Raw genomic sequence first — 1,057,744 nt, 5'->3', positions numbered from 1 at the left:
ATGAACATCTGAAGCCCATTAGGTGTTCTAAGACAAGACAGAGGAACAAAGCCAAAGAGTGACTTTTTATGAGGTCATAGAACTCCTAGATGGCTTGCAATATCCTTTCAACGTAAGACAGGGGGTAATCTATTCTTTATAATACGAAATTGAACCATTGCCCTTTTCCCCAAAACGTCTGCATTCTAGGCCTCCTGTTCCTTAATGTAAATGAGTATAGCTGCAAATACGTAGAATACATGTAGTGAGAAATTAAACACAAAAATATGCAAGTGATTTGTTTAAAAAGTGTAGTACATGCATTTTATGTAGGTCATTCCAAAGAACAGCTTTAGTTCATAATGTGCATAAAGTGTGGTCATGGTCAGAGAGACTTCTGCTTTCCTGTAAAGACCTACAGCTAAGCAGAAATTAGAGAAGCTGCCAAACATGGATCATTTCTGCTACTGACTGATAATTTCAGGGAACCAAAGAATGTGGGAATAGTTCGTTCTGGCATTCGGGGTTTAAATTGCAGCTGTACATCCCCTCCTTGAGATGTTCTTCATATAATCTGCTGGGTTCTTATTATTTGATAATGAACAATGAGGCAGTGCAGTTTGTAAATATAATCCGCTCTCCACCCCAACCTCCTTTCACCTCTCTCCTCCCTTTTCATTCCTCTGTCGTCACCTCCTGTCTCTCACTCCTCCTTACCTGTTTGCTTCGCCTCGCTTGATCTCGCCTTAGGCCTCTTAAACCTTCTCTTCACCTTCTCTTCCCCTTTCCCCTGTAACCAGTGGCAGAGGTGTTTTAAGGCATGGTAAAAGTGGGCAATTGCCCAGGGCCGCTGTCTTCTATATATCTCTCCATATCAACTCTATTTCAGTGTCAACCTCTTTCCAACTCTCTGCTTACCTCTTCCCAGTGCTTAATTTGTAAATAAAAACGTGCTGGTGCCCAAAGTCCTCCTCGGTAACTGGCACCTGCTGCAATTAAATGTGCAAGTATGGAATACTGAGGCAGCGTAATTCTGAAGCCATCTCCGGCCTTTTCAATACATTTAAAGCCAGTCCATGCCCCTTCAGCTCACTCTTGCAGCTTTCTGCTTTCTACCTTTGTGACGCTTTTTCGTGTTTCTTTTCCTCCGTCTTTCCCATATGTGTCTTTTGCTCGAAGCAAATGTTTGAGGCAGAAGAATAAACGCCGGCCCTCAAAAATAAGTGCCGGTGCTCAGCACCGGAAACAACAAGCACAAATTAAGCACTGCCTCTTCCTCAGACTCCGTCTCTCTTTACACAGTGTCATATAAATATTTTGAGGCATGAAACACCAAAAAAAACGTGTTTTTGTATGATCACGTTTCTGAAAATGTAACGCCTAAGTCAATATTGTTTGGCAACGCTTGAATTAGCACAAAATCAATAATACAATACGAACCTATTTTGAAAAGATGGCCCCAAAATATGTCCCTTAAACTCTTAAAACAACTTTGTCCAATAACTTGCTTAAACTCTTAAAACAACATTGTCCAATAACTTGCTTAACCTCCATGTTCTGTCTTTGCCCTTCTTCACTTACCCAAACCTCCCTTAAATGTAAATGGTTTCTGCACCCCTTTGCTTTTCTTCCTCTCACTTTGATACCTTTCACCTCCTTCCTCCTCTTCTTTCCCAGACACCCTTATTTCTGAGCCATGTGACTTCCTCTTCCCTATCCTCGTTTTCCTCACCCCTGTTTCTATCACTTTTTTCTTTCCATCTTTCCCCATTTCCTTTCCTTTGCATCCCTTCCGACGCCCTTCTCTGCTCTTCCCTCACATTCACACCCAAACAGGCTCTGTGTTTAAATCATTCAGAGCACGTGCCCTACAACCCGACCTCTACCAGGGTGCCGCCCCACCGCAAGGCCCTGGTGCAACGGCATGGGCTGCCAGTGACAGGTGCTCCCCTGGTCAGACACTGCAATCGGTAGGTTGCTAGTCACCATTCCATCAATACACACATATTGCAGTAACATGATTACTAACTTCTCAGAGAGATCGTTGACCAACACGGACCGAACCATGGGGCCACAATCCTCAATCATCAGGGTAAGAGTAAAAAAAACTCACCATTATGCACCCGTCAACGTTTTTTTTTTCCTGAATCACTTTGTTGCAAAACATATTATTTAGTATAAGAAAATGTTTTTGTTTTAAATATAGTAAATTTTTATTAAGGATGCTCTGACAGAACTGGGAATTAAAGAGAAAATTTGGATTAACGATGCTCTGACAGAACTGGGAATTGAAGAGAGATGCTATATGCAAATATATTTTGTAAACCACTTCATCAGCTCTGATGGCATTGCCCCACGAATGCCCATTAAGCGGTCCGACAAGAGAACAGTGAGAGAGCAGAACTGAACTTCGGATCGGGTTGCTACGCCAAAGGGTTAAAATACATTTTCACTCATGCGTTCTGTGGTGCAGGTTGTGGGTTGTGGTAAATTTAATACAAACAAGCTATTTATGAATGTTTGGCAATGCTGCTGGGACTGTTAGCGGCACTTTTAGGTGTAAGAGATCAAGGGCCATATTTATACTTTTTGACGCAAAACTGCGCTAACGCAGTTTTGCGTCAAAAAAATTAGCGCCGGCTAACGCCATTCTGAAGCGCCATGCGGGCGCCGTATTTAATCAATGACGTTAGCCGGCGTTAGCCGCCGGTGCTGCCTGGTGTGCGTGGAAAAAAACGACGTACACCAGGCAGCGCCGGCGTAGGGGGATATGGGGCTTGGGCGTCAAAAAATGGGGCAAGTCAGGTTGAGGCAAATTTTTCACCTCAACCCGATTTGCGCCATTTTTTCTCACTCCCAACCCCCATAGAAATTACTCCTGTCTTAGCAAAGACAGGAGTCATGCCCCCTTGCCCAATGGCCATGCCCAGGGGACTTATGTCCCCTGGGCATGGTCATTGGGCATAGTGGCATGTAGGGGGGCACCAATCAGGCCCCCCTATGCCACAAAAAAAAAAAAAAAAAACACTTACCTGAACTTACCTTAATATCCCTGGGATGGGTCCCTCCAGCCTTGGGTGTCCTCCTGGGGTGGGCAAGGGTGACAGGGGTTGTCCCTGGGGGCATGGGAGGGCACCTCTGGGCTCCTTCAGAGCCCACAGGTCCCTTAACGCCTGCCTTTTGCAGGCGCTAAAAAACGGCACGAAAGCGGCCGTACGTCATTTTTTTTGACCCGCCCACTCCCGGGCGTGAATTTTGCCCGGGAGTGTAAATACGGCGCACATGCCTCGGAGTCAATTTTTTAGACGTGAACGCCTACCTTGCATCTCATTAACGCAAAGTAGGTGTCCACGCAAAAAAATGACGCAAACTCCATGGACTTTGGCGCTAGACGCGTCTAACGCCAAAGTATAAATATGGAGTTAGTTTTGCGTCGGAATTGCGTAAAAAAAAACGATGCAATTACGGCGCAAACGGAGTATAAATATGCCCCCAAAGCTTTTATCCTTCTCACAACTTGCATTCACGCCAGCACACCGATTTCAGACTCCCGTTTTTTTAAAGCAAAATGCCTTAATTTTAGCTAAAATTGCATCTACTTCAGAGCAACTCAGTGGTGAAAATACATTTGCCCATTTTGTTTAAATCTCCCTCGTTTCATTGTCCAAATGTTGATATGTATGATTTTGTCACTCGATCAGAAGTGCATAAACAGGAAGCACTTCCTTTGAAAGGTCAGAAAGTCAAATATGTCCCTAAAGGCATGGGCAACTTTAGCAACACAAAAGGATGATGGACGGAGTGCTGACAATGCAAACACTCACCCCCAGTCACAGATCTGGATTTAATCCATTGTTCTTTTGCTCACCATGCCACCCCAGTTTGGACCCAGCCATATGCAAATCAGTCTTGACCCTGTTCCTCATGGGAACAGTCCAGCCCGAACTGCCAGGCCAGGTCCTCCCTGGACCGGAAACAAGCATCCTGGTACCGGTTTCGGGGTTTCACCCCTCATCAGCCAGGCTAGCTTGATTCCAGTGGCACAGTGAGCAAGGGACCCACATCTGGGTATACCCTTCCCACTTAGGGCAACTTTAGCAACACAAAAGGATGATGGACGGAGTGCTGACAATTCAAACACTCACCCCCAGTCACAGATCTGGGTTTAATCCATCGTTCTTTTGCTCACCATGCCACCCCAGTTTGGACCCAGCCATATGCAAATCAGTCTTGACCCTGTTCCTCATGGGAACAGTCCAGCCCGAACTGCCAGGCCAGGTCCTCCCTGGACCGGAAACAAGCATCCTGGTACCGGTTTCGGGGTTTCACCCCTCATCAGCCAGGCTAGCTTGATTCCAGTGGCACAGTGAGGAAGGGACCCACGTCTGGGTATACCCTTCCCACTTAGGGCAACTTTAGCAACACAAAAGGATGATGGACGGAGTGCTGACAATGCAAACACTCACCCCCAGTCACAGATCTGGGTTTAATCCATCGTTCTTTTGCTCACCATGCCACCCCAGTTTGGACCCAGCCATATGCAAATCAGTCTTGACCCTGTTCCTCATGGGAACAGTCCAGCCCGAACTGCCAGGCCAGGTCCTCCCTGGACCGGAAACAAGCATCCTGGTACCGGTTTCGGGGTTTCACCCCTCATCAGCCAGGCTAGCTTGATTCCAGTGGCACAGTGAGGAAGGGACCCACGTCTGGGTATACCCTTCCCACTTAGGGCAACTTTAGCAACACAAAAGGATGATGGACGGAGTGCTGACAATGCAAACACTCACCCCCAGTCACAGATCTGGGTTTAATCCATCGTTCTTTTGCTCACCATGCCACCCCAGTTTGGACCCAGAACTAGCTTCCATCTCAAAGACTTTAGCATCCGAGAGTTGTGAGAGATTTTTTTTCAATGTGACTGAGCTTCTCCGTTTTAATTTGTTTTTCACTCACAAAGCTATGAACCTGATGCAGTTCACAGAGTGGCCACCGTATAACCAGTGCTTGACATGACATATGTCACGTAAGTCTTCAACAACTCTCACTCTCTCTGTGCACTATTCAGAATTGGCAGACATTTCCAGCCTGTTTCTGATGCTGTCTACTGCATCCTCTACAATCCAATGGGAAGGGAGACCTTAAATAGACCTTAAAACTGCTCTTGGCAAGCCGAAACATTATGAGTATGCTACTTTTACCTTACACATAAGTTGAGTTGGGGGTTAGAATGGTATTGTGCTTTCCTGACGCTACCTTCTAACTAGAAAACGTTCTGCTAAGTTGAACTTTGGTTAGTCTCCTTCTGCTTGTGGAATGGGGGAGTTACCAGTTGTAGCCTTCTCTTCGTGAGTATACTGTACTGATAAATTCACTATAAAGACTGCTGCACTGGTTGTACATTGATTTTTATGAGCCTGATGTACCATTCACAATGCAAACAAGAGATGCGCACTAACTAGTTTGTAAATGAGAATGCTATTTGCAATGAGATCCATGTTCTAATTCAATTTGCGTCCTCCCAGTGAACGGCTGTTGAAAGCGCATCCAGTCCTTATAAATTACTTATGCTTGGACACGCCGGAGGTCGGTGAACCTTTTGACCGGGTTGAGCTTTCCTCATCCAAAGAATTTTCAGATCTCTCAAATCAATAATCAATAATCATTTATAACCAATAACCAATACTCGATTAGTAATCAATCAACAAATTAGTTAAACTGAAAATCAGTAATTAGACACACCATGACCTTTCAGTCATGAATAACCACACCTGTTTATTAAAAGTTAATGAGTTTATTTCCCTATATTAACAAAGCTAACACAATATAAGTAAGTCTCAAAATCAAATGATACACATATATGAACATTACTAGCTGTCCATAACGACGGAAGAAACGTAATCTACGCAAAACTTGGATTATAATGCATTCGGCTATAGCAATGCAAATCACTAACAAAAGTAACTGAATTTGACTAATTGCATACATTGGTCAGCATAACAGGATTTCAATTCAGCATGATGCATCAAGTGAATACCTCAACTAACCTCTGATTAGCATTGGCATGTGGGGCTTCATGCAAAAGAATTTAATCAACATAAATTTAGAAAACTTCTAGCTTCGGCTCTGTCAAAATTAAGCAGTTGGTACCTAAGAAGGAAAATACAACGAATAATACATTTATCCTTTCATAATTACCAAATACAATCAGCATTCAAGGTAAGTCTTCGTCCTTCAGGTACCGGTTCGATCAGCATGGGGCAGATTTCAAAGGGGCAAAGTTTAAGGCAAGTTTTCCTTGCAGCAGCAAGGAAAATGGGGGAACAAAAGTGATTGAATAGGCAAGACGGGGTAAAGTTAAAGTTAAAGTCTCTAGGGTGAGAATTCTTTAAAGCCTCTCTCTCAGGAATAGAGAAAAAGCATCAAAGGGTCATCAAAATGGATTCTCGAATCTGGCTTCAAAATGGCATCAAGAAAAATGGCTGGCTACTCCCCGTCCGGTGGGATTAAGTAAGAAAAGTTCCAAATTCTTTAGGTTCTTCCATTGGAGGGTTCATGGGGTGATTTCTTCTTGACCAATGAATAGTGTCTTTTCTCTTAATACTCATCTACGCATCAGGTGTCCTTGGAGTTTTGAAACACAAGTAGCAACAAAGTTGACAATTCATTCTGCATCAGTGTCTTTATTGTCTGCACCTGCAGAAACTGACCTTTCTTCAAAGGGGATGAAAGTTGCCTAGCACGCAACCTTAAGATAAGGGTATTAGTCATTCTACTGGAAAAATACAGCTTTTAAAGGTTTAAAACACGTCTTTTTTAATACAAGTGAAAACTACGCAGTTAAAATTGAGACCAGGCGACTAGGCCAAAGCCTCTGCTAAATTTAAGCTAAGCATATAACAGTTTAACAAGAAAATCATAAAATATAGCTTCATTTATGATAGATTAATACATTTGTCGGGTTTCATGATTGATTAAGCTTGTTTATGCTAATGGTGAACTACTTCGTGGCACATTTTCTACATACATTATTTTTCTTTGCTAAAATCACATTGTCTTATACGATTTTATTACATGATATATGAATGTTTGTTAGTCTCTTCTTTTCTTGCTTCATTACTGTGAATGAAGGGATGGAGACCTCCATCCCTTTATTTGCTTTCTGAAAAGTCAAACTTATTTTTATAGAAACAGGTCTGTCCATTCCACGGCCCCTGCCTCTCCAGGGAACAAGGGCTGGTTTTAACAATATTGTTTCCCTCTTCAGAACACATCGGCTGGTGCAGACCGTACTCCTCTTGACTACTGCCTGACCTCCCACTCCCCGCCAGCCCCCTTCCTCCCTACATGATTCCAAAAGGGAGAATTGGTTTACCACATAAGATAGGGGTCGGTAATAGATCAATGGCTTTTGCCTGCAGAAGTGGCCACAACTGGGTGATACATCCCTTTCCGAATAGCAGATAGGAAGGGGATGCCCTTTTCATGCGCCTCCTATTTGTGTTTCAGAAATGGTCACAAAAGACCGTTTACAAGTTGGAAATACTTTTCGGAATTTTGATTAGGGTTTGCACATTAAGGGAAGCCGTTTTGCAGGGTTTTTGATCATAACAACTCTTCGAACATTTGGCCTTTTGTTCTGAAGGTGGACTTCGTTTCTTATTCCATCAGCTCTCAGCGGTGCATTGGATGCCCCTTCTTTGGTCTTGTAATGCTACAGAAATTGGACTGAAATTGAAACTAAATGGAAATGCTAAAACTTATATTTTTCAATCCTTGGAACTCAGAACTGGGAGGCAAATTCATTGTTTCTATATGTTCCGAATCTATTTTGCAGGTGCGATCTAATGTTAGGTGGTGATCGATTAATTTGATTAATTTTGTGGAGCCTTCATGGAAAGTACACTAACGGGTATTATCTGATGTGCAACATGATTTTTATGTAGCAAAACTTTTCACATTTACCTGGCCTTTGAACGCTGACCAATACCTGGGTTTTCCATTTATGGTGAACATTGAGGGGGTTGTCAAGTCAGGAAGCTTTTTCTTACAACAGTTGGGTGCTTGGTTTCCCTAAACATCTTTAATGCTCTCAAATCTGCTTCTGTTACTCATTGACACCACATGTTTTTGCAAAAAGCCATACAGGTGGCCAAGGATTTGCTTCTTTGGATACTAAGGGGCATATTTACAAGAAAGTGGCACATTAGTCCTGATGCGCCACTTTTCTTGCGTCACTCTGTGCCCCCCTTATGATACCATGTGTGCGTCATATATACAATACGGCGCACCATGGTACATGTTAGGACAATAGTATCAAAAATGTTGATGCTTTGTGGCACTTTGCAGGATTAGGGCCAAAAATGATGGCACTAATCCTGTCAAGGGAGTCCCATTGAAAAAAATGGAAGCATCACTTTAAAGCCTGCGTGAGGCAGGCGTTAAAAAGGATGCTATAAATGGCACGGTGAAAGCTTGTAAATTTCACTGCTGGATTTTTACGGGCCTCCCTGCGTGGGAACGCCCCCCTTGCATACATTTTACCTGGCGTATGAAAAATGTGGCACATGGGGTTACAAAGTGGCACAATGCATGCATTGCACCACTTTATATATATGGCGCTGTGAAATGGCCTCCTTAACGCCACATTAGCATAAAAAAATGATGTTAGTGTGGCACAAAGAGGTACAAGTGGCTTGTAAATATGCCCCTAAAACTGGAACAACCTTCCTAGTAATCTGAAAGCTAGGAAAGATTGTTTACAGCTCAAAACTCAGGTTTTCTTGAATAGTGTATAAAGCCATATTGGTCGTCCCTCCTGAGCCAATCAGTTCTTTGGTGTCAGGGTGCCTGGTTACCAGACAGCAGAGTGCTTTGCACAATAAATAAATAAATAAATGAATAAAATCAGAACCACCCTTGCTGTAGTGTCAGAATGTCGCCTGTAGTAGTTCCAGAGTCCCCCCTAGGACAGTCAAGACATCCCTGGTTCTTCTTTCACTGTCTCGTCCGTACTGGTGCCATGGCCTCTCGAGAATTTGTTGGTTTTATCCTGGCCCTAAGAGCACCTGCTTAAAAGCTGAGCTCCTCTGAACATAAGATACAGCATCATAAAAGTACATAAGGAGATTGGTTACATAAGTTTGACGCTGTTTTTAAATTGAAAAAAGTATGACAAGCTGTGAGGTAAATGACTGCAAGTACCAGAATACACCTTGGCCTCAATGGCAACAACACCTGAATTCTATAAAAGCTGAGACACTCTTGCCTGGATTCAACCACACAATCTCTTCAAACACCCAATGTTCCAAGGTATCAGTTACTCGTGTACCATTGCTGGAATCTCCCATGAGACAGTGTGAGAGTCTACTTTATTAGATTGTGCGGTTGCCTTTGTGTAGCGGTTTCAGGACTAATTGTGCTTGTGTATATTTTATGCTTTCAATTGGAAAACAGACATTGACAAAGGCAATAGAGCTGGCTTACAGTTTCAATCCTAACTAAAACATTAAAAAAATTGCTACAGTAAAATAATACACTGAACAAAAAAGGATTATTTCCTTTGTATACAATTTAAGGTGTGATGACTCAGAGATTTAACAGTTTATCGGGCATTGCAATATAAGCATGCAAGCACTGCATAAAAGTCAGAATTGTATGCCAAATAGCCAATAGCATGAGGTGAGTGACAAATACTCTTCTAGTCTGAGTCCAAGCCCTCTATATATATTGCTATGCAGTGCTTGAATTGGGAAAAATTTACTCTGGGAACCCATAAATTAGCGGTCAACGTTTGGCAGAGGAAAGGTTGTGGAATCACAATGGGGGGGGGGGGAGGGGAGAAGGCTTGTCTATTTATGCATTTTGTTTTTTAATTGCTCCATAGAAATGGGCAACAGGGACAAATGTGACAGTAAATCTGTTGTAGCTAACTTAAATCGTCACAGAGAGGCTACATTGTAAAATATATTGCATGGTTTAGACACCTGTTGCAGAGATCTTTGTGTGCCTAGCAATTATGAGTTGATTATAATAGCAGTAAGCTAACTTTGGTGGCTAATGCAGTTCTGTAGGGTTCTGTGTTTTGTTCAGTCGTGATCTTGACTCATAAAGTGGCATACTGGTTTATTGTGTCTACTGCAAAGCACAATGTGTAACATGCAGATCACAGATTTGTATTATATGTAGATAGGTACAGGAGCAGCCCCTCCACAAGAGCGAGGTAAATCGCCCCGCTAAGAAAAATGCCCCCAGGAGAGAAAAATAAAATGGTAACAAACTTGGTTTATTACCATTTCATTTTTCAGTGCTCCGTCCTAAACCGAGTGTCAGGATGGGGCGGAGCAATTGCTAAAGTGCACATGTCCGTTTGGCTGGTCATCTTGCGACGGCCAGACTGACATGAACACTTCAAACTTCTCTAACCCAGCTATCTTATGACAGCTGGGTTAGAGAAGGCAGAGGCCTCCGAGCCCGCTCCTACCAATCCTGACACTGCTTTTGTGCTGATTACCAGCATGAAAGCAGCGCCAGGATGGGCAAGTGCAGTTTCCTGGGTACCGTCGTGCGTTGGACCCAGGAGAGAAGGACAGATGTTGAGAGGAAGACGTCCGTCCTGAGGTAAGTGAATTTTTTTCTTTTATTATTATTGTACCCCCCCCAACCCCCATTGTAAATAAGAGCCAGCCGCTGCTGGATAGGTAGGTGGTCTACTGCTTTTGACACTGAGATAATTTTGTTAATTCCAGTTTATATATTGCAATCCTTCTCATATAGCTCTGTTTTCTGTTTACCTGCATCAAGGAGCTGTCTGTCAACTGTAGATGAGGGGTTTTGAGATCCTTATCTTTTTTTCTCAATCTGTTATTATTATAAGATAGGAAAGAAGTGACTCTTGTGGGAACTAATAAAGTCTTCTTAGTACAAACAATACCAATCATTTTGTTTTCTATCCAGATTCTGTGTTTCTCCCGACCATTAATTTTAACATATAGGGGGTCATTACGACCTCGGCGGTCTTTTTTCTAGACCGCTGAGGGAGTGATGACTCAGGCAAAATTGGTTTGCCGCTCGGCCTATTATGACCGTTGGCAGCTCTCCGTCCCTTTACGGACGGAGAGCCGCCAACAGCCATACTGGCGGGAGGCGGGGACGTGGAGGTTGCTCCACCTCCACCGCCACGCCAACAGAACACCGTCCAGCGAATCACATCCTGTGATTCGCCGTGGCGGTGTTCTGTTGGCGGTGTGGTGTCGGCGGAGCTGCCCCCATGGCTCCCGTCCCCTCCCAGAGGATCGACGGAACAGGTAAGTCGATCGTCCGTTAGGGGAGGGGGTGGGGGGGTGTTGGGGGTTGTGTGCGTGCATGGGGGTGTGCGTGTGTGTATGTAGAGGGGGTGTGTGAGTGCGTGTATGCTTGCGGGGTGTTGTGTGTATGGGAATGAGTGCGTGTATGTCTGTGGGTATGTCTGTATGGATGTGTGCGTGTATGTTTGAATGTGGGTGTGAGTGTCTGACTGTGTGTGTGGATGTTGGCATGTATGTCGGGTGTGTGCGTGTGTGTGTTGGTGGTGCCTGCATGCGTGTCGGATGTGTGTGAGTTATATGCTGTTGGGGGTCGGGGTGGGGAGGGGTGCCCTGCCACCTTTGGGGGGTGGCAGGGGTGGTGGGGGGTGTAGGGGAGGGAGTCAAGGTGGGGGGTGGGGGAAACCCCTATCAGTGCCAGGGAAGGAATTCCCTTGCACTGATAGAGCTTACCGCCATGGATTTCATGGCGGTTCAAACCGCTGGAAATCCACGGCGGTAAGCCGGGTCCAAATACCGCCGGCGGTATAGTGACGGCCGCCGGGCTGGAGACCCAGGTCTCCAGCCCGGCGGTCGTCTCCGCACTGGCGGGCGGAACGGAGAACCGGCGGATGACCATGGCGGTAACCGCCATGGTCATAATTCCCCAAGGTAAGACCGCCAGCCTGTTGGCGGTCTTACCGTCGGTTCTCCGCCATCCGCCAGGGTCGTAATGACCCCCATAATGTTTACAAGCATGGACGATATATGATTCCTACATCTTATAACCCTCATTGTCTTAATGTAACATTTCCTGTACATTTATTTACACAGTTGTATGATTATTGTGTCTGTGTGTGATGTAATGTGCTCTGATACCCTATGGGATGAGTAGCACTATTAACAAATTAAATAAAGTGAAAATTAGAAGGTGCCATTAAAATCATTATTTCAGCTTTTACTCATACTTTTAGGTGCACCTACCATTTTTACAGTGCATGCACATCTTTTACATAGGGGTGTGTTTGAAGAAAGTAAAAAACTGCCTCCAAGCCATAGTTTCACTAAAGTACTTTTGAAGCTATGTGCTTTATTTTGTTCCACTGTATTAGTCTATAGGTGTTAGGCTCGAGATGGATCACATCCAGAATTATAGTTTCACAAATGAAAGGCTGATGGACATTTAAATCAGACCTTTGTCTTGGGCCCAGCTAGCAGGAAAAAAGGAAAAAGCCCCCCTGTCGCCTGCATGTTGCAGAACGAACAGAAAGAAGGCAACTTGCGGGTGCTGCTGAACTGTGTTCTGGTGTTGAAAAATGACACCAAAATAAATTCAGGATATTTCCCAAGATGTCCCGGATGTGGCCCAGAAATGGCTGCCGGAACTGGCATTTGGTAGGGTCCCTCTACTTTCCAGTACTGTCACTAGGTATATTTTAAAGAATTGGTAGCAGTAGGTTTATAGTGATCTGAACTGTTGAGCCAGCCTAAAAATTATCTCAATTGAAGTGTGAGTGACATGTATGATGCTGGAGCAAAGCTTCTGATGATTGACCGGTGTCCAATCTCCTAGAAAGAGGAAGATGGGCGAGTATGTAATGATTCTGATGAGGTTGCTGATGATATGTTGCTGTTGAAGCCAATGAACAGGGAGGCAGTTGTGCAGGAAGTTCTATTTAACTGGACTATGGCAATTACTAGAAACCATTTTTTTATTAAATAATAGGCAAAAACTGGGTTCCCTTTGTCCTATTGAAATAAAGGCAAGCGGTATGCATAGATTGATAGGTATGAGTTAGCACCTGGAACAACTCTTTAGAGCAGCTCCATCAGGTGGCACCAAGGTGCCTTTTGAAGAAGGAATGGGCCCCTGCACAGTGTTATACAGTAGAGGTCTAGTGGGGAAGGACTGAGTCATGACATATTTTCAGGGTACCCCGCGGGATAAATTTACACATAACTGAAGTAAATGGAAATGATTTATTTACTCAAAGGTTATTCTGAAAATGTAGAATGGACTCTCCCCCTCAGGGTTTACATTAGATACCCCTGCCTGGAAAATCTGACCACATTGGTCCTTTTCTGGTTTACTCGGACGTGATGCAAAAAGAACAGATGATGGACGGAATGCGGAACAAATCAAACATTCAGGCTTGAGGCCTTTCTGTAATTAAACATATGAGCTAACGAATGGTGAAAATTCTTCCCGGGGTGCACCGAGAGGATTTTGTCCCCAAAACATAAAATAATGTGCACAGAACTTCAGGGCCCACAAAATCAAATGCTTTCCTTATTGGTGACCAATTGGCTGCATCAATAAAGTTCGTTTGGATTTACACTGCTATAATATTTAGGGACGTGGGCGTTGTACAAAACTCTCAAATGAATGTAAAAAAAAAAAAAAAAAAAAACACTATTTTAGAATTTTAGCCCAGAGAAACACTGTATAACAGAGTTTAGATTTCTGACATGCCCTTGAACCAAATGACTGCTTAAGAGAGAGACTGGTGGGAAAAGCAAGTGGGCCGAATGCGGGCGAGGGGTTTGCCACACAAGGTAATACGTTAGTTTCGTGATAAGTATTGCAAAAATTGTAATCTCGATCTCTGCTCAGGCTCCTGTTTGCAGAGGAACTGGAATTATCCCCTGCCTCTGAATAAAAGACAACTTGGAGTCTAATAAAGCAGTGCACTCATTATGGGATAGGAGGTGGATAATCCATGCTCTCCAGCCCCTAGGCATTTCCTGGTGCCTTGCTGAGTGTCTGCACCTGCTTGTTTTCTCAGGAAGCATCCCCCAAGGGACTGTGAGTGGGAATGGTTTGCATGACTTACTGTGTTGGGTGTTTTGTTACCTGGGCACACGTTGTTTATCTTTGGTTGTGGTTACAGGTTCAGCCTTCGTCATTAATGTTGCAATGTGTTGGGTGAAGTAACGCAAAATGCGCCCCACTCCACCAAAGGCCACTGTACCTTAATGGCCTTTGGCTGAATGCCCCACCCCCTTAAAGGATTTGGGCCCCATAAAGGATTAGGTGGCCCCCTGCATCGCAGGGACATGCATTACGCCCCTGAACGTGTTTATATTTGGGAATTGGTTTGATATGTGCTTCTATGCAAGGGTCATGCTTCCTCTATAGTAGCAACAGCGTCACAGCCCACAGCTGATTTTGGTTTATAGTCCCGCGGTCCCTAAGGCACAGACTAATAGATCCTTTAGGCATGAACCTCAATTCACCAAAAGGTCAGGGTAGCGGAAGTGACCACACACCATTCGACCTTTACGTTCACTCACGCAGACGTGCTTACACATACATAAACGATCGCACATACAAAGACTCTCTCACATAAATGCACTCTCATGTGTACACAACATACATTAAAAAACATTAGTTACCTCAGCTGTCTGGAAGGCTCACATTCCACCTAATTGGGCGCCATTTTTTTTATAATAATAGTGGTGAATATTATTATTCACTGTTACTGTAATAAAAACATTGAATAAACAAGGACATTTGAGCCCCAAACGATGTTCATAAGTGCCTGCTGCCCCTTTGTTCCTGGCACCGGTTTTGCCATCTCTGAGGCCAGGGGTCGCAAGGGGCAAGCCAGGGGTCGCAGCTGCGACCTCTGGTTACCCCTAAATGACGCCCATGCCTTTAGGGACATATTTGACTTTCTGACCTTTCAAAGGAAGTGCTTCCTGTTTATGCACTTCTGATGGAGTGACAAAATCATACATATCAACATTTGGACAATGAAACGAGGGAGATTTAAACAAAATGGGCAAATGTATTTTCACCACTGAGTTGCTCTGAAGTAGATGCAATTTTAGCAAAAAATAAAGGCATTTTGTTTCCGGTCCAGGGAGGACCTGGCCTGGCAGTTCGGGCTGGACTGTTCCCAAGTACAACCAAGACTGTACTTGCAAATGGCTGTTCTGGTTTCAAAAGTGCATGCAAATGTATTTGGAGTTTTCAATTATGCTTAGTATGCATGGTTGGTTTACAAATCTTATTATGGCACTTTGGTTTTTCCACATAGACTGTGAACCTGATTAACAAACTGCATTTTGCTGTTTGTAAAGTAGTACTGCAATAATATTTCTCACATACTACAAAATCCAATTCACAAACCTATGGCCAGAGACCTTTGCCTCTCCTATATCTTATATGCAGACATCTCTGACACCGTGAGGCTTTTTGAAAAAGCCCTTAGAATTCACTTTAAAAAACACAGCAAAAGTGCAGTTATTGTGATGAATTAAAACCTAAAAAACACTGAAATTCACAAGTTATGGTTAAGATCACAATCCATAATTCGCACAATAGCCATGAAAACCATAATTTGCAAACCCAATGCAATACATAGAAGGACTTGTTGAAAGCTTAAAATAGAATTAATTCTCATTATAAAAATACTTATTTCCATAATTTGGTTATTAAACAGTTTGATCAAGCTCACAAAACTATCCAGTGTGCATAAGATGTTTATTTTCATGTTCATACACACACTAATGTAAGACTGACAAAACAAAGAGCATTACAAAAAAACTGAGCAGGATGTCTTGTCGGAATCTAGGGCAAAGTGTACCCCTAAAGGCTAAAATAAAACCAAAAAGATAAAGGAGAAGTGATAAGTCAAAGGATAAGTCAGAGTATGCCTGCCTAATGAAGACCCAAGTCAGTTGTTCATGCCAAGGAAATGTTGACATTTCAAGGGAGGGCAGCAATGGGGTCTCCCCTCGAATAGTATCCGTGTATTCTGTTCCTCGAATATTCCAATAATAGTGTGGGAAAAGTAAAGGATCATACCCATATCTTATGTCATACGCATAGTGGAATTCATGATTGTATAGGAGAATAATGGCAAACACAAAACAAGGGCAAGGAGTGGACAGTGCCCCTGGTAGCTTGCAATAAAGAGAGCAGTGTCTGAAAGATTTTAACATGAGTTTAGTGGCTCCAATAAAGTCATCCTACCTCCTTGGTTGAGGTTTTTTTGGTGCTGGCTATCCAGAATGAGGATACATGACTACCCAAGTCTAAGGAAAGCTAGAGACTAGGATAAGTGGTTACTAACTCAGAGGGGCAAACTCGATGATGACTGGGAGGCTGAACATTGATTCTGGCTCAGTGAAACTGAAGGGAGACACAGTAAGTACAGTGCTTGCCCGAGGCCACAGAGGCTGCTCACAATCTGGCTAGCTGGGAAGTCATCCTGGTGCATGCTCGGCCACCACATTAACACCATGGAAAAGTGGAGAACAAATACACTTAGTGCTGGTGCAGAGTGGATGTGTGCCTACCAGGCAAAGCCACCACACAAACTACTTCGTTTTTTCTTGGTCGTTCTTTGGGACACCCTGCTTCTGAACTCTTCTGAGGGGTAGAGAGAGCTTCAAAGCACTGTGCCAGCAACTCTAAATTTCTTTGGTTGGCTAGGGGCAAACACACAGAAATTACTAGCAGCAAGCAAAGCCCGTAGAGCAGTGCCCACGAGCTATCAGGCTTGTTAGTAGTTAGGAAAGTTTGGGCAGTGCACAGCAGGGTACACCCAGGCCTAAATCCAAAAGAATTAGGTGTTTGCCAATCTTGGAGGAAGTTCTAGATCATATGCTCAAGTTCAGGCACTTGGGCAAAACACACATTGTCATTCAGAGTATCCTACTTCAATGGGGGTTGCCAATTAGGGTAGGGCACACTTTTCATCCTCAGAGAATATTCTGAGATGGTCCTTTACCTGGAAAGCAATGTAATGTTCACTGCATGTGTGCAGATGATCAGGTTCGCGTTGCCAGGTGAGAGTTTGGTGGGAAAATGCATGTTTTCTCCCCGGAAAAACAGAAACACAAAAAACAGCAGAGGAAGAAGTTAGGGAAGGTTATCCTTTCTGGGCAGCATCTATCCCCCATCTTGCACTCCTCAATGTTACAAAAGAAAATGTTTGTAAATGGCTATGGGTGACACACATACCAGATCAATAATAATCATGAAATTTTGCTTATAGTGTTCCCTTTAAACACAAAGGCGCCATCTTGTCCAATTACGTTTTTTTAATTGATTTTCATAAGAAAGAAAAACAAACAACTCATTGCAGTCGTGGTAACCAAATACCACTTGTAGGAAGCTGGCTGTTTGCACGATATATCTCATTTTGATATATCATATAAAGAGTCCAGAGGTTCTCTTACCAGTGGACATGGGCTTTCTCTGGTAATCCTAAGGTGCTCTTTTAGGGGGTGTGGTCGAATAGTCTGAGGCTTATCAGAGAGGAGTGTGAGACATCTGTAAATACACACACAGACAATAAATGAGACACACGACTCAAGAAGAAGAACCACACCAATTTACGAAAATAAAAGTATCTTTATATATGCTTAGGCACCAGAATCAATATGATCAGGTAAGTACTTTTTGTAAGAAAAATACTTTCAGTTTTCAAAAGTCGATTCTTCATTTTTCAGAAGCATCAATGTTATCCTAGGGACAGAAAAACAAGTACTGCATTCAGGTATCCTACAGGGACTTACAGGACCAATCTCCTGGACTTAAGGAGAGTATTGGGAAAGGGCCAAGGCCACACCAATAAGTCCCATTGGGCTGCACTGGTGCGGCTGGAAGCAGAGGTGTAGTACTGCGTCGGTTGCCCACTGTTAGTCAATTGGGAATCGGTCCAGTTGAGAAGAGGCTGCAGGTTTGAACTGGGAGTCCAGTTGAGTAGAACCAACAAGTGGGTTCCAATCTTGAGATGCTCAGGGATGTGGGGACACCTTAGGTCCTTTTCTCCACAGGCCAGGGCCGACAGGGGCAGAAGTGTCTTGGGGCATTGGGTTTTCTCCACCGCAAGCACTGGTGGTTGAGGATTCCTGCGGGCAGATGCTGCAGGCGGCATCAGGGAGTCCACAGTGGGCAAGTCCAAGCTGGGCTCTGTCTCTGGAGAGCTGGGGGCCACGTTGGCACACTTCAGCTCGGGCTAGGTGGCACAGCTGCTTGCATGCTTGCTTTCGGGTGTCATGTGTTTGCAGTCCGGAGTCCTCTCAGGTCTCTTGGGGTACCTGCAAGATGCAGGGAAGCAGCTCAGCTGATCTATGGTAGTTCCTGGGACTTTGTTGAAAGTAGACAGTCTTCCCATGCTATAGGAGGCACAACAGCTTGCAGAGCGAGTCAAATTTGGGGAAAGTCATTAGGAACAAGCCAGGTGCTTCTTCTTGAGTGTCCTTCTTCTTCGTAGGTCAGCAGGATTATGATTTCCTGGTGCCAGGGGCTCCCCTAAATACTGAAGTTAGGGGCGTTTAAGGGCGCGTAAGGTAGTAGCCAATGGGCTACTTACCCTGGGGTCACTACACCTCCATTATGACATATGACCACGTCCTGTGGGAACAGGGCAAAACCCTGTCCCAGAGTTCCTAAATCTGCCAACACCAAGATGGCAGATTTCTAAATGTTGTTTCCACATTAGGCAGTGCACCTTAGGGATGGGACTGACCTGAGGTGTGGACACATCTCTATGAATACTAAATTTCCTGTCTGTCCAGGTGCAAAATGGGCCCTAGGGCAAGGGTTAGGCATGTCTCCTTTGATTGAAGCCAGATCTTCATACCAAGGGGGGTGGGCTTCTTTGAAGTCCCCTTCCTTGGAATGCAGATTCGTAGGTCATCCTGTTGGGTGGTTTGTGTAAACACAACTCCCAGACCAGGCTTTGGGTCTGACCGACCAAGAGCATAGGTTCAAACCCTTGGGGGTCAGAAGCATGTCTAGTGGTGGCAGGCTGGCTACACCCATTGAGTCCACACACTGGATGTTGGTAGATTTTCTGGGGGGCACCTTTAAGGTGTCCTCTTGGTGCATGTATTAATAAATCCATCATTGGCATGAGTGAGAGTTTATTACTATGAGATGTTTGATACCAAACATTCCTGTTTCGGTGAAGCCATCATGTAGCTGGGGAACCTGTAGTGTTCAGCACATGTACTTAAAATGGCGTCGCTGTTCATTCACTATGTCTAAGAATCGATAAAGACATAGAAGAGGCATAGCTGCTCGTGCATATGTACTCAAACGTGATATAATGCACCCTGCCTCAAGGCTGTAAGGCCCACTGTAGGGGTGGCTTACATATATTGCATGCAGCATTTGGGGACATGGCATACAGGCTGTCTGCCACGTTGTGTTTTCACTGTTATTTGCACCAAGACATGCAGCCTGTAATGACACTCTGCATCTGCTAGGTGAGGGGTCCCTGAGGATTGCACAATACATGCTGCAGCCCTTGGGGACCCTCTTTGGTGCCCATGCCCTAGGTACCAAGGGTACCATTTACTAGGGACTTACAGGGGGGGCAAAGGTATTGCACAGTTTTAGGGAAAGAGTTCTGGCACTTGGGTCCTAGTTAGCAGGAACCCAGCGCACTTTCAGTCAAAATTGCATCAAATACCAGGCAAAAAGTGGGGTTGACAATGTCAAAAAGGGGCACTTTCCTACAGTAAGGCACTAATGAACACTGTCTATCCACGCATATACTAGATTAGCCAAGGGCCTTTAGAGTTACCGATGCCACAATCTATACCGAGGTAGCAAAACACCAGTGAAATGATTTACAACCCATCCCTCATCCGGTCTCTCTTGTCCCCTATTCTTAGGAGTTGAAAGTTGCGGTGCAGGGGTGCTGCAACACCACCAAAATAAACATGCTGAAGGTGCGCTCAAAGACAGCCGGCAAAATGTCAGACTATGGGGGTCATTATGAACATGGCGGTAAACATCGTCATCCGCAGTGGCGACGTTGAACAGAATACCACCATTGGCGGTGAACAGAAACCCGCCATATAAAGATGCCAAAAACAGAAACCTCCAAAAATTCTGCTACCTCCAGCCACCGCCAGGGCCCTTGATGATGGAAAGGCTGGACATCCCACCCTGCCACCGCCGAACACACAAATCCCTTGCCCTCCAAATAAAGATGCAAAAATCACTGCAGCGGTTAGTGAATGCTGAGCAACCATTGGCTGTACAGTCCGCAACGGCCAGCAATGGGACCCAACAGCAAGAATTGCACACATTGGCAAGTTTGAAACCCACACACCTGACACACATCCACAACACAATAAAACAAGCACATACACACCCCACAATCCTTTGCATCGCCAATAGAAGAAGCCAGACTGACAACACTACAAGCAGACGCTGAATGCAACAACACACAACCCACACACCCAACCAAACAACAGCACCCTCACCAATATCCACACAACACAACACACCACCCACAACACACACCATGGCACCCCCTAAGCATCCACGCTTCACAGAAAGGGAGTTAAGAACAATGGTGGACGAGATACTCAAGGTCGAGCCTCAAATATTCGGTGCACAGGTCCAGCACATTGCCAGGAAGATGGAGTTATGGCAGACAATAGTGAACAAGGTGAACGCAGTGGGAAACCATCCACGCACAAGGGACGACATCCGCAAGAGATGGAATGACCTGCGTGGGAAGGTGAGGTCCATGGCATCCAGGCACAACACTGCGGTTCAGAAGACTGGGGGAGGACCCCCACCAACACCCCAGACAACACCGACTACAAAGAAAAGGTACTGGCCATCCTGCACCCTGAGGGTCTCACTGGACTTACTGGAGGAATGGACTCTGGTAAGTCATCTACAATTATCCCATATCCACCACACCTGTAATGCACGAACCACCTTACCTTTACAACTACCACCAGAACCACACCCTACCCTGGCCACAACCATGACATCCAGTCACCTTGCATGCCCACAAACCCACCAACAGGCCCACATCCCTCCCTCTGTGCACAGCCACCCACCTCTGCAAAGTATCATAATGGCACTACAACACCCACAATACACCTCCACATCCCTTGCTAAATGCAATGGCAACCTCACAAAAGGACCCTGCATGGCCCAACAGTGGAAAACCTGCACAAAATAGGTCTGCCCTGTGCACCCCATCCAATTTTGTAAATGTAACATACATGTCCATTCCCCCCCACATGCACCACCACCCATGCCCCTTTGATGGAAATGCCAAGGAGTGCCAGCGCCCCACATGGAGACAGAGGCACCACTCAGGACTGGAGTGGGAACGCTGGACAGTGAGGAATACCCTGGCCCATCACACAGTCCTGGACTGTCACAATCCAGCATGTAGCCAGTATGGACACCCACCATCAGCCCACTGCCATCACTGTAAAGAGCACCAATGCATCCCTGACTCCTATTAAAACACATTTACACCAATTTCCATGTCCCCTGTCATCATGTTGAATCAAACCGAAGTGTGAATGCATTTGCCAGTTATATTCAATAATCAGTCCTTTATTGCAGGAATTGCACCCCAAGCACAATATGGTGTGGAGCAAACAGAAATGTCTAACAAGTTGTTTACCATGTCACATGGCACTTGAAATTCATGTAACATTGTAAATGGCTACAGACCCCACACCCCCATAGAGAATAAGTCAGACTGACAGTATGCAGTACAGACAACATCATCAGCGAACAGTACCAAATAGTCACTGGAAGTATAGTGGGATCAGTTGGTCCCTGGAGTGTACATCTTCCCCCTCTTCATCATCACCATCACTCTCATCCCCTCTCAGAGGAAGCAGGTCTGGATATACAGCACCCTCCTCATCCAAGAGAGGGATAGATTTCCTCACAGCCACGTTGTGCTGCATGTAGCAGGCCCCCAATATTCTACACACCTTCTCAGGGCCATAGCACAGGTAACCCCCAAAGAGATGGAGGCAACAGAATCTAGCCTTCAGGAGACCTATAGTGTGCTCAATCACCCTCCTAGTACGTCCATGGGCCTCATTGTAATTCCTCTCAGCATCTGTTCTAAGATTCCTCACTGGTGTCAGGAGCCAGTGCATGTTTGGATCACCTGCAAAAGTGTGAAAAACATGACTGTAACCAACTACCCTCAATTTCAGACAGGCTGGCTGTCAGCTATGTAACGTGTCAGACACACTCACCTATGATCCATCCTCTGTCCCCTTGTAGTTGTTCCATCATGTGTGGCACACTGCTGCTCCTCAGAACAAATGAATCATGGACTGATCCAGGGAACATGGCATTCACATTTGAGATGTACTGGTCTGCCGCACACACCACTTGAATGTTCATGGAGTGGAAGTTCTTCCAGTTTCTGTACACCTGTTTACTTACTCTTGGGGGGATCAGAGCTATGTGGGTGCCATCAATGGCACCTATCACATGGCAAAGGCATAAAAGTCTGACTTGATGGCAGGTAGTTCAACACTTTGGGGAAACCTCACATATGGCTGCAGGTGTTGTACAAATGCATCCAGGAATTTTGACAGGATAAGGCAAACATAGGTTGTGAAAACCCTGCACCCATGCCCACTGTCACCTGAAATTAGCCCGTGGCCAGGAAACGGAGTACAGAGAGCACTTGCACTTCAGTAGGGATGGCATGCTGATTCCGATTAGCCGGTCTCAGTACTGCAACCAGTAATGCACAAAGTTCATGAATAGTAGCACTAGTGAGTCTGTAATTGATAATGATGTGACGTTCCACTATGGTCTCCAAATCAACAAATGGTCTGTAAACGGATGGGGCTCTCCCTCGCCACATGGGCCTGTACCTAGGAGGAGTGGAGAACACATGTGAGGGACACAAATTCATTAGCTCAACATGTTGTGTGTTCAACACTGCTGTCAAATATTTAGGTGATACATCAGCATTGTAGGATGTTAAACTGGAGTGACATGTCCTTAACTGATAAATCTGGACTGTTGTGGTGAGTAAATAGTCTTTTCGGCATGCGTTTGAGGGCTGGGGTTCATAGGGCCTGCATGGGGCCCATGACCAAATAATAACTGTGTAGTAGTTTGCAAAATGTCAGCCCCCTCATCCAGATATGTAGCAGTGGAACTGACCTCATACCGCTAGCGGTTGTCGTAATGGCGTAAGGCGGTGTTCACCGCCGTGCACCCATTCATTGGTTAACATGGGTGTCAATGGGGAATATGGGCCTCTCATGATCGCCACTGGCGGTGACGGTGCACACAGCCGCAGAGCGTATGCCATTTTGTCACCCCAGGTTCACTTGACTCCTGGATTCTGTGCATGCAAGTACTCCACTGAGTGTGCTGCTGTGTCCTGACTCTGCTCCTTGAAATGGCACGAGTCACAGGGGAAAGGGCCCCGGCCTTTAACACGGAGGAACTGGAGAAGCTGGTGGACGGGGTCCTAGCCCTGTATGCCAAGTTATATGGTTGACCAGAGGTGCAGGTGAGTAGGCGGATGGGGGGCATGGATGTGTGTGATGGTGGTGGATGGCTGTATGCATGTGGGCACGGTTTTTAACTGCACAGCCGTTGAGTGCATGACATTCAGCACGAGTGAGGTGCTGGAATGCTGTCTTAAGCATTTGTCACATAGGGGACATATGGCCAGCGGTATCAAAGGTGCATTTTATGACCTCAGTGTTTATTTTCTGTATGTCCCTACAGGTCAGAGCCCATCAGAAGAGGGGACTCTGGCAGGCCATTGCCAGGGAGGTTCGGACCCTGGGGGTCTACAACCGGCGGAGCACCCACTGCAGGAAGCGGAGGGAGGACCTGCGGCGCTGGGCGAGGAAGACCTGTGAGGCCCAGCTGGGGAAGTCTTCCCAACGAGGAAGGGGTGCCCATCGGACACTGGCCCCCCTAATGCACCGCATTCTGGTTTTGGCATATCCAGTCTTGGATGGGCGCTCGAAGGCTGCACAGCAGACACAAGGGGATGAGTACAAGACCATATAATGCCTCCTTGATGGATGTCTGAGGGTGCTGTAATATGTATGCTGTGTAGAGGCAGGGACTCTGACTGATGTCATTTAGCATTATGGACCTCATGGGAAGTTAGATGATAAGGGGCAGGTCTGCAGTTCTTCAGGTCCTTCTGTAATGTGGGAGATAGTTGTATACTAGGGTTGTGGCCAGAAGTCAGGGGCATGGCATGAGTACATCTGTAGGTGCTGCATGTTGGTGTATTAGCTGGGTGAGAGTATGGGTGAACCAGATATGTACATCCATTCAGATGCTAATATTCTCTCTCCTGTTTTGTCTCCCCACCCCTGTATTCTTGTGTTATCTGTGTAAATCAGCATCATCTGGCGAGGGAGCAGTGGCACCAGCGAGTGGGGATGCAACTGCCCACGGTTCCAAGGAGGCTGAGTCTACCAACGCCACGGGGACCAGTGGGTTGGAGGGTGAGGGGAGTACCATGGGGGAGGCAACTACCACTGGAGGTAGTGACTCTGATACCTCCTCCGATGGGAGCTCCCTGGTGGTGGCGGACCCTAGTGGGCCCACCCAATCTTTGCCATCTTCCTCCACCCCATACCATGACCGCCCTCCCAGTTGCTCCCCACCCAGTTGCCCGTGCCCGCTCACCCAGAAGGGTAGGCGTCTCCTTCACCCCAGGCACCTCATCCCCTGCCCAAGTCAGCCCTGCTGCCCTCACTGAGGAGGCTATTGACATCCTGAGGACCATCTCTGTAGGGCAAAAAACCATTATGAATGCCATCCCAGGGCTAGCATCCCAGATGCAGCAGTGCAAGGCATACCTGGAAGGCATTCACGATGCCATGTCTGGCCCACAGAGATCTTTTCAGGCTCTGGCCTTCTCTTTGATGGCAGCCAGTGTTCCTGGTCTTTTTGTTCCCTCTCCAACCACCTCTACCCCTTCCAGCACCCCACTCCCTTCACCCATCCCAAGCACACGTTCAGACAGCCATGCACACACCTCAACACACAAGAAGCACACAATGAAACACAAGCATCACTCTTCCCACCACAGGCATACACACAGCCATCATACAAAGACAGGCACAACAACATCCACTTCCCCCACTGTGTCCACCTCTTCCGCCTCCCTGTCTGTCACCTCTACATGCACACTCACAAGCACTGCACCCTCATCCCCTGTTGCTGACCCCATTCTTGCAGTCACCACAACATCAGACATCCAGTCATGGACCCCAGACACCACACCTGCACTCACCACAATGACTTTGAGTAACACTTGCAGGACACTCACCAAACTTGCAGACACCCAGACAACATCCATTTACACTGGCAGCCTGTCTTGTCCCCCTGTGCCCACCCCACCTCCTCCCATTACACTCAGACATTTCCAAACACCCAACCAACAAACATCCACCACACCTCAGCATACTGTACAGGCACCTGCATCCACGTCACGTACACCTACACCTGTTACAACCACTCCCTCTACCTTCACTCCCACACTTTCCTCCATGTCCACCTGATTGCCCCTAAGAAACCTTTCCTATCCCGTGTAGACCTTTTTGAACCTACTGGCCCACCCCATCTCGTCCCTGAACGTGCACACCTGTCCACTCCTTCCACGTCCAGGTCCGCCCCTGTCCGCCCTTCCCATTCCCGTGCCCCTTCCACTGTGAGCAAGAGGCCCAGTGCTGGCCGTAGACCATCTGCCACATCCTGGTCCAAGCCCGCTCCCCAACCTTCCAAAGCAAAACCAAAGCCCCCGCCACCTCCAAAACGGAAGCCCAAGTCCCCCCCTTGCAAACGTAAGTACCCACCCCGCCCCCGCGACCCCCTGTTTCCTGAGGTGCCTGGCTGCCCCATTGATGTCCCTTTATGGTGGAGTACCATGTGCACATGTGGGAGTCAAGTTCGGGACATTTGGGCCCATCAGCCTTTTTGATATGGCCTGGCCAATGGCCTAATTTGGACATTCTGTTGCTTCTGGAGCTTTAATAATGTTTGTGTGCCCAGTGTTGGTGTTGGCACACTCTAGGCCTGTGGTTCCTCGTTTTATTGGGGGGGCTGTTGTGCACATGTGGGTACTTTGGGCAGGTTGTCTTCGGCTTGTGTCGGGTAACTACCTCTTGCTCAGGTGTGTTTGGCTTGTGATGTTGTGAGGGGTTGTGGGTGCGTTGCGGGGTGGGTTGAGTGGGTGGGTATGTAACTGTGCCCTTTCTTCCCTTGTTTAGTATGTTGAGATACTTACCGTCAGTGTCTTCGTCAGCGGTCGCGGAGGTGGATGGCAAGGAGCAGCACTGGCATGATTTCCAACTCTCTCTCCATGTCTGCTTCGACGTGTTGTGTGGGCCTCCGGTGAGTGTTTCCTTTTATTTGGTTCATTTCCGTCTGGCTTTGAGTGGCAGTGGTTCCCGCCCCGGAACTGACGGCGGTCTTGTGCTTCATTATTTGTTGGGCAGGTTGAGCCTTTCCATCGGCCTGTGGGCGGCCTCTTCCATCGTTGCCGACACTCCTCTGCTGGCGGTGAGTGGTTTGCAGGCTGCCTGTTTTTCATGGCCTTCATTATTTGCCACCATGTTCATAATGAGGGCCTATGTCTTCTAACAAATTGCTGCTTATACTTTTAATGTGTAGATTGGTGTTTACGTTTCTTTCTCTAACTGCAAAGTTAGCGCATTTTGTAAAGCGAACTATGTGACAATCTTGCTGGGACAAAGGATGTGTGAAGGAAAGACTTTAGTATCAGGGACTTAGCGCACACCCATGCAGCATCTTTGGGGCAAGTGAGCCCCAACACTTCAGGGGCTGCCAAACCCTTCACAGGGGCACCATTACACCCAAGGCCAATGAATATTTGTGAAATATGGGAGACTTAGGGACCCATCTTCATATTCTGCAGGGGGATCCCATCATTTAACATTACACTGTGAGTAGGATGTTGTCAGGAATAAGACTCTGCGCGGTCCAGGTCCTGCCCGAAACTCCGCTGCGCGTATTTGCGGCTCTTCATGCGCACCCCTTGTCATCCCTTCCTGTTCTAAAAGTGGTCATCAGCATCAACTGCCCTGTGGTAAAGCTCATGTAGCTGCAGGGTCAGGACATTGGTGGTTAAGATGCACTTATCAGTGCTATTCTATGAAGGGACTACAATTCCCAGGTTTTTAGAGACAGCGGCCATCTTGGGGTGTGGCAGGCCTATAAAGCCCAGCCACACCCAAGCACATTGCTCACTATTTTGAAGACTTCCATGCAGTCAGACCTCGTGGGGGTTCCTCTGAAGAAGAGCAGATTTCCTCCATGGCAGATTGACAGCAAGTATCCTTGTTTCCATGGTGAATTCAGATACGAGTAGGTCGTACTTGTAGCGGTAAAGTCTTGATGAGCCCAATCTTGAAGGAAGTGGTTACTTCCAAAAGACAGCGCCCCTTAGCACAAAGAGCAAAGCGTTTCAAGTTTTAAGAGTAAAGCGGCCTTGGCACAATGATCAAAGCGCTTCGGATCACAGGAGTAAAGCGCCCCTTAGCACAACAAGCAAAGCGCTTCAGGCCACACGTGTAAAGCGCCCTTGGCACGATAATCAAAGTGTTTCAGTCCACATGAGTAAAGCGCCCTTGGTACGACAATCAAAGCGTTTCAGTTCACATGAGTAAAGCGCCCTTGGCACGATAATCAAAGCGTTTCAGTCTACATGAGTAAAGCGCCCTTGGCACGACAAGCAAAGCGCTTCAGGCCACACGTGTAAAGCGCCCTTGGCACGATAATCAAAGCGTTTCAGTCCACATGAGTAAAGCACCCTTGGTACGACAATCAAAGCGTTTCAGTTCACATGAGTAAAGCGCCCTTGGCACGATAATCAAAGCGTTTCAGTCCACATGAGTAAAGCGCCCTTGGCACGACAATCAAAGCGTTTCAGTCCACATGAGTAAAGCGCCCTTGGCTCGACAATCAAAGTGTTTCAGGCCACATGAGTAAAGCAGTCTTGGCACAAGGATCAAAACGCTTTAGTCCACATGAGTAAAAGCACCCCCTTAGCACAACGAGCAAAGCGCTTCAAGGTACAAGAGTAAAGCGCCCTTGGTACGACAATCAAAGCGTTTCAGGCTACATGAGCAAAGCAATCAGGGCATGAGTATCAAAACACTTCAGGCCACATGAGTAAAGCACCCCTTGGCATAACGAGCGTAGCGCTTCAGACAAAACAAGTAAAAGCGCTCTCTGGCATTATGAAAAAGGCACTTCATGTATGATGATCAAAGCGCTTCATGAACAACAAGCAAGGCGCTTATGCCCAATGAACAAAAAGCTTCAAGTTCAATGAGTAAACTTTCAGGCCTAGGTAGTAAATGTGAAAACGTTTTAGAGATAAGCAAATTATAGTTTCATTGCTTTTTGGGAAACATAATATGTGAGATATATATTTAAGTCTTTGAGAATTTCTAGGCTTAGATCAAACGCTTATCTTATGAATGCATAATTGTTACATGATTGATATTTAGAATATGACCATACTCCAAAGCTCTTGCCATCTCTAGGTTTAGAGGTTGGTTGTTCTTGTTCCATGATTCAAAGAAGGGGCTACGCCCAATTCGCAAAGGGTCTCTGATATCACGGAGACGCCTTTATTCAAGAGTCTATTGGTGAGTTATACTGTTATGAATGAATGTATGCATATTTGTTCTAACCGTTTCTTTTCAGATCTCTCTCCCTGCAGTTCCCTACCCTAATTCCCTTTCCCCCGCTTGGCTTCATCATAACTCTGTGCTATAATAGTCTTCTGAGTTGGTGACGCCGGGAGGTGCAGATCCCGAGGAAAGGGCACTGTGACAGATGTGAAGTCGTTTTATAACCCACATCATTTCAAAACCCGCAAGTTAATAGCACAAATATTTCAAAACCTATTAACAGTTAGGAAAGAACAAATTAAGCACTTTTTTGCAGTTCTTAAGTGTTGTAGAAACAAATAATTTAATAGGATCAGAGCAAACCATGACACTTTACTTGGTAATGTGCAAAGGATAAATGTTTGCTGAAACTCAATTTCCACATATATCTTGTACACAAAATTGTTTTATCAGTAAAACTTCATAGTGGTGCAAATTTTGCTGCCATTTAAATCGAAAAGTATTTTCTATAAATGACAATGCACTACCACACAATTCCGTATTAATACATTTATGACAGTATGCTTCAAAATGCAGCACTGGCTACATATCACACTCATCACTTTTCTGCTGAATCGAAGTGGCTCATTTGCTATACTTGTTGTTTGTGTGAGGCTTAGATTTTTCACAATCTGTATGACTTCAGTGATGTAACATTGAGTGCAGCACTCCACTTTTAAAATAGTTCCAGCATTACTGCCCCTACCAAGAACACGTAATGCCACTGTAAGCTCTCCATGGGCCCTTTACTTTATTGTATTTCTTTCTGAACCTCTGTCCTTCTAGCTAGTTTTTTCAGCCTAATGTAAGTTAGTGTTAAAGTTATGCTCATGGGGGGGGCATGGCTGGCAAGATAGCCGCTCGGACGCACTAGGAGAGTGCTTGTGGCCCCGTCTTCAGGATCCTACATCATCCTGCCATCTGAGGCCCGCAGACCCTGCAAAATAGCCATGGGGATACAGTGGCTGGGGGTAAGGTGTGAGAGTCAGTGATTGTAAAGGGTTCGGGCCGCATTGCCGAACTCCGAGAGACTACCTGATCCCAACATGGTCAGCCATTAATCCAGTGCTGGAGGAGTTAAGTGGTGCCGCCCTGCAGTCTTGAGGGGGGTGCCCCGGTGGTGGCGATCTGGCCAGTGTCGGTCGGCGCATGTGGGGAACGGACCCCCCGTCTCCTCCTTGCACGGGGTGCAGACTGAGCTGGCGATAGGGCTCAGGGCCTAGAAGTCCCCTGAAACAGGTGCGACGCCAGACGTGGTGTGCCCCTGCGGTGTGGACCAGCCACCGGAGATGAAGATTTGGTGCACGGCAGTGGTGCGCTGACGGGGCCTGTGTGAGGCGCCGGCCCCAGACTATCGGACTCTGAGAGACTGCCTGATTCTAACATGGAGGCCGCCGTGTCAGCCGGCCGTTAACTTGAGCTGGAGGAGGCGAGTGGTGCTGCCCTGCAGTCTTATTAAGGGGGGCACCCCGGTGGTGGCAATTTGGCCTACGTCAATTGGCGCATGTGGGAAACGGGTTCCCCCGCCTCGTCTCTACACAGGGGTCAGGCAGAACTCCTGCAGTGCGGACCAGTCGCCAGAGACGAGGATTTGGCGCAAGGCGATAGTGCGCTGGCGAGGCCTGTGGAAGGCACGGCCCAAGACTGCCAGATAGTGCTGAGCCCTCCTCCACGATGCTACTGCGACCGGTAAGAGAGTGAAGTTGTGAGCTGGCCCTGTCGCACACACTGTGACCATCAGTGCCCTAGGTGAGTGGTGGAGGCAGATATAACGCGTAGTGTACATCATGGGCAAAGACAAAGCGGGGAAAGGAGCACTGCAAACTCGGATGGACCAATATACAGCACAGACTATGGGTGGGAGTCTACAACAAGAACCCCCTGGTCCTCTGAACAAAGGGAGTGAGCCCACTGGAACACAAATCCTATCCCCCATTGAGGCCTCGGGACAGGCAGTAAGGTCGCAAATTGCTGCCATGGCGATCGACGTGAACTTGCTGAGAGTGGATTTGAGAGTGGTAGCTGAATGCTCAGTGGCGACTGAGCAACAAGTGACCTCCATGCAAGCTGACATTGATACCCTAAAGACCGCTCTGGAGGTTAAAGCGTGCAGACTGGAAGTGAGAGCTGAGGATGCAGAGGGAAGAGTGCGTAGGTGCAACCTCTGTGTGGTGGGTACGAACCCGGAGGCCTTCTTGGAGGACTGGATAACATCTCCCTGTCAGCCGTGTTTGTGGTGGAACGTGCGCACAGGGTGCTGTCCCCTCAGCCGCCACCGGGTGCCCCAGGGACCGGGACATAATCCTCCAAGAGGTGTGCAAACATGGAGACCCTTCCTACGAGAACCACATAATCTCCTTTTTTCCTCATTATACTCGCGAGGTGCAGCTACAAAGACAGCCCTTCATAGGTGTTAAGCGAAAATTGAAAGAACTCGGGTATACCCATATGTTACTATTCCCAGCTAAACTGAAGGTCCTCCATGCAGGCCGCTCTTACTTTTTTCAGTCACCTGAGGCGGTGTCGGATTGGCTGGAGCTCGATGATGGGGGCAGAACCCCGAGGTCCTAGAGCGGAGGAGTCAGCGAGAAGCCCACCAAAATGGGTAACCTAAAATCCACTATGTGCTGGACCAGTAGGCGACGCCATGCTACCCGAAGCACCAGAGTGATAGTACGCCCAGATGGCACCTTGAGTGTGGACAGGAGACGTCAGGAGCGGGAGGAGGCAAGACTGTTGGTGCCATTCGTCATTGCGGAGGCACCCCCTCGGTCCGGTTCTCCCTGCGGGGATAGTGGACTGATGCAATGACTCAGACAGCACCAAAACCTGAAGGGTTGTTGTGAATATGTACCAGAACTGGATGAGTGGAGCTGTGACTATTGCCGGACTTGAGATGCTGTTCCCGCTTTCTGCTCTCCTTCCCCTCTCTCCTCCTTTTTCCCCGCTACCCCCCTTCCCTCGCCTCCTCCTTTCTGTTAAGCTCCTTTTTATTGCGGGGTGATGGAGACTCGGATGTCTACAGGACACAAGGCGGGCCAATGTGGTGTACATTTGCTGCCTTCCCCCTTTTCTCCCCCTCTCAGCTTTGACCAAGGCTAACATTGTTTCCCCCCCCCCCTTTTTAAAGGGGAGAGTCACCGTTGTGGCTTATACTAATCATTTGCACGGAGTAACACTGTGATTTGGGTACTGTGTGTGCGAGGTCTGGGTAGTCAGGTGAGAGGTGTGGGAGTATAGCACCGACTCTGTCCAGGCCAGTTCTTCGCTATGGTACAGGTTGGTGCTGCCTCTACCTTTTGGACTCTAGGGTGGATAGCGGGGCGCACACACGGAGTGGGAAGACACTAGCTGTGGGTGGTGTTTACCCGGGGTGGGATGGGGTTGTTGTTTATGGATTCTAATTCTAGTTGTTGTTGGAGTTTTGTATCATGCACTGTATTTCCTGAGACGGAGGGAAGGTTCTTGCCTCTATTGTTGAAAATGCGACTGACTGGGGGGCTGGATCGCTGGGGCAGCGGGCAGGTGGGTGTGTTGGAGGGGTTGGGGTGATTTGGGGTGGTGATTGCAACTTGGCATAGAGCATGGCAGGTACATTGACCAGAATGGTCACATGGAATGTGAGGGGGCTGAACTCCTTTGCAAAACGTTAGAGTGCATACATATCTTAGGAGACTTGGGGTCCATATTGCTCTCCTACAGGAGACACACATGCTAGATAATGAAGCACAAAAACTACAGTAGAAGTGGCGGGCCAATAATACTCAGCGACATACTCATCCTACGCCAGGGGTGTGTCCGTTTGTGTGGCCCCTTCAACACCTTTTCAACTAAAGAGCTTTACGGCAGATGTGCAGGGCCGCTATGTTTTTCTACATGGAGAGTTGGATGGCCGTGAGCTCTGCATTCTAAATATATACGCCCCCAACACAGACGATGCAGAGTTCTTCCAAAGGCTCCAGTGTGAATTAGTACCCTATATGGGAATGCCTATCATTTGGGCGGGCAACTTTAATTGTGTTTTGGATGGGGCCTTGGATAGAAGTCTGCAAAGGATGGGCATTAATCCTCATATGACTGCCATGCTCCGCAGGATCATGGATAATCTACATTTAGTAGATATATGGAGGGAGATGCACCCCACTTCTACAACATTTTCTTGTTACACTCCCACACATGGGGCATATAGCCGTTTAGACAGATTTCTACTTGCGAGCGATGGGACCCTGGATGTTCGTCGGGCTATCTACCAGGTCAGATTTCTGTCAGATCATGCCCCTCTTCTGTTAGAATGTGGTACCCCCACGCCTAGACCGGCGATCCCCCTCTGGCACATGAGGCCAGAGCTATTGGGTGACCATGAGTATAGGTGTGATATTCAGGAGGCACTGAATGGTTATTTTGGCAAGAACTGGACCACAGCCCAGAGCCGCGGCATGGAATGGGAGCCCCTTAAAGTTGTTATACGAGGCGAAAGCCTTACTAAAACATACGGTATTCGGAAGAAGCTAGATCAGGAACTGGTGCAGCAGGAGGATGCCCTAAATACCCTGCAGCGTCAAATTGATAATGGTGATGCATCGGAGGCTGAGAGTCGAGTGGTGCGTGGTCGCATAGGTGCTCTGTGGAGTAGACTAGATAATTATGTCCGTAAAGACTTCAGACAGCGATTGTATGGTGAAGGGGATCGTTCAGGGCGCATGCTCGCTTGGCTGCTCCGACGTGAACGCCCCACCCCCATAATCTTATCTCTCTGGGGTCCAACCGGAGATAAGATTTTAGGTCAAACACGTGTGAATACCCATTTATGCGAGCAACTCAAAGCCATATACACTTCTCCGCAGTGTGACAAGAGTTCTTAAATACGAGAATACCTGGACATCCTCAGGTTACCCAGGCTTACGGATGCTCAGATGGAAGAGCTAGAGGGTGAGATGTCCCTGGAGGAACTCCTGGAGGCCTTGGGAGGCATGGCCTCTGGGAAGGCGCCGGCCCGATAGCCTTCCGGTCGAGTTTTATTGCGCATATTCCGCGACACTACTTCCCAGACTACTGCAAACACTTCATGAGTCACACAGGGAGGGCCTTTTGCCACAGCAGATGAAGGAGGCGTTGATTGTTATGCTACCTAAGGCAGGGAGGGACTCTGCGGACCCGGGCTCCTATAGGCCTCTTTCTATTTTAAATGTTAATGTGAAACTCCTCGCAAAGGTCCTCGCAATGCGATTAGGACGTGTGGTGACCTCCTTAGTGGGAAAGGATCAATGGGGATTTATACCTTGGAGAGGGACTCACATGAACTTGCGGAGACTATCACATGTCATGCACGAGACGCGTAAACTCACTGACCACAAAGCGCTGGTTGCCTTGGATATAGAGAAGGCATTTGACACCCTGTCCTGGGAATACTTATGGGCAGTTCTGTAAAGGATGGGCTTGGGACCTTACTTTTTGTCATGGGTACGTCTACTCTACCCGTCACCGCGGGCCCGGGTTCGCACTGGGGCACTTGTGTCCGAGGCGTTTGATATTGAGCGGGGCACACAACAAGGTTGCCCCCTATCCCGGATACTGTTCACTCTGGCCATGGAATCCCTAGCTATACGGCTGCGAACACGCCTGCGTAATTGGGGCAAATGGGTTGGGGCAACAACACACACTATATCACTATATGCTGATGATGCCCTGGTGTATGTTACTGATCCGGGGAGCTCTGTCCCACTCTTATTAACGCTGATGGACGATTTTGGTAGGGTATCGGGACTCCCAATAAATCAACAGAAGACGGTATTGTTTCCTATGGCGGGTCTGTCGGCGGTTGCGGAGTCGGAGCTGCCGCTGATGGATCTGGAGTCAGAGATGGAGTTGTTTCAGTATCTAGGCATGCGGGTGACGCACTCCCCTCAACTACAATATGCCTTAAATATGGGTAGAGTGATAGATAGCCTCCGAGCCGCTGTCCAATTTTGGACCTCCCTCCCAATGTCAGTTATGGGCAGGGTTGCACTCTGCAAGATGATTTTCCTCCCGAGATGCCTGTACATGCTACAGAACTTGTTCTGTGAAATACCACCTCCTATTTTTCGGCAGCTCGATAAACCACTTCTGTCCCTGGTCTAGGCGGGTAAGCGGTCCAGAGTCCGCATGGATGTGCTAAAGCTGGACCTGGTTGATGGAGGGCTGGGCCTGCCAGATTTGTACCTATACTATGCGGTGGGCTGGCTGCAATATGCTGCCATGTGGTGTGACGATGGCCCGAATTGGGAGAAAGAACTGTTAGAAGGCACTGTTGTTTGTCTTGTTTACCGTGCTTGTTGATGAGTGGCTCCAGGTTCCCCCTGGGGTCCCCTTCCTAGTAGCGCAGGTGTTGTGGGTCTGGGAACAGGCTGTGTGAGGGTGTTACGTAAAGCGCCATATGTGTGCTTGCTTCTGCTTTGGTGGCTGTGCCCCTTCGCCAGTGCTGCAGAAACACTGGACTTTGGAAAGTGGCGAGACAGCGGCTGTAATACTGCTGGTGATCTATATCAAAACAATACGTTTATTACCAGGGAGGAAGCGGAGCCCCTTTTTGGAATTGACCAGGGTAAATTTCTGCAATACGCAAGCCTATCGCAGACAGCGCGTGAGGTTTGGACCTCTTTTCCCACAGAACCGGTTGAATCCCACTTTACAGCGACTCTCGTTGACCCTGGTTGTGACCGTGGTCTCATCTCCCAGCTCTACAAGGCTCTAAAACAAGATAGGCAGATAAGCATAACTGGGGCTAGAGATAGTTGGGATGCTGATCTGGATCACCCGCTCACGGATGGTGAATGGACTAAAACCTGTTCCCTGATGCGGGATGCAACTAGCAATGCGAGATTTAAACTGACACACTTTTATTACATGCACTGGGCTTACCTGATACCGCACCGCCTCCATAGAATATTCCCAACACGCCCAGACAGGTGTGCTCGCTGTGGCAGTGCCTCGGCTGCTTTTGATCACATAACGTGGGTATGTAGCATGATTCAAACCTTTTGGCTTCAAATAGAGCGGACACTGATGGAAGTGTCAACTGTTAACGTAGAGGTAAGCATGAAACACTGCCTACTGGGCTTAATCCCCTACCCCAAAAAAGGACACAAAATGACTTACAGATTTGCACAGTTGGGGCTCTTCTTAGCCAAGTGACGCATTGCGATACACAGGGTGAACCCGACCTCCCCACTGCATGATACATGGTTGGCTGATCTTGCTGAGTGGGCGACTGCGGAGGAATGTGGGCTTCGAAAAGTGCATATGGATGACCACACTGAGAGGGATCTGGAGAGTTGGAGAGGTATGATCGATGGCCTATTGGGAGACTCTGTGGGGATTGCGGAGGACTCCTTGGAAGGTGCTTCCACTTGCTGAGCCTAGATGATGCCAACCGGGCGGGCAACGCATGAGTGGATTGTGTCTGAATGGTTGGAGATAATTGGAATATGAGAATCGTCCTTGTCCCCCCCCCCCCCCTCCTTTCCCCACTCCCCCTCCACCCCCTGCCGGTTGATTTGTCACTGAGGAGTGGATGCCCATCCTTTCTCCTGCTTACATGGTGGGCCCTGTCTGGGACTTGCGAGAGTGTTTGTGGGCCTGGATGGTTCCTCACGGTGTGCTCCTTTGGCTGAGCTGGGCTGGCTCATGTCTGTAGCTTCCCTCCAGACTCAGATTTAATACACTGGCTCAGTGACAGTAGTGCACACTGGTTTGCTCTGAAATGTCTTCCACGTTATATCACTTATGGTGAATGATGTACATTTCTCTGATGCCCATGTATTGCATGTCAGGTGACAATTGTTTTTGCAGTCACATTGGTTAGTTTTGATCTTCCCTCACATATGTGGGTAGCACTTTATGTATCGCTGGAGACTCTGCTGAGGACATGATGCAGACATCATGATTGTCAATTTGGAATGTAATGCTGTGCTGCTGCAGTATAATCCATGAACGGTGCAGTTCACGTGTTGTTATTATATAGTATTCAGCCATCCACAGCCATAAAAGACACAATCAAATACAATCTCGGCTTGAATATAAAATTACATAGTAAAACTCATAAAATTAATTAAAGGCAAAATACTTTTCAAGCTGATTGATGCGGTGGCTCCTCAAACAAACAAGACCGCCTTCCATACTTTTCCTGGCTCGATCTACAGCTTTAAGGAATGAGGACCCCCTAAAACAGAAGTCTGGTGTACTTTATAATTGCAAACAGAACAGGGGCTCCCTACAACTTCGCAAACCCAGTGGTTTTAAAAGAGGTTTAAGGAATAAGCTGCAGGGACAGCTAAAATCAGTGCAAAAGAACATATAGTGCAAGAGCGACTGAACGGAAGCCCCATCACAGGTGCCAGGCGATGTGAATCCCCCAAAGGTGCCAATTTGAGACCCTAGACAAAGTAGCCGCCAAACTTAGCCACTTCTGAAACGAAAGAGAAGAGACCTCTCCAATATATGTGACTTCTAGCAAGAGGTAAAAAGCAGGATCCGTGGTGACAAAATACGTATCGTAAACCTGTACACTGTTTTTCACCAGCTCGGTTTGCAACCTTCTTTCCTCACAAAAAAACAATTAAGATTCTTTAGCCTAAGCTTGCCCTCCTTCTTAATGCACAGAGGGGAAGTGTATAAAAAGTACAACACCAACGCCTTAAACATTTTGGCGATATAACTCAGCCAATAGTTGTCCAGTCTGAGGCAGTCCTGAAGGATGTCACTGCAAAATTGTGCTCTCTGATTCACCCATATGCTAATCCACAGTAATAGTGGGGCCAGTTGATCTCTGTCCTCAGCATACCGCTGTTTAAGGTCTGCCTGGATGATGTAACTAGAGGTGGTTGGGGGAAGCTGCAAAAGCATCCAACAGATATGATTTTCTTCACGCTGGAGAGCGGAACTATTATTCCAGACCTGTACACTGCAGCAGAAACACATTGGCCCAGATTTGCAAGAATCTGGCGCATCAGTACTGATGAGCCAGATTTCTTGTGCCCCCACCTAACGACACCATGGGTGCGCTGAAATTTACAATACAGTGCACCATGGCTCTCTTAAGCATCAAAAAAAATTACGTTATTGTGGTGTTTTGCTGCACTAACGTCATAACTTTTTGACGCTAGTGCTGCAAAGTGCAACGAGGCCCATTGATTTCAATGAGTGCGTCCTTTTAATGCCTGCTTTGAGCATGTGTTAAAAATTATGCCAAAAAATGGTGCAATGAAATCTTGTAGATTTCATTGTGCCATTTTTGCGGGCCTCCTAATACTGGAACACCCCTCTTGCATACATTATGCCTGGCGCAGGCATAATGTGCCGAAGGGGTTGCAAAGTGGCGCAATGCATGCATTGCGCTGCTTTTTAGATATGGTGCTGTGATTTTTGCCTCGTTGACTCACATTAGCATTTAAAAAATTACGCTAATGTGGTGCAAGGAGGCGCTGGGGCCTTGTAAATCTGTCCCATTGTGTATTATACACTTTTAGCAGATGGGTAACTGTCCGTTTTCCTCTAGCTCTTGAGAGATTAAAAATAGCACTGGCTGCCCTAATAAGCATTTGGCTTGAACTGATCAACTTCGACTGCCAGGAGCCCAAGAGATTGAAAACCATGCCCAGGTAGCTGAAATCTTTTGTGCTGTGCAATGACTGACCCTGTATGGTCAGTCTACTGATGTCCAAGCTTCCTAGACCGCAAGCCATTACCTGAGATTTATCATAATTTGTAAACAGGTCAAGGTTACTCCTAAATTGTGCAAAGCGGTTCACAAGTGCCCGTAAAGCATTGGGAGTCAGGGCTCGTAAGACCGTGTCATCCGCATATAGCAATGCGGGCACCTGAGTGCCGGCTATTCTTGGGGTATCAACTGGAAAAGCAATTAGGTAAGGACAGAGCTCATTAATTTATGAAATGAAAAGCAGGGGCGCAAAATACAACCTTGGCGTACCCCACGTTTCAACCCGAATACCGGGGACATTTCCCAATTAGGGCTCAAGCATACCATTGCTCCCAAATCGGTATACAGATTATACAAGGAATTCACCAGCCATCCCTCTACACCCATGTCTAATAACCTCAGCCACAACTTGACCATTTTGACTGAGTCAAAGGCTGTAGACAGGTCCATAAAGGCCAGGTACAGAGGACAGTGCCTTGCATGGGTATACTTATTGACAATCAGGCTCAAGTTGAGGCACTGCTCAACTGTGCCAGTCCTCTGTGGAACCCAAATTGATAGGGTGAGAAAATTTTGCAGTCCTGTGCCCAATCCACAAGTTGGTTATAAGTCACCCTGCCAATAATCTTAGCAGTGCTGTCTATTAACGATCTCGGCCTATAATACTTAGGGGACATACAGTCACCCTTATTAAAATAGGGACGATAATTAAAAGCTTTCGAGAGTGAGGTATCTCAAGATTTAAAGAATTATTCAAGACGTTTGTGATCAAAGGGCCCCCAAAATGCTACATTAGTTTTTATTAAATCAATAGGAACCCCATCGGGTCCTGGGATTTGCCACCTGCAGACTGTGAGATTGACAAACTCACTTCCATCAGAGACATTATTACAGGAGATGCATTACATAACTTTCCTCCCACAATTGAGACTGCCTCAACATTTCCTTTCAGATGGTAAATGTCTGAAAAATGTGCCACCCAATCAGTACCTAATATGGTATATTGCAGAAGAGAACCAACGGGGGTATATCTTAACCTAATTCTATTTACAGTGTCCCATTTTTTTTTACTATTGGTGTCCACCCCAGCTAGTTCTAACTTTTCCCAGTCCAACTTGTGTAGGGCCTCCTTCCTTGTTCTAAGGGCTGACATATAGACCTGACTGGCAAAACGTACCGCTGCCCAATTCCTCAGAGAGATGACCAATGCCCGTCTTAACTGCCGATTAGCCACTAGGCCGTGTTAGTCAAACCAACGTGGGCAGGATGTTACCTGGGAATGCTGAAAATAAGGTGTTCCCAATTAGATGATAGGGACCACCCTGAACAGAAGTAGCTTCTGCTTTGCCTGTTCTGGGATGAACATGATGAAAGTACTAAAACTGTACTATTATCAGTACCATCTAGCTCATTTTTTGCTTTTCCAAAAAACCTTGTTTTGCCTAAGGAGCCTCATCTTCTTTTAGTCCACTGGAGGTAAGTGCCCTACATCAATTTGATTGCTCCTTCAGCAGTCTGCTGGACCATGGAGTACCACAAGTCTTGAAACACCCCTTGTGGAGGATTGCTACAGCCATCTATGTAGGCGGATGTGAAAACTGAGGGTTAGTAGCAGCTGACTGATATGCAGGGGCATTTTATATGCTACCCTGTGAGAGGCATTGACTGACATTCCACTTTTTTACCTTAGTGCCTTCTGTGTAGCTGTAATCTGTGTAATCTGCATGGAGGCAAGGCATATGAATATGGTCTTCCTCAAGGCCACTATAATTGTATTGAAAGTTGGAAATTCCGTACATTAGGGATAAGGCTAATAAAACTTTCTGATCTGCAGATTTGAAACTTCTGAGGGTGCAGTGCCTGTATACACCTATGGCACTGGCCACACCTTCTTTCTTGGAATTTCTTGGGGATATTCTGGACCCAAGAAATAGCACTTTGACCTGGTATTGGTTATGCCAGAGTTTTATATACACACACACATATATATATATATATATATTTTCTTTTTCACTGAAAAACAAAGGTTACAGGGCGTTATAGTTAGGAAATAGTTAGCCGCACCCCTGTGTTTCCCCCTGCTCCGGTGCTAAATTAAGCTGTCTGTGCCAACGCAGGCATACTTGCACCATAGTGCAAGGGTATCTGCGTTGAGGGGATAGATTATGTACAGGAAGGGACACCTTCCTGCACATAAACAACCATCCATGGCATTTTGTTCTTTCTATGTGTGCTGCAGAATACAGCACACATGGAAAAAGCAAAAACGAGACAGAATATAAGCATTCCTCCTCATTTTGCCATGCTAATGCCACTCCTGGGGTCAGAAGCAATGGGTGTTGCGGAGGAGCGCCCACTGCAAAACACCCATTGCATGTCCCTCTGACACAGAAAACTGTGTCAGAGGGGCCCATATTTACAAGAAAGCGTAACGCTGCACAAAGTGGCATTACACCTCCTTGTAAATATGGAGCAGGGGTTAGCATCACCAAAGCGTCATGAAAAGTGACGCTCCAGGGGCGCTAGGGGCGCTTAACTCTCCCCTTCAGTGTTTTGCACACTTATGTCATTGGGCTATACATGGGCTACAGTTGGTTCATAAATGTGCTACATTTGGGCTTTTTTTCCTCTGATGGCCAACTTGGGGGATTTATTTGTTATGAAGCTTCCTAATGTCTGCAGTATCCTCAGTAGAAAATGCTTTCAGTTTTCCATTTCATTTCCATCAAGATGGCATTCAGATGTGCCACATTTTTGGCATAAATTCAGAATGTTTTCACTCCAGTTGCTCTTTAGAGCACTGTAAGCTGTTGATCAACAGGGAGTTAACTGGCAGTCTGGTGCTGGTGTTGAAAGTGTATGTTTCAGTCTGCATGTCAGAATGTTTTAACCTCTTTAGTACGGGCGTTGGCCAGTACATCTCTACATAGATATGTATATCTATATATATAGATATGCATAGCTATATATATATATATATATATATATATAGCTTCCAACACTCCTTAAAATAACAGGAGACCCAGGACACCTCCAAAGTGCAATTTAATTTATTTCAGCACGAACATCCAACGCGTTTCGGCAGCAGCCTTACTCATGGAGTGAGGCTGCTGCCGAAACGCGTTGGATGTTCGTGCTGAAATAAATTAAATTGCACTTTGGAGGTGTCCTGGGTCTCCTGTTATTTTAAGGAGTGTTGGAAGCTTTATTAGGGCTTCTCAGAGCCCATCCAGGACCGCTGTGTAGAGTTCCTGCATTCCAAGATTTTCTTGTGAGATATATATATATATATATCACTTTTGTCAATGTGTATGTGGTTTCCCTGGGGGCTGCGATCGCCCCCCAGTGAAACCACACCCACATATAAAAGTGATCTCTTTATATATATATATATAAAAACCCACATTTCCTCTGAATATCTCGAAAGTCCTCGGACACCAATATGTGATCAAAAATATCTTTACGTGAACAAGGCTACGGCTGAAACGCGTTGTGAAGAGGCATTAGTTTAGTAAAGATATTTTTGATCACAAATTGGTGTCCGAGGACTTTCGAGATATTAGGAGGAAGTGGGGGTTTATATATGTGGTTTGCTGGAACCACATTCCAGCGGATTTAGTTGTGATATATATATATATTCGCCACCAGTTCTCTTGCAGCTTGCATCTCAAAGCAATGCACATACTTCAACTGACGCGTTTCAACTGTAGCTTTTAGGCAGCAATAAAAAAGTCCAAGTAACTCCTGTGATTATGTTTCTGCTAGAAAAGGATCTGACTTGTGTCTAGTGGCAGTTTTGATGCCATAAAGTAGCCTACTGCAAAGATCAAAACTGTATTAAATGTTAAAAGATGAGTGGATTAATAAAACCAGCCATTACCTGTGCTACTATACAAATGAAATGTATGTGTGAGGGGGGCTATGGAGAGATGAAGGGCACTTTTGCTGGGTGGCAGTGAGGGAATCTGAGGAGGAGGTCATGGGAGTGGCAGCACCAATAATGATTGTTGGACTGGGCGCTAGAGGCGCTAATGACTGTGACGTTTAGTATGTGACAAGGTGAAGTAGTAGTGTGTTTTTTTTTTTTTTAGTGTCTTGAGAGAACGTGCTGATTGAGGGAAGAAGCGAAGGTAAGGTGACCTTTACTTTTGCACGCATCACACACACGCCCACCAGCAATTTTGTGACTGTCTACCTAAGCTAGTGTTTTAGAGCGACAGTTTAGCCGGTAGCAGAGATGGTGTCTCATTGGATGACTGCTGCTCAAGCCCTAACTCGTGTTATAGAGGACAGCTATGACGTAGGATCAGAGACTGAGACAGCAGATACTGAGACAGCATCTGAGGAATAGGACAATTGCACAGACTCTGGGAGTGATTTTTCAGTCGGAGAGGTCCCATCCGACAACTCCTCCTCCACTGATTCTGAGAGAGGTGATGAGGACAGTCCTGCTGTCCCTTCGCAAGCACAGTCCGTGCAGCGGGGCAACAGTGGGGTAGCCCAACCCAGAGAGCAGGTGAATGTGGTGGCAAGCACAGAGAGAGTGCTCTCTTGGGAGCTCCCCAATTTAGTTCAGCCTCAAATTCCACCACCCAAATCGTATTGTGGAGAGATCAAAACTATCTATCACAAAGAAACCTGGTTTTGTAAGGCAGGCACCTGCGTTTTTGGTCCTGGGCTCAGCGGCCAAATAGGGAAACCTACCAAACCCAGACATTTCTGGGAACTAGACAGCTGGGGGAATCCACAGACAAGTGGCTTGTGTGGATTCCCTAAAGTTTTCTTTCCCAGAATACCCAGCAAAGGTAAAATGTTGAGTAAAAACCCTATTTTGTGGGGACCCCGGAATTCAGAGATGTACAAATAACCACTGTTTCTTAACACCTTATCTTGTGCCCATTTTGGAAATACAAAGGTTTCTTTGATACCTATTTTTCACACTTCTTATTTCAGTATACCCAGTATACTATGAAAACCCATTGCAAGGTGCAGCTCATTTATTGGCTCTGGGTACCTAGGGTTCTTGATGAACCTACAAGCCCTATATATCCCCGCAACCAGAAGAGTCCAGCAGACGTAACAGTATATTACTGCCATAGATGGAAAAACACGAAAAGAAAACATGGCTCTTTTATTTACCTCAATTTCAATATATTTTTATTTTAGCTGTTACTTTCTGTAGGAAAACCTTGAAGGATCTACACAAATGCCCCCTTGCCGAATTCAGAATTTTGTCTACTTTTCAGGAATGTTTAGCTGTCTGGGAGCCAGCATTGGTTTCCACCCATTTCTGTCACTAACTGGAAGAAGGCTGAAAGCTCAAAAAATAGTAAAAATGTGGTTTGTCCCAGTAAAATGCCAAATTCTGTTGAAAAATGTGGTTTTCTGATTCAAGTATGCCTGCTTGTGAAAGCTGGAAAGATGTTGATTTTAGCACTGCAAACCCTTTGTTGATGCCATTTTCAGGGGGAAAAAAACATGCTTTCTTCTGCAGCCCTTTTTTCTGAAAGAAAAGCGGAATTTTTGCTGTATTTTGGCTTATTTCTTGATCTCCTCCAGGGGAACCCACAAACTCTGGGTACCTTTAAAATCCCTAGGATATTGGAAAAGACACAAATTTGGCGTGCATAGCTTATGTGGCCAAAAAGTTATGAAGGCCTAGCCACAAACTACTCCAAATAGCAAAAAAAGGGCTCATCACTTAGCATCTAAGGGGTTAATGAAACAGAAGAGAAACATATTTGAGAACTCACTTAAAACATGTCCTAATTTTTCTTTCTACAGCACTTACCATAATTTCCATGACAAAATGGACACCATCATTTTGTTTCTTTCTAAATTAAGGGGCAGATTGAAGAGCCCCTAGTGCCCCCTTGCGCCACACTAGCGTCATTTGTTTTTTACGCTAATGTGGCCCAATGAGGCTAAAATCGCTGTGCTAAATGTACAGAGTGGTGCAATGCATGCATTGCACCACTTTGTAGCCCTTTGCACTACTTTATGACTGCGCCAGGTATAATGTATGCAAAGGTGTGTTTCCACTGTTAGGATGGGGTGACAAAATGGTGCAAAGAAATCTAAGCAATTTCTTTGCATCATTTATTTCTGCACTTTTAATACCTGCTCAGATCGGGGGTTAAAGGGAGGCTCCCATTGGTTGCAATGGGCCTCTGGGTGCTTTGCAGGATTGGCTTCAGAATTCTTGACACTAATCCTGCAAAGCACTGAACTAGCGTTCCCTAAATACCACCATAGTGCACCGTATTTTAAATTCGGCGCACATATGGTAGCGTCAGGGGGTCGCTAAGGGGTGCAAGAAAAGTGGTGCTGCATTGGGTGGAGCACAACTTTTCATAAATCTGCCCCTAAATGTTTCAAGTTTTACCAGTTTGATTCAATCAAGATGGCTTCAGGTGTGCCACACTTATGTCGTAAGTAAGATTGTTAGCACTCTAACTGTTCTTCAGAACACTCTGGAAGGCTGCAGTAGAACACAAGGGAATCAACTGACAGGATGCTCCTGTTAGAAGTGCATGTTGTATTGAGGTCAGACTTCATCCTCATGTGGCTTGAGAAAGACAGTGTGAATTTACAGAAAATATGCTCTTTTTAGCTTCTGGAGCACCTTCCGTCCCCTCTATGGAAAAAACTGTTTTCTCTCAAACATGATCCATGACATCCCAGCAGAAGGCTTTTTCACAGGGTAAAATCACCTTAGAACACACTTTGCTTTGTGGGGACTTCAAGCCCCAGACATCTGTGCTGCCAGGAGGTGGGTGCTCTGCTAAAACACGCCAACAGATGCAAAGATTTGCAACCTTTTCACCACAGAGTGGGACACACTTTGTGGGGACTTCAAGCCGCTGGCAGCTGTGCTGCCAGGAGGCGGGGCTCTGATGAAATGCACCATTGGGCACATACATTTTGCCAACTCTTCACTGCAGTGCTGGACGCGCTTTGTGGGGACCTCACGCCCTAGGCACCTGTGCTGCCAGGAGGCGAGGGCTCTGCTGAAAGGCGCCATTGAGAGCATAAATTTGCAAACTCTTCCTGCAGCGCAGAACGTGCTCTGTGGAGACTTCAATTCCCAGACATCTGTGCTGCTAGGAGGCGAAGGTTCTGCTGAAATGAGCCATCAGGCGCATAAATTTGGCCAACTCTTAACTGCATTTTGTGGAGACTTCAACCCCCATACATCTGTGCTGCCAGGAGGCGGGGGCTCTGCTGAAATGCGGCATCGGGCGCATGAATTTGCCAGATCTTCACCGTAGTGCAGGACATGCCAAGACAGTGCCCAGGCCATCCTGTGCCCATCATCACCAGGAAGAGGCAGGGCAAGGCGATCCCTCATGGCCCTGTGATACAAGGAGCACAGGCACATAGTGGTCTAAGTGGCAAGAACTTTTATTACCCCCCCAAAGCCTGTGAAGTCTAAGACACTGCTGGCCTCTTGCTTTGCTCCTGATAACCTATTGCCAGTGACATTGGGTTTATTAGTCATCCCCACTTATCCTGCTTGGCCCTGAAGTTACTGGGAAAAGGGCAGTGTTTTAGTTTTTAACAGCTGTTGTTGACCTAGAGTGACCCCACGCCTAGCTCTTTTTGTCGAATAAGCCTCTTCTGACCACCTTATTTTGCAATATTTGTCCTGATATACTATTGCTGCATTTGTGAGTTGTGATTTATGCACTATATAGTAACTTAAAAGCCAATTTTACCTTTGGGGCATGTTAACACTGAAATTTTACTAATGTATATTCATGTATTCTGAATATTAAATCTGCATATAAAATGAGTTAACATAGAAAAATTATACACAAGTTTGAAAATGTGCCTACTCGAGTGACCACTAATTATCACGTAGTGTACTTATTAACAGTTTATTAATGCAAAATGTTGAGCTCATGTTTGTATTAATGTAGCAGTATGTCATATTAAAGTTTATTTATGATGTATTTGCGTTGTTAATAATATGCCTTAGTTTAGCGAGGTCTTGGGCCTAGTTGAACGGCCTCATGGCAAGTTGCATTACTTAGACGAATCATAAAATGGATACTTAGAGAATTAAATTTTAATTTTCCATTGCGCTGACCAAATGTTAGTAGCAAGAACCCTTTCCCATGAGAACCCCTTGCTAGAATATGTGGTACTAGCTAAGGATACTTTGTATAACTTAATGTGTGTAAAGGCAATGTTCCCAGAAGATAACAATTAATGCACTGACTAGAGTATAAGCTGATACAAATTTGTTATCTGACGAGCCCAACAACGGGAACAGGAGAGGAGGCTCTAATCATTGACATGTGAACAACGGTTTAGTAAATTCTTAGATTTGAAGTTCTACTTTCATTGGACTCAACATAAACATACGATTCTTTGACCAATAGTAACATGAGAAGTAGTTTTATGGAATCTTACTTAGCCTAACTGCACAGAGAGGAGAGAGGCCATTCACCCCATTCTTTCATAACCGTCCTGAGAGGATATAGTCATTACTCTTCCCAATTTGCAAGAAGAGACATTTCCTATTCTGAACTTTAATGCTGAATTCTGATGCTTTGTTGACCGAACAGATGTTCAATTGACAAAGACAGTTGCAGCTTGCTGAACCATACTGAGGCAAGGTATAAGACGATGTTACTGATTGCAATGTCTATTTCCTTTTGTCCTTAGGTACCAACTGCTAATTTTGATAAGAGCCATAGTTAGATGTTTTCTAAATTTGTGTTGACTAAATTGTTTTGCATGAAGCCCAAATATGCTATTCTAATCCGAAGGTTAGTTAGGATACTCACTGATTGATGCCTGCTAAATATTAACAACCGATGATGTCTTTTCTTTGCTGAAGTCTAAATGTATGCCATTTCTATTGTGCAGTTATTCTTGCTACTGATTTGTACTGCAACTATAGAATGTGTAGTGATCCAGGCTTTGATTAAATTGAGATTCTTTCTGTATGCTTATCCTTTGATTTTGAGTCTACGTTACATGATATTAGCATTGTTAATATAGGTAAATAAACATTCTAACTTTTACATAAAGGTGTGGTTATTCATGGCCAAGGGGTCATGGTATGTGTAACTTATTGACTCCCAAGATTATTGATGTTATTGATTGGTATTGTTATTGATTGTTATTGATACTGAGTCTTATGGTGGGAACTACTCTAAGCGCAGTTAAAAGGTCCATTGAACCTCTACAGCGTCCCCTTCTAACTTATGATAAATAACCAAATAAGGTCAGATGCGCCAACAGGCCCCAGTCTTGCTAAGCAAATCCCTTCAACCAGGGCTTGTCAGGAGGCCTAGTCATGGGTAAGGGGAAGGCAGCAGAGGCTCTGGTGAGGAAGAAAATTAAAAGTAGTAAGTTGTCAACAACCTTGGCCTCAGACAAGTCATGTTTGATTTCTAACCTCGAAGATATAGACACTTCAGTTGAATAGGTGGAATCACTTTTGGGGGCACCAGGACGGACTACCATCTAAAACCTGTGATAAAGATGTCCCAGTTTTTACTAGGAACAAGAATGCCACACCCTCGGTCATTGGCCCAAGTAAGAAGGCTGTAGTGCCACCTGCTATAGAATCACAAGCAGGCACTCCTCCCAGCATTTTTCCATCCAAGGTTTCCAATGGCACATCCATTAGAATCACAAGACCGTCAACCATACTACCTGTGTGCCTGAATAGGTTCACTGCCCTTGCTACTCAAACCCCCTTGCACAACGAGGAAGCCTTTCAGGGAGTGTGCCCACTGGTTCTAAGCATTGGATGCTTACTTGAATCTGCAGTAATGAGTCACCCATAGTCCCCCCCCTGGGGTGCCTTGTCACTACCACCAACGACAATGACATGTATGGGGTATATTTTTGTGGATGCTGCTGGAACCCCCTCCCTACTGAAGCAGCTTCAAGAAGAGCTTGTTTCCCTTAGGGCAGAAGTGACTTCTTTAACAGCCGAGGTGGTGCTTTTAAAGTCACTAATGCATTCACCTACACATATACCTGATGCACGTGAAGTGCCCTCTACCTATTCTGCCCTTATAGCAGAATAAAACAGGCATAAAGACAATAGTATGAGGGCTCTTCAGTCAAGGCGGGCTACTCCACACCCACTAAGTAAGTGCCCCAATAGGCCCTAAGACCAACCCCAGACACTGCTCCTTTTACAACTAATATATTCTTTGCAGAGTTAAGGAGCAAACCTCACATTAATAATATTCCACTTAATACCCATTCCTCAGGCAAGAAGGGAATCACACAGGAAAACACTTCTGAGACAGGTTTTATGGTAGGAGTGCCCAAATTGCCTCACCTCTCCCTAACTAATAAGTGCATACATTATGTCAGGGCTGCCTGTCACTGTTACTCAACTATACACTCTGACATTTTGCACGCAAGGCGCCTTTACAATACTCCAGCATCATCAGGGCATTTTGACCAGGTTCAGCTAACACTTAAGTCAAAGACCCTTGTAGGGGGGCGAGTTGGCTTAGAGCTGTGCAAACCTCCAGCCCATCCTCCAGCACTACCAACAAATTTAAGCTAAATCCACCCCAGGAGGGCCTCTCTCAGCTAAATTCTTACCCCACCATCAGTTCAGACACCTCTCTGGTGGAATGAATGGGTAGCGGGCTGTATCCTGCCCCTGCTGTGGTTGTTGATCACTTATCCCCTAGGAAGGTAGCAACTTCAGTTTTCATGTCTAAGGGGTCTGCAGTGTAATCATTGATGTGGGGATTGTGGTTTCCATGCCCCATTCTGCAGCCATCCATGACAAAGATCCAGCATTAAACAACTTGCTGTCTTGGAATGTGGCTTGGATTAGATCTAAGTTGAAAGACCGGGAGTGGGGAATATTCATTGATCAATTTGACACTTGCCTCTTGCAGAAAACTTGGAGTAATGATCCTGTCCACAGGCATGGTTGTGTCACCTTCTTTAAGCCTGCCTTATATAGTGGAAGGGTGGCCCAGCTGGGGTTATTTCAATTTGGGTCCGCATTTCTCTGAACGTGAAGCTTTGCTCTCTTGATATTGTGTCTGAGGACATATTAGGTATCATAGCCATAGAGTAAGATTCCCGCCCATATTATATCTATAATATTTATAATCATGGGACTAAAGGGGTTGGTGATCCCAGACCATACAACAACTAGCTAGTCTTAGGGATTCATATGTGTCGCACAAAGGGCTTATCAATGCAGGGGACTTTATCACCACATATTTTTTAAGCTGAGGACGAAACCTGGGTAATTCCAACAGTCGATGTGGCTCGGGTAAGAGCGATGGACAGTTGTACCTAATCATCTTCTATATTTCACTACCAGGTTTGGGCTGAGAGCATGTACAGGTCGTACCTCGTCAGATCGGGAGATATCTCACACCTTCAAATGCCCAGGTGCCTTTAATAGGATTGACTACACCTTTCAGACCCTTTCAGACCCTTATGGCCCTACCCTAGCCAACAGTCTTGATGATATAAAGGTGGAGAACACTGTTATAGCCTCTCCAGTGGGCTCTTTGACTATAGCAATGAGCAAAACGGCAATCAAGTCCATAGCTCCAGGTAAGGCTGCAGGGCCGGAAGGTGTCTCAGGAAATCTGTTTCTATCTGACATTGAGTGTTGGGCCAAATATATAAAAATGTTAACTGCTCTTATACTAGCTGAAATGTAAATCCCGCAAAGCTGGAAGGCGACAGAAATTGTCCTCATATATAAGAAGGTTTGAAGGGACTCCCAGCCAGTTATAGATCAATCAGTCTTATTATTGTAACCCAAAAGGTCTTTAGTTGGCAGATTTTATTCCAGCTCGAGCAGTGGATTGAGGATTATGGTGCTCTTTCCTGTCGTGGAATATCGCGCTCATAACTGACCAACCCCACCGCTGTGCTCAGGTGCTAAACCCCTTTCATGTAGGAGCCCTGGAAAGACCTGGCAAAAAGTTCCCTTTTCTTGTCCCCATTAAAGTTAAGGTTTGAAAGAGGCACACCTTGAGATTGGGCTTTGAAATCCAATCAGTCCCCTAGTTACCCACACACACTGGCTCTTGAGCGTCAGTAACATACACTTGTTTGGACTTATGAAGGTCACTCTAAAGTATGCGTAATTTACGACTGATCGTTAAATACTGGTCATACACTTTCTGTAACACAAAAGGGTGCCTATGAATTCAGGGTGCAGGTAAGAGGTTACTTAAAAGAATACTGTCCTCCAAGTCCCCAGGAGCAGCATTCAGTCCCTCAGTCATCACCACCATCTCCACTGCCACAAGATTCCTTTCACCACTGCCAATGACATCACATCCCAAGCTGAACAGGGAAAGAAAGACTGGTCCAGATGTTCAAAGGTTTTCTATAGTTTCAAACCCTCTGATCTGAAAGTGTGCGAGTTTTTAATGTGATAATCGCATTTTAGGAGTCAATAAACTTTTGCTGACTTCCAAAAAAAGATTGCAACCCCATACTCATGCAGTATTTGGAAGAGGTGTGTTGTAGGCATCCCTCATAAAGACGGAACTAGTATGACATGTATCAATGTTGTCTGGCCAAAATCCAGTCACAAATCATTGAAAAAATACCCACTTCCGAACTGTATTGGTAAGCTGTTCACAAAATGAAGGGGTCACCTTGAGCCCCTCCCTTTATGAATGTTTAAAAACATTTGCTGGGGAGTAGGCAAAGACCTAGGAAACCACTGATAACTCTCAAACATTGAAAAACCTTACTTTATACAAGGGTGACCACAGACTTAGTGGTCTGCTCATCCTAGTAGGCCACCACTCCTGTGATGGACACCAACCACAGTGAGTTGCAATTTGTGGCCACTTGCAACTGACACTGAATTCGAATTTTACAAACCAAGCAATTAGTTCATAGGTCGATATGTGATTTTATTTTACTGATCACAAGAATACTAGTGGCAAATGGCAACCAGATTTTGCAACCAGTAATTTGTACAACTGACCAATATGTGCCCATTACAACACTTTGCAATGACAGCTGGTAGAGACAAAATGATGGAAAGAGCACACATTGTTGCTTCTTTGATTAAGTCTAAGTATACCCCCAGAGGAGAAGGCTGAATTGAAGCTGCATGGATGAAGGGGAGCTGGAATGTCCCATGGGGAGAGGAGATGTGATCTAAGAATGAACTGAGCCAAAGCTCAGCTGAAAGGCTTAATTTGAAGGAGAGATTTAAGGAGAGAGCCATGAGGATCCAGTGTCATCGGGAGTAGGGATGTAGGGGATGCTGCAGCACCACTTTATATCCATGATGGAGTTCCGATGGCGAATTAGCAATAAGGACTGTTTTGCTTATGCGTTGTTTAGCATTTATTCTGCATTCAAGTACAAACTATCGCATGGCAGACACCTTTCATTGACAAAGTGCTGGTACTTCTATTAAAATGGAGAGCTGTGTTTACCATACCCTATTCTGACTGCAGTTTTAGGTTGTTTTGGAACTTCACTAGTGGCTGTTGCTGGAGTACACATGAAAGAAGAAGGCCACAATGTTCCAGAATTTTCTAACACACGTACAAATAAAGGTTTGTGTGTAGTTTACAAAGTAAAGTACACATATCTCTAATATATCACTGTACCAGGCAATGAACAATGAAGGCACTTAATTCAGATGATGTTGATGGACAGCACCCCCTATTCAGGAAATTGTTCCAGAGCACTTAATTCAGATGATGTTGATGGACAGCACCCCCTATTCAGGAAATTGTTCCAGCTCCACAGTGAGGACCTGCTACATGAGTGATCTGAACCAATTTTGAAGTCAATCACATTAGCTGCATCACAACAAGGTACAGAGTAGGCCACAGGTGCTAAAGTATTCCTCATGCTAATTAGCCCTTTACAGACCTGTGGTCTTCATTTACTACACTGCCCTTAGAGGTCTGTAGCATCCAGTTGGGCCAGTGATCCAATGGCAGTCAAGAAATGCGACTCTGAAATGTTGCTGCAACGTGAGTGAGGTAACTGCATCTCCATTCGTTAAGCCCAAGAGGTACTCAACAGTTTATTCTTTTGTGCTCAATAAACTTAAGTCTATCTTTTTGTTGGCATGGTTGAACTGAACTTAAAATCTTTCGAGACATTCATCTCTAACTTATGTTTTTTGACTTCTAGTAATTACAGGTTTCAGTGCACTTAAACTTCAAATGTCAGTTCCAAGACATTGGCTCCCATAGTTCTTGATAATTCTGAGGTGGCATCCTTTTCTGTGTACCGGATTGCTGGCTCCCCAAATGAACATTTGGACAGCTGGAATCTCAACTGGTCACTGAACTGTTCCTTGAATCCTCCCCATTATGCCACCAGAGGCAGAGGACCCCGATATTCCAGCCACAGCAGTGACATTAGACTTGCTCCAGTTTCACCAACCAACCTGAAACCCTCCATTGACTGATTTTAGGATTCTCACACACATTTGTATTGTGGATTTGGAATGGGTGTCCACTTACTGAGAACTACTTCCTTGAACCTCATATTATGGAAAAATTAGGCTAAAGATCATATGGATTATCAGAGCAGAAAGGAATTCAAATATTTATATAGTCCAAATAGCGACCTCACCACAGAAAAGAGGTATGCCAAAGGATGCAGAGGTTAGCAGGATAAAGGTGTTGCAAACAGTAAGCTCTTCAGCATGCTGCAGAACTACTGAAGAAGCCGAGATGTGTGCAGGTTCATTGGAAAAAAGCTCCATGGTGCAGGCATAATGTGGTGCAAGGGGTTACAAAATGACAAAATGACACAATGCATGCCTTGCGCCACTTTGTAACTATGGCACGGCAAATTTGGCCTTGTTGGGAAACTGGGGATGAAATAAAAAGGGCCCTTTACCAGGGAAGACAAACAATATGACCAATGTACAGCTATAAGCCGTTAATAAAAGCGATCCAATTCAAATTCTGCCGGTAGGCCGACTTGCTCTCTTCGCATACTGCGGTTGTTTCAATATCTTTAAGTTTTAGGAAGACGTAATGCAGTACACCAAGGAAAATTGGATTGCCACAATGTAGGCAAACAGATTGGCTCATCGCAGTCCAAGTTTCTATCATGATTAACGTTCACTCAGTTGCTATAGTCTCAGCTTAGACTACCAGTACGGATGGAAGAAGCAACTGTGGCTTTAGTGACATGGACATTAACAGTGAAGCAGCCACAGAATAATCTGCCAGAAGGTGATACATTTTAATCTTTTTAGGAAAGTAACAAACAAGAAACAAGCAAAATGAATGTCTGAATGAATCTCAGCCACTGGCGATTGATTAGGGCACATTCTACTCCATTGTCTTCACCCCTGTTCCACTTTAGTAATATGGAAATCATTCTTTGTCCTCCTCCAATAGGAAATGTCCTCCTCAAACTGCCAGGCCAATCTCCCTCTAGGGGTCTCCATATAAATTCCCCAGTAATGGGCATATGGATGCCAGAAGGCCTGAATCTATCATTCCGGCTGATATCCCTGCTCCTGTATTTGGGGTTTTACAAGGTATTTCCCCCACATTGGGACTAAAATGCGTACCAAGGAAGACAGGTCCAATTCTTCTTGATTTACAGCTTCCTGGGGAAACAGCAGGCCTGAGGATGAAGCTCAACTGCCTAAAGCTGAACTCAGACAAGACGGAAGTCCTCATCCTCGGAAACTCCCTGTCCGCCTGGGACGACTCTTGGTGGCCCACGGCCCTGGGCACCGCACCGACCCCTTCAGACCACGCACGCAACCTCGGATTCATCCTAGACCCCCTTCTCACCATGACCAAGCAAGTCAACGTCGTCTCGTCCTTTTGCTTCCACACACTTTGCATGCTCCGAAAGATCTTTCGCTGGATCCCAGCCGACACCAGAAAAACTGTGACCCACGCCCTCGTCACAAGTCGCCTGGACTACGGAAACACCCTATACGCAGGAACCACCGCAAAACTTCAGAAACGTCTTCAGCGCATACAAAACGCCTCTGCACGCCTCATCCTCGACGTACCCCGCTACAGCCACATCTCCGCCCATCTGAAACACCTGCGCTGGCTACCCGTCAACAAAAGGATCACCTTCAGGCTCCTCACCCACGCACACAAAGCCCTCCACAACAAAGGCCCCGAATACCTCAACAGCCGCCTCGCCTTCTACACGCCCACCCGTCAACTTCGTTCTACCAGCCTTGCTCTCGCCGCCGTCCCTCGCATCCGCCAAACCAACGCTGGAGGGAAATCCTTCTCCTACCTGGCAGCCAAGACGTGGAATTCCCTCCCTGCCCACCTCAGGACTACCCAGGACCACCTCGCCTTCAGGAAGCGCCTCAAGACCTGGCTCTTCCAGCAGCAGTGACCCCCACCCCCACAGCGCCTTGAGACCCTCATGGGTGAGTAGCGCGCTCTACAAATACCATGAATGATTGATTGATTGATAGTTAGTTTGCAGCCTTTTTGTAGACTTCTGTGCAAGGGGCATCAGAAGGGCGAATTGCTTTTAGTTTACACTGGTGGAGCATTTTATAAAATTATCTTAATGCAATGAAAGTGGGAGTCAGACAGCAGATCAGCTGACAAGTTAGGATCCAATGTCTCAAGCCAGGAATTATTGGATCCGGAGTTTCTGGAACTGATCATTCATGGCTCAGAGACACTGGGAAACATAGAATGGCGTGGAGCAGTATCACCTCCATGGATACCACTCTGAATCACTTGCTATGTGATCCTGGATGGGAGCACAAGCAGCTCCAGAACTGTGTGAACAACTTGTATGTCCAGCCATGGGCCCTGTTTGCTGAGTACTCCTGATGATGCATTAATAGCTCGAATATGGTCTGGGGTTGCATGTGTTCCATCTGCAGGAGGTCTAGCCTGGCAGTTCAGCCTGCAACAGCCCCTACTGAAGTGGAACCATGGCTGATTATGAATGCTTTCTGTTTAGAGGGCCATTCGTTTAATCACTTCAATCACTAAAGGACTGTGTCAAAATGTTGCACCAACCTTGATGTGAACGCCTATATTTCCCTAAATTGTACTGCTGAGCAATTCAGCCCATTGGTCGCAGTGTGCTTGTTTTCTGTACTGTCCCACAGCACAAAAGAACTAAGAAAGGAATGGGCACCTGTGAGCCAAGGTGGGCGGGTTGGATCAGTCTTGCTTTTACTGTTCCTCACAGGCCCATGATTTCACTTAAAATCTTATTACATTCATTCAACTGGAAATGAGTGTGATCAATAATAAAAGTGTGTGCAATAATCTCAAAGCCATCCAGCGTGCCTCTCAATTCACCCTCATTTTGAGGAGGTCAACTTCTTTGGACTCACATTCGTCCTCCAAACAAGCAAAATGCCTCCGTTGGACTTGAATGGCATCACCTGCCCTGAAAGCACACCTCATGCTCAATTAAAAGTGACATTCCCATCATTTAAAAATATGTCGGCACCACTGATGTCAAGGGGTGTGGCCTCGATCTCACCTTCCATCTGGAGATTCAAAAGTTTGAGAGGTTTGAGGAACATTTATCAGAGACGCCATTCACAATACCGAGTTTGTTAGTAGCTCGACATAGTCAAGGAGGGCACAACCGTGGCATTTGCTGTTTTTTTTCCGCATTGTTAGGTCCTTGTTCCTGCGCTCTCGCACGCGTCAGTCAATTCATGTTAAGTTTCTCCCAGCCTCTTCAGACATCTGTTGAAAGCACCTCTCACGTACGATGTTCGCTGCCAATCAGATTGTAGTTGGTGTTCCCGCAAATGACTAGAGCTTCGGGCCCCTTCCGCCGGGACATTCCTAGGTTCGACCGGCTCAGCAACTCACGAGGAAGGAGGACCATAGCAAAATCAGAGAGACTTCTGTGAATTTTAAAAGAATATCTTTCTTCCAAATCTGTGTTGCGTGTCAGTTTCCTTTTGCTCATTTTTACTCTCAGAATAGTTGTGTGGCAAATTCATTGGACGCCAGCGTGCCATTCGCAGGTCAAATTATACATACGAATGGAACAAATAATAATATGATGACATGCCCCTTTTATGGAATTCATATTAAGGCAAAGTAATAATGTATCAACTATCAGATGTAAATGAAACATAATTTTACAAAGTTTCTGAGTACTTGACCGAAAACTGCACTATCTCCATTTTCTAGCCAGTAGATACACATTTCCATAAAAGAACATTATTTATGCTGGAGCTGCTCAGTGTGGCATCAAGTTCAAATCCCAACCTCAGCCCAACATCCTGTGATTCTAAGGAAATCACTTAGGGCAAAATGTACTCAGATATTGCAGTCACAGACCTTTTGATTCACAAAATAACGTGCTTTCCGAATACCAAATCCCCTTTTTTATTAGGGTCGAGCCTGTGAGTGCATGCATTAGCGCATGGGTCTCGCATGCGAGACACTGTTGTGTCCAGTAAAGGAATTGGAGCCCGCCTGTTGCTCACCATTTGTTGGTTTACGTGGCATTCTTCTTTACAGCCTTGTAATTCGTCAAGGCACACTTGGCATAATTTCTGTTCCTCTGTGTGGATCAACCACTAATTGGTTTCAACTTAATTAGTGCCTGTCTGCTGCTCCCCATGTGATCGAGGAACTAATTTGTTCCTTGTAACTTCTAGTGCCCTGCAAAAAGAAGGCTTGTGACTGGCAAAAACGTGCCCAGCAGGCCAAACAAAATTGCAAAGTTCTATTTTTTAAAACTTACTTTCTTTTATTTTGTCAAGTCGTCTTTTCTTAGTCTCCACTCATGTTTTCTTTTGTTTTTTCTCGTGGGTGCTGTCGTCAAAAGATGACAATTATCTTGTTTGAAATATGCGAGACCTCTTGCATTGCAAATGCCTGATTACTAAACCAGTGCTTAATTTGAGCCAGTAGTTGCAGGTGGGGTCCACTTCTTTGGGGACCAGCACTTATTTGGCTCATCAGACTTTCACTCAGAGCAAGATAGAGTAAAACACAAAAGGGGTGAGAGTGTGCAGGAAGCAATCCGTAGTCTCTTAGTAAAGTTGTCAAAGATTTTTTCCCCATTGGTCGTATGGACATGACATGAACATGCCATAAACTATTGAAAGGGAATCAACATCACTAATACATTTCAGACTTGTGAAGCTTTGAGTCCACCGGAGGTAGGTGCCCTACTTCAATTTGATTGCTCCTTCAGCAGTCTGCTGGACCATGGAGCACCCCAAGTATTGAAACACCCCTTGGGGAGGATTGCTACAGCCATATATGTTGGCTGATGTGAAAACTGAGTATTAGTAGCAGCCATCTGATATGCAGGGGCATTTTATATGCTACCCTGCAAGAGGCATTGATTGACATTCTAAGTAACATCTTTTCAGTTCTTCATAACTGGGGCTCTTCACTTTTTTACCTCAGTGCCTTCTGTGTAGCTGTAATCTGTGCCATCTGCATGGAGGCCAGGCATATGAATATGGTCTTCCTCAAGTGCACTATAATTGTGTTGGAAGTTAGAAATTCCCTACATTAGGGATGAGGCTAATAAAACTTTCCCATCTGTAGATTTGAAACTTCTGAGGGTGCAGTTATTGTACATGCCCATGGCACTGCCCACACCTTCTTTCTTGTAATTTCTTGGGAATGTTCTTCACCCAAGAAATAGCTCTTTGACCTGGTAATGGTTATGCCAAAGCTAAGGGCCACAATATCTCTGTGTATATATATATATATATATATATATATATTTGTTTTGTTTTGTTTTTTTCCACTGGATAAAACAAAGGTTCCAGGGACAGTATAGTTAGGAAATAGTTAGGCACATCCCTGCGTTTCCCCCTGATCCTGCACTGAATTCAGCTGCCTGTTGCAACGCAGGCAATCTTGCACCATAGTGCAAGGGTGTCTGCATTGAGGGGATATATTGTTTATGTGCGGGAAGGGACACCGTCCTACACATAAACAACCATCCATAGCATTTTGCTCTTTCTATGTGTGCTGCAGAATACAGCACACATGGGAAAAGCAAAAAACAAGGAGGAATAAAAGCATTCCTCCTCGTTTTGCCATGCTAATGCCACCCCTGGGATCAGTGCAATGGGCGTTGCAGTGAAGCGGCCACTTCAACACCCATTGCATGCCCCTCTGAAACAGAAAACTGTGTCGGAGGGGCCCATATTTAGAAGGAGGCGTAACGCTACACAAAGTGGCATTACATCTCCTTGTAAATATGGAGCAGTGGTTAGCGTCACTGAAGCATCATGAAAAGTGACGCTCTGGTGGTGCTAGGGCGCTTAAATCTGCCCTTCAGTGTTTTGCACGCTTATGTCATTGGGCTATACATTGGCTACATTTGGTTGATATATGTGCTAAATTTGGGCTGTTTTTCCTCTGGTGGCCATCTTTGGGGATTTATTTGTTGTTAAGCTTCCTAATGTCTCTATTTATTGCAGTATCCTCAATAGAAAATGCTTTTAGTTTTCCATTTAATTTCCATCAAAATGGCTTTCAGATGTGCCACATTTTTGGCATAAATTCGGAATGTTTTAACTCTAGTTGCTCATTAGAACACTGTAAGCTGTTGATCAACAGGGAGTTAACTGGCAGTCTGGTACTGGTGTGAAAGTGCATGTTTCAGCCTGCAGGTCAGAATGTTTTAAAGAAATAGAAGAGAAACATATTTGAGAACTCACTTAAATCATGCCCTACTTTTTCTTTCTATAGCACTAATCATAATTTCCATGATAAAATGAACCCCATCATTTTGTTCCTTTCTAAATTAAGGGGCAGATTTAAGAGCCTCTAGTGCCTCCTTGCGACACACTAGCGCCATTTTCTTTTACACTAATATGGCCCAACGCCGCGCCAAGTTTACAGAGTGGCACAATGCAGGCATAATATATGCAAAGAGGGCGTTCCCCCGTTCAGGAGCCGAAAACTAAGCGATTTCTTTGCGTAATGTATTTCCGCACTTTTAATGCCTGCTCGATCAGGCATTAAAAAATGGGCCTCGGTGCTTTGCAGGGTTAGCTTCAGAATTTTTTATGCTAATCCTGTAAAATGCTGAACTATAGTAAAAAATTCTAACACTAGTTCCATAACTACCACCATGGTGCACCATATATTAAATACTGCGCACACATGGTAGTGTTAGGGAGGCGCTAAGGGGTGCAAGAAGAGTGGCACTGCATTGGGTGGAGTGCAACTTTTCATAAATCTGCCCCTAAATGTTTTAAGTTTTACCAGTTTGAATCAATCAAGATGGCTTCAGGTGTGCCACACTTACATAATAAGTAAGACTGTTAGCACTCTCTCTGTTCTTTAGAACATTCTGGGAGGATGTAGCGGAACACAAGGGAATCAACTGACAGGATGCTCCTGTTAGAAGTACATGTTTTACTGAGAAGGTCAGACTTCATTCTTATATGGATGAGAAAGACAGTGTGAATTTACAAAAAAAATGCTCTCATTTTAGCTTATGGAGCATCTTCCATCCCCTCTATAGATAAAAACGTTTTCTCTCAAACATGATCCATGACATCCCAGCAGAAGGCTTTTTCACAGGCCAAAATCACCTTAGAACACACTGTGCTTTTTGGGGACTTTAAGCCCCAGACATCTGTGCTGTGAGGAAGCGGGGGCTCTGCTAAAATGCGCCATCAGACGCAAAAATGTGTGAACTTTTCACCACAGAGTGGGGCACACTTTGTGGGGACTTCAAGCCGCTGACATCTGTGCTGCCAGGAGGCAGGGGCTCTGCTGAAATGCGTCATTGGGCACATACATTTTGCCAACTCTCCACCGCAGCACTGGACGCGCTCTGTGGGGACTTCAAGGCCTAGACACCTGTGCTGCCAGGAGGCAAAGGCTCTGCTGAAATTCGCCATCAGGCGCATACATTTGGCCAACTCTTCACCGCAGCATGAGGCGCACTTTATGGAGACTTCATACCCCAGACATCTGTGCTGCCAGGAGGCAGGGGCTCTGCTCAAATGCGGCATCGGGTGCATAAATTTGTCAGATCTTCAGCGTAGTGCAGGACGTGCCATGGCTGAGCCTGGGCCATCCTGTGCCCATCAGCACCAGGAATAGGCAGGGCAGAGCGACCCTTCTTGGCCCTGAGAGACAGGGAGCACAGGCACATAGTACATAGTACTGCTGAGCCATTCAGCCCATTGGTCGCAGTGTGCTTGTTTGCTGTACTGTCCCATATCACAAAAGAACTAAGAAATGAATGGGTACCTGTGAGCCAAGGTGGGCGGGTTGGATCAGTCTTGCTTTTACTGCTCCTCACTGGCCCATGATTTCACTTAAAATCTTTTTGCATTCATTCAACTGAAAATGAGTGTGATCAATAATACAAATTTGTGCAACAATCTCAAAGCCAGCCAGCATACCTCTCAATTCACCCTCATTTTGAGGAGGTCAACTTCCTTGGACTCACATTCGTCCTCCTAACAAGCAAAATGCCTCCATTGTATTTGAATAGCATCATCTGCCCAGAAGGCACTCCTCATCTTCAATTAAAATTGACATTCCCACCCTCATTTAAAAAGAGATTAGCACCACTGATGTCAAGAGGTGCGGCCTCGATCTCACCCTCCCTCTGGAGATTCAAAAGTTTGAGAGGTTTGAGGAACATTTATCAGAGACGCCATTCACAATACCGAGTTAGCTAGTTGCTCGACATAGACAAGGAGGGCACAACCCTGGCATTTGCTGTTTTTTTCTTCATTGTTAGGTCCTTGTTCCTGCACTCTTGCACGCCTCAGTCAATTCATGTTACATTTCTAATCTCTCAGACTCTGCAGTTATCTGTAAAAAGCACTTCTCATGTACGAAGTTAGCCGCCAATCAGATTATAGTTTGAGAATCTTCCCGCAATGTAGGGCTCCGTGGAGAGCTGGACGCAGTCTTTCCACGGGAGCATTCGGGCCGGAAGTAGATGGCCGGGACTGGGATAGGCTGATGGGGTTTCAAGGGAGGGTCTCGGGGGAGGGCATATAGGGAGGCAGGGCAGCTGGGTGTGGGTCCCTTATGAGGAGCGGGGGAAGGATCAGGAAGCTGGTGCGGCTGGTGGGGTAGGCAGCGTGACGGCAACACAGGGCGCACACAGCCCAGTGTGGCGCAGGGAGTCAATGCCAGCATCAGAGATTGGCAGAAAGGTGGCAAAGCCAATGGGGCACAACACGGCCCCAGGACGTTGGTTAGAAGCCATAGAGGGGTCTTCGGCAGCCTTTTGTACACCACGGGAACACATGAAGCACACACCAGGATTACGCCATGGGGGACTTGGGTTGGATGAAGGACACAACGTGGTTGATGCAGCAGGAGCTGATGAAGGATGGGGTGTGCACGAGGAGGATGTGTTTGAGTTGGATTATGAGGAGGACATTGGTGAATTGGAAGAAGAGGAGATTCATGACTAAGAGGCAAGCGGGGTACAAGGGAAGGGGAAGGGGCACAGGAGCGCCGCAACACCCTCTTCTATTACTGTTTTGCAGGCTTCAACATCTAGCACGCAAGGGCATGAGGTCTCCCGCAAAGAAGGCAGCAGGTGCAAGTCACTGTTGGATTCTGGTACTCCTAGACGCGGTGTCCAAGGTAAGGGGGACTGGTGGGTCCCATGAGGGGATCAGAGGGGCAGGGCCGGCATGGCTCAATGCAAGTCTATTGATCGATACCCACTACGCCTAGTACAGGTGCGAAATTTGTAGGCAGTAAAGACCAGGTGGCTGAAACATTACTGCAGCCACAGGGCTGGGGCAGGATGGCAGCAGCATGCGGGGGTAAGGAAGATGATGCCAAGGTTGGGGCTGGACACAAGAAAAGACTCCCATACATGGGACTCGCTATGCCTTTGGGGTTGCATATAGCAGGTAAGACTAAAGCAAGGATATGGAAACACAAGTATGTTGACATGTTGAAACTTCTTCACGGATATTCAGGCGAAGGAAGGTTCTAAGGAAGAGGAGTGGGAGCTGGCTCGTAGGCTTGGGGCCCCATAACTATAGACAATTTGACCTCTGCATTTTTGATTTACGCTAGTATCTACTTTGAAAAATACCCAGACAAGGACATTGCCATGTTTAAATACATGGACATCATTCCTAATGCCCATATTTATTTTGGGGGTTTTGCGTGGCTGAGCTATGATGAAGAGTTCAGGGCCAGAGTGAGCATTAATCCTGAAAAGCCATGGGAGATGTGGATTTGGAGTTTTGGATGCAATGGAAGGCCTCTTCACATTCAGCGGCATCCACCCACACAGCTAGTGGTCTCCCGTGGTTTACAAGCCGTTTCAGCAGCGTCCCACTGAGGAAGGGGCGGGTATGGCACAGAGGGCCCCAGTGCCTAGCTCAGGAGCATGTTGAAACTTCAACAAGGGGTTTTGCTCCCGGCACCCATGTAAATTTAAACATGAGTGTTCCAAATGTGGAGGCAGACACCCAGTCATGCAATGTTTTTCACTTGGTAGTCCGGCTGAGTAGTGTAGATCTACCAGGGGCAGAGGGGGGCAAGGCAGTCCTGGGCCTAAGGGCGCCTACTCCAATTAAGTTGGAGAGGTTACTGCCCTTGTTGCGCATGTACCCAGATACGGACATGGCGCTTAAATTGGAATGGGGTTTCAGAGAAGGTTTCCGGCTGGGATACCAAGGGCCACAGTTGAGAAGATGGGTGGACAATTTGCGGTCAGCTACGGCCATGCCAGAAGTAGTGGCATCTAAACTGAGTAAGGAATGGCAGAGGGAAGAATTGCGGGCCCCTTTTAGGAGTGGCCCCTGGATGATTTGATGATTTCACCTTTGGGTGTGGTACCAAAAAAGAGCAAAGGGGTTTTCACTGATACATCATTTGTGAAGGCCTGAAAGGGCATCGGTGAATGATTTTATCACACCTGAGGATACCCAAGTGGTGTACTCCTCACTAGATGATGTTATTCAGCTCACAAGGGGGTGTAAAAAGGGAGCTGAGCTGGCCAAGTGTGACATCAAAGCAGCTTTTCGGTTGCTCCCCATTCACCCTTAGACTTCTCTCTGCTGGGGATGCAGTTGGGTGGGGCCATTTACATGGACAGAGTGCTGCTCATCGGGTGCGCGATTTCCTGTGCTTTGTTTGAGGCATTCAGTACCTTTTTACAGTGGGTTTTTATTCAGGTGAGAGGACATCGGATGGTGTTGTACTATTTGGACGATTTCCTTTTTGTGGGGACGCCACATTCTGACTTGTGTGGTAGGGCATTGCAGTGTTTTGAGCAATTGGCGCTGGATTTTGGAGTGCCCTTGGCTCCTGGGAAGACAGAGGGCCCTAGCTGTGTTTTGATCTTTTTGGGCATTGAACTAGACACAATGGCATTCATGGTGCATCTGCCTGCTGTGAAGGTTGAGGAGATTCTCCTGTTTTTGTAGCAGATCAGGACGAAACAGATGATTGAACTGCATGTGGCCCAACAACTCCTGGGTTTCCTTAACTTTGCATGTAGAGTGGTCCAAGGTGGTAGGACTTTCTGCAGGCGCATGGGGCTGGCGATGTTTGGCGCATTCCTCTCTTAACACAGGATTCGGCTGACCATGGGTTTGTGAGAATACATCAGTGTATGGGACCTGTTGTTGACACAGTTCAGTGGGGAATCCATATCCTTTTGGGAGGAAGACACTGTCTGGCAGGTACAAATTATTTGGGATGCGGCTGGTGCATCTGGTTTTGGTTTTCTCTGGGATGGGCGGTGGTGTGCAGAGGCATGACCTGCACAATGGTTGAGTCAAGGTAGGAGCATTGCCTTTTTGGAATTCTTTCCTCTGCTGGTGGCTTTGTCAGTGTGGGGTGACAAACTGGCCAACAGGACAGTGATGTCCCATGTGGATAATCTGAAAGTGGTTGAATCAGTGAACAGACAGAGGACCAGGGATCTCAGGGTACTGCGGTTGCTGAGGAGGTTTATGTTGAGTTGCTTGACTTTATATATCATATTTAAGGCTGCGCATATTCCAGGGGTCAACAATTCCATTGCAGATTCCCTTTCTCGTTTGCAGTGGCAGCGTTTCGGCCAATTGGCACCCGACGCAGAGGAGCACCTGACAGCGGTCCCAGCAGACATTTGGGAGTGGGGGGCGTGATGGTCATGAGACTGGTGGAGATGTCGCTAGCTGAATCAACCCTCAGAAGTTATTGTCTTGCATGGTTGGAATTTCAGGATTTTTAAGTTTTTGGAGGGCAGTTCTGGAGACAGGAACAAGGAATGCTTGAGGCTCGGGTGCTGCGTTTTGTTATATTTTTGATTCAGAAGGGTTTATCGCCAGCCACAACTGGGGGCAAGTTGGCAGGAGTTTCTTTTTATGGGAAGTTGTTTTTTGGCTGGGACCCGGTGAAGGATGACATTTTGGGTAAAATGCTGAAAGGTTGGGGGAGAATGCGAGCAGGGTCAGGAGCAGTGCGTGAAACTATTACATTTGAGTTGCTTTTGAACATTTTGCATGTCCTGCCTGTTTGTTGTGTGAATGCCCATGAGGTGGCTCTTTTATGTTTGTGTATTATATGGATGCTTTTTGGGGCATTTCGTGTGTCTGAATTACTGAGTGTGGGGAAACCTTGTGGCGTAGGTGTGGGGGATGTGCAAAGGCAGGGTGAGTGCTTGGGGATCTGGTTGAGGCGATCAAAGACGGATCAACTGGGAAAGGGGAAGTGAATATGGTTGGACAAGGGGGGGGTGTTGGAGGCATGCCCAGTGCGGGAATGGGACAATTTCAAGGTGCACAGGGTGGGTCGGCAGGAGAGTGCGTTTTGTCACGAGAATGGTAGGAAGCTTACATCTTTCGAGTTGTTGTCCGTTTTGAGAATGGTTTTGAGAAGCCTGGGAAGGCAGACTGGTAACTTTGGTACTCACTCCTTCAGGATTGGCGCAGTGACTGAAGCGGGCAGGGCGGGGTGGGGTTAGGATCAAAACAGGAATATTGGGCGGTGGCAGTCCAAATGTTGCGAGAGATATGTAGGGGCCTGATTTGATGCTTTTAGGGACGTGATAGGTGTGTCATGTTTGGGGCTGGGGTTTGTTTTTCTGGTGTGGGGTTTATGAGATGGGGGTGGGGAGATATTGTTGCACTCTAATATTTGTTTCTCCTTTCAGGTTGTGTGCGTGGCCCGGAGAAAGATAAGGTGGTAATGTGGTTGGTTGGACACTCTTTCATTCATTGGGCAGCTAAATGTGCAGAGAAGCAGGTTTATGGACAATCTCTGGGACTTCCGAGCAGCAGGCATGAGGTGTTGTGGTGGGAAAATAGCGGAATGAGGTGGGGCAATTTGCTTCCTTTTATCACATTGATTATGCAGACATGACAATGTCCTGATGTATTGGTGTTACACCTTGGGGAAAATGATCTGGTCGGTCTCTCTGGGCTCAACCTACTACAACATCTGTCACTGCTGCAGCACAACATGAATGGGACTTGTTTAGTGTTGACTGCATTTGTGCCCAGGAGGAAAAGAAGAGGAGCATTGAAACATAGGGCTAGTGAAAAGATTGGAGGAAGCTCAATAGGGCTAGGTGGGTTTTCTTCTGAGCACATTACATTAAAGTGATGATGCACGATGGGATAAAAGAAGATGAGCAGATGGTTTTCAGGGATGATGGTGTGCATCTCTCAGAGATGAGAAATGCCCTTTACATGTTGGAGTTGCGTTTCTTGCTGACCAATCTGTGAGGGGAGAAATTTTGGCGGAGTGAGCCTCTTTGATGGGCATGATGTGTTGCAGTGGGTTCGCTGGTGGGGCAGCAAAACGCCAAACTGTACTGGGTGGCAGGATGTGTGGGAGGGTGGAAAGTCAGACACAGGCCTGTCCACCCTTCCAGGGGGGAAAAAGAAGCAGGTGAAGGGTGACAGATTGGGGGAAGCCTGATTCAGACAGGGAACGAAAGGAAAATGGGGATGTGTGGAAGAATGGAAGTGGAGGCTGAGTAAACGAAGGACAAGTGGGGGGGATGAAGTGAGAATGGAAGATGGGGGAGTTCCAAAGGTTAAAGATGAAATGTTGTTCATTTAAAGTTCCAGTTATGTTAATGTATTAATACAATGAGCAAGCCTGTCCTAATAAATGGCCTTTTACACTAGTCAGCGGGTGTCGGAGTCTATGTCCCAATGTGTGGCCCGTGGAGAGCTGGACACAGTCCAGTCTTTCCAATGGAGCATTCGGGCTGGAAGTAGACGGCCGGGACTGGGATAGGCTGGGGGGAGTTTCAAGGGGGGTTCCAGTGGGAAGACATATAGGGAGGGGCCAGAGAAGGGATCCCCCTCTTCTGTGCCAGCTTGTCGCGCTGCACTGAGGTTGGCCACCCACCCGCCCTACATGAAGGAAAGGGGAGGTGCGCTGGGGTAGGGGGTGTACCTGTGAGGGTTCCAGTAGAGGGGGGATTTAATGCCAGTGTGAGGGCAGGTTGCTTGGGGCAGGCAGTAAGTGGGGGAGGGTAGAGAGTCAGATGCAGGCCTGTCCACCCTTCCAGGGGGTGAAAAGAAGCAGGTGAAGGATGACAGATTGGGGGATGCCCGATTCAGACAGGGGACGTAAGGAAAAGGGGGATGTGTGGGTGAATGGAAGTGGAGGCTGGGTGAATGAAGGATAAGTGGGGGAATGAAGTGAGAATGGAAGTCAGGGGAGTTCCAAAGGTTAAAAATGAAAAGTTGTTCATTTAAAGTTCCAGTTAAGTTAATGTATTATTACAATGAGCAAGCCTGTCCTAATAAATTTTCCTTTTACACTAGTCAACTAGTAATCACTAGGGCTTGGACAGAGGCCCCTTGCCGCCTGGACATTCCCAGATTCGACCGGCTCAGCAACTTATGAGGAAGAAAGAAGAACATAGCAAAAGCAGAGAGACTTCTGTGCATTTTAAAAGAATATCTTTCCTTCAAATCTGTGTGGCTTGTCAGTTTCCTTTCACTCATTTTTCGCCAGCATGCTATTCGCAAGTTAAATTCTACATACGGATGGAATTTCTTTTTAATATGATGACATTCCCTTTCTATGGAATTCACATTAAGGCAAAGTAATAATATATCAACTATCACTTGTGAATGTAACATAATTTTACAAAGTTTCTGAGTCCTTGACCGAAAACTGCACGAAGCTCCATTTTCTAACCAATAGATAAATATGTCCATAAAAGAACATTATTTATTCTGGAACTGCTCACTGTGGCACTGGGGAATCAAGATGAAATCCCAACATCAGCCCGACATACTGTGATTCTGAGGAAATCACTTAGGGCAAAATATGCTCAGAGATATTGACGTCACAGACCATTTGATTCACAAAATCACTGCTTTGGGAATACCAAATCCCCCTTTGTATTTACTAAAACAGTGAATAATTTGAGCCAGTAGTTGCAGGTGGGGCCCACCGACATACTGATTTAGCTCATCGTACTTTCACTCAGAGCAAGACAGAGAAAAACACAAAAGAGGTGAGAACACGCAGGGAAGCAAACCGTGGTCTCTTAGTAAAGTTGTCAAAGATTTTTCCCCATTGGTGTGGACATGACATGAACTATTGAAAGGGAATCAACATCGCTAATACATTTCAGACTTGTGAAGCTAATGTGACTCGACAATAAGGACCAGGAATTGCCAAATTAAGTCTGATATAAGCCTACGTCCATTAGCGTTATTGGTTTCAATGACTTCTCTTGAATCAGAACATTGAGTAGAAATTAGCAGCAAACAGAGTCTTCTCTGTACATTTCTACCTGTGCAAATGGCAAAACAAAGTTCATGCAACTTATAATGGAATTATTTACAAAATCTCAGTGGGTCTTTCCTAGTCCTGCTCCATTTTATTCTAAATGACAACCTTACATTCCTTTTTCATCCTTGGGCCTAAGGAACCTTATTAATTCTTTTTAAGAAAGTCTATTTAATAGTCTCTGATTAAACCACAAGTCAGGGTTCAGTTTTTTTCCCTACATTCATCTGAGGACACACAGCACATCTGTAACACAATTCTTCGGCCACCAGTCTAAATCGGGGGTTGAACCAATGTTTTCTAAGCAACCTGACCATTGCAGCCCTCCCAACATGTCTATGTCCATGAAATGTCTAGCCATTGGGGACAGAAAGCTATCTTCCATCCACAGAAACCCATGTCATCATCTCTTTCTACACAACCTGCTCTGATCCAACCATATTCTTCTGCCTCTGGCACTTCTTCCTGCAATCTCTTCACTTCCTCCCAAGTATCAGTTGCTGACAGCAAAAGGCTGTAGTTGGACTCACCTTCAGATTCAATTACTTATCCACCATTGAATGTTCGGGCTGATGAGCACAATAGTGTGCAACCTCATCAGCATATCACTTGCTAAATGTCACATAGTCATCTCCACTTGGTGCGTGAAAGTTCTTACAACTGCAATTTCTGCAGGCAGTTGTAATGCTTCAAGCAGTCTCATGACATGTTCCTCATCATGAATCGGAGATCCAGATGACATCATGAATCCTCTTTGTGGCCATAACTGTCATAGGTCACAAAGAACACCAAAGCCATACTCACTGTCTGTAAATATAGTCACTTTCAGCTGATCAGAGACACAGCAACTGTGCCGACTGTTTAAGCAGCACTCAGGGTTCCATCATTGTCTTTTAGGCAAGTCCCATTCACAAACAGTATATAATCAGACTCAACTAGTGGCTCATGTCTTATATCTGGTCTGGACGTGGTGCATAGGTCAGTGGCAACAAGACAATCATGCTCAACCTACCAGTCATCATTTTCATTCTCACGCAGTGACAAGAGAGTGACAGGATTCATAGAAGCACATCTTTTCAAGGTGACATTATTTTCTGCAAGAATGATTTGTTCATATTTGGTCAGACGGCTGTTTGTCAAGTTCTGAGTGTGAGTACCCATCAAGAGGATTTCAACTGAATGAGGCACAAGAACAGTTAGGGGATGTCCCATCATAATACTCTCACATCCTTCTGTGCTGACACCTAATGCTGCTACCGCTTTAAGGCATTTGGGCAGTCCTGTGGCTACAGGACCAAGAGTAGCAGAAAGGCCATTTCCATGCACCTGTGTAATACTAAGAGAGTGCAGCCCTCCCTCTCACTGCAGAAAAGAGTAAAAGCTTTATTGTCATCAGTTCACTGACAAAATATCAAAAACCTAAACATGATACAAAAATATTGTGTCAAAAATATTGTGCACAAAAATATAATTTTCCTATACTTATAATTGAACCTACAAAAATATCGGAAAAAAAATATCTTTTTCACTAATATTGAAAAAAATAGACAAAAGAATATTGTTTTTTAAAATATATATAGTCAAATATAGTAAACATTAAAAAAATTAACATGTAACAGTAATATAATGTAAATTACATTTATTTAAACAATATAAAAAATATATATAAATATATATCTTTTTTTAAAAATACACACATATATGTGTAAAAGTGTACATTATGGGCCTCATTATGAGACTTGCGGATGGCGGTCAGACCGTCCGACCGCCACATTACAACCTTGGTGGTCGGGCAGCCAGGGAATCGCCAGCTCCTCCAGGATCGGAGATCCCAGCGGTCTGGCTGTGGCAGCAGTCCTAATCCGCCAGGGCAGCGCTGCAAGTAGCGTTGCCCTGGGGATTATGACCCTCTTCTCCGCTAGCAGTACCGCCATCAAACTTCTGGTGGAGAACGGGTGCAGGGGGCCCCAGGGGGACCCCGCACTTGGCATGGGCAGTGCAGGGGCCCCCTAGCCAGCACCATCGCAATGTTCACTGACTGCAGTGCTGGTGCACCCTGCGTTCTACTGCATTGCCACTGGCTTGATTACGAGTCATAGACAATGCTGTGGGCTGTGTACCGCTAGGCCAGCAGGCGGAAACTCAGGTTTCTGCCCGCTGCCCTAGAGGGAAACTCTTATGAGGATGGCAGGGAGGTAGCCACTATGGTAGTGACCTCCCAGTCGGAATTTGGAGGATGGTGTAAACCGTTCGCCAAACTCATAAACAGCTCCATAACGTAAAACTATCATTAAAATATTAATTTTAATTTATGTAATAATTTAATATATTTTTTAATTTAATAATATAGCAAGTGTATATACATATATATATATATGTAAATATATATATATATATATATACAGACACACACATATATATACACAAAAAATTAAAAACTGTAACAAATAATTTACCAATTTATTTACACACAAAAAGTAAAAAATTTAAAATAAATGTAACAAAAACTATATTATATATTGCAAACATTACTAATTTAAAAAAATGAAATACACAGAAACATAATAATAATACAATTTTAAACAATATAAAAAAACTATAAATTTATTTGAATAATGCATATAATACTCCCACTTCACTCTGGGTAACAGTAAGGAACACATTGGCCTCAGGAGGGGTAAAATATATTATTCCCACTCCAGTAGGTGCAACACTAGGGAAAGCACTGGACTCAGGAGGGGTAAAATGTTCTATTCCTACTCCAGTCAGTACAACAGTAGGGAAAGCATTGGACTTAGGAGGGATACATTTTAATATTCCCAATCCAATTGTACAATAGCAGCGAAAACACTGGACTAAGGAGACATAGAATTTACTATTCCCACTCCAGTCGGTGCAACAACAGGGAAAGTGTTGGACGCAGAAGGGGTAAAATTTACTACTCCCACTCCAGTCTGTGCAACAGCAGGGAAAGCATTGGACTCAGGCAGGGTAAAATTTACTATTACCACTCCAGTCAATGCAATGGTAGGGAAAGCATTGGACTCAGGAGGGGTAAAATTTACTAAACCTACTCCAGTCAGTGCAAAGGTAGGGAAAGCATAATACTCAGAAGGGGTAACATTTACTATTCCCACTCCAGTCGATGCAACAGTAGGGGAAGAGGTGGACTCAGGAGGGGTTAAATGTACGATTACCACTCCAGTCAATGCAACATTAAGGATATAAAATATAAATTACAAAATGATAGTAATTAAACAATTTACATAATTTACAGTAAATTGATTGCTAATGTGTCAATTAATAATCAATCAACTAGTACTTAATTAACTTCCCGCCGTATAATCCTAAAAACCCAACAACCAGCACCTACAATATAAAATATAACTTAAGAAAATATCATTTACACAATTTACATACTTAATATTCGAATAAACAATTAATATTAATGTAAAAAAAATATATGAATTCATCATACTTAATTAACTTCCCACCCTATACCCCTACACATCTCACAACCCACTACAAAACTATAAATTACTATTTTACAATGAAACTAAAAATAGATATAACTTAAAATTACAAACTATACTTAAAAGCATTAACAACAATTTCAAAAACAATATAAAAAATACAATTAAAATATAATTTAAACACATAAAGTAACTTAAAAAACAATATTTCTTACATTAAAACATCAATATTTCTGTCAACAATATTTTTTCTGTAACTCGATATTTTTGAATCAATATTCTGTCCCAGCACCATTGTAATCAGGCATTCCCAGTGTGGGGGCACAGCAGATACTTTGTCTCAGCTCTAGGTAGGCAATCAAGCCATCGTTATCTTGTGGCATTAGATCAGACACATGCTTGTATGTTTGCCTCTATAAAGGCTTGGCCACTATCAAAAAGTTGGGAATCCACTGACAACAATAGCCCATCACTCGCAAGAACATCCTGACTTCTGTCTAGGTGATCGGTGGATTCATCTTAAGAATCACCAAAATACTTACTTATGACAACTTCCTTGCTTCTTTTTCAATGTGGTGTCCGAGGTCCAGAACTTCTCTCTGACAATACTGCAGCTTTGGACACTTTGGGGGTCTTTAGGAGTTTGGAGGATGGAAACATGCGTCTGCCAAATCCTGACGAGGAGACCACCACGGTGCGGGCAGTCTCCACACCGGCCCCATTACAACTTTCCCACTAGGCTGAACGGCAGAAATCAAGGTTTCCACCAGTCAGCCTAGTGGGAAAAGTGGGGTAGCATTGCTCCCATCTCATAATTGAGCCGGCAGCAATACTGCTGCACACAGGGTGCATCCTCACCCTTGAAATGCACACTGTCTGCACAGCAGACAGTGTGCATTTCAAGGGTGCTGGGCTGGGGGACACCTGTATTGCCCATGTCATTGGTATGGGCAGTGCAAAGGCCCCCATATAGTGCCCTGAACTTGTTCTCCGCCAGTCTTTTTATGGTGGTCTGAACGCCATGAAAAGGCTGGCGGAGAACAAGGTTATAATCAGCACAGCGGTGCTGACTTCGGCTCCACCACGGCATATTACAACCACGACCGCCGACATCCCTTCAGAACCAATGATCCTGGTGGAGACAGTGGTCTTTTGGCAGTCCGACAGTCAAACTCTTAATTTGACAGTTGGACCATCAAAGCTGCGGTGGTCTGGACTGCCATCACAAGTCTGGAGGTCTAGTGACTTCCAGGCTCATAATTAGGCGATTTATGTCTATTCTCAGCCAAGTGGTTTAACAATGCAATGGTGACTTGTTTACAGGCTTCCTGGGTATCCAATGCCACTAATAGGTCAATGATATACTGGACCAAGACAGAGTTACAGGGCATTACCAGGGACTCAGATTATTTTTTAAGAATCTGAATAGAAATTGGGGGCTTTTCTGTATACCCCTGTGGGACTCGGCACCATGCCAAAACACGGTTTTGGAACTGGAAGGCGAAAACGTACTGAATGTCCTCGTGCAAACAAATAGAGAAAAACGCTGGCACAAATCGATGGCAGTGAACCACTCAGTTTCACATGAAATATGAAACAAAATCAAGGCTGGATTCAGACCCATGAGACTACAGGGAACAATGTGTTATTAATCTTTCTCAGGTCCTACACTATTCAGTACTTACTGCTAGGCTTCTGTGGGCATGTCCTTTCCTCAGAAGTTCCAGACTTCAGGCTTTACTGTATCTTTAAGATCTGGCAACAATTCCTCAGTTGTCACCATAGGATATAATCCATCATTTGACCCACGGCTCATCAATGTAAAGTCAACATCTTCCTCATAAGTCTGAAACTCCACACCTTACTGCATGCAATAGATGGTGCAATTTAACTTGCACATTATGGGGGTCATTCTGACCCTGGCGGCCGGTGACCGCCAGGGTCACCGACCACGGGAGCACCGCCAACAGGCTGGCGGTGCTCCCGAGGGCATTCTGACCGCGGCGGTTCAGCCGCGGCCAGAAAGGGTAAACCGGCGGTCTCCCGCCGGTTTACCACTGCCCTTGTGAATCCTCCATGGCTGCGGAGCGCGCTCCGCAGCCATGGGGATTCTGACACCCCCTACCGCCATCCTGTTCCTGGCGGGTCTCCCGCCAGGAACAGGATGGCGGTAGGGGGTGCCGTGGGGCCCCTGGGGGCCCCTGCAGTGCCCATGCCCTTGGCATGGGCACTGCAGGGGCCCCCGTAAGAGGGCCCCGCAAAGTATTTCAGTGTCTGCTGAGCAGACACTGAAATACGCGATGGGTGCAACTGCACCCGTCGCACCCCTGCAACTACGCCGGCTCAATTCTGAGCCGGCGTCCTCGTTGCAGGGGCATTTCCTCTGGGCCGGCGGGCGCTCTTTTGGAGAGCGCCCGCCGGCCCAGAGGAAATGTCTGAATGGCCGCCGCGGTCTTTTGACCGCGGTGCGGTCATTCATCGGCGGTACCTTGGCGGACGGCCCGCCGTCCGCCAAGGTCAAAATGACCCCCTATGTCTTATCCTACTAGATTTACAGGACTTGAATCACACATTCCACAAACTGACAATTCTAATCAAAGGACTCTTTTTTGACAGGCTCTTCTTTTGTTATGGGGTTTGTCATTTGCTTTTTTGCAATTCCTGCAGCTTTGATTCTTTTTCCAGAGAAGGGTAGGTTTAGAACTTCCGCCATTCTAAAAGTGGAATGGGTAGCACAAGAATTGATAAAAAAAACTATAGGGGTAGCCATTCACTTTAACTTCCACAAATGGACCTCTATGGTCTATATCTAAGACTGCTCAAATGGGTTTTGATTTTTAAGGAGTTCTGACTAAAATTCAGGGCATGATTATGATTGAATCTAAGACCATTTACTTTTTACAGAGGCATCGGGGCTTGTGGAACGTGCATTGCTGGATCTTGTGGCACATTACAACTTTGCATTCTCAGTCTCGGTCCATTATGTTGCTGTATGGGATTATTAATCTGGGGTTGTGTGAACCCTGAATTTTGAACCTGGTATTCTGTTAGGATTAAGACAACATTCCTGCTTCCAGTGCCCCAAATTGTTCTAATACTAGCATGGATTCGATCTTTTCAACGTTACCACATCAATCTCAGTACTCAGGTTAATTGGAACACCACAACCTCTGCTTTGTTGTGGGTAACCATTTCTATCTTGCATCACAGGAGCTCTCTGCTGATATACACCTTGCATAGCACCAATGTTCCCTACTTATGGTGGATTCTGACTTCCTGTCTGTGCTGCCTTCATCTCTGCGAACATGAGTTTCTCCTTCAATCACTTCTGTTTCATTTCCAACTCATCACAACAATATTTTTCCCACCTCAAGATCTCATCAACCGACTTGTTCTACCAACAAATCGAATGCTGCTGTATCATCAAACTAATCTCGGGTCTCAATCCTGTCACAAACTGAGACACAGAATTTCCTATATACCTGGCTTCAAGACTCTCCATTCCACTGTGCTGTTTAAACACTTGTAGCAATCTCTCATAATAATCATGTACAGACTCTTTAATTCTTCAGCACAGCTATGTACTGCCTTTCAGACTCTTTCCTGTTAACTCTCCCTTTCCTTAACATGATCTGTAAGTTTTCAAGCATTAAGTGCTTCAAACTGCGTTGTTCCAGGAGGTGGTTTTATGTCATACAATTCCCTTCTCAGATTTTCAATAATTCTCAAATTTAATGTGCCATAGCAGGAAAACATCAAAACACATTCTTTCTCAATTATCTTATGCCACTGACTCAGCCAAATGGGCATGTGGAACCCCACATTTATGGCCATATAATGGCCTCCTGTGCCCTTCTGGTGGCACCTCTTCTCCCTCGGGAACAGATATCTTCACATCACCCCTAATCAGATCTCGTATAGCCTTGAAGAACTTCGTTGTTTATTAATAATATCAATAGTCACCAATAGAATTCCATTTCAAAACAGGAAATACTTTCTTTACTCACAATGCCTGTTTGATGTTAACACCCAGAGCACTACTCTATTTTGTAGCCAACAAATAACACCGCAGCAACTCTCAAATCTTAGCGTGGCACACTGTGACACTTTTCACTCTGCGCAATGGTTCACAAGGGTTTCAATAAAAAACAAACGCTAAGCGAACTCAACAAAAATCATGGGCCTCATTATGAGTTTGGCGGTCCCGTGGCCACCATGTTGGTAGTGGTTGTCCAACCGCCAACGGTCTGGCGGAGTGGATCGCCATATTACGAGTTTGGCTGTCGTAGAAACAGAAGACCGCCAGCAGTCTACCAGCACTGCCAGCAAGCACAGACTACCACGTTCACCTGGAAGTACAAACAGGCCAGTGGAGCTTGCCTTTCCGCCAGAGTCACTATGAGGTTGCACACTGCCAATGTGAGCAAGGTGGTCCAACCACCAGAGAGAAGCTGGTGGAAACGGACAGTATAAAGGAAGAAACTCACCTGCAGACAGCTTCACATGTTTGGAGCTAACAAGAAGCCCTTCACAAACATCATGCTGCTCATGCTCACCAAAAGACAACAAAATCAAAGTTGCTGTGGACAACACCAACCGTACGTACACACACCTACTTGTATCATTAAGCTTAAAAACAGCTTGTACCACTGACAAACACATCATGGGGGGAAGACACGGGCAGTAGGTACATGTCTCAAACCATACACATTCATTGACATACAGCATCATGGACACATATACACTCACAATACGCACACTTTGCCAACACACTCACACTGCACTGCAACAATACACAAATACCCATGGCCACACATCTAAGGCACAAGGACACTGAAGGCTACACACCATTGTAACACACAGCAACAACAACACACCTAAGCAGCAAATATGCAAATACAAATCAAACAGTCACAGATACACATGGCCACACAGCTAGGGCACAGGGACACTGAAGGCTACCCAACATTGTCACACACAGAAACAACAACAGACCTAAACAGCACATATGCAAATACAAATCACACATTTACATACAACACTGTCCAGGGACTGTCCAACCAAACAAGATACATATCTATTAAAGGAGCACTGAATACATTCAACACCATCATGAAACAACCCTGCAATCGACACACACATCATGCCACAATGGAAGCACAATGGCATACACAATAGACAGAGTAACAAATAGACGAAATAGACAAAGTGCACCATGCCAACAATACCTGCACATTTGGGATGTGAGCATCAGGAGCATACAGGAAACGAGGCTGCACTGGGACAAATGTCAGGCTCAACATGACCCTCAAACAACATGCACACAGGAAATGTCCCTTCATTGATCTCAGGGACAAGCACTACTGAAACAAATTGTTGTGCACAGCTCCACAATGCGTAAGAGCAAGTCAACAAAGCACATACAACTCCTACACCATTGGCCATACCTCTACACGAACTAGCTGTAAGGGACCAACACCTAAATGGACATATGCACACCCAAATGCAAACCAGCAACATGCAACACAACTGAACACACTCCATGTCTACAATAAGAAAACTCAAGCATACACAATTCACATGCATACTATAGCCTTATGAGGGAGGCAAGTCTAACATCATACATGCCCACATTGGACAACACCAAAAGAAATACTTATCATAGCAAACAGTACACAATGCCATGAAACCAACATTGCATACACACACACCTAACACACAACAAATACCCTTCCCTTGGGGGACAACAGCACTGCACACAAACTCACATACTGCAGACAACGGCATATGGAGCAGCAAGCATGCACAAACACACACAACTGGAGGCACACAACCAAAGTCACTCAGGAACAACATCAAGCTAGGAATGAAATTGCAGGACAAAGGTATACCCAACAAAATCAATTCTTTGGGTTTAATGCCAACCACAATAATGGCAATATCAACATCCAAAGGCAATTGGCCAGTCCAATAAATTTCCAAACCATGGCATAGAGTTGTGCCCAAACTTGACTCCTAACTGCCATGTACCTCCACAGTAAGGGGCATCAAAGGAGCTGGCAGGCACCTCAGGGATCATCCGGGGGTGGGGGTTATCAGATTTGGGAGGGGGGTTTGGGTTTTGGCTTGGGGGGCTGCTTTTGGGAGGGGTGGATTTCTTGGAGGGGTATGGTTGTTTGCAGGGGAGGCCTTCTAGGTGGAAGAGATGGCCTTGGTAGTGGTTGAGGACCTTTTGGGTGTGGTACGGGGAGGAGAACAGGGATAAGGTCTAGTCCACAAAGGAAAAGTTTTTTGGACCCTTCGATGCTCATTGGAAGGGAGACAGGATTTGGAGGTTGAGGGAGTGGTTGTCTGACGTGTAGTTGTGGCTGTTTTGGGTGCGTGTGTTAGAAATGGAGTCTTTGGTGGCCAGTCAGGTTACCCCCTGTCCAAGCAAGGACCCTCACTCTAGTCATAGTCAGGGTAAAGGAGGATCACCCTTACTTAAGCCCCGCTTACCCCCTTGGTAGTTTGGCACGAGCAGGCAGGCTTAACTTCAAAAGCAATGTGTAAAGTATTTTTACCAACACACCCAGTAATACAGTGAACCACCACAAAATGACACTACACAGGATTAGAAAAATAGGTAATATTTATCTAAACAAAACAAGCCCAAAACAACAAAAATATGACATATACAAGTCAATATATGAATTTAAAAAGATTAAGGGCCAGGTGTAGGTAGGAAAAAAATTGCGAGTCGGAAATTGCGATTCAATGCGAATCGCAATTTCCGACTCACAAAATGGGATCCAAGAAAAAAAAGCGACATCAATTTGCGACTCGCAAATGATGTTGCACAGCATTTTGAGAGTTTGCTTCTAGCGAGGTCGTTTTTTGCGACCTCGCTAAAAGCGAGCTCGCAATTTGCGAGTCGGGTGTCGCAAATTGCGACTGGCACGCAAATTGCCTGCAAGTGCAGCATAACAGTTGGGAACTACACTTCCTGGCTCTTGCTGATGACATCAGAACCAGGAAGTCATCAAATACACCTGGGAGGAGGAAGGACCACACCCTTTCCAAACTGCAGTGCAACACCCAGGAGAGAGGACCTGCTGCTACTATGGAGGACACAGGCAGTGCAGGGAGAAAAAGAAAAGTTTTCTGATAAAGAACTGGAGGTGCTCACTGAGGAATGCTGCCAGCACCATGACAAACTGTTTGGCAAGGCAGCCCTGAGTGTCCCAGACACAGAGAAAAAGAAGATCTGGCTGCAAATCCAGGACAGGATTAATGCCATAGGGGTGAGCCACTGCACCCTGGAGGAAATAAAAAAAAGGTGGTATTACCTGCGCTCCAGCACAAAGGAGAGGGTGGCAGAGCGGCTCAAAGAAATGAGGGGCACAGGGGGAGGCCCATCCACGATCCCACCACCCACAGCCATGGAAGAAATGGTGGAGCAGACCCTGGAGCCTGAAGCCGTTTCTGGAATGGGAGAATTGGACAGTTCTGCGCCAAGGACATCCAAAAGTGAGTACCATGAAATATGCATTCACACCTACAAATGCAGTATCCACACTCTCCCAGTACACAGCAGCAGGCACAACCAGACTAGCTCCATTCTAGCCTAGCAACCACTAGAATGGTGCATTATGGGCAATGTAGTACAGTAGTCAGCATATAGGCAAATGTTTATTATGAGGCATACAACAGATGTGAGAGACTGACAGTGTATTCCCTATGTCCCACAGGTCTCCCACATGACACCCCCAGCAGCGACAACATCCAGGGAGGAGACAACAGGCCAGAGGCAGTGCAGGAGGCTGCAGCAGAACATCCTGGGCCCAGCAGGACACCACCAAAGTCCCCTCTGGAACAAGAGCAGGAAATGGGGGAATCTCACACGACCCCTGGCCCCAGCCCCACAGTCAGTTGTCCAGAGCCAGCAGCACGAACGAGGCACAGACGCCGAATTCTTGCGATGCCCCAGGAGGAGATAGGGGAGGCAGCAATGTCAGCAGTAGAGGCATCCCTCCTTAACGGTCAGCGCCTGCAAACAAGACAATTGCGATCAATATCAAGTGCTTTGCACAGACTGGAGAACAACATGACCCACGGCCTGGCTGATGTGAACTCGCAGTTCAATAGACTTAATGATAATGTGGGCAATCTCACCCAGGCAATCCGCCAACTAGTGACGGAACTGGTGGCAGATAGACGCAGTGCAAGGCGCAGGGAGCGCCACCTAGTCACAAGCTTTGACTGCATGGCAGCGTCCTTTGGGCATCTTGCTACGAACACTACTGGCCTGTCTAGACGGACCGTGAGTCTATAGGTAGAACTTGGCCACTTTGCTGGGGATGTGGCACAGGGACTAGGCCGCATCAGCCACGCAAGGGAACTTGTTGGAAGCCATACAGGTGGCAAGGGGCACAGGTGAGACCCCTCAGGACAGTGAGGAGGGGTCCACAATTAGCAGTGTGTCTGCAAGTGACTCGCGTGTGCTGAGGAGTGCAAGTGCACCGCAGGGGTCAGCAGACCCACCTGGGATAAGCCATGCAGGGCGCACAAGGAGGAGGGTGTAGGCCATAAGACAGCATGACTCATGAGGCACATGATGTCAATGTGTCCTCAGAACGTTTGGACACGTACAACCCCTTACAGACAGCAGTTTTCTTTCAACATTTAGTTCACAAATAAAAAGGGTTTGTTTCTTCCACTACACAGCTGGGCTCTGTTTGTGTGACATCAGTGAGTGTGGTGACAGTTGCCACGTACCTGCCAAAGTGCTGGGTTGCAATGTGGTCCCGTCTCTGTCTGCCTTGATTTGCAATGCTTCTATCCCCAGGCTGGCGATGTGGTAGCTCTTGTTCCTCATCCTCCAAATCTGTGTCTTCAGGGGTGAGATGTAGCCCACGTCTGGTGGCAATGTTGTGTAGGATTGCGCATGCGCCAACGATCTTGAATGCTGTTACTGGGGCATACTGGAGCGCACCTCCACTTTTGTGGAGGCATCTGAATCTTGCCTTTAACATTCCAAAGTTCCTCTTGATGACAGTTCTGGTCCGCCGATGTGCACTGTTATATCGCCTCTCATTCCCATTGCCAGGTGCACCGTCACATGTTTGGCAAAAATAAGAAATGTTAGCAGGGCAGGGATGGTTTCCACAGTGACCTGTATGTAAGGCTTCAGGGTGTATTCAGCAATACCTAATAGATATCCGTCTGGAACTCCCCACGTTCTAGGTGTTGGTGTATCCCACTGTGTCTGAATATGTATGAGTCATGTGTACTCCCTGGAAATTTGGCTACAATGTCAGTGATGACATTATGGGCTTCGCACACCACCTGGATGTTTAGTGAGTGGGTACATTTCCTATTGCGGAACACATATTCCGTAGAAGTCCAACTTGGTGCTATTAATTTCTGCCTCATTCCTGGGTAGGTATATGTATCTGGACATGTGTGTGAGTATGGCATCTAGGAAACATGTGAAGAATCGTGAGAGTGCACTTTGGGATACCCCACCTGCGAAAGCAATAACCCCCTGATAGCTACCCGAGGCCAAGAGGTGCAGTGAGCATAGCACTTGCACATGTGTGGGGATGGCGCTGACGCGCATTGTCTGTCATTGAAGCTGCGGATTTAATAGTTCAATTAATTCTAATATTGCTGCACTGCTCAGTCTATATTTGTCATAAATCTCCTCCTCAGTTTGTTGAAAAAGTATCTGCCTGGTTCGGTATATTCTCTCGTGTCTCTGGGTCCTCCTCCTCCTCTTCTGGGCGGTGTGGACTCTCCTCCTCCATGCTATCACATACAGTTCAGCCATTTTGAGTAGCCCTGATGTCTTCTGGGTCTCCTGTTATACTTTGGTTCTGGTTACCACCTGCTCTGACTTAGTGGTAATTTGGGTGTGCAAAATGGGCTTTTTGTGACTAGTCGCAATTTGCGAGTGGCTTTTTCATATGGTTTGCGACTCGCAAATTGTGGCTTCCTCTTTGCGGGTCGCACAATGGGGTCGCTATTTTTGCGAGTTGGTAATGGCTCGCATCGCAATTTGCACTTCGGAAATGGGATTTTTGCATCCCATTTCGGATTTTGCGAAGTCGCAAATTGCGAATCGGGCCATTTGCGACTCGCAAAACTTTGCTACATCTGGCCCCAAGAGTCTTAAATCCTTAGAAAACAGTGAGAACTCTGTTATTGCACAAAAGTACCTGTGTAGCATCAAAATAATGCCACACGGGCAAGTGTGCATTGGAAAAGGGCAGTGATGCTTTGATTTCTCACTCGCAAGCGAGACCGTGCGTCGTTCCTTCTCCAGTCAGGTCGGCGTGCGACGTTTCTTCTCTCCTGCAAGAGAGTGATGCGTAGATCACTGATGGGCACCTCGGGTCCAGGCAGGCTTTGCATTGATTTTCCGCTCCCAGTGATGTTGCATTGAAATCCGGTCGCACGGTGTCAAGAAACCGCGCTGCGTGAGGGCTTGCGTCATTAACAGCAGCTGCTGCAGGTGTTGCGCTTCATTTCTCCAGCTGCATTACGTCAATCTCACAGCTGCGATGCAGGCAGAGCGTAGATTTTAGCTGCGAGGCCGGCGGCGCGTTGTTTAGCAGCAGCGGGCAAGTGGTGTGTCAAAAAGTTTCCCCGCATGGCAGTCTTTGCGTGGATTTCTGTCCTTTTCCACCAGCTGCACCTTCCAAGGGCCAAGAGACAGGTTAGGGCACCACTTGGCAGTCAGGATTCTCAGCAGAAAGCCCAAGTGCTGGCAGAGAGAAGCCCAACTGTCAAACTGACTCAGACAGGGAATCCACAAACAGGCAGAGTCACAGAATGGTTTAAGCAAGAAAATGCCTACTTTCTAAAAGTGGCATTTTCAAACACACAATCTAAAAACAAACTTCTTCAAAAGATGTACTTTTAAATTGTGGGATCAGAGACCCTAAACTCCACATTTCTATCTGCTCCCGAAGGGAATCTGCACTTTAATCACATTTAAAGGCAGCCCCCATGTTAACCTATGAGATAGATATGCCTTGCAACAATGAAACCTGAATTTGGCAGTATTTCACTGTCAGGACATGTAAACACACATAAGTACATGCCCCACCTTTAACATAACTAGCACCCTGCCCATGGGGCTACCTATGGCCTACCTTAGGGGTGCCTTACACATATAAAAAGGGATGGTTTAGTGTACCCACTTGCCAAGACGAATTGGCAGGTTAAACTGCACACAAAGACACTGCAGTGGCAGGTCTGAGCCGTAGTTACTTGGGCTACTAATGCGGGTGGCACAACAAGTGCTGCAGGCCCACTAGTAGTCTTTGATTTACAGGCCCTGGGCACTTCTAGTGTACTTTACTAGGGACTTACTAGTAAATCAAATATGCCAATCTTGGATAAGCCACTGTACACATATAATTTATACAGGGAACACTTACACTTTAGCACTGATCGGCAGTGGTAAAGTGTCCAGAGCAAACAAAACAGCAAAAACAGAGTCCAGCACACAGAAACAAGTGGGGAAGTAGAGGCAAAAAGTTGGGGGAGACCACGCCAAGGATAATATGTCACGACCTGAAGGCTTCTTACCACTGTAATCTGCCAGTCTCTGGGCACCACCAGGATTCTTGCTTGTTCTGGATTAACCAAGGTAGGGCAGTCCTTTCCAGTAGCCACGGTGCTGCTGATAATAGAACACCAAGTAGGCCGTAACCTCCAGAAGGAGATCCAGAAGAAAAAAAAAAAAACTTGGGTAAAATCTCAGATCGAGGAACTCCTGAAAAAGATATAAAGAAAAAAGAAACAAAAATGAGCCAAAAAAGTCTGGAACAAAACCTGCAGACAGAGAAAAGCAGGTGAAGTCCAAAATCACAGGATACAGGAGCGAGCAGCACAACCGGAACGGAAGTGTTTGCAACACAAGGAACAGAAGACCAACTGTGCTTATATACTGACAAACAGGAAGCAGCATGCAGGAAGTAATGTAGACACCATCTTGGATTGGGAAAAGCCACCTTAAAGTAAATGGACGTAGTATAAAAGGTTAGGGAGCAAGGCATGCAGGCTAGGAAACACAGACTCCTGGGGAAGAGAAAATATGGCCAAGAAGGAACAAAAAAGAAAAAGAGAAAAAAAGAAGAAAAGAAGTAAAACAGTAAGAAACAGGTAAGTAAAACTAAGGGGGTAAAAAGTGGGCGCAGTGTGAAACAGAGCCCAAAGGAAAAGTTTCAGGTTGTGCTGGCCCAAAAAACAGGTCACGAACCAAAAAGTGGCCGCAGCAGGAACGGCCACCCGAAATGTAGACCACTGATCCAACTGCAGTCCACAAGTGGGACGCCGCCGTTCTTCGCTGCATCACATGCTAATACTAAGAGCGTGGTTATGGGAGGTATACTTGTGTGTGGTGGATGTATGTAGGGTGGGTGAGTGAGGGAGTTTGTGTTTTGGGTTCGGGGAGTGGCCAATTGTGTGGGGAGCAACGGGGAGAGTGGTGACAGAATGTGGGATGGCAGACAAGGATGGTACTAGGGGGGTCCCCCATGGGTCTGCCACCACTAGGGAGTAGCCACTGGAGGAGGAATCTGATGATGACAAAGAATTTGTGGTCTTCCCTGTGGAACTCCCCTCGCCCATCCAGGCCTCTGGGTACCTCTATGTCGGTGGTATCTTGACCCGAGATCCCACGGCCAGATGCTTCCCCACTTGGCTGTGCCCCATCTCCTTCACTTGTTGGTGCTGATGCTGCAAAAATAGAGAGAAATGTACCTGATAGCACTTCAATCACAACTCTGAGTGACAAAGAATACCATCAGCTCAAGTAGGCCCCAACAAAAACTTGCACCTAAGTGGCACATACATGTGCCCTAACATATGCATGCCATCTGGATTTCCCAAAGTTACCAACAAGAAAATCAGGATGTCAGACTACTACAATTCCATGGATGAAGTCTGGCAAACCCCACAACCATATTGCAACTAGGTGGCCTCTCCATCCTCAATGCTGTGCCACATGCAGCAGTCTCCAATTAACTTGTAGCCAACAAAAGTATCCTATTGTAAAGTACACACCCATGTTTCACACACAAGTTTGTGCACATGTCCATTTTGAACTTTCATGATGTATCAACAATTTGGTATGAGGCCAATGACACCCAGCTAATTGTGATACAAAAGAGCAATATCCTAGAGTACTTGAAATGGAAATATCCATGTCATAATTGACACATGTCAACAATGTACAGTTCTACAAGTGACACCTGTCACAATAGAGACAAGGAGGTACTATCAGTGTCACACAGAGAGCTTTACATGTGTCAATGAAAGGAACACAATTGGCGTCAGGTTCAATATGTCTTGGAGTGATGTCTCAAGGATACACACAACAAAGACTCAATAAGCCCCAGGTGACCCCCATTAGTCACCACTAATGTCTGATACCCATAACAATGACAACATCTGAGTGTGTCAGTAGTACACATCTGTTCCTTGAATGTTGTAGAGACACAGATCTCACAATCACAAATAGAAGGATTCCAACCTGTTGTCCAATGAGAAGCAACATCACTACCCACATCTTGAACATGCCAAACATGGTAGATGTCTGTGGATAAATGCATTACCCAACCGCATGTGATGTCAATATCAATACGAGGCACTCCATGATGCTTAACAACAGCCGGGGAACAATCCCCATTCAATACACATGTGCAGTAAACTCTTCAACATGATGCCACATCAAGGGCATAGATACACACAGATTGGTCCCACAATCTTGGACCACCTGTAATCCTTCACTGCTACAGCAGTTCTACATGCCAAATGACACATGAAGGTATCTGTCAGATAATACACAATGCCAACACACTCCTGTCTGTGACACAACATGGAATGTACCACAAATGTAAATGTACCATTCCATTAACTGTTTTCCAAACACATATATGTGAGGCAATAGAGATATCATACCTTCAACATGGCTAGGACATGCTTGAAATTACATGTAATGAAAGTTTCCTAAAGGGAAAAGTACAAATGCTGGCATGTAGGCACAATGAATGTGTACTGAGGATAACTTGCTTTTGAGTGTCAAGATAGCTACATGCACATATGGCCAGACACATGGCAGAGGACAGTGATCCATAATACAATTACCTATTGTCTGTGACATTCAGGGAAAGTGATTATTGGCTCACAAATAACACCCGCTACAGCAACAAACAGTACATGAATGAGGAGTAGACACAGCCATTTTTGGACCCTGCTGAGTAAGTGGTTTGTGAATTTTCCCAAGGTTTGTACTAGGTCCCAGGTCCTGAAGGCAAGGTACACCTGTTAGATACACATGATATGTCATCACAACAATCTCCCAAGTACTGTGTGACACATGGCTCATCCCTAATTGTCAGGGGGAGCTGTTAGTACCCCCACACAATCACCTGGCAATGGGACAAGCAGGAATTCTCTGTGTACTCACCCATTTGTGGCTGCCCACAAATGCCCATCCAGCTCCGGGTAGGTCACTGCCACAATGCGGGCCATTAGGGGGGTCATGGTCCGACAGGCACCGCACCCATGTTGGGAGGACAGCTGGGCCTCTGCAATCTTCCAGGCCCAATGTCTCAGGTCCTTCTACCTCTTTCTGCTGTAGGGCTCCGCTGGCTATGGACCACCAGGGTCCGCACCTTCTTTGCGATGGCTCTCCAAATCCCTTTCTTACAATGGACGTTTACCTGCATGGATGCACAATCACAAGACAGGGAATTATGTCCCTAGATCACATACAAAATGGCTGAGTCACATATGTGTTAGTACACATTGCAATGAACAATCTGTCTAGCCCAAAATGCCTTAGTGGGGCACATACCAGTCACCGAGTCCATGGGCAAGACTACAAATATTTCCCAGTCTGCAGACCAATCCACCAGCCTGCTCAGGCCCTCTACTAACTAGGTTGGTCAACTGACATTTTGTGGGATATGCCCTGGCATTCTGACAGAGATTTCAAAAACTATGGGACACCACATAACTCTGTGGCTTCCGATGCAACAGCGACTGCATCTCCATGGCCTTTACTACAAATGTTGGCACATGTGGTCATGATCTAGCCTGTGAGGAGGGAATATATGTTGAAGTACAGGGAAAAAGTGGACATGAGGCATCTACCTGCTCCTTTGGTGCACCATAGAGCTGTCCATGCAGAGGTAGGACCTCCTCCATCAGCTTCTCCAGCTCCTCTGGGGAGAAATCAGGGGCTCTATCACCTGTTGGACATAGCACGATTGTTCCCAGAGGTGATACACAGCAGCTCAGGTCATGGACATCTTGCTGGCAGCAGTGTCAGGGGTCAAGTGAGGGATTTTTCAGAACATGGGGCCACGTCTGCACGTACCCGACTGTCACCACCGGCTGTCGCAGCTATTGGCCCAAGACCGCCACTGGCAACAAGGTTACCCATTGGCTGGGTCCGCCACGGTTGCAACCATCTACCGCCATGATGACTGCCACCGGCGGACATGGGTGGTTTCTAGTGTCCAGTGGAGTAGGTCAGGCACCGGCCATTTTAAAAGCATTTTATATTGTATTTGGCTAATAAATGTGTCACAACTCCAAAAAATAGTCTAAACAAAGGATAAGTGCCAGTCTTGTCCTGTCATGTATCTCTGTCTACTTTGACAGTATTCTTATACATTGCCAGGCACATATTTCAAGTTTAATTTGTCCACAGACCCCCCCTAGTGATTTTCAATGAGGGAACTTATATTACATTCTGAGTAGCATGTTTCATGGAATAAAATTGATGCTGTCCTGATAGATGATGTATACACACTGTGCTAAAGCAATGGGGAAACGTTACTTCTGCGAAATTAACAGTCCTATCATGTACTGAGCATTGTGGCATCAAATCATAGCATGCCTTCTCACAGTATATCAACAACATGCATTATGTATGTTGTAAGAAATAAATTGGATGAAGGCTAGACTCATTTCTTGTCCTACATAGGTACCCAGGGAGGTGAAAGAACAGACATCCTCCTGTCTACTGTCCACTGCCAGACCTTCAGGCCATGATAGACAGACACATCATCCTTAACAGGCAAACAATTGTGGATATCTGCCATCAGTTGGAGCCAGATTTACTGCCTGCCATTTCTCATCCAAATAGCATACCACCCATTGCATAGGTTAGGTCAGTGTTGCACTTCCTGGCGACAGGGTCCTTCCAAATTACAGTGGCGCTATCTGCTGGGATGTCCCAGCCTATGCTAAGTCCTGTATTGAAGGATGTACTTGCAGCAATGTGGAAACTCCTGGAGAGCTATATCTGGTTTCCTCAATGTGAGGATTACGCACATGTGAAGGCTGACTTCTAAGGTTTGGCACACATACCACATGTGGTGAGAGCCATTGATGGTACCCATGTTGCCTTGGTTCCACCACATGCCAATGAACAAGTCTATTGGAACAGGTAGAATTTCTATTCCATCAATGTCCAAGTTGTTTGTTTGGCAGACCTCTACATTTCACAGGCCTGTGACCATTATCTGGGTTCAGTCATGATGCCTTCATCATGCGGAACAGTGGAATTCCATAGCTGATGTCACAACTGTACCCAGAGAGGGCCTGGCTGATTGGTAAGTCACATATGTCATGGGTGTTTGTATCAAAATGTGTGCTGCAGAAGAAACGATGAGAGGGACTAATTGTTGCATATATGTCCCATTCCATTACAGGGAACTCTACATACCCAAACCGTCCATGGTTGTTGACACAGATGAGGAACCCAACTATGCCAGGGGAAGTCCGCTTCGACGATGCCCATGGAAGAACACGTTGTGTCATGGAGTGGGCTTTTGGGCTCCTGAAAGCCAGATTTAGGAGCATATACAAGACAGGTGGAGCTCTCCTGTACCCGCCCAAAAAAGTATGAATGATCATTGTGGCCTGCTGCATGCTCCACAACATTGCCCTGAGGAGGAACATCCCATATATATCAGATGAGGGGGAGCTGGAAGTGCCACAGGGTGAGAATCCTGAAAAGCCAAGTGAGGATGGCAGTGATGAGGAGGAAAGTGAAAACGTGCAGGCAGATCTCATCAATCAAAACTTTATTTGAGCGTAAGTGTGTGGTAATATGTGATTCTGGGGACTATATGGCAAAATGTAGTAGACATGATGTGTTGAGTAGGGCATGTTTTTTTTTTTACAAAGGACAGGGGATCTCATACTATGCAGTGTACAGCCAATGTATGATTGCAAATTCCGACTGAAAAAAAGCTAAGACCATCATTATCTTCTATGTTTGTGTCAGTCTCATGGAAATGTGAATGGATCTACTGAAGTCTAATATGAGGTTATGGTCATATGCATTTTTCCTGCCTAAACTCCTTGCATTGTGTTTCATTCGGGTCTATTCATCGTGCCATCCTCATGTGGGCATTTCAGAGTTGTGACTTTGGGATGTAACTGTTGCTGTCCTGACATCTGAAGTGGACATGGATTGATCCAGGTAAGGTTGGTCACATGTTTATGGTGTATACGTCCTTTGCCAAAAGCAGACAAAACAGTGGGTGGGTGGAATACTGAAGTGAACAATACACTTGTTTGATGTGGTGTGTTGATCCAATTGTCTCATGTATGTGATCATATGGCCTTGATACATGTTGTCATCCAGTGCAATCCTTGCATTCTCCATTCATATTATGTTGACAATGATCCTGTATGACCAGTGTGTAGCTGATGAAGTGTTTCCTCATTGCAGGCCACAGTGCCTGTGCCACAACACTCACATAGGGTTGTATCATGCCACCAGATGCTTATTCATTGTAATAGGATGGGCCTATGATTAGGGACTGTTGTACTGCCATCTGTCTGTGTCATGGCATATATCAAGTTGGTATGTGATAAGGTTCAAGCTGGTGGCAACATTCACTAATCTGTTATCCTATTCTAAGGGACAAGATTTGACATAGCCCTTTCTTCTGTGATCTGGGAGACTGCACCTTGAGATATCTAGGCTGACTCAACATAGTTCTGCCATTTGTGGCTACAACAGTCCAAGCATTTTGGCAGCCTATGTGTTGTACAGTGCAATAAAACGTTTGGGGGCATATCTGACGAGAAAGCGGCGAACAACCCTATGTTCGTTGTGGAAGACGCCAATGAGGACAATATCGGAGTCTTGGTGCGCCTCATCACAGAAAAGAAAGGTGAGTGGCGGGCAGGGCCATCAAGGGTGCAGAGCGACACCTCAACCGAGTGACTTCGTGGTCTATCACCCGAGCTCACAACTACATTACACAAGAAGATGCCATATTGAGACAAAAAGCTTCCGTCATAGGGTGATCCTACACAGGTGACATCAGTGAGGTGGCCTAGTTGAATTAGAGCTCCTGGAGGCGACCATGTCCTGCTTCTGGCCACTTGCCCCCTTTTCTCTGCACCTCGATTCTTAATGCATGGAGCGGCGGGAGACAGGCTTGTTGTCTGCCGGTGCCTTTACTGCAGAATGCACTGAGCACATCTCAGCGAGAGCACTTACGGATAATTTGCTCTTTGTCACAGAAGTGCTGCTGGTTTCCCGTGCATGACATTTAGGGATGGATTGTCACAGTAGTCCTCTCCAACAGTTTCATGCCTGCTGGAGTGGTAACCATGGCGGTTTCTGAAAAGCAGGTGGTGCAGTGATCCAGCACTTACTGCCACTTCGATGCCACTCATTTTGATGTGGAAAGGCCCAGTGATAGCGAACACCCTGGATTCTCGTAGGATGGACCACACTTGAGGTCACGCATTTATAGAGCTTTAACATATACATTTTAGTTTTAAGCTAGTTGGATAGTTTCTCAGAAACAAACTCTTATGTGGCTCATATGCTGGCACATCATCATATATTATCCTCACCAATGTTCCCTGTAAGGTGCGCGCGCGGGCGCCCACGCACCCCCCCTTCCCCCACCGCGCAGACCTGTTTGCCAAGCGTGCAAATTTCTGCCTGCCACACGCGAGAGAGTGAAACTGTATGGCAGCGCTACATTTAAAAAACGAAACAGCGCAAAAACGCAGTCACTCTCTTCGCGGCAGATCAGGAAAACAAAACGGCAGTGCAGGACCAGAGGAGAAATCCCTGCACGAGGAGATCTCCAAATGAAAGCAGGTACGTGTAAACACATATGCCGTATTAGTTTGGATTTGAGAGATATTATGACAGATAAAGGGAAAACGTTAAAAGATGACCAGAGGTTATGAAGTAAAACTGTACTCTATAAAGATGGTTGTATTAGCGTGTAGACTTACACAAGCAAGAAGTCATTTAGCACTAGATAAATAAAATTACATTTTTAGGTTTATTGAAATGTTGGCACTTGTGTTATGTATATGCCTTGCCAATGTTCTGGAATGGAATGTAGAATACAGAACATTCAAACTATTGTTGTTCAAGTTAGGAGAGCAGTTGGCAGCTGGTGAGAGGCCAGTGGAGCTGCTCTGGGGACGCGCAGAATAAACTTACCTTACGGTCATCATTCTGGTGTGTTAGAATTTGTGCATGGTACACACCACATTTTGGTGATGAGTGGACGACTCCCCAGCCTTGAATCCACGTTGTGAAAGCGACAATAATTTTCGTGGACGGTCGCTTTTGTTCACAAGCATGATTACTGATACGCCTAAATGAAGACAAAGGAGGATTCGGCAGTGTTGGACTATTAGAGAAGCCCTGCAAAGCGCTGCTGGTCTGGCTCCAAGCCGGTGACTTCAGCTGCTCCATGTTAATACAGCAATAGCTCACAGGGGAAAGGTGCACAAATGGAGGACACAGTGGATGCCCAGACATCCTGATGAAAGGCAGCTGCACCATGACCAGAGAAAGTGCATTGCGAGTACTGCCATTTACTCTGGGTCAAATATGCACTTTGCAGGTAGTTAGCTGAAGTGCTGAATTCACATTTTTGTAAATGAACTGCAAAGCATGGCCCTTTGTGAGGAGCCTGCTATAATCACACACAGGACCGGCTTTTGGCGGTGCGAGCGGTGCAACATCACCGGGACCTGACCTCTGGGGAGCACTGTGTTTAGCAAAAACTTCCAAAACTTGCGATTTAAAAGCACCTGCTGAAAATTTTCTTGTGCGTTTAGCCTTCAAGAAACAATTAAAATGTCAACATGCCTATTGTGATTAATGTTCTTGCTAGAGAGAGATGGGAGTTTTGCCTAGTGGCTGCTTTGACTCAACATAAAGTAGCATAGAGGGTTAATATGCCTGCTGCAAAAAACAGAACTATGGGGCATATTTGAAAAAATTGGTGCTGCACACAGTGCAGTGCCACTTTGCTTGCCCCCTTTAGCGCCCCCTCTAACGCCACCATGAGTGCGTCATATTCAAAATACGGTGCACCATGGCGGTAGTTAGTGGACTAGTGTCAGGATTTTATATGCTAGTCCAGTGCTTTGCAGGATTAGGATAAAAAATGTTGACGCTAATCCTGCAAAGCACACGGAGGCCCATTGTAACCAATGGAAGCCTCCTTTTAATGCCTGATCTTGGTAGTTATGCGCTGCGCTCGCGTGAAGGGTCAATTTCTTGGCGCACGTATCCTTGCCTGCAGCGCACAGAGACCTTACACTGCCGCACACAGTGGAAAAAAATTAGAGGGAACATTGATCCTCACGTACTCTCCTGATTACATGCATGAGGAAGACACATCGAGGCTCGCACAAATGCATTCTGCAGCACACATAGAAAGAGGAAAATGCCTCTAAGGGTTGTTTTTATGCAGGAAGGTTCTCCTTCCTGCTCAAAAACTATTTTGACTCCAACACAAGGATAATTGCAACATGACGCAAGGGTGGCTGCATTGTCTCTAGGCAGCCAAAAGGGCGCCATCACAAGGAAATGACAGGAACGCATCGTATGATGCTAAATACGGCATATTCCTGTCCTTTACCGCAGCGCAGCAAGGTGACGCACTGCGTGAAAGATTGCTAAATATGCCCCTTACCTTTAATATTTTTGTGATCTCTGAGACTTATTTCTCCCTTATTACCATAATTGCATGCTGCATGTTTTACGCACAGCTTAAACAGCTACAAAGCCAAAGTCACACTGGCTAAACCTATTTTTCTTTATATATTTTTGGTGCTACTGTTTTTATTTTTCAAAAGCAAATGCGCCCAGTTCAGTGATTAATACAGTAATATAGTCTACAGAAAGGAAAGTAGAAGATCTGAAGGAGTTATGGACGAGAGAGGAGATTAATCCACATAAAATATATATATATATAATTTTCTTGTGAAAAAAAGCTTTCCATTGCTGCTTGAGAACAAGGGTCAATCATCTCACCTTTGCTTTTCAACATCTACATGATATCTTTACCAGAACTGATCAATGATTTCCATCTCACATGCTACAACTATGCAGATGACACACAAATACTACTTAAATTAGAAGACCCCAAAAACATTGAAAACTCACAAATCTTCAGTTGCCTCAGAGCTGTTGATCAGTGGATGACCTGGAGCCATCTCAAAATAAATACCTCCAAAACAGAAATACTCATATGTGGTGACTGGAAAAATTATGACCCTCTGTGCGTCTGGCCTGACGATCTCGGACCACCTCCTTAATTATCCAAGGAAGTTAAAAACCTAGGAATCACCATGGATTCCAAGCTAACTATGAATGCCCAAGTAGACAAATTAGCACGCACAAGCTTCATCACCTTAAAGACTTTACGACGCATCTTCCCCCACCTCGGATTTCCACACAAGGTGCAAGCTACTATCTCGCTTGTACTATCCAAACTGGATTATGCCAATAGCCTCTACCATGGATCATCTCTATCTGTTATGAAAAAACTACAACGTATCCAGAATTCCACAGCCAGGCTACTACTACATATAAAGCCGCAAGCCCACATCTCCCCTGCCTTGAGAGCACTACACTGGTTACCCGTTGCCAGAAGATGCACTTTCAAGCTGCTTTGTATCACCCACAAAGCTATACATGGAACAGGACCGCTTTTTATCAGAAAGAAAATTACCAAATACATCCAACAAAGAACCCTCCGCTCAAGACTGGCACCCCGCCTTAGAACACCACCATACAAGAAAAAGACTGTAGGTGGTACATCCTTCTCCGTCCAAGCAGCCAAACTATGGAATTCATTACACCCAACTATAAGAGCCACAGATAACTTTCTTGTCTTCAGAAAACTACTCAAGAGTTGGCTCTTTCCTTCATAACCTCCTTTTTCAAACAACTATGAACTGCATATGCCAATGTGGATACATATTTTTTTCAGATTATATGTATATTTCTATTTATTTATAGTTTCTTTGGAAAATATGTATTGCTACTGTCATAACAATAAAATACACACACACTCTTTAAACCTGCCTGACTAAGTATTTTCTACCCATGATTCTAATTATGTATTGTATGTGCATATGTGTGTGTATTCATGTGTGTGTGTGTATATATATATATATATATATATATGTGTATGTATGTGTATATGTTGTTTCTGTGCTTGGCATGTTCGTGGATCATTGCATGGCTCCTGGTTTTGGGTTGTTATACTAGATATCTATGAATTCCTGCTCTCCTCTTATCACACTTATCTACTCATCACTCTTATGTCATGTCCTTCTACCACTTTCATCTCCTAAATATCTCTGCCTAAGCTCTTCCCTCCACCTCCACATCTAACTCACCAAACCTCACTCTACCTCTGTGACCTCCCACACAACCCTACTAAATTCTCCTGCATTAATCTCACCCTGCTACTATGCTCTCCCTAACCATTCCACATACTCTTCCCCCTCCGCCCCCTTTTATTCATCCCTAACCTTTGGGTTGAGTAAATGAAGGATATACTCCCAATTAACACTTCTAGATTTCTTTCCTCCTCCACCCCTCCATTACTCCAGTCAATCTAACTAACAAACTCTCATATCCGTGGCTCAAATTAACTCATAATAATACTAAAACTGTACTCATTATTAAACGATACTAATCCATCACTAATTCTTGTTGGGTTCCGGAGTAGCGTGCTACTCATCGAAAAGCGCTTCGACACCTCGTCAGGGGTAGTAAGCGCTATATAAATACGATTACAATACAATACAATTTATACTCTGTTTGCACTGAATTAGTGTCTTTTTTTTAAACTGTAATTCGGTGCAAATCTAGACCCCTCTAGCGCCAAATTTATGGAGTTAAAGTAATTTTTTAAAAGTGTAGACCTACCTTGCCTTAATGAGATGCAAGGTAGGCATTCCCGTGCAAAAAATGACTCTATGGCCTTAACCCCAAATTTAGGGGCATATTTATACTCTGCAGCAAATTTATACTCTGTTTGCACCGAATTAGCTTCATTTTTGTGACACTAGTTCGGTGAAAATCTAACTCCATATTTATACTTTCGTGCTAGACCCGTCTAGCACCAAGGCCCTTATTTATACTTTTTTTGCTCTGCATTAACTTCATTTTTTTACGCAAAAGTGGCGCAAACGTGCAAAATATTGGCCATTATTTATTCTTTTTGCTGCAAAACTGCACTAACTCAGTTTTGCACCAAAAAGTTTAGCACCGGCTAGCACCATTTCTGTGCACCAGCCGGGCACCATATTTATGGAATGATGCAAGCCGGTGCAAAGGATGGGCTAGAGTAAAAAAAAAATGACTTTAGTGGGGTGGGGATGGCAGTATAGAAGAAGAGGGTTTTGCACCAAAAAATAACTTTAGGCAGGTTAGAGTAAAAAAAAATGACTCTAATCAGATTAGCGTCATTTTATGGTGCTAAACCTACCATGCAACATGACTTCTGCCTTAGAAAAGTCAGGAGTCATGCCCACCACCCCAATGGCCAGCACAGAGGACAGGGGTCCCCTGGGCATGGCCATTGCACCCTGTGCCATGTGTCGGGCCCATTTCAGGACCCCCTATGGCACTTTCAAACATAAAATGCAATCTTACCTTTACTTACCTGGGAAGGGGTCCCCGGTCCTCCGCAGTCCCTCTGGTGTGGGTGGGGGTGCCACTGAGGCCTGGGGAGGGTACCTGTGGGCTTATTCCACGGTGTTCCACCATGGAAATAGGCCCACAGGTCCACTAACGCCTGCCCTGAGCCAGGCTTTAAAAAATGGGGCAAAGCAAGCTTTGCCCCATTTTTTGACCCCTCCTCCCTCTGTTGCACCATTTTTGCATGGGAGTATAAATATGGCGTTAAAGCCATAGAGTCATTTTTTGCACGGGAACGCCTACCTTGCATGTCATTGAGGCAAGGTAGGTTTCCACCTCCAAAAAATTACTTTAACTCCGTAAATTTGGCGCTAGACAGGTCTAGCATCAAAGTATAAATATGGAGTTAGTTTTGCACTGAATTAGACTAAAAATATAATGAGGCTAATTCAGTGCAAACAGAGTATAAATATGCCTAACGTCATTTATTTAAACTAGACTACCCTTTGCACCGGCTTGCACCACTCCATAAATATGGTGCCCAGCTGGTGCTAAAAAATGGTGCAAGCCGGTGCAAAACTTTTTGGTGCAAAACTGCGTTAGTGCAGTTTTGCACCAAAAAGTATAAATAAGGCCCTTGGTGTGACTAATCACTTGTGTCATTGTGTTAGTAGTAATCCTCTGCATGCCACTACCTGTGACATATCTCTCCTTCCATTACCATCTTATGTATTAATCATTTGCATAACATGGATTTAACATTCAAATTCTCCAAATAATGAAAACTTACTAGTAGGCATAGTTTTAGTGTTAGGTGTGTTTGTTTACATGTGCACAGGAAATAAAGGTCAAACTCAAAAAAAGATATAGACAGTGAAGGAATCAGTCATGGTGGATGTAATCATTATAGAAGATGCCACAAGGTCTGAAGTCCAAAGTCCAGTGTCCTACTAGCATGGAAAATGGAAAGTGTTTTGAGAACAGTCAGCAGAGTGAATCAGTGGTACACAAAAGAGTTTCGTCAGGAAGGGCTCATTTCCTAGCAGTGGTTTGTGCCTTGCCATCCTCACCTTCTGGATACTTGGGTGGACGTCCCCGCTTGTGGGGGGTTCTTCAGCTACAGAGGCAGGGGTGTCTGAGGCAGGACCTCCCTTCCAGTGGCAGCCACAGATGTAGAAAGGGCTTGAATAGACTGGCCAACGAAAGGGGTCTGGTGTTGTTGACAATCCCTGCTCAGGGTGGTGTTGATGACGTTCAACACCCCTGTTAGTGAAGTCCCTCTGTAGCTCCTTGATCTCCCTGAGTTCGGCAAGTACCTGGCCCATCACACTTTTGGATTGTTGGTATGCTCCCAAGACTTGGGTGAAGGTGTCCTGGCCAGAACCATTCCCAGCAGCCACATGCCACTGGCCCACACCCTCCCTCCCACACACCATACCTCCATGTGCCTGCACCCTTGGTGCAGCTTGCTCCCTACTACTGGTTCCAGGACCATTATTGTCAGAGGTGTCTTGCTGTGATACAGGATCCTTGACTGGGGGCACAAGATGTTTGTCACTGTCCTTGGGACACAGGTTTGGGGGCAACTGGTTGCCTGAGATGTTCGCTCAACCAGGCTGGGAGGAGGCGATGTAATCACTGGAGGCTGACAGGTGTCGTCTGACCAGGTTGCCCGAATGGGCCAGAACTGTCCTCAAAGTCTGCTCATCCAGGAGTGTTGCTCTCACTGAGGGCTTCATCCATGGGGGTAGTGGCAGTCTCTTGAGTGGTCTCTGTGTTCCAAGAGGCAGGTAGACCTGTTGATGTGAGAGACAGAATATTTCAGGTTGTATTGTCACATCTACCTCCAATAGTTAACCATGACATTTGACTAAGGCCATGTACACACTGGATTTGCCAATTTCCGTTATGTGGCAGGCATGCATGCTATCAACTGTGTCGACCTGACATTTGGGTAGCATGCCAATTCCATTTCAGTCAAGTAGCTTCAGGATGTCTGAGTTTATCAACACTTGTTCATAGACTTGACTTGGTCATAGACTTATATCTTGCTAGCAGTGCAGTAAAAACAGTGGCTGGGCAAGATGTGGTTTAGGTCAGCCTAAGACCTAATTGACTGTCATGCAGGCAGATCCAGAACATTGTTGTATATATGATAATAGTCATCATGTGGTCAGTACTTTGGAAATATGTCAGCTGCCAATACTATTTAGATGAAGCATTTTCGGGCCTTTGATCTGTAACTAATGTTTTTTGGCACACAGTTTGAGCTGTCCTTCCTGTCCACAATTTTTTCATCTTGGCATAGCTGCTCAGGATGGATCTAGGTGGTTAGCCACATCACAGAATGTACCATGATCTGTATCTTGTTCCCTCCCAGGTGGGTAAACTTCATCTGTGAGTTCACAGACAGATGCCTTTGTGGTATGCACACAGGACTGGTTCTTGGAGTTACAGGGACTGGCCCTCCTTAGATATACAGTCATGTTACTTCAAGGTATATACAAATTGTACATGGATCATCCTCTCAGGTGAGTACAGTTCCATTGCAAGTTCACGAACAGGGATACTTGAACAGATGAACAGTGGACTGATGTTTTGCATTGCGTATACATTGCCTCCTGGCCTTGGCATTGCTGTCAGTGCCTCTCATACACACAGACTATACAAATGCCATCCTCTCAGGTGATGACAGTTAATGGTTGAGTAGAGGGAGAGGGGGCATAGTGGCAGACGTCAAACTGAGTGGCTGAGTAGAGTGAGAGTAGCAGTGTCTCCTTTAGTATTGCTGTCAGTGCCTGTAGTACACATACTATACAGATGCCATCCTCTCAGGTGAGTACAGTTTAATGGTTGAGTAGAGAGAGAAAGGTCATAGTGGCAGAAGACATGTTGTAGCTGAGTAGAGTGAGAGTAGCAGTGCCTCCTGGCCTTGGCATTGCTGTCAGTGTCTGTCATACCCAAAGACTATACAGCTGCAATCCTCTCGGGTGAGTGAAGCTTAATGGTTGAGTAGAGGGAGAAGGGTCATAGTGGCAGAGGACAGTGTTGTGGCTGAGTAGAGTGAGGACAGCAGTGCCTCCTGGCCTTAGCATTGCTTTTAGTGCCTGTCATACACACAGACTATACAGATGCCATCCTCTCAGGTGAGTACAGTTTAATGGTTGAGTAGTGGGAGAAGGGTCATATTGGCAGAGGACATTGTTGTGGCTGAGTAGACTGAGGGCAGCAGTGCCTCCTGGCCTTAGCATTCCGGTCAGTGCCTGTCCTACACACCGACTATACAAATGCCATCCTCTCAGGTGAGTACACTCCAATGTGGAGTTTGTACTAAATGTTAATTTTGAGTAGGCTAAACTGTTCTGGATTTAGTAATGTTGGAACAGTGCCTGCTGGGAATTATAGTGCTGTCAATCCCTCTATACAGAGATGTAGTTCCCCCAGGTGAGTCTAGTTCACATGTTGGAGGCCAGATGAACAGGTGGACACTGCACTGTTGAATGGGGTGACAGTGAAGGTGGAAAAAGGTGAGCAGTAAGCATGCATGCCAATACTTATATGCCAATACATTATGGTGCCAATTTTATTGTTATGACTTACCCAACTCCACTCCCCCAGGTATTCCTGTCAAGCCCTCAGGATGCAGGATGGCCAAGACCTTCTCCTCCCATGATGTGAGCTGTAAGGGAGCGGGGGGCACCGCCAGTCTTCTGCAGCTGCAGCTGGTGCCTGGATGCCATGGAATGGACCTTCCCCGGAGGTCGTTCCATCTCTTTCTGATGTCGTCCTTTGTGCGCGGAGTGGGGCCTTCAGAATTCACTCTGTCGACTAACATTAGCCACAGTTCCATTTTCCTTGGGATAGTAGTGTGCTGCACTTGGGCTCAAAGTGGATGTGGCTCGACTCTAATGATTTCATCCACCATAACTCATCTTCAGTGAAACAGGGATTTTTCTCAGGTAACATGGTGGTGAAATTAAATAATCAATAATAAAGATTGTTGCTGGGAAATGAGAAGGTGACTGATAGTAAATGGAGGTGGAGGTGTTCAAATGGGTGTGATGTGGGTGTTTTGAGGGTGTGGGATGTTTGCTCAGTGAGAAATGGAGAGGTGCCAATTAAATGGGATTTTTCCTTTTTGGGGGGCTCTGGATGGTGTATTTTGTGTGGGAGTGGCAAAGGATTGTGGTGTGTGAAGGGATTTGTAGGTGTGTTGAGTGTGTGAATGTGTGCATGCTGTGTTGTTTTTAAAATCATCCACTGTGGTGTTGTGTATTACTGTGGTGGCCGCGAACGGCCGCGGTTCAGACCACCATTGGAGGACCCCCAAGGCATGACTGCCACTGTAATTTTGAACTTATAATAGGTTCGGGTGGGTTGATGGGCTGTCAGTGCTGGTGGTCGGGCTGCATATTTCCCGCCCTCCAACGTACTGGTGGTGTTGTTTTTGTAGCTGGGTTTTGGTGGTCCTGGCTATGTAACTCATAATACCGCAGTCTGTATGACCCCCCTCTCAACACAAGTATATTTGTCCCTATCTTAATTGTGGAGCTGATGGTATCTCATGACTAACAACACCAAACTTAGAAGACAATCACAACACAGTATATTCTACACTGACTACTTAATACTTATCCCAGGATCTTAGACCACGTCCAGCCTGATAACCACTTCAACTTCTTACTATTAAACTTATTCACATAACAACCAAAACAGCACTGCATCTTCTCATACAATCTTACCAAAATACAGCAAGCTAGACATAGGCAATTGCAATGCGCCATCCTATTAACACTCACTCCTCACCTGTTACAATTCCTTTCCAAACTACTGGAACACCGTTGATTCTCCAAGTGGAGACATGGACTTTAGAGCGTGGGTAAGTCTGAGCACTTACAGAGAAACAGTAACTCCCTTTGCTTCAGTAACTAAACCATTTGACATGCTACCATCTTGAGAGCATACAATGAAGTAAACCACAGTCTTAGTAAAGTCAGCAACGATGTTTCCCTATTGACCATGTCGACTTTTATAAGTTGACATGTACCATTGAAAGGGAGTCAACATCAATAATACATTTCAGACCTGTGAAGCCAATGTGACTCACTATGAAGACCAGAAATTGCAAAATGAAGTTCTCAAGGCTTTTTATCAGGTATTGATCAGTCGGGTATATAGACATACCAGGAATATGTTCAAAAGATACAACAGTACAGCTGGCAAGCTGAAATATCTCAATAAGTTCATCCACAGCAAAACAAGATACAGAACCATCACAGCCACTGCAATACAGAAGCTGAGAATAAGAAATAGATGTTCCAAAAATAAATTTTGGTTAAACGTAGGATAGTTATAAAAACATCTAATCATGGCTCTAAATAGGGAATTGGGATGGTTTATAAAGTGGTATCAGGAAATTCAGGGAAGTGTCTGTATAGCAAATACTTCAGTAGAACTTTTCAGCATAAAGCTCAACACTTGCCAGAATAAAGGAAAATAGAGAGAGATGGGCCCCTCAAAGTCTAAAGTAATATGTCCTTTCTACTAACTGTATGAACACAAATTAAAGCAACAGAAGCTTTAGCAATATTCGTACCCTTTCCCACACCACCCAGTCAATTAGTTACTTGTGAAGTGCATTTGCAACATCACCTGTGTTTCCCATCCCACCACAGCTTAGGCAGTTACTGCAACCTTGGACACCTCTCGCTCCTGGTACACGATGATTAGAAGACTTCATCTGCTTATTAGGTCTCAACTCTTGTTGCCAATTTTCCCTCTCTTAAGCCTCACTATCAGTTGTCTAATACATACAATACTTCTTTCTCAAGCTAATGAGAATCAAGAGAATGCTCCTGCAAAGAAAGAACATGCTGACAAACCAAAGTACATTTCAAGATGACACCTGTAGTCAGGCTACCTTTAGCTAAACATTTAATATACATTTCAAATATGTGGTTATATATGCACAAGTAACCTAAGGAATAAATGCAAAATGTTTATGAAAGAATACATATTTACATATAAGAATATAACTTGAAGTCTGAGTGTAAAACATGTATACTGAGTATATTTAAATATATGTATTTCAACTAAACAGTGCACATGTTCAACTCTTTTAACTTCTATAGTGATTACATTTCACAAATATTTACAAATCTCACACATGTTAATATGATTAAGTCATACAGTAAATATAATGACAAATATAAATGCAAAATTGTGCAATGGAGATGTGCAAAGGATGAATCAAAATGTTGCTACTCGAGGAGGAAAGAAAGAGGAAGAGAAAAACAAAAAGAAAGTGGCAAAGGGAGAAAGCAGGGATGAAAAAGAACATGCAAGAGTGAGATAAAGGGTTGGATAGTGGCTGGTGATAGATTAAAGAGGAATCAGGTACAATCAAGAAGAAGCAGCCAAGGTATTCCACACCTAATATATTTGTAGCTCTGGCCATGGACTTCTGGGCAAAACATTGTGCCCTGGCACTTAGTAAACTGGGCCTAGAAATGGTTAACAAGTCAAAATTTGTAATGGGGGTGTTTTAAGCTTTCCTTCTAAATTGCAAATTGGAATCATTGGCTTGCAACTGTGATTCTAGCTCCAAACCATTGAACAGTTAAAGAAACCCAAATTGGTAGGGTAACTGATTTGGAAAAGAGAAGGGGTCCAGTTTGGATCAAGTGGAGTTCTTCACGTTGCAAATATTAATATGAACAGTAGCTTTTAAGACCCCTTTCAGGGAAAACTTTATGTTCATTTATGAAGGGGAACTCCCATCCAACCCCAAATGTCATCTTAACATGCCACAGCGGAAAAAAACGCTGACAATTATATAGTAGAAATGGCTTGATCCTTCTCTGGAGACAGACTATGAATCTTAGGGGGTGATTCTAACCCTGACGGGCGGCGGAGGCCGCCCGCCAGAGTTCCCCCCTCCAGAACACCGCTCCGCGGTCATTAGACCGCTGCAGTGATTCTGGCTTTTGCACTGGGCTGGCGGGCGGCCGCCAAAAGGCCGCCCGCCAGCCCAGTGCAAAAGAGCCTTCCCACGAGGACGCCGGCTCAGAATTGAGCCGGCGGAGTGGGAAGGTGCGACGGGTGCAGTGGCACCCGTCGTGTATTTCAGTGTCTGCAAAGCAGACACTGAAATACAAAGTGGGGCCCTCTTAAGAAAAAAAAGCCCCACGACAACCCATACCGCCATCCTGTTCCTGGCGGGAGAACCGCCAGGAACAGGATGGCGGTATGGGCTGTCAGAATCCCCATGGCGGCGCAGCGAGCTGCGCCGCCATGGAGGATTCTAAAGGGCAGCGGAAAACCGGCGGGAGACCGCCGGTTTTCCGCATCTGACCGCGGCCAAACCGCCGCGGTCAGAATGACCTGCGGGGCACCGCCAGCCTGTTGGCGGTGCTCCCGCCAACCCTGTCAGAATGACCCCCTTAGTCTTGGTTCACCAGAGTAAATGTAGACCATCCAAAACTTTCAGGAGGCTATTACTAGACAGTGTTGGAGTAATGGAAACATGCCAGTCATGAAATCCCACCTCCCCATGTTTCCCTTAAAATAAGCTTACCTTGTTCTGTTTCTATGCTGTGAAATTTACAGTTTTGGCCAAATTCCACCCAGGGCTTTTCCTCTCTGATCATGTATTCTTGAAATCTCTATTTGCTTTGATGTATTTGGTTATGTATGAACTCTGTTTTAACTCTCAATAACGCAAAAGAATGACGTTACTTATGCCACTGTTTTATTTATCTGATATAACAAACACCTTAGGCAGATGTCTTTGAGCTAAGAGATACATTATTCTGTAAAGAAAGAAGTCAAGGACAAGCTGTACTGGGGTACATATACAAAGTTGTCACTCAGCTTTCATTGGGATTAAGACTGATTCTATCAAGCCCCTTTTGCGCATATGGTGTAGAACAATAAGTGGGTTTCCAAGTACAAGACTTACTCAAATCCATAGAAAATACTGCAAAAATAAGAATTTCTATGGGAGTCTATGGATGTGAGAGCATGATTGGGACCTTAAGCATTGTTGGAGGTTCAAGGGGATTGTTTAGGAAGGAAGAGGTAAGATCCGCAGGATGGAGAGTTTTTTAAAATTTAAATGAAATTTTCAGGGTGAGGGCATGAGTTGAATAAAGGAGTATGTGGAGTAAGGGAGGGGATTCTGGAAGAGAGAGGAAAATTTGAGTTATTTGATGGTGAAAAGGTAGTTGATTGTGGGACAAATTGGCAATGTGAATGACATAAAGTTAACAACCCTCAGCACTTACAAAAGGAAAGATAGGGATTTCTATCACAGATATACGACCCTCTTCCCTGCAGGTGAGTATAGGCTTGCTTGTGCAAGAGTGACATGCCTTTCAGGCCTTCAGGTGGTAGCGATTTTGGTGGGACATTAGAATGATGAGTGGAGCGTTGGAAGAAATCTCTACATGGGTAGTTCATTGGATGATTGATTATGCCTGATAGAATCTAATTGATTGAATGTGTGCAAGGGAGTTGCTGCATGCTTGATGATTGATTGCATGGAGCGTGTGACTGAAATGAGCTGGCAAAAAGTAGTGTACTGTGGTGCAGGGCAACAGGGTAGGAGCAGCAGTGTAAGAAATTCCACCAGGACATCCCTTGGATATGGAAGGCCTCCCCTGGGCAGCAATATAATATACTTATAGACTGAGCAGTTAGGGGAGGAGTACTAGGCTGACTCAAACCAAAGTCTGGACGATGTCCCTGAGTTTTCCTAGGCCTTTATTATGTACAGTGCACAAGGGGCACTATGGCATTTGCACCCATTTTGTGCACCCTCGGGGCACTGTAGTGTTACAGAAGGGGTAGCAGATGCTTGTGTAGCCACTTCTGTAATATTAATAACACTGGCACACTTGTAGCATCGGCACTATTTAAGTGGGCTTTCCCTTGTTTGCATGGGGCCGTGGCCCTATACAAAAAGAGGGAATAACTCTGCTTCTGCACCCTCGCCATATTACAGATGCAGGTGCAGAATGCAACAGTCTCTTAGGAGGCGCGTTGACAATGTGACAGAAAAGGTGGTGCACTGTCGGCATGTCTACTGTGAGCGGCCAACTGAGGGGGTAAAAGGGTGCCCCATTGACCAACCCCAGACATCCCCCTGCAGGCAGGTACTGTCACTTACTGTGTTACTTGGTATTTGTTACATGGATGGAGTTCCTCTAGATTTGGAGGTCAGGACAGAACTACAGGGGTAGCTGGAGAATATGGATGCATGGAATTGTTATTCCATTTTTTTCAGAATCAGAATCCACTCAGGTTAAGGAACTTGGGGTGGGTATCTCTCAAGTGATGACAAGTGGCCCTTTGAGAAACTGAATATTCATATCAAGTGATTGGCAGGGGCATTGACCATGAATTGCTTTGCTAAATACAGAGTTCAATTCCATATCCTATTCAGAATGGACAATGTCTCCCAGTTTTTTGGGCAAAACCTATGGGGATGATGTGCAGTACAAACAATATGACAAAGTATAGATTGCAATATCACCTGACCATATTCAGGGCCATATTTATATTTTCAGATAACGCAGCAAGACACTTTGCTGAGCTGTGCTGTGTGAAAGGACAGGAATGCACCATATCTGTGATTCAGCATTGGGCAGTAAGAGGCTAATATTTAACACCATTAGGTAGACGCTGGTGCTTTATACAAACCTTGTTCCCCAGAGAGAGATAGGGAGGAGTTCCTCACCTTGCACATGTTTACATTAACAATAGATATTCAGACACCTTCCAGGGAAAACTCTGTGTTTCTTAGTCATAAATCACTAATCAATAAATAAATGCATTAGTCACAAAGAAAAAATGCTTAAAGTTTTCACAAAGCAAATCAAATCATGCTCAGCTTTTCATGAAGTATAGTTCCCCAGTTATGTGAAGCTAGAGGAAATCAGGAAATTGGGGAGAAGTCAGGCAGAAGGTGTCAGCAAGGACTGTAGTTTGATGAATAGGTTCAGGTCAGTCTTCTCTGGACATGATTAAGTAGAAGATAAATCATTAGAAAGGTTACCTTCAGACCTCCTGTTTTTGCTGGCTTCATTTTTGCTGGCAATAGGACTCTCCACACTTTACCACTGCTAACCAGTGCTAAAGTGCCTGTTCTCTTGCCTTAACACTTGTTAGATTGGTCTATTCCCAAATGGCATATTTAATGTACTTGTAAGTTCCTAGTAAAGTGGCACTACCCAGGGCCAGTAAATTAAATGTTTCTAGCGGGCCTGCAGCACTGATTGTGCCACCCACTTGAGTAAAACGCTAAATATGTCTCAGGCTTGCCATTGCAGGTGTGTGCGAGCACTTTTAAACTGCTATTTCAACTGACAAAGTAACCCATTTTTCCAGGCCCAAACCTTCCTTTTTATACTTAGAAGTCACCCCTTGGGTAGGCTATGGACAGCCCAGAGGTTAGGGTGCAATGTATTTAAAAAATAGGACATGTACGTTTAAGTTATACATGTCTTGATAATCAAAAACTCTCAAATTCATTTTTCACTACTGCAAGGCCTATCTCTTCCATACGATAACATTGGAGTTACTTTATTACATTTTATAAGTGTATTCTCCAAATGGGAACTGGTCACCAGCACATGTTTGGTGTCTCTGGAATTATCATTTAAAATCCTAACTTAAGGTGAGGTCAGATTTTAAATTACAATTTTGAAAATGTCAATTTTAGGAAGTTCAACTGCGAACAAAGGAGACATTCAAACAAAAATGATACAAAGTATTTAAAATGATTGGGATGTCCAATAAGTGGCATCAAAAATCTAATTATATTATTCATGTGGCAATTGTTTAGATGAAATTAAACCAACAAATCTTAACAATAGTAATACACAACAGGCACACATAGTGAGTCAATTAAAAATAACATGTATTAACAAACTGAAAATCAGGGGTTCAATACAAATAATATCCAAACATACATTGAGAATACATTATCCTGATTTACCTAAACAGTTTCATGATTACATCTGTCAATGTATGGGAAACTCACTCTCAAGCAGATCATTGTAAATGTCCATCTTTCTTCAAGACAAAATTCCACGTTGATGGTAAAAATTGAAAATGAAACAGAGAGATAAGCTTGTCATTGACAGTAATAAAGGAGTGTGTGTGGAGTGAAATAAATATATTATTGTAAATTAACAACAAACAGGGGGTCAAAAGGAAAAGCTCTGCCCTTCTCACTGTATCCTCCAGGAAGTTGGAAGGGCAGAGAATCACTCTATTTTGGCCAAAAAGATAAAACGTATTACCTATTGGAGAAGTGCTTTTAACAATTAATTTGCAAGAGACTCACCAGCACTCAGCCATTTAAATCCACATTGAATCCTTTAATTGTGAAGTTATCAGTTCTGGTGGTGTCATTCTTGTATCTCCGCATAAATCTTAATGGTCCTGAGGATGGTCTTGGGGATCGATACCACTTGAGACTGAAACATCTAGCAGAACTGACGCATCTCCGCTTTTGCATTGATTGGACTCGTTGAAAAAACTCACATTGCTGCTGCAACCTGCAACATCTTCAGAGCCGTCATTGCATGACACATCTTCGGTGCAGGCCGTCACATTTCTCATCGACGGCAGCCCCAAATACGATGCCGGACTCTGCATCACAGCTTCACAGCTCTTTGCAACCAACACTTCGCTCTGGCTGCATGTCTCACCATCGATGCTGGACTTTGCATTGAAAGTCCCGTCAAAGGATCCTTGATGATGACACATGCCCTCACATCACAGCCTCACTGCATTTCGAAACCAATACATCGCTTTGGCCGTGCGATGCATCTTCGAAGGCGATCCTCGCAACGCTCTGCAAACAAGGATTTAAGTTACTCTGTCCAGGGGCCCTAACTGTGTCCCCGTAGCCGACCCCTGCTCCATCATGGTTTTCCTGAACGTGTGACTTTGTCCCAGACCACCACAACCAAATTTCCCTAGTTGCGCTTTGCATTTTTGGCCCCAAAACCTTTAAAATTGCATAGGTCTGATTCTACTGATTGGATTTTTTTTCGTTATGGTCTTGATTTATTTATTAAAGAAAGTTATATTTTCTAACTTGGTGTGGGATCCTTTTTATGTGGTATTTTCACTTTATTACTGTTTGAAGAATTACACTAATACTTTATGCATTTGCTCAAAGTTTAGCCTGACAGCTCTGCGCCAAGCCACTAAGGGGTTGAGCACAGGTTAATTTGGGGTTTGCTTGTGCCTTACACTGACAAGGATTGTGGCTGATGCTTGACCAGGACAATAAATGACCCAAATTCTTACACCCCATTTCGAAATGGTTGGACAACTAAGACATGTCTGCAAACAATTTTATGATTAGGTGAAAATATTGTTTTTTTAAATTTGCTGTGAGAGGGTTTCAGATATGAAAATCTCAGCCAGGTGTTGGTGAACAAAATCAAAGGGAAGAACGGCTTCATATTGCGTCTTTCTCAACAAGCCCTTGTTGAGTGTAGTATGTAACCTGAAGGACTATGAGGTTCAGTCCAGGGGTCTGCAGGGCCAGCATTGGGTACATTTCTGATTTCCATAAGATAACCTATCATTTTCATCATTAATGTTAGTCAGATGCATCCATGGATTATGAAACAAGCTGTTATGAAGTCGAGGAACTTTGGAGCACCCTCAACCAGAGGTGAAATTGTCTTTTGAGCCTTCTTGAGAATGGCGAGGCTTGTGGACATTGCTGAGCCACTGAATGGTCTCTGCATTCAATTTCAAGGGTTTTGTCACAGCCGATAGACCAGATGGCTTGGTCAGCACTTTATAAGCTCCAAACAGCTGTACTACTTGCTAATGTGTTATCAAGTAATAATGATTTTCTATATTAGCCTAAACAAATGTTGCAATTCTATTAAAAAGACCAAAGGTGTATCCCACCTGTTCTCGTAACAGATGAGTGCAATGCATTTATGACAGTTGATGTGTCGGTCAATTGTTTTGAGAAGGTCAGTAATGCATTTCAATATCATTCTCCAAGAGTCAGTAACCAACCTGGCCGTACAAGATGATTATATTATATGATTGTAGTTTTCTTAGGAACAGGTAGGAAGTCATTCTGAAGGCTGGCTGGAGAAGGTGTTGCATTCCCTTATAGATGGGTATTAGTATGGAAAAAGAGGTTGAGTGCTGTACTTCCGAGACTGATTAAATGTCAGTTTCAAAACAGAGGGGGAAAAGTATGCAAATAACTGTAAAGGGCTGTACAGACATTGGTTAGTTCTTGCAAGACTCATGTTTATCCCTGGTTTTTGTGTGAAGTAGCTTTGGTTGGAATTTCTTGCTGATAAGGAATTATCACTACAGTAAGGGGCAGATTTAAGAACCCCTTGTGCCATACTATTGCCACATTAGCATAATTTTTTACACTAATGTTGCACTATTATGGCAAAAACACAGCACCAGATTTACAAAGTGGCTCAATGCATGTATTGCGCCAGTTTGTAACCCCTTGAGCCACATTATGCATGCGCCATTAGGGTGCAGAAAAATGGTGCAAAGAAATCTAAAAGATGGCTTTGAGTCATTTTTTTGGTATTTTTAACGCCTGATCACAGCAGTAGTATTCTGGAAGTTGACAACTGTAACCTTCTGATTTAACAGAGACCAAAGAGTATCAAGGTCGGATGTGCAAGGTCTCTGAATATTTTAACTTCTAATTAAAATAATTGGGGGTTCAGTTGAGAAGCTTTGACTGTGATGTCATCCTCTTGGGGAACTGTGATTTAAAGAAGGCTTAGTTAGTGAGAGAACACATCCTTTTCCACCCTTAGAGCTGAATGGACCCTTCAGAGGTACAGACCTCACACTTTGATTTTATGTGGCTTCATGTCACATGCACCTCTCTAAACAAAATATTCTACAGAATTTCTCTTTGCTGATCTTTTTCAAATGTTTTAAATAGAGTTAGAATAGTTTAGGGTTTAGTTTAAATGGTAAGGCAGGACAACGTGTTCTGGTGACCAAGAACCACATGCTTTTTCTAATTTTCTGTATTGTAGCAATCAAAGTCTTGGTCCGATATATGCTAACTAACTTTAATATTGTACGACTCTTTAATTCTCTGTAGACAGGTCTCGGTGACCGCGTCTTCCCTACCTCGAAACCGCCATCATTCCGCCAGTTCCCTCGATACGGCGTTGCGTTCCCCTAGCAACGAGGGGACGCTACGTCGCGGCAGCAGCGTCAACGTCCTGGGCACGGAAGTTGAAAAGAAGACGGACTACGCTTCTACGAGGTTGAATGCCACGGAGAAGACGCCGACCGGGAGAGTGACCGAACCTGAGATAGCGAACCCGAACACAGAGGAGCCCTTCAACGGAGCGTGCGACCAGACGTCGATTGCAGCAGCCGGAGAGACACAGAAGACGCGAGATCCCCGCCACGACCCCGGAGGGTCATGGCTTTGGAAGGTACGGTCCCTCCTGGGGACAAGAGGGTCATGGGGAAACGCGGGCACTGGGGAAGGGAAACAGGGAGGCGGGAGAAAGGGAAGAGAGGGCCACTGAAGCACAGAAAAGGGAGAAAGGGAAGACCTAAGAATTATACAGGCACCAGAACCCACCCTTTCACTGTGACACATCCTCACCAACCCACCCTGCTTGCTCCCTTCCCCCTTTAAGATCACAATAACAGTACCCCGATCCCACAGAAGGACTTACCCGTCTCTTTCTTTCCTCCATGCTCCCGGAATCCGTCTGAGAGGTCCGCACTTCCCACCGTCATGACAGACTGGAGGAGGAACCTAAGAAGAAAGAAGAAAAAGGATTAGAACAGGAAGAATCAAGTGTAAACAAAAAAAATAGAAATACCGAACAAAGAAAATTCTCTGTGAACACGAAATAGAGAATAAAATACGATAAGATCCGTGTACCACCTTCTCCGACTCAGTTTCTATATGCGCTCGTATACACCAGCCTACCACATTCTCCTTTGGTGATTTTATATATCTAGACTATGGTTTTGAGAAATAATAAAGCCCTGTGAATCTCTGATTTGACTATGAATATTATTCTGTGACATTTGGGTTGCACAGAAATTGTTTAAATAATTTAATAACTGTTACTCTCTACCCCTCGGAACTGACAAGAAACAATCTGTTGGACCCCAGAATTAGAAATAGTGCCCCAGGTTGGATCACAAACTTTAAAATTGAAAGGTTTTTTGAAGCAGGGCATCTGCCAAAAAAACTATGGGTCTGATTTAAGAGATTAATTGAATTTAGACTATTGTGGAAAATTGAAAAATGAAATGTTTCAAAGTTGTGCAGGATATGTTTAGAGGAGATGCTTATATCCCCAGAAGGGTAATTATATGCTGACAAATGTAGAGCTTCATGCGTGTGTTTGGCTTGGTCAATGGTAGAAGATCACAGAAAAAGATGGTCCATTGAGATTCCCACAATATGACACATTTAATTTACAAATTATTGAAAATTTGAGGAGGGTGTTATATGAAAAGAAGCCACCTCCTAGACCGACACAATGTGAAGCACTTAATGCTTGGAAATGTGGCACTCATGCAAAAGAAAGAGAGAAATACCAAGGCAAGGTAGGGAAGGCTGTGCATAGCTATGCAGATTCTAGATGGGATGATGAGCAGAAAAGGTGGCGAACAGACAGGATAGAGGGAGTCACGCTGTACCCGGCTCTGACCATTGATATGACTGAGGGAGAAGGGAAAAGGAAAACAACACGAAACTTGAAAGAAAAAAAAACAAGGGAGCCTGATGACATGAGTATGGAGAGTGATGGGGACTCTGGAGATACTCTTCTGGACGTGTTACTTTCTGAATTTTCACCCCATATAATGAAAATAGAGATGGAAGTGGAAATCAGAATGTTAGTGGTAGTGGCCCAGTTGTTATTATGACTGCCCCAAACAAAATGACCCCTACTCCAGTAAGAGTTTCTTCCACCAGTGTTCCCTGTGAGTTTCGGAGTGAAGGAGAATGTGCCCCCAATGATCCCACATTGAGTACTGGGGATGCTCCTACAGTTCCAGTTACTATTGGTCCAGTAGTTCCTAAGTACAAGACAGACGGTCCTGGGAGAAATACGTACAATCTGACAGTACTTGATAATGTTGAAATACAGAGCGGAGTTCCAAATGTTTTGAGTGCCAGGGACTTTGTTCCTTTAATTCCAACTCATGCTAGTACTCCATGTGGGGCAGGTTGAGATACGGGGGTGACCCTGTCAGGATGTTCTTCATTTGGTTCTTATCAAAGTTGCCCACTCATACTATTCCTGTATGGGAACCACCTCTGATTCTGATCAGGAAAATTATTCCATCCCAAATATTCCAGTGGTTACACAATCTATTACCACAAAGGAGATAGATGAATGAATACAATTCTTTAATGCAAGTATCCCATCTAAGGAGAGTGTAAATACAGTTGTGAGTGAGAGAACGCTTCCATTGACCCCGAGGTAGAGGGCTTTAGATGTAATTAAATGACTGAATTGGATGCAATGATTGTTGAGAATCTTGGTTTGGAAAGGCTAGACACATATCAAGAAGATGAGCTCGCTTTCTTGTGTAGGAACATTAGTAAACGAGCAAGTAAAGTGCATGATAAGTTGGCAGAATTGGCACAAAGATATGAGGTAGACCTAAGCAAAACAAAAAACTTGCAGAGAAGCTATTGAGTAAGCTTTAGTGACAAAGATTTCTGAAATGAGAACACCAGGATTAAAAAATCAGATTAAGAAACTGATTCAAAACATTAGGAAATGGAATTAATTGAATTAATGGGAGACCAAAGGGGCGAAAAAGAAGGAGGTGAACAAACCTTCAGGTTAACCACCTCTGGTTGGAGCAGAGGGAAGTGTTGAAGCTTTCCCTTTAAGAGAAGTGCCTGGTAAAGGTTATGATCATGTGCCATAGAGCAGGAATGATGTTGCATCATTTACCAATGAGTTCCCTAGATTGTGTGAAAAGCCATTTGAATGGTGTGGGCAGGTTGAAAGGTGTTGTGGGTTGATTTGAACACAATGTTTGATGTTGTCATTCCGAGTGATTTTGGGATGAAATGAAAGATAGCTGTTCACTGGTCTGAAAAAGAACCACCTGAAATATAGGGCCAGATGTAGCAAGGCTTTTGCGCCTCGCAAACAGTGAAAATCACTGTTTGCGAGGTGCAAAAGCCACATCGCGATGCCCATTCCCATTTTGCCAGTCGGTAACCTGGTTACCGACTCGCAAAATGGGAATGCGAGTCGCAAATAGGAAGGGGTGTTCCCCTTCCTATTTGCGAGTCGCATCGCAATGCAGAATTGCTTTGTGACCGCAAACGCGGTCGCAAAGCAATTCGCAGTTACCACCAGTGTCACACTGGTGGTAACCCATACGCAAAAGGGAAGGGGTCCCCATGGGACCCCTTCCCCTTTGTGAATGGCCCTGACAACATTTTTTCAGAGCAGGCAGTGGTCCTATGGACCACTGCCTGCTCTGAAAAAATGAAACTGACACGTTTCATTTTTTCGTTTGTAATGCATCTCGTTTTCCTTTAAGGAAAACTGGCTGCATTACAACAAAAAAAACTGCTTTATTTAAAAGCAGTCCCAGACATGGTGGTCTGCTGTCTCCAGCAGGCCACCATCCCTGTGAGTGCTGCGACTCGCAAGGGGGTCGCAAATTGTGACCCACCTCATTAATATTAATGAGGTGCGCATTTGCGACCCCCTTGCGACTTGCAGATGGTGTCAGGGACACCATCCTTCATCCGGCTTTGCGACTCGCAAATTGTGAGTCGCTCAGACTCGCAATTTGCGAGTCGCAAAGCCGGAATTTCCTACATCTGGTCCTATAGTAACTAAGGGTCCGTCACTGTTGGTTATAAGGAAACATCAGGTTCCTGAAAGGGAAAGTGCCTCCTCAGGATGTTGATTGGGTCAAAATTGACAGGACGACTCAAGAACCAAAGGGGTCAATACATGCCTATTATGAGAGATTTTGGCAGGTATTCAAACAGTATCTTGGGTTGGAAGCTTAGAAGTCAAAAGATATGGGACATTTTGTGTTGAGGTTTGTGACGGGTTTAAGGCCAGAGATTAGTTTGATGATTCAACAGCATTTCATTTGTTGGCAGAATAAGTCTATTGCTGAGATTCTGCTTTTTACCAAGTACTGTCATGATGAAATAGAGACAAAATAGTAAAAGTTTAAATTACAACTGATGCTTGACCAAATGAAGGCAGCTCAGAAAACTAGCCAGATGCCCCTAGCTGTAAGTAATGCAGGTGCAATACAAGGATTGTACCAACAGCCACAAAATCCAATGCAAGGCAGAGGTCCCAGTATAGGAATATATGTAAATAGTCTGACGAAATCAACTTTTTGTCATTTCTGTAATAAACTGGGACACTGGAAGCGGGAATGTCCTTTAAATCCGACTGATCAAGTTCAAAATGCAGGGTTTGTACCCTCACAGAATAATCATTTTAACCAGATGCAAGGTGTCCAAAGGCCCAGGAGTCAAAATTTCAATGTGTCCTAAGCCCCAACAATGCAAGTCCCTCAACCTCCGATGCCACAGGAAAATGTTACTGGCATTTGCCAAAATCCAAATCAAAGTCTGAGAATGAATGCAAATGGAACGCTGAATGGAAATTCGTTCAAACAATATCTTTTGTTTGATACAGGTGAAGGAAGTGGCTCTGTTGAGTCAGCTTGACAGTGACTGAGAGGGGAGGAAGACTGCATGCTTGGCGCAGCCACAGAAGTAGACCGGAGTGGACCATTCATAGAAAGTGAAGTGGATAGCCAACCTGTGTCATTTTTGGTTGACACTAGTGGTACCCATTCTCCTCTGAAAACAATAAAAGTCCCAAACCTACCCCTCTCAGGAAAAACAGTCCAGGTTGTTGGCATGGAGAGTAATCAAATGAAAGTACATGAAACTGCCCCAATTTTAGTGAAAATAAGATTGTTTGAAGACAAGCACAAGTTCATATTCTGTGACCGAAGTCCAGTAAATCTCTTGGGAAGGGATTTATTGGCAAAATTAAATTGTGCCATCTATTGTACCCCAGCAGGAATACATGTTCAAACTCAAGATGAGGATGATGCCTTTAAGTTGATGAAAAGTGAAGCATACTGCAAGGTACTGACTCTGTTAACAGTTTATAATTTACCCCTGGATTTGAGGAAAACTGTAAAGCACGAAGTGTGGAATTTTCCAGGAAAGGATATCGGGCTGATAAAATGTGTAGAACCTGTCTGAGTCAATGTAAAGCTGAATGCTGAGTTTCCAAAAACCCTGCAGTATAATTTGACTTATGAAACAATTGCTGGGATAAACCCTGTGATCAAGTCAATGATCCAGCAGGGAATTTTGAATAAATAATGGGAAGTCCTTGTAACTCTTTCTTCATGGGTCTTCAGAAACCAAATGGAAAATACAAGATTGTACAAGATCTGAGAAAAATAAACAATATTGTTGTTTCCTGTTGCCCTGTGTTACCAAATCCAGCTGTAATATTGTTGCAGATTGCATGTAAGGCTGAGTGGTTCACAGTTATTGACCTATGTCAGGCCTTCTTTTTGAAACCGTTGCACAAGGACAGTCAGTTCCTTTTGCGTTCTGGCTCAGGAACAGGGCTTTAACATGGTGTTGTGTCCCACAAGGGTACACTGAGCCATCCATCGATCTTTGATCTGATTCTAAAGAAAAATCTGGAATCTCTGACTTGCAACTCAGTTTTGATTCAGTACATCGACTTTATGCTGACATCAAATACTCCAGAAGCATGCAAACAAGATACTATTGCATTGTTGAACCTCCTGACTGAGAATGGACATAAAGGCCCTCATTACAACCCTGGCAGTCGGTGATAAAGCTGCGGTAATACTGCCAACAGGCCAGCGGTAAAAGAAATGGAATCACGACCATGGCGGAAACCGCCAACACAGGCAACCACTTTAACACTCCGACCGCCACGGTGGTAGAAACAAAGACCCCGGCGGTAACCGCCAACACACAGGCGGAAGACAATGTACCGCCCACACTATTACAAGACACCAATCCGCCAGCTTTTCAGGGGTGGTACCAACGCCATCAAAAGCACGGCGGAAACAGTACACAGAAGGGAAACCACTCACCTCTTGACACTCAACGAGGAACCAGGAAGCCGTGGAGCCCGAGTTACAGGTCCTGCCCATGTTGGTTTACCTCCTCATCTACCAGGAACATCAAAGATGTCGGCGACCACGACGGTTAGTACTGCACCTAGCACACAGGGGAGGAAAAAGAGAGTGACACACACACGCAACACCCCCACCCATCACCCACAACAACATACACACACACATCCAATAACATCATAGATACACCCGTCACCCCCTGGAAGAACGCAAGGACCAAATGAAATGAGTTTAACGAGTGTAATAATCGAACATTCAGAGAGCCCAAGATAACTTTAAATCATCAGTTTATACAAATATTTACAGCAAGTACACAAGTCTGTATACTGTCCCATTAAATGTCCATGGACCAGTGGTCCCGAAAAGCATGGGTGAGGGGGCTCTATGCCCACTGATTGGTCCCGGGGTGTGCAAAGCCACAGTCTCTCAAGTACGTGGTTTGCCCACTGCTTGGTCCTGGGGAGTACACATCCACAGCCTCTCAAGTGGGTGGTTTGCCCACTGCTTGGTCCTGGGGAGTGCACAGCCACAGTCTCTCTAGTGGATGCTGTTCTCCACTGGTTCTGGAGGGGGCCTGGTGCCCAGATTGCTCCATCCTGCCAAGGACTGGGGTAGTGGATGCTGTTCTCCACTGGTTCTGGAGGGGGCATGGTGCCCAGAGTGCTTCATCCTGCCAAGGACTGGGGTAGTTGGTGCTGTTCTCCACCGGTTCTGGAGGGGGCATGGTGCCCAGTGATGCAGCACCAGCGGTGTTGCAGTTCCCATTCCCTCACATGGGAGTCTGAGCCACGAGATTTACCGGTAACAAGTAGCATGATAGTCCATTGAGGCAGAGCCACACTCCTTCTTGCGACGCCTAAGGCTGCAAACTGCTGGTTGTGCCAGTGCTGGTGGTGGTGCCTCATGTAGTGTGTGCAGGGTCCAGGACTTCTCCTGCAGCCTCGGACGCCTGCCCACTGGGGATGCTGCTGATGTCCACTTTAGTGGCACTGGCTGGGCACGTAGCGGGGCAGGTGGTGGTGGCTGCAGCGGTGTCTGTGCCGGAGATGCTGCAGGTGGTGCAGGTGTCTGCACTTGTGGAGGGAGACACCAGGCTGTCTCCTGCAGCCTCGGAAGGCTGTCCACTGGGGATGATGCTGGTGGCTGTAGTAGAGGCAGCACACTGCAGGTGGTGGTGCAGATGGCGGTGCAGGTGGCAGTGCAGGTGGCAGTGCAGGTAGTGGGCGTTGTTGCGGTGCCCACCGCCGTACAGGTTGCTGGGCTGTCCTGCAAAAGGGATGACACCAGTCCCTCACCTGGAGGCTCTGTGCCCTGAGCTGACTTCCCTTTGCTTCTGTGTCCCTTCCCCACCTTGGAAGTCACTGCTGGTACATTGGCACTGTCCTCTTTGGTTCTGGAAGAGGCCTTGCTGGGTGGTTGGTGCGGCTTTTCTCTTCGGAATGCTGGCCCCTTCTTTCCCTTAGCAGGTGGCGGAATAGGGTGGTCCTTGGCCGCACTAGGTGGCACACTGGCAGCCCTGATGGGTGCCCCCTTCGATGTTCCCGGACTTGCAGGACCACACTGGACAAGGATTTGGTGGCTGAGGTGCTGGGCTGGGATCTAGACATCCTGGCCCTAGGGGAAGGACGGGGAGGAGGTGTAGGGAAGAGGTCAATGCTAGCCAGGAAATGTTTTTTAGACACACTGGGACAGGAAGATGGAGGGGGTGTGGGAGTGGAGGAAGAGGTAGTGGTTGTAGGAGGTGTACGTCTGCTGAGTTTGGGTGAAGGTGTATGGGCTGGAGGCTGTTGTGAGGTGGATGGCTGTTGAGGGGGTGTGTGCAGGCGCTTGTGTACTTTGGGAAGAGGGCTCACAGACACACAGGGAGAGGACACAGGGGACATGTGCATGGTAGTGGGGGTGGTGATTGCATGTGAGCAGTGTGTGGTGATGGGCGTGGTGGTGATGGAGGTAGTGGCTGAGGATGTAGTGCATGCAGGTGTGAGTGGAGACGAGACTGGGAGGGAGGTGGATGACGTGGAAGAGGGGGACACAGTGGAGGCAGTGAATGTTGGTGTGTCTGCATGGGTATGGTGCTTGTGTGAGTGCCTGTGGGATGTGTGGTGCTCATGTTTGCCTGAGCCACTTTTGTGTGTTGATGTGTGTGCATGTTGGTCTGATGGTGTTCTTGGGATAGGCTGAGGTAGAGGGGATTGGGTCCGGGTAGTGGAGGTTGGAGGGGGGAGGCTGGACACAGGGACAATGGCTGCCATCAGTGCTGAGGTCAGAGCCTGAAATGCTCGCTGTTGGGCCGCCATGCCAGAATGAATGCCCTCCAGGTATGCATTTGTTTGCTGCAAATGCCTCTCTACACCCTGGATGGCATTCAGAATGGTTGACTGCCCAACAGTGAGGGATCACAGGAGGTCCATAGCCTCCTCACTGAGGGCAGCAGGGCTGACTGGGGCAGGGCCTGAGGTGCCTGGGGCTAAGGAGATGCCCACACTCCTGGGTGAGAGGGCATGGGAAACATGCTGAGGAGCTGGTGGTAGGGCGGTGCTGGTAGGGGGGTGGCGGTGTACCTGTTGTTGAGTGGGGGCATAGATGTGCCCGCCACCGCAAGGGAGCTCCCATCAGAGGAGGTGTCGCTGTCGCTGGTGTCCACTCCTGTCCCCGTCGTACAGCTCCCCTCGCCCTTCTTCCCACTGGTGCCTTCAGACTCCGTACATTCACCCTCCTGGGCCATGTGGGTTGCAGCTCCCTCCTGCTCCGGTGCCACTGCTCCTCCACCAGTTGATGCTAATGCACACACGGACAGGGTGACAAAACAAAAAGGGGGGAAAAGACAGAGGACACACATGGTCAATGCCAGCAATACCACTACCGTTGGCAGACACAACACACAGAGAGCAGCCCTATGCACTCAGCCATGCACTAACAGTTCTTAGGAAAATCACCTGCCCATGGGGGACTATGCCTAACCCCATTTGCTGCACACCTGGAACCCACAGTAGCCTGACTAGTTGTAGATGGCCACTACTGGGGTTGGAGTGCTACAGAACCTGCCTAACAAGGGACCTACCTCAGCAAGTTTGCCCTGGCCAAGGGAAACCCACAGCCCACATCCCCCACCCAGACACCTTGTACAGCGTGCAGTCAGCTGAATGAGACTGTACTCACCCCCTTGTGGCTGCTGTGATGCCCTCAAGCACCCATTCAACTCCGGATATGCCACTGCCAGGATCCGGAACATCAGGGGGGTCATGGTGTGAAGGGCACCCCTTCCACATTGGGAGGCCATCCACCACCTGGGCCTCCGCCGCCTTCTTGCTCCAGTGCCGCAGGTCCTCCCATCTCTTGCGGCACTGATTACTCCGTCTATGATAGACCCCCAGGGTCCGCACTTCCTTGGCGATGGCATGCCAAATACCCTTCTTCTGGTGGGCGCTGACCTACAGGAAAGGTAAAGTAAGAATGGAACTTACTCCCCCGTCCGGTTCTTCTTACTCATTGGCCACAACTTCCCATCCATGTCATGAAACACATACACCAACCATCCTCACATGGAGCCCACAGCCCCCCAGATGTATCTTCCATCCAGACCACTCCATACATTCATGTCCCATCTATCATGCTCACAGTGTACTCACCTGTTTGTCTGGAGGACCATAGAGTAGGGTGTACTGGGGGAGGACCCCATCCACCAGTTTGTCCATCTCTTCCGCGGTGAAGGCAGGGGCCCTTTCCCCAGACACTGTAGCCATTGTCGCTTCTAGACTCAGGTCACTGCAGCACTTGCAGTGTAGGTCCTCTCCTGTTGAAGGTCAGGTATCAAGTGAGTGAACAGATAGAAAATGGCGGTCACATCCGCGGCGGTGCATACTGTCACCGCCTGCGTACATTGTCTTTGGCTCCTGGAACCCATAGGGCCCAATGATAACCAATGCTGAATTGCACGGCAGTCTTCGACCACCTACTGTGACGCTGCACAATACCAGCGCAGTTACCTCATTCCCCCTTGTCCCTCCTTACAGGTCAGGCAGCCGCCATTTCAGGTAGGCACATGGCAGGGCACCTAACTGTGTCACAGCACATTTGAGCAGGAATACGGACAGACAGTGCCACACAACGATTAAATCACAATAGTGCAAAACACCCTTGTGCAACATATGTGGCATATGACCATCTGCTCACCATTTTCCTCCATAGGGCACATCCGCTGGGGCAGTTGATGAGTTGGCGTCATCCTCCGGTGTACAGACCCCTGGTGGACCTTTCGACAATGAAAGACAGACACATCATTATCACCTACAGACCTGATCGTGCCACAATCCATGAACTGTGTGCCCAGTTGGAGCCTGACCTGATGTCAGCTATCCACCATCCCACAGGAATCCCCCCCTCTAGTGCAGGTCCTGTCAGTACTCCATTTCCTGGCCAGTGGTTCCTTTCAAACAACAGAGTCCATGGCATCAGGGATATCACAGCAATGTTCTCTAACGTGTTGAACAGAGTGTTGTCTGCCCTGCTGAAACACATGCGCAGCTATATCGTTTTCCCCCAGGTAGAGGATTTGTCCACAGTGAAAGGTGACTTCTATGCCCTAGGACATATCCCCAACATCATTGCTGCCATTGATGGTACACCTGTGGCATTTGTCCCACCCTACAGGAATGAACAGGTGTACAAAAATCGTAAAAGCTACCATTCGATGAATGTGCAGATGGTGTGTTTGACAGACCAGTACATCTCTCATGTGAATGGCAAGTATCCTGGATCTGTGCATGACGCTTACATTTTGAGGAATAGCAGCATTCCTTCTGTGATGGGCCAACTCCAGAGGCACTGTGTGTGGCAAATAGGTGAGCCCAAGGTCCCCACACAGTTTGAATAGGTGTCTGGGTATAGGAGAGTCTCTAAGGGTTGGTGTATGTCTAACACATACCCCTCGATATTTGCAGGTGACTCTGGTTACCCCAACCTTGTCATGGCTACTGACCCCAGTGAGAAATCCCAGGACAAGAGCAGAGGAACGCTACAATGAGGCACATGGACGACCTAGGCGGATTATAGAGTGGACTTTCAGCCTCCTGAAGGCCAGATTCTGGTGCCGCCCTCTGACAGGTGGCTCCCTATACAACTCACCGAAGAAGATGTGCCAGATAATCGTGGCATGCTGTATGTTGCACAACCTGGCTTTAAGACGCCAGGTGCCTTTTCTGCAGGAGGATGGGCCTGATGTTGGTTTTGTGGCAGCTGTGGAGCCTGCTGACAGTGAAGAAGAGGAAGCAGAAGAAGAAAATATTGACAACCGAAACAACATCATCATGCAATACTTCAAGTGAGACACAGGTAAGAGACTGGCACTGCTCCTCTCATATCAGACTACTGTAGGACATTGTATAAGTCTACCTTTTTACCTCTGTGTATTGACCCTGACAGTTCACTTTGCCTTTACTTTTCACAGATCTGGGTACCACATTCTGCCTTCTGCTATGTTCACTGCTGTCCAACAACTGTCATACTTTAGTATGTGCAAATGAACATTAACATTGATATTTGTCAGAGAGGTTGTAATAACACATTTGTGAAAGTGCAGACTGACTCCAGATTGTTTTGTGATTCAAGGGTGTTTATTTCAGTGCTAATAAGTGGAGGGGGGTGTGCAATGGGCTGGGGTAATGGTGGAGGAATATCCATGATAAAGTCCAGTCTCTTTGTATCACAGGTGCATTGTCTAAGGGGGGCATAGGAAGTGGAGCAATGGCAGTTCAAGGTGGTCAGAGTGACAAAGTGGGACAGAAGGGTGACAATCAGGAGAGTCTTATTTCCTGGTGGGGGTCTTGGCAATGTTCTGTGTCTTGTACCTTGATACTGTTTGCGGGGTGGTTCTCCTTCTGCAGGGGGTGGGGTGCTGGTGGCCTGTTGGTCCTGAGGCGGGACCTCCTGTCCACTAGCGCTGGCGGACGATGAGGGCTGTTCATCGTTCAGGCTAGTGTCAGGGGCCCGTTGGTGTGCCACTGTCTCCCTCATGGTGTTGGCCATGTCTGCCAGAACCCCTGCAATGGTGACTAGGGTGGTGTTAATGGACATCAAGTCTTCCCTGATCCCCAGGTACTGTTCCTCCTGCAGCCGCTGGGTCTCCTGAAACTTGGCCAGCACCGTGCCCATGGTCTCCTGGGAATGGTGGTATGCTCCCATGATGCTGGAGAGTGGGTTCCCTGGACCTGTCTTCCCCCTGTCTCCCAGCAGTCCTCCCAGCTTCCCTGTTGTCCTGTGCCTCTGTCCCCTGAACCGTGTGCCCACTGCCACTGACCCCAGGTCCCTGATTGTCCTGTGTTTGTGGGTTTGCCTGGGGTCCCTGTAGTGGTGGACACACTGCTGATTGACGTGTCCTGGGGACAGTGGCATGGGCCAGCTGGGTGGGTGCTGTGGTGGTGGTGTTTACTGAGGGGGGAGGTTCAGTGGTGGTTTGTGACTGTGGCAGGGGAACCGACTGTCCAGAGGTCCCTGATGGGCCGGGCTGGTCATCTTTATCCAGGCGTGCAGAGCTGCTATCGTCACTGTGGGCCTCTTCTCTGGGGGGACTGGATATGGCTGGCACCTCCTGTCCGGTGACGTTGGGTAGGGGTCCTGTTGGGGTGTAAATGCATATTTATTGTATCTGTGTGTGCCATCTTGTGCAATGGGTGAGTTTCCCTCTACTCCTGTGCTTGCATTATTGCCTTGGCCCTTGTGTGAGTGGTGATTGTGTGCCCTGGCTGAGTCTCTCTACTGGACATGCTTTGGTGATGGGTGTCCATGCAGGTCTGTAATGGGTGTCCATGCATTGTTATCACATGCAGGGCTTGGTATTGGGATGTGTGGGTTGTGATAGTGGGATATCTGTGAGGTGTTGGGGTGATGGTTGTGAGGGTAGGGGTAGGTGCTTGTGATGGCATGCAGGTAGGGTGGGGGATATAGTAGTAAAGATTTGACTTACCAGAGTCCAGTCCTCCTGCTACTCCTGCGAGGCCCTCAGAATGCATGATCGCCAAGACTTGCTCATCCCTTTTGTTAGTTGTGGGGGAGGTGGTGGGGGCCCACCGCCACTCCTCTGTACGGCTATCTGGTGTCTGGATACCAGGAAATGCACCTTCCCTGTAGGTCGTTCCACCTTTTCCTGATGTCATCCCGTGTTCTTGGGTGCTGTCCCACTGAGTTGACCCTGTTGACAATTCTCCGCCATAGCTACATCTTCCTTGCAATGGACGTCTGCTGTACCTGTGATCCAAATAGCTGTGGCTCTACCCGGATGATTCCCTCCACCATGACCCCTTGCTCCTCCTCAGAAAACCTGGGGTGTCTTTGAGGTGCCATGATGTGGTGTGGGTGATGTGTGAGGTGATGTTTGTTGTGATGTGTGCTGTGATGTGTTGGGGTGTGTTCTTTGAGGTGTGTGGATGTTGTATGAGTGATGGTGTTGTGTGCCTCTGGATGCTGGTGTTATCTTTGCTATTCTCTCTCTCTCTGTTTCTTTCAAAGGTTTCATTCCAAGGGGTTGTTGGTAATGTGGGTGGGTGTTTTATATTGGATTGGGTGTGTGGGTGTGGTGTGTGTATGTGTGTCAGGTGTGGGTATTTTTAATTGTCCAATGTGGTTCTGTTTTGTAAATGTGTGTGTATTTTGAGCGCAGCGGTGTGTACCGCCAATGGTTTACAATTGAAAGACCGCTGCATTGATTCGTGGGTCCTGATAGTGTGGGCGTATTCCTGTTGGCATGATGGTGTGGGGTTTGCTATCACCAGTTTATCACTGACCTTTGGTGTGGCGGACTTGTGTGGGTGTCTGTATTGTGGCAGATTTCTAGATGTGGGTCATAATATCTGTAGCAGATTTCTGCTGCAGCCACCATATGTTGCCGGCCGTCAGCACGGCGGTAAGCGGGATTTACCGCCAGGGTTGTAATGCGGGCCAAAGTGTCCCCTGGGAAATTGCAGTATTGTCAAAAACAAGTCCAATGTCTTGGGCATCACATTGAAAAGGGAGTGAGAAAGGTGTAGCAAGAAAGGATTTCAGCCATAGTGAAAATGGATCCACCAACTACACAGAAGGAGTCAGGAAGTTCTTGGGAATAGTGGGCTACTGTGGACAGTGAATACCTAACTTTTCCCTTGTGGCAAAGCCTTTACAGAGGCTGATACACAAGGATGTGCCTAATAACGTACCATGGGTCATTGAGTGCCTTGTTGCATTCTTTGAGTTGAGAGAATGTCTCTGTCGTGTTTCTGCCCTGAAAATGCCTAACTATAATAAAGCGTTTGCACTTTTCAGCAGTGAGAGGGAGGTCTGTGGTCTCTCAGTGCTGACACAAATGCATGGAAATGCAAAGAGAGCTGTGGCAGACTTTTCTGCTATGTTGGATCCTGACGCTTCTGCTTTGCCTGGTTGCCTTCAAGGTGTAGCTGCAGTTAGTTCAGCAATTGAGAGGTGTGAAACTATTGTTATGAGTCACACATTAATTGTGTATGTGCCTCATTCAGTCAAGCTTTTATTGACAAGGACACACACTCAATATCTTACCAGCAGTAGACTCACAAAGTACAAGCAGGTGATCTCGGCCGCAGAGAATATCGCAGTCAGTGTGGGATTCTGAATCCTACTACTCTGTTGCCAACATTGGGTCAAGGATCAGTTGAAGTTGGTGAGGGAGACCACGATTGCCTTGATGTCACTGAACTATGTACCAAACCCAGACCAGACATACAGGACGAACCATTGCCTGAATCGGATTGTGTTCTTTATATTGATGGTTCATCTTTGAGAGACGGCGGAGGAAGCCTGAGAGAGGCTTATGCTGTATGTACTCTGTCTGGAGTTGTTGAAGCTTCTTGGCTTCAAGGAATATTTTCTGCCCAAGTAGCTAAATTGATTGCTCTTACAAGAGCATGTTGTGGCTCTGATCAATTGAAAGTGACAATCTTTACCAATAGTCAGTACTGTTTTGGTGTTGTTCATAACTTCGGGCAACTGTGGTCTCGGCGAGGATTTAGGACATCTTCTGGATCTTCAATCCAGAACAGAGAACAAGTGAAGAATCTCCTTTACGTGCTCTAATAACTGAGCAGGTTGCAGTGGTCAAGCGTTCTGCACACCGCTCTGGAGATGACCATGTGACCTTGAGCAATAGGAATGCCGACGAGATTGAAAAGTACTGTGCACACAATGTCTGTACATTAAATGGGGAATTCAAGAATGAAGGAATGAATTAGACTGACTTTAACCTTTCGTTGACAACAGCTGACACTTGAAATGAGGTGAAAAGGTTACAAGATGAGGTGTCTGAAGAGGAACACCAAGGTTGGGTTAGAGCAGTTTGTGTCAATAGAGATGATGACATTTGGATTTCAATGGATGGGAAACCAGTGCTGTCAAACAGCTTGTTACCCCTTACGACTCGACAGTTTAATGGCCCTGCTCACATTGGTAGGGATGCTATGGTAAGGTTGTTCAGACAAACTTGGTTCAATCCTAAATTCAGAGTGATGGCTGAAGTGTTGGGTCACAGGTGTGTTGTGTGTCAATAGAACAATGTTGGGAAGAGGATTGCAGTTACATTGAACCACATAGGGAGATCAGAAGGACCTTTCAGTAGCATACAGATGGATTTAATTGAGATTGTTGACACTAGTTTGTTACTTTGCAGGATTAATATGAAAAATGTTGACACTAAGCCTGCAACACACATTGAGGCCGATTGAAAACAATGGTGTGCCTCCATTTAATGTCTGCTCTGAGCAGGCCTTAAAGTGCTGAAAAAAACGGAGCAAAGAAATCTTTTAACAGGGGAATGCCTCCTTTGCGTACCTTATGCCTGGCACAGACATAATGTAGCGCAAAGGGTTACAAAGTAATGCAATGCATGCATTATGCCTCTTTGTAATTTTGGGGTGGTGAATTTGGCCTTGTTGGGCCACATTTGCGTAAAAACAATATGCTAACGTGGCTCAAGGAGGCTCCAGGGGCTCTTAAATCAGCCCCTATGTACGATGGGTTGATTGTCACTTGTTTCTCTGCGCTGCTCTGCTACATGAAGATTAGCTGTTTCTCTGTGCTTCTCTGATACATGATGCTATGGTCTACTATGATGTTTTTACAAATGGACAAAAATGAATGCCCTTCTTAGACAACGATAAAACTCCCTTTGTGTCAGGGCCATTGATTTCTGTCCTACAAACTATGAAAAAGTTGTAAAAAGCATGAATAATTTCAAGCTGGCAAAAAAGTACGGCCCCAACTCAACATTCAGCTGCGCCTTACCAGCATATGTACTGAAGTCTGTCAGGTAAGCAATAATCTCCATCAGGCACGCATTCAACTTTGACTTGCAAGGATGGATTTCAGTATCATTTTTAGCTCTGAATGTTCCGCCAATCTTTGACAAAACCCTGGTCTATGCTCCCCTGGCGGAGGAACACCAACCAAGGTCTAGATAGCCCTGTTAGTTTAAAACACAATTGAAAGAAAAACAGTTTTCAAAGTGAGGAAATTTAGAAATGTAAACAGTACTAAGATCCACTTTTACAAATTAAATGTTGAAAACTGCAGACACTGGAATAAATTTACAGACCAATTTTGGATTGGTTTCATCGTGGGCACCACATCCATATTTTTGATTTGGAAGACAGAATGTCAGTTCAATCACCATAACTGAGTTTGGCACTATTCATTTTAATCTTCCTCGAATGGGAGTTTTGTAATTTTAACTAATCTAATACATAAGTTTGCCACAAATTTATAATAGCATTTTGTACATATTTAGATTGTGTTACATTTACTTGGGTATCCCATTGAAAATTCTAGAGGTGAGTAGTATTTCAACAGTATGAAGGTGAATATTATTTAATTGTTATCTTTTCTCCATAGAGAGTCACAGTGCAATTTCAAGTTGTTTATTTAACTAGGTAATTGATGTTTTAAATATGAGTGTATAACATGTAACCCTTAGTTAGCATTTAACCCACATTCATACTCAGTACTCTGTTACTTACTTACAATATCCTTATATAACAGAGGATATGGGCACGTAATGTAATGCCCTGTGATGTCATGGAAGTCACATGCAGTACAGTGTCACTTCCTAAGATGTTTAATTAGCCACTTATCAGGGTAACCTAGAATCAAATGTACCCAGCTAGATAAATGTAATACCCAGGAGACCTGATAAAATCCTCTTCCCCCACTGAAAGGGGTTACAGTAAGTAAATCCATGTGTAGAGTAAATATAGCAGGCCCAGAGAAAACAATATGATACATCAAAATGAGCTATATTGTGCAAAGAGTCCGGGAGTCCCCCTACTAGTTGAGAGGGGCTTGCTCTAGCAATCCCAAGGTGCTCCTTTAGTGGGTAGTATGGTTGAACAGCCTCAGGCTTCTCAGAGAGGAGTGTTATATTTCTGCAAATACACACAGCCAATAAATGAGACACATGACTCAAGAAGGAGATCCAGACCAATTTACAAAAATTAACAAGTATCTTTATATATGTTTGGCACCAGAATCAATATGATCAGGTGAGTACATTTGCAAGAAACGTCTTTACAGTTTTGAAAAGTCGAAAATGCAATTTTTGAAAAGCTGCAATGTTACTCTATGGAGAGAAAAACAAGTACTGCATTCAGGTATAGTACATCGACTTATGAGACCAAACTAATGGACTTGAGGTAAGTATCGGACAAGGGTCAGGACCACAACAACATGTCACACCGGGCGGCATTGGGGCAGCCGGGCACAGAGGTGGAGAATGGCATTGGGTGGCCAATGTTAGTCAATGGGGATCAGTCCGGTTGATTGGAGGCTGCAGGTCTGGACAAGTAGAGTCCATTCGAGAAGAACCAACAGGTGGCTTCAAGCCTTAAGATGCTTGGGGACTGAGGGACACCTTCAGTCCTCTTTTACATGGGTTAGGGGCGACAGATGCAGAGGTGTTCTGAGGCATCAGTTTTCTCCACCGGGAGCACTCGCGGTTGAGGATGTCTGTGGGCAGAGGCTGTAAGTGGCGTCGGTGAGTCCCAGGGTCACAACTAGACCCACACTTCGGGGGCTAACACTTTAAACTGTTCTGGGCAGAGTCTTCTTCAGAACTAGACTGAAAAAGACTTGGGGTACTCCTTTTATTGTTGTGGTGCACTGCAGGGTAAGGGCGGCCCTTTTCTGGGCAATATTTGGTCAATGATGCACCGAGGCCCACTAACAATGGTTGAGTTATACATTCTTTAAAGTGGTTGAGTTTTCCTGAAGGAATTTTAACATAATGGATGGAAGATGTTGTATTTTATACAAACTGAGCCAGCAGACCGAGTAGGATTTGATACATGCGGTTCTAGTGTGGGGAACAATCAATGACCCATTCTTCAATATACTGAGCAAGTTTCATTGATCTCAACCTTCAAAAATAACGTTAATAAGGTATTTAGGCATCCTCTTGAAAAAAATATTTTGGAAAATTAATAGCAAATAATGCAGCATACAAATATTCCTTTAAGTATTGTTTTATTCAAAGTGCATTTGGCAGCAGGGAATACCTTTGCCTTGTTTGCCGGATATAATGTTAGTACAGGAGAAAACTCTATTACTATCAGGAGGAAGTATTCTTCATGCCCATGCTCTGTATCACATAGACTGCTGAAGCTGTGCTCTATGGTGCTACATGAAAACCCTCAAACTCAGATCCAATATTGATGGTTTTTATTTGCTTGGTCACAACCACAGTCTGAACTGCAACACACATTTTAAAATATTTTGGTACTAGTGACACAAGAATCAGAAACTGGCCAGGTGTAAATATCCAAGGTTCCCTCAGAGCACACAATGACCTTTCTCAGAGGCAACCAGAAGTAGAAGCTGCTACAATTGGCTTGTCATTTGATACCCCTGGTACTGCCATTGCTACTACAGATTTCAGTCTCATGAAGGTATTGGCAGCATAGGAAAGTAAACATAGCTCTAAAAGTCCAGGTTTCTTTCTTTCCTTACACTTTGTTGTCTCCAGCTAGCATTTAGGTATTACATAGGAGGTTCTTGAATGGTTAAAGGTGGGTCATTCTATCACTCGTATGATGAAATCGGTGGTCATATTGTGTGTGATGTCACTTCTGATCCCATTGGCAGGCAGAACACAGTGAGTCAACCATTGTCCTTTATCTCAGTATCCCTGCCCATTAGATGTGGTGTTCCTCAAGATTCAGGACCTCATTACAAGTCTGGAGGTCTGAGGACCACCTGACTCGTGGTGAGGGTCAGATCACTGCTGATCTGACTGCCACATTAAAACCCTGTCTGGCGGACCCACCAGGGAACAGCCATCACCACCAGGAACATGGATCCAGATGGGTAAACGGCAGTCTGAGTGGTGCTCAGCCACGGCGGCACTGAACTCAGTGTTGTCATGCTGATTACAACTCAGCTTTCTGCCAGCCTTTCCTTGGCGTTCACCCCACCATGGAACAGCTGGCGGAAAGCCAGTGTCGGGGGTACCCCTGCCCAGCACCATCAGAATGAGCGCTGTCTGCTTTGCAGACCGTGCTCATTCTGAGTGTGCTGTAGTGCTATGGTGTTGACCGAGACCAATACTGTAGCATTGTTCCCACCAGGCTGACCAGCAGGAATGTCGTAATACAATGTTCCCACCGGTCATCCTGGTGGGAACATTATAATACAACTGGGGGGAACGCAGCTGGCATGACAGTGGCGTCCTCCCAGCAGCATTGGCAGTCCCGTGGTGGGACCGCCACTGTCGCAATGAGCCCCTCAGTGTGTTGCTCCATTTCTTTAATGTATGTATCAGGTCTTTATGACTTATTAGTCACAAAGGGCTTCATTTAACTTCCTACGTTGATAACAATTGAATTTAATCTTTGAGTAAATGGCCCAAGGAAAAATGCAGCAACATTGTATCAGAATGGAGGTTTTTCTTTTGTGTTTTTAATGTATATTTTTCTCTCCACAAATGGCAGATATTTTGAGAGCCCCACCATACAAAAGAACAGTGTTAAATTCTGTTTGGAACTCAGATTTGAGTCAACTTCAGAAACACACAAATCCTGCCAGATGAAAACATAGGATGTCTATTTGTAGACTAGATGCTACACACTTAAGGTGTTAAAAACAGTCGTGGGGCAAAGGCAGAAGATCTCAGAGAGAGGTATAAGAGAGGAGCAGGAGCCCTCTGGTGGTAACTGATGGTAAGTGCTGTGCAGTCAGTACAAGCTGTGGAACTAGATACCAGAAGACGTAAAAGACTGGGAAGTCACTCAAGTCCCCGATTTGTAAGGTAACCAGGGGACCGATACTTCAGCAGCAAGCAACCACTAAGGGCCACTCCATCATAACGAAGTCCATAAAGACTAAGCAATGTCTCATGTACAGTTAGAGAAGCACCAGAACCAACAGCAACAGGAAGACAATAAAATCAAGATGATGGAAATTTGGTGTCAGCAAACAGGGTGTCATAGGGACCCCACAGAAGTTGGTACACAGCCTGTACTAATGCTGCCCTAGGATGTCCAAACAGGCACTGAGGAATAAGCTGCTGCAGGTGGAATAGGAAGGGATGCTGCCATAAATGCTGGAAATGCATAGTTCTACAATACAGCTGAGATTGAACTCATGAGGCAGGTATATGTTGAGGCATCACCTTTACATCGGATGGTGCCACTACCTGATTCTGACGCAAAATATGCCTCTAGCAGGATTCCTGCAACAAGATGGTGAGTTAGTCTAGCATAAAAGCCTCCAACCTTTTCTCCAGTGAGAGCTACTTCTGATCAGTGATGAAGCGTTCTGAGCTACACCCTTGTATGGTTTAGATAAGGTACATAAAGGACTTACTACTTAACCTCTGCTATTTTAGAGAGTTCAGTCCTGATGCAATTGGCCCAGAGCACCAATGCCATAAGAGCTGTCTCTGGAACATTTTGTCCCTTTGTTCTTACTTATGAACCACAACTGAGTGGTGAGTGTTTCAATGGGGTTTGTGCCCTCTCACATGCAATGAATTGGATGACACTTCTCGGACATGGCTCTGATGATATACATTAGGACCCAAAGACCCCACTCATCTAGCTAATTGAGCTGTCGCCCAATGGTTGCTTATCAGAAACACACCAAGCCTTAATAACTCAAGATTAAGAATTACTTGGAGCAGGAACAGTATAGGTTTTATAACCATGAGTTTTAAGGGCCCTAGGGTAAAATGCTCAAGTACTCCCCTGTACACTCACAGCTAAAGCACAATTCTTTTAAACATATACATTACATTTTCAACTAGCTCCATATTCTGAAGGACTGATGTTCATGATAGAAGCGATAAAGGAGGTAAGAGGTAAAGGAAAGGTAAAGGTAAAGGTAAAGGAAAAGGAAAAGGAAAAGGAAAGGTAAGGAAAAGTCAAGGAAAGGTAAGAGGACAGAAAGAAGTGTAGAAAGGAATGAAATAAATTAAAAAGAAATGAAAGAAGAATGCAGGATCAGAGCAAAGATGAGAAGGGAAGGAAAGAAGTGATGAATTAAAGCAAAAGAAGAAAGAAAGAAGCAATGTGAAAGTGTTGGAATTGGCTTTAGGACTCTGGACTTTAGGACTCTGGGTACTTTACCACTGGTAACCAGTGCTAAAGTGCATATGCTCTCTGTCTAAATTGTATTGGTGACTGGTTTCTTCAGGGTTGACCTGTTTGATTTACTAGTAAGTCCCAAGTAAAGTGCACCAGAGGCTCCCAGGGCCTGTACTTCAAATGCTACTAGAGGGACTGCATCAGTGATTGTGCTACCCACATGAGTAGCCATGTAAACATGTCTCAGACCTGCCACTGCAGTGTTTGTATGTGCAGTTTTCAACTGCCAGTTCGACCTGGCAAGTGCACGCACTTGCCAGTCCCAAACCTTTCCCTTTTACTACATGTAATTCACCCCTAAAGTAGGCACCAGGTAGCCCCATGGGCATGGTGCTGTGTATTTAAATGGTAGGACATGTACTGGTGTGTTTTACTTGTCCTGTTAGTGAAATACTGCCAAATTCAGTTTTCACTATTGCAAGGCCTATCTCTCCCATTGGTTAACATGGAGATTGCCTTTAAACATCTTGTAAGTGGAGTTTCCCACCGGGAGCAGACAGAGAAATGGAGTTTGGGGTCTCTGAGCTCACAATATAAAAATACATATTTTGGTAAAGTTGGTTTTTAGATTGTCTGTTTGAAAATACCACTTTTAGAAAGTGGGCATTTTCTCGCTTAACCATTCTTTGCCTCTTCTTGGATGCTGAATACATGCCTGGGTCAGACTGACAGTTGGACTGTGTGTGAATTGACTCTAAACAGTTACACAGAGGGAGCTGAGGTGTGGCCTGCATATCCTGATGAGTCTTCATGGGCTAGAGTGGGAGAGTGGAGCTGACACCTGCACTTGAACGGGCTGGGCCTGTCCTCTCACAATACAGTCTCCAACCCCCTGGTGTGTGTGTGTGTGGGGCAGGGGAGGAAGATGCAGGGTCTTGTGCACTACAAAGACTTTCCTTTGAAATGTGCCTACTTCAAAGGCAGAAATGAGCATGAGTATTGGACTGCTGACCCCACAACTTTAGATTATTTCTGGATCAAGAGGAACCTCTTCCAAGGAGAAGGGCTTGATACTTGAGAATGACCAGCCACTCCGCCTGTTGGTTTGTTGTGCTGACCTACTGCTGCTTCTGCCTGCCTGAAGAGGGAAAGGACTGGACTTTGCTTTCTGATGACCTACTTGTAAAGTTTCTCCATGGGCTTGGACTGAGCTTTACCCCTGTTCTGAAGTCCCAGGAACATCAAAGACTTCATCTGCCAGTGCCTGGGCTCTTCTGCTGAGAGTCCTGGCTTGCTAAGTGGTACCAAATCCAGTTCCTGGGCTCTTAGAGGTGGAAGCTGGTGACCTTTGGGGGAAAGTCCACACACTGCTGTGTATGCATTAGAAAAATTGATGCAGTGTCAGCCTCAAGGCTGAAAATTCAACATAGCGCCTGCCTCGCAGCTGGAGAATCAATGCAGCCCCTGTTCTCAATACGAACCCTTCTCACAGGGTGATGGAATTTTCCTCGTATCGACCCTGGCCGTCAAAATCTTCAACATCACCGGACGGACCTGAAGCCGCTTGTCCAGAACTCAACACATCCTTTCCCTGCGAGGAAAGAATCAAAGCATCGCTTACCGGGCGGAGAAAGAATTGATGCACGGACTCACTTGCGAATAATTAATCAATCTGTCGCTTGCTTTTCTGATGCAAGCTCACCCACGCAAATTGATTTTTCATGCATACCAGGTACTTTGTGCTAAAGCAATGCATCTATTGTTTTCTATGGATTAAGACTCTTTTTACTTTAAAAATTCATATCTTTACTTGTGTATGTTGGATTTTTGTTGTTTTGGTCTTGTTTGATTTGGATAAATACAGGCTATTTGTCTAAACTGGTGTGGAGTTCTTTTGTGGTGTTTTCACTGTGTTACAGTATGTGTTTGTACATATACTTTACACATTGCCTATGAGATAAGCCTGACTGCTTGTGCCAAGCTACCGATGGGGTGCACAGTGGTTATCTGAGCTGTGTATCTCCCTTTCCCTGACAAGAGTGAGGTCCCTACTCGGACAGGGTGTAAACTGACTGCCATCTAGAAACCCCATTTCTAACAGAAAGTGAGAATGAAACAAAGGAAGTAAAAAAGGAAGAGAAAAAGAGAAGTATTGAAGGTGAGAAGAAAGAATGAACCATAGAAACAAGCAAGGAGAGGAAGAAAAAGAAAGGAGACCAAGAAGGAGCAAGAAAGAAAGAAAGGAAATGAAAGAGAAAGAAAACAGACAGAAAGAAAAAAGAAAGAGAGAGAGAGAAAGGGATGGAAAGGATGGAAGAGATAAAGAGAAAAAGGAAGAAAGAGTTAAAAACGAGACAAAAAGAGTATAGAAAAACATACCAAAAGGTGTGCTGAGAAGCACTTATTTGTTGTGGGGCTTCTTACCAGGAAGAAACTAGACATTGTTAATTTAACGAGAGGGTGTGCTGCATGCTGCTCACACACTGTCTAATTTGGAAGCCTCACATAACTGGGTGCAGGTTTTTAGGCACATCGTTAGAGGGAGATCAGATGCATACTCCTGAACTCCTCTGACAAGCAGCCCACTCAAAAACAGCCTGCAAGGTACTGTTAACATGAGATTAACCTGTTGGAGCACCCTGGCTTAGAGGTAGCAAAAGCTAGGTCCCTTCTTTCTTTGCCCGCCTGAAGATAAGAAATTGTCAAAACAAAACTGGAACTCTGCAAGTTTAAAGGACAGAGGAGCAGCAAGGACAATCACCACTGCTATGAGTAGTCTTTCCTGCACAGCTGCTGCAGCCAGAAAACTCCTGTTCCTGACATCACTCAGCCATGCATAATGACATATAATCTATATCACCCAAATTTAATGATAAGTTTGCCTTATGTAAAATTAACTCTCGGAGTCTGGTGTATTTAACCTCAGTTCCAAAGTTAGGCAGAAATGCTTGTGAGGACGCTGAATCTCTAACCAACAAAGTCATCCATTGAATTAGGGTTAAGCGTCAGTGTACATCAGTGGTGCGATCTGACATTGACTTAGTCAAGAGGTGCAATAATGGATTAACTAGTTTTGATTATATAATGGTGTCTTTAAACAAATCATCGCTGATAGATGACCAAATTAATTTGAGCTTCGCATGACTCATCTAGGTGGTCTCTCTGCCTCTGCAATTCAGCTGAAACCTTCGTCCCAACCACCGTGACCAGATACCCCTACCCAACAATGTTCCCTGAAAAAGGCTGCTTGCCAACTTGTGAGTCTGAATCATGTAACCTGGAGTCTAATTTAAACTCAGTTGATTGACTTGTGAGCAAAGAGCTGGGGGTGCCACTACTTCTGCTACTTTTGCAACTACTTTCTCTACTTCTGACATTTTGGAAGAGGTCCATGCCCAGAGCCTGAGCTGAGAGAGGACATTTTCTACCTACATGTCATTAGTCATCCTGAGGTTGGGGCTGCTCGTTGAGTAAATGAGGTTGGTACTGATGTACCAGAGGGATCGACAATGATCTCTTGGAATTTGGTAGGGAATCACTCAAAATTCTCTGATCCTCATTGGTTTGCATTTATTGGTGAATGTGATACCAGTAGTTTTCCAGAGACGTGGGCTGTGAGTAAAGTGTTTGTTACTGGCTATTCCACCTATGGTGTTGAAGCTATTGCCCCAAAGAAAGCAAGGAAAGTGATTGGGGGTTCAGCCATCTTTGTAAAAAAATACCATTGCCTGTACCCATAAGCAGTTAAATATTGATTCCCGTGACTTGATTGGGATCCAGCTCAACTTTCCCACAGGACTAACTCTGACTGTTCTTAATGTTTATGCCAGGTCTGTCTCCTTGGGTACTGACTCTCCTGTATTGGCTTTGTCAGCTGACCTGATTGGCATTTAGCAGCAGCAGACCACAATTGTGATAACAGGGGACTTTAACGTTTCTTTTGAGCGATCTCCTCTAATTAGCACTCTGACAGAGGAGGAATAGGAGTTTTGGTGCTTCCCCAGCCTCTCAGGTAAATCCCAGCATTATTTCTCCAATGCCGCTCTTCAGCTTGCTTTTCTAGTGGTTGGGAGGAGCTTAAGGGCATGCAACGGTCAGACTCATTCTGACCCAGACAGACAGCCTTCTTGTAAGAGGGGTTCTAGCAGAAGTTGTACTGCCTATATTTCGGTACATGTTAGAATATGGTCACTGCTCAAAGACATAGAAATTGTTCCTCGGTCAGATAGTGACCATAACCCCCTGCTTTTATATTTGGGAGGTGATTCTCTCAAAAGAGGTTTGCCTATACATCGAACAACAACGCAAGAGCCTCTTTTAACAAATAATCTGAGAAGAGTCTCCTGGCCTTGGGTTATAGGTGACTGTGAGTTATACTCAAAGATCTATGATCTATTTGTGTACTTCCTTTCCAATTTTGAAAAATGTTCCCCATCTTTTGAGTCAGTTGTAGCTGACCATAGGGAATTTTATGAGGCATCGCAGGATGTATTTTCCAAGGAAACAGCCCAAAAGAAACCTGCTGTGGGGAGGGGTCACAAATGGTATACTGCTCAGTGTCAAGTGGCAAAAAGTGAGTTGAGGGGGACTATCAGGGAATGCGGTTGTCTAGATGTACCAGCAGTGCAGCTTAGGTACAAGACTGCACTCATCAAAGCCAAAACTGAATGGGGTGATAGGAACTGGCAGGATTTGCAGGTAGCTGCTAGGTGCAATGACACCCATCCTTTCTGGCATATTGTTGCACATGGGAGTCTAGATAGTGCTACTACTCCTTGTTATTACACCAAGCCAGAAAATGGGTTGGTTACTGTTTATGCTATATGCTAGAAGTGAAATTGCCACCACCCTGCTCAGGGACCAGAGGCCAAGAGCTATGACACCTGACACACTTTCTAATGACAACAACATTGAATTACCTTTTAGCTTAGATTATACTTATACGGCAAGCAACAGATTAAAAGCAGCAAAGGCTCATGTTCCGGCCAGATACCTGGTGATTTATATAAGCCAGAGCCTACAATTTGGGCCCCGTATATTAATCTTCTGTCTAACACAATTGCTGCTGTGTGTGACATTCCTAAGACTTGCAGTACTGGAGAAAGACATTACCACTGCAATTCCTCTAAGTTTCGTTAAAACAGGTGCGTTCATAAATTATCCACAGGACAACACTATGGGGGTTATTACAACTTTGGAGGAGGTGTTAATCCATCCCAAAAGTGACAGATATACCACCAGCCGTATTACGAATACTTTATATCCTATGGAACTCGTAATACGGCTGGTGGTATATCCGTCAGATTTGGAACGGATTAACACCTCCTCCAAAGTTGTAATATCCCCCTATGGATTCTATTAAAATAAAATGTTGGTGGAAAATGTAAATTTACAACAAAATTCACCCTACTTATGCTTGCCAGGATTTCACAATTAGATTCCTGGCAGTTGTCAGCCCTTTTACAGGTGCCGAGATCTCCTCCACGAGTGTGGGGATCACAGCAGCTGTAAATCCCACTCAGTGGTGGGTCTTTATAGTTTGTACATCAATATGATTGTATTTCTTTATTGTTTGGTGAGCTTATGTCACCATGTTCTAAACTTGTCACCAGGTTCTATTGAACTTCTAGTGGGCAGTTGGGTTCCAGTTTCAAATGTCTGGTTGCTGAGCTGTCTGCTGAATGCTTCATGGTTGTGGGTTCATCTACTTCATGAAATAAAAGATATAAACCTATTCTTCTTCCTTGGCTGCCTACTTTGGATCTCACCCTTTTATTTCTACAATTTTAGTGCATTTTTGGGCATTTCCGAGTGTGGTTATCTCTTGTTTGTGAGGATTCACAAACTTCTCACATTTCCCTGTACAGCCTGGAAAGGGTCACAGTTTTACCCCTGCCAAAGGCTAACATTTAACCTTTTCAATTGTGGGAAGAGAAGTGGATAATCCCCAAATTTAGTGGTGAATGGTGGTGGTAAGGAAATAGGGTTGCCCATGGACCAAATAAATTTCCCATTAAGAAAGATCAAATGCATTTTGCACAGGAGTACCATTCCCCCTGTACAGAGTTCTCTGCCATTGAAATCTCTGTATATCTCTGTATAGAGAAAACAGGATCTAAATTTGGAAATAAGATTTTCCAAGGACTTCATGCAAATCTGCTCCAGGTGCACCCCATGTGGGTTTTGTGCTGGATTTGTGTATTTCAGAAACTAATATCTCTACATGACGTAGATGTAAGCCTCTGAGTGTAGATTTACTTCTACCTTTGTGAACCTGACAAACATGGAACAGGTTCATACTCAGACAGGACAAAACTGTACTGTGTGCTACCTAATTACACTTGGTCACTGTCATTCAGGAAACTCAAAGTTTTCAAAAGTCATCAAAACGCATAGACTTCAACACTTTAAAACTATATTGCAAGCATACTAAAATACATCAGTTGAAGTACTGTTTAATAAAAAAAACACCATTGCTATATTGTTAATGAATTCTGACTGCCTACCATTACTCCACAACCCAATTGTGCATTATTCTTTTCTAGGGCTATGATTTTTGTTTGCTTAAATGGAAGCGCCTTAACTGATGAGTTTTGGTACCTTAGAGACTTTGGGGGTCATTCTGACCTCGGCAGTAAAAGGCGCTTACCGCCGGTCAGAAGACCGCCATAACACCGCTGCGGCCGCGGTAAACCGCCACGGTCATTCTGACCCACAACTGCCAAACCGCCAAAAACCCGACATCCACAAAAGTCCACCACACCAAAGGTCAGCGCAAAAATGGCGATTACCAAACCTCCACCGTCACGCCAACAGAAATACGCCCATACCATTCCGACCCACAAATCCACGCGGCGCTCTTTCAAACGCGGTATTCCATTGGCGGTACACACCGCCGCGGTCAAAATACACACACACATAGAAAACTCAGCCACATTGGTCAGTTTGAAATACACACTCCTGATACACATACTAACACCACTCCCACACACCCAACACAATATAAAACACACACCCACATCACCCACAAGCCCCTACGACCCGAAATTATTAACGAAGGCTAGAGAGAGAGCACAGAATAGACAATCCCACAACACAGAGGCACACAACACCATCACCCACACAGAATCCACGCACCAAACACCACACACCACCACACGCACCACACTCATCACCACAAACGCCACCCCACACCTCAACCACACCACCCCATGGCACCCCAAAGACACTCCAGGTTCAGTGACGCCGAACTCAGGGTCATGGTGGAGGAAATAGTCTGTGTAGAGCCCCAGCTCTTCGGGGCACAGGTGCAGCACACCACAATTGCGGGGAAGATGGAGCTATGGCAAAGGATAGTGGACAGGGTTAACGCGGTGGTACAGCATCCACGCAATCGGGAGGACATCAGGAAGAGATGGAACGACCTACGGGGGAAGGTGCATTCCATGGTATCAAGGCACAACATTGCGGTGCAGAAGACTGGCGGCGGACCTCCACCTACTCCCCCCGAATTTACCGCATGGGAGGAGGTAGTCTTGCACATCCTGCATCCTGAGGGCCTCGCAGGAGTAGGCGGAGGAATGGACTCTGGTAAGTCAAATCTTCACTACTGCTTCCCACCCCCACCCCCATCACACCAACACCTAGCAAAAGGCTCACCATCACAACCCACCCATCCCAACACCAAGCCCTGCATGCGACCACAAAGCATGGACACCCATCACCAAAGCATGCTTGTGCCAAGCTACCGATGGGGTGCACAGTGGTTATCTGAGCTGTGTATCTCCCTTTCCCTGACAAGAGTGAGGTCCCTACTCGGACAGGGTGTAAACTGACTGCCATCTAGAAACCCCATTTCTAACAGAAAGTGAGAATGAAACAAAGGAAGTAAAAAAGGAAGAGAAAAAGAGAAGTATTGAAGGTGAGAAGAAAGAATGAACCATAGAAACAAGCAAGGAGAGGAAGAAAAAGAAAGGAGACCAAGAAGGAGCAAGAAAGAAAGAAAGGAAATGAAAGAGAAAGAAAACAGACAGAAAGAAAAAAGAAAGAGAGAGAGAGAAAGGGATGGAAAGGATGGAAGAGATAAAGAGAAAAAGGAAGAAAGAGTTAAAAACGAGACAAAAAGAGTATAGAAAAACATACCAAAAGGTGTGCTGAGAAGCACTTATTTGTTGTGGGGCTTCTTACCAGGAAGAAACTAGACATTGTTAATTTAACGAGAGGGTGTGCTGCATGCTGCTCACACACTGTCTAATTTGGAAGCCTCACATAACTGGGTGCAGGTTTTTAGGCACATCGTTAGAGGGAGATCAGATGCATACTCCTGAACTCCTCTGACAAGCAGCCCACTCAAAAACAGCCTGCAAGGTACTGTTAACATGAGATTAACCTGTTGGAGCACCCTGGCTTAGAGGTAGCAAAAGCTAGGTCCCTTCTTTCTTTGCCCGCCTGAAGATAAGAAATTGTCAAAACAAAACTGGAACTCTGCAAGTTTAAAGGACAGAGGAGCAGCAAGGACAATCACCACTGCTATGAGTAGTCTTTCCTGCACAGCTGCTGCAGCCAGAAAACTCCTGTTCCTGACATCACTCAGCCATGCATAATGACATATAATCTATATCACCCAAATTTAATGATAAGTTTGCCTTATGTAAAATTAACTCTCGGAGTCTGGTGTATTTAACCTCAGTTCCAAAGTTAGGCAGAAATGCTTGTGAGGACGCTGAATCTCTAACCAACAAAGTCATCCATTGAATTAGGGTTAAGCGTCAGTGTACATCAGTGGTGCGATCTGACATTGACTTAGTCAAGAGGTGCAATAATGGATTAACTAGTTTTGATTATATAATGGTGTCTTTAAACAAATCATCGCTGATAGATGACCAAATTAATTTGAGCTTCGCATGACTCATCTAGGTGGTCTCTCTGCCTCTGCAATTCAGCTGAAACCTTCGTCCCCACCACCGTGACCAGATACCCCTACCCAACAATGTTCCCTGAAAAAGGCTGCTTGCCAACTTGTGAGTCTGAATCATGTAACCTGGAGTCTAATTTAAACTCAGTTGATTGACTTGTGAGCAAAGAGCTGGGGGTGCCACTACTTCTGCTACTTTTGCAACTACTTTCTCTACTTCTGACATTTTGGAAGAGGTCCATGCCCAGAGCCTGAGCTGAGAGAGGACATTTTCTACCTACATGTCATTAGTCATCCTGAGGTTGGGGCTGCTCGTTGAGTAAATGAGGTTGGTACTGATGTACCAGAGGGATCGACAATGATCTCTTGGAATTTGGTAGGGAATCACTCAAAATTCTCTGATCCTCATTGGTTTGCATTTATTGGTGAATGTGATACCAGTAGTTTTCCAGAGACGTGGGCTGTGAGTAAAGTGTTTGTTACTGGCTATTCCACCTATGGTGTTGAAGCTATTGCCCCAAAGAAAGCAAGGAAAGTGATTGGGGGTTCAGCCATCTTTGTAAAAAAATACCATTGCCTGTACCCATAAGCAGTTAAATATTGATTCCCGTGACTTGAATGGGATCCAGCTCAACTTTCCCACAGGACTAACTCTGACTGTTCTTAATGTTTATGCCAGGTCTGTCTCCTTGGGTACTGACTCTCCTGTATTGGCTTTGTCAGCTGACCTGATTGGCATTTAGCAGCAGCAGACCACAATTGTGATAACAGGGGACTTTAACGTTTCTTTTGAGCGATCTCCTCTAATTAGCACTCTGACAGAGGAGGAATAGGAGTTTTGGTGCTTCCCCAGCCTCTCAGGTAAATCCCAGCATTATTTCTCCAATGCCGCTCTTCAGCTTGCTTTTCTAGTGGTTGGGAGGAGCTTAAGGGCATGCAACGGTCAGACTCATTCTGACCCAGACAGACAGCCTTCTTGTAAGAGGGGTTCTAGCAGAAGTTGTACTGCCTATATTTCGGTACATGTTAGAATATGGTCACTGCTCAAAGACATAGAAATTGTTCCTCGGTCAGATAGTGACCATAACCCCCTGCTTTTATATTTGGGAGGTGATTCTCTCAAAAGAGGTTTGCCTATACATCGAACAACAACGCAAGAGCCTCTTTTAACAAATAATCTTAGAAGAGTCTCCTGGCCTCGGGTTATAGGTGACTGTGAGTTATACTCAAAGATCTATGATCTATTTGTGTACTTCCTTTGCAATTTTGAAAAATGTTCCCCATCTTTTGAGTCAGTTGTAGCTGACCATAGGGAATTTTATGAGGCATCGCAGGATGTATTTTCCAAGGAAACAGCCCAAAAGAAACCTGCTGTGGGGAGGGGTCACAAATGGTATACTGCTCAGTGTCAAGTGGCAAAAAGTGAGTTGAGGGGGGCTATCAGGGAATGCGGTTGTCTAGATGTACCAGCAGTGCAGCTTAGGTACAAGACTGCACTCATCAAAGCCAAAACTGAATGGGGTGATAGGAACTGGCAGGATTTGCAGGTAGCTGCTAGGTGCAATGACACCCATCCTTTCTGGCATATTGTTGCACATGGGAGTCTAGATAGTGCTACTACTCCTTGTTATTACACCCAGCCAGAAAAATGGGTTGGTTACTGTTTATGCTATATGCTAGAAGTGAAATTGCCACCACCCTGCTCAGGGACCAGAGGCCAAGAGCTATGACACCTGGCACACTTTCTAATGACAACAACATTGAATTACCTTTTAGCTTAGATGATACTTATACGGCAAGCAACAGATTAAAAGCAGCAAAGGCTCATGTTCCGGCCAGATACCTGGTGATTTATATAAGCCAGAGCCTACAATTTGGGCCCCGTATATTAATCTTCTGTCTAACACAATTGCTGCTGTGTGTGACATTCCTAAGACTTGCAGTACTGGAGAAAGACATTACCACTGCAATTCCTCTAAGTTTCGTTAAAACAGGTGCGTTCATAAATTATCCACAGGACAACACTATGGGGGTTATTACAACTTTGGAGGAGGTGTTAATCCATCCCAAAAGTGACAGATATACCACCAGCCGTATTACGAATACTTTATATCCTATGGAACTCGTAATACGGCTGGTGGTATATCCGTCAGATTTGGAACGGATTAACACCTCCTCCAAAGTTGTAATATCCCCCTATGGATTCTATTAAAATAAAATGTTGGTGGAAAATGTAAATTTACAACAAAATTCACCCTACTTATGCTTGCCAGGATTTCACAATTAGATTCCTGGCAGTTGTCAGCCCTTTTACAGGTGCCGAGATCTCCTCCACGAGTGTGGGGATCACAGCAGCTGTAAATCCCACTCAGTGGTGGGTCTTTATAGTTTGTACATCAATATGATTGTATTTCTTTATTGTTTGGTGAGCTTATGTCACCATGTTCTAAACTTGTCACCAGGTTCTATTGAACTTCTAGTGGGCAGTTGGGTTCCAGTTTCAAATGTCTGGTTGCTGAGCTGTCTGCTGAATGCTTCATGGTTGTGGGTTCATCTACTTCATGAAATAAAAGATATAAACCTATTCTTCTTCCTTGGCTGCCTACTTTGGATCTCACCCTTTTATTTCTACAATTTTAGTGCATTTTTGGGCATTTCCGAGTGTGGTTATCTCTTGTTTGTGAGGATTCACAAACTTCTCACATTTCCCTGTACAGCCTGGAAAGGGTCACAGTTTTACCCCTGCCAAAGGCTAACATTTAACCTTTTCAATTGTGGGAAGAGAAGTGGATAATCCCCAAATTTAGTGGTGAATGGTGGTGGTAAGGAAATAGGGTTGCCCATGGACCAAATACATTTCCCATTAAGAAAGATCAAATGCATTTTGCACAGGAGTACCATTCCCCCTGTACAGAGTTCTCTGCCATTGAAATCTCTGTATATCTCTGTATAGAGAAAACAGGATCTAAATTTGGAAATAAGATTTTCCAAGGACTTCATGCAAATCTGCTCCAGGTGCACCCCATGTGGGTTTTGTGCTGGATTTGTGTATTTCAGAAACTAATATCTCTACATGACGTAGATGTAAGCCTCTGAGTGTAGATTTACTTCTACCTTTGTGAACCTGACAAACATGGAACAGGTTCATACTCAGACAGGACAAAACTGTACTGTGTGCTACCTAATTACACTTGGTCACTGTCATTATGGAAACTCAAAGTTTTCAAAAGTCATCAAAACGCATAGACTTCAACACTTTAAAACTATATTGCAAGCATACTAAAATACATCAGTTGAAGTACTGTTTAATAAAAAAAACACCATTGCTATATTGTTAATGAATTCTGACTGCCTACCATTACTCCACAACCCAATTGTGCATTATTCTTTTCTAGGGCTATGATTTTTGTTTGCTTAAATGGAAGCGCCTTAACTGATGAGTTTTGGTACCTTAGAGACTTTGGGGGTCATTCTGACCTCGGCGGTAAAAGGCGCTTACCGCCGGTCAGAAGACCGCCATAACACCGCTGCGGCCGCGGTAAACCGCCACGGTCATTCTGACCCACAATTGCCAAACCGCCAAAAACCCGACATCCACAAAAGTCCACCACACCAAAGGTCAGCGCAAAAATGGCGATTACCAAACCTCCACCGTCACGCCAACAGAAATACGCCCATACCATTCCGACCCACAAATCCACGCGGCGCTCTTTCAAACGCGGTATTCCATTGGCGGTACACACCGCCGCGGTCAAAATACACACACACATAGAAAACTCAGCCACATTGGTCAGTTTGAAATACACACTCCTGATACACATACTAACACCACTCCCACACACCCAACACAATATAAAACACACACCCACATCACCCACAAGCCCCTACGACCCGAAATTATTAACGAAGGCTAGAGAGAGAGCACAGAATAGACAATCCCACAACACAGAGGCACACAACACCATCACCCACACAGAATCCACGCACCAAACACCACACACCACCACACGCACCACACTCATCACCACAAACGCCACCCCACACCTCAACCACACCACCCCATGGCACCCCAAAGACACCCCAGGTTCAGTGACGCCGAACTCAGGGTCATGGTGGAGGAAATAGTCTGTGTAGAGCCCCAGCTCTTCGGGGCACAGGTGCAGCACACCACAATTGCCGGGAAGATGGAGCTATGGCAAAGGATAGTGGACAGGGTTAACGCGGTGGTACAGCATCCACGCAATCGGGAGGACATCAGGAAGAGATGGAACGACCTACGGGGGAAGGTGCGTTCCATGGTATCAAGGCACAACATTGCGGTGCAGAAGACTGGCGGCGGACCCCCACCTACTCCCCCCGAATTTACCGCATGGGAGGAGGTAGTCTTGCACATCCTGCATCCTGAGGGCCTCGCAGGAGTAGGCGGAGGAATGGACTCTGGTAAGTCAAATCTTCACTACTGCTTCCCACCCCCACCCCCATCACACCAACACCTAGCAAAAGGATCACCATCACAACCCACCCATCCCAACACCAAGCCCTGCATGCGACCACAAAGCATGGACACCCATCACCAAAGCATGCTTGTGCCAAGCTACCGATGGGGTGCACAGTGGTTATCTGAGCTGTGTATCTCCCTTTCCCTGACAAGAGTGAGGTCCCTACTCGGACAGGGTGTAAACTGACTGCCATCTAGAAACCCCATTTCTAACAGAAAGTGAGAATGAAACAAAGAAAGTAAAAAAGGAAGAGAAAAAGAGAAGTATTGAAGGTGAGAAGAAAGAATGAACCATAGAAACAAGCAAGGAGAGGAAGAAAAAGAAAGGAGACCAAGAAGGAGCAAGAAAGAAAGAAAGGAAATGAAAGAGAAAGAAAACAGACAGAAAGAAAAAAGAAAGAGAGAGAGAGAAAGGGATGGAAAGGATGGAAGAGATAAAGAGAAAAAGGAAGAAAGAGTTAAAAACGAGACAAAAAGAGTATAGAAAAACATACCAAAAGGTGTGCTGAGAAGCACTTATTTGTTGTGGGGCTTCTTACCAGGAAGAAACTAGACATTGTTAATTTAACGAGAGGGTGTGCTGCATGCTGCTCACACACTGTCTAATTTGGAAGCCTCACATAACTGGGTGCAGGTTTTTAGGCACATCGTTAGAGGGAGATCAGATGCATACTCCTGAACTCCTCTGACAAGCAGCCCACTCAAAAACAGCCTGCAAGGTACTGTTAACATGAGATTAACCTGTTGGAGCACCCTGGCTTAGAGGTAGCAAAAGCTAGGTCCCTTCTTTCTTTGCCCGCCTGAAGATAAGAAATTGTCAAAACAAAACTGGAACTCTGCAAGTTTAAAGGACAGAGGAGCAGCAAGGACAATCACCACTGCTATGAGTAGTCTTTCCTGCACAGCTGCTGCAGCCAGAAAACTCCTGTTCCTGACATCACTCAGCCATGCATAATGACATATAATCTATATCACCCAAATTTAATGATAAGTTTGCCTTATGTAAAATTAACTCTCGGAGTCTGGTGTATTTAACCTCAGTTCCAAAGTTAGGCAGAAATGCTTGTGAGGACGCTGAATCTCTAACCAACAAAGTCATCCATTGAATTAGGGTTAAGCGTCAGTGTACATCAGTGGTGCGATCTGACATTGACTTAGTCAAGAGGTGCAATAATGGATTAACTAGTTTTGATTATATAATGGTGTCTTTAAACAAATCATCGCTGATAGATGACCAAATTAATTTGAGCTTCGCATGACTCATCTAGGTGGTCTCTCTGCCTCTGCAATTCAGCTGAAACCTTCGTCCCCACCACCGTGACCAGATACCCCTACCCAACAATGTTCCCTGAAAAAGGCTGCTTGCCAACTTGTGAGTCTGAATCATGTAACCTGGAGTCTAATTTAAACTCAGTTGATTGACTTGTGAGCAAAGAGCTGGGGGTGCCACTACTTCTGCTACTTTTGCAACTACTTTCTCTACTTCTGACATTTTGGAAGAGGTCCATGCCCAGAGCCTGAGCTGAGAGAGGACATTTTCTACCTACATGTCATTAGTCATCCTGAGGTTGGGGCTGCTCGTTGAGTAAATGAGGTTGGTACTGATGTACCAGAGGGATCGACAATGATCTCTTGGAATTTGGTAGGGAATCACTCAAAATTCTCTGATCCTCATTGGTTTGCATTTATTGGTGAATGTGATACCAGTAGTTTTCCAGAGACGTGGGCTGTGAGTAAAGTGTTTGTTACTGGCTATTCCACCTATGGTGTTGAAGCTATTGCCCCAAAGAAAGCAAGGAAAGTGATTGGGGGTTCAGCCATCTTTGTAAAAAAATACCATTGCCTGTACCCATAAGCAGTTAAATATTGATTCCCGTGACTTGATTGGGATCCAGCTCAACTTTCCCACAGGACTAACTCTGACTGTTCTTAATGTTTATGCCAGGTCTGTCTCCTTGGGTACTGACTCTCCTGTATTGGCTTTGTCAGCTGACCTGATTGGCATTTAGCAGCAGCAGACCACAATTGTGATAACAGGGGACTTTAACGTTTCTTTTGAGCGATCTCCTCTAATTAGCACCCTGACAGAGGAGGAATAGGAGTTTTGGTGCTTCCCCAGCCTCTCAGGTAAATCCCAGCATTATTTCTCCAATGCCGCTCTTCAGCTTGCTTTTCTAGTGGTTGGGAGGAGCTTAAGGGCATGCAACGGTCAGACTCATTCTGACCCAGACAGACAGCCTTCTTGTAAGAGGGGTTCTAGCAGAAGTTGTACTGCCTATATTTCGGTACATGTTAGATTATGGTCACTGCTCAAAGACATAGAAATTGTTCCTCGGTCAGATAGTGACCATAACCCCCTGCTTTTATATTTGGGAGGTGATTCTCTCAAAAGAGGTTTGCCTATACATCGAACAACAACGCAAGAGCCTCTTTTAACAAATAATCTTAGAAGAGTCTCCTGGCCTCGGGTTATAGGTGACTGTGAGTTATACTCAAAGATCTATGATCTATTTGTGTACTTCCTTTCCAATTTTGAAAAATGTTCCCCATCTTTTGAGTCAGTTGTAGCTGACCATAGGGAATTTTATGAGGCATCGCAGGATGTATTTTCCAAGGAAACAGCCCAAAAGAAACCTGCTGTGGGGAGGGGTCACAAATGGTATACTGCTCAGTGTCAAGTGGCAAAAAGTGAGTTGAGGGGGGCTATCAGGGAATGCGGTTGTCTAGATGTACCAGCAGTGCAGCTTAGGTACAAGACTGCACTCATCAAAGCCAAAACTGAATGGGGTGATAGGAACTGGCAGGATTTGCAGGTAGCTGCTAGGTGCAATGACACCCATCCTTTCTGGCATATTGTTGCACATGGGAGTCTAGATAGTGCTACTACTCCTTGTTATTACACCCAGCCAGAAAAATGGGTTGGTTACTGTTTATGCTATATGCTAGAAGTGAAATTGCCACCACCCTGCTCAGGGACCAGAGGCCAAGAGCTATGACACCTGACACACTTTCTAATGACAACAACATTGAATTACCTTTTAGCTTAGATGATACTTATACGGCAAGCAACAGATTAAAAGCAGCAAAGGCTCATGTTCCGGCCAGATACCTGGTGATTTATATAAGCCAGAGCCTACAATTTGGGCCCGTATATTAATCTTCTGTCTAACACAATTGCTGCTGTGTGTGACATTCCTAAGACTTGCAGTACTGGAGAAAGACATTACCACTGCAATTCCTCTAAGTTTCGTTAAAACAGGTGCGTTCATAAATTATCCACAGGACAACACTATGGGGGTTATTACAACTTTGGAGAAGGTGTTAATCCATCCCAAAAGTGACAGATATACCACCAGCCGTATTACGAATACTTTATATCCTATGGAACTCGTAATACGGCTGGTGGTATATCCGTCAGATTTGGAACGGATTAACACCTCCTCCAAAGTTGTAATAACCCCCTATGGATTCTATTAAAATAAAATGTTGGTGGAAAATGTAAATTTACAACAAAATTCACCCTACTTATGCTTGCCAGGATTTCACAATTAGATTCCTGGCAGTTGTCAGCCCTTTTACAGGTGCCGAGATCTCCTCCACGAGTGTGGGGATCACAGCAGCTGTAAATCCCACTCAGTGGTGGGTCTTTATAGTTTGTACATCAATATGATTGTATTTCTTTATTGTTTGGTGAGTTTATGTCACCATGTTCTAAACTTGTCAACAGGTTCTATTGAACTTCTAGTGGGCAGTTGGGTTCCAGTTTCAAATGTCTGGTTGCTGAGCTGTCTGCTGAATGCTTCATGGTTGTGGGTTCATCTACTTCATGAAATAAAAGATATAAACCTATTCTTCTTCCTTGGCTGCCTACTTTGGATCTCACCCTTTTATTTCTACAATTTTAGTGCATTTTTGGGCATTTCCGAGTGTGGTTATCTCTTGTTTGTGAGGATTCACAAACTTCTCACATTTCCCTGTACAGCCTGGAAAGGGTCACAGTTTTACCCCTGCCAAAAGCTAACATTTAACCTTTTCAATTGTGGGAAGAGAAGTGGATAATCCCCAAATTTAGTGGTGAATGGTGGTGGTAAGGAAATAGGGTTGCCCATGGACCAAATAAATTTCCCATTAAGAAAGATCAAATGCATTTTGCACAGGAGTACCATTCCCCCTGTACAGAGTTCTCTGCCATTGAAATCTCTGTATATCTCTGTATAGAGAAAACAGGATCTAAATTTGGAAATAAGATTTTCCAAGGACTTCATGCAAATCTGCTCCAGGTGCACCCCATGTGGGTTTTGTGCTGGATTTGTGTATTTCAGAAACTAATATCTCTACATGACGTAGATGTAAGCCTCTGAGTGCAGATTTACTTCTACCTTTGTGAACCTGACAAACATGGAACAGGTTCATACTCAGACAGGACAAAACTGTACTGTGTGCTACCTAATTACACTTGGTCACTGTCATTCAGGAAACTCAAAGTTTTCAAAAGTCATCAAAACGTATAGACTTCAACACTTTAAAACTATATTGCAAGCATACTAAAATACATCAGTTGAAGTACTGTTTAATAAAAAAAACACCATTGCTATATTGTTAATGAATTCTGACTGCCTACCATTACTCCACAACCCAATTGTGCATTATTCTTTTCTAGGGCTATGATTTTTGTTTGCTTAAATGGAAGCGCCTTAACTGATGAGTTTTGGTACCTTAGAGACTTTGGGGGTCATTCTGACCTCGGCGGTAAAAGGCGCTTACCGCCGGTCAGAAGACCGCCATAACACCGCTGCGGCCGCGGTAAACCGCCACGGTCATTCTGACCCACATCTGCCAAACCGCCAAAAACCCGACATCCACAAAAGTCCACCACACCAAAGGTCAGCGCAAAAATGGCGATTACCAAACCTCCACCGTCACGCCAACAGAAATACGCCCATACCATTCCAACCCACAAATCCACGCGGCGCTCTTTCAAACGCTGTATTCCATTGGCGGTACACACCGCCGCGGTCAAAATACACACACACATAGAAAACTCAGCCACATTGGTCAGTTTGAAATACACACTCCTGATACACATACTAACACCACTCCCACACACCCAACACAATATAAAACACACACCCACATCACCCACAAGCCCCTACGACCCGAAATTATTAACGAATGCTAGAGAGAGAGCACAGAATAGACAATCCCACAACACAGAGGCACACAACACCATCACCCACACAGAATCCACGCACCAAACACCACACACCACCACACGCACCACACTCATCACCACAAACGCCACCCCACACCTCAACCACACCACCCCATGGCACCCCAAAGACACCCCAGGTTCAGTGACGCCGAACTCAGGGTCATGGTGGAGGAAATAATCCGTGTAGAGCCCCAGCTCTTCGGGGCACAGGTGCAGCACACCACAATTGCCGGGAAGATGGAGCTATGGCAAAGGATAGTGGACAGGGTTAACGCGGTGGTACAGCATCCACGCAATCGGGAGGACATCAGGAAGAGATGGAACGACCTACGGGGGAAGGTGCATTCCATGGTATCAAGGCACAACATTGCGGTGCAGAAGACTGGCGGCGGACCCCCACCTACTCCCCCCGAATTTACCGCATGGGAGGAGGTAGTCTTGCACATCCTGCATCCTGAGGGCCTCGCAGGAGTAGGCGGAGGAATGGACTCTGGTAAGTCAAATCTTCACTACTGCTTCCCACCCCCACCCCCATCACACCAACACCTAGCAAAAGGCTCACCATCACAACCCACCCATCCCAACACCAAGCCCTGCATGCGACCACAAAGCATGGACACCCATCACCAAAGCATGCCCACTGCACACACACATCACCCCCACAAGCCACCCTCACAAAAGCCCCCACAAGGAGATGCCTGCACTTGGGTACATGGACACCCACCCATCACACGAAATGCCACACACAGAAGCAATAACCATACCTTTATACCCCTGCAGGACCCGAACGCCACCACACCGCCACGGAGGGTCCAGAGATGTCCATCCCACCCCCAGAAGAGGCCCCCAGTGATGACAGCAGCTCTGTCTCCCTGGAGCCAGATGACCAGCCCGGCCCATCGGGGACCTCTGGACAGTCGGTTCCCCACAGACAGCCACAGGCTACACCAGACCCAACCCCCTCTGGGAACACCAGCACAGCTCCCACCCAGCGGGCCCATGCCTCTGTCTCCAGGACACGTAAATCAGCGGTGTGTCCACCACTACAGGGCACCCAGGTTGACCCACCACCCCAACAACAACAGGGACCTGGGGGCAGTGGTAGTGGGCACACCGTCCAGGGGACAGAGGCCCAGGAACACAGGGGAACTGGGAGGGTTGCTGTGCGACAGGTGGGGGACAGGCCCGGGGAACCGACTCTCCAAGAGGCCCTCTCCTCCATCATGGGAGCATACCACCGCTCCCAGGAGACGATGGCGACGGTACTGGCCCGGTTCCAGGAGATCCAGGAACTGCAGGAGGAACGGTACATGGGGTTCAGGGAGGAACTGAGGAACATCGGTTCCGCAATGGGGACCATCGTCGTGGCCCTTACCCAGATCGTCACCACATTGCGGGACCATGTGGCACCCCAAAGGGCCCCTGTCACTAGCCCAGGCCAGGAACAGCCTACCACCTCCGCCGGCGCTAGTGGACAGGAGGCCCCCACACAACGACAGGCCACCAGAACCCCACCTCCTGCAGAAGAAGAACCACCCCGCAAGCGGAACCTGAGATCTCACAAGAAGACAGAGTAGGATTGCAAGACCTCCGCCAGCCTAAGATACCCCCTGATGTCATCCCACTGTCCCACATTGTCACCCTGTCCAACCTTGAACTGCCCCTGCTCCATCCTTCCCCAGGCATATGGACAATGCACCTGTGCGACTGAGAACTGGACTCTGCCATGGACATTACTCCACCCCCACCCATCACCGTTTCCCAATCATGTACCTATATGTAGCACTTAAAATAAATCACTTATTGCACTTAAAATAACAGGAGTCTGCTTGTATTCTTAACAAATGTATTACACATAACGGTGCAATAATGTCCAGTTACTTTGTGATGACAACATACCAATTTCAATAAGCTTTAGTCCATGGGCAAACAAAGCTGAAGTCAGGCAGTGGGTCATACAGCTCTGAAAAGGGAAAGTCACAAATCAGTTAACAGGAACTGGGGGGAAACACAGACAGTGGAGACGCATGCGGCCTTAAGTAAATGTAAAATGGCGTGGCTGATTCTTACCTGTGTGCTACTGAAAATATTGTTGTATGACTGTATCCCTGTTGTCCGTGTCGTCCCCGTCGTCTTCCTCCTCTTCACTCTCCACAGGCTCCACAGCTGCTACAACACCACCATCTGGACCATCCTCCTGCAGAAAAGGCACCTGGCGTCGCAAAGCAAGATTGTGAAGCATACAGCAGGCCACGATGATCTGGCACACCTTCTTTGGTGAGTACATTAGGGATCCCCCTGTCATATGCAGGCACCTAAACCTGGCCTTCAGGACACCGAAGGTCCTTTCTATGATCCTCCTAGTTCGCCCATGGGCCTCATTGTACCATTCCTCTGCCCTGGTCCGGGGATTCCTCACTGGGGTCAGTAGCCACGACAGGTTGGGGTAACCAGAGTCACCAATTAGCCACACATGGTGTCTCTGTAGCTGTTCCATCACATAAGGGATGCTGCTATTTCGCATGACATACGCGTCATGCACTGACCCAGGGAACTTGGCATTTACATGGGAGATGTACTGGTCAGCCAAACAGACCACCTGGACATTCATCGAATGATAACTTTTTCTGTTTCTGTACACCTGCTCACTTTCTTTGGGGGGAACCAAAGACACATGGGTCCCATCAATGGCACCAATGATGTTGGGGATATGTCCAAGGGCATAGAAATCACCCTTCACTGTAGCCAATTCGCCCACCTCAGGGAATTTCATCAGGGCAGACAACACTCTGGACAAAACCTTAGAAAACATAGGCTGAGACATCCCAGATGATATGGCCACTGTTGTCTGAAAAGACCCACTTGCCAAAAAATGGAGTACTGACAGAACCTGCACCAGAGGGGGAATCCCTGTGGGTTGGCGGATGGGGGACATCAGGTCTGGCTCCAGCTGGGCACATAGTTCATGTATAGTTGCTCTGTCAAGCCTGTATGTAAGTATGATATGTCGTTCTTCCATTGTCGACAGGTCCACCAGCGGTCGGTACACGGGAGGATTCATCCTTCTCCTCGCAAGTCCCAGCGGGCGGTGCCTAGGAAGGACAACATGGAGCACAGAGTCAAGCAACCCACAGGTTCGTTCACACAGCTTGCACAGTACACGAATCGCTATGCATTGAAAGGCTTGTATGAGTGGCAATGCAAGGCCTAGGCCTGTGTGACGCAGTAGAAATCATGACATGTGGGCCCTTGAAATGGCGGCTGCCTGACCTGTGAAGTGTGACAGTGGGATGTGAGGTCACTGCGCTGGCATGGCACACCGTGGCGGTAGGCGGTCAAAGACCGCGGCGCAAAGCAGCATTGGTTAACATTGAACCCTATGGGTCTCAGGAGCCAATGACGATGTGCGCCGGCGGTCGCGGTACGCACCGCCACGGTACGCACCGCCGCGGGCGTGACCGCAATTTTCTATCTGATTAATCACTCGAGACCTGATCATCCACAGGAGAGGACCTATACTGCAAGTGCTGCTGTGACCTCGGTCTGGGAGATACAATGGCTGCTGCGACTGGGGAAAGGGCCCCTGCCTTCACTTCCGAAGAATTGGAGAGACTTGTTGATGGGGTCCTCCCCCAGTATGCGCTACTCTACGGTCCTCCAGACCAACAGGTTAGTACACAGGGTGCACGTTGAACGGGCTATGCCTGTGTTGAGTGGGGTGTATGTAAGATGGTGGGGAGGGGAGCGAATGAGGAGTGCAACGCACGAAAGATGAGAGCATGTGCCACATGGCAAGGTTGGGGAGGGGGGGGGCCACTCACATTGACCAGGCAGAAAACTGATGCGATTTCCTTTACCACCCTGTACATGTCACATAGGTCAGCGCCCATCAGAAGATCGACATTTGGCGTGCCATCGCCAAGGACGTCCGGGCCCTAGGGTTCCACAACAGACGGGGCACCCACTGCCGAAAGAGGTGGGAGGACATCCGCCGCGGGACCAGAAAGACCGCCGAGTCTCTGCTGGGGATGGCCTCCCAACGTAGGAGGTGTGCCAGCCGCCAATTGACCCCCCTGATGTCCCGGATCCTGGCGGTGGCCTACCCCGATTTGGATGGGCGCGTGAGGACATCACAGCAGACACAAGGGGGTGAGTATCAGCACATTCTGCTATCTTTGCGCGCAGTGAAGGTGTCTGGGTGGGGGAGGAGGGCTGTGGCTATCTCCAGGCCAGGGCGCATTCTGTAGGCTAGGCCCCTCCGTTAGACACGGCCCTGTGCCCCCGCCCCCCAACTCTGTAGGGTGCCAAGTACAGCTATCCATGGTCCGGCCTCACCCATGTGTGCATTTGTCGTCCATAGACCTGTAGGCCTAGTCACAATAACTGAGTAGTGTACCCCGATTGCGCGGCCTAGTTCAGGGGGCTTCTGTGTCTGTCCTCTCCGACAATGGTGTTGCCAATGCATGCACTCAACCTGTCTTCATTTCTCCCCCCCCCCATTTTCTTTGTCTTCCTGTTCATGTGTGCATTAGCATCATCAGGCGGAGGAGAAGTGGCATCGGCGCACGAGGGAGCTGCATCTCACATGGCCCCGGAGGGCAATACAACAGACTCCGAGTACACCAGTGAGACGGAGGGCGAGTGGAGCTCCACAACGGGGACCCGTGGAGACGTCAGCGACACCGACACGTCCTCGGAAGGGAGCTCCCTAGCGGTGGCGGCAACATCCGTGCCCACCGCCACAACAGGTACAGCCGCCACCCAGCGCACCAGCCCCACCCTCCCAGCAGCAGATCCTCAGCCTTCGCTCCGTGCCCGCTCGCCCAGGAAGGCGGGCATCTCCTTCGCCCCAGGCACCTCAGGCCCTGCCCCAGTTACCCCTGCTGCCCTCAGTGAGGAGGTCATTGACCTCCTCAGGACACTCATTGTTGGGCAGTCTACCCTTTTGAATGCCATCCAGGGTGTAGAAAGGGAGGTGCATCGGAGCAATGCATACCTGGAGGGCATTCATTCGGGTCAGGCTGCCCATCAGCGATCGTTCAACGCTCTGGCCTCAGCACTGACGGCAGCCATTGTCCCTGTCTCCAGCCTCCCTCTTCTGACTCCCTCCACCCAGTCCCAGTCTCCTGTTCCTCTGCTTATCCCATCCACACCATCAGACCAGCCTGCACACACCTCTACACCCAAGGGCAGCTCATCCACACATAAGCACCACAGATCCCACAAGCATTCACCCAAGCAACATCCAGATGCAGACATGCCAACAGTCACTACCACCTCTGTGTCCCCCACCTCCTCATCTCCCTCCTCCCTCCTTGTGACGTCTCCACTCACACCTGCATGCACACCACCATCAGCCAGTACTTCCATCACCAGCACACCCTCCATTACAGTCCGCACAAGTGCAGTCACCACCCCCACTGCCATTTACATGTCCCCTGTGTCCTCTCCCAGTGTGTCTGTCTCCCCCTCTTCCAAACCACACAAACGCAGGCAGCCACCCACCCAACAGCAATCCACCTCACGACAGCCTCCGTCACAAGCACCTGCACCCAAAGACAGCACACTTGACTCTCCTACAACCACATCCTCTTCCTCCACTCCCATACCCACTACACCTACCCATCCCTGTCCTTCCCAAGTCGTTTTCCTTTCCAACCTTGAGCTCGTTCCAATCACTGACCCACCCCCTCCATCTGGTAAGAGTAAAAAAAGCACCTCAGCCACCACCAGCCCTGCATCTACTGTGACCATAGTGCAGGGCTATTGGAGTCCACCAGCTCCTAGGGCAGGAACATCGGCCAGCAGCAAGGGGACAGCCAACCCACCCCCTGGGAAGAGGACAAAAAAAAAAAAGGCCTGGTGCGACAAGACTGAGACGGCTGCCACCAAGGACAGTAGCCTTGCCCCGTCACCTGCCACATCATCCAAGGGAGGCAAGGGCCACAGAGCTTCAGCGAAGGAGGGCAAGGGCAGCAGGGCGGAGAAGTCAGGCAGCAGGCGAGCTGCCCAGGAGGGCCCCACCAGCCCCAAACCGGTTGTGACGGATGACACCCACGGGTCCAGGACTCCATCACAGGAGGGCCCCGCGACCGCAAGGTCGGATGGCGAATGAGCGGGAAGTCTTGCCCAGGTCTGGCTCCCTAGACACACAGGACAAGCACCGCCGAACAGGGCCCCGCCGGGAAGAGCACCGCTGAACAGGGGCCCGCCGGGACAAGAACCGCTGAACAGGGGCCCGCCGGGAGGAGCACCGCTGAACAGGGGCCCGCCGGGACAAGAATCGCTGAACAGGATCCCGCCGGGACAAGAACCGCTGAACAGGGCCCCGCCGGGAGGAACACCGCTGAACAGAGGCCTGCCGGGACAAGAACTGCTGAACAGGGGCCCGCCGGGAGGAGCACCGCTGAACAGGGGCCCGTCGGGACAAGAACCGCTGAACAGGGGCCCGCCGGGACAAGAACCGCTGAACAGGGGCCCGCCGGGACAAGAACCGCTGAACAGGGCCCCGCCGGGAGGAGCACCGCTGAACAGGGGCCCGCCGGGACAAGAACCGCTGAACAGGGGCCCGCCGGGACAAGAATCGCTGAACAGGGGCCCGCCGGGAGGAGCACCGCTGAACAGGGGCCCGCCGGGACAAGAATCGCTGAACAGGGGCCCGCCGGGACAAGAACCGCTCCGCTGGGCCCTTCATCTCAAGCACCGCTCCGCTGGGGCCTTCATCTCAAGCACCGCTCCGCTGGGCCCCGCCGTCTCTGCACCGCTCCGCTGGGCCCTTCATCTCAAGCACCGCTCCGCTGGGCCCCGCCGTCTCTGCACGCTCCGCTGGGCCCTTCATCTCAAGCACCGCTCCGCTGGGCCCCGCCATCTCTGCACCGCTCCGCTGGGCCCTTCCTGTCAAGCACCGCTCCGCTGGGCCCCGCCGTCTCTGCACCGCTCCGCTGGGCCCTTCCTGTCAAGCACCGCTCAGCTGGGCCCTTCATCTCAAGCACCGCTCCGCTGGGGCCTTCATCTCAAGCACCGCTCCCCTGGGCCCCGCCGTCTCTGCACCGCTCCGCTGGGCCCTTCCTGTCAAGCACCGCTCCGCTGGGCCCCGCCGTCTCTGCACCGCACCGCTGGGCCCTTCATCTCAAGCACCGCTCCGCTGGGCCCCGCCGTCTCTGCACCGCTCCGTTGGGCCCTTCCTGTCAAGCACCGCTCCGCTGGGCCCCGCCGTCTCTGCACCGCTCCGCTGGGCCCTTCCTGTCAATCACCGCTCCGCTGGGCCCTTCATCTCAAGCACCGCTCCGCTGGGGCCTTCATCTCAAGCACCGCTCCACTGGGGCCTTCATCTCAAGCACCGCTGGCCCATTGACAGTGCCGGTTCTGTGTCGAGCAGGGCTTCAGGAAGCACTCTGGGCACCATGCCTCCTCCATTAACAGTGGAGTCGATAATCCATCTGATGGACTGTGGCTTGGCACTTCCCAGGATGGAACAGTGGGCAAGCCACCCACTGTAGAGACTTGAGTGACTGTGGCTTTGCACTCCCCAGGATGGAACAGTGGGCAAGCCACCCACTGTAGAGACTTGTGAGACTGTGGCTTTGCACTCCCCAGGATGGGACAGTGGGCAAGCCACCCACTGTAGGGACTTGAGAGACTGTGGCTTTGCACTCCCCAGGATGGGACAGTGGGCAACCCACCCACTGTAGAGACTTGTGAGACTGTGGCTTTGCACTCCCCAGGATGGGACAGTGGGCATGGAGGCCCCTCGTGGAACTGGCGTCAAGGACTCATGTGGCTGAGGTGCCCCCCCTTCCCTTCCCCCTGAGGTGCCTGTAGTTTTATCATCTGATGCCCCAGCAGTGTTCTCTCCAATGGTATCTGGTCTCCTGTGTGGGCTTTGCCCATGTGTTTGTGCACATTGGCCCACGGACTATGGAACTTTGAGGGAATGTGCAGGACTTATTGCCTATGTATATATTGTTGACTATGTTCATTCCTTATTTTTGTATCTTTTATATAGCATATTTCCCATACCTTTAATGGAGCTATTTATACATATATTTTATAGATCATTTTAATTGTGTCTTTGCATTATTCCGGTGCGTTTGGGGGGTGTCACTCTGACTTGTTGCTCGGCATTGGGGTGTAGGTATTTGTGGTGGGGGGGTGGGTGTATGGCGCATGTGTGTGCCCATAAGCTTTCCTCCTCCCCCCTCGCCTGTGTCGTAGGTGCAGTACTCACCGTTGTCGTCTGCGCCGGCGTTCGTACTCCTGGTAGATGAGCAGGTAGACAATAGCTGGTAGGATGTGTAATTCGGGCTCCATGCTGTCCTCCTTCCTCGTGGAGTGTGTAGAGGTGAGCGTTTTCCCGTTCGTAGTCTGTTTCCGCCGTGTTTTTATCGGCGGGGCTCCCGCCCCGGAAAAGGTGGCGGATTGGTGAGTTGTGATAGGGTGGGCGGTACATTGTCTGCCGCCTGCCTGTTGGCGGTGACCGCCACGCTGTTTGTCTGTCCCGCCGTGGCGGTCGGAGTGTTAAAGTAGCAGGCTGTGTTGGCGGTTCCCGCCAGGGTCAGAATTCCTTTTTTTGGACCGCCTGCCTGTTGGCGGGTTGGCCGCCGCTTTATCACCGCCCGCCAGGGTCAGAATGACCCCCTTTATGTGTTTTAGTAAACGTCCATTGGAGACTTACTTTTAATGAAACCTTTCTTTTCATTTAACAACTCTATAGTTTTTAGCACATAAAGCACTTGTTTAGCAGATTAGTCTGTTTTATAGGAGTATAAATAGCAAGATTACTGACATCAGCTCAGTTATGGACTTTCATCCTTCTGATAAAATGGATGAGAAAATCCTGCTGGAATTCAAAACCGCTGCATTTTCACATAGATTTCTGCACGGGTGTCAGTACCAGCACATATGCTCACCTACATAAAACTGAATATCACATGCATGAAATAGAATGATTGATAGACTACTTTTTTACCATATGTAAGATTGAAATCTTTCTTTTGTTCAGTTATTTTTTAAATAGTGTTGCACCTTATAATTGCTTTTACAGGTCAACAAAATAAAACCAATATTCAAATGTATGTTCAAGTGCCTCAAGGAACATCTTTCTGTCAGATCCCGCCTCTATTTTAATTGTGTTTGAGTCTTGCTTTTTGTGGGATTGTTGCTGGGTACTGTAGAAAAGTACCATCTTGCCTGGCATGATACCCCCGTTTTTACTTGTGTGTTAGTTTGTTTTTGCCTGTCTCACTGGGATCCTGCTAGCCAGGACCCCAGTGCTCATAGTTTGTGGCCTGAATATGTTCCCTGTGTGGTGCCTAACTGTGTCACTGAGGCTCTGCTAACCAGAACCTCAGTGCTTATGCTCTCTCTGTCTTTAAAATTGTCACTTCAGGCTAGTGACCATTTTTACCAATTTTGATTGGCATACTGGAACACCCTTATAATTCCCTAGGATATGGTACCTAGGTACCCAGGGTTTTGGGGATCCAGGAGATCCCTATGGGCTGCAGCATTTCTTTTGCCACCCACTGGGAGCTCAGACTAATATTACACAGGACTGCCACTGCAGCCTCTGTGAAATAATGTTCACGTTATTTCACAGCCATTTTGTACTGCACTTAAGTAACTCATAAGTTCACCTATATGTCTAACCCTCTCTTGATGAATGTTAGGTGCAAAGTTACAAAGTGTGAGGGCGCCCTGGCACTAGCCAAGGTGCCCCCACATAGTTCAGGGCAATTTCCCCGGACTTTGTGAGTGCGGGGACACCATTACACGTGTGCCCTACATATAGGTCAATACCTATATGTAGCTTCACAATGGTAACTCAGAATATGGCCATGTAAAATGTCTAAGATCATGGAATTGTCCCCCCCATGCCAAATCTGGTATTGGGGTGCCAATCCCATGCATCCCCTGGGCTCCAGCATGGACCCCGGGTACTGCCAAACCAGCTCTCTGGGGTTTTCACTGCATCTACCGCTGCTGCCAACCCACAGACAGGCTTCTTCCCTCCTGTGGTCAGGGCAGCCCAGTTCCACGAAGACAGAACAAAGTATTTCCTCTGAGAGAGGGTGTTACACCCTCTCCCTTTGGAAATAGGTGCTAAGGGCCTGAGAGGAGTAGCCTCTCCTGGCCTCTGGGAATGCTTTGAAGGGCACAGATGGTGCCCTCCTTGCATAAACCAGTCTACACCAGTTCAGGGATCCCCCAGCCCCTGCTCTGGAGTGAAACTAGACAAAGGAAAGGGGAGTGACCACTCTCCTGTCCATCGCCACCCCAGGGGTGGTGCCCAGAGCTCCTCCAGTGTGTCCCAGAACTCTGCCATCTTGAATGCAGAGGTGTGAAGGCACAATGGAGGCCTCTGAGTAGCCAGTGCCAGCAGGTGACGTCAGAGACCCCTCCTGATAGGTGTTTACCTGACTAGGTGGCCAATCCTCCTCTGAGGGCTATTTAGGGTCTCTCCTGTGGGTTTCTCGTCAGATAACGAATGCTAGAGCTCACCAGAGTTCCTCTGCATCTCCCTCCTCAAATTCTTCCAAGGCTCAAACACTGACTGCTCCAGGATGCCTGCAAAACCACAACAAAGTAACAAGAAGACTACCAGCAACATTGTAGCGCCTAAACCTCCCGGCTTTCTCTACTGTTTCCTGGTGGTGCATGCTCTGAGGGCTATCTGCCTTCACCCTGCACTGGAAGCCAAGAAGAAATCTCCTGTGGGTCGACGGATTCTTCCCCCTGCTAACGCAGGCACCAAACTTCTGCATCACCGGTCCTCTGGAACCCCTCTCCTCTTGACAAGCGTGGTCCCTGGAACACAGGCGCTGGATCCAAGTGACCCCGACAGTCCAGTGGTCCATCTGTCCAAATTTGGTGGAGGTAAGTCCTTGCCCTCCCACGCCAGACAGTAATCCTGTGCACTGCGTGAACTGCAGCTGCTAGGGCTTCTCTGCACTTTTGCTAGGAATCCTTCATGAACAGCACATCCCAGGTCCCAGGCACTCTGTCCTGCATTGCTCAACTCGCTGAGGTGACCAACAGCTTTGTGGGACCCTCCTTTGTAGATGGCTGCTGTGCCAGTTTTCTTGAACCCTTGTTCAAGTGCTTCTGCGGTGCTGCCTGCTCCTGCATAGGCTCTCTGTGTTGCTGAGTGACCCCTCTGTCTCCAAGGGGTGACCTCCTGGTCCTTCCTGGGCCCGGGCAGCACCCATTTTCTTCAACCGTGATCTTTGCAGCTAGCAAGGCTTGTTTGCAGTTTTCTGTGAGAAAATAACTCCACATCCTCCAGCACACCGTGGGACATCTTCTGTGCAAAGGAGAACTTCCTGGCATCTTCGGTTGTTGCAGAATCTTCAGCTTCTTCCACCCAGAAGCAGCCTTTTTGCACCTTCATCCGGAGTTTAGTGGGCTCCTGCCCCCCTGGACACTTTCGTGACTCTTGGACTTGGTCCCCTTCCTTTACAGGTCCTCAGGTCCAGGAATCCATCTTCAGTGCTTTGCAGTCAGTTGTGGTCTTTGCAGAATATCCTATCACAACTTTAGGGTGTTTCTGGGGAAGTAGGGTAACTTTACTCCTACTTTTCAAGGTCTTGGAGTGGGGTATCTTGGACACCCTTAGTGTTTTCTTACACTCCCAGCGACCCTCTACACACTACACTAGGCCTGGGGTCCCTAAGTGGTTTGCATTCCAATTTCTTAGTATATGGTTTGTGTTGCCACTAGGCCTGTTGCATCCTATTGTATTCTACAGTGTTGGCACTACTTTTCTAACTGTTTACTTACCTGATTTTGGTTTGTGTGTATATTTTGTGTATTTTACTTACCTCCTAAGGGAGTATATCCTCTGAGAAATTTTTGGCACATTATCACTAACATAAAGTACCTTTCTTTTTAGTAACTCTGAGTATTGTGATTCTTATGATATAGTGCTATATGATATAAGTGGTATAGTAGGAGCTCTGCATGTCTCCTAGTTCAGCCTAAGCTGCTCCGCTACAGCTACCTCTATCAGCCTAAGCTGTTAGAACACCACTAATCTACTAATAAGGGATAACTGTACCTGGCACAAGGTGTAAGTACCATCAGGGACCCACTATAAGCCAGGCCAGCCTCCTACAGGTACCCCTAATGTTTATTTGTAAATGAGGAAGGGTGTGATCACAGCAGATTCATCTCTGCTGTGATTTCACACCTGTCCCCCACTCGGTTTAAACACTGCACTTCACTGCTCATTAACTCTGAGCTAAAAATATTTGGTTTACAGAATTGAGCAGAGGTGTTCTCAGAATGTAAAACAAACAGAGGCTTTGAAAGTTTGTAAATGTCCTTACAAGGACGAAAGCAATTGTTTTGGAGGTGACAGGCTTAGAGGCCCTCTGCTCCAGCACAGTCAGCCCAGCCCACTCCCCTTATAGGGAGACTAAAGCCCTTTCAGCCCAATGGGTGCTCTGCGCCTGGTGAGTCCACAGTGGGCAAGTCCAAGATGGGCTTTGTCTCTGGAGGGTTGGAGGACCACATTGGCACGATTGGCCCACTTCAACTCTGGCTAGGTGGCACGGGTGCAGTGGTGCCTTCTGATGTCGGGTTTTCTGTTGCCCGGACTCCTCACAGTTGTTTTGAGATGCTTGCAAGATGCAGGGGAGCAGCTCCACTGCTCCACAGGAGTTCCTGGGTCATTGTTGAAGGCAGTCAGACCTCCCAGGCTTTTGGAGGCACAGCAGCTTGCAGGATGAGTTGACTTGGGTGTAAATCCACAGGAACAGCAGACAGGCCGACAGGACTGGGGAGAAGTCAGGTGCTTCTTCCTCTGGCTTTGCTTTTGTGGTTCTTCGGTGTCCTTCTTCTTTGTAGGTCAGCAGGAAACTGCTGTCCTGGTGCCAGGGGTTCCCCTAAATACTGAATTTAGGGGTGTTTTGGGGAGTGCAGGGTAGAAGCCAATGGGCTACTTATAAAATGAGTCTCTGCATCCCCCTATATGACCACTTCCTGTGGGAAGTGGGTATAACCCTGTCCCAGAGTTCCTAAATTTGCCAACACCAAGATGGCAGATTTCTAAAAGTTGTGTCCACTTCAGGCAGCTCACCTTAGGGGTGGGACTGACCTGAGGGATGGACACACCTCCCTGAATACTATGGCCCAAATGTAAGAGAAGTGTCACTGCATCATATGCAGTGCCACATTTCTTGCGCCCATCAGCTCCCCTCTAATGCCACCATGAGTTCACCATATTAAATATAAGGTGCACCATGGCTCAGGATTGGGACAATAGTGTCATAATTTTTTATGCTATTTAGTACATTGCAGGATTAGCACCAACAATGTTGTCTCTAATCCTGCAATGTACATAGGGGTCCATTAAGAATAATGTTGTGCACCTTTTAATGCCTGCTCTGTGCAGATGTTAAAAATAGCATTTAAAAATGGTACAGTGGAATCTCACAGATTCCATTGCACCATTTTCGCGGTTCCCCTAACGGGGGAAAATCCCCCTTACATACATTATGCCTGGCGCATGCATAATGTGGTGCAAGGGGTTACAAAGTGGCACAATGCATGCATTGCACCACTTTGTAAATCTGGTGCAGCGCATTAGGCGTCCTTGAGCCACATTAGTGACATTAAAGATTAAGCTAATGTGGCATAAAGGAAGCTCTAACCATTTTTAAACCTGAGCCTAAATCTCCCACCTGAACTGGTGCCAAATGGGCCCTGGGGCAGGGGGGTTTGCATCTCTCCTGTTAGTGAAGCCAGATCTGCATACCAAGGGCAGTGAGCTCCTTTGACGCCCCCTGCCTCGGAATGCAGGTTCACAGGTCATCCTGTTGGGTGTGTAACACATCTCCCAGAGAAGGCCTTATTTGTGACTGCACGAGAACAAAGGCTCTCACCCTTGTGGGGGTCAGACTCATGTCTGGTGGTGGCAGGCTGGCTAAAACTGGTCAGTCCAAACACAGGTAGATGGAAGGTTTTCAGGGGGCACCTCTAAAGTGCCTTCTAGGTGCACGTATCAATAAACTCATCACTGGTTTTCTATATTTGTTTTTTATTTTGAGTCTGGATTGATAACAGAAAAAGAGAGAAACTAGCCATTTCACAAAAGGAATAATAATAGTAACAATTACCAAAAAACATAAACTTGTTAAATAGTGTCAGCAGAGAAATGCCATAGAGGGGTGATATGGAATGAAATTAATCAACCAGCAAAGAGAAGAGGGAAAAGGGTGAAAGAACAATTAAAATTAAAATATAGCTAAGTTAAACAGAAAGCAGCTTATTCAGTCCCACCCGCCCCCATAACGGGATCCTGACTAGCTTGGATCTGAAGCTGCGAATCCCAGCTAAACTCTGCCCAAATTTGCTTCAGTCTTTTAATAGACCGTACACCCCTAGCTTTGGCCAGTGCTAATTAGACTCATATATCCCCTGGAGAGTGGCCCACCACTCAGCATTTCTTGGGAGCAAAGGGGACACCCGTACCCTAGCGATATAGAGCCTGTCAGTGACAATAGCAATAGCCAACAGCCATTGAAGTCCTACATCAAATTCGGGTCTATATCCCAAATAGATTTTCTTGGGCGTAAACTGTACGTCCAGTCCTAAACAGAACATTTAAAGTTGAGTAACCCCCGCATAAAAAAATCCCACAAGGCAGGACACGAAAGAAACATATGCAGGATGTCGGCTGCATAGCAGCCACACGTAGGGCATTTAGGGCCTAATTAGGAGTTTGGCAGAGGGAATAACGCCGTCACAAACGTGACGGATATCGTGTCCACCGTTTTACAAGTTCAATAGGATATAATGGAACTTGTAACACAACAGACGGGATATCTGTCACGTTTGAGACTGAGTTATCCCCTCCACCAAACTCCTAATCAGGTCCTCAGTCTTATCTGAACTTGGATTCCCACTCCATTTTGAGATTTTCTTAGGCGTATAGTGCAACATACAAATTGTTTTAAATTGTTGCAGTTTTAGCTTAATAGAGTGCACTGAGCCATCAACTGTTTCCAGAGAAGAGTGGATTTCAGAGGGCAAAACCTCCAACGAAAGCATTCAACTCCAATTGAGAGCAAGCTGCAAACTATTATTCACCCTATGCTCACACAACACTTGATCAATTGAACTAATCAATAAGCTCCTAGGTGCTCTATGTAGAGAAGAAGGAATATCCAACCTTACCAAATCGATTGAATACCTGCACTCTAACATAAAAACGACCCGATCTGCAAATATTTAACGATACAATGATGGGGAAGAGAGAAGGAGGCCTGGAGCCCAGCAAACAATTGGAACCAATCAAGATCATATAGCTGCCCAACCGTCTCAACCCCATACATCATTCAGGCTTTACTCATTGAATCATGGAATACAGACGGGAAAGCGGGATTGAGCCAGAGTGGTGTGTCCGCGTGAACTGATAACAGGGACAATTTTGCACACATATCACACCATATATGTTAGAAATGGGGTCTTTGGTTGACAGTCAGGTTACCCTTTGTCCAAGGAATGACCCTCACTCAAGTCAGGGTAAGTCACACACAGCACAAATTATCCTGTGCCCACCCTCTGGAAGCTTGGCACTGAGCAGTCAGGCTTAACTTAGAAGGCAATGTGTAAAGTATTTGTGCAATAAATCATGCAATAACACAGTATAACACCACACAAATACACCACACAGTGTTTAGAAAAATATATAATATTTATCTGATAAGATGCAGGTCAAAACTATAAAAATGCAATAAGTATATGTTGAGATATCACTATAAAAGTGATATAAAGTGTCTTTAGTCTGTAAAAAGCCATAAAAATCTCTTGCAAGCACAAAGTACTTGGTTTGCGTTTGAAATCTCTGCAAGGGACCGCAGAGGAGGCGATGTGTGGAAAACTAGGAGGTGTGCGTCAGTTTCACCCCTTCGCACACAGACTTCTGTCGTTATTTTTCACGCAAGGGAAGACTTTGCATCGATTTCCAGGCACGCAGACTCGGTTCCTCTTCGGGTTGCAGGGTTTTCGGACGCCCTGGGACGATGCGTGGAATCCTGGGCTTGCAGAGCAGAGTCACAGGCGCTGTGTCGATCCAGTGGACATTGCATGGAAATTTCTCCTGCACGGCAGGTGCTGCGTCGATTCCGCTCTGGATGTCGGGCTGCGCCGTTCCGGGGAGGGTGTGTGGCGATCCAGTGGGCCGTGCGTCGAAGTTCTGGTTGCTACGCTGGTGCTGCATCGATCTTCTCCTTGCGAAGTCGGGCTGAGTCGTTCCGGTTTGGCGTGCAGTGAATTTTTCACCACGATGCAGGCTGCGCATCGTTTTTAGCAGGCTGTGCGTCGAATATTCACCGCACAAGGACTCCAGTTGCAGAAGTGAAGTCTTTTGGGTCCTGAGACTTCAGGGAACAGGAGGCAAGCTCTATCTAAGCCCTTGGAGTGCATTTCTCAGCACAGCCAGAGGGCAGCAAGGCAACAGGGCAACAGCATGGCAGCAGTCCCTCTCAGAAAAGCAGTCCAGGTGAGTCCTTTGGGCAGCCAGGCAGTTCCTCTTGGCAGGTCTGCCTCAGGGATTCTTCACCAGCAGGTTTCTTGTCCAGAAGTGTCTGTGAGGTAGAGTGTCTACCCCAAGAAGTGTCTAAAGTCAGTGGTTTTGGGTGCTCTTCTTATACCTATTTTGGCCTTTGAAGTAGGCTTACTTCAAAGGAAAGTCTCACTTGTTTGTGAAATCCTGCCTTGTCCAAGCAAGGCCTCAGACACACACCAGGGGGTTGGAAACTGCATTGTAGGAGGGCAGGCACAGCCCTTTCAGGTGTGAGCGACCACTCATCCCTTCCCTACTAGCACAGATGGCTCAGCATGATATGCAGGCTACACCCCAGCCCCCTTTGTGTCACTGTCTGGAGAGAGGTGCAAACAGCTCAACTGTCAAACTAACCCAGACAGGGAATCCAGAAACAGGCAGAGTCACAGAATGGTTTAAGCAAGAAAAGGCTCACTTTCTAACAGTGGCATTTTCAAACAGACAATCTCGAAACCAACTTTACTAAAATATGTATTTTTAAATTGTGAGTTCAGAGATTCCAAACTCCACATGTCTATCTGCTCCCAAAGGGAATCTATGTTTTAATCATGTTTAAAGTCAGCCCCCAGTTAACCTATGAGAGAGATAGGTCTTGCAACAGTGAAAAACGAATTTGGCAGTATTTTACTGTCAGGACATATAAAACGCATTAGTATATGGCCTACATTAACCATACACTGCACCCTGCCCATAGGGCTACCTAGGGCCTACCTTAGTGATGTCTTATATGTAGGAAAAGGGAAGGGTTAGGCCTTGCAAGTGGGTACACTTGCCAAGTCGAATTTACAGTTTAAAACTGCACACACAGACACTGCAGTGACAGGTCTGAGACATGATTACAGGGCTACTTATGTGGGTGGCACAACCAGTGCTGCAGGCCCACTAGTAGCATTTGATTTACAGGCCCTAGGCACCTCTAGTGCACTTTACTAGGGACTTACTAGTAAATCAAATATGCCAATCATGGATAAACCAATCAACAGTACAATTTACACAGAGAGCATATGCACTTTAGCACTGGTTAGCAGTGGTAAAGTGCCCAGAGTCCTAACGCCAACAAAAGCAGGTCAGGAAAAATAGGAGGAATTAGGCAAAAAGCTTGGGGATGACCCTGCAAAAAGGGCCAGGTCCAACAATATTGTACAGATGTCACAATACATTTAAACCTAACAGCTTTGAAGAAGTTGGGGTCCAGAATTATATACTGAAACAGCCTAAAATCAGAGCCTAAAACAAACTGATAGCAAAAAGCTAAAGGATCTGGGTCACCTTGTGTTAGCAGATTGCGCAAGTGACTAGCAAATGCAGCCCAGCAATACAACTTAAAACTGAGTAACCCACCCTGCCCATAATGAAATTTTAGTGAGCAAATAGCCTGTTGGGCACACCTATAGCCCCAAATAAAGCTGCCTATAGCACTTTCTAGCCATTTGAAAAAGAGTTTGAAACCCTGAAAGGGACTGCCTGAAACAGATACAATAATTTAGGCAGCACATTCATTTTGATAATGTTGCAGAGGCCGATGATGCTAATTGGGAGCTTGTTCCAAAGTCATAGCTTATGTATGACTGAAGCTAGCAAAGGTTCATAGTTCAGTTGGATAATTTTACCAACCTGGGGACTCTACCAGACACCAAGATCTGTAGCCATCGATGGGACCCCAGCCAGTGGGACATCCGGCTCATAATTAAGAAGCACTTGAGTTTCGGCTATATGCGCATGCAGCCAGAAAAGCATCTGGCTCATAATTAAGAAGCACTTGAGTTTTGGCTATATGAGGCGTACAGCTAGAAGAGCACCAGAATCTCTCTGCCTCATCTACTATATTATCTAATTCAACTGCAGGATTGGTAGAAAAGATAGCAACATCATCTGCATATGCAGTGACTTTAAGTTCGAGGTAACCAAACCACATAGGTTGTCTGCCGACATTCTGCAAGAGAGATCTCAGATATGCATCAATATAGAAAACAAATAAAAGGGGAGAAAGCAGACATCCTTGCCTGGTGCCCTGAAAGATCTGAAATGGGGCAGAAGCTACCCCGGCATATACCAGCTTAGCACATCGGCTCCTGTACAGTGACTTCACCCACTTACAAAACTAGTCCTTAATACAAAAAGAGCGCATTGAAGCCAACAGAGAGCCCCATACAACACAATCAAATGCCTTCTCGGCATCTAAAAGTATCATACCTATTCTTTTCCCAAGTTTAACTGTATCATCAAACGCCATGATAGCTGTGTTAGCGTGACATGTAGTATCCTAGCCCGGTATGAAGCCATGCTGCTGCTGTGAGACTAAATCTAATAAGAGAGGAGCAAGTCACATAGCAAGTATTTTGGCATACACTTTAGCATCAGCATTAATGAGGGATCTAGGGTGATAAGAGCCTCGATCGTCTGCTGGTTTGCACTTCTTAAGAAAGATAATATTAGTCATATTCCAAGTACTGAATACTTCGCCTCTCTTATCAACATGCGGAATTACATTAAGAAGTAAGGGATAATAATAGCCTTACATGTTTTGTAGAATTCGAGACGGATCGCATCCTCGCCTGCTGCCTTGCCTGATGGTAAAGCAGAGAGCACTGGCTCAGCTTCCCCAATACAAACATCATCCTCAAGCGAATCAGAGTTAGAATACTGGAGAAATGGCAATCATAACCCCTGAACATAGTCCTGCAACCCAGATGAATTAAACCCTTGAGGATGGCTACATAGCTCCTGATAGAAAATAGAAAATCGTTGAGCTATTGCCTGAAAATGGGTGTGGTGGAGGGGTGGGAAAAGGAAGATGGCAGGCTGATTCCTCACCCCTGAGGGATTCCTCCCCTCTTTCCCATGCTGCCTGACCTGTCACATTACGCCGCACCGCTCTGCCGTTCTGCTGCCTTCTTCTCATCTCTGCATGCCAGGCATGCTCCAGGCCATTAGGGTGCTGGTGCAGCGGCTTTTGGAATTGCTGCTCTTCAAATGGCATGCAGGTTCACCGCCCGGTCCGACGCCCATCTATGCTGCAGCTCCACAGGTGGTGGCTCCCGATGCTTCTCAGGGAGATCCGGCCGCCTGCTTACCTCCGCATTCAAGCCAAGCCGGGAGGGATGGGGCTACAATGCTCGGCTGCCTCCCGAGGAGAGTGCGTGACCTGCTTTCCAACCATGGGTCGCGGGTGTTACCATCGCTGGTACTAGCGGAACAAATGATCCTATTAGCCCCCCTCTGACTCACTAAGCGGGCGTACCTAAATGGCAGATCTTCCGATATTACTATTACTCAGATCTGTAGCTGTGACAGACCTCCTTCAAGGACACAGTGAGGAGCAATCCATTTCTGAGGAAGTTTCACTGGCTAGCATTCTGCTGGCAGCTGTTGCCAGTGAGGATGCTAACCTTTCAACGAAGGCAACAACGGTACAAGAAGGTAACAATATTACAGAACTTTCTGTGACTTCATCACTTTCATTATCTGAGGGATCTGTATGTTTGCAACAATGTACTATGCCCGGGTCAGCTGATACTGTTACTGTGACTGAGATGGAAGATATTCCCCTGATATTAACCTGCCCTGGGCAGGAAATAGCTGCTGACTACTTTGGCACGAAGAGCTTGGTTGGTGCAATTTGTCATCCTGAGGGGGGGGTTGGGAAGCTCTGGGGCTGGTGCAGAAGGGGTAATGCTTCCCTCCCTTTCATCTCCATTGCCCTTTTTGCACTCAGCACTGTCACTGTCTCTGTTTCCACAGGCGTGGGGCTCCACCTCGTTCCCCATTGCCACCCCTCCTGTCATACTGATGTCTCTATTTCTGCCTCTGCCCAAACACTGACAACAGTAGCAATAAGGTCGCTGCTCACAGCTTTGCTGATCAAGCCTCTGACAATGCTAAAATAAACCAACCAACTTGGCTTAACATGAAAATACACACTCAGGACTTCTGGGAGAATACAAAGAAAGGCGAAAAAGGACAAAAACAGGAAAAAGCAAAAGTAAAGAGATCAGCAAACTTACGCATCCGGATAAGAAGCTTGGCGACTGCCTTCTACTTGTGTGGATGACCATTTGGTGATTGGGGACGATAGTGAGCTTCAGACTGGTCTAGGGCCTACCGTCTCTCCTTGTTCTGAGTGCTGCCTGGCTGAGGCTATATCTCTTTCAGGGAGCCTCCCAAATTCTCCTTCTGCTACTTCTGTAGATCACTCGACCTCAGCTGCAGCTACTGAGACCTCTTACACAGACCTTCCATGGGAAGCCTCTCTTTTGGCAACATTTAAGCTGCTACAAGAACAACGAGCAGAAGCATAGCAGCACTACGCGTAAGCCAGAGCTGATAATGCCCTGATTTGGTAGTCATTAGCTGAGGTACACAAAAAGTAGCCACTCTCACTATAGATATGAAGGAGCTTCAGCAGCTGGTTGCGGAAGCCAAAGATGTGGGAACAGCCACTGTGAAAACCATTGGGAACCATGATCAACAGCTGATCCGTGTCCACTCTAAAATTGAGGATCAGAAAAACCACCAATGGAGAAATAATCTACGCGTGTTTAGTATACTGGAACGAAAAGAGGGCGATGATCCACTGCAGTTTATGGTGCAACTCTTTGGGAAAGCATTTCCTGACCTCAGTGACTCGGACATGGACTCACAGATTCTGCAGGCACACCGCCTCCCAATAACTCAAAATAGCTCTCCTCCCTCTGACAGGTCTAAAGTGACGCAACCACAGCCAATTCTAATTTACATTGGTAACTTTTTACTGTGACAAGCTATCTTTTTGAAGGCCCGTCCAGCTACTCCAGTTACAGTTGACTCAATGTCTATTTTAGTCTGCTCTGATCTTTCGAAAGCCACGATAGAAAGGCGCTGGAATCTCCACCAGATGATTGACTGCTAAAAGCTGTTGGGGAGCAAGTATTTCTACAAAAACCAGCCCGGTCAAAAATTCTCAAAGATGGACGGACACATATTTGTTTTACAGAGCAAGAGGTTCTGCATAGTCTTTGTGCTTTACAAGGGACTGTGTCATATTAATTGACTGAGATTGCAGGTTTTATATTGGTACTGAATTGCCATGGATTGGCTTGGACTTTCTGCTTTTGGGATCTTCTTTTTGTTGTTGAATGAGTTTTCTCATGTCACTTTTTATGTGCTGGTATATCAACTCATACTCTTCCTTTTCTTCATGTGCTTCCTATGCTGTATTCAGGGGTGGTAGTGGTGTGTGAGGTGGGTCAGGTTGGGTCCCGGGAGGGTCCGGGGTTGAGAGTCTCTTTGGGCTGTTTCCCGTCCCTAACAGCTTTGAGGGTGGGAAGGATTCCTTTCATCAGGTATGGTGCGGTGGGGTTTGCTGTGTGACACACTGGGACACTGCAGGAAAACTTGGTAAGGGAGGGGAGGGTCAAATAAGTCAGGATGATCCACTGTTGTTTGATTTGATATTCTTTGTTGCATTGACGGCCATGCTGGATGGATTGGGTATGGGTATGAGACAGCTTAGGTTCAGGTGATGGGAAGTGTTTTTTGTAATGGCTACGCTGAAATGCATGTGTTGGAATGTATCCGGTCTCAACCAGTCTTCTAAACGACAATTGGTCCAGGAGGAAGTCAGATCTATAAACCACATTTATTATCTCTTACCAAGACTCATCTTGGCTATAAGCACTGTCATCTGTTAAAGCAATTAGGTTATGATACTATTATTTGCACCTCCCAGCCTGTTTCCATTTGTGGGGTAGCCATTCTGTCTGCAAAAAATGTTGCCCTCAAAATTTTGAAAACGGCTGCAGACCCTAGGGGTGGGTGGGTGATAGTGCAGGTTCTGATGTTTGGTCGCAAATATGTGCTCTGTACTGTCTATGGGCCTAACGTCGATGAGCCTGATACTCTTGATATGCTCTGTCTGGAGTTATTGGATTGGTCTGGGGAACTACTTATAATCGGTGATTTCAATTGTGTTATGGACTATAGGATTGACTCTACCAATCACCTTGCATTTTCCCGTATGGGGAAAATGAAGGCATTGATCCATGAATTGGCTCGTCATCATGGATTGAGTGATGTACGGGGAACACTCTACCCACTTGATCCTGGCTTCACCTTTTATTCACAACTGCACAAGCATTATTCAAGAATAGATCTGTTTCTTTACCAATAGGTATTTGATTCAATGTGCAGGGATAAAAATTTGTCCCAAGATCACTTCTGATCATAATCCCATCATCATTTCCTTCAATCTCTCTGCTGAAAGGGTGGATCGGCGATAGTTTTCATTTCCTCACTACTTACTATGCAATCCTGAATATTGTAAGTTCATGTCCAGTTTACACATGGAATTTCTCCAAACTAATATCTTTTCGGCCTCACCATTTATTGTGCGGGATGCTATAAACACATGTATCAGGGGGACCACTTTACAGTTTATACTTAGTAAACTTAGGAGCGAACAGGACTGTGCCAGGCATCTTAGTAGGTCTATCACCCAGCTGGAGATTAGGCATGCTCAGGCGAAAGCTATTAACGCGCCTGATGTACAGTTTTTGTATTCAGATTTGATTATGAAGAGCTCTCTTCCTGGACAGACGTTAAGGGAAAAGGTGGGTGTCAGCTATCTTAAAAATCGAGCCATCCAGTTTGAAAATGGGGAGGGGGTAGGACAGGTTTTGGTGCATCAAATCTCAGTCAAGAAAGCTAGAGGTATAATTCAATCTTTCAGAGGTACTGACGGTGTTGTTTCAATAAAGTTGTATGTTAAAGTTGTTCTCGCTGGCAAATTACTTCCAATCTCTGAGGATTAGTGGCTCTAAAGTAAACTGAGGCATTACGTTTAGATGACTTTTACATTATTTATTCTGTTGCCGCAAAAACTTTCCAGAATAATCATTGCAGAACTTGAGAGCAGGGTGGTGACTTAGCATAAGCATGGCAGGTTACCTGCAGCACTTTTAAGGCTGTTTTATACTACTACAGTGCAAAATAATTCATGTAAATTAGTTCACTACATTGATCTGACTGCTTTTTTCTACAGCGAAAAAGTGTCACTTAAAGTGTCACATATCAAAAATTAAAATGTCTCACATAAGCACACAAGAATCATGGAAATGGCAGCTGTGTCTTTACTGGAAAAACAATCAGCAGAACCTAACTTCTTATCTAATTTTAGGCTGATTTTCTTGCTCCCTTCCCTCACAAAACTATTTGTAAAGTTAGTAAATGAGCAAATAATGATTATTTAGGAAAATGTAAGATTTAACATTCAGCACAATCAGGGTTTAGGCCGAGATATTCTACCAAATCTGCCCTCCCTGAGGTTTCAGAATCAGTAATAATTACACTGAACAGTGGCCAGAATGCTGTCCTCCTTCTTGACCCAACTGCAGCGTTGAACACGGTGTGACCCTCTGTGATACTTCAGTTCCTCACTATTATTGGCAGTGTGATCAGATGGAGTTTCAGTGCTTCTTTGCAAATAGAAAACAGGTGGTTAATTTACTTCAGGAGAAAGGTTTTAGAAGTGTGGCGTCCTGCGAGGCTCATCCCTTGGCACTACACTACTTAACATTTACATTTCACCATTGATTTCTCTGATTTAATCTTTTGGTATCCCCACCACTTCTTATGCGGATGACACTCAATTGATCCTGCCTCTGGACACGAATTCTATCGGTTTCGAACAAATCTTTACGAAGGGTTTCACTCAAATCATCTGTTGGATGGAATGCAATTATCTGAAGTGTAATTCGGATAAAACTGAAAATCTTTTGTTTGGGAAGAACAATATGGTTTTTGCTCTCGATTGGTCCCCCAACTATCTTGTGAATCCTCTCTTCACACCCCAAGTGATAATGGCCAGAAATGTAGCCCTTAAACGTGAATGTCACCTGTCCTTTCGACCACTAATTTCAGCAGTGTCTGGAATGTGCTTTTATTTGATCAGATGCTTCAAAAAGGTTTTTTAATTTCTTCCTCTGGCAGCTAAAACAACTGTGACCCTTGCTCCTACCACTTCAAGGCTGGGTTACTGCAGTAGATTTCTTTAGGCATTTCAAAGAATTTACTCCAAAAGTTACAAGTGGTACAAAATGTGGTTGTAAAATTGGTGCTTAAGCTTTCTCGTAAGTGCTCCCCATTTGAGGGTCTCAGGTCTCTTCACCACTCCCACACACCCAACACAATATAAAACACACACCCACATCACCCACAAGCCCCTACGACCCGAAATTATTAACGAATGCTAGAGAGAGAGCACAGAATAGACAATCCCACAACACAGAGGCACACAACACCATCACCCACACAGAATCCACGCACCAAACACCACACACCACCACACGCACCACACTCATCACCACAAACGCCACCCCACACCTCAACCACACCACCCCATGGCACCCCAAAGACACCCCAGGTTCAGTGACGCCGAACTCAGGGTCATGGTGGAGGAAATAATCCGTGTAGAGCCCCAGCTCTTCGGGGCACAGGTGCAGCACACCACAATTGCCGGGAAGATGGAGCTATGGCAAAGGATAGTGGACAGGGTTAACGCGGTGGTACAGCATCCACGCAATCGGGAGGACATCAGGAAGAGATGGAACGACCTACGGGGGAAGGTGCATTCCATGGTATCAAGGCACAACATTGCGGTGCAGAAGACTGGCGGCGGACCCCCACCTACTCCCCCCGAATTTACCGCATGGGAGGAGGTAGTCTTGCACATCCTGCATCCTGAGGGCCTCGCAGGAGTAGGCGGAGGAATGGACTCTGGTAAGTCAAATCTTCACTACTGCTTCCCACCCCCACCCCCATCACACCAACACCTAGCAAAAGGCTCACCATCACAACCCACCCATCCCAACACCAAGCCCTGCATGCGACCACAAAGCATGGACACCCATCACCAAAGCATGCCCACTGCACACACACATCACCCCCACAAGCCACCCTCACAAAAGCCCCCACAAGGAGATGCCTGCACTTGGGTACATGGACACCCACCCATCACACGAAATGCCACACACAGAAGCAATAACCATACCTTTATACCCCTGCAGGACCCGAACGCCACCACACCGCCACGGAGGGTCCAGAGATGTCCATCCCACCCCCAGAAGAGGCCCCCAGCGATGACAGCAGCTCTGTCTCCCTGGAGCCAGATGACCAGCCCGGCCCATCGGGGACCTCTGGACAGTCGGTTCCCCACAGACAGCCACAGGCTACACCAGACCCAACCCCCCTCTGGGAACACCAGCACAGCTCCCACCCAGCGGGCCCATGCCTCTGTCTCCAGGACACGTAAATCAGCGGTGTGTCCACCACTACAGGGCACCCAGGTTGACCCACCACCCCAACAACAACAGGGACCTGGGGGCAGTGGTAGTGGGCACACCGTCCAGGGGACAGAGGCCCAGGAACACAGGGGAACTGGGAGGGTTGCTGTGCGACAGGTGGGGGACAGGCCCGGGGAACCGACTCTCCAAGAGGCCCTCTCCTCCATCATGGGAGCATACCACCGCTCCCAGGAGACGATGGCGACGGTACTGGCCCGGTTCCAGGAGATCCAGGAACTGCAGGAGGAACGGTACATGGGGTTCAGGGAGGAACTGAGGAACATCGGTTCCGCAATGGGGACCATCGTCGTGGCCCTTACCCAGATCGTCACCACATTGCGGGACCATGTGGCACCCCAAAGGGCCCCTGTCACTAGCCCAGGCCAGGAACAGCCTACCACCTCCGCCGGCGCTAGTGGACAGGAGGCCCCCACACAACGACAGGCCACCAGAACCCCACCTCCTGCAGAAGAAGAACCACCCCGCAAGCGGAACCTGAGATCTCACAAGAAGACAGAGTAGGATTGCAAGACCTCCGCCAGCCTAAGATACCCCCTGATGTCATCCCACTGTCCCACATTGTCACCCTGTCCAACCTTGAACTGCCCCTGCTCCATCCTTCCCCAGGCATATGGACAATGCACCTGTGCGACTGAGAACTGGACTCTGCCATGGACATTACTCCACCCCCACCCATCACCGTTTCCCAATCATGTACCTATATGTAGCACTTAAAATAAATCACTTATTGCACTTAAAATAACAGGAGTCTGCTTGTATTCTTAACAAATGTATTACACATAACGGTGCAATAATGTCCAGTTACTTTGTGATGACAACATACCAATTTCAATAAGCTTTAGTCCATGGGCAAACAAAGCTGAAGTCAGGCAGTGGGTCATACAGCTCTGAAAAGGGAAAGTCACAAATCAGTTAACAGGAACTGGGGGGAAACACAGACAGTGGAGACGCATGCGGCCTTAAGTAAATGTAAAATGGCGTGGCTGATTCTTACCTGTGTGCTACTGAAAATATTGTTGTATGACTGTATCCCTGTTGTCCGTGTCGTCCCCGTCGTCTTCCTCCTCTTCACTCTCCACAGGCTCCACAGCTGCTACAACACCACCATCTGGACCATCCTCCTGCAGAAAAGGCACCTGGCGTCGCAAAGCAAGATTGTGAAGCATACAGCAGGCCACGATGATCTGGCACACCTTCTTTGGTGAGTACATTAGGGATCCCCCTGTCATATGCAGGCACCTAAACCTGGCCTTCAGGACACCGAAGGTCCTTTCTATGATCCTCCTAGTTCGCCCATGGGCCTCATTGTACCATTCCTCTGCCCTGGTCCGGGGATTCCTCACTGGGGTCAGTAGCCACGACAGGTTGGGGTAACCAGAGTCACCAATTAGCCACACATGGTGTCTCTGTAGCTGTTCCATCACATAAGGGATGCTGCTATTTCGCATGACATACGCGTCATGCACTGACCCAGGGAACTTGGCATTTACATGGGAGATGTACTGGTCAGCCAAACAGACCACCTGGACATTCATCGAATGATAACTTTTTCTGTTTCTGTACACCTGCTCACTTTCTTTGGGGGGAACCAAAGACACATGGGTCCCATCAATGGCACCAATGATGTTGGGGATATGTCCAAGGGCATAGAAATCACCCTTCACTGTAGCCAATTCGCCCACCTCAGGGAATTTCATCAGGGCAGACAACACTCTGGACAAAACCTTAGAAAACATAGGCTGAGACATCCCAGATGATATGGCCACTGTTGTCTGAAAAGACCCACTTGCCAAAAAATGGAGTACTGACAGAACCTGCACCAGAGGGGGAATCCCTGTGGGTTGGCGGATGGGGGACATCAGGTCTGGCTCCAGCTGGGCACATAGTTCATGTATAGTTGCTCTGTCAAGCCTGTATGTAAGTATGATATGTCGTTCTTCCATTGTCGACAGGTCCACCAGCGGTCGGTACACGGGAGGATTCATCCTTCTCCTCGCAAGTCCCAGCGGGCGGTGCCTAGGAAGGACAACATGGAGCACAGAGTCAAGCAACCCACAGGTTCGTTCACACAGCTTGCACAGTACACGAATCGCTATGCATTGAAAGGCTTGTATGAGTGGCAATGCAAGGCCTAGGCCTGTGTGACGCAGTAGAAATCATGACATGTGGGCCCTTGAAATGGCGGCTGCCTGACCTGTGAAGTGTGACAGTGGGATGTGAGGTCACTGCGCTGGCATGGCACACCGTGGCGGTAGGCGGTCAAAGACCGCGGCGCAAAGCAGCATTGGTTAACATTGAACCCTATGGGTCTCAGGAGCCAATGACGATGTGCGCCGGCGGTCGCGGTACGCACCGCCACGGTACGCACCGCCGCGGGCGTGACCGCAATTTTCTATCTGATTAATCACTCGAGACCTGATCATCCACAGGAGAGGACCTATACTGCAAGTGCTGCTGTGACCTCGGTCTGGGAGATACAATGGCTGCTGCGACTGGGGAAAGGGCCCCTGCCTTCACTTCCGAAGAATTGGAGAGACTTGTTGATGGGGTCCTCCCCCAGTATGCGCTACTCTACGGTCCTCCAGACCAACAGGTTAGTACACAGGGTGCACGTTGAACGGGCTATGCCTGTGTTGAGTGGGGTGTATGTAAGATGGTGGGGAGGGGAGCGAATGAGGAGTGCAACGCACGAAAGATGAGAGCATGTGCCACATGGCAAGGTTGGGGAGGGGGGGGGCCACTCACGTTGACCAGGCAGAAAACTGATGCGATTTCCTTTACCACCCTGTACATGTCACATAGGTCAGCGCCCATCAGAAGATCGACATTTGGCGTGCCATCGCCAAGGACGTCCGGGCCCTAGGGTTCCACAACAGACGGGGCACCCACTGCCGAAAGAGGTGGGAGGACATCCGCCGCGGGACCAGAAAGACCGCCGAGTCTCTGCTGGGGATGGCCTCCCAACGTAGGAGGTGTGCCAGCCGCCAATTGACCCCCCTGATGTCCCGGATCCTGGCGGTGGCCTACCCCGATTTGGATGGGCGCGTGAGGACATCACAGCAGACACAAGGGGGTGAGTATCAGCACATTCTGCTATCTTTGCGCGCAGTGAAGGTGTCTGGGTGGGGGAGGAGGGCTGTGGCTATCTCCAGGCCAGGGCGCATTCTGTAGGCTAGGCCCCTCCGTTAGACACGGCCCTGTGCCCCCGCCCCCCAACTCTGTAGGGTGCCAAGTACAGCTATCCATGGTCCGGCCTCACCCATGTGTGCATTTGTCGTCCATAGACCTGTAGGCCTAGTCACAATAACTGAGTAGTGTACCCCGATTGCGCGGCCTAGTTCAGGGGGCTTCTGTGTCTGTCCTCTCCGACAATGGTGTTGCCAATGCATGCACTCAACCTGTCTTCATTTCTCCCCCCCCCCATTTTCTTTGTCTTCCTGTTCATGTGTGCATTAGCATCATCAGGCGGAGGAGAAGTGGCATCGGCGCACGAGGGAGCTGCATCTCACATGGCCCCGGAGGGCAATACAACAGACTCCGAGTACACCAGTGAGACGGAGGGCGAGTGGAGCTCCACAACGGGGACCCGTGGAGACGTCAGCGACACCGACACGTCCTCGGAAGGGAGCTCCCTAGCGGTGGCGGCAACATCCGTGCCCACCGCCACAACAGGTACAGCCGCCACCCAGCGCACCAGCCCCACCCTCCCAGCAGCAGATCCTCAGCCTTCGCTCCGTGCCCGCTCGCCCAGGAAGGCGGGCATCTCCTTCGCCCCAGGCACCTCAGGCCCTGCCCCAGTTACCCCTGCTGCCCTCAGTGAGGAGGTCATTGACCTCCTCAGGACACTCATTGTTGGGCAGTCTACCCTTTTGAATGCCATCCAGGGTGTAGAAAGGGAGGTGCATCGGAGCAATGCATACCTGGAGGGCATTCATTCGGGTCAGGCTGCCCATCAGCGATCGTTCAACGCTCTGGCCTCAGCACTGACGGCAGCCATTGTCCCTGTCTCCAGCCTCCCTCTTCTGACTCCCTCCACCCAGTCCCAGTCTCCTGTTCCTCTGCTTATCCCATCCACACCATCAGACCAGCCTGCACACACCTCTACACCCAAGGGCAGCTCATCCACACATAAGCACCACAGATCCCACAAGCATTCACCCAAGCAACATCCAGATGCAGACATGCCAACAGTCACTACCACCTCTGTGTCCCCCACCTCCTCATCTCCCTCCTCCCTCCTTGTGACGTCTCCACTCACACCTGCATGCACACCACCATCAGCCAGTACTTCCATCACCAGCACACCCTCCATTACAGTCCGCACACGTGCAGTCACCACCCCCACTGCCATTTACATGTCCCCTGTGTCCTCTCCCAGTGTGTCTGTCTCCCCCTCTTCCAAACCACACAAACGCAGGCAGCCACCCACCCAACAGCAATCCACCTCACGACAGCCTCCGTCACAAGCACCTGCACCCAAAGACAGCACACTTGACTCTCCTACAACCACATCCTCTTCCTCCACTCCCATACCCACTACACCTACCCATCCCTGTCCTTCCCAAGTCGTTTTCCTTTCCAACCTTGAGCTCGTTCCAATCACTGACCCACCCCCTCCATCTGGTAAGAGTAAAAAAAGCACCTCAGCCACCACCAGCCCTGCATCTACTGTGACCATAGTGCAGGGCTATTGGAGTCCACCAGCTCCTAGGGCAGGAACATCGGCCAGCAGCAAGGGGACAGCCAACCCACCCCCTGGGAAGAGGACAAAAAAAAAAAAGGCCTGGTGCGACAAGACTGAGACGGCTGCCACCAAGGACAGTAGCCTTGCCCCGTCACCTGCCACATCATCCAAGGGAGGCAAGGGCCACAGAGCTTCAGCGAAGGAGGGCAAGGGCAGCAGGGCGGAGAAGTCAGGCAGCAGGCGAGCTGCCCAGGAGGGCCCCACCAGCCCCAAACCGGTTGTGACGGATGACACCCACGGGTCCAGGACTCCATCACAGGAGGGCCCCGCGACCGCAAGGTCGGATGGCGAATGAGCGGGAAGTCTTGCCCAGGTCTGGCTCCCTAGACACACAGGACAAGCACCGCCGAACAGGGCCCCGCCGGGAAGAGCACCGCTGAACAGGGGCCCGCCGGGACAAGAACCGCTGAACAGGGGCCCGCCGGGAGGAGCACCGCTGAACAGGGGCCCGCCGGGACAAGAATCGCTGAACAGGATCCCGCCGGGACAAGAACCGCTGAACAGGGCCCCGCCGGGAGGAACACCGCTGAACAGAGGCCTGCCGGGACAAGAACTGCTGAACAGGGGCCCGCCGGGAGGAGCACCGCTGAACAGGGGCCCGTCGGGACAAGAACCGCTGAACAGGGGCCCGCCGGGACAAGAACCGCTGAACAGGGGCCCGCCGGGACAAGAACCGCTGAACAGGGCCCCGCCGGGAGGAGCACCGCTGAACAGGGGCCCGCCGGGACAAGAACCGCTGAACAGGGGCCCGCCGGGACAAGAATCGCTGAACAGGGGCCCGCCGGGAGGAGCACCGCTGAACAGGGGCCCGCCGGGACAAGAATCGCTGAACAGGGGCCCGCCGGGACAAGAACCGCTCCGCTGGGCCCTTCATCTCAAGCACCGCTCCGCTGGGGCCTTCATCTCAAGCACCGCTCCGCTGGGCCCCGCCGTCTCTGCACCGCTCCGCTGGGCCCTTCATCTCAAGCACCGCTCCGCTGGGCCCCGCCGTCTCTGCACGCTCCGCTGGGCCCTTCATCTCAAGCACCGCTCCGCTGGGCCCCGCCATCTCTGCACCGCTCCGCTGGGCCCTTCCTGTCAAGCACCGCTCCGCTGGGCCCCGCCGTCTCTGCACCGCTCCGCTGGGCCCTTCCTGTCAAGCACCGCTCAGCTGGGCCCTTCATCTCAAGCACCGCTCCGCTGGGGCCTTCATCTCAAGCACCGCTCCCCTGGGCCCCGCCGTCTCTGCACCGCTCCGCTGGGCCCTTCCTGTCAAGCACCGCTCCGCTGGGCCCCGCCGTCTCTGCACCGCACCGCTGGGCCCTTCATCTCAAGCACCGCTCCGCTGGGCCCCGCCGTCTCTGCACCGCTCCGTTGGGCCCTTCCTGTCAAGCACCGCTCCGCTGGGCCCCGCCGTCTCTGCACCGCTCCGCTGGGCCCTTCCTGTCAATCACCGCTCCGCTGGGCCCTTCATCTCAAGCACCGCTCCGCTGGGGCCTTCATCTCAAGCACCGCTCCACTGGGGCCTTCATCTCAAGCACCGCTGGCCCATTGACAGTGCCGGTTCTGTGTCGAGCAGGGCTTCAGGAAGCACTCTGGGCACCATGCCTCCTCCATTAACAGTGGAGTCGATAATCCATCTGATGGACTGTGGCTTGGCACTTCCCAGGATGGAACAGTGGGCAAGCCACCCACTGTAGAGACTTGAGTGACTGTGGCTTTGCACTCCCCAGGATGGAACAGTGGGCAAGCCACCCACTGTAGAGACTTGTGAGACTGTGGCTTTGCACTCCCCAGGATGGGACAGTGGGCAAGCCACCCACTGTAGGGACTTGAGAGACTGTGGCTTTGCACTCCCCAGGATGGGACAGTGGGCAACCCACCCACTGTAGAGACTTGTGAGACTGTGGCTTTGCACTCCCCAGGATGGGACAGTGGGCATGGAGGCCCCTCGTGGAACTGGCGTCAAGGACTCATGTGGCTGAGGTGCCCCCCCTTCCCTTCCCCCTGAGGTGCCTGTAGTTTTATCATCTGATGCCCCAGCAGTGTTCTCTCCAATGGTATCTGGTCTCCTGTGTGGGCTTTGCCCATGTGTTTGTGCACATTGGCCCACGGACTATGGAACTTTGAGGGAATGTGCAGGACTTATTGCCTATGTATATATTGTTGACTATGTTCATTCCTTATTTTTGTATCTTTTATATAGCATATTTCCCATACCTTTAATGGAGCTATTTATACATATATTTTATAGATCATTTTAATTGTGTCTTTGCATTATTCCGGTGCGTTTGGGGGGTGTCACTCTGACTTGTTGCTCGGCATTGGGGTGTAGGTATTTGTGGTGGGGGGGTGGGTGTATGGCGCATGTGTGTGCCCATAAGCTTTCCTCCTCCCCCCTCGCCTGTGTCGTAGGTGCAGTACTCACCGTTGTCGTCTGCGCCGGCGTTCGTACTCCTGGTAGATGAGCAGGTAGACAATAGCTGGTAGGATGTGTAATTCGGGCTCCATGCTGTCCTCCTTCCTCGTGGAGTGTGTAGAGGTGAGCGTTTTCCCGTTCGTAGTCTGTTTCCGCCGTGTTTTTATCGGCGGGGCTCCCGCCCCGGAAAAGGTGGCGGATTGGTGAGTTGTGATAGGGTGGGCGGTACATTGTCTGCCGCCTGCCTGTTGGCGGTGACCGCCACGCTGTTTGTCTGTCCCGCCGTGGCGGTCGGAGTGTTAAAGTAGCAGGCTGTGTTGGCGGTTCCCGCCAGGGTCAGAATTCCTTTTTTTGGACCGCCTGCCTGTTGGCGGGTTGGCCGCCGCTTTATCACCGCCCGCCAGGGTCAGAATGACCCCCTTTATGTGTTTTAGTAAACGTCCATTGGAGACTTACTTTTAATGAAACCTTTCTTTTCATTTAACAACTCTATAGTTTTTAGCACATAAAGCACTTGTTTAGCAGATTAGTCTGTTTTATAGGAGTATAAATAGCAAGATTACTGACATCAGCTCAGTTATGGACTTTCATCCTTCTGATAAAATGGATGAGAAAATCCTGCTGGAATTCAAAACCGCTGCATTTTCACATAGATTTCTGCACGGGTGTCAGTACCAGCACATATGCTCACCTACATAAAACTGAATATCACATGCATGAAATAGAATGATTGATAGACTACTTTTTTACCATATGTAAGATTGAAATCTTTCTTTTGTTCAGTTATTTTTTAAATAGTGTTGCACCTTATAATTGCTTTTACAGGTCAACAAAATAAAACCAATATTCAAATGTATGTTCAAGTGCCTCAAGGAACATCTTTCTGTCAGATCCCGCCTCTATTTTAATTGTGTTTGAGTCTTGCTTTTTGTGGGATTGTTGCTGGGTACTGTAGAAAAGTACCATCTTGCCTGGCATGATACCCCCGTTTTTACTTGTGTGTTAGTTTGTTTTTGCCTGTCTCACTGGGATCCTGCTAGCCAGGACCCCAGTGCTCATAGTTTGTGGCCTGAATATGTTCCCTGTGTGGTGCCTAACTGTGTCACTGAGGCTCTGCTAACCAGAACCTCAGTGCTTATGCTCTCTCTGTCTTTAAAATTGTCACTTCAGGCTAGTGACCATTTTTACCAATTTTGATTGGCATACTGGAACACCCTTATAATTCCCTAGGATATGGTACCTAGGTACCCAGGGTTTTGGGGATCCAGGAGATCCCTATGGGCTGCAGCATTTCTTTTGCCACCCATTGGGAGCTCAGACTAATATTACACAGGACTGCCACTGCAGCCTCTGTGAAATAATGTTCACGTTATTTCACAGCCATTTTGTACTGCACTTAAGTAACTCATAAGTTCACCTATATGTCTAACCCTCTCTTGATGAATGTTAGGTGCAAAGTTACAAAGTGTGAGGGCGCCCTGGCACTAGCCAAGGTGCCCCCACATAGTTCAGGGCAATTTCCCCGGACTTTGTGAGTGCGGGGACACCATTACACGTGTGCCCTACATATAGGTCAATACCTATATGTAGCTTCACAATGGTAACTCAGAATATGGCCATGTAAAATGTCTAAGATCATGGAATTGTCCCCCCCATGCCAAATCTGGTATTGGGGTGCCAATCCCATGCATCCCCTGGGCTCCAGCATGGACCCCGGGTACTGCCAAACCAGCTCTCTGGGGTTTTCACTGCATCTACCGCTGCTGCCAACCCACAGACAGGCTTCTTCCCTCCTGTGGTCAGGGCAGCCCAGTTCCACGAAGACAGAACAAAGTATTTCCTCTGAGAGAGGGTGTTACACCCTCTCCCTTTGGAAATAGGTGCTAAGGGCCTGAGAGGAGTAGCCTCTCCTGGCCTCTGGGAATGCTTTGAAGGGCACAGATGGTGCCCTCCTTGCATAAACCAGTCTACACCAGTTCAGGGATCCCCCAGCCCCTGCTCTGGAGTGAAACTAGACAAAGGAAAGGGGAGTGACCACTCTCCTGTCCATCGCCACCCCAGGGGTGGTGCCCAGAGCTCCTCCAGTGTGTCCCAGAACTCTGCCATCTTGAATGCAGAGGTGTGAAGGCACAATGGAGGCCTCTGAGTAGCCAGTGCCAGCAGGTGACGTCAGAGACCCCTCCTGATAGGTGTTTACCTGACTAGGTGGCCAATCCTCCTCTGAGGGCTATTTAGGGTCTCTCCTGTGGGTTTCTCGTCAGATAACGAATGCTAGAGCTCACCAGAGTTCCTCTGCATCTCCCTCCTCAAATTCTTCCAAGGCTCAAACACTGACTGCTCCAGGATGCCTGCAAAACCACAACAAAGTAACAAGAAGACTACCAGCAACATTGTAGCGCCTAAACCTCCCGGCTTTCTCTACTGTTTCCTGGTGGTGCATGCTCTGAGGGCTATCTGCCTTCACCCTGCACTGGAAGCCAAGAAGAAATCTCCTGTGGGTCGACGGATTCTTCCCCCTGCTAACGCAGGCACCAAACTTCTGCATCACCGGTCCTCTGGAACCCCTCTCCTCTTGACAAGCGTGGTCCCTGGAACACAGGCGCTGGATCCAAGTGACCCCGACAGTCCAGTGGTCCATCTGTCCAAATTTGGTGGAGGTAAGTCCTTGCCCTCCCACGCCAGACAGTAATCCTGTGCACTGCGTGAACTGCAGCTGCTAGGGCTTCTCTGCACTTTTGCTAGGAATCCTTCATGAACAGCACATCCCAGGTCCCAGGCACTCTGTCCTGCATTGCTCAACTCGCTGAGGTGACCAACAGCTTTGTGGGACCCTCCTTTGTAGATGGCTGCTGTGCCAGTTTTCTTGAACCCTTGTTCAAGTGCTTCTGCGGTGCTGCCTGCTCCTGCATAGGCTCTCTGTGTTGCTGAGTGACCCCTCTGTCTCCAAGGGGTGACCTCCTGGTCCTTCCTGGGCCCGGGCAGCACCCATTTTCTTCAACCGTGATCTTTGCAGCTAGCAAGGCTTGTTTGCAGTTTTCTGTGAGAAAATAACTCCACATCCTCCAGCACACCGTGGGACATCTTCTGTGCAAAGGAGAACTTCCTGGCATCTTCGGTTGTTGCAGAATCTTCAGCTTCTTCCACCCAGAAGCAGCCTTTTTGCACCTTCATCCGGAGTTTAGTGGGCTCCTGCCCCCCTGGACACTTTCGTGACTCTTGGACTTGGTCCCCTTCCTTTACAGGTCCTCAGGTCCAGGAATCCATTTTCAGTGCTTTGCAGTCAGTTGTGGTCTTTGCAGAATATCCTATCACAACTTTAGGGTGTTTCTGGGGAAGTAGGGTAACTTTACTCCTACTTTTCAAGGTCTTGGAGTGGGGTATCTTGGACACCCTTAGTGTTTTCTTACACTCCCAGCGACCCTCTACACACTACACTAGGCCTGGGGTCCCTAAGTGGTTTGCATTCCAATTTCTTAGTATATGGTTTGTGTTGCCACTAGGCCTGTTGCATCCTATTGTATTCTACAGTGTTGGCACTACTTTTCTAACTGTTTACTTACCTGATTTTGGTTTGTGTGTATATTTTGTGTATTTTACTTACCTCCTAAGGGAGTATATCCTCTGAGAAATTTTTGGCACATTATCACTAACATAAAGTACCTTTCTTTTTAGTAACTCTGAGTATTGTGATTCTTATGATATAGTGCTATATGATATAAGTGGTATAGTAGGAGCTCTGCATGTCTCCTAGTTCAGCCTAAGCTGCTCCGCTACAGCTACCTCTATCAGCCTAAGCTGTTAGAACACCACTAATCTACTAATAAGGGATAACTGTACCTGGCACAAGGTGTAAGTACCATCAGGGACCCACTATAAGCCAGGCCAGCCTCCTACAGGTACCCCTAATGTTTATTTGTAAATGAGGAAGGGTGTGATCACAGCAGATTCATCTCTGCTGTGATTTCACACCTGTCCCCCACTCGGTTTAAACACTGCACTTCACTGCTCATTAACTCTGAGCTAAAAATATTTGGTTTACAGAATTGAGCAGAGGTGTTCTCAGAATGTAAAACAAACAGAGGCTTTGAAAGTTTGTAAATGTCCTTACAAGGACGAAAGCAATTGTTTTGGAGGTGACAGGCTTAGAGGCCCTCTGCTCCAGCACAGTCAGCCCAGCCCACTCCCCTTATAGGGAGACTAAAGCCCTTTCAGCCCAATGGGTGCTCTGCGCCTGGTGAGTCCACAGTGGGCAAGTCCAAGATGGGCTTTGTCTCTGGAGGGTTGGAGGACCACATTGGCACGATTGGCCCACTTCAACTCTGGCTAGGTGGCACGGGTGCAGTGGTGCCTTCTGATGTCGGGTTTTCTGTTGCCCGGACTCCTCACAGTTGTTTTGAGATGCTTGCAAGATGCAGGGGAGCAGCTCCACTGCTCCACAGGAGTTCCTGGGTCATTGTTGAAGGCAGTCAGACCTCCCAGGCTTTTGGAGGCACAGCAGCTTGCAGGATGAGTTGACTTGGGTGTAAATCCACAGGAACAGCAGACAGGCCGACAGGACTGGGGAGAAGTCAGGTGCTTCTTCCTCTGGCTTTGCTTTTGTGGTTCTTCGGTGTCCTTCTTCTTTGTAGGTCAGCAGGAAACTGCTGTCCTGGTGCCAGGGGTTCCCCTAAATACTGAATTTAGGGGTGTTTTGGGGAGTGCAGGGTAGAAGCCAATGGGCTACTTATAAAATGAGTCTCTGCATCCCCCTATATGACCACTTCCTGTGGGAAGTGGGTATAACCCTGTCCCAGAGTTCCTAAATTTGCCAACACCAAGATGGCAGATTTCTAAAAGTTGTGTCCACTTCAGGCAGCTCACCTTAGGGGTGGGACTGACCTGAGGGATGGACACACCTCCCTGAATACTATGGCCCAAATGTAAGAGAAGTGTCACTGCATCATATGCAGTGCCACATTTCTTGCGCCCATCAGCTCCCCTCTAATGCCACCATGAGTTCACCATATTAAATATAAGGTGCACCATGGCTCAGGATTGGGACAATAGTGTCATAATTTTTTATGCTATTTAGTACATTGCAGGATTAGCACCAACAATGTTGTCTCTAATCCTGCAATGTACATAGGGGTCCATTAAGAATAATGTTGTGCACCTTTTAATGCCTGCTCTGTGCAGATGTTAAAAATAGCATTTAAAAATGGTACAGTGGAATCTCACAGATTCCATTGCACCATTTTCGCGGTTCCCCTAACGGGGGAAAATCCCCCTTACATACATTATGCCTGGCGCATGCATAATGTGGTGCAAGGGGTTACAAAGTGGCACAATGCATGCATTGCACCACTTTGTAAATCTGGTGCAGCGCATTAGGCGTCCTTGAGCCACATTAGTGACATTAAAGATTAAGCTAATGTGGCATAAAGGAAGCTCTAACCATTTTTAAACCTGAGCCTAAATCTCCCACCTGAACTGGTGCCAAATGGGCCCTGGGGCAGGGGGGTTTGCATCTCTCCTGTTAGTGAAGCCAGATCTGCATACCAAGGGCAGTGAGCTCCTTTGACGCCCCCTGCCTCGGAATGCAGGTTCACAGGTCATCCTGTTGGGTGTGTAACACATCTCCCAGAGAAGGCCTTATTTGTGACTGCACGAGAACAAAGGCTCTCACCCTTGTGGGGGTCAGACTCATGTCTGGTGGTGGCAGGCTGGCTAAAACTGGTCAGTCCAAACACAGGTAGATGGAAGGTTTTCAGGGGGCACCTCTAAAGTGCCTTCTAGGTGCACGTATCAATAAACTCATCACTGGTTTTCTATATTTGTTTTTTATTTTGAGTCTGGATTGATAACAGAAAAAGAGAGAAACTAGCCATTTCACAAAAGGAATAATAATAGTAACAATTACCAAAAAACATAAACTTGTTAAATAGTGTCAGCAGAGAAATGCCATAGAGGGGTGATATGGAATGAAATTAATCAACCAGCAAAGAGAAGAGGGAAAAGGGTGAAAGAACAATTAAAATTAAAATATAGCTAAGTTAAACAGAAAGCAGCTTATTCAGTCCCACCCGCCCCCATAACGGGATCCTGACTAGCTTGGATCTGAAGCTGCGAATCCCAGCTAAACTCTGCCCAAATTTGCTTCAGTCTTTTAATAGACCGTACACCCCTAGCTTTGGCCAGTGCTAATTAGACTCATATATCCCCTGGAGAGTGGCCCACCACTCAGCATTTCTTGGGAGCAAAGGGGACACCCGTACCCTAGCGATATAGAGCCTGTCAGTGACAATAGCAATAGCCAACAGCCATTGAAGTCCTACATCAAATTCGGGTCTATATCCCAAATAGATTTTCTTGGGCGTAAACTGTACGTCCAGTCCTAAACAGAACATTTAAAGTTGAGTAACCCCCGCATAAAAAAATCCCACAAGGCAGGACACGAAAGAAACATATGCAGGATGTCGGCTGCATAGCAGCCACACGTAGGGCATTTAGGGCCTAATTAGGAGTTTGGCAGAGGGAATAACGCCGTCACAAACGTGACGGATATCGTGTCCACCGTTTTACAAGTTCAATAGGATATAATGGAACTTGTAACACAACAGACGGGATATCTGTCACGTTTGAGACTGAGTTATCCCCTCCACCAAACTCCTAATCAGGTCCTCAGTCTTATCTGAACTTGGATTCCCACTCCATTTTGAGATTTTCTTAGGCGTATAGTGCAACATACAAATTGTTTTAAATTGTTGCAGTTTTAGCTTAATAGAGTGCACTGAGCCATCAACTGTTTCCAGAGAAGAGTGGATTTCAGAGGGCAAAACCTCCAACGAAAGCATTCAACTCCAATTGAGAGCAAGCTGCAAACTATTATTCACCCTATGCTCACACAACACTTGATCAATTGAACTAATCAATAAGCTCCTAGGTGCTCTATGTAGAGAAGAAGGAATATCCAACCTTACCAAATCGATTGAATACCTGCACTCTAACATAAAAACGACCCGATCTGCAAATATTTAACGATACAATGATGGGGAAGAGAGAAGGAGGCCTGGAGCCCAGCAAACAATTGGAACCAATCAAGATCATATAGCTGCCCAACCGTCTCAACCCCATACATCATTCAGGCTTTACTCATTGAATCATGGAATACAGACGGGAAAGCGGGATTGAGCCAGAGTGGTGTGTCCGCGTGAACTGATAACAGGGACAATTTTGCACACATATCACACCATATATGTTAGAAATGGGGTCTTTGGTTGACAGTCAGGTTACCCTTTGTCCAAGGAATGACCCTCACTCAAGTCAGGGTAAGTCACACACAGCACAAATTATCCTGTGCCCACCCTCTGGAAGCTTGGCACTGAGCAGTCAGGCTTAACTTAGAAGGCAATGTGTAAAGTATTTGTGCAATAAATCATGCAATAACACAGTATAACACCACACAAATACACCACACAGTGTTTAGAAAAATATATAATATTTATCTGATAAGATGCAGGTCAAAACTATAAAAATGCAATAAGTATATGTTGAGATATCACTATAAAAGTGATATAAAGTGTCTTTAGTCTGTAAAAAGCCATAAAAATCTCTTGCAAGCACAAAGTACTTGGTTTGCGTTTGAAATCTCTGCAAGGGACCGCAGAGGAGGCGATGTGTGGAAAACTAGGAGGTGTGCGTCAGTTTCACCCCTTCGCACACAGACTTCTGTCGTTATTTTTCACGCAAGGGAAGACTTTGCATCGATTTCCAGGCACGCAGACTCGGTTCCTCTTCGGGTTGCAGGGTTTTCGGACGCCCTGGGACGATGCGTGGAATCCTGGGCTTGCAGAGCAGAGTCACAGGCGCTGTGTCGATCCAGTGGACATTGCATGGAAATTTCTCCTGCACGGCAGGTGCTGCGTCGATTCCGCTCTGGATGTCGGGCTGCGCCGTTCCGGGGAGGGTGTGTGGCGATCCAGTGGGCCGTGCGTCGAAGTTCTGGTTGCTACGCTGGTGCTGCATCGATCTTCTCCTTGCGAAGTCGGGCTGAGTCGTTCCGGTTTGGCGTGCAGTGAATTTTTCACCACGATGCAGGCTGCGCATCGTTTTTAGCAGGCTGTGCGTCGAATATTCACCGCACAAGGACTCCAGTTGCAGAAGTGAAGTCTTTTGGGTCCTGAGACTTCAGGGAACAGGAGGCAAGCTCTATCTAAGCCCTTGGAGTGCATTTCTCAGCACAGCCAGAGGGCAGCAAGGCAACAGGGCAACAGCATGGCAGCAGTCCCTCTCAGAAAAGCAGTCCAGGTGAGTCCTTTGGGCAGCCAGGCAGTTCCTCTTGGCAGGTCTGCCTCAGGGATTCTTCACCAGCAGGTTTCTTGTCCAGAAGTGTCTGTGAGGTAGAGTGTCTACCCCAAGAAGTGTCTAAAGTCAGTGGTTTTGGGTGCTCTTCTTATACCTATTTTGGCCTTTGAAGTAGGCTTACTTCAAAGGAAAGTCTCACTTGTTTGTGAAATCCTGCCTTGTCCAAGCAAGGCCTCAGACACACACCAGGGGGTTGGAAACTGCATTGTAGGAGGGCAGGCACAGCCCTTTCAGGTGTGAGCGACCACTCATCCCTTCCCTACTAGCACAGATGGCTCAGCATGATATGCAGGCTACACCCCAGCCCCCTTTGTGTCACTGTCTGGAGAGAGGTGCAAACAGCTCAACTGTCAAACTAACCCAGACAGGGAATCCAGAAACAGGCAGAGTCACAGAATGGTTTAAGCAAGAAAAGGCTCACTTTCTAACAGTGGCATTTTCAAACAGACAATCTCGAAACCAACTTTACTAAAATATGTATTTTTAAATTGTGAGTTCAGAGATTCCAAACTCCACATGTCTATCTGCTCCCAAAGGGAATCTATGTTTTAATCATGTTTAAAGTCAGCCCCCAGTTAACCTATGAGAGAGATAGGTCTTGCAACAGTGAAAAACGAATTTGGCAGTATTTTACTGTCAGGACATATAAAACGCATTAGTATATGGCCTACATTAACCATACACTGCACCCTGCCCATAGGGCTACCTAGGGCCTACCTTAGTGATGTCTTATATGTAGGAAAAGGGAAGGGTTAGGCCTTGCAAGTGGGTACACTTGCCAAGTCGAATTTACAGTTTAAAACTGCACACACAGACACTGCAGTGACAGGTCTGAGACATGATTACAGGGCTACTTATGTGGGTGGCACAACCAGTGCTGCAGGCCCACTAGTAGCATTTGATTTACAGGCCCTAGGCACCTCTAGTGCACTTTACTAGGGACTTACTAGTAAATCAAATATGCCAATCATGGATAAACCAATCAACAGTACAATTTACACAGAGAGCATATGCACTTTAGCACTGGTTAGCAGTGGTAAAGTGCCCAGAGTCCTAACGCCAACAAAAGCAGGTCAGGAAAAATAGGAGGAATTAGGCAAAAAGCTTGGGGATGACCCTGCAAAAAGGGCCAGGTCCAACAATATTGTACAGATGTCACAATACATTTAAACCTAACAGCTTTGAAGAAGTTGGGGTCCAGAATTATATACTGAAACAGCCTAAAATCAGAGCCTAAAACAAACTGATAGCAAAAAGCTAAAGGATCTGGGTCACCTTGTGTTAGCAGATTGCGCAAGTGACTAGCAAATGCAGCCCAGCAATACAACTTAAAACTGAGTAACCCACCCTGCCCATAATGAAATTTTAGTGAGCAAATAGCCTGTTGGGCACACCTATAGCCCCAAATAAAGCTGCCTATAGCACTTTCTAGCCATTTGAAAAAGAGTTTGAAACCCTGAAAGGGACTGCCTGAAACAGATACAATAATTTAGGCAGCACATTCATTTTGATAATGTTGCAGAGGCCGATGATGCTAATTGGGAGCTTGTTCCAAAGTCATAGCTTATGTATGACTGAAGCTAGCAAAGGTTCATAGTTCAGTTGGATAATTTTACCAACCTGGGGACTCTACCAGACACCAAGATCTGTAGCCATCGATGGGACCCCAGCCAGTGGGACATCCGGCTCATAATTAAGAAGCACTTGAGTTTCGGCTATATGCGCATGCAGCCAGAAAAGCATCTGGCTCATAATTAAGAAGCACTTGAGTTTTGGCTATATGAGGCGTACAGCTAGAAGAGCACCAGAATCTCTCTGCCTCATCTACTATATTATCTAATTCAACTGCAGGATTGGTAGAAAAGATAGCAACATCATCTGCATATGCAGTGACTTTAAGTTCGAGGTAACCAAACCACATAGGTTGTCTGCCGACATTCTGCAAGAGAGATCTCAGATATGCATCAATATAGAAAACAAATAAAAGGGGAGAAAGCAGACATCCTTGCCTGGTGCCCTGAAAGATCTGAAATGGGGCAGAAGCTACCCCGGCATATACCAGCTTAGCACATCGGCTCCTGTACAGTGACTTCACCCACTTACAAAACTAGTCCTTAATACAAAAAGAGCGCATTGAAGCCAACAGAGAGCCCCATACAACACAATCAAATGCCTTCTCGGCATCTAAAAGTATCATACCTATTCTTTTCCCAAGTTTAACTGTATCATCAAACGCCATGATAGCTGTGTTAGCGTGACATGTAGTATCCTAGCCCGGTATGAAGCCATGCTGCTGCTGTGAGACTAAATCTAATAAGAGAGGAGCAAGTCACATAGCAAGTATTTTGGCATACACTTTAGCATCAGCATTAATGAGGGATCTAGGGTGATAAGAGCCTCGATCGTCTGCTGGTTTGCACTTCTTAAGAAAGATAATATTAGTCATATTCCAAGTACTGAATACTTCGCCTCTCTTATCAACATGCGGAATTACATTAAGAAGTAAGGGATAATAATAGCCTTACATGTTTTGTAGAATTCGAGACGGATCGCATCCTCGCCTGCTGCCTTGCCTGATGGTAAAGCAGAGAGCACTGGCTCAGCTTCCCCAATACAAACATCATCCTCAAGCGAATCAGAGTTAGAATACTGGAGAAATGGCAATCATAACCCCTGAACATAGTCCTGCAACCCAGATGAATTAAACCCTTGAGGATGGCTACATAGCTCCTGATAGAAAATAGAAAATCGTTGAGCTATTGCCTGAAAATGGGTGTGGTGGAGGGGTGGGAAAAGGAAGATGGCAGGCTGATTCCTCACCCCTGAGGGATTCCTCCCCTCTTTCCCATGCTGCCTGACCTGTCACATTACGCCGCACCGCTCTGCCGTTCTGCTGCCTTCTTCTCATCTCTGCATGCCAGGCATGCTCCAGGCCATTAGGGTGCTGGTGCAGCGGCTTTTGGAATTGCTGCTCTTCAAATGGCATGCAGGTTCACCGCCCGGTCCGACGCCCATCTATGCTGCAGCTCCACAGGTGGTGGCTCCCGATGCTTCTCAGGGAGATCCGGCCGCCTGCTTACCTCCGCATTCAAGCCAAGCCGGGAGGGATGGGGCTACAATGCTCGGCTGCCTCCCGAGGAGAGTGCGTGACCTGCTTTCCAACCATGGGTCGCGGGTGTTACCATCGCTGGTACTAGCGGAACAAATGATCCTATTAGCCCCCCTCTGACTCACTAAGCGGGCGTACCTAAATGGCAGATCTTCCGATATTACTATTACTCAGATCTGTAGCTGTGACAGACCTCCTTCAAGGACACAGTGAGGAGCAATCCATTTCTGAGGAAGTTTCACTGGCTAGCATTCTGCTGGCAGCTGTTGCCAGTGAGGATGCTAACCTTTCAACGAAGGCAACAACGGTACAAGAAGGTAACAATATTACAGAACTTTCTGTGACTTCATCACTTTCATTATCTGAGGGATCTGTATGTTTGCAACAATGTACTATGCCCGGGTCAGCTGATACTGTTACTGTGACTGAGATGGAAGATATTCCCCTGATATTAACCTGCCCTGGGCAGGAAATAGCTGCTGACTACTTTGGCACGAAGAGCTTGGTTGGTGCAATTTGTCATCCTGAGGGGGGGGTTGGGAAGCTCTGGGGCTGGTGCAGAAGGGGTAATGCTTCCCTCCCTTTCATCTCCATTGCCCTTTTTGCACTCAGCACTGTCACTGTCTCTGTTTCCACAGGCGTGGGGCTCCACCTCGTTCCCCATTGCCACCCCTCCTGTCATACTGATGTCTCTATTTCTGCCTCTGCCCAAACACTGACAACAGTAGCAATAAGGTCGCTGCTCACAGCTTTGCTGATCAAGCCTCTGACAATGCTAAAATAAACCAACCAACTTGGCTTAACATGAAAATACACACTCAGGACTTCTGGGAGAATACAAAGAAAGGCGAAAAAGGACAAAAACAGGAAAAAGCAAAAGTAAAGAGATCAGCAAACTTACGCATCCGGATAAGAAGCTTGGCGACTGCCTTCTACTTGTGTGGATGACCATTTGGTGATTGGGGACGATAGTGAGCTTCAGACTGGTCTAGGGCCTACCGTCTCTCCTTGTTCTGAGTGCTGCCTGGCTGAGGCTATATCTCTTTCAGGGAGCCTCCCAAATTCTCCTTCTGCTACTTCTGTAGATCACTCGACCTCAGCTGCAGCTACTGAGACCTCTTACACAGACCTTCCATGGGAAGCCTCTCTTTTGGCAACATTTAAGCTGCTACAAGAACAACGAGCAGAAGCATAGCAGCACTACGCGTAAGCCAGAGCTGATAATGCCCTGATTTGGTAGTCATTAGCTGAGGTACACAAAAAGTAGCCACTCTCACTATAGATATGAAGGAGCTTCAGCAGCTGGTTGCGGAAGCCAAAGATGTGGGAACAGCCACTGTGAAAACCATTGGGAACCATGATCAACAGCTGATCCGTGTCCACTCTAAAATTGAGGATCAGAAAAACCACCAATGGAGAAATAATCTACGCGTGTTTAGTATACTGGAACGAAAAGAGGGCGATGATCCACTGCAGTTTATGGTGCAACTCTTTGGGAAAGCATTTCCTGACCTCAGTGACTCGGACATGGACTCACAGATTCTGCAGGCACACCGCCTCCCAATAACTCAAAATAGCTCTCCTCCCTCTGACAGGTCTAAAGTGACGCAACCACAGCCAATTCTAATTTACATTGGTAACTTTTTACTGTGACAAGCTATCTTTTTGAAGGCCCGTCCAGCTACTCCAGTTACAGTTGACTCAATGTCTATTTTAGTCTGCTCTGATCTTTCGAAAGCCACGATAGAAAGGCGCTGGAATCTCCACCAGATGATTGACTGCTAAAAGCTGTTGGGGAGCAAGTATTTCTACAAAAACCAGCCCGGTCAAAAATTCTCAAAGATGGACGGACACATATTTGTTTTACAGAGCAAGAGGTTCTGCATAGTCTTTGTGCTTTACAAGGGACTGTGTCATATTAATTGACTGAGATTGCAGGTTTTATATTGGTACTGAATTGCCATGGATTGGCTTGGACTTTCTGCTTTTGGGATCTTCTTTTTGTTGTTGAATGAGTTTTCTCATGTCACTTTTTATGTGCTGGTATATCAACTCATACTCTTCCTTTTCTTCATGTGCTTCCTATGCTGTATTCAGGGGTGGTAGTGGTGTGTGAGGTGGGTCAGGTTGGGTCCCGGGAGGGTCCGGGGTTGAGAGTCTCTTTGGGCTGTTTCCCGTCCCTAACAGCTTTGAGGGTGGGAAGGATTCCTTTCATCAGGTATGGTGCGGTGGGGTTTGCTGTGTGACACACTGGGACACTGCAGGAAAACTTGGTAAGGGAGGGGAGGGTCAAATAAGTCAGGATGATCCACTGTTGCTTGATTTGATATTCTTTGTTGCATTGACGGCCATGCTGGATGGATTGGGTATGGGTATGAGACAGCTTAGGTTCAGGTGATGGGAAGTGTTTTTTGTAATGGCTACGCTGAAATGCATGTGTTGGAATGTATCCGGTCTCAACCAGTCTTCTAAACGACAATTGGTCCAGGAGGAAGTCAGATCTATAAACCACATTTATTATCTCTTACCAAGACTCATCTTGGCTATAAGCACTGTCATCTGTTAAAGCAATTAGGTTATGATACTATTATTTGCACCTCCCAGCCTGTTTCCATTTGTGGGGTAGCCATTCTGTCTGCAAAAAATGTTGCCCTCAAAATTTTGAAAACGGCTGCAGACCCTAGGGGTGGGTGGGTGATAGTGCAGGTTCTGATGTTTGGTCGCAAATATGTGCTCTGTACTGTCTATGGGCCTAACGTCGATGAGCCTGATACTCTTGATATGCTCTGTCTGGAGTTATTGGATTGGTCTGGGGAACTACTTATAATCGGTGATTTCAATTGTGTTATGGACTATAGGATTGACTCTACCAATCACCTTGCATTTTCCCGTATGGGGAAAATGAAGGCATTGATCCATGAATTGGCTCGTCATCATGGATTGAGTGATGTACGGGGAACACTCTACCCACTTGATCCTGGCTTCACCTTTTATTCACAACTGCACAAGCATTATTCAAGAATAGATCTGTTTCTTTACCAATAGGTATTTGATTCAATGTGCAGGGATAAAAATTTGTCCCAAGATCACTTCTGATCATAATCCCATCATCATTTCCTTCAATCTCTCTGCTGAAAGGGTGGATCGGCGATAGTTTTCATTTCCTCACTACTTACTATGCAATCCTGAATATTGTAAGTTCATGTCCAGTTTACACATGGAATTTCTCCAAACTAATATCTTTTCGGCCTCACCATTTATTGTGCGGGATGCTATAAACACATGTATCAGGGGGACCACTTTACAGTTTATACTTAGTAAACTTAGGAGCGAACAGGACTGTGCCAGGCATCTTAGTAGGTCTATCACCCAGCTGGAGATTAGGCATGCTCAGGCGAAAGCTATTAACGCGCCTGATGTACAGTTTTTGTATTCAGATTTGATTATGAAGAGCTCTCTTCCTGGACAGACGTTAAGGGAAAAGGTGGGTGTCAGCTATCTTAAAAATCGAGCCATCCAGTTTGAAAATGGGGAGGGGGTAGGACAGGTTTTGGTGCATCAAATCTCAGTCAAGAAAGCTAGAGGTATAATTCAATCTTTCAGAGGTACTGACGGTGTTGTTTCAATAAAGTTGTATGTTAAAGTTGTTCTCGCTGGCAAATTACTTCCAATCTCTGAGGATTAGTGGCTCTAAAGTAAACTGAGGCATTACGTTTAGATGACTTTTACATTATTTATTCTGTTGCCGCAAAAACTTTCCAGAATAATCATTGCAGAACTTGAGAGCAGGGTGGTGACTTAGCATAAGCATGGCAGGTTACCTGCAGCACTTTTAAGGCTGTTTTATACTACTACAGTGCAAAATAATTCATGTAAATTAGTTCACTACATTGATCTGACTGCTTTTTTCTACAGCGAAAAAGTGTCACTTAAAGTGTCACATATCAAAAATTAAAATGTCTCACATAAGCACACAAGAATCATGGAAATGGCAGCTGTGTCTTTACTGGAAAAACAATCAGCAGAACCTAACTTCTTATCTAATTTTAGGCTGATTTTCTTGCTCCCTTCCCTCACAAAACTATTTGTAAAGTTAGTAAATGAGCAAATAATGATTATTTAGGAAAATGTAAGATTTAACATTCAGCACAATCAGGGTTTAGGCCGAGATATTCTACCAAATCTGCCCTCCCTGAGGTTTCAGAATCAGTAATAATTACACTGAACAGTGGCCAGAATGCTGTCCTCCTTCTTGACCCAACTGCAGCGTTGAACACGGTGTGACCCTCTGTGATACTTCAGTTCCTCACTATTATTGGCAGTGTGATCAGATGGAGTTTCAGTGCTTCTTTGCAAATAGAAAACAGGTGGTTAATTTACTTCAGGAGAAAGGTTTTAGAAGTGTGGCGTCCTGCGAGGCTCATCCCTTGGCACTACACTACTTAACATTTACATTTCACCATTGATTTCTCTGATTTAATCTTTTGGTATCCCCACCACTTCTTATGCGGATGACACTCAATTGATCCTGCCTCTGGACACGAATTCTATCGGTTTCGAACAAATCTTTACGAAGGGTTTCACTCAAATCATCTGTTGGATGGAATGCAATTATCTGAAGTGTAATTCGGATAAAACTGAAAATCTTTTGTTTGGGAAGAACAATATGGTTTTTGCTCTCGATTGGTCCCCCAACTATCTTGTGAATCCTCTCTTCACACCCCAAGTGATAATGGCCAGAAATGTAGCCCTTAAACGTGAATGTCACCTGTCCTTTCGACCACTAATTTCAGCAGTGTCTGGAATGTGCTTTTATTTGATCAGATGCTTCAAAAAGGTTTTTTAATTTCTTCCTCTGGCAGCTAAAACAACTGTGACCCTTGCTCCTACCACTTCAAGGCTGGGTTACTGCAGTAGATTTCTTTAGGCATTTCAAAGAATTTACTCCAAAAGTTACAAGTGGTACAAAATGTGGTTGTAAAATTGGTGCTTAAGCTTTCTCGTAAGTGCTCCCCATTTGAGGGTCTCAGGTCTCTTCACTGGATACCTGTTCACAAACTGATTCTATTCAAATGCCTGATTATTGTTTTCAGAGCCTTTTACTCAACAGGGCAGAAATTTCGCTCTGAACTCTTAATGCATTATAGCCCTCAGAGGACCCTTACATTGACTAATACTAATCACTTCCAAAATCCTAATTTTAAGATAAAAACGAGAGGAAGAAAATTCTTCACCAGGTTAGGATCCAAAGTTCAAAATTACCTCCCTTGCTCCTTGAGATTAGTGGAAAAAGAAGCAGTTTTTAGCAGGGGTGGGAGCCGCAGATCTCAAGGTAGGGTGGGAACAGGAGAGGCAGGGGATGGAGACGGAGGGGTGAAAATAAATTAAAAAGAAAACTTACCTTACTGCCTTCTCCATCTCCTACCGCCTCGCGCTCCTCTTCCTTCCATGTGGTGCCCCAGCATTCACTGGGACACCAGCACAGGCTCCCCAGCAATCCTGGCGGTGCTTACATGCTAAACATAGCATGCAAGCAGCGTCAGTATTGGTCTGAGTGGCAGTCACTGCCACTGAGACACAAGCCTGGAATCTGTGCTGTTTCTCCACACAGCTGGGTTGGAGAAACCTAAGTGTGCATGAGTGTTTGGCAGGCCTCAGGCGGACGGCCAAACACACATGTGCACTTAGTGCACTCTCCTTTCCTCCCCCCCTCAAACCTCCTCATGGCCCAGCCCCGCCCCTCCCCTGTACTGTTGCCTGAGCCGGCAAATGAAAAATGAAATGATAGAAAACTATTTTTTCATTTTTCATCCCCTGGCTCTTGTCCATAGCAAAGGAGCCACCCCTGATTTTTAGGAAGCTCTTAAAACCTAGTTATCAGTCGCATGAGAGGAGATGTGTGGAAGGCTCATTTAATTTTTCGGCCTCCTCATTTTTTCTTATAATTCCTTGGTAGCAGTACTCTTGGGCGAGTGGTTATGTGTCAGGGATAGTGCCAGGATGCTCTGAGTAGTAGTGCACTCTGCAAGAAATTCATCAAAGGCGAATTTATTCATGGGCATGTTTGTGTGAGGTTGTATGTGTGAGCAAATCAATGAAGTATGGGGTTATGTGAATGACTGGCTACAGACAATCAAAGGAAGAAGTATGGACAATTGAAAGGGATCGGGCCAGAAGAATGGGTGAATACATTGACGATTCAGCAGCAGTGATAGAAAAGCCTCATACATACTATCAATTTGACCGTGGCGATCCATACATTAAGTCATCATTGTAACAATTAAATCATGCATGCACCTACTCACCCATTCATCCATCCCTACATCATCTAGCTTTGCAACCTTATATTTACTCACCCATTCATGTATGCACTTGGTCATCAATGCACTCTCTCTTTAATCCATGAAGTCTTTGACTCATTTCTGCAGTCGTGCACTCATCATTCTGAACAACCACACACACAAAATCACTAAGGGGCATATTTATACTCTGTTTGCGCCGGAATTGCGTCGGTTTTTTTGACGCAATTCCGACGCAAAACTAACTCCATATTTATACTTTGGCGTTAGACGCGTCTAGCGCCAAAGTCCATGGAGTTTGCGTAATTTTTTTGCGTGGACACCTACTTTGCGTTAATGATATGCAAGGTAGGCGTTCCCGTCTAAAAAATTGACTCCGAGGCATGTGCGCCGTATTTACACTCCCGGGCAAAACTCACGCCCGGGAGTGGACGGGTAAAAAAAAATGACGTCCAGCCGCTTTTGCGTCGTTTTTTAGCGCCTGGTCAGGGCAGGCGTTAAGGTACCTGTGGGCTCGGAAGGAGCCCAGAGGTGCCCTCACATGCCCCCAGGGACCCCCCTGTCACCCTTGCCCACCCCAGGAGGACGCCTAAGGATGGAGGGACCCATCCCAGGGAACATAAGGTAAGTTCAGGTAAGTAATAATTTTTTTTTTTTTTGTGGCATAGGGGGGCCTGATTTGTGCCCCCCTACATGCCACTATGCCCAATGACCATGCCCAGGGGACAGAAGTCCCCTGGACATGGCCATTGGGCAAGGGGGCATGACTCCTGTCTTTGCTAAGACAGGAGTCATTTCAATGGGGGTTGGGAGTCTAAAAAAATGGCGCAAATCGGGTTGAGGCGAAAAATTTGCCTCAGCCTGACTTGCCCCATTTTTTGGCGCCCAAGCTCCATATTCCCCTACGCCGGCGCTGCCTGGTGTACGTCATTTTTTTTCACGCACACCAGGCAGCGCCGGCGGCTAACGCCGGCTAACGTCATTGAATAAATACGGCGCCCGCATGGCGCTTCAGAATGGCGTTAGCCGGCGCTAATTTTTTTGATGCAAAACTGCGTTAGCGCAGTTTTGCGTCAAAAAGTATAAATATGGCCCTAAGTGAGGACGCCCTTTCAGTTAAAAAAAAAAGAAGCCAGAATTGTTGGCTTTGGCAGTGGCTGTAAAGTGTATGGAAAGCAGTTCAGCTCTCAAATGTCTATTTTATCTGGAGCACAGAAAATCCTTGGACTCTTTCTGGCCCAGTGAGAGCAGACCGACGTCTAGCAGACCAACGACAGAAACCAGAGTCGGGGCCTCATTACACTAACTACTGCGTTAGCAGTCTTTATTTTAGGACTCTGAGACTTAGGCCTATATTAATACTTTTTTGCGCCGCATTTGCATCATTTTTTGACGCAAAAGCGGTGCAAACTTACAAAATACAATTGTATTTTGTAAGTTTGCGCCACTTTGCGTCATTTTTTGATGCAAATGTGGCGCTAAAAAAGTATAAATATGGGCCTTATTGTTTACAATACAAATACTTAGAGCAGGCTTGAGGTAGGCCCCTGCTGATCATTGGCCTGCTTTTTTGTTTCTAATTGGTGCCTGCACACAGAGCAGTTCCTTTCAGTTCCAGGGGCTACTATGGCAACACGTGCTTTGAGACAATTTTTTTATTTTTTTATTTTAATCAATCAGTCGTTGTTTTTATATTTTCAATGGCCGGGCAGCTCCACCCACTATACAGTTGTTTAAAGTAAATGACAGCACAAATAGACGTATCGCATTTATCAACACTTTTTTTTATTATGTGCTAGAGAGACGTTATAGAGTGAAAATATTATTTGGTGTGGCATATCAAAAACCTTTGCCTTGTTCTGAGCCTAAATGCTATTTTACTCTTTATAATATTTTGCAAGGCTCTATACATTTAGAACATGTTCTAAGTGTTTTGTGGTAGTAAAAGGCGATGTTTTATTTTACTTTGCACGGTTTTTCTTCGTGCATACAAAATGCATACGTAAATGCTGCGCGTAGTGGAACGTGCCACCTGGAACCACCTGTATCAGTTCTTGTAAATCGTCTCAAGGAAGACCAATTGAAATAATGAAAAGCAGAATCCCATGCAAGTGCTGTGCTTGTGGGCTGGCCCGATGTACAGGAATACTTTTGTAAAAAACAAAGTTAGTGTATGTGCCAACTTGGAGGATAACTGGCCACCGATCTACTTTCTCAGTTAAAATAAAAAGAAAAAAAACTACTAAAGAAATCAGCAGTGGCTCCTTTAACTTGGACTTGAATTACTATATGATGTTATACTTGATGTTGACGTCAAACGTCTGTTTCTGGACAAACATCTGTTAATACACATATTGCACGACTCTGCAGATGTATCCATTGTCTACAAGTCTCTCTATCCCATTAGCTGCTGCATGTATTATCACAGAAACCCATAAAGCAACGGATTAATATTGAAGTGGGTCCCAGGGCTAATCTGGAAGCACACATTTAGGACATTACATCTACGTCATGTCCAAGACGGAGCAGTTATGTGGAACTCCTTTTTTCCTTCAATACTCAAGGTGGACCCACTCGCCCGATGGACATTATTGAGCATGCTATTTGTTAATCAATTATTTGAGGCAACGTCATAACTGCCAAATTTTTCATTTGAGTAGGTGTGACATTTTCATGTTTACTGTGTGGCATTGCAATGCAATATGCGTGACACTTTGAATGACACTTAGGGTCTCATTTACGACAAACACACACATCGATCACTATGCAGCAGTTTTCTTACAGCTGCCCTGCACCCCCTATAGACACCATGGTAGCGCTTATTTACAATACAGCGAACCCCACCATGCGTTTGCACAGCTGCGTCAGAATTTCAGATGCAGTTGTGGCGCTTTGCTGGACTAGCGTAAATTTTTTTGACACTAGTCGAGCAAAACGCAGGAAGGCCTGTCCAAAACAGCCTAGTGTCACTTTAAAGCATGCCCCTGAGTAGTCAGTAAAAAATTATGCTAGAATGACGCAGTGAAATCTTGTAAGTTTCACTGCGCCATTTCTCTGAGCCTCCTAGCAGGGGAACGTTTCCCCTGCATACATTAAATCTGGTGCAGGTATAATGTGGTGCAAGGGTTTACAAACTGGTGCAACGGTACCATCGCATCAGTTTGTTAATATGGCAAGGGGTGAGGGACTATTCTGCGCTACCATAGCGTAAAAAAAAATTTGCTGACGCGGCGCAAGGCTTATAAATGAGCCCCTTCATTGTGAGCAGAACAAATCTGTTATGTCCGTGTAATGAAAAACCCTCTTTGTGCAAGTAATTTGGTATTTTTATGCAAAAGAGGCGATCCAAGACTACAATCTCAGAACAAATAAATATTGAAGGGAAGACTGGGCTGTGCATTTCTCAACCATCTACTCCAGGGGTAAATAAGAGGGTGGTGCTCTTTTTAGGGAAACCTTCAAGGGTAACCCCGAAAACCTGATGCTAAATTTACCAATTTACAGTGAGGTGATTTCTGCCCTAAGCCTGTTCAGGAGAAACAAGGCCTCTGGCCTAGATGGGGTCCCAGTTGATATGTGTTTTAGACAACCAAGGACTGTGGGCCCCAATCTTAGCAAACGTTTTGCACTCTCTGGATGAAGTTGTCCCCCTTATGTTGTGGTGCAGTGCTCACATCACACTCATTTTCAAAAAAGGCAACAGATCAGACCCCTGCTGTTACTGCCCGATCTCACTCATCGACACCACATGCAAATTAATGGGCAGAATTCTTTTGGCAAGATTAGAGCAGTGGCTGGCGGACAAAGGCTACTTCTCAGACGTTCAGTACGGGTTCAGACATGGGTTGGGAACGGTTGATCAATGTCTCAATCTTCACATTTTAACATCAAAGCATGCTTCTGGTGATAAGGGGAGTACCAGTTTGGGCTTTATAGATCTCTCAACAGCCTTTGATTGGGTAGACAGAGTCAAGCTGTGGTAGATTATGCTTGACATGGGCTTTGATCCGACCCTAGTTCACTTCTTAGCTCAAATGCATAATGGTGTAGCTGCGAGGGTAAGACATGGAACAACTGGTGAGCTTACTGATGCGTTTGACATTAACCGAAGGGTCAGGTCCTGTTTTTATTTTGTCTTCACATTAATGATATTAATCAGAAATTAGAAAAACGACTTCTTGCAGTGGAGCCTGACATGCCCAAAGTTGGTTCTACGAAACTTCCTGCATTGTTATATACAGATGATTGTGTATTAATTTCTAGAACAGGCCTGGGTCTCCAAAAACTGTTAGACAGGTTTTTTTTTTTTTTTATGATTGGCTTAGGTCTTAAATTTCCAAGTCACATGCAACGCTCATTGGCAAAAACGCTCACACATCAGTCTTTTGGACAGGGTGAGATTATCTAAGGTCAGTATCTTCACGTTTCTAGGTATCCCGTCTGACTGTAATAACTCCTAGTCTCATTTGATTAAGAGTAGAAGGCTCAAAGTGGAGCAAGCTATTGTAACCCTTTTCAGGTTTGTCCAGCGATTGGGTAGAAAATCACTGGGTGTTTTGCTGAACATCTATTGAGTAAAATGTGGGCCACTGGCTACCTTTGGTGCGGGAGTCTGGGGATTTTGTGATGCCAAAAACGTGCAAGTTGCTGAAAATAATTTTTTAAGGAAGCTTCTTTTACTCCCAAAACAGCTTCCCTGGTACAATTTGCCTCTCTGAATTGGGTCTGGTCCACCTTACGGATCATGTTAAACTTGCGCCTTTGATGTTATGGAGCGCAATTTGAGTCAAAGAGGAAATACAGCTCCATAAATCTTTACTTAATGATGCCATGTCCTCTGATTTGTCTTCTAAATTAAAATGGCTGAGCTAGGTGAAGGAACAGTTTTGCCTTTTAGGGAGAGAAAACTGCTCAAGGATTACTTTTTTACATTGAAAGAACAGTCCAGGTCCTCAAAGCCAACAGGAACACAAAAAGTGGTGAGCTATCTTCCCCTGGTTATGACGCATCAGATGGAGCATTAGCGTTTGTTTACTCTAACCTATGCCAAGTGGTTTTATTTAATCAGGTTTAGACTGGGAATTGTGCATCTTTTGGTAGCCGATCCTAGTCACGCTTTTCGTGACTGAGCAGTAGACCCGTGACCTTGTGATTCAACTTCTGCTCTGTCCCTGTTATATTTTATGTTTTCTGCAAACTTTACGCTGCCCCTAGGAAATGTTTTCTATTGTCTTTGCTTAGGCTTTTACATATTCGTCAATGTAGACCTGCCCCTGTCTTCCTACAGATACTGCAATCCGAGTTTACTTGCCTCATGGTTTATAAGTATATCTCACCTGCAGTTCATCTTAGGAGAATAGCTGGGAAATAGGGTGGTTTTGAAATTCTGTCATGCCTCTGAATCTGTTTTTGGCTTTTTGGGACTATAGAATGGATTTTTATATGTTACCCCAGCATGAGCTTCTTTACTGTGTGTATTGGTAATATTTTTGTACTTTTTATATATTGATTGTTTCTTATCCTTCATATGCATGATTGCACTATGTATTGTAAGCTTGTATGATTTATATACTAAAATCGAATAGAGCTCATTGATGATGATGATGAAGATTGAAGGCTGTGTCATATATTGCTCAGCGAGCTCTGTCAATGCATAATCAAAAGCAATTTTTTTGCTTAATCTCAGACAGACAAAAGGCCGAGTAGACCTGCTGGGATTCAAACTGGTAACATCCAGATTTCATCAATGGATATTATGCCACCAAGTTTTTCAAACATAATATCTCTACAAATCTAATTGAGGGAGTCGGCATTACAGCAGACCTCCTTGAAACAGGCTTCCATATATTGAGACTAGTCACCTATACAAAAAAACATAACAGAAACATGGAAGTCATTTAGGGGTCACCAGACGGTCATAGCTACGACCATTGGCTTGCCCCTTGGAACACCTGCCACTGCCTTTGCGACCCCAGGCATAGGAGGTAGTAAAATCAATGCCAAGAACACAGTGGCAGCTCGTCCATAGTGGATTTGGGTGGGGGTTCCACTCTCTTTGTTTTCTTGTAATTTTGTTATTACAAATAGTGAACAATATTATGGGGGTCATTCTGACCCTGGCGGTCGGTGAAAAAGCGGCGGCCAACCCGCAAACAGGCCGGCAGTCAAAAAAATGGAATTCTAACCCTGGCGGGAACCGCCAACACAGGCCGCCACTTTAACACTCTGACCGCCACGGCGGGACCGACAAACAGCGCAGCGGTCACCGCCAACAGGCAGGCGGCAGACAATGTACTGCCCACCCTATCACAACTCACCAATCCGCCAACTTTTCCGGGGCGGGAGCCCCGCCGATAAAAACACGGCGGAAACAGACTACGAACGGGAAAACGCTCACCTCTACACACTCCACGAGGAAGGAGGACAGCATGGAGCCCGAATTACACATCCTACCAGCTATTGTCTACCTGCTCATCTACCAGGATTACGAACGCCGGCGCAGACGACAACGGTGAGTACTGCACCTACGACACAGGCGAGGGGGGAGGAGGAAAGCTTACGGGCACACACATGCGCCATACACCCACCCCCCCACCACAAATACCTACACCCCAATGCCGAGCAACAAGTCAGAGTGACACCACACAAACCCACCGGAATAATGCAAAGACACAATTTAAATGATCTATAAAATATATGTATAAATAGCTCCATTGAAGGAATGGCAAATATGCCATATAAAAGATACAAAAATAAGGAATGAACATAGGCAACAATATATCCTTGGTCAAAAAGTCCAGCACATTCCGTCAAAGTTCCATAGTCCGTGGGCCAATGTGCACAAACACATGGGCAAAGCCCACACAGGAGACCAGATACCATTGGAGAGAACACTGCAGGGGCATTAGATGATAAAACTACAGGCACCTCAGGGGGAAGGGAAGGGGGGGCACCTCAGCCACATGTGTCCACGACGCCAGATCCACGAGGGGCCTCCATGCCCACTGTCCCATCCTGGGGAGTGCAAAGCCACAGTCTCACAAGTCCCTACAGTGGGAGGCTTGCCCACTGTCCCATCCTGGGGAGTGCAAAGCCACAGTCTCACAAGTCCCTACAGTGGGAGGCTGGCCCACTGGACCATCCTGGGGAGTGCAAAGCCACAGTCTCACAAGTCCCTACAGTGGGAGGCTTGCCCACTGGACCATCCTGGGGAGTGCAAAGCCACAGTCTCTCAAGTGTCTACAGTGGGAGGCTTGCCCACTGGACCATCCTGGGGAGTGCAAAGCCACAGTCTCTCAAGTGTCTACAGTGGGAGGCTTGCCCACTGGACCATCCTTGGGAGTGCAAAGCCACAGTCTCTCAAGTGTCTACAGTGGGAGGCTTGCCCACTGGACCATCCTGGGGAGTGCAAAGCCACAGTCCATCAGATGGATTACCGACTCCACTGTTATTGGAGGAGGCGTGGTGCCCAGAGTGCTTCCTGAAGCCCTGCTCGACACAGAACCGGCACTGTCAATGGGCCAGCGGTGCTTGAGATGAAGGGCCCAGCGGAGCGGTGCTTGAGATGAAGGGCCCAGCGAGCGGTGCTTGAGACGGCGGGGCCCAGCGGAGCGGTGCTTGAGATGAAGGGCCCAGCGGAGCGGTGCTTGAGACGGGGGGCCCAGCGGTGCGGTGCTTGAGATGAAGGGCCCAGCGGAGCGGTGCTTGACAGGAAGGGCCCAGCGGAGCGGTGCTTGAGATGAAGGGCCCAGCGGAGCGGTGCTTGAGATGAAGGGCCCAGCGGAGCGGTGCTTGAGACGGCGGGGCCCTGTGGAGCGGTGCTTGAGATGAAGGGCCCAGCGGAGTGGTGCTTGAGACGGCGGGGCCCAGCGGTGCGGTGCTTGAGATGAAGGGCCCAGCGGAGCGGTGCTTGACAGGAAGGGCCCAGCGGAGCGGTGCTTGAGATGAAGGGCCCAGCGGAGCGGTGCTTGACAGGAAGGGCCCAGCGGAGCGGTGCTTGAGATGAAGGGCCCAGCGGAGCGGTGCTTGAGACGGCGGAGCCCAGCGGAGCGGTGCTTGAGATGAAGGGCCCAGCGGAGCGGTGCTTGAGATGAAGGGCCCAGCGGAGCGGTGCTTGAGACGGCGGGGCCCAGCGGAGCGGTGCTTGAGATGAAGGGCCCAGCGGAGCGGTGCTTGAGACGGCGGGGCCCAGCGGTGCGGTGCTTGAGATGAAGGGCCCAGCGGAGCAGTGCTTGACAGGAAGGGCCCAGCGGAGCGGTGCTTGAGATGAAGGGCCCAGCGGAGCGGTGCTTGAGATGAAGGGCCCAGCGGAGCGGTGCTTGAGATGAAGGGCCCAGCGGAGCGGTGCTTGAGACGGCGGGGCCCAGCGGAGCGGTGCTTGAGACGGCGGGGCCCAGCGGTGCGGTGCTTGAGATGAAGGGCCCAGCGGAGCAGTGCTTGAGACGGTGGGGCCCAGCGGTGGGGTGCTTGAGATGAAGGGCCCAGCGGAGCGGTGCTTGACAGGAAGGGCCCAGCGGAGCGGTGCTTGAGATGAAGGGCCCAGCGGAGTGGTGCTTGAGACGGCGGGGCCCAGCGGAGCGGTCCTTGAGATGAAGGGCCCAGCGGAGCGGTGCTTGACAGGAAGGGCCCAGCGGAGCGGTGCTTTAGATGAAGGGCCCAGCGGAGCGGTGCTTGAGACGGCGGGGCCCAGCAGAGCGGTGCTTGACAGGAAGGGCCCAGCGGTGCGGTGCTTGAGAGGAAGGGCCCAGCGGTGCGGTTCTTGTCCCGCCGGGGCCCTGTTCAGCGGTTCTTGTCCCGGCGGGGCCCTGTTCAGCGGTGCTCCTCCCGGCGGCGCCCTGTTCAGCGGTGCTCCTCCCGGCGGGGCCAGTTCAGCGGTTCTTGTCCCGGCGGGGCCCTGTTCAGCGGTGCTCCTCCCGGCGGGGCCCTGTTCAGCGGTGCTCCTCCCGGCGGGGCCCGTTCAGCGGTTCTTGTCCCGGCGGGGCCCTGTTCAGTGGTGCTCCTCCCGGCAGGGCCCGTACAGCGGTTCTTGTCCCGGCGGGCCCTGTTCAGCAGTGCTCCTCCCGGCGGGGCCCTGTTCAGCGGTGCTCCTCCCGGATAGGCCCGTTCAGCGGTTCTTGTCCCGGCGGGGCCCTGTTCAGCGGTGCTCCTCCCGGCGGGGCCCTGTTCAGCGGTGCTCCTCCCGGCGGGGCCCTGTTCAGCGGTGCTTGTCCTGTGTGTCTAGGGAGACAGACCTGGGCAAGACTTCCCTCTCATTCACCATCCGAACTTGCGGTCGCGGCGCCCTCCTGTGATGGAGTCCTGGGCCCGTGGGTGTCGTCCGTCACACCCGGAATGGGGCTGGTGGGGCCCTCCTGGGCAGCTCGCCTGCTGCCTGACTTCTCCGCCCTGCTGCCCTTGCCCTCCTTCGCTGGAGCTCTGTGGCCCTTGCCTCCCTTGGATGATGTGGCAGGTGACGGGGCAATGCTACTGTCCTTGGTGGCAGCCGTCTCAGGCTTGTCGCGCCGGGCCTTCTTCTTTTTTGTCCTCTTCCCGGGGGGGGGCTGGCTGTCCCCTTGCTGCTGGACGATGTTCCTGCCCTAGGATCTGGTGGACTCCAATAGCCCTGCACTATGGTCACAGTAGATGCAGGGCTGGTGGTGTCTGAGGTGCTTTTTTTACTCTTACCAGATGGAGGGGGTGGGTCAGGGATTGGAATGAGCTCAAGGTTGGAAAGGAAAACGACTTGGGAAGGACAGGGACGGGTAGCTGTAGTGGGTATGGGAGTGGAGGAAGAGGATGTGGTTGTAGGAGAGTCAAGTGTGCTGTCTTTGGGTGCAGGTGCTTGTGGCGGAGGCTGTCGTGAGGTGGATGGCTGTTGGGTGGGTGGCTGCCTGCGTTTGTGTGCTTTGGAAGAGGGGGTGACAGACACACTGGGAGAGGACACAGGGGACGTGTAAATGGCAGTGGGGGTGGTGACTGCACGTGTGCGGACTGTAATGGAGGGTGTGCTGGTGATGGAAGTACTGGCTGATGGTGGTGTGCATGCAGGTGTGAGTGGAGACGTCACAGGGAGGGAGGAGGGAGATGAGGAGGTGGGGACACAGAGGTGGTAGTGACTGTTGGCATGTCTGCATCTGGATGTTGCTTGGGTGAATGCTTGTGGGATCTGTGGTGCTTATGTCTGGATGAGCTGCCCTTGGGTGTAGAGGTGTGTGCAGGCTGGTCTGATGGTGTGGATGGGATGGGCAGAGGAACAGGAGACTGGGACTGGGTGGAGGGAGTAAGAAGAGGGAGGCTGGAGACAGGGACAATGGCTGCCGTCAGTGCTGAGGCCAGAGCGTTGAACGATCGCTGATGGGCAGCCTCACCCGAATGAATGCCCTCCAGGTATGCATTGCTCCGATGCACCTCCCTTTCTACACCCTGGATGGCATTCAAAAGGGTAGACTGCCCAACAATGAGTGTCCTGAGGAGGTCAATGACCTCCTCACTGAGGGCAGCAGGGGTAACTGGGGCAGGGCCTGAGGTGCCTGGGGCGAAGGAGATGCCCGCCTTCCTGGGCGAGCGGGCACGGAGCGAAGGCTGAGGGGCTGCTGGGAGGGCGGGGCTGGTGCGCTGGGTGGCGGCTGTACCTGTTGTGGCGGTGGGCACGGATGTTGCCGCCACCGCTAGGGAGCTCCCTTCCGAGGACGTGTCGGTGTCGCTGACGTATCCACGGGTCCCCGTTGTGGAGCTCCACTCGCCCTCCGTCTCACTGGTGTACTCGGAGTCTGTTGTATGGCCCTCCGGGGACATGTGAGATGCAGCTCCCTCGTGCGCCGATGCCACTTCTCCTCCGCCTGATGATGCTAATGCACACATGAACAGGAAGACAAAGAAAATGGGGGGGGGGGAGAAATGAAGACAGGTTGAGTGCATGCTTTGGCAACACAGTTGGCGGAGAGGACAGACACAGAAGCCCCCTGAACTAGGCCCCGCAATGGGGGTACACTACTCAGTTATTGTGACTAGGCTTACGGGTCTATGGACGACAAATGCACACATGGGTGGCGCCGGACCATGGCTAGCTGTACTTGCCACCCTACAGAGGTGGGGGCGGGGGCACAGGGCCGTGTCTAACGGAGGGGCCTAGCCTACAGAATGCGCCCTGGCCTGGAGATAGCCACAGCCCTCCTCCCCCACCCAGACACCTTCACTGCGCGCAAAGATAGCAGAATGTGCTGATACTCACCCCCTTGTGTCTGCTGTGATGTCCTCACGCGCCCATCCAAATCGGGGTAGGCCACCGCCAGGATCCGGGACATCAGGGGGGTCAATTGCCGGCTGGCACCCCTCCTACGTTGGGAGGCCATCCCCAGCAGAGACTCGGCGGTCTTTCTGGTCCCGCGGCGGATGTCCTCCCACCTCTTTCGGCAGTGGGTGCCCCGTCTGTTGTGGACCTCCAGGGCCCGGACGTCCTTGGCGATGGCACGCCAAATGTCGATCTTCTGATGGGCGTTGACCTATGTGACATGTACAGGGTGGTAAAGGAAATCGCATCAGTTTTCTGCCTGGTCAATGTGAGTGGCCCCCCCCTCCCCAACCTTGCCATGTGGCACATGCTCTCATCTTTCGTGCGTTGCACTCCTCATTCTCTCCCCTCCCCACCATCTTACATACACCCCACTCAACACAGGCATAGCCCATTCAACGTGCACCCTGTGTACTAACCTGTTGGTCTGGAGGACCGTAGAGTAGCGCATACTGGGGGAGGACCCCATCAACAAGTTTCTCCAATTCTTCGGCAGTGAAGGCAGGGGCCCTTTCCCCAGTCGCAGCAGCCATTGTATCTCCCAGACCGAGGTCACAGCAGCACTTGCAGTATAGGTCCTCTCCTGTGGATGATCAGGTCTCGAGTGATTAATCAGATAGAAAATGGCGGCCACCCCCGCGGCGGTGCGTACCGCGGCGGTGCGTACCGCGACCGCCGGCGCACATCGTCATTGGCTCCTGAGAACCATAGGGTTCAATGTTAACCAATGCTGTTTTGCGCCGCGGTCTTCGATCGCCTACCGCCACGGTGTGCCACGCCAGCGCAGTGACCTCACATCCCACTGTCACACTTCACAGGTCAGGCAGCCGCCATTTCAAGGGCCCACATGGCATGATTTCTACTGCGTCACACAGGCCTAGGCCTTGCATTGCCACTCATACAAGCCGTTCCATGCATAGCGATTCGTGTACTGTGCAAGCTGTGTGAACTAACCTGTGGGTTGCTTGACTCTGTGCTCCATGTTGTCCTTCCTATGCACCGTCCGCTGGGACTTGCGAGGAGAAGGATGAATCCTCCCGTGTACCGACCGCTGGTGGACCTGTCGACAATGGAAGAACGACATATCATACTTACATACCGGCTTGACAGAGCAACTATACATGAACTATGTGCCCAGCTGGAGCCAGACCTGATGTCCCCCATCCGCCAACCCACAGGGATTCCCCCTCTGGTGCAGGTTCTGTCAGTACTCCATTTTTTGGCAAGTGGGTCTTTCCAGACAACAGTGGCCATATCATCTGGGATGTCTCAGCCTATGTTTTCTAAGGTTTTGTCCAGAGTGTTGTCTGCCCTGATGAAATACATGCGGAGCTACATTATTTTCCCTGAGGTGGGCGAATTGGCTACAGTGAAGGGTGATTTCTATGCCCTTGGACATATCCCCAACATCATTGGTGCCATTGATGGGACCCATGTGGCTTTGGTTCCCCCCAAAGAAAGTGAGCAGGTGTACCGAAACAGAAAAAGTTATCATTCGATGAATGTCCAGGTGGTCTGTTTGGCTGACCAGTACATCTCCCATGTAAATGCCAAGTTCCCTGGGTCAGTGCATGACGCGTATGTCATGCGAAATAGCAGCATCCCTTATGTGATGGAACAGCTACAGAGACACCGTGTGTGGCTAATTGGTGACTCTGGTTACCCCAACCTGTCGTGGCTACTGACCCCAGTGAGGAATCCCCGGACCAGGGCAGAGGAACGGTACAATGAGGCCCATGGGCGATCTAGGAGGATCATAGAAAGGACCTTCGGGGTCCTGAAGGCCAGGTTTAGGTGCCTGCATATGACAGGGGGATCCCTCATGTACTCACCAAAGAAGGTGTGCCAGATCAATGTGGCCTGCTGTATGCTTCACAATCTTGCATTGCGACGCCAGGTGCCTTTTCTGCAGGAGGATGGTCCAGATGGTGGTGTTGTTGCAGCTGTGGAGCCTGTGGAGAGTGAAGAGGAGGAAGACGACGGGGACGACACGGACAACAGGGATACAGTCATACAACAATACTTTCAGTAGCACACAGGTAAGAAACAGCCACCCCAATTTACATTTACTTGAGGCCTCATGCGTATCCACTGTCTATGTTTCCCCCCAGTTCCTGTTAACTGATTTGTGACTTTCCCTTCCCTTTTCAGAGCTGTATGACCCACTGCCTGACTTCAGCTTTGTTTGCCCATGGACTAAAGCTTATTGAAATGGGTATGTTGTCATCATAAAGTAACTGGACATTATTGAACCGTTATGTGTAATACATTTGTTAAGAATACAAGCAGACTCCTGTTTATTTAAGTGGAATAAGTGATTTATTTTAAGTGCTAGATATAGGTAAATGATTGGGAAGCGGGGATGGGTGGGGGTGGAGTAATGTCCATGGCAGAGTCCAGTTCTCAGTCGCACAGGTGCATTGTCCATATGCCTGTGGAAGGATGGAGCAGGGGCAGTTCAAGGTTGGACAGGGTGACAATGTGGGACAGTGGGATGACATCAGGGGGTATCTTAGGCTGGCGGGGTCTTGCAATCCTACTCTGTCTTCTTGTGAGATCTCAGGTTCCGCTTGCGGGGTGGTTCTTCTTCTGCAGGAGGTGGGGTTCTGGTGGCCTGTCGTTGTGTGGGGGCCTCCTGTCCACTAGCGCCGGCGGAAGTGGTAGGCTGTTCCTGGCCTGGGCTAGTGACAGGGGCCCTTTGGGGTGCCACATGGTCCCGCAATGTGGTGACGATCTGGGTAAGGGCCAGGACGATGGTCCCCATTGCGGAACCGATGTTCCTCAGTTCCTCCCTGAACCCCATGTACCGTTCCTCCTGCAGTTCCTGGATCTCCTGGAACCGGGCCAGTACCGTCGCCATCGTCTCCTGGGAGCGGTGGTATGCTCCCATGATGGAGGAGAGGGCCTCTTGGAGAGTCGGTTCCCCGGGCCTGTCCCACCCCTGTCGCACAGCAACCCTCCCAGTTCCCCTGTGTTCCTGGGCCTCTGTCCCCTGGACGGTGTGCCCACTACCACTGCCCCCAGGTCCCTGTTGTTGTTGGGGTGGTGGGTCAACCTGGGTGCCCTGTAGTGGTGGACACACCGCTGATTTACGTGCCCTGGAGACAGAGGCATGGGCCCGCTGGGTGGGAGCTGTGCTGGTGTTCCCAGAGGGGGTTGGGTCTGGTGTAGCCTGTGGCTGTCTGTGGGGAACCGACTGTCCAGAGGTCCCCGATGGGCCGGGCTGGTCGTCTAGCTCCAGGGAGACAGAGCTGCTGTCATCGCTGGGGGCCTCTTCTGGGGGTGGGATGGACATCTCTGGACCCTCCGTGGCGGTTTGGTGGCGTTCGGGTCCTGCAGGGGTATAAAGGTATGGTTATTGCTTCTGTGTGTGGCATTTCGTGTGATGGGTGGGTGTCCGTGTACCCATGTGCAGGCATTTCCTTGTGGGGGCTTTTGTGAGGGTGGCTTGTGGGGGTGATGTGTGTGCAGTGGGCATGCTTTGGTGATGGGTGTCCATGCTTTGGGGTCGCATGCAGGGCTTGGTGTTGGGATGGGTGGGTTGTGATGGTGAGCCTTTTGCTAGGGGTTGGTGTGATGGGGGAGGGGGTGAGGGTGGGGGTATGATTTGGCATGCAGGTGGGGTGGGGGTGGGAAGCAGTAGTGAAGATTTGCCTTACCAGAGTCCATTCCTCCGCCTACTCCTGCGAGGCCCTCAGGATGCAGGATGTGCAAGACTTCCTCCTCCCACGCGGTAAATTCTGGGGGAGTAGGTGGGGGTCCGCCGCCAGTCTTCTGCACCGCAATGTTGTGCCTTGATACCATGGAACGCACCTTCCCCCGTAGGTCGTTCCATCTCTTCCTGATGTCCTCCCGATTGCGTGGATGCTGTCCCACCGCATTAACCCTGTCCACTATCCTTTGCCATAGCTCCATCTTCCTGGCAATTGTGGTGTGCTGCACCTGTGCCCCGAAGAGCTGGGGCTCTACACGGACTATTTCCTCCACCATGACCCTGAGTTCGGCGTCACTGAACCTGGGGTGTCTTTGGGGTGCCATGGGGTGGTGTGGTTGAGGTGTGGGGTGGCGTTTGTGGTGATGAGTGTGGTGCGTGTGGTGGTGTGTGGTGTTTGGTGCGTGGATTCTGTGTGGGTGATGGTGTTGTGTGCCTCTGTGTTGTGGGATTCTCTATTCTGTGCTCTGTCTCTAGCCTTCGTCAATGATTTCGGGTCGTAGGGGCTTGTGGGTGATGTGGGTGTGTGTTTTATATTGTGTTGGGTGTGTGGGATTGGTGTTAGTATGTGTATCAGGTGTGTGTATTTCGAACTGACCAATGTGGCTGAGTTTTCTATGGGTGTGTGTATTTTGACCGCGGCGGTGTGTACCGCCAATGGAATACCGCGTTTGAAAGACCGCCGCATGGATTTGTGGGTCGGAATGGTATGGGCGTATTTCTGTTGGCTTGACGGTGGAGGTTTGGTCAGCGACATTTTTTTGCTGACCTTTGGTGTGGCGGATTTTTGAGGATGTTGTGTTTTTGGCGGTTTGCCAGTTGCAGGTCAGAATGACCGTGGCGGTTTACCGCGGCGGTGTTATGGCGGCCTTCTGACCGGCGGTAAGCGACTTTTACCGCCGAGGTCAGAATGACCCCCTAAATGTCTTTCCTCTCCTGAGCGTGAATAATATTATTCGCATTAGGGTAATAAACTTGGAATATAATTAGCTAGAGTGTATATAACCCACCATGGCAACTGAAATCAGTAAAAATAGCTTTTAAATGTATGTTGCCTGTGTGCTTGAGGATGAGAGTGAGTGTGTTTAAGCGCGAATGTTAATTGTGTGTGTTAGTCAAAGAGGAAAAGGTCAAATGGCAGGTAATGTCATTTCTGCAGCCCCTGGCTTTGTGGTGAATTGACGTCCATGAACACAAGATAGGTAACAGACTTGCTCTCCGTGCAACAAGCTTTGAAATCTGCTCAGCTTGTCCTAAAGGTCAGCAGTCGTGGCTGGCAACTACCAAGAGTGGTGGGGCGGGTAAATTGGTCGTGGGTGGGGCGGGTAAATTGGTCGTGGGTGGATGTATGTGCTGTACATATAGGGCGCCTACGTTATAAAATAAAATGAAAAATTACTTACCTTGCTTGCTGCCCAACACGTTCGCCTCGCCTCAATCTGGTGTTGTTCTTCTCTCATCCAGGCTCCAGTGGGGGCCCCAGCCAACTCCTTTAACCAGTCTTGGCACTGCTCTCATGCTGTTAAACAGCATGAGGGAAGAACCAAGATTGGAGGGAGCAGCCTCTCTCAGTGCTCCCGAGGGCACTGCAGGCCTATGCTTACACTCAACCCATTTTAGTTAGTGAGGTGAATCTCCTCTGCTATAATGGAGGAGATGCCCCTGGCTTCTCAGGCAAGGCTTGAGGTGGCAGAACCTATATCAGACTGGGACAAAATATAGGCCTGGGCACTGTTAGACCTGGCAGCTTTATGGCGTGTCTTCCCTGTCTTTTTGCCTTCTGATCTCCTGGTTTTATAGTGTACTGGAGTCTGTTTTTGCTGGTTTATTGTATCTGTGTACTTTACCACTGGCTTCTCAGGCAAGGCTTGAGGTGGCAGAACCTGGATCAGACTGGGACAAAATATAGGCCTGGGCACTGTTAGACCTGGCAGCTTTATGGCGTGTCTTCCCTGTCTTTTTGCCTTCTGATCTCCTGGTTTTATAGTGTACTGGACTCTGTTTTTGCTGGTTTATTGTATCTGTGTACTTTACCACTGCCGATCAGTGCTAAAGTGCAAATGCTCCCTGTGTAAATTGTACTGTTGATTGGTTTATCCATGATTGGCATATTTGATTTACTTTTAAGTTCCTATTAAAGTGCATTAGAGGTGCCCAAGGCCTATAAATCAAATGCGACTAGTGGGCCTGCAGCACTGATTGTGCCACCCACGAGTATCCCTGTAAACATGGCTCAGACCTGCCACTGCAGTGTCTGGGTGTGCAGTTTTAAACTGCCAATTCAACTTGACAAGTGTACCCACTTGCCAGGCCTAAACCTTCCCTTTTTCTACATGTAAGACACTCCCAAGGTAGGCCCGAGGTAGTCCCATGGGCAGGGTGCAGTGTATGTTAAAGGTGGAACATGTACTGTTGTGTGTTACATGTCCTAACAGTGAAATACTGCTAAATTCAGTCTTCACTGTTGCAAGGCCTATCTCTCCCATAGGTTAACGTGGGGGCTAGCCTTAAATAACTTTAACATGCAGATTCCCTTTGAGAGAAGATAGAAATATGGAGTTTGGAGTCTCTGAACTCACAATTTTAAAAATATATATTTTAGTGAAGTTGGTTTTTAGATTGTTAGTTGGAAATGCCACTTTTAGAAAGTAGGCATTTTCTTGCTTAAACCACCCTGTGACTCTGCCTGTTTGTGAATTCCCTGCCTGGGTCAGTTTGACAGTTGGACTCTTTCCACCTCTCCTCTAGACAGTGACACAAAGGGAGCTGGGGAGTAGCCTGCATATCCTGATGAGCCATCTGAGCTACAGTGGAGGGAGAAGTGGTCACTTACACCTGAAAGGACTGTGCCTCCCCTCACACAGTGCAGTCTCCAGCCTCCTGGTGTGTGTGTGTCTGGGGCCTGGCCTGGACAAGGAAGGATCTTGCATACAACTGAGGCTTTCCTTTGAAGTTTGCCAACTTCAAAGGCAGAAAGGGGTGTAGGTATTGGACCCAAAACCCCAGACTTTTAGAATCTTTCTGGAATCAAGAGGAACCTCTGCCAAGGAGAATCGCTAAAGAGCTGCATGATGACTACTGCCCCTTTCATGTGTTGCTTTGCTAGGTTAGCCTGTAGATTCTGCTTTTGGCTTAAAAGAGAGAAAAGGGTGAATTTTGCTTTGTACCCTGCTTGAGAGAGTTCTCCAAGGGATTAGAGTAGAGCTTGCCTCCTGTTGGAAATCTCAAGGATATCAAAGACTTCAATTTCATCTGCCTACAGCACTGCAAACTCTGTGTTTTGTGCTGTTCAAGAAGAAAACCACTGCAACACCGTCAACAAGGCCGCTGGCCTCCACCGTAACCTGCTAATGCTGCACAGAGTTGCACTACCCCACTTCGCACCACGACCCTGGTCTCACCGATGCCGTCGCCTGATGCTGCCACCGAGCTGCTGCTCGCACCTCGGACTGTGGGCCCCGCACTCTGGCATCACCTTGCTCATACCTCAGTCTGGGCATCCCCAACACAACTGCTCCTGCTGACACCGACGCGGCTGGCTGCACCATGGCCTGTCGGCACTGCTTGTGAGGCACACAAAGCACCGTCCCGATCCGCGCCACAGCCCTGGTCCACCAACTCCAGCACCGTCGACTCTAGTGTCATCACCAGGCATCCCTGCCTGCACCGTGACCCGTAGACGCAGCACAGAGCCCATCCCGTGCCACACCGCCGACTTGGGCCTACCGACAACAGCGCTTCTGCAACCGTGACAGCGTTGCCTGCACCGTGATCTGGTGACACCGCACGTCGCACCGCCCTGCTTCATACTGCAGCACTAGCTTTACTGGAGCCGCTGGATGCTGTCACCAAGTTGCTGCCTGCACCGTGACCTGTGGGCACCAAACTTCGCATCGTCCCACTTCGCACTGCAGCCCTGACACTATCCACGCCAGCGCTCCCGACTTCATCAGCCCGGAGTTCAACTTGCAACGCTTGTGACCTTAAGGGCCCGACGACCCCCGCACTGACTCTGGAACTGACACCGCAAAGCCAGCAAAGCCAGCAAAGCCGCTCTCCAGACCTCATTGCGAGGATCACGACGCCCTGCAATTCCAAGGTACTGTTTGCGGGTCTTCCCAACACCTTAGCTGGCCCGCGACGTGGTGGCCAGCCTGAACTGTTGTTTTTTTATCACAATGCTGTGATAGCCCCAAGTGAAGCTATTGACTTCAAGGAACTGTATTCTTAAGGTAATTCTTACAAAGTTCATATCTTTATTACTGTATGTTGGATTTTTCTTGTTTTGGTCTTGTTTAATATAGATAAATATTGGCGATTTTTCTAAAACTGGTGTGGTGTCCTTTTGTAGTGTTTTCACTGTGTTACTTTGTGTTATGTGCAAATGCTTTTCACATTGCTTGTGAGATAAGCCTGACTGCTCATGCTGAGCTACCAAAGGGACTGAGCAGGGGTTATCGGATTGGGTATCTCCCTTATCCTGACTAGAGTGAAGGTCCCTACTTGGACAGGGTGCAAACTGACTGCCAACTAGAGACCCCCATTTGCAACAGGCACCAATATAGAAGTGGCCTCTATCAGCGAAGCCTATAGCTAAAAATTGGTAGTATAAGGAAAACAAGCTATAAGAACCGGTCAAACCTGTCCATAAAACGGGCCCACTATTTTTACAAAACTGGCCCACACACTAACCTGTCAAACCAGTCCATTGTGCACTGCTTGATTGCCTCATAGGCTAGTCCGACTCTGGGCAAGCCATAAATCAGCGCAGCCAAATTAAGGTGTTAGGCTAATAGATAATACACTGCCTTCTTATTTGTGGTGCCATATGTTGGGGCCACGTGCTGCATGTTTCTCCCTGTTCTAGTCTTGGCAGCACAGCAGACTGCATTTAGCATTTGAAATTGGCCTGCTCTGTGAGTTTGGCACTTGTGCGCTGCTCACATGAAGAGGGTGTACCTAGCTGCATGGTGCCAGAAGTTGTAATCAGGACAATCCTGATCTCTCCTTGGCAATGGGCATGATCAGAGAGCTGTAGAAGAGGAAGATAATCAGTAAACAGAGAGGAGCAGAGTAAGTTTCCATGCTCAGCTCAACGTACCGATGTCAAACAATCTGAACTGGCAAAGTGATTTAAATTACTTCTGAAGCTCTCATTGTGTGACAAACCAAACCTTGCAAATTATGCAATCGGCGTACATATTAGCAAAATGTGAATATTTGCATACTACATTTAGCCCAATAAGTAGGACATCCTAGAACACAAGCAATGACCGATTGGCATTTCCAGTGCTTTATTGCTTTGGCATACCCATGACAAAAACATTACAAGAAGATGATCAATACAGACACAGGTGTGTGGACACATGGGTGGACATCATGGATGCTTTTTCTGTCAAGGAATAAAAAACAGTAATTATAAAATGGTATCAGGCTTAAGCTTAAATATGCTGACACTATTGGATACTCTACAATGAATTTTGTTATAATTTGATGAATAAAACATCCCAAGATGGCCACCATGCGTCCCAAAACAGTCAGAAATGAAAGGAGCCATCTTTGAAATACTCTTGTCAAAGTATAAAAAAATAATTGCAAGATGGCAGTTGCGGTCAGCTTACAATTATTCTTTGTTGTACACTATTTTTCATTCATCATTCAAAGATGATCAAGGGCTATTTCGAATCTGTAAATAAAAAAATTAAAAAAGCATACACCAGATGCCTTGCACGCCAACACAAACAAGTGGTCTAATAGCAGTTTGCAGCTGCCTTGACCTGCCAAAAACAAATTGTGAGGAATGCATCAAAAATAGATCTGAGAACTGTGATAGAGAAGAGAGCCATCCAACTGTGAGCGAGGGACTGACCCAAAGCTTGCTCCGTGTATTGTATTATAATTAATAGGTCATCAACAACAAGGAGGCCTAAAAATGAAATTCATGTTCTTGTGGATCACCACACGGTAACGAGCATTAAAGTATGTGAACGTCATATACCAATGGAAGACTCCTACAAATGAGATGGGATAGGGACATTCATTGCTAACACACAGAGGACCTGCCTGCTGAGTCATGCTGTGGGACTCACAAGCTCAATGAAATACAACAGGCACTGCACTTCACCAGTCATACTCAATCACTCCCTCGGTGATGCATGCTTTTCACAGAGGTGTTGCTTTTGACCCTTGACAATTAGAACATGTAATGTCACTCAGTGATACTCCAAGAAATGTTTTGAAAACTTTGTACTTTATTTAGAATTTGAAAGATGGGATACTCCATCACATACATGGCGGATGTCCGTCCACCATACTAGAAATGTTTTCAAGCCTCTGTCACTTGGAATACGCCAGACAGAATATTTGCCACATTTTGACAGAGTAGCAAAACCTGAAATTAAGCTCTTTATTATTAATTAGAAAGTCCCCTCCAGTGCTCTGCCTGAGTACTGACATGTTATACTTGTTCCCATTCTGCTGAGAAAGAAAAAAGTCCTGGCTCCCAAAATGAGAGCCGGTTGCCACCATTTCAATGACAAGCACAAATAAAGAATTACCGCTGTCATGTACAGTGATATGCAATATAGAAGTTCTGTTTCTAACAAAGTTGACTCATTTTGGTACGCTTTTGAGTTTGGTAAACTGAGTTCCTGTAAATTGCGGAAAACGTACTCCTGCTGTTTACTTCACTCAGAAAAACAACGCAGAATTTTAAAAAACTCATTATATGAACAAGTTTGCAAATGTGGATTTTCTTCAAAAATCCTCAGACACGCTTTACGTAAACTGCTTTTGTGTTCTCAACACCACGCTTCCAACTGAGGAAGTCAAATTGAGCAAGGGTGGCGGACGTCTTCGGAACGCCACCCTAACAACCAGCCTGTCCCATCTGTGTCATCATAAATGCATGTGCAATTGCTTCTATTTTTGACACGCTAAACAACATTCCATGCTCACTCCGCGTCGTTCAAACCCCATGCATTTCACCTAGTAAGTCCTAAGTAGGACTAACTACCAACCATGCCATTTCAACTACATATGGCGTCCAAGGAACCAGTACATATCGGAGTCCTTGATGAACTCAACAGGTGTAGAAATCCTATATAAACAACGAGGTTTGACAACCAAACATTTTAGGTATCAAAGTTGGTAAGAAAAAAGATGTATAAATGCCTACAGAATGCAATACAAACCAACTGCTTTAGACTTCCACATCTGTCAGGAACTGATAAACAACGCTGAAAACATTGGGAGGCGGTTGCAGCAGCAAAAGAACAAAGTAAGCCTCAGGCGAATGAAAACCTACCTTTGGCATCGGCCACAGCGTTGGCACCCGAATTACTCCTCTTGCAACATTCATGGGGAGTGCCCCTGGTTTCGGACCATCAATTCTCGAAACTAAGAACATTTAGTTTCCAGAGTCATGGTGTGTGTTTTTTGTATTTAAAAAATAAAAATACAGACTTGATACGTTGAAAACTATTTCAAACGTAAAATCGGCTTCCCGCTAAAAAACGCAACAAAACTTGTCTTTGTAAATAGTTAAGCTACTTCACATTTACCAGTTCACGTGGGATCAGAAATGTTGCCCCTCCTTGCAAGAGGCAAGAGTTGGGTCGATCCAGCTGTGCGCCCTAGATGCTTCACATGCCATCAACTATTTGAATATATTTTTAATACTTCAAAGACAGATACATTTAAACAAGTAATGAAGGTATTGAAAACGTCATGTAAACAAAACAGATGAAAACAAATGACTATAGTCCTTACCTCCGTGTGCCTATCGGCAATTGGTTGGATATTCATATGTGTTATGAAGTTCACCAATGTGTAAGTCTACGTTCAGGCCGACTCGTAGCTCTCTGCCTGTACGTTCACACTTTCTTGGTGGGTCAGCTCATGAATAGTCTTGGCGGTTTCATCGTGCTTCCCCATTAAAGTGAAAGTCTAAGGGGAAAGCACTTGGCAGATCACTAAACTTGTAGTAGTGCCTGCTGTACTCAGATGCAATGTATCCAAGTGGACCATATGGTCATTTTGTTCCAGCTCACCTGTTTGAAAAATATATCATTCTGAAATTCTGGGGAATCGTTTCGGCTTGCTTGATGCTGTAAGCTGGGGTACTGGGGTTTCTGTTGTTCTGGTCTGGGAAATATTTTTTTTTCTTTATTTTGACAGTTGCGGATTCAATTATGATGCAGCTAGGTGTGTTGGATCAACATCTACATGGCTCAGCTCGCTAACATCGCCCGAGCTCACAACCTCAACATCATCTCATACGCCGACACCCAACTGATCCTCTCCCTCACCAAGGACTCTGCCAAAACCAACCTCCACGAAGGAATGAAGACAATCGCCAAATGGATGAAAACCAGCTGCCTCAAACTCAATTCCAACAAAACTGAGGTCCTCATAGCTCCACCCACTACACATGGGATGACTCCTGGTGGTCTGCCACACTCGGATCTGCTCCGACTCCCACCGACCACTCACGCAACCTAGGATTCATCCTGGACTCCTCACTATCTATGACCCAGCAAGTCAACGCCATCTCCTCCTCCTGCTTCAACACCCTCTGCATGCTCCAAAAGATCTACAAATGGGTCCCCACAGAAACCAGAAGAACAGTCACCCAAGCCCTCGTAAGCAGCAAACTGGACTACGGCAATGCCCTCTACGAAGGAACCATGGCCAAACTCCAGAAAAGGCTACAACTCGTCCAGAACGCCTCATCCTGGACATCCCCGCCACTGTCACATCACAGCCTGAGAGACCTACACTGGCTCCCTGTCAACAACAGAATCACCTTCAAACTCCTCACAAACGCTCACAAAGCACTGCACAACACCGGACCAGAATACCTCAACAGACGTCTCTCCTTCTACACCCCAACCCAACAGCTCTGCTCCGCCAACCTTGCCCTCGCAACCATCCCACGCATCAGCAGAGCTACAACCGGCGGCAGATCATTCTAGCACCTCGCTGCCAAGACATGCAACAGTCTTCTCACCCACCTGCGTCAGACCAAGGAGTTCCTTACCTTCAGGAGACTTCTCAAGTCTTGGCTGTTCAAGCACTAGCAGCACCCCCCCTCCCCCCTCAGCACCTTGAGACCCTCACAGGAGAGTAGTGCGCTTTACAAATTCCTTAATTGATTGATTGATTGGATCGCCTGTCAGTCAATATGCCTTGTTTTATACTTTCTCATTGTTGGTGTTCTTAATTATTCTTTCTCGACACCAACAAGCAGATCGAGAACTCCATTCCACGGGTACCAAGACGCATTCTGACTGGAACATTGAACGTCATATTGGACAACATAAACGTTATCTATCTGTACCTGGCTAAACTAGCATTGGCAAAGCCAATAGGTGTCACCTATGCAAGAGTTATCGGCTTTGCCAATGTTTTAGCCATGTTGTACACCAGTGTAGCTGCTGCTCAGCATGGCTAAAGGTTAGTGGGGTAAAGGAGAGTGGTGTGGAGTGTCACCAATTGGAGTAGAGTGGAGTGTTATGAAGTGGTGTGAAGCGGCATGGAGTGGTATAAAGTAGAATTAAGTAGTGTGGAGTGAAGTGGAGTGGAGTGTCATGGAGTGGCTCGGAATGCTGTGGAGTGGAGGGACATAGGGGGTTATTACAACTTTGGAGGAGGTGTTAATCCGTCCCAAAAGTGACGGTAAAGTGACGGATATACCACCAGCCGTATTACGAGTCCATTATATCCTATGGAACTCGTAATACGGCTGGTGGTATATCCGTCACTTTACAGTCACTTTTGGGACGGATTAACACCTCCTCCAAAGTTGTAATAACCCCCATAGTGTGTCATGAAGCGGTGTAGAGCAAAGTGGAGTATAGTGTTGTAGAATAGAGTGGTTTAGAGTATAGTAGATTGTCATAGAGTGGAGTGGCATAGAGAGAAGTAGTGTAGAAGAGTGAAATGGTGTAGAGTGGAGTAGAGTGTCATAGAGTTGGGTTGCACAGAGTGGAGTGGCATAGAGTGGAGTTGCATACAGTGGAGTGGAGTCAAGTGGAATAGAGGGGAGTAGTGTGTCAATGAATAGAGTGGAGTAAAGTGGTATGGAGTGGCATAGGAGGAGTTGCGTAGAGCACTGTAGAGTGAAATAGCATTGCAGAGTGGAGTAGAGTGTTATAGAGTGGAGTGACATAAAGTGAATGAGTTTAATGGAGGTGAGCATCATAGAGTGGAGTATCTTAGAGTGTAGTGTTGTAGAGTTGGGAAGAGTGGCCTAGAGTGCAGTGGCATAAAGTACAGTTGTGCAGTTTGGTGTAGAGAGCATTGGTTTTGAGCAAATTGGTGTAGAGTGCACTGGCATAGAGTACAGTGATGTAGACTAGAGTGATGTAGAGTGCAGCGGCACATAGTGGTCCAGTGTAGGCTGCAGTGCTGTGGAGCACAGTGGTGTAGAGTAGATTGTTTCAGAGTAGAGTGAAGTGGCACAGAGTGGAGTATTGAGGATAGAATGGAGTGGTGCAGGGTATTGTGCAGAGGTGTACAGTAGAGTGCTGTAGAGTGCGGTCGAGTGTAGTGGCATGGAGTGCAGAACAGATTAGAGTGGCGTGGAGTGAAGCTGAGAGTAGTGGTGTAGAGTGCATTGACATAGAATGCACTAGACTGGTGTAAGGTTAAGTGGTGGAGTGTAGAGTTCAGTGGTGTGGAGTGCTGTGGTGTAGAGTGCATTGTATAGAATGCAGTAGTGTAGAGTGCAGTGGTATAAAGTAGTCTGGTGCAGAGAGCAGTGGCACAGAGTACAATGGTGCAGAGCAAAATAAAGTGGAGTGACATAGAGTGCAAAGGTGCAGAGTGACGTAGCATACAGTGGTGTAGACTGCAGTGGTGCAGAGTTGAATGGCACTGCATTTAGCGGCAGAGAGCAGCCCTGCAGAGTAGATTATCATAGAGTGCAGTGGCATGGAATGTAGTGGCCAGAGTAGAGTGGTGAAGAGAACAGTGGTGTAGAGTACAGTGGTACACAATAGAATAGATTGGCTTTGAGTGCAGTGTCATAGAGCACAATGGTGTAGAGTGATGTAGCATGCAGTGGCTTTGAATACAGTGGCACAGAGTAGAGTTACACAAAGTAGAATGGTGCAAAGGAGAGTGGTGCAGAGAGCAGTGGTGTATATTACAGTAATGCAGAGTAGAATAGACTGGCATAGCGTGCAGTGGCATAGTGTGCAGTGGCATAGGGTGCAGTGGTGTAGAATGTTCTTAAGTATAGTGGCAAAGAGTGCAGTGGTGCAGAATAGTTGGCTTTGAGTACAGTGGTGTAGAGTGCATTGGTTTTGAGTAAAGTGTTATTTAGTGCAGTGGCTTAGAGTAATGTGGCATAGAATGTAATGGTATAGAGTAGAGTGGTGCAGAGTAGAGTAGAGTGGTGCAGCGTAGAGTGTAGTGATGTAGAGTTCAGTGGCAGACTGTTGTAGACTGAAGTGGTGTATAGTAGATTGGTGCAGTGTGCAGTGGCAGATAGTGGTGCAGAGTAGAGTGGTGTACAGAGCAGTAGCATAGGGTACAGTGGTGCAGAGTAGAATAGAGTGGTATAGAGTGCAGTAACGTACAGTACAATGGTGTAGAGTGTAGTAGCGTAAAGTGTTACAAAGTAAAGTAAAGCAGCATAGAGTGCAGTGGTGCAAAATAGATCAGCATTGATTGCAGTCACACAGAGTGCATTGGTTTTGAGTAAAGTGGAGTAGAGTGCCTAGGCATAGAGTACAGTGAGGCAGAGTAGAAGATGGTGGTGTAGAGTGGAGTGGTGCAGAATGGAGTGGCACTGAGTGCAGTCAATCAGAATGCAGTGGTGCGGAATGCAGTGGGGTAGAATAGATTGTTTCAGAGTAAAATGGAGTGGTGCACAGTAGAGCACAGTGGTGTAGAGTAGAGCGGCATATAGTGCTGAGTAGATGAGAGTGGCGTAGAGTGGATTGGTATAGAGTGCGCTGGTGTAGAACGCAGTGGTACAGAGTAGAATGCATTGGCGTAGAGTGCAGTGGCATAGAGTGCAGTGAAGAAAAGTTGAGTGGCATAGAGTGCAGTGGCGAAGAGAGCAGTGGTACACAGTAGAATAGTGTGAGGTAAGGTGCATTGGCATAGAGTAGAGTGGCATAGCGAGACATAGAGTGAAGAAGTGTAGAGTGGAATAGTGCAGAGGAGACTGCAGTAATGCCATGTGGAGTGGCATGGGGTGGGGTGGCATAGTGTAGAGTGGTGCTGAGTAGAGTGGAGTGGCTTAGAGTGGAATATGCATGGGTGGTAGCACACTGCCATTACGGACAGCACACCTTAAATTGCCTTTACATTTGCACAGACATACAGTTTTACTCATAAAAGTATACTGTGCACAAACAATAATGTGTGGAAATGTCCTCACCTACTATACTGATTTGATTTTATTATATTAAAATATTTGTTTCCACTACTCTTTAGAATTACTAAAAATGTGATTTATTTGTGCTTTTGTAATTTAGATGTATGCTGAAATATGTGCATAGTACATTTACAGAATTTTCAATTTTGTTGCATGCTAGAAAACAACATTGTACAACCTTCTTCAAGCACTCCTCCAGTAGTTAGCATGATTGTCACATAAATCCTCAAACTTTGAAGTAAGAGAAAGAAAAGTAAACACCAAGCTCCCTGGAAGACAGAGTCAGACATTTGACCTCTGCCTTTGAATGCACTGCTGTGACAAGATCAGAACATGATGTAAAGGCCTGTTTACATAACTCCAGTACTGGTAAAATAATACAGTAAATAGAGTTTGGGGAATGGAAGGTGTGAACTCAAACTGGCAGCCTAAAACAAACAAAGCCACAAACAGAAAGCAAGCAAATGTGAGTTACAAACCACAAAACAAATGGTAAGCAAAGGATGGAATACATTGCCAGGGAAGCTTTCTGAATGTTCCTAAGATGTTGTTGGCAAACCAGACATCTGCGCTGAGACTTCAACCTAAAAATGGACTGTCTTCCTATTGCAGGCCACTAAATGCAGTTACAAACACCCAAAATGCCCTCCACTGATGTCTTTGTAGACCAGAATTCAATTAGAGTTTTTATGCTTTGCTTTTAAATGCGAGAGGGGATTGCTCTCTTGTATCTGCAAAATAAAATCCAACCTCAACCATGCAGAACCCTGGCCTTAATTGACCGAAGATCATTCAAGTGCTCAATGACTGGAACCCGCAGGCAAGGAGGACTAGGGTGTGTTGGTGGAATGCTCAGTTAACTACCTTTGATGACCTGAGAGAACACATGTTTTAACTCCCAGCTCCTTTAAGACAATGTCATCAATGGCCAGGGCCTCGGGCCAAGTTAGTAGTTTTATCATGCTATACAAATGCCCTTACTTAACCTGTCTTGTCCAGGCAAGCCATCAGGCCACCTTAAGTTGGATAGCAATTAGCCAGAGTCTTAGCACCCATTAGTTCAATTGAAATAATGTAAGACTAAAACTCCCAGAATATACAAATCAGGAGGTCAGGAAATAGTAATGCTGCATGGCTGGCATAGCCAATCCTGGCAACCCATGAATGGATTGGGAGAGAACTGGTTAGGCTGTACATGTCCTGAAACACGGCACATGGTGCATGCCACACGTATATGTACTTTCATATCCCACTCCTTTTGCCATCTGCGATGCAGCTTCCATCTCCTCTTTCAGTGATGCGGTCTGCTCGCGTGGAGGCATTCAAGGTTTTCTGTAGACGTTGTCAGGGCTGGACTGTGGAACCAAAAGCCAGGTGGGAAAAATGCTCAAATCTCTTTCCACCCACACTCTGCCTCTCTCCGTCTCTCCAATCTCTCTTCCCTGATTTAATTCTCTCTTCCTTCCTCCCCACCCTCCTCTATCACTCTCTCTCTCTTGAAGCCTTCCTGTGACTGCTACAATTCCCCATGGGGAACTAAGGAAAGTGACACAGGCACCAGGATGGTCCCTGGGCTTTTTACTCCGGTCTCCAAGGACCTCAGCCCACCGGGGAAATGCCTCATGGATTAAAAGACTTGTCCAGTCCTGGATGCGGAAAACACATTAGTACAGGAAGTATGGTGCGTCAAGTGGTCCAGCACCCCTACCCTTGGAGTTGCGGCAAGAAGGATAATGGATAATAAAAGACCTTCTGTTCAGCATTCACTTTTTTAGGGTGAGCACGCAAAGCGCTCTGTCCCTGGTGTAATCTCTCTACGGGCTTTTACCACACCAATGTCCTGCCCATCAGTTTAGTTGGTTCGTGGGCTTGTCTTTTAAATTCACTTGATTTCATTAGTCAAAAGCATGCACATGTCATGCCTTTTCCTGTGTTTAGCCCTCCTTGAGCGCACCGGCAAACTAGTGAAAACATACGAGGCTCAATGTTTTCCATATGGTTTCTGGACTACTTTTTCTTTTTATTTCGTAGCAGCGTGATCTCTCTGGGCAGTTATCGAGCGCTTTGCATGACATGGACCCTGATACATGGATAATTGCACTTTTGCCAGTTACACGGATAATTGCACTTTTGTCAATACGTTTTTCACTGCGAGCTAACTTATGTTTCCTTTTGTGTGTCTGCACGCTCATGGCGGCCATCGGCTCACTTAAGTGAAACTGTTTTACTTTTCAGTTTATGTGAAAAGTAAAAAGTCCAGTTAGGGGTTTAAAACACTAAGGGGGTCATTACGACCTCGGCGGTCTTTTCAAAAGACCGCCGAGGCCGCAGGAGACAGAATACCGCCATTGCCGGCGGTATTTCTGTCTCCCTATTATGACATTTCTGCTGGGCCAGCGGACGGTAACAGTGTTACGTCCGCTGGCCCAGCGGAAATGTCACATCAACATTGCAGCCGGCTCATAATAGAGCCGGCGGCAATGCTGATGTGCAGCGGGTGCAGTAGCACCCGTCACGCATTTCACTGCCCGAAATTCGGGCAGTGAAATGCGCGACGGGGCTATGCCTGGGGGCCCCTGCACTGCCCATGCCAAGTGCATGGGCAGTGCAGGGGCCCCCAGGGGCACCCCAAGTCCCCTTACCGCCGGCCTTTCCATGGCGGTGTGTACCGCCATGGACAGGCCGGCGGTCGGGGACTCATAATCCCCAGGGCAGCGGTGCTGGCACCGCTGCCCTGGGGATTATTACCGCCAGGCGGAATCCTGGCGGGAAAGTGGAGGGGCCGGCGGTATGGCCGTGGCAATTCCGCCACAGTCATAATTGCTGGCGGAACACTGCCAGCCTGTTGGCGGTTTTACCGCCAACATACCGCCGGCCGCCAGGGTCATAATGACCCCCTAATAGCTCTAACTCGAGCAAACGTGAGACCCATTGCATTGCAAATGCTTGTTTTATCTTGCATTCAATCATAATTAAATGGGACGCAGAGGGGAAAAATACAACCCATTTTTAATATGTAGATCTGTCTTTAGATTTGTCTGTTTTCAAAGTAATGGCATTTTAAAGTATAGCTATACTCCTCCTCTTTGTAGCAAAGCATGAAATTAGGAAGCCTGTGGGAAAAAATAAGAAATATTCCTTTCTACCTACATGTGATGCACAAACGGATAAAACCAGGACATATTATTAAACATCGGTACATAGCAGACCCCCGATTAATTGTATTGAAGACCAGCGATGTGAAAAGTTCAATGTAAATTCTAGTTTAGGCTACAGCATGTTCTGGTGTCTTGGATTAGACTGCTGTGTGGTTTGTCACTCAATGTAAAAGCTCGGGATGTTTACCTAGGCTACTAGTCTTTTCCTAGGTGTGATGTATTTTGGAATGTGAGCCACAGATCCATAGACCTACTATACCAGTAAATACACATTAGGTGCTCGATGAGAGCGGAGTAAGCGACTAACTGTGCTTTTCTAATACACTTCATCCTCTCTACAGATACAAAATAAAACATACTTTATTCTCATTAGCTTATTCAATATTACCAAGTTTTCAAAACTCCATCGATTTTAGTGAGATGTAGGATTGACCAGCAACCCCACTTTGAAAACTGTTCAAGCGCCTATGGGGGAACGCGCCGGAGATGAATCCTTTGGCAGCTCTCACAACAAGAGGCTGAACAAAGTAGAGCCTGGACGAGCAGCCTTAGAAACCAAGGGCCTGTTCACCTCGCATACGCCAGCTGGGAGCCCATAAAAGGTCCTTCCTATCTTTCAGGCCCATGCTGCCGGAAGACAAAGGATCCCCTCTACGCGGGTACGGTCATTTGAACCCATGGTTGCAAGTTTGGTCCACCGGCATTCGCTTTCGGGGACCAGGATTTATTTTTAAACATTAGATTTTTATCGAGAAGAACAGCGGGAAAGGCTGCAGAGGGGGAGAATGAGAAAGGAAACAAAGAAAAGCAGAGAAAAAGGGAGAAGGAATGGATGAAAAGAACCTTAAAGAGGTTTAACAAATGGGCGAGGAGTTTATGGTGATGGAAAAAAGAGGCATGGCATGTAATAGAGCCTTGGTATTCACAAGCTGACTTCTGAGAAAAATGTTCGTATGTGGGACGTCAGCTAAATTGATATTGAGAAAGCTCAGAGTCTGTCAGTGGGAGCAACCGCCGAGGGCCCGCATTCGGATCACCTCAATGGCTCCCAGACACAGCCCCAGTGTTCAATAAATCCCACCTCAAGTTTTCTCTCTCCCTGGTCTTGAGCTCCAGAGTCCGAGAGGAGGCTCCTAGCCCTCACAATGCTAGGTCACAGATGCGTGGCACGGGCTCTTTCCTGACAGCTAAAGCGACCCGAAGGTATTGGAACGCTTTACATGAGCACCAGTTACGTTATGGAAGGGAAGTTTCGTTTTTGGGTAGGCGTATTGAGATTTAGTGATTGGTGCAGAACCGCTGTGTCGGACCGATGCTGAGATTTGAACCTTACGCCACATCCTCTTGCACCTTAAACTCAGTATTCCAAAATAGGAGTCATGTGATATCTTCACATAAAAAAGCCTCTGCTGGTTATTCTAAAATAACTATTCTAAAATAACTGTCCATGGTCATTGTTACACATCCTTTTCGCAAACTATTCACAAAGCGTTCTGAACCACGGAAAGTGGGTCTATGTTGTATTTTCTATTCCAATACTGCCACCCAGTGGTAATTTCGCCTCAAGGCAGACCTGCGAATGAGAAGTCAATTAAAATATGGAATGAAAAATGTATATTGCTACACCCAAATGTCATATGAAGTTACTCTTGACAATAAAGCTGAAAGAACAGAGGATCATGGAAGGTAGAAAAAGAAAGAATATTAACTTTCTTCAAGGTACCATATAACTTTGGTTATTTCCCTAGAGCTCTCTTCCTGTATGTAATATTGCAATTGTAATGCAGCACCAGGGTGTTAGGACCTTTGTGGAAAAAGGGATTCCTGAAAGGAAAAGGAGTACAGGAGCCAGAAATGGAGGAGTTTAGGGGTAAATGAGAAAAGGGAGTGAATAAGGATACAAGGAAAGACTCGCCTGGCATGCAGCAACAGACACAAGGCAGCAGTCCTTGCTGACACCCTAGAGACAGCCTTCTAGCCCAACCAGGCCAGCAAACTGACAACAGAAGTAGAGCAAGAAGTCACCAATCATCATCGGGAGCACCCACCAGAAACAGAAGCTTCAATCGTAGAGTAATGCACAAGTGATAAAATACAACGCTTGATAAAGAAACTGAAAAACTGTAAGGCTCCAGGAAAAGACAGAATAACCAACCAAGCCATCAAGCTGCTCCTAAATACAGCAGCGGATCGTCTTGCTGAAATCTTCAATGCCAGCACCAGTATTTCCCTAAAGCTTGGAAAGAAGCAAGAGTCATAATTTTCTCTAAGGCTGGGAAGCCACTAAGAGATCCTACAAGCTACCACCCTAGAAGACTGTTATCTGGCCTATCAAAGCTCTTCGAAAAGGTGATAGTTGCACGTCCCAGCAACTCTACATCAACCAAAAACCTTTTTACCAAAGAACAGTTTGGATTCCAAAAAGAACACTTTACAAGTCATTCATTTCTCAGAGTTGTGGACATTATTAGTCATGGATTCAACATCAACAAATCAACTGGAGTTGTCTTCCTGGCCGAAGCCAAAGCTTTCGACCAAGCATGGCACAGAGGACTGATCTACAAGCTTATTAAGCTGAAGTTTACAAGCTACCTGATCATTCTGCTGACTAGCTACCTGGAAGGATGCACCTTTCATGTGGTGTGGAATGTTCAACTGTACGCCCTTTTCTTGCTGGAGTACCTCAAGGATTAACACTTAGACCATTTCTCTTTCGTATATTTACAAATTATACTCCCAAGGATTTAAAGAAAACCGATCTAGCTCTCTACACTGATGATGTTGCAGTCATCTCCCAATCTTTCAGTGAAAAGGATGCAGTTAAGAATCTTGAAGATTTGCTCAGCAAAATTTCTAGATGGTACAGCGACTGGCAGATACATCTAATCACAAAGCAAAGCCACAGCAACATTGCTCACCAGAAAGCAGATCAAGAATCATCCACAGATTTGCCTCAATGGAGAGGAGAGAAAGTGGGAAAACTGCAGCTCATACCTAGGGGTGACACATGACTCCAAACTTAGCTGGAGAAAACACTTTGAGAAAACATGCCAGAAAGCATCAATTAAACTGGCTTAATTGTACCAGCTTCTGATATCTAAGTTGATGCCTATGCGGAGCAAGGTATGCACAATAAATGCAACAATTCAACCAACTATGACATACGCTTCACCAGTGTGGAGCGGTTGCAAGTCAGAGTACTGGAAGCCTATGCAACCACTGCAGAACAAGGCCTTACGGATAGCAGCAGATGCTCCTTGCTTCGCAAGAAAAGCGGACCTCCACCGAGATTTAGGCATTGAGATGTTGGATGACCATCTCCGCAAACTTAATGAGAAATTCTACAAAGTATTGGGTCAAAAGGAAAACCCACTGATCAAGAAACTTGCGGACATTTCTGCAAACTCTTTTGACCGCAATCCATGGCCCATCACAGCGCTGACCATGTGAACCAACTTCATCTGTTACAAAGTGTCACAGATCAATAAGTAAACAAAAAAGTGATTAGAAAATTTAAAATGAATATGAAGTAATGAGGCTACCACCTCAGTATCCAAAACACACCGCTTTCAGATGAAATATGACAGCCAAAGAAGACAATGATTTGCAAGGAAGGTTGGAGGAGCAGGAGTTCCTGTAACTGCCAATTAATGAAAGAAGATCCTGAATTAAAGTGCAATGTTTTCCATTCTTTATTGCACGCACAACACTACACCGTATGACAACTATTTTTCTGAATTGGACTCTTTTACCAGGATACCATAACTGCTGCAGTTGAACACTCCATAAATCAAAAAAATAACTTGTCATATATGACAACTAACAGTATTACAGTATTAATGTGCTTTTCAATGTCACAAGATGTAGCATATTTGTTTGTTTTGAAGTACAGCAAAGAGCAAATTTTACCATAACTGAACTCATTGTTTTGATTGCTTGTACGCTTTCTGTGCAGATGTACTCACTGCCTACCTGACCTGAGCGATTATTCAGGCCTTTCAGAAAGGGGGCAGAAGGGTCAATATTCCCTAGGGACCTGTGCATGTTCAGGGCCCCATGCCGGTGCTGCAACATTTATGTATACACTTGAAAGCAAATCTGCCCTGTTAATGGCAAGGCTGCTAAAACGTATGTGTCTTGTTTTCTATTTCCCCGCAGGACTTTTTTTGTAAACGTTGAAAGAGGCATTCATCCCATGAAGGGATCAACTTCAATGTTTTTTGACCGAGGCCCCTCAAAAACGTTTTACAGGTATGCCTTTCCTATATGACCTTTGAAGCTTAGATGTGGGTGTAGCATTCTACAAGACAATGGCTGCTACTTAAAAATGTTCCTTGCTGTCCTTGTTTTAGTGTAATGCGGGATCAAATCCATTGTGGGTAATTGATTTATGGTTTTGAGATAACACAAACTAATTTGACTTTAAAACAAACAACGCAGGTCTATTCTGTACAGCCATTTCTGGACTGTGCAAAGTACTTTAAACTGAACACGTGTATTCACCCCAAGCAAGTTAATCAGTCCAGGATAGGTAATCATTTGTGCCCTTTTTAGGAGCAGGTCCGGATTGAAAACCCAAAGCATCCTTGTCAAATTTTATTAGACCAGCCCCCCTATGGTGCATAGCAGTGAGGCTGACCACTGCAATGATGTATGGGGTGTTCTCCCATAAGAAAAGTTTGGAAAAAAATGAAAAAATGATGCATTCCATAACACATTTTTATTATATATTCAACTGTATTCGTTTTTAAAGTATAGTAAATGATGACCTAAGAGTGCACCAGGATATATTAATCTTTCCTAGGGCTCTTCACACACTCGCACACTGTTTTTTTGCCCAGGAGCACAGAACTGCAGGCTCCTTTCGTGCCTGTGGCAGAAGCCGCACTCCGCCTGTCATTGTGTCACCCGGCGCATATAGTGAGGCCAGTTCCCCCACTGCGCGGGATGCATTGGTTTTTGGCCCAGGAGCACAGGACTACAAGCTCTATTCTTCTCCGGGGCAGGAGCTACATGCCACCTTCCATCGCGTCACCTGGCACATGTAGGGGCATATTTATGACGCTCCAGTGGCGCTATGCCCTGCGCCGTATTTACAAGGTGGCGTTAAGCCAGTTTTTGTGGCTTAACGCCTCCTTGTACATATGGCCTCTTTACAAGTAGCACTTTACGTGAAAGGGGCATGCAATGGGTGTTGCTGTGGACGTGCAACACCCATTGCATTTTGATGCTGTCCCAGATTTACGTGTTTTTTCGTAAACCTAAGGCAGCGCCAAAATCTAACTCCACCCAAGGGATGGCGTTAGCAAGGCGCAACGAGGAATACTTTTATTCCTCCTCATTTTTTGCTTTTTCTATGCGTGCTGCATTGTGAAGCACGCATAGAAAGAGCAAAATGCCAGAAATTATTGTTTAAGTGCTGAATGGTGTTCCTTCCTACACATAAACAATCATTTCAAAATTACACTTTGGCACTTCTGTGTGTGCTGCATTGTGTAACACACACAGAAGTGCCAAATCACCATTAGTGATTGTTTATGTGCAGGAAGGGAGACCTTCCCGTACATAAACAATCAAACCCCTCAACGCAGACATCCTTGCATGATGGTGCAAGGATGCCTGCCTTGGCAGCTAAATTTAAAGCCAGTGCAGGGGTGCGTCATAGTCTAATACATATGGCGCATCCCTGCATTTCTAAAGTGACGCAGTGCTGCGCTGCCAATTTTGGCGCAGCACTGCACTGCGCCACTTTTCAGTAAATCTGGCCCATAGTGAGGCCAGTTTCCCACTATGCAGGACGTGCTGGTTTTTGGCCCAGGACTATCAGCTTTATTCTTCCCTCTGGCAGGAGCTGCAAGCCGCCGGTCATCATGCCACCAGGCACATACAGTGAGGCCAGTTTCCCGACTGTGTGGGGCACGCTGGTTTTTGGCCCAGGAGAACAGGACTACAGGTTCTACTCTACACTGTGGCAGGAGCCGCACACCACCTGTTATCGCACCACCCAACACATACTTGTGAGACCCTACGGCCACCAGAGTGTCATTTTTCATGACGCACCTGTGGCGCTATGCCCTGCGCCTTACTTACAGGGTGGCGTTAAGCCACTTTTTGTGGCTTAACGCCACCTTGTAAATACAGCCCTTCACATGCAACACTTTGCGAGGAAGGGGCATGCAATGGGTGTTGCTGTGGGCTGTACAGCAGCCCTTAGTACAGAGGTTCCTGCAGCCAGTCGTATGAATCAGGGCGAACTACAGATTCAAGGTAAATTCTGGGCTGTTTATCTGCACCTTTGATGTGCTGTGGACCTTGTTGGCTGTGCCTTGGTGTGCGCACGGACCCAGTTTACCTTTTGAGACTTAGAGCTGCTGTTTCTTATGAGTTGGTGTTTTCAACAATGTATAAGTATCTCTTTTACAGCGGGGGATGTGTACCTTTTGTAGGAGTTTTAGGGGTCCTTGTGCTCTGAAGGTGGATGTGGGTTGGCCCTGGATTCTTGGCCTCTGGGGTGTAGAGGTCTCCCATTTGACTTATTTACAGACATTGGCCTGTGCATTGAGGCTCCCTTATAGGGGTTTGAGAAATCATGGGCAAAAGGAAATCGCCCTGCACTGCAGGAGCTCTGCCTGTTCGGGTGCACAGGATTGTCCGTCAGTTATTTCGTACCTAACCTCAGCCAGCGGTGGAGGTGTTCAATGATGAGATTCTGTGCACCAAGAAGGCACTTGGCTTGACTAATGATATTCCCATACCCCGATATCTGTTTCTGTTTCCGGGTCCAGGGGACATGAGGGGGAGAAGGAGACTACCTATGAGGCGCCCTCGGCTATGGTAAGTAAAAAGGCGGTCACCGTAATTGATATCCACCATAATTCTAGTTTATTCCCGACTGCCCTTGAAGAAGAAAAAGGACTTGGGTGATATTGGATTCTGTGACGGGGGAGGGGAGGGAAGACAAGGGCGCGTGATCCAGTTTGCCATTGGAGGACAGTCGTCCTGACACACACACAGTGGATTTATCGACTGTCAGATGTTATACTTGCGAATCTGGATTTGTTGCTAGCTAAATTTGCAGGGAAAATAAAAGCTTTAACTAAGAAAATGTCCCTGACTGAATCGAAATTAGCAAAGGTTATCTTGAGGGCTCGGTCAGTCTGTGGCTAGGAGGGGTGTGGAGTTGGGTGGAGGGGCAGTTAGGCAACAAACTCACCCCGGGGACTTTTATTCCTTTCCCTTTCAACAAGGAGTGTTGGCATTAACACAGGCTCAGCCTCACCCCAGCTCTCAGGGATCTTTGGTCCAAGGAGGCATATGTGGTAACAAAAAGCATAGACACAGCAGCGATAACCAATGGAGTGGTGCTGTTGCGTTTAGTAGGGCACCGTTACTCAAACGTAGACCACATTTACCTCCTGAGCCAACCCCGTTGGTTGGTATACTTACCGGGGTGCCCCCCTTAAAACACGGCGTGATGGAATCTGTGACAAGTTTAAAAAACAAAGGGAGTCAGTGGTGGAATAAACAGCGCTGTTTTGGGGGCCATCTAAATAAGCACATTATAATGGTGAGAAGATGTGATTGGGTGTGTCCGAGGCTAAAGGAAGGGGAGGGGGATTGTATTATCATTAATTTTGATCATCCCCCTGGGCAAAGCAGTTTCTTTCCCAAGTGTTGCAAATCCGAACCTCACAGACTGATATTAAGGTTTGCCTGCTAGTTTTTTCTATCCACCCAGGGTACCGAGGGGTCAATCAAAGAATATGGGTCCCCCCTGTTCAACATGGAGCTTGCAGGAGTGAAGGAGAGCCCCTAATCTTTCAGATTAGATTTAACCCACTTCGTTTACTGAATTGTAATACTGACTATTAAGCCTCGCTCAGCCTGTTTTACCCCAGAAGTGATCAGTGGAGTTGGGGGGTGGTACTGTTTTTCATCAATTTGTAACCATCTAAAGCAGAGGTCTCCAAACTTTTTAATGCCGCGCCCCCCCAGTTGAAAAATACAAATCTTTGGACCCCCCTCAGAATTTTTCACAATTATTTTATAAACATGGCAATGTTGAAATATGTCTAAACCTATTTAAACATTGCAATTAAGTACTGTTACCTTTTTAAAACTGCAATAACATGCTTCTGCTTAAAACAAACGCCTGTTATCTGTATAATATTTATTTTGGCCAGAGTCTGCCCCCCCCCCCCCCTGGGATCACTTCAGGCCCCCCAGTTTGAAGACCTCTGCTCTAAAGGGAGGGAAGGAGCATCAGATTAAGATTTTGAGCTGGAAAGTGGCAGGTCTAGCAAATAAGAATACAGATGATAGATGGTGGGGTATTCTAAAACACTACCATATTGTGGGTTTGCAAGAGACATGTTTTCTGTATCATGACTGGTTCCTTTTTGTCTGCCATTCCGTCAGCAAGGGGGAGAGCTAGGGGTGGTTTAATCACCTTAGTTGAATTCGATTTTGCATGCAAATCGTCTCAGGAGGAGACAGGCTCACAGTTTTTATTGGCCGTGCACAACTCTTCTAGGTATTCATTTTTATAATTGCTTTTACCAGGCCATGCAGAATGAGCATTTGAGAGCACTTGATTGGTTTGTAGCGCATTTTTCGGGAAAGCAAAATGTACTCCTAGGGGTACTGATCCTACAGGACCTTAATATTCACCTGTGTTGAGAGACATGTGCAAATAGTGAGGGACTGGTCCCAGCGGGGAGCTCTCATTTTGAACATTGTACTGGATAACATCTTGGCGGATTGTGATATTGGTCTTGTAAATTACCACAACAATGGTATCTGCTCTGATCCCACAGTCCCTACTTTTATTGGTCGTGGCTGTAATTCCACTGTGGATAACATTTTACTCTGCTGATTTAGTGCAGTTTGTTATTCAGTATGGGGCCAAGTGGTCCCAGTTTAGTGATCACAGTCCCCTGAGTCTGACGATGGATGGGGGAACATGGTTAAATGTGCCTAAAGTCAAGGGGAGGGTTGTTTGGGGAATAGTTTCAGTGAATCAGGGACGGAGAGTGAAGTGGGCTAAAGTGATCCCCCATAATCTGCTGACACATTTAGACACCAGTTGCAGTCAGGACATTGTCCTATGTTTGGGTACATCCACCTCGCCCGAGAGCATTCTGTGTGCTTTCTGAAAAATTTGTGAGTGTATTCAGGGGTTTCTCACTGTTGGGAGGGGGTAAATCGAGGGTTTCGCCTTCGGTTTCTAGATGGTTTGATGAGTCATGTTACCAAGCCCATCCTGCCATGTTAACTGCTTTGAAAAAAAATCAAAGGGATTCCAAAGAGGTGGCGTTGTGTAGGAAACTGTATAAAGTCGCAGTGCACACAAGGAAAAAGCAAATTCAGCAGCATGCAATTACTTCAGGTTGATGTGTTAAAAGATAGTGCCCAATTTTGGCATATAGTGAATTTCTCGTTCTTTAATGGGACTGCCAATACCACCACAGCCTGCGACATTTCTCCAGATACTTGGCTGGAGCACTTCAAGGGGGTTTATGAGGGCCATTTATTCAATACGCCCGGTTCGAATGTGGGGTTTCAGGAGGGTAGACCTATCCCAGATTTTCAGGTTGAGGAGGTAAGTGCAGCAATAGCTAGCATGACTTCCAACAAAGCCACAGGACCGGATCCCAAGATTTGGCTGAAGTTTGTGGTGAACGTGTTGAATGCTGCGGTTAAGGCTGGTTTTCCACACTGCTGGTCGAGGTCCATAATTGTGCCCATATTTAAGAAAGGGGTGAGAGGTGATCCACACTGCTATCGGGCCATTTATTTAATTGATGCGACAGTCAAGATTTTAGGCAGGGTCACTTTAACAAGGCTGACTGCTTCGCTGGGTCAGCATAATAACCTGAGCAACCTTCAAGATGCCTTCAGAATGGGTAGAAGTACTCTGGATCAGTGTTTACATTTACAACTGAACTATGACAAACGACCTTCATGGATTTATCTTTGGCCTTTGATACAGATAACAGGAGTATATTGTGGACAATTTTACTTAACATGGGCCTTGATAAAGAGTTAGTGCATTTTTTTACACAATTTGCACTATGGCATGGAGGCTGTAGTACATAATGATTATGTGTTAGGCAGGGTTGTAGTTTGCTTCCAGTTTTATTTACTCTCTATATTAACAACATGGGAGAGTCTTTACTAGCTGCCTGCTTGGATGTCCCCCAAGCTGGTCCCATTTATAACCTAGCGCTTTTGTATGCCGACAACGCGTCCTGTTGTCTAGGACTGCAGTCGGACTACACAGGCTGCTGAATGCTTTTGTTAGTTTTATGGATAGGCTGGACCTATGCACCAATGTTAACAAATCACACGATATGAGGGTGGGAAGGGTTGGCAAGGGCCAGCGAGCTTTTAGTGTGGCTAGGGCACAGATTTCCTCTGTCAGGACCTTTCCATACTTGGGGGTGCTCTTTGATGATAAAGTACCTGGGGACCCCTCTTGAGAGTCAGAAGATTGGTCTTGGGTAGATCTGGGGCGTCTGTGTTTAATTATGATAGCAGATAGAGGGAAAAACGATTAAGGCCCTTATTCAATCTATCATTCCAAATGCATTTCGGTGGCTTGTATGGTTGTGATATCTAGGGATATAAAAAGGCACCGGAACTTCAAATCATGGAGAATACTTATTTGAGATGCCTTTCGGCAGTTCCTAATTCCAAATCTTCTTTTCTGATCCATAAGGAATTTGGAGAGGGCTATATCTCCAATCTACTGGCTTTCTTTCCTCTGTTGAGATGGATCTCAATTTGGCTTAACCCAGAACTGAAACTTACTAGGGCTATCTTGAGGGACTGTATGGTGCTGGATAAGGCCAATTCTATTCTATGATTGAATTATATCAGAGGTTCTTGCATGGATCAGAGCCACCCTGATTTATACGACCATCCTGAAAACATCAGGAAGGGGGGTACACTCTCGGTTAAAAAAGTACTAGAATGCAAGTACTAAAGAAGCGGGTGAATTAGTCAAAGCCTCAGTTCAGGCCCATTACATTATTTCTGCGTGAAATGAACCCTACCTTATCTTTGTCACCAATCCCCATCACCACTTTTTGTTGACCAGTTTCAGGTTGAACTGACTACACTAGTTCTTAGCAGACTTGATTGGGTAGTATTAGGTTGACAATTTAGCCCATTTTAGTTGTGATAACTTTTCGGTTCAGGACACTTTACATTTTGTGTTTTTTGTGATATGTTTTTAGAGCCATGTAGGCTATATATTTTCCTGCTTTTGAAAAATATGTACCTCATGCAGGTGAGACCAGCGCATATTTTCTTGCAGATGTTATCTGATGAGTGTTTGTTTTAATTTTGCTAAGTTTTTAATGAGTGAGGTTAGGACCAGGAAAAGTAGAGGGTGATTGAAATATGTACTTTCATATGTTTGCCTTCTTTACATTTTGGGAGTCATTGAGAGTTTGGGGATGGAAAAGGTCATCCGGCAAACTCCCACAGCTGGGTTACCGCCGGTGTGGTCCCCTTTTCGCAGGCCCCATTACGAGTTTCCTGCTGGGTCAGCGGGCAGAAACAGAGTTCCCACCACCTGGCCCAGTGGTAAACAGCCGACAACATTGATGCTGGCTCATAATTGATCCGGCGGCAATGTCGCGTGCGTCAGGTGCACCAGCACCTGTCGCGCTTTTCACTGTCTGCAAATCAGACAGTGAAAAGCGCAATGGGGCTGACCATAGAGGCCCCTGCACTGCCCATGCCAAGTGCACGGGCATGCAGGGGCCCCCATGGGACACCCTGCACACCATCTCCGCCGGCCTTTACATGGAGGGCAACCACCATGTAAACGTTGGCGGAGAGGGTGATCGAATCCCTGGGCAGCGCTGCTTCCAGCTCTGCCGTGGCGGATTGGGACCACCAGCAACGCCACGCCATCGGGCAGCCGCAAAGTGGTGGTTTTGGCAGTCTGACGGTGGCGCAACCGCCACAGTCGTAATGTTCCTGCCACATTGGCGACTGTCCAACAGCCACCGCTGCCCTAGCGGTCTGAAGTCGGCCAGGGTTGTAATTAGGGCCTTTGTGTTTAATTCTGTATTTTGAAAAGTATTTGAATTTGTTATTTGAGGCTGCGTACCATTTTTATTGTGATTCAGGTATATCCTAAGTTTTAATGTATATTTGCGCATTTATGGTTGTAATGCAACTGAATAAAGTTTCTTGATGATGATTCCCTCACCATCACCCTCTAACGGTGCATCTCACTTCTCCATAGCCCCTCTCTCATGTGTATTTAATTTGTTTTATAGCGCCTCTCTTACCAGCTTAGGGTGCTGGAGCACTTTATCACACACACATACAGAGACAATCAATCATACATGTGCAAATCAGTGTATAGAAAATGTTACATAAGACAAAGAGGGCTACAAGGTGCACGATTCACATGTCGTCCATACTGGTAGGCATTTTTAAAGAGTTTTTGATCTGGGGAAGCATGAATTCAGGATTCAGAAAGTAAGTTAAGGCTGACATACTAATAACAATGTATTTCTACCCAAACAAATCCTTTTTAATAAAATTAGGATATTCAAAGACTGGGAAAAAATATATAACTTTCTAACCTGTACCATGCAGTTTTCGTGCAGCTCTTTGATAGCAGTTCATAGTTCGCTGTGCTAGTTTATGATTGTAACTTATGACCTGCACAGTAACAAACGGATCGCTGTGACAAAAGCAGTTTCCCACTGAGCATTGCACATAAAATACTGCACTGTGATCTGCATAGTGCACGTTCCTTGCAGTAGGAATATTAACCTTCTGCACTACCTTAGAAGATTGAAAACTTCCACTGGACAAAACTTTGATTTCTCTCCAGCTGGTAAATTAATCACCAGAGTCATCTTGGAACTTTCATTGTTGCATGAAAGCTGTTGAATATATAAGGAACTTTGTAGTATTTGTATAACTGCTGCACTGCTACAAAACCAGTCCCCAGAAACAAAAACTGACCCCCACCCTTCCAGACTCCCGGGAAACGCTCAATGCCTGGAACGGCCATTCCGACCTTATTTATGGCCCTTTCTAATGGTTGGTGTTAATATTGTTTCCAATTTGTCCTTTCTGACTTCCTCCTAGCAACCTATTGTTTTTCTTCTTGAAGAATATGTCTACCACCAAGCATGAAATGTCCTTGCTCAATCAGAACTCCCTGCCATATCCTGTCACTTTCTGAGAAGTGAGTCTCCAGCTTCAAGCATTCAGCAGGGTCCTAGGTTCTATCAAACAATTGCTTATGCTGCAGACCATTATTTTACTGAGGAAATATGGAAGAGACAGTTTCAGAAGAGTGATAAGCTGTGGAAAGTATGGAAATGTATCATGTTAGAGTGACTCAAGGAAAGTTCTCTGTCACAAGATCTGCAATAATTCATGAATATATTTTGGGAGGGTGATGTTCAGTTGGTTCCTCTACTTGCAGTACAGGATACATTGATATCGTTTATTATTAGTGACATTTTTCGAGACCTGTAACCATATACCAAAATAGGTGTGTCTAGGGAGCATGCATTCATCCTGGGGGCCTTGCATCGCTATGGACAGGTAGATGTTTATTGTGTGAGAGCATGGCTTGGCTTTGCCATCATGAGTTCCAGAAGTGACATGAAAATTTAATAAACAACATATATAATGTGTGTTCTAATGTATTACTGTAAATTGGTGCATCGAAAAGTCATATTTCCGAAGTGCACTTCGAAGTAGAAAAGTTATATACATGTTTCTGTAATGACATTTATCGACTGGAAGTTAACACATATGCATTTGTATTCAATGTATTTGGGCTATGGTATCGTGGTTGAATCTTACATCATTACAGTTATCCAAGATTTATTTTACTTATAAAGAGAATTACATGTATGTATACAAATGTGCATTGCATTTTGTGTCAAATTTATTTTGAGAAGGCCTGGTATGTTTTTCTATGTTTAACCTGCAACGTGTAGTTTTGATTGTGTTGCATTCTCTTTATTTGTAGATGCGTCTGCACAAGTCTACAGTTAATGAAAGGCCTGTTGTGAGTTTTGTGATAAAGGTGAATGGTAAGGTATCTTGGCAAACACCTCCAAGCGCCTGGACACAGGAGTTACCCACGGTCGACCTGATGTTTGGTTCATGAGATGACAGTGTAATGAGAGTTGCAAATTTCAAACTATGTATGGAAGATGGAAAACAACTGGTGATGAGGACTTGGACTATCCAAAGTTCTGCAAGGTCTAAAGTGGTGTTTAGTTAGTTAGGTGAGACAGACCCTTTTTACCATTTGACTACGGCGGATCCCTTGAGACTTAAAGGGCTGTAAATCTCTCTACTTCACTTTGGCTGAAGTAGCTTTAAGGTACACACATCTCTCTCTTGTAGAACTTCTACTGAAGTTTTTGTTATATTGACATTTTGATTATATTTCTAATCCCTACAGGTCCAGAGACATCTTTAGGTTTTCCCTTAGCTTAATTAAAATAGGTAGAATGAATTTGCTTTGAAATGGTTAGGCAGGAAGATTGCAATTTGGATTCTGATCACCAAGTGTTATTTCTTATCTTTTGTATTGTATTGCTGCAACTGAAATATTGGTATGCCTTATGCTGATACAATTTAATCTGATTACATTCTTTAATTCACCTTTAGTGATTCTGTCCTTCTACAGTATGTTTCTGAGACACATTTACATAAGTCGGAGGGAGAACCACTGTGAGGAGTGAGTAGTTTGGTTGGTGGTGCAGGCCTGCTATTGGCTGAAGATGTTAAAAGGAGTTGAGCTGCAATTGGTTGCTACTGCTGAATAAAGGAGTGTGGGTACAGAACTATTTCCTGATTGAGCGAAATTTGATTGTGATTATTGATGTTTGATTGTGAAAAATGAAATGTTTCAAGGTAATGCAAAATGTCTTTAGAAAATATGTGCATATACCTTGTAGAGAAGGAGAAGCGGCACCTCCTGAAGATATCCCAGGTCATTATGTGGCGATACATATAGGTCTCCTTGGATGTGTTTGGCTTAGTCAATGGCACAAGATCACAGAAAGGAAGGTGTATTGAGCTTTTCATGGGATGGCACATTCAATTAAAAAAATTATTGAAAATCTGAAGAAGGTGCTGTATGAGAGGAAACCACCTCTTAGACCAACACACTTAGATTCCCAGATCAGTGTTTGGGAATCTGCTGCTCATTCCAGAGAGAAAGAGAAATATCAGAGTAGACCCCAAAGAGTTGTGCGCACCAATGCGGATGCTAGGTCGGATGCTGAACAGAAGAGATGGAGCACTGATATGAAAGAGGGAGTTAGATTGGATTCAACTTTGATGAGCGAAGCACTTGAGGGAGAAAAGGAAAAGAAAAAAGATTCAAAAAAACAAAAGCAACCAGATGATATGAGTGAAGGCACTTACAGTGACTCTGGAGACAGTTTTGTGGATGTGTTATTGTTTGAACGTCCACCCCAATATAATGAGGTTCAGGAGGAGAATAGAAAGGTTTAATTTGCCAGTACCCGAGCAAATAGGACTCCTAGTCCTGTGTGGGTCACTCTGGCTAACGTAGCTTATGAGACAAAAGGAGAAGGTTCAGGAATTTATGACCCAGTTGATTCTATCTCAAATACTGTTTCTTACTATCCCAGTTATTATAGGTCCTGTGGTTCCTATATGTAAACCTGAATGCCTCGAGGGAAGACAGGTTATAATTGGGCTGTCCTAAGTGCAGTTGGTGGACCAAGTAGAGTTGTGGCAAGTCCTGATACTAGAGAATGTGTCCCTTTGGCACCAACACATACAAGTACTTCATTTATAGTGAGTGCAGACTCAACTTTTAATCTCCCAGGGTGTACATCTTTAGGTACTTCCCAAAAAACGCTGACTACTGGAACACACATATGGGAACCACCTTTAAATCTTAGTAGCGGTGTAGAGGGGGATGGGAATGTGTTTTAAAATTCTCATAATAACACAGACTATGAGTGCCGAAGAAATAGATGAGTGGGTGAAGGCGTTCAATGCTGACACCCCTTCAACGTAAATTGTGAATATGGAGTTGAGTCAGGGAACAATTCAGTCACCGCCATTTGGTAGATGTTGCAAAATTAAAAATAGATTTAGATGGGATGAGATGGGATGATCAGTGAAAATCTTGAATTGGCTTATTTAGATCTTTATCAGGAGAATGAACTTGTGTTTATGTATAAGAACATTACTAAACTTGCAGGACACGTTCATGACAAGCGAGCAGAGTTAGCCTATAGGTATGAAGTAGATTTGAACAAGACCAAAGCCTTACAGAGGAGGTATTGGGTGTAGTTTAGTGAAAAGAACATAATTAACAGAAGAATTTCAGGGATGAAATCACAAATTAAAGAATTGAATAAAAATATTCAGATATGGAATAAATTGAACAAGTGGGTAGCTTGATAGCGAGAATGAAAGATTCAAAGAAACCCATCTTTAGTGAGAGAGGAGGGCACAACAAACTTCCCGATTAGAGAAGTGCCTGGTGGAGGGGGTTGTGTACATGTGCCCAGTAATAGAAGTTATCTTGCATGATTTATTAATGACAAGTTGGGGCATTGGAAGGGGAATGTTGTCTTAATCCAGCTAATCAGCCTCATAATTCATGGTTTGTGCCATCTCAGAATAAAAACCCCACACAAATTAAAATTCAAAATGTAGGAAGACAGAGAGGGCACAATTTCAATATACCCCAAGCTCCAGTGATGCAGGTTCCAACACCCCCCATGCCATAGCAGAATGCTAATTGTCTAGGCTAAATTTGAATCAGGTTCCCAATATGAACACAAATGAATTTAAGGACAATAATCCTTTCCAACAGTTTCCCATGTTCAAGCCACTTGAGAACTGTTATAAATGGGGCCTTTGGTTGACAGTCAGGTTACCCCCTGTTCAAGCAAGGACCCTCACTCTAGTCAGGGTAAAAGAGAATCATCCTCAGCTAACCCCTGCTTACCCCCTTGGTAGCCTGGCACAAGCAGTAGGCTTAACTTCAGAGCGCTAGGTATAAAGTATTTGTACCAGCACACACAGTAAATTAATGAAAAAACTACAAAATGACACAACACCACTTTAGAAAAAAATAGGAAATATTTATCTAAATAAGACAAGACCAAAACGATAAAAATCCACAATACACAAGTCAAGTTATCAATAAAAATGCAAAAAGAATCTTTAAGTAGTTTCAAACACACACTAACACTGATAGCGTGAAAAAGTACCTTGGGTGCGTCAAAAATAACCCCGTACAGGCGAGTGTGCGTCAAAAAGGGCTTGTGAAGCGTTGATTCCACTCACAAGTGGGACCTGGTGTCGTTTCTCCTTTCGCCAGGTCGGGTGCGTAGTTTCTATTCTCCACAGGAGAGCGATGCGTCGATCCAGTCAGCACTCTGGGGTCCTGGCAGGCCTTGCGGTTTTTTTCCACGCCCAGCAGTACTTGAGTCGGAAATCCAGCCACACGATGATCCGAAAACCCCGCAGTGCGGGTTATGATCTCCCAGCCTCCATCAGCGATGCTCTGCGTCGTTTCTCCCGCTCCGTGTGTCAATTCTTCAATTGCTTTTCCTTCGAGCGTCGATTCTCAGCTGCAGAGCCGGTGGCGCGTTGTTTCATAATCTGCAGATGGGAGTCGCGCTGATCTTTTCCCCACACGGCGCTCTGTGCGTGGATTTCCTTGTCTTTAGGCTGCCAACTTCTCCTTTCAGGGTCCCAGGAACTGGATGGGCAACACAGGGCAGAGTAGGAGTCTCTCCAGAGACTCCAGGTGCTGGCAGAGAGAAGTCTTTGCTCTCCCTGAGACTTCAAACAACAGGAGGCAAGCTCTAAATCAAGCCCTTGCAGAGTTCTTCTCAAGATGGAAGGCACACAAAGTCCAGTCTTTGCCCTCTTACTCTGGCAGAATCAGCAACTGCAGGATAGCTCCACAAAGCACAGTCACAGCCAGGGCAGCTCTTCTTCCTCAGCTCTTCAGCTTTTCTCCAGGCAGAGGTTCCTCTTGTTTCCAGAAGGGTTTCTAAAGTCTGTGGTTTTGGGTGCCCTTCTTATACCCAATTTCACCTTTGAAGTAGGCCTGCTTCAAAGTAAAGTCTCTTTTGAATGTGAAATCCTGCCTTGCCCAGGCCAGGCCCCAGACACTCACCGGGGGTAGGAGACTGCATTGTGTGAGGACAGGCACAGCCCTTTCAGGTGTGAGTGACTACTCCTCCCCTCCCTCCTAGCACAGATGGCTCATCAGGAAATGCAGACTACACCCCAGCTCCCTTTGTGTCACTGTCTAGTGTGAGGTGCAACCAGCCCAACTGTCAAACTGACCCAGACAGGGAATCCACAAACAGCCAGATTCACAGTAATGGTATAAGCAAGAAAATGCCCACTTTCTAAAAGTGGCATTTTCAAACACAACCTTAAAATCAACTTTACTAAAAGATGTATTTTTAAATTGTGAGCTCAGCGACCCCAAACTCCACATGTCCATCCGCTCCCAAAGGGAATCTACACTTTAATCACATTTAAAGGTATCCCCCATGTTAACCTATGAGAGGGACAGGCCTTGCAACAGTAAAAAACAAATTTAGCAATATTTCACTGTCAGGACATATAAAACACATTACCATATATCCTACCTTAACCATACACTGCACCCTGCCCTTGGGGCTACCTAGGGACTACCTTAGGGGTGTCTGACATGTAAGAAAAGGGAAGATTTAGGCCTAGCAATTGGGTACACTTTCCAAGTCGAATTTACAGTTAAAACTGCACACACAGACACTGCAATGGCAGGTCTGAGACATGATTACAGAGCTACTTATGTGGGTGGCACAACCAGTGCTGCAGGCCCACTGGTAGCATTTGATTTACAGGCCCTGGCACCTCTAGTGCACTGTACTTTGGACTTACTAATAAATCTAATATGCCAATCATGGATAAGCCAATTACATACACATTTTGTAAAGGAGCACTTGTACTTTAGCACTGGTTAGCAGTGGTAAAGTGCCCAGAGTAACAAAAACAGCAAAGTCAGAGTCCAGCACACATCAACAACCTGGGGAACAGAGGCAAAAAGTTAAGAGAGACCACGCCAAAGGATGAAAAGTCTGAGTTCTGGAGTGGCACCAGGTGCAGCAGCCTTTGGTACCAAAACCTCTGGGCTGGCCCAAGGACTGCTGGAGTCCTCAACAACTCCTAGGGCAAGCATTTTGGATACCTCATCCTTAATGCATGCCCTAACCCTGTCAGTCACTCTGTAAACCTTCTGTTTAATGGGTGTACTGTCCCCAGTGTCCACATCATGTGTGCACAAGTGTGTGACTCCTGGGATCAGGGAAAACAGTTAGGAAAACTGTCTCAACACATGACGACAGTCACCTTGCTGCTCCTCAGTCAGGGAGGGGGAGAGGATCACTCCCTCCACTGACCCATCTTTTTCTCCTGCAGACAGGAGGTCAGGAAGAGGCTCACTCTCCTCCTCTACCCCATCATCTGTCGCAAGGAGCATGGACAGTTCAGTCCGCTCAAAGTGAGGTTTGAGGCGGTTGACATGCAGGACCCTTAAAGGGTTCCTTGGAGACCGCAAGTCCACCAGGTAGGTGACTTCACTCTTGCGCTCCACCACCTCAAATGGCCCAGTCCACTTATCTTGGAGCGCCCGAGGCTCCACTGGTGCCATCACATACACTTTTTATCCAACTTGAAACTCAACCAGAGTGTCATTCTGGTCATACCAGCATTTCATGTCCTCCTGGCTGGCTTCCGGGTTCTCCTGAGCGATAGTCCTGAAGTGGGCAGTCTGGTTTCTCAGAGGCAGCATGTAACTTAATATATCCTGGGGGGTTACTAGGGGCTTTCTCCAAAGCTTCCTTAACCAGACTCAAAGGTCCCCTCACAGGATGGCCATAAATCAGCTCAAAGGGACTAAACCCAAGTCCCTTTTGAGGCACCTCCCTCTAGGCAAACAAAAGGCATGGCAAGAGGACGTCCAACTTCCGCCTCAAGGGCTCAGACAGGCCCATGATCATGCCTTTTAAGGTGTGGTTGAATCGCTCAACCAGACCATTACTTTGGGTGTGGTAAAGGGTGGTGAACTTGTAGGTTACCCCACACTCCTTCCGCAGAGACTTCATATACGTGGATACAAAGTTGGTACCCCTATCAGATACCACTTCCTTGAGGAATTCCATGTGGGTAAAAAAAAACATCAAAGCACGACCCAGCACAGGGGAAGTGAATGATCTCAACAGAATGGCTTCTGGCTACAGGGTGGTATGGTCCACCAAGAACAAGATAAACCTGTTGCCCATGGCTGTCTTGGGATCCAGAGGCCCCACAATGTCAATGCCTACCCTCTCAAAGGAAGTACTGACAACAGGCAAAGGCTGGAGGGGAGCATTACATTTCCTCCCACTCTTGCCACTTGCCTGACAAGTCTGACAAGACCTGCAATGTGCATCTGAGTGCCTGCGCATTAGGGGCCAGTAAAAGTGGGTGACAAGCCTCTCAAAGGTCTTGTCCTGCCCCAAATGTCCAGCTACAGGCACATCATGAGCCAAACCCAGTAGGAAGGCCCTGAAGCACTGGGGTACCACCAGCACACGGGCTGACCCAGGCTCAGTAACCTTAGGCTCGCTATACAGGAGGTCATCCTCCCAATAGATCATGTGTGATCCTGGCTCCTTGCCAGCCGCCTGGTCTGCAGCCTGCTGCCGCAAACCTTCCAAAGTAGGGCATGACTTCTGTGCTGCACAGAATGTTTCCCAGGTGGGCCATCCTTCCTGCTGCCACTGCGACAGCTCAGGGACCTCCTCCAGTTCAGCCACCTGTTCCCCTGTAGGCTCCAGGGTGTCACCCTCAGGCTCTGCCTCCTCCCGGACCTTGGGAACTTCAGGGGCTGGTTTTCCACGCCCCGTGCCCTTCCTCTTTTTGGCAGTCCCCTGGGCCACTGTTTCAGGCTCCAGGGACTCTTGATTACCTTGACGGGCTGCCATTGACCGGGTGGATATGCATACCCACCCAGGCAGACCCAACATCTCCAAGTGAGACCTGTGTTCCACCTCCTTCCAAGGGGAACCCTCCAGGTCATTGCCTAGCAAACAATCAACAGGCATGGTTGGACACACAGCTACCTTCAAGGAACCTGAGACGCCCCCCCCCATTCAAAGGGAACCCGCGCCACTCTGCACAGGCGCTCTGAGTTGTCCACTGCAACTACTTGGTGAAGTACCGGGGATCAACCTGCTCTTCAGACACCAGCTGACTCCTAACTGTAGTTACACTGGCTCCTGTGTCTCTCAGAGCCTCCACCCTCTGTCCATTGATGGTCACCCACTGCCTGTACTTCTTAGTGTTTTCGGGCACTAGGGTTCTCTGGACCATCTCACTGTCACCTATTGAGACAAGGGTAATCTCAGCTGGTTCCCACCCACCTGAAACCACTTTTCCTGAAAGCGTTACACTGGCCAAACCCTGGGACGGCGCACCAGTGGCTGCCGGTGTACTATTTGGGCATTTGGGGTCCCCCCTAACATGACCCACCAGGTCACATGCATAGCACTTACGTGGGGGACCACCTGCCACTGGCCACATGCATAACACTTAAGTGGGGGACCACCTGCCACTGGCTTCCTTTTGGAAAACCATGGCTTCTTCTCACTGGGGGGTTGGGAATCCTTACCCTGGGAATCAGTTTGGGGCCCTTTAGAGAACTCCCTCTGTTTACCCTTTCTTCTGAGAGGGACCCTGCCCACCCTTGGCGTGGTCTTCCCCATACCTCCTCTGGACCCTGGTGCTCTAACAGCGGTCCACTTCCTACGCAAGATTCCTGGGGTCAGTCAGCTTGCTGTCAATCAGGTGCTGGCGCAGCTCTGGAAAACATAAACTGTACAATTGCTCCAAAGCAATAAGATCATAAAGCCCCTCATACATAGTTACCTTACTGCCCTTCACCCAACCATCCAGTGACCTGCAATAAGAATCAACACATTCCAACCATGTTTGGGATTCCTTCTTCTTGTAGGACCTAAACTTATCCTTGTACTGCTCAGGGGTAAGACCATACCTTGTAAGCAAGGCATCCTTCATGCTAGAGTTGGTGAGATTCTAAGCATTCCCTAAAGCGGTCAGAGTATCCCTCCCCTCTACCTCAAAGTGCTCCCACAGACCTACCCCCCAATGAGCGTCAGGGACCAGATTCATATGGAGAGCAGACTCATACCCCTTGAACAACATGTATATGTCGTCCTCCCTTTTAGAATCCTTCACAATATCATAAAGGAATGTGCACCCTCCTTTCAGGCTGCACTGTGATGTGGCTGCCACCATCCCTACTAGACTGGCTCCTCTAATCCAGCTCTCTCAAGCTACGCTCATGAGCCAACAAAATCTTCTTCTCTTCTAGGGCCATCCTCATTTTCTCCAACTCCCTCTGGTGCTCCCTCTCTGCCTGTCTGTCCTGCAATTCTTCTGGGGTCAGACCCTTAGATGAGACACTGCTACCTGCCCTGGAAACCCTCTCTCTGGACATAACAGGCCCACCCACAATACCATTGTATATGGATTACACTTCCTCCTCCTCATCTTCCTCATCCTCTGTGTGCCCTCCAGTGCTCTTGGCCATCACCCAGGCCCTCAGCGCCTTTTGCAGCTCCTCCTTCTTGGATGAGCTCTTAATGGGACAGTCAAAGCATTTACAGAACTCTTTTAACTGAGCCTTGGTATAGTTATCCAATTTCTCCAGGTCAAAAGTAGCTCCAACTGCTGCATCTTCAGATTGGGACATGATGAAAAGTCAACAAAAGTGCAAAGTTCCAAAAAGCAGAAAAGTTCCCAAATGAAGTTCAGAAGTCAATCAAAGATTACCACAAAAATGGATGTAGGAAAAAATCCAAGCAAAAGAGAAAAATCAAAGATCAACAAACAAGTAGTATGTGGTCACGTAGTGGTCTGCATTCAAAACAGTAGTGTACACTTAATTACTGTATGTCAAGTACAAATACAAGTCCAAATCCCAACCGCTGATCACCAATGTTAGAAATGGGGTCTTTGGTTGACAGTCAGGTTACCCCCTGTTCAAGCAAGGGCCCTCACTCTAGTCATGGTAACAGAGAATCACCCTCAGCTAACCCCTGCTTACCCCATTGGTAGTTTGGCAGAGCCGTAGGCTTAATTTCAGAGTGCTAGGTGTAAAGTATTTGTACCAACACACACAGTAAATTAATGAAAACACTACAAAATGACACAACACAAGTTTAGAAAAAAATAGGAAATATTTATCTAAACAAAACAAGACCAAAATGACAAAAATCCACAATACACTTGTCAAGTTATCCTTAAAAATGCAAAAAGAATCTTTAAGTAGTTTCAAACACACACTAACGCTGTTAGCGTGAAAAAGTACCTTGGGTGTGTCAAAAATAACCCTGCACGGGCGAGTGCGCGTCAAAAAGGGCTTGCGAAGCGTTGATTTCACTCATGAGTGGGGCCTTGCGTCGTTTCTCTTTTCGCCAGGTCAGGGTGCATCGTTTCTTCTCTCCGCAGGAGAGTGATGTGTCGATCTGGTCAGCACTCTCAAGTCCGGGCAGGCCTTGCGTTGTTTTTCCACGCCCAGCGGTACATAAGTCGGAAATTCAGCCACACGATGATCTGAAAACCCCTGCAGTGTGGGTTGTGATCTCCCAGCCTCTGTCAGCGATGCTGCGTGTTGTTTTTCCCGCTCCGTGCGTTGATTCTTCGGTCACGTTTCCTGCGAGCATCGATTCTCAGCTGCGGGCCGGCGGCGCATAGTTTCTTCAACCGCAGATCGGAGTTGCGTCGATCTTTTCCCCGCACAGCACTCTGTGTGTGGATTTCCTTGTCTTTAGGTAGCCAACTTCTCCTTTCAGGGTCCCAGGAACTGGATGGGCACCACAGGGCAGAATAGGAGTCTCTCCAGAGACTCCAGGTGCTGGCAGAGAGAAGTCTTTGCTCTCCCTGAGACTTCAAACAACAGGAGGCGAGCTCTAAATCAAGCCCTTGGAGAGTTCTTCTCAAGATGGAAGGCACACAAAGTCCAGTCTTTGCCCTCTTGCTCTGGCAGAAGCAGCAACTGCAGGATAGCTCCACAAAGCACAGTCACAGCCAGGGCAGCTCTTCTTCCTCAGCTCTTCAGCTTTTCTCCAGGCAGAGGTTCTTCTTGTTTCCAGAAGGGTTTCTAAAGTCTGTGGTTTTGGGTGCCCTTCTTATAACCAATTTCTCCTTTGAAGTAGGCCTACTTCAAAGTAAAGTCTCTTTTGAGTGTGAAATCCTGCCTTGCCCAGGCGAGGCCCCAGACACTCACCAGGGGGTAGGAGACTGCATTGTGTGAGGGCAGGCACAGTCCTTTCAGGTGTGAGTGACCACTACTCCCCTCCCTCCCAGCACAGATGGCACATCAAGAAATGCAGACTACACCCCAGCTCCCTTTGTGTCACTGTCTAGTGTGAGGTGCAACCAGCCCAACTGTCAAACTGACCCAGACAGGAAATCCACAAACAGGCAGAGTCACAGAAATGGAATAAGGGAGAAGATGCCCACTTTCTAAAAGTGCATTTTCAAACGCACAATCTTAACATCAACTTTACTAAAAGATGTATTTTTAAACTGTTAGCTCAGAGACCCCAAACTCCACATGTCCATCCGCTCCCAAAGGGAATCTACACTTTAATAAGATTTAAAGGTAGCCCCCATGTTAATCTATGAGAGGGACAGGCCTTGCAACAATGAAAAACAAATTTAGCAATATTTCACTGTCAGGACATATAAAACACATTACTATGGGGGTCATTCCAACCCTGGCGGTCGGTGTTAAAGTGGCGGTCAAACCGCCAACAGGCTGGCGGTAAAAAAAATGCAATTCCGACCCTGGCGGAAACCGCCAACAGAGACCGCCACTTTAACACACCGCCCGCCACGGCGGGACAAACAAACAGCGCGGCGGTCGCCGCCAACAGACAGGCGGGAGACAATGTACCGCCCACCCTATCACAACCCACCAATCCGCCACCTTTTCCGGGGCGGTAGCCCCGCCGATAAAAACACGGCGGAAACAGCCATTTCAAACGGAGAACGCTCACCTCCATACACCCCACGAGGAATCTGGACAGCATGGAACCCGAACTACACATCCTACCAGCCATTGTCTTCCTGCTCCTCTACCAGGAGCACGAACGCCGGCGCAGAAGACAACGGTGAGTACTGCACCTACGACACAGGGGAGGGGGAGGCAAAAAATTACGGGGACACACATATGCGACACACCCACCCTCACCCTCAACCACTACAACACACACATCAATGCATAGCAACACATCACAGTTATGTTATGTTATGTTATGTTAAGCGTGCTTATATAGTGCCTAACTGCCCGAAGGCCTCGTAGCGCTTCTAATGCCATAGCAAAGCTGAACTATTTATGTTCGTCAAAGAATTTAGATTTTAAATAACCAGGTCTTCAGGTCCTTCCTAAAGGAAGTTTCTTGAGAATTAGATCTTATACTGAAAGGCAGGTTATTCCACAGCACAGCACCTTGATATGCCAATGATCTTCCTCCCCATCTTGCTTTCTTCACCGACGGTACTATGATCAGGTTAGCTGATGAGGATCTGAGTGGCCTAGCTGGAATATAGACCTGTGCCAATGTTTTAAGCATTTCTGGACCCTTGTTGAAAATGGCCCTGTGAATATGGCATAGGGCCTTGAACTGAATCCTCTCTTCAACCGGGAGCCAGTCTAAAGATACGATTCCTGCTTGTATAGAGTGTTGCTTGGGGATGTTTAAGAGTAGGCGTGCTGCCGCATTCTGTACTCTTTGTAGTCTTTGGATAACAAATTTAGGTGCTCCTCTAAACAAGGCGTTGCCATAGTCAATTCGAGAACCTATCAACGCCTGAATGACCAATCTTCTAGCCAGAAACGGTAGTAGCGTTAGCACCTTCCACAGTTACACCCCCAAACCCCCCGGAAGAATGCAAAGGCAAAAGGAAATGAGTATAAATATAGAATTATATTGTAAGACTGAGTATAAAATATATCACACATCTATAACTTTATATACATAAATTGTCCAGTCCGATATGTCTATCAGCCATTGTTCGTGGGCCACTGGGCCAAAACACATGGGCAAAGCCCACACAGGATACCTGCTTCCAACGGAGAGAACACTGCAGGGGCATCAGATAGGAAAACTACAGGCACCTCAGGGGGAAGGGAAGGGGGGGCACCTCAGCCAGATGAGTCCACAACGCCAGATCCACGAGGGGCCTCCATGGCCACTGTGCCATCCTGGGGAGTGCAAAGCCACAGTCTCACAAGTCTCTACAGTGGGTGGGTTGCCCACTGTGCCATCCTGGGGAGTGCAAAGCCACAGTCTCTCAAGTCTCTACAGTGGGTGGGTTGCCCACTGTGCCATCCTGGGGAGTGCAAAGCCACAGTCTCTCAAGTGGATAACAGTCTCCACTGGTACTGGAGGGGGACTAGTGCCCAGAGTGCTTCGTGCAGCCCTGCCCGACACAGATGCGGGCCTGCCCCTTCCGCCAATGGGCCAGCGGTGCTTGAGATGAAGGGCCCAGCGGAGCGGTGCTTGAGACGGCGGTGCCCAGTTCAGCGGTGCTTGAGATGAAGGGCCCAGTTCAGCGGTGCTTGAGACGGCGGTGCCCTGTTCAGCGGTGCTTGAGACGGCGGTGCCCTGTTCAGTGGTGCTTGAGACGGCGGTGCCCAGTTCAGCGGTGCTTGAGACGGCGTTGCCCAGTTCAGCGGTGCTTGAGATGAAGGGCCCTGTTCAGCGGTGCTTGAGACGGCTGTGCCCTGTTCAGCGGTGCTTGAGATGAAGGGCCCAGTTCAGCGGTGCTTGAGACGGCGGTGCCCTGTTCAGCGGTGCTTGAGATGAAGGGCCCTGTTCAGCGGTGCTTGAGACGGCGGTGCCCTGTTCAGCGGTGCTTGAGATGAAGGGCCCTGTTCAGCGGTGCTTGAGACGGCGGTGCCCTGTTCAGCGGTGCTTGAGATGAAGGGCCCAGTTCAGCGGTGCTTGAGACAGCGGTGCCCTGTTCAGCGGTGCTTGAGATGAAGGGCCCTGTTCAGCGGTGCTTGAGACGGCGGTGCCCAGTTCAGCGGTGCTTGAGATGAAGGGCCCAGTTCAGCGGTTCCTGAGACGCGGTGCCCAGCGGAGCGGTGCTTGAGATGAAGGGCCCAGCAGAGCGGTGCTTGAGATGAAGGGCCCAGCGGAGCGGTGCTTGAGATGAAGGGCCCTATTCAGAGGTGCTTGAGACGGCGGTGCCCTGTTCAGCGGTGCTTGAGATGAAGGGCCCAGTTCAGCGGTGCTTGAAACGGCGGTGCCCTGTTCAGCGGTGCTTGAGATGAAGGGCCCTGTTCAGCGGTGCTTGAGACGGCGGTGCCCTGTTCAGCGGTGCTTGAGATGAAGGGCCCAGTTCAGTGGTGCTTGAGTCAGCGGTGCCCTGTTCAGCGGTGCTTGAGATGAAGGGCCCTGTTCAGCGGTGCTTGAGACGGCGGTGCCCAGTTCAGCGGTGCTTGAGATGAAGGGCCCAGTTCAGCGGTTCCTGAGACGGCGGTGCCCAGCGGAGCGGTGCTTGAGATGAAGGGCCCAGCGGAGCGGTGCTTGAGATGAAGGGCCCTGTTCAGCGGTGCTTGAGACGGCGGTGCCCTGTTCAGCGGTGCTTGAGATGAAGGGCCCTGTTCAGCGGTGCTTGAGACGGCGGTGCCCTGTTCAGCGGTGCTTGAGATGAAGGGCCCTGTTCAACGGTGCTTGAGACGGCGGTGCCCTGTTCAGCGGTGCTTGAGATGAAGGGCCCTGTTCAGCGGTGCTTGAGACGGCGGTGCCCAGCGGAGTGGTGCTTGAGATGAGTGTCCTGGTCAGCGGATCCGGCCCAGGCATGGATGTCACTCGCCACCTGACATGTGGCTGGCGGGGCCTTCCTGCCCATCTGTCTGGTGGCTTGCGGGGCCCTCCTGGGCTGCAGTTCTCGGCCTGTGGGTGTCCTCCTGCCCACCTGGGATGTGGGGGCCCTCCTGGGCTGCAGTACCGGGCCTGTGTGTGTCCTCCTGCACACCTGGGATGGGGCTGGTGGGGCCCACATGGCCAGCTGGTCTGCTGCCGGACTTGGGCATGCTGCCCTTCCCACCCTTCCCTGCACGCTTGTGGCCCTTTCCCACCTTTGGCGGTGTGCCAGGTGCCACCCGACTTCCTGCCGGAGCCAATGTAGGGATTTTTGTCCCTGGGATCTTTGGTCGCTCGCGCTGGACACTGGCAATCTTAGGATGCTTTTCCGGTGGTGGGCTGGCCATGCCTTGGCTCCTAGCTGAACTGGATGCCCTTGAGGGTGGGGGACTCCACAGTCCATGGACAACAGTCTTCACAGGTCCCGGTTTTGTGGTGGCTGAGGTGCTGATTGGAGTCTTATGAGATGGACGGGGTGGGGGAGTTGTTGGAAAGAGGTTAAGGTTGGCAAGGAAAAGCAATTTGGAAAGAGAGGGATGGGTAGGTGTAGTGGGTATGGGAGTGGAGGAAGAGGATGTGGTTGTAGGAGTGTGAAGTCTGGTGCATCTTTCATCCACCCCACTCAACACAGGCATTGCCCACTAAGCATGGTCCCAGTATACTTACCTGTTGGTCTGGAGGACCGTAGAGTAGCGCATACTGGGGGAGGACCCCATCCACAAGTTTCTCCAACTCCTCCGCAGTGAAGGCAGGGGCCCTTTCCCCAGTCGCATGAGCCATTGTCTCTTCCAGACCGAGGTCACAGCAGCACTTGCAGTGTAGGTCCTCTCCTGTCGAAGATCAGGTATCGAGTGATTAAGCAGATAGAAAATGGCGGTCACGCCCGCGGCGGTGCGTACCGCGGCGGTGCGTACCGCGACCGCCGGCACACATCGTCATTGGCTCCTGAAACCCATAGGGTTCAATGTTAACCAATGCGGCTTTGCGCCGCGGTCTTTGACCGCCTACCGCCGCGGTGTGCCACGCCAGTGCATTGACCTCACATCCCACTGTCGCACTTCACAGGTCAGGCAGCCGCCATTTCAAGGGCCCACATGGCCTAATTACCAACTGCGTCACACATACCTAGGCCATGCACCAACACTCATACAAGCCATTCAATGCATTGGGAATCGTGTTATGTGCAAGCTGTGGTTACGTACCTGTGGGTTGCTTGACTCTGTGCTCGCTGTTGTCCTTCATAGGCACCATCCGCTGGGACATGCGAGGAGATGGAGGAATCTTCCTGTGTACAGACCGCTGGTGGACCTGTCGACAATGGAGCAACGACATGTCATACTGACATACAGGCTTGACCGAGCCACTATACAGGAACTGTGTGCCCAGCTGGAGCCAGACCTGATGTCACCCATCCGCCAACCCACAGGGATCCCCCCTCTAGTGCAGGTGCTGTCAGTACTCCATTTCTTAGCAAGTGTGTTGTTTCAAACAACAGTGGCCATATCATCAGGGATGTCCCAGCCTATGTTTTCCAAGGTGTTGTCCAGAGTGTTGTCTGCCCTGCTGAAACACATGCGGAGCTACATCGTTTTCTCTGAGGTGGGGGATTTGCCTACAGCCCTTGGACATATCCCCAACATCATAGGTGCCATTGATGGGACACATGTTGCTTTGGTCCCCCCCAGCAGGAGTGAACAGGTGTACAGGAACCGGAAGAGTTATCATTCCATGAATGTACAGATGGTGTGTTTGGCTGACCAGTACATCTCCCATGTTAATGCCAAGTTCCCTGGGTCAGTGCATGACGCTTACATCCTGCAGAATAGCAGCATCCCGTATGTGATGGGTCAACTCCAGAGGCACTGGGTGTGGCTATTAGGGGACTCTGGTTACCCCAACCTGTCCTGGCTACTGACCCCAGTGAGGAATCCCAGGACAAGGGCAGAGGAACTGTACAATGAGGCCCATGGGCGGACTAGGAGGGTGATCGAGCGAACCTTTGGCCTCCTGAAGGCCAGGTTCAGGTGCCTCCATATGACAGGTGGATCCCTAATGTACTCACCAAAGAAGGTGTGCCAGATCATCGTGGCCTGCTGTATGCTTCACAACCTGGCTTTGCGCCGCCAGGTGCCTTTTCTGCAGGAGGATGGTCCAGATGGTGGTGTTGTAGCAGCTGTGGAGCCTGTGGAGAGTGAAGAGGAGGAAGCCGAAGAGGACGACATAGAGAACAGGAACACAGTAATACAGCAGTATTTTCAGTGACACACAGGTAAGAGTAGACACCGGCATATTACATTTACTTAATGACTCCTACCTCTCTACTGTCTGATTTTTTCCCCCAGTGTATGGTAACTGTGTTGTGACTTTCCCTTCCGTTTTCAGAGATGTGGGCCCCACTGCGTGACATCTGCTTTGTTTCCCCATGGACTACAGCTGTGTGACAGCGGTTTGTTAGCATCACAAAGTGAATGAACATTTTGGCACGGTCATGTCTAATACATTTGTTCTAAATCACAGCCAGACTCCAGATTGTTTTGTGCAATAAGTGTTTTTCTTCAAGTGCTCTAAATTGGATGGGTGGTTGCAAATCGGTGAGGGGTGATGGTGGAGGATTGTCCATGGCAGAGTCCAGACTATAAGTTTCACAGGTGCATTGTCCAAATGCCTGTGGGAAGTGGAGCATGGGCAGTTTAAGGTTGGACAGGGTAACAATGTGGGACAGTGGGATGACAATCAGGGCGGTATCCTTTGCTGGCGGGGGTCTTGACATCTTACTCTGTCTTCTTCCTGGATCTCAGGGCCCGCTTGCGGGGTGGTTCTCCTTCTGCAGGGGGTGGGGTTCTGGTGGCCTGTTGGTCTTGTGTCGGGGCCTCCTGTCCACTAGCGCCGGCGGAGGTGGTAGGCAGTTCTTGGTGCATGCTAGTGTCAGGGGCCTTTGAGGTGCCACAGTGTCCCGCAATGTCGTGACTACCTCATTCAGGGCCACTACTATGGTACCCATGGCGGAACTGATGTTTCTTAGTTCCTCCCTGAACCCCATATACTGTTGCTCCTGCAGAAGCTGGATCTCCTGAAACCTGGCCAGGACCGTCGCCATCGTCTCCTGGGAGCGGTGGTATGCTCCCATGATGGAGGAGAGGGCCTCGTGGAGAGTGGGTTCCCTGGGCCTGTCCCCCCCCTGTCGCACAGCAGCCCTCCCAGTTCCCCTGTTTCCCTGGGCCTCTGTCCCCTGGACCGTGTGCCCACTACCACTGCCCCCAGGTCCCTGTTGTTGTTGGGGTGGTGGGTTAGCCTGGGTTCCCTGTAGTGGTGGACACACCGCTGATTTACGTGTCCTGGGGACAGAGGTATGGGCCCGCTGGGTGGGTGCTGTGCTGGTGTTCCCAGAGGGGGGAAGGTCTACTGTGGCCTGTGGCTGTGTGAGGGGAACCGACTATCCCGAGGTCCCCGATGGACCGGGCTGGTCATCTAGATCCAGGGAGACAGAGCTGCTGTCCTCACTGTGGGCCTCTTCTGGGGGTGGAGTGGACATTTGTGGATCCTCCTGCGCTGTGACGTGGCGTTCGATTCCTGCAGGGGTATAAAAGTATGGTTATTGCTTCTGTGTGTGTCATAGCGTGCAATGGGTGGGTGCCCGTGTACCCCAGTGCTGGCATTCCTTTGTGGGGGCTGTTGTGACGGTGGTTGGGGGGGGGGGTTGTATGTGTATGTGCAGTGGGCATGCTTAGGTGACGGGTGTCCATGCTTTGTGGACGCATGCAGGGCTAGGTGTTGGGATGGGTGGGTTGTGATGGTGAGACAGTTGCAAGGAGTAGGATGTGATGGGGTGAGGGTGGGGGTATGAGCTGGCATGCAGGTGGGGTGGGGGGAAAAAGTAGTTAAGATTTGCCTTACCAGAGTCCATTCATCCGCCTACTCCTGCGAGGCCCTCAGGATGCAGGATGTTCAAGACTTGCTCCTCCCATGTTGTAAATTCTGGGGGAGGAGGTGGGGGTCCACCGCCAGTCTTCTGCACCGCGATGTTGTGCCTGGATACCATGGAACGCACCTTCCCCCGTAGGTCGTTCCACCTCTTCCTGATGTCGTCCCGATTTCTTGGGTGCTGTCCCACAGCGTTGACCCTGTCCACTATTCTGCTCCATAGCTCCATCTTCCTGGCAATGGTGGTGTGCTGCACCTGTGCCCCGAACAGCTGTGGCTCTACTCGTACAATTTCCTCCACCATGACCCTGAGTTCATCATCAGAGAACCTGGGGTGTCTTTGCGGTGCCATGGGGTGGTGTGGGTGATGTGTAGGGTGGATTGTGTGGTGCTAAGTGTGGTGATGTGTATTGTTGTGTTGTGTGAAGTGCGTGCAAATATTGCTGGGTGACAGTGAATTGGGCGTCTGGGTGCTCGGATGTCTTTTCTCGGTGCGTGTTCACGAATCTCTAGGAGTGGAGGTTTGTGGGTGATGTGGGTGTGTATTTTATATTTAATTGGGTGTGTGGGAGTGGTGTGTGTATGTGTCTCAGGTGTGTGTATTTTGAATTGTGCAATGTGGTTGTATTTTGTAAGTGTGTGTGTATTTTGAGCGCGGCGGTGTGTACCGCCAATGGAATACCGCGGTTGAAAGCCCGCCACGTGGATTCGTGTGTCGTGATAGTGTGGGCGTATTTCTGTTGGCGTGACGGTGGAGGTTTGGTCATCGCCAGTTTCTCTCTGCCCTTTGGTGTGGCAGACTTTTGTGGATGTCTTTATTTTGGCGGTTTGCCTGTTGTGGGTCAGAATGACCGCGCCGGTTTACCGCGGCCGCGGCGGTGTTATGGCGGTCTTCTGAACGGCGGTAAGCGCCTTTTACCGCCGAGGTTGGAATGACCACCTATATGTCCTACCTTAACCATACACTGCACCCTGCCCTTGGGGCTACCTGGGGCCTACCTTAGGGGTGTCTGACATGTAGGAAAAGGGAAGGTTTAGGCCTGGCAAGTGGGTACACTTTCCAAGTCGAATTTGCAGTTAAAACTGCACACACAGACACTGCAATGGCAGGTCTGAGACGTGATTACAGAGCTACTTATGTGGGTTGCACAACCAGTGCTGCAGGCCCACTAGTAGCATTTTATTTACAGGCCCTGGCACCTCTAGTGCACTGTACTAAGGATTTACTAATAAATCAAATATGCCAATCATGGATAAGCCAATTACATACACATTTTGTAAAGGAACACTTGCGCTTTATCACTGGTTAGCAGTGGTAAAGTGCCCAGAGTAACAAAAACAGTAGAATCAGAGTCCAGCACACATCAACAACCTGGGAAACAGAGGCAAAAAGTTAAGGGAGACCACACCAAGGATGAAAAGTCTAACAAGAACTGGCCAGACTTATTGCTCTTACTAGGACATGCTGTGTTTCTAACTAGCTGAAAGTGTCCATTTTTACTGATAGAGCTTTGGTATCGTTCATGACTTAGGACGATGGTGGTCCCAGAGAGGGTTTATGACGTCTTCTGGATCTCCAGTCCTGAATGGCGAGCAAGTGAGGAACCTCCCGAAGTATTACTGTTACCTGAACAGGTTGCAGTGGTCAAGTGCCCCACACATCGTACTGGGTCTGATCATGTGATATTAGGAAGCAACTATGCAGACGAAGTTGCAAATAATGTTTGTACTTTTTATGGAGAGCATAGCAAAGAGGTAATGGATGAGAACAATTACAACCTTTCATTGACTATAGCAGATACTTAGGAAAATGTAAAGAGGCTTCAGGAAGAAGTGTCAGAGGAACAAAAGCACAGTTGGAACAGAGCAGGTAATGTCAAAAGAGAAGATTAGTATTTCCGAATAGCTTGTTACCCCCAATGGCCAGGCATTTCCACTGTCCAGCCCATCTTGGTACCAATGCCATAGTAAGGTTCATTAGTCAAACGTGGTTTCATCCCAAAATCAGATTGAAAGCTGACGCACTGTGTCACAGATGTGATGTGTATCAACAGTACAATGTTGTAAAGAGAACTCCAGTAACACTGGGCCCAACTGGGAGGTCAGGATGACCCTTCAGAATTTAGTTGGACTTCATCAAGATGCCTGGTTGCAACGGGCTGAGTTATGTCCGGGTGATTGTGTGCATCTTCTCGCGTTGGGTGAAGCTTACCCAACCAGAAGAAATAATAGTTTCACTGCAGCAAAACTGCTGTTGAGAGAGTTTGTACCAAGGTTTGGCTTCCCGACTTCTCTGGAATCAGATGGTGGGACTCATTTTAATAATGAGGTGCTGAGATTGTTGTGAGCAGCACTGCAAGTGGAACAGAGATTACAGTACAGCTATTGAACTGAGGCTTTGGGTATTGTTGGGCAAGTGAATGGAACACTGAAATCCAGACCGGCAAAGGTGTGTGCTTCGACATCTATGAAATGGCTTGATGTGTTGCCTCTTGTGTTGATGAGTCTTTGCAGTCTACTTGATCAGAAGACTGAACTATCTCCCCACAAGATCATCATGTGGATGGCAATGAGACTGAGAGCAATTCCTGCAAATGCACTTGTGAACATTACAGACGATATGATCCTTGACTACTGTAAAGGGCTAGCTGACATGGTTTGTTCTATTTCTCATCAGGTTGGAGCAGCCAGAGCCCCTCTGCATTAGAAGCAATACTATGACCTCAACCCCAGTGACTGGGTCTTGGAGAAGAAACACATTAGAAAGACATGTTTGGAGCCTCGTTGCGGCAGGCCATATCAAGCCATTTGGTCACACCAACTGCTGTGAAGTGTGGAAGTCCCCCCAACAGGATTCATGCCTCCCATACTGAAAGAGTGGAATGTGCCAGTGATGCGACAGTGCCTGTTCCAGAAGTGCCAGTAGTAACACAGAGACAACAGGAGCAAGTTAGTGAAGCTGTTGGGAGCCAAACAAAGCCTGAAACAGCATGTGATTGGTCTGATGGGGGTCTTGAGTAAGCCACAGTTGAAACTGAAGCAATTGCATCCCGTCCTGTGATAGTGAACGAGTCAAACTCAGATTAAGACCATGACGAAGGACCTAGTGCTGAAAGAAATCGAGTGGAAGAATGAGACCGATGGCCCCAAAGGCAAGAAAGAGACAAATTGAATTTGCTGAAAGAACATGTGCTACATACAATTCCCGAGAATACTTAACCCCTTCACTTCCAGGCCTTTTCCCCCTCCTGTGCCGAGCCTTTTTTTGGCTATTTGGAGCAGTTCGCGCTTAGGCCCTCATAACTTTTTGTTCACGTAAGCTACCCACGCCAAATTTGCGTCCTTTTTTTCCAACATCCTAGGGATTCTAGAGGTACCCAGACTTTGTGGGTTCCCCAGAAGGAGGCCAAGAAATTAGCCAAAAAACAGTGAAAATTTCCTTTTTTTTAAAAAAATTGGAAAAATGGGCTGCAGAAGAAGGCTTGTGGTTTTTTCCCTGAAAAGGGCATCAACAAAGGGTTTGCGGTGATAAAATCACCAACTTCCCAGCTTTCAGGAACAGGCAGACTTGAATCAGAAAACCCAATTTTTCAACCCAATTTTGGCATTTTACTGGGACATACCCCATTTTTACGATTTTTTGTGCTTTTAGCCTCCTTCCAGTCAGTGACAGAAATGGGCATGAAACCAATGCTGGATCCCATAAACCGCAACATTTCTGAAAAGTAGACAAAATTCTGAATTCAGCAAGGGGTAATTTGTGTAGATCCTACAAGGGTTTCCTACAGAAAATAACAACTGAAAAAGAAAAATATTGAAATTGAGGTGAAAAAAACATCAATTTTTCTCTAAGTTTTACTCTGTAACTTTTTCCTGCAATGTCAGATTTTCGAAAGCAATATACCGTTACGTCTGCTGGACTCTTCTGGTTGCGGGGATATATAGGGATTGTAGGTTCATCAAGAACTCTAGGTACCCAGAGCCAATAAATGACCTGCACCCTGCAGTGGGTTTTCATTCTATGCCGGGTATACAGCAATTCATTTGCTGAAATATAAAGAGTAAAAAATAGCTATCAAGAAAACCTTTGTATTTCCAAAATGGGCACAAGATAAGGTGTTGAGAAGCAGTGGTTATTTGCACATCTCTGAATTCCGGGGTGCCCATACTAGCATGTGAATTACAGGGCATTTCTCAAATAGACGTCTTTTTTACACACTGTCTTACATTTGGAACGGAAAAATGTAGAGAAAGACAAGGGGCAATAACACTTGTTTTGCTATTCTATATTCCCCCAAGTCTCCCGATAAAAATGATACCTCACTTGTGTGGGTAGGCCTAGCGTCCGCGACAGGAAACGCCCCAAAGCGCAACGTGGACACATCACAGAAAACAGACCTGTTTTTAGCAAAGTGCCTACCTGTAGATTTTGGCCTCTAGCTCAGCCGCCACCTAGGGAAACCTACCAAACCTGTGCATTTCTGAAAACTAGAGACCTAGGGGAATCCAGGAGGGGGTGATTTGTGTGGCTCGGACCAGGTTCTGTTACCCAGAATCCTTTGCAAACCTCAAAATTTGGCTAAAAAAACACATGTTCCTCACATTTCTGTGGCAGAAAGTTCTGGAATCTGAGAGGAGCCACAAATTTCCTTCCACCCAGCGTTCCCCCACGTCTCCCGATAAAAATGATACCTCACTTGTGTGGGTAGGCCTAGCGCCCGCGACAGGAAACGCCCCAAAACGCAACGTGGACACATCACAGAAAACAGACCTGTTTTTAGCAAAGTGCCTACCTGTAGATTTTGGCCTCTAGCTCAGCCGCCACCTAGGGAAACCTACCTATCCTGTGCATTTCTGAAAACTAGAGACCTAGGGGAATCCAAGATGGGGTGATTTGTGTGGCTCGGACCAGGTTCTGTTACCCAGAATCCTTTGCAAACCTCAAAATTTGGCTAAAAAAACCCATGTTCCTCACATTTCTGTGGCAGAAAGTTCTGGAATCTGAGAGGAGCCACAAATTTCCTTCCACCCAGCGTTCCCCCACGTCTCCCGATAAAAATGATACCTCACTTGTGTGGGTAGGCCTAGCGCCCCCCACAGGAAACGCCCCAAAGCGCAACGTGGACACATCACAGAAAACAGACCTGTTTTTAGCAAAGTGCATACCTGTAGATTTTGGCCTCTAGCTCAGCCGCCACCTAGGGAAACCTACCAAACCTGTGCATTTCTGAAAACTAGAGACCTAGGGGAATCCAAGATGGGGTGATTTGTGTGGCTCGGACCAGGTTCTGTTACCCAGAATCCTTTGCAAACCTCAAAATTTGGCTAAAAAAACACATGTTCCTCACATTTCTGTGGCAGAAAGTTCTGGAATCTGAGAGGAGCCACAAATTTCCTTCCACCCAGCGTTCCCCCACGTCTCCCAATAAAAATGATACCTCACTTGTGTGGGTAGGCCTAGCGCCCGCGACAGGAAACGCCCCAAAGCGCAACGTGGACACATCACAGAAAACAGACCTGTTTTTAGCAAAGTGCCTACCTGTAGATTTTGGCCTCTAGCTCAGCCGCCACCTAGGGAAACCTACCAAACCTGTGCATTTCTGAAAACTAGAGACCTAGGGGAATCCAAGGAGGGGTGACTGGCGGGGCTCGGACCAGGTTCTGTTACCCAGAATCCTTTGTAAAGCTAAAAAATTGGCTAAAAAAAACACATGTTCCTCACATTTCAGTGGCAGAAAGTGCTGGAATCTGGGAGGAACCACAGATTTCCTTGCACCCAGCGTTCCCCCAAGTCTCCCGATAAAAATGATACCTCACTTGCGTGGGTAGGCCTAGCGCCCGCGACAGGAAACGCCCCAAAGCGCAACGTGGACACCACCAAAATTTTGGAAGAAAACAGAGGTGTTTTTTGCGAAGTGACTACCTGTAGATTTTGGCCTCTAGCTCAGCCGGCACCTAGGGAAACCTACCAAACCTGTACATTTCTGAAAACTAGAGACCTAGGGGAATCCAAGGAGGGGTGACTGGCGGGGCTCGGACCAGGTTCTGTTACCCAGAATCCTTTGCAAAGCTCAAAAATTGGCTAAAAAAAACACATGTTCCTCACATTTCTGTGGCAGAAAGTTCTGGAATCTGGGAGGAGCCACAAATTTCCTTGCACCCAGCGTTCCCCCAAGTCTCCCGATAAAAATGATACCTCACTTGCGTGGGTAGGCTTAGCGCCCGCGACAGGAAACGCCCCAAAGCGCAACGTGGACACCACCAAAATTTTGGAAGAAAACAGAGGTGTTTTTTGCGAAGTGACTACCTGTAGATTTTGGCCTCTAGCTCAGCCGGCACCTAGGGAAACCTACCAAACCTGTACATTTCTGGAAACTAGAGACCTAGGGGAATCCAAGGAGGGGTGACTGGCGGGGCTCGGACCAGGTTTTGTTACCCAGAATCCTTTGCAAAGCTCAAAAATTGGCTAAAAAAAACACATGTTCCTCACATTTCTGTGGCAGAAAGTTCTGGATCTGGGAGGAGCCACAAATTTCCTTGCACCCAGCGTTCCCCCAAGTCTCCGGATAAAAATGATACCTCACTTGCGTGGGTAGGCCTAGCGCCCGCGACAGGAAACGCCCCAAAGCGCAACGTGGACACCACCAAAATTTTGGAAGAAAACAGAGGTGTTTTTTGCGAAGTGACTACCTGTAGATTTTGGCCTCTAGCTCAGCCGGCACCTAGGGAAACCTACCAAACCTGTACATTTCTGAAAACTAGAGACCTAGGGGAATCCAAGGAGGGGTGACTGGCGGGGCTCGGACCAGGTTCTGTTACCCAGAATCCTTTGCAAAGCTCAAAAATTGGCTAAAAAAAACACATGTTCCTCACATTTCTGTGGCAGAAAGTTCTGGAATCTGGGAGGAGCCACAAATTTCCTTCCACCCAGCGTTCCCCCAAGTCTCCCGATAAAAATGATACCTCACTTGCGTGGGTAGGCCTAGCGCCCGCGACAGGAAACGCCCCAAAGCGTAACGTGGACACCACCAAAATTTTGGAAGAAAACAGAGGTGTTTTTTGCGAAGTGACTACCTGTAGATTTTGGCCTCTAGCTCAGCCGGCACCTAGGGAAACCTACCAAACCTGTACATTTCTGAAAACTAGAGACCTAGGGGAATCCAAGGAGGGGTGACTGGCGGGGCTCGGACCAGGTTCTGTTACCCAGAATCCTTTGCAAAGCTCAAAAATTGGCTAAAAAAAACACATGTTCCTCACATTTCTGTGGCAGAAAGTTCTGGAATCTGGGAGGAGCCACAAATTTCCTTCCACCCAGCGTTCCCCCAAGTCTCCCGATAAAAATGATACCTCACTTGCGTGGGTAGGCCTAGCGCCCGCGTCAGGAAACACCCCAAAGCGCAACGTGGACACCACCAAAATTTTGGAAGAAAACAGAGGTGTTTTTTGCGAAGTGACTACCTGTAGATTTTGGCCTCTAGCTCAGCCGGCACCTAGGGAAACCTACCAAACCTGTACATTTCTGAAAACTAGAGACCTAGGGGAATCCAAGGAGGGGTGACTGGCGGGGCTCGGACCAGGTTCTGTTACCCAGAATCCTTTGCAAAGCTCAAAATCTGGCTAAAAAAAAACACGTTCCTCACATTTCTGTGGCAGAAAGTTCTGGAATCTGGGAGGAGCCACAAATTTCCTTCCACCCAGCGTTCCCCCAAGTCTCCCGATAAAAATGATACCTCACTTGAGTGGGTAGGCCTAGCGCCCGCGACAGGAAACGCCCCAAAGCGCAACGTAGACACCACCAAAATTTTGGAAGAAAACAGAGGTGTTTTTTGCGAAGTGACTACCTGTAGATTTTGGCCTCTAGCTCAGCCGGCACCTAGGGAAACCTACCAAACCTGTACATTTCTGAAAACTAGAGACCTAGGGGAATCCAAGGAGGGGTGACTGGCGGGGCTCGGACCAGGTTCTGTTACCCAGAATCCTTTGCAAAGCTCAAAAAGTGGCTAAAAAAAACACATGTTCCTCACATTTCTGTGGCAGAAAGTACTGGAATCTGGGAGGAGCCACAAATTTCCTTCCACCCAGCGTTCCCCCAAGTCTCCCGATAAAAATGATACCTCACTTGCGTGGTAGGCCTAGCGCCCGCGACAGGAAACGCGCCAAAGCACAACGTGGACACCACCAAAATTTTGGAAGAAAACAGAGGTGTTTTTTGCGAAGTGACTACCTGTAGATTTTGGCCTCTAGCTCAGCCGGCACCTAGGGAAACCTACCAAACCTGTACATTTCTGAAAACTAGAGACCTAGGGGAATCCAAGGAGGGGTGACTGGCGGGGCTCGGACCAGGTTCTGTTACCCAGAATCCTTTGCAAAGCTCAAAATTTGGCTAAAAAAACACATGTTCCTCACATTTCTGTGGCAGAAAGTTCTGGAATCTGAGAGGAGCCACAAATTTCCTTCCACCCAGCGTTCCCCCACGTCTCCCGATAAAAATGATACCTCACTTGTGTGGGTAGGCCTAGCGCCCGCGACAGGAAACGCCCCAAAGCGCAACGTGGACACATCACAGAAAATAGACCTGTTTTTAGCAAAGTGCCTACCTGTAGATTTTGGCCTCTAGCTCAGCCGCCACCTAGGGAAACCTACCAAACCTGTGCATTTCTGAAAACTAGAGACCTAGGGGAATCCAAGATGGGGTGATTTGTGTGGCTCGGACCAGGTTTTGTTACCCAGAATCCTTTGCAAACCTCAAAATTTGGCTAAAAAAACACATGTTCCTCACATTTCTGTGGCAGAAAGTTCTGGAATCTGAGAGGAGCCACAAATTTCCTTCTACCCAGCGTTCCCCCACGTCTCCCGATAAAAATGATACCTCACTTGTGTGGGTAGGCCTAGCGCCCGCGACAGGAAACGCCCCAAAGCGCAGCGTGGACACATCACATTTTTTCATTGAAAACAGTGCCTACCTGTAGTTTTTGGCCTGTAGCTCAGCCAGCACCTGGGGAAACCTACCAAACCTGTGCATTTCTGAAAACTAGAGACCTAGGGGAATCCAAGATGGGGTGACTTGAGGGGCTCTGACCAGGTTCTGTTACCCAGAATCCTTTCCAAACCTCAAATTTTGGCTAAAAAAACGCATTTTTCACACATTTCGGTGACAGAAAGTTCTGGAATCTGAGTGGAGCCACAAATTTCCTTCCACCCAGCGTTCCTCCAAGTCTCCCGATAAAAATGATACCTCACTTGTGTGGGTGGGCCAGGTGCCTCCAACAGAATAAGGCCCAAAACTTGTAGAGATACAGGGGATAGCACTGCGAGTTTATAAGGACATATTCTTTTATACATCTTTAGACTGACTCTGCTTTGGGGACCCACATACGTGAGGTGTCATTTTATTTGGGAGACTGAGGGGAACACTGGGGAGTAGGAATTTTGTGCTGGAGTGGTGATCGTACGAAGAAAAGTCAGGAAAATATGCTTTTTTTAAGCACATTTTGAGGTTTACAGAGGAGTCTGGGTAAGAAAATGTTGGGGGATCCACGCAAGCCACACCTCCCTGGACTCCTTGGGGTGTCTAGTTTTAAAAAATGTCTGGGTTTGGTAGGTTTCCCTAGATGAAGGCCGCACACAGGACCAAAAACATAGGTGCCCTCTCCCCCCCCAAACACAGGTAGTTTTGTAATATATCATTTTGATGTGCCCACATACGTCCGTGATGTGCCAAACACTAAAATTTTGAAAAGAAACACACTTAGGTTATGTGAAAAAGACCCCTCACCCACCAACCAAGTTGGTGGCATGCTTCATCATCGGGGTCCCACCTGAGGCACCTAGCGTGTCAGAGGTGTGCTGCGACGCCTGATTACAGCGGAGCAGGTTTGGTCATTTTTACCACACATACTGGTTGGATTTGGCACGAGGGTGAGTGATGGTTCAGTGGATCAAATTTTACTAACAAGAGCTTTCACAAAAATGAAAAGCACTGTTAGTAAATGAAAGGCAAAAAACTGAACCAATGACTCACAGCTCGTGAGCTGTAAAGCCGCGACAAGGCACCAACCGCTTTACAGTCCATTCACACAACTTTCATACATGACACACACAAGGCCATTCACACCGCCAGCCACGGGCCCAGCACATTACAACACTCACATCGACAGACAGCGCCACTCAAGGGCCCATCACTTACATACGCCCACATGCCTGATACAACAATCACACCAGCTGATGGGAGTGTGTGGACTGGTGTTTGGCTGGCAGTGTGTTGCAGTAGCCAACATCAAGTCAATATGTACAGTCTCAGCCAAGCCCCACTCCACACACAATGGCATCATATATTTATTTATTTTTAAACAGAGGAACCCCTAACTAAGTAGAAAGAATTACAAAACAACAAACACAAAAGCTCTAACTAAGAACATGATAGAAATGCTAACCATGAAACTAAACACATGAAAATACAAAACAGACATGAGTTTACACTCATGGTTGTTCCCAGAAATTCTTCTGGGTGTGGTAATTCTTAAAACAAGCACCGACACACAGCCCAGGCTTTGAAGGACAATCTGGGCAGTACATTCGAGACTCCCTCCGGATACCTCTTCGAAAACACACTCTACATTTCTTAGCTGGAAAGTCTTTTTTGGGTGTGGGAGGAATGTGCTCAGCAAAGTGGCGATCTTTCAATCTAGCCACATCCTCCACCACTGCTTCTCTAGGAACTCTGGCCTGTTCCACCACAATAAGGCTCTCTATCACTGACTCCTGAAATTTCACAAATGTCATCTTTGAGTCTGGAGACCTATCCCTAAACACAATAAAAGCATTGAAGGTTGCTAAGTGGAAGAGGTGAAGTGCTAACTTCTTATACCAAACATAAGACTTACGAATAGCAGTATAAGGTTCCAACCTCTGGTCAACTCTATCTACACCTCCCATGTGCTTATTATAATCTAAAATGCACACAGGTTTGCGCACTTCAGCAACCTGGCCCCAAACAGTCACAGGGGAAGTACTCTCATCATGGATGGTACTTAGCATGTAGACATCCCTCTTGTCTGAAAATTTCAAAGCTAGCAGCTCCTCGTTCCGCAAGGCACAGCACTGTCCCCTCTCAAGTTTTTTACAGACAAGCTCCCTTGGATAGCCTTTCCGGTTAGAACGGATTGTGCCACAAGCAACTGTGTCCACTCTAAACAATTCCTTGAACAACTGCACACCAGTGTAGAAGTTATCTACATACAAATGGTGACCTTTGTTGAACAGTCGTCTACCAAGATCCCACACAATTTTCTCAGTAACTCCAAAAGTGGGAGGACAACCAGGGGGGTCAATATTGGAATCCCTACCAGTGTACACACGGAAACTATACACATATCCTGTCCTACTTTCAGACAGCATATACAATTTAATTCCATATCGTGCCCTTTTGCTAGGAATGTACTGCCTAAAAACCAAACGACCCTTGAAGAGGACCAAAGACTCGTCCACACTTAACTCTTTGCCTGGAACATAGACCTCCGAAAACCGATCTACAAAATGATCAAGGACAGGCCTAATCTTAAAAAGACAGTCAGAATCTGGGTGATCTCGTGGCAAGGCTAATGCATTGTCAACAAAATGCAGCATCCTAAGAAGAAGCAAATACCGATTACGACTCATGGTAGCTGGAAATATAGCTGTTGCCATCAAGAGACTAGTAGACCAATAAGAAGCCAGTGACGGCTTCCTTATCAACCCCATCAAAAAAGTCAAACCCAAAAACTTTTTTATCTCCTCCAAATTTGTGGGAATCCACTGGGCAGCTCTAGAGTGTGGCCTAAGTCTAGCAGTGTTGTCCCTCAAATGCTGCTCCGCATACAAATTAGTCTGCTCAACAATCTCTTCCAAAAACACATCATCCATGAATAACTCAAAGAAATTGATAGGCATAAAGTTCTCTGTATTGGCGTTACACCCCGGGAGACCAGTAAAGGCAGGCAACTCTGGCTGCTCCATGTTTGGGGCAACCCAGACATCAGGTCTTCTAACGGGAAACCTTTCAGCCCCAGGTTGCTGCACTATTGGCACATCAATGTCCTCCTCTAAAACAGAACCTTCATCTGCACTGAGTGTGGCTTCATCATCAGAAGATTCCCCTCCAACAGAAACATCACTGCCAGAATCTCTGACTTCCTCCTCTGCCTCAGATGCAGAGTCCGTCTCATAGTCATGATCAGACTGTGACTCAAAAAGCATACCAACCACCTGCTGAGCGGTCATCCTGCGGCTAGCCATGATCTCTCCTGCTAAAATTAACTGGACAAATTCACCACCAACAACCAGCACTGTGTAAGACAAGTAACAAAGTGTAGCTTTGTTAGTAAGAGTTACAAACTCAAAAACTACACCGCTCACTTGCCTGAAAAAGCTTGATTCACCAGCAACTACACAGCAATCACCAATGATATCCCACTAAAAAGAAAGAAAGAAAGGCAAATTAGAAATAAGACAAAACAAATATCATTGTGCACAAACCTAAAGACAATTTCACACACAATCCTGCATTTAGTACACCCCCTACAAACATGTCATTCATGCATGGCAACAATACTCCTTTGGAGTAAATTGTTTTTACTTACCTAAAACATGCAACTGTGCAAACTGCAGGTCAACCACCGCCAAAACCGCAAGGAGCCACAGCAAATAAAGCAAAAGCTTTGAACTAGAACAAAAAGGAGGAAAACATTTTTTATCACAAATGCAAAGACTTCTTCAGTTGACAAACACCCCACCATCAAACATTTTAGAAATTGGTGCCTAAGTGGATTCTGCCATAGGGGCAGATGGGCCTACTAAAAAAATAGGCCTGTCTGCCCCAAGGAAGCCAAAAAATACCTTTAGTACTGTGTCCCCATGGAGAGCGACCCTTGCCAAAGGGGACAGCCCTCAAACAAAAAAAAACAAAAAAAACACACACAACACTATCCCTGGTGCCTAAGTGGCTTCTGCCCCCTTGGGGGCAGGTGGACCTAAGAAAGTAGGCCCATCTGCCCCCAGGGGGTGTAGAAATGGCCAACAGGTCAATGCCCCCCTTGGGGGGGCGCCCCGTGACCAAGGGGACGGCCCCCCACAAAAATAAACAAATTTTAAAAAATCCCTGGCGTTCTAGTGGTTTCTGCCCCCCTTGGGGGCAGATCAGCCTAAAAATAATAGGCTGATCTGTCTCCAAGGGGTGCAGAAATGGCCTGGGTACATGTGCCCCCAAAGTGGGGGGCGACCATTGCCCAAGCCCCCCCCATCCACTAACACACACACACACACACTATCCCTGGTGTCTACGTGGCTTCTGCCCCCCTTGGGGGCAGGTGGGTCTAGAAAAATAGGCCCATCTGCCCCCAGGGGGGGCAGAAATGGCCAACAGGTCAATGCCCCCCTTGGGGGGGCGCCCCGTGCCCAAGGGGACGCCCCCCCACAAAAATAAACACATTAAAAAAAATCCCTGGCGTTCTAGTGGTTTCTGCCCCCCTTGGGGGCAGATCAGCCTAAAAATAATAGGCTGATCTGTCTCCAAGGGGTGCAGAAATGGCCTGGGTACATGTGCCCCCAAAGTGGGGGGCGACCCTTGCCCAAGCCCCCCCCCATCCACTAACACACACACACACACACACACTATCCCTGGTGTCTACGTGGCTTCTGCCCCCCTTGGGGGCAGGTGGGTCTAGAAAAATAGGCCCATCTACCCCCGGGGGGGCAGAAATGGCCAACAGGTCAATGCCCCCCTTGGGGGGGCGCCCCGTGCCCAAGGGGACGCCCCCCCACAAAAATAAACACATAAAAAAAAATCCCTGGCGTTCTAGTGGTTTCTGCCCCCCTTGGGGGCAGATCAGCCTAAAAATAATAGGCTGATCTGTCTCCAAGGGGTGCAGAAATGGCCTGGGTACATGTGCCCCCAAAGTGGGGGGCGACCCTTGCCCAAGCCCCCCCCCATCCACTAACACACACACACACACACACTATCCCTGGTGTCTATGTGGCTTCTGCCCCCCTTGGGGGCAGGTGGGTCTAGAAAAATAGGCCCATCTGCCCCCAGGGGGGGCAGAAATGGCCAACAGGTCAATGCCCCCCTTGGGGGGCGCCCCGTGCCCAAGGGGACGCCCCCCCACAAAAATAAACACATAAAACAACATCCCTGGCGTTCTAGTGGTTTCTGCCCCCCTTGGGGGCAGATCAGCCTAAAAATAATAGGCTGATCTGCCCTCAAGGGGGGCAGAAATGGCCCTAAAAGACATGCCCCCCAAAGGGGAGCGACCCTTGCCCAAGGGGGCGCCCCCCCATCCACTACACACACAATCCCTGGTGCCTAAGTGGCTTCTGCCCCCCTTGGGGGCAGATGGACCTAAAAAAAATAGGCCAATTTGCCCCCAAGGGGGGCAGAAAAGGCCAACAGTTCTCTGCCCCCTTGGGGGGGGGCGCCCCTTGCCCAAGGGGGCACCCCCCCACATAAATGCACAGAAAATATAAATCCCTGGTGATCCAGTGGTTTCTGCCCCCCTTGGGGGCAGATCCGCCTAAAAAGTAGGCCAATCTGCCCCCAAGGGGGGCAGAAATGGCCGTAACTAATTGCCCCCACAAGGGGAGCGACCCTTGCCCAAGGGGCCGCTCCCCGCAAACAAGAAACAGTGAAGAAAAACAAAAAAAACAAATCCCTGGTGTCTAGTGGGCATTCCTGCTGCCCGATCGCAATGCGATCGGGCAGCAGGAATGCTCAAAGAGACACCGGGGGAAAGGAAAAGCCTTTCCTTTCCCCCGGTGCCTCTTTAGCCCAAACCCCACACCCAACGGGAAGAGGAACTCACCTCTTCTCCGTTCGCCGCACAGGAAGCAAATGGCTTCCTGTGCGGCGAAATCCCCATAATGAAGTCAGCGCGCGATCGCGCGCTGACGTCATTATGGGGGGGTGGGGGGGTCGGGGGTGGAAGGGGAAGGGCTTCCCCTTCCATCCCTGACTTTGGGGGGGTGGGGGGAAGCACACAGAGGGAGCGAGAGCGCTCCCTCTGGGCTGTGTGCCGAGGACGTAGTGGTTACGTCCTCGGCACAGCAGAACTGTGCCGCAGGACGTAACCACTACGTCTGCGGCACAGAAGGGGTTAAAGACTCTGATCTAAATGAAAGTGAGAATGAGGGGGTGGCACTGAGGAGATAAAAGAGAAAGAGAGTATCCTGCCATTGGTACTCTTCGGCTGAATGGAGAACATCCTTGAACTGATCTTTGTGTGTGACTTCTATTTTGAGGTTCCTGCGTTGTTGGATAGACTGTGACATTTCATTCTCGATGTGATAATCAGTGACTTTGAATTGTGCATATTTTAGAGACTTTGCATAAACTTTGGAGAAGAATACCTGTGCCTGAGTACAAAAAGAGAAGAGGGTTGACCTTAGAAGAACATGGAGTATGGCTAGGGGAGTCTCACAAAGATTTTGTAAAAATATTGGTTATTTATTGTGTGGACTTTGTTTTGTCACATTACACACGTGGAACTGACTGAGAATACTCTGTTGCTGCTGCATTCCACCCTAAAGAACCGATTTTAGAGAAATTGTGGAAGCAAATCAGATAAGTAGACGTAAGTGCATAATAAATGCAGTGTTGCTTATTTCTATCATAGTATCCTTAGTGTTGTTAGTAGGAGCATTTTCCCCTACACACCCTGTTGAGACAGAGTTAACCCTAGAGTTACGTCCTAGAGATAGCAACCTTTACAGGCTAGATTTAAAGTATTTACACAGAGATTATTCTAGAGGAGATTATTCTGCAAATGTATATTTTAGACTGCTTTATGAGTACATTGACACTATGGACACAAGGGATTTCTACATGTGTATGCAATCACCGCCCTCTGTTTTAGAGGGATTTACTTACCATCATATTCCTTTGACTAAGGGAGTTTCTAGAAGTATTCTGTTGAGCATATTTTATAACAATGGAAATTTTCAATATAATTTTTTGAACTATGATTTAGTCCTTCCAGAAAATCCTTTGTTTAATTATTTTAACAAGAGTCCTTATTTTAAGGATGCAGAAATTGCAGGGAACTATTTTTCATCATTAAAGCCTTTAGACAGCGCATATGCACACAGACATAAATTGACCTGTTCAATGATAGATGTAGAAGGGATTTAGAATCCAAATCTAAAACAGATGAAGATCTGAAAGTGTGACACATATGGAATAGAGAAGAGATTGAACATCAAGTGAGAAGAAATATGCCACCTTCAACTTGAGATTGACAATGCAAAGGGAAGTTGTGTATACACATTGACCAGAGTTATTGTGAGCATGTTTTTAATGTCAGAGGAAAGAGTGAGTTCTTTCTACATGGAAAAGATCCTGTGATTCCTGGAGTGTATTTTATTTGTGTACAGTATGCTTATTTCAAGTTGCCCAAGGGATAGCATGGTACATGCTACCTTTGTATAGTGTTCCTGAAGATTTATCACGTGGAGCAGTTTGAGAATCCTGTGTGGGATACGAAACCTAGAACCTGGAGATGCTTTAGTGCTGCAGAGGTAGTGGGAGATAAATTTGGCACATTGATCCTATCTGTAGGTGTGATTTTGAATCACCTGAAGATTAGAAATGTGTCTACCATAGGAGATAAGTTAGCTACTAGCACAGCAAATTCATTCTTGGTTGTAAACACAGAGATGGTAGCAATAAGACCTATGGTTTTGCAGAATAGTCTTGCATTAGATCTTTTACTCGCAAAAGATGGCAGAGTCTGTTGAATGCTGAAAGTTTAGCAATGCTGCACTTACATCCCAGACGAAAGTAAGGACTTGGAGAAGTATATTCAAATCATTTCTGGGTTGACGAAGGATTTGATGGAACTAGAAGTGAGAGGTTTTCCGAAAAGCTACTGGAGATGGATTTGCTATTGTGTGCACCTGGTCTGGAAACGTAGGCTTTGGAGTTGTAGGTTTTATATTGAAGCCGTTGTTTGTTATTGCCATAGGTGCAATAGTTCTGGTGGTGAGATTCAAAATGTGTTAGAGAATGAAGGTTGAAAAGGCAAAGAAGAGCAAGAGAACAGACGCTGATCTGGGAGATAGTCAGTGTAAATATTAGGATGATATGAAGCACCTGGAGGAATTTAGACAAAAGTTATGAAAACAATAAGGTGTTAGTCTCATTCTAGGAAGGAGTACATTTGTGAAGATTTAATATGTCATCAGAGGGGGGTTGAGAGAGCATCACTTGGCTTTGCCATTATGGGCCTGATTCTAACTTCGGCGGGCGGCGGAGGCCGCCCGCCGAAGTTCCCCCACCAAAATACCGCTCCGCGGTCTAAAGACCGCTGAGGGTATTTTGGGATTTGCCCTGGGCTGGCGGGCGGCCGCCAAAAGGCCGCCCGCCAGCCCAGGGCAAATCAACCTTCCCACGAGGACGCCGGCTCAGAATTGAGCCGGCGTAGTGGGAAGGTGCGACGGGTGCAGTGGCACCCGTCGCGTATTTCAGTGTCTGCATAGCAGACACTGAAATACTTTGTGGGGCCCTCTTACGGGGGCCCCTGCAGTGCCCATGCCATGGGCATGGGCACTGCAGGGGCCCCCAGGGGCCCCGCGTCACCCCCTACCGCCATCCTGTTCCTGGCGGGAGACCCGCCAGGAACAGGATGGCGGTAGGGGGTGTCAGAATCCCCATGGCTGCGGAGCGCACTCCGCAGCCATGGAGGATTCTGTAGGGCAGCGGAAAACCGGCGGGAGACCGCCGGTTTTCCTTGTCTGACCGCGGCCGAACCGCCGTGGTCAGAATGCCCTGCGGGGCACCGCCGGTCTGTCGGCGGTGCTCCCGCCGACCCTGGCCCCGGCGGTCTGAGACCGCCGGGGTCAGAATGACCCCCTATGTGTTCAAGGGGTGACATGAAAATGTAATCAACAACATATATAATGTATGTTCTAATGTATTACTGTTAATGTGGTGCATCGAAAAGTCATATTTCCGAGGTGCACTTATAAGTAGAAAAGTATAAAATGTATATGCATGTTTCTATAATGGCATTTATTCACTGGAAATTAACACGTTATTCAGCATTTATTGTACTTACGAAGAGAATTACATGTATAGCCATAGATTCTAATTTGATTTGAATTCAATGTTAAATTGACTTGAGTAGGCCTGGAATGTTTTTCTATGTTTAACCTTCAATGTGGGGTTTTGCTCTTGTTGCATTTTCTTTATTTGTAGGTGTGTCTGCACAAGTCTACAGTTAATGAAAGACCTGTTGTGAATTTTGAGATAAAGGGGTTTTGGAGGGTATGTTGTCAAAGATGAGAAGGGCTAACTAGAGGATGTGAAGAAGAACTCCCCTCCAAGATCCTGGACACAGGAGGTACCCAAAGTCATCCTGATGTTCAATTCATGAGATGAAAGCCTAAAGGGAGTTGCAAATTCCAAACTGTGTATGGAAGATGGAAAACTACTGGTGATGATGACATGAACTCTCAAAAGTTCTGCAAGTTTTAAAGTGGTGTTTAGGTAGGTGAAACAGACCCTTTTTACCCTTTGGCAAGAGCGGATCCCTTGAGATTTAGAGGTGTACAAATCTCTCTACTTCGCGTTAGCTGAAGTGGCTTTATGCTACACACATCTCTCTTACAGAACATCTACTGGAGCTTCTGTTATGCTGACACTTTTGACTATATTTCTATTCCCTACAGTTCCAGAGAAATCTTTATGTTTTCCCTTAGCTTAATTAGAATAGGTAGAATTAAATAGCTTTCAAACGGTTAGGCAGGAAGATGCAAATTGGGATTCTGAACATCGTGTTATTTCTTATCTTTTGTATAGCTGCAACTGAAATATTGGTATGCCTTATGCTGCTTTGATGTAATCTGATTAAGGCTTTAATTTACTTTTGGTGATTCTGTACTTATATAGCTTGTTTCTGAGACTCATTTACATAAGTCTGTTTGTAATACAATTTTTTAACTAGACTTCCGCCTCCAAGATTCAATGTGCGACCAAATGTGTTTAACGGTTTATTGATTGAAAATGTTGATTTGTACCTCACAGTTCTCCTAAAAAAATCCATTGGAACTAGAGAAACTATAAAATGGGTAAATGTGTTCACAACTGTTACTCATGAGTGGCTCTGGTGAGCATCAATGGAAGGCCTTGTTGAAGGCAAGTTTATGGGTGAATTGAAATTTGGTGAAATAGATCAATACCAAAATTACAGAGTGTAGGTTACTTCGTCCTAAAAAGAACAGAATTATGGATACATATTTAAGATACAAATATGTCTTTCATCAAGTGTGATAAGTGGGAAATTGTGCGCTAAAATCAGCCAAACTCAATTGATGAGGTATCCATAACTTGCAGGGAAAAGCAAATGTAGTTCTCACATTTGGCTGGAGAAACCAGTTTTGTGCCTATTAATAATTTTGACCTCTCCATCTACTGGGTCAGTGCTTCAAACAGAACACACACAATAATGTGGAGATGAGCAAGCAGACTGACCCAGGCTTACATTTTGGCATTCAATAGTGAACAGCACTGTTGTCAACTAGTTCCTTTCAAGGTTGTGGCCTAGACTTTCTTTTTCCTGTGCTCGGTAGAATATCCTATGGAAATCCATTTACAGTGGTCTGGAAAGCCTTTGACATGAAATGAACTGCCTGAATGGTTTAATGTAGAGTAAGGGCCTGATTACGACCTTGGTGGATGGGCTACTCTGTCACAAAAGTGACAGATATCGTGCCCACCATTTTACAAGTTCCAAAGGACATAATGGAAATTGTAATACGGCAGACGGGACATCCGTCACTTTTGTGACTGAGTGTCCCATCTGCCAAGGTTGTAATCAGGCTCTAAGTTTGAAGGGCATGGCACAGGTCATTGCTAACGTTTGTCCTCAGCTATATTGGAATTTAACTTGCAAACGGTAGTGCTACAATTAGTCTCCCAGTACAGAAACTATATCACTATCAGTGGCATTGTGGTTCCACTTTTATAAACAATTCTTCACTCTCTGTCACTTCATCATTAGCTTGGATATTCAAGACAGAAGAAAGGATCCCTGCCTCCTGCGTGTGGGCAGTCAGATGCTTGCCAGAATATATTAGAAGGGCTGTTCCAGCCTTTTATCTGGATATCTGCTCCGAGGTCTCAAATACAGATTCAGGGAAACCAGTTTACTGACTTGTGTCCATATGAGTTGGCGACCTTCACCAATTATGGAGTCTACATGCTGGCTAGCTTTCATGAAGAAGAATGGGATCAGGTGAGCTGACACGGTTGTGAAAATAGATGGAGCTGGTAATCAGAGATAAATGCACCTACGGGACTGGATTTGGTATCATCTCTAAAGAAGAGCATGTTAATCAAATTTTAGTGAAAGTGTTTTTACCCTTTTTGGATCTTTGATCCTGCAACATCTTCCACAACGAGACCAATTCAAAATGTCATGCATCACGCGGCAGTCACAAGAAGTCCCACCGCCTTGTTTGAGGATTCCACTCCAAAAGCACTTCAAAATGGCTCATTTGAATCCACACTTATTTCAATAGATATTACATCATAGTTTGATTTGCAAGGATCAATTCTTTACCCCTGGATTCATTGACACCTTCAAGCAGGGCATTTGATTTGATTAAGCTTGGGCACTGGCATCATGCATCTAGGGCCCACGAGGCATCTGGCTTAATTTTATTTCCACTTTAATTCTTCCATTCAGGGACTTAGATTTTTCTGAAGGTTTTCCGTTTTCCTCATTTATTAAGACTGAACTATGTTTGTCCTCTTTTGCCTTATGTTATTCTATCATAACATTCAAACCCTATAACCAGTCTCTTTTATTTCTATTTCTTTTCTTAATAGTTTATATCATTTTACTTTTACATATTTTCTTAGACTTGATGTAGATATCTGAATTCTATATTTCTGTAATTTTAACATTTGCTTCTTGTGCGCATATGTGCAAGATGTCACAAAAAGTCCTTGAATGCTCTGCAGTTTTCCTTGTTGGCCCCCACCCTGTTGACTCTGTATGTTAGGGCCCTGACTTTCTAGCTCAAGGGGATATGTGTCCCCATCCATCAGTAAGAGGATGATGCACACCCATGCATCAAAACTGCATAATGGAAAAGTAAAAAAAAGGGGTCCCTAGATTGATGAGGAGAGAAAACTAGGGAATCAAATCAATCATAATACAAGTACACTTCTCTCCTACAAATTTCTATATGCAGACATCAAACATAAATCTAACTCCTTTTGAAAATAAATATATTTATTATTATACATCCCAAAAAGGTTTTTTCTGTGAAGCATTAAACCAAACTGTAATAGTAGATGTTGGTCTCTCATTTATTTGTCATCAGTGTCTTTATAATGCTTTTATAGTGACAGAACGTCATCAAATAATTCACCGCTATGATGTAGTGTGTGTGTCCTAATATGCCCAAATTCTCAAACAAAAACATCAATATCACACTTAAATGAATGAGAGACCAACACCTTGGTTCAATTGTAATGTGCCCTAATGCCTCCTTGTGCAGCGCCACTTTTCTTGCTTATATTAGTGCCTCCCTAACACCACCATCTATGCAGCATATTTAATATACGGCACACCAATGCGGTAACCAAGGAACTTGGCGCTAGTTTGGCGCTTTACAGGATTAATCCTGCAAAGTACCCAGAGGCCCAATGAAACTAATGAGAGCCTCCTTTTAACGCCTGCTCTGAGCAGGTGTTGAAAGTGCCGAAAAAAATGACGCAAAGAAATCTCTTAGATTTCTTTGTGCCTTTTTTTCAGCCCCCCTAATGGGGGAACACTCCCTCTGCATACATTATGCATGGCGCATGCATAATGGATGCAGAATGCAGCACACATAGGAAGAGGAAAAAATGGGGAGAAAAAATATATTTATCCCTGTTGCGTCACTCTTATGTCACCCCTAGGGTGGCATAGGCTTTTGATGCATTCCCAGGTTTTCAAAACCTTGTAAATCTGGGAATGCGTCAAAATCCATGGATGTTGCATGGGAAAACCCACGCAACTCCCAAGGAAATGCCTCTCTGACTCAAAGTAAGGCAACACAACGACTTGCGCTGTGTTGCCTTACTCTGAATGTACAAGGCCATGGAGAGCCACGCAGAGTGGCTTTGCGTGGCCTTGTATACATGGGTCAGCAGCCTGCGCTGCTGGTGCATCACAAAAAGTGAAGCACCAGCAGCGCAGGCCACTTGTAAATATGGGTCACAGAGGTCAAATGTCAGGCTATATCTTCTGCTGTTTATGTTGTTTAACTTGGTGAATGCTGTCTACCAACTCCTCTCACTTTGCAGTCAGGGAAAGAAAAGTAAATTGAATTCTGTGACAAACTTGTTGGGGTACATGAAATGCAAAAAGAAGGACTGTAGGATGTCGTTTTTCATAGCTCACAACAAAATGTAAATGAACTGTGCACATTCAGCAGTTAGAAAATGAAAAATGAAGCCCATTCTTTTAAATTCTATTCTGCGATGTAAACGAAGATTTTTAAAACATCAGAACAAATCAAGAAACTTTACTTGGTAATCGAGAAATAATAAATATTCACTGAAACTTGATTTCCAAACATGATCAATTGTGTACAATATAGTTTTATCAGTAAAACAGTATGTCTGTTCAGATTTAGTGACCATTTCAATGGAAAATGTGCTGTCTGTAAATGACAACCACACAATGCTTTAATTACATCAAACGATTGTACGTCTCATGTCCATTGAAGCTAGGTGAGTCTCAAAAGTTTATTGTACTAAAAGATGGGCCATAGTTCTAACAAGTTTGAGAAGCGCGGATTAAACATTAAAATAAAACATTAGAAATAAAGGTAATAGTCGAAAATAAACACATAGATTAGATTTACTATTCCAAGTCCAATCTAAGCAAAACCAGAGAAAGTGTTTGATTTTGGACGGGTTTCATTTGCTATTCTGTATGTCAATCTAAGCAAAAGCAGGGAAAGTGTTGGATTATGGAGGGGTTAGATTTACTATTTCCGCTCAAGTGTAAGCAACATTGTGGAAATTGTTGGTCTTTTAAAGGGTTACATTTACTATTCTTACTCCAACATAAGCAAAAGCAGGGCAAGTGTTGGACTTTGGAGAGGTTAGATGAACTTTTTCCTCTCCAATCTAAGCAACAGTACATAAACTATTGGACTTTGGAGGGGTCACATTTACTCTTCTGACTCCCACAAAAGCAAGAAAGTGTTGGATTTTGAAGGGAATAGATTTAGTATTCCCATGCCTATCTTCAGGAGGGGAATTATTATACTTTGGAGGGTCACATTTGCTATTCTGACTCCAGCATAAGCAAAAGCAAAAAAGCGTTGGATTTTGGAGTAGAAAGATTTACTATTCCCACCCCTAGCAATCGTAGTGGTAGTGCTGGACTTTGGAGCAGTTACGTTTACTATTTACTCTCTAATCTATTTAACAGTAGGGGACGTTTTGGACTTTTCTTTGGCTTAAATGTACTAATTCCTGTACAAAATAATCAAAAGCAAGGAAGCAAAATAAATATCATATTACAAAATTGATTTAAAAACATAAAAAGCATTACAAATATTTCATATAAATTCACTTACCTTGCTACAACCCAAAACACCCAACCATTGAACAAAAAAGTAAAAAATATTTGTTAAACGTTAATATTGTTATTATTATATTTATTAAATAAAAAAATAAAATCTAAGCAAATAAATACAAAACTCATTTTAAAAATATTATTATTAAATACACTGATCAACTAATTAGCAATGTATATATAAAAATAATTAAAACAACAATTAATGAAATAATTTACATCATTATCAATTATCAATCAATATTTTAATAAATGTAAAAAATAGTTATGAATAAAGAACAATAATTCAAATGTTCAGTAACTCTCCCATTAATCCATACAGGCCCAACAACACAATTCTAATTAAAAACGACTCATTAAAGTTTAGAACATTTAAACTGACTTTAAGAATTGCAAACTATACTAAAATAATTAAAATAACAATTCATAAGTAATTGGCATCATCAATTACTATTGTTTAAAGTAAAATAGATAATTAATTAAAAATTAAAAATAATAATTTACTTCACTCAAGGACTTCATTTCCCAGGATTCAATTGTTTAGAAGAAGGGGAGGAGAAGAAGGGCCCCTTATGCTCCCAGCTCTACCTAGCACAGCCATCACTCCCGCTGCATGAGAAAACCTGTGACCAGTGATCACTCAGGCTCTTCAAGTCCATGGACACGGTGTCCGTATAAGGAGTAGAGGAGGAGGCAGGCTCCATAGCTCCCTCATCACTCATTCCTGTTGCATTGGACAACCTGAGATCAGTGATTACTGAGGGACTTCAAATCCCAGGACACAGTTGTTAGGAGGAGGTAGGGAGGAGGCAGTCGGTCTTCAACACTTTCAGACCTACACTGCGCCACCATCACTTTCCCACCTTCCCTCCTGCTAAGCAATACGTGCATGGGCCATGCCTGTGTAAAGCCCATGCCCATCTGCACCCATCAGCGGCAGGAAGAGGCCGAGCCAGGACACCTCTTTTTCATCTTTGATTTTGGATCTTTGGATGGAGGAGTGAAAAACAGCAGGTATGGTCAGTACCTCTTCGAAGGGAGCCAAGGAATCTAAGATTGATTGTTTTCTTGAGCAAGCTTTTGATTTCATATTTAAAGAAACGGAGCTTTCAGGAAAATGTCTCTCATTTCATAGTAGTGAATCCACAGGTCTTTCTTCCATAACTGCTTGAGGTACCCCTTGTATCTATAATAGTATTCTCCCTGTTTTAGGTATATCACAGTGTTCTGCTGACATAGGGCCAGATGTATCAAAATCATGCTTTGCATTCCCTAAATAGCACATTTTAAGAAATCGCTATTAGGGAATGCAAAATGCTGTGTAACAAAATAGAGATTACCTAATAGTGATTCCTACAGATTCACAATTTCTATTAGGGGATCGCTATTAGGGATTGCGACGCCATTTGTTCCTATGGTCCTGGAGGCTCATAGGTGCGAATGGTTTTGCATTTCCTAATTTGTGATTTCCTATTAGGAATTCGCGAATTAGGAAATGCAAAATCAAGGACGCCAAGGGCCTAAGTCCCCCTTTGATGCACTTCCCAAAATAAATTGTGCACGTGTAAAGCGCACACATGCCCTTAGGGCATGTGTGCACTACATGACACTTTAAAAAATGCATTTTTTGAAAATTGCACATGGTTGCCATGAACTTAGAGTTGATGGTAATAGCATTTTCTAAATGCCCAGTTTGCATTTAAGAAATGCTTGTTACATGTGCATAGGGAATCACAACTAGGAATTCCCTACTTGCGATTTCCTATTTGGGAAACCGCAAATTGCAATACCATATTTAGAGTCGCAATTTTAGGGAATGGCAAAAAGTTGTGATTCCCAAAAATGGGACTGCAATGCCTTTCATACATTGTGAAAGGCTATTTTGCATTTCCAGTGGTGAAATGTACTGATTAACACCATTTACGAATGCAAAAGCTTTTGATACATCTGACCCATAGTTTTGACTCCGTCAATCAAAATTGCGGTGTAGTCAAGAAAAGAGACCATTGTCCTCGCAAATATCTAGATAAAAGTGTGTGTACAAGCAAGGAATGTTCCCCTCCCGAGCACACCATTGTTGAGCTGATGTATATTAGGCTTTGTTTAATATTAAACGCTTTTTAGAACCCCTTGTTGACAAGGTTGAGCAGATTGAATCGAGCCTTAATTTGCCAAAATGTTATGTAATAGGTCTGTGCAACCAACCCCTTCTACTTGACATCTGTCTGTGCCATCACAATTCCCCACACATTCATCTTTGTCTCTCTGCAGTGCGATGAGCACTTTGGTTTCAGACAGTATCAATTTAAGACACATTGGTACAAATTATTTTCCACCTAGTGATCATGCATTCTACAGGAATCAGTTATGAGGCCATTGTTTGATCATGGTGTCCCAATCTGGTGCTCTAAGAATTTGCTGCTCACGATCAATTTGTCTCCAGGTGCATGTCCTTATACTTTGATTTTACCTAATATCACAAGTATTCAACTGTAGTCTAATGAAGATGACACCTAGCTGAAGAACAAAGTGACTCATTGGCTTTCTAGACATTTAGGCCAATATTTATACTTTTTTAGCGCCGCATTTGCGTCATTTTGTTATGCAAAAGCAGCGCAAACTTCCAAAATTAAATTGTATTTTGTAAGTTTGAGCAGCTTTTGCGTTAAAAAGCAGCACAAATGCGGCACTAAAAAAGTATAAATATGGGCCTTAGTCCCATATTTAAGAAAATTTAGCACCGCCTTTGCGCCATTTTTCCTGACGCAAAAGCGGCGCTAACCTAGCACCAAATTTATACTTTGTCGCTAGACCTGTCTAGCAACAAAATTTCACTGTTAGTGTCATTGTTTGGGAGTGCCACCCCACCTTGCGTTGTTTTGGGACAATGATATGTAAGGTAGACATTCCCTCCCAAAAATCACTTTGCACCAGATTGTCCATGGCGTACTCATTATCTGCTTCACATACCATTGGTAAGCTTCCCATTCCTCCAGAGAGCAGGAAGAAAACACAACAGTTGCAAAGAATATTGGAACATAGGTTGTGATTTAAAAGGGTCTAGTGCTTCCATGCCGCACATCAGCGTCACATAACTCATGCTCATGTGGCTCTCTAAGGCCTAGATCCACGCACCAGAAATACTAAGTGGGTAATGTATGCATTGCACCAATTCTGACCCCTTACACCACATCATGCAAGATGTATGCAAGGGAGGCGTACATGCGGGGTGTTTCAAAATGGTGTACTTGAAACTAAGGAACTAAACTGTGTCACATCTCAGGCTGTTAGCTGCAATGTCAGCACTGAGCAGATGTGACAAGGTGGAACACCATTGGTATCAATGGACTAATATGTACTGGTCAAGATAAGGGCCAAAAGTTTGGTCGTAACCCTGCGCAGTATATCAATGGTGTTTACATACCGTGAGTGCTATTGGCCCCAACCCTGCCGCATGGTGTGATGTCTCTCAAATAGAGCACACATATGTTTGCTGTGGAGTGCGGTCAGGTCCGCAACACAAGGGGAGAAGCAATGGGTGCTGCTCCACTCTCCCCACATATGCCCCATAGCCAGGAATGATTATTAAAATGGGAGAATGCACCATCACATGAATGTGTGGGTGGAATGTAGGCATAGTCAGTAGCACTTCCAATATACATTCTCAGACACGTGTCACACAATTGTGTTGTCTTGTCATATGCCTGCAGCTAATCTGGAAATACATGTGAAGACTGCTGTACTGATGTATGGCCTAGGTAGAAAAGGGTAAGCAATTACCAATAATGGTTGGTTTGTGTCTGCAAGGTAACCCAGTAAAGTCTGTATGACACAACCACACATGACATATGAAAACATACCTCTCAATGACACTCACATGTCTGACCAAGAGAAAGTGACATACTGGGGCCAAAACCATTACATGTCTAAGTCTGCCACAGCCAATCCTGTTTGGGATGTGCATTTAAGTCTAGCAATGTCCAAAGATGTCACAGACCCATCCAAAATTGTATGGGTGAAGAAGGAGACAGAAATGTTGCATGTGGCATTTCATATAATCATAGCTGAGATGACTCATGGTGTATTGGACTTTTTTGCTTATGCAGGGTCATCCCCAATCTTTTTGCCTCCTGCCTCCTATTTGTTCTTAACCTGTTGCTGTTGGCTTTTGAACTCTGAGCACTTTACCACTGCTAACCAGTGCTAAAGTGCATATGCTTTCTGTGTAAATTGTATGGTTGATTGGTTTATCCATGATTGGCATATTTGATTTACTAGTAAGTCCCTAGTAAGGTGCACTAGAGGTCCCAGGGCCTGTAAATCAAATGCTACTAATGGACCTGCAGCACTGGTTTAGCCACCCACATAAGTAGCTTTGTAATCATGTCTCAGACCTGCTATTGCAGTGTCTGTTTGTGCAGTTTTAACTGTAAATTCGACTTGGCAAGTGTACACACTTGCCAGGCCTAAACCTTACCTTTTCTTACATGTCAGACACCCCTAAGGTAGGCATTAGGAAGCCCCAAGGGCAGGGTGCAGTTTATGGTTAAGGTAGGACATATAGTTATGTGTTTTATATGTCCAGACAGTGAAATATTGCTAAATTCGTTTTTCACTGTTGCAAGGCCTGTCCCTCTCATAGGTTAACACAGGGGCTAAATTTAAGTCTGATTAAAGTGTAGATTCCCTTTGGGAGCAGATGGATATATGGAGTTTGGGGTCTCTGAGCTCACAATTTAAAAATACATGTTTTAGTAAAGTTGATTTTAAGATTGTGTGTTTGAAAATACCACTTTTAGAAAGTGGGCATTTTCTTGCTTATACCATTTCTGTGACTCTGCCTGTTTGTGGATTCCCTGTCTGGGTCAGTTTGACAGTTGGGCTGGTTGCACCTCACACTAGGCAGTGACACAAAGGGAGCTGGAGTGTAGTCTGCATTTCCTGATGAGCCATCTGTGCTAGGAGGGAGGGGAGGAGTGGTCACTTACTCCTGAAATGGCTGTGCCTGTCCTCACACAATGCAGTCTCCAACCCCCTGGTGAGTGTCTGGGGCCTGGCCTGGGCAAGGCAGGATTTCACATTCAAAAGAGACTTTACTTTGAAGTAAGCCTACTTCAAAGGAGAAATTGGTTATAAGAAGGGCACCCAAAACAACAGACTTTAGAAACACTTCTGGAAACAAGAGGAACCTCTCCCTGGAGAAGAGCTGAGGCAGAAGAGCTGCCCTGCCTGGGACTGTTCTTTGTGGAGCTATCCTGCAGTTGCTGCTTCTGCCAGAGTAAGAGGGCAAAGACTGGACTTTGTGTGCCTTCCATCTTGAGAAGAAATCTCCAAGGGCTTGATTTAGAGCTTGCCTCCTGTTGTTTGAAGTCTCAGGGACAGCAAAGACTTCTCACTGCTAGCACCTGGAGTCTCTGGAGAGACTCCTGCTCTGCCCTGTGGTGCCCATCCAGTTCCTCGGACCGTGAAAGGAGAAGTTGGCAGCCTAAAGACAAGGAAATCCACGTACAGACCGCCGTGTGGGGAAAAGATTGACGTGACTCCAATCTGCAGCTGAAGAAACCTCGCGCCGCCAGCTCTGCATCTGAGAATCGATGCTCACAGGAAACGCGACTGAAGAATCAATGCACGGAGCAGGAGAAACGACCTGCAGCAACGCTGACGAGGCTGGGAGATCACCACCCACGCTGCGGGGTTTTCGGATCATCGTGCGGCTGGATTTTTGACTCAAGTACTGCTGGGCGTGGAAAAACAACACAAGGCCTGCCCAGACCCAAAAGTGCTGACCGGATCAACGCATCGCTCTCCTGCGGAGGGAAGAAACTATGCACCCCGCCCCGACGAAAGGAGAAACGACTCATGTCCCGCTCGTGAATAGACTCAATGCATTGCAATCCCTTTTTGACTCGCACTCCCCCGTGCACGGTTATTTCTGATGCACTCAAGGTACTTTTTCACGCTAACAGCGTTAGTGTGTGTTTGAAACTACTTAAAGACTCTTTTTGCATTTTTTATTAATAAATTGACTTGTGCGTTGTGGATTTTTGTTGTTTTGGTCTTGTTTTGTTTAGATAAATATTTCCTATTTTTCTAAACTGGTCTTGTGTCATTTTGTAGTGTTTTATTAAGTTACTGTGTGTGTTGGTACAAATAATTAACACCTAGCACTCTAAAATTAAGCCTACTGCCCTGCCAAGCCTACAAGGGGGTAAGCAGGGGTTAGCTGAGGGTGATTCTCTTTTACCCTGATTAGAGTGAGGGTCCTTGCTTGAACAGGGGGTAACCTGACTGTCAACCAAAGACCCCATTTCTAACATGGTGAAAGTGACATAGGTTCTGGAATGCAAATGTGAGTGCATGCCCATGTACTCCAAAGGATGGGGAAGAACAGCTGAGAGACTCCCTAAGACACTTGGAGATACAACATAGTGAGGTCACTCTGACGCTCCACAAGTACTGTGGCTGGTGTACTGTCATGTGTGTGTGGAAGTTCTGCAATCTAGCAAAGCCTGGGAATGGGAGGGATGCCCTCACTTAGCCAGTAGATGTGTTAATCTACAAAGTACAAAAGTCTCACGTAGCATCCTGTCTATGTCTGATGGGACAAAGTTGCAGTAGAAGATGTGTACAAAGGAGAAGCAGCCTAAAGAAAGCCAGCAATGTAGGACCAAATCCATTCCAAACAAGATATGCCATTAATGGTGGAGAAGGAACACACATAGACCAATACTGACTATACAACACAACAAAGTTACCATGTGATCACCAGACATATATTAGAAGAGGATGTCTAGGCCAGTACATAACCCATTCATGTTGGCAACAACTATGTACTTGTCCATTGCTTACTATTGTGACAGAAGGCAATGACAGATGGCATTATCTGTCCCCTGGGTCGGAAAACATAGGCAAGTTATACAAGATATAAATGCTCTAACCAAGCATCATATGGAAAATGCAAACAATGTATAACCATTTGTGTCAAACCATGCCAAATGATGAGACGTCCTACACGAAAAAGCAGCCAATCCCCTGTACATGATAGGGAAAGCCTGACATCAAGTACCCCAAAGGAAACAAAACATGCTAGGCCATGGGATCACATTTGTGCAGGTGTCTGTCTGCAGGGGACTGCGCAATGCACTGCTGAAGAGCAATCATGATTAAGGCTTCAGTTTTTCCATTTTTACTGATTTTTACAGATAAATGCAGACAGAAAACAATGTGCTTCCTATCGGTATTTATCTGTAAAAGTGGAAAAATACTGAAAATTGTGCTTCTAATCAATGACTTTCCATGCTGTCTGTTGTGAATTCCAAGACAGCAGATGAGGAGATAGGCAGCATTGGGAGTTAAAAAACAGGTTAAGGTATATTTAAATATAGGCATATGATAAAATATATTTGTAGTAAATTGCTAATATTTACCTGTGGATGTAGTGTTTTGCTATATTTGGCTGCTGAATTTGTTAAAACACGACAGGCACCAAAGTATAGGGGCATGTCTATCAGTTAAATAAATGTGGAAATGTACCATTTTTGGTTCCACTTATATGAAAACCAGAAAATAAATATGGATAAATACTAATAAGATGGTCAAAAAATATATATGGATAAATACAGATGGAAATCGTAAAAAATTAAATGCCATAAAACCGGGAGCCTTAATCATGATGAAGGTAGATCCCCGCTCTATGCCCCCTAAATTCCCTGCTGAGGCTACAGTGGCTCTTGACACTGCTTGTGCACAGTGGACTGAGCTGAGTGGAGCACAGTCAGCCTGTGTCAGTACATGCAACCATGGGTCTCTGTGGGCACACAAAGTGCCACAGGAGCAATGATGACTATGGTGCCATAATTGTTTGACAGCAACCCTACAATACAGTTGAATGCCATTGTATGCAACAGTCAAAACAAACATATTTTGGTTGATTGCATGTACCAAGTTTGTGCGTTTCATACATATGTCTGAATTCTCAGCACACATGTACCACTTCAATGGCTGAGGCTTGGTATCGTGTATTGGAGTACGTACAAAAGTAAAATTTTCACTAATGAAAGTATATTTGTATCACATGATCTTACATAGACTTATATAACCTTCAGATATGTTTCCACATAGGGAAACATAGGTGGCACAGATATGAATATACAGCCATGAAACAATGGCCAACATATGTCCATGCTGGAAGATAGATTTGGGAGGTGTCATATCCCATCAACACACTGCTTTGGCATTCCTTACACATATTACTAGAAACATATCTTTCAACACACACGTCACATACCGACCTTCATTGGTACATGTCAGTACACCTTCCCCTGCATCATATATGCATGGGGAACCATATGTTACACGTGTAGCATAGCATCATGAACCCATACAACACACCACAGTGTGGACACACATACAGTCACATTGCCATGGGCTACGTTAAATCAACCCAGCCGTAGTCCACATCTTTTGTGTATGATTTGTCAAGGTATCACATGCATGAACAATTATTGGACGTAGCCCATCATATCTAAAGCGGTGTTGTCAAACGTAGATGTGGAAATCAGTCATGACAATGTGGTAGACCCATAAATATGTGTTACATCACATATGTACACTTCCACTACCCATGTGGTAACATGTATGTGGAAAAAGTCTACCAACACAAGCACATACTCAAACAGTATCAGTCATTGCATGCTTCACACACACACACACACACACACACAAACATACAGTAACACATTCTGATGTTACCGTTACATATATGAATGCATATGCACACACACTAAGCCATACCATACTGACTACATAGATGAATAGCTCCTGTATCAAGGAATGTGAATCTGGATGCACTGTCAGCCTTTCCAACAAAATCCACACATTTCTGTTATGCATCAAAACTTTTGACGCAAACGGCAATTCTCCATACATTGCAAATCAATAAAATAATGGCTGGTCTCTGTACGTCAATTGCAAGTCAACAGGCCTTGTCAGCCTTCATGGGAAAAAAAACACGCATGGCCATCATGCGCAAAAAAACGACGTATATCAGAAACGTTGCGCACCCACCCAGAAAGTGATGAAACAGAACTTCCTTACTGCTAACATTGTACAGTGATTTCACTTTTACTTTACAGTCTTTTAGTCTGTGATTGTGAGAGGTTGTGTAGAGCTGGTGCTGGTTGAGGACTGGGGTTCACTTCTGAGTTTTGTGCTGTGTCCTGTTGCTGTCCTGTAAATTTTGTCATTTTTTAAAGTTTTGTGTAGTGTTTTTGTCCTGTGATAGTATTTGTTTTGTCGGGTTTTTGTCTTGTGATAGCATAGACTGTTGGGGTATTTGGGTTAGGTGTGGTAGTGTTTAATAATTTTTGGGGGTAATATATTTTCAGTGGAGGGAAACTGCAATATGTCGGGGTAGAGGAGAGCCCAACTCATGAGTGGAGATAAACTGGGAGGGTTCATCTTGTTGGTCAAGCACTACATCCCCATGATGTTGAATATGGGTGGCCGGGTCATCCAGGGCTACCCAACCGAGGCACGGAACCTGCTGTGGGGCAATTTGTGTGGACAGACCACCAACTCAAACACCAGTGGGCAGACCGGATTGCGTGAGAGGGGGATCTCCTGGATCACCTGGTGATTTGGAGTGGTGGACCAGTTGGTAAGTACCCCTTTTCCATTGCAACATCCTCATTTGCATGTGCATTATAGGAGGACATAAGGTTGACTGCAGCATGTTTCGTCAAGGGTCAGTACAAGAAGTTTAGTGTCTACACCAAACGGCATTTAAGAGAGCTTAGCAATGCAACGGTTTCAGGAAAATTGCACATTCCTCTTTTGTGTACATTGTGTATCACACATACCATAAAGTGTCAAATATCAGACACACATGTGCAATGGTGCAAGGGTACATGTTTCCCATGCACAAAATTACATGTCCATTATTGTCATTACAACTGTGTAAATGGGAAAGCAATGTTTAAGTGATGGGAAACATGATGCAGGATTACTGTCAGTCATGGGTGCATGTGTGCCGAGAGTCCTGTATGTGCAGAGTGACATGACAATTACACAAATGTGAGAAGGAATGATTGCCTCATGATGCAACATCTTAGTCTAATTTGTTGAAGGTAATGTTGCCAATGGAGGCAACTACTACCTAACCATATGTCAATTTCTAACAAGTGCAAGCATTGTGGCAGTGTGAAAGGCTGGTGCCACGTGACAGCAGAACCAGGCCTGAGGAATGCAAGCTGTGTATTCCTGCCGTAGGTGGCACCAAAAAATATAGCCTTAACATAAACTTGGTTACACTGTTCCTTTATTGGAGTCAATTTATATTTCTGACTAAGGTTGGTTGATTACCTGAGTGTTCCCTTGAGATCAAATGGCCAATTTCGACTTTGCACGTATAGCATATTCATGTATGGTGTTAAACATACCAAGTGCAACCATACTGACAGGGTTCCCAGCATCAGTGTCCTGACATCCGCCATGGTGTGTCATATGTTACATATAGGACGCACATGATGGAGGTATGTGTTAGTGCTATGGGATTGAAAACAGGCAAGCATCTGAGTGGTTGCCTGCTTCTTCACATAGATCAACTACAAGAGTCAAAGCTTTAGCCAATGGACAGTTTCATGTCCCCTTATTGTTAAAAATATGTATCTGAAACATGTACATATGTTTGCCACCTAAATCTGTGCATGTTCTTGTGTGATAACTATGAGCCACATATGTGAGAAACAGGTGCAGCGCAGTGCTGTGCCAACATCAGCAGCACTCGGTGCTGCATTGGATTTTAAACACAGGCCTGGCCCATATTTTCTAGAGTATGGGGCAGGCCTGCGTCTGCACCTGCACCGGCACATAACTCAGCGGCCAGCACCATAAAGACCCCAATGCAGCCACCTTGTGCGCAACATGTGTCATTCCAGGGTTTTGTGTGAGAGGTTATGATGTGTGCAATGCAATGTTAAAGTGGCATGTGTGAACAATAAGATAACATCATCTGAGTTTGGGTATTGACATTATGTCTGATGCAATGTTGAGGATGTAGATTAAGTTGATTGCTGCACAAGTGCCATCTTGTGCTCCTATGGAGTTGTGGGTATTAGGAAAAGGAAAGCATGCCCTCATACACAGTGATGTCAGTCAAGATATGTGTCAGAGGTGCTGTTTATCTGATTAGCATGCCTGTTGCCAACGTATTTGTCACAGCACATGTTACAGCACTGTGTGCCACACAATGCTTTCATTCACTCAGGACATGGTACAAATTATGTACGTGTTGAGGTCTGTAGGGGGCTTATGAAGGAGACTCTTGCACCACCAGTGCCTCACTATTCTTCTGAAATGAAGAGAGGTAGAGGCCTTGCAAGAAGCTTTTTTGTGCTGGGCAACAGTCAGTTGAGTGCACATTGAAATTTCAGCTCTGCTCCAGATGGATGTCGGACATGTCTACTGATTGGAGCAAACAAGATTGTGCAGATTAACCTAAATGATCGACCCATCATGATAATTGTGAGTGAGCTTGTTCACATCACGTGTGTATAGAATGTGGATAGTGAGTGTTTATCTGGTACTTAGGAGATGTAAAACCTGCATGTGCACAGGTAGCTCAATAATACGGAAAACTGTTGTTGCACCCAGTGCTGAGCCACTCTTCCTGTGCCGCTTAGGGCACCCTTACCACCACCATGTGTGAGCCGAATTAGACATTTTGCATCCCATGCCACATGGTAGAGGGTAATAGGGACAAAATATGTAGACAATACAGATGTACTGTTCAGGCTTAGGGCAAACGATACTGGCACTAACCCTGAATTGTACATAGGGGCCCATTGTAAGCAATGGTGTGCCACCTTGTAACACCTGCTCAGAGCAGGTGTCAACCAAAGGAAACATAAATGATGTATTGGAATGTGTTAGAATTCCCAGTGCCATTTTTCCTGCCCCCCTACCAGTTGAGCCCCACCTTGCATCCATGATGCCTGGCCAAGGCATAATGTAGAGAAAGGGGTATCAAAGTGGTGGAATGCATGTATTGCACCACTTTGTGACTATGGCACAGGGATTTGGGACTTGTTGGGCCACTTTATCCTCACAAGTATGATGATGTAAATGTGGCACAAGGAGGCATTAGTCCAACCTACCTCTGGGCCCTAATGGTCAACAATGGATAGCCGTTAACCCTGTGACATGAAAATAATACCATAGATATCTGGTAGGAAGTTTAGTCTTGATTTGGTAATTGACACTGTTGTGGAATGTCTGGTGGACAGCATGCGTCATTTATTTACATGTGCAAGTTTATTTTCCAATGCAGTACAATGTCCGGTTCCCCCATGAGAGTCCTGAGCCATTTGATTTACATTCAGCATCCAAGGGTGAGGGACATGTCATGAGACATGGGCAGGAGAAGTGTGCATTAGTGAGGAGGTGTCCAAATTGACAATGGGTAGGAATTGAGACTGTGACAGTTCATAGCAGATAAGTAAACAGTGGTTGAGTGAAGAGGGCACATTGCCAGCTGTCACTAAACTGACATGATCTTCAGCACAGAACTAAGGAGAATACTATCCATGTGGCACAGACTAGTGCTAACTGGTGGTTTTATGTGTGAATGTTGTTCCTTCCACATCTTTATCCTCTGATGTGTGTGGTGCCTCCTGTGCCCAGGGTGGCACTGCTGTTAAAGTTGAGGGGGGCACACACACATCAGGGGATGGAGATGTGGAATCAAAGGGCCCGACAGATGCCATTTGTGGGAATACATAAGGCATCACTGCAGCAAGGAGGAACTGCTGATTTCTCAACACTGCAGCTACATCACAATGGTAGGCAGCCATGTTTTCCCTGAGGGAGGACACTTCCCACTGTATGGACTCTAGGGCATTTTGTATCACCCCCAACTTGTTATCTATCATGCTGCTGCCACTTTGGGAGGGCAATTGTTGAAGCCTTTGCCTCCTGACATCAGCTAGGTAGGCCAGGGACTGCTGGAGTCCACGTAGCAGAGAGAGGGTGCCTCTGATGGCAGCTGTGTTGTCCTTATGTGGACTGAGGCACCTCTACACTCCCTTTAGGCTGCCTTCTATGGTCTCTATCCCCACCTGCACCTGCTTGGCCGGCTCCTGCTGGACTCCTACCACTGTCCTCTGAAATGTGATGTCTGGGTCCTCAGAGTCCAGGGCTGTGGAAGGACTGGTTGGTGCTGTGTGTTGGTAGTTGGGTGGTTCATGTGTAGACCCTGTAACGCTGTGTGTCCTCCCTGTGACTGGATGCAGTGTCTGGAAGGAACCTACGACATCCTGGAAAGTCTCATCATATATGGTTATCAGCTGGTCATCCATGTGATCTGTAAAATCCAGGACAGGCAGGTCGGCAGGAGGTAAGGCATCATCCTCTGCAATGGGATAGTGAAATTTCAATCTTTGACTGTAGTAGCTGTTGACATGGCTCATCAGTTACTTGCTACTGATGGCTCAGTGACATGTTACAGACCCCAGTTTGTAGTTGTTTATTATGTGTTGCATTGTGCACACACACATGGGGCAACCTTTTAAGGTATTTTGTGCATTGATCCCACACCACCATATTCTTTGCAGGCCCCTTGTCCTAGCCTCTGACACCATGGTAGCATGTCACTTCCATCCCTGTTCACCATGGTGGACATTCTCACATTAGTGTAATGAGTGTTGTCACTATATTGGTGCTTTACTGCATTGGCACCATGAATGATGGCACCAGTGCAGCAAAGCAGAGGGAGGTCCATTGCTTACAATGCTTGTGGAAGTCTGTCATCTGCTTTTATCAGCCCCCAGATATGAGTTAACTAGATGGCACAATGCAACCTTTATGAATTGTCAGCCCCATTAGTTTGTCCCTCCCTACATTAGGGACATTTCCTTGCATACAGCATATCTGCCACAGGCACATGTTGATGTAAAGATGTACAAGGTGGATCAATGCATGTATTTTGAGAGCTTGTTAATGTGGCATGAGGTTAATGGGCAGCTTGGAGCCACATTGTCAACTATTTGTATGATGGTACTAAAGTATTTGGAGCTAGTGACAGTGTGCCCATAGTGCAAAATTGATACCTGTTCTTATGCATGAAGGTGTCCCTACGCACACTGCCAACTATTCCCACAACACAGGCAACCTTGTTACATGGTGAAATTTAAGCTATTTGTACAGCAGCACAAATGATGATGATTTTCTCTGTCTCTTATTCCAGGGAAATGGGTTGCCAGTAAGTAAGATGTTTAGATTGATGCGTTTATTACAACTTTGAGAGCCATGAAAGATTCTTCTGAAGTTTATAATCTTATATCTGGTCCTGATTACGTGCCCTGAGCACCCAGAGTACCTTAAGTATGATAAACTGGAATATTGCAAGTATCAATTCAAGATCAACTTGGTTGATTGAACATTGTTTACCAAATTCTAGGTCTTAGACCTGGCATCCTTGGCCTGGTTACCCTTGTCTTTTTGCCTCTGCTTCCTGTATTCTTGACTGTGTGCTGGAATTGTTTTTGCTGGTTTTTTGGTACTCTGGACACTTTTCCCGCTGCTGACAAGTGCTAAAGTGCAAGTGCTTCCTATGTAAATTGTGATTATGATTGGTTATCCCTAATTGGCATCTTTGATTTACTAGTAAGTCCCTAGTAATGTGCACTAGAGGTGTCCAGGGCCTGTAAATCAAATGCTATTAGTGGACCTGCAGCACTGATTGTGCCACTTACATGAGTAGTCCTGTAAACATGGCTCAAACCTGCCACTGCAGTGTCTGTGTGTGCAGTTTTGTACTGCCAATTCAACCTGGCAAGTGTACGCACTTGCCATCCCAAAACCTTCTATTTTACTACACGTACGTCATCCCTAAAGTAGGACTTAGGTAGCCCCATGGGCAGGGTGCAGTGTATTTAAAAGGTAGGACATGGTGTGGACTGGTGTGTTTTACATGTCCTGATAGTGAAATACTGCAAGATTTGTTTTTCACTATTTGCAAGATCTATCTCTCCCATAGGTTAACATGGGGACTGCCTTTAAAAATCTTGTAAGTGCTGATAGAGATATGGAGTTTAGGGTCTATGGACTCACAATTTAAAAATACATCTTTTGGTAGAGTTGGTTTTTAGATTGTCTGTTTGAAAATGGCACTTTTTGAATGTGGGCATTTTCTTACAGAACCGTTCAGTGCCTCTGCCTGCCTGTGGAATCCACGTCTGGGTCAGACTGACAGTTGGGCTGTTTATGAATTCCCTCTAGATAGAGACACAAAGAGAGCTGAGGAGTGTCATGCATATCCGGATGAATCTCCTGGGCTAGAGTGGGGAGAAAGGAGCTGACACTTACATGTGAAAGGGTTATGCCTGTCCTTACACAATGCTGTCTCCAACACCCTGGTGTGTTTCTGGGGCCCGGCGTGGGCAAGGCAGAATCTTGTGAACAACAGAGACTTTCCTTTGAAGTTTGCCTACTTCAAAGGCAGACTTTTAGAATACGTGTGGATCAAAAGAAACCTCTGCCAAGGAGAAGAGCTGGAGGAAGAATACTCCCCATTTGCTGTGTGTGCTTTGCTGGGTTGGCCTGCAGTTGCTGCTTTTGCCATAGAGAGGTCAAAGACCAAACTTTGCTGTGTGTCCTGCTTGTGAAGATTCTCCAAGGGCTTAGACTGAGCTTGACCCCTGTTCTGAAGTCTAGGGCCATCAAAGACTTTATCTGCCAGTATCTGGAATCTCTTGCTGAGACCCCTACCCTGTCAAGTGGTGCCACACCCAGTCCCTGGGCCCTTGAAAGGAGAAGCTGGTGAATCCAAGGTGAAAATCCACGCACTGGAGCCGAGCAGGAGAAAAATCAATGCAGCACCTGCGCTGCGGCTGAAAAATCGATGCATCACCAGCTCAGTGCGGATTCATTGCTGCCGTGCATCCGGGTTTTCCACGCATCCTCCCTGGGCATTAAAACCTGCAACATCACCATGCAGACCTGAGTCTACTTGTTCAGAAATCGAGCCATCTCTTCCCTTCGAGGAAAGAATCAACACATTGCATGGCTTCACTTGCGAGTAAGGAATAAACGCATTGTTTGCTTTTTCGATGCACGCTCGCCCATACGGCTTGGTTTTTGATGCATAACAGGTAGTTTGTGCTAAAACAACGCATCCATTGATTTCTATGGATTAAGACTCATTTTACTTTAAAAAATCATATCTTTGCTTGTGTGTGTTGGATTTTTGTCATTTTGGTCTTGTTTCATTTAGATAAATATTGGCTATTTTTCTAAATTGGTTTGGAGATCTTTTGTGTTGTTTTCACTGTATTACTGTGTGTGTTGGTACAAATACTTTACACATTGCCTTTGAGATGAGCCTGACTGCTTGTGCCAAGCTAGCAAGAGGGCGAGCAGGGGTTATCTTTGTTGTTTAGTTCCCTACCTGGACTAGAGTGAGGGTTCCTCATTGGACAGAGTGCCAAGTGACTGCCAACCAGAGACCCCATTTCTAACATTGGTGATCAGTGGTGACGATAGGACTTGGATTTGCAGTTGAGATACAGTGATTGGTGTACAACTGTTTTATTGCAGACCATTACACAACCACACACTCTTTTTTTCTCTTGCATTTCTTTTGCCTTTCTTTTTGTCTTTTTTTATATCTCTCTGCCTTTTGAGACTTTGCACCTTTATTGAACCTTGTCCACAAATAAGTCTCAGTCTTGGGAGCCACCAGCAGTTGTCGCAAAAGTGGTGTTTGAGCTAGAGATATTGGAGGCTTACACAGTGGCCCAGCTCAAGCAACTTTTTAAGGAGTTCCAGTGCCAAATCAAAAGCTCTACCAAGACGAATGAGCTGCAAAAGGTGCTGGGGTCTGGTTGGCAGCAAAAAAGGCTGAGGGTCACACAGCACAGGAGAATATGGCTGAGGAGGTGCAGAGCATGTATGGTGATTTTGGTGGATAACCTGGACCTGCTTCCAGGGTAGGCAGCAGTATTTCTTCTAAAGGTCTGACCCCAGAGAAGCTGAGGGACAGACAGTCAGAATCATTTGGAGCTTGAGAAGCTTAAGGTGGGATTAGCTAGACTAGACAGAGAAGCAGAAGCAAAGAAAATGCCAATGGCCATGGAGGAGAGAAAAATGTTGTTGGCTCATGAACTGAGTTTAAAGGTACTGGATCTGAAGGGCAGGTCCATCACATTGATGGCAGCAGTACCCCAGTGCAGATACTTCCCCTGCCTGCCCCATTTTGGAAATAGAAATTAGCGCTAAATGTTGTATTATGCTTCTCACACAATTATGCATAATTATGAGAACCTTTTCGATAATTCTGAGGATTTACGGTAGAGAGAATTACACCAGTAACGCCCACCCTTAATTAATTGCTTTCCTTTTTTTGTCAATGTTCCTTTATTCTGGAAGCAGGTTAAGATAAACTTCTTGTTAAAAAACCCTGGAGATGATCCTGCTAACAACTCCATAGTTTTGCTCTGTTTCTCTTTTTACCAATTTCTGTTCAGCTGACTGAATGGCCATTAATTATTGGATTTCTTTCTATCTGAAACATCATGAATTGTTAGATTACGCCAAAACTGGCTTCTTTCCTGACCAGGGAAACAACTCTGTTTTTATCACAGCATTGGGAAATCTGATAAAGAGTCTAGAAACCAAAGGGCAGGATGTGTTGAACCTCTGAATCTTTTGGATCTCTCAAAGGCCTTTGATGAGGTCTCCCAACTCTGCTAGTCTTCTAGACTCAAAGAAAGAGATCTTTCTTTTGGGCTTCAAATGTATTCCTATGCCAATGATGCCCAGTTGATTTTAATTTTTGAATCTCCTATAGTTCTGATATGTTTTATAGCTGTCTTATTTTTATTGCACAAAGTGCTTACCTTCGGTGTCTTTTGATGTCATTGGTTGCATGACTGGTGGTCTCAGCCCATGAGATGTTTACTTGTACCAGTGAAAATGACCGGATATCTCTGCATCATCTTTGATGTAGGGTATTTTCTCTAGTTTTCTTGGACATATAGCCTTCCACAAAATGCTACTATTCGTATGTCTGGGCACCAGAAAGAACGGTAATTAAGCTGTAATCTCGGCCCAGATAGCCTGTAATAATGCTGTGTTTTAGGGTCTGCCCAAATATTTTCTGCAAAAGCTATAGTCAGGGCCACTGGAATTATGCGATTGTGAGACTGTGGCATTTTTCACATAATTATGGAGCTGCTGCATCGGCCATGTAATCCATTATCTGCTCTAAAATCTGCAGATTTAACAAAATTAATGTCTGTAACTCAAATGGATCAAATGTTACTAAAAAGCACAATGACACTTGTTGCCGCCCAGTGGAAGACCATTCACAAAGGATGACTGGTCATATTTCTGTTGCTTATTTAAATATTTGGGTGTTAAACTGGTACTAATGAGGTGTAACATATAAGCAGTCAGTATTAACAAGGGTAAAAATGACAAAATAATGAAGTAATACTATGACGAAATGTGCCTCATAATTTGCCTTTTCCTGCTACATAGTTTAGTCAACCCTGCTGAATAATTTGGTGCTTCCCCTATAATTCCAGTTGCCCTGGCTAAAGTATATTGAGAATGCAGCAGTTAGGCTCATTCTTATTTTCTCTTGATTGCAACATATTTCCAGTTACCTTCTCCAGCTTTAATGGCTTGCTGTCTCGAGAACTGTATTCCAGAGATTTGGTAACTGCCATTTTGTAGTGCATTTTCTGGATTTTCATTTTTACATCATCATTTCACTCTTATGACCCTGCAAAGATACTTAAATCCTCTAATGCCACTCTTCAAAAGATACCATGAATAAGGAAGGCAAACTTTGGAGGTAAATCCTTCCCCGGTATCACAGCAGAGAATTTTAAATACTCATCCTCATCCTCCTACTTTGTGAATCGGTGTTATCACGTACTTATCAATGTCTAGAGTAGAATTGTTTGCCTAGATTGCCTTGTAGAATATTTTTTAGTGCAGGGATACCTCCAGAGGTTGCTGAGTATAAGTTACAGGCATCCCTGTATTATTTCAACCTAGCAATATTACAGGTGAAAAGGCAGTTGTTCCCCACTTACCAGGGCACTAGGTCCCCTGAAAGCACTTAAATGTTGGACTCTCAAGCCTTTTTGACTGTACATGGAGTTTGGTTCGGCAGACCTGGACTACTGGACTAGATCGAATAAAGTAGTGTGAAAGGTGAAACTGGATAAAGCGCAACATAAATAATTAATTTACTATAGAGGTTAACTGCCAGATTTTATATATATATATATATTTATATATATATATACATACACACTTTCTTCCTGAGATATGGAAGGACAGCACTCCACAGGCACAGTGAGTTACAAGATTTATTTACACAAATCTTGTAACTCACTGTGCCTGTGGAGTGCCGTCCTTCCGTATCTCAGGAAGAAAGTGTATAAATATATATATATATATATAATCTGGCAGTTAACCTCTATAGAAAATTAATTATTTATGTTGCGCTTTATCCAGTTTCACCTTTCACACTACTTTATGCGATCTAGTCCAGTAGTCCAGGTCTGCCCAACCAAACTCCATGTACAGTCAAGAAGGCTTGAGAGGCCAACATTTAAGTGATTTCAGGGGACCTAGTGCCCTGGTAAGTGGGGAACAACTGCCTTTTCACCTGTAATATTTCTAGGTTGAAATAATACATGTGTGTAAATAAATCTTGTAACTCACTGTGCCTGTGGAGTGTGAAGATTTAGACGGGGTGGCGTGCGTCAGTTGACTGGCACCTCTGACGGTCAGGCGCAGGAACGGCACGCTGATACGGAGTGTACACATATATATATATATATATATATATATAGTTAGACCTGACAGCTTTAGGGTGGTCATCCCCCAACTTTTAGCCTACCTCCCTCCACTTTCCTGACACTGTTTTTGCTGGTTTTAGGACTCTGCGCACTTTACCACTGCTAATCAATGCTAAAGTGCATATGCTCTCTCCCCCTTAAACATGGTAACATTGGTTCATTCCCAGTTGGTATATTTGATTTATTTGTAGTTCCTTCATAACATGAACTACATGTGCCCAGGGCCTGTAAATTGAATGCTACTAGTGGTCTGCAGCACTGGTTGTGCCAACCACATAAGTAGCCCCTTAACCATGCCTTAGGTCTGCCATTGCAAGGTCTGTGTGTGCAGTTTCACTGCCACTTCAACTTGGCATTTAAAAGTAATTGTCAAGCCTTAAAATCCCCTTTTTCTACACATAAGTCACCCCTAAGGTAGGCCCTAGGTAATCCACAGGGCAGGGTGCTATGTAGGTAAAAGGCAGGACAGGTACATGTGTGTTTTATCTGTCCTGGAAGTGGAACACTTCTAAATTCATTTCCCACTACTGTGAGGCCTGCTCCTTTCATAGGACAGCATTAGGACTACCCTCATGTACTCTCTGAGTGGTAGATTCTAATCAGAAAGGGGTAACCAGGTCATATTTAGTATGGCCAGAATGGTAATAGAACATCCTATTTATTGGTGAGGTTGGATTTTATATTACTATTTTAGAAATGCCACTGTTAGAAAGTGAGCATTTCTCTGCACTTAAAATCCATCTATGCCTTACAGCCTGTCTCCGGTCCAGGTCTGAGCTGGGCTGGTTGAGCTCCCTTGAGCATTTCACCCAGACAACCACAAACACAGGATACTCATTCACACCTGCACTCATCTGCATACTGAATGGGTCTTCCTGGGCTGGAAGGGTGGAGGGACTGACACTTAGATTTCAAAGGCTAGTGGCTGCCCTCACGCAACGGACTGCCAAATACCCTACTGGGACCCTGGCACACAGACCTGTACTTTGAAAGGTATTTTTGGGTATATAAACTTATATATACCCCAAAAAATCAGACATTTCTGGACCTGAACCTGCAACCTGTCAAGAAGAATTGCTTGGCTGCCCAATTGACTCATCTGGACTGCTTTGCTGGGAAGGACTGTTGCCCTGCTGCCCTCTGATTTTGCTGAGAAATGCTCTCCAAGGGCTTGGATTGAGCTTGCCTCTGATTTTCTGAAGTCTTAGGGCCAAAAAGACTTCACTTCTTTAAAGAACTCCTTGTGTGCTGCAAATCGACGCACACTTGCAAGAAATGACACACAGCCTGCCTTGTGATGAGAAAATCGCCGCAACAGCCGAACCGGAACGACGAAGACGGACTTCCCAAGTGAAGATTTGACGCAGTACCTGCCTTGCAACAGGAAATTCGATGCACAGCCCTACTGGATCGACGCACAGCGGAACCGGAATGACACAGCCTTACTGCCCAAATGAAGAATCAACACAGTGCCTGCCATGCGACAGAAAATGTGATGCATCACCATACTGGATCGATGCAACGTCGTAGCACATGCCCAGGATTTCCACGCATCGTCCCTGGGTGTCAAAAAGATCCCTGCATTGCAGTGAGGGACCGAGCCTGCACGCTGGAAATCGACGCAAATCCCCTTGCAGGGTGGAAAGAAACGGCACAGCATCTGTGCCGCGCAAGATAATCTGACACACACACCCTATTTTTCCATGCATCTCCTCCTCTAGGGTCTCCGTGAGTGTTATTTTTGACACAAACCAGGAACTTTGTAAAACCAAGAGACAACTATTGATTTCTAAGATTTAAGACTCTTTTTAATTTTGCAAAAGTGATATCTCAACTTGTGCTTATTGAATCTATTTAATTTTTACCTTAATTTAACCAGATAAATATCTTATATTTTCCTAAACCAGTGTGGTGTATTTTTTGTGGTGTTTCACTGTGTTACTGTATGGTTTATTGCACAAATACTTTACACATTGCCTTCTAATTTAAGCCTGACTGCTCAGTGCCAAGCTACCAGAGGGTGGGCACAGGATAATTTGGATTGTGTGTGACTTACCCTGACTAGAATTGTGGTCCCTACTTGGACAAAGGTGAATATGTCTGCCAACTAGAGGTACCATTTGTAACATATATATAGAGAGAGAGAGAGAGGTAGAGAGAGAGAGAGAGAGAGAGAGAGAGATGCACAATAACACAATTAAGTATTATTGTGACACTCATACACAAAGCTACATTTAACATAAACTGCCCGTTATCCTTGAACAATCGCACATGCAATGCTGCAGTGATGCTTGTAAAACATGGGAGATGGCAATACTGCAAATCCTGAAAATCCTAAAAGAATTTTTGTGATCCTTAATTAATCATGAATATTGGAAAACATATAGCATCCACAGAATATAAAGGGTGAAAGCTGAAACAACAGAAAACAGATTTGTAGCACTGTAAAAACAAGTGTTTCAGGTTAGGGACTGGAAAATATGTTTGTCTATTGGCTTATGATTAGGGTTTGATGGACTCTAAAAAAAAAAAAAATGGATATCTCTTTAGAACGATTATAGGTAGGGTGACCAGATTTTGAAAAGCAAAAACTAGGACAGGGCAGACATAAAAATAAAACTAAAGCCTTCAGTCTCACGTTTATATATGGCTTGCTTCGTCTTCTGCGTAGCCCTGTAACCCTCCTCCCTATTCTGTCTCTCTGCCATAAAAAGGCAGTGAACCTTCTCCTGTGCAGTCTGGAGAAAACCAATAAATTACTTCAATTATTTATGACTTCAGAGGTACCTGTGAAAGGAGAGTATACCTTTCACTTCTGCTTCACAGGATGACCTGACCTTTGTCCCAAAAACCGAGACATGTATTTAAAATTAACAAAAGCATCAGGACTCAGGGACAGTCCTCTGAAAACCAGGACTGTCCGGGGAAATCTGGGACGTCAGGTCACCCTACTATAGATCACAGACTCTATTTCCAGTTGGAGTAGGGTGACCATCTTTTCGTAAATTTCATGGACCAACTGTTATTTCTGTGTCAAGTCAGTTGTCTGTGATAATTCTTTTGACAGACTCCTTTTGTTTGTGATGCCCCCCCCTGCGAGAAGCCTCAAGACTTTTAGAGCCCTCTTTGTTGGGGGCCAGGTTGCACTTCTTTAACTGAAGACACTTTAGCAGCCCATCCCGGTTGTCGCACAGAGTGTGGACTGGCCCATTGTCATTCTGTCTGTAGCCGCTTCTCACATACAGAATGACAGTTGGTCATGCTGCAATTAGAGCTTGTGGTGCCTCTGGTTCTGCATCGGCCTAGGGCCTGGCATTCTGCTTTCATCCAGGGGCCAGTGCCACTGAAACAGGAGCCATGCTTTGGGGTTCCAGCTGCACTCTTTACCGGTATCTCTTGGAGAGATATCTGAACTTCGACTAATCCCAGTTTTGACCCATCATAAGGTAGAGTAGAGGGATAAAGTGCCTCTTCCACAGCACAAAGTGTAACAGGCAGATAAAATAATTGTTTTATGTAGATATTTCAGGGGGTTTCTTTGTTTAATAAGAAATATTTATTAGTAAGAATAACCCCAACCAGTATATTATGTTTAAACCTTGAGTTTGTATTTCTCCAGACCAAACACTCTTAACTTATAGTCAGGGCAACTGGAGTTATGCACTTTTGCGGCCGCTGCTTTTTTTGCATAATTATGGAGTTGCAACATTTGCCATAGAATCCATTCATCATTTCTTGCATAATCTGCAGATTGTACCAAAAAAGAAAATCGTAATCATATGGATCAAAAGGTACTAAAAAAGTGTTGAGATGTGTGTGTGCACAGAGGAAGGCCCATCACAAAGGTTAATTGGTCATCTTTCAGTTGCTTATTTCTGTATTTAGTTGTTTAGGTGGTACAAATGAGGTGAAATATTTGCCCAGGAAGTATTACCATGTATTAAAACGCAAAAATAATGAAGTAATACGATTGAAAAATGTGCAGCATTATGCCGCATACGTCAACCCTGCTGTACAGTTCCAGTGGTCCTACATATAATGCCTACTAGTATGAATGGCATGTAACTCCAACACCATGTAGCCCTGACTGTCGTAAGTAACATTTCCCTTACATCAACTTACCCACTTATATGAGTCATTATTTCTGAAGAATATGTGTAATGTAAAGTGCTCTTGACACCCTACATTGGGATGAGCAGCACTAAAAAAAGTAATTAAATACACATGGGAGAGGGTCTATGGAGAGATGAAGGGCACTGTTGAATGGTGGTACAGAGGGAACCCTTGGATGAGGAGGCCTTTGGGGGGCTCCACCAACAAAGATTGTCACACAGGGTGCAACCAGCAGTAATGCTGGCCCTGCCATGGACGTTGCTATCATTCCTGCAGCCTGTGCAGTGCCCCAGGCCCTAAGACAAAAGCATTCAGGGTCTGATTGTGGGATGGACTGGTAGGAAGGCATAATCTATGAACGGAGGGATTTCATTTTATTGGGATCCCTGGTGCTTTACAGTTTTTATTTCAACATTTCTAGTTAATTGAGAATGAAAGGAACAATTAGAAATGTCTAACATATCATGATGGTGTGCACTAATCCCAAAATCTTCTAGTGCCATCCTTTAACCTGCCAGACAAGTGCCTCATGCTGGAGCCTTAGATGGATTTTTCCTTCATTATTTGAAAAATAGCATTTTCTTAACAAATACTGATTTTCTGTCTAAATGTATATGCCAGTGGTTCTCAACCTGTGGTCCGGGGACCCCTGGGGGTCTGCAGAGCCACTTTAGGTGGTCCGCGGCTGCTAAGAAAATTGAATAATATGAACAGAGTAGGTCCCCAGCTTTCAGTAATGACTCAGTGAGGGGTCCCTGGATTCCAATAATGATTCAGTGGGGGTCCCCGGGTTCCAGTAATGGTAATGTGGGGGTCCACAGAAGTTAAAAGGTTGGGAACCACTGGCATATGCTTTTTCTATGGCGTGCCCCTATTCAAAAGGCAGCAGGGTGCTGTACAAGGTCCAAGACAAAATGTATGTCTGGACACCTGTGCCAAATCACTGAGGAGCAAATGTACTAATGTTTCATACAACACAGCACAGCAAGATTCAGTTGTTGTTCTGCATGAAATGGAAAGAGCAGAACAGCACCATTTTATTTAACAAAGCCACACCAATTAGGATGGGTGCCAATGTGTTCTAGAAAAGCTTCTTTAAGCTAGGCATATTTTCCTCATTCTTCAGACAACTCATTTTGATAACTGGAAATAATCTTACCATATAGTGCTGCTAAGAAACACCGATTGGTCAGGATGACGGTGGTATAGCAAGAGGGATGACAAGAGGGCACATCTGGTTTTACTTTCTTTTATAGCTGCTAGGTGTCTCCATGTCACACTGGTGACAATCTGTCAATCTTTGCTTAAACTAACAGAGCATTGCAGGGGTGCAATGCAGGAACATGCAGTTCCTGGGGCATGGTGGGGGGCACCACTCTTCAGAGGAATTCTATTCAGCCCAAGGTATATGAATATCTATGACATATGGGAGGCTTAGTCTCCCTCCCCACATTCTGTGGGGGGACTGTTATTTTCTGTTATGCTACTAAAGGATTGCATTCTGGACATATGAGTTAATGTAGTTTTACTTTTGGGTATAACTAGAGGTGTCACACATGACATGCAGGTGCTTAGCAATGATAATCATTAATTCCTTCATATGCTAATTTGCGATACTCTGCTCATGGTAACAATTGTAGGTCTTGATGAGCTGGCCCTGCCAGAGTCCAAAGTGTGACCTAAGATTTGCACAGACACTTCTGCGATAGACACTGACAACATTCAGGGTTTTTGTAGTTGCTTAATAATGTATTTAATCTGTTCTGGGTAATCTGTATTATCTATTGCTTTCTAGTATATCTGACTCTATGTAGTAGTTTTTGAGTAGTTTGCTTCAGACCTTCAAATGGGAAGATGACCAGTCATGCTCTTGGTCACTCTCAGTGACTCCACTGAATTGAAAATGAACCTTGGAAAGCTTCTAACTGCAGGCACACATCTATAAGAGGCCGATGACAGAAACTATCAGATCTCACAGCCCCTTTAGACAGGACAATCAGCCTGAGGTCCTGCAGCACTGCTGCACTTAAGGATGAGCAGAAGATATTCTCATGCAATGATGTGACATTTCAGTCAATCCCTTCAAAGTGAGTAAAGGTGAACTTAGAGACTATGTAGATGCTTTAAGTAAAAAGTGTTTGCATGAAGTTTGTGGACATGTAAATGGCCAGGATGTTCAGTGGTCTGCAGTATGAATGACCCACAGCTGAGCATTAGCCGAAGGGGCTGAAGGTGAAGAGAAGATTCAGGAACCTACAGAATTTGAGGTTAAGCAGGGTAAACAGAACTCTTTTGGAACTAAGGGTCATCAGGAGCCTCTGGGAGCTAAGATTGAGGCCACAGTTATGAGGCCTGAGCTTAAGCTGGAGCTTTTAGGACCTATAGTGTATAATATTGCCTAGAAAGTTTAGAGTGAGTCTTTGGGTCAACAGGAGCTTTAGAAACCTAGTGGTGAGTGGGAACCTCTGGGCCTTTGTGAGTGTAGAGCACCGGAAGAGCTGGGATTAAACAGAAGCACCAGGGAAGCTCATGGTGGCATGGTCTTCACTGAACTGAGGGTAAGCAAGAGCCTGTAGGTAAGACTGAGTAGGAGACAGAGGGCCTAATGGTTCACAGAGATATTAAAGGAACTAATGTTGAGCAGGATTGCAATGACACATAAAATTGAACAGAAGCCTCTAGGATCCTTTGTGTGAGAAGGCTCCTCATGGATATCTCTCCTAGCAGGAGTCTCAGAGGACCAGAGAGGGGTAATTTGTCTTGGTGCCCTGAAGATGAGTGGGTAGTTTTAGGAACTATTTATGAGCAAGAACTTCACTGTCATAGCTCCTTCAAAGCAAACAGAATTCTGACATTAGGGTGAACATGACCCTGTGGGGACCTGTCGGTGTGTGGACAGTGGAGATCCCCATGAATAAACAGGAGCTTCAGGATACATAGGAACAGAGAGAAGACACGCGGATTTGAGAGTGAAGAAGGGTTAAGTGAGATTAATGGTCTTGCAAATGAGTGTCAATAGGCCAGCAGGTGAAATACAGTGGAAAATGGAGCATTCAGTCCTAGCCAATGTTAGTGGCCTACAGGTTATAAAAGGCTTTATTTACCACAAATCTCTCCCAGATGAATCACCTGTTACAAACCAAGAAATGCTACAGGAAAGCTTCCAATCCACAAATGTGAGCTTCTTTTTAGGGTACCTATAAAAGTATCACATGTGATTGGGGAAATGGAGGAGAGAATAGAGGTAATGAGATGGAAGCACTGCACACAGGAGTGAGCAACACTGGGAGCCACGGTAGAGGCACACAAGGAGGGAAAAACGGAACACAAGGGAATGGGAGAGAGAAGAACATTGAACGGAGAGGGGGGAGCAAATACGCTAGAAGCACCCAAAAGTGACAGCATCACAAGCAGGGGCGGAGAGGTACAAGAGGTTGAGAACGGCAATGAGCGCGAGGAGGGTGGGTGGGAAGTAAACAAGAGAGAAACACAGCACAGTGGTAGGCATTTGGGGTGAGCACACAGAGGTGAGAAGGAGGGAGTTGAAAATGGTGGGCTGTAACCCCCTGTAAGTACCTGAACTGTCTGGTAAGCTTGACTTACAAATGCAATTCACACAGTACAAGACAGGTTCCCCAGCAGCTATTAGACTTGCTGATTAATTCGTTGCACACATTTACATTTTTTCAGGTAACAGACACCCTGGAAAGAAGGCCTCTTTCTTCTGTAACTGTCTGTCCTTCCTTCCACTTCACAGCACAGGAGACCATCTCTTTCCTTTTCAGCCTGACGCAACTTAAGGTCAGGGTTAACCGTTGAGACGTGGTTGTTTTTTAACCCAATTGTGGGATTTGTTCTGGTAAACTTAAGAAAGCTTGGGATGATGTTCCGAGGAGATTTTGTCCACTTTGACCTCTGTGCTGGACCCTCAAGCAGAGTTCTGCATGGATATCAGTAATGTGTACTATCCCTCTCAGCTTCCCTAGCAAAGCATAATATTGGGAGTTAAATGTCTGGCATGCAGGTTACAATCACATCATCTCTCTGTTCACCCCCTATTTAACCTCGTTCTCTCTTTTTCCCTCCTCTTCTGTATCTGCTTCCTCCTCTCCCCTACCTTGTCATTGTCTCTGCCTCTCTCTCTTTCTACCCACAAGCTTTCTCTCTGTTCCTTCTACCTTGCCTTTTATATGCTCCTCTACTTTTTTCTCTTTTCAATCTTCTCTCTGTCGCCCTCAGCATATTTACGTATCTCTTTTCCACTCCTTTCTCTGGCCCATCTTATTTTTGTCTCTCTATCACCATCTATTCTTTCTCTCTCTCAACTGTCTGACCCTTGCTTGCTTTTCCCTTCTCTCACTGTTCACTCTCACTGTACAAACATTCTGTCTCTCCATCCCCGCATATACCCTTCTGTCCTCCTTTCTCACCATCATTTGTCTCTGTTTCACACTCTCTAGTAGTGCAACAGCCTGTGAACTCCAAGTCTACGTTCAGTAAAACAGCACTGCTTTTACACACAGTCATTCATGGTCAGCTGTCAAATTCTGCTTGGAGTGTATATGTTTGCTAGTTTTATCATTGTTAAATATGTCCAGCTATACACGAATGGTCGCTCAATACTCCAATGTCTAATACAACTAAAGAACATAAACCTATTTTGACTTGTACTTCTGTATCGACTTTATAATCGTGCATCCTCCTCAGATTTGTCTGTAAAAATGACCCTTTGTCCTGAATTTTGATCCTTTCTCCTGAATTTTGTATTGTCACTCTCCAGAATTTGCCTTCTTGCCCGGTGGTCACCCTAAGTAGGAGCATCCCTCTCTCTCAAAGCGGAAAGCAGCTGGCAGAAAGGAGTTTGGCCCTAATAGAAAATTGTGGTGTGGGAAGACAGGCACAAGAGCATATGCATTAACCATGCAGTGCCATAAGGCACAACAGCATTTGGGAAACATCTGTGGCATGTAGACCACTTAGGCAGGAGACTGATGCTTGTTGACTCACTCTGGGTGAAGGTTAGTAGTTAAACATGAGGAAGGAAGAGCTGCATAAAGGTTGAACAAAGCATTTGTTGTCACAGAGAGAAATAGTCCTCATCAGTCTAAGTCACCACTAATCTTTTCTACTCTGTAAACAGAGGTTTTTTGATCGACGCTCTTCCAGTCTTGCTCTTTGTCCTGAGTACTGTAAAATGTAGCCCCCCACACCACTGGGTTTTCTTCATTAATGTGCTGCGCCCCATCGGTGCATTGTGGAAACTTATATAGGGTGTTAATTACGACGTTTACCTTCCTTCTCATTTGATTGATTCATTTGGCTTTTCCTCAGAACCGAGTCAAATCTGTTTTAGGTGCCCCAGTCTTTTCCAGCTAAGGGAGACTAATTTAAGCTCCGATTATCCCATGGTTCAGACAGCCAATCACTGAACTTTTTTTGCAAAAACAATTAAACTCTTTGCTTATATGAATTTGCACTGTTCATAATAATACGTGTTTAAAAACTTCAATGACAGAGCTACTAACATTTTGTCGAATAACTCTTTCACTCTATTCCAACTCAAAATTGTTATCACAATGGGAGTCCCTTTGTTCACATTGCATAAAAAATCCAGGCTTCTAATACATACAATGAAAGGCTCTGAAAAAAACACTCAGTACAAATACTTTTCGTTCACAGCCCCAATAGAACATTTTCTATTGAAATAACTGAAATAACCTTGCACAAATTCTTGGCAGTCATACTAATTCTCGTTGTTACAAGACACGAAGATTCAAGTTATAAAGGCATTTTCTTAAATATAGATATTCTACATTTCCGTATTCAATCGTGAGAAGGAAAACAGGCCAGATTGTCTCAGACTGAGCACCCCAGGAATGATGTATGTGTGTATGGATCACCAAAATGCATGCCAATATGTCTAGTTCATGGTATCAATAAATGAAAGTATAATTTAGGTCTACAAGATTTAATGAAAACAAAGAGATTTGTGTCACTTGGGAATCTAGGGCCATATTTATACTTTTTGACGCAAAACTGCGCCGGCGCAGTTTTGCGTCAAAAATGTTACCGCCGGCTAACGCCATTTTTGTGCGCTGTGCGGGCGTCAAATTTATACTTTGACGCACGGCGGCGCAAACCACAGATGGGAGTAATTATTTTTAACGCACACCGCAGCGTCAAGTCGGAAAGCAAACGACGTTAACGCAGCGGAAATGACTATGGGTCGATTTACGACCCCGCAAACCGGATATGCGCCGTTTTTTGACACAATAGCGTCAAAAAAAAACACGAACACTGCCATTTCACCAGAGGAGAGCCAAAATGGATCCCAGATGCCACTACAGACCCCAGGAAGATGACAACAGACCAGGAACCAGCCAGGAGGACCCACACAAGAACCAGGACACTTATAAGAAGAAAAGAAAGTGTTACTTCAGTGCAGAGGAGCAGGAAATTCTGGTTAAAGAGGTGACGGAACACCAGCACCAACTGTTTGTCACCTTAAAGTTGCCAATCAGTAGGAGAGAGGCTATATGGCAACAAATTGTTGACAAGATTAACAGTGTGCCAGAAGTACGCAGAACAGTCATCGAGTGCAAGAAATGCTGGCATGACTGCAAGCGCAGGACCAAGGAAAAGATGGCCAGGAACAGGAAGGCAGCACTGCAGACTGGAGGTGGGAGTCCAGCACACCAGGAGGCCCTGGACCACATGGAGGAGATGGTCGCAGCCGTCATCCCTGAGGAGATCGTCACAGGGATTCAAGGACAGGACAGCGCAGACTTCCAGGAGACATCGCACATGCAGGGTAAGTTGCATGGGGAATTATAATGCAATAATGTCAACTGTGAGGAGGGGGGGATGTCGACCACAAAATGCATGGAAGTCATCATATCCATGGAGTGGCATGGGTAAAGGGGCACGGCATGGGGGCATGGCCTGCACAAACAGAAGCTGGGGCACACCATTACACTACACCAACAACAGTCCCATGGGGGCATGCTGTCATGCCAACGATGGAGCAAAGGGAAAGCCATGCCAGGAGGGAAGGCCACAACGTCAAACTGACATCCTGGCACACGTCAGCCACCATACCCCCTACATTAACTAGGGCCCTCTTAACAACCTCTAGCCATACCGACAACTGGAATGTAACTGCGACAACAGTTGCCACTACCACCTCCGCTCTGTGTGCAGCTCAAGTAGCCAATGGCAGTAACCTCCCCATGGATCATACACACCTAAATTAGGGGGTGAGGATGACAACTTTAACAATCCCCAGAAACAAGACAAAAGCTCCAGTACTGTCAAATGTCAATGCCCATAGTTGTCACAAACATCAGCCAATGTAAACATCAATAGGAGCTACACAGCACTAAGGACACACCCATGCTGCATATGTCAGGGTCCATCCTGTGCCTGGGTAACAATGCAACATCCCAAATGTGATACTGCTCAGACAACAGCATTGAGGGGAGGACACATGTAACTGGTCACTGAAATACACCTGCACAGTCAGAGGAGGAAATAGGACACTGATACGATTATCAGGGCAATCCAATGTAACACACATTCCCCAACATCAGCAGTACACATTACCAATGCCAACATCCATATCGTGTCATAACATTGCTATGCATAGGATATGCCACATGTCAAATACATTTAAGTGGATGTGAAAGATCAGAGATTGGGGCAGGTCCAGATTGTTAAGTGGGCTGCCAGGGCCATCAGAACACCCACAGCCAGTGAAAGGTCTCACCATGAGAATGGATGTAGACAGAGGCTTGAGTAGGACAAGAAGGTGGCAATTCTCTATTTGGCCTAAACCAACACCTAGAGGCGATGATGCTGATAAGTCTAATAACTCAATAACATACATGTGACATGCAGATGGGCCATAGGCCTGGAAGAAAGCCCATCTGAAGGACTGGAGCAATGAACACGACACAAGATCACAAAGTGAATTCATCACAAGGCAGGCATGTCACATCAAAATTGCCACAACACAGACACACTAATTGTACCCTGTTTCATTGCAGAGGAAGATGGATCTCCTGCGGATATTCCTGTCCCAGATTACCCTGATGACATGGATGAGGAGCCGATAAACATTCCCCAGGAGACTATCCAAAACGTCCTTGAAACCCTCCAGACCCCACCTTCAGTCACAAGGATGAGCACAGAACAAGCAGCCATCACAGAGGATCTACCCACCACCCCAAATGTAAGACCTGCCAGCTCCAATACAGCTGAGGACTCAGCCGATACTGGCATCAGCTTTGAGAGAACTGTAGTTGGAGTACAGTGGGAGCTGGCCAAGGAGGTGCGGGTGGGGATGCAAACTATGGCAGCCAGCCTAGAGGGGGTGCGTTCGTGCATGACGTCATCTGCAGATCAGGCAGCAGCTATGCAAGCCCTAACATCTATCTTGCAAGAACTGCAGAAAAACCAGAAGGAAATCAGCACAGCTGTAATACAGTTGACCCAACACCTACAACAGCAATCCTGTCAACGTGTGCATGAATACAACATTGAACCCCTCAGGGCCGACCTGGCTGCCTACCATGGTGATGTGGCTGCTATTCTCAAGAACCAGCAGATACTCCTTGCTGCAGCACTGCCCTTAAGACCTTCACAGGGAGCAGCGACCGGGAGGTCTGACTCCACGTCTTCTAACACTGAGGTGTGTGTTGCCCCTTCACAACCAACAACAACAAGGACAGAGGAGGCAACACACACATCAGAAGAAGAAGACATGGAACAGATCACATTCACAAGGAAAATGACCCGGAAGCACTAGTCCCTGCCACATGGCCAACTATTACCAAGGTCCTGCGCTTTGTAACTTGCCAGTCTTGCAACAACTGTACTCAAGCACTGTTCTGCAAACCACTGCCCAGTGATTGTCTCTCTCCTACTCATTGGCAAATCCTGTCCCTCTGCACTGTCTGAAACATCAACCCCAGCATGTCAAAAGCATTTCCGGAACCCCTTGTGTAGGATCACAATGTAAGATGTCACTATAATGGACTCACAATAATGGACAATATACAGATAGCACTTTTCAATAAATAGCACTCACACAACAAATCTGTCTCTGGGTAATGTGACATATCAACTGTGCAGTAGATAACTGAAATGTGCCTACTGTCAAATTACGTAGCTTGTCAATACAACTGTCCTGATATTATGTAGTCAGATAAATCAGCACAGTGCCCATGATTGCATCATACTCTGCCCTTCCTGAGGGTAAGATCTGATGAAGTGAGAAACCGTACACCATCATGCTGTGTTGGACAGAATAATGCTTCCTCAAGGGATATCTAAGTCATCAAATAGTGGCCGCAAAATGTTGTCAACATGCAGTAATAACACATATAACAGTGCACACTAATCTAAGCAAACACTACAAAAACTGCATAAATGAAGGTGTCTGAGCTTACATACAAATAGGTAATCATGCTGAACTGTGTCACAAATGACATATGAGAGTCATGAAGACAAGAATACAAGAGTGCCAATGATAACTCATCTTATAAGGGTGTCCTTGATCATCACACTGCAGTCAGACCTAACACTGTTCCCCCAATACCAAGTCTGGAAGCACTGTTTGTGACTTTGAAAACACACTTATCAACAGAAAAACATTGTCATCCATATTAAACGTGATTGGTGGTTGCAACGAAGGGTGGACACTTTGCAAGGAAGCTCTGGGCTAGCTGCCAATCGTACAGCTCAGTTGGGATTTGTTTGTAGCATAGGACACAAATGTAATAGTACAAAATGTATGTACACTGAATCCAAACCCAGGATCAAGTACCATTTAACACATACTGTTAAGGGTTAACCAAATATTTATTAAATGCTAATCCCAGAAGAGGAAACTGAGGGAAAAATCTTACCTACCCTAATCTACCCTGACTACTCATTACCCACAACTGTCCCTAACTAACCTAAGCTACACTTACTTATCACATGTAACGCAACGTTCTAAACATCTACCCTCCACCCCCCTTATGAGACGGGACACATGGAGGACAACACATACTAACCTAAACACATACTATTCTATATATTTTTTTTTTTTTTTTAAACACACAAGAACCCCAACATAGCCCCCCACCCATCCACCCACACACTTAATAAGTAAAAATAGAAAGAATCAGGACCCCCCCACCCCCCACCCACTAACACTAACTAAACTAACAGCCTATACTAACCTAACACTAAGCCCCCTAAGCCCACTAACTATAGGAACAAGGAAAGAGGAGGGAGGGGAGGGAATCATTTCCATATCAAATACAGTCTAGAGGTTGGCCCTGCAGAGGGTCCTCTTGATAGACTTAACACGCTGGTTAATGTGGCGCACATCCCTGCTCAGATGGCTTAACTTGCGCAGCACACGGTCCATCTTCCGTTCCATGTTGTGGAAGGCTGCAGGGTCAACAGATGGAGCTGTGGCAGTCTGGGTACCGGTGGAGGAGGTCTGTGTGTGTGTGGTGCCAGGCCCAGTGGGCTGTCCTGCACCTGTAGCAATGCTGGGGCCTGGAAGTTCAGCAGATGTAGGCACAACAGTCCCAGCTGTGGGTGGGGCCACCTGGCTTGAAGTGGTGGTTGTGCTGGTGGTGGCTGTGGTGGGCAAAGTAGGCCCACCCTGTGGGAAGGCTCTCCATGCCCCAGAGGCCCATTCATGGCGATATCGCCGGGCCATCCTCCTGAACCCCGACTCCACCAGCAGGATGTGCTGGTATCTCATGGCCCGGCGCTGGAATTCACGGACCTGGTCTGGAGTCAGTTTGCAGCTGTGAAGACAAATGCAAATATTCTACATTAGTAACTGCATTGTGTGAAATGGCACAAGAAGTTAATCAGACAATACATCTACAGTACTTGTAACAGCTCATATCACAATACAGATCATAGAATGTCCCTGAGGAAGTACATGGCAGGCCAGCCTACAAAGGTCACATCACACATAGCACATCCATAACCTACAAGATGGGTAACAACTGGATTTGACTTGCCATCTGAGTTCTGCCAGTTATCAGCTAAGAATCATGCTGCATATCCTCCGCCAAGACCTGGGCTACAAATGTCAGTGTACGGAATGCAAAACTAAAGCCACATGGTCTGCAAGTTGTAACTGGACTTGCCAGTATAGTACCAAGTGCCACACCTGAGTGTGTATACTAGGTTCCAACCAAACAGTCACTTATTCACATGTATGTGTAACATACTGGTAGCATCAGTACTAGGTACCCCATTCACAAACTCATGCCCGTGTTTGAGGGTGGGGGGGGTGGATAAACAACTATCAATTTCCAACAACATGTACACCGAGGAGTGTATAGAAAACTCCACACGTGTTTGGCTCTATACACACACCACAGGTAAGGTCTATCAACAATTAGGAGTCAGCAAACCCTAGAGCAATCATAGGGCCACACATGTCAGGAAATGCAGAACTTGGTACACAACATATACTTCCAGTAAAGCCTGACTTACATCAGACATAGAGTAGCAAGAACACCCATGATCATGATTTGCATGAACACCTAGGCCATTTCACTCAAGTTCCACATACTTGTAGCACTACATGTGGAAGTACATGCTGCTAGGAGGTTCTACCTACAGTTTCATAATTATGTTGGTAAATAGGGAAGCAGAAGTCTATTGGAAAGCAATTTGCTGTACCAATCTTGGAGAATGTGGGTCTGACAGGCTGACTAAATCGGAGCTGACTTCCAGTGCGACTCTTGTTGATACAAGTGTCATCCACATAACTAACCCCAGTACTCACAGTGGGGCCTACAGGAATGGCCTACAATCCCTACATAATACCATTGGATACGCATTGGCCAACTCAAAACATGTGAGAAACTGAAATCCCACTCATGGAACAAGAGAAATGATTGCCCAACGCATCACACCTTGTTATGCGTTCAACACACACGAGTCCATAAACAGCAAACACAACACATAACAGACACATCAACACTTACTGGAGTGGTCGGGGTCCTCAAATGTCGCCACCGCTCCCACAGTGTAGGGTGCCGGTCCACCTGTAAGGCATGGAAGGAAGAAATGTGCTCAAAATCTGTGCACAGAGCAACAATTTCATAAACATATACAATGTGTAGGCTGAATAAGGAAATGGCAGCCATTCAGACATGATGATACTGCATCTGATATATCACAGCCAACTTGTACATAGCATGGGTCTCCTGTGACAGTTACACACATATCTGCACACATACATTGGCCCTAACTCTCAAGTGGTTGCAAACATGCCCCATAATTGGTGACCTGAAAAAAAATATGGAGTGTAATCGTCTCATAATGTGCATCCAAGAGAGACATCCAAAGCCTGGTTACTTGAGGACTGCATTACCAGTCAAACATGCCTTGTGGCCATGACACATTTATTACACATAGGTACAATGTACAGAGGGAGGGGCAGGGACTTTTGTAAGCCCTCCTGTTGTTACATTTGATTCAATTGATGTGGCCCAGCTAGGGTGATTTGCACCAACCATGGAGATGTGAAGCCATGTGCATACCTTTGGCCTGCCATCCATATTTCGAATGTGGCACAACTAACTCCAACAAACATTCTAAGATGTTAGCTGAAGGCACCTTACACCTTTTCACGATGTTTTCAAATCCAGATCTGACATGTATCCAAAAAGATCAAGGAATACAATAATCCCAAACATTCATAGTACTTCCGTGAACGCTTTCCTTCCACACTCACCAGACTCACATGAGACATATGTCTGAGCCACTTTGCTATTATCAATTGATGTGAAGGGCGCACTCATTTTCTGCATCATGTAGTGATTCTAAAGTCAGTCTAGCTATTGCGTCAACAAAGTTAGCCAATATGTTGGTACATCTTTACTTCTCTGTCAATAGTACCCTATATAGACATGATTGGCTCCTATTTTGTTTGGTTGTCTGACACAAAGGCCGCACCAATTTACTTTATGGAAAAGTATCCTGTAAGTTTGCTGAGCACGTGCTACCTGACAGCTAGCAATTGTGATCCTTACCATAGTGCATCAATTATCCCTGTATGTTTCCCCAGCATTGCACACAGTCAGCAAGTTAGCTGGCAGACATAGTACAAATCCTCTTATGTCACTACAGAGCATTTAATAGTGCACATTTACATGATTAGTACTCACCAACAGTGCCACCATCAGGTAGTCCAAGAGATCCTGCTCCCTGGTGATGAGGTCAGCCCACCGGTGCTTCAGCTGGTGGTCACTCCTCTGGCTGGCATACACACGCTGCAGGTGATGCAGCACCTTTCCCCACCGGATTCTGCGCGCCTCTGTTGGATACCCCTGTATCACCCTGCCCCCTGCCTCGATCATGAGTGGCAAGAAATGGCACACAAGCCATATGAACCCCCCCAACTCCTCTTCACCCATCCTGCCAAGACGTGGCCTACCAGACATAGTGGAAATGTGAAAGGGAATAGGGGTAAAAGAAATAGAAAGGGGAAAAAGGGGAAAGTAGGGGTACAAATACAGATGAAAAGTAAACTTAACCACTAAAAGAGCCCAACTATCCCCAAACTAACACTACCCACAACAGACTCCCACAAACAACAAAAACAATAGGTAAATGGACAAATGTACACAAAACACACTAGTACAGTATACACCAACAATATTTATGTCACAAATTGACAATACAGATAGCACACAGGACAAAAAAGCACAAAATCTCAGGACACCACTCTCTACACAGCCACACAGTCTAGAAGAACCATAGACTGCAAAGTGAAAGTGAAAGTACACCCACTGTACATGATCTGTAAACAGGATATCCTATTACATTACTTCTTGTATGAAATGTCCGCCCTTTTTCACGTTATGTGTCATTTTTTGTCCACCAAAACTGTATTTGCGTCATTTTTTTTGACGCACAGGAGTGAAAATTACCCCACATCCAAATAATAGTACATGGCCTGTACAAATATCTGGATGCGGGCTAATTTTCACTCCTATGCGTCAAAAAAAATGACGCAAATACAGTATTGGTGGGCAAAAAATGACACATAATGCTAGGAACGTCAACATTTCAGTGCATTAACTGGTTTTGGGCAATTTTTCTGTTTTTTTGTTATGTTACATTTGGGACACATCAGAGATAGGCTGATTGAACACACTATGGTGTTGATGGTGTATGTTCACATGTGTGACATCATACTGCAGCGGACCATGATCCGCTACTCCCTTCACAGTATTTTTACGGTTGGCTGACGCAATAGATGGTCATAAGTGTGGCCTACATATATGTGTTGCACAAATTGGGCATGTTTGGCATAAGGAGAGGATAGCAATGTGACGCACGTATGTACAATACCTAGATGCCTTTGGCTCAAAGTGTGTGCTTTGGCAACTAATGTATTTGTTGACCAAGTGTGTGTGTATCACATGAAGCATTATTGCACATATGCTTGTATGAATGTGACGTCCATGTGTCCAATCCTTAGATGCAAGTCATTGTGGAAATGAGAGAGGGCATGTGTTAGTCATACATGTAGCAACATCCGTAATGTGGACTTCCAAGATTTAGGGTAACGTAGACACCACATGTGACAAAGCATGCACCAGATAGATGGCAGACGCATGTTCATGTCAATGGTCCACATTTTCAACATCCTATGTCCTAGAGTTTTGGTAACAGCTTCCTAGGCACTAGTTGGTGAATCCCACAGTGAGTCATACACATGCATTGAGGAAGTGGGTACCATGTTGTTTGCACAGACAGACAAGGGTGAATCTCAAATGTATGATGACACCACAGTTGAGGCCATAGAAGTGAGCCCCAACTATCAAGTGGCTGTGGTGGACCAGCATACAAGACAGCACCTGTCCACATGTTTCCAGTGATCAATTGCACATAGGTGTCTTGTTCATGTGTGTGGTCCAATTATGATCCTGTATATAGTTTGGGGTGTAATTTGTCACAGTTCGGTCCAGGACTCATCATGAGTCAGTGGCAGCTATTCCTGTATCTACTGAGTATCCTTGGTTGATCAATGTGAGTAAAGTGGATGAGGACTTGTGAACCTACATGGGGATGGTCCCACCCTGTCACTAAAGACGTGTAATGAGACAGTCAACAGGGCAACCTGGGTGTGCTGAGTGAGATAATGTCTCAGGTGTCATGTTCCGGCAGCTGTCAATACAACATTTGTACACAGGTTAGCCTCTGCAATTCCCACTGCATCTGGGAACATCATAGCCTCTGTGCTGATTATTCTCGCAGCTATTAACCACACACGGCCCATCAATATGTTGTGAGCACTGTGATTCTGTGTGTCAACTGTCATGGTCCGGACATGTGTGTATTTTTCATGGACATTATCAGAGGTTGCTGGTTCTGCTGAAGGCCCAGTACCCAATCCCTGCCCTGGGACACTGTCACACTTTGTCATTCATGCATAAATGAGACCCAGACAAGGGATGGGCCATGAATTTTGCTTTTACCAGAGGATTTTACTCAAATGGTACAGTTAAAAGGCAGATGATGCTATACAATGTATTTGGGTATGCATTGAAGAAGCCCATGCCCAATATCCCCTGATGAATGACAGGTTTGCTAACGCAAGTGTGGTACATATGTAGACACAGGGATACTTGAGTGTGACGCACAGACAGATGCCAGTAAGGCTGACCAAATGCAGGGTGATTCATGCATAATGAGACCCAGACAAGGGATGGGCCATGAATTTTGCTTTTACCAGAGGATTTTACTCAAATGGTACAGTTAAAAGGCAGATGATGCTATACAATGTATTTGGGTATGCATTGAAGAAGCCCATGCCCAATACCCCCTGATTAAAGAGAGGTTTGCTAACGCAAGTGTGGTACATATGTAGACACAGGGATACTTGAGTGTGACGCACAGACAGATGCCAGTCAGGCTGACAGAATGCAGGGTGATTCAGGATCCAGCAATTTGTCAAGTTACATAATCAGTGGTCTGACTCAGACTGTTTGGAGGACGAACTAGACAGTTGACATGTCAAACTGCGTATGTCCTGTGTTTTTGAAGGTGACAAATGAACCCAAGGGCTGTGTTCCACAGCTTAATTAGTATCAATGCTTAACGGTGTATTTGACAAAATGGCAACTTCTATGCTGTTCCAGGCATCAGCAGGGGCAGTGCTTTTTTAAATGGGTGGTGTGCATGGAGGCGATCACAGGTGTGGGCTGCATCTGTTTCTCACCAGTCCTGTAGGTGAGATTTGCATTCTAAGGGCCAACAGACATTTTCACACGGGAAGCAATCTACAGGTGCTAACAGGGCTTTGAAACTAGAAGACAGTGTATAAATTAACCTGACGTCCATGCAGTCAGATGTTCTATGACAATGGCATACCATAGGAAAGGGTGTAGCACACTCGATTGCTATTGTTAGTCTGTGTGTGTAGAGGAGGGAATATCAGGGTACACATCTTAGTATTCCAGGGACCTCTTCAGACAGGTGGGTTGTGACCAGGTGCATGGGTGTGTCAGGAGTTAGGAAATGGGCTGGCATGTACATGGAATGTCATGTGTGCAATGCTGCTCATATGTGTGGCACTTGCGCTGTTTATGTTCTGCTTCTATGGAACTCTGGTCACAGATAGTCCTTGCAAATATTGGATGCAGTTGGACTTACTGCTGTCAAGGGTCTGGTCAGACATTCCTGTTACTAATGCAAAAGCACATCGACTGCCTCATGTATGAGGCTTGTTTTCCCCTTATTGAGTGATGGTGTCTTAGTTGTGTGCCATATGCTGCATTGGACCTTGATTTCAACATGTATGTGTGAAATAGGTGTGGTCCTCTGCTATTGGCCTTCAAAGGAGAAATGTACATGATAGATGTCATTTACAGTGTGTGAGTATGTGACCATTGTATGTTACGCATCACATTAGCTCTGGGCTTTTCAGTGTCCTAATCAGTATCTCAGCAATGCTCCATGAGGCAACACTCTTATTCTGATAAGTAGAGATGAAGGTGTGCAAAAATGAATAGCCAGACCATGATATGGTGATTATTATAGGTGTTTATTTAAATTAGTTAACTAAAGTGTTGAAGGTGATTATATTTAAAAGAAATTGTTGACGATATGTTGCCGTCTGCGTATACCAGCGGCCGTGTTCTGTAGTTCCCCCTCATGTTGCAGGCCAGCATCCTCCTCTTCTTCCTCTTCAGGCATGTGTGGCTCTGGTTCCGGGAGGGGAATGTTCCTTTTGATGCAAATGTTGTGCAATATTGCACATGTTAGGATGATCTTTCAGACCATCTCCGGGGAATATAGGAGGCTACCACCAGTGATGTCGAGGCACTGGAACCTTGACTTGAGGATGCCGAAGGTCCTCTCGACTATGCTGCGTGTCCTCCTATGTGCGTCGTTGTAGGCACGCTCTGCAGCAGTACTTGGGTTGCCAATAGGTGTCATAATCCATGGCTGGATGCCATACCCCTGATCAGCTGCAAGAGAAAATGAATGGGATCATGTTGATGTAGCTGGCCCTATTGAAATGACCTTCCATGGCAGTAGTTGTCTTGTGTTGTCTGTGACTCTTTTGTGTTATAATGTAGCATCCTAAGCTTGTAGGATGTACCATCTGCATTGTGTTGTTTCCTTGGCTGAACGAGTGTTTGGCTGCTGACTGGTTGTCAGCAGTATGTTTTGGGATTTGCAGTACAGTGTGCCCTACTTAGCATTGTGACTTGTGATACAGGTGTCCCTGTGTCTTCACTGGGGGTGAGATGATAGTTCCATACACAGGTTAAAATTGACAGTGTTGTTAACACGTTCTAATCAATGTACCCTGGACATCCCATACCTTTAGACTTATGCAATGGATTCATGTAAACGTCATTGGGACACTTACATTTTGCAAGGTGACATTTAGGCAACCCACTCCACACGTTGTGATCTTTGACATCTTAACATTAGGCTGTACAGTAATTTCAGATGTGTGGCAGGTTCACTGCAGACCTAAGAAACATGGCTAGCGATGTCACGACCTCAGTGTGTTCCTGTTCACATGTTGCTGTTGTGGTGTATGTGTTGTGTGCTTAAGGAAAGATGGGGGATTCGGAGGATTGATGGTCCAGTGTATGCCCTCCTGTGAATACTAATGTATAATGAAATACACTGTTCCAAAAAGAAAGACAGGGTAAACACTATGGAGTCCTAATTATTAGGAGCAAGAGTCCTCACACACCCTATTGGGTGTCATGCTTCATCATCGGACGTGCTCCTCGTCAGACCGGCACTGCAATGTCTGACGGGCACCCCCCGTAGGGGGGCTCTTTGCCGGAGATCTTTTCTCGATGATGCCACAAACCTCAAGAGTGAGTGAGGGGAAAAAGAGGAGAGAACAACAGAAAAACTAAAATTAGCTGAAGACCCTAACTGAATACTAAGTTTATTTGTTTGTGTTGGGTGATGGCCAAGATTAAAAATGTAACAAGGGAGTGAAATAGAGATAATGCTCAACCACTCTGTATCAACTTGTTAAGGAAGAGAGGAGGCCAGGGACTACCAGACCTACCTCAAAATGAGCCCATCTGGGACCTTGGGATTGTCGGTTCCCCTCACACTGGCACAGGCCACTACAGAGCTTCCCCCCTCTGGAAACAACAGCACAGCACCCACCCAGTGGGCCCATACCTCTGTCCCCAGGACACATCAAGCAGCAGTGTGTCCACCACTACAGGGAACCCAGGCTAACCCACCACCCCAGCAACACCAGGGACCTGGGGCAATGGTAGTGGGCACACGGCTCAGGGGACAGAGGCCAAGGAACACAGGGGAACTGGGAGGGCTGCTGTGCGACAGGGGGAGGACAGGCCCAGGGAACCCACTCTCCACAAGGCCCTCTCCAACATCATGTGACCCTACCACCATTCCAAGGAGACGATGGCAACGGTACTGGTCAAGTTTCAGTAGCCCCAGCGGCTGCAGGAGGAACAGTATTTGGGGTTCAGGGAGGAACTCAAATCCATCAACACTACCCTGGGCACCACTGTAGGGGTGCTGAAGGAACTAATCAACACCAGGAGGGACACTGTGGCACAACAAGGGGCCCCTGACACTAGCCTGGATGATAAACTGCCCACCACCTCCGCCGGCGCTAGTGGACAGGAGGCACCGCCACAGGACCACAACACCAGCACCCCACCCCCTGCAGATGGAGAACCACCTCGCAAGCGGTCCCTGAGATCCGGAACAAAGACAGAGAACAATGCCAAGACCCCCGCCAAGAAATTAGACCACCCTGAATGTCATCCTTCTGTCCCACTTTGTCACCCTGTCCATACTCAAACTACCCTAGCTCCACTTCCTATGCCCCTTTGGACAATGCACCTGTGAGACTAATAGACTGGACTCTGCCATGGACATTCCTCCACCATTACCCCTGACCAATTTACAACCCCCTCCACTATTTTGCACTTAAATAAACACCCTTAAATCACAAAACAATCTGGAGTCCGTCTGTGCTTTCGAAAATGTGTATTTGCAATAACTGTGGAAAAATGCTATATCTAATGTATTGTCAACATACCTATGTCACACAGCTCTAGTCCATGCGGAAACAAAGCAGATGTCACACAGTGGGACCCACATCTGTGAAATTGAAAGGGAAATTGACAAATCAGGGTCCATACACTGGGTGAAAGTGACAGACAGATGAGAGGTAGAAGAATTAAATCAGATGTAGCAGGCAGTGTTGTCTTCTTACCTGTGTCTCACTGGAAGTATTGATGAATCACTGTGTTCTTGTTGTCTATGTCCTCTTCTTCTGCTTCCTCGTCTTCACTGTCCACAGGATCCACAGCTGCCACAACACCTCCATCTGGACCATCCTCCTGCAGAAAAGGCACCTGTCCTCGCAAAGCCAAGTTGTGAAGCAGGCCACGATGATCTGGCACACCTTCTTTGGTGAGTAGAATAGGGAACCACCTATCATATGGAGGCACCTGAACCTGGCCTTCAGGAGGCCGAAGGTCCTCTCTATAATCCTCCTAGTTCGCCCATGGGCCTCATTGTAGCATTCCTCTGCCCTTGTCCTGGGATTCCTCACTGGGGTCAGTAGCCATGACAGGTTGCGGTAGCCAGAGTCACCTGCAAATGTCGAGGGACAACTGTTAGACACACACTAACTCTTAGGGTCATCCCCAGACCCAGACACCTAGTCACACTGTATTGGGTCCATGTCCTCACCTAATAACCACACACGGTGCCTCTGGAGTTGCCCCATCACAAAAGGGATGCTGCTATTCTGCAGAATGTAAGCGTCATGCACTGAGCCAGGAAACTTGACGTTCACATGGGAGATGCACTGGTCTGCCAAACACACCATCTGCACATTCATAAAATGGTAACTCTTCCGGTTTCTGTACACCTGTTCACTCCTGCGGGGGGACCAATGCCACATGTGTCCCATCAATGGCACCTATGATGTTGGGGATATGTCCCAGGGAATAGAAGTCACCTTTCACTGTAGGCAAATCCTCCACCTGAGGGAACACGATTTAGCTGTGCATGTGTTTCAGCAGGGCAGACAACACTCTGGACAACACGTTTGAGAACATAGGCTGGGACATCCCTGATGCTATGAACACTGTTGTTTGAAAAGACCCACTAGCCAGGAAATGAAGTACTAACTGGACCTGCACTAGAGGGGGGATTCCTGTGGGATGGTGGATAGCTGACATCAGGTCTGGCTCCAACTGGGCACACAGTTCCAGGATTGTGGTACGATCAAGTCTGTATGTGACAATTACATGTCGCTCCTCCATTGTCAACAGGTCCATCAGCGGTCTGTACACCGGAGGATGCCGCCATCTCCTCACCTGCCCCAGCGGACGTGCTCTATGGAGGAGAACAGCGAGCAGAGAGTCAACCAACACTGAGGTACGTAAACACAACTTTATTCCATAATTTTTTTAATCGATATATGCCTGTATTAGTGTTTATGGAAGGCATAGATATGTGTGACGCAGTCAAAATTAATGCCATGTGGCCCCCTGAAATGGGGGCTGCCTGACCTGTAAGGTGGGACAAGGGGATATGATGTAACTGCGCTGGCGTTGTACACCGTCGCGGTAGGCGGTCGAAGACCGCTGCGCAATCCTACATTGGTTAACATTGGACCCCATGGGTTCCAGGAGCCAATGACGATGTACGCCGGCGGTGACGGTACGCACCACCGCGGACGTGACCGCCATTTTCTGTCTGTTCACTCACTTGATACCTGATCTTCGACAGGAGAGGACCTACACTGCAAGTGCTGCTGTGACCTCAGTCTGGAAGAGACAATGGCTCATGTGTCTGGGGAAAGGGCCCCTGCCTTCAGCACGGAGGAGTTGGAGAAACTAGTGGATGGGGTCCTCCCCCAGTACACGCTACTCTACGGTCCTCCAGCGAAACAGGTAAGTACACTGTGAGCATGCCGAATGGGCAATGCCTGCTGTTTGGAGTGGTGTGGATGAAAGATAGGGGGGGGGGAATGAGGCGTGCATGAAACGACGGTGAGTGCATGTGCGTCATGGCAAGGGTAGTGATGCGGGCCAATGACTGTGACGGTGCGGACGGTTATATCTTCTCCTTTTCCCCTGTACTATTCCTTTAGGTCAGCGCCCACCAGAAGAAGGATATTTGGCGTGCCAAGGAAGTCCGAACCCTGGGGGTCCACCACAGACGGAGCACCCACTGCCGGAAAAGATGGGAGGACATTCGCCGCTGGAGCAAGAAGACGGCGGAGGCCCAGCTGGGGATGGCCTCCCAAAGTGAGAGGGGTGCCCGTCGCACCATGACCCCGCTGATGTTCCGGATCCTGGCAGTGGTATATCCGGAGTTGGATGGGCGCTTGAGGGTATCACAGCAGCCACAAGGGGGTGAGTACACTCTCATTCCGCTGATTCAGCGCGCAGTGGAGGTGTCTGGGTGGGGGAGGTGGGCTGTGGGTTCCCCTAGGCCAGGGCAAGTTTAGTAGGCAAGGTCCCTTCTTAAGGCAGACTATGTGGCACCCCACCTGTGTTCAGAGGCAACTACACCTAGTCAGGCTCCTGTGACTTCCATGTGTGGAGCAATCGGGCATAGGCCTTGTACCCCATGTCCCTGTGATTAATTAGGGTACTCAAAGTGCATGGCGTAGTGCAGGGGGCTTTTGTGTCTGTAGTGTCTGCCAAACGGTAGTGGTATTGCATGCACTGAACATGTCTTTCTTCTGTCTTCCCCCCCTTTTTGTGGTCTCCCTGTTCTTGTGTGCATTACCATCATCAGGCGGAGGAGCAGTGGCATCGGAGCATGAGGGAGCTGCATCCCACATGGCCCTGGAGGGCGACACAATGGAGTCAGAAGCCACCAGTGTGACGGAGGGTGAGGGGACCTCCACGGCGGGGACAGGAGCTGAAACCAGCGACACGGTCTCCTCCTCTGGTGGGAGCTCCCTTGCGATGGCGGACCCCTCTGTGCCTCCCACATCTACAGGTACAGCCGCCACCCCCCCTACCAGCACCGCCCTCCCAACAGCCCCTCAGCATGTGCCCCGTGGCCGCTCACCCAGGAGGGTGGGCATCTCCTTCGCCCCAGGTACCTCAGCCCCTGCCCCTGTCAGCCCTGCTGCCCTCAGTGAGGAGGCTATTGACCTTCTCAGGTCTCTCACTGTTGGCTAGTCTACCGTTTTGACTGCCATCCAGGGTGTAGAGAGGCAGTTGCAACAGACCAATGCATACCTGGAGGGCATTCATTATGGTCAGGCAGCCCAACAGCGAGCTTTTCAGACTCTGGCCTCAGCACTGATGGCAGCCATTGTCCCTGTGTCCAGCCTCCCCCCTCCAACTTCCCCCACCCAGACACAAACCCCTGTACCTCAGCCTATCCCAAGCACACCATCAGACCAGCATGCACACACCTCAACACACAAGGGAAGCTCAGGCAAACATAAGCACCACACATCCCACAGGCACTCACGCAAGCATCATACACATGCAGACATAGCAACATCCACTGCCTCCACTGTGTCCCCCTCCTCCTCGTCTCCCTCCTCCCTCCCAGTCTCGTCTCCACTCACACCTGCATGCACTACATCTTCATCCACTCCGTCCATCACCAGCACACCCACCACCACACCCGCTCACTTGCACTCACCACCCCCACTACCATTCACACATCCCCTGTGTCCTCTCCCAGTGTGTCTGTGAGCCCACCTCCCAAGGTACACAAACGCAGCCACACACCTACCCAACAGCCATCCACCTCACGACAGCCTCCAACCCATGCACCTTCACCCAAAGTCAGCAAACGTACACTTCCTACAACCACTACCTCTTCCCCCACTCCCAAACCCCCTCCATCTACCCGTCCCAGTGTGTCCAAAATACTTTTCCTTCTCCAACCTTGACCTCTTCCCCTCACCTCCCCCACCCCTTCAGTCCCCTAGGGCCTACCTTTCCGGGTTCCAACCCAGCACCTCAGCCACAACATCTGCGGGAACAGTGGTGCCAGTAGTATCCGGCTTCTGGAGTGCGCCAGGCAGCAGGGCAGCCAGTGTGCCAAGGAGCCAGACCACGGACAGTCCCCCACCTCAAAAGCACAAAAAGTTGGCCAGTGCACCACTGAACAGGACACCGCCGCCACCAGCACCGCTACCAAGGACACCACCGCCACAAGCACCGCTGCCAAGGACACCGCCGCCACAAGCACCGCTGACCAGGACACCGCCGCCACCAGCACCGCTGAACAGGACACCACCGCCGCCACCAGCACCACTGAACGGGACACCGCCGCCACAAGCCACGCTGAACAGTACACCACCGCCACCAGCACCACTGAACAGGGCACCGCCGCCACAAGCACCGCAGGCTAATGAGCGCCAAAAGCTCTGACGCTACTGAGGCCGCCACTAGCAGGATGAAGCACTCTGGGCACAAAGCCCCCTCCAGAACCAGTGGGGTATCACATCCACTACCTCAGTCCCTGGCAGGATGAAGCACTCTGGGAACAAAGCCCCCTCCAGAACCAGTGGAGAATCGCATCCACTACCTCAGTCCTTGGCAGGATGAAGCATTCTGTGCACCAAGCCCCCTCCAGAACCAGTGGAGAAAGGCATCCACTACCTCAGTCCTTGGCAGGATGAAGCACTCTGGGCACAAAGCCCCCTCCAGAACCAGTGGAGTATCACTTCCACTACCTCAGTCCTTGGCAGGATGAAGCACTCTGGGCACAAAGCCCCCTCCAGAGCCAGTGGAGAAAGGCATCCACTTGTGAGACTGTGGCTTTGCACTCCCCAGGATGCAGCAGTGGGCAAACCACCCACTTGAGAGACGAGAGACTGTGGCTTTGCACTCCCCAGGATGCAGCAGTGGGCAAACCACCCACTGTAAAGACTTGTGAGACTGTGGCTTTGCACTCCCCGGGATGCAGCAGTGGGCAAACCACCCACTTGAGAGACTTGAGAGACTGGCTTTGCACTCCCCAGGATGCAGCAATGGGCAAACCATCCACTGTACAGACTTGTGAGACTGTGGCTTTGCACTCCCCAGGAAGCAGCAGTGGGCAAACCACGCACTTGAGAGACTTGTGAGACTGTGGCTTTGCACTCCCCAGGATGCAGCAGTGGGCAAACCATACACTTGAGAGACTTGAGAGACTGTGGCTTTGCACTCCCCAGGATGCAGCAGTGGGCAAGCCCCCCACTGTAAGGACTTGTGAGACTGTGGCTTTGCACTCCCCAGGATACATCAATGGGCATGGAGCCCCCTCGTGGATCTGGCGTCCTGCACTCATCCGGCTGAGGTGCCCCCATTCCCTTCCCCCTGAGGTGCCTGTTGTATTTCAATCTGATGCCCGTGCAGTGTTCTCTCCGTTTTGATCAGTTATTGAGTGTGGGCCTCGCCAATGCATTTTGGGCCCAGTGGTCCACGGACTTTAATTGTGGAATACCTTGGACTTGTATTCTTGGTGTATATATTTGTTTATAGTGTAAATAAATATATATATTTGTGATTACTGTATTTTAATAAATTACAAACGTTCAACTCATTTCCTTTTGTCCTTGCATTCTTCCAGGGGGGGTTGGGGGTTGGAAATGTAATGTATCAACATGTACTTGTGTGTGTGTTGTAGTGGGTGAGGGTGGGGGTGGGAGTGTTGCGTGTTGCGTGTGTGTGTCACTCTTTTTTCCCTCCCCTGTGTCGTAGGTGCAGTACTCACCATGGTCTTCGCCGCCGTCTTTGATGTTCCTGGTAGAGGAGCAGGAAGACAAAGGCAGGGAGTATCTGGAGCTCGGGTCCATGGCGTCCTGGTTCCTCGTGGGGTGTGTAGAGGTGAGCGTTTTCCCTTCCAAGTCCTGTTTCCGCCATGTTTTTGTTCACGGTGAATCCGCCCCAGAAAAGGTGGCAGATTGGACTGTTGTAATACAGTGGGCGGAACCTTGTCTTCCGCCTGTCTGTTGGCGGTGACCGCCGCGGTGTTTGTTTCTACCGCCGTGGCGGTCGGAGTGTTAAAGTGGCTGTCTATGTTGGCGTTTTCCACCACGGTCGTAATTCAATTTTTTTTACCGCCGGCCTGTTGGCGGTTTTACCACCGCTTTAACAACGACCGCCAGGGTTGTAATGACCACCTATGTCTCTAAAGTAGCACGCCATTTCACAGCACTGGTATCTGTTGTTAGTACCAATAGGGGAGATACCTGGATTGGCATGCCCTTGGGAAGACTGTCTGACACCAGCCACCAACAAAGTTTATTTCTTATATCTTGAGATACCAGTACCATCCTTCCCAGATTGTGAAAAGCTGTCTAATGTTTCTGAAGGTACCATAGTAAAGGTTTGAGATGCAGCCTCATTCTGGTTGCACCGGAACATTCTGAACAGCAACATTCACAAATACACACTGAACAGATAAATAAACCGTGAAACCCTAGCCAAATGCACAGCTAATCAGAAAACACGGAAACTGTTGTGCCGCTGAGACCTCTTATAGTTAAATGGCACCAGAACACTGGACAGTGCATGCGATACTGTGCGTCCCTCCTGCAACGAACTACAGTACTGATGTGCAGTACTTTAGATGACACCTGCGACATAATCACTCCCAGGCAGCCACCTGATTTGTTGTTCTCGTTGGCGCCACATTAATGAACTACTATCCTGCCAATAATTGCTTGTATGTTGTTAATTATAGCAAAGTATCCCGGGGAAGTACATTAATGGCTTAGCGTACGTACTTCCGACAAGCTGGAGCTGTTATAAAACTGTTTTGGACGATTGGGCAAAAGTGGGTAATTTGTAAAACGCATATTAGTACATGGATGTCATATCTCTAAAACTCAAGTCGTCACAAATGGGCTTGGCCTTTCGAACATATGCACACTGCGTGCATGTAAATGTCCCACGTGAGCATACTTAATATTCTGCTGCTGAGGCCTGGCTGGTAACTGATGATGGGGAGCACAGATAAGCACTGGAGGGCGCTCTGAGTCAGCCACCTAGGTAGGGGGTCAGCAAGATTTGGTGAAGGGGTTCGGGGGGGGGCGTGAGCCTCAGATTTTCAGGTCTCAGTGGCACAACAGTTTCCTTGTTTGCTGATTAGCTGTGCATTTGACCAGGGTTTCACGGTTCATTTATCTGATCAGTGTGTATTTGTGAATGTTGCTGCTCAGAATGTTCCAGTGTTGATGCCACCTGTGATGTCATCACTGGAATGTTGGAGCTAATGCTGAGGCAAAGGAGTGGGACGTTTTGTACTGGAGGGATGTGCTGAGTAATGTAAGTTTTATCAATATGTACATTTGCATTTCATCTAGTCATAGAAACAAATGAGAGTCTTTACCTCTGGAAATGGAAATAAATCTACGGCATTTTTTGATCAGAAATAACGAGGAACATGCTGTGAACCCACCATGGTTATCCGGTATTGTATGATTCAGAAACTGGGAGACTGACTCTCCGTGTTTTCATAAGGCAGCCCAAAATTAATTTCTCTGTTTATTTCAGATCATGAGCCTCCAGTGGTCAGAGGGAAGGATCAGAGCGCTGTAAACAGCCACTGAATGGCACGAAGCCATCTTCTCTGGAGCGTATTCCAGTGGGACAGCTTCACGGTTACCAATCAGATACCACCCCAACTGAGGTGCCCGCAACCCAGCAACAGCTCTTTCTCTCCCCTCCTAACTGTAATTCGGTATTAGATGCGGAACCCTTTTTAGATGCCGGAAAGACTTTTCAAGCTCGTAAAGAGGGGTTTGTAGATAGCAAAGCTCTCTTTTGCAGTGTTAGTTTATTAAATCACAGGTTTGCAACCATAAATGTGTTGCTTATTGAGCTCCAAAAAGTAAAGTACCCACTGAAAGGTTACGAGGTTCAGACTGTCTTACTGGAAATGGGCCAATTTCTCACTGATAAACTCCATTACCATTGGCCTAACTCCTCCTCCTCCCAGTCATTACCTTGGGGTTGAAGGGAGCTCCAGAGCTCTGCTGCTTTAAGGATTCCATTTGGAGGTGCCGGGTTGTTTGGATCTGAGTTGGAGGACGAGCAGCATAAAATATTTAAAGAGAGGAAGCAATTTCTCCTCCTTTAAGAAGCGGTCAAAACTCATACTTCTTAAAACACAAGGCTTCTTTCCTTTCCCCACAATTACCAGCTGAAGCAGAGGCAAGACCCCCTGAATAAAGGTCAATTCTCCTGACCTCCAGGAGTCAGTAAAACAGATGGTTGGAGGCCGGTGGAAGGATCCATAACGTTGTGGAGTATCTCAGACAAGTTATGCCACGACTGGTGACGTTTCACATTAACGCCACTTCTGGTGCCCTGCACTGAAAACCACTGGCTCAAATTAAGCACTGCTCTGAACACACATCTCCGCAAATCACTGGAGCCAAGGAAGAGGGGCATTACGCTTTGAAGGACCTTTGTGCAGACGGTTCTTTTCGCCCCTCTGAAGATTGGCGCACAGTGCCTGGGCTCAGCCAACCCATGCCAATAGCCGGCCCTGGTTGCTGTGTTGTGATCCGGACCAGGTCCCACTGGCGTTAGTGTGAAACGTCACAACTCGTGCCATGACTGTGCCAGTCTGTTATGATACAAGGACTCGTGGGGGTATGGCTGGGGACAGGCGGAGGTCAGAGAGGAGAATAATCAAGAGTGCATCACTGGATAGAAAAAAGTGTTTCTGCCCTGACAAGATCCCGCCTCCCCAGATGAATTTATCAGCGAATGAGATATGGCTCAGGTGGGTGTAGGCAAGCCAGCTCTGTTAAAAGTAGTGCTTTAAATGGACAGGTAGTCAGTCACGGGTAATGAGTACCAGCATTCGCTCAGTTACCCAATACATATTTTACATTAAATGCTTTAAATATTAATGTATTTTCCTAATCAGTAAAAAATATATATGTTGTCGCAAACGACACAAATAGTGCATCACCAAAATGCCAGGACTCTCCCAGCTAATCAGCAATCAGTCAAACTCAAAACCAGACGTTGATGCATTTTCTCTAGGTACAGAGTCAAGAATAAGCGCTAGTGTGAGGGATTCAGAATAAATCAATACACCACACACAATAAACGAACTAATGTGTAATTTCCTCAGGTTTAGTCAGGGGGAGAAGCAGAGGAGTCCAGCTATTTCCAACCCATGAAAATTGGAGATGCAGGCCTGTAAGAAACTGAGGGAAAATCCTTGTCGTTTTGCTGCCCTCCAGTGGACCCCTTTGATATTGTCGCTAGTGTGACAGTGAAGTTTGCTTGCTAAATTACTGAGCTAATTTGTATGTTTTCTGTCTTGCTTCTGTCTCGTCCGAGACACTTTTCTCCGTCTGTGGATCTTGAGTCTTTGAAGTACTTGTCATGCACTCATTCTTTTGAGGTGTGCAAATGGTGTAGTATGAACATTAACGTGAAAAGAGCGACCAATTGTTTGAGGTAAAAGGCTTAGTGAATTATGGCGAAGTATTACGAGAGAAATTGTTACAATGTGGAGTGTTAGCTTCAACAAAAGCTCGAATGTATAGTGTAATGTGGGACCCTAGGCCCTCATGCTTGTAAGGAAGGTGACGCAGACACGGTGGTAGGGTGGTATTGAACTGGCCTCAGGCACGTGCGCCCGGCCCCTTTTATTGGCAGGGTCACCTGACTGGTGACGCCTGTGTTGGGTGGGTGTAGGCTACACAAGCAAGACCAGCCCTCAGCAGAGTGGCTGGCAGAAACACTAGAATGAGTCCAGCTGGACTCTACATCCCTCCCAAACTTTATTGAGGAACCAAACAAAAGTCCAACCTGTAAAAGAAACAATAACAAAGCACCACAATCAGTCTCTCGGCCTCGAAAAGGCAGACTGCAGAATTGCAGTGGACATGTTGCAGCTGGGAGCATCCGGACACCTCCGCACGAGTCCATAATTTAACCAGGTACAGCTGGGCACGAACACTGTGTGGATGAAGTCCAGATACTTCAGTTGCTTGTCCATGACCTCACAGTTCACTGGATATAGTCGATCCGGTCCTGCCTGGGCTCATGTGGTCAAAGTCTATTTACAGTTTCTGATGCGGGTGCATCTGGAGCCGTGGGGAGTCCACTGTACACAGTTCTGGACGGCATTCTGATTCTGGAGATTGTCTACCTCCTAAGACTGCAGATGACGTGACAGCCTGGGGCGCCTGGGAGTCCAGCGGCAGAGAAGCAGCAGTCTTCCCTCTCGTGCCAGATCTCCATCAAGCAGGAGTCTCCTCGAGGCCCTTTCACGGGCTTCCACTGGACTGTGTGGACTGTGCTTGCCTATCTCAGGCCCAGCAAAGACGTCTCAGAGGAACAGCCTACAGGACCACATCCTAGTCTCGCATGGAGCCACAAGGGTTGTTGATGCAGGGTCCGCTTGCTCGAGCCATCCGGATTCAGGTGCTCTGGCCACGGTGCAAAGTCTTCAGGTGACCAGTCTCTCAATATGAGACCTCCGTGCTTCCGGATGCCTGACGTGGAGCTGTCTCAGATGCATTCTCTCTCAGCGAGATTCCGCTCTCACAGGAATTCATTGGAGGCCCTTGTCCCTGGATTGCGACGGGACTGCGTGGGCTGTGCGGGCCAACGTCGGCCACGCCAAAGGAGTCTCTCTGAACTCCCAACAGGGCCACGTCCTAGTCTTGTGCGAGCCCAAGGGTGGATGGTCCAAATGATCTGATCTGCTCTCACCGGCAGGCGTCTGGTTCACGGAGCTCATGGCAAATGTTCAGATGATAAGTTTCTACGTTGCCAGACTTGCCTTGTCAGCATCGGTTCTTGTTGCTGACTGTCTCCACTCAGGTGGTGCTGTGCTCCTCCTTCGATGATTGGGCGATGCACCTCATCATGATGATGATGTTTCTTCATCCTTTTGCAGATCAAACAGGTGGCGGCGGCTTCGTCAGCGGAAGGACCACTTGATGGACGTAGTGGCCAAGGCGGGTCTTGTGTGGCCTGTGCAGTCGGCGTCAGGGATGCCATCACAGCCAAGCAGCCGGTGACAGGTGACAGGTCGGTCGTACTGGGAAGCGTGGGGGACCACCCGCATCGCTGTCTTCAGTGACGTCTGCTCACCCCGGTGACTGTCTTGTACTGATGGGTGCCTCCTCATCTGCTCGCACGAGTCCTCAGTTGTGTCACTCTACTTCCTTCCACTTTCACACCTGCGATGGAGTTGATCTGTGGTGTGACCGGTCTGTCACACTCCTCTCCTCATTTCTTGTTGGCGTCGTGCCACTCTCTCTTCTCCTTGGTGTGGCGTCGTGCCACAGGTCACATGTTGCGGCACATGGTCCTTGCGCTGCACCTCTGCTGGTACATCTTCCTCTTTGTCCTAGACGTGGCGTTGTGCCACGGGTCGCATGCTGCTTCACACGGACCTCTCACTGCACCTTCGCTGGTGCATCTTCCTCTTCGTCCTCAATGTGGCGTTGTGCCACAGGTCGCATGCTGCGTCACATGGACCTATCACTGCACCTCCTCTGGTGCATCTTGCTCGGTCGCAGCCTCTCACAGGCTGAGTCCTGCGGGTAAGACATGATCTGCTCTTCAGGCAGACCTCTCCCGGTCTGGTCCGTTCCCGGATCCTCTTGTTGGACCTCTCTCTGGCAGGAGGGTCCCCGCTCTCTTCCTCCCTCTCTTCACTCGAGGGTGCCACTCTTGCTCCTCGAGGCTGCGCTGTTACGGCGCTCACTCCTGCCATCTGCTCTGGCAGGGTCGGTCAGTTCAGATGACCTGCTCACTGATGGGCCAACAGTGGCCATCTTCCGTCGCTGCGCGGCCAGCTGACATGGCCTCTTGTCCTGTGCGTTACGTCACGCTCTCGGGTACTCTCTCCATCTTCACAGACTTTTACCTATGTCGTCACATTCTCTGGCGCAGCTCTCTGTGCACGCTGCGCACGTGTCAGTCTCTTTTTTTTTTTTTTTTTTTTTTGGGGCGTCCTGTGGCAACGCCTGGCATGTCCCTTTCTTGTCCTGCGGTGATGTCCATCACTGCTGGGGCATGTGGCGTTCTTTCGGCGGGGGCGGCGGACGGCCACCAGGGGCTGCGCAGACCATGCGCGCTCTCTTCGTACCTCACGTGGCACTTGCGTCCGTTTCCCACCGTTGCAGCTTGGCTGGGACAGCTGCAGTCTTCTCCTTCTCTTTTGCAGCGTCGCTTCCTTCTTCTTCGCCGTTTCCGTCTTCTGCGCCGTTTCTGTCCACGGGTGCACTCTTGGTTTGGAGCAGTCACTTTCTGAAGGTGCTGCTGTAAACTTTCCTTCATCCAAACTTCTTTTACCTTTAAAACAGAAATAGGGTGCAATACCAACTCTGGCCACTGGATGCCAGTAGTGCACTTTGTTTTCTAGCTTGAAAGACAGTCTTTCCTGTTACCGGCCTCGTTTGTTTGAACAGATGCCGGCCGGTGAGGAGGGCATGCTGCTGGGAGGACTCCGTCATGCTGGTGGGGGCTGCAGGTAAGTGCAATTTTATTTATTTTCTTTCTCATCTGTCCCTTTTCTCTTTTCATGTTCTTTTTTACTTCTGTCCAGTTTTTTTTTTTTTTTTTTTTTAAACTGCACAGCCTCGTTTGAAGAGGCATGCAGACGGCAGGACTTCAGTGAGGTGGGTGGGGGCTCCGGGCACTGCTTTTTTTCTATCTAGGTGCGTGTGAGCACCTCACTTCTTTAGTTATTTGTTGGAGGTGGGGGCGCGGCCCTGGGCATCTGGTGCGTGCCTGCACCATGTTATTTCACTTATTTCGGTGCGTGTCTGCACCTCTTGCTTTAGTTGCTGCCAGGACGAGGAGGGCAGCCCCTGGGCATTTTCATTTCTATTTTCTGGTGCCTGATAGCACCGTCGCGGGTCACTTGCTGCGGCCGCAGCAGTTCTCCGGGCTGCGGCCGTTTTCCGGCATTTTTTGTGGTGGGGCGGCCCTGGGCATCTTTAGTTCGGTGCGCGAGTGCACCATTATTTATAGATAAATGAAAAGGGGTGACCGCCCAGCACAATTGGGCACTTCTTCTTACGGCGCATGGCGCGCGACAGTGCCACTTCAAAATGACAAAAGGGGAAACGGCCCCCGGTCATTGTCTTCATTCTTGGTACTCGATCGCACCATATTTGTTTTTGTTTTTCTGCGCGCGCGGCCGCAGCAGCATGGGACAGCTGCGTCCCGTGTTTGTTTTCTTGGGAGTGGGGGGGGCGACCGGCTCCAGGCATGGTTCGGCACCCTCTTCTTTTTTTTTCACCTCTTTTTCCACGGTGCACAACAGCGCCATTTCCCCCCACATACCGCGCAGACCCAGCAGCTTTCTCTCACGCTGCGGGCCGCGCTGCCTCCGACTCTTGGGGGGGCGGGCGGCCTCAGGGCATTTTGTTTTTATGGGCTGGGGAAAACAGCTCAGCGCGCTTCGTAGCGCTTTATTTTCGGCCCCGCAGCCGTTTTTGCAGTGCTGCGGGACGCGCTGATCAGCAGCACTCACCCCCTTCTTTTACTCCAGTGGGACTGGGGCTGCGACGGCCTCACTTCTCTGCTTTTGAGTCCATGTCTGCGACCACATGGGGTTTCCGATCCCACTCGTCGCCAATGTAATGTGGGGCCCTAGGCCCTCATGCTTGTAAGGAAGGTGACGCAGACACGGTGGTAGGGTGGTATTGAACTGGCCTCAGGCACGTGCGCCCGGCCCCTTTTATTGGCAGGGTCACCTGACTGGTGACGCCTGTGTTGGGTGGGTGTAGGCTACACAAGCAAGACCAGCCCTCAGCAGAGTGGCTGGCAGAAACACTAGAATGAGTCCAGCTGGACTCTACATATAGGAACATAGAGGAGATGATGAGTGTGTCTAAATGCCAGTAAGTGAAGAATGTCTGGTGGGAACGTTGTGTCTTCCTCTGTATCAGATTAATTAAGGAACAAACAAACAAAGGTTCTGTCTGTTTATTAGCTGTATATTAGCCACTGATCTGCAAGAGACAAAAATGAGTAGCTCTCGAGTTTACATTTTTTAGGTAATCTGACTTTCTCTTCTACCGTCTATAGAAATACCACCCTATGTCAAACGGGGATGGTCAAAAATAGCTGTTCCACAGTATATATAGCAAAGCACTAATCAGAGCATCACAACACAGGCGCAAGAGAAGGACGCAGTGGTTGCTTAAGTGGGTCCCAAGCATCTTATGTTTGGACAAAAGAAACCCACTTAGTGATAGGTGGTGGTGAGGGGCTGAACTTTCCTCACACCTGTCTGTATTTGCAATTACTGTCCAAAGACGCGTTACTAGTGTTCTTATGCCCTACAATGCTTCCCCTCAGCTATAGAGAGATGGCCACTATGTGTGAATGCATGTGACATCATTGTATAGAATTCAGTAAAAATGTGTCTCGCGTCAACCATTGTCTTTATTGAGTTGTGAGTGCACATGTATTAAAAGACAAAATATATCAAATGTTTTCAATGTTTAAGGATAGGAAAGATAGAGTCGACATGTTTCACTGCCGTTGACACACACAGATGCGGTTTCGTCAGGACCAGGTTAAAAGAGCACTCTGGGAAGTGGATGCCCAAAGCAGTGACTGTGCGCTTATTTGCATTTCCACCACCTTTTAGGTTGGTCTATGCATACCCGCTTGAGATATATCAAATGAAGCATAAACTCCAGACAATATACTCTCATGCTGGTTTAGTGGAAGAAACAATGGAAGCGACGCATTTTATGGCTTCATCGAAAACTTGTGATTTTTTAGTTTACAAAACGGTATTAAATATAAAATACAAAAGAAAACGTATTAACAATGATAAGGATACGATTTAGATCATTCCATAACAGTCTGCAAATAAACTATAACGTCATTATCAACAGAAAACAGTTTCATAGATAACGTAAATTATTAAATTCTTCAAATGTTTTTAAGATATATAACAAATAGGTCTCATATTCGAGAAATGATATACAAACGAGGGAAAAGGAGACAAATGTGAATAACATGGCAACTGTTTTAAATAGATGTTTAAAAATGTAATAACTGTGCAATCAAAATTCTGCTAGAGATTTTTCTAAAGAATTACAGCGAACATTATTAGGGAAGGCAGTTTTCTAGAGCAGAGACAAGGACCCCATGGCCTATTAGAATCAAAGGTCATCTCCAAATAAGGAAAGCTGAAGGTCCTATCAATGCATTTACCTTTGACTCTGTAGCAGCGGGACATTCGATTTTTCAGACCACATACCATGGTAAAAGTTTTGGTGAAGCTAGTTTCTAAGTTTAAATGTTCCATAAAAAAGCACAAAGGAGCCAAGTAACTTCTTTAGGTCGTTAAAACAGCATCAGGTACAGGCCTGTTTTTGCCAACTGGCCTGACCCTTCTGCAACAGGGCTGCTTCAAGACCACTGACGTAATAAAAACAAAATTGGTGCTAAATCACAGCCAACCCAGGCGCTAGCCCGAGAGAACTCGTGCATTGCCCTTTCCCCCGAAGCTACTGAAGCTGAACGTTCCTAGTGTAAAGCTCGCAGGAAGTTCTATGAACCTTCCTCTATGCCCATTTCAAGCAGGATCTCTCACAGTTTAGACCTTTAACGCTGTCAAATGCTTAAGAGAGATCCATAAAGCCAAGTAAAGGAAACTACATTTAGTAACCATATATTTGCATACAACGACACTTAAGTTAAGTAACGCTCGTATGTCCAGAGCCTCTCCTAAAACCATACTGAGCCCTTTTAGAAGACCGGTACAATGCCTGCAGTGCGCAGGGTTGGGGAAGACTGACTTATATGCAGCGTTTATAGCAGTTGTCAGTAATGGGGCCCAAAGTCCTATATTATAAGATGCCATATTTCTTGGGCTCCTATTTCGAGACACCACCTCATGCAGCTCCAAATAGTGGTCTAGTGGGAATAATGGCACAATATCGCTGCAAATATGAGTATCGGTTGTAGGGAGGGGATAGATCGTTTTAAAATGAACTACCCGTTCATCAGGGACCAATGTTCTGGACCAAATCTCAGACAGGGACCTTAGAAAGCTTATTAGTATCGATCGCCGTCCAGAAAGCTTAAGGATCTTTACTCTTACAAGAGACAACCAACTTTTTCCATGCCCACCTTTGGAATTCAGTTTTCCTTTTCTTCAGGGCCTTTTTATATTAACCTCTGCAGAATGATACCCGATCCCTATTTCTGGGTGCTCGCTTTACAGCAGAACAAATATTATTATTATTGGTAGATCTGCATCATGTGTCAAACCATCCTGGGGGTTCCTGACTAACATTCCAAGAGGAATCATCAGTAACTTCCATACGTTAATCCCCAGGCTTACATAGGCTCCAACGTTTTCTGACATAGGGACCCAAAAGAACAATATTATCTTTCATAATTCTGCACAGGATTTCCCAAGATTCACATTCTTCCACACTAATTGTGGCACCTATTATACAATACCTCTTTAATAATGTTATGATTTTGGAGAACACATTTCTGAAGATTTCAGTTAATTGTAGCTTTGAGAGTGTCAGGTTGTCAACCCCAGGAAGATGGTGTCTTAGTGAGGTCCGAGACCGGCCCGACTGTTACCCTGTGAAAATCCTCCCCATCCAGCTGTCATCACCCACTCAGGACTGCCGCGCATGGGTCCACAGCCCCGACCTGCCGAATGCGCAGTTTATAAGAGGAGTGCTGCCATAAACCGAGGCCGAACAACAGAGACGGCAGACCCAAGTGGCGAGGCCTACGAGGCACTGCGGGCCACAGCCTGGGACTTGCACGCCAGACGCCACAGGCAGGTGCAGCCACAGGACCGCGGGGCGGAGCCCTCGCAGTCGCTGTAACCTGTACATCCTTCTGGAGGACTGCTCGCCACCCACTGTCACGAGCACGAGGCGCCTGCTACAGCCTGGTCCCCACAGGACCTACCGCTGCTGCACTGCACTACGTGATGGAGACGCATAAGCAAGTGTGCACCAGTGATGGTCGGGCTTGGCTGCAATCGGGGACAGCCCGTGTGCACCCACCCAGCTGGTGAGAGCCCTCTATGCTGGCGGTGAACCGCTACCGCATCGGAGCGGCAGAGGTGCGGTCCGCCCTATGAATGTTCCCACAGAAAGGTGCTGGGCGCTGCTTCGATGGGACAGTGCAGTGAGGCAGATATGTAACCTCAGCGGCCCCTGAGGGTGGATCGTCGGCAGCGGGAGGGGGCGGACTAGTTCCTGGCTGTGCATGTGAGGCCCTGGTCGTTGAGTTCAACACTATGAAGGGACACTGCCTACATTGCCCTTGGAGCCTGTGACGGACATTGGGGTGAGACCCTAATTTATGCTGCCCTCGGCCCCCAGTCCCACTGAACTGCTGTTGCTGGCTGCCTGCTCCCCCGCATGATTTCCATAATTATTGCATTTGTGGAGACCTACGGAAACCAGAATTTGGAAGGCGGTGGACATAGCTCACCTGGAACGTGGCAGCAGCGTCTGAACATCTTGCTCCTTGCCCCAGCCTGAGACAATTGTGTGGTGGTTGTGTGCTGTTTGACGGACTGCCAGTGGGTGAGGGTGGACCCCTCTACGTTTCTGGCTGCACTCACTTGATGAGGTCATACGGGGTGGACTGCACTTCTGTCATAAGGCGCATAGCACCTCATTTTATCTGCTGGGGCAGCCTGGGTGGACCTGACTGCATGACTGGTGGTCCTCCGCCTTGCTGACTGATGCGTGAGGAACAGCGGAGGAGAAATGGGAACGCTATTGACCCCTTCTATGTTTGCTGATTACTTCTGGAGGCCCATTATCTGCACTCCGTCAAAGACTCACTGATGTGTACCTGTCCTCCCCTTTAAGGTCTATTGCACTGAAAGCACTATTGTGCACACTGCCTTGTAATATGCTGTTGCAGGGCGGGTGAGGAGGGATATGAACCCCACTGCGTCCGCTGGACTGCCTCTCTTGACTGTGCCTCATGGGAACCCTGCCTTTCGTCCTACCTGCCCAGGCCGTAAGTCCTACCACATGCTGCTATGATGTTGAAGCCCAAGTCTAGTAAAGCCACACTCCAAGAACTGATTGTGCCATTAGCAACTAATGTTCCAACAGATCAAATGACAGAAGGCCTCAGCCATTTGGAAACTACCCTGCATATGCACTCCGTCCAGTTTGAAAAAGTGCTACCGGCCATCCTAGACACTAAGATGTCACTAGAGTCTCTCATTGATGAAATATATTAGGATGTCAACCTGCTCCACACTGACCACCGTAAGCTGAAGGACTGAGTGGATGAGAAAGTACTCTCTAACTACCTTACGGCCCACGGTGAAGGAACTGCAGTCACAGATTAAACCAAAGGTACCGCCCTAACCGCAGAGTCGAGGATGTCGTGGTAAGATCTTGTCACAACATTCACCTGCTGGGGTTCCCGGAGAGTGTGGAGAACCCATGCATGGAACTCTTTGTGGAACAGTGGCTGACTGACACAGTGTTGGTGGGCAAGAATCCTAAATTCTTTTCAGTACAGAGGGTACACAGGATCCCAGGCAGATTACCTATACCTGGTGTACCTCCTCGACCTATCATTGCCCAGCTATTTAAGTTCTGTGATTGTGATCTGGTGTTGCTAGAGTTTCAAATAAAGGGTCCCTGGCAGTATGACGGGTCCTCCATCATTGCGTACCCTGACTTTAAGGTAAAAGTGCAAAGGCTTTGAGGCTCTTATGTCAATGCCAAATAAAAACTCCAGGAAAAGAACTATAAATATGCATGGTTGTTTCCTGCAAAACTATGACTAGAGGACGGCGAAACAACTCATATTTTATATACCCCAGAGGATGTCTGGGCTGGGCTCCATGCTAAGGGCTTGGCTCATGCCTCTCCAGGGGAAGCAAGTGATGGAGAGCGGTGATACCTCATCCCCACTGCCGTAGAATCACCAAAAACAAGCCCTCACAAGACCAAATATCGGTTGGCCAAGCCAGAGTGGAGTTGGAGGCCTCGCAACTTAGTTCAAACTTCTTCGCTCCACTACAAGATAACCTCCCCTCGGAGTCCGGCTCTGACTCCTGGCGGCTTTGGGTCCTCATTGACCACATCCGGTCTGGGCCCTGTGATCACCCCTAGATCTGCAGACAATTTGTGATACTTTGATGCTTAAGGTGGGTGCCTTGACACCAGTGACCTAAATACAGCGCTGCAACAACTTGCTGCTGAGGTAAGCTACTGAACTTTGGGTTGGCTGTATGGTCACTTCTTTGTACCGGGCCTATGACATGGTTCTGCTTGATCACCGCCCTCCATGCTACATAGAGACTACAACGAGAATACGTTTTGCCAATTGCAATGTAACTTTTGTCATCTGTTTGCTGTTTGGGGCATGTAGCCGGGGACTTATCAGTTACTTGATCAGGGGGAGTTACTAATTGTTTTATTGTTTCTGTTCTTTTGCATTTGTTGTTAAGAAACCTCTCCACACAGTTGAACACTCTTGCAGCAACCACGCACCGAGGGACACACCATGGTGGGTGGTGGTGAGTAGAGGGGCCCAGGGGGCACCCATCGCATTTAGACACAGGCAGCTGGTCCGCACATACACACGACAACATACATGATGGCTACCCATGTTCATAGAAGGTCCCCGGTGATCATGTGGAATGTGCGCAGCATGACTACTGCTGTTAAATGGTACAGCATATATGCTCATCCTAAACGCTACCACATACATATTGCCTTCCTACAGGAAACGCACCTTAATGCCACAGAACTTCAAAAGGTGAGCACAAAATGGCAAGGTCAAGTGTATGGTACAACCTCGTCAGCATATGCTTGGTGTGTCCATATATGGATAGCCCCTGGGATCCCCTAAGTAGCGGTTGGGCACACAATTGACACTGGGAGAAGGTATGTAATCATGGAGGGACACCTAGATGGAACTCCATTGTCCCTGGTGGGGCTCAATGCACCAAACTCTAACCAATCTGCATTTTGTTACATCCTCACCCCGGCCCTCTTCATGGATCCTCAGATAACTAGCCTATAAGGGAGGGTGGATTTCAATTGCGTGCCTGACGTGGATAAGGATCTCTCCTTGCCACCTTTGCACAATGCTACTTGTAAGACATAGCTACACTTACAGGCTTGGTTGCAGCACAGGAGACTACACAATTCATGGGGTATGGGCTACCCAACATCTCTGGAGTATTTGTTTCGCTCCCCCATCCATGACGTCCAAACATGCATGGACTTAGGGCCAATGTACGATGTGATTTTGCAGTTGCAAAAGGTGAATTTTGCCTTTTGCAACCGCAAAATTGCCTTTTCCAAAGTATCATGTCTATGTTGTGAGCCGGCATGCAAATACCAACTTGCAAAATAGGGATTGTGACTCACAATTAGGAGGTGACGCCCCCTTCCTAATTGCGAGTCACAATCCCTATTTTGCAAGTCAGTATTTGCACAATGCTACTTGTAAGACAACACTTCACTTACAGGCTTGGTTGCAGCACAGGAGACTACCCGATTCATGGCGTATGGGCTACCCGATATCTCTGGAGTATTTGTTTCACTCCCTCGTCCATGACGTCCAAACATGCATGTACTTAGGACCGATGTACGACGTGATTTTGCAGGCGCAAAAGGTGAATTTTGCCTTTTGCAACCGCAAACTGGCCTTTTCCAATGTACCATGTATATTTTGTCAGCCTGCATGCAAATGCCGACTTGCAAAATAGGGATTGTGACTCGCAATTAGGAAGGGGGCGTCCCCTCCTAATTGTGAGTCGCAGTGGCATGTATGATTGTTTTGTGACAGCAATTGCGGTCGCAAACCTATCACAGTTACCACCAAATTCAATTTGGTGGTATCCTATTCGCAAATGGGAAGTGGTCCCTATGGGTCCCCTTCCCCTTTGTGAATGGAAGCTAAACTAATTTTTCACAGAAGGTAGTGGTCCAACGGACCACTGCCTGTTTTAAAAAAATGAAAAGAAAACTTTTAATTTTTATGTTTGAAATGCACCCTGCCTTCCTTTAAGGAAAATGGGCAGCATTTAAAAAACAAAAATTGCTTTATTTAAAAAGCAGTCACCATCCTGGTGGTCTGCTGTCCCCAGCAGGCCACCATACCTATGAGTGCGGTCATTCCCAATGGGGTCGCAAATTGCGACCTAGCTCATGAATATTTGAGGTAGGTCATTTGCAACCCCTTTGGGAATGGCAACAGTGTGGTTGTCACTTTTGTTGGTTTGGTTTGGTTTTGTGTCTCGCAATTTGTGACTTGCAAATGAATCAAAAATTGAGAGTCAGAAAACATATGGTTGTACATCTGGCCCTTAATTCTATGTACAAAGGTGCTAGGGACACAAGTTTTTAGATCTGAATACCTGGCCCACACTCTTGCTGATCATTGCCTGTTATGGGTGTCACTCCAGTGGGGCAGACCATGCCTCAACATTCCTATGTGGAGACTATAGCCAGCACTCTGCTTCATCCTGAATTCTATGGAAACTTATTGGCATACTTTACACATTACTTTGAACATAATAATTGCACCACCCTGACCAGGGCAACTGAATGGGACGCTCATAAGGTGGTGGTAAGGGGTTATGCATGGAAGCAACATGGGGCGTTCGTCATGTACTTCATGATGAATTGATGTTCCTGGAAAGGGACTTGCCTCAATTAGAGAAGAAGGTACCCATTCATTAGGCAGAGACTGACCAGCTCAGACAAGCGTGAAACCGGCATAGAGAGGCAGCAACACATTTGACAAACACAACTACAAACACAGAATGACCATGTTACATGCTGAAGGGGATCGTTTGGGTAGATTTCTGGAGTGGCTGACCCATGAAGACCAAAAGCAGACCTCAAAAGACACTATCTGCAGTGTTCATGGCACTATCATCAACATGCAAGCTGGCATGAATGCTGAATCCCGGGAATATTACTGTGCGCTATACACAACCGCTGACAGACCCTCATGAGGCAACATGGCTGAATTTGTATGTGGACTGTCACTGACAAGTCTGTCTCCCATGCAGAGAGCTGAGCTCGATGAGCCAGTCTAGCTAGAGGAGATGAAACTAGCTATAGCACAAATTGGCAGGAACAAAACACCAGGCATTTATGGACTGCCTATTGAGTATTATGCTACTTACTATGTGCGGCTCTCCCAACCATTACTGGAGGTTTTTATGGAGGCACGCACAGCTGGGTGATTACTGGACTAAATGTGGGAGGCACTATTGTGGTCCTTCCTAAACCTGGACGTGACCCCTTGGATGTTCATTCTTACTGCCACTATCTCGCCTTAACCTGGACTGCAAACTGTTGGGTAAAGTCCTTGCCAACAGACTGATTCCTATAATCAGTACCCTGATCCATCCTGATCAATCGAGTTTTTTTTCCTGGATGTAGCACCTTTCTGAGTATCAGGCATCCACTGAGGCTGCTATATGGAACACCCCCAGAGGCCTGTGACAGGGTGGCAGTGTCTCTCAATATTGAGAAGGCCTTCAACACCCTTAGTTTGGCCTTCTTGTTATCCACACTGGAACACACAGGCTTTGGGTCCAGATTCCTGGGACAGATGTGCACACTGTTCTCCGGTCCAACCACCAGAGTTCAAACAGGTTGCTTGGTGTCCAATAGCTTCTCAATTCAACGGGGCACCCACGAGGGATGCCCACTCTCGCCCCTGCTCTTTGTCATAATAATGAAGCCACTGGGCAGTCACCTGCGCCTTCGGGAGCAGGACTGGGGAATCTCGGAGTTGGATGTGTACCAAGTTGTATCTTTATATACAGATGATGCCCTGGTCTTTCTGCAGGAGGTCAAGACGTTGCTTCCAGCCCTGATTGCAACTGCTGGAGGACTTCGGTCTGCTGTCCGGGCTCCAGGTCAATTGGACTAAGTCTTGATTGTTTCCACTAGCTCCTGTGCCTGAACCTTGTAAAGACACTGATCCGGCACATTGGCCCTCATTCTGACCCTGGCGGTCGGCGGAGAGACGGCGGTCGGACCGCGAACAGACCGGCGGTATTAAAAATGGCATTCTGACCGCGGCGGTCCCCACCGCGACCGACCGCCACTTCTCCACTCCGACCGCCACGGCGGTCATGACCGCCGGGCTGGAGTTTGCGCACTCCAGCCCGGCGGTCGTCCCAAGACCGCCAAGGGTATTATGACCCTGCCTACCGCCGCGGTTTCTTGCGGGCGGGAACCGCCGTGCGAACCATGGCGGTAAGCACTATCGGGGCCAGGGAATTCCTTCCCTGGCACTGATAGGGGTCTCCCCCACCCCCCACTACCCACCCAAGTCCTCCCCCCACACCCTCCACCCCCCTGCCACCCCCCACCCCCACCCCGACATGCACATACATGCACCCCGACATGCACACACCCCCAACATGCACATATACACACCCCCTACACACACATACACAACGGGGACACATACCCGCACACATACATGCAGACACGCGCACCTGCCGAACAGCACACATTACCCATAGACACAGCAGCACCCCCCGCCCGCATACACGCACTCACACACCCCCTCTACACACTCACACGCACACCCCCATGCACGCCCACATCACACAACACCCCCCCACCCCCTCCCCTCACGGACGATCAACTTACCTTGTGCGTTGGTCCTCCGGGAGGCGACGGGAGCCATGGGGAGGTGACCGCCAACAGAAGACCGCCAACAGAAGACCGCCACACAGAAATGTGGGTCGTAATACTGTGGGCGGTGTTCTGCTGGCGTGGCGGTGGAGGTTGACCAGTCTCCACATTCCCGCCGACCGCCAGTGTGGCTGCTGGCAGTTTCCCGGCGGAACGCTCCCAGCGGTCAGAATGCGCACAGCGGCATACCGCCGCGGTCGGCGGTCTTCACCGCGGCGGTAACTCGGCGGTCTTGCGAAAAGACCGCCAAGGTCAGAATGAGGGCCATTGTCTCTAGTGGAGTTATGACACCTTCAAATATATGAGCGTCCATGTATATCATTCCAAAGCAGCCCCTCAAAGACGCCAATGTGAACAGAGCACTGTGCTCGATCATTTCCATTCTGGCAGTCCCTGCCTCTTTCTCCATTGGGGCAAGTAGCGGTTGCTAAGATGTTGATTTTACCCAGACTGCTGTATTATTTTGCTGTGCTCCTGTTAGTGCACCCCCAAGACTTTCTTTCATGAGCTCAATGGTCTCCTCTTGGACCTAATTTGGGGGACGGGCCACTACCAGATCGCATTGTCTATTGCACGGCGGCCCCTGTTGGAGGAGGGATTGGGTGCTCCAAACTTTGCAGTATTATGCAGTAGCCCAACATTAGTGGGTGATGCACTGGATGGATGACACTCCCAACCCTGAGCAGACAGTGGTCCAGAGTGTCCTGGATGACACTGGTATCTACACCTGGCTCGCTGGTGCAGAATGTCACCTTGCATATGTGCTGCGCCAGATGGCAGAGCGCCACAATGTTCTGTGGGGGGACTCCTTTACCCCCATATTCGCCTTCCATTCCCCTGCGGGGACATGACCTGTTACCCTGGCAGGATGCGAGGATCACTCAGGTGGGAAACCTGTTCCATAACGGAGCTCTCATGGCCTTCCAGGTCATTCGAGATGAATTCGGGATGGGAGCAGAGCACTTCTTGACTTAGCATGCCATTCAACACCTTATCCGGAACACATAGAGAGTTGGTGACGCAGAGCCCACACTATCACACACCCTGCACATCCTTCACACAGACGGGGAACCACACATCATGCCAACTGTATGCTATACTCCACCTTGTTTGCCGCTGTGACGAGTGATGCAGCAGCGGCCAAGGTTAGGAGAAACACTGCCCTGCCTCAACCGCTAACACCAAAATCATGGATGCAAGCATTGCAAAACATCAAAAAGGTATCCAGGAACCCTCACTTTCCATATACACAATTTAAATACACATACCACACTTATTTTTCTCCACACTGTATCAAACGCGGACTTATATCTGGTGTGCCTCCGTTCCAGGACTCCTGGCACTAGATTTTATCACATGGTATGGGAATGCCCCCTGCTGCAGGTGGTATGAATAGAAATTACAACCACCATAGCAGAGTTAGCAGGACACACACTAACGGCCACACCTGTGTCCAGACTGAGCTAAAGGGGCCAAACAACTTAATCTCCTCATAAACCTGGCATTTGTTCTTTTTAAGTGCCAGATCGCCATGACCTGGCAGGTGGCCGCTGTGCCAGATACTCATCTGTGGTTCCGAACTCTCCTGTTACGATCCTGAGCCAAAGCTAGCACACTGCACATGCTGCGTGCTAGGGCTCTGTTCAGGACGGGCGAGGGGGACTGGGACACTCACATCCTTAATATGGAGCCTAAAGATGACACTGCTTCACCAGCTGCTCTTCTCCTTGTACCTCACCATTGACCCATATCTCATTACACGCACCCATGTCGACCATTGCAATCCGTCTGCTTGGACATTGGGATCGGGCGGGGAGTGGCCCGGGCAACTGATCACCTACTCTGGTGCTTCTCTCAACCCAGCTATTTCACTTCTCCCTATATTCCAGCTCTAGGTGAGTCAACACTATCCTGTTGCGCGCCAGACTACAGATTAAGGGAAAGGTACCATTCACCACACTGGTCAAGTGCTTTCCTCTCACACCAGTAGATACTGAACTGAATCAGCCACGGAACTACCCGTTCAACCTCACTGGTGGAACTGCATTACTGTACTATTAATTGACAATACTGTGCACGATTTTTCCAAAACATTGCAGAGGTTTAAAGTGTTTGTAATGTTCTTCTAAAATAAGACAAAACAAATAAACATATGTTTAAAAAAGAGTTGTCAACTTCAATTAGGTCAAAGGTCACCTCCAAGCATAATTGAAAAGATCAATGGTTGCCTGCATATTGCTATTTAGGTTCTTTAGGCAACTGCTTTTGTCACACAATGTTTCTTTTAATGTCTTTGAATACTTACTTGCAATGTTTATGTATAGTTTGTCTAGTCGGTGGAGAAATCTCGATAGCTACATGACTGACAAATATTACATAACACATGACGGGGCATATTTATACTCCGTTTGCGCCGAAATTGCATAGTTTTTTTTGACGCAATTTCGACGCAAAACTAACTCCATATTTATACTTTGGCGTTAGACGCGTCTAGCGCCAAAGTCCATGGAGTTAGCGTCATTTTTTAGCGTGGACACCTACTTTGCGTTAATTATATGCAAGGTAGGCGTTCCCGTCTAAAAAATCGACTCCGAGGCATGTGCGTGGGATTTATACTCCCGGGCAAAAATCACGCCCGGGAGTGGGCGGGTCTAAAAAACCCGCATTAGCGCCGGATTTTAACGCCTAGGTCAGGGCAGGCGTTAAGGGACCTGTGGGCTCAGAATGAGCCCAGAGGTGCCCTCCCCTGCCCCCAGGGACACCCCCTGCCACCCTTGCCCACCCCAGGAGGACACCCAAGGATGGAGGGACCCACCCCAGGGACATTAAGGTAAGTTCAGGTAAGTGTTTTTAAAAAAAAAAAATTTGGGCATAGGGGGGCCTGATTTGTGCCCCCCTACATGCCACTATGCCCAATGACCATGCCCAGGGGACAGAAGTCCCCGGGGCATGGCCATTGGGCAAGGGGGCATGACTTCTGTCTTTGCTAAGACAGGAGTAATTTCAATGGGGGTTGGGAGTGAAAAAAAATGGCGCAAATCGGGTTGAGACGATTTTTTTGCCTCAGCCTGACTTGCACCATTTGTGGACGCCCATACGCCATTTTCCCCCTACGCCGGCGCTGCCTGGTGTACGTCGTTTTTTTAACGCACACCAGACAGCACCGGCGGCTAACGCCGGCTAACGTCATTCAATAAATACGGCACCCGCATGGCGCTTCAGAATGGCGTTAGCCGGCGCTAATTTTTTTGACGCAAAACTGCGTTGGCGCAGTTTTGCGTCAAAAAGTATAAATATGGGCCGACATGTCTTCCATTTATAACGCATTTTTTTTTGGGAATTGAGACTGCACAGGTGTATGTTGCGTCATAGTGATTTTGGATACTTTACAGCCTTGGTTCCCTTCTAGGCGATCACTATAGACAACTGTTTTATCACCAACACTCTGGTGCTTCATTTTAATTAAATAGGAGTTTCGAGCATAGTATTTTGTTTATTTTTAGCAAGCTAATGGGTTCGTTCCGGGTTACGCTGCACTTACCAGTCACGCAGATCACTTTAGAAGGCGCTCAGCACACCTGATCAGTTTGATGAAGGATGCTTCAGCGAGGCCATACAATCACGCTAAAATCAGTTGTAGTAGGTAAATGAAGTACTGTGTAGTCATTTTGGCATCTGACTTTTAGCAAGTTACAGAAGCAGTTTTTTTCATATTTATTTTATTGATTTCAAAATACAAGTAAATACACAACTATATAAGTCAAATACCTCCCTCCCACCCCAAGTAGCAGCAAACTGTAGCTCTGGTAATACATAATTACATTACATCCATTTTCTCGGCACAATACACAGGCATTATGAAACCCTTCATTCCTGTTTCCTGTTCAACACAGCAATTGACCGTCAGGTTTTGTGTTCTTGTCCCTGCATTTTCCTCTAATTCTCCTGTAAGTGCACCTCCACCATATCCCCATTCAGCTAGACCTCCTTGGTTCATCCCGTTGTATATTAGTTTAAGACGAACCCCACACTCGGCCCATGTCCATTTAGCAAATTCCCACATCTAGTGGTTTTTGGTGGGTACCTTGTTTGTCATCCAGTTCAGAGCGACACATTTCTTGTCCACCACCAGTCCCAGCTTTATTACTTTCACCATGCATTTGGCACACTTGGGTGGCAGTACCAACCCCATTAAGCATTGCATTCTGTCAGATGCCTCAGTTTGTCAACCACCTCCTTCCAAACGTTGCTCTTCCCTGGGCATGTCCACCATATATGTAAGTGTTAACACGTCCTTCTATGTCAATTTATACACATTAGGACTCGTTTTAGGCCGATGAATCTTTTGACCCAGTGGTGAAACACCGTAAGACGAGGTAACTGATCAATATGTCAAGCAATATATCAATAATATCATCAACATATATCACCACAATATATTTCAGTTTAGACATTGGTTAAAACTGTCGGCGCAACCATGACCTTTTAGTCATGAATAACCACACCTTTATTGAATTTTTGTGAATTTTATTCCCTATTGATTACAATCTAATAGCAAATGTATTAATCTCAAAACCAAAAAGCAAAAGAGCATAGTCGCGATATGGCAACTGTGATAAGATTTTGACAATGCAAAGATGACAAACATTAATCCACTAATATATGATATGTACACAAATCAAGTAAGTAGAACAGCACACACGTCTCAGTTCAGCATAGCACAATGTCAGTCACGTTCATTGCGTCAGTCAGAGTAAACCCTTGCCTATCCACTAATTAGCATTGGCATGTTGGACTTCATGCAAAATAATTTAGAACATCGATTTGGAAAACATCTAACTAAGGTCTCTAGTCAAAAATACAGCAGTTGGTACCTAGAAAGGAAAAGCAAATACTGTAGACAAATTACAAGAGCAACTGTCATAATTACCCTCCTCGGAATGAGTCAGCATACAGGATCAGACTTCGTCTTCAGGGCATCAGTTGGATCGTCGTCAGTCTATCTAGTCTAAGGGCAGGGGGCACTTCCCTCCTAAGGAGGAAAAGTGTAATGGGGCAAACTAAAGGGTGAGGATGGTTTTATTAAGTCTCAAGTCACCAGACAGAGTGACAGAGTTTCTGGATGCAATCAATATCATTCCCTACCTAGATCTCTCGAGTCTCCTGTGTCATGAGTTTTTATCGCTTTTTCATGATACCTTCCCCCAAAATTTTATTGGACAGTTGCTTCACCCCACTATCTTTAACCTATCAAATTATACATTAAGTAATGCATTTGTCACCCTATGATAATTTATAACACTTTGATTGGTCTTCATAATTGAAGTTTTTCGTAGGTGGCACATCCGGGGTTACTTCATTTTCTGGCACGTTCTTCGGTTGAAAAGTTCTCTTTTCCGGGGTTGAATGTCCTTGAAAGTTTCCATATTTGTTGCAAAGCGTATAAAACTTATACTAAAGCAGCTAGCATGCGGATGGGAAGAAACCTAAGTTTGATACATAAAACAAAGGAGAGAACACATGCTGGGTCATGGCCTTTTGCAAGTCAGTACACTGGAGAAACAGAAAAAATATGCTTTAATATGAGAGCTACACAGCTAATTCTTCGACTTACGCTAACTTAAGACTTATGAATTCTAATAAATGCAATCTTCGTACGTGTTAACATATTCAATTAATCACAATACAAGTAATCATTTCTTATAGTTGATATTAGTATATGCATATGATAATTCTCCACGTTTAAAATACGTTTCAATGAATAATATTATTAATGCCGCATTGTTAAGTATAAGCATTTCACATCTAAAATAGGTAATGTTTAGATTACGCTCTCTCATAAGTATGTTCCCTGTGCTGTCTTGCATCTAGGGCACTGCTCCGGTTTGGTAGGGTCAAGCCTGTGCAACTACTGTGGTGTAGCATAGTCCCTGTGTGCGCATCTGTGGTGTATCAACCTCAGGCGAGCATTTCTTGTTACTTTCCAGCAGTTGCCCCTCACAGTCAGCTACTCTCTCTCCCCAACTCTGTCCGCAGGTCAGCCTCCCATTGGGTCCTTAACCTTTTCAATCGAGTATCCATGCTAGGAAGAAGCAATCTATACTGTAAAGTTGTGTAATAAGTTTACTACTGTTCCCTAGGTCCTGGAGTGTTCGGTTTATTATGTGTGTCTCCGGCTCTTGAGGGAACCCTTCCGAAGCTTTGCGGATAGCAGCTGCCATAGCAGCATAGGCCAGAAAGCCACCGCCCTCTACTCCCCACTGAGTACAGAAGCTGTAGAGCTGTTCAGCCGGCCAGCGCCATGTAGCTCACTCACAGCTAATGGGATTCTCCCTCCTGTTCTGCCAGCGGCAGTGCCAGCAGCTGCCTTGGAAGGGCTAGACGTTTCAACATATCACCCACTGGGTCAGTGTCATCCTCCCGGAACCAGGGCACTACATGTTGAGTGTGGGAAACCCAATGATAGGCTTGGAAATCTGGAGCCCGCATCCCCCCTCGTTCCCAGGGTAATCTCAAGACGCCTAAACTTATCCTCACGCGTCCATTTTGCCTTTCTCATATTACAGTTATGCCTGGTGAAGGTTTTTTTCGCGAAATGCATTGGGTTTTTGGCACAATAGTTATTTCACAATGAACTCTGCAATAAGACTTGAGAAGCATCCTGCGTGAATTTTCAATTCTAGAATCAAAATGTCTTCAATGTTAATGTTATATGAGGAGAGCTTGTGGGCTAAAAGTTGCGCACCTTGGGACTGGTTCACAATTTGGTCACTGGCTTTGATTGAACACTGCAGAATCACCACCTGAGTTACTAGGATTGCAATGAACGACATCCTCAACCAAAGTTGTGCCAGGGTATAATAGCGGTATGGGGCAAGCCTAAAGGTAAAACAGGGCCTTCGCATGAAAGAGAATGTAGTCTTCCTGGAATTCAGTTTCTTTTGGCATTACCCCTACAGTCCATTTAAGAAATCCCTTATTGTATGCCTTACATAAGTAGAACGACACCCACGCAATTTGTACTTACCTATTTTCCAGCGTGCTGGGCCCAGCCCAGCCTTGTCCGGCGATGGACAGGGGCCGAAGGGCTCGCTAGCGGGCCCCACTTTGCGTCGTGGCAAACCTCTTGCACAGTGGGACTCAGGAACGCACTAAATCACACTGCAAATAGGACCCTACCTCCTCCACCATTTTCTTCCACAGGGATTATGGGCTCTGTAGTCTCCAAACCTCACAGAATTACTTTCTCCTCCAGCGTTAAAGGACTGGGGAACAAGCTAAATCCCGCTGCAGATAGGGCACGCCTCCTTCGCCTCATGGCACAGGAATAATAGACTTTGTAGAAAGCACCACAGAGTCCCTTTCTCCTCCTTTCAGTCAGTTTTCCCTAAAATATCAAGCTGTTTACCTTTTCAGTTCCTGCACTGTCTAGCTAAAACTGTTTCTTTTCTGTAATTGCTATTGTAGAGCCCACAATTGCCTTTCTTTTTCATGTCTTTATTTTAGTGCCATTGGACTGTGCCATTGGACTGTCAGCGCATATCTGTCATCACAATGAACTGCTGCAGCTCATTGAAAGTTCTTGTGAGCATGAATGTCTGCATGCTTAGGAACACCTTGCCAGATATTCACTAGCAGCTCCAGCAGATCGTTTTGCGTATGTTCAAGACAAAAAGGGCAACCGAGTGCCAATCCTTCAACTGGTTACTATTTGGAATTGTTGACAGGTGACATCTTGGCCCTTGTGTCAGGGTTTAGAGCCTTTATTAGGTTTATTGGGCATGCCTTTGCTGCAGGCTGATGATACTATGTAATTATTCATTGCTGCTTTAATAGCTACCGTGCCTCCAGCCAATGAGTTCTCCCTTGGTTATTTATGATAGGTCCCTTTACTTTATTCTTTACCAGTTGGGTGCCAACAGTTTTTGAATGCCACTATCTGACACTGCTTGGGTGGCAGTGGATTGCTTTATGGCCCCTTTACACTTCATCAAGATAATCTCGGATGAAGGCTTATGGGTGCCATTTTTACGTAACTTAAAGATGTCTTTAGCACTTGTCAACTGGTCTGTTCAGTTCAGCTGAATTGTCATGGCCGTAGGATAGCATTTGGGAAGGTGTTTTGGGAGGGGAGATGGCCACCATTGAGTTTTAAGGTGTAAAAGTTACAGTAACCATAACTCAGTGACTGCGCTGGATAAGGTGTCTCCTTGATCATTCTTCAGAGGTATTTCCAATATGTGGGCCTGGATCTGAGGTGGACTCTTTGAACAGCTTACTCATGTCTGATAGCTCAGTGGACTAACACATCCACTCCAGGGATATGGGATTTGCGTCATTAGTTTGACCTTACGACCAGAGGTTTGAGTTCAGCAGCAGGTCCACTCAGTCTGTCTTTTATCCAAGGTAGATAAACTGATCATCATTAATTTCCAAAACAATAAACATCCGTTTTTTAGCACCAAGATACCGTTCAAGATAAAAATGTGTTTTACAGATACACATCCTGTTATGTCTTCACGGCCATTTGCTTCTTACATTCTGGAACTTAAGATCCACTTTTAGTGTTAGAAATCTTAAAAAATAGGTTCTAGCTATCAGCAGACTGTAGGATGGGGTAGGACTGCCAGGAGGTGAGGACCATGGCAGACCACTTATAAGTCACAGTGCTTGAGAGGAGTAACAAATGGGTATCAAGGGGGCTTGAAATGGTGCCTGAATATCGCGCGCCACAAATTGCATACTGCAATATGAGACTATATTTAAATTTAAAAAAAGGGAACGTCCTTGGGCATTACTAGTTCTGTGTTAATGCAGCTTCATCCTCCTGTCAAGAGGAAGAACATGCTCAAAACCGGCACAAAAACAATCCTGCCTGGGAGGTACCAATGAGGGCGCAGGGGGCCAGGCGGAGGCCACATGCACTCCTTCAATGCTCTCTCTCCTCTCCTTTTCCGGAAGCCGTGAGCCACAAATTGTGGCTGTCGGCTGCTAAGCTGCTCTCATGGAGATGCACTGGAGCTCCTGACTGGCAGTTCTTAGAGCTCTTGTATGGACATTCCAGGAGATAGTTGGTGGATGCCTCTTCGGCCACAGATGACGTTCCTCTCTGCTTTAGTCAAGGAAATAAAGTATTAGGGGTGTGCCATGATTTTGTGGACTGTAGCTCGGTGGAGCTTGGACTCAAATGGTGTCTTCTCTGAGTTTTGCCACTCATGGCTGTTTCTGCTGCTCTGTGAAATTGCAGATTCTCTCAGGTCACCAAGTTCTGTGAGTCCGATATTTTTTTGTTCAACTTTTTCACGTTGCAAGTCTCGGACTCTGGGCTGACAGCTTTTGAGCAACAAAATAATGATTCTGATGTTGGGGGTGACCCAGTATATGACTTATCAACCCACTCAAACTAGCTATTACTGGATCAGAACTGTGAAATTGGCCTTGAGGACTATCCATTCTTGACCAAGATGGCAAAAACAGACTTGACAAACCAGAGGTACAAGTGGATAGCCAGGCAGCGAGGGGCAACCTGGGAGAAACTAATTCAATTAATCCAGCTATAATTGCCACATTAGACAACATGGCCACTTGTGTAGACCTAAGAACTGAACCTGTACAGGGCCCAGTTAAACCTTTGGATGGTTTGGGCTCTCCCTTAGAAAGATCTGGTACATCACTGACAATGTTAAGACATGGAGATGCCTCACACCTAGGAGGATCTGATCAAGTCATAGAACAAGGCCACCTAGGTGGGCAATCTAGATCATTAATGCATTTGTTGGAGCCTACTTTGACCAAGTGTAGGGATTTGAACCAGGGTAGTCACAGGAAGTTGAGGCAATACACCAGAAATTGGTCAAAATTGAAGGATCTGCAGCTCAGATGGTAATCAGACTCCAGGAGGATGAACAACGAATATCTGATTTGGAGGATAAGTTTGTCTGAATAAAGACACGCTGGGTATGCAGCAGATTGTTGGCTTTCTATTGGGTAAAGTGGAGGATTTGGAAAACCATGCCAGGCACTTTAATTTATAATTTGTGAGCATTCCAAATGGCAGCGAAAATTAAGGGATATTAAAAAGTCAGGCTCAGTTCACTGAAGCCTTGGTTAAGTCACATATCCTGTCAGAAGTTTTGGGTGATTTCTCAATCATGAGGGCACATAGGATTCCTGAACAGCGTGCTCCTAATTTAAAATACCCAAAAATTACTCTGGTAAATTACAGTGACTTCAGAATTAAGGAGCAGACCCTCTCGAAAGTGATCACGAGAAAGTAATTTCCAATTGCAGAGAATCAGCAGCTTTGTATTTTTTCTGATATGTCAATTTCAACAGAAAGACATCAAAAGGAATTTCAAGGCTTTGTAGGACTCTTTAAATCAGCAGGCAGGCTTCCTTAGCCCAATAGTCAAAGCTTAAAGTACTTGTTAAGGGGACGTTTTATCTCCTGTCATCTGTAAGAGAGGATCAGGTGTTGCTATCAAAAATCCTAAAAACTGGGCGGAAGGGATGTGTGTGAGGGATGTAGACTTATAGTACGCCATTTGATTCAGTTGGTGAAGATCTTGTTTTTTTGGGTTAATATGAGTGTTGCTGTTCATCTGGGGTTGGAGTATGGACCTTTGTTTTCTACCGCTTCTTATGTTGTGATGGCTACTTCCACATTGGGTTGGGGAGTGAGAGGGAGGGCTGGTACCCCATTTGGCAGAGAGAGGAGTGACTCTAGATGCAATGCCATGGCTCAAGGTAAAGAATGGGTTTTTGTAGGGGGTAAGGTGGGCAATTGCCCCCCCCCCCAATAGGGGTTTGAGTGGGAGGGGGGCACTTGGAGCTGGAGGAAGGGTTCACAGGGGTTCAGCAGAAGCATATAATTAGCAGTGTAGTATGTTAGCTAGTACACAAGGCACCCAAAGTAAAGGTAGTAAGCAAGTAGCAGTAGTGGCCTTTTCTATTTCTAGCCCTCGAGGTGGTAAGGGGGTTGGGTTCAACAGCCACTTTAAAGTTACAAAACCTGCTATAAATGATCTGTAAGAATGATGCACGTAATTAAAATGATCACATACTATGCCAATGGTCTACTGAATGGGTGCAAATATGGCTTACTGGTGAATTGGCTGAGAGCTGAGGGGATTTTTTTTTCAGGAGATGGATTATAAATATAATAATCCTAAAATTTTGATTTGTGGAAGATTTATTCAGACTTTTTAATCATTATCAATGGATGTGGTAAGGGGGTGGCAATTAATCACCATCTAATCTCAATTGACATATTCTAGATCTCAAGAGAGATCATCAGGGTAGATGTATATGGCTTAGGGTCTCTGTAGAGGGGTCCAGTTTGAATTTTATCAATTATTATGGTCCAATGGAGGAGTGGATAGAGGCCCTTAAACAACTTTATGGCTCTCTATAGACTCTAAAGGACCTTTAATTTTTTGGGAGGACTTTACCATTATACAAATGTTAAAACTAGACACTTGGAACAGAACACAAAGACAGCTTTAGCCCAAAACTGCAGATTTATTCACAAGCCATAGCAGAACTATGTTTTAGTGGATTCCCAGAGTTTAGAACATCCTGCTTTTTTTTTACTGTTTATTGTTTTCTGTACCACAAATAAATTTTCTTTGTTTCGCAATCGATTAGCAAAGGCTCAACACCTATTTGGGTGGATCCCTTTTCGGATCACTCCATTGTCTTGGTGGAAGTTAAATTAGATGTTCAGCTCAAGAATAGGTGCAGGTGGCAACTTGACAAAATATTATTAGCTAATCAGACCAGGTTAGAATAAACTACAGGCTTTATTAAAGACTTTGTCAATTACATTGGAAACCAGCCCCAATTCTGTAGTTTAGGAGGCTTTTAAAGTTGTGGTTAGGGGGCAGGTGATTGCCTATAAGTCTAAATTAAATAAAGCAAGCTCCTTAAGAATAGCAGAGTGGAAGATGGCTCTGGTAATGGCTAAAGCAGCCATTGGGGCTTCAGATCTTAAGTCAAATGATCAAATTAGAAGGGAAAAAAAGGATGAGTTGTTAAGTCATACTGATTTTGTAAAGTGGACCCATCACCTGACAGGTTATCAAGGTACTTGGGCAGGTGTGTAGGTGTTTGGTCCCCAAGGTGCTTATACGAAGAGCCAGGTCTCCAGCTTCTTGTGCACTCCGGAAGAGAGGAGGAGGCTCTAATGTGTTGAGGGAGGGTGTTCCATGTCTTGGGGGCAACGTAGGAGAATGTGCAACCTCCAGGTTTGCTTTTGTGGATGCGGGAATGTATGCAAGTGAGAGTGAGGTAGGCAGTAGGTGTTTGATGGGCAGGCAAAAGTGAATCTGGCTGTTCAGGTATTCTGGTCCTGTGTTGTGTAGGGCTTTTCATGTATGCATGAGAAGTTTGAATTTGCTGTGCTACTTAGCTGCAGCAGCACAAAATCTTAGGGATTTCTTTCTGATTGAAGAACTTTGTGAATAAAGACAGCTTTAGCAAAAAACATTTGAGGGCAGGCAACACATCGGTAAACTTCTTGCTTGGTCCTCCAAGATTAAGAAGAACAATAATGTAATTTGCAAGATTTTTAACCCAGTTTCTATAGCTCACACATCTAAAAGCGAACTTTTTACCCAAGTTACTAAAGCTCAGACATCTAAAAGCAGTAAAATTGCTGACATTTTCTTATATCATTATAAAGATATTTATGAGAACTGTTTCTCCAGCTAAGCTTGAGCGACGTTTTAGTTCATTTGATCTAACTAGTTTGACAGAGATTCAAAAAACTGTCTGGTGGCAAAAATAGAGGTAGAGACGTCTCTAAAAGATATGTCTAATGCAAAAGCATCGGAGAATGATGGCATCCTGATCGAGATGTATAAAGAATTTGCTGCTGATCTACTTCCATTTTTAAATGACTTGTTTAACCAAATTATGACAGGAATTGACACCCCCCACTGTTTTTAGGAATTAGGTGTAGTGATTTTTTTTTTAAGAAAGACAAGCAAATCTCTAATGTCATATCTTATCGACCAATAAACCAGTTAAATGTTGATTATAAATGGTTGATGAAGGTTTTGGCTGCACATATAACACCAATTGTGCAAATATTATCTATAAAGATCAGAATGGCTTTTTATCATCAAGAATGATGGCTGGCAACACAAATGATTTAATTCAGGCATTTATTTTTTTTCTAATTATGAACTGTTAGCAGCTATATTGATGATCGATGCCGAGAAGGTTTTTGATTTAGTTAACTGGGAGGAAAGCAAATATTCAAGGAGTGCTGGACAAAGTTCAAGAATTCACCTTGGTGGGTTATAAGATTAATAATTCAAAAACAAAGCCTTTGTTATTTAATGCAGAGACAGGAACTGTGTCCCAATGTCTTCAACAACACTTAATTCACCAGTATCCAATTAATTATCCTGGGATTGCTATAGCATCCAACTTTGCGGATTTGTTTCATCTTAATTACATACAACTATTTAAAGAAAATAAGAGTTGTTGAATACATGGACCTTGATTCAATTAACCATCATTGGATGTATCTCCTTAACTAAAATGTAAATTTTACGATTGTTCATATTTCCGTTTGCCAGTGTCCCAATAAAAATCAACTGCTGTTGTTTTAAAGAGGTGGATTCGCTTTTCAGAAAATGTATATGGAATAACAAACATCTTATGAGTCCAACTTCCAGTTTTACAATTAGGTAAGGATCAGGGAGGACTGGACCTACCCCATCTACAGGTTTAGTATCAGGCATCTCTTTTAGACTCTCTCGTAAGAACCATGCATGAAACAGAATCTTCTGATAATTGTTTGGCTGATTCAAATCTTAAAAGAATCCAAAATTAGTTTGCTGACTTTTTTTTTTTAATTGCTAAGCTTCCAAAAAAGAATATATATAAAGTTTTACATTCAAAGGAGTCTCATATTAAATAATTCTTCAGGGTATGGAGTGTTCCCCCTGCATGCTTTTTTGTCCCTGAAGAATTTAAAATATATGGGCCTGTCCATATACAAGCCTTGTTCGGCAATGGGGAACACCAAGAATTTTGCTTAATAGGTGATTTTATTATTAGCCAAAGGAGGAGAACCTGTGTGGAAATTGCATTACAGTCAGGGAAATAAATTCTGCCACTTCCTTTCAGCTGTCTCCAGGAATCCAGTTTTTGGCAGCTAATTATACAGAAATGACTAATGGGACGTATACAGTGAGGATGCTATTGGTTAAGAACAAACTGGTTTGGGTTGGAAATTGGTATAGGGTTTTGCGTCAGATTCGTCTTCAGCATTGATTCCTGAATTTTAGATGAAATTTATACGTATGCCAACTAGGCGAAAGGCTGATTATCTCGGATCGGGGATATAATCCCATAAGGCGGCTATTTTAAAAGAATGCTGGCACAATGGCTGGCTTATTACCACCCTAAAGCCCTCCACAGGATGTCTACAGCAATTTGAGAGCAGTTTTCTAGATGTCAAATAAATAAATGTTCCTGGGGGGGCTGGCTTCATATGCTCAGCACTTTATGATTCTGGGTTGAAATGTTTCAAGACTTAAGTAAAGTTATTGGAATCTCAGTTCCAAGACAAGAGGCAACATTAGTATTGTTTGAGTATTCATGTAATTTAAATATATCATGCAAATATGTCCAATATTTTATTTGTATTGCCATTGCTGTTGCCCGGTCTTTGATATTACAGCATTGGAAATCAAAAAATGTACCTACTCCGGAACATGGGTGTTTGAAGGTGACTCAAATGAGATCATTTGAATATTCACATGCGTGTCTAAATTAGAGTCTTAAAATAAGTATTGCAATTTGGAGGGCTTTCGAATGTTCCTAGCACAAAGCACTTTGTTAACTAGTTTACCCAGGTATCTCAATTTTGGGATTCTTCTGTTTTTTTAAAAATAGAATCTTTATTGAGATGCAAGGATATGTTATTATGTTTACTATGCAACAGCACTTTAACCAAGGGCTAATTAGATATTAGTAGCTTCTTCTAGATTTCAGGGCATTTGAAAGCTTATTAGCCTCAATGTATCTAATTTATATGAGGCCGGCTTAAGTTGAGCGTGATATACTGTATGTATGCATCATTTTCTAACAAATTGCACTTTATAACTGAGAAAAATATAATTTGCAATCATTGGTTCTAATGTAAAAATGTTTGAGTTGTGAAACAGCATTTTAATTATCATTATGGATATTGTTCTCATGGTTAATGTGATTTGAATTGAGATGTTTTTTATTAACGGTTATTTAATGGAAGGGTGTTGATCTTTCGACTACAAGCTGTAAAAACATTCTTGATTAAATGTGTTTACTGAGATGTTTATATGTGAATATCTTGCACTGCTCAATAATTTTATTTAAATGCAATCCTGCCCATAACTTCGGCACCTTTGCATCATGGTGCAAGAGTGCGTGAGTGTGGGCTAGGCAGCCTAAAGTGTGCCAGCGCTGTGAGAGAGCTGAAGAGCGCTGCCTCATCTTAGTGGATATGGAGCTTTTCAGTGCTCCCTGAATGCGTAGGCCAATTTCTGGGTTCATATGCAAAGTATTTCAATTTTGCCTAAAGACTTTGCCAGAATATAGCGATTGGACAGAATAGTACCGACTGATTGATGAATTTCCTTTAAAATGCCTGCAACTTAAATCGAAACTATTCGGAGATCATCTATCTTTTTTTCACAATGAACGAATATCTCCATGTTATTAATAGAGCGCCTGTTCATTTCCCGTGTGCGTTTGTTATTTCTGTAGCATGAACCTAGCGAAAAGGCTGCAAAACTCAAAGGACCTTACAGTCAGCGAGGAGAGGAATCTGATAAGTTGATTGTTAAAGTGGGTGTGACCGGTGTGAAAGGGGATCAGTCAGCCATCGGGGAAGTGACAGAACATTTGAAAGACAATGTATGGACCAACTTTCTAACTGAGAGAGTTTGCTCCTGGTGCCAGGTGGTCTTCACAGGGTCCATGACTGGGGTGGCAAATGGTCCTCTGTGTGTTTGCCACTTTACGAAATCCTATATTGTTTCTTGAATAATGCGAATATTGCATGGGTCTGCTAGGAGAAAGAAATATTTGAGATAGTGTTGCCGCTTGAGATCATTAAACTATGACACATATTTAGCAATATTTCATGTAACAGAGCAGCCATTTTGCTGCGCTGCATTAAATGGGAGAGGGCAGGAATGCACTGTATTTAACACTATACGGACCATTCCTGCTCTCTGCCTGAGCTGGCGCACAAACTGCTGCCTAGCATCAACACAGGCCCCCTTGCACCATGGTGCACGGATCCGTGCCCTGCAGGCAGGATTGTTTTTGTGCAGGAAGGGGTACCTTCCTGCACAAAAGCAAACGTCAGAGGCATTTTCCACTTTTTAAGTATGCTGCAGAATGTGGCAACTTCGAAAGAGGAAACAACAAGGAGAAATAAATATATTTCTCCTTGTTGCGCCTCTGGGTGGGAGACGTACAATTCTGAAGCATTCCCACATCTACCAATGTTGGTAAATTGGGAAGTGTGTCAGAATCCATGGGTGGATGCATGGGCACCAGGCGCAGTCCGTCCTTTAGAGCTGAGTGGCCAGCCCCCCTCCCCCACCTTTTGCCCCTCAAGAAGAGTGTCTGTCAGGCTGAGCAAAGGTCAGCCTGATAGACACTCTTCATTGTCAGGCCAGGCAGCCAGGAGCTAGACATGCGCAATGCACAGACTCCTGGCTGCCTGAGCTGAACTTTGCTGGGCTGAAGAAGTCACAGCCTTGTGAGCGTCACTTCTTCAGCCTAGCAAAGATGCCTCGAGGCCCTCCCCCTCATGACGAGGGGGAACATCACTGATTGCTTAGGACCTGGATTCTTCAGTTTTAAGCCCTGAAGTGCCCAGGGCGAAATGTCAGTCATTGACAACTCATCACAGAATGGGGTGGGGTCAGCAGTCTCACTGACGCCATCCCACTATGTGACGAGTTGGGACTGCTGCCTTCCCTCATTGGCTGATCTTAGGTTAACCAGTGAGGGTAGGCAACAGTCCCAACCATCCTGGGTCCTTTGAGGCAGAGTTGAAGGTGAGTGTGGGCGTGATTTTCTTTTTTAAATCAATGTTAAGTGCATGCCTGCATGTTTTAATACTTGATAATGAGTGTTGTGTGTGCATGCATGTGTGAATGAATGAGTTTGTGTGCATCTGTGCCTGAGTGTCCCGCCCGCCCCCTCCCTCCTAAAATTACCAGCCGCCACTCGTGGGCACACCCACGTCCCACCCATGGCACGCCTTCATGCAGCAGAGTACCGTCAGGCAGCTTGATATTTTTTGTCTCAAGAAGACTATTTGATACTTTGTCACTAACACCTATCGTGTTTGGCAAACTGAAGTTTACTGCACCTGCAAAAGTGATGAAGATTTTCCAGCCAAAGTGATTCCTAATACAGAGGCCTAACTCCAGAAGTACTTAGGAACCATTCAAACATGCTGTGTTCCCACTAACTAGACTTCATAGGCCCAGATTTACAAAACTGCCAGGCAACACTGCACAGCAGCCACAAAGGCTGCACTGCATTGCATAACAGGGAGGGAGCAGGAGACTGCCGTATCTACAAAGATATGGCACTCCCCTCCCCCTCTCCCTAGTGCCGGCACTCATTTCAGCTGCCGTGCGCCAGGCACACACCTTTGCACCATAGTGCAAGGGTGTGTGCATGAGTAGCATATGTTTTGTACTGGAATGGTATCCTTCCAGTGCAAAATACTATGCTTAGACATACTTTAAAACATTTCTTACCTTGTATGTGTGCTGCACAGTGCAGCAAAGAACAGAGAAATCAAAATATTTCTCATTTTAACAACTGGTTTCAAATGGTGTTAACTTTTGGTGCAAAACCCTGTCTACTATTGTTCGTAGATATGGTTTTGCATCAGAAGGCATGGGTGGTTGCATGGGAACGCCCAGGTAACGCCCCCTCGGCAAAAAGTAAAGCAAAGCAGTGATTTGCCCTGCTTTGCGTTGCATTTAGGGAATTTGCAGCGCAGAACAAATTTTGCACTGGAAAGTAAATGAGGAAACAAAAACACTTTTGTGACAATAACCAGGCGCAAAATGTTTGTAAATCCCCCCCATAGTGTTTCAGTGAGCAATTCCTCCATAAACAACACTTCCAGATCAAGTATGATATGTATTAGTTCTAATGCCTTTATCTAATCTGTGCCACTAGGTGGCTGCATTGCTTATTAATGCAATCAGTCATTTCTGTTTTTGCCTCACTAACATAGTTCAATTGGTTGCCAATGTATACGTATCTGTATTCACAGTTCACTTGTACTATGTAAGTTATGTTTTTCGTATAATAAGCATTTGAAATACGAAAGTGGGTTTTTTAACAGGGGCAAGTGTATGTAAGCAATGCTGACTGAAACCAGAAATCATGTGTTTTCATCTTCTAAGACCAGTGCTCCAAAAGACATCGGATCATCGAAAATTCCACCACGAACACCTGAAGAAGTTCGTGATGAAATGAAGACTTCACAGCGAGGGCTAAATGGATTTTAAAATAAAAAATGCAACCATGGAAGTTCCCTGCATAAAGTTTGCTTTAAAAACATCTACCTGGTGTTTATTTATTACCATTTTCGATGTACAGCAAAAGCCAGGAGTCCAGCTTCCAGGTAAAGCAAACAAACGTGACAGAGAAATCAGTTTCTCCAGGTAGCAACTTAAACCTTCACAATAGTAAATAATACAAATCTTATTGGATCAATCTGTTTATAAGAGGTAAGCGCATGGACAGAGAGACATATGGTGCAAGTAAAATGCTAAGAGTAGTATACAAGTATTGCTGCAATCGGTTTAAAGACGGGGAGAGCACAAATAGGAGGTAAACTGGGGGTGTAGAAAACGAGTAGGAGAGGCATCTGGACATACTGAAACAGTGGAGAGGTGATTGTGAGATACTGATAGGCAGATGGGCGCTATTGTTTTGTAGGAAGTTGGAGCGTTAATAGGCAGTGGCGGCCGGCAGCATTAGGAGGGAGGGGGGCGGGTGGTGCACACACACACACTCATTCCTTCACACACAGACACGCACGCACGCAAGCACATCCATTAACATCACTCATACCATTCAAACATGAACGCACGCACCAAACATTCATTTTAAAACATCACACACACTCATTCTTTCACACACGCACGCACATGCATTAACAACATTCATACCATTCAAACATGCACGCACGCACCAAACATTCAATTTGAAACAGCACACACATACACACACACACTTACCTTCGGCCTCCAGGTCCCAGGAGGGTTGGGACTGCTGCCTTCCCTCATTGGCTTTCAGCCAATGAGGGAAGGCAGCAGGGCACACACACACACTCATTCCTTCACACACAGACACACACGCACGCAAGCACATCCTTTAACAACACTCATACCATTCAAACATGCACACACGCACCAAACATTCATTTTAAAACATCACACACACTCATTCTTTCACACACACATGCACGCACATCCATTAACAACACACTTACACACACACACACCCACTTACCTTCGGCCTCCAGGTCCCAGGAGGGTTGGGACTGCTGCCTTCCCTCATTGGCTGACATTAGGGCAGCCAATGAGGGAAGGCAGCAGTCCCTGCCTTGTCACAGAGTGGGATGGGGTCAGTGAGACTACTGACCCCACCCCACTCTGTGACAAAGTGTCACTGATTGACACTCGCCCTGAGCACTTCAGGGCTTAAACTGAAGCGCCCAGGGAGAGTGTCAATTGGTGACGCCTTCCTTGTCACCCAGGGGAGGGCCTCGAGGCACCTTTGCTGGGCCGAGGAGGTCACGCCCATAGGAGCTGTGATCTCCTCAGCCCAGCAAAGTTCAGCTCAAGCAGCCAGAAGTCTGCGCAAATCGCGCATGTCTGCTCCTGGCTGCCTGACCTGAACATGAAGAGTGTCTGTCAGGCTGACCTTTGTTCAGCCTGACAGACACTCTTCATGGGGGGCAAAAGGTGGGGAGGCGTGGCCCCTCCGCCCTAAAGGACGGGCCGCCACTGTTAATAGGATCATTTGGTTGAGGTATCATGGGCGTGACAACACTAGAAAGGATGCAGGAGGGCCAGTGTGAGTGATTCGCTTTCTGAAGTAGCATTAATGGATAAATATTGTTTGGAGAGTAGCAATTGTTTTACAGTTTTTGAAGGATGTGTAAGTCATTCAAGGACTGTTTTCTGTGGGTACGTTATTCCAGAGTTTCCGTCCTGCCACATTCAGGGATTTGCTTCAGAATGTGACCTGTACCTAAGTAAGGCAGATTGGTCACTGTCTAAAACGATTAGCAGGGAGGGCTAGCTGTATACCCAAAGAGAGTAATAAATGTATATAATGATAAACTTCTGGTGCCTTTTCAGATAGATGTAGTGTGTATAATACTCTGACTGATGTTAGTGTTTTTTTTTTTTTTTGATCTACTTAAAGTTGTGTTATCGCATGTGTGCCATTACTCTTTATTACATTGTTAAGATATCCCTTCGGGATATCGTGAAGGTAACATTTGGAGGGTGGTTACCTGAGTCTCTGTGCACCGTGTCAATTGAGTTATGTTAAGTTATAATTGTTAGAAGTAGGAGCGCCAATCACTCACCACTTCACCCTCTTCTTTGGATTATATTAGTTGGAAGTGAGTGGGCTGCACCATACTCCTAAGGGGATACCAATTTAATTATATTCGACAAAATGGAAGATAGATTGAAGGTAGCAGAGGAACTTTTCAAGAGCTTAGACAGTGGATGTTCAGTGAAACAAGCAACTACTGGTGGGAACCGTAAAAGTAAGGAAGGCCTAAAGGATACATTTATCAGGTTGGAGAGGATGAAGAAAAATGAAATGTCTAGGTGGTGGGATGCAACCACACTAAGACAATATAGAAAATTGGATAGAATTCCCAGGGGATTGAGGTCACACATTTTCCCCACTTATGAAGACTTAGATGCGGATTTGTTGGTAAGATGGGAAGAAGAACTCAGATCTAACTCAATGAAGTTGATGGATATCTTAATAGAAAATTATGAGAGAAAAGTAGTTAAATTACAAGCAGATATAGAAAAATTAGAAAAAGAAATTAGTGAGTTAAACTTAAAGGAGGCGACAGATAAAAATTATGTTATCTTAAATGATGTGATAATGAGATACCAAGAGGACATTAAGCAAAGAAAAGCCAGGAAATTGAAGAGGGACGAACTAGATTATCTTAATGGTAGAGTGTTTACGTTTTCACGTAAATATGACCACTTGGTAAAGAGTGCAGCTTCCACAGCGGAACCTAATAATTTGATAGACTCAGCATCTACCTCTAGAAGTAGTTTAGTGACAGACAGTAGTGATATTGAGACTAGAGATGTACATTTGGGACCTGACTCGCAAGCAGTAGGTTTTTTACAAGAATTGAAAAGAATAAAGCAAGGCAATTGGGAGATAAATCAGAAAAGGAATTGGGTAGGAGGACACGGAGAGGAAAAAGAGGTAACCAAGGGCGACACCTATGTGGGCATGAAAACAAGGTCACGGGACAAAAAGACATAGACATAAATGTTGAATCAGAGAATAATGTGGTCAATTTGTCAGATAAGCAACTTTCCTTGGAGATGTTATCACTTTTGAATAAAGGACTTGGTTTTTGTCCAGCGGTCAAGGGCAATGTATGTCAATCTAAAATTGATTTATTCAAATTTATAAGGAAATTGAAACTTAAGAGATATTTTGAATCACGTGCAATTGATATAGAAAAGTCTCCAATTGGAATAGGAGCATTGAGCAAATTGTCGATTCAGGATGTTTATGACACTGTAACATTAATGACAATCACAGACTATGAGGGAGATCCAATAACCACGTCTTCAATCTTACAAGATCTAAGTATCTCTCCGGACAAACATATTGCGAGTGGTTTAAAACGAAGATCAACTTGGGTACCCAAATCAACTATGGACAGTAATATAGAAACATTTTTTAGATTAGTTTGGAATGATTTGGATAAAGAAGAAACGAAGAAGGTACAATGGAGAAGATCAAATTTGAGACAAGAGGAATACAAGGCACTAAAGACTTTGAAATCAGATGTGGACTTAACTATTAAAAAAGCGGACAAGGGAGGGAACATAGTGGTAATGAACCGTACAGATTATGAGTTGGAAATGAGCACACAATTAAATGATATTGCATGTTATGAGAAACTTTCGTATAATCCAATGTCAGCTTTGACAGGGAAAATCAATAGAATGTTAAGGAACTGGAGAGATAAAGATTTACTGAATGAAGAAGAATTTCTGTATCTACAAGTATTTCGTCCCAAATACCCATGTCTGTACACATTACCGAAAATTCATAAACAATCCAAATTTCCACCGGGGAGACCGATAGTTTCGGGCATAGGAGGGCCTACTGAGAGGCTGTCAGAATTTGTCGATGTTTTTTTACAACCGTTTGTTAATAATTTACCTTCACACATAAATGACACGAAACATGTACTGAGTCTATTGTCAGATATCCAATGGGAACCAGGGATGTTTTTGGTTACGTTAGATGTGACAGCTCTCTACACTAGTATTCAACATAATTGGGGCTTGAAAGCATTAGAATACATTCTAAACAAGAGATCGGCGAGCCTATTAGAACATACACACATGTTGCTGGATATGATTGATCTTATACTCAATAACAACTATTTTTTGGTCAAACAAAGTTGGTTTAGACAAAAACAGGGTGTAGCGATGGGCTCGAAATTCTCACCATCGTATGCTAATTTGTTTATGGGATGGTTCGAGGAAAATTGGGTTTGGGGCTCAAGAGCGGCGAATTGGCACTCATATATCCCCTATTGGGGGCGATATATTGATGATTGTCTTATGATATGGACAGGGGATGCAGTAACGTTGGAAACCTTTTGTGATTACCTTAATGAAAATGATGTGAATATAAAATTTACATATAAGTATAGTGAGTTCAAAATAGAATTTTTAGATGTAGAATTGTTTGTGGAGAACAATAGGATAGAAAGTAGACTTTTTCGGAAAAGCACTTCCTGCAACACTATATTGCATGCGTCAAGCTCACACCCACCACACCAAATAGAGGCTATACCGCTGGGTGAGATGATCAGAGCGAGAAGGATTTGTAGTAGGGATTGTGATTTTTATGATACCATTGTTGATATGGAGCATAGATTTAAAGTGAGAGGTTACTCGGATAACAACATAATTAAATCTCGAAATAAGGCTCTTAAAACCTCCCGTTCACAGACACTGTCACTAACAACTCAAAAGAATGAGGAGGTCAAGAGGAATAGTGCTCGGAGATTGAGGATTGTTTTAGATTACACGGAAGTTTCTCAGAAACTTTTGAAAATAATGAAAAAACATTGGCCAATACTGACTCAAGATGAGGTGCTCAAGAAATATATAGGTATGAGACCAGAGGTGTCGTTTAGAAGGGGAAACACCCTCCACAGTATTTTAAGTCCAAGTTACATACCAGAGGAAACTAAGGCAAATTGGCTTAGTGCACATAATCGTGGTTTTTTTTAATGCGGTTCACGTGCAATGTGTAAATGGGCATGGCATTCTAAGAAGGAGTTTCTTGATAGAAGAGGAAGTAAAGTATATATAAAATCACATATAGATTGCAACACAAAATTCGTAATTTATATGCTTGTTTGCAAATGTGAGAAGATATATGTGGGTAGCACGATACGCCCACTTAAGACGAGAATTTCGGAACACTGGAGGGCAATAAAACAACTAGATGAACGTTACCCGATAGCCTTGCATATGATGATATGCAAAGCACAAGGGGCACACAAAGACTTTAAGTTTTTTGGTTTTGAACATTGTGAAAAGAACCCACGGGGAGGTAATAGAGAATTAGCCTTGAGAAGAAGAGAATCGCTGTGGATCATGAAGTTAGGAGCGGTTGAACAAGGATTAAATACAGATCATGAGATTGAATATTTTCTTGGGGAGAAGTAACAAATAAAGTCCCGGTAAACAAATCTATACTGAACTAATTAGGATTAAGGATATATAAAATATTATGTTTTGAAATAATTGTGGTATACTCAACATATTTAGTGTTAATTGGAGGATTAATTTAAGTGAAGATTGACACAAAACAGTTTATGTGGTTTCATATCTCCTCACAAGTTGAAATTTTATTATTATTTTTATTTTCATTTATTTTTATTTTTATTTTTATTATATTTTATAAGGCAACCATTTGTAAAAGTAAGTAAATAATTTCAATTATATACAGTAGAATGAGTGACAGGCAACTGTAAGTATATAGATATAGAGCGTATATAGAATGGAATTGGCTCCTAGTATGATGTAATGACTAGATTAATGTGGTTGCTTTTCTTCTTGGACTCATTTGTAGTTAATGCAGTCCGTTTTTGATATCTAGTATCCTTTTATTGCCAATTAGAAAAGAGAGATCGCAAGATGTAAGTGCATCATTTATATCTACAGCAAAGCCGGTTAGGTTCGCGTTAGTCCGTTTTCTATTTTGCTGTAGCGTCCGAGGTATTTAAAATGGACGCACGTTAGTAACTCGGTTTAACTAATCGAAAGATCGCAAGATGTAAGTGCATCATTTATGTTTATAGCAAAGCCGATTAGGTTCGCGATAGTCCGTTTTCTATTTTGCTGTAGCGTCCGAGGCATTTAAAATGGACGCACGATAGCAACTCGGTTTAACTAATTGGAAGCGTACTCGCCGATATTTGGATAATGCAAAAGGTAAATTGAGACTCTGAATTTTTAGGATAGTATTTAATTGGTGCTAATTTTCAAAATAGGTGCATTCGCTAATAATAAGTGGAGAGAGGTTCTAGAATTAATTTAAATTCACAATGCGAACTGGTAAGCTTACTTGGAGATTATATGAACATCATAAACACGTTATAAATTGTTGAACAATTGAAATATTTTACTTTTATCGTATTTACACAGTACTATACTCTACTTCGAGAATCAAGAGGCACTCTGGATCATTAAAAGAAATTTGAGTATAATCGAGCTAATAAGGTAAAATCTAAATAAACTGGGGGGCACACCTCTTTTTGTGGGGGTTATAATGCAGCATAATTGGGTCCTTCTGAGTAAATGAAGAGCACGACACTTATTTATATTCATAATTATTTTTGATTCTATCATAAATTAATTTTATTTATTTGTAACTTATATTATTTATTTTTTGGCACTAAATAGGATCTTAATGTGTATTATAGTGAGGCTGCACTTGTTTTATGTATCACTACACGGTTCAGAGCATGATAGGGCGAAACATTTATGAAATGATGTGTTCACTTTAGATAGAAATTGAAACATCACCTATTTTTGGTGGAGATTTGCATGGTTCTCACCAACTCACATGATTGTTTTAATAAATTTTTTTTTAATTTAAAAAAATTTTTTTTTTGAAGTCCATAATTAGGGTATGCATGAATAGGAGAATCAGTAATTGATTTGTGTGGTATGGTAATATTGTTTTAGGAAACATTGGATGGATCTGTATCTCACAAGGAAGTCCTGAGGAAATCCTAGGGGTACTCCCCCGGATGAAACACGTGTTGACGACGGACCAACAAATAGGGAGCTTTCTTTGGTTTAGGCAGTTATGTTAATTAGATTAATTATGTGATTGTGTATATAAACAATGAAGTTGACATTGAAATGCGACGACGGACCAACAAATAGGGAGCTTTCTTTGGTTTAGGCAGTTATATTAATTAGATTAATTATGTGATTGTGTATATAAACAATGAAGTTGACATTGAAATGCATATATAGATTTCTTTTTTTCTTGTATCAATTTGTGTACTAATGACTACATATAGGCTTTGTAATTGATTGCCATTTATGGCTGTATACAGTGTATATGATTTTGGGTATTTCAGAATCTTATATGAGAGTAATAAATTTATATAATGATAAACTTCTGGTGCCTTTTCAGATAGATGTAGTGTGTATAATACTCTGACTGATGTTAGTGTTTTTTTTTTTTTGATCTACTTAAAGTTGTGTTATCGCATGTGTGCCATTACTCTTTATTACATTGTTAAGATATCCCTTCGGGATATCGTGATGGTAACATTTGGAGGGTGGTTACCTGAGTCTCTGTGCACCGTGTCAATTGAGTTATGTTAAGTTATAATTGTTAGAAGTAGGAGCGCCAATCACTCACCACTTCACCCTCTTCTTTGGATTGTATACCCAAAGAGCATCTATACTGCCACAGTGGGAGGATCGAGGATGTCCCTCAACTCAAGCAAAATGACCACTCACTGCAATTATATTATTGTTTTATTTTAGATTGGACATTTTGGCCCTCATTACAACATTGGCAGTAAGTGCTGCTTACCGCTATGCTGATTGCCGCCAACATACCGCGACCGCGGCGGTATACCGCTACCCGTATTATGACCCACACATAGAAATCCACCACTATACAGACACACACACAAGTCCACCAGCCCAAACGTCAGTGATAAACTGGCGGTGCCAAAACCCACACCTTTACGCCAACAGAAATATGCCAACTGCATCATGACCCACAAATCACTGCAGCAGTCATTCAACCGCAGTAAACCATTGGCGGTACACACCACTGCGCTCAAAATACACACACACATACAAAATTACACCACATTGGACAATTCAAACTACACACACCTGACATACATAGACACACCACACCAACACCAATATAAAACACACACTCACATAACCCACAACCCTTTACGACCCAAAGATTTTGGCAAGTGAGAGAGAGACAAGCCAGGAGCACCCACTGAATCTGAGCCACAAAACACCTTCACCCATACACCATCCACGCACCTCACAGCACACAACCCAACACATCACCCCACACACCCTCACACATACCACTCACACTGCACCCATGGCACCACAAAGACACCCAAGGTTCTCCGAGGAGGAGCTAAGGGTCATGGTGGAGGAAATCATCCAGGTAGAGCCACAGCTATTCGGATCACAGGTGCAGCAGACATCCATAGCAAGGAAGATGGAGCTACGGCGGAGAGTCGTGGGCAGGGTCAACACCGTGGGACAGCACCCAAGAACAAGGGATGACATCAGGAAGAGGTGGAACAACCTACGGGGGAAGGTGCGTTCCGTGGTTCCAAGACACCAGATAGCTGTACAGAGGACTGGCGGTGGACCCCCACCTCCTCCCTCACAACTAACAACATAGGAGGAGCAAGTCTTTGCGATCATGCATCCCTAGGGCCTGGCAAGAGTAGCAGGAGGACTGGACTCTGGTGAGTCAAATCCTTACTACTTTATCCCCCACCCTACCTGCATGCCATCACCAACAACAACCCCTACCCTCACCCCCATCACCTCACATATACCCCACCATCACAACCCACCCATCCCAATACCAAGCCCTGCATGCAACACCAATACATGGACCCCCATCACAGACCTGCATGGACACCCATCACCACAGCATGCACACTAGTGACAATCACTTAGCCAAACCAATCACAACTCATACAAGCCAAAGCTACCTTGCTAATAACAACCATAGAGGGACACATACCCATGCACAAGATGGCACACGCAGAAACAATAACACTGCATTTACATCCCCACAGGACCCCCACTCAACATCATCGGAGAGGAGGTGCCAGCCACATCCAGTCCCCCCCGGGAAGAGGCCCACAGTGATGACAGCAGCTCTGCACGCCTGGATCACGATGTCAACCTGGTCCATCAGGGACCTCTGGACAGTCGGGTACCCAGGCACAGTCCCAACCCACCACAGAGCCTTCCCCCTCAGGAAACACCACAACAGCACCAACCCAGCGGGCCCATACCACTCTCCCGGGACACGTCAATCAGCAGTGTGTCCACCACTACAGGGACCCCAGGCAACCCCACAAAAACAGGCCAATCAGGGACCTGGGGTCAGTGGCGATGGGCACACGGTTCAGGGGACAGAGGCACAGGACAACAGGGAAGCTGGGAGGACTGCTGTGCGACAGGGGGAGGACAGGCCCAGGGAACCGACTCTCCACGAGGCACTCTCCAACATCCTGGGAGCATACCACCATTACCAGGAGACCATGGGCCAGATTCTGCCCAAGTTGCAGGAGATCCAGCGGCTGCAGGAGGGACAGTACCTGGGGATGAGGGAATGAGGGAAAACCTAAGGGGCATCCACACCACCCTGGTCAGCACCTCGTCACCATTGCAGGGATGCTGGCAGACATGGCCAACACCATGAGGGAGGCAGTGGCACACCAACGGGCCCCTGACATTAGCCACATCGAAGAACAGCCATCCACCTCCGCCTACACTATGGGACTGGAGGCCCCGCCACAGGAACAACAGGCCACCAGCACCCCACACCCTGCAGAAGGAGAACCACCCCACAAACAGTCCCTGCCATCCAGGCAGAAGCCAGAGAACATTGCCAAGACCCCTGCCAGGAAATAAGACTCTCCTGATTGTCACCCTTGTGTCCCACTCTGTCACCCTGTCCACCTTGAACTACCATTGCTCCACTTCCTATGCCCCCTTGGACAATGCACCCGTGATACAAATAGACTGGACTCTACCCTGGACTTTCCTCCACCATCACCCCAGCCCATTGCAATACCCCCTCCACTTATTAGCACCTAAATAAACACCCTTGGAACAAATTCAAATATGGAGTCAATTGTTTGACATATGTATTAGTTTCACAACCTGAAAACATTGCAATTCAAATGTACTGTAATATTTACATAGGTATGACCTGTAGTGGGCAGCAGTAAACACACCAGGAGCCAGAGTGGGGCACACAGATCTGAAAATAGAGATGCCAAAGGGTACAGTGAGTGGCCATAGAAATACGGAAATCAGGCTGCCATGTTCAATGTCAAACACAAAACTGCAATGGAAAGTGATGTTACAGTGTCTTACCTGTGTGTCACTGGAAGTACTGTTGAATTAGTGTAGTTCTGTTGTCCACATCTTCTTTCTATGCCTTCTCTTCATCACTGTCCAAAGGCTCCATCGCTGCCACATGACCATACCCAGTCTCATCCTCCTGCAGAAAAGGCACCTGGCGTCTCAAGGCCAGGTTGTGCAACATGCAACAATGATCTGGCACACCTTTTTGGGTGAGTAGTATAGAGATCCACCTGTCAGATGGAGGGACAGGAATCTGGCCTTCAGGAGGCCAAAGGTTCGCTCAATAATCCTCCATGTTCGCGCCCATGTGCCTCATTGTAACGTTCCTCTGCCCTTGTTCTGGCATTGCTTACTGGGGTCAGCAGCCATGAGAGGTTGGGGTAACCAGAGTCACCTGCAAATATCGAGGGATACCTGTTAGCCAGACACTCACCCTTAGGGACAAACCGACACCCATATACCTACATCAATTAGGTGGGGACCACGGACTCACCTATTAGCCACGCCTGGTGCCTCTGGAGTTGAGACATCACTTATAGGATGCTGCTATCCCTCAATATAAAGGCATCATGCACAGACCCAGGATACTTTCAATTGACATGGGAGATGTACCGGTCCGCCAAACACCATCTGCACATTCAGAGAGTGAAAGGTTTTTCTATTTCTGACTACTTGTTCATTTCTCCGGGGGGGGGGACAAATGCAATATGTGTACCATCAATGGCACCAATGATGTTGGGGATGTGTCCCAGTGCATAGAAGTCAGCCTTCACTGTGGCCAAATCCTCCACCTGGGGGAATACGATGTAGCTGCGCATGTGTTTCATCAGGGCGGACACCACTCTGGTCAGCACATTTGAGAACATAGGCTGTGACATCCCTGATGCCATGGCCACTGTCACTTGGAAGGAACCACTTGCCAGGAAATGGAGCACTGACAGGACCTGCACTAGAGGGGGGATACCTGTGGGGTGGCGGATAGCAGATATCAGGTCTGGCTCGAATTGGGCACACCATTCTTGGATTGTGGCCCTATCAAGTCTATAGGTCAGAATAATGTGCCTGTCCTCCATTGTCGCCAGGTCCACCAGGGGTCTGTACACAGGGGGTTGTCTCCATCTCCTACTCATCCTCAGTGGTTGAACTCTAGGGTGAAAAACAGTGTGCAGAAGGTCATATTCACACATATTTCAACATTACTATGACATTTTTGCTTTACAGAAACAGTATGTGAACTTATAAGTCAGTTGGTGTGTCAATGTCTGCTGTGACACAGTTAGGTGCCATGGCCTGTGCCCACCTGAAATGGTGGCTGCCTGACCTGTGAGGAGAGCCAGTGGAAATGAGGTAATTCCGCTTGCGTTGTGCACCGTTGCGGTAGGCGGTCGGCGACCGCCACGCAACACCGCATTGGTTATCATTGGGGCCCATGGGTTCCAGGAGCCAATGGCGATGTACGCCGATGGTGACGGTATGCACCGCCGTGGACGTGACCGCCATTTTCTACCTGTTCACTCACTTGTTACCTGACCTTCAACAGGAGAGGACCTTCACTGCAAGTGCTGCTGTGACCTGTGTATGGAAGCGACAATGGCTCGAGTGCCTGGGGAAAGGGCCCCTGCCTTCAATTCGTAGGAGTTGGAGAGACTGGTGGATGGGGTCCTACCCCAGTACCCTTTACTCTATGGTCCTCCTGACAAACAGGTGAGTACACTGTGACCATGATGCGTGGGGCATTAATGTATGGATTGCTGTGTGTGTAGGACTCGTGTAGGGGGGGGTCTGAGGGGTCCTGGGCAGAGTGCTGAATGGCTGGTGGTCAATGTATGTGCGTAAAGGGATGGGGGATATGGTGGGCCATGAGTATAACAGTCCGGACTGTATGACTTATACCTTTTCTGCTGTATTTTTTTCTGCATGTCAGTGCACATCAGAAAAGGGGTATTTGGCATGCCGTCGCCAAGGAGGTGCGGACCCTGGCGGTCTTTGAAAGGCCGAGCACCCACTGCCGCAAACGGTGGGAGGACCTGCGCCGCTGGGCAAGGAAGATGGCGGAGGCCTAGCTGGGGCCGGCCTCCCAACGAGGAAGGGGTGCCCGTTGTACCCTGACCCCCCTGATGTTCCGCATCCTGGCGTGGCCTATCCGGAGTTTGATGGTCACTTGAAGGCATCACAGCAGCCACAAGGGGGTGAGTTCAGATTCAGAATCATGACTTTGAGAGCGTTGAGGTATTACCTGGGTGGGAGATGTGGGCTGTGGGTCCCCCTTGGCCAGGGCGAACATGGCAGGGTATATTCAATGATGGCCAAGCTCAGATGCACTCCAACCCCAATAATGTTAGTGGGCATCTACTACTGGGCAGGGTCCTCTGGGTGTCAGGTGTGCAGCAAATGGTGTTAGGCATTGTACCCCATGGGCTGGTGACTAGCATTGTAACTGGTAGTCCATGGCCTAGTCCATAGGGCTGTTCCCTGTGAGTTGTGTACGCCAACGGTAGTGTTGTTGCTGGCATTGACCAAGTGTATCCTCTATCTCTCGCCCCCCCTTTTTGTTTTGTCACCGTGTCCTTGTGTGCATTAGCATCATCTGGCAGAGAAGCAGAGGCACAGGCGACGGAGGGAGCTGCAACCCGCATGGGCCTGGAGGCCGAATCCACCTACGGTGAGGGCACCAGTGGGACAGAGGGCGAGGGGAGCACCACGATGGAGACACAAGGGTACAGTACCGATAGCAACACCTCCTCCAATGGCAGCTCCCTGGCGGTGGCGGACACCTCTGTGCCCACCCCAACTACAGGTACAGCCGCCACTGCCCGTAACAGCACTGCCCTCCCAGCAGCCCCTCAGCGTGTTTCCTGTGCCCACTCACCCAGGAGGGTGGGCATCTTCTTTGCCCCAGGCACCTCAGGCCCTGCCAGAGTCAGCCCTGCTGCCCTCAGTGAGATGGCTATTGACCTCCTGAGATTCTTCTCTGTTGAGCAGTCAACCATACTGAATGCCACCCAGGGTGCAGCAAGGCATTTGCAACAAACAAATACATACCTGTAGGGCATTCACTCTTGCGTGGCAGCCCAACAGAGAGCATTCCAGGCTTTGGCCAACTCACTGATGACAGCCATTGTCCCTGTCTCCAGCCTCCCCCCTCCAACTTCCTCTACCCAGTCCTAATCCCCTCAACCCCAGCCTATCCCAAGAACATCTTTAGACCAGTAATCACCCAAATCAACACACAGAATTGGCTCAGGCAAACACAAGCACCACACTTCATCTCACAGGCACTCACACAAGCACCATCCACATGCAGACACACCAACATCCACTGCCTCCACTGTGTCCCCCTCCTCCTCCTCGTCCACCTCCCTCCCAGTAGCGTCTCCACTCACACCTGCATGCACTACATCCTCATCCACTACCTCCATCACTAGCACGCCTATCACTACACGTCCCTCACTGGCAGTCACCACCCCCACATCCATGCACACGTCCACTGTGTCCTCTACCACTGTGTCTGTGACCCCTCCTCCCGAAGTACACAAACACAAGCACTCAGACACCCAACAGCCATCTACCTCACAACAGCGTCCAGCCCGTGCACCTGCACCCAAACACAGCAGACTGACACCTACTACAACCACTCTCTCTTCCTCCACACCCAAACCTTTGCCCTCTTCCCACCCCAGTGTCCCTAAGAAGCTTTTCCTCACCAACATTGACCTATTCCCTACCCCTCTCCCCCGTCCTTCACCTCGGGCCAGGGTGGCCAGAACCCAGCCCTGCCCCTCAGCCACCCAGTCCACAGCCAACGGGGTTTCTGCAGCAACTGCAGGTGTGAGAGGCTCCAAGGAGGCACACGTCAGCACAGCCAGTGTGCCAGCACCACCTGCCAAGGCCAAGAAGGGTCCGCCACCTAGCAAGGGCAAGAAGGGGACACCAGCCAGCAAGGGGAAGGAGGCACCACCAGCCAGCAAGGGCAAGAAAAAGACACCAGCTGGTAGAAGCACGGAGGCACCACCATCTGCCAAGGGCAGGAAGGGGCACACAATACCAGCCATAGCAATTCAGCCGTCCGAGGCTGCAGGTGAAGGCCTAGAGGCTACCACTGCCAGCACTGCTACCTGCACCGCGGCCAGCACCGCCACCTGCACAACAGCCAGCACCGCCACATGCACCGCCACCAGCAGCACCACTGCCAGCAGCAGCAGGCCCAGTGGGCAGCCCTCTGAGGTGCAGGTGAAGGCCTGGAGGCTACCACCACCACTGGCAGCACCGCCACCTTCACCGCAACTGACATCCACTGAGCAGCCGTCACCGCCGGCGAGAAGTACGTAGTGGTGACTACATGGGCTGCAGTGCATCCTGGCCCCTGCAACACCTGTCGGTGTGACACACAGGTGTGAGACTGTGATCTTGCCCCATCCAGGATGAAGCACACTGGGCACAAGGCCCCCTTCAGAACCAGTGGAAGAAGGCATCCACTCAGCCCCTCCTTGCCAGGATAAAGCACACTGGGCACAAAGCCCCCTCCAGAACCAGTGGAAGAAGGCATCCACTCAGCCCCTCCTTGCGAGGATGAAGCACACTGGGCACAAAGCCCCCTCCAGAACCAGTGGAAGAAGGCATCCACTCACCCCCTCCTTGCCAGGATGAAGCACACTGGGCACAAAGCCCCATCCAGAACCAGTGGAAGAAGGCATCCACTCAACCCCTCCTTGCCAGGATGAAGCACACTGGGCACAAGCCCCCTCCAGAACCAAGTGGAAGAAGGCATCCACTTGAGAGACTGTGGCCTTGCACTCCCCAGGACCAAGCAGTGGGCAAACCACCCACTAGAGAGACTGTGGCTTTGCACTCCCCAGAACCAAGCAGTGGGCAACCCACCACTAGAGAGACTGTGGCTTTGCACTCCCCAGGACCAAGGAGTGGGCATGGAGGCCTACCAGGCTGTGGCGTTGTAACATCTTCCAGCTGATGTGCCCCCCCATTCCCTCTCCCCCTGAGGTGCCTGTGTGTTTTCCACCTGATGCCCCTGCAGTGTTCTCTCCATATTGGCGCAGGAGTCAAGTGTGGCCTTGGCCTATGTGTTATGCCCCAGTGGGCCACGGACATTTTGGAGTGGGCATTGTCCCTCCTTTTGTATATATTGTACATACTTTTTATTGTTTAAGGACGTATATATCTAAAACTGTACTATTGCACTCATTTTTCTCCATTCCTTTTGTCCTTGCGTTATTCCTGAGGGTTATGGGGTGAATATGTAATGTTGTTGCATTTGTTTGTGTGTATGGTGTTGGGGGTGGGGGTGTTGCATGTTGCATGGGTGTGTCACTCTCTTTTTCCTCCCCGCTCCCTTGTGTGCTAGGTGCAGTACTCACGTGGTCGTCTTCGCCGGCATTCGTGTTCCTGGTGTATGAGAAGATACACCAACATTGGAAAAAAGTGCAGCTCGGGCTCCATGGTTTCGTGGTTCTTCCTTGAGTGTCAAGAGGTGAGTCGTTACCCTTAAGTGTTCTGTTTCCACCCTGCTTTTGATGGCGTTGGTACCGCACCGGAAAAGATGGCAGATAGGCGTGTTGTAATGCTGTTGGCGGTACATTGTCTTCCGCCTGGCTGTTGCTACCGCCATGGCAGTCGGTGTGTTAAAGTGGCTGTTTGTGTTGGCAGTTTCCGCCGTGGTCATGATTCAATTTTTTTACCCCCAGCCTGTTGGCGGTGTTACTGCCGCTTTATCACCAACCGCCAGGGTTGTAATTAGGGCATCTGGCCCGTAATATAACTGGATGTTAGGCTTTCTTGTGTGAGCATTCTGAAGACTTTACTGTATGGAGGAGAAAGTGCTATGAATGCTTTCTTTAGGGCACTGTAACAGGAAGATGGATTGACAGACTCTGGAAAGATGTTTTATCTCAAGTATAATTGTTTTATTGGGGAACAGGTTTGCTAATAAAGAGTCTCTGATGAAGTTTATTTTTTGCAGGATGTTTTTTTCTTCTTTTTCCTTCTCCCCCAGTTCTTTGTTTTCCACCTAGTCCCTTGGTTCCTGTGCGTGTAATGGTTATCAGTTGACCCCCCACCCCCGGATTCTTCTGACATACACTTGGGGATAAAAGAGAGAGATTAGGCAAGTGTTCTGTCTTCTCACGACCTGCCCCCCACACCACTTTGTGCTGTATGTCTATAAGGGTGACTCTTCTACTTTCTGGTGTTTATGGGTTTTGTTTTTTGTTTTTTTAATGTACTCGTGCAGTCTTGTACCCACAATTTTTTTATCTCCTTTGTATAGGTATGTGATCCATTCAGTCAGTGCTTTAAATGGAAATATAGAAGTGCAGGTACTCTCTATTCAGAGTACCTGCCCATCTAAAGCACTGCATTCAGTGGAAAAAAAAATCATTTGCTTTTAGTGCCCGGTGCAACTCTATACTAAAAGTGCCACAGAGCTAGAACACCCATTTATAGCTCCAACAATACCTCCCGTACGGCTATCCACCCCTGTAACACTCCCCAGCCATAGTAGTGCACTTCCCTTGGGCCACTGCTCTGCGAAGGAGCCGTGGCATCCCTATCCAAACCACCTCTCCCCTGAGTCGTGGCCTCACTCTCCGCTCTCTTAGCTGCTGTCGTCTCCATGTGGCTGTCTTTGTGACCATCGTCTTCAATGCCGTCCTTGGTACAGTGTCTCTGGTCCTCCGTCCCTTCGCCTTCTTACAGCCACTTCTTCTTGTTCTGTCCTCGTTCTTCCAGCTTCCCATTCTCGCCACTGTGCAGCCTCTCTCTCATTCTCCATCTTCCTCAGTCCAGGCCTATACCGCTGATGGTCACGCCTCCTCCTATTTTCATTTGATTGGCTCCATGCTCTCATTCTGTAGTGGCTCCGGGTCCTGATCTGCCCGTGAAGGAAGTTGCTGAGTGGTGGTTTCCTCACAGGCACATTCTAGGTCGAGGCAGCAGCAGTAGCCCTGATGTTCATGGAATAAGTTATGTTTGGGGATGTTCCATTACCAGAGGAGCTCCTCCTTGCGTGGTTGAATGATTCCCCTATGAAGTATGGAGAATGGCATGACCCTGATGTAAGGGGCTAGGTAATAAAAAGCTTGCGGCTTCGCTCCAAAAGCATGTTCCAATGCACTCTATCTCCTGTCCTCTGTGACGTTTTGATAAGGGGGGGGAGAGTAATCCGGGCCTAGTGCAGGCCATAACAAATTGGTGACGAGGGAGGGCCTCCCTGTCCACACCCGATGATGGCTGGATGTGTCTATGCAGCACAGCGGTGCGAGTGAACACCGCGCCTTGCCGACCTTGCGTGCTGTGTGCCTGACCATGGCACACATAACTGCAGCCCTGCCCACCGCTGCTCATCGCACGCCTCTGGAGTCGGAGAGTGTCTATAATTAGACAAGAACATCGTGAATGCTGCCAGCCGCTCAGCTTTATCATAACAGGCGCATGCCTGTCACAAGCCCATCCAGAACCAAGAAAGGCTTACCCAACGGAGGAACAAAGCCAGGCTCCCCTGCTCCAGTACCCAAGTGGCATAAAGGGATGCACATGGCACACTCCTCAGGTACAAAGCAAAAAGGAGTGGGGAGGGACTGACAATAAGGCTCAATCCCGAGGGGTCTCAGTCACCCCAAGCACTACACACCAGCAACAAAGAATGGTCCAACAAATACTGGTAAAAGGCACGAGAAAGAGGCTGATCTTGCATGCCCACGTGAAAGGTGGACATGACCTGAGTCCACCACACATACAAAGACTTTTTTATATGATCTGCATTATTCTCTTCTTCTTCTATATTGTATTACACTGACATAATCCCAAGCTTTCAGTGGCGCATCATGTCACCCATACCTGTTTAGGAACCCTTCATAATTGATGGTCCACCATTGGCCCAGACGGCCAGATGGAAGGAGTGGGTTGAGAGACTGGAAACATATTTTGCAGCCGTCACCGTAGACATGATCAACACCATCCCATGCTATTCCATCCAGGAGAGGCAGGGATCCACAAAATCAGCAAATCATTGACCGTAGAAGGGCCACCATTCACGTACCAAACACTAAAAAGGGCTCTAACAGCCCACTTCAAGCCATTAGCCAACCCTGACGATGAAAGGTTCCTCCTCCACCAGGTGCAACAACTTCCTGAAGAATCTGTTGACACCTTCTATGCGAGACTCAGAGAGTTGGCGAGTACATTGCCAGACGCCGAGGATGAATAGGAGCACAATTCATTCAGGGCTGCTATTCAGTGAAGCTAATGGAGAACATACTGCAAGTTCCGAGGATGCTGATGGTGGACATGCTCACAATGGGGAGGTCAAAGGAGCTTTCGAAGGTGCGTGCTGCACACATGGAGGCGGCGTTGCAGAGACCAGTGAAAACGGAACCAATAAATGCAGTCACAGCAGCAACTCCAGACTGAAAAAAGCCACGACCGAAACTGACCATAGAAAATCGAGCGTGCTACATGTGCAGAGGGCCATACCCCCACCAAGGCCAGTGCCCTGCTCAAGGGAAACGGTGCACAAACTGCAATAAGCCCAACCACTTTGCCAAGGTCTGTCGATCAGCTCCCTCAGAGAAGCTTAACAGAACCAAGACAGCTCAGGCTGCGCATATTCATGCAGCAGATGAAGGGGATGGAGACATGGATGATGACTTAGGTGGAGCCATCCATGTGATGTATGCTGTGCAGCCGGGAGGCTGTTTCAGAAAACGCATCCCTAAATGCAACATACACATAGAAGATAGACATGTAGTGGCTCCATAGACACAGGAGCGTTAATCAACATTATGGCTATACCCGTTCTGAAGGCAACACAGATTCACCCTGTGCTTCATCCTTCCACCACCAAAGTCTTTGTCTTTGGGTCATCCATCCTGCTTCCGCTGGCTGGAGTTTTCAGGACTGAGATGACGCATGAGACTCAGACAATTGGCACAAAAGTCTATGGGGGTTATTACAACATTGGCGGTAAAAGCCGCATACCGGCGTGCAGAAGACCGCCAACACACCGCCACGACCGCGGAATTCCACAACGGTCATTATGACCCAAAGGCCGGAATCCGCCAAAATCTAGACACCCACACAAGTCCGCCACACCAAAGGTCAGTGATAAACTGGCGATAACAAAACCTCCACCGTCACGCCAACAGGAATACGCCCACACTATCACAACCCACGAATAGACGTGGCGGTCTTTCAACCGCGGTATTCCATTGGTGGTACACACTGCCACCCTCAAAATACACATACATATACAAAACACTACCACATTGGACAATTCAAAATACACACACCTGAGACACATACACACACCACTCCCACACACCCAATACAATATAAAACACACACCCACATCACCCACAAACCCCTATGACCACAATTGTGACTGAAGGCCACAGAGAGACACCACCATCTACAATCCACAGGCACTCAACACCATCACTCACACAACATCCACGCACCTCACATAACACACCACTAAATATCACCCCACACATCACAAAACACACCACCCCACACATCACCCACACCACCCCATGGCACGGCAAAGACACCCCAGGTTCTCTGAGGACGAGCTCAGGGTCATGGTGGAGTAAATCATCCGGGTAGAGCCACAGCTATTCGGATCACAGGTGCAGCACACCTCCATAGCTAGGAAGATGGAGCTATGTCGAAGAATAGTGGACAGGGTCAACGCAGTGGGGCAGCACCCAAGAAATAGAGATGACATCAGGAAGAGGTGGAACGACCTACGGGGGAAGGTGCATTCCGTGATCTCAAGACACCACATTGCAGTACAGTTTACTGGCGGCGGACCCCCACCTCCTCCTCCACAACTAACAACATGAGAGGAGCAGGTCTTGGCTATTCTGCATCCTGAGGGCATCGCAGGAGTAGCTGGAGGAATGGACTCTGGTAAGTCAAATCTTTACTATTACATCCCCCACCCAACCTGCATGCCATCAAATACCCCCACCCTCGTCCTCACCCCCAACACTCCTACTCCTCACACATGTCCCAATATCACAAACCATCCATCCCAACACCAAGCCCTGCATGCAACACCAAAGCATGGACACCCATCACCAATGCATGGCCACTGCACATACCCATACACCCCCCTAAACCATCATCACACAAGGTCCTACACAGGAATGCAAGCACTGGGGTACACGGTCACCCACCCATTTCACACCATGGCACATACAGATGCAATAATCATGCCTTTACACTGTGCAGGACCCCTACTCAACGTCACCGGACAGGAGGGTCCAGATATGTCCACTCCACCCACAGAAGAGGCCCACAGTGATGACAGCAGCTCTGTCCAACTAGATCTAGATGACCAGCCCGGCCCATCTGGGAACTCGGGACAGTCGGTTCCACTCACACTGGCACAGGCCACTACAGAGCTTGCCCCCTCTGGAAACACCAGCACAGCACCCACCCAGCGGGCCCATACCTCTGTCCCCAGGACACGTCAATCAGCAGTGTGTCTACCACTACAGGGAACCCAGGCTAAACCCCCACCCCAACAACACCAGGGACCTGGGGTAGTGGTAGTGGGCACACGGTTCAGGGGACAGAGGCACAGGAACACAGGGGAACTGGGAGGGCTACTGTGCGACAGGGGGAGGACAGGCCCAGGGAACCCACTCTCCACGAGGCCCTCTCCAACATCATTGGAGCCTACCACCATTCCCAGGAGACGATGGCAACGGTACTGGCCACATTTCAGGAGACCCAGTGGCTGCAGGAGGAATAGTATTTGGGCTTCAGGGAGGAACTCAGATCCATCAATTCCACCCTGGGCACCATTGTAGGGGTGCTGAAGGAACTCCTCAACACCAGGATGGACACTGTGGCACAACAAGGGGCCCCTGACACTAGCCTGGATGATGAACTGCCCACCACCTCTACTGGTGCTAGTGGACAGGAGGTACCGCCACAGGACCACCACACCAGCACCCCACCCCCTGCAGAGGGAGAACCACCCCGCAAATGGTCCCTGAGATCCAGGACAAAGACAGAGAACGATGCCAAGACCCCCATCAAGAAATTAGACCACCCTGATTGTCATCTTTTTGTCCCACCTTGTCACCCTGTCCATACTTAAACTGCCCCAGCTCCACTTCCTATGCCCCTTTGGACAATGCACCTGTGAGACTAATAGACTGGACTCTGCCATGGACATTCCTCCACCATCACCCCTCACCATTTTACAACTGCCTCCAATATTGAGCACTTAAAGAAACACCCTTAAAGCACAAAACAATCAGGAGTCTGTCTGTGATTTCGAAATAGTGTATTAGCAATTACAGTGGCAAAATGCTCTTTGAAATTTAATGTCAACATACCTACGTCACACAGCTCTCGTCCATGAGGAAACAAAGCAGATGTCACACTGTGGGATCCACATCTGTGAAATCGTAAGGGAAAGTGACAACTCAGTGACCATACACTGGGTGAAAATGACAGACAGATGAGAGGTAGTGGATTAAAATCAGATGTAGCAGGCAGTGATGCCTTCTTACCTGTGTCTCACTGGAAGTATTGCAGGATCATCATGTTCCTGTTGTAGATGTCCTCTTCTTCTGCTTCCTCGTCTTCACTGTCCACAGGGTCCCCAGCTGCCACAACACCTCCATCTGGACTATCCTCCTGCAGAAAAGGCACCTGCCGTCACAAAGCCAAGTTGTGAAGCATACAGCAGGCCCCGATGATCTGGCACACCTTCTTTGGTGAGTAGAATAGGTAACCACCTGTCATATGGAGGCACCTGAACCTGGCCTTCAGGAGGCCGAAGGTCCGCTCTATAATCCTCCTAGTTCGCCCATGGGCCTCATTGTAGCATTCCTCTGCCCTTGTCCTAGTATTCCTCACTGGGGTCAGTAGCCATGACAGGTTGGGGTAACCAGAGTCACCTGCAAATGGTGAGGGACAACTGTTAGACACACACTGACTCATAGGGACATCCACAGACCCAGACAACTATTCCCACTGATTTGGGTCCAGGTGCTCACCTAGTAGCCACACCCGGTGCCTCTGGAGTTGCCCCATCACATAAGAGATGCTGTTATTCCGCAGGATGTAAGCGTCATGCCACTGGCATTAACATGGGAAATGTACTGGTCTGCCAAACACACCATCTGCACATACATCAAATGGTAACTCTTCTGGTTTCTGTACACCTGTTCACTCCTGCGGGGGTTACCAAGGCCACATGTGTCCCATCAATGGCACCTATGATGTTGGGGATATGTCCCAGGGCATAGAAGTCACCTTTCACTGTAGGCAAATCCTCCACCTGAGGGAAAACGATGTAGCTCCGCGTGTGTTTCAGCAGGGCAGACAACACTCTTGACAACACGTTGGAAAACATAGGCTGGGACATCCCTGATGCTATGGCCACTGTTGTTTGAAATGACCCACTTGCTAGGAAATAGTACTGACAGCACCTGCACTTGAGGGGGGATTCCTGTTGGATGGCGGATAGCTGACATCAGTTCTGGCTCCAACTGGGCACACAGTTCCTGGATTGTGGCACGATCAAGCCTGTAGGTGATGATCACAGGTCTTTCCTCCATTGTCGATAGGTCCACCAGCGATGTGTACACCAGAGGATGCCGCCATCTCCTCACATGCCCCAGCGGACGGTGCCTATGGAGGAGAACAGCGAGCAGAGAGTCAACCAACGAGAGGTACGTAAACACAGCTTACTCTGAAAATATTCATAAATCGAAATTTGCCTGTATGAGTGGTTAGGCAAGGCCTAGGTATGTGTGATGCAGTCAAAAATAATGCCATGTGGGCCCCTGAAATGGCGGCTGCCTGACCAGTAAAGTGGGACAGGGGCATATGAGGTAACTGCGCTGGGGTTGTACACCGTCGCGGTAGGCGGTCGAAGAACGCGGCGCAATTCTGCATTGGTTAACATTGGGCCCTACGGGTCCCATGAGCCAATGACGATGTATGCCGGCGGTGACGGTACGCACCGCCGCGGACGTGACCGCCATTTTCTATCTGTTCAATCACTCGGTACCTGATCTTCGACAGGAGAGGACCTACACTGCAAGTGCTGCTGTGACCTCAGTCTGGAAGAGACAATGGCTCGTGTGTCTGGGGAAAGGGCCCCTGCCTTCAGCATGGAGGAGTTGGAGAACTCGTGGATGGGGTCCTCCCCCAGTACACGCTACTCTACGGTCCTCCAGACAAACAGGTAAGTACACTGTGAGCATGCTGTATGGGCAATGCCTGTGTGGAGTGCGGTGGATGAAAGATAGGGGGGTGAGAATGAGGCGTGCATGAAACGACGGAGCATGTGCGTCATGGCAAGGGTAGGGATGCGGGCCAATGACTGTGGCGGTGCAGTTGGTAATTACTTCTCTTTTCCCCTGTACAATTCCTTTAGGTCAGCTCCCACCAGAAGAAGGACATCTGGCGTGCCATCGCCAAGGAAGTCCGGACCCTGGGGGTCTACCACAGACGGAGCACCCACTGCCGGAAAAGATGGGAGGACATTCGTCGCTGGAGCAAGAAGACGGCGGAGGCCCAGCTGGGGATGGCCTCCCAATGTGGGAGGGGTGCCCGTCGCACCATGAACCCCCTGATGTTCAGGTTCCTGGCGGTGGCATATCTGGACTTGGATGGGCGCTTGAGGGCATCACAGCAGGCACAAGGGGGTGAGTACACTCTCATTCTGCTGATTCAGCGCGCATTTTAGGTGTCTGGGTGGGGAAGGTGGGCTGTGGGTTCCCCTGGGCCAGGGCGAGTTTGCTAGTTAAGTTCCCTTCTTCAGGCAGGCTCTGTGGCACCCCACCCCACCTGTGTACAGTGCCAACTACACCTAGTCAGGCTCCTGTGACATCCGTGCGTGCAGAAATCGGCCATAGACTTGTAAGCCATGTGTCAGGGATTGAATAGTGGAGCACAAGTGCGCGGCATAGTGTAGGGGGCTTCTGTGTCTTTCGTGTCCGCCAACGGTAGCGGTATTGCATGCACTGAACATGTTTTTCTTCTGTCTCCCCCCCCTTTTTGTGGTCTCCCTGTACTTGTGTGCATTAGCATCATCAGGAAGAGGAGCAGTGGCACCGGAGCAGGAGGGAGCTGCATCCCTCATGGCCCTGGAGGGTGACACTACGGACTCCGAATTCACCAGTGGGACGGAGGGCGAGGGGAGGTCCACGGCGGGGACAGGAGCTAACACCAGCGAGACGGACTCCTCCTCTGATGGGAGCTCCCTTGCGGTGGCGGCCCCATCTGTGCCCCCGCATCTACAGGTACAGCTGCCACTCCCCCTACCAGCACCGCCCTCCCAGCAGCCCCTCAGCCTTTGCCCCGTGCCCGCTCACCCAGGAGGGTGGGCATTACCTTCTCCTGGCACCTCAGGCCCTGCCCCTGTCATCCCTGCTGCCCTAAGTGAGGAGGCCATTGACCTCCTCAGGTCCCTCACTGTTGGGCAGTCTACCATTTTGAATGCCATCCAGGGTGTAGAGAGGCAGTTGCAACAAACCAATGCATTCCTGGAGGGCATTCACTCTGGTCAGGCAGCCCTCAAGCGAGCTTTTCAGACTCTGGCCTTAGCACTGATACCAGCCATTGTCCCTGTCTCTAGCCTCGCCCCTCCAACTTCCTCCACCCAGACCCACACCCCTGTACCTCAGCCTATCCCAAGCACACCATCAGACCAGCATGCACACACCTCAACACACAAGGGAAGCTCTGGCAAACATAAGCACCACACATCCCACAGGCACTCACTCAAGCATCACACACATGCAGACACACCAACATCCACTGCCTCCACTGTGTCCCCCCTCCTCGTCTCCCTCCTCCCTCCCTGTCTCGTCCCCACTCACACCTGCATGCACTACATCCTCAGCCACTACGTCCATCACCAGCACACCCACCACCACACCCCGCTCACGTGCACTCACCACCCCCACTACCATTCACACATCCCCTGTGTCCTCTCCCAGTGTGTCTGTGAGGCCACATCCCAAGGTACACAAACGCAGCCACACACCCACCCAACAGCCATCCACCTCACGACAGACTCCAACCCATGCACCTTCACCCAAAGTCACCAAACGTAAACCGCCTACAACCACTACCTCTTCCTCCACTCCCAAACCCCCTCCAGCTACCCGTCCCAGTGTTCCTAAGAAACTTTTCCTGGCCAGCCTTGACCTCTTTCCATCACCTCCCCACCCCGTCAGTCTCCTAGGGCCCGACTCTCCAGGTCCCAACCTAGCACCTCAGCCACAACATCGGCTGGACCAGTGGTGCCAGTAGTCACCAGATTATGGAGTGCAGTGCAGCAGGCAGCGGGGCACGCAGTGTGGCAAGGAGCCAGAGCACGGACAGTCCCCCACCTGTCAAGCATAAAAAGTTGGACGGTGCCCGGCGGGAGAGGGGAAAGAAACCAGCCACCAAAGTCGATCCCAGGGGTACAGTTGAGAGTGTGGAGACAGCTATGACACCATCCAAGGGGGGAAAGGGGCACAGTAAAACCGGCAAGTCTGGGAAGATCAGTACGGTGGACAAGACCGCCACCAGCCCCGCTGCCCAGGAAGCGACCGCCAGCAGCAGCCCCGCTGCCACAGACAGGACCGCCAGCAGCAGCCCGCTGCCCAGGAAGCGACCGCCAGCAGCAGCCCCACTGCCACACACAGGACCACCAGCAGCCACACTGCCCAGGAAGCGACCGCCAGCAGCAGCCCCGCTGCCCAGGAAGCAACCGCCAGCAGCAGCCCTGCTGCCCAGGAAGTGACCGCCAGCAGCAGCCCTGCTGCCACAGACAGGACCGCCAGCAGCTGAACCGCTGCCCAGGACACCACCGCCAGTAGCCCCGCAGGGCAGAACAAGACCGCCAGCAGGTGAACCGCTGTCCAGGACACCACCACCACAAGCACCGCTGCCAAGGACACCGCCACAAGCACCGCTGCCCAGGACACTGCCGCCAGCAGCCCCGCAGGCCAGTCAGCGCAAATGATTCCGACGCTACCGAGCCACGGGCAGGATGAAGCACTACGGGCACAAGGCCCCCTCCAGAACCAGTGGAGAAAGGCATCCACTACATCTGTCCTTGGCAGGATGAAGCACTCTGGGCACAAGGCCCCCTCCAGAACCAGTGGAGAGATACATCCACTACCTCATTCCTTCACAGGATGAAGCACTCTGGGCACAAGCCCCCCTCCAGAACCAGTGGAGACATACATCCACTACCTCAGTCCTTGGCAGGATGAAGCACTCTGGGCACAAAGCCCCCTCCAGAACCAGTGGAGAAAGGCATCCACTACCTCAGTCCTTGGCAGGATGAAGCACTCTGAGCACAAGCCCCCCTCCAGAACCAGTGGAGAGATACATCCACTACCTCAGTCCTTGGCAGGATGAAGCACTCTGGGCACAAGGCCCCCTCCAGAACCAGTGGAGACATACATCCACTACCTCAGTCCTTGGCAGGATGAAGCAATCTGGGCACAAGACCCCCTCCAGAACCAGTGGAGAAAGGCATCCACTACCTCGGTGCTTGGCAGGATGACACACTCTAGGCACAAGGCCCCTTCCAGAACCAGTGGAGAAAGGCATCCACTACCTCAGTCCTTGGCAGGATGAAGCACTCTGGGCACAAGGCCCCCTCCAGAACCAGTGGAGAAAGGCATCCACTACCTCAGTCCTTGGCAAGATGAAGCACTCTGGACACAAGGCCCCCTCCAGAACCAGTGGTGACTGTTATCCACTTGAGAGACTGTGGCTTTGCACTCCCTAGGATTGAACAGTGGGCAAACCACCCACTGTAGAGACTTGAGAGACTGTGGCTTTGCACTCCCCAGGATTGAACAGTGGGCAAACCACCCACTGTAGAGACTTGAGAGACTGTGGCTTTGCACTCCCCAGGATTGAACAGTGGGCAAACCACCCACTGTAGAGACTTGTGAGACTGTGGCTTTGCACTCCCCAGGATACATCAATGGGCATGGAGCCCCCTCGTGGATCTGGCATTGTGCACTCAACTGGCTGAGGTGCCCCCCCTTCTCTTCCCCCTGAGGTGCCTGTTTTATTTCTATCTGATGCCCCTGCAGTGTTCTCTCCGTTTTGATCGGGTATTGAGTGTGGGCCTCGCCCATGCCTTTTAGGCCCAGTGATCCACGGACTATGACGGTGGAATCCCTTGGACTTGTGTTCTTGGTGTATATAATTGTATATCGTATAAATGTATATATTTGTATATATTTTTGATTCATGTCTTTGAATATATCACAATTATTCGACTCATTTCCTTTTGTCCTTGCATTCTTCAAGGGGGGGTTGGGAGGGGTGTAACTGTGATGTATCAACATGTACTTGTGTGTGTGTTGTAGTGGGTGAGGGTGGGGGTGTGGGTTTTGCGTGTTGCGTGTGTGTGTCACTGTTATTTCCCTCCCCTGTGTCGTAGGTGCAGTACTCACTGTTGTCTTTGCCGCCTGCGTTCATGCCCCTGGTAGAGGAGCAAGAAGATAAAGGCTGGCAGAATTTGGAGCTCCTGTTCCATGGCGTCCTGGTTCCTCATGGGGTGTGTAGAGGTGAGCGTTTTCCCTTCGAAGTCCTGTTTCCGCCGTGTTTTTGTTCACGGTGAATCCGCCCCGGAAAAGGTGGCGGATTGGTGGGTTGTAATACTGTGGGCGGTACATTGTCCTCTTCCTGTCTGTTGGCAGTTACCGCCGTGGTGTTTGTTTGTACCGCCGTGGCGGTCGTAGTGTTCAAGTGGCTGTCAATGTTGGCGGTTTCCGCCACGGTCGTAATTCCATTTTTTTTACCGCCGGCCTGTTGACGGTTTTACTGCCGCTTTAACACCGACCGCCAGGGTTGTAATGACCACCTATGTCACTAAAACTGGTTCTGGCATGTTGCTGAATTGCAGGATAGCGGAGAAGCTAGGCCTAGTGTCATTTGCATTTAGTGTACATCGACAGAGCATTGAGGGACTGGTAGCGGAACACTCCCAGCTGTTCCAAGGAATCAGATGCTTAAAAGAGAGGCTGATGCACCTCCACATTGACAAGTCCATCCAACCTGTAGCTCTGAAACACCAACGAGTTGCCTTTCATCTGCGTCCCAAGGTTGAAGAAGAACTGAGAAAAGTTGAGGTGGCTGATATCATTGAGCGGGTGTAGGGACCCACGCCCTGGGTCTCACCGATTGTCATCACCAGGAAGCCCAAACAGCCCAGCGAGTTGAGAATCTGCATCGATATGAGGTTGCTCAACATAGCCATCCATCTTGAACACCACCTAACTCCGACAATAGACGACATTGTGGCAGAGATAAGCGGGAACCGCTGGTTTAAAAAAATTGACATGTGGGCAGTGCTATCACCAACTGCTGCTCACGCCAGAGTCAAGAGCCATTACCATATATTCTATGCAAGAGGGACTCCAGAGGTACAAATTCCTCAGCTTTGGGATCTCCAGTCCCACGGAGGTCTCCCAGGACACCATAAGTGGGGTATAAGTAGGGCTGGAGGGAGTAAACATTGGTGATGATATCCAGGTGCATGCCCCCACGGTGGAGTAACAACTTCGAGCCACGTTTAAACGTCTGCAAAATCATGGGCTGACGCTACATCAGGAAGAGTGTGCACTTTTACAGACCCACATTGCTTTCTTCAGGTATCACTTCTTGGACAGAAGGGTAATGCCAGATCCAGAGAAGGTCCAAGACATTCAAATGGCGCTCACTCCTACCTCTGTTACTGGAGTACGCAGCTTCCTGGGCATGGTCACGTATTGTTGGAGGTACATTCAGAACTTGGCATCTCTAACTGCCCCTCTCTGAGCTGACGAAGGCTGACACCCCTGGGAATGGAGATCCATCCAAGAAGATGCATTTCATGCAACCAAGCATGTGCTGTCAGCCCACGCCACGTTGGTGAATTTTGATACATCCAAAAAATCAGACTTGTCCGTAGATGCAAGTCTGGCAGGCCTGGGCACCTTTCTGCCTCAACGGAGTGGCCAAGGGGATTGGGCACCAGTGGCCTATGCTAGCCGTGCCCTGACTGAGACGGAACAGCATTACTCCCACATTGAAAAGGAGGCCATAGCTGTTCATTGGGGCTGCCGCCATTTTCACCTGCACCTGTACAGGCAACCTTTCACTGTAGTGACGGATCACAAATCTCTTATTCCCCTTTTCAATAGGTCAGCCTCCACTTCTCTTCCTGAAATAGAGAAGTGGATTCTCAAATTGCAGGAGCACCAGTTTACTGTGGTGTGTCGACCAGTGGCCCAAAAATCCAGCAGACTATCTGTTGAGGCATACCAGGGCAGCCACAGCTCAGCAAGAATCTGAATCGGAGCATGTGGAGGACTATGTGCGCTTGGTGGTTGAGTGGTCCTGACCACTGCCGGTGTCCATGAAAGAGTTCAACGTTGCCACCCAAGATAATGAATGCATACAACTGGCCATAGCGGGCGTCACCTCAGAAAGGTGGCACGTTATGGTGCGAACTGAGGAGGCCCGAGACATGCTAACTGTGTTCCATCATGTCCGCCAGGAACTGTCGGTGTCTTCAGAAAGGTTTTTACTCCATTGGCTGGGACTTGTGGTCTCAGGTCATTACAATCTCGCATAGTTGATTTGGCTCACTCGGCACATCAAGGGGTGGTCAAAACCAAAGCAAGGCTTCGATGCATGGCGTGGTTTCCGGGTTTGGATAACCATGTGGAAAGAGTGGTACAACACTGTCCTCTCTGTCAGTCTGTTGGCCCTAGTGAACCCCTAGCTCCCATACTCACAGAATCAATCCCGTCGACACCCTGGAACTGAGCCAGCGCAGACCTGGGTGCCCTACCAGATGGGCGACACATGTAGGTGGTCATTGATGACTTCTCTAAGTATTCGGAGGTTGAGATTCTGGATATGACCACGGCGGAGCAAATCATTCATCGTTTTGAAAAGATAATGGCCACTCACAGCATCATCCAAGAACTCAGAACGGACAATGGACTGCCGTTCCCCATTCAGGACTTTGCGGAATATCTGACTCTTAAGGGCATTAGTCATCAGAAAATCACGCCATGCTGGGCCCAAGCTAATGGTGAAGCGGAGTGCTTCATGCGAACCCTAAATAAATTCCTGAGAATGCGGTGGCCAAGTAGCACAACATAGACTGTGCCTTGTATTCTTTCCTGAGGGAGTATCTGGTCGTGAACAGAATGGTGGGGGACAGGCAAGTGAAAGGTTGCACCTGCATGGCCCTGCTAATGATCACATGTCCAGGAAAAGGCGAGCCTGCGTCTCGCCCCTCCAAGTGGGTGACCAGGTGTTGGTTCGGAACTGATGTCCAGGGGGGGAATTCAAACTTCCACTCAAGATGGTGCCTTAGACTGATGTGAAAACAAACTGCACCATGATGACTGCGACGGGGGAGGCGAGTCTGTGACCCAGAATATATCTTTCTTTAAGCGCAACCATTCCAAGGGTGCGAGCATGGAGACTTGTACTGAGAAACAGCACAGTGACTCTGAAGGCGCTGACAACTCAGATAATCTTCCCCACCCCACTGGACTCAGGAAACTGGCACCCAGGGGCTATCCGCTGGATGGGAATCAACCCCTTACTGGGGGCTCATCAGTGATTACAGAGCAAGACCATCTAGGAGAACCACCTGGGGGGAGAGATCCTGCAGAGACTGTGTTGAGTGTCCCTATGAAGGATGGTTTTGGTAGATATAATCTATGGCCCTGGCCCTCACAGTCCAATAGGCTGAAGGATTTTGTATTGCTGTAATTGAGTACTTGGCGAACTGTGATGTGTGTTAATGGAGGTGGCCATTTTACGCTCATTTACTTTTATCTATAGCTTGGCCTGTAGTATTATGTGTTTTTTTCTCTCCTATTGATTTTCTGTTCATTTCTGTTTATGGGTAGGGGAAGAATGTTCTGTTTGGGGATTGTTCTATTACCAGGGGAGTTCCTCCTTGGGAGGTTGATTCCCCTGTGAAGTAATGGAGATTGGAATGTCCCTGCCCTGAGGGGCTAGGTAATAAAAAGCCTGCAGCTTCGTGCCTAAGGCAAGTTCCAGTGCACTCCCTCTCCTGTCTTCTGTGCCGTTTTGAAAGGGGGTTGGGGGAGAGCCATCCAGGCCTTGTGCAGGCCATAATAGAAGGTTGAGTTGGATTTGACTGAATGCAAAGACTCATATTTATAATTTTTTCATGCAGCGCAGCACACCAAGCCACCTTGCATCTTGAGACCCTATGGGTGATTAGCTGCACTTTACAAATCCATGATTTATTGATTGATTGATTGATTGAACTTGCTGCCCTGTGTGAAAGGGCAGGATTGTACTGTATCTAACATTATGTGGCACATTCCTGTCTTTTCCTAGCGGTGGCGCACTTTTGGCTGCCTGGTGCTAACGCAGGCACCCTTGCGTCAAGGTGCAAGAGTGCCTGTGTTGTAGGCAGGATTGATTTTGTGCAAGAATGGACACCTTCCTCCACAAAATAAACTTCAGAGGCATTTCCCTTTTTCTATGTGTGCTGCACAATGCAGTACTTGTAGCAAGAGGAAAAAAAAACAAAGAAAAATAAAGATATTTCTCCTTGTTATGCCTCACCTGTAGAGACATAGCATTTCCACGCATTCTCAGGTCTACCACGAATCGTAAATCTCAGAATGCACGAAAATCCATAGGTGGATGCATGGAACGCCTTCCTGGGTCAGAGTAATGCAAAGCAGTGATTTGCGCTGCCTTGCATTACCCCAGATTTATCAAGCCATGCAGGGCCACGCAGGGATATTTTTCATACTCAACCCCTGAATAGTTTTTGGTTTAAAAACCTAAACTGGAACCCTATTTTACTACTGATAAAATGGGTCCTAGGCTCCTGAGTTATTGTCCCTGTAGGACAGAGCTCACTTTAATACCAGGGCAGTAGTGTAGATGAGAAACAGACCACATATTGATAAGATTACAGGTTAAACTAAGTTAAATTGATAGGTTATCCCCAGAAACAGGCAGCAAGTAGATTGTATGGACGATAGTGAAAATGTAGGAGACTGTTTGCTCCCCTACAATGTCTTTTATGCATAGTACTACACAATAAAGACAGTTACACACGTCAAAGTTTAGTTGCACCAAGAATCAATGATTATAGGAAAGTCAAACTGAATACTTTCTGTAGTTCTGACCTGTGGACAGTCCAAGATTGCTAACTAGCCTATCACCACCTATGTTCTAAACTTTAAATATGGTGTATAATTATTCCTATCAACAGCGAATCTAAAAGTAAGCTATGTGTCCAATTGGTAAAGCCTCTCCTTTTTAAATACATGCTGTGGAGAAAAGGAATATAGGGAGCTCTGTGGTCTTTCCTACATGGGACTCAACTTTCGGAAGAAAGGACCTATGGGTCCTAAATAACACCTTGTAAGGGGACAAATAGGACATGGAAGTTGCACTGGCACGGTCTGCAGCCTGCTGATACAGCACATGGAAGGGATGGCAATGGGTAACATTTTTCAAGCTCATTGTACAACTATGGACAGGCTCGAAGGGTGCACATATTGAAAAGATGAAGATCACTTTAAGGTCCCACTACAGCATTACAAAGGGAGTATGGGGAGCATTTGTCATTATGGATGACATGAATAGTGAGGGCTAAACAGGCAAACAAAAGAAGGCTGGAAGGGTCAACAAGTAAGAATGCCAACAGCCAAGCTTTGCTCTGCAAAACACAGTACAAACAGAAGACAATTAAACAGTTTTACCTGTAAAGGATCAACCTGCTTCTCCTCGTACAGGGGACCCATTTAGCTGAAAGTCCTGAATAAAAAGGTATCATCGCTAACAGTTTTGTATAGAATCTTTAGCAGATTCTCACTTTATGAATACTCTATCCAGGCTTCTGATTAACTTTTTAAGTTAATCAGAACTGGTAAACTTTATTCTCAACAATGAATCTCTAGCTCCAACAGATGGTGACACGAGGCTCCAGCTGCAAATCTGCTTCTGGATGTGATGTTCTTGGGGGTATATCAGCACCAAATGGCATGAAGAAGCCAGTTCCTCAGACTATTTTTCTGCTTCTCAGGGGGGGTGTGAAGAGGGCACCAGAGTCACTACAGCGGCAAATACAGTACAGCACGTATCTGAATCTTTATAATCACTACACTATCACACTAGAGAGAAAGGGTAGTGCAGAATCTCAGGGAACATTATATATCTACTAGAAATAGTACCGAAGGATAAGTAACTTTTTCTTCTGATGGATACACTGTTGTGTAGCCATTTTAGTTATAGCTCCATGCACGTTATTTTAACACACTAGGTCACTGTGCACTTTAACCTAGATATATTTCATTCAGCTTTGCTTTATTATTATTACAATAACCATTTACAGTCTTGTTTTATTTTCATCTATCTAACTGTTTTTGCCTAAGCCAGCAATCTGTTCTCAAACAAGACATTCTTGATCACTCTGTGCTTCATTCAAGGCTGCAGCTCGGTCCATTGCCGGTGAACATGGTAGAAGTTTAGTCTCCAACATTCGAAGAAAATGCAAATCCTTACGTAGGGACATTTTCTCAGAACATCAGCTGTGTTATTATATAAACACTTCCTTGTCCCTTACACGTTAGAGGGAGATTCCAGCTAGGGAACCACAACTGTATGCTGATTGCTGAATGTTTCACTACAGATGCTAACGCAGACCACAGGCCTTTGCTCAGGTATGGGGGTTGATGTCTTCCCAGGGGAACCTCAAAGGCAGAATTAGAGCTAAACATGCTTTGCTCAATTGCCACCTAGTTAGGAAATAGTCCATTGATCATAGTGACAATATGATAGCGTTGTTTTTATGCTTCACTCTTCTCGTCACAATTTTAATACTGTCATGTTGTGTCGTCCTGGTTTTTGCAGCTCACGCTTTGCTATCTAAGATGCAGTTGTTTTATTAAACTCATAACTGAAAAATATACTGCCTCTGTTTGTCATTTATAAATGAGAATGAATTGTAAATGAGAGAACCGGATGCGACCTGAGTGACCACGACTTCCCTGAGAAGCCTAGTATTTCATGCACTTGGCTGCCCAGTCATCACTATCCTTTGGTAGAGATGAGGCACTGCTAGTTAGCCGGAGCAAAATCCGGATTAGGGCAACAGGTGTCACCCGCAGTGGGTTGGACTCAGTCTCCCACACCACAGGCGATTCTGCCACTCAAAATCCAGTAGTCTCATTAGAATAATGAGAGCCTACGCGACAACATCGTCTGACAGATTCCTCACCTTATGAATGTGTTTCCAAGCATTACCTCTCTCGGAGATGTGACTGTATAGTGCCAATTAACCCAGGAAATCAAGCAACACAGCTTTGGCAAAGTATCCATCACTGACAGCTTGAGACATGAGGCAATAGTGCTTTGAAAAGGTATGCAAGGGCAACCATGTGGCTGTCCAGCAAATGTCAGCAACTGAGAAGCTTCAGGAAACTGCTTTGAGTGAAGCTAGGCCCTCATGGGAATGAGCATAAATGCCTTTGGGAGGTTCTTCCTTAGACAGGGCAGAGCGGTTTTGATACAAAAGATGACCCAACACAAAATGGTGTATATAGTCACTGCCTTGCCCTTCTTTGATTCAGCAAAGCCCACAAGATTGGATCGTCCAATGTATGTTGGTGAGTATGGTCAATGTAGTATAATACTGTACTTCAGGAGTCCAGTCTATGCAGCTGTTCCTCCTCTTGCTTTGATGCAGAGAAGAAAAAAGAGTGATAGAATAGAGCCCATGAAAGGCCGAAAACATTCTGTGTAAAAAGGGTGGGCAGGTACTAGAAACCAAATGATCTGGATAGTAAACCATGAAAAATGGGCAAACTAAAAGGGCCTGAGTTTCTCCAATCCTACAAGCAGAAATAATCACAACCAACAGAGCTTTCCTAAGAAAAAACTGAACAAGGACTAGGACGAACATAGCAGCAGGGTTGCAGGACTCAGCAGGGTGAAAATAGACTCTTTCCACATACACTGTATTTTATTGTATTTTTCTCTCTCCTTTAACTACATTACATCACAACACATATATATTACATAGTTGCTTACCGTGTCTGGATGGTGCAGGGTGTTGTGGTGGCTCTGTGGACTTCTCACCAGGTCCATATTGGGGCCGGGTAAATATTTCTCTTAGGTGCGGTAGGGCCATTGCAGCCAAGGTTCTCCTCCAGAGAAGCATGGGCAGTGACAGCACTGGCCCGATTTGGAAGTACTGCAGCTTGGGGCACGAGGAAGACTCAAAGAAGCACCAGGTGGAAGTTGCATATCCAGGACTTTCTTTCAAGACGGCGAGATGGAAAACAAAACTAATGAGGGTTTGATATGAGTAGAGCACTGCAAGGGGGAGCAATTCAGTCATTTTCAGAACATGTACACTCCAGAGGTAGTTAAACCTGCAGTGAGTGCATTATCTTCCCAGAGCAAGTATACACTTAGATCAACCATTCCAAAAGGCATACTTGAAATTGAGTTTTAGAAGGGAAGGCACTATGGCAGGGAATGTAACCACCATTAAAAAGAGGTTCGGAATTATCTAAAAAAGAACTCCATGAACAGGCACTCTTCATTGTGATAGGATCAAAAGTCTTCACATCACTGAACTCCTTTTCAGGAAAGGAAAGAGATAGCTATTGTATCTCAGTAGAAGATAGCGATGTAACTAAGCAGGTATCAGCAGCAAAGCAAAAGTATAGAAGGTACTGGGTGGGGGCGGTGCAAGTGATCACTAATACCCTTGTCCTACGTGTCCCTACTGTAAACAGATTTGAGCTATTACAAACTTTGAATGAACTGGGGATCCATATTGTTCCAAAGCTAAGACAGAGAGACAACTGGGCCAGGAGAGAAGGGGCTTCAAAAGCGACCCTTCACTTCAATCAAATATGACCTTCCTAGACACTATACTGCTGGATTTAGGCGTGAAAATAGTGACAAGATTTGAAATTTCAAGTGTAGCCAAAAGGAAATACAACCATCTGTAATGAAAATAGATGTTTCTGACCACTGACTTTGTGTTGCACCACTTTGCATATTAGTCGTTCAGTGTTCACCAGTTGCAGATTACATTTTGCATTCAGTTTAGTTGCCTGTTGGCTTTATGGTGGCGTTAGACATTGCAGTTGAGCTGTGTTTTTCCACATGGTAAACTAAGCTTGTTTTTTTGTATTTCTTTCTCACTGAACACGAACAGTTCATGATAAGAAAGTACATATTTTTTGTTTTCTTCAGTGCAGGGATCAATTCGGCCTTGGGAGGAGAGCCTTGAAATGCTGGCCAGTTTTCAACGTTTTTCTTCCAACTCTGACCTACAGTAGCCAGCATGTTTGAATATTTCCATCTGAGAGGGGGGTCTTCTAGAAGCCTCTTTCTATGGTTGTTTAAGCTATAAAAAGGTGGCCCTGCTCAGTAGCGAGGGAATTTCCAAGATCTCAGTCAGGATTGGACGTCAAATACCTGACACTTGTCCCGTGAGGGTGGATATCTCTTTCTCGCAGTTGAATGAGGTCATCTTCTTGCTGGCATGAGAAAGATGAAGAGCTTGGCAGGCCCTACGGTGATGAATTTTTACTTTATTCTTTGCTTTACAATTATGTTATAATATAATCACATATATTTGCTGTGTACATTGCAGTTGAGAATAATTTTGATCTATATTCCTTTCATTACTGTGACTATTTTTAAATGTGTGCTTTCGACCTACTAATCTCTTTTTGTTTAGCAACCTTGTGGTGAAGTAATAATAAATGTCTTCTTTGAACTAAGAAGTGCATTCCAGAGATTTTTGTCAGCCCAGTCATTAGTGAAAGCAAAACACAATCCTGACATGCTTTGAAATGCAAATTAGATGGTCTGTCAGAAAGCACTATGATCTTGGAAGAAAACATATAGAAAGTGAATACAGATTTACAGAACAATAAGTGAGCTATAGCAACATTAATACTGCAAAACTGGGTGGTAACAAGAGATATTGAATGATTGGAAAATCATTCCTGGTGTAATAATTTGAGATTTTTTAATATACCAGAAAGAGTTGAAGGTAATGACTTGATGGGTTTTATAATAGAAATATTGCAAGAAGGCATTATGAGAGGCATGACCAAATATAATTTAGAGGCTGAAAGTCAGAGAATTCATAGAGACCCCTACACGCATAATCTTAATCTGAAGTCCTGCAGGAAAACTTTGGTTCATTTTCACACTTACAGCCTTAAGTAAAATATATTAGGGAGTGCAGTGAAATAAAAATGAATAACACATGATAATTTAATTTATCAAATCAGATCAGATACTGGTAATATGACTGGTCAGCAGCACAAGGGAAGCACGGTAGATACATTTAAAACATTGGGGGCTAAGGTGTAGTGAGACCCCTTTGACTTAGGTTGGTTCTCCATTTTTAGCTTTGTTTTATATTTTGAACTTTGCATGTTTTAGCTGACATTGCTTTTTATCAGTAACATTTTGCACACTTTGCATGATATTATTCTAAGAAAACATTGTACGAGTTGCTTGCTCTAGTCAGCCTTTCTCAACATTTAATCAGTACATTCTGTTCAACGCTAGGAACACAGTACAAGATATCCTAGTGCTTGTGTTGCCCATTCAATGACAACTTCTAACATCTAGACATATGATTACATCAGAGCTGTGCATCTAACAGTGTGGCTTTCAGTATATAAATGATGCACTGACCCAGAAAGGGCAGAGGGGTACTCCAGCTGATACTGTCCTTGGACGAACTGCAGCTCTGCTGGCACTGATCTTCCAGATTGCAGGAAGGATTGCACTCCACACTACAGACCGAATCCCAAATTCAGTTGTTCAGGTATGGGGGCTAAGGTTATCCTCTTAGATCAGACGAAGACAGAAGATACACACACTATACTCTCAGTTTATGCTTAGTGTTGGGTAGGAAAATGTAGACATCATCTACCATGGTTGGACTATTCATTTCACCATGTTCGTGATGCTTGTTATTTTGCTATGTTTCATCTGCCTAATTATTGCCGCTCGTTCTCTCTATGAAAGACTATGATTCTTTCAATAAATGTATTGAAAACATCTTGTATTGCTCTTGTGTTTCACCTAGGCATGCATGAGTAATACAATTAAAGGGTAAGATCTGTTTCCATGACTTCCTTGGGGGCAAAAGCATCATGTTTAGGTTGCCAGAATCACCTTTCACCCCAGTAAGGCTAGGGGTTCAAGAAAGACACTGTGAGCTAGCCAGGGACTGGGCTGACAGTTCCTCATGGTTTGGATGGACTCAGTCCCTGCATTCTGAAGTTCTGTCACCCTAATACACAGTCCTATTATCTTAGTAGGAACCGTATAACAGAGGTCCAATAAAAATTCCCAGCTATGTTGAAAATCATATGGAAAAATAAAATGTTTAATTTTAAGGAACGAGAGGAGGTAGATGATTAAATTAGAGAAATGAATTAAAGAGTGTATTATATATAGAAAGTAGAGAGGGAATGGGTAAAGCATGTATTATAAAAGTCACTTTAGAGTTAAGCTATCCAGCAAAGAGATCCCAAAGGGCAAAGTAACGTTGTTGGGAGATTAGGAAGGGGTTCCTTGTGGGGGTTGCAGCAGGTGGGGAGCATAGAAGGCGGACAAAAAGAAAAAAGGTGGCCCTGGGTGTATATTATGGATAACTCAGTAGACATAGGCATCAGACGAAGTCAGAGAATGGGGAAGAAAGTAATTGAGATAGCATGGATTACACTCTAAGAAGCAAGGTTTAGTTTAGTGAAGCATACAACTTAATATACTTTAAGAAATCCACCGAGAAAGATTGGGAGGTAGAAGATTATTTAAAGTCTGTACCTGGGTACTATATATTGCATTAGCATAATGGATTATAAAACTGATAATTTAGTGAGATGGATTTTGGCAATAATTATGCTTAGGGGAAATACATTCACATATCCAAGAATTTATGGTCCAAATTGTAAAGATCCTACATTTCTAATCTGCCTGGAGCCACATCTAGTTAACGCTCCACCATAAATAGCAGGAGGAAATTTTAATGTGACCTTGGATAAAGAATTAGACAGATATTCCAAAAAATAAGTATTTCTCTAATCAGAAAGTGTATTGTAAGCTTAAAGACATGATGCAAAAGGCAGGTCTTTGTGTTATAGGGTAAAAAAAGGTTAAGAGTAAGATAGGATACACTGTCTGTAGTAAAACGTATAGAGATCAATCCACGCTAGATTTTTTTCTCCTTGAGTGCTCCCTGATAAAGAGCACCAAAATAGTGACACATGTCCCCATACATCTTTCTGGCCATAGCAGAGTCATTCAAGACTAAGAAGAAGATGTACTAAACTGTCACCCAAAGCAGCGCACCAGCCACAAATGCTGTGCTGCGTTGCGTAACAGGAAGGGAGTAGGAACTATATCTACATAGATATAGCTCGCTCCTTCCCTCTGACTAGTGCCGGTGCAGATTTCAGCTGCTGTGCACCACGCACACCTTAGTGCCATAGTGCAAGGGAGTGTGTGTGAGTCTAGCATCATTTTTGTAATTGAAGGACACCCTTCCAGTACAGAATAATATGCCTGGACAACTAGTAAGACTTTTCTTACTTTGTATGTGTGTTACACAGAGCAGCGCATATGCGAAGTAAGAAAAGAAAGGAGAAGTGAAAACACTTCTCCTTTTAATGCCTGGTTACAAAAGGTGTTATTTTGTGAGGCAAAACCCTGCCTCACATTTTTATTACGTAGGGTTTTGAGTCAAAAAGGGAGGGTGGTGGCATGGGAACGTCCATGTAAAAAACATTGATGCATTAAGCAAGTGGCCAGAACTCAAATAAGAACAAGAAAGGCTACAGTCTGAGCTCAAAATAAGCCAGCAACAGAATGTGCAAGATCGATGGAGAGCCAATAAATTACAACACTTTGTATATGGGGAGAAGCATGGAACATTGTTAGCATGGAAATCTATCTGATGAGACCAAGAACTTTATAGAGTCCCTGATAGTGTGTGATTTGGAAAGGGAAATTAGTGCCCCAGAAGATATGGAAAGAGAGATGTTTAAGAGTTTTAGTAGACTATCTACGGAAGAAAGGTCTGTAGATATAAATAAGATTAAAGCATGGTTGTCTGACAGGGAACTGCCTAGATTTACCCCTGCCCAAAATGCAGTATTAGACAATTACATTGTAGAAGAAAAGATAGCAGGCCAAATAAGAAATCTAAAGAATGGAAAGGCAGAAGGTCCAGATGGGATTCATAAGGATCTATAGAAGAAGTGGGCCAATGGGCTGATACCAGTATAGAAAACAATTTTCACTTTGATATTGTTCAAGGGTAATGAAGCCCCCCTCCACTTCCTGGCAAGAAGCAACCATTACGCTGATAATGAAGCCTAATAAAGACCCTAGGAAACCAGAATCTTAGAGGCCAATTTCACTTTTAAATTATAATTATAAACGGTTTTCTGGCATTGTAGCTAAAAGACTGGCTGACATTGTTCCCTCAAAAATGCACCTCGACCTAAAAGGTTTTCTGCCAGAGAATATACTGATCTGACTCATTTAGTAATTGGCACAACAGATATTGCTGTGTGTGACCAATGGTGAACCACTGGCTATAGTTACCCTGGATGCAGTGAAAGCTTTGATAAGGTAAATTATTCATATCTGGAGGAAGCTTTGAAAGACTTTGTATTCAACCAAAATAGAGTTAATACTAATATAGCGCTTGTGCAACAAATAATAACATCGTTCTGTTTCAGGCTTTGGAGTTTACCATGAATGCTGCTATATATGCTGATGATATAATACGCTACATGGTGGATCCAGTTCAGTCAGTACTAGAACTGGAAAAGTAGCAGAAGAATTTGGGGTAATCTCTGGCTACCAAATCAATGAAGAGATAACCAGGGTTATGATTTGGGCTAATAGAGAGCCCGTGCAGAATATCATGTTTTAATTACACAAAATGTAAAGGAATTGGTTGATAAAGTGGTAGAGAATGTGTTAAGAAGGTAGGAAAGCTTGCCTTTCAAAGTATTCAGAAGGGTAAAGGTTAACCTAATTAAAATGACAGTTCTCCCAAAATTATCTTTCTTATTGAAAGCCACCCATCACTCATTCTCGAAAGATATTATATTGAAAAAACATAGGGAAACATTTTTAGTTTTATTTGTTCATCTAAATGTGTTAGAATGTCAAGGACAAAGCTTAGAAAAAGACTATTAAAAGGATGCTTGGCACTCCCTGGTTTCCACGTTTATTGTTATGTTTTTCAGCTCAAGAACTTTCTAATGCTAATGACGCAGCCAGATGATACTCTTAGAGGCCGTATTCTTGCAGTATTGCTGAGCGCTTATGGTCAGGAAAAATGTCTGTACAAGTTTGGGGCACTAGCATGTTTTAAGAAAGATTGTCTTAGAGTTTCAAAAGCTGCCTTATTTGTATGGTTCCATTTCAGGAAACCACCAAGGATACATTATTATACTCAGCTAGCACCGATCTGGGATTCACCGGAGACCCCAGTCTCATTAAAGGACAAACTTAGCTTTCCATTAAGGACAGCATGGATTAATCTCTGGAAAGTTTTGAGAGATGGGTCAGACCTTGTTACCTGGGAAACAATGCAAGATTTAAAATCAGGGACACTATCAAGGTTCAGTATATCCAGCTATATGCATGGTGGTCCTCAACAAATGGTTGGAAGACAACAAGGGTTTTGATGAGAAAATTCAGGATGGGTTAACAATCAAGAATGAAGTTTCCATTGGGTACTGCGTGTTGGTTAAATTGGAGGAGCAGATGATGAGGGAGTCATGGACAATCTAGTATAGAAGCTTGCCAATGATGGAGCTTGAAGACCTTTGGCAAGTATGTCTAAGCATGCTTTACTCTAGAGGAAAACCTGCTGCCTTAAAGAGGAACTACTTTTTTCACCCTGCACAGGATTTACTGAATGCCTGAATCGTTGGCAAACTTTTCTCAAGAAGATATTCTCTGTAGGAGATGCCCCAAATTGGGAGAGAATTGTGAACATATGTTTTCACGTTGTCCGGCTCTGAAACATTATTTGAGTGAATTAAGCAATCTTTATTCATTTCTGGTTGGGACCCCCAAATTAAAGTCTCTTTTTGATGCCCTGCAACAGAAACACATAGTATTATACATAATACTACTAGCCAGAAGGGAGATCTGTAACAGATGGGTTCTACCAAATCCCACTTTGGCATCTGATTGATTAATCTCATTAAAATACATTAGCAACTTAGATATAGAATGTAATCCAAGTAGGCTGAGTAAAGTTGTCAACATTTGATAGAATAGAAAGATGGAACAACAGTCTAATGATTACACCACTAAATTGCTGGTTTAAAGAGCTCGGTTGAGCTATGGTAGCAAGAGAAATACATCAGCTACTCTAAGAAAGTAATTACGCTGTGCTGAGTCTGACAGTGATATGAGGACTTTTTATTTTTAACTGTAATTAGAGTTAGAAATTTTACCCCTCAGGAGGCTGTAAAGGTAATTTCACCAGTGAAGATCTTGAGCCACTGGCTGGAATATTTGTAACTTGGAGAGACTGCCTTGATGTTGCAACCTCTACCTCCTTAGACACTACAGTCACTGTAGTCAGGCCCATATCTGCCTTCTGCAGTGTTACATTAGGACAAGAGGACAGGGACAGTACCTGGACGACCTGGGTTAGACACATGAGAATCATCATTCAAATATCTGCAATTCTCTGGGTACTAGGGATGCCTTTGTAAGGGTTTTTATCTAGCACTGTTTCAATAAAAGCGAGCCATTATGTGCCAATGGTAAAGTCAAGGTTGTAGAGGAGAGTCAATGTCTGCTGAAGATGTTCTGTGCCTTCGTCAGAACTCTGACTTTGACAGCTAGTCTCCAACTACAAAAATACATGGGTTTCTGAGTTCCACACCGAAGTCACCGGCACATTTGTAAAGATGTGACGGGCCACTGTCAGTCTTACTAACAGAACCACAAACTGAACATGTGAGGAGTCAACCATGAACCAAAAGTAGCACCTGTGGGCAGGAAGAATTGGAAGACAAATGGAGGCCAAAGGACACCCACCAATATCCCAAATTCAAGGCTAACAGTATCTAGGTAAGGGACAACTGACTGAACTCCCCTTACTGATGAACAGGTTCAAAGGCAAAGATCTGAGAGGCCTCCATGCTTCTTGGGGACAAGGATGTGAAAGAAATGTACTGTGTCCATCTCTTCTGAGGCACCACTTCTGTTGCTCCTTTCTTATAGTAAAGCAAGAATATCTGCTTTCAAGATCCAGGCATGAGTCAGGCTTTGAAAAAGGAAGTGTATGTTCTAGCAGGGAGCATGTGAAGGGAAAGGAGTCACTCTGGCCACTGAATTGGATGACCCAGCGGTCCACTATGTTCACATAATTAATTACAAAATACGGGACCTCCTCCAAATGGAAGATGACGGCATGGGAGTGGGGGCTCAGATGGGTTTAAAGAATCAGAGTCCATGGAGGGCATGGGTGACTGCATCTGTTGCTGGTGACGTCTTCCAAATCCTCCTGTGCCTCGAAAGTAGCAACGCATTTCCTGGAATATTTGAACAGGAGGTTCCCAGCACTGCAAAGACCTACAACAGACATGGAACTTCCAATGTTGTTGGTGAAATTGCTGTATAGGTGAGGCCAAGTCATGGGCTCTGATCTTACAATTGCTCTTCTTGAAGCCTTCCACGGAGGAATCCCCTTTTGCTCCAAACAGTTGTTTTCTGTCAACAAATATATCCATAATTGTAGCCTCACAGCCCCCGCATCCCTGACAATTCAGTGGAAAACATCCAAGTGGTAGTCATAGAACGTGCTATAGAACAGACCAAGATCGTACAAAGTCACAGCCACATTTCAGTATCTGCTTAGATGCATCTAGTGCATCCGTTTATAGGAATGAGAATTACGTAATCTGCTCTGGTAGGCTTATGGCACAGTTTTGAAATTTCCCATAAAGCATGCTCATATTAGCCCAACAGGCAGGTGGCCTTAGCTGTGTTAAAACTCAAGCTGCCAGAGGCCAAAAGATTTTGAACCAAAGCATCAAGTTACTTGGACTTTGACTCTGAAAGTGAAACAGGAAATGCATGAGGGCTCTGCTTTGAAGACATCTGAACCACCGGACTCTCTGGTGATGGGTGGGAAGACAAAAAGTGAAGGTCACCTGGAGCCTGCCCATGGAAGCTGGCAATCTTCTTATAGAGGCTGGGCCTGATAAGGGTTTCTCCCAGGCAGCCTTTATAGGTTATATGATGATCATGTTAATGGGATATAAGGGCTCTGCAGAAACTACAGATAGTTGCAAGATTTCCGTCACAATGCTAAACTTTAGTTCCCCAGAAATAATCCAAGGCCTCACCTGCCTTCTGAACAACTGTTGTGAAAAACTAAACAGCCCCTGAGAAATCGCCAGAGAAGCAAGAGGTCCCCGACCACTGACTTTTTGTAAAACCTTATAACGGCCAATGTCAGTATAATAAGGAGGCAAAAGGTGACAGATTCTGGGTCATCATCCTAATGCCACCATAATCCTTACCCCCTTAGCCGAGGCATCTGAATCTGAACTAAAACTTTTCTCTAAAAGTGTGAAACTCCTGGCCCTGAACAGAAGTTTACAAAGTGATTTATCTTTGAAGTTTGCTTCGTATTTTCCCCTTGCTACATAAATGATAATATCTCCTATCAACTCTATTGCTAGTTCGGGGCCCACGCTCTGGACAGCTTACCAATGACTTAAGGGACAGCCCCGATGGTGGCCCCTAACAAACGGAGGACAGAGTCTTGGTCAGTTTCAGCTTCCCTTGAGATGCAGGGCCAAAGCAAATGAAGACACAGTATTGAGGGATGGGAACCACAGCATTCACCAAACCCACTGGAACAAACTTGGAGTAGCCAAGAGAGTTGAGGGATTGTGCTGAAAAGAACATGTATAGCTGACCGGAAGGCATTGACCGGAGGACTGAAAAACTCCAGACTCCGCCTCTTCGGTGGAGCGGGGTTGTCCTGAAGTCAAAATTGAATCTGGTGAATGGTATTGTGACCCTGAATGGTTCCTGGAGTGGGATCTAATCTTCAAGGAAGAAGCTTATTAGTCATTCTTAGAGCGCTTTTTCTCTGACGCTGTTGGGGGGTTTCACTGCAAGCTTTACTCAAAAGAACTTGTCATCCAGCTCCCTGATTCCCTTCAGGTGCCTGGAGGCACAAGAGTGGCAGACCATGGCATACCATGGCATCATGTGCCGACCCTGGACCCCACATGCAGTTCTTGTAGGGATCTGAAAGGGACAGCATTTGGCCGCACCAACCACAAGGCTTGAAGCTCTTTGAGAAGACATTGGACTTTGTACCTGTCAAAAACTGAGCACCGAACTGCGTTGCTGAGACGTGAAAAAACAGGAACTTGCATTAGAGCACTTTTTGGCATTCACTAGAACCCAGTGATCTTAAAATCAAAATTGAAGTATCAGCTAGAGCCATGTGGCAGGTCATTGCGGAGAAAAAACTTTTTGGGGACCGGTCTTTAGCATGAACATAGTATTCATTAAGCGAGGAACCTCTTCTAGATCTGGATGCCTGCTTGAGAGCAAATTAAAAGGGTTGGAAAATGTTTCATATAGAATGGGCAGCAGAGGATTGATGCTGCTGATGCTGTCCTCGCCTTTTGGCATTTCTTCTTCACTAGCACCATAAAGAGTCACTGGGGTCCAGGCTTGCATGAAGCTTTGTCCACCTTGGATTGTCTGAGCAAATGTTTTACACATGTTCTCAGGCACATAGGCAAAAACTTCATATGGCATGCCAGAGGGTATGGCTGTATTATTGCGAAAAACAAACTTCTTTCACTGTGTGAAATGCCAAACTGACTGAAGTAAAAAAAGACTTTCCCGTGCTTTGCATAACATGTTTTTAATTTCGCATCTGGTGGAGTGAAAGGAAAACCGCTAGGGCTGACCTTTCAGGTGCAGGTTTGCACCACAAGCCTCTCCGGAGCAGAATGCTTTGCCAGGAACATAGGGTCTAAAGCCGCTGGCTTATGGCTCATAAAAAAGGAGTGATTCACTTCTGCAGCAGAAATGGATTTTGAAAAAGCTGTATGATTGGGTCAACCGATGCCCCTTTAAAAGGTAACAGAGGCTTCAAAGTAGAAAGGCAATGTTGCAAAATCTCCATCAGGAGATTAACCTTAGTCTCTTGTGGGAGCGGCAGCTCCAAAACGTCTGCTGTCCTCCCGACCACGATTGCAAATGATACGCTTTTCCCATTATGGACCCCAAAGTGAATCCAGGATGAATTCAAGGTAGGTGTTTAAGCCACTGGCATTTTGTAAGTCACTGTACAAACCGGCATCCCTGCCAGCAACTCTCCCTATTGTTATTTGTCACTCCAAAGGAGGCCAATGGTCACTGGCAGTGCAAGTAGTGATGTCAACCATTCTTAACATGCAAACATAAAACAAGTAAGATGCTTAAAATACTTTTCAGCAGCTCTCTTGTGTGGCAGGGCACAATGCACTGGTACTGTGCAGGAAACACCAGAAAACTGACTTGCACACCCAGTCCCCTAACAGCAATACATTCCAAGTGACAGCCCCTCTCTTAACATGTATCCCCATAAACTTCATAAAGGTTCAAGTTGCAGCATGCAAAGGCACACACTGCCAAACGCTTGCAGCAATTTCCATGTGACACCATGCACACCGTGCCTAAGGACTCAGGAACTGGATACTCTGGAACTGGTTAATCTCCAACATTTCTATGATCATTCATAGTATAACACACTGATGTGGTTCAAATCAACTACTTTCCATTCCAAAACACATCTTTACACAAATATAAGGGCCCATGCTTGGCGCAGTCGGCAATCAGGTGAGTCTCACCTCTATTCCAACTCTAATACATCGGTTCATGTAGAGACATGTCTATTAACTTCTTCAGGGTGAATTCCTCCATATGCGAAATCCTTTTGAATTGAGCAGTTTCCCTTTTCGGGATGCTAAACTCTGGCCCGCTTCTTTGGAAAGCTACCCTACATCTGCTGGCATTTAGGTTTTTGAGTCTTTTTGACATAAGTATTTCCACTCTTTTGCATTGAATTCTGTCCTTTTTAGGTTTTCCTAATCGTGGACCCACAGTTAATAATAACTCTGCTTCAGGGTCGCAGTAGAGAAATGATATATTTCATGACCTTTAAGCACCTTTCAACATATTCCAAAATCTGAAACATTAGGGTTTTATGAAACTTGGAACGTTTGGACGTGTTACTCTATTCACTTCTCAGCTAGCAACACATTCAGTACAAAGCTTATGTATGGTCCATTCCATACTGACATCTAAACTAATGCCTCTGACTCTTGGTTTTCCTAGAATACTCACCACAATTTGGTTGTCACTCTCACCATGAGACCACACCAAGCCAATATTCCTTAGCTCAACACCTTTTTGACGTTTCAAGGCCAGAGAAATACATAGATCAAAAGTGTCTGCCAGGAGTCTCTCTATAGCAGTTTCTATTCAAATCAGTGGGCACACGTTGTATGTTAAATCTAGGGTGCCCCCTACACAAATCAACTCTGTACAGGAATTGCAAAAACAATGGTACCTTTCTTCTGACAAATTCTGGCATGTACCAGGTTCTGGAGCTGATGGCTGGATAACAGGGCTAACCACAACTGAGCGATTGCAGCACTGCCATGGAGCAAGCTGGGGTAGCTTAGTACTCACTAACACGTTTCTGTTAGTGATGTAAGTGCAGTTCTCTCATTTGGCAGCCGATCAAAAAGTTTGAAAATGATCACTATGAGGTAGTGTCTGCTTTAGACAGTGATGAAGATATATGCGGTCACATTTGCTGTTGTAGTACAAAAGATGTACTGCAGAAACATGCTTTCTCAACGTTTGTTATTTTACTCTATCCAGGCCTACGGCAGTTCTTCCTCTGAAACTTCTGCACATCCCTTTGCCTTGTGTATTACACTTTTCTGAACAGGCTGTCTGTTTTTTTTAATTTTAGTGGGGCTGCAAATGAGCACCACTGAGCAAACATACCCCAAATATTGAGTGTTTTGTAATGGTTCCTAGCAAAGTCGACTGAGTGAGGAAGCAGGAAAATAGAAAGGATAAGACAACACGTTTTTTAAAAAGCTTTTTATTTGGGTTTTCGAAAAAACATGCAGCATTGGGTATGAGAAGTTGTCTACGCAGTGACACAGCGGACAACATACTTCGAGCAAAATATAAGCATCCAACAATGTTGAGAAACTAGTATATACTGCCATGGGTCTATGTATCGGGCATAGTGAATTGAGGGAAGGTATTTATGCTGAGTCAGAGTGAATAACTGCAGGAAGAATTATATAACTGGGGTGGGGGGGGGTCAGGGGGCAGTGATAGTGGCAAGGTATTGGCTACGAGTGAATCTCTTCTGTGGAAGGGACGTAGAGCATGGGGTGGTACAATATAGCAGACAATGACATAGCTCAGGATTGAGCGCTGATTATGGGAATGCGCGGTGGGGGTGTGATAGTGGTGGGGGGAGAAAGGAAGGCCGCAGGTGCAAATAGTATGCAGAGGGTGATGACTATAGCATGAGCTGTGGGGATTGCAGGGAGCAACAGGGCAAGTGTGGACTATCTCATGGGGGCATGTTGTCACTACAGCTCCATTGAGACCACCACCTTCCCTGACTCCTGGAAACACACAGAGATAAATCGCCTACTGAAGAAGCTGTCCCCAGACCTAACGGATCTGAAAAACTATAGGCCGATCTCACTGCTCCCTTTTCCAGCCAACATAATTGAGAAGCAATCAACGCACAGCTCACCAACTTCATTGGAACCAACCACATCTTCGACCCCTCCCAGTCCAGATTCAGGAGCAACCACAGAAAAGAACGGCACTCCTAGCAGTTACAGATGACATCCGCTCTCTACTGGACCGTGGCGAGACAGCAACCCTCATCTTCCTCGACCTCTCTGCCGCCTTCAACACCATCTCCCACACCACCTTGTTCACCAGACTACATAACGTCAGCATCTGCAGCAAAGACCTGGAGTGGATCCGATCCTTTCTCAACGGCCGATCCCAGAGAGTCACACTCCCACCCGCCACCTCAATGAAACCAGATGGGGAGTGCCCCAGGGATCCTCCCCAAGCCCCACACTCTACAACCTCTATATGACCCCACGTGCCAAAATTGTCAGACACCACGGGTTCAACATCATCTCATACTCCCACGACACAGCTCATTCTCTCCCTCAACAACAAACCATCAACAGCCACAGAGAACTTTCACAACGGAATGAAGGCAGTCGCCGACTGGATGAGAGACAGCTGCCTCAAGCTCAACTCGGACAAGATGGAGATCCTCATCTGGGCCCCACAACCAATGTATGGGTTGACCCCTGGTAGCCTAGTGCCGTCGGAACTGCCCCCTCTCCTACTGACCATGCACGCAACCTAGGCATGAACCTCGACTCGTCACTTTCTATGACCCGCCAAGTTAACACCATCTCATCTGCATGCTTCCACACTCTCCGCCTACTCCAGAAGATCTTCAAGTGGATACAAATCGACGCAAAAAGGACAGTCACCCATGCACTCGTCAGCAGTAAACTCGACTACAGCAATGCTATCTATGCCAGAATTAACAAGAAACTCCAAACTATACTTCAGTGAATACAGAATGCCGCGGCCAGACTGATTCTGGACAACCCCCGTGACAGCCAGAACCCTGCCCACCTGAGAGACCTACACTGGTTCCCTGTCAACAAACGAATCATTTTCAAACTCCTGACACACGCATACAAGGCTCTTCACAACATCGACCTGCCTACCCCCAACCACCGCCTCTCCTTCAACACACCATCCTGGCTACTCCGCTCTACTTAACTGGCCCTCATATCCATCCCCAGGATACAAGTAAACGCTTCATATGAGGTATTGATGTTTGCTATACAAGGAGGCAGATAAGGCTGTTTTCTTTACACAGATGGGCATGATTGCACTAGTTATATCTTCAGTCACACTTGATAGTGAATGGGCCTATTAATTTTACTTTTTTAAAATTTTCATTCTAATTTGAATTAATGCATGGGATAAATTGCATGGTTTGAAAAGTAACTATTAAAGTCAACCTATTGGTTAAAGGTGGCAGACATCACCGAATGGGGAGAGCTTTCATATAGTTTTAAATTCTATTCCATTTTCTTATGGTGAAAGGAGTTGAAAGTTCGATATAATCAGTGAAAGTAATCCACGCTGTTTATATTCATTAGGCACTTACCTCTCCGGTAGTCCTGAAGAGGCCTATAGGAAAAAGGGCCGAAATGCATCGACTTGTTATTATGAGAGGTTGCCAACAAAATTGATATAACCTTTAAGGATTATGGATAACATCTCTTTCAACACAATGATAGAAATTAAAAAAACATTAGAGATGTGACTAATCAGGCAACCATTTCTGGAATGTGGATTAATGTGTTGATTAGTATATAACCACATTGTTTTGAATTAGGGAGAGCTGTGAAGCACCTTGTATATGTTTATATGTGTCTATTGGGGTATGTGTATGCCTGTACATTTGTGTAACGTTTGGCCAGACCTTCTTGTTGATAAATAATTTTATACAATTAATTTGAGAAATTAAAAAGTAATACCAATGATTGTCCTTCACATTTCTGGGACAAAGCGTGGAGGTGAGTGCATTTGCAAGAACCCCTTGCTCCAGCCATCGTCGATTCTTCTCACCTCAGCCTCCTTTCCCTCTCGAGTTCAATGCTTCCACGAGGAATGCCCCACACCAAGAGAAACACTTGCTTTTGTGCTAATGTTTATCTCCTGGTGCCTGGAGCAGCCTGCATGCTCCCAAAATTACTTTGGGTGCTAGGAAAAAGAATGCTGCGTGCAACCTGCAGGGAACACAGGCTGTGAGTAACTAGGCCAAGCACTACTCTTTCAGCACTTGACTCAGTGAATAGCATGGGTCAGGAAGTCCAAAGCTGTTCAGGGAGAAGCAGGTGCAAGGGGAACAGCATTAACGTGGCCATTACCACACAATACATTTACCATGCATCACTTATCAGGCAAAGGTTCTACCATGAATGACTTTACACAGACATTTGTACAATTCACATATAATGGTGTTTTTTGGGGTGATAAGGGTCATTTTTGGGTTGGTAAGGGAATTTGGGTGGAAAAGGTGTTTTTATGGTTTAGAGTGGGTTGGGGTATTGGGTGGCAAAGGTATTATAAGGTCTAGGGTGGGTAAGGGCATTTGGGTGGTATAGGTATTTGTACGATATAGGGATTAGGAAGAGTATTTGAGTGGCAAATGTAATTTTAGGGTTTGGGAGAAGGCACATTTAGATGGAAAGGGTATTTTTATGGTGGGTAAGGTTATTTGGGAGGCAAGGGTATTTTTTTAGGATTTAGAGTGGGTAAGGGTATTTGGGTGGCAAGGATAATTCTAGGGGTTAGGGTGAGTAATGATATTTGGGTGGCAAGGGTATTTTTAGGGGTTACAGGTGGTTGAGTCTTGGGGTTGATAAGATAACACACACACACACAGACATGTATATGTGTTTATTTAATATAAGGTTTATAATTACCTGCAAAATATTTCCATTTTCGTTGTAAAGGCATGTGTGGTAAAAATGTGTGTGGTAAATGCATATAGTTGCATGGTAATAGCATGCATGGTTCTATCATACAGCCAGGTGCAAGGTATGTGTAGGTTCAAAACTCAAAATACCTACAGCGTCACCAATAATATGATCGTCTAGCCCAGTACTTACTTTTGGCAAGAAAACAGTTATTTATAAAAACGATCTACAGCACATTAAATGATCCCCACACATCAAGCCTCTCAAGGCTAGTGCCTCAGCTTTGGTATGAGGAGTGCCCCCTGCAAGTCCCCCAAACCTACCCATCCATGCTAGCAAACATGTCCGACAGATCTTTGTAAGGTACCTCACAGGGGCTGCCAGCACCATCGTTCCGCATACAAGTCTGGCTTTGGCCTTGACACCTCCAGCTCTTCTGGTGCTAATTTGCCCAGCTTGCGCAAGTGGGGCCTGAGCCCCTACTTCAGCCTTACCTGACCGTGGCCTTTAGAAGTGTTCGAAACCAAGGCATGTCTTATCGCGATCTGGCGATGCGCACCTTACACCGTGTCCTGCAGCGATTGGCGGGGCAGTGCACTGAGGCAGTCAATATGGTTTTCGGGTGCAGTGGCTCCTTCTTCCTTGTGGTTCCTTCTGGTAATGTGGTGGAGCAATGAGAAGGCCGCAGAGTTGCTCCTGACCTTGATCCTCAGACCCTCTGCTAGTTGCGGTGACTCCTCCTGGCATATGTTGGTCAAAAGCACAGGTGACTGCATTAACAAGGCTGATTGTATGGGGTGATGGCCCCAACAGTCTCACTGGCCGCCCGCCAGGTAGGTAGGGGGGCGCACTCACAACACCAGTCCCAACCGGACTGGATGCCTCACATTCTGCTCATTAGGATCAACTCACCAGGATCCAACTGGGCCTCACTTCCTCATGGCCTTCTCCTCCTCACAGGGCGCATTGGTCTTAACAGGCAGAAAACTAGTGCTCCAGGCATAGGACAAATGTTCAAGGCTTCCTGGGTGATCGCCCCCTACCCGGCTGGAAGAGCCACAGACCTTGGTCCACAGTCCTGGCTGCAGCAGCTTTCTCCTGATGAATAGTGCTGTTGAACAAAGTGTGGAATTCATGCTCCCAACTTTATTGTCCAAATCCAGACACAAATTTGATTTACTGCCTAGTCCTTTGAAATTTTGTTTTTGGCTGCCAGCAACTTTCAAGTGCCCTCTTCTCTGTCCTTCTGTCAAAGAGTCAGTCTGCCACAGCAGGAGTGGCTTCATTTCTGATGGATCCACAACATAGGCCAAGGGAGTGACCAGAGATCATGCATAGCAGTCATCCTCCACTCAAATGCACCTCACATAGGTTCAAAGGCCTAAGTATTCCCTTCTATCAGCATTCCTTTATCCACAGTGCCAGCCTAATCAGTCCTATCATCTCCATGACAAGGAGTCTAGACTTCACCGACCAGTAACTCTTCTTGGAATCAAAGAGACCTGTCATGTGCAGAGAAGATGCTCTGCTCCCCTTCGTCCAGTGTGTGTTTTCCCACCCCACCCCAAATGTCAGAAATCCACATTTCCTGTCAGAGGTTGCAGTCTTCAGCTCCAACTACATTTATAGGCCCTGGGTTTTCAAAAAAGGAACCCACAGGCCTCCATGTTAAATATTATGCACAGGCACACATGCTTCCCAGCACGCACACACAAGTATCACATGCAGTCCCCCACTACACACAATCAATGCAGACCAAGGGTTAAGTACACAGCAGTGGAACTTTGCAGGAGGGGGACAGTAGGCGCCACTCCTGTGACACAAATAAAAGGCCTACAAAGAATAATATTTCTTATAAAACACAAAATGGATATTCTGCCAACATTGTGCTCATGTCACATAACTCCAAGTAATGGCACTAGCATTGTCCCACAATAAGGGAAGAACCCATCTCTGTCTTACATGACTGCATTACCATGAGACAGGGCTAGGTTATGATTCACATGCGTGATCCATGTTCGCCCATGACCTAAAATGAGTACAGGGGATCCAGCTATCCATGCACCTAGGGCACCCATGGCAGGAGCCACTCACATCACCATGCAGGAGACCTTTCTGTCCCAACAGCCATTGTCCCACAAAAGCTGGCAAGATGGCCTGTCATCCTCAACTTACAGTTCAAAGACATGGCACAATGGGAAATGACCATGAAGCAAGCATTCATATAAATTCACTGGCTCTTTGCCACTGGGGGTACAGTCAATAGGTGGCTAGCCTGAAGTGTTTTCCCTTTAACTCCTCGCAGCCAATGACGTAACGGTTCTGTCCTCGGCTGCGGCGCTGAGGCACCATGGACGTAACCGTTACGTCCTTGGACCGGCTCATGGGTGGGAGCACCAGCGCTCCCCCCATGAGCCTCGCCTCGGCGCCCCCAGGGCAGAGATGGAAGGAGAATTGCTTCCCCTTCCACCCGACCCCCTGTGGAATCTGATGATCGCACGCTGACCTTATCTGAGGCCTACCCCTCCGTGCTGGATCAGAAGAGAAATGCAAAAGCATTTCTCCTCTGATCACGTTGAGGGGGCGAGAGAGGCATGAAAGGAGAGGAAAGACCTTTCCTCTCCTTTCATGTCTCTCTCAGCATTTCTGCTGCCCGATCGCGATCGGGCAGCATAAATGCCCACTAGACACCAGGGAGTTTTTTTTTTAAATGTTTACTCGGGGGGCAATTTATTTATATGCCATTTCTGCCCTTATGGGGCGGCAGAAACCGCTAGACACCAAGGATACATATTTTTGGTTCTTTTATTTTTTTATATAGGGAGCGATCCCTTAGGCAAGGGTCGCTCCCCTGGGGGCCAAATTAATTTTAGGCCATTTCTGCCTCCCTAGGTGGCAGATCAGCCTATTTTTATTAGGCCAATCTGCCCCCAAGAGGGGCAGAAACCACTAGACACCAGGGATTTTTTTTTAATTTATATTTATACATAAGGGGAGCGGCCCCCTGGGCAAGGGCTACTCCCCATGGGGGCAATTTATTTTCAGGCCATTTCTGCCCCCCCTGGGGACAGATCAACCTATTATAATTAGGCAGAGACCCCCTGACACCAGAGATCTTTTTTTTTTGGTCTTTATGTTTTTTTAGGTCTTTATTTTTTTTATATGTGGGGAGCGATACCTTAGGCAAGGGTCGCTTCCCTGGGGTAAAATTAACTCTAGACCATTTCTGCCCTTGGGGGCAGATCTGACTATTTTTCTTAGGCCAATCTGCCCCTGGGGGGCAGAAACCCCTAGACACCAGGGCTTTTTTTTTTTGCTTTTTTATGTGGGGAGTGACCCCTTTGGCAAGGGTCGCTCCCCTTGGGGGCAAATTGTCTTTAGGCCACTTCTGCCCACCTTGAGGGCAGATTGGCCTATTTTTACTATCCTATTTCTGGGGGCAGAAACCAATCGATACCAGGGATTCTTATTTTTTTAGGTCATTTTCACGCAATGGGAGAGACCCCTTAGGCAAGGGTTTTTCCCTGGGGGGCAAATTTATTTGAGGTCTTTTCTTCTTTTCTGCCCCCCTTGGGGGCAGATCTGCCTGTTTTTATTAGGCCGATCTGCCCCCAGGGGGCAGAAACCACTTAGGCACCAGGGATTGGTGTGTGTGTGTATGTGTCTGTTTTGTTTGGGGGGGGCAGCCCCTTGGGCAAGGGCCGCTCCCCATGGGGGCACATTACTGCTGGCCATATCTTCCCCTTGGGGTCGTATTGGCCTATTTTGGAAGGCCCGCAGAAAGTCCACCAGAGACCAGGGAAGATTTTTTTTTCAAAAATAAGAGGATGAGGGTATGGACATACACCCACCCCAAAGAAATGGGGCCAAAGTTGTTCTGCCCCCCAGTGGTCAGATGGGGCAATTACCTCCAATCCACACCCGGTGGGGGAGGCAGAAAGTCTACTAGATGCCAGGGAATAAAAAAAAATTAAAAAAAGTGTGGTGGTGGCTACCAACCAGTATGGGCATGGTTATGACCCCACCCGAACTGAAGGGGGTAACAGGCTTTCAGCTCTCCCCCCGCATACCAAAACATCTTATCCCACGGCAAGCAAGAGGACATTTGATTATTTTGGGTTTTGGTTTTACATTTGGGCCATGAGAGCTTGGCTAACTCTCAAAATCGTCCCACTTGGAATGGTGAGGGCTGCACTTTTTGGACTTTGGGACGCTGCCATGTAGAAAAATCAATCCATAAGACCTAGACACATCTGAAAACTAAACATCTGGGTGAGTCCAGGGTGGTGTGCTTCACATGCACCCCGCACCATTTTCTTACCCACAATGCCCTGCAAACCTCTAACTTTGCTGGAAATCACACATTTTTTCCAGATATTTATGATGAAACCTTCCAAAATCTGCAGGAATCCACAAAATTCCTACCACCCAGCATTGTCTCATCTATACCGATAAAAATCCTGCCCCACTTGTCAGCCTAGAAATGTTTTTTTTTTCTAAACTTGCCCTTTTGGACCTGCTTTGGTTCCGCTTCAATTTCAACATGTTTTTGGCTCTTCCTTGTCATAGGCACTTGGCCCACCTACACAAGTGAGGTATAATTTTTATAGGGAAACTAAGGGGAATGTTGGGTGGTAGGAAATTTGTCCCGGTGCAGTAATCCCACACAGAAATGTGGGAAAATTAGATTTTGTTTTTAGCTAAATTTGAGGTTTGCTGAGGATTCTGGTTAAAAAAAACACTGGGGGATCCACGCAAGTCACACTTCCCTGGACTCTCTCAGGGGTCCAGTTTTCAGAAATGTCTGTGTTTGGTAGGTTTCCGTGTATGGCTGCTGAGCCCAGGACCAAAAACTTAGGTGCCCTGTGCAAAAACAGGTAGTTTTGTATTTGATCATTTTGTTGTGTCCAGATAATGTTTTAGGGCATTTCTTTTCGCGCGCACTAGGCCTACCCACACAAGTGAGGTACCATTTGTATCGGGAGACTTGAGGGAATGCTGGTTGGAAGGAGATTTGTGGCCCCTCTCAGATTTCAGAACTTTCTGTCACCGAAATGTGAGGAAAAAGTGTTTTTTTGGCCACATTCTGAGGTTTGCAAAGGATTCTGGGTAAAGGAACCTGGTGCGAGCCCCAGAAGTCACCCCATCCTGGATTCCCCTAGGTGTCTAGTTATAAAAAATGCACAGGTTTAGAAAGTTTCCCTAGGTGCCAGCTGAGGTAGAGGCCAAAATCCACAGCTTGGCACTTTGCAAAAAACGTCTGTTTTCTTTGGGAAAATGTGATGTGTCCATGTTGTGTTTTGGGGCATTTCCTGTCGCGAGCACTAGGCCTACCCACACATGTGAGGTTCCATTTTATCGGGAGACTTGGGGGAATGTTGGGTGGAACGAAATTTGTGGCTCCTCTCAGATTCCAGAGCTTTCTGTCACCGAAATGTTAGGAAAAAGTGTTTTTTTGGTCAAATTTTGAGGTTTGCAAAGAATTCTGGGTAACAGAACCTTGTAAGAGCCCCACAAGTCACACCATCCTGGATTCCCCTAGGCGTCTAGTTTTCAAAAACGCACAGGATTGGTAGGTTTCCCTAGATGCCGGCTGAGCGAGAGGCCAAAATCCACAGCTAGGCACTTTCCAAAAAACATGTCAGTTTTCAATATAAAAATGTGATGTGTCCATGTTTCGTTTCCTGTCGCGGGCGTTAGGCCTAACCCCGCAAGTGAGGTACCATTTTTATCAGGATGCTTAGGGGAACACAGAATAGCAGAACAACTGTTCTTGCCCCTCTTCTTTCTCTACATTTTTCCTTCCAAATGTAAGACAGTGTGTAAATAAGACAAGTATTTGAGAAATGCCCTGTAATTCACGCTACTATGAGGATCCCAGAATTCAGAGATGTGTAAATAACCACTGCTTCTCAACACCTTATCTTGTGCCAATTTTGGAAATACAAATGTTCTTGATATCTATTTTTTACTCTTTATATTTCACCAAATGAATTGCTATATACCCGGTATAGAATGAAAACCCATTGCAAGGTGCAGCTCATTTACTGGGTCTGGGTACCTAGGGCTCTTGATAAACCTACAAGCCCTATATATCCCCGCAACCAGAAGAGTCCAGCAGACGTAATGGTATATTGCTTTCACAAATCTGACATCGCAGAGTAAAACCTGGAGCAAAATGTCTGTTTTTTCAGCTCAATTTCATTATTTTATCATTTCAGCTGTTATTTTCTGTAGGAAAACCTTGTAGGAACTACGCAAATGGCACCTTGCTGAATTCAGAATTCTGTCTACTTTTCAGTAATATTTAGCTTTCCGGGATCCAGCATTGGTTTCACACCCATTTCTGTCACTAACTGGAAGGAGGCTAAAAGCACAAAAACAGTAGAAATGGGGTATGTCCCAGTAAAATGCCAAAATTGTGTTGAAAAATGTGGTTTTCTGATTCAAGTCTGCCTATCCTGAAAGCTGGGAAGATGGTGATTTTACACTGCAAACCCTTTGTTGATGCCATTTTCAGGGAAAAACCACAATCTTTCTTCTGCAACCCTTTTTTCCAATTTTTTTAAAAACAACATTTTAGATGTATTTTGGCTAATTTCTTGGTCTCCTCCAGGGGAACCCACAAACTCTGGGTACCTCTAGAATCCCTAGGATGTTGGAAAAAAAAGGATGCAAATCTGGCGTAGGTAGTTGATGTGGACACAAAATTCTGAAGGTCTAAGCACGGACTGCCCCAAATAGCCAAAAAAAGGCCAGGCACAGGAGAGGGAAAAGGCCTGGCAGCATAGGGGTTAAATTGGGTCTTCAGGTATTAAACCCAGTCAGCTTCACTTACATTTGCATTATGGGCTGCTCTTGAGCCTTTTTCAAAAAAAAAATTAGCTTCCAGAAGTTTTTCGAGTTGTGTGATTTTGAGGTTTGTAGCAGTTGTGCCCACAGCACTTCCTGGTTAGTGTTTTTTTTAACACCATATCTCCCGTTTTAATAATTTTCTCTCCTTGCGCAGACTTTTTAGTAACTTCTCATCCTCGGGGGTTTGACACACTTGCCTCAGGAGCCTTGCAAAAGTAACTTCTTAGGCGGACAGCATGTGGCATTACTATTTTAATATGGTGCCCCAGGTGAGCTCCCTTATTCACTCCGGGGAGGAGTGTTTATTTAATAGATCCTTTACAAATGGTCCCCATGCAGAAGACAAGCTCATACTTCCTGCTGCCATGCTTTCCAGGATGGCCACTGCCTCCTCTGCCAGATCTTTGCCAAAGCTGGAGCTCCACTTCAGCTTTTCGGTGTGAATCGCTCCCTGTAGCGCTGTTACGGTCTCCTGGTTGCACACTGTTGATTGTATCAAAATTGTCTACGGCTGGTGATCACTCTCCTCACAGAGCGACACTCTATATTCACACACTTGATTGAATAATGCAAAGTTCACTAGCGTATAGTCCAGGAAAGAGACCGATTTGCCCAATGCGCTTGTCCAAACTGGTGGTAATTCTCCTGGCTCTGACCTTTTAGAGCAAACAGGCCAATTAGCTCACACGCCTTTATTAATTTCTCTTTTATCCTATCATTCAGATTGTACTGTGGCATGCTTTGAGCTGGTAGGTGTCCAACTGTGACTGCATGATCCTCGGATGGCTGGTGAAATGCATTGAGATTGAAATCTCCTGACATTAGCTAGTAAGGTGGATAACCTGTGTTTTTTAGAAAGAGGAAGAACAAGATAATCTGCTATTGCGTCCTTCCTCTTGGGGTTAATATACATATTTATAATAACCAGCAATTCCTGTGTAAGCTTGGCCCAACCATCCGGGCAAATTGCCAAGACACATGATTCGCTTGAGTGAACTTCTGAGAATACAGCCCACAGGTTGGTATTAATGTAAATTACCAGACCCCCTTTTGCCCTTCCAAATGAGGTTCTTTTCATTGCAGGATTACTGAATTCTTTAAAGCCAATAAGTGGAATGCTGTCCTGGTACCAGATCTCCTGAATCTTTATTATATCAAATGTATCCAAGTAATGGACAACAGCAGGATCTTCAATTTTTGCTTGTAAGTCACATATATTCCAGGAGCAGATGGCTAGGCCATCCTGAACATCAGCAGTCAACTAGACTGCCAATCAGTCTTTACAGGAGTTGGCCTGGAATAGAGCTTCAGGGAGCCAGCTCCAGTTGTCTTGGGGCTCGCACTTTGTTACGATTTTTTTACTGCTCAGATTGCCGCACTCCTCTTGCTATTGGAACTGTGACACTGGATTGACCAGGTGCACTTTTTTGGTAGCCCCCGCTTGCCCCTCTTAGGATGGATGTAATCAGAATAGTATCTGCCCTCCCTGGGCGTTATAGTCCCTTGATTGTAGGTTGTAATCACTCATTCTTGCTTGACCCCTGGGTGTTTCATTGAATTCCATGGTGCTACTACCAGGTCTAGCGTGGTCCCTTGCCACTGCTGTACTATGGCTTTCTATTCCTATTTGCCCACCAGGCACTCCTCTGCCTGCCTCTATGGACACTTTCAAAGGTGACTGTGGCAGAGATTTTGAGGGGGCTAGTTCCTTTAAAGACTAAGTTTGAGTTACTTCTTCCTTAAGGGGTTTTGCTTAACTGCTCTTCTCGTGACTACCATTATCTACCCGTGCCAGATCATCCAAATTTACTGAGTCCCCATCATTGTTAGAGGGGCCAGCCTCTACCCCGCCTGACTGAATCCTGACCAATGATAAAGGCCCAGTGCCAAGCGAATTAACTTTGGGTGCACTGTTCAGTTAGCCTGGGATTATGTTCTGGCGTATTCTCTGCCTTGGCCTTCTTAAGTTGCAGATGTGTGTACTACTGCTTTTATAGTTACTAAGCATCCGTGGTGGGCTTCCCTTCCTTGAACGCTTCCACTCCCTTTTGGTCATATGCAGTGGGGAGAGGTTTTCATTTGGGCTCCTCTTGGGTGGCATATCTGCGCTGTACTTGCGAATCTCTAGTCTATTTTTGCCTACACTGCCTCTGAGGGGCCTGGCCTTCTGGTCTGTTCCTCTAGGTTGCTTGGTTTGCTGCTGTCTGCACTTTTATCTATTGTTAAGGTTTGTAAGGTCTTTACCTTGGTATCCTCTCTAATGGGACAGATTCTGACTTCCTCTAGGATTCCTTCAAAGAACACCACTAACTGGGTCAGCCCATCAACTACTTCCTGGCATGAGCATACTACAAAGTCATTAAGTTGAGTTGTTTGTGCTCTTGTTATCAGGGAATTTAATTGTTTAAGTTTGCTGTCAATTGCAGAAATAAAGACAGCAATCGTGTTAAGTAAATCCACCTGAATATCCATTTTGGTGGAGTGGTGTTTGAGGGCCAGTACTGTGCCTTGTGTTGAATTCAAAATTGCTGGGATGCCGGTTTTAGCGGTATCATGGTGCACGTGGCAGTTGTGCAGCAATGATGCAACAATGGTACAGGGAGTGCGCGTGATGATATAGTGAGCTAGCAAGACCACAGGGTGGCTGCCCGCTCTTGGTCTGTACGTCTCCCAACTGAGCCCCTCCTCGGCATGCGACTGGTTAAAGGGTATTACATCTTCAATTACACACTTTATGGTGCATGCGTGGCCAGCAGAGTACAGCATGGAGGCATCTAACCTTGCAAAAGCTCTGGTCGCTCCTAGTCTGCACATCTCCCAACTCATTCCCTCCTCGGCACTGGGGGAGGGGGCGGGGGGAGCACTTTACTGGAGCCCAATGCACAGTTCTTCACTACTTTCCCTCCTCTGCTGGCCTGGGAGGATTTGTGCCACAGTCGCTGCTGTCAAATCCTGCAGGCCTTGAGTCCCCACCACAATAGGGGTGCAGCTCGAGCCTGGCCTAGCCCAACTCGCTCCCAGGCAAACAGTCTGGCGGTAGCGGCAAGGTAACCAAGGGAAAGACCTCTAAATCCCCAGCACACTGCCTGAACTCCTACTCACTAGTCCTCAATCTCCTCCATCTCCTGCCTTCGGGACCAGTGCCACCCCCTTGCAGGAGAGTTGTTCTTCATGTGTTAATAGCACCTATCTGCTATAGGAAATGTGTACACTTCATATATCAGAGAGCAAATGGCCTAAATTGTGTGGTGGATATGTTAAACTATTGATAGCATGATTCTACATTGGAATGGCAAAACTTTTTATGTTCTAAGCAATGTAGATGAACAATCAACTTGTTCTTGGTATTACGTCTTCCTTCTTGTATCCCTTTTCCAGACCTCTGAAGAGTGTTCTATGCTGTCCAAGGTAAACATGGAGTCTAGGGTTAAAACTGAAATGTCACAAAACTCCTACTTAAAAAAACTTGACAGATTTTTTATTTTTATGAAGGTACAAAACTGATTTTTGTCTATGCCTTGTCTCGAACTCTGGCATGTTTTTGTTAACAGACTGAAGCAGCAAAAGTGGTTTCACTTTCAACAATTCTTTCAACAGTCTTTTTTGCTTCTATTTCACTTTTTGCTTCGTCAGGCTAAGAAGGGGACTAACGCAATATAAAATTGACAAATAAGTAGGTACAAAGCATTCCTTTACAAGTGCAGATGAGTAGTTCCTATTGCAAGGTACTAGGTGCTATTATAAAATAGCGTTCATGATTTCAAACCGCTCTAGGTAATAATTTAAGAGATTTTCAGTACATGGAACATAACAGAGTATGATTCGGCATCAGTTTTTTAAATAACTAACTATTCAATTTCATCTCTATATCTAGGGAAGAAAGATTTGTTAACAGGAAAGGCATATTCCTAGACAAGTTTGATTAAAAAATAATCAGTACACACCAATAGCTTCAATGACATTATAAGGAAATAGAACCGTACTTCTCAGCTAATTATAACGTGGCCCCAGAAATAGATGAGATTGACAGCATCTATGGAAATTGGTCAGCTGTGACAGCTAAGAGTTTTTATTAACGCTATTCTGCTCAATACCATTATTCTTGTTTGAAATCTAATCCTCGACACACAAGAGTTAGGACCATATTTATGAAAGGGCTGAATTGCTGTTGCTCCATACAATGGGGTGCAAAAGTGGTGCAACCCTTAAAATGCGATTCAACAAGCCATGTAAGGCTACTTTGCATGGCGCTGAGTCGCTTGATAAATCTGGAGCAACGCTACACAGTGCAAATCACTAAGTTACCGGGGGGTGTTCCATGGATAATGAGTGGATGTTCCCACGCAACACCCATGGATTGTGAAGCATTCCCAAATTTACCATAAGTGGTAGACCTAGAAATATGCCAAAATTGCTACACCTCCACAGGTGAGGGGTAATGAGGAGAAATACTTTAATTTCTCATTGTTTTTTCCTCTTTCTATGCATGCTGCATTTTGCCTTAGGGGATTGTTTTTGTGCCCCTTCCTTCACAAAGACAATCCTGCTTACAATGCAGGCACTCTTGCACCATGGTGCAAGAGTGCCTGTGTTGGCGCTAGGCAGCACATTGTATGCCAGCGCTGGGAAAAGGCAGGAATGGGCTGTATTATATTGAATAAATCACATTCCTGCCCTTTCCCTATCAAGCAGCGCAGTAAGGTGACTTGCTGCACTTCGTGATTATTTCATAAACAAGGTCCTCAGTATTTTTCACTGAGACTTGGCTTCAGAATAGCTTCAGACAAGATCGAACTGTGGCTTCCTGATAACTATAAAACTGTACATAATGCTTTTATTAAAAAATCAGGTTGGAATTGCCAATGTTTCCATAAGTAACATAATAATTTCAGTTCTAGACTGGCCTTTGATACATAATGGTAAATTTATGTTAGTGAATGTTGGTATGTATATTACTTATTCAATTACTTGTGGGGTTTAGATATGCCTCCTGGACACAATTCAGCGTTTGCCTCCTTATTATACCCTTATAGCCTGCCGTAGCAGGCTATACTGGCCATTAAAGGCCTGTTCCAGTGTTATAGGCCAGAGAAGAAGGAGAGGACCTTTAATAAGGGAGCAAGACTTTAATGCCAGTGTAGCCCAGCTATTGAGGGCTATAATGCTATTAGAACATTCTGCCACTAGAGGGAGGAATGTTCTAATAAATAAACAAAGGCCACACGGAGCCCGAGGGGATTGAAATTCCCTCAGGCTCGGCGAGGCCTTTGTTCACAGCAACAGCTGTGAACAAAAACATTGGAATGTTGGCGCTCTCGGCTTCTACCGGCCACTTAAATTTTACTGCTTCACGTCAAAGCTAGGATCTCAGAACTCTTCTCTTAAAAGTTCTCAATAACCACAAAAATGTATTCTGTTATAAAGCCTTCTCAGTCTGTAGAGAAAAACTTTGTAACCAATTCACACAGACAATCAAGGAAAAATTAATTTACTCAAAGGAAGCTTCTCAACCTTTGCCAATTCAGTAAAATTGTTTGACTTTTTCGTGCTGTTTTTTTTCTTGAGATGGTTGTCTTCTGCACCACTTTACTTTTCCTAGCCCCACAGAAACTGTAATCTCTAGTTCAGTCCACATACAAGTTAAGTGCCCATTTCGGAGCCAGATGATGGAGCTGTTCTTCCTCCTAAGTGGGGTTAGGTGGTGCCTAAAAACACAGCAAAACCCTGGATTGTCCTATGAGGAAGGGTGTGACTACTCTGGGCAAGAATGCCACTTTTGTTCGGAGGAATTATTTGTCTGGTGTGACAGGAGAATCTCACAAAGCGGCAGCCAAATCGGAGGACAAATGTTCATGGCTAGACCTTCTGGGCACTATACCTTCCTTGTGTCCACTCCAGAGTCACTAGGATGACTTGGGCCTGGTCTTTCCTTGTCTTTCTCAGTACTATTGGCATGAGAAGCAGCGACAAAAGGGCATACAGGTGTCCAGATCCCCAATACAGGCAGAAGGTGCCTCCAATTGAGGTCTACTGTTAAAAGTTTTTTATTTTTTATTTTGGGGGTGAGAATCCTTCTCAAACAGAAACCCCAATTCCTTTCAGGGTGAACAATCAAATTAATTAAATTAGCCTGTGCTTAACCACCCTCTGGTAGTTTGGCAGAAAAGCAGTCAGGCTTAACAGAGTCAATGTGTAAAGTATTTTTGCAGCACTTAAACAGTAATGAAATGAAAACACAATACAATAAAAATCCAACACAATTTACAAAAATAGAGGAAGTAAAATTTCATAAATTATTTGACAGCACAGCGACAAACATCTTATCAGTATAACTGGAGTTGTGAATTTTTAAAGCTTTTAGTAAAAATTACACCATGCAGGATCAAAGCGTCAACCGCGGACATCTAGACGTGCGAAACAAGGGCAAGATTTTTAATTATGGCTGTCCGCGATGAAGTGCAGTTCCAATACACAAAGTGAATTGGGCCCACTCTCGCCTTTCCTTCAGATTTAGAAGGAATTTGGAAGAAAAATGTGTGAGAAGGTAAAGTTTAGCAGGGCAAGGCAGCCACTGGTCTCTGAGGAGGAGGCATTGTCGTCAGGGACCCTGCTGGACAAAGCCACTAGGAAGATGTCCATGTTCAGACTGTGTCACTTTTTGGGAAGACAAAAATCTACAGCGGCAAAAAGCTGCAGGCTTCACGAGGTTCGATACCCCATCTGAGGAGCTGCAAGAAATGATTTGCGGATACGGAGAAGAACGTAACAGGAGCAACTGTGAAATCAGGCTAACCAGAGATGTACCTTGGGCAAATAGGTAAGCAGGTAAGCCCTGGTCTTGTCGGTTGTAAACACTTTTTGGCAGGAAAATACTACGTTTTGGCTTTTGGCTGTTTGGGTGCTTTCAGCATAATTTCTGTTGTGGATTCACTTTTTAGCACCTAGCTTGGGCACCTGTATTTTAGCCTTTGGCCCATTGCCTGTGCCATGAAGGCATGCACATATTTTATTTGTTTTTATTCATTTTATTATATTTTATCAGAGCTAGCCCGAGAGAACTTCCAAGCAGACCAATAGGCAAGACCCTGGCTCCTCTCTCAGGTATGCGGCCAGGGCTCCTTCCGTAAGACTGGAATGGGCAGAAAAGGCTAACACTGCTATGCTCTCATGTTAGAGAATAGTGTAGGTAGGAATTCTTAAGACATATTTATTCCCGGATGTTGGGACTGATAATCTGTTTTTTCTCTAAAGGTCACATTCATCACTAAGATATGTTTCATCGTTCTAATAATCACGGCTCATGGTTTTTTTGTTGTAGAAGGCAGTCATTTTATTAAATACATTGAAACTTATCCTGCTTCTCTGTCTGCCTTTGCCTGCGTGCAGCATTGTGTAACTGAGAGCATAACTTCACTGAAAGGTTAGAATGTCATGCATTTAGGATGCTTCAAATCACCTTTATTTTCCAGGCTTTGACGAGGTGCTGCTGGCTAGCTGGAACAGTAAGCTGACAGCTTCCAACCAGTGCGGCACTGACTCAGTCACCCACACGTGGTGGTGCTGCCACCCGAACCCAAGCAGTCTTACCCCCAAGGTACGAGTCCTGCAACACTTCCAAAGATCGAGAAATGTGTGGGCATCACTTCAAGGGTAGGACTCCCTTCAGGCAGGGTTTACAGTGTTGGAGCTGTTTGTCACTGTAGCTCAGAACAGGCGGCCAGCCAAATAGCCCTTGATATCACTCTGGTAGTCCTGAGTTCAAGCAAAAAGGCAGTCCTCCAGCAGCACTGCAGTCCTCTGAGGGTTCAAGGCAAGCTTCAAGCAGAAGGGCAGTCCTCTGAAATGTAAGTCCAGGTGTGAACAGAAGTGTGTGTCTGAGGGTCCTATTTTAATACCTGGTGCCAGCTTTGAAATGGAAGACACTTCTGGAGCTACCACCCCAGGTATGGTTTTGGAATGTCCTTCCTCTTTACCCAAGTTCCAAGGGGTCTGGGGTGACAAAAGGCTAGTGTGATGTTCTTTGTCAGCAGGCTGAGGCAGCTCCTTTGAAATTTACCTATGGCAGGAAACAGCACCGCTCCTCCCACCTAGCAGGATGGCCCATACTGCCAACATCTAGTCCCCCTTTAAGGCCAACTGCCATCCTTATCACAGTCATGTGACCCTGCAGATGGGCTGCATGCACCAAATTATTAGGACAAGAGAATGCCAATTTTCTCAAGGAGGCATTTTCAGAATAGTGCTTAAAATCCGACTTCACTGTTAAAGAGCATTTGAAATTACAACTCTTTGGAAACCAAACATATTTCACCCTGTTCCCAAACAAAAGTTATCACTTATTAAATGTGATGAGTTAACCCAATGTTATCCTATTGGAGAAGTAGGCTTCATAGTAGCGAAAAACGAATTTTGTTTTTCACTGCCAGGCCATGTAAAACTTAAAGGTACATGTCCAACTTATAATGCAATACAGTGCGCCCTGCCCCTTAGCCATTTAAAGCGGGACCCATATGTGTTAAAAGGGAGATTTATGCCTGGCAAAGGGTGTATTTTGTCAGGTCGAAATGGCATTTTCACAATGCACACAGGCGCCAACGGCAGCCCTCAGGCATGCTTTAAAGGGCTACATAGGTGGATGTCATAGAAAGTGCTGCAGGAACATAAGTAGCATTTAATTTACTAGGGACTTATAAATAAATTAAATTAGGCAATCAGTGCAGGCTAATTGTACCATGTTCTAAGGAGTGAGCACAAGCACTTGTTACTAGTGGTAAAGCGCATAGTCCTAAAACCAACAAAAACGAATTTCAGCAAAAACAGGATGGGAGTAGGCAAAAGGTTTGGGAGAAGACCACGCGAAGGCTGATGGGTCCAACAACTGCCCTGAGAACTCCAGGGTGTTAAAGTTGGACACTATGTTCTCTGTAGTGGTGAGTAGATCGAGCCAGGGTATTACCCATTGTTGGAAGATGCCCTTTGTGTGCCATGTGAATCACTTGCAACTCCAGTGGACTGATGTAGAGGCGAGCCTCCACCAGAAACCAGAACCCTCTGATCTTTGCTGTTCACAGATGAAAACCCCAGCCCAGCAAAAAATACATCCATCACAATCGTCAGTTCAGGGTGGGGTAAGGAGGGGTCTACCGCTAGTCCCACTACAGTTGAGCAGCCACAACTGCAGATCTCTTGCAGCCTCCTTCTAAACATGTATGGGCTCGGAAAAGTCTCCTTGTTGCTGAGCCCACTAAGAATTCAGATCCCACTGCAAAGCCTGCATGTGTCACCTAGTTTAGTCCACAAGCAGGGTGCAGGAGGCCAAGAGGGCCAAAAGCTTCCCAGCCACTCACTGAGACCCACCTCGGCAGTAGAAATATCTGGCTCATAGCCCGAATGTCCTGCAAATATTGAGGTGGAGGGATGGGAAAGAAAAGCACACATTTCCAGGATAGCTCCAGTGAAGAGGAGCTGTGAAAATGTTAGGTGTGACTTGGTCACGTTGATGGAGAAGCCTAACAATATCAACACGTTGGTCGTCATCTGGAGGTGGCTTTCAACTGTTTGAGGCAAGTCCACTTTCAGTAGCCACTCGATGTATGGGCAGACTGATATTATCTACCTGTGGAGATAAGCTGCAACCACAATGTTACTTTGAAGCGTGGATACTGGGGTTTGACCACCTAGTTTTGTAATTTACAACTGGGACCTGTAGGATAGCCAGGCATTTTGTTTTGCTCAGCAGGTAAATGCACAGCATGGTAGCTGAAGGACCAAAGAATACTCAGGTATGGTGAGTGAAATCCTGGGAACTGGACTTTCTTTGGAAGTGTTATGTAACTATTGTGTCCCTAGCCGGAAGTGTCTGTATTGATATATGAAAGCATGCAGTTCTACCTCAGAGATAATCATGAATCTACCAACATAAATGGGTTTGCCCAATCTGCACTGGCCCCAGTGAACGTTCTGGGCTACCCGAGCAAATAATGCTGGTGCTATCGATTTTTAGTGAATACATAATAAACTAACATTTCTGGCACCAAATATTCCCGTACTTCAGTAGTTAGATGGGAGTAAACACCTTTTCTGCAAGGTCGCCCTTGACTTTTCACCATTTTGCAGACCTTATTTATTTATTAATTGTTACAAGTCTAACAACTATGTGCCCTGTGACATTGCTGTTCAGTAACATGAAGTGTAAAATGGTATTGATAAAACTTGTTTCACCCAATTGGTCTATTTACCTTTCCAGTAAGGCCATGATGGGTAGCACTGACATTACACTAGTGGCATGGAAGTTAAATATCATAAGTGGGCTACAGTATGTATTTACACCACCTCTGTGTAAGACAAAATATATGGCTGCTAAAACCACTGTGCTATTTCTAGGCACTGCAGTAATCCATGGCACAAAAATACCTTTGTTCTGTAGGAAAACCTGTTTTATATATTGAGGTCACCCCTAAAATGTGCCTTGTAAGTCAGCAGGGTGCCAATTATTCAAAAATAAATGGCAACCGCATACTTGAAAAAAGGTGCACTCAGAGTGACTTAAGGCCTAATGCAAAGATTACTTACCGGTAATGCCATTACTCTAGAGTCCAGACTTCCCTGTTCCGATCATTATGAAATGAAACATGAATGCCTCATTTTGTAATGAGAGGAACAGGGAAAAGGAGGACGAGGTAATGGCAGTTTCCACTGTGCTGGGTCAGTTCCATGTTTCATAAACTACCCTCTTTGTGGTTGAAATATTTGTTTTACGTGTTAGCTTGCAAAACTGCTAGATAAATCATTGAACGCTATTTTCCACTTATTTCTAAAAATCTAATATAAAGGTGAAATCTGATTTTTTACAAAAGGTTACTTTGTAAAACTTTACTTTGGGCTGCTGCGCCAGAGTTTGCTTACAAACAGCTCTAAATGTATACAAGTGGAGTATGCGTTCCTAAACTAATCAGAAAAGGAAACCGAACAGGCAATAGGTCACGATGGGTCTGAACAAACAGATCAGAGGGATGTGACTGCTCAGAAACAAGAGACCACACACACTCCCAGATAGGTGTCAAGCTTCATCACTGGGTAGCTCCCTGTTGGGTTGGTGCTGCAATGCCAATCGGCCCCTTGAGGGGCTCTTTACCAGAGGTCTTTTAAAAAACGATGCCATGATGAAGTGTGAGTGGCGGTGCTGTGTGTGTAGATTGGTGTAAGTGTGGTATAAAAATAACTAAAAGACCCTGAAAGTTTTAATACATGGGACCTCAATATAAATAAAAACAAAGGGTGGCTGTGTTGGAAACACAGATCCGGTACAGTTCACAGGAAATGTGCCATGTAAAGTCCCTGCATCTGGGCACTTTGTCAGGACCATGTAACCTCATGTACCGATCTCATAAAGTCACCATCAGGGTGTAGTGTGTAAACCTTTACGATAACTAAAATCCGACCCAATTTGAATAAGTAAATGACGACTTATGTGAGAGACTGTGCTAGCTCTGGCGTGAAAGGTATTCAGCACGCCAGGAAAGCTGCGACCTATATCCTTCTCTCCTATCCTGGAGAGTCTGGCTCTACCACTCATGGCATTTCCAAAGGTCAATATGCATTCCTAGTTGGAGTTAACAACCTTGCTCTTGGTCTCTTGTCCCAGGAAGGCAGGAGTGTCGTCAACAACTGGCCAAAAAAATAGGAATTAGCTATCTGCGAACTGAAAAGATTAGAAAGCATAACAAAAGACAGTTTTAAAACTTCCACGTTTGACTAGTTGATTTCAAATGGGGTATGCTGGATTTTCTCCCATTCAAAACCAAAGAGACCCCCATGTTCCCTTTGGCGGAACCTGCAGCAGGAGGGAGACCCAGTACTGAAGACGACAGAGGGGTGCGGGTGGAGCTCATCTATATGGGAGATTGGTTAGGGACCTGCTTGGATCACTACCGGAGAGAAAAAGGCTTCAGCAATCTTGAAGTGAGGACTTCAGGTCATTTTTACAGTAAAGAAAAGAGGAAGTGAAGTGCTGCAAAAGAAGGTGTGTAGAGGATGAGAAAGTAAACAGGATTGGGTGGTGAAAATTCTCCAGTCACTAGCCAGTGCCTCCCTACCTCCTCGACATGGCAAAACTACAGCTGAAGATGGGCCTGCAAGAAGAGGAACCGGTGACTCGTGACGGCACCCAAGAACTGAACTGCTCTGCTAATGTCAAGTTGTTAGGCTCCTGTTTCCCTACTACAGTGACAAATAAAGCAGGTCTATTACATCAAGACTATCCAGTTGACAAGATGACTGGATCCTACAAGAGCCCTACCTGGAGAGGCATAGAGTGGGCAAGAGTGACCAAAAGGCACTTCTCCAGTAAGTCTCTAGACGCTTTTTGGCAATAGAGTTTAAACGTTCATTTTTATCTCTGGTTCATCTTCTACAATTGTCACTTTCTGCTAATTTTTTCATTATTTTTCTAAATGAGTCAGGGCTTTTGTGTGCAGTTTTCTTTACTTAAAATTGTTGGTACGGTTTGAACCTTCCACATGCACATCTCTAGGGATTGGTCACTGCCTATGCCACAGCTACCAGAATATAAGCAGAAGTTCTCTAAGAACTATTTTTGGCCCAACCACACTACGTTAATTATGTAGGTATGGGCTACACGCCCCTAAATGAATAACCCTATATCCGACACTTGCCATTCATGATTGCTAAGTGGACACAGATAAATAAGAGCTATTTCGGGTGAAAAGCACACCCCATGTTTACCATCTGAAAGTTCTTAGAAAGTTAATGGGAAGAGTTTATCTCCAACGATCTCTTACTGTTGCTTTTAGTCTTTTTGTATCATATTAGCCCAATGGCTTAAGGGGTTAGTGTCCTTCAGTTTGTTTACCCATTTTCTCTTAGTAATTTTCATAGAAGCATTTTTGTGGATGTAAATTATTACATATGTGATTATTTGTACTGAATTGATTTGGGCATTTCGTTCTTCATTCTCAATTTTGACTTTTGTGTTGCTGCCTTCTTAGGCCATCCGAATGTCTCACATAAGACTTTGAGTAAGTGCTCAACCTAAGCACATGTTAATAGAAGGTACGACAAGGGCATATTTTTAATACATATTTGGTATGCATCTGCAAAGCTCCACTAACCGGAAACGTTAATCTTGAAGTTAGCCATATGCATCTGCTTTCGCTCTCCTCTTCAGCCTGTCAAGTAAATTCCAACAGTGAGACACAAGAAAAGGGAACAGAAATATTTTGAACTTTATAACAAAGCAATCGACCACACATGGCTAGTTTTTATTCTGTTTTTTTTATTCCTTACATTGTGTTGATTTTGGAGGAGAGAAACGTCTAAGCACAGAGTCTGGAGCAAAGGAGTAGGAGAGAAGGGAAAGGTGGGCTGCAGAAGAGGCAACAGCAACAAAAAAAACAGATCAACATGGCAAGGAGGCCAATAATTACGATACACTGAGGACAAAAAGAATACACAAATTCATAATAGAAAACGAACATAGGTGCGGCTGTAAGTGGAGTCATAGTCGATATAGTTGGACACGGGTGTCTCACTGGCGGCCAGGCCGGCAGCGCACGTAGTTTCCTGTGAGTCTCTGCTGAATACAGCCGCCAAGGTTTTGGCAAAGTTCTGTTGGTTTTTCTTCCAGGCACAGTTGCGCATCAGGACAGGGGCTTGACGAGGTAGAGCTTCTCGCCTTGCTCACTTGTGAAAATGGGTGCTTTTTTGTAATGTTCCACTAGCTCCTCCATGGTGCTGAACTTGCGCTGCCCGATGCAGTAGGTGCTGTCCTTCATCTGAACTTTAAAATGCTTGTTCTTGCCTTGGGCTTTCAGCGAGATGGAGAAGTCATGAGGCTTAAATGGGGAAAGAAAAAACACAGGTTGAGTATTCATGCTCGAAATAAATGTGGTTATTGCTTTTCATGCAGCAGCGTTCTTTTCCAGTAGCAAACGAGGGTCAGAAATGGATACAAAAATTGCAATTTATGCAAGACTGTTCTGTTTTTGTTTGCTGGCCTTTATTGCAGTTTGTTTTTAAATGATACGTGTTTCGTTTTTTACTTTTTCAGGAAACTGTGCCGAAGGCAGGAGACAACCAACCCAGCTGCTCCCTACCCAACACTTAAATCACGCCCTAAATTAGGACAAAACAACCTGATATTATTTCACAGAAGAGAAATCTTTTTCCAAGGGGCTAACTGTACGAGGCATACTAAAAAAAATCACTCTCTCGGTGATGGGACAGCATGGACGATCCAAATGTATTTGAGATAGATTGCTCAAAATGTCTGGGTTAAATATGAATCCTTTACTGCTAATGGGGCTCAGTCGCCTGTTATCTGCCCTTGTTTTTTTGATTCCACAGGAAGCTGTCATGGACTGTCGACGCTAGGATGGGGCACAAGTTTGTATAAAACGTAGACTTGGACTTTTTTCTGAAGCTAATTATGGTAGTCCCAAATTTTTTAGGGCTGGAACAGGTCTTGCCGTAAAAAAAGAAAGTTTACTTGGTGACAAACTGCTAAACGTTTCCGTTTCCGGTGCCTCTTTTTGTGTTACCCCATACAATGGGATTATCTGGAAATGTGTGCCTTTTTTATTGCATCAAATATTACCTATGGCTTTTGGGCGTGTCAATCTCACGCAACAAGTCTATTATTATATTAAATCCTTACGATGTGGTTTAAGGATGCCAAGCATACCCGGGATTCCCACTTCCGCTGACAGAAGACAGTGCGTACATAAATTGTAAGAATCTGGGAAAACACTGACTGCAGTAAAGGGAGGAAACTGCAACTAAAGTACCTTGGCCACAAAATACAGCAGTTAAAAGAGACAAACGTTTTCACTATCTGAAGTGGACCAGTGGTCGATTAAATCGTGATGAAGGCCCCAATGAGAACCAGAGAGTCGAACTGCACGGACCATACTGAAAAGGGAAAGGCAATAGACATACCCAAGGAGACTGTGAAAACACCTACACCACACATCCTTCCCAACCTTACAGTAAGTGTACTGAAAGATTATTTCCCCCTCATAATTAGACAAACCAAATATCCCCCTTAACACCATGTGGACTGTTTTCAAACATACTACAAGAGATAGAAAGTTATGAGATGTAGCAGTTGTCTACATAGCACATAACACAATTACTGGCACAAATATTGTGCTAATGGCACTTACATGTTTGTATGTGTGTGTGTGTGTGTGTGTGTATACACACACACACACATATATATACATATATATATATATATATGTATATATAAATACACATACACACACACACACACTAATGGATTGTGACATATAAATATGAGCACGTATATCAAAAATATGAATTGTTCTATGTTGTTCACACAAAAAGTCTGCATGAAGAATTTTTAAATAAAAAAAAAGTCCCCAAGCTCTTAAAGCTCAGATTAACTATCACTCAAATTTTGAGTTGGCCAATTAAATTTAAGTGAATTTAATCTCCAATTTCCTAAGCATCTAGAATCCCCCAAGTCCCCTTCAAATGTGGGACTATTATTCCCTTCCATAATGATCTGGGAAGAATTGGCAACTGTTTGGATGGGAATGTCCCCTGCATGGTAAATAGGCCTATATCCCTGCCCTGAGTACACAACTCTATGTGGTACTGGTATCCCGGCTTTTTGCTTGCCCTGGCATTGCAGTAATCTACAGTGTGCCCACAGGCCCAGGCACGTCTCTGCTACTCCCAGAAACTGTTCTGTGATCTGGAGAGATGCACCAAGAGTGACATCAGTAGGCACCAGACTTACCTTTCAGTGCCCAAAGTGTTAGCAGCATACCTTGTTTTGTGAATCAGTAGAATGCCTATTCCATTTTCTTTGTGTCATAAGAGACAAGCCTCCTTGCTCCTCTCATGCAAAGTTCTGCTGTTAAGTCAAACCCAGCATCATCCAGATGTTCCATGTGTGCTGAGTGCGAGTATGTCTAGTGAGTGTGTAGCACATGCATGGCAGCGAGGCCCTGCTTTGTAAGAGTCTGAGTATTAGGAGCAGTGGGATCCATTTTGATGCCTCTGAATTAGCATGATGCAAGATGGTGAATGGCCATAGCTTGCCCAGACTGTGGGAGTATAGTGCATGCATTTATGTGGCCAGAGAGTGAAGATCTAGACACCAAGGATGGAGATAGGGCTACCTATAGAAAAAAATCGAGGACCTTGTTAGCAAAGGGCTGCTGATTAGTCGTTCCAGAGCACTGCTTGGGGTATGTGAGGAAGTTTCTAGGCAGGGCCTGCTCTTCTGAAAGTGTCTGATTATTGCTTCATGAAGGCTGCTTATAACCAGGTGCAGAAATCTCATACTCCATCATTCTCTTCATTTGGATACGTCTGCTTGAAGCCAGCCTCAATGCTACCTGCAGTGAGAGCCATCACCTTGCATAAAGGCAATGAGGAACAACCAGATTATGACATGAAAGGAGAACCTCAAACTGGTCCTGAAACTTTGGACAATGGATCAACTTCCCCTGTCAGGAAAATGTGTGTATAAGTGGGATCCAAACCACCACATTTAGTTCCAGACCTATGTTCTTCATGAACAAGAAATGGATTGCTCGGCAGAGTACCTGAAGGACTGTGTGTGACCGTCTGCATAACAGTCCACCAGCAGTAAGGGTACATCACCTGAGATCTACACCTTCCTGCCAAGGGAACTGAAAAGTCTGCCTAGTGCTTAGAAGCCATCCTGCCAAGGGAGGGAAAAGTAAATGTCCCTGCAGGACAGCATATCCAGGAGAAGTCCAGCATGTCAGGGTAAGGAACAACCAGATAAGCCTGACTGCTTAAGAGAGTGAAGCTTCGACACGTGCTGTGGAGGAGCTGAAAATGTCACTTACCCAGTGTACATCTGTTCGTGGCATTAGTCGCTGCAGATTCACATGTTTGGCACAGTCCGCTGCCTGGTGTTGGGCTCGGAGTATTACAAGTTGTTTTTCTTCGAAGAAGTCTTTTTGGTCACGGGACCGAAGGACTCCTCCCTCCTCGGCTCCATTGCGCATGGGCGTCGACTCCATCTTAGATTGTTTTCCCCGCAGAGGGTGAGGATGGAGTTGTTTGGTATAAATAGTGCCCATGCAATGGAGTGAATATGTATGTACGTTAAGAGTTTCTAATAATTATTTACAAATGTTCAGATGTTTAAGATTTATGATCTACTTCTAAACGGCTACAGGCTTCCCGGGGAGGTGGGAGGGTACATGTGAATCTGCAGCGACTAATGCCACGAACAGATGTACACTGGGTAAGTGACATTTTCAGTTCGATGGCATATGTTGCTGCAGATACACATGTTTGGCATAGACTATAAAGCAGTTACCTCCCCTAAAAGCGGTGGTTTAGCCTGTAGGAGTTGAAGTAGTTTGGAATAATGTTCTTAGTACAGCTTGGCCCACTGTAGCTTGTTGTGCATTTAGTACGTCTACACAGTAGTGTTTAGTAAACGTATGAGGCGTAGACCAGGTTGCAGCCTTACATATTTCGCTCATAGGAATGTTTCCTAGAAAGGCCATTGTAGCACCTTTCTTTCTGGTTGAGTGTGCCTTTGGTGTAATAGGCAATTCTCTTTTGGCTTTAAGATAGCATGTTTGAATGCATCTGACTATCCATCTAGCAATGCCTTGTTTAGAGATTGGATTTCCTATGTGTGGTTTTTGAAAAGCTATGAACAGTTGTTTTGTTTTCCTGATTAGCTTTGTTCTGTCAATGTAATACATTAGTGCTCTTTTGATGTCTAATGTATGTAGTGCCCTTTCAGCCACAGAATTTGGTTGTGGGAAGAACACTGGCAATTCTACTGTTTGATTTAAATGGAATGGTGAGATTACTTTTGGCAGAAATTTTGGATTTGTTCTTAGAACTATTTTATTGTTGTGTATTTGAATAAATGGTTCTTGTATGGTAAATGCCTGTATTTCACTTACTCTTCTGAGGGATGTGATTGCAATGAGAAATGCGACCTTCCAGGTTAGATATTGCATTTCACAGGAATGCATGGGTTCGAAAGGTGGACCCATGAGTCTTGTTAAGACGATGTTAATATTCCATGAAGGAACTGTTGGTGTTCTTGGTGGTATAATTCTTTTTAGCCCTTCCATGAATGCTTTAATAACTGGTATTCTAAATAGAGACGATGAATGAGTAGTTTGTAGGTAAGCAGATATTGCTGCGAGGTTTATTTTTATAGATGAAAAAGCGAGATTTGCTTTTTGCAAATGTAGTAAGTATCCTACTATGTCTTTAGTAGAGGCATGTAATGGTTGTATTTGATTGGCATGGCAGTAGTAAACAAATCTTTTCCACTTAGATGCATAGCAGTGTCTAGTGGAAGGTTTTCTAGCTTGTTTTATGACCTCCATGCATTCTTGTGTGAGGTCTAAGTGTCCGAATTCTAGGATTTCAGGAGCCAAATTGCCAGATTCAATGATGCTGGGTTTGGATGCCTGATCTGTTGTTTGTGTTGTGTTAACAGATCTGGCCTGTTGGGTAGTTTGACATGCGGTACTAGTGAAAGGTCTAGTAGAGTTGTATACCAAGGTTGTCTTGCCCATGTGGGTGCTATCAGTATGAGTTTGAGTTGGTTTTGACTCAACTTGTTTACTAGATATGGAAGGAGAGGGAGAGGGGGAAAAGCGTACGCAAATATCCCTGACCAACTCATCCATAGAGCATTGCCTTGTGATTCGCGGTGTGGGTACCTGGATGCGAAGTTTTGGCATTTTGAGTTTTCTTTTGTTGCGAACAAATCTATCTGGGGTGTTCCCCAAATTTGAAAGTACTTGTTCAGAACTTGGGGGTGAATTTCCCATTCGTGGACTTGTTGGTGGTCTCGCGAAAGGTTGTCTGCTAGTTGGTTTTGTATTCCTGGAATAAATTGTGCTATTAGGCGAATGTTGTTGTGAATCGCCCACTGCCAAATTTTTTGTGTTAGGAGGCACAATTGTGTTGAGTGTGTTCCTCCTTGTTTGTTTAAATAATACATTGTTGTCATGTTGTCTGTTTTGACAAGAATGTATTTGTGTGTTATTATGGGTTGGAAGGCTTTTAACGCTAGAAATACTGCTAACAGTTCTAGGTAATTGATATGAAATTTTGTTTCGTGTATATCCCATTGTCCTTGAATGCTGTGGTGATTGAGGTGTGCTCCCCACCCTGTCATGGAAGCATCTGTTGTTATAACGTATTGAGGCACTGGGTCCTGAAATGTCCGCCCTTTGTTTAAATTTTTGCTGTTCCACCATAGAAGCGAGAGGTATGTTTGGCGGTCTACCAACACCAGATTTTGAAGTTGACCTTGTGCCTGTGACCATTGTGATGCTAGACACTGTTGTAAGGGTCGCATGTGTAGTCTTGCGTTTGGGACAATGGCTATGCATGATGACATCATGCCTAGAAGTTTTAGCACATGTTTTGCTTGTATCTTTTGGTTTGGAAACATAGCACTTATTACCTTGTGGAATGCCTGCACTCTTTGTGGACTTGGAGTGGCAATTCCTTTTGATGTGTTGATGGTTGCTCCTAGATATTGTTGTGTTTGACAAGGTTCTAGGTGTGATTTTGTATAGTTGATGGAAAACCCCAGTTTGTGAAGGGTTTGTATGACAAATGTGGTGTCGTTTGCGCATTTTTTTACTGTGTTGGTCTTGATTAGCCAATCGTCTAGGTAAGGGAACACATGTATCTGTTGTCTCCTGATGTGTGCTGCTACTACTGCTAGACATTTTGTGAACACTCTTGGAGCAGTTGTTATTCCGAATGGCAACACCTTGAATTGGTAATGTATTCCTTTGAATACGAACCGTAGGTACTTTCTGTGAGAAGGGTGTATTGGTATATGAAAGTACGCATCCTTTAGGTCTAATGTGGTCATGTAATCTTGCTGTTTGAGCAGTGGAATGATGTCTTGTAGTGTGACCATGTGAAAATGGTCCGATATGATGTAGGTATTTAGTGTCCTGAGATCTAATATTGGTCTTAATGTTTTGTCTTTTTTTGGAATTAGAAAGTACAGGGAGTAAACTCCTGTGTTTTTTTGTTGTACTGGTACTAACTCTATTGCATCCTTTTGCAGTAGTGCTTGAACTTCTAGTCCTAAAAGTTCTAAATGTTGTGGTGACATTTTGCGTGTTTTGGGGGGGATGTTTGGTGGGAAGTTGTGGAATTGTATGCAATAGCCATGTTGGATTATTGCTAATACCCAATTGTCTGTTGTAATCTGTTGCCAAGATTGGTAGAATTGGCTTAGTCTTCCCCCCACTGGTGTTGAGTGAAGGGGTTGCGTGACTTGAAAGTCACTGTTTAGGTGGAGGTGTTTTTGGAGTCTGGAATCTTCCCCTACTCCTTGGGAATTGACCCCCCCGATATCCCCTGAAACCTCCCCTTTGGAAGGAACCCTGATATGGTGTGGTTCTTGTTTGTTGGCTGGTGGTGTCTGTGGGTTGGCCACAAAACCCCCCTCTAAATGGAGTTTTTCTGAAAGAGCCTCTGCTCTGCGGGGAGTAGAGTGCGCCCATGGCCTTGGCCGTGTTTGTGTCCTTTTTAAGTTTTTCAATGGCTGTATCCACTTCAGAGCCAAAAAGTTGTTTCTCGTTGAAGGGCATATTAAGGACAGCCTGCTGGATTTCAGGTTTGAAGCCTGAAGTGCGTAGCCAAGCGTGTCTCCTTATGGTGACAGCAGTGTTGACTGTTCTTGCTGCAGTATCGGCTGCGTCTAGTGAAGAGCGGATTTGATTGTTTGAGATCGTTTGTCCCTCTTCCACTATTTGCTGCGCCCTTTTTTGGTATTCCTGGGGAAGATGGTCTACGAGAAGTTGCATCTCGTCCCAGTGTGTGTGGTCATATCTGGCCAGCAGCGCTTGTGAATTTGCGATGCGCCACTGGTTGGCTGCCTGTGATGCTACTCTTTTCCCTGCCGCATCAAATTTTCGGCTTTCTTTGTCCGGAGCTGGGGCGTCGCCAGATGTATGTGAATTTGCTCTCTTGCGAGCTGCCCCTACTACCACGGAGTCAGGTGGTAACTGCGAAGTAATAAACACTGGGTCTGTGGGTGGTGGTTTGTATTTCTTATCCACCCTTGGGGTGATGGCTCTTGATTTTACGGGCTCTTCAAAAATTTGTTTTGCGTGCCGTAACATCCCTGGTAGCATTGGGAGACATTGATATTGGCTGTGTGTAGCCGAGAGGGTGTTAAATAAAAAATCATCCTCTATAGGATCGGAATGCAGTTGGACATTGTGGAATTCTGCTGCCCTAGCCACCAGTTGCGAGTATGAGGTACTGTCCTCTGGCGGTGACGGCTTTGTGGGGTATGACTCGGGATCATTGTCCGGCACTGGGGTGTCATACAGGTCCCAAGCGTCTTGATCCTGATCGTCATGACTTATGGTAGTTTGCGCTGGTGAGTGCATTTGTGGCGGTGTTTGTGCCGGCGATGCCTGTGGTGGAGAGGGCGGAGGCGTGACTTTTTTAACCACTTTGGCTTGTGGTTGTGCGTCATCCTTTGGAAGTCCCATCCTTCTTTTCCTCATGATTGGGGGAAGGGTTGATATCTTCCCTGTGTCGTGCTGGATGTACAGTCTCTTTTGTGTGTAGTCCGATTCTACACTTTGGAGCTCTTGTCCAAATCTGTGCATTTGGCCACTTATTCCTTGTTCCTCTGAGTAGGATGAAGGTGTGGTATTTTTCGGCGCCGAGAGAGAATCTTTTTTCGGTTTCGGCACCGACAGAATTTTTGTTCCTTTCGGCATGGATTCTCGGTGCCGATGTTTTTCGGTGCCGGTATCTTGTTTTTGTCTCTCGGAGCCGCTTTCTCGGCTCCTAGGTTGCTCCATGGCGGTCCCTCGACCGGAGTCGGGTGTCTTCGCTATGGGCGTGCCCTTTTTTGGCGCCTTCGACGGGTCGCCTGTTTTATGGGTCGAGCCATGGCCTGTTGGCAGTGGCGTCCCCTGGGCTTTCGGTTTGTCGATGGATTTACTTTTCGACGTCTTACTCACAGTTTGTTGCTGTTCGACGTCGGAGTCTCCGGATTCTGATTCCGGAACCGAGAATGTTTCCTCTTCCTCGTCGAAACGTTGTTTTGTCGACGTGGACGCCATTTGTTGACGCCTGGCTCTTCGGTCCCGGAGTGTTTTTCTGGACCGGAAGGCTCGACAGGCTTCACAGGTATCCTCCTTGTGCTCGGGGGACAAGCACAAGTTACAGACCAAGTGCTGATCTGTATAAGGATACTTACTGTGACATTTTGGGCAGAAACGAAACGGGGTCCGTTCCATCGGCTTCGATGTCGCACGCGGTCGGGCCGACCAGGCCCCGATGGGGGATCGAAACTACCCCAAAGTCTTCCGATGATCGGTGTCGATGTACCTAACTATCCCGATACCGAACGGAACAATACTGACGCTTTCTTCCGAGATTCTGACTAACTTTCCGAACCGAAACACGGAGCGAAAAGGAATACGTCCGAACCCGACAGCGGAAAAAAACAATCTAAGATGGAGTCGACGCCCATGCGCAATGGAGCCGAGGAGGGAGGAGTCCTTCGGTCCCGTGACCAAAAAGACTTCTTCGAAGAAAAACAACTTGTAATACTCCGAGCCCAACACCAGGCAGCGGACTGTGCCAAACATGTGTATCTGCAGCAACATATGCCATCGAACCTATAGTTACTAGCACCATTGTGTTATTTGGCAGCTGTTGCAAGTTCAAGAACTGGTGGTCCCAATGCCAGAAAAAAAGTAGCAATGTTGTTGCTGAAGCGGGATCTCAATCAGCCTGGAATGCCGCAACTGCGGAAGACACTTTACTGGTGAGGAATCAGCAGGGAGGCCCCAACAGACGTGCCTGGGTACCATCTGAACACTGCCTTGAGGGCCCTAACTCCTAAAGACATTGTGGTACTGTGCGGTACTTGAAATGCAGACTCAGTCCAGCAACTACTGATCCTAAAGGAGGTTGCCAGCGAAGCTCCCATTATAAGAAGCTGTCACTGCTATGGGCAGGGACATGAGCTGTGCCCGCCATGCCACTAAATCGCAAAGCAAACATCAGGCATATGAAGTGGGGCCCATTTAGTAAACTAAATAAGGTAAAAATCCCAAGCTTTTTTAATTTTACCAATCTAGTTCCTATGTTTTTAGTGCAGACCTCTAGTTGCTGAAAGAGTGTTCTATTCCACTTTTTAGTGTTTAAGGTTTCTTATATTTATGTCCTTACTTACCCATTTTCTGTAATGTTTTTGACCAGGAATGTCAGGCACTGTAAAGGAACGATTCAAGTATTCTGCAGTTGGTTGGAGATTCGAGGACAGATGAACAAGTTACTTACCTTCAATAACACATTTTCTGGTGGATACTCTAGCTACCTGTGGATTCCTCACATTATGAATTCTCCCAGTGCGCCAGCATTCAACAGAAAATCTTCTTCCCAGCTCTCCGCGTCAACGAGGACATCACAATTGCACGGCTCCCATGCGACTCCATCTGACATCACGTGACAATAAGAGGTTCTCGCCGGTGTGCTGACGTCAGTTTGACCCATTTTTTACGTGCCTTTGAGGCGAACAAGTGAAAAACAACCTCAAAAAAGCTCAAATGAATACACACATAAAACCATATTGATGTAACACAATTACAACAATCATTTATATATAAAATTATCAAAACATATATACACTTGTAACACAGAAGTCTTGGTATGACCAGACAGGCAACAGGGAGGCGGTGGTACTGTGAGGAATCCACAGGTAGCTAGTGTATCCGCCAGAAAAAGTGTTACCAAAGGTAAGTAACTTGTTCTTCTGATGGACACAACTACCTGTGGATTCCTCACCTTATGAATAGAGTCCCAAAGCAGTACGGCTATCGGAGGTGGGTGCCTGACCGGTTAAACCAAGAAATCATGCAACATAGAACGTGCAAAATGGCCATCCCTCCTAACTTCTGAGTCCAAGCAATAATGCTTCGCGAAAGTGTGGAGGGACGCCCAAGTTGCTGCCTTGCAAATATCCACCACCGGAACCCCTCTAGCCAGGGCCGAAGTGGCAGACTTAGCCCTGGTCAAATGGGCTCTAATACCCTCAGGAGGAACCTTCTTTGCCAACGAGTAACAGATCTTAATGCAAAGAATGACCCACCTAGATATAGTTCTTTTATGGACCGCTCTGCCCTTCCTCTTTCCTACATACCCAACGAAGAGCTGATCCTCCAACCGAAAGTCCTTTGTTCTCTCAGTATAAAAACTGAGAGCCCTTCTGGGGTCCAAACGATGGAGTCTCTATTCCTCCTTTGAAGGAAGAGGAGGAGGGTAGAAAGATGGAAGGGTAATGGACTGCCCCATATGGAAAGGAGTGATAACTTCAGGGAGAAAAGCCACCCTGGTTTTCAGCACCACTTTGTCAGCAAAGAATGAAGTAAAAGGAGGTTTAACACTAAGGGCCTGTAGCTCCCCCACACGCCTAGCAGACGCAATAGCTATCAGGAAAACTGTCTTAAGAACTAAAAATCTTAACAGACAAGAATGCATGGGTTCAAACGGCGAAACCATTAAAAAAGTCAATACCAGATTTAAATCCCACTGAGGCATAAAAAACGGAGTGGGAGGAAATTTATTTGTCAACCTTATAACAATAGGCAATTTAAACAAGGAGGGTTGATCCGGAAGGCAAAGAAAGGCTGACAGTACCGACAAATAGCCTTTCACAGTCGCAACTGCACAACCCTTCTGTGCTAAAATTAAAGTAAACAACAGAACATCAGAAAAATGGGCTCTCAAGGGAGCAATTTGTTTCTCTCCACACCAAGCCACGAATTTTGCCCACCTGGCGGCATAAACAGTCTTAGTGGAGTGTCGCCTGGCCGATAAAATAATATCCACTACCTCTGGGGGGAGAGAGAAAGAACTCAGATTGCCCGTTCAATTTCCAGGCATGAAGGTGCAGGCACTGGAGGAGGGGGTGTAGAACCTGACCCTGCGACTGCGAGAGGAGATCTGCCCTGCCAGGGAGACGGAGCGGAGGGCACAGGGATAGTTGGAGAAGGTCTGTGTACCACACCCTTCTCGGCCAATCCGGAGCTATTAAAATGACTTGAGCCTGATCTTGGCGAATCTTCCTCGGAACCTGAGGAATCAAGGGAATGGGGGGAAACGCGTAAAGCAACTGGTCGCACCAAGACATCTGAAACGCGTCCCCCAAAGCTCCTTGCACCAGATACTGGAGGCTGCAGAACGATGGGCAGTGCGCGTTCTCCCAAGTGGCAAACAGATCTATCCTTGGAGAACCCCACATCCGAAAGATGTGACGGACCAGATCCGGACGGAGACGCCACTTGTGATCGACTGAGAAATGCCAACTGAGGCTGTCCCCACGTACGTTGAGCACTCAGGCCAGATGATTCGCTTCCAAGCAAACCTGATGGTCCTGAACCCAGGACCAGAGCCGCAGAGCCTCTCTGCAGAGAAGGTACGACCCCGCTCCTCCCTGCTTGTTTATATGCCACATCGCGGTAGTGTTGTCCGTCATGACTTGAACTGACTGACCGCAAAGGGAAGGGAGGAAGGCCTTGAGAGCCAGACATCACCCGCAATTCTAATAGACTGATATGAAAAGTCTGTTCCACTGGAGACCAAAGACCTTTGATCTCCAGGTCCCCCAGATGAGCTCCCCACCCTAGAGTGGAAGCATCCGTTATGCCTGTGGCCACCGGAGGAGGCAGTGAAAATAACCTTCCTTGGGAGAGGTTCCGTCCGCAGGCCACCATCGTAGATCCGCTGCAGCGTCTCTGGAGATCGATATCGACTCCTCGTGATCCCCTTAGTGTTGAAACCACTGCTTGCGGAGGCACAATTAGAGAGCCCTCATGTGCCAACGTGCATGAGTTACCAACAGAATGCAAGAACCGAGCAGGCGCAGGACCTTGAGGACTGGAACAACCGCTCTATTTTGAGAGCTTGGAATCAACGCCTGAATGTCCTGAATCTGCTGAGGCCGAGGATAGGCCCGATTCAATGTTGTATCCAGTACTGCCCCTATGAACAGGAGGCGCTGAGAGGGCTCCAGGTGAGACTTGGGCAAGTTTATCGAAAAGCCCAGACTGAACTGCAACGGCATAGTCATCTGCAAGTGATGCAGCACGAGCTCTGGAGACTTGGGTTTGATCAGCCAATCGTCCAGGTAAGGGAATACCGATATTCCCTTCCTTCTGAGACTTGCTGCAACCACCGCCATCCCCTTCATGAAGACTTGAGGTGCTGAAGTAAGACCAAAGGGAAGGACCGCAAACTGGTAGTGTTGCGACCCCCCTACAAACCGGAGATACTTCCTATGCGACTTCAGAATAGGGATATGAAAGTAAGCATCCTGCAAATCGACATACACCATCCAATCCTCTTTGTTCAACGCCAGAAGTACCTGTGCTAGAGTCAGCATCTTGAATTTCTCCTGTTTGAGGAACCAATTTAAAATCCTCAGATTAAGGATTGGTCTCAATCGACAATCCTTCTTGGGAATCAGGAAATATTGTGAATAACAACCCTGACCTCTTTCCTGCTCTGGAACCAACTCCATTGCACCTTTTGATAACAGGATTTGAACCGCCTGCTGCAACAACAGGAAATGGTCTTCTGAACAAAACTACGGATGGAGAGGGATGGGAGTGGGGAACTCCTGAAAAGGAAGAGCATATCCTTTCCTCGCAATATTTAGAACCCAGGAGACTGATGTGGTTAACTCCCACTCGCGGAGAAAAAGACGTAACCTTCGCCCTACAGGAGAAGTATGGCTCAAAATGGGCAGAAAACTAGGGCTACTTCCCTTGTTGTTGTCCCCCAGAGGAAGAGGATGATGCAGGGTGCTGCTGGGTGGCCCCTCTTGTCCTAACCCTCTCCCGCCCTCTAAAGGATCTATATGGGAGGCTGGCAGGCTGTTGGACTGTGGACTCCCATGGTAAACGGCTCCACGCCCAAACCCCATGAAGCTCTGAAAGAGCCTGAAAGGGGTAGTAGTGGAAGCATGCAGACCCAAAGACTTCACTGTGGCCCTACTGTCCTTAAAGTGCTTTAAGGCAGAGTCAGCTTTAGCTCTGAACAGCTTCTCTTCATTAAAAGGCAGGTCTAATAGAGTGGTCTGTACATCCAAAGAAAAGCCAGAGGGCCTCAACCAAGCATGCCTCCTGGTAGCGATAGAGGTACCCATTGCCCTGGCCACTGAGTCTGTAGAATCCAGACTAGATAATCTGCTTAACCGCAGCCTGAGCGTCTGACAGGAGTTCACTGAATTGTCCTTGCATCTCCTGCGGCAAGTCTGGAACCATAGCTTTAGCCGTGTCCATCAGGGCGTGCACATATCTACCTAACACACGGGTAGCGTTTGCTGATTTCATGGCCATACTACAAGAAGAAAAGGTCTTCTTCGCCGACTGCTCCATTCTCTTGGACTCCCTGTCCGGAGGAATCACAGGGAAGGAGCCTGGTGCAGGACGTGTGGAACATGAGGCCTGAACTACCAGACTCTCTGGGGTGGGATACTTTGACAAAAATCCCGGATCTCCAGGAGCCACCCTATACTGTCTTGCCACAGATCTGTTCACAGCTGGAGACGACACAGGCTTCCTCAATACCTCTAAAATAGGCTCAGTAAGAGCATCATTAAATGGGAGCAATGGTTCTGCTGAAGCCGAAGAAGGATGCAGGACCTCGGTTAACATATTTGTTTTCACCTCAGCAGCAGGCATATAAAGATGAAAAAATGTGCCGCCTTCCTGACCACAGAATGGAAAAAGGCCGCTTCCTCTGTAAACTACCCTGGAGAAGAAAGGTCCCACTCCGGGGAAGTGTCTAGCCCACTGGCTGAGTCTAGGCCTTGGTATTCCCACAGGGGCTCCGCAATCTCTCCTTCCAGTAGCTGTCTTTGGTACTCCTGCTCCTCTAAAGGCCTTGGTGCTTTTCTGCATGACCTCAGCCTGGCCTCCAACCTTGGCGTCGACGTAGAGTTAGCTGACGTTGATGACACCAGCTTCAAGACTGAAAGACACGGACCAGGAGAAGAAGAAGACACACTACGGTCCAATCCGGATCCATCCGGTGCCGGAGCTGATCCCATCGGCACTGTGGACACCTGAGGCTCAGTCATCTGCACCGCAGGTCTATAAAGGCGATGTCATCGGCGCTGTAGGCCTTTGAGGCGAAGTCATCAGCACCGAACCGGCACCCTCAAAACATATTAGTAGATTGCTATAATTTGTCCAAGATCCAGGAAATGTTAGCAAACTTGGGCCAGGCTAATTATGATTCTATTGCTGTTTTACACTCTGCTTACCATCTTTGAGTGGTAATTCTCAGGTGTTAACTAAGTTTGTGACTCCATTTGGGATGTACAAATATTTGCAAATGCCTTTTGGGCTGGCTTCTGTCACTAGTGTTTTCCAAAAGTTGATGGACTATTTAGTCTCTGGTTTAGAAAATGTTCAAGCACCCCATGACGATATTTAGATTTTTTATGAAGAAAAAAAACACAGGAGCATTTTCTGGTGCTTCAGCAAGTGTTACACATTCTTGGGAACAATGGTATGATGGTGAGACCTGAAAAGTGCAAACTCTTTGTTGATCAAATGGATTATCTTCGGCATTCCATTTCACCTAAAGGTATTATGCCAAAATCTGACTATCTGGAGGCTAATACTCTCAAAAGGCCTTCTCCTATTGAAGACGATGCTGTTCATTCATTTTTAGGATGTACAGAGAATTATACTCTGTTTCTTTTGGGATATGCTTTGTTAGTTCAACCACTCAGAGATATATTAAAATAGAAGCAAAATGTGTTTAGAGAACACAGGTTGAGCACATTTTTCACGAAGTAAAAGAAAATGCTTTTGAAAGAATATAATCATAAACCCTATGTGAATGGTGTGAAATGTGTGATTACTGTATTTGCCAGTCTGAGGTTTAGGTGCTGTTTTTAGTCAGTGGATTCATGGTGTGGAATGAACAGTAGCTCTTCTCTCTTGAAAGAGAAGTTCTGAGTTCAACTACAGTGCCATTGAGAGGGAGGTGTAGGCCTGTGTATGGGCTGTTCAAACATTTAACGCACATTTTTGGAGGTGAAGTTTTGATGTTTACTTTGACCATTAACCATTAGTCTCTTTATTAGCTGGTAATGGTTAGTGTAAACTGTTTGCACAACTTATTTTGCAAATTGCAAGAATAAGATATGTCCGTAAAGTACATGCAAGGTGGGAAGAACATCAGGACTGCCTGCCTTTAATGGATTCATTTTGGAATACAAGTACAGTGATGTTGTTGAACATGTGGTGGCACCTATTAATTGTCTGAAAAAGTGTGCTGGTATTATTAGTGACTGTCGATCATGGAGGGTTTGCCTACACAACCCCTCGGTTCCTGGGCTTAAATACTCAAAGGAAATACAAAGGAAATGGAGGTGATCCTTTCAATTTCCTTATCAACAATGACACCATAAACTGCCACTGGTATCAGTTTGTTTTTTAATCACATTAATTATTGGCACAATTATGACATATGGAGCCTGTAATGTTATACTTAATTCCATAAAATTACAGAAAACAATTATACAAAACAAACAAATCATGATACATTGATTTCCTTGTGATTGTATTTTTCCGTAAAGGTAAGGTAGTTGTCCCAGAACTTCCGATATGCAATCCACCAGTAGGTAATCCTTGTCCAACGGGGTGGCGAAGCTTGCCAATTCTCCTACCTTAGCCCTAGTCTACCTCTTAGAAATGTTGTTGGACTCTTCAAGAAACAATCTTGACGCATTTAGGCCTATAGAAAGTCCACGCCTGCTCAGGACCATGAATGTTAAGGAACTAAAATCTCAGTGTACGTCCTACTTATGCGCTGGGGCACGTGTAAGCCTTATTACAGATCCTAAGTTTGCCCATCATCAGACCAAACATTCAAGACTCAATGACTTAAATGACTTTCCTGGTCCTGATAAACAATAGATGGCTTCAGAAAAACCTATCATTTCGCTACCTCTTCCTGATGGTCCTTGTGAAAAACCGTTTTTTTTTTTTTTTTTTTTGCCCTTTAAACTACTATCTGAGTAACATGAAGTATTTAATTGTACTTGTTGATTATTTATCAAAATGGGTGTACTTTCGCTTTATTCATCTACCTACAACTTTTTTGGAAAGCATATTCTTTATTCAGAGGTCTCCAAAGTGTATAGTGACAGATAATGGTATGCATTTCATTTCTCAATATGGGCAAATTTTGTGGCAACATTATATTAATAACCTTCAAGTAGCTTTGTACAGTCCAGCTTCAAATGGTATATTAGATCGCTAAAACGGTTTTAGGAGCACATACAAACAGCTTTGTCTTCTGGCTTGGATGTGGAGAGATTTTTGAGGGAAAAGTTTTAGCGGTACCTTAAATCTCCAGATTCTGTAACTAAGCCATATTCTTTTAAGTTAAGGGGAAGGGAACCTAAGAGTAAGTTATTACCTGAATGGTTAAAAAACTTGCAAAGGAGAGGCAATGTTTCCTGTCAGGAGAACCCTGAAAGAGACATGCATCTTCAAACAGGGGAAAAGTAAATTGTAAACTGATTGGAGGAGAGGAATAAATATTGTTGATTTTGGTGTTTGAGATTGAATTCTGATTAGGAGACCTTTTAAATAACTTGAGGGGAACTCTCGGTACACAGGACCTTCAAAGATATTGAAGGTCACAAAGGTTTCTATATTATTGGAAGGAAAGTGATGGTGGAATAAAAAATAGCCTTATTCCCATCTCTGTTGACCATGCAAGGTCATACATGATCACAAACTTAATTTTGATCCAGGATGTTTCTCCAGTGACGATTCCATGTTATCCACAGATACCAGGGTTTGTGTTCAGTTTTTCTGCTAAGAAAACTACTGGTGATTAGGCCTGTCAGGATATCTCTAAAGCAGATGGTTTATCCACTACCCGATCAGATGCACAGGATAATTGGCCTTAAATTAATTATGAAACATCGGTTGCTTCAAGAAAATCTTGTTCCGTTTTCAATTCGGATGAGGATATTTAAAGTGCAGGAAAAAGAAAGATAGAAGGTGTTAGAAAATGTTTGTACCTTCAAATTTGCTGCTTATATGAACTCATAAATCTATGCCTGTTTTATTTATATCTGCGGTTTAGTTCTTTCAGTGCCATAAATGTCTTCTCCTAATTTTTTGTTATTTGTATGTAAAGGGATGTCTGTTGTATTCTACTTTTTGGTGTGTTTAGGTTTACCTTACGTTATTTCCTTATATACTAATTTTCTGTAATGGTCCTGACCTGGAATGTTGGGCACTGTTCTACAATGAGTCAAGTATTCTGCATTAAGCAGTTACTTGGAGATTCGAGGATCGACCTGTTTTTCTGGCTGTGGGCTTGTTGTGACGTTTTCATCATTAAAATTCAAATCCAAAGAAAAACAGTGTTTCCTGCTTATTTTGTATTTCACCTACTACAAAGGGTCTCCTATACTGCGTCCCAAGAGAAAGGACAGACTAAATACGAAATTAGCCTTCACTCCACGGTGCCTGATGTCCGAAGAAGAGTAAATGTATACAATTGGTTAATGAGTATATGTAGAGGCGTCTTAGGATACAGTATAGGCTTACCTGATAGCCATTTGAAGCTTCAAGATGAAAGAGTTACTCTGTTACCAATTCTGGAATGGCAAGCTGCACTAGCTACAACCTGATTGCCTATTACTTTGGAAAGCACTGCAGTCAATTAAACACAACCTTTTTGGACATTTTGCAGCAGTCTCTCTTATATTGTCCTCAGCTTATCTACTTGTGTGTGTAATACATTTCAACCAAGGTGCAGCTCAACGATGTGCACTCCTAAAACATATGTCATCTGCTGGAGGGGGCTGCCAAATACTCTGAAATCATTTATCTGGAAGCAGACCCAGGAGTACAGCCAGTCACATTTCTGGGCCATGACGAACAGCGAAGCTTTGAAAGCACTGCCATCACAACACCAGTGGGATCCGCCCGTCACACTACACTTTTAAACTGGCAATGAATAAACAAGCAAGGCTCATCTCTCGGATGCAAAGAACGGTTTCCCAAACGCAGACACTCATGGTTATGGATTAATACCTATAAAGCCTTAACGCGACAGAGTTATTTTCTCGAATGTATGAATGGCTTTTATAAGACCTAATTCTTGGCATTACGATTCTGCCTGTTCCCAACAAAGGATGTTACACCACTGTGGGCCCTAGTACCAGCCTCTGTGTGGGTTATGTCAAGGGCCACAGCAGGTGGGAAGCTCCTATGCAAGTTGTTCAATGCAAATGGAGTCAGAACATGCCGCCAAGCCCTGCTATTCTGTTTGCAGGGTCAAAATCCTCAAGTAACGGCATGTTTAGTAAAATGTATCATCCTTGCAGGACAGCAATTTAAAGCAGTGGCATAACTATATGGAGTGAGAGTACTTTGAAGTCCTCAATCCTTATTCACTGCACCTCTCCGCCCCCATATTATAAAGGGTGACATATCAAACGGCTTTATGGAATCGTTCTCATCTATCCTACCTTTCCACGCGCAGGCACTTTGTACTACCAAGGGGTTTACACCAAATTGTTTTAAGGAACCTCACTAACCTGCACGCCTAAGGCTGCCACTAATTCTACTCCGCAGTTAATTCTACTACAAGGGCATCATTAGATTTAGCACAGGCTCACACCTCAGACTCAGGACACTGCTCCGTAGCTTCTGCTATGCTCTCATAGGTTCTGCCATGTGCTAAAAGGCTGCCACTTACATACTTAAATATGCCGCATTCCTGCTCTTTCTCAGCGACGCAGTGCAGCAAGGAGGCTTATTGCGCTGCACTGCTCCACTTTCCCATAAATAAGAGTCTAGGTACTTAACCCACAGAGCTACTCTATCTGACAAATGAGACAGACAATGATGACCCACGTATACAAATACGGATGGCCGGTAGGAAGTCTCCTTGTACATGATTAACACCACCAGTAAAGGCTCTTACAGTACAATGGAAAACATACTCTATGGTCCAGGTTGTGTATTGTTGTCTACAGTGTGAACTACATCCATCCAAGTATCTGATCGCTGTAAAACATAGTGGTGTGTATGAGATATTCAGACAGATGGAGCATGATCAGCATGAAAAAAAGGATAAATATTCTTCCAGATGGGCGACTGGCTGGCATCCACAGTTGATAGCTGGCCTTTTACGTATGAATGGACTTGGACATGGAATCCTGGACTGACAAACAGGAGGTAAATTAAACTGACGTGGATAGATTTTATGAAAATCTAGAATCCTATTAGCATAATTCCACTTCTTCAGTGAGATGGCTAGTAAGCTCTGCCCGGGAACCAATTAACAAGACTTCACACAACACACAGTGAGAACCGCTTCAGAGAGCCACAGGAAAGTGTTTCCTTTTCTTAAAAGGAAAGACAGCATTCTAGGGGTTTGGCTTAACGCCTTAAAATCGTCTACCTTCTTATAGGTCTTTTCAGACTAGCCATGCAGTCTAGCGTCTGGCTCCCGTGGAATCAAGCTACCACCCACCCTTGAAAAAACTGTAAATCCAATATTTTTAGACTTTCCCTTAGAAAAAAGGAGAGGGCCTTGGGCAAAATCAGCATGGAGGCTCTATGGGTGGAAGAAGGAATGCAATTTGCAGCAATAACAACATTTCAATCTAATGTTATTAGCAGACTAAGTGAATTCCACATATGTCCCATGACATCTGCAACTCATTTGTACCACCATGTTGACTGCAACTCATATTTGTGGATGGTCTTCAAATGGGAAAACAACTGATCAAACAATTACATTTGATCCCCTGCTTGCATTAAGAAAAAAAAAAAACCACTGAAAAAAAACTTGAGAAAATTTGTAGTTGAAAACCTATATAACTGTCCGGCCAGCACCATAATGCACTCACAAACACACACAATTGGCAAGAACCTTATACTTCTGGTAATTTAGCATGGTGTGGGTGCCAATCCCCTAACTGGTCAGTTTTAGGAGGCCACACCTTGGATGACCTCACCCATCACGAATTTTAACATACATCTTTTCTGTGAGATATTATATGTAAAAGCATACATATATTTTAAAGAGGTACTATATAGTGCTTTGTTGACATCGTTCAGCCTACTTAAAAAAAATAAGACTGGGCATATTTAGCTATTTACATTTTACAATCTTAAACATTTCAGCCATTTCATTAACTGGTAACATTGCCAATTTTCTCGTGTGTGTTTCACAATAAGACACAGTCTCAATAGACCCTGCATAGTTCCCAATGCGTTCAATATCTAGGCCTCTCATCACTCTCATACCCCTCCTATTGATTGTCGCATATAAAGTGCACCTGCAAAGTTTCATTTAAGTTCCAAAAAACACTCACTTGTACCCCAAAAACTCAGACAGCGTGGATGGCACCACAATTCTTCAAAGTCCACGTTTCTGCCCGCAGAATATTCTACTGAGAACCTCATTTTGTAACAGGCGATGGTGATTGATCACCATTTTAATGTCCTACCTCAAACAAGTTCCTATCAGTTACATTGGCCCTTAGTGGTCCATAGTACAATCAGCACCAATTCCCCTTTACAATGCGCTCCACATCTCGTTATCTTGCATCCTTCTGGTTTCACCAGTTTACCAGTCTACTGAGTGCTTGGTCTAGGTCATAATTACTCACCCCTTGACAAAACAATATCTCCAGAAGACAACTTAGACCTTGAGGGAAATAAGCACATACTGCAGCGTTAGTTATTTCAGTCAGTTCCACACAGATCCCCATGATGCCCCCAATAAGGGCAAAAAGGAACTCCAAAAGTGGTGATTTTGATGACCTCTTTTGTGCAGTAGGAATACCAAAGGCCATCCTTGCTGGTCCTCTAATTTATTAACAAATGAAATTAAAGGTATGATACCAAACAATGGAAATATATGTATGTACTTCCATAGGAACTGCCAAAGTTAATTAAACTGTTTCCTAGCCCTAATGGGAATTCCACGGGCATAACCTATAGTTTATTCTCGAATCCCCATTCCCAAGGGTAGACAGCTCATACTCCACTGCAGCTCCTGTGTGCGTTCCTCAGGACAAATTATGTTATGTGTTGATGGTACAACAACAGCCATTTTGGATTTTGGTAGCACTGTTGCAGCTCCTAGGTTGACACGGAGATGTTTTGTGATAGGGGACCTTTCTCGAGATCTGCTAATGACCTCTATTAAGAAACAATGTAATCTGAACGATCATCTTATCAATGAATGGGAAAGAAAACCATTGATTTCCAAATTACTCCTCAATTACTGAGGTTTACCTCCGGTGACGGACCACTTGCAGTATCTGTAGCTTTACCATAGAGATAAAAGAGTTCAAGCACAATAATATATGTGTTAACTAGAGTCATATCTGCATATTTAATTCCGAAAATTGAGTTTACAGTAACTGATCCACATATGGCCTAATGTACATCGAGTAGACCTTGAAAACAGTTTGCAGCAGACTCCTATGATGGATCCCCAATCCACCACGACCTTATTTACTGTAATTCGTCATGATGAACGAGTTACTTACCTTCGGTAACGACTTTTCTGGTGGATACATTAGCTACCTGTGGATTCCTCACCTAATGAATACTCCCATGGCGCCAGCATTCGACGGAAATCTTCTTACTAGTCTCTGCACGTCGATGAGGACGTCACTCTAGCCCACGCGACGCCGTGTGACGTCATACAGGCAATAAGAGGTCCTTGACGACGTGCCGACGTCAGTACCAATCATTTTTTACGTGCATGAGAACAACCAGGCAATGCAATGAAAGAGCAAGGCAACATCCCATAACATTGTAAAAATACACAACATTGCATGAATAACTGTAAATCTTTTATATATATATAACTCTCTCTTTTTAAAATATATATACACATCAAGTATATACACAAAGATATATACATATATAAATATATTATATACAACATCTATTGCACCCTCGAAGACCAAGAGGAGCGTACTCAAGGATTACTTGGTAAGACCAGAAAGGCAACGGGGAGGCGGGTGGGACCGTGAGGAATCCACAGGTAGCTAATGTATTCACCAGAAAAGTCGTTACCGAAGGTAAGTAACTCGTTCTTCTGATGGATACAACTACCTGTGGATTCCTCACCTAATGAATAGAGTCCCAAAGCAGTACCACGCCCGGCGGTGGGTGCCTAAATGGTCAAACCAAGAAAACCTGCAGCACTGACCGTGCAAAATGGCCGTCCCTTCTAACCTCAGAATCCAAACAGTAATGTTTTGCAAAAGTGTGAAGGGACGACCAAGTTGCGGCCTTGCAGATGTCGACCACAGGAACACCTCTGGCCAAGGCCGAAGTGGCCGACTTAGCTCTGGTGGAATGAGCTCTAATGCCCTCAGGAGGATCCTTCTTTGCCAAAGAGTAACAGATTTTAATGCAAAGAACAACCCACCTGGATAGTGTTCTCTTGTGGACTGCCTTTCCTCTCCTCTTGCCCACGTATCCAATAAACAGCTGATCCTTCAGCCTGAAATCCTTTGTTCTATCAATAAAGAAGCTCAATGCCCTCTTTGGGTCCAGACGGTGCAGTCTTTCTTCCTCTTTGGAAGGATGAGGCGGAGGATAGAACGTGGACTAAGTAATTGCCTGAGCCAAATGGAAAGGTGAAACAACCTTCGGGAGGAAAGCAGCCTTGGTCCTCAACACCACCTTATCCCCATAAAAAGTTGTATAAGGGTCTTTACTGATAAGGCCTGCAACTCACTCACTCTCCTTGCTGATGTTATAGCTATCAGGAAGACTGTTTTTAAAACCAAATACCTTAAGGGGCAAGAATGCATAGGTTCAAAAGGGGACCCCATAAGGAAAGTCAGGACCAAGGACAAATCCCATTGCGGCATAACGAATGGCTTTGGAGAATATTTATTTAGAAGACCTTTCAAGAATCTGATAACAATAGGGGATTTAAATAAAGATGGTTGGTCTGGAAGACATATGAAGGCTGACAAGGCCGATAAATAACCCTTAATGGTAGCCACTGCACAACCTTTCTGCGCTAGAGACAGAGCAAAAGACAAAACGTCCGATAGATGAGCATGCAAAGGATCAATCTGCCTCTCTCCACACCACGCAACAAATTTAGACCATCTATTAGCGTAGATAGATTTAGTGGAGTGTCGCCTGGCCGCTAATATAACATCCACTACCTCAGGCGGGAGAGAGAAGGAACTCCGGTTGCCCCGTTCAATCTCCAGGCATGTAGGTGCAGACTCTGGAGGTTGGGGTGTAAAACCTGCCCCTGCGACTGCGAGAGGAGGTCTGCCCTGAAAGGGAGACGGAGCGGAGGGCACATTGAGAGTTGGAGAAGGTCGGAGTACCATACCCTCCTTGGCCAATCCGGAGCTATTAGGATGACTAGAGCCCGGTCCTGGCGAATCTTCCTCAATACTCGAGGAATCAAGGGTATGGGAGGAAACGCGTAAAGCAACTGGCCGCACCAGGTTATTTGAAACGCGTCCCCCAACGCTCCCTGCATCGGATACTGGAGGCTGCAGAATAACGGACAATGCGCGTTCTCTCGAGTAGCAAACAGATCTACCCGAGGAAACCCCCACCTCTGGAAGATTAAACGGACTTGATCTGGATGGAGACGCCACTCGTGGTCTGCCGAGAATTGGCGACTGAGACTGTCCGCACGCACGTTCAAGACTCCGGCCAGATGGTTTGCTATCAAGCAAATCTGATGGTCCTTTGCCCAGGACCACAGTCGAAGAGCTTCTCTGCAGAGAAGGTACGACCCCACTCCTCCCTGCTTGTTTATGTACCACATCGTGGTAGTATTGTCCGTTAGGACCTGTACCGACTGACCACGAACGGAAGGGAGGAAGGCCTTGAGAGCCAGACGTACAGCCCGTAACTCTAACAGATTGATGTGAAACATCTGTTCCTCTGGAGACCAAAGGCCTTTGATCTCCAGATCCCCCAGATGAGCTCCCCACCCTAGAGTGGAAGCATCCGTTATGACTGTGGCCACTGGTGGCGACTGCTGGAACGGCTTTCCTTGTGAAAGATTGTTGCTTGCAATCCACCACTTCAAATCCACAGCAGCATCTCTGGAGATCTTGACAGTACTCTCTAGATCCCCTTTGTGTTGAGACCACTGCCTTCGGAGGCACCACTGAAGAGCCCTCATGTGCCAGCGAGCATGCGTGACCAACAGAATGCAGGAGGCAAACAGACCGAGCAGACGAAGGACCTTGAGGACTGGAACTACCGCTCCATTTCGAAACATTGGAACCAAATCCTGAATATCTTGAATCCGCTGAGGCGGAGGAAAGGCCCGACCCAATGTTGTATCCAGTACTGCCCCTATGAACAGGAGGCGCTGAGAGGGCTCTAGGTGAGATTTGGGCTCGTTCACCGAAAAACCCAGGTCGAACAACAACTGGGTTGTTGACTGCAGATGATGCGACACAAGCTCCGGGGACTTGGCTTTGATCAACCAGTCGTCCAAGTAAGGGAATACTGCTATCCCCTTCCTTCTGAGTTCTGCCGCAACCACCGACATCACCTTCGTGAAGACTCGAGGTGCTGAAGTAAGACCAAACGGAAGGACCGCAAACTGAAAGTGCTGCGATCCCACCACAAACCGGAGATACTTCCTGTGTGACTTGAGTATCGGGATATGAAAGTAAGCATCCTGCAAGTCGACAGACACCATCCAGTCTTCCTTGTTCAACGCCAAAAGCACCTGTGCTAGGGTCAGCATCTTGAACTTTTCCTGCTTGAGGAACCAATTCAAGATCCTCAGGTCCAGGATTGGTCTCAAACGACCATCCTTCTTGGGAATCAGGAAATACCTTGAGTAACATCCTCGACCCCTTTCCTGCTCTGGGACCAACTCCACCGCGCCCTTTGAAAGGAGGGCTTGTACCTCCTGTTCTAGCAACAGGAGGTGCTCTTCTGAACAATAAGAAGGGCGGGGCGGGATGAGGGGCGGGAACTCCCGAAAGGGAAGGGTGTAGCCTTTTCCCACAATACTGAGAACCCAAGTGTCCGTTGTAACAGTCTTCCATTTGGTGAGAAACTGCTGTAATCTTCCCCCTACAGGAGAGGAGTGAGTGAGAAATGGTGGAAGCCTAAGGCTGCTTTCCCTGCTGCACCCCTCCAGAGGACGAGGAAGAGGCAGAGTGCTGCTGAGAGGCTCCTCTGGTGAGGACCCTACCTCTCCCTCTAAAAGATCTATAGGGATGGGAAGAGGCAGGTTGCTGATATCTTCCCCGAAAGGAAGAGGAGGAAGAGCCACGCCCAAATCCACGAAACCTCCTGAAAAATCTGGAAGAGGCCGTGGAAGAAGGAGCTAGGAGCCCTAACGACTTAGCCGTAGCCCTGCTCTCCTTAAAACGTTCCAAGGCCGAATCAGCCTTGGCTCCAAACAGTTTGTCCCCATCAAACGGGAGATCCAACAATGTGGACTGTACATCCGCAGAAAAGCCCGAGTTACGGAGCCAGGCCTGCCTCCTTGCCACCACAGTTTTGCCCATTGCTCTGGCTACCGAGTCGGTCGTATCCAGTCCAGTCTGGATAATCTGGGTCGCAGCAGCCTGGGCATTTGAAACAACATCCAAAAGACCCTGGGGAAGCTCTGTAAATGATGAGGAAATGTCATCCATCAGAGCATGAATTTACCTCCCCAGGATACAAGTTGCGTTGGTGGCCTTCAACGCCAGACTGCAGGACGAAAAAATCTTCTTGGACTGCGCCTCTAGTTTCTTTGAATCTCTGTCCCCAGGCACCGTCGGGAAAGAACCAGGCGCTGACTTGGATGAACAGGAGGCCTGCACCACCAAGCTCTCCGGCGTAGGGTGCCTAGACAGAAAACCAGGGTCAGTCGGAGCCGCCCGATACCTCCTGGCCACGGCTCTGTGAACTGCTGGGGAAAATGCCGGCCTCTTCCACACCTCTAACACCGGATCCAGCAGAGCGTCATTAAATGGCAAAAGAGGCTCCGCCGCAGCTGAGGCCGGATGTAGCACCTCTGTTAGAAGGTTTTGTTTAGCCTCCACCACCGGCAAAGGCAGGTCCAAAAAACTAGCTGCCCTCTGTACCACTGCGTGAAAGGAAGCAGCCTCCTCAGTATATTCTCCCGGGGATGAAAGATCCCACTCAGGGTAAGTGTCCAGACCACGCAGCCCATCACCCGAGTCCTCTAGCTCTCCTTCCTCCAGGGCTCGTTGGTACTCCTGCTCCTCTAATACACGGAGAGCACGTCTCCTCGAATGAAGCCGTTGTTCAATACGCGGAGTCGACAATGCCTCCGCCGAAGTCGAAGATCGGCGCCGATCTTCAGAAGCCACCGACGCCGCGTCCGGCGCCACAGGTAACTTCGGCGCCGACGAAAGAGCAGTCGAAGCAGATGGACCCACCGGAGTCACAGGCCGAAATCCCGACGTCGACGGGATGGAAATCCCCAGGGCCAATCCCTCTGAAGCCACCGGAGCGGCCACCGGCGCCGACACCGGCGCCGAGCCCACGTTCCCAAAAGGGAGAAAGGGCATAAAGGGTGCCGGCCGAAGAGGCGCAGGATCACCCAATAAAAAGGCCAAAGGCCCAGCCGGAGCACCCCCTGGAGCCATCTGTTGGAAGATGGCATACATCGCATTCAAGAATGCGGAACTATCGGCTCCAGGGGTGGGAAAAGCCGGATACTGGGGTGCCTGTCTCGGAGGCGACCCCGACGCCGGCCTCGACGTCTGCAACGCCGGAGAAAACACCTGAGGCTCCAATACCTCAATCACCGACACCTGTCCAGGTGAAGTCGGAGACGCCGGAGAGGGCAACGGCGTCGAAGGATGCGGCGTAACCGTGGGACTGATCTCCCATGTCCTTCGGCGCCGATCCGAAGACCTGGAACGAGTCTCCTTTGAATGACGCCGAGATTCTCTACGGCGCCGGGAGTCTCGATGACGCCGATGTCTTGGTGAAGAAGACTTCTTGTGATGCTTCTCCTTCGATTTCGCCATAAACAGCTTCGCCTCACGTTCCTTGAGGGCCTTTGGATTCATGTGCTGGCATGAATCACAAGTCGAGACGTCGTGGTCGGAGCTCAAACACCAAAGGCAATCGGAATGAGGATCCGTCACTGACATCTTGCCTCCACACTCACGACAAGGCTTGAATCCAGACTTTCTCTGCGACATTATTACCACAGCGAAAGACTACGCAGCAAAAATACACTGTAACCACAAAAGTAACAGTTGCTCCCTCGAAGATAACCGTTTCGAATGCACGGAAAAAAGGGAACTGACGTCGGCACGTCGTCGAGGACCTCTTATTGCCTGTATGACGTCAGACGGCGTCGCGTGGGCTAGAGTGACGTCCTCGTCGACGTGCAGAGACTAGTAAGAAGATTTCCGTCGAATGCTGGCGCCATGGGAGTATTCATTAGGTGAGGAAGGTTGTATCCATCAGAAAAAAAAGATTTTAAATAGCAGAGTATAGAAGTCGTCCATTCATCAGAGAGAGGAGGAGATATCTGGACTCTGACTAAAAGAAAACTGAAGTGGGAGGGACATTGCAGTTCCATCTCCATGTGCCTCAATTCGACTGAATACTGGAACTTGGTACCAAAAGTATAACATATCCAGTGTCTCCGTAATAATTTCTGCATATAACTAGATTACGCTCTGTTTAGATGTGTAGATGATACTTTGCGATCTCCGAATATTCTATAAATTTTCTGAAGAGAAGACTGTAGCATTTGTTTTTGTAAGTAAGAGTATTAAATAGGATTTAATTCATTTCACATACTTCCCTTCCAAGTACCCAGGGCCAAATTCTCCCCCTCCCCCTATTTTTCTTCCTCCTTCCCATCTCACCTGCTAAGCCCCGATGACTCTTTGGGCCCAGAAGCCATTTTAAGCTACCGCCTTTGTGAGCATGTCTCACATTTTTCCAGCACACTGGTCGGCCTCTTCAATTTGTGACCCATATAGGCTTCATTATTGTATTTTTCCGATCTAATGGTGGTAGCTTTTTGCTGACACTGTATATCATCCACTTTTGTTTAAATAGATTTTTCGGTACTGGCCAGCTCTATGTTTTCAACTTTTCAACCTCAGCAACTTATCCTGCCTTAGCACAAAATTACTTGGTTGTCCAAATAACAAATTTGCTTGGTTATAATGCATGGATGTTGTCCTCTCCTAGTGTCTGCAGGAGCATATCATGTTTGTGAGTACCCTGATGTGTTTTCACAAGTGATTCCATGACCCTTTACCACAACCTTAAGTGAAATTGTTATTTTTTTTTTTTACAGCAAATTAAATACAACAACCATTTTCAGAGTAAGTGATTCACTCCCGAATACTACCACTTCCGTCACGAATGAGTGGCACCAAATCTCATATTTATTTGCTTTTACTGTAGATCTGATTATTTTAGAGCTAAACTGCTTGTCCTGATAATGACACAATAAATCAGAGTCGAAACATAATCGACACAATCACACATGAATCAGACATGGATAAATTGGCAAATCCCATTTTGTGGATTTCTACTTAGATGACCAACGTATGTTAAATCAATGGCCATATGTTTTTATTTTTTATTACACATTTCTGTGTGCTTCTACTCTGTTTCTGGTTCACTAATGAGCACTTTTTCACTTTTGACCATAAATATGTATTAATGATTTTTGCCAAATAAAATTGTTGTACTGCTGTTTTAATAGCAGTTGTATTGTTTTGATTGTCACTAGTAATTTAATGAAAACCAAACCTTATAAAACCAAACCTTATATAAATTTATCCTAGTTAAGCCCTCTATTGTCTTACTATATAATGTAATAGTAATAGAAAAATATAACTGATTTACATATTGAATTTGTTAATCCAAGGGGACTACTGTTTTCTATTGCAGTGTTACCCAGATTCCATTTGGGATATATGCAGACTACGTTATTTTTAACCCATTTTTAGGGACATGCTGCCGAATGGCCTTCACTAAAAAGAGCATACACTGACATACTCCGACAACATTCCCATTATACAATAATCATCTCCAATCCTTGCTCCAAATAGTGGGAGCGATAAACGTCTTTTCAGATTGCTACTTTTGGCTTCATATTTCACATCCTAAAAGTGTAAAAAGTACATTTTATCAGTTGTATACTGAGCAACAATGACAAGCTGCTTTAAATATACTTGTAAAGTTTAGCAGATTTTGCTTAATCACTACAACCACTTTGTGGCCGCTCCTTTCCTGCTCAAAGCTAAGTAAAACAAGCATTTGCAATGCAACAGGTCTCGCATTTGCTCGAGTTAGATCTATTAGAGCTGTAAACTCCTAATCTGACTTTTCTTGGCACACAAATTGAAAGAACAAAATGGAGCGCTATCGTGCTAAGTAGGACATAAAAAGATAAATTAGTCTGGAAACCATGCTGAAAACAATAAGCCTTGTATGTTTTCATTAGTTGGCTGGTGCGCTCGAGAAGGGCTAAACACAAGAAAAGGGATGACGTATGCATGCCTTTCACTAATGAAATCAAGCGGATTTTAAAAGGCAAGCCCATGAACCAACGACAGTGACAGGCGTGACATGGGCGTGGTTAAAAGACCTAAGAGAGATCACAACAGGGACGGAGAGCTTGTGCACTCAACCCTAAAAACTTTAAGGATGGATTTGTCAGAGGTAATACCTAATGTGCCTGCTGGCCTGGGTATACTTTGCCCCCATTTTATTTTTTCAACTACTAAGGAATTAACACTTCTATTCTTGCAACAGGTATTACTTACACTGTATGGATCATTAACAAGAGTAAAGTCTTTAAAGCTATAATTTTAGCGCATAGTGCGAGGATATTGAAAGTATTTATCTTTATGATGATAAAAGTTATTCTTTTTCACCACAGCAATGGAATAAGAGATAGTGGTTTGGGCTTGAGGTAGTGGAGGTTAATGACTGCCATGGGGTGCATGTATCTCAGTGAGGGAGAATATGAACCAGTGCAAGTGTATTACGGCATCTAGCCATCAAAAGCCACCTTCAAAAAAATGTCAGCATACCTAAAAGCAAAGCCACTGGAATCATACAACTCTTAAATGCATTTATTTAACATGCATAGTTTTAGAATCATTACAGGGATAAAAAACATAAAACATCACAGCACTCAATGTTAACTCCTTTGTTCAAAGGTCGTGAATATAAACACGCTTCTGAAATTGATGTATTAAAGCTCATTGCTTGTCTCTCCAAAACATGGTAAAATGAAGGTGACCCAGAGAGTTCACACTTAAAACACATTTAAAGTGCATTTAATACGTGTGCAATCATGTAAAGTAGTAAAAGTTTAATTAAAAAATACATGTCACTAGTGTTGTTTACAAGTGTGTTAAAGTCCTAAAAACTTAGGCTGGTAGACCACTACTTAACTCTTAACAAGACACTGAGGCCCTCATTCCAACCCTGGCGGTCTCTGACCGCCAGGGCGGAGGGCAGCGGAAGCACCGCCAACAGGCTGGCGGTGCTTCCTGGGCTATTCTGACCGCGGCGGTAAAGCCACGGTCAGAAAAGGGGAACCGGCGGTTTCCCGTCGGTTTTCCCCTGGCCCAGGGAATCCTCCATGGCGGCGCTGCTTGCAGCGCCGCCATGGGGATTTCGACCCCCTTCCCGCCAGCCTGTTTCTGGCGGTTTTCACCGCCAGAACCAGGATGGCGGGAACGGGTGTCGTGGGGCCCCTGGGGGCCCCTGCACTGCCCATGCCACTGGCATGGGCAGTGCAGGGGCCCACTAACAGGGCCCCACAAAGATTTTCACTGTCTGCTTTGCAGACAGTGAAAATCGCGACGGGTGCCACTGCACCCGTCGCACCCCTGCAACTCCGCCGGCTCCATTCGGAGCCGGCTTCCTCATTGCAGGGGCTTTCCCGCTGGGCCGGCGGGCGGCCTTTTGGCGGTCGCCCGCCGGCCCAGCGGGAAAGCCAGAATGGCCGCCGCGGTCGCCTGACCGCGGAGCAGCCATTCAGCGGTAACGGCGGTCGGTCAGAATGACCGCCTGAGTGTTCAGCCTCACACAAAAAGGTCCCTTTGTTACGAAGCTCTATAAAACAATGATCGAACTACATACGGTCGCAGTAGAGGCGGGTGTTTTTTGGCTCGCATACAGTCTGCTAGGCGCTGCTGCTTGCCCGTTTCTGCTAGGATAAAACGTTAATGCTGTTCAATGTTCTTAAAAAAGATGTACACTCTCAATTTTCTTTTCAAACATCATCAGGAACTTGAGTAGACTAACACTGAGGAATCATACAGTCTGTGAATGTGTGCCTACAGGTGCAAACTCCCAGATTGTTAAATGGCTTCCTTGGATGATGCCTACGTTGAACTAGAAGTTCAGCACGTATTATGTGGATTCATTTTTTTTCTTTTTTTACCACACAATCTGCACAAGGCGCCGTCTGCTGGTTGAATCCACAGGGGTACACTTTCTAGTATTGGTAGAGCACCAAAGAGGTACCACATGAATTTGCTTTTTAAATACTGTGACTAGCACCTACTACTCGCAGAGGTGAATCTTAATTTTGAAGAATTCCAAACATCCTGCATCTATTCCTAAGGGCTAATGATTTAAATCATAAAATGTATATTAGTTAGGCACTTGAATATTATGTGCATAACATACAATGCTCTTCTGTAGATATGTTTCTAATGGGAAAAATGCTTAAAGGGTCTCTATAGTAGGAATACAGAAAAATCTTAAATCAAGCTCCAGAAGACCATTTTGGAAACAAAGCTGGTATGCTCAGTGTAAAAGAAACATGACACTAATGACATGAGATGCATGTATTAAAACATTGTTTCCTGTTGAGTGCTACACTGTTTGGTTTTACATATCTATTTTGCTCTGGGATTCAGAAAAGACAAGGTTAATACAAAGGCTTTCTTGTGCATCTGTATAATTTATGTTAAGAAACCTCCGTACTTCACCCAGCACTAAGTTCCCTTTTGTATCAAAACTTTGTGAATGTGATAAAGTTTCAAAATAGCTGAAAGATATGAGGTATATGAGTTACCAAGGGAAATACATCTGAAAAGCAGGTTATGTAATCACTGCCAATCAATCTAGGCCTGCTTTGCTGCACCATGCTGTGACCCTGCATTAAAAAAAACTAAAAGATACACAAGGGCAGATATGAACAACATCCTCCCCAGGAAATTCTTGGGTCACATGATCACTATTCTGCTCACCGTTTTACGATGACAGCCAATCCTTCATTTGGAAAGGCATTGGGACAGGTTGGTGTATTAATGCTGCCCACAGAATATGTATAGTCTGAATATAAATGCGAAAATATGTCAGTTTTTGCAATAGTCAATGGAGGAAGTTGGAATGTGTCAGAGTAGAGTCTGTGTGAATGTATGTACAAGATTTAATGAGAAAGCAAGTGAGAATTGGGTGATAATGGTTACAACATTAAATTGTACAGAGACTGCATCATCAACATACGTTTTCACTGACAGCTCACATGTGAAGGCGCTTGTATGTTGCCATGCAACAACTTTTTCCTTGTCACACTAAGGGGCAACACACAGCTACGAACATACCGAGTGACAAGGTGGCGGAATGTGGCATACTGTGCATGTGTGATGGACCTACGCTCCAAATTTGTCCCATTATACATTTTAACTTTGTGCTTTTAGGAGAGATTATGTATGAACTGGTGATTTGTTAGAGATGGGAGGGCTAAAACAGCCGGACTCGGCCATCAAGGAGAGCAATGTATGTGTCAACATCACAAAACTAACCATAGGCCTTGCAACACACTTGCAATGAGATTGATTCCACTTACATTGTATTGTAATAGTATTTATATAGCGCTTACTACCCCTGACAAGGCGTCAAAGCGCTTTTCGGTGAGTAGCACGCTACTCCAGAACCCAAAAGGAATTAGTGGTGGTTTAGTATAGGGAAATATGAGTACAGTATTAGTATTGGTCTGAGTTAATTTGAGCAGAGGATATGTGTGCTTGTTAGCTGGATTGACTAGAGTAATGGAGGGAAGAATCCAGAAGTGTTAATTGGGAGTTCATAGTAATAGGTTGAGGCTTGGGATGAGTAAAGGAGAAATGGAGGAGAGAAGAGTCTGTGGAAAGGGTTAGGGAGATCACAGTATCAGGAGGGGTCTGTCTTTATTTAGAGCCATCTGCTGTCAATCACACTGCAAGTGTGTGTGCCGCCCCTGTCATGAAACAGGTTGGAAGCAGGAAGAGCACAAAGCATGAAAGACACAGCCAGAAAGGGACACATCACAAAAAGGTCAAGTGTAAAAATAAAAACGTCTTGACTGGTGTTGTATGTACATTTGTGCATGAGTAAGTGTGTAGGGTAGAAGTGTGCTGTTCCCAATACTGCTACTATCAGGTTGGCCACAATATAGTAGTGGTAATTATTAACATATTATACACATCCATAGCATGACAATGAGCATTCTGTCTGTTTATCAATCCAAATCAGTTTCGGTGGCTTGTTATGGAGGAAGCATATGGGGGCATGGTGGACACGGACCCAGTTCAGAGGGCTGGAAATTCCTTTTTCAGGAGTCTGCTAGCAGTACTGTGTGAGTGTTCTACTGTTTGTGTCATGAGGAGCTCAGTAAGCCATTTATTGAGGATAAGATAAGGCTTGCTTCGTTATTGCTATGACAACAATCTGGGCTGGGGAATTTGTCCCATTGAACCGTCAGGTTATTAGTGATTGCTTGGCCATGACAGAGGCCTTAGATATCCCTTGGCTTGCGGATGTTAAATCGATGATCGAGAGGACTGGGCTGGCAGAGTTATTTTCTTGTCCAAGTACGTGTACTTCCTTCTTTAAACATGGGTTGAAGTTCCTGGAGGCAATGAGGTTTGCCAGAGCGGCGGCCAACCAGCACAAATCTTCTGCCCGCCTGTATAAGCAAATAACCCATCAGGAGGAGTTCAATCATATTTGTCTGATATTCAGAATACGCAGCATCGCTTTATCCTCAATCAATTTCAATTAACTTATATTTCTTTATTGGTGGGGTGTCCACCTAAGTGCAATTCCCATGCTGGCCTAGCTCCCTGTCCATGTGACGGTAACTCTGTGCAGTCAACTATTCATATCATGTCTTTTGTCCCTTCTATCGTTCACCTAGGAAACAGTTGTTGTGTCCACTGCTTAAATCTTTGAATTTTCCGGAAAGCAAGCAAGCGCTACTATCTCTTCAACAGCTGCAATCTCCTTTGCGGTGTTACAGTGTTGCAAATTTTATTTGGCAGGTGGTGAAGGTTAGAAGAAGTGCCCGCAGTTGAATGTTGCCGCTTCTGGTTCCTTGGTATTTGTCTTATGACATAATAGCCTCTACATGAAGCCTCGTGGCTTAGTTTTTATCTTTTGACTATGTGTATGCCACAGATGGATTTCTGCTTTTTAAAAGTTAGATCTGATGCACGTACATACATTTTTTTTATTCCTTATATTTTAACAATGTTTTTACTGATATTTATACTTATGTGTAATTGTGCTTTTATGCTTCAGAAACACAGCAATTAAAGTATGATGACTGACTGACAATGAACATTCATGGTTTAATGTTGGTCCTTGCCTAATGGGGGCAGTTCCTGGAATTCTGCAGGCATCCACTGCATTATGGTGCCTTTCCTTAGTATAATCCGGGCAGATGCTGAAAAATTGTAATTATTGAAAGTGTGTGGGCAACCGTTGCATGATGGTATAATGTTGACAATAGCATAATTATGTTAATTCCTAGTCTTCAGGCAGCATCACTGCATAATGGTGTTATGTACTGGTATAACGTGGGTGCCATGATCATTCCTGCCCCTGTGGTCACGCTAGACCCGGCAAAATGGTAGCAATTGTTGAATCATAATTGGCAATCCTGGGATTGTGAAAAGATACATGTTTTTACCTAAAATGATGTCAACGAGGTGCAAGTCAATAATATATTTCAGTCCGATAAAAATGATGATTTGATACCAAACACCGTTTTTACTGAAAATGGAAAGCTGGTATTTTTCAGACAAATACTTTTTTTCCCCCATGAAAATGATAAAACTTTGGTTATGGGGGACAGAATTCAGTTTTCCTGGAAAAAAAGCTTGCATTTTCTATAGAAACTTCTTTCATACTGTGACATAGCCACATGCATTCTATAGCAATGTATGAGAATCATCAATCTCAAATGAAGTCTTTATCTATAGCCTGTAAGAATAGTGCAAACCATCTGCTGTCTAAATGTAAGGATTCTGCATTGCTGCCACCAGATGACGCTCATGAGGGCTCTATGGGGTCCTGCATACATTTCTAGTTTACAACAAACCACTCCCTGAAAACTGGAGCAAGGTTTGAAGTGTTTCAATCTTGTGAGAATTCCCACACTCCCATAATGATGTATTCTGATTCATGTAGTCCCTTCCTTCTTCAAACCATGCCAAGATAACATGCTGGGGTGGAATCATATTTGTTAGCACGGTTCCTGGTCCCTGCGGATTCACGGACTCAAAAATCTGCTTTGCTGACTTTCCTGTGGCTCGGCTCCAATTTGCCCTCTATTCCCCATCTCTTGCCTTCTGGCTTCTCTAGCCTTCCAATCTCCAAGTCCTGGTGCTGCCTTTCCCCTGGAGGTGGAAAAGATTCCTAGAACCTGGCTAACTGCTTTCACCTAGCTCTCTTCCTGCACCTGCTCTCTTCACCAGAGCTGCCAGCTACCTCTCCTCAGTAAGCTTAGAGATCTTGCAAGTGTCTTGCTAGTGATAGACTGCACCAACCTAATTTAACTTGCTACTCTGCTTTAAGGTCTGGTCCTAGTTTATGTGTGATTCTGAACTTTTATTATTCCTTGATTCCCTGGTACATGCCTTCATGCTATATCTCCCCTGGCCCTGTTCCTTTTTTGATGCTGCAGCTACCTTTTCTCTGTATTCTAGAGTCCCTTGCACTGTGTACGTTGAGCCTTATTCTTCTGTGTACTGCAGATTCTTTACCATGTATTCCAAAGTTCACTGTAGTTACTTGCACATTACCAAACCTCCCTCCCTCTGATTTACCTTTCCTCGTTTACTGCGCCTCTTGTTTTCCCAAACAGTGAGGTTGGTCTGGCTGTTCTTTCTGTATTTATCATGCTTTCCCCATTCTAAGCTTGTTACAATCCAGTCCTGCCTTTCCACCACACTGTTTCTAAAATCTGTTTCTCTTGTTTCATTCCCACTGTACTGGTGTGTCTGAATTCTAATCGTAACTACTACCAGAGCGGACTGTGACTTCTGAGACCTAGTGCCTTGTGCACAGAAATTCACTTACTGCTCGTCTTACATAAGAAATGCTGGATGTCTTCAAAGCTTGTCAGAATAACTTCTCTTTGGCTTACTTTGATCTCTTTTCTGTTACAGACAGATCGTTTCCCACGGAACATCAAAACTACCATTTATGGTATTTAGTCTACAGTTGCTCTACCTTCTACTTTTCTTTAAGTATTGCTTTTTTCCTTTGTCCCAATACAATATACTTGTTGCTTTCCTAGTTTTAACTCTGCTGACATGACACAATATTTAGATCTCAGTGTGCTTCAACCTGCTCCTGTTCTCCTTCCAGAAGTTATGTACACCTTACCATATGCTAAACCACTTCTGTAGACTTCCCTTTGTTACTGCAGAGAGCAATCTTTTCCAGTTAGTACTTCAAGTACCAGACTCAGCAAGGATCTGGACACCAAACTTGTAAGATCTGTTTAACTGAGCAACTGATGGAGGGGTGTGAAATGTAATGAAGTATCTACTTGTCGGGGGAGTGGCCTGGCCGTCCTGCAAGATGGCCACCACTCCGTGAGACTCTGCAGGGCAGGGGTATAAATCCATATATAATCCTGACGGATCGGTTGCCAGAGGCACTCTTTAACATGCGCCCCCTGTGTGCTGAATTGCTAAGGAGGAGAGGGCTGGTAAAATGGAGCTGGCTCAGTGGTGGATGATGCGTGATGACCCGCTCAAGCTGCTAACGGTGAGGCCTTTGCCTAGTGAGCAGCCAAAGGGCATGGCGATTGGACGGGACCCCGAGGGGGGCCAGCGACAGCAGAGGACAGCGTGGGGGTACTGTCTCCGCCCCCCGGATGACGGGAACTGGAGAGCCAGAGCCGCGGAGCCCCTGAGCCATCTGTGTGGATCGGGCAGTGAGCGCCTGTGGTGTCAGACCGGTGGCAGGGATTGGGCCGCAGACCTGCAGGTGGGTGCGCCGGTGCCTTGGGTCGGGCGGGTGGTGGCGCGTGCTTCCTGGCTCCGTGCCACCTGGCGCGGGCTGCAGTCGGCGGAGGCCCTGCTGATTACATCGGGCGGCGTGCCCGCTTTCTTGGAGGCGCCATGGTGCTGTTGAGGAGCACCGAGCTATGTGCCCCGGCCCTCGGGGCATAGTGCCTTACACGTGGCTATTGGGGGGAGGGGGGTTTTAAACAGAAGGCGAGTGAGCACACACCCCCTGCTGCAGGTGGGGGCCTTCGGGCTGACCGCATGAGCAGAAGAAGATTGGGTGGGACCCCGGGCCCTGATGAGTGAGCAGGGGGCCGTGATGTCAGTATTTACCTGAGGGATGAAAAGAGGAGCGGGTGGCTCGCCCGGGGACTGGTTGGGGAACCTCCAGTGCTGGGGCCGAGTGCCCCCCTGCCCACATAGCAGAGTAGCGCTTGGGAGTGACTGGAGCTGGATTGGGTGCCTACATCGTCGGCCTGTGTCTGTGCGACTCCCCCCTCCCTCACCCCACCTCCAAGGTGAGATCCAACTACGATGGGGAAGGCTGACCATAAACAACCTAAGCTCTCATTTGAGTGCAAAAAAAAAGTGCAGCCAAGCAGGCAAATCAATGGACGATCTGCCTCAAGAGGAAGACTGAGTCGACCACAGTTAAGGCTGTGTTTTAAGACCTTAAGCAAAGTCTGGCGTCATAGATGCTAAGCTAGATCTCCTGACAGAGCAAATGGATCGCTTAAAAGAAAGGGTGGATGATCACGATACCCATCTTGAGCAGGTGGAACTGTGCACTTCAGACTCTGAGGACGGAGTGCGGGGAAGGCAAGCGGCTACTTCAAATAGAGCGGGTGCTGGAAGTAATTCGGAATAAAAACGAAGACCTTGAAGCCCGCTCTAAATGAAACAGCCACATTTTTTAGGTCTCCCAGAGTCGACAGCCATGGGGCGCATGGAGCACTACGTGGAGGCTATGCTGTCTGCGCTTTTTCCTAGCTAGCTCTCCCCGGTGTTGGTGGTGGAGCGGGTGCATAGGCTGCGGCCTGGGACGCCGGTGCGCCCTGTTATTGCGCGCTTGCTAAACTACAGAGACACAGTACTTCGCCTGGCTCGTGAGCGCCGACCCATAGTCATTAATAACAATGAGCTTAGCATCTTCCCTGACTACACCCCTGGTGAACAGGCGGCCCCGCAGGGCGTTCCTCCCGGTTAAGCACACGCTGAGCCATACGAACACTAAATACTCCCTCATCTACCCAGCTAAGTTATGTGTGCAGCATAAGGGCAAACTACATTTTTACAGACCCGAAACAGGCAGCAAAATTTGCGAAAACCATTCCCAAAAAAAGTGGTCCCGGGCTGCCCACAGGATAATGGAGAGGGTGGGGACACCCTTAGTGATAATGACTGAGAACAGCCATGTCTGTGTGTGTGGGGGGGAATCTGCCGGGACTCACGCGCAAACTGCGCTTCGGTGATGACCGGCCCGTTGGACTCCTGACGATGCGGAGGCTCCTGCCCACCCATCCATACCGGGTGGAAGGTCTGATGGCCATGCCAGCGCCACACTGGATGAGTCCAAATAACTTGTTTGTTGCTATGCGGCGGGATATGATTTTGGGTGCAGGTGGGTTGGGAGGTCCGGCTCAATTGGGGGGCCAGAGTGGGCGGGGGCGGCAGATTTTTTGTTAGTTATCATGATGGATGCTTTCCCTCTGTCTCTTCTTATCTGTACCTACTTGTCCTCGCAGCTGATTTGATTTGCGGCTGGGTGGGGGTGTTTGCGATATCTGCCAGGATGGCTTCCAGGGAGGGGACGCTTGTGAGATGCTAGACCTGGAATGTCCGGGGGTTGAACGACGGTCGCAAGATGAGATTGGTGTCAGCTTATATGCAGCACTATGCGATAAGACATCTGCATGCTTCAAGAAATCCACCTGACTAATGCCACGAAATATAGGTTGAGGGCTGAATGGATTGAAGAAAGCCATCTGGCAGGGTACTCGAGTTATGCGTTGGGGGGAGGCCATCCTGCTTAGAAAGGCACTGCCGTGGCGTACTGAGAAAGTGCTTACCAACCCACATGGCCGCTATGTTATGCTGCAGGGTACACTACAAGATAGGCTGTTTCGACTGGTGTCAGTGTATGGTCCCAATGTGGATGACCCGGAGTTCTTGGCAGAGGTGTGGTGCCTGGTGTGCTCTTTGGGCTTGGGGTCTCTACTACGGGGAGGAGACTTCAACGCAGTGCTGGATACTGTGGCGGATGGTGAGAGCCGGACGTGGCCTCAACATGTGGCAGCTGCCTTACCCCTGATTATGGCAGAGGGTGATGTGGCAGATCTATGGAGGGTGAAACATGGCGCTGAAAGAGAGGGCACATGCCTCAATACAGTACATAACAGCTGGTCAAGCATTAATAGATTGCTCTGAACCAGAGATGTGGAGCTCTGGACGGAGTATATTGAACACATGCCCGCACTCTGTCGGACCATTCTGTGGTTCTTTTGGAGCTCAGGATTCCTGGGGGCTTGCGTCGCAGCTTCTTGTGGTGACTGCCTCAGATCACACTTAGAGATCAAGCCTTTAGGGAGGAGGTGCTTACCACTATCGTGGGATACTTCACTGTTAATAAGGGATCTGTAGCATTGGCGGGCACCTTGTGGGAGGCATTTAAGTTGGTGATCCATGGGTGTGTGTCTGGCTAAGCAGCACGGTGCGCTTAGAGCAATCCGTCGTGAATTGGCAGACTGTGTGGCCCAGCTGGCCATGCCGGAGAAACTAATATGTGTTGATACGTCTAATGCCCTCTTGGCTGAGGTAAGAGAGAAACTATCACATTACGAGGAAGTGGCAATCTGTGAGACCTGTTTTCTAGATAAGGAAGCTAAGGTGAGGCGGTTCGGAGAGGGCGAGAGGGCCGGAAGGAAGTTGGCGGCAATGCTACAATGGCAGTGGGCCGGGAATTATATTGTGGAACTGCAGGACTCTGCTGGCATCTGCCATGCTTGCACTGAGGGTGTCAAGCAGGTGCTAACTAATTTCTATGTTTCCCTTTACTCCGAGTCGGCAAGGCCGCACCCAGTGGCGTATACAGAATAATTTGATGACATTAGCCTGCTCCGGCTTCAGAACACGCACAGGTAATATTTAGACTCACACCGTTCTCGATTGAGGACTTCATTTAAGTTATCCATAGCCTGCCAGGAGATAAGGCCCCTGGCCTAGATGGGGTCACAGTGGCCTTCTATAAGGAATACGAAGACTTATTGGCACTACACTTAATAGATGTACATGTAGAGGCACTTGAGGGTGGAATTCTCCCACTTTCGCTGCCTAAAGCCCTCATTGTTACCATATTGAAGCTGGGTAAAGACCCGTGCCTCTGCGACTCCTATATGCCACTATCGCTTATAAATATGGACAATAAGATATTAGCTAAGTTAATTGCGGCTCGTCTGCAGCCCTACTCCAGTCTCTGATGCTCCTGGATTAATCTGGTTTCGTGCCAGGCAGCTCGACCTTGTATAACCGCCGCACTTTTTTTGCGGGGACCCGAATGGTGAACCATGAAGACCTCGCTGCGGCTGTGTTCCTAGACATCACAAAGGCGTTCGACTCCCTTGAGTGGCCGTGTATGTTCAGCCTATTGTCGAGGGTGTGTCTGAGCTCTAGATTCATCCAATTAATCTGTCTATTCTACTCAGTTCTAGTGGCAAGATTGAGAATTAACGGACCAATATCAGATCCCTTCCCGGTGTCTAGGGGAAACCGTCAGGGCTGCTCTCTTTTGCCACTGCTATTCGCAGTGGCGATGGAGCCTCTTGCGCGCACTTGAGACAAAATCATAACCACAGGGGATTGGCGTTTAGACAACACTCAATCTTGGTCTCTATGTATGCTGATGATGTTGCTCTAAACGTACAGGGCCCACAGCTTCACCTTGACATACTAATAGACGAGATTGTGCGCTTTTGTCAGTTCTCTGGGATTATAATAAACTGGTCCAAGTCAGTGGTTCTGCCGCTGTCGGCTGCTACGACACAGTACCGCTCAAAATATCCCATTTTGGGCTGATGGCCCGGTGCGGTACCTGGGCATATGGGTTAGTAGAGAGGTGGATGAGCTGTGGTCGGCCAACTATGGCAAGGCCATTATGTGACTAGAGGACAAGGTGACGGCCTGGCGCTCTCTTCCGCTCTCGCTGACTGGCTGTATAGCCATTGTCAAGATGGCAATCCTGCCCAAATGTCTATCTGTTCACCAATATTCCTCTTGCGCACACATCTAATTTCCTAAAGCGTCTTAGGTCTTCACTCATAACTCTGGTCTGGGCCGGTAAACAGCCCAGAATCGCATGGGAAATGCTAACACAACCATTTGGATTGGGTGGCCTGGCTGCTCCGGATCTGGAGCTTTATTATAACTGCACACAGGCACATTTTGCGCATTTTTGGATGCACCCCATAAAATATTTACTGCATCTGGCTCCGGAGCATGTTTCGGTTTTGCCTCATGGACTTTATGGGGTGCTTTACGGGCCACCCAGGTGTAGGGTGCGGAATGTTGACACAGTAACGTGCATGGCGCGGGCCTGTCGGCGCTCCTGTGGCAGGCTGGGGAAACCTTTGCGCCCTCGACACCGGTGCGGGAAGTTGTGAACCCACGACCATTGGAGGGCGGACGGATATGCAAGCATCTGTGTGACTTGAAGATGACGACCCTCGGGTCTTGGTATCCAGAGGGCTCATTTATCTCTCCCAAAGCTGTGCTCTTTGCACCGCACGAGTCTGCGCTTTTTCGTTTCACTTACCTGCGAATCAGGACGATTTTGCTGGCTAGATACCCTGACTTCCCTGGGGCGCCCCCCAGTGAGCCGCATCATGGAGCTGGTGCACAGGTCCCAGTCTCCCCACGGCCTTATCAAAGGCCTGTATGTATGCATGCATGCAGATGACTGCGCCCTTGACAACACCCAAGGCCAGAGCGTAGTGGGAGGTGGATATAGGGGGGGTGGGGGTAGACCCTTTCAGATGAGGTGTGGTGCTATTGCTGTGCACACATGCGGGAGCTTTCCCCAATTATAGACTGCGCCTAATACATTTTACATTTTTGCATCGCTTGTACTATACGCCGAGATGCCTTTTGAGGATGGGTGTCCGGTTGGACGCTGGATGCGATAGGTGTTCAGCGCCAGAGGTGGATTTCCTGCATCTGGCATGGAGCTGCGGGGCATTGCAGGGATACTGGATAAATGTGCTGGGTGTGCTGGAAGAAATAGTTGAGCTCGAGCTGCCACCGTCCCCCAAATTTGCTCTCCTGGGACATCTCAAGGAGATTCTCATCCCCCCCGAACACAGGATATTAGTGGGGCTGCTGTTGGTACTGGCGAAGCGCAGAGTGGCGATGTGTTGGGGTAGGAGGCAGACACCCCGTTGTCAGGATTGGCTGCGTGATGCTGCGTACTGCCAGGAACAACTAATGGCCTACTGGGAACTGATGCAGTCTACCTCTCGGCCACAAGATATATGGACTCCCCTATGGGCCTACCTTGAATCTATAGTGGTGTGTGACAGCTGTAGGCGTACAGAGCCAGCTGTGACCGCGTTGCCCCCCCCCACGATGAGACGAGCCAACGCCTTACCTTTCAGGTTAGATGCTATAGATGCGAGGACTCTCCTATTCCCTTCCCTTTCCTACTCTTCCTTTCTTTTTCTATTCCTTCCTTTTTACTGATTCCTGGTGCAGATGGTGGCATGCACAGCTGAGCTATTTGATTCCTCTCTACTTATATTTCGACTACATGAACACGTACCAAGTGTTTAATCACCAAAAACAGGAACTGGATGGTTATCGGACTTCAAGGTGCTTGTAATGTATGGACATGAGGTGTGTTTATCATAGTTTGTTCATTATGCGTTCTGCCTGATGTGCTGGACTGTTCTGTTATGTTATACTTCACTTTAATGAAAGCAATAAAAAAATTATTTAAAAAAAAAAAAAAGTATCTACTTGCCCATGAGACAGGTTGCTTCATAAATCTACTTGTCCAGTAAAAAATAAATCCACTTGTCTATTTGGGGCCACATCGTGCAGCGACAAATTTTGCCACAAATCTCAAAATAGAAAAAAAACTCAGATATCCTCTCTGGTGATGGCAGGATCCCTACTATAATAAGGTTTGAGTTCTAGCAAGTCCTCTATTTTGCACACCCTTCTGCAGATCTACATACTGGGGCTGGAGGTCGTTTTACGGAAAGCCCTTTTGAATCTGCAAACCTACTAACCTGCATGTTTTAGGGGTTTTGCCAGCTCTTTCCTAATCTTTTCCCATACTGAGAAAGGTTGGAAATTTACTCTTGACAAGGGCAGTAGCAAAACTTCTCCCAGGTTTGGGAAAAGGAAGTGGCTGGAGGGCAGGTGGACTTGTAAATGCTCAACAGATTTTCGCATGAGCAAATTGACATCAGCTTATTTGCTTGTGCTAAAATGTAGTTCACAAATATGTTGTAGGAGTACGATTTCCTGGCCTGCTTCTGTAAATTCATGTGAATTTATGAAGGCCATCAATCTGCACTAATGCAAGGACATATACCATGAGTACACTTTTGTTACCTTCTTTAAGTATTGGTACCCTAATTTGGTCTGAAGTTAACCAAGACCTATAGCTTTTTATTCAAAGTCTATCTCTGTCTATCAACAGGCTTCCGCTCTTTCAGGAGGAACATATCAACACACAAAATAGTTTTGTTCAGAGCCAGGGACTACTGTAGCAATGTGCACTTTTTGAGGCCAAAAATAATATTGCTTTTTGCCAATGTCTGTTATAATGGTGAGGGCCCAGCAGCTCCCACAACAATTAAGTTTTACAAAAACCATGACAAATTAAGACACACATTGACAAAACCAAACAGCTAAACATCAATGCCAGGCTTATTGGTTTTGCCAATGCTTGTTTATTTTCAAGTTTCCCATCATCTTGTTGGAACTGGCTGCACTGATTGTCCATTCTGATTTTGTGGGGGGAAATACTAGCATGCATCTACACATTTTACTAAATGATGCTGCAAAGAAATGGTACCTAAAATGTTACAGTAGTTTAGCAAAGCGCTTTTTTTCCCTAGAAGCATTTTTTTTGTGAACACAATATTGAAAGCAAAGAATCAATCTTGCTTTCAAGTTCCTGCAGATATTTGCATCTAATCAGAGAGCATCCTGGGAACATTATAAGTAGCCGCGTATTGCTAAACATTGCAAACGTGTGCACACATTGTTACATTGGAACCACTGTCAGAGGTGCAGTCTGAGCTTACAACATTTCCTTAGAGGGCTCACCCTAATAAGAAAGGCTTTGCACTACTGAACCATAAATACGAGTTCAAACAGCATTACCATGTCGACACAAATGTTACTTTAACTGCAGATGATACCCTTCCCTGATCCTTAATGTAGTACTGTAAACTGGCAGCCAAAGTGTTTGTGCTGCAGTAAGTTGGTCTTACTTGTCCTATGGACAATTTAAACATGAAAACTTGTTGTCCTTGACCCCAAACAATATGTACTGGGAGTCGGGCTATCAGAATTCCACACCCCTGTGATGTAACTCTTCGGTCTATGGCCTCAAATTGACCATATTTGTTTTATTTTTCATGTTCTACCATATGCCTTTCAAGGAGATGTTCAGTCATTATGTGATATTCTCCTTGAAAGGTGCATGATGGAAAAATGAAAGTCAAATGTACAAAGGAAAAAATGCTATAGCATTTAATTCATGTTCTGAATTTCCGACCACCCTGACTTTTTTACCAATGCATTTAGAAATACTGAGATGAAAACACAATTTTTTTCATCTTTTCTCAGGTGGCCAACCCAAAAACCCTTGAAGACAGTGACATTTGCACACCCTAAAAATATACAAATTTTTAAGGTGTGCATCTTTAGAATACACATCTTCTTACCAAATGAATGTGAAATTTGTTTGGTAAAATGCTCGTCTGAGCCCTATTTTCAGCATTTTTGTAGAACAGAAGCGTGCTTGCTTAAAATCAAATGATGACAGTTTGACTCTATGGCTTTGCCCATATAATGCAAATGTGGTCATAGAGGTCATTAGGGGGTCGCCAAGGATCACAGCTGGACCCCTGGCCTCAGAGGTGGCAAAAATCAGTCAAATCAAAGTTTATAAAGCACAGCTACTCACCTGTAAGGGTCTCAAGACGCTGATGGGGTTTGTCCTCTGAGCTTCAGTTGGAGACAGGTTTTAAGGACCTTCCTGAACTGATGCAGCAATGGTGACTGCCTGAGGTGCAGGGCAGGGTGTCCCAGCTCTTTGCTGCAAGGAAGGCAAAGGATCTTCCACCCACTGAGGTCTTCCGTATGTGGGGTACGGTGGCTATGCTTGTTGAGCAGAAAGCTCTGGTGGGGGAGTAGAAGGTGATGTGGTGGTTGAGGTAGGCGGGTCCTAGGTCGTGAAGGGCCTTGTATGCGTGTACGAGGAGTTTGAAGTTATTTCTTTTTACGATGGGAAGCCAGTGGAGGTCTCTTAGGTGACTGGAGATATGTTTGTGGTGGGGAATGTCCAGGATAAGTCTGGCAAAGGCATTTTGGATGTGCTGAAGTTTCTTCAGGTTCTTCTGGATTGTGCTGGCGCAGAGGACGTTGCCATACTAGAGTATGCTGGTAACCAGGTCATGGTTCTGCTGTAGTCCTTTGGGATCCATTTGTAAATCTCCTGGAGCAGTCGGAGAGTGTGAAAACAGGAGGATGCAACTGAGCTGCCTTGGCAGGTCATGATGAGCGATGAAGTCCAGGATAAAGCCGAGGTTGTGTGCATAGTCTGTAGGGGGAGGGGAGTGCCAAGGGTGGATGGCCACCAGGTGTCGTTCCAAGCTGATGTGGAGGTTCCCAGGAAGAGGATCTTGGTCTTGTCAGAGTTTAGCTTGAGGCAGCTATCCTTCATGCAGGCGGCAATGGCTTCTATCCAGTTGTGGAAATTCTTCTTGGCAGTTGTGGGGTTTTCGGTCAGAGAGATGATCAGCTTTGGTGTCATCTGCATAGGAGACTATGTTCAGCCCGTGGTTCCGGACGATGGAAACGAGCAGGGCCATCTAGATGTTAAAGAGTGTGGGGCTCAGGAAGGAGCCCTGTGGATCTCTGTAGGTTCTGACAGGTAAGTTGTGGGAGTCTGACTCTCTGGGTTCTGCCAGACAGAAAGGAACATATCCGTTGTAGGGGCTTTCCGCGGATGCCAGCTGCGTGAAGTCTGGAGCAGAGGGTGAGGTGTGAAACCATGTCAAAAATGGCCAATAGCTCGAGTAGGGTGAGGGCTGCTGTATGGCCGTGGTCGAGGAGTGGGCGGATGTCATTTTGGCTGCAAGGAGGGCGGTCTCTGTGCTCTGCTTGCTCCTGAAACCAACACACACACACACACCTGTGCTCCATAATGCAAGGGTGTGTGCATTCTCTGAAGCATGGCTTTTGCTCTGAAAAGGAGTCCGTCCAGTTCAAAAGCTATGCTTTAAAGCTTTGTGCACTTTGTATGTGTGTTGTACAATGGAGAACACACTCAAAGTTAGAAAAATGAGGAGAAATGAAAACATTTTCCTTGTTACGCATGCCTCAAGGAGTCCAACCATGAAACGCCTCCTTGTCACAAAATAATGCAGGGCAGAGCAATTTCGTGTAATTCTGGGATACTATCGAACACAAATCAAGATGTGTTGGACAATAAATTACACTTAAACATTTAGCGCCAAGTTTGCGTCACAAAAGTGGTACAAACACAGTACAATTCATCAGTAAACCTAGGACTGAGTGTCAGTAGGAGTAAGCACGAGTGAGATCAACAGTGCAAGAATTAATGTGAATAAGTGTAAGGGGTATAAGAGGGTGGTGTTAGTCATGTGACGCCTTCCCATTGCAAAATCAGGGTCAAAGGTCATAGGATGTCACTTCCTGTAATGTCATTCAGGTAAAAAGGTATGTGATGCCATTTCCGTTGCCTCTGCCACTTTGCAGAATCGACGCCCTTGATTGTGGTAAGTATTTATGCAGCATAACTTTTAAAAACCACTCACAGCTTCACTGGATGCTTTCTACTGCGCGCACTGCGGTGAGGTTACAGGCGATGAGACAAACAATCAGATGGGTATAATGGTGATGCAATCGGCAAAATATAAACACTTTTTAGTTACCTGTGTAGAATATGTTTGGTTGTGCATAGATCTGAGATTACAACAAAGAATATGTGCCCTCCTGTTTCTCAACTATCTCATACTTGAAGACAGAACCGCCACACAAACATTAGCCAGCTTTGGGAGAAGCTGTAAAAATAGGTAAATGGGTCAACGGACATTCCAATTTTGGTTAATTCTTCACGCTCTCAAATTACCTACCGAAAAAAATCAGGGAAAACAACAAATGTGCCGATTTTTCTCACGCACGGAGCAGCAAAAGACAATACGAGAAACAATTTCAAGTGGAACACTGAATATATGACCTAGAAATCACACAGTTGGGCATGTCTATAAGTGTTTGTTTTTCATGCAGTGATAGCTTCGCAGAGACCACAACTGCCCACCTTTTAAATATATATTTGACAGGGCCGTCCCCTCACTCTCTAGGCACTCTTTAGGGTAGTAGGCGGTATTTATTCAAAAGTTATAAATGTTACAGAAAAGAGGAAAGGGGAAGATGGAAAAGAAACTGGTTTTGTAGTCACTTGTGTGGCAGTATTTTGTGCAGGGCACATTCTAAAATGTCGCCTTGCGGAAACGTTCTGGTGAGTGGAATGCAGCCTGGCAGGGCCGATGAATTAATTAGACTGTCGAGCTGTTTTCTTTTCTCCCCAAACATTTGCTACTGATTAACTTCGCTAAATATAAAAAAAAGGCCTACAAGGTTTACACAGCTCCCGGTCTTTGGCTAACTAGAGCCTTTCACTAGGCTTTGAAAGATTAGTATACAAGGATCTCTTTGTGTTTGTTCTCTTGACTCTTCACAAAGGCCTTTCGTCTACCGTCTAACATGTTTGTTTTCAATGGCCTACATTTCTCACCACAAAATACTACTACACACGGCAAGATGTAACAACGGGCGCAGCGGTTAAGCAAGCGTGACATGAGCCCCAATTCAATAAAGGAACATGGGGCTCACGGCACGCTTGCTCCCCAGGGCAGGCATACATCATTTCCATTTGGACCGTTGGTCACAAGACAAATAGTAAGTGCCTAAAAACTTTCCACAACCTTACTTGATCCCTTTTCCGCACACTTGGCCCTTTATTTTTTAAGTGTGTCTTGAAAGAGCTTTTACTTGAACCGCAAAAATAAACATTGAGGAAAACTTGTAAAACACCGCTACTGCAGGTACCAAGTTTACCATATTATCCATTTAGCTGGTCCGGACCTTCGTGCCGCACAGACTAGTGAGCCTGAGTGTTGAACCGCATCTACACACACAAGACGCCCCTGACCATGTTAGTGTTCGCCGCGAAGCAGTGCCCCTGGTTTGCCTAACATGGCCAGCGTGGATGGCGGGCGGGGTTCACTGACACCAAGCACACATCAGCACCGCCACACTCAGAATTTACTGAAAACCAGTTTTAAGAGCTCAAAACGGCTCTCCCAATAGCAACAAGTCAATTAAGTGTCAAATGCTGCACTACAGTGAAAAAACGAGCATTTGCAATGCAGTGGGTCTCGCGTTTGCTCGAGTTAGAGCTATTAGTGTTGTACATTCCTAACTGGACTTTTCTTGCCACACAAACTGAAAATAAAAAGTAAAAAACAGTTGACATAAGCGAGCCGATTCAAAGGACAGGGGTGAGTGCGAAGGAGAGACACAAAAAGAAAAAAGATGTTCGCTCGCAGTCAGTTATCAGCAAAACTGCAATTATCCATGTAACAGGGTCGATGGCCAAGGCGGTAACAAAAACTCCCTAATGAGAGACAAACGTGAAGCAGTTACCACCAAAGGATTTTTGAAAGGCAACGCCACGAACGAGTGATAGTGATAGGCAGGCGTGGTTAAAGGCCCAGATACCTACCAACACATCAGAAAAGTAGCGCATGCGTGCTGCTATGCTCAACCTAAAAAGCATGTATTATATAACTTCCTATCACTGTACTAGCACTGCACAGCTTCTCGGTCTGCAACCAAAAACCAACTTAACTCCCACAACAGCAATAACACTGACACAGACTACTATATCCACCATCACATTACCACCTCCCAAGCACAGCAGTAGACTGCCACTTCACATTAAGGACCTCATGCTTCACTACCAAGCAGAGCACCATCACCCCCACGACCAAACACTACAAACACACGTTCAACAACACATACCTCACAGCTCACCTCACACTCAGGACCTCCTCCCCCCCCACAAGCCACTACCCTAAAAATCCTCCTCACTGCATTAACACCACTCAACTGTGTCTCAACCACCAGCATGCACATCCTCTCCCAACACAACGGAACCACAAATCAGTGCATTGCCACTCAACACGGCCTTTCTCACACTTCCCTACCAATCTCCAGCATCTCAAACTAGGCCTCAAAAGCCCTCTAATCTATGAAATACAGCATTACAATGCCACTGCATTATCATTACACTTCAAGGGATCGACAAATGAGGCACATCATTACGTTCCACACACAAAACAATGTTTTCTTTCCGACTACCCATCCAGGCTTCCCTGGACTAGCATCTATCACCATTTTAAACTTTTGCCTCCACTATACAAGCTATTATGTATGTGTTTCACTGAAGATGTCATTTCAGTTCTTTCTCTGGGTCAAGGTAATTTTCCACCCATCTGATGATCGAATATATTTACACTTCACTGTTATGCTGTTCAATCAGCCACCTACTACTTTGGGTTCTGCCATTCTCTGTTCTTTCTTTGACTGTCTTTTCTCTGGTTGGCCCGGACGCCATGATTACCACACTCACATCGGCATTACTGGCAGCAGTTTAAATTCTATATTATTTATATATACTCACCAACCTTTGCATCATTGTTCTAACAAACAGTGCTGGACTTTTCTTGGTAGTAGGTTAAAGTGAAATCATCAGCTCCCCGCTCTTCTTTCCTATCAGGCCACCTATGACAAAGCTACTAAGATCTGTTGCAGACCTTAAATATCAGTTTTATATCCACTACCAGTCTTGAAATTGCTTCACTGTTTAACACACAACTATCTTCTCACCTCTACTTCTCCTGCACTCTTCAAGATCTCTCAAACCTAATATTAAAATGTAATTCTTCACAAGTGTTGAAAATGGCCCTTTCTGCAGGGTTATCCCCAAACTTTTTGCCTTCTTCCTCCTATTATTTTTGATCTGTTTTTGCTGGTTTAGTGTGTCTGTGCACCTTACCACTGCTGATGAGTGCTAAAGTGCAAGTGCTCCCGATGTAAATTGTATTGGTGATTGGTTTATCCATGATTGGCATATCTGATTTACTGGTAGGTCCCTAGTAAGGTGAACCAGAGGTGCCGAGGGCCTGTAAATCAAATGCTACTAGTGGGCCTACAGCACTGATTGTGCCACCCACACGAGTAGCTCTGTGAATATGTCTCAGACCTGCCACTGCAGTGTCTGCAGACTTATACTGCCAAGTCAACCTAGCAAGTGTACTCACTTGCCAGACCCAAACCTTACCTTTTACTACGTGTAATTCACCCCTAAGGTAGGCCGTAGGTAGCCCCATGGGCAGGGTGCAGTGTATTTAGAAGGTAGGACATGTACTGGTGTGTTTGACATGTCCTGATAGTGAAATACTGCCAAACTCGTTTTTCACTATTGCAAGGCCTATCTCTCTCTCATAGGTTAACATCGGGACTGCCTTTAAATATCTTTTAAGTGCAGATTCCCATTGGCCGCAGATAAGAGATATGGAGTTCGGGGTCTCATCAACTCACAATTTAAAAATACACATTTTGGTAAAGTTGTTTTTTAGATTGTCTGTTTAAAAATACCACTTTTAGAGAGTGGGCATTTTCTTGTGCCTCTGACTGCTTGTGTATTCCACGTCTGGGTCAGACTGACAGTTGGGCTGTTGCAAATTCCCTCTAGACAGTGACACAAAGGGAGTTGGGGCTGTAGCCTGCATATCTTGATGAGTCTCCCGGGCTAGATTGGGGAGGGAGGAGCCAACACATCTGAAAGGGCTGTTCCTCTCCTCACACAATGCAGTCTCTGACCCCCTGAAGTGTGTCTGGGACCAGGCCTGGACCGAAAACCCCAGACTTTGAGAACACTTCTGGATCAAGAGAAACCTCTACCAAGGAGAAGAGTTGAAGAGCTGCAGGAGGAGTACTGGCTCTTTCGTGTGGGTGCTTTGCTCGGTAGGCCTGTAGTTGCTGCTTCTGCCCTAAAGAGGGCACAGACTGGACTTTGCTGTGTATTCTGCTTGTGAAGTTTCTCAAAAGACTTGGAGTAGAGCTTTCCTCCTGTTTGAAGTCTCAGGGATGTCAAAGACTTCAGCGTCATCTGCAGTGGCGGCAGGCAGATTTAGGGGGAGGGGGCAGGCAGGAAGCACACTCACACTTTCACACACACACACACACACACACACACACGCGCACATCCACTAACAACACTCATCAACATTCAAACATACATGCACGTACCAAACATTTATTAAAAAAGATCACACACACAAACTTACCTTCAGCCTCGGAGGTCCCAGGAGAGTTGGGACTGCTGCCTTCCTCAGGGAAGGCAGCAGTCCCAGCCTCGTGACAGAGAGGGATGGGGTGAGTGAGACTGCTGACCTCACCCCACTCTGTGACGAGGTCTTACTGATTGACACTTGCCTTGGGCACTTCGGGGCTTAAACCTGAAGGGCCCAGGTCGAAGTCAATGGGTGACGCTTTCCTCGTCACCCGGGGGAAGGCCTCGAGGCACCTTTGCTGAGCTGAGGAGGTCACACCCATAGGAGCTGTGACCTCTTCAGCCCATGCAAAGTTCTCCTCAGGCAGCCAGGAGTCTGCGCAAATTGCGCATGTCAGCCCCTGGCTGCCTGACCTGAAATGACACGTGTGTCAGGCTGACCTTTGCTCAGCCTGACAGACACTTTTCATGAGGGTCAAAAGGTGGGGCGTGGCCCCTCCGCCCTAAAGGACGGGCCGCGCCTGGTCATCTGTCTACAGCACTGGGAACTGTGTGTTTTGTGCTACAACCAAGGAAAAACCACTGCAACGCCGTCAACAACGCCACTGCCTGCACCGTGACCTGACGCTGCCACACGGAGCCATACCCCAACGTCACAACACAACCCTGGTCTCAATGACACCACCATCTGATGCCACCACCGAGCCGCTGCTTCCACTGTGACCTGTGGGCCCCGCACTCCCCCACACCTTACAGACACTGCAGCCTTGGCAATCCCCAACGCCGCAGCTCCATGCTGACACCGTTGCTGCTGCCTGCACCCTGGCCTGTGGACACTGCTTGTGAGGTACACCACGCATTGTCCCATCCCGCACTGCAGCCCGGGCCCACCGACACCAGCACCATTGACTCCAATGTCGTCAACAGACGCCCTTGTCTGCACCGCGACCCACGGCCGCCGCATGGAGCCCGCCCCGCAATGCACCACCGCCTTGGGCCTACCGACAACAGTTCTTCAGTAAGGACGCCGCTACCTGCACCGTGACTTGGAGACACCACATGTCGCACCATCCCGCTTCACACCACAGTCCCGACGCCATCCACAGCGCTCCGACTCAGTCATCAGCCCGTAGTTCGATCTACAAGTGTGACTTCAAGGGCTCGACGACCCCCACACTGACTTCCTGAACCGACACTTGTGACACCAGCGATGCCGCACTCCGGGTCTAATTGCGAGGATACGGGTCTTCTTGAATCCCCCCCAACAGCTGGCCTGCGACACCGCGGCTGGCCTGAACTGTTGGATTTGTTGTTCACAATGCCATGATAGCCCCAGACAGAGCTATTGACTTCAAGGAACTGTATTTTTAAGTTAATTCTTGCAAGATTCATATCTTTATTACTGTATGTTGGATTTTTCTCGTTTTGGTCTTGTTTTACATAGATAAATATTGGCTATTTTCTAATACTGGTGTGATGTCCTTTTGTAGTGTTTTCACTGTATTATTGTGTGTTATGTGTAAATGCTTTACACATTGCTTCTGAGATAAGCCTGACTGGTCGTGCCACGCTACCAAGAGGATGACCAGGGGTTATCTGAAACTGGGATTCTCCATTATCCTGACTAGAGTGAGGGTCCCTACTTGGACATGGTGCAAACTGACTGCCAACTAGAGACCTTGTTTCTAACAAGGTCTGCCTAAATGTGCATTTCCTATGCCCCTGGATCATTAACATTTTAATCAAATAAATTTCTTCCTCTGCACCCAGGGCTTCTCTCCCCCCCTTTAGGACTCCATTACAACTCGTTCAGCTTCTGCATGTGCAATGGTGGTATGAAAACTGATTAACCTTTTCTAGCAGACACGGTGACCAACCAGTGCACCCCTGAAGGAGGACTCTGGTGTCCAAAATACATTAAGCATGACATAGTCAGTATGAGAATTACTACATATTCAAAAGAATGATGGTTTGGTGGAAACACATGTGGATTAACGAAGTGGTGAAGTATATAAGTTAATGAATAAATATTGTTGAAAAAGAATTATAATAGGATTATGATTTATGAAGGCACAGCGCCGAAACAAGTCTCAGGGATCATATGATTTTTCTTCATAAAACTTGATGTTCATCACTCAGAAGGCTGTGGACAGCCTACTTGAACAGCACATGGAGAATGGTAAATATTGGAGAAGACTGATTACAAGCGGTGTGCTGTGTGAACAGGATATTGTGCCCATTTATTTTTCCCATTTCTTTAAATATCATTATGAAGAATCATTTAGCCTCAACAATCTCTCATTTTAAATTGACACAAGTTATTGTCTTCTTCGGCCTCTGGCCCACGTACACTACTGTCGGTGTTAGAATGCCCCCTGTTTTCACACTCAAATGGCATGGATGGGTCCTTTGATGTGGTCATAGGTTTTTTACATTCTGGCTTAACCAACAGTTCAAATCAAGGAATTATCTGTATACGATTATGAGAGAGTGGTCACAAAAGTACATAAAAGCATAAATACACAGAAACAGTATAAGACGAAGATGTATATGTTATGTGGAAAATCAGACAAAGCAATAAAACCCGATATAGTATTTCTAAAAATGGACAAAAACCTCACATCTCATAAAATTACCTGTTATGACAGCAGACATTTGCAACACCAAATAGCTGCTTTTAATAATAGGCAAACTGTGACACACACCTCAGGTGAAGAAAGCATTTGTAAATAGAAAAAAGCCAGTCTACTGATGTCAAAATCCAGTTATTCTCAGAAGAGGTACCAAATATTAACACGTAAAAGGCTCATAGTATTTTCAAAAGAAGTGAAACACAACGTCTGCAAAGATCTAATAGAAAGGGCACATACAGACTGACGGGGTCTCACATTGTCCCAATGGAAAGAATAAATAATAGTGTATAAAGCCCAGTCTAAATTTGCCAAGAGGAGCTCATTCCCATACATGTGTTACAGTATCAGGGCTAGATTCCCAGTGTGATCTGAACACCTGGATAGACACTAATGTGTTTTTTGGAATTTCACAGCTTCTCACGGACATTCATGAAGACTGCTTCATCCATGTCTTATCCTTAGAAGATTCAGAGCCTGGAGAAAAAAACATAAAGAAGGTCTACCCATTCTGCTGTTGTAGTCATAATATAATGGGATCAGGGAATTTTGTGTGGCCAAAATCACAGGATAAGCTATCTTCAATTATGCCTTTAAAGGATTCACACCCTTGACTCCAAAGCCACGGAGGAGCTAGCTTAATCAAATCCTCCACATAGTCAATCCCAAGCTCCTCATGATGCAAATAGTTTGGTCTACTGTGAGAAAGTCCCAAAACACATCTACAGAAGTGGTTTGGCTCTACCTGCATGCTTTTGATATCCGGATACCCCAAATGCCAGCTCCATATGTTGAAACAGGGAGACATCACCTATTATAAAATGTCAACTGGGGGAAATAGGCTAATTGTCAGTCTTAAAGGTAAAATTAAATAGTGTTCCTACTGCTTGTGGGAAGTACATCTTCTGTTGAGTGATGCAGGGAAGCCAACTGCTGGATGAATCAAAGTTTACCCTCAAGTAAGAAAACTGGATAACTTTGTCAATCAGTTAACCCTTCACAGTGATAATCCGCAACTTGAGAACTTTTGGTCCACAAGCCATGTTGAAGCGTTTGTTTAGGTTTGTCTCTAGATCCAAATTCTCCATAAAATACAAATGCATCAAGGAGTTTCTTCAGGCCACTGGGGGAATGAGATAACAAAACTGTCTTCGGCATACAGGAGCATCAGCACAACATTGTTTTCAACAACTGGCATATCCTGCCCCTTCTCAATCAATATATCATTAGGATTATTGATATATAAGAGAAATAGAATAGGTCCTAAAACGAAACCCAGACATACATCTCAGGTGAGCTTGAAGCAATTTCTACACTCTCCTTACTCCCCAAATCTTACTGTGGTAGATAAGTCACAGTGAAGGGTACAAAGGAAATCCACCGTTTCCTTTTCCACTCCCATATTCTGAAGCACACCCCACGGTTTGGATCTAATTACACTGTTGAATATGCTTCTTGGATCCAAGAAGCGAAAGTTCATCTTCCAATGTTTTACAACAGTGTATTTACGGACTGTCAAATGCAAGTTTGCACATTGTTGAAGTGTCTCCAAGCCTTCTCTGATGCCATACTGTACTTTTGTAAGGATTTTGGAATCTGATGCCCAATTCAAATTCCATCCAAAACAACTCTACCGACAATCTTTACTGGACAGCTGAAATAGGAACTGGGTCGACAGCAGCTTGGATCGTTATGGTTACCTTTTTAAAGAACTAGTGCTTTAGTTTGCTGGTGATAGCAAAGTTCTCCCATCCCTCTTTTTTCTTATTTGCCAATACAACCTTGTATGTGCATTTACAGATAGTGATTTGTACTACATCTCTGGGTTAACACTTCAGAGCTTTACAACATCTTTTGTTTGCTTGTCTATACAGACAGCATCAAACCGTCCCGTGGAGTCTGGAACTCAACTACTCACTGGCTTCAGTAGGCAGTTCTTTGTGCGATTGCATAATTTGGTGAAAGCATTCATAACTTCCTTAATGCTATGTTCAAGGGATAAACATTGAAAAATGTTCACCACATTTTTTTCAAGTAACTTGATCAATGGCCCCAAAGAGTTAACAGAATTCCATACAAGTCTTAGCCGTTTAACATTTGTTGAAGTGCGAGTTAAATTACTATCACAGACCTAGGATGCTTCTAGGATGATCAAAAGAGGGTTATGGTCACTGTGAGGACTTCCTAGAGCACACTTTTAATACCCACAGTATAATGTTCCTAAATGCAAAAAAACGAAAAAAACAAAAATAAATAATGAATAGTGGAACTGCAACTTCTCCCAACAACGGTCAGTGTCTAATGGTTATTAGGCCCTGTAAATTCCTTTACTATTCCGTAAATCGTAACCAAACAGTTAATGGGTCTCGCATTTGCTCGAGTTAGAGCTATTACCGTTGTAAATTCCTGACTGGACTTTTCTTGCCACATAAATTGAAAATGAAAAAGTAAAATAGTTGACTTAAGCGAGTCGATTCAAAGCACCATGGCCGCCAAGAGCATGAGCGCCAAGGAGAGACACAAAAGGAAAAAGAAGTTGGCTCATAGCCAAACTTATCGCAATTGTGCAATTATCCATGTAACAGGGGCAGTCTGCAAGGCATAAACAAAACCGCCCAGCGATGGGACAAACATAAGGCATTTACCAATGATAAAGGATTTTTGAAAGGCAAGCCCACGAACGAGTGGCAGTGATGGGCGTGCGGTGAGCATGTTTAAAAGCCCACAAGACACATGACAGGTCATACCTCTTGTGTGCTCGACCTAAAAAGGATGTTGCCTCTGTGGTCAGCTGTATTTGCAGTAACTTGAGAGTCTTCAACCAAAAGGGGATACCTGCATAGCATCCTGTTCCCTATTATTGTGTTGATATCCTCTCCAAACCGCAAACTAAACCATGTGAATGCATGTAAGCAATGATTTCTCAGCTCCTCAACCACCTGAAGTAACTTTTGTAATTTAAGAGTATCCACAGATGAAAAATCATTGTTGGAGAAATTACCAGGCCAGTTAAGTTTAAACAGCTGTATGAGGTCACTACTGAGAGGGAGGTATTCTACAGTGCACTGTAATGTAACCCTAAACCAAGTGGATAGGCCAGCCCTGGGTCTACCTGAAGATGAGGGCAGCGCTACCTCATCTTCTATGAACAGCATACATACCCACCACAAGTACTTCCTCCGTTGCCCATATCTCCTGAAGCATAATAAAGTCACACATGCGTATAAAATGTAACCAACTGGGTATACCTAATTTTGAGGAAATGCTTGCAATATTCCAAGAAATTTTATTTAAGCTTGGAATATTATGTGGGCACTGGGTGCCCTCCTGCTGTTCCCAGTGTGTACAGTACTAGTATCAGGTACGCACACATGAAAAGCCTTGTGGACTAGCTGCCAGTCGTTGTTCACCAAATCTGATACTGGGAGAAAGTGGTTAGAAAATAGAACATGGGCATTTTGTGATCAAGTAGACCGGGAACAATGGCTGGGGCAGAGTGGCTGTACAGCCCGTTGCAAATGCTGTCTGGATCTTACTAGGTCTCACTGACCCATGCTGGGTTTCGAAGAGAAAGACTCGCACCAAATATGGGTGGTTAAATTTAACATTGACACAGTCTCTCCCTATGTGATTTCAGTGAGGTGCATATCCAATTCATCGTCATTTCCATCAACATCATTTTAGTTACTAATTTTAAAATTGGTGTTTTTGACCAGCCAGCGAGTCACCTTTTGCTTTAGCTGAACAATAACTCAACTGTCCCTTGATCTATTCGAGAAACGTTTACCAGGATTACAACATAAGGACATGCCACTGGGGGCTAATTCATTGAAGGAAGGACCTCAGGATTAGGTGGGTGAGCTGAAGACTCATTTATTTCCAAGTCCACCTGGTCTCCCAAACAGGGTTGGGCACACTGATCTATCCCACCTGCTGCGTCAGCTTCAGACACTGGGGGTTACGGCGTGAACAGGAAGAGTTGTTCTGGTTACAGGTGCTTGGGCAATTGAACGGATGGTGGGGATGGGCAGCCTAATGCATTAAGAGATATTTCAATTTATCACAAATTCCGTTATATTCAACATACAATCACTACGGGGTGTTGGGTACAAATGTAGATATGCTCTTTTCTGCATAAATTCGAGCTATTGTGCGTCCAGACTCAAGACTGTTGGAAGTAATGTAATGATAGTGCTACACTTCGCAATCAGTGGTGACTCACAACTCTTGGTACCAGTCTAACTGGGGTTACGGTGGATTTGCACATTAGCAACTCCAGCCGTGATGATGACTGTGTTTGGGCATCCACTGATAACTGCTGCTCTCTCAATTGAATCTATCATTATGTCCCCCACTGCATACTCTAAAACATAGTGAGCAGTTGAATCTTCAAGGTCTTTTCTGGGTCTTCCCCATGCTTTGCAAGTACACATAATATTTGCTTCATGAGTGGAAAAGGCGTGGAACAGCCCAGCCTCCTCTGACCCAGTGGAGGCCGGTAACTTTATGAAAGAGGGGGAAGAGAGGTTACACATGTACACATACACCACACTCACACCCTTTTATTCAGACACGCACTCACACACCCGTTCACAACACTCACTGACAAATGCACATACATTCATACATGCACTGAACGTTAAAAAAAAAAAATAACCTTACCTTGCGACCAGCATGTCTAACAGGGAAGGCTCCGGTGTTCCAGGAGGGTTCGGACTGCTTCCTTCCCTCACCAATGAGGGAAGGCAGCAGTCCCTCACTCCTCACAGAGTGGAAACAGGGTCAGTGAAACTGCTGATCCCACCCGACTCTGAGATGGGGTGTCACTGATTGGCATTCGGCCGTGAGCGCTTTAGGGTTTAAAACTGAAGAGCCCAGGACAGAAGCAATCAATTACGTTCTCCTTTTTCATGGGGGGTGGGGGGGTTTGAGAGCCTTGAGGTACCTTTGCCAGACTGAAGAGGTCACGCCCACAAGGCTGTGACTTCTTAAGCCCAGCAAAGATCAGTTCAGGCAGCCAGGAGTTTGCACATTTAGCAACTGTACAAGTCCTAGCTGCCTGACATGAACCTGAAGAGTATCTGTCAGGCTGATTTTTGTTCGGCCTGACAGACACTCTTCATGTCAGGAAAAAGGCGCGGGCATTGCCCCTCAGCCCGTATGGACGGCCCGCTGCTGCTCTGACCACTCACAGGCGCACTCTTGGCCCAATCTTTGCCCTGACAGCACACAGGTGCAATCCGTGCATGACCCACACAGCTGGAGGTGAATGTGTGTTATGTAGCGCTTCAGCCCCACCTCCTCCTTTAGTAAGCCACAGGGCTTGTGGTCCTTGAAGTCCACTGACACTAAAGACAACAGTGTTCTATGTCCCATACTTTGCGAGGTGAATGTGTGCAATATATAACGCTTTGGATCCCATCACTTTTGGTAACTAGAAGAGTTTGTCAAAATTGAATCCCATGGCCCCCACAGGCAGCAGTGTCTTTCTATTTTGCACTAAAGGAGGTGACTATGACCTATGAAGAAGCCCCGCCTCCTCCTTTGGCAGTATCTCTGTAACCTGTGCTGCGGGAGGTAAATGTGCTCTCCATAGTGCTTTGGGCCACACCTCCTCTTTTGGTAACCAGCAGGACTTTGTGGGCCTTGAAGTCACGGCCCCAACAGGCAGCAATGTCTCTTTGTGCCGTGCTCCGGGGATGAAAGCACACTATGTAGCACTTTGAGCCCCACCTCCTGCTTTGGTAACTAGCAGGACTAGTGGAACTTAAAGTACATGGCATCCACAGGCAGCAGAGTCTGTGTCCTCTCAGTTTTTTATTCTTTGGCGTGCTCTTCCATCACATTTGCATAGCACATGCTACCCCAAAAGCTCAAAGTTGCAGAGACAGGTCTCTGCAAGTAATAAGCTAGTAGAGTAACTCAGTGAGTTATCCACTGACGTCCTATATTTGTGTGTATAACTATGATGTTATGGCACTGAAAACCAGAAGGGTCATTTCTGCCTATCAGCCTCCGAGGTTGAAAATTCAAATAAATTTGGGTCAATAGCAACACCTGATATTTACAGCTCTTTAGAAAAGAAAAACTGTTACAGAATGCACCATAAAAAGGACAAGCTGTTAGTATTATGACTAGGCAACCAAATACCAACTTTAAAAGGATAAAAAGGAGTATGGTGGCATAGTTGTGCCACAACCCCTATACATTTTATTAAATGTCCTAATTTTTCAGTTTTTTATAAAAACAGGTATAATCTTACAACAGTCTATTCGAACAAAAGGGGTGAATGCTTGGGCTCTAAAACACCACTAGAGTGCCAGATTGCTCGGGAGACATTTCAAATATTTATTTTGTGTGCACTATAGAGACCAGCCATACCAGTCTATTGCCTATGTCATACTGATATCATCATATGACAATCGTATGGCTCAGGCAACAGCTAATCAACCTTTCAAGGCTGCACTTTGAGTCAAGTTATGTATTTGAAATTCCTATTCAAACAGGAGGGCGAACAGCCAATTCATTTCCATTCTTATATGCCTACACCAAATGTAATTCTCACAGTCTAGGGACTTTCAACAAAGGACAACTTACCGAAGACTCGCTGTCGCGAATGAGGAAGTCTCCCTCATTCCCCCTCTCATTCAAGGCCATTTCTGCTTGGTGCCGCGTCACCTTCCCATAATACCAAGGGTTGCCAGCAAACTTGCCCATGCCAGAGGGACCAATGTAGTCGCATTGTGGAGGAGTAGGCTCCTCTAGACCGCCAATGGGCTGAATGTTCTGCATGATAGTAACATAGTTCTTGGGAACAAGGCCCACTTGCTTGTTGCTTTTCCGACACTTCCACCATTCTGGGTCATTTTCGGGCTTCTCAATCACATCCATGACTTCCCCCTTCTCAAAGTTCAGCTCCTCCTCATTGGAGGAACTGAAAGGATAAAGTGCCTGCACAACATGCAGGGATCGCCCATTCATGTCATTTACTACTGCTGCAAGCTTCTCAGACAGGGTTCCCAGTTGGTCTCCTGAGGGACTATCGCTCTCTTCCGTCACATAGTTTGAGGGGAACCAGCCCACCTGCCCATTGTAGCTGCCACGCCACCACCCATCGCTGCACTTCTCCATGACTATGACCTTTGTCCCCTTGACCAAGGAGAGTTCATCTTCGCGCTCTGCTACATAGGTAAACTTCACGTAGGCAGGCATGCTGAGGTCGTAGAGGCGCTCAGTGTCTGAGAAGCTGTCGTCAGCTGGGCACGCAGAGTCTGGCATGCTGGGTTTTCGTTTCACCTTTCCAATACCTGTTAAAAAGAGAAGGAAGATTAGCACTGCATCAATGAAGATATTCTATATTACAATGGAATAGCCCCTGAAACTCAAATCTCCACTTCACATACTGTTTCATGACAGAAATAAATGGGATTTGGAATACACAGTGGTGGTCACTTTAGTTATACATGACATACCAAGCCCAATGCAGCAGCCTGGGGTGACCCAGGAGTTGAAAATATGTTTAGGCCAATTCTACTTCAACAACTGACATACCTATTAGAACGTATACTTCTTTGCACCGGGTCATTAGGCAGCACAAATGCAGAAAAGCATATAAGATGCATAAGACGGCATAAATGGGACAGGTTGCAATGATGCTTGATCTCTACTGAAAATGCTTTGTTTAGTGCTGAATCTTGTGCGCACGTGGTGGCAGAGATTCAAAATCTCTCATTCATATCTTGACTGTGTACCTTGTTCTAACAGGGGACTTTTCAATCTTTTAAGGATTTTATAGCAAACCAACCACCATATCTTCAAATGCACCCTCACAATCATTAAGAAGAGACAACAGGGTATGAGCACATTTCATCTGTCACAACTAAATCGGTGCTTTTCCGTGCTTCCATCATACAATTTCCTGCACATAAATTCAGAAAATCCTCATAATCAAATGCTGAGTGTTGCTGAATGCTTCTTCTTAAAATTAAGTCACTAATTTAAAGGAGAAGGGCCAAGCATTCCCAATAAAATGATGCGGGTTGGCGGCGATGAGAACTGGGTAATAATGACAGACCTGTAGAGAAGGGGTTTGGGACAACCGGCCTATAGAGTGAGTGAGTGAGTGTGATGAAAAGAGTGAGGTTGGACAAAAATATCTTACGGAAGATGGAAAATAATTCTTGAAGAAAGTTAATACCACTAGAAGATGAGGAGGAAAATGCTTAAGTGAAGGGAGTAAAGATCCCTCAAGGAAGGAATCCAAAAGTCTAAAGACATGGGAGCAATGCTTTAAATGGAGAATATTAAGTGCAGGTACATAAGATGTGTGTGCCATTGGAGTCAGTAGTGCTGCGCTGCCTCTCAGCTGTCAGAGTGGAGCACATAAATGCTCCACTTTGTCGGTGTCATCAGTAGCAGTAAAGCAGCATCTGCGCTGCTCAACACAACTCCACTGAGACTGCCCTACTGCCTTTATGAGTACCTGTACTCTCCTCAGCCTAGAAGTCCTGGTACTCAAACAGAGAAAATTATCAGCTGGCGGTACTCCGTACCGGTGAGTAACGGCCCGTTTAAAGCACTGAATGGGAGTGAACTTAGCGAAGAAGGTGACGGAAGACAAACAAAGAGGGTGTGATTTAAGAGTTAGAGAGAACGACGTCCTAAATAAAGTAAGGTATCACCCTTCATCCGTGGAAAGGGTATGTCCAGACGTGGGTCCCTTGCTCACTGCGCCACTGGATTCAAACTAGCCTGGCTGGTAATGGGTGATACCCTGAAACCGGTCCTAGGATGCTGGTTTCCGGTCCAGGGAGGACTTGGCCTGGGAGTTCCGGCTTCACTGTCCCCCATGGGGAACCGGGTCAAGACTGATTTGCATATAGCTGGGTCCAAACTTGCGTGGCATGGTGAGCAAAAGAACGATGGATTAAAACCAGATCTGTGACTGGGGCTTGGGTGAGTGAAAAGTTTCAACTCTCCGTCCATCATTCTTTTGTGTTTACTATGGGTGTCAGCAAACGGGAGCTGATCAATCTAAATTCAACCCCAGTATCAGCAAACTAAACGCTTTCTTAACACATTACCTCCACAGCGCATTTCCTTACAAGGTGAACAAGCTAAAAGGCACGGAGGCATAACCAGGAACAGTAACCTGCCCCAATCCCTCCCACTCCTCTTCCTGGGAGCTGTGCACACATCGCTGCACACAAGGCTGTGAAATAAGGGCAGTATTTGTCTGCTCAACTCACGTTTGCGCAGAATGCCAAGGTCTAGCTTTGAAAAGAAAAAAAGGCTTTTGTTCCTGGCTCCCATGCCTCGAATGCTTATCTGCACAAAGAACAAAAGCTGGATCTTTTAACTTAAATTAAAATGGCATTGACGAGCACCTGCTCTGATGGTTTTACTAGCCGAAGCTAAAAATGTACTTTGTTCTAAAATACGCTAACGTATTACTGCTACAATCATATGCCCTTACACCGAAACGAAGAACCTCTACTTTAGGTCTGAGGTAGCATCCATGGTCCAAATCACCTTATTATGAAGTGCTGACACGCGGGATTCCTCTGGTGACAGAATGTCTTGTTTGTGTAGGAGTCTCTGGGCCGCAGTCCGGGGTGACGTCACCGTCTACCACTACAGGACTGCGCATGAAAGCAGGCTAAAGACGAGGACGAGAAGAGCTCCTGAGACAAGCTGTTACACAAACAGCCGACGAGGCATTTGGCACTCCAAGTCAACACTCCTACAAAAAGGGAAAATAGAAACGCAATAGTGCCTAACTGCTACACTGTGCTGCACGAAATCGGTTAGTAATTCTTGAAGACGTGGCCGGCCCACTGCCAGGGACACTATTCAAATGTTTAATGTGAGATGGGAACTCTTGGCAGGGGGCATGAGCCCCGCCCTTCCTCTCTGAATGCACTTTAATGGTCGGGCTCTGTTCTCCTTGGCTGATCAACTGTTTTTGACGCTGCCAAGTCCGTTCGGTGACAGCACTTCCAGGCCTGGATAAGCCCTCAAGCAAACCTCAAACGATACACTGTTTAAGAATCGAACGGACTGCTCCTTTCTAAAGTTAAATAAAAGCTATGAGGCCTACGTTATGTATTTTTCGCGGGCCAATCGTGTTTGAAAATGCAGATTCAAGTCTGAACGCGAAGAGAAGACATGGCCATGGGCTGCACTCACGGCTTTGAGAAAACAACTTGGCGCGCTTCAGAACAGTAGAGCTCTTATTACGGACGATAGGAGGCGCTCCTGCGATCACTGCATTTAATCATTTCCTTTGAACAACGTTTCCCTCACAAGTATCTGAAAAGATCAAAGGATAAAGAAAACATGTGGATGGAAAGATTGGACCGGAAATCTTGTGATGTCCATCACACACTGTGGGGAAGGGCATTTCCTCCTTTCTAGTCAATCCAAGGTCCTTAATACAGAACTGGAAGCTCCTCCAATAATTTATGGAAGCCTGGGCAGTATAGGTAGAGTGCTCAAGCTGGCAGCAGCAATCTAAGGAAGACTCCTCGATTATCCTGAAAGGCCCTGCTTCCTGGTTGTTTGGGACCTTGAGAGTCCACTCCAGCTATTGTACACGCCAGCAAAGTCGACAGAGTCAGACGACTCCGGTGTGGGCAGGCTGAAGGTGGCCAAGTGCATTTATCGGAAGCCTCCAAGGTGGTGAGGTCAGGGGTGGAGGCTTAAAGAGCTGGCGCAGCGGGAGGGGAGAGAGCACTGAAACTAAACAGGGAAGGACCTACCATTTGCCTTGAGGCAAGCGCATAGACTGAAGACCAGTTAAAGGTAAGAACAGAAACTTTGAGCCTGAGTTCAAGATGTCGGCTAGATGTTGGCTGCAGCGGCCGAGACAGCAGTTGAACAGGTGTCGGAAAGGTGCAGGAGGTGGTGGAGCACACAGTATCCCATGGGGCGGCAGAGTGGTGACACAAGCACCATGAGGTTGTCCAGGACCTGTGGTGGACCACGACAAAGGAGGGCCTGTGACTTGGGTTGCACAGAGATTTGGTAGCCTATGAGACTGGCTGACTGCTAGGCTGCAGGAGTGGCGGGTGCACCTATTCCTGTGAGCTGCCGCTGTTCTGAATTAGGCAGCCCATCTGCTGCATTCGGCCTGAATGCCTGGTGGCTTCATAATGACAACTTCTCCTCATGCCTATGAGGGAAGGCCTAATTGGGATTTATGCAATTAACAGCCCCGGTGGGCGAGGCCTTCAACATAGTGATCTCGGTTTAGGCAATGCCCCTCATTGACTGGAGGGTTAGGGAGCAGCAATGTAAATATCAATGCACTGCAACAGAAATTTGTAAGTACTCGAAATGCTGCACTGCTTCTTCGGTTGGAGGCAGCCACAACTTAACTAAAACAGATCTCTGTTGATGTTACCAGACTGGCATGGATGCCCCGGCAGTGTCACTTGTATGAGCTAAGGAATAAGGCAGGCAAACTACTATAATGGATGACCAACATAGAGACAGCCCTGAATCATACCAGCCATTCACAACTCAGAGGGGCAACATGTCTTAGACCCATTTTAAACAGCGACTACCTCTGCAACTATTCAGGCAGCCTTACCCAGATCGCCCCATTGGCAGCCAAAATTGAAAATCCTATAATTCAAGACCCAATTAACCAAACATTCAGATGCTCACACGAGGAGGGCCTCGATCCCACAGTGACACAGGAAGAGGTGGAAGAGACTCCCAGTGATATGCCATCTTCAGGTCCCAATAACCACATGCTTGAGTTTTACAACATATTCACCTCTCTCCTGACTCTACATTTATTGGCAGTCTATGAAGCCTCCTTCACCAGTGCATTACATACGATCTCTGCAGAGCAACTACATCAGTTTTGCTAAAACTTGGAAATCTTCACAATCTGTTCTTGTCATAATGATCAATTTCACTTATTATGTTGGAAACCAAAATCCTGGCCAAAATATTTGCTCTGAGGCCGGTCAGGGCAATAAACACTATGGTCCACAGAGGCAAGAAGGTCTTCATGGTGAGAAGCACAAGTCACTGTCTTAGGCGACTGCCACTATCTCAGGTGGATGTGCCTCTGGAACCTAGCACACTAGTCCTTGTGGACTTCAAGAATACCTTGAATTCAGTAGGTTGGCCCTTTCTTCACCATGTCCAGCAATAACAAATTCTGCACCAGTTTCCTCCGATTCATATTTTTTTAAATACAATTCACCCTGTGTAGAGGTGTGGGTCAACACCATCCTGTCCACATTTTTACCACCGAGTGGGGCACCTGACAGTGGTAACCCCTATATCCTTTCCTGTTCACTCTTGTTATAACTCCGTCAGTGGAGTGGATTAGACAAGATGTCTAGATCAGGGGAGTTTGATGGGAAGGGGCACTGAAGACTGCCTCATTGTATGCAGATGACATGCTCCTCTTCCTTCAAGATCCTCTGTAGGCTGGACCAATGTTAATGCAAATCTTAGATGTCTGTGGGGATGATTCACCTACTCGTGTGCCAGTTCAGGGTGTCAAAGGGAACTCTCGTATTTGTGGGGGAAATAAGCCCTGCCCTTTTCTCTCCACATAGAAGTCTCTTACACATACACAGGCAAGAAAAGAGATGCAGGGCAGTTTTCAATACATTCATTGAAAAGACTGCAATCTATGATAAAATGCATGAAATACAGTGTTTAGGGTAATGTGGAATAACAAAATCAGGATTGTGAGAGTCAGGGAGGTAAATGTGAACAACCCCAACATATTGTGTCATAACATGAGCATCTAATTCCTATCTATAAGCCTAATCTGTATCCCCCTAAACTAGAGCATGGCAGTGCAAGCCAAATCTGTCCATACAGTGTACATTGAAAGCATACCCCACCTCATTACCTTGGTACAAGGTCAGGACGCCAGAATCCAGATCAGGATCCGTGGAGACACTAAAGCTGAAGTCCGCTGGAACCCAGCATGCAGCATGGATGGAAATTATGGCTGGAACACCCTCTAATGCCCTTTGTCTTACAAGATGTTTTTATAGGGGACACGTATATGTTCATTTACAGAAGCCTGAGGCAGGTATGTACCTATGCGCTGGGCTGTTTACAAAGTCTTGGGGCAGCAATACAAATTATTATTTTGTGTGCCTTGCAATCTGTTCTTGTGATTCTGAAGAAAATAACATGATGCAAAGTATGTCATCCAAAGCACTGATAATGACACTTTTGCAGAATAGCGGCTGATAATGAAATTAAAAGGGTGCTACTGAAAGAAGCAATACAAATGAATAAAATTGAATACAAAGCGTAATTACTAGGTAAAAGGACAAAGGCCGAAAGGCTAAGCTAAGCTAAGCTGTCACTCTGCCCAAGTGACTAACTAAAATGGACCCACGACAAGGGTGAGAACCTGACAATCTATTGTCCAGGCTGGAATTACAGGCAGAACACTTAAAATACCTGGAGGTATACATCTCAAAGGATTCACAGATGTGCTGAGAATGTAATACTGATACTCTAGTATATAGGGTACAGAAAAAAATACAGAGCTAGGCCCGCTTTCTCATGGTGTGGGCAGCTTTAAGATGCTCCTGTTCACAGGCTACTTTTCACACTCCAAAACTATTCAGATAAGACCTTAGCAAGGTTTTTGATGGAATGTACACCTGTATTTGACATTTCCTGTGGGCAAGCATGCAACCTCATGCTTGATGGTGGCCTGGGACTGGTAGGTATTCATCATTGTAATATGGACCACAACTCCTCTTCATGGACGACTGGCTTTTTGGTTACAGAAACAACCTGATGTATTGGTTAAAGATCAACCTATTTGAGGGGTCCAGTGTATTGTCTCCCCTCTATGGCTCAGCAATCCCCAACTCACTTCCTCCAGTAACCAGGTCCTCCCTATACTGTTGATATAAGAATTTTAAGTGTTCTGAAATCCAGTTGGGTTAAGTTTGCACTATTTAAGGCAGATAATTAAATAAAAACACTCAGATCAGAACAGCAGGCAAGGTTAGGCTGGGTTCTCATAGCTTTGCTTAAATTTGCTTCTCTAACAAACTAATGCACAAAACAGAATTATTAATGAATGAAGCAATGTGGATGGATCCAAACCTGTAACAAGGCAGATATCAATAAGTTAAAAACACCCTACTGATTCTTTTTCCACAAGCATAAATCTGAAAGTGTCCTGCATATTAAATGAAGTGCATGAAGGCGTAGTACAGGAGTTGTTGCGGACAAGCAATAAATTCCACTGGAAAAATAGAATGAAAAAATTCTAGGCAAAGAACATATTTGCCAAAACATAATGCACTGTAGCTACTGGTCTTTCACGTCCCCAGGGATGGGAAGATCATCAGAACAAAAGATGTCCATCCAATGACAATTATGCACACATGAGGGAAATGTGACATGTACTGGCTAAGAAGAAATATGCAAGTTAATGCATGTGGAATATAAGTACCAAATTGGAACAAGGGATGTAGAGATACTGACTTGTTTCCTTTCCTACATCTCATGTGAGGTCACATGGATTGGAGGCTCCTACATTCAGCATGAAATACAAAGCATTCTAAGTGAGCCACGGTTGGTGCCAAAAGATTTGCATCATATGAGTGATGTGGCAGATTATAAACAGTTGTAGATAAGGAATTAAACAAAAAGATTCACATGCAATATGCTGGACAAGACGATCTCATTGACAGTTGAGTTTCGAAGTCCCAACCATCTTCAATCTTAACCTAAACATCTGGCTTTTTGGCTGGAGAGATGATTCTAGTAAGTTTTAACCGTAATTAATTTCAATTAAAATAAAATAATGAAAAAAAGCCATTTGTGACAATATTTTCATTTGTAACTTCTCACGATGGCCAATTTACGAAAGCAATATACCATTAGGTCCAATCGATCCTTCTGGTTGTGGAGATATGTTGGGTTTATAGGTTCTCCAAGAAACTGAAGCACCCAGAGGCAACAACTGAACTGCACCTCACAATGGTTTTTCATTTTATACCAGGTATGGAGCAATTTATATGGTAAAATATAAAGACTTAAAAATGGGTGTCAGAGGAACTTATGTATTTCTGAAATAGACACCAGATACAGAGTTTATGAGCATGGTTATTTATACATCTGAATTTGTGGGTACCCGTACTACAATGTGATTCAGAGGGTATTTATCAAAATGTCTTCTTTCTTACCTACTGCCTTACATTTGGAAGGCACACATTTAGAGAAATACACGTGGTAATAACAAATGTTCAACTGTTCTATATTCCCACATGTCTTTCGATAAAAATGGTATGTCACTTTTGTGGGTAGCCTTAGTGACCGTAATAGGACAGGGCCTTAAACACAACATGGACACATCACATTATTTTTCACTGAAAACTAGTCCTTTTTTCAATGTGGCTAGCTGTGAATTTGGGGCACTAGCTCAGCAGTCATCTAGAGAAACCTAGCAAACCTGTACATTTTTAAAAACTAGGCAAATAGTGCACTCCAGTGTGGAGTGACTTGTGTGGCACCATCCAGGTTTTCTTACCCAGAAATCTTTGCAAACATAAAACTTTGACTACAAGACATTTTCTTCATATTTCTTTGAGAAAAATGTCTGAAACCTTCAGGGAACCACAAATTTCCTATTGCCCAGCAGTACCCCAAGACTCACAATAAGAATGGCATCACACTTAATTGGCTAGAGCTAGTGTCTGCAACAGGAAAGGTCCTAAAAAGGAACATGGACACATCACAATTTTCCACTGAAAACGTTTGAAGTGCTAGCTCAGGCGGCACCCTTCAACCCTGCACATTTTTGAAAACTAGACACACAGGGGAATCCAGGGTGGGAGGACCTGTGTGGTCCCCACCAGGTTTCTTACTCAGAAACCTTTGCAAACCTCACATTTTGACTAAAAAATACACTTTCATCACATCTCTGTATTTCTGGAATCTGTAGGGAGCTATAAATTTACTACCACCCAGTACTCCCCCCAAGTGTCCCAATAAAAATGGTACCCGACTTGTATGGGTAGGGCTAGTGACCCAGAAGGAAAGGCCTTAAAACACAACATGGACACATCACATTTTTAAAATGAGAACAGACTCTCTTTTCACAATACAGATAATTGAATATTTTGGGTCCTAACTCAGCCGACACAAAAGAAACCTTAGTAAACTTGCACATTTTTTTTAAACTAGACACTTGGGGGAATAGAGGGTGGAGTGACTTACATGGCTCTAGGAAGGTTTTCTTACCCATAAGCCCTTGCAACTGCAACAATGACTAAAACAACACATTCTACGCATAATTCTGTGTTGGAAGTTCTGGGATCTGCAAGGAGCCACATATTTCCTACCACCTACCATTTCCCCAAATTTCCACATAAAAATGGTATGCCGCTTGTGTGGGTTGGCCTAGTGCCTGCACAAAGAAAGGCCCCAAAAATAAAATGTGGAGACATCAACATTTCCTGTCATAAAAATGATCTGATTTGGCAATGGGGTAGTGGAGTTTTTGTTGTCCAGGGATTGACGGCCAGACCGACCAAACCCAGAAAACTAGACAATCATGGGAGTCCAAGGTTGTATGCCTCGTGTGGATCCCACAAAATGTTCTTACCAACAATGCCCTGCAAACCTCAAACATTATCGAAAATTGCACATTTACCTTGCATATCTGTAGCATAAGCTTCCAGAATCAGCAGGAATTCACAAAATTCCTACCACTAATCGTTCTCCCACTTATCCTGATGGGAATGCTACCTCACTTATGTGGCTGGGCTTACTGGAACACCTCCTCAATGACCCTGGTTTGATTTGTGCCATTTGAGATTTCCTCTCCCACAAGATCACTTGCATCGGGTTCGGTGCTCACGAGCTGAGATATGCCCCGAGCACTGAAGAAGAGGAAGTGAAATGAGCAGATTGACGTCATATCAGAGAAAGTGAAATAAGCCAATCATAATTTCAGAGAAAAAAAATCAACCTAAGGAGCTTTGCAAGCTCTCCCACCAGCTCCTGAAGCTAAAACAACTGAAAGAAAATTCCCTCTGGTGAGAGCACCAGAGGGATTTTCCACCCCGGGTGGTAGGACAGCGTGTAGCCATCCTCAGCACACGAGCACTGGTGCTGAGGAAGAATCCAGGCAGTCTTCAGCACCCAAGGATTTGAGGGTTGTTGTATTTGAGGGCTCACATCTTCCCCAACAGAGAAAGGGCCACGCTCTAACAGATCGCTGGGGGAGTGACAACAGACAGGAGCATTTGGTTTATCCTGCAAGTAAGGAAGACTTGTATGTGTCACTGAAATATGCTCAATTCAGAAGTGTCCACAAGCAGCTGAAGGGTGAGAACCTGATGCAGAGAGGATGTTTGAATGAAAGTTTTGGACAATAGGTAGGCTGTTACTGCCATACTCTTGGGTACAAAGCAGGCAAGTAACAGTAAGACCAGTCATCAATCTGCTTTATATGGTTTTATGCATTAAAACATACAAGAATGCGATCAGGTAAAGTGTAAGCTAACATCTAATATACAAACACATTTCGATTCTTAGTTTTACAAATCGGCTTAATTTAGAAGTAACAGCTAAAATCTAACTTAAAACAGTAATACATTATTTTCTATAACTATTTATTATGCAAATCGCATGCCAGTCATAGACCTGAAACCCTGAGAGACATCTGCTGAATTTGGTTGTTGTAAAATAAAAATCAGGAATGAGCAAGGATCTAAGGACCTTGACTGGTCATTAGACGAGGGAATGAAAAATGTAAAGAGACATCTGAAAAAGATAAGAATAAATCTTTGCTGGCTATTGTTATTGAACGCCAGATACGGCTCCAGTCCCGGCTCAGGTGAAAGGGGGGAGTAAAGTGTGCATGTGGCTTTGTGGCTGGCTTCATTACGTCTTTCCACTTTCACCTTGAAGTGCTGTAGGCATACATACTTAAGTTTTTTCTAGCCTATCTGCACTAGTTGTAGGATCATCAAATGAAGTGTGGTCGCTTAACTGTGACAGGACTGATGTTCTTGAGCCATGGCATGTGACTCGCATAATCAAGAGACAAACAGTCCAATAGGAGCGGCCTAATAAACAGTTCCTTCTAATTTGTCCATACCCTGTGCCACAAGAGAGGGGTGTGAAGCCTAATATAATCTTGTATAAACGCCACTCCCAGATCACTATGACCCTGTAAGGACACACAACTCAATGGAACTGATAATAACTGATTAAAACACATGTAGGCGTTCATTTTTTGTCACTTGTAACTTTGTGGCTGAGACTTGGTCGCATACTTTAGCCTGATGGGTTGCCACCGACTGGCACGTTGCGGCACAGAAAGTACTCATTATAGTCAAAGGCTTCATCCCCAAATTAGGTAAGAAAGCATAAAGTGCATTAATAGCCTTCACCAGCTAGTCATTTCTCAGATTATTCTGCTGCTTCCATGCCCCTGCTGCATCAAAAGGAACCCCTATTAGAAGGTACTGATCCATTTTAAAAGCATGTTCTTAATAGTAGAATTACTAGGGTGCAGCTGCTTGTTCCCCGTGTCCATTAGCAAATGATTTGACGAGCCTTATTTTAAGGTCCAATTTGCCATAAATAAAACAAAAGTATTAGGTAGAGCCTGCAAAGCTCTTGGAGTGCAATCCATCAGCACAGCAGCATCCGTATACAGGAGAGCGGGAAGAGGGGGGGGGGGGGGGGGGGAGCCCAATCTGTGGCGTATCCATACACCTCTCCACCAAAACCCTCAGTTAATTACTGATATAAATTGTGAAGAGGCAGGGCCCCCCAGACACAGCCCTGCCTCACCCCCCCGGTAATATGTAACACACCAGAACACGCCCCATTTATTCAGAACCTTACTCTTGCTGTGGTCCCAGTGTAGATGTCTCTAAGCAAAATATGGATGCCCCATTAGCTAAATCAAGCACCACAGCTTACTGTGCGATACACAATTAAATGTGCTGGACTGACCCATGAAGATAAGATACTGGGCACCTTCTTTTTGCAACCTTATACTTGTTAATCAAAAGGGATAGATGTAGGCACTGCCCAACAGTGCCTCTTATCCTATGAAACCCATATAAAATATCTGCCAGAATCTGATGTTCCCCCGACCAGTCTTCCAACCTCGCTCACAGTATCCTCCTCAAGATGCAAGGGCATTCAGCCCTGGACTTCCAGGGTGTTCAGCTGGGTAATTAGGGAGTGATTAGTTGGATCATTGAAACTGCATTTTTTTTTTTTTTTTTTTTTTAAGAGTTCTGTACAGCAGTACATTTTGAGCAGGTTTCCAATTTTCCTCTTCTGCATGCAGTCCTCAAAACATTGGCTATAAGAAGGCCCTAGAGCTCAAAATCAGCCTTGCTGGGATCCCACTGGGCAATGGGGCTTTGGCACTGACACATTTTGCGATGGCCTTGACCACCCGTTGTACAGTGGGTTCAATAACCACCCCATCCTCAGATAAGTCAAACCAAATATAAGGATTATATACTGAGACTGGTGTACCCCCACCTCAAAATGCACGTCTGTCTTCTCAAATAGATGTCAGGTTTAACAATTACAATGATAACATGGCACAAAGTTGGATACAAGTGGCAGAAACCTTCATATTATTTTAAATTGGTCAATAAACCCTTGTTCTAGAGCAGTCTCATATCAACTCAGTTTAAAACAGCAGGACACTCTGAACAGGAATTATTTATATCACAGATTCCCAATCCATAATTATTAATATTAAAAGAGGCTAGTGCGGGCTCAGACGGATCTATCCTTGATTCATGACAGAAAGAGCAGAGGATTCCTGGCATTTAAGATGCAGGCAAAAAAAATTTAATTCTGCATAAGCGTGAGGAAATCATACTCCAGGACAGCAGGAGCTGGGACACTTGCCAACCACTTTAACTGGGAAAGCGCAGACTTATTCTACTCTCAGTTAGGAGGGAATTTGAGTCACAGCTGCGGAAAATCCTTTTTTCCCTAAAATGCTGTACTTGGATTGTACTTTAGAAATGCTTGAATTTTGTGTTAAATGATTATTAGTTTGTAGTGGGCAAATTTCATCCAGTAAACACATGCTGGAGCTAAGCAAAATTCACCGAGACAATCAGTGTTAATCTAACGAAAATAAGTTTTAATTCCAATGGTTTCTGAAGCTATGGCATGTGCATCTGTGGTTGTTCAACGAAAGACCTTCACATGTCAGGAAGCGTTATCCCGCAACTCATTTCTAATACTGCGCAACTGAATCTTATGGTTCTAGTTTAAGCAGAAGCTAAAGCCCTTCATGCTTTTTTAATTGCATGTAAAAAATTGGAGGGGAGGGGTTATGAATCACAGGCACACAGAGAGCCCCCCACCCCCGAAATGAATTCTACTTGCAGATGGCAGCCAAAAGAGAGAATGTACTGCATCGGAAACTGATGAAAAGCGAGTTACATTCAGCAAGGACCACAAACTGCTGCTGGTAGCACACACTGCAGTTTTGTCAAGATGTACTCTGGGAGAGAGGCAGGAATCCTTTCTGGAAATATGGGTATGACCAGGGCTAATATTGAGGGAACACACTGGAATGTCTCTATTCTGAGGTGAAGATGCCCATGAATCCTCATATTATTATGGTTCAGTGGTTGCTCCTTCTGGCCTCTACTATTCCATGTTCACATGCAACATCCAGCCTAGGACATCCATCTGTTACAAATGTAGTTCCAGATATAAACTGACGATGCCCATATTCACGTCCGCCAGGGGAGAGGGGGCTGTGAGGGTGGAGCGAGGGTCCATCTGGGACACAAAACATCACTATGAACGGTCTAGATCACACGTAACATGAAAGCATGTGGGTAATGTGGTGTTTAAATGGAGCATTATCTGAGATGTTAGTGAGAGGAAGCTGCAACCCATGATTTCCCTTTTTTGATCCGCATCATGTTTGATACAAAGCTTTAATCTTTCTTGGGTAAATGAATTGCTAAAGGAGATAACCACACGCTGAAAATGTTAAGGAAGATACTTTCCCATTGTTTTAAACTTCAAACCTCTGAGCTGATCAGCTGTTCTTGCCGTTGTGTTAGTCTAGCAGGAATCTAGCACCGTACAGACTGTTCACCCGGTTCTAGTGCCTATCAGAAGTACAGAAGAAAGCACTCTCTTTACATGCAAATAATGTTGCTTCTGACTAGAGTCTTACAGCCTCAAAGTTCATGTTGTCTCAAAAAGACTCCTCTACATTCATAGAATCCAGCATGAAAAACTGACTTTCATTTAACATTTCTGAATGTTGACTCTTGTTTTACCTTTTAATTGACCCTCTTCTCCCTTTTCCACCTTCTGCATGCCTTTTCTCTTGGGGGCACACACTTTTCTGAGTTACTTTTATATTTGCCTTAATCCCAACTAATGTATGTCTGCAATCTGTACACTACTTGCGTCAGAGATCACAACTTGTCCTTTTTGCAAGCCATTCACCTGCAACCTAACAATACCTAATCTCCCTTATATCATCTACTAATCCCACCAAACATGTACATGAACTCACATATCCCCCTCATTCCACCCAATAATAATATCACCCAACTCCTTTTAATGTAATCTGCCACAAAGAACCTGGAGTGAATGCATGGAATGGCTCGAGGAGCACAAAAGACTAATCACCCTAACGAACAGCAACCAATAACACTGGACTAACTGTTAACCTTAGATTCTGGAGCAGAGTGCTGCCTAACGTAAAGCTCTTTAAAGCCTGTCAGCAGTAGGAAGTCCTATATGAATGAAATTACAATTATGATCTAACCACAACATGGAGGTGGTCAAATACGTTATCCAGCCAAGGCTAAACATGAGTAATAGCCTGTACCTGGGCCTAACAAAACACAGGTCCAGAAATTGCAAATATTACACATGTAAGAACCCACGACGAGCATTACAGCTCTATGTTCATTAGAAAAGGCTCTCAAATCTTCCTTACATAGTACATAATTGCATTCCTGTTGAGCAAAGGACTAGCAAACAGAACTGTTCAAATATTCCTCCTCAGTGGCTGACACAAAGAGACCATCTTTTAGTTTCTAATTATTCAATCCCTGTTGTGCGTGCTGTTGTTTCAGGAAAGAGGCTGTTACTGTTTATTTACTCAGTGAAGAACACAGACTAGAAGAAATTTGGATGAGACTAGGAGTCTTAGTATATAACACAAAAAACAAGCACTGGCAAAGTCAATAGGTTTCGCCTATGCTAATTCTATTAACTTTGTATATTTTTTTTGTTTTAACATATTGCAGAGCAGTTGAGCTGCTGTGCAATGACCTAAAAGGTTATAAAACACGCTATGATACGGACAAGGACAAAAATCAATAAATTTTGCATCCGCGAAACCTATTGGCTTTGCCACTGCTTGTTTTTGTTGTATAATCACAAGTATTGGTTGTGTATTTGAGTAATTCCTACAGACAGTCATAAATGTGCAGACATTATAGATACCCTCAAATATCTGTAATCTGGAATATATGAAAAGCATAGGTCTCCGGGTTGCCTTGCATAGTTTCACTGTGCAGACAGCTGAAAAAAGTTAGTTTTGGTATAACGTTTTTGACCCTTTCATGAACGACAATAAATATGAAACCATCTTGAAATGTTATCAATGGGAAAATGGTAAACAAACACTTAAAAAAAAAAGTGAATCATTTCCATTAGATATGATTGCATTTGGATGGCGCTCCTGCAATCAGCGGAGTTCAAAAGGAGAAGAGTCCTATTTATGTGAGTGTCGTCTTGACAAAAATCCTTAGAAACAGAACTCTGGGACGGCGGTCTTAAATGAAATAATTACGATGCGAAAAATACCGTTTCTGGGCAAAACACTCAATCTCCACATGCCTCAACAAAAAAGATGAAAGCAACTTTAAGTAATGCAACTGGTGCTCATGTAATGTGCCCCAATATATTTAGGTGGAGTTCACACTGTAAAGAAGAAGAAATAAACAAGGCTGGTCTGCTTCTGGCAGATAGAACAGGAGACAAGGCGGCCGGTAGAATTTTGAGATATACTGCAAGCTACGTATCAAGTTTTTTTTACTAAGTGGTATCCTTGAGTAAAGTGTTTTCATATATTTGATAAAATATTTGAAGGTTGGTGATTTTGGTATGTTTTATAAAATATTTGAACAATGGCTGTTAGAAACTGGATCTCAAGTTGGCAGAGGTATGCATCCGGTCTAAATAGGGACTCCAATCCTAGTCAGGGTAAATCACAACACAACCTAAATTATCGTGTGCTCACCCTCTGGTAGCTTGGTACAGAGCAGGGCAGGCTTAAATTAGAAGGCAATGTGTAAAGTATTTGTGCAATAACTCATACAGTAACACAGTAAATACACCACAAAAAGCGCTACACACCAGTTTAGAAAAATAGATAATGTTTATCTGAATAAAATAAGCCCCAAAAAAAATCCAAAATGCACAAGTCAAGATATCACTCTTTAAAAGTTTAAATTAGTCACAGTACCTGGGATGCTTAAAAAATAACGATGCTTAGGAGCCAAGAGGAGGAGCTGTATCGAAAGGTAAAGCTATGTGTCGATTTTTCCAGGGTGGCAAAGGCGAAGCATCGTTTCTTTCAATGCTGCAAGACAATGCATCGGCTTCCAGGAGTGCAGTCTTGGTTCCTCACTGCGATGCGGAGACATTTTGAAGCCCAGGGACGGTGAGTGGAAAATACAGAACATATTGAGCAGAGGCAACAGGGGATGCGTTGACCCAGCAGGCAATGTGGTGATTTTTCAGCCGCAGAGCAGGCGTTGCTTCGAACCAGCAGGCACAGCATCAAATTTTACAGCCGTTGCGTTGATTTTTCCGATGCATTGGATTTTCTTCTCTTTGGTGGATAGCCTTGAGACCTCAGAACAGGAGGAAAGCTCAATCCAAACCCTTGGAGAGCACTTAAGGAGGAAGGCAGACTCCTTCCAGCAGAGTCTGAAGTCAGCAGGGAAACAAGCAGGCCAGCAGTCCTTCCAGCAAAGAAGTCCAGATGAGCCCTTTGGGCAGCCAGGCATCCCTTGGCCTCTGTCACTAGCCTTTGAAGTGTAAGAGATAGCCCCTCCACCCTTTTTGCCCAGGGAGACCCATCTGTATGCAGATGAATGCAGATGCAGCTGAGTGTCTGTGTTTATGGCTGTCTGGGTGGAAAGCACAAGAGGAGCTGTCAACCAGCACATACCAGATGTGGAATGGAGAGATGATGTAACACACTGATGGCAGTAAGTGCAGAGAAATGTAGAATACAATTTCACCAACAAGTAGAATTTCTCACTTCCATTCCAACCATATCAAATATGAAAAGTCTGTACCTCTCAGATCAGAAATTACCACTTAAAAGCATATAAGGAAGCTTCTAATGCTGGCCTACGAGAGGACCAGGCTTCATAGTAGTGAAAAACGACTATGGGAGTTTTTCACTAGCAAGACATGTAAAACCTATGAGTTTACTTCCCTAGGAGTTGCATAGGGCCTACCTTCGGGGTGACATATGTAGGAAAAGGAGGATTTAAGGCTTGGCAGGTAGTTTCAAATGCCAAGTTGAAGTGGCAGTGTAACTGCACACACAGGCCTAACAATGGTAGAGGTGACACATGGTAAAGGGGCTACTATGTGGGTAGCACAATCTTGTAGCATTTAATTTACTGGAACTAAGCACATCTAGTGCACTTTACAAGGGACTTATAGGTAAATTAAATATGCCAATTGGCTATGAGACAGCGATACCATGTATAGGGGAGAGATCACAAGCACTTTAGCACTGGTCAGCAGTGGCAAAGTGTGCAGAATCCTTAAACCTGCAAAAATTAGATCGGAAAAATGGAGGGAGGCAGGCAGAAAGCTGGGGGAAGACCACCCTGAGGCTGTCAGGTCTAACAATTGTACTTTTAATATACTTGACCTGTAGGGTCACGTGGAAAACATTTTCTGTATGGCCATGCTACAAATGCAAATCATGTGCATCAAGTTTTAGTATAGTGCAGACAACTACTCCAAAATGGTTACCACCATGCAAAGCGCTTTGCCTGGCCTAGGCTAAATGGGCTTTTTATAGTGGCACCAGTGGCTTTGGAAATTAATTGTGTGACAGTTTAGTTGTAGCCATCTCACAACAATAATATAGTTGGCAACTGAGTCTGTTTTAAAGGAGTAGCAGGAATTATTCTGGTGCTCTCATACCATGGCATACCACTCCCAATGCAATGGGGCAGAGTACTTCCCTTCACCAACAGTACTTTTAAGTGAATTGCGTGCTGTTGCTGCGTGGAAAGTAACCCAAAATCCAGCAGCTGTGTTAATTTAAAACACAGGACTGTTACTTCAAACTATGCTTTTGTGTTCATTTTTCTTCCAGAGAAACAGTGGGCTTCTTTCCTACAAATACTCAAGTGGACGGAACACATTACAACTTCCCGCAACAATAAAATAAAATAACGCGCAAGAGTGGCTCACTTGCCGACAAACCCAAGTGTACCCTGTCAATGAAACTATTTTTTGGCTTCTCATGTACAGCGACATAGCCAATGCACTCACTACTAAGGCAGCTGTAAGGCGAAATCTGTGCTTAGTGAAGCACACCATGTCTCACTCTTCCCCTCAGCCTACGTCAGAGAATCTCGGCACATAATTTACACAAACTAGGCAGAACCACTGAGGCGATTCCCTTACCTGGGATGGTCAGTGTACTGAGCATGGTTTATCTTCCCTGTCCTCCAGGATCTCTCCTTGTCTCTTAGTTCACTCTGGTCAAGCTGCAATGCTTTCTGTGCCCGGTTTGAAGTGGTTTATGCCTGTGGTGATGATTTTCCTGGACAGTGCCTTCCCGGGTAACACACTAAACAAGGGGGTGGAGGGGTTTTGTGTCACATTGCAGACGCCCTCATGTGCTGTGCCCTTAGCTGTCTCTCCCCACTAATCTGCAGGCTAGGATCTGCTGCACTCTGCATTGGAGAGGAGCGCACAGGAGTTCATGTGGAACAGCAGAGAAGACGGCTTGCAGATTTAAGGAATGCTCATTTGGAAATGTCAAAAATAGTTCCTTCACAGTGAAGTAGCCAGTGGAAGGACAGTGGTCAGTAGCTAATGGCCAATGACCAGAGGGAGTACTGGGTCCAGAATCCACCCGACGGCATGGATGGCAGGACGGCAAAGCAGCAGAAGCAGCAAGTGAAAACAGACGGTGTGCTGGCCTATGAGAGGCACGTAAATTAGAGCGACGTTGGACTAAGCCTATGGTAAACTCAGGTAAGTAAGGGGCGTGCTCTAAGCCCCTTTTAAATATATATTTTTTTTCACAAGAAATTTCATAAGTGCGCGAGCAGGCGAAACCTAAAAGGGCACAGAGAACAATCTGTGGACTGCATACAAGACACTTACATAGGAGTCTTTTTGTCATAAAAAGTTAAATTTACAATTTTTTATTTTACTTTCCCTTAAAAGTCAATAGGAGTATTTGTCTGATTCTGCTGCAGCGTAGCTCCTCGCTGTTCGAGGTGCCAGAAAAGATAATTTCAGATTTAAAAAAAGGTAACAAACTTACACTCATTCTCAAATGTTGTCATGTACGATAGCGTCAGTATTAGATACACATAAGCTGTTGGGGTGGCTTATTTTTCAAGTGCCTCCCTAGGCTGTTCTGCATACGTAGCTATAGTGCAGGGTATGCACCTCACACCAGGGTTGTCCTCGGCCTTGAGCACCCACAACAGAGGGACAATGAAGAGTGAGCTATCTGCTCCTGGCTATGACCAGTGAAGAAGACAGTAATCAGGAAAGAGGTGTAAGGCTGGTCTCGCCTAAAGAATCCTTCACACTCTGAACAACAGAGACCTCACCCGCCATCTACCAATTGGCACTTCTACAGGAGGAATATTCAGGTATTACTGTCAGAAAAAAACATATTGAATTTCTATAGGAGCTCTGTCCCCTCTGTATCTATTTTAGTGTCTAGGTCTCCTCCATCCTGCTTCAAGAATGTCAACAATACACATCAAAATCACCCCCATCTTGTGCACAGGAACAGGTCTGGGACTTAAAAATGGAAACCACAGGCCTTCCATCAATGTGCCTCCCCTAAACGCACAATGCATACACTATACTGGCAATATATACTCGCATGCACAACACACTCTTGGGATGTTAGACACAAGTACATTTTATATCAGAGGTTGCTCTACTATGCCACAGAAACAACCTAGGGGTGGGTAACAAACTAATGTAATCTCTCACTGCACATTCACAAGATACTCTCAAACAATTCCAAATAACTCCTTTTCAGTGAGTAAAAAATAAAATAAAAAATAAAAAACCTTTAATACAGAGTTGTATTAAAGGTTTTTTTAAAATTCCAAATAACTCCTTTTCAGTGAGTAAAAAAAAAAAAATTTAAATTAAAAAAAACCAAAAAAAAAAACCTTTAATACAGAATTGAGGAGTCGTTAAAATTCACATTTTGAGGGGAACATGGCGACCGCGTGAAGTCTGCAGCCGGGAGCTCACCTGGTTCTGGTCGGCGAGCAGTGGAGGCGGTGGTTTTGCTGCGTGCAAAAGACTCTAGCTTTGGGCATTTCTACTTTTTTTTCCTCCATTTGTCTTTTCGCTTGCGAGGAGCAGGCGGCAGTGTGGGGAAGCGGGGAGCAGACGGAGTTTTGGACCGCGGAGTGCGGAATCGAACACGGAAGTATCGCGTTCAGCAAGCGCAGCAGGAGACGCTGCCGGCTTTGTTTTGCAGCTCTCGTGGGCTGCTCCCTGGAATTCTTCTTGGAGTTTGGCGAAAAAGGTCGAGGGCATCTCTTGACGACTTTATTCTGTTACCTCTGGTTACCACGGTAAGAGGTGTGTGTGCATGATGCCGGTTAAGCTGAGGGCTCTGGCAACTTTTAGAAGCCCTCCCCCGGCATTATTTTAGCAGCAGCACAACAAGGAGGAGGGCGAGGAGGCTCCTTCAGGGTCATTCTCTGGACCACCCCATTGTCAGGGGAGGTGGCCTTGGCAGTAAAAAAGGCCATGGGAAACTGGCGGCAAGCACCAAAAAAGGGAACAACTTAAAAGGACAGCCGGAGACTAAATTACCGAAAAGACAAAATAATAAACCAGGCTTTAACCCTATTTTTAGTAAGGCTACCCTTGCGCAAGTTAAACTGTTAGAGGGTGGTAGGACAACCTCCCCTCTAGCACCTTTTTTGAGGAATCTTTCTGGGGGTTCAGATATGTTGCCTTCCCAGACCCTTACTTTCGCCTCCCCACCTGAGGCTGGAATAAACGGAGAAGGCAGTGATAAAGTGGCCGCACCAATTAAATCAATAGATGTGCCTACCCCCATGTCAGCCGTAGTACCAGGGTCAAAGACAGCCTTACAATCACAGGATTCCGTGGTTCAGAATCTCCTGCTATCATTAACAAATGAGGTCAGGGGAAAGTTCGAGGTCTCCGAGCATAATCAAGAGAAAATTAGAGAATCCTGTGTAGCCTTAGAAACCAAATTGAACATGTTAACGGAGAGAAGTAGCAGGATTGAGACTGTGGTTGTGGAGCAGGAAACGCAGGTATCTGCTAATTCTCAGGGTATTGCGCAATTGGTACGTAAAGAAAAGGAGTTCCACGAAAAGCTGGAATCATTGGAGAATAATTTGCGGAGGAATAATATCAGATTGCTGAATGTTCCTGAAGATGTGGAGGGAGAGGACATCAGGGGCTACGTGATAAGTTTGCTTAGGAGATTTTTACCATCTGCAGCGCATTTAAATCTGGAGGAGGATATAAAGAGAGCTCATCGAGATCCTTGCAGAAGGAAGCCTGATAGAAAGGTCCCTAGGAAATTTCTTATTAATTTTGGGATATATTCCATAAAGGAGAAAATTCTGTCCGAGTCTCTTAAGGCAGGCAGTTTTTCTATGGGAGAATGGTCCTTTCGGATACGTTCAGATGTTTCCAAATTGACTCTAGACAGGCAGTGGGAGTTGGGTAAATTCATGCAAGAACTCAGATCACTCTGCGCCACTGTGCAGATGAGATTTACGGCATTTCTAAAAATTATGTGGAATAACACAATGTACAATATTAGGGATCCTGCCGAGGTTCAGGCCTTGAATGTGAAGATGAAAAGGCCGCCATAACTGTGTGATTTTCGTTAGATATAAGTCGACCGGAACCATACTGAGCTCATATGTGTTGTAATATTCATCCCGTTAAAAGGGCAGGGAGGGTTCCCGTGGGGGGCTACAGGGGGGTTTCGTTCATGTTTGGTGGGTGTTTTTTTTTCTCACTATTTTGGGGGGTATGGGTAGGTTGGGTAAAAACAAAATATGCAAAGGTCCGCAAGAATATTGTGGAGGGAGCAGTTATGGGTTTGTTAGTTTATTTATATCCCGGTCTTTTTTTTTTTCTTTGGATCTAGATAATGGCTAACAAGGAGGGTGTTTGCTTGAAGTTTCTCTCATGGAATGTCAATGGTCTTAGGGTTAAAGTGAGGAGGAGGAAATCTTTTGGTATTTGAAAGGGACAGATGCAGAAGTGATCATTTTACAAGAGACTCACCTAACACAAAGCGAGTGGAAGGAATGTATTAAATGTTTAAACTGGGTGAGCTTTAGTGCAAGCACAAATCAATCTTGTACTGTGAAAGGTGTGGTGATCGTCATAAAGAAACCTGTAAATGTAAAAGTGGTAAATGTTACAAGAGATTCTGAGGGTAGTTGGTTGATCATCGAGGTGGAGCTGAATGGTGTTTGGTTTACGGTAGTAGGATATTATGGGCCTGATGTGGATGACCCAGCCCCTTTCCAGGAATTGTATAACCACTTGTTGAAAGTAAAGCACCCAAATATTATGGGCGGGGATTTTAATATTTTACTGGATCCCCGGTTAGATAAGTCAACATCAAGGCTGACGGTAAACCTTCCAAAAAACCCGCCTGTGGATAAAACAAGCGATGGCGGATTTAAGTTTGGTTGATATTTGGCATCAGAAATGTAGGGAGGACCCCAGGTTCGCATTTAATAATAAAAAGTATGGCCATCGGTCTAGGATAGAATTTTTTCTACTACAGAATAACTTGAGGGATTTGGTGAGGTATGTTGGTCATGCTCCGGTTCATTTATCGGATCACGCAGCGGTAAAAATGCATATTTTTCTTAAAATTCAACCTTCATCCTATAGATGGACAGTTAATCGAGCCCTTTTTTTGGACCAGATAGTTGTTGAGGGTTTAAGGAAAGATACAAAAGAGTTTTTTTAATTTAATTACGGTTCCACCACCTTGCAGATTTTGTGGGATGCGTATAAAGCATTTATTAGAGGGAGGTTGGTGGGTTTGGCCACTTTCAAGTATAGAGAAGAAAAGATTCAGTTAGAGCAACTTGAATCTCGGGTGGCATCCTTACAGGAAGCTATCCTTAATTATACAGGTGAGGGAAATCAGTTGGGCGCATTGGGTGCCAGACTAGACTCTGCTAAAACAGACTTATCTTTGTTTTTGGAGGGGAAAATTAGGAGGAGTTGGGATAGCAGTCGTTATGCCCATTATGAATATGGAGAAGGCTGTGGTAAACTTCTAGCTTGGAAAACTAAAACAGATCACTCCAAAAGCTATATTACATCTATTAAATCAGAGATAACCGGAACATTATGCACAGATGCTTCCGGAATAGAAGAGGCCTTTGTTGCTTTTTTTCAGGACCTCTATACTGAAGACTTGCATTGTTCGGAAGCACTGGTTAGGGGTTATCTAGAGGGGGTTCATCTCCCTCAGTTAACGGATGCTGAACAGCTACAGCTGACAAGGAGGACAGAAGCCGGGGAGGTAAGGACAGCAATTCAAGCCTTGACAAAAGGGAAGGCCTCGGGTCCGGATGGGTTCCCTAACGAGCTATATTGTGTGCTTTGTGATGAGGTTGTCCCAATTTTGGTAGAGTTGTTCAATAATCTTTTACAGGAAGGGGTAGATATGCCTACTTCAAGGAATGATGCAGTGATAAGTCTTCTTTTAAAGCCCGGGAAAGACCTGTCATTGTGCATTTCATATAGACCAATTTCTTTGTTGAACTCAGACTATAAACTTTATACCTATGTTTTGTCTAAGAGACTTCAAGATTCAATCAGGAGGTTGATTCATGAAGACCAAAAAGGCTTTATCAGGGGGCGACAACTGCATGAGTTGACTCATGATTTTCTAGGTGCAGTAGATTTGGCTAGTTCAAGAAGGGTCCCCTTGACGGCTCTTACCTTCGATGCTGCCAAAGCATTTGACAGGGTGAATTGGTATTTTCTACAGAATGTCATGAAAGGCTACAATTTGGGTTCATGATTTATTAGTGTGGTTTAGGCTATTTACAGAGCCCCGGTTGCTAGTATTTTGGTTAACGACAGAGTGTATTTGAAATGTAAGATCGAAAGATAAACGCGTCAGGGTTGTCCACCGTCCCCTCTTCTTTTTGACTTGTATATTGAGCCGTTAGCTGCGAAAATTAGGGCTGATAGTCAGATCCCCCCCTTTCAATGTCAAGGTTAGACAAAGAAGGTCGCTTTATATGCAGATGACTTGATGGTCTATACTGACGATCTGACGCATGTCTTTCCTAGAATTGTACATTGTATAAATTACTTTGGCAAAGTGTCTGGCTATTTGGTGAACTCAGAAAAAAATGAAATTATGTGTTGGAATACTACTTATAACAGCTCCTTGGTTAAACAACAAATTACATATTTAGGGATACAAGTTACTGTTAGCCTTCAAGAAACAGCTAAGATAAATTTCGATATAGCGTATACAGAGACTCGTAGATTGCTTAGAATATGGGCGGGCCTCCCATTGTCTTTCCTTGGGAGGGTAAGCATTCTTAAAATGATCATCCTCCCAAAGTTCACCTTTCCGTTTAACGCAATCCCTTTAGAATTTAAGAAAGGATGGTTTATAAAAATGCAGGGAGATTTAACTTTGTTTGTGTGGGCATCTAAGGGGATCAGGATTGCCTGGCAGAAACTATGTAGGACAAAGGGAAAAGCTGGGATTGAGTCCCCAGACTTTTATAAATATTGTTTAGCTTTCCATCTGAAGAATGTACGGATCTTGTTACGTGATAGATCAGAATATATGTTTTTTTGGTTTGTAATGACTCAGGAATTGTTAGAGGCTGGCAGGAACTTTTTGTATAAGTTTGGTCACCCTAAATATTTTTAAAAGATTTGCTTGAAGATTCTCAAGGACGCCGCTAGGGTATGGTGGCTGGTTAGACAAGCATTAGGAATTAAGTATTATAGTTCCTTGGCTCTGGTGTGGGATTCCCCTGGCACCCTAGAATGTTTGATGGATAAGTTAGCACTTCCATTAAGACGGGTGGTTTGCTGGGGACAAATTTTGGCGGATTCATAGTTGGTTGTGTGGGAGAGGTTTGAGGAATTAACTGAACATAGGTCCTCGAAGTTTAAATATTTGCAGCTAGCTAGTTGGGTAGCAACTCTTCAGGATCAGGGGGTTATGGAGAATGCTTGGGAGGAGAAATTAATTCAGGTCTCGATTCGTAAAGAAATTGCGGTTTGGTATCAGGCATTACTGGAAGCTCCTGACTCAAGTTTTCTCTTAGCTGAGAAGAAATGGGGTGATGGCCTTCCATCTTTGGATGTGGCAAAAATATGGGAAATATCTTGTTCTTTGCTTTGGTCTGTTATTAGGCCAGCCCGCTAAAAAAAAAAATCATTTGTTCGCCTTATACAGGGCCTACTGGTCTCCTCAGAGGCTATCAGCTTTGGGGAAGTCAGTTAGAAGATGCCCACATTGCGGGGAGACTAACCCGAATGATATTCATATGTTTTGGAACTGTAGCAGTCTGAGGTTTTTGGTCCAGTATAGGAGGTATTCTTAAGTGCATTATAAACCCTGATATAGAGGTAACTCCTACACTAGTGATCTTTGGGGTAACTCCTTAAGTGTCTAAACTGCCCAAACTTCAGAGGGATTTGATGTTTTTATTGATCCTATTATCTAGGAGACAAATATGTTTCAGATGGATCTCCCCTTTTCCTCTTTCTGTATCTGGATGATTGACATCGGTTAATTATTATTGTCGGCTGGATGCCCTTGGCCCCCTCGATAAAAGGGATGAATGCTGGGCCATATGGCAAAATTTTCAGCAGAGTGGCCTTTTCTTTTTTCAGTCCAATGATTACTTGCCCTCTATCCAGAAGGTTAACTTTATATGTCTGGTTGGCCTGTATAATATAATATGTCGATTTAAAGGCCTATAGGCACGGATAAGACCGGGAGAGGTGAGAATATATGTGCCTCCCCCTTTGTGAGGGGGCACAGGCTGATGACCCTCGTCTGGAAGTATGGGCTTTTATGAGGACAAAAAAAAAAAAAAACAGAGTTGTGAGGGAAGATCACTAAATGAGATTTTTGATTCTGCACCAAATCCTCTTGAGCAGCGTTCAGACTCTGTGCCAAAGTTAGCGAAGTCCAAGCTATGTTTAAAATGGCTGTCCTAGGGTTGTGGCACACAACAGGCTAATGCTCTTAACGTTTGTGATATGTACACTTGCATGTATTAAGCTGACTTCCCTAGATATGGAGCACTACGTATAATGTTCTATTCTTTTTACAGCTCACAACCTCAGATTGCTTTTTATGGTTTACATCCTTAGATTGCTTTCCATCTCAGAAAGCCTTCTCCCACCATACTCCTTATATCCTACATGAAAAATTGACCTTGACTTACTCTTGCTTGATTGCTGTCCTTCCTGTCTTCAGAGTGACCATCTTCTTGCTTTCCATCCACTGCATGCCTTCTACTTCTGAGTATACCCCCACCACCCCAACAGTCTCATGCCAATCTGGCATAATGTCTCTTATTGTAATTCTGCAATTGGCTTTTACCTCATTTTACAGACCACAAACTCTGCTGCTTTCAACTCTATCCCTGCGACCTAATATTACCTAATCTTCAGCGGCCTATCTCACCAACTATTCACCTGAAACCATATGGCTCCACAAATGATCACACCTAACAGTATTAATATAATCTATCACAAAGTAACTGGAGTAAATGCATGCACGTTTTTTCTCGAAAGCACATGTTATGTCTATTTATAAAGTGAACTATCATCTGTGGGGGGTATCCTGGCGCTGTATGACATGACTATTCGCAATAAGCAACATTTAACCACTGGATTAACCACTAACCTAGGGTTCTGGAGAAGTGTGCTACTCACCATAAAGCACTTCAATCCCTCATCAGGGGCAATAAGCAATGCATAATGAAAATGTCACTTACCCAGTGTACATCTGTTCGTGGCATCAGTCGCAGTAGATTCGCATGTTCTGCAATAGCTCGCCATCTGGTGTTGGGCCGGAGTGTTACAAGTTGTTTTTCTTCGAAGAAGTCTTTCGAGTCACGGGACCGAGTGACTCCTCCTTTTGTCTCCATTGCGCATGGGCGTCGACTCCATCTTCGATTGTTTTTCCCCGCAGAGGGTGAGGTAGGAGTTGAATTGTAGTAATAGTGCCCATGCAATGGAGTGACTAAGTATGCACTTATTTAAGGTTGAGATGATACATATATAAATAATTGAAGGTAACTTCCAAACTGCTACAGGCTCCCGGGGAGGCGGGTGGGCACATGCGAATCTACTGCGACTGATGCCACGAACAGATGTACACTGGGTAAGTGACATTTTCAGTTCGATGGCATCTGTCGCTGTAGATACGCATGTTCTGCAATAGACTAGTAAGCAGTTATTTCCCCAAAAGCGGTGGATCAGCCTGTAGGAGTGGAAGTAGTCTGAAATAATGTCCTTAATACAGCTTGACCTACTGTGGCTTGTTGTGCGGATAACACGTCTACACAGTAGTGCTTGGTGAATGTGTGAGGCGTAGACCATGTGGCTGCCTTACATATTTCTTGCATTGGGATGTTTCCTAGAAAGGCCATGGTAGCACCTTTCTTTCTGGTTGAGTGTGCCCTTGGTGTAATGGGCAGCTGTCGTTTAGCTTTAAGGTAGCAGATTTGGATGCATTTAACTATCCATCTGGCTATACCTTGTTTTGAAATTGGGTTTCCTGCATGAGGTCTTTGAAATGCAATAAAGAGTTGTTTAGTCTTTCTGATGTTCTTTGTTCTGTCAATGTAATACATTAATGCTCTTTTGACATCTAATGTATGTAGTGCCCTTTCAGCTACGGTATCTGGCTGTGGAAAGAACACCGGAAGTTCCACTGTTTGATTTAGATGGAACGGTGAAATAACCTTTGGCAAAAATTTAGGATTGGTCCTTAGGACGACTTTATTTTTGTGTAGTTGTATAAAAGGTTCCTGTATAGTAAACGCCTGAATCTCGCTTACTCTTCTCAGGGAAGTAATGGCGATGAGAAATGCCACCTTCCAGGTTAGGAACTGTATGTCGCAGGAGTGCATGGGTTCAAAAGGTGGACCCATAAGTCTAGTTAGGACAACATTTAGGTTCCATGAAGGAACAGGTAGTGTTCTTGGTGGTATAATTCTCCTAAGGCCCTCCATGAATGCTTTAATGACTGGTATTTTATATAGGGAAGTTGAATAGGTAGTCTGCAGGTATGCAGATATTGCTGCAAGGTGAATCTTAATGGAAGAGAAAGCTAGGTTAGATTTTTGTAAGTGAAGCAAGTAACCCACTACATGTTCTGGAGTTGTGTGTAATGGTTGTATTTGATTAATATGGCAGTAGCAAACAAACCTCTTCCATTTACTTGCATAGCAGTGCCTGGTGGATGGCCTTCTTGCTTGTTTTATGACTTCCATACATTCTTGGGTAAGTTGTAAGTGCCCGAATTCTAGGATTTCAGGAGCCAGATTGCTAGATTCAGCGATGCTGGATCTGGGTGTCTGATCTTTTGGTTGTGCTGTGTCAACAGATCTGGCCTGTTGGGCAATTTGATGCAGGGTACCACTGATAGGTCTAGCAGCGTTGTGTACCAGGGTTGCCTTGCCCAAGTTGGTGCTATCAATATGAGTTTGAGTTTGCTTTGACTGAGTTTGTTTACCAGGTAAGGAAGGAGAGGGAGAGGAGGAAAAGCGTAAGCAAATATCCCTGACCAGTTCATCCATAGGGCATTGCCTTGGGATTGTTTGTGTGGGTATCTGGATGCGAAGTTTTGGCATTTTGCGTTCTCCCTTGTCGCAAACAAGTCTATCTGAGGTGTTCCCCAGAGTTTGAAATAAGTGTTCAGTATTTGGGGGTGAATTTCCCATTCGTGGACCTGTTGGTGATCTCGAGAGAGATTGTCTGCGAGTTGATTTTGTATCCCTGGTATAAACTGTGCAATTAGGCGAATTTGGTTGTGAATTGCCCAATGCCAAATTTTTTGTGCTAACAGGCTTAACTGCGTGGAGTGCGTCCCTCCCTGCTTGTTTAGATAATACATTGTTGTCATGTTGTCTGTTTTGACGAGAATGTATTTGTGAACTATTATTGGTTGGAAAGCTTTTAGTGCTTGAAAAACTGCAAGAAGTTCTAGGTGATTGATATGCAGTTTTGTTTGATGTACGTTCCATTGTCCTTGTATGCTGTGTTGATCGAGGTGTGCTCCCCACCCTGTCATGGAAGCATCTGTTGTTATTACGTATTGTGGCACTGGGTCTTGGAAAGGCCGCCCTTTGTTTAAATTTATGTTGTTCCACCACAGAAGCGAGAGGTAAGTTTGGCGGTCTATTAACACCAGATCTAGAAGGTGACCCTGTGCTTGAGACCACTGTGATGCTAGGCATTGTTGTAAGGGCCTCATGTGCAGTCTTGCGTTTGGGACAATGGCTATGCATGATGACATCATGCCTAGGAGTTGTAATACCATCTTTGCTTGTATCTTTTGTGTTGGATACATGCGTTGTATGATGGTGTTGAAATTTTGAATTCTTTGTGGACTTGGAGTGGCTACTCCTTTTGATGTGTCTATTATGGCTCCCAGGTATTGTTGTACCTTGCGTGGCAGAATTTTGGATTTTGTGAAATTGACGGTGAACCCTAGTTTGAAGAGGGTTTGTATGATATGATTTGTGTGATTTGAGCACTCTATTAACGAATGGGCCTTGATTAGCCAGTCGTCTAGATATGGGAACACATGTATTTGCTGCCTTCTGATGTGTGCAGCGACTACCGCTAGACATTTGGTAAAGACTCTTGGTGCGGTTGTTAATCCGAAAGGCAGTACCTTGAATTGGTAATGTATTCCTTTGAATACAAACCTTAGGTATTTCCTGTGCGATGGGTGTATTGGTATATGGAAATAAGCATCCTTGAGGTCTAAAGTTGCCATGTAGTCGTGCAGCTTTAGCAATGGCAATACTTCTTGTAGTGTGACCATGTGGAAGTGGTCTGATTTGATGAAAGTGTTGACTACTCTGAGGTCTAGGATTGGTCTCAGTGTTTTGTCCTTCTTTGGTATCAGAAAGTACAGTGAGTAAACTCCTGTGTTTATTTGTGTGTTTGGCACTAATTCGATTGCATTCTTTTGCAATAGTGCCTGCACTTCTATCTCTAGGAGATTGGAATGGTGTGTTGTTAAATTTTGTGCTTTTGGTGGTATGTTTGGAGGGAACTGTAGAAATTCTATGCAGTAACCATGTTGGATAATTGCTAGAACCCAAGTGTCTGTAGTGATTTTCTCCCATGCTCTGTAATAATGACCTATTCGTCCCCCCACTGGTGTTGTGTGGAGGGGGTGAGTGACATGTGAGTCACTGTTTAGTAGTAGGGGTTTTGGGGCTTTGGAATCTTCCTCTATTTCTAGGGAATTGCCCTCCTCTATATTGTCCCCGAAAACCTCCTCTATACTGTCCTTGGTAACTGGACGGTGTGGCTTGTGAGGTGCTGGCTTGTGTGCTTTGACCCCGAAACCCCCCTCGAAAGGGCGTTTTACGGAATGAGCTGTAATTCCCTCTGCTCTGCGGGGAGTAGAGTGCGCCCATGGCTTTGGCAGTGTCCGTATCTTTTTTGAGTTTCTCAATCGCTGTGTCCACTTCTGGACCGAACAGTTCTTTTTCATTAAAAGGCATATTGAGAACTGCTTGTTGAATCTCTGGTTTAAATCCAGACGTTCGGAGCCATGCATGCCTTCTGATAGTTACAGATGTATTAATTGTCCGTGCAGCTGTATCTGCAGCGTCCATGGAGGAGCGGATCTGGTTGTTGGAGATGGCCTGTCCCTCCTCAACCACTTGTTTTGCCCTATTTTGGAAGTCTTTGGGCAGATGTTCAATGAGATGTTGCATCTCGTCCCAGTGGGCTCTGTCATAGCGCGCAAGTAGTGCCTGGGAGTTCGCGATGCGCCACTGGTTTGCAGCTTGTGCTGCGACTCTCTTACCAGCTGCATCAAACTTGCGGCTTTCTTTATCTGGGGGTGGTGCATCTCCAGATGTGTGAGAGTTGGCCCTTTTCCTAGCTGCTCCTACAACAACAGAGTCTGGTGGCAGCTGTGTTGTGATGAAAGCCGGGTCCGTAGGAGGCGCCTTGTACTTTTTTTCCACCCTTGGTGTGATTGCCCTACTTTTGACCGGGTCCTTAAATATGTCTTTTGCGTGCCGGAGCATACCAGGGAGCATAGGCAGGCTTTGGTAGGAGCTGTGGGTGGAGGAGAGTGTGTTGAACAAGAAATCATCCTCGACCTGTTCTGAGTGGAGGCTTACGTTGTGAAATTGTGCTGCTCTAGCCACCACCTGAGAGTACGCGGTGCTGTCTTCTGGTGGAGATGGTTTTGTAGGGTATGCCTCTGGGCTGTTATCTGACACTGGGGCGTCGTATAGGTCCCATGCGTCCTGGTCTTGGTCACCCTGGCTCATGGTGGTGTGAGCTGGGGAGTGTGATGGCGTTTGTGCTGGTGAAACGTTAATCACGGGCGGAGGAGAGGGTGGTGGTGTAACTCTTTTCACCACTTTTGGTTGTGGTGCTTGTTCCGTCTGGAACTCCAACCTTCTCTTTCTCCTAATGGGGGGAAGGGTGCTTATTTTTCCTGTCCCCTGCTGAATGAAGATACGCTTTTGCGTATGGTCCGCATCAGTTGCTTGTAGCTCTTCCTCAAACCTATGCTTCTGCATTTGGGAGGTTAGCGAGTGCTCTTCTGTATAAGAGCCTGAAGCTGGGTCGCTTGCAGTTTGTTTCGGCATCAAAACTTTGTCTGCGTGTTTTTTCGGCTCCGAGGTGACTTTTTTCCTTTTCGGGGCCGAAACCTCTCGGCGTCGATCTGTTTCGGTGCCGCTGTCTCGGCGTCGAGCCGTGTCCACACCGGCATCTCGGTGTCGAGGCTTGTCTCCAGCACTTTCTCGGTCCCGAGAAGGCTGCGTGCCGGTGTCTCGACCGGAGTCGGACGATCTCGGCACTGTTTGGGCCTTTTTCGGTGCCGACGGTCGGTCACCGATTTTATGGGTTAAGCCATGGCCTGGTGGCAGTGGCGTCCCCTGGGCCTTGTAAATGTTTCTTTGTGTGGTTTTCGACGTCTTACTCACGGTTTGTGTATCGTCGAATCCTTCGGAGTCTGAGTCTTGGATCGAGAAGGTACCTTCCTCTTCCTGTTCCTCGAACTCCCGTCGGGCTGTCGGTGCGGACGCCATTTGAAGTCTTCTGGCTCGACGGTCTCGGAGTGTTTTTCGGGACCGGAACGCACGACAGGCCTCGCAGGTGTCTTCGCTGTGCTCAGGTGACAGGCACAGGTTGCAGACCAAGTGTTGGTCTGTGTAGGGGTATTTATTGTGGCATTTGGGGCAGAAACGGAACGGGGTCCGTTCCATCGGCGTTCTTCAGCACGCGGTCGGGCCGACCAGGCCCCGACGGAGGATCGAAAAACTACCCCGAAGGGCACCGGAGCTCTTCGATCTTCGATGCGGTGTTGAATCTAAGTACGCCGATCCCGAACGCAACAATACCGACGAAAATCTTCCGAAATTAACTATTTTTTCTGTTCCGAAACTCGGAGCGACAGGAACACGTCCGAACCCGATGGCGGAAAAAAAACAATCGAAGATGGAGTCGACGCCCATGCGCAATGGAGACAAAAGGAGGAGTCACTCGGTCCCGTGACTCGAAAGACTTCTTCGAAGAAAAACAACTTGTAACACTCCGGCCCAACACCAGATGGCGAGCTATTGCAGAACATGCGTATCTACAGCGACAGATGCCATCGAACATACAATTACAATTTCACAACTTGCCAGAAGGGACCAGATCTCAACACACTATGAAACAACGATTAACAAGGTCACTCATCATAACCATCCTCGGTCCATAATGCAGCTCACACTTCACCCCTGCTTCAAACAATCTGAATCACAGCACAAAGATCCACAATAGGATCTAAAATGTCTTCTTCGATTGACTGTTTAAAACTAAGGCACTGTGCCTAAACTTTAAACATTGCATTCTAATTAAACTCATTTCCCTCACAGGTTTTGTCTGCTTATATTTTTCAGGCAACTTTAAGAGTAGATGTAGTGCTCTATTACAAAATAACACATTTACATTGTCAAAACGTACTTAGTCTTTTCATAGCCCACCTTCCACCACCCTCCCGCACAACAAAAGCAAGTCGTACTCTGAATTAGCCTCTCGATGGGACAATTACTCCGCCTGTATGGCCAAATGCAAATTTCACTATGGTTCTTCACCAGATGTGTAACTTATCATTTAAAAAAATAGATGCTTTGTACCCGCAGAAAAGCAGTTTACCTAAGATCACCAAGCAGTTCAGATGCATTTAAATATATGTTGTGCACCACATATTATCACACTGCAACAGCTTGTTCAGGTGTTTGTGGCTGGAAGCTGGATGAGATCGGTTCACTTCTACATACTTGACATCAAGACAAACAAAGGGAAGGAATGAGATAAAGACCTTTTTTGGGAAACGCAGATTGTGTTCTCTAAATTTATGAAGGAAACATCTTGAGACACTTTAGAGTCACTCTCACCAACAGAACCAACTCGGCAGTGCAGGGCCTTCCCCAGCTGGTTTAAATTTAGAGCTCTGGAAAGGACTGAAGCATTCCATCAGCACTTACAATGCACTGTCCAATTTCCTGTTTTGCACACCAACATCCTGTCACTCGGAGGTTTGCTTCCCTAATCAACAAAGGCTGTGGAGTAATGCTTGGCTTCTAAGAGGATATGCTTTTAGAGATCTAGAAGGACCACCCTTTTCTGGTAATGCTGATGCAGCGCGGTAGCAAAACTTCACTTTGCCAAACACTAATAGCGGCCTTTAACTTTTCTGTCCTAAAAACATATCTGCTCACAACCACGAGGAAATAACAGAAACAAAAACAACTCAAAAGCACAGCTGTTTACCTTTGTTTAGGAGACAGATGAATTTCCTCTTCCAAAAATGGATATCTTGGTGCCTATAAAACTGCGTTGCCCTTCGAAACAGATAATTTGATAGTCGAATGCTTCTTGGAAATGTCAAAATTGCAACTGGCCAGCATCCAGAGCTGGAAGATTTCCATCAAGCATGAGGAATACAATAGCAATGTTAGCAGTGACCGAATTTGGGAGGCTGAAACCTTTAAGAGTTTATTTCTACAAGCAGCACACCTCTGCATGATCCAGTGCTTCAATTGTTTTAATAAAAAATAAAAGAGTACCAGGGTCCTCGTCAGGAGGCAAGTGCAGCTTACACCAGCCATTGCCCCCGACAGCGCTACCAATGATGGTAGCGACACAATAACTAACCTTCACATCCTACAAGTGTGACAATCCAGACTATTACAGGCTCTCAAAGCTATAAGAATAGGTTGGGCGGCCGGTATCAGTCATTTTTAATGTATATTTAATTAGTCAACAACTGTTGTTGTGTGCAAAACCAAATCAGTTAAACAGTGCCACCATGTGGCAGGCTGTCAAAAGTGCTAATGTTGACAATTAAGTGCCATTGCTGAGCACCGGAAACCACCGGCTCAAATTAAGAACTGGTATGGCCACATACACATCATTTGGAATTTGTTTTGCTGACAATTACATCAACAATTAAAATAAAGTTCCAAATTCCCACAGGACTCGAAAAAATGCTTGCGCACTCTGAGTGAATTTTAAGATCGTTTTCTCCCGATGGCAGTAACACTAAACCGTCATGTGAAGGGTTCTATGGAGATCAGATGCTACACCCGGAACAAGGCAGAAGCATGCAGTTTAAAGAGGAAAGACGGCCCTCACTTATGGTAATGTCATTCATTACAAAACTGGAAATTTGATAGAAATTGTGAATATTTTACTTCTCTTACGTCTATCCAACATAACCAAGACAGTCTGAGGCTCAAGAATGTGTTTGTCACACCGATATTGCAGTAGCTAAGGGTAACTGGTGAAACTCTTTCCAGGATCGGTCACAATAGAAGAACAGCAACAGATACTTGAATCTTTCATTATTGGAGTGGTGGACAGTTTTAAAGATGGGAGGGAGATACAATGACAGGCCAGTCTGCTGCCCAACACCAGGAGAGAGAGGAGGTCTCGAGTGAGGAACGCCTGCATTAGCTTACATTAAAGTCAGAGCAGAAGTAATGCAGGTAGTGGGTAAACTGCATAGAGAGCTATATAAGGAGCACCAGATCAGAAATAGCAAAGGTGAGGTAGGACAGAATAGCACAGAAGATGTAGGGATCCACGGAACAGTATAGGACGTTCTCACCACTAGAGGTACATTTGCAGAGGTGTGTGAAATCCAGATGCTGGAAAAGGAGTGCAGGAAGAAATCAGCCAGTAGCATGTCTGAGGAGGGATTCAGTGAATTAGAAAAGCTGCGTGTTGCGTTCAAAAAGTTCAGTAGCAGTAAGGAATCAAGGAAGTGTGGGCTGGTGAGTTGTCTCTGGTCGCACCGCAGTGGCACTGTGCAGTTCAACAAATGTACCATAAAAGGAGTGGACACAGACAGTATTTTGCCATGTTATCTGTCAGTACCCATTTATGGCCTAGCATTTCAGATATGACCAAAAAATAATTTCACTTCACTTCGCCCATGTCCACAAGCCTTTACGACAGGACTTTTTTTTTGTAAAATAATCTGGCATATCTGGTCCATAGTGAGACAACAGTGATTCAATAAGATGCTCGCACCTCATGGTTCAAAAGGACAATTAGAGCTAAACTCTTTCCTGCAGCCAAAACAGCAAAGTCTAGCACTCTCATTGGGCTGACTGCTAGCGTCATGTTTGAACAAAAGGTTGAGAGTGGGTGGAGGAGTAGTATTGGGTAATTGAAGTTTTTAAGGTTTTTTGCCAATCATTCTCAATGGCATTAAGCCATAATTATCTGTCTTTTTTACACAGTTTTCTATTCTTTCTTTCTATTCTTCTAGTCTTGTTTCTCCTCCGAATTGCTAAGAACGCTGGAGACTTATCTGTAGGTTTCACCTTTCAGACAGTTTTTTAGAGGTCTTGTAGGTGAAAGGCCTATTGCAGACAACACCATAAACTTACAGTGAGCTTTGGCCCAATCTACTGCTTACATTTGGCTGTCTTTGATGTTAGCTTTGCGTGCTTGCTTTTTATTCAATGGATTTCCTTGTCCATTTTGTATTTGTCCGTCCCCTTCTCTTTCATCCTCTTCTGAAACATAGCCTCTTTACCATCCTTTTGAGCAAATGGCTTGTACCTTTATCTGCTCACATTTAGGGAACTACATTTTAGGTATCGCCTGAACAGCATATATTTACAAATAAAATCATAAAAGGGGCACAGAGCCCACCCAATACTTCACATTAGTTGGCTTCATCGTCACTCTCATTTCCTTTCTTCTAATTGGTTAGTACGCCCCTGGGTTCACTTCCTGTGTGTTTATGCTTTTGATGATGCATGGCCCAAGTACTAGTGAATTTCTTTGTGTTTCTTCCCGCTGCTCATGCTTGTACTGAGGCCCTTTTTTGTTATTTTCCTCAAAGATCGCTTCCTCGGTGCTATTGTTTACCCTGGTTGCTTCCAAACCACCTGGCGCTAGTTTTTTTGTTAGCCTCCCTCGTCCTCTGTCATTGCTAAAACAACTAAAATGAAATGCACATTGGCATTTCAATTAAAAAAAACTAACAGACCTGGAAAATAAATAAATAATAGCGTAATAGCTTAACGGACTGAGTGGCCATGTTTCTGTACCAGGGAGCGGCTTCGGGGAAAGAAGAAGAACAAAAATACAAAATGTTGATGGTGCAATCTTTTCCATCTTCTGTCTCAATCGTCTCCTCTGCTGGTGTGTGTCATTAGTGAGCAGAGTGCAGAGGCCTCCTCCTGTCACTTACCGATCCAGGTGCTCCTGTGATGGGCTCTTCCTGTAGCTTTTTTTTTCCTAGCTTTTAGCCATGCTGCACAACAGCCACACTGCTGTTCAACATGGCTAAGACACATTGACAAAGCAACTCTCTCTCGCATATGTGAGACCTATTGGCTTCTATAATGCTTAATTTCTTTTTCTTTCAGGACTCTGTAACAGTGCATGTGTTTTCTAGCTCTCCCCTACGTCTACTGCTTGCCTCTCTCAAACACCATATTGTTCTCGAATGCCTCCCCATACTGGCTCTCACAATGGTCGTTTTCTTTGTCTTTCAAGACTCCATTGCAGTGCATGTGTTTTCTAGCTCTCCCCTAACTCTGCTACTTGCCTCCCCCAAATACCATATGGTTACTGAATCCCCCCCAAGTTATTCCACTGCTTTCTTTACATTTAACCCTCCCCCGACCAAGCTTCAAGTGCCTTCCTTGCCCCTTTCCTGTTTAGCCCCACTCGATGCAGGACTATTTTTAATTTGTTTTAATTTTTCTGGACTGCCTAGCAGAACCTCTCTGTTGGAAAGCTCCACCTGGCAACAAATGCTTTTGTACAAGTCAACTTCGTTTTCTTTTTTGTTTTCCACCGATCCATGCCTGGGTGCGCCTATGAAATGACAAAGCCAGCAGCAACCTTTTGTCATTTTTTTTTTGTGCCCGATGTTGAAAAGTATCAACAAAAGATATGCATCAGTTACCAGCGATTGCAAAAAATATATATTTGGTGTAAAAACTAAACCTATCGGCTTTGTCAATGCTCATTTCCAACTAATTCTAAACAAGTTTTGGCCCAAAACATGGTTTACATTTGGCATTCCTCCAACCAGAGTTCATGCAACCAGCTCAGCTCTCGCATTTGTAGGCATGCAAGAGAGCTGCCAAACAGGGTAGAACCTGCTTGGGTAGATATCACTTTTCAATTTGAAGCGTTCCAGAGGATGTGGACCATTGACACCAGTCTTGAATTGGCCTTCAAGATCACGATAAAGAGAGAAGGCAAAATCCAGATAGTAACTTGGGCAGACAGTCTTCTTGCTTCCATTTCCTCCTGGGCATAAAACATGACCTCGCAGTTTTTTTTTTTTTTTAAAGTACAGCAGTGGTAACAACTGATAACGAACCAGAGAGATTATGGTAAAGCTCTTGGTCTGGGCGTTACTGAAAACCTAATCCAGCCACTTAAAAAAGCAGACCTGTGCTTGCTCACTGGAACACGTGGTGCATTTACGTTCTATATTAGCGACCATCTTGATCGCGTGTATTTACAGCAGAAAATTAAATGTGTAACAATGTGGGTACTCTCTAGCTCAGTGGTTCCCAACCTTTTGATTTCTGTGGACCCCCACTTCAACATTAATGGAAACCAGGGACCCCCACTGAATCATCATGGGAATCCGGGGACCCCCGCCTGAGTCATTACTGGAAGCTGGGGACCTAATTAGTCAATATTTGTTAATATTTTTGAATTTTCTAGGCTCTCGCGGACCCCCTGAGAAGGCTTCGCGGACCCCCAGGGGTCCCCGGACCACAGGTTGGGAACCACTGCTCTAGCTCAATGTGGGTACTCTCTATCTCTCCCTTTACCATCTATTTAGCACTATCTTACCCTTAATTGGCTGCTAAATGCATGGCTTCAGTATAAATTCAAGACTCGCAAATTCACCCCGCACCACAAGGCAATACGGTCATGAATGCTGCTCTGAAAAAACATCAGTTATATTAAAAATAAAGGGTGAAAATGTTTTATTGTTGTTGGGCAACAGTGAGACAGACCGTAAAATAAGAAGGTCACCACAGGTGAGCGTGCGAGTCGGGTCCATGCCTAGGTATACGCCGAGAACAGGAAGTCTTGCTGGAATAGGGAGGAAAGGTAGACTCGGTAGTGCCATCGGTCCCCCGTGCTGTCACTTTACGTTTGCCCAGACACACATGCAGGGCATGATGAACCTATGACATTACGCCGCCTCTCCTGGGCGGTTGAACAGGAAACTCCACATCACGAATATTGGCCGAGAGACGGAGCAAGGCTGTGATCACTGCATTTGTTCTTAACAGACTGTACGGAAAATGTGAAGCCAGGTGGTTAGCAATCAACCGTTGGTGATGATGCCGAGCAGTCTCCAAGCCACCCTGAACAACTCGCTAGCCAGACAACCCGCGAACAGTGGGCGGGGACAGGAAACCACAAACACTGAGGAATCACGGATACGGTGTGTCCCGGTTGCTGCTGACTGGTGCTACCACAACTTGTTTGTCAGTGGAACGTTAACATCACTACAAGACTTGGATTGATATCAAGTAGTGCGCCGGCTGCATCCAGGCCGTTCATGGGTGCATTTGTCTAAAAGTTGTTTTTCTCTTATAAACGAAAATAGCCGACAGACAAAATAGCAATTAAGTGTGCATATATAGAAGGTTTCCCCGAGGGGATATTTAATGACTAGTCGAGGCTTGCCATTCCCGGTACTGTGCTAAGATAAGCCCAGTGTTTCTTTCTCGAATTCTGACTTTTTCTCCGCCTGAGGCAAGTTTACAGACACTACGTTCTATATTAGCGACCATCTTGAGCGCGTGTATTTATAGCAGAGAATTAAATGTGCAACAACCTGACATCATGAGAACAGTAATCCCCTCCTTCTGGGCCCCCACAGGCCTGCAGTTCCTCTGACCCCAGGCCTCCGCCTCCAGGGAGAAAAGGGCACGCCTTTCCCATGTCCTTGCTCCAATCGGAGCTTCATGGGAACAAAGGAGCCTCTGTGCTTTTCACATCACAAAACACATCAAAACATGCAGCATTTATTTCCTTGTGTGCCACAAACGTTGTTTGAAAAGTGTCCTGCTAAGGTCCGTTCTTAAAATATTCACCTTTCAGCCACAGGTAGTTGCAACCGACATTTCTCAGCATTCCGAGCGTTTTCTCCCGACGGTAAACTATTTAAGAGTAGTGCTTTAAATGGCCAGGTATACTTAAGGTACCAAGTGTCAGTCCTTAGCGGGAGCTCAACACACTAGATTTGAAAGGGACAACACTTTTAAGTAGAAAATAGGTGCTCGGGATTATTGAATGCATGCACTTTATATTTCCGTTTTAAGCACTGCCTTCGAGCCCTCCTGCTAAGTTTCACATCACAGGCTAAAACGAATATGGCTTGCACATTAATTTCGTTGTGTTTAGAGTGCGGCAGTCTCAGGGAACCTAATATCGCCCAGGAACAACCCATTCTAACATAGGCGACAGGCCACCACTCCCACAGGAATCCTCTCGCCCTCAGAAGCAGCATACCATCTAGCGATGAACTCCTGTCACCCTCATCAGTAGGTACCACACCTCAAAACCACAGCCCCGCACTTACTAGCAGGCTGACAGCTCCATCTACGCTTATACGCCAACATGAGAGAGAGGAGGGAAGAGATAAAGGGGGTGGGGGTGCGAGCGAGAGAGAGAGATTGAGAGATTGGTTCCAAACAATCTTTAGACAGAAGAACGTAACTCCTGCAGGTGCCAGGCACAGATTCCCAATCCGAATGTGAAAACCTGCTTCAAATATACAGGTGAATGGGAATAGTCGCAGTTGCATGGCGCCTGGGCTCTTGTATGAATAGTAAAAAAAACAGCACGGGTTGTACTGAATTAAGATATGTCCATCATAGTTTTAAAAGATGAAACATTCGACATTTTTGAATTTCTGGAATGGCTTACTTTGGTATCAAATATGTATCTGGGGGGGGGGAAATTATGGTCGGTATCGAATTATCATGGGTTTTTTACGTGGAGTAGAAATTGCTCGTTCTAGTGCGTATACTCTGAAAAATGCAAGGCTCATGCTTCCATGCCTATTAACCTCAAACTAGTCAAAGCAGCAAGATCAAAGTGTCGAACTGTCCCTGAAGTCTAGCACAGCTGCCTAGTTTGGAGGGCACTTGTCTGAAGCACTGCTCTATTAACACCGATCCTGCAAATGTTCTACCCTAGTGATCCTGCTTCTGAATTTCCACATTTCTCACTAGACTAGCTATACAACACCCCAGCCCAGCATCATCCAGTTCCCTTGCAGGTCAGTACAGCACTAGCTGCTGTTTAGACAATTCCCTTAGATGCTGTGGGAAACTGTAATATGGGTAGATGACAGGTACAGCTAAATTTGTAATAACCAGATTTAAGATGGCCATTCCACCAAGCCTGGCAGGCACAATTAAAGTGGCATTATGGGCACCCCTCTAATTCAGCACCTAAGGCAGTAAGAGTGTAATCCGTGGGGGAAAAAACACTTTAGATGGGCAGATACTTGTCAGTAGTGTTGCCTTCGAGTTATTAAATCAAGGAAAGTACCCCTTGCACCAGTATTTCATTATGGAGCTAATTTCTACACTTAAAATCATCACCTAAAATGTAGTTGTGTGTAGCCAATCAATAGTTATTGATTAGCTAGTGCAGGCCTTCCCTCCTCCCAAGATAGTAAAATACAGGTATCCACTCCTTGCATCAAGGGACTTTGGTAAACACATCAATAGTGTACTCCTCAATAAAGCACTGAACCAAACATGCCGTGTAGTAGCACATGAGCTTAATCTTCACGTTATTAAGGATAGAACATTTACCGGGACTAACAGAATGGTATGTCAGAACACTGAACTTCTATAGCAAAAAACCATAATCAATGAAGTTAATTATTTACCAACTCCCATGCTGAAAGCTTGCAGTGATACTATTTCTGTTGGATAAAAAAGTGGTGATAAATGTACTGTTCAAATGCTACCAGCTCTACTGAAATATTTACAAGTCCAACATGTCTTTAAGACAAAAAGTTTTATAGTATCCTAATGTGTTGGGCTGTTCTATTGATTTATTTTCATAAACGTCCCTTATTGTGTGGTTGGTGGGACCTGTAAGAAGCTTTTCAGTGGTCCAAGGGCTGTGCAGGGCTAATCTGCTCTCTCTGGTCGAATCAACCAAAGCAAACTACCACTGGTTTCCTAGGGTGTCACCATACTGTTAGGCCAAAAACCGAGTACCACATACACCCCTTTACCATTTGACTCTCAGAGTAGCATGTCATCTTGCAAAACTCACTCAGGGAGGTGGTTGGGCTGAGAGACTCAGAATTCAACAAAGCACAAACAAGAGTTAATAACGGAATGTCCAGACAATGCACAGTAGTTTGCAAGGAAGTACTTTACTTAATATCATACAGGAAATAATACTATACACAATGGTTTTATAAGTAAATCACGATTGCCTTCGGTTAATCTCGAGAGCTCAATAAGTTTCTTGATCTCACTAGTGTGAAGACCCTTGTTTTAGAAAAGAAAAGTTTGCACACTGATAAGAGACCAAAGATGCACACGGGAATACTGTATTCCAAAAGTCATTTCAGATTCGGGTCCCGGGAAGTTCTGCCATTTTGCTTATTTCCACTCAGGCCAACCAAAGCCTTTGTCACAATGCATGACAAGCAAAGTTGGGGGGGTGGGGGGGGATCTGTTAATCAGCATGGCATGGGCAAGCCCTTAAGAACAGTGAGTCAGCAAAGGGCAAAGAGAAACTCCCTAGAAAGGGACCCTTGTATCTTCTACTTAACACTCCTTAGCCTGACCTACTGAAACGGATCCCTGCTGGAATGTTCTTGGGGGGGGGGGGGGGGGGGGGGTATTGCACCTTAAAAACCATTTACGTATAGCTAATACAAAATGGAATCCAGTGTTGTCACAGCCACACATATGTAGGGGACTTGTGCCAAACTTAAAAAGACAAGAAAGCAAGGACGGCCTCTGTTCTTAGAAGAAGATTGCTAAAAAAATGTTTTTATAAAGTCTGCCCTGCTTCTTGAATCATGTTGCTGACATCACTGTCAGTCCTCTACAGTCTTTCTAGCAAACAGCCATGCCAGAAATAGAGGAAGCCAAAGATGGGCCCTTCTGGATCACAGAGAATAACTCTGGGTCTCACTCAGTGTCACAAAACTTCTTCAAGCATACACATAGAATTGTCATGTACGCTGAAAGAATTGTCAAAAAGCTGCAACTTGCTAAGGTGTTTCCAAGGAGGATGACACACTCAGCCATGCAGTGGATCTATCTAGTTCCCAAGAGGACGTACCTACCATTTTTTATGCTTAATGAACAACTTGTAATGTACTGCCAGTTACAGATAGTTAGAAGTAAGAGTCTTCCTCTTCGGTCAGGTGTTCTCACCACCTACATCTAGGTTGTAAGCAAGTTGTGTACTTGTCTAAAACCGAGAAAGCTATGAGTTGCTTTGTTACAGTGGAGCATCAGGCTCTTTGGCGAAGCCTTCACAGCCTGGTGGGAGTAAGCCATCCTCTCAATAATGAAACCCCCGGATCAGAATAGATTACCCTCTATGAACAATGTACCCACTGCTTACACTGCCAGTCATCAGTGGTACAACTCAGTTAACTTAGTCAGCCTCAGCGGTGTACCCACTGCAAACTCTAAGAAGTAAACCACTACCTACATTCAAAGATTGACTAGTTCTAATGCTCAATTGTGACAAAGCCCCTACTACTTCCCAATCCTGAAAGCCATGCCCCCCCCCCATGACCAACAGTTCTATTCACAACAATTATTAAAATATGCATTCATGTGGTTGTTTTGAAGAGTGCTACTGGTGACATTGCCATTACAGGTTCAGCTCTCCAGTGGATTAATCACAGTAAGTAGTTGAGGATTATACACCCCGATGGACTACATCAACACAGCTGACATCGGTTGGGTGAAGTGTAAGAACAATCACATCCTCACTACAACACATACGGCAGCGAAAAAACAAACATATATCCTACAGAAGCAATTGAAAACATACTCACAGCCAAGACACCATCCAACTGGAGGTGAAGAAGTACAAACAAATAAAAACTAGGCAACAGTCATGCTCTATTGATGTAGCCAGGATATGGAACAAAGTTCCTGTATCCATCAGGGACACCCCAACAATGTTCCACTATAGGAAAGAGCTGAAGACACAACTTTTAATGAAATACTACATCATAATGAAGTAATCGTCCACCAGTCAGCTACCCCATCATTCAGTGAATGTATATTTGCTTTTGATCCTGTGCTCTCATGTCTGCCAGGTAGGTTTGCTTTCCACCAATAGCACAGGAATACACAGCAATTACACAGAGACTTGGATGGCCATTCCCATGACCCACCTCTTCCTCATAAGGAACACACCCGTAGGGAAAACCCTGCAATCAAACAGACACCATGATCACCCAGTAAGCCCAGGCATGTCCAAGGATACAGAACACACACCCTCCCACCAGAAGGCTGTTGTGGGCAAACCACCACAGATATGTTCTTAATCAAAAAACATTAAGAGGACAAATAAATCGCAAGCATGCTCTTTATTAAAACTATGGGGCATAACATGGCAGAGGGATATCTTGAGTGGCTGGTAGGTACCCGGGCAGCAAAAAGCAAAGGATGTGACTTAATTCCCCAATTTTCGATGAATCATAACACTTGAGAAACATACAAACAGCTATTATTTACGCTGCATAAAAATTTTCAGTGAGCCGAAATTGTCAATGTCAGCCTATTCTAATATGAGACGTTTCTGAAAAATTCTAGTTGAACTGCAACACATTAACCAGACCTGTATTCACGTGATCCTAATAATGCCTCTGAAAGGTTGAAAGATGCAATGTTTGTGCTCCGTTAGTGCCCAGCTGAGTCCAGGGGGAACTCCCACACTCTATGAAGGAAATGTGGTCTAGTGGCAAAGGTGCCAACTTCGTTACCTGTAACGGCTCCTGAACCTGATTATCAATCGTGTGACACTTCTACCTTCGCTGATGTACAGCGCTCCAGTTCCTACCCAGTTCTGTTGTGTGATACAAATGCCAATACATACACACCATACTGGAGTCCATGAATGCCCAGGATCTAAAGACGGAAAAGCCTGGAGGAGTGAGGCGATGGCATCAAGAACACATTAAGCGGCAACTCCAAGACCTTGGTAGAATCTTTATAGCGATGCCCTGGCTGAATGGCACTCTATCAAGCTGGTTCTGGCTTCTAATTTACACACTTCAGGGTCTCCCACAAAGTATTACTCGGGTACAGATTTAGAATTATGCTTGAAGGGAGAAGACCCATTGAAAGCCCCGATCCTTCTCAAGGTGGGCAATGGGTATCGATAGAACAGACTAACTAAGAAATGACAATATCTTCGAAAGTGTTGAAAATGGGAGTGTTTGTTGGTACTGCGCTGCAAAAGAAAATGTGAGCTACAAAAAGAAGAAGCATTAGCAAAGCCACTAGTTCTCGCCTTTGGGACATACTGGATTTGCAAATGCGATTCAAAGATTCTGAAAAGGATAGGTAAAAATAAAAAGGACAATGGTTTTGCCAATGAGTTTAGCATTGTCAAAAAAAAACCAATAGGCACGTCACCTCACCACTCATGCACACACCTACAAAATGACATAGGTGCCATTTTGTATTAGTTTTCTATTGACCGATTTAAGATGTTGGCAGACCACTAGAATGGTCAATAAAAAAAAAAACGTTAAGTGTGCTAGCCCTGCAAAAATACATGTTTAAAAAAAGGAATCATGGTGGGCAATGGAGCAGTGGATGAGCAGAACGGTTGGGTGGGACAAGAGGAGTGGGCATGGGGGACAAATGAAGGAGGGCAACAAGAGAGAGACAGCAACGTGGGAGTCTGGGAGAGAAGCACATGAGAAAAGACAACACAGAGCACATGGTGGGGGAGAGAACAGAGGTGGGAAGAAGCAAATGAGAGAGAGCTGGAAAACTCATGCACACTGATGGATTACTCAGTCAAAAAGAAGTGGCCCAAAGGTGAGCTGTGGAAGAACAAAAGCAGCCTGCCAAGAGTATGGTAAAGCGACTTAGCTTCTAGGGACGGACAAACACAGGATGGACAAGGAAAACCATCAATTAAGAAGCAAGAACACGAGAGAAACAATAAAAACAATTAATGGTAAGCAACAATGGGCTCTAACCTCCTGCACGTTTTGGACAAGATCACACAATATGTATTTTGCAACTGCCCACTAGTAGGCTCGACCTATAAATGAGGTTTAGCTTTTGAGGTAAAGAGGACATTTTCTGTACTGCCGTGCAATAAAATGTATGGGATAATTTGGGGACAGGCGCTTGGGGGAGAAATACCACAACAGCAGTGCCCTAGTGAAAAAAACACAAGCAAAAGCATTGTACTTACGACTGGCACTATACTTGAAACTCACCCGCTATACCATAAGAGCATCCCATTCCCCACCGAAGGACCAACTAACCCGAAAGAAACTACGTATTGGCAACACTGACCAATAACTCGCTGAAAACACTGCTAGATCTTAGCCCTAAAGTGGCAGCAAACACCGTGAACAATATAGCTATCTCTAACACCGCAAACCTAAACTGTGACACCCAATATTAGTATTGCATAATTTAAAAGCACTACTAGCTGGAGGGTACACACGTCGCTAGTGTACACTGCCATGACTAAAAAGCATCGGCTGCTTTCTTTGTCAACCTGTAAAAGTAACCCAGTAATACATCAAAGACCTATGGAGAGCATCTCCGATGCAGAACATCCCTACCTCACTGGCCTGCCTACTCCTATGTACTGCCAGCGATCAATCTTAATAACCTCTGTTAATATTGCAATCAATGAGCAGCACACACTCACGATTGACACCGATAACCATCAGCAGAATACAGAATGCAAGCGTTACCAGATTTAGAAAAGCGCACCCCTTACAAAGAATACTTAAGCAGGCACGCCATAAAAACAGAGTTGTTACTTCAAATCCATGCTGGAGAGGAAGTCCCACTGCCAACTAAGAACTCACCGGCTGCTAATTCGGAAATTACAAATGTGTATACCAATTGCCAACACTGGCAGGGGCTAAAGAAAAGGGTCATAAGAAGCTTCAACTCCAAAGCAAACCAAAAGAAATATAAAGTGAATTCACTGAATTTATTTTTAGCCCAAAAACTTCTTTCGAATCATTCTCAAGAGCACAGCTTAGCCACAGTCCCACGAGACTTTGTATCGCGATAGAAGCTTTTCGACAAAAGATGCCATACTGTTCCTTCCAAGGACTGGCAGTGACCGCTGCCCACGCACGCAGCTTCTTCACGGAGGCCTCCTGTCTACTCGCCACAGAATGGCGAAACGGTCCCTTTCCAGAACGAATAAGGGCAAAAGGAAAGACCTGGGCGGGAGCCAGACACACAAACTTTACCTTTGTATATATTAATAGTCTCTTGGAGACTGTAGAAGTTAATATTGCCCGACTCAAAGGTACTCGTTTTGTTTACCGCAGAGATAAAAGGCTCTGCTGCCGCTACCGGGGCTCATTAGGTGCGTCACAAGCTCAACCTACTGAGCACTTTGACAGCTTCACATTTCTTTGTACGAGTTTTTGAGTTTTTACAAACGCCTGTAACACGTTTTTAATTTTGGTGTCTGTAAAAATCACCAAGAAAGAGTTTTGCCGCTGGTGTTCCTGCCAATTAGGGGAAGCCCTTCTCCTCAGAACTTGAAGGATCCTTCTCTAACTACATGGAGTGTACATCGAAAGAGGCACAGGAAAGAAGTAGTGAACTGCGTGATACTTTATTTAAGAGGACAGGGTGGCTTCAACCTTGGCGATGGGTTTCCAAGTCTTGAGATGACAGTATCCCCTCTTCCATGTATGGTGGATGTTCTTTCTGGAAAGTGTGTCTTTCATTCAACATCAAACATGAATAAACTAAGAAAAGGTTTTGGGGCAATACCTGAATAGGTCTCGCCCACAGCTGGTTTTTCAGAGAAGCATTTCAGCTCTCCATTTTCTGTTATTTTTTTTGCTCAATGTGCCACTCCAGTCAGGGAGCTACCATATGCAAATTAACCTTGGCCATGCTGAGGTCAGGTGAACCACCAGGCCATGTCTCCTATGAACACAACGGAAAGTAGCCTAAACAGTTTTCACCCCTGGTGGGGTTCATTAGGGAGTTGTGGCTTAAGTCCTATGGCATAAGGAACAACAGGACCCATGCAGGAATGCTCGTCATACTAATGGCATCATTGAGAAAAACAAAGAAGTGTGACCATTAGCTAGCCCTCATATTACCTCCCTTGTCAATCCTTACAGACCATCACCTGGCCCTCAGGCAACTCTGATAGGTTAAAAACTAGATTTCAGCCAAACAAAAACTAGATTTCAGCCAACCAAAAACTAGCCCTCAATCAGCATTAAAGGCCTTCGAGCAGTTCTAAGACATCCTCAGCGAACCCTCTGAGATTTCTATAGGACCCACATTAAACCATCAGAAAAATTCAGGTGATGCTCAAATTCTCCACACCCCCTTAGTCACCTTCAACTGCTACTCGAGTGGTACTTGGAAGCAATCTGTCTTTATTCAGTCTGTAAAACCAATCTACTGGGTCTCAGCCTCTCAAATGATGTCACAAACTGCCTTCAGCTAAACACTCTTTACTGGCCTATAGACAACACAAGAGACAGTTAGCCAGCCAAGTGGCACTCAACTGACTTTCAGATGTCCTTGGAAGGCCCGCTCATTTCCTAAATCAGCCCTCACAGACACCTATCTTTTTCCTGCCAGTCTCCAGATCACCCATCTTTCCAACCTCTTATAGCTGGTAACAGCCAAAATCACTCCAGCTTGCACTTGGACCCTGTCTGCTGAGCTTCAGGTGTCTCACAAACAACATCTAGCATGCAAGACCTCATTTATTTCCCTAATACTTCCTCTTCCCTCTTCTATGGCTGTCAGGTCCCTCGACAGTCTGCCATTGTTCCCTCAGCACCCCAGCCGAGCAATATTCATGCATTCACATTTAGCGTGTAGACAATACAGTCACCAATCCATATCTCCTAAAGTACCATCTCTGCTTTAAGCAAAATATGGGCTTGAAGCTCTGCCCACTAGCAAAGTGATGTGCCCTATTACAACACTTTGGAGAGGACACACTATTAGTGCAACTAAATCACAAGGCTGTGGTAAGAGCTTTCATAAGAAACATGTACAAATGTGTATGTATACACACATAGGGCCTCATTATAACATTGGTCTGGGGGGCGGTCTGACAGCCGCCAAAGCGGTGGTCTGACCACCACATTATGACCCTGGCAGTCATGCTGTGGTGAGACTGCCAGCACCACCAGTTCTCCTCCACAGGAGGGACTGGCGGTCCTAATCTGCCAGGGCAGCACTGCAAGCTGTAAAGGGAGGCATGGGCAGTGCAGGGGCCCCCTGGCCGGTCCATTGCAATGTTCACTACAGCATTGCTGCTGGCTCTATTATGAGCCAGCGTCAATGTTGTAGGCGGTCCCCCGCTGGGCCACTGACCCAGCAGGGACCTCTTAATGGGGCTCACAGGAAAGTGGCCACACTGGTGGTCACCTGACTGTGGGACTTCAGTGGATGGTGTAAACTCTCCACCGAAGTCGTAAAGACCCTCACAGTGTGTTTAGATATCTATATATGTGTGTATGTATACCGAAAGACTGTCCAAACACGACATCCTTACTCTCTGTGCATGCCTCTCAAAGCCTTAAAACAACCGTCTCACAACTACCTAAAATTGAAACTACACAAGTCCTAATATCTTCTCATTACACCCAAACTGAAAAGGAAATTTGACCCATCATATCTTAATGGTCTAACGTTACAAGAATTCTCCACATTTCCATCATTATAAGCAAACCATTGGGATTTCACATTTAACAGTACAGTTATCTCACAGAAACTGGCACAGTAATCACACTATAGCCATCACTTGCTAAAGAGTCATAGTCTTCAGAAATGATGCTCTGGTCAGCATCCTGCTTATTCTTGCTCACATGTAAAACTGGCAGCCTTGCTTAAAAAGGCCATCCACGTGGACAAACCCCTTAATAGGTCAACTTGATACCCATCTCCAGTGATCAACTGAGGCTGAAGCATAAAGACTCACTGCAACAAGAAATCGTATACTTAACAACATCCCAAGCTTTGGAACAGTCATTCATTTGATAAGCCACCACCTCTGGTACTCTCTCTGCATGTGAGCAAATAAAACAAGCATTTGCAATGCAATGGGTTTTGCATTTGCTCGAGTTAGAGCTATTAGTGTTGTAAATTCTTAACTCAACTTTTCTTGCCACATAAATTGAAAATGAAAAGTAAAACAGTTGACAAAAGCAAGACGATTCAAAAAGCCACAGCTGCCGTGAGCATGCGCGCGAAGGGGAGAGACACAAAAGGAAAAAGAAGTTCGCTCGCAGTCAAACGTATTGGCAAAAGTGCATTTATCCATGTAACCATAGCGATGGCCAAGGAAGTAACAAAACTGCCCCAAGGGGGGACAAACGTAAAGCATTTACCAATGATAATAAAGGATTTTTGAAAGACGATGAACGAGTGATAGTGATGGGCGTGCGGTGGGTGTAGTTAACAGTCTACAGATAGATTACAATAGGTCAGTTCAGTTGCTTCACATGCTGTAGGGCAAAAGCTTGCTTGTGGAAAATGATTTCCTGGGTCACAAGTGTACTCTAAAGATCTGCCCTGGACCGGATATCCATATATTTAAAATACTCCAAGACCAAATCAAATTATAATTTTAGGATATGGATAAAAATGAATTCTATACAGTCGGACAGTAATATTACGAAGGGCCGAAATAACTCAGTTTTGTGTGCAAATAAAAGAGGAATTATTAGATTAGCTATAAAATGTATTACATATTAATAAATATGCAATGCTGTTGTCCTTGCCTTCAACGAGGAGAGAATACAAACCAACTGCTGGCATTATCACACGCAATTTAATAGCTTGATCTCTTGGACAACCTGTAAAGTGAAACAAAGTGTCAGTTTGTGACACACCCTTGTTTTTCCCAGTTAACCCTGCTGAATGTGGCAGCAGTGTGAGTGGGCGTGACAGCTGGGCTCCCCTTCTTAGCCCTATGAACCAAAGAAAACCCAAGAAAATAAAGCAATGGAATGAAATTAAAGATGGCTGAGGCCTCACTCTCTTCATTAATAAAGTCCCATGGCTGTGCTTCAGTATGTATCAGAGCCCTTAACACTGCAACTAGAGGAGGAGCGAAGGCAGCTTGGATTGCCGAGGATCCTTTGCCTCTAAAACTTGCAGCACTGCCTTCGGGGAGCAGGTGCAGTGGTCCTTGAGTCTGATAAACACTTGTATAAAGCAATCTATGACTTAAATTGCAGGAACATTGTAAGATGAGGGACGGACGGTGTTTTAGCGCAATTAATTCACTGTTGGAGTCCGAAGAAATGGGGCTGTCTGTGCTTCTTCTTTGGTCTTCTCAAATTAATGGAAAGGATTTTATTATTTTCTTAATATGTCTTTGCTCGTGGATGGTGAACTGTTACACAAGCTGACACTATATATGTTAAATAGACTTCCAACATGAAGATCTTTACTGATGCAATTTTAAGTGACATATGAGATGACTCCACTTACACTTTCAGTTACAGGTGCTATGGTGTAGATTATATTGCTTACCAGCAGTAAGTAAATAACTTCTCACGTTCACTTTTATGTAAAAGTAATTTAAGTACCTAAACTGTGTATTTACGGAGTGGGTCGGGAATACTGATGACAGAAGGTAGGAGGATCATGATACTGTGGCCAGAATATACCTGGGAAAAATATCGAAAGACAATTCTGTATAGATTTGCTATACCTAACTTCATATATACCTACCTTGGAGATATACATCTTCAAGGCACGTAGCTGTGGAGTTAAGAACAGTAAATCCATACCTCCCCTCTATGCACTTACCATTTCAATATTTTGTTGCTCAATATTCTGGTCACGATATTGTGACCTTTCAATATCTGCCCTCAATATTCCCTACTACATATGTTTTCGGAAGGCATTTATCACCTATACATTTGTTTGTTTTCTTAAAGCGTTTGTTTGCATGAAAGCATTTTGTCATAATATAGAATCAAGAATCAATGAGCAGAAGAGCGTGAGAAGACCAGACGGCCGGGGTTGAACAAAATAGCAATGTTTTCGAGGCTTTTTTTTTTTTAAAAAGCAAGGTGGTTAGATAGTCTTCTCAAATCGATTACCAGGCTGTTTCAGAAGTTCAAACCCAGGCAGTGTAGGGAAGGACCGCCTCCAAGTGAAAGCTTAAACTTCTGAACAGAGAGCAGTAGTAGAAAACTAGATCAAAGTGGTCAATCAATTAGAGAATTTGTACAGTGCACTAATCAACGGTATGGGTATGGGTATCCAGGCGCTGTGGAAGCTGCATTTGTCTCAGTCAAATAGCCATGCTTTGAGATCTCTTCTGAACCCCTGGATGGAGGGGATTGTCCTTATGTAGTGGGGGAGGTTGGTCCAGGCCTTTGCTGCCAAGTATGTGAATGAGCGACTCCCGTAAGTGCTGCAGCAAATTCGTGGGGTGGTCGCAAGGGATGGGTGATGCCGAACGGAGACTTGAGGGGTGGTGAAAAGCCAATCTATGGTTGAGGCAGGCGGCTGTGGAGTGACGTGTAAGCAAGCGTCAGGAGCGTCATGGGTAACATGTCTATTCTGTCTTGAAGGCAAGTGTTATCAAGAACGTAGAAAATATGGTGCATGATGCAAATGATTGTAAACTTTAACCTCTGCCTAATGGATAGCCAAAGCAGCTTTCTCTTTAGAGATGTGGTCAAACCTGTTAAACCTTACACTTTCCTGATAGGCAAGTTATTGATGCACTGAAGTTTCTTCAGTGCAGTATCCAACAGCCCAAGCCTCAAGTAGTTGCTTTAATCAAGTTATGAGAGAACACATGCAGAAACGACTTTTGATACAAGCTTGTTAGTTATAAAAAGCAGCACATTATTCAGCGACATAAAAGTAAATGAACAGGTGGCAACCACAGCATCAATCTGACTGTATGAAGTCAAATTATGATTGATCTAGATCCTGTAGACTGCAATTGGAAGGCCAGAGAGAGAGAACAAAGTGGAATTAGGCAACATCTGCATATTTTTACCACCAAGTAACAACTCTGTTTTGTTCCTGCTGAGCTGAAAAAGATTTTCACTCGTTCAAGATTAAATGCTGATAGGCATTCACTAAGGATAAACAACAAGGTGGGTAACTGACTCAATCTGAAGATAAGCGGGTGTTGCCCACAAACATTACAGCACTAAACCCACGATGTTTAATTAGCTGAAGCAGTGATCTAATATATACAACACATAGTTTGGGGTACTCCACAGGTGACACATGCGCTGCCGGGGTGTAGAGATGGTAGTGGTAAAGAATGGGCATGATAGGTAAAAAAGGGGAACACTGTATGGCTACTGTGGCAGAAATGCACAAGTCCTTTGGGTCCAGCTACTTCTAAGCTTAATTGGTTATTCAAATAGCAGGAGTGGAGGCACTGAGTAAAACTGAAAAGCTCACTATCGTCAACTTTGTGGCATCATCATCACTCTTGATCAAACAAAATAGAATAATAGTGTCAATGCAGATGTAACGCGGAACTGCACTAAAGTAGCTGTAGACAAAATTCAGCTTTTATTTAAAGGCGGCCCACCACAAAAGCTTGTTTTGTGTCTACAAAAGTACACAATGCATTATAAAAAACATTTTGGACACACAAGTCCAATTTTGGATACTTTCAAGATGGCCAAGCTGAAGTGCAAATGGCAAATCCAGTGCTATGTAGCACAAATGCATGCCAAAGTTGGCTGTATGTTCCTCTAAAGGCGGAATTTTATAAGCGACAAAAAACATTTTCCTATCGACTGAATTCTTTACCAGCATGTTCAGTGTTGTCTAGGAGTAGGTCTGAGTATATACCCCCACCTTAAAGTATGAGAACTAAACAAAAAAATCGAAAACCAATTTACAACCTACAGCTGGGTTAATCTGTCACCAGAGCCAGTGAGACCCAGCTGAAAAGGCGATGCTAAGGGGCCTCTATGTGAAAGCCTTTGGCAATCCCTTAGGTCTGGTCTCCGTGCCACCGGAAGCTGCTGATTACAACTAAACAAAACTAAGCAGTATTTATAACCAAAATAGAACATACACAGAAAATTCTACTCTGACACAGGGACACAAACACTGTAGTAGATAACAAACACCGGCCTTGGTCCTCCAGGTTCAAAGCCACTGTGGATGCCCTCCAACCGTATTCAGCAGGCTTTGGGTACATGTCATGGCCTTCAGTAATGTGCTCGATTCAGTCCCAGCCACCCTAAAAACAGTATGAAAAGCCTCTGCCGATGTGTATCTAATTATGTTAGCTGAGACTTTTGGAACATGTATGATTACAAGTTACATCTATGCAGTACTAGAACCCAAGACTATCACACATCAAATACGGGTTGTCACAAAATCATATAATCATATCCATGTGGTATGGTCACTTCCACATTTCTAGAACGAACTCTTAGAAAGCACATAAAAGCACTTAAATGTAAAGATAAGAATAGGTGTGATCTCCCCCAAGCCTGAACACAGAGAGCTAGCCAGAGTAGAGGCACAGCAAGAATGAGCATGGTGGAAGCAGTTTTGGTGATGACACCAAAAACGTTGTGTGAGGTCTAGGTAACAGCACTGTATGGGTGTAGGATGAATGAGCACAATTTCTTCTCATGCCAGGAGAGCAAGGTCACAGTTGTGTCAGCCGACATACGGGAGCAGAGTATATATATTTATTTTCACAATTAAACGAGCCCCCCAATCAGTTATCTAATAAGCTTTCTAGTTCGTTTGAAAATTACAAAGGAACTATGTGATGCACTTTACATATCATATCTATGTGTACTGCATGATGCTTGTTTCACAGTATTCGAGTGTGACTTAATACTCAACAGTTTTGTCGTTCTTTAATGGTGTTACAGCAGTATTTTAATAGCAGTGTAACATATTGTAAACAGTAATAACAGTGATTTAATTAGTACTTCAAGCTTGTAAAATGTATAAACGTCAACATTATTTGCATTACTGTCTTTTATTTTTTAAATACACTACAGTTATATAGTAAAATACTCAAATAACTCCTTAAGCGTCTAATGCATGTAAGGGGTATAAAAATATGACGTTACGGCCAAAGCTACTGACTTTGGAAGTGGGGAGCCAGGTTCGAGTCTTGGTGTCAGCACATCTCAATATCTTTTGATGCTGGATAAATTACTTAATTTCCACGTGCATTTTTTAAAAAGCGTCCTTGTGTAATGTTACTAGTGCTCATATAAAGCGCTGCAATATCTTTGACTCACGTTTTTGCTACAGAAAAACCATCTGCAATGCAATGGGTCTCGCAATTGCTGGAGTTAGAGCTATTGGCAATATAAATTCATAACTGGACTTTTCTTACCCCATAAATTGGTCCAACCTGCCTCATAATTTTCTCTTTTCCTGCCACACAATTCCAGTGGCCCTGCATATAACTAAGGCATTTCAATTTACCTTCTTCCTCTATCTGCAGCTAAAAATGAAAATGTTGGCATTTAGCATCCTACTTTAAACCTGCCATGCCAATTTCAACACAATACAAATTCTGACAGCCCACCATCAGAGATGCTGGCTGGCTAACAATTCCCAAAACAAAACAGCTATGTAGGAGTAACAAGAGAAAAAAACAAAAAGGGCCACTCCAACATCAAGAGTGTTCAAACAGTCGTAGTGTAATAAGGATGTTAAGTTGGTCTGAATCATGGTCATAATTGCAATAAGTAGAGATTAATAAAATATATACAATTATCATATAAACCCAATAAAAACCTTTATCAGAAATAAACGTTTGGCATTAGACAGTAATGCTCAGAACAGACCCTAGAGAACACCACAATAATAATAGCATTTGTAAGAAACATGGTCATGTTACCATATGGTAGGAACACAAATGGACTTTAACCACTTCGCTGCCAAGCCATTTTTGGGCTATTTGGGGTAGTTTGCGCTTAGGCCCTCATAACTTTTTCTCCACATAAGCTATCCACGCCAAATTTGTATTCTTTTTTCCAACATCCTAGGGATTCAAAAGGTAACCAGAGTTTGTGGGTTCCCCTGGAGGAGACCAAGAAATTAGCCAAAATACAGCTACAATTTTGTGGTTTTTTTCCTCACAAAAATGTGGAAAAAGTGCTGCAAAAAAAGGCATGTGTTTTTTTCCCCTGAAATTGGCACCAACAAAGGGTCTGAGGTGCTAAAATACCCATCTTCTCAGCTTTCAGGAACAGGCAGACTTGAATCAGAAAACCATATTTTTCAACATAATTTTGGCATTTTACTGGGACATACCCCATTTTTACTATTTATTTGTGCTTTCCACCTCCTTCCCGTTGGTGACAGAAATGGGCCTGAAACCAATGCTGGATCCCAGACAGCTAAACATTTCTGAAAAGTAGACAATTCTGAATTCAGCAAGTGGTCATTTGTGAGGATCCTTCAAGGTTTTCCTACAGAAAGTAACAGCTAGAATAAAAAGAATATTGAAATTGAGGTGACAAAAAGGGCCATTTCTGTCCGTGTTTATTTCTATAACTTTTTCCAGCTATGGCAGATTTTTGAAAGCAATATACTGTTATGTCTGCTGGACTCTTCTGGCTGCGGGGATATATAGGGCTTGTAGTTCATCAAGAACCCTAGGTGCCCAGAGCCAATAAATGAGCTGCACCTTGCCTTAAATTTTCATTGTATCCCGGGTATACAGCAATTCATTTGCTGAAATATGGAGAGTAAAAAAATAGGTATCAAGGCAACCTTTGTATTTCCAAAATGGGCACAAAATAAGGTGTTGAGAAGCAGTAGTTATTTGCACATCTCTGAATAGCATGTGAATTACAGGGCATTTCTCAAATAGACTTCTTTCTTACACAATGTCTTACATTTGGAAGGAAAAAATGTAGAGAAAGACAAGGGGCAATAACACTTGTTCTTCTATTTTGTGTTCCCCCCAAGTCTCCCAATAAAAATGGTACCTCACTTGTGCAGGTAGGCCTAGTGCCCACGACAGGAAACTCAACATTTACACATCACATTTTTACGTTGAAATCTGATGTGTTTTTTTGGAAAGTGCCTAGCTGTGGATTGTGGTCTCTAGCTCAGCCGGCACCTAGGGAAACCTAGCAAACCTATATATTTTTGAAAACTAGACACCTATGGGAATTCAGAATGGGGTAACTTGTGGGGCTCTCACCAGGTTCTGGCACCCAGAATCCTTTGCAAACCTCATAATCTGTCTAAAGAAACACTTTTCCGCTCACATTTCGATGCTGGAATCTGAGAGGAGCCACAAACTTCCTTTCACCCAGCATTCCCTCAAGTCTCCCGATAAAAAAGGTAACTCACTTGTGTTGGTGGGCCTAGTGGCCGCAGCAGGAAACACCCCAAAATGCAACATGGACACATCACATTTTTTACATTGAAAACTGACACATGGTTTGGAAAGTGCCTAGCTGTGGATCTTGGTCTCTAGCTCAGCCGGCACCTAGGAAAACCTACCAAACCTGAGCATTTGTTTTTAAACTAGACAGCTAGGGGAACCCAGGATGGGGTAACTTGTGGCGCTCTCACCAGGTTCTGATACCCAGAATCTTTTGCAAACCTCCACATTTGTCTAAGAACACTTTTCCCTCACATTTCGGTGCTGCAAAGTTCTGGAATCTGAGAGGAGCCACAAACTTCCTTCCACCCACCATTCTCCTAAGTCTCCAGATAAAAATGGTACCTCACTTGTGTGGGTAGGCCTAGTGCCCGCGACAAGAAATGCCCCAAAACACAACGTGGATACATCACATTTTCTTAAAGAAAACTGACCTGTTTTTGGCAAAGTGCCTAGCTGTGGATTTTGGCTTCTAGCTCACCCAGCACCTACGGAAACCTAGCAAACCTTCACATTTTTTAAAACTAGACACCTAGGGGAATTTAGAATGGGGTAACCTGTGGGGCTCTCACCAGATTCTTGAACCCAGAATGCTTTGCAAACCTCAAAATTTGTCTAAAAAAAACACTTTTTCCTCACATTTCGGTGATGGAAAGCTCTGGAATCTGAGGCGCCACAAATTTCCCTCCGCTCGGCATTTCCCCAAGTAGTACCTCATTCGGGTGAGGTAGGCCTAGTGCCCGCAACAGGAAATGTCACAAAACACAATATGGACACATCAAAATTATCTATTACAAAACAACCCGTTTTTGTAAGGGGGCACCTGTGTTTTTGGTCCTGAGCTCAGCAGCCATCTAGGGAAACCTACCAAACCCAGACATTTCTGAAAACTAGACACCTGATGGAGACCAGGGAGATGTGACTTGTGTGGATTCCCCAGCGTGTTCTCCCCAGAATTGTCAGCAAACCTCAAATTTATAAAAAATAAATAAATATATCACATTTTCCTCACATTTCTGTTTGGGATAACCGCACCGGCACAAAATTCCTCTGACCCAAGGTTACCCTTCATCTGCCGATAAAAATGATACCTCACTTGTGTAAGGTGGGCCAAGTGCCTGTGACAGGGAAGGGCCAAAAACATGTTGAAATTGAGAGGGAAACAAAGCGGGTTCAAAAGGGTAGTTTGGAAAAAAACATTTTTGGGCTGACAAATTGGGCAGAATTCTTTTTATCGGTATAGATGTGACTGTTGGGTAAGAGGAATTTTGTGGATTGCTGCAGATTCTGGAAATTTCCATCACAAAAATGTAGAGGAAATACAGGATTTCAAGTAAAGTTGGTGGTTTGCAGGGCATTGTGGGTAGGAAAATTGCATGGGGTGCACGCGAAGCACACTACCCTGGACTCACCCAGATGTTTTGTTTTCAGATGTGTATAGGTCTGGTAGATTTTTCTAGGTGGCAGCGTCCCAAAGTCCAAAAGGTGCAGCTGCTCACCATTCCAAGTGGGACGATATTGAGAGTTAGGCATGCTCCCTTGGCCCAAATGTAATATCAAAACCCAAAATAATCAAATGTCCTCTTGCTTGCCCTTGGGATAAGATCCTTTAGTTTGCAGGGGGGCTGAAAGACTTATTCCCCTTCAGTTGGGGTGGGGGGCATAACCATGCCCATACTTGGTTGGCAGCTTCCATCCCTCTTTTTCAAAAAATTCCCTGGCATCTAATAGGCTTTCCTCCCCCATGGAGATTTATCTGGGGTGGGGTATGGCCATACGGAAGCTGCCACCCGCTTTTTTTGAAGAAAAAAAATCTTCTCTGGTGTCTAGTGGGATTTGAAGGGCCTAATAAAAATAGGCCGATCTGCCCCACGTGCCCCCCCATGGGGAGCGACCCTTGCCCAAGGGGCCACCCCTAAATAAAAAACACACACACACACACACACACACAACAATCCCTGGTGTCTAGTGATTGGCATAATAAAAGTAGGTTATGCGATTGTGCTGCAGGAATGCTCAAGAGACATTGGAGAAAAGGAAAAGCCTTTCCTTTCCTCTGATGCCTCTCTGACTTGCCCCCTTCCCCCCGACCGAGAAGAAACAAATCAATTTGCCCATGGGTTGCGTTGGAAACCATGCTTCCAGCGCAACGGGGTCGACCTCTGATGAGGTCTTCGCGCAATCGCGCTCTGACGTCATCAGACGTCACAGGGAGGGGGCTATGGAGGTAGCCGGGGGTGGGAGGCCCACAGGAGGAGCACTAATGGTTAAGTCCTCAGACAGCAGCGTTGCAGCCAAGAACGTAACCATTATGTCCAGGACATAGTATTGCAGCGCAACCATGCATTTATCCCCTAGAGGGCCTAGTGCTTTACACACTTCCAGGGCTAGCAGGCCTACCACAATGATATTATAAACAAGATCATTAAAACACAAATTACTTTCAGCAGTAAAACAAAATTTCCAGCAATGAGAAAGGTTAAAAAGACAGTGATTGAGGGAGGGGTTATTATTTTGGGCTCCCCACTAATCTAGTGTGGGGAACCAGAGACGATCTAGACAGAAGAGGTTGTGGTGAACGTTTTGAAGGTGCCCCCCACTGTCCTACGACCACCACAGGTTGAGTTATGAGGAAATTTTTTTGTAAAAGAGCACCCTGCAAAGCATTATGGGATGACCGAGTGTGGTGAATATTGTAGTAAGTTGAATGTAATGTTCAAAACAGCCCCTAGAGAACACCACAATAAAAATATCAGTTGTAAGAAACATGGTTTTGTAACCATATAATAAGTTCCTAGAGGGCTTAACCACATGAAAACAGAATTGAACAAAGTAATGTAGTGCAACCACATATTTAGCCCTTAGAGGACATAGGGCCTGTTTACAACTTTGAAGGCGGTGTTAATCCGTCCCAAAAGTGACAGTAAAGTGACGGATTTACCACCAGCCGTATTACGAGTCCATTATATCCTATGGAACTCGTAATACGGCTGGTGGTATATCCGTCACATTTGGGACGGATTAACACCTCCTCCAAAGTTGTAATCAGGCCCATAGTGCCTTACACATTTTCAGGCCTAGCAGTCTTACTGCAATACTAAAGCCCTTAGAAAACAAACTATTCCAGGGTATAAAAAAAAGTTCCCAGCCGTAAGAGAGCTTTAAAAGGGATTGCATGGTGGTAGGAGTTATTTTCAGGGTTCCCAACTAACAGTGTGGGAACCCATAGATGACCTAAACAGAATGAGTGTGTCACACTGAACTTTTTGTTGGTGGTCCCATTGTCCTAAGACTGCCACAGTTTGTGGGCAAACATGTTTTGAAAAAGAATGCTTGCAAAGCATTATGGGTCAACTTTTCCAGAGTGCATAGAATATAGTATTATTGGCTCTCCTGCTATGCGGGGAGAGCAGTGTTGTGGATTTCTGTATTTTTTACATAAGGCATTTATCAATTATAAATGTTTTTGGGAAAGCTACGGAGCGTGAAGGGGAGCGCCACAAGAAATGACTTTGATTAGGTAACGGTGTGAACAATGTGACCAGCGCTCCAATACCGCTGATGGAGTTTGCTCTGTTGGGGCTGTGAGGGCCATGGCTGCCATGAAGCACGAAGGAGAGAGACAAATAGCTCACCCACGACAAAGTATTTTAGCAATCATGCAATTATCCATGTAACAGGGTCAGTCTGGAAGGCGGTAACAAAACCCCCAGAGGCGGGACAAACGTAAAGCATTTACCAATGACATCAAGGGATTTTTGAAAGGCAAGTCCACGAACAAGTGAAAGTGATCAGTGTGAGGTGGGTGTGGTTAAAAGCCCACAATGCTTACAACAGGTCAAAGAGCTTGTGCGCTCGACCTAAAAATGAGAAAAACACATATAAAGTCATCCCTCACAGGTAAACAATTTGAAAAGATTCCAGAAAAGTAAAATAAAATGCCAGCAAGAATAACAGTAAGAATACTTGGTATCCATTCCTCCCAGAATACCGCAAGTACAGCCTTGTGAGCTTGCAAAACTTCATTCCTTCAAATGGCATACTTTGTAAATTATTAATGATGTACTAAACTAAAAATAGAACAACTATATTTAAATATACAAATGTGTTCCTCCCCACCTTCTAGACATGTATAATTCTGCCTATTGGTTGCCTATCATATTACTGTTAAAGACGATGAGGAATAAACAAGGAAAAGTAATGGATTTGTTGCACTAGGTGAAATGTTTGAATAATGCAACGGTGTATTGAAGGAAAATGTTACTGTCTCCTATTTCTACAGCTTTCTATAAAGTGGGATGCAACCATGGAAGAACGTCACAAACCGATTTTCAAACTGCAAACATGTTAGTAAACTGTTATCTGCAATTTCTCCTACTGAGTTACGAAGTACATTAACAACACTGCACTCCAATAGCCACACAATTATCATCAACCATACATTTCTTAGATGTAGTGCACTGTCTTGCTTATTCTTTAGAAATACTCCATTGCAAATACTGCTCTTTGATTAATTATTTATGGCATAAAAACATTCCCTGATGTAGAAGGCTACGGCAAGCCACAGGGAGTTCTGTGCCCATGCAAAGGAATGAGACGGAAGACTGAGGTCTTTTTTAAGGTGAGGGTACTTCAAGATGACTTGTACACCGTGAAGATGTGTCAAATGACTACCCACAATGTCTTAGCTCAAAAACACTGAGTGTACGGAGAGGTAATGCTAAATAGGGCTATGTAGAGTTTTTCAACTATTAACGGTCGTCGCTTTTTCACAAAAATGCCCTTATTTGAGAATACAAAGTAGATGAACGATTCTTCAAGACATAGAAACAAACAATGTTGCAGAATTACAAAATTGAGTACATCAGAGGCTATAATGGTCATGAGCACAACCATGATCAGGTAGCCTACCCCAATTAACAGAAATAATCCTGCTGTGGCAGGAAAGAAGCCATCATTTGCAACCAGTGAAAGGACTTGAAAGTTAGAGTCTTCAACAGATCATCTGCTATTGCTTATATATAAATCGTCTTAAGAAGTGTTCATCATCTGAAATGCATATTCAAGAGGAATCATGTTCTTGTTGATATAAGAGATTCTTAGCTAAACCATAAAGGTGGGGACGTTATAAAGAACCAACTCATGATAAAGCTTTTGAGACAACAATTCCAGGGGATCCCAAATCAATGAAACCGAATGAGTTGGCAATCAACATTATACTTTTCAAAGACCGACTCTTTAGCAGAAAGTCTATATAAAAGGATCACTGGAACACTAAGAAAAAAAATGAACAATTAACACCACCTTGCTGATGGCCTAATTTTGGAAATTAGAGCATCAACTGGGGAAGCTGGGTCAACAGCTTTTAGAAATCACCATAGGTGGAAATGAACACATATAAGGTTGTACGTTAGTCCATCTATGCCATTTAAGCGATAAGAGATCTTCCAATAGAAGGCATTAGACAAAATTGGAGGGAAACAGGAGCACAGACTCCTGGTAAAAGTGCAATATGTTAAAGTGTGAACACTGCAAATTCCATGGGGACACAGCTAGGCGATGGAAGGGCGCATGGACCACAATGAATACATCATATGATTAAGAGAAAGGGAACAAAGGCACATCACTTTGTCTGTAAAATCAACTAGTCACGAGACCCAACTTCTATTGGATTATAAAATGTGTTCCTGGTCAATTCTGAGAATCAAAGGAATGGCTGCAGTTGAGCAAAATATATAGAAAGAGGACAGGACACCAACCATGTGTAGTCATAGGTAAAAGCTGCTCGCTTTGCTGTAATGCCATTAGATTACTGTAAAGCAAATTATATATCGTGATGATTTTCTTGGATTTACTGAAATCCGGTAATAAAATAATCTGGGTGTTAATTTACAGAAATATTACAGGGAGTAGAATAACACAGGTTAACACTTTGTTCTGGAAAGTTGGCACGTTTTCTTCTAGGTTTACACATACCAGCATACAATTTCATAACTGTGCACCTTGCACCGTAAAAGCTCAACTACAAACTTATTTTTAGGGGACAGAAGGTGTTCTTAAAAAGGAATGCACATGTTGATTGTATGAGGCCACGTGGAACATATGTACATTGCCGTTAAGGGCTCATTGCATCTATCAACAAGTCATTAGTTTGCCTGAACTAGTAACCATAACAGAAAACATTACTAGGGAGAAAAGTCCAAATTCCAGTGCTCAAAGTGTACTCCGGTAGGCTTGTATTACATAAACTGCAATCTCTGAATCACACAGACTTGCAGGCAGAGTAAGTACCATTTCCAAAATCCAGCCTGCAAGATACAAAAAAGCATTCATGGGCAGTATTTAGCGATGGTACAACAAAAAGGAAAGATCCCACTGAGGTGCCAGCTGGTAAAAGTAGCTTTGTCGTGACTGGAGCGGTGACAGAGGTGGCAGCTGGAGACCACTCAGATATCCAATCAAACCTGCATTTTCAAGGAAAACGCTCATTGATGGCGTCAATAAATTTAGCATCAAGATAAAGGAGGCAGTCCAGGTTAAAATAAACTCGGAAACTGGTGGGATTAAGATTCAAACAAGTATTTGCTGCAAACACTGCAGTATACCTAAGGCAGAGAATGCCCCACGCCTAGAAACTTCAATGACGTAAGAAGTGATAACGAAGGTCTGATGGCAGTACTTCGTTTTCTGGGCGTGTTTAGCGGCAGTATTATTCAACTCTTAAATGATATCACAAAACGTGTAGCAACAGCTGATGCAAATAAAAAAAAGTTAACACGCATTCTGCAGTATTTCTTGGCACCGAAGACTTCGTCATTAATCTCCCAATCACGAAGTAACAAAAAGTACCCCACGCTAAGGACAAGACTCCATCTCGTGGAGGCCCTTCCCACACCAACATGCTTCCACCCGGTGACAAGCAGGACCAGCAGCTCAACCCATTTTACAGACTTGGCAACCTCCGGTGTAAGCTTACAGTAGGGAAAGGACAGGAAGTGCAACTGACACAGGCCCTGGAGCTCGCAGGGTTCTGTGTGCCCCATTACAGCAGCTTCCAAACTGTAATCATACTTCTCGGGAGTCGAGAGAACACCGTTCTGAGACACATCAATTAGACAAACACAAACTGACAAGCTCAGCCCCTTCAATAACCGCTCCACCAGAGTCAAACACCTTACTGGAGTGCAGAGGACCTGTGTGAAATTAATAGCAAGACTAAAATATGGACCGAGTAAAAGTATAAAGAAAGGGCGAAAGCATGGAACGCCCGTTGTTGTGAACGAAGGCAGATTTCAGACCCTACTCACATCTACGTGGGGGTCAAGCAGATCTCCTTAACCAAATCCTTCTGTCCGTGCCAAGCTCTCTTAACAAAAACAATACGATCTTTCAGAGCCTGAAAAACAGTTCAAAAAGAATCACTAGACATTAGAGGACTCACTACAATGTTGAAAGAAAGATAGCCAAACAAGTTGTTCGATTTACAATCCCCTAATTACAGCATACAGCTGAAGTGCACTCAACAGAAATGAAGAAGAATTTGAGTGGGCAACCCCTGCATGGGACTTTCAGCGGCCATGTAGAGGTCCATGCCTCTTATCCACTGCCCCATGTTCAAGACTTCTAGCATTCCCCAATGACGTGTCACGTCTCATGGCCACCTCTAGCCCCAAGTTAGAACACAGGAATTTAGCACAGGGCATAGCCACGTCACCTGGAATTTCCAGGAGGATGTATTTGGGCTTGTGAGGGATGTCTTCTCCCAACAGACGACCGAGTTCCTACACCACCTGCGACTAATATTCCTGGTTAGATGGACATAGTTCCATAGTGTATGTATGAATGTACTGCCTGTCCCCTTACACTGGACACATTCTGGAGATGTCACTCTCCCCATTTGGTGTAAACTATCTCGTTAATTGTAAGCTCTGTACAGCCTTTTTAGTTTATGATTTTATGGCTACCTCTCTTTGGTCCATAAGGGCCACCTCTCAATCTACATCTTCAATCTCTCCTACGTCTGCCACCCACCTAGGCCTTAATTTACTCAATGTGTCTAGCATATTGTTATGTGTCTTGTAAGTGGGGAGATGGATTCAAGGTATTCCAGTAGCTATCTATCTTCCAGGAGTGCGTAGTCTGGTACGTCTAAGTCTCCCAGTCCCACCGCTTGCCAAGAGTGCACCAGTTGGGCATATTTTAAGTATTGGTACAGGTTGAGGTGATATTCCCTTTGATGGGACGTAAGGGGCATCAAGCTGCTTTCCTCCAAGAGATCTCCTTGATACAGAAACTTTTTAACAGAAGCTCTGCATGCCAGTAAGTGGAGCTGAGCAGCTACACACTGATGCTGTTCCACTCCAGAATTATATGTGCAACCTACATAGGCACCACTCCTGCACTGATATCAGATGCTTTCAAGACTGTCCACGTTCCCAGACCTTCTAAATCGAATTGGTGCGACCAGTGAGCAGATTACTAGACGTGGGAGTTTATTAATGGACAGAGTCCAATCACAGAGCAGGGAGGACTGGAGAGTCAGTGAGGAATCAGCAAGTAGAAAGAGTCTCTACCAGAATAAGCATTACCGAAGGTAAGTAACTGGTTCTTATGATAGAGACTTCTAGCCAGAGATTTCTCGCATTTTTAATAGATAAGAAACACAGTACCTTACTGGAGGTGGGGGTCTGTGAATGGACTCAAACCTGAAAGTCTAGAAGAACCAAGTGGGCAAAATTACCCTCTCAGAAGGGGCCGACAGTAGTGCTCTGTGAACATATCACTATATAGCCACCTGGCAAATGTCGAGGACAGGGACGCTACATGCCAATGCAGTGATAACAGCTTAGGCCACTGTAGAATGAGCATGCAATCCTTTCAGAGGATGCCTTTTAGCCAACACATAGCAGATCTTAATGCAGAGCACAATCAAGTGGGAGATGGTTCTCTTATACACATCCTTGCCTTTTTTTGCCCCTGGGAACCTCACAAAGAGCTGATAGTCCACCCATTGTTCTTTGCTATGATCAATGTCAAAGCTTAGCAGTCTCTTGTGCATTGGAGTCTCTCCTCCCCTTTAAAAGGGTGGGCGGAGCATAGCCCGGCGCCATGGTGATGGTTTGACCAATGTAGAACGGCATCACAAATTTTAGTAAGAAACACGTCTCCACAGAACCAGTTTTGTCTAGGGGGAAAAAGGTGGGGAATGGCATGTTGACACTAAGAGCTTCAAATTCAATCACTTGCCGCGCTGTTGTAATGGCGAAGAGGACACCATCTTGAGGGAGATGCTGCAAAGGGTAGCTCTGATGCGGCTTGAAGAAATTACGCAGCAGGAACTTAAGGGCCAAATCATGTCCCTCTGTGACTTGACAAATGGGGAGGAAGGAAACAGATGTTTCAACCATTTTAAAAAACGCCTAACAAAGTAGAGAATCAAACAATGCCGCCTGAGCTACCAACTACAGAAAAGATGAAAAAAAAAATCGAAAGGTACCGTTTAACAGTGCCCAGAGAAAAGCCTTGCAAGCCGGGAGAATGCCAAATAAATTAAAAGTCTGATAATGTGGCCTGGAGGGGAATCTATCTGGTAAGTGCAGTACTAAGCTACAATTTTTTCTTAATGAAAGGCATGTCGTTTTAGCTGAGGGATGCCTGGCTGCCAAGAGGATGTCAACCATGTCCAGAGGGAGGTCGAATTTGCTCTGCTGTTGCCAATCTCCAAGCATAAAGGTGGAGATTGCAAAGACCCAGGTGCAGAACCCGGCTTTGCTGCTGCACCAGCAGATCCTCTTGGAGCGGAAGCCACACTGGAGGACAGATGCTCTAGTCTGAATACCATACTGTCTGTGCCCAAACCGGAGCCATTAGGATGATTTGGCCCAATACCAGTCAGTCCTAATGTTTTAGAGAACTCCGGCAGTTGTGGTGAGGGAGGAAAGGCATACAGGAGCCTGAATTCCACTCAATGTGGAAGAAGTCTCAGAGTAAGAGAAGCAATGGACACTCTAGAGGGGAAAAGTGCTGACACTGCACACTCTCAGCAGTGGCAAAGAAATAGAGCTAAGGTTCTCCCCATTTGCGTAATAGACCTCAACTCATACAGCCACCTCCGGATGTAACTGCCACTCATGATCCTCTAGGTGCAGACAGGTGAGCTCATTGCCCAGGCCCTCAATGACGTTGTGAAATAGTTCATAACCAATGAGATCCTTTGGTGGTACAACCATTTCCAGAGACTCAGGGAAAACTTGCACAGGGTTTGTGATGGCCCCCTAGTCTCAGTACCACAAAGGGTGGGAGTTGTCTGTGAACACATGTACCAGCCTCGCTCAGATGGGCGATAGGAAGGCTTTCAACGACAAGCAGATAACCCTCAGCTCCAGAAAGTTAAGATGGAGCCAGGACTTTGCCAGAGGCCTCTGACTGCCACCTTTCTCAGGTGGTTGCCCCAACCCAGAAGTGATGCACCAGTCTCCATTATCAGTTCTAGGTGAGGTATGGAGAGCGGTCTGCTAATGACCCAATCGGGATCTAATAACCATCACTGCTGGTCTCTTACAGTCTCGTCAGATATTTGGACATGGTCGGAGTGATGCCTTTGATGCTGGGCCTACTGAGACTGCAGGTTCCACTGCAGAGTCTGCATATGCCACCTCGCATGATCGACCAGAGGGATACAGGAGACCATTGGCCCGCAGTAGGCCCAGAGTCAATCTCACTGAAACCCACAACCAAAGCTGAAAGATTAGAATTATAGCCTGAATGTCCTGGACTCTCTTTACCGGGGAAAAAGCACAAAACTGAATTGTGTCCAGAATGGTTTAGATAAAGGGGAACATTTGAGAAGAAGTCTGGTGTGACTTCAGCACGTTGATAGTGAATCCTAGTCTGGAGGTTGCAGATGATTGTCTGGGTTAAGCCTGCTTTCAACAGCCAGTCGTCGAGGTAGGGAAAATATAGGAATTCTAGATGTACATTGTACAAAACCGTCTCCTGTTTTTGATTTATTGAACTATAATTTTTTTCATGTATTGTAGGAACACCCCAAAGAGTGTACTTAACAACTGACTTGCCTCTTAGTTCACTGTTGACATTATTATAAGGGTGGGTGGGAAGAATGAATGTTTGTGAATTCATATTTGAAAACTATTGCTTTTCAAAAAATACTTCTCAATGCACTGATATGATGTGATGTACTTAGGTGAATCATTTCTGCACCCCTGCAACAGACTAGCACTCTGGACCTCCAAAGGTGTGCTGCCACTATAACGTTCATATACACCAGAGGAGCGCTGGTGAGACCAAAGGGGAGCATAGCAAATTAGAAATGTTCCTGTCCCACCAGGTAGCACCGATGGACCATCAGGATGGGTATATGGAAATAGGTGTCCTGCAGTTCCACCATTACCTTCCAGTCTCCAGGGACGAGATTAGACAGGACTTGAGCCATGATGAGCATTTCTCTTTCTGAAGGAAAGCATTGAGAGGGCGCAGGTCAAAAATAGGATTAAGGGGTTCATCCTTCTTGGGCACTAGAAAATAGTGGGAAAAACAACCACATCCTACTTATTGCGCTGGGACTTGTGACACTCAAACCCTCTCGATATCCAATTAGGCAAAAATGGCCTACACATCCTGCTGCAAAATGGAGAGATGGTCCTCCAGCAGTAGCTATGGAGTGGTGGAGGGGCGAGGGAAGGTGTGGCAGGGACAAGAGGAAGGGTAAAACATAGCCTGTGCAGACCATCTGCAGAACCCACCTGTCCAAAATTATTGCTTGCCACCTCAATAGGAACCATTGGATCCTTTCTTCCACCGAGTGGCTGTGCTCCTCTAAGGGCATGCTAAAGGGGCTTTGCAGGTGGGGCTGCAGGGGGCCAGAGGACGGCAAGGCCCACTGATCTTGGCCGCTGGAGTCGTGGGCGCCACTGCCTCGAGAGCCAAACTGCTGGGTCCTTGGTGAGACTGGACATGGGCGGTATAGGACAGCTCAAGCAAACCTAGAAAAGGAGCTGTAAGGGTGGTGCAGGTGGCAAGGCGAGGAGATAGGCCTAGAGAGCGTGTAGGAGCCCTGCTATCCTTAAAACAGTCAAAAGTGGAATCAGTCTGGTCTACAAACAGGCGAGTCCCGTCAAACTGCACGACTATCAGGGAGGGCTGAACTTCACCTGAAAACCCAGCTGGTTGCAGCCATGCATGGTGGTGACTAGCAAGACTAGTGCCAATGCCTTGCCTGATTGGACAGTGGTGTCCAAGCTACATCTAAACGTGAACTTGGTGGCATCATGACCATCTTGGATAGCCTGGGCAAGTTGGAGATCTTCAGGGACACCTGAAAGCACATGAGCCACCAAGTCCTAAAGAGTGTGGGGATAGCAACTCAGGAGGCAGCTACCATTTAATGAAAGAGTGCCACAGTGGTAAAACAACAACTCACTTCCCAAACGTTTTCACTCATTTAGAGTCCCTATCAGGAGGAGTGGTGGAAAAGGTATTGGGGCTAGACCAGCTCAAGGATGCCTGCCCTACTAAACTTTCAGGGGAAATGTGCTTAGAGAGCAGGGGCAGGGCGATGAAGTCTCGCAATCTGTCTACCGACTGGAGGGCCGGAGCAAGGTTTAGTCCAGGGCACCAAGGAAGGAGCTGCACCTGAAATGTAATCGGGCATAACTTTGGATGAGGTCAGACCAGTAGCGACTCTGGTTCGGATAGATCTATAGGTACCTCCTCAGCTAGCATCAATGGATTTGGTGCCTTTATCGAAGTACTGGATGTGTCACGACTAGCTCAGAGGGTTCAGATGGTGAGAGGGCGAACCCACCAGCAGTACTCCAGATGCAAGACCTCTTGGTTCCTTGGGGCCCGAAGTCACACGGAAGGAGTTGTCAAAGATTTGTAAAGCCGGAGCATAGCCGCACTGAACTCTTCGATCTGTTGTGGTGTGGCAGACAGCCGCAGAAACTCAGGGTGTGCCAGATCAAGTTGCCAGATTGGCCTCACATTTGGGCAAATTGGGGAGCGAGACATGGTGCTATCCCTGTGCCTGCTCAGGCAATTGAGTGGCAAAAGGACGCCAAGTCCTGCTTTGACTCCTTATGTATGTTTCTTTTTGGGTTTACCGGATGATTTTGAACGCAATGAAGACCGACTTCTGGATTGGCTTCAGTGACTTCTGGAGCGGAAACTAGACTGGGACTGAACCTTGCACTTAGACTGACTCAAGAGTCACTTCTGCGAGGAGTCTTGTTTGCCTGCCAATTTAAAGATTTTTCTTGTGGTCCCAGATGGTCCTCAGCTACAGCAACAGGCAGCGACTCCAGACACCAGACACACAGGGGGGCGCATGGAGCCCTCCTGACCTTTATACACACCCCCTGGGTCAGTAGCAGCACCTGGTGCTGTTTTATTGACTCAGCACTAACAATGAGAAAGAAGTTAAATAAACAGGCAAGCCTTTATTTACTGGTTAATGGAAGTTAAAGAAAGTATGTAACTAGGTTATCCTGCATCAACTAACTTTAGAAATGCATGTATTTTCAAGACATCTTGCTGAAAAAGTGTAAAAATATGATATGGTCTATTTAGAATTCAAAACGTGTATTTCATTAACATGCAGAACTGTTTCACGTAAGAACATCACATTTTACCAGTGCATTGAGATGCATTTTTTTATATCAATAGTTTGCAAATATCAATTCACAAACATTCATTCTCCCTTTTCCCCCGCCAGATAATACGGTCAATAAGGGAACTAAGACGCAAGTCAGTTGTTAAGTGCACTCTTTGAGTTGGGTACCTACTACACATAAAAACATTATAGTTTATTAAATCAAACACAGGAGAAGGTTTCATATACTGCGCATCCAAAAGTCCTGTATTTCGGCGTCCTTCTATGCATTATAATGAAGTAAAAAGAGGGAAAGTGTAATTAACCAATTGTCTAGAATCACACAATTTGGAAAAGTGGGGAAGTTGGGATTAATCCAGGCTTTCTGGTTTCACACTGTGCAATTCAGCCTCAGGATGGATATGCTTCGCTTCTGCTACAGGTGACCCCGGGGAGGGGATCTCATTATATCCTGTAGAGATCATAATACGAGGGCGGGATATCAGTCACGTCTCTGACAGAGCATTCCCCTCTGCCAAGTTCTAGATCAGGCCCTAAGTCTAGCCTAGATGCAGATTTATTTTTTTCATAAAACACTTTGATGTCTTTTGCCTTCAAGAAGCTTAGGATATCTCACACAGATGCAGACAGATTTTGGGATTTTGCTCATGTTATACCATCACCTGGTAGCCCAAAATTGCTGCCTCTCATCAAGTGCAAAATTACATCCAAAACCACACAAATCAAAAACATTTAGGCCTTGGAGGTAACACCGGTGGGGGTAGTCTGTTTCTTATGCACCTGTATAATTTTGTGTATGGTCGCACTTGTCAGCACTTTCAAGTTTTCTGGACAAACTATTCAGGCAGGGAAGACTGACAAGATTCCCTGCACCTTCACTTTTGATAGTGAATGACTGGTGTTAACAGCTGCGTCACAGAAAATAAACTACATTCCCATCAAGAGGTGCTTCCATAATTGTATACTACACTTTCATGACTACACATTTCTTTAAAGGCTTTGAAGTCTGATCGTAATCTACTTAAAATAAAATGAAAAATCAAGTGCATAGTTTTCTTTCCAACCCAAGGAAGGCCTTTCTCAGAAAACTAAAATGGAAAGACAGACCTACATATAGATTTACGGCTAAAGTCAAAGTCTTCAATGAACATCTATTTAGATCTCAACACATGACCTTCAGAAAACGGGGGATTTCGCCAATCTACAGGCCTCTATTTACTTAATAAATCACATAATTCTCTCATACAAAGTGACTTAATATGTTATGCAGTAATGCTAGCAGGATACCACATAAAGTCTTAAAAAGCAATCTTCAAAACAATTAGCAGGCACAGAACAACAATATAAAACAATGTAAAATATCTCAGAAAAAGCAAACAGAAGGATCTACCTTTTTAAACGTGCGAACAAGCCCTTAACTAGTTAGTGAGCTGTGGTAACTGAATGCAAATATTTCTGAAATCTGGAATCATTACTACTAAAATATACCGTAAACCCTGGTGATCATTCCAGCTCCTGCGTTAGGTAAACCTTTTTTTTATGTCAGATAAGGTAACCAATGGTATCTAACCCAGTGAATCGAACTCCTGTGGTTTAAATGGGGCACCCATAGATGCTTTTAAATTACATGTATACCTAACAGCTTTTTTTTTTGGAACTGTAGCCTGAAATGGAAGCGCGAGACAATTGATTTGTGACTCAAGTCAGGACTCTAATAGCATAGTCATATTTAAGGATGGACAATGAAGTGATCACAGCTGTTTCAACTAAAATAACTTCGTTTCATCAATAAAAGTATGAAGTAGAATCCTTTATAAGTGGTTACAGGTATAGGCACCAGATAATTATATATTCATAGGAGGTACAATATGACTTTTGACCCAGGGTGGGGACAGTCGAACAAGGTTTAAAGTTCAAACATAGCAAGATCCATGAGGGTTTTACACCTTGACTTTTATTGACCTTTCCATGATCTTTGATTGTGAGAACATGGCAAACTAACGGCATAGTCTTCAACATGAATGTAAACGTTCCTTTGATTGCATTTTTGCACTACATGCACAATGATCTGCTTGCCCATGTCTGGACAGTGCGAGAATGGGCATTACAAATATTCCAATCTTGCATGATGCAGAGGATGATATCCCAGTATTTGGAATACAAAAGGGCATTAGGTTTCTTTTTACCAGCTAAATCACGATTATAGAGAGTTTATATCTTCCAACACATGTTGCCAAATCACAAGTCATGTCTCCGGGGTGAAAAAGAAATCTGAGGTCTAGCTTTATACACATTAAAAATAGGTTTTACAAAGAGTACAAATGTTCCCTTACTTTGAAATTAGTTTGGACTTAAAAGTGATTTAGGCCAAATTTCTACCGCAAAGAGAACAATAGCTAGTACGGTCTCAGGGGCTGCGTTTTCAATTGCATCCAGATTTGGCTTCACGCCCACGTCCAAAACGTTAAGTGTATTTTCTGCTAATGGTCTAGGATTAGCAAGTTATTGATCAGGAATATGGAGATGCGAACCAGCAGCCAAGGGAAAAGAAAATATTTTTTTAGAACTGTTGATAGGGTTATCCAATTATTTTCCCTGCTGAGGACTCTAGAATAAGAAGACCAAATTAAATTAGCCTTGCATTGCTCCGAACGTCGATCTGGTGCCATTCGGATTTGCTCGTCAATCACAAAATCCTGTATGACTGTTTCCAATTGGATAACTACTACATATTCCTATGACTAAATATATCAAGGTTTGTGTACTTCACCAACAGCAGTTTAAAACAAACATTGGCAAAACCAAAAGTCCCGAAAAGGCTCTATTTAATTGTAAACATATGTCTTTATGTGTAACAGTAATGCAAAGTAAACACTAAAACACTAATATCTAAAGGCAGTGTGCTTAAGCTTCTTTAAAAAGGTTTTGAAAAATTATTCATCACAAAAAATAAATTAAAAAACATGAAATGAAAGCAAAAATTAGAGCAGAGGTTGGCCTGCCAGCAATGACTCTGAGGTGGTCTATTTTCTAGGCAGATGTGCCCTTGTGTAAGAGCAAAACGCTCCCATTCACGGGGTGGAAAACCAGTGGCTGAAGGAGGCTGACCCACTGGTCCATGTGGTAGGCAGTAGTGGGTGGAAACAAAATGTGAATGCATGTTGAGCAGACCAGTGGGTGTGAGGGGGGAATTCACATTTATGAATTTTATTGTTTTTGATAAATATGAAGCAGATGAGGCAGTTAAAGATAAAGCTATCTCTAGGACAGACCTAAAAAAATAGGATGGCTCTGTAAGCATTTTAGTATTATAATCAAACCAACGGAGATGGATCTTAACTTTGAAAGACCTCTAATGCAGCTTATTTCCTTTAAAGTGTGGAATGGTCTAGCACCCTGTTTAAACGGGGTATTTTTTTCAAACTTTAATGTTCTGTTTTCTAAAGTATGGGCGATTTAGTTAGGTATTTCTTTTTGTATTAATGATTTAGTTTCTGCTCAGAAAAGTGTGGCTCTGCTCTGTAAACATTTTTCAAATTTCAGAATTAGACATAGAATACCACTATTGAAAGTGTATAAATTTAGGAGTTGCATTCCGGCCTGTGTTCATGTATGTATAATATACTGATATTTAATTTGCATTGTATAAACACAGACTTTTAAGAAATGCAGGATTTGAAGTTAATTTATTTGTGAGCTTTTAGAATATTATTTTATATTTCCTCAATGTTTCAAAAGTGAAATGCTTGTAGCTAAATATTAAAGATATTTACCTATTGTAATAGATAAAATAAAACAGAGACTCTTAAGCATCTAATCAAACAAACTATGCAATGACCTTTGAACCAGTTAAGCGTATAATAATAAACATATATAAACATACATACACATATACATAATAATATATATACTCAAATATACATCTAGGGACCGCTACTTTTCTGAAGGAGGGTTTGGATGAGAAAGGGGGAGCATGGATGATATTTGTTCTGTTTTGAAGGTAGGATGTGATCCAGTCGAGAGCAGTCCCCTCTACGCAGGCTCGGTAGAGTCTTTGTATTAGGGTGTCATGGTCAACTGCGTCAAAGGCAGCTGAGAGGTCCAGGAGAGTAGTACTGCAAATCGATTGCAGCCTATTGTGTTTTTAGGATTATTCCAAATGGCGATGAGGGCAGATTCAGTGCCTTTTCCTGGGCGGAATCCAATTTGGTCTGAAAGTATGGAGCTATCTTCGATGAATTGTGACATCTTGGTTGAAAGCTGCTCTTTCTATCAGTTTGCCCAGGAAAGGTCCATTTGTAATCGGTTTGTAGTTGTTGGAGACATGCGTGTCCAGGTTTGTTTTCTTAAATAATGGGCGTATGTATGCCTGTTTAAGGTCTTCAGGAGAGATTCCTGGAGTTAAAGAATTATTGATGATTCTTCTTACTTGAGTGGCGGAATAGGTAGATAAATTAATGTTCTTGGTGTGTGGCAAGGGTCAGACGGGCAGCTAGATGACCTACTTGCTTTGACCAGAACCACAAATTCACTTTGTGATATTTGTTTGAAGGAGTGCAGAGGCTGGGTTGGCTCACTCTTGGAGGGTTGGTGCTAGTGGTTTTCCTTTGTTTTAAATAAGAGTCCAATGTGTGTACCTTGGTTGTGCAATGATTTGGCAGATTGCCTGTGAATTCTTGACTAATGGGATGAGTTCCTTCCATGCATTTAGGTTTTCGAAATTTGCTGAGAATTCTTTTTTTGCAGATATAGCATTTTGAATTGTGTCTTAGTACATCTTTTAGCTTTTCTGATTGACGATTTTTACATTTTGTTAAGTTTGCTTAGGTGCAGTTTGTCTTGAATGTTGTTTGTAGGGAGCCAGGTTTGTTGCAGACTTCGGATTTGTTGTTTTATCTTTTTGAGTTCTGTGTTTTTCCGAGGTGCTTGTTTTCTTTTGTCCCGTTTTGTTTTTCTGAGAGGTATTAGGATATTGAAAGATTCCTGTAGCCACTCGTATTGAGTGATGAACTTGCCCATACAAGAAGGTAGATTCAAAGACAAACGTTGTGCCTAGTTTGGTGGGCTTGTGACAAAAGCCACTAACAAAATGAAAATTGCAAATGCTGCACTGTTTGGAACATGAAAAACATACATGAGAATGAGCCAAACAAATATTGCAATGGCACAAATTCCACTTATCCCGTGTAACTGTGTTAAAATTCAGTTCTGCACAACCGGCAAAAGATAGAAAAAACAACTCATGGCATACAAAAAGTGAAAAACGTAATAATCATATCTGTAGTGAAACCAGAAATTTTAGACCTTTCAAATATAATGGTCTCAATTACAGACTAATTCCGAAAATCCATAATATTATTCTGTGTACCTGTATTTCAGAAGACAATGCAGCCAATTTACACATTTCCATTAATCAAGTCTCTACATTCTATTACTGCTGTTCCACCCAATCAACAAAAAAAAAAAATCCGCAGATATAGCTTTTTATCCAAAGTCTCTATTGTTTAGGCAAGATGTGGTTCTTGGCAACACCCTTAACAAAACTCACTTTTCAATAAGGGCAAGCAAGAAAAGCCCAAGGTTCTGGACACTGATTAAAATATAGTTTTCCTCACACAAGCGACAGTATATTTTGCATCATATTGGGGTTTCAAAGAGTGAGTACCGGAGCACAGAAATGGTGGAATACAAGCACTTCATAACATTTTAAGTGCATGAGGATATTCAATCGCAAAGTAGAGGGAAGTACTTAGTCCTTGCCTACAACGGATGCCACGAACCTCTCAGAACTGCTCTGCACTTGCTGATCGATAACCACACCTTTCAGAGGTAATAGCCAAGGGGGTGTCCAGAGTGGTTCACACACTAATGGGTTGAGCTGGAACATGAGTTAACAGAAGAAATAAAAGTGGATAATATGATTTATAGCTCTTTCAGACTTAAAAGGAGTCAGGGCCTGTGAAATATTTACACAGCACTCCTCTCTGTGATACAAAACAATTTATTGCATGCTGAAACAGAAGCCTTACCAGGGCAGGTTAACGATTTCCTTTAACGAGCACTGTAATTTCCAACTTCACACATTCCCTTTCTCAGCCTCGATTTCCAGTTGGGTGGGGTTTGAGGAGAACCTGATATAATCGGGTGCTGGTTTATGTGTGAGGAATGGCTAGTTCTGCAGACAGTACAGCGACCCGTCCTCCTCATGGCCACAGTGTGCAATGCGATTTTTTCCATGTAGATGACTAGCATACGACATCAAACTAGGTTTCCTCTCATGCTATTCCATGTATGCTTTCCATGGACTTTGCAGTCCCAACACAACAATACTTAATGTCTCCAAATTAGTGATGTGCAAAATTCAAGTGATTTGTTTTTGCCAAAGTACTGGAAATGCACAACTGGAATTTAGTGGTATATTCTAGAACAAAAGGTGTCCTCTATTTTTGACGTGAAAACTGAATTTTACTTTAATTAAAAAAAAATTACAAAACAAGTCCTCCAAACAATCTCTGCTCGCATCCTGGTACAGTGCGTTGTGTCAATGCTAAAATCTTTCCCAGAAATGCAAAATGTATAACATTACATCACAATACGCATGCAATGCATAACGGAAATATAACTTGGGACTACTCCAAAAGTCACAAACGTTAAGTGGAAGAGGGAGGCAAGCCTGCATTATTAAAGTATCCCAGAGGTCAGTGGAACCCTTGACATACCGAGGAAAGTTGTACAGAAATGCATATATTCCATCAAAGTATTCCTTAGGAAAGTACTAAGAAATTTGAGTCTGCAAGTTCTTGCTGATGCACGTCCTACCCTCCTCTGGGTACCAACTTCCTGAAGCATAAAGGATGTCCCTTCAGAGCACCTTCACATGGATTTAGTGGTCTGGTGGCCAGGGTGTGCTCAACCTGTCCCCTTATGTGTCATTTCAAATAATGTTTACAGCACTGTGGGACAGAGTCCCTGCGTCCTGTAATGGCAGTCCCAACATTTTCTCTCACATGGCAGCCAATCAGATACTTTTACATCAACCGATCCTTCTCAAGATCCAAAAATCCAAAATGGATGACTGAAGAAAATGTTATCTTGTAAGATTTGACTTTTTTTGGATTATTTGTTAAATAAAAAGTTTGGATTCAAGGATATCAAACATTTTAACAGACCAGATATCACTGACATTTCCATATGTTTTATCGTTTCAGTCCTAAAATGAGACCCTCATTCAACACAGATCTCAAAAACTGCTGAATGGATCCACACAAAAGAAGTGCAAGCCTTGAGTAAAGTTCTAGCTATATTCAGCTGTTTATCTGTTTCGAAAAGCAAAATGTCCTATTGAAAGTTTACTTTTCAAATGTTGTTCTTTCCCCCATTGTATTGCCACCATTAGTCAACCCTCAGGTCATGTTCTTAGCCACACTATGTGATAAAAGTTCTTCTCCCGTTTGCTCCCTTTCTCTGCACTCATCCTCTGCCACCGTATGTTATGATGATGGAAGCTGCTGCCGCCCGAGCTGATACTATCCGAACATGAGTATATGATCACTCAAAGCTTCCCCGGTCCAACTCTCGACAACCTGCCAACTTAACCTAACGAGAGAGGTGACAAAACGAAGCCGGGGGTCCTTCCGACTCCCGACTCGTTATCACTCACCTGTGTATCCTTGATGCGGCGTATCGGGGACACACTTGTTAATGTAGTTGCATCCACAATCGCAGTACCAGAGTGCTCCAGATTGTCAGCGGTGCTTGCACAAAGCACCCATCTGCGCATGTTACATCAAACAAAACCTCTTTGTCAGTTTAGAAAAAGATATTTGCACTCCAGCAGCAGTTGGTGGAAAAAGTGTTTATTACCAGAGGTACTAACAACATGTTTCGCCACAAACCTTGTCCACGTTAGTAATACCGTAAACTTGTTACCACATTTGAATATGCTACACCGATCAGCATGAAATCACACACTCTGTGCTCCAAAAACAAAGGAAGGACAATATTATGATTACTACAAACCAACCACCTTTTAATGGAGCAATCCGGATTAAAATGCTCAAAATTCACCATTTAATAATCCATGTGGAGCTCATATTACAATATTCTCATATGATTTTATAATTCATACTATTCCAAATAAATAGAGCAATTTCTTTACCTGCAACTATAATTTCAAAAATACGTGCATATTTTATCGTACTCTCAAATTCTCTCCTCTCACTGTGGTCGCTTCTATCTCAGAGTGCAGGGTCTCTTTTGAATTAAAGAGATTTTGTGGAGATGGATATATATATATATATATATATATATATATATATATATATATATATATATATATATATGCACACATATATATACATATATATATATACACACATACTGTTCTTCCAAACAACCATTTGCCGGCACCAACTCCAGGGATCGCATGCAGACTCCACTTAAAAAGGTAAAGTTTCTCAGTTCGTTTGTATTTTAATCCAGATACAACAAGCAATGTCAGATAGGATATATTCTCATACATATTGAGGGTGAGAAGCAGCATGACAGGTGTCGGGCCTCACACTGCCCCGAAACCGAGGGCAACAGATCAGCTCTGCGGACATTAGTAATACTAGCAAAAAGCAAAGTGGTCACCACACTTAATTTGAATGTGGTGGCCATCATTGAAACAATGATGCACTAATTACCATGCTACTCCAAGATGTCCAACACATGCTAAACAAATTTCCTGAAAATTACACCTCATGTCACAGCTTAAAAATTTCATACTTGAACTTCTCTTACTTTTTTCACTGCCTCACACTTTAAAATAGTTTTTAAAAACAATTTTGATTCTAGGTCATTAAATCAAGATGCACATAGTAAAGCTGATTTTTCGAGAACAGTATTTAAAAACTGCAAATGTTATTCGTCTTAACTCAAGCACCCTAAAAGTCAAGAAATACCTGCATTTACCATGCAACTGTTAGCAGGTCGTAGCGCTAAAGCACCACGCTTCCCAATCGAATAAGGTCTGACAATATGGTGTCAAGATGTTATTGGAAAATAGAATAGAAAACAGAACCCATTATAATGGTGGCGGCTTAGTGTGAATGTCACGTCATGTACCTTAAGGACTGCCTAGTGGGAATGTCATGTCATGTCCTTTAACTCATGCCACTCTAAAAGAAACTGAGTTTAAGAAAGCTGAAAACAGAAGTACAGACACATGACTATTAGACTGGCTGGACGAAAGGGGTTACACTGAATCAGGCACTTACGCATACTTATCCACCCACAACTTCTGAGTTCGGTTAGTATGTATGCACAAGACATACAAAAATCAGTCAGAACTTCCCCTGGTGACGTACAAACAAATCAACACATCAAAAAGGAAAACAAAATGCAAGTCCAAAACTTACACATAGCCCCCAACATACACCGACAGCACACAGTACAGAAAGAAGCAAGCACTCTGTGTTCCATTTCATGAGCATATAAATTAGAAATCAAACGTTTAGAAGTAAAAAGGCTGTTGTCGAATAGTGACGTTCATATTTTTTTAAAGAAAAGTAAGTAAAAGTTGCACTGCTTTTGAGGTAGCTGTGCATGTGCTGTTAGCCACTGGATGGGCAGGGCTGACCCACTGCCACATGATGCATGGTGTGGTTGGCAATAGGGACAGACCACTAACGAAGAGAGATGACCATAAGCCCCTACATGAGGGTCCATGTATATATTTTTATTATTAATTGTTTTGAAAACATAAGGCAAATATTACAAGTAAGCTCTATGCCAGACCTAAACAAGCATTTGCAATTTAACGGGTCTCGCACTTGCTCGAGTTAGAGCTATTAGCTTTGTAAACTCCTAACTGGACTTTTCTTGCCACATAAATTGAAAAAAAAAAAACACGAGCACGGTTGCGCTATGTAAAACCCAGCACGATGGCGATGCGTGGAAAATAAAAAGATAAAGTAGTTCGGAAGCCAGCCTGAAAACATAGAGCCTCGTATGTTTTCAGTAGTTGGCCTGTGTGCTCAAGGAGGGCTAAACACAGGAAAAGGCATGACGTATGCAGACCTTTCACTAATGAAATCAAGCGGATATTAAAAGGTAAGCCCACGAACCAACGAAAGTGACAGGCATGACATGGGTGTGGTTAAAAGCCCAAAGAGAGATTACAACAGTAACCGAGCGCTTGTGCGCTTGTGCGCTCGACTCTAGAAAGTAATGAGGTAACAAACAGATCAACATTCGGAGACACCAAAGTATAAATTACAAAGCATAGACACAGATAAACCTGACAGACATTTTCATAATTACGTCCACCAACAGCTCACCAAAGTCAACGTTATTTAGGCCACCAAATGTACATCTTGAGCCACCCACCTAGCACTGCAGACTAAAGTTCACAAATCTGCCTAAATAACTTAGAAAATAGCACAAAAGAAAAACACAACCACATTTCACGTCAGCCACATTCATCTCCAACCAACAGTCATTGTTTGCAGGACCAGTTAATCAACAAGGTAATGTGGCTCTCTACCTGTCACGATTCAGAGACTGGGTAAAAAGATGATTCGCTCCAACTGAACAGCGTGTTGTCTGGTTCTCCACAAGCTGTATAAAATCAATGTACTCATTCTTTGCCTAACTGCCACCTTTCTGCATAATGAAAGTGAAGTAGAAATTCAACAAGTCAGTGGTTCGTTTACCCATAATCGTGGGGCCATCTCTGAACCAAGCAATCAGCGCCCACAAAACTCCTCTTACACCGCAAAGCAACGAAGCGTTAAGACACCGTAGGATGGAAGCCTGGCGGCCATCTCGTGTCTCCCGTTTATTTTCTCTACAGCTGTGACAGGGCCTGCTGCTCCTTCTCCTCCCAACAGCTGGTGTATGGAATGTATACCGACGACGACGCTGCGCACCGTTACTCGCCTGCCTTTTGTCCCTTATTCTGCTGTGTCTTCCGTGTTTCCCTATTTTATATTTCAATCCTTTTTTACATTGTTTTCACGTATCACTTCACTTGCGCGTGACAGCCAAGTCTTCCCTATTTGTTGTCACCTTTCTAAGCTACGCATCACTCAACCTCGTGCATTATTATTCGACAGATCGCAGGCCTTAACTCTTAAAAAAATAACAATGAAAAAATACTGCTAATGATAACAACGCACCGACCCTGAATCGCTTAAAAACTGGAGTACAATGGCCATCCAATACACCTGAACTTGTAATCTGGAAATGAGTCAATACTAAAGCCAAGTCTAATGTGCACCCTAAACGTATGGCTAACACCAACCCTATGCCTAACTCTGTCCTCTAAACTTAACACTAACCACAAAAAAGAACCATAGCTCTTTACCCTGACACTAAGACCGAAATACGTTGACAAATGAAAATGCCATAATTCATCAAAATCACTGTCAATTACTGTGGGCACGTTAAGACACCAATGGCCAACTACAGACTTACTAGGTTAATTCTTGTTTTAGGTCTGGTGTTAGCTCAACTCTTTTTCTTTTACTAATATTATATGTATAATAAGCATACTTATAGGGGCTTTGACCCATCCCTCTTCATCCATTGAACTGCTATTGGGTAATTCACATTTTTCTTCCATCCACTACAACATAGAGCGCAAATCACTGGATCAGCCCACTTCAGCACTTGGCTAACTTTTTGGTGACTGTCAGCATTCTACCCTTTCACAGGAAGCACGTCCACGCATTAAGCAGTTTCCTTTAGTGCCAGGGACTACTTGGCAAGGCATGTTTTTAACCCCCTATCCATTTATTTTTTTAAGATTGAGAATGGTCTGGCAGCTTTCCCCACAATACAAGTTTGCAAAACTATGACAAAAGAGAACATCATTGACAAAAGCTAAAAGAGCGGCAGAGAGGTCCAGACTCATTAGCTTCGCCATTACTTGCTTAAATGGCCTGAGCCATTTAAGAAAAAAACGAACTTCTATCTAAATAAATAACCCTTTGTCCTTCCACAAAAGGAGTACTCCAGATGGGCCACCCTAACACAACCCCTCCGAATGGAAATCCATGCACCTTCAGATATGTTCTGCTTCAGCTCTATGGCAAATTCAGTAAGGACCCAAGTCTTGTCATACCCACCACACTTGATGTGACAAAACAGCAAAAGCATGAGGGACAGCAATGTTTGTCAATGTCACAACTGGACTTAAACTACACTTTACTGATCAGCCCCTATACAGCCAGAACGTGGCAGGAGCTGCTTTCATTCTATATCAAGATTGACATGGCTTGGACGTTCAGTTTACATCAGTATAGAGCCACATGGACAACCTTTCGCAGCATGTTCAGTGAGGCACTTGGTTGGATACAATCTATATGGTCACTACAAGAAAAAACAATATATGGCAGCATAGAAGAATAACTAAATGGTTGGGATTTATTTAAGGATTAATTTCACCACTGATCTCAAGCCTCTCTCTAAGCCTTAACCTAGCCATGAGTTAAAGACAAACAATTATCGTGATTTATTCTGACCATTACACTATTTCTACTGGCACTCGTTAGGCGAACCCCAACACTATGATATGACCTAAGAATGTCACCCCCAGTGTCAGAAGCAGAAACCTAATGCTAATCAATTATCTTTTGGCAATTTCTGTTAAAAAAAAAAAGACATTGTGATTTTAATATTAAATATGCCAAAATTAAAGTATTTCAACTGAACATTTCCTGCAAATGCGTTGCTGGCCTACACTTTTTGCATACTTATTGATGTACATCCTGGGTAAACAAATGAAGCATTTTGAATTCCATCTGTTGTCGCATCACCTCTTTTCTAGCTTCTACTCTCTAGCTGAAATATTTATGGCTTCAGACCCAAACAAGAGGATTTTTCCAGTCTTGTTACAGTAATTAAAATCTATAGTCAATAAAGTCTTGCTGAAAAGTCCTCTAAACCAATATTCATCTTATATTACCTAGACACAAGTACCCCACAGTGAATGCTACTGGTCCCCACTGGATGGTAAATAGACCAACGGACACCAGTGCCACTTTCCTGACATATCAACCTAATATGCCATCATCAGCCTATCACAAAGAAACCAAACAACAATATACAAATGAGAGGAGACTGCCCTTTTCTGTCCAGGAGGAGTTGTGAAACTGTCATGGATTATCAATAAGCAACTGTTTATCTTTTGCTCTAGATGAAGTGACACTGTTCAGTTTGCTGATGGAGTGGCCAGTGAAGAAACGCTAATATGAGCAAGGTACATTCTGCTATTGACTATCAATAGATCAGGCAGCATATGTGATTACCTTGTCAACTGCTCGCTGTAATGCGTTACACTTTAAAGGAGATGCCAGGTAATTATGGGTATAGTCCACCTACAAGCAGTGTCACTTTGCCGTCACAGGTCCACTGCTTGGCTAGGCCAGCTTTGATCTTTGTTTGTTTGTAGCCGATATCAATCTCAAAGAGAACACCACATTAAACTTGCTGTGGTTCTTCACAGTGACCATACAAACACCCCAACAGAAGAAACCAACCTTTGATTATATATCCTTTATTGAAGACATGATAAAAGATTCGTGCTAAAATAACAGATGCTCAAAATAAACCAGGCTCAACATTTCAGAAAATATTACAACTTTCGTACACTTTTCCTAGTGGTACCTCTTAAACTTTATGTAACAGCTGTAGTGCTATCATGCAATGGAATGTAGACCGGTATTACGCTGCGCAACGCAGGACTTTTCAAACAATCATAAAATGATGTGTGGTCCTCCATTAGTAACGTTAAATGTAATGTAGGTTACCTACAAATGCAGGAAACATTATACAGGTTTGAGAAAGAGCAAAATGCTGCCATCAGTTGCAAGATACCATCACCAAGTAGTTAATCTCTGAAGCAGGTAAATGTATTTTCTCCACAGGCGTGGGACCTGCAATTGGAACATTACACAAATCTCCTCGGGACAGTAGCTCAAATACGAGCACATGTTGGTTCTATTACGGGGCCGGTACCTTAGCTGGTTATCGACCTGTGTGACCAGCAGGCACCAGACTCAAGAAAGCACTTTTTAAATAATAGCAAAATATGGAAATATTAGAAAACATGAACACAAAAACTAGGATCACCGTCTGGATGCAAAAATAGATTCACAAAAAACACGCAACTCGTTTGTTTAGAATTTCCACGGAGGCATTTATGGGTGTGTGTTAAGCCATAATACATAAGCAAAAATAAGTAAAAACGAGAAAGCCAAAGTAAAACCGGACTCCGCCCTCTATTCCATCGAGGGCACATGCTTGGATTGAGAAGGTTATAACTCCTTACCCTAAAAATGATACTTCACTGCCCTAAAAAGAAGTTTCCCATGTAACAGTGCAGATGTGGTGTACAGGTGTGCGAACGAGCTGACCAGCTTTGCAGATTGCACCAAGGACTCGAGTAACCAACACACTCTTTCAATGTGTGTTTCAAGGACATCTTGGACAGAAAACTTAGATTAAAACATCTCCCGCACTGTGGGACATAGTGCTGCATTAAAGTAAATAAAAAACACGAAAGGCCTTCAGTAGAGAAATTAGTTTATCTATTCAGGGGGCCATGTGTTAAGATTAGATGCAATAGTGTATCAACATATTAAATGACTTGTGCCAGACCATCACAAGCAAACTGAATAAGTACAGCTCTGTGTGCAGCTATTTTAGTTTCCTATGGGGTGGGATGCTTGTATGTGTTCAAACTGGAATCTAATTAAAATACTCACCTCAAACTCTCTAAACAAACCAAATAACTGACAAGCCTTAAGAGTTTTAACAAATGCGCAGCGGGAATAAATTAAGTGTCCCAGTACAGAAAAAAAACACAATACACCCCTATGAGATTACAAAAGAAAGTGGACCAAAACATGTTAGCAACAGAGAAGACGGGCAAATGGTTAAAACGAGAGAGTGAAACTTAATTAAAGCGCTAAAATACCAACGACCCGGACCAACATGTGTACACCACACAGATCACTGTAATGCCATGACCCACGCTCTTTTCTCTGGGTTCCGCTGCTTCCAGTTTTAACTTGCATTCTTCACCCAATTTTCCAGTTTCTCTTAACTACACTCTATGTGTTAGCTCTCTAGCTCTAAGTGTCAGTCCGCTTCACCTTCCGATTTTCTCTTTACTTCAGTGTCCTACGACAGCTCCACGAGGCTTGCCATATATCTCCTGTCTCACTATCTCTTGGTTCAGCCTTTATTTTAGGCCCGGATGAAATCTTAATTACATCGCAGTAATCTGAGTAATTTCACGGCACTCTTGTGATGCGACATTACCGAAAATAACACGATTACACATGCTTGCATAAAAGCACAGAAACAGAGCACAAGCACCTGCTGTTTGTGTTCTGTTGCACGTAGCGCTATAGTCTTATGGCAAAATGCATCCTTGGGAAATAAATAGTGCTAAATGCAGAAATACGTTCCTCGTGTAATTCTGCATAATCATAGAAAGCCGATATCCTGTTCAAAACCTGGTTATTCATGACAGAGATGGACATCCTGGCTCTAAACGCAGTGATGTGGCAGGCATGTATCTGCTACCTCACATCGGTCTAAACACTTGAGGAAGGTGGTAGAACTGTGGATGAAAGTCCACCCTCTTTCATGTCTCTGAAGACTCAAGGTAGACAGCATAATTCTTTCTCTGCAGACAGTGGATCATTCAGAGTCCCTATCAGTACAGTACTCTATCTGGGAAGGCGAAGGAAGACCCAGAGAATCAGTGGTAGCACCAGGTTATTACATGCTTTTCAACTGAAAGGGGCCCCAGTTAATTGGTCGGGCTCCTACACCCCCCACCCCCCAATAATGAAGTTCTTATGGCCATTATTAGCTAAAGGCTTGTAAGATGCATTTACATTATACTGTACTGTTTGCTAGTAATAGTCTGTCAATCCCAGTCTTCTGCAGAATTTATTTGTTTTAATAATGATGTATCTTTCTAATTAGTAGGTGTGTATAACACATTTACCATTATAATGTGGCCCACATATATTCAGGTGGTCCCATGCACTGATATGAAATAGGCCTTTGCCAACCTTCGGCTAGCCTTGCTCAGGGTGGTGGGAAGGGTGGCATAATGCGAGGTTTTTTTTTAATTTATTTTTTAAATATTTTGTAAGAATGATGCCTAGATTACTGAGTGAATGAAACATTTTTTTGATTAAAAATGTGTTCTGGAGGTCCTGTATTTGAATCCTGTCAATGCCAACTCATCAAGGTCTCTATACTGAATATCATTAACAGTAATACATGTTTGTCAGAAGTGGCCATGGAGTGTTTTTTGTTTGTAGTTTTCTCATGACTCTTTCCATCCTGAAGAGCTGATCTATGGGAAAAGCTTTAAGAGAGGGGTGTCTTTGAGAGCAAGGCCACACACAATAAAGCAATAGATGGAGAAGTTGCCAACCACAGGGAGTGATCAACACCCAGGTTCCATCTGATGACCAAAATATCAAGCTTCATTCTCATTGCCCAGGATGTCACTCGGAATCTATTGGTGCAAATCTAACCTCTTATTTACAGAAACCTATCTATCATGTTACCTTTCACCACAGTCGTCTGAAAACCACACCAGCCAGATTTTAGCTAATCTGAGTGATCTCTACCATCCAATTCTCTTCAGTCACTATAACAGGGATGTGGAATTCCTATCGCCCGACGCCCTGGACATCTTGTTTGGGGTCAAGGGCAACAAGTTTTTATGTTTACTTTGTCCTTGGGACAAGTAGGCCCAACCCTCTGCAGCACAAACCCTTTGGCTGCCTGTTTACAGAGAGTGGAACTCTCTGCAGTTGAGGTAATGTGTTTCCAAAAGATAATGCTGTTCGAACTTGTATTTATGGTTCATTATTTGAAATCCTTCATTATTAGGGTGAGTGCTGTAAATAAATGTTTTAAGGTCACACTTCACTACTGATGTTGGTTCCAGTACAAAAACAAAAAAAACGTGTATACACGTTTGAAAAGTTTAGGCTATGAGGCTAAGTATAATGCTCCCAGAATGCTCTCTGATTAGATGCAAATGAAGTGTCATTTAGTAAAATGTGTTGGTGCATGCTAGTATTTCCCAAAAATATTTCGAATGGAAAATCAGTGTAACCATTTTCAACACGATTATGGCAAGCATGAAAATAAACAAACACTGACAAAGCCATCTGATGACATATTTATATAAGTCGTTTAGTTTCATCAATGCGTGTCTTGTTTTGACATGGCTTTTGTAACACTTTATTGTTGTGGGAGCTATCAGGCCCTCAACACTGTAACAAACACTGGCAAAAAAAAAAAAAAAAAAAAAAAAAACGTTTTTGAACTCTAAAAGCACACGTTGCCACCAGTGGCATAACAAAGGCCCCGCAGCCGCCCTCCTGGGGGCCCCTTCAACACAGCACCTGGCCTGAGTGAGTCTGGAGAGGGGGCTCCTCCATGTTCTTTGCAAAGGGGCACCCTCCAGTTTCGTTACGTCAATGATTGCCACTGTAGTTCCTGACACTGAACAAAACTACTTTGTGTGCCAATATGCTCCTTGTGGAAGAGCAGAATGCGATCGCTCACAGTAAAGCCAGCCGAAAGAGAGAGAAATAGAAGTTTAATAAAAACAAAATGTTTTGTTAACACCAGACCTAATTAGGGACCAAGACCCACATGTAGGTAGCTTTTTGCATGTCGCAAACAGCGACTTTCGCTGTTTGCGGCGTGCAAAAAGCACATTGCGATGCACAAACCCAGTTTTGCCATTCGCGAACCTGGTTACCGAATCGCAAAACGGGTTTGCGACTCGCAATTAGGAAGGGGTATTCCCTTCCTAATTGCGACTCGCAGTGCAATGTAGGATTGTTTTGTGACCTGCAAACCTACTAACCTGCATGTTTTAAAGATTTTCACCAGCTTCTCTCTAATATTTTCCCATAATAAGAAAGGTTGGACATTTACTCCTGACAATGGCAGAATTAGAACTTCTTCCAGGGTTGGGAAGAAAGTGGCTGGAGGGAAAATGAACTTGCAAATGCTCAATAGATTTTCACATGAGCAAATCTACACATCGTATTTACCCATGCTAAAATACAGTTCACAAATATTTTATAGGGTCACTTTTGTGACTTTCTTTAAGACTTTGGGGCCACATATCAGTAGGTTCAGATTTGCGACCCACAAATTACGAGTCAGAGAGACTCGCAATTTGCGAGTCGCAAATCCGAATGTAGGATGGCACCATCTGTGATTCGCAAGGGCTTCGCAAATGCCCACCTCATGAATAATCATGAGTTGGGTCGCAATTTGCGACCCCCTTGCGAATGGTGGCCCTCACAGGGATGGTGGCCTGCTGGAGACAGCAGACCACCATGTCTGTGACTGCTTTTTAATAAAGCTGTTTTTTTGTATTTTTTGTAATGCAGTCCGTTTTCCTTAAAGGAAAACGAGATGCATTACAAAAACGAAAAATGAAATGTTTTCGTTTCATTTTTCCAGAGCAGGCAGTGTTCCGCAGGACCACTGTCTGCTCTGAAAAAATGTTTACATTGACATTCACAATGGGGAAGGGGTCCCATGGGGACCCCTTCCCTTTAGCGAAAGTGTTAGCACCCATTTGAAATGGGTGAAAACTGCGATTGGTTTGCGCCCGCGTTCGCGGTCACAAAACAATCCTACATTGCACTGCGAGTCGCAATTAGGAAGGGAATACCCCTTCCTAATTGCGAGTCGCAAACCCGTTTTGCGATTCGGTAACCAGGTTAGCGAATGGCAAAACTGGGTTTGTGCATCGCAATGTGCTTTTTGCACGCCGCAAACAGCGAAAGTCGCTGTTTGCGACATGCAAAAAGCTACCTACATGTGGGTCTTGGTCCCTAATTAGGTCTGGTGTTAACAAAACATTTTGTTTTTATTAAACTTCTATTTCTCTCTCTTTCGGCTGGCTTTACTGTGAGCGATCGCATTCTGCTCTTCCACAAGGAGCATATTGGCACACAAAGTAGTTTTGTTCAGTGTCAGGAACTACAGTGGCAATCATTGACGTAACGAAACTGGAGGGTGCCCCTTTGCAAAGAACATGGAGGAGCCCCCTCTCCAGACTCACTCAGGCCAGGTGCTGTGCTGAAGGGGCCCCCAGGAGGGCGGCTGCGGGGCCTTTGTTATGCCACTGGTGGCAACGTGTGCTTTTAGAGTTCAAAAACGTTTTTTTTTTTTTTTTTTGCCAGTGTTTGTTACAGTGTTGAGGGCCTGATAGCTCCCACAACAATAAAGTGTTACAAAAGCCATGTCAAAACAAGACACGCATTGATGAAACTAAACGACTTATAAAAATATGTCAGATCAGATGGCTTTGTCAGTGTTTGTTTATTTTCATGCTTGCCATAATCGTGTTGAAAATGGTTACACTGATTTTCCATTCGAAATATTTTTGGGAAATACTAGCATGCACCAACACATTTTACTAAATGACACTTCATTTGCATCTAATCAGAGAGCATTCTGGGAGCATTATACTTAGCCTCATAGCCTAAACTTTTCAAACGTGTATACACGTTTTTTTTGTTTTTGTACTGGAACCAACATCAGTAGTGAAGTGTGACCTTAAAACATTTATTTACAGCACTCACCCTAATAATGAAGGATTTCAAATAATGAACCATAAATACAAGTTCGAACAGCATTATCTTTTGGAAACACATTACCTCAACTGCAGAGAGTTCCACTCTCTGTAACAGGCAGCCAAAGGGTTTGTGCTGCAGAGGGTTGGGCCTACTTGTCTCAAGGACAAAGTAAACATAAAAACTTGTTGCCCTTGACCCCAAACAAGATGTCCAGGGCGTCGGGCGATAGGAATTCCACATCCCTGCAAAGGCATTTCAGCCCTGGAACTATTGCTTACTGCTTCCTCCAGCCCCAGTATGCAGATCTGCAGAAAGGTGGAAAAATAAGGAAATTGCTACAGTAGGGATTGAAACTGCAAGTATTCAAGCCCTACTAAGGTAGTAGCCCTGGCATAATCAGAGAGGCTATTATCAGAGCTCTTACATAATGAGATTGCTGCCATAATTTGTCGCCACACTACATGGCACCAAAGGGACAAGTAGATCTTTTTACAGGACAAGTAGATTTGAGAAGCAACCTGTCCCCTGGACAAGTAGATATTTTAATAAATTCCACACCCCTGTATAAATTCATGCTCAAGATAAGAGCCCCACCTATCTCTACCATATCGGAAAGTAAACAACTCTGAGAAATTCATTATTTTTGCAAACCTGAATTTGGTTAAGCAACTGAACTCATAACCTCAATCAGGGTGACACAAGGAGTGTAGCTGTCACGTACAGCTGACACTCCTGAAGCCGGGGTTTTCTCCTTGCCGTGGGCATCTCTCCTCACATGACATTAGCACCTGCGATCATCACTTCAAATACTCTGAAGGTTTTTTACTGACACCAGAAGTTAGGCTTCTACCAACTCAAGTGGCTCATGGTTATTCTTATCAAATCAGCAGCTGGGCAATTTCCACATATGGATCCGTGTTGAACGCCGTCTTAAAAGAGTTGCGATTCACCACCAAACAGGGAGCTAGAATCCCCAGACCCCTTCACATAACTAGGAGCAGGGCTTCTGGCTTCAACTCCTTATCACACACCAGGAACTGCCTTTATTAGGAAACTGGACCATTCCTCACTCCCAATCCGGACCTGTACCCTGCTTCAGTCTGTGGGTTCTTCATCCCATGCCGCACCATGAGCTGAACACGCCTCTCCCCAACCCCACACACTAGGAGTTTGTACCCCTCTCCCACACGAGTAGCAAGTTTTCTTCTTCTCTCATCAGCAAATGGGCTCATTTCCCCTTCAGCAGCATAGATGCATGTTTCCTTATCAAGACCTGGAATTCTATTCATCAAGAGTTAAAAGCGGCCCATGTCCTACAGCAGAAGAACTTCCCCCCCAAGACTTCACACGCCCCTTCATAATCGGGTAGTGGTTTCCCCCGAATCAGGCGTTACGCGCAGGCATCGGTTACTTCGCACTCACAATCGCCGTTCTGCTCCGGTCTACCCTTTATGGGAAGATCGAAGGTATACCCTTCACTCCACATATCAAAAGGTGAGTTTCTTCAGCACACGCACGGCGACCGACATGTCACTACACCCACATACACTCGGAGTAGAAGAGGTACCTCCTCCCCAACCCACACACATCACCCTCTCCAAATAAAGAGATGGCCTGTCTCCCATCCCAAATCAGAAGGCGACCCAGCCCCCTAAACACACTTCGAAATTAAAAGACTAAATTAACTGCCATGTAGAAGGAACGGGATCTCCGTCCCCCTTTATTGGGCAAAAGAACCCGCACTTAGTCGGTCCAAAAGCCCCCCTCTCGAAGCAACCATGGCCGGATGGGAAGGGACGGGAGGGGAGAAAGGATGGGGAGGGCTGGAACAGCCCGAGCATGCACCTATCACCTTCAAGACCTGACGTGCCCACTTACTGAAAAAGTGTTTGAAGAGGTTGGGGAGGTCCATGGCTCCCCTCGTTGCAGTTCTCCGCGGGTGTAAATCCAACACCGGAGGAATAAAATTCCTGCAAACTTCCTGCTTCCACTCGGCTGCCTGCTCAGCCCCGCTCCCCGCCTGCTTTCGTCGCTCCCTCCCCTCCCTGGGCACGTGACCTGGCACTGGGCTAGCCATCATGGCCGACTCCCCTCCCTGGGAGAAGCAGGGGACCTGCCCAGGGAGCGCTGCAGGGCTTCGCCATGGCAACGTGTGTAGGCGGGGAGTGGGAAATGGAAGGAAGCAGGCCTTCCTCACTCAAGCTGAAGAGCCGAGGATTTCCTGGAGAATGCACTTCAAAGGTCCCGGCGTGTGTACACATGCCTGTTTGTGCCTACCGAGGGGGCCAGGCTCCGGCAGAGGCCGTAGGGCTCCTCTCGGCACACACCAGAACCCGCGAGTAAACCACCCTCCCGACTACTCAGCAGTACAAGGAAAGGGGCCCTCGTTTGGTGGGCGAACCGACCATCGCGTGATTTTATTATTAGTAATAAAAACAATGACCCGAGACCTAGTGTGACATTAAAAACATGCGTCAATTATAAAAATGAGCTGCTGGAGTTGGGCCGCGCATTTATGCCAGAGGATCTCACTGAGTTTTGACAGGCGAAACTTGCTATAGTCAAGCAGCCCCGGTCTCTGATCGCTGGGAATTTTCTCTCACCGACGCCCATACACGGAGAGTTATGTTTACCTTTTGCACGGGTCTTCGTGATACAATCACCCCGAATTAATTACAGGGGGTGTTTAACAAATGTCTGTCCAAGACGCTTAACACTGCTCACAGGTTCTAACCCCTTCGGTTCAACACCGGTATTATCATTATTAAATTAATTACCTCCCTCCTAAAACGATTGTGTCATTTCTGCAGTCACACTATCTAGATAAGAACGTGGACACACTACAAAAGAGTTCACTAACTTTACTGGCAAGGTTACAATACGAGTTTCAGGCATATACACAACCTTAAGGTAGTGAAATGTAACTCGTTCTTTTATGATCTGGCTTGACAATTATGTGAGAATCACCAGAAGATGGTCTTTGGCTTCGAGAGTACATATTTTGACTGGGTAGAAGTTGTTCTTTCAGAAAAAAAGTGTTTGCTTTCCACACAGCGGCATTTATTTGCCCAGCTTACTGAGCTTAAACTTTCAGGGTCACATCCATGCACTTGTAATACTATCAAAGTGTCTTAGATAACTAAATAATTTATGGTGTTTTCCAGTGGCGGTTCGCGCGGCACAGAAAGGGCACGGAGGGGGGAAATAAAAATTAAATAAATTAGGGAAAAAAACACTAGCTCCTCGCCGTCGTGTTGCTCCGCTCTGCTCCTCCATCTTCTTGCTGCAGGCACAGGCTCCCAGTCTGCCCTGCAGCCAATCCTGACGCTGCTCAGAGCAGCATCAGGATTGGCTGGAAGCGTCCTGGCTGGGCGCTCCCAGGCAGACTGGGAGACTGTGCAGGCTCTCTCCAGCCCTGCAACTGTGTTGCTGGGCTGGAGGGAGCCCTGTGCGCATGTGTGTTTGGCCAGCCTGTGACGGACGGCCAAACTTACATGCACTCTGAAGGGGAGTGCTGTGCACTCCCCCTCAGTGCACGTTACCCCCTTGGCCCGACCCTTTCAAAGAAACAGATAATTAACATCGTTTATTATCGTTTTCTTTGAAAGGTTTTGCAGCTGCCGCTCCTGGCAAGGCGGAAGACGCTCCTACGCTCTAATGGAGAAGCCGCCGTGGTGTTTTCTCTGGTAACAGCAGAAACTGAACAGGACAGTCATTAACTTACATGGATTTTTAGTCATGACTTGACAGTGCAACTGTCACCTAACCTTTTAACCTGCACCAATATTCTACAGTTCTTTGCTTCCACACAAATACATATCAATCCCCATGCCATCGACTTCAAATGCTTCACATCACCATACAACATGCCTTTAAAGTCAGGCTTATTGGCACTGCCAAAGTTTATTACACAATGGTTGCTCCCCGTATAGCAGCCTTGTAGCACCACAACTTAAAAACTTTATTATCCAACTTAGTGTTACTGGCACACATTTTATTATATTTAGAAGGAGAAAAATTGAATTTAACAGTGTTACCTGTAGGCTGCGAGGTACTTCATGAATTCATTGCAAAGTTTTGGAGCAGGAAGGCAAGAGATTAACAATATCAGGACGATGTATTTTCTCCATTGCCCTATATTGAAGCAGAGTCAATTTGAAACAGGAAACAACTAAAATAAAGCCATTTTGGGCTAAAAAATTAAAAAAAAAAAAAAAAACAGCCGTTTCCCACCCAAGTCTGTTGGCATCTATGTTTATCACACAAAGTTATATTTACCAGTCTGAACACATATTTGCATCATTATATTTCTTCAGCAGCTGCCTGAAACTGCATTTGCTGCCAAGCACACCAACTTCAATATGCAGAGAAAATGAAACAATATAACAGAGTCCTAACATTTGTACCAGGGCTACTTCAAAAGCGAACTCCTCTTGGCATTGAGCATTTAGTAATATGTATAGTCAACATCTAGCTGAACTGGTCTGAAAAGAAGACTGGTATTATTTTGCAGTTTTCGTGATGCTGTTCTTTCGAAGTAACAAAAGTAAGCAAAGTCTTTGATGGTTGCAAACCCAGAACTAGTTACTGTTCAAAGCATCCCACCAGTCACATGTTCAGACCACCACTTGGTTACTTCCCAACAAAAAACAACATACATCAACACACCCAAGACCACCTTATGTATATATCCGCCTATAGACCATGGAACCAACTCAATTTTGAACGCTTAGAAACACAACTAATAATAAAAAAAACAAATCAGAAGGCTGCAACAAACCTGGCTCAAATCTTAAAACTTAAGCTACGCAACTAAGGCAGACACGCTGGACTCCTATTAAAAACTAAGGAAAATCACCAGCACCAACTCATTTCCAAAAAATCCCTCCAAGAGTAAGCCAACCCATCCTCTCCACTCCTTCAAACAAATGTCACAAAGTGAATTTATGGATCTGGTCAAAGCAAGCAGGCCTTCCGGCTGCCCTTCTGCCCCTCGTCCACCACCCATCTTCAGGAATATTCTTTTATCTACCTCTGCTGCTACACCAGTAAGAATAATCATCAATACTTCCTTAACTACGGGAATCTTCCCTGAAGATCTTAAAAAGGCACAAGTACACCCATTATTAAAGAAAACAAACCTGGACCCGCAGGATCCCAACAACTAAAGACCGATTACAAATGGTCCTTTCCAGGGCAAATTGACAGAAAGAGTAGTTTTGCCCAGATGTCACAATTCGTTGAAGATAACTCCATACTTTCAGACTACCAAACTGGATTCTGCACAGGAATCGCCATCTGGGATGATCTTAAAAACATAACAGACGGCAATAGAGTTGCTGCACTACTTTTCCTGGACCTCTCAGCTGCCTTTGACACAGTTGACCGTGACACTCAAATACAGAGACTCTACCTGGCCGGCATAGAGGGGACTGCTTTGGACTGGATCACATCCTACCTTCAAAACAGAACTAATGTCATCCATGTAGGAAGTGTGTAGTGAGCATCTATGGTGTTATCACCTTATAGCAGGTTGATCGAAGTACCCCCTTTTAGTGAGGTGTAGTCAGTGTCTAGGAAGCCAGGCTCTCTAGAAGTAGCTGTGGATGAGCAGCCAAGACTTATCTAAGAGAGACATGCAGAGCTTAAGCAATACCACTGTAGTCACACAGCACTTACACACATAACAGAACCACACAATATTACAAAAATAAAGGTACTTTATTACTGTAACACAAATACTAAAATACTGTATAGGCCATACTCTACTAGTAGGTGAGTAAAAACACTATTATATAGACCTTAGTAATTAGGAATGGGCATAGAAAGCAATAGAAAACAGTGAAATAACAGTAAACAATAGAGACCTTGGTGGAGTCCGAACCATATACTATAAAAATGAAATGCGAAAGGCAGACCCTCACCAAGGTAAGTGGAATCTGTAGAGGGGAGCTGGAGGAACTAGGAACCCCAAAAGGTAAGTACCAGGATGCCCCCCAGCGACCAGGAGAGAAGAGGTAAGTACCTGGTTTTTCCCAAACCCACAGGTAAAATTTGTAAAAGGAGTGTGCAAGATCCAAGCAAGCCTGGAAGAAAGAGAAGATGGATCCTGACAGAGGAGAACCTGCAAATGAAGGAGACCAAGTCCAGTTCCAGTTGGAGTGCCCAGTTGGGGCAGGAACCACTACCCACCATTCTGGAGATGCAGGACCAGGTCGACTGTGAAGACCAGGAGTCGGCTATGCAGCACAGGAGCAGAAGAAGAGTTCCAGAAGTAATGCAGTCGATGTCTCTCGTTGGAAGATGAGTTGCAGTCCATCAGTGGTGTGGAAAAACCACAAACAAGTCTTGGCAAAAGCAAGAGTTGCAGAGCTGCTGAAGACCAGGAGATCCGAGGAGACTCAACCCAAGGAAGGGAGTCCCAGGCGACCCTTAGCAGTGAGGAGAGGCAGAAGTCGAGGGTGCAGCCTCCACGGGCTACTCACAGGCAGCAGGCATAGGAGTCACAGTGAGGCCCACTCAGCACACCTGGAAGAGTTCCACGTTGCTGGAGCAGCAGACAGGAGACACTACGCATTGCAGAGAAGAGTGCTAGAGGCCGGGGCTACAAGGAGCCTGAAGATCCCTTGGAAGAAGAGTCCACAAGCCTTGGTAGCTGCAGGAGTCACGGGGCACAGGGGTACTGTCTTGCAAGGAGAGGCAAAGACTCACCACCTCACAAGTTGGACAGCTGGTAGAGGGGACCACACAAGACCACCACCTGTGTTGCAGGATCCACGCAGAGTTGCAGGAGAGAGGTTCCACACGGCCGGTCATCGATGCAATTAGTGCCTGCGGTTGCAAGGGAGTGGCTCCTTAACTCCAAAGGAGATTCCCTCTTGCTTCTAGGTGCTGACTGAAGGGGCTGATATACTAGGGACTTATATGGGGCACCAGTATGTCAATTGTGGGGTCTGTAAAGTCATTAAAAACCAAATTTAGAGGCAGAGAGTACAGTCACTGGGGGTCCTGGTTAACAGGATCCCAGTGAACACAGTCAAAAACACACTGACAGAAGCCAAAAACTGGGGGTAACTATGCCAAAAGAGGGTAATTTCCTACAATCCATGCTCCCCCTTTCTTATCCAAACCCTACTTCACAAAAGCAGGGGTCCTTCAAGGCTCAATCATCTCACCTATGCTTTTCAACATCTACATGATGTCATTACCAACAAAGATCAATGAATTTCAACTCACATGCTACAACTTTGCAGATGACACACACATTCTCCTTAAACTGGAATGCCCCAAAGACTTTGCAAACTCACAAATCTTTAGTTGCCTCAGAGCCACTGATCAGTGGTTGACAAGAAGCCATCTCAAACTAAATGCTTCCAAAACAGAAATATTCATTTGTGGTGCCTTGGAAAATTATGACCCACTCTGCGCCAGGCATGACAATCTGGGGCCACCTCCTAAACTTTCTAAGAAAGTAAGAATTTTTGGAATTATCATGGACTCCAAGTAAACAATGAATGCTCAGGTGGACAAATGAGCAAGATCAAGCTTCATCACCATGAAAACACTGACGCATCTTCCCGCACCCCGGATTTCCACACAAGGTTCAGGCTACTATCTCTCTTGTACTATATAAACTGGATTACGCCAATGGCCTCTAACATGGATCATCTCTGTCTAATTTGAAAAAAACTACAACGCAATCAAAACTCTGCTGCTAGACTACTCCTACATGTAAATTCACTAGCCCGCATCTCCCTTGTCTTGAGGGCCCTATATTGTTTGCCAGAAGATCCACCTTCAAGCTGCTCTGTATCACACACAAGGCAATACACAGAACAGGACCACTTTTCATCAGGAATAAAATCACCAAATACATTCAACAAAGAAACCTCCGCTCAAGATTGGCACCCCGCCTCAAAACACCACCATACAAGAAAAAGACAATAGGTGATGCACCTTTCTCTGTTTAAGCGACCAAACTATGGAATTCATTATCCCAAATATAAGATCCACGGATAACTATCTTACCTTCAGAAGACTACTCAAGAGTTGTCTCTTTCCTACATACCCACCATACTCAAACAGCAATAAACTGCATATCCCGTGTACTTAAACATGTTATAATTTGATTATGTGTACACATCTAGGTATGTGTATTTCTTTCTACAAATATGTATTACTATTTTATCTTAAAATATATTCATATTATTTAGGCCTCTTTAACAAATACATATATACATTTGATTGAAGTAAAATATATATGTGTAGGTGTAAATAAAATTATGGATATGTTTATGTTTCTTTGAATAGATATATGTGTATATTATTCTACACTTGACATGTTCATAGGTCATTACATAGTTTCTATATAAGTTGTTTGATTAAGATGCTTCTGAGTGTTTTTATGTTATCTATCACAATAGGTAAGTATTATCGTAACTATTTACCTGCAAGAATTTCACTATTGAAATATTGAGGACAGAAAATACTGTTATAAGAGTACTCTAATACATTAACTTCAAATACTGCAACTCTCGAAAGCCTCTTTTTATACAATACAACTTTAAACCTTATTATATTACATTCCTAACACATTTATTCCCTTGATTATGTAATCATGTATCTATATGTTTACTACTCTAGTCCTAGTGTACAAGAGACAAAAAATAAACATTTTACTCTCTCAAAAGCTTTAATCTGTCTGACCATCACCACATACCTCTATCTATCTATCTATCTATCTATCTATCTATCTATCTATCTATCTATCTATCTATCTTCACTCTCCAACTCATCCCAAAACCTATTCTAATACTATGACCTCCGAATAACCCTCCCCAGACTCTTCCCTCCTCTATCCCGCCTGGCTCACCCCAAACCTCAGTTTAAGACTATGAACTCCAAACAAATCTACTAAAGTATCCTTCACTTATTTCATCCCAAACCCCATTTAACTACTATGATCTCCCCAATATCTTTCTACAGACTCTTACATCCTCCACCTCTATTTTACTCAGCCCAAACCTCATGTTACTACTATGATCTCCCAATTAACACCTCTGGATTCTTCCCTCTTCTGAGGTACATCTGCCGAAGCTGCAAATGGAGCGGTAGGACTGATGAAGGTGGGCGGGGTAGGGCAGATAAGCCTGAGGAGCCAGCTATTGCCCTGCTGTCCCTGAACAGCTTGAGGGCAGAGTCTACCTTTTCCTCCAACAGGCGAGTCCCATCGAACAGCATGTCTATGAGGAGTGGTCGGGCATCCCCTGAAAAACCAGAAGACCATAGCAAAGCATGGCGGAGAAAGGCAACACAGGTGCATATGGCCAGCCCAATGGAATCTGCAGTGTCCAAGCCACAATGAACTGTGAACTCAGCAGCATCACAACTGTCCTGTATAGCATGGGCAAGACAGGTCGGAGACCTTCAGGAACACAAGGAAGGACATGAGCCACCAAATTCCAAAGTGCATGGGAGTAGCATCCCAACAGACAGCTAGCATTCTCAAATTGTAGTGCCAAGCTGCTGGGCGAGAAGGACCTTTTTCTGAATGTCTCCACCAGTTTTGCCTCCCTATTGGTGGAAGTAGTCGGGAACTTGTTGGGGTTAGTTTTGCTATCAGGCTCCTGCACCATAAAGCTTTCAGGGGAGGGGTGCTGAGATAAAAATGCAGGAACACCAAGGCAGAACGGAAGCATTGTGCAATCTGGCAGTTGACCGGGGGACCAAAGCAAGGCCTGTCCCATACTCCCAACAAAGTGTATCTATGGGCCTCGTTAAAAGCTAAGAAGGGCTCAGTGGATGTTTGTCCCAGCTGAATGACTTTTGTAAGAGTATCTGTCGTGACTTCCAAGGTAAACAGTTGGAGGTTAAGGACATCTTCAGCAATATGCATTACCCTGGCATGAGAAGCACTCCCTCTGACAGGACCAGGGGTGAGAGGAACCCCAACTTGGAAGAGGGGTCAAGGCCACTAGTCACTTGTAACTTGTTGTACCAATGCCCCTTATGGTATGGCTAGCCAATCTCTGCAGTGTAGAATATGTGTTCTCCCTTGTGAAGGTTCATATGTCCTCTGGCATTGATGAATCAGCATTGATGCCATAGAGCCGGACCAGGCATGAACCTTGGTGCCAAAAGTGAAGTCAGAACTAGAGGAAACCCCACAATGGGCTCACAGTCCAACTGCCTCATGGGCGAAACTAACAGTGGTTTTCCGGACAGAGGGCATTTTGGCTTCATAGGGCCCAAAAGCACGCCAGAGGGAGTTGGTAAGTATCCGAAGTATCGCAGCATGGCTTTGCAGAACTTTTTGATACATTTCAGAGTAGCAAATGGCCCTGGAAACTCTGGCTGTGCCAGAACCAGTTGTGGGATAGGCTCTGGCGTTGAATGACTTCGGAAACGAGAGAGAATCATGGGGCCGCATCGGGCCATCTTAGGAGAGTGAGAGCAGTACGACGGTGCCGAGTACCACTTAGTTGGCTTGTGTTTTTTCTTGAACCTACTAGACTTTGATCAAGACAGACCAACTGATGTAAAAACTCCTGCTACTGCTGGATCTAGATAGGACTGGCATCAAACTTTCAACTTGGAGCAGTCTCATGATTGAGTATTTCGGTGATTAGTGATGTAAAGTTTCGCCTCCTGGTTTCTGATGGCCTTCGGGTTCATGGATGTGCAACTGCTGGTTAGGGTCTGTCAAGAGGTATTTGTTTTCAGCAGTCCCTACAAAGTTTAAAACCGGTCATTTTAGGAGGAGATATATCCTTTGCACACTATTTTACTATTTGAAAAGGTGATAGGTGTTCTCAAAGACGAGAGGTAGGTCTGGATCCATGCTTGGTGGCATGGGAAAAAAGGAAATGACATCAGCATGCAGGAGTGTTGCCTATATAAACTCTGTATGCCATTTATGAAGCAGAATGGTATAAGTGCGGAGCTGTATGGTTCCACCTACCAGGGAACATCGGTACTGCTGAAAAGTTTTCAGATCGAGTTTGACACCTGAGGAATATTCAGAAGGTGAGGGATTTTCAGCTAGAAGTCTATTAGAACTCACATTCATTTAGAGCCAGGACCAAATGTGTATGACAAAGAGTCTTGGGCAAATGCGCCATTTTGCTAGTTTTCCTTTCTCATTCCCAATTCTAGATCCTCTGTTTGATTTCAGGATTGTCTAGGAGAAAACACAAGGTGTCAGGCACAGCACCCCTTAGAAGGTGTAGCTGGTTATATAAATGTGCCCCATGAAAAATGCATAGCATTCTATAAAGACGATTATAAAAGACTACTCTCTGAGGAAAGTAACTGTGATCCTAACATGAACGGCTGGGCCCTTTAAATCTAGAAGATGAACGTTGCTTTTGGGATGTGTCTCAAATGTTTTAACTTGGACATATTAGCTGACACTCATTTCCAGCCTGTTAAACACCACTGGACCTGTAGCTATATAGACAATGCTTGACATTGTTACTCCATAACGAGCCTGATGAGCCCACCAGAATCTACACAGTCCTGCCGGGCAGTTGCTTATTAACGTACCAGTATGGAAGCCCCTGCAATCCAAAGGATTTGAGAGATGTGTGTGCAGTTTCTTGAAGCTTGCGTTACCCTTCACCAGAAACTGGAAGAGGACTGCCCAAGAAGTCTTCTGCCACAGGTGCAAGTGAGCTGAGTAGTTACTTTGCCTAGCAAGCCCACTTCTCCGTAACCATCTTTTTTATTTTTTGTTTTGTTTCGCTCTGCTTCTCTTTTCTTGGGTCAAGCACTGGGCGGGCTAGGAAGCTATATGGATACTGAAAATATAGAATGGGGAAAAGGCCTTCATGCTAAACGTAGATCTAATTATGTACATCTACTCTTGCTTCATCTTCGTGGTGTTTCCTTCCACGGATGAGGAGCTGCTAACTTAGATCCTCTATGCCCTCTTGGTAGCAAAATATCCCTAATCTGAATGATAAACACCACCAACCCTAAACCTAAACGGTAGTCTGGAGTCAGTAAGCTAATTTTCTAAGGTGCACCATAATGTCAAGTCCTCTTTTGCGGATTACTAGGGACATTGTCATTTGCTGTGGTTACGTATTATTTTGAGTGGTTGCCAACACTAGGTAGTGAACAGTAAAAGTTAGCAACAAGTAACAGAGTAAGTCCATTTTCGGTTCCATACCCTACATTTTGCAGTGTACTGATCGGCATAAATTAGTGATTGCGATCTCCTTACGGTTATGAACACTACTTAACCTTATTAACATTGATCTACTGAATTTTTATGATACTGTACTTTTAGTTACGAGATTATGTTGATGTTCATAATAATTTTGTGATTGCGAACTGTATAATAGGCATAGCCAGGGGCCCTGGTTTTACGGCCATATTATATGACATTGTGTCCTTTCTATTATTTAATTTACCTTCGGTACTGTAAATATATTTACATATTCTGATTGAGTAGTTTGGTACTCACAGCCCTGGCTGGACAGTCATATCTTTTAATACAACTGTAATAATTGTTTTTTTGTACTATGCCCACAGTTGCCCAACATCACCTCCTGTGAGTTGGGCCATGACTAGCATTCATGAAAAAAAATGGACAAGCAAATGAGGCTTAGTGAGACTAACTTCCAGTTTAAGACCGGTTACCCGGTTCTGTTGACAGCCACACCAATATAATTTACTATCTTCGAGCCTTTGGTGGCCCCTCCAGTGGCGGACACCCAAGAAAAAAACAATACAATGTGCATCAAAGAAGCTTCTGCCCATTATGACTCAACAGTAGATAAGATCAACCTTTCAACAAGGGACACATCTATAAAGGAAATACTACGCCCCAGACACTTGAAAACCATCTTCATCAGGGCACCCCAAAGGGATAGCAGGCTTTTCGTTTTAACCGTGCTATTTTCTCTACAGTTCTGATCAAAGGTATGTATGCATTTATATATCTTATTTTCTTGTTTGGGCATTAAGATCGAGTCTGACAGTGATGATGCCAGTGATTTTTGGTGCAACCCATGTTGTTGTTCAACAAACACTTTTAAACCCAAAGGTGAGGAGAGCTACAGGTGCACGTTTACAAGTGAACTTCACATAATGAGATCGATCATTAGAATCGAAAAAATAATTTGTTAATAGAGGCAGGTTTGTAAAAAGTTGAACTCCCCTGAGAAGCTTGAATCTTTCAAGAAGGCATTGGTCAGTCTGCAATGTAAGACGTTCACACGGAAGAACACCGCCGTTTATTTAGTGAAAGGATCAACTGCTGCAGAAGAATACCTTGTGTTAAAAAATCAACTACTTCCGTAATAGATATGGTTTAAGAAGGTCAGTGACAAAGCACTCATTTTAAACCAGAATGACGCGATTGGTAGGCAACCGCATCCTGGCCTTTTTAAAATCAAACAAGTGAAATAGTATTACATTGATAGCGAAACAAAACTGCGCTAAGAACTGATGTCATGCATCCTAATGAGGAGTTTATCACTCTAAATATTTCCACTGTCCTGACTGACTAATTAATAGCTTTTGCAAACTTTTTTCGCTCTAACTAGTTTTATAGTGAATGTACAAGCTGAACATTGGATAAACTTTATAACACGCTATGCTAAACTGATAAAACCATACAGAAGTAATTACATACTCTGTAGGACGGTTTGGAGAAGTTAATTTTGGGAATTCTTAGCAAAACATTACTTACGATATTAATTTTCACAACTGTATTGTGGACTATGCCCCGGCATCTGAACGGATAACCGATACCTTTTCAAAATACAAAAAAACATACATATCCTTTCTTTGACCTTCAAGAATAAGTCGAAGGTTTGTTTCGCAAAGATCTTGAGGCACAAGCTCAATGCAGTTTAGGTGAGTGTTGGTAACATCAAAGAAAACACATGGCAGAGAGTGTAATTATGCGCGAGATTGGTGCGTGCTTGTGGGTAACCTATTGGGAAAACACATGGAGCATTGAAAATAACTCGGTTTTTATAGGTGAACAATTTTTACCAAATTTATGGTTGCTCTCAAATTAATCTTTTTTGTTACTGTGTCTGATCAACAGGCGTAGTGACCAAACGGGAATAAAGGTTTGATGGGTATTTCTAACCACAGGTTCCCCACTTTTAGAATATTCCCCAGGCACCAGACTGGACAAGGAATATTTTATAGCTGTGCTCCTGTGTGCCACTAGGTGGTGTCATGCGGACCTGCACTGACTTCCTTCTGGCCTGAAAGTGAAGGAGCCACACATAAGCGCTACCCCTGCATAGTAATGTCAGTTCCTTTATTTCTGTGCTTTACTATGCAAATCCGGAGCTTCAATCCTTTCTGTCAGTTGAATTCTTTCTACAATTACTTTCCAGTGTGCACAGGACCAATGTTCCTACCGAAGACAACAAAGCTTCCACCAAACACTACAAGGTTCAAACTGTGTTGTGATTGTTTGAATCAGATGGCAGTGACAGACCCACACAAGGTTTGCCTTTTGTGCTTGGGTTGGAAGCACAATTCCCAGATGTGTGAAAAATGGGCCTTTATGCACCCCCAAAGGTGATCCGGAATCTTGAGGCAAAGCTGTATATTGTCGAACACTGAAGGAAATCTTGGAACTCAGGTAAGTTAAGCTTCATGTTGAGGTTGCAGATTTGCCCCACTTTCGAGGCCAGTCCGAAAACAAGTCCTCTTTATGGTCGTCCAGTAAGCTGAATAAAGCAAAAAGTCAAAGAAAGATTCACCCGCATCTTGTCACATAGTCCAAAGAGAGTCGGTAGGGCATCAATGTGCCAACAGATCTTGCTCTTGAACCCTGGTCGCGGAGCAGATTCCTCAATTGGTCCTGTTGTCTGCCATATTTCCTGGGCCGTAGACAACACTGCAGCAGGTCGAGGCATTTAAGGAGGCTATGCTGCATACTTCATTTCTCTGGCTTGGTTCGGGCCCTAAGGATCAACAGGGGCCACCACTCGGGTTCCTGCCCGCAGATCCATCCACAGTGCCTTCAGAGCATCTCGGACCTATGCCCGATTCTACACTGACTGTAGTGCTGATTTCTCTTCTGGCTCCAAAGATCCATGCCTGTTTTCTTTCCACTGAAGCATGTTCTGATGATGCTGACACAGGAGGGTGAGCTCCTGCACTGGTGTCTGACCTCAAGCCAAATATCCCTAGACTCCGATCAAAGCTGGACTTTGACTACACTCCAGCGCACCTGGCCCCAGTACGCTCTGATTCTGACAAAACTCTTCCACTTCCATGAAGCCTCCCTGACGAGGATTGATCACCATTTTGGGTCAGAGTCTATCAGTCAGAGAGACAATTACGACTCTGATGATGGGGATGATTTACCCCACACTATGATATTTACAGGAACTTGCCAGAGGCCAGTCGGCGGCATACCTCTCCAGACCCAGGTCTGGTGTCCCGCATTCTAATCTCCACAGAAAAGAGAGCATCTTTTGTTGCTATTGAGATTGATTAGACGTGGAGCTTAAGTCCTGGATTTATGACCATCCTCAGTGGAAGTGAAAACCAATTGTCTGACTGAAGTTCTGCACCTAGGGCCGGCTCATTTAAGCCCTTACTCCCATTTAGTAAAGCCAAAACTGACACCCTTATGGGTATCTGGGTGAGGCTTTGGTCTTGCCTGCCAGTAAACTACCGGTGGCCAGACACTGTAGGTCCGGTTCAGGTGACACAGACTTAATTACTCAGCACCAAGCTCCCGAGAGAGTGTGGTGGTCCGAATTTCCAAGAGTAAAGTTAGCCCTAGTGCATTTCCTAGGGCCCTTACGGACAGAGATGAAAAGGACTGAGGCGCTAAGAAAATTGATGCACTCCAAACACAGGTTAGCACTGCATTCAGCCAACAATCTATGCGTGTTAGGCCATTACATGCACACTCTTTGAAATAAAGTCAGCAAGATCCTAACAGTGGTTCCAGAAGAGTCGTTAGTGTCTTTGGCTCATACCATTCAGGATGGCCAGGATGAAGCCAAATATGTCATTGGGGCTGTCCTGGATAATTAATGACTGCTTGGAGTGTGCGGTTGGCACTACTGTGGTGCCACACTACCACCAGTGGATGAGATCCACCAGCATTTCAGGGGACAGGCAGGCATTACTAATTGATTTCCCCTTAGATGGATTTTGCATTTTTGGAGAAGAGTCTGAAAACTTCAAGTAAAGCAGAGCCGTAGAGCATTACATTAGGCCTTTCTACACCCGCCCAACAGTTACCTCAGCAGTTGTGACTCTTTCAAAGATATTAATAGGACTGGTGTATAGGCACCAACACACCCTGCTACCTCCACAGCAGTTGCTCAAGCTTTTTCATTGTTTTTGCCAAGGATCCACCAGACATTAGCATTCACGCAGGCCACTACAGAAAATGCTTTGCCCATTCCTCTGCCCAGAGCATCCGATACATTTAGCCTAGCCATTTCGCCACACTACCACGCTGTGGGAGCAGGATCGAACATGTTCTACCAGGGTGGCGGGCCATCATGTTCGACAGATGCGTTCTCCAGATCCTCCAACAGGGCTATGCCACTCCTTTCTGACCCACATTAACTTTATTCCCATATTAGAGCGGCTTTTGGAGGAGCATTTTTCCAATTTGCTGCAAGAGGTGCAGGCTTTATTGGCCATATAGCCATTGAGTCGCCCTGTCTCATCAGCAGGGAAAGGGTTGCTACTTCTTGAGCCAAAGGACAGAGGCTTTCATCCTACTGTAGCTCTGTGCCCTTTGGACCGCTTCCTTTGTGCCCTCTGTGCAGCTTCCTCCCTAGCACAAATTCAAAAAACCTTACTTTGACTGAAGTTGCTTTGCCCTGGATCCTGGCAACTGGACTGTTACCCTGGGCCTGCTGGATGCGTATTTTTCTGTCCCTGTCCTGCAGTCACACAGTGGTTAACTATGGTTTAAGATAGGTGAGAAGCATTTACAGTTTGGCGTGTTCCCCTTCAGCCTTACGACTGCCTTTTGGGTGTTCAGAAAAGAGATGGCAGTGGTCACTGCACACTGTCAGAGGTTGGAGATTCCAGTTTTCAGGTACCTCAATGACCGGCTGCTGAAGGTAGGTTTTCAACCTGGGTATTTGAATGTAAGGGAAGAGCTCTGCTGATGGTGTCTGGTGCCTCAAAAATAACAGCTACAACCCTGAGGTGCATAAGACATCTTCCTACAGTGAGGAGAACCCTGGATAGATCTGTTCGCTGCCATCACAATCACATTGTGAGTTACCAAGAACACTCTCTATAGGAGATACATTTAGGCAAGAGGGGAGCACGGCACATCTTTCAGACACTGTCTCTCCATCCCTGAATTCTGTAAAAGAACGGGAATAACCAGCCCAAGACACCCTAGTGGTTACAGATTGGGCCAGGAGAATGATATACCCAGAACTTCTGTGCAAGGACATTTATCCTCCTATTAAGCTATCTCTGTAGGAAGATGTTCTGTCACAGACACTTTACCAGCCAAACTGGTCTCTAACCCAGTAAGGCCTTGCAGTGGGTAACATCAACGTTTATTTGATGGCCTTTTTAGCATTTTTGCATTTACTAGACCAACTGTGCCTGTTGTAAAGCATTTTGTTAAAGGTTTGACACACGTTCCCTACCAAGGTGTTTGCAAAGCCACAGTGGGATCTTAATTTGGTGCTCACCTTCGTCATGTGCACTTAATTTGTGCCCATGTTTAGCTGTCCACTGCGCCATCCAACATTTAAGACTGCCTTTCTCTCTGCAATCAGTTCAGCTCGTCATGTGAGTGAGCTCCAGGTTCTCTCGGTACGGCCACCCCTCGCCATGTTTTTACCTAGACAAGCTTGTGTTGAGGACCAGGGAGTCCTTTTTGCTGAAAGTCGTTATCACTTGTGCAGCATTCATCACCCCGCGGGAGCCCCAGGCTTCTAAATTTCTCACATCAAAGACCATTGGGTGGACGATCAGCCATTTGTGTGTTCTCTAGGGCAAAGAAAGGTAAGGTGGTGCAGAAAATAATGTTGTTAAGGTGGACTGTCCTCTGCATTAAGATATGCTACGTTGACTAAAAAAGCAGCCTCTAGAATGTCTGAGAGCCCAATCCACCAGCGACAAGGCTACTACCACTCAACAGTAGATAAGCATAGGCATGAGAGTGCCTGTTCTAGACATCTGTCAGGCCACATCATAGGCATCACTGCACATGTTCAACAAGCACTACTGTTTTGACAGCCAAATCCAACAGCAAATACATTTTGCTTATTCCGTCCTGCAGGACTTTCTGGTCTGGCTGGTTTGAGTCTAATTCATAGACCTCCACCTTGTGGGGGTAATGCTTAGGTAGTTATTTTAAAAGTAAAGAATGTGCGTTTAGAAGTATCCATCAGAAGAACATGTTACTTACCTTGCTAATACTCTTTCTGGTGGATTCTCTATCGAACTACAAATTCCTCACTGCCCTCCGACCTCCCCTTCTGTTGCTTGGTCTCTTATTAACATCTAAAAACGCCCCAATTTAGAGATCTGGACACAGTACCTCAGATTCTGCTGTGCTCTGCGTCAGAGGTTCCAGAAAGAGTCTAGCAAAGAACTGAATTTGCTGGGGGGTAACGTTTATTATTTGGCATCGCTTCATCACTTCTGACGTCACTGAAGAGCCACAGTGCATTACCTAGTGGTGCACAGGAGCGCTGCTAAGAACATTTATGGTGTCAATATGGCACCTAGGGACTATTTAAAGTTGAGGTATCTGAAATTAGATAGTGTATCAACCAGAAATATTCATCTGGTTGTGTTTTCACCTATTAACAATGGTTAGGAAAGTAGCATAGGGTTTAGGTGCTCCTGAAGAATAGACCAGATAGGTACTGTGATGGAGGTAGAAACATGTTGACCCATTTATGAGTAAAAGGAACAGGAGCATAATTCTCCTAGTTTATCCATGTCGTCTTAACCTTAAGGAATTAAAATAAATGCCTGATGCACACAATTGTAACAATATGGGACCTCAAAGGAGCTCCAGGAAAAAAAACACATAACACACCCACAGAGTAAAACAAACACGAAAAAACAATCCAAGAGCTCATAGAGAGCAAATCAAGCAACGTCTATTTATGAGGAATGCCGTTAAGATGACGTATGCCACAAATGTGTGTTAGAGAGGATTGTGTCTTTTTAAAGGAGAGGCCTAAACGGGAGGTAGAATTGAAGAAATCAACTAGGGTTAGAGCACTGTTCGAGAATGTGAAATAATTAACAATATTTTGCAGGTGTAGGTACTTCTATAGTCTTTTATTAAAGAACCATGTCTCTTTTTTTGAAGGGGGGGGGGGGGGGGCTCTCGCCTGTGTTCTTTTAACAAAGAGAGATGTACCAACCAAGGAAAAAAAACAATGAGGTTAAGTGAAGGAGTGGTGATAAAATTCAGTGAAATAACATAATAACATGAATGAAGCAGGTGCAACCTGCTCACATAATTAGAATGGACTCTGAAGGAAGCTTAGGTGCAAAATTATTAATTTTGGAATCTTAAGAAACTAGTTCGATACTGAAATGGAGATGGCAATCAAGCAGATTTTTGAGTACACAAACATCTGGTTACCTTCCAGCCTTAAGATTTTGAGGACACAGTTGTTTTCATAAAGCAATGTGAGTGCACAATCTCTAAAGCTGGAATGGGAATGTTCCCTGCATGGGGTACAACTGTATCCCTCTCCACCTCCTCCGTCCTAACACCGAGTGCCGAAGAGAAAGTTTTTGATAGCCTGGTTTTTGAATTTTTGCCCCATCCTAGCACTGACCAGGAGTACTCACAAAGGTGTAGTTCAGGGTCTTGACGAGAGTATGGTGCCCGACTTGTCCTAGACCTGTAGGGTCTCAACCAAGCATGCTCTCCATAGCGACAATGGGCTACTGTCTCTATCACGGGTACTAGCATGTAGTGCGGTGTTGGCTGCATACTGTGTTTTTGTAATCCTAGTGTGACAAGGCTTTTTTTTATCTGTCAGGCGAGTAGCAACCTACTGATCCACTGGAAAGCTGAAAGTTCATGGTCCAGTGCCATGAAGCTCATGGTGGGTTTGGGGTTCCCCAGCCAGGATACACAGATATCAGGGAGCCTTGGCCGAGGAGAGCAAATTCACCACCTGGATCCATGAATGCTAAATGAAATTGGTGATTCATTTATGTAATTTAAACAAAGGAGAGTCAGGTTGTACTCACCCTACCCAAATATGTGCCCTTTCATGATGTTTTTCTGGATGAAGGGCCATAACCATGCATTCTGTAATGGCTGCTTAACAATTTCTCTTGAAGTTGCAGCCAGCCAATCAGGTTGTTTCTATGTCGTGGAACTTGCTGTGGATATATGAACACGAAAAGGCCAAATGCAGAACAAGCTCCCTTGGCCAATCGGATTAAAATATATTTTTGTTTTATTTTTTCACTTTTTGGGTAACCAGGTGCGTAGAACTCTGCGGATTAAAGTCCAGATATCTCTAAAATGTATCAAGCCTGGGACACTTTTTACATGCTAACTTCTCCGAAACTACTGAAAGTAAAGGCACTCTCATCCCCTTTAGGCAGGGGGTGTCAAGGATCATGGAGACATGGACGGAAAAGTGACACAATGGAGAACTTGAATGCACACAGGGCTTCCCTGAGACATGAACAGAAGGATGAGGGCAATGAACGATCCTCAGCACCAGATTTCAACCAATGAGATAACTTTCAAAGGGGATCTGACCGTGATTGACTTCTGTTAACCTTTCTGTGTGGTGAAACAGGGGTAGGTATATTGTAGGATGAGTGTGTTTTTTTGTTGTTGTTGGTGGGAGTGGGTGTGGCAGGAAGGAAACATGGGGACCACTTGAAACACGTAATATATCAGGTCGGATGTCACTATCAAATTTCAGACAGGCTTGTGCTCTTCCGCGGCTCTTTACACGCTCATCATATAGTTTGAAGGTTGGGGACGGTTAAAAATACTTCAATTTAAATTTAGTTTCACTGTACAATGTTTAAGACACATTGCATACAGCCGTTTAGCAGACTGGCATGGCTTAGACTTATTAGATGACTATTCACAATACTTTTAGCCAACTCTCTTGGAAAATTAATCACCTTAACGACAAGAACAATTTTTCAATAATATGACGACCTTGGGAGATTCACCACAGTAGAAGGTATAGTGGGAGAACTTGGATTGATAGTTGCCTCAATACATGCTTTGCTTACTTTGGTCAAAGGTTCTCTGAATACGCTAACAACTGCAGCTCCTGAACTCTCCATTGAGTAGATGCCATTGGACGCAACTTTAACTGTTTTATGCACCTGAGGATTGGTACTAACGTTATTGTGAATGCTCATAGTCCTACATCAATGAACAAGATCAATGGCCTTATCTGACACGTGGTGTAAGATGGATCTCAATTCTGTTGAGGACACACCACCCCAACACACTCATAAGTAATCATCTAGAATAGACTACATTCTTCCCTCTACAGATTTAAGATGTTTTTTCTTTTCCCTGATGTACCGTGCCCCCATATTCATCAAGTAGAGAATACATAGTAAATGAAGGAATGGGTTAGGGAGACTGAACGCATGGTGGCTCTGTGATGCAGTTTTTGTGCAACATCTTAAAAAACACATAGATGCCACTTTGATTTGAATACAGACACAGTCTCGCCCCCTACACTTTTGGAGATATTTAAAACAGTCATCAGGGACAGGCCATTTCCTACCAAATCATGACCAAAAAGCATAGAAACCAATAGATTCTGGCTTTGCAGACTCCGACGAAGAGGGTAGAGAATGAACTAATAAACAAATAGGATTAACAAATAGAGAGATCCTTGGAACTATTATGATTAACTGCTTGATCCTGGGCTGTAATAAATCCCAAAGTACAATATTTTATATACGACATAGGTGATAAAGCTGGAAAGATCCTGCACTGGTTAGCTAACAAAAATTTAGGACTTATTCCCAGTTTTATTAACTCCACAAAGGCACAACTGACAGACACTTAAGAGTCTGACAATACTACAAATCTTTATATGTAGCTAGGATGCTTCCTCCTGCTAAATGCCTAAATCCTGTTACAGAAGGTTTCCTAATCCTGCAACTCCCTAATTTGAAATGCCATAAATTGAGTGAGCCCTGAAAATAAGGGGAAAATCAGAGGTCTTCATCAGTCTCCTGCACAGGAATGCCAGGTCCTAGTGACTATCCATTAGAGATATTGACATGACATGCATCTCCTAACTCGTCACCTCTTAAACATATACAAAGAAACTCACAAGAGTGGGGTGTGACCATACCAATATAACCAGGAAAGCCACCTAAATCTGTAAATAGTTTAGAGATTTAAAAAGTAACCAAGGTTTTGGCCAATAGATTGCGGACAGTGGTACACAATCAGATAAAATATGATCAAAAAGGGCTTTGTACCTAGCCATAGCTCACAGAATACCTTGACTTGATCATCAGACCCAGGAGATCACTGCATTCTGGGTTACACTGATTTTGAGAAGGCCTTCGACTCAGTGCGCTAGCCATTTATTTTTTGTCTTTTAGAATGGATGTTGGTCCCATCTTCTGTAGATATGTGGCAATACTGAACTCATATCCTTGGACCATTTAATATTGTATGTGGTACTGGACAGGGTTCCCCCAAGTGCATTTCTTTTTACCCACAATTGCAGAACCTCTGGCAGAGTGGATCAGCCCAGATGCAGAATCATAGTACTAGTAGTTATAAGCTTTATTTCGGTTAATAAAACCATAAAAGCACAAATACACAATAAATATTCAGTTTAAAACATTACATAAAATACAATAAAAAGCCAAAGATAGTCGTTCACCTAAATAAGATCAACTACTTAAATATATAATACATTAAACCCTCAGCGGTAAAATGCTTAAAGATTATAATAACAATAGACTCAAAACACACCTCTATGGTGCAACTCTTACCCATCACATCTTAAGCAAATTGGCAAGCTAGCAGCACGGCCACAATAGAAGTAGCTAGGTTTCAGTGCAAATTCCTTGATTCCTGTGGATAATCCAGGCCGCGTGCAGGAATTTAGCATGCCCAATAATGACCACCTTGCATGTATCTGCAGGCTAATTATAACAACGCATTTCCTCCTAGGAGCCCTGTATGCTACGCAAAAGAAAGCAAAATGCAGGAGAGTCTCTGGGGCACCGCCACACAATGAACAAACATTACTCAAGACATTACTGCCCCTCCATCAAGCCACGAACTCCAAAGTAGGGAGGGTCCCATACCTGAACTTCAGGTATAACTGTCTCTGGATAGAGCCTTGAATGGAATCCAAGACGGGCTCAAATGCTGGTACAACCTCATGGTCGAAAAACAGATAAGTTAGATTCCCCCTCTTACAATTCTTGATAACCTCACCCCAGAGAAAGTCCCTGCAGCGATCCTTGATTAGCTGCCTCGAGATAGCAGAAGTATTTTCCGTGCTGACCCACAGATGTTCTAGTGCAAATGATTTTGGCATTGTCCTAATATGGGAAAGCCATACAATCCTTGAATAACTTGCCAAACTCAGGACCTCTCTAATGGGGGGGAATCTATAAGCGTCAAGCTCTGGCACAGTCCACAGCCTATGCCAGAAAAGTATGGGGTCTCATCTGTACTATAAAGGACATTGCGAACAGACCCAAATCAAACAGGGGGAGGGGGTTGGAGCACTAAATGGCAGGTTAGTCAAACACTTGACAAACGTACTCTCTACCACGTTAAGTTAATTAGTGGCCAGGTGCCCCCAAAGCTCAGCCCCATACAAAGCCAAGTTTTTTGCCTTGACCCTATAACCCTCTAAAGCAGGCAGTAGGCAAACTTACTTTGTTTTGTTCGCTATCTTTAGTATAGCCCCGGTCTCCTGTTGTAGTTTTACCGCAATTCTCACTATTTCAGCCTTCCAGCTGAAGTTTGCAGAAAGTATTACTCCAAAGTAGACAAATTTGGAGACTTGCTATGGTGGAGTGTGGTAGGCACAAATGCTGGGCTGTACCGATTTGTAGTGAATAAACACCATATATATGGTCTTGCTTGCATTCAGCTTTAGTACGGGATCATCACAAAAAAGATAAAAAGCGGTCCAAAAATCACTTGCAAGCCTCTATAGGTTTTTGATATAAGAAGAGTATTGTCCGCAAATAGCAAGTTAGGACTTTCAACCCGCCAATCCTTGGAGCGTCATAATTTGGAAAGATTACATCATCAGCAAGATCATTAATAAAGAGGGAGAAGAGCGTCAGAGCCAGAACGCAGCCTTGTCACACTCCCCTTTCAATGCCAAAATTCTCAGTTCGATCCGCACTCCTCCCAAATCTCACTCGAGCTCAGCTATACTCATGCAATGTTATCAAAACATGCAAGATGTGTGGCGATACTCTAGTATTCTCCAGAACTTCCCAAAGCTTAGGCCTGGGTCCTGAATCAAAAGCTAACTTTAGGACAACAAAGATAACAAAGATGACCTTTCCCTAAAAGAACCACTTTCCAATAGATTAGCATGAAACTAAATATCTGATCAAGGGTGCTTACGTTGTTGAAAACCTGCCTGTAGGTCTGGTAATACTCTATTTTACTGCACACAGTGACAAAAAACCCTTCTTCAGCCCATCTAACAAACTGATAGGCCTGTACTTTCCAGGATTGTCCCGCCAACCTTTTTTATATATTGGGACAATCTCTGCCTGAGACCATAATTCCGGCATGTGCCCCTCTCATGATTGCATTTGATAACAGACTTAAATAAACCATTCAAACATCTGGATCAGAAAAATATCGGACGGGACACAATCGGGGCCATGGGCCTTATTAGGAGTAATCTGTTTCAGTGCATCCAGGGAGACAGCATGGGTGAATACAAGAACCTCAGATTGCCCCTGCAGCTTAATTATACAATTACCAATGCTTTCCTCACCCGCAGTCCTATTTTTGGCTGCAGAGAGCTATGAAAAACGTTTAATTCACTTGCATGGCTCAAAATGGAAAGCTACAGTGGAGGCTGCAGGCTAGCTACCATGAGCTCTAATGGCCCAAAAGATTTCGAATCTCCCTTTCTTGCTGCCTGGGTTAGATCAGCCCAGACTCCCATCTCCCAGGAATTTTTGTCTAATTTTAGCATGTTCTTGTACGCCTTCTGAGCCTCAGGAATTCTACTTTACACCCCACCTTTGATAGGCCCCCAACAACTACATTTTCACAGACTTACAGTTATCATTATACCATGATGGCTGTTTCTGGTCGTACTTTGCTGGATTCCGTACTGCCCTGGAGAATAACTCTTTCAGACTGCCAAACACATCCTCATGGATTTTCACAATAACACTAGGGGCTACACCATCATTAAGTAATTTCCCCATCGTAGCCATAGCATTACCCACCCTAACATACACCTGTTCCATAATTTTAGAGTTGGCCTGGACATGGCTCAATTTTATAGCCTTATTATTTTAGAGGACAAAATCCCCCAGTAGACTACCCTTCCCAACAACTGGAGTCAGTTCAAACAGGCCCACCAATTTCAACCCAAGGGCACTGTGGTCACTGTCCTCCCTGCAGAACCTACATATCACCCAAGAGGGTCCATTGGTTCAAAGATAAAAAACAAAAAACAAAAAACTATAATCGATTCTACTTGGGTAGGTCAGTCATAGCACCACCTTGGTCTGACACTCCTCCCGTTACATGCTCTACGCCCCACTCTCAATGTGATGTCCAACAACTGCAGAGCCAAGACCGAGCATTTCTTTCCCTTCTGAATAACTAGTTTTTGAATACCCCTTGTAGCTTTCTCCTCCTCTGGAAAGGCCAGAATACAAGAGTCTAACGGCTCAAAGGTCACATTAAAATCCCCCACCACTACTACAGAAGCATTATCGGGTAAAGCAGTCAGGGAAGCGTCCAGGGCAGCAAGAACAAGGGATTCCTTATTCACTCCCTGGGGTCTATTATATACTTGAACAAATAAATACTAATCCCTTCTTTGCACACAAGGAGACCTAACAAGTCAGCAGTTGAGCCTTTTAGTTCAGTAATACTGCGGGCCAGTGAATTTCTGACCCAAATCAACAAACCTCCTACCGGGCAAGGCAAAAAAAGCTTGTACACCCACATCGATAACAGGGCGCAGGGGACCAGGTCTCTTAAAAAACACATACATCATACTCATCAATGAATTTCCCGCACTCAGGACCAAATACTTTCGATTTAATCCCTGTCAGATTCCAAGATGAAAGGGTCCATTGTTTTTTCACTGCACTCTGTGGGCTGGCCTGAAGAGCTACCCACAGAAATGGGAGCTGTTGAAGCCCTGAGCCAACAAGGCAATCACAAGTGTCTAAGGAAGATAACAGGGAACATCTGTTAGCAGTGGCCACAATACTATAACCAGTAGGGCCACAGGTCCGCCCCACCTCCTTAAATCCATAGGAGCTTCTGGACCATACAGGGAAGGAACTGGCCAGCACTATTACACCTATAGAAGATGCTAAGTGGGAGAGCTACAATAGAGATTGGGGTCTGGGAAGGTCCTGGGCAGTGGACTTAGGCAGGATGCATCCAGCAACCAGGAAGTGATTAAAATGAACAATTACACAATCCCATTCCAACGATTTTGGGACCTTTCCTATCCAGTGCACCCTCCTAACCATGTTAATCCACCCCACCTCCCACCAATGCAGTGAATGCAAGTGCAGCCAATGCAAGACTTTATTCCACAGCTGCTCATAATCTTGCAAAGCCCCATGATTTAAAAGAGTCACATTCCCCAAAACATCCACATACGGCGCAGCTTCCCGAGGTAAATTAATATAGGCCAGGCACTGGGTTACATGAGCCTTGCCCAGCTGGGAAGCAGTAAAGTTGGACACCTTGGGCCTAAAGAGGAACCTACCACGTTAGGCACACAACCCCCATCATCTGTCCTCCCTCCCGTATCTTTCGTAGTCTCTTGTTGTGTCTTGCCCTCCTCTCTGCAAGGCACAGTTCTTTGCACAGTTTTGGGTACTTCCAGAGGACCTACCCTTGCCTGGAGTGAGGACCAGTCACTAATTATTCCCACAAGGGGCAGAAGGACATTCATTGGAAGCAGTTTGGTTACTGTCTCCATGCACAAGTGCGAACAATGGAAAAGCTGTTAAAGCTGTTGGCTGGAGAGGGGCTGTAGACACTGGAGGACCCTGCAGAACAGCCCAGGGTGGCCAATTTGATAACTTCTGCTCGATGGCACAAAGGCTAGGGAAAAGTGGATCCAATATGTTGTCCGAGGCAGCATTTAGTTGGTTAAGTAAGTGGTCTCACAGGGTATCCATCCTTGCATGCTCCATTGCACCTACACTACCACTGTGTAAAGAGAAAGATTCATAAGTAGACCCACCAGGGCATTTGGACTTGCTGTTTGGTCTCGTTTTTTCCTCTTCCATTCACAAATTTCCCCCATATCCAGTGCTCTCACTTCACTAGCTGGAGGAGCTGGGGAGGTTGGACTCCCTGTACAGCCTCCAGGGTCACCATCGTGGGGAGACTGTACAAAACGTCTGGAGCTGCTGGTAAGACCCCCTGCACCACCTGACCCTACATAGTGAATAGAGTCGCCACACATGGAATTAGTTGTACAGGTTAGGTCAGGGGATGAGAGGGACAACTTGCGTTCAGCCAGCTCGATTTCTTTGTTAATTACTCCCACCGTCCTTTGCAAGAACCCATCTAGGGTAGTGGAGGTTGATATACATGGGTTAGAATAACTTCCGGGTAACATTCTCCTCCTCATCACAAAGTCAAACAAAATGGCAGCAAGGGAAAAAGAACACTGGATGAGGACCTTTAGCCCTCAGTTACTGAATGACCCTTTATAGGAGACTAGGAACAGTCGAGGTGACAAAGAAAAAGAGAAAAAAAAAGAAGAAAGTATCTCCTGGATCCAATGATGAAGTGAAGGAGATGTAGCCCAGCCCTGCCTCCTTCGGGTGAGGACTGGCAAACACAGGCCCGGGCACACGCCCAGGTGCATCCAAAAGATCCTTTATTGTGCCTCTGGGCGCGTACAGTGGAAACAGCGGCCCTCCTGCCACATAGGCTCTTGGAGGTTGAAGTGCACGGCCCCCCTTAGGCACCAGTAAGTCTGTGTGTGATCACCAGGAAAGCCACCTATATATGTAATTAGTATAACGACTTAAATACTAATCAAGTATTTGACCAATGGATTGCAGACGGCGGTATGCAATTTGATAACGTATGATCAAAAAGGGCTTCGTACCTAGTCATGGCTCACAGAATATCTTGACCTGATCATCAGACTCTGGAGATCACTGTACCCTGGTTTTCACTGATTTTGAAAAGGCCTTCGACTCTGTGCGCTAGCCATCTAGGTTTCAAATTTTATACTGGACATTGGTCCCACCTTCTGTGGATATGTGGCAATACTGTACTCATATCCTTGGCCCACATAATATTGTATGTGGCACTGGACAGGGTTCCCCCAAGTGTCTCTTCTTTTCTCCAGGATGGTAGAACCCCGGGAAGTGTGGATCAGCCAAGATGCAGAATTGTGCAGGTTCTAATGAACAACGTCATGAAAGGAGAGACTATGTCAAGTACTTCCTGATTTAAATAAGCCACCCCTGACATCTATGCCTCAACTAATGTAGATACTGCAAATCTACAGGGAAGCCTCTAGCTTTACCTCATACTGGTTAAAATCCACTTATTTCTCAATGTCTGCGGACCACACAGATATCCAGGAGTTGTTTGGTCTGCAAACATTTCAACTACCTGGGCATGCAGGTGACAATTGAGAGGTAGTAGGCATGGGAACTGAACATAACACCTCTACTTAACCACACAGAATAGGACATGGGGACTTGGAGTTCCCTACCGCTTAACGTGGCAGAGAGGAGGGGCTTTATTTAAAATGATCACACTCCCACAGTTGATGCAGTCCTCCAATATTACCCACACAAGATACAACCTCCTTTTTCCAAACGTTGCAGTCAGCAAAATCAAGGTTCCTTTGGGCTGGTAAGCACCATATCAAGTTCCGTAGGTGTGTTCGGTCACCACATGTTGGGGAGAAAGGACTGGTGAATGTGCAGTTATAATATTGGGTGAGTAAAATTATTCCCATTAATGGCTGGGTATTTCGGACCAAGAGGACCCAACAGTGGCCTCAGAGCTGGAATGTATAGAACAACACAGCGTACCACAATTACTTTATCGTATGTATGCATACTTAGACTTTACCAGGGCCACGAAGATGGCTTTGGCCCGCTGGCAACAAGTACTTAGATGTATTAAATGGGAGAAAACTTTGACAGCTGCAACATACTTATGGGGTGGTACATAGATTAGACATACTGTAAAACCAGCAGGATTCAGGCCATGGCATCTTATTGGCATCCCTAAGCACTGGCGGCTGGCAGCTTTAGCAGGGAGGGGGGCGAACAGGATAAACACACACACACACACACACACACACACACACAGGCAGGAACATCCATTAACAACACTCATACCATTCAAACATGCACGCACGCACCAAACATTCATTTTAAAAGATCGCACACACTCATTCTTTCACACGCACATCCATTAACAACACTCATAACACTCAAACATGCACGCGCGCACTAAACATTCAATTTAAAACATCACACACATATACACACACACACACACACACACACACACACACACACACACACACACACACTTACCTTCAGCCTCCAGGTCCCAGGAGGGTTGGGACTGCTACCTTCCCTCATTGGCTGGGAGGGAAGGCAGCAGTCCCAGCCTCGTCACAGAGTGGGATGGGGTCAGTGAGACTGCTGACCCCACCCCACTCTGTGACGAAGTGTCACTGATTGACACTCGCCCTGGGCTCTCAGGGCTTAAACCTGAAGCGCCCAGGGAGAGTGTCAATTGGTGACGCTTTCCTCGTCACCCAGGGGAGGGCCTCGAGACACCTTTGCTGAGCCAAAGAGGTCACGCCGATAGGAGATGTGACCTCCTCAGCCCAGCAAAGTTCAGCTCAGGCAGCAAGGAGTGTGCGCAAATCACGCATGTCTGCTCCTGGCTGCCTGAGCTGAACATGGAGAGTGTCTGTCAGGCTGACCTTTGTTCAGCCTGACAGACAGTCTTCATGAGGGGCAAAAGGTGGGGGGTGTGGCCCCTCCACCCTAAAGGACGGGCCGCCACTGTCCCTAAGATAGGGAGACATCTGAAAAGGGGATCATATTAAACCCTTTTAGTAGGTGATGCACAAAATGCATCAACACAATTCTATCTATAACTCACTACATCATGCGCTAGAGGCCCACAGAGAAGACCTTACTAACCTCGTATAATAGCGCCCCTCATAGGTGCACATCACACTATCTGTCATAGAGGGCAGAGGCGTTTCAAGAGACTACAGCACACTGGTAGTTAATACCTAAAATCCCTTGGTGGCACTGCGTGAAAAGTGGCTACTGGATGTTGGCCCCTTGGATGATGGAGGCTGGATGAAAGAAAGGAGGATCCCTTGAGTCCTCGCAATTTCAATGAGAGTGAGTCTTATTCAGCATAAGTACTTTCATAAGCTAAATTTTTGCTCCACTAGATTAAGTAAAATGAATAAGAAAATAGACCCATACTGCTTTAGGTGCAATGACGAACAGGTACTTTTTAACACACGGTGTGGACATGCCCCATTATGCAGCGATACTTGGCACAGGTTTACTCTAATCTAAATGAGGTTGTGAGCAGAACAATTGTAATTTATCCACTTTTGGGTTATATGGAGGAGTGGGTGGCCCGCCAGCCACGAGACTCCTTGTGGCAATGGAACTTCTGACTGTGAAAGTTGATAGTGCCCGCTAGTGGTGATCCTAGAAAGATCTTTTAGTACAGGAGTGGGTGAATGGTATGGATTGATGTACCAAGGCAGAGGAATATGTTTATAAATCAGAGGTGTTGCCCACAAAAATATATCAGAGTATGGGGTGACTGGTTGGATTATTCAGCAAATACTGGGGGCTGAATGTGAAATACTGTAATTATATATATACTAATAATTAATTTGTCCTCACGTGATCAATGCTGAGCTGTATGGCAATGTATTTTGGTGTCTTTTTTTGCTTCTGTTTGTGTTTCCTTCTAAAAGGTCAATAAAAAAAGTGTTATTAAAAAAAAGAAAGCACTTCCAGATTAGCTGAAGCGAGCACACCTTCAACAGCCAGTCATCATGGTAGGGGCACACAATGGTCCCCAACCTGCAAAAAGTTCTGCACACACTGACATGGCCAAGAGGCTGAGGTCAAGCTGAAAGATAGTACAGTGAACTGGGAGTGGTCCAACCCTAACATAATGTGGTGCCACATTTTGTGGACCTGAAGGATCAGCATATGAAAGTACATGTCCTCCAGGTTTTGAAACATCATCCATTCCTTGGGCTCCAAGGGCAACAGAAAGTCACCCAGTATCTTCATCACGCCACAGTTTTCTTGGTGACTACGAAGTACCAGGAATTGTAAACTGGGCCCCTCTCCACTTTGGGCACGATTTTGTAGACTCCAATGGAAAGGCACCTCTCTGGACAAAATAGTGATGCAATTAGCAGAGTGCTGAACAAAAATTGGGGGGAGGGGGTGAGGCAGGGTGCATAAAAAAGGGTATAACTTTATCAAATAATCAGAAGGACCTATTGGTCTGACTTAATAACAAGTGCTAGTAGGATGGATCTCAGTTCATAATGCAAGCCCTACATGAATTCAGTTCTGGATATGCAACTGGAGTCGGTACAGAAACTGAGACAGTACCTCTGGAGCCATGGGCAGCACTGATAGGCCTGTGGTAAAAGAGTTGTGGCGTGGCTCAGGGCTGGAACATAAATGTGCTGAAGCAGGACGTGGTCAGCTGGTACCAGGGTAGAGCACACCAGCGGAAACCCATCTTGAAGCCCCAACAGATCCATGGGGTCTTCAAGTGTCACAGAGGGATACAGAATCAATAGCAGCATGACCTTCTCTTGAAGGTCTCAATTTGCTGCAGAGCCAACCAGGGCCCAAGCCACTGGCTCCATAATCGGAATCCTATCCACATTAGATGTTCAAACTGGAGTCTGGCCTTTAGGGCAAAGACTATAGGACCTCTCTTTCTGAAATGGGAAAATTGACAGGGTGAAGAGAACTGTTTAGACTTTGTGTTTTCTTTTGATTAGTCTCAGGATTTCTTCTTGAAGTTATCTGAAACATGGTGAACGGAGCAGGGTCTGGAGCAATTGCAATTTGGGGCAGGAACCAACCTTGTTTCTTGTATTTGCTGACGCAGAGTTTAGCTTCCCATTCCCAGATGCCCTTTGGTACATCAAGAATCACCTGTTGAATTTGGCATGGTTCATCCTGAGGCACCAAAGAATTACATCATGATTGTCTGTGACAGGAATCTGCTTGTGACACGTTCACCATGGTTTAAACCCTCTTGTTTTGGGCGAAAGAGGTGTTATCCATACACTGATTAGAAAACTTAAAGGCCTGAGAATCTAAGGAGCTAAGCTCTGGATTTGCATCGAAGGGCATGGAAAAAGAGGATCAAACATTAGGGGAAGGGGTGGCACATCTATGCTGCTCTATGTTATTGTGTCTAGTGGAGAGAAGAACCCATGATTGAGGCCAATGGCACCACCTACTGAGAATTTTCAGAATCAGTCTGCCACCAGAGGAGATTCACAAGGCAAGGAACCTGCAGCTAGTAGACATTAGAATGAAGAAAAAGGATTTCGCTCCATGTTAGCTGCCCACGATATACAAAACATAATTCTTTTATAATATTTGAACATCACAGTTCATGGACACATTTCCTACATCAAAAAAAGAAAATTCCACCCCACCCCCTCACCACTACGAAGCACATTCATAAACTGCCAGGCACTTTCTTAGTTGCTCAAGTGTACCTCGAGTCAAGAAAATTTGCTGTGTGTGTCACAGATTAAACTATTTCACGCATGAATATCGTGAACACAACCTTATATCTCATGCTATATCAACCCAAATAAAACCTTGCATTAGATGCATTACTTTCAAGTTTGATGAACCTTATATTCCATAAAGTCCAGGCACAGAGTAAATCTGTTCTCGTGAGGGTACCATAGAAAAATACTATTTTTCAAAAAGCCAAGTTTTCCAAACGTTTTGAAAACTTCAAATTTTCCTGTACCTTTAGTACAGCATGTTTGCCCGTTAAGAAAGTGGCTGTTTATTTCGAGGAATATATAAATTTATAGTAAATCAGCTTAATTTATAAATAATTTCTTATCGCCGGTGTAGGGGCAGTGAAGGGGTGCTTGTTCTATTGTAATGCTGTTCATAGAACTCTCCCCTAAAACCCTATGAAAGGGCATGAGGCACGTGTGTAACAAACTCGAATGAGAAGTTGAAATAGATGCTTATGTAAAATCAAATAAAACCTATTTGCGAACAACGCATCAAGTTTCTCAAGAGACTGCTAATAATTTTCGGCGACCGAAAGTTTTCAGTGAGAGCCAAAGTTTGCAGAAGATGATAAACACCCACATATGAAAAAGGAAAAGACCAGATCCTTGAGGTAAAGCGTTTCCAGAGATCCAGTCAGACGAAGAAGTTAATGTATGAGTAGGTCGTTTGCCAAAGATACTCCTATATTTTTTTTTACCATTTCGGAATAGGTAACAACAAAAGCCTAAGCAACCTAAACAATTACTAACCTCTTCACCCATTTGAATATTAGTAATTGCTCTACACACTTTGTAAAAAGATACAGACCTTCTGAGTTCCAACATGAAGCTCGAAAAGCTGTCTGAAGTTTACAAACAGTAAATTACGAAATGCCACCTTAATTCCTTTAAATTAGTTCATTATTTTTTTTGAAGCTCATGTTATTAGTTTTTAGCTCAAAAATAGGTTATACTTTTTTTTACGTCCATGTTTCGTAAATGATGTATTAAATGCTGAACGAGATCTAAGATCACTGTCAAACTTTTGAAGTAACTCGAACACTAAATTCTAGTACACATTGTTATGATGCGTTAACTTCAAAAGCGCTTCTCCAAGCAGAACCTCCCAAATTAATTTAAGACCACTTCTGCTGCCGGAAAGCCCTAGCAACTTACAACCTATATTCACGCCCAAAAACCACGCTTTTTTTTTTTTTTTAAACGAGGGATGAGGTGAGTACAAGCATACGTCATCCTGGCCTGGCACACCAGGGCCCCTAGAACAGGCATGCGCTGCCCATGTTTGCGCCCCCGGGCACTGCCTCGAATGCAGGCCCAGGTATTTCAGAAAGGACTCTGCTGCATCACCTCCCTCCGCCCTAGACAGAGGGCTGGAAGCATCGCACACCTGGGTACCTACTTCACAACAAAGAACACTAATGTGCAGTGTTCTACAGAGCTGACTTGTGCAATTTTAGAGAGCTACGTAAAGCACGGCCGAGGCCTTGCAGCTCTAAGAATACTAAATACACAAGGACAGTGTGCAAGAAGAGAAACATAACATTACAGGTCAGATTAGCAAGCAACGCTTGGAACAGGTAGCTCCAGGGCAAATACTTAACACATAAAACAACTCTAGTATACACCAGGAACGTGTGGGCAGGGCTAACACAGGGAACAGAGAACGCCAGGGGCACCGACCAAGATGGCTGTCAGTTGAGATGCCGTGCTTTTGGGGACAATTCTGGTACAGAGGTTGGCCATGACAGTGTTCGCTTGTAAAGACTTGCAAGGAGGTGCACCTAAACAAAAGGCAGGCTGGAAGACAAGCAAGCAGGAATGGTCATTATCAGCTTGGAGTGTCCAATTGTAGTGTGCTGGCACAGCCACATAAAACACTGGGCAACAGGGAATATGGGGAGAAAAAGGGGTGGCAGTGCCAGGGTAACTCAAACTAGGCCTTTTATAGCAATTTCAAAGCAGATGGAGCAGTACACAGTCTAGTGAGCTGTAAACAGGGACAGGCATTTTCGACACGCGTAGAATTGGTGGGTGGCAGCAGTGCATTTCCAGAACCTTAGCGCCATTTTGGACCTGTGTACAGAAACCTCATGGGGGTGGGGAGAAGCACACAAGAGACAGCTTAAAACACAAGGAAGGCAGCAACATGGAGCGTGGAAGCAGACACTTGGCATGGGGGAAAAGCACACAAGGGAAAGATTTAGAAAGGAGAAGCACTCCTTGTGGAGTGCTTAGGAAAACAGAAAAAGTAGTTTCCTAAACGTAGGCAGAGAAAGGATGCAAATCAGCAAAACCAATTGATGGAAAAAGGTCTTTTGTCCAAAGGGAGAACAAACACAAGACGGAATAAGATGGACAAGGACAGTCATTAAGTAAGAAGAAATCAAATGAATGCAACAACAATGCCCATCAATGGGAAAGCAGGGAGAGGGCTGTAAACCTACTGTGATTTCCTGGTAAGCCCACAATAGGTCTTTTTTCAACCAGCTTGCTTTGTCTGGTCAGCAAGACCTAAAAGCAGACTCCTAAAGTATGGAGGCACAGGGTCCAACTAGAAGGTCTAGCACTTTAATCAGCAGACTTTTTTGGTAGGTCGTTCAAGCCTATACTGATGCACTCACAAAATGTACAAATTTACCTGCTGGATGTTTTTTTGAGACAGGGTATCGGACCAGTGGATGATGTTTTAGGGATAACTGAAAATGTAAACCTGAATTTGGGTTAAGCTGCAGAAGATTTGGGCAATTCCCAAACTGCTTTGCAGCTAAATAGGGGTCTCCAAATGGGGGATTTGTCAAGCCATATGACGTCAGTTTCAACCAGTTTTTAGGCAGTTTATGACTGCATCTTCAGGTTTATGGCTCTGACTAGGCACATATAACTACTGCAATTTGATGTATGAACTCAAAGGGGAGACCTTCCAAATGCCTTTAAAGTGAAGATTTGTTAACTTGTTTTTATACCGACCTGTTATTCCTCTCAAAGACTGCTTCAAAAAGCACCAAGTGAGTTGAAAAACCTAACTGAAGTCAAGAAAGATTTGGGCAGTGAAATGGAGGGATAAACTTAGGTGTCTATATGTGTTCAAAAAGAAAATACGCATTGACCCGTCAGGCAAAAGGAACAAATCCAAGTGAATGTATTAAAACAATATTAAAGATTAATATGACTAAGCTAAAGTAAAATTTAACAACGACAACACACGTTCCCCAAATGACGCCCTGCGTCACTCTCGGGTCAGGAGACACACACATCCTGGTCAGCTCAAAGACACTACTCTGATTCACCTTTACGCTTCTCCAAGCAGCTGGACGTCAAAGGAACATGTGAGGTCCTCAAGGCAGGCGTAAGTGAGCAGCAACCCGTCATGTAGGGTGATTACCAGGAACCTGTAATTATAGGTGAGCTGAAGCCAACAGCACAGGTACTGAGGCATACCAGGGCCCCCCCATTTCTGCGGCTAGACATTAGTCATGCCAAATAAACCGGCAGTCACCACGACTAAGAAAGTCAGGGGAGGATTATCCAGCTTAATTATGATGTAGTTGTAGTACGAGAATCAGGTGTTTAGCGCACTAATTCACTTACGCGATTTCAGATGCAGCAAAAGAAACATTGAAGATAACAAGTACTGGCACAGCCAATAGGTCTCCCCTATGCAAGAGCTATTGGCTTTGTCAATGTGTTTTAGCCGTATGGTATACCAGCTTGGCTGAAGTTCAGCAAGGGTAAAAGTTAGTGGGGTAGAGGAGAGTGGCGCGGAGCGGCGCAGAGTGGAATGGTGAAGAGTGGCGCAGAGTGGAATATTGTGGACTGGAGTGGCAGGCAGTGTTGTGTAATGAAGTGGCATAGTGTGGAGTCCTGTAGAGTGGCATACTCGGGAGTGGCATAGAGTAGAGTGGACTGGCGCAGAGTGCATTGGCGGAGGGTGTTTCAGAGTATGGGGGCATAAAGTGCAGTGGCATTGAATTTGGTAGTGTACAATGTAGCTCCGTAGAATCTAGTGGTGTAGATTAGAGTGGTGCATAGTAGAATGCAGTTGCGCTGAGTTGGGTGGTGCATAGTACAGTGGGCAGAGTGGAGTACAGAACAGTGGTCCAGAGTGGAGGAGAGTGGTGCAGAGTGGAGTGATGTAGAGTTGATTGGAGCAGAGTAAAGTCGAGCGGCTTACAGTGCAGTGGTGTAGAGTGCGGAGTAGAGTCGAGAGGCATAGAGTGCAGTAGCGTAGAGTAGTGTAGAGTAGAATATAGTGCCCGACAGTTCAGTGGCGTAGAGTGGAGTATTGCAGAGTGGTATAGAGTTAAGTGGCAGAGAGTGCAGTGCTGCACAGTAGAGTGTCAGAGCAGGGGTGTATACTGGAGTAGAGGGGCATAGAGAGCAGTGGCGCATAGTTCAGTGCAGTGGTTAAGAGTAGAGTGCAGTGGCGTAAAGTGGTACAGAGTGCAGTGGCTTAAAGTGGAGTGGCACAGAGTAGAGTGGCGCAGAGTGCAGTGGCACAGAGTAGAGTGGCGCAGAGTGGAGTAATGCAGAGTAGAGTGACAGAGTTCAATGGTGGAGAGTGCAGTGTTGCAGTATAGTGTGTCAGAGTGCAGTGGTTTACACTGGAGTGAAGTGGCGTGGAGTACAGTGATGTGGAGTGCGTCAAATATCCACACTGGAGTTCAGAATATGAATGAGCAATAAAGATGCCTTTACATTTTGTTTTCATCTTTTCACATCTGCTGGGCGTTCAAAAACAAAGGTCAAATATCGGGTTATGTCTTCTGTCAAATATTTGCTTATTCTTTAACATTTCGATTTAAGTTTAATTTCTTTCTTTGACTGCAAAGTGAGAGCATTTCCTAAAGCAAACTATGAGACCATCTTGCCCGGGTACAGTAAGTGTGAAAAGAAAGGATGTAGGATGCCAAATTGATCTAACACAACAACACTTAAATATCTGTAAATGCATTACACAAACTCTTCCAAATATATCAGCAATTAGGAAAGCAAAAATGAAGCACTTTTCTGTATTTTGAATTATGACGGAAACAGCTACTAATATGGTCAAAACAGATCAAAGCACTTTACTTGGTAGTGTCTGCAAATTTAAAGGTCATTTCAATGGAAAATGTGCTGTATGTAAATGATTGTGCACCAATACACCATGCTTTAATAATATGTGTGTGGGAGTGTGCTTCGAAGTGCCCTTCAAAATGCACCACCAGCTGTATACCACACCCTTTCCACTCTCCTGCTGAATGGGTGTGTCTCACTTGCTACATATGTTCTCAGTGTGACACTTGAATTTTTCACCATCCAGTGACTTCATTGACATAACGCTGATTGCAGCACTCCTATTTTGAAAATTGTTTCAGCACCATTGGACTAAATCATCTTATTACCAACTTTCCTAGACTAAACCTCGCGCCTCCACACATAGACTAACCGACCTTCTTAGAAAACAGGCTTTCCACATGCAATGCTATAATACACTCTTTATTCTGATTTCCGGATATCCAATGTGAGCCGTAACCATGCTCAATGGGCAGCTGGCCTCCTTCACAATCAAGCTTGCTGGAGACAAAGCCTACAACCCTCCCCACCCGGAGGTAACTTTCAACCCTTCCATCTGGTCTCTGAATATAAACTTCAAGTAGAATTGTACTCATGCCACAATTAGATTTAGAATGATGGACATGAGAAGCAAGACTTGGCAAGTTGTCCAGCTGCCGACCTCTCTGCTGCCCTTCCGTCACAAGTGGAAGAGGCCTCTTAGTTTCAGTGCAGTGGCACAGAGTAGAGTGGCGTAGAGTGGAGTAGTGCAGAGTAGAGTGACAGAGTTCAATGGTGGAGAGTGCAGTGTTGCAGTATAGTGTGTCAGAGTGCAGTGGTTTACACTGGAGTGAAGTGGCGTGGAGTACAGTGATGTGGAGTGCAGTGGCGTACAGTGCAGTGACAGAGTGCAGTTATGTAGAGTGCATTGGCATAGAGTGCAGTGGTTAAGAGTAGAGTGGTATACAGTGCAGAGGCAAAGTGGAGTGGCGCAGAGTAGAGTGGCATAGAGTGCAGTGGCATAGACTGCATTGTTTCAGAGTTGAGTGAAGTGGCGTAAAGCAGAGTGGTGCAGGGTTGAGTGTAGTTGCGCAGAGTGGCATAGAGTGTAATGGCATACTTTAAAGTTGTGTAGAGTGAGGTGGCATAAAGTGCAGTGTAGAATAGAGTGGCATCCAGTGGATTGGCGTAGAGTGCAGGGGCTTAGAAGGAAGTGTTACAAAGTAAAGTGAATTGGCGTGAAGTGTAATGCCAAAGAGTGCAGTGTTGCAGAGTGGCATAGAGAACGGTGGCATAGAGTGGATTTGTACAGAGTAGATTGCTGTGGCCTAGACTGGAGTGGCGCACAGTGCAGTGGCGAAGAGTGCAGTGCTGTACAATAGAGTGGCAAAGAGTGCACTGGCGTAGAGTGGTGTAGGGTAGAGTAGATAGGTGTAGTGTGAAGTAGAGTTGAGTGGTGCAGAGGTGTGGGGTGGTGTAAAGTTGAGTGCAGTTGTGTGGAGTGGTGTTGATTGGGCTTGCATAGAGTGGAGTATTCATGGTGTGGTAGCACACTGCTATTACAGACAAAACATTTTCAATTGGAATGACCATTGCATTTGCCCACACAAAGGTTTACTAATAAAACTATACAGTGCACAGTCGGAAATGTGTTGAAATTGTATCACCTACTGTAATGATTTTTTTTCATATTAAAGTATCTGTTTTCAACACACTTCAGAAATAACAAAAATGTACTTCATTTGTGTTCCTAATTCTGATATATTTTGAAATACTTACACAGTTCATTTAAATGTTGTCTTGTGCTAGAAAAAAACTCTTTACTACCCCCCAGGCTTCAGCAAGGTTGTCACATAAATCCTCTCACTTTGAAGACAGAGAAAGAAAAGTAACAAAGCCCCCATCCCCCAACCATAGACAGCGCCAAACATTTGAACCCAGTCTTTTGAATGTACAGCAAAAGTGAAGAGATAAGAACGAGATTTACAGGCCTGTTTACAGAAAAGGAGCACTCGCAAGGATACTATAAATCAGGTTTGGGAAAGAGAAGGTACAAACTCCAGCTGGACAGACTAAAACAAAGCCAGCAAATGGAAAGCAAGAATATGTGAGTTACAAACCACAAAGTCAACAGCAAGAAATGAGCAGAGTGCATTCCTAGGTCACCTTTCTGAATGTCCTCAAGATGTCTTTAGCAAACCAGACGGTCTGGTAGGCTACAGGCTAAAAAGGAATGCTCCGTTAATTAGCTAATAGGCAGCAGCTTTACCATACAATGACCAAAACCATCAAGCAAGGCCCCACCCCCCTCAATTTTTGCCCATGCACTCACTAACTCATAGGCGCAGGAAGTAGGGGTGCAGACGATGCGTCAAATATCCACACTCGAGTTCAGAATATGAATGAGCAATAAAGATGCCTTTAAATTTTGTTTTCATCTTTTCACATCTGCTGGGCGTTCAAAAACAAAGGTCAAATATCGGGTTATGTCTTCTGTCAAATATTTGCTTATTCTTTAACATTTCGATTTCAGTTTAATTTCTTCTTTGACTGCAAAGTGAGAGCATTTCCTAAAGCAAACTATGAGACCATCTTGCCCAGGTACAGTAAGTGTGAAAAGAAAGGATGTAGGATGCCAAATTGATCTAACACAACAACACTTAAATATCTGTAAATGCATTACACAAACTCTTCCAAATATATCAGCAATTAGGAAAGCAAAAATGAAGCACTTTTCTGTATTTTGAATTATGACGGAAACAGCAATTAATATGGTCAAAACAGATCAAAGCACTTTACTTGGTAGTGTCTGCAAATTTAAAGGTCATTTCAATGGAAAATGTGCTGTATGTAAATGATTGTGCACCAATACACCATGCTTTAATAATATGTGTGTGGGAGTGTGCTTCGAAGTGCCCTTCAAAATGCACCACCAGCTGTATACCACACCCTTTCCACTCTCCTGCTGAATGGGTGTGTCTCACTTGCTACATATGTTCTCAGTGTGACACTTGAATTTTTCACCATCCAGTGACTTCATTGACATAACGCTGATTGCAGCACTCCTCCTTTGAAAATTGTTTCAGCACCATTGGACTAAATAATCTTATTACCAACTTTCCTAGACTAAACCTCGCGCCTCCACACAGACTAACCGACCTTCTTAGAAAACAGGCTTTCCACATGCAATGCTATAATACACTCTTTATTCTGATTTCCGGATATCCAAAGTGAGCCGTAACCATGCTCAATGGGCAGCTGGCCTCCTTCACAATCATCAAGCTTGCTGGAGACAAAGCCTACAACCCTCCCCACCCGGAGGTAACTTTCAACCCTTCCACCTGGTCTCTGAATATAAACTTCAAGTAGAATTGTACTCATGCCACAATTAGATTTAGAATGATGGACATGAGAAGCAAGACTTGGCAAGTTGTCCAGCTGCCGACCTCTCTGCTGCCCTTCCATCACGAGTGGAAGAGGCCTCTTAGTTTCAGTGCAGTGGCACAGAGTAGAGTGGCGTAGAGTGGAGTAGTGCAGAGTAGAGTGACAGAGTTCAATGGTGGAGAGTGCAGTGTTGCAGTATAGTGTGTCAGAGTGCAGTGGTTTACACTGGAGTGAAGTGGCGTGGAGTACAGTGATGTGGAGTGCAGTGGCGTACAGTGCAGTGACAGAGTGCAGTTATGTAGAGTGCATTGGCATAGAGTGCAGTGGTTAAGAGTAGAGTGGTATACAGTGCAGAGGCAAAGTGGAGTGGCGCAGAGTAGAGTGGCATAGAGTGCAGTGGCATAGACTGCATTGTTTCAGAGTTGAGTGAAGTGGCGCAAAGCAGAGTGGTGCAGGGTTGAGTGTAGTTGCGCAGAGTGGCATAGAGTGTAATGGCATACATTAAAGTTGTGTAGAGTGAGGTGGCATAAAGTGCAGTGTAGAATAGAGTGGCATCCAGTGGATTGGCGTAGAGTGCAGGGGCTTAGAAGGAAGTGTTACAAAGTAAAGTGAATTGGCGTGAAGTGTAATGCCAAAGAGTGCAGTGTTGCAGAGTGGCATAGAGAACGGGGGCATAGAGTGGATTTGTACAGAGTAGATTGCTGTGGCCTAGACTGGAGTGGCGCACAGTGCAGTGGCGAAGAGTGCAGTGCTGTACAATAGAGTGGCAAAGAGAGCACTGGCGTAGAGTGGTGTAGGGTAGAGTAGATAGGTGTAGTGTGAAGTAGAGTTGAGTGGTGCAGAGGTGTGGGGTGGTGTAAAGTTGAGTGCAGTTGTGTGGAGTGGTGCTGATTGGGCTTGCATAGAGAGGAGTATTCATGGTGTGGTAGCACACTGCTATTACAGACAAAACATTTTCAATTGGAATGACCATTGCATTTGCCCACACAAAGGTTTACTAATAAAACTATACAGTGCACAGTCGGAAATGTGTTGAAATTGTATCACCTACTGTAATGATTTTTTTTCATATTAAAGTATCTGTTTTCAACACACTTCAGAAATAACAAAAATGTACTTCATTTGTGTTCCTAATTCTGATATATTATGAAATACTTACACAGTTCATTTAAATGTTGTCTTGTGCTAGAAAAAAACTCTTTACTACCCCACAGGCTTCAGCAAGGTTGTCACATAAATCCTCTCACTTTGAAGACAGAGAAAGAAAAGTAACAAAGCCCCCATCCCCCAACCATAGACAGTGCCAAACATTTGAACCCAGTCTTTTGAATGTACAGCAAATGTGAAGAGATAAGAACGAGATTTACAGGCCTGTTTACAGAAAAGGAGCACTCGCAAGGATACTATAAATAAGGTTTGGGAAAGAGAAGGTACAAACTCCAGCTGGACAGACTAAAACAAAGCCAGCAAATGGAAAGCAAGAATATGTGAGTTACAAACCACAAAGTCAACAGCAAGAAATGAGCAGAGTGCATTCCTAGGTCACCTTTCTGAATGTCCTCAAGATGTCTTTAGCAAACCAGACGGTCTGGTAGGCTACAGGCTAAAAAGGAATGCTCCGTTAATTAGCTAATAGGCAGCAGCTTTACCATACAATGACCAAAACCATCAAGCAAGGCCCCACCCCCCTCAATTTTTGCCCATGCACTCACTAACTCATAGGCGCAGGAAGTAGGGGTGCAGACGATGCGTCAAATATCCACACTCGAGTTCAGAATATGAATGAGCAATAAAGATGCCTTTAAATTTTGTTTTCATCTTTTCACATCTGCTGGGCGTTCAAAAACCAAGGTCAAATATCGGGTTATGTCTTCTGTCAAATATTTGCTTATTCTTTAACATTTCGATTTAAGTTTAATTTCTTCTTTGACTGCAAAGTGAGAGCATTTCCTAAAGCAAACTATGAGACCATCTTGCCCAGGTACAGTAAGTGTGAAAAGAAAGGATGTAGGATGCCAAATTGATCTAACACAACAACACTTAAATATCTGTAAATGCATTACACAAACTCTTCCAAATTTATCAGCAATTAGGAAAAAAAAATGAAGCACTTTTCTGTATTTTGAATTATGACGGAAACAGCAATTAATATGGTCAAAACAGATCAAAGCACTTTACTTGGTAGTGTCTGCAAATTTAAAGGTCATTTCAATGGAAAATGTGCTGTATGTAAATGATTGTGCACCAATACACCATGCTTTAATAATATGTGTGTGGGAGTGTGCTTCGAAGTGCCCTTCAAAATGCACCACCAGCTGTATACCACACCCTTTCCACTCTCCTGCTGAATGGGTGTGTTTCACTTGCTACATATGTTCTCAGTGTGACACTTGAATTTTTCACCATCCAGTGACTTCATTGACATAACGCTGATTGCAGCACTCCTCCTTTGAAAATTGTTTCAGCACCATTGGACTAAATAATCTTATTACCAACTTTCCTAGACTAAACCTCGCGCCTCCACACATAGACTAACCGACCTTCTTAGAAAACAGGCTTTCCACATGCAATGCTATAATACACTCTTTATTCTGATTTCCGGATATCCAAAGTGAGCCGTAACCATGCTCAATGGGCAGCTGGCCTCCTTCACAATCAAGCTTGCTGGAGACAAAGCCTACAACCCTCCCCACCCGGAGGTAACTTTCAACCCTTCCATCTGGTCTCTGAATATAAACTTCAAGTAAAATTGTACTCATGCCACAATTAGATTTAGAATGATGGACATGAGAAGCAAGACTTGGCAAGTTGTCCAGCTGCCGACCTCTCTGCTGCCCTTCCGTCACAAGTGGAAGAGGCCTCTTAGTTTCAGTAGCAACAAAGTCAAACTACCGTATTTTCCGGCGTATAAGACGACTGGGCGTATAAGACGACCCCCTACTTTTCATGTTAAAATATAGGGTTTGGGCTATACTCGCTGTATAAGACCACCCCTCTTCCAACGCACACCAAATAAAAATTTTAAAACATCAGATTTGATTTTAACATGGTAATTTTAATTCAAATGCTTATGACATGCAGGTACTTAGTAGGAAAACTGTCACTTATAAACAGAAGGCTATTTGTCATCAAACATGTAAACATAAAACAGTGCAAGTGGAATAGCCTGGAGCACATGCAGGAATACGTGCCTGTCCAGACAACTGCCAGCGAGGATTGCGGCACACGGTAAGGACAGCTCAACTCACGGTTGACCAATCAGCTCTGTGTCCACAAGTAGCTGAATCTTGTGGGATGCGGAACCCATCATATGCTTGGAATCGATTTCCAAATGCAACGCACGGTGGCTCAGCTACAGGGCGCCTGTCCCTGAAGTTTCAGCACACCGTATACCGGCGTATAAGACGACCCCCGACTTTTGAGGAGATTTTCAGGGGTTAAAAAGTCGTCTTATACGCCGGAAAATACGGTACTCTACTGCTGACTCTGCTGTCAGTCCTCACTAACATGAAACCTGAGGCAGGGGTTCAAATGTAATGAAAAACTGTTGGTCTCTAAAAGGGGCTTGACCTATGCAATTAAGGCTCTGATTTAAATGTGTAAACTACGTTTCTGTGATTTCCATAATTGCTATCCAACCAGTATTTTGGGGCCTCCCTGAACTTTCTACTATTCATCCAGATATACGACACAACAACTGACTTACACCTAAAAAGAGCCAGGACTATTGGCTTTGTCAATGGTTGTTAGCAATTTAAGATAAATGAGTAACAACAATGATTTTGTTTCAAATAATCCTTATTGAAAAGGTTTTAATTTTGGAATTATGAGACTGTAAATTAAACACTGCTGTGGTCTGTAGAGGGGGTAGTGATGCTCATAGTGTCCCAGTCAGTCAAGTTATGTTCACTCACTGCTGGAAATGTATGTCCTTTTTCTCTCCACATCTCCCCCATCTGCATATCTTACACCTCACCTCTTTGCTCTATAGCATCCGACTTTTATTCTTTCCTGAATGCACTTTCCCACATCCCCTTCACCATACTCAAACACACAATGCATCCAATCCCCTGTAAGCACTGTATTCACTTTTACTTTCGCCTTGTCAATATTTAGAGAACTGTGTACCTCCTGTACACTCATTTGCACAGAATCACAACTGAAACTGGAATAAATGCCATTGCTCTAGGCGCTCTGCAGCGAGGCCAAGGACTGGATGACCATATTTTCTGTTCATCTTTCTGACCCACTGACAGGCACTGTGAGAAACCCACACTCCCATTAGCCCCAAATACAGAGCTCTGAAGGTGACGCAGTTCAAAGTACTGAACAATACATGAGTAATATGCTACACAAACAAATACAGAACCAGAAAATACTCTTAGAGATTCCCAGATTAGTTAAAGCATGTGAACTATATATGTACCCCTACAATACATCGTAAGGATATTACAAATCACCTTGGAGTACCATGACCAAGTGCAAAAAACAGACATCTGTTGCCATACATTTCTCCTTTCTGCTTGTCACTATACAGATAGAAAAACAGATTAGAAGAAAGAGAAGAAACGTTTCATTGTGTTCCTTAAATAGCTGCTAAAATTATGCTTAGTGACCGGACATGCCCTGCCCCTTGGCTGCTGGCTGTGGCGGCAGGTATTGTGACATCAGAACTCAACTGTACTAAGCTATAACAGTTGAGTCCTGATGTAATTTCTATACGATAGGCATCTGGGTGCATCACAAGTCGCCTTTTATAACATAATTTACAAACAGGTTTTTATACAGAGACAGCATTATCCCATGTAGTCAAATTGCTTACATGGATTATTTTAATGCTTTTTTAGATTCAATATTAAAAAATCGATCAGAGTTTTTGCCCGTAAAGGTAAGGGCATGATTATAGAGCCCAATAGAGACCTAATTCAGTGTACATTGTTAATTCTGGGTACCTGGCCCACTTAAAGCCCTGACCTTACATGGTGAACTTAATGGCACAATTCCAATGAATGAACTGGTGTTCCCAATACCGACATTCTGGAGCCTACGGGCTACCGTGGGAGCTCAGAAGACTCCAAAGGTATTAAGACCACTAAATTCAGGATTTTAGTGTCTCTGACTGACCACTGGATATATTTTCAGCTATAAATATTTCTTTTGAAATGTGGCTTGCTAAAGTAAGAAAAATGTTATGTTGTGCATATTCTCATAGGATAATATTTAGACTACGAGGAAGAAGTACACAACATAAGGAGAAACCTCAGAAGGGGCCAAGTAGTATGATGAGAATTATCAATTCCGTCTGCCTGATTGAGCCATGTAATTTTTTTTATCATGTCTCCTCTAGAATGTGACTAAAAACTCATCTTTTCAGGCTATTCCTGAACTAACCAGTCTGCCTTTTAGGTCTGGCAGGTGTTGTAAACCTATTTTGATAAACAAAAAAAAAAGAGTTTTCACAATACTACTGAGAATGGTATTTAGACTACATCCACATTTTGGTTCCCTTCAGTACAGGATTTAATTGGGTCAAAGTTGTATGATTCCAGTGGGAAAAGTATTTGTATTTCACTTTTTTGGTTTGTGGAAAAGCTTATACTCATTTCAGAAGGGCAGAATTTGGTTATGGTGGCAAGCCAGTGTTCATGGTTAAAGGCCTGATATTTTTATTATGAAATGTTATGATAAAGGCAGCTGATGTATTTACTGTGAAAAGCATGTACTTAAATCAATCAATTGAAGGGTGGATTGTTATCACTCTTGTAGGAAAGCCTGCAGAGAAAAATGTGTTACATGGAATCTCAGTTTACTGTACTAGGCACGGGTTTTGTTGTTGGTTACCACTTGGCAAACAATGGCTAAAGATTTTCTCAGTGAGAATCATTGTTAGGCCCCCTTATAAGAGGTAGAGTTTTGCTAAGCCAACTGTAAATATGTATACTTTTGTAATTTTATTACTGTGGGCCTGATGGTTGCCTTGTAGGAAAGCTTTCACTCAAAATAGTAGGTCAGAGTTGGTTAATGCAACAAGCTATAGGCCTGACTGATGCACTGAGAAAGGTTATGCCATACCTTGGTTGTGCATATTATGAAAAGTTATGACAAAGGGATTTATTGTGAAAAGCATTTGTTACAGCCAGAAGGTCTTTAACAAAGGGCTGTTATCACATTGTGTTACAGGCTGTAGACAGATATTTTGTTACATGAACACTCACAGATCACAGTAGCAGGCAAGGATTTCGGTGTTTGCCACCCATCCAGACAAGCTGTATGGATTTTCACTATGATGATTCTCGACTGACTATTTGAAGGGGTTGTATATTGTTTTTAAAACTGCATTTCTCTACAAATTTGAAATTTCGTAACTGTGTATGATAGTTGACAAATTATGTTCTCTTGAATAGACCTGTGTCAGTTATGGTAAAGGTAATGTGTCTTTTTTTTTCATTGGGAAAAGTTATGTCAGATTCCGTAGGTTTGAATGCTTTATTAGGACACATTATCACATAGTTAAACTCCAAGAGGAGGGACGGGGAGATTATTGGTCCAGTGCACAGTCTCCCGGGTATAGTTAATCTCAAAAACAGAGTACACTGTTCCAAGGGTGAATGGCAGGGAAACCTAAATATTTAGGAACAAAAGCCCTCACACATCCAATCGGATGTCATGCTTCATCATCAGGGATGCTCCTCGTCTGACTGGTGCTGCAATGTCTGACGGGCTCCCCATAAGGGGGCTCTTTGCCAGAGATCTTTTAAAGTGACTGCCGTAGTGAGGTATATTGCGGACACTGCCGACCTACAGACACTAAATGAGCAGGGAAGGAAAGATGTCAAATTGGATCAAAACCTAGAGAACATCACAAATTTATTCAGTCAATACAAGGTCTTGGCCAAGGTTAAACAAAGTGTGTTTGCTATAGAAGATGTTTTTTAATTTTGGTCCTGATGAAGCATCAATGGATCCTTTTGGACCCCGAGACGCGAAACATGTTGACCCATGATTAGAGGGTTTGTGATAATTTCCTGCCTCTCGCTTGTATTTTGAATTAGAGAGTGACTGAGTATGACTTCTCACTTGTCACTTTCGACTTGTTTTTAACCTTGGCCAAGACTTTGTATTGTAATGCAATGGATAAAGGCTGCACTCAGTCGGCAACTTGTCAAGTCTTTTCTCACAACCTTGAAAAAAATCTTCTACAAAATAAGTCATGAACTATATGCTAACTTGACTACTGAAGAAACTGTTTTGAATTATTCTCTTCAAAACATAATTCTTGTGGGTTCTCATTCTCAATAAGTTTAGAACTTTTACTCTCTGAGGGGGAATCCGGTCCAGATCCCCTGTTTGAGTTCCCACCACCGCATTCTCCAACATCTATGGGGCATTTACACAGGAAGGGAATTTGGACCTTCACTTCCCTAGAGAAAGATGTCTGTTGCAGCCTATGTGCCGAATGCCCTTGCCCCTCTTTAGAAGAGAAGGTAGCCCTGACCCCAGTATAGAGACCCGAATATGGCCACCTTTTTGGCCAAATTCATGAAGGACACGAAGAAAGAGGTTGTGGCACACTTTCCAGAACAATCTATTGGACGCCATTGGCACCATGACTAAAAACCTTGATAAACTAAGACTTCTCGTATCCCCTCCTGAAGGTCTTTTCGACTGGGCCCAGCATGCAATTATATATTTATTGGAAATACAACTTGTGCCTTGTACACCGAGTGCCGTCAATCCCTGCTGATAAAGGATGACCCCAAGTTGGGGGATCTCGCCTTTTTGAAGGCGGGCGAGTTGGCATGGGGGGGGGGTGGGTTGTTCTTTGGTGACCCCTTTGTAAAAGAACTAGGGAAATTTGTAGCCACTTTTCCATCACTAGACAAGGTGTAAACCAACATTAAGCACATTTTCAACCCACAGGGTTTCCAATGGGCCAGTCGTGGTAGGGGCTGCGCTACCAGACGCCTCTCATTCAATGCTCCGGACGTGGCAGAACAGTGCACGCTTCACTTCATTCTATCCCACAAGAGGCCAGCTGTTCTGCTGACGTTGTGGTCTGAAGGGACAAGTCCATGGTGCCTCAATCAAAGTTGAGTTTCCTCTTCTTCCTGACAAAGGGTAGGGGGTGGCTAGCACTCTTTCTACAAGGGATTCAATCACTTGAGACTTGCAAACTATACAGGGCTTTCATTTCGAATTCTACATGTCTCCCCATCAACAGGCCAGGTCACGTCCCATAGGTTTTTCCCACAAGGCTCTTGCGTTTATCAATAAGTAGGTCCAAGCCCTCCCACGTAAAAGCACTGTCCAGTGCTTGGTCAAGCACCCTAACAGTTTTATCAGCAACCTTTTTTGGTGGACAAAAGTGACGGCGATCAGAGATCGGTAATAAACCTCTGTGAAAGCGAGTGGGCAGTGTACTGTCATTTTAAGATGGAGGGCATCCACCTCCTGCAGGATGTTTTTCTCCCTTTTGACTGGATGGTGCATTTGGACTTGAAGGGTGCCTATCTGACAATACCTGTCTACCCTGCTCACCATAATTTCTTCAATTTCTTTTACGGTCCCAGACTCACATCCATCTGACAGGTTGCTTGTTTGGTGGGCCTCCTCTCTTCATCAATCCAGCTGATATTTCTAGGTCCTCTACACTATCAAGCTCTTCAGAGGCTCAAATGGTAGCTTACCCATATGGAGGCGTGGAACGGGAGATCGATTTTCGGGTCTACACCTGACTTGGCCATAAAGTCCGATGCCATCATGTCCAGCTGGGGGACCTGGTGTGGGAAAATTCTCCACAAGAACAGAGCTTACATATCAATTGTTTGGCTCATTTGCTGTGAGACGCTGGACGAAGGACACAGTTCAGTCTTGTGTCCTTCTCAAAATGGACAACATCTCTGCAGTGCCTTATCGACCACTTGGGCGATACCAGATCCCAAGCCCTGGCAAAACTGGTAAAAAACTTTTTGCATTTTTGCCTGGATCATCACATAATTGTCACGGTACAGTAACTCCTGGGCCAGGCGAACTAAGTGACGGACTGGTACTCACGTCATTTTCAAGACTCGAGCCTCTGGAAGCTGGACCCTAAAGTCTTCAGGATGCTATCAGACATGTGGGGTATAGTCCATCAGCTGGACCGGTTCTTCAGCTAGAGGCTGGGTCTAGTCGGGTGTAAACAATGCATTTCTCCAGAACTGGAGACAGGAGAAGGGGTATGCGCCCCCACCCCTCAATTATGATCACCATGACCTCAGCCCAAGTCAGATGGCAGAGAGAAGATAGTCATGATAACACCCTTCTGAAGATCTTAATGGTGGTTTCCAGTTCAGATGGAACTTTCCTGGGATTCTCCAATCTTAATCCTCCTACTTTCTAACATTCTGTTGAATTCGGATTGTGTCCCACACCGGCTGGTGACGGTGTGATACTCCGTCTGATAGCCTGGTAGATTACAGGAGGCAATGGATGCTCCCGGGACTTTCACAACATGCTGAAACAATCCTATCCAAGGTGTGGTCTGAAACCACTACCAAGAGATACCACTCTGCTTGGACAAGGTGGATGCATTGGGCTCTGCAAAAGGGCGTGGATTCCGTAGGCGCAGGTTTGGCTGAATAAGCACTAGCCTGTGGCTCAATTAACATATTTTGGTCGGTCATTTCTGCTGGCTGCGCCCCTACTGGTGGCACCCAAGTGGGGGAGCACCCTTTAGTGTGCCTACTGGTTTGAGGGATTCGTCTCTATTGAATGGTGTGGGACATGAATTAGGTTATCAACCTTTTCCTTTCATGGCAACCAAACAAGTTTCTTTCTCGTAAGGAGCTGTCAGCAAAGTTGGCAATGATTCTTGGTGTGATACCATGCAGACAGGTCTCTGAAGTGAGAGCCCTGTATCTTTCCTGCAAGGTCTTTGTCTTTTATGGTAAGTAAACAAACCAAATCCAACACATGCGTCACATCTTACCCGGCTTTCTGGGAGGTTCCCAAGGTGTGTGTCGTTCAGTGTCTAAAGGCTTATGAGTGGATGACAGAAGAGTTCTGCCATCTGGACGAAAGACAGAGGCCTACTGCACTTAAGAAACCATACAAAACATTGTTTTCCCCCACAATAGCTCAGTGGGTTCGTTGGGTGATGAAGGAAGCAGGTATTAACACCAAAGCATTCTGGGCTCACTAAGCCAGAGTACCAATGGCTTCAAAAGCATTCAGTTTAGGAGCACGCTTGGAGGACATAATGAATGCGGAAGATTGGTCCTCGGATCCTACTTTCAAGAGGTTTTACTTAACCAGTTTTGAGCGCAGCTCAGTTGGTGGTGAGTAAGCCTTGAACCACCATAATCCGTGCCTCCGGTCCCAATATAGAATAAATATTTGCCTAACTTTCGTAAGGGAAAGTTTCAATTGTATTAAGGACTTGGAGTTGAGGATTATTCCCCTCACAATGGGCTATATCAAGACTGCTGCTCTCCCTGTTTGGAGTAGTACCTAATTTTGGACTGTTTTTTAAAATGTATCATACAACTGGTACTCCTAACATGCTTATGTAGATTCTATTTCAGAATATGTTTTACAGTGACTGCTATGATCTGCTGAAGGTCATTTGGAGAACGCTCATTTACGATGATTGTCTCTTAAGAACAGATGGTTCAAAATAAGATGTGTGATTTTCGATCTGTGGTGTGACTCATGCGCAGAAAGAGGGAGTTCGGACAGAGGATAAAAAACATCAGACCCACTTGATTGGATGAATGAACTGTTTATGGCTCCCTGGCATTTATGGGAACAGTAGTTTTTTTTGTTATTGCTTGAATAAAATGGCTGCTGTTTGTTAAATGAATATTAAAGCAAAAGAAGATAGAGCATAATCCTCGCCTCTGAGTCCTTAATAGAATTAAAACTTTCCGTTATAAATGTTAGACAAACGTTCATCCTAATCACACAGTGCTAAATCTTGTATATATTTGTAATTTTAACGCGTTATACCTGAAGTTGGCCTTGTAGACAATCTTATGTTCAACACAGTAATCTGAGTTGTGTATGGTGACAAGCCAATGATAAAGGTTATAGGCCTGAATGTTATGAACATGTATACTAGTAAAAGCAGTAGGCCTGGTGTATTTATTGTGACAAGCAGATGTTTAAGTCAAAAGGGTGGATTGTTACTCTGTATTAAAGCCTACAGATAACTATTTTGTTACATGGAATCTCAAGATTTCATTAGCAGGCAAGTGTTAGTGTTGGCTACCCATTCTGACAAATCTTGTGGATAGAAGATTTGCACTGCTAGAGGACTTGCTAGACCCTTTTAGAAGATTATGTTCTGCCAACTGTAATTTTGTATACTTTTGTAATTTTAAGCCTGACGATTTGGTTTCATTTTGGGAAAGATTAAGTTCAATACATTAGGTGTAGGTTGACTGATGACAAACCGAAAATGACAGGCATAATAGGCCTGATTGGTGAGCTAGGAAAAATTTATGCCAGATCCCATGAATCTAGTTTATTTACATTTATGACAAAAGCAGTAAGACCGGGTTATGTATTTTGAAAACAATTTGTTACAGCTAATAGGTCTCTAACAGTGGATTTCTATCACACTATGTTACAGGCTGTAAACATACAATTTTGTTGCATGCAATTTCACAGATTACCAAAGCAGAGAAGAGTTTTGGTGTTGGTCACCATCGCTGACAAAGCCTGGAAGAAGAATAGTTTCACTGTGACGATTCTGGGCCTATTGACAAGGGTTGTGTACTGTTTAGCCAACTTTATTTTTGCACATATTGTGATTTTATAGGTTTCTGCATGATGTTTGCCAGCTTACACACACTTCAGTAGGACAGTATTGGTTACACTGTTAAGTCAATGGTACTGCCTATAGGTCTTATCAGTTCACTGGGCAAAGTAGGTCAGATTCATTGATTCATTCAATGTGATCTAACTATAATGAAAAGGTATGGCGAGGGCCTCTGGAATTATGCAATTGTGCGTCTGCAGCAATTTTCGCATAGTTACATATTTAACACAATTGTCACATAATACATATTCTGACCTATAATCTGCAGATTTTAACAAAAAGTTTGTAGCTCAAACAGTTCAAAAGTTACTAAAAATGCTGCAACGTGTTGATGTGCAATGGAAGACCCTTTAGCAAAACTGGACTGGTCAATTTTCTGATGTGAGGTGATGCAGCTAATGTCCAGACAGTGTTACCAAATTAAAAAATGATGAAATAATGAAGAAATACTATTACAAAATGTGCCGCATTATTTGCCTTTTCTTGCTGCATAATGTACTCAACCCTGTTGCATAATTTGACCCTCTCCTGCTGCATAATTCCAGTGGCCCTGGGTATGACAAATCAAATGGCATGTGACAAAGGCAACAGGTTTGTATGGGTCTGAGTTGACCAGACTGTTTATTATCAAAAGCTATGATAAAAGCAGTAGGCCGAACATACTGATCATGAAAAGAATATGTCAGCAGACATTTCAAAGTAGATTGTAATTATTCTGTAATAAAGCTACAGAAAGCCCGCAGAAAAGAATTCTGATACATGGAATCTGACAAATTACAGCAAGTAGAAAGAAAGGATTTTGGAATTGGTTACCCCCTCTGTGAAACTGTAGGTGTAGAAAATGTGCACAGTGAGAATCCTTGTTAGAGCCTCTTGGAAGAGAATGTATTTTGCTTTTCCAAGTGTAAACCTGATGGCTGTCTTGTAGGAAAGCGTAAACTCAATACAGTGGGCATGGGTTGGGTAAGCTGACAAGCCAAAATATAACAGCTATCAGCCTGACTGTCGAGGTGGGAAGACTTATTTCTGATGCAATAGGTCTGATCTGTTTATTATGAAAAGTTATGGCAAAAGCAGTAGGCCTGATTTATTTACTGTGTAACAGATATGTTAAAGCGAAAAGGCTTTTCAGGGTGCATTGTTTTACATTGTATTAGAGTCTGCAGAAAGATATTTTGTTACATAAAATTTTACAGTTTTATTAAAGGAATTTGGTGTTTACACTCTGCTTCAATCCATGACAGTATACCACATGCGGTAATGGGTCAGTCCACTTTAGTCACTGGCACTAATGTCCTGTGAAAGAGAGCATTTTCTGATCATGTGCACATTCACCTGAAAAGGAGTGTGCTAAACTGCCGGGGTTAGTTGACCAGTCCTTTAATTTTCAGTTTCTTAGTTTTATAGTTCCCCTTTCATTTCATTTAGATTTGTGCATTGAGTCAGAAGGCTTGAATCCCTTCAGATACTGCCTTTCCGATGTCTTGCAGCTCCACACTGCATGGAAGAGAAAGGGGCAGCAAAATGCTGACTGTCAACAGATTGGCATGTGTGAGTCTGCTTGCCAAGTCTGTAGCAATCAGGATCAGCCAGTGCCCAATTTGTGAAAGAAATAAGTGTCACGGGCCTCGTGAAGAGAATGCTGCAGATTTGCACCATCTGTGGCCCTGCCAACTCTGCTGATGACAGTACCAACACAAATACTAGCCATCACACCTCTACAAGTGTGAACATTCCGACTACTTCAAGGTCCCAAATCTATAAGAAAGGCTTGTGCACCTGGTATTAGTCATTGATAAACAACTTTTGATGTCCTCGTGTCTAAATTAGACAAACAGCGCCACCATGTGGCAGACAGTAATAAATGCCGGTGTTGGCAATTATGTGCGGATGCTGAGCACAGGTAACCACCTGCTCAAATTAAGCACTGGGATCAGCTAAGCCCGATCCCTGGATCCTTCCACAGGACAGAAGCTTTTACCATTTGACAAAAGCAGAATCAACAGAAACACATGCAGCAGGCACTGGAAACCAATGATCATGAAGGAATCCCTTGAGAACCATTCACAGGAAAGTAACCACAGAACTAAGGATGCTTCAAGTTCTGGGTCAACTGATGGATACTCTAATCTAGAGAAGATTACCTGTATCACTTCAGTGAGTAGCTCCTACCTATGATGGCAGAACTATGCTCTTAGGTTTAGAGAAGCTACAAGGTGAACCGATGAAAGGAAAAATCCACCGTCACTAACCCCACTTTCACAGACATACTGACTTCCAACAAAAGGCCCAAAACCCCATACTACCCGGCCTTTTGATGTAATGGGCAGCGACCTTGTTATCAGGTAGTTTCTGAATGGAGAACCCTGACATTAAAGGGAGAAATACCATCTTGGCAAGATGAACACCTTGCAGCTCCAGCACAATTATGTACAGACACTGCTCTGAATAAGACCAAACGTCTGTGTCACCCAGAAGGATGGCTTAGCCTAGCGAGGAGGGGTATGTTTGCTCTTGTAGAGGGCTGGAAAACCCACTTAGAGATTAGAGCGGTTCATCCACCAGTGCCGGTTTGATTGGACAACTAGAACATCTGCACCTCAGCCAAGAGACTCCCTTGGTGCTGGAGCCACTACTGTGGCAGACATCAAAGGAGGGAACTCATTCGTCATCTTCCATGTGGAACCAATAGGATGGTCGCGGACATGAGGCCAAGCAGACATAAGACCGTTAGGAACAAAACATGTGTTTTAGTCTCACAACTCATCTTCTGTATATCCATGCAACTGAAGCATCCTGAACTTGCCCTGTATAATGAACAGGTTCAGAAGATAGAGATTAAGGATTGATTTCATACCTCAGCCTTTCTTTGAGAACAATAATTAAAGTGAGTAGAAACCTGAGCCCCTTTCTTCCAGAGGCACCATCTCTATGGACCCTTTGTTCAGCAGGGAAATGATCTCTGCCACCACAATCCGGGTGTGTGCTACAGAGCACGCACTGGCAGAAGAAGGGTGGTCTGGATGGTGGGACAGGAAGAATCAGGCATAGCCCTGGCGGATCTGCTGAATGACCCATCTATTACTAGTTATTGTCTCTCAATTGACTGAAAAAAATACATGTCCCCTTCCACAGGAAGCTGGAGGTGTTAAAAAAAAAAAAAAAAAGAGGGTGGTGTCAGAGCGATTTTGAGGCATTTGAGCTACCAAAGGACTAAGGGGCCTGGACCTGCTGCTGGAGACCTTAAAGCCACCCCCACCCTAAAAGCAGCCTTATGATTGCTGATGGGTACAAACTAGTTCAGATGGCTGCCTCTGCTGCGACTGACTGTTGAGCTCTAGAATAGTGCCAGAATTCTATATATTGATAACGGATATTCCTTACTTGTGGGACTAGGTCCAGTGAGAGTGAGGTCCAGTCTTGCAATTGCGGGAACACTCTGAATAGGTAAAACCCATTTTAAATAAAGGCAATGGAAGCCTCCTAACAAATTATAGATGAATCTGTTTCATGGAAGTCTCAGAGAAAGTCTTTTTGAAAATTCTATCAAACCATCTGGGCAAATGGGTTCTGGATTAAGGCCTTCTTTCTACTAAAAGGGGAGGGTTTTGAGAGAGCCATGTGGGGAATCACTAAGAAATCTCTTGACCTGGATCAGAGGCTGTGCGCATTTTGCAGCGTTGATACTGATGAAAGGGGTGGATGTGGGAGAAAATGAGAACATGGAATATATCCCGAAGCTTCCTATCTTTAATACATGCATTGCTCACATCCAACTGTGCACATGTGGAATTAGACTATTTGTGTCCACTTTTCTATGAAAATTAATAATATTGAATGACCTGTGTCAAGGCTGTCCTAGCACCATACCTTTTTAATTTATATGTCGCATTTTTGTCCTCCGTGCTAGGAGAGACTAAGTCTTTCTTACCCAAAATGGGATTTATGCATATTTCATGTCTACTCTATGTGGACCACGTCATACATTTAAATCACATGGACATTGGCCTCCAGAGGAAACTTGACACTTCAGACACATAAAAGTAAGAAAACATTTTGAAAATGAATTTAGAAAAAACAAAGATCATGATGTTTGATTAAAAAAAAATTAAAAAAAAGTATTACATTTTAAATTGATACGAGATCAACAACGAGCTGGGGCCTTTGTGACATTAATTCATATTTATTTTGGGTTCTTACTGGCTCCTCTTTTGACAGCTTGTATTAACAAAATCCCTTCAACGGCCCTGTGTGGATTAGGAGATTTATTTTTAGAGCCTCAGAACATCACGAAGTCAGTTGAGTGTCCTACTTGCAAAACACATACATAGTTTACCAAAAGGTCACCATGGCTCAAAGCATTCACTGTGGACACATTTTAATTCCTGGAACCACATAGAAAACTGCTTCTTCTAAGATTTTTAAATAAATTATCACAATGTGAACCTTTCGGGAAAATATCTAAATTATGTTAAGAGGAACTCCTTACTAGTAAAAGGAAAGAGGCCAAGGCCCTGGTTGAAAAGATAAATTAAAACAAAAACATCCACGGCTGAGTTGGGACTGTAGGAATGTTGGTACAATTTCCAAATATATATTATTTAAGATATTCTGCACTTCAGGTGTCCCAAAGCCTAGATAGGATTTTTCTCTCTAATAAGTCCTCAGTTAAGATCTCTTTCAAAACTGTAGCCCATGCAGATCCTTTTTCTTACCTTACACATTTACCTGATCCCAAGATATGTGAAAAATGAAAAATATGACTTGGTTGTAATCCAGTTTTCTCAACAACTGAATTATACATAGATACAGGGGGAAATGTGTGTAGTTTGTTTTTTACATACTCAATGCTCTGTATGCCATGTTTTAATTGACTGTCCTTTTGTTGCAACTGCTCATAGAAAGCTTTTAAAACCAGACTTATTAAAATGCCATAAGTAAGGTCAAGATGCGACACAACTGCACTTCTGGAAAATATGCACTTTCTTGATTTTGCAGTAAGAAATGCACGATTTGTAACTATCAAATCCAGGGGCCATGTTCTTGGATAGTACACTGTTTTTAATGTTTGTCATATTATGTGATGATGATTTTCATGGTTGTTATATATACTGTATTGTATATTGGTATGTTGTTTGGACGAATGGAGCAATCAAGGTATTTTATCATCTACCTACCTGCTATTCCTGAAACATTCAAGGGAGGAGTCAGCACACTCTCCAAGGAGCAACCTGCCATCGAAGGGCATGTCCATCAGAGATGTATGGACTACTCTAAATAAAGAAAACAGTGGAAGGCATGCAGACATGGAAGTAACTTTATTTTGAATTGATTAATTAAAATCTTTATCAAAGAAAACAGCAATAATTAAAATTCATAGGCAAAACAGTATTTAAAATTTATCGACAAAGCAGAGGTGGGGAGACATCATACATTTGTGCCGTTTGGTGGGTATGAACTCCCAACGTGTTAGAAGCTATGTTTGAGTAAGTAGGTTCATAAGGGTTGTCTGGAGGCTAGCGAGCATGTAACTTGTCCCAGGGGCTGCAGAAAATCTGGTTTAAAGTGAAAGTGTACGGGTAAAAATGTTTTAGCTAGCTGTTTCATTAAGTTTACGTAAGGCATACAACAGTCCTATGTTTGTTGGAGAGTTCCAGGATGCTAGGGAAGCCCATGGTTTTGAGATTTGTGTGGGATCCCCAGCTAGCAACCTGGCCCAGGTATCACTGTTTTATTGGGGAGTCTAAGGGGACCAGAAGATTTTTTAAAGTACAAACATGCATAGCTGTTTTAAAGTGTTTACATGTTATCTAGAGGTTGTCAGACAAGTGACTTGTCTGGGAGCCTCCCGAGAACCTGATTTAAAGCATAGATATCAAGGTAAAAAATTTAACAAGCTGTTTCGTGGGATTGAAAACGTCACAGCTGATTTTGGCTCATACATGTAACCTTGTCAGATAACTCCTGGATGCCGGGAAAGCCCATGGATTTGATGTTAGTGTCCGTTCCCAGGCTCGCTGCATGCCCCAGGTGTTACAACTTTTTTTTGAGAGGTCCTGAGGGGCCAGAGGTGTTGTTAAAGTGCAGGCGCGCAAGTTGGAATCTAATCATACTAACTCGTATGTCATGGAGAGCAGGCATGCAGATCAGTGTCTTACCAAGCAATCTCATGGAGCCATAAAATGCACAACCAGTTTGGTTTATGTGCCTGTCACTTCCTGGAGGTTCTGAAGGACCAGGATAGCATAGGTTTTGATGTGAGCGACAGTCCCTCGGCTAGCAGCCTGGCCCAATTTGTCGTGATTTTATCAAGAAAGTCCCAGAACCGCTAGGGAGACTCAAAGTTTTGAGGTTAGTGTTAATAACCAACCCCCAACTAACGACCATCTTAACTGCACCTCGTTTACGTGTTTGGTTAATTGTTGCTCAAATGTATTTAAAAATGTCATAAAAAGACAGTTCAGTGTATGGTTGTCGGGCTCTAGGAAAGATATGACAGCCTGCCGGCAAGTATGGATCCCTCTAATTTTTAGTTAAGGCTTAAGGCAGTGCCTCTTCTGCGCGGCCATCTCAGGACAGATGCAGGTCAGGTGCAGGAGATTCTCTTTGTCTGAACCGCATAAACGGCATCCTCTGTTGCCGGAGTACAGCCATGCTGGTTTTTCCACTACTGTGGGTGGGCAGCCCAGGCGACACTGCAGCAGCTTTAGCTTCAGGTAAAGCGGTCAAGTGCAGGTTATGTACGACACTAGCTTCGGATAACTGTTGATGTCCATCGAGGTGTGTCCTCTCTTTGCAAGCATCTCTTTGTCCTTTAGGAAACAGATTTTGGCCATTGCAGAGTTAGGTTTTTTAAACACAGTGTATGAAAATGGCAGAGCCTAAAGGCTCCCAGGGTGCAGGTTTACTAAGGATTGATCCAAAATTCTTTGAGGCTGCTGCTGTGATAGCAGATACCTGTGGTGTTGATAGCTGACCACAGAACATTGTTTAAAGTATTGGGCTATTCATGTTTTAATTTAAAACAGCACTTGTCTACTGCACGATGCAGGTTGATTGCCTTGTGAGGCCGAGATCCAGTCAAATTTGATTTGGATAAGAGCTCTGTGCTAAGTTTAACACACAAAGATAGACCTTTGAGTGAAGTTTGTCCAGTAGTACCAAGTCACAGCCAAAAAGCGTCTCACTGTCAAAGGTTAATGTTGGCATACATGAAAGTAAAGCGTGCTGACTGTGCCCATGGAACACTCTAAGATATCTGCTGAATACAAGCGGCACTTCAGGATTTGCTTAGAAGCGTCCAAGCCATCACTAACCAAATTGCAAAATAGTTTCTTTATCTGTACAGGTAAGCTTGCAAAGCTGGCTTGGCTGTTTCTCACAAAGCATGGACATGGGGAAAATTCTGGGCCCAAGTAATGTACTGTTTATCAAGGCAAACCCCGACAGTCTCTTCCGTCTCTCAGATTATTTAAGCAGACTTCCAGGGTGGCACCATGCTTGGAGTCATTATCAACTCTGTGGGCAGGAGCCTGGAAGAAGCCAGATGGAACAGGATGTCACAATGGTCCATGATTTCTTCCCAGGGTTTCAGAACCTCTGGAGGCATACAGTCGGGAGGATATGGAGTCTGAGTCGGAGCTGCAATAGTCAACAAGTTCAAAAGAGCTGATCTACCTATTAAAAGTAGCATGCAGGGTACCAGAGCCAGCTTCAAGATATCCAGCATGGCAACATGGAAGGCCTTGCCCTGCACAGGGTCAGCAGGTGGAGTGGTGAATTCTGGCTGGATCTTTTGCACCTTCGTAAGTAGCTCTACAGACATGGCAGAGAGCCCAGTGTCAAGGAAAGGTGCATGATTCCCAACAGTCCTGGGAATGGAAATACTTTCTTGTGGAAGATGATATATTTCCTATGGTGATTTGTGTGCATTTTGTCAGAAGATCTCTTGAGAGATCATTCCCTGGTTCAGCAGGGGAAAGTGTAGACCTTGGAATGTCTCTGGTGACCCTTAACAAAAATAGCGTGGCCTCCCACTCCTTGATAGCCTATAGGTGCATCAGGAAACACAAGTCACATGCAGAGGAGTCATGGTCAGAGGCAACCAACGCAAAAAGAACAGATGATGGACGGAATGCTGAACAATGCAGACATTCACCCCCAGTCACAAAGATCTGGGTTTAATCCATGATTTTTTTTGCTCACCACGCCACCCCAGTTTGGACCCAGACATGTCCAAATCAGTCTTGACCCTGATCCCCATGGGAACAGCCCAGCCCGAACTGCCGAGCCAGGTCCTCCCTGGACTGGAAACAAGTATCCTGGGACTGGTTTCAGGGTATCACCCTTCATCAGCCAGGCTAGCTTGAATCCAGTGGTGCAGTGAGCACGGGACCCACATCCAGGTATACCCTTCCCACTTGGGGCAACAAACGCAAAAATAACACATGATGGATAGAATGCTGAACAATGCAGACATTCACCCCCAGTGACAAAGATCTGGGTTTAATCCATTGTTTGATTGTTAGAGCCAAGACGGGACATGGTGATCTCACGTGAAACCACTGGAGACATCCGCCAAAATCATGAACTGACATCAATGCACAGTTTGGCACCCTTTATATGCCAATGAAGTCAGGTCCAACAGGACAACAGTCAGCTAAAACTGCATGGTGCCTCCTAGAGGCACTGGACAGCTACTGCTGGGGAAAGAATTTCTGGATGAGTGACACCCTGAAGAATATTCTTGAGAAATCTGCATAAAATGTATCCATCGTAAAATGTATGTAGTTGCCATTAGGGAACCAATATTTTACTTGGAATTAAGACTCTGCCATAGTACAGTGCTTGATTATTGTTGGTGGTGAGAATTTAACCTGTTGTAGTGGTTGTTTGGGTCTGAAAGAAGACCTATGGGTGCTCTTCTAGAGCAGGCACAAAGAAGGGCATTAGCTAACCACTGGCTACTTCCTAATGTACAGCCCACTTCCTACTGCAGGTCTCCCAGTGTTCATTTTTTCAAGCACCAAGAGTATCAGCTCCTTTCGCCTTGTTGCAATTTACAGAGCTACCTACACAGCAGGTTGGGTGGAGGCCTTCTGTATAAGAAAGGTGCCCTGTGATATTCACTGCAAAATACGATCCAAGCACCTTCTTATTATATTTAGAAAAGATTTTAGTTTATTCTCAGCAAGGTGACACCTTTGCTTGCATGCCACCTCCAGTGCAAAGTGCCCACAAACACCATCTTCTCTCATGGAACTGTGTAAGATGACAAAGGTATTAGACATCACAACATTCCTGTTATGATGATATTTTAACTTTAATCATGCTATTCATCAACTCAATTATAGCTAATAACCCAAAGCAAAGCAAACTGCATCTCATACTTATAAAACTGCCAAGTAGCAGGCTGAAGTTTGAAACAGATTAGTGTTCTGCAACTAACAGCACAAAACATTATCATACTCCCCATATGCCAAGGATCAGGATTACTTATCTGCATAATAAGACAGTAAAAGCAACTACAATATGAAACCTAATGTGTTTTCCTTTATACATCTGAAACAGATGACATGGGCCCCAATAATTGACAATTGTCAGCTGTATCTGTTAATCTTTCAGTGTTTCTTACCTTCTTATGTCACCAAGAACCATCACATAGACAAAGCCATTACACTGGCAGGGCTATTGTGGCTCATGTACCTGGACTAATAGGAGTGGATTTCGAACAATAAATTATCATGTAACATCATAGAAGGCAGATATAATTTCTATGCCAGTGTAATGCTTAATGATGCAGGGACACAAACTTCTTATTTGCAGAATTGAGAAGGTACAGTCTGGACCTTAATTTACACCTTTACCCCATCCCATTCAGCGGTGCAAGAAGTTCAGCCCAATGTATTTTGACAAATACCGTCAACATCTTAAGAACATCTTGAAGCATCACAATTTATCATAATTATTCTGATGAAACTAATATATTTTAGCCAGAAGGCTGATCAAACCTCCTCCTCCCTTAAAGTATACAGAACTTACATTTGATGGTGAGAAATACGTATAAACTAAGCAATTCTACAAAGTTTATTGCGATTTGGCAAACCGGGTGCCTTATTAATTTATAAACCTCCCTTTCTAAGCCAAGGCTCAATTAAGGCAAAATTACTTTAATGGTTATGGTATTCTTTATTCTTGCTCTCCTACCTGCACAAAAGGCACGGCAAGAACATGCAGAGGATAGTGTTACATAAAATGTTACGCCACTGATAACTTGTAAAACACAAAGGCGTTCTAATAATTAAAGGAAAAAGTCTTGAACACTTATAATGTGTCTTTTCCAACCTACTTGCATCACTTTTTAAACATCCCCCTGTCCTATCGATCTTCTAATCTACTTAATCTCACTTTACCAATTTCCTTGCACTGTTTGAGTAACATATGGAAAACCAGCTAACATATATACACTGTTTGCAGATATATGTACAATAGTTATTGAGGCACTAGACCTACCAAAACAGATCTATCCAGGAAATATCTGGTTGGCTATTTCATTAATCTATTTCACCAATGTAAACCGCAATACCTTATAAGCATCAAAATTTCCCATTAATGCTGATCATCATTAGCATTCAATAGAAAATCCTGCGGGGCGGACTCCATACACTTACCTAATGTGTCCCTTAGGTTCTTTACAATCGAGGCTTTGCGGGCACTGTTTTTGCGCTCTACGTAGTTTGAAGGCACAAAACCAGTCTTGTGCATTGAGTTTCTCACCCGCCACCAAGACTTGGAGTCGTCAAGTAGCCAGAGTCGCTCATTTTTCTTGATGTCAAGTTCCTGGTCCTGTTGTGCCACATAGTCAAATTTGGCCACCACCATCACCTCTTCCGACGTCATCTTCCAGCACCTGGGACACTGTCAAATATAAACATTGTAACCTCAGTTGAGGAGCACACGCAAACCAAGACTAATACAACAGATGTCTCATTAAAAAGAACTCCAAAAAAATAAGTAATGCTACTGCCAAAAACTACTTTCATGCCACTAGATGTAGAAGAGAGGCTTATTAAGTTACATCCTGGGCTCAAACCAACATTACAGCATAACTTACTACAATTCTACACAATTATTCATATACTCTAATGTTTCTCCATCACACAGTTTTATTATTCTAAAGGGAGGAAAACAAGATGTTATTCCATGCAGATGGAATCAATTAAAACATTTCAAGCAAGTATATTATGACACTGCCTGAAGAAATATTATACTGAATCCATTTGTGAAGACTCCAGTTGGTTCTTTAATGTAAAGGTCTGACCATACATCCATCGAAAATATTTTTGGCTTGCCCTAACGTAGGCTGGAATTTCAGAGAATTGATGCCTTTCAACCTCCAAGAACCTAGACCTTCATCAGAACTCTATAATGGCTAAAATAAACCTTAGTCACTAGTGGAGAAGAATAACAGCATTACTCATACACTACACAGAAAATGTAAAGAATGTACACCGTATTTGGAGGTGATATGAACTGAAGTGTTTAAAGGCCTGATTCATAATTTATCATTTGCTAAGGCTGGCATACTGGATTAGTCTGCAGTCAACATCCTAGTATAAGAAAAGGGGTTCAACACATTCTTTTAGACTCATGATATGCAGAAAGCAAACAATTTGTTTTTGCAATGCCACAGCCAAGTGGAAAAAACAAATGGTTAAAACTTCATGTGTGGTTCACGGAAAAAAATGTATTGTTGTCATAATAATTAAAAAACTGCAGAATCAGCTTTGGATTTCCAGGAATTCTATCAAACCACCTGTACCCTGAAACAGTAATTTACTTTTTTTTTTATTTTTTTTAAACAGTCTGTTTTTTCAATCAACTTGTATTTAACAAGCATTGGCATAGCCAATAGGTCTCACATTGGGACTTTATACTTGTTTAGCCATGCAGCACATTATCCCACACTGGCATGCCCACACACTCTCAACATCTTCGAATAGTCATACATGTTTTTTCTTTTTATAACGTTTATATGACCCGAGAAATGTTAAAAGGTTTCAATTTTGATTGTTAGTTGGCATTTCTTGTTTACTTCTCATCTTCGCACCCCTCCATTAGCTGCACGTTGCAAAAGAAACGCATGCTATAGTAAACTGAAGCACATTGTTAACACTCTATACCTTCTTTTGACCACTGTAACCTAACGGCACTAACTGAAAGGTGCAGTTTGAATAGACATTACATGATCTCAAATGACAGAAACACTTAAAGGGATACATTCTGGCTGGCCAGTACAAGGAGTCAAGTGCAAAGTACAATCCTGGGGCATAAGGAACATCATCAGAGAATGAGCTGTGTTACAAAACGTTAGCTACAGGAAAAAATATCTGTGCTTCATTTCATTGAGCTCGTCATTCAATCACGGGGCGCAGTTGTTTCGTTGCACCTGCAAAACTTCCCATCCAGGGTCACATAAGCTGAAGGAAAAGTATTTTGAGTTGGAAGAGAGGGCATATATTCAAAAATCAAGAGACAATCTAACATACTATAAATGTAAAGGATGGTGCATTGGGGATAATGGGAGAGTAGAGTAAGCCTAGTATAGAATGTTGTAACTAAAACAGAAATCTGAAACTTCAATACTCCAAACAGTTTAAAAGGGCTCACCTCGCACTGATTTGAAAAAAACCACCAGACAGTCCTCTCCGAATGGTTACAGTAACTGACAATGGACTATAAAGGCCACGTCAACCCCCCAAAAGAAACAAGGAAAAAGGTCCTGTAAAATAGAATTCATCAGAGCAGGAAGTCCTGTCAAATTAAGCTCAGCACATAACAAGCACTGCTCTTTAGAGAATAGAAAAGTAAACTAGACAACCACTTCCTTCACTGTTTCCAGCTAAATTTCAATAGGTTCTGGATCTAACGATTTTTGTTCTGTCACATACAGCAAGACGCATGGGACTGCACAGAAAGAAAGGTGGCTGAAAGAGGTCAAACAATGAGGGACGCCCAAAAGGAAGAAAGGCAAGAGTGAGGCACTAACCAGGAGGGAATAGGACAAAACAAAGCTAAGGGGTAGCAGACAGCAGTAAACAATCAATAAAAGTGGTGAAGTAAAACAATGGAAGGTTTCGGATAGTACTGGTTCGAAAAATAATCGGGAAAGTTATTTGTAAGCCAAAGTCAAGACTGCAAGATGTGATGCTTTGTTTACCACACTTTTGGGGTGTCAAATGGCTGTTTACTGGTCTGTAAATACATTTCCTTATATGTAAGGAAAAACAGGGAACACTATGTCTAGCTGAATCTTGGGCTTGTCCTAACAAAACTGCAGTTCATGCCTGTGGTCTTTCATCTGCAAGTGAAAGTCATTAATACTACTTTACACTATGAATCGCTCCAAAAAGTACATTTTCTAACACATCTTATTGAACAGTTTGCAGCAGCAGATCAGTAAGTGCAGTTAAGGCTAGCATTCACTTAAAGCTATACCCCACCAACCGCATACACCCCATTATAAACCCCCAAAATGCCTGAAAAGAAACTGAACTACAACGGGTTTAAACAGTTTATGAAAAATGTACTGAAAAACAATCCAATTGCATGCGCTGGTGGAGATTATATATAGAGCGTACACAAAATAAAGACTGAACATTTAATCTCTGTAAAAATGTATGCATTCTATCAGCTAAAACACAGAACAGACGTTCTTTATATAAATGTTGCTAGAACAATCACATGACAAAATAAATGCTCACCACAGGCAGAAAAATAAATTTAAGCACCAATGTTATTTTTATTAATGAAGTGGCAACTTAAGCACCATCAATTTATGAAAAGGTTTACAAAATACAAGCACTAATAGGTACCTTTATCACATATCACCAAAAAAGAAAAATAGCTAATTTATAAAATGTTTGAAAATTAAGATTGGGGGTACAAGAAACATCCAAGTACTTCTACCACAATCATTTACAATAGTTTTCTTTAAAAATCACAATTCAGAAAGACTAATTTTGGGCATTGTGCTTTTTTGTTTCTCGAACTGGTGGACCAACATTCAAATGAATGATTAAATAACAGTAAAATATGGTGCACATTGCTTCGAAAACGCCTGTCTCTGTTGAAGATTATTTTAGTTCATAAAAACTATGCAAAAAGAATATGCGTAATACACTGTTGTGCAGATTTTGTATTTCTCACTTCAGTCACAAAAGCAATGTCCTATAGCTTCTCAGGACGATTTTAAAATGTAAAACCAAACAAAATTAAGGAAATTACATCAGTTCCAATTATTTTATTAGCTGTGCAGAACATTTCTAAATCTAATCGGAAAATACAGGGTCACTTTTTAAATAGGTATACAAAACAAAACCTTCAAGGTTTAATGTTTATTATACCACCAATTCACTGGAAAAAACCCAAAGGAAAAAAAAACTAATTGTTTTAAAAACTTATAACTAGATAGACCATCCAAGTGAAACTTTTCTTTTAAAAGGTATCTGGCCCAACAGAGGTCCTAGTCAACTACCCCAGTCCCAATGATAAAATACAATGAATTAGTCGTGATCAATGTGGTGACGACTATCCCCAAGTCGCAATTTTATATTCTGTTCCCACAGCTTCTGGTTGTCAGAAAATCCATGCTTCCCTTTTTGAAAGAGTTGACGTTGATTCAATGACATAACATAATAATTACATAGCTGGGTTGCCCTCCTGTCCTAAAACGGATTAATATTTGCCGCTTACTACCGCCCTTGGGAGCTATCACAATAGCGTTGAGCAGAGGAGAGCTGCAGAGAGAAATAGAGACCTGCCCAGGCTCTCGCAAGAGGCAAGCAATGTGAACACTGGTGCAGGAAGCGTAAACGTAAACCAGAGCATCAAACAGCCAGTGGCGCTAACTACCACTGGCTTCACTTGAAGGACAGCTTCAGCAACTGAACCTGAAGAAGCAGCAGAGGTCGGCCTGAGCCCTAAGCAGGAAAGAAATAAAAAAAATAGTTCCCCAAATAAACAGATAAATAACCAAAGCTTAAAGATACAGCACTTGGTCCCTGCTCCATGGGAGGAAACAAAAGTCAAAAAGGAGAGACAAAGATGAAGGACTGGCCACTAGCAAGAAAGGGTTTTTAAAGGGCACAAACAAATAAGAAGCAGTGTGCATGCGGGCTGCAAGCCCACAAAGAAGTATACACACAAAGTATATACAACAGTTCTCGAAAGCTCGATCTAAAAATGGGTGGACCAGCACACCATGCTACTGTTCCACAAGTCAGAATGCACATACAACCCAGCCCATTGACCTCAATCTTTGCTGCATCAGCAAAAACACTTAAATTTTGCATCCAGGAAGCCCACCACTCCACCAGCACATCTCATTGCTTTGCTATACCACAAGCAATACTTGCATTCCAACACTGGAAATACACAGTACCTTGCTACTGCATCTCAATCTTATCAAGCAACACCATCACCACCTTGATATCCCACCCCTGAGAAACACACAATTCTGCCAATGTATGTCACTTACTGTCTAATGCTGTAACAACTCATACTACTTTACCAATGGGAACATGCAAGCTATGGCACAGCATTTCACTCCTTCCCCGCAGCATACCCCTTACTATTTTCCCATACAGAAAAATGCAGATTTGAAAATACATCCCAACCCTTCACTGGCAGCAACCTCTCCTATAGCTGTAGTGGGAAGTTGACAGGTTAATGATGAATACAGTCATTCCTCATTAAGTCTGAAATAGGCAGTTTAAAATTCATTTTTAAGTTTCATTAAAACCATACACAATAAAAATATTTTAGGATATCACAAACAGCTTCCTAACAATCATTATATTAGCCTGATGAACCTTTCTCTGTTGTTTTGCTCTAATAGCAACAATTGTTGGCAAGATTCCCTTAAAACAATACAAAACTGCATTAGAAACAGATATTCTGCCTCCTAAGGGGAAATTGGTTTAAAATATTTTCTGTATAATCATACAAACCCAAGCACAAACAACATATTTTGAATAGTCTCATAACAGTAATTGCTAAATAAACAATAATTTGTTTTGATTTCATGTTTCAACAATACCTTCGGAGCTGACCTGGACATTTGTGCAAGCTTCTTTAAGGGTGGAAAGTTGTTCAGCAACAGCTCAGAAATATGATGTTCCGAAAGAACTAAATGTTCATAATTTTTTATCAAGTAGTCTTTAATCACTGATTTCAATTTGTGGTTTTCCACACAGTGACAGTCAATAAAATAGTTTATTTGATTAATATATATAAGAGCTCTTGAAGGTGTTAGGCCCAATTCAATTGTTAAATGACACTGTGGAGCTGTATGGAATTAAGAAATAATATTTCAATATTCTTCACTGCTTGGGACTCCCAGTTTAGTATTTCACAGGAAAGTTTTGGAATTTATTTTGCCACTATTAAGGTAGGTCCTATTTCCCACACCATATTTTGTTGCAAATCTTTTTATGGTGCTGGTTGCATTATAAGTTGGTTGCATTACAAGTTTATCTTGCAACTAGCTACAGAATTTAGAAGGTATGGTGTAAGATGCATTTTGGCAGAATCTAGTGTATTCCAAAAAAACACGTATTTATTCTTCTTTCCATAACCTGTACTATTTTTTTCTTAAAGTTAATACAAACAAGCATTGGCACGGACAATAGGTCTGACGCTGCAAAGAATGTTTTTTTTAAAAGTTTTTTTTTCAGTTATGTGATATGCAAAAACAACTGCCAAACACAAATGTTTTCAAAAGAAAGCATGGTCTAACATTCAAGGCAAACCAACTCTGGCTGTGAAGTTCATTTCAATTTAGGCGGTATGAATATATGTTTAAACAAAAGGCTGTTACTCACAGGGCAAGACAACCAGTTGATGAAGTGTGTTGCTGTATGCTGTGGTGGGCTGAAGCACAACATAAATGTGGATGATACCTGAATAGACCAATGGAGGAAGCAGGAATACTACATGTGAAGGTTACCTGAACATATCAGTGGAGGAAGAGGGTGTACTAAAAGTCCTTGACGTAATTATATATGTATATATTTGTAGGCTTTTTGTGTGGAAACCTAAGACTAGAGAAAGAACTGACAGTATTTTTAAAAGGTTTGATTTAAAATGGAAGTGGGTACAAATTAATCAGAGGTGGTTTACCCAAAGTGAAATCTCCCACTATCCCAACCCGTTCTGAAGGGTTTCTATTGCTAGACAGAATCAATAATGTGCAAAGCAAACTCCAACCGTAAGACCCCGTTATAAGGCCCTGGCAGCATTTTACTGTTTACCACACACTAAACCCTTAAGGTTGAGAAACATAACATTGTCAAGATACTCTAATTTGTAACTTGCATGTAACTGTAGAAAAAAATGAAAAAAGATTACTACATCAGAAGGAGCCAAATCTGATGAGGATGTCAATTTTGGTAGGAGTCAACATAAAAATGTACCTTTAATGTTCGATCCCACAGGACACTGATCGTTCACCACCAAAATAATTGAGTGACTCAAGCATTGACACTGAATCTTAGTTTAATTCAATTAGTAAAAGTATTTGTCGTTTTTTATTTCAATAAAGTGACCCAAAAAATATACCCAACATAAAAATCCACAAAGAATGGCATGGGTTATGAACATCCAATCTCATTTATGTTCACAGAACATCATGCAGACCATAACTGGCTCACATGGAGGATATAACATTGTCTTTCAGAATATTATTCTGACACAGTGACATTGATCACCCAAGGATTTAACTTCAAAACCCACGCTCTCAATTTATAGAGCTTAAAACAACAGGATAATTCCTTTTTTGATACCAGTTTTATGGCAACAATGTGAACTTAATTCAGATACTCCTCTTCACATTCTGTTACATTGAAGTGTCCACAATATCAGTACAAGTCGTAGGGCAGTACACTATGCCAAACACCACATACAACCAGCTCATGTAAAAACTGTGAGGAGGGGATGGAACTGAAGGCATGTGAGGGAGATGACTAGTTAGGTCAGGCAGAAGAGCATGAGAACATTTTAACAGTACCCTCCCAAACTGCAATGAAAAAAGCAGCAGGAAAAGGCACACAGCAGGAAGTTGCAAAGAACCACAAAATGGATGACGAACCTTTCTCCAACTCATTACGGACACTGTCTCCAGTCCTGAATTTTCAACTACAAATCACTATTCTCAAGTGCATTAGTCTAGTTAGATCAATGAAAACATAGTAAGACTACAATACCCTGAATGAACTAGGTTATCACCCAAAGGTCCACGACTGTAAAGTGTATCAATAATGAACTCAAGGGAGATGGTCACTGTAACACTGAACCCATTGTAAACCAAAATAGTTGGTAAACATAAATAGCCCAAAGTTGTAAGGACACAGTAGCTGGGTTAGTCAAACCATACATCCAGACACGAAGCCACAAACTGGACAAATAGTACCACATTTACACCATATGCAGCAGCCAACACCTGGAGCTGTATTAGGAATATGTCGAACTTTATCTGTTTCGCCGTGGTGGATGTACTGAAAAATGTGGAGGGTGGATACAGGGAGAGTGCACCAGATTACAAAGAATGCGCTGTCCACAGGGTAGACGCAAACTTGTGCTGCCCCTGGGGCAGCGCATTCAAGTGAAATATGGAGCAGCTGTTTAAAAGCAGCTCTGTGTTTCACAGTGCATGCAGCATTCCACCTGCACTTTGAGGGAACTGAGATTTCCTTGCAGGCAGTGGTGGTCAGTGACTGCACCCACCTGCAGGGTGATGTCTTGGGGGAGGGGAGATTCATGGGAGCCTCTTTCTTCCCTCCAGAGGGTTGCCTTTTGGAATTGCACTGAAATTGCACCACCTTATTGTGGCACACTTTCAGAGCACCTCCTAAGATCATTTTTGCCTCTGTGCATTCATAATACAGCGAAAGTAGAGGTAAAGTGATTCCCTCACTAGCATGGGGCCACGCCCCCATTAAAATGAGGCATGCCCTCTTATGATAGTGTTGGCAAAACATGTGTGCCTGTGCTATCAGTATTACAAAAGGGTACATACAAGCGTCTTCAGCCCCCTCTGTAACACCATTGTGCCCCAAAGGCCTAGAAAGCAGACACACACGTCTGCTGTGCCCCAGAAGCACAATGTACAGTACAGCCCCAGAAGAGAAATAAATCCATAAATAAAAAAATAAAATGCAAGCAATCCATTCAGTTTTAAGAAAAGATAAGCTAGTACAATGTGATGAAGGAAAGCTAGTATGAAGTAAACATTACCTTGTCTTAGAGGTTACCACAACACAAGGTGGTTGCTGCTTAAACCCCACTTAATGAACTCTGTGGGAAGGAATCTTTCCCCACTCCAGTCAAAGCTGCAAATTCTTACATAACATAGCTAATTACAAATCATTAGATCTATCTATATGTATGGGAGCTGCAAAAGAGCAGGGAAGTAACGTGACAAACTAGTATGCATACTCTACTCCAGAACATAACACACGAAAAACCGAAATTATTAAAAATACCTAGTTACAGCAACTATGGAAAAAGTATTATTTTCTACATGTAGGCAGTCAAAGATAAGAAGAATAAAAAGGAAGTGCAAACAGTCAGACAATTATTGGAGCGGTCAGACCACTGCAAGAGATAAGTGGAAAAACTAACAACACTGGTTTGCAAGGGATGATCCACAAAATAGAATACAAATTGGCTTCATGATCAAAAAGGTACCATTGTGGCACTTGCAAGTTTTTTTATCAAGAGGTTCAATTATGAGACTTCAACTAGTAATAATAACAAGTGACTGGAAATTGGATACAATTGGCAATCAAGAGGGACAAAATAATGACCATTATCACAATATATTTGAAGATATAGCTTATTTCATATGAAATCCCACTTGAAGACAAAGAACTTCAGTGCAGAGTCCTTTTCCTGAATCACTTTCCTCACTTATGCTTTTAATTTGATTGATACTTCTCTACTCCACAATCACATTTTAGTCTATTGCTTTCACAGATCCTTCTTCCACAAGTATTACTCATCACGTGTACATCATTCCCAATATTATGTACTTTCTCTCCCAAACCCTTTCCCATCATTTCATCCAAGTTTCCAATCAGGGTAATGTCCCTTCCTTTTCTTTGATCCCTTCTAACAGGTGTCCCACCAGTTCCTTTTCTCATAAGAATTCTCATGGCTCCCATTGTTACATGTAAGTCACCAATCCAATAAATATAACCCTCCTCTATTTTTTATTTAACACATCTTTGTGGTTTTGTTGGCATTTGAATCTGGGGGTGCCCAGGATTGCAATGCCTAGAACATAGTTTAATGGTAAACTATTCCAGTCAAAAGCGCAAGAAATTATGCAGTCTGTGTTCCAAATAGGAGAACTTCCCTTTGATTGACTCCTGCAAGGTTACATAAGGGTAATGCAAGAGACTGCTATCATATATACCCAGAGGGACTAATCCTCGCCAACAAGAAACTGCTTTAACTTTGGTGGTTATTGCGCGGACCAAGATTTTCATTCCTGGAACAAACCTTAAGAAATCTGCACAAGAGTAACAAATGCTATGTTAAGGCCCAAGTATTAGGGTCTATGGTGTGTCTCCTAGTCTTAATCTTATACGTTAATCTTAAAGCTAGGGAAATGTGCTGCAGGCTTTTATTGTTTTGTCCTCTACCACTACAGTACCTATCCCTGCATCCAGTTTCAAGGCACCCTGACTCACCGCAGTCTAAGGACAGATGTCTCTCAAATACCATAACGCACCCTCCACGGCATCATAATTGTGCTGTTTAACAGTCAGTTTACTTCCTTGGTTGTCATTTTTTGTTCTCTCTGAATCTTTAGCTAGCAGGTGAAGCTTTCTAGGTTCACATATGTCTCATTTTGCATTTTTTTCCCTTCCATTGCTTTTTTTTTTTTTAGAATCCCTTTTTCTCCGCTCCTCGCCATTTCAAACATAACTGGACTAACTACTAAGAATGAAATAATGAGCATAATTGAAAGGACTTGCAAAGACAGAATTCAAGCATACAAGATGGGTATAATAAATAAAGGTAAGGAAGCGGTATCCATAAAGCTAAGTCTCTAAAGTTATTTAGGAGTATTCTGATTTCAGTTATGAACATTTCCCTCCAGAAAAGAGAGACGTTTTCCCGATGATTAGGTGATAAGCAGTCTCTTTGCCCAGATTTCACGCAAAATGGTACAGTGTAGCTAAAACGTGGAAAGAAAATCCCACATATCATTAACCTCATCCCTTAACTCTTAAACCGGATGCCATTTAATCTCATAGGGGCAAGTAGTAGCTGTCCATTACAGGGTTAAAAGCACCCCAATCAAGCACTGTTAAGGTTAGGCAGAGCAACGATGGACAAAGGGATGTGGGTGATCACCAGAAGTACATCACAAACATAAAAAGTAGACTCGGAACAAATGTAAATTGGATTAGATACAGATATAGTGGGACGAATCTGCCACTGCTAAAATGAATGCAGAAAATTGATGGCTATTTCTGTAAAATGTGATGACATGGCTCAGTAAGTAATTTCAAATCCTCTTAAATGCAAAGAACAACAAGGAGTTGATATATATTCAAATTTTGAATCTTTTTGGGAAAGGTGGTAAATACTACAGAAATAATCTGTAAAAATTTCTGTCGGGAGCCAAAAGCATATACAAAGGAGTCAGTGTGACTTCAGAGTACCACAGAAATGCCCTGTCCCTCTCCTATGATTTGAATTCACACGCTAGCTAGATGAAATAAACTAGAGACATTTGGGGGCGTAGCAAAAAAGACTTTCTGAACATTATTTTTAGGTCGAGCCTTGGCAGCGTGCATGCGCTATATGGAAGACATGTTGTATTGAATAAAGTGTTGCTCTTCTTTGCTGCCTCCTAAGTGGTTCATGCAGCAATACGTCACTTCAGTTTTTCACAGAGGAGCACACCGCTCAACTACAGATTCCTTCTCCTTGCATTCTTCATCTGTTGTTGGGGAGAACCCTTTTTTTTGTAATTGTTGCAGCGTGGCATGCCACACTTTATCATTAAGTATAGCGGGCGTGCCTTTCTTTCGGTATGTCCTGCGCTACACATTTCCGTCCAGCCTGTGACCGCGCCTGTTTTCACTTTGTTTCTTATTTCCACTCCCACCAAGACTTTATTTTTTGCAGCTACTTATAGCGCGAACCCAGTTTCTTAGAGCCAAAGCTGGCAGCTCTGGCCTTTACACCACATGCTCTCCTCACTGTTGCTGATTTTAAAATCCCCCTCCACCCACCATTTCTCCATACATCAGACCCCGATTGCAAAAATAAAGCAAGAAAGAGTGGCCGCAAAAAGGACAGATTGGTTTTATTCACAACCACACACCTTAGCACCACTTTACAATGTTAGCCAGTGAAGAGCTACGTTTGTGTTCTCGTCTTTCTTTGAACAACATTGCTTTCCACAGCGGAGGAAGGTCACCAATCCTGAAGGTACTGCAATCCCTGGTTGATGCGTATATTGGAAAACGTTTAACTTAGCTCCTACGCTCGTCTTTGGTCCACTCATGAAAATCCATTTGATCGCATGGATTTATCAGCCTCATCACAATGTAGAGGCCCCCGTTGGATCTGATGAACCCCCCACCCCCATCACCACACTCATCTCACACCGACCACCTCTCTACAGTATGCACTTCTCCTGCTCTGCCACTGACAGCTGCCTCTCCCTCTCTCTTTTTTTCTTCCTCTTAATTCCTGTCTTTCTGCCTCGGTCTCTCTGCTCCTCACTTCCTGAAAATCATTATTTCAACAAATAGTTCTTACCCTCTCTTTTCTCTCCTTTCCTTTATTTGTTGCCCTGTGAAATGGATCCAAAAAACAAAAAACACTTTGGCTGCAAATGTCGTCTCTTTCAGACATTTTTCTATTCCAAAGTGCAGCCTCAGGACACAGAGAAAAAAGGTTCAAAATAGGGAAAATATATAAATTTAAAAAAACACTAAATAAAGCAAGACAGAGTTGTTGAAAAGTGGCCAGATTGGTTTTATTTACAACCACACACATTAGTGGCAATTTACAGAGTTTGCCAGTGAAGCGCTACTTTAGTTTTCTCCTCTTTCTTTGAACATTGAGGCTTATTTACAAGCCCCTTGCACCACCGGGACGTCATTTTTTCCCATATTAAAAATGACACACAGGCAGTGCAAAGGGCTTGTAAATAACCCCCTTTGTTTTCCCAAAGTGGGGAAGTGCACCATTCCTGGAGGTACCGCAATACCTGGTTAAGGCATAGAGGGAAAAACGATTAACATGATCCTTATCAGCTGTTTTCCTTATTTTAGTTTATAAAATGTGCACTGTGGCTTTGTGTTCAGAGATGTTCATACTGCTTGTGTTTTATAGGGATATAAGCAATGGACATTGAAACGGGTCCCTTCAGGGCCTTAAAGTCATGCCCTTTACCTTTCAGGCAAAAATACTCATTGATTTCTGAATAATAAGCGTAAAAGTGTTAAAGTAACCTTGTTGTTCCGGATTAAATTTCACATGATTTCCTTAATCTTGCATTTCCTATGAGTGCTTGCGATTTCCAGGATGTTGGTACTTTTTTTTTCCAGCCAGCATATTACTCGTTTCCCCTCCCTCATAACCTATTTCCATTTTTTTGGTTCTCCAGCGCCACAAGGTCATACGAATGGCAACAGCACTATGCAAATATCACTCCAGTGCATACAAAAAAAAGCATAAGTAAGAAACATTGTCATTCTCAAGGCCAAGAGCTCTAATTTTCACAAATGCAAGACGGACTGCATTGCAAATGCTTGTTTAACTATATGGATTATACTATACTTGCCGAAACAAAACTGCACCACCACAAACAAGTCTGTCCTTGCGGAAAATAGAGACATTATTTTCTGGAATATTCAGAACTAATTACAAGACTAACTCAGGTACAAAAACAAACTAAAAAATACTATCACTGATTTTCACAGACAATATCCTATGCCTCCACACCTTAAATTGCACGATCCACGGATAAGCAAGCTATAATTTAATTAAGAACAGTAAGACTGAAGTTTTTAGTGAATGTTTTTATAAGACTAAATACCTTATACAAACATTCTCATCAGTACACTTGAATGACATCAATGGTGTTGTCTAACGTCATGTGTGTGATCTAATATGTGACCTCATAAGCAGTCCATGGTGGTGGCGCACATATTAATTTGCAGGATCCCTGGAGCCAGTGGGGGGAATATTCTAATCTTTATGACTAATAATATAGATCCTAAGATGAAGAACGGTCACTACAGTGCTTCTAACCCCAAGGGTGGTTAGTGGTTAATACACGTTTTTTTGTTTTATGAACATCAAAATTCAACCATCCCAGAAGACTCTAAATTGCTCTACCGGTGTTCTTTTCCCAACACTGTACTTGTTATCTAACGGATTAGCTTATCCAAGTTCAAACAGGAGGATTTACAGTTTATCAGAAAAACATTCTAAAAGTGGCTTTAACAAGCTTTACTGAAAAAATAGACAAATATCAGTAGAGGTAATAAAAAAGTAGTAACATAAGTAACTGTGAGAATTATGTATATGTAGGAACGTCATAAGGAAGGGATGAGTACTGCAAAGATCAGAATACACTTGATTCTGTGTTGCCTGAAAATGGCTCATCCGTGTGCCATTAGCATATAGACTGGCTTTATAAACGGTGGAAAGGAATAATGCAGATGGTCAAACATACACAGTAGACTACAGAGGAAAGTGCTCTGACCACTGGAAAATCACAAAACACTGGCTATTGGGAGACCCTTAGTAACCTGTTTAGAGCTCCACTGCAAAATAGAGGGCATCTGCTTCTCCTACTTCATGGAGTCAAATCAGAATACGGAGCAGCAACAATTCTGTTAGCGGTTACCAAATAGTCACATTTTACTGTGCAGGAGAGAAAAATCTGACCATGGCTTACAAGAAAATCATCAGCTACTCAGACCAGGTTAGACTCAGTCGTATGACCAACTCGGAACCAACAAAGGAGAAACAAACCTAGTTCCCCTGAATAACAATAGTTTTACATGGCATAAAGTCCCCCTTGCTGTACATTATAAGGATACTGCAAGTCAACGAAGGGTTCCAAACCATATAGAGGAATGGGCCAAAGGCAGGGTTCCTTTATCATGTTACGTACGTCAGGTGGTACATTATCCCATTTACATGGTCACATCACCACCTTTCCCAAAAATCACTTAAAATCTTGATACGTACCTCTTTATATGAAGGATTAAGCATGTTTGCAAACATGAAGAATAAAAAAAAAAAAACTCTAGAGCACAATTAAACACATTCAAAACCTGTTAGATATGTGGTGCAAACAGATATTAGAAACAGTTCAATACAAGTCAGTTGAAAAAGAAATAAGCTGCAGTAGCTCAGAACGTGTAGAAACATGCAGAAAGATTCTAGCTTTTCTCTGTCTAGGGAGTGCAAAAAATAAACATTCTATCTGCTTGCTGAAGCATTTTAACTGTAAGCTATTAAAATACAGCAGAATAAAACCAACGTTCTGTTTGTTGCTTTAAACAGCTGCTTTAAATATGCTCTGTGACCCAACTTTCACTTCGATTGCTGGCTCTAGCCGTAGTTATTGTGACATCAGAAGTCAACTACAATAACCTTATAATAGTTGAATTCTGACGTCTTTTCTTTATCATCAGCACTTTGGTACATCTCAAGACGCCAGTTATAAAGAAATTAGTAATAATTCATACAGGGATTACAGAATCACATGTACTATAACATTATCACATTTTCCAAGAGCTTCCCCAAAGTCAGGAGATCAGAGGGTAGCATACCAAGAGATCCACAAATACTTACTGCCTCTTCCAAGACAACAATGATAATCTACATAAGGCTATTACAGTGCCACTTGTTTCCAGAGCAGGAGATGTCTAGTCTAAGGGTCATGGTGCCTACGCACTCTATGTTCCATGGCACCAATATTATAGCCTTTTCATGGAATTATCAACAATAACATGTCCCTTTTATAGTGTTTGATAAAATGCTCTAACATTTGTCATCTCAACTTATAAAGTGATCTCTACCAATAGCCGATTCTACCACTGCCCACAAAAGCAAGAAATTTTAGGAAGGAAAAAAAAAGAGCAAAGACAAAAGTAAAGTAGTGAGAAATCAATCATCTGCAAGTCTTCTTAAGAAATATAATGAGAGGAGACCACACAGAGAAGGCTGCCAAGCAAATGCCAAAACATGTCAAGATTATGAATAGTTAGAAATTAGACCTCTGTGCAATATGTAGTAGAAATGAAAATATCCACACTCGTCTGAATCCCACACGCCTTCCGCAGAACTTTAAAAAAGATTTCTCCCCTAAGAGTGAAATTACCAGCAGAAGCTTTCGGTATGCAAACTTTCACCAGAGGAATACCATAGTTTTAGCTTTGAATATTCAATCACAAGTCTAGAAAGTCAAGTTCAATATATCTTTTTTCGGTTTAGTACAAAACCATACTGATTAAAACAAACAATACATAAAACCATATCAGAATAAAATAAATATGATTATATCATAGGTTGAGTAAAACATAATATAAATATGTTCTTATGTACATCATCCATTAGGGAAACAAATCAAAGTAGAACAAACACAAACAACAGAAAGCATGGGCAAATAAATTAAGGCATATCTACACTGTACATATTTAAGTTCTTTGAGTGAAGGTAACAAATACTGACACTGTAATTCTGAATACAAAAGGGCAAGATGTAAAGTGGACTGAGAGAAGACATTATTGAAAGGACATTTGAGATTTTGGGGGGAGGGGAGGGTTGCGTAATCTCCAGAGTTACAGAGTGAACATATCCATCCAGAAAGCTCATAGGAAGGTCCACAATGTTTAGTACGAACCTCGTTAACAGAAACCTGCCTCTCAAATTATGCATTTAAGTAAAATATGACAAAATTGGATTCACCTAACAATCAATTTTTTTGTTAACATCAATGTCTCTATCAGACTTAAATTTAGCTTCAACAAGGTGGATTTGACCCATACTGCAATCTGTTTAGTGATTTTTAGCAGAGGGACTGTATTTAATTTAATAATTGTATTATATTAAAAATAAGGCTAGCAAAAGAGTTTTGTAAATGAGACAGCCATGGCATGCATAAAGCCTTGTCTAAGGACAATCAGTCTTCTAAAATATCTCTACTGAGTACGGCCTCTGTTTTAGATCAGAGAAAAATCCACAAAAGTAGAGGCTGTAACTCAATGACGCCATACAAGTGGCGTTGTCCATGCTATTTTTGTCTGATGTAGTTAGAGTAACTATGAGAAACTGACAACAATCATCGAAAAAACATTTTCCTCAACTTGTAAGTGAGAAACATTTGTATACCTCCTCATCTCCTAATCTAAAAGCAAAAACTGCCCCAAAATACTTCATTGTTGTTTTCTCACATAGACGATACTATGCCATTTAGTGTGGGAATCAAAAATTATACCCAGATAGGAAAAAATCATTCGTTTTAGAAATAATTTTCTCTATAATTATGTATAATCTAAAAATCACAGAATTTGGCACACACTGCATGGAAAAGGTTTAGGACAAGTTAATAGATAATTCAAGCTGGTCAGTAAAAATCAACAAAAGAATCCAGAAGATCCTTAAACCATTTCTGTTTATTGCTAACAGAACCACATTGTCTGCATACAACACAGGGAAATATTGTGAGCTAATATACGGTATATCCTTACTGTGTTTGGCCAGGAATGGACCTGGTCCATTAATATATAATATGTAAAGAAAATGTGTCCAAATACAACCTCAATAAACTCCACCGCTTGAATCAAAGGAGTCTGTGCATTAAGACCAAGGACCATATCTCAGGCTAACAGTATTAGCCCTATATAAATCACGAGGACGACTTACAATAGATTTGTCTACACTCCTGCAAGACACAGTTTACCATAAGTTAGATGTGGTCGCTCTGTCAATAAGAGCCAGAATACTGCATATCAGTTGTAAACATATTCACAAACATATACAAATTAGGGTTCCCATAAGATTCTGTGACTTTGGTCAATTATTCTCTCACTCCCCCCCACCCGAGGAGGAAGTATTGTTGCCTTTACAATTAGGATAAGCAAGAAAAAGACAAAAAAGTTTGTGATCACTCAAATCATTGTCGGAAATACTGAAGTTGTTAACAATACTACTCAGCCCTGCAAACAGCTTCTCCCCGTAAAAGTAGGGGGAGAAGGCAACATCACGAGCAATTAATTCACAACAGTTTAGTCAATTAAAATCCAGCAGCAGGTTTTTGAGAACCGTACCCTCCAGAGCATATGAAAAATCAAGAGGACTACAATGCAAAAGATCGTGTTCTTGGGATACATTAAAATGACAGGCTTTCCGACACAAATGCATAATAAAATCCCCTATGATCAATTTAAAAAAAAATAAGAATGTGTTAAAAAGACGACCAAAATAAACAAAAAATTAAGACAGTGAAATAACATGGCTAGTCAGAATTTTGTTAAAAATATCATTATGAAAATTCACAACTGATCTAAAAAAATTAAACAGTGGAATAATATAGCAAAAAATAACAAGAACTGGAATCTTAAAGACATTTTTACAGTTTAGCATCACAGAAAATCAGGGTTAGGAAACCATTCTCAGCTCTTCCAGATGAAGGAGTCATATTGGATGCAAAAAGGGAGTATAACCGTTCAGTGTAAAGTATGAGGTTATACAAGTTTTCTGGAAGTATAGGACATCAAACTGTTTCACAAAAGAGGAAAACTCCATATCCAGAACGACATGCTTCATGAGAGAATATTTTGGTTCTTCTTAGGAAAAGAAAACTTGTGGGACATGTTCAACTAAGTCACTTCCGAACTAAGCAGAAGTGATATAGTAATCTAAGAGGATTGTGTGAGTGGATTGTTACAGCTCATCGTCTCCAGAGGGGAAACATGTTTGAATTGGGGATGGAATAGATAAGATTCTTGAATGAGTGCTGCATCTATAAATACCGGGCATAAGTGATACGGAGAGTAAAAATTGGCAACCTATATTAAAAAATTTTTTAAAAGTGGGAGCACCTTAATTCTTCTGCAGGGAGACTGTAATTGTGTAATTTTGTAAATGATGTTGGCGGCTGAGTGTTTCAGATGGAAATTAACTTTAATGGAATCACCCACCCATAACATTGGACTGTTATCTATACAGGGAACCAGTCTAACTATATTTATGTTTTAAAATAAATTTCCCTCCCACCCCCAATATGGTAACTGAACAAAAGAAACAACCTTGTTAATTCTTTAGTAGTTTCATGTTTTTAGAATCAACAGAAGATACATTAGTCAGAATCAGCCTATTTGGAGCAGATACAGGAGAGAGTTGTAACAACTGTGGATGTAAGAATAAACAAAAGGACGATTAAATACTCTCCTGGAACTGCAGGAGTTCACATACAAAAGGCTCATCAGGGGGGAAGGATGAAAAATTCACTGTGGAACAATAGTTTGGTGGCAGAGCCGAACAACAAAAAAAAGATTGCAGCGCTATGAGCGTGCTCTGCTAGCCAGGGCAAATATTTACCATCCTCATCCTTCAATACCCAATCATGGCCATCTGCTCCAGTGCTTACAGACACCAAAGACCCAGCAGGAGAACCTGTGAGCACGGTGGGGTCCCAGCACCTCACTGAGATAAGTACGATGGAGGAGGCCCATCCGTCTCATGATCTGGCGTCATATTGCGGAGTCCTACATGGTGGACTGGCCTCCACTGAGCAGCGGCTCGAGCGGGGCTGAACAGGACAGAAGCTTTCTGCCCTTGGTGCTGCACCCTGTTCCGATTGCCTAGTGCAGACTGACGCTTTATGACAGCGCTGGGGGCCACGAGTGGGGACAACTGGCTGCACCGCTCAGTCTGAGATGGGCTGCTGGGATCCTTCACCCTTCAGCCTAGTGACCTCTCTGTGATTTTGCGGGACCAAGGGCTGCCTGAACTGACTCAGCCTGCACCCTGAGCTCCTGCCATTCCACTTGGGCTGAGGTAGGCGCTGGAGGGGTGGGACACAATGGTGGGGCCTGCTAAGCTAGGCAAGCCCCATAATTACACTACATGCTTCCACTCTCAGAAATGATTGCTCCCAGAGATGAATGTGGTTCTGTGAATTTGTTAACAGGACTGTCTTGTCTCTTGGGTCAGGGTCAGCCTACTGAGACTGTGCCGTGGGCTGTGAGCTGTATCCTTACTAACCAGTGGACTGGAAGAGTGCATCACGGGTTGTTAAATCCTTAATCAACCGATTGTGGTCTGACTATCTGGGTCGCTAGCAAACCTGGTCCACACATCTATGATCTTGGGCAGTCCAAATACTGTAACGTTTGCCATGATGTGTAAATCTGATGCAAAGCAATCTCATTTGACATTTGAGGCCTGGAAAAATACCAAACAGTCACACCTGGGGCCCCTCCCCTTGACTCCGGAGGGGTCCGCAGCTGGGGGAGTCACCCTTTCATCCAGAGACATTCGGGCCTTGTTGCATGAGATGAAATCAAGTCTTACCTATATTGATGCAAAAATTAAGTCCTTAATGCATAGAATGGATGTGAAGAGCAACCGCCTAGACAAGCAGCAATCACGCCTTGACACAGCTGATCAGCGCATCTAGGATCTGGACAATGAGCGTTCATGGCTCTCCACCACTGTTCAGGACATACAAACGGAGCTCCACCATGTCAAGACAATGAACAACGATTTTGAGGCCTGCTCCCGCAGGAGCAATACGTGCTTCATTAGCATTGATGAATCCACTGTTATGGGCCGCGCAGAAAAATACATTGAAAAACTGATTGTGACGTTATTTGGTTCAGATAGCTTTTCTAAAATGCTCGTTACTGAGAGAGCTCATAAGTCCCTTGCTGCGGGACCAATTCCAGGTGCTCCTCAAAGACCTATTTTCACAAAATTTCTTAACTATTGTGACCGCAACATGCTCTTGAGAATGGCTAGGGAGGCCAAGGACATTCAATACAAAGGCATGACCGTATCACTTTTCCTGATTTTACTCAATATGTGCAGGATGCTCAGAAAAGAAACTCTTCATGTGAAGAAAAAGCTTCAGGAATGCCCAATTAAGTATTCCATGCTAAACCCTGCACGTCTCCTTTTTTATCTGGAAAGGCAAGCCTCACCTGTGATCAGACCCCAAGGACGAAATTACATTTATTCAGAAATGCATGCAATATCGGGGCTTGATCATTTGCAGGAGTGAGACTGAAAGCAGCTCGATGCTGGAGAAAGTAGAATGAGATCTACACTTTCTTCTCTGGAACCTGTTGATTCCCCTGGAGCTACTGATGTCTTCATGCAATGTCTGTAGCTGTTGTGGTCACTCTGTTTAGAGATGAAATATCCTTGAGTTCTCTTTTCCTCATGATTTACCATCTTATGTCATACTTTGGTCAGAGTGGTGCCTGCAGACTATTTGCAATACTGCTATGCAAATCGGCATGAAAGATTTGCTGCACCACACTTTGAAGCACAAGACTTGTTTGTGCAGATTCAATGTAACCATCATTGGTTACATAACAGCAGGAATGCACGTCATGTCATTACAAGCAGCCCCGTTTTACTCTCTCTCCCTACACACTTCTGAGAAATACATACAGTGAAATGTACATGTTGGGCACTATTCAGACTTGCCTCCCTCTGAGATACTAAGATCTTGTATACATCCGATATCCCCTTGAAGTATTACACCCCACTACAAATAGATCACCTTTCAGCGGTCCAATTTCATCTTGACAAATGCCATACCATTTTATTGTGAGATTTTCTTTAGCTACCATACTTTAAAATCACTCAAATTGCTCCAAGAGTTCTTATGAGCTAACTCCTATCTTTAATGGATACTCCTTGAGATACCGCGCGCTCGTGCGAGAGGCGGGGCTGAGGATTTGGGGGTAGTATCACAGCTGGAATCTGAATATACTGCTGCCAGAAAACAAAGGAGATGTCTCCCAATGGCCGCTACAGTCTAATACTATACACATTTCTGAATAGGATATTTCTTTGCCCAAAATGTGTTCCCAGTTACTCTCCCACCTGTGGAGCTAGTTGCTAACAATGTAATACACAGTGTGCAGATATTTTACATACAGCTTGGCAGTGCCCCGCTGTGGCTACCTTCTGGACTCATATTACTGAAGCCCTGGGTGAAATGACAGATCACACATTTCAGATTACTCTGCATATGGTATTACTTGACTTCATCAAGAATGTCCCTAAGGGATTTAGTAAGCTGTGTACCACTGCTATACTACTGGATAAACTGCAGGTCCCCATGGCATGGTGTAGCCGCAAAGCACCCCGTTTTCAGGACTGGATGAATGATATCACAATTTGTGCAGAATGTTCTGTGAATTATGCTGACACCCTCCCCACTGCGATGTGACCCAAAGACTTCTGGTGAACCCCTGCAAATGTACCCATGTTCTCTTAACATCGTGTAATGCTCCCTCAATTGTCTTCCGGGTGTTGGGTGGCCGGCAGGTTAGACGATGCTGATGTATAGTCATTGATGGGCCTGTCAACAGGACCTGCTATGCCCCAACCTCTGGCGAAGGCTATCTAGCTTGAGGGTGTGAAGGTTGGGTTCTATGATGCCCCTGCTAAGATATTTTGCGATTACTGAATAGACCTATGTCCTATTCATACCATGCTTTGGAATGATCTGTATATATAATTAATTTATGTATCTATTGTTCTCTGCCTGTATATTTCATAAACTGCTATAAATAACAATTTAAAAAAAGAGAACAACAGTGTCAGGTACACTGGGGTTGTAACATCCCTGGATATGTGAGTTGAAGGAGGTGAAAGAAAGAACACGCTGCAGAAACCGGAAAGAAAGAACCTGCTGCAGTAGCTGAGCGAGGCGGGATAGATACATCTGTAGTGGATATGGCAGATGAATTAACAACTTTTACATGAGTTTGCCGTAATATAGAGGGGCAGCAGCAGTTACATTTGGAAAGTACATCACTTAACAAGGAAACCAACAGTCATTGGATTTTCTCCTGAAGAAGGCCTATTAAGTAATTGGTCAAAGAGGTGTTAAATTATGTTTCGGAGATAATTCACGGGCCAACAACTCACACCGGTGGTGCTTATAAAGATTTCCCGAAGTTTATTCACCCAAGTATGACTTGGTGCATGTGTTGAAACAGATCCTGCATTGGTCATTTTTCAATTATGTGGCAGACGGGGTTCTCACCACCACGTTTGGGAGGCCATGCCTCAATTGTCCGTGTATGAAAATACCCACATTCAATTCTACCCTTTTTTTGTCAGAGTGCTGTGCACTTCCATCAGATGAAAAGAAGTCAGGTAACCGAAGATGTTTGGTTCAATGGGCGCCTTGCTTCTGATCTACTGAGGCAATATCATCATTAATAGCGCAATATTAACGTGCTAGTTAAAAAGGTTACAATAGTGGCAGTGGAAAAATCAGTCCTCACCCGCAGAAGATGTGGTTGGTGCTTTTCCCCTTTCACCATGACAAGGGACAAATGTAACTAAAAGAACAACCAAGAGCGGTTTCCCAACCCAGCTTCTCCCAGGCTCTAATCTGCAAAGACAGCCTGGACACATTCCACACAGCAGGAGGGAGCTGGAGCTTTATATCATTTTGGGCAGGTTTTGGAGTATGTGGCAGCTTCTCCTCCTCTACCCCAGGCCCTGGGAAGCTTGGGAGACAAAGTCTTGCCCTCCCAACCTCGCAGCCAACAACAAATACACTCTAGAACAGGCTTCTCCAGCTAGTAGCTAATAAGCTACTGGTAGGTCTCCAACTGCCTAGAAGTAGCTCTGATTTGTGCATCCTAGCCTACTAATTGATACGTTTTTAATTGGTTGAATTAATATATTTATACCAAAACTGTAAAATTTGTTATTCAAGATAAAAATGTGTGTGTTTTCAGAACCCATTAGCTGATGTTTAGAGAATTTAAAAATGCAGTTAAATCTATTTCAGTGATAACTCAGACAGAACTGGGGAGAAATATTACTAGTATTAAAAATGTGGTGCCAATGTAGAGACATTCCACATTGACAAAGCATTTTTTACATTACTGTTGGCACCATTCCTGATGCACTGAGGTGATCACTGCTGGTAAATATGTATATGGTGCCAAATATTGTAATCTTGTAGGATGTGGTCACTATTAAAATTCTAATAATATCAGTAGCTCAAGATGACTTTTGTTGTACAAAATTAGCTCTTACTACAGGAAACAGTGGAGTCCCCTGCTCTAGTATGTTTTCCCTAATGGGCTGGATGCAGCTGGACCTTTATGGCTTTTCATGGAGTTTATGGTGGTTTGTTTCTTCGCAGCCCCTGGGAAGCCTGAGATGTCAAGTCTTGCCCCTACCAGCCCTTAACAGCCTACAACAAAGGCACATAGAAACAAATCTTTCAGAGATGCTTAACAACTAACAATGCCTTTCCTAGTTTTGAAACAAATAACATGTAGCACAATGGGTTAAAATGATTAACTGTAATGCTGTCTTAGTAAAAAACTGAATGAAGCATTTCCACCTTCACTTTGTTACTTGTTTCCTTGTTTTAGGTCTTGCACGCAGACAGTGCATGCACTGTCACTGAGACGGTTATTGTTTTCTTTAAGGGGCTTGGAGACAGCAGATTGATTACCATACAATGGCTTTGTTATCACTTCTCTTTGTTGTTTCCTTATTGGCCTGACAGCTTCATTTCCTGTTCTTCCGTGTGGAGCATGGTCCAAGTTCTGATAGATTTAGTTTGATTTGTGCCCTTCCAGCCATTGCTTGTGCTGTGCTTCAGACAGAGGAAGCTGCTGGTACATTAGAGTGGTGGGGTGAATATTTTGACCCACTGATAGAAACCAGCAGTGTGTGTGTAGGCTCAATGCCAAAGCTCCCAGTCACAGCCAGTTTTAAACAGTGTTTATGATGGGCCACGATTGAGAGCGCTGCTGTTGAGGCTGAAAGCAGTGTGAGTTTCTCACAATACCTTTCAGTGAGCCAAAATGTAAGTAAAAATCAAAAAGTGTACTTACCCAGTGCCTCTGTGTTCCTCTCGGTCCCAGCAGTCTATGGTTCCCAGCACAGGCTCCCAAAGTCAACTCCCCTACCCAATCCAGATGCTGTTCTCATGTTGTTAATAATATTAAGCAGCATGAGTGAAGTGCCAGGATTGGTTGAAGCAGGCTGACTCAATGCTCCTTTGGGTCCTAGGGGCCTCCTCTACACCCAAGCTGTCTAACAATTTTAAAGTGCACATGTCAGGCTGCCCGTCGCGCGACAGGCAGTAAAAGTGACATGTACACTTTAAAATGCCACCTCTCCTCCCTGTTGTAAACCAGCAACAATTGCTCCACATTCAAACTCAGCTTGGCAGCCAGTATGAAAAATAAAATGACAATAAATTAATTTTATTACTTTTTTTCCCCCCACTTTTGCTGTGCTCGCAGCAGGGGTGGGTGGGCAAGGGGTGATGCTCCACCCTAATGGAGGAACCACTTCTGGAATCAGGTTCTATTTTATTTCCATTCTACACCTCCAACATAGCCCCATTGTCCGTGTTGCCTTTTCCCTTCCCACTCCTACCCTTGCCCATGATGCTTCTTACCCCGCTCTCGGCCCACCCCGTCCTTGTTGCTTCTTACCCTCCCACACAACTGGCCGTAATTAGAAAATAAAAAAAAATAAAGCACTGGCAGCATCATAGAACTCTTTTTTCTTTATTTTTTTTTTAAGCAAAGCCAATAGCTTGAGACTGATTGGTCACACCGTGACCCAAACAAGGACAAAGCCAGAGTCAAAATGCGCCTTAACAGCAACACTTTTTGTGCCTAACAAACTTCACTTGGGAAACATCTCCACCCCACGGCTCCGTTTCTGTGGCAGTTGTTGCCATGATTAATCTATGTTTTCATCTGTATATTTCTGTTTAGTGTATTGCTATAGTTCATTCTCACTCATGGCACATACGTTTGTTTTTTATATGTCTAAAGCACCAAGAAGCTGATGCACTCTTCAAATACATTGTAATATCAGATAACAAAACGTTTTTCTTGTACTGCTATGGCCCAACAATATCATGCTCTGAGGTGCACATGTCAATAAATCGAGCAGCACACATAAAAACACCATAATCACATGCACTGAAATATATATGTGTATGTATGCACACAGCTCTAGTGAAGCCATTCAGTTTCAGGGTATGCCTGCACAGCGTTTGAGCTGTGCTTGTGAAATCTATTGTGGTGAAAAAACAAATCTTAAAAGCATCTTAAAGCCTGCTCATTACTTATCTTTACTTACCCTTGGCTGGCTCCCACATCACTTGTTTCCTGTCTTCCTGTTGGTCAGCAGCTCCTCCTGGCCTCTGACCTCCTCCTGGGTGTCAGAGTCTTAGTCCCAGCTGTGGAGCTTGGACCAAGTACTGCTTACTGTGGCCAGTGTCCTTCCACTGGCAGCGGGTACTCCGTGTTTCAACTTTCTATATGCACTCTTAGAGAGGTATGTTACTGGTGTCCTCTCCATGCATCCGCAGCCCTCTCCTTCACCCTAGCCCGCTCCCATGGTTTCATCCAAACCCCCATGCCTGCTCTACTCGGCCCACAAGTATTAGAGCACATTATATAAGCGCCAGTTACACTACACAAGGACACTTTTCTTGTGTTTTTTTTTTTAAGGCACTGTGGAGACTGCCTGATTTGCTTAGGGTTACAGGATGTGCAGCCAATGCACACTCGAACCTAGGTTCCCTGTTTCAAAGTCGGCTGCTCTAGCTGTATTGCCACATTCTCTCCCTACAAGACAACAGACCCAATTCACGCGAGAGACTCACTATTTTAAAGCCAACAAAAATTGCTTTATTTTCGCTGTCTCCAGCCTAAAATTGGCTGTGTTTCAATTTTAGGCAACTGGGTAATTAAATTGCACTGTTTTTTTTCATTTCTACGTGTTTCATGGTTTGAAATATTGACATGTATGTAATAACTCCCCTTTAACATGCATTGGAGTGGAGTGAATATTAGGAGCTCAGGCTGCTTTTTGGCTCATTCAGTGTGATCGTATAACTGCACTACTGGCCTAGAACCTTGCCTGTAACACTCATGTATAATGAAACATCCTGTTCTAAAATTACACTGCTTGTACACACAGAGCCTGCGTCCCGGTAGCAACAGCACAGTATGAGTGTTGCTCAGTGTTGTAAACTTTCAGTTAAACTTAGAGAATTTCGTTCCCCCACGTTGCCTAAAAATCTATATGTTTTCGTAGTTTGGGGAGAAGATAGTCATAGCCAACATGTCAATGTACAGTAGTTTGACAGAGTACATGTGTGTATGTGTTGCCGTACACAAAACAGTTGTTGGGAATTGCAAGTGTTGCACATTTATTACAAAAGGTCAGGTAATAGTGCGGGGGCAGCATGTGCACTGTGGATACATGCTTATGTCACACACATGACTAGCCACTCTACTTTGTGACCTACGGTTGCACCAAAGATGGTGAATGGCTGTTTAAGCGCATGTGGCTTGTTCTCACACCACAGGACTGCTCGCAGCTAGGGGAAGGCTCGGGTTTAATGGTGTTAGTAGGGTAATCTGTCATCCTTCTAGGACAATTTCCTAATATCGGATATGTGAGGGCAACATTCCAATGCACTGTCATGTGGGGGTTTTGGAGTAACTTCATTTTCAGTACCTCTAAACACCAGAGTAAGCAAAAAAACAAAAACGCTAAGATGTAGCCAGTGCTGACCGCATCATGGTGCTTTTTCTTTCTACATAAACACATGCTGCATAGCGGCTTGCGCTCCTGTGCAACATATTACAAAGCCAATAGATCTCGCACAGGCGCAGCCTATTGGCTTTGCCAAAGGTTGCTTTTTCAGCATTTCCTCTTGTTGTGTACTACAGGGATAATTTAAGCGTATCCCCACAGACTAAACTTTGTAGCAACAAAAATTAATAAATGAATTTCACTTGTTTCTGCATTTGCTGCTCTTATATGTTTCGCGCAACAGCTAAAAATAAAGACTGAAAAAAAAAGTATGATGGCGAGGTGTTATGGTGATTGGGGAGTAGGTGTTGTAAAATAAATGAAGTGTCAGCTGGAGAACTGGACACCTACATCAATAACAAACGCCAAGCCAAGCACTCTGTGCAGACGGGGCAGCTCTTGCAATCCTGCCGAGGATGGGGTGTAGGTGCTCGTCTGTTCAAAATGTTCTCTTTTTCGGTCAATATAGACCAACAAAAGCATGCATGCAAAACAGCAACATAATCCAGGGATACAATTCATACATCTGTTCAAGCGTTTCCTGTTTTAAAGACCATAACAGCAATTTCTGAACACAGCGAAAGTGATGCTGACAATGTGCAATCAGGGGGACTCCCTCAACATGTACCTGGGAACAAAAGCTTCAAAAGTGGGTTCACTATGTTAGCAGGAATGTTCGGGCCACCTTGTCATTGGTAAGCTGCTATTCGGCTTGAGCCGTGAGGTGTAGTATCAATACAGCATTGCATCCAGAAAGGTTGGCCGGCAAAAACGCCTAAAAGTTTAACACAATACAAATCTTCTAACTGTGCCATCAATAAAACTCACTTCATTCTCTAAAATTCATGGTCGAAATATAAAGCAACTACCTGAGGAAAATGGGGTACCTAGTGATTTTTAAAAGTACTATTCACAGTTCTGCCATGCTAACAGAATAAAATGTGGAATAACAAATATGGCTCACATGCCAGGAGTGGCGAATCATTTTTGCAAGATATCATCATCCAGAATAGGTAGAATGATGCCCATCCTATTTGAAACACTACTGAATGCGATAACAGTTTAAAATAGGCATAAAACAGGGATTGAACTAATCAATTTATACTTATGTTAACAGAGCTTTCCGTCTTAAAGTCCACATCCTGCCCACAAATTTCATGACAGCGCATGCATATGAGAGCCTAGGGTCGGTCCTTAGAAATAGTAGGGCTATTAGGTAATTTCGTACAAGAATTTGGAGGCAAATTGTTGTAACCCAGGTTACTCTAGGTCGTTTATACGCTGGGCATGCTAACTATGCGTGAGCTAAACTTTCATTTTGGACTTTCCATGCCCAGCACACTTCAGAGCACCTGGATGATTTGACCGAATTCGAAGTGAATATCCTAATAGGCCAAGATCCTAGACTGAAATGAATATATAATTTCCTAATTACTGTGTTTGTTATGCTGTCCAAATATAATTCGTACATACTGGTTATCTTAAATTGGGCGAATTCTAGTGACAAGGACCCCCAGTTAATAGTGTGAACGTCCAAATGTGCCACACTCTGCCAATATATCTTCTTGAGTTCTTCAGAAGGAAATGGATCCGTCACCATAGGCTCCCAAAACGTTTGCAATCCCAAGGAGCTCAATGATCTTTTAATGGTACAGAGCCACTTGATTTTCCTGAACCTATCCACCTTTACAACATTTTGTCAAGCTTCTGGATAGTCTGCTAATTCCGGGGTACTTCTCAACTTCCTCCAGAAGAGCAGTGGTATTCGGCTTGGTTAGTCAAAAATTGACTTTCTTACCATTTCAAGATTGAGTGTATACAGGGAGTGCAGAATTATTAGGCAAGTTGTATTTTTGAGGATTAATTTTATTATTGAACAACAACCATGTTCTCAATGAACCCAAAAAACTCATTAATATCAAAGCTGAAAATTTTTGGAAGTAGTTTTTAGTTTATTTTTAGTTTTAGCTATGTTAGGGGGATATCTGTGTGTGCAGGTGACTATTACTGTGCATAATTATTAGGCAACTTAACAAAAAAAAATATATACCCATTTCAATTATTTATTATTACCAGTGAAACCAATATAACATCTCAACATTCACAAATATACATTTCTGACATTCAAAAACAAAATAAAAACAAATCAGTGACCAATATAGCCACCTTTCTTTGCAAGGACACTCAAAAGCCTGCCATCCATGGATTCTGTCAGTGTTTTGATCTGTTCACCATCAACATTGCGTGCAGCAGCAACCACAGCCTCCCAGACACTGTTCAGAGAGGTGTACTGTTTTCCCTCCTTGTAAATCTCACATTTGATGATGGACCACAGGTTCTCAATGGGGTTCAGATCAGGTGAACAAGGAGGCCATGTCATTAGATTTCCTTCTTTTATACCCTTTCTTGCCAGCCACGCTGTGGAGTACTTGGACGCGTGTGATGGAGCATTGTCCTGCATGAAAATCATGTTTTTCTTGAAGGATGCAGACTTCTTCCTGTACCACTGCTTGAAGAAGGTGTCTTCCAGGAACTGGCAGTAGGACTGGGAGTTGAGCTTGACTCCATCCTCAACCCGAAAAGGCCCCACAAGCTCATCTTTGATGATACCAGCCCAAACCAGTACTCCACCTCCACCTTGCTGGCGTCTGACTCGGACTGGAGCTCTCTGCCCTTTACCAATCCAGCCACGGGCCCATCCATCTGGCCCATCAAGACTCACTCTCATTTCATCAGTCCATAAAACCTTAGAAAAATCAGTCTTGAGATATTTCTTGGCCCAGTCTTGACGTTTCAGCTTGTGTGTCTTGTTCAGTGGTGGTCGTCTTTCAGCCTTTCTTACCTTGGCCATGTCTCTGAGTATTGCACACCTTGTGCTTTTGGGCACTCCAGTGATGTTGCAGCTCTGAAATATGGCCAAACTGGTGGCAAGTGGCATCGTGGCAGCTGCACGCTTGACTTTTCTCAGTTCATGGGCAGTTATTTTGCGCCTTGGTTTTTCCACACGCTTCTTGCGACCCTGTTGACTATTTTGAATGAAACGCTTGATTGTTCGATGATCACGCTTCAGAAGCTTTGCAATTTTAAGAGTGCTGCATCCCTCTGCAAGATATCTCACTATTTTTGACTTTTCTGAGCCTGTCAAGTCCTTCTTTTGACCCATTTTGCCAAAGGAAAGGAAGTTGCCTAATAATTATGCACACCTGATATAGGGTGTTGATGTCATTAGACCACACCCCTTCTCATTACAGAGATGCACATCACCTAATATGCTTAATTGGTAGTAGGCTTTCGAGCCTATACAGCTTGGAGTCAGACAACATGCATAAAGAGGATGATGTGGTCAAAATACTCATTTGCCTAATAATTCTGCACTCCCTGTACATCAGAGTGCTAGCAGGGAGGGAAACTAGGGTGCTCAAAAATATATGTTCAGATTTCATCATGTCTGCTAAAATATGGAAACCCCAGATTACTGCACCATACTAATGGCTTTTGAATCATTAACCTGCAGTGCTGAAGCAACTTTTTTACTCTGAGAGGCATGATGTTTCCTCAAGATGACACCTACTATTTGTTTATGCTTTAGGGTCGCTTTGGCTACATGTTTTTTCCATGTGGGTGTGAGGAATCTGCAGCTAGATATAGTCTCTACCAGATAGTAAGTTACCAGAGGTAACTGACTTGTTCATCTGATGGAGACTTCTAGCTGCAGATTTCTTACCTTTGAATAGATTCCCACACCATATCCTCCTGGCGGTGGGCTGCTGACACATTTTATAAACTAGAAAGTCCTGCAGGACCGAACAGGCAAAATACCCATCCCTGCGAACCTGCCTGTCCAGGCAGTAGTGATTGGCAAATGTGTGCAGGGACCCCCACAGTGCTCCCTGACAGATGGCCAGGAATGGGACTCTACAAGCTAATGACATGGTCACAGCTTTGCCTCTGGTGGAATGGGCTTGTAAGTCCTCCGGAGGCTGCTTCTCAGCCAGAGTGCAGAAGATTTTTATACAGAGAACAACCAATTGTCAAATGGTAGATTTCTGTCTTGCCAGACCTTTCTTTGCTCCTACATATCCCACAAAGAGTTGGTCATCCACCAAGAACTCTTTTGGCTGACAAGGTAGAACGGCAGCGCTCTTTTTGGGTCCAGCCGATGGAGTTGCTCCTCTTCCTTCGAGGGATGAGGGGGAGCAAAGAAGGTGGGCAGGGTGACAGTCTGTCCCAAATGAAATGGGATCACCACCTTCAGGAGAAAAAAGGCACGGCTGCAAAGCACCCCTATCTGGAAACACTGAGATGTGGAGGCTTGGATAACCAGGCCTTCAGTTCACTCACCCTCCGGGCAGATGTTATTGCCATGAGAAAAGCCGTTCTGATGATGAGCAACCTGAGGGGACAGTTGTGAAGTGGCTCAAACAGAGCACATATGAGGTACATGAGAACCAAGTTTACGTCCCCCCTGAGGCATAGGGAGGAGCAAAGTGGGAAATATATGTACGAGACCTCTTAGAAACCTATTTACAACAGGGGACTTAAAGAGGGTTGGTCAGGCATCCACAGATAAAGTGGATAGATAGCCTTTTAAAGTGTCCAGTGCAGAGCCCTGCTGGGGAAGGGACAAAATGAAAAGAACAACATAAGAGAGAGAAGCAGGAAAATGATAAACAGACATCTCTGTATAATATTTTACAAATCTTTGCCAACGGCATGTGTGTACCATTTTTGTGGAGGAACGCCTGGCTGGCAAAATAACATTACAGACTTAAGGAGGAAGGCTGCCAACTGTCGCCCCTCAATCTTCACGCATGAAGGCGGAGAGTTGACAAGTTCAGGTAGAGAACCCTCCCCCTGCTGCTGTAACAGATCCTCCTGAAGGGGCAGTCTGATTGGAGAATTGATGCTAATTTTCAGAAGCTTGGAATACCAGACTATACGTGCCGAATCCGGAGCCACAAGGATTACTTGGGCCCAGTCGTTATTGATCTTCTTGAGAACTCTGGGCAGGAGTGGTATGGCCAGAGAAGCGTACAGCAGGCCTGAGCTTCACTTGTGACGAAAACCATCACCAAGCGATTACCGCCTTGGAAACTCCAATGCGCAATACTACTGAAATTATGTGTTCTCTTTGGAGGCAAACAAATCTAACCAAGATACTCCCCACTGCTGAAAGAGTCCTTGCAGCAACCTCCGTGTGGAGGCACCGTTCGTGATCCACTAGGCATCGATGGCTGAGTTCATCCACACTGTTGTTTAGAGAACAGTCCAGATGTTGAACCACCAGGGTTAAGCCCTGCTGTTCCAGCCATGTCCAGAGAAGCAGGCCTCTTGACAAAGGATCCACAACCCCACCTCACCCTGCTTGTTGTAGTACCACATGGCAGTGGTGTTGTCCGTGAATACCTGTACTAACTTCCCTTTGACGAGGGAAGAAACTCTTTCAATGCTAGCCGGATCGCCCAGAGCTCCAGCAGACCGATGTGGAGTCCGGATTCTGCAGGAGACCAGAGTACTGTGATCTCCCAGATGCCTGCCCAATCCCAGAAGTGACAGATCTGTCTACTGTGAGATCTGGTTGGGGAAGTGAGAGAGTCTGCCTTTGACCTAATCGCAGTTCTTAATCCACCACAGAAGGTCTTTTGCAGTTCCCTCCGAGATCTGAACCATGTGGGAGAGATTTTCCTGATGCTCCACCCACAGGAAGTTCAGGTCCTACTGCAGAGCCCAAGTATGACATCTGGCGTGATTTGCCAGGAGGATGCAGGAGGCCATGAGGCCCAGCAGCCTCAGAGTCAGTCTCACTGAACCCAGGATGGAGGCCAAAACATCGGTATCATAACCTGGATATCCTGGACTCGCTGCTCGGAAGGATAAGCTCTACACTGCACTGTGTCCAGAACAGCTCCTATTAAAGAAACCGTCTGAGAGAGAATCAGGTGTGACTTTGGCACATTGATAGTGGACCCCAGCGAATGGAGAAGGTTCGCCATTGTCTGGAGAAGGGAGACGAGAGCCTGGGGTGAGTCCGACTTCAATAGCCAGTCGTAGAGGAAGACTGAAACCCCTAACCTGCGCAAATGAGCTGCAACCACTGCTATCACCTTGGTGAACACCCGAAGGGGGCTGGTAAGGCCAAGTGGGAGCTCTGTGACCTGAAAGAGCTTGTGACCTACCTTGAACGGCAGTTAACGCCTGTGGGCAGCCAGGATGGGAACATGAAAATACACATCCTCTAAGGCCAGCGCTACCAACCAGTCTTCTTGGTCTTGGGCAGCCAAGACCTGAGCCAAGATGAGCATGTTGAACTTCTCCTTCTTGAAGAAGAGATTTACGGTCTGTAAGTCTAGAATAGGGTAAAGACCTTTGTTGTTTTGGGGTATTAGAAAGTAGTGGGAATAAGAGCCACTGCCTTCTGATATCCGGACATATTCTATGACTCCCTTGGCCAAGAGAGACGTAACTTCCTCTCGGAGCAGAGACATCTCTGCCTGCTGTTAGAATGTTAGCGATATTGGGGGAGGAAAGGAATTGAATGGCAGGGCACAGCCATTCCGAATGATCTGTAGAGCCCAAGCATTCGATGTAATGGACGGTCAGTGGAGGAGATGATGTTGAATTCTCCCACCAACTGGCAAGCATGGTCCTGCAGAATCAAGCTAGGAGGGCTTGAAAGCTGCTGCTGCCGGGGGTTGGGTGGTGGATGACTTCTGCCTTCCAGACCCTCTCGGTCTGAAGGCACCGCACCCACGTCCTTGCGTAGCATCGGAAGCTTGCACCGGACTGTAGCAGGCAAAGGGTTGGCATGGTGGTACGCCCCTTGCATGGCCATGAAAGGGGTGAATGGCAGACGGTGGACAAGGGGTAGTCAAGAGGCCGTAGTCCGAGGGTCCTTAAAGAGCTCCAGCACCCAGTCTGCATTCTTGCCAAACAAGCGAGTCCCATCGAGGGGCATGTCAACAAGGTTTGCCTGGACATCCTCAAAAGAGACAGATGTTCTCACCCAGTGTGTCGCCGTAAGGTCAGTATCTGGAGAAGTGTCCAGTCCAATGGCCTCTCCTAGTTCCCTATAGCAGTTCCTAGACCTCTCTAACTGGTGTTCTAAAACGTTCAGTGACCCCTCACAATATTCTTCCATGCCTGGCTGCAGAAAATAATGCTCAGGCAACGATCTGGAAAATGTGGGCACCGGAGCATCGGCATTGTGATGGGTGATGGAGAAGGTCACATGGGTACGACCGGCATCGGTCCAGATTCGGATCCATGAGAATCTATCAGAGCAAAAGCCACCGGCGTGGAACTTGATGGGACCTCCTTCAACCCTGTGGGGCCAGAACGTGCTCCAGGGGGGTTGGCCCACTCGAATACCCGGCACATGGCCTCGTAAAATTATTTTAATGGAGTGGAGGAAGCTCAGGCTCCCAGAAATGAAGGCAGGCACAGACTCAGACCTGGCATCAATTCCACAGAACAGTGCCTGGAATGCCGATGTTCTAAACTTGTTGCGTAGGCCAACGAATGAGGCGAAGTTGAAGTCCATGTAGACTTCTTCTTCTTGTGCATCTATCCCGAGTGCTCCCACGGACCTCGAGTGGGAAGAAGAGGACTTGAGACTCCTGGAGCAATCCTGTGACCACGTCCTCGGCCAGACCTCCGAGGAGTTGCATCGGATGGCATCAACTGCTGGGCCACAACCAGCTTCAGGGACTGCTTCCTCAAAGCCTTTGGTGCCATTGCCCGGCAGACCAAGCACAACTTCGAGTCACGGTCGCGCTTGAGATACCATAAGCAGACAAGGTGAAAACCCGTAACCAACATGGCAGGATGACAGGCGCCACTCGGCATGAATCCTAGCTTTTTCTGTGTTATCTCAACACACTTTACAAAAATTATGTGACAAAAAGTCACAAAAAGCCTTTCCAAAAATGACAGCGGGGTAGCTAACTCCGCATCTGCACTAACTGGTGTGGAAAGAAAAGAAATTATATCCACGTGCCTGAGTGGTGCCTATATAGTTGACCGCAACATCACATCCGGCACCAATGACATCACGCGGATCCGAACGGAACCACCGGATGGCGCGCACATTGGTAATGCTCAAGCAACAGTTACCAGGTCCAGTCTGACGCCTGAGAAATTCAAAGGAACGGAATCTGCAGCTCCAGTCTATCAGATGTCCAAATTTACTAGGGCCTCTGCTGCCATTTGGAGGGGCAGGAAGCAACTGTTACAAACAATAGTGGGCTCCATATAGGGTTCCCTTTGTCAGTCTAGCCAGGGTATAGCAGCAGAAGAATTCACGGAGGTTGGATAGACAGTGGATACTTCTTTTTGCGATATCTCACTTGCTACCATTTTCTTGAACATGATTGGTAGTTTAAGTGGGGCAGGATTAGATTTTTTTTATCTGCTCTACTATCTTGCTTTGTAGGCTTTTATTCCCTATAACTGACTGCACTTCTTCTATAAGGATGTCTGCCTTTTATTCCCTATAATTGACTGCACTTCTATCAGGAGGTCTACTTAGTTAAGAGTACAATTATTCACTTTCCTTGTTACCTTGCTGTGTTTAGCAGCACCCTGAGGTTTGGTTGCCTTACGTTTTCCCATTATACCACTCTAGCAAAGTTTGTAGATGCGATTTAAAATCAAAGAAGATCAATAGATCTGGAAAGTTGTAAGCAAAATCAAAAGCTGATTCACAGTAACAATGTTTGATGCCCACTTCTCTAACAGGGCACGACAAAACATAGTCCAACCGGGTCTACCCCAGTTAGCTATTAGGAACCTGTTAAATCAGTCCCTTCATCCAAAACTCTAGTGGAAAGAGGCTCCCCAATCGTTTAAAGATTACAGTACCGTGCAGGGAAACAGAGGAGCCAAGAGAGGTGACTCACCCTCATCTGGATGCCTTTAGTGAGTGTTGCAGCCCCTTCTCCAATCTCATAGAAGCTGGGGGATGTAGTCCCACCCCAGCAAGAGGCCATAGACAATGGAAGCAAAAAGTAGTAGAGAAATGAATCCTACGCTTTGGGAACTCCAGGCGCCTTTTATGCGTGTTGCGGCCCCTCCCCTAACCTCGGGGAAGCTGGAGAGTGTAGTCCCACCCAAGCAAGAGGCCGTAGATGTAATGCGGGGAGAGAGCAGGAGAAAAGCGTGTCTCACACTGCAGGAAGTCCAGGCACCTTTCATGTCCGTTTCGGTCTCTCGTCTAACCGTGAGGAATCTTTACCGCAGGGACTGAAGGGGCTTGTGTTAAGACCCTGAATCCAGAAATGTATCTTATCAAAACTGAGATGGTCTTTCTTGCTCTTTGCCATCTTCTTTATCAGTGTTATTATTAAGTAATCCAGCACCCCATCTACAGGCTTCTGACCCAATCAATGGGGGAGTAAGGAAGACTGCTTGATGCACAGGAATCCCTCATGGCCATTGCAGAAATAATGTGCACACTTCAGGGATTGTGGCCTGCATGGCAGGTGGAGTATCAAGGGCCCATGCGGTGCTGGGAAAGAGAAGAGGGCAGATTCAGGTTTCCTAATTTATCTTAACATCAACCTTGACCTTAATGTATTTACAATGGGCTATACGATTTATCTATTCTCACCAACTTCCAAGAGGAATATATATATGTGGAAAATGTCACTTACCTGCTATGCATATCTCTTCCGACATCTAATGTTGGGCCAGAGTGTTACAAGTTGTTTTTCTTCAAAGAAGTCTTTTCGGAGTCACAGGATCGAGTGACTCCTCCTCTCGATTACAGTGCGCATGGGCATCAACTCCATTGTTAGAATGTTTTCCCGCAAACGGTGAAGGAAGGAGTGATAGAGTATAAGAATAAAAAGAGATGTCCATGCAAATGTAAATGTATCTACATATGTACAAAAGATAAACTTAAACGACTACAGGCTTCTGGGAAGGAGGGAGGGTGCATCTGAATCTGCAGCACTACATGCCACGAACGGATGTACAAAAGGTAAGTGACATTTTCCGTTCGATGGCATGTGTAGCTGCAGATACATATGCTATGCATAGACTACAAAGCAGTTAATCCTCCCCAAAAATAAGCGGTGGCTAGCCTGTAGGAGTTGAAGTTGTTTGAAATAGTGTTCGTAAGAGCTTGGTCAAAATTGGCCTGTTGCTTTGCAAATACATCTGCACAATAATGTTTTGTAAATGTATGAGTAGTAGACCATGTGGCAGCTTTACATATATCAGCCACTGGTATGTTTCCTAAGAAAGCCATAGACACACCTTTCTTTCTTGTAGAATGCACTGCTCAAAAGTTGTCTTTTTGCCTTAATGTAACATATTTGTATGCATCTAACAATCCATCTTGCTAACCCTTGTTTAGAGGTATGCTTGCCTTTATGTGGTTGCTGAAAAGCAACAAAAAGTTGTTTTGTTTTCCTGAAGTCTTTAGTTCTATCTATATAGTACATAAGAGCTCTTTTAAGATCCAGAGTATGAAGGTCCCTTTCAGCAACTAAGTCAGGCTGTGGAAAGAAGACCGGCAATTCCACTGTTTGGTTGATGTGAAAAGGAGATACTACTTTTGGGAGAAATGTAGGATTTGTTTTAAGTACAACTTTGTTTGTGTACTTGGAAAAAAGGTTCGAGAGTGAATGCTTGTATTTCACTAACTCTTCAAAATGAAGTAATAGTTACGAGGAAGGCAACCTTCCATGTTAAAAACTGAATTTGACAAGAGTGCATGGGTTCAAAAGGTGGGCCCGTGAGTCTGGTAAGTACGATATTTAGATTCCAAGAAGGGACAGGTGGTGTTCTAGGTGGAATAATGCGTTTTAATCCTTCCATGAAGGCTTTAATAACAGGAACTCTGAATAGAGAATAGTCTAAGTATGCAGATATTGCAGTAAGATGAATTTTGATGGATGAAAAAGCCAAATTAGATTTTTGCCAATGAAGTAGGTAGCATACGATATCTTGTATTGATGCTGTAAGTGGATCAGTGTTTTTAGTTTGACAGTAGTAAACAAATCTCTTCCATTTGTTTGCATAACATTGTCTAGTAGTAGGTTTACGTGTCTGCCTAAGCACTTCCATACATTCTAATGGAAGTTTTAGGTATCCAAATTCTATGACCTCAGGAGCCAAATCGCTAAATTGAGAACACTGCGGTTTGGGTGCCTGATTTGACCTTTGTTTTGTGTTAACAAATCCGGTCTGTTTGGGAGTTTGGAATGAGGTACTACAGAGAAGTCTAGGAGTATTGTGTACCAATGTTGTCGTGCCCACGTTGGGGCTATGAGTATCATGGTGAGAGAGGCCTGACGTAGTTTGTTGACCAGAAAGGCATGAGTGGGAGAGGGGGAAAAGTGTATGCAAATATCCCTGACCAATTGATCCACAGAGCATTGCCCTTGGATAGGGGATGTGGGTGTCTGGATGTGAAGTTTTGGCATTTTGTATTTTCGCTTTTTGCGAATAGGTCTATTTCTGGTGTTCCCCATTTTTTAAAGTAATTTCAAAGTACCTGGAAGTGAATCTTACATTCATTGGTGATTTCTGCTCAGGAGATCTGCCAGCTGACTGTGTATTCCTGGAATGTATTCTGCTACTAGATGAATGTGATTGTGAATCGCCCATTTCCATATTGTCTGGGCTAATAGGGACAGTTGAGATTAATGTGTCCCGCCTTGTTTTCTGAGGTAATACATGGTTGTCATGTTGTCTGTTTTTATCAGAACAACCTTGTGTTTGAGAAGGGGTTCAAAAGCTTTTAGGGCAAGAAACACAGCTAATAATTCCAAATGGTTTATATGAAATTCTTTGTTTGGATTCCCATTCTTCCTTGAATGGTATGGTTGTGGAGATGAGCTTCCCAACCTATCACTGCTGCGTCTGTTGTTACTGTGGTCTGAGGCACAGGGTCTTGAAATGACCACCCCTTCATTAGATTGCTGAGATTCCACCATTGAAGGGACGTGTGCGTTTGGCGGTCTATCAACACTAGATCTTGCAATTGACCGTGTGCCTGAGACCATTGTTGAGAGGCATTGTTGTAAAGGCCTCATGTTGAGTCTTGCATGTGGTACTATGGCTATGCAGGATGCCATAATTCCTAGAATCTTCATGATAAATCTTACAGTGTATTGTTGATTTGGCTGTATGTGCGGTATGAGTTTTTGGAAAGCCTGTATCCTTTGTGTATTTGGATATGGTAGGGCTTTTTGAGTAATTAGAATGGCACCTAGGTAAGGTTGTACTTGTGCTGGTTGAAGGTGAGATTTCTGGTAATTTAGAGTAAACCCTAGAGTATGCAGGGTTTCTATTACATACTGAGTATGTTGTTGGCATTGTGTAAAATTGCTTGATTTTATAAGCCAATCGTCTAGATATGGAAAGACGTGAATGTGTTGCCTTCTTACGTAGGCTGCTACTACTGCTGCTAGACATTTTGTGAACATTCTCAGAGCTGTTCTTATGCCGAATAGCAGAACTTTGAACTGGTAATGTTTTCCTGTGACAAACCTGAGGTACTTTCTGTGAACTGGATGGATGGGTATATGGAAATATGCATCTTTAAGGTCTAAAGCAGTCATGTGATCTTGTTTCTGTAGTAGTGGGATGACACCTTACAGAGTTACCATGTGAAAATGTTCTGACAGGATATATAGATTGAGAGGTCTGAGGTATAGGATAGGCCTTAGAGTGCCATCTTTTTGGGGAATGAGGAAGTATAGTGAGTATACTCCAGTTACTTGCTGCGAATGTGAGACCAATTCTATCGCTTGTTTTAGTAGTAGAGATTGTACCTCCAGTAGCAACAGAGCATTCTGTTCTGGGGACAATATGTGGTAACGTGGTGGAATGTTTGGAGGGGTGGAGATTAATTCTAGGCAATAGCCATTGCGGATAATTGATAACACCCAATTGTCTGTGGTGATATTTTGCCAATGAGAGTGTAATTGCTGTAGTCTTCCCCCCACAGGAGATGTGTGGGGTGGGAAAGAAGTCACTGTTTGGATGGTGTAGTGGCTTGTTTTGAGGCTTGGAACGTGCCTCTGTTTCTAAAATATTGTCCTCTATAGGACCCTCTAAACCCCCCTCTCTGATATTGTTGCTGCTGTTGTCTCTGTTTTGCCGGGGAGGTAGAAGCTTCAGAGGTTTGTGGTTTGAATCCTCCCCTAAACTGTGGCCTGCGAAAGGAGCCTCTATACGGTGTCGTGTATAATGCTCCCGTTGCTTTGGCAGTATCTGAGTCTTTCCTCTGATTTTCTATGGTCGTATTGACCTCAGGCCCAAATAAATGTTTCTTATCGAAAGACATGTTAAGTACTGCCTGTTGAATTTCGGTTTTAAAACCAGAAGGGCGTAACCATGCATGCCTTCTTATTGTAATGGCAGTATTTACACTCCTTGCGGCTGTATCCGAAGCATCGAGGGCAGACCATATCTGGTTGTTACTTCTGGTCTTGTCCCTCTTCTATGATCTGTTGTGCTCTCTTTTGATGCTCTTTTGGGAGGTGCTGTATGAGTTCTTGCATCTCATCCCAGTGGGCTCTATCATATCTGGCAAGAAGTGCTTGCGTATTTGCAATTCGCCATTGGCTGGCCGTTTGTGTGGCCACTCTCTTGCCAGCGGCATCAAACTTCCTACTCTCCTTATCAGGTGGAGGAGCATCCCCTGAGGATTGGCTGTTAGCCCTTTTTCTTGCCGCACTCACCACTACTGAATCTGAAGGAACTTGGTGTGTGATGTAGTCTTGGTCTGTAGGAGAAGGTTTGTACTTTGTCAATTTGCTGAGTAATTACTCTAGCTTTGACCGACTCACTAAAAATCTGGTCTGCATGATTGGCCATTCCAGGCAACATGGGAAGGCACTGATATCTAGAGAGTGTGGAAGACAGAGTGTTGAACAAGAAATCCTCCTCTAGGGGCTCAGTATGCATTAGCACTCCATGAAAAGCAGCTGCCCTGGAAACTACCTGCGTGTATGCAGTGGTGTCCTCTGGTGGAAGAGGCTTGGAGGGGTATAGATCGGGATCATTATCTGGAATGGGATCCGGGTCATATAGATCCCAAGGATCCACAGTATCCCCATGAGAGTACTGTGTGTGCGTTGGTGAAGGCAACTGTGGTGGACTATTGTGTGGAGGTGAAAAAGAAAGCTGTGGTGAATGAGGAGGAGAAGTAGGGACATTTACTGGCTTCTCCTTTTGCTTGGAGACTTTTGCTGGTGGTTGAGCAGAGTCTAATTCTTCTTGAAAAGCCAGCATTCTTTTTGTTTTCAAAGGAGGTGCAATAACAGTTCTTCCAGTCTCTGTGTATATGGATTCTGGATTGTCTCTCATCCATAACCTCCAGTATGGGCTGAATCTCAGTGTCCTCATCAGAAGGCCTGTAAGATTCTTGTATTGGCTTCGAACTTTGTTTGAGGTGGCTCGAAAAGTCCATGTTCCTCTGTATAAGAAGTTTTCTTGGGTTCTGAAGTTTGGATCTTTTTCGGTCCCAAAAATGGAGTCGGCTGTTTTGGCTCCAAAACAGGGCTTTGGAGCTTCGACTCAGAGGAGTGGGGACGCTTACTGGAGTCCGAAGCAGAACTTTTTATTGATTTGCTAGACTCCGAAGTGGACGGAGGAGTGGCCTTTTTCGGCGCCGAACCCGAAGGTCGGTCGACGACAGTCTTTTTCCGGGTCAAACCATGGCCTTCTGGCAGTGGTGTATCCCAGGCCTTTGGTGGTTTTTTGTATGGGGCATAGGGGCAGACGTACTCGCATCCTGGCCAGCAGTGATAGGCCTGTCTTCTTCCGATTCTTGCTGGGAGTCGGTGTCTCGGATGGAGACTGCTGTTTGCACCTGTTCTTCTTCCATGACTTTGAGATGCTCTGTACTTTCACGCCAACTCTAACCTTCTGGCTCTCCGATCCTGTAAGGTCTTTTTGGATCAAACGATCGTCAGGCCTCGCAAACCTCTTCTCGGTGTCCCGGAGAAAGACAGATTAAAACCAGGTGTTCGTCTGTATAGGGAAACTTCACGTGGCACCGAGGGCAGAATCGAAATGGAGTCCGATCCATCAGGCTTCCACGCTGTAGGCCTGACCAAGCCAGAGTCGGGCGCGCGCACCCAGAAGGCCAAAATCTATATTCCAGCTGTACTATCGGTCCAAGTCTAGATGGAACGCGATCAAAAAAATACCCACGATTATCTGAGTTTTTTAAGGTTTTTGATTCAAAATCTCAGAGCGAGAGGAAACACGTCCGAACCCGACAGCAGAAAGAAAACAATCTAACAATGGAGTTGATGCCCATGTGCACTGTAACCGAGAAGAGGAGTCATTCGATCCCGTGACTCCGAAAAGACTTCTTCGAAGAAAAACAACTTGTAACACTCCAAGCCAAACGTTAGATGTCGTGAGAGATATGCACAGCATGTGTATCTGCAGCTACACATGCCATCGAACATGTATATAGATAGATAGATAGATAGATAGATAGATAGATAGATAGATAGATAGATAGATAGATAGATAGATAGATATTCATTGTGAGTAAAAGTACATGGGGAATGAAATGAGTAATGGGACGTTTAACTTGAATGTGAAATATCTAGGTAAACGTATGGCTGGAAATTGGAGATACTAGCTCATGGAAGTATTGTAGTTATGGTAAGGAAAGGCTTTCAGAGAAAAAAGTGGTTTTAACCACAACATGGAAGTGGGAGTTACCTCTGTTGCAGCTAACCGATGGGTATATTGCAAAGCGTGCAAACATGACAAGGGTACCGATGTGAAAAGAAATATGATGGAGCAGGAAAGGAAAATGAATTCTTACATAAGTATGCTGTATGGATTGCATTGGAAATATTCAACAGGGAGACTGCAGTCCAGGCTGATGGTGGTCGTTTTCTTTTCCAGCTCTGGACACTTTAGCAGAATCTCTTACCTTTGTGCATTAGAGAAATTTACACTGATTAGCTAGATGGAAGATCCCCTATACATATCTTTAAAACTGTCACCTAGAAAGGCCTGCAGGTCCCACCAATGACTTATGTCTGTTATGCCCACAGGCACAAAGTTGTTTTTTTGCACAAGTACTTTCTACACGTTTCTCATTAATTAGATGTCATTGCATTAAATACATTTAAACAAATATATATATTATTATTATTATATATCTATAATATTTCAATAAGTATCACTTAGCAGATATTCAAGTGGGACTAGTGGCCATAGCAAAGCAGATAGTACTGAAAAGTATTTTTGCAATGACTCTGCTTCTTTTCCCAGAACTTTAGGCTTGATTTAGAACTCGGCGGAAGGGTCCCTCCATCATTATGGTGATGGATATTCCATCCGCAGAAATCTAAATCCCATTCCATACTATGGGATTTAGATTTCTGCAGAGGGAATATCCTTCACCAATGTGACAGAGTAACCCATACGTCAAGTTCTAAATCAGGCCATTTGTCTTTATTGCCTGGACAACTACCCTTAATTCCATGAGAAAAGGCATGTGGTAAATGCATCATGACTAGCAGAAATAAAATAACAGGTTCGAATTTGACACTCTCCTATAGGAAGAGCATTACTATTTACCAACCATGTGTGAAAAAAGGTGTGCAGCGCACCATTGTTTAAGCAAAGTAGGCAGCAGCCTCCCAGAAGGATTATGTTACCCAGTAAGCATCTGGTTGTGGTATAAAGTGCTGTAGATTCACATTCTCTACATACTTCTGTCATGTAGGTTTGAGTCTGGATGTGTGCATGTTGTTTTCCTCCGAATATGTCTCTTGAGTCATGAGGTAAAGTGACGTCTCCTCTCTCTGATAATGCGCATGACCATCAAATCCATTGTTAGATTGTTTTCCTGCAGTCGGGTGAGACTAGAGGGTGTAAGCATCTGTAAAGAGATGTCCATGAATATAAAAGTTTAAGAAGATAATGCAAATGCCAGAAGTTTCGGGAAAGGAAGGCGGGCGCATGTGAATCTACAGCATTACATGCCACGAACAGATGCTTACAAGGCACAGTAACAATCCGTTCGATGGCATTTGTGGCTGTAGATACGCATTTTCGGCATAGACTGTAAAGCAGTGCCCTCTAGAAAGTGGTGGCTAACCTGTGGGCATTGCAGCTGTTTACGTAGTACTGCCTGTCCTACATTTGCTTGTTGCCATGCTAATACACACAGTAATGCATAGTGGAAGTGTGTGGAGTAGACCATGTAGCTGCTTTACATATTTCAGCTATTTGCATATTGCCCAAGAAAGCCACAGAAGCTCATATCTTACAGGTAGAGCATGCTCTAGGAGGTAAAGCTCTCTTAGCTTTGGTGTAACATGTCTGAATGTATTTAATTATCCATCTAGAAATGCCTGATTTAGATATGGGCTTTATTTTGTGAGGCAGTGAGAAGGCAACAAAGAGTTGCTTTGTTTTATGAAACTCTTAAGTACTGTCAATATAGTACATTCAAGCTTTTTACATTTAGGGGGTGATTCTGACCGCGGCGGACGGCGGTCGCCGCCCGCCAAGCGGTTCCCGCCGAAAGACCGCTCCGCGGTCAAAAGACCGCGGCGGTCATTCTGGCTTTCCCACTGGGCCGGCGGGCGACCGCCGAAAGTCCGCCCGCCAGCCCAGCGGGAAACACCCTTCCCACGAGGACGCCGGCTCAGAATGGAGCCGGCGGAGTGGGAAGGTGCGACGGGTGCAGTTGCACCCGTCGCGAATTTCAGTGTCTGCAAAGCAGACACTGAAATTCTTCGTGGGGCCCTCTTACGGGGGCCCCTGCAGTGCCCATGCCATTGGCATGGGCACTGCAGGGGCCCCCAGGGGCCCCGCGGCACCCCCTACCGCCATCCTGTTCCTGGCGGGAGAACCGCCAGGAACCGGATGGCGGTAGGGGGTGTCAGAATCCCCATGGCGGCGGAGCGCGCTCCGCCGCCATGGAGGATTCTCAAGGGCAGCGGGACTTTCCGTTTCTGGCCGCGGCTGAACCGCCGCGGTCAGAATGCCCAGCGGTGCACCGCCAGCCTGTTGGCGGTGCTACCGCCGACCTCCGCCATGGCGGTAATTACCGCCAGGGTCAGAATTACCCCCTTAGTGTATTAAGGGCTCTTTCTGCAAATGAATCAGGTTGCGGAAAGTAAATAGGTAATTCAACTGAATGATTAAGGTAGAAAGTGGAAACCACCTTTGGAAGGGATTTTGGGTTAGTTCGAAGGACTACCCTGTGTATCTGGAAGAAAGGTTCCTCTAAGGTTAATGCCTGGAGCTCACTAACACGCTAAGTGAGGTGGTGGCCACCAAAAAATGCGACCTTTCAAGATAGATATGCGAGGTGGTATTTATGCAACCACAGGAATGGATAATAAGTCTGGTGAGTACAATACTGAAATTCCATGCAGGTGCAGGGGGATCTCTAGGTAGAATTATTCTTTAATGGCCTTCCATGAATGCCTTAATAGCTGGTACCTTAAGCAAGGATAAAGGTTGTCTGTTTTGTAAGTAAGCAGCCACTGCAGCTAAATGCAGGTGTAAGCTTGGCCAGAGGTCTGCAAATGGAGAAGGTAGTAGACAATGTTATGAACAGCTGCATCAAACAGATCAATGTGTTTACTGCAGCAGTACAAAAAACAAATTGTTTCCACTTAGCAGCGTAACACGCTCTAGTTGTGCATTTACGAGCTTCTTTGAGAATAGTCATACATTCGGGTGGGAGATTAAGGTAACCAAATTCTAAGACCTCAGAAGTCAAATTGCAAGGTTGAGTTCCTTTGGATGCCTGATTTCTCCATGGTTCTCAGTGAGAATATCTGGGTTGAGGGGAAGCTTCTCGTGGGGCACTATTGAAAGCTCGACCAGTGTGGTGAAGTATGGTTGGTGAGCCCAAGTGGGAGCTATCAGAATGAGGGTGAGAGACGTTTGCCTGAGCTTCCGGACCACAAACGGAAGAAGAGGGAGAGTTGGAAAAGCATAGGCAAATATCCCTGATCAATTTATCTATAGAGCATTGCGCTTGAATAGTGGGTGTGAAAGCCAGGAGGTGAAGTCGGAGCATTTCGTGTTGTCTTTGGTTGCAAACTGGTCTATCTGTGGAAGAATGGGAGGAGAATTTGAGGATAGCGTTTTGTGGACTTGTTGCTACATCCTGCTGAGGAGATCAGCAAAGTCGTTGTTCATCCTCCGGTGATGTTCTGCTAGCAGGTGAATGTTGTGATGTACTGCCCAACCCCCGTCTGAGATAGGTGTGATAATTGTCGGGAGTGGATCCCCCTGCTCCTGTATTTGTAAATAAAACATGGCTGTTGTGTTGTCTGTCCAGATCAAGACAACCTTGCCTTTCAGGTGAACTGGGAACGCTCTTGATGCTAGGTGAACAGCTTGAAGCTTGAGGAAGTTGAGGTGGAGATCCTGGTGCTTGGTGTCCCAGAAAGCCTAAACTGTGAGATCCTACAGATGAGAGCCCCATCCTGTAAGGGAAGTTTCCTCTGTGAGAATGATCTGGGGAACAGGGTTGAGGAACGGCCACCCCTTTGATAGTTTTGCATGTTGCACCACTGCAGAAAGTGATGAGTGCAGCTGTCTACCAACACTGGATCTTGTAACTAACTCTGTGATTGAGACCATTGACTCGCCAGACATTCCTTCAGCTGGTGCTTATGTGGTACTATCGCAATGTAAGATGCCATCATGCCTGAGAGTTGTTGAACTTTTTCGACTATTATGTGCTCAGTGGAGTGAAACTTTTGTTGCAGCGACGTGATGTTCTGAACCCTGGCTGCATTTGGCTAATCCCAGTTGTATTTTGAGAATAGCCCCTAGATACGGCTGAACATGTGAATGCTGAAGATGTGACTTTTGTATGTTGATGGGAAACCCCAGTTCATAGAGGAGTTGTAGAGTGTACTGCGTGTGTTGTAGAAACAATGGAAGCATGTGGGCTTTGGATGAGCCAGTCGTACAGATAAAGGAAAACATGAATACTCTATCTGCGCAGATGTGCAGCATCTACCACAAGGCACACATGGAGCATGATAGTGACTCCATATGGGAGCACTTAGAACTGGGAATGTGTTCACACTATTACAAATCTAAGATATTTGTGGTGAACTGGATGTATTGGGATGTTAAAGTAAGCATCCTTTAAGCCTAGTGCAGACAAAGCTGCTCTGTTGTAGCAGTGGGATCACGTCCTGAAGAGTTACCACATGGAAATTTTCTGATAGGATGTAATGACTTAACGGCCTGAGGTCTAAGATAGGCCTAAGTGATCCATCTTTTGTGGGAATGAGAAAGTATAGGGAGTATACTCCTGAGCCTTGCTGTTGAAGACGGACATGCTGTATGGCTCCTTTCCGCAAAAGAGCCTGTACTTCTTGCTTGAAGAAAGTTTGATCTTCGATTGAGAGTCTGCATTTGTGAGGTGGAAAGTTTAGAGGTTTTTTTGAGGAGCTCCAGACAATAACCATGTTGAATAATATCCAACACTCACTGGTCTGTTGATATGGTTTTCCAGGTGGGTAAGAACAGTTGTAGTCTTCCCCCGAGAAGTGTTGAATTAACAGGGAAATGGGAAATAAGTCACTGTTTGTAAGTGGATGGTGTGGTGCAAGGGGAGACACCCTTTCCATGCCTGTTGGAATTGTTACCTCTTTATGTACCTCTGTAGTATCCCCTTGAAGGGGAAGTACGATGCTGCTGTCTATAGGAAGAGGAAGAAGCATCTGATGGAGTTGTCTTGGTGCTCTGTTTGTATGTGGGACATCAAAAGGTAGCTTGAGGAGCGGGGATTTGGAGTGTCCCCATTGATATGGCAATCTCTGTGTCCTTTTTAATTTTCTATGTCTGATCTACCTGGGCACCAAACAAATGTTGTTGGTCAAAAGGCATGTTAAGGAACGTTTGCTGTACTTCTGGCTTAAAGCCACATCTCTGTAGCCATGCATGTCTACGCAGCAATATGCTTGTGTTTATGCCCCTAGCAGCTGTGTCTGCTGAGTTCAAGGCACATCGGATAGAACTGTTTGAGATCGGTTTATCCTCCTGCACAATTTGTTGACCTTTTTTTTAAATACTCCTCCATTTCATCCCAGTGGGCCCTATCATATCTTACCCACAACCCCTCGGTGTTGGCAATTCTCCAATGATTGGCTGCTTGCGCTGCCACCGTTTTCCCCGAAGTATCAATGAGTTTAGACTCTGTTGGGTGGAGTGGCATCTACTGATGTCTGAGAATTAGCCCTCTTACGGACATAAGAAACCACCAGCGAGTCTTGATGTAAGGTGGGTCAGAGGGTGAGGCTTTGTATTTCTTGTCAACCCTTGGTGTAATAATACGTGCCTGCACCAGATCTTTAAAGATTTTGTCTGAGTGACTGAGTATTTCTTTTAGCATGGGCAAGTATTGGCATGCCCTAGTGGTAGAATAGAGTGTCTCAAAGAGAAAGTAATCTTCAATGGGGTCTTTGTGCAAAGGAGCCTGGTGATATACTGCTGCTCTAGCTATAAGCTCCTGGAAGGATGTTGCATCATCCGGGGTGATGGCTAAGCTGGATTTACATCTCTGGGTCATTATCCCTTGGGCTGGGGGAGGGGGGGGGTTAATGTAGTTCTCCCACGGGTCTGTGGGCTGCTTGTCAATGTCATCACCTCCCCCCGATCCCCATTGTAAGATTGTAGGGAGCCTTGTGAAGTGATATCTCCTATGTCGTAGAGAACAGAGTGATGTGATGGAGGAGGTGGTGATGGAGGTGAAGAAGATGGTGGAGGTGTTGAAGGTGGAGGAGAAGCCGGCAAAGGTGGCTGCTGAGGGCTGGCTACAATGTTGCTTTTCTTCTTTTTTCAAGGAACAGGAAGGTCAAAGGACTTCTCAAAAGAAAGCTGGCGCTATGATGGAGTAAGCGCTGACTGTACTGCCTTTGCCAAATTCGCCAATAGAAGGCTGAATATGTATCTTTTTCTGCTAAGGATCAAGTCTTTCAGACATAGTTTTCAGGACTGGTTCCATATGGTTATATTATATGTTTTTGGAGCTGAACTTGGTTTTTGTTTTGGTGCCGAGGTAGTCGGAACTCAAGTGGCAGAAGCCAGGGTGCCGGAGCTGATGAGGTAGATGGTCGGCTTAGCACCAAGATTGGTCAGCTCAGCACCAAGATTGGTCAGCTTTGGGCAGTGGGAGCATTCGGCTTTGCTTCAGGTGCTGATCCCAAGGGCAGGGCATCATCAGCAGATATTCTGTGCCTATCATGGCCTGATGGCAGTGGTGGGCTGGGAGCCATAATTTTGGTCAGAACCAAATGTCACTTTGTGGGCTGGACAGGGGCATGGGTACTTACTGCACGCGGTCCTGAAGGAAGGGCCTGCATCTGTAGACCAAACTCTACTTCAGAGTTGGGTTCGAAGTTCGGTATGGAAAGGGCTGCTTCCTCTGCTGCAGAGGCCTCATTCAGTTCTTTCTGCTGTTCAACATTGTGTTGGCCAAAGATGTTGGGTGTCTCTTCCAGGTTCTTGCGCTGCATTTCTTTCCGAAGACCCCGCAATGTCTTCTTCGATCAAAAAGATCAACAGGCCTTACAGTTTTCTTCGTTATGTTCGGAAGATAGACACAGGTTGTAAAACTGATGGAGATCTGCATGAGGATGCTTCGCAACGCAGTTGGGACGGAATCAAAATGGAGTTTTATCCATTAGCAGTGCAGTGTTGGTCAAAGCCATTGAGATGATAAAACCAGGCCCAAAGGCCACGACAGAAGAACGTCAATTCGATGGGCAATGTATTGCTTCTGTTTTTGAAAGATCACGATGGAACGCAAAGTAAAACAATACCGACAGATGTGGATGTTAACAACAAACCGAAGGAAGACCGAAAACGATCATGAACCGGAGAGCAGAAGAACACGTCCGAATCCGATGGCAGAAAGAAAACAATCTAACAATGGAATCTATGCCCAGCGCATTAGCACCGAGAGGAGGAGTCACCTTACCTTGTGACTCGAGAGACTTCTTTGAAGAAAAACAACTTGTACACATCCCGACCCAACACTAGATGGCAGGAGTATTCAAAGGATGTTTATCTACAGCCACACATACCATTGAACAAGAGATTTATCTACAGTGGTCCTTGGTAAGAATCAGAGTCAAACTATAGAGAGGGCCACCACTAAAGCTTCACTGAAAGCCAGGTCTCTGTTGCAAGATAGGTTGAGTAAAGGGAAAGTTAGTGTGGGCCACTTGGTATTGTTGTGGTCAGATGGACATGGATGAAGAGGTTTGAGATGCTCACCATCTTAAGGTGAAGTAGGGTAAGGTTGAATAGTCAGAAAGCCTTTTGGTCATTTTGGCATCAAGCTCACAAACAAGACTGATTTACTGAGTATGCTTTGGTTAACACTACCCCTTTCTAGAGTATTCCACTTGCTAAGGAAACTAAAGTGGCAAGTGTGATGACTGGCATAGGAGGCAGCGAAGATAAAGATGAAAAGGTAAAACTGATCAAAACATTTCAATACACCAAGTGGGGAGGCTGGGACTGAAGGTTGTCAAACAGTCAGCAAAAAAGTACCTTACTGGCAATTTGTGGCCCTATCCAGGATGCAATAGGAAAAATGAAGACCTAACTTAAAAGGCTTGAAAGCAAATGTTCAGAAATCAAACAAAAGAGGGCATGCACCAGAGAAGACCAAAACTGTGAGTAATGGTCTTACACAACTTGATCTAAAGGTATGAAGCCAATTCAGAGAGTGGACACCCTAGGCAGAAAGTTCTAATTCCACAACAAATGAGACCAAGTAAATGTCACCTGCATAATACTCCTGGAAATCTGAAAGTATGATTGGGTGAACTACTTTTTTTCTTTTGTCTGCGCTCCGTGGCCGCCATGGCGTGGCAGCGCTCAAAGCGCAAACTTGTTTACAGTGTTACCTAATAAGAGTTATTTCATTTTTTGCTTTTGGCTTTTATTCGTGTGATCTGTTGGTTACCGGACTACCTTCTAAGATAATGCATGGTAAATATTTATGTATTTGTTTTTTTATTAGCGCTAGCGCTTCCAAACACATCAGAAAGCATTTTCTTTCCAGGTCCTCAGGTGTGTTGAAGGCACCGTTGCCCGTCATGCCTGGGTTTCCCAGTGTCCATCGTGGGAAATGAGGTCTCTGTGGAGTCAGATGCCGGGGGTAGGGAGTGTGGACAAAACAAACAGTCACCAGGACACACAGCAGAGACCTCGAGTGACTTCATTGTCGAGATCTGACCCGGAGGCGGAAATACAAAGCTGTTCTCTCTCCAGAAAGAACAAGAGTTATTTTGACATTTTTACATGATATGCACTTTGTGATCTGCCTGCTACACGTTCTTTGCAGCAGTAACATTAACCCTCTGCACTACCGTAAGATGACAAGTTTCCATCAGACAAAAATACGTTCTATCTCTAGAAAGAACATTGACCCCCCAGAGTTATTTTGACATTTTTATATTACATGCACTTTGTGATCTGCCTATAACACGTTCTTTGCAGCAGGCACATTAACCCTGTGTGCTACCTTATCATGAGTCCAAACTTTCTCTAGACAAAAGTATGTTCTCTCTCCAGAAAGACATTAATCACCAGAGTTATTTTGACATTTTGGCATTAGATGCACTCTAAACAGAAAGATGTCACAAAGGGAAAAAAACAACTGTAACTCGGGACCAGGAGTGGCTGGACATGGAAAATATTGGCTGACGCTGCTCATTATTTAGAGCTTTAACATTTATAAGCAGCAGCAGGGTTACTGCATATAGCTTTAAAGCTATTTTCTGCTTTGAAGATGCTTTTTTGGGGGGCCTCCAGAAATAAGGAGTTATTTGTTTGAGTGCAATATTACAACTTTACTGAACTCCTTAATAAATACCTTTGAAATCTGTGCACTGTGGCCACTTACAAACCTTGTGCAGGCAGCCAACCCCAGCTCATGATCTGGAGCTGCAGTCCGTGAAGAAAACAGTCAGGCAGGGTGCTGAAATCCTGGCTTTGCTGTGTTTTTACTATGATACACTATTATTCAAGAGGGCATTTACAACTGTAATATCGTACAGTTGGAAACCAGCCCTTGGAGTAGTATTCGTAGAGTTGTCCAGCTCCCTAGTTCAAAACATGATTCCCTCATTTAGGTTATCTTTCTGCTTTGGGTTCTGAGTCTTATAGTTTTATTTTTATAACCTGATACAAGCTGAAAACCAGCCCTTGGGGTAGCATTAGTTGAGTTGTCCGGCTCCTTAGTTCGTTGCGTGATTCGCTAATTTAGTTTATATTTCTGCTTTGCATTCTGGGATTTGTAGTTTTATTTTTACAAAGCGATACAAGCTGCGAATACAAAGCAGAAACCTGACTAGATGAACTACACACGTTTGAGTCTGTGAAACATGAGCTGTGTGTGCATGTATTTAGAAACCTAACCTCGAGGAGAGCTTACAGTTGATTATGCTGTACAATGGTCAATATTTTATAACTAATATTTCAGTTCAAAAGTAACTGAGGATCATGAATATCATGTGAGATGGCTCTTTTTAAGCGTCGGAAAAATCATGGGCATGTGTTCAACTACCCAGACTGTAGTTAGGGACAGGGATCCAGTAAGCACGCATTCTTGGAGTACAATTAGTTATTCACTGCCCCGCGATCAATGTTGCCAGTACAAACTATCAAGTAAATATGTTTTGCACCTGGGAGTAGTTTGTGTTTTAAAGGCGTTGTTTAAAAAATATTCCAGTAGGCCTACTAGCCCTTTAGTTATAGGCAGGACCACTGGAATTATGTGGCAGAAAGGACCAAAATATGTAGCAGGGCTAACCAATTAAATATGGCAAAAAAGTCCAGTTATGCATTTACAATGCCAATAGCTCTAACTCAAGTAAATGCGACACCTATTGCACTGCAAATGCTTGTTCTATCTTTGGGGTTGGTCTCCCTACAGGAATTCTGTAATGTTCTTGTATGTAAATGTAATAAAGATAAATTATCAGTTATTAGGTTAACATATCTGATCAATTTTAGAGAAGGTAGATGAATTAATGGTGTAACTACAGTTACAAGTCCCATTATTTATTTTTGTAATATCAACATACAATATATTTTAAGGCGGTTGGGTCGAAGGGTTGGGGCGGGGTCAAGCATTTTTAAACTATCAATACACTTGAGTTAACTTTTAAATTAAAACTTGGCCTCACTAAAACCTGAATTTGGAAGCTTGCTAACGATAACAGGAAGCGCTCTTCATGCGGATTACGATTTTCGATCTCTTGACACAACAGATTGTCCTTCTGTTACGGGAAATAACGCTTCCATTTGCTTCGAAGGAAAAAGATTGCATCTGCCTGGTTTCCTGCATCTCCTCCACAATACTTTAACAGCGTACACTCAGGAAACACAGCTTGGTCTCGCCACAATTCAGTAGTGGACAGATACAATGACAAATCACCAGCCGGGAAGGAGAAAACAGAGCCCGAGTAATATTGGGAAAAGACTGCAGCAGACAGCAGTTTTTTCAATATATCTATGTATGTATGGGTTGGTTTCGGGATTAAAGATTCAAACTTTACTACAAAAGGAGCAATTGTGATTCATTAGAAACCCTTGCAGATCTTTCCACCACTTGAGTGGAAATCTTAAATTCTCTGTCAAACTGAAGGCAATGAAAAATGGCTCCACAGTAACCAAGGACCATATTATCAATTAAGTTACGTCACTTCAAGAGTGACATGGTACCCTTTCTTGACCCCTTGGCACATCGAGCAGCAGAACTCCTCCAGATGCATAGGCATGGCCACAGCCTTAGGGGGAAAAAGCAACTTCCAAAGCCTTTGGCTCATGACTGACGCTCAGCAGTCCACATGAATGCAGGAAGTATACAAGGGCAGGTCTTACTTACAAGGTCTTACAATGGTCTGAGATTACACGTATTTCTTGATGCTAAGAATTCACTAGGTACTGAGACATATGGGGTTCCACTGGAAAGAAGCAGGAGAGGAGGCCTTACATACTTCTAAGGATGTCAAGCCTGTTGCAATGCAAAGGCAATATTTTTTCCTCAGACCTATATACTGAGTACCATTTATCTAATCACATTTCTCTTTTGTTCAAGTGTTTTATCCAAAAGATAATGTGAAAACCGATCATAAATGTGTCATTTCATAAAATAAACCAAAGGAATATGACAACGGAAACCCCTCCGGTTATAAGGAGACAAAAGCTGTTTATGAAAATAGACAAAATTACATAAAACTGGTTCAAACGTATTTTGACATTATTTTTCAAAAGAAAATATAACAATGTCTATTAATGGACGCAAATAGCCATAGATACACTGCGTCAAGAGGCAAAGACAACACTGATTAAATTGTGAAATGTATTCATTTGTAGTATATGCCATAATATGTGGCTGTCATTAAGCGGGCTACTCAATTATTACAACAGCCAAACTTTGATATCAAGGTTGACAAGAATATATTGTAAATTAGTACGTCACAAATACAGAAACACTATTTCATTGAAAGTCACAATCCAAGGAAGAGTAATAGATTAGATTAGTACCAAATGTGATTTGCATTTACACGACAGTGGAACGAGTCTGAATGAAGATAGTCTATTTGAAAGCGATGCATATATTATTTGTTTTTCAAATATTCTATGTGAAAAATATATCGAGCACCGCTATGAAAAAGGATAGCGCATTAAAACTATGTATGAAAGATAATCAAATATACTGAAAGGAAATAAATTAGATTTATTTCCAAGGAGTTTTGATTTTTAGAGCAGAGATAGGTCCTCCGTGAAAATGTCATTCATTGAAGAATCGTAATAATTAATGTAACGCAATGAGAGTTGAAGTAATTAAAAATATCCACTTGAAATGGAGAAGAACGAGTATGAAGTGGTGCTGTGTGAACCCAGAGTCAACGAGTAGTTTAAAAATGTAAACACTCGCATGTTTCCAACCCCGTATTGCATACTTTTATGCTTTCAACATGTGTTTAATGCTGACTTAGGCCAAGCATCAGTTAGTCTGCTCTTGCCAGCACTATCGACTTATTTGAAGAGGGCAGAGTTCATTCCTATTATGTGAGCTAAATAAAAAGATTGCATTAGATGTCAAATGAGTTTACTAACCTTTATGAACCCTACCAACAACATGAGTCCCAGACATGGTTCTAACTGTTCCAGCAACAGCATTTTCAACCTATGTTTACTTCTTTTAAACACTTAACATTGAAGGTTGCGATTTTTTGAACCATTGCTAAACTAATGCGGTGGCAGATAAATTAAGGCATAACAACCATGCTGCAACCATATCGTACACAATTATGATATGCTTAAACAGATAAAACTTCATCAGGGAACAATGTTGCTTTACATGCTGTTATTGGAAATGCATAATTGCCAGCCACACGCACGGCTGCCACCTGGTCATCTGCTCACACGTTTACAAAATATTACTTAGCAGATATTCAAGCGGGACTAGTGTCCACAGTAAGGCAGATAGTACTGAAAAGTATTTTTACAAGTACTCAGTCTTCAAGCATACCTCCAAAGATGGTGTACTACTTCTTTGCAATCTAGAATGTATTTTCATGCTGGAAACGTAAAACGTCTCTTCTCCGTCCCAAAAATGTTGCAGCATGTCAATATTTACAATCCGTGTCTTGCAACTGACTTAGCGGTAAAGTGGAATCTGAAGGCAATGTAAGTTCTGTGGCGTAACATGAGCTTGAGACAACAGCACTGAGTATAAATACTATCTACTGATGAACCCGAAAACTTTATTCAAAAGAACAAGATGATTTTCCGAGCAATGCAGATGGATGGCAGACTAATGTGCCTGTGACAATTCAGAAAAAGGTAACCTAGGCAAAGCATGCGAATGTAAGTAGGCAGGAGGATCTGGATGAACAAGTGCATCAGAAAATAATCAAGTGAGGCTACTGTTACATAAAAAAAACAGAAATACTATATCCAAGATCTTTCCCAATCTTAAAGGGCGGATCAGAAACATAAGAGAACTTGTCAGCATTAATGAAAATCCCTGTAAATTCATGAGAACGTGTTTGTTCTATTCATTTTCCACTGCTACTTCAGCTCTTGGCAGTGGGCCCATGGTGTTGCTTAACAGATGGATAGAGGAAATATTAGTTTCACAGTTTAAACAAGTAATCAGTGTGACGTCAGGGCGATTAGACGTTAATGGGCATTATCTGTGGTGGGTTCTGTTGTTCATCACTGTATCTTAGGATCACCAAAACGGATATACTCTAAACACATAGCCAAGTGGGTAGTCATCTTTCTAATGGTTGCGAAGATAAGCAGTGAATTTACTCTGAGTAGCAGAAGCTCTGATTCACCACGCGACAAGAAACACCTAGTAAACTCAATGTCCAATCAGACTCGTTGCTTAAGGACAAGTCTTTATTTACATGAAGGTAAAATTAGGCGTAAGATTTAATATAGAAACCCCCCCCCAAAAAAAAATGTAGAATGTGGTAGCACCTTTTTAAGCGGTAAGAATACCTAAATACTTTTATAGCCTTGTTCCTAGAGGTGCTAGATTTCTATGAACTGAGGCATGAGGCTACTGTTATTTACTGGTGAAAAATCCACGTTCCTGACATCCTTTGGGAACCTCAGGCTTACTATAGGTTACAAGTAACCAGTCAATGGGCAGAGGCACCAGACAATTTAATGCATCAATTTTAGATATAATCAGAGTGCTGCTAGTTTCTCAGTAGTCCTGGTTTTGAGGTGTGCAACTTAAGAAACAGTAGGACGTTTTCCCACCAAACTACCCCAAAAAGAGTAAACTCAAGAACCCAACACCCAAGTACCAAAAACAATTTAGCCTGCCAAAGCAAGTTCACTATTGTAACAGTGTCACCAGAGATCCATAAGTCAAAGGGGGTTCCAAGTACACAGCCAGAGTCGCTGAAAGAGGAACCAGTGGGGATCAAATGGTCTAAAGGTACATGCAAAGCGGGGCCCTTGAAGAAAGGGATTGATAACAAAATGCCCTGCGGCAATAAAGTGTAAAGGCCTGTATCTCATATTTGTCTGGTTAGAGATAGGATTTCACCCACAGGAGCAAAGTCACCCACTGGACCCACAGACCAACCAGTTAGAACTAAAATTTGAAGTCAGTGGCTAACTAGGACTTTAAAAGGCATATCTTTGGAACTGCTGGGGTGAGTAAGACCATTCAGATGGTTCCATGATTAAGGCAACACTCTATGCCTGGTTCAGAGCTGGTGTCCTGCATGGTGGATGAAAAAAGTGCAGGTTCCCTATTCTTTATAATTCTGAAAAGTGTCTTCAAACAGTATAAATTCTAATCAAGTAGATACTTGAGCCAACACATCAGAGTTGGTCTTCAAGATACGTGTGGCCCTTGAGGTACCAATGCTCTGTAAACATCTTTCATAAAGGGCTTCAGTGAGCCCAGAGGTGTTTTTTAGGTCGAGCATAGACAGTGTGCATGCGCTGTCTGCAAGACCTCTTGGAACGAGTAAAGAACTTTGCTCCGCCTGCTTCTTACTACAGGTTGAAGGCAGTGTTGCTCTTGTTTTGCTGCCGTCTAACTGGTTTGGCAGCCGATATGTCACTTCCTCTTCTTGGCTGAGGAGCACCGGCAAAGTACAGTTTAATTACGCCCGGATTGTTTTTCTGTTGTTTGGACGGACTATTCCTTTGTTCCCTGCCTCTGTTAGCCAGTAAGCACTTGTGTTCAAACGTGCAGTTCAGTTTCCAAGTTTGCCCTTACTTTACATAATCAGTAAATACATGTAGTTGTGTCTTTTGAGTGTGTGTGTTTTGTACATTTTTTTCTGTGGCTTTATAGAGCATTAAATCGACCCAGGTATTGAAGCCTCAACAGCGACTGGACCAGAACGATGTGCTCTTTCTGTCCAGGCCATCTTCTGGGTCTCACTAGGTTAAAGGGGGCCCAAAAATCATTACCTATTCCACAAATCAATGTATTTTTAAATTCTCCTATAGCTGGAACTTTTGCTTTTACAGCTGAGAGGAGTTTGTGTTATAATGCCCTTGTGTGTAATAATATTCTGACAGCCCTGCAAGGCCTGCAAATGTGTAATGCACTATGCTCTCCAGGGGCTGAAGGATGATAATTGCCCCAAAGCACAACTAACTCAGTCAGCTCCACAGAGACATCTAAGCACGGCCAGTGTTATTGCACCTTCTGCTGTTGACTCTACAGAGTCAACTTACCACGGCCAGTGGTACTGCACCTTCTCCTGTTGACTCTACAGGGACATCTAGCCTTGACAAGTGGTACTACACCATGTGCTATTGACTCTCCAGGAACATCTAGTAACGACCTACGGCAGTGCACCCTTGTGCTTCTGACTCCACAGTTAAAAGATATTTAAAAGGCCTACTAGGCCTGAAAATTTTTATTACACTATGCCTTCACTGGGCTGATTATATGGTTACTCTGCAGTTCTTTGTCATTGTTTCTTCATGTTTAATGACCTCTGGGGGCTGACTATATGGTTACATGACCATGTTTCTTCCAAATGCTATTTTTAAGGTGGTGCTCTGTATGGGGTGTTCGAAACAGTACAGTCTGGTGCCAAGTGTATGAAGGAATGCACAAACAGTTGATACCTGATAAAGGTTTAATGTGCGGCATGGCTAAATATTTCAACCATTTCACGGAGGACCTGGTACTTCTCCAGCTGTTTCTGGGACATTCGGAGCTTCTCACATTAGAAGAAGTTCTGGCTGCGTTCTGTGACACTAGTCTGAGTGTTTTTGTCTCCACAGCGACATCTAGCCAAGCTCAGTGGTATTGCACCTTCTGCTGTTGACCATAGAGGGACAACTAGCCAGGACCAGTGGTAATGCGCCTTCTACTATTGATTACAGGGACATTTAGTAACGACCTGCGGCACTGCACCCTTGGGCTGTTTACTCCACAGTTAAATGATGTTTAAAAGGCCTGCTAGGTATAATACAATATGGTTACACTGCAATGTTCTTTGTCATTCTTTTTATGTGATTATGCCCTTTAGGGGCTAACTACATATGGTTACAGGACCATGTTTCTTCCAAATGCTATTTTTACTGTAGTGCTCTGTCTGTGCTGTTCGGACCATTACAGTCTAATGCAAAGTGTATGAATGAATGCACAAACACAGTCTACTCCTGATAAAGGTTTAATGTGCTGCATGGCTAAATATTTATAAGGTCCCAAGGGCGAGACCGTCATTATCATTTACAACGCCAACAGCGCTAACTCTAGCTAATGCAAGACCTACTGCATTGCAAATGATTGTTTTATCTTTGTATGGGACTTACTTCTCTCCTCCTAAAGAAAAATACAGTGCGACTGTCTTCCAGATCACAACAGCAGCCTTGCATAGGTGTTGGAATGGGGATGGGGTGAGTTTTAAGGCAGGAGGACGGCGGGGACAACACTACACAATAAACAGAATTGAATCAAGGCTGTGCAGTTCTGGGGATTTACACCAGCAGGCAAACTCAAACCTAAAGATCAAAAAAGGGAAGGAAAAAAACCAAAACATTTTGGCCCTTAAACCTGGTTTGATTGGCGTGCACCCGACTGGCACATTTAATTTACATGTGAGTCCCTTGTACAGTGGCATCCCTAAACCCAGGGCCTGTTAATTAAGTGCTACTAGAGGGCCTGCAGCACAGCTTGCGCCACCCACAGAAGCAGCCTTTTACTCCTGCCTCAGGCCTGCTCTTGCAGATCCTGGGTGTGCAGTTTACTGCCACCGGAAACTCGCATCTAAATTCACTTGTGAGGGCTGGAACTCCCCTTTCACTACATATAAGTCACCCCAGAGGTAGTCCCTAGCTAGTCCTATTGGCAGGGTGATGTTTATGTAAAATGTAAGACATATGTCTTTATGTACTACATGACCTAGTAGTGACCAACAACCTATTTGTCTCTCTCATAGGACTGCATTGGAAATGCCCTAACATATGTCTAAGTGCTATTGTCTGACCTATGAGGGGTGGCATTGGTATGTTTGGTATGGCCAGAATGGTAGTGAGAAATGCTGCTTACTGGTGTAGGTGGATTTTTTATTACCATTATCGAAATGCCACTTTTAGAAAGTGAGCATTTTTCTGTGCTTATGACTCTGGTTTTTGCAGATTGCTTCCAATCCACGTCTGGGGTAGAGTGACAGCTGGGCTTTGTGCATACTTATCAGACAGCCCGTACACAGGGAGGGAGGAGGTGTCACAAGAGTCCATCTGCATACTGAATGGTCTTCCTGGGCTGGAAAAGGGAGAGGCGGGCCACACCTGCATTTGTTAAGGCTGTGCCCCAGGCATCATACAAAGGGCTTGTTTACCCCCCCACTGATGTCTGGAGCCAGCGCTGGAGGAGAGAGGGGGCATTCCTGGAACCAGTTAGTGCTGGCTGCAAACCCCCTCTCCCCCTTTTGTGGAGGCTGTGCAAAATGAGAATAAGCACAGGGGACTGTCCCCCACATTTTTAGAGCACTTTTTGAACTGGGATGGAGCCTCTGCCAGAGGAACTGCTGGACTTCACAAAGGACTCATCTGGACTGCTCTTTTGTTGTCCTGCTTCCTGAAGTCTGCTGGGTGGTTCAAAGGACTTACCTAAATTACTTTTCTGGATGTTGCCCTGCTGCCAGCCTTTCCACGAACTCTGGACTGCCAAGGTTCTGTGAGGCTGCTAGAAGGAATCACCACTCGTTGTGTGCTGGCCTGTCTGCCCCTCTGAGTCCTCTCTGGTGCCTCCAGAGGAGCCCAGCACATGGGGAGCTGCGTCCTGCTCCTTTGCCCTCTGGCCTAAACTAGTGTGTAAGGAGCACTTTATTGTTGAAGCTAGCGTGTGAGGGGTGCTTTATTGGTGAAAGCAGTGCATGTGGAGTTCTTCATTCCTCTTAAGCGCAGGGTGAGCGCTTTTGTCCTCTTTTCATGAGCGAGACCAGCGCAGGCCAGAGTGTTTGGGTACAATCAGGGGCGTAGCTTTGGGGGCAGGGAGGAGTAGGGTGTTTGTGGTGTTACACCCCCCCAACAAATGTTTTTTCTGAAGAATAGTTGGGTATAGTTGCTTTCAGTCAGGTACAATGAGGTATCTTTCAGATTTCAGCTGGCAGTTATGCACACACACATACGCACAAACACTCTAATGTTCATTATTTTACAGAATATTGTGTGTTTTTCTCTCTTAGTACTCCTACCAATTCGCATACCTCTCTCCTTTCACTTCCTCTTAAGTACCGCTCATGGGCCCTGCTTGTCATATAGTGTATTTTAATATTATATGCCAGTGTGATTGTCAGGAAACCTGAAGCTCACCCCCCCTCCAAGTCTTACTGATTAAGCTCCGCCCCAGGGGATAATTTTGCCAGGTAGGCTCCCAAGGCAGCTCTCATCTTCATCTTCAGCAGCAGCAGCCAACCGAAAGAGAGTAATCGCTGATTGCGGATGCAACCTCCAGCTATATCTGGATTAAGTGGATGTCTTCGACAGCTGTGGCATCTGGGCCAGTCAGGGGCCGCACCTTGGCTGCAACTGAGTATTAGGACTCAGCCATCAACAGCTGAAGGAGCATCAGTTTCTCAGTAGCACAGCTGACTGCCAATCATACACAATCCTTGGTACTTGTAGAAATCCTGATATACTTCACAACATGCAGTGCTCAGGGAAAGCCGCACAGAGAAAGCCCGGAAAAGGTGTAAAAATATCTAAGACCTTAACGAGGCCAAGTCGAGCAACCCAGAACATTGTTACGAAAAACATACTATATGTAACATTGCCACTGTACTGGAGAATCTCCTACTCACAAATAAGAAAACCCAGACAGGGAGAAAGGCATAAACAAGTGGTTCTATCTAAAGTTAGCAGAACTGAAAAAGAAACTTGGAATCTCATTTGCTAACAAATATAGTGCAAGTCTGACAAGGCTACAGGGAACAGATTCAGTAACGACTACGATAAAGCAATACATAGATTGAAAAATGTCAAACATGTCTACACCTCAAGCCAAGCAAGCCACTTTCAGTATCCATCAGGAAATTACCAAACTCGGAGCACTAATAATCATCCAGGACCCTACTTAACAAATAGTAGAATTTACTGCTGATTTTCTTTTTAGTCAAAAATAAGGAAAATTTGCTAAATAGTTTTAAAGAACCACCAGTCATCATCTTTCCAAACCATCTTATCTTCTCACCTACTTTCCAGTCCTCATTTACTTTAAGAACACACATGACCTGGATATACCTGGATTTGCACTGAAAATCAGAGCCTTCAACCTACATGTGGAACTTTAGTCTTGAATCCACTATAAGGTATATCTTCTGATTGCCGAAGACAAACACGACCATCATTGTCAACTAATCTCCTGTGACAGGCATGGTCCCAGTACAGCTGCAGCATAAATCATTTTCCCACTCCTCAAACTGAAAGAAAAAAAAAAAAAACTCCTACGGTAGACTGCCTTTTATACGCAGGTGAACAATTTCCAACAATTCCCAACCTCCCACATACTAGCAAACGTCAGAAAAGAATATACCACAGACCAGCAGAATCATCTGCTCGAAGACTTCTAATCTGGGTTTTTTCCCCATGACAAGAATAGGTTCTGCCTCGGCTATCAGAGAGCGGATTCTCATTATCCGAAGGTAAACCATTAAGTTATCTTGATATCTCCCAACCTCTATGTGGCACATAACACTATGGATCAGTATGTATTGCTGATCAGACTTAAAAGACTAACCTAATATTGAGTAAAGCTTTAAACTGTATAATTTCCTTCCTCCTCCAATGCAGCCAGCAAAGCAGCTTCCCAACTGATGTAGCAGAAACTTTAGCTGTCCCTCAAGTCACAGAAGTCATCTGTATGTGACAGCTTATGCATATGTTAATTCAAGTTCTAATAGTTTGAATGAAGGAAGATACAGTGAGAAGTCATAGATTTGTATTCCTTTAGACTAATGTTAGATACACTTCTGGTATTCAGGGCAATTTAAATGTTTGATGGATTAAACTGATATTATTACGACATTGAATTTGTAATGATTAATTATTTAACTATGTGCAACTATAGAGAAATGCAGTACCACATTATAATGACTGAAATTTATTAAGTTATTTCGTTTAAAGTTACTGAAATGTAAATGCTAATGAAGAATTATTAATAAAGAATTAACAGTTTGCATATTAAAATGTGTTTTATGTGATGTATTAATTCACTTGCCTTAGCCAAAAAGAGGCCTGCTAGGCCCTGATTACCGTGATTGGGCAGAAAATGCAAAGTCATATCCATAACATGAACTTTCTTTCAGACTCCGTTCCCATGAGAAGACTAGCTTTAGTAATAGACCCATATTGTTTTGCACAGAGAGAATTATCCAATTTGATCTTTGATGAGGAACATCCTGAACTGTTGACTAGCAATTTAAACATTTGTTTCAAACTCATGTGGAGCTACATGGATGAATGATTTTCTCAAGACAGACCTAGGAAGACATGCTAATGTTTCAACTTGGAGTCATGTGATCGATTTCTATTAGAAGAATCCCCTTCAACATAAAATGATGTTTCCCTGGACAAATCAGATTGCCCTATGAACTTTGATATGTCCTTGACTAGTTGGAATTTAGTCAGAACTTTCCTTTGGAGAGACCCCTCCCAGATGCGGATGAAGAATCCTGCATGCTGAGCCCCTTGGTGAGGTATCTTACTTTCTGCCATTGACTCTTTGAGATGCCTTGCTGAGATGTAGATATTTTCTTCCCAACTCCTGCAGAAGACTCTTGATCGAGCTCTGATATGCCGAGGCTTTCCCTTTCTACTTGTCTTTTGCCCACTTTAGATATTAGCTTGTTCCTGAGATTATCTTTTTCCAAGTTCTTTTTGCCCTATTGGTTCTTTTGTTTTTTTTGCCCACATCATATTGCCCCACGCATGTATTCCTCTGAACTGGCTAGTCGCAGGGCTTCCAGTGCTCAGCTAAATTACAACTCTGCTAATTTAAAATTGACTTGATCAATATCAAAAGTGAGCAATGACTGAATTCTGTATACCAGATAATCTTGTTGCTGTTTTGTATTTTTCTTCTTGAATGTTTATTTTTATTAATATTAGTTTGTCTGAACTTATATCATCACCTTGGCAACATTTGGTGATTCAGTGTCTTTATAGCTTTGTGATATGCAGGGTCCAAAGATCTGTTGACCTCGCGAGCACGGATTCCTGCGATGGATGAAACTGCTCCAGCAGATCTGATATCAGAGGAACGGTTGGCCCCACAAGGAGGGAGAACCATTCAAGTGTAGTGTTAGGGAGATAGGGTTGGTCCAATGAGATTACCCAGCCCAAAATATTTTCCACCTGAATTCTGTCTTATGTTCCGTTCCAAAGACTGATGAAGTTCCAGCATTGTGCCTACATGTGACAAATGTGTAAGTATTAATAGGGTTTTGTGCTTGTGTTGCTTTGGCGTGAAGATTGTGGTAAAGTGTGCTGTGAAATGTTTTGCGGAGTTGCCATACTCTAAGGGACTGTAGTACTTGCTCAAAAACTTCAGTGGTTGTTGTTGATGGGTCTGTCGTGGCCTAAGATCCCGGGATAACGCACAAGTGTAGAAGACACATGCTTAATTTATTGTCTGCAGTGAGGTACTTGACATGAGATGTTGTGTAACAGTGCCAGTAGTTTTCCTTGAGTGAGTGTGAGTTTTGGTTGGTATCAAGTGACTCCTGAGTGCACATGGAGGATCTGTATCAACCGGCGTGGGAATTGCTGGCCAAGCTTTACTCGTATGATTGTGAAAGCTAAAGCCAGAAAGTATCTCTCTGTACAGCTTGAAGTGTTAGAGTTACTACCCTGTAGTGTGCAGACAGGTTGTTGGTTTTTGCTTGCAAGATTTTGCATTAGGTGTAGCGATTGTGTGAGAGAATTGCGAAGTGACTGCATTGCTGAAAGAAGTGAGTGTGACATCACCGTGTGCCGCAGTGGTTTAGGTGGCGTAGTGTGAGGCCAAGCTGGTATTGGTGGGCAGTGCCGCGTTGCTATTGGTTGAGAACATCAAGGGAAAACGATTGTGGGAATAAAGTTACTTCTTGATTCGATCGGAAAGTTATTGTGAATAATTTAATTTGATTGACAATTAAGTTCTTTTTAAAAGCTTTAAAGAGTGCATTAAAAGGAGATGTGTTCATTTCAATTAGAGCAGGTATAGATGCCTTGTCCAAAGGAACTCAAGGTCATTATGTATAGTGTGTCCTGGAATTTCATGCAAGTTTGTGGCTTGAACAATGGTACAAGATTTCTGAGAAAGAAGGTGCTTCAGCATTTCCCCGTTATGGAACATTTAACTTGAGAATCTTAATGAATTTGAGGCAAATACTGTATGAGATGAAGCCACATCTACGACCCACTCAGTTTGAAGCCCTTAGTATTTGGGAACTCATAGCATGAGAGAAAAGATAAATAAGTATGAGAACAGAATGCAGAAAGCAATTAAAACATTTGCAGAGGCTAGATGGGATGCCGAACAGAAAATGTGAAGAGCAGATATAATTGAAGGAGTAAGAATGTTTCCAGCTGTTTCAAACTAAGATGGTGAAGACACTAAACCTCAGACCAGAAAGAAGACAGGAAAAGCAGAACAGAAAACAGACAGACAGTAACCTACAAGAGTAATTCAGATGATGAATTTGTAAATCAGATCCTAATGAACCGTCCACCTCCATACTACTCCATTGAGGCAGGTGCAAGAAGTGAAGCAGCACAAAATGTAACCGAGAATGTGCTAATTGCTCCAGTTGCACAGACCCCAGTTAAGATAATGCCAGGTACACCTGCAAATTCAGTGGCCAGATTCCTGTACCAAATCAACCAGTTCAGAGTTTTAACACAATTCAGCCTGTACTGAATCCAGTTGTGAATCAGGTTGTGACGAATTTTAATGTGAATCAGACGATGCAGTCACCTTATGTGAATTCGCCTGTACAAAATTGTACCCCAAATCAACCTATTCCAATGCTTAGTCCAGTTCCGTCAATGTAAAATTTTACCTCTAGTAAAACAGGACAAAGTTTCAGTTCTGTCTTAACAGGACAGAGTGTAGGGATGACACTTCCTCAGTATCAGACAAATCATATGGGTCCGCTTGTATTAACAGTAACTGTGAGTAATGGTACACTTGTTCCTTTGTATGCTTCAGGTACACCTAGAAGTAATATCCACTAAATAAATGTCCACACTGTTCCTGATACACCAGTTATATCCACAGGGATATCACCAATTGGCATACAGTGATCAGTGTATTCAATCAAATCAGAGATGGAAGAACAGCTTCTCTTGTTAGACCACAGACCCCTACACAAATTGCAGATCCAAGCCCTATGACCAGTCAGACAGGGTTCACTCCTAGTGCCAGGTTTTCTCAGGGAGCCTCACCTATTTTGTGTTCAGATCGGACCAGACCCCAAATGTAAATTGCAGCACTCCGCAATGAGGAGTATCCTTTAACAGGCCAGAGAACAAGTCAAACTTTAATACTCCGAATCAGAAAAATATGCAAGGCCATTGAAAGCAGAATTCCCACAGAATAATAATATAAGTTTGCGAGGTTTCACTGAACAACAGTTGACTGATTGGTAAAATCATTTGAGTCCTCACAGTAACACAGGTATGAAAAACAGCAATGTTCGAACAGAAGAGAAGGCCGAGAGAGCTAGGTCAGTGAATGTGCCAAGATTGCAATTGGAATTAAATAAAATGATTTTGTGAACGTTTGACAAAGCCCAATTGGTGACCAACTGTGGCATTTAGCACAAAGGCTGTAGTAAACATGAGATCTCCTGGAATGAAAATACACATTAAAGAATTGATTACATGCATTCAGAAATGGGACGCTATAGATAAGTGGGAAGGTAGATGGGTGAAGAAAATAGATCAGAAGAAAGCAAAGACAAACGTGCCTCTGGCAAGAGCAAATCAAGTTGAGGTCAATGTGAAAATGATGACCATGAGAAAAATACCATGGTGGAGGTTATGTTAATGTACCCTGGAGTAGTAGTGATATACCATAATTCACAAATGATTAACCGAGATGGAGAGAAAAGCAAGTGGAACAGTATTAGCAAAGAGAGATTCATGAAACTTTAAAAATGCCTGTTTGACGATTTGAGCATGTCGTTCAACACTGTGGTTCCAACAGACTTGTGGACTGAATGCAAAGTGAGTATTGATTGGCCTGATTATGAAACTCAAAGAGACCCAGTAATAGGTGCACCATCTGTAGAGGTGATGAAAAAGTATACAAGGTGATTGAATTTCTGAAAAAAAAGATATCTCCAAAAGATAATGAATGGTAGAAAATTGACAGGACATCTCAGGAGTCAAAGGAGTCATTTCATGCTTATTACAAAAGATTTCTGCAAGCTTTCAAAAAGCATAGTGGCACAAAGACTATAGAAGGTAATGATATGGGTAATTTTGTGTTCAGATTTATGCAAGGATTGAAGCTAGACAGAAGTGAAATAATTCAGCAGCACCGGAATTGTTGGCAGAATAAACCAATTGATGAAATCCTGCAGTATGCAAAGTATTGTAGTGATAAACTGGAATTGAAGCAGAAAAAGTTGAACGAGAAGGCGATGGCCAAGTAATTGAAAGCTGTACAGAAATATAATCAGAGTGCACAGATGATGGTGAACTCTGGTGGAATGAAAGGAGTAACACAGCAAGTGACAAATGTTGTCGAGCTTAGAGGTAGAGGACATGGTATTGAGGTAGATCAAAGTGGAGATGTCCTTGATGTTGAGACTTTGGAGAGAACTGATCTGTCATGAGTGCAAAAATGTGGGACACTGGCAGCAGGAGTGTCCATTTGATAATGTGAATAATCAAGGGCAGAGTGTAGGAGTCGCTCAGTTACAAGGCATTCATCTAAATATGTCCCCAGGACAGCCAATACAGGTACCACAAGCACTGATGACTCAACAGATAATGGTTGTTCCCCAACAGAACTTAAACCAGACTGCTAATGCAAACATGAATCAGATAGCACCACAATTTCCCCTAATGGATCTGAGTGAAAAGGAATTTTCAAAAATCTTCCAGCTGATAGCTGATGATGACTGCATGCTAGGTGCCTCCTTAGAAGTAGATCAACATGGTCCCTCTGTAAATGCAAACTTTATGGGCCATGATGTGTCATTTCTACTTGACAATGAAGCTACATGTTTCACTTTGAGAACATCCGTATTGTCAAACTTGCCCCTTTCAGGAAAGAGAAATCAGGTTGTTGGAGTCACAAATAAACAGTTGATCAACCCTGTAAGAGTAGGCCACCGTAAAAATAGATTCATTTGAAGATGAGCACCAATTTGTGGCCTGCTATTCAAGTCCTGTAAGCTTGCTTGGTCACAACCTATTGTGTAAGCTAAGCAGTTCTATTAGCTGCACACCCTGAGGAATAGCAATCCAGATAAATGAGGAAGACGTGCCCTGAAAAATAGTAGAGCAGTACCAGAGTGTCATATTGTACCCAATACTGATATATAAAAAAAAACTGCCCAGGGATTAAAAGACACAGTGATACCGGAGGTTTGGGATTTTCAGGAAAAGAAATAGGAATCAATGGAGTTGAGCCTCATGAAATAACAGTGAAACCAAATGCATTTTATCCAAAAACCACCCCCTTATAATAGGTCACCAGAGACAATTGCTGGAATTACCCCCTTTGATAAACTGTTTGTCTGAACAAGGAATCCTGAAAGAGATAATGGGAAGTCCATGTAACTCACCCATTTTAGGACTCCAGAAGCCCAATGGAAAGTATTGCATAGTTCAGGACCAGAAAAAAGTTAAAGACATTGTCGTTCCATGTTGTCCCATGGTACTGCATCCTGCCTTGATTTTATTTAAAATTCCCTGTGAAGCAGAAAGGTTCACAGTAATTGATTTGTTCCAGGCGTTCTTCCCCTTACTACTGCATAAGGAAAGTCATTCCTCTTTCCGTTCAAATTTGGTAGTCTTGTTTTGGCATGGTGCTGAGTCCCCCAAGGGTATACCGAGTCACCATCCATTTTCAACCAGCTCTGGAAGAAGAATCTGGAGTCCCTTAAAATGCCCTATCACTCAGCCCTAGTGCAATACGTAGAGTACTTCACTGCATCAAACACCAAAGAATCATGCAGGAGAGACACAATTGCTCTCCTGAATCATTTAGAAGAAAACAGACATAAGATTTCCTCATATTGAAGAAGGTGTGGAGAAAATGTCACAAGATAGAATCTCAACAATCATGAAAGTTAATCCCCCTGCCACACAGAAGTCTGATTGTTTCTAGGAATGGTTGGCTACTGTGGTCAGTGGATTCCATATTTGTCCCTTTTAATCAAGCCTTTATAGAGGCTAACACACAAACATGTGTCTGATCCGGTACCACTGGATCACAACTGCATACCTGCCTTCACAGAGCTAAGAGAAAGCATATGCCATTTGACCCACTATGAGCAAACTATTCTTGCGTCTCCCAATGTTAATGTCAAGAGATGTACTGTTTTAAACCCCGCTAAATCATTGCAAAATCCTGCTGAAAATGTAGATGACCGTGAGGCTGAGGAGGCTTGTCTCGATATAACTGAACTGTGCACCAAACCAAGACCGAACATTCAAGATGTCCCTTTAATGAAAATTACTATGTCATGTTTGTTGATGGCTCCTGTTAAGAGATAATAATGCTACCTTGAGAGCTGGTTATGCAGTCTGCACAGTCTCAGGAGGTGTGCTAGAAGTCTGCTGGCTTTGAGGAGGCTCTTCTGCTAAAGTTGGCAAATTGGTTGCTCTTACTAGAGCATGCTGTGTTTCTGAACAGCTTAAAGTGTCAATCTGCACTGACAGTCAGTGCGGTTTTTGCTATTGTTTATGATTTTGGACAGCTGTGGTCCCAGAAAGGGTTTATGACCTCCTCTGGATCCCCTATCCAGAATGGTGATAAGATTTATAATTCGTTGAGTGCATTACAGCTGCCTGCAAAAATTGCTGTAGTCAAGCATATAGCACACAAAGAGTATACTGACTAGATAACTTTAGGCAATACATATGCAGACAAAGTGGCCATATATTGTGCCATTACTTTTACCTCGTTTAACGGAGAGTGGAATGGTGAGACAAATGATGAAAAGAGTCAAAGGTTCCAGTTAACTGCTGTTGATACATGGGAGGAAGTTGAGAGTGCAGGAAGAACTGACGGAAGAAGAGCAGCAAAAATGGGTTTGTGTAGGTTGCGTTAAGAGAAACGAAGATGATGCTGGGTTTCAAGTGATGGAAGAGCAGTGTTGCTCAATAGCTTGCTGTCACACATGGCTAGACATGATCATGGGCAGGCTCACATAGGTAAAGATGCAATGATCAGAACATTCACACAAACGTGCTTTAACCCTACCTTCAGAGAGACAGCAGAAGCTGTATGCTACAGATGTGTCACATGCCAAAAGATGAATGTACAGAAACATACAGTTGTCACACTGAGTCACATAGGTAGATTAGGAGGACCATTCAACAGAATGCAGATGGATTTCATTGAGTTGCCCTTGTGCAATGGACTGAGATATGTCTCAGTCACTGTGTGCATTTTTTCACACTGGGTTGAGGACTATCCGACCAGGAGAAATGATAGCCTCACAGTAACAAAGCTGTTACTTAGGTAGCCGATTCCACGAATCAGATTTCCGAGTTCTCTAGAGTCAGACCGAAGAACTCATTTCCACAGTGAGGTCCTAAAAATGTTGTGTGCGGCATTACAAGTTGACCAAAGATTGCACTGCAGCTACAGACCTGAGACTTCAGGACTCGTAGAACAGATTAATGGAACTCTGAAGTCCAGATTGGCAAAAGTATGTGCATCCACAACTTTGAAATGGCCAGATGCTTTGCCTCGTCTTGATATGTATGTGCAGTACACCTGACAGAAAACCTGGGTTGTCCCCTAAGAAATTATCATGGCGAGGGCCATGAGACTGCCAGCAGTGCCTGCGAAAGCACTTGTCAACATTACAGATGACTTGGTGATGGATTATTGCAAACGACTGGCTGACATGATTAGTTCTTTGTCTCATTAGGATGGAGAAGCTATAACACAGCTGCAGCTTGGAACCACGTTGGATAGGCCCTCAACAGGTGGTTTTGGTAACCATTACAGCTGTGAAATGTACTGGTCTCCCTAACTGAGTACATGCGAGCCACACTCGCAAAGTTCCAAGTCCCCTAGATGATACAGCTGCTCCAAAGGGTCAGTTCGAGAGAGGGATCAGGTTAGTCCAACTGTTGCGGCTGGACAAGTGGCCGCTACAGCACAAGCACGGTCTGATGGAGTTCGGAGTGAGTGAACAGTAGTGGATGGTGCATAAGGGTTGAGACAGAATCATCTGATTCATGCGAGTTTGGATGCTGACGAAGGACCAGTGGCTGTAAATAAAAGAGCTGTACGAGGAGACAATTGGCCTAAAGAGCATGCTGTGTCAGCTGTACAAGTGCCTCTAATTATTGCTGAAGAAACCGAAGAGTTGAGTCAAAGTGACAGTGATGCGGAGGGTCGAGTAAACAGAAGATCAAAGAGAAAGAGATCAAAGAGAAAGAGTACAAAGCCGAAACTAATCAGCACCTGAATGAATTTATTTTGCTACAAATGACTGGGAAAGGGAGTTTGCAACATTTGGCTTCACCAATTCGAAACCAGTTCAATATTCTTGAGTTTGAAATTGTGGTAGAGCTGAACTTTGAAATGTCATTGCCGTTAGATAAATGAAGACACCTCTTTTTGGAAGTGATTATTAGTGATTATGAGTTCTGCATTTATTAGAGACATTTAAACTTATAGTAGAAGCTTTTGAAAATCTGTAAGTACAGAAAACTCTTGATGAACTTTCTAGGAGATCGAGGAACTTTTTATGTATAATTTGCACTTTAAAGAGACTGTTTTTGATTTCTGCTTTGCTCCCAGTCAAAAGGACTGAAAACAGAGAGTGATATTTTCATGTCGCTTTGCATTTTTCTATTTTTAATGCTTGAATTTTTTAATTCAAACTCTTGGTCTGAAATTAGAGAACTCATGGAACTGAAATAGTGGTAGTACATGCAAATACATATGTATAGGTTTAATGGCAGTGATAGTTATCATGATTATATTATTGCTCATTGGGTTGAGCCCCTCCCCACACCAAGTGATTGAGTCAAGGTTACATCCACATACATCCTGAATTTAGCAAAGTCCATTGAAGAGCAGAATCTGCTTTACAGTAATGAGAAATACTTACATACTGATAGTTGCAGAGGTGATTTATCAGCAAATATATATTACAAATTATTATAGGAGTATGTGAATACCATGGAAACTAGAGTGTTATGTTTGCACACAACTGCCTTCATCATTAAGGGAGGGAACCACATATCGTAGTTTACCCTTAACCTATGGAATTTCCTGTAGTCCGTTATTAACGCTGTTGTATCAGCAGGAATATTATCAATACCTATACTCAAATTTTGACCAAGTGTTTCAATTGCCCCCATCGTGAAACATTTGAGCAGCATTTCAAAGAAGAAAAACCTTCACACAGTGGGAGGTTTAATTGAGCCCACCTTAATATTTGGTACAGTTTACGTCCACAAGGACAACTTAACATGCCTTCTCAGCCCTGTAGAAAATTACTTCATTGGACAAGTTGTGGAGAGAAGAAGAGCAATGAAAGCAAAATAGAAAAGGGAGTAGTTTCACATAATTGGCAAAAGGATGCAACACATTCAGTGGCTGGAAGAACAAGTTACTTACCTTTGGTAACAAATTATCTGGTAGAGACGCTTCTAGCTGCAGATTCCTTACCTTAGAATTCCAAGGTGTCAGCCTCAAATCCAGAACTTTTCTGCTGAGCAGTACCCTGCATGCGCCGTCCGGTGCAGTCATTCGGATCTGCGTGGTGCAGTCAGTGTTGTTGCAGTCGTCTGTGACGTCACAGCCTCCTATATAGGCACCACCCGGCACACATATGTCAGTTCTTTTCCACAACTCCCCACAGCGGAAGCGCAGTCATGGAAGAACCAATTTTCTTTTTTCCTCATTGTCCAAGCAAAATGAAATGCCTTGGAGAATGGGTAACAAAAAAAAAAAATATATATATATATATATATATATATATATATATATATATATATATATATATATATATATATATATACACACACAGTACAAATATATATCTCCGCAGAGCGGGGAGGCCTGGGTGGGTGTAAGGAATCTGCAGCTAGATAGTCTCTACCAGATAATTTGTTACCAAAGGTAAGTAACTTGTTCATCTGATAGAGACTTCTAGCTGCAGATTCCTTACCTTAGAATAGACACCCAAGCTATAACTCTTGGTAGTGGGTTGCGAAGATATACTCCACACAAGGAAGTTCTGCAGGACTGAACAAGCAAAATTCCCCTCTCTACTAACCTGGCCATCCAGGCAGTAGTGTCTTGCAAACGTGTGCAAGGAAGCCCACGTTGCTGCCTGGCAGATGTCTAGTACCGGCACGCCTCGAGCTAACGCCATGGTAGCAGCTTTCCCTCTGATAGAGTGAGCTCTCAAGCCCTTAGGAGGCTGCTTTTTAGCCAAAGCGTAGCAAATTTTAATGCAGCGAACAACCCAGTGCAAAATGGTTTCTTTTCTGGACTGCCCGCCCCTTCTTTGCACCAACCTACCACACAAAGAGTTGGCCGCCACCCGGAACTCTTTTGTGCGGTCAAGGTAGAACGATAATGCTCTTTTTGGGTTCAGCCAATGGAGACGCTCCTCTTCTTTAGAGGGATGCAGTGGAGCAAAGAAGGTAGGCAGGGTGATATTCTGACCCAGATGGCAAGATGCACGAGTTCTGAGGACTACCTTATCAGGCTATATCGTGAGATACAGCGGTTTCGACGATAAAACCTGCATCTCACTCACTCTTCTGGCAGATGTGATCGCCACTAGGAAGACTGTCTTGATAGTGAGCAGCCGGAGCGGACAATTATGTAAAGGCCCAAAAGGAGCACGCATTAGAAATGTAGGCACTAGATGAAGGTCCCACTGGGGCATAACAAAAGGCATAGGTGGAAACATAGGTACAAGCCCTTTCAAGAATCTCTGTACAATAGGGGACTTAAACAAAGACTGTTGATCAGGCAAGCAAAGAAAAGCCGATAAGGCAGGAAGATGGCCCTTAAAAGTCCCAAAGGAGGAACTCTGTTGGGCGAGTGACAGAATAAACAGAAGGATGGTAGAAAGGGAAGAAGAAAGAGGACCAAAAGACCTCTCTGTACAATATAATAGAAAATGTTTCCAACGTCCGGCGTAAAACGTCGTAGTAGAGGGAAGCCTGGCTGCCAGAATGACATCACAGACTTCGGGAGGGAGGTCATAAACCATAAAATGCCGCCGCTCAATCTCCACGCATGAAGCCGCAGATTTGACCGGTTCGGTGGAGAACCTTCTCCTGCTGCTGCGACAGAAGATCCTCCCGAAGAGGCAATCTGATTGGAGGACTGATGCTCATTTTGAGAAGCTCTGGATCCCAGACTCTTCGTGCCCAATTCGGAGCAACTAGGATAACTTGGGCCCGGTCATTCTGGATTTTCTTGAGAACTCTGGGCAGAAGTGTTATGGGTGAAAAGGCGTACAGAAGGCCTAAGTTCCAATTGCGACAAAAAGCGTCACCTAGCGATAGCCGCCTTGGAACCTCTAATGTGCAGTACTGCTGACATTGCGCATTCTCTTCGGAGGCGAACAGATCTAACCAAGGCTCTCCCCACTGCTGAAAGAGTCCTTGCACCACCTCCGAATGGAGACATCATTCATCATCCGCTAAGTATCGCCAGCTGAGTTTGTCCGCTTTGGAATTCAAAGGACCTGGCAGGTGTTGAACCACCAGGGTAATGCCCTGATGCTCCAGCCATGTCCAGAGATGTAGAGCCTCTTGACAAAGGGTCCACGAGCCCACACCGCCCTGCTTGTTGCAGTACCACACTGTGGTAGCGTTGTCCGTGAACACCTACACTACCTTCCCTTTCACAACAGGAAGAAATGCCTTTAATGCTAGCCGGATTGCGTGAAGATCCAACAAGTCGATATGGAGTCTGGATTCTGCAGGAGACCAGAGGCCCCTGATCTCCACCTCTCCCAGATGGCAGCCCCATCCCAGAAGTTACTCATCTGTCACTACTGTAAAATCTGGTTGGGGAAGGGAGAGGAGTCTGCCCTTGACCCAATTGCAGTTCACTAACCACCACTGCAGATCCTTTGCAGTTCCCTCCAAGATTTGAACCATGTCGGTAAGATTTCCCTGATACTGTGCCCACTGGAACTTCAGGTTCCACTGCCAAGTCCTCATATGCCATCTGCAATGCTTGACTAATAGGATGCAGGAAGCCAAGAGTCCCAACAGCCTCAGAGTCTTAAGAAGTGACTCATCTGTCACTACTGTAAAATCTGGTTGGGGAAGGGAGAGGAGTCTGCCCTTGACCCAATTGCAGTTCACTAACCACCACTGCAGATCCTTTGCAGTTCCCTCCGAGATCTGAACCATGTCGGTAAGATTTCCCTGATACTGTGCCCACTGGAACTTCAGGTTCCACTGCCGAGCCCTCATATGCCATCTGGCATGCTTGACTAATAGGATGCAGGAAGCCATGAGTCCCAACAGCCTCAGAGTCTGTCGCACCAAAAACCAGGATAGAGGCCGAAACATCGGTTTCATAACCTGAATATACTGCACTGTGTCCAGAACATCCCCGATGAAAGTGAGCTTCTGACAGGGAGTCAGGTGTGACTTTGGCACGTTCATAGTGAACCCCAGTGACTACAAGAGGTTCGCCGTCGTCTGGAGATGGGTGACAAAAGCCTGGGGCGTCTGAGCCTTCAACAGCCAGTCGTCCACGTAGAGGAAGACTGAAATCCCTAACCTGCGCAGATGAGCTGCCACCACCGCCATCACTTTCGTGAACACCCGAGGGGCACTGGTGAGACCGAAAGGGAGCACGGTAAACTGAAAGTGCATGTGGCCCACCTTGAACCACAAGTAACGTCTGTGGGGGGGCAGGATGGGGATGTGAAAATACGCATCCTGCAAGTCCAACGCTACCATCCCAGTCTCCTTGGTCTAGGGAAGACAAGACCTGAGCAAGAGTAAGCATCTTGAATTTCTCCTTTTTGAGGAAGTGATTGATGTCTCTTAAATCCAGGATAGGGCGAAGGCCCTTGTTCTTTTTGGAATCAGAAAGTAGTGGGGATAACAAGCAATGCCTACTTCTGACATTGGGACCCTTTCTATGGCTCCCTTGGCCAAGAGAGCCATAACTTCCTTGCGGAGCAAGACCAAATGATCCCCCATCAGCCGTTCTTTTACCGGAGGGATAGAGGGAGGGAAAGGCAAGAAGGGGATGGAATAGCCTTTCTGTATGATCTGCAAGACCCTTTTGTCCGATGTGATGGACTGCAAGTGAGGAAGATTAAATTGAATCCTCGCTCCAACTGGACGGACATGGTCTTACAGAACCATACTAGGAGGGCTTGGGCGCTGCAGAAGAGGGGGGCTGTATGGTGGCTGACCTCTGGCCAGACCATCTGGGTCTGACGGTACCACAGCCTCGTCCTCGCAGGGGATGCTGTGAAGCCGAAGGACGGTGGCTAACTTGTGGCTGGTGTGGTACCGTGCCCCTTCCGAAGCCTCGAAAGGGACAAAAGACAGACTGCTGACGAGCCAGCACTGAAAGGCCCAAGGATCTGGCCGTAGCTCGAGAATCCTTGAACCTCTCAAGTGTAGAGTCTGCCTTCTCACCAAAAAGGTGAGAGCCATCAATAGGCATGTCCATCAAACTTGACTGAACATCCCCTGAAAAGCCAGTAGAACGTAGCCTGGGTTGGCGACGGAGGCCACTGTCAAAGAAATCACCCTTCCCAGCGAATCGGTCGTGTCCAAGCCACGCCTGATAGTAAACTTGGCTGCATCTCTCCCATCCTTGACAGCCTGGGTGAGAGTGTCCCGTACGCCCTCCGGGACCTGGGGAAGCACCTGTGCCACCGTATCCCATAAAGTATGGAAAAAACAGCCCAATAGGCAAGAGGTGTTTACTGACCTCAATGCCAGGCTGGATGAAGAAAACAACTTCTTTTCAAGTTGTTCCAGCCTCTTGGATTCCCTATCCGGAGGGGCGGAAGGGATGGCACCACGGGAAGTGGAGGCTTGGACCACCAAGCTCTCCGGGGTGGGGTGTTGGGTGAGGAAACTAGGGTCGTTTGGAGCAGGTCTATGGTAGCGGCAGATTGTCCTATTCACATGAGTACCTCTGCTGGGTTTGGACCATGTTCCCAGAAGGACATCAGTGAGGGCTTCATTGAAGGGTAACATCGGCTCCGATGTGGCAACCCCCGGATGAAGCACCTCCGTCAGGAGATTAGTCCTGACTGGCACCATAGGCAAGTCTAAGTCCAAGACCTCAGCTGCCCTACGCACCACCATGGCAAAAGATGCACCCTCCTCCGTAGCCACAGTGGGAGGAGAGAGCTTGCCAGCATCTGGAGAAGTATCCAGTCCACTGGCTTCCCCTAGATCCTCATACCAGTCTTGTTAATGCTCCAATCCAAATTTTAAAGGGTCCTCAGACCTCTCCCACTCCTCTCCCGTGCCTGGCTGTTCTGAATAAGCCTTAGGCACTGATCTGGGCCTAATCAGCGCCGTCAAAGACCGAATCGGCTTTGTAGGACGTCGTTCTGGCTCCAGATCATCCAGAATGAGGATGGGGCTGCCACAACCAGTGGGCGCCGGTGGTGGTGGGAGCCTCGACGTCAGGCCCTGCGGCCGGTACGGATCCACTATTGGATCCCAGGGTCCCCAACGGTGCTGAGGCTGAAGCTGCCGACGTAGAATCCGATGGGGCCCCTGCTGACCCCACGGGCCCGAAGACCCACCAGAGGGTGCAGCCCACTCAAAAACAAGGTGCATAGCCTTGTAAAATTCTTTTGTTTGAGCAGGGGTCGTTCCGGTCCCCGGAAAAGGGGGAAGACGCAGAGTCGGCCCTGGGGACGGCTCCACAGAGCTGCGCTCAGGACGTTGACGTTCCCTGGACACCTCATTAGCTGACGGGTGTGGAAAAGTCGAAGTCTACTTGGACTTCTTCTTCTTCTTGTGCCTCTTACCTGAATGTCCCGAAGACCTTGAATGTGAGTAAGATGACTTGGGGCTCCTGGAGCGGTGCCGTGACCTCCTCCTAGAGAGGGACCGTGACCTCCTCGGAGTCGTGCTAACCGAAGACGGCTGCTGGGCCGCTAGAAGCTTGAGAAATCTCTCTTTCAAGGCCTTCGGAGCCATGGCCCGACAGTCTTAACACAACTTCGAATCGTGGTGCTTTTCAAGGCACCAGAGACACATCTGGTGTAGATTCTTAACAGACATGGTGTGATGACATGCACCACACAGTTTGAACCCCTCTTTCTCGAAGACATCGCTCAGACAATATAAAAATCTTCGAAAACCGTCGAAAAAAGGATAGCTCTTTCCGGATCTGTGCTTAATCAGCGCAGAAGGAAAAGAACTGACGTACGGGCGCGGAGGTGGTGTCTATATAAGAGGCCGTGACATCACAGACGACTGACTGCGCCACGCGGAGCTGGACGAAGCACACGGATCCCAATTACGCCACCCGACAGCGCGCGCAGGGTACTGCTCAGCAGAAAAGTTCTGGATTCGATGCAGACGCCACAGAATTCTAAGGTAAGGAATCTGCAGCTAGAAGCATCTATCAGATATCGAGGATTCCTGGCTATAGATTGGCAACTTGTAGGGAGGCTATGTGTGTATAGGCCTAGATCAAAGACTGGCACACATTTTGTAGGGACAAGTGAATGTAGACATGCTTTTTTGTTTAAGAGTGTTTGGACCTTTATGCTGAACAGACAAGACCCTGCCATACCAGGTGCTTATTTTAAATGCCCATTACAAGATGCCAATAGGGTGGCATTGTATATGCTACCTGGGAGTAGTTTTCCACAAGATTTATAACGTGGACCAGTTTAATGATCCAGTCTGGAGTGAGAAATCAAACACCAGAGTCAAAAGAGGAGCTAGTGCCTAAGAGATTGTAGGAGATATTTGTGGTGCCATAATTCCATCAGTAGGTGTTATCTTGAATAATCTCAAGATTAGAAAGTTGTCAATAATAGTAGATAAGTTATCTACAGACACTGCAAGTGACATATTGTTAATGGACACAGAAATAGATGCTGGGAGATCAATAGTTTTACACAATCGCCTTGCATGTTACATGCTCGACAATGTTGCACTTACATACCTAACAATAGTAAAGGGATAAGAAAGTACATTGCAAACATGACTGACTTGAAACTGGACCTGAAAGAGTTAACAGCAACAGGTGCATGGGAAGCAAATTATAGTGGGGTTTTTGCTACCAGAAGGTATCCTGGAAACCTAGGAAGATGAATTGTGGGAACCATTTTGAGACCTCTATTGATCATGGTTTTGTGTGCCCTACTTGCAGTTGATTTTTACAAACTATTCAAGAAGCTGAAGGAGAAGACTTCAGAAGACCTTACCTGAACAAACCTCAGAAATTTTGAGCTGTCTCATTGAAAATGAGAGTTGAAGTATTTAGTGATGGCTTGATTCACCATCAAAGGAGGAACTAATTCAGCAGAAACTTTAGTTCTGTCCCTCATGTCACAGACGTCATCTATATGCAACAGTTTATGCATTGTGCTAATCAAAGTACTAATGTTTGAATGTAGAAAGACACTGAGAAGTCATTTTAGATGTGCATTCATTTAGACTAGTGTTAGAAACCATGGCAGTATTGAGGGTAAATTAAAATTCTGATAGATTAAACTGATGTTCTAATGAAATTTAGACTCTAGACTAATAGAGTTTATTGAAATGACATCGAATTTCTAACGATTAATGATTTAAATACGTGCACATAAATAGAGAAATGCAGTTTCATGTTATACTGACTAAAAAGTGTTCACCGAGTTATTTCATTTAAAGTTACTGAAATGTGATTGCTAAGGAAGAATTATTTATGAAGAATTAACACTTTGCATGTTAAAATGTGTTTCATTTGTTGTATTAATGTGCTATATTAATTCACTTGCCTTAGCCTAAGTGAGGCCTGCTAGGCCCTGATTTCTTTGATTGTGCAGAAAACGCAAAATCATATCCCTAACGTAAAGTTTCTTTCAGACTTTGCTCCCATGAGAAGACTAGCTTTGGTAATAGCTTTGTATTGTTTTACACAGAGTTATCCAAGCATCAATTTAAACATTTGTTTCAAACTTGCATGGAGCAACATGGATGGATGATGTTCCCTAGACAGACCAGGGAAGAAATGCTAATGTTTCATTTACCAGTTGGACTTTACACAGAACTTTCCTTTGGAGAGATCCCTCACAGATGTCGATAAAGAACCCCCCCATGCTGAGCCCCTTGGAGAGGTATCTTCTCTGCCATTGCCCCTTTGCTAAGACTTAAAGATTTTCTTCCTAATCCATGCAGAAAACTCTTGATCGAGCTTCTGACATGCTGACGCTTTCCCATTTTACTTGTCTTTTGGCCACATTAGTTAGTAGCTTGATGCCCGAGATTACCTTTTTCCAAGCACTTTTTGTAGGGTTTCCTGTGCCCAGCTAAATTACAACTCTGCTCATTTAAAACTGACTTGAGGCTTATCAAACTTGAGCAATGCTTGATTTCTGTATCCTAGTTTACCCCGTTGATGTTTTGCATTATTCTTCTTAGTTTAATTAATGCTACTTTGTCTGAACTTATTTCATCACCTTGGGCAACCCTTGGTGATCCTGAATCTTTACAACTTTGTCTTACAAACTGTCTATATGACATCAAACTTAAATGTGAAGCCCCTTAACATTCATTCCTAACTTGAGTTTTCCTTGTATGGCCATATTGGTCTTACTGTGAAATTAACTGGCAAGTATTGAAATTGGGCTAATGCTTCTACCACATCCTAATGAGGGTCCAAAGATCCCTTGCCCTCGATGAGCATTGATTCCTGCGAAGGATGAAAATGCTCCAGCAGATTATTGAATTCTCCAGGCTCACTGTGTTCCACGGAATACCCCAAAGATCCGACCTCTGGCTCTGCTCGGAGGCTACTCATGTCTTCCTTCACAGGTGCTTAGTCACTACCAGGTGCATTTTCAGGGTCTACATCAACACCCAAATCCACATTCGTCTGGAAAACAATTTAGTGAAACAAGCCAAGGACACCATTTGTCTAGCATGTGCACAGTAAGTTCAGTGCTTGAAACGAGTCACATCTAAAAATTCTATTACGGAGGACAGAAAGCATGTCTCAACCATTCAACTAGTCCTCTAGCGTAGAAACTAGTCGGGAACATGGGTAGTCAATTTTGACAAAAAACTAATAGGATGTCACAATACAGCGCTTCATGTTTGGAAAAAATACTCATGCTCCAGAAGAATGCTCACCTGATTGAGTAAGGAAATGCATTGTGAAGGGGACAACTGCAATATGATTTAAGAATGCAACAACAGAAACTCAGTCAGGACAGGCTCCAACACAATTAAAATACCTAAACACAATATTAAATATATCCAATAATAGCACTGCACTTTATCTCTTATGTTAAGGGAGCAGTGCACCAACAACACACAACGTATCAGACGTTTTCTGGCATGCACTAATTACATTTTAGAGCCTCTAGGGAGAGCAGCATTAATAACGCTAGGCAGGGAAAAAGTAGAACAATACAGCACGTTTTCTTCAACTTTTTTACGGAAAATAATATTGTTCCTCTGATAAAAAACTGCTAACATTCCCGCGACAAAAATGTGCGGGGAGGTCAGTGCCAACAGAAAACTCTTGTGCGAAACAAAACTACAGCACATACATTACTCCAAATGTTACTGCAAAATTGGGAAAAATAGTAGGACGTTTAGTGCATAAACATATTGGCACCCATAGGATTAAACCTCACGCAGAAAACAGATGAAGTCGATACATGTGTTGAAGATAATGCAAGGAGCAATGAAACTGATTCAATCATACCACCGCATCAACATACAGGAAGAAAAAAACCTTTGGCAAACCAATAGGTGTGGCACTGGCTGCAAGCCATCCGGATTTATCAACACTTGGTTTACTATGTAACATTTTTCTGTGAAACAGTATTGTTGGGGGAGTTTCAAAGCCATGGCTTGTAAAAAAAAAAAAAAAACACTTGCTAAAGGGAAAATATTTTTGCCTCACAAAACACTCATTACCATAGTAGTACCTGACGTTGAAGGGAGACAGTTAGTGAGTGGACGTGTACATTGTTAAAAAGAAATCAGCCACTCACAGCGAAGTTAGCCAATGGCTAAAGTAGGCTGACCAACCGCCTCCTATGCTGTAGTGGGCAGAAGGAAAATGTCAATGACGACAGACCAGTGATGGATGAAGAGGTCTGGCAGAACAAACAAACACACACTTTTGTAAGAGTTAAAGTTTACTGTTGGAGGAGCTGACAGGCCCCCCACAAATGAAAATAGGCTAAGCGCAGGCTAACAGCACAAGTATTTTAGTCAAGAAAGCACAGGTTGCCATAGTAGTTCCTGGCACTGAAGGGAACTACTTGGTGTGTGGATGTGCTTAGTGGGAGAACAGAACGCCATCACTCACAGCGAATCCTGTCAATGGCTGAAGTGAACTCACTTGTTCCCTCATGTGAACAGCAAAATACAGCAATGGGTTCAGCAATGGGTTAAGTCTGTTGGCTTGAAGCCCCAATATGTAAGTACATAATAGACTAATTGTAATGAAATCAAAAGGTCTTTGCTAACTTCATGCCCAAGGTGTACTCGCGGCACCCTCAGATAAACCCAGGCTATTGATATACATACTGTCAGAATTTGCAGACCCAATTTACTAAATGCCTTTAACCCTCACAAAGTCTGCTCTGAATAAAGTGTCAATGCAGTTACTGCGATTCCTTGCGAATTACTACCGAAAGCAAGGAGGTATGCTTGCTGTCCGAGGTGATTCTCAAGAAAATAGGGCAATCTTCAGCAGTTAGTTACCCACTGCTACAATTATGTTATTTATCGCTTGTAAATCGCCCTTTCACTCAAGTTACATGGTGCTAGAAGACTGACATCTACACAGCACAACAAAAGCCCTGGGAATTACACAGAGAGAAATAACCAAGTTTACAGAGACTTTTGAAATTGCAGCAACTTTAGGTCGCTAACAAAGCGAGGGATAGTAAGTAAATCTTTATTTGCGTGATTAATTAAAATCATAGTAATAGCAATTTCATTTTAAAATGTGAAATAATCGTAAGTGCAAAATTAGCAAATAAGTAAGTATGCTATAACCATGGATTCCTTCAAGCAAATATTAAGTTTGCACCATCCCTTTTATTGAGATCACGTTTAGTTAAGGCAATAAGGAATGGTTCAATAGACAATAAAACCATCATTAATCTTCTGACAATATTAAAAATTGAGGTCCTCTCCTCCGTGTGCACCAAGTTTCAAACACAGTGTGCCTTCTCAAGACTCGCACGAGTTTACATCTTCAAATGTAGTGAGATGCTAATCCCTAGAGGGAAGACCCCATTTGGGCTAGCAGTTAGTCAGCTTATCAGCGTGTTCGTGCCAACCTCCAGCAGTTAAAATGCGCAATCAGTGGGCTCTAGCTAGTGGTGTAAAGTGATTTAACAATCGGACCCACTAACAAAGTGAGATATATGGCGTTCTAGAGCCTAGAAGCGGGCATGGTGAAAAGAATACAGAAGGATCTTTCACCAAATCAGACAGTTAGTTGCCAGGAGCCCAGGAGCCCAGGACCTTCATTAAGGTGCAACCAGCAGGCCTCGGGGCTTAATGGGGGATTGGGTGTTCGTCACACGAGGCCTCAGCTATGCTTTTCACAAAGTGATAATTTTCTTTCGCGTTGCAAACCACTCCCTTTTAAGGTACAGTGGCTACAATTCTGGAAACTTGTGAACGTAGTGACTGAGGTCTGAAACTGCCATGGGCTTGCCTCATAAATAATTAGTAAATAGGGTTTTATGTATTCTGGTGACCAGCCTCTTACCATGCGTTGGACTGATACATATGACACAGAAAAAAGAATTAGCCTAGACACATTGCAGACACCGTGGAAACCCACAGAAACGCAAACTGGCCAATAACACCTTTGACCCTGTGTTCTGGTTATTTGGCATTTCTCCTGGGTAGTTTGCTGGTAGGGCGGCCTTCTAGTGTATTTTGTCCGTGGAGTGACATTTTCAAGAGTTCTTACATTTGCATCAAAGAACGGAGTCCCACTCGGTTTGAGCAGCTATGTGTCTAATGCCGAGCGACATGGCGGCTTTGTAAGTAAACTGGAATCGTTGTTTCGTAAATTTGAGTTGTGGCAGGGAGCCTTCATGATGCACACATCTGGCTCGTGTTACACGAAAAATGTAAATAACGATCTGTAATTTGTATAAAGAAATGGCTGTCAGGTTGTTGATGTGCACGTTTATTAGGGGCGAAACAAAAAAAACATCTAATTGTTTGAGTGGTGCTTGAAAATTGATGGATTACTTTATTTTTTTTTGGAGTTTTCGATTTATACCACAAGAGGGCGCAAAAATGACCTGGAAGCAAAGTTGAACCTTGAAGTAGAAATTAAAGCTAGGCAGTGAATTTTGGTCCATCCTCTTCTAGAACCGTTTGAAAACACACACACACTGCGGCGAAATCGCAGTAAAATTCACTTCTCCCATTAACTGATGCGAGGCACCTTTTGCTAATAGTGCACCACAGATCTAACTACATACCCAACACCACGAAGATCTATAAATTACTAGTACAACCACCAAACTATAAGTGATCACATCTAGAGCACAACCCCCTGCAAACCCAAAAGGAACCCAAATAATATTTCTCACGAGTTTATATTTTAAAGATGAGTGAATGATCAAGCTACTGAACAAACTGAATGCCCATTAGCTGTTAGGTTTGCATAAAGGGCAATTTAGACCTGTGGTATACAGTCCATTAAAGTCCGGTCTTGAAGAAGGCTCTGAAACTGTCTAAAGAACCGAAATGTGTTGGGGGGGCGTAGCTAACCGTCCAAGATGGCGGACGTGCACTGGTGAGGCTCCCAGGCCGGCCCCAGACAAATTAGTTAATATTTTCACCTAATCAACTTTGTCCCTGCTGGTGCTGCCATACTGAGAGCAGAGTGTGTGGTGGTCAGGGGTGGGAGGGAGGGGGGGGTGAAAGAGGTGTGAGCCGCCTAGAACCCCGGGAAAATAACCGGGCCGCTGTACTGCTGCTGAGCGTGATGTGGCCCGGACTGTGGTTGGAGGAGGTGGAGGCCCTGGAAGAAGAGGACTGAGGCTGGGACCTCCGCAGGACGACTGCGGTTGGAGCTGTTGAGGGGTGGGGAGTTCCTGTGTCTCCCTGGAAGATGTAGGACCCCGCCAGAGAACAGCCCGATTATTGCAGCAGCCGGAGCCTGGAGGTGAGTGGGAGCGGGTGGGCCAAAACACCGTGAAAGGCCCAGAGTCCTGCTCCTCGCCTCTGTAGGGTGTTGGGCAGCCCCCAGGAAAAGGGAAAAAGAGCCGCAATTGGTCGCCCCCCCACCCCTGGTTGTGTCTGGATGCTGGGCCCAGATTGTAGTAAGGCCATAGAAGTGTACTGCGAGGGCCCGGGAGACCATGAGGTCTGGTGGCCGTAATGGTGGTGAATGGCGGCATCATGTGGGGAATGAGCAGTGCCTGCTCTCTCGTATTGGGGGCTTAACAGTACACCCCTCTCTTCCTCTGTGGTTGCTGAGCCGGCTGGGGGGAGCAAACAGCGGAAGCCCCCGGTTGCGGACCAGAGGTTGTTGACTGCAATGGGGGATGGGCCTGACCGAATTGCGTGGATCCATCGCTGAATAAATTCCGGAGAGACCTGCAGAGCTGTGTGTGAGATTGCTTTAGGAGTGGGAGGAGAGCGGAGCGGCCCCCAATGAACCACTGAGGCTGGACAAACACTAGTGGGAGGTCTACGCTCCATGTTGGCATGATACACTGGATAGTTCTTCAGCGGGAGCTCTGATGTGAACGCCTGAGGGCTTCCCTATCAGATACCTCCCTGGCCCCAGTTAACAGGGCACAGCCCACAGGACAACACATCGTAGCTGTGCCCCTCTGGAGTTGCGTGACTGGCTGCCCTGTGGGGAGAAGTGCAACGTGGCAGTTGAAGGGTGAGGCGTTTCTCTCTTATTGATACACTCGCTATTGAACACAACAGGCCTAACCATAAACAGCCATGGGGAGAACGAAAACTAAGTTCGAAGCCTGACAATCCAGGGTGCCCTCCGGCTCCCCGCCTTCAGAAGGCTCCTTGTCTCGATGTCCTGTGTACCTCCCACTGCTGATGCACTCCCCCAGGACAAGTTGGACCTCATACTGCAGGAAATCCCTGAGTCCTGACTCACCACCTGGCAGCAGATGGGAGCACTCACCAACAACATATCTTTCCTAAAGGACGAACTTCGTAAACTTGCAGACAGGGTCAAAACTAGTGAAACTACGCCCACTGTTTTGAAACCCACTAACTAGATTTAAGCCACAAAAATCAATAATCTAACTCAGCAGGTGGAGCAGCTCCAGTTGCAGGCGGAAGATGCTGAAGGATGCGCTCGCAGAAACCATATCCGTATCCTGGGTATGCTGGAGGGGCAGAGGGCCAACTGCCGCCACAGCATATATAGAACTGGCTCCGTACAGTGGTAGCACCAGAGGGCCTGTCGGATATATTTGTGGTTGAAAGAGCGCATCGGGTTCCAACCAAACAGCCAAACCCTGGAGCACTACCCAGACCTATAGTGGCAAAAATCTTGAATTATAGAGACCACAATGCACTGCTCAGGGCTCTCCAGGAGAAGTCGCCAATCCTAGTAAATAATGTAAAGGTTTCACTGTTTCCAGACTACACACTGTTGGTTCAACGAAGGCGTGCTTCCTTCCAAGCGCTTAAGCAAGATCTGATAAAGATTGGGCTCATTCATAGGCTGATGTTCCCGCGAAGACTCTGAATTCAACATGACATGACGGTGATACGTTTGGTCCAGCAAATGGCTGGACCAAACCTTCCAAAATCTTGAGCAGTGGGGAGAAGGGAGCTGGAATCCCCCATGGCCGCAAAGGAGTTGCCCTCATCTTCGCTGGGCTGCCAACCCGGGGGATAGAGAGGGCCTGCAGCCTGGCATCCTCTTCGCAGCAAGCCCTGATGGGCCATGTGGAGACACTTAGATTGGCCTCGCGCCTTCATGCCCGTGCCGATTGAGGGGGCTCCAGCACTTCACAGGAGGGTGGTACTGACTCTGACTCCATGGGCACCCTTGCCCTCTTCCCCTCTATCCCTCCTCAGGTGGCTCAAGATCTTTAACTCCGGGATAGTACCGGGCTAAGTACTGCCAAACTGGTTCTAGAGACACTCCCCGTTAATGAGGTGAAGGGGGAGTGTGTCTAAGGCACAGTAATTCATGGTAGTACACTGCCATCCTCAAGGTTGAAAAAGTTCACATGATATTAGATGGCATGGGCGGGTGCGCATGGTGTTGTTTGGTCGAGGGTCTGGCCTTGGCAGCTACCTACGGAATGAAGTTAGCAAACGTAAATGCTGGTTTAAGACCCCCAAATCTGTGTAGGCATTAATTGTTTGTTGTACATGCTGTTGTTGTTACATACTAAGTTTGGTCGAACTGCCACACGGCACTGGACCGTGAATTGGGTTGTTATTTGTTTAAGGTAAGAGGCAGATCCTCCTGATAAAGTAGGAGGACACGGGGCTGCATGAGGGTTTTCTTCCATTAATGGGACACTATATATTATACTATGACAGCTGATGTGACCTCATACAAGATCCTGACCTGGAATATATAGGGATTGGGCACATTGCATAAGAAGCATAGAATACTAGGGCAAATGCATAGGAGACAGGCACAGAAAGTATTTTTGCAGGAGACACATCTACTGACACGACCTGAGGCACAAACGTTAGAGAAGAGGTGGAGAGGTCAACTCTTTCACACGTCTTACTCGGGCAATGCTCGGGGAGCTGCAATATAGCTTAAGACGGGAGTTCCCTTTACGGTATTAGAGGTGTGAATAGTCAAACAGGGCAGATATGTCCTTGTGAGGGGTACACTGGATGGGGATACCTTTAGTGCTAGGCTGTATATATGCACCTAATACGCATCAGGAGGCCTACTGGATACAGCTAACAATGGTCCCGACGGACTGGCAGAGGTGCCCATGGGTGTTGGGGGAGAGATTTCAATGCGATATAGGCTACAACACTTAACAGTCCTCATTTACTGGGCATGGCGGCAGTCGATCAAGCAGCATCCTTACAGGAGTGGGTTTTGGGTTGGTCACTGGTGGATGTTTGGTGCACCCGAAATGTGGGACACCGGGAATACTCCTTTTTTTTTTCATACAGGCTACATATCAGCATTCATAGATTCTTGTGTACCCGCAGCTCCTGCTTAAGGTGGTCCATACAACCTACCTTGCAAAGACACCGACACCCATAACTACATACAGACTGCAGCCCACCTACATAGAAGATACCCCTTTTAGAGACTCATTGGCACAAACTATAAATACTTACTTTGTGGAAAACACAGGAACAGCTACATCGTTACTACATGAGTGGGGAGTACTACAGAGGGTGAGAGCGGGGCACGCAGAAGGACTGGAACGTCTGAGACTGATTGACTATAACACACATGTACAATGAACGCACACTGATGCGGACAGATCCGGTGCATTATTGGCTCGCCTTATTCGCCCCCCCACGTTGCCCGACCTCGATAATGGGCATGCACTCTCAAACGCAGAACTTGGTGACTACACAACTAGACATTAACAGTGCTTGTCCCGATTTTTATGCTGGCCTTTATACAGCCCCTGCGGCCCCACCTCCTGCAACACTGATCGGCTACCTAGATAAGACAAATTTGCCTAAATTGCCATCAGCAGATCGACCCACTATAGGAGAAATGAAGGGAGCCATTAGTGAGATGGCTTACAATAAAAATCTGGGACTGGATGGACTCCCTGTTGAGTTCTACAAAACTTATATGCACAAATTAGCCCCTCAGTTAGAAAAATTAAATGCCGAGCCTCTACGGGTGGAATATTCACCCCCTACAATACGAAAAGCCATTGTTACATCATTGTTGAAACGTGGCAAGCCCCCCCTTGAATTAACCTCTTACAGACCACTGTCCCTTTTGAACACAGAGAACAAAATCCTGAGTAAAATTCTGGCGAGACGCCTGTTCCCTTCACCTGCCACATCTATTAAATTCAGGCAAGAATGGCTTTGTGCTGCACGCAACACATCTTTGAGTATTCGTCATCTCTTTCATGTAATGGACAGCACCTGCGTTCAGTATTCACACGCCAGCTGCGTATCTTTAGATATACATCACACATTTGACACACTGAGCTGGGAATTATGCTTGTCACACTGACCTATTATGGGATACCAGACTCCTACATTAAATGGGTACGGTTACTATATTCTCTACATACAGCGAGGGCAAAAACAGGGGCCTCCATTTCAGTACCATACAACATTGCTAGAGTGACACATCAGGGCTGTCCAGTATTGGCACTATTATTTGTCTTAACAATTGAACCCCTGGCACAGATACTGAGGCGAGATGCGCCGGCTCGGGGTATTCCAATTAAAGAAGAGGGCCAAGCTATTTCTTTATATGCAGATGATACAATTTGGTACTTTAGGGATATGCGATGGGATCTGATCATCGTAGCTGACAGACTGACCGAGTTCGGGCAAACGTCTGGCCTGCAGGTAAATGCTGCCAAATCCTGCACTTTCACGTTTTCGTCTGACCTGGGGCGGGAGACGGTAGCGTTTGGAAGTGCTCAGATCCTAGTGGTCAGGCATTTGCATATACCGGGACTCCCAAGATATATTAGAAAGGAATCTCTTACAAGCAATTAATTACCTCAAGCCACAAATAGCCTTTTGAACTACACTGCCCCTCTCCATGGCGGCAGACTCGCACTGGCAAAAATGGTCCTCCTCCCACACTCCTTTTTTATTTTGTTAATCTGCCGATGGTGGTTCCGGTCTCAGTATTCTGCCTATTGAACACTTTACTGACTGAACTGGCATGGGGAACAGAGTGTCAACAGGGTTAGCCTACCAAAATTGCAATTACCAGTGCAGGGAGGTGGTATGGGAGCCCCAGATCTTAAGGCGTACAGTATTGCCACCCAGTTGCAGTAGATGGCATACTGGCTGGCGGGAGAAAACTTGCATGAAGCGTGCTTACCACCAACGCAGTGGCAAAACGGACAACCTCATAAGTTGCTGTGTCCGAATATACCTGCCTCTCATAATGCTCCTACATTAACGCAAGTGGCCATGGCATACTGGTGAATGGCATTGCGATATACAAAAATACCCATTTCTTATGCCCTAAATATACCACTAAGGTGTATCCCCTTCCTCTGGGAAGTCTGACAGCGCAACGGTTGGAACCTTGATAACAATCGGAAACAATGACATTGTCCAGGATGTTTACTGACGGAATGCTAATGTCACACTTAGACTTTATACATACGCATGGATTACATGACACCCTCTCTCATACATGCAGGACTGATTTGCTACATTCGACAATAATGGGCTCCAAAGGGTATAGAACCTGCTACATTTGAATTCCTACGTATATTACATACAATGGGCTACGCACCCACTTAATTCGCTGGCTGTATAATTGCCCGAGGGCCCACTTGGAAATATATCTACACGCTCTCCGCCTACAATGGAAGGCAGACTTAGATCATGCACTAACTGATGCCGAATGGAATGTTTTGCTTAAAGCCCCTAAAATGGTATAGAGAAATTCCAGATTCAAATTTAACCAATTTTCAATACTGCATAGGACATACCTCACCACACAAAAAGTTAATAAAATGTTCTCTAGTGCTGAAGCGGCTTGTTCTCGGTGTCACCAGAAAGACACTGATATACTGCAGATGTTGTGGAATCGCTCCAGGGTGACCCCATAATTAGCAGAAATAACAGGATCAATTGAGGATTCAACAGGGCATGCACACTGGATGCATGCATATTGGGACTTTTTCCCCCATCCTCTAAAGATGGGGGTAGCCACCTTCTTTACAGAATTGGCCTTATTGTTGGCTAAACACACTATTACACATCGCTGGAAGTCACCAGTTACCCCACTGGTATCGCAGTGGTGTGCAGAACTGGTGGAGTGGGGCTTGGCCGAAAGTGGGGTGTTACGGCGAGAGGAGTACAGGGGCTGTATAGGACTCCTATTTCCTTAGACTCGGATCTGCTCTTGGAGAGGTTTAGAGAGAAGTCGCAGGTGAATGCGGACAGAGGACTCTAAATGAATTACTAATGAGTGGGGGAACAGGAGGAAGCCCCCCCCCCTTCCCACAGCCAAGGGATGAAGAGGATGCATGATGGAGTAGCTAAGTGCAGAAGACTGTAGGTATGGCACAGCAGCCAGCATCTCAAGGAATAGAACAAGAGAATAAAAGGACTGAACATAGTTTACCTACTTGGCAGAAGGAGAAAGGGAACATAATAATCTAACCGGAGAGTGTACAATACTGGCTATCACAAAGTGAGAATAGGAGAGACACGTGGAGTGAGGAGAGAAGGGTATAACAATGACTCTCCAAGTCAAATTCTGAAACGTTTTAGTAGACTAACAGACAGAATATAATCTATACACCAGCATGGGGAGAGCAGGGGAAAACTACTTCAAACAACAGAGGCAAAGCACCCTATCTGTGTTACCCAAGAGGAACCCCTTATTCATTTGCACTACACAAGGGGTGCATGGGGACTGCCTAAATCTGCTGACACGAGGGGAAGAGAGCACGTTATGCTTTCTACAGTTAGGAAACCCAGAGCAACAGAGCTGTGGCGGTTGCAATTTCAAAATACCCATGATCTGGCAGACCACAGGATGGGATCCTGCAAAGTTAGGGGATGATTGACACTCCACACCACACTCACACAGCAACTGAGTGATCACTCAGTTTTGCGCAGCACAGATCTCACACAGTGAGATCGGCGCAGAAGGAGAGATTAGCTGGTACAGCATTGTGCCATATGTGGATAAACTAGATTGGATTAAGCAATTGGCTCCACAAACGAATCCATGGCCAAAAGAAGGGTCCTTAGACCAGGTGATATGGAGAATGCTTAAGACTGCGTTTTGTATGGTGAATGTGATCCAGACTGAGATTACCCTTTCATGAGAAAATGTCTGCGAGTATGGCAGAAATACGCCAGACCGCACCAACCCCAGCATGCCATCACTTCCTTGCATCAGACGCCCGTGAGACGTAAGGGACCTGGGGCACCACACTATGTTCCTTGGTCACAGATGAACAAGAAAAACCTTAAAAAAACATTTATCACTGCTTACGAAGGGAGCAGGGAAATGGATCAGAGCATTTGAAAAGCAAACCACAGGTATCACTCTAGCAGTAAGGGATGTGAAGAGCCTGTTTATTTCCCTCATAGGGGATAAAATAGACACTGTATTTCTAATGGCTGTGGTAAGGAAGGAATGTTACCCTCAATCAGACTAGATGTGATGGGTCACCATTTAATTTGGTCAGAACTGTACCGTAGGATCAGCTGAAGAAAATGTACCCAGATATGCCAGACTTCGGATCTCTCATTACTCAGTCTATGCAGCCAAATGAATATCCTGCACAATTTCTCAATAAGATGAAAAGAAATGGACCCGGGAAGTAGGTTGGAAAGTGACAGGAGGTAATGCAGTATTATTTTAGAATGAAGTTAAAAGAGGGTTGCATTCTAACGTACAAGACAGCCAAGATAACATAGGGGCAATGGAATGCAAACCCTGGACAAGAAAACAAATGCATATAATCCATTTTTGCAACTAAAACCAAGAAAAAGGGGGGGGGGAACAAGCATTGGCATAGACAAAAGGTCTCACTTTTTGGGTGCGAATGCAGGTTTACTGTTTATGTTTTTTGTTGTTACTGTTTTAGTATGGAAAATGAAAACATTTTTACATTATATGCACTCTGTGATCTGCCTGGTACATTTACTTTGCAGAAGGCATATTAACTCTCTGTGCTACCTTATGATGAGTCCAGGCTACCACTAGATAAAACTATGTTTGCTCTCCAGAAAGAATACTAATCACCAGAGTTATTTTGACAATTTTATTGTCGGACTCCAACAAACATAGAGACGAGTCAGAATACAAAGAACATCAGACAGATTCGCACTGCCAGCAATATGAGAACCAAGTTGGAATGAAAGCAAGATGATGACTGAGTCGGAATGAAAGGAACATGAGGACTGAGTCGGAATGAACGGAAGATAAAGAGCAGAGAAAGCACTTTGGACCAAAACACAGTACAAAAGCATGACGGAAGTGCTTGTAGTAGGCATATGTCGACAAGGTCACTGTACTCTGAATTAATCTTTCCTTCAAAGTTACGAGGATAACATTGTCGAACTTCGAAATGAAAGAAACCCCATACATCTCTTAGGTAGACATATGGTAAATACTGCCTACGTTTAAAACATCAAGCTTTTCAAGCTGTGTTAACTGTGGCTTGCTCTTGCATGTCTGAAGATGTTACCTTGCACTATAAAGGATTCCAAAGTCTTGGCTGTAAATAGGCTAACAATGTACATTAGGGCAAAAAACTGTATGGTGGAGTGACACTACAAGAGAAAAGTGCATTTTTCTCCCTTTCGAACAACAAAAGGATCACTCCGACAAAAGCAGTAACCCTCTGAACTGTTTACATTATTTGCACTTTGTGATCTGCCTAGTACACGTTCTTTGCAGCAGGCATATTAACCCTTTGCACTATCTTATTATGAATCCAAGCTTCTACTAGACAAAAGTGCATTCTCTCGCCAGAAAGAACATTAATCACCAAAGCTATTTTGAAATTGTTATTGTTGGAATCCAACAAACATGAAGACAGAGTCAGAATTCAAACATATTAAAAACGTAGTTGAAATCCAAAGCATATGAAGACTGAATAAGAAGCCAAAGAACATCAAGACAAAGTCATACTGTCATAATGAGTCCAAGCTTCCACTAGACAAAAGTACGTTCTGTCTCCAGGAAGAACTTTAATCACCCGAGTAATTTTGACATTTGTACATTATATGCACTCTGATCTGCCAAGTGCAGCTTCTTTGCAGGAGGCATATTAACCCTCTGTGCTACCTTATGAAGAGTCCAAGCTTCCACTAGATAAAACTACATTCTCTCTCCAGAAAGAACATTAATCACCCGAGTAATTTTGACATTTGTACATTACATGCACTCTGTGATCTGCCTAGTACACACTCTTTGCAGGAGGAATAATAACCCTCTGCGCTACCTTATGATGAGACCAAGCTTACACTAGACAAAAGTATGGTCTCTCTCCAGAAAGAACATTAAACACCATTGTTATTTTGACACTTTTGTTGTTGGAATAAAACAAACATGAAGACGGAGTCATAAAATCATAAAAACATAGTCGGAATCCAAGAAATATGAAGACAGAGTAAGAATCAAAAGAACATCAAGATAGAGTGAATTGCGTATTATGACAACAGAGTTGGATTTAAAAGAAGATGAGGACAAAGTCGAAATGAAAGCAACATGAAGACGTATGTGGAATGAAAACAACATATAGACAAATTTGTAATAAAAGCAACGTAAGGACGGAGTCAGAATAAAAGCAACACTAGGACATAGTTGGAGTAAACGCAACATAAAAAAGGGAATCTGAAACCACTAATATATATTTTATTTTGACCAAATTACTGAATGCTTATTAGAACAACAGAGTTGAAATCACAACAAGATAAGGACGAAGTCAGAATAAAAGCAACATAAAGACGGAGTCGGAATCAAAGTAAAATGAACATAAGTCAGAATAAAAGCAACATAACAATTTGATTCAAATTAAAATGAGGACGGAGTCGAAAACAAAGCAACATGAAGACGGAGTCAGAAACTAGTAATAAAAACATGTTGTCAAATTGCTGATTTGCATATTATGACAACAGAGTTGGATTCAAAAGAAAATGAGGACAAAGTCAAAATGAAAGCAACATGAGGATGGAATTTCAATGAAGCAACATGAGGATGAACGTGGAAACCACCAGAAAAGAAAGAACATAAGGACGGAGTCAGAATGAAAGCAACATGACGATGGAGTCATAAACTACTAGAAAAGAAAGAAAAAAAATAAGAAAAGAGCCACAAAAAACAGACAGATAATCACAAATGAGTAAACATACCAGTTCTTCGGCTATGCTCCATGCAAGGAAACAAACCACAGAACATGGTTAAAAATGATGAACTAACCAACAGCAAGCAAACATTTTTAACAGACAGAAGAAAGAACAAATAAAAAGTCAATGGAAGGGCTGAAGCCCACAAACTATAAAGAACATGTCTCAGAGATAGCGCAATCGCGGTCTAGGCTCGACCTAACAAACAAGGAAATGGCAGAGAAAGCTGCAAAGTTAGTGCAGCAGAAACTGGAAAAGAAAGGAATAACGGAAGGGGCTGTAGTGGCAGCAGACACCCAGAAGAGTAAGATGTCTGTGGAAAATGGTCCCAGGGACCACCCAACAGCTGCAGAACGATGTAAAGACACAGGGAAGTAGTAGAGGAGGATGTGAATGAATAAGAGGTAGGATGTGTCGTCCAACAAGGGATCAGGAATGTTATTATTGTCAGAGGTTTGGGCATTTTAATAACGTCTGCAAAACTAAAAGATGGGAAGAGCAAAATGGGAAAGTAGGTATTTATAATCAGCCAGGAAATATAACAGTAAGCCACAGTCAAGTCCATAAGCTACATATGTATCCAAGACACCCTCGCAAAAAACGCAGCCGCCAGTGATGCCCCCAAGTGCAGCAAGGACTGCCTCAGCAAAACTACCAAGCACCCCCTCCCCCTCTGAGGGCTCCACTTCAAAGTGGAGGAGGAGGGGTGGTATCTGTGAGGGGAAGAAATCTGTTCCAGATGAATTCTGTGGGAGAATGCACAAGAGGGTGCCCACAAAGTATTTCTATGTGTCCAGTATTGTTAGTAATGCACAGGTCAGACGAAGAACCCACTGTGATGGTGGCTATCAATCAGAAGAGGTATGCATTCCTCATAGATACAGGAGCAACCTAATCCTGCATTAAAAAGGGGGGGATTTCAATGTCCAACAGATCAACGGAAACACGAGGATTCTCTGGGGAAGTTACTAAACCAGTGGGGATGGAAATAGGAGGGAGGCACATTGATGGATATCTACTATTTCCTCCAGCAGCCGCAGCTAATTTGTTAGGAAGAGATTTGATGGCCAAAATAAATATGACCATTCATTTTGAGTTTGATGAGACCAAGATTTGTTCCATCCCTGGAGTTCCACCTTCCAGAATATTGGCACTAACAGTAGGGTCAACCACCAGAGACCAAATTAAAGCGTAAACCAACTGATATGGAAGCATTTACAAACAGAACGTACCATTATGGAAGAGACACCAGAGCTACTTGGGGAAAAAAGGTTCAATTATCCAAAGAATTCCATTGTCGACACCAAAGGCGAGACTCTGGGCTGTCAGATGTTGAATTAATGTTGTAGATAAATGCTTTAAAAATAACATCAACCTATGGCTTGCTGATAGCTAATGACCATAATCATGTTCTACGGACATGTGTCACCTTTCCTTGAGCCAGGAAAAATGGTTAGGGAAATACTACATGTCCAACTATTTGATGATGATCTCAAGAAAACAGTTGTAATTTTTTAAGAGAACATACCTTTGAGGGAGTGTTAGCAGTAAGAATGCCGACATCAGGTAGGGCTTTTGGTTCATTAAGGGAAGCAGACCTGTCCCAAGTACCAAACACCTTGTGAACTAAGGTTCCATGATGTTGGCCTTATCCCTACTGCCATACCATTCCAGATTACATTGAAGGAAGGTGTCCTTTTACCCAGAGTAAAACAATATCCCCAGTTCAATGAAGTAGATGAGGGCATCGCCTCTACGACAGGTGTTGCTGGAGCGAGGAGTGATATACCCTGGAGTGTCTCATTGTAACACCCTAATCTATTTTGTCAACAAAGCTAAGGTTAGCATTTGGCGCATAGTTCAGACCTGCACCCTCCAAATAAAAAATAGTGGTACCAGAATTCCCAACTGTTCTTGACCCCTCCATCATCTTCATGAATATTCCTCAGGAAGCTAAGTATTTTTTCATTATTGATTTGAAGACCGCATTCTTTAGCATCCCTCTCCATCCAGACAGCCACTATCTGACGGAATCCTCATATCACTGGACTCTGTATTTGTGCTCTCATTTACCTCAAGGGTACTGCGAGTCCCCTAGTGTGTTCAACAGAGCTGTAGAGTGACCTGTCAAATTTCCAATGTGGTAGCACTGCAGTATGTCTATGACATATTGATTTTTAGTCCCACTGAGCAGCAGTATAGAAGAGACACTATGGCCCTCATTACAACTTTGGCGGTAAAAGCTGCTTACCGCCGTGCAGAATACCGCCAACACACCGCCGCGGAATTCCGCCACAGCTATTATGACCCACATTTCGGAATCCGCCAAAATTCATACACCCACACAAGTCCGCCACAAAAGGTCAGTGATAAACTGGCGAAAACAAAACCTCCACCGTCACACCAACAGAAAAACACCCACACTATCACAACACACGAATCCACGCGGCGGTCTTTCAACCGCAGTATTCCATTGGTGGTACACACCGCCGTGCTCAAAATACACACACTCTTACAAAACACAGCCACATTGGACAATTCCAAATATACACACACCTGATACACATACACACACCACTCCCACACACCCATTACAATATAAAACACACACCCACATCACCCACAAACCCTTACGACCAAAAATTCCGAAAGCAGGCCAGAGAGAGACAGCACCAGCAAGAACAACAGCATCCACAAGCACACAACACCATCACCCACAGAACTTCCACGCACCTCACACAACACACCACTACTTGTCAGCACACTTATCACCACAAACTCCACCCCACACATCACCTACACCACCCCATGGCACGGCAAAGACACCCCAGGTTCTCGGAGGAGGAGCTCAGGGTCATGGTGGAGGAAATCATCCGGGTAGAGCCACAGCTATTCGAATCACAGGTGCAGCACACCTCAATAGCAAGGAAGATGGAGCTATGGCGAAGAATAGTGGACAGGGTCGACGCAGTGAGATAGCACCAAAAAAATCGGGAGGACATCAGGAAGAGGTGGAACGACCTACGGAGGAAGGTGCGTTCCGTGGTCTCAAGACACCACTAAGCGGTTCAGCGGACTGGTGGCGGACCCCCACCTCCTCCCCCACAACTAACAACATGGGAGGAGCAGGTCTTGGTGATTCTGCATCCTGAGGGCCTCGCAGGAGTAGGTGGAGGAATGGACTCTGGTAAGACAAATCTTAATTATTACATCCCCCACCCTACCTGCATGCCAGCACATACCCCCACCCTCACCTCCAGCACTCCAACTCCTCACATATGTCCCAACATCACAAACCGCCCATCCCAACACCAAGCCCTGCATGCAACAACAAAGCATGGACACCCATCACTAAAGCATGCCCACTGCACATACCCATACAACCCCCTAAACCATCATTACACAAGGTCCCACACAGGAATGCAAGCACTGGGGTACACGGTCACCCACCCATTGCACACTATGCCACACACAGATGTAATGACCATCCTTTTATACCCCTGCAGGACCCCTACCCAACGTCACCGGACAGGAGGGTCCACACATGTCCACACCACCAACAGAAGAGGCCCACAGTGATGACAGCAGCTCTGTCCAACTGGATCTAGATGATCAGTCCGGCCCATCGGGGACCTCTGGACAGTCGGTTCCCCTCACCCAGTCACAGGCCACCACAGACCTTCCCCCCTCTGGAAACACCAGCACACCACCCACCCAGCGGGCCCATACCTCCGTCCCCAGGACACGTCAATCAGCTGTGTGTCCACCACTACAGGACACCCAGGCTAACTCACCACCCCAACAACAACAGGGACCTGCGGGCAGTGGCAGTGGGCACACGGTCCAGGGGGCGGAGGCTCAGGAACACAGGGGGAACTGGGAGGGCTGCTGTGCGACAGGGGGCGGACAGGCCAAGGGAACCCACTCTCCACGAGGCCCTCTCCTCCATCATGGGAGCCTACCACCACTCCCAGGAGACGATGGCAACGGTACTGGCCAAGTTTCAGGAGACCCAGCACCTGCAGGAGGAACAGTATATGGGCTTCAGGGAGGAACTCAGAACCATCAGCTCCACCCTGGGCACCATCGTAGGGGTGCTGAAGGAAGTCCTCAACACCAGGAGGGACACTGTGGCACTACAAGGGGCCCCTGACATTAGCATGGAGGATGAACTGCCCACCACCGCCGCCGGCGCTAGTGGACAGGATGCCCCGCCACCAGACCACCACACCAGCACCCCACCCCCTGCAGAGGGAGAACCACACCGCAAATGGTCCCTGAGATCCAGGAACAAGACAGAGCACAATGCCAAGACCCCCGCCAAGAAATGAGACCACCCTGATTGTCATCCTACTGTCCCACTTCGTCACCCTGTCCATACTTAAACTGCCCCAGCTCCACTTCCTATGCCCATATGGGCAATGCACCTGTGAGACTAATAGACTGGACTCTGCCATGGACATTCCTCCGCCATAACCCCTCACCATTTTACTACCCCCTCCAATATTGAGCACTTAAATAAACACACTTAAAGCACAAAACAATCTGGAGCCTGTCTGTGATTTCGAAATAGTGTATTAGCAATTACAGTGACAAAATGTTCTTTCAATTGTAATGTCAACATACCTATGTCACACAGCTCTAGTCCATGAGGACTCTGCAAATGTCACACAGTGGGACCCACATCTGTGAAATCGTAAGGGAAAGTGACAACTCAGTGACCATACACTGGGTGAAAACGAAAGATAGTAGAGAGGTAGTAGTGCTAAAGTACATGTAGTAGGCAGGTCTGTACTCTTACCTGTGTCTCACTGGAAATATTGCTGGATCACTGAGTCCCTGTTGTTCATGTCTTCTTCCTCTGCTTCCTCGTCTTCACTGTCCAAAGGCTCCACAGCTGCCACAACACTGCCATCTGGACCATCCTCCTGCAGAAAAGGCACCCGTCATCGCAAAGTCAAGTTGTGAAGCATACAGCAGGCCGCGATGACCTGGCACACCTTCTTTGGTGAGTAGAATACGGATCCACCTGTCATATGGAGGCACCTGAACCTGGCCTTCAGGAGGCCGAAGGTCCGCTCGATCACCCTCCTAGTTCGCCAAGGGCCTCACTGTAGCGCCCCTCTGCCCTGGTCCTGGGATTCCTCACTGGGGCCATGACAGGGTGGGGTAACCAGAGTCACCTGCAAATGGCGAGGGACAACTGTTAGACACACACTAACCTGGAGGGATATCACCAGACCCAGACAACCATTCCCACTGTCTTGCTCCCAGGTGCTAACCTAATAGCCACACACGGTGCCTCTGGAGTTGACCCATCACATAAGGGATGCTGCTATTCCGCAGGATGTAGGCGTCATGCACTGAGCCAGGGAACATGGCATTCACATGGGAGATGTACTGGTCTGCCAAACATACCATCTGTACATTCATGGAATGATAACTCTTCCGGTTTCTGTACACCTGTTCACTCCTGTGGGGGGGGGGGACCAAAGCCACATGGGTCCCATCAATGGCACCTATGATGTTGGGGATGTGTCCCAGGGCATAGAAATCACCTTTCACTGTAGGCAAATCCTCCACCTGAGGAAAAACTATGTAGCTCCGCGTGTGTTTCAGAAGGACAGACAACACTCTGGATAATACAATGGAAAACATAGGCTGGGACATCCCTGATGCTATGGCCCCTGTTGTTTGAAAAGACCCACTTGCAAGGAAATGGAGCACTGACAGCACCTGCACTTGAGGAGGGATTCCTGTGGGATGGCGGATTGCTGACATCAGGTCTGGCTCCAACAGGGTACACAGTTGCTGGATTGTGGCACTGTCAAGCCTGTATGTCAGTGTTTCCCAAAGTGTGCGCCGTGGCTCCCTGGTGCGCCTTCAGAACTCACCAGGGGCGCCGCACACTTCTAAGGAACACTGAAATGCTTTCATTTTCATACTACCGTAGGGCCCCATTCTAACAATACATCACATTTAGAATGAGGCTTTACAGGAGTATGAAAACGAAAGAATCACAGTGGAAATAAATCGAACTTGTTAGGGTTTTGCAATGTTATGTTGTAAAGTGTAAAACCCATCAAGTTTGATTTGTTTCCACTGCGAGTCTCTCTTTCATACTAAGGTACAGCTAACAAAGCTGCATGGTAGTATGACAGAGAAAGACTTGCAGTGGAAACAAATCAAACTTGATGGATTTTACAATAGACATCATAACGTTGCAAAAACCAAGTTTGATTTATCTGCACTGCAATTCTTTCTGTTTCATACTACTCTACGGCTCCATTCTAAGGACAAGTTACGTTTAGAATGGAGCTGAACAGTAGTATTAAAAAGAAAGAATCACAGTGGAAATAAATCAAACTTGTTAGGGTTGTGCAAGGTTACATAGTAAATTGTAAAACCCATCAAGTTTGATTTGTTTCCACTCAGTGTTTAAATATTTATAAATAAAAACATGCCTGAAAGCTCTCCTCTGAAACATGTGGCTGCTGCAGTTAAATATGCATGCACAGAATATTGAGGCAGCAGTTATCCTAAAGCCATCTTGGGCCTCTTCAATCCATTTACAGCCTTTCCCTGCTCCTTCAGCTCACTCTTGCATCTTTCTCCCATTGTGGAGCTTTTACGTCCTTCTTTTTCTTCATCCTTCCCATATGTGCCTTTGCTCACAGTAAATGCCTGATGCAGAAAACTAAGGCCCATATTTATGAAAAGTTTGTGCCGCATTTGCGTAATTTTTTTATGCAAAAGCAGCGCAAACTCACAAAATATAAGTATATTTTATAAGTCTGAGCTGCTTTTGCGTCACAAAATAATGCAAATGTAGCACAAACGTTTCATAAATATGGGCCTAAGTGCCAGTCCTTAAAAATAAGTGCTGTGCCCCCCACTGTATACCCAGGGCTTAATTTGTAGATAAAAATGTGATGGTGATGAAAGCTCTCTTTTGAAACAAGCGGATGCTGCATTTAAATGTGCGAGCCTTCTCAGGCCTCTTTAATCCATTTACAGCCACTCCCTACTCCTTCAGCTCACTCATGCAGCTTTCTACTTTCTCCCTTAGTGATGCTTTTTAGTTTCTCTTCCTCCACGTTTCCCACATGTATCTTTTGCTCTTCCTAAATGTCTGATGCAGAAAACCGGAAACCACCTGCTCAAATTAATCCCTGCGGAAAGCACTGGCTCAAATTAAGCACTGTTAGCACTGCGACTCTTTCTCTTTTATACTACCATACGGCTCCAATATAAAGGTGTTATGTTTGGAACAGAGCCGTACGGTAGTATGATAAAGAAAGAATCACAGTGCAAAAATCAAACTTGTTAGGGTTTTGCAATGTGCATTTGCAGCCCTGAGTAACCCATGTGGGAATGCCATGTGGGGATGTTATGGAAGCCACAGCTGTCAGCGTCTGGAGTGGTTTGGACTAGCACATGACGTCTTGCCTAATAAATAAAGAGTATGTCCATTTAGGCAGGGTCAGGCCCAATCAGGACAATGATAGAGTGTCACTTCTGTCAGTGTTCTGCAGCTACTCAAGAAAAGAGGGTAATCATGAAATTACAAAAATGTCAACATTTAAGAGGAAAGCGGGAAATTGAAAAAATAAGAAGCGGGAGAATGTATTTCTCCCCTTGAGGCCTGAATCAGGTCTATTGACATATATGGGACTTCCAAGTGTGGTGCTGGAGGATCTGAGATCAAAAATACTAATGTGCTTTTTTTTTTTTTTTTACTTGCCAGGAACAAGGAGAAAGCGCAATGGCAGGCAGAAAGAGTGTGATAAAAATGTTGTGCACTGGCCTTCAGCAGCAGATTACTGGCAGTGCATACTCCAAGCCACTAAAGACAAGTCCCTATCGCAGAAGCCCTTTATCAGCTTCATCCCAATTATTTTTTAGGAAGAAAAATGGAAGTGCTCCCAAATCCTGGCTTACATCCCCCCCACCCGTCAAAAAAAGTGACATAACAGGGAGCCGCAGCCAATGGCCAATAGGTCAAGGGAGCCACGGGTCGAAAAAGTTTGGGAACCACTGCTGTATGTGATAATCACATGTCGCTCCTCCATTGTCGACAGGTCCACCAACGGTCGGTACACCGGAGGATGCCGCCATCTCCTCACATGTCCCAGCGGACGGTGCCTATGAAGGACAACAGCGAGCACAGAGTCAAACAACTTAAAGGTACGTACCCATAGTTTACCCAGAACACCATTCATACACAAAAGATAGCCTGTATGTGTGTACAGTCTAGGCCTAGGTATGTGTGACGCAGTTGAAAATGAAGCCATGTGGGCCCCTGAAATGGCGGCTGCCTGACCTGTAAAGTGGGACAATGGGATGTGAGGTAACTGAGCTGGCGTTGTACACCGTCTGGGTAGGCGGTCGAAGACCGCGGCGCAATGCTGCATTGGTTAACATTGGACCTTATGGGTCCCAGGAGCCAATGACGATGTACGCCGGCGGTGACGGTACCCACCGCCGCGGACGTGACCGCCATTTTCTATCTGTTCAATCACTCGATACCTGATCTTCGACAGGGGAGGACCTACACTGCAAGTGCTGTTGTGACCTCGGTCTGGAAGAGACAATGGCTCGAGTGTCTGGGGAAAGGGCCCCTGCCTTCACATCGGAGGAGTTGGAGAAGCTCATGGATGGGGTCCTCCACCAGTACACGCTACTCTGCGGTCCTCCAGACAAACAGGAAAGTACACAGGGAGCATGTTGTATGGGCTATGCCTGTGTGGAGAGGGCTGGATGTAAGAAGGAAGGGGGGAGAGTGCTGCGTTCATGAAAGACGGTGAATGCATGTGCCACATGGCAAGGGTAGGGATGGGGGGCCAATCACTGACTGTGCAGTTGGTAATAACTTCTCTTTTTCCCCTGTACATTTCATGTAGGTCAGCGCCCACCAGAAAAAAGATTTTTGGCATGCCATCGCCAAGGACGTCCGGACCCTGGGGGTCTACCACAGACAGAGCACCCACTGCCGGAAAAGATGGGAGGACATTCGCCGCTGGAGCAAGAAGACGGCGGAGGCTCAGCTGGGGATGGCCTCCCAACGTGGGAGGGGTGCCCGTCACACCATGACTCCCCTGATGTTCAGGATCCTGCCGGTGGCTTACCTGGAGTTGGATGGGCGCTTGAGGGCATCACAGCAGCCACAAGGGGGTGAGTACACTCTCATTCTGCTGACTTTGCACGCAGTGGAGGTATCTGGGTGGGGGATGTGGGCTGTGGGTTTCCCTAGGCCAGGGCGAGGTCCGTAGGCAGGGCCCCTCCGTAAGGCAGGCCATGTGGCACCCCACCCCACCTCTGTAGAGTGCCAAGTACACCTAGTCATGCCCCTGTGTCATCTATGTGTGCAGATGTCGTCCATAGCCTTGTAGGCCATTTCCCAGGAATTGAACAGTGAAGCCCAAGAGCGTGGCGTAGTGCAGGGGGCTTCTGTGTCTGTCGTGTCCGCCAATGGTAGCGGTAATGCATGCACTCAACATGTCTTTCTTCTGTCGTCCCCCCCTTTTTGTGGTCTCCCTCTTCTTGTGTGCATTAGCATCATCAGGCGGAGGAGCAATGGCACCGGAGCACCATAGGGCTGCATCCCACATGGCCATGGAGGGCCACACTACGGACTCGGACTTCACCAGTGGGACGGAGGGCGAGGGGAGCTCCACGGCAGGGACAGGAGCTGAGACAAGTGACACACAGACTCGTCCTCTGATGGGAGCTCCCTTGTGGTGGAGGCAACATGTGTGCCACCCCCATCTACAGGTACAGCCGCCACCCCCCTTCCAGCACCGCCCTCCCAGCAGCCCCTCAGCCTTCGCCCCGTGCCCGCTCACCCGGGAGGGTGGGCATCACCTTCGCCCCCGGCACCTCAGGCCCTGCACCAGTCACCCCTGCTGCCCTCAGTGAGGAGGTCCCTTACTGTTGGGCAGTCTACCATTTTGAATGCCATCCAGGGTGTAGAAAGTTAGTTGCAACAAACAAATGCATTCCTGGAGGACATTCATTCTGGTCAGGCGGCCCTTCAGCGAGCTTTTCAGACTCTGGCCTCAGCACTGATGGCAGCCATTGTCCCCGTCTCTAGCCTCCCACCTCCAACTTCCTCCACCCAGACCCAATCCCCTCTACCTCAGCCTATCCCAAGCACACCTACAGACCAGCATGCATACACGTCAACACACAAGGGAAGCTCAGGCAAACATAAGCACCACACATCCCACAGGCACTCACACAAGCATCACACACATGCAGACACACCAACATCCACTGCCTCGATTGTGTCCCCCTCCTCCTCGTCTCCCTCCTCCCTCCCAGTCTCGTCTACACTCACACCTGCATGCACTACCTCTACAGCCACTATGTTCCTCTCCAGCACACCCACCACCACACCCCGCTCACGTGCAGTCACCAGCCCCACTACCATTCACACGTCCCCTGTGTCCTCTCCCAGTGTGTCTGTGACGCCCCCCTCCCAAGATACACAAACGCAGGCACACACCCACCCAACAGCCAGCCACCTCACAACAGCCTCCAGCGCATGCACCTTCACCCAAAGTCACCAAACGTACACCTCCTACGACCACCACCTCTTTCACCACTCCCAAACCCCCTCCAGCTATCCGTCCCAGTGTGCCCAAAAAATTTTCCTGTCCACCCTTGACCTCTTTCCCACACCTCCCCCACCCCGTCCGTTTCCTAGGTCCCAAACTAGCACCTCAGCCACAACATCTCCGGGACCAGTGGTGCCTATAGTCACCGGAATCTGGAGTGCACCGGCCACCAGGGCAGCCAGTGTGGCACGGAGCCACAGCACAGACAGTCCCCCACCTGTGAAGCATCAGAAGTTGGCCGGTGCCCAGCGGGAGAGGGGGAAGACTCCAGCCACCAAAGCCGCTCCCAGGGGTCCCGGTGGGAGTGTGGAGTCAGCTGTGACACCTTCCAAGGTGGGGAAGGGCCACAAGAAACCCGGCAAGTCTGGGAAGAGCAGCACGGCGGAGAAGACCGCCATCATCCCCGCTGCCCAGGAGGCCACCTCCAGCACAAGCCCAGCTGCCCAGGACGGGACCGCCAGCACTAGCCCACCTGACCAGGAGGGGCCTGCCAGCACTAGCCCACCTGCCCAGGAGGGGCACGCCAGCACTAGCCCACCTGCCCAGGAGGGGCACACCAGTACTAGCCCACCTGCCCAGGAGGGGCACGCCAGCACTAGCCCACCTGCCCAGGAGGAGCCCGCCAGCACCAGCCCAGCTGCCCAGGAGGCCACCGCCAGCACAAGCCCAGCTGCCCAGGAGGGGCCCGCCAGCACTAGCCCAGCTGCCCAGGAGGGGCCCACCAGCACCAGCCCACCTGCCCAGGAGGTGCCCACCAGCACCAGCCCACCTGCCCAGGAGGCCACCGCCAGCACCAGCCCACCAGGCCACCGCCAGCACCAGCACCAGCCCACCTGCCCAGGAGGCCACCGCCAGCACCAGCCCACCTGCCCAGGAGGCCACCGCCAGCACCAGCCCACCTGCCAAGGAGGCCACCGCCAGCACCAGCCCACCTGCCCAGGAGGCCACCGCCAGCACCAGCCCCGCTGGGCCATGAAGGACCGCCAGCACAAGCCCCGCCGGGCCATGAAGGACCGCCAGCACAAGCCCCGCTGGGCCATGAAGGACCACCAGCAACAGCCCAGCTGGGCCATGAAGGACCACCAGCAACAGCCCAGCTGGGCCATGAAGGACCGCCAGCAACAGCCCCGCTGGGCCATGAAGGACCGCCAGCAACAGCCCCGCTGGGCCATGAAGGACCGCCAGCAACAGCCCCGCTGGGCCATGAAGGACCGCCAGCAGCTGAGACCCTGCAATGGAGACCACCATCTCAAGCACCGCTGAACAGGGCACCGCCATCTCAAGCACCGCTGAACAGGGCACCGCCATCTCAAGCACCGCTGAACAGGGCACCGCCATCTCAAGCACCGCTGCGCAGGGCACCGCCATCTCAAGCACCGCTACGCAGGGCACCGCCATCTCAAGCACCGCTGCGCAGGGCACCGCCATCTCAAGCACCGCTGAACAGGGCACCGCCGTCTCAAGCACCGCTGGCCCATGAGCGGCAAGGGCACTGACGCAACTGAGTCCGTCACAGGGTGAATGATGCACTCTGGGCACCATGCCCCCTCCAGAACCAGTGGAGAAAAGCATCCACTACCCCAATCCTTAGCAGGATGAAGCACTCTGGGCACCATGCCCCCTCCAGAACCAGTGGAGACTGTCATCCCCTGCCTCTGTCCTTAGCAGGATGAAGCACTCTGGGCACCATGCCCCCTACAGAACCAGTGGAGACTGTTATCCACTTGTGAGACTGTGGCTTTGCACTCCCCAGTTTTGAACAGTGGGCAAACCACCCACTATAGAGACTTGAGGGACTGTGGCTTTGCACTCCCAAGGATTGAATAGTGAGCAAACCACCCACTGTATAGACTTGAGAGACTGTGGCTTTGCACTCCCCAGGATTGAACAGTGGGCAACCCACCCACTGTAAAGACTTGAGAGACTGTGGCTTTCCACTCCCCAGGATTGAACAGTGGGCAAACCACCCACTGTAGAGACTTGAAGACTGTGGCTTTGCACTCCCCAGGATGGAACAGTGGGCATGTGCCCCCTCGTGGATTTGGCATTGTGCACTCAAGCGGCTGAGGTGCGCCCCCTTTCCCTCCCCTGAGGTGCCTGTTTAGTTGCTCTCTGATGCCACTACAGTGCTCTCTCCGTCATGGTCGGGGATCTTGTGTGGGCCTCGCCCATACCCTGTGGTCCCAGTGTTCCACGGACTTTCTTAGAGCACTACCTGGACTACTATGCTTGGTATATATTATGTACATGGTGTATATATATATTTCTGCCTACTTGCTTTTAATATATTACAATGGTTACACTCATTGTCTATTGTCTTTGCATTCTTCCGGGAGGGTTTGGGGGGTGTAACTGTGATGTATTGATATGCATTAGTGTGTGTGTTGTAGTGGGTGAGGGTGGGGTGTTGCGTGTGTATGTCCCTGTTTTTTGCCTCCCCCCTCCCCTGTGTCATAGGTGCAGTACTCACCGTGGTCTTCGCCGCCGGCGTTCGTGCTCTTGGTAGAGGAGCAGGAAGACTATTGCAGGTAGAATTTGCAGTTCCGGGTCCACAGCGTCCTCGTTCCTCGTGGGGTGTGTAGAGGTGAGCGTTTTCCCTTCGGGATTCCTGTTTCCGCCGTGTTTTTATCCGTGGTGAATCTGCCCCGGAAAAGGTGGCGGATTGGCCTGTCATAATAGTGTGGGCGGTACATTGTCTCCCGCCTGTCTGTTGGCGGTGACCGCCGCACTGTTTGTTTGTACCACCGTGGCGGACGGAGTGTTAAAGTGGCTGTCTTTGTTGGCGGTTTCCAAGATTGAACAGGGGAAATGGCACTGTTAACGAGAGACAGAATATTGGTTGTAAGCCTGAAGTTTACCACGCCGACATGCAGGGGGGCAACTCAAGCCTCATGGATTTTTACTGGCAGTGCGGAAAACTGCTGTACGCTCAGTTACCACCAAACTGGGGAAGAATTAGCTTTGTGACCTTGCTTGCTCTGGTTTTGGTAATTCCCGAAAAGAACATATCCTCTTTACATAAGCGCCCCATGAGCTGTCCAGCAACCTTGCTACACCACTGCCGAAGGAAAAAGCCTGCAGAGTATTATGGTGCAAGCACTTGGAATGACATTTCCCAAGAGTATTGTCTGTGCAACGATGTTCAACTTCTTTTCCAAGAGTATCTTGCCGTTTGTTCGAGCTAAAGCAACAGTGCATTAGCACCAGATTACTGGGTGGGAACTCCTCTAGGTCCTCAACACTACCGATGACGACTTGAACGCGTGACATAAGAAGGATGGTACTGCAGCACCAGTAAGTACTTGACCTTATGATGGGCATGCAAGGTGGAGAGTGCAAGAAATAGGAACAGCTTGCAGCATATTTATTCCACAAAATGATGCGGACAATGGAACTTTGTCAGAGGCTATACAGACACTGCATAATTTACAGTAGAAGATGGTAGATGAAGGAGGTGCCCCAAATAGTTGGTTAAGTGGTTGGGTTTTATCACCGCCATCCTAACTGTCGGGAGCATTTTTGCCGACAATTGTGGTCTTATTGCCAATATATTGTGTGGTACAATTAATACTAGCATGTTGTAGGACAATTGGTACCAAGGTGGGAGGGATGTTTTCAGATAGGACACCAACACAAGCAGTAAATTCCCAGGACAACTTGTGTCACCTAGTGCCAAGTACAGACCGAGGATTAAACGAAGTATTTGAAATATCAACTACGGGGGGAATGTTTTAGGAAATGTAAAATATGAACACACAGCAGACAACATAATACACGAGAATACAGCGCAACAACAAGCCCAAAACCGGCACTGACACAAGTACGGTGAAAAGTTCACTTAAGGATACAATGGAATAGGAAACGTAGAAGGGTTTCAAGTTAAGATCCAACTCATGCTTAAACAGGCTTGAAACATTTACAATTTGAACACACAGGTCCATCTGCACGCACCCCAGGCCTTCTAATAGGCTGTGGCCTGATTAGACAATGGGTGCATGCCATTGAATTAGCCCAGAGCACACGGAATTCTTGAATGACTGATCAAACATTGGGTGCAGGGAAGTAAATTAGTTCTGAGCACATGGAGGTCTTAAGTGCACAATACTGGATGCATACTCTTCATTTAGATTCCATTTACCATGAACGCACGAGCATTCACAGGTAGGAAAATGCATCGTTTGTCAAGCATTTTTTTGGGGGTGGGGGGAGACAATGAAGACTGTGTAATGGGTTAGGTTGGAATTTGGGGTTCTGAGGTACTATGTCCTTGAGTGTTTTTTCCATCTTAAATCTTTAACTTGCAAGTCAACCATTATTTATTGATTGTAATAAACCACTGTAACAGCATATATATTAAATGGGCTGCCTGCGAGCAGCAGATTGAGAAAGACTGAGGTGCAGTCTATTTTGCATGCAGAAGGTCTTTCTCCCTGTTGCAACAGTTGGTAAATACGGTCTTTGCATTGCCAATAGGAGCCTGTGTGTTTACTTTAATTTTCAGAGGGTTTTAAGTCACCCTTCAACATTGGATTTCAAATCAGCAAAAGATTCAATATGAAAATTTGTCCTAATCTAATTAGAGCATTTCACATCATATAATGCTACTACATAAAATACAATTTTAAGTCTGACAGCAAAAGAACACAGCTTGTTTCAATGAGTTCTTTTCCCTGGAAAACTGCAAAGACCTGTCAATTCGTTGCAGACTGATATGCAGAGGATAGCCTCACTTTTTAAACAATGTAACAAGCTCCTGTAGATGGTCTTTACAAGTGTCTTCATTTCTGCAGATGTTTTTTCACAGTTCTTTTACTAAGAGCTTCAGATAATGCCATAAGCCCATCATCATGTGGTATATTGGTGTATAATGATGTAACATCAAATGCAGCCAGAAGAGTGTCATTATCAAATGTGTTGGTTTGGTTTAATTTTTCAATAATCTGAAGAAAGTGACTGGTGTCCTTAACAAATTATGGAAGTTCCTGGACAATGGGCTGGATGTGCAGGTCGACAAATAAAGATAGTTTCTCAGTGGCCGTATCATTGCCTGCAACGAGTACAGGCTTCCGGGGGGGAGGGAGGGTGCATGTGAATCTGCAGCACTACATGCCACGAACAGATGTACACTGGGTAGGTGACATTTTCCGTTCAATGGCATGTGTAGCTGCAGATACACATGCTATGCATAGATTAAAAAGCAGTCCTTCTCCCAAAGACAGCAGTGGCTAGCCTGTAGGAGTTGAAGTAGTTTGAAATAAAGTACTAAGTACAGCTTGACCAATATTGGCCTGTTGCTTTGAAAATACATCCACATAGTAATGTTTTTGTAAATGAATGTGGAGTGGACCATGTGGCAGCTTTACATATGTCTGCCATTGGTATGTTACCTGGAAAAGCCATGGAAGCACCTTTTTTCCTAGTTGAATGTGCTTTAGGTGTTATTAAAAGTTGTCTTTTTGGTTTAATGTAACATGTTTGGATGCATTTTACAATCCATCTAGCTAGTCCTTGTTTAGAGATAGGATTTCCTTTATGTGGTTGCCAAAAAGCAACGAAAAGCAGTTTCGTTTTTCTAAACTCTTTTGTTCGATCAACATAAAACATTAGAGCTCTTTTAAGGTCAAGAGTATGAAGAGCTCTTTCAGCAGTTGAGTCTGGCTGTGGGAAGAAGACCAGCTATTCCACTGTTTGGTTAATGTGAAAAGTAGAAACTACTTTTGGCAAAAACTTTGGATTTGTCCGAAGTACTACTTTATGTTTGTGTACTTGGAAAAAGGTTCCTCCAGAGTGAATGCTTATATTTCACTAACTCTTCTTAATGAAGTAATTGCTACTAAGAAAACAACTTTCCAAGTTAGAAATTGAATATCACATGAATGCATAGGCTCAAATGGTGGTCCCATTAATCTTGTGAGTACAATATTCAGATTCCAAGCAGGAACTGGTGGGGTTCTTGGTGGAATGATACGCTTAACTCCTTCCATAAAGGCTCTAATAACAGGAACTCTAAAGAGAAAAGTATGTTGTACAGTTTGTAAGTATGCTGATATAGGAGAAGATTAATTTTAATAGAGGAAAAAGCTAAATTAGCTTTTTGGAAATGAAGCAGGTGGCATACAATATCTTGTAATGATGCTTTAAGTGGGTCTATATGTTTGGGCTGACAGTAGTAAACAAAACGTTTCCACTTGTTAGCACAGCATTGCCTAGTTGGAGGTTTGCATGCCTGTTTAAGAATTTCAATAAATTCTAATGGAAGTGGCGGACTTAGCCCTGGTGGAATGGGCTCTAATACCCTCAGGGGGAACCTTCTTTGCCAACGAGTAGCAAATTTTGATACAAAGAATGACCCACCTGGAGATTGTTCTTTTATGGACCGCTCTGCCCTTCCATTTTCCAATATACCCCACGAACAGCTGGTCTTCCAAGCAAAAGTCTTTCGTCCTCTCAATATAAAAACTGAGTGCACTTCTTGGGTCCAAACGATGGAGCCTCTCTTCCTCCTTCGAGGGTGAGGAGTATGGTAGAAAGATGGAAGGGTAATGGTCTGCCCCATATGAAAGGGAGTGACAACTTTAGGTAGGAAAGCCGCCATGGTCTTCAGCACCACTTTATCAGGAAAGAATAATGTAAAGTGAGATTTAACAGAAAGAGCCTGAAGGTCATCAACACGCCTAGCCAAAGTTATAGCTATCAGAAAAAACGTCTTAAGAACTAGAAACCTTAGTGGGCAAAAATGTATGGGTTCAAATGGTGACCCCATCAAAAAAGTTAGAACGAGATTCAGATCCCACTGAGGAATAAGAAAAGGAATAGGAGGAAAGTTATTTGTTAAACCCTTTAAGAAACTAATAATAATAGGTGGTTTAAACAAGGAGGGCTGATCCGGAAGGCAAAGAAAGGCTGACAGTGCCGCCAAATAGCCCTTAACAGTAGAACTGCACAACCCTTCTGTGCTAAAGTTAATGCAAACAACAGAACATCGGACAGATGGGCCCTCAAAGGATCAATTTGCTTCTCTCCACACCAAGCCACGAATTTTACCCACCTGCCGGCATAAACAGTCTTAGTGGAGTGTCGCCTGGCCGATAAAATAACATCCACTACCTCTGGTGGGAGAGAGAAAGAACTCAGTTTGCCCCATTCAATCTCCAGGCACGAAGGTGCAGGCTCTGGAGGTGGGGGTGTAGAACCTGCCCCTGTGACTGCGAGAGGATATCTGCCCTGAGAGGCAGACAGAGTGGAGGGCACAGTGAGAGTTGGAGAAGGTCCGTGTACCACACCCTTCTTGGCCAATCCGGGGCTAATAAAATTACCTGAGCACGATCCTGGCGAATCTTCCTCAGAACCCGAGGAATCAAGGGTATGGGGGGAAAATCTGTAAAGCAACTAGTTGCACCAAGACATCTGAAACACGTCCCCCAAAGCTCCTTGCACTGGTTACTAGAGACTGCAGAATGACGGGCAGTGCGCATTCTCCCGAGTGACAAACAGATCTATCCTTGGAGAACCCCACATCTGAAAGATGTGAAGGACCAGATCTGGATAGAGACGCCACTCGTGATTGGCCAAGGTATGTCGACAGAGTGTCTGCACGTACGTTGAGCACTCCGGCCAGATGATTCGCTACCAAGCAAATCCGATGGCCCTGAAGCCAGGACCAGAGCCGCAGAGCCTCGCTGCAGAGAAGGTACGACCCCACTCCTCCCTGCTTGTTTATATACCACATTGCGGTAGTGTTGTCCACCAGGACCTGAACTGACTGACCACAAAGGGACAGGAGGAAGGCTTTGAGAGCCAGGTGTATCGCCCACAACTCTAACAGATTGATATGAAAAGTCTGTTCCACTGGAGACCTACGACCCTTGATCTCCAGGTCCCCCAGAGGAGCTCCCCACCCTAGAGTGGAAGCATCCGTCATGACCGTGGCCACCAGAGGCGGCAGTGAAAACGGCCTTCCTTGAGAAAGGTTGTCGTCCACAGCCCAACATTGTAGATCCGCTTGCATGTCACCATTGGAGAGCTCTCATGTGCCAACGGGCATGAGTGACCAACAGAATGCAAGAAGCGAACAGACCGAGCAGGCGTAGGACCCTGAGGACTGGAACAACCACTCCATTTTGAAACATTGGAATCAACGCCTGGAAGTCCTGAATCCGCTGAGGCAGAGGATAGGCCCGATTCAATGTTGTATCCAGTACTGCCCCTATGAACAGGTGAGAGGGCTCCAGGTGAGACTTGGGCACGTTTACCGAAAAGCCCAGACTGAACAACAACTGAGTTGTCATCTGCAAGTGATGCAGCACGAGCTCTGGAGACTTGGTGTTGATCAACCAATCATCCAGGTAAGGAAATACCAATATTCCCTTCCTTCTGAGACTTGTTGCAACCACCGCCATCACTTTCGTGAAGACTCAAGGTGCTGAAGTAAGACCAAATGGAAGGACCGCAAACTGGTAGTGTTGCGACCCCACCACAAACCTGATACTTCCTGTGTGACTTGAGTATAGGGATATGAAAGTAAGCATCCTGCAAGTCAACAGACACCATCCAATCCTCTCTGTTCAACGCCAGAAGTACCTGTGCTAGAGTCAGCATCTTGAATTTCTCCTGTCTGAGGAACCAATTCAAAATCCGCAGGTCCAGGATTGGTTTCAATCGACCATCCTTCTTGGGAATCAGGAAGTATCTTGAATTACAACCCTGACCCCTTTCCTGCTCTGGAACCAACTCCACTGCACCTTTTGATAACAGGATTTGAACCTCCTGCTCCAACAATAGTAGATGGTCTTCTCAACAAAACAAGGGACGGGGAGGGATAGGAGGTGGAAACTCCTGAAAAGGGTGAGCATATTGTTTCCTCACAATGTTCAGAACCCAGGAGTCTGATGTGATTAACTCCCACTCGTGGAGAAAAAGACGTAATCTTCCCCCTACAGGAGAAGTAAGGCTGAAAATGGTCAGAAAACTAGGGCTGCTTCCCTTGCTGTTGTCCTCCAGAGGAAGAGGATGACGCAGGGTGCTGCTGGGTGGCCCCTCCTGTCCGTACCCTCCCCGCCCTCTAAAGGATCTATAAGGGAGGCTGGCAGGGTGTTGGACCGTGGACTGGGGCCTCCCACGATAAATGGCTCCACGCCCAAACCCCCTGAACCTCCGAGAGTTCCTGAAAGGGGTAGTAGTGGAAGTCTGCAGACCCAAAGACTTTGCTGTGGCCCTACTGTCCTTAAAGCGCTCGAAGGCAGAGTCAGCTTTAGCACCAAAACGTTTTTCCTCATCAAAAGGCAAGCCCAAAAGAGCAGTCTGGACATCCGGGGAAAAGCCAGAGGACCTCAACCATGCATACCTCCTGGTAGCAATAGAGGTACCCATCGCCCTGGCCACAGAATCTGTAGAATCCAGACCAGACTGGATTATCTGCTTTGCCACAGCCTAAGCATCCGACTGGAGTTCTCCAAATTGTCCTTGCACCTCCTGCGGCAGGTCCAGAACCATAGCCCTAGCTGAATCCATCAACGCGTGCACGTATCTACCCAATGCACAGTTAGCATTTGCTGCTTTGAGGGCCATACTAAAAGAAGAAAAAGTCTTCTTCGCTGACTGCTCCATCCTCTTGGACTCCCTGTCCGACGGAATCACAGGGAAGCAGCCTGGTGCAGACCGTGATGAACAAGAGTCTTGAACAACTAGACTCTCCGGGGTAGGATGTTTCAACAAGAATCCCGGATCTCGAGGAGCCACCCTATACCTCCTTGCCACAGATCTGTTGACAGCAAGGGAAGACACAGGCTTCCTCCATACCTCTAAGATAGGCTCCGTAAGAACAGCATTAAACAGAAGCAATAGATCCGCCAAAGTCGAAGAAGGTTGCAGGACCTCAGTTAGGATATTTGTTTTGACCTCTGCAGCAGGCAACGGAAGATCCAAAAAGTTTGCCGCCTTCCTGACCACAGTATGGAATGAGGCTGCCTCCTCCATAAACTCCCCTGGTGACGAAAGGTCTCATTCTGGGGAAGTGTCTAGCCCACTGGCTGAGTCAAGGCCATGATATTTCCCCAAGGGCTCCACAATCTCTCCTTCTTCCAGTAACTGCCTCCTGTTCCTCCAAAAGTCTTAAAGCCTTTCTAAGTGACCTCAGCCTGGCCTCTAACCTTGGCGTCGACAAAGAATTAGCCGACATCGATGACACCGGTTTCAGAACTGAAAGGCGCGGACCAGGAGAAGAAGGTTGACTACGGTCTAATCCAGAGCCATCCGGAGCCGGAGCGGATCCATCGGCGCCATGGTCACCTGAGACTCAGTCATCAGCGTCGACTGAAAGGGTGATGACATCGGCGCCGCAGGTCTAAAAGGCAACGTCATCAGAACTGCAGGTCTTTGAGGCAACGTCATCGGCACCCTCATCCAGATAGAAGGGCATACACGGTGTGCCTTGTAAGGAGCCAGGGAGCCCAACGTAAATGCTAAAGGACCCGTGGGACCAGCTGGTGCACCAACAGGGGCCATAGCATTAAAAATAGAAAACATGGCATTTAAAAATGCTGCAGGATCCGCTCCCGGGGCCGGGAAGGCAGGATACCACTAGTCTCCATGTTGCACTTGCACCTGTTGAGCATCCGAATCCTGCGCCACAGGTGAAAAGCGAGGAGACTCTGAAGGCGCGACCACCTCGAAGACCGACGGCGCCAGAGAAGCCTGAGGGCTTTAACGTTGAGGAGTCATAGTCGGACTAACTTCCCACGTCGCAGTCTAGATGGAGACCTGGACCTTGAACGGCTCTGAGCTGAACGACGCCGAGAGTCATGACGACGTCGCCTCTTGTGCTTCTTCGATGAAGTGTGAGAAGACGACCTGTGATGGCCTTAGCCAAAAAGAGTTTGGCTTCTCTCTCCTTCAGAGCCTTTGGATTCATGCTCTGGCAGGATACACACTCCTCAACGTCATGCTCGGGGCTCAAACACCAAAGACAATCATCATGAGGGTCAGTGACCGACATGCGACCCGCCCTCTCGACGCGGCTTAAATCCCAATTTCCTAGGAGGAGACATTGTAACCAGAAACAAGATGGAACACCTTCAATAGTAGCGAGAGCTAGGAAAAACCCGTTAGCGAAAGCACGGAAAAAAGGGGACAAATGTCAGCACGCCGGCGAGGATCTCTTATTGGCTGGCACAGTGACATCAGACGGAGTTGCGTGGAGCAGTGCAATTGTGACGTCCTCGTCAATGTGGAGAGCTGGGAAGAAGATTTTCTGTTGGATGCGGACGCATGGGAGAATTCATAAGGTGAGGAATCCACAGGTAGTTTTATCCATCAGAAAGGGTCATCTTTTTGGAGTATGAGGAAATATAGTGAATATGCTCCTGTTGAGATTTTGGAACCAATTCTATTGCTTCTTTTAGTAAATAGTGATTGAACCTCTTATTGTAACAGAACATTGTGTTCTGGGGACAGCCTGTGATAGCGAGGTGGAATGTTTGGAGGAGTGGAAATGACAGTATCCATTGCGGATAATTGAAAGTACCCACTGGTCTGTGGTGATATTTTGCCACTGGGAGTGGAATTGCTGCAGTATGCCCCCCACAGGAGATGTGTGGCGTTGCGGTATACTGAGGATGTCACTGTTTTGAGGGAGTGGTGACACTCTTTGAGGCTTGAAATTTGCCTCTGAAGTGTTGACCTCTGTTAGAGCCTCTAAAAGGCTCCTCTTTGATATTGCTGTTGACCTTGTTTAGCTTGCGAGGTGGAAGCCTCTGTAGAATGGGGCCTAAAACCTACTCTGAATTGTTGTTTATGAAAGAACCTCTATAAGGTGTAGTGTATAGAGCTCCCATAGCTTTTGCAGTGTCAGAGTCCTTCCTGAGCTTCTCAATAGTTGTGTCAACCTCAGGTCCAAATAGATGTTTTTCATCAAAGAGCATATTGAGCATTGCCTGTTGGATATCTGGTTTGAACCCAGAAGATCTTAACCATGCATGCCTACGGATGGTTACGCTGGTGTTTATGCTTCTAGCTGCTGTGTCGGCTGCATCAAGAGCAGATCCTATTTGGTTACTGCTAAGTGCCTGACCTTCTTCAACAATTTGTTGAGCTCTTTTTTGATGTTCTTTTGGCAGGTATTGTCGAAATTCCTGCATTTTGTCCCAGTGTGCCCTGTGTCATATCTCGTTAGTAGGGCTTGGGAATTGGCAATGCGCCGTTGGTTAGCTGCTTGTGTAGCTACCCTCCTACCAGCAGCATCAAACTTTTTACTTTCTTTGTCAGGGTGAGGGGTATCCCCTGAAGATTGGCTATTAGCCTGTTTTCTAGCAGCACTGACTAAAACAGAGTCTGGTGCTACCTGTTGTGGTCTGTTGGTGCTGGCTTGTATTTTTTGTCTATTCGTGGTGTTAAAATTCTAGCCTTAACAGGTTCTTTAAATATGTTGTCTGCATGTCTAAGCATACCAGGCAAAATTGGCAAGCACTGGTATTGTGAGTGGGTGGAGGATAACGTGTTGAAAAGAAAATCCTCCTCTAAAGGCTCAGCATGCATTTGTACTCCATGGTACGCAGCTGCTCTTGAAATGACCTGTATATGCTGCGCTATCCTCTGGTTGCAAAGCTTTGGAAGGATAGAGGTCTGGGTCATTTATTGGTATGGGATCTGGTTCATACAAGTCCCAGGGGTCAACTGTATCTCCATGGGAATATGTTGGTGAAGGCAATGGTGGTGGGGTAGCAGGTGGTGGTGAGAAAGAAAGTTGTGGCGACTGTGGTGGAGAAATTTGTAAAGGTAATGGTTTCTCCTTTCTTTTAAAAATGTTTGCTGATGGTGGAGCAGTGTCAAGAGACTCTGGAAACGCCAACTTTCTTTTGGTTTGTGGAGGAGGTGAAGCAATGATCTTCCCAGTCTCCTTTTGGATATGTATCCTTCTTTGTTTGGTGTATATGATTTCAAGGATAGGCTAAATATCTAAGTCTTCAGAAATATATTCTGATGTTGTAGGTATTTTAGAGGACTGATCGTCAATTATCTTTGAGCTGTGCTTTAACTGGCTTGAAAGTCCTTGTTCCTCTGAATAAAAAGATTTTTTCAGCTCCGAAGTGGATAACTTTTTTGGTCCCGAAGATACAGCCTGTGGATTCGGCTCCGAAGCTGGACGTCGAATTTTGGACTCCAAAGAGTATGGCTGTCGGCTCATCTCGGATGTGAAGCTTTTAATAAATTTGCTTGACTCCAGCATCGAAACAGGTGTGGCCTTTTTCGGCGCCGAACCTGAAGGTCGGTCACCGATGATTTTCTTTCAGGTGGAACCATGGCTCTCTGGTAGTGGAGCACTCAAGGCCTTAATAGATCTCTTGGAAGAGGGCGTAGGGGCAGGTGTACTCACATGCTAAGCCGCAGTGATCGGTTGGCTGTCTTCGTCAGAGTCTGCTTCGGAGTGGGTGTCCTGGATCGAAACAGCCGTCTGTGTCTGCTCCTATTCTACGGTGACTGTGTACTCTGTATGCTTCAATGCCATTTCGAGTCTCTTCGCTCTCCTGTCATGCAGTGTCTTTTTCCACCAGAACGACAGACAAGCTTCACAGTCCTCTTCTCAATGTTCAGAAGAGAGAGAGATTACATACCACGTGTTGATCTGTATACAGGAATTTTGTGTGGCATCAAGAACAAAATCGGAATGGAGTTTGATCCATCAGGCTTCGGCGTGGTAGGTCTAAACAGGTCAGAGTCAGGATAGGCGCACTCCCAAAAGGGTGTTTTCTGGTTTTAGACGGTACTACTGGCTCGATTACAGATGGAAACGCGATCAAAATAATACAGACTGTAAAATAGAGTTATTATAGAGTTTCCTTATCGAAAGTCTCGGGCCAAGAGGAAACACGTCCGAACCCGACAGCGGAAAGAAAACAATCTAACAAAGAAGTCGATGCCCATGCGCACTATCACCGAAAGGAGGAGTAGTTCGATCCTGTGACTCGAAAAAAGACTTCTTCGAAGAAAGACCACTTGTAACCCTCCGAACCCAACACTAGATGGGGGGACTATGCATAGCATGTGTATCTGCAGCTACACATGCCATTGAACATATATATATCCATGCTGAGCTGATTCATCTAAAAATATATATCATCCAGCCAGTAACACAAGAAAAGAAGTAACTAATAGCTATGGGGATTTTCTTTAACTGACGGTTTGATGGGGAAAATAATTGTAACTGAACAGCTAAGCTATCCTCAAGGATGGGGGTTGGTGTGGATCATGGCACTTTTAGCAGCAAATTCAAGGATTTCATTGCATAAGCAGTTTGTTAGAGATAATATTGCACATGCAACATTCATGATGATTCACAAAATGCTATTTTACTAAACGTTGGTGCAGCAATGGCATTATCTTCTGCCATCAATTAAATGTTATACCATGCCCAGGATTCTGTTGAACAAGGTGAAGTGCATTTAGTCCTATAGGGCTTAGAGGCCCCATAACCCATGAAAAATAATGTCTTACATCTGTACAGGCCAGAATCAATGGGAAAAAAAGAGTGGTCTGTTCCTGTTATACTGCCCATTTATGACGTAAGCTAACTTAAATCGTATATTAGTAGTGCTCTACAAATAGACAACATAGTTCTTCACTCCACAATTATACGTGCATGTTGGAAGAAACTGGAATGGAAATGTCACTTTCGAAATTCTTCTTGTAACAACAGCAACACCAATTTTATTGAGATCACCTGGACAACCATGCACAAGGAGAGACGTCTCAATGTGTACTGAATTGGGAAATATTCAATTTTACTGCTTTCGATTTTAATTTGAAAGTTGATTTCTTCTGTCAATGTTCGGATAGGTTTCATGTCCTAGTAAGTATTTCTGATGCCTACTACAGTCCTACAGAAAAAAAGCAGCAAAAATCTATGCATGTTTAGTACTGTGAGAATCTGAAAACAAAAGCTAAATGAAAGACTGGCTTAATTACGGAATATGTTTGTGCAAGTGTGAGAATAATAACAAGAATATCGCATTTGCAATATTACCAATAATACCACAGATGCTAGACATATACATCTCAGGTTATCCGGTCAGGCCTCTTTAAAGACATCACTGATACAGAAATTCAAAAACTAGTATCTATCAAGTCGAGGTCAACCAAACAGTGCAGCTGTCTAGTTGATAAAAGACCTCTTGTGCGCATTCCGAAAGTTTCCCTGGTAATTCATTCTGTCTGTTGCTTACCACTGGCTTTGTGGTTTGTGACCCCCTTTGTCTCGCTTACTATTGCTGGCTTCTCTGTTTTAGGTTGTCCAGCAATTCTTCACAACTCCCATGGAGCAAAGCTTGTTCACCATTGCTCCTTGTATTCTTCTACGAGACCTCACTTTCTGTAAACAGGCCTTTAATTTTTGTTCATATCTTGTCATGTCACCCTCATTTTCCTGTTGAAAATAAAACTGAATAACAATGAGCATCTGATTTTTTTTTCTCCAAATACCAACAGGAACTCCTGTTGCCTTTTTCATTTGATGATGTTCTAATACTATAGTGCTTGTATATATCTTCTGAGTGTTCCTTAGTAATTTTCTGGAACTGGCCTAAATTAGTTTTGTCTGGAAGCAGTAAGTCATTTGTGGCTCTGAAGTCATTCAATTTATAATTCTGGTAGTATATGTTATTTTCGAACAAGTATGAAATAACATCTTTTATTTTTTAAATGCTTATTAATATTGCCAAAGTTCTGTTGGAACTCCATTAAAATACAACGAAAGGTTCTTCTAATTTACAGTGTTTTTCCACAGTGTCAATTTTTTTTTTTAATCTAATGGTAGAAAAACAATCCTTCCTTTTAATGCAGGGACTAATTCTTGAACTCAGAATTTTCCAGATTTAGAGTGTAATCTAATAATAGCTTGAAAAGGATGTAAAGTTTGAATTAAGATACTTTCAAATAAATTCAAATTCTATAATTCTGCAGGTATGGGCAAAATTTCCAAATTGCATATGAAGGCATAACGTTTTTGTCACGTATCCCAGGGCAATAATAACATACAATTTGATCACAACAAATAATATTAATAAAGCATCATTAATTAGCTCAGCTTTATGTCCAAAGACAGAGGTCAAATTATAGACTGTCTTCCGAGGGAGCTTGGTGTTTTACCTTTCTTTTTCTGACAACAAAGTGAGAGGATTTTTATGACAATCTTGCCTGGTAGTGGGAAAGAAAAGGTTATTTTTCTACTACACAACAAAATGTTTATGTCTGTAAATGAACTGTACAAATATTTCATAACATATCAGAATTAGGAAAGCACAAATGAGGCACTTTTCTGCAACTCAAGTGTGGTGGAAATAAATATTTTAATCCGATCAAAACAAATTAATACACTAGGTCATGCCATTTCCACACTTAACCGTTGTGCACTGCACAGTTTCATCAGTAAAACTGTGTGTGCAAATTTAATTGTCATTTCAATTGAAAATGTGTTGACTGTAATACCACACCATGCATACTCCACAGTACACTACATTACAATACTCCACTTCACTTCACGGCCCCCTCCACTCTACAACACTCCATTCTACAACAACAATGCACTCTATGCCACTCCACTCTATGATATTGTACGACAATCCACTCTACAACAGCTCTTTTTCACTCTACAATGCTGTGTTCCACTCTATGACATTCCATGCCACTTTACTCCACTTTATGCCACTTCACGCTATGCCACACCACACTTTGATACGGTACCCGACTCTCTGCTATGCCCTTCCACTTTACGCCACTCCACGCCCTTCCACTCTATGACACTAGTTTACTCCACCCTATGACACTATACTGCACTCCACAAAACTCTACTCCACTCTAGGATTCTATGACACTCTATGGCATTGCACTCTACAACACTTTACTCCGCTCAGTGCCACTCCACACTATGCACCTCAGCAAAACTCCATTCCACAACACTGACACTCCACAATACTCTTTAACATGCCACTCCACGACACTCCACTAACTTTTAGCCATGATGAACATCAGCCACGCTGGAGTACATGCCTAAAGTTAAAGCCAATAGCCCTTCCATAGGCAAGATTTACTGGCTTTGCCAAAGCTTGTTATTTTTTTTTGGAGAGGGTAAGTAGTAATAGACACAATAACCTTGGCACACCATTAACAAGTTGAATTCTAGTCACTCAAGTGAAATGTCCGACTCCTGCCCAGCTACATCTGGGGTGGAGCAACAGAATCTTCAGCAGACAGGTTTTTGGACCTTTTCTGAATTTTGGGAAATGAAGATCACAGTCTGTTGTGCTGGGCTGAGTACAACTTTAATGACAGAGACCTCTCTCCAAACTGCATGTATTTAAAAGGTTTGCTGCAAGCAGGGTCAACTATGCAGAGTTAAGGTGTCTGTTTTAAAACCGGAAAATTAGACAATTAAGGAGAACCAAGCTAACACTTAACAAACCTATGTCTCAACCACCACAAAAGGGACAGCACCACTTTTCTTCCACTTAATGCTTTCAATTCCCTCTCACAAAAATAATTTCATAACATTATCATTGCAAGCAGATCATGTGAATCACCTTCAGACCCAATAATGACACAATACCAGCGAGCCTCCTGCCATATGGCTCAAAGAACTCGATGCCCCTCCATCTACATCAACAAAAGTAAGGAATCTGGAGATAAACAAGTTGTAAGATCTATGTTTGATACCACACATCAAACAGGTCAAAAACAGCTTATTTTACATCATAAAACACTGCAACGCAACTACCCATACCTTGGATACCAAAGAAAGCTATAATCTATCCTCACATTTGTAATGTCGATGCTTGACTATGCCAAACAACAGCCAATGCCTTGGCGCCCCCAGGTTCATCATAAGAAAAATACAATAAATACAAAACACTGTCACAAGACTCCTTCTCCACCTTCACCCAAGAGAGCATATGACAACTGTACTGAAACCACGTCTTTGGATAGCTGTAGCTAGATAGGAAATATTAAAGTCACCATGCATCATCCACAGAGCCTCCCAAATACAAATGCCACTATATGTACAAATTAAATTCAAGCAAAACAGGGCACTGGGCACCAGGCTGGCACGAGGATCATCATACTGCCTTGCTATAAGAATTTCATAGGAAGCACGGTTTTCTCAGTACAAGGTGCCATGCACTGGAACACACTAGCAGCGTGAATGTGAAGCATAAAAGAGTATTTTACGGTTCAGGAAAGTAGTGAAAGCATGGCTGTTTCCAAGATAACTACTATGAGCACAAATCCCAAGACAGAACCAGGAATAGCAATCATTCATTTAAGTACAATTTATGGTCCACATATATGGAACAGCATCAGTACAGTCCTCTCGTGTTGCTAAATAACAACTTTCTATGACCAAGAAAATTATCAATTGCTGAACTGTGTCTAGCCAGAGTATTAAAAAATAATGTAAATTCATACATCAGCTGTTGCACGTCAACTGTAGTTCAACCAGACTGCATAAAAATTCCCTTATACTGCCTGGCCTTCTTACACTCACATAAGATGAACCACCTACAAGTCAAGTCTATCTGAGAGTACTGTACCGGTCCAAAGCAAAAAAACATCCTTCACCAGCTGGCCAGGCATGGAATAACTGAAAAGATCTGCCAAGTTCGCTGACCGTCAGAGGATTCTAATTTATTTGTGCACTGCAGGTCTCAACCACCATACAATGATCGCTTTCTGAGGTCTCACAATGACGTTCATGTAAGGGACGACTGTAACAAAGTCCATTCGAGTTGATCTCTTAAGAATCTCTCACTCCAATCTATGCATGTTCAGTACCATAAAAATAAATAATGAACAACCTTGTGCGGTAACCAGTAGAGCACACCGTCACCAAAAGAAATGTGATAAAGTGACCTGAAGAGCAGGTCAAAGCTTCCAGCTCACTGAAAATCAAACAAAACAAAAAAGAAGACAACACACTTCACCATGTACAGCACGCATCGTCTCTGCTTCTCTTGCTCCCTCTTGTGGTTTCCATGTGAGCTCATGTGCTTTAACTATTAGTTTCTTCATGCATGAAGCAAATGACAAGTACACCCTGGCGGCAAAGAGATGGCAGGGAGCCACATATCTGAAATTCTTTATGGGACATGCTGACAGAATATTAACCCTCAAAGGAATTTTTTTGGGTATTTTCTTCTTTTTATTCTAAAAAGATTTTTACATTCAAGAAAGCAGATGGGCAATCTTGTTTCTTCACGGAGCTACAGGGACAGAGTCTACTCTATGGAGCTGGTTATACTGAAAGGCTTAAAATAATATTCACACTGCTGCACAAACTCTGTGTTCATAACCACTTACATTTACTCAAGTCAGTGGTGAGGTGTCCTGTACCTGTCCGGGCGTGTAAGAGCTATGTAACCAGGGATGCACTCTTGCTTTCTAGAACATTAGCCTGTGGTCAACTTGCAAACTAACTGCTCACAATTACCTAAGGAATACTAACGGATGTCTCTGCAGCCTAAAGCATGTACAACTATAAGGTGAATGTATGGTCTAAAACATATTGAAATCTGATATATGGAAGTCAATCTACAGGAGTTGCCTTAAGAAAAACGGTCTTAAAGTTGCCCTTAAATGAGACTTAGCCGAAGAATGGCTCTGCTGTCCAAACTTCATAAGTCTAAAATGCATGCAGCCCAAAAAACAGTTCTGTTTGAAAGACTGAGACTGTAAATTCTCTTAAGGATGTAGCTCTGTAATTTTTTGCATGCATGGATTCAGTGCCCAGTGTCTGTTTGGCACAAGAGGGCAAGCAGACAGCACCCCCGAGTACCCCCCCACCTGAACGCAAGTATCAGTTTGAGCTAGGCCTACACATGCACCCAGTGCCCCACTAATGGAAACATCAGAGGTCTCACTCTCAATGTGGTGGATGAGTGTGTGCGTGCTGAAGCCCAGTTCTTTGGACCATGGAAAATTAGTTATGAAATGACTTGAAATCCCAAAAAATGATGAAACTGGCTACAGTGTTCTCCAAATAAGAAGCTGGACCCAGCAGGCAGAAGCTGCTTAGTGACGTGTGAAAGACTGATTCTGCAGTTGGCCATCCATTATGTAAGTGAGAAGCAAAGATGGCATTAGTAGCTATGCTTTCCTGTCCGTTTTAGCATCAGATGCAGAATCTAGGTTGGCAAGCTGGGCTTTGTGTGTGAGAGTTTAAAACAACTGGCTGAGAGAGCCTGGCATGTGCCCGACAACTTTGCCTTGTATTTATATGAGTGTCCATGTGAAAAAGTGCATAAAAATATTACATCCACAGATCCTTCATTTCAGGGGTTCTTCACATATAGGAAAATGTGAAAAATGGCATGGTAATCTGAAATTCACATACTGAGGAAACAGGGAAACGGGCATGGCGATGTATGTTTTATATACATTTCTCCCATCCTGATGAAGCTCTAGGAGACCCCCCCCCCCCCCTTTTTGCTGGCTCGCAACATCTTGAAAAGCAGCTGCATCATCCTCAAAGCCATCCTGACTAGTACCTCCACCTATATGGCTGAAATGTTCACAATCTCTGGTGTTTCTTAGTAAAATCACAGCCAATTCATCATCAGACAGGAGACGAAGAAGTACAAGGAAAAAACAAGGCAACAGGTCATCTCCAGGATCTAGAATGACATCCCTATTGTCATTACGCTACAAATTACAAAACAGCCAAAAACACCACATAATTTATTAAAAGATCACTTCCGCTCGGAGAAAGCAATCACCACTCAATCACAAGATCAAAGACGGCATCTTTTCCTTTGGCCATGTACATGGCTCCTCTAGTTTTCAACTACGTTTGCGTTATACAAATGTCCAACACATGCAGATTCATACAGCTGCTTAGCGCGGGTGCATAAAATACTTGGCCTATATGGAAATTAGCATCAGGGGAGTAACTAATCCGGCCGATAGCTCTTTCTTCTCGTGCCGCAGCCTACAAAATCGGTAACCTCAGGTTAATCCGTAAACTGCACCTACCCTTGGTCTGTAAACTGCACCTACCCTTGGTCGCAAGAGGCTGTGGTATCCACAACAGTGAATGCTCCAGTGAGCAGCACTGGCCTACTTGAGTTTAAACATTGGTATACTGAGTAGTGCTCACAGAGGCAACGCAACGTATTTGAAGCTCCTTACAAGCTAGATTAGATGCTGTTTATATGGTGCTTAATGTGCAGCATATTAACACGAGCCAGAAATATTTCAGCAGAATGAAAACTGTCAACACAAAGGTGTATATATTTACGATACCCATACCATTGCTAAGTCCAGGCATAGAATTGGCAGCATCTTGGCATACTATAACAGCGTATCTTTGGGCAAAGAAATGATGATGTGCTCTTAATTGGCACAGGAACACTATGGGGTATTATCTGACAGAGAATGTATAACTTATTTTTTCTGTCGTAAGAGTTTCCATTTTTTCCAGTGTGGTACATCGTACCCGATAGGACCTCTGCCAAGCCAATGCATTGTACTAGGCACACAACCTTCTCAGGAACATGCCAACAAATGTCAATCAGGTTGACTGACTTGTGGGTGGTGCGTTATGGTGGGACATTCAGAGCCATGCCAGCTTTGGAAAGAACAAGTTATTTTGCTAATAAAAAAGGTTTATCATTTATTTCATCTGAAACTTCTCTGGTGCAGGGATCGTGTAAAGGTCCGTGCTCGCAAGTAAAATATTTGGCTTTAACAATTAACAAATGAATAAATAGCAGAGTATGATTTACTGCCAGGTAGTTCTACTGCACACTGATGTTATCTAAGATGTGAGATTGTGAGTAGTGCAGTCTGTGGGGGTGGACTTCATAACTGGTGAATCTGATTTGTACATCTGCATTGTAACGCAAACACCTGCAATTTACACACACATTAATGTCGGAAATAGTAATTCGAATTATTGTTAAATTGTGCTTTCCATACGAAATAGTGTTTTTTGTTAACTGACTAATAACTGTGACGCATTTTGATGAATCTGAGGCAATCGACTCATTATATTTAAAATTGAATGCAGAATAGTCACAGGAGGTCACAAATATACAGAGAAATTTAAAAGTAACATTTTCTGTATCATGTCCCACTGAAATGTTTATCCCCGCTACGGAAACAACTGAACCGATTAAGCCAATCTTTCAAGACAGGAGAATTTTGGTCAGAATACATTTTTTTGTTAGTTTGGTCTAAATCTGTTCGGTAATTTGCTATATTTGCGTTACAAAAAGATTAAAGGTGCGTAGAATGGTATTTGTTAGCATTTGGGTTTAAGAACGGTTCAAGAATACAGGTTGGAGAATGCATTATGAGTCGAATTTTACATACGAATAGGTGAAAAATGCGCTCTTTGCATAATGCTCGTGGCAGGTGAACGTCTGCGATTTGGCAGCTTTCAATCTGACACAGCTAAAGAATCCCCTACAAAATGTCCGCTAAGAAGGAAGGTACTGTTACAATGAGATGTTAAAGACAGAAGTGTGCCAGTTATAAGTCAGGCATCAAAAACTCCCGTCAAAGTACTGTTCATTACATCATACACTGCAAATGACATCAATCTAGATCACCTAAATTGCGACCAATGCCATCATGACTTTACACAGCATGTAGATTTAAGGCTACAGTTGCAATGATCATTTCTAAGAGTCTTCAGTGGAAACTTACGGGGCCAATAAGGACCACTGACATGCTATTGCAATTATTATATACAGGAAAAAGGCTGTACTGTTACAACATTATCAAAATAACTTTTATAAACAACTAATAATCGTGTACCAAAGCAGTTGCTATTTTTTCGCATTTTTGAGATATGACCAAATATTTTCTTTGCCCTGCTAAGGATACACCAATCTGTCACAAAGCTAAACTGGCACTCGGAAAAATTCCCAGAATCCTGCTACAGAATATAAATTAGGTTGATTTACCTCTGTGCAACCTATTTAATGGCGGCAAATGCAGTGATGGAGGCCTCCGACGGGTAGTAGTACACCTCCACTCTTATATTTTTAAAAGGCCTGTATTGCAGTCCAGGTCCCTTAATTTTACAGAGGCAACAATATATTTTTTTAAATGGCATTATGCGAAGAGAGATGGGGGTGGAAGACAGCATGGATTGGTCTCTTGGTCAGCTGTCTGTACCCCCAAAGCACATCTGATATTCACATTGCTAAAACTGTCAACAGCTTCCCTTTGCAAACAGAACCAACCACTTGTGGATGTTGGTATTTTATCAATGATTTGAGATCCCTGTAAGGGTCAAAAACCACGAATACATATCTTTGTTAATCACAAGGAAGGGGTATGGCCCATTTCCTGCCTCTTTTTCTGTTCAAAGTGAACTATATTCAATTTTTGACTCAATGTATATTTGTACATTACAAATGTGGCTTTAGTGCTCGTCAAGCCCACAATTTTGTGCACAACAGGATTTGCGAGTGTCAACAATTTGGCACATCCTAAGTACTAATGGAATTTTTAGAAAATATGCTAAGAGCATTATGGTTAAAAACAAAAACAAGCATTGGCAAAATCAATACGTTTCACATATGTGAGACCTATTGGTTTCAGGGTTATTTTATGTTTTTTTTTTTTTTTTTTTAACTACTAAGCCCCGGGAGGAAGCAGGAAGTAGCAGGACATGCAGATGAATCAGAAGCAAGAAAACTAGAGTGAAGTGGAGGCCAACCAATTGTAGGCACTTGTAAGCAATGGGCAGGGTTTAAGCCCATTCTAAGATTTTTTTTTTGTTTACAAGAGATTTTGCAAGCACTGTGTAAGCGAAACCTAAAAACACTTATGCTTCCCATTGAAGGTGTGATAGGTAAGCATAACTTTATCAGCTGCAGCTGAAGACATTCACATAACAAACTTACACAATCAGTAACATCTCTATTTTAAATGTTAGTGTGTTTTTTTATTTCAGTTCTTGTATACAGCATACTCAGATTAAAGGCTAGTGCACTTACACAGCCTCGCAGACATTACATGTAGTACACAAAACCGCAGTAACACTGGTAACAAAGTTTCCTCACAAATAAAGCTCTGAGAAGCTTCCACTACCTGCAAAGAGCTGAGGAAAACAGTAATTGTTTGTGGCTTCAGTGATGGGATCAAGGATGAAAATGTTTTTTTGATCCATGGTGTAATTTGTGTACATTGAGAATGAATGTTGCTGCACTTACCCTTTGAAATATAAATCATCACTACTATTAATTGTTTTTGGAAGGCTGATTTACCAATAAATGTTTCAGCACAACATTTATGTACATGTACGACTGTATTTCCACTATCTGCAAACAGGTGTGGAAAACAGCTACCTCTGGTGAATTAGAAGTAATTGATGTCGTCAATGGTCATGTGTCATGTCAGAAATGAAATCATTGATGATGTCCCCTCTGAGGTCATACGTGCACTTAAAGCAAACAATTATGGGAATTACACTCAACAAGCCTCAATTACATTGTTTGCAACTGGAAGGATATAACTGCACCATAACGTACAGTTGTCCACACTATGGATACTTACGTAAGCAAGAATGCATTCCCACTGTCTGGAAACAGATGGGGAAAGTGCATGAGTCTTCAATATCGTCATTGATAATGTTTATTTTACAATTTATCTGTAAATGTCGGTAGAATCGCGAGCAATGCATTGTGGGGGGGGCGGGAGTTCTGTAGGCAGTGAAATGTCAGGGTTTTGTGCTTTCATTTATAACCCTAATGTTTCCACAAACTGATATCTATTAGTTGATTTTATGGTACTTGTTATCCGAGTGCCTAACTATAACTTTTTCATCACAGTGTATTCATTGATATTCACACACCCGAATAGCCTCAACTGAGTGCATCTGACAACTTAAAAACTTTGTGGTAGTTTAGAATTAAAATGGTCCAATTTTAAAGTATAGATATAGATAAACCATTATCTATTTCGGGCTAAATGTGCCAAATATTTTTTTTTAGATGCATGGCCAAAGAAAGCTAAAAAACTTATTAAAGTAAAAAAGAGCAATTTAAAAACTAACTTTGCTGCTGCAATGAGAAAAACTGCAAAATTGAGCTACACAGGCAGTAGCCTCAAGGAGCTGAAATTAAGCACTGCTCATTTAAGAAAATGTGTTTCTTCCACATAAGGTGCCTTCTGCTATTGTGATGCCGTCTAGCACGATGCCAACACTAACAGGCATCTTGCAGAAATTAATCCTAAAATCATTTTACTGTCACATCCTCGGATACAAACATTTTCTCCTCTGAGAAGGTCTACGTCAGACACTAGTAGAACCATACATGCCAACAATTTAAGCCTGTAGGAGATTTAAAAAAAAAAAAAAAAAAAAAAAAAATGTATTTTCACCACTGACTTCAATTGAACCAAAAGCAACTTTAGTCGGGATCCAACTAAAATAAATCAATTTTTGCATTGAAAAAAGAACAAAAAAAAAATCGAGAATCTCCCACCTGAATGGGGTCTGCTGGTTTGTATGGTAGAATTACACCTGATTTAAGACTTCAAAATCATCTAACTCCACCTGACCTACTAAAAATGTCATATTCAGAAAAAAGAGGTGACTATATACCAGAAAAGTAGACAAGCCTCCGCTAGAACACAGACTACAAAGAGAAGATATGTTCCAGACAATTTTGAGTGACTTAAATCAAAGTCTGTCACAGTTTAACTCTTGCTCTAGGCAAGACTGCTGGTTTAAGGATGACAGTACTTACATTTGTAGGCGACTATGCCAGTCCTACAACAAGTTGCAACTGTTGTCCCAACCCTCCCGGCTCACAAGCAGCACCTCACTAGAAACCAAAACAGTAAAAGGTGATTTGTGGCAGCCTTTACGCATGGACTCAAGAGTGTGACATCTCAGGGAGTGTTGTGGTTAAATGGAGACTACCCCTTTCTCACATAAACAACATGTCTTAATCAAACACAGGCAAGGAAGAAGATGCAGTAAAGTTTCAATAGGTTTTATTTAGCAAAACTGCTATCTGCGATAAGTTGCATAGGCTGCAATGACTAGGATAATGAACAGTGCAAGAAACAGAATGGTAAAGATGAGAGTCATTAATACAAAGACCCCCACCATCTTGCAATAACATGAAATGACAAAGTATGAGATATGTCCTTATACCCTAGCATAATGAGCGTAACCTCTAACCTAAAAGAGAGCTAGGTATGTTAAACCTAATCTGCCAATGCCATGCCCATGAGAAGAGCCCCAACCCTCGTTACATTGGAATGAGGTCTCTAGTTCAGAGTCTGTAGGGACACGAAGACTAGGTCAGCCTCAAGGCGATGTGCAGCACCGATAGCAGCGATGGCATCTGGTCAGAATCCCTCCGACTATCTCTTTAAGTGAGGAGTATTTATACAGATCTGCTTGGACCCCTGATGTAGGTCTGTTCCCAAACAATACAAAACAAGACATGCTTGGGACGGTAATTTATATAAACAATTCCCTCGAAAGCGTGAAGAGGGAAAGTACTTAATGTGAACACCTACAGTTTGTTTATCTTTGTCGCTTGATATTGGCGCCTTAGCGCGGTGACACTGATAACGCAAATTAAAACATGGGCCTAACTAAAAACAAAGCAGCCATCTTAAAATATTTAATTAAATGCGCTGAAACAGAGCAAGCTACGTAGGGTAAAAGTCACTAGATGACGGGGGCATGAGTCTGCAAGCCAAAGGCTAAACTAACTCCTGTATCCCATCAAAACAAACTAGGATTCACTACACCCTCCCCACTGCCGTAACAAGTATGACGCCATAACTTGACACCACCGAAGGTGAATTAATCCAAATGCAAAAAATGCTTGGAACTAAAAGCTAAGAGCTTAAAAACTAGATTAAAAACCCCATTTAAAAACGTGTTAAAAATCAATAGCTAAAAACATACAAAGAGATCTAATGTCGATCATGACAAGCACAGCAGGTCAAAGTAAGGACAAAACATATTAACTCTGAATTTGGTATAATAAGCCAAATCATCAAATTTTCTAACAATAGTCATGATCTTGAAGAGCATCTTCGAAGTCATAGAATGGAAAGGACCTCAGGAAAAGGCCACATCATCAGATGTTAGATAGATCACAGGATAAGGAGATGGATCCACGGAGCAGTAGTGCATAGTAGTCTCTTGTGCAGGTCTACCTGCAGGAGTGGCATCCTCCATAGTGCCAAAAAGAGTCAGATCATTCAGCAAGGGTGGCTCAAAAGTGGCCACGCGAATCAGCGTTAGTCTCAAGGGGCACGACCATGAATAAACCCTCATCGGGGACATCAGCAGTGCTTGGTCCACAGGAGGCACTGGCATAACAGCAAGACACACTGTAGGCAAGTGTTCAAAGAGGCACGATAAGCAGCGAAAGATTGGCTGCACACACCATAGGAGTAATCGGAATGACCATGACCAGTCACGCTCCAATTCCTCCAGCAACGAAGCATCAAAGACCTGAACCATGCGTTCACGGCACAGTTGAGCTGGTGGCAGCGGCTACATTGTTTTGAATAACTGGAAAGACACAACCACTGCGAATCATAAGAAATAGAAGTAGTATTCCACCAATCAATGCCAAAATTATAGGAAAGCCAACAAACACATTTGAAAAGAGTGAATGGATGGCCGATGGGATGACTCCAATTCAGTCTGGAAGATGGATACAAATCCAGACCGAACAGCCTTAAAGAAGTGGACAATCCCAGTAGTGCTCAAGGCGTTGAAAATTCTGGATACCAGTTCTCCAAAGTGCTTGGGGAAGTTGGTATTTAGCAGGGATTGTATCTCGGCTGATGATGTCGCAATCTGGAGAGCATACATCTCTCTAGCTGATGTCAATACAACTTGTTTTTGAAACAGTAGCACCTTTAGTCTGCACAGCTTGTCATAAATTACAATGTGAGGCCACATTTCTGATACTTTTATCTCTTGTTTTACTCTGGGTTGGAAAAACACTACAAGAACAGAGCCGAAGGACTCAGCAGAGGCTTTTCCTTACTTATGCCGGGAAAGGCTTTTTGGAACAATATGAGTTTCTAGTTTTAGAGAGCGACAGTAAAATGTCTTCTCATTGAGTAACAAGGGTAATTATCTTTCTAGAGAGGAGTTGTTTTTTGCCAGCAAAAAATAAAAATAAAAATGTTTTAATTGTAAACCTAGGGCATTGAATAGCAGAATCCAGGAGGTCCACTACAACCAAGCACTAATTCAGACCTCAGCACATTACAGCAACATGCAGTAGATAAAGGAGGTCTCATCCAGCCGGGGATTGTGTTGTGACCCACTAAACGAACTGAGGAAAGTCCAGTTGAGAAAAAGATAAAATGAAACTGCTAGGAACTATGCACATGTGCAGCCTGATGGAACAGGCACCATCTTGGGGGAAAAGACTTGGCAGAGCAAACCCCATCTCCTACAACTCTCGATGTGCACACTGGGTTGCCAGTGGCCTGGACTAAAGACACTAAAGGACTCACCAAAGAAGAAAGCATCAGGCCAACTTTGAGAGGAGGACCACCATAGCGAGTGCTGCAAACCCAAGGTGGTGAGGCTTCCTGAAGGGTTCTGTCTTCACAAGGGCTTGAACAGAGAGGCCAAGAGAGGAGCACCAGCAGAGATGGGCAGAGGTTGACAATAAGTGAGTGAGTAGGAAGAAGCTAGACCACAGATATTGCAGAGTTGAAGAGCCCAAACCCACAGATATGGACATAGGGGAGCTGTCCTGGAAGTCACCACTGACCTCAAGTCAGAATAAGGACAATGAACCCATGGTTAGCAACAGTCAAACAAAACATAAAACTGAAAAACAATGGTATTTTATTGGCATGCAATCACTAATGGCACCATAAATGTGGCTAGCCATAATGCAAAGACCTCTGATAGTGACTACATAGGTACAAAATGGGAATAGGTGGGTGGGGGGTTAACAATTTCATCATGACTGTTTACATGTATTAAGGCAAACTCACAAATTCCTTCCAGCTTTAAAGAATAAAGGATTTTTGCTACCGAAAGACATGGCAAACATCACAAATATCTGTCTATTGGAGGCACAAAGCCCTTCGAGCAATCAAGAACAACTGAAGATTGTAAGACACCAAAAGGTTCCGACAGACCCTAATATAATATAATATAATATAATATAATATAATATAATATAATATAATATAATATAATATAATATAATACTGGGAGTCCACACATCCCCTTAAAGAATGGGGCATTAACTCTGATTGAACATCTGATAGTTTAGAGGGATCTAAGCAATCATCTAGATTCAGATATTTATAAGTTCCTCACATTAGACGCAGGATCTATCAAAAATAAATACAAGGAAAACAATAAAAAATATATGAAGAACATGTTTCTGGAAACAGAAAGGACTGAAATCATTGCAAAAGCAAATATAATAATTAGTTATGCTGTTGGGAAAGACAAGGCAAATTATTTCACAGCTGCTTTCCCACTCCTATTACACAATATAAATGGGACAACAAAATACAGAACGTGGAGAAGCTGTGGGAGCAAGGAAACAGATTTGCATATTTTTTGGAAATGAACTAAACAAGCACAAATTTGTGATTTAATATCAAGAATAATGAAGAACATATTTAAGCAGTGCATTACCAAGGGTTGCATGGGCTGCGGTGCAAGCAAAGAAAGTGGACCCTTTGACTAATATTGGGGCTGTAAAATACAGCAAACAGGGCTCAATAGGCCACCCAGGGCTTTGTACCCAGGTACCACTATACCAATGACGGCTACGTCCCTGTTTTAATACTGTTCTTTCTTGCACTCCAAAGGCATCCAGCTAATCCACTCACTAGGTTCGCTGAAGAGTCAGAAGACAATACTGCACAAATGCGAATCCTGGCTGCACTGGGCTCTTTCGGCTAGATAAACCAAGACGTTGTTTTACTTCAAGGAAGCGTGTGAATTCTCAGAGCTCCCAAGTTCAAGATTTCTGGGGATATTGAAAGTGATACAAGCCGTGTGAGAAAAGCTATGGGATGGCTTCACCAAAATCACAAAGCTTCCGAAACATTTTGGTGTTGATACCAGTGATTTTAGTAAATTTGCAAAACTGCTTCTGCAGCACAGAGTAAGGCCTCATATTAATTTTTGTGTTCGAACAAGGCTCAGTGGTGCTTTGTGGATGGATATATACATATATATACATACACACACACATTTATCGATCGATAGATAGATAATATCTTGAAGTTTTATATAGCGCAAACACTGCCCGGGGTACTGAATCTTTACATGAGTAACAGGTACCATCACATACGGTCAGATTCATTTTATTTTAATCACAGGAGAGTGAATGGTTTGCCCAGAAACAAACCGGGACTTGAACCTTGTTTCCCTCATCCATAGTCGCAGCTCTGGCCATTAGGCCACATCCACATTTCTCAATTTATGTGTGAAAGTCACAGACAAGTGAGATGATTGTGTACGATCACATATAGTAAGCATACAATCTACTGAAATCACTTTAAGTAAAAAATAAAAAAAAGAAGAGCAGGAAACAATACTGGAAGGTTCGAAGGTCGTCTTGCTTGGGGATATTTGAAATAGTTTATTTTAAAATTGGACTTAAGCACATGGTTCAGCCCCGCTGCAACAGTAGTGCTTGGACAATTTTCAGAGTAAGGATGCTGGCACCAATGTTACATCACTGAAATCATAAGGATTGTGAAAAATGTTAGCTTCAAACAAAGTGTAGTAAATGTATTCTTACAATATGTAGTTAGTGGTGTGTTTTGGAGCACATCCTCAAAAAGGTATTATTAAAGCATCGTGAAGTAACATACTGTTATTTACAGACAGCACTTTTTCCATGGATATGGCAAATAATTTTGCACAGAAACAGTTTTATTGATAACATTATATAGTACACAAATGATAAAGTGAAAATCAGGTTTCAGTGATTATTTCTCATTTGCTCAAGACCAAGTAAAGGTGTCTCGATTTATTTTGCTCCTATTAAAATCTATTTTCCATCACATTTCAGAACTACACATGGTTCGGAAGTTCATTTACAGGTATTTAAATGTTGTGTGTTACATAAATTACATCCTACATCCTTTTCTTTTACACTCTTCGTATCCCAGTAATACTGCTACATAGTTCACTTTAAAACTCCTCTCACTTTGTTCTCAGAGAAATTAAACACTAATCCACATGTTCAAATAAGAAGCAGCAATGTCTCAAAGGACATGGCCTGACAATTGAACTCTGTCTTTTAAGCACAGCAAATGTGACAATTAAGCTTTGAATAAAAATGATGGAGTTCAGTGAATTTAGAAATCATGAGGTAACCATTTGACGTTGTTTAGAATGTATGGTAAATCAACATAGGGAGATAGCATGGGGCTCAATAAAATGCAGAAAGAGTCTGACACGAATACAAGTCTAAGGGAAAAATATTTTAAGTCAAGACAGATCCGCTCTTGTACAGAGGGCAAACCTGACTAGCTTGCCTTTAAATGTTTCAACTTTTTTTTGTTATCAAACTGTTTTATTGGCTTTGGAATCAATACAAAGGCAGTCAAGAAAAGCCCATTATGTGGCTTACAACATAAGTATAGGTAATGACATGAACAGTGTGATATTCAGAAATAAGCCTCATAGTTGCCCTTGTAATTAACATTCTAATAGAGAGCCAGATCTATGACTGCACATCGCCATACATTCCTGTAGAAGCCATATACATACTATAAACACATTACGCCCCAAAGAGGGTAACAATAACAGTTTGCACGATTAGGGTACTATTACAGAATGCTGAATAAAGAGTGGATCCAGACGAGTCACAAGAGATACATCTCAGCTAGCGTCTCAGGGAACGCCCCTGGAGATTTAAAGAGGGGTCATATCTGAAAAAGGTGAAGGGCCGTCGTATGGGTGGGGCACGAAAACAGAGGAAGGCCCCTCGATAGATACTGCACCAGAGGTCCCCATATGTAATCAAAGTTTTTCCTGGAGTCAGTCATAATATCAGTTAACCACTCCATGGGCAGAGCATGCCACATGTGTGCATGCCAGTGTGACTTTGGCATCAGCCTGGAAGAAACCACAAGCCCCATCAAAGTCATTTTGGCAGCCCCAAGGCAGAGCCAAAGAACAGACATGTCCCCAGAAGTCTGATGTTTAAAGGACGGGTCACAAAGGCCCAGTAAGACAGTCCTGGTGTCGAAGGTATGGGGTAGCCCAATATCTCTTTAATGTGAGCTAAGATTTCTACCCAGTAGGGGAATATGGTTGGACAGTCCTACCAGATATGATAAAAAATCTCCCATTAAGCAACATCCCCTCCAGCATCTATATGAAGTACTGGGAAAGATTTCCCACAATTTCACCGGGTACAAGTACAGATAGATAACTGTATAGTGGGCTTCGCCTAGACTGAGAGAACAATTAAATCTAGAAATATCACGCCATAAACTGCTCTGTAGATGCCCTTTTATTGTTGAATCCAATAATTGTTCCCATAAGGTCACATGCCGCAGAGGGGGATATTTTTGGTAGATCTCAAGAGAGCTAATAGAAATTAAATGCAACCCTTGGAAGATCCGGCCTTCTGAACAACTGCTCAATAGAGAAGATCTCTAGTGGCAGCCTGTCCTATTTCTGATGTGAAGACTGTGTTTCAGCTGGGTATAAAGGTATTCCTCAGATTTGTGGAGATTAAAATCTCGGTAGTTATCAAATGTTAATATTTCCCAATTGTGAAATAGATTTGCTACAGTAACACAGCCCCCTTCTCGCCACTTATCTAAGGTGCCAGGCGTCTAGGCAGGGGGGAGGGGGGGATGCCAAGTTGAAGTGTATCAGTGTATGGGGCTAGGGGAAGTCCTCAGCCTATGAATCTTAGTGAACGTATCCCATGTTTTCATCATGGTCGCCGTTTGAGTGCTTAAATAAGCGGTCTGTCTGCCTTAGGTTTCTATAGTATGTCCCCGATGGTTCTACCCGCCACTGCTCGGTCCACATGCAACCAGTGTTTGTCAGACATCTTCATGGACCATTCAGAGATGGCTCGAGGCTGAGCCGCTCTACAATAGGTCAATAAATAAGGGAGTCCCAGGCCTCCATCTCTGGGAAGCATCAGAAGACAGTAAGCCAGCAGCGTTCTACGGGCTTGCCATTACATTTCGTAATCAGTGAACGAATGCTAATAAAGAATTCCAGGTCAACCGCAATCAGGAGCCCCTGAAACAGGTACAATACCCTTAGAAGGACTATCACAGCATTTATACGTCCTAACCAGTTCCATATATTGGACCCCAGTCCTTCAAGTCAAGCTTGAGTTGCAGCGATAGAGGAAAGTAGTTTGCCTTGTAAAGATCAGTTACTGTATGAGCCAGTTTAATTCCCAGATACGTAATTTCCTTCTTTGCTCACTGGAATGGGGAGATTGATGTCAGCTGCAAACGTTCGGCAGAAGGAACTGTGAGGTCAAGCAGAAATGATTTGTTAAGTTTAACTCAAAAGCCTGACACTGCTCCATAGTGATGAAGTTCAATTTGAAGGGCTGTAAGGGAAGTTAACAGGGAAGCGAGAGATAGCAGGATGTCATCTACAAATATTGAAAGTTTGTGTTCCTCCGTACCAAAAGGGAATCCTTGAATTGAATGGGTGGCCCTTATGGTTGCTGTCAGGGGTTCAATGCAAAGGGCAAAAGGGAGAGGGGAAAGGAGGCAACCTTGGCATGTGCCCCTCATAAGGGGGAGGAAAAAAAAATAAATCAGAAGCCGCCCCATTCACTAAGATTCTCGCCTTAGGTTGTCATGAGTTTGGAGCCCAATAGCTCCGGGTGTATCAGTTCCAGCATCACCTCCTCTAACCTATGAGCCAATATCTTAGTGTATAATTTAGCATCTAAATTAAGGAAGTTATCGGGCGGTAGGATGCACATAAGTCTAAGGGCTTCCCTGGCTTTGGGATAATCAAAATCAAAGTTTCTCCCATGGAGAGAGTGACTGCGTGAGTATGGGCTAGATGGTTAAAGAGATCTGTCAAATGTGGGACCAATTCAGAGCTGAATGTCTTACAAAAGGATGCATTAAAGCAGTCTGAGCCAGAAGCGGTATGGATTTTGAGAGAATCAATGGTGAACTGTGCTTCCTCTGGTGAGATAGGGCCACTTAATATTTCATTGCGAGTTGAGGGGACCTGGGGTAAATCGATACCTGCAAGATAATTTAGTTGTGCCTTGTCATCCCTTGCCTCTGCGGTATAGAGATGCTCATAAAAATCTTGGAGCGTTCGTCCCTTCCCCTGTTCTGTGTGTTGAAGCCATCCTGCTTAGTCATGAAGATACTTAATATAGGTCTGTTCCCGCTTGACTCGTAGCTGCTTGGAAAGGTGAGAGCCTATCTTATTACCTTTCTCATATGTGTCATGTTTAAGCCGAAAGAGGGAGAGCTCTGCCCTATTGGCGTATATGGCTTTAACTTTCCCTTGAAGGGCCGTAACTTTCCTTTGAAGTTGTAGTGTGGGGGGGGAGGGGTCACCTTGTGAGCGTTTTCGGCTTTGACTAACTTTGCCTCAAGCATTTTCCTCTCCTCAGTGTTCTGTATAGTTAATGTCATTATCAAGGATAAACACTTCCCACGAAGGACAGCCTTAAAGGCATCCCATAGTAGAGAGGGATCTACCTGCCCAGTTCAATTGAGCTGAAAATATTCCCTAATCGATTTTCTAAGTTCAGTGCAGAGTATGGGATCTATTGTTAACATGTTAGGGAAGTACCATCTCCGAGAGGAGAAGATCTGGGGATGCCAGTCAAAAATTGTCTCCATTAGGGCATGGTCAGAGATAGTGATGGGGTGTATGGTAGTAGTTAAAATGGAATATTCTAACTATTGGCTAACAAATGTATGGTTGATCTCGGAGTAGGTTCTATGGAAATGAGGAAAGAATGTATAATCCCGCATAGTGGGGTTCAGTAGTCTCCATGCAACAATCAAACCCAACTGGTGTATTGTTGCTTGAATAGTTTTGAGGAAGAGTTCGGTATGGGTTCTATGTAGGTGTGTACTGTCTGAAACTGGAGTCCAATTTTAATTACAATCCCCCTCGGCAAGCCCCCAGCAAAGAGAGAGAAGAGCAGAAGACATCCGACTGGCCTGTGCTGGGAGCATAGACTATAGCCAGGGTACATAAGCAACCATTTGCAAGGCCCTTAACCATCAATATTCTACCCTCTTTATCTGATTTACTACCTAGGAAGTTAAAATTAACATTGGGATGAAGTAGTATCACAACCCATTGTGTTTTGTAGTAGCTGATGAGGTATAGATATTGGGGTATGCTCTATGATGCAGTTTGTGCATATTTCAGGTGGGTTTACTGGAGCGCTACAACATTGAATCACCTATCGAGCAAGTATTTCCACATCTGGGAGCGCTTATAGGGGGAGTTAAGCCCCCTAGCATTCCATGTTAAGGTGTTTAACACCATCTAAATATTAATAGAAAAAGCATTTGTCAGCCAGAGTTACTCAAGGGATACCTCTCCACGACCCTCCAATCTCCACTCCCCTCCCCTCCCATCCCATCCCACCATCCCTCTTAACCCAACCCCCCCCCTGGAGTCACCTCATTCCAAAAGTGCAGTCCCATCATGCAAAAAACAATCAACAAGCAATACAAATGTCGAACCTGGGAGCAAACGCTCCTTCCATGTTGCCACCACCACTGGTGATCAAAGACTTGGGTATAGTGAAGCTAAACCCACCAAGCGACCCTGCATATGCATAGAGAGCTGCCCTGTGAGGTGTATCATCCCGATTCAGCATAATCAGCTACTGCAGTCTGCTTCCAGAGCTAGTTTAGGGCTCTGCATTATTTCCGGCCTGTATAATGCTTCAATTGTCACTGTTTAGACCCCAGTCACTAGGCCTTCTCATGTTGTAGCTCAGCACTCGACAGCCTCAGAGATGTCCACGTGTACTGAGTTGAGGTAGAGTCAAGATTTACTTTTGCCAGTCTGTTTCATTTTTTCTTTGTTTGCAAGTCTCAGAGGAAGCCCCACCGGACTTGCTACGCTGCCCCACTCTCTCTTGGTCTCCAAAATCGGTAGATGTAGTTGTGTTGAGGCCCAATAAAGCAGCCGCTTCAGCCAGTTCTGTAAAGTGATGTTGCTTATTGCGATATTCAGAGGCAATCCCAAGGGGGTAAGTCCAGCGGTATTTCACCTTTTCTCGGCAAAGTGCTTCTGTAACAGGATGAAACTGCAAGCACCTCACTAGAGTCGCTGGAACGATATCTTGATACAGCAAGCACATTCCAACCTGGCAGGCAACATTATCCTTTAGGCGTGCTGCACAGAGAATCAGTTCCTTCTTCTTTGAGGAGATTAGCTTTGCCAAAACGTCTCAGTCATTTCCCTCCTGAGTCCATCAAGGACCCCAATCTATGAACCCACTCCACTTTCATCTCCGGGCGATCCTCCCCCAGAAGCTCCTAGAACAGGCCCACAATGAAGGCCTCCAGGTCCGGTCCCTCGATTTCCTCCTCTAGGCCCTTCACACAAATGTTATCCCTCCGGGACCGATTCTCTAGGTCCTCACACTTAAGGAGCGCAACTTGAAACTGAGAATGGAGGCGCATCACATTGCAGCCCAATGGTTGCATTTGTTGCTCTAAATCTTGTCTTTTTTTCCAAATCAAGAGTGTGCATCCCCACAGAGTCAACGTATGCCTGAATTGCTGTCAGATGGGAATTAACTTTCTTCTTAAAAGAGTCAAGGGATGCTGCCATGTCCTCCTTGAGCTCCTCCCCAAGCTCAGTCTTGAAGTCGTGGACGGAGGCCAAGAGGTTGTCTTTTGTAAGGGCCATAGTCTTGGGAGAGACCATTCCAGTAAGGATTGCTTGGACCACTGGTGGAGCAAGATAATTAGACATCCAAATTTGTCAAATCTTCTTGGGTGGCATACAGCTTGTTTAGTTATACAGGAGGTCAGGGCTTATATCATTAGTAGGTTCCCAACTGGGCCAGCTTCAAAAGATTTTTCTCTTTTCAAGTTTGAGCTAGTTCAACTGATAGCCTGCTGTTCCCTAAAGGATGTAGTACCGTTCCTTGGCTTGCTAAATTAAGAGGCGGACAACTGCCGTGCATAAAGCCAGTAACACTGGGCCAGCTCCGCAGCGTGCCTTTCCGAGGATCAGGCAGGCACCATATTAGGGTAAGGCAAGGCTCAGTGCCCGGGCTGCAAACGATCTCTGGGACTGGCACATCTGCCGCCCATGCACAGGCATCTCGTCGCCCCACCGAGGTCATACGTGGCCCAAGGGGGCCACCCGCCGCCTCATGAAAGCCCTAGCGGTCTTATTCCCTAGGGGGTAGGGAGCACCTGTACCTCTTTCCACGTGTGTCGGCTCAAAGTCTCCGACACCCCGTCAATCTGATTCGGGCTGCCGGTGGTCCATCAGGCTCAGCATTCATGGGTAATTCTGGGACTACGCCACCCGCCATCTTGTTTGTAGGCCCGATCTGCTGTCAGAACTAATGCTGCTCGACCGTCTCCCTGGCGCCCAACACGCCTAGAGGAAGAGTTGCTGCTGTCAGACCTTGTTCCTAACCCCAGAGAGGAAATGGGATCTCAGTGGATACACCCCATTGTGGCTGGGTGGACAGTGCTTGCCGGAGCCGTTGTGGATCACATCCACTCAGCCATGATGGCTGGCCACGCCCCTTAAATGTTTCAACTTTTATAGACAAATTCACAATCGAATTCAAAGAAAACCACATTAACCAGTATATGGTGAGCAAAGCTAAACAAATCATATTTCATGCACTATTCTAGCACTGTCCTCCAACTGAATATTATTGTGCCCTAGTCTAACCTAACGTCATTGATTGTGGCAGTACATATCTAGGTACCAAACAATAGAAACCACATATTCTCAGTGTTATTGGCAAGAACAGCCTTAAATGTAGCAAAATGCTTCCTTGGTAGTTCTTCAGAACAGCATGGCAATCAACATCAGTGTCAATTTGGTTACATGCAGTGTGAGAATGAAAAATGAAAACATTTCATCATGGCTGCATTAGAAAACAATATGGAGTTGAGACTTAGCTCGGGCCGGTTTGTCAAACACACGAAAAATACAGTATTTCAAAAGTGCAGTATTTTAGTTTTAGTGCAGAAATGTCTACAATGAAAAACACAGATTTTTGCTAAATCAAATTCAACTTTCACAGTGGTAACTGGCAGAAATCCCAATAGAATTGCATCTGGGAGAAGTATGTTATATGCCACTTCCCCTGGGGTTTCTAAAACATATTACCAGACAGGGAGTGACACATAGCTTCAACATGGGTCCCCGCTCAAGGTTGGAGAGGTTCAGGAAGTAACAAAGGAAAGAGAGAAGACACGTTGTTGCCTTCTCTCTTTCCTTTGTTACTTCCTGAACTTCCTGAATCCTAAAAACATTCAACAAAAAGCATTTTTTTTTGTAATTGGTTGCTGGAAAAATCATGTTAATTAAAAGGTATATTTTTTCACCTGCAATTAAGTCTCTCATAGCATCAAACAGCATTAATAAAAGTGTGTCTTTTTGTGTCAGGTCACGGCTGATGTCAATGACCTGTACATATATTAAGGAGGTGGAGCAGGTGGTAAATTGGGTGCGTCCTACGCATCCATTACTCCCTAGTTCTTTCTGTTAATGATAAATCCTTCAGTAGAGAGAATGGAACAGGTCAGTTGTCGCTTATCTGGTGGGATGGCTAAACATCCAGCTGAAGACACAGCCTGGCTGCTTGTATAAGGCGCATTATGAAATTAGAAGAGGTATCTTCTTCGAGAGACTTATTTAGGCAGGCCCAGCACAGACGCTAGGTTTTAGTGCCGCCCCTCCACTCCACATTTAATTTTGTCTTCTACTGAGCTCAAACATAATATTTGTACATTTCTTCCTGTAAAAGTGGCTTCAGGACAGATTTCCCTGTGCAACACCTAGAGCTGGAACTTGAACAAAAGGCTTCAGCCACAGCAAGCATTAACAAAAATCAATTGTGTCAAATTGATATAACACTAGTGGACAGAAGGATTTCTTACAGTATAGAACATAAATCAAGACAATAGTGGAGCTTTATGTCAGCACAGGGCACTATGGTATGATATTTAGTCAAAGTTCAGTTTATGTTTGGATAACAATGTAGGTGTAAAGACACTGTTTTTAGATCGAGTCTACTAGACACTGTCTGTTGCAAGATATATTGTGGGCTTACCAAGAACATGTAGGAGAATGGTGCCCATCCAGTGCTTATCATTGGTTGGCCTTCTTTTCATTACTGTTTCCTGCTTCAAGTTCATGTCCCAGGCTTGGCTATCATGTGTTTGTCCCTCCCACAGAGTATAGCCTCTTTGCCATATCTTATGATTGGCTGGCTTCTTTGGTTGCACAGCTTTCTTTTCATTCACTACTTCTTTCTTTTGGGTTAGGCACTTCATTGGAGTGTGTGTGTTTTCCCACTGTCTCCCTCATGTACTTTTCTCCCCTTGCACTCCATGTTGTTGTCTGTCGCCCATGTGCTTCTCCTCGCCCCTCCACATTCCACTCATCCTCATGTATTTCCATCTATTGCTTTCTTGCCCATGTGCTTCTCCCCGCCAGTACTGTAGCCACTGTGTCATAGGCCCTAGTGAAGGTAAGAAAACGGGCCACCTGGCTGCTGTTTGAATGATAAAATACAGCAATAATCAAGGTTCATTAGGCCTCTCAGGCTTCTGGGCCTGGTGCCGCTGTACAGCTGCACTCATGGGATCTCTGTCCCTACACACCACCCTCTCCATCCTGCTCTCCCACTGCTTTCCCTCTCTCCCCATTCCCCAAATGCCTCCCCTCACCCACACAGCCCTCTCCAGTCCTTTGCTTCTTCTCGCCCACCCGCGCTCTCCACGTTGCTTACGCCAACCCTGACCCTCTGTGTTTGTTTTTTAGCCATGCTGCACAGCAATATTAAAACCACTGGCAAAGCCAATAAGTTCCAAAGGTGAGACCTACTTGCTTTGCCAATGCTTCTCAATAAAAAAAGCTTTCGTGAACAGAGCAAGAAGGTTTAAATCATACCTGGCAAGGTTTTTACATACAAAACAATTAATAAGTGTTGTCAGACTTACACATACCTTCGCCACATCAAATCTGTCAATTTGAAAGACGCTCAAACTTTACCTGAAAGAAAAAACAACAGCTATCAGCCTTATAATAAACAGAGGTAAAAGCAATATATGTATACATTCTCATTGGAAAAAAAAAAGTTCAAGGGCTCAGCGCCCAGAAAACTGGAAAAACACTCAAATTCACTGGTTATGGTGTGCAAAACAAATCACATCATACCTCATGTTCAGCCTATATTTTGTTCTTTGTGGGTAGAAGCCCCATTTATTTTTTTATATACATCAGCAAAAGGTGCGTTTTTGTTAACTAAATTTTGTGTGTTTTTTTATTATGTCCTAAATTCACCAGCTATGTAAGGGCTTTGGCTAAGCCCTGCGTCCTACAGTTCACAGCGAGGGCTGTTTACGGTGCTTGCCAGACCTACAACTGAGAATTTCTTGCTGTCAAAGCTCATGCAGATTCATCAGACAGCACCAAGGTTATTAGTGAATGAAACTTTTAATGTCCCCATTTATTTTTGCCTGCCCCACCCCCTTAAACCTAGCATGACCAACAGAAAACTAAACCGGCTCAACTTCTGATAAATTCGTAAGTCTTCAAGTTTCTCTGACATCCGGCCTTCTGGACTCCTGTCCCACAACTTTAATGGACCAGTTTGGTACTGAGAAACCCAGGAGTAGGCTAAATAGTCCAAGTGTCTGCCAATGTTTGTGAATAACCATAAAAGGATGTAAAAGTAATTAATAATCAAAATGAAAGGACTCCTCTTCCAACCCTCTCCAATATGCACAAAAACTGAAATACCTACACTGGCTGCAACTTGCCAACTGCAAATATTCTGCCGAAATTGCGTTAAGGGCCTTCTCTGAATAGGGCGAAAGCCCTTCAGCCCTCCCCCACCACTCTTTGGTTTATATACAGGCCTGTTTCACAGTCCACCATGTCCCTTTTGTTATATGTTTGTTTATATGTGTATTTTCATAAAAAGGAGAGAGAAAGATAAAGAGTATGTTAGGTTTCAACTGGAAATTTATTTTTTGGGTTGCTAATAACTTTGGTGACATTTTCAAGCCTTAGCTTGTACCTGGAAATCTTCGGGACGATCTGTCAAGTTTGGGGCCCATAAACAGGAAGGGGGTCCCAAAAAAATGTTTCCCCACAAATTTCCCATATAATTTTAGACAGCTGTTCAGCCAATTTGGCTGTAGAGAATTGCACTAAATTTGCCTGAAAGCTACATCTTGACCAAGAAAGCGTGCTTTTTTTATTTGGTGTAAATCTGTCCAGCTGTTTTTGAGAAATTAAGATTAAAAATGTATAAATATCTAGTGAGACGTTCCAACCAAGGCAGTCCTGGGGGTCTCCTGATGGCTGAGCAGGGGGAAATATAATTTGATTGGCTGGTCCGAGGGACCGACCAATGTGATTTGCTGGCTGCAACAAGGAAAAATGTTGCAGCCATCATTATACTATATATATATTCTTACCACTTAAATCATGTCCTTAAATGTCCATTTACAATTTCAAAATGCTCATATGTTTTAAAATAGTTACAAAAGGTTTTAAGTGAAATTGAATATATTTTATTTTTTTAAGCTAAATATATTGCCAAGTTACTACTAAATATTTTGAAACAAAATTTTATTTTTGTTTCATAACGTGAAATTATCAATGTTGCATAAGATGTTATGGAGAAATCTATGTTACTGTAAAAGATGTTGCAGAAAAGTAGTTTTTAGGAAAGATGTCTTGTAACACAATGCTACAACATACTACCTTGGGCATCACCTTCTCACTATTTTTTTATGATAAAGTAGAGACTACTGTCCCTCACAAATTTAATATCACTTGTTGCACAAGCAAAAAAAAATATTTTCACCTTTTCCCTACAAGAAAAAGATTCTTTGAGAAAAATCATACAGACCCAATCAAACCAAAAACAAGTTAAATGGTATATGGAATCCATACTTTTAAGACATACAATCCAGTAATAAAAAACATAAGATAAAATTCATAAAAACTATCTGCAGATAATCACTCATCTTGACTATTTCTCAGTGTCATTGCAGCTTTTAAAAAACACATTCCCTTAAAAGTGAGGTCCACAGGTAACAATTAAAAGAACAAAAGGTACAGCTCATACGTACATTTTTCACACTTTAACAAAGGGATAATGTAAGCCTTCATCGGTACAGCATAAAATGTACAGAACATTATAAAGTGCAGTGTCCTGCGGAGAATCATGGTCGCAGCTGCAGGGAACAAGTGTATGATCGTTTTGCTTGCCACGAGGAGAGGCTAATAAATAATACAAAAGATCCATCCTAAATCTGGTAAGTGGAAAACAGTGATAGTTATTCCCTACAACTGTGAGATAAGGCTCCATTTTTTGGGCCATTTTCAACAAGACATATCTACGTACATGGGGCATCCGTAACCTCTGATTCATAAAGTATTCTATAATCAATATACTATCTGCCTTAATGATTCTCTCTTGGGTATTAAATAGGTCGACCCTTTCTAAACTCTGCATTGACTCCTTAAAATATTTGAGCGAATGAATATGAAGAGAATGATCAAGGAAGAGGCAGTCTTTCAGTATCTCTTTGTTCAACTTGGATTCATTTCTTGTACAAATATCACCTAAAGTAAGATGGGCAAAGGGCCATGGTAACAGATAGTCTACTCCCAATTCCTCCTGCGCTGCATAGGTTGAAACATTCTATGGAACAAATAAGAGCCACCTTAATACACAATTTTGAACTGTTTGCAATGGTTTACATTGCTTTTATATGCAAAAGGGGGCAAAATGCATCCCTGCCACACCCGTCTACCATTTTTTTTAAAAAGGTGTATTTTAAGTCTTTTGACTATCACATCGATGCCACAGTATTAGTATGGAGGCCTATCAAAAAGTGGGCAATATCTGTATCCACCCCTACAGACATAATGATTCGTCAAAAGTATGTCTATATACCCAGTCGAAAGCAGAGTTAAGGTCCATAAAGGCTAAGTGGACAGAGGTTGTACGGGCACAGTGTATTTACTTGTATAGAATCAGGCATTAGTCCACTGTCGAACTACCAGACCGGAATCCATATTGCTTATCTGATAGAATATTAGGATCATTGGCCCAGGACACAAATCTGTCCAGGAGAACCCGCCATGCAACCTTAACCGCTGAATCGTCCAGTGAGAATGGCCTGTAACATTGAGGGTTATCCTTGTCACCCTTTTTAAAGATGAGGACAATGACAGAGGCAGCCCATGACAGTCGAGATCCCTACCTAACTGCAGCATTCAGGGATTGAGTCAGTACTGGGTCCCAGACCTCTATATTACTAATTTACTAGTCTGGTGGGATCTCGTCAGGACCGGGAGCCTTGTTCTTAGTCAAAACTGATGTGCCCTTCTTAACTTCGACTAGTGTGAATTTGAGGTTTGTGGTCCCCTCCATTGGCTACACAGCATTACAGGCATTAGTGGGGGCTATACTGTTGTATATTCCTTCGAAATGGGAGTCTTATCTGTTGGCAGCAACACATGAACAAAGTTAAACTACGTCATCTGGCGCAAAGAGAGGGTGATTAATGGTACTCAAAAAATTAGCACTACCCCTCAAGGTGCTAGCCTCTAATAAGTTGTCCCAAGCTATATCCCTTAAGAAATTCTTAAGTCTATCATTTTCCAAATTATACTTCCTGCAACAAAGCTCAATAAGAGCAGGGACCCTTGGCTTAGTTTTCAAGGCACACTTTAGGTTCCTTAATGCCTGGGAACACCGTCTGTCAAAACATTTAGGTGCCTCAGTGCGCTTATGAGCCACTGGAACAACACGAAGGGCTGGAATGGTGAGGAGATAGTTGTAAAAGCTCCCATGATCTCCTGAGGGTTAGAATTTCTAGTCAGACAGATTATATACTCATTTTCACAGCTGGAGTATAGTGTATGGATACAATTTTCAGGAACTGCTTAAGCCCATCTAATCCTCCTGCCCTGATTGGTCACCATACAGGTTCCTCTAGCCCCTGAAAAACTGTTTTGAATAGACTGCAATACAACATAATGATAAACAAACTGGGTTATGGTAGCTACAAGAGCTCTGTGGAATTCTTATGTCTAGAATGTTAAGATAAATTGGTGCTGAGACAAAGATTACATTGATAATTGTATCACACCCTCTCTCTGTAAAGGTCGGGTTAATTTCCCAAACATTAGAAGAGATGAGCTTATCAAGAGGGAAAACAAGGTTATATTTGTTCAAGATAGTACTTAACAATGTACCTTGGTGAGTATGATCCACATGAAGACCATTGGACCATACTAGATACTTTCACGTGGATCTTGCAAAAATGAATGATAAAGTCACCTGTGACAATAAGATTGGCTGCCGTTTTTTTGATCCCCCTCCAGCTTGTTCATAAAGGTGCTCAGAACATGAGGGTTACAATGGGAGGCTTTAGCATTATAAAAGTTTAACAACTTTACTTTTGAGGTCTCTGCAAGAGAAAGCATTAAAGTCTGAAGAGTGGAAATACCAATAGAGAGTTTTTCAATTCTTCTTATAATTGCACTGGATACGCAGATGGCCAAACCTCCTTTAGTTCTGCCTGAACGGGATTCAGGTGCAGGAATAAAAAAGGCTTACATCCCTCCAGAAAAAAAAGTTGGTGGTGGCCTAGGTTTCCTGTAAACAAATCACCCCATGCCTTCTAATAAAGTGTATCCAGTTCTTATCCTTGATTTCAGCTGCAAGCTCCGCAATAGTCCAGTTTATAAGATTAAGCACCTGGATTTGGATTCAAGTGGGCCTACACTGGGAGGGTTAGATGACACCTGGGTGACGCAGCTCATTGAATCATACACTCCAAGTCAGTCGCAGCCATCAAGAGAACTCAAAGGGGTGCATCTGATGAAAATGTTCAACTGAGAAGGGACAGAAGATTCCCCACACCCATCCGGGCTACACTTTGCCCTTTGCCAAGCTACAGATCCCAACAGCCCAGGCCTATATAAAAATCCCAATGGGAGGGCTAGTATAGAGGAGGGAATGCATTTTTTAGACCGGTCTACAGACGCAAGAACTTGCCCTGCAATTGTAGATATATTGACGTTTATTACCACCCAAACCCCCTAAGTTTTTCACATCTTTTCCAATCCACTTTACCCTTCTTACCAAGGTTAAATCAATCTCCAATATGTGATCCCAGTGAAGAATGTAGCCCAGGCCAATGAATTACCTTTTATTTAATTGTGTATAACTTTCTCAGGTGAATGGTAATGGCACGTTACTTAACACCACGGCATATGGTGTGGCCTCTGGAATTAAATTAATAATAATGTCATCGTTTAGGGTTGCAAATGTTCCTTATTTAAGCTAACAAGTCACTTAAAAGAAGAGGCCCTTTAACATGTGCTGTAAGGGCTTTCTGCTAGACTCAAGCTCACCAGGCCCTGGAGTAACTTTTCTGACCTCAAGACGTCAAACAACAGGTCCGTTCTGCTGATCAGAGGCTGGCTGTGACAGAGGTTGCTGCATAGAAGCCATGTCAGTAGAACAGGCGCTTGTGGAATCAATGACCCAGCCCTTAGCAGTAGGGGGTGCAAGGGGAGTAGTAGCCACTGAGTGAGAGATAACCGCAGGTGCCACAGAGGGCAACGTAGACATTTTCAAGTTGGATACTTCAGTTTCAATTGCAGTCAAGCGTGCATAGATCAACTGCAATCTTACATCCAGGGTGCCAATAAGTCTGTCATAAAAATATCCAGTATGTCCTCCCTTTTCTTATCGCTGGTAGCAGAATCCCTCAGCATCTTTTTTAGCGGTTACATGCGGGCACTTCGATTTACTACACACTTCTACTCTAATTATTTTTCCTGTTGGGCTATTACCTACTGAAGATACAACCTTTATTTCAGGTTCCATGGGAACAGAAGCAATACATGGGAGAGCCAACAGGTGGGAATTGGGGGATCTCAGGTTGGTCGAGTTCATGGCCCTATGCCAGGGGGCACTGGCGATTGCTCAGCTAGGGTCAATGAAAGAGTGGAGGATAGAGAAAAGCAACACTCTGCTAACTCAATTTCTTTTGCACGCTGCAGGAATCCATCCAGGAAAATACTGGTGTGAGGTTTGGTTATGGTAGCAGGCGGCTTGTTGTTTCCCATTGTGTACTAAGGTAGCCCATTCAGTTTCTAGGGGAAAATAAGAGAAAGAGAAAAAGTTATTTCAGTACCTGCTAGGACTTCTGGCCGAGGGGTGGCCCAGCCTCCTCCAGCTGATTACAGACGTAGATGACCTGCTCCTGGCCTGGTCTTTGCAGGGCGCACACTCAGGTGTGTCCTGCACTACAGCCTACAAAGCGGGTTAAATGCTACTGCACACAGCGTCACTCCTTCGCCTCCAACAACAAAGGAATATGGGGCTTGAAGTCCTGTCCCCGACTGCTTGTTTTAGCATTTCCCATCCCGCGGCCTCAAAAGCGGGCTTAATGTGCCCACACACAGCAGAGCTCTTTGTCCTCCACACTCCAGCCACAGAGGAGTACAAGGTTTGAAGTCCTGCCCCAAACCGCTTGTCTTAGAGCATCCCGCACAGCAGCCTCTACAGCAGGTTAAAAGCGGGTTAAATGCACCTGCACAAAGCGTTACTCCCTTCAACCACAGCGGAGTATGGGGCGTGAAGTCCTGTCCTGATCTGCTAGTCTTAGCCCGTCCCGGGCCGCAACCTCCAAAGTGGATTAAATGAGCCCACACAGTGTCACACCTTCGCCTCCTCTCTCCAGCCACAGTGGAGTGTGGGGCTTGAAGTCCTAGCCCCAACTGCTTGTCATAGCGCATCCCCATTTAGATCCTTTAAGAAGAACAAACCTGAATATGTGGAAGCTTTTAAAATTAAATCCCTTGAAAACCAAAATGTTAGTTGTCACCAAAACTGAATTCCATGGATTTAGCTTTAGGGCGTAGTCCTATTAACCCCAGCCCTCCCCACCTACCCTCCCCAAAACGTAGCAAATTAGAAAGTCGAGAACCTGGCATCCTACTTAATCCTGACATTTATTCAAATTCTCATATATCTCAGGATAGTAAATCTGGTTTCTGCCATCTGAACAATATCCACCATTTTCAATGTATTAAATTTACCAAGTATTCTGTGAATCAACACTCTTATCAACTGTAAGCTACATTATGGAAACATTGTTTTTCAATTTCAAGCATGCCAGCCAAAAACATTTACTGCCTCCAACATATCAAAAACTCAGCAACCAGACTCTGGCTAAAGAAATTTGACCGATTGTATGAACCACCCACTACTGAAATCATGATTATCTACAGTAGCTCTCTGAATGTCCATCTTTGCTTAATTTAAAGTCAGAAAACATATGCAAATCACCATGAGATTCAATGATAGTGAATGCTGTGCTTGAGAAATATTCATAACTAGAAAATATAAATACACCCAATGCATTACCTTTGGTATCACCAGGAGAACCAAAGAGAGTATTAAGTCTATTTCCCATCTCAGTTTTCAAGATAATCACTAGCTTCAAGTAGTCAGATGCTTGATAGCCTATGAGAGCTTTTATATCAAGTTGTACAACACAACTGTTATATTTTAGTAAGCCCAGTTCAAACCTAGAATTTAGATAGGTTAAATGGGTCGTGGATAGACATTATAGATCTGAGGATCGCTCAGTGGGAGACACCATTGCTACAAAACCTTTTCAGATTGGTTGGCTAGAGGCCCATTCCAAACATATGATTTAAGCTTTTGTGGTTATCGACACAGGTTACAGACATGGAATGTAAAATATCCCAGATTTTGCAACTGAACGTTTTCAGTTTTATTAGGGTCACAGATGCGAGGATTTTACCAATAAACAAATAATTTTCTTTAATGATGGTACTGATACATCCACTACAATAAATATATGTTTTCTTTTATCTACCAAAATTGTGATATTTATGAATTCTTGGATTATGAATACTATATAACCGTTGCGGCTCCAAGTGTGATTTTCTTTCCTCTACTCCTTTAGTACATTAACGGAAGCAAGAGCAGTGACCAAATAAAATGATTCATCTCTTCAGCTTTTCGTTGCAAAGATAGAGGATGATCGACAGGAACAAAGACCTTGTTATGCCCAAATGTGATTCAACTATTGAGTCATGAGTCATTTGATTTGTAACCTGTTTTTTTCAAGCATCATCTGATTTCAAGTTTGATGCTGTCCAGAAATATACTGATTATTTCTGGAGATTGATGCATTTAAAACAGTAAAGAAAGATAACTATAATCCTCATCTCCTTAATCGAAGTGGCAACTTTCAGTTGGACACAGAAAATGCAATGAATGGCATAACATACGCAGGAACCTGTTTCACTAAAATGATGGCAGGGGCACGGTTATTAATTAAAATTTTAAATTGAGTAGGCATATTATTGAGAGGTTGAGCTTCTCCAGACAAACTGAGGAGTCAATGAAAAGATTCAACGCTGCAGCAAGAACCAACTTCTCAACTAGTGATCTATAAGAATTCGTGCTCATTCTTTAGAGAGGAGCTGAAAACGTTTGGGGTACATCCCAATAACTTTTGAAAATTAAAAGAAAACTATTTGGTAGGTCTTAAAAAGCTTTTCTTGTCATGTCACTTCCTATTATAACCTGAACAACTAAGAGGCGCACTTCAAAACGGCTGCACCACATGCAATGTCTAGCCATTTAAGGGGTGTCTCAAACTTGACATACAGATTTTCTTTTAGAAGGTTTTTAAGCATCCTGGTGGTACGGTGCTATGTTTTATGCTACCATATCTGGTTAGGAGCTGGATAATGTAGGGATTACACTATTTGAGAACCAGGTCACTACCAACAGCCCGGTCTGCATGAATTGATATATAGGTATTTAAGTTTCTTTTCCATTTTGCAATTAGCGTTATAGTGTCTAGGTGCTTGATTTTGGGGTACGTTTTTTGCCTTTGAAGACTTTGGCCAGACTGTGGAAGAGACTATTTCTTAGGCATGAGTGAATGACACAGAACATTTAGTAACATTTTTATTTTATAGTCTTGGGAATCCTGCTCTAGAGTATATGCAACAGAGGGACCTGTACATTTTGTGGTACCAGTGTGCGGTCTCTTCTTTGCGGAAATTAGAAAGAAGGCCTTAATGGTGAATTGTTTTGGGTTGAAACTATAAAGATTTTTGACGGTTCACTACATCTAACAGAGGGAGATGTGCAGGGCAAAGCATTAAATTTTTTTTGTCAAAAAGCATGATTGATTCTACAATGCTATTGATACACTTAATCATAAGTGCATCAATAAAGAAACTAAGCAAGCTCAATTATGGAGGTCAATGAAAGTAGTTCCCTCAACCCGCAATACCAGACATTTTTAGAGGGTAGTGGCGACATAGCATCGCACAAGGATATTACTTCTGAATAAGACATTCAGGGGAGAAAACCTTATTTAAGTACCTTTGTATATCTTGCTTCAATATATCAGTTCGTAGAACTGCTTAACAAGGACACCAGAGATCAATTTATGTTGCGTTTGAGCATGTGAAAATAAGTGAGCAGTTCTGGTGAAGGTTGAGCTTCTTTTGGATGAGGAAATAATGCCAATAAGAGGTTCAGACAAAACGTTCAAGCGTGTGAATGAAACAGGTCAGGAACTGGGGCTTAGTGAAAGAGGTGACCTTGAAGAGGTGAGACATTAGTTTAAGTAAGCAAAAGGTTTATCTTACGTAAGAACTATACAAAGTGTGTGGCAAGTGCGAGTGTGGTATACAACTTCTTGCAGCATAATAGGATTAAAGTAATTTGCAAACCTGTTGAGGAGAAGGCAGATATCTGGGGCTGAAATATGGGCCTACAAAAATACTGAGTACACAACATCAACTACCACTATGTCATCAAGGTAAACACGAGGTGAAGTTTAAAAAAAAAAAAAAAGTAACGCTTTACTCCTTTATAAATTTTTACTTTGACAATATATTGATGGCCAATAATGTGCTGTCAACAATGGTGTAGTTGAGATTGCAACGTACAGCGTCCACTCCAAAACGGTCACCCCCCTCCCAGTGTTCCAGGAACTTAGGAAAAGAAACTACAAGGTCATCACCAAACTAAAGGAAAATCAGCTACTTATGGTATATGCAAATAGGATTTGACTGTCAATTACGATAAGCAAAATAATTCACCAAGCAGTGATACACTAGTAAACATGAACACTGCCAATGTATTTAACACAAAGCCAGCCTATATCATGACAGAGCTTGAGACTTCTCAGAAGATTTTTGGGGCAGCGGAACTCAAAGTAGCATTCGTAATGGTCTGCAATTATGGAGTCTCCAACCAATGTTGGGATCCTTTTTATATTTCTTTATTGTTCTGAATTTAGCAAACAGCAACATTTGCAAACAGCAATTTTTTCTAAGATAATGCACAGTAAAGTGGCAAATCAATCAATCAACCCGGATTTGTAGAGTGCAGCTAATCACCAGAGAGGGTATCCAGGTGCTTGCAGGTCCTAGAGGCTCATTTGAACAGCCAGGTCTGAGGGCCTTCTGGAGCTCCAGGAGTGAGGTGATGGTCCTAAGCTGTGTAGGCGGGTCTCTTCTGCGAAGTGGGAGAATGAGCGTCCTCCACTTCTGCTTCCGTAGATGCGGGAGGTATGGGCCAGTGATGGGGGGTGCAAAGCATAGTCGTATGGCAAGTTGGAGGAAGTTCAGATGGTGGTTAAGGGAAGCGGGTCCTTGTTTGGGTAGAGCTTTATGTGCGTGGGTCAGAAGCTTATATTGAGTTGGTATCTCTTCTCTAAGGGGAGCCAGTGGAGTTGCCTGAGGTGGGATGTGATGTGGTTTGTCGGGGAAGGTCGAGGGCATGTCTGGCTGTGACGTTCTTTAAGGTTTGAAGTCTTCGTAGGAGGTGTGTGTGTGACGATTTCTACATAGAGAGTGTTGCTGCAGACCAGTCAGCTGGTGATGAGTTGCCACAGTGTTGCCTTGTGTGCAGTGGTAGCCACTTGAAGATCTGCCATAGCATGCGTAGACTGAGGAAGCAGGCGGAGGAGACGGCGCTGATGTGTGATTTCATGGTAATCTTGTTATCACTGATGATTCCAATGTTTTTGGAGTGGTTGGAGGGCTTGGGTGTGGGTCTTAGGTCTGACGGTAACCAGGAGTCAATCCATGAGTTGCTGTTGCTGCCAAAGATCAGTACTTCCATAACAGTCCCCTATTTCTGTTTTGAATGAGGAAAGAAGCACTGAAGGCATTTAAAAGTCTAATTTGCAAGCAAAAACAGCATACCTGTTGGTTCTGAGCTTCACTTGAACCAGCGTTTTCATACAAGTACATGCTATTTCTCACTAGTATGATTTACTGGAATGTCACTTATTGGTTTCAAGAAAGTCACAGCAATGCCACTTCTCAGAATCCACAATTCTTTTGCCTTTAATCACTCGCAGCTACTTTTTGCTGAAATCCATCAGGCAAATTAAACCTCATCTTCTTTTCAAAGTTATTACTCAGGGAACCATAGGACTCCGTGTTTATCAAAAGTAATCCTGTCATTCTCGATCCTCACTTGACTCAAACAAAACATTTCTAGCTTCCAGGGACTTTAAAAACGAAGGTGCATGTCGCAGCTGAATCTTAACTGGACCTTCTACTTAAACTGTCAAATTTGAGCAACAGAACATAGTCATACACTTTGGACTCAATCGTTTGTATCACCTACAATGTATGTTTAAGTTGCTGGTGCTACTTTCCTTGGAATTTGTTAAATTATTTTAGCTTTCTACCTCCTGGATTTACTCTTCCAGCAAGATTGCAGAGGAAAGCCTTGTGAATTCTTACTTTAACTGATATTGGTTGGATGGATTCACGCCATTTCATGACTTTGTGGGCTGCTGGGAACAAACTCTGCCTTCTGCACCTTCAACAACTAATGTTGTGTTGGCCTTCCCTGGATAAGCCCCCCCACCTTTCAGTCAGAGCAGTGTTCCCAGTGGTGCAGCTCCTCAAAACAACTGCTGAACTTGAATTTAGTCGCCACCCTTCTGCACACCCTTTCAGTTATGAACAAGCATTTGCAATGCAATGGGTCTCACATTTGCTTGAGTTAGAGCTATTAGCACTGTAAACTCCTAACCTGACTTTTCTTGCCATATATACTGAACATGAAAAGTAATACAGTTTCACATAAGCAAGCCGATTCAACTCGCCACACCATGAGTGTGACGGAGACACAAAAAATAAGTTTTCTCGCAGTCAAACATATAAGCAAAAGTGAAATTAGCCATGTAACATAGTCAATGTCCAAGGCGGTAACCAAACCACCCGAAGGAGGAATAAAGGTCAAGAATTCACCAATCATAACAAAGGATTTTTGAAGGGCAAGCCCAAGAACGAGTGATAGAGAAGGGCATGAGGTAGGCATGGCTAAAAGCCAACGTAGATAACACGTCGGAAAAGCAGCATTGTGCGCTGCTATGCTTAACCTAAGAAAAAAACATAATATGTAGAATAGTAAAGCAGATGGTCACCTTTGGGCGTCTTGACGCTGAAAAACAGATATTTATTGTTACCCATCTCAATGATGCTCACTTTACTGGCCTCACAGTGATGAAAGGCTGAATAAACCCACCAATATTCAAACCTGTGACCATGAGGACAAACACAGATCCCTGAAGTGGATGTTTAAGTTCTCTTAGCCACCAGGCCGGCATGTGCTCACACCCCTCCCGTCTTTATCAGCATAGCAACTCAACACCTGTATTGTTACAGACCACCTCTCATGATATTCACAACTTTATTCGGTTAACAAATGACTAGTCAAATGGCATCCTTCTGGTTTTAGCTCAATTGGATTGAAAAACTCTTTCTTAGACTAGGGTCTACTAGTACTAGAAGATGCAAGTGAATCTTTGGTCAGCCGGCATGTCATCAGACACTTGGTAAAACTATGGCACAAAAGACTGATCCAAGTGGTACTAGTGTTCGATAGAGTGAATCCCACAGATAAACCAGAAGAATGCAAGTGGCCCTATAAGGCTCTTGATGAAGGATATTGTGAGGGTGGTCGCACCAGAAAACAAGGAAAAGCGTGCATCATTTGTAGAGAATTTTATAATACTATGTCAACATTGAGTGATTAATCCGATGCAAATTTAGTTAAGGGTATGCAGGCATGCGTAATGTTTCAAGTTGCAAAACTTGAAGTTGTTAGGCACGTTGGTTAACGCCTGTTCTGCTTTAGTAATTGGCACAACATATTTTATTTTTTTTACTCGCTTTTATTAATTTTTTTATACATAACAACAAAAGAAGATAAAAACAGTGCAGTGCATATCATTGCGAGACATCACAGTATCTATAGAACCCCAGAGTAGAGCAAGAAGCATATAACAGATGACATTCTGAGCAAAACCAAGTATTAAAACAGTGGCAACCCCCAACCTCCCTTACCAATGATTCCCTGAGTAACCAAGTCCTTGTTATACCATGGGCGTGGCAGCACAACTTCACCACAGTTGGTTGTCACATCTTCCAAACCACACAACACCCCATGAGTCAGCCCTCATCATCAGTGCTACGGTCAGAACTGGTCTCCTCCACCCCCGTGAAGCACTCCAATAATGCCCCCAAGGCCATTATGTCCCTCAGTGCCTTCTTAACATAAATTCTTTAATTTTGAAAGCTGGCACACTGAATTTGACCTTATGCATATAGCACAGGGCCTTAAATGGTATTTGTTTATTCACAGACAGCCAATGGAGCCCCTGGAGGAGTTTAGACGCCAAAGCATTTTCTGGCAGGCAATACAGCAACCTGGCCGCATTATTCTGGACCACTTGTTGACGCTTAATGGCTGTCTTATCTGCTCCCAGATATAAGATGTTGCCATAGTCGATTCTTGAAAAAAATTAAGGCTTGCACCATAGTTTTCTGGGCAGGCAGTAGTATAAAGACAGTGATCTTTTTGACTAACCCCAGCACACCAAAGGACGTAGATGCCACCTTGGCTACCTGTGGCTTCATCGATAGCTTTCATCCAGCCAAAAGCCAAGGTTCTTAACCATAGATGACAGTACAGGAAAGGTTCTGAGATCTCCTGGCCAATGCCATTACAGGGGTTTATTGCCATGAATCAATACCTCGGTCTTTTGACAGTTAATCTTCAGTGCATTATTTCCCACCCAAAGTAAAGATCCTGCTCAGGTATAGATTCAATACTCCATTTCTGAAGCCCTGAGCAGACCACAGTGAGAAAATTATTTGAGTGTTGTCGGCATATGAGAACATTAGTTTGCAGCTTTCCACTGCGTTGACTAGAGGGTGTACATAAATGCTGAAGAGCATCAGGCTTAAGGCAGAGCCCTGGAGAACATCAGATGCTCAGTGGTTCCTAGGAGGGCAGATCTGGTACAAATTGTGGCCTTCAACTAAGGTGGACAGCTACAAAATCATGTGGTTCTTCAAACTGTTGGCGAAGATAGGCAGCACTGAAATCAGCCAAAAATTAGACCAGCTGGTAGGATCTAGTCTAAGATTCTTTAAAAGTGGTAGGACCATAGCATGTTTTAAAGTTGGAGGGATAAGTCCCTCCTGCAGTGAAGCGTTAAGTAGATCAACTTCTATTTATTTAGGTCCTGGTCCAACAGGTTGAATTTAGACAGCGAAAGTGGATCCAACAGTGAGCCTGATTTAATAGTATGCAATAAAGCTAAGACCTGCAGGATGTCTAACAGGGGCAGTGCTTCCAATTTAGGGGAATCTAGAGACATGTTTGATGAGTTATCCTTCCTTCTTGGAAGAAAGTCCTGAATGTTAGTAGTGTGGGGAAACATAAGTGGCCTGCTCCTCATCCGTACGTGCCTTGACCAAGAGAAGCTGGATATCCGCTACCTGGAAAAGAGCACCAGTTCTTCGCACTGATTTTGAGATAGCACAGGAGCTGGAGAGATTTTGCTTGGATCTGAAAGTTTCTTAACCACATTAAAAAAGTGCCCTTGGACAATTTTTGGCATTAGCTATTTAGCCAGAGTGGAAAGCTGACTTGGATGCCTTCAAGTGACCATGATACTGTTATAGAGCTAATTTATACTCTGCTTGTTTGTCCTCCTCGTAGGACTTTCTCCTCTCTCTTGGTAAGGCCTTAAACTTTTTTCTCTAATTGAACTGCCTCACTGAATCATACGCCGGGAGGATGAATTTGCTGTGAGGATCTTGGCACCATTGGGAGAACTGCATCCAGTGAATTTGTAAGCCAGTGCTCAACCAGCATCTGGTCTTGAGCTACAGTTTGTGTGGAAGCTAACAGTGCAAGGCAGATAGATGTGCATTCAAAGCAGGAGTCTAGTCTAGACCAGATCCACAAATCACCCAGGGAGGTGGCTTGTCTTCTACCAAGGGTGACTTGCTTCCTAAAGGAAAAAGGTACCTCTATATGATCTGACCAAGGCAATGGCAGTGGTGCACCTGAGGTGAGAACCTTAATGCTGGAAAAAATGGGATCAAGAAGATGGCCTGCCTCGTGTGTAAGTAGTGAGTTAATAACATTTAGGTGCAGTAAATTCACGTCTTCTATGAATGTTGCCACAAAGTTGCATGTGTGAGCTTTGAGATGGATGTTAAAGTCACCCAAAAGTATACAGTTGGCACACTTCACAATATAAGGGGCAAGTAGGCTGGGAACCATAGAATACCAGTTCCCAGCGTACCCTTGGGCAGGGGGAGGGAGAAATCGGTAGATTAAGGTTCCAGAGACTGAGTTTTATTAGTAAGAAAGAGTGAAAAAAGCAGAGCTTCACAGTCCGAGATAAATAAGTCCTGGACTTCGCATTGATATTTATTCTTAAAAATGATTGCGACTCCGCCTCCCATCTTCCCCTGCCAATCCTTTCTAACTATACCATAATTGGAATGCAGGTCAGCAATTATATCCGGTGCAGATGCTTCATGCAGCCAGGTTTCGGTAAGAAACAGGGCATTCAGATCATTATCCCATACAAAATTGAGGATATGCTGTTGATGGTTAGGGAGGGATCGACAGTTAATGTTAAAGAACTGAAATATACTTACAGGCGATATCCGCTTGATTATTGTGAGAATCAATATGATTTTCAAGAGTTACATCATGTTCCCCTCCTTAGAGCAAGATGGCCACAGAGCTAATAGTTGTTTAGAGGCATACACTAAACTCTCTTGCTGGTGAGATGCAGGGTTCCTGACCCCTGGACCTTCTGAGCGCAGATCAGTGCAGACGGGCTTGCCTTAGGCATGCCAGTGGTGCACTTTCTGCATATTCGCACCAAGGCCACGCTATGTAGGAAAGAGCGCGTGGAAGCTGCACCGCAAACTCAAGCAGGCACACAGAGTTTCCAAAATGGCTGCCCTAAACAACCGAAGCAGTAATTAGCTTGTGTTCAATGCTTTCAAAAGCACATTTATTTACAAAAGTTTTTTTTAAATTAACAATTAAAAAGGCCACCGGGTCCACTAAACATTTGCCCAGCTCAGCAATTGATTTTTAAAAAGCAAAGCGTTTCAACAAGCAGCATTATGGTGCCTGAGGGCGACACTGCATAACTTTAATCGCTGCCGCCTTAGACAGATCTAATGAGATGGAGCTAAATCAGGATAACCCTGAAAGACTACTTATAGCTTACAAAGATAAACTGAGCAAAGAAATATAAGGCTCTATTCCAAGCAGACTAGTTCATAATAAGATGGGCAACAAATCAAACAAGCAGTTTATCACACAACTGATTTAACTGTTTTAAAAAAGACAACTTCACAAATTAGAAAGCAGGTGGCAAAAGGATGACTCACTAACTGTAGACAATAACTGGTGAAATCTGAATAATTGTTATTGGAAAACTATAAAAGGTTGCTACAGCTAAGTATTGTTCAGAGCAGATTTTAAAAGGACCCTAATATTTGGAAAACCATGTTTCAAGTAACAGTCCAGCTCAAAGCCCTTACTGGAGGCCTAATTAAAGACTACCCAGTCATGAAAAATAATATATTTGCCGAATTTTTCTTAAAGAAAATTGAAAATATCAAAGTGCAGATTGATATTATTTGTCAATCCAAAGAGATTACAATTCGAAACAGTAACAACGCCTTTGGAATTAAATTGTCTTGCTCAGTTCACCAAAATAAATTAGGCTCTCTGTTTGTCACAAATTAAGAGTACCAGATCTTCTGGCTCTGTGCAAATACCCTTTCGGCTAAATTGCCATGGCATTAATTATAGAGTAACAAGCCATATTTGCGATATTCATCTTTGAGGACCGGCCTGGTATCAGTGAACCTAAAAGATGAAAGAGTTTTCCCACTAGTAAAAAAATAATAAAAAAAATAAAAAAATAAAAAAGACTTTGTTGGTTCTGGATTGCTCAGAAAATTACTGACTCGTTTCCAAATTAACTTTTTGGGAGAAGCTCCTTAAATGAGCCATTTTAAATCATGAATTAAGCTTTGTTGAATTCCAGGCACTTTTGCACCCCTCACAAGCATGTTGATAGGCAAGATGTAGCACTGAAACTCGGATTACGGCAGCTGTGCATGATCTCAGGATGTGGTAGAGTAAGATACCTCAGTAGCACGATTGTACTTGATCAATAGGCAGCTTTTGACACAGTGAACAACCAGATCTTGTTAGGCTGGCTGAAGGTGCTGAAAGATTGGCTCGCTGAGTCCGCTCTGATAAATTTGTGGCAGTGTAGATATGAGGGGATGCAGGAGTATTCCTCTTTTTTGTCTCCCCATGGACTATATGTGAGGCTTGATAGAGTGATTTCTTCCAAAACACTGTAGTAAGAGGTTTATCACACATCACGCCTTGGTAGGATACTATCAAATCATGACCTGCTGAAGGTGGGCCTTACCTGGGGCAGGGTTCCTACTCCGCCAAAACTAGAGACAGCTTCCATAGCAGACTCTGCACAGGCAGATCCTCTGCTGGCCGCTAGGGAAAAATCATGCTGAACTGTTACAATGATTAACATGCATCGATCAGGTGTTGTAAGTAGAAAGGATTCATATGGAAGGTGATATGGCTGAAATGTTATTAGCATGGTTAATTTAGCCTAGGCTGTCACAGATTCCCATGGCAGATCACATGGGGCAACAGTTCACACCCGAGGTTCCTGGCCCTGATGACCTGGCATTAACTTACCTCGGGTTTGGCCTTATGTGGCCAAACAGCTAGCAACTCAGGACAGAAGGTGCTCTGGCACGGGGCAAAACACCAGGCTCAAACGGTCTTTCTTTTGATTTTATGCCGTATTTCAATAATTATTAGTACCCACGTTACTCAACCTATATGTAACAGCAATGGGCCAGAATCTCCAACGAGCTACAGCTAATAAAGCTAGTGACCTTGATGTTGAAGCATGGACAAGACCCTCTGAATTTATCCTCATATCGTCCACTTTAAAGTATGGACACAGAATACAAAATATAGAGTAAAGTACTCACCGAAAGGCTTCTCCATTTCCTACCTGCTCTCATTCGTAAAGACCAAAATGGCCTCACCCCGAGAAGACATTTCCCTTAATATACAACATCATCATCATATACTCAATGGTCTAACTCCATCTGTTTGGTGTTTCATCTCAAATAACGCTTTGATACACAAATTTAGGCATACATGACCAAAGTAATGTCAGGTTTCAGCGTAAGACAGCAGTCCAGCTCTCATATTCAGCATCAACAGCCAGAGCACAGACAAGTTGATATATCTTTCGGGATCCTATTCAGTGGCAAGGGGCACCAGACAGGGTAGCCCATTCTTCTCACTATTATTTCCCTTGCCATAGAGTCCTTGGTGATGAATGAGCAAACTTTGGGCACAACATGGTGCCTTCCCTTAGCTGGCTCATTACAGGCTATTTGACCCTATGTTGATGACATGTCGCTATACCTCAGATCTGACATCGTTAGCAGATCTCCAGGCGTTCATGGGTGAGGGCTGTCCGGCCTCAAAGTTAACTATGATAAATCATGTGTCCTCCGACCAAGTCATACCTGAACACAGCTAGTGGTTTAAATCAGCAGTAGGGAAATACAGTGGGTCTTTTTCACCTCCCATATTTGGGAATTCATGTCTACCACAAAACACCAGATTTGTTAGAGTGCAACCTAGGGAGAGGCATAAACTTGTGAATAATCACATGGCTTTATAAAGCGATCAAAGAGCATGCCAGGTGTATCCTTACATTTGCATAGAAATAAACGAGAATCAGATTTCGAACTGATGTGGTTGAGAGCCTCGGGATATCTTTAGAAGGTGACATGAAATGCTCACTTTAAGCTTGGCCAATTTAACATACTGCATAGAGCGTATCTCACACCACAAATACTCAGAAGGATATAACCAACTGCCTCTGCATGCTGTACCAGATGTCACCATGTACTAGCTTATATACTACATATGATGGGGGGATGACCCAAATTGGGTGGTTATTGGGCCAAAGTTGAATAAGCCATATCTCACACAACTGGGAAATCGAACTTTGGGGACAGTGAAATGTTGCTTACTTGGATTGTATCCCAGACCCTAGGGAGCCAAAATGCCAACTAGATGTACCCACCGGGTGCTGCTTCTGGCTACGCAGGTGGTCACCATGAGATGTAAATCCATTTTACTCCCTGCAGCAGAAATGTGGAGAATGGAGGTGATACACAAGGTTGTAGTGGAAAGTAAAGCCCCTCAGCAGAGAAGAAAAACAAGGGTTGTGCAAAAGGCCATCTCTCTATATTGGGGTTCTAGAAAAGATGTTGACAGAACACCTTGAATATTGGTTGACCCTTACTAAGGGCTGGCATGGGTTGCACGCCCTAATGGGTGACCCCATCTCCTACAGCATAGGATTATCACTAATATACACTGCACTGGTTGATCTTTATCCAGGTACTCGGTCATAATACCGAGCACAATGAGAAGATTTCTATAACCCCATTTTTCATTGGCATGCACAACTGACAAAACCCTTTTTTATGACATGGGTGATCTATGCTGGGATGGGATGACTCCCAGGAAGTAGGTGAGAAACGGAGTTTAGGATTAATGTTCACTTGAGATAATGTTCCTTATATTCTCTACGGAATCTTATTAATGAAAGGTGTAATTTATTCTTATATATAATGACATTTATACACATATGTTAAGTTGTGTGATTATAGCTACACAGTTGACACAAATCCTAACCTGAAAGCCATGCTGATTTGTTCAAACATGGTTGAATACCTATGCTGTAAATGTTCGACACTTACTGTTAAGAGAAACTCAATAAATGTTTTGAAAAATGCTTGTTGCTTAGTGGCGAGTTGATGTGATTTTTTTGTTGTTGATTTATTTATTTTTAAATGAGAGAGATCTATCCTAGAGGCACTAGATGGACAATTTCAGATGTAAACCAGCTAACTTTTAGGGTTCCTCAAGGATCTGTCATTTTCCCTCTATTGCTTAATTTTTATATACATCCCATGGCCAAATTAATTTAATCATCAAGCTTGTCTCGGATTACGTATGCAGAGGACAAATTATGTTTAGAATTTGTGATAATCCAGGCCATGCTTAATAGCTGCTTAATGAAGGTGCACATCTCGATTGCCTTGAATAGATTAAAACTAATCTGACAAAACAGATTCTACTACTTTTCAGATCTATCAAATCTGGAACAACAACTTTTGGCCCCCTTCAACAGGAGAGAAATCTGAACCTGTTAAAACATTACAAAAACCTTGGGTTAATAATAAACTGCGTTTGTGCATTCCTCTGTACGCTTGGCATTAGACTGTAATGGTCAGAACATGTCCTAGAGGGCGCCACAATAAAAATAGTATTTGGAAGAAACATGATCATGTAACCATATAGTCAGTCCCCTAGAGGGCATAACCACATGAAAAGAGAAGAGCAGAGAGCACTGCAGTGTAATCATATCTGCAGCCCCTAGAAAGTATAGTGATTTACACATTTTCAAGCCTAGCAGGCTTGCTAGAATATTATTACAAACAAGGCCTTTAGAAAACAAACTACTCCCAGCTGTAAATCAAAAGCTCCAGCCATGAAAGAGCTTAAAAAAAAAAAAACATTGAATGGCGAGAGAATTATGATTTTGCACCTCCCCTCCCCACAACCTACTGTGGGAACCCAAAAGCTGGACAGAAAGAACACGTCGTACTGAACGTTTTGGTGGTGGTCCCATTGTCGTAGGACCACCACAGGCTGAGTTTTGGGCAACAATATGTTGTAAAAGGAATGGCCCGCAAAGCATATAGGACGAGATTCCCCAGTGAATATTGTAGTACCTGCTCTCCCGCTGTGCAGGAAGACCCGCGTTGAGGATTTCCCTTGTGTTTTTTTCTATTTAAAAAAGGTGCCAGTTTGTATATTTTTCAACTGCTAAACGTTTGAAGAATTTAGGAATGAGGCTGCAAATTTAATCGGTGCTCATGTAAACCGCTCCATTCTTCCAGTGAAGTTTGCTCTATACAAATAAAAAAGAATCCTCCTCCAGCTTGCAGCCTTTTTCTGGCGAAGACGCACAAAGAAACAGCGAGATGCCAGAGAAATAAACATACTGCCAAGAGCGCGAAGCGGAGAGGCAAAAGAAAAAGTAGTGCACCGACACTAAGGTATATGGCCGATCGTGCAATTTTCACTGTAACAAGATCAGTCTCCAAGGCAGGAACAAAACAGCCTCAAGGCAGGACAAACCTTAAGCATTTACCTAACAAACCAAAGGAATTTTGAAAGGCAGCCCAAGGAACGAATGAAAGTGATGGGTGTGTGATGGGTGTGGTGAAAGCCCACAGAATAGATTACAGCATGTCAAGAGAGTGCATGCATGCTGCTTAGGGTCCACCTAAAATACCTTGGGGTAATAACAGATTCTAGTTTGACAGATGAGCAAATAAAGTGTGTAGCAAAGAGCTGCCTCTTTCATTGACTAGCATTGAAGAGAATTTTCCACGTATTTAACTACTTACAAAGGGTACAAATATCTGAATGCCTGCGCCTCATCAATATTTTACTATAGTAATTCTATCTATTTCAGCCTGTTTGCCATATTCCTCGTGAAATAACAAATAGTTCAACATGCTATGGTCATATTAATACTTTACCTTAAAAAAAAAATATCACAATCTGTTGCTGATAGCTTGTAGAAACTACATTGACTACCAGTCACTCAAAAGGTCAAAGTGTGAAGCCTTGGGTCTAGTCCATAAGTCTATAAGTAGCGAAAGATCAGCACTTTGGGAGATTTTCTTTCTATAATCCACAGTGTCATCTAAGATCAGCAAAAGCCTGCATGCTTGATATTTCCAGGTTTAAATGCTCCACACTAGGCAGCAAATCTTTCTTTACAGCAGCAACTAAACTGTTCCTTGGGTGTTCAGGAGTGAATCGAAACTGATGGAATTTAGGAAATAGTTAAAAAACATGGCTGTTGGGATATGGGAAGCTCTGAAAGCGGTGGTGAGAGGCAAATTTATAGCCACTGCCGCACACTCCAATGCCCTCCGGAAGGAGAAAAGTCAGCAATTGGAAGCCAAGGTAAAAGAACTAGAAGAGAGGTATGGGGGAACAGGTCCAAAGGCCAAAAGACGCCAGTTTGGGGTGCTGCACAAACAACTGAAGACCTAAGATATAGACACAGCAGAACATGCACTGTTACGTACTAAGCAAATGTACTATGTGGGAGGGCGTACAAAGCAGGACGACTTTTAGCCCATCGATTACGTACACAGCAACGCAACATCAAGTAAACGTGATTCAGACCCAGTATGGCGATGGTGCTCATAGTGATGGGTTGATTCTGCAAGTATTTGGGAAGTTTTGCACATCCCTCTACACACGGGATAGCTTGGACACATCAGCAAGTAACACTTATTTAGATTCAATGCTGTTGCCCCAAATCCCACAATTGATAGCCACGGCCCTAGACAAGGAAATTACTTCCACTGAAGTTTTGCTAGCTATACTAGTCTTTCCACAGGAAAGGTACCAGGGCACGATGTGTTTGAAGCAGAATTTTATAAACTGTTTGGGGACCTCCTAGCACCCATACTGGCACGACTTAACAGCTTTGCGAATCTAGGAACACTTACACCCTCACTGCAATTAGGTACAATCATGGTCATTCCAAAACCCAGACGGGACCAAACTCTCTGCTCGTCCTATAGGCCTATCACGCTACTGAATCTGGATGCCAAACTTTTTACTAGTGTTCTGGCAAACAGACTGAGCCTTTATATGCAGGGGTTGATAGATCCAGATCAGACTGGGTTCATCCCAGAGAGAATCTTTGCCGACAACACTAAGAGGCTGTGTCACCTTTTAGACAAAGTGCAGCGAGCCTACATACCATAAGTATAACTGTTTCTTGATGTGGGGAAGGCCTTTGATCAGGTCCACTGGGAATTCCTGTTCACAGTCCTACCCCGCTACGGGTTAGGGCTGAGATTCTGTAAATGGGTGCAATGTAACTTTAATTTCCCCCTGGCCAGAGTGAGTGTTAATGGTGGCTTATCTGCCCCCTTCCATATCAGCAGAGTGACCAGCCAGGGCTGCCCACTATCTCCCTTACTTTTTGCCCTATATATGGAACCGTTCACAGAACGCATATGTCTAAACCGGAATATAAGTGGCATCCTGATGTGAGGTAGAGACCATAAAATAGCACTATATGCAGATGATGTCCTGCTTTATTTCTCACAACCAAACATGTTGCTCCTGGAAGAACTAAGCACCTTTGGAGAAGTAACTGGGTTCAAGGCCAACTTGTCTAAATGTTTTATTCTCAACTTAATAGTGCCAGAGACAGAGGTGGAAGCACTGAAGCACACCATTCCCTTTACATGGACCAAGCAGGCAGGGCAGTATCTTGGCATGCAGATTCACACCACCCCAATCACTACAGCTCAAACTAACTACACCTCCCTGTTGAGTGAGGCACCTGAAGCCCTGTCCAAGTGGAAGGGCTAAGGGCTCTCTTGGCGGGGACGAGTGGAGGCCATAAAGATTATGCTGCTACCTTAAAGTTTTGTTCATTATGCAAACCTTGCCGCTGCAACCCCCAGTCAGGGTGCTTGACACTATGCAGAAGCTGATTTGGGAATTCATTTGGGCTTGGAAAAAAATCAAGAATGGCACAAACACAGGGTTACCTCCCGCAGTCAGTGGGAGGACTGAGAGTCCCCAATTTGGTTAGTTATTAACATGCCGCCCAACTACTCTACATACTGGAATGGTCCCGGGAATGCACTGAGAAACACTGGTGCTTCATTGACCAAGCAGTGTAGGGACAACATATTTGGAAGATCCCATGGCTCCCCCGGGTGCATCATCCTCCCGGAGTTTATATCTACCCTGTCCTGCGAGCCGAGATGGACGTCTGGGATAGGGTACAGACACGTAAAGGCTTGTCCTCTCACATATCTCCACAAATGCCGTTTATCGGCAATCCTGATTTCCCCCCAGGCTCTTACAGGAAGCATTGGAGATTTTTTCGATACCCAAGGCATTATGGAATTTAGCCAACTACTGTGAGCTTATGATCCCCCATGAACAGTATATTGGCAGTACTTTGCATTCCCGACACTGGGTGTCCTCCCCAGAGATTAAACCACACTCGAGCAGGCCACTGCTTCCCTTTGAGAAATGGTTATTAACATGCACAAATGATAAGAGGCTCACATCTGACATTTATGGATTCCTGATTACACCACAGCATTGACCTCAGACGCCAGCTATGAACAAATGGGAAACCGAATGTGGGCATTCCTTTTCAGACAGGGAATAGCGGGATGTGCTACATCGTGCACGAGTGACGGCTCGCAATATGAACACTAAAGAATTACTGTTATTGGTACTTCACGCCGGCACGAGTCGCTGAATGGCAGAAAGACACCACAGACCAGTGCTGGTGAAATTGTGGAGAGCTAGGTACACTGACACATCTTTTATGGCATTGCCTCCAAGTGGCCTCTTTCTGGGGCAACATTTTAAAGATTATCGATGAGGTCCATGATACCACAATACCACGCTTTCCTAGTTACATACTACTAGAGCTTCCAAACCCTCAGACATACCCCCTCAAAGCCACGAGAGGCAGAGACATTACGTTAATGATCGGAGCAGCTAAGCAGCTTCTTTTAGCCCGATGGGGTACCGAGGTGATCCCCACACACACAGACTGGCTACACAAACAATAGGATATACTGGGGATGGAGAAACTGACAGCCATGGCTACTGGCTCCTTGCCCACTTTTGATAAAACATGGGGTCCCTGTGTTACCTATCTCTCTGGTGAATTTAGGGAACTGACATGCCCAAGTTATTTACACGTCCTACGTTTGACTAGTTCAGACATACATCTGAAGGTAAAAGGCACACTGCAGGGAGAAGTAGGGAGTTACCCACGGGTGGTGATAAGCTAATTATGCGGTAATAGCTAATTACAGGTGTGGTTGTAATTGTCCTGTTCCTTTTTTTTAAAGGTTTTTCCATTCCTACTGTTTATATTTTCCCTCCACCGGCCAGTGGTTGTAGGTGGTACTGTTGTATACCATTAGTAAAATTAATAAAAATGATTTAATACTAAAATGCAGATGAACTGCATTATTTTGGACTACCTGTAAGCAAAAAAACAGGTAAGAAGGTAAACCTAGCTACAAGGCATTTGCGTAGTCATCTGGAAAGAATTGTGGCTAAGACTACCAGTTTATGAGCCTGCCTAGTAATAAAGGGTAAAACATTGCTTGTCATTAGAATTCACATACAATTTCTAGCAACTGAATGGATCTGAGCCTTGATAATAATTGTCAAAAATGACTCCAAGATTTCTCGCTGCTTGTGTTGATGGAGGGAGAATTGGTCCATCACTGGGTAAAGAGCCATACCAGCCCGGATTCAGTTTCGCCGGGTTGCAATGGAGCTCATTTTTCCAGTGCAAGCCTAAGAGCACTCTCATACAGCCAAAGATTGTCTTCTTGCTGATGTCTGAGTCCCCCTCTTACGAAAATATTAACAGTGTATCATCGACATAAGAGATGACAGTAATGCCGAATGTTCCACCAGGGCTGCAAGATATGTAAATATTTAATAATGTAGGAGTCAATGCAGAGCTAATGAAACATTCATTAAATGTTCATTGTGCAAAAAAGTTGTTAACTTAACATTTACCCATACATGTGATACTACCATGCAGTACAGCAAACAACTTTTGGCTAGTGCCATTCATTAATGTGGATTCAGAGAAAAAAATTCTGTAAGGGTCAAGGTCTGGAATGGCATGGTGAGCAAAAGAGCGATAGATTTATCTCAGATCTGCGACTGGGGGTGAATGTTTGATTTGCTCAGCTTTCCATCCATCATCTGTCCTTTTTCCAGGGGTTTCTCATATGAAAATTGGGGGCTCACTTCAAGGAGGCCATCTCTGTCACAGGCAAATTTACTGACACTTGGGCAAGACCTGTCTTTTGTCCCCTCAGTCAGCCAGGTCCCAATCACAGAATACCTTCTTTGATATTACAGTGTCACAGCTGCTCTGCAGGTCGGCTGAATTAACATGTAACATTTGGGGTGCACATCAATGGCCGAAGATAGCATGCCACAATAATTCTTGTGTATTTCATATCAGGGAGCTGACAAGTCAGCTTTGTTCTACCACACTTCTGTCTCTGAGGATGTAGTGGGTACACTGATCGCTTCAACCTGGATTTTGGTATTCGGTGTGGGAAAACACTAGGATTGCCACAGTACACCCCCACGCACACCCACAGACTCCAGAACCTACGTTTAGTGTGGTTTAAGAATTGGCAATCTTGAAAAGGCCCAACGTGGGTAGGGTTAGTCCCAGGAACCTTTACCTCATTGGTTATGGCGTCCCATTAGGTCATTCCCACCAATTAGCTCATACACCTACTTGAGAAAACTTCCTGAACTGTGGAATACCCGACGAGGACTGAATTTGCTTTCTGAGACGTGAGAAGACCTCAAAAGCCTAGACTTGCTCTATTTCTTGTACCCAGGACAAGAAAGTGGCAACTGGATCTGTAATGGACACTCCGGTTTGTCTCAGACGACTGTCTTGTTAGTCTCTAAGTGCCTGCCCTGAAATCCTGTGGGCTTTAGTAGTGTATTTCTGTGGTGGATTGGGAATTAAATTACTATAGAGGGTAAAATCTTTGATCAGGACAAACCTGGTTAGTGTATCAGACCTGCGCTCCAGCTCGGTCAGCGTCAAACTGAACCTTCATCCTGTTCCACTGTGGCTACTGACTATAATTTCTACTTTGTGCTTCTTCGCACTATTTTGAATAAAAAAAAAACTTTTAAAAAAATTCATAACTGCAGTTTTCCTTAGTGGATTTTTGTCACTTTGGACTTATTTTTTAGTACATTTCACTTTATTTTTCTAATTTGCTTTGGGATTTTTATTTTATTTAGAATTCAATCGTACTACTATTTTAGCACTGCATAAATACTTAACACATTGCCTCTATGTTAAGCCTGTCTGCTCCGTACCATAGCTATTGGGGGGGTGAGCTTGGGTTAATTTAGTGACTTTATTAATTCATCCTAGAAAGGATTGTGGTTATTCTCCGAGGAGGGTACCTACTGCCTGCAACTAATAACCCAGTTTCTTATAAGCCTTCTCTTGACAATGAGTCTGCCGTAAGTTTCCTATTGTTGTTCTCTTTTAATTTCCTTTTTGTTTGCATAGAAATACGGAGGTATGGCTTGTCGCCTGTGCTTTCTTTAACACCTTAAATGTGGCAGACACTGAAGGGGGATATAAAGGCCCCTCCAGTGCTATACACCAGAGGAATTCCTTTATTTTAGTTTTTAGCTCCTGCTGCTCGGAAAGAGCTTCCTGAGCAGCCGGAGGTTTTTTTTTCTTACTGTTAATATAATCAGTGCACAGGGCACGCTGACATAATTACAGTAAAGTTAAAGTAAAACGAAATGATGGGCTTCTTTTGCTTCCACTGCATCAGTGCTTGGGGCATATATCAGCTGCCACAAGCACTGATATTCTTGAGAGAGGTACTGTTGGGAAGGGGAGAATTACCCCTTTCCAATGGTATCACTTCCCAGTGGATTCCTGCTAGGGGATCGCCACAGGAGAACATTCCCCAAGCTTGGATCCACCCACTAGGCACCAGGGATATTGTGAAGCAACCCTTAGGCCACTGGTGCTCCCCCACACCAGTAGAAATATCAGTCTTTCTGCCTGCTGTGAGAAGGATGTGGGTAATTACCCCCTATCTTCTTCCCCATGTGGAGCAGACAACCTACTAAACGCCATTTATGAAGTATTATTTTTGCATAGGAGCCCCTTCATACCAAAGTGGGCAAACCAGTATTTTGCCCCCCCAATAGGGTAGATAAGGAGTATGCCTCCAATTTGCCCCCTGGGGGAAGGGGATGGGACGTGGGCAGAAAGCCCACTAGATGAGAGGTTTTTTTTATTTTTTTATAATGAGGTAGGTCTGGTCTATCTTGACATCAGGCCCACCCTCACCCTTAAAGTTTCAACAGTCTTTCTGCTCACCTAGGGACTAAAACTTCCCATCCCAATAGCAAGAAAGAGGACAACTGATTCTTCTGGGTGTTTGATTTTACATATGGGCCTGGAGAATGGGGCTAAATCTCAATATCAATCAAATCAGGGTCAATGGAAGCCCCACAGTAGAACTCCCATTGACTTTAGGTTGATCAGTTTCTGTCGTAGGCACTACGCCCAACCACATAACTGAGGCAGCGTTTTAATTAGTATGGGAATGCATGTTGATAGGAATTTTGCAGATTCCTCAAGGTTTCATCACAGAACTATAAGGAAAATGATTGATTTTAGCCAAAGTTTGAGGTTTGCAGAGCATTGTGGGTAAGAAAACCATGTGGGATTCATGCAAGGCACACCGCCGTGGAATTCTCTGAGTGCCTAGTTCTCATAAATGTCTGTGGATGGTAGGTGTTTATGGGTGGTGGCCCAGCATGGCCCCATATACAGCAATTACACCCACAGCTGATATCTTCACACAGAACTTAGGGCCTTTTGTGAGGTGGTCTCTTTGCCCACATACACAAGTGTAGTACCGTTGTTATCAGGGGACGTGCAGGAACTCTGAGTGGTACGAAATCCACAGATCCCGACCTCACCTGCAAAGAAACGTGAGGGAAATGTGGTTTTAGTTCTAGTTTGAGGTTTGCATGGCTTCTGGGTACAATGATCTGGTGAGACCCAAGCAAGTCACTCCACCCTAGGTTGCCCTGGGTGTCTAGTTTTCAAAAATGTACTGTTTGCTAGGTTTTCGTAGGTGCCAGCGGTGCTACTGCCCAGATCCACACACACACACCCACATTGCAAAAAAAGGGTTGGTTTTCAGTGAAAATAATTGTGTGCATATTTTGCTTTTTAGGCCCTTTCCTGTCACAGGCAGTAGGCTTACCCACAAAAGTGAGATACCATGTTTAATTGGGAGATTTGGGCCAATACTGGGTGTTGGGAAATGTGTGGCTTCTCTCACATTCCAGAAGGTTTACAAGGGTTTCTCTAGGTGTCAGCTGTCCTAGGGCCCAAAGTCCACAGCTACCCGGATTTTTTTTTAAAAGGGGGTTCGTTTTCAATGGGAAAATCTGGTGTGTCCTTGTTGCGTTTTGGGTCCTTTCCTGTTGCGGGCACTAGACCTAAAAAATGCAAGTAAGGAAGCCAACTGTTTTTCGAAATGGAATAGTAGCATGCTCACACCAGCTACAAAACTGCTTTATAACAAAAATGAGCAGGTGTACAATAGAAAAAAAAACAAAAAAACACTGGCAGTACCAATAGGGTCCGGCTTTGGCTGCCAGCCCTCCGGACTGGTCAATACTTTTTTCGTTTTGTCAGGGTTTTGTAAACATATTGTTGGGGAAGCAGATGAGTCCTTTTCAATATCAAAACCAACTGGTTAAAAGCAAAACATTTGTTTTGGTTTCAAAAAGAACACATTTCTATTGGAGTTACTGGGACTATAGAGAATTTCTTTGTGTGTGGATGTGCTTCTTGTGAAAGAGCAGGATGCCATCACTCACGGTGAAGTAAGGCAATACCTGAAGTAAGATGACCCATTGTCACAAGCTGTGTGTTGTAGTGGGTCTACGGAACGTGTGAATAACAGACCAAAACTGGCTATAGGCCCTTGTAGGTAAGTAAGTAATTTTAGTAAAATCAAAAGGTCAGACCTAAAAATTTAAACTACAAAATACTAATTAGTCAGCTACAAAGGTTGCTGAATGTCAGAACAATAAGTAGAAACAAAATCACAAATCTTACTCTAGAATGGTCCAGGTTTTCAGCAATAGAAACAGTGAGTATCAATTAAAACTTTATCACGGACTCCGACATACTCTTTTGTAAAATGTTCTCATCATTCCTAAATCTCATGAACAGAACCAGACAAGGAATAAGCCAAATGAATGTAAACAAAAATCAATCAACTTGTTTAATGGGCATTTGAGCAGTATTTCGTATCACAGACGAGGTTATGAAGAGCTCTGATTGTATCCGAAGCCCTTTCTAAGTGTATGAATGGATGTCTGTGTGTGGTTCTGTAATGTGGCGCTTGTTAGAAGCTTTGGGTGTAGTGTGTGAGATCTGAATGAAGTAGAAGGCTCCACCAGTAACTTGATTTAGTAGTTAACACTAGAGAAGATTCAGTAAATAATCCCTCCCAAAGTCATTAGAATGTACGGGTTGGAGCTAGATTAAGTAAGGGTGACACTTAGTAAACTTTCCACATGTGAGTATCTCAGTTTTCAACAAGTTTTATTTACAGCGACTGATTAGCAGCCAGCGATTGAAAGCTTGCGGCATTGGATAACGTCACAAGAGTGAGTATCTGTCGAATTTACAAGCGGTAGGATGCTTTTGATAACATTGACGTCGTTCTGACATGTGAGGAGAAGGCTGAGGTATAAATCAAACAGAAACGGGGAGGTGACAGGTCTTGTGGCACTTCGGCTAGTCATGGGAAAGGCAATGAAAGGAATTAGGGACAGGAAATGATTACAGCTGTCTGCCATGAAGGAGGAGAACCAGTCCAGAACAGCAGCGGCATTTCTAAATTGCCCAGACTCTGTAGCAATGTACGGTGATGTTCAGCATCAATGGCAGCAGAGTTGTCTATCAGCAGAAAAGCAGTGGCTCTTTTCAGTTCACTGTGTTTGTCATGTCCTCACAGATGACAACTGACACGGCTCCAGTGACAAGACAAGAATAGAATCCAGTTTGGTAATCAGAAAGATGATGGTTACTTTCAACGATTTAGCATCCCAGTGAGAGGCAGTGAAACATGGCTGGTTAAGATAGAGAGTTCCTGGAAATAGTGGCTAAACCCAGTCTCCCTAATTGGACAATTCATCATTAGTCACTGTGGGATACCTTTCTGTGGAGTAGGAACAGCATCAAAATCGTAACCAGGTTTCAGTAACGGTCCACATAATGTAAGAATCATCAGTCCTCCAAGATGGACTTCCTCTCATTAACTTTGAAAGCAAAAGCAAATGGGACTGCGATGCGCTCCACCACTGAGCTCTGGATCTCACTCTGGCCCATGAATGTCAATACTAAGGGCTGGTCATCTGCAGTGCTGGAAATGCCTCTCAAATTAATAGATTCAGTTGTGCTAAAATTATAGTTCTTTACAGAAAGACAAGCTTCAGTGATTGCTTTGGCCTACGGCGTGTGAACTGCTTCTCTTGAATCGGGTTTATTGAGGTGTCTGTGCCCTGTATCCTCCCCTCTTTCCGTCCTCAGCTGCATTCCCACCACTATAGTCCCACACGTTCTTCGCCACATCGATTATACCTGCTACTGCTTATCCGTCCACTCTCCCATCTCCTTTATCTTTACTGTCTTATCCTTCTCCCATTCCACTCACGTTGGCTCAATAACCGTCTGTAAATCTTCCTTCTGGTTTTCCATCTCTCCCGTCACCCATGCACAGCACGTAAGTAACATCACGGAAACCATTAGTCTCCCTTCATCTGCTCTCACTATTTCACCTTATGTCATATAACTCAATCATCCCGGCCCTTAACTTCCCCCAATTCTTCAACCCGTTCCTCTACATCATCTCTGTCCCATCGACCTCCCTGATGCCACCTTATCCACTAACTTCTGACCCCTTCTCATCCTAAACCTGTGAAGTCATAGCTCTGCATGAACCTTCCCGCTGCCCTCCAATCTCCTTCCACTGTACACCTTCTCCCACCTTAACTCCTACCCACCATCTCCTCTGCTGCCTACTGACAGCAAGAGCAATGAACAAGACTGAACATCTACCACATGGCATCCGACTCTGGTCCCTCACAGCGCTGCATCAGAAATCATCAAGTCGAGCAGCTCGCCTACGTGCACAGGGTGCAACGCCCCCCGCGTTTACACTTGACCGTTCCTGAAGGCAATATGTTTTCTTTTTGTGTTCACTCGGTTCTTTTAATAAGCATAAGAATAGCATTATTATAATAATAATAAATAACTTTTATAAATATGCTGGAAATAGAGAGGGACAATTCCACACTAAGAGGGATAGAACAATGGAACAGGATTAAGTTCGTGCTTCTTTAGCAGCCGGTTATCAACCAACACTGCGCTTTTCCACAACTTAACCAACGTCCGTTAACTCTGCCTCTGGACTCAGAAACCACACGCCTCGGAAACAGCCCTCAAACAAGAAGCGTTACATTAAATGCAGCACGCTTCTCACTAGTCATCGAATACACAGCCACAAAAAACAGACCCCCGCATGGTCCGTGCTGAAGGGGCGCCCATTAAACTGTAGTGCACGAGAATTATTTCTAAATTAGGAAACCTACGGTAGGTGGGCAATACTGAGTGGCTTCACACCCGCACTTTTCACACACACATTAACAACCCGTTACATAAACCTGCTTCGCCTCTGGGCACCTGGGACTTTCTTGCTAGAGGGGGGTTGTGGGAGAGGGTATCCTCATCACTGAGGATAATTTTTGGCGGCAGCATGGGAGTATAAGCAGAGAACAGAGACGCTGAGAAAAGCTGTTGGCAACAGTCATTTGCAGATGGCCTGACACCATTCTTGTGTCAGTCTCATACTGAAAACCGGTTGCCACTGCGGTTCACTGCAGAAACTCCGGCAACAGAAATGAGGTATGCGAAAGACTCCTTACGTGTTTTTTTTTTTTTTTACATTTGATTATCATGCACTTTAAAACACTTCCTTTACCAAATGCCATGGTTTCACTTCAATAAACGCGCGCCAGGACATCAGGAGATGAGATTCGGAACACTGTTCGGCGGTAAGTTCATATTTGGAAAGAGGAGAAACCACAGACGCACCGTTCACTCCCACGATGAAGCGTAATTAACACCTGTGCAAGCAGCCTCCAACCGCAAGATGGGCAAACTTGCTTAGGGACCCTGTCTTCACACCAGCCCATAACAATCGGAAAATACATTCATGCAACCGTCAAGGTCTAAGAGAAACAACGCAAAATATATTTTTCTATTTATTTTTTTAATGTTAACAAGGTTTCAGCCATTCCAAACACATGATATATCTAATTAATTTAAAAGCTCTAATGATAGTGAGCTTATTGAGATCCCTTTTTACCTCGGAATGCACAAATTACCTAGAGTACCAACTTCATATATGTAATAACCGTAGGCATGAAACCTGTTATTAAGTACGGAGTCACCTCTCTTACCTTAACCCCTTCGCTGCCAGGCCTTTCCCCCCCTCCTGTGCCAGGCCTTTTTTTGGCTATTTGGGGCAGTTCGCGCTTAGGCCCTCATAACTTTTTGTCCACATAAGCTAGCCAAGCCAAATTTGCGTCCTTTTTTTCCAACATCCTAGGAATTCTAGAGGTACCCAGACTTTGTGGGTTCCCCTGTAGGAGGCCAAGAAATTAGCCAAAATACAGTGAAAATTTCGTTTTTTTTTTTAAAAATGGGAAAAAGTGGCTGCAGAAGAAGGCTTGTGGTTTTTTCCCTGAAAATGGCACCAACAAAGGGTTTGCGGTGCTAAAATCACCAGCTTCCCAACTTTCAGGAACAGGCAGACTTGAATCAGAAAACACAATTTTTCAACACAAATTTGGCATTTTACTGGGACATACCCCATTTTTACAATTTTTTGTGCTTTCAGCCTCCTTCCAGTCCGTGACAGAAATGGGCGTGAAACCAATGCTGGATCCCAGAAACCTAAACATTTCTGAAAAGTAGACAAAATTCTGAATTCAGCAAGGGGTCATTTGTGTAGATCCTATAAGGGTTTCCTACAGAAAATAACAACTGAAAAAGAAAAATATTGAAATTGAGGTGAAAAACACAGCAATTTTTCTCTACGTTTTACTCTGTAACTTTTTCCTGCAATGTCAGATTTTTAAAAACAATATACCATTACGTCTGCTGGACTCCTCTGGTTGCGGGGATATATAGGGCTTGTAGGTTCATCAAGAACCCTAGGTACCCGGAGCCAATAAATGAGCTGCACCCTGCAGTGAGTTTTCATTCTATACCGGGTATACAGCAATTCATTTGCTGAAATATAAAGAGTGAAAAATAGCTATCAAGAAAACCTTTGTATTTCCAAAATGGGCACAAGATAAGGTGTTGAGGAGCAGTGGTTATTTGCACATCTCTGAATTCCGGGGTTACCATACTTGCATGTGAATTACAGGGCATTTCTCAAATAGATGTCTTTTTTTACACACTCTCTTATATTTGGAAGGAAAAAAATGTAGAGAAAGACAAGGGTCAATAACACTTGTTTTGATAATCTGTGTTCCCCCCAAGTCTCCCGATAAAAATGATACCTCACTTGTGTGGGTAGGCCTAGCGCCCACGACAGGAAATGCCCCAAAACGCAACGTGGACACATCACATTTTTTTAAAGAAAACAGGTGTTTTTTGCAAAGTGCCTACCTGTAGGTTTTGGCCTCTAGCTCAGCCGGCACTTAGGGAAACCTACCAAACCTGTGCATTTTTGAAAACTAGAGACCTAGGGGAATCCAAGATGGGGTGACTTGTGGGGCTCTGACCAGGTTCTGTTACCCAAAATCCTTTGCAAACCTCAAAATCTGGCAAAAAATAAAATAACATTTTCCTCACATTTCGGTGACAGAAAGTTCTGGAATCTGAGAGGAGCCACAAATTTCCTTCCACCCAGCGTTCCCTCAAGTCTCTCGATAAAAATCATACCTCACTTGTGTGGGTAGGCCTAGCGCCCACGAAAGGAAATGGCCCAAAACACAACGTGGACACATCACATTTTTTCACTGAAACAGAGGTGTTTTTTGCAAAGTGCCTACCTGTGGATTTTGGCCTCTAGCTCAGCCGGCCCCAGGGGGGGTCAGAAATGGCCCAAAATAAATTTGCCCCCCCAAACCCCTTCCCGGGAGCGACCCTTGCCTACGGGGTCGCTCCCCCTGCGTGACATTGGTGGCAAAAAAAAAAATTCCCGGTGCCTAGTGGTTTCTGCCCTGTTCGGGGCAGATTGACCTAAAATCGGCCAATCTGAAATGGTCTAAATACAATTTGTCCCCCAGGGAAGCGACCCTTGCCTAATGGGTCGCTCCCCATCTCTTAAAAAACAAACAAAAAACACACAATTTTTTTTTTGCCCTGGCGCCTAGAGGTTTCTGCCCCCCTTGGGGGGGGGGGGGGCGAGCTGTGGGGGGGTGGAGGCAGAAATGGCCTAAAATAAATTTGGCCCCCCTCCTCCCCCCCGGGAGCAACCCTTGCCTACGGGATCACTCCCCCTGCGTGACATTGGCGCCAAAAAAAGGGCAGAAGGGCGTAGCAAAAATCGGCCGATCTGCCCCCAAAGGGCTTCCCCTTCCATCCCTGCCTTGCACGGGGGGGGAAGCGCTCTAGCGCTCCCCCCAGTTCCCGGGTGTAGGACGAGGTGACCTCGTCCAAGGCACCCGAATGGTTAATGAATGTCTAAAATAACAAGCAGGGCCAGTTTCAATAGGTCTCCATCCTTTTTGTGTGATTATTGAAATGTTTTATGCATGCATGCAAAACGTAGAGAAACGTACCTAGTTGTTCAACGCAAAACCTTTGGGATGCTAGTGTGGGGCTATTGGTTGGTCTTGCAGCGCTGTGAGTGAAGAACCACAATGGAAGTATGGTGGCGGTAGGCGATAGTGGGTTTAGTGCCGGGGGTTGTATCATGAGGGTGACAATGTTTCAGTCTGAGGTAACAGGAAAGGACCGGGGATGCTAGTGTTAGTATTAGCGTGGTATTGTTGGTTGGTACTGAGTGTGGAGATGGTAGTGATTTGGTAGAGACGTGGTAGACAGGTGCGCAGAGTTGAAGGGGGTGCTGGGCAGCTTAGCATAGTGAAGGCAATACTAGTTAAGTGTAAGGGTAGTGGAGAGGGCTTGTAGTACCATGGCAGTGTGGTATTCCAAGTGGCAGTGTGGTGGTGCGGTTGTGGGATGTTGTAGGGGAGCACAGGTGGTGGCAGTGAGTGACGATGGAAGTAGCCGTCAGATGCTGGCGGTGGTACGGCAGTGTTGGTCATTGGTAGGATAGTGAAGATGATTTTGTAGAGCAGTGCTGGTGACTGGTAGTAAGGCTATAAAGATTGACACCATTCGGGGGTGAGTGACCACATTCAGTTTATTTTCTTGACATTCTCTCCATTTCGACTGTGTTACTTGTGTACTCAGGACATTTATTGAAACTAGCAGCATAATCATCTCCAATGATGATTGATTATTTAGATAAAACTAAATTCATGATCGCTTTGTGCAAGACCAAATCCAGTTATTTTAGATGCTCTTCAGAGTTACAGCTGCTGGTTCTCTAAATACTACAAAGGGCTATTGTGGCAGAGGACAACTAAGCCTTGTTCCCCCACTTATTGCTGAAAGGCTATGAAACCTGGTTGTTAACAATGATCACAGCAGTAAGGGCATGTCATAATACTTGGAGTGAAAATCATGGGGAGGGTTGTGCTGGCTAGAATAACAGCTTTGTTGGACCGAAATTGTGCAGTTTCCGACCTGCAATATGGTTTTAGACAAGGAAAGGGACATTAGACCAGTGTGTAAACCACCAGATAGTTATTGGTAAATACAACATACCCAAAAGGGGTAGTCTTTATTTGGCATTTATGGACCTTACCTCAACCTTTCACCGGGTAAACAGATATAAGCTCTGGCCTTTGTTCACTAAGCCAGGGGTAGAGTATGACCTAGAGGCCTTTCTAAACAATCTCCACTCTGATTTCTCGGCCTCCGTAAAATATAACATGGATGGCAGTCTGTCCAACTCGCTGAAAGTCCAAAGGAGTGTCAGACAGGGTTGCATCTACACCCTTTTGTTATTTACCCTTTACATTAACCAACTGGACTCGTCACTTATCGTTGTCTGCAAGGATATACCCATGGGAGGACATAAACTAATGCCAGTGCTTCTATGTGCAGAGGAGGCAGTTCTGAAAGCCAGGAGCCCTGTGGGCATTCAACACTTGCTCAGCGCCTCCAGTGGTTTCACTGGACCTCTCCACGAATTTCTCAAGGTCACATACCAGGGTGATTGGTCAATGGAACATAGCCAGGAACAAATGCATCGGTAATGAAACTGAACCGACTAGTGTTTCTACTTTCCTTAACTAGGTGTCCTTTTTGATGACCATGGGTCCTGGGGACCCCATAAGAAATCAAACTAAAATACATTACTAGGAGCAGAGTTTAGTTTTGCTAAGAGATTGGGGGCTAAGCCAGTGCAGGCGCAGGTTAAGGTTTACCAAGAAAAATGCATTCCTATGGCAAGCTATGGAGCAAAATCTGGGGTTATAAGGACGCCAGGGACCTGCAAACAATAGAAAATACGTTTTTGAGAAGATTCCTGGCTGTCCCCCCCCAGGTACACCGTCCTATGTAGTGTATGAAGAACTGTCAATAGGGTACTTTTCAGACCTCATAGCATTGGCCCTTGTAATGAGATAATATATGGTTTAACTCTGCCCTTGCACTTAATCAGTTAGTGATTAACGATTGTAGGTCTCTTGAGAGAAAATACATTCACTTAAACTCATATAAATTGGAAAAGCCAAACAGTACATAAAGTTAACTTGGTAATTGGTCTTAACAAATTCAGCTCGTTTTGATGTTGTAGAAATGCTTAAGCAACATTTTAATTTCAGTAGTCCTGACATGAATAAAACTATGCTGTTCCAGATGGATTATGGAGGAAGCCTTATTCATTCTTCCAGCAAATATCCTTGTAATAAAGATGCATGAACATCAAAGAAGACCAAGGTGATTTTTTATTCACCCCAGCCACCAACTGGATCCAGCAGTTTCCCTGACCACTCTAGAAACGAATGGTCTCAAAGGCTTATGTTAAAAACATAAGTCCATACATCTACTCTTTGTACAATGACTGCTCACAGCAACATATAAAACTAAAACAGTCAAAAGAAAAATAATACACCAAATCACTCATAACTAAATAATATGACAAAAAACACTGCAAGGAAATAGATAAAACAAACAGCAAAGCACACAATGACCAAAGATAACAGAATATCATGCTAGAAGACAAACTTAATTAGGTTGAGCACGCAAGCGCTTTGGCCTGTTGTAAGTATTGTGGGTTTTTAACCATGCCCATCTCACGCCCATACCTTTAATTTGCTCCTGGGCTTGCCTTTCAAAAATCACTTGATGTCATTGGTAAATGCTTTAAGTCTGTCCCACCTTGAGGCTGTTTTTGTCTTGCCTCGCAGACTGCCCCAGTTACATGGATTATTGCATAACTGCTGATATACTTCAGCGCGGGCAAACCATTTTTTGTTTATGTCTCTCCCCTTTGTGCTTCCTGACAGCCATGGCACTCACAGTGCGAACAGGCACAAGAGCATGAACGCGATCGGCGGAATTGAAGAGCTGGTCACATTGTGCACAGTTACCTTATCAGAGTAATTTCTTGTGGCTCCCCCTCTTAAAACACTTGAAATTGGAAAATGCTTTATGTAAAACAGAAATCCTCAAAGCGAAAGCAGTGTTTCTGGTAAGGTGGGAGAGCCAATACTACAATATTCACTGCACTCGGGAAACTCACCCCATAATGCTTTGTGGGGCATTACTTTTACAAAACAAATTTGCTCATAACTCAGCCTGTGGTGGTCCTAGGACAATGGAACCACCACCAAAATGTTCAGCATGACACACACTTTGTCTAGGTCATCTCTGGTCCCCACACTAGGTTAGTGGGTACCCCAAAATAATGACCCCTCCCACCAATTAGTGTCTTTTTATACATGGCTGGAACTTTTGTTTTTCAGCAGGGAATAGCCTGTGTTTTAAGGGCCTTGTTTCTAATATCCTTGCTATAGGTCTGCTACCCCTGAAAATGTGTAATGCACTATGTTCTCTAGGGGTTAACATATGGTCACACTACATTATTTATTGCCATTTTCTTTTTGTGTGGTTATGCCTTCTAGAGGCTAACTAATATAGTTACATGACCATGTTTCTTACAAATGCTGTTTTCATTGTTTTGTCCTCTAGGGGCTGTTTTAATCATTACAGTCATTTCTATTTACTAAAATAATTGTGGCACTGAAAATTGCTCCATAATGCTTTCCAGAGCATTATGGTTACAAAACATTTTGTCCATAACGTCCTAGGACAATAGGACCACCCTCAAAACATTCACCACGATGTGCTTTTCTGTCTACCTTTCTGGGTCCCCACACTATGTTAGAGGGGACTTCAAAATAATAATCCCTACCACCATTCATTATCTTTCTATGCTCTCTCGGCGCTGGAACTTTTGTTTTACAGCTGGGAGAAGTTATGTTTTATGGGCTTTGTTTGTAATATCATTGCAATAGGTCTACTAGCCTTGAAAATGTGCAATGTACTATACCATGTAGGGGTTACATATATGGTTACACTGCATTACTTTGTCCCATTATTTTTTTATGTGGTTATACTCTCTAATGGTTATGCTCTCTAAGGGCTGACTGTAATGTTACATGACCTTGTTTCTTCCAAGTGTTTTTTTTTTATTGTGGTGTTCTCTAGGGGCTTTTCTGAGCATTGCAGTCAACATACTATAATAATAGTGGCACAAAAACTTGCACCATAATGCTTTGCAGAGCACTACTTTTACACAACATTTTTGCTCATAACTCAGCCTGTGGTGGTCCTAGGACAATGGGACCACCTTCAAAACCCTCTGTCTACATCATCTATAGGTCCCCACACTAGGATACTGGGGATCCCAAAATAATAACCCCTCCCAACATTCAGTGCCTTTTAAGCTTTTTCATGGCTAGAACCTTTGTTTTACAGTTGGGTGAAGGTTAGTTTTACAGGCCTTGTTTGAAATATAATTGCAGTAAACCTACTAGCCCTACAAATGCCCTCTAGGGGCTAAGTATATGGTTACACTACATTAATTTCTCCTGTTTTTTTTCATGGGGTTATGCACCCTAGGGGCTAACAATATGGTGACATGACCATGTTTCTCACAAATCATATTTTTGTTATGGTGCCCTCTAGAGGCCATTACAGGCTAATGCCAAAAGTTTATTTCTGATGAAGATTTATATTATAATTGCATATGTTTTAATATTCTCTCCTTATTACAATTCTGACCATGATTTAGGCCAACTTAACATCCTTATTATACCATGACTGTTTGAACACTCTTGATATGTTTGGATGACCCTTCTAGTTTTTTTTCTCCTCTGTGGCTGTCTTGTGTCTGTTTTTTTAGGAATTGTGTTAACCAGCCAGCAACTCTGATGGTGGGGTGGTGAAAGTGGAATTCTATTGGAATTAGCATGGCAGACTTAAATTAGGATGCTAAATGGCAACATTTTCATTTTTTGCTGCAGACAGAAGAAGAAGGTAAATGAAAGTGCTTTAGTTGTATGCAGGGCCACTGGAATTATATGGCAGGAAAAGACAAAATTATGAGGCAGGGTTGACCAATTTATGTGGCAACAAAAGTCCAGTTATAAATTTACAAAGCTAACAGCTCTAATTCAAGCAAATGTGAGGCCTATTGCGTTGCAAATGCTTGCTTTTAAAACCAAAGGTCTCGTTCTTGGTCTTTTAATCTGAGCTGCTACAAAATTGCCTTTTTTACATATTACGGTTTTCTTTTCCATTGAGACACCATTACAGCAGAATCCATCCCACTGGAGACACCAATGCCAAGAGGGAAATCATTTCTTCTCACAGTAACAATCCTGTTTGTGCTCCAAATCCTTCTATAAGCTGTTTTTATGGCATTCTGGAAAGGTCTGACAACCTATCTGAAATTAGGGTACTCAAACCAACTCTTAGTCCGCACTGTAGCACATACTTAGATCCAGTCACCTACTTTTACATCACCCTGCTTAATTGAAAGTTTAAAATCATGATGAGCTTTCCTTGTATCAGCCTTCCTCATCTCACATTCTCTCCAGGTGTCTTCAATCAAAAACTCAATCTTACCCTTATTCCAACTCATCCAATCTTTAATTAATAGTTAACTCTGTTTCTTTCTCATTATAACCAACTCAAAAAGAGGCTCACAAGTGGAAGAGTGTGGTGCTAAATGATAAGCCAGATGATGATTCTGTGCTTCATTTTTCCAGTCAAGCCTACTGCTCCTGCTGAAGTGAACACATCTTTAAAGTACTGTTGAATCTCTAAGACATCCCGTTGATTTGAGGATGGTAAATAGAGCATTACTTATGTACAGTGCAGGTTTGGGAAGAAAATCTTCTACTACTCTAGAACATAACTGAACCCCTTTTTCAGTTATTAAACTCCTGGGAAGCCCCGCTCCATTTAAAATATTTTCAAGGAACTTGAGAACCGAAAAAGGAGGAGAAATAACCAACACATTCACCTTCTGGCAAGTGTGAAAAATCGTCAATAGCTACAACTAAGTAAGGAGTTGAACTTTCCCCTTTCAAAGGCACTATAATATCCACCACAAACTCTTCCCATGGTTCACTAAGCAAACTCCCCCACTCACAGGTGGATCCTAGTTTTATAAATCTTGTCACTCTCTACACATTCATTGCAATCTCTTATCCTCTCAATCTCCTTGACAAAAACAAGCCTCCTAACATGTTCTCTCTCTCTTTGTTCTTAACAACCCCTCAATGACCTACCTAAGTCATATTTATCACTGCTTCACTAAGACCACAAGCAATAGTGAAGTACCCTCCACGAAAAACAAGACCATCCCTCACAGAGAGTTAATCCATCACTAAGAAAAAAGGTCTGAGCTTGTCACTCAACAAGCGTTTTTCAGGCCAGCCTTCTTTAATGTAAGAAGAATACAACTAGAGCTTGACCCTCAATGATCTTGTCTTTCCACTCCTGCTTAGAGAGGAATCCCAAAGTGATGATGCAAAACTATCTTTATCCCAGAAATCATCCTTGGGGTCGCTTCCTCATGGCTACTCATCCCCCTTCCCTACAGTAACCAACCTGAAAATAGGTCTCACTGTTCTTAGCCTCAGGGATGTACTCAACCCAAAAAGAATGCTCCTGCAGCATAGCAACCCATTTTCTAATCCTTGCAGACACTAGATTTAAACATTTTCTTTGGCAAACCTCTCTAAATGTTTATGATCCAAACTCACAGTAAAGGAACTGCCCACAAGGCATGTAAACACTTCTTAATTGCCCTGCAGACTGACAGTATGTTTTTCATTAACCAAGTCATCCCTCTAAGGGCCCAAGCAATCATTGTGCCATCAATAACCTGCTTCAAAACAGTCCTTAATTCTTTGCAACTGACATCCATTACCATTAACACACATTTCCCTGGTATTAAAGCTTTGCTAACTAAGTGAAATTATTGATTTCACTCTAAAGCAATTCTAGTTGTTTTTTTTTTTTTTTTTTTTTTTTTTTAAACACAACTCGCTCAGAGAAACATTTTTGTTAGCTGGATTTTGAATAAACGGACTGTAAAATCCCACCATTCCTATAAAAAAAGAACACCCCATCTTTAGATGTCAGAAGTTTCATATTGAAAATAATATCCACCAACTCACTCTTAGGATTAACTCTATCACTTGACATAGGGTGTCCAAAATACAGAAACTCTTCTATTCCAAAAACACACTTTTCTTTATTCAATGTCAAACCAAAATCTTGCAATTTGGACAACTTCTTATGTACACGAAAGTGGGCCTCGAACCAGGTAGTACCATAAACCAGGAAATCGTCCTTGAGACATCATTCCCCAGACATGTTTGCTAGAATCAAATACATAAGTCACTGGAAAACTGAAGGAAGGAATGCCGGTGCAAACAAAAACTAAACACACAAATGGGGTAACAAATACAGTCAACTGATGTGAATCTGAGTAAAGAAGGATTTGATGGTATGTTGATGCTAAGAATTTAGAGCCTGACAATATTAATACTATATATAGGATGCTGGGGGAAACTTACCTACCACTATCTCTTTGCTTTTAAGTCGATACAGAGCCCAATGGCCCCATGGGTTTCCTTGACTCTACACCAGGAGCCAACCACTGCATGCTTCTAGTGGAGTCTTTGCAACTCTTTTTGTACATGTTTCTTCGCACTCAATGGCATGTTACAGACTTGAGGCACAACACCCACCTTATGTTAAACTCATGCATATTATTTTTGACACATCCTAACTTACTTATCAAAACACCAGGACAAACCTCAAAATCCTCACAGCCTTCTGACACTTGATGCTCGCACATACTTGTGGGTTAGCATTAGGATCAAAGTAAATTCTCAACTACTTTTAGTGCAGCAAGCTCAAAATAAAGTCATCTTTAACTGCGACATACATCACACTTTCTCTCCCACCTGAAGAACTACTTTATTACAAACTTCACACCCTTGACATGACTATCTGAACTCCAGCAATATTTTACAAAATTACATCTATGACCACACGAGTTTCATATAGCTCTGCTTTCAAGACATTCCTTATTATTGACCATGTGTACAACCTAATCACGTTAATAACATTGCCCTTTAAATTTGCTAACATTTCGACTATTAATGATAGGTTCCAGGACAAGAGCTGAAGACAAATGAGATATCCCAAAGATCAAAGATGGTGCTCATGTCAATGTTTAAATATCACAGTCTGGCCTTAGTTTCCAAGTTAGGTAAGTGCTGCACAGCATGTGACGAGCTTGCATGCTAGTGGTAACCCCTACCAGTTCCACTGGCCTAAAAGAAGCAAAATATTGCATGGAATGGAAAAAGTGCTACGTCTCAAAGTGGAGCCACCAACAAATCTTATGTTCAGAGACTTCCTGTGCACCAAAGTCTACTGATGCGTGGTAAAATTAACTTTAGATTACAGGGCGCCACAGAAGCATTGCACAGAGATCACCATATTCTAAATGCCGGAATGTAGGAACAGCAAAGAGGGGAGACGTCAGCACTCCCTCGTGACATGCTAGTGTAAGCCGCACAAGGTAAAGACCAACCGTCACCAGCGAAGTAAAGATGGGTACACACCAAAGAAGACCAATGTTAGTCTTTATTCACCTCAGCCACCAACCCAAATGTTTACCCAAACAATCTAGAACCTGATGACGTCAAAAGTTTATGATGAAAATACAAATCAGATAAGAAAACACAAACCTAGAATATGTTTCTGTAGCTTGATGGAGCAGGCATTTAATCCAATTACATAGAGGAAGAGTTATTGAGATCACTATCTCTTGTCCAGAAACTGGTCATTAAGCTTTGTGTGTCTTGACAGATTCTAAAAGTAGTTATTTCTTCTGCTCACTCAACATTTTTATCTTTGAATTCAAAGGATGTCAGGTTCTAACATGCTGTCATTTCAAATTTCATGCACAGCAGATATAAACTCAGTGATTTTTTCACCCAGAATCTATAACACATTTGATTCAAGTTTAAATAAATTAAGATTTTTCACGAAGATTTTCACAGCAGAATTATTCAAGGTCGGAGGCTGGGAATATAAATTGTAATAGCAATCTCTGAACGAGTTATACAGAGAACCAAGGACCTGTATTTGTACTTTATTTCCAATTTGGATTCAACTGGTAACATGTCTGGGGCTCGGGAGCGTTTGTCTCTAAAGCCACTATTTCCTAAGTTATATCTTAGTATGATTACTTCCGGACAGCATAGGTTTTTACTTACTAGATTTTGTTTGAAATCCATAATTGTTTTATTGCCATTTTCTACTCAAGGCATCTGGTTCAAGAAACTGCCTTCATGCGGCTGTGATAGCAGATTGCATCAAAGCACTTTTAATTTTAGCTTTTTTTTGTTATTTATATAGAGCGCCCAGAAGAAAGTTTTTAAGCCCGGCCCTTCTTCGCTCGGGTATCAGACGTAGTCATCCTGCCTTTTCATATTTACAGGACTTGGGCAGAAAGGAGATAAAAGAGGTGGTGCTAAATTTTATAAATGCTGCTATTCGAATTCCCAATCATTATTAATTTTTTTAATCTTTTTTTTATTTTTATATTTGATATTGTTATTTACCTCTATTTATTAAGTTTTTATCATGATTATGATGTTTATAATTGACTGTCTTTTATGGCTCTTTTGAGCCGAATAAAGTATCTTTGATCTTGATCTAGTCTATGGTGAAGTAGCAATCTCTTGTGACACTAATCAACAAGGCTTGCAACAACAGCTAGACTACATCCTTCAACCACTGTTCCTGCGAAGGCCATAACAGAGGCTTTCCTAAATCATACAGCTCCTGATGTAGCACGCAGAGCTCGATCCAGTGTCAATCTAAGTTGTATCTGTAAACAATGTGCATTTGGTGCCTAGTCCATAAAGCATCCCAGTTAACTTATACTATAATATATATGGCTACGCCACTAGGCTACAACAACTACCCTCTTTCTTCTGATCTAGCATATGTAGGTTAACAGTCTTCACAAAAGTCTGAAGGAGGGGTGCTCAAATTAAAAAGTTTGTTGAAGTTACTTTACACAATGGATCTTATACTCTGTCAGCAGTCTACTGCAAACGGAGGAAGAGTACTCCACAATTTGAAACCACAGGGACTCTAAGTAAGGTCTAGAATATAGAGCAGGCAGTATTCAAATCCTCTGGAGGCAGTGGGCTGTACGACAAAAGATAGTAGCATTATTTTGTGATAGGGATATTGCAGTTTATAGAGTTTAAAGAGACAGCTGTAGATGGGTAGGTAACAGTTTTCAGGGCAAACAAGAGAAATGCAATCTTTGAGTGGTCGAGTTTAATGTCACCCATTCTTCAAAGGAAGAAAGTCTAATCGTTCAATGTGTATAGCAGGTTAAGAGACCCTTTTTAATTACACTCACATGTTGTCTTGTAATGATATTCCTCAACAAATACCTTATCTTGACAACTTCAACAAAAAGAACTGCTTGTGGATCAAGATAAATTGCTTTGGAACTCAGGAATGCACACAGATGGGATAGACGTGGCTGTTTTTGTTGTCTAGGAAGAAGGAGGGCAATTCAGCACTTAACCAAATTCTCTGAATGACTGTAGAAAGAGAGCTAATGTTTCCTTGTTAATTGAAATGGCTGAAAGTAGAAATAGGATAGGACTAGATGGTAATGGGAGGACATGGTCAAACACCAAATGTTACTTTCCACCATTTCCATCTGCAAGGACATCACTCAAACAAAATGTAACTGTGTCACCATCTACCTAGCAGACAGGGAACACTACTGTCAGAACAGAATGCCAAAAGTATCACCAAAAGGGTCCATACTTGCCTGAATGACCTACAATCACTATGAAAGCTCTCGGAGGCCTGCTGGTCAAACAGTCGATCACACGTCAACAACATGCCAATGACATGCAGCTATACCTAAAACTGCCATGGGGTTTTTCTATATTCTCCCTAAGATTGTGCCTGAACCTTACTGTATATTTTATTTTGCTGGTCTACCTCAAACCTAATCCCACCAAATATAGGAATCATTATAAATGTGCGGCAAACTCTAACCCAAATTAAACACTTGTGTAAGAAAGAACTAAATTAAAATGTTCTCTCCTCCCAAAGTTTATTCTAGCCCCTGCTAAACTCCTGTCTAAGCCTAAATCTCTCTACCCCTCTTGGTCAGTTGCAGTGTGTGTAAATGTATTTGCCTTTTGGGCCTGTACTGCAATCTTGCTCCGACCAGTAAAAATCTGTGCAATGTAAAGTGCTCTGCTTACCCACGGGCTAATTTACTGCTACATAAATCGCAGCAATAAAACAAACAATTACAAACCAGGAAAGCTTCCTATTAGCATTCACAAAGTAGAAATTTTCATGGAGTCAATCAGTACCGTGGGGATACCTTATGTACTAAAAGGCAACCAGAATGACTCGGCTACCCAAGGCTAAGAAAAAGTTGTCTCCATTTATTTTAGCATGGAAATCAAAAAGCTAAGTGTATATGTTTAAAAGAATAGTGACCCCGCTACTATTCACAACAATAATAAATAGTGCTCCCAGTTTTTATGCGATTTTTTTTTTTTTTTTTTTTTTAACTTTTTTGTCTGTCCTTACTCACATTTATTTTTTCACATTTTATTGGTATTGAACCTTATTTATGTTTGCTTGGTATAAAAAAAAAGTTGCACTAGTATAGTGTCACATTTACTTACCTAATAAATCAATGAAAACACTCACTTCAATGTCTGCAGGACGACAGTGCGTCAAGTAGTCACACACAACAAAACATTACAGTCACTGGAAAAACAAAATTGCATTGAAGTACTATAACCTATGCACATATGAAGCTGTTCAAGTTTTATTTTTAATAATCATCATCTTTTTGTGTCCTATTGTTTTCAAAGTGCAGGATTATCAGCCTGCCAGCCATGACCGACAGCATTGCAAGACAATAAATAAAGATCAAATTTCTGCATTTTCCAATTTTTAAAAATAAATTTAGAGTGAGGGGATTTATTTTGTGTGGATTTATCTGTAAAAATCAGTACTAGAGGAAAACCTGAACAATAAACGTATAGTACAATTATTTACTGTCTAACTAAAGTTTGTATGTGTACCTTGTTGTGAAAGTAGTTATAGCATTAGAAGCAGCTACTCCCCCCAAAATATCAGATTTAAAAAATGTTAGTTTCCTAAATGACAATCTCACATATTCCAAGCTCAGTAATTTTGTATTTTCAACTTTCTAAGATGTGGCCATGTAAACGGAGGCTCTTGCAAAGGCAAACTCAGGTATCCTCTGACAAAATTAAATCTCATAAATGGGTACATGATATTTAGGCTTTTTTGTAGATGCTTTAGTTTATGGCAATTAGGATTCCCTCAGATCTCTGGTTGGGGTTGTTAGGTATTAGATGCAAAGAAAGTAAATTGCAAACACAATTTGCCATTCTGGCAAGAAATACAAGCACACCAAATTATTGCTGCCTTTTCAAAATCTATTTATCTCGTTTTGAAAATCAGGCACATTTCAGGATATGTCAGAGGCCACTTTCAGACTGATGATTGCCAAGTTATGTAAGACCTATAGAAGCATACATCTCAGAAGTGCACGGTATACCAGAGCTTTCTCCAAGGTTCTTCTTAGCCAGTTAGAATATTGCAATGGGTAGGAACCTAGCCAATATCTTCTCATTAGACTCAAAGACGTTTTATGGTATTTATTGTTCACATTGGACTAAGTACATTTTTTTATGCTGCTAGGACTTTAGAGATGACCGAGTTGGGCCAAACCTCCGAAAGAAGGAATGCACAACTACATTTGGAGAGAATCTAAAATATCAATAGTTTCTTTTGAGCTCTGTTCTGCCTAAACAGAGGGACCATCACAGTAATCACTTTCACTTTGCTAATCCTCTTTGTTGTCATGAATAAAGCTTCTGCCATCAAAAATAACAATTAAAAAGAATGAAAGGAACAGCATTCAACTGCAAGGATAATTAAGCGAGCAAGGAAAACTAAGTGACAAAGTTTGCCAAGCACATTTGGCAACATTGAAAGATCTTTAATTCATTATATTACTTCTCAAAACAATTTTTCTCATCCGCAGCTTCAAAGTTAAAATTTCCAACATTTTGATCCTTATTCTACTCATGCCTTCATGGTTGAGACAGCAACTGGAGAAAGCCTTTCTATGAAAATGAGCCAAATGATGGATCACAGCTAAGGTTCCAACACCCCAAGCAAAATGGATGATGTAATTTTTTTAAATATTTCAATGTCCTTGGTCAAAATACAGTATTTAAAATGAAATGAAAAAAAAACACCCCAAGTAACAAAACAAAATTTTTATAAACCTAATGTCCTAAAACTATCTGAAATAAGGCCAACTAGAGTTTTACAGACAAAGCAGTATCTTTCTCCTTCTCATGAAGAGATCGGTCACGTGCAAATGATAGATTTATGGGCCACATGAGCTACTGAGCTTTGTGCCCCAACAGCCTTTTGTCAGATTGTTACCCAATCCTAATCAGTGTGCTCCATTTACTTGAGGACATCCAGTGAAGCCAATAAGAGGAGCCCCATTCAATCTATTCAAGGGCACAACTGAAATGCAGATGATTGGGATTTTGAATTGTGAAACATCCACCTTTATAGGGGTCTTCACCATACATACCACCACAGTTTGTGAAGCTCCGCCCCACCACATGTGACAAGCTGTCATACAAGGTGGACGTACAAGCAAGGGTTTCAGTATAACACTGTAATGAGGACTAGTGGTTGAACTGGAGGCTGTAGGTGAACCACGGATAAGCACAGGACTTGGGTATTGAGGTCGGAACAAGTAGTTGTATTCCATTGACTCCATGAAGTGGTGGCAGGAAGAAAACATGTCAGCACCGACAGGATGTTTGGGTAAGGCCATTGTTAGACTCCTTATTACTGGTTCTAGAGGATTTGCTAAGAGAGCAAGAGCTGGACGCAATCTGTAATTGCCCTTCCAGCACATCTCTTAGGAGAACACAACAATGTGCAGATTTCCAAAATGCTGTCTGATAGGGACACAGAAAAATCTGCAAGGAAATGCAACATTAGAATAGGCGGGATGACTTTTTCCATCCTCACCCCAGGGGGGAGGACTTCCTGTGGTAATGCTACAGATGGAGACACAGTGGTGGCTCTGTCCTTGAGCGAAAAGGTTTTGATGTCATCAGTGGTCAGACATCTTGACAAGCACTGGCAAAGCCAATAGGTGTCACCTTTAGGGCTTGATTTGCATTGCCAATGATTTTAGCCACGCTGTAAAGCATCCTGGGCTGTGCACTATGGCTAAAAAAATGAGGAAGAAAGTTATATTTTAGGTACACACACTAAGAATGTGTACACCTTCAAAATGATGCTAGCGTTATTTGGTTTTCATGGTTTTTACCGATCAGAGTTGGTGCAGAGATGAAAGTCAACGAAGGAGAGAAGAATGTGGAGTGGAAATAACCCAGATCCAGGTGCACATCATGAAACTGGTGGGGGCAGGGGTGAGCATACAGGCAAGAAGGCAACATTGGGGAAGCACACAGAGGGGTGCTAGGACACGCTCTTGGGCACAGAAAGGAAATAAAGCCCACACAAGCTAATGCATAAGGAGGAAGAAAAATAGTGTGGCAATGTAGCCAACCAATGGTAAGTAATGAGCAGGATGTAAGTCCACTGTAAGTTGACAATATACCTTGTAAGAGACAGCCCATGTGCTGTCTAATGGGTAGATTTATTAACCTAGGCAATATGGAATCTACATGCACAACACAGGAGTGTAAACTGGATGGCATATACAACAGGGTCTCTGATATTGAGACAACAGTTTTGTCCTTGAAATAGGCCAAAGTTCAAATCCAAGCTTATGTCCTGATATCTGTATGTTCACATGGAGATAATCTTGAGATGGAAAACAGTACAAGATCAGCCTAACTCAGACTGACAAGATGGTAGGTACAGAAAACAGATGACAATCTGCAGGAAGCGACTGGAGCTTTTCTGTATAAGAAAATGGCTTCAAAGTGCCACCAGCATCCGATTTAGCGGATCAGAGTTTCAAGACTGCCCAAGGGAAGGAAAAGCGAACCAACCAGTTGTCATAGTATGGTACTGGTGATGCTATGGGATGAGATTCAGTGTGAAGGTGTATTGTCACTGCTGAAAAATATGGAGGTCATGTACATGAGCCAGCCGCTCACTTTCTTTGATGTGAGCAAACCGACCGTCACAAACAGGAAGTGAAGGCATGCAGAACAATTTGTTGAGAAAGGGAACCAGAACAATATCCATAAAACAGAGAGCATTTGCGGGTTAAAATGTTACATGGTTTACACAATCTGATGCAGACACAGTTAATCAGGAACGCCTCTGTACCAGAAAATGCTACTTAATGTGATGTTACTGCTGCGGTCTGAGGTTTTCCTCCCCCATAGCTTGTCTGGTGATTGTATTTCTATTCCTGTTTTTTAAGGATAGTCACCACCAGCTTTGGACCACTGATGATTTGCGCCCCGATTTGTTAGCCCTGCATTTATGAGAAAAAATAGTTGCAGTTGATACAAGTATCACTGTGTGTCTTCATCTTAGAATCCCATTTCTACTCCTACTTTTGAACCATGTGTATGGCTGTCCGCAACTTTTCTGGCAGTTCTTCTTGCATTTATAAGGGTTGCCAATATCTGGCAATCATTACATTGTTCTTGATTTCTTATATGGCCTGCTCAAGTGTAATAACCCAATAACATTTAAGAAATATGCTTATGTGCGGTTTACTCTATGGATGCCAACTCTGTCGCAATCAGGTCCCCAGACTTTTAAAATAAAATATTAAAATGGATATGAAAGCATAAAACACCACATACTGCAAGGAGAATTCTTCTGCAGATGATAACATTTAACAGAGCACACATGTGCAGGATACCGCTACTATATCCTAGGATACGACATCTCCACCCTAGACAAAGGCCTCCTACCGGCATTATTTCTTGTGGTCCAGGAGAGATCTCCACCAGTTACAAGACATCAAACTAATGGCTGTAGATGACGTTTTGAAATCGGAACGTAAAAGGAAATCTTACAACATACTTGCAGGTCTGTACCTATCAGAATTTAACTGAAAATTATTCAAAATATTCGCAGCTGTATTCATGGGCCTGACAAACAACCCACTCTTCCAGGGCCGAAGCCACTGTCTCTTGTCAAATGCAGTAAGCCAAATGAGAAAGTCCAGAACCAACGCGACGCCGCTAGCCAAATACTGGCCTGTGTAACATTCCAGCACCTCACCTCACCAAGCCATCAAAATGTAAAATATCAGGGTAACGTCAGAATTATGTGCAACACCGTAACCTCCTCCAGGGCGTCCAGTCGGGATAGAGATTCATTGCAAAAATATACACTGTACTCATCTCTATCTCCCTGACAAAGGCCATCATGTTGTACGGACATGACCACTACAAGCCACTAAGTCAATCCGATGCTGAGACGAAAAGTGAACTCAACAGTGAGATCGAGTTTTTCGGTACTGTGAGGGGAAGTTGTGGTTTAACGGAAACTGCTGTTCTGTATTGTCTGACTACGACAATACCTTCAGAATGACGCAATCTCAATTAAGCAAACAGCAGTGACACGAGGTCCAAGGGAGTGGTCTCCGATTGGCAGACCTAGCTTTGCAATCAAATAAATCTGCGTCGATAAGAGGATTTCTTGGCAACCTCTACCTTCCTGCTACGAAACAATCAAGAGTGAGGACCCGTTCTGTGGCAACAACAGTCATTTCCTCTAGCAAAGCCTCCGCTTTCCAAGCAGAGTTCAACAAAGAGAGAAATAAAGGGGCGAGGGAGGGAAGTCCCTTTTTATGAGCGCATTGATAAAATACAAACGGATGATCGCTGGGGATAGACCTCAAGCACGCCGAACAAATTCAAAAGAAAGATGTTTAATCATGGCGAACAATCACGGTTTATGCAGAAATCTAGGAAGAATTTTCTTGCTTCCTTTGTGTTAAGCCACACAAGTCTCCTTATTAACAATGTCCAATCAGAACTAACAAACAGGTCAAATTATCTTTTACAGCCTCAATTAGAAGCCGCACCAAAAAAAAAAAAAACAGCATTTGCAATGCAATGGGTCTCTCATTTGCTCGAGTTAGAGCTATTAGCGTTTTAAACTTCTAACCGGACTTTTTCTTGCCACATAAACTGATAATCAAAAGTAAAACAGTTTCACATAAGCGAGCCGACAGTCGCTATGAGCGTGAAGGAGACACAGAAAAGGAAACTGAAGTTCGCTTGCAGTGAAACGTATCAGCAAAAGTGTAATTATCCATGTAACCGGCAAAAGTAGAATTATCCATGTAACAGGGTCAATGTCATGCAACGCGCTAAACTACTGCTCGGCGAGATCACGCTGCGTAGGAAATAAAAATAAATAGTGCCGAAGCCATTCGGAAAACACAGAGCCTGGTATGTTTTCAGTAGTTTACCGGTGCTGTAGAGGAGGGCTAAACACCGGAAAAGGCATGACGTATGCATGCCTTTCACTAATGAAATCAAGGGAATATTTAAAGGCAAGCCCATGACCCAACCAAACTGATGGGCGTGGTTAAAAGCCCACAGAGAGATTACAACAGGGGCCAGAGCACTTGCATGCGCTTGACCCTAAAAAAACAGGGAAAAGGGTATTTGCATTTGTTTCGATGTATCGCTTCATCATTTGTAAGTCAAGCACTGACTGAACTTCAAGCTCTGCAGTCACTTTAACAACCTACATAAAGCAGGCACTTACAATCAAAATAAACTGCATTAAAGTGGTGCTTGAAGGTGCTTATAGCCTGGGGTAAAACAACAGGAAAACACAAAAACAGTTAACATTCTACACAAAATGGCACAAAAACACATTGATGCATTACAGTCCCCTTTTCATGGTGGAGCCCGCGAGTGCATGCGCTTGCACATGCTTCTCGTAAGCAAAGCGCTGTTGTGTTCAGTAAAGGGCTAGGAGCCAACCTGTCGCTCACCATTTGTTGGTTTGCGTGGCACTCTTCTTTACAGCCTCGTAATTCATCAAGGCACTCCTGGCATTACTTCCGTTTATCTGTGTGGAGCACGGATCAAGTACTAATTGATTCAACTTCATTAGTGCCTGTCTGCTGCTCCCCTGTCATCAAGGTACTATTTGTTCTTTTTAACTTCTAGTGCCCCGCAAACAGAGGGCTTGTGACTGGCAAAAACGTGCCCAGCAGGCACAAAATTGCAAACTTTTATTTTTTAAAACTAACTTTATTTTGCCAAGTCATCTTCGCTCCGTTTCGTCTCATGTCTTCTCTTGTTTTTGCTTGTGGGCATTGTTGTCAAATAATGACAGTTAACTTGTTTGAAATATGTGAGACCTATTGCATTCCAAATGCTTGTTACGCCTAATGAGTACACTGGGAACAAAAAGAATGGGGTAACCTAGCCTAAAAGGAATCTGTGACGGACAGCTTTGCTCCTGCAATAATCGTCTAACAATGAAGAAGGCCGTTGGTGCCCACAGCAAGATAAAACATCAATTTTTTCTCCAGTATCCATGGTGAGTTTGTGGCTGAGAGCACTTGGTTGTTATTTCAGCGAGTCATCTAGAAAAAGCAGTGAATATCAGGACCCAATCATAACTTGATCATGCAGAGAATCTGCAGTCATTCAGCCTCCATGCTCGTCTGGGATCCCCGGTCTATGCTGGACAGTAAGTCTATACTAGATATGGTCACTTAAGGCATATGCAGGGGAGAGTGGAGCATTCTGAAGACGAATTACGCGAATGACTATTCAAGTCAAGCACAAGTAATGTTCTGAGGATAAGGGTTTGGTTGCTCTCAAACTGGTTAGAGTAAAGGTCACTCTGTCTCTAAAACTTTTGGTTTTGTTGTTTGGTACAAAGATTGATTGAGCACTACAGTTCCATAATATTTGCCTGATTTACTTTTTTTTACGGCGGTGGATTGGGGACAAACCAATACCTGTCCTAATGAATGCAGATGACAATGTTTTGTTGAATTGAAAACCTATGGGGCAACAACTGTTAGATACTTTATAAATCTAGAACAATGAGAATTCACTTCTCCACTGTATTAAGGTTGGTGGAATTTAACATTCAGATCAGTTGTCTCTATCAGAATGAGGGCTAGATCCACAAGTTTGCATTTGAACGTATTATCAGATCGGGTTTTTTAACCCAGAAGGTAGGTTTTCTGAGTATTTTCTAATTTTAAAATTGCCAATGTTTCTGCTGTTTGATTTACATGTCCCCAGAGTGGGACTATTTTAGTACAAGTCAAATCTAAAACACATAAAAGGTCAGCATTATTCATGAGGCATCTTTGGTATTCGTCAGGAGGCATTTGATACATTCTGTGTTCATTGCTTCGCATCAGGTATGTGCACTGTCATACACCGAGCTGCATTGGTTTAAATCTAGTGTTTCTTGACACTATGTTCAGGTATGATGATCGGTTTCCATTATTGGACTGGTATATTCTCGTTTAGGTCTATGACCCATTTACCCCTTCGCACTTTTAAGCTTTGGTTGACAGTGGTGCTGAGTATAGCCTGCTTACTGCATTTCGGGCACTGCCCAGTTCCAACACTATTTCTAGTGCAATGGTTTAGTGGAGCGTGTGGGGACATCAGTGGGTGATGGGTAGCAGTGTTTTATTTATCATACTGAGTAGAGCATTACAAATTATGAACTTGCGTGCTGGAATGGGATATTATTGTTGTAGTGACTGAAATGTGTTTAAGTTTGTGCCATCATTCAAGTCACCTGCTGTTGCGATTCTTACCTTTGCTCAAGCTGGGGTTTGTGCAATTTCAGGCAGACACCTGAAAAATACTGCATATGGGGTGCAGGGCATCTTTGATTTAGTCCAGTGTAGAACTCTTTGCTAGCAATGGTTTGCAACCACTAACAGCGTGCTAACATCCTGCTCTCAGAATGCATTTGAATAATACTTACTGCTGCTATTAGGGCTTCTATCTCAAGTGCGAATAGAAGTGAAGATAATGGATAACCTGGTCACATGCCTCTTTTTATTTGTACTGGGTCTGAGAATTTTTTATTTTTAAATTCTAGCTGTGGGATTAGGGAATAGGCATTAGATCTAACTTAGAATCTCTGGACCAGTGCAGGAAAATAATTTTACAATCGCTCAGTATATTTTCGTATGGGCAGATATCTGTATATTTGCTCATGAAAACCTGCTGTTCATACAAGTTTGCTAGGAATACGGTTTCCAGGCTTACTTCGGTAACTTTTGCCACTTCCTGCAAGTTGTAAATCTGCACCAACGCAGGCTCACACTGGATTGTTGAGTTGGAAGGGCAGGAACAGGCACTCCAGTAGATCATTCGCCGGACACTCCATTTCAGAACACAAGGTTTTAAGAACTTTCGAAAACGTACTCGATAGACGATCAGTTGCAATAGTATTCCACAGTGGGGTTGCTGGGACTGAAAATTATTCCATTCAATCAAGCTTTACTGAACCCCAGAACGCTTAAAAGGCGTGGCAATGCTCCCAAGCGAGGGCACATGCTATCTTCCACAGAACACGCAGGCGGAAGGTAGTTCAATATTCACATCATAAATCTCGTGTGAAGGCAACAAAGGCCAGTCAGCCGGTCACAAAGAACACACTATGGGCCAATTAAACTAAAGGTTAAAAGATAACTACAGATATATTGTGTGAGGAAGTACAAGTGGTCACGTTGCCCTTTAACGAAGCGGAAAATGTGTGTGAACTTTACACCCACCTTAGAACACATGCCACAACTCCCTTTCTACTTTTCAGTTTTCGATTTAAGCAGCACATATAATGGTGATGGCTTTGTTTTTAGGACAAACAGTGTACATTATAAGCACTTTAAATGAACAGTGCAGCTGTATGGAACCTTTAGAAGTATACTTTATAACTGGAGATTAAAAACAGGACCACATTTTACCCTCCCAGGTGACAGAAAAACTGCATCTCGTTGATGGAAAACGTTACACAAGAATTAAGGACAGACTAAACCTCAAAATACCAAAAAAGCACGACTTCCAAACAAGCCTGCCCGTCCTCTCCATAAAACTTTAGCTCTCAACTCTGACCACATTACATGTGCCAATTTGGTAAGAACCAAAAACTCGCCTAAAAAAGAACATGCTACTGACCAAGGGCAAACAACCAATCTTTCCAGTAACTGCTTCGCTGATTACACTGTACCAACGTCGCATTCAAATAGTTATGCTTAATGTGCTAATACCCCTATACTGGACGCAAATATGGCATTTGCAAAACACTCTGAAGCCAGGTAGGCGCTATAAAATATTACAGAGGACATGCCTCTCAAATCACCTGTTTTTGGCACGTGTTCGTCACATATTGCTTCCTCATACCTGCACCATTGGATACCATTGGATACATGTTACCAGACATTTTCAATTACAGGACGGCAGATGAGTTTGCAAGACGGTAGAGGTATAGTGTTACTCCTGTAAGCATAATGAAGTCAGTGCCTCAATCAGTGTAACCTCTAGCTGATTAGATCTGCTGCTGATTTGATCTAGCCAATCAATAGTACTGATCGCTCCTGGGACATGAATGTAAGCGAGGAGGGAAGCTGGAGCAGCGAAGCTGCACCCAGGCATTCACAGAATACTTTAGAAGGCGAGGTAGAGGACTATGACAGACAAAATTGAGAAATCCTACTGATGCCGAACCACCAAGGCATTGGAGCTAGGTGCCAACGGGAGTGACTGCCACCATCAGACATCTGAAGGCAGTAAAGGCCATCTGTCTAGCTCATGTTTAGCCAAGACTTGCCCCTGCTCCAGTTCCTCTTCTTATACCCCTCCTTTTCCAATGTCACTCCCACCCTAATTCAATAACACAGCTCACCTCCTTCATGGTGTCACATTGTTCTAAAGTTAATAGGACTCTTTCCTCCTTAACGAGTCTCAAAGATCACATTCATAATTGCACATCAGTCATTGGCCACAATTCTCTTGGCCATCCTCAAATACATCCTTCCCCAGACCACTAACAAATCTCCTGCCCACCTAGCCTCCCAGATCCGTCTTATAAACCTTTTTCTCAAAGCTCTTCTTCTCATGCATGTCCTCCACAACCTCTTATAGTTCCAGTTCAAACACCCTTCTATTCCAGAACGTCCCACTCCAGTCTCACACATCTCCTTTTACAGACCCTAAAATCAGTCCTTCCTCAGTCTTCCACTGCCGGATGTAATACGAGCCACATGTGAATATCTATAAACACACTGAACACTCCAGCCTTCCATTCCAGGACATCCCACTCCAGTCTCACGCCTCTCCTTTCACACACCCTCACGTCCCCACTACCTGAAAGTCTGTCAGTGTCCGATGCAACAGGAGCCATATATGAATATCTATAAACACACAGAGCACAGAAGTAGATTCCATATTTTTAGATGCAAACTTTTCAAAACATTAGAACACCAACTAAAATAAAAGCCAAACACAATAAACTAGGGAGAAAAAAAACCAAGGACTGTTGCTTCGCAAATGTCTAAGCGGAGAGGGCTGTGGAAAGGAAAGGTGGTTGACAAAAGATGATATGAAGAACTTCCACCAAAAATATCAAAACTTTTTAAAAAATCATATGTTTTTGTTCATTGCCTTGGCGACATTGCAGTATCTTTAGTTCATAGGCATTTAGTTTTGTTGATGCTTAGTATCCGCTATTAGTGGATAAAACCGTAATCCCAATGTGAGGAAGAATGTCCATAAGTAATCAAAAGGAAAACAGGCAGAAGAAGAGTGACCAGGACACTAGTAAGAGGCTGTGTTGTGCTCAGTTTAGTGGCTAAGCTAAACGTGCTTTACTTTGTCCAAGCTAGGTATCCAGCCAGTGCTTAATTTGTAAATAAAAACGTGCCGGTGCCCGAAGCCCTCCTCTTAAACACACAACTGCTGCATTTAAATGTGCGAGCGCGGAGTAGTGAGGCAGCGAAATGCTGAAGACATCTCATGCCTCTTCGATCCATTTAAAGCCACTCCCTGCCCCTTCAGCACACTCTGGCAGCTTTCTGCATTCTCCCTTTGTGACGCTTTTTCGTTTTTCTCTTTCCCCGTTGTTTCCATATGTGTTTTTTTGCTCCCAGCAAATGCTGACGCAGAAGAATAAGCCCCGGCCCTCAAAAATAAGTGCCGGTGCTCAGCACCGGGAACAACAAGCACAAATTAAGCAATGTATCTAGCACAGGCCAGCTGTCATCCTGGGAAGACAGTGAATCGTTCTTCCTGGTCGATGACAAAGATTGAATTCAATGGCAGAGGTATATGAGCCCCGCTATTGTTAGGTAAGTCAGCTCTGTCTGATAATGTCAATCATGTTATCTTCAAGACTTGTTCAGAATGACGCAAAATGAACTCAGTAGCTGTCCTTAGCCACTAGAATCTTTTCCAATGCAACCCTGTCTTTTTCCCCTCAGTTTAGGCGTCTAACCATTATTCCTGCTTCCTATCTTTTAGCCTCCCTATTTATTCTGATGCAGCTTATCTAACTGGAGTAATACAATCTAGACAACTATAAGGGTAACGCCAAAGAAAATTGATCCTTCATGAACACGCCAAAGCATGGAAGCCAACTTTGCATAAACAGGGACAAGTTACTTACCTTTGGTAACGCCTTATCTGGTAGAAACAAAATCTAGTTGCAGATTCCTTACCTTAGAATTTCTCCCAGTCAACAGTCTGGATCTGGAGATTTTTCTTGAGTAGTACCCCTGCGCGCCGTTAATTGGCATCGATCGGCTCTGCATCTGTCATTGGAGTCATGCGCGCCGGATATGACATCACTGGTCCTATATAGGCGCCAACATGTAGAAGGGTGTTTTGTAGGTAATGGCGCTCACTGTCTCCCACCAAAATCACAAATTATATGTATACGGTGCTCCTGGAAGGGGAGATCTACTCAACTCCCCCAAATTACCCTGGGCAAGGATTTGACAAATTTGACAAATCTGAATAAAATCCAAGGCACATGTTCAAAGTCAAATTAGAGTCATTATCCTCACGGTGTGTTTTTCAGTTTTGGCTGGTTTTATTTCATGCTTGTAGTGTTCTCTTCTGACACACAATCCCCGATCCTCACAATTGTCACTGTTCCAGCCAACACTTGTTTTGTCATGCGAGCATATATCGCTGAGACTTTGTCAGGGCTACTTCAAATGTCTTCCAAAAATATTGATCTCCATTGACCGGAGACCAAAGGTATTGTCTCCTTCACTTCTTCACATTCGTGTCTCTATTCAGCTCCCTAAGCTATTTCGGTCCTCATGGTACTTTCGGCATCCCAGTGCAGGCGACTACACTTCTATATTGGCGCCACACCAGGGCGCGGACGTCAATTTCTTTTCACAACTTTTAATGCCAGAAGGGGAGAGCAATGAAGAACACTGACCACTTACGCATCAAAACGAGGGCCCAGAAAGGGAAGTCCCTGTCCCTAGAAATCACTCTGCAAACAAGGGGGATGGGTGGGTTGGTAAGGAATCTGCAACTAGATATTCTCTCTACCAGATAAGACACTACCAAAGTAACTTGTCCACCTGCTAGAGACATCTAGTTGCAAATTCCTTACCTTAGAATAGAAACCCAAGTAATACATCCCCGGAGGTGGGTCTGCGAACCAAGATCACACCAGAAAGTCCTGTAGGACCGAACTGGCAAAGTGCCCATCCCTACAGGCCCAACTGTACAGGAAGTAGTGTTTGGTACACATGTGCAGAGATGCCCATGTTGTTGCCTAACAGATATCCAGGACTTGGAACTCTGCGTGCTAACACGCAGGTTGCAGTAGTAAGAGCACTGCAACTCTCTGGTAGTAAGAGCACACCAGCCATCTGGGGGTTCTTTTGTAGCCAATGTGCAGCACATGTTAAAGCAGAATACGACCCATTTGGAGATGGTTCTCTTCTGCCTGCCCAAACTTTCTTCCCACCTTCATACCCAACAAACAGTTGATCATCCAACCAGAACTCTTGGTACAATCACGGCAGAACGCCAACACTCTTTTTGGGTCCGGGCAGTGGAGTCTCTCCCCTTCCTTAGAAGGATATTGAGGTGCATAAAAAGTCGGCTAGGTGAATGGATTGGCCTACATGGAAGGGAGTAACCACTTGCGGAAGAAAGGAGGCCCATGTGCAAAGCACCACTCTGTCAGGATAGATGGAAAGGTAGGGTGGCTTAAATGACACTCACCCTGCAGGCAGATGAAATGGGCACAAGGATGGCTGTTTTCAAAGTGAGAATCCTGGGAGGTCATTTGTGAAGATGCTCGAAAGAAGCTCACATCAGGAATGCCAAAATCAAATTCAGATCCCATGGAGGCGTAATGAATGGGGAGTGAGGAAACATGAGTAAGGCCTTTAAGGAAGCTATGTACAATAGGGGATTTAAACAAAAAAGGCTGATCGGACAACCTTAAAAAAGCTGAGTTTGCAGACCAATAACCTTAAAGTGTGCCCGGTGCAGAGCCCTGCTGGGTCAAAGAAAGCATAAATAACAGAACCTCAGAAAGGGGGGCAGAATAATGGGGGTGAGGGGGGATGGGGGAATCAACAGACTTGTCTGTGCACCATGCCACAACCTTTTTCCAACAACAGGCGTATATTATGTTGGTGGAGGGACACCTGGTTGCCAAGATTAAATTACAGACTTTGGGCTGAAGGTCAAAAGCTGTCAACTGCCAACGCTCGATCACCATGCAAGAAAGAGGAGACTGGACAGGTTCGGGAGGAAAACCCTCCTGTGCTGCTGTGACAGAAGATCCTCCCGAAGGGGCAGTGTGATTGGAGGATCGATGACCATGCTAAATAGCTCGGCGTACCAGACTCTTCATACCCAGTCCGGAGCCTGGTTGTTCTCGATCTCCTGAGAACTCTGGGCAGAAGTAGTATGGGTGGAAAGACGTACATGAGGCCTGAGCTCCACTTGCAACAAAAAGCGTTGCCAAGTGAGTGTCGTCTTGGAAACTCCAACACGCAATACAGCTGACATCGCAAGTTCTCTGCGGAGGCAAACAGATCTAACAAGGCTCTCTCCACTGATGAAAGAAATCTTGTCCCACCTCCGGATGGAGAAGACATTCATGATCGACTAAGCATTGACAACTGAGTTCCTCTGCTCTGATGTTCAGAGTGCCCGCCAGTTGTTGAACCACCAGGGATATGCCCTACTGTTCCAGTCAGGTGCAGAGGTGCAAAGCCTCTTGACAAAGTGTCTGCGACCCCACTCCGCCCTGCTTGTTGCAGAACCACACAGCGGTAGTGCTGTCCATGAACAGTTGCACTACCTTTCTTTTGAGAGAGGGAAGAAATGCTTTCAGTGCTAGCCTGATCGACTGAAGCTCCAGCAGGTTGCTATGGAGTCTGGACTCTGCCAGAGACCAGACGCCTCTGATCTCTGCCTCTCCCAGATGGTCGCCCGATCCCAGGAGTAACGCATCTGTCACTACTCTCAGATCTGGTTGAGGAAGGGAAAGGGATCTGCCTCTGACTTAATCATGGTTCGTTAGCCACCACCGCAGATCTCGCGAATTTAGCTCCAAGATCTGGACAATGTCAGAGAGATACCCCCAACACTGCGCCCAATAGACTTGAAGTCCCACTGCAGAGCCCGCATATGCAATCTGGCATGTGTCACCAGCAGGATGCTGGAGGCCATGAGGCCCAGCAGCCTCAGAGTCATTCTCACCAAAATCCAGGATAGAGGCTGAAACATCAGTATCATAGCCTGAATATCTTGTACTTGCCAATCAAGAGGATAAGCCCGGAACTGCACTGTGTCCAGAACAGCTCAGATGAAAAGGGGGGGGGGGGGGGGTCTAAGAGGGAGTCAGGTGTGACGTAGGCATGTTTATAGTGAACCCCAGCGAATGCAGGAGGTCCGCTATAGTCTGGAGTGGGAGACGACAGTCTGGGGCGAGCCCGCCTTTAACAGCCAGTCGTCAAGATAGGGCTACAGTGGAACCACTGATCTGCACAGCTGAGCTGCGAACCCCAGCATAACCTTAGTGAACACCCGAGGGGTGCCAGTAAGGCCAAAGAAGAGCACGGTGAACTGAAAGTGCCTGTGACCCACCTTGAACCACAAGTAACGTCTGTGGGCATGCAGAACAGGAAGGTGAAAGTAAGCCGCCTGCAAGTCCAATGCTACCTTCCAGACGCCTGGGTCCAGGGCAGAAAAAACCTGAACCGAAGTGAGCATTTTGACTTTCTTCGTGAGGAAGAGATTGAGGGACCGGAGGTCTAGGATAGGGTGGATACCCTTGTACTTTTTGTGCACCATAAAGTAGCAGGAATAACAACCATGACCTACTTCCGGCACAGGGACCCTTTCTATGGCTCCCTTGGCCTAGAGGCGTAATCTCCTCGCGGAGAAGTGTCAAGTAATTCTCAGTCATCCGATCGTAGGATGGTGGCATGGGTGTAGAGTTAGTCTCGAAGGGACGGGTCTAGCCCCTTTGGATTATCTGCAAAATAGCAGAGCCTGTGATGGCAAATCATGCCTCCGATTGAAGACGTCTGGACAGGAGCAACACTAACATCCCATGTCCACTTACAGAAAACCTTTAATAAATGCTTGTAGACAGTGACAATCAATCAACTATTAGGCCAAAAAGAATAAAGTACAAACATCTTGGGAAGCGAAGTCTGCCTCGAAACCTGATTTCAAAGAACTACTGCCACCATTAAATGAACTAGAATGATTGAATCTCATTCCTGACCTCCCTAAGTTCCAATGAAATCACCACGTTTTAGTATTTTTAGTTGACCTTTCTAGGAACTAATCTACTGTTTGAGTATGGCTAATTCATTTGATAAACAGAGAATGGCACTTCATTTAATAAATAGAGAATGGTCTAAAATGTTCTAAAATATTTAACAATGAAGATAGACAAATTAGGAAAGTATACTTTTAATAGCAGGTCTGACAAAAAAACTGCAATTCATATTCTATGTCTCTGTGTTTAATTAATATTAAGTTGATATTTAATCTTATTGCAATTGCTGTTTTTAAGCTAGTTCAAACAACAATGGAGACAGAAGCCACCCCTGCTTGGCCCCTTTTTGGATTTTCACCTTTTCAGATGTTAATGTATTAAGTGTAAAAACTGAGGGTATATCAATGTACTAATGAACAATTCTTCAATGGGTATAAGGCACAAACCAGGTTTAAAAGAGAATGACATTTACAGAAGATGCCAATTTTCATAAACTAGATTAGCACATATTCATTCACTCTGCCACACTACGTATACTAAGATATTATTTCTGTGCAACGTAAAGATGTCAAAAAGGATTTTTTTTCCAAAGGGTGAAAAGCAAGACCTGAACCTAGTTTTAGGAAATATATTGGAAATGGCAAATATAGTCTACGTTGAAAATCTGATGAATAAACAGAGGAATCAGCAGGGCGCCTCTGCGAACAACTTAGAACTTCTTCGACATCAAGAACAGTTAACTTCTCAAATTAATCTAATGTAAAATAAATTAATGAGGAGTGCAGTTGAATTTTGTCTTCCTCTCCTTGTGTCTTGTCCCAGCCAAATTAGTTGGAAAATGTACATGAGTCAAGCTACCAGTGGCAGCCCATAATGTGCAGCAGGGATGGGGCAGGCACAAACATATGCACACTCTCTTTCAACTGCAGAAATACATACTCACATCCAGTACATACACATGCATACCCATTGACAGAAAGCATGCACAAATACACAAACATTCATACATACACACAGGCATGCACCCAACGTTAAAAAAAAAAGAAATGTACTGCGCCACGGCAGTGATCTTGGGTGGAAGAAGGGAAGCCTCTGTTATCTCCTGGAAGCTTCAGATAAGGAAGAGACAGAAGGAAGGTCCTGCTGCCTCCTCTCACTGGTTGCCTTTACAAAGGTCAGCCAATGAGAGGAGGACCTTCCTTACCTCGTTACTGACCCCCCCCCCACTCCACTCTGTGACGAGTGTTACCAACAGACAATTGGGTTTGGGCACTTCAGGGCATAAAACTGAAGCACCCAATTCTGAGACTATCAGTGGCACTCTCCCCAGCCAAGAGGGTGAGGTTCACAGAAGATTGTTCGAGGTTGAGGTAGTCACATCCATCGAGCTGTGAAGTCTTCAGCCTGGCAAATTTCAGCTCAGGCTGCCAGGCACCTGCATGTACAGTGCCTGGCTGCCTGAATCGAACATTAAGACTGGATGTAGGCTGAGCTTAGCTCAGTCTAACAAACACACATCCTGTTTCGGAAAAAGGTGGAGGGGCAAGGCCCCTCCGCACTTTACAATGGACCGGTGCTGCCAGCTACACATATAACCATGTATGATGCATGGATAACATTTTATCCATTATGATATCTAATCAAAATGTTATAGTTTAAAAAAAAAAAAGAGAACCCTAAATCAACAGAATTGTATGTAATGTTGAAGATTAATGTAGACCTGGAATGCTGCACAACATGGATTCCATTTCTAATGCTAAACAGCGAGGAACTTACAGTTTGGCTATGTCGACTCCAACAAATTAAAACTACAGAATATATCTTACAGTTATTTGCTTGTTTCTTGAAATATTGCGGAAGATTTTGAGATCACAAACTCCGACATACAGAATGTGGGCAGCTCAGGATGCCAACTTTTCACAATGAAGGAGGGAACTTGGAATATTCTATAGTAAAGGCACTTGACATCGTAGTCATGTGCTGATGCATGGCGATTTTGAAAACTAGCCTGCAAATTGCATTACACTTAATGTGACAGGAATGGCAGTGATTACTGGTAAAATGTACCTCTATGTAAACAAATGTACTGGTGGGAAGGACTAAGACAATGTGACTAAGGGTGTGAAGAGGGCGATTAAAAATGTAGGTGGGTTTGGAGGATAAATATAGAGGGTGAGAATATTTATAAAAGGTAATCAAAATTGTTTGATGTCTGAGGGTGCACAAGAAAGGATGGAGATGAGAGCAGTATTTAGAGGAAATCTTAAGCAAATGGAAGCCTGGAAATTGCTATAATCGAAAGGTTGCGGCATTAGGATTGCCCATCATCGGCTGCCACTGCGCAATGGCGAAAGAAAGAGGTGTGGCCTAATGATCAGAACTGCTGTCTTAGGAAATGCATAACTAAGTTCGAGTCCCAGTGTCAGCTCAACTGTGATTTGGGGCAAATCACTTCGGCTCTCATTATGACATTGGCGGTAAATCCCACTTACCGCCACGCTGATGGCCACCAACTTACTGCTGCGACGGCAGATATCTGTCCACCATATTATGACACACACACACCAATCTGTCAGTATTCAGCCACATACACAAATCTGCCAGCCCAAAGGTCAGTGCTAAAGTGGCAGTATCAAAACCCACACCGTTACGCCAACGGAACAACGCCCACCACATTATGCCCCACAAATAACCACGGTGGACATTCAACGGCAGTAAACTATTGGCGGTACATACCGCCACGCTCAAAATGGACACATTAATCTCCCAATGCATAAAAATATGATTATGACTTTGTGTAACATAATCTGGTGGTCACGTAAAGCACTATATTAAATTCCAAAAATAAAAAGACAGGTATAGCAGCTCTGTGTTCTGAGGTACTACTGAAAGAGGGCTGCTCACCAGAAGAAATATAATCACCTCTAATCCAAACAGATTGTAACTTGTATTCTATTTCAATTCAATAAACAGGATAAATTGGTCTCCAAGCAGGACAGTTATGCATCTTCATCATGGAAGACTCAGAACTATGAAAACAAATTGTGTCATACACTAGGACAATTCTCGGTTGCAGCGGCCACTTATTTGTTTTTTAAACAAAGTACAGCCACTCATTCGAAGTTGTGCTGCAGCTCAGTGAGGTTCGCAGTTGTGCTGGTATTGTACTCACGTAAGTGTTCTTGACTCTGAGCCGTCTTTTGTAAGCAGCTGGTAGAACAGCCTGTTTAAGCGAGTCTTTTCAGTCCATCTGAAATTTAAATATTTTAAAAAGTATTATTTCCAAGTTCTTGTCCAGACCCTATGGCATTTACACAGCATCAACACTTGCATTTAATTTAGAATAAACTTTTGGTTTGGACAGAGAAGTGCTCTGCATCACGCAATGCAAAGGGCAGAATATGGGATCGGTGTCATTGTAACATGCAAGATTTTACCATTGCAATTTAGGGAAAACTGATAACAAGAGCCACAGTCAAGATTTTGTTTGTAATTCATGGAAGAATGTTGTTTTATAATTTTGAACCCTGGCCCTTTCGTGTTCGTTCCTATATCTTGTTAGAAGTACAGTACCCTGTGGTTGTTAAATCTGACACACAACCCGGACTTTTTCTTCTGAGGTAAAAAATTGGCAGGGCAATTAGTTGGACACAATGGGTTGTATATAGTCTCTCTACTTTATCATACTTATCGTACACAATAACCAAAAAAGAATATTTAATAATTATCTTTCTCAACAGATCTAAGGAATTCTTCCAAAACTATTTACACACATATTTTTAGCTTAAATCACCTTTTTTTTAAAATTCCCCAGTTGCATGTTCGGGCCCAGACTTCAAAATGTAGTAAAAATATCTTACTTTCTAGATCTGTCATACTCTAAGTCCATTCCCTTGCCTCCATCTGGAGCTAGTGTACTTTTTAGGTTGAGCTCACCAAGCAAAACAGCTTTCTAGCTGGAAAAGACCTGTTGATAGCTGAAAAAGAACTTTCAACGGTTTTAAAGCCCGCATATTGCTTACCATCAGCAGACTTGTCACTCATTTCCTTGATTCTTATTCGCTGGCTTGCCTTGTCCATCTTATGTGTCCCTTTCCCGCAGTCTTTCCACTGTTCACTTTTAGGGAACTACTTTTATATTTTTGATTTGCATGCCATGCTAGTGCTTGTATTTTACAGCTCTTCACCTCATGTGCTCCCCTTACACTTACCTCCACCCTCATATTGAGCAAGAAAGCGAGTGAGAGAGCAAGAGAGAGAGAGCGAGCAAGAGAGAGTGAGCAAGAGAGAGTGAGCAAGAGAGAGTGAGCAAGAGAGAGTGAGCACGAGAGAGCAAGAGAAGATGAGCGCGAGAGAGCGAGAGAGAATGTATCTCCTCCCAGCCCCTAAGGTACTTCTCCCCTAATCCCCTCAACTCCATCATGTGATTCTCCCCTGAATTGCTAACTCCCCCATCCCCTAGCGGGTTATTGTCACCTCCCACCTGCGCTTTTACAGTCTTGGTTTATTTAGTTTTCCCCTTTATTTATATATTTTTCCTTCTGGGGCCTTATCTTATTGTCAGAGTTGTTTTCTCCTCTAGAAATGGGTGCTCACCCTTCAAACTCCTCTGCCAGGGTTGAGCGTGTCAGTAGCCCCGTAAGACTGAGGGAGAAAAGTAGAAGCCCTAGTAAGAACAGATTGGTGTGTAGTCAAGACATGTCAGCCCTCTGACCAAAACTCCTCGTATAGGCCTAGCTCTCTCAAACGCCGATCTTAAGGTGCTTGCTAAGATCTCGGCAATCTGGCTGAGTCAAGTTCTTTCCCATCTGATCCACACAGACCAATGTGGCTTTATGACCCACAGGAGAACCCGCCACTGCATCCATAGAGTCCAATTAGCTCTGTCCCAGAGCATCATATCAATGGCCCTGCTCCTAACTGATTTTGAGAAGACCTTTGGTACTGTTGCATAGACCTTTTTGCAGGCAGTGCTGTAGAGGTCAGGCTTTGGGCCCTTTTTCCAAGAACTTGTTGGCCTTCTCTACGCAGACCCCCCACCCAGGTTCGAGTTAATGGTGTATTTTCACTGCCCTTTGATTCGATGGGGCACCCCCATGGCTGTCCTCTCTCTCCCCGCTTTTATTAGCTTTGGCAATCAAGCCTTTGACACATCTCAGGTGCAATGCCTGGGTTCGGGGTGGTCTTGAGGACAGGGCCCGGTGGAGCACATAGCCTTATTTTACAATGATCTTCTGTTATTCCTTGCAGACCCACTATCCTCGGGCCCTCAATGCCTAGAGATTCTTCCTCTTAAGGAGGGGGTCTCTGGAATAAATTAAACTAAATTCCTTTTGGTGCCGGTAGAGGGTGATGCTGGTGGACATTCTTCCTGCCCAATATCCTGCTGCACTGTTTATCCTTTAAACTCCCCTGTATTTACATCTCTCATCTATCAGAGCTGGTGTGAAGTCTTAACTTGCGGCCCCCTTTGCCCGGCCTGATTAGGGACCTACAGCAGTGGTACACATTGCCCTTGAACCCACTGAGACGTGTAGCATTGTTTTAAATGATAAGTCTCCCAGGTTTCCTCTATTTTCTCATGAACTTTCCCAAACACATTCCCAGGCGACGGGTTTCAGACACTGGCATTGAAAATAACAGCCTTTATCTGGTCAGGAGGTTGCCACCGGGTGGCCTTTGTTAATGGCAGGCACTCTCCCTACGACAGGGGATTGGGGATGGACGATCTATGTGGCTACTACTTAGCCGCTCAAATTGTGATTATAAACGGCTGGTTCAACGAGGGCTGAAATGACCCTACCATTAGAGCAGAACTGAATCTACTGGGGCCGGAGGTTTCTTGGGTCCGCACCCCCAGTCACTGCCTGATTACACTCTAGTGACGCTACTTTGCTGGAGGGCTGCATTTCGTTTCATCAAGTGGGGCTGCAAACTCACTGGAATGATCCCACAATGGCAAGAAACGTGACTGACCTCACACAGCAGGCCTTGAAGGCTTAGTAAAAGAGGACAAAATATGTATTACCCACCTAGAAGTCATCTGGCATAGTGATACCTTGATATAGTTCCTGGAAATGTGGGACCATTATCAGCTTTCCCATACACAATTTTACTGGTACCTGCAACTACGCCATGCTCTCTCGAAACACATACCCATAGGTATGCACATTACAGAATTTAGCCCTCTGGAGGCCAAGAGCTTGATGGGGAAACTGGGCAAAGGCGCTATTCCCTAGGACTTATCGCTATCTAGTCCTTAATTCTCCAGACCACTTGCCAAACTTGACCGGAGGTGGGAGGTGTGGGTGGGAGAACTTGATGATGATGCCTGGCAGGAGGCCCCATTGGCTCCCGGAAAATTGGCCATCTATGCTTGCCTTCGCTTGAGCCAACTCAATCACCTAAACCTCACTTATCTGATCCACCCTCCCCCCTCTTTGAGGGCTACATCGAGTGGCCAGAGCGTCTCAGAGTCGATACTCGTGGTGCTCCCTACTACAGGTTGATCTCTTTCATGTGTTCTGGAATTGTCTGGCCCTGGTCTCCTTTTAGGAGGGGAACACGAAAGGAGCTTTCCATGATTCAAGGTTACCCAATTCATCTCACCCCCCAGTATTGCACTACTGGGCCTACAGCAGGAGGTTGGGAAGAGGAGGATGGAGCACTCCGTTGATAGGGGGACCATACATGTGGCCAAGCAAGACATTGCCCGCAAGTGGAAATCTCCACTGCCCCCCTGGTTGGGGAAGTGGCGGGGGTGTGGACAGGTGTGTCTACCAGGAGGGTCTGAGTTATGAAGCAAGATGATGCCCTCAGAAACAGGACAGGATTTGGGGTAAGTGGTGGGAGTACCATGGACTGGATGTGTGGTCCGGATGGGTGTCATCTGGTTTATGTGCTTACAATATGCAAATGCAGAATTGTTTCACTGTGTGTTTTATCTTTAAAAATTGATTACAAAATTGAGGCTTTATCAAGTGTCGGCCACATTGATGGCGGGGTCACAGTCAGCAACGGCACCAGCATTACTACTACAGTCAAGATGTACCAGAACAGCAGCAACAAAGTCAGAAACATACACACATACCAGTCCCTGTACAGCGTTGTCAGCAATAATACAAATGTACTTTATCCACAAGCTGCAATACTGCAAGTTTCATAAAGGAAGAACAGCTGTGGGAAACACAGTAAAAGTGCAAAGGTCATACATACGGAGCAATTACAGCTCGGAAACCAGTACAAACTTCCTTCTTACAAAATCGAAGTAAAACACAGGTTGCAGCAGCTCAACCCTCTCTAAACCAAAAGAACAGGGATAGCATAGACAAGCAGACGCACAAGACAAATACAAACAGAGCAAGTAATTCATGATGGCAGTGCAAGCTTCACTAAGGCACTGAACATTACATCACTGCTAACAGTCAAGCTTCCCACATACATACAACAAGCAAAACACAAACTTACAGATCAAACTACTGCAACTTCTCATCAAACTGGAGTTAAGTAATCAACATGCACTGCCAAGCTAAACTTGCACATATCTATGCTGGAAGACAGCAAAAAACCTGACAAAACAGAAACCAAGTTTAGTAACTGAATGGGATAAGGTGGAATCCAAGCTTTCCTGTTTTATCCCAGTTATTGCTGAAAATGATAAGCGATGAAAGCAAATATTACAGCATACTCTGGGAGTGGTTACAAAAGAAAATTAGATGAGTAGCCCATGCTTTCGGTAATTTAGGAAAAAGTTATTAATGTATGCTACAACTATTTAAGTCAGTATTTGTAAAACCAATATGGACAAGCATTGGTGAAGCCAACAGGTTTTGTACTCAGAGTCAAACGCAAACAAAAGTAATAAAACCCACTCATGTGCAAAAAAGGATTGCTTTGTAAACAGAATGCATGGATAAGATGAATAATTAAATGTGAAAGAACAAAGTGTCCTTCTAAAAATATAAAATAGCCACTCATGCATTCCAGGGGTGGAGGAAGGATGCACCCAAAAAGCCAGTAGAAGATATTCCTTGGAGCTTGTTCAAAATCTCATTTAGTCTATAGCTGAAGTTTCTGAAAGAGGCTGAACCATAGCTCCTCAGAGTACGTATAAAATATTAGTTGTTTGCCATGCACAATGGCTAATTCAGTAAAACCTCAAAAGGCTGCACTGGAACTGCAGACCCAGGAAAGTATCTTTAGTGCCTGGCCTGTCCTAGTGTTACAGGTCTGGGAAGTATAATGGAATATCTCCTGAAATAGGGACATTAACACTGCATACTACAACCTGCCCAGTAAGGCTTCTGTCCAGAAATATGTTCAGCAACTGCACAATTGTACAATCTGGGAATGCAGCAACGGTGCAGGGCTCTGTACAATCGGATTCATGAGGGAGCAACCTTTGGAATAACCTACAGAGCCAGTTTACATGGGGACTGAATGCCAGGTTCTGGAAATAAGGTTGCTCATTAGAAAGAAACAATGATGCATACATCTGAACGTAGGCTACACACGTGTATGACATGCAATAAATAAAAGAAAATGTAAACCAACAACGTACTGTGTTCTGTTGGGTGTAGCAATGCTCCCTGTATTACATCAATCCCCCAAAGCAACTGATTGTGTTTAACGTATGTTTTTTACCGTTATGCAGTGGGATCACAGTTCCTGGTGAAGGAGGGCTCAAGTCATTATAAAGAATCAAAGACTACCTCCTCCAGTGACCAATGGATGACTCAAACTAACCTCAAAACAAGTCTGAGATCTTGTTTTGGGTGCAAACCTAAAAAGAAAATAAAAAAATAAAAAATAAATGAGAAAAGACCCCTGAGCCAACTCGTTTTGACCTTGATCCTGTATATAAAATTAGGTGGTCCCACAGAAAGGGAGTAAAATGGCGAGTTGGCTAGTGTTTACCAGCATTATTAATACATACTGAAATATGACGCACGGATATGGCGCACACCAAGAACAATTGATTCTTCTGCCTGTGAGAAAGAGTGATAGGCTGGTTAAGTACTAATGGAACAGTTGCACGCACGCACATGTACATTAACATCATCTTTAATTTTTCCCCTTTTCTTGAGCTAAAACAGCTTGAGCTGAGACTCAGAAGGATCGCAATTAACAAACGTTAACGCCCTCAGCAGAGGGCAATACTGCTTAATTCTGTCAGGACCGGAGGCTTCGGATTATGCTTTCCTTACTCTACAGTCAATTAAAACAGCAGCCAATAAACTTACAGAAAATCAAAAAAATTACATTTGCCAAGAGCACCTGTAGTCCAGCCTGTCCAATCCCAGGCTTGCTCTCCACTATAAGAATCACCATACAAAAACGGATTAAGGTTTTGCCTAAGGAGGGTATACAGGTGCTCCCTCCACACAAATATTGGGCCTTTCGTGAGACAGTGTCTAAGTGAGATTTAAGACAGAACATTCTGCCTTTTTGACCTGTAGGGGTTTTCCTCCCCCCCTTTGAACTCCTTCTGTGCATCCTACCATGGCTTACTTTGCTGAGAAGGATGAATACTACCAGGAATAGGTGGAAGAACCCTTCCAAGATCAGATGGAGGAAAGAGGAGTACAGGCCTTAGGCCATCATGTACAAGATTCAGTTAATCAGGCTTTGATTAAGGCCTTAAAACCTTTTACAATGCCCCTGTTTAGATTTGGGCAAAGAGAATTGATGGGACCTCCACCCTCTGGGTCAAGGATTAGAGAACCTCAGTCTGATGAGGGGGGTATGAACCCTAGAGCATCCTCACAATCTTTATCCTCAGCAGAAATTATTTCGCAGATGGCAACTGCGGTCCTCAAGGATCATAAATACGGTCCTGATCTAACACCTGCTTCTGATGTGTTTACACTTCCATCAGGTTCTCTTAAGGAACTCACAGTCCTCTTACTCTCAATCTGATTCTGAATTCTCTGAACCCAAACAATCGGGTAAACGTAAATCTCATCACATCCCGGAAGAGGTGGTGACGCAGAAAAATTTGTTATTTGACCCTGAGAACATTATTCACCACAGGTCTACAGAATGGGTGCCATGTGTGGAAGTGACCCACTATGTGCAAGACAGATTGCGCAGAAGTTTTGATAAGGATGTGCGCAGTACATTGCGCTCGGAATGTCCACGGCCCTCACTACTTGGGAAGGTAGCTCATTACTGGGGAAGGTAGCTGATACTCCTTAACTAGACCCTAGTGTGGCTACCTTCTTGAAGTTTACAAAAGACCACAAGAAAGGACTTGATTGTGCCTGGAATGGTTGCCAGGACAAGATGTTGGATCCTTCGGGCCCTATTACCAAGATTCTAGAATTAGCCATCCAAGCTAATGAGACCGGTATGCTCTTGGATCCGGAGGCCGTTCTTGAATGGGCTCAAAGAGACATCTGTCTTCTTGGGAACGCGAATTGTGCTATGTCCACAGAACGACGATAGTGATTTCTTATGCGCATTGACCCCAAATTAGCAGAACTTGCTCCTTCAGAACCAGGATCTCTAGCTAATGGACTCCTTTTTGGGGACAGGTTTGTGAAGGACCTGGGTAAATATGTATCAACTTTTTTCAGCTCTAGACAAGGCCCAGACTTCAATGAAACAAATGTTCAGTGGAGACCTTTTCACCAGGGCCGGACACTATCGGGGTCGAGCATCAGGCCGAGGCTTTCAGCAGACCTCCCAACTAGGCCCCTAGAGGCAGAGGCTAATATCAGTCCTCTTCAGGATTCTATCCATCTGGGGCCAGAAGAGGCTGAGGTCATGGTTCTAGAGGAAAAGGTGCTGAACACAGATCCTTCCGCTTCAAGTGAGAATTATTTCCTTTACAAAGGTAACCCTTGTGGGGAGGTTGGAGAATCATGTCCAAGCTTGGGAGCACATTACACAAAATCCTTGGTTTCAGCAGATGGTACAGGGTTACAGACTAGAATTTTATTCCACCCCGTTTCAAAGTCATCCTCCTCTGGCTTTCCTTTTTTCCCCAAAAAGAGAGTACTTTTATAGACGCAGAAGTCCAAGAACTTCTTCGCAAACAAGCTATAGTCCGCTCAGGACCACATCGAAACAGCTTTGTCAGCACTATTTTCCTGGTGCAAAAGAAAGAAGGATGTTTTCGCCTAGTACTAAAACTTAAAAGCTTTCAATTCTTGGATAGTTTATCGTCATTTCAAGATAGAGGGTATCCATTTATTACGAGATCTTCTACAAGGAGATTGGTTAGTGGATCTAGACCTCAAGGACGCATATCTAACCGTACCAATTTTCTGACCGCACTCTCGCTTTCTTCAGTTTCTCTGGAGACACAAATGGTACGAATTCAGGGTTCTCCTCTTTGGTCTGTTCTCAGGCCCTTGGTGTTTCACCAAGCTGCTCTGTCCCGTAGAACAGTTCCTTTGAGAAAGACGCGTTCGCCTCATTGTTTACCTCAACGACATGTTAATCATGGCCCAAACCAAGGTCTTGCCTTTAACTCATCTGGCCTGGGCGATTCAAATCCTTCAGGATCTGGGTTTCTTGATTAACAGCGAAAAGTCAGTAACATCCCCCTCGCAGTGTATAGAATTCTTAGTTTTTCAGGTGGATTCTGTGCAGGCCCAACTAAACCGTTGTCAAAACTGACCTCGATCAGGAAAGAGTTACGGAACGCCCTTGCCTTTCCGACTATATCATTACGGATCTTGGCCCGACTGGGGGGCGGGGGGCTTCTTGCTTTGTCAATTCAGGCAATCTTTCCGGTCCCGTTACATTATCAAGCTCTTGAGCAACTAAAGATAATGCATTTCCGTAAAGGCCTGGCATACACAGAGCAGATTCCATTATCGGAAGAAGCCAGGATGGAGAGCGCATGGTGGCTGGATCATATGGAAGCAGGGCCATTTCTGCGTTCTCGTCAGAGACTGTGATAGAATCCGATGCCAGTCAATGGGGCTGGGGAGCTCGTTGTGGCTCTGTGGAGATGGGAGGATGATAGCCCTCGGAGGAATTGAGTCTTCACACCAATTGTTTGGAGTTGCTAGCAGGAGACTTTGCGAATTGCTCGCTCTCTCCAATCAAAGCCAGTTGCTGCATTCTGGTGCGGATGGACAACATCTCAGCAGTGAGATATATAAATCGACTGGGCGGGACCAGATCTTGCATGCTGGCGGAGATTGCCAAAGACTTTTGGCATTATTGTCTGCAGAACCAAATTCATTTGATAGGTAGAGTACATTCCGGGTCGCTCCAAATATGGTGGTAGACTGGAATTCTCATTTCCTGAGGGACGGCAGCGATTGGAAACTTCACCAATCGATTTTTCAGACTCTAACAGAGAGATATTGGGATCCCTGCTCGATAGACATTTTTGCATCACGCCTCAATTCCCAACTTCCACAGTTTTTCAGTTGGAGGCCAGATCCTTTAGCAATGGACTCGGATGTGTTCCTTCAGGACTGGTCCCAGGGTCTCCTTTATGCTTCCCCCCCCCATTCTCAATGATTCAGAGAGTCCTTGCGCAAGTCAAAAGACAACTGGCCGAGATCAATTTAGTGACACCTCTCTGGAAGGCTCAGGCTTGGTTTCCAGTTGCGTTGTCCCTATCATGTGCCCCCACACTTCTAATTCCATTATTCCCGTTGCTGCTCCTGGACCCATTGAGTCTTCCCCATCCTCTGGTAATACAGGGCCAGTTAACTCTCATGCCATTGAGACTTTCCGGAGACATTGGCAAATGCCGGGAATTTCAGGAGAAGCTATGTTCTTCCTTTCCCAGTCTTGGGCTCTCTCCACTCAAACGTTATGAAGCCTGTTGGAAGAGATGCGCAGGTTGGTGCAGTGAATGAAGTATTGATCCCTTGGGGACCCAGATTTCTATGACAGCCAGTTCTGAAAGAAAGTTGGCAACTCAGGGTATGGCCTATAGAACAATTAACATTTTCAGGTCAGCAGTTTCAGCAGGTCATCCATATTTAGACGGTAAACCTGTTGGGGAACACCCTTTGATCTCTAAGATCCTTTGTGGTATTCGGATGGTTAAGCCTCCTCAAACACGATATTCGGTTCTGTGGGATGTGGATGTTGTTCTACTTTTTATCAGGTCCTGGCCGTGTAATGAAGCTTTGTCGTGTAAGCAATTGTCTGCCAAACCTGCGATCCTTTTATGCCTCATTTCATGCAGATGTGTCCCAGATGTGTGAGAACTGGATTTGACAGGTAGAGTCTTTACTCCTTCCGGAGTTTCATTCACGATTTCTAGACATGCAAAAACTGCATCTAGATGTATTTCCTATGCTGCTTTTCCCCATAATCAGAAATTGTGTGTTGTACAATGTTTGAAAGCTTATGAGAGTTGTACGCAAGAGTTTCGCAGGGATGTAGGAGGTCAACTGTTGATTTCGCTGCCAAAACTATATGGACCAGTGTCAGCAGCTACTCTATCTAGATAGGTTAAGGGGCTTTTGGAGCTGATATAGACACTTCTGTTTTTGGTGCTCACTCAGTTGGTGGAGCTGTGGCCTCTATATCTCTTGGAGCTGGTTCTAGATTGGAGGATATCATGGCAGCAGCAGATTGGTCTTCAGATAATAGTTTTATCATAAACCTATTGTTGATAGACCATCAACAATGGTGGAGCGGCTTTGAACTAGCATAATCCAAAGCCTCCGGTCCTGACATAGAATAAAAAGATTTCTAGCATTTTTAATTCTATTAAGGACACGTAGGCGAGGATTATCCCAGCCTTATTGTGAGGTTTCTGATTTTATTGAGTGTTAAATGTTTAAAGACATATCTGTTATGATAAGATATGTACATAACTATCAAGTTTTACCCCCCTTATGATTTATTTGTTTTCATATAGTATTATTGGTGCATTTCTTGTATTCTTAGGTTCCGCTAATAAAGGCGATTGATAGACCAGACAGATGAGAATGATTCATGACCACGTCGCCATTGGTTTTCGTTGGACAGCATGTTCCGCGGCAAGTTGCTGAATATTCAGAAGAAGTTTTCGATTTGGTGCAAAGAAAGAGAAAGGACTTTTGTTATGGTGACTCATAGTGGAGAGCAGTCCTGGGATTGGAGAGGTTTGACTATAGGTGCTTTTGGGAAATGTAGTTTTTTGGATTTTCTGTAAGTTTATTTGCTGCTGGTTTAATTGACAGTAAAGAAAGAGAAGCATAATCCTCTCTTCCGTGTCCTTCGTAGAATTGAAAATTCTTGACGCAATAGCTAGAAAGGTTTTTATTGTAGAATACTCATGGGGTCACCGGTGACATAATATGCGAAGACGCTGTTTTCAGTTTTTTACCTTTCCTCACGCTTCAAGTTTTGACGCTGTTGATTTCTCATTTGTAAATGGAGAGAAAATAGACAAGAACCAGTAGTGCTGGGGATTTCCTGATCTTGACCTAAAATGTTGACCTAATGGATAAAGACCAGCTGTGAAGCAGTGTCTTAGCAAACTAATAACAAGGAATTTATATTCGTTACATCTGAATAGAAAATACATGGAACCAATCAAGCCTGATGCTACACATCCTCCTAATGTCATACTGTACCTGCATAATCTCCTTCACATTCATTTGAATTATAAGAATGTTGTAAAGCATCTGATGCTTTTCGAGGCCTCGTAAGCGCTCTAAAAAGAAGACCTACAAATAATATGATATTGCACATCTAGCTAACCTGATACTACAATTACGTCATCATTTTCGCACATTAACATTGTGAATAGCATTGAGGAGATGATGTCGACTGCAGTGCTCATTTAGGTCCCTCCTACCAGACAGCACAAGGTTGTGAAATATCTACTGTAGCGTTTCCAAAAACGTTTTGACAGCCTCCTGCTTACCATTTGTGGCTTCGTCATTCTCATTTACTTGCCTCCAGATGGCATGCCTGGTTTCCCTTCTGTTTGTCCCTTCCTTGGAGCACAGCTTCTTAACACTGGTTAACTTTTATCCTTGAATTGCTCACATTTAGAAAGCTACTTTTTAGGTAGAGCATAGCAGTGCGCAAGCGTTGCTTTTCTGAGGTGTTGGTATGTAGCTGGGCTTTTAACCACACCAACTGCACACACATCACTATCACTTGTTTGTGGACTTGCCTTTCAAAAATCCTTTCTTTTCATTGGTAACTGCTTTACTTTTGTCCCTACTTAGGATGGTCTTGTTACCGCATTGGCCATCGGCCCCGTTTTATGGATAATTGCACTTTTGCTGATAACTTTGACTGCGAGCGACCTTCTTTTTCCTTTTGTGAGTCTCCTTCACGCTCACAGCGGCGCTTTAAATTGGCTTGCATACGTCAACTGTTTTACTTTTTATTTTCAATTTGTGTGGCAAAAAAAGTCCAGTTAGTCATTTTCAACGCAAATACCTCTAACTCGTGCAAATGTGACACCCATTGCATTGCAAATGCTTATTTCTTCTAACATTCCATGAGAACACTTATTTTCTCTCTCTATCCCTCATGTGCAGCTTCCATCCCACAAACACCCACCTTGCCTCCATGTGTGCTCCATATTTCTCGCTCACTTGCATGCTGCTTTTTCTTCCCTCCCTCAAGTGCTGCTTTGCCCTTTTTCCACCCACCCAGCTTTATTTTTATTTTATTCCCTCATCCACAATCCTTGCACCCATCCACTCCTCCCATACTACCACCCGCTCACGGGCAATTATTTCTCCATTTTTTGGGGAGGGACAGACAGCTTTCATTTGCTCCCAGGGCTATGCTACATGCAAAAATGCTTTAGAATGCTTAACATATTGCAGTATTGCATCAGCCATCTAAGATTGGTTTATATATAAAAAAAAAAACTATTTCTGTCGGTGTGTGCCCATGCGGTTCATGCACGCCTACAAAATGATGCAACTGTCAACAGCAAAAGCACCATCCACATCGGGATATGAACCCAGGATCATTCGGTCAAACACAGATCTCAGGAGAGGATGCATTACTCCACAGAATCTTATCAATGAGTAGATTCTCATGTCAACAAATACACATGTGCAGTGTCACCTTGCTGTCACCTTAGGGCATCATTCAATCTGATCCGGGGGTCACATTTGTCCAAACCCTTTGGGAGTAAGAAGCACTGTGAAAAGCACTGCATATTACCAGTAGCTGGGTATGCTGGCTGTAGGAGGCTGGCCTGGTTTGTAGTGGGTACCTTGGGTACTTACACCTTATACCAGGTCCAGATATCCCTTACTAGTGGAATGAGGTAGTGTTCTAGCAGCTTAGGCTGATAGAGATAGCTATAGCAGAGCAGCTTAGGCTGAACTAGGAGACATGCAAAGCTCCTGCAATACCATTTACAGTTACACAGTACTTATACACAAGTAAAGACAATACTCAGTGTTACCAAAAATAAAGGTATTTATTTGGGTGACACAGTACCAAAAATATCTTAGAAACAATATTCCTTCTGGGGGTAAGTATGATACACAATATATACACTAGACTCTAAAATCAGACAAGTAAATAGTCATATAACAATGCAAATAATAGGAAATGCTATAGATTGCAATAGGAGAAAATGGGTCTAGGAGCAACACAATCCATATACTAAGAAAGTGGAATGTGAATCACGAATTTCCCCCCTAGACAAGTGTAGTGTATGCAGAATCACTGGGAGAGTAAGAATACAGTAAAGGTAAGTAAATTACCTCACCCCAGAAAAGAAGAAGTACAATTCTGCAAGTTTCCTTAGAACACACTACACCTCGTGATTGGGATTTTGCAGCAACCAACCAAGTCTGCAAAGAACAACTGCTGGACTCCTGGACCTGAAGACCTGCAAAGGAAGGGGACCAAGTCCAGAAGTCGAAAGATGTTCCAGGAAGGACAGGAGCCCCTGCCAACCCAGAAAAGGGTACAAATGACGAGTCCACAGTTAGTCGAAGACTGCAGAAATGCACCATATTAAGATGCCAGCGGATTCCTGCTTGATGCAAAGGATGTCCTACAACGTGGAGATCGTTGGAGACGTGATTTAGTGTTGGAAGTCGCCATCAAGTCTTGGCTATGACAAAAGTGCGTTTTGCATCAAAATGGTGCTGAATGGACCCAGGAGGGACCTGGGGGCCTCAACTCTGTGTGAGGAGGAAGAGGGAGCTCTCAGCACTTTAGAGATCCCTCAGGATGCCAGCCAGCACCCCCAGAAGGTCCCAGGACATGGGGACAAAGGAGGTGCAAAACACGGTTGATGCAGCACAACAAAGGAAGGTCCCACGCTGCCGGAGAACAACTCAGCGAGTTGAGCGTCACAGGATGGAGTTCTGGGGACCTGGGCCAGGCTGTGCACGAAGGAGTTTTGCAAATAGTGCACAGAGGCCTCAGGAGGTGAAGATGATGCAGTCCAAAGGGGTACAGTCGCTCTCTGGGAAGGCAAGGTCTTACATCCTCCAAATTGCATCAGCAGGACCTCAGGACAGTCTATGTCGATGATGTCCAGCCTCTGTGTCCTTAGGAGCACGCTCATCGCTATGAGAGGAGTCCAAGGGTACCGGTCGTTGTCTTGGAAGGTGTCGCTGGAGCAGGGGAGTGACTCCATCACCCCACGGGCGATTTCTTCGGTCCTTCTGGTGCAGGATGAAGATAGGGAGTCCTCCGAGCGTGCACACCGTGGAAACTGTTGCAGTTGCTGACTTGAAGCTGAGGTTGCTGAAGAAAAGTATCTCTTGTGGATACTTTGTTGCAGTTACAGCATTTCTTGGAGCAGGCTGCGGCTGATCAGAGATCAGAGATAGCGGAAGTTGTTGCAGATGATTCCTTAAGGATACTTGCAAGCAGAATCTGAAGAGAACCCACAGGAGAGACCATAAGTAGCCCTGAGAGGTGGGTTGGCTACCTTATCAGGTATGGACCTATCAGGAGGGGTCTCTGACATCACCTGCTGGCAATGGCCAGTCAGAGCCTCTGCCTTTAAAGTGCCCCCACGCCTTGCAAAGTAAGATGGCTGAACTCTGGGACACACTGGAGGAGCTCTGGGCACCACCCCTAGTGGTGGACACTCACAAAGTCTGGGAAATGGCCCTGAACTATGTGGGGCACTTTTGCTAGTGCAAGGGTGCCCTCAAATGTAGTAACTTTGCACCTAACCTTCAGCAAGTGAAGTTTAGACATATAGGTGACTTATAAGTTACTTAAGTGAAGTGAAAATGGCTGTGAAATAACGTGTGCATTATTTCACGCGGGCTGCACTGGCAGGCCTGTGCAAGGGTTGTCTGAGCTCCCTATGTGTGGCAAAAGAAATGCTGCAGCCAATATGGATCTCCTGGAACCCAAATGCCCTGGGTACCTAGGTACCATATACTAAGGACCTACAAGGGGGGTCCAGTGTGTCAACTGAAATTGGTAAATGAAGTCACTAGCCTACAGTGACAAATTTAAAAGCAGAGAGAGCATAAGCCCTGAGGTTCTGATTAGCAGAGCCTCAGTGACACAGTTGAGCATTACACAGACACATACATTAGGCCATAAACTATGAGCACTGGGGGCCTGACCAGCAGGATCCCAGCGAGTCAGGGAAAAACATACTGATATACAGGTAAAAATGGGGGTAACATGCCAAGGAAGATGGTACTTTCCTACACTGGCAAAATAATGGTGTGCGCTTCACATTATGCTGCCCTGGGGGTTCTCAAGCGGGTTATTCTCTAGGGTAAGAATACTTGTGGCACTTTCAAGTATGACTGTTGTCATGCTGTGTAAATCTTCTACTTTCTTTTGCACACACTGAGCACTTTACTCCACCTGCCACTGAGCCAGTACTGCCTTCACTTGATTCCCTTGATAGAGGTGGGGCACCCTCCAAGTTTGTGGAAAGAGGCTGACTGCTGTGGAGCAGCTTCTTACTAGACATGATCTGTAACCTCCCAGTCACTGCCGCTCATTTATCCATGGACCTGTTGCTCACTAGAAGCCAGAGAATGCATTCCCTGATTCGCAACAAGGTAGATATTTGTTTGCAACAACAAAAAGTCACTGCTGGCCTAAAGAGAAAGCCATCAGAAATTGGGTACCAGCAGACCTTGATCCACCAAATCAAAATCAAATAATATAAGGAACATCAGCAAGTCTGTAGTCCATTCAAGCGCCATTGGTGGTCCCAGGCGTTGTGCCCAAACCAGTCACATCTGTAGAGATTAGCAACAACAAAAGGAACATTTAAATCTAAGATATAGCTTTTCATTTTAGAAAATTTTCAGCTACAAAGATATCCACTTAAAATGCTTATTTGAGATGCGAAATTCTTTTTTAATCTCTGAAAATGATTTTGCAGTAGCTTTGGCCTATTGTGGTAAATAATTATGCGACTTGGGCATTGCCTGGGCTCAACGAGCGTTATCTAAAATGTTCAGGTCATTAAATTTACACTCCACTGAAGAAGGCAGCTCTTTAATGGCCTACATATTGTCAGGGTGCTTATACTTCACCATCATAGTCCAGCATTTTCCCCTTGATTGCATTGCCACTCGAAGGGGATATGGTCTAGCATATCATGCAGGGCTGTTCCTCCTGGAGCAAATTGATTTTCCCATTGCTGGTTTCTATCTGAGGTACCAGGGTGGAGAAATTAACGATGGTCTGGAATGTAGCCAAGAATAATTACCAGTTGCTGAGACGGATTCATACATTCTACCCATAACGTTTCTGTTTACTTTAATTATTTAAGTCAAAGAAATACCCTGCCTGCCTGTGATCATTTACTGTTCCAGAAGGGTCAAGTTGCCACCAATCCTACCGCTAGGCATCCTGTGTACTGCAATCTCCAAAGCCTCAGGTAAATCTGAAGACTCACAATTCCTAGGACCACACAATGTCTCACATCCCCACCACCAATCTATACTGTCACCACTCTCGCAACACTATCATGCTTCCAAAATTACAGCTCAACACCGCTTCTATTCCCACAATACTAAAGGTTTGATTTGATTTGGGTTTTGTAGAGCGCACGATTGCCCGGAGGCGTTTTGGCACTATCGCGATTCTCCGAGACAATCTGTGTGTCATCAGCATGCGCATTCAATGTAAAGCCAAAAGAATGAATGAGCTTAGCTAATGGGGCCACATATACATCAAATAGAGTAGGACTTAGGGATGATCCCTGCAGAACCCTGCATGGCAGTGTGTAGGGTCTAGACCTGTAATCCCCAAGAGTCAGCCTCTGATCTCACCCACAGAAGAAAGAGTAGAGGAGGTCCAAGCTGCTCCAGAAACCCCAAATTCTAGCAGCCTGTCAACAAGTACTTTATGGTTACCAGTATTGAAGACTGCAGACAGGTCCAACAGTACCACCCCAGCCTTCACACCCCTACCCAAAATTATCCTGATCTCTTCTGAAGCTGACAACAGAGCAGTCTCTGTAATATGACCTGAACAAAAACCAAACTGTGATTCATTCAGAAGATTGTTACCGTTCCAAATATTCGGACAGAATTTTATTGAGATATTTTTCAAAGGCTTTGGCAGGAAAAAGTAACCGCAAAATAGGCCAGTAGCTATTGTCTGACAAAGGGTCAAGCAAGGGCTTCTTCAATAACAGAAGAACCAAGACTTTTATCCACTCGACTGGGAAGCGACCCTCCATGATGATGGTATTTAATAGGATCATCAGGACTGGGGCTATCGTAGCAGCCATGTTCTGTAATACCTTATACGGGTAGGTATCAGAAGGGCCTCCAGATTTAGTGAGCTTGATCAGCTCTACCACTCGATCAGTTGACAAGAAAGGAAACCTGTCTAGCCCATTTGAATTTACCTGCATCGAAGGCTCAGGCCAAAACTAGGGAGGGATAAGGTCAGATCAAAATCATGATAGACCGCATCTACCTTCTCTATAAAGAAGGGGCCAGTCCAAAAGAAGGGGTCCGTCAATCACAAAAGATCTGGCTAAGAAATCCCCTCTGAGAGTCACGAACGGTCAGTGTCCTGATGATTTTAAACAGCTCATTCGATGAATTAGCAGAGGACTTTAATTTATCGGAATAGTATTTGGTTTTCATCTATAATGCATTTTTTTATACTTCTGTACCAGGCCTCTACACTCAAGTCTTTTCAGTTTCATCATAACTTTTTTGTCATCATCTTTCTTGTCTCCGACAACTCTATGTTAAGTCTCTGACATAGGCAGAGAACCATGGTACAGTAGGTTACTTTCTGAACATTGTTATTGTTTTCTATGGCACAAGACCTAAAGACGCTTTATCCAGCCACGAGGTGAACAGAGTTGCCCGCCTCATTAGGGCCATCTGATAGCATTGGTAATGAAGCTAAAAGACTTCCTTCCAGATCAGCATGTGTCAGCTTATTCCAGGCACAAACATTTCTGGTCACCCCTGAATAAGTTAGTTTGGATTTGGCCACAAGGAGCACAATGTATCATGATCTGACCAAGTTAATGGCAAGACTGCGTCTAGAAAAAGATAGTTAGAAAAAACTCTGTCCAGGGTGTGACCTGCCTTATGTGTAACCCACACCTCACACACTTATTCATATAAAAAACTATTCATAATGTCAATTAACACATTTACATCGTTGTCGTCTGGATCTTCCAAATGGTGAAACAAACCTCTGAAGATACTGAAACAAGTAAATTCACAATCTTCCTCTGCCTAGGGAACATTTTACCACAAAACATCATACATCACCAGTAACTTTGATCCACACAGCCTCCATTACTCATAACAATGAAACATGGATTTCCTGTATGACAGTGCAACAAACTATTCATTAAGGTAGAATAGGCATTCTTCCAAATAAGTCACACTTACAATGTCTGCTCGTGTCATCCTCTCCTCCATCCTCTATTGAATACCATGAACCAACCATTATAGGCCACTTCAAAACCACATTGTAGTGTTCTTTTTTAATACCCAATTAAGTCCTTAAACCACTTCCCAGCACCACTGCTGACAGAATATCTTGTTTTCTCAGATCCTACCTGACCACACACTCCTTATCCTGACGTAATCAGGATATTCCACCTCATTTTGTACTAATATCAGACAGTTACCCATTTTCCACTAAGTATCATCCCATCTCCCTCTAATCAAGCCATGTTGAACATTTTGATCAACTGTAACACATTTGTTACTGAAACACATTCTACATGCACGCTCTCTCTCCTCAACAATTCACCCATGTCCTTTGTTACACCTAACTTCACTTCTGAAAACCAAAATGAGAACTCCCCAGGCAAACGCAACAAAAGTAAGTTCAATTACAATCGCAAAGCTTGCAGACATTAGAAACATAACCCCAGGCCCTGGCCAGCCTAATTTCAAAGAGTCATCAACTCACTACTACCCCTACACCTGTCTCAGCAACTTCCACGTCTTACCAACAACCTACTCTCACAACACAACTGTCTTAATCGTCACTCTCTGTGAATGCCTTTGCTCAAAACTTGCCATTTAAAACTCACTACTATTCATGAACTCCTTGCCAAAACTAGTGGCTGTGCCACCTTCACCCTCCTACATTCTCTGCTACCTACCCAGATACACTCAGCTCTCAGACTTACCAACAGTTTGCCTACAGAGCTCATCCTAGAAACCAAATCAGCCTACTCCTATTGAGCTTTATCCATTACTTTCTGTCAAAGCTCCATCAGATCTCTTGCTTCCTGCTCCTATGCTTTATCTTTCTCATTATTTTTCTCACAACCTGCAACTGGCTTTTTCAGTGTTTCAATTGGGGACAGTTAATGCTGCTGACAAAATAACCTCAGCAGATCAGTCATTTTCATCTTACAACCATTAGCACCTCTTGCCCACTTTTGTTCTAAAATACTGAAGAGTCTTTCATTGTATTTCTCCTACAATACCCTGGTTAAACCTTGTCAATTTGCCTTATGAGTACTCAGTCTACGGAGAAAACACTCATACCTCAGCAACTTCTTCACAGCAGCTTATCATAATCATCTTTTAGCCATTCTCACATTCCACCGCTTCTGATATGGCTGGTCACTTACCATACTCTTTTCTTTCAAAACCCTACATATTATCATCTCTGCAATCAACTGATTAGCCTTTGGTCTCTCTTTGATCGATCAATTTCACTTACCTGGATTTGCAGGTCGTCCCTGTCCATGGCTCTACCAGCTAGTGTCACTCAAGCTCAATCCTGAGCTCACTCATTCTCTCTCCACACTCACCAACTGGCATCCTCTATTCCATTAGTTTAACCATTTATACACTGAGGGTACCCACATTTCTTTCATTTTTTTTCAACCCCTTCGTCCAGCCATGCATATCAGTGTTCCACAGCCACTAGCTTGCTCCACATAACTCATGCTTGGTGTCTCGCTACCTTTCTTAATCCCTTGCCTCCTCATACATCCTCTAGTCAGTGCTTAATTTGAGCCAAAGGGACAGTGAGCGTCTGGTAGTGATTATAGAGGCATGAGGTGGGTTTCAGACTACCAGCCTTGGTATCTGGCGCATCAACATTCAATTTCACCTGCTACAGGTTTCCGACCACCAGCACTCTATTTTTCAAAGTAAGCCCTGCCTCAAGTCATAACCAGGGATCTGCAAACCCCAGTCTTTTAGTTTCATTCAATTCACAGTGATCTAGATCTAAATTTCTATCCTACAACCTAGATGGCTCTATCTATTAGAAATCGTGTCTAAGCCAGGGTGAAATTAATTACACGAAAGTAATCTTGCATTAATTCTCCAATTACATGGTTTCAAATTGTGTTCATTTAAGATACAGGCCAAAAGCATTTCATATAACTTACTTGCAAAACTACATATCTATAACCTGAGGTAGAGATTTTACCCATCCTTACTTTCTTCCTACTATCACTAGGACCAGTCCCTATATCCAGTAATTCATATCTGATCTACAGAGTCACCTCCTGGAACAAAGTCAAATGGCTTGCTGACATCTCACAACAATCCAACACTATAAATATGTTGATGACTTCATGATTTTATCTCTCTCGCTCTCTCTATGTTGGTGCCATCGCGGAGTTAAGTCCAAAACACCCCCATACTTATTCACCACAAATCACCCTGCACTCCCGGAGGTTATATTATGGCAGTTCCCATTTATTTTGAGGCGACATCTCATGGCGATGTCTTTCAAAGCATTCCCTCAGACACCACAATGCGTTTCAACTTTCATCTATTCCGGTGGTTCTAATCTGCATACACACGTTCTTCCAATTAGCCTGCCTTTTATAATTACAGAGCCATCCTGGTACTTGTGGTATTAGTGTCAGACGTACGTTGGAGTCATTATTGCATAACATTAAACTTATCAATATTCCTTATTGTTAATGCTGTGCCAAATAAAATATTCTTTATTTTTAGGTAACGGACAGTGGCACATTAACAGTTCTAATGTTGCAGTTCTCCCCAACAGTTAATGATTAATGATTTGTGCGTTTCATTCAAAAACAATGCTCCAACTGTGACACAGTAATTGACTCAAATGACCAATTCTACCCTGCTCCTTATGACGAATTAAAATGTATCCCAGGGAAAATATAATGGCAGTGGTTCAGAACTGATATATCTTAGTGCTGTTCATAGTCGAACAGTGTTTCCTGCTCACATCAGAATGTGTAAACCAACTACCCACCCACTCAAGAGGCTAAATAACTATCCATGGAATGCAGTTATATAGTTCATATTATGCTGCTAAATAAATCATTTGGGGACATAGAGATGACTGTTTGCCACTGACTCATGGCCGAGAAAGGAGAATGCTCTATTGAATTGAAATTGCACTTATACAATGCTTAGAACCCCGTATGAAACACTGACGAGGCACTGAAGCGTGTTATAGAGCACTATTTTGAGCACATTGTAATAGAAAAAGATGAAAAAATGTTAGAAGACTTTGAAATTATGTTGGTTTGCTACAGATTTGAGTTGAGAACCACTCGGCCCATTTTCATTTGTACAATGAAGATGCTACGTTAGCTTATGTTTGTACATTTAAGAAGGTTTGCTTGCATCATAGGTTTCGTGAATAAGATATCTGGCAAGACACATGGTTGAGGGCTCAAGTTGGTTGTAAAGGAAATGCGCACATGATGGCGTGAAGCAGATACATGCTTCAGGGGGTTAATGAAGTGGTCAAATGATGTGAACTGAAGCAAAGGTGAGAAGTCACTGACCACCTTTTTTTCCAGTAAAGGAGAAGGGGTACACCTGAAGTGATTTATTTTAGAAATAGGGATCACAGCATCGCGAAAGAGACCGTAAGGGAGAGTGAAAAGAATAATTAAGATAGCACGGTTAGAAGAAGGATCATCCAAGGAAGGAGTGTTATTTTGTTAGAAGTTAGTATTAGGTCCAAGTATCTCCCCTTAATCATGTTTGGATGCAGAATATGTCATTGTTAGAGTGATCGTAAAGGGGCTGTTTGTTGAGGTTTAAGTTAAGGTCATCACGAATTACGCCAGGAGGGGTGGAATCTAGTGATTCTAGTAAAGAATCTAACTCCTCAAACAAAGAACCATTAACACCTGTGTGTGATAGAGAGCCTAACTATGACCTTAGAAAAGGCTTAAATTGGGATAAAAATGTAAATGAAAAAGAAATAGCCTATTAATTAAACAATTATTGGTTAACAGAAATCCTGCAGCAGTAGAGGCACTGGTAAGGTGATCTTCCTCACAGTCATGAGGTGACATCTGTAAACAAAAACATAACAACATCTTCGAGAGAGCAGTACCTCTCCTGCCCTAAATTACCAAGAGCTGTTAGGTAATTAAGGGAGGATCAGGCGAGGGAGTTAGGAGATTACAGGTTTGCTCTGCAATGGCTAGCGCTGTGCCTAACAACTACAACTTCCCAGGATCCTTGCGACGACTTATGTCTGAAAGATAATACCAGACTCTGAACTAGTAAGCCATGGGCTGAAAGAAATAGGCAGTCAGCCTTTAGGTTTTGAGTTCTACAGCTTCTCTCCATTGGAACGGAGAGATGACAGCAGCTAAAATGACATTCACTTTAGCCTGGGATGGATTACCTAGATAACAAGGTAAGCTGATAAAAACACCACAGGGAAACCTGTACTTAAAATGCAGCTGCAAAGCCAGAGCAAGGAAGCTTAGGCGAACAACTCATTGGAGTAATATTTTACATCCCTATCATCAGGCAGGGTCTTAGCGGGTCTCCCACTGTATCAAACTGTCCTGTGCTGTTGATGACGTTTCTATTGCTCCTGTTAGTTATCATGAGATGTAGAGCTACAAACATATGAATGATAGCACCTCTTGAAATGCCAGGCCTACATCTAAACTAAGTTGATTACATTACAGAAGAAAAAAAGAGCTGTAAAAAGCACTTCTTCCTCAACTTGTGCCACACTCGCACCCTACAGAAATACTAATCAGTTGCAGAAAGTCAGACGATAGGTGAAGGCTGCATTTTCATGCTATAGCACAGTGGTTCCCAACCTTTTGACTTCTGTGGACTCCCAATTTATCATTACTGAAACCCGGTGACCCCCAATAAATTATTATTGGAATCGAGGGCCCCCCAACTGAGTCATTATTGGAAGCCAAACCCCGGCCTAAACATTGTTGATGATTTGAAATGCAAAACAATACACAAAAAATAGAGAAACAAGCATTCATTAAACACATACACAAATCATAACACATTGTATTTAATTTGCAAATATAAATACAAAAAAATAATTTAAATAGGAAGGTTTGAGCTTTTCAAAATTCAATTGAAACCGCACATCATCCATGCCATGTTCTGTCTGCTTCACCTGCACTGCCCCCACAAATCAATCTGAGGATACTAATTTAATGTGTAGCCTCCAATTACAAATTCCTTCACATTTACAGTACGTTTTAAAAAGTTAAACTGTACATTTAGCCACTTTATTTATATACTCTAAAATATCCTGTTAATGGTATTTCATTTTCTAAGGACTCGGGTTGGGAACCACTGCTAAAGAACATCTCATCTTGGTACTACTCCCATTCTCAATTTCTTGCTACACTAACTCTCTTCACTGATCTCTTTCACGAAGAAACAATGCCACCATAACTACATTACTGCACAATTAGCACGGCAATCTCCTACTTTAAACACTCATCTGAAACTACAAGCTCATGCTTCTAATCCATAAATGTAGTCCAAATTACTAATTCTTCACTAAACATTTCATTTTGTTGCTTGCTTATCTGGAGATAAATTCATAAAATGTTAACATTGTGTATGAAATGCTAGCAGAATATGTCGAAGGGAATCAAAGTTGACTATAAAACGGTGAATGTTTGCCAGCTCAAAGTTCATTAATGTAAAATGAATCACTACCATGTGGAGGACGACTGGTTGAAGTCCACTGTGCTACCTTTGCCGTGTGGATGACATCAACTTTTGTCCAGGTAGGGGGCTGAAGGGGAACTTCTGGTGCCCATACCGAAGGCGTCCCCCTATGGTGGCTGGCACAGAATAGTTTCCCCTGTCCTTTCCCCATCAAAGTGTACAGACTGTCACAGACACCCATTGGACGGCACCACAAGGAGAAGGTAATTTCTCCTACCAGCTGTTTCCTCTCCGTTTGAGGGAGGCATTGTTGTCAAGGGCAGTCTCCCAATTACAGTGATGATGCTCTAAAATCGATCCCTGTTTGTCAATTACAGACTCACCACGATCCACACACACAAACACCCCCACCCCCCGGGGCTTTTCTGGCACTCAATGGGCAGTAGTTCCACTGATTAGGTATTGTGGCATTCGTATTGACCAGTTACCATCTAATGCTCGATGGACAAAGCTAAATGTTTCACAAGCTACTTCTGCCTTTATTCTTTTATTTGCAAACCGTAAGAGCACTTACAAATATTTCAGCTAGTGACTGCTATTAAAAAAGCCATAACAGTACCCCAACTACGTATACAATTCACTGAACTAGCCAGACACCACCACTAGAAATGGTACAGTGGATTTCTTTTAGCCAAGGAGACTTAAGTTTGATCTCGGTTTCACTGCTGTACTAAAATGTCATACTTGCATTTTACTTGAGGTAGCAGTCCATTGGCTTCAACATCATAACCAGAACCAGACCAACTGTGGTCCAGTGAGCTGGTTGGAAACAATAAAACCAAGAGACAATGGTTTAATCCTGGCCTCCCATTTAGCCTAAGTGTGGCCTCTAGTACAATCACATTTAGAACTTATTGCACTACTCCCATTTTTTTGCCATGGTTAGAAGTACTTAAGAGCATCTTAAAAGCAGTTAGTGTGTGAATAGAAAAAAAAAAAAAAAAATCTGAACTGGACTCAAACACACTTTACATATTAGCTTGGGAGGGCGAATAGTGCCGGTCTTGTTTTCCGGGTTTATTCACAAACATGTTCTATAGAAGGACATTTACAGTCCGTGGAGCTGAGAATACTAAGTGGCAACCTCAGTTCTCATACTTTTCCAAACAGTCTGACAGTGGGCAAATCTACTCAGACTGTTCCTCTGTCCTCCTGAAGTACCGAGCCATACAATCCATAAAAAAACTTGCATTATTGCACACTAGCCACTGACACTGCTTTTACTACATCAGACTAGCATTAAACGTTACCACTACTTTGAACGTTTCATTGTGTTAAGTCTTAGTTTCATAATTTCTTAGTTAGCATTTAAAACTGAATAATAAACTGCCCTGTGTGGTTGAAAATAAACATTCACTGCTCCTTACCAAGTTTCTTCCAGCCTCCACACACCCCCCTCCCCAAGGAAGCTAGTCTGCCGCTCATCCCACACTCTGTCAAACATCTGAAACTGGAGTTTGTAAAAGAGATTACAGATGGACGATCAGTGAAGTATAGCTTGTAGCTGCAAAGTGGCTCCACTCGACACACCAGTCTCAATGTAACACATGTTAAACTCCAACGAGTGTCACAAACTTGGCAGCTAAAGGCTTTATAAAATCTGAATTACCCCTCCAGTTTACTGCGAGGGCACTGTGTGACTTGCTATCTGAGCGGAGTCAAAGGTAGCGCCTTCGAAGTTAATTTGAATTATATTTCACAAGCCTTAAGAGTCCAGATCATGAACCATGGTTAAGCAAAGTATATATTTTTCCTTTAAGCACCACTTCAAAGACTCTCGGAAATACGGATTTGTCTTCTTCACAAAAGTAGGCTTTTTTATTTTTACGAGATCCCCAACAAACTTAACCTACCTTCCTTCCTTCCAAACTTGGGATCTACACATCTTTCCCTGGCCTTTCAACATTCTTGCTGTCTGCTATCTCCTCCAAGGAATTGTACTTAAGAGAACCAGCAATCTGTCCAGGATTTAGGTTAACATGTTCCCAACCCGTGAGTATCTCAAAAGGGGTAAAACCAGATTAACCCCTTAGCTGCTGGGCCTTTCCCCCCCCAGTGCTGAGCCCTTTTTTGGCTATTTGGGGTAGTTCGCGCTTAGGGCTTCATAACTTTTTGTCCACATAAGCTAACCACGCCAAATTTGCGTCCTTTTTTTCCCAACATCCTAGGGATTCTAATGGTACCCAGAGTTGGTGGTTTCCCCTGGAGGAGACCAAGAAAATAGCCAAAATACAGTGAAAATTTAGTTTTTTCCCAAAAAATTGGAAAAAAGGGCTGCCGAAGAAGGCTTGTGGTTTTTTCCCTGAAAATGCCATCAACAAAGGGTTTCTGGTGCTGAAATCACTATCTTCCCACCTTTCAGGAACGGGCAGACTTGAATCAGAAAAACAAATTTTTCAACACAAATTTGGCATTTTACTGGGACATACCCCATTTCTACTATATTTGGTGCTTTCAGCCTCCTTCCAGTTAGTGACAGGAATGGGTGTGAAACCAATGCTGGATCCCGGAATGCTAAACATTTCTGAAAACTAGACAAAATTCTGAATTCAGCAAGGGGTCATTTGTGTAGATCCTACAAGGTTTCCCTACAGAAAATAACAGCTGAAATAAAAAAATATTGAAATTGAGCTGAAAACAACAGCCATTTTTCTTTATGTTTTACTCTGTAACTTTTTCCTGCGATGTCAGATTTCTGAAAGCAATATACCGTTTTGTCTGCTGGACTCTTCTGGTTGCGGGGATATAAAGGGCTTGTAGGTTCATCAAGAACCCTAGGTACCCAGAGCCAATAAATGAGCTGCACCCTGCAGTTGGTTTTCATTCTATACTGGGTATACAGCAATTCATTTGCTGAAATATGAAGAGTGAAAAAGAGGTATCAAGAAAACCTTTGCATTTCCAAAATGGGATCAAGATAAGGTTTTGAGGAGCAGTGGTTATTTGCACATCGCTGAATTCCGAGGTGCCCATACTAGCATGTGAATTGCAGGGCATCTTTTTTACACACTCTCTTATATTTGGAATGAAAAAATGTAGAGAAAGATAAGGGGCAATAACACTTGTTTTGCTATTCTGTGTTCCCCCAAGTCTCCCGATAAAAATGATACCTCACTTGTGTGGGTAGGCCTAGTGCCCGCGACAGGAAATGCCCCAAAACACAACATGGACACATCCTATTTTTTTTATAGAAAACACAGCTGGTTTTTTTTCAAAGTGCCTACCTGTAGATTTTGGCCTCTAGCTCAGCCGGCACATAGGGAAACCTACCAAACCTGTGCATTTCTGAAAACTAGAGACCTAGGGGAATCCAAGGAGGGGTGACTTGCGGGGCTCGGACCAGGTTCTGTTAACCAGAATCCTTTGCAAACCTCAAAAAGTGGCTACAAAAACAAGTTTTCCTCACATTTCGGTGTCAGAAAGTTCTGGAATCTGAGAGGAGCCACAAATTTCCTTCCACCCGGCGTTCCCCCAAGTCTCCCGATAAAAATGATACCTCACTTGTGTGGGTAGGCCTAGCGCCCGCGACAGGAAACGCCCCAAAGCGCAACGTGGACACATCCAAATTTTTGGAAGAAAACAGAGGTGTTTTTTGAGAAGTGCCTACCTGTAGATTTTGGCCTCTAGCTCAGCCGGCACCTACGGAAACCTACCAAACCTGTGCATTTCTGAAAACTAGAGACCTAGGGCAATCCAAGGAGGGGTGACTCGCGGGGCTCGGACCAGGTTCTGTTACCCAGAATCCTTTGCAAACCTCAAAAAGTGGCTAAAAAAACAAGTTTTCCTCACATTTCGGTGACAGAAAGTTCTGGAATCTGAGAGGAGCCACAAATTTTCTTCCACCCGGCGTTCCCCCAAGTCTCCCGATAAAAATGATACCTCACTTGTGTGGGTAGGACTAGCGCCCGCAACAGGAAACGACCCAAAGCGCAACGTGGACACATCCAAATTTTTGGAAGAAAACAGAGGTGTTTTTTGAGAAGTGCCTACGTGTAGATTTTGGCCTCTAGCTCAGCCGGCACCCAGGGAAACCTACCAAACCTGTGCATTTCTGAAAACTAGAGACCTAGGGGAATCCAAGGAGGGGTGACTTGCGGGGCTCGGACTAGGTTCTGTTACCCAGAATCCTTTGCAAACCTCAAAAAGTGGCTAAAAAAACAAGTTTTCCTCACATTTCGTTGACAGAAAGTTATGGAATCTGAGAGGAGCCACAAATTTCATTCCACCCGGCGTTCCCCTAAGTCTCCCGATAAAAATGATACCTCACTTGTGTGGGTAGGCCTAGCGCCCGCGACAGGAAATGCCCCAAAACAGAACGTGGACACATCACATTTTTTCATAGAAAACAGTGCCTACCTGTGGATTTTGGCCTCTAGCTCAGCCGGCACCTGGGGAAACCTAGCAAACCAGCACATTTTTGAAAACTAGAAACCCAGGGGAATCCAAGATGAGGTGACTTGTGGGGCTCGGACCGGGTTCTGTTACCCGGAATCCTTTGCAAACCTCAAAATGTGGCTAAAATACCACGTTTTCCTCACATTTCGGTGACAGAAAGTTCTGGAATCTGAGAGGAGCCACAAATTTCCTTCCACCCAGCGTTCCCCCAAGTCTCCCGATAAATATGATACCTCACTTGTGTGGTTAGGCCTGGTGCCTGCGACAGGAATAGATCACACAACAGTCAATGTTGGTCCTTACGTGAGGCAGCTGTTGACCCTGGGGTGATCCATTCCTGACACAGGCACTAGGTGTAGGCACTCAAGTGGGGTAGTGTTTTTATCAGGACAGGTGAGGAGTCACTGGGTGGTAGGAATGTTGTGTATCCCAGCATATTCCTGTAGTTTGTGTGACAGAAATGCGAGAAAAATAGAGTTTTTTTTCAACATTTCAGCTTTGCAGGGTATTCTGGGTAAGAAAACTTTGGGGAATCCACACAAGTCACACCTCTGTGGACTCCCCTGAATGTCTAGTTTCCAGAAATGTTTGGGTTTAGTGTGTTTCTCTATATGGCCGCCGAATCCAGGACCAAAAACACAGGTGCCTGCCTTACAGAACCAGTTTGTTTTGCCATAGACAATTTTGATGTCTCCACAATATGATTTGGGTGGTGGAATTTGGGGCTGAACTAAATTGGTGAGCTCCCAAGAGAGCACTCTCTCTCTGCTTGCCGCCGCATTCACCTGCTCTCTGGGTTGGCCTAACCCACTATTACCCAGTTGCACGAACAGCTTGCGAAGGGACAGCAGGACTGTCCTCATCACCTCCCTCATAATGTACTGGAAGAGGAGTTTTCGAATGGGACTCCTCTGACTGAAAAATCACTCCCAGAGTCTGCGCCATTGTCCTATCCCTCAGATGCTGTCTCAGTATCTGATGTCTCAGTCTCTGATCCTATGTCAGAGCGGTCCTCTATAACCCGAGTGCAGGCAGCAGTCATCCATCAAGATGCCATCTCTGCTATTGGCTAAACTGTTGCTCTAAAACACTAGCCTACGTAGACAGTCACAAAATCGATGGTGTGTGTGAGATACGTGCAACAGTAGAGGCCACCTTACCTGCGCTTCTTCCCTCAATCAGCACGTACTTTCAAGACACTCAAAAAACACCTTGTCACATACCATTCGTCACAGTCTTTAGCACCTCCTGCGCCCAGTCCAACAATCATTATTGGTGCTCCCACTCTCTCCTCCTCGGATTCCCTCATTACCACCCAGCAAAAGTGCCCTTCATCTCTCCATAGACTTTACTAATGTACTCAGCTATTTACATAAAATACAGATGTGCTCTTTGCAGTAGGCATATAAACCTTCTGCGCTTCTTTATGGCACTAAAACTGCCACTAGACAAGTCGGACCCTTTTCCCCCCAGGGAAACCACACACATATTGACAAAAGTGATGTATATATGACAGCCAACCACCTGAAACTCAACTCGAGCAAAACCGAAATAATCCTCTTTGGCCCTCACCAAAACAACCTGGGACCCCCCATGGTGGCCCACCACGCTAGGCCCTGCACCCACCCCCGCCAACTACGCACGCAACCTCAGCATCATCCTAGACTCCTCCCTCTCTATGACCCAACAAATCAACGCTCTTACCTCCTCATGCTTCAACAAACTCCGTATACTGAAAAACATTCAAATGGATCCCCACAGAGACCAGAAAAACTGTCACTCACGCACTCATCAGCAGCAGGCTTGATTACAGAAACGCCCTCTACGCCGGCACCACTCTAAAACTCAAGTGCAAACTACACGCATCCAGAACTCAGCAGCACGACTCATCCTTGACCTCCGCCGACACGAACACATCTCTCCACACCTCAAATCCCTCCACTTGCTCCCCATTGACAAAAGGATCACCTTCAAGATCTTCATCCTCGCACACAAATCACTCCACAACACAGGCCCTGCCTACCTCAACGAGAGTCACCTTCCACACCCCCACACGAAACGTCCGCTCAGCTGACCTCTCTCTCGCCTCTGTCCCCCACATCAAACACACCACCACCGGGGGCAGATCCTTCTCCTACATTGCACCCAAAACATGGAACGCACTCACAACCCACATTCGCAAGACCCAAAACCTACTTCTTTTCAGGAAGGGCCTCAAAACCTGGCTTTTTTAACAGTGAACCTCCTAGCCCCTTTCCCTCCCCCGTCACCCCCCCAGCGCCTTGAGACCCTCACAGGTGAGTAGCGCGCTTTATAAATCTCTTTGATACAGATCTACATATACATATATATATATATATATATATACACATATATATATATATATATATATATATATATATATATATATCTCTACATAGATATATCTATAGATATATCCATGTACCTAGATATATCTATCTACATAGATACATATATATATATAGATATATACATATATTTTTTCTTAGTTGTTGTATGGTTTCCTTGGGGGCCAAAATGTCCCCCAGGAAAACCCTACAACATCTAAAAAAAAAATTGCCCCCACAGGGGGTCACCCTGCCCCCTGTCATTTCATTTTTTATTTTTTTTTAAAAAAAAAAAAAAATCCCCTGGGGGGGGGGGGCGCGCGATCGCACCCCCCCCCCCCCCCCCAGGGGGCACCTACCTTTTTTTTTTATAAAAAAAAATTATGCCGGGGGGGGGGGGGGCGTTTTCCGGTGGGGCCGCCCCCCAAAAGTGAAATCCCTGTTGTCTAGTGGGGTTTCCTGGCCCCCGGGGCCAGGAAACCTTTTCAGAAGGCCTCGTAAGAAAGGGGAGACTCTCCCCTTTCTTACGAGGCCTTCTGAAACTGTTTCTTGACCCCCCCGATCGCAGCTGTGCTGCGATCGGGGGAGCCAGGAAACCTGAAAGTGTTTCCTGGCCCCCGATCGCAGCACAGCTGCGATCGGGGGCCAGGAAACACTTTCAGGAAGGCCTCGTAAGAAAGGGGAGACTCTCCCCTTTCTTACGAGGCCTTCCCGAACGTGTAAAAGGCAGTTTTCCCCATGAAAGCAGGAAGCGGCCGCAAGGCTGCTTCCTGCTTTCATGGGGAAAACACCTTTGCAACGTCAGTGACGTCACAAAGGGGCGGGTGAGGGGCGGGGGGAGACACGGTAGCTTCCGTGTCTCCCGGGGGGAGTAAAAAAAAAAAAATAATAAATCCTCGGGTGCGACGCACCCGAGGATTTATTAATGCCCTTCCTGGTGTCGGCCACTGGTCGTGACCCGCACCAGGGAGGGTGTGTGGCCGACGCCCGCACTTAAGAGGTTAATTATCTGGTGAACAGTGACAGAACCACAACAAACTGAAAACATGCTTCTCACATCTAAAGAAGCAGTTTTTGCCAGTTGGATACGATTAACACTATCTTTATTGACAATGTTCGAAAAAGGCTTTAATTTTGAAGGCATACAGAACAGTGCAAATATGCTTAACCTCCATTTTCCATTAGTAATCCTATGTCAAGTGAACTGCATACCATTGTCCGAAATAATAAACATTACATAAAACTCCCTCTATGGAAACATTCCTTCATAAGGCTTAACACAGATTCAGTTATGAATTTACCAACCCACTCGAGTTCAGCCCAATTAAAAAACCATCAACTTGACTCAGAATGTATCTCTTGCCTCCACTTCACCACTCATCGAGGTCTAATAACTCCATTGTAAGCTTACTTCATGGAGCCTTGTGTAATTTCCCTAACAGGAAAAGTTTTCAAGATTTTATATGCATTGCCACATTGGACACTGTTTTAGACAAACTGAACAATTTTTAAGATGAACAGTGTTTAAAAAGACTGAATGTTTCAGACTGATCCCGATACTATATGACCTTGAGGAGAATTGTTAATGGAGCAGAGCAACCTTTGAAAAGTTAGTCAAAATGTCAATAAACTTATCTGGCGAATAATTATATATATATATATATTTCTGAGCTGATCCTTGTTAGATGGTGTATCAACTTCCTGTACTGCCTCAAGAACATTTTCCTTTGGAAAAAGAGCTTCACTGGTCATTTTGTGGAATAAAATCTGCAACCTCCCTGAACTAAATCTTGAACTCGTTAAGTTCAAAAGTCTTGATCCTATCCTGAAGTACCACCAACAACTTGACATACAATTATGTTTTTTTTTAAAAACATTGTTTTAGAATACCACCAACCCTTCAGTGTTTCCACACAAAAAATGCACCATTTTCTGAAACACTGAAGCGGCAGAGAAAGCCCAAAAGTCATTCTGGTATATGTAAGAGCCCCATCATGAGTATTAAAGGTAGTGATGTGCTCAATTTGATGATATGCTGATCTAAAATCTAAGGAGCTGAAGAAAATGGCACCATCCAACTCAGCTAGTATTTGCTGGATGTGAGGTAAGGGATGACAGTCCACCAGAATCTGCTGGTTCACAGATCTCAAAGATGGGCAAACAAACCTAAATTTCCACAATCATTTTTTTAGGGTGGAGTGCACAAGCGCTCCGTCCCTGTTGTAATCTTTCTTTTGGCTTTTAACCACACCCATAACATGCCTGTCACTTTCATTGGTTCGTGGGCTTGCCTTTTAAAATCCGCTTGATTTCATTAATAAAAGGCATGCATACCTCATGCCTTTTCTGGTATTTAGCCCTCCTCAAGCGCACCTGCCAGCTACTGAAAACATACGAGGCTCCATGTTTTCAGCCTGGTTTCTGCACTTTTATCTTTTTCATTTCCACATAGCGGGATCGTGCTGTGTTTTACATAGCGCAATTGTTTTTTTGGTTTTCAATTTCAGCGCAATTGTGCTGGGTTTTACATAGCGCTATTGGGCTCGGGTTTTTTTCTTTCAATGTATATGGCAAGAAAAGTCTGGTTAGGAGCTTACAACGCTAATAGCTCTAACTCGAGCAAATGCGAGACCCGTTGCATTGCAAATGCTTGTTGTTCTTTTTACCAAAACTATGGGTAAAACCGACTCAAAACACATCCATCAGCTGTACGATGCTAATAAACACATTTGGCATACTAGATAGGGCAGACATTACGCTCATCTGAATAATTATTAGTAGGGCTTAAAGGGATGGTATCTTTTTAAAGCTCGGTATTGTGTGCAAATCCTGTTTATCCATACAAAAAACTGCATGCCTGTATAAGCAAGTTCAGCCACACAAAACAATTTGGTATTTGGCACTGGGACTGAGAGAAATGTCCAATCTATCCTCATGCCACCAACCTAAGACAGGTAGAAAAAAAACTAAGTAAAACATGCAGACCCTCCATTGACACAAACTTTACCTAAAATACACTGGCCTCAAAATTGAATAGTCATGATGAAATACTCTAGCATGTCAAATCTATTTCTGCCATACAGTTAAACACAAACATCACTGGGATCTAACTCCCTCCTGTGCCATTATTGGGTATGAAAATAGAAATAATGATAAAAGGTGAGAATGAATTCATCATGAGCTCAACATCTTTACCACAGTCTGAATAACAAAGCCTGGGGGGATTGTAATCTTCCTCATCAACACTCAAAATACTTATGGTACATAATACATCCACACTCAATCTACCCTCAACAATGCTGCAAGTGGAGTTTGAAACCGAGTCTAACCACATGACCTCAGAAACAGCCATCTTCCAATTTGTATCCATGTGTGACATCCACACTCTTGTCTAAAACCATGTTTTCCTTCGAGTCATCAAGAACTGTATTTTCCTGCAGATGTGAAGCTTTCTTAGAAACAAAACTAGATTTCATATAAATATTGGAGAAATGTCCGACTTGAAGAAATAAATATGTTGTTTTGAATCACTATTTTAGAAACGGACATTTGGAACATTTTCATTTTTGTCTCTGTATCGGTCTGATTTGTATGACAGATTCCTTGAAATGGCGGTCACATCACAAAACAGACTACATTCAGAGACTAAATGAAGTAAAATAATGTTCCAAACTTAGTAATACCTATGGTTTCCTGCAGCAGGGGATTGCATGGTCTTGAAAGCTGAATCTTGTTATTGCAGAAACTAGTCAGGACTTGGCCATGGTTATAGGCATCCATTATAGGACCACACTCACAATTTGCAGCCAAAACCCTAAGAGTGACTATGTATGAATCAATGGATTAAATAATTTGTTATTGAGGGGCGTAAAAAGTAAACCACTCCATCAGAACTTGAGGATCCTCAGTAAAGTGGGCTTTAAGTCTATTTAAATGGCTTCTGTAAAACAATTATTATGTCTAGCATCAACCCCTTGTGGTTAAATAAATGCCAAATGTGCAACCCTCTCTTCACCTTCCATTCCCAGCAAGTTTAATAGAATGCCCTTTTTACTACAGGAGTCAAAGGAATTACCACCAATGGCAAGACAAAAAGTTTTTAAATTATCTTAACCACTCCTCCTTTTTCATGGTGGGTTGCCTTAGCTCATTAAAAATAAGCAGTGACAAAACTAACAGGCCTTTCCTATGACAGCTATTAGCTTTGTCAATGTTTTGTAGCCATGTTGTACAGCAACGGGGCTGTTGTGAAACATAGCTATAAGTAATAAATAAAAAACAAGTTACTTATCTGTGCACTGTGGTTCTCCATGCTTGAATCTTCCCCTTCGTCAAGGTGGGAGTCCCTCGCTAACAGAATTAATGGCAGTGCTAATACTTAACATCATGAATCACACTGAAAACAACAGACATTGTTAGCCAGTTCACATCGTTTTAAAGCAACCAAACATCAACTAATCTGAGCAAAGGCCCTAAAGCATTTGTCCCAAGCATAGCCACCACATCTCAGATTTCGAACATGAGTGTAATAAAGGAAATAAGAGGTATAAATAATGGTAAGCCTTAACGGGGAGGAGGGAGGTGTAGACGGGTCCAGGGGGCCCCGTCTCACTCACCTCGAGACCGCCATCTTTCGGCCGGCTACATGGAATCGGCGCGGCGTTCCCCTGGCAACGGGGAGACGCCACGTCGTTACAGCGTCGACGACTTCCGGTTACACGGAGTGAAGAGGGAGGCGGATCCGGAAGGGAAGCACGCGACGGAACACCAGGGAGGAGAAGAGCGGAGAGCGACTGGAACGCGAGACGGGGAGGAGACGGGCGGAAAGGAAACCCCAATCGGAGAGAGGAGGACAGACCCGATAGCCATCCCAGCGAGGATCCAGGGAAAAGCCCTCGGAGGAAACAACGTAACGCTGGAGCCGGAGAAGGAAGAGACGCCGGAGAGGCGAGAAAGCCGCCACGACCCAGGAGGGTCGTGGCTTGACAAGGTACGGTCCCTCCTAGGGACGGGAGTATCACGGGGAGGTTCGGTTACGGGGAAAGGCACCAGGGAAGTGGGAGGAAGGACGGGGAGGGTGAAGGAGAGACAAGGGAAGGGGCAAGAAGGGATATAAGCACACTATGGACCCCAGCTACCCTAAAGCCCAACCCTGACCACCCCCTCACGAACTTGCCCGCATGCTGCCTTAAACCTCACGAGCACCGTACCCCACCCAGTATCCCAGAAGTACTTACCGATTCCTTTATTTTTTTGTTTCTTCCATTTTCGGCCGAAACCCGAGAGAGAGAGACGGCCATCCTCCCCAGACCAAAGGCGACCGGAAAAAGGGGAAAACCTAGGAGCAAGAAAGAAGCCAAGGAAAGCAGAAACTCCAAAGACTTAAAACCCTAAAAGCAACGATTAAAAGAAATAGCCTGTGAATGAACAGAGAATAAAATTCAATTATAAAAATATCCCAACCTTTTGACTCTACTTGATCCGCTCGTAATACAGCCCACCACAGGAGGGTTGCATGTAAATCTATGCAAGACATCAGTCCTCAAGAACCACAGTGTACAGGTAAGTAACTTGTTTTTTCTTCAGGATTATATCTTCCATAGTTTCACATGATTTAATCAGACTAGCTAGCAGTACAAAAGAAAATATGGTGGAAGGTAAGGCAAACCACCCCACCATAAGAAAAAAAACAAATCTCAAAGCATTAAAAAAAAAAAAAACCTTCTAGATCGAACCTATTTACATGAATTTACAATAAAGACGCGAAAAGAAGAAACAGTACATAACATAACAGGTATATACGTATGCAAAAGCAAGTAGACCCCCCCACACACACACACACACACACGGTGAAGAATTACGCTCCGCCAGTGGAGTTTGCAAAGTTTTCCCTGATCCACACAGAGTTCTGAAAAACTCTGCAAAGTGATGTAGAGTGGAGTTTTTTCTCTCGCTCGCCAACGTTAAGTTGCCAATCGAGAGAAGTCAATAAGTTGCGAGCACAAGCAAGATTTCTGAATGCAACCGGTAGGCCGTGGCCACTTGCAATTGGAAAGCTGTCGCTCGCGTTGAGAAAATCTACCTGACTGGCAGAAAGTAGTTAGCGCCCTCTGGCACTCTGCGCAATGCCGTTCACGCTGATTTTACAGCACAGGATAAACTCCTGCGCTGAAATCAATGTGGACAGTGCAACTTATCCATACCTGCCCCATGGCAGCATCTGCCTTCCTCCAAGAATCCAGACAATAGTGCTTCATGAAAGTGTAAATATCAGTCCACGTCACAGGGCTGAAGATGTAGCTACTTTTCTTGTAGAATGTGCCCTTACTTTTGCAGACAACAATGTTCCTGCTTTTTCAAGGCAAAAGATTTTCGTAGGCTTGAATGGAATGTGTGGACACTCTGATAGAAGAAGAATCTCTGTAAACCAGTAATGTCTTGACCACGCTGGAGATATCAGTATGAGATGGCATGGTTCAGGGCTTTGGAAGAAGGGAAAAGGTAAGAAGGCATAAGCTTACATTCCTGTACAGGCTTGCTAGAAAACATTTCCCAAATAACTTTTCTGCGAAAATCTAGTTGCCTACATCTTGCGTTTTTATGTTTTGAAAGGTGGCAAATAGAACTAAATTCCGGGTGCCCCATTAATGGAACACTTGCAGTAACGGACTCTGATTGAGTTCCCGTACGCGACACTGTTTTACTGTTCTGCTCAGAGAATCCACCCATTCGTTCTCTACCCTGGGGACATGCTCCACTCTTGGAGAAATGTTGTGCACCATTAACCATTCACCAATCTGTTGAACTTGTGAAGACAAGACTTTTGATCTTGTTCCCCTTTGCTTGGTTAGGTAAAACCTAGTTGTGATATTGTCTGTTCTTACCAATACAGAGGAAATGCAAAGTCTGGGGAAAAAAGACTGATAGCCCAGGAAAACCACTTTTAATTCCAGGAGATGGATATACAAGTCTGCTTCTTATGCAGACCATTTTCCATCAAGCTCTCCAAGTCTTGCAAATGAAATCCTCAGCCCTCCAGGGAAACACTTGTTGTCATTACAATATGTGGCTGCACAGGTATGAATGATATGCCCTGACATACTTTTGCCGTTTCTGTCCAGCTGGCCATTGCTAACCTCATAGTTAGAGTTATTGATGTTGCCTCCTCAAAGATTCATTCGCTTTGAACATACTGTACTTCCAGTTACCCCTGTATGGGCCTCATGTGAAGGTGACTAATTGGTATCAACAGGATGCAAGATGGCATAATTATTAAACGCTGATATGAATTTCTGGACAGAAGTGGACTCTTTTTCTGATAGGGAAACTGTTATGATTTTCGAGCCATCAGTCCTTTCCGCAGTAGGAAATGCCTTGGAGATGTTCGTATGCTGAATTGCCCCAGAATAAATGTGGTCCCGGATGGGGTTAGTGACAACTTATCCCTGTTCAATTTGAGACTTGGGTGGGATTTCTAACTTGTTGTCGATGAGGCACTGAGGTTATCAGTGCCAGCAGAGTATCAGTGTCGCCTAGAAGTACCCTGGGATTTTACTTCAGTAGAAGGTCATCTACATGTGGGTTGTCGAGCATATGACGAAGTTGTAGTTGCTCTATATGTCTACTGAGATAGATATTGCACTTGAAAGTGCTGTTGGTAATATGGTTGATATCTGCCCTGTTGATAAGGTACTCTGGCCACATAGTGCTCTCTACCTTCATATGGACCCTTATTGCAGCTGCTATGTGCCCAGAGAACCTGCAGTGTCCATGTCGGACTTTACAGACCATAGGGCATCATCTACATGCTTGCAAACAGGTTTTCACTATCAAATGGCATGTCAAGTAATTTTGTTTGCACCTTCGGACGAAATTATGTGGCCTTCAACCAGCCTTGGCAACATAGGACAATGGCACCTGCCATCTGACTGAATGCAGTTGAGGAGATATTCACTGCAGCATCAATGATTTCAGAAGAAGTTCTCTCATTTTTCTGAACTATCTCCTTTGCTTCTTTTTTTTTATCTTCTGGTAGAGAGTCCAGAATTGCTGATATGTCAGACCCAATAGGACTATCATATCTACCTAAAAATGTCAGTTCATTGTACGCCTTGATGGAGGTTGCCGCCAAAGTGTAGAATCGCTTACCCATGTTGTCTAATCATCTACTCTCCATATTCGGAGGAGCAGAGCACGAATGACATTGGGTGCGGATAACCAATCAGACACGTGTGAGAGTTGTCCAGTGCTTTATATTTTTTTATCCAACTTCAGGACCTCCGCTGCCACCGAAGCCAGAGTCTTCATAAGCTTTAGTCCCTATATATATATATATATATATATATATATATATATATATATATATATATATATACATATACACACACACACACACACACACACATATACACACACACACACACACACATATATATATATATATACATATACGCACACATATACATACACACACTCTACACAATAGGAAGGAATTGGACAGATTTGTGGACTTCATCCTTAATCATATACAAAGCATTCAATCTGCTTAACAGGAAGAGGGCGGTCAAAAGGCTTGGATGCTGTTTTTAGGACTTCATGGAAACCTCCAGGTGAATCAGCTGGCACTGGTGAAGGCGAAGTGGACAACGTAGCCACATAAGCATTCCATTCCTAATGATCACCTGTTGTCCTGGAAGGAATTTCGCCCCCCCCCCTCCCCCCTTGCCGATCATCCACAGTACTGTCCATAAAGTCATCCCTTATAGTTATGTGAGGCAAGATCCTTTTTTCTTTGTGCTGTTGTATGCTAAAGAAGTCTTAGGGAGGGACAGTGATGCTGAACCCTATTGTGCTGGCGCATTCGCTTCAGGAAATCTTCTGTGATAATCGTGGAGCATATGGTGCAAATAATTCACCAAAGAGAGCGAGATTGTAATGGTGTTCTCTTGCATTTTTTATGAGAAGTAGGCTCAGCAGGACCTTTATTCCCACATCTGTCAAACCTGGAATCTCTGCTAGGAGATCATGCCCTCTTTGAGTTTTTCTCAGAGGAGGTGGAGCCCTCTTAGTTCTCCCTCCGAATCAGAGACAGGGTGAGCTTTTCTCTTCTAGAACCAAAGAAGAAGCCTGGCCTCACGATCCCTTAAGGTTTGAGAATGCTTCTACTCCGTAGGCTTATTATGAGGGTATAAGTAGTAAAGGTATACTTTGTGGGTATCTTTTGAGAACAGTCTTGGTTTCCGACAAGATTTACAAGGCCTGAAAAGCCTTTTTTTTTTTTTTTTTTTTTTTAATTTAACACCCTCTGACATGTTGGCAACATAGACAAAACTCCAAAGACTGTATCTTAGATTTGTTTGAAGTTCAAAAGTTCACTTTGAAACAACCAAGGTCAAGAGTTCACAGAAAACACTGACTGGGCAGAGCTCAGGGAGAATCCTTAACACACGACAGAAAATCTGAGGTGTGGTGGCTCTGCAGGGGAGGAGTGCTTCCGGGTCTTTGCTCTGACTGGTTGAAGTTTGGTTGCTTTAAAACAATGTGAATTAGCTGACAATGTATGTTTTCAAAGTGATTCCTAATGCGAAGTATCAGCACTGCTTTAGTTTCTGTTATCGTGGGACTATCACTATGACGAAGGAGAAGAATAAAGAATATTCATCTATGGAAGATACAATCCTGGAGAAAAAAAAAAAAAAAAAAAAATCGATAGAACGTGTTAAATACTGGCAGAGTCATAGCACTTGTTTGAAAAAATAAATAAAATAGCATTGCTCCCTGGAGCCAACAGGGATGTATGCTATATGGCACAAGGAAGGGTGGGAGACAAGGAAGCAGCTGGAGTAGGAATAAAAAAAAAGTTTTTAAAAAAGATGCTATGGCACAGCCACCTCTGGTTTCTTCATTACTCACCCGAAGCAACACAAAATGATAGGCGGAGGATTAGAGAAAGAGAAGAAGGGTAGTAGGCAAGATAGAGGGAAGGAGGCAAAGATGAAGGGGGAGGAACAGATGGACAACGGAGGGTGTTCATGAGGGTCTTGGGGCAAGCAGACAGACTAATTAGGGTAACTAGGAGATGCTAAGGGCAGGCAGACTGACAACAGAGGGTTGGGGAGAGGGGTTGGGGCAGGCAGATGGACAACTGGCAGTGGGAAGTGGGCATGCAGGATGGACACGAAGGAGGAAGAAGTACAGGAAGCACAGCTAAAAAACATGCATTCTCTTGGAGTGCTTAAATAAAAATTAAAAAAAGCAGCATCCCAAAAAATTTGCAGTTGAAGGTCTATTGAATTTCCTCAAAAAGTTGGGCTTGTTCACCCACTCATCTGGGGTCTCAACACAAGCTCCTCACTTTTCAACAATTGCTGGAACGTACATATGTTCCACTGCACAGCCTACTAAATGTATAAGATATGACCTAAAAACACCCCAGAAAGCTTCAAGTCAGCATGTAAGGAAAAGAACAAGGTGTGCTTCTACAGCCTGCATGCAAAACAGAATGTTGATGTTTAAATAAAAGGCAGTGTCTTTGAGCTGGAGCTAGATGATGTGTGAATAAATGCTGTTCTGGGAGTAAGCCTACAAACCATGTGTTTGCTCTGGATCAGTTTGCCTAAACAAACACGTTTTTAAGCTGTATATGTCATTACATACAAAGACCGCATTAATGCTCCTAAGGTGGCTACTACAAAGTACTATTGCTGATAAGTTATTGTCCGCATCATCTCTTTTGGGTGTAAATAATTCTTGTTGTTACTTAACAATCAAGTGAAATATACTGTCCTAACAGCTTGACCTATTTTTAAATGTTTCATTTCTCCCTTATAATGAGTTGATGAGAGGTAAGCCAGTGTGGGCTAGCCTTCCAATTGCAACTCCATACATTTTAATGAAATGCGCCCTTTATAATGAGTTTAGGTACCAAATAACGCAACTAAAGCACAAGAACAATAATCATACACCATAGTTTGGTGAAATGTAACACTGGATCAGCGGTTCTTAGACCTTTTTGTTCTTCTGTGGAACGCTGTGACATCATTAATGGAACCAGGTGACCCCTCCCCCAAATTAATCATTAGTGGAATCATAGGACCCCCAATGAGTCAGTATTGGAAGCCGTGGACCGTGGCATGAGCATTTCCGAAGATTTGAAACTCAACAAAATTCACAAAAATTACAGAAACAAGCATTTATCGAACAAATACATACATTTAAGATATTTAATTTTGAATGAATTTTAATGGGAAGGTTAGAGATTTTCTAAATTCAACTTAGGACACTTACCGTCCATACTATACTCTGTTTGATGCACTTTTACAGCTCTTATGAATCAGCCTGAAGATACAACCTGCCAATTCCGAATTTCTTAATTTTTACAGAACATTTTGAAATTTTCAACTTTACATTTTGCATCTTCATTTACACACACTTTACTAATGTATTAATATTATTTAAATTTCTAAGCAATCTCAGGACCACTGTGTAGGCTTAACGGGCACCCAGAGGTCTCCGGACAACAGATTAAGAAGCACATACTAGACTACATGTAAAATTCTCCTTTCCCCTGCGGTAAACATTCTCCTTTCCCCACAGTGAACATTTTCACTTAATGTGTAAAAACATAGACTGCAAAAGCTTTCTCCTTTGACTTCCTCCTTGATCAGGAAGGAAATTTTTCTGTAAACCGGACATTTCGTATCCACACTCACTTTTCATATGTCTACATCACTGTCTAGCAACTCCACGACTATGCTCTCATCTTACAAGATAAAACAAGGGACATATGCTATACCTTAATGCTCCTCGAAACCGTGAAATCCTGACAGTTCACCTGAGGTATAAGTGCAGGGATTCCAGAGAGAACGGGAGAGTGGTTTATTGAATCCCATTCCTAATTTCAGTGTCCCGGGATTTTTCTCTTGACAGATCTCAGAGATGCCCTAAGTAACTCCCAAAATATAAGCTACCCCAGGCACTACCTGCGCAAAGGCTCCTCTTGGGTTACATGCATCAACATGCTACTCGAGGGGGTCAATCCCTTCTTGGGTTATCCCATGGTATTTCTCTTGTCCTTCCGGATCTCAACTGCCTCATTCACTTGTTCACCTCACCACCAGATCAAACTTTCCAATGATGAAATAAACGGAGAACTGGAACATTTGTATGAAGAACACATACAATCAACTGTTTTACAAACATGTAATCAAAGAACTCTGTAAAATAAAACTCTTAAACAAGTAAGCAAATACAGTGATTGATGCTGCCTGGACTAACTAACGCTGAACTCCTAGGTAGTATTACTCCTGCAGAAAGTATCACTTCTATGCAGGCTGTAAAACTGATGCTCACTTGAGCACCACACAAATATTATGCGAGCCTGGTCAAAACACTTCATCTCCCTGTTCCTAACATCCTAAATAAGTAAGCCACGAAAAATATTTAAACCACACTTATTACTATTTTGTAACATGTCGGGTACATACTCTAGGCTCAATCACCATCAATCACATCCTGGCTTCTTTAGTCAACCATCAACTGGCCTAGAGACATCAAGCAGTTCTAGACATGGAAGTTTGATTCAGAGTGAGAACAATGCTGCTCGCTATAAAGAGCCCCATTAATTCTCGCAAAGACCTGCGCTACATCAGCAAATAAAATTGTTCTGTAACCAATCTCGGCACTTCTGTTAGAAGGGTGAACGATTTCAAATAGATACCAAACACAAATAATTTGCTACATCATGTTTTCTTAACCAGACTAGGTATCATTCAAATGATTCAGTTCCAAAAATATCACATATGCTGTGTGCCTCCATTAGATAAGAGCTTTTTAAAATATGAAAAGCAAGTTGTAAGGTGAAGGCGCTTCCAAATACACAGAACCAAGAGATTAACATACAATGTTCAAATCAGAGATTTTGCTATAAGAAACCAATTATTTTACCTTACACTTTATAACCTCATCAAATATGTTGTTTCAAATGGCAAACATATATGATTTAAGACTATCTGCTATGAACAGCTATCACTCAAACTCTACCCAGTGATAAGCTCTGTAAATCCATGACTTAGAAACCAACACTGTTAAACTGGATAAGCAGAGGGGAAAAAAACACTGAAGAAGAATGCCAACCTTAAACATTATAACCACTTCCAGTAAACAGGTACTCTGAGCCGTTCTAAGGTCAGTGGGGCTATTGATCCTCATCCTGCATATATGGAGATGGCACATTTTCAGTTAGTTCCTCCTCCAAACTCCACCCTCCGCCCCTACCTCACCCCCCCCAACCACCACCACCAGGCTTCACCAAACCACATCATTTGGTCTCCAATCTGGCCGCATCCTGACTCAGGTGTGACCAACCACGAAAGGAGGTTTTGTTTTTTGGCAAGTTATATCTATGTGACATATCTAATGGCCTTTTTTTAAACTCAGCAGATCTAGAAGAGTACACTGTCTTGCAAACACAATTCCTTCATAGGAAATACAGTTCCTTCATAGCATGCGTGGGAGTCACCAAAAAGGTTTTAGTTTCCATGTAACATGGAATGGGACGTCTGAATGGAGGTGGGATTTATAAGAATTGGCATTTCTTCTGTAATCATACGATGTGATCAGAAGTGTATAAATGTGGGTGACTTTCAGCCCTCCTGTCGTGTGGGAGTGCAGTGTGTGGAGTGTTGTAGTCTTCAAGGATGAGGATATATGTGGAGGTAAAACCTGTTTCTGTAATGATGAGTGCCTCTAGTTTATGTTGTGTGATTATGTCAGCTATGTCTAGAATGAAAGAGTGTATTTGCAGAATTTGGGGTGATGAGCACAAATTGGCGTCCCAGTGGCATGACTGATGTCTCTATTTAAATGAGTGGTAGATGAAGTGGTGGTTGGTGTTTTATGTACAATAAATGTGTTTGTGTTGTCCAGGTAAGAGTATGGTTAAGGCAAATAGTGCCATGTGAGTGAGACACATGAAGACTTACTTGAGGAATAGGGGGTTTTAGCCTTAGGCCATTCTAGGATCAAAAGGTTGAGTCCCTGGTCTTTCTTCGCCATCTGCTAAGGGTGGTGGGATATTCTGAGGGGCAGTGAGATGTCAAAGGAGCCTGTAACAAGTAAGGTGCGCAGATGGGAGATGAAACTCAGATTGGCAGGAAGGAGGCTCTAAGTTGGCAATTCAGCAGCCAGTCAGAGTGTATGTAAGGCTGGGGTGCCTCTTCAGCCTAGTAGTTGTAACTGGCCTACTTTCTCATTTGAAGGGAAGGTGTGACAGGAAGACTGCAGTGAATGGCTGGGGCAAGGCACTGATGCAGCAAATAAGATGCCATTTAGGCTGTGCAGCAGGCAAGGGCGCTTCTTCCGCTTATTAATAAGTACATTAAATATAGGAACAGGTCATAATTACTCTTTAGACTACACGACTCGTCAGGATATTCATAATTTGTAAATTAATAGTAATCATAAAGCTAGGAAGAAAAATGGCTAGAAGAGGTGAGGAGAAAGTGAAAAGAAAGTCACAACGTAAGGAAGGCTGAGAGTGCATTGACATTCAATCATAATGCTTTGCATGATTAATTGGAAAACTTGGTAATATAAAGATAAACATCAAATATGCCTTTTTGGTATTCCATAACACCCTTCTACCAGCCAGTAAATGAAACAATATCCTCAATCCATTTTTATCCATGTACGTATTCCAATTCCAAATTGAAAACACTCAAATTTCCCTCTCTCGCGTGAGAATATCATGCTTTTTTGCTCTCAATTGGCTGCCTAAGTTCTCAAGATGAGACTTGCATGTTGTTGGATGACTACAAGCAGTTGGCTAATTAGTGGCATACAGCTTTTTAGCGATATACCACATGAAACCAGAAACAAACACTAGCAAAAGCTAATAGGCTAAGGGGAAGTAAAAAGACGTATTGTTGGAGCAGAGCAGCAACGGACAAATCTGCAGCCAGGTTTTGGTTTGAAGAATACATGTTTTTAAAAAGCTGTGTGGGGAAAACAGTGGACAGGGTGCAATATAGAGCGGTTAAGGTGGGGGCAAGTAAAGAACGAGAGAAGCAGCACACAAAGAGAGAAAGTGGGGGGAATAAGGAGCAACATGGAGTGCCTAGGGATGGGTATTATGTGTCAGAGCAGCATATGAAAAAGTAAGAAAACATGCACTCTTGTGGCGTACTTAAAGAAAAATAAAATAGTTCCCCAAATATGAGCAGTTCAAGGATTGAAAAGGATGGAAAAAACACTATGCCGCCAGGGAAGGGACAAACACAGGAAGCGGAAGTCAAGATATCAAAGAAGAGGCAACAAAAATTAACGTGACTATAAAGCCAATCAATTGTACGCAATGGGGGATCTCTAAGCCCACTCAGTTTTTAGTACTGTCCACAAGTGATCTATTGCAAGCAGCCAGCTAGAAGCTGTAGGTAGTAGGGACCAAAAATTAAGTGTTTTATGGCAGTTGATCAACATCCTTGGAATAAGTTAGGAAGAATGATGAGCAGTAGTTCTATGTGGCAAAAGTGATCATTCTAAAGAAAAAGCATGGTATTTTGCACAGTGGTTAAACTGCTCACAACATTGGAAGCTGTCAAAAATAAGACAAGAGGGATTCAGAAAATGGCCAACATGAAAGTTAGTTATGGAATGATATTATTTCAATCAAGGCTTTAGGTAGGACTGTTGTAAGTAGGCATAATACGCATTTATGCTACTTCAGAGAAAGAGGGAACACACCACGACGTATTCACATCTGGAAGATCAGCTCCAGGAATTGTTACTCAAGAACAACTTTTGTGCTGATCACTGCTAAAATGAATAAATAAATAAACCTTTTGTGGTGCCACATGGTGATTGGGAGTCAACAAAATGAACTGCTGAAGGAGTTGCAATCAGCCACTCCGTCTGGATCACAAATCCTCAGAAGCAGTCAAATGGGACCCTCTTAAGAACATCCAACACTTCGATGAGATCATCATATTGGGGCAGCTCCATGTAGAATTACAATCAGAGCCATTGGGCACACAAATCAGCATCTTTACAGTACATGGTCATAGGCTAAAGATACATACCCTTCCCTATCGTAAATTTGGAACAGTGGTAAATTGTTTTGGAGCCACTGGATTCAAGCTAGCCTGGCTGATGAAGGGTGATACCCTGAAACCAGTCCCAGGATGCTTGTTTCCTGTCCAGGGAGGACCTGGCCTGGCAGTTCGGGCTGGACTGTTCCCATGGGGATCGTAGTCAAGTCTGATTTGCATATGGCTGGATCCAAACTGGGGTGGCATGGTGAGTAAACAAATTGGATTAAACCCAGATCTGTGACTGGGGGTGAGTGTTTGATTGGTTCTGCATTCCATCCATCATTTGTGTTTGTTTGCTCTAGACCTGGTTCGGAGTCATGCTGCAAAGCACCAGAGTTATAAGCATAGAGAAAAGTCTACTTTCTAAAGTGGCATTTCTAAAATAGTAATGTAAAATTCACCTACATAAGTAATCAGGATTGCTCACTACCATGCCAAACATGCCCACACTACACCCCACAGATCAGAAATTACCACTTAGACATATACAAGGAAATTCCCAATGCAAACCTATGAGAGAAGCAGCCCTCACAGTAGTGAAAAATGAAAAAATGAAAAAGAAAACAGGATGTATGTCACTACTAGGATATGTCACACATACAAGTATATGTCCTCTCTTTTACAAACAAACCACCATGCCCTTAGGGCTATCTAGGGCCTACCTTAGGGGTGACTTGGGTGTGCTAAAAGGGGTGTCTAGACCTTGGCAAGTTATTTGTCTTGCCAAGTCAATGTGGCAGTAAACTGCACATGCAGGGATTGCAGTTGAAGGCCTGAGACAAGCTTGAAAGGCTATTTATTTGGATGGTGCAATATGCACTGCAGGCCCACTAGCAGGATTTAATTTACAGGCCCTGGGTACATGGTATACCACTTTACAAGGGGCTTACCGATAAATGAAATATGCCAAAGAGGCATAAGCCAGATATTCCAAGCTTATGGGGAGAGAGCACACGCACGTTATCACTGACTAGCAGTGGTAAAGTGGCCAGAGTCCTAAAGCCAATACAAAGCGGGTCATAAAAATAGGAGGAGAAAGCAAAAGCATTTGGGGATAACCCTGCAAATGGGTAATTCCCAACAAGCAATACAGACGAAAATCAGTTTGACAACCGAGTAACATGAGTCATTCATATATTTTTTTTTTTTTAACCCAAAAAAAAACCACACACATTTTGTTTTAGACCTTGACAACAGAGGAGTGCAATTGTAAATGCACGAAGCAGCCTAGAAGGCATATCAATCACCCTTCTTGGTATGCTTTTCCTCGAGAGAAGAAATAAGCACTGGCAAAGTCAATAATCTTCCCATATAGCTTTTGTCAAAGCTTACTGCTGACGAAATTCAGCATCAGCAAAATGAAAAATGTCTACATTGACGCAAAAGACGCATGTCTGCTCATATGTTGTAAAGCTACGGCATCCTCAGTGTGATGATGTAGTGCTTCCAGGCATTACCCTGCACGTGTGTGCATGCATAACAATGTGGTTGCCATTGTGTTTTTCTTTTTCCAGTTTACCATTTCAACATGGCAAGGGCTCATTTTGGAGCGGGAAAGTTAAACAAAATAAACAAAGGGAATATGTAAATGCAAGTAAGGAAAGAAACGGACAGTAGTAAATTGCAGCTGCCAGGCCCTCCTAAACATTAAAAAAGGTGCAATTAAAAATAAAATCAGGAAAAAGAGAGGCAGAGGAACAATGAAGAAGCGGGCATATGGAGATGGAACTGAACGTCCTTGACAGCTGTGATCGGAGGGGTGGATTAGCAGACGATGAACCCATACAGAAGGAGTTATTAGAAAACAAAACAAAACAGCTCAGCGGGTAAGCAACAGACAAGTTGGGAGTGAGAATGTAAAACAGAGAGCAGGGGACGCAGCACACAGGTGAGAGGGAGGGAAAGAAAACATAAGTACTCCCAAGGAGTGCTGAAAACAAGAAGGTAAAAGTAATTCTACGAATGTACGCAGAGGAAGAAAAAACAGTCATCTGATCAAAAGAATGGAAAAGAAGCTATTCTCCATGGGAGGGTCAATTACTAGAAAGGAAAGCCATTGAGGACGACTCAAGCAAATGAGATTGACAAGAAAAGCAACCAATGATATGCAATAGGCAGACTCAACGCCCATTTGAAGTACAGCTATTGCACAGAATAGATCTTGGACGACAGACCGCTAAAAGATGTCTATAGGTGAGACCTAAAAACGAAAGTGAATCTTGTGCAAGCAGTAGGAGAGGAAGTGGTTCAAATGGCACTCAGAAACTGCTCGTTTTCACTCCAATCTCAATTGCTCATAAAATGACAACAGTCTAATACTCTCCTGCATGTGAATAGGTGATGGCTTTGAGGGAGAGGGCTGGGAGAAATTCTTGTGTGCATGAATGCTACCTTGAAACCACAAGTGAGCTTCTCTAAAACCTATGACAATGTCACTTCTCTCATTACATTGCAGAATATGCTGGAAGCCAGTTCGACTCAGGCTTGTGTCTGCTTGGATGGGTTCAACATGTTTACAAGGAGGCTGCCTCACTCCCCATCTAGTAGCAATGTGTGATGACTCCTTGTCCCTGGTTGAGTTACCTCCAACTCTGCACAAAGCGTTTATCATCACCATATGGAAGCCAGCCAACAGGTGTGATTCTTATAAACCACTGTCTATGATGAATGGTGATAAGATATTGCTAAACTACTTGCCAATCGCCTTCCGCCCCTTCTGCCTGATATTGCCCCACTGGACCAATCTGGATTGGTACTGGAACACTCAACTGCACACCATCTCCATACAAAGTTGCTCTCGTGCATGCCTCAGATGGAGGTGTCTGCGGTACTTCTGGATGCAACAAAGGCATTTGATTCTCTAGAGTGGCCATACCTATTCCCCCCCTCCTTTTGTGCCTTGGATTTAGTTTGTTGTTTCCTGAGCCTGATCAACCTCATATATTTCTCCCTTGCGGTGAGCTTACATCTTAATGGCATCACCTCTCCCCCGTTGTCCGTGAACTGGGGCTCCAGGCAGGGATGCCCATTATCTCCAAATCTTTTTGCGATAATGCTGGAGCCCTTCGCTGCCTGGCTACGCCAACACCAGATCTGCAGGGGCCACAATTTCACTACCAGAGGGATACAGGAGCGGATAATATTGCATTGTACGTCAGTGACCCCCTCTCCCAGATTATTCAGGAAGTGAGATCAGAGGGTACTCCGGAATCCACATTAACTGTTTGAAATCCACTTTATTTCCAATGACTTCGGCCACATGCTGTTTTGACCCCGAGTACCCACTACAGTGGGCAATGGAGCCGATCATGTATTTGGGAATATGGCTTAACTGAGATGTCAATGAGCTGTGGAGGGGCAGACTATGGATAGGCCATGACCAGGCTCAAGGAGCGTATACCAAGATGGTCCCAGCTGCCCTTGCCCACGGTGGATAGAACCGCCATTGCAAAGATGGTTGCCCTTCCTAAGTTGCTCTACTTATTCATCAATATTCCGACCCCGCTCACTGAACACTTTTTGAAATGACTCCGCTCCAACCTAGTGTCTCTGACATAGGTGGACAGACACTCAACTCTAACATTGCCATTCCAGAAGGGAACTTTCCATGCCCCTGATATGCGTCTCTACTTGTATTGCGCAGAGGTCCAATTCATACACTTCTGGTTACACCCTACTTTATTCCAGCCTCACGCTGCGGTAGAGACTGATTGGTTGGCCCCATGCCCCTTGGCTGTCGTAGTATACTAGATGCATAGGTCCCCGCCCGCTGAGATAAACACAATGGCTTGCACTCAACAGGCCTGGGACAGTCTGTGGCAGCATAACCTTCTTGACTGCTGTTATGCACCCATATGTGCCCTTAGGTAAGAACCCTTAGCTTCCCATGATAGAGGATGAGAGGGCCTGTCAGTGAGCTGGCTGGCTGGATATTCTCATATTTGGAGGCCTTTACCCAAACGAGCAGTTTCTTTAATCACATTGCCCAGAAGATCACCACCCAGACCCTTGTTCAATGTCCTCCTACACCACCTTCATGCTACAAATCAAGCTACGCACACCACATTTCTAGAACCTTCCGCAATGCTTCATGCCTTGAAACATTTAATAGTCAGTTCTTGCAAGCTCATAACTCATCTATACACCACGATGCAAGAGAAAGCACTTATGTGCGCCCCTGGGGCTTGGGCTGCCTTGGAGACGGACACAAACTCACCCCATGACCTCCGCATTTCTGAAGCGCAATGGCTCTACTGCTGCATTCAATCCGGTGCCCTCTCACAAAACTATAGGTGTAGACTCATTCACTTCAAATTCCTACACAGATTTTATTGCACATGTGCCCAACAAGATCAGATGCAACTTGCAGGCAATGCACACTGCGCAAGATGTGCTGCTGCTGTGACATTTCTCCAGCTAGCCTGGCACTGCCCCTCTGCGGCGGGTTTCTAGGAGAGTGTTTGTGCTGAGGTGGGCTGGATTACTGGTCATCTCCTGTGGCAAACGCAACAGGCGGCCCTATTAGGCTATGTGAAGGAGGATCCTCCTGAAGTTCAACAACTCATTGCAATGCTGCTTGTGTCTAAACAGAGGGTGGACATTCAATGGGGGAGGCAACCCCCACCTAAAACTGCAGACAGGATGCAGCATATTGTGAGGAACAGCTTACAGGCTACTGGGACCCTCTACTGGTGCAGTCTCAACCCAAGGATATTTGGGGCCCACAGTTTGTATATCTGGGGCTGCAGGGAGTGGATGTAGATCCAGAGGACTTGGCAGGCCGATGGCCCGGGATGCTGCTTCCTAACTGATCACGCCCCATTGGGGTCCCACCTTATTACTATGACGGCCTCTCTCACAGGGACCTCTGTGCTTTACCCTGGTCTGTTGACTGTCGCTATGGACACTATACTAGATGTGATTTCCAATTGTACATAATTGTTGAAAGTTAGACTGTGTTACACATGCAAAATGATGCACTCAAACAAGGAGACATGTAATTAAAAAGTGTGCGACAATTAATTGAACCAGACTGGCGATGGATCAATAAACAAAAAGATACTTGGGACAGGGGTCCCATTCAAAAGAGTCAGACAATATATTTGTCTCAGACAGAGAGGAAGACACTAGCAACATACGTTTCATGTGCCCCACTCGTAGGTCTGATGAAAAGTCACAAAATTATATTTCAGACCTCGTTGGTAAGTGATAATTAGTTTTAAATGTTTTATTAGCAATAGCTTGCTAACAAAAAGCCCACGTACGGGCATACCAGTAAGGCAAGTGGACCTTATTGTTCCCCTGTAAATGTTCAGCTTTCGAAATTCATTATCAATTCATGTCAGTCATTATAAAGGACACCACCCAGAATTAGGATTTCTTTAGTTTAATTGTTTGCAAATAGATGAATGCAGAGGTACTGTTGGTGATTTGATGGGGCTACAAGGTAAAGGATAGGACAGTATTTAAGCAATAAGGAAGTTCATGCTTGCCAGTCACTCACAGATGGAGCTCTGAATCTTTACCTGTATACTCCCAGTTTTGAGCTGATGAAAAAGCTTTGAAACATTTAAACGTTTCGAAGAAAGCGGAGAGAGTCGATCCAAGACTTCTGCCTGAATATATCCGGGATGAAGAAATTCGTGGTTTCTGTCTACTACCAATGACAGATTGCGTGCTATACAACTCCTGATTCACGGCAATACTAAACCTGAAGTAAGACATTTCAATGATGGCTCTCGCTTTTGGTTTTCAGCTAATGTTTCACAGCTTACATACGTAATTCAACCGTCTGCAAAAGGGGGTCGGTCATGTATTTTAGGTTAAATATTAACCATAACTCAGTGCAATGTAATTCTGGGGGTGCCTCCCCCTCAAATTCAAGTTTATACATTGAGTGTGAGAATGTAGCCACTTCAGTTAAGCCACTCCTCATTCCCATTGCACCATTTAGATTGTAAACGTATACAAAACAAGCACTGGCAAAGTAAACATCTCGGCATTTAATGCGCTACAGCAAACAAACTGCGATTGTACATGCATGTGCTTAGATTCATTGCTAAATTAAAGTTAGAGCTATTGTAGCTGCAGCATGTGCCCATGTAGATGCATGTGTTTGTGTGTAAACATACGTGCATATGTTTGTTTGATGGGCGCAAAATCTGACCACTATATCACAACCTGCTACAATTAAAAATCAAAAGAGGATAGTTTTCTGTAAAAGCATGGGCCAGTTAAAAGGACAGTTATATGTTGTAAATCAATGTACTTTTGAGATGTAAAAAAAAGGTCCTCAAGCACTACCTAGGAAGCACAAAAGGTGCAACAAACAGCCAATGGCATGGCGGGACACAAATACTCCACTGGGCAGAGCTAAATCCCACTTTGTGTGTATTTTTGAAAATTGATAGCAAAAGGTTCCCCAAACAACCGCGGTGTCAAGCCAGACCCAACTTTACATTTGGAAAGCAAATGAGGGTTTGTGAGTTCTGGATCCAAAAGAAAAAAACATACCGAGAGCAAAAGGGTTTGTGGCATTCTGATCCAAAAATAAATACTGAATGAAAAATGTGTTACAGCAAACTAATGAAAAACTAACATAATCTCACTTAATCTTGCACAATCAGGCAGCGCAAATACGGTAAATCTGATGCACTCGTTTACATAAATGCCCTTAGCCAGCACACAGTACGAAATAATGTATAACCAGAAACAATGCCGGAAGAACGGTCCATGACATATACGTAGGCAGGTACAACACAATAAGCCTGCATGCGCTACTGATATTACCAGTCACAAAGTGCATATTAACGATCGACACCGAGTGCGGCACTTTCTGCGAACTGGTTGTGAGTGAAGAATTGTGTGCTTAAGTTCTATACTACATTTCTTACAAACCTAGAGTAAATGTTTTTAAAAACCTAATAATACAACCGTGGTGGCGTCCACGTTACACTGGGAATGTACTGCCGACCACAAAACATACTTTTAGCCTTCTACACCCAAAACATTCCAACAAACTACAACTCCTTGTATATTAGCAACAGCACCCCCGTCACGTGTGATCAAAGCCTTTCTGACCACATGGCAAGGAAGATGGCATCGCACGGAGGGCCGGTGACAACGGAACAACTGCCAGAAATCGGAGGCAGCATGAGGCCCGCTGCACAGCTAACGCTAACCTACCGTCGGATCATTATTCCCTAGCTGTGCCATTCTTGTACACGAATACGGAGTGTTTCACACACGGGAGTAGGGCAACCAATACAAAAATAAACTGGACTTGTCCATAATCAGGGCCGGCTTTAGGGCGGTGCGACTGGAGCAGCCACACTGGGAGCTGACCTGGAGGGGGGGGGGGGGGGGGGGGCACCGACCTGGGGGAGAGGGGGGGTCGTAGGCGACCGGAGCGAGCCACACTGGGCGCTGACCTGGCGGGAGGCGATTGTAGGAATGGTTGCACCGACCTCAGCGAGGCAAGGTTGGGTGGGGGGGGCTGTGTTTAACAATGACTTACAATCTAAAAGCAACTGCTGCAGTGATCCTTGTGCGTCCAGCTTTTAGGCAGCAATTCAAATGTCAAGATAACTCTTCTGATTACTGTTTCTGCTTGAAGGAAAGATCGAGGTTTCGTCTGGTGGAACTTCTGACTTACCATAAAGTCCCGCAGAGGGTTCGTATGCCTGCCGTGAGGTAGAGATCTGGATTCTGTGCGGATAGCTGAGTGGATTAGTAAAGCCAGCATCTACCAGCGCTTCAAAACTAATGCCATATATGCTAGAGAGGGGCTATGAAGAGATGAGGGGTGGTAGTGAGGGAATCCGAGGAGGACATGAGAACGCCAAAAGGAGGGCAAAGTAACGCCAAAAACTGTTGCACTGGGCGCCACCAGCAATAAAGCGCCCCTTCCGGAATATACTACTTGTGCCCCATCCTAATTATCACCAAGAGTAAACACAAACCTCACGCACTGGAAAGGGCAGCATGGATAACACAAAGACTACCGTTCCTCTCTCAGTCAGGTTTCAAAAGCCAACAGACTTTAAAACATTAGTTAAGAGGCGGTCTTACCCGATGAGCGCGACGCGGACCCAACATTGGCGTCAGCCACTATTTCCCCTTCCATGAGGCCGAGTTTGGGAACCGCGATCAGGGCACCGGCGGCAGCAGCACCCGTCTCATTCCGGTGTACAACATGTATTTTTCTACTGCAAGCCCAGACCTCGCTTCGTTGGTGGGTGAGCTCACACTGCAGCTCCGTGGCGTGCTACAGCCTGCAGCCCTGGTGCGGGCCACCGAGCGACTGTCAAACCGCAGCGCACCGCTGCGTGACCTTAAAGTAACCAGCGCCGCAGCTACACAGGAAGCAGGTGTTTTTTGCAAAAGAAAGACGAAAAAACGCCTCATGGCTGCAAACAGCTAACAGAACCACCGTGCACATGAACCGTCATAGGGAAAAGCGGGAACTTCTAAGAAAGGGAATGTGGCCATCAAATCCCACCTCAACTGCTAACCACTGGTCTGGCGTTAAGAGGATGCTGAACCTTTACCTGCGGGTGGGCGCTGCCTGATCATATTTCTGCTGCTGTGGCAAAACACCGGGTAAAAACACGTTAGCGCCGAGCACACACAGCCCACGACTCAGCACTGACGCTGCCCTGACACAGGCCGAAAATCTATTTCTTCACAGAGGCCTACGGAGGATGCAGCTGCCCCTTAGAACATTGCCAGCGGCTCGCATTCATTCAGAAATGTCCACCGGTACTTTGAAAGTCGATTCCAGTAACCTAGGTGTGTGCACAGACCTGTTCAGAGCTCGCTGTAAGGACGCACACAATCAACATCTCACCGATGGTACGTATGGGCTCCATTCATCACATCTGAGACGTGGTGTCCAAATGCTCAAATCTACCAAATAGCAAATTACACTCCGCGCATCGGTCTATATCCGTGTGTATAAATGACATGTCTGGGTGCTTTTACTGCACAAAATCCAATGGCATGAGACACATATTACACAGAGACTTATGAGATAAGGAAAATATTACATGGTTCCTTATGAAATATGGGTATCATCATAATAGCAGCGCTCAAATCACTCTGTAGAGCTATACCATAGACAGGGCAACCATGATAAACCACCAATGGGGGACCAAAGTATGGAGCAATGTTAATTAATGGACAAGAAAATACAAACTATGCAGCACAAGCAGTATTACCGGGCGAATGGGAATAAACAATTATCCGGGAAGTACTATAGCCACAGAACCATTTGCTGCCGCTCACCACTGTCCATCTTTTTATCAATAGTTTATTATGGTAAACACAAACAAAACATTCTAATTCGAATTAGTGCTTACTATTTTTTGCAATTTGAAGAAAATAGTTTTTTCAAGCTAACTTCCTCCAAAAAAAAAACACGTAATATAAAATAATACACAACGGGCAATCTGTAATTTGGTCCTGTATTGCAACCTAAGGGTCCTGCAGACATTTACAAGCCACCCTGACTTTTTCTCATACTTTAGGATGTCACTAGATACAAACTGAGGACCATAGAACACTTTTAAATTATGTATGACATACAAATTCCAGTTCGTTCCGTGTTCACAATGAACAAAAATTCATGTGGGGTGCCAGTGCTTAATTTGATGTGGCGGTTGCAGGTGGGGCCAATCAGCACTCATTTCTGGAAATCAACACTTATTTTTTCTCATCAGACTTGGGCCAAGAACAAGAGGTAGTGGAGAAACAGTGACGAAGTAAGGGAGGATGAAAAATAACCTGTACGAGTGAGACAAAGAAGCAGGGATTGTATGGTGGTGGATTAAAGGGGGATGAGGTGGAATCGAGACTACGCAGTGCTTCTCGGCAACATTTTGGGTCAGGCACTTATTCTTTTACAAATTAAGTGCTGAGGGGTGCTTGCCCAGGAGAGACCCATTCCTGAAAACAACTAAATGGTATCTTCACAATAAACTATTTGTGATAGATATAGAGAGCCAGACAGACAGACAGACAGACAGATGTATAAGTTACTTAAGTTCGGTAATGATCTATCTGGTAAAGAGATAGTCTAGTTGTAGATTCCTTACCATAGAATTTTCCCCCAGGTGTCAAGTCTTCGAGCAAATACCCTTGCACGTCAGTAGGAGGCGTCGGTTGACTCCGCAGGCATCGTCGTGATGATGTTGGTAGTAGTACAACGCCACCTCAGCACAGAGACATCAGTTTCTTTTCACAACTTTCCACGTCAAAGCGCAGAGCCTCTAAGAACACTGAAATTTGTGCACCAGAGCTAAGCCCTGAAGGGGGAAGCCCTGTCCCTAGAAACCAGTTTGCAAACGGGGATGATGGGTGGGTCGGTAAGGAACGTGCAACTAGAATATGTCTCTACCAGATATATTGTTACCGAGGGTAAGTAACTTGTACATCTGTTAGAGACTTCTAGTTGCAAATTCCTTACCTTAGAATAGATACCTAAGCAATGCCATCCTCGGAGGTGGGCTGAGAACCAAGATCATACTAGAAAGTCCTGCAGGACTGAACGACCAAAGTAGCCATCCCGACAGACCTGACTGTCCAGGCAGTAATATTTAGTAAACGTGTGCAAGGATGCGACATAGCTGCCTGGCAGATATACAGGACAGGAACTGCGCGTGCTAATGCAGTGGAAGCAGCAGTTGCTCTGGTGGAATGAGCGCACAAGCCCCCAGGGGGTTGCTTCTTTGCCAAAGCATAGCACATCTTGATGCAAAGAAGTACCCATTGAGATTGTATGTTTTTGCACCGCCTTCCTTTTCTTCGCACCCACATATCCAACAAAGGGTTGATCGTCCATCCATAAATCTTTAGTACAATTGAGACCGAACGCCAACGCTCTTTTTGGATCCAGGTGGTGGAGTCTCTCCTCCTCATGAGAAGGATGTGGAGGTGTGTAAAAAGTAGGCAAGGTGATGGACTGGCCTACACGAAAAGGTGTGATGACGTTGGGAACGAAGGAAGCCTTAGTGCGCAACACCACTTTGTCAGGGTGCACAGACAAAAATGGGGGCTTAGAATAAAGAGCCCAAAGCTCGCTCACTCTGCAAGCAGAAGTGATGCCAACAAGAAAAACAGTTTTGAAAGTAAAGAGCCATTAGCGACAACTGTGCATCAGCTCAAAGGGATTACACGTTAAGTAATTAAGTACAAGATTGAGGTCCCACTGAGGCATGATAAATGGAGTGGGAAGAAACAAATGGGTGAGACCCTTAAGGAATCTAGTAACAATAGGAGACTTAAAGAGTGAAGGCTGATCAGGTAACCTAAGAAAGGCTCAAATAGCCGATAAATAACCTTTAAACGCACACAAAGCAGAACCCTGCTGGGCTAAAGAGAGAGAATGAACAAAATAACCTCAGAAAGAGGAGGAGAGGGTAATCAACAGATCTGTTGGTACACCAAGCCATAAATTTATGCCTACGACGGGCGTATACCGTTTTGGTGGAGGGACGCCTGGCTGCCAAGATAACATCACAGACTTCTGGTGGAAGGTCAAAAGCTGTCAACTGCCGCCGGTCAATCTCCACGCATGAAGGCGGAGATTGGATAGGTTCGGATGGGGAACAGTCCCCTGCTGCTGCAACAGAAGATCCTCCTGAAGGGGCAGTCTGAGTGGAGGATCGGTGGCTATGTGTAATAGCTCTGGATAAGATATTCTCCATGCCCAGTCCGGAGCCACCAAGATGATTTGGGCTCAGTCGTTCCTGATCTTGAGAACTGTGGACAGAAGTGGTATAGGCAAGAAGGCATAAAGGAGGCCGGAGTTCCACTTGAGACGAAAGGCGTCTTAGAGCGAGTGACGGCTTGGAAACTCCAAAGCACAAAACAGCTGACATTGCGTGTTCTCTGCAGAGGCGAACAGATCCAACCAAGGCTCTCCCCACAGCTGAAAGAGACCTTGCACCACCTCCGGCTGGAGACACCATTCGTGATCAGGCAATGCATCGACGGCTGAGTTCATCTGCTCTGGTGCTAAGAGAGCCCGCCAGATGTTGAACCACCAGGGTAAGGTACCGATGTGACAGCCATGTCCAGAGGAGTAACGCCTCCTGACAAAGGGTCCAGGACCCTACTCCGCCCTGTTTGTTGCAATACCATATGGTGGTAGTGCTGTCCGTGAACACTTGCACTACTTTCCCTTTGAGAGAGGGAAGAAATGCTTTCAACGCAAGCCTGATCTCCTGGAGCTCCAGAAGACTGATATGGAGCCCAGACTAAGCCAGACACCAGAGGCCTCTGATGCCCGCCTTTCCCATGTGGTTGCCCCAACCCAGAAGTGACGCATCCGTCACTATGGATAGATCTGGATGGGGAAGGGAGAGGGATCTGCCGTTGACCTAATGCGGATTCGAAAGCCACTACTGCAGGTCTTTCGCAGTCTCCTCAGAGATGTGGACCGTGTTGGAGAGATTTCACTGATGCTGCACCCACTGGAACGTCAAGTCACACTGCACAGCCCACATATGCCATCTGTCATGTGTCATTAGTAGGATGCAGGAGGCCATGAGGCCTCCTCACCAGTCTCGTCAAAACCCAAGATAGAGGCTGAAAGATCGTAATCATAGCCTGAATATCCTGGACTCGCTTTTCAGGAGGATAGGCCTGAAACAGCACTGTGTCAAAAACATCTCTGATGAAAGGGAGCACTGAGAGGGATGATTTCGGCACGTTTATAGTGAACCCCAGTATGTGCAGGAGGTTCGTTGTAGTCTGAAGGTAGGAGACGACTTTCTGGGTTGAGTCCGCCTTCAACAGCCTGTCTTCGAAGTAGGGGAAGGCTGAAACTCCCAACCTGTGCATATGAGCTGCAACCACCGCCATCACTTTCATGAACACCCAAGGGGCTCTGGTAAGGCCGATAGGGGGCTCAGTAAATTTAAAGTGCTTGTGACCTACCACGAATCGCAGGTAACGACTGTGGGCAGGCAGGATGGGAATATGAAAATAAGCATCCTGAAAGTCCAATGCTACCATCCAGTCTTCTGGGTCCAAGGCAGACAGGACCTGAGCCAGGGTGAGCATTTTGAATTTCTCCTTCTTGAGGAAGAGAATGAGGTCCCGAAGGTCTAGGATAGGATGTAAGCCCTAAATAATAACCACAACCTACTTCTGGCAAAGGGACCCTCTCTATGGTTCCCTTGGCCTAGAGATCCACCTGGTGGATAAGTGCCAAATGATCCTCCGGTATATGGCTGACTAATGGAGGTATGGCTGGTGGGGCAGATTTGAAGGGGAGGGAGTAGCCCCTTTGAACGATCTGCAAAACCCACCTGTCCGTAGTGATAAATTTCCAGTGGGGCAGGTGATGGCGAATCCTGCCGTCAACTGGATCAGAGTGAGGGGACGGGCTAGGAGCGCTTGGAGGCTGCAGAAGGGGCAGAGGTGGACTGGGCAGACCTCTGGTTCCCTGTCCCACGACCACGTGGGATTCCACATCCCCGGAGTGGCTGAACAGCATGGGTGGCACGGTGGCTAGGAAAGGGATGCGACAGGGAGCCCCAAAAGGGGCAAAAGGCAGACTGTTGGGGACAAGAAGCAGGGGAAAGGGCGAGGGACCGATTTTGATTCCCTATCCGGAGGTGCAGAAAAGAATGCACCCAAGGATGTGGATGCCTGGATGACAAGGCTCTCAGGTAACCTTGGGACAGGAATTTAGGGGTGTTTGGGGTGGGCAAATGGCTGCATGCGATAGTCCTGTTCATAGGAGCCCATGTGTTGGGTCAGGACCAAGTACCCAAAAGGACATCAGTGGGAGCTTCATTGATTGGAAGAAGAGGATCAGATTTGGAATCCCCTGGTTGAAGCACCTCCATCAGGAGATTAGACCTGACCTGAACAGTAGGCAGCTCAAAACTGAGGACCCCAGCTGCCTTACTGACCACCGTGGAATAAGTTGCTCCTTCCTCTGCAGCCACGGTAGGACGAGACCGCAAGCCAGCGTCTGGAGAGGTATCCAGACCACTGGCCTGGTCCAACTCCTGTGCCCAGTCCAAGTTAGGGTAATCTTGGTATTCATAAGGGTCCAGTGACCCCCCTCCGATCCTTCCCGAATTAAACCCATAAGAATAAGGGTCAGAATCCAACCTGGGGTGAATAGGCCCCATCGAAAAAGGTGGCGGAGTCGGCCGATGCCGGTTTGACTCCGAGTCATCTGGGATCAGGATCTGGTCAACATCGACGGTGGGCATCACTGACATTGGGAGTGTCAACAATCGAACCAGCGCCAGCGAAGGTCTCAATGGTACGGGCGGTGCAGATCCGAGAATGGATCCGGAGGGGACTTCGGTGGCCTGAGCGCTGGTGCGGAACCCACAGGCCCACTGAACTAACCCATTGAGTCGATGGCGCCACAACGGGGTCAGACTGCCCAAAAATGAGGCGCACGCCCTCATAAAACTCCTTTAACTGGGCAGGGGTTGCCCCAGCTCCCGGAAACGCGGGGAGCCGCAGAGCGACCCAGAAGCAGGCTCTGAAGACGTAGGCCTCAGCCGTTAACGCTCCTCCTGCGTTGCTTCAGCCGAGCGACGGGGCGAAGTCAAAGGATGACTGGATCTCTTCAACTTCTTCTTTTTCTTACCTTAACCCAAAGACTTCGAAGATGATGAATGGTGATGGCTCCGCAACTGGTCTCCAGACCTTCCCCTCAAGCGAGACCGGGACATACGTGGGGACGAGCTCCAGGCCGCCATAAGCTTGAGGGACAACTCCCTCAAGGCCTTCGGGTGTATGGCCCAGCACTCGGGGCACGACTTTGGGTCGTGGTCACGCTCCAGGCACCACAAACGGACCCGATGCAGATCCGTCACAGACATCATGCGGTGACAGTCCGCGCACGGTTTGAAGCCGATCTTCGGGGACATCCCTAGACGCACCAAAAACGTAAAAAATAAAATAAAAAAAAAGACTTGAAGTTGGTCAAAAATTGACAAAGGGTATTTCTCTCTGGATCAGTGCGTGGCGCAGAAAGAAGAAAAGAACTGATATCACTGTGCTGAGGCGGCATCTATCTACTACTCCCGACGTCATCACGGGGACTACGACGCTAACGACACCCGCGGAGTCGACCGATGCCACCTACCGACACACAAGGGTATTGCTCAAGGGAAAAAAATCTCCGGATCTAGTCTGACCGCTGGGGAAAAATGTAAAGGTAAGGAATCTGCAACTATAAGTCTCTATCAGATACTGTTTATTTCCTCAAAGATTGCATGTAACAATTAATGTCACGTAGAGTCAGGCGGATCGGCGTAGACTGGAAGAAGTGGGGTGGATTGGAGAGGAGTGTGGTGGACTGGAGTGGCGTGGATGAGGTGGACGGAGTGGGGTGGTTTGAAATGGGGCGGGGTGGAATGGATTGGGGTGGCGTGGACTAGAGTGGGGGGATTGGATTGGGGTAGGTTGGATTGGGGTGGGGTAGGGTGGGATGGGATGGACTGGAGTGGAGTGTATGGACTGGATAGGAATGGGGTGGATTGTATGGGAGTGGGGTGGGGCGGGCTGGAATGGAGTTTGTGTGCTGGACAGATTGGATTTCAGTGGGTTGGACTGAACTGGGGTGGGTTGGATTGGAGTGGAGTCGGTGGACTGGAGTAGATTGGATTAGAGTGAAGTGGGGTGGATTGGATGGGTGGGGTGGGGGTGGAATGGTGTGGTTAAGATGGATTTGATTGGTTAGGAGTTGGACTGGAGTGGAGTAGATTGCATTGAGGTGGGATGGATTGGAGCGCCGTAAATTGGACTGATTGGGGGGTGAATTGGACTGAGTGGGTTGGACTAGAGTAAGGTGGGGTGGACTGGTGTGGATTAGATTGCAGTGAGATGGATTGGAATGGAGTGAGGTGAATTGGTTTGAATGGTGTTGGTTGGATTGGAATGGAGTGGACTGGATTGAGTTGGGTGGAATGGAATGGATTGGAGTGGGGTAGGCTGGAGTGAAGAGGAGTGGGGTGTACTGGAGTGGGTGAATTTGACTGGTGTGGGGTGGATTGCATTGCATTTAGGAGGATTGGACTGGATTTAGGTGTATTGGATTGAGAAGGAAGGGATTGAAATGGGTAGGTTGGACTGGTGGACTGATTTGGGGTGGGGTGGATTGGATTGGGGTTGGGTGGATTGGACTGTGTGGCCTGGGGTGGGGTTGAGTGGCCTGGAGTGAGTTGGATTGGACTTAAGTGGGGTCGGCTGGATTGAGTGTTTTGGCTGGATACATTGGATTAGCGTGCATGGACTGAACTGGGGAGGGTTGGATTGGACTGAAGTAGAGTTGGTGAGATCAGAGCAGATTGGTGGATTGGAGTGGGGAGGTTGGATTGGGGTAGAATCAGTGGATCAGAGTAGATTGGAATGGAGTGGGAGTGAAGTGGACTGGACTGGGGTAGATGGGAGTGGAGTTGGGTGGGTTTGATTGGTGTGGGGTAGACTGGAGTGGGGTGAATTGAAGTGGGGTGATTCAGATTGTGTGGGTGAATTGGATTGAGTGTGGTGGATTGGACTGGAGTGGGTCGGATTTTAGTAAGGTGGGATGGGCAGGAGTGGATTGGAACGCAATGGGACAGATTGGAGTGAGGGGGATTGGAGTAAGATGGGCTAGATGGGGTTGGGTGTGGTGGATTCAACTGAGTGGGGTGGACTGGAGTGCAGTGGGGCTGGATTGGAGTGGGAGAATTGGGTTGGGGTGCACTGGATTGGATAGAGGTGGACTGGATTGGGACAAGGTTGATTGGAGTGGGTGAACTGGATTGGATTGAGGTGGTTTTCTTGTAGTGGGTGGTTTTCTTGGGGTGGGTGGAGTTTTTGGAGGATGGGTGGATTTGACTGGGGTGGAGTTGGGTTGAGGTGGATTTGAATTGGAGAGTGATAAATTTAAGATGCTACTTCATGTAGAGTAAAGAGTAATTTATTATGCTTCTAGTCATAACCTCAAGGCCACATCATCTGACAGAAAACTTACAGTTGGAATCTCCACGGCAATAAAATGCATGATAACACATGAGAAAAGGAGGGGATTGAAAGGTGGGAAGATACCATTTCGTAATGAATTATAAATAAACATACAAGCATTATGCAATATCCTACTTTTGGTATTATATTAATAAAGATGCACGTCATATACTCATTTAGTAAAATCACAACACATCTCCTTCCTATAATACATTATTTTCTCTTCTGAAACAATTACTTGAAACAGAAGATTTCACAAACTTATTTACTGAAGAACATAATCTTTATGCCAAACAGGCGTGTGACATTGTCTTGATCTGATCTCCAACTCAGGATGATTAGTATTAGATGTTGGAATTTCGTCCCAACTAAATTTCCTTGCTACTACAGAACCACTGCAGTTGGAAATTCTGTCCATGCTTCACACATTACTGTCTTCTAATGTAACCACATTAGTGTTTACGTTTGCCATCCTCAATGGTTCAGAAAACTTACTGAAAACTCCTCTAACATAAGCTGGGGTTTTTATCAACACCCATTTCCCCACATCCCACATCCCACATCCTGCTTTTTGCACCATGTTGGATAACATACCTTTTCTTATATTTATTTTGATGATTTTTTTTTATCATTTCACTCACACTGCCTTGAGGAACGCATCTAGTTTCACCACCTCCCGTACAATTGTGGGAAAACATGATTCCAGAAAGTCTACCTTTAAGCATTAAAAACAGAGAAATTCCTGTGACAGTAGTGGGAGCAGTATGTTATGATCACAATAACTGCTTAATAGAATATCTGCTAGAACTAGACTATTGAGGAGTTTGAATGCAATATTAATATACGGTTTACCCTTTCTACCAGACCATTTGCTTTGGGACACAACAGAGCGGTTTTCAGATGAACAATGGAGACATTTTCAAAACATTCCTTCATTTTCTCTGAAGTGAACTAGACCCCATTATCAGTTACAATGGAACCAGATATCCCTTCTGTCATGGAAGTATCTGATAAGAAATCAATAATGTCTTGCTTGGTAATGTGATTGAAAACTTTAACCACAACCCAATGTGAATAATAATCCACTAGTACAATGAAGTATCTCCCTGATCACATAGACATTTTCAGGGGACCTATTATATCTACACCAAGTTTATCCTATGATTTGGATGGTACCTTTACAGGCGATAATGGTGCTTCTCTTGTGCATGTACTCTTGTCGCTCATGCAGCATGCAACACGCTCTCTAACCTTAGCTTCCATCATATCATCCATTGCAGGGAACCAATAAGTAGCTCTAAACCTGCATTTAGTAATGCTTCAGCCCAACTGACCTTCATGAGCGAATTCCACAATTCTCTTTTTTAAACCATTGGTAGGTACCAATTTGTCACCCCTCATGACAAAGTCATTATGTATGTATAATTCTTGTCTACCTTCTCTACAGCTGCGAATATCATTTTGTAGACCATTAGGTTTAGGGAGGCCACCCTTGAACAATTTTGCCTTTTGGAGCTTTAATAATGATTTCCTCTGAGAGACATTCCACTCGCTCCTCCTTAGTAATACAAGAGAAAGATAGCAACAAAATATGTTCCTTACAAATCATCCCTATCTCCAAAACCTTTTCTCTTTTCCAAGGTAATCGAGAAAGACAATCAGCAACTGAATTTCTGTTAACTGGTATACAATCTACTTTGAGATTGTAGCCCTCCAGACCCATAATCCATTGGCTATGCAAACAGTCATGTTTTTCCTCCCTTTTGTAGTAAAAATATATATAAGGAGTTTGTGGTCTGTTCTCAATGTAAATTATAAACTCCCCAAAAAGAACTGGAAATTGGAAATAACGGGTCTACTTTTTCTTGCAAAGTTTCACTCATTAGGAATGAGTCTCACTTTGTGTACAACAGGTACTGCACTTTGTTTTAGTATTCCTTTGTGCTGAAACGTTCTTAAACATCCTAATTTTCAGTAACTGTTTCTGAGAATTCTTCACAAATTTTCCTACTAACTTTAGCTCAGACAGTGGGCATTATCGGTTCAACGTTATGGGGTCTAATTTAATGCCTAATTCTTTTTGATGCTCACAACTTAAACTTGAGTCCTTTTTGGCCACATGCATCTTTCAATGAGTAATGCAATTTTTTTAAATAAACGTGCATTTCTAACATTCCCAATAAAGGTAAAGTGTCTTGGTTGTATCCACCTGGGCTAATGTCTGTAATTTAAGAATGTAACCTTTTTTTCCAATTTCTCTTCAAATGTTTTCCAATCAATAAAAGTATAAAGCGAACATTGGTCTGCATATACTGTTACTTTCTACTCATTCAGAAGAATTGCACATGTAGGCTAGACATTACTATTTGCTGTCGTATTGGACGTTACCTGGAAGACAAAACTGTTAACATTCATTTCAGTTTCCTTAACTACATGAATCTGTTTACTTTCCATATCACTATTTCTACAGGCACAGTGACCTCTCTTATTACAATTCCTGCAAACACATGACCTTGCTGGGCAATTCGGGTTGTTTGCTAATTGGTTATAATTTCCATGTCTAACATGTATTTCTTTTCCTTTATCTTAGTTAATATGTGTATTTCTTTTTATTTTAACAATGCAGTTACCGGTTTCTTATTAAATATTTCCCTCTTTGTTCACTTATTCACTATTAGGATGGTTCTTTACTATATGAACTGTTTGAGATAAATTACTTTGTTTCATCTCTTTGATACACTCTGCACTAAGCTCAACGCTCTTAGCCAACTCAACAGCATCTTTCAAATCTAGATTGCATGCTAACAATTTCTCCTGCCCTACAGGATTATAAATGCACCTCACCAACTGATGACGAATTATTGAGTCACATAAAGAACCAAATCCACGTTAGCCATTCCTCTCAAGCATGCTATATAACTAGTAACTTCTGCCTCTCTACCCTGAATTTTGCAAAACAATGTATGCTTTTCAACTATGTTTATTTATTTCCACAATGTTCTTCTAATTTACGAAATGTCAATGATTGCACATCTTCATGACTCTCCTCATCATCCTCAGTAGTAGTTAACTAAAGTTTCATTAGTTCTTCTGCCTTGTGCTCCTAGATTGTACTGCACAATGTGTTGCTTACTCAATAGAAAGGACTTTTACCCCACCCGCACCAACGATCAGAGAAGGCTAAAATGGTTTTTCCCGTTCTTTCCAGGGTAAAGACGGTTCCCCTTCTTCATCCAGGAAAGGTGGAGGCTGTGTTATATTTGCAACAGCCATGAGATTAATAACACATTTAAATAACACTTACTAAAATATCCACAGTGTACTATATCGTAATATCGCTGCACAATTAAGCTTGTTCAAGTAATAGAACCTGAAAAGAAATGAAAACGTTATTAACTTGCTCTTCTTCTGCACAAATATTCACGTTTCCGATGATCAGAACACCAAGAGTTAAAAATTGTAAACTTCTCTACGGGGTGCGATTTATGAAGACTGATGAGGAAAATTCCGCCCCAGGGCGTTTTCACTGCTGGCGATTACAGGAAGAGATCAGGCAGCCAATATGGCTCCCCCGTAGAAGCCTATCACAGGGTACGTCGGTGAGTTGTAAATGTTTTGTTGTTTAAACACACAAAGTCTGTCACTGCTAGTGTGCACTGCCGGAAATCGGTGAAAATTGCCGCTGCTCCATTCGAGATTAAGTACTAAATTGTCTTTTATGCTGCTCGTTATCGCCTCAGGGGGATTGGTGTAGAGGCAATTCTTCCAATCGTTTAATTAGAAGAGCGAAGTAGGGAATATCGCTCACTCCATAGACATTAAAATGGTAGCAGCCAAGGTAACTGCAATGTTTAATTGTATATCATTTACCACTCCATCCCAGTTTAATCTGGAGCGTGTTCTCAGAAGAGACTCTGGTGGATGGCGGTCCTCCTCACAGTCCTTAGATAATGTTTACACCATCCCCTCTGGCTGCAATCTTCACTTCACAAGAGGTCTTTTGTAACACTGCTAATACCACATCAGTTCAACCCGTGGGTGATAACACGGGAAACCACTCACTATAATTCCTCAGCGTCAGCGCAGTTACATAAAGATATGTGGAGCAGCACTTTAATTTTAAAGTAATTAATATTAACTAGTGAACTCAGATCAGAGTTTACAGTCACCTACCCAAGATCTTCATTACATGAAGAATTGCGACCTGAGGTAAAGCTCCGTTGGAATTTGTGGCTTAATACTGAAGACGAGGTGAGGTTGTTGTGCTGCCCCCTGTACAGCTGGATCCAATTTCCCTACAGTCACTGAGAGTGATAAACCTAGGGTGCTATTTCGTGAAAAGTAAAGAGTAATTTATTATGCTTCTACTCTCAACACAGTGTGACACAGAAAAATGACAGTTGGAATCTCCATGAAAATAGAATGTGCTAACACATCAGAAAGGTGGGAAGATACAATTAGGTAATACGTTATAAATAAACATACAACCATTATGCAACAAACTACTTTTGGTATTATAATAATAAAAACATACTTTATCTGTACACTTATTAAAGTAAAATCATAACAGAGTGGAACTGGAATGAAGTTAAGTGGGGTGGATTGGAGTGGGTGAAATGGATTGTTGAGGGGTGGACTGGATTGGAGTGGGGTGGACTGGAAGCTGTGAGTGGGATGGCTTGGAGTGGGATGAACTGGATTGGGGTGAGGTGGAATAAGGTGGACTAGACTGAACTGGAGTAAGGTGAATTAAGGTGGAATGACTGGCGTGGGTTATATTAGAATGGGGTGGATCGGTTGGATTGGATAAGTGGATTGGATTGGGGAGGGAAGGGGAGGGGTGGACTGGAGTGGAGTGGGCTGGGTTGGACTGAAATGGGTTAAACAGGATTGGAATGGGCTGGGTCAGACTGGATTGGAATGGGCTGGACTGGATAGGGGTTGATTGAATTGGAGTGGTTTGCAATGGGTGGACTGGAGAGAGTTGGGTTGGGCTGGGGAGGGTCGAGTTGGACTGGAGTGGCTAGAGTGGGCTGGTCTGGAGTGGGGTAGACTGAAGTGAGATGGATTGGAGAGGAATAGGTTGGACTGGTGTGGTGCGGGATGGACTGGAGTGGAGTGGGATGGGTTGGAGTAGACTGGAGTGGGATGGATTGGAGTGTACTTGGGTGGGGTGGAGTAGGTTGGAGTGGTGTAGATCGGACTGGGGTGGATTAAAGTTGGGTTGATTATGGGGGAGTGGATTGGAGTGTAGTGTGACTGGCCTGGGGTGGACTGGATTGAGTGGAGTGGAGTGGATTGGACTGAGTGAGGTGATTGGTATGGGGTTGGACTGAATTGGGCCAGATTGGATTGGAGTAGAATGGGGTGTACTGCACGATTATACGTTATAGCATAATTTTGGGAATTACATAAAAGGAAGCAACATAGTCACTTTGCAATATTTAGAACAATATAATCATCATCTTTTGAGAATGGCGTCCAAGAGCAAATACAAAAGAAAAAACATGAGTGCAAAGTGAGAAAAGACTTTGCAAACTAAAAAACAAAAAAAGAGCTAACTACAGACAATTAAACTTTACAATTTTGTTTCGCCTGTTGGGCATATTGTTGCCAGTCATGTGCCTTCTGTTTGCAAGGCACGAGAAGTTAAAAATAACAAAATAGTATCACCATCATGTCGGGGTGGGGGGATCTGATTCAGTTGAATCAATCAGTGCTTGGTCCCTGCTTCACGGACAGGAACGGAAATTATGATATACCTGCAGTAACCAATTACAAGGCTGTAAAGAAGAGTGCGACGGAAGCCAACAAATGTTAAGTAACAGGCGAGCTCCAAGCCCTTTTCTGTTTACAAGACGGTCTTGCAATCGAGACGCATGCACTAGTGCATACTATTGCAGGCTCAACCCTAAAAATGTAACCTTCCTCCAAATAAAGTGACCTTATTGGCAACCTCTTAAATCGATGGTAAAGGAAGAGAAACCCAATAGCCAATAGCGGAGAGTGGTTGACCTAAAGCTCACACAACTCTGTTGTGCGCCTTACTGGGTAACCTCTTAAAGCAATGGTAAAGGAAGAAAAACACAATAGCCAATAGCTGAAGGGGGGTGGTCCAAAGCGCACACTATCTCTATTGCGCGTCATTGTATTTTTTCAAATAATTAATGACATGAGGGTACAATAAACTGAAGCCACCAAAGGCAGACCTGAAAGTATGAAGGCAAAATGGTGGGTGCACAATATACGCTTTGGCTATGCAGAAAAAAGAAAAAGCCTTTGACATTTTTGGATCAGCAATGCAGTTTGAAAGTGCTAGTTATGCCCTTTCAAAATATGTATTGCCTACCCCACACCCACTGCGATTATTGAAAGTCCATGAAATGCAGTTTTTTCTTTGCTGTTTTTATGTCTATGTATATCTGATTCTTACGCTTTTGGTTCCAATGTACAAAGCTAGTTTGCTTTTGAGCAAACTACAGCTTTCAAGACTGCAACCCATTAAAAGACTTAGAACCTCACGCCTATTTATGTAGCTGTTCAAAGGCTGAACCTGCCTGCAGCGCAATTTAATGTGTTTATTGATTGCAGCAAGGGCAGAGCGCTGCCAAACATCAAAGAGACAAGAAAATAAGCACATGCAAAGCCAATAGGTTGCACCTTATAGACCTACTGGCTTCGTCAATGCATTCTCTTCGTGGTGTACAGCATCACAGCAGATGCTTTAAAAATGTTTATTTTTTTTAAAACATAAGCACGATAATGCAGTGACTGAGCCACGTCATTCTGTAGGCGCCTGCACGCTTTAAACACACATGCATGTGAACATACAAAACGACGCAGCCCAGCGGCCGCTTCCGCACGCCTTTTAAATGATAATGGTGCTAGTAGTGCAGGGCAGCAACTGGAGCAGTGGGGTGTGGGGGCAGAACCACGAACGGAACAACGAAAGCCATATGGGTTGCGGGGAGCACAGAAGCACCTGACGAGAGAGGGCAAAATCAGGGCAGTTGAGGGCATGCAAAAAATATCTTTGACCATGTCATTCTGAGACCATCACTCGTACCTTAACATAAACAGTGTGTTACCACAACCCTGAATATTCGGGCAAACCAACTCGTTTCCGATTGTATATGCAGACAGTAAATAATCAAATACATAATAAAGCAATCATCGCCTTCTTACCGGACATCGAACAACGGGGTTTCTGAATGTTGTGGGTTTCATAACTAATGGCACTGTGAACTCTGTGGGTGTTAAAGTGGCATACGAGGTTAGATTTACTTCATGCTATCTTTTGAGGCATATAAGAGGATATCGTTTGCTTTAAAATGTCAAAATATAGACTCAAACGGGTATACTTTCTTGTACACGAGAGTGTATATTTCTTCCCACTCGGGGTCAGCGACAGAAGCACGGACACCAATCGAGGGGCAGGCGCTTACCCTCGGCCCTCAAGTGGGATGGGAGGTCACCCTCATCCAGCAACTGCGCACAAATGCTTAAAAAACGGGATAAAGGCATGACGCGTCTTTGTGCACCCCTCTCCCACAGTATGTATATCCTTTTGGTCAAATCCGAGGAACGGCGTGAAAAGTGGGCCTGTCACAACCCTCACATGCACGCCCAGTGCATCCAAGGCAACGGGCCCTTTCTGAATCTGGCCATAGTCTTCAGACAAACGGAAGAGCTGGTCTCTGGAGTGCTCTCTTGCCTCACGTATAACCCAAACGCTTTCTAGAAATGCCCATATTCACCAGCTAAAAACAGGAAGCAGAAAAAGAATGATGTCACGGTTGTGTAACAGAGTTTAGTGAGGAACAGATGTTTGCGGCCCGGCACACAATTTATTTCACCATCTTTTTTTCTAGAAAATGGGAAGGGAAGTTGCAGAAACTAATGTTTCATAAAAGGATCTTTCTTATGGGAAAAAGACGATTTCACAGGGCGGTGAAGTTACTGTAAAACGTGCAGCAGACCTCTGAACCCCCAGCGCCACTGAAAGAGACAGTGAATCCGTGAGACGCAGACACATTTAACAACAATCAAGCCTGCAGGCTGTACACGAATGGAAAAACGGGGTCAAAAGCAAAATACAGCTAAATAATGGCTGCATTTTTACTTCCTTGAAGTACTATGACATGCACGCGGTCGTCAATACCCAGTGGTCATGCGTGCTTTCTCTGCAGGTACGATCACATTCATCAGCGCCTTATTTTCCCGAGTCAAGGCTCCTCCCTTGATTCAGTTAGGATCACAGAAGCTGGCTGCTCTAATAAGATCTACCCGCCTTGTTTTTTTTTTTTTTTACATAGATCGGACAGTTCTCTTTATTGCAGCATGCATGTTCTTTCAAATATGCTCGTGTACTTGGTTTCACAGAGGACTTTTAGTGTGCTGGGTCACTTCGGATCTCGAACCCGTAGTAATGAAAAAAAACAACAAAAAAACTAACATTGAAAAAGATCCCTTTCGGCCCTGTATTCATGTCCTTAACTTTACGGGCACTCTGATTGCAAAGAAAAATAAGGTAATTCGTATCGTTCCTGTCTATATTTCACGTACTTCGGTTAATCTTACTTTCTTCAAAAGGGTTTGCTTTTTTTTTTCCAGAATGTTGTCTCAGGTTATTTATTTTTCGGGCAATATATTACTCTTTTATAGGACATATTTAGAACTAAGTCATAGTGGAGTGCTATGGAGTTGAGAAGGTGTTCAGAATACTTGGTCTTCCAATCATTGGCCTCACTGCAAGCGCCTTAGCAGTGGTCAAGTATGTCAATTCCTGTTGTAATTCTATTCAAATGTGTGTATGTAAGAGGTACACAAATGTCAAAATATTGACACAGCCATAGTAACCCCTTCACGGCCAGGTTTTTTTCGCCTCAGGTGCCAGGCCTTTTTTTGGCTATTTGGTAGAGTTAGCACTTAGGCCCTCGTAACTTTTTGCCCACAAACTACCCACACCTAATTTGCATCCTTCCCCCCCCCCCCCAAACATCCCAGGGATTATAGAGGTACCCAGAGTTTCTCGGTCCCCCTGGAGGAGACCAGGAAAGTAGCCAAAATACAGCAAGAATTTTGTGTTTTTAAAAAAAAAAAAATGGAAAAAAGGGCTGCAGAACAAAACTTGTGGTTTTTTTTCCCTTGAAAATGGCACCAACAAATGGTTTGCGGTGCTAAAACCACCATCTTCCCAGCATTCAAGAACAGGCAGACCTGAATCAGAAAACCACATTTTTCAACACAATTTTGGCATTTTACTGGGACATACCCCATTTTCACTAATTTTTGTGCTTTCAGCCTCCTTCCAGTAGTGCCAGAAATGGGTATAAAACCAATGCTGGATGCCGGACAGCTAAACATTTCTGAAAAGTAGACAAACTTCTGAATTCAGCAAGGGGTCATTTGTGTAGATCCTTCAAGGGTTTCCTACAGAAAGTAACAGCAAAAAAAAATATATACAGAAATTGAGGTAAAAAAAAAAAAAAAAAAAGAGCCATTTCCATCCACGTTTTCTTCTAAAACTTTTTCCAGCTATGGCAGATTTTTTAAAGCAATATACAGTTAAGTCTGCTGGACTCTTCTGGTTGCAGGGATATATAGGGCTTGTAGGTTCATCAAGAACCCTAGGTACCCAGAGCCTATAAATGAGCTGCACCTTGCAATGGGTTTTCATTCTATACCGGGTATACAGCAATTCATTGGTGAAATATAAAAAGTGAAAAATAGTTATCAAGGAAACCTTTGTATTTCCAAAATGGGCACAAGATAAGGTGGTGAGAAGCAGTGGGTATTTGATCATCTCTGAATTCCGGGGTCACCATACTAGCATGTGAATTACAAGGCATTTCTCAAATAACTGTCTTTTTTTACACACTGTCTTGCATTTGGAAGGAAAAAATGTAGAGAAAGACCAGGAGCAATAACACTTGTTCTTCTATTCTGTGTTCCCCCAAGCCTTCTGAAAAAATGGTACTTCACTTGTGTGGGTGGGCCTAATGTCTGCGAGAGGAAACGCAACATGGACACATCACAATTTTACATTGAAATCAGAGGTGTTATTTGCAAAGTGCCTAGCTGTGGATTTTGGCCTCTAGCTCAGCCAGCACCTTGGGAAACCTAGCAAACTTATACATTTTTGAAAACTAGACACCTAGGGGAATTCAGAATGAGGCGACTTGTGGGGCTCTCACTAGGTTCCTTTACCCAGAATCCTTTCCAAACCTCTACATTTGACCAAAAAAAAAAAAAAAAAAAAATAATAATTTTTTTTTTTGCACATTTTGGTGATTAAAAAGTTCTGGAATCTGAAAGCAGCCAAAAATTTCCTTCCACCTTGCATTCCCCCTAGTCTCCCAATAAAAATGGTACCTCACTTGTGTTGGTAGGCCTAGTGCCTGCGACAGGAAATGCCCCAAATCACAACATGGACACATCAAATTTTTACATTGACAACTGACATGTTTTTGGGAAAGTGCCTAGCTGTGGATTTTGGTCTCTAGCTCAGCTGGCACTTAGGAAAAATTACCAAACCTGCCCATTTTTGAAAAACAGACACATAGGGAAACCCAGGATGGGATAACTTGTGGCGCTCTCACCAGGTTCTATTATCCAGAATCCTTTGCAAACCTCAAAATTTGGCAAAAAAATACTTTTTCCTCAAATGTCGGTGCTGCAAAGTTCTGGAATTTGAGGGGAGCCACAAACTTCCTTCCACTCAGCATTCCCCCAGGTCTCCTGATAAAAATGGTACCTCACATGTGTGGTTAGGCCTAGTGACCACAACAGGAAATGCCACAAAACACTACGTGGACACATCAAAGTGATCAAATACAAAATTACCTGATTTTGTGTGGGTGGAGAATGACCTGCGTTTTTGGTCCTGGGCTCAGCAGCCATCTAGAGAAACCTACCAAACCCAGACATTTCTGAAAACTAGGCACCCAAGGGAGTTCAGGGAGGTTGGACTTGCGCAGATCCCCCAGTGTTTTCTAACTCAGAATCCTCAGAAAACCTCAGATTTAGCTAACAAAATAAATAAATCACATTTTCCCCACATTTGTGTGTGGGCTCACCGCACCAGCACAAATTTCCTACCATCCAACGTTCCCCTCAGTCTCCTGAAAAAAATGATACCTCAGTTGTGTAGGTGTCCCAAGTGCTTGTGACAGGGAAGAGTAAAACATTTTTTCGAAATTTGGGCTGGGAACCAAAGCGGGTCCAAAAGGGAAGTTTGAAAAAAAAAGTTTTTAGGCTAACAAGTGGGGCAGAATTTTAATCAGTATAGATGAGACAATGCTGGGTGGTACTCATTTTGTGGATTCCTGCAGATTCCGGAAGTTTCCACCACGAAAATGTGGGATTTCAAGCAGAATTGGAGGTTTGCAGGGCATTGTGGGTAAGAAAATCATGCAGGGTGCATGTGAAGCACACCACCCTGGACTCACCCATATGTTTAGTTTTCAGATGTGTCTAGGTCGCATAGAATTTTCTACATGGCAGTGTCCCAAAGTCCAAAAAGTGCAGTCCTCATCATTTCAAGTGGGAGGATTTTGAGAGTTAGCCAAGCTCTCATACCCCAAACGTAAAACCAAAACCCAAAATAATCAAATGTCCTCTTGCTTGTCATTGGGATAAGATCTTTTAGTGTGCAGGGGGAGAGATGAAAGACTGTTAGCCCCTTCAGCTGGGTAGGGGGCATAACCATGCCCATACTGGTTGGTAGCCACCACCCCTCTATTTTATTTTTTTAAAATTTTTATTCCCTAGCATCTAGTCGGCTTTCTGCCCCCCCCCCCCCCTCCCGGGGCAGAGCGGCCTATTTAAAATAGGCCTTCTGCCCCCAGGGGGTGCAGAAATGGCCTAAAATACATTTGCCCCCCAGGGGAGCAAAATATTGGTTGGTTAGCACTCTATGGGAAACACAGAATTACCACACCCATAATTACAATGGCTGTGCCCCTCTTAAGGCCCCCCACTTTTTTCATCCCATTTAAAACCCTGAGTTTTACAGCTTATAAGAGGTCAGTACTCTTCTCAGCTCTAGTCTCACAACTACTGCATGGATAATGCAAACTACTCCAGGCTATGGTCTGTGTCGAGTTCCTGGAGACCAGGTCATGATGATACACATACCTGAAGTCTACAACGCTGCAAAGACCTTACAAATGGCAATAGGGTGCTATACAAATCTGTTAACATAACTATTCAGGAAAGTGATTTTGTAGAATTCAGGATTGAAGTCTCTTGTATCTCTTAATCAGGCAGCAGCAGAACATTACCGCCACTACTTGCGGGTGAAGGTGCTCATCCTGGTCGTCCTGTTTTGTCACACAAATGCTTATTGAATGTTGGTACCTCAATTACTTGTAGATTGAGCAAATGTGTCACTTACTTGAAGTGGGGTCCTTCGTAGACAGAAATATTTATACTGGTTAAAAGTCTTACCTTCAAATATTCCCCATTTTCATTATGCCTTTTTATTAATTCATTTTCAGGGCATCTGATGCCCAAAATGTTGTCAGAGAATATATGAAACCGAACACAGGATTGTAGCAGTGGCTAAGTTTCAGAACATCTTTAACTGGGGGATGGAATTTCACAAAACAGCCATACAGCGCAGTGGAGTTTGACCACAGATGAAGATGGCCGCCTCAGGCAGCAGCTCTGTGGAACCACCCAGGGGACACTCCAATTCCATAGAGTGAAGACAAACATCAGTGACTGTGGCGGTGGCAATCGATCTAGGACACTGTATGGTGCAGGGTAGAGTTCATTTTTGGAGCTGAGGGACAATGCATTGTACAGGCACCACTCCCCAGCATAGTGTCACTGGAAGGTCTACCTGCGAGTTCTGCTTCTGTGAATAAAATTGGAGACATGCAAACTCCTCCTGCACAACTATCATTGGGGCATAGACTATGGGGAAATAATGGTGGAATGATTCCCCATATGCGACCTACTTGTACAGGGAGGTGTCCTATGGATAGGATGGACCAGCGTCCCTTCACCCACCCGACCGACTGTGACTGATCACAGACCTCCGCGGCTAGTTGCTGGAGACTCCAAATCCATGATGATACTGTCTCAGACCCCAAAAGGTGGAGCAACATCAAGAGGAACTGCTCAAAGTTAGTAAATTCCAATGATGAAGTGATGACCTCCCAGTGAGACTGGGGAAGCACAACCTACTGTGGTCAGCGTTGATACCACAGTGGAGGGAGTGACAGTCTCTTCCGAAAGGGCTCATTATTGCCTCTTCATTGAGGTACTGTGTTGATTTCCAAGTCTATAACACGCCCAAGTGGATGTGAAATATAAAGCCTGTTTACTGACACAAGTGGTACTTAAGTGGGAGTGACACCTAGCTTTCTTGCCCCTCTGACCACATTGTCTTTGCCAGCACTCAGGAGGCGCAGTTCTGAATTATTCCACACACTCCTTTCCAAAGACTTTCGCTGAGCTGGTGTTGGCCATATTTATGCCACCAAATTTTGTGGCTTGTTCAGGGTCCACAGAGACCAGAGAATAGGCTCACAGTACAGCCCCTAGGACAGAGCGATTGACAACGCCCCTCCAGTGACAACCTCCAACCAATCATGCCAATGTTGTTGTGCAAGATCGGCAGCTCCTTGCTACCTACCTTTTCTGCTACTTGCATACAGACATGTGACATGTCATCTAGGAAACTCTCAAGATGACTACTTTTTATAAAGACAGTTGAGTGTAATAAATCGACTACGTGAACATCAACAGCGACACAACAGGTAATCACCTACAAAACTATAATAAGGGAAATCACAGCAGTAGGTGCAAATTTGGGAACACACAATGCTAGGATCATAGAATTGACTTTAGAAGTCAAAAAGACAAGGACTTGTATGGCCTCTTTTTATACTAGACTAGAAGTAGTAGAGAAGATTATGGGTGATCGAGAAAAACACGTGAATAGCACTCAAAACTGCAAATCTCAACATTTGGCATCTGTGGCAAAAGATCATCGACCAGGAAGACACAAACGTTTGTGTTTACAGCAGACCAGAGAATTATTTTTATGCTACAAATAAGCTCAATATTAATTCAAGCAGCTCACCGAAATATCTCTGTCACTTTCTCCCTTGAGAAGAGAAAAATACTTTTTGACTATCAGGCATAAACACTATCTGTGGGACTTAAAATTCAGCCGATAGTAACCCTTCATGATGTGGATCACAATGAAAAGGAAATCTGAGAACACGGACCCGGGGGATCTTGAACAGTTTCTGGACAGTCTAAAATTGTACCACATGGAAATGACAGGAGCACTTAACTGGACTGATCGCCTACCTCTTCGCAGAACCATCGCACCGAATAGTCATGGGTGTAACAATGACTCACACATGCTGGCCAAGACAAGATGATCCACGTGGTAGCAGAGACGACCAATGACAAGGGAATGGACAAGCCCAAACCCCTCTGAAGCCAACTGCTGTATAGAATCCAGATAACCAAATTAAATTTTCAACTAGCCCTCCTCACACATCTCTGATATCTATCAATAGTAAATTCCTGATTTGTAATACTATCTTATTAAGTTCCCACAGAGCCACAGAGGAGGGATACAAGAGGTATACCCTCTGCATGGATACATTTTACATACATTTCATATTCACAAATGCTATAATTGTTTTCCATTCTCCCTCCCTTTTGCTCCTTCCCTCCTTTAAAAGCTTTAACGTGACTTGAATGCATATATGAGTGGTACAACACTTTGTTTGTTCCCAAATGCCTAGTCTTGAACCCTTTTCTTGACTAGCTGCACAAACAATGTACATTCAGGAGACATTAGCCTTCGCTAAACCACTTGCGGATACCTGCCACTGCTGCTGTACCTGATTTCCATTCCATCTCTCATTCTCGCACCAAGGAGTCTCACTGAGTGCATTTGCTACACAGACGTTCACGTCCACCTTGTAGTGCCACCAAACCACCCCTAAATCGATTCTAAAAACAGATACCTCTATGAAGGCTGGAACACAGGTGTACGGCAATCTGCAAGGGTGGCTGAGAATACTAACAAAAGATACAGATATTCTACAAACAGATTCCTCTATGAGGGCTGGACACCGGTGGTCTGCTGTCTATGAGGATGGCTAACCACACCAATGAAAGTTTGACTGGGCATGGGTCTAAATTCAATATGCACTATGCTAACAATTTCCTCTTCCACTCTTCTTACTTCCTTAAACCCCTTGACCTTACATCCTCTGTTTGGCGATCTGTGCACATCTCCCGGACCACATAAGAGCTTGATCGATCTCTCTCTCTCTCCGCTTCTAAGACAACACTATATCACTTTATTACAGTATCAATTGATACAATGTACCCATTGAGTTACGCTATAGACTTACTCCTGTGCTTTGTGGGTCTTGAACATACCCACCAAAGGAGATATCTACATTGTGTATGATTTGCTAACCACCATGGCAACGGACCTAGTCAAAAGATAAACATCCTAAGTAAAAGGTATAAAATACTTTACCTTGCTTCAAAGTATGAAGACATGCAGCACTATTACAGGAAATGCACTTGTCGCACACAGAATCCAAATCACTGAAGAGAGATTGAATTGTCAGAGTATTCTCCAGCAGCTGTTTACCACCTTCTAAAGGTCCAACATCTACCCAGCATGCCTCTTTCAAAAAGTGCGGCGTGCCTACAGTAGTCAAAAAAGCATCAATGTGTGGTTCAAGAGGTGTGGATCAATACATAAGAGCGATAGACATTTACCAAACATATGTGCCACAAGTGTTTTTTTGGGGATCAGTGTATGCCTTTAATTCCATCTGTAGGAAAGTGCCACTGTTGGCATGGTTAACACACACACTGTTTGCCTGATGTTGATGCCAACTTTGATTGAAAGCGTGCTGGAATCCTGCTAACCAGGCCCCAGCATCAGTGTTCTTTCCCAAAATATGGCACACCCATGGCACACAGTTAAGTCCCTTATAAAAGGTACACATGCTACCACGGGCCCTGTGGCCAAGGGCTGCGGCATGTATTATGCCACCCTGGGGGACCCCTCACCAGACCATGCACACTGCCTTTGCAGCTTGGGTGTGCTGGTGGGGAGAAAAAGGCAAAGTCAACATGGCACCCCTCTCAGGGTGCCATGCCCACAAACCACTGTCTGTGGCATTAGTATGTATCCCCTCTAGCAGGCCTTACAGCCCTAAGGCAGGATGCACTATACCACAGGCGAGGGCATAGCTGCATGAACAATATGGCCCGACAGTGTCTAAGTCCATTCTTAGACATTGTAAGTGCAGTGCAGCCATATTGAGTATATGGTCTGGGAGTTTGTCATTACGAACTCCACAGCTCCATAACAGCTTCACTAAATACTGGGAAGTCTGGTATCAAACTTCTCAGCACAATAAACCCACACTGATGTCAGTGTGGGATTTATTGAAAAATGCACCCAGAGGGCATCTTAGAGATGCCCCCTGTAAGTTAGCCAAACTGTTAGTGCAGGACTGACCAGTCTGTGCCAACTTGCCACTTACAGACAAGTTTCTGACCACATGGAGTGAGAGCCTTTGTGCTCTCTGTGATCAGAAACAATCCCTGTCCTGGGTGGAGGTGCTTCACACCTTCGCCCCTGCACAAACTGTAACACCTGGCGGTGAGCCTCAAAGGCTCAAGCCTTGGATTACAGTGCCCCAGGGCACTCCAGCTAGTGGAGTTGCCTGCCACCCCGACAAAGCTCCACTTTTGCAGCAAGTCAGGTGGGAAAATTAGGGCAAACAGGGAGGAGTGACAACCCCAGCGGACCAACCCTTAGGTGCCCAGAGCTGAGATGACCCCCTCCCTGCAGAATCCTCCATTTTGGTCTGGAGGACAGGGACCAATAGGGGTAGGTTTGTGCCCCCTTCCCCAGAGGAAGTGGGCACAAGAAGGGTGTAACAACCCGCAGGGACAGTAGCCATTGGCTACTGCCCTCTGACCCCTGAAACACCCCTAAATCTAGGATTTAAGGGCCTCCCTGAACCCAGCTCACCAGATTTCTGGTGACTTGACAAGCAAGAAGTAGGACTGCTTAGCTTAACCCCCAGCAGAGAAGAAGAAAGACGACAATTGACTTGGCCCCATCCAAACCTGCACAAGAACAGCGACGCATCCAGTGGGACCAGTGACTTCTGCTAAGCTCCAGAGGACTTCTCTGCACCCAAAAGATCCAAGAAATCCCGTGGATGGCAGCTCTGTTCAAGAAGAAAGAACACCCAGGGACTCGAGCATCACTCCGAATGCATGAGTCCTGACCACTCTGCACCCGACACCCACGGCCTGTGTCTAGGGCCAGGTGGCTCAACCAGCTAGAGAGGATCCCTAGGCGATTCCAAGCAAGTGCCCACTCTGGGTTGACCTCTCCAGCCCTCCACGATGACGCCTGCAGAGGGAATCCCGAGGACCCCCCTGACCGTGAAAGCTCCGGACGAAGATATCCGATGCCTAAGACCCACTGCACCCGCAGCCCCCAGGCCTTGGAGAAACCGACACCCGGTGCAGCACCATTCAGCAGGCGTCTCTCTTCCCCGTTCAGCCTGTGGTTTGCCCGAAATGACCCCCTGGATCTCGCCTGCAGCCTCTGATGGGTCCCCGGGTTCCCCTCATAGAGAATCACCGGAGACCCAACATCTTGTTTGCACCCTGCATCTGGCCACCCCAGTGCCGCTGAGAGTGTATGTCTGGTGCCTACTTGTGGCCCCACCCAGTGCACCTCTAACACCACCCCCCCCACCAGGTCTGCCCCCTGAAGTCGCAGGTACTTACCTGCAGGCAGGCCTGATTCAGAGTGCACCCAGCCTCCATAGGAGCCCACGTTAATTTTGCCTCAACTTTGACCTCGGGGGCCCGGCCGGCCCAGTGTTACTGGTGGTGGGTGTTTCGGGTTAACCCCAACCTGTGAACTTCCTAACCACTGGAGAATGGAACTGTAAGTCAAGTACTTACCTGTGAATCGTACTAACTTATTTCCCCCAGGAACTGTTTCTGAAAATTGTACTCGCTGTCAACTTTTAAAACAGATAAATGCCAATATTTCAAACTGTGTAACTTATCGATCTCAAACAAAGAACTATTGATATATGTATGAGATACGAATCTTTTGAAGTACTTACCTGCAACTTGAATCTTGTGGTTCTAGAATTAAATTAAGAAAATATATTTTTTCTATATGAAAAACATTGGAATGGAGTTAAGTCACTGAGTGTGTGCTTCTTCTATTGTCTGTGTGTGTACAAGAGAGCATTATTATTATCTACTTTAGACTCTGTTAAGCCTCTGGTGAACCCCTGGACTCTGTGCACACTATATCTCATTTTGATATAGTAAACACAGAGCCAGCTTCCTACACCATCCAACTGCGTTTTCAGTCCCATTTATCTTAAGTTTTCTGGGAGTTTTGTACACCACAGGCGGCTGTCAGGGGGGTGACAAATGCAGTCCTAGAACTCATTTTAGACACGACTGGGATGATGTAGGCCCCCATAAAAATTATGATGGGGCAGTCACAAGTGAAGTCTTGAAAGACAATGGTTTCTTAGACATTTGGAGACTCACTCACCGGATGGATAAAGATTGTAATTTCCTGTTCTGTACCCATAGTACCCTATCGAGAATAGACTACTTTCTCACCTAGCGCTAACTGACTACTGCGTCACCAGCTGCAAGATTCTCCTTCATGTCACAGTCAGACTCTGTTGTAAGTGGAATTGGGGGGGGGGGTAGTACTTGTAGAAAACGTTGGCACATTATTATTTCTCGCTACAAGTTGCCCAGAGAAAGCTCACCTGAAAAGGCACAGAAGAACCCACCTGAAAGAAAATATTAATTCAGTTGAGTCCCCACAGGTATTGTGGTCGGCAGGTAAGGAAACAATCAGAGGCCAAATAAAGAGAGATTCTGCCACTACAGTTAAACCCAGGAGAGAAGTAAACGCCCCGTTCTTAAGTGACATAAGCTACAGATGACAACAGAACGGAGCTAGATAAGGCTAGACTGGTCCTCAATACATTTTACACTTCAAAGGCAGAATTTGTACTATACAACTGGAAGGGCATTATTAGCAGCAAGGGGAAAATGTTGGCAGGTATTTGGTTGCCCAAATTAGGGAGGGAGAGGCATCAACAACAATCCTCACCATTTATGATGAGGGAGACAACCCCGTCAGATACTTTTGCTGCCTACTGCAAAGGCCATTACGGCTCCGAATCCCAAAATGGCCTAGACAAAGATGGTCACATTTTCCAACTATCAAGCTTTCGAAGTTGACACAAGAGGGAACAGATCTTTTGGAAGGAGATATCACAAAAGAAGACATCTCTACATGTTGTATGTCAAGATCTAAACTAATGGTAATCAGGTAGAGTGGATTCCCATTAGGGTTTCCTATATGTTGCAAGAAAGCAATGTGCGCTATGTCATCTATTAGACTCTCAACAGTGATAAACAACTTCTCCCATATACCAGGTTACAAAGTGAACTGGGACATAAGTGAAGTGATGCCTATCACAACCCTGGTATACATGGAGGGCTATAACTTCCAGTAGAGATAAGATTGGCTCAAATACCTGAGGGTTTTGATAGATGAGGCCTCAAATGCATGGTGGAATATAACCTAGCTCAGCCTAATGCCAGTGTCTAACAACTACATGCATTGGCCACGAATCAATCTGCTCTTAGGAGTCGGAGACCAAGCAGTTATAAATGTCATAGCCCCCATAAGAACTATGTACTGGGAATGCTAACATTGACTACATCACTATGGTTATTCTAAACCGCAGACACAAATATTAGATCCTTAATGTATGGTTCATATGAACCAAGAGTGAAGCCCTTCATATTGACTGCAAACAGATAGTTGCTGTGCCGCTCTACAGTATTCTACATTTGGCAGGTCAGGCTGATGAACTGGCACATTTGGCATATATGATCCCACGTGCCAGAGAAACGTTGTTGTGGGTAACACTATAATGTGATTTAATAAATGATATGACAGATCTTTCCTCCCTTTACATGTCCAAACCCCCCCCCCCCCCCCTCCCCCCCATCGCCACCTGATAACCCAGCATTCCAGTCCATGATGAGAGTGTGGCTACCTGTCCATAAATGATTAAGGGCGAGATGTCAAGGTCCGTGAAAACACGCACACATGGCATAATGAAGCTATCCACAAAGGGGGTTGCAAATAGTAAATATGAGCAACTGCTGGGATCAATACAATCTGCTAACTGTTGACAGACAGGAAACCGCTACAATTCCAAATGTTGCAGGAAAAGTTTGGCCCACTGGCCTCCCAATATTGATGTTACGTTCAGGTAAGTTAGGAGCAGACTGTGGCAGCCCTACCTGGATCTCCCTAAATCCCCAATTCTTTGTCTCTGGGGATATTACAGGTTAGTCACATCTGGTCTCAACAATGTCATGGTGGCCAACCTTTGCTCTAGACATCTAGGAGAGCATTGGCAACTTACTCAGCAAACACTCCCCAACCATGTCTTGACCAGAAAAATTCTTGTCCCCAGGTACATAAACTAAATGAGACAGATACCCGGAAACCCCTTCTGAAATGGTACCACTTCAAGATACTGTAGAACTGGGACTTTACTCCACAGATGCTGGTCAGTGCCTACATGGTCAGGCATTTGAAAAGCTGGAGTTTCACATAAGGTGACAGATCTGTCCCATAGTCTGTGGTACTGATGATTCTAGTCAGATATCGGACCTCGATCTGGAACACTCAGAAGGACTCCAAAGATCAATCAATCAATCAATCACTTGTTAAGAGTGCTACTCACCCGTTAGGGTGTCAAGGAACTGGGGGGAGGGGGTTGGAGGTTCATCCCCCATCTCCCTCCAAAAGACTACTCTCTCCAAAAGACTGGGCCTATTACATTACACGGCTGATATACTAGACATTTCCTGTGACCCGCAGGTGGTGGTTATTGACTGACAAGAGAAGCTTAAAGATACAGTGGTGCACAACTAATTCACCGACGTCCAATCAACAACTTGTTGATATGCATAAAAAGGTATCAAATCAACAAACTGTACATAGACTCCAGGACAAAATGTCCATGTTCCTTGTCATATGACTGTCGTCGAGAGGAAAGGGAATGACCTGTCTACGGTGTTGATGCTCAGAATTTCATGGACACATAGCATGATCACTCAGCCGACAAGTTCTAGCATAACTTAGGAGATGGGGTGTGTCCTTTCCTGAAAGAGATGGCATGAAGGGCTCGCTGAACACAACATGGGTGAGGAGGAACAGGGAACACGAATGAGGAGTGGTATACTTAAAGTTTGTATGATCTAACATGCTCCATTTATGTTTTCTATTCACTTGGCTCTTCTACTTTAGGGTACAATGGTCCACTGGGCCAATTTTTGTGCCCTAAAGTATTTTGTCACAGCCTAACAGTAGAATTCGTAAGGTGTCATCTGTGAGACCTTAAAGGGGGCAGGGGGAAATCGCCTGAGATGACTGCACTCTCCCATCTGATGCTGTGGCATTTATTCCAGTTGTCTGCCCTGCCCCATATCCCAACAACTCCCCCTGCCTTTTATTATGCTGAATGTTAAACAGTATATAGGACTTTATCTTGAATACACTGCAAGTGCTATGACCAAAGTTGATGTGGACTGTTCTATGGAAAACAAAAAAGGATTACTACAAACTAAAGGAAAGGCACATCATATTCCTTAACAGAACCTAGCCAGGGATGTGGAATTCCTATCGACCGCGACATTGTTTGGGGTCAAGGGCAACACATTTTCATGTTCATTTTGTCCTTGAGACAAGTAGACCCAACCCCCTCTAGTACAAACCCTTCGGTTGCCAGTTTACAGAGAATACAGAGAAGGGATCTGTCTACAAGTGAGGTAATGTGTGTGTCCATTTGTTAATGCTCTTTGAACTTGTATTTATGGTTCATTAATGAAAAGCCTTCATTATTATGGTAAGTGCAGTAAATAAACATTTTAAGGTCACATTGCAGTACTGAACATGGTTCCAGTAAAAAAAAAAAAAGTGTGCACACGTTTGAAAAGTTTAACAATATGTGGCTAAGTATAATGCTCCCAGAATGCCCTCTGATTAGATGCAAATGTTTGCAGATCCTTGTAAGCAAGAGTTATGATTCTTTGCTTTCAAAGTAAAATGTTCAGAAAAAAATGCAAGTAGGAAATTTTAGGTGCTATTTCTTTGAAGCGTCACTTAGTTAAATGTGTTGATGCATGCTAGTATTTCCAAAAAATATTCCTAATAGAAAATCAGTGTTACCATTTTCAACAAAATTATGGAAAGCATGAAAATAAACAAGCACTGGCAAAGCCAACCGATCCAACATGTTTTGTGAGTCTTTTTGTTTCGTCAATGCGTGTTTTGTTTTGACATGGCTCTTGTAAAACCTTATGCTTGTGGGAGCTGCCAGGCCCTCACAATTGCAACACACACTGGCAAAAAGAAAAAAAAAAGTTTTTGGTCTATAAAAACACACACTGCCTCCAGTGGCGTAACAAAGGCCCCACAGCCCCCCTCGAAGGAGCCCCCTCAGCACAGAACCTGCCCTGAGTGAGTCAGGGGTGGGTGGAGGGGTCCTCCATGTTCTTTGCAGAGGAGCCCCCTCCAGTTTTATTATGTCACTGATTGCCACAGTAGTTCCAGGCACTGAGCAAAACTATTTTGTGTGCCAATATACTCCTTGTGGAAGAGCGGATGCGGTCACTCACAGTAAAGCCAGCCAATAGAGGGATAGACGTTTAATAAAAACAAAATGTCTTTGTTAATGCCAGACTTAATTGGGGACCCTATTCTTAAAGAAAGTCACAAAAGTGCACCCATGGTACTTGTGTTTGAATTACTGGCTTTCAAAGAATTCACAAGAACTTACAGAAGTAGACCAGGAAATCGCACTCCTAGAAAATATTTGTGGTAATATGCATGTGTAGATTTGGTCATGTAAAAATCTATTGAGCGTTTACAAGTTCACTTTCCCTCCAACCACTTTTTTTATCCCAACCCTGAAAGAACTTCTACTTCTGCCATTGTCAGGAGTAAATTTCCAACCTCTCTCATTATGGGAAAAGATTAGAGAAGAACTGGTAAAAATTCTTAAAACATGCAAGTTAGTAGGTTTGCAGACTTAAAGGCATTCCAGCCCTGGAACTACTGCTTACTGCTTCCCCCACATCTGTGGAAAGGTGGAAAAATAAGAAAATTACTATAGTAGGGATTGAAATTGCAAGTATTCACGCCCTACTATAGTAGTGGCCCTGGCATAATCAGAGAGGCTATTATAAGAGTTCTTACATAAAGAGATTGCTGCCACAATTTGTCACCGCACTACATGGCACCAAAGGGACAAGCAGATTTTTCTACCGGACAAGTAGATTTAAGAAGCAACCTGTCCCATGGATAAGTTGATATTTTATTAAATTCCACACCCCTGCCAGTCCATTATAACCTTTGATCGGATGCACTCGTCAACACACACCACCTCTCTTCAATACATACTCCATCAGTACAAAAAAACTTCATCTTATTTCCTGCACCCAACAGCAGCACAGTGTACAGGTACCTTTCACATTCATTCATTCATGCTTTTTAACACCGCGTCTACCATTGCACAAACATCAAGCATGGTAGAGTTTATAATGCTGAACCACCTAGACAAACTATTCACTGCAGGCGCATTATGTACATCCATGACATGCAGCCCAATGCTGGGGAAGAGTGTGATGTCTGGTCACAGCCATACTTTCCACAATAAATTCTATTAATTTATTACAGCACTAACAACATCTTTCCTAGGGGGTTTAATCTTTTAGATGACAAAGTCACCAAGACAATATAAAAGATGTTCAAAAAGCTTTTGACATCCATAGACCACACAATTACTCTAACACACTCCAAGCATTATACAAGCTGCCACTTCCTCAAATTGCTCATACTTTATTTCTTGGATTGGACTCACAGCTAACAGGATTGATACCACTAGAACGGTCATCCATCACAAAGAGTAACCTATGTCAAGACAAAGAAGCACACAAGCTGTCAGGGATATCCTTTCTGATGCACTAAAATAAAACATGCATTAAAATCCATCCAACACCTAACAACGCAATTGAGGTAGTACTCGAAACAGTGCACATTATCACCAAAATCCATGCAGTCATATCAAAATCCTCTAACCCATATACTCGCTACCACAGTACCCTACATAGTCAAATGCCATCAACACACAAATATGTAATTTTTTTTTTTTTTGTTAGAATACAAAATCCCATTGACCTACCAACACTCACAACAGCTCGCACATCATATATCTACAGCATTAGAATACCTAATTAAGAATGTATAATTCATTTTACAACTTAAGTTATTAATGGCCACCTCTAATGCAGCTCATTATAACTGCCTGCTTAGCTGTAAGAGACTCCTAGAGAGGGTATGCCATGCTTAACAAATGCCCATAAATAAACAAGATCATGGCTTTCTTTAAGGCAATCAAACACTTTATCAACTCATTCCCCATCGTCCATCCTATACCTCATACAAAAATGAGGATACATCAAACACCATTATATCAGCAAAGTCAATAAAGCAGATACAACACACCCCACAAAACCGGTCACTAAAAACTTCCACACAGTACTATAAACCCGAAAAAGCTGGCATGTATATGAAGCTTTATCTAACAACTTGCGTGTCAGCATCATTAATCTGAAACCCACATCCTGAGATAACTCATCAATTTTCCTCCTAAAATCTCTCTCTCCGGATGCACTTACTCCTATTCTTAAACTAAGCAACTCACCCCAGCTGCCAGGTACCTTACTCTCCTCATTAAAAACTTATAAAACACTACCATTCCTACAAACCAAATTTCGACAGGAGTGAACCTTCTAATTACTGCCCATGACCGCATCCAATCTATGGACAAACCTCTGTAGAGCAGTACCCCGTGCTGCTCCAAAAACACAATGGCTGCCACCAGCTACCCCGTACAAACTAATGATGGTCCCTTCCCACCCACAATGTAAAACCAATACAGAAAGAGCCATTTGCTTTACAGGACCCTCACAGATTACAGACAAGGGAAACCCCATTTAAGGCAGCACTCCTGGACTAGTCAACAAAGACTGACACTGTGGATCATCACACCCACTTCCTCATTCTAATTCGAAATGGGCATCACCCAGCACTTTTGAAATTGTATCAGAATTCCTGGTTAATACAGTCTAATTTGTCCAGGTGGCGACATCCTGCCTACCCATCCCCCCTACAGGTTACCTGCCAGAAACACTTCTACACAACACAATCTGTCTGTAGCTTTTGGGTATACATCGGCAATCTCAAAATCTTGATACACTATTATGAGAATAACACAAAACTATATGTTAGAATGTAATTATTAAGTATTATCAGTACATCACTCTACTTCAGATCAAATATTTTTCTTTAAACACTGAACCAAATAGGACCAATATTTAACATCAGCCCTGTGTGACTGAGATGATGTACGCATTTCATCCCACAACCAATTCAAGACTGTTTGCTTCATGGGAGAATATGAACACTAGTAAGAGGAACTTGCGCGGAGAGCTGTTGTTCACGGCAAGGTAGTCTGCACAATATCTGTAGCAGAAATAAGGATTATGGAAAGCTTAATATGGTAAGGACAATAAACAAAGCCTACAGACTGAGAGTACAAAGTAGTGTGATAGAGTGGACATTTTAGTAATATCCCTTGTATCACAAAGGTTCATCAGAACATGTTAAGTGTATAAATGTGAAAGAGTGAAAAACTAACGTAGAAAGCTGCATTGACACATTTTAAATGTGTAATTTACTTCTATTTCAAACTCTACATTGGTGCCTTTCTAATTAAATCATATGTTAGAAAGATAAAAAGTATGTTAAAGTATAATTTAGACTTTATACTAAATGTGTAAGTTAAAAAAATAGTGTATTTCTAATAATTGAGTGATTTAAGAGTTTAAAGATAAATGCAGGAATGAAAAATGCACTTCTCTGTAATACTTAATGAAATGCAGTAACGTTTTTCTTTATAACTATACATGAAATGTTATACTTATATTGATAAAATATTAATGTTGAATTGATAAGTTTGCATATTATACGTGTTTTACTAAAAAGCATGAATTGCATTTTATGATTCTTAAGTTAGTTTAAATGAGGCCTGCTTAGCTTGCATTTTGCAGTCATGTAAAAGTGTTGAATTATTTTTTTCATAACGTGAAGACTTCTTTCAGATTTCATTCCCATGAGAAGCAAAGTCTCATTTGTTAAAAGTCTATTGTTTAACCATGGAATTTATTTGGCCTTGAAGAGAATTACATTGGAGGAACATGGACTGATTTTTTATACTTTTGTTTTGAACTATCTGGATTCACACAGAAATAAAAAGATCCCATGACAAACCTGGGAAATTGTCTAGCTGCTGCAACCTGATGTCTGCTGACTGATTTTTATTGGATGATGCCCCTTTAGCGTGACCGGAACTGATGACAATTGACCAATTGGACCAATGTGAGATTTGAAACACCAATGAACTTTGGAACTTTAGTCAGTCTTTTGCAGTCCCCAGAGTTTCCCCTGATGTCTTCTGATGTTTCCTGATACTTGCAGATGCCTTGCTGACCTGATGCTTTGCTGATGAAGATTCCCTGAATGCTGTATTCATGGAAAGGTATCTTTCCCCCATATCAATTGCCATTGCCCCTTTAGGTTAGAAATTCCTTCATGCTGATGCTATATTTTTCTTTTTTTAGTTAGTAGACAGAGTTATCGTTAATTCTTCCAAATTATTTTTGTCCTTTTTATGTTTTGCATTTTGCCCGCATGTGCTCCTCCCCACACATGTATTCCCATAATGTTGGTTAGCTGAAGGGTTGACCTGCCATTTTGCCCCTGCCTAAGATTATGGACTATGCTAAATTTGAACTGACTAATTATTGTCAATTCTAAACAGAGTAATATATGTGTCTCAGATATTCATTTTGATGTTATGCATTCTTCTTGACTGCTTAGTTTTATTGTTGTTAGTTCATCTGAATCTATTTTTTTCGCCTTGGTCAAACCTTGTGATAATGTATTTTTATATCTTGGTTTTGCGCACTGACTTCAAGGTTTGTGGTTGTAATAAAACTTTGAACTTTATTCCTGATTGGACTTTTCCTTCTGTGACAATGTTGGTCATTGTGTCTAAATTGCTTGAGGAGGAGGGTAGTGAATTTGTTTATGGTTCACCATGCATCTTTCTGGGTCATAAGATCCCTCACCCTCTTTGAATGTGTTTGATTCCTGAGAAGGATGAAAAACGCGTCCACAAGTGTTTCCCAAACACAGGGTTGCTACCCAGTGACAAGTAGTGAGCTGGTTTCTAGTGCATTGTGAAAGCCCAAGCAATAAAGATACCTTCAAATTCAGTATTTATCTTGGCATATTTGCTGCGGTTCAAAGATGGAGGTTGAATGTCAGACTATAGACTTATAGCAGTTGTGTGTAATTTAATAAAATATCTACTTCTCCGTCTGACAAGTTACTTCATAAATCTACTTGTCCTGTAAAAAAATCTACTTGTCCCTTTGGTGCCATGTAGTGCGGTGACAACATAATGGAAGCAATCTCATTATATTAGAGCTCTGATAATAGTCTCTCTGATTATGCCAAGGCAAATGCTATATTACGGCTTGAATACTAGCAATTTCCCTAGTTTGCCACCCTTCCACAGATCTACATACTGATGCTGGAGGTAGCAGTAACCAATAGTTCCAAGGTTGTTATGTCCTTTTTAGTCTATGCAAACCTACTAAATTGTATGTTTTGAGCTTTTTCACCAGCCCTTCACTAATCTTTTCCTTTACTGAGAAAGGTTGGGAATTTACTCTTGACAAGGGCAGAACTAAAACTTGTTACAGACTTGGGGAAAAAAGTGGTTGGATATAAAGTGAACTTATAAACGTGCAAAAGATTTTCGCATGAGTAAATCTATACAAGCATATTTGCTTGTGCTAAAATGCAGTACACACATACTTTCTAAGAGTACAATTTCCTGGTCTACTTGTGTAAATTCATGTGAATTCATGAAATATGGATATCTGCACTAAGGCAAAGACATCTACCCGAGTGCGCTTTTGGAACTTTCTTTAAAAATTCAGCCTCTACATAGGTTTGACATTAAGACCTTTTGTTTTTAAAATTCTATCTCTATCAACCTGTCGGCTGGCTTCACGGTCAGTGACAGCAATCTGCTCTTTCACTAGGAGACAACATTAACATGAAAACTTGTTGTCCTTGACCCCAAACAATATGTCCTGGGCATCGGGCTATAGGAATACCACATCCCTGTTATAGCCCACCATAGTGGGCTTTATCGGCCATTAAAGGCCTGCTCCACCGTTAAAGGCCCAAGCTGAAAGAGAAGGCCTATAACAAGGTAGCGAGCCTTTAATGGCAGATATAGCCCAGCTACGGCGGGCTACAAGGCTATTAGAACATTCCACTCCTAAAGGGCAAAATGTTCTAGGCCTTTGTTTACTTCAGCAGCTGTCAATGGAAAACATTGGAATGTTGATACTCCTGGCTCCTACCAGCCATTAGAAGCCCGGAGCACTCTACTGTTTTCAATAGAGCATTCAACAGTCCGGTGTTCTAATATATCTTCTGATATTTTTTGGTTTGTTTTTCCAACACAGAACCTGGTGTTTACAGACATTTCTCACTTCGCAGTCAGAGAAAGAACAGTATTATGTGACATTCTTTCTAGGGTACAGGTGTGTGAAAGAAAAGGTTGTAAGATGTAATTTTTTGTAACACAAAAACATGTTAATATCATCTACCTTTATTTCGGCATTTCGCCGTAAAAGACAAATAAATAAAACAATAAAAAGATAATCATTAAATGTACAAAAAGAATAGAACAAACTCAATGCTTTTTTGCTTCAAGTGCCAACTAAAAGTCATGGTAAAAATAATGTAAAACAATTTCATGGAGTTTTCTAGAAAGAAAGAAATATACTAAACCTAAAACAGTGCAAGAATCCAAACAAGGATTATTAAAATGCAATTTCACAGAGACATTAAGACATGGTGCTCATTAGCTACAATTATGCAAATGGTTGAGGTTACTGACTATCTTTCTCACTCCCATCCAATCAGAAGAGTATCCCAAAGCTTTGCGCATAAGTTACGTCTCTTTCAAACCAAAATTTACACTGTTCCTGCACTCATTAAGGACGAATCAAAAACAACTAAAGAAAATTATCAGAAGAAAGCAGAAGCCAATAGAAAGATTAAAGTTGGGAGGGGTCAAAAGGCAACCGTAATCTCTGTTGTGCACCATATAGCAAATAAGCATACAGAATGGGTTGCCTTCTGTCAGTTTTTAGCATTCTGTATGCCTCTCTGTGCTGCAGGTTCCCGAAATTCCTGCGCAAGGGCACTATCTACTTTCTTTTAGGCTTACTGTAGACATCACAAAAGAAGAGGACAAGGACTTCTGATTCACTAGCTCCACCACACGAGGGACAAGCCTGATTTTTAACAGCCCCGAGGGTAGTCCATTTGAGAGTATGTGAAGATAAGGGCAAAGTACCAAACCTAAATTGAAAGTACAATTTCTTAGCCAGACTACGTTTGATTTCATCCATAAAGCCCTCTAGGCTGTAAAAATCCTTAATTAATCAGAATAAATTTGATCTTGGATCGCTCTTTAATGATCCCAATGAAGAGCAAGCCAAGATCAAACTTAGCAGAAAAGTTGTATACTCTTTTTTATTTTTAGGTCAGCTTTGGATAGACATAGACAAGCCCTCCTGGGATCATCCCACAAATTACCACTCTCCATACTCCTCAATGTCTCTCTAACAAAACTAATCCAAGGTAACTTGCTGCCATCCTGCATACCAAGTATTTCTTCCAGGGCTAGCCTATATATAGGAAGACAACTATGGGGTATTTCACAATCTTCTCCAATACAATATAGGCCTGAGGGCGATACCATCCAAGATTGGTCGTACCCCAAATTAAGCCTGAGTGGAACAAGAGGTGTACTAACAGGCAGGTTGCACAACTGCCGCAAAAAGTGGTTCTCAGACTGACTGAGGGTTTTCACAGGCTTATGGCCCCATATTTTACCCCCACAGAGAACAGCCCCAAAGCTTACACAGCATAGATCTTAATAACTGTGGAAATAGGCTTACAGAATATCTCCCTATATACCTTTAGGGGCCAACCAATATGGTGCTCTAGTTTTATTCTTTGCTTGGTAATATGGGATACCCAATCTATCTGTTCAGTAAGGGTAATACCTAGCTGGTCAAATGTATGTATCTGTTCTAGGGAGATCCCGTTCATAGTTGGATTCGGGTGTGATGAGCTACAGGGATTAAACACCATATATTTAGTCTTGCTCAGATTGATTTTAAGTCCCCACACACGTAAAACATACTAATTGATCCAGGGACTTCTGGAGGCCCATAAGGGATTGCGAGACAAGAAGAGTGGCGTCAGCAAACATAAGGGCTGGCACTTTCATAGATAATAGCCTGGGATCATCATTGTCACACTGAATTAAATAGTAGGCTAGGCCATTTATATAAAGGGAAAAAAGCGTAGCGCCAATACACATCCCTGCTTAACGCCCCTATTAAACAAAGGGTTTGGACACCCCCTTCCCCCAACTTGCCAGAACGCACTTGTACAAAATTGTACTTGTGTAGTCTAACTAGGATGTAAAGGAGGTAATGTGGAAACCCCATGTCTGACAAAACTTCCCACAGGGTGTACCTAGGCACCAAATCAAAGGCTGACTTTAGGTCTACAAAGATCATATACAGCCTACCCCACCTCAGCACTACAGTTTTCCAGTGGAGAAGCTGGAGAAAACATCTGGTCAACTGTTGAGGTTTTGGAGTAAAGCCAGCTTGCAAAGGACTTAGGACTACGTTATCCTCAGTTCATTCTAGCAGTCTTTCCAGAATAACTCTGGCAAATATTTTCTGCGTGTTGTCAATCAGACTAATGGGTCTATAGTTTGTGGGCAGTACAGGCGAGCCAGGTATTTGATCCAAACTCGGAGCTCTGTTAGGGGCGATTTTTTTATCGCCTTCGTCACTTCCTCCAATGTTATACGAGGATACCCAGCACTACCATACGCCCCCTCAACACAGATATTATCGTTGACAATGGATTTAACCTCAGGGAACGGGTCCACAATGGAATCACCATACAGGCCCACAAAATGCTTGATCCAAACTTCAGCAGTAGTATTTTCAACATTCCCTTTACTCACATGGTTCCCCAACAAGACCAGTTCCCAAAATACGGTGCGATCTTTGTGCCTCGCCGCAGTAAGCCATGCTTCACACCTACCATGGTGTCTTTCTTTCTTGGCTGCGCTAAGAGTTTTTTGTAAGATAATCTCTGTGACTGGATAAGGCATTTATCCTGAGCCTTGATCACATTGAGTAGCAACAGTTTTGTTGCCTACACTGGGCTTTAAACCAAGAGAGCATGCTTCCTCCTTTCCAAATAGTGTCTTTCTGCATAGAACATATTCTTTAATTCTTTGCAAAGCTGGGACTGAACATCACCAAACTTTATTAGAGTGTCTGAGTTACTTAAATTGGGTGCTAAATGAAGCGCAGCTTCAATGCTCTTCCAAACTGGCAGATAGATCTTCCCTAGTGAAGCTTGAGACCGCTCAACCGCACACCATTTAATGCTACATTTGTTACATGTTTCAAAAAGCCTGGCATCGGAGGGATCACAAACAGAGATCAAACTGGTCAATGTAGTTCCCACAATCCGGGCAGCCAAGCTTGGTATCAAGGCCAGTAACATTCCAAAATAGCAATCTAACTGTTGTGGTTGCAGGCTCATCGACAATACTGATATTGTTTCCTAATTGTTCATCCATTTCAGATGATTTAGGTGAAATTCCCCCACCAGGACACATGGAGCATGCTCCCCTAGGTATTTTCAATTCTACAAGATGGATTTGATCCAAGAGAGGACCCCTCTCCCCAGTGCAGTGGGACGATGATTGAGCTGCAGATTGGAAATGCATATTGTCACAAACCATCACTGGCAGACCCCCTCGTGGGCTTTCAGATATCACCTTGGATGTGCCCCTTAGATCTTTGTGTTTAGCATTTGGACAATTAGTTGATTGGGTACTCCAACTCCTGTTTTCGTTGGGCACTTCGTTCCTCCGGGCTACTAGGCTGCAATCAGAGATACTGATGTAGCTCAATTTGTTATTAAGTCAAACAACTTCATTGAGTACTTCGAACCTATTGGCAACAGAGATGTTGTAAGACCTATTGTGCCGTAAGCCCCCTAAAGGAAACCCCACTCGGCAAGGTGGACACTGCATTAGTCGCTCTACATATTCTCTTCTAACATATAGTGAAGGTTTATAGAAATAAACTAACAAAAGAAGAGTAATATCCGTGCTCCTGGTTTCTGCATGGGGATGATCCTCTAGAAGCCTTCTTACCAAATTAGAGTTCCTAGAGTTTAGAATGACGCAGGTCCTGGGTCGATCAATCCGACCCTTCCCAATCCACCTTACTCTGCACGTCAGACGTATGTTAGCTGCTAGTGAAAACGTGAAATTCTTGTTTATTACCAGCCACTGCAAGCACTTATTAGACAATTCCTTATGGGACTGTTTTTGACCTTCATATAGTGGCAAAACGCCAGACATAATCACTCCGAACGGGCAAGATGCTGGGGGTAGGTTGATTGTTGGTAGTTGAATGTTTGCCCAATTCGGTTGGTTAGAGTCCACCTTTGGAGGCAAGGCTCGTGCTCCAGACCTGCAACCTGAATCAATGATGGGGGCCGCAGGGATGCTCGGAGAGCAAGTACTGGATGGTAACGTATCAGTTACCAGCCAACCTACATTATCGCAGCCAGCAACCGAAATAGCCTGGGTACAACTCGGATTCTGCCCTCCCGGCTGGATCGATTCCAAAGGATGCCTTCTATTATACACATTTATCATGTGATCAAGTTGGCTCTCGAGCTTCCCCAGGCTAATCAATAGCGGTTTCATAGCATCCTTAAATAATTTTCCAATATTCAAAAGCAGCTCCTCCTGAGAGAACAGTGGCCTCCCCCGGTTGATTCAGAAACCCCCTCGTACACCTCCTTGCTAGCAATATGAGCATTATTGGAGACACCCTACTTCTGTCTCTTGGACCTCGTAATGGTATCAGCTCTTTCTTTTGCCCATATTAGATGTAGGTAAAGCTCCCTCTCCAATAGGATTTGCTCATGTTGGAGAGGAGCAGATCTCATTTTTTGGGCCATCACAATTAACAAAAGGGGGAGAATCGATCTCTAGGTGGAGCTGACTGCGCATATTGTCATACTTCTCCATGATGGACCTCCGACTCCTGTAGCAAGGCCAGGGTTACATCAAATTCCTGCGGTTGGGAAGAGGTTAGGGAAAACCTTCTCTCAGCCAGTTCGCTCTCCTTAGTTAGAACACCCACAGCTCCCTGAATTCTGCATTGGATGGATTTTTACAGAGGGGTTGCAGCTGATGTGGTCTTCATTTGTCCGTATTTAATGCCTTCCGAAGGAAAATCACCAGGCAGACAGCCAATGCCAGCATCCGAAGCTAGGGCCACGAGGTTTCAGGCATACAATAAGGTACAACAATGTCTAGAACTCCCTGAACAAAAAGGTTGCCAAACCTTAGCAGACACCAATACTGGGACCACAGGACCCCTATAGGAAGAACCCAACTGACCAAGAGGTGGGGCCCAGCCTCAAACGGCCACGGACAGGCACAGAAGGGCTCACTCTTGGCCCAGGCGCATCCCTGCACTGCTGGACCAAAAGCCATCCATTAAATGCCACCAGACAGAAAAGGCAAAAGAAAGGAGAAAATACATTTGCTACTGGAGGATATATTTCAAAGCTTGTTATGGTAGAATGCCATCAGACCAATTTTCAATTCCTTTTTACTGAATCCAACTCATGAAACAAAGAGTCGATGGCACAGCAGCTGTCTCTTCCGCCCAATCACCGACAGTATGATGTATAAAAATGGATTAAAACAAATGCTGAGCTCAAACAAATAGATGATTTTGATTGTATTGTTCTGATATGCCACATATTGATGAATTCAATGTATATGATGCAATAAGTTACATGAAATATAGTAACGTTTAGGGCTATTAAGTTTAAATTCAGGCTAGTTCGGTATGGACTATTGCGAGGCCCAGGAATACCTCTGTTTAGATATACTGAAGACGGTACACCTTACCTAACTTCAGCTAGCCATGTCTTTGGCCAGGTCGCCTTTTAATAAAAACCTGTTGATGAAAACCCCGAAAAAAGTCAGCATTACTCAGCAAAAATACATCTTACTCCCGATTTCCCTTTTTACTTAATTAGCAGTTTTGTATAGAACACGTACAAAAGCTAAATGGGTAACAAAGTGCTGTGCATGAGAACAGTTATTACACTAGCACTTAAGGTTTGAGATGTGTTACCAAGCAAAAAATGCAATAAGAAGTTAAAATTCAATGTGACAGGCAGGCTGAGAAATAAATCCTTGGGTAACAAGTAAGAAAAAGCTGTATAGTGAAGGCGTCCAGTCATACAGTTTGTTCCTACTATGACAGGAAAGCTCCATTTGTCATAGAGCCACTGCAATTATCTATCAAAGCTCACCTACATTCCAAAGTGTCAGGAACAAAGGTAATCTTGGAAAGGTCCAGCAGAGTTGTCTCTCCCATCAATCCAGCACCAGACTGACTCATTCGCAAATAGTTGTAATATATTTTGCTGGATTACCATTAATATTTATCTGTAGCATCCAAAACTGTGAAGAAGGTGGGTGGAAGGATTTTTAACTTCCAGTGTGGCCAAAGCTCTTGATATTAATGGTGCATGTATGCATTCTAGCTATGGGTAGAAGCCAGCATGAGACCGCTGCCACCAGAAAACCCACAAGGTCTATTTACATATCATTAACTCCCTAAGAGCCTATATTGCTCTATCCTCTCTGAGTCAAAGCGAGTGTGCTGAACCTGGGGCACTGTTGCACCTCTGGGGAGATCTCCAACATCTAGGAATCAATCCAGATTCACCCAAGGAGGAGATTCATGGCATGCCACATGCTGCCACCTTTGGACACCTCTGACTGGTCTGCAATCAGGTATCAGGGCAAGTTGACTGCTGCAGCAATCTGAGGAGACCAGCAGGCCTGGGGTTGATCCTGCGATTAGCCTGTTGGGGATTTGTGCACCACTTGACACTGTAGACTACCTTCCTCTTCTCAACAGAGCTCATAATCTGGGGTCCAGTAATAAGGCTATCAAATGGGTTTAGACTTTTCTTTCTGATTGTCACCATAATATAAAATTTGACATTTCTCGCTCACCTATATCTCCCTGTTAAGTAGTATGTGCTTCAAGGGTCAATTTCATCCCCTCTTCTGTTTAATTTTTTACATTACCCCACTCGCACACTCACTCCAAATATTAGTCACACAGTTTTATACTTACAGGGGCACACAACATCTTTTTCAACAGAAATCCAAGTTGTAGGGTTCGCTCTCAAAACCCCCCACTTATTCATGCTTACAATTCTCAACTTTGTGCGCTCTTTGATGGCCTCAAATTTCTTCAGATTTAATCCACAACTGAATTGCTTTTTCCTAGGAACTCGCTGAGCAACCAGAATCATACATTTTGGACTGCATCAATGGGCCCCACTCCGAGTCCGGCAAACTCAGTTTAAAAATTCAGGCGTAATTATCAATGCAAACCACTCTTTGCAACTTCACATGGCCAAGGTATAATGCTCTTGCTGTTTGTAACTCAATCTTCTAAAAAGGATTCTACCCTTTGTGCCCAAAACGTACACAATCAGGTAATACCACAGTAATCCAAACTTGTGAGGACTCTGCCAATTCATGCTGTTTTGGCTCTCTCCAAGAAATTGGAATTAGTCCCAAAAGCAGCCGCCTGTTTAAATTCAAACTGTTCCTATTAAGATCATAGGTTTCCTGTTCTTTTACCCTTCACTGGCTTACAGTAAATTTTAGAATACTTTTAAAGTCTGAGGTCATTACGCTAACATTGTGCATATTCATTCTCCAATGCGTTCTTCACGCTTCTGTGATATTTTCTTAGTTGTGGTTCCCAACATTAAGACATCAACCTGGGACAAAGAGTTTTTCAGTGATGCCTGCCAAAAAAGGAGCCTTCTGCTGCTGGTGATCTGGTCCAAATCTTGGGGACAACACCAGCGCAATTTTGATTATTCTAAGACTAAAGGAAAAATCGGCTGGGCAGTGTTCGCATCTGTGCTCTTCTGGAAACAAAGATCTGCGACAGGGCCATTGAACTACAAGACTAGCTACTGTGTCAGATAACCCTCTATGAAGTATAGAGATATCGCGACAAACAAATTTGGTGTCTCGAGATCAACATGGAAACAGCTGGCCTTCCGAAATTCAAAACAAGGGGTGGTATACCAGCTAAGGGCTCTACTTGGAGCTCGGGGGCACCCACCCCCCAGCCTAGACTAATCAATACATAAGAGTTAGCTAAAATGCCTCTGAAGCTTGAGTTACTGATAGCAAGTGCCTCAGACATTTCAAAACTGAGACATGCATGGCAGCAACGCAACACACGTGCCCGAGCTTGCTAGGTCAGGTCTTTCTCACATCCTGTCACAGCAGAGCATGCAGCCCCACCTACAACGCAGACATAGATGACACCTTTGCCCTTTCAGCTGGCATACACAGTGAGTAGTTCTAGAAGAGATGGGTTTTTTTCTTGCTTCCGGTGACTACATGTCGTAACTGTGGCAGAATCGTTCACGGTCATTCGAGTTCAGTACTTTACCGGCATACATGGGCAACTATTTCTGCACATACCTCAAAAGTAGGACGGGGTTTAAAGAGCAAAAAGGGGCATTGTAAGTTAGACTCGGCCATGCAATTGTCTCCGGTAGCGATGAGCACAATCCTTTGTGTTTTTCTTATATTCTTGTTCCTACTTCCTTGTGCTCCTGTCATGAGTGTCTCGCCCTTTCTTTAGAGGTGTGACCAGCTTTCCAATCATTCATGCCTACTAGCATTACACCTAGAATCCTGTCACCACAACAAGCGTTTTCCTCTAGTGTAACCCTTCTGAGCACCATGTTAAGAGTAGCCTGCTTGGCTAATACACTGAATACAACCCTTAAAAGGTTTATCTGACAAATTCAGTTAGTGAATTGTATCACTTGTGAAAGGTGCTGGATTGAAAACACCAGAGCCTCAATTTACAGAGCCCTGTGAGCTTCAGCGGTTGCACATAATGCTGAACCTGGGAATTGAGGTACTCAGGACAAGTGTCAGCAAGTTCCCTGTGCCCCAAGCAAACTGTCTTAACACAGGATATTTTTATTCAATTGCGGAGGAAATCTAACTGGGATTTAATAGAAGTCTGCGGAGGTAAATACCAGGCATGGCAGCTCAGCATTTTGTACAATGGAGCTTTTAAGTACATTTCAGTTAGAGGAGTGATGAATGACTTCAAATGAAAATACCCCATCAACAGAACTGTTCGATAATAATCGTGCAGACAAAATGGTAACAATAAAAGGAAAGAATGGCATGAGGAGAAGTGACAGAATCAATGGGGAATAATAATGACCCCGTGTGACAATTAAAAATAAGACGTTAGGTAAAGATAGGATGTGGTTTGTCCTATCAAGACAAGAGACAACTTGAGATCTAACCCCTATTTTCTGTGTCAACATACAGTGAGATCCTTGGCTCAAAGGACTCGGCCTCTGTCACAAAGAAGGGTATCGGGCACCTCTGACACCTGGGTGACGGGAAGGTCAAAAGTTAAAACTCCAGAAGGGTCAATTGAGCCTTTTGTCATTCAGAGTTGAAAAATGAAGAACTATTATATTCTGAAATAGTGTCAGCTGCTATTTACAGTGCCTAGAAACAGCAAAGAGCGTGCTATTAAGGGCTACTGAAAAATATTTTTTACTATTATAACCGCTTTAAAAAAACGACACCCACTCCCCAGAGATGCTCAAGCCAAAAGATAAAGTCAATTGCGAACAGGTTTTGTAGGATTTCGATTATTTGGCCTCTTCCATCAAAATCCCTGCAAGCTGCACAAGAGAAACAATTCTCCATCTTGGGGCTAAGCACATAACGTGCAGTAGGAACAAATGTTGAGAACTAATCTGAGAGGTCTCTGCAATTGCAATATACAATGACAACTGGCACCTGGGTGTGGAATTTTTATAAAATATTTACTTGTCTATTGGACAGATGCTTCAAAAATCTACTTTTCCTGTTGAAAAAAATCCACCTGCATCATTTGGTGACATGGTATGAGGTGACAAAGCAGCGTTCTGGTTAGATCAGAGGTTTGGCCATGCATAATCCATGAGACTATTGATTCATATTATAAAAGTTTTGGATTCTAGCTGCGCTCGGACTTTGCCAACTTCCCGCAAATCTATGTACAGCGGCTGGAAATAGACGGCAAGTGGTAGTTCCAGGGTTGGAATGCCCTGCAAGTCTGTGCACACAATCAACCTTACGAGCTTAAGGTTACGCGCCAACATCTCTTCAGTATCTGCATACACAAAAGGTTCAAAATGTACTCTTTCCATGGTGCGACACATGTGAGTGTAGAGAAAGTGAATTTGAAATCGCTCAGCACATTTTTTACATGGGCAAATATGCACATGTAGTTGTTCATACCAAACTAGAATTTAACAAAATATTTCTAGGAGTACGGTTTCCAGGCCTACTTCAGTAAACTCTTGCGAATGCCGAAAGTTGTACATCTGCACCACTGTAAGGACATATACCTGCAGGTACACTTTTGTGACTTTAAGAATTGGGCTGTTAATGTACATTCATGTTGTCTATAATGGTTTTAAAATATTCTCCTTTACTTATATTTCTTTTAGAAAATACTGTCATGCGTCAAACACATTTTAAAATGATACCTCAGAGAAATGGTATCTTAAACTGAACAGTTCATTAGAACTTTATATGCGTTTTTAAAGCTTCTTGCGTTCAGTCTTCTGCACGCATGTGCATGCAATCACGGAGAATTCCAGGAGCACTATAACTCGCCTCAAGTTGGTAATGTTTGTAAAGATATGTGCATGTGTTAATACTAGAACCAAATGCTCAGCTTCTAATAGTGCCTACCATTCACTGCACATTCTCAGACCGCTCAACCTAACAGTAAAGGCGTTGCATTAATGAACAATTTATACATGTTTGGACAACTTATACACAGATTACATACATAACCGGTAACTAGGCAATATGGCTTAGTATTCAAATCAAGGGGACGTGGTGACAAACCACGAGGCTGAATGACATGTGGTTTGAAAACGTCAGCATAATCCCAAGGTGGTAACATAGGACCATATTATGGCCCTCATTCTGACCTTGGCGGGCGGCGGAGGCCGCCCGCCAAAGTCCCGCCGTCAGGTTACCGTTCCGCGGTCGAAAGACCGCGGCGGTAATTCTGACTTTCCCGCTGGGCTGGCGGGCGGTCTCCTTCAGACCGCCAGCCAGCCCAGCGGGAAAGAGGCTTCCACGATGAAGCCGGCTCGGAATCGAGCCGGCGGAGTGGAAGCCGTGCGACGGGTGCAGTTGCACCCGTCGCGTATTTCACTGTCTGCGCAGCAGACAGTGAAATACATGTAGGGGCCCTCTTACGGGGGCCCCTGCAATGCCCATGCCAGTGGCATGGGCACTGCAGGGGCCCCCAGGGGCCCCGCGACCCCCCCTACCGCCATCCGGATCTCGGCGGTCCGACCGCCGGGATCTGGATGGCGGTAGGGGGGGTCAGAATCCCCGCGGCGGTGCAGCAAGCTGCGCCGCCGCGGAGGATTCAATGGGGCCGCGGTACACTGGCGGGACCCCGCCAGTGGTGCCGGTCCGACCGCGGCTTTACCGCCGCGGTCGGAATCCCCATTGGAGCACCGCCGGCTTGTCGGCGGTGCTCCCGCGGTCCTCCGCCCTGGCGGTCAAAGACCGCCAGGGTCAGAATGAGGGCCTATATGTTGCCTAGCATATATTTCTTATATAACATACTCATTTTTAACTAGTTATTTTGAAAATGGCGTTTTCTTTTCCAATTGCAGCTAACAACGTCCAACGACTGCAATAAGAATGTTTAGGTTTAGCTTTTATCAATAAATAGTTGATAAAAGAACAACTACAATAACTTTGTGTCTCCTGTGAATCTGTACATAATGCTGCCCTTTTATACATTTTAGTCTTCTGAATATACACATGCAAACATTTTCATTCAACTGTTTCCAATACCTTCAATCAAAAATCATGTAGCTATACAATTCAACTAAAGAGATTGCCCAGTGTTGTTATTTTGGAACTCAAGAAACCAAGCATCAACTAAGAGAGATGCTAACACGTCCCTTTATGACTAATTTACTCACTTTGGGACTCGTATTAGGCCAATGAATCTTTTGACCCTGATTGAAGACACCTTAGGAAGAGACAACTAATCAGCATGTCAATCAATATGTCAATAACGTCATCAATATTTACCACAATAAAAACAATTAAAATTAGTCAAAGACATTAATAAAACTCAGAAACCACCATGACCTTGCAGTCATGAATAACCACACCAGTTTAGTACTAATATATTAAGTTTATTCCCTATTGATTACAATTCTACTAGTAAGTTTATTAGTCTCAAAACCAAGAAACACATTAGCATAGTCACAATATGGCAACTCGGATAAGACTTCATCAAAGCAAGAATCACGAATATTAGAATATAGCACGACGTCAACATAGGTTATCAAAGAATCATTATCACGTTATTCAACAAAGCATAGATTCTGTAATTTGTCTATTTGCATCAATTTAGTGAACCCCTCATCTAACCTCGAATTAGCATTGGCATGTTGGGATTCATGCAAAACAATTTAGTAACACCAATTTAGAAAACATCTAACTATGGTCTCTGTCAAAAGAAGCAGTTGGTACCTAGAAAGGAAAAGCAAACAGACAATTACAATTTCATTGTCATATAGTTACCCTCCGTATTGGGTCAGCATTCAGGTTCAGTCTTCGTCCTCAGGACATCAGTTGATTCGCCATCAGGAATTCAGCAATCGGGTAAAAGGGGCACTTCCCTCATAAGGAGGTAAAGTGTAAATGGGCAATATAAGGCAAGAATGGTTTTAAGAACCAAACAGCAAACTCTCTATACAGAGTGACAAACTGTCTGTGTCATAGCAAAACACGACAGCATCTCCCTCTCATCTATCTCCTAGTCTCCTATTCTCCTGTTCTAATTTACTTCCTTGTGTAAAGGGTTTTTATCCCTTTTCTGCCGTACAGTCCCCAAATTCTTCATTGGTTGAGGGGTTGCACCCCACTATCTCTATCCAATAGAGTTTCCAATTAGCTCATCAAATTTGTCACCCCATAACAGTTCTCACTTAGTTTATTGGTCCTTATGATTTACGTCTTCAGTGGGTAGAATGTCCGGTATGATTTCATTCTCTTGTGGTCCTCTTCGCATCTTTAGTCAGTGGCTCCATTGTCTGTACCGGTTTAGGCGACCTTGTACCTGCGAGTAGTCTACACTGTTGCATTCAGCAAGAATGTTTCACTAAGCAAGTCGAATTTCATGAGAACGGATCTACTACAGTTACATTCATCTCCTAGCTTTGGAAAAACAAGAGTTCATGTCCTTCAGCAAGTCAGCACTCTGAACGTTAGAGAAACACATTTAATATGAAACCAGGCAGCTAGGCCTCAACTCATGCTAACTAAGGCCTAATGATTTATTAGCAGAACTTTTACATATAACCTTTTACTATTAGTGCAAAATCGTATTCTAACATAACTTTTCAACATTATTAATCAGTTTCATTATTCATTGTATAAATTGGCGGCCACTCCCCGTGGGCACATTTCAAGCGCACATTTAGCAAAATACATTAATACATTTTCTTTGCGGAATTATTACGCATTAGTTCATAAGCATTTCATGTTAATTTCTAAGTATATAAGCTACGCTCTCTCAGAGACATGTTAGCGAATAACAAAAATATATAATTTCTAAGAGTGTTGAGCTTACTCTGTTTAATTTTAAAGACAAAAAATAATGATCTTTCAGTTTTTAGAGGACCCTTCACCTTCTGAGGACACACAAACATTCAATGGAGGCTGACAGAATATACTGGCTAAACGATAACTTCTTTTGACTCTTGCCCCCACTCGTCAGACAGGAAGGATGCTCTGCAACACCTCCCACCCTCCATCTCCTTATCTTGCATAGACCAGTTTTGAGGAGCATGCAACCAGATAGTATTGTTTTGTCCATATCATTTATTAAATACCGAACACCCCAAGTTATAAACTGGCGTTGCAGCCATTAGAATACCAAAAGCAGAGCGTGAAAATAAGTAGGTCTCTTCCAGAATGATCTGTGAGATGGTAAATGTGGTCTCCCAACCCCCTCATCCCACATAAAGGGGCAACTAACAACAGTGGAATGTGCCTGCAGAGTTAAAGAGAAAAGGAAGGACAAACAAGAGGAAAATCTATGTCAGGAGGTACCTGGGGTATAGGAGGACATCATCCTCCCTTCTCTCATGGATCCGTTGTCAAAGGATAACAATATTATATTCTGATGAGGGCTCGGACATGGACATGTATGTCAACCAACAGCACCTTACATTCACTGAAGTGAGGAGCTGCAAGAGAGGCATTTTCCAAAGCCTTCCCAACCCCTCCTTTCTCTTCTCTTCAGCCAAACGGTGTGGCTCCTGTAATCTGGCAAGTCAGTCCCCTCTTCCTCCCAAGGAACCTGTAATCACTGCATGCATGACTGTCAACAGAAAGAGGGACCTAGGAGGCTTCGCAGCTTCCCATGACCACTCTCATCCTCTCATACTGCCCTGACCTAAAAATAATTGACTGTAGATTAATATACACACCAGTGATGGATAAAATGCTTGAATTAATCTTAGCCACTAGTAACCACTCAGGACGGCATCCAAATCCATAGTTAATCTGCACACAATTCCACCTCAGGTTGAACCCCGCTATATGAAAATCAGTCTTGACCCTGCTCCAACCGGAATGGCCCAGCTCAAACTGCCAAGCCAGGTCTTCTATTAACACAAGCAACCCAGGACTGGTTTCACCCTAGTTAGGCTCATCAGCCGGGTACAGTTTGGTTCCAGTGACACAGTGCGCACGGGACCCACCTCTAGGCATACACGCCCCACTTAAGGAGAAACAATTAGTATACCAAACTGTGATAGATGGAATGCTTGAAATAATCTCAGCCATTGGTAATCACTTGGGACGTATCCCAAGCCATCATTATTCTGCTCACCATGCCAACTCAGTTTGGACCCAGCTATATGTAAATCAGTCTTGACTCTGCTTCAATCTGAACAGTCCAGCCCGGCTGTAGATTAGAACACTGTAATACTGACAATAGTGGGACTGTATACTAGTGTTTACCACCTGCATAGTATCATATTATTTTTTCCCCATTTGAAATGACCACTCTATGGGAGAGCAGGTGTTTTCTTACTCTCTCCCCTTTTCCTGTGTGCTACTTCCTGCTTGACACCTACATCTTCTCCAAAATGGTCGCCCAACCTGTAGGTTTTCCCCACTCCTCTCCACCATCATGTAGCATGAAGCAATGTGGCATCCACCTTAACAGTACAGAAAGTATATAAAATAATGTTTTCTAATACTTACCAATAGCCTGTCACACTGAATCACATTCTGTGATAACGTGCCAGGTACTTTGAAAGTATAAAAAGCAATGTTTCTATATATTTAGCATGGCTGGGGATCCCTACTGGCTTGCCAATGCTGGAGCATTATAAAAGCATCCAGTATTGGCAAAGCCTACTGCAGTTACCATGAAGCAAGGGTAAAATGAAACCTACTGGCTTTTTCAATGCTTGTTACAATGTGTCTGGGCCTCAACTCAGTGACTGATTTCTAGCCCATCAACATGTGACTGGTGAAGCTAAAATAATTATTTTGCTAGGGCCAGTCACTGTATAGCCATGATTGTACTTTTTCATTGACTCTGGGTACCATACAGTCTTATTTCAAAGGGATTCATATATGGATCCTACATATGGATCCTAAAAGGAAATGTGAAAATTAAGAGTTATATATGGCATCTTCGGAGTTACAGTGATTTCTTCACTGAAGAGGAGATTGGGAGATAGGAAGCAGCGAGGCAGAGAGAGAAAGTTGCAGAGAAGAGTATGCGTCAAAAAATGAAAAAGAAAATCCACAGACTACAAGAAGGAAGGAGTGAGAGTAATGAGATATGGAGAAGAGGAAGAAAGCTAGATAAGAAACCATAAAGAAAACAAGGAAACATGAGGATATTCTGTTCATACACGAAACCTAGCTGCAAGAACATGCTCATTTCGGCGATCTTGATAACACGACAGATTTGTTTTACTCAAATACACAAATTTTTCAATATACTTAATTCACCTCACATTCCCAGTCTAATTGAGCTCCTGGTTGGAATTCACCAGGCACTAGCAGAGCCTCTGGTCACCATTCCATACCACTACTTCCCCAAAAAATGTAAAATAAATAAATAAAAAGAAAACAATACAGCTGAAACACTTCTTACTGAAAATAAACAACAGGTTTGCTGTGTGGGTAGCCATATTTTTAAAAGCTGTTTACAGTGTTGCAATGTGAAATTTGCAGCTTTCCCACATTCCTCGGTGACGACTAATGCTAAATATTGCCAGTCAAAGCCACAAAGACACCATTCCATCTGCTGAATACACAGCACTGGACCAGCAGGCGCTGCAAGACAGGACACAAGCGCTTTATGCTCTTGAAGCATTGGGGGAACGTCTTTATAGGAAGGTACAATAGTACCAAAAACAGAGAAGACTGCCAGTCAAATCAAAAAGCATGAATATATTATTTAAAAAAAAAAAAAAAAAATAGACTTGCCAGTCTTTTCAGATACCATGCCTCACATTTATTATAGTAAGGACCATGTTTCTGTAGAGAAAGCGTTTTTTGAATTCCTAATATCGTGGCACCATTTGACTAATATTCATGAAATTTCCTAAAAAAGTGTGCCGGTGATTCTTGTTGCACACTGAAAGTTTTGGGGTGATCAGTCAAGTGGGGGGCGAGAAAAAGGAGGCGTGGGCTCAAAAAAAGGTCTCTTTCCCATTTTAATTTTCATCAGAACTTTAAACACTACTAGAGCCCGAACCACTGGACGGAATGACACTAAATTTGGCAGAAAGCTAGCTTTCCATACGCAGATTGTGCTTTCACCTATTTGGTGTAAATCCGTTCAGTAGTTTTTGAGAAATTAAAGGGAAAACAAATTTGTATATCTCTGGCCGCAGCAACATCGCAAAGCTTAATAGCTGGTGCGAGGCAAATGAGCAGCTCTGATTGGCTGCCAACACTTCAAACCAGGAAGTGTAGGCATCTATCTTGGGACTCATCTACAGCCCTGGGGACCACTTCCCTGGGGATAATGACAAACACAATGAGGATGGTTTACATGGCCCCCCGCAGCCCTGGGGATCACCAACTTTCCAGGGCTTTAAAGTAATTTGAGGCAGGCCCCTGCACCCTCCCCACCCCCTGCAGCCCAAGGGACCACCACCTTCCCGGGGCTAAAGGCATAATGTGGGGGGCGCACAGCCCCCTCGCAGCCCCAGAGACAACACCTCCCAGGGGTTATTTTAGCTGGAGGGGAGGGCGCATGGCCACCCCCCCCCCCCCCCCCTCCTTGTGGACCCTACAATGGATCCTGGGAACTGCCACCCCCCAGGGCCATCTCCTGCTATGTCATGAGGTGCCCACTCCAGGACATAGCTATTTTCTGTGGCTAAGCCACAGCAAACACTCTGTTCAAAGTGAGGAAGAGCTGTCAAACACCTCTTCCCCACTGCAATCAGAGGTTTCCTCTGTCTCCCTGCTTGCAAAGATACAGGCAGGGAGACAGAGGAACCATTGCTCTCACATAGAGGAAGCTGCTTTAACAGCTCCATCTCGGGGACAGCAACGCTGGCTCCCGCATAAGGTGGGGAGCCAGCTGGGACCGTGTGGGCATTCAGGTTCCCCCCACAGTCCTCAACATTGAGACTCAGTGCTCTGGGGGGGCCCCAGGGTGACATGGTAAGGCCCGGGGGATTGGGTCAGAGGGAGGGGCACCCGGCCCCCCTCTTCCAAAAATAATTAGGCCAGGCCCTGGGGGTTGGGTTCCCCACCCCCCAAAAACGAAATTTTTATGTCGGGCTCTGGGGATGGGGTCCCTGGCAGAGTGAGATCGGCCTGCGAAGAGGGGCCGCACAGCCCCCCTCCTCCACAAAAAAATTAAATGTTTAGGCGAGGCCTCAAGGTATATTGGATCTCCTGGGGTGAGATTGTCTGGGGGTTGGGGTGGCTGGCAGGCCCCTCCCCCCAAAAATTAAACATTTACTCTGGGCCCCAGGGGATGGGGTCCCTGGGTCCAATATTGGCCTGAGGAAAGGGAACATACGAGTTTGGGTTGTTATAGGGGTTGGCAGCGGGAACTGGCCATAGGGTCTGTGCTTATGTTGGGTGGCTAAAAGAACTGGCTGTAGGCAGCCCCAGACGCACACGGCCTGGATTAACATACAATAATTTAAAAAACTGTATGTTAAAAAAATCAACAAAAAAAATAAAATCGAAGTTCACTGAAAAAAAAAACAAAGGCTACAGGGATGTTATAGTTAGGCTCCCATTCTAAAACACACAAAACCACAGAAATGTACCTTTTATAGTGAGTTATCTCAAGTAACTATAACTTGTGCCCCACGGTAACTATAACTCACATCCTCGCCATGCACTGCTAATTACCCCACAAATAATGGCACTCAGGACATCTTTGATAACATCAATGTAATATTTGCAGTAAAAAGTTTTTACCAAAAAAAAAAAAAAAATGTGTATGGCGGGGCTGCGAGTTATAGTTACCTTAGGGAACGAGTTATAGGTACTTGAGATAGCTCACTATTAATATATATATATATATATATATATATATATATATATATATATATATATCTATCTCGAAGGCTATGGCCGAAACACGTAGGTCTGGCCTGTTTTCACTAAAAGAATAAAGGATCTGTGGATATGGAGCTGTGACGCTTTTGTTTCACTTGCACGGCAAGAGAGTATGCAACAGCGCTGGTGGGGAACTGATCATACATATACATTTGAAGCAAACGTTTCCTGGAAATAGTATTTAAAACAGCTTCAGATACTAAGGTATAGATTTAATGCAGGAGATGTTCACAGAACAAACTAGGTTCTAATGAGGGGTTGAGAATGACCCTATGACGGTAGCAAAGGGTAGGACAAACATTCCTTCTTCTCGGCCTCCATAAAGATAGGTTCTCCACTTTTCTAGAATTTCCGACATCTGGGCAATAGAAGGGTAAATGCCCTCCATCCAAAATTTAATAATGTGCCTTATGTTTCCATGTTCAACATACTTATATGTTGAATAATATGCTATTTTTAGAGTGAACAAATTGCATGTGTAAACTGGTGTAACAATTCTCAATGAGTCTAACTCACATTACAACATGAATAGCAAGGTAATTTTTTCAGCCTTCAGCTTTCACATATGCAGCGAATAATGGGGACGCCTAACAATGGCAAATCTTTCAGCGCGAATCACCACATGCCTGGATTTATCAAGTAAGGAATTAATTTAAGGTAGTGCGGTCTGTGTTTTTAATAATTACTTTTGTTCATTTACAATCGTTACATTTATGTTACTATCTGCTATAAATTTTAAAATGCTTTGCTTTAGATTGTATACAAATAAAACCTTTTGAAATAATGTAGCCAAATTCTCGTGTGTGCCCACTTAAGGGAAGGGATGAAGGATGAATGTTCTTGAAAACTCGGTCTTTTTGACAGGTATGTTACATTCCAAAAGCAAACTTTCTCAGGGTAAGTTCTTCAGAGATTTGTGAGACCCCACCTGTCGGTTTTTCCCACTGTGAATGGTAAATTGGTACATCTGAGGTGTCATAACCTAAAGAAAATGTAAAGCGTTTAAGTGTACACCCCACACCTTCCACCCCAATTACTTATCCATCCCTCTGTGGACTTCAGCTCTCCATTTGACTTGGAGATGTCAAGTTGCCTTTTCATTTTAGGTACACATTTTCTGTAAGGGAATGCTTGCATGGAAACGCTGGAGAGATGGATGGTTGTGTGGGATGTGGAGTGAATTACAGAGAGACAACAACGCTTTCCGTTTTCAGATCAGAGATACTAGCCCAACTACGGCTAATCCTGAACAAAGTAGAGGAATCCGTGATCGAATTAGAGGATTTACAATACAGCACTAAAATTCCATCTACAGAAGTCTCCAGGCTAAGGACTTGTGTAGTCAGTAACCATGAAAGAAGTATTTATATATATATCTCTATCATACCATAAGTTAATAAATATTACTGGAGAGAAGCGCAGGCTCCAGTTTCCTCTGCAACATTCTGTCAAAAGCAGAAATAGGACCCCAATAGATTACCTCCAGAAACTTTTAAAGGTAGGTCCTCCATAATAATGTCCCACTTAAGGGTGGCAATTCAGGAACCAGTGAGCCTGGGAACTCTCTCAGAAAATCTCTACATAGCCACTAGGGCTATTACCTTGAAAGTAGGATGCCTGACTGAGAAGTGCAGCTCTTACTGAAGGATTTCCTTACTCCGTCCCAAATTGGGCAAAGCCCTGGCCATTTGACTAATCAAGACAATCTGTACCCGAGTCCCTCCCAATCAAAACAGTGTTTTACCTTCCAGCGCAACTAGGCAAAATAGGAGAGTGTGCATTTGCCGTTGCCAATATATGTAGGATGTCCAGGATTTCCTGATTATATTAGTTGACTTGGAGAAGGCATTCAGTTTCCTGAGGTGGGACTATTTACTCAGCATTCTTGAACAAGCAAATTGCAGCAAAAATTGTGAGCCCTTGTTATTCGCCTATACTGAACCCTTGCATACTGGTGCTTGGAAAAATATTTCAGACCCTAACAGTGGCCAAACCACTACTACTCTTGAAAGTCTGCAGGGTAAGGATTTAGTCGCAGGCGCTAAGAAGTTGATGTTGAATCCAGTAAACATGTAGACGTCCTTACACAAGGTGATGACTTCACTTTCAGGCAGCACCTTGAGAAACAAGGAAGCAATGAAAATGTCGACTTGAGATCGTGAAGAACCCTTTTGTGACATCTTTAAATGTATAGTGTCAGTACAATGAAGACTGACTAGTTTCATTTTACTATCCTCAAGGCAGAATGCCTATTAATCTGGCCCTTTTGTAAAGGAGGCAGGAAAAGGAAGTAACTGGCAAAAGGGACAAAGTAACTGCAGAAGGGGTGCCTTCATAATCCAGTGATTAGTTTCCTACTCCACATCATTTCCTATAAATGTTAAAATAAATGAAGGACAACCACTATGGAAGCTCTGGGTTGGTTTACATGAACCTGGACCAAAGACAGGAGGCTCACCTAGGCCATATGGGAGAAGTGAAGGCCTCACCACCTTGTGATAGTGTGGAAGGTAAATGGATGTAACATATTGCTTTAGTACTGTGTCCTCACAGGGGGAGGGAAGTTAAGGGTATGAGAAGGGGGACTCTTAAGCCGTGTAGCACAAGCTTTTCAAATTGAGCCTACAGGCCGTGAACCGTGAGTCACCCAGAACTTTCATAGTGAATATGTAATTGTGTATATTGTACCCCTTCGAAATACTAATAAAATGTTTGTCAAATAAATAAATAACATAACTGAGCCAGTCTTTCACATTAAAAAAAAAAAAAAAAAAAAAAAAAAAAAAAAGGAGTATAAATGTTGCAACTGCATTCCATCTACATGCTCCATATATACAGAGGACTGTAGCAGCCTTGTCAGCTTTTTCTCTCCTAAATGGCCTAAATAGTCAAACAGCCATGAGTTCAACACCCCTTTGTGAACCTGAACCCAAAGGTAGAATTACCTGCCAAGGCGCAAGTGTCAATTTGTCCATAGGCAGTACACAATACTGTACATCTGCAGCTACTCAGTCGATCACATGTGATGCACAAACATAGGTTCACAAATAGCAATGAGGCATAATGAGAAAGCAACAGTAAGCATCTACAGTGATATTGGATTACAATTAGAAGCCGATTGCACCATATATATATATATATATATATATATATATATATATATTTTTTTTTTTTTTTTAATATCTAAACACAAGAGTTCTAAAGATAAATCGTGACGATTTTTGGCTTTCCCAACTTTATCTGGAAAAAGTTATTTGGTTTCGTAATTTGATGGGGATTAAGTATTAAGATTTATACTCAGTTAATTTTGTTGCACATCCTTACACAAACAGTCAAGGGAAGGAAAAGGTACAGAATACACATGATGATTTCACAATAGTGTTCATCACCACGGATAAGCTAAAAAGACTTTCAATATAGGTCACCAAGGAATAAGCCCTGGGGGCCTGCACCGACTGCAATCAAGGAGAAAGAGCACCTACCGCTGTAAAGCTAAGTTTGTGAGTTTGTTTGTAGATATAGACATCAGCTCTCCACAATGCTCTTCTGTCTCAGAACCAAAGGGTGATTAATGCAATTCAAGTTGTTGAAAAAAATGGGAAGTTGTTTGGTACCACTGGCAACGGCTATGCACAACAGCACTGCCATGTCTTGTGAAATCTTTGTGATAAATAACTGGGAAGGCTGATTTTATAAATGTAAATATTTTATATCTATAGGAGACATGGAACACAGAAGAGATTGCCCTGGAAAATGTTAGGTTCTATGGTACAGCTACAAACATGCCCCCCCCAAAAAAAGGACACCAATGGGTGGCTTACTCGCTGGAGTTTAAGCTAGCGATGTAAAGTTAGCAGTGCAGTTAAGTCTCGGCCACTGCACCAACTGACCAGTGCTGGGTAAGTGAACACTTTACCTTCACGGATAGCCCTCGGATACCATGAGAATTCCTCTCGCCTTAGAACAAAAAACAAAAGTCTCTATTTCAGTGAAATAAACCTAGAGCTCTGTAATAACTTGTACATCCCAGTCTGTGCTGGCTCAAAATAGACACAGATAACGTTGGAAACGCGACAGTGCACTTCGATATCCAGATACTAATCAGAGTAGACTACATAATGGACCGCACAAGACAGCTTTAAACTTGAAACAGAGAAAGTGTCATTTCTTCGTTTCATGCAGTTCTCATTTATTCTGTGACAGGCAAGTTTCACTTATTTCTGTTCACTAGTTGATCAGTCTATATGTTGTTCTACATTTGAGAAATGCTTATCTGTTCACATACCACTAACAATAAAATTTTACTGACCTATCTTAGCAAGGCTCATTCATTTACAGGAGAGGACAGCTGAACTTTGCAGTAAAATTATGCTGAGTTGTGTGTTCTTACCCTGGAAAGTCTCTGATTAGGCCTTTTCTGATTTATGTTTGAAACTAATGAGGGAAAAACAATAAGTCTAAAATTATGAAGTCCAAAAGTGGGAAATCAGTCTGGAACATGTATAGCAAAATCCTTTCAAGGATGTATGCACCCACTGTGATACTTTTTGGGCCCTGAATCATATGTTTCAATTATAACCAATGGTGTCTTGAACACACACATATATATATATATATATATATATATATATGGTTCATTCGGCAGAGTTGGTGGTCTGAAGTGTACCGAGCTCCCTGCAGTGCTGCAGAGGAATAAACAAAGGTTTCTTTTTTCTTTTCCACCTCTGTATTCTGTGCCATTTGTGAGCAGTGACATTATTTACGCTCTATCAGAACGCATAGCAAATATTAATACTGTGTTTGATAAGAGTGTTTTGTGCCACGTAACACATTAAGAACACTTTATGGAGTGACATTACAGGCATTCTTCTGTTCTTACTTTCTAATCAATCCAAATCCTGGATGATAGAGCTAAACTATCAAAGCAGAAAAAAAAGTCACATAAAAAAATTATTCAAAACAAGTTCAAAAACACACACACACAAAACAATTTCCCACTTGGGCCAAGCAGTTCTCAAAAAAAAGTGATGTTACAGAGAACCGTTACTCACAAACTAATCCCTGGCCTGCTCCAATGCATTTATTGATACTTACTTGCAAACTATTTCTAAGACGTTTTACTGCTGACTGCATGCAACAGAAAAGGCACAGAAAAAAACTGAAACTGGGTTGGAAGAGAATAGGAGGTAGAAGAAACGATGAAAAGGAGAGTGGCTCTATGCAAAGACACATTTTCTGTCTGTGGCTTAAGAAAAGGATCCATCTTAACAAGCACAACAAATCTTCTCTCCAATTCTTGGGCCAGACAGATGTACCGCAACACAACGCAAAGACCTCCGGCACCAACAAACATAAAACTATCAATGTACAATGCTAAGACAATGAGATATAATGGAACTACAAACAGAAAATAGAATAGATGGTGTGAGGGAACACGAAGCAGGCTCCTATCTTTTGGAGCAATACAACTCCTTCAGCCAACATTTGCAAACTTCTAACAAGTGTTTTACTGTCAATAAATCCAATTGTTGCTATCACTGCCAAGGGAGTCTTAGGCGAAATCTTTACGATTTTTCAGAGAAGTCTTTAGTAGTTTTCATCAGTAGTTTTTAGTGTTAATTTTCTAATTAGTCAATCACCTAGATTTTGTTTTCACGCTATCTGTTTGTTGCTATATTGTGGTGTCCCTCCAAAATAATTATTCACTATAAACTCCCTCCCCCCGGTCAATCTATATTGTTGGTCAGGACTCGTTTGCTTGCCATCCTTTCCGGGTTTCTCGCATGTACTTCATTAGCCAGATTCCGCGTTTTCCTCTTAAAGCTCAATATCATCATACATTCATATATATTCAGATTCCCCTGTCTTTTTGACCCAACTTACCCTAAAAAATGAATAACTGCTGCCACATTGTATCTGAAGGGCTAGGTTTCATTTCAATTTAGGTTATTTTTAAAAGCGGTTACTAAATTCAAAACTTTTTTAAAGACAAGAGTGCCTCAATTGCGCAATGAATTCGTAGCAGCTGTAAAATGGAGTTTACTTGGTGTTAACTTAAAAGTATAAATGGGATGCAGACAGTTCCTTATTGTGCACACATCCGAAACAGTTCAGGGAAGCGGTGGTTGTGTGCATCTATGCGTGTTTGATACACCTATGTCTTTTAATTTGAAGAAATGGGTAATTGGGAATCTATGTGTTTGTTTCTATTACTTACGGAAGATTTGCCAGTAACTGCTTTTCCCGGTCTGGCTCGAATGGGTGTCAGCTCTTTCTGAGACTCTAATACTGCGATAACAGACAGGTGACTTACAGTAGCAGCCTGGAGCGCTCTACTGAAAGCTCTCCTGCAGCACTGCTTCTGGCCTACAGGTGGGGTTGCCTACTCTTCTTACACATTAGCGCAGAGTGCACCGTATACCTCATAGCACTAAGAAAGGCGCACATCCGGGCTATGGAATAAGACAAAAGCAAACCTCATTGGTGTCCTGGTCAAACTTGTTTTACGAAACCCGAGATGGTAACTACTCCCTGCTTTTCTGCAACTATACTCAGTGCGAGGGTCCCACATACCTTCCTTACACTGAGTTTTCCAGCTTTTAAAATTAAAAAAAAAAAAAAAAAAAAAAAAAAAAAACACTAAAAGCAATATTTAAAAGCACTATTTACATTTTGGTCCCACAATATATTAATATTGTCACAAATTAAACTCGATTCTTGTGCTGCTGCAAGAACATAAAGCAAGGGTGTCCAGCAGAGGCCAGAACGCCGGAGCCGTGGCCGATTTGCAGCCTAGTCACGAAATAAAAAAAACAATCTGATACAATGTGTGTAAATGCGGCTCATGTGGATATTATGAGAGTGTTGCACAGGTCCTGCCCTCTGGTCTTACGTTAGGCACTGCAGAAGTAAGGGGGAGGAGACAAAAAACAAGATTGGAACTGCCTCCGATGCCATCTTCCAAGAAAAACCTGCTGGCATATGATGCTAGGTCTAGATTGTGGAAATCCATCTCTGTCCTTGTGCGAACTAGCAGCCCCCGTGCTTACAAAATGCTGAACAAAATCGTTAGAAAATAAACAAGACAAAAAGGATCACTGAAAAAGCTTTACATCAGCGTCGTGTATTATATTCCAGAAACAATAACTCGGGTGTAACGGAACACACCCAGTGAAAACAGATTACAAAGCCCAACTCCTACTTTCTTGTGCGAAGGCGCTTGCGTTCAGTTCTACAACAGGGCCGGACTCGGGAATGAATCATCATTGTGACAGCTTCCAGACACAACAGGGCTAACGCTGCAATGAATGCATATGTACTCACTAGGGCGACTGGGATTGTGTGGAAATGCAGGACCAAATTGTGTAAGTAAAGGTTTATTGTATACATTAATTAATAACAATTAAATAATATTCATAACAAGATCCACAAATACAAATACAGTTAAAACTTAATAAAAGATAAAAACGTTTTTCACAATCGATAAACAGCTTATATTTAACTGAATTTACAATTCCATCCTAAGTAAAGAAACGCCTGCTAGAGGTAAAAATGGAATTGCACAATAAATATATCTGTTTGTCAGTCCACTGACAGAAGAGCCCAGCCGAGCTCCACTTAGGCGGATAATTAGTCTTAGGTATTTTCTCCTAATATTCAGCAGTCAGACGCAAAGCATACAAGGTGCTTCCTTTCCTCCTTGACATTACACAACCAACATTTCCCTTCCCTGCAGGTAGGCTGTAAGCAAGACCCTTCAAACTGCAAAAGAGGGATTCAGAGTACCCTACATGCAGGGAATGCTTTTTAGATTTGTGAGTTGATGTTTTAATCCAAGTAACTTTGCTTTTTCGGTTTATGAGTTTTCCGTATACTATGAATTTGTATCTTTGGTTGCACACCTTTTGTCATTAAGATAAAAAGCTGACTTTATATTTGTCTTTGAGAGTTCTGGTACCTGCTCTGTCATTCTTACAAGCGTTGGTCTTGATGAAAGTTCACTGTATGTGAACATTTTTTTTTTTTAATTTATTTTCTTTTTAACTCATCATAGGTCATCACGAAACCTTTTCGCTGATATTACGTTTTCTTTTATTACACATTTCAGGTTGTTTGTATCTGCCTTAAAACAGCTGCAGGAATAGTAAATCAAATAAATTTTGATTCAGAGGTTGTTAGTGAAGAAGGCCAGGATAAAGACTCATCTGACACTGAGGTAGTCGGTGGTCTTAAATTAAGGGATTTTGGCTTAAATGTGATGAATAATGTATTCAAACTGGCTAAAAGTATAAGAATTATTTTGACTACTACGACGGTACTATTAGAACCATTCCCCACCACCACCATAGTTTTCTTGAGAAACGCTTGAGGGCTTGCATAGCTACCACAGATCTGTTGGTTATCTTATTCTCATATGATGCTCAATTAAGTTTCTACTCAACTTCCATTCCAAGATAAGAGTAATGAGAATACTGGCCAATTTTGTTTTTGTTTTCAAGCTTCCAAACACACCTCGGCTTAGCACATCCAAGACATCTTTTTGTTTTGAGAAAATTGATTAGTAAATCATCTGCTTGTTCTTTCTTCCAAAACCAATGGACAGTTACAGTCCAAGAATGAGCTTTGCTTACAATTAATTTTGAATTCAGCTATGAACTTTTAAGTGGCAGCAATAGCCATAAGTTTTACTAAAACGTTCACACACTCAAAGAAATGTACTAATATGGGTGTATGAAATATTCTTTGTAAAGTTACTGTATGAGGCAAACAGCACCAGGGTATTAACAATGCCATTCCGACTATCATCCCTCAATCTATCAACGTACAAAATGTTGCCAATAAGATACAACCCTACCTACCTGAGGTGCTATCACTGCAAAAATGCTTTTTAAACTGCCTGTACATATCATAAAATGGCTAGTTAGGAAGTAAAGTCATCTGGTTACAGATTCGACTTTGTGCGATTACAAACTCAGTGTTCACCCAACCACTGTGACAATTAACACAATTAATACATGGGGAAAAGTCTGCATCTTTTAACGCTGACCAAAATGAAACAAAAGGCAGTGGGAAGACAGAACCTGAGAACAGACACTGATACTTGAAGCACAAGTGCAGTCTTAATAAAAATAAAAAATAAATGAAAAAGTAAATAAAATAATAATAATAATAATCAATCAATCAATCAGTTTGTTGAAGAAACAGAAATTATTTCCGATTTGTTGCTGGAGAATACAGGAAAGACTATGAAAAAAGTGGTCATATCTAAAGTCCTTGTAAAAATAAGAGGACTTTCAGGCTAAAAGGGTTGTACAAACCAAATGATCTGCGGAGGAAGGGCAGCTGTCGGACAATGATCAATGCGAAGGTGCCGGGGGGGGGGGGAGGGGGGGGGGCCTGCACCCATTCTTTACCAGCCTTTTCATGGCGGTGCTACTACCATGAAATTGCTGGCGGAGAACAAAGTCGTAATCCCCAGGGCAGCATTGCTTACTGATTAGGACTGCCATAACCAACAGACCGTCGGAATGACTAATCCTGGCGGTGCTGGCAGTCCAACTGCCGTGGTCATAATATGGTGCTCAGACCACCGCATTGGCGGCGTTCCTACCGCCACCACAAACCTGGCGGTCTCATCATAATGATGGCCCATATGTCTGACAGAAATCGCCATCCTGAGAAGTGGGAATTCTTACCAACTGATTTTTTAGGCGAGTCGAGAAAAGGTGTTAGGGAACTCATGCACAGTTCCCCAACAGCGAAGCAGATGTTTCCAGAGATCTGTTTTATGAGTTGTGGGTTTAGTAGTTATGAATTTCCCCAAGCTGGGGCCAAGCAGGTGAGTTGGGTGTTGCTATCTTCAACATTTCTGTATATGTTGGCAGTGTGACATGGCTCACTGGCTAAGAGTTTATCTTATGAAAATGGACAGGGGGCCAAGACTCCAGGTCGCAGGCACCGAAGACAGGTGTGAGCCGGATCGGACCGGTCAGGGACAGTGGTCAACGATGGCCATCTTTTGAATTTCCCTCTCTACCCCGGTGAGCAACCATTGGTTGCAGGGTCGCTCGGGTGGTCGCCAGGGGCAGCAGGACATGTTTAAATAGTGGGCAAGATCGCCCAGTCTTCACAAATTGACTTTTTCAAATTTATTAAACGTTTAAAACTCAGAAAACATTTTTTTCAACATACTGATAATAGGGAAATGAATGTCTTTTCTGATATAAACAGGACATCACTCTCTGTCCATTAAGGACATTTATGATACAGCCACGTTATTATCTATTACAGATTGTGAACAGGATCCTACCACTATTTCCCAGATTCTAGCAGACCTGGATGTTCCACTAGACACACAATACAGTGGCTTAAAATCTAAATCTAAGTGGACACCCACGCTTTCAAGTGGGAACTGCATTGATACATTCTTTAAACTAGTTTGGCGGGATCTAAATGCTATAGAATCGAAGAAAAATACTCAGCAGTATTTCAGTTGTCACAATCTTAGTCATGAGGAACGCAATAACTTAAGGCAGCTACAGACACGAACAGATATCACGATTAGGGAGGCTGATAAAGGTGGAAATATCGTGATCATGAATGCCTTGGATTATGACCAAGAAATTCAAAGACAACTTGATGATGCCACATGCCATGAAAAAATTGATGGTGACCCCATCCCTGCACTAACAAATATGATCAACAAATTTCTGCAGGTATGTTTGAACCTATCTTTAATAAGAGAGGATGAATACATGTACCTTCGAGTTCTTAAACCTAGGAATCCTTGTATCTACACATTACCAAAAATACACAAGAATCCAATTTCCCCATCCGGCAGGCCTATTGTCTCAGGTATGGGTGGCCCTACAGAGAGGCTTTCAGAATATGTGGACATCTTCTTACAACCATTTGTGGTGAATCTACATTCTTATATCAATGATACCAAGCATGTACTAAGTATCCTGGCAGACATTACTTGGGAATCAGGAATGACCTTAGTAACATTGGATGTTACCTCCCTCTATACGTGCATCAGTCATGATTTGGGATTGTTATCCCTACGCCATTTTCTGCACAAAAGACCAGCGAATTTATATGATCATACTGAGATGTTATTAAAAGCGGTGGAACTGATTTTTAATAACAATGTTTTTTTATTTAAGAAAGATTGGTATTGCCAGAAACAGGGCGTGGCCATGGGGTCTAGATTCTCACCAGCTTATGGCAACCTTTTTATGTTTTTTTTTTAACAAACTCATCTGGAGCAAGGAGGGAAACACATGGAATACGGACATACTGTTTTGGGGCAGGTAGATAGATGACTGTCTTATGATTTGGACGGGTGATACACAAAAACGAAAGGATTTTATAGCCTATCTGAACACTAATACGTTTAATGTTCAATTCACTTCTAAATATAGCACGACCAACATTGCATTTTTAGATGTTGAGCTTTTCATTCATGAAAATAAAGTTGAGTCGTCTCTATAGAAAGATTACGGCGTGTAATTCCATTCTACACGCGCAGAGTGCACACCCGAAGTATCAAATAAACTCTGTACCATATGGCGAAATAGTACGAGCAAGGAGGAATTGCAGTCTAGAGGAGGACTTTGTACGATGCATAGAGGATATGCAAACTAGATTAAAAAACAGAGGTTATCCTCCTCATATAGTTGATAAGGCACATGACAGAGCTATGCGCCTGAAAAGAACTGATACACTCACTCTAAAATCTAGATCAAGTAACATTAACATCCACTGTATAGTGAACTACACAAAAACATCTGCACTACTGCGCAAATGCATGAATAGACATTGGCACTTATTTATGGCTGATCCTACTCTTAAGAGAGTGATTTCTGATACTCCGGCTTTCTCATATCGCAGGGGCAGAACCCTAAAAATTATGTTATGCCCCAGTTTTCGTATAGGATATCAACAGGACAACTGGCTTACGAGTCGTAATAAAGGTTTTTGTAAGTGTGGACGTTGTGGCATGTGCAGATTGGCCAAGTCAGGCATTTCTACATTTAAGAGCTCAATCGGGGACCAGTTTGTTATCATATACAACATTACTTGTGACAGCAGTTTTGTCATTTACATGATTATTTGCAAATGCGGTCGCTACTATGTAGGGAGTACCATCAGGTCATTAAAGACTAGAGTGAGTGAACACTTTAGGGCATTAAGACAAGATGATGATCGATATCCCATAGTCCGTCACATGAGAAATTGTTCCAAACAGGGTCACACAAAGGGATTTGAATTCTTTGGCTTTGACCATGTAACCAGGGATCCCAGAGGAGGTAATAGGGAATTGGCCCTTAGAAGGCGGGAGTGCCATTGGATCCTTAAATTGAGAGCGGTGGAATGGGGTCTCAATACAAACTTTGAAATGGAATATTACCTGGGTAACTAATTGAATATCCATTTTCCTAGCCAATCAGATCCATCATATGTTCATTGATGGACTAACAATGATGACTAATGTGTTCTGATTCATTGATCAGGTCAAAGCCGGCATGTGGAGATAATAATTATATTTGATTTTATGTAAGATTTTGAAATCTACTCATTAATATTGAACACAAGCAGTTAGGTTACTTACTCGTCTGTGCCATTTATAGACTTGTAGTATGTTTTGAGGATTAAAATGATAAAAGTCACACATATGTTTAATAATCATTCAATCATGATGTATATAGTATGGTCATGACGCACAGGTGAAAGGTCCTCACTGTAATTGCCTTTGGACTATGAATTTATATATTTCTGTCCCTTACAGATTTTTATTTACATCACTACTAGTTATTCTGTCCCTCTTTCCTTTCATTTCTATTAGACGGAGGGCTGTTCTTTGCCTCCATTTTATACCATTCTTGGGTGATGGTGGGGTTACTTGTGGGATTATTTGTTATTAGCTTATACACAGCACATAGCGCCCGTTTTAGGGACTTGTACATATCTCAGTTTAATTTACGTAATTTTCCCAGATTTAGGGAAATCCGCATTTATTACAGAGGAAGAACATGTTCACGATTGGTTATCAGTTACGGTTACGTGTTACATTATAATTCTGTACACTCAAGATGGCGCCCACTTTATGGACGCTAGTCTTTGCTCTATTTATTTACTCGCGAAGCGGCCGATTTCAAGCGAGGTCTCAACTCGGATGTCGGTTTCTCTTATATAATTCGAGGACTCCGTATTTAATTCACCAAGGGAGAATATCAGTATGGTTAACCATCAGTTACCATTACCTGTTATTATGTAATTCTATATTAAAGATGGTGCCCACGTTGAGGACACTAGTCCCTCTTTCATTTTTATCTTCAATCATGAAACGGCGAAGAGACCAGCCTTAAATGGGGTCTCCTCGGATGGCGGTTTCTCTTTACACATCCACGTCGATATGCGTAGCGTTAGGATCGGAAATGCGTTTCTCTGCTCCTCGGTGCTGGAGGTAAGCAAGGGGATTTATTTTAAACTCCCATGAGCAACAAGTAGTTTTGGAAATTCGTTTTGTGAGTGGATTAACTTACATGCATTAACTGCTTATTGTTGCAGTGAACCAAGTATATGCTATACTGAATAGGATGGCACGAATTCTGCCAGTTTATTGTAGAGGTATGTAAATTTGGGGTAGGTTGAATGATTTGGACTCCACAGATACTTTAGCTCCAAGAAGGGCTTATTTGGGTTCTTTTTTCCTTTATTCCAGACACATTTTAGATTTTACTTGAAATGGGGACTTAAGTAGATACTCGTTTGAGTCCATGCAACCTATATAAAGGTATGTTAGTGCTTTGGTGAATATTTGTTCACCTTTTTATGACTAATCTTGCTTTAGGAGGAGCCGATATCCATATGGCTCCTCCTAATGAACCTCTTTCATTTTCTTTTCTTTGGCTACTTGAGGCACGCTCTTTCTTATGACTGATATTACATATGTAAACTTTTCACTTGGGTGCCATGATTATTCTAGTTTTTCTGAGCTTATGTAAAATTTTTCTGAGCTCATGTACAATTTACAAGGAGTTATTCAATATTGTATGTAAAAACTCTACTTTGAAGTTTACTTCACGTGATTTCTATTGCATTTTGCATGTCTTGGAATATAAATAATATTATGCAGAACGTCTGTATTTATTTTGCTATTATTCTTTTTGTGTCACACTGAATCACACAATTTGTTTTTAGTAATGTTCACGAATGTCACGGGTGTCGGGATATTATATGTAATATGGGATGAGTCCCATTATACTTATTGTAGTGAACACTTATGTTTTGCAGCCCTGATGAAGTCTCGGAGAACAAACTTTCTCATAGGACGAAACACGTGTTGGCTGTTGGTGGATTGTAAATTTTGGTTTCCAATGGATTTGATATTTCAAGATTAAACAGAACTTTCTCCGTACATCCCGGTCCGAATTATAAATGATGGTGTATCAAATCTTGACACGTATGGTGGATTGAATACTATTCATGAGTGCCCTGACACCTATCAAGTCAACACCGGCCTTTGGCCTGTATGGGCACCGGAGTGCTTCCTTTTTTTCTGCTTCCCCCTCCATGGGCCTGCTGAAGGGTCCTTATGTGCAGATAGGTGAAGGACGTTTTACCCTTCATTTTCGGAGGTGACGCCTGTTGCCAAGTTGGTGACCTTTGTGTGGAGGGGGCCGTGGTGGGATCAAAGGTGAGGTAGGGAAGAGTCTGGCCGTGTGCTCAGAGGCTGATGGGGGGGTGAGAGCGGCGGTCTCCCCTGGGGGTCGGCGCAATGTTTTTAAATTGGCTACCGTTTCTTCAAGGGCACAACTCTGGGATTGCATCTAAATGAATTTGGATGTTAGTGAATATCTGCACTGTGCCATGGTTTGGTGCATGCCACCTGCCCCACCTGTTTCTTGTGTAACAAAAAAAGGTTTTTGGGAACTGTTGCCAGCTTTCCTGCCATATATGCTACGGGACAAAGAGCGGTAATGTCTTCTTATACAGGGACTATAACCTTTTCTTTGACACAATTCTGTCTCCAGAAACTAAACCATGCACCTATCCATGTTGTTGAGATTTCAGTTTTAGGGAAGAGGGGTTGCTTTGCACAGATTTTAAAGATGTGTGTTTTTTTTTTAGTCTAAAGGTCTTCGGTTCAGACCAATATACAACGCAACCTTGAAGTGCTTCCACTGTTCTTCATTCCTCTTCTAATGTCACGCACCTGAATAGCGTTGGTTTGCAGTAAAAACAGCCAGGGGACTAACAGGGCTCAAGAAGGTTTTTTCATTAATTTTGATCAAGTTTTGTGTTAAAGGAAATGTATTTAGACGGAAACATGAACACGCCTATGCACTCATTTCACATCAGCAGTTAAAGACGGGCGCTGAAGCTTCATGCATTTAGTTACGATAGTTGATTGATTGCAGTTGCTCCCAAAGGAGAGTAGGTGGCGCAATGTATAGGTGCTGGTGCTCTTTCCGACTCCAATTTTGTATACTCTGTTTCGCCATGGATTGTTTTTCTACCACTGCACACATATACTAATCTTTTCTAATCTTGTCTTTTTGACTAAATCAATTGAGGCTTAGAAAAGATTCGGAATTGCATCATCGTCTCATAAGTATTTCTGGTAAAGGAAACATTTTCAGCATGCCTCAAATGGTCACATTGCTAACCTCAGGCAGGCATTTACTGTGAGCGGTGCAATTGCCTGGTCTGTGGCAGTGGTTTTTCACTTTCCCAATTAAAGATCATTTATCTTTTAACCCTAGGATTTTTTCCTAGGGGTGTATGTGTTTTTTTGATAGAGTGTTAACTTACCAGAGGTAGATACAAGGGGGATTTATTTGGCTCACAATTCAGAAAAGGCACATTTGTGGCTGTCAGATACCCCTCTTGCACATCTACCAAGGATTAGTCTTTGACCTGCTCAGCTTGCTGCTTGTGTCGGGCCTTTGTTCATCTCACTCATGTCCTTCATTTGGGGGCTGGCTCAGCTCAGGCCTTTGCTCGGTTGGGTCGTGAACCTGTTGTTTGTGTGTACACAGCATACCCTTGTTGGGCTCGGATGTGCCTTGAAAGGATTCATACGCCTGCTGATGGGTCTCTGTTATTAACCTGTTTGTACTTAGCATGGTCCACTTGCTGGCACAGGGTTGTGCGGTGCATTGATTCATGTGCTGCCTGTTGGGTGTATTTCACATTGTGCACTTGCTGGCATGGGGTGTGTTGCGCATTCAATCATGCTCTATCTCTGGTCTGTAGTTAATGGGGTCCTCTTGCTGCCACTGGGCGATGGCGTTCATTGACTCACACGCGGTCCTGATTGGTCCTAGGTGTTAACCTGTTTGTTGTGTGTACTAGGTGCCCAAGGGTGTACTGTGTATAGAGTCACGTGGGGAGCCGAGGGGTCTTGGGTGCTATATGCTTTTTGGTATTGATCTGTTTTGGATTATTTAACCATCTTAGTTGTGGACATGTGTGTCTTGAGGGCATGCTTGGGGAGAGGGGGGTTGTGCACTCTGGGCTATGCTGGCACTCACTGGGTATGCACGTCTTTCCTGCAGGTGGGTTTGTTACTCGTATTGTTTCCCTTCGGGGGGTGCATGCCCTCGCCTTGAGGGTACTCGTTGGTGTTTAATTTATATTTGAGGACATCTCTTCTCTTATAGATCAACCAACAAGCACGGTCGCCTGTTGTGTTTCAGTAGGGCCTCCACTCGCCCTGGGCACACCTCTATGGGAGCAAGTCTGTTTCACTTACTTGCAAGATCTGAGCTGCACACACTCCAGAAATCCTTGAAGTACTCCAAAGCTGCGATACAGTCCATGTTTATATTACATTTTTTTAACTTTGTCGTGCATGCTCTAAGAGTTTTTTTTCCCCGCACATTTGTGTCTTGTATACTTTCGACGAGCAGTATAAGTCTCTTTAAAATCGCTTCTGGAGGTCTGGGTGAGTTCTGGCTGTGGGTGAGTATTCATGATGAGATATGAGTGAGCCCTCTGGAGATGAGTGAGGCTGGGTGAATTTCTCACTAGGCGTGTGTGTATTATAAAAGGTTCAGACTTCATCCACATGTGATAGACTACTGAAAGGTCTGATCTCACTGCACATGCCTGGCCTTCTAGTATTAAGTATGGTCATCCTCACACTCCCTGACATTATCACCCACAGCATTCAAATGAATGAGAGAGACTTTGTTTGAAATGCTATATAGTACCATTTATCCTCGTGCCGGTCAACCAGAGTTCAAACCGCAGTGCAAATTGTGGGACAGGTAAGGCCAAAGCGTGGGTCCAACTTTCTCAGGGTTTTTGTTAGGTAGTGCCTTTATTATGCAGTGGTACGTCTCAATGCAGTTTTTTGGTCTGGAAGATTGTTCCTCAAGCTCGAGGCAAGTTCATTAACTATTTCCAGGAGCATAGAGATGTCAATACTAGAACCATTTTAACCGCTGAAACGGGGTGGGTGTAGGAGGCTGGCCTGGCTTATAGTGGGTACCTTGTAGTACTTACACCTTGTGCCAGGTCCAGTTATCCCTTATTAGTAGATTAAAGGTGTCCTAGCAGCTTAGGCTGATAGAGGTAGCTATAGCAGAGCAGCTTAGGCTGAACTAGGAGACATGCAAAGTTCCTACTATGCCACTTATATCATATAGCACAATATCATAAGAAAACACAATACTCAGAGTTACTAAAAATAAAGGTATTTTATTTTAGTGACAATATCCCAAAAGTATCTCAGAGGATATAATCCCTTAGGAGGTAAGTAATATGCACAAAATATACACACACAAACCAAAATCAGGTAAGTAACAGTAGTGAAAACAATGTAGAACATAATAGAATGCAATAGGGAAAAATAGGCCTGGGGGCAACACAAACCATATACTCCAAAAGTGAAATGCGAACCACAAATGGATCCCAGGCCTACTGTAGTGTTTAGAGGGTGACTGGGAGTGTAAGAAAACACTAAAGGTGTCCAAGATACCCCACCCCAAGACCCTGAAAAGTAGGAGTAAAGTTACCCTACTACCCCAGAAAGACAGTAAAGTTGAGATAGGGGATTCTGCAAGGACAACAACTGACTGCAAAGCACTGAAGACGGATTCCTGGACCTGAGTACCTGTAAAGGAAGAAGACCAAGTCCAAGAGTCACACAAGTGTCCGGGGGGGGGAGGGGGGGGGGGGGGCAGGAGCCCACTAAACCCCGGATGAAGGTGCAAAAGGGCTGCCTCTGGGTGGAAGAAGCCGAAGATTCTGCAACGACGGATGGTGCCAGGAACTTCTCCTTTGGTCAGAAGATGTCCCACAGCGCGTTGGAGGATGCAGAGTTGTTTCCACGCAGAAAGACCGCAAACAAGCCTTGCTAGCTGCAAGAGTTGAGTTTGAGGATTTTGGGTGCAGTTAGGGCCCAGGAAGGACTAGGAGGTCGCCCCTTGGAGGAGGAGACAGAGGGGGCTCTCGGCAACACAGAGCCCCCACGCAGAAGCAGGCAGCACCCGCAGAAGCACCTGAACAGGCACTTAGAAGATCTGAGGACGACGGTCGACTCAGAACAACAAAAGAGGGTCCCACGACGTCTGAGTCCAACTCAGTGAGTTGGGCAATGCAGGACGGAGTGCTGGGGACCTGGGCTAGGCTGTGAACAAAGGAAGTCTTGCAAAAGTGCACAGAAGCCTGAACAGCTGCAGTTCACGCAGTACACAGGATTACTGTCTGGCGTGGGAAGGCAAGGACTTACCTCCACCAAATTTGGACAGAAGGGCCACTGGACTGTCGAAGCCACTTGGACCCAGCTCCTGTGTTCCAGGGACCACGCTCGTCAGGATGAGAAGGGACCCAGAGGACTGGTGATGCAGAAGTTTGGTGCCTGAGTTAGGAGGGTGAAGATTCCGTCGACCCACGGGAGATTTCTTCTTGGCTTCCAGTGCAGGGTGAAGGCAGACGGCCCTCAGAGCATGCACCACCAGCATACAGTCGAGAAAGACGGCAGGATGAGGCACTACAATGTTGCTGGTAGTCTTCTTGCTACTTTATTGCGGTTATGCAGGCGTACTGGAGCTATCAGCGGTCGATCCTTAAGTGCAGAGGAACTCTGGTGAGCTCTTGCATTCGTTACCTGGTTAGTTGCCCATAGGAGAGACCCTAAATAGCCCACAGAGGAGGATTGGCTACAGAGAAAGGTAAGCACCTATCAGGAGGGGTCTCTGACGTCACCTGCTGGCACTTGCCCCTCAGAGCTGTCCACTGTGCCCTCACACCTATGCATCCAAGATGGCAGAGGTCTGGGACACACTGGAGGAGCTGTGGGCACCTCCCCTGGGAGGTGCTGGTCAAGGGAGTGGTCACTCCCCTTTTCTTTGTCCAGTTTCGCGCCAGAGCAGGGCTGGGGGTGATCCCTGAACCGGTGTAGACTGGCTTATGCAAGGAGGGCACCATCTGTGCCCTTCAAAGCATTTCCAGAGGCCAGGAGAGACTAATCCTCCCAGGCCCTTCGCACCTATTTCCAAAGGGAGAGGGTGTAACACTCTCTCTCAGAGGGCATCCTTTGCTCTGCCTTCCTGGGACCAGGCTGCCCAGGCCCCAGGGGAGCAGGAGCCTGTGTGAGGGGTTGGCAGCAGCGTTAGCTGCAGAGGAGACCCCGGAAAGTTAGTTTGGCAGTACCCGGGCTCTATGCTGGAGACCCGGGGATGCATGGAATTTTCACCCCAATACCATAATGGTATTCGGGTGACAATTCTATGATCCTAGACATGTTACATGGCCATGTTTGTAGTTACCATTGTGACACTACATATAGGTGTTGACCTATATGTAGTGCACGCCTGTAATGGTGTCCCCGCACTCACAAAGTCCTGGGAATTTGCCCTGAACAAGGTGGGGGCACCTTGGCTAGTGCCAGGGTGCCCACACACTAAGTAACTTTGCCCCTAACCTTCACCAAGTGAGTATTAGATATATAGGTGACTTATAAGTTACTTAAGAGCAGTGTAAAATGGCTGTGAAATAACGTGGACGTTATTTCAGTCAGGCTGCAGTGGCAGTCCTGTGTAAGAATTGTCTGAGCTCCCTATGGGTGGCAAAAGAAATGCTGCAGCCCATAGGGATTTCCTGGAACCCCAATACCCTGGGTACCTAGGTACCATATACAAGGGAATTATAAGGGTGTTCCAGTGTGCCAATCAGAATTGGTAAAATTAGTCACTAGCCTGCAGTGACAATTTTAAAAGCAGAGCGAGCATAAACACGGAGGTTCTGGTTAGCAGAGCCTCAGTGATACAGTTAGGCACCACACAGGGAATACATACAGGGCATACTTTATGAGCACTGGGGTCCTGGCTAGCAGGATCCCAGTGACACATATGCAAAAACAAACATACATACAGTAAAATTGTGGGTAACATGCCAGGCAAGATGGTACTTTCCTACAGTGGGACCTTAAGTAGGAATCCCAACAGCCTCCAAGGGCCCCAGCAGGAGCCCCGTTCTCAAGAATATATGCTCCTGCATAGTGCAGCAAAGCTTACATCAATTAATTCCATGGAACGACCTTACTACAATTTAATGCTCAAATGTTGATGAGACGGAATCCATATGGCATAGACCCGTTTTTTCAATCCCAACAGCTCACTGTGGATCTCCTTTAATAGACGGAGGATCCAGCATTCAAATTCCCACCTAGTGTGTTTATTATGATGACCTTCCTGACTTAGATTGATCAAGTACATGGTCACTTCAGGTCAGCTTACTGGACAAGCACACAAAGTGTCTTTTACATATATTACAGGCATATATAGGGGATAGCGGGACTCTGGGGAAGAAGGGGTTTGGTGATGAAACATCACACCACTTCTCAAACTTCACTGTGTCACAGCAGAGCCCCTGATTAAACGTCAGGTCCTGTTGCGATTCAGAAAAGACCTCTAAGACCTCTAAACTTGGTTCTTCACCTGATACCCTCTGTTCATTGCCGACCTCTCACTTAATGCCCTTCCCCCCCCGCCCAGCGCCTTGAGACCCTAGCGGGTGACTAGTTGCGCTTTACAAATAGGATATTTCTTTTTTTTAAACAATGGCCCAATTGCAATGCAGCGGGGTTCCATAGTGGTTGCAGTGTTATACATTTGCTAGTACAGCAGGAGTGCAGCTGAGGAACCTGGGGAGGGAGGGGGGGGACCAGTTGGCCCCAGGGGTCCGTCATAAAAACATGCAAGCAGATACAGCTACCGGACACACTTGTAAAAAGCTACTTATGCTGCGGACATCATCATCCCAAGCTGTGGAATTTTTGTAAGAATCTTAGTATTGACCACATGAGGACAAGTGCACATGGGTCGCTTAAACATACGCTAGTTTCAGTAGGCTGGCCAACACCCAGGAGAGTTACTTATGGGTGGCTCGAGTGCTACACTCCCTAGAGACACCTGGTCTACAGTCATTTGTAACACTCACTATGTTCACCCTCTGTTATGTGAGGGAGAGGGTCATCCTCTCTTGCCTGGTAGAACAGAGCTTCACCTGGAAAGCCTGAGCAAAAAAGGGCCTCATGCTACCCGTGATTTAACTGCAATTGACTCACACTGTTTTTATATGTCTAATGATATTTATTTTATCTCATTTCAAATCTGATTGTTAGGTCACATTGATAGAGCCAGTGCACTGATCCTTGGTCATGCTGCCAGGTGGCATTCGAGTCAACTTCTGTCCAGAACCGGGTTAACAGACAGGTTGGCGAAGCGGACCTTCTCTGCTACTGGGATGTGAAGGGTGGTTTTGGTTGGAATGGGATATGCCGGCTTGCCCAGGAGGTCACAGACAAGGAGCTACAGCACTCCACCATTGAATGGTCTCCAGTCATCGTAGGGAGGGGTTTCTAGGTGGGGCCCGTCTTCGGCAAGCACGATTAATATGGTCAGGCCATTTTGAAGGTGGAACAGTTGTCCTTCAACAGGGATAAGGTTCATTGGTTAGCCTGGAGGCAACAAGTGTGGTCTGAAGGCCGTGATGTCAGCTGCAATTCTCAGTAACAGAATCTGGGGGGGAGGCCTGGTAGCAACAAAACCACCCAGGCCTGTGCCGGAGGAGAAGTCATGTTTGGCCACTAAAACAGGTAGACAACCTTGGCATTAAGAATATGTGTAGGCGAATTCAGGATGGAATTGGATTGTTTAAGCATTTAGTGCAATATGGGGCAGGGATACTGCGGTCACTACTGGAAGGCTGGGAACATCCGCTACCGCGATTGTCCATTGCCAGCCGGGGTACACCATTACATGGCCCTGGGAATACAGGGGATGGTGGGCTGGTATAAGGACCAAGTTATGGCCCGGTTGGACAATGCCCACCTCCCAATGGGTGCCAGGGGGGAATCCCTGTATTGGTTAGTTCTGGCATGGTTGTTTGGGGGTACAGCTGTTATGCTGGCCCAAGCTCGCTTTGTCTTGAGGGGGCAAGTGAGTTTGCTTTGTAAAATACAACTTATGGAGAAACCAGCAGGGTGTTGCCCTGGGTCCTAGTCAATTAAGTCAAGTCAATTGAATCAGTCAGCACCACAAGGACCAGAGGGGTGGTCAATCATGACTCCTTAATTTGATATGAAATTTAATGATTCATGTATTAGCTATGGAATATGGAGATTTTATGTATTAGATATGCCCATGCGAACACTATTATTTTGGTATTTATGTGGACAACAAAACATTTGTCGTGTTTATGAATTGTAATAAATACGGCCGGAGTATGTTATATTCTCTAAGACAAGAAACCGGCTTGCATTGGGTCTTTCTTGTATGATTTGCCATACGAAGGGTGGGTAATTGTGTGTCTGGTTAAGATATGATTGTTCTCGCTGCAGTCCCACACCTGTGGTGAGTGCATCAGACACTACTCTACAGTGTAACCCACAGACGAGTTGGGTTTGGCAATGTCTCCAAATCAGCGAATGTCAGCACTGGGTAGTGTGTTCAGTACTTATCGATTTTTCAACAGAATTTACATACAAATTGGAATTTGTAGTCAGAGTGTGCATCTGGTCATCCTCCTGCGCCTACAAGTCCATGAATCCCTTCCATGGTATTACATACTGCTTCTTTCTCTCTCCCCCCCTCCCCCTCACTCACTCTCACTCTTTTTCTCCCCCCTCTCCCCCCCTCCCCCCCCAGTATCTGTGATTTTCAGTCTCTCTCTCTTACAGAAGACAACCACCATGTTCCAGTAAAAGGCTTTTTGTGTCTCTTTGAAAGTGCTTCCAAGCCTGTTTCCCTCTAAACTATACCAGTTTGTTTATCAATGGTGTCTGACCTAACAGACCATGTGAGTGCACTTGAGTGTCCGAGCTGTGTAGTACTAGAGCCAGTCTGTGCCACTGCAGATTGGTTTGCTGGTGGCAGTGTGGTGTAAACAAAGTTATGTGCTATTTACACTTTTATTGGTGATGTAATAAGTGAATATATGGAAATCTACAAATCAATACCTTCTATGCACTATTAGTGCCACTAAACTTTATCGTTTTGCTCAGGTTTTAACCCAATACACGGATCTTTACAGAGCCCCTCAGTGTTAGCATGTCCCTGCTGTATGGACAATGCCAGTGAAATATCAAAAGAAGCCCACAGGTCCCTCCAAGTCGTAAAGTCCGAGCATGGCTGCCACCTGATGCACCTCATCCAAACACTGAAAAATTGAGGGTCTGGAAAAAGGGGACTGCAACGACGACGCAACTCAGAAGGCTCAGCCGCCTAAGACAGAATTGAAAAACACTCCAAACCGCTGACACAGGTCAGTACGACATCCACAGCCTCCATGCATCGCATAACATTCAGTCCTTCGGCATGGAAGTTAAGCCTCTAATATGGACTTCCCAGCAAGGGCCAACTGACAGCAATCCGTGGACTGCTCACTAAATGTCTTAAAGATGCTGTTTTTAGTGAACCAAGTGGATGCCACAGGGGGACAATAGTGTCCAAAGGGATCATCTTTGGCTGGCCTACAACCTATGGATTTCTAGAAATATAAAAATGTTTCGTTAGCTTGAAAGAGGTCAAAATAACCTATTGCCAAAGACACAGAAAAGTAGCAGCTGGCAGTGGATTTGAAGAATAGAAATATTCTACTTCCTGGTTACAAAGACAGGAAATTGCCTGCGAGTCTTCAACCGCACACAGAGAGTTGAGAGCTGGAGGCAGCTTGGGGCTTCAACTTAACGGACGAGAAAAAAATTTATACTGAAGCTGGGCAAATGCTTGTGGGGCAACATTCCACACTTCATGCCATCAAGTGAACAAAAGAGGCACCAAGGTTGTCTGCCACTGAACAGTGAATCAATAACAACAGACAAGGAGGGATTTCCGTCCACTGATCTGGCGTATTCATTAGAAAAGAAAGTTCAAAACGTGGCTGACAGAGACCAATTAATCAACAAAGAAAAGATTTATATGAGGTACACTGCAACTGCTACGGAAAAACATACGTTTTCTAACTTGATGTAGTAAAAACAAAATTAGTAAAATATGTACGTAGCTAAAATTGTATTGAGCATTTATAAAGCGCATTCCGGCCCTCGGGCATCGAAGCGCTAACTGGGTGAGGCAATAAAGAGCTAAGCAGAGGAGCTCCCAAACTTATTGAGGAAACAGCCAGGTTATGACCAGTTTCCTGAAAGTTAAATGATTGTGTTCTTGCCTTATAATCAGTGGTAGAGAGTTCCAAATTTTAGCAGCTGCGATAGTAAAAGCTCTATCTCCCCATTTTACTTTCTTAGTACGGGCTATTTGAATTTGATAGGCACCGGCCGAACGCAACAAGCGATTAGGCTTATGCCATTTCAGCTTGGTGGTTAGTGTTGTAGGCCCAATCCCATGAGCCGCTTTGTGAGTGATGCAGAGAGCCTTAAAAGAAAGCCGGTGGGTGATCGGAAGCCAGTGTAGATCTTTAAGGCCCCTCTTAACAGAGGCCCCACGAGGCAATTTTAGTAGCAGCCTGGCCGCAGTATTCTGCATCAGCTGAAGTCTGTGCAGAGATTCTTTATTCAGATTGAGTAAAAGCGCATTCCCATAATCCAATCTGGAAATGACCAGAGCCAAAATGACAGTGGTTCTACTGGTCTGAGGAATAAAAGGGAGATTTTTTTTTAATTTCTTCATTGTCCACAAACAGGACTTAATTATCAAATTAACCTGAGGTTTAAATGACAATTGCTCATCGAATACTACGCCTAAATTTCTTGAGTGAGATCGTGGAACAGGAAGCGTCCCACACTCTTCCGGCCACCAGCTAGAGGTCCAATGTACCCTGTCAATTCCGAAGCACAAAATCTCGGTTTTTTCGCAGTTGAGTTTCAACCAATTGGACTTCATCCAGTGACTGACTGCCGTCATACAGGCGTTGAAGCGAATAGCCACTTCTTCAAGATCATTATCAATAGGGATAATGATTTGAGTATCGTCAGCATAAGAGGTAGGAATGAAGCCAAAAGAACGAACCAACTCCGCCAGTGGTGCCACGTACAAGTTAAATAACGTCGGGCTCAAAGAAGAGCCCTGAGGAACCCCACACGGCAAAAGATAGGAGAGAGACCTAAAATCACCACAGCTAACTGTGGCCCACCTGTCAGATAAAAAAGATCCAATCAATTTGAGAGCCTGGTCTCTAATGCCTACCTGATATAGGCGGTCTAGCAGGATATGGGGAGCAATGGTGTCAAAAGCTGCTGACAAGTCCAATAGCACCAGAAAGGCCCCCTGCCCCTTATCCACCAGTCTACGTATAGTGTCAGATGATGCAATGAGAGCAGATTCAGTACTGTGGGCTTTCCGAAAACCATGTTGTGAGTTGTCCAAGCCTTTAGAACCCGACAGGAAGTCCACCAATTCATTATTAAGGTGCTTTTCCAGAATTTTGGACGCATAGGGGAGAAGGGCTATAGGACGTAAATTCGTCAAGTCATCAGGTTTACCCGCTGCTTTCTTTTTTAGTGGAATGATAGTAGCTTCTTTCCAAACCCTAGGGTAAAGACCCGATGCTAACACTTCCTGAAAAATAGGGGCCAACATAGAAACCACTAACTCTGGTACTAGTTGGAGAATAGCCAGGGGGCAGGGATCCATGGGGGAGCCCGATTTGCCTTCCCGGAGCAGTTTAAACAGAGCCTCCGAAGAGGGCATCTTAAAGTTAGAGAGTAAAAATGGGTCGTCTGGCGCCCCGTGGTAAAATAACCAACATTCCTTCCATTTTTTGTCACTGACCTTTTCGAAGATACACCCGAAAAACTGATCTGGTTATAGTGCAATTAGGTGTTACTACAACTCAAAAGCACCAATTCTACTGACTCTAGAAGGATAAAAGGTTGATTAGACCTGTTGGAACTTTAACTTGTGACCTGCAGGTTACACTGATCTCTGCGGCTCAAATGAATGAGTTATCTTTGCAGTGCCAAAGATGGACGGTTCCAGTCGTCATCTCAGTTCTATCTTTCAAATATATTTAGAACAAATATGACCAACCACGTATTTTTGTGTTAATAAGCGTCTGTGTAAAGAGTAACCCCTACTATTAAACTGTTTACATTTAAAATGAAGCACTAAATACTTCACCATGCTCCTCCCAGAAGCCATACACAGGCAGTGAAAGGAGGCTTGATACTTTGGCAACTTCATCGCCCACAACCATTAACAACAAGGAATGTCATTATTTAAAATGTAAATGTCATGAAAGTGAAAGGCTGTCAATTTTTTCTTCCTGGTATTGACATATTCCAGCCATAGTGGGACAATGGAGGGCAGCCAATAAACAAGGTGCCAAGGATGCTGTAATGTCATAGAGAGAATTTGGAGAAGAAAGCAGCATGCTTTAAGTCTTTCCCTTGCTACAAAGGTTTGATACTAAGCCAGAAAATAAGACAACCTACGGTTCTATATGAAGGAGCAATGCATTATAACTGTACACTGGTACGGATGCTGGTATTTAATGAGTACGCAGTGGACACATTCTGCACTGTCAAAGAGAATGTTTTTTAGGGGCGGGCAGAAAGCTCTCCGTCCCGTGTTGTAATCTCTCTTTGGGCTTCAAACCACGCCCATGTCACATCAGTTTCTTTCATTGGTTTGTGAGCTTGCCTTTTAAAATCTGCTTGCTTTCATTAGTGAAAGGCATGCATAAGTCATGCCTTTTCCGGTGTTTAGCCCTCCTCGAGCGCAGCGACCAAGTACTGAAAACATACAAGGCTCCACGTTTTCCGTCCTGTTTCTGGGCTACTTTTTCTCTTTTTTCGCAGCGCAATCTTGCTGTGCAGAAGTCGAGCGCTTTGCATGAAATCGACCCTATTACACAATGAATTGCAATTTTGCCGGTTACGTCGATATTTGGACTTTTGCCGATAAGTTTCACTATAAGTGAACTTTTATTTCCCTTTGTGTTTCTGCTTTGCACTGACGGCGGCTGTCAGCTCGCTTATGTGAAACTTTTACTTTTCAGTTTATATGGAAAGAAAAGTCCAGTTAGTTATGTGAAACTGTTTTATTTTCATTTTCAATTAATGTGGCAAGAAAAGTCCAGTTAGGAGTTTACAATGCTAATTGCTCTAGCTCAAGCAAACGCGAGACCCATTGCATTTTAAATGCTTGTTATAAGTGGAAGCACACAGACTCTGCACAACTACAGCGAGGGGCACTAAGCAGCGCTGGTCTTGACCACTTGAGAGATTCAACCAGAGCTTCAAATGGGCCGGTACTGAGTATCGGCACTTTTTTATTTTGAGAAGGAGAGTACCGACACTTCAGGAAAACGTGATACTTTTAATTGGAGAGTACCAGCACTTCTCAGAAACAAGCAGGTACTCTGGTTGCGAGTACCTGCACTTCTATGTTTCCATTTCAACCACTGGATTCCACACATAGCATACGGCGCAAGGCAAAGCCATCCACTGCTCACACCACAGGTTCTGCCACTTAGTGTCACCCTGATGCCATTAAGTCAACAAGGAGGCACCTGAAACATTGAAGCCGGCATCTAGGAGGGTTGAAGAACTAAACTACTAACAAACTGGAGGGGCACATTCACCAGTGCAGATAAGGCAGAACTGAAATGAAGATTTGCACCCAAACAGAGAGGCTCCATTCGTGCTGCAGTCATTTCTTCCTTAGAAACTGGTGATGGGGCTGTGATCCACATCAAGCACACATCACCAACAGGATGCACAAGCCATCAGACACAGCAGGCTTAGGACTTGCAGAACCAGGATTTGCGTTGAAGTCAGAAACATCCGAATCATATCCCAAATACCGGCAATAATCTGAAGAAATTGAAAAGGCTTCATGAGGTTTGTGTCCAGCATGGCACCAAAGACCCGCATTTTTGTGGGAGTGAGATGAGACCTCTGAGCATTGCTTGTAAAGCCCAAGTGGCAGAGAAAGATAGGAAAGTCCACAAGATGTTTCTTGAGAAGCCCCATCATTGGTGAATCATCCAAGTATAGGAGCAGTGGGCTCTTGATCTACATTCTGAAGCTGCCACAGCTGCAACCACCTTCCTGAAAAGACGTGGTGCATAATCTAGATCACATTTGAGGATTTGTTTTGAAGCACCCAAACTACCCCTGAACAGATTTGAAAAAGGCTTCTTCATGTGATAAGGTAGATGGATGATGGGCAGTTTTGCCAATCCCTATAGGACATGAACATAGCCCAACAAATGTAGTGTTAACTGAGTAGCGGTGAAGACTGTCAGAAACAAGGATTTTTGGTCCCACAGCTTGTAGCACCTTGGACTCTTGTCCTGGAGGGGTCATGGTAAAAGTGTTTAGGTTTATTTACCAGATGGAAATTGGACTACTGCACTCCCTGGGTGGAGATATCACAGCAAGAATTTTAGATCGCATGGGGCAGGGCTATAACATCGGCCGATTTATCTGTGTACTATAAAGCTCAAGAAAGATTTGTACCAGGAAGCCAGTATAGGCTCCCAAAGTGTCTCATTAAAGGGCAGCAGAACTTCTGAAAATACAGAGGAAGGCTGCAATATTTCAGTTAAAATGTTAGAATTGGCCTCACGGAGTGAAGGTAAAGTGACCTCCACTGCTTCTGCGGCTTTTTTCACCATTGAAGTGAAGGAAGAGGTGGGCTGATGAAGGGACATGAGACAGGCGGTTATTCACTTCTGAGTTAGTGTCCAAACACTTTTTGCATTCTATAAATCCAGAAGTCCTGCATCAGCTAACTTCGAGAGCTTCCAAATCAGCACTGTTATAGGCGGCACTGAACACATAAGGACGATTCCATTGAGGGCACAAACTTCACTGGAGGCTCCACAGCCAGAACCTATAGAGGATTAAGTTGGGCAGAGCCCTGGTCATTGCCAATTCACAGGATTAGCTTTTTTTTTTTTTTCCAAAGAGTGTCCTGTGGTACAGGGGAAATCCTGAGAAGATCCAGCAAAGCTAGCTGGAGGTGCTTAAACCTGTGAAGGGTATGCCTACTCAGTCCGAATTTCCGGGCACTTTTTTGTGTTTTGTCAGAATATATTTCGGGAGACTATTCCATGTCAGAAAACATAACTAAAGGAGAAAGAGTACTCTGACATATTATTTTAGGCCTGGCCAAAAATAACATGACCTCCAGCTCCCTGGTGGCATTCGGGTGCACTAAGGAACAGGAGCTTCAAGCCAAGAGGTTGCGCTTTCATGCAAGACAAAGCAGATGCCATTTGCACCCAACAATGACATCATCTTATAGCATCTGCAACAGCGCTTATATCTTGGGAAACATGTGACCTAGTCACTCACAAAAAGCTGAGGAATTTTGTCAGTAAAACAGCAGTAAGAGCTCCGCACTGGCAACCTATTTACTGTAGTGTTATCAGATCATGGGTGGCAGAGCCAGTACTGAAGCAGCCCAGCTTCAACTTCGAGGTGCAGGAGGCCATCCTGGTCCAGTCTGGCACCTGGAAGTTGTATCGTCCATAAGACATCTTAAATTATTCACCGTTAATAAAGAGAAAAACATAACAGACACACTACCTTGCTCCCCTCAAACGCACGCATCGACAGACCAACACCAAAAAACCTCTCTGGTTCTCTGACACCCTCAAAGAATCAAAGAAAACTTGTCGTGCCCTTGAGAAGGCCTGGCGCAAGGACCACACCGCTGACAACATGACCGCCCTCAAGAACGCTACACGCGAACACCACCACCTGATCCGCACTGCCAAAAGGAACTTTTTCACCGACAGACTAGACAAAAACAGCCACAACAGCAGAGAACTCTTCAGCATCGTCAAAGAGTTCTCCAACCCCAGCGCCAGCGCCAACGCCGTCACGCCCTCACAGGATTTGTGCGAATCCCTCGCCACTTTCTTCCATCGCAAGATCAGCGACCTCCACGACAGCTTCGGACACCAGACCCAACCATACACCACTGAACCCGCTTCCCCGGACATCACCCTCAACAACTGGACCCACATCAACACGGAAGAAACCAAATCCATCATGAACTCTATCCACTCCGGCGCCCCTTCGGACCCCTGCCCGCACTTCATCTTTAACAAAGCCGACGACATCATCGCCCCGCACCTCCAGACAGTCATCAACTCTTCTTTTTCTTCTGCTACCTTCCCCGAATGCTGGAAGCACGCTGAAGTCAACGCCCTACTAAAGAAACCTACGGCTGACCCAAGCGACCTGAAAAACTTCCGCCCCATCTCTCTTCTACCTTTCCCAGCCAAGGTAATAGAAAAGACCGTCAACAAACAGCTGACCACCTTCCTGGAAGACAACAACCTGCTCGACCCTTCACAAACCGGATTCCGAACCAACCACAGCACGGAAACCGCCCTCATCTCAGTCACAGACGACATCAGAACCCTGATGGACAACGGTGAAACAGTCGCCCTCATTCTCCTCGACCTCTCGGCTGCCTTTGACACCGTCTGTCACCGCACCCTAATCACCCGCCTACGCTCCACCGGGATCCAAGGCCAGGCCCTGGACTGGATCGCCTCCTTCCTCGCTAACCGCTCCCAAAGAGTTTACCTCCCTCCGTTTCGCTCAGAACCCACCAAGATCATCTGCGGCGTACCTCAAGGCTCATCGCTCAGCCCGACACTCTTCAATGTCTACATGAGCCCCCTCGCCGACATCGTACGCAAGCACGACATCATCATCACCTCCTACGCCGACGACACCCAACTTGTACTCTCCCTCACCAAGGACCCCGCCAGCGCCAAGACCAACCTACAAGAGGGTATGAAGGACGTCGCAGATTGGATGAGGCTCAGCCGCCTAAAGCTGAACTCTGAAAAAACGGAAGTCCTCATCTCATCCTCGGCAACACCCCGTCCGCCTGGGACGACTCCTGGTGGCCCACGGCCCTCGGCACCGCACCGACCCCCGCAGACCACGCCCGCAACCTCGGCTTCATCTTGGACCCTCTTCTCACCATGACCAAGCAAGTCAACGCCGTGTCCTCCGCCTGCTTCCTCACTCTCCGCATGCTCCGTAAGATCTTCCGCTGGATCCCCGCCGACACCAGAAAAACCGTGACCCACGCCCTCGTCACGAGCCGCCTGGACTACGGCAACACCCTCTACGCCGGGACCACAGCCAAACTCCAAAACCGCCTGCAACGCATCCAAAACGCCTCGGCCCGCCTCATCCTCGACGTACCCCGCAACAGCCACATCTCCGCACACCTGAGACACCTGCATTGGCTCCCAGTCAGCAAAAGGATCACCTTCCGTCTTCTCACCCACGCACACAAAGCCCTCCACAACAAGGGACCGGAATACCTCAACAGATGCCTCAGCTTCTACGTCCCCACCCGCCCCCTCCGCTCCGCTGGCCTCGCACTTGCTGCCGTCCCTCGCACCCGCCGCTCCACGGCGGGTGGGAGATCTTTCTCCTTCCTGGCGGCCAAGACCTGGAACTCCCTCCCCACCAGCCTCAGGACCACCCAGGACCACTCCGCTTTCCGGAGACTCCTAAAGACTTGGCTGTTCGAGCAGCGATAACCCCCCCTTTCCCCCCTAGCGCCTTGAGACCCGCACGGGTGAGTAGCGCGCTTTATAAATGTTAATGATTTGATTTGATTGACTATGCCACACTATGCCATTTTTGTCAAGGGGAGACTGCGCAACAGATAGTGATTTTTTTTCTTACAAGGTACCCCAATGTTAAAGATTAAAGGCTTTGAGAATCTACTGAAGCATTTCCGCACTTCAGAGGTGATCGGATTTATGGGCTACGGAGGTGCTTGGAGCAATCTGCTTCCATATGAGGGGACAGAGTTAACCTTTTCAATCAGTATTCTTGGCCACATTTCAAAAGATGTTCACCCAGGGTTCACTTTCCCTTAAAAAAAAAAATACACTAATCGTGAGATGCCACCAATGTTTCATATCACATGACCTTTACTTCTAACAGAAAACACCTAGCAATTGGTCTACTTGTTAACCTGAGTCCGGCAATGGTATAAAAGATCTGGAACAAAAAGAAACATACACTGCCATTTCACGGCAGCACCGTCTTTAGTATGAGTACACGAGTAAAGGAACACAATAACGATGACACGGCAAAGAGCTAGACGGAACAGCTTGATGAAAACAAAACATCAGCAGGCTGGGAGTAATTTTGAAGTATTCAAGAATAACACTAGACAATCACTTGCACCTCCCTTAGAGGGTCACTCCTCTGCCTTTCAATTCATGCCGCCCTCCTTAAAGAGGACAAATCGTGGATTTTCTCACCCTTCACAGCATAGATACGAGCGTCACTCGCAGAGGGTGATCTCTAAGTGTCAACAGTCCACTATTACTTAATTCTCTCCCGGAACTGAAGTGCATTAAGCCAATTTATTTAAAGACGTGTTACACATCCCTTAGCTGTTCATTCATTTATTTATTCCAGGTGACACTGTACTTAAGGCTGAACTTCCCTACAATTAATATCCTACATAGATGCACCCACAGCACAATGAACTGAACTGCATCGGTATTTATATAGTGCTGGTTACATTATTAATATAGCGGTTTATAGCCTTGGCGAGGTCATGAAAAGCAACGAGTTGTATCCATTTTCTTGGCGCCCTGCAGCGTGGTTGAAAGGGTGTTTGTGGTCTGCCCTGTATGCAACATATTGGCGAGGTCTGGTCTGAGGAAGTGGTGATTGCACAGTACACTGAATGTCAGTGTTGCTGCACATAACACAAGTACGAACCTCATAGAAAGTGAGAACAGACATAACCATCCATGGAAGTGATTGCCATCTTAGTGGGAAGAAATATTTGTAGAAACCACAGTTAATCTACTTCAGTGGGTCCATTATGGTGTGTGGTGCTCAGCCAGTTATAGACACTGCTGAGCTTGTATGATGTCTACCCAGAAGTGACAGAAAAGCAACCCATAGAGGCACTCTTGCGCTGTCAGGAAGTATTTAGCCCGCTGTGCAGCCTCTCCAATGCCGTACATAAAATCGATCTCCAAATACTTAATCAGCCAGAAACTTAAGGAGATTTCAACGTGTGCTTGGAAACCTCAGTATCAACAAACAAATCTGCAGGATATAAAGTTCAGAATACTGAGATCTCCAGGCCCCACACTCCAGAGTGAGAGCTTGCTCAATGACCTAAATTAGGTGAAATTGACTATATCAACAATTACAGGTTTGTCAACCCAAATACAAATTTGACCCTTAATGCTTTCACTATGTCAAAACTGACCGCCACCTTCCAATACTGAGATCAGGTAGGATGGCTACTGGCTTCAAACAGAGCAACATCTGCCAGTGAGAATGCTTCCAGGCAATCTACTGAACCTCTACACACCCCACCAATAAGCCCTTTCAATACTTTCCTGCTAGACAGAGGAGGGCTGCCAGTCAACACCTCCCTTTCAGCTCCTAACCAATGAGCAAACGCAGATTCAGGTAATGCTTCTGCAAACCTTTATTCTATTACTTTGCAAAATGCTTCTGCTTTGCTGCTGCAATGTAGAAGTTTCTCGAAACATGAACTAAGAATACAACTCCCATGACATAAAAAACACATATGTTGCAAAAGAAATGTGCCGACATGCTTTATATGGTGCAACCCCTAACTTAGTCAAAACCACTACACCCTCATCACCCTATGACTCCCACCATGCTAAACATGGGAAGGCCCTACGTCTCTACAGCAATGGACAATTCTTGTGAATTTTTAAAACGAATTCTGCACTCTTCTCGAGGTCGGTCTTCCATAACTATTAGTTCATAATTACATATACTATAGATGTTTATTTGTCAAATTCTGCTAGAAACATCTAGTAAACATTGAACTAATATATACAGATTCCTAACAACTGTACTAAGGAGAAAGGTAACGAAAAAAAAAAAAGAAAAAAAAAAAAGAGTTTCCATTCCTAGACTGTTAATTTATTTCACCCTTTTAAAAAAAAAAATATGTCCACCAATTATATAATTTTGCTGAAAAAAAAATAACCATGGCAAAAGGGTAGAAAGTACTGCCTGTTATCTAGCTATGGGAACATTGAACAAAAAATCATGAATGTACCTACCTATTGAAGCATATAAAATAATTGCAAACGTATGTGGATGATGAAGAACAAACAATCATGCACACATATAGCTATATGAACATAATAAACAATGACTACTGTATCCGATTATGGGAGCATTTAAAATCAATTGTGAATAAAAGCTTAGAAAATGTACTCTCTAGTACTTAGCATAATATGTACGCTGTTGAAACACTGTCTTAAAGTTATGATTATTAACAATAATATCAGATTATTTTAACATTTATAAATCGATCAAGTCTCGTAAGTAATTAAATATAACCCTATTCAAGATTTGCAGTTACTAACCTCATATGAACATGGGGTTGAATTAACGTGTTAAAATGTGTATGCATTTCAATACTTTGAGTGCATAACTCAAAGCATTGAATCTCACAACCATGCACGAGTAGCATTCAATGTTTTAGCCATATGGACACATGGACTGGATTCTTGTGTCAGTCATATTAATAATTGTTTTTCACTGAAATCAGAAATAGTTTGGAACCAACTTGAAGCAAGATTCGTACTGCATTAAATAAAAAATATTATCCCAGAACACCACAGAAACGCAGTATACAATAAAAGATTATGTTAACCATTCACAAACAGTAAATTACCAGATGTTATTCTTCCAAGTGCATGCAGAATCCCATCGCAAAGTAAGGGGTGTGGCCAAGCTACAGATAATGTGCCAAAAACAATCCCACCTACTTGGCTACGCACAATGCCACACCACACATCCAGAATATCATTAATCCTAGAAAAGGAACCCGAATACCGAGGACTCCTCACCCAGTCAGAACAATCGACAAAGATCATTTTATGAAGGATCCAGCATACACCGCGTGACTCTTCACACCAGCCCAGTGGGCTATAGACCATCTCAGTGAATGAGTATTTCTTCCCCGCATGCTTCACTCTTAGCTGCAATGGGAAGCCTAGAGATGTTGACATGCACAAATCATTAAGGTCTTGTCTTCAGTCACGAGTGCCCCAATCCTCAGGATTACTTGAACAGTAGTTGCTGTGGGCAAGACTGCACCTCTTTCTATACAAGTGCCCGCTTCAACATCATTTAGAATAGAATAGCCATCACCATGCCACCTTAACAAAATATGAACCTGATCAAAAGCTTCAAACTGTATTATATAAAACAGTTTCACTACTTCAAAAGGAATAACCAAGACATCTACCACAATATCAATATTCAAGCACATTAGGTTAATATGAACACCTGTGGGGAGAAAAAAAAAATTGGCCCTGGCAAGGTTGTTACCAGGAAGGGACAAAGGTATGTCTTTCTCATCAGACACTCCTCTGAATCTATTGTGGACGGGCTGAAGAACTTGCCAATGAGGGAAATCCTTGACAGACAGGAGAATGAAAAGAAAGGCCTTTGGAGAAACCCCATTGCTGGATTGTGGGATGGTATTATGTCCATATTTAAAAAGTTGAGGCACAAGCGTAGGTGGCAGCTCTGTACAGAAAGTGGATACCCCGAAAGCAGTCCCACCAACATTGCACCAGGTGCGGGCTAGTTCACAGACATATCATTTCATATGTCCGACCCACGTGTGCTTGCGAGACACTGTTCTAACAAGTCACAAGTTCTAACCCCACTATTTAAACTCTCACAACCTCTAAGCACTCATGCCCAGCCCACTACTCACCGCTGAGGGTTTAGTTACAGGGTTTGTCAACCCATGTACAGTGCTCTGGCTTAGTTTAATCTGTGCTCACTTTCTCGAGGCAAAACATAAATATATATAATTGCACTGGTTTATAATGCCTATCAATGTCACACCATTGTATGTACTGAAAAGAAATATACTTATAAGTAATGAGCTTGATCGAGCGATTTATATTTACCACGTTCAATACAATGGAACATTTTTTTTTAAGAAAAAAAAAAGTTTATACGAAAGCTGGCCGAGAACAAAGCGACAATCAACATATTGTCATGACGTGTTGTCATGGTAAATGATGTGCCTCAAAATCAATGAGGAGCATGCGCTAGGCCAGTTTAGTTTCACTAGCCACTGACAAATTAAAGGATTGGCAGCCAAACGTGAGAGAGAAGACGGTCAAAGGTGGAGCAGGCCTGATAAGGTAAATTATACCAGTTTAACACTGATCAATCTGCACTTGACCTCAGCACCCTTGATGGTACAGCAGAACCACCTTTGCCAATCCCTCACTGAGGCGCTGAATGAGCAAACTGTTCTATTCAACACGACAAAAAAGAAACATTTCATTTTCTGCAGCTGTAACATTTCAAACAACCAATACGCATTTTCGAGGCCAAATGACAAACATCCTTAACTGAAAACCAGGATATTATTCAAATTAGGACAATTTGAAGACTGCAACAACGTTTCCAGCCCCCAGTTCTGGAAAACCTTCATACATTTTGTAGCAACTTCAATTTCGTTTTTCTAACTAAACTTGCAGCCATAAATCAGAGAATGATAGCAAATGCTGAACTTTCATCTGTGCCACAAGAACATAGGCATACCTGCAAAATTGGTATTTCTTCTGGGATTTTCCATACCAATGGCCTGAATTTGCTAGTTAAAGACAAGTCTGCCGATTTCATCCTTGCTCTCATTCCTACTTAAAACTAAGCTGCTGTGACCATACTCTGGTCACTTTTTCACAGAATCACTACTTGCTAGGGGTTTTCTCTCTGCAGAAATCACAGAATGTTCCCAACACAGCAATACATTTACCGCTTTACCATACAGGGTAAAGAACTTGTGAAACAATAGTTAGTCAATTGCAGGACTTTCTTTAACTACAATACTATTTCTTGCCTTTATCATTTGGGTTCACACTCCTGATAGGACCTAATTCAACAGAATTACCATCAACACATAACCATTATCTTTGGCCAGAAAGGTTGCCAATTAATGAGAAATATGTTTGTAAAACCTTTTTACAGGAGAGGATGCTATCCCAGCACAGCATGTAAAAGGAACGGAAGCAAAATTCCAGTCCAACAAGTAATTTGAAGAGCATTTTAACAACGTTTTTAGGGGTTACTTTACAAATTGAAACAAATACCCCCCTTTCTCGCTTTTCCTCCAAGGTCCATGGAAAGAAGTGCAGGGGGCAATGACTGTTACGAATATCCCAAAGTTCTCTATGCTGGTCTCCTTATGACCAAACTTTAAAGGTTCCCCAGAACCCAATGCAACAGATAGAAAGTTTCAAAAGGACAGGACTGTCAGAAGCCAGGGTACTCTTGCACTGGCTTCCTATGAGGTAAAAAAAATATTCTCCAAGGTAGTTTGTATGCCCTTTAAAAGCCTTTTTTGGGTGGACACCATGTTACCTGGCATCACGATCTGACTGTTGCAGAAGATTTGCAAAAATATGAGGGATGTTCGGAGCTGTTTTCCACTGCAACTGCACACTTAGTCTAAACCGTTTTTCCTAAATGGAAGTTAATTCCGGAATTAGAATGGAAAAAGTGACTGAGTGTTAGCAAATGCCCAAAAACAAATTTAACTTTGTGGTTGTTCCAAACATCCCCAACGACTGGTGGGCACTATAATTTTCCCTCAAAAAACACAGCATGAATCAACTGCATGCACACTATCCGGGCCTTGCCAAAAACCTTGAGAAGCTCCTATGCCAATGTCCCCCGAGGTACACAAAGTGAAAATGACTGAGCCAGAGCCAAAGTGTTGACCACAGCCAGAAAATACACAATTTATGTGCCGTCATCTGTCTGCCGAAGCAGGCAAACAGGAAGGGGAACAAAACTGACAGTTCCCCACCAATTCTTCACTCTTGTCATTGTTTACCATGTTCTGTTTGCTTTTTTAACTAAACTCTGAAATGTAGCAAATGCATCTACATACTTCCAGAATTTATTATGATTTATAGCATATCATAAAGGTGTGTGCTATCATTCTTAAGCACACCTATCATTTAAAAGAAGCACCTAGTTTGCTATTAGTTTATGGTACACCCTAACTGTGGATGTTCGAGAGTTACAGAAAGGTTTAAAGAATTCAGATGGAAAATTAAGCCAACCAGTAACTGTCTAAATAAGTAACTGGAGGATAAAGAACATTTTCCAAACTTGACTCTAATTTCTCATCAATGGTGAAATGGGAGTAGAGAGTTGTACATCATAGACTACCGGATTAGGATATCAAGGTTGCGCTCAATCAAGGTATATACACATGTTGATAAAAAAATAAAACTGACCAATCTTTCGACATAATGCTTATGGGAGCTACATGAATTACTACCATTGGAACAAAGTCAATATAGAGAACAGTAATATGTGCACTACTGTGTAATAGTCTGCACAAGGAGAGAAAATCTCCCTCAAGTATGAAGATGCACCCTCAAAAATAATCTACAGAGAGGAAGAAGAAACGCACAAATATGTGAAGGTTTGCAAATGACTCCTAGAATGCCTGCCAAGCAACTTTATCCAGGAGTGTAGGGTGCCCATAGCAAAGCAGAGCACATTAAAAAAGGGGACACATGCAAGTAGAGGCTCAACGCAGGAGACAGCAAGTCACATCAAGACTTACCATACAGGCTGTGATATGACTTTTCCTTTATCAGCATTCATTGAACACATCCTACCTTGAATTATGAATGCACTATGGTCTATTTTCATGCAGAGACCTCTACCTCAGATATGGAACTACCATGCCCCTGAAGACAAAAAGGTAATAAACTATACATTTAGATTTTCTTTCTCGATTTATATTCTGCCATTCAAATTTGGTTTAAGTGATAGGATCGGTGTAGTTGGACATACAAATTAAAAGACAATACAAAATGACAAGATTCCTCTTTGAAATGCTGCATGTGATGCCTAAAACAGTTCCTACATCAAGACTTACTAAACTTTCTTTAGCTATACTTAATACCATGGGTGTGTGAAATTTGTGTAACTTGCATTTACATAATTACACGAAAATTCGGGAAACTTACAAGTAATTACGTGAAATGCAAAACCGGCATTTTGCAACACTTATTGTAAAAAGTGTGCCTGCGTCCATTTTTGGTTTCAGAAAAATAAGGCAAAAACACAAGGGCTACCAACACCTGCTGCACATGTTCTGGGCATTCTTGTTGTTGCATCTGTACAAATGTTTTACAGTGAATGGCACGTAATTACTCTAAGTGCCATTACAGAATCATTTTTGGAGGTTTGTGTAACAAGCGCGGCTGGACAGGACATTAGCATAACGTAAATTTTGCTCAGTCCTACCTATCAGCCTACCCAACTCACATTCTCACCCTTGTCACAATTCTCTGTTGATATAACAACATAACTAATTATTTAAGAAACACCAACTAAAATGAATGGGCAACAGTGCTTTGATGAAAGATGAAAGACAACCATGCTAAGATTGATTTTACCCTATTGTAAATGCAAGGCGAGGTACTCCAAAGTACGTAGCTGTGCAAGTACAACCATAACACCCAAGAACGAACTCCAGTCCCAGAACTTGATAACGCTACCGTAGCAGTTTTCAGGAACCAAGGGTGGGTGCATCAACTGCTATTCACACTGCCCAGGCTCCAGCTGGCTTGTTGCTGGACCTACCTGAAGAAGCTGCTGCAGGTAATACGAAGGGATGCAGGTCTGCAGTAGGGGTTGTTGGTGGTCCCTGATGGCGGTTAATGACAGCACTGATTTGAGAATGGACTCCAGTTTGATGGCGCTGCACTCTTACACAGGGCTCCTTTGACAGCAATGAAGGTGTGAGAGCGCTCCCGCTGCCAGGGCCAGAAAGCCTAAACCTGCTGGAACAAAACTACCTTGTAAATGTTTACATCAAAATCTAAGAAGCAATTTATCAAGTGCCAAATCAGAGGCGTTTTTTGCTTACATCCCCCCCCCCCATTTACATTACTTTGCATCTTATGTTGCAAACTGTTGCAGATTAGCTAGTGTCTGCTAGTTGTTTTCCGATTTGCAACTTTGTAAACAAACGCCTGTAGCCTGCAATGCCTATCCATCTTACCATACTGCCTTGAGGTGTCTTCTTGGCATGTTAGAACTCATCGAAGAACTCTGTGCTGTTTATACCTTCGTAGGCCTTACGAAGAGGATATACTTTGAAAAAAAATAAGCTGAAAAAAGACGTATGCGGGACTAACTGTAAACATCGTTTTGCAAATTACTAATTTCCCCACGTCACCTCCTTAATGACTGAATCAATCATTCAACGTTTCACTCACATACAGAGTGACACTCTCAATCAGTTTCTTACTGACTTGTGTTTGACACCTTTTGCGAGGGTGTGAAAGTTACTCTCTTAACTTGTTTATTTCCTAGATTTTGCGGATTTATCTGGTGAGAAACACTGACCCCATCAACCTTAGCTAAAACCTTAACATAAATTGTTTTTCCTGTAAGCATGTATATGTGCATTCTCTATCTCACACACACAAATAAAGTATATAGTTGAGAGGAAATAAACAGGTTATATAAAAGACAAAACCTCAAAAGGATGGTAATTTACCATTTACGGGAGTATGTTAATCTAAACTCACACCCCGTCATTGTTATAAAAAAGACTAAGAGATTGGGACAACTCGAATTATCCAATTCGTAGGTTGGAGAAGTGATAAATGAATGCAACTAGTAACTGTGCATTTACATTTTCAATCTGGGACAGTATTTGTATTAAATGATAAGTGTGTGATACTGACGACAAAATAGGGGGGGATTCTTTGTATGTTGGTGATGTTGAAACCTACCATATTAAATACTGCTCATGTAACGCTGAGTATACATTATGTATGGTGTGCTGGTGGTGTTCAACTTTTTATGAACTTACAAGTGATTTTACCGATTTGTAAATTATTGACATTTCTTTACTGATACTGTATATGGTGTAATGTGTTACTGTATTTGCAAAATATTAAGTAGTTACAAAAAAAGATTGTGGGGTATGAGGTACGTTAATGTACTAACTTAACTGGTCTATTTCTCACTGGGGTTTTGTGTTGTAACAAAATATTTTTCCAACACATCCCACTGCTTTTTTAAAAACAAAACAAGGACATTAAATGGACCCCACTGCACTCAACTGCCTAATCCAAAAGCAGGAGGAGGGGTGGCCATGTGTGCCATGCTCGAAGAAAATGATTTGTTTAATTTCCTTTGGTTTTTGAGAACACCGGGAAAACTAAAAGCAAATGTTGGGGTGGCTGTATTTGGTAGTGCTCAAGTAGCCCATGAGTTCAAAAACTTCTCATCATATACCATGTTTAGGCAAGGCGCAGTGTGGGTTAATAAAGGACAGAAAAAATCCACCACCCCTGGGAAAAGAATGGGGCAATAAATACCCCTAGCACTGGGCAATGAGAAACCTCCTGTATCTTCAGTAAGGTCTAAAGGATTTTTTTTTTTTTTTTTTTTTTTTTAAAACAATACCTACTAGCATTCAGGTGTCCCCAAGAAAACTTTCACTGCCTTGCAGGATAGGCGAGTTTGAGAAAATAAACAGCCCACTGCCTCTAGGCAAGGCAAGGAAGGAATTACAAAGGCTGGCTCTAAAACACTGACAGAAGATAAATATGCCACTGAGCCTCTTCAGCAAGGCAGGGTCCACAGACAAGCATCTCCACCCTATAGGCAAATTTAATGACGCCATTCAATTAGGCCCTCACCCTTCATTCCTCTTCCCCAGGAAGTTGTGATTATTCAGAAGGGAGCAGAGCTAAATGAGTTACTTCCCAACTACTCGGCAAGGTCTGATGGATTGGGTTTAAAAACCGAGCTATATTTAGAACCTGGTAAAAAATGTTTAGTCCTACTACCCAAGTCCGGGAGGGTGGTGTGGGACTGGGTGGAGGGCCTATCCTTTCAATTTTTCATTCACTCCTAAATGTTTCACGGAGACCAGATAGAGATCAACCCATATATAGCCAATGCATCGCTGGGCCAGCCAATGAAATTCCTCGTGATTCGCTATAAACCGTCTGAAACATTTCCAAGGGTGTTGGACACGTTTGCAAACACTGAAAAAACACAACCAATCGGAATGCTTCCCTTACTTTTAATAACTGTCCCAAACGGTGCTAAAAGGAGTGGAGATATATAAAAGTTCATGCTCAAACACCACCATATTATTTCCTTATACTTTTAAAAAGAGTTGTACAAAAAAACACACAAAACCAATCAAACTCTGCAAAAAGAGACAAACAAGATCGACCCACCAAGTTTAGTGAACTCGCATTCTGCCACTTTTCAGTGCATATCGAAATTAACTGATCGATTTTAAGAATATCTGTTTTTGAGACTGCTTTATAACACTTAAGCCCTTTAAAAAAATCGCACCATATTTAGCATGATTACAGATTATTTGAGCTGAGGGGGCGCTGCGAGTTATAACGTATTCTGTGTTTGTCATTAACCATAACTGGTGAATTTTACTGGTTTCGTACATTTGAACGGGAACCACAACTCAGTTTTTTTAACTTTGCGTTTTTTGAATGTGTAGGTATGAACTACAAAGACAACATTTGCACCTTTCTACTTAAAGGCAACGCAACACTCGTTTGGCAAGAACCATAGCTCAATTTTGAACTTTTTTTTGTGATTTTCACTTTATGCTGTATTTAATTTTCAATCCTGCATGGCCTTTGGCACCAAGCCCGCTACAACCATTCAAACGCAGCTGCTCCCAACCCACTGTGGGCAGTCAATGACTGTTGTACAACGAATTCAGCTGTGCCCTACAGGGTTATGAAGGCCACCAAAACCTGTTACACATAAGGTGTGGCATACAGAGCTTGGCCTTTGTCCAACCCCGATTATTTGCTGTGTCCAAGCCCATTTTGTATTTTTTCCATCTTTTTGTATTCATGGCTCCTTGTATGGCACAATGAACCCAGAGAAAGTTTCATGTCCAAGTAATGCCAAAACAGGGACCAGCCTCTCCGACCTATGCTTCTGCTTCCAGGGGATTGGCATTTTAAAGGTGAGCACGAGCTGGTGAAGCCTGTCCTGGGTTTGCTGTACTCTAGCATGAAGCTTGCCCTGTGCTGAGTTACCTTTCAAACGTTGAGGTACCTTGACACCTACACGGGTGCCCAGGGTCTATGGTAAAAACATAGGCGATACAGACCATTAAACCTGAAAAGGAGATGCAGTCCCCACAACTCATTATTATTTGTTTCCACAAATTGGTGGTCACCTCTTTATGGACAGGGGCTATGGTTGTGCTCACAAATTCTCCATATATGGCCTTTGAAATTGTATTCAGGGTGAGATAATGACCCGTGTACTGACATGATGGCTGCAAAATAAATTTTTGTCCTGTGGACAGCCAATCAGAGCACTCAAATCTTTAAAAGGGATGATGGAAAGAAGGGTCCATTGTCGAATCAAATTCCTTATTTTTTTGATTTGGGGAAATCCTAAAATGGCATCACCAAAAACATCAGAATATACAAGAGTGTGAACACATTAAATCCCAATTGGGACCTACTTTTAATTATTATATCGCAAAAACTACAAACATTTTTTTTACACTGGTGCAATTAAAGCATGTTTTCTAACGAAAGAGCTACTTTCCTGCCTGGACTGGTGTAAATCTGGTCAGCAGTTTTGTCAGAAAGCACAAGCAAAATTGCCTACAAAACTAAAAAAAGCATTATTTTTCACACCACTAGTTTTATCCTACATGAAACTACACAAAAATTGGTATACCAGACGTTAACTAACTACACAAGTAACTATAAACAATTTAGGGGAAGTGAAGAGCTGCTGTAGAGCATGGGCCAATCCTCCTCTGACACAGAGCTTTAAATAAACTAAACTCATGTGCCTCTTACAGGTTGTAGCTCGTCTCGTTCCGTAATGGAACAGGAAGGAACCCTATGATGAAACATGCCACCAAGAGGAACCCCTAGTGGCTAAGAGTTCTTTAAATCAAAAGGATTCTCTTCTCCTTAAGATGATAGGAGGTTTTCTTAGACTGATACAATCGAGTTGGGCTCTGTAGTTTGTGTGAAGTATACAAAGCACCTGCCACATTTGGTGCAAAGCCATCCTTGGCGTCCAAAGTTACAGGCAAATCACAAAATGCCTTGAGGATGAAAAGTACAGTTAAACCATAACATAGTGGCAATATATACGCCAGACTCGTGGAGCCAAGGCAGGTAGGAACTACCGGGCATCAAGCACAGAATTTAGGATTGTTTGCCACGCAGGTCATGGTACTACAGCTTTGCACAGAGGGCCAAGCAAAATCCCTCCTATGCAGGATTTTCATGGTAGTGAGGGCGAGCAGTAGCAGGCTTCTTAGAAAGGTAGTGTGGGATACTTGATCTCAGTATCTACAATCAATCAACCAACCAACCATCACAATAATGTGAATGACCATCCCAGTGCTTGTCGTTTAAAGTAAGAAAGTACTTTAATCACGGTTGAACTTAAGAGTACACAGTCTCCATAGTCAAACATTAATGTCCCTGAGTGGCATTCTTCTTTATGAGACAACGCTCGCCCAGCTCCATCTGCTATGGAAAACCAGGGGGTTTCCCGCTTTAAAGAAGTAATGAGACTGTGTGTATGTAGAACCGAGGCAGAGCTCAGGCACAATATCAAATGCACACCCTTCACAATATTAGGTGGTCCACCTGGTCCTGGTTCACCATGGGTTAAAAGAGCAGCCCTTCTACTGTCTTGTCTGTAGAGGCCATGTTGTGCTGGAAGTTCACCATATTGCAAAGGAAGCCGGGTGCAGGGCAAATCCAACAGCACGCCATCCCTGGCCCATTCAGTGAAGCCTGCAATTCCAGTACCAGTCCAGACTCAGACGTGCCAGTTTCTGGAATGTGCAGTGATGCACCTCACCTAGGGCAAGGACAGATGCAACTGTGGTTGTGCTGAAGTTGAACAAAACAGTTGCAATTGTGTTAAAAAAAAAGGAGGTGAATTCTTGTTAATGCCGATGTAAATCACAGCAGCTGTAGCTCCATCCAGGCCAACGCCAATCACACAGTTGGAAGCCGTGGCCTGGCCTACAGCAGTCATGAAGCTGCAGCGATGACAGAGGTCACAATGATCACAGTTTGCAGTTCCTGCAAGTAACCAGGATGAGAGTCCAGAGGTGGTCCACAGGGCAATTTGATCACCCATAGCTCGCTTGCAGGGCACTCTCCTCACTGGTCATAAAGAACATGGAACAGAAACCAAGTAGGGTGGTGTCTGTCAGACCCCATATGGGAGACAATTGTGCAGGAACAGGCTACTAGGCCACAGGCATGAGGGTTGGAGTTGTTTGGCTTTCCTGTCCCTGGTCCTGTCTCAGTCCCACCTCTCACCCCATCCTCCACCAATGTCAGTTCAGCAAGATTAATCCAGCAGATGGTTGCTAACTAAAAGCCTCATGGAATTTCTAAAGGTAGCATATCACCATCCTCTTCACTTCAGTGTCTGGAACTCTTCCCTTTAACTACAGAAATGCAGGCTACATACTTTCTCTGAAGCATAGTCCTCACCCTCTATCCTGTGCTGTCAGGCCAGGGGCATCAGAAATGGATTCCAGTGGCCTCCATGATGCAGCTTCACCGATGCACATAACTTATTGCAATGCATGTGCTATACACACTACAAAAACTCTTTTGTTTGATCTAATAGACTACACTTTTACTTCATGTGCAACGAGAATATTGCCAACATATAGGATACACTTGACCTCTGGCTCATCACTTAGTTCACGAATATGAATGTCATCAGGGCAAGGGCAGGAATGTTTCTTGACGCACATTTAAAAACTAATTTTAAATACATATCATGCTTTAGTGATATATGGCAGCACATTTTCATTCACACACAGCAAAGTAAGATAATAAAAAGATTTAAAATAATCTTTATTGTTCATTTATTTTCTGAGTGAACAGACCACCAGTTATGTTTCAGCTTGCAAAAACGGGCAGTAAGCTCCAAAATGCTTTGCCCTGGTAAAAATCTGACTCGCCATGAGTGGGCCAGTAGGGTTCTCGAGGCTGGCAGAGAGTTGATGCAGAGAGAGGGTTATCTGTAGGGATGTTTGGCATACTGTGGGTTCAGCAAGATAGTGGTTTGCTAGATTGTAGCAGTGAAATAATCAGCTTAAAGCTTTTGTGTTCCTTCCTAAAACAGCAAGAGGAGCCTGCTTTGTGGCAAGTTTTGAATAATGTGTTTCTCTGTAGCACTTCTTAATACAGGTTTCTCGTTTCTAATTACTGTAAATTACGGGTTCTACTATTAACCAATTCAATAGCACTCAAGCTCAGAAGTATGATGTGCTGAGCTGCCCTTGCTAGTATTGTAATTTATGACCCACAGACCACATTAGATGTGAGTAGTGAATTGACTGAGCCATGATGCCGTTTTAGCCATACAACTGGCAGATTTCAGTGTAAAAAGCCCTAACTGAAGCCAGCACAATATGTGAACTTGGCCTCCAATACCAGAGGTTCCTCAACCAACCTTGAAAATGATGAAGTAATCAAACAATCTATTTGGCAAACCAGAAAAATAACAGGGAGCAGGGCAAGCGAGTGTATGATTAAGCAGGCAAAGTAAGGGAGAACATGTTCTTCCTGTGGCAGGCGGGTGAAATTCCTCTCGCCCGATACCGAGGACATTCTTTGACGTCATGGGCAACAAGTTTTCATGTTAACTTTGTCCGAACAACAAGTAGGCCTAACACCCCAAAGCACAAACATCTGGCTGCTAGTTCACAGTATGGATCTGTGAAGGAGGGTCTGCCACAGAAGCAATAGGAGTACTGTATGTGCAAATGGCCCGAGCTAGTTTATATGACTCATATATGGAATGTCTTTACTACTAAGGCCAGCACTGTAAGGAAAGGCAGTGAGCTTGTGAGCTCAGCATGTATTACTGAAAGAGATTCCAGGATAAAAACAAGTACACGTTTTCATTATTTAGCAATTTGAGGCTACTTATAATATATCCACAATGCTCTCGTATTACATGCATAAGTCAGAAAGCTTGAAAGTTAATGCTTTTTTTCTGTCAAAATAAAATGTGCACAAAATAATCCAACTTGAAAAAGTGTTTTGCGAAAAGTTGTGCAACTGTAGATATGGTTTCTCTGAATCATCTTTTAGTCAGCTGTGTTTGATACATACTAATATTTTGTTTTTAAAGAAACATTGAGGGAAAAAATATGTTTAAAAAACATTATGGGTGACATTAAAATTATTTATGGGCTTTATTCTTAAAGAAAGAAACAAAAGTGTCCCCACAGATATATGTTTCTGCATTTGTACAAATTTACAATCTTCAGGAATGTCCAAGTTTACCTTAGTATAGCTGAAAACCAAACACCTAGCAAACTTTAGAGAACTTGATATTCTCTTGAGAAAAAACACAGGGTCACAAGTTTGAAACCAACACGAGTACCATCGAAATGGGTAACAACCATCTGTTAATTCAGTGCCAAGAGTGCCTATTGCGACTGTATTTTACAAATATATATTCTATTATATTTCTGTTCATATAAAAAAAAAATACTGCGAAATTACAATTTCATTATTTGTAGACCCAAACTGGTTGCCCACCCTTGAAAAAAATAAACTACTCCTGGCTTTATCAGAATTAATCTTGCAACCTGTTCTAGCGTATTAAGAGATTTCAAAAAGTTGGTGAATACCCTTCAACATCTAAATTAGTGGGTGTGCACAGAATCACAGGACATTCCAACCCTGAAACTACAGCTTCTCACCTACTTATAGCCCCTTTAAATAGACTTGTGGAAATAAAGGAAATTCCTATCGTTCATAGAATCCAAACATTGATAGAGCATGAACAGAGTGGCTTTTATCACAGCTCTAATATAACGAGAAAGCTGACATAATCTGTCACCTCACTGTATAGCTCCAGAAGGGATAAGTGGATTTTTTTACGACAACTGGATTTCTGATGGATCTCGTCCCTTGGGACGTAAAGTCACAGGATATACAGATGGGAAAGGTATGCATGTCTACTATATAGAAAGCTCGGTGCGAGGGTGTATCACAAAGACAAAAAGGCTGTGGGTATTGACAAAAATTATAATGGAGGGTTACTCAAACGTAAAAAGCTGGTCCACTAGATAAGTGCTGTGGGAACAGTCAGGGCAAGAAGCTTTGTACTCAACTACCTACTGAGAAGAACAGGCGTGACGTGGGGGGTGGGGGGGAAGGAGGAGGGAGGACAATGATTATGGAACTATGTGTGTGTAAAAGTATACCCTAAAACAATTTGTTGGACGTCACCAAGACAATTCAGGGTTGTGCAGTCGGGACCAATAAGGAGCCAAGTGACACGCTGGAAAAGATGTCACACATCAAATACATCATCACACATAAGCAAACAAAAATGTCTACATCATGACATTCTTTGCGCATTTCATTACAATACGAACAATTTAAAATGCATCCATTTTTTATAACAATCTACAATGACTGAATCTGTTTCTATAGCAGTCTCACTGAATCAAGAAAAGATTTAGAAGAAGAGGCTGAAGAAACCAGCCCTGCCGGGGCGTCGGTACTGTAGAAACAAACCGCATCACACTCACCGATGAGGCAGGAGCTCCGGACAACAACGCGCGCCCGAAGCGGGTGTAATCCCAGGTTGGTGACAGCCCGTTTGCGCATAAGAGCAGCGCTGGGCTGTGGTGCCACGGGGCGGAACCGAGTTCATCCAGGAGGAGGGCTACGGAGGAAAGACTTGGCATTACGTATGGTCAGGCCGGGTGGCTCTCCGTAGCGGGAGGCGCAACAGTAAGAGCTGCGAAGTAGAGTCAGAATCCTGGCAGAGATTGGTCAATGAGAAGAGTCTAGCCTAGCGTCAGGCAACCACACAACCCGCCCACTCACGGAAGAAAGGCGTAGTATAGTCAAATTTTGTGGCAAAGGCACGTGCACTCTCTAGGGGAGCATCACCAATCTATAAATCGCAAGAGCTTCCGCGAACCAATCCCAGTCCTTATAAATTTGAGAGCCCTAAAAGCCAATGAATGAGCAGTTCAGCAACATGCAAACTCTAGAGCACCGCCGTCTTCTTCCCAAATAACCCCAAATCAACCAAATCCAAGTCTGTAACTTGCTTATACAGTTACTACAATTAGGTTTTTTTTTCCGCGTGCTTTATTGATACTCTTGTAAAGATCATCTCATTGTAATTACGGACACAGGACCTTGGTATTAGAGCGTAGTGACTGGCACCTGGATTGTTTCTCAAATGGTGCCGGAAATAGGGAAAGATTACTCCGGGAAGGCACGGATCTTGCTGTGGGAGAGTAGCTCAACCCTGCGGCCAGGTTTTTTCCTAACAGTGCCTCATGGGACCCCTAGTCCTGGTTTGATAATAGGATGAGTAGGACTACAAATCCCAGAATGCAAATTCAAAACATGGCCTGGATGAGTTATGGAATGTGCAAAGTTGAGCGCTCCGAAACTCTGACTCTCTAAGAAATTAACAAGTAAATGTGGGCGAGCCAACAAATTAACAGGGAGAGCCGAGCCACGGGCCTGGCACAGATCTTAGAGCCCCTGAGTGAGTCGAGCCCTGAAAATATTTGCTACGTAAATAATACAACAAGCATCACCTAAAATATGAGTCCGTTCAAAATTTTAAAAAATGTATTACTTTTGTTAGGTTGCTGTAATTTCGGCACCTTCCGACATTCAGTTACATGCAATAAACGACTCAGGACATGGTAATGTGGTTTATAGTGCCGTGGCCGAGGTTGGTTGTTAGCGGCTACTTTAATGATCCGGCTGCGTGTCCTGCACTATCGCCTGCCTCGACCACACCCCCGGACCATGCCATTTATTTATATCCTCTACTACGCAACTTCAGGGCAGACCATTAACAATAAGATGACTGGGGGAGGAAAAGTACGTTTTGTTAAGAATGAATGAAGGCACTCCCTTCCACCACATCCTCACACCAATGGTAGTGACCAGTTGCGTCACTGGCACGCGACACTACAGTTGCCACATGGGGTCTGGTGAAGGCCCACCACCCCCGCTATTAAGAAGCACACACACAGGGGTGATTGTGGTTAACTGACTTGTGAAGTGAAGCCCACAGTTATCTTTAATTCTTCTGCTCGTACTTCAAGAGCCTACCATCCAGTACCACTTGACAGGTGCAACAGATAGACCAAAAGAAAACAGGGCCCCCAAAAGTGGTATGGCCCAAATATAACATTCCTCCTGTACCTACAATACAAAAACATAACAACAAAAAAATCCACAAGATTTATCAGTCAGTCATAGCAGTCCTTCAGTCTAGTTGACACTGCTGGTCTGGGTCTAAGATGGTACCAGCAGGTACCTTGTCGTTGGTCACCCACTTCTTCAGCCGAGGACAACCCATCCAATCTCAGCATGGGCAGGTCTCCACACACTCCGCATGGGGTTGTTTGGTCTATCCCAGGCTGGGGCCCTTCAATGAGCAAATCATTAGAGACAGGGTCCCGGCTTACACTGCTCGAGGGACAGGTGTGTTCCCCTCCTCCTTGACTCACCACAATGTCCATAACATCACTAGCCTCACCATCCGGGGTTGAGCCCATCACTGGATATTGTTTGAAAAATAATACATTCCACATGGCCGTTGTTGGAGTGTAGCTTTTATATTCAATATTAACATGAAAAGCTTGCAATAATGTATAATGAAGCTGCATAGAAAATGTCTTAGTGTAATGCACACGTTTGAAATGTGCCCACGGGGAGTGGCAACCAATGTATACGATGATGAATGAAACTGACTAATAATGAATTAATAATGTTTATGTATGATTCTGCATTAGCATTATGAATTTTATATTAAGGTTTGCTAAATTAATCACTAGGCCTTAGTTAGCAAGGGTCTGGGCCTAGCTGCCTGGTCTCATATTAAATGTGTTTTCTAACATGCAATGTGCTGTCTCCCTGAAGGACATGAAACTGTACTTTTCCAGAAGCTAGAGATGTGTGTGTAACCGTAGTAAATTCTTTGTCATGAGACCCGACTTGCTCATGGAGACATTCTTGCTGAAAGCAACAGTGTAATTCGCAACAGGTACAAGGTCGCCTAAACTGGTAAAGACAATGGAACTACTGACTGGAGCGACGGGTGTAACTTTTCTTTCCTGACATTCTACCCGCTGAAGACGTCAATCACAGGAACCAATAAACTGCATGAGAACTGTCTTAGGTGAAAATTCTAGTAAGGTGATCAACGGATTATTGGACAGAGATAACGATGCACCAAATATTGCCCAATTGGAAATTAGAGACTTGTTCGACAAGATTAATATAACAACGTGACACAAGAAGAAATCAGCCATTATTGAGCCTTTACTCGCCTTTACCCTGCCAATCTTGAAGCTGTTATTCTTCTTAGCTATCCTGAGAGACTTTGGGGCATATTTATACTCTGTTTGCGCCGAATGTGCGTCAAAAATGTTGATGCACAATCGGAGCAAACCATGCCCCATATTTATACTTTGACGCCCGACCCCGCGGGCGTCAAAATTTCACCATGTGCGTCATTTTTTGGAAGGGGGAACCAGCCTTGTGTTAATTATATGCAAGGTAGGCGTTCCCTTCCAAAAAATGACCTTAAGGCCTGTGCCCCTTATTTATACTCTGGCGTCATGTTGACGCACAGGAGGGGGTGGGCCTTAAAAAACGGCGCACAGCCTGATATGCGCCGTTTTTCAACGCATGGGTCAGGGCAGGCGTTAAGGGACCTGTGGGCTCGGAAGGAGCCCAGAGGTGCCCTCCTTTACCCCCAGGGACCCACCCTTGCCCACCCCAGGAGGACATCCAAGGATGGAGGGACCCATCCCAGGGAAGTAAAGGTAAGTTCGGGTAAGTATTTTTTCCGATTTTTTTTGTGGCATAGGGGGGCCTGATTTGGGCCCCCCTACATGCCACTATGCCCAATGACCATGCCCAGGGGACATAAGTCCCCTGGGCATGGCCATTGGGCAAGGGGGCATGACTCCTGTCTTTGCTAAGACAGGAGTCATGTCAATGGAGGTTGGGCGTAAAAAAAAATGGCGCAAATCCGGTTTGAGGCCTGAATGGAAATTTTCTTAGCTTTAGTGAAAGAAAGTCTTGATTTTATTAAACACACGGAGGCGAGTATTATGCTAACTTCTCTTGCTTTAATTTGAATAGCAGCCAAGATAAACTACAAATCCCAGCAAACCCAGCTGGGAAACTACTGAAGTATGTCATACAGAGGGTAACCAATCAGAGTCATAGGTGAATATAAACATATTGGCTGAGAGCAACAAGTCCTCTTTTCTTGCAGAGCAGTTAAGCCACTCTGAATAAAGGAACAATCAGGAGTAAAATAGCACATGCCAATAAAATTGAAAATAAAGCTTCAAAACGGTATACTATATGAACAGTCTTTTGATCAAGATCCGGGATGAAAGGTCTTGAAGTAGAGTCCTTTTCTGTATCAAAGAAGGTATGTCCATCGAAGTATGCTGGTAGGTTGAAGAAAGAACCTTAGGATGTCTGGTTAGTAGCGGCAGCTGTACCTGCTGAGAATAAAGGGAGGGTTAAACAGAAGAACAATAGTGGTGGGATAATACTCGCCTCCGTGTGTTTAATATAATCAAGACTTTCTTTCACTAAAGCTAAGAAAATCTCCATTTTATTACAAGCACGGAGGCTCCTATTATGCTAGTTCAAAGCATAGAAATTACTGAATTAGCTACATGGGAAACAGGCTTACAATAAAAGGTTCTAAAGGTTCAGACATTTGACCAATCAGCTGATTTGAGAATGTCGCCCAAACTCAATCCTGCCCAAAAGGCCTTGGAAGCCATAGCTCCTCTGGTGGAATGGGCCCCAAAACGGGAGATGTTGATACCGGCCAGGTCCATAAGCCATTTTACCCAGCGGGCTAGAGTAGTGGAAGTGACAGGATTATGAGGGGATCTGAATGAGACGAGGAGTTGAGTTTCGGAATGATTTCTCAAATCTCTAGTTCTTGAAATGTATTCTTTCAAACAAGTTCCTATGCATAAATTAGCATGATCCGGGAAATAAGGATAAAAAACAGACATTAAATTAGTTTTTGTTCTTCTTCGAACCTGAAAGAAAACACCTTGAGGAGTATACTGTACAGAAGTCACATCGAAAGGCTCTAACGTCAGAAATACGTTTGAGAGAAACTAGACAGAGGAGAATGGTTAGTTTAGCAGAAATAAATTTTAGGGATAAAAGGGAATTAGACAGTTGAGATAAAAGAAACTGTAAGATCACATTAACATCCCACATGGTATTGTACTTAGGTAAAGGGAGTTTGGAAAAACCTACCCCTTTTAACAGTCGACAAATTAGAGAATGCTCGCCAATGGGTTTATTATTGATTCGGTCATGTTCCGCAGAAATTGCGGACCTGTACCTGTTGACTGTTCTGTAAGCCTTGCCCTGGGCTGCCAGGGAGGCAAAAAAATTAACAACCAGGACTACATCTGCTGAAGCGGGATCGGCACTCCTGACCAGACACCAATTATTCCAGATTGACCAGGCTGACTTGTAAGCTTTAGTTGTGCCGGGAGCCCAGGCTTGACGTATGAAGCTTGCAGCTTCCTGCAAAATTCCTGGGGTTCTCCAGGCAGACCCGAAACCATCCATGCGACTAACTGAAGAGTGTGGTTGAGTATCAAATCGTGAGGTTGTCCTTGAGGATTCAACAAAAGAGAGGGAAAAAGTGGAAGAAGAACAGGGAGGTCTACAAGTAATTCGAGAGCTGAGGGGAACCAAGGCTGACCCTGCCAGAGGGGGGGTAATCAAAAGCACTTTGGTGGATTGACGGCGGACTTGCGCCAAAACTCTGGGAATCATTATGAAGGGAGGAAAAGCATAGTTGGTTTGATTGGACCAATCCTGTTGAAAGGCGTTGGTGGCCAAAGCCAGATGGTCTGGCCGCCAACTGTAGAACTGAGGGATCTGAGAGTTTAAACGAGAGGCAAAGAGATCGACAGAGAAGGGACCGAATTTGGAAGAGAGATTGTTGAAGATAGAAGGGTGAAGACGCCAATTGCTGGAGTCCTGAAGATATCTGGAGCACCAATCTGCGATTGTGTTCATGTTTCCCGGAAAGTATTCTGCTCGTAGGGAAATCTGGTTTTGAAGACAAAATTCCCATAGACTTTTTGCTAGTTCAGCGAGGGGTTTTGACCGAGTACCTCCAAGGTGATTTATATACCGAACTGCCGAAAGGTTGTCCATCCGGAGGAGAATAGAACAACTTACCCTGTCTTTGGCAAAGGTTTGGATCGCAAAGGAACCTGCAAGAATCTCCCGTAAACAGTTTATGTGCAGAGATGACTCCTCTCTTGACCATAAACCTCCAGTCAAGAACTGAGCGCATCTTGCGCCCCAACCAGTCCGACTTGCATCGGATTCTAAGACAAGATCTGATGCTGTAGAGAATATTGCCCGGCCATTCCAGGCGTCTAGGTGGTTGAGCCACCATTGGAGTTCGATCCGGGATTCGTGATCTAGCAGGATTAGATCCTCGTATGTGAAGCCTTCGCGGAGATGTCGAATTTTTAGTCGCTGAAGCGCTCGATAGTGAAGAGGACCTGGAAATATGGCTTGAATAGATGAGGCTAAAAAGCCGATTATGCGGGCCAGACTTTTGATCGTAAGCTGTGATTTGTTGAGAACCGAGTGTATTTCCTTTTTTATGTGGGAAATCTTTTGAGCCGGAAGATGAAGTGTAGCCTCGGTAGAGTCTATGAGAAACCCCAAAAATTCCATGTGATGGGACGGAATGAGGTTGGATTTGTCTTTGTTTATAAGAAACCCTAGATTTTGAAGGAGGGACACAAACATGTCTAATTGTTGTGTTAGTAAAGATCTGTCCTGGTGTAGAATTAAGAAGTCGTCTAAGTATACTATAATTCTGATCCCTTGTGCTCTCAGGTGAGTTATCACCGGCTTTAACACCTTGATGAAGCACTAAGGAGCTGAAGAAAGGCCAAAAGGAAGGCATGTAAAACGGTAAAATTGGTCCTTCCATTGGAATTGTAGAAATTTCCTGAAGGAGTGATGAACAGGAATGGAGAGATAAGCATCTTGTAAGTCTAAACGAACCATCCAATCGTTTGTCAATAACGAATCTCGAAGATGGAGAATAGTTTCCATCTTGAAATGGTGATAAACCACAAATTTGTTGAAAAACTTGAGGTTTATGACAGGACAAAATTTTTTGTTCTTTTTTTGGACCAAGAAAAGCGTACTGGTGAATCCAGAAGGATGAGGGAAACATGGCTCTATCGCGTGCTTGAGAATTAGAGAATGAATCTCTTGAGAGAGAAGAGTGTCTTGTTGTTTGCAAAATATTAGGGGTTTTGGAACATGATGTTGTAAAGGAGCTGAGTAGAGTTCTATATGATAGCCTGAGACTCTCTGCAGGACCCATGGATCTGCTGTTAAAGACTGCCAGTTTGTTATGAATAATGCCGTCCGGCCTCCCACCAACAATGGACCATAAAGAGGAACGCTTACCTGAGTTTTGTGAACCTCTGGATCTGAAGCCACGTCTGAAGGAACAATACCTTTGTGGGTAGAACTGTGGCTTGTATTCCTGTTGATAGGAAGTGGAGCCTCTGGTCTGGTTGACCGCACCTCTCTGGGTGTATCGGCCGGCAAAGCAGCTCCTGCCTTTGCCGGCTCTTCCAAAAACACGAGAATGAAAAATCTTTTGCATGGAAGACTGCTCTTTGTCCATGGAAGTAAAGGTTTGCACATATTTACTGAGTTCTTTTATGAAAGAATCTCCAAACAGCAAGCCGTTGGCTTCTGGACCCGTCTCCTTAGCGGCGAGAGTATTGAGTTTAGGATCCATTTTTAGTAACAAGCTTTTGCGTCTTCCTTGCGCCATTGAGGCGTTTGTGTTGCCAAGTAGACAAATCGCCCGTTGGGCCCAATTGGAAAGGATGACCGGGTCAACTTTCTTGCCTTCCATTCTGGCTTCTTCTGCCAAATCCAAAATCCTGGTGAGAGGGCCAGAGTGGTCAAGCAACCTGTCTTGGCAGTTGGTCCAGGCTCTGTCAACACCTTTCTTGGGATCTTTCCCAAATTTAGTAAAAAACATTATCATATTTGGGTCGATGACAGGGGTATTAGTGATGTTGTTGGGAAGGGAGGGTCTAGGGCAGTCAGATTTGAGTCTATTACGTACCAATTTGTCTAAAGGTTGTCGTAGATTCTTTAAAACATAGTCAGAGACATGGTCACAGGGAGTCCATTCAGTGGAATTAGGGTGACGGATAAGGGACGGATCAAACATCGGTTGACCCGCAAAATCCAATAAGGTACTTTTTGGTTTGGTTTTAGATGACTCTCCCAATATATTTAGAGAACTTTTACGCCTCTTCTCCACAGGCCCTGACCAGATCATTATGTCTGGATCATCCTTATCCGTGTCTTTATCAGAGTCGGAATCACCCATATCGTCATCTGTATCTCCCAAATTAGTGATTTGTATGGGAAAGGAAATACTGGAGGTGGACGGTTGGTTAGGGATGTTTTTTGACGGAGAGTCAGAGTTAACATCTACATTGTCTGTCTTTCTTTTCCTGGCTTTGGAAGGGGTAGCGGAAGATATTAATCATTTGACAGAGGCTTTAAATGTCTTGGAAAAATCAGAAATTGAGGAGGAAACTGTTTTCTGGACCGAGTCCTGAATAAAGGAATCTAAATCTTCTTTAAACTGTTGAGCCTCTTCATCTTCGGAATAATTTTCCATGGCAAAGGAAAATTCTAATGATTCCAGTACATTTTTAAGAATTTTAAATGTATAAGTAGCCTATCCTTAACAAAATAATTAATTAATTAACTTCGCTGTCAGAGGTAAAACGAGAAAATTATTTAAATGCGTGTGGCATAAACTTTTCAAAAACCTGGAAACGGGCGCGCTAATTAACGCGTGACCGACCGGTCGAAAAACAAATTAGGGAACAGCTGGGCCGGGGAGAAGCTCACCGAAAGAATGTTGTTTTGTTTAAAGGCGGTCGCGCTAATAAAAGCGTGACCGCAATGCCGCAAGTTGCTGAAGCGAAGAATCAGCTGTTCTGGCGCGCGCTGTGGAAGACGCTGTCAGATGCTGTGCCGGCTCGCGTCTGACAAGCAAAACGCTGCCGTGCACAGCGCGTGCCCCTGGTGTTCACTTTGGAACATTGGGAACGCGATAAGAAAATAGCAATAAAACGTGAAAGAGAGCTATAAACAGACCCGTGTAGAAAAGGGTTGTTAAAAAGGAAGTGCACAGTAATATATAGGCACAAAGAAAACCATGTAACAAAGAAAATACCAAATAAGCATAGTAAAGGCATATAAACACATGAGTAGAAAGATAGTACTTATCTTGACTGCGAGCAGCAAGAAAAGAGGGCTTGTTGCTCTCAGCCAATATGTTTATACTCACCTATGACTCTGATTGGTTACCCTCTGTATGTCATACTTCAGTAGTTTCCCAGCTGGGTTTGCTGGGATTTGTAGTTTATCTTGGCTGCTATTCAAATTAAAGCAAGAGAAGTTAGCATAATAGGAGCCTCCGTGCTTGTAATAACATTTTGCCTCAGACCTGACTTGCACCATTTTTTGACGCACAACCCCCATTTTCCCATACGCCGGCGCTGCCTGGTGTGAGTCATTTTTTTTTACGCACACCAGTCCGCAGCGCCGGCTAACGTCATTCCATTAATAAGGCGCCCGCATGGCGCGTTGGAATGGCGTTAGCCGGCGGTAAAATTTTTGACGCACAACTGCGTTGGCGCAGTTGTACGTCAAAAAGTATAAATATGGGCCTTTGTCTTTAGCTGTTTGATGCCCTAAACCATCCTCGCCTTACCCCTTGCCAGATTTGCATTTCTCTTCCTTATGAAGGAAGCATTCCTTCTTACCCTATCTTGCCGAGACTTTGCTGCTTATCCTGGCTGATGGCGAATTGACTGATGTCCTGAGGACGAAGACTGACTCTGTATGCTGACCCATTATGGAGGGTAACTATATGATAATGAATTGTAATTGTCTGTTTGCCTTTTCTTTCTAGGTACCAACTGCTCTTTTGACAGAGACCATAGTTAGATGTTTTCTAAATTTGTATTGCTAAATTGTTTTGCATGAATTCCATCATGCTGATGCTAATTAGAGGTTAGTTAAGGAAATCACTAATATCGGGTGCAAATAGACAAATGATTGAATCTTTGCTTTGTTGAATACTGTACTAATGATACTCTGCTAAAGTTGATTCATGTTGACGTTGTGCTTTGTTCTGATGTTCCTGATTTTTGCTTTGATAAAGTCTTATTCAAGTTGCCATATTATGATGCTTTTGATGTGCTTATTGGTATTGAGACTAATAAACACGACCTTAGAGTTTTAACTAATAGGGAATAAATATCTTAACCCTTATTAGATTTGTGTGATCATTTATGGGTTGCATGGTCATGGTGTTTCATTCTTATTGGAGGGTATTGATAAGTTGTATCGATTAGTTATTGCGAATATTGATGAAGTGATTGATCTATTGATTGAAATGCCAAATAGCTATCCTATCTTAAGGAGTCCCCAATCAGGGTCAAAAGAATAATTGGCCTAAAACGAGTCCCCGTATAAGTAAATTAGCTAGGTCGGGACACGTTACCAGTTCTGGTAGCAGAGAACGGCTTCGACCCTTTGGGGCCCTAAGATGAGGGACCATTGTTTTAGAGTTGTTTTTGCGATAATGCAAATTGGAAAGATGAACTTCATGTGAGTGTGGCGCTTTGTGCTAAAAAATTGTCCACGTGGTTGTTGGTGATGTACGGACCCTGTGTGGTCTAAGACTCCGGAGTATATTGCTAAGTGTATGAGACACTTGGTTTATGTTGTAATTTGCGCAGTTTAATAGGTCAATCGGGCGTGGTTGACGAGTTGAGTTTGAGTCAAGGTGGGTGAGTGAAAACTTCGATAGAGATTTGGTGAGTTCTAAAGTGCACTAGGACAAACCATTGACAAGTCGAGAGTAGAATTTGTGGGTCTAATTCTGCTTGCGAGTGCGGGATGTGGGAAGGAGAAAGTAGCGGCCGAGGCTTTAAGTGAAATCTCTGTAAAGTTCTGAAGCGATTGTGTTACCCTTCCTGTAGTAAACTGGCAAATTTGAGTTTTTGTTAGTGCTCGCAATATATTGCATTAGTTTTGTGCAAATCGAGAGTGAGGAAGACAAGCCGCAAGACTTTGTCAGCCGCAGTGTGTGTGAGTGTGACGTAATTGGAGCCACGCTGGGATAGGTCAGTTAGTGAGTAGGGTCGCACACGGATTGGCAGCTGTCCTTGAGAGGCAATTGGTTGAGAAGGTAGGCGAAGGGTGTTCTGGGAATCAAAGTCACTTCCTGAGTCAATTGTAAACAAAATAAGAGACGTAAAAATGAAGTTCTTCAAAGCTTTAAGGAGCGCTTTGAGGGGAGATGTGTACATTACCACGAGTGTGGGGAAGCCCATACCGCCAGAGGATATTTCGGCTTATGCCGTAATGGAGGAGAAGGGAGTCGCGCCATGTCTTTGGCTAAAACAGTGGTACAAATTAACAGAAAAGGATGGGAGCTTAGCGTTTCCAGAGAATGGGTCATTTAATATAATGATCTTATAGAATTTGCGGAAGGCGTTAAATGAGCAAAAGCCACCTCCGAGACCACCACAGTTTGAGGCCTTAGCAATTTGGGAACTGATGGCCATACGACAACGGCAACAAAAATTTGAGAGGAGAATGAGGAAAGCAGAAAAGACACTAGTGGAGGCTAGATGGGATAGTGAACACAGAATGTGGAGCAGGGAGATAGTAGACGGAGTCAGGATGTTTCCGCAATAACTCAGGAAGCCGACACGTAAGGAAGAAAGGCCACTTGTAAAACGGACAAGGAGACTAGCAAAGCAAAGGAGACTACAAAGTCTTGGGCAGATGCAGAGGACTCAGATGATGATGAGTTCCTCAATCAGCAACAGATGGTTCCGAGTTACACTTTGGTCACAGGACCGCAGTTAGCTACGGCACGAATAATGAATCAGAACATGGGAGCTAGTGTCCCACAGGTTGTGGGAAATAAGCCAGCACAAGCCGCCATATCCTTACCCATCACAGTTGGTCCACCAGTACCACTGTACGTGCAGGACAAGCCTAGCGTATGTGATCAGGGAGTAATGACCCAGGACATGACAAGAGGAGGGTTCGTAGGGAGCTCTCAAGGGATGACTCCAGGGGAACAGATGGTAGAAAGGTTGCGATCCTTTTTAGACTTCAGTCCTATAGGGGTTCTTCCAGACACCATGAGACACTCCGGTTTGGGACTGCTAACTCCGCAGATCCCGAGTACGAATGTACCACAGACACTGATGATGCAGGCTGGAAATATCTCACTGCAAGGGTTAACGGCGCAACAGCTGAATGAATGGTTAGACAAGTTAAATTCATCACAGACTATCTCTGCGACAGCAGAGCGGTCGGAAAGACAGGAGTACCTGAATTTTGTGAGGTTGGGCATGGAAGCAGCTGAACTAGTTGAAGGAAGAATGGGTGTGAACAGACTAGAGTCTTATACTGAGGCAGAATTGAGGTACTGGTGCCCAAAAATAACTAAAGAAGTGAGCAAAGTGCATCGGAGATTGGCAAACTTAGCAGACAAATATGGCATAGACTTAGACAATACTAAGCATCTGAAGAGGAGCTACAGGTTAGACTCCGAGCCGAAGGATTTTGATCACATGATGTCCTCTGGGATGAAGGCACACCTCAAAGAGATACTGCAGAGCGCCCAAGTTTGGGGAGCATTAGAAAAGTGGGAAGGCAGATGGGCAAAGAATAGAGATAAAAGAAAGAGTAATTGCTCTGAGCAGCAGCAGGCGAAACCAGCACCGGATACCGGTACAATAAAAATGCTACCCATGAGAGAAACAGCTGGAGGGGTTCTTGTCCATGTACCATGGTCTAGAGGTGACATTCTGTCATTCACAAATGACTTTCCCAGGCTGAGGGAGAAGCCAATAGAGTGGTATAAGCAGACAGATAGGTTTGTGAAGCTTGCAAAATGTCTTTTGGAAGACCTGAATACGCTGTTTGAGACCATTGTTCCTGCTGATTTATGGCTCGAGTGCAAGAGAAGTGTTGATTGGCCAACCACAGAACCGGCAAGGGACAGGGTTACTGGAGCACCGTCTCCTGATGTAATGAAGTGCTACTATAAGGTGATTGAGTTTTTGAAGCAGAAGGTGTAAGGACTTTCTCTTCCCCCACCACGCCGGCTTCTACTGACACATGCTGTGCTCTTGCTGTTGCGGCCCATTTATGCTGCACCTCCGGGCTGGGCCTCAGGCCGAGGTGCCTTAAGTGCCACAGTGCTGCTGCTGGAGCACAATGCGGTGGCCGGGAGGACCCAGGCCCCTTGGATCATGGGCTTTCTGAGGACGTGCTGTTAGTTGCTAGCAGCCCTCATAAGATCCCCCCTGCCTGCTATACTGGACAAGATGAACGGAGGTTGGGCCTGAAAAATCCTTGATGGAGTGGTGAGTGCCGCTCCTTTATTATCCTTGATTTACTTATGGGCAAACTGTTGCACACCGCCCATCACTCACAACACCTGGCATGACCACCTCCAGGTGACTTGGGCCTTAAACTGCCTCCCTCTGCTTCCACCTGAGGGGCCTATCCCCGATCTCTAAGTAGCATCTTGGGCCTACCCCAAGGACCCACACTACCTGAACTTATACTGCTGACTCTGGTCATCTCTCCTTCCCTGGCAGGCTCCCCAGGACTTGGAGCCTGTTCGTGCCCCCAAGACAGGTGTCTTTTGGGGAGTGTCAGGGCTCTGACAATAGCACTGGACTGCTGGCTCATCTTCCCTACTCTATGCTCTACACTGCCAGATTAGCACCACTGCAGCCCTACTCTGCACCATATAAGATCTCTGCCCTCCGGCTGGGCTCTGGCAGTACCATGATGTGGAATGCAGACCCCCTCTGCAGCTGGTATGGGCAAGCACAACACACACAGGTAGAAAGTTTCTTTTGAAGGCAGATGGCCCACTCGTTTCACAGAGCAGGATGCACCATCAGATGAGACATCTAGTGACTCTGAAGGCGACGTCAAAACTGATGTAGACCCCAAGGCACTCCTGATAGAGGAGAAGTCAAGCCTCAAAACCATTGATGTAGAACTAGACATCCTCACCTCCCATCTGGACCATATAAAACAATGCATTGACAAGCACGAGAACAGACTGGACTGTTTAGAAAGTCATATCTCAAATCTTGATGATGCCCAGGTGGACTTCAAGAAACATCTGCTGCAAACGGACAAGGTCCTTGATATAATCAAAGTCGATAATGAAGATTTGAAGGCAAGATCAAGATGGATGTTCTATAATCACTCACGACACCTGGCATGACCACCTCCAGGTGACTTGGGCCTTAAACTGCCTCCCTCTGCTTCCACCTGAGGGGCCTATCCCCGATCTCTAAGTGGCATCTTGGGCCTACCCCAAGGACCCACACTACCTGAACTTATACTGCTGACTCTGGTCATCTCTCCTTCCCTGGCAGGCTCCCCAGGACTTCAAGCCTGTTCGTGCCCCCAAGACAGGTGTCTTTTGGGGAGTGTCAGGGCTCTGACAATAGTACTGGACTGCTGGCTCATCTTCCCTACTCTATGCTCTACACTGCCAGATTAGCACCACTGCAGCCCTACTCTGCACCATATAAGATCTCTGCCCTCCGGCTGGGCTCTGGCAGTACCATGATGTGGAATGCAGACCTCCTCTGCAGCTGGCATGGGCAAGCACGACACACACCAGTAGAAAGTTTCTTTTGAAGGCAGATGGCCCACTCGTTTCACAGAGCAGGATGCACCATCAGATGAGACATCTAGTGACTCTGAAGGCGACGTCAAAACTGATGTAGACCTCAAGGCACTCCTGATAGAGGTGAAGTCAAGCCTCAAAACCATTGATGCAGAACGAGACATCCTCACCTCCCATCTGGACCATATAAAACAATGCATTGACAAGCACGAGAACAGACTGGACTGTTTAGAAAGTCATATCTCAAATCTTGATGATGCCCAGGTGGACTTCAAGGAACACCTGCTGCAAACGGACAAGGTCCTTGATATAATCAAAGTCGATAATGAAGATTTGAAGGCAAGATCAAGATGGATGTTCTATAATCACTCACGACACCTGGCATGACCACCTCCAGGTGACTTGGGCCTTAAACTGCCTCCCTCTGCTTCCACCTGAGGGGCCTATCCCCGATCTCTAAGTGGCATCTTGGGCCTACCCCAAGGACCCACACTACCTGAACTTATACTGCTGACTCTGGTCATCTCTCCTTCCCTGGCAGGCTCCCCAGGACTTCGAGCCTGTTCGTGCCCCCAAGACAGGTGTCTTTTGGGGAGTGTCAGGGCTCTGACAATAGTACTGGACTGCTGGCTCATCTTCCCTACTCTATGCTCTACACTGCCAGATTAGCACCACTGCAGCCCTACTCTGCACCATATAAGATCTCTGCCCTCCGGCTGGGCTCTGGTAGTACCATGATGTGGAATGCAGACCTCCTCTGCAGCTGGCATGGGCAAGTACGACACACACCAATAGAAAGTTTCTTTTGAAGGCAGATGGCCCACTCGTTTCACAGAGCAGGATGCACCATCAGATGAGGCATCCAGTGACTCTGAAGGCGACTTCAAAACTGATGTAGACCTCAAGGCACTCCTGATAGAGGTGAAGTCAAGCCTCAAAACCATTGATGCAAAACTAGACATCCTCACCTCCCATCTGGACCATATAAAACAATGCATTGACAAGCACGAGAACAGACTGGACTGTTTAGAAAGTCATATCTCAAATCTTGATGATGCCCAGGTGGACTTCAAGGAACACCTGCTGCAAATGGACAAGGTCCTTGATATAATCAAAGTCGATAATGAAGATTTGTAGGCAAGATCAAGATGGATGTTCTATAATCTACTGCGATCAACAAAATGGAGTACTATGTGGAGGCCCTGCTACATGAACTTTTCAGAGAGCCCTATCTCCAGTTTGCATTGTGGAGTGTGTGCACTGCTTACTGGAGCAGCACCCCTGTCCTGTAGCACCAGTGCACCCCATTGTGGCATGCCGATTGAACTACAGAGATCATGACACTATCCTGCGCCTAGCACGGGACAGACAGGCAACCGCCTATCAGGGGAACAAGCTCTGCTTCTACCCAGACTTTATCCAGTCTGTGCAGGTGGCGCGGCACGGGGAGAGTTTCTCCCCACCAAACTGATCCTTCAAAAAGCAGATGTGCTGTATGCTCTGGTATTCCCAGCTAAACTTCACATTATATTTGAGAGGAAGGCTCACTTCCTCACCAATGCCAAATCTGCCTTTGCATTTACTAAATATGTGTCCACAAATAAGCAATTGCCCAGGGACTCTCTGCTTGGACAGGCAGACACTCCTTTAAGTGATAATGATTGAACACTGGACCATGTGAAACCTGCTTGGACTTCATTCCTATGATGCAGTGGTAACCGGCCTGCTAAGAGCATTCACTTCCCTCCCCAGCTGCCAGACTGACAAAATGCTGTGGCCCCTGAGGTTGATACTGCTGCTGCCAGACCACCCACCAGCTGCATTAAATCCGCTGTCAGACCCTTGAGTGTTCGTCATCCATTCGGCCACGCTGTCTAGCCTCGATGGGGTGTCCACCCGGACCTTCTATTCACCTCCAGGAATGTCTCCCGAAATGACTCTCATTCTACTTCTGGGATGTTGGGGATAAAGGTGGGGAAGTTATTCTCAACCTTGTTTTTCGGCTGGAGTGGGTGGATTTGGACTGTTGTTTATTTCTGTTACCTGCAGTTCTCGCATTCTAGCATGGTTGGCTGCCCTACTTACATCTTCACATGTAGGGTCTCCCTGTGACTCCATGACATGCCCATGTTCAACCCTTTTACACTCTCTCCAGTGTGTCATGACCCGCATGAAATACCTTACATGGAACATCCGGTGCAAGATAGCTCGCTTAGTATATGCCTACATCACCAGGCAACATGTAGATATCTGCTCTCTTTAGGAACTGCATGCCACCCAAACCTCAGCACCTGGGTTGTGCACGTTCTGGTGTGGGGAAACATACCCCTGTCTCTACTCTAACTATGCTACAAGTGTTGCACTCTACTGCGCAAAGGTCTACCTTAGGGAACACAGCATGCCATATGTGCTGAAAGTGGCAGATACTGTTGCAGGGTAAATAAAAAACTTAAACAGTAGAAAAAAAGACAAGACAAACTCTTTTTTGGCATTGAAAAGACAGTTATTTACTGGCACGACAGGGAAATCGACCCTCTTCACACAGGCTAGCACACAGTTTTGATTTGCTGTAGAACAGATGGCGTCTTATATACAAAATCACACAATACTTCATTAAAAAACAGTCAATAACAATTGACTGGCCAGTAATAGATTAAAACAAAAATAAATTTGAACACCTGTGACTCTTTAACCCCTTCATTCTAAACTAATCTTATATACGTTCTTTACTTGTGGCTTTAACAATGCTAGACAAACCGCCCATTCTTCACTCTGGAATGCATACATTTCTGCAGCAAATACAATTTTAATACCATATGTGCCTTATCATTGTAACCCTAAGGCCTCTGAGTAGTCTGGGCTAATTAGATTTCCTGCACTCATTGTCTAATCAGGTTTACAATTTGTTTGGAAACACAAAATACGTGCCAGTGAACCTATGTACTTTGGGGTTGTAAATTCCTACATGTCTGCACAAATCAGCTTTTAGCTCGAATTTTGTCCTCGAGTGAACTCTTCACCATATTTTGGCCAACATTGGATTTGGGCCTACAATGTTCTTTTATTTAATATATAATAGCGCTTTCTGCCAATGTCTGTTGTTGCACTATATTTTTGCATACTCATTCTACATTTCCTGTATCTTTCCCCCCTCTAGTTGATTTGTCAACGACCAAATCTAAGCCTTGGTCCTCATTTGGCACCAAGTGGTACACATTACCCTGAGAATCTACCACTTGTTGGTGTCCTAACTGGAAACATCCCTCCTGCCTGAGCACCTCTCTTCTACAACATGCTATAATTAATTGCAGGGCACAACATATTAATAATAAGGCTACAAGAGATGGACTCAATGCTTCCAACAGTCCCGACATGCAGGATGGTAGTAATGTCAACCACCCACTAAACCAATTATCATTTTCTTTTGTAAATTATGCAGTGTCTGTATAGCTTCTGATGAAGTTCCATTATCTGCATCATTTGCTGGAATGAAAGTAGAACACGCTGTTCCAGTCAGTTTGAAGGTGCCCCCTTTCATGGCCGCCATAAGGTCGAGTATATAGCGGTGATGCATCACCATTATTCTCATCATGCACTGCGTTTAACTCATCCTTGGTAGGGTTGATAATTTTAAGAAGTTTCCATCGAGTTATCTGCTACCTTCGAGCTGTTGCTTTGGCCTGAACAATGGCAGAATACTTCTGAAGAATAGCTGTGCATCATTGAACAAACGGTGCTCCTGAGGAATGTCACTTCAAGTACTCATACCAAAATACTCTGCAGTTCTTTTCCTTCAATTATGATGCAGCAAGGTGGTTGGACGGCTCATGGGGTGTTCATGCAAAGCTGTCAAATTAATTTCAGGAATGATCAAAACCAGAGCATGCAAAGTCACAATGTAACAGAGTACACCAGTTTGGTGGCAACTTGGCATACAGTAGTTCTCCAACCTGCCAATATTAATCCATTCATTTGGAGGTACCCCCTGCATGTCGGCGTTATCTATTGCAGTCTCCCAACCAATATTTTGGCCAACATCAACAGTGCCATTTCCTCGGAAACATAAAGAAACAGAAGTTAGTCCCATGACAGTCTGAGGATTCACTGTGCTATCTATCCAAGTGTAACATGAATTGTTTTCATCCCAGATATGTGTACACTTCCCTATCGCATCCTGACTAACATTGATACCTTTCCATTAACACCTACAAGAAAATTCAATATCAGGATGCCATTGATCAAGGACAAAAACTGATCTGGTTACTCTAAATCCAGAGCTATGGACACAATCTGAGGGTAAGGGATTTACTAATTAACTGTTACACTCAGTGGGCGGGCTTGTTACTCCTGGAAAACCTAAATCTATGGTCATATGAATCCAATCTGCAGAAGTAGGATGACCTGACTTCTTCATGCGTGATAACTCTTTCATCCCCTGCCTATCTGTGATAATGTACAATGCTTTCTCTACGGAATCATATTTTGTGGCGTTGACTAAAAAATGTGCTGCTTTAACATGTGTTAACTGCATTTGGGCCTTAATCTTTCATAAGGAAAGATGTATTAAACTTAAGACTGTACTTGGGGGCACCTTTTGTTAAATATAACATATCTGACCCAGGCACATGAGAAACAAGAGAGCACACAAAATAAGACTCATTAGAATTATCCAGAATTATGTCTAACATATACAGGTACCACATATTTGAAATAAGTGAGTATGGGCATTACGGGTCACATTATTATGATAAGAAAGTTCCCCTTGTACAGATAAAATATTACAAGTAAAGAACATATTTTTGAACAGAAATAGAAAGGACAGAATCAAGACACAAATGAGAAAAAAAAAAATATATATATATATCCTTTGTATTGTTCTTTAACATATAAATTGTCCAAAAGCAGAGGTGGAATGGGGTATTTTTACATGGCAATTGTCCTCCCCTCTCTAGTTCCATTTACATTGTTGATAAGTCTTAATGAGATACCGGACTTAGACAAACGTGGGTGCCGTGAATCCAAGGTATTCTGTCATCCACTTGAGGGGGTAGGGGTCACCATTGTCACAGTGTACGGTCCATTGAAGTGTGGATCCTTCCATTTTTGAAGGAAATTCCTCACAAAGACTCTGCCTCCCATGTGCACAAGTGGGAGGTTGACCTCAGTGCTGGAAGGCTTCTCCTTTTCCTTAGTAACCTGTTTAGAAATCAACTTTGCAACCTTCATTGATTCCGAAAAATACACATGCATTTCATCGTTTAGTATATCTGCAGAGCTTTCCTCCTGCATGCTACTTGTAGTGGCTGGGACTTGTGTGTTCATAAATCTCCCTGTCACTATCTGATGAGGCAGTAGTGACGATCGGAACTAGGTGTTTTCTTAAGGGAAAGAAGTGCTAATGGCAGGCAATACAACCATATCTTATCTAATGTCGCATGTAGCTTACTAATCTTGCTTTTCAAAATCCCATTTAGGTGCACTACAACGCCATTACTTGAGGGTGATTCACAGAGGATAACTTATGCTTTATCCCTAACTGTGTCGTAATGTGCATAAATATTGCATTAACAAAATGAGTACCATTGTCTTACCTTATTCCTTCTTGAATTTCACATCGTGGAGTTACTTCACGAATTAAAAAGGTAGCATACCACAACTATAAAAAACTTTAGGTATCTTATAATTGTGGTATGATTTAGCATACACAACTATAAGATACCTAAAGTTTTTGCACCTGTCAATCATATCCACAAAGGCCAAGTGAAGAGCCTTAAATGGACCTTGTGGTCATGGAATGGTGGAATTTATTACCTTCAATGTGGGATTAGAAGAAAGCTGTTGGCGGACAATGCACTTATGAAGGGACATAGTAAGTATGTTGCACAAATTAAGAACAAACCAATCTTGTTGTATTTGCATAGGCAAGTGGTCTCTTGAAGTTTGAGCTGGTAAATGCAACTGATCAAGAGCGATCGTAAGTAAAGCCTGTGCTATCACTGGGTTACCAGTAGATAGCTCTCTATATATTAGGTCATTCCCTGACTGAGTATATCCTCTGTCCTCCCACAACTGATTTTCGTATTGAGGAGCAGCTTCCTGTGATTCATGCAGGTGTAAATGCACTGTTTTATTAAAATGTGGCATTTCATTGTTTGTAATTAAATAAGATTTAGACTCAGGCGATGAGGCGGTCTGAGCTACCAAGACAGGGACATGTTGTGATGCCACTGGCACAAATGGGGACATGCGTCTAGCGGCATCTTTAGCTGCCCAATCTGCTAGACCATTACCCTGAGACACAAAATTCTGTCTACTAGTATGTGCCACGCACTTCCCAATTGCCACTGCCTTTGGAAGTGCAAGTGGCGCTAATGAAGGTTCTAAGAGTTTTCTATGCATAACGGGACTTCCATCTGACTACCATCTGACTTAAGGAAACCTCTCCTGCTCCATCTCATGATGTACAGTAGTTGTCACATAAGTTGAATCTGAATAAAGTATAATAAATTCTCCATCTCCTTGCTTAAGAGCTGCTATTAATGCTATTAATTCAGATGCTTGTGCAGAATAAAGTGCTGGTACTGCCAATTGTTCCATTATATGGAGTGTATGAGAAGAGTCATGCTGTTGTGCCCCACTAGTGCTGCACCTGTGTATCTAATTCCTGTATGTTGGTCAATGGTAGAAGAATCATCAACAAAATAGACAATGCTATCTGGTATAGGATCCTCTGTTGCTTGACCAGACTCATTAGGAACGTAATTTGCACAACTGTGTACATCATCCTCACAATCTAATACTGGATGGGCAAAGAATGCCGCAGGGTTCATCATATGACACTTCAGAAACTTCAAAGATTGTAGTGACAGTACCACCTCATATCCTGACAATCTCTGTGTAGTCACAGTAGTCTTAGCTTTCTAAATGATAGCAAATACGGCATGTTCTGCATAAATGATCAAAGGTACCCCCACAACAATGGTGATGCTCTTCTCTACTGCAAAAGCTACAGTAGCGAGAACCTGCTCACAGGGATAATGCTCTATCATCACTGGATCTAACAGTTCACTGAAATATGTCTCAAATAATATTTCTGTGTAAGGATGGCTGTCATCACCTGACCATTGCAATGACAACAAATATAAAATTCCTTGGTATAATCAGGGGTTCCCAAGATCAGAGAATTTGTTATTTCGGTATTTAATTTCCTGAAAAGCCTCCTGCATTTCTGAGGTCCATGTTATCTTGCCATTTCTGCCTTTGGCCTGTTTGATAGAAGCTAACAAAGGTGCAATCAAAGTACTATAGTCATAAACCCATTGTCTCTTGTAATAACAGAGACCAAAAAACATCTGCATTTCTTTAACAGTTTCTGGTTCTGTCATCTGAATAGATGCTGCGCTTTCAAGGGTTACTCGTAAACCAGAAACTGACAATAATTGTCCCAAGTAGTAAACTCAACTTTGGCAGTCAGACCGCTGGATTACGAGTTTGGTGGTAAGACCGCCAAAAGACAACCAGTAGACTGCCAGCACTGCCATAATGAATGTGGCAAGGACGTTGACGGTCCTGACCGCAGCGGGCAGTATTGGAGATCCCAGCATGGGGACCGCCATGGCCATTACGACCTGCAGGACTGCCACGATTCCAAAGGCGATCCCACCACCATGGAAAGCTTGGTGGTCAGACAGGTAAGGGACCCAAAACAGGTGGCACCAGGGGGTACATCCCCATAGAGGTTGAGGCCCATAATTGTCCCCCCCAAAAATGTGTGGCTCGGGGGCGCACTGTGTCCCATGCATGATGAGGTGCATGGGAACAGTAAGCCCATTGTGCAGACAGGTAGGGATGCATGGCTGGCAGTAGCTCCATAATACGCCCCCTGCCACCCCCCCTGCCAGTCACACCAGCCCCGTGGGGAACTTGTAATCCGGCGGTCATGTGACCGTCAGCCTGGCGCCATTTGAAAGACCGCCACCATGGTGGTCTGGCTGTCTGACCACCAAACTTGTAATGAGGCCCATAGTGCCTTTTCTACACTGCTGCCTGGCAGGACTACAAATC

The 1,057,744-nt window shown here is 44.7% G+C and overlaps 1 protein-coding gene across 6 annotated transcripts; it reads right to left on the bottom strand.

Moving 5' to 3' along the window:
- Window positions 1–444,696: 444,696 nt before the first annotated feature.
- On the bottom strand, window positions 444,697–1,035,550 carry NCK1 (NCK adaptor protein 1). 6 transcript variants are annotated; one of them, XM_069213550.1, is made up of 7 exons: window positions 1,035,399–1,035,550; window positions 1,026,413–1,026,612; window positions 875,154–875,231; window positions 808,217–808,268; window positions 661,823–662,069; window positions 506,607–507,316; window positions 444,697–445,275 (listed from the first exon to the last, which is right to left on the bottom strand). In XM_069213550.1, the coding sequence occupies exons 5-7, from the start codon at window positions 662,049–662,051 to the stop codon at window positions 445,081–445,083; spliced, it is 1,134 nt and encodes a 377-aa protein (XP_069069651.1). In that variant the 5' UTR covers window positions 662,052–662,069; window positions 808,217–808,268; window positions 875,154–875,231; window positions 1,026,413–1,026,612; window positions 1,035,399–1,035,550; the 3' UTR covers window positions 444,697–445,080. The 6 variants fall into 6 exon arrangements, with proteins under 6 accessions (XP_069069651.1, XP_069069649.1, XP_069069650.1 ...); XM_069213548.1 differs by having other exon boundaries at window positions 808,223–808,268; XM_069213549.1 differs by having other exon boundaries at window positions 808,223–808,268; window positions 1,026,413–1,026,609; window positions 1,035,399–1,035,544.
- Window positions 1,035,551–1,057,744: the final 22,194 nt, after the last annotated feature.

This window comes from Pleurodeles waltl, chromosome 11, assembly GCF_031143425.1.
Source record: "Pleurodeles waltl isolate 20211129_DDA chromosome 11, aPleWal1.hap1.20221129, whole genome shotgun sequence".
Taxonomy (NCBI): domain Eukaryota; kingdom Metazoa; phylum Chordata; class Amphibia; order Caudata; family Salamandridae; genus Pleurodeles; species Pleurodeles waltl.
The sequence above is the reverse complement of the archived record's forward strand: the minus strand, read 5'-3'. Positions and strand labels throughout refer to the sequence as shown.

Coding starts and splice junctions, on each gene's coding strand:
- NCK1 (XM_069213550.1), bottom strand. CDS start 662,051: ATGACGTCGGAAGAGGTGATGGTGGTGGCCAAATTTGACTATGTGGCA. Junction 507,317..661,822: donor GAACCTAAGGGACACATTAG/GTAAGTGTATGG, acceptor TCTTTTTAACAG/GTATTGGAAAGGTGAAACGA. Junction 445,276..506,606: donor TTCGCGACAGCGAGTCTTCG/GTAAGTTGTCCT, acceptor TCCCCATTTAAG/CCTCATGACTTCTCCATCTC.